This window comes from Lathamus discolor, chromosome 5 (assembly GCF_037157495.1).
Source record: "Lathamus discolor isolate bLatDis1 chromosome 5, bLatDis1.hap1, whole genome shotgun sequence".
NCBI lineage: Eukaryota > Metazoa > Chordata > Aves > Psittaciformes > Psittacidae > Lathamus > Lathamus discolor.
Window position 1 is genome coordinate 38476658 of NC_088888.1, and position 994007 is coordinate 39470664.

The following is a 994007-nucleotide window of genomic DNA, read 5'->3' on the forward strand; positions in this document are numbered from 1 at the left end:
TTGAGAGAAGTCCTGGTGATGTGTAAAAGAACACTCAGAAAGAACCAAAAACCAATTAGAAAGCCTGGGAAAAGGGTATACTTGCAGCAGCCATGCCTAAACCAAGGACTGGTGAGCACTTGTGGCCAGTGGCGTCACTTGATGCTGCAGTTCCTCAAAGAGGTGGGAGGAGGAAAGATTTTGCCCTTAGTTTTTGTTGGTTGGTTTTGTCGGGTTGTGGTTTTTTTTTTTCAATTATAGGAAAGAGAAGAAATAATAATAATAAAAAAAAAAAAAAATCCGAAGGCTGAAGATCCCACAGGACAGAAAATGGCAAGTCTAATGTGAGTCTAACAACAGATCCAGCTCAATGTATCAGCAGGTGGGAAGGTGCTCCCCACGCTTCCAGTATACACTCAAGAGAACACACAGCATTGTAGGGGCTGTGTCTCTCACACAGGCAAGACTTTTAGGGTGTGAATATGGATGTGGAAAAGCACTTGGAAAAGGCTCATGAGTCTAACACCAAAGAGTGCATTTCGAGCTTTAACAGTTACAGAGAAACACTTGAAAGTGCAACTCGCATATATTTTAAGAGCTTCCGGAAAACAGAATAAAAGCAAAATGAGCCCAAAGTCTGTACTTTTAAGAATCTCAGGCTTTTCAGACAAAGCTCCTATCTCCTGCTTTTGAGCTGACTCATTATTTTTAAATGTCCTTGAGAACTGTAAAACTTGGTTCATTTTTGTAGGTTTGTAGGTTTTTGTAGGTTTATTCCATAGAAATGCTTTATAAGCAATAAAGTGAATCTCAATAGCCTTGCTTTAATCCATAATTACATCAATTCCATGTGGTGGTTATGCAGAGAGAAACTAACTGAGTAGGAAACTGTAAGGATTTCTGTAACATTGTTTGTACATTGTTTGTACACATATATACCATAATAATAACAACAGAAAAGCAATAGCAACCTTGCAGTTACAAAAAATACCTGGTGCCATTTAAAAATACATGTGTATATTCTGTGTTTACCCAGATGAACAGTGTTTGTAGGGACTGATACATTATGTACTCTGTATCTTCTTCTGATTTATTGAAGTTCTTTCTGGGCTTCTTGTCTTCAAAACTATAGTTGTGCCTGATATTTGCCAGGAGGAACTGGAGTTCCATGAAAAGATAAACACCTGGAAGCTGAGATGAGGAGTGTGTAAGAAACATTGATTAATTTAATGGCAGTGCTTTATAATGGACCATATATATATTTTCGCTGTAATTGCTATATACATTCAACAGTTTTATTGTATGATGTCAGTGCACATTATTCGGCACAGCTGCTAGAGAGGCATTGCTGAACTGGTGTTTCTCTTCCATGACAAACACCTATTAAGCAGTCAGCATAAACTCTTCTTGTTATAGCCTCTGACATCACCCTCAGGGCAAGCGGACACAGAACAGCAATTGCTGAATCGCGTATGAAAATTATAGTTTTATTGTCTATACAAGTGAAGGTTTAACTCTGATTCCTGCTCGAGTCAGCTCTGTTATAAGGGAGCGATTCTTTCAGGGAACAAACAAGCACAGTACACCATTGTAATCAGAGGAACAGGCACTATTTATCTATTGGAAAGCCTTGTTCACAATAGTGCTAACACTTTAATGCCCCAGAAGCCACTATTTTAGCAGCTGTAGAGAAAAAAGCACGACTAACAAGATGCCATAGAGAGTCAGACACAGGTTTTTTTAGAACACAAATGGAATCATCCCATTTGATGCAGCTCAGTTTAATATGCACGACTGGTAAGTAGGGATCATGTATTTAATGTTTATAAATGCGTTTTCTCCACCGCAGCGTTCAAAGGCTTCCAGTGTCTCTTGAATCAGATCTCCAATGTTTTCACGCTTCTGCTGGCTGTATTCTATCCCATCACCTGAATTAACTGGTTAATAAAACAGAAAAAAACCATGAATTATATTAAATTTACTGTTATGCTTTGAAGTAATGACATAGGAAATTGTCACTGTGCCTTTATTAGAAACTTTGCTCTATGACATGAAACACAGCCGAATTTGAAAACAGGATGGTTTGACATCTCTTTAAGGTTCTGCTCAGGCTTCAACTCTGTATGCCTTCAAAATTTGCTTATGTGTGCATTACTTCAGTATCTGAGCAAAAATCCTAATAAAAATAAAGAAAACACATTCTTCTATAACGTGAAGATGTACTCTCTTACACTGTTGATCTCTTAAGACCATTATGTCTTTATATGGCTTCACTAAGGGGAAATCCTGCATGACCAATTTGGTGGCCTTCTATGATGGGGCTACAGAATTGATGGATAAGGGTAAAGCAGTTGATGTCATCTACCTGGACTTGTGCAAAGCATTTGACACTGTCCCACATGACATCCTTCTCTCTAAATTGGAGAGATATCAATTTGATGGATGGACCACTCGGTGGATAAAGGACTGGCTGGAAGGCCACACACAAAGAGTTGTGGTCAATGGCTCAATGTCCGGTTGGAGACCAGTAACGAGTGGTGTCCCTCAGGGATCGGTGTTGGGACCGGTCTTGTTTAACATCTTCATCGCTGACATGGACAGTGGGACTGAGTGTGCCCTCAGCAAGTTTGCTGATGACACCAAGCTGTGTGGTCCGGTTGATGTGCTGGAGGGAAGGGATGCCATCCAGAGGGACCTTGACACACTTGTGAGGTGGGCTGATGCCAACCTTATGAAGTTCAACCATGACAAGTGCAAGGTCCTACACCTGGGTCGGAGCAATCCCAGGCACAGCTACAGATTGGGCAGAGAAGAGATTCAGAGCAGCCCTGCAGAGAAGGACTTGGGGGTGTTGGTGAATGAGAAACTTAACATGAGCAGGCTTCAGCGTGCACTCGCAGCCCAGAAAGCCAACCGTATCCTGGGCTGCATCAAAAGGAGCGTGACCAGCAGGTCGAAGGAGGTGATCCTGCCCCTCTACTCTGCTCTTGTGAGACCTCATCTGGAGTATTGTGTGCAGTTCTGGTGTCCTCAACATAAAAAGGACATGGAACTGCTGGAACAAGTCCAGAGGAGGGCCACGAGGATGATCAGGGGACTGGAGCACCTCCCATATGAAGATAGGCTGAGGAAGTTGGGGCTGTTCAGCCTGGAGAAGAGAAGGCTGCGTGGCGACCTAATAGCAGCCTTCCAGTACCTGAAGGGGGCCTATAGGGATGCTAGGGAGGGACTCTTCGTCAGGGACTGTAGTGACAGGACAAGGGGTAACGGGTTAAAACTTAAACAGGGGAAGTTTAGATTGGATATAAGGAGGAAATTCTTTCCTGTTAGGGTGGTGAGGCACTGGAATGGGTTGCCCAGGGAGGTTGTGAGTGCTCCATCCCTGGCGGTGTTCAAGGCCAGGTTGGATGAAGCCTTGGGTGGGATGGTTTAGTGTGAGGTGTCCCTGTCCATGGCAGAGGGGTTGGAACTAGATGATCTTGAGGTCCTTTCCAACCCTAACTATTCTATTATTCTATTATTCTATTCTATTATTTTAAACATTGCTTATTTAGGACAAAATTCCAGGGCCAGATGCATAAATGCTTATCTCAAAATGTGACTTAGCTATGGTTTGAAATCTTAAATAGGTATTGCTTTGGGATTCTTCCATGTCAGACATCATATTCACACACTTTTTTTTTGATCAAGGGGATGTCTTGTGGCCTAAAAGAGATACTGGAATTTGACATGGCACATATTCCATTTCTGTTCCCTGAAAAATGTGTAAAATTAAGTCAGTGTCAAAAGGACAAATTATTGCAGCCCCCAGATGCAGTAACATTTTCTGCTGCTTTCTCTAACATGGAGTAGCGAGGATGACACACATTTGTACACACAGAGCATAATTCTTTAAAAACATCAGCTGTGATGACAAACTGTGACAATAAAAAAATACAAGAATAAAAAATAACTTCACCTGCAATGATGCTGAGAGATTTAAAGAAGGAAAATACATTTCATTTTGGTGAAACAATATGAAAGCTATCTTAATGTATTCCAAGACTTATATATAAAAGACATTATATATATAATATATATTATATATTTTTATATATATATTACATATAAAAGACATTCCAAGATTTTTATATATATATAAAGTATCTGGTAGGAGCATAACATACTCAGATCAGGTATGGTGCAGTGGCTGGGGGAGAGGCTGTCACACTGCTCTGGGGTAGTCCACACACAGTCAGTGGTCTCACTGTAGGCAGTGGTGGCAATGTGCCCATGTCATACATTTAGCATCTCAAATAGCACTGCTTGCTTATTGGCACTCTCAGCCAGCCAGCAAAGGATATGTTTGTCAAGACAACGCAACCACCTTCGTGGGTAGTGCCTGCCTTTCACATCAGAGACGCAGTGCACTCAAGGGTGACAGTAGGTTCTGCTCCCACTGCTGCCTCAACATCCCCAGGTTGGTGGGGCATAGACATACAGCTGCACATGTCCTCACTGTCCAGGATTTAATCCTGAGGATCTGGACTTAAAGTCTGTGACTTTGTTACCAGTAAAAACTGAAGAACTATGTTCATTAAGAAAGAGCTGATGAATGCGAGTAAAAATCATCCTTTTGCTGAATTTTCCTGTAAAATACCTGATTGCACTCCAAGTTAATTATATGTGCACCAGCTTTTCAAGCTCCTTACACACATTTGTGTCACTTTGCTTCTTGCAAAATGTTTACACAGATACAGATGGGACACACAAGGACTGGTTTTCAAGTGGAAAGACAATAATATTTTTTTATGATTACTCTTAAGCAAATGAATATTTTCCTATATATTAACTGTTTATTTCACTGACAGGAGGAGCCAGGGTTGTGACATCAAAATTTCCTACAATGAATTTAGTGTAATGTTAAAAATAACAGATTATGTGAGTGCATAGGAAACAGCAAGATTTATTAAATAAAAGGATTGTCTTGTACAAAATACTGATGCAAAAAGAAAATCCCTTTACAGTTGAGTGCAATTTAGACAAAAGTGAAAACAACTGATATCAACTGTGGCTCATCACCTGTGTTGCATGTGCATTGCCAGCACTCCCCAGAACATTTTATAATGGACGTATACCTCATTTCACTGGTTTGAAGAAAGGAAACCCTGAATCTTGACCTAAGTTTTGGCAAATATGTAAAGGGATTACTGACTTTCCAACCATCTGTCTATTACCTGTAGTTTTAAGCCTACACACATGCTCTGCTAATGAACTTACACAGCTTTCATCGTTCTTTCAAAGAAGTAGTAAAAAAATCAGCTCTCTGGAAGTAAGGGTGATATATTGCTAAGCAAGTTTGGAGGAGGCCAACAAGACAGCATGATAATGCTGGTAGCAGAGGTATTTTCCAGAATCCCCTGTTATAGTCTTTATTATAGAGCACAGTCTGTACAAAAAATGATGCCCTAGGTGCTTGATTATAAGGTGCCTAAGAGAATGAGGCAATGATAATGGAAACAGTCTGCAAGGGAAAACTGAATGTGTGATGTGCAGACCATCATTACATTTTTTTTCCTACAGACTATTTGTGCTATATGAAGGTTTGTATCCTCAAGACAGCCATAATTCACATTAATGTCATGGCACAAGCTACAACTAATAATACCAGAAAGGTTATGTCAGCATCGAGGTCACCGGCTAAGTACTAAAATAGCTATCCTATGCAGTTACAGGAATTAACAAATCTTTCAGACAAAAAAGATAATCATTAACCCAACAGGACAACATCCACTAAACAGATGAGTCACAATGATCTGCCCAATGCACCTAAGGGTAAATATCTAGTCATAATAATAATGATGATTATTTGGAAGAAAATAGCTGCTGAAGTATAGCAGTCTCAGCATGGTTTGACTTTATTTCCAAGTTAGTTTGCATGAGAAGCCAACTTTGTCAGCCACAAAAACGTTGCATATGTAAAGTGTGAACATGAATCTGATTCAAGCTTTTTATGAAGTTGTCCTTTGTGAGGAAGAATAAATCAACATGAAAATGCTAGGAAGCACATTTGTCATATCTTTGTCTCGAAGTGAAATGTCTGGCAAATTTAGCATGCATCAAGAACTCTTTTCACAGCAAATGTTATTTCTGTGTTTAGAAGAAATGCATTGAAAGAGATCTACAGGATTACACTTGGGAAAAGATCTCATTTTCACTTCCTGGGTAAAAAAGTTAGTTCCTAGTGTTCTAAATCACGCACCGAGGGTTTTATAGTCCTTAACATAAAATGAAAGGCTTTGCACCTGTCAAGACCTGTGCTAGCTGATGAAATCACCCAGTTCTTTGAGCCCAAGAGTGGCACTCCCTGCCCTACCATCAGCACTGTTAATGCCAACTGCTGTAGCTAAGGAAACCCTGCTCAGACCCTCAGGGACTGAACTTAGTCTTTGGCAGGGAATGGAGGTGGATTTGAATTTTGCTTTAAAACATGGTTTGTGTTTAAGTCTAGACATGCTTCTTTTCATGACTCAGGATATTAATGAAAATCTGGTGTTAATTGTATTCCATCTAGTTTCATTTTAAAATTTCATTAGGCTAATACTACAAATATAATATTGTACTTCATTAAAGAAGGACAAGCGAGTTTCTGTAAATGCAGTAAGAGCTTGATATGACAACTTTTAACTACTGGGGTGGACGAGAAATGTAAACCAACCCTCAAAGTTCAGGCAGACCTATTCTTATCTCTGAATAAGAACAGTGACATTTGTTAGCATCTGAAAGTGTCCGAGACATTCTTTCAGTTTATTATATTTCACTTCAAGGCGGGTCAGCTCTTGAAAAGAATTTTTTCTAATAACCCTGAATATGCTGAAGTACTGTATGCTGTACTTCATGCTGTTATCTATGTTACAGATAACAGAGCCTGCTCCTGGTGGTGGCTGTTCCTAAGGTTCTGCTTCATGGAACACACAGATTAAAAATAGAGTTTCCATACACTTGTTGCTGTAGGGATGCTGTAGATCTTGGGATATTAGAATTTCCACAAATGTTAAATATCTGAGGAATGCTTAGTGTGGGGGAGAGAATAATGCTTACAAGAGATTTCTGAAGAGACAGTGAAAGAAGCCCTGTGTCCCTAGGTTTAGCAATGTTTTAAATGAAATTGTTACTCAAAGGCCATTGCTTTCTAGGCTGATGAACTTTTAAGTGCATATATACACACGCATATATTTCAACTTGTCTTGGAACAAGTAGGTCCTAGCAGAAGTTTTTTAACTTCTAGTTAACAACTAAGAGCTCTTGTATAATGGTTTTGGGCTGGGTTTTTTTTGTATACAAATCAATAAACCTGCTTGGAAAGATAGTTATCATTCCTCCCTATTTGAATCTTGAGAAGCAAAGATACCAAAAGATAAAGCGACTTGCTCCAAGTCATGAAAGGGATTAGTCGCAAATCATGCTTTTTGACTTTTTAATGTATACGATGAAAGTACTGTTTATAGTAAAATACAACTATGGTAAGAATAATTTTTAAGCTGCTTGTTCATCCTCGTAAAACCAACAGCTATTTTCAGCAATTATAATTATTACAGTAATCCAGTATGCTAACCACTTAACAGAATAAGGTTTTTACTTCAAAAAAAGGCAACAGTGATTGGATTGTAAGGTGCAGATATATTTCTCAGTACAGAATTGTATTTCTACAGAAAAGCCTGACACAGAGCAATATACAGTTAAGCAGTACAAACTAGCATTTAAATATTTTGTGGAAAATGTCAGGACTTTTTTTCTTCTAGGAGTTAGCATCAATATGAAGAAATAAACGGAAGCTGATTTTAGCTATAGATTGACACGTATCTATGTCAGGGTTCACATAGTGCTCACTGTTCAGAAACAGTTCAGAGCTTAATTTTTCAATGTCCTCTCGTTAGGATTAGTTTAATTGTCATAAAATATGTTGGCTTCTTGGCTGGTGTGGAAAATGAAAGCCCCTAATGAGTAAGTCTGGCAGGAAGGAGGAGGGTTCCTTAGCACTGCTTCTCTCACTGTGACTTTACTGTGCTTTGAAATTGTCAGTTCAAGGAAGGATAAGGTAGTTCCATCTTCCTATTCATTTAATGGAAAGTCTGTGAAAAGTCACAGGGTAGGACTCTAAACCATCCTGTCTGCTAAGAAATAGCCAGTTCCTTTGGCTTAGGTGAAGGAAAAGCCACCAGGAGGTTACAAATTCTGGACATTACTAACCCAGACAGAAAACCCCGTGTTCCATTCCTGAGGGCTTGGAACAGCGTGAACACCAGTTTTAAATGTTTCTTAGGACACGTCTAGATTAGGTGCACACAAAAGCGCAAACTGACTTCATGCAGGCTGGTCCTAAAGCTGGAGCAGTGGAAAAAAGTGTTCATAGAATAATTTGTGATGGAAAGAACCTCTGGAGCCAAGTGGTCCAAATGCCCAGCTCAACATCAGCTCCATTTTCAAAGTTAGGTCAGGTTGCTCAGGGTGAAATATCTGCAGTTGCTCAGAGCAGAGTAATCCCAGAATGAGAAATGGTGCAGAGATCCCCTGGAGCTGGCAGAGCTTTTCACCCGCCATTTCAACTGTGAGGAAGGGAAGCACTACTCCTTAAATATCAAAATGTAATTGGTGAAGGAAGATTTGCTGAAGTTGCAGACTTCACATGGAGAATTTTTATCTGTTTTGATAGAAAACAAACCTAAACTTTTGTCCTAGTAACAGATTCTAAGCTGTGTATGTAGCATTGCTGTTAGAATCTTAATCATATACAAAAGCAAGAGGCACAGATTTGGGTGAAAAATTAATAAAATTGCATTAACACTCTGACTTGAAACTATGAAAACACAACTTTTTAAAAAAAATAACATGTAGCTTTCAAAGCACTTGAAAACTCTAAAGCTGAAAGCACTTGTATACCTTAAAGGGGCCATAACCTTTTAATATGCACAGACCTGTTTTTTGACACTATCAACACAGAGCTCTCTATCTCTTTCTTTACTTGGTTCTTCCTTCTATTTTTCACTACTAGTTCTGAGTGCTTATCACTTTACAATGCTACAGTACTGTAGAGATTGCAGAATGTTTTAATCCAAGAAGAAAGAATGTATGCTTGGAATTTAAAAAGAATAATAATAGAGAGACATTTCTGTTCATCATAGGTCTTAGAAAAAATGATTTTGTACTTTTGATATAAATCAGCTAGGTATTATCTAAGTAAGATGCTTCCATGATTTTCTTTATTCTTATTGAAGGCATTTTGCTTTAGCATGAAATACAGATTCTTTCTATAGTTATCTTCCATATGCAGCTAGCTTTTAGTTATTTCATAAATCAGCATTTATTTTAAAATCTAAGTGCCATTACTATAAATACTGTTCAAAAAGTCAACAATTCAGTAAGTGGAGGAAGTGCTCTGATTGGAAAGGAAACATTTGACTGACTTACGATGTTTTACTAATGATGTAAGCCTACTAGAGATAGCTGTAACTACTCGTAAATTGCTGCAGTATAAAAAAACCCCAAACCCAACAAATCAAAAAACCCATCTGAAAATGAGCCAAGACAGCAGCTGTTATCACAGTTTTCCATTTCCAGGAAATGTTAGCAACATCAGATGTAATCCTTTCTAAGCCCAGAATTCTTTCTTTCTTTTTTTTTTTTCTTTTTTAATAGAAGTACAATAATGAAAATGAAATCACAGCTTTTGTAACAAATCATATTAGCAAACATATTAGACCAATGAAGTTAAAAAATAAGAGAATATTATTGTGATTTTTTTTCCTTATATGTACTTAAACTTCTCCAATCAATGCAGACTTTGAAGTTTGCTTATGTTTGTGTTACAGATCAATATTAAACAAAGTAGAGTTAAATAATCTTAGATAAACAGCATGCTTAGCAAGGGAACAGAAACTGGAGGCTGCGATCTCTGCGGCCCTGGTACACTGTTTACTGTTGCAAAATGATCGTTAGTCACAAATCATGTTTAAAGTGCAAAAAGGGTTGCACCACTTATATGAATCTGACGTTCTTCCTTTTGTTTTGGATGTATATAAGCCAGTACAAAACAAATACTGTTTTTGTAGCTGGAAATCATGTTTGTGCGTGCAAAATTTGCATAGCTTTGCTGGACTGATGTGAAATACATTTGTTTGTCACATAACTTTCTCATCCAAATATAGCATAATTAATGCAAAAGGAATTAAAACTATGGAAAGAAACCTTTGTATGTATGTGTGTGGAACAAACATAATTTATTTTTAAATGTAATGTGAAGTGACAAAGCTGAAAGTCCCAAAATGCTTTAAAGAATGCTGATTTCTGTACGAAACATAGCCCTACAACAGCCAATTTTTAACACTGAGTTTATTCATATTTAAACTTAAGCTGCCTGGCAATCCATCCTCCTTCTCCCATTGGAATATTTTTATTAATGTAACCAGAATGCTTTTGAGGGGAAGCCTTAGGGGGTTTTTTGGTGGTGGTTTTTTTTTCTCCCCCACAAGCAAAAAGCTCAGTAATTCATTTCTTCATGTCAATAACTGTTGATATGCTTGTACATCTGTCATGTACTAATAGAATTTGTTGTGTCTAAATTCACTGTTCAAAATCATTACTATTTAAGGACCCTATTTGTTACATCTTGCCCATCAAAACTTTCATTGACGACTAAATGATTCAGTAACTGCTTTCATAACTTTGTGACAGAAAGGCGACTCCTTTGTTGTCATTGAAACGTAACCATATAAAAAGTAGGTCAATATATAAAAAAATCCCCATCAGAATTATGGGAGCACGTTGTTAGATATGCCTATGAGTTGCTGGATATGCCAGAAGTTGACAATTTTCTATTTTTTCTGTTCCTTAATTAAGTGAAATAAGCAAGAACCTGAAGTCAAATGAGGGTGCTTTAGCAGTGATTTGAGAAGGGACAAGGAGATGAAAGCTGTGAATGACTCTGTGGATTTGCCAAAATTTCTTTCATTGCTACAGGACAAGGAGAGAATTTATGCATTTTAAAGGACAGCTATCACTGAATCTGGAATGTGCTATTTTATCCTCAAGCCAGACAGAAAGCAACACCCTGCTCCCCCAGATACATGTACTTATAAGGGTCAGGATACGTCCTTTTAGTTTGTCTTTAAATTTTTGTAATACATATTTTTCTAAAGTAAACTGAATAATGTGAATAATGTTTCTGAGTTTCTTCAGTTGGATCAGTACATATCATAGATAAAAATAATTAATAAAAATTACCTTTCCAAGATATGAATTTGCATTCTTTTTATGAAGAACATAAAGGATGAAAAAATAAATACTTATCAAAAGATAGTTAACAGCCATTCATTTTGCATTAAGAAAAGCATACATATGAATTTATAACAGCTTTTCAAGCAAACAGAAAAAAAACCAATTTTAATACAACTAAAATGTATTATAATGTGTAGTTTTTACTTACAAGAATATAAAACAGATTAAAAAGAAAGAAAATTGTGTCCCATAGGTGTGGCTTTTCTGCAGATTCACAGCTTTTGGATTGTGAACATTGCAGCCTCTGAGAGCAATATAGGAACTGCACATACACCACAGACAGGCTTTAGGAATCTCTCACAAAACTGTCTCTTATCTTTTTCAACATTTTTGCTGCATTAAGTGTGAAGAAAGATAAGTGAATAAGAAGAACTATTCAATTAGATACTCTACTCTTGTCAAGATTGCACCTGTACCTTTTGTTGCTTGACCTGTTATTCAAAGGTGTCCTGAGTGTGAAGAAAGCAAGAAGCCCAGCAGCCTCCAGCCCAGTGTGCTGAATGGCTGAGATCTTCTCACAGCGAACCTGAGTTTCAGAAGGAAAGCTGTAGTTCTTTGGGAATGATAGAATCATTTAGGTTGGAAAAAAACCTTTTAGATCATTAAGTCCAACCATTAACCTAATACTGCCAAGTCCACCACTAAACCATATCCCCAAGTGCTACATCTACACATCTTTTAAATACCTTCAGGGGTGGTGACTCAACCACTTCCCTGGGCAGCCTGTTCCAATGCTTCACAACAATTTCAGTGAAGATTTTTTTCCAAATATCCAACCTAAACCTTCCCTGGTGCAACTTGAGGCCCTTTCCTCTTGTTCTATCATTTTTTACTTGGAAAGAGACCAACCCCCACCTCACTACAACCTCCTTTCAGGTAGTTGTAGAGAGTTATAAGGCTTCCCCTGAGCCTTCTCTTCTCCAGACTAAACACCCCCAGTTCCTTCAGCCACTCCTCATAAGACTTGTTCTCCAGACCCTTCACCAGCTTTGTTGCCCTTTTTTGGAACCCCTCCAGCCTCAATATCTCTCTTGTAGTGAGGGGCCCAGAAATGAACACAGTGTTCAAGGTGTGGCCTCACAGGTGCCCAGTACAGGGGAACAATCACTGCTCTGGCCCTGCTGGCCACACTGATACAAGCCAGGATGCTCTTGATCTTGGCTGCCTGGGCACAAGCTGGCTCATGTTCAGTGGCCATCAGTCAGCACCCCCAGGTCCCTTTCCGTCGAGCAGCTTTCCAGCCACTCGTCCCCAGGCCATTGGAGGGTTGCATGGGGTTGTTGCGACCCAAGTGCAGAACACAGCACTAAGCCTTTTTGAACATCATAAAACAGCCCATCAATTCAGCCTGTTTAGATCCCTCTGTTGAGCCTGCCTTCCCTCAAGCAGATCAACAGTTACACCCAACTTTGTGTTATCTGCAAATTTAGAGAGGGTGCATGCAATCCCCTTGTCCAGATCATTAATATAGGCTATTCAATGGAACTGTCCCCAGTACTGAGCCCTGGGGAATGCCACTTGTGACAGGCCACCAATCTTTGGGCTCAGCCAATCCAGCCAGTGAAGAGAATACCTGTCTAAGCCATGAGCAGCCAGTTTCTCCAGCAGTTTCTTCAGGCCTGTAGTTCCCCCTCCCTATAGATCCTCCTTCTGGCCCTTCTTGTAGATGGGGGAAATAAAGTGACATGCAAAAACCCCAATATCTCAGGTTATAGAAATTTACTGTTCCTGTTACTCTTCTTGTATAGTACAATCTTTCGAAGCGATGGTTGAAGAGACTGTATGTTGATAGGCCAAGAAGCCACTCCTGTATTCTGTGGCACACAGCTTAGTGAGGACATACTACCACTAGCCTGAGACTACAGCTGAACAAAAATAAAGTAGAGCAGATGATCATCTCAAACATTTACTCTTTGCATCTTGTGTCAATTTAAATTATGAAGTAGTAAGCTGAAGGGAGAGTGATTTAAGGAGTGGGGATATGAGAGCTCTCCAATATAGCTCAGTGAGTTTTTCAAACCTTATTCTGACCTAAGCTAATTGTAAACATGTTATTTTAAATATTGGCTTTAAATATCTTCCTTTAGAGACCACTTTAGAACTTTTTATTGATATTAAGTGAACAGAGGAACCATCTATTTCTCTGAACATGTATTTCTCCTGAGATAAATCAGTCAAAGGGAAGTTGGTTGGTGGCATGTTGTGAAATCGCATAACCCATCTCAGTGGTTACTAATTCAGCCACCTCAGGTACAACTGCTTGTTTGTCTAGCTTGCCATTAAGACTGCAGGAACTCAAATAGTGGAGCATGCTGATACCGTGAGCTCCTGCCTGTCTGCTGTTTTCATTTGTCTGAGAAGAACTTTGCTGAATTTGAAAAAAAAAACCAAACAACAGAAAGAAACTGAACTGCAATGGCAGTTAACAGTAACTTTGCTATTGATAACATCAGTGGGCATGTACAAAGGCAGAAGATATTTACACATGCTTTTCCAGTAACCTGACCCAGTACTTAGACCACCTACTGAGATTTAGCAGCTCTTGCAATACACAGCAAACCCATTTGTTTCACCACTTATGCAACTTTTATATGATTACTTCCTTTGCCATCCAACGTAAAATCATTATTTACCATGCCATTGTAGGTATCACAGACTCTAGCCTGTGTTTTCTAAAATGTCCTCCTAACTTTTCACAAAGGGATTGCAGTGTTATTAAAACACGAGCATTTTAGTGATGCCTAAATACAGTTGTTCATAACAAAGAATTAATTGTGCACGATAGGTGTGTATAAAACCCACAGGATGAGAAATTAGTGGTTTTGTTTTTGAGATGAAACTATTATTCTTATATATTACAATATTTTCAGAGAAAATGATTTTTAATACACAAAAATATGAATTTATTTTATTACACTTTATTACTTTTGTTCATTATTTTAAGACAATGGTGGTGTTCCACTAAAAATTGTTAATGCAGAATCTTTTTTTCCTATTCCAGATAGTATTTTTCTGAAAAAATAAAAAGCAGTCATAGGTCCTAGCTATAGGACAAAGAATCAAGAATATATTTTTCTGATTTACAGTGCCCTGATACAATTTTAATGTTGGTGTGTATGAAAAAAAATGTTGCTGTTACTTACATTGCTTACACCTGAAGAACTGCAATCATCCATAAGCACATAATCTCTTAAGGCTGTACTTGTTGTTACACATTTACTGAAAAAGACCTTTAAACTTATCTATTCTGGGACTATATATAGAAGTGAAAATGGCTTTTCTGTGTACAAGCAGGACACATGACATGCTCAACAGAGTAAATTGGAACCTGGTTAACACTAGTAATACCTTTATGATATCTGTACAAGTGCCATCACATAGAAAACATCAAGCTGCTAACAAACAGCACTTCTGGTTCAGTTTCTAATATTTTTCTTAGTACGCTTTCACTTCATTACAAAAGCAATGAACCTGAACGGTAAAGCTGGAAAAATAATTTTTGCTTCTCAGGTGAATTTGCATTTGCTTGTCCTAAACTGCTGCAAATAGCAGGTATCTGTAGACAGATGGAAATATACTAGTTCCAGTAAGTTCATCTCCCTTGCCATGGTTGAGTGTTTGCTGTCCTGACATCTTGCTGTGACAGAGCCTTAAAACACAGGATTAGAAATTTTGTAATTTGTTATTCTCCAGCCAATCCTGGCACATAGCACTTACATTCTCCAACTTATCATTAAAGCATGCTACATTTTGTAACTGCGATCCTAATTTTTTATTCATCATTCACTCATTTTACAGCCCTTCCAGCCCTGGTGCCTGACAAGCCTACAACTGTTCAGCTTCAGAAGGAAAACAGATCACACACACACACATGCATGTCAGGACAGGGAGGAGGAGACAGGACAAGAAGTGATATGGCTGAATGCTCTTGGTCAATTCAGACTAGCCTAGAGGTTTATAACTAACAGCCAAGAGTTAAATAGCACGGCAGAGCACAATGTGTTTGAATATTTGTAAGTTTGCATTTTCATGCATTATAATGAAGAACAAAAGTAAAAAGCTCTCAAGACAATTCTTCCCTAGCAACCTAAGTATGTTTCCTCACACTTGGATGATCTGAGAGTACGTTCACACATTATGACTAGCTTTACATTAATAACAGTGATATGGTCATTCCTATGAAGGAAAGTCATGAGTGGTTTCTTTTAGATAAAATTGGGACCCACTGAAAAGATAACCTGGAAGACAGCATGACTAATATCTAAATGAGACATATTTAAAGAGTAATATTCTTGTGCAGTTTTCTTGGAATGCTTATTGCCCAGTCGATATGGTTAACCTCCACAGGAAAGGGAGAAGTAATGCCCACAGAATTCCTTTAGCACCTCTCTTCAGCAGCCCACAGATGGCTGTTTCACCTCCTACGTTGTTTAGTGGTAATGGCTGTGGTGAGTTTACAGGTCTCTGATCCAGCTCTGCAGCTGCACTGCTGAATTGGTACCCACGGAAGCACTACATCAAAAGTAACAGAAAACTCTGCTTCAGAAAAATATCACTGAGCATTTTTGGACAACAGTGGCTGCTGCAGAATGATGACTTTTGAAGAAAACTACGGGATGTTATTTCAAGGGAAAAGAATTACTTATACTAGTCTCCATAAATTCATGTGAGTAAAATTCTTGAGTCACCAAGAAGTTTTATCACTGAATGGTGATATCTAGAAAGGTTCTTCTGAATTAAGTTGGCCAGCACAGCCAAAGTTTATTGGGCACTTGACTGATAAGTAAATCAGACAATTCTTGTCCCAGGGACAAGAATGTGGCAGAACAGAAGACAAAGAAACACAAGGGCTGAAAGTGGAGGAAAGGAAGACAAGCACATGCATTTGGCTAGTTAAGTTTCTTAAAAAGTAGATAGGCTTAGCTGCATGTCTGTAGCTAGGATCCAGTATCTCTGCTTTACAGTTCTGAGTAAGACTCTCACAAGTAAGAATATTACAAGTTTAGTTTGGAAAATGATTAGAAGGGAATGTCAGCCTTAGTAATATAAGTATAGAGCTTCTACAGGAATGTGTGCTATCAGCTTAAGTATTGACTTCACAAGATGGAGGAGGTGAGCTAAGGCTGTTACCAGCCCATGACAGGAGAGGTACCAACAGCCTCACAGTGCTTGAGACCTCTCCTTTGCTATCCTTTTAATCATATGGATAAAAAATAGAGTTATACAGAGATCTCTTGCTGGTTTGGTAATATCCTCATTTTAGAGGGGCATAAGCTTTCCTCTCTATTTAATATCAAAAAATGCTGAAAAGTCAGTAAGTCATTTTAGGCATGCTTGTTATCAGATCTAGTGCTTCAGCCATCTGCCTCAACAGCTCCTAAAACTGCCTACAGTTGTCTGGCAGAGATTATAACCACTGTCACTGAATCCTCAGAAGTCATAGAGGAAGTGAGGCTAATATCAGTTTATTTACATCTTCTCACTATTGTAATATATTCATATCTATCAGCCCAGATTGGCTTAAACATGGCTTATGGTTCTAGCTCTGTAGGCGAAATAAGAACTTGATTTTGTAGGAGAGGAACAATAATAGCACTCATCAGCTAACAGACTGACTTAACTTCACACATCCATGGAAGACAACTGTGAAAACAGGCAGAATTAGAGACACAGAGCAGGAGGCAACATCATTGTATAACTCTCATACAGTAGTAATAGAAATTTCAGACCAAGTCAGGAGTTGCGACACTTAATAACTGCCACATGGGAGTTATCTCTGCAGGAGAATTGGTAGGGTTGCACTAGACCCACCTCACAGCATAACGTAGGAGTTACATTCCCAAGAACAAAGTCCATGTGAGTGAAAGGCTGATCAGTGAAGGTAGACAGCAGGGAACAGAGAGCAGAACAGTATCTAAAATCTTGCTTTGTTTCTGAGACTGAAATGTTTGCATCAACCCTGAACTACAGCCCAGAAGTTTTCCTGAGGGTAGATATCTATTGCCATTCCTTTTGGGGGAGATTGACAGATTTCTTTAAAAGCAAGTTGTGCCACAAGGCAGTAATGATACCTTATAGTATCAGCTAAGGCTTGTTTTGACACCTTTTACGTGTTTTACACCCTACCAACATTTCTCTTACCAGGGGCATGAATTTGGATCTTCCCTTTACCCAGATGCTTATTTTTCTACAAACCCTGACCCCTTGAATTTTGTACAATGAGTTTACAAATTGTGGGAGCTGTGGGGGTGGGGAGAGACATACAGAACAGAATAACCTTGTGGCCCATTAAGCCTTGTATTTTTAAAAGGGCATGCAAAAAAACCAAACCAAACCAGAACAAAACAAAAAAAAAAAAAAAAAAAAACAAAACATGAGCAAAGGCAGCAATGGCTGTTTTAGTTTTTATAGTTTGAAAAACTAGTGGTGAAGCGCCCTCCCAGGAAGCAGGAAATAAGCACAGCATTGTTGAACCTATGTAGCTTCAAATCTACATCTTTCATGATCAGGGAGATTTTATCTAATTATCAAATTAGTTACTATATAGAAAGGCTCTTGTGACCTATATGCTTATGATCTGGCAAGGAAGAATCAGTAAGACAGGCCTTTGTTAGACTATGAACTTGTGCCAGTGTTTTCTGAGAGTCGCAAAGTTTACTACCTGAGTGGGCTGATCCTGAGCCCTTACCAGTTCCTAAATGAGGGCTACAGTGAATCAGAACATCTGTACATGAGGCTAGGTATTTAAATGCCTAAATACACATTTACATGAATACATCTACAGTGCCAAGTTTTAAGTGTTTTGACTTGAACTAACTTCCTAACAGATGGTTATTCTGCATCTATCTTCATTTATTTATGACTGTTTATGTTTTTACAGACGTAATAACTGATCTAAAAGTGATACAAGCTTGTTCTTTGTCTTTTTATTTATATTGCAATAACAGTTAAAGGCATTATTTTACTGCACAACCTATAGAAATTGCATAAAGATAGCCTTTCTGTGTTCTACTCAGAAGTGGTCCTTCCAAATATTCAAGAAAAACTGCTGTGACCATAAGGCAAGTTGGACAAACATAAACTAGATGCTAGCATCACCTGTAACATTGTAAGCTTAAGCAAAATATTACCACAAAATAAAAAAAAAAAAAATTAAAAAAGTGAAACGAGGAGAAAATAGAGGAAGATAAGGAAAATATTTGAGCACGTGCATCAGAAGCTTCAGAAAATGGAGTTCAACAAAATTAACGCAAAAATTCTCAACAAGATAAATCTCATGCTACATAAAATGCAGTTCTTGGTATAGTAAGCAGATAGAGCTGTTATTCATCTGATTCAGGAAACTGCCATGCAAGTGTGTAAGTGATTGCAAAATCAGGACTAAAGGGTGTTTATTTATTCCAAAAGCATGTCCTGACTAAAGAAGCAGGCAACCAAGCAAGGCAAGCATATACAAAGTATTAAGAAATGAAGGACCTAATACTGCTGTCAGCTATATTCATGCCTCACCATGTAAATCAGTGTGTTTCAGAAGACTAAATGAGAGAGGGAGTTACCTTTGCCCACTACAGTGATTAATTAGCTTATTTTTCAATATGAAAAGTGCTCGGTATGTTGTTACAACTTTTTTCACAGTACCAAAAATACAGCTATACCCCTCTAACAGGAAAAGGCACACATGACCATGAAACACTATGAGACTTTGGGAAGGAATGTCATGAGAAAGAAAATTTCTCAGCTTTTAAGTTGCTTTTATTTATATGTAAGTTGTAATGCCTAGGGAAAGCAAATTTTGCTATAATCATTTTCTTACATTACTGACATGCTTTTTAATGCACAGCTTTAACTACAACCATCTGAAGAAGATTCAGAAGATCATTACAGTTGCCAACATTTATTATGCACCTTTATATGCACTGTAACACCACTGCATTTGTATCAAGAAACCAGATCTGTAGAGGAAAGACAAGGAAGTTTTCCCACTGAATGACAAAGACGGTTTATTTCCATAAGCCAAATTTTTCAGGAAACATAAACTGAAAAAATTATTGATGTAGAACGGCTTTATCGCATCAGCTGCAGAACTCCACTGGGGAAAACAGAAACGAGAAGCCCTTAGGCCACATTTTGTGTGACCTAATTCTTTCAAGGGTATGTTTCTGCAAATTTTTAGGAAGTGACAATGCAAACAAATGACGGTTCCCACCGTGGTGTGTTCATGGAATCTCTGCATAACCTCCAGAGTTTGCACCAACATTACAGTGCATAGTTCTGCTGTAGAGTTTAATTACTTTTGAATGTAAATGAGCAGAAAAATAGTTATCACACACCCAGCAGAAGAAACAGTTATGCTTCCATAAATTCCTGCTATTCTACTGCTGCAATTGTCAATTTAAAGTTTCAGTCTATATGCTGCTGCCAGTTAATGATTAGTTGACTATATTTTTGAGAAATTGCACTCCAGTCAAGGGAAATGAAGTAAAAAGATGAGGGGAAAAAAGAAACTAACATTGTTAAAGTCTAATTAGAGCAGCAGGGCCAGTACTGGACTTAGCTGTGATGAGGTTGTCTTTCTGTTAGATTTAGTACACTGAATTCAGTGAGAGCAAGATCAAATGCTATGATTTGATTTTCATGGGTGAAGTGTTAATAGGAGTGTGGATTAACTTTTTCCTCATGTTGTGAAATTGTTTTTGTATTAATGTAAAGCAGAATACAATCATTCTTCTCTCTGAGGGTATATTTTGAAAATCTGCCCATTTGCTTTCAGAAGGATTAGTGCCATGCAGTTTATTTTGAAGGAAATCACATTCCTTTAACAAAGAAAAAAAACAATCATTCTTTTCTCTTCAGCATCATCAGCAATATCCACCAGAACTTCATTTTAACAACTGCCTATGTCAGTTAACCACTCCTTACTTACATGGTTTTAATTCATGCTGGTTTGTTTCTAAATGGAGCTCTTGCAGCAAATGAATGTGTTTTCATTTAGCAGCTTTTCACATAACGACTGAGGACCACATTTTAGTTATAGTTGATAAAAACATAATTAAAAAATAACGCTTTAGAAATGTAATTGGATTTTATCTTTCAAGAAAAAAAACCCTTATATTTAAACTTATTGTTCCCCTAAACCATCAAGCTATCAAAATATTTCACCCCTCCTCTAGAAGTATTAATAGGCATTCAAAACAGCTTTACTAGCCATATATTCTGAAATGTTTTTGGTTTCACAACACATGAATTCACACTTGGCACAATAAGTGTTGATAATAAAACCTGTCTGAATGCCCATAAATATGCATTGTGGTGAAATATTAGCTATGAAGTTCTTCATCCCTCCACCTATAATTATTTAGTACAGAAAGATCTAAACATTTATAATTTAAATAAGGCAGAATAGCTTTTTAAATGAAAAAGGTCAGATGCATGTAATACACATTTTTCACTTTGAATTGTGCAAAGTTTATTTGTAGATCTTTGAAGCTACTGGGAAATTTGAGTGTTTATTCAGCTGGAACTTTGAGTATTTCGTATATAATGCGTATGTTCCCTGAAATAGTTTAAATTGACTCCTGCAAACAAATAGTGGGGTGTTGTATTCACATCTCAGATATTCCATACAACAGATTAAAAATGGAACATGGGCATCAATTCCTTAATGCTTCATAATGCCTACTCAATAGTAAAAGACATCAATAGAATTTCATTATTATTTTGTATAACAGAACCAAAATCCCCCCATTCCTTAACTAGAATCATAGAATGGTTAGGGTTGGAAAGGACCTTAGGATCATCTAGTTCCAACCCTCCTGCCAGGGGCAGGGACACCTCACACTAGACCATGTCGCCCAAGGCTCTGACCAGCCTGGCCTTCAACACTGCCAGGGATGAAGCATTTACCACTTCTTTGGGCAACCCATTCCAGTGCCTCAACACCCTCACAGTAAAGAACACCCTTATATCTAACCTGAACTTCCCCTGTTTCAGTTTGAACCCATTATCCCTTGTCCTATAACTACAGTCCCTGATGAAGAGTCCCTCTCTAGTATCCCTGCAGTCCCCCTTCAGATACTGGAAGGCTGCTATGAGGTCTCCACGCAGCCTTCTCTTCTACAGGCTGAACAGCCCCAACTTTCTCAGCCTGTCTTTGTATAAGTGCTCCAGTCCCCTGATCACCCTCATGGCCCTCCTCTGGACTTGCTCCAACAGCTCCATGTCTTCTTAGTTTTTAGGGCACCAGAACTGCACACAGTACTCCAAGTGGGGTCTCACAAGAGCAAAAGGGCAGGATCACCTCCTTCGACCTTAATCTTAAAACACACAGTATTCAGTTTGGTTTCAGGAAAAGTAATAGGACTAATAGAGCGAGGGAAAAAGTGAGCTTTTTAGATGTCTAGATCATGGCTTATATCAGTAATGTGGGATATAGCCCGCTAATTGATATTATGAACTTTCAGTGATGGAGATTGTTCCTTGTAGGTGTTTCATTTATAATATCGCCATTAGACCTGATTCACCACAGTCCATGTGATCAAGGAAATGGCAAGATCATGGTCTTTAGGGTTGTCCCTAAATAATAAAAATATGAATCCGCTTTTGTTCAGGAAGATGAAGTAAATGACTAAGGAAGAAGTGTTTCCTAGTCCTAGTATCTGAGGTCAAATTCACTTAATGAGTATATGCATGTCTTTTATTGTAATTAATGGAGGTCTACATACCAAATCTAAGATAACCAATCTACCATTTTAAATTACATTAGTATAATGTATGTATGATATTAGTATAATGTATGACCTTCATGGAGTTTACAAATTTGAACTTAATTACAAGGTTGCCCAGGGGGGTTGTGGAGTCTCCTACATTGGAGGTATTCAAGGCCCGCCTAGACAAGTTCCTGTGTGATGTACTGTAGGTTACCCTGCTCTTGCAGGGGGGTTGGACTAGATGATCTTTTGAAGTCCCTTCCAACCCTTGGGATTCTGTGATTCTGTGATTCTGTAGCTATTTGAATGTAAAATCACCATTTGTACTCCAGCTATACATTGCATACATTTATACATCTATTTGCATAATTTTAACAGCATTTATTAGTCATACATTATTTATTAAAATGCACTAATCATTTTTGTCTTATTTTTTCAGAGATTATTTCTTACAAGTAACAAGAAAGAAACCCACCATTCAGAAGTATTCTATTGTACACAAAATACTATAAATGGAAACATGTATTTTAAATGTTCCTGAAGAACTGTAGGGTTGGGTTTTTTTAGTTTGGTACCCATTATTGCTTCATATTGAACAATTAAACTGGTTAAATACACTGGGTCTCTTGGGAGATCTTTTACAGCACCCTTCCAATACCCAAAAGTATTAACCTTGTAATACTGCATTACAAGGGCATGTAGTGACAGGACAAGAGAAAATGGCTTTAAACTACAAGATGGTAGATTAGATTAAATATGAGGAAGAAATTCTTCACTGTGAGGGTGGTGAGGCACTGGCACAGGTTGCCCAGAGAAGCTGTGGTAGCCCCATCCCTAGAACTGCTCAAGGCCAGGTTGAACATGGCTTTGAGCAACCTGGTCTAGTGTGAAGTGTCTCTGCCCACGGCAGGAGGGTTGGAACTAGATGATCTTTAAGGTCCCTTCCAACTCAAATCACTGTATGATCGTATGATTGTCTCTCTGAATGAGGAAATGAAAAGTACACTGTTAGATGTAATTTGAATTTAGCACGTATGCTAGAAATGAAATCTCATTTCTTTCTCTAAATTTGTAGATCACAAGTTGTAGTAAGTAGAGCCTAACTGCCACATAACATTTGGATTTTTCACCGTTAAATCACAGTAACTTCTACTTCTGATGCCATCATTACAGTATATTCTCCAAGAATTTGATTTTTTTCTGACAAATTTTATATTTTTAACTCTTTCATAACATCAATATTTCTGAATCCCATGATTCAGATATGGATTTGAACAAATAAAATTTACATCTTTTGTTTGCGCCAAACAACTGACCAAATACAAACACAGAAAAGATGAAAACCAGAACAGAAACTTGGGTACAAAGGGTCCTGAGCATTAGTGAACATTGGCCGCCTACCTCACTTCTGCAATGGCCTCCACTAAACTCCTGAATACACCTGGGACTCTTTTTGATAACTACACTGACTAGCATTCAAATGTATCACTTATAAATAGGATCCCACAATAACCTTTCTTTTTCTCATCTGTTTCAGATGTATAGTTAGTATAATCTGATATTTTTGTCAGTGGTGGCTTACTTTATGGCCTATTAACTATTGTAGCAAGTTCCCATTTGTGGCTCAGCTAGCATGTACATATGGTTTTCAGTGAGCTACACTACCTTAGCAATCTAATTTGAAGTATGTTTTTAAATGACAAACTAGTAATTAACATGTAAGAAAAGTTGGCATGGCTTTAGTACGTGGTGTCAGTCAATTAGAAAATTTTTTGCCTTTACTATTTAGAAGCTGATCAGTTGGGCTATAGATCTTGATATGCATGTTAACTTTTACAATCCTTAGTAATATTAATACCAGGCTTTTACCCATATATGATACTTTTTGGATTATTGGCAATAGCATAAAAATAAACAAGGTGCAGAAAAAAACCAACAGCTGCAAACAGAAGCCAAATAAGGCACAGGATCTTCTCTAAAATCAGTTAGTCCAAGAGAAAAAAACCCTTTTTCTCCTTCCACACAAGATCTGGAGGTTAATAAAACATACACAATTTAGTCAGTAGCAAGATTACTCAACTAACCCTGAAGTTTTCCAAAAGACATAAGATAAAAGGTCATCTAGGCTTATTCTGCAACCACAGTCTCATGCATGACAAAATCAGTGGCCTGTACGAAAAGTTAAATCAGCTTCTGTATGAAGAGAGAGCATGTTTCAACAGTATTATCAGGTAAATTTTAGACTTACACTGGTATGAAGACAAAGATAAAAGAAGAAATATAAGTAGCATGGTGAGTTGACAGACTAAGTGGCTTTTCACCCTGAAAGATGAGATTTGGAAGTCAAAGTCGATGTATAAATGAAACACATTTTCTGGTGTCATTCATGTCCATTTGTTCACTGAACAAAATTACCATATAATTTTCTCTGATTAACTGTGATTGGCAGCTGTATTCAAATAGTCTGGAACTGTACTAGAAGCTGTGTAAAATGAGAAAGCTACGCTATCCATGTAGAAAGGTAAGGGTGCATGATAATTCTATAATTATCTCCATTCCATGGTAAACAGCGTTTTATTTTTCTAAGAAATGAAATTCACACAACACAAGAAATGTAAGTAGCAAGGACAAACAGTTCCTCCTCCCCCCCAAATAACAGTAAAATTAAAGGGTAGAAAGAGTAGTGCAAGGAAATGCTGTGTGACAGGTCTTTTGGAAGCCTTCAGGAAGCATTCAGGAAGATTATGTATATTTAAGAGGAAAAAAAAAATCATATTTCATTTAAATACAACTGATTTATATTTCAGGTAATTAAGAAAATTATTATTATGTCAGTAGATAAATCTCTCCTTTTGCTGCTTGCAGTGGCTTCCTGCCACTACTAACTTCACAGTTTACTTCTAGCAGGAAACCAGTAAGCCCATTTATGCAAATACATGTAAGGATGTGGGCAGATGGGAGCTACCTTTTTGATTACTGATATTGCAGATTTCAAACACATTAGTTTCTGAAAACATTGACTCAGTTTCCAGAATGAATCTTGTCCACAGGAAAAACTGTACAAGGCACATATCTATTTGTAGTTTAGGCAAAAATTTCACTGCTTGAGCTTTCTTCCCACAAAAAGGCTAAGAAATGTAGAACTTAGTAGGTAATTACCAGAGACAACACAAATGTCATGTTTTTCCAGCGAGGTACACTTGCGAATAGTTTATCTTTCCATTCCTGGTGTCTTCCTGTCTGCCACTTCCCCCAGAAATAATGGAGAGAATTACATAGACTTTAGCCATGCAGAACTATCAGCCTAGCATCAGAAACGCTCCTCTGTTGAATTTTCTATCCATTCCTAATTTGCTATTCTAGCTGAAGTTTTATTTGAACTCCTTTCAACTTTGCAAAATCACAGGCCCATTTCTCATTCTAAAAAGACCCACTTGCTGTCAGTATTGGGTAAATATCGAAAGCAAACAAAAATTTTGAACTTCTTAATGTTTACAGGCTACTAGTGCAACGGCTGGTCATTCCTGTCCACAACCATTTGTGGTCTTTAGTCAACAAAATGAAGCTAAGCAGTAAGCTTGATTGCAAATATCTTCATCAGACAACAGTTAAATCAATTAAAGCTGAAAGAGTACATCAAAACGATGCACCGTTGTTATTTTCCCGCATGAAGACAATTGGAATGATGAGAGACTGATTTTGTGCTAAATAAGAGATAACATGCCCACTTAAACACATGAATTCAAACCAAGGTCTAGGAGTCAAAACAGAAAGCAATCAAAATACTTGTTTTTTAGGCTGCATGACCTTACTTCAGGAAATCAGTTAACATGTTTAAATCTATCATAGTTTAGGAAATATACTTGATTATGTGCTTAACAATAAGACAATGCTTATGTTCATTATGCAGTGTTTACTTCAAATGTTTATAAGCATGTGGCTAAATTCATCACAAGAAAAAACAGTTTCCCAAGTCGCTGCTGGAACATCCACTACCCAAACTTCAGAAATACGCTGCTAGATTGAGAATTAAATGTGCAGGATTTTAATACTCTTTTTCATCCAGGATCATACTTGCTAATCTTTGCACACTTATTTTCTGTTATATACAAGTAACTATGTTCATTCACGGTGGTCTGAAATGGTAAATGGTATGAAATGCACTGAAATGGTGTGAATAATAGCAAAGCAAACAAAGATGCTGTTGCTTATTCAGGTTCATTTTGCAAACAGGCCAGCCAATGCATTCAGCAGGCAGGGACAATGCTGGGCTGGGTTATCACACATGGGTAACGTGCTACATTCTTCTCATGCCACAGTGTTACATTCTTTACTGCTCTGGGTTGTAATCTGGCTAGGTCACAGCAAATCATGGCTTGATAGATTGTGAAACACTGAATTACATGATCCTTTCTATGAAGGCATCTTCTGGGATATTTTAAGCTAGTTGATTATTCAAGAATTTTTGGGATGAGCTATGAGCCTGGCCTCCTGGTTAGCAGAAAAGTAAGCGCTAAAGGCTACCACTTAGCCCACTTCTAACTCTTTTCACGTGAGGTCTCTGAAACATCTGTATATTACCTGGAAGACCCATGTTAATTTAATACAAACCTCGAAAAATACTGTAATCCTAAATTCTGGATTTAAACATGGAAAATGCAAATCTGAGACATCTTTCCTTTTCTTGGCTATAAACAGAACTGGAAGAAATATAAAGTCTATATAAAGTGCCTACTGCTCAGGAATACATATGGAAATCAGATTTTTGCATTAGCAGAGTTTCACTTGAAATTGTTTCTTGAATTAAGAAGCAATATTAAAGATATAAAAAACAGCACTAAATAAGAAAACAGGCATTTTGGTGCTTCTGTCTGGCTAGAAAGTATTTTACTTCTCTTAAAAAGATTTATATTTTTAGTAGGAAGGAGAGACCCAAGTCTGACTCCCCAACACTTTACAAAATAAGTGATTCTACTGAGTTAGATGGAACATCATCTATGAATAAATATTTATGCAATTAGACGTGTTAATTTTGTACAAGGAAATGCTCTAACCTAAGGCAGACGATGAAATCACAGAATTCAATTTAAACAAAAGAGAAGATTAATTTGAAAAGCAGCAGATTTTTAACAATGAAGTGTACACACAGTGATGTGTGAATTAATTTTCATAGACATTTACACTTTAATATTATTCTGACAAGTGAAAATAAGTTATGATTTAAAATCGGCAACAAACTTTTGACACAAAGCTTGCATTAAACCGAAAAGGAACAGTGTACAGAAATGGGTAGGAAGAATGTATCTCTCAGTCCTTTCAAGTCCTCACTTTCAGCTTCACAACTTAGATATTTTCACTCGTACTTTTGTAAAAGCTCAAAAATGTCTAGCCACTTTTGGAATTCCAGGCATAGATATTCTATTTAGAGATAGATTGTATATCTACATTTTAAATATTCATACCATCTTTAGCATATCACTATCTGAAATGATTCATTACTTTCCAGATATTGAGCCAAGGAAACAGGTTGTTTTGTATTTATAGAAGATACGCTGTAAAAAAAAGGAAATGTAAGGAAAACTGAAGATACTAAATAAACATAATACATAAAATTCTCATGTACAAGTTACAGTTTGAAGTCCTCTGCAAGAACTACTGCAAGGGGATGCTTGTTCTATAATTAACATTCAGAAAGTCTATACTGTCCTATTACCTTCATATTTTATGGCTTCTTTAAAAATCTTAGACATCTAAAAATTAAAAACCCTATTGAAGTAAGATTTTTTACAAAATTAAGTCATGTGGAGAATGTCATTTTTGCCAGGACTATATAGCATTTTTTGATCTTTACCTGATACAGTGGAATGATGCTCATTTAGCATCAAATGGAATGATGTCAGTTTATGTAAGACGAAGATTTGGCTCTCAGTAAGAAAGAATCAAATACTCAGATGTTATGAAAAATATTCATAGAATGGTTTGGTATTTTGACTGAAATGTTAGTTATGGCTGAAAAAGTTCACGTTAAAACAATTAGATTAGGATTCTTAAATAAATTATACCCTTTTTTAGGTTTTAAATATAATCTGAATGGAAATTTTAAAGATATTGATTGTTCAGATCATAGTTTTTAATGTAAACATAAGAATGGAAGATTTCAGTTACTGAATCTAACCCTTGTTTGCTTTTTTTTTTTTTCCAGTTAAAATGCCAAACTAGGAGGAGTTAGAAAAGTTTCAATGACTATGAAATAGCTTTTTTTCAGAAGATATTCTTTAGGTGAAAGTTATTTTCGTTCAAGCCTAATGCTGAGCACATTTCTAAGCTATGATTTGCAAACATCTGTATATGTATACACAAAAAAGTGATAATAAAGCAATGCAGGTATTAAAATAATTATTAAAATTTTAATGTATAGCATGAACTAGAGTAGATGTGCTATAAAGCATGTAAAACAGATAAACCCCAGCTGACTGAAAGTTTTCCTTCTTTTGAGAAAGCAAAAAAGATATTATCTCTTCTTCATGAGTAGGCTGCTACAAAAAAAAAGGAAAAGCTAAATCTGAGTTCACATAGTATGAGCTACAGATTCCTGAACCATGGCAGAACGCATTACTGCCATTTTTATTTCTTTAGGAATCATAATGGAAGAGGAAGAAGTCTTTAGTCTTACCTTCAGAGATACATTTAACATTTTGCTTTCTGTTTTGTCTTATTCCCATTTCTGTATTGTCAGAAATAGTAGTAGATTTCCTCCACCTGTCTGCCGAACTCCCCTAAAAATATTTGTTTGTAATACACCAGCATATAAACTCATCCTGAAACTTCGTGGATAATGTATTTTTGAATGTTTCCTATTTTAAGCATGTGTTGAAGTTATTTATTCCATCATAGTTAACAAATTCTTTTGCACAGTAGGAATTCCTTAATTAAACAAAAAACTAAATAAACCAACCAAAATCAGAACTGGTAATCAGTCTAACCAATACTGAAGCTAGAACTCTGAGATATTTACAGGTTACAGGTAATAGAGCATCATATTTATTTTGAGCTAGATATATCTGCATACTCACTTTTTGAGAAAGAATGTTTAAAACTTTCTTACCCACATCTGAATTCTGTCGTGAAATCGCTTACATTATCAAAATGTGAAGAGAGAGACGATATGTCCATTCTGAATTTCTTTTTTGATTTGAGGAAATAATTTTTACACAACTTCTTCATTTTTGACAAAACTGTGACATGCCGAATCATTACAGAAATATAAGCAATGGCTTACCAGGAGACACAGTATAACAGCACAAAGGCCTACAGTATAGTAATATGTGCAAAATGTCAGTAAGGTCAAAAAACCCACAGGAGTTATAATAGTGCACAGAAGTAGTTGTATTAGTGACCCACATTACCTCATGTGAGGAGAACAGTAAAATTTTAGGAAATTAGAATATAAGAAGAAAAAAAACCCCACAGAGATCCTCCTAGAATTTAGGACATTTTAGGTCAAATCCAGCCTTAGAACAGATGTAATTTCAGACATTTTTTTGATTACTGGCTAAACATTCCACATTGTCCTCCAGGGTAATGCAGGGTGTGTGTGTGTGTGTGGGTGTGTGTGTGTGTGTGTGTGTGTGCAAATCAATGCCAGCAAATACAAGTTTCTTCAACCCATACAAGGTTTTTCTACACTATTCTTAGGTTTCTGAATCATTTCATCAAATCTAGAATCTGCTTAAAATTGCCAAAGCTGAATTTTGCACTGAAGTATATTCATTCTTAGCATTTGCACTCATTAGAATTTGATTTGCACATTGCTGAAGTCACTGGAAGGCAATCACAAAGGCTAACATTAGCCTAAGGTTAGTCTCTTAGTCTTCTCAACATTTACAGTACCAAAAGAGATTAGATTCTTCCTGAGGTGAATCAAAATGCCTAAAATTAGGTTCTTGTTTGCAACTGACTTCTAGAGAGGCTTTCTTTTCACAACTGAGTAAAGAGAACCTCTATGGAAAAAACCCTCCTTAGCCTAATTGCTAAGCTTTTGACACTCTTTGATCCTACTTCTTCCTCTTTTTCCTGTTAAAATCATTTATTCTGGATGCATTCCAATTTCATGTTAGGCAGGATTTTCATTTTTTTGCATATTCACAGTGCTAAAAATTCCAATATTTTATTGTACTTAATTATTTTATGTTTTGGAGTCCTAGATTTAGCTGAACATGTGCTGTTTTTCTTCCATAGGTCCTGAGCACATTTCTTCCTGTCACCTTCTCTACACGTTTTCTCAGATGTTTGTAGGCTGATATAGCTCACAAACCCAGCAGAAATACCAACCATTCCTTTTTGTTGCTAGATTAATTTTCTGCTAAAATAATTACTCGAATCAGCTCTCTGAGGGGTGAGCTGAATGAAGCAGCAGGACCCCTCAACCAAGAGAAAAGGTAAGAACGTGACTGCCTTTTTTAGCAGTAACAAAATACTATAGCCACTCTATGACTGTGGTCAGACAATCAGTTCCAGCTGCTGGAACAGACCCTGCGACTTTGGTTAAGAAGTTGTCATGTAAAGTTACCAGCCTTAGAGACTCATCACTGCTCCATTGATCCTCTCAGATTCTTTGTATTTCATTGACCACCCCATATACAGGTTTCATAAGATAAGCAAAAAAGTAATAAGGAAAACCTTTTTTAAGAGAAGCTATTGATCTGAGTTATTTTTATCTTTGTATACTTAAGGCACATTATAGTTATGTGCTGAAAGGTGGTAATGATTCAACTAGCACATCACTAATTTTGTGAGTGACAGCACCTACAGTCATCAGCATAACAATTTTTTTGGTTTGGTTTAAACAAAATATTGTTTTATATTATGTATTGAATTACTGGTAGCCTCAGGTTCTACCTGTTCCTTCCCTCCCTCCCAATCATCTAGATACCGTCACCAGGGCTGACCTCAGCCTATGAGAATTACCAATTATAGGCCCTGAGGCAGCGCAATTCTAATTCTGTTCATAGCAGTCCATAGTATTAGTGGACCTTAAAAAAGTCTATTATTAACAAAAAATAAAAAGTATGTCTGCACGACGGATACAACAGTCATAGTTGCTGCTGTGTCACATTGCGCTGAGGACATTTACTGGGTCATATGTATAGGAGTGTCTATAGTCTTTCTGTACCTTTCCAAAAATCTGTCTTAATAAATATCAATAGATTTTGGAATTAAATTAATGAACTTAAGTTAGGCATTACATTCCTTAATATATATGCCTTCCTTGTTTCAAGATATTGTAAGAGCAATAGTATATTGTTTGTGAATTGGAAGGATGGGGTATAAAAGAGCAGCAAAAATCTCTACTTCTAACTGCTGTGAGTAAAAGTTACAGTAAAACAATAATTTATAGAAGAATAAAGAAGTTTGTCTCTTAGTTACTGTTGCCAAATTTATTCTATTCTGGGAACATCACAGCCTCTTCTTTTCCTTATGGGGTCCATCTCCCCCACCTCCCTCCAGCCTTTCCCCACAAGTTTCTATTCAGAAAAACTGTTGTTTGCTTAAGATAGGTTTAACACCTGAATGTCATCTCTAGTAAAAAAAAGGTACATGTCTTTTATGTCTAACAGCATTGAAAAAAAAATAAAAATTACTGATTCCAAAACCAATTCATATAGTAAATACCCTAATTGATACTGGAAACATCTTAATACAAGTTGCTAAAATATGATGATTTAACCCCTCTCATATGTGTGGACAGAAGAAATAAAATGTCATTAAAATAAAAGATAAAATGGATGGAAGTAAGTCACTGGGTACAGAAGTATTTATTAAATGTAAAGACATCGAGCAATGAGCCTGTCAATTAATTAGTAACTAATGAAGTGTTATAATTTTTCTTACGAAGACAAGAGTATGCTCTCCTGGCCCCTTTTCAATAATTGAATATTAGTCAGTTTAAAAGTCAATGCATTTAAGATAGGTTTGGTAATGTCAATAACTGTGTGTTCTCCTGCCTTGTTCTAGTGATGTCTAATTCACCACACTTGTGCTGTGCTTCATTGGCTTCCCTTTTATTACACAAGAGGGTGAAATTTATCATGAGCACACATTAGATGGTTTGACTTCATCTTCCTGCCATAGGCAAAGTAATGATTAAAAAATACATCTGCAACCTTATGGCCAGGTGTAAGGATGATACTGATGCTTGAAAAATAATGGTCTTGTGTGACACATTGTTATGATGGTCGGGGGGTGGTGTTTCAGTCATTTATTCCCTGTGGTAGAAATTGCATATGGGAAGCAAAGAAAGTGTCATATGACTGGCATCTGTAAGTCTAACTGACTTTACTTCCCTTTTAAGAAAAAAAAACAACAAAGGTTTGATCTGGCCAAAGTGAATCCTATTAATGCAGCTTAGATTCTGTGTCCTGTAAGTAAATTCAGAGGAAGTGAATTTGCCTCAAAGGAGAATGTGGCTATAAGACCAGAAAGAAGTTATTCTAATATTACTTCACTTTCCCTTTTAATTTGCTATAGCTAAAAAAAAAAAAAAAAAAGAAAAAAAAGAGAAAAGTAATGAATAAAATTGTCTGTAGCCTTTGATGCTGACACCACTCAAACTTGTAGAGAGCAAAATATAGTTATTAATAATATGCATATGTTGTATTGTCACACAGATAATAATGATAATAAAAGTATCAGTGTAAAAGTTCTCCTTTGAAATTTCCATACAAAAAAATCTAGTCTGTCACGAACTTCACATTGGAATTATAAACGTGAAAGGAAAATTGCTAGAGCCAGCATTTGCTCAAAACATCTGAAATAATATGACTGTACAGTATATTCACTAACTAAATAGCAATTTCAGCACACAAGTTAGCATTAGCCTAGGAGCTCATATTTCTCTACAGTAAAGAGAAGAATTAATCTTCTTCAAAAATATAGCTAATTCTTAAGTTAAATGTGTGAATGATGAACCAAAATTAAAAACCAACTACATTTGTCAGAAGAGTACAGTGATATAAAACATAAACAGTACAGGATTGAACAGGAAAAAATAAACTAGGCATATTATTTTATAAAAGTATGTGTCCACCTACAGATGAAGATGAATGGAACTGATTAGGTATGCTTAATAAAAAAAAGCCACAAACAACCCCTCCCAGTAATTTTTGCAGTCTTCTTCCCTAGAAGTCATGCATATCCTCAGCCAAAGATCATATACCATATCTTATTTAACAGTCTTACAAATATGAATTAATATTAGAGATTACATTTGTTTTGGAATGGATTTAGATTTTGTTAGAAATTGAGCTTTTTGCAAGTTAATGGAGCAGGAAAAGTAGTAGGTCCTCCTTCTCATAAACTGTCATATAGTTTGGAAAATAAAGAATGTGCATTGTTTCTAAACACATAAGAAAATAGTTTTACTACATTGACTGAATATTAAAAGCAACCACAAGAAAGGAAATAATTAGATTAAAAAAACCTTTGGAAGATACACACACTCAGTAAAGAAGAGAGTGGATACATTGTAGAAAATGAAATTTCAAAAGGGAGAAAGCAAAATCAATCTCATTGTCTGCCAGCTTATTAACATGATGTAGTTTTCCTCTTATTGACTAAAAGAATTACAACATTGACTAAAAGAATTACAACATATCAACCTCATTATAACCCTGCATCTTGACAACAATTCTTTCAGTTTTAGTCTCCTTGACAGAGACTGTTACTTCTTCAACCCAACTCAAAACACATCTGCTGTCATCTTCCTAGCCTGGAGTTCTGGTGTAAAGGATCAGACCCTCTCTGGATACCTTTGTAGCTTACCTTTTTTCACCATTTCAGACTCTGGTTCCAGACTCTGGTTCAGAGTTCTGGTTCCATAACTATCAGTCCCTCTTCTACTCACCCCCTCACCACTTAACAACCTACTCTAATTTCTGTGCTACTCACCTTATCAGCCTTGGACATGATTTATTGATTATTCTTTATAACCATCTTTGTATCAAATGGAACATATCATCAAACGTCTTTAACAGGAAGAGCAAATCAAGAGGTGACAGAGGAGTGCTCAAAATCCTCTGCAGTATGAGCTGGAAAAAATATCAACACGTACACCAAATCTAGCTGTTCAATTTTCTTACAGCAGCTGCTAAGCTAACTGTAGAAAGTACTGATGTGTGTCAGCTCCCTTTAAAAACCTGTGAAAATCTTGGCCAAAGAAATTTGACTAAATAGATAATTCAATCTCAGTGCAGTAAGATGTTTTGGCAAGGAGCAGCAGCTAAAATTTTTCAAAATGAATGAATTAGTGGAAGATATGCATGCAAATCCATCTTCATCCCTTCCAGCTTTGCTCATATGAGCTTACATGAGCCAGAAACTCCCAAGAAGTGCCTTCGTGATATCCATCTGAGAGGCAGGAAAGGAAGTCCCTCACTTTCATTAAAGCCAGAGGAGGGGAGAGCTCATGAGAACCTACAGCTGCAGTCACAGAGAAGATGGCCATTTTTCTTTCTCAGCAGGTTCTGTGATCCTTGTGAACTGGGAATTAAATTAGTATAATTTATATTGTCCCCTTCTGTCTGGCTAGCATATATATCCTTCTATAACCATATCTATCCTGCTACCAGTAATGAAGAGTCTGGAGGAATGCTGGAGAAAATGAGTATGGAGCAGCATGGAAGACTTCCAGAGAACCGGACACTAACTTTCGTATGAAAGAAGGATGCTCCTATTTCCGCGTGTGGAGTAACTGCTCAAAAAGCCGTGTGACTGGCTTTATAACCACGTACAAATTCTGGGAGAGGTTTGCAGTGCACAAACAATTGGTGAAATGTGTGAAAGTCATGGGTTGAATCAAAAACCCCTGCAGCTCCACACTTTATCTGGGACAAAGGGAATGACTATGGAGGGGGATGTGCAGCTGACAAGAAAGAAATCTCTTTCCTAATGTAGATAAACTTTAACCTCCTTAGTAAATAGAGACTAAGAGAAATGTCAAATGCAATAGCTATTTTTATTGTTTGTTAAATCTAGCAGTTTTGAGAAGCGGTCTGACTCTAATATTTTAAAATAATTAAGCAAAGCTCAAATGCTGATTTCTCACGGTTACCATGTCTTCTTTTGAAAAAGTACTTTCATATGAGGTGCTCATTTTTTTATCAAATGATTACATAAAAAAAAAAAAAAACAGAGAGTAGAGCAGAGGAAATTTTGTTTATGCTAGTTACATAGCTACCAGAAGCTACAGTAGGCTATTTTAAGGCCTCTAACTATCAACTGATTCTACTTATTTAGCTTTAAATCTTAGTACTTATGGTTTAGTTTATGCTGATGATGACCTTTACCATCCAGGAAATCAGATGATAACGGCTGCTAAGTATGCAAGGTTTTATACTATATCTGAGTCAGTGAAAGTATCTGTGTAACAACAGCTTTGTTGCTTCTTTGTTTGAAAAGTACAAATAAGACCTATTAATAATGTTTTCAACCAAGACACTCAAGAGCTTAAGGAGTAGTTATTTATTATAAATGCTAACAAATACCACAAATAAATAGAAAACTTACTCAGATATTGCAAGGATCTTTTTATTTTGAATGTTCATACAATATATGTTTGCTTATTTTCAGAACTGCCCTAACAGGAAATAATGTGTCACTAGTTTCAAGAAAACAGAGCACAAGAAGCTTTGGTAGGATAAAATTAAAACCCATTTAGGATCCTGAAATGACCCTAATTACAGACATTTTGAAATCTCTTATAATAAACATACTGACAGATTTTTGACGAGGAAAGAGAATTTGCATTAGGACAATTGTTAGGTCAGGTGTGAAAGGCAGCTTATCATGTTTAAACAAACAATGTAGAGATGTTAAACAATGCACTACGAGGAAATCTTGGATGCTGACACAACAGAATTTTTAAAATAAAATAACATTTCCTCAGCAGACAGTGGTAAAATTTCTCCCAGCAAGGCAACCATAAAATGAAGAAGATTGAAATTACGCAAACCAAGTAATTTCATTGTTCTAATAGTTCCATTTTAAGGGTAGCTTTTCCTCCTGTTAGGTTATCTTTCCCTTTCCTATGGTAAACCAGTGCAAGCTGTCAATTAGGTTCATAAATAATCTCATCCCAGAACTTCTGCTATTCAGTTAAGCTAATGACTTGACTGCAGGCAGCCCAAACCTCAAGTGGTTGTTCCCTTCTACAATCCTGCCAAATGCTTCAGGAGTTTCTGACTATGTTAAATAAAAATTTAACACACAGCTTAGCAGAGATCAGGTGGAATTATAAACACTGCAGCAGGTATGCAACAAGGTTTTGTTTGATTTGGTTTTTCAATTCACAGTATCCCAGTATTACTGTGAAACCTTGAATTCAGACCGGAAGTCTCCAAGAAACTAGCTTTTTCAAGACCAAAAAATATCATTATTACAATAGTGTATTTAATACAAATGTCTGGGTGGTAGTTTTAATGATCAAACTTAATTCCATAACTGAGATACAAAATAGAACAAAGACCTTACTGCAAAAATAGGAAAACATTTTTTACTGCTTACAAGTTGATCATGAATATTACTGGGCATATATATCTGTTTATGCTGAGAACTAAATAAATTAATTTCACATTTAAAAGCACATAAAACCAGACTTAACTCCCTTAAATATCAGGAAACCAAGAATTTTTCAATAGCTATATATATTTTTAATCAGGAAAAAGACCATAATCCTGCTTAGCTTTCTGGCTTTGGTTATTAGGTGTGAAAATCTTTTTTTTCCAAAGGCATTATAAATGGCAATGTTTACACATGGTGTCTAAATATCATGACACCTATTTTAGTGGTAGCCTGTGAGTGGTATAGACACAAGTTTACACCAAATTTGTATTGATTTCTGCTATTGAATCTATCACTTCTTAACTTGAACATTTCATACATAACTTCCGTGCTTTGGGTGAAGTGCACTTGTTTTGCTCACCCTTTCTCTGTTAACTACTACTATTTTTCCTTTCTTCATCTTAAGGGTCAGCTCCAGTGCTTGAGCTGGATACAGACAGTGGTTAAACACTGGCCAAGCTCAACAATTAATTTGTTTAAACATATTTTTGTATTATGAAAAAAATAAAAATTTAAGATTCCTACTCCAGTATGCATAGCTTTAATGTGAAACAGATAAATAGTTGTTGACTAAACTTGTCAACCATACAAGATTCACTTCAGCTGCAATTTGCAATTCATCATTGAGTTCCCTTTAAATGTTAGTTTGCATCTGAATTAACTTCAGTATCAAAAGAGACAATTCCCTGTAATATTTGGACAAATATTCCTTTTTGAGGAGTGAATGAAAAAGAATTTTTAGCAGCCTGAAAACTTGACATGTAATGAATGACATGTTGGCACCAGAGTATGAGTTTTAAAAGTGCCACATCTTATATGTCTTTTTATATATGTATATAAATAAACAAGCCAACAGAAGACCATTTTATCAGCACTAATTTTCTGTGTTTATCTTTTTTTTAACTGTAGGAAAATTCAGTATTATCTTACCTTTTAAAAACTAATGATAAAATGCAGCCTTAAGAAAGGAGAACTAATTAGAACCTGATTAATGAATAAATGCCACAGTGCTGGTACCCAACTAGTTCCTTCACAGCACTTTTCCTAAGATGTTGGAAATACTTGAAATGAGGTGCTCACTGAGTTGCTAAACACAATTCCAATCTGTAAACATTTCGCATACAGTAATTTGCATTAGTTCCACATAATGTACAGCAGCATTAATTAATTGAGTGGATAGCATCTGTACATCTGTTAGATATTAGTTTTTAATTCATTAGATCTTTATCATTTACCTGAGCAGTCCATCAAGAACAGGAAAAGGAGACCTTGGCTTATGTCAGCTGTAGAATAGAAGAGCCTGGTATATTAAATTCTCTCATGTATGTTCAGCTACTTTAGATGAACAATCATGTTACAAATTTTGGTACAGGACTTTGAAATTGCTCTATTTTTGTGAACTAAAAATTCAAAAATTATCTAGGCCTGTGAAACTATGGTAATATCATTAGAGCCAGTTTAAATTAACATGCACTTAGAATCTTTCTGATGCAACTAACTGAACTGCTTTCCTTCGGGTTGCCTTCAAGTTTTGGCCCACTTCAGAGCTGACGAAAATTGCTATCAGCACAATACAGCACATCTACACAATCTAGCTGATTGATGTGCTTAGTTTTCTCTGATGAGTATAAGTCATAGATTTAAATTTAACTAATACTGTTCCTTCTGGTTCATCATCCTTAATTATGCATCCATCTCAGAAGTAATGAAATTTAGATGGAATATAAAGACTTTCCCCTGATTTGAAAACACGCTGAAAAAATGTTATTTCATAAACAGTGCAACAAATTGCACTGCATTTTGCACATAATAGGTTTAAATCACCTGTCCACCCTCCAGAATTAATAATAACACCTTTGGCAAATAATCTCACTGTCCATCGCAAAAGTGAGAGTGTCCCAGACACTTTAGAATATTTATACCAGTATTATTTTGGGATGAATTCCACTTACCCTCATTGAAAGACTCTGAGTCATGTTAGAATCACCCTTATCTGAAAAGGTTTCCCAAACTGTGCAAAATTCTCTTAGACTGCACATATTTCATGATTTTCACTATGTGTCTTATTAAAACAGGTAATGATTGCAGGAAGAGGCTTTCAACAAAGAAAATATATTTGATTAATGGACTAGAAAATTAACAATTAGTCGTTCTTACAAATTTAGCAGAGCTAAATCTATGTTTGCACTGATATATCCTGTAAGAAGCCACACATCTTTGGTACATTTCTTGGCTACAGATATGAGAATATGTGCAAGTGGTGCAGTAACACAATTTCAGAGTATTCCACCAATACTCTGAAACTACGAAGAAATCGCTTATAGACTAGAAATAATTCCAATTACTTGAATTTTTGGCCTGACATAATGGTATAAAAAGGGATATTTTTCACATAGGCTGATATCACAGATATCATAGATACATGAAAAAGCATGACTCTTCCCAGGAAAGTGATGCTGATAATGACTTATGTACACGGGTAGGCTTTACTCAGCCATGTAGTGCTAGACAGTGGATGGAATACAGTAGCTGCATGCAAACGAACAGTGCATTTTAATTCACAATGAGTAATTTCTTGCAGGCATAGAGGAACCTTCTCAGAACTATATGTTCACTATAAACTGGTGTATAGCTCATGCTCTGTATGTGTCAATGGTCCCTTTGGGAAGGGCTATGCAGTGTGTGATGGAAATGTTATGAAAATTAGTGGGGTGTCATTGCAATATCACAATATGATTAGATATTTGAAAGTGCAGTGAATTATCTCGCAATTCAGCTTTTTATGTTTTCAAGGTACATGAACAAAACAGTAGCCTATGCTACCAAGTTGGCGATTATGAATGTTCAGTTAGGTAGACATTGCAGTAACACTTGATAATTCACTACAAAGCTGCATGTCTGCAAGCCAGTGTACTTCTCTTGCAACTTTTATCACAGTTGTTATTTGAACACAGTCTTGTGTTTGAAGATGTCTCAGCAGACAGAAAAGAAAGTGAGAGGAAAGAGGGAAATAAGGAAGAAAAGGGCATGGAAGGCTGACTATTACAAGATAGTGATAGAGAAGATAGGTTGCCTGTCTGAAAAGGAAAAACAGCAGCCAGGACTGGGAAGTAATGAACAGAACTGTAAAAGCTCGTATGCCAGCTCATGCTTCAGTGATTTTCTCCATAGCAATGCATTCTGAACATATTAAAGGCTGAAAGGCTAGCTGGCAGTAAAGATGAGACACAGTCCACTTCAGAGAGATCTTGGCTGATTTTATACATTGGATACTGTAGATTCGAAAAGCCTTTTCAAGTACTGAATTATTGTTAGACCTGGAGTCTGTGTTTTTTTTAATCTCCACAGTAGCTTTCAAAGGAAAGAGCAGGTTGATGGTTATGCCCTGTGGCAAAATCCTAGTTTTTAATTCGTAGTTTTGAGGTCTGATTTTTCTTCTTGGACTTTCTGTGATTCATTTTCATACTTTGGTTTTAATGTGGTATTGCAACTGCAATTCCAGTTATGATCAGGCTTAGCTGTGCCTTTATCATGACCAGAAAATGTCTCTGTTGTGATTTCTTATCTGCAGGGCTTCTAGAATATTGAATGTTCTGAGAGGACAAATAAATTCAGGACTTCTGCGCAGGTCCAGCTTTTTAGCTGGATATCAAAGCATAGTTTAGGGGTAGTTCAAAGTCCTAGCTACACTCACTGAAGGCACAAGCAAGTGCAAATATGCTAAGCCTTGCTGCCTACTTTAAAAAAGGTGTGTGACATTCCATCAGCTTCACCCCAAGTAAATCTTGACCACTCAGATAAAGATAACAAACACACCAGATCACAGTAATGAATCTCTTGCTAAGGATGAGAAGTAGTATGGCAGAAAGAACCAAGATTTGACAAATTTACACTTAAAACTAGAATCCTTGGAAAAGCATATGTGGGAACTAGAGTCTCAACAGTGTAAGCAACACTACTTCTTATTATTCGTTATGTGTTCACTGGAGCTTCACTTACGGTTCAGTATCTCCATCGTGTAAAGTCACGTGAAAAAATCATTCCTGTGTCAAAGAGCAAAACAGACAGGCTGGTGGACAGAAAATTGAAAGCTAAATGTTCACGATGAATGCACAAGTCAATGAAATGTGAAAATAATTTCTGACAGCAGAAACAATGCTGATTCCTATCACAGTGTATCTTTAGATTGACTTTGTATTAATTTGTGTATAGATCACAGCCAGTCTTTTCAAACTGTCATCATTATGCAATTTACTTCAGCTTCGAATCTTAATTTAATTCTGTATCTTGTTTTGCATGATACAGTCTGGTCTTGACTGAAATGCTGAATTGTAAAAATAAGATGATTCTAAATTTTTAGTTTATCCTCAAAACCTTTCCCAGAATCTACTGGATCGTTTGGGTTTTGTTCCATTTGATATTATTTTTAATTGTCTTCCATTATTGAGAGTCAGCTGCAGTAACAAAATCCCTTTGATGCTGATAGGTGCTAAGCTCCTACTGATGTCAGCAGGAGATACATGGAATCTGCACTCCTCAGGTTTCACCCTACAGTCTTTATTGGGTTGACAAATATAGTCAAAGCCTGTGGGAGGAGGAAACCTTTGCAAATCTTTTCAGTCTCAAATGTTACAGCAGTGACAGTCTTTAGTAATTACGGAGCTAACATCTCTGAAGGAGATCAAAATTTAAATGGTGGTTTTGTTATAAGCTGTGTAAAGTTCAAATAAATTCCTTGCTAGTACAAAACCAAACCGGTACTACAAGCCTACAATGTTGACAGAAACTGGTTTTATGCCATCAATCAACAGAGAAATTTTACCGAAATCTAACATAAAAGACGCGTAAACACTACCTTCTACAGTCATTGTCTAAAACATTAAGTATATTTTTTTACAGCCTCGTTGATCTGTAGGAGCCAAAACCAAATTTAATTAAACATAAAATCCATTTGCTTTAAAGAAGAAATAAATAAAATCTCAAGTACTATAAAACAAGAGGTATCAGAGTGGATAAGAGTTGCTGGCACTAGTTAGTGTATGTTAATTAAATGGCTGGTGTACAGACCAAAATATAAACTAAGACCATTTTCAACAAAACAATATCAATTTCATGCCATGATTTCTACAGGGACTTGATTTTCAAGATGCAGCAGACTATATCATGGAGAATTTGTGGCCTTCCATTTGTTTAATTTATGGTGCTTTATATATTTATTTTATTAAAAATAATAGCATCATTTTGAGGAATAAATGCAGTAAATGCATCAGTAACATACAGTGTTGTCTCCTCTTTGGCATGACACTGGAACTTCTTGGTTTTGCTCTTGCATGAAGTTGTAATTTTATCAACATATTGTAGTTTTGCGTTTTCTTGCTCTTACTAAAAAAAGTTTCAATGACTCATAAAACTACCACCTCAACCCAGACACTGTATGTATTACTTCCTGGAGTCAGCTTTTTGATGGAGATGGCTGTGGCCAAAGGTTAGGAACATGGTATCATGTTCTGGGATGCTGTACAATGTTGCTTAAGGTTCTTGAGTTTTGACTAGACACCATAATATGAAGCACTATTAAAAATATGTTCTGCTTCTTTCATGAGCATAGGCTTCAAACATGCTTCCTTCTGGATGATTTTCTGGTTACATAAACAGTCCTCAGAGAAACATTTAAACTTTCCTTTAAAACATACTTGCTGTGATGTTCTCTGCTAAAACAGTTTATATATAGTAATAGATGCTTTAAAGATCATATTGGCTTGTTAGAGGTGAAAACTTCCCCTTTTGGCATCTAAAGCAATTTTATATAGAAACGTTACAATAGAAATATGGATAGAGAAGGGGCTGTTTACTTTTCACATCTCCTCAGTGACATAACTGATCCTCTGCTGCGTTTTTCCAAGTTTATCTCCTCTAGTTTGGGAACTCCTGGGAGACTGTTCCTTCAAGAGATTTTTCCGCAAACTGAAATATCAGGGACTATTTATCTAATTTCAGTCTGATAAATCCTGTTTTAAATTTCATCTTTCACCCATCATTACAGCCCCATGTTATCAATCCACATTTTTCCCTTTCCTTGATAGAACTCAAATATTTTTAAGATAAAGTCTTGCCTTGTGGAAAGTATTCCTGTAGTCTTTCTTCATGTATCAGTTCCTCTAGCTTCTGAGATTATTGCTTCCTTTAGGTGGCCTGCATTCAAAAAAAGTTTTTTTTTCCTGGTAACCTGAAGTTGAGAAGTATTCCAAAAATCGTGACACCAGATGCACATATGAGGGACCATGATTTTCCTGGCTCTCAAGAGGCTTTGTTTGCACAAGTTGAATCAGCAATTTTTGTCCTCTACAGTACACTGAAAACTTATTTATTGTCCATCATCACCGCAGTTTGTTTTAATCATGACTGGGTTTTAGACTATTCCCCACTGTCCTTAATTGCAGAAAGACAGCTGGATAGAAATGAAAACATGCAAAACTGCAACAACTTTCCTTCTGTTACCAAGTCTGAAGTGTGCTACTAGAGCTGGAAAATTAATAACACTCTGGGACAGTGTGAACAGAGTACCAGAAGATGCATTAGTTCAGTGCATTTCCATAGCTGCTTCTATTGGCCAGCATCTGATTAAGCCCAAAACACAGTTATTGCTGCTTTTCCCAAGATGTGTGCAGGCACATAACAGCCAATATGCCAACTGCTCTTTCTCTTAAATTTCACCTTTTTACTACTACCATAGTACAGTGATTGCTGGCAGCACAGCAAGACAAAATTTTCACTTTGTGCTGCTTGGGGTAACTTGGCCTGATACGCATTGCAAACTTTAATTGAAAATGAGTATCTCACATCCTGAATCTCACATTGCCTACCATCCAGTATTGAATAAGTGATGTTTCTCTTCAATCCTAAGTGCCTGCTTGCAAAGGACTATTTTTATGACTAACGATCACAGATGCAAAAAAAGATTATTGGCTCAGGTCTATTGTACTTGTGTCAGAATTAGTCATCAGGAAAACACGGAGGCAGAAATGGAGATACAGAATCACATATCCAGAACTAGATCTGCATCTGATCATTTACGTGTTCTATAGGGCTATGTAGAATATGGTATTTAGCTATGAACAGAAATCATATTGGACAATGTAGTTATGCTTTTTGCCCTAAAGAATGACACTGAGGTATGGTCTCGCTTCCAGTAAAACATCAAAATGTCAATTTTAGTGCAAGGCATCTTTAAAAAGAGCAGCACAAAATAATCAGTGGTACATACTGAAGGGGTGCAGCTTCATCAACATGAGGCAATGCCAAGAAACTGCATGAGAAGCACAGATCAAAGATAGAAAGAGAAATTGTAGCAGATAAAGGAAACTATAAAAATATTTTCAAAATAGTTCATAGATATTGAACTTAGGAAAACTGTTGTTTCTGAATGGACTTTTAAATTCTGAATGGACTTTTAAATTCTGAATAATAAAATAAAACTACTTCAAAACCAGCAATTAGAGATGGTTAACCACAACTCTCATTTCCCAACACTGTAATAAATTCATTTTTAGAACAGTGACAAAGGCAGGCTAGTTTCTGCTTTGGACAATATAACGGATGTAAAGCCTCAGTCATCCAGAAACAAACTATATATTTATATTGAATTAATTGAACAGTCTGGTATAGCATAATGGTACAGCAAAAATGACATCCCCTTTCTTCAAACTAGCTGAGTAATTAGGGTACCATTCCACAGGACATTAAAGACCACTTACAGTTCTCAATGAACTGTCACTGAACCATCTGTGAATTCACACTGACCACCTTTCAGGAGACTTACTTTCGAGTAGGAGAGGCCCTGAACCTAGTATTTAATTTTGTTTGCCTGGATTTGCTACTAACACATCAATGAAGAGATTGCAGAAAAGACTGAGCAACACACTCTTTAACCTTTAAGTTCAGATCACCTCCCTTTTCCAAGTGACATACTGTCTAAGAATAATGGAGAGAACTCAGCACAATTTTCCCTGCCATAATGAGCAGCAACTGTTAGAAAACAGCTTGGTAATGATATCAATATCTTGTGCCCCCTGTCTGGCAAAGATACTTAGGAAAGGTCCATAGCTTTCATTACTTTTGTTTTGTTCATGCTATGGTACAGTGAAATGGAACATGCTGATCTGATTAAACTAGTGTCTAATTCATTCTCAAATAAAGTTTCTTCCAAATTTTTGTCCATTTATTTATTGAGAAAAAATTGGGGGTTTTATACTTCTTTAATAATGACTGCTGCAGGTGTGTCAGATCTAACCTAACATCATTTACTTGCTAATTAGTACAAGAATTCTTAATAAAAACAGATACTAATGTCATCAAAATTTTAGCATATCTTTGAAAGCAGCATTTTAAATGTACTGAATTGTTCTCCAGAACAATAGCATTTCCTTTTTTTGAAGTCAGAAGTCAGGGATTGTAGTTAAGCAATTATTCACTCTACCAGAAGAACAGCGAAAGAAAAGAAAAATTATCTTTGCTGGTCCCAATCCTGAGAGCACGGAGTTTTTTTTCAAGTGAACAGAACCTATGTTTTCAATTTAAGCTTGTATACAAATGTTTGGAAAACAGTCTTTAAAAACTCATTTTCATTAGCTATTATGTTTATGACTGCTCATAAAAGAGATTATTACTAGGATTACTTATATTTTCAAACAATTTCATTCCAAATTACAGAATTTGATATTTTTTTTTTTTCCTCTGGGGAAGCAAAGGACTATTTCCCTCAACAGAGAAAGTTCCTAATCTATAGAAAGTACTGGCAAATGTACCTCTTGTGAATATAGCTATCCAAGTCAAATGTCTTCAATTTCTTCCTGTATTGAGCTAAAGAACTTGGGCACTTTATGATAAAGAGCATTTATAGACATATAACCTATGAGGAAAGAGCATACATACAGGGAACAAATCCTGATATTCCACGTCAGTTCATGAAACCTAAACTGAGAGAACTGTTATAATTCCAGCCATTGCTTTGATCTGACTCCCCATGTGGCTCCATGAGCTGGCACTGGGAATGTGGTTGGAACGAATAGCTGGTGTCTGGGACACAGGGCAGGCAGTGGTAAAGGACTTCCCTTTTTGGAAGCAGCCCATATTTATGCTAGATATTAACTACTGCATAACCACAAGCTTGCTTCTAAAATGTACAAAACTGGCCCATAAAATCCTTCTGGATCTGACCTGATCACTCCGGTGTACAGCAGATTCCTTGGCTGTGTTCATTAAAAAACACATGATTCTACAGGATTATGGAGGAAGAAACAGAATAAAAGTTTGACTCCGTGAGCCATTTAGGAGGAAAAATTGGAATATTTTACAGTGATATTAAAACTACAAGTGACAGTGACAAGGAATTCAAACTGAGGCTAATGTATTTCAAAGATTTTCTGGCGCTCTGACAAAAGATACTGTAATTCCAAGCTATCTCATAATGCTAGAACTTCTGAAAATAGTAGCAGAAGCTGTAATGTGAGAGTTCTTTGCTTTACAAGAAGGAGTTAAAGGGAAGGATATTTGTGAAAATCTCTGCTATTGATATCTATTTTAGATTTATTTTTTTAAAATATCTTTTCCAGACAAGCACAACAGAAAGATGCCTGCAATGCTCTGGCTGATACTCTGGATAAACAAAGCCTAGGCTGACCACTTTTCGAAATATGAAAACAAAGCCTCAAGAAAATATGAGAAAGAATATGATTTGTTTGGTTTTGTTTTCTTTTCCTTCCCTTTTCCCAGAAACAAGACATTCTCTGTTTACAGTAAAATTTCACCTGAGAAACTCAAATGCAAAGCTACAAACTAAGAGATTAGAAAGCAGAAGCCTTCAATATGGCAGAGATAATTTGAGAAAATGTTTTGGTTTGTTTTGTTTTCTTAAATTGCACAGACATTTAAACCCTGACCCTGCAAGCACATGAGCATTTAAGTTTGCATATCAAATATTGTAACTGTCCTCGGTGAAATATACTTGAATATAAAGTTAGCCACATATGCAACCATGTAACAGGAGGAATCCATCAGTAATACCTAAAGTGGCAAATAAAATCACTTGATTATACCCACACACGGCAGTGGAACCCTACTGACAGACCCCCACATCAGCACCCAGTGATTCAGCTACACTCATCTTGAGTCAAGGTGCTAACTCTGCTTGTCCCAATTGGGTTGACCTTCCAGCTTGCTTGGTCATGGCTAAGACATCTCAATGTGCAGTGCAGACACTTCCAATTATTTGCTAGGAGACAGTGTAGAACTTTAGGGCCAGTAGCTGCGATACAGGTAATGACTGTAGAGACTATGACTAGCAAAAAATAATCTATAGGTTTGCAAGCTATTGTGTCATTCATATCTGCACATATGTTTATGCACCTTATACAGAAAAAGACTGGTCACAGTATGCTGATATTGTATTAGGATAGAAACTCCTACTGAGATAACAGTGGGAAGACTATTTTAATCTGAATCAGCGTTACTTACTAAATTGCTAAATTTGTTCTTTGAAAATAGCAGTCCTTTGTTTAATTGAAAGTGAAAAACAATGACAAAAATGTCACAGTGTGTAAGCTATGTTCACTTTAACTCTTGGCTATCTTGACAGCTTAAATTATTTGGGTCAAATCTACTTTAGAACGAGAGGAAACAATTCCCTTTGAAATCAGTAAGTATTGTGTGCTTTTTCTTTAGATATAAATTTACACTTATCAAAACACTTTCATCAATGAGGAAAATACCCTGGCCTACTTATTTGCCAAGTAAGCCTTACTTAAATAAATTCAGTTTAATGCTACTTGATAAGTAAAAAATATGAAAATAATACATGAAAATAGTTAGGTAGAAAAATCCTCTAATGTGAGAATGACAAAGCAAATACACTGACATTCCCATATTCAAAAGCACACAATAAGACTGTGAGATCAAACCTGTTCTGGAACATTTTTGCAGTCAGCACCAGATATGTTAAAATACATACCGAAGCTTCAGATGTCTAGCCCAGAACTACGAAGTATTGAAACAAATACATTTCTGCATTTCATTGTAAACATTCATATTTTATTTTAGTTAGTACCAACAAGAAAACAACCTATCATGATTATAATCAACTGAGGAAGAATAATTTTACTCCAGTGACATACAAACCCATATGCCATGAAAAAATAATATTAAAAGTATCTTGTCTGGTAAGAAAGAAATTAAAATAGAACAGGAAAAATAAGGCCATGGCAATGAAAGGCGGTGGCTCTCTTGCTTTAAAGACATACTGTGGATTGACTCCTGAAAGCCCAAGTTAATATTTACTAACTCTAAGCACATTCAATAGCTTCAGATCTTTTTCTTTTAGTGGGGGCATTGCTCCTTTTGTTTGAAGACAGAGCAAAGCTGTGAATAATGCCTAAGAGCAAAACTAAACCAGAAGTAAATGACTTTTTTAATGTGAGACCTTCAACCTCAATTCCAGTTCCCCAGAGGCCATCTTTGACTCCTTCTCAAGTAATACTCTCACAGATGTCAACTGGGGATAAAGATACTTTCACAAAGAAACTGAGGAAGAAACTGCTGCAGAGAAAGCAGAGCTTACAAGCCTCTTCTGACACTGGTGAAGGGAAGTTAGGGCAGTGTCGTTCAGAATGGCCAATTCAAATAAATGCACTATGGGAGGTGACTACAGACAGCAAGGGCAAACAACACAGCTGTTCAACAAGTCAATGAAGGCTACTGCTCAGCTAAAGTAGTGATCAAAGTTAATTAATTTTGGGTGTTACGCAACACTTGCAGAAATGTTCAAAATACGTTTGTTATCGTATCATGTTACTGGACCCTTCTGAAGACTTGTCCTGACCCAGTAAAAAACCCTGTATATACGTATTAGAAAAGAGCCATTTTACATGGATATTTTACTGTTTCGCTCTGTATCATAACAGAGACAGGGAGCAAAGGAAAAAAATCAGACTTTTTATTGTCTTAGTGCCTGATGCAAGCAGTGCAAGAGTTAAGGCTGCCAGGAGTTAAGAAGGAACATCCTGAGAAAGGAAGGAAATGAACCTCTTCCCTGATATGGACTGAATATTTGAGCAGAAATTTTATTAATATTTGATCTCAACTCTGAAGTAAAATTTTCACTTCTTTAAATGTGTATTTTGTTTTAACTGAAACTTGTTTGACATCCATTGTGATATTTCATAACATAAAGGTTTTGTATGTGTTTACAATGTATACAGTCATTTTTTAAGTTAACATTTTATATTTAAGTTTAATACAGCAATACTTTCCTCCATGCCCATGCTCTCGCAAAAGTTAGGACTGGACTTTTCCATTGCACAGCTAAATGTGAATTTTAAAACTTATGTTCGTTGCTGTGGTGTATATAGTATTAATTCTTTGTATCAGTTTATATCTTCGTATCTATGTTGTTCACTGCATATCTCAGAATTTATATGTATGAGAAACCTTCCCATCTGTGGCTCTTGAAATGCATTCCCTCACTGTTTTCACTCTGACTGATAACATGGGGTGGTTTTGCCCTTTGGTCATAAAATAGTCAGCAAGGCCTCTGAGATAGCTTTAGTAAAAAAAATATGAATACACCAAATTAAAAAAAAAAACCATGCTAGGGATATCATGTTGCTGGCACACCCTTAGTTCTGGAAGATAACTGAATGGATGGAGCTTTCATAATTTATCAAGGTTTAGAGTAGATCTCAGCATAACACAAGCATGTCCTTGCACACCATTCACTGATCAAAGCAAAAGCTACATACAAATAAAGTGCAGACCATAAAGGTGTAATTATATGTACAACTGTCTAACAAAATACTTCAGATTCAAAAGGTAACATCTCTCTTTTTCATCCTCTTACAGAGTGAAACAAAACACTTATCAAAAGATGATAATTCAATTGGCTTGACATGAAGTTTATCAATGAAATAAAAAAAATGAAACTATTTTTCCATATTTTTAAAAATAATACTTGAAATACTTGATTTGTTTCTCGTAAGTCAGAGATTCACTGCATCACAAGGAGTGCTTTTGTACAGAGGCCTTTGCCTTTGTGCAAATTTTGTAGAGATTTACTTTTTTTTTGTTGGAAGCACCTGCATAATCCAAAATGACATTAAATACAGCATAGCATATAGCAAGTTATTATGCTGTCACTAAGTTTTTGTCATCATATTTACCAATTTGATATACTATTATTTTATTTGCAATAACAGTCAATAGATCCTTGCTACACCCTTGATAATATTATTTTATAATAATCATTTTTCTTCCCTAATCTATCCTATAGAAGTAAAATTCAGAAAGGCTTTGACTCATCTGTGTGTCTCTAGAAGTTTAAATTCACATACAGCTGTACAAGACAAAATAGATTCTAGACTAAAATATCTATCTTACAATTACAGACTAATTAAAGTTGTATCATTTGAGACAATGTTAATTCTAGATATTAGTTAGATTGCTAACACAAGCACAAAGAATTTGTCAGAAATTACTACTGCCTTTTAAATTGTGCTCATATTTAAAGTCATGATGTCAGGAAAAATGCAGAAGGCAGGGGAAACATTCATAATGAACATTCATAAAGAACGTTCATAAAAAAAAAAAGTTACTCCCATATGTCATTACAAAGCTAGCAGCTGTCTTGATGAAATCACAATTCCTTTTGGTGACATCCATATGGAATGTAGAGCTTTGACATTATCATTCAGTAAAAGCTGTGGTCTGATTTTCTGCATGTAACTGTATTAGGCAATTGTTAGTTCTATTTGATACTTTATTCAAAAATAAAAATGTTATGGGTCATATATCCAGAATTACATTTGGTGTGAAATATGTTGTGATGGGCTTTGTTCCTGATGTGAATTGTCTGAGTCACAAAAATAATGGATTTTTTGAGTCATAGAGTGATCCAAGTTGGAAAGGACATGATGAGGTTTCTCATCCACCCTCCTCCTCAAAGCAGGATCAGCTATAAGCTCAGATCAGGCTGCTCAGGTCTTTATTCAGTTAGGTCTCAAATACCTCCAAGAATGGACACTGCAGAGTCCTTCTGGACAGTCTGCTTGGCTGTCCCAAGGATGGCTTCATATAGAAGTTTACATCAGAAATTTTCTGTCTAAAATTTTCTCAAATTGACTTTCATTTTCCACTTGCTAAATATGAGGAATGTTCTAATTTTTTATTCCTATTGTGTCCTCCTTGGGACTTTGGGTTTTGAGTGAAAAGTCATGACGACTTTGGGAATACCTTGAGAATGCCATTCTGCTTCCTTTAGATCCTCATAGATCTTGTGATCTCTAAATCCTTTTAAGAGCTCCACTTCATAATTCTTGAAGTCTGAAAATGGCCCTTTTGCATCAGAATAGAAGGAATTTGAAACAATGAAGGTGCCCATTGCACAGGGAATTTCATTGAATCTAACCCACACTATTTTCAGGACAACGCAGTAATCCAGTGATTGTCACCGACATTACGGCATACCCTTTTCCCACACCACAAGTGATGAAATGCCCTTGATGTCCTGCCATGAAGATAACAGGGACATTATGATCTAGTAAATTCTTATAATCAAGGTGCACAAATAAAATTATATGCAGGACATACTGGACAGCTATAATAATTGTATAGATTAGTATATGACATACTCATTGTTGACAATAAGTGGAAAAGAAGATGTTATTTCCTCCCCAAGGATGCCTACTGCATTAAGTACTAAGAAAAGTCAAGAGAAAAAAACAGGGGGCTGGGAGAACCAGAAAAGGCTAAGGGAGAGCTACAGATCATTTTAATACAGCCTTCAAATATGGGATATCGTATGTATCAAAACAAAATTGCATACAGAACAAGTTACTGCATATCCAGTATTTAATTCAAAATTTCTGATTTGTGGCTGTCTTTATTTGCTATTTCTTGCTGTCATTTATATAAAAACATGGTGAATAAACACCTTTCATATTTAAGGTGAAAATATTATTTGATATCGTAAAATGTTATACAGAACAAATAGATACTAAAAAAGAGTAAATAAATGGCAATAGGCTGTACCTTTTATGTGGCTTATCATCTTTCATTAACCGTCCCACCTGACACTACAAAACTGAGGTTACTAGAATTTCCTCTTTAAATTAAGTTAGGCTAATGAAGGTGGCTCAAAGAGTCTCCCAGTACCCACAAACACAAATTTACAAACAGCAAAGGCAACAGAATTAAAAAAAAAAAAAATAAAATAGATTAGACTTCAGACTTTCTATTTTATGGTATCTATAATTCACCTTAACAACAAATGAGATTGTCAGGGTTCTAGGTGCACTAATAGACCATAACTGCCCTGAGAAATTCCACCTGGGGCCTCCACCCACATCCTTCCAGTGAGCCCTATTTAAGCTCAGGACTGGGGAGCTGTTTCTTGTCTGCTGCGCGGGAGATGTGCCTGGGTGGAGCCTCTATTCTAGATCGACTGCTGCATGGACCCTGGCTCACTGCTCTATGTGGCTGCTGGTAGACTCTGCTGTAGCTAGATCCTGTGTAGACTGTGCTGGGATTGCGCTTGGCTTTTGGCTTGTAGCTGTTCATGGAGCAGCACTGCTCTTGCTGACAGAGATGCAGATCCAAAATCAGTAAGTACTCCCAGCAGAACTGACACCATCCATGGTCACAGAATGAGAGAAGCCAGTCCTCTAGTTAAAGCTGAATGTGAGTGAGCTCTCATCCTAAGTAGCTCTGTTGTCAGCTCAAGTAAAAGTTTCTTGCTCAGCATCTTCTGGGAACTATTTTTCTTAATGACATTTACAATGTTGAGGATTTCAGTCAGTAAGAGCAGTATTCAGTAGTACAGAAACCTAACACCATGTGCTGCCCCCTCCTTTCCTGACAACAAAAAGCTATAAAGTATCCACTTGCAAAATACCTGGATGGTGGAGTGTTTGTCATGTGCCAGATCCACCCAGCTCTCCTTCAAACACCTAACAAGGTTTGAATTCCCTGATAACAGAGCATTCAAACCTTAACCACATAGCTCTTTCATAAGAACTGCCATTGTTGCTCTTTCAGTGTCACACAGAAGTGGGAGGTTTAGGGCAGATAGGTCACAAGATGTTTTGTCATGCATTTCAGCTGGCTTTGGTCTCAGAAGCTGAGATGCTATGGCAGCAGGAATGCTGACAGCCAACCTATGCAAGCATTCCTGTCATTGCTTGCATTGTTGCAGCAGCACCCTATGATAGCAGTGAATGTTAAGAGGCTATAAATATGGCAAGTATTCAGAGAGTAGACAGGCTTTTGAGGCTGCCTCAAGATTTGGATGATCATTTAAATATTATTGGGAAGGCTTGAAACTTAACACAACAGCTGCTTTTTCATTGGAGAGTCAAGCAATAGCAGACAAAATTAATTTCATTGTTCATTTTAGAGTAGCTACTGATTGAATGGCAAAGCTGACTGGTTTTGTATATCCTGTTAAAGTATACACATGCAAATAGAAATTTTCTGTATTGATGCTTTGGTTAGCTGCTCTGTCAGTAACACCTGCCTCTTTAGTGCTTAGCATATATGGTAGTCACTACGCTTAAGTATTCCGTGGAGACACCTGAACTCTACAAGTTACCATGGCATTTTACCTCACTCTCCTGAAGGGTTCACTTCCTGGAGCAAGCTTACTTGGCTGGGATGGTCCCAGTACCTCAACTAGGTTGCTCAGAGGCAGCTTGTCTTACGCTTCGTATAACAATTATTGTTATTTATCAGCTATTGGAAAGCAAGATACTTGACGTGTTTTAACATGTGTATGCTATGTCTAATGTTAGGAAGGGTGACTATTACACTTAAAAATCGAATTATTACTAAATGAAAATGTTCAATGTATCTGTATCATAGCTTCGTATGAACTTCTTCACATTATAAACACAGTTGGAGGTTTTTAATTTTACACCATTTTATTTCCTCTTTTTCAGTGTGGTGCAAATCATTCCACTGAATAGATTACATTCGGGAAACTGAATGGATTCCCTGATGACTGTATTTTAGAAACCTTTTGACTATGTTTCATACAGTAAAGAAAACAATACACATTCAGTGTTAAATCATGACATAAAAGCACCTATAAAACTGACTGCTGGGATTTTAAAATGACACTTAAATCCTGATTTATTTGCCTGAATGCATCAGTTCTGAGAATCAGACTGAGACAGGTGTCTGGCTACAACTGTAGTCTAACTACACAAATTTCCATCTTCACTTGTTCAATGAAGTCCCAGTTTCAAAGTCCAAACACTACTTGGCCATCACAAAAAACCCCAAAAAACAACCGAATTTTATGCTCCAGTTTGATGTCATGATAGGCATAAGGAGAGATTTATGGAAATAGAAAAGCTAATAAGTATTCCCACATAACAGCTGAAAATAACATTTGACTCAAGGTATAAGAAAAAAATATGCTGATACTTGAAACAGAAAATTGCATATTTATGGCTAAGTGTAGCTTACCAATACATCATCTAGATCCTTAATATTGAGGTTCCAAATCAATTAAAAATCTTCCACTTACATCTACAGCAGCAGTACAATATCCCTTGTTAGCAAGTGCTGTGAAGGAATGAATTTACAAACAAGAAACCCCTTTTTTACCACAAAAAAAAAAAATCCTCACAGTAACTATATTAATTCCCAGGTAAAAGATCTGTATTAAGTGGAGATAAAACTGAGAGTATATTTCTTAAATGTAAGCATAAGAAAGTTTTAGTAATTGTCCCAAACTAAGTATTAAGATTGCAGGAAATTCAAAGATCGAGGTTGTACTTAGAGAAGACCCTGATCCTTTGAACTAACCATGGTCTATTTCTTTTCTCTAAATCCTGTTGATCAATTCCATCTTTTGTATTTGTGTTTGTGTAAACCATTCAGTTTCAGTTGGTTGAAACTTCTTTTAGAGTAATGGGGTGCTCATGCCATTAAAACTTTGTCCATGCCTGCATGCTTAATACCACTTAATTTTTAAAGACATTTTTCATCTCTGTTTATCCTATCTATTGTAAAATGACTTGGCTTCCAGTGAAGGCTCCCTGCCCAGTATGAGCTATGGATTTACAGGAAGTTATTGTTGCCTTTAAGATATGAAGATAATCACTGTTGTTTGACTTGCCTATGTTTGTTTATGATCCTAGAGAAACAGAGGTGAAAAAGACAAATGTCAAGAGAAGAAAAAAGAAACATTAAGAGAATATGCTTGAAATAAAAATATGGACATATGTTTATATTTAATAGATTTATAGCAGAAAGACATGGCCTATTATGTTATCAAAATTAATATCAAAATTACTTTTTTTTTTTTCTGTGGGGTTTTTTGTTTGTTTTTATTGTTGTTTTATGTTGGCTTTTTTTCCCCCTTCTCACTTCCCCCCCACCCCGAGAAATCTACACTGGTGATTGGCATTTGCACCTGAGCCCTGGTTCCTATCAGTGGATCTTGAACAGTATACATGGAATGCAATTCTTTGGTACCAGACATGGGTGTACCGCTATGCAGGCATGCATGACTTCACAAGCATTTGACACATGGACACAGTTTAGCTTGTGATCTTGCCATCTGTATTTCAGGGTTAATACCTTTTTATTTTGAAGCTCATAATGAATAATGGAACTGAGCAGCAATTTGCTGTTATGATGTAGTAGCTATGAGCTTCATACTAGCTGTAATTGAAAGCTGTGTTGCTTTTCTTAGGTACAGACTGTCTTCAAATCTGTAAATCTGTCCAGTCTGAAGTCTAGAAATCAGACCTCCCAGAAAGCTATAACAAGCTTTCTATGCTGTGTTCTCACCCTGCTTCCTTTCATGCTCTGCTCTTTCTTTCTCTTCCTTCACTGTACTCTCCTATATCTATGCATTCTTGTCTGCTACTCAGCTGATTAGCTGAGTAGCTTTGAAATCAGTCACAAAGCTCCACTTGAAGCTCAGAACACTTTTCTGATTATAACATTTTTACTCTTTTTAGTTGTAAAATAGTTACTAGGTCTATTAAAATAAATGAATTTTAATACGCTAATGAATAGATTGACCTTATTTCCTAAATATAAGAAATTCCTGGAAAGAGACCACACTTACTCCATAACATACTTTCTTGACAGAGTAGGCTACAAAACTATGTCTCTGGGCCAGGCCAATTGATTTAAGCTGAGAGACCAGATATTCTCTCTAAAGCTTTTCTTTTCTTTTGTAGCTAAGAGGAGCTACTTGAAAGGATAAATTATCTATTCTGAACTATTTTGACTAAAATCTCTGTCTTGGATTATGTAAAGCAAGTATAATACTGTAGTCCTAGCTGCAGTAGCACAGCATTAGTTACCTGTTTTTTGATGTAATTCTGTGAAAGTCTGTAAGTTGTGAAAGTTATCTGATATTCTAAATAGCAAGGTCCAAAGATAGGTGGATTAAAAAAACAAAACAAAACAAACTGCAAAAATAATCACATCTATGGCTCTTTCTGCCTTCTCTCGAACACAGAAACATAGAAGCATACTGCTGAGGCTTTTGGAAAATATGTAGATAATCAGTTGTCAAGAAAAGCTCTGCCATGCACTCACTTCTCCGACAACCCACAAGCAAAATTAGCTTAGCTCACAGTTTTCCAAAAATTTGACTAGAGCTTTTTGTATATGGCTATAAAAGAAAGCAATAAATTCCAGTGCTGCAATACATAGTAACCTGAGCATAAACCTACAAATGGAGTCAGCAAACATGAGGATTGCTGACACAGAACAATAAAAATCATGGTGGGTTGTTTTTCTTTTCCAAGACATTAATAAAGTCAGAATGTAGTCTTCAGCCCTGCAATAAAATGCTTTAAAGTTTATGAATATACTTAAACCTAAGTAGAGCTTTCTCTGATAATCAGACACCGCATGTATTATTTCAGTGTGCTTCTGCATGAAAAGACTAGTATAAATTGATGTAGAGGGCCACAGATGTATAGGGCCATTAAGCAAAATATCCAGGAAAGGAAAACATGAACGCTACATTAAAGATCACCTATCTGAGCTTTACCCAATGAGTCGGAATGATTCCTTCACAGGTAAGCCTTCGACTGCTTTCAATTTATAACTAACTTTGCTTTCATGTCCTGAATTTCTGTACATATGCTTGAGCTAGAAAGTATTGGGTAGTCTAGCAGAATCAGTATATTGAGAGCTCAAGATCCTCTCCACAACATCTAAACCTGTAACAGCAATAAGCTTTATAAAGCTGCAGGTGTCTACACCTGTACAAAGCTTGACGAGGTGTTTCAACAAAACAGACCCTGAAAAATTAGAGATAATCCATCTCCACAAATTTTACGAGAATTCTTTTCATATTAAAACCCCAGAAAAACCTGGTGGTGGACAAAATATATCTGCCTTCTATTTAAGGCATGAAAAAAAAGTCCAACGGTTTTGAAAGGGTAGTAGAAGCAATGTAAAAGAGATTAAGGACAGAGATATCGTTAGTAAATCACAAAGAAGTTGTAATGAATAAGGTTTTTAGTGTCTGACAGACCATAAGGAGAAACACAGCCTATCTTATAGTCCTACGTTTTAAACTATGCATGCTATGATTACGGTCATAAACAACAGATATTGTGTCTGTATGTAGGAAAACAACAGTTCTTTTTTAGGAACTATCTGTAGGAAGAACATACAATTTAGTCAACAAAGGAGCTGGAATAACCTCTTGTATTCTTTCCAGTGACTATAGTTCAGTATTTAGCAAAAGGAATGTTTTTGTTCTTTTCTGTGTGCATTTTCTCTATCCTCCTCCTCTTTCTGAGAAAACATGGGCTCTTTTCTGTTCTTGCACCGGGTCTGACAAACAGTACCCCCACTTTTCACATGTTCTGGCCAGCAGCACTTTTCTTCAGACAGCTGCAACTGCTGTGCTCTCTGACCAAAAGTCAAGCCTCTGATCTCTGCCACTAATACCAGTAGGCGATCAGACAGCATGTAGCATTCCAAGTAACAATTTCTTTTACTGTCCACAATGACAAACTGTACAACAATCCTAATCCAGCAATCCTATCCTGAAATTCTTCTGTCAACTCACTGACTTCATCATGAGTTGGCTACTGAATTAATTTCTGGATATACTTTTTTGCATTTGATGTTTTCTGGGATTGTGAACATACCCCAGAAAAATCCCAGTTTTAGAGGAATTAACTTCTTTCTGGAAGTCTTTTCAAAGAACCTGTTTTCTCACAGCTACTCTGCTAGTCTTGATGATTCAGATTCGTTAAGAGAAGCATGGAAAGGTGAACTTTTAATAAGCAATCGATACTGCAAGAGAGCTTGGAAACTTCAGAAATTTAGATGAAAAATAAGCGGGGTTTGTTGAAAGAGAGCAGGACATATGGTGAAGAAGTTTCTTTGCTAGTGTGTTTGATATTTTGACTGATACTGCATGAAATGTAAATGCAAGTATATCACAGTTTAATTCCAATGTGAAAGAAATGAAAACTTGTTCATAAATTAAATGTGAATCATTTTAAAATGTATTTTCATATGAAACTGATAGGATCTGAGGAACATTAAGTCACAAAACATACATTATGCTATTTGCATTTCTTCTCTTCAACAAACGTATAGAAAAGTGCCTTTAAAACACAGGAGATCATCTGCTGACAGTGAGAGCAACATTTTTTCCATTTTCAGACAGTAATTATAGCCTTCAGATGACAGAAAATCTTAAGAAGGTTGCAAATAATTTACAGGGTTTCTTCAATGCATTTTTTTTTTTAAGGAATATAATTTTATCTTATTATTCTTCTTTTACTTTTAAAATATACTTAGTCCAGTTGTCAAAACTTCTAAGCAAAGAGTATACATATGTAAATTACCATATATCAGTACCTCAGTATCTGAGAGAAATTAAACTATATAATGGAAACAGCAGTTTTTCTGCACCTCAAACTCCCACGCTTACTCCAGTTACTGTTGAGAAGACAAGTGTTAAGGATTTATTGCTACTATGTGTTTACAGTATAAATTAATCCCATTTGCGTACAGATTTATCCCAAAAGACATCTTTGTAGGATTTTATAAAATGTCAAGAGACCCAGGTTACTTAGGACCAGCATAAAGAGAGCATTCCAGAGACAAAGTTTCTCATGGGAAAACAGAAGATAATAGAGAATGAGAAGAGCTTCATCAGACACCTAGTTCAACCTATATTTATTGATTTTGCAAAGAGAGGAAATCTGTCATGTGGGGAAGATTGAAATACGCTCTTAAATTTAGGGGTAAATTTTTCAGTGCTTGAATTTTAGAGATTATAACTGAAAAAAAAAAAAAGAAGTCAAAAGTTCCTCCTGTTTTCTGGGTGTAAACGCTGTGCTTGGTCCAGCAGTCAAGTACAGTTTTCCACAATAAAAGTATTCTAATACTTTACCAAAAAAACTCATGGCAGCTAGACTTTGATCTTTGAGTTAGAAAATCTGAATAAAGCTTCTTTTTGGGGGGGAGAAAAAGTTCAGTTTTGAATCAAATTATTCTTAAAAGAAATAAGGGAGGAGTATTGCCCCAGAAAATCTTCAGAACTTCAAATTTTGCGAATGCACTGGTGTTCTGACAAGATCAACTCTATAGGGATATGTTTGGCTCTTCTCTGCCTGAATATGCTGTTATGTAAACGATTCATATGTCATGAAATACGTAGTTTAAGCATTGTATCAAGTTAAAGTTGCTACAGACACCCTATCCTTTCCAGTTGTAAAAAATGGACTGAAACACTGAGGGAAAGCAATGGAGGGACAAAAGATTGGAAGAACATTTGATGGCAAGTTGATTTGGTCGATACAGGCCTAAGAATATCCTCCTGTAAGAATCCCTTCTGTCCATTTCCAGCATCTACTGTGTTCTGTAACTGTATCCGTTAATTGGCTATTGTTGTTCTCCTACTGATGCATGACAGTACTGGAAGCATGTGGATATAATATCTAAAGGCTGGAAAGAATAAACAAACGCTTTTAGATTGTTCTCTCATTCTTCTGGTGCTGGAAGACAGCAGAATGACATAGTCAAATATCTTGATTCAGTAGATCAAGATTTTTAGTTACATCTCTAACATATCTTCACAGTGCACATCTCCCTGATCGTTCTGCAGAGATGTACATTTTTGCAAGGTAGCTACTACATTCTGCCATCAAACCACTTGGGATGTCTATTCATCTGAAAAAAGTATAGCAGCCTTTTTTCCAAATATTTAGTCTGCTGAACCACTGGCCATGCTCTGCTTCTTCTTTCGTCTTTCCCCAGTAATGCTAAGAAGTCAAATACACAGTAATGTCACTGGAGGCTCTGGGAATTATTCAGACCTACAGAAATTCAGATTTTGTGTTTTCTGTTTTCAGGACATTCACAGAATTTCCTGATGCACAAAAAACAACTTTGCAGGACATAATGTAGTATTGTTTCAGATTTCCAGATGTTCTTCTGCCCAGATTTGGCTCTGGAAGTGAGTGCAAGGTACAATTACTGAGCTGCCAACCAAGCTATGCTTAACATCTTCGAAGGACAATGTGTGCTACCTTTGGTACATACTACTAGTTGCATATATCACTGGAAGGAATATGTATTTTGGGTGGTTTCTACAGTTTACTCCAGGAACTTCTTTTCTATAGTGCCAGATGCTAACAACATAAAAACTGAAATGTGAGCTAGCCTTTAAATTCAGTTCTGACAGGGTTTTTTTGATCCTACAAAAATAACATACAGAACAAACAATATGATCTTGCAAAAGAATCTTAACATACAGTGATGCACTCTATGAAACATAAAACCAGAACAGAACAATGTTCTGAAACTGATTAAGAAGGGAACCCAGCTGAAAAGGAATTCTGGTGCAGTACATGGCACTACAGCATAATGAATAAACAGCTCATAAAATTTCTGAATGAATCAACTTTTATTCTTTAGTCTGTATTTGCCACTGACTATTCTTTGTTACTTGTTCCTGTTCTCTACCAGGCAGCCCACTTTTTATATATAAAACAAATGTCTTTTTATGGATTTAAATTACATTAAGCAAAGTGAAGTAATTATCTACTGTGTTATATGCCCTATCAAAATTAGTCTGACTGTTCATTTCATTGGTTTAGCTATATAATGCTGCAGAAAAATAGGAAATCAATAGAATTGCTAATATGTATTTTGATTAAACTGGGGTAACGCATTGTAATGAAATCCATAGATTTTGATTTAAAGAATAAAATAAAATTCTACCTCTCTAAACTATGTGGCTTCCATTTATGAGATGCTGGAGTAAGGAAGTAATTCAGTAAGAAAAACCAAAACCAAGTCTAGTTCAGTTTTTAGACAAAATATTTAGCTGAATTCAGTTATAAAATATAAATGAAAAGAAAAAATAATATGTTAATCTATCTTAAACATTGTCACCCTATTTATCTTACTAGACAATATATTTCCAAATAATAACAGCAAAATTATCTGACTCCTGGCACTATAGAAAAGTTGTTTCTGAAGCAAATTGCAGAAACCACCCAAAAGCACAGGATGTAGTATTTTATAATACTATGAAAGAAAATTACTTTATATTGTACCCATTGAACTTTAGGAGAAAGTAAAGATGGTAGGTGTAATAGCAAACAAGTAATTTAGTGGTTGGAGTACACAATAAGAGAGGTATTCTTGGCATAGTCAATAGGTCGGTATATAAATAAGATATATTTATATATATTACTCTATTTCTCTTTATACATATATTTAAGTAGGTCAATGTTACCTTTTTAAAACAGTTACAGATCATCTAGTGAAATACCACAATAAAGTCAGAATATACTACACTCAGTACAAGATCAGAGTAAAATGTGATAAAATGGCTCTGATATCTATTATTGAAAAATATAATAAAGGACATGAATAACAGTTACTAACACTAGCATCTTCAGAATGAAAACGTGGCTAAGCATTTGAGCTGGACAATTTCTGCTATGAACTTCTAGAGGCAGCTGCTCTTGAGCCTTATAGAAAACAGCATATTCAGAAGCACAGGAGAGTATAGAGAGTATAGTATAGGAGAGTGTTGTTTTGTTCTGATTCAGTGAACGGATTTCTTCCTCTTAGCCAGCAAAACTTCTGTTTCTTGGCTTTCTTGTTGGTCATTGTGGTTCCTAGCCCATGACAGTAGACTGCCATTTTTAAAAGTCTCTTGACATCTTCTTATCTTTCATCTCGCCTGCTCCCCTCAACTCGCTCTGTGTTCCCATCAACTTCATTTTATCAACACTGATTTACCATCTCATCCTGAGTTGGGACATTTTAGCGTGATAGCGTGATAACAAATTATAATCTTCTTTTTGTTGAATCATATTAACTAGTAGGAAAAACAGCAGGGTGAGGCAAGTACTGGACCTGGCCCAAGAAAATAGGCAGGAATGTATAACTGCTGGTGGTAGAGAAAGATGGAAGTAGGATGTATATTAGCTTCAGCTACTGTGGAACACCAACCATATGCAAAAAAGCCAAGCTTTCCAATGCCAGTCTTATAAGATGTTGAATATCCCGATTAGTGTAAAATTGACAGTGATTCCAAGAACTATGCATATTTTAAAACTGATTCCTTAAATAATAACCTGTGGATTTGAATAGAAAGGTACATATGCAAGGATGCAATAGCTAACAACTGACATACAAATTAAACCATAATGCATGTCTTGTTTTAATGATTCCAGTGAACTTAAGAAAAAATGCATATGTCCAGATGTAAAGTATTCAGGATTTTTTGTCACCAAAAATAAATGGTAAGAAAATGTATAAAATATGCCACACTTTGCCATTATATAAAGTAGAAGCACTCTCTAAATATCCACACAGCCATGCTCACTGTCCATTTTCAAATCCGTATTTCGAATCCTCCTTTGCCATGATGATAAAAAACCCGCACAATAAAATCTTCATATACGCAGCTGCTAGATGGCTGTTTTCATACTGAACAGAACTGGTTCACTGTTTTCTTGTGCTTCCCCTCTCTGTTTTCTTTCACCTGTTAATGGTGGAGTTGCACTCTAGATTGTGTGGTCTTTTGGGCAGGAAGTGTCTCTTTGTAGCATGTTTGCTCTGTGGGGACAAAGCAGTCTAGGGATCTAGAACTCTACAAGGGAGACCACTTGACTTCATGGGGCATAGGGCTTACACATGGCACTTTTTTTTTTCCCCCAGCCTTGACATATTCTGAAGGAAAAGCAAATCAGCATGAAGAAGGATCTCTAGCTGCTGATGGCATCAGACTATTTTCTACTGTTTAAATCAACCTGACCTGGCCCCTTATGATCGACTATTCATTCCAGCCTTTTTCTGTTTTACCTCTTACTGTATTTACTTCGGTTTCAACCATACCTTTTTCCTATTTTCATTTTTGCTTTTCTTTCACTTGTTCTCCTACATGGATTTTTTTTTTTAATGAAATATTACCTAAAAATATTTAAGTTCAGTGTAAATACTTGCACCTTTGGCTTTATGGGTGATGTAGATCTCCGCTGTGAGGAAGCTGGTACTTATTTATGGGGTACTAAAAAGATGCAGAGAGAGAAGCAGAAAGAATTTTTATAGTCACAGTGAGGCTAATTCTTGAATATTTGTATTGATCCTGTCTTGCTCAAAAAAAAAATGTTGAAAAGTTGGCAGAGGTATAGCAAAGAACCACAAGGCCTCAGAAAACATCATACAGTGTAAGACTTCAGAAGTGCAGTATGATTTAGCTGTTCAGAAAGAAGACTGAAAAGTAACTTGACAGTACATAAATATCCTCATGGCAAAAAAAATACTATCTACTAAAAAGCTCTTTGATCTTATGAAGGGGGATATCACTAGAACAAAATGCTGAGTACCAAAGTCAAATTCAAATGCAAATTGAAAATTCAATGCAGATTAGGCATGCAATTTCAACAGTAAGAACATCTGGTCACTAGAAGAAATACAACCAAAAGGGCTTCAAATAATGTGTGGATGCCTTTGTGGAAGGTAAAATTCTGTGAACCTATGAGCTCTTCTTTTTTTGATAGGAGGCATGTTTTATACAAACAGGCAGCCAAAAGATATATATCAGGCAGCCAATATCAGAGCTAATGGTCTGGTTCTGTCTTTGGCTCTGAAATCCATGAATCCCATGACATTCAGCAACCCAGTGGCCTCAGTTCTACCAATCTTGCCTGTGTATTTTTCTCCTGATTCCACAGTAATTGTGCAATGACCAGCTATTTAATATAGAAGATTCTTTTGAAGTACTCAGTTTATATTATTAACTGAAATTTCAAAACCTGCTTCCAAATCTGTGGCAAAGTAGAAAGACATACCTCATATTGCTTAGTAACTACAGAACTTACTAAGCCTTATTAGTTTATGAAGTTTCTTCCTTGTTAAGGTTTTGGGGACCAGGATCATTAGCAAAATTAGGCTCTGTTATTAATTCATCTCAGGAATTATAATAATTACAAATTGTGTGCTGCAGATAAGGAAACTGAGAGTTATGAGGCTAGATGTTTTCAAGACATTTGCTTCATCTCTCCTATAGGAAATGAAAAAAAAAAAAAAGAAGACTGCAACTGTATTAATGGAACAAACAGGGCACAGCATTGGCCAAGCACTGCTCCTGTATTGCCTGTACTGTTTAACTGTTACCAGGCACAAAAGCTGAGCCACTAAAGAAGAGGTTTGGGATATTTTATTTGCTAATACAGACATAAGCCATAGAATCTAAGGCTATTTATATGAGACAACTTCATCCCCTAAGAACTGGATTAAAACTTTTAATAAATACATCTCTTTAATAAATCTATCCAGTCCTATCTTAAAGGCCATTGTAGAATTCTGAATATGATACATAAATTGTTCTAGGGTTTAATATTTACACTTGCAACTAGAACTTAATGTAAGTTGAGTTTGAAGCTAACAACTTTTAGTCTTTGGAAATTGTATTATCCTCTGTCGGCAAAATTAAGACCTACTAAGAGCTTCTACCGTTCTTTGTCATGAGTAATTATCTATGTCTTCTCTCAACAGTTTCTGTTGTGTATGAAGGACTAAAGTGAAACCTGTAAATTTCATGTTTCAGGGGATCGTTTCTCGTTCTAGAATACTTTGAAATCTTTCCAATATTTCTTACTCTCCTTGAAGTGTGAATATCAGCTTTGAACACAGCAATGTCACAATAGTTTATAGTGAAATGTGCACAGACACCTTTGACTTCATAGTCCTCCTCTTATAAACGTTGTATTATCCCATTTAACCATAGCACTGTGCTGAGAATCCCTGTTTAGGTAGTGATCTTCAAAGACCTAATGTTCTTTCCTGAGTTGTTGTTTTCAAAGGCAAGTTGTATTACATAAGTACAAGGTGTATACTTAGTTTCCAGGTTTACTAAACTGAACCTAACTATATTAAAACAAATTTATTTCTGTGCTATCTGGTGATTTAGGGAGCTTTTCATTTGTCTTCCTTTTTTCATACCTTAAGACATTTTTATGCTACAAAGGCTTTGTAATATTACTTGTATGATCAATCAAAACATGGACAAACACCAGTCAGGAAGTAATTCCCTCTGAGATCTCTCTTTGCTTGTGGCCATTGCTGTCTTCCCACAAATGACTGCATTTTGACAACTGCTTGTAAGCCAGTCCTTAATTCACCTAGTATATCTGATCAATGCCGCATATTACATCACCAAAACAAATCAATTGAAAGATCCATGTATACTATGTCAACATGCATCATTAAATGGCCTGTTTGCAAAAGAAATGCTGTGTATATTTAACATAAATTTAAAAATCTTAAATTAATTGGAAGAGTTTACCTTTTCTGTTTATTCCAGTTTTTATTTGTAAAAATCTTCTCTGCATGGGATTAGAATAATGAGTATTATTCTGAATATGCCAGTTGAAAATCCATAGTTCTAGGTGCATTGCAAATGTGGATAAAATTAATTTTGGTGACTTTTTCATTGGTAAAAAAATCATTAGATATACCCTTCCCTAACTCAAACCAATAATTAGACTGAATATTTGTGAATGTTTTCTGTGATTCAGTGAAAGATTCTAAGTTAAAAGATTTTTTTAAATGAGTGATTAAAATAACACAGAACAAAACAGACACATAATATGTTGCTTTGGGTGTCTCTAGTTTTAAGTACTTAAAACTTAATAAATGTGTTATTTATAACATATATAAACATTGATTAAAATCTCCCAGATAGGCTGTGGTTTAATTAACCGCATAAAGTATTGTATACCTTTTACCCATATTTTTTCTACATATTTTAAAACCTGTGAGAGAACAAAGATTTACAGAAATATCTCGTACTTACAGCCAAATCCATGCTATACCCTTACTCCCACTACTGTCACAGATTCCATCCCCCTTTGCTACTTGTCAGATGTTTTGCTTTCCCTCAGTCTCGTCCCCAATGCTCTAAAGCACCATATGATAGGAGATTTGTATATATAGACAGATACACATGCACGCTAATAAACACCCATGCAAGCATATACACACAATCACAATAAGGACTGTTCTATAAATCTGGGTGGCTTGCTTGAACTTAGGTATGCAAATGTGTTAAAAGTTAATGATTGCTAAACTGGTGAACAAATCATAGCTCATGATGCTCTGGGGTTTTAATATTTGTATTTAGCAATTGGTATCAGCAACCCTAACTACATATTAGCACATCATCTGTAGCTTTAGCAATCATAAAACAAACTGGAATTCAAGTTTGGTCATTGATTTTGTCTTTTGCTTAATGTTCATAGTTAATTACAAAGGATGGAGAGAAGATCCTGTTTCCTAGTAGCTGAAGTTCAACAAGAATATAATAAAATATTGTTATAGAAAAATTTTAACAATGAAATTTCTGGTAAAATCTCACTTCTTTCATTATGTTCTAACACAGCCAAAGCCATGTTATAGAGAATTAAGCTTCTGTAATATTGAAGAATTATCAGAGTACATGGGATTTGTTATGTCTTAATTTAAATGAAGACATAATTGTCTATTTAGTGCTGATTTAAGAATGCACACTTGAAGCATTTCATACCTAAATCAATAATGAACAGCATGTGATTCCCTGCACTTCTATTCTGAGTGATTCATCTGTTAACTGTGTGGAATGGAAATTAAGAGAATGTGTTGTGACATACTATGTTCTTTTATGGAATGATGTTTTTATTTGATATTGCAGCATTCTTTTCTGTGCAAGATTTTGGTGAACTTTCTTGAGCGGCCAGGGAGCCCTGAAGGCATATCAGCTAGCACAGTTTTTAAACCTGTAATTCACCATGTAGAACTGGTTTAGCAGCCCTGGGAGCCAAATCAAAACAGGTCAATTTCTCTGCCTCTTTTTTTTTTTTTTTTAATTAGTAGTAGTAGAATTTTGTTGCCATTCTTGTGTTTGTAACTTCTTTTGCCACTGAGTCAAACTTTGCAAAAGGCCAGCTATTTAAGCAAGCTGGAAAATGTATTAGCCTCTATGCCATCGTTTTCAGATATACGTACTTTTTGTTGCAAGTCATGTTAATAAGTGTTAGAAAATATCTTATAGGAGAAGATAGTAAATCCATTCTCTACCCATGTTATGTTCACATGAAAATGTGAAATGGTTTTGCCTTACAACACCCATTCCTGTTTTTTCAATAACAAAGAAAAAAAAAAAAAATGCAGAAAGCCAGATCCTAACCATAGAAAATGTCAACCACCTGCATCACAAAATTTGGCAGACACACATAGAAAACTGAGTGTCACTTAAGTCGATAGCAAAACCCCTGCTAATTTCAACACTGAGGAGTATGTATTGAGTGTGTAAAAGGGAAGTAAATAAACATGTATAACTTAAACTGAATATAGACAAGCTGATTTTTCAAGGAAATAAAAGGGACTGCTCTCAAAAACTGCAAAAGAAAATTAAAATTTTAAATTACTTTTCATATGCTGTCAAGTACAGGTTTCTGTAAGCTTCCCATTTATCTTTTCTTTATAAGGTTTTTGAAAGTCTACCAAACTTGTATCTGCAAAAAATCTGTGCAGTAAGGTAAGCCTGAAGAGGACATGTTCAGAATCTTGCAAATGAGATGACTAATACGCATGAAACCAACGGACTCAATATCCTGAGGCATGAGCAAACTGTCACCACTGACTGGTGACTCAGAAGTGCAAATGCTTCCTTCAATCTAAAAAACATTAATGTGGGAGAAAGGCAGATGTTACTAAGGAATACAGGACTTACTCTATGGCTGAAGATTAATTTCTCTTCCTGAGCCTAATCAGAACTACAGCGAGGGGGAAAAAAAAAAAAGGCATAAATGCTTCTGATTACGTTGATTTCTGTGTTTGTTGCTCCTATTGTATACGATTTGTATTGCTGTGAACAATTTTCTCCATGCTGTTACAGAGCTAAGAGCAGAACCAACCTGTTATCCACCAGCTGTCTGGATATGGACAGTATGCACCTATAGACTTCAGCAATTAAGTTTTTTTTACAGCTAGAAACTAGTTTAACTAAAATGTGTATTTTTGTACCTCACCTACATAACTTCAAGTTGTCTAATATGCTACCTATCATCAGTTTTTCATCAGTTAGATTTATTTTCTCTGACCCAGAGCAAGTTTAACCTTCAGTGGCCATTACTAGAACTGCTAAATAAAGTAGCACAAGCTAAATGTGTAATGTTATTTCAGATCAAAATACACATTGGCCAGTATTCCTCTTCCTTTGATACATGATACACATTTTCAATTGTTAACACATTTGCAAAATGTATGTTTATTTGTGTCCTTGTTCAAAGAAAACTGCTGACTGAGAACTACCAGGAGTTTATCTTGTTGCCACTGATTTTATCCTCCTATTGCCTTTTACACAATTAGTACTGCATATTTTAAGAGTAAATCTGTCTGGAATATGCTCTATTTTATTGAACAATCTGCAAGCAACAGAGAAAAGTAACATAGTGCTGTCACCACTTGGAACGTTGTAGGCTGATAATTTTGCTCATAGGAGGATGCAGAAGAAACACATATTACTTATTTTCTCAGAATGTGCTAAGTATAAAGATCTAAAAGGTGGGGTTTAAGGCTATTGCTGATGGGCAGATTGGCTACATGCAAAAACTGTTTACACAGAAACTATGTTGCAAAACTCCATGTACAAGAGTGTTTCTTGGGAGGAAGAAATACTTAATGGTCATTCTAAAGACCAGTCTTTATGAAATACAGTGATGGGGAAATCTCTGAAAATTCAAGCCAGATGTAATTTAGCGAATCAGTGTAGAACAACAAATACACAGTCTGGAGTGAACCTGGAGTCTGAATATCAGAAAACATCCTGTTCTCCAGTTTTATCAGATACTTTAATGAAAGAGGTATTTCCCTACAAATAATGCCTATCATACTTTCTTACAATTTCACTCCACTCTAATTTAAAAAAAAAAAAAAAAGCGCCATTTTGACAGCTCATTCCACCAGATGGAACTGTTCATAACACATTTTTAAATGTTCTTGTTCAGACATTAGCACATATATTATACACAGCATGCACAGTATGTATATGCTGAGAGTCCATCACTGAGACAAAACAACAGAGCTACTAAGCACCCTGAATACCTTTTTTTAAGGCAGATTTAACTAAAGAAACTGCTGTAAGACCAAATTTTAGTTATAAAATCAATTACAGCAGAAACTGGCTATAATCAATGAATCCTGTTATATTCTTGTATTTGTTGTGAGGGTTTTGCGGGGTGCGGTTGTGAGGTTGGATTATTTGTTTTTGAGGTTTTGTTCCCCCAAGGAGCCTTACTACTTCTATTGATTGTCCTTTAAGGAGGCACTGACATTGCTAACTGGCATTTTGGAGCAGGACATAAGTGATTAACGCTGGAAGAAGAAAATCTTATTTCTTATTATTCAAGATGCATAATTTTTTCTTGTAATGCAGTAGCTTTCTACCCTTTCCTATTGTGCTATGGAAATTCTTGCACGATTATTGTGAAATCGTACAGCATACTTTACGCAAGCAAAGTACTAAGATTAAAAAAACTAATACTTAACAAATACTAAATGAAAAATAATATATAACCACTTAATAAAGGAAAAATATTGCACAATAAACAGGCTAGGTAAGAAAAGAACTCCCAGAGGTTAGTTACCTCAGCTCAGACTGGAAGTCTACATGTAGGATGACAGAAAGAAATTCTCTTAAGCTTTGCCCTCTGTAGCTCTGCCTTATGCTGAAGATGGACCTTTCTGAGCAACAGAGCTTCAAGCAGGCCTTTTTAGCAGGCCGTCACAAGTGTCAAAGCTCTGCTTGAACAAAATAGAGAATCAAGACTGTTTTGATCTCCATTTTTGTGTGTGTGTTGTGAAACCATTTCTTAACTGTTAAGAAAAAAATGTAGACATCAAATTGTTGTGATTTCATTGGTAATAATTACATGTAGCAAAAATACACGCTAGCTTGTTTGAGAGAGTGACCTGAAAGATGCAATTTACACAACATGTGCATACTGAAACAGTATATTCTTTGATTCTACAGATCGCTTAGGGAGATCTGGTATATGACGATTACCAGCTACGTACAACTAGGAGCTAATCATTCTTAACATTTACCAAATGACTTATGTACAATCCCTGGGAAATGATGGCATTTTTCTGAATATTTTGATGCATTCTCTTAATATTTTTTACAAAGAACCATTTAAAAATTTATAGTGCATCTCTTTTAAGGAACACTAATGTTTTACCTAAATGCTGTTAATATTCAGTGTTCAGATTTTATCTCATAAAAATCTAGTCACTACTCTACAGAAACAAATTTTTGTAGTAGTATTTTATTTGCATAAAGCTGTGAATGACAGCATGATGAACAAACTCCATCTCCCAAAGATAAAGTGGATGTAAGTGAACTAAATATCAGTGGCTGGCTGTTTTTGTAGATCGCTCTATTTAGGTGCTTACTGCTATAAGCCGACTGTGCGTAACTGTAAAAGGAATATTCCATGTTGACATGTGTTGTAAATGTATCCACAACCAGCGCAGATGGCATAAAATGCTTAATGTTGTTTTCAGACGACATGTCATGCTGTGGGAAGATATGGCTGGAATAAATACATTTTATTTTATCTTCTGACATTTTTCCATATGATTTAATTATTCAGAATATAATTTAGAAGAGAGCTTCAGTGTGAGTGAGATCTATTATATACTCATAACTGTAAATTCAATACTATGTCAAATATGTTTTTGAAAATAAATTTGCATGACATGTAAATAATATAACATTTGGTTGCACTTAGTTTAGCTTATGTATTTTGTCCAGAGAAATAGGTGATTATGAGTTTACTTTTCCCTTTACCTACAGATTCTGAATAGTTTATATAATAAGTGATTATTCAGATGTCAACGTATAAATTCACAAAATTATTCTTTCATTACCAGAGAAATAAAAGAGTGATTCTTCCCTATTTTGACTATGTCTTTTGACAATAAAAGAAAAAAACCTAACAATAGTTACATGCAGAAGTGGAAAGAAAAAAAGATTCTGTGACAGCTCTGTGCAGATGCAGAGGAATCAAGTACAATAACCTTTTACATGCATTAGTCAAGAAATAGCACTGCACAGATACTTTTTTTCCTATTGCAGAACAAAGAGCCTGAGCTCGTGCATCACTGAATGTGAGGCAGCAGCTTCCCATAAGGGAATGGCTCTTCGGGAGCCCACAGGCAAAACAGCGCAAACTGTAATTAGAATACTTTTCTCTCACATTCTGGGAATAAACAATCTTTTCGTTGTTCATGTTTACACAAATAACAAAATGCTCAGCTGCATTGTAGTGACTATACATGGTACAGTAGCAGTGCTGTTATAAATAATATATATGACAACGTAACTAAAGTTTTCTAATAAATGCAGAAATCCCTTAAGCATTTTCAACCTCTTGAGTTGCTCAAGCATGCATTTTCTGCATAGTATATGACTCAGATTCTATAATATCTTTTCTGCTTAAATATTTTCAATCAAATAATATTAAGTATGGTCACTTTAAAAATATTTATCTTCTTATATTACTTTTTCAAAGATTTTGAACTTTGTATTAGCTAATATATTGAGTGTAGTATAAAAAATGTTAAATCTGCTTGTCTGACCTCAAGTAATAGCTACAGAATTTCTCAAATTTATTTCAGTCCAATAAAATCATATCATTAGCATTTTATTCACTGCAATTATAATTACTTTATAATCATGGAAATCTTCACATTTTAAGCTATACCTCTGCAGTTGTTTTTCTTCCTTACAAACCCTATATACCTGTAAATTAATTATTTGCTTTAAGAAACAAAACACATGGGGAAATTTAATACCTAATATCATCACATAGCCTATTTATAAATGGATGTTATATTTCAGAAGGGAAAAACAAAGCTATTAATATTTTATTACTACTCTTGATTATACCTCTAATATACTGTACAAAGCAGATCTTCACTAGCTGCAGATGGTTAGGAGACCTAATACAATTTGTCTGAGTTTTATGATTACCTTTAAATCACTATGTTTGGAATGCATGCTGTCATAATATTAACATGTACCAGTATGATAACTAACACCATCTAATGTTAGATGGCTAACAAAAAACTAATGGCAGTTACACGATGTGGTCAAACTGCTTTAAAAGAAATGAGTATACTACTTGGACTTTATGTAGGAAGAGTACCGCTTCCATTGAATAAACAAAGGAAGACAATAAAGACTTTACTTTTAAAATCTATACCACACATGAGAAAGAAAAATAAGGGTTCATATGCAAGAAAAGATTTAAATTATTTTGGTTACCTGCAGCATAGTACTTCTCCATGAGAAACCAACCAAGTATAATATCAGTAGTTTCTGTTCTTATAAAATTATCTTTACTTTAGAATACACCTGACAAAATAGCTCAAGACATCAAAAGACACAGGATGGAGACTTGCTAGAACACAGTGAGACAGCCTTGAATGGATTTTTACCTCTTGTTACCATATATCCTTTACCACAGATTCTAAGAGAATAAAAATACAGCTTCCCGACAAATCTAAATCTGACTTTGCTAGAATCATGAGAATTTTTTAATCCATTATGCCCTAGTTCAGCTGTCTCAAGTGATAAACAGCCTTAGAACATGAAAAAAAAAATAAAATCTGTTCTAATTTTTATTTATTTGTTTGGTTTTTTTAGCAAAATAGAACTTTTAGATGTCATGAAGTTCAACTGGGATTATAGAATTTCACAAAAATACCTTGTCTTCCTGGCCAAAGTTGCTAGACTTCTGGGCAGTTAAAATCAGGTGGTTTAAAACTATGTTTCAGTAACTGAAAATGGAATTTGATTGTTAGATATTGGAAGCAATTCCTGAAGAAAAGAGGCCGTGGTTTATTTTCTCTTCAGCCTCCTCAGGCATGGAGGTAAACCAGATACGTATGGGAGAAATGGAAGTTCAGTACATAATGATGAAATTCGTACAGAATCTCAGACAAGTTACTATGACCACATGCAAGGACATTTATCTGCCTCCTGAAATAGACCATAAGTAGTTGAGGCTAAATCTGGCCTCAAGCCTCCCTGATACACAGCATCTGAATGGCATCACCAGTATGAATAACGTAATTTTTAACCTGTAGATTTTTAACTTAACAGCAAATAGAAAGCATATTTTTTTTTTTAAGTACATAGCCCTGTATAATATAACACATACATGAGTAAGTTTAGACACTGTTGCAAAGCAGAACAAAATTTGGGCTATGTAAGAATTAAAATGATCTTAAAGCTGCATGAAAAATGTGTCTTTTGATTCTTTTTCTGGCCAAAAATCTAAAGATCGCCTTCCCTTTTGCCTTTTATCTCTCCGAACAAGCACATCTGGATTTTCTTGAAAAGATGTCACTGCAATAAGAATTGGGAAAATTATTATTTTCATCGTAGACAATTTAAACTATAGGAAAGAAATGGACCTATGGCCTAGATATTTAACTTCACAAATTGGAAAAAGATGGTCACAGCTTCTCCTGTACTTAGGAAAAGGGTAGAGAATCATCCAGAATTCTGAAACACTCAGGCTTTCTCATCAAATTGACAGGACTTGTATCTGCATTTCCTGCTTCCCACTGAAACTGCTCTGATCATTATATTACGTGTTAGCCTGTGTTTTATGCATTAGTTTGTGTTTTGTCAGTCACTCCTGTTACATCTCCTGGTTTGCATTGGCTATTTAAATGCTTGCTGACACCGATAACACGTAGGATATCCAACTCTAAACAAAAAATATTGAAACTCAAGTCCTTGCACTGAGAAATATTTGAGTATTCTGTGCTTAGTGGAATAACACCTAAAGGAAAAAAACTAGTCAGAAGATACACAGTATCCTACAGTTCAGACCTACTTTTTATGTGCGGGGACAAATTCAAATTCACACCTGCCAGGTTTTGTTTGGTGCTTTAGCAAGTAGACTTTCAGGTTAAGGAGGATCATCTCCCTGCTAATTTTATAATTAAGTTCCTTATTTATGAAGTCTTTCATATTTTTCTACTAAAACTAGTTAGCAAACTAACGCTTGCAAATAGTTTACAAGTGACAAAAGCAAGCACTTCTTAAAATGTTCCACTTTGTTTCATCATATTAACAACATTTCATACCATCTTTTATGCTCCAGGCTCAATTCCATTCTCCCTAGTCAACGAGAATCACTAATTTCGGTAGATATAAAATATTGATTTCTGTTTGCATTAAAAACTATAGCATTTAGTACATAATCATGTACTTATTATACCATTTCAAGCAGAATTTAGAATCTATATCAAGTAAAACTCATGGGTTGGTTAGTGTTATTTATTCACATTTTTTTTTCCATTACAAAGCACTTCAGGTACTTTGCAAATCAGCATGAAACCTACATAAGCCTCAAAAGAATTTTGTATTGTCTTTAATTCCAGATGAGGAAAGGCTGATGATTCCACTTTAAGTATTTGCTGAGATGCTTGCATTCAAAACTCTGACCACTACTCTGGAGGCAAGACTATGTGGAAACAGAAACTAAAAATAACTATTAAAAAAAAATTAATAAAAACTGGATTTGTATTACTAATATTATTTTGGTTGTTAATTATAAACCAGTTTAATAGCTAAGAACTAAAACCACTATCTTTTCCTAACTAATGTAATTTATAATTGTAGCACACTTTGAACTTGTGGACTCCATCTCAAAGAACCCGGAAAGAATTAAAAAATTTAGATATACAATGTAGCTCTTATAAACAAAAAACTAGACAGTAACATGTAGCAGCCATATAGACATAGCTCCATATAATTTATGCTCCAGCACAGACTGAAAGCTTTGGCTACAGTATCAAATCAAGATTTATTTCTTATTTAAGTTCATGGAATCTTCAATTTTCATTTGGAGTAAATACAACTCCGGTCTTTAATGTTTTGTCCAAGTACAGAGCAAACTGCATGCAGTTTAACTACTTTTTCTTGGAAGAAGTACAGAGTCAATCATTTCATTATTGAACCTGTGGTTCCCTGCAGTCTGGCAGAAAGGATGCTTCTTTATTTTCAAATTATTATTGATTTGAGGAATAGTTCAGATTACACTCTGATAAGATGAATTATATCCTCTAATAGCACATGTAGACCTTCAGTTAGGAAGAATTGAACCACCAATTGTACACATAGTCCTGTGATTCTGTTGTGATGACTAACTTGGCCACTTTAGTTAATTAAATGGCAATACAAATTGTTCATTTATGGGCTGATCCGTTTCTCATTAAAGTTAATGTCAATGGGAATCCTTCCTTATTGAGAACTGGGTCAGGCTGTACTCTGGTTGCTGAGTTTGGAAGGATATTAAGATCTAAGTTTAAGAAAACATTAAAGCTGTGAGAGATGGGCAGCAAAGCTATGAGAACACTGACAGAAGAAAACTATTAAAATCAAGTACTAAAGAGTTATGCAGTATAAGGTAGACATTTTCTCTGCTAGTTCATCTCTGAAGTAGCGCTATTCCTTCTCTCTCCCTACTGTCCGCAACATGCATTTCTAAAGAAAGTCCAGAAAATCCACTAATGTTGCAAGTACAACCAGCCGCCATGAATTGTCTGGACTGCAGTGCCACCCACAGCAGGGACCAAATTCAGGAATGGAAAACAGGCAATAAATTTGTCTCCTGGTAACAGGAAAATGTATTTTAAAAAATACACTGCATTCTTCATGCAAAGGAAGGCTCACAGGGCTTTTTGGCAGTGAATTTTCTGGCTTGTTGAATCCAGTAGGGCTTGGTTAAGGTTAAAGAACTTAGGGTAATTAGTGAAGAAGAAGACGACACTGTTCAGTTATGCCAAAGAAAAACTGAGATTATTTCTTAAATGTTGAAGAAAAAAAACTATTGTAATAAAAATATGGTGAATTTAAGTTTTGCCTAGTTATTGTTCCCAGCTTATAAATGAAAATACAGTTATTTGGACTTTCGTTTTTTAAGGATGTACTTTATGATTACCTGTCCCATAAATTGTCACAATGCACTCTGATAAGGTATAATAGGGCATATCCTGGGAAGTCTATTGTTTTGAAACTAATCTCTGATAAATTTATTATAATAACAGCTGTAATTAAAAATAAATTACATTAAGCTTTGTTGAAGAGAGGCTTATAATATCATACCTATCTGTTATAATAATAAAAAGTTTACAACTTACCAATAAATTAGCCCTTCTAAAAATAATTTTACTCTATGTGTGCTTTAGTAATTCTCAGATTGAGTTATATAAAAAAGTGGTGGCGGTGGAGAAATTAGCTTTTCTAACATGAAAGTTGGTCAAATTTCATTCCTAAGAAAAAACGAAAAGAGATAGCTTACTGGAAAACTGAAAAATGGTTTCTTTATAAGCATTACTGAAAAATGGTTTCTTTATAAGCATTACTCTAGTGTCAATTTGCTACAAATACAGCGAGTGGTTGGAAGATGATCAAATCTATAAATACGTGAGAATTCTTGATATGAGTTCATTCAAAATTTTCATATTACTGGATTGCTTCAGAAAGAATAGGAGAGAAAAAAATACTATCAAGTTATTTCCTTAATGAAATAGGCCTATAACAATAAAGATAACAAATTTAAAACATGGTATTGACTCTGTAGGATATTTCTATCTTATGGTAAAGGAATTTCATTACAGCAGACTAAACAGAAGAGAGAGAAAACAACTGCAGAGAAAAAGCTATAATGAACAAAATAGAAATTTCAGGTTAATAGTGATTTATCAAATCATTGGTCAAGGCACACCGGGACTCATTTATAAATTTAGACTTGGGCTGAAATTTTAAATGCATTTTTGGTGAAAACTGCTATATGAAATTAATGCGGTTGGTCAAAGTACCAGGAATGTGGTTTGCCACTGACTATGTAATCCTGGGCAATATATGCATTAATGACACACTCCATTTTGGTTAAGATGAACCTGGTGGAAAGGCTGCCAGCCCTCAGCTGCCCATTATACCTGTTATATAGCCACCCCGACTGAAAATAAATTCCGTCACCAAGTCTATCACTATGACTGCACATTATTGCTTCCTAACCATGTTCTATTAGAACGAACCAGGTTAAAGACTTTAAAACTCTGAGTTATTTTATAGACCTGGGGCAAGGAACAATGACACATGCAACTACACCAACTGGTGAAAGGTCCCTTATTTGTCTTCTATCAAGCACTACCTTGATCTGATTTAGCTGTAGTCATAAACCAAGTCTACATCTACTGTACCTTCCCATTTATAAATTGCAGTAACTTTTGTACACCTACAGAGAAGAAAAACCTTTGCAGTTTCAAGGTCAATAAAGCCTACAAACTTAAGTACCATTGTCAGCTTCTATCCATGCTGATATTTTGTATATGAAATTGTGTGTACGTATATATAGTGTTTATTAAAAAAAAAAAAAGTTCAAGTGTTTTTTCTTCAAATTACCATCAATTAGTTAAAGTAGATTCTTAACTGCACCGAAGTCCAGTTTATTTTCATTTAAATGCATATATGATAGTCTTAAATTGGGACTTAAATGGATAGTCTTAAATTGATAATCTTAAATGGTGTCTATCAATCATTTTAAGAATATTGTCTTTCTTAAATGGAGATAATATTTCAACTTCAGCTTTTTGGTGTTAAAATAAAAAAAGTTGCAAATTGACCACCAACTCCAGTCTGCACAATTAACAGCTTCTGTGCAGTATACTTCAATGAACTACATGGCTGTAGATATCCCGTTGACTGTCTCATTTAAATCCTTCCTTTGCATTCTAATCAGATAGAAACAGGGTCCAATTCCCAATTTGAAAAATAAACACATTAAAGAAAATTAGTTTAGGCATCATTACAGTGTACATACATGAGTGTCTACATTTTTTTTAATGGACACTTTCTAAACAGCATTTAAGTACAAACCATAATTTCTCTGTGTGGCTAATTTGACCACACATATTGCAAACTGTTTTAATTTTCCTTTATTGTCCTCTAATGAGCTCATCAAGAGTATATAATTAGTGCAGTAAACTGCATAACACAGGCTCTGCCCTAAAGCAGCCAAGCAGAGTTCTTGACTAGCCCACTCTCCCGCTGGAACTTTGTACTGTTAATGGACCATGAGCAGTAGGAAGTATATCGAGGGATATGCTCTTTTTTTAAATAGCTTGTGATCTCTGGCTTGAAGCAACAGTTCTGGGGCTATCACCATCTGTACTGACACACACATAAAAGTTGTTTTGTCTCTTTTTAATGAAGCTACCAAGGTCATTAATAATGGCTTTGGATGCCTGAAAGACACTGTAAGACTGAGCAACTGGATTCTATGGAAATTTCTCTTTATAAAACTTTTAATATTATCTGCAGTAGGTAATTCTAGAATTCTCTGCCAAAATCTGAAACTACCGGTAGATATGAGTTTATAAAGATACAATTTATCAAACTAAGAAAACATTACAGATACAAGAAATACCCAGATATAAATAATGTGTAACAATCAGCTATATTTCAGTCTGTGTGTCCTGTGGAGGATGTTGTGTTTGAAAGATACCATCCTTCTATTCCAATATGCAGAATATCGTAAAAGACCCAGCACTTTTCAAAAAGTCACCTTGATGACTTCAGGATGTGGTTTTTAAAATTAAATGCTACACTGCTGTCAATGATCCTTAAGATAAAGAGATTCTCATGCAATATCTACATTATCATATAGAAATTTATTCTAATTTTTGAGATTGCTTACTGCAAGAGATGGCTATATGAACAAAGGGAATTACAGGTTTGTTTTTGCCCCAGTGTTTTTGCCCCCACCAGTCCCCAGAACATTTGGAAAGCTGTCCATAGCCCAGAAACAACATGTTGTACCACCTTTTCTACTCCCCAATCTTCTCAAAATCAGTTTTAGATCATTTCCTACTGTCACCCAATCACAACTTGTACAGTGCTTGAACACTATGCACATAAGTGACAGAAATGTAAGGCAGGGAGCACAAAAACTTGTAAAGAATGCACTGAAAAACAAGAGAAAAATGTAATTCTGGTTACTGTAAAATCTGACATCGCCATTCCTCTCCAATCATTTTTTATTTATTAGACTCTATAATAAAATATAATTTGCATAGCAAAATGGCATACTGAGGAGCGTCCCTGGTAATTAGTTTATCAGGGCTCTAATGATCATCTGCAATTAATAATGTAAAATCGTATCACCAGTTTAATTTTAATCCCTGATGTTCGCCACCTACAGAATAAAATTCAGATATGCAATATGTGGTGGAAACAGTTTGCCATTTGAGTACACACTTAAAATCTCGAACAAATGTTAAAAAACTGTGCACAAAAATAAATTATTTACTTAAGGATAAAGTACCATTATAATTCATCTTCCAGTGCTGCTGCAGCAGATTTTAAAATTTCACACAGTACAACTAAAAGTGTTGGGAAAAGGAAAATTAACAATAGCTAATACAAAAATGTATATAATCCTTTAGGATTTGCCTACATGTGTTTAGATTTTTGTGTAAATACATAAGGGCATACAAATTACAAAGGTTCTTAAACATACATTTTTGCTTAACATAGAATCATAGAATAGTTAGAGTTGGAAAGGACCTTCAGATCATCTAGTTCCAACACCCCTGCCATGGGCAAGGACACATCACACTACACCATGTTGCCCAAGGCCCTGTCCAACCTGGCATTGGTGGCTGCTTCCAGGGATCGGGCAGCCACAAATTCTCTGGGCAACATGTTCCAGTGCCTGACTACCCTCACTATAAAGTTCTTCCTTACATCTAACTGGAACTTCCCCTGTTTAAGTTTAAACACATTAGCCCTTGTCCTGTCACTACAGTCCCTGATGAAAAGTCCCTCTCCAGCATCCCTGTAGGCCCCCTTCAGATACTGGAGGGCTGCTACGAGGTCACCATGAAGCCTTCTCTTTTCCAGGCTGGACATCCCCAATTTTCTCAGTCTGTTTTTGTATATGAGGCCCTTCAGCCCCCTTATCATCCTCATAAATAACAATTTACCACACTTTGATTTGGTACAGAGGCATTTGCAAATAAAATGGCAAAAATATAAAACAAAATCAACAATTATAAAGGAGGTATAGATAAGAAACTATTACACAACAGTAGGGAATTGTTTGTCACATTCTTTCCTGGATGATGTTGCAAGCAGCACTAGATTTTAAACAACTCAAACAATTGTCATGAATTAAAAAGAAAAAAATCCCCTAAACTTAATGTATTATTCTACTCTGAAACAAAGCTGGTATTTAAACTGAACCAACAACGCCCTTCAACCAAAATTTTTCAGTAAGTGAAAATTCCCGTTTACTGAACTAAAACGCTTATAGAAACAGCATAAAGAGTAATAATTTTTTTTTTGTTTTAATGAACATATATAAAATGTTTTTATGTGTTCTGATATATAAAGCAAGAAATCTGGATTTTATAATGTCTTCCTCTTAGAAGGAAAGAGAAAATATCCGCACATAACTACTTCTTTAGGATATAGCTGGACTCTTCTACTCTTCAGGAGTGTAAGAGCATAAATACTGATGAAAACGAACTGGAATGTAGAAAACATCTCAGATAGATAAACAAAATTTATACTCCTTCAGGTCACACATACCATTTAGGCATAAAAAATATATTTCTAGCTGAACTTCTAGAGGTAGGTTAGATCTACATTAGATCTAACCAAAGAAAAAATAAAACGTCATTCTTCATTGTAACCAATCTCTGTTCTTTTCTTGACAGCAGAGTAATTTATTAGAAAAAAATTAAAAAAAAATCTGAACAGAGGACATGAAACGAAACTGTTACTACTACTATTGTAATAAGACTCTAATATTAAATATATTTATTTCTTGTACTGCAACTGAGTCATTTTGTCTAACAAACATAAGAGCCTTAAAAAACATTTTCCTTCCAATAATTTTGACATTTATGTAATTTTTTAATTAAAATAAATTTCATACTGAGTAAGGTCTTGAAATAAAATTAACACCTCTCCAAAGACAAAATTATGTTTAACATTAATTATTGTGCTATGGATCAACATGGATCATTGTCGATTTTACTGTTATTTATAGTCTTTAATATTTGGAACTTGCACACTTCATACATGTCGTACAAGAAAATCTTGATTTTCAGGATATCATTTCATCACATATGTACTCACCCAATTGCTAAACATCGCAACTCAATCTGAATTGTCTGACAGATTTTAAGTATTCTCAGTTTCTGCCTATACTTGAGACTTCCCCAGCCTACAGTTAGAATTCACAAATATGTAGAAAAGATTACTTCCAAAGGAACCGTCTTCTTGAAAGAACAGTGGAGTAATCCAGTGGTAAATTATATAAGAAATCCTGACACCAGAGAGCTACATAGAGAACCAGCTGAAACCATTGAAGGATTTCCTGCCATTTTGCAAAAATTTACAAAATTCTACTTCTGTTCATATTCAAAACACACCCATCCTATGTTGGAAAATAAACAACCAATCATACTTTAAAGACAAGATGATGATATAGCAGCAGCTAAATGGGTCTTCTGCCCAGCAAAGTACAGTAGAAAAAGTGCAATCTGTTCCTGGCCTGGTCAGGGACAGATGTTACACAGAACAATATTGTATGCTCTCAACCATTTCAATGTGAAAATACTGTTATGTAAAAGGAAACATAATAAATAATTAATATATACATAGCATTATATAATTATAAGCACAATATAATTATAAGCATAATATATAATTAGTATATGCATAACTAATGTAATTAGTGTTCAGATAAATTAATTTACGGCATGGTGACTCTGCATCTGATAATGTGGGCTTCTCCATTTAAACACTTCTGTTCTTGTTAAGACTTTGAACAGGCCTTCAATCTATGAAATCCCCTGGCTCCCCCAGGCAATTTGTTTCTTTGGGTTCAATAACTGTAAAAAGTATTGTCTCAGCGTGAATGAGGGTATGAGACCTGCGACTCATGCCCTCTAAATGGCTCCTTTACACAAACAACATATCACATGCCATTGTAACTACACAGAATAATACAACAAAAGGGATGGTTTTCTCATTATGTTGGTGAACAAGTGCCCTGGACAAAACATACTAAATAATAATCATAAGAGAGTAAATGTGTGCAGAATCCTGCCCTTGAATAATGTTCTATGTATCTCTGATGGCCCTCATGCAGCAGAGCAAATATACTAGGAGTGGAACAAGGGTGTTGAGGGTGATGCCAAACATGTTGCAATGGTATTAAAACACTTGTGGGAAGAAGGTACCAAAGTCAGCAAAGTTTTGTCCACACTATCTGCTGGAGGAATGATCCTCTGTGCACTTTATAAACAAAAAAAGTGTAGCAAAACTCAAAACTGTGCCTCAGTTGTGCCACTTGGCATAGGCCACATCCATGCCAGCCACAGTGCTAACAGGAAAGTGACATGGATGATCAGGGATCCAGCACCTGAGCTCAATATGTCCTATTTCTATTACTTAGCAGTAAAGTATATAGCCTTATTATCCCCTCTGCAGCCTAAGTCTCAACACTGTGGAAAAAAAAACTTGGTCACGACTTGGTTTTAGTGTAGAAGCTAAGCAAAACCCAAGCAGGGAACATTGCATAATATTATAAAGTGAATGAATAATATATGCTAATTTCTGTATAATAAAGTAAGAAGACTTCTACAACTTTGAAGGTCAAAAATTAGATTTTCTTTTCTGTGAGCAGAAGAGATGAAAGAACATGGATTTATGAAGGCAACGCAGGAAACATTAATGTGTCTAAATAGAATGGGAAAAAGTGATCTAGCAAGTTTCTCTTAACTATCAGCATCTCAAATTTGAAAATAAGAGTCCCAAGAGTTATGGTTCCAGACTCTCTGAGTTATTATTAAAGTTCACTTTTCTTTATCAGATCATGTATATCAATAAGCCCTGTCTTGATGCCTAAAAAATCTTCCTAAATACAGGTAATTAATGTATCCATCTTTGGGAAGAGCAGTGTCCCTATTATTGCTTTCATAAGCCCATGAGGTAATGGCAGTGATAGCACCCTGAATCTTTCTTTGTAGAACTGCATCAGTTCTGTATTAAATGAGGGCAAAATAAACCCGTCTTTGTTCTAATTCACTAATTTTAATACACCAGACTTTAAAGTATTTACTTTTTTTTTTCCCTCAGAGGCAGAATTAAAATATGTCTGTTTTATTGTGATTATTTTGTAATAACAATAAGTTGGGGGAAAAAAATCTACAGAAACATAAAATCATCCTTGCAAAAACCAAAATCACTTGAGAGAGGATAGGATAGATGTGATGCTCAGTATATGTTTCAGAGCAATCCTGTTCTAGTCAAAATTTCTGGTTTGAATACTTCACATAAGAAGTATTCATACCTGCATGTATATGCCGTATTGATAGGTTTTGCTGTCTGTATTGCAGTATAGATTTGCTAGATTCAGGTCCATACAGTAACAGAATTACTCTGGTACATAATGGATGTTTTAGTTTAGGGTAGCTCTATCCCACTAGCTTGCATGTCAGTACGTACTACATGATCATGTAGACATGTTCCATTACACAGTTGTATGATGTCAGCAACATAGATGTTTGCATTTTTAGTTCTCTATAATCCTGCTAGTGTTAAAAGTGGTACTTGAAAATATTCCTAAAGAGACATGCCATTTTAAAGTGTTCCAATTAATAAATTACTGATTGTTCACACAACTCATGTTCAGTATTTCTTCAATATATTAAATGCTGATATAACCTGGTGGAGCTAAAATACATATTTATTAATGAAAATATAAGATTAAAAATAGTAATAATATCTGATACAAGATACAAGAACAGATACAGCTATAATGAATAAAAGCAAAACAGAAATAAAATTCAACCATAAATAACAAACTAATATGGTAAGTGATCACTTATACTAATTTTGAAAATTATCAAGAAGTATATTCTTGATAGTTCTAAACTATCTCAGAAAGTCCTAAGAAACAAAAATCCACAAAAGTTAGAATTTGATTGGTTCACTTCCAGTTCAAAACTCTCTAGTAAGTTCATGCATTGTTAGGAAGGGGTTAAGAAATAACAAAATTAATGTGTAAAGTGGCATGATTTTTCTTGAATAAAATCTGAGCAAAACAACTATATTATATTTCATCATACAACATATTAAAAAAGTAATTTTTCACCCATGTATCATATATTACTCCTCAGAGTTACTTTTATCAAAACACAGATTTTATCAAAACACAGAGCATGTATTGTAAAGCAATTGGGACTGTATTTCTACTTCATTTGTTTTGATAGCTTTGTGAATTACAGTTCACAAAAATCCTTGCTTCCTTTAAGAAGTAATACAAAGAATGTAGTAGAGACAGACCCTTGCTGACAAATACAGTGTTTAACTCAAAAGGAATATGATTCCGAAAAATGGAAAATTTCTCAATGGATTCAGTGATGTCAAATTTTATCTTGAGAGGTTGACACTCAGGCAGTTTCACAGCCCTCAGTTCTGAGTAAGCTCTCAAGGGCTCAGTATCTACATAATGATTGAAGATTGAAGCCTGTGGTCAGTCTTATTCATATGTGTTATATGATCCAGAGATGTCCCAAAGATCTGCGACATGGCTGGAATTACATGTCAGAATCCTCAAAAAGTGGACAGTAAATTCTGAAACTATTAGGTAGTACCAGAGGGCAGAATATGAAGCACATAGCAACCTGTATTTTCTATCTGTCTTGCAATTAAGAATACTATATTGCAAATGTAAAGGATTGTTCCATTTTATAATTTTCCAAGAAAAGTCTTTGGAAAAAAGTATGTCAGTCACTTCTGATCATTTAACTTTGCTGGATACATATCTCTTGTAGGTGTCTGTGACACAGTAGGCTCCCTATAACAAGTACTTGTTTACACCAGTTCAAGGAACATTACAAAAAGTATTCCAAAGTAACAAAATCATTCACATTCATATTTGGTTCCATCAAAGTGTTTTTGTTACTAGTAGGTGGTTAAATAGGGCGCGGAAAGTTCATTTTACAAAAAAAGAACACAATCAATTTAAGATCTTTCAAGAACAGGTACTGGGGGCCAATAAGCCATGTGTCCTATGCCTCAGGGAAACTGCCTTTCATAATGCCTACTGTAACTATTTGTGCTGCTGCTCAATTAACATACCATGCAATGTTTTTATTACAGAGCCCACAACTCAAATTGTCCTGTTGCCTTGTATTTATTTTTCTTAGATTGTAATTGTGGACATATATTAGGATTTACCTGTTAGAATCACTCACTCCACTGTCTGGCCCTGATTTGCAACTGGCCTTTTGATAATAGATAAATCTACCGGGTCAGCCTCCTTCCCTCTGAAATCTAACACACGAACAGTTTATTCACCAAGACTAACTTTGTTCTCAGCAAGGCTAACCTCTCCAGGTTCTCCCTGCAGTCAGTGGAGACAGACAGTTTCCTCCAAAGATGAAACTCAGTTTCACAAATCCAGCCTTTCTGAATACTTTTTATTTCTTTTCATTGCTAGTCAGGAATACTATATATAATCTACATTTTAAAGTACAGATCAGCATTTAACACTGCATATTTAACATTGCATATTTTTCAATGTAGCTTTTTGTTAGGGTACAGTTCTCATCAATCCAAAATAAAGTAACCTAAAGAGATTCAGGTATGTTTGCCTATGTCTTGGTTCTTTTAATTTCTCTGAAGTTCACTCACTTAACAGGACTTAAAAGTATACCTGCTTTGCTTATCAAATCACAACACAAACAGATGGACAACTTCAGAAAAAATGACATGGAGGAGACAGAAATTTCTGAGTACTAAACTGATAATGAGAGGGACAAATCACAAGAACAGCTGTAGGAGAAAAACCAGCCTCAAAAGAAACTACAGAAATGTCTTCAGCTACAGTGATTTCAGAACTTCCCCTACAATGAAATGGTTAGGTAATTTTCCTAGTCAGTTTCAAAACAGACTTTACCATTTTCTTGCATAATAATTCCCGTACCGGGAAGGTTAGATTTATTGAATACGTGTCTTAAGATTATTAAGAAAATGTTGATTTGGAAATTCAGTCACCATGGCTCATTGAAGTTGCAGCTTCACACGCTTTTCATTTTGTTTACAGCTTTCATGAGGCAGCTACTGATTAATGAGTGATCTGTACAAATCCTGGATGAGGACTATGATGGGGAATGTAATGTGGGTGAAAACTCAGACTACAGCGGAGAATGACAGCATGAGGCATCAAAATTATACTTGGAGAACTGCAGCAGGAACTGCAGACAAGTGTTTTCTGGTGAAAATTGATGCTTTGGTTTTGAATTTTTTTTTTTTCAGCCCGAAACCAAAGGCAGTTTACAGTTTTCTATTTTTAGAGAAAGTCTATGTTTTTTGTTAAAAGATGTACAGTTGATAATTTCAAAAGTTTTGGTAAGATTCCTCTTTACCAGACTTTATCAGTGAAGGAGACAGATGAGCAGTATGCAATTATTAGAGACCTATGGATCTTTTAAAATAAGGAAAAGTGTTTAATACTATATTGTCCTCACTGTGGCTACTTTTCCCCTGAATACCCCTACTACATCCTTTGTGGAGAGAATAAATTTTTAACTTATTCCCAATGGCTCCTCAGGTGGTCCTTCCCAAATATGTTCTAATACATACAATTCCATAAGCACTTGGCCAACAAATTGCAGCAATTTTTGTTAAATAATAAAAATATATGTAGCTATATACTGCAGAGATAAAATGAATACAGAAACTGTGTGACAGTAAAATGTATAGAATCAGCACAGCAGTATCTGAGATTGTGAAAAACCTGCACAAAATAGTTCTGTTTTGTTAAAAACAGTAAGTAAAGACTTGATTAGAAACTGTATGATAATACATAAAATGAAGCTAGAAGAGGTAGAGTTGAGTGTTAGCTTTGGCATTTCATACCTTTTCCTGAAAATGTTTAATTTAGCTTTCAAAGAAAAAATAACAGGGAACCTGATGTGGTGTATAAGTGGAAAATCTTAATATATATCCAGGTGTTTTAGGGTTGGTTTGCCTTTTTTTTTTTTTTTTTTTTTTTTTTTTTTTTTGGTTAGTTGGTTCATTCTTTGTTTTATTTTGAAAAATGTAACCAACTTCTAGGTGAAAAAGAAGTCTCTGGATCAGATGCAGACAGTAGTATTCAAGCGCTCCAATCTAGTCTAATGTCTAATCTAGTACATCCAATCTCAGATAAGAAAAGTCTAAAGGATATCTCTCAGTTATACTCTCAAGATACTCTCAGTACAGTGCTCTCAAAGAAGCTGAGATTCTCATTTGCTAATTGCATCAGCACTGGAATGGCCAGATGATATTATAATAAAAATACATATTTTTGTTGGTGTGTTTAAAAAGAAGGATGATGGATGTGAAATATAGAAAAAGGAATCAGTAGTCCAAAGCTATGTGCCTCACAAAATCAACTTTGCTGCCTAGAGTGTTCTTCAAAAACTATGAGAAAAACAGTGTCTTGAAATGAGATGAAATATAACTGAATAATAACTGAAGGACCTGAAGCACTTTAATCACCTGAGTATTTTGGTGGTTTAATCACAGTGCAATATTTGTGCTCCCACTGGTATAATTCCATTACATGGGGCTTTAATCTGTTTTCCTTGAGGGCAAAAGAGAGATGCTACAAGGAGAACTGCCATCTAGAGAAGGAGTTCACTCTCTCCCAATTACCTGTTTGTGGTTTTTGTTGCCTTTTTTTTTCTGTTGTTGTTGTTGCGTTGGTCTGGTTAGTTGGGGTTTTTTTTGGTCCTTTTTTGAGGGGGAGGAGGTGGTGGAGTTATTTTTTTGTTCGTTTGTTTGTGTTTTTTTCATTCACATGAAACCGGAAAGCCAGGTGTGGAGCCAATTTCTGCAATTTTAGCAACTTCACACTGCCTTTCACAAAAAGAGTCTTCTCAGAAGAGAAATCCCAATTGAGCATACAAATTAAAAATATCTACAATAAACAAACATAATCCACTTAGAATTATTAAATGAACACATATTTCAGATTCAAATTTAAAATAAAAAATATGCTACATTAATATGAGAAGTTGAAACCATATGTCCCATCAAACTTAGGCGCATTTCCTTGCAAACATACGTAAAAAGAAAAGAATTGTGCAGAAAACAAATATCTTGTTTGACCTACACCAGTCAGTCTCACCTCTGTGCGTGGCAAAATCTTGGAGCACATTCTCCTGGAAGGCATGCTAAGGCACTTGAAAAACAACAAGGTGCTTGGTGACAGCCAGCATGGCTTCACTAAGGGGAAATCCTGCCTGACCAATCTGGTGGCTTTCTATGATGGGGCTACAGAACTGATGGACAGGGGTAGAGCAGATGATGTCATCTACCTGGACTTGTGCAAAGCGTTTGACACTGTCCCACATGACATCCTTCTCTCTAAATTGGAGAGACAACAATTTGATGGATGGACCACTGGGTGGATAAAGAACTGGCTGGATGGCCCCACACAAAGAGTTGTGGTCAATGGCTCAATGTCCAGCTGGAGACTAGTAACAAGTGGTGTCCCTCAGGGATCAGGGGCTGATCTTGTTCAACATCTTTGTTGGTGACATGGACAAATTTGCCAATGGCACCAAGCTGTGTGGTTCGGGTGATACGCTGGAGGGAAGGAATGCCATCCAGAGGGACCTTGACACACTTGTGAGGTGGGCTGATGCCAACCTCATGAAATTTAACCATGACAAGTGCAAGGTCCTACACCTGGGTCGGAGCAATCCCAGGCACAGCTACAGGTTGGGCAGAGAAGAGATTCAGAGCGGCCCTGCAGAGAAGGACTTGGGGGTGCTGGTCGATGAGAAAATGAACATGAGCCAGCTTCAATGTGCGCTCGCAGCCCAGAAAGCCAACCGTATCCTGGGCTGCATCAAAAGAAGCATGACCAGCAGGTCGAAGGAGGTGATCCTGCCCCTCTACTCTGCTCTTGTGAGACCTCACCTGGAGTATTGTGTGCAGTTCTGGTGTCCTCAACATACAAAGGACATGGAACTGCTGGAAGGCCCGCCTGGACAAGTTCCTGTGTGATGTACTGTAGGTTACCCTGCTCTTGCAGGGGGGTTGGACTAGATGATCTTTTTAGGTCCCTTCCAACCCTTGGGATTCTGTGATTCTGTGATTCTGTGAACAAGTCCAGAGGAGGGACACGAGGATGATCAGGGGACTGGAGCACCTCCCATATGAAGACAGGCTGAGAAAGTTGGGGCTATTCAGCCTGGAGAAGAGAAGGCTGCGTTGAGACCTCATAGTAGCCTTTCAGTATCTGAAGGGGGTCTATAGGGATGATGGGGAGGTACTCTTCATTAGGGACTGTAGTGACAGAACAAGGGGTAATGGGTTAAAACTTAAACAGAGGAAGTTCAGTTTAGATATAAGGAAGAAGTTCTTTACTGCAAGCATGGTGAGGCACTGGAATGGGTTGCCCAAGGAAGTTGTGAATGCTCCATCCCTGGCAGTGTTCAAGAACAGGTTGGGCAGAGCCTTGCGTGGCATGGTTTAGTGGGAGGTGTCCCTGTCCATGGCAGGGGGGTTGGAACTGGATGATCTTAAGGTCCTTTCCACCCCTAACTATTCTATGATTCTATGATTTTCTCAGAATTATTTAATGTGTTGTCTGAAAGCAGTTCTAAATGAAGCAAGCAGTGCCAATCCAACCGAAGTAATAACTTGTCAGTCCCGCTATATGAAAAATGTAGAAAGAAATTACCCACAAAAAAAACCAAGTAAGTCTGAAAAAAAATGTAGTAGTCAAACTTTTAATAATCCAGACTACCTGTAAGGGGCAGATTCAAAGAAAACCTTAACATTGCAAAGAGCTGAGATGCCTACATTTACTCTCTTGATAGAATCATAGAATCATTTAGGTTGGAAAAGACCTTTAAAATCATTGAATCCAATTGTTAACCTGGCACTGCCAGGTCCACCAGTAAACGATGTCTCCAACTGCCACATTTGCACATCTGTTAAATACCTCCAGGGATGGTGACAACCTCTTCTCTGGGCAGCCTGTTCAAGTGCTTGACAATCCTTTCAGTGAAGACATTTATCCTAATATCCAGTCTAAACCTCCCCTGGTGCAACTTGAGGCCATTTTCTCTTTTCCTATCACTTGTTATTTCGAAGAAGAGACCGACATGCACTTCACTACAACCCACTTCCAGGTACTTGTAGAGAGCAATAAGGTCTCCCCTGAGCTTTTCTCCAAGCTGAACAACTGCAGCTCCCTCAGCCATGCCTCACAGGACTTGTTCTCTAGACCCTTCACCAACTTCATTTTACAGATGTTTACAGTGAAGCAGAAGAAGAATTTGACATTTCCACTATTTTACTTGTCCACAGATTTCCTGTGAATTCAGAAGTCCTAATTCTCACGTCTGTGTGTCATCAAACAGACAACACTCTTTTCCCTGGGTTAACATGCTTAAAAAATTAAGAACTTAAAAAGCAAAAATAAAATGTTGGATGCACTGTATACCCTCTGACAAGGGAAGTTTTTAATTTTTCTTTTATAAAGAATTGAAGATGCTGAATTAATAAGGCTATTAACACATTAAAAGTAAGAGCTAAGTGTTAATAACATTAACTTAATCACTGCTGAGTCAGTTTTATTTTACACAGACTGACTGTATCTTTAGCTAAGAAATTATATAGTAATTAGAAATTACCCAGCAATTATTATGTAAGTGTGATAATTCTCTAAATGTGTTATAAAGTACCTGACAGGATTTTGATTATACATTAAAAGTTTACTATATCATCAGCTTAAAATCACATGCTTTGTAATAAAAGACATTAAGGCAACAAATGCTCTGATACAGGTGGGTCCTGGTAACTTCTAATTTCCATACTTCACAGTACCAGTGGGTTTTTGTAACTCCATATGCAAGAATGGTCATTGAAACAGGTTGGGATTGGCCAATGTGCAATAAAATATGCAAGAAAACAACTGTTGAGGATCTCTTTCATCCTAGTCTACATTCGATTATTGCATGAAACATTACACAGGGAGAGTTTTGCTGTCAAGATGAGATTTTTGACAAAAAGAACAAACAGACATTTTTGAAAAATACTTTTTAAAAAACTATCATCTGATCTCATACAGAAAAATGTTTTAATGTTCTTAAAATCATTCAAGTATATTTGTTAAATAAATATTATTAGAACTACAATTCGTAGGAAGCCTGCTGAAATAATATCATTAATTACACCTCAGAATGACAGAAATATATTTTTCTTCTCACCAGTATCATAACAACGTTTTTGAGTGCAATCAATTTATCGTTATCTGCTTTAAAAGGTGATTTACTGGCACAAGAAACTCCATTTTCAGAAAAAAAGTAGTTTTCATTAAAAATTGACAAATCAGAACATTCTGAATCCTCTTGTGCTGAAGGTGTAGATCAAAACCTAGCAAATTTATTAAAGATTATTTGTTTGCTCAGATGTCATGGTAGTTTCCTTTAAAATTTGTGTCCTTAAAGCCATCTCAGCATATTTGTTTTTAACTTTCAGAAATCATAACTGGTTTTAGAAAATGGAATTCAAAGAAAGCTTGGAAATAATGAAGCAGCTTGCAAAATATGCATAGCAATTCAAAGAATAAGTGTCACAATGAAGTATAAGAACAATCTGAAAACTGGATTTAGAACACAGTTTAAGTTACTGCTCTGATAAAAACAGTATAGTAGTGTGCATTATTTATCAATACCTTTATGGCATTAGGTGTTTTTTATCGAAATCTCAGCCATGAATAAATTAACTTTGTAGGATGATACACTTTCTGTTAAAAAAAAGATAAACCATCTAGTCTTAGTACCAGGGTAACCCTGAGAAAAGTTGTCTGAGAATAATCTGGAATCTCCAAGTTCAGAGGACAAATGAAGAGAACCTCAAAAACATCACATTGTAAAAGCTGATGATCAAGCCATCCAGGTTTTTTTTTTAAATTTGAAACACGATTTCTGAACAGAGTTGCAAACTGTAAAGTATTTTAGAACAGGCTTGACATTCTGTGTGAAAGCACTTTTGAATTTCCCAGCAGAAGGAGCAAACAGTTGAAATGTTCTTGGCTACAGATTTTCTTTAGAGTGTATTTGATCACATTAAGGGATAATTGCTGCCTCTTACTAATAACCATGAACCACTCTGAGGAGCATCACTGCATCTGGAATACACAAGCAGTTCTGAAAATACTCCAGCTCCAATACAGGGAATACTTGTACCTGTCTGCAAGCACAGTCTCTTGCTTCTGTGATCAAACAGTAGAGTTTTGCTTCTTCCTTTAGAGTCTATGCAGTACTATTGTATTTTGTAAAATAGAGTTTTCCAAAATATGTGAATTATCTTTTGGACATGAGAATGTTTTTTTTCCACAAGTGAAGCTCAGGTGCTGTAAAGCATGAAGTATAATTCTTTGTGGCTTCACACTTTGTTGAAGGCTATGATTCATCTACATCAGGTATTTTCAGTCATATATCTAAAATTTTATTTTAAGGGACTGACTAGATAGGTAGAGGCTGTCATAAGCTTATGTTAATTTTAAGTTACTGATAGTGTCAAAGCATTTTTATTGCAGCCAAAAGAAACTTAGGCTTCAGTCTGCCTTATTACGGCTTTTTGCCTCAGTGACTGAAACAAGCCACAGACAAAATTACCATGCCGGAGAGGTCCCTTCCACAGTGCAGTGCCACTCCATACTTCTCTCTCTGAGGCATGTAAATCCTAATAATACTTTGTTTTCACCTAGTCTACATTATTTTATTTGCAAAGCTGCTCTTGATCACTGCTGAATAACAGAAATAGATGACATGAAAATATTTTTGTGTAAAAGAATTGATGTAGTACAGCTGTTAAGACTGCTTGGATTTGACAACATAAAATAGTTGCTAAACTAAATCAATGAAATTTTCATTTACCAGTAAGGTAAATTAAACAAGAGAAATTTGCAGTTCATAATCATTCAATCTTTCCAATAAATGTGTTTCTGTTTCAGACAGTATTCTGCTATACCTATACCCTAATACCATATTCCAGGTTCTGAAGACTCCTGTTTTCTTTTTTTTTCCCTTTAAATTTTATCTTCTGACTGCTTTCATAAAATAACAAACTTATTCTATTTTTTCTTAAATCGTATTTACCTCAGAGAAGTCACAGATTTATAACAGCTTATAAAAATAAGACACACAAAAAGGTTTTGTGATGCAAAGAATATTTACATTGGAGTCTATACATATTTTTCTTCCCCTTATCACAAGATTGAAATGCGTTTCATAAGTACATTTAGCTTACACGTTTAAATGTGCCATTTACAGTGGGATTACAGGGTTCATAATAGAATTAGTAAGCATTATCATGACTTTTTTTGTTTCTTATATCATAGCACATTTGCATAGTAGTCTATATGTTGGGAAGCTGGCTTAGAGATTGCTAGTCCCCTCTCAGCCTGCAGAGATGAGACAAACAGCTCCTCCTGTTAAATATTCCCCAATCACTGTGATGAATTTGTGTTCCCTTTCCTTGCTCTCCTGACAGCCTTACAACTCTGGCTAACAGTTTTAACAGAAAGCTTCAACCCTTTTTTCAAAGCACACTGTAGCCAATTGGTGAGGATGCTTTCACTGTTTCCACTAATAAAAAGACACTAGTGGTTGCATCACCAACAACACAACTTTGCTCTTTTACATCTTAATGCTCTGCATCAAAGCACTTGGGAACCCAAGTGGAAAGACATGTCTACTGTAAGTCAGGCTTTTAAATTCCAGCGAGGGCATGAATTCAGAAACACCAAATATGCTTTGTGCACCTAAAAAAACCCTTGCTCACCATCAAGACTCTTTACAAGTTCATTCAGCTCTCTCCTCTGGCTTTCAGACAATCTTAGGAGGCCTGGATTTTTCCCCTGGTGTTTGTAATTTAGGTTGTATTGATTTATTTTTACCTTTATCTTACAATGCAGATGGGTATGTGTTTTAGATATTTTCAATAATTAAAGCTCTTAATTTATTTTTCATCAATGAACTTTTTTTTTTTTTACCTATAGTAATCTGCACATAAGAAATATGAATGGATAGAAAGCATCAGAATTTCCACATATTCAACCAATAGACCTTCCTCTCCATTTCTGTAATTCCAAAGACCCAAATTACAGGACATATGCCTGGCAATCACTTACATGAATAATGCCTATTTTGTGGCCCACAAACTCTAATAATAAGATATATTCAGCATACCTTACTTTGCTGATTAACAGCAATTCCATTTATACTGTGTGTTCTCACAGACAGCCACAAAATTATAGAGAATTTGGAAAACAAAATCAAAATTATTTCTTTGATATATGAAACTATACGAAAAATGTACTGTACTAGAAGGCATTATGCTGAAGAAGTCAATAGACAGTTTGTGAAGTATTAATCAAAAATCTTTTAATGAAGATCTATAATATGGGCATGAAAATTTTAAAATTAAATACCTAGATTACCTTCTGTTCCAAAAGGCCAGTAGTGCTTTAACATTTTTTGCTGGTATTATACAGTTAACAAGACAACATAATCATCATGAAGATACTAATTTTTAGAGACAAGCACCTTTGGGACACAACATAAGACAGAAAAAGACATCAGCATCAGAACCTGCTAATTTACAAAAAGGGCTATTTTTACAAAATAATGACAGGGTGATTTGGAGGTAACAGATGGAAGCAGAAGTATAAGTAGAAATGTCAAAAGAAAAATGGAAAAGCAAAGGAACATATGAGAAACTGTATTTATGTGAACAATTAATATTCCATGTACATTTATAAAGAAAGCATTAATAACTCTGCATAAAGGAACACCAGAGGCTGGCTGAGAAGCAGTTTGCCAGCAGGCTGAATAGGAGCAAGGAGATACCATCTTTAAGCACCAAAGACATCAGATCCCAGAAAAGAGGATCTCACGTACTTTAGAACCTCCCTGGCTAACCAAGTAAAAATCTGCAGTGGGAATCAGTCAGCTGCACTAAATGGCTGCCGACAGGGAGAGTCATAGAATCATAGAATAGTTAGGGTTGGAAATGACTTTAAGATCATCTAGTTCCAACCCCCCTGCTGTGGGCAGGGACATCTCACATTAAACCATACCATGCAAGGCTCGGCCCAACCTGTTCTTGAACACTGCCAGGGACGGAGAATTCATAACATCCCTGGGCAACCCATTCCAGTGCCTCACCACCCTAACAGGAAAGAATTTCCTCCTTATATCCAATCTAAACTTCCCCTGTTTAAGTTTTAACCTATTACCCCTTGTCCTGTCACTATAGTCCTGATGAATAGTCCCTCCCCAGCATCCCCATAGGCCCCCTTCAGGTACTGGGAGGCTGCTATTAGGTCCCCATGCAGCCTTCTCTTCTCCAGGCTGAACAGCCCCAACTTCCTCAGCCTGTCTTCATACGGGAGGTGCTCCAGTCCCCTGATCATCCTCATGGCCCTCCTCTGGACTTGTTCCAACAGTTCCATGTCCTCCTAATGTTGAGGACACCAGAACTGCACACAATACTCCAGGTGAGGTCTCACAAGAGCAGAGTAGAGGGGCAGGATCACCTCCTTCGACCTGCTGATCACGCTCCTTTTGATGCAGCCCAGGATACGGTTGGCTTTCTGGGCTGCGAGCGCACACTGAAGCCGGCTCATGTTTATTTTCTTATCCACCAACACCCCCAAGTCCTTCTCCGCAGTGCTGCTCTGAATCTCTTCTTTGCCCAACCTGCAGCTGTGCCTGGGATTGCTCAGACCCAGGTGTAGGACCTTGCATTTGGCATGGTTGAACTTCATAAGGCTGGCATCAGCCCACCTCACAAGTGTGTCAAGGTCCCTCTGGATGGCATTCCTTCCCTCCAGCGTATCAACTGAACCACACAGCTTGGTGTCATCGGCAAACTTGCTGAGGGCGCACTCAATCTCACTGTCCATGTCACCAACAAAGATGTTGAACAAGATCAGCCCCTGATCCCTGAGGGACACCACTTGTTACTGATCTCCAGCAGGACATTAAGCCATTGACCACAAATCTTTGCGTGCAGCAAACCAGCCAGTTCTTTATCCACCAAGTGGTCCATCTATCAAGTTGATGTCTCTCCAATTTAGAGACAAGGATATTGTGTGGGACAGTGTTGAACGTTTTGCACAAGTCCAGGTAGATGACATCATCTGCTCTACCCCTGTCCATCAGTTCTGTAGCCCCATCATAGAAGGCCACCAAATTGGTCAGGCAGGATTTCCCCTTAGTGAAGCCATGCTGGCTGTCACCAAGCACCTTGTTGTTTTTCAAGTGCCTTAGCGTGCCTTCCGGGAGAATCTGCTCCAAGATTTTGCTACGCATGGAGGTGAGACTGACTGGTCTGTAATTCCCTGGGTCTCTCATTTTCCCCTTCTTGAAAATGGGGGTTATATTTCCCTTTTTCCAGTCGTCGGGAACTTCACCTGACTGCCGTGATTTTTTAAATATGATGAACAGCGGCTTAGCAACTTCATTCGCCAGCTCCTTCAGGACCCACGGATCAATTTCATCAGGTCCCATGGACTTGCGCACATTCAGATTCTTAAGATGGTCTTGAACCAGATCCTCTTCTACAGTGGGCCCAAGGTCTTCATTCTCATAGTCCCTGTGTCTGCCTTCCAAGACTTGGGTTGTGTGGTCAGAGCATTTGCCAGTGAAGACAGATGCAAAGAAGTCATTCAGAACCTCAGCCTTCTCCAAATCCTGTGTAGCCAGTTCTCCTGAGACCTTCCAGAGGGGGCCTACATTGTCTTTCCCTAGTCTGTTATTCCCTACATACCTATGGAATCCCTTCCTGTTATCCTTAACATTCTTAGCCAAGTTTAATTCGAATTGGGCCTTAGCTTTCCTAACCTGGTCCCTAGCTTCCCGGACAACATCCCTGTATTCTTCCCAGGCCACATGTCCTTTCTTCCACCTTTTATAAGCCTCTTTTTTCCTTTGAATTTTCCTCAGCAGCTCCTTATCTATCCAAGGAGGTCTTCTGGCCCTCATGCTGCACTTCCTTCTAGGTGGGATGCTACACTCCTGAGCTTGCAGTAGGTGATCCTTGAATATCAACCAAGATCTCGGGTCCCCCTGCCCTCTAGGGCTGTATCCCATGGAACCTTACTAAGCAGGTGTCATGGTTTAAACCGATCCACGCAGCTTGTCCACTCACACCCCCCCCGACCCCGACCCTCCCCACTCCCGGGGGGATGGGGAGGAGAATCAAGAGAATGTAACTCCCACGGGTTGAGATAAGAACAGCCCAGTAACTAAGGTATAACACAAATCACTGCTGCTGCCACCAATGATAATATTGATAAGAGAAAATAACAAGAGAATACGATACCATCGCCGAACAAGTTCGACCCCGCCCCGAAGAGAGAGTGTGCCCTTCCGGGTAACTCCCAGTTACCTCCCTGGGCATGACGTGCTGTGGTATGGAATACCTCTTTGGCTAGTTTGGGTCAGGTGTCCTGTCTCTGCTTCCTCCCGGCCTCCCCTCATCCCCGGCAGAGCATGAGACTCACAAAGTCCTTGGCCAGAATAAACATTACTTAACAACAATTAAAAACAATCGGTGTTATCAGCTCTCTGCCCAGGCTGGAAGTCAAAACACAGAGCTTGCACCAGTTACTAAGAAGGAGCAAAACGGCTCCTGGTAAACCCAGGACAGCAGGTTCCTGAAGAGGCCAACGTCTGCTGTCTCGAAGTCCAGGTCAGTGAGCTTGCTACACGCTCTTCTCATTGTCCTGGGGATCTCGAATTTGACCATCTCGTGATCGCTGCATCCAAGGCTCCCTGGAGCATCACATTTCCAATAAGCCCTTCCCTGTTGGTAAGCATGAGGTCAAGCATGGCACCTCTCCTTGTCGGCTCCTCTATTACTTGCAGAAGGAAGTTGTCTTCCACACAATCAAGGAACCTCCTGGATTGCTTGTGCCAGGCTGTACTGTCCCTCCAACAGATGTCAGGGTGGTTGAAGTCCCCCATGAGAACAAGGGCCTGCGAGTGTGAGGCTTTTCCTCACTGTAGAGTGCTTCATCCACAGAATCCTCTCTATCAGGCAGTATGTAACAGATCCCCACAGTAATGTCTCCCATATCTGTTTTCCCTTTAACCCTGACCCACAAACTCTCTGTTAAGTGACCACCTGCCCCCAGACAGAGTTCCATACTCTCCAGCCTATCCCTAACATAAAGGGCAACTCCCCCTCCCCGCCTGCCAGGCCTATCTTTTCTAAAGAGCCTGTAACCCTTCCATTCCAACACTCCAGTCCTAGGAGCCATCCCACCATGTTTCTGTGATGCCTATTATATCATGCCCCCATAGATGTGCACACATCTCTAATTCCTCTTGTTTGTTCCCCATGCTACGGGCGTTTGTATAGAGGCATCTCAGCCGAGCTCCAAATGAAGCCGGCTCATTAGCTGGAGTAGCTGGAGTATCTGTACATTGCTCCGAGCACTTATTATAGGTGCTGGCAACTGACTGGGTGTGTTGGGATGGAATGATGCCCCCGTCCCGCAACATATCTAGTTTAAAGCATCCTTGATAACTCTGGCAAGCCTCCTACCAAAACCACTCTTCCCCTTCTTTATCAGAGCAGCTCCACCAGCCCCCAGTAGACCTGGTCCCGTGTTCAAGACACCCAAACCCCTGACTATGACACCACCCTTTTAACCATTTATTAACCTGGCCAATCCTCTTAGCATTTTTTAGGTCCTCCCCTTCATCTTGGAGAATAGACGAAAAGACAATCTGAGCTCCAGAGCCCCTAACCACCCCTCACAGGGCTCTGTAGTCCTTCTTTATGCTCCCTAAGCTACTACTATCTATATCCCTAGCACCCACATGGATCACTAGAAGTGGGTAATAGTCCGTGGGACTTACTAGAGTAGGCAGCCTCTCTGAAACACCCCTGATCTGTGCCCAGGTAGGGAACACACCTCCCTCGAGACCAGGTCAGGCCGACAGATGTGTGCTTCTGTCTGTTTCAAAGTAGAATCCCCTACTACTATGACCCGCCGCTTTTTCCTCACAGCACCAGTAGAGATCTTCTTTACCAGTGCATCAGCCTGCTGTTTCTGGTGAGAGTGCATTTCCCCATCAGCCCCCTGCAGGACAGCAAAGTGGTTCTGTGCGGGGATAATAGATTTAGGAGGAAGTCCCTTGCTTTTAATTGTCCTCTTCCTCCTTTTTTTTTTTTTTTTTTGGTTGTTTTTTTTTTTTTTTTTTTGTTGGTTGTTTTTTTTTTTTTTGTTACTAACTCCCAGCTTCCCCGGTTAAGGGCCTCCTTCTTTCCTTCATGAGCTGGAGGGGAAGCTTGAAGCCCCTGCACAGTTTGGGCCTGGAGCAGGCAGTGCTACTTCCTCTCAGCTTCCCTGACATCTTTCAGCCTATTGACAGCGTCCCGCAGCTCAGCCCCTGCTGCAGGAGGACCTCCACCGGGGAGCACCGGGTGCAACCCTGCCCGTTGTGCACCTTTCCCTCACGAGACCAGTGCAGGCACTCTCTACACCCCGAGCTCTGCGCTGCAGCCTCCCCTCTTACTGGCTCTGTCTGGGTGCCTATGCTGGCCACCGCCGGGGCAGCCAGAGCAGAGCTCCCAGACTGGGCCCCGGTCATAAGGACAGTGCTCACCATCCCACCCACCTGCCCACACAAACTGCCTCGACCCGCCCTGTTTGCCTGCCCGTTTTGCCGCGCTCCCTGGGACAGGTTTTTAGGCAGCCAGGGCTGGTGCCATCCCTCTTGGCTCCGCTCCCTATGAGTCCCTGCTCGCATCAGCGGAGCTGCCGGCTCCTGGGCAGGTCCTGTCGAGGACTTGACGCTCTCTCGGTGGCTCTCGCCGCTCTGAGTTGAGGCTCCTGGATGCTGATCTCCCCCGGCTCCGGTGCTGAAGGCATCCTCTCTCGGGCTACTCAACCTCAGTCATCAAGGGTAGTTCCTTTTTATCACAGAATGCCCCTTGAAGGCAATGGCAATGTTGTGTTTTACACAACAGTGTTGCTGACAGTGAAACTGTAGCCTCAGTGTTGAGGAACAGATAGGAATTTGGAAAAAATTGCTTAGACTGAAGTGGGACAGAACTGAGAACTTCTCAAACTATTGTTATATTCTGAGCACAGGTAACACTGTAACTCTGAACAATGATTTACCAACTTTGTTGGCTGGAGAACAACTCAAGATAAATGCATGGCAAGCTGAAGCAAAGACTACATTCTATATTTGTTTTATTAAATACCTGTTTCTGATATCCTAATCTTAAGATCTTACCCATGCAAGTTTTTTACTGTTTTATCTATAACCCTGACTAATACTGGGAGGTGAATCATGTTTCAGGCAAAACAGAGGTTTGTAGAATGAAGAAAATTTCTGAGGAACCCATATTCCAGAACATTTTTAAACTCAATGGGAATTCAGTGTTTTCTGCAAGTCTTTTAGGGACCATTGTAGGAAGAACATAAAGACAGATGTTTTAAATGATAGCAAATGCCCGTCTCATCCAAAAGCGTGTCTCTCAAAAGGAGATGACTAGGAAATGTGAATACAGGGCAAGCATTTAAGGTTTTTCTCAGCTCCCACCATGTTGTGGTTTAGGAATGTCATAAGCCAGAGGTGATCATGTGGTTTACTAAACAAGAAACAGATTCTTTTTTATGACATTTTTGAGCCTCCACTGAACCCATGTAAACTTTTGGTATCCAAAGAATTTGTTGCTAGGTGTTCCAGAGCTTCACATCACAGCGCATGAAGAATCACTTTTGCTTGTTTTGAACTTGTCACAGGTAATTCGACCTTAATATCTTAATCATACTTTTTTTTTTATTATTATTATTTTGTTATTGTTCTCTTAACTACTCAGGTTTGTTTGGTGTGAGATTAGTATTCACAGATGGGAATGTGGGAAAGAGTTCCTATGAGCAGATAGATACTGACGTAGTGAGGTTCACTACAAAAAAACATGGCTCCTTAAAGCTACCTTAATTCTAGACAAATTTCCATAGTGTCAGAATTAATAGTTGAAATTTACACATCTTCTGGAAGATCTACCACTGTTCCTGCTTTCTCAAGCTCTACATAATAGAAGGAAGAAGAGAGTACACTCCTCTCACCCCATCTTTCCCCTGTATGAACAAGCAGTGGAGAAAATAGCCTGGATCAGTCTCTACACCTTCCTCATAACTGGGAGCAAAGAACTCCACCTCAGTTGCCAATTAAGCATATGGGAGATAAAAAGGAGAAGAGCATGCATTCTTTTTGTCAACCACCACTGAAGAATGAAAGAAATACAAGCTTTTTGAGGCAGAGGGAGAAAGAGCAAGATTCTTTCCCTATCACCCATATGCAACTACTGACTAACTGAACAGTTTCATACGGTAGGCCTCACAAATAGTATACATTTCATTGTTGGTAATACAGAACTTTCAAAACCTTTATTCCTGAAGAAGTAATGCTTTAATAAAATGTATTAATTTTGAACTATTACTTTTCATTTGGTTTTGCATTTTTTTCGTTCCTAACCACCAAATATCAAGATTTAGTGTAGTTTGATATAAGCACAAATTCACATAGCACAGATGTCATGCAAATATGTTAAAAATATGTTTGATTTTGCTAACAATACAATCAAAACTTGGGATATATTTAGAATGTGTTTAATGCCTTGTAAGGCTGTGTACCTGGTTACACATGAGCTTTCCCTATTATTAATCTCAAATGACTACAAAAAAGCCCAGTCAAAGAGAATTTATGGGCTACTTCAGGCTGAAATTTGGAAAAAAGAACGTATTGTATATTCATTAATCAATGAGTCCCTTTTACGGTCTTGTTTTGTGTCACATACTGAATTTGCATCCATTAAGGGGGAATCTTCTAATTCATAAAGAGCCCTACTGAAATTACTGAAGTTCAGCCTACAGATTTTCTTCATAACCTTTCAACCCACAACTTCTAAAAAACCACAGTTGTCATCAGAACCATGTCACATTTATGGAATTCCATATGTTACTTCAAGTTTCTCACTAAGCAAAGCAGAGTCAGAGATATATATGTATATAAAGGGATCTAAAATCGAAATCTCATTTGTCTCCAAGTCAATCTTTGGACAAGCATTTTTCAATCTGAAGTGAACCTTACACTCACCAAAGAATAAGATAATGCATTCTGCAGTAATGAAAACAGAAGTATAATAGGAAGCAGTCCTGTAGATAGCTATTAAAATGTCACTAATTTCATGTAAGGAATTAACTTCTTTTGATTTAAATAGTTGCATGCCAATAATAGAAACTTTAAAGTCACTAACTTGGTAGGTAATTAATTGAAAGATAAGTACTGACAGATTTACTACAGAAAAATATTTTAAAGAGTAATTTGGAAAAAGTGAGATACATCACACTGATTTCAGCTGGTGATTGTGGTATAAATGCACTCACAGTATACAGTAGTCACAGTACACACAGCTACCAGTTATTAGAGACCAAAACTGGCAATAGAGGCTTGTGCTACAAAGAAAACAACATACTCCACTGTAGACACAAATCAGTTCCAAATTTCTCTAAAACCTTCTAAGTGTTCAGTAATAACTTCAAACTTCAGTGTTTTGCTAGATATTATGTAACTTGAAATTTTTCTACAAGTAGTTCTCTTGACCCTCAAATTAATTAGTCTGCTTGCTACTTTTATTCTTTCCTAAGCTTGCTGGTAGCACTGAATTTCTTGTGAAGAGCATGGAATTCAATAAAAAGCTGGTCTGAACTAATGTGTTGGAGGGAGGAAAAAACCTTTGCAATTTATTAATGTATTCAAAAGACTGTTACAAAACTTTACAATTTAATTATTGGAAGATTATAGAACTGCTTCAGTGCTTCTGTACTGTGTTAAATAAACTGTACGTGCAATGAGTAATAAATGAAATTGTTAATTTCAGTGCATCCTTAGGGAATAATGGAGGAGGGGGTGGTAGTTACATTATTTAGAGCTCCAAATGGATTTGAGTTTATATGCAGTAATAAATCTTAAATACATTCTTAATTAACCCTGCCTCAAGCCCCTTTTTACCTTAGGAGTTGAGAGACACAGTGTCTGTTAGAATAACTCACCATTCATATTCTTAAAGATGCTTAGGATTGGGAGGATTTGCCGATAATAGGGCACCAAGGCCCTCCCCACCATGTCAGCTGATGCCACCAGGTGCTGGAGGACTTTCAGCGTGATGCAGATGATCTGTCGGTTACGAAGGTTCAGTGCATCTGTGATGTAGAAAGAACAACAAGCAGAAAGCAGAATTAATTTCTAAAATGTAGAGGGAGGGGGAGAAGTCCTCTAATGGACAAATTTAATTAAACTGTACTCCGCTGGGGATTGTAAGTGGCTCTTTATTAGCCCAGCTTTGAAAGATCCCAAAGATGGATTGCAGTCCTGATGTTATAAAACACTGCCTTGTCTGATTGTTATTTGTTCCCACAATTTGTGATGACTCTTCAGTAACCCAAAGAATGCAGCTCATTATTCGCTCATGATGCCTGCGTAATACTGGCATGGTCCAAACAAATAAAAAATAAATGTGCAGTAAGTACCATTTGGGGCCAATGGAACTGTACAACTGCAAGACAACCTGCGAAGGTTGACAACAGCTACATTCTAGTACAACAATTAGTGTTTGTATGTTTGTACTCATTTATTTCATGCTCATTTTATTCATTCCACTAACAATACCTTCTATTCTGAGAATCCGTACAATGAAGCAAATGTTTATAGCAAAAAAAAATTCCACAAAAAAAAAACCTGTAGCTTTCTTTAAAAGACAAACATGCTAGGGAAAAAAAATGAAGGATTTTGTCTAACCTACTTAGCTTTCTCTTAGCTTTCAGCATCACGCTTTTAATCTTACAATAATAAGATATTTCATAAATACCTTTTGTTTCTCTTTTAATTTTACCAAAAAAAAAAGTACCTTGCATTCTCTTTTGTAATTAAAAATGAAGCATGCTTGAAATCTTTTTTGTTTATTTTCTTGCAAAAAATGTCTAGTTCTAACACCTCTGATAATATGCAGCTGGAATCTGTTGTCAAATTTGGTATGCTACCATAAATCCATAAATTATCCATATGAATCCATAGAATGGTCTATGTTGGAAGGGACCTGAAACATCTAGTTCCAACCCTTCTGCCATGGGCAGGGACACCCTCCACTAGTCCAGGTAGCTGAAAGCCACACCCAAATTCTCTGGGCAACCTGCTCCAGTGTCACACCACCCTCACAGTAAAGAATTTCTTCCTACTATCTAACCTAAATGTACCCTCTTTCCATTTAAAGCCATTCATTACTCTTTGACCTATCACTACACACCCTTGTAAAAAATCCCTCTCCAGCTTTCCTCATGGGTGGATGCGCTAAGGCTACTTTAGCAAAGAGAAAACTGAAGATACAAATTTAAATATTCAGTCCAAATCTCAGGCAGGAAAATACTCTCTTACAGAGGAACAGGCAATATTTATTTTCTTAAAAGAGTGATAGGAAAAGAAAGCTCTGGGGTTCCAACATATAGGTTTATTCATTACTAAACTGACACACACAGAAATAGCAGCTAACTGAACCAATAGGGAAATTATCCTTAGCATTTGTAATTTTCAGTACAATAATTATTTGTTATTCATACAAACATGAATATTTGTATTCACTTGTATGAATGAATTTATATAAACACAAATAAAATAATTATTTTTAATGAATGAAAATATTAATAAAATTAATTATTCATACAAATACTAATAATTAACTTAAGGGACATCAAAATTAAACAATGACAGAAATCACAGCGTCTTAATCCTAAACAGAATCACAGAATCCCAAGGGTTGGAAGGGACCTCAAAAGATCATCTAGTCCAACCCCCCCACAAGAGCAGAGTAACCTACAGTACATCACACAGGAACTTGTCCAGGCGGGCCTTGAATATCTCCAGTGTAGGAGACTCCACAACCCCCCTGGGCAACCTGTTCCAGTGCTCTGTCACTCTTACAGTAAAGAAGTTCTTCCTGATGTTAACGTGGAACTTCCTATGCTCCAGTTTACACCCATTGCCCCTTGTCCTATCACTGGATATCACTGAAAAAAGCCTAGCTCCATCACCCTGACACCTACCCTTTACATATTTGTAAACATTGATGAGGTCACCCCTCAGTCTCCTCTTCTCCAAGCTAAAGAGACCCAGCTCCCTCAGCCTCTCCTCATAAGGGAGATGTTTCACTCCCTTAATCATCTTTGTGGCTCTGCGCTGGACTCCTTCAAGCAATTCCCTGTCCTTCTTGAACAGAGGGGCCCAGAACTGGACGCAATATTCCAGATGCGGCCTCACCAAGGCTGAGTAACCTGCTGCATAACAGCTTCCAGCTCCTCCTGCTGTTGCCCATGCTGCATGTACTGGCGTAGATGCACTTCAGTTGGCTACTGATCCCACCACCTTTGTGGAGGAGGGCTTGATAAGCCCTCATGCTTATGTGTCAATTCTCAGGCACTTCCATGATTTCTAACACAACAAACCTTGTGTCTTTGCTGCCACACGGATCTCCTACCTCCACTGTAATGGCAGACTGAAGGATCTTGCTAGCACACTGTCCCTAAAATGCTTGAGTGCTGTCCCCAGGTTTCTAGAGAACCTGGTTTTATTCCTTTCCCCCGTCAAATCTAGTTTAAAGCTCTTTCAAGGAGCCCTGCTAACTCCTGTGCAAAGATCCTTTTTCCCCTTTGAGAGAGATGTACCCCATCTGGTGCCAGCAGGCCTGAATGTCAGGTAAACTGACCCATAATAAACCCCCCCCAAATTCTGCTGGTGACAGCAGGCTTGGAGCCAGGTATTGTTATGCTGGCTCTTTTTGTTTCTTCCCCTATTGTTCCCTGCAACTGGAGGGATAGAGTAGAACACTACTTGTGCTCCTGATCCATTAACAAGTTGTCCCAAGGCACTGAAGTCTCTCCTAATTGGCCTTGAACTTCCTGTTGCAACTTCATTGCTGCCTACCTGAAAAATCAATAATGGATAATAATCTGAGGGCTGTACCATATTAAGATGCTTTCTCTTCACATCTTTAACTCAGGTCCTAGGGAAACAGCAGACTTCCCTAAGAAGTGGGTCCAATCTGTGTATTGGGCTTTCTGTTCCCTGCAGAAGGGAGTCTCTGTGATAGTGACCCATCTTCTTCTTCTAAATAGAAGCAGCTTTGACAGGGGACGTAGGCCGACAGCCTCAGCAACACCTCCAAGTTAGACAAACCATCATCCTCTTTATTGTTCTGTTACTCTTGCAGATCCTCACATCTACTGTGCACAGTTCTGGTGTCCTCAACATAAAAAGGACATGGAACTGCTGGAACAAGTCCAGAGGAGGGCCACGAGGATGATCAGGGGGCTGGAGCACCTCCCATATGAAGACAGCCTGAGAAAGTTGGGGCTGTTCAGCCTGGAGAAGAGAAGGCTGCGTAGAGACCTCATAGCAGCCTTCCAGTACCTGAAGGGGGCCTATAGGGATGCTGGGGAGGGACTCTTCATTAGTGACTGTAGTGATAGGACAAGGGGTAATGGGTTAAAACTTAAACAAGGGAAGTTTATATTGGATATAAGGAAGAAATTCTTTACTGCAAGGGTGGTGAGGCACTGGAATGGGTTGCCCAGGGAAGTTGTGAGTGCTCCATCCCTGGCATGTTAAAGTCCAGGCTGGGCAGAGCCTTGTGTGGGATGGTTTAGTGGGAAGTGTCCCTGCCCATGGCAGGGGGGTTGGAACTTGATGATCTTAAGGTCCTTTCCAACCCTAACTATTCTATGATTCTATTATGAAAGGCAGCTGGGAAGGTGGGGTACTCACAGAGGAAACAGGCCTGCTGTGCCAGGCAGGAAATTGTTGCCATTATTCCTTATCCCTTAATAAGTCACTGTGTTCAGCCAGCTGGAGAAAAGATGGGGAATTCCCTGTATCAGACATCCTGTCTGCCTCCCTCACTCTCTCCCACCACTTCCCAGAGCCCTCTCGTTAAGTGGAAGAGTTCCTCTGCCTGGGTACACCTCCCACAGATGTGCTTACTGGTGCCGTCTGATACTGGCATAAACGTAGGTCAGATCCTTTGGCCTGGACAGATATGGATGCAGATGGATAAGGTAGGATAAAACAGACTAAAGAATTTGAGCCTGAAGCCCTTCAAATTGCAGAAATTTTCAGTATGTGTTTGGAAAACGCTTGCAGATATCAGAAGTAATATCAAATTGACTGCAGAAGTGTTGTTATTATTATTAAATATTTGGACTGTGGCATGCATAGCAGTCAAACAGCTCCTGGCTTGATTATATTAGGCACTTCATAAACACTTAATTAGAGACAGTCCCTGCCCCAAGGATACATCAATTTCAAACATATGTTTATCTTTTAAAAATCTGGTAATTATTTTCTGTGTACTACCACCACTGGAGACCATTCTCCCACATGAATCAAAGGAAGAAAGTTTTAATGCAGTATATAAAATAAGTACATAACATTTTGAAAAATGTCAGTGATATCCAGAGGTTAATAAAAATGCAAGAAAATACTAGTATCCTCACACAGGAATAAAGCAGACCATTGAAAACTCTTGACACAATACAGCTACATATCCCTGAAGAAGGAAACATTCATAATATCCAAAGTATTCCACTTTGAAAGCATGCTAGGCTGTTGCCTCCTGACCTAGAAGTTTCCTATAAGACATGGATCTTCACAATAATAGCAAAGTGAATGACTAGTTTGCTTCTTGGTTAAAGATACCTTTCTGCTCCCTAAACGGTTTTTAGAGGACTTCCCTCCCTCACTGGTATATATTTCCCTTTTGGTCATCTAGTCTAAATGTGATGCATTGTGTAATTCTCTTAAGAAGCATCTTTGAAGCAAACCCCAACCCAATAAATTGTTGTGTGGCAGTTCTGATGTTTTCTCCTTTAATGGTACATAAGCTTGAGAATTTTGCTTGTGATTAGGATATACACTTTTCCAGGAGACCCTCTAGCTTAGCTGGTTGCTCAATGCAAGTATATAATGAAGTATGGAATTGATACATTTTAAAAGCCAGGAAACATGACAGAATTTCTCCCAGTATACAGCTGATCTTTTCCATGAGATAGTGTATTTTCACAGAAGAGGCTGAATCAGAATGTTCCTCCCCAGATAGCACAGTGACGGTCTAAATAAATCAGATGCCCCAAACTTCCATATATTCTCTAAAAATTGAAGTTTAGATTTTGGTAGTTATATTTAAAGCTATGAAGATATTTTTATTGTCTTTAATTTGCACTGGCCTTCAATTATATTCAATCCCTTTTCCAAGTACACCTGTGAATCTGTTTAGAAATGCACTGACAGTTTCCATTTTTTGCTTAGATCTCACAACCAAGCATTAAAACCAGCTTAGTTTGCTTTGATATCTCTGTCCTGACAATTTGTCAATAAGGTACCTGTTTTAGAAAATTCTTTGCCTAAAGCCGAACAAGATACATAGAGCAGGTCTCCTGCAGGTCAACAAGCAGTCAGGGTAAAGATGCTTCAATTGTGATCTACTTAATCTTGTTCATCAAGGGCATCTTTTTTTAAATTCAGAGGGTCAGGTTAAAGAACTGCTAACATGAAGTGTTCTCAAAATGCAATTGATTAAAGTGATACGTACCTCTCTTACAGAGAACTTTGTTCAAAACTTGAAAAATAATTACCTGAACTGATATAATAGTTTTACGCTAATTTTACAAAACAGTAATGAAGGCTGTTACAAAACAAAGTGTTGCAATCGAGTGTGAGTAAAACCAGAAGAACAACCCTGTGTTTTTTACTTTTTTAGTCAGGTAAGGTCCTGATCCAATTCACAATATAAATGTACAGATACTACTTCCAGTGTAACTGAATGAGTGATGTTATACAGTGAGGTGATGGGAAAAAGGAATAGGGGGCAAAGCATGAAAACCATAGGCCAATTTTGTCATCAAAGACTTTGTCCTGTGAAGACAAAGCCTAAGACACAGAAAAGGCTAAGATCCGTGAGCAAATAATTGATACTTGCAAGGAACATGGTCTAGCAGAATATGAAAGAGAAAGTCAGTTTCTTTTTTTCAGCTTTAGTTGTGCTTGTAACTGTAGGATTTTACTAGATTGGCATCTGTAAAACTTGAATTCTATTAACATTTGCAAGCCCTTAACTACTATAAAGAATTATTATTAAGTAGTTAATTAGTTAATTATTACTAGTTTAAAGCAATAACTAGTATAAAGAATAACTAGTATAAAGAATACACGGAGAATAAAGCCGCCAAAACCTCAGTGGCTATGCCAGTTTACAGAGCTTCAGTCCAGACCTAGATGTACATGCTGCCTCAAGCTACTAAACTGCACTGAGGATCCACCCCACCCTCTCAACTAAAACAGCTTTGTTATCAACGAAATGTACTTCATTTTTTAAAGATTTCAGGAAAGATCTGGGGAACCAGAAACTGGTAACATTGGCATCTGTACTGCAAAAATAGTGCTGTAAATGTACTGTAGGTCCTTGAAGAAAAAGAATGTGGACAAGAAAAGCCTCTGATAATATGGTTACTTACACTTCCAAAATGTATTTGATAGGGTCCCTCACTGACGGCTTTTGAAACACTTTTGCCACCATGGTTTCCATATAAATAAATAACTGCTTAGAGACAGCAAATGAGGGCAACAATAAATGGCCACAGAGCAGGAGTATCTCTTAGGCTAGTAGAGCCTTGCAGGAATCTGTGTTGTAGTACGTGTTTCAGGACATTCGGAGATGATTTGAAGAGATGTTTACTAACGATAACAAAGTTTTCTGTCAGTCCAAAGTTATTCCAGATGCCAAAATGCTGACTTCGAAAAACTGCAGAAGGATTTTATTGTACAGAATAACTGGGTGATAAAATGGCAGATGACATTCAGTACTAAATGTTAAAACCCAATAAATTAATAAATTCAGGAGACAGTAGCTTGATCTCCAACTGCAAAAGTGAGAGATGTTAACTGCAGATTTCACTTTACAAACATGGATGAGATCTATTTCTACTGAATGAGAAACAGTTTCTCCTCATAGACAGGAGTGAAAAAGAATCTAGTTTCTAAAACATTTGAAACTACCTGAAATGATCAGGTTTGAGTGGAAGGATCTAGCATAGACTTTCTAATTGCAATCACTTGTGCTGGTTAATGGAGCCTACAGGGGAAACGTTTTGGTATTTAGGAATCAAGAAAATTTTTTCTATTTCTTTAAACAGAGATTTTTGCTTTATTTAAAAGCATTGTAGGTCTATACAAAGAAGATTGTTTAGAGTCAATTTTCAGCCTGTGATCTTAACAACAGGAAGTGGTTCTCAAGAGCAACAGTTAGTGGGGAGGAAGGTAATAATTCCATTAAAGGTTTAATTTACTTTCTTTAGATGACAGAAATCAATTTACATGAGTTACAGAAAGAAAAAGACTATAGCCCAGAAAACCATATTTATTCAAGAAAAATATTTCAGTATTCAAGGAAGAATGTAATGACTATTAAAATCTCAAATACAGTGAGGATAGATAAAGAAATAAATATAAATGTGCTTAGAACAACTGCTAGCAACAGGTTCAACTTTGCATGTCTAAATGCAATAGTGACACTGATTTGACATTAAATGGAAATTAACTACACTGCTGTCCAAGACAACAATCCACATTTTACATGCAAATAGAATGTGGAAAATATGAAAACATAAATGAGTTTAATTTATAAATTTATTAAACATTAAAAAAAAAGGACTCTAGGTGACACTGAGGGAGGACTGTTCTGTGTATTTCTCTGTACCTGACTCACAAAAAATCTGTTTTCCTTATTGAAAGTCCTTGATGTACTGTGTCACAGAAGGGATTTTTAACAGCATGGAAAAAGGCTCAAAAAGGAAAACTTCAGTGTTTCTAAGGATGGAAATTATTCTTTTTGGGCTCAATCAGAAGTTCTGGGCTGCTGACTGCAACTGTGTAGAAACAGTATTTCCATCTAAGTTATAATTTAAGTGTAAACATGTAAGATTTATTGGCTCCTAGGCTTAAGTTCAGATTGCCTATGCGTCCGCTTTAGGATTCACAGTACAGAACAGAAAGGATTCTGGAAACTGAGTGATTCAGGATGCTTAAGGATTTAATTTCACATTATTTTCTTCACTAGAAAATCTACCAAGATGTTCCTTTTCATCATCTCTTCCTTCATCTGCAACAGTGCAGGTATAAACTAGATCATTGAAATTATCTGAGTTTAGAAGTAATGCCACTCTGAAAATATTTCGGTTTGTGCTTACAGTGAAAATAAATCTGAAACCCAGATTCATTAAATAATATTATTATAAGAAAGAAGATAATAATATATAAATATTTTTCATCTTAATGAGATAGTGTTCAAGAAGTGTGAGCATTAAGCAAAGACAGGTGGAGGATAATTTCTTAAATTATTAAAATATAGTACAGAATTCTAATATATAATTTAAAATGTTTTTAGATAACAGGTTTTTACCAATATTTTCCTTTGATGAACATGCAGGAGACAAAAATGCTTTAAAAAGCATTCTATCTGTAGAGTTATTTTTCTGTCTTTCTTTTATCCCGTTCCCTTCTGTTGTATATATTATCTTGCCTAACCATTACTTGATTCACTCTTTCACAATAGAAATATGGTATGAGTCTAGAAGAAGATGGGTTAAGCAGATATAACTCACCACATGGTAGACTTTAGAGACAGTAATATGTGTAAAACATAGCTGAGTTTATTGTGGATGCAGCTGAGTCACAGAAATGTATAGCTCTGACTCCTGTATTACACAGTCATAGTAAATTTAGAAACTCTTGAAGTACACTTTTAGATTCCTTGAGATGGCAGTGTCTTTTTAATATTAATATGTCTTTGATTAGGAAGAAGCCTTTATCACTGATAATACTTCAACTCTTCACACATTAAAGTCGATACAGAAGATTTGAAAATAAAAAATAAGCACTGTACAATAAAATAAAGCAGAAACAACAACTAAAATGAGCTAGCAGAGTCTTGAATGAATTCCAGAATAATAAATTATGACTTAATTTAAAAGTCTATATATCAAATCCATACAAATATCCTTACCTAGCAGTCTCTTTCTAATGCTAAATGTTGTGTAACAGCTAAAGCTTCCAGATAATTATTTCTGAGCTAGATTCTGGTCTCAGCAAGACTTTTAAATCCTAACTGTGTAGCTGCTGTCATAAACTTGAAGTCTTTTCCGAAGAAATTATTTCAGCTTTAAAAAAAATAAAATAAAAAATAAAAAAAAAGGTACTACTACAAATATATTTGGATTGTGCTGGAAAAACAGATTTAAAGAAAAGACACGATTTCTCTCTCTATGTGTTACCTTTTCAGAGAAAAAACCTGTAAGATAGTTTTCGCAAACCTTTCACAAGTGTCACTTTCAGAGTAACCACTCTGAATATCATATACTCCTTCTGACATTTTCAAAATCTACAGTAAGATACAGATAATGAATTCTATAATTAATCTTTTAAAATGGGGAATAAATTGAGTGAACAAAACAGAATTTTGACCCTTCTAACATTATTATTTCAATATTATCAGGCTTAAATGACATTCCCTTTCCCCTTTTCCAAAACTGTATTTGCCTCCATTCTGTATCACAAATACAATTACTCCATTTTATTCTGTATTAGCATGGATGCTGAATCATCTAATGAAAATAGGAAGGACAGCAATAATACCAATGATACTGAGCAATGATAAAACAGAAGCCAAGCTTAAAAAATATGAGCATCTAGCAGTACAGGTGTAGCATGCAGACTTAAGAATCATAATACCTAACTAATAAGAGGTGATGGTTCAGAATCATATCTCCTCAAGACACTGATCTAAAGAAACAGGAAAGAACAAAACAATATGTCTGAAATACAAGGTGTTTAAAAAAAATAAGTTTAGGGTTTTTTTAAACTTGGAGTTTTAGTGGTATTTGGTATTACACTTGTATTAAAAGAATTTAGTACCTTTCACATACTTTTTCTACAAAGAATTACGTCTGAATATTTAAAATTAATACTTTTAAATGCCAAAATTCTACACAGAACATTAGTCAGGCAGATTTTCCAATTTAGATAGATATATGTATATGCAAAGCAATAAGAATGATGATAGAAAAGACACCTAGTAAGTAGATATCTGACAATTGTAGAATAAATAAAAAGGACAGAAAGAAATATAATTCTGTAAGTTTCATCTGTTCACTCCTCTGTCATTTTAGATGAACTGGTTTATGCAGTAATGGTTTTATATAATAATATACAAAATCAGGGAAGAAAAAGACACCTCATATTACAAAGATCAAGACCAGCATTTATAATCAGAAAAATATTAACTAGACAGTCTATTCGGGATTACTGCATACACCAGGTGATTGAAGACATAAGCCTTCTGTCCTTACACCTTACAATTTACTCACATTTGCAATAATCTCCATGAAATGTACAGCCTGTCATGTAATATTCCTTAATTAGCCACTTATCAAAATCTACACTATGTAAATGAAATTTTATGGATTTTTTTATTGCACATATTTACTTACTTTTTATTGGAATAATGAGCTGAGGAATGACAGGAAGAACCTTGTTTCCACCATGTTCCAGCATGTCATGAATTCCTTGACGAGCAAAAAACTCATGTGGAAATGACATTTCACAAAGGCCATGAAAAAAAATAGGCAGATAGGAATTATAGTCCAGGGTTTCTATCTCTACCTGAAAATACAAAATAAATAAGAAAATAAATGCAATTTATCAATACTGATACAATATGATCAAACCAAGAGATAATTCATGCCTACACAGGTATGTTTAAGAATTAATTTTGTATCATTGCTGAATATCATTAAGTCTCAAATATGGTTTATGGCCAGATATCGAAATACAGAAATATTAGACCTAAAGAAAATAATGACAATGAATATGCTCCCACATATTTTCCATTTTTGATAAGTCAATATTAGATTCTGGTATTCTTGCTTACAAACCTTGCTTTGTAAGTCACCCACAGGAATCAAACCAGCCATTTTAAGAATTACATTCTGTTTACTTCAGAAAAAATCTGATCTTTACATCTTCACTTGGACACTCAAAAGAACAAATAAGGGAATGAATCCTTTAACCAACAGGTAACCAGCATGGCACAAATATAAATATTTTTACAGAATTCCCAGCTTTCTGGAATACTGATCTAATTTTATTTCCTATAAATTTCAGGAGCAAAATTCTAAAGAAATTAGTCTCTACTGTGAAAAAAGGTGGAAAATGTAGGTACCTCTTTCTAATAGGAGTCTCTCTCCAGTCCTAAAATACAGAGTGTGTTAACCTTCCCAAGTTATAGACTTTGAAAAAGATTTTGCAAACTGCTAGTTTTGTTCCTCTTTCCTTCTTCCACTCACCAGTACCCTGATGTCACACACAGTCAGGATAGCCAGAGAGAATCAGAAGTTTGCTTTCAGCCTGTCAAATACAGCAAAGAAGTGGCTCAACAGCAAAGCACTTTCTCTGAACAGAATATTATCCTCAAAATAATTTGGAGAGAATAGAATCATAGAATACTTTAGGTTGGAAATGACCTTTAAGATCACTGAGTCCAACTGTTAACATAGCACTGCCAAGGAGAGAGACCTTATTGCTCTCTACATCTACCTGAAAGGAGGTTGTAGTGGGTGTCAGCCATTTCCCCCATGTAAAAAGTGACAGGATAAGAGGAAATGGCCTCAAGCTGCACCAGGGTAGGTTTAGACTGGATATTAGAAAAAAAAAATAAAATCATAAAAATCATTGCCAAGCATTGGAACAGGCTGTTCAGGAAAGAGGTTGAGCCATCATCCCTGTCTGTATCTGTATCTGAAAGATGTGTAAATGTGGCACTTAGGGACATGGTTTGAAACCAAGCCATCTCTTTAGGCATCCATTTCCATCTTTAAAACACTGCTTAGCTGCCACCCTATTTTCCAGTGAGATTATGTTTTGGAACAGGGGAGAAGCCTCCTCCTTCACACCTAACAAGCTTCAGGGTTTACACTTCTCTGGCAAATCCCATAGTTAGCAACCAGAAGATATATATTCTCTCTTTGCAACCAGGATTCATTTTCCTCCCCGCTTGGCTCTGAGCAGATATGAATCCTTGCCTTGCACGCCTTAACTACTGACTTGACTGCTTCAGTCTTTCATGTTGAAACTGATGCATCCATGATAAATGAAAATTAACTGGAACAGATACTGGAAAGTAAGTCCTTTACATAGGCTGTGAGCATCCCACTATTGGCAGACATAAAGCCATTTACATACTTACATAGTCTCACATATATTGACTGTTAATCTCTTATAGGAGACTAAAAAGAACAATTACATAATACCTATACACTTATGTAGGTGAAATCAATTCCCTGCAATGAACCATGCAGAAGAAGGAACAAATGAAAGATAAATTTCCTATTTTCACAGCACCTCATATGATGGCCTCTCTCTAAATTTTCATCATTGGCTTTTGGTTCACAAGAAATAATGCCTTTATCAGATGCCTTTAGGGACAATATAGAATCATATAGAATCATAGAATGGTTAGGGTTGGACAGGACCTTAAGATCATCTAGTTTCAAGCCCCCTGCTATGGGTAGGGTTGCCTCATCCTAGACCATGTTGTTCAAGGCTCTGTCCAACCCGGTCTTGAACACTGACAAGGATGGAGCATTTATCACTTCTTTGGGCAGCCTGTTCTAGTGCTTCATCACCTTCACAGTAAAGTATTTCTTCCATGTACCTAACCTGAACTCCCCGTTTAATATCCCAGGGTCAATTCTTTAGACAGTTTGAAAATATCTATACGGAGCAACCATGTATGAAAATCTTCCGAAACAATAATCAGAAGACATTTAAATTCATAAACTGATAGATGTTGTATTTCTTGAGGGCAATCAGCATTACACAGACAATACTTGTGAAATGGCAAAAGAAGTCTGACCTCAAAGTCACTAAGCACAGAAGACTGCAATACAACTACAAACTTCTAGTGACAAGCCTGAGTAGTTCATTACAGCAAGAAACCTCTATCACGTAAAAAGTGGCTAAGCAGACATAAAATATTGACAAAAAAGCAGGATCAAATGCAGCAATTTTTTCCTGTTCTCTGTCCATAGGATAATAAAATGTCCTTTTTATCTTTTAATTTGTTGTTTATAAGATTATTAGATTGCACTTTTTGTTACTGAATCCTCTCATTTCAGAAAATCAAAACCATAATCTGCAACAGCTGCTTGTGTCTGGGGAAAGGTTTAGATGTGAAAGAGAGAGATACAGTTAGTAATGCATGTGGTTTTCATAAAACTTGGGGTGTGGCTTCATAAGGAAAAACACCTTTAGCAGATGATGTCCTTTTGCTTATTTAAGAAATCATTCCTTCCATGGATTTTTGACAACTCTTTCAAAACTACAAACTATTTCCATGGAAAAATATCCTTGATGTACACACATCCATGTTAGATTCCTGAATCAGGATTTGCAACTATTCTGCTCAAAACACATACAGTGTAATCTCTTTGCTAACACCCCCACTATCTGTATCTACCAGTTGCCTCTTCTGAAAGACGTGGTATTTCTGTTACTCTGAGCATTTTTTCTCAGCTGTTCTTTGCCCTTGAAATATGCTTTTTCTCTTTTAGATATAAATAAAGCATATGTGTTCAAAAGCTTGTCAGTGTTTTTCAATTATTATAACCGGTCAACAAAAGATATTACCTGCATCTACCAGCTCTGTCTTATGGTTAGACATTACACATACATAGAAAAAACATAATAACCTTAAGGTGTATATGATTTCTGGGTTTAAAAACAAATCTGATTTTTACAGGACACAAAAGCCTTATTATGAAAAAAATCTCTACAAAATATGACTATCTGTAGATCATAAAGCATTTGTGTGTACTCCTCGCTTCTCAGTTAGGTCCAAAGCCCTAAGTGGCTGGCAACTGGCACGGCTCTGAAAAGGAATCTGATTTCTAACTCATTTCTTCAAGTGTCAGCTGTCCAGCAATACACCCAATTTTACTCAGCAATTTGTGCTCTGTAATAACTCCCACAACATAGAAGCCAGAAATATTTTGCCTCACATTCTATGGTGCGAAACCCCTTCCTTCTGTGTTTACTATTTAGCTTTTAAAAGCAGCTATTATACAGCTGTTCTGAGAAAAATGTGATTTTTTTCTGTTTACACCCACAAAAATTCTTTTGTTTTCCAAATCCACCTATAAAAAATGCTGATTAAAGCTCAAATTCTTGGCAAAATTTGTCCACACGTGACAATAAAGCTGTAACCATGGATGTTAAGAAATCTCACAATAATTATGAGCTTCTGTACTAACGGTTTGTAAGTTGTGATAACTCAGCTTCTGAATTTTCAGTAAATAGGTCAAGCAATAAAAACTGATATATTACTATCAAATATGACCACACAACAAAACCAACTGTACTGCAATCAGCAAAATATTCTGTTTCATTAAATTTCCATACTACTTATGCTCTCCAGGTGAAAAAGAAACAATATACAGTTCATAATTGTTGTTTTATCAATATGTATAACCAATGCACAAGATGGGAGGAAACTGATTGGAGTATCACAGTTAATTTGTCCAACAGAAAATCTGTTCCTATGAAGCAACTCATAGTGAGAGGCAAGACTGCTGAGAAAATGAAAACCAAGGTAAAGAGGCTGGATTGTATATAGCAAAAATAAGTTTTGCAGCTAATCTGCCTATTAGCTGAAGAAAATAAGCTATTTGAGAGAACTCGAGGTATAGACATTTTACAATAAGGATGTAATTCGCCTTTCTTAAATAATAATATTTTAAGTAATCTGGTAATCTATACGGTAAACACAAGTTTGAGAAAGTAGTGTTTACGATACATAAACAACTTAATTTTCCATCTCATTTCACACAACTGATTACATAATATTATGCCTCTGATATGATTATCCAAAAATTGGATTTGATCTCCTAGAAACATTACATATAACTGCTTATGTACTCATTTTATGTCTTTATCTAAGGCATAATATTAGGTATAGTAAAAGAAACTCTGGATTTGCTGATTTGATAAGGAAAACCAGGAGTTTTTGTAAGGATTGTTAAGATTTCGTGAGGATTCTATGGTTCCTTTTAAGATCTGCTTTCATCTCTGTATTCAAGGCTCTTGTCTCTTAATTCATAGTGGGATCTTAGTTTTAATCTTCACTATGGAACAAGTAATGCTCACTAGTATTTCCTAGACTTGATTAAATGGACTGTTTAATATGGTAACTTTTCTTACGGTACAAAGCTCAATTCTGCATTTAGTCCCTCCAAGTTTTCCAGCAGGAATTACTCTCTTTTTAGTCCTATTGCTCTTGTAAATGAAGCTGGAACACAGTAACTTTTAAGTCTGAAAACACTGACTATGGTATGAAAACACTGACTATGGTATGAAAAATTCTCAGCTATGATGTGCACCTTAAAGTAAATGTAGTTCTAAACAAATTTCTCATTCTAACTTTAGGTGCATATAAATGGTAATTATTTTCCAGCTATTACTACCTGCTCAATGAGTTTCCTTCTACATATATCTCCAAACTGAAGCAAAACATCTCCTTACCCCTGCAGACTAATTGCCTCATTTGCTTCCCTCCCTCATTTTTCCACTGCTTTCTCTCAACTGACACTGCTGCCTAACCCATGTGGATTCTTTTCAAATTCTGGGGAAACACTCATAATAAAAAGCATCCACTTACTTTTGGCTCGTGCTTGACATGTATGGATGAGAAAGATGCCTAAACCAGAAATATTTGATCAAAATTATCTGGCAATATGGCAAAACTATTCATAATCCACTGTAAGCAACAATGGTTAGAACTGGATATGATCAAGAACTCTGAAAATCAAATTCTCCAATTTATGGCATTACAGCAGACATGCTACACAGATATTATTTTGGGGAACAATTGCTACTAGCAGCAGTGATGGTCCTGCATATGATAAAGAAAACATTTTATTTCCAGTTGCCACACCTGAAGGTGATAATCTAATCTTACTAGGGTTACAAAAGTGAAGAAAACTAATAGTCAACAAGAAGGTCATATGATTCCCTAAGTAACTAGGAGATCAGTGATTCCCTTAGAAATGGGGGCAAGGTGAAAAAAGATACAAATTTGTGTAAACATCTCCCCAGCTAGACAGTAAAAGAAACAACAATGTGAAATACCTTCCTATCAATGCAACCTAAGAATTAATTCTTATTTAACAAATGGATTCTCAGTTACACATGTGAATTGCTAACAGTCTGTGCATTGCCATCCAGAACATAATCTAGGACATTTTCGGGCAGGAGGGGATTCTATCCTTGCATTTTCATAAATCTTTTTCATTGTACTACCTGGATTTAGATTTTGTAAATACATACTTTGCTGATTATACAGATCAGACAGGTCTTGCCAATATAGAGGCAGGTCAGCGTATCAGACAACAAAAACCAGGATGACACAAACTCCCCCTGGATTATGACATGCAATGTTAATGTGACAGTCTAATAGCAAGGATTTCTGCTACAGTATAAGAGTTCATCAGTGTAATACAGTAAGAAAGTAAAAGAGTTGAACCAAATAATTAATCATTATGAGCCACCAATATGATGCAGATGCGAATAGGGAAAATATTATTTAAAATGCATAAAGTATGCACAGTACAGATAGGAAAGCATGAATGCTACCACACAAGGCAGCTGTGGGAGCTTATCTGTTGTTATCATCAATTTGCCCTAATGTAAAATATCCAGATTTTATTCTCATTAATTTTTCATGGGAAACAACAGGGACAAACTGATACATAGAAATAATCCAAACTGGAAAAAAAAAAAGAATAAAAAAAAAAAAGGAAAGTAAGCGTTACTTTGTTCTTATTTGTTTGGATTCTGATCACATTAGATTATCTCAGTCAACTGATTTCCAAAAAAAGCATGTAAAATACACTATTCTTCTAATAGGGCAAATAGCTGTAGACTATGCTTAACGGATTGCTTTCTCTTAATTGAAGGGAAGCATTATAAATAGAAGATGAATGCACCCTGAGAAAAGTGGTCTCTAAACATGACTCTGACAAATGTGAAACGTACTCACGAATTGTTTCTGTAAAGCAAATAATGGACCACACGATAACCTCAGCGGCAGACAAAAGTACCTTCACTATTTCAGAATGTACGCTTATCTAGTTACATTTTTCTTGCTGTTCAAAGGCTTGCTGACACCTTGTTAGCCATACCCAACTGTCCCATTCTTTTTCTTTACATTACTTATTAATACGTTGTAAGAGTTCCACAAGCACAATAAATGTGTAACTTCAGATTAAGACAGAGAGGCATTATTTCTCTACATTTCGCTATTCTTTCTTATTTGCAATTGCCTAATATGGGCATTGCATAATATGTAAAGATAATTTGCAATTATGACAGTCGTGAAATATTATATGTAGTATATACACCTACTTTGAGATGTGAGTGGGAATTAATAACTCCTCAGGAGTCCATAGACCCATAGTAGATTAAGTTCCACTCTCAGCTGCAACATCTGAGAAATCCCTTACAGCTGCATTTAAGCATCAGCAAGAAGCAGAGGACAAACTGTTGCTTCACTATCGAATGCACACAGGATTATCAATGTGAAGAAGAAATTTTCAGTTTTGCACACACGTAATTAGACACCAGTTATCATCTCTTCTCTGGAAAGGAAAGCAAAGAGGACAATCCTGTCCCAGTAATAGGCAAGGGAAGGAGGCTAGGTAGAGATTAATCCTGCCCCCCTCCAAGGCAGTTTGAAAGTAGCTGTACAATAAGAAGGTGTCCGCAATACTTTCCCACTACCTTGCTGAGGAAGACAGATTGGTCTTAATTTATTTACTTCATGCAATATGGAGTTTGTTTTAAATTTTATCAGAAGAAGAGTGAATCAATTTGTCCATACCAACAAAAACATATACAATGCAGTTTGTCAGTATAGAACTAAATTGGAATTGACTTTTTGGAAAAAATATTTATCTTTAGTTCCAAGATTTTTTTTTTTTTACCATTCTAATAAGATGAAACTTAACACTCTTATGCTATTTTTGAAAAACTAATTGTGAAGGTAAATAAGGAGAGAATGTCAACTGATTCTATCCCATTTGGAAAGCTAGTGTCCAAATAATTGTTCTTTTCTTCTTTTTTTGGCATTAATTTCTTTTCCCTTTGCCAATCATGCAAAGCTCTCTGTCAAATTAACTTGATTTTTTTTTTAATAACACAAAATTAAAAATTAGAGATAAACATTGGAATAAAAGAAAAAAGTGTCTGTGGGAAAACTTAAAAACAACTATCTGAAGATTTACTTTTTTTTATAATTAAATCACAGGACAAAATACTAGAAAACCTTCTATAATGTAATGCACAACTAGAATTGTCATCCAATTTTGTTAGAAGTTTCAGACACACACAGTGAAAAACTGGCAGGTTTATGGCTTTAGAAATTGTGGAAGCTTGTAAAACATGTAATTACATGTTATCATCTGCGTTTTCACACACAATATTTTTTAAAAATGTAATAAAAATGATGAAATAAAATAGTTAATGGTTGAAAGGCAAATTAGAATAGTGATTTTTCTACCTTAAGGGCATTCTACAAGACTCTTCCTATCAGTTTCTGACTCTGTAGGCAGGAAAGTGGGTAGAATGGCCATAATAAATAGGATAAAATAGTGGTACTGTGTTCATTCTCTCCAAAAGAAAAGTAGAAGAGAAATTTTTTTTTAGCATTTAAGGTGAGTCTACATTAATATATTACTTTGGAGACATTATGCAATTTCAAAGTTGATCGAAACACGGAATAGTTGCATTTTGCAACAAAAGGAAATGTGAAGCAAGTGCGCTTCTGTATATGAATATGATGAAGCTATTTTTTAAAGTCTTTCCTATCATTCCTTTATTCTGAACAAAGTAAAGGGGTTACTGATGGTTCCCTGCAGGAATAGATATGTTAAAGTCTTGCTCACAAATTCCAAAAATGTATTGCCGTGGGAGAAGAAAGAGTATTGTCAGAGGAAAAAAAAAAAAACATACCTATTATACACCTGTTCCAACCTGCAGGTTTTTAGGTTTTATTTCTATACCACCAACACTGGAAAAATCTTCCCTCACATTTTACTAATCTCCAAAGATGTATCTATGTATTTGTGGATAACATCATCATTAAGAAAAACTGTACAAACCAGGAAAGAAGACATAGTCCACAGTGTGATCAGTCATTTCTTATTATATAGTTAATGTTACTGATTTCACACAGCATTTGGATAATAGCTCTCAATGAGAACCACCTACGTTTTACGTTGAGTTTTCAAAAAGAATCTATACTTCTCAGAAGTATAATCAGAATTCTACATGCATAAGAGCCCAGTGACTAAACTGGTTGTCTCATAAATTCAGCAACAACTGAGAAGCTGGTTTAAAACAGTAAACTAAAATTTTGGTATGTCTCTTGCTCTTATGAAATAGCCTTGCCAGACACAGAGCAGAAATCTGTACTTTGCAGGTTCAGCGTGCTGAAAGCAATCTAAAGCACTGTTTTAAGTTAACAAAAATAATAGATGAAGGATATCTGGCTCTGTAGATATTCCATTAGGATTTCAAAAAGCTTTCAATAGATTCTTTTTCAGGAGATTATTAAGTTAGTAGCCACAGGAGGCTGAATGAAGTCCTTTCATCAATTAAAAGCTGGTTATAGTAGTTGGAGCAAAAGGCTAATGATGGAGTGCCCTGGGAATTAGCAGAAATGATCCCGTGGCCTGTATATTATTACAGGCCACAACAATTTAAAATTAAAAGTATTACTCAGAATCAGAAATTATGGAATATTGCAAGGAATTGAAATTTGCAGACAAACTGATTTACCAATGTGATAAAGAGAGAATGCAAGAAGGAAAAGTGAAAACTATAGATTACTTTTGCAATTTATAATGCTGCAGCTTCTGGTAATTGAATCAATTAAGTCGATATCAATTTGATAACTGTGCAAACATATAAGAAAGATGGTTCTTATCTCAAAGACCTGGTCTGATTTGTAAAAAGCCCAACCTGAGACAAAGTTCAACAACATAGGCAGTATTAAGAAAGACTACTTTCTAATATGGATACTTCCTTGAATCTATGATTTTAAAGTAATTTAAAAATTAACAATTTTTAAAATTCAATTTTTGTGGTACTTTTTTTCTAATTGACACCATCTTGAATCTTCTGGAAGCCATAAAACATTCTGAATTGTAGAATACCATTTTCTAAGAAGACTCAAAGTGATTATACACACAGTATCAGCCAAGGAAAGAAGACAGATTTTTACGGACTCTAGTAACACCATCTTCTCCAAGAGTTTCAGGGGAGAAGTTCATTAAGTTCTCATAAAAAATGAAGCTTATTTGGGAGGAAAGTGGGATCAGTATGAACAGTTCTCTGTCTTTAGGTCCAGGGCTCCCCTTGCAAGACATGCTCTCTGTTTGCACTGTCAGTGAAATGAGGTCCTGCTTTGCATGTTCTCTTCCAGGAGGAAGTTGTTTGCCACAGAAGGTCAGGTTATCCTCTGGTGACTCATTCCAGTTTTACTAATGCCACATTGGTCCTGAAATGTCCCATACTAGCCTACTTAGGAGTACTTGACTGGAGCTAAATAAAAGTTTCTGCTTACTGAATAGAATTATGTGAGCTGTCACAAAGAGGAGTGCTCCTCATAGAAGGTTGGTGGTCAATTTCAACTGATTTTGGATCAATTTAATTTTGCTACTTTTGATTATACCCCCTCCACAATTAATCCTATGGACACAGAAGCCAAGATCCACAATATTTTAAATGCATATGCTAAAATCTAAATCATATATAGCACAGCTTCAGATGAGGGAATAATATGTGACAGCAAATTGTGTTACATAAAATATGGCGACGGAAGTCATTACTATCAACACATTTGCTGAACTTACTCCTGAAAGGAAATCAACACAACAATATCAGTTTAAAAATCAAAACACTGACATCTAGTCAGTCACTTGCCAGACTTAACTATTCAATTTTTACAATCAAGTCACAAATATAAGATGGACAAACTAATGGACGCTCCTCCACTTCCTAGAAGCCCCAACATGGGGCTCCTAACTGATACTTAGTTTCATACTAATTAAACTTAACAAAAGAATAAATATGTGTAAAGGTAACCCCGTCATGCAGGACTTCTAATTGTGTATCTCTAGAGCTAATGTAACTATATAACAAACCAAATTTCAACTGAGTTCAAGAAACTTTAGTTTTCATCCTGTGCAGTTTGCTTAGTACAGGTATTTTAATGGTATTTCATGTAAAAAGGTATCATAGTAATGTTTAATACTATTTTGGATATTACATATGGTGAAATATATAAAAACTCTTATCTTTCATGAGGGTGGATAAGGTTATTATAGTAACTAGAATATTTTAAGATGTGTGCCTTAAGAACATCTGAATTCTTCACTTTCCTGGAATAGATTATAGACACTAGAAGAAACACATTTCCACCAAGGTGAAGTTAAGCATACATAAAAAGCGCCTGACCTACCATGTGGCTTCTTCAGAGCCACAGTAACTAGATTAACCTCTGTACTGATCACAGGATCTCTTAAAAGGGGAAACTTTGGTTAAACCCTTAGTGATATTTAAGACCAAGTGATTTTCAGAAAGTGCCAAGAACCTGTAAGGGGTCTCTGGCATATGATGGTAAAGTAATTGTATAACTGATTGTCTCTCAAATGACAACTCTTCTAAATCATTCCCCAACTTTTAAAGGGATTTAGTGGTACATCCATTTGGAAATCTGTTCCATCCATTGGCCTAATAGTCTCATTTGGTTCAATTTCCCACACATAAAGATTACATTCTTCCCAAATGAAAAGCAATGTCTGAACATTTCCAGATAACAATCCAGAATCCAGAAAGATACCAAAATACATTGCATTATACACTGGGACAGTTACTATGAATGCTGTATATCTAGGCCAGGAATTCTTGCATCTTGCCAACAAAGAAGTTATGCAATCAAATCTTCTGAGAAAAGCTTAAGAAAGAAGGACCAAAATGTGTGAATTTTCACTAACTTCAGCAATAATACAGACAAGAACCAAAACATTCTCATTGACTGTAATTGTGTCTTAGAAGAAGCATGGACCAAGATCAGTTTTGGAATAGAGGCCTGTCAAAACAACAGAGGTTAACCACCAGAAATGCTTTGTCCCATGGACTCCAAGGGTTGTGGGTGATGGCTCTGAAGTTTCTTCACACTTTTCAGTCATGGTCTGGTGGAATTAAATACTTAAGACAATGTGCTAGCAATGCTGAAACATCCCCAGAGGTAAACTGCAGACAGGTGAATCCAGTACTAAAAGAGCCAACTCCACTCATTGACAAAACCTCAAAAATAGAACGGAATACTGCACCATCTGCTGGCTGATAGCAAACATATGGAAGTGTTGTCCTCTCTATTTCAAGCGTGAACTGTGAAACAAGATAGCTAGGACAAATTTCAGTGTCATATTTTGGAACAAACCAATTGGGCTACCACAGAAAAGCAAAACTCCTCCCCTGATGAAAATCAATACTATTCCAAATAAGTCAAAGTGCAAGAATAGCACACAGTTTTCAGAACTGATAACCCACAGGATGTCTAACAAGTGTTTGCATGAACTGCATCTATATTTAAAAGCAAACCAGGGGAGGAGTCATTCTCTGACCCCAATGTACAGTAGTGTGGAAGAGATCATTTCTACTCTCATGTACCAAATAGGGTGGTTGCCTTTAAAATGTTTACAGTGTATAGTCCCAGTAGTTGCTTGTTCTGAATGATGGATGAGCATTATCTAGGCAAATAAGTCCAAGACAGAATCATACAAATGATTTTGCTGTCTGTGTACTTAACAGTGCTGTGCCAATGCTCAAGGCCATATTATGACCCTGTTAGTTTTCTAGGATAAATGTGGAGGTTGACATGACTGACACAAACATAGCTGGAGTGTAGAATACAAATACATTCATAAAAAATAAATTGATAGAATATACTTGCATACATTTTTAATATTATATTGGATATAACAAAGCATATATAAGCCAAATATTTGGTGCAGATGTATCACTCAAGACTATTAAGCGAGTTGAGTTGATTAGACAATATTACTCTCAAAAAGTTAAAAATAAACCCTGCTTTAGGAGGAGATTACAGCTGCTTCTGGCATCTGACATGGGTGTCTGTGAAATGAGTCATCGAACATAACTGCTACACTGATTGTGTCGCTGAAAATGGCATTTCACAGTTGGAAAGAAGTCTTCAGATGACTTTCAGTCAATACATCCATATGACCCTTACTGATTTTTTTGGAGATCATATGTTGCCAACAAATTCAGCAGAAACTTAGATATTTAAAGTATTCATTTGCTTCTTTGTGGTATAACCATTTACCTGTGATCATTTATTCAGTTGTACTCATTTGGATTTCTGTGCAAAATGCCATGCCAGCCAAAACAGAATTTTTTTCAGATACCAAATATAGTATTAGTGGTATGATAACTGAGTATATTCATACCGATCAGATAATTTAACAGATCTTTCTGAATTTGGTACCCATAATGAATTTACATAGCTATAAAAACTACGTACATAGCTATAAAAACTACGGCACTTCAAAGGGGTCATCTGTTGATCAAACACCAACTTAAGACATTAAATTTAGAAAACCTTATCCATGTAGTTCTAGTTGCTTTCTTAAGCATTTATTTGCTCTTTCAAGAAAAGTTTTTTCTAAACTGCATTCATTTCAGCAATATAGAGTAAGTCCTTGGAAAGAAGGAGTAGTTTTGGTGAAATGTACTGCATACCCAAGGCTTTCTTTTTGGGGTTAAAAAAGTAAAAGACAAAGCTATATTTGAAATTTAAAATGTAAAAAAGCTTATGTAATGTTGGTAAACCCAACAGTCATTTGACTGTTCAAAGTGAAATATTTTACAGTAAAATGTTATTTTTACTTAGCAACTGAATGATTTAGTAAAGGATTATTTTCTAATTAAAACCATGACTAATGACCCTACTTTAAATGTCAAAGTATGGGTCTTTTTCTCTTTGGCATAATACATTTTACATTCTTTAATTGTACTTCTTTTGTTACAATGTTAGATTTATCTTGAAAATTTATATTCACACCCCCTATAAAGCTGAAAATGTAGAGCTTTAAAGGTTTTTAATTTCTTGTTAACAGAGCCCACATTATAGAGATTCTAGAGAAATTTAAGGAAAAAATAATTTATGTTTATTATTACAAGGTAAGACATATATGTCGTGTGCATTATGACATATATATTATATTATAATATATATGTCATGTATGTATTTAGAAAGCATAAAATATTGAAAGGTATGCCATTTTACATTGTCATTTCTCTGTACACATCAGAATTGCCATTGTGAAACATGATAGTTTTGTATATATTGCATTATTGCATTTTTCTACTTTAATAATGCTCTTTAAGACTTGAAACAATGAAGAAACAATTCCAAATTCTTTTCAAAAAGATCCCTGAATCCTTCTTGCATTTTGTGGATCTACTTTGCTGGCACATCTATAGTCTTCATGGAAATCGGTAAAATATTCTTGTTAAAATACATCTATTTGAGGTCTAACCATACTGCAGACATTGTGGCAGTGGTTGCCAATATAAAATCCTAACATAAAGGCATGAATAGACAACAAAATTAGGATAATACAATAATATTTTAAATATATATAAATAATAACAATATTTTGAATTTGTATAGCAAACTTAAAAATTGTTCCTAATCAACTCCCTTCAAAAACAGAAGCCATCAAGAAAACAGCTAAATCTTGCATTCTTCACTAACTGTTAAACTTCTCACCATAAAAAATGAGCGCCATGTTTACTGAAGTTATTTGTATGCTTCCAATGCTTTAAATATGAACCATCCAGCATACTGACTCAAGAATTTCTTCCTGGCTAGATGAGTATCTTCTGAAAATTATGGGAAAGGAAAAACTACCATAGAGGCTGACATAAATAACAGCTGTAGACTATGGCAATGATAATACTGCTTGATTTTTTATTTTCTTTGAAAGTAATAAAAAGTGCAAACCAAAGACAAATTTGTGGAAAGTAGACTGAACTTAAGTAAAATAACTAACAGCAAAATGGTTCCTAGCACTATGCTTTCTTATCTCTGCAAACCTCAAGAATTACATTATTTGAAATCTACTATCCCACAGTACAGCAAATCAGAGTGTATTTCACAGGATCATTGCCCAGTTCTTTGTCTTTTCTATTCAATTTATCAGTGAAAGATGAACTGTGTCTTCCAGTGTGTTGCAAAATGAATTTGAAACAAACGGGTTTTTAGAATACGGTTTTTACTAGATGGAATGAGATCAGGTAATTGGATTTGTAAACTGTCCTTGACAAAAATACTCTGAGGAGGTGAACACATCATGTTATATCTGTCTGTAAGTTAAAGTATTGATCTACATTCTACATATGTATCTTTCCACATTCTGCATATGTATCTTTATACATTTACTTAAGATATTTTGATCACTACTTCTAAGAGTTTTATGTTTAAAAGAGTTCATAGATTCACTGGGAATGCTGTTCTGTTTTCACATTGACCAGAAGAATAAATGGCAATAAATTTTGCACAGAAAACTTGATAAATCATGCTGATACATATGATTTTTTTTTCTTTTCACTTTGTTTGCCATAGGTATATTCATCCACAGTTAAATAGCATTAATAAATAAGTAACATCAGTAAGTTGTACATAAACATTAAATGGACTAAACCCAATGTTAAATATTAAAGTAAGATTACAAGCTTAAAAAACACCTACTTGGTTCCCAGATCATATGAAATAAAACTATGTATTAGGGGGAGAAAGTAAGTTAATGTAGGTACAATAAGCAACTGCCTTTGTTTTGGTTAACATTGTTTCATTTCCTACAATGGACTAGTTTGTCATGTCAGTACTCACAGTTGATTAATGGATGATATGGTGTTATGCACAATTTATAGTCATGTTCTCAGTTCTCAGGTCCTATGTATTTTTGTTTGTTAATAGGGTTGTAGAGTAGTCCTATTAATGCAAGGGAAAAGAAAGTAACTTTTAAAAGCAGAGACCGACAACTAAGATCTACTCATTATCTATTTCATTATGTTTTCTCAAACATAAACATCCAAAAGTCACTAAATCGTAACGACGTAAGTTCTGCAAATCCATGCAAACTTAAAAAAAAAAAAAAAAAAAACAACAAAAACCAACAGTCTCCATTTAAAGTAATCTTCAAAATAAAGTTAATGATGATGGTAAAGACCTCTGAGTAGTAAGGCAAGATCACTGAAACCAGTAGAAAGGCTCACTGCTACAGTGAAGATTCTAATGGACAGATAAAAAAGGTCTCAGAATGGAAGTAAACAACCAAAGATAGCTAAGAAATTAGAATTTTTATTTTACTACTGTGATATCCTAGACAGTTTTTGATTCAGGAAATTAATATGAGAGCTGAACTCCTCAAAAAGAGATGAAAATGCAAAAGAATTTGTTGATGAGAGTTATTCTAAATTCAGGCACCGCTAACATCATCAAGTGCAGAAGCTTCACAGACACTAGCTTTATGACTGACTATCTCCTAATCAAATTATAGTCTGAATAAGATGTAGTAAAATCAGATTGGGAATAACCATGTTAAATATTACTCTTTGGAATAATAGTTCAAAGGCAATACATAAGAGACTAAATATACTATCACTAACTAGTTTGAGTTGACTGAATTTGAAGATATACTGATGAGCTAAGGTAATATACCATTATTATGTTTTTTAATGGTTTTGCACAGTAGAGCTTCATAAAATGCACTGCTAAAGTATAAACAGACTTCACCATTACAGTGAGGATCTTTTTTAGAAGCCTCAGTAGACAATGATCGTGCAATGAAGAAATTCCTTGAACATTTTCTTCTATAGACCTATTTCCTTAGCAATCACTATAATGCAATGTGTTTGCTATGTAATATAGTGTAGCCTTAGCAATCTTACTAGGAATTCTGCACTCATTTTAGAGATAAAAAGAGAATAAAAAAAGCAGACAGGCTACCATGGACTGGCTTTAATCACACAAGTTATCCCACTGTCTGCTTAGCTACCAAAATGGTGCTATGTAATGCAGAAAAATGCAAATTATCCTCTATCTTTTTAGCCATTATACAAATGTTTCTAATACTGGTGTTTTTTATTAAAACATGGCTACAATTTTTGCATTGCTATATCAATTTTTACATTGTTGTAATGTTACTTCAGTAACTCAATTTGCTGTCTGGAAGATGCAGTGACATAAGTGGGTGTGCCCATGACAGATATTTCTACATGAATCTCTCTTTGAACTGAGCTGAGGCATTTGCTTCAACCAGTACATCAGCAGTGCCTGTATTGTCTCAGCAATTTTCAGGGGCAGAAAATTAATTTTGCTGTGCAATAAGCTAAAACCAAAAGCTTGCCACTACATTTTTGCCCAGATTGCTTTTTTTGGGGAGTATGTTTTATGTGTCAATGCAGGCTTATTTGTCACCCTACTGCAATTAGCTTCCAGACTGCTTGTAAGAAGATCAGCTGGGATTGAATTCTATTATAAGGGCTATATGAACATATATTTATATGAAATGTAATATAAATTAAAAAAGGGAAATGATAAATAAGATGGAAAATGGAATCTGATAAAGATCTATATTAACAGCTGTCAAAAGGGCTGTAGAAAGTAAAGTTGAAAACAGGGTGCATTGCTGGAATGCTATAGAAAAGCTACACCAATATTCTTTTTTATTATTGTCCATACTATCATTAAGTATCAGTTATGCCCTAACAATACCTCAAGAGCCACAGTTACCCAAATTTCTGCAGTAAACCAAAAAGTTTTAAATGAGTAATTACTCAAAATCCTCTTAATATTTAGAAAGAATAACAAATGTTTTCATTATTTAAGTAATATAAATTCTATTTGATAGACCAGTCAGTGGCTGCCACAATACTTAAGGCTTTCTTCCTATAATATGAAATTTAGTAAGATCAGTTAAACCTTATGATGTAACAACTTCATCTAATCACACTAGACAAGCATTCAAGATGGATATTCTCCTAGAATAATGAACACTAAAAATAATTAAACATACTGAAATTTAAGTGATCATAATCGAATTTCAGCCTTAATACTCTGTTAAGATTGATGTTTCTGTTTTTATCTATCTCCCATGTCATTATCATTATAACAAAAGATGTCTTCTTGAGAGTACCTAAAGAGACCAAACCAAGAATTTTAATAGTTAGATACCAACGCTTTCCAGTGTAAAAAACCCCATTCTACTCCATTTTAATAACTGAAAACTACCTCATATCATATGTGGGGGGCTGGAATTTCAGTGGAGAAATAACATGACGTTAGGTCAATTCTCTCTGGGAACTAGAGACAGAAACTTGCTTTTTTAATAACTGGGCCATTAGTCTGAGCTTCAATAATCATCTGTGCAAATTCAGTTGATGTTCCTAGTTGATCACCACAAGTGAACTTGTCTGGCAGTCAAAGATATTGACCTATCATTTCAGAGAATTAATTTACTTTCTAAAATCAGAGGCCATGTCTCCATTTCAGATAAAGGCAGAATGGTTTGGGATGCTGGCACACACTCTAACCTCAAAGACACTCTAGAGTGTCCAAAAACACACTCCAACCCCAAAGTTCATATGTGCACTATTTGTGCATATTTCTGCAAAGAGGAAGCAGATAGAGAAAAACATGGGAAAAGAGAAAGTGATAATGGCTAGTAGGTTTAAAAAGAGAAACGTAAATCTCCCATTCTGAGTCAGAGCAGCAAAGTATCTCATGGCTCATACTGGCTAATACTGATACTTTAGAAGAATGAGCAAGAAAACCTGTAAAAAGCACGTTTCTCTCCAACACTGATGAATGAAGCTTATAATCATATTTGTGTATTATTCAGATTTTTAAAATTTTATTTAACCAGAAATTAAAGTTCTGACTCTTGATATGAATAATCAATATTTGATTTTTTTTTTTTTCATTTCAAACTTGCAAGCATTGCAGTTTCTCTTGTCACTGTTTAGAAATGTTTTGTCTGTCAGTGAGTTATGCCCTTCTACAAGTGAGAAATTTTAGGTCTGTGACAGTAATACCCAATCCTTCAATTTCTAGCAATCAGACAAACCTAAGTTCTAAGGCCTGAGGCTGTGACCAAGGTGTGGTTCAAATTGCATGTGAAAGAAGAATATCTTCCAGGTCCTCAGCACTGGATAATCCTTAGCTACCTCCAGACTCCAGGGTAGGGAGAAAGTATGAGGACACAAAGCATTTCGTCTCTCAACTTCCATCCTACTTCAGAAGGAAAGGCACCTAAACAGGAAGTCTAGAAAGCATTCCCTGCAATACCAGGTCCCTCAGTGTCCCAGGAAATACTGTGGCAAGCACCTATTTCACAGTTCAGAAATAACCTAAGATTGTACCATCCTATTCATGATAGTTTGGTTCAGTGACCAGTGAAGTCTATGGAAATCCTTGTTGATGGGTCAGAACCTAAGTCCTCAGCTTATTCCAAAGGCTCATTTGCTACACTAATTTTGAAATAATGGATTATTGTCATGTATTAATGAACTGATTTAATATCTTGATGTACCAAATTTATGGCACACAGAAGACGATTTTACATGAGCACTAGTTCTACCATGATTCAATCCAGAATCTTTTACTGAAAATGGATATGGTGTCTAATAAATTTCATTTGAAAGCTCTCAAACTGTTCATGAAACCAGAACAATAAGAACTCGCTTTTTATCTTCCTCTGTTTGTGGCAAAACTGCCTGAGTAGAACTGGTTCTATCTTATCATCATTTAGTCAAATCTGTTTCAGGTCTGCTTTTAATAAAAATCTACATGGTTGATACTGCATTAATAAATACATTTACTCATTTGTATGAGGAAATTCTTGAACAACTAATCCTTTTGAAGCCAGCTGAGAACATTGAAACGGAAGCTATTTGTATTTTTTCATGTTTCCTTCACATTCTATACATTCTTGGAATAACAATTATAAGTCTTTAAAATTTGCTCTTTCCATGTCATAGAATCATATACTCACAGAATGGTTAGGGTCAGAGGAGATCTTAAAGATCATTCAGTTCCAGCACCCCTGCCATGGGCAAGGACACCTTCCACTAGACCAGGTTGTTCTAAGCCTCATCCAATCTGGCCTTGAACACCTCCAGGAACAGGGCATCCACAGCTTCTCAGGCAACCTGTTCCAGTGTCTCACTACCCTCATAATAGATAATTTTTCCTAATATCTGATCTAAATCTACTCTGCTTCATTTTAAAGCCATTCTCCCTTGTCCTGTCACTACACGCTCTTGTAAAAAGTCCCTCCTAGATTTCCCTTAAGACCCCTTTAAATATTGGAAAGCTGCTGTAAGATCTACCTGGAGCCTTCTCCACTGCTAATGTCATTATGCTTTCAACTCTCAACAGTATTATTTTATAATTTTATCATGGGCATCAGAAGTATCTTAACTACCACGCTTATAAGGTAAAAAAAAAAAAATAAAAATAAAAATCAAGGATTACTAAAAAGTGCACCTGCAGACAAAACCAGTTGCTGCTTCTTCATTCAAAAAAATTTCAGTCAAACACATCACAGGAAACCTTACAGGCTCCTCACATACAAGAGCATGCTTAGTTTACTAAATGTATTTTCCTTTTTGGGAAAAAAAGTACTTCTTGCTGTCATGCCAAACACATTCACTGAAATTACACTAAAACTTCAGTTTTGAATTCAGACTTCCTGTCATAGTCAATACGCCAAAACATTGCTGTGTAGGTCTAACACACAGTAAAGAAAGGTACTCACAAAAAAAGGAAAAAAAAAAAGAAACAACCAAAGAACAAACCAACCAACCACATTACCACCCCCCCTACCCCCCAGAAAAAAAAAAAAAACTAAAAAGGGAAATTAACAAACTATCTGTTTGGTGGTAGGGTAGATTTTATATTGTAGACAGTAAAGCATACTTAATCCATTGGTTTGCAAACAAAAGTAAAAATAACATCTATCTACACTGAAGGGGAGGTTATCAAAAACATCTTCTCATTAGTTGTCAGTTCAGAGTAACACCAAAAGCAGTCCCTGAGCATCCAATAGTATCTTTCTGACAACCTCCTTATCTCTTACAAGCTGTTGTGAGAGCTGAATCAAACCAGCATGTCATGAAAATGCTTTCTAACAGTATAAATCAAAGGAATCAAAAGCATCTGATTAGTTAACTGCTCCTTTTCAGATCATCAAAACAGGTTAAGTTTAAAACATGAAAAATATATAGAGAAAATTTTCTGTCACCTGAACCGTTTTTTGTTTGGTTGGTTGGTTGGGTTTTTTTACTATAACAAACACTATGGAAATATACTAAGGATGATTCAAATACAGAATTCAAAACTTCAAACTTTTCTAGCTGAATTATGATTTCACATTCCCACATTTAAAAATTACATTTTGAAAGCAGATTTAGGATATTGGACTAAGCTTTCACTTTCCAGTTCTTTCACGTGACATATTACTACAATCTGCATTCACATCTGCTTTGTAAACATATTTGCATTGACAGCTTCCTGAACACATTGCCTCAATACAAATTCAGCTGTGAAGGCTGAAAATACTTAAGTATTTGTTGCAGAATGCTTCAGAATTCAAGATATAAAGTAACATATCTGTGTTTAAATATTTTGAACTTGTAAAAAAGTAGGGGGCATGTGAAAGTGTCATTTCATCTCATTTTAATAGTTTTAAATTCTACCTGAAGTGGAAAATAAATACTTTTTTTCCTTCTCTGCTCATACAGAGAATGAAAACAAGGCACAGGACATCGGACAAAATCCCTTTGTAAGTCCAAGAGCAATGTGACTTTTCAGTAATAACTGTGGTACATTCCAGACTATACAAAAGAAAACCATTACATTGTGGAGCTCATAAAAGCCCATGTGTGTAAGTACAGAGATGTTTATGCACATTCCTTCCTTCCACAGTGCACAAAAGAATAAGGCAAGGCAAGAAGTTTCACACAGATTTCTGATCATGGTTGAAAAAACTCTCCAAACACCAGAGACTGGGAAACCAATGACAAGACCAAAGTAGAAAAAAAAAACACCTAACTTGTTGAAGAAGAGTTTCATATTCTCAGCCCTGCAATGTCCAGAAAATCTCCATTAGGCATGGCACAGTTCTAGAAATGCCCCTAATATGATCCTATGGTTTTATTCAGACTGTTCCAACTACACACCACATCCAAAGGCTTTACTTTCAATTAATCTGTTCCCACATAGGATCATAGAATTATTTAGGATGGAAGAGACCCTTAAGATAACTGAGTCCAACCATTTACACTAATAACTGACAGAAGAAAGATCCAATAGTACATATCTAGCTGACCAAACCAAATCTGAATTACAAAAATTCCCAATTTTTCAACATATTAATTAAACAAATTTTATTCCACACATTGTGGATGTAAATACAATGACAGGCATCTGATTATTCTTGCTTTTGAAATTCAAGAGGCTCTAGAGAAAGGTGCAGGCTTCAGTGCTATCAGTAGAACTCTGCACAATTGATTTCATACTTTGTGAATCTCATCTAATTTTTTCTACAGCTGTTTGTGGCTTTACAGCCTCTCACTAAAATTCTAAAACTGCAAGTTTGAAGACAGTGAATGTGACAAGACAAAAACTAAATTGTGAAATTAATACTTTCAAACATCTCAAACTTGAATGCCTAAAATTAGTCTGAAAATCTTAACAGCTGAAATAAGCAGCTTCATGAATGTGATTCCCATGTCAAACAAAGAAGATCACCGATGCTGCTAAAAGAGAGGTTTCAGCATAGCATAAGATTTCCGTAACTTTACTATGCATGTGCCAGAAAGCCTTTAAGTGTCACGACAGCTTTATAACTCAAGTGTTTTAATTAGTATTAACAATGTTTGAAAACCTTATTTCAGTAACTTAATAAGACTTTGTGACTGATATAAAAAGGAATTTGCATAATCTGACCCTCTATCAGACAGGTCTGGGAAGAATCCTTCAAAGGTAAGAACGATTTTTGCAGTTTTAATATTCTATGCCTGCAGTTACAGAGTGTCCTAAAATAGGTCCTAAAACACTTGAATAAATCAAGAAAAAACCCATATATACACATATCTACATGCTGTTTTCTTCAGTTGCTCTTATGTTTGATAATTTTAGTAATTTTTTAAACTGACAGTGAAGTGAAACATTAGGTAATAGGCTGGCTCAAGCCTTAGAAAAACTGCTATTTAAAATACTTCATTCTAATAACCCATATGATCTCTGTGGAAGTAACAGTTTTTCTGAGCATCATTTTGGGCAGAGTATGTTTGCGTGTGAATGAGGCAGGCCAGTTTTTGAAGGAGATAATCAGCTTCTAGAAAAAGGACAACAAATCTGGTGTACCTGTTCTAGGAGAAAGCTTGAAAGGCTTTTATTGCACAGTGAAGCCTAAAAAAGCAGGAGTCGAGCAGAAACTGTTTCTCATTGTTGAATTGCTCTAGTGTTTAGGAAAGCAGGACTTCACACTTTCTTGTAAATAAATGAAATTCCATTAAAAACATGAACTCCATTAACACTTTTTCCACCTAGCCAATGATGGGTGAAACCTTTTAACTCTAGTTAATCACTTTGGTCAGAAGACGTAACAAACAAGTAATGTGTTTAACTGAGAGTTATATTTTACATGACATGGAAATATATTTGAAAAGGAACACAGTAAGGATACTCATAAGCAAATGAAATAACTCTGCGGTTAGTTTCACAGTCTCTGTGCTATGATGTAACATACTTATCAAAGGATTCAAGGATTCATATAAATTCAAGCTGAATAGATACAACAAATTTTTTGAGTAAAAAGATACAAAATGTTCCTTCACATCATGCACCATCTCTCATTTTAAGTCAGCTTTTCTCTGTGTAGAAAATATTTCTTTTTTTAAATTCTCAGCCTTGCACGATACAACCCCCTACTCACTAACTCTGAAAAGAAAACACCACCATGGGTTGCTCTGGATCAGTGTAATACAACAGAAAATAAGAGCTGGAAAAGATGGGACAGAAATAGGAGCTTTTTCCAGCCAGCCCTAATGATCAACTTCAATCATTCTACAGAAACAATCTCCCAACATGGATTTATCTAGATCCAGGGCTAAACTCTAGTATGGGAAATGGGGAGTTGAATGTTTGTTTTGTGGCCAAACAGCAACTGCAGTGAAGCAGGATATACTTGAAATCTAGAAAGGCAATGAAAAAAGAGATCTTGACTAGAAGAGTACCAATGGACGTCCATCCTCTCAGTATAGCTACATAGCAGTAAAAAATTTTGAGAATATCCAGGGATTCAACTAGTTCACTGACAGTGAGCTGGACTTGGGCATGCAGATCATGAGGCTATAGAACTTGTTACAGAACTGAAATAATTCCTTGTGAAAAGGGAAGTAGCTAGTAAAAGAAGATACAAATGTTTATTACCATTTATATAAACTACTCTCTAACACATTTGATGGAAAATGTGACACCATTAAGGTTTATGTGAATACTCAGAAATACAATACACGTTTTTGAAACAAAATAAATTTACAGTAGGGATCTAACTACTGAATATATGCTATGATTTATTACATAGACTAGAACAGATACTGCTAGAAATATGTTTTCATTAGGCATCTGTAACACATAATTTCCCAAACTGTTCTCATATGGATCAATGTCTATCAAAAAGTTCATTAAAATGGTTTTCAAAACTGGCTCTCTGGAATCCAAGCAAGGGGTTTGAACAGGCAAGAAAGTAAGGTGACCTGATTTCATTACCGATCTACTTTACTCCAGCAGAAAACAATGCATTAAATCCAGGTTTTATTTTTGATTCTTTACTAAGGCTTTGGGTCAAACAAATGTCACTATGTAATGAAAAAAATGTTAAAAATACAAATCTAGTTGTTATTTGAGCATAGAACAGATCTTTGAATTTTGCCTTAACATTACTTGGATAGCGTAACAGGGGTTATTTTATCTTAATTGCAGCTGCTAAGAGTTAAAAAAATCAACAAGACATTTTAGAGGGAACAAGCTTTACAATGAACAGAGCACATGACTACCCAGCATCCTATGTTACATCCTGTTACCAACCTGGGAAAACACAATGACAAACTGAAGTGAAAGTTTTAGGAGTATATAGCCAGTTCCTTTTTTTTTTTTTTTTTTTTTTACTGTCCAAGTGTAAAACATGGTTATGTTTCTTCAGATACATGCCAAATTCACAGGTCTTCAAGATTTTTAATAACTGAAAACTGCAATGCCTTTAATTTCCCATTGCCTTTTCAGATAGTGTCTGTTTTCCCAAGTAAATATAATTCTCTAATGCAGTTTGTTTCGGTTACTTCTGAATATACACAAATAGTCAATACAGAATTAAAGCTGCTTATCAATGATCTCTTAGTATACAAGGTGTCATCTCTTCCTGTTTAAGCTTGAATAACTGGCATGCACTAGTGGACGACAGAAGAAGTAGAATAAGAGACAGTAAGCGCTGTCAGTCAAACACTTACAGTTCTAAGCAGGTAATAAGACAGACAACTGATACATGAATCTATACAGTAGTCACTGAAAAACCTACAGGTGGCACCAAATTTACCACCCCTAATCACTGTCTGCAATTTCACACAGTTCAAGTTTTAGGTGGAACAGCAAATTTTGATGATGCACTAAATGCCAAGAAATATTTAAAATCATTAAGAGCACTCCACTGTCAATATTCTCTTTCATCTTTTCTTCTTTTATTGTTCTAAAGAAAACACCCAGATTTTTTTCTCCTGAAACAGACTTTGTATACCTCAACCATTTCAGTAGTCTTCTCCGCACTTCCAACTAAAATAAGTATCTTCTGGAAAGAGATTGACAAAACCTCACAGACCAGGATGTATTTTGCTCTCACAATGTTTTCTGTAATGAGTCTTTACAAAAACACCCTGCCCATCCACAGAAGCCCACTAGCATTTCAGAAATATGTTGGCAATTTACAATCATTATAAAATCATGCTACAGTCTCTGAAACATATTATTTTCTTTGCTTTTTCTAAATGAGAGTCCATTGTTTGAAGCCAGAGATCTTACTATTAAATTTAATTTCAGTTTAATTATTTGAGTTTCCAAGGTCAGCCCTTTTTTTTTGGTATTATAATCTGGTCTTTTTCAGTAATGCTGAAACCCATCGATTTCACAGTATTAGTTACAAGAATCATTAAATATATTGTTTCTAGATCTGATACCTGACAATTATTAGAAAACTCTTCATATCCCAATAATTTTCAATTTACCATCTCCTTTTTACCCATCTCTTTATCAGCTCTGAGATCTTGTTAATCCCTATTTCTACATTAAGTACATATAAAACAACCAAATGCAAAAATAAGTATTTTTTTGAAACAAGACTGTATCAAAAGCTTTACTTACATTGAGACTAGTTTCATTGCATTACACTTAAATCAGAAATTTTTCAAATAGAAAAACATGCAGTTACTGTAACATGATCAAATTTTTATAAGACCATGCTTTGTGCCTTTTCTGTTTTCTTCCATGATATTGTCAAAGTGGTTTAGTTTAGGGTTAGTGTCTAAATTCTAAAAAAAACCAGCCCTACTTTACAGAATCAATAAGTTTTCACAATTTTATCTTGGCTTCTGGTCTTATTTTAGCCACATAATGTGACTATTCATTGTGTTCTTAGTTTAGCTGCTCATCAACTTTGAAAGGGATAGATCATACGAATAACAGATCATCAGTGCATAGTCACTAACATTAGAAAAAGGAGAGTCTGTTGAAATTTTCATCCCTCTAGAAGACTTTGCCTCTGTCACTTCAGTCATCCTTTTACTTTCGCTAGACTGAACTGCAAATCACCTGTTCACAAGATAATAGCATCTGAAAACACACACAGCTTTAACATTTCAAAGTTGCTACTACAAGTAGACCTATAATTACTTAATCAGTAAACAAATATTAGCAGTAATTATAGACACATACATACAGCTACATACAGAGTATCGTCTGTTGTATTTACATATCTTCAGTGGTAAGAGGTTCAAAATTTGTCCTACACAAGCAATGGCTGCCCTCTTGAAGCTGAGTTATATGAAGAGAATATCAGCTGACCTTAGACACTTCTGCAACTACGATTCCTGAAGATCTACTCAAGTTTTCCATAAATACAATTTTACAAGGTTGATTTGTTCAGCAAATACATCTCTGACCTCTAGTGAACATGATCAATGATGAACAGTAATTGACTAACATTTTCCTGCTTCATAACACTTAACACAGAATGCTGCAGGACGTGTTCGAGTGAATCCAGAGAAGGGCCACAAAAATTATCAGAGGGCTGGAACACCTCTCCTATGAAGAAAGGCTGAGAGAACTGTGGTTTTTCAGCCTGGAGAAAGCTCATGGGAGACCTTACTAGGGCCTTTCAGCACTTCAAGGGAGCCAACAAGAATGATGGGGACAAACTTTTTAGCAGTAGCTGTAGTGATAGGACAAGGGGTAATGGTTTTAAACTAAAGAAGGGTAGATTTAAACTAAATGTAAGGAAGACATTTTTTACAGTGAAGGTGGTGAGGTACTGGAACAGCTTGCCCAGAGAGGTGGTAAATGTCTCATACCTGTTGGACGGGGCTCTGAGTAACCTGATCTAGCTCAAGATGTCCCTGCTCGTTGCAGGGGGGTCAGACTAGATGACCTTTAAAAGTCCCTTCCAACCCAAAATATTCTATGATTTAGTAAGGGAATCCACTCAGACTGGAAAAGTGCCTTTCCTTTGTGATGCAAAACACAAGCTTTACCAAAGGTATAAAATCACTAAATACAATAAACTCCTTTCTCTTATTTGCAGTGTACAAACAAATTTTAGTGGATTGCCAAATCAGTTGAACATGTACTTTACAAGTCTGGGCTAAAGCTCCCACAAAAGACATACTTAGGAGACACCAAAGGTATTGCAGAGCAGAAAAACACAGACAGAACAAAGATGTATTTAGACTCTCATCCTGCCACTATCTCTACCATGCTGTTGAAGACTTCAGAGTGCAAAACCTCCTAAGGACATGCAATGTTGCTATACTTTCTTAGAAAAGAAATTATTGTACATCTTTCCTTAAAAAAAAAAAAAAAAAATCAAATTAATTTGAACCCTAGGGATTTGCTTTTAAACATATTAAAATAAACTTATTTCAGAATGCTATTAGATTAAAAAGTTGGCAACTTAAAAAAAAAAAAAAATTGGATTCAATTGTGTACACAACATTAAACTTCCTCTTCTTGTATCTACACCACTGTGCTCCTGTTTTTTGTACTTTAAGCCTGACATTCATTGCAAAGATAGAAGGTGCAAATGATCAGAATTTGAGTTATTCAGGTAGCTGTATCTCTGGTACTTCCTGATTTCTTAAAGCTACATCTCAAATAATGCTCTTCTAGCATAGCTGTCATATGCAGTCCCATTTTAAGTACTTTTTTTTTTACTGAGATCCAGTAATATTCCTGAAAGCTGGCCACATACAAATGAAATAAAATCCCGTCCTTTCTTTTTAATGATGGCTATTGTCTCTCCACACCTCTTTACCTCTCATGTCTTCCATTAGATGCTCTTTCTCCCTACTGAAATACCATAATTTCCACTGCCCACAAAGTTTCTATTTTATCCTTTTAAATAAAGAATACTTCCAGGGTTTGAGATTACTTCATAGGAAACCATTCTCCAGAAAGGCTTAAAATGAGTTCTTCAGCATACCTGCCTATAAAGTTAACAACACATCAAACATTTACTTCAGTCTGGGTTTTTCTTTAACAAAAATACTAAAAAAAAATAATTAAAGGTTTTCTTTACAAGTGTTTTTTTCTCTCTTGCAAGTTTAGCAACAAAGTTGTTATAAAATAGAATTAACATAATGATTAATTGCTAGTAAATATGACTTGAGTTTCTAAACGGAAGACATTGATTTTTCCCTTTACTACAAAAAATCTTTATTTAAAATTCACAGCTTAATTTTAACTTTTTTTTTTTTTTTAGAAGATTATTTGATTATATTTTTTCTCTTATCCAGGGAGAAGACAAATGTTATTTCTCAATCCTTTAATATTATACATCACCATCTGGCCAGATTAAGCAAGGAAAATGGAAGCCAAAGGCCGTGGATCTCATACATACATCAGAAGGTCTTTGGTACAGGATACAAGCATCTGATTAATAATTAGTTGCTATGAAGCTCAGTGCCAAAAAATACCACTATATCACAGTCAAGGATGTCAAATAAGTATACCTCAAGACAGACAGAAGCAAAAAGATTAATACAGTAAAAGACATAGCTAGAACACCCTTAAATATAAGTAGAGTTTCAGTTGCAAAAACTAACTGAAAGTTTTAAACTTTATCTCTGAAACTTTCCTTCTACTTTCAAGACATTAAAGGTATAATAGTAAATATGCCTGGATTGTAAAGTTCTGCCATTCATATAATATTGAGCAGCTTTTATCGTACTTGATCACATTACAGTGCAGCTGTGTTCTATTTCAAACAGAAATAGGTAAATTTAAAATGAAGTTGTTTGCTAAAAATAATTTAGTTCCTGTTTTTAACTGTTTTGATAATAAAAACCAAGTTGTTATAAACACAAATGAACATCATGCTTTCTAATACTGGTATAAGTTAAAGGCAGTTAGTAAAAGATATACCAGGTAGATTTCTTACAGCCTTTGTTATCACCAAATATACCTCAGGGCTGGAAAACTGTTCTGTGGACATTTATCTATCTATTTACATGCATTAATGTTTTGATCCATTATAAAGGAACTCTAACTGCATGACAAAAAATCCTGAACTATGTATGAACAGGCAGTCACACCACCCCTTAAAATTCAAGTAGCTAGATCCCGGAAAAGTAGAGAAGTGGTAGATCATTAAAGTAATTTCTTTACTTGAAACAAAATGACAGAAAAATGGAAGTTTAAATGCTATAATCTTTTCGCTCATGAAGAGCAAAAGAAAGCGTGCGACTCATTGCCTGCTAGGGAATAAAATGAACCATACAAACTTCACTGGAACTTTTCTGGGCAGTTGCTGCCACCAACTCAACTCTGCAACCAATTTTTCAATTACAAAAGGTAAGAAAGACAGAAGTTCTTTCAAGTTTCATCAGGAATGGATGGTGTTTCCTATCATGTATTATACAAGTCATCAGAATATAAGAATATTTGACAAAACTGACTGGAGGGCATTTGAGGGAATCTTCATTGGTTGGAGAAGGATCCTATTGTGAAGCATTTGGGGAGATTGAAATAAACCTTTGGTGGAATTAACAATTGTTTTCTCAAGATTGTGTGTATTTCCAATTTGTGGGAAATACTGACATTTTCTGTTATGCAAAAATTCCTTCTTCACCCCTAAGAATGTTGTTTTAACAACAAACCTGTTCGTAGTTACTAAAACTAACACTCCCAACAAAAATAATACCGCCAACAACAAACTCCTTGAATTTGAGTTATTGCTGATCAGTGTTCTGAGAACAGATTTTTCAGGAACATTTTGTAAGTGGTCTCATCTAACTTCCAGATGTTTATAGACAGGAAACAGTATTTCACCCCTACAAAGGTAAAAACCAGTACTGCATTGAGTATCTTTAGAACAACCTCCCAATATTCCAGTTTTGTATCTACTTATCACTCATCGAGTCAATACGTGAAAACATACATAGTCTTTCCCACAGAACTTTATCGGCATTGTTTTTTAATGAAGACTGCATACACCAAGGCAAACCAAGAAACATCCATATGCAAATTATTGCCTTCCCACTGAAAGACCTTTTAAACATGAGATCACAAAATGTTAACTAGAAAATGCCCTCCAAGAGCCATCAGACAATCCTGGCAGTGTCAAAGGTCTCGTATAATGGAATTAAGTTTCACAGGAACCAAATCTGTCCTTTAAGAATATCGCATGGGGCAACACAGTTTCTGTATTTTTATGGCAGCTATTCCCTCTTCCAGTCACCCAGAAGAATAGCTCCAGTCCATATGCAAATAAATTCCATATGCAAAGGACCTCTAATACCAAAGAGGTGTGAAAGCCATGTACAGCAATGACTTTGTACAAAGGCTGTGTACAAAAAGAATAGAATAGCCAGATCACAGCAGACCTCAAACAGTCCTCAGCATGTGCAAAATCTTTGAAACAGCCCCTCGCACAGGTGCCCTACACTCACTCACCTGAAGCTTCTGCCTCTCCCTGACCCGACAGAGCATCCATTTTCTCTAAAAGAAGGACCTGATACTTACCTTTATTTTCATTCCAGGATTCTTTATGCTCACGGCATTCAAGTGAGGCTGATTTCAGAGGATGTTAAAAGTTTATGGTCCATCCTGTGAACCTCAACAAGATGTTGCAACTGTTTACTCAAAAATACTAATAATGCTTAGTTGCTCATGACCTTTGATGTTATTACTACTGTTAATGTAAATGTGCTCCATCTTCTCCCATAACTTGGGAACTTTAATACAGATTGGAGATCATATTTAGAAAACAGTTAAAGAAATAATGTAGAAATTTACATAAAGGTATTCTCAAAAATGTCACATTCTTCTTGGGTAATTATTTCTCTGTTTCCTAGGTTATAAAGTTTACCAGAGGAAAAAATGTCATCCGCAGTCTGAATTTTGTCAGCCTTCACACCTTACCCATCAGCACTCCCCAATAATACAGACTTTGCAAGGCAGATGCTGACAGAAGTTATTCAATCTTCTTTTCTTTGTGGGGCCCCTGTTGCTGTAACTAAAGCTAGGTAATCAAATTAAAAATATTTTTGTCACTAGTGTCAGATATGACTCAAATGCCACAATAGAAATAGATCCACCAAACAAGGAGTTGACATTTTTATATAATCACTTCTCTGAGTAGATGTTTATTCTGATGCTGTCAAGAGGTATTTCTACTTTATATGAAAGAGGTTTTGAGATGGGAAAAACACATAATCTAGTTACTGAATTGGAAAATTATTAAAGAAAATATATTTCCACTTCTACATATATATACACACTTCTATTATATACATACATACATATGCATATAAATAAATTCTATTATAAATATACATAAATATACATATGCATATAAAAAAGATTATTTCCTTCCTGCAGCTTTAAATAAATATTTTCATAATTTATTTGAGAAACAGAATGAGATTTAATGGAAACGCTTCAATGGAGTTTCTTTCACTGAACATTCTAATGTTAAAAATAACATGATATAGCAATCAGAATATAACTAACATAAAATCATAGGATCATAGAATGGTTTGGGTTGGAAGGGACCTTAAACATCATCTATTTCCAACCCCCCTACTATGGGCAGGGACACTATCCACTAGACCAGTGCATTTACATTGGCTGCAAGAAAACCAGCAAATTCTTGGGTGGAATAACTCATTTAGTAAGAGTTTACCTTCTTTCTTTCTTTCAGGTCTTTCTATTAAACCTACATACTAGAATAAAAGATGTACAGGCCCAAGACAATAACTGATGTCATCCCTATACCTGTACCTATGTCCTGGGTTTACCAGGAGCCGTTTTGCTCCTTCTTAGTAACTGGTGCAAGCTCTGTATTTTGACTTCCAGCCTGGGCAGAGAGCTGATAACACCGATTGTTTTTAATTGTTGTTAAGTAATGTTTATTCTGGCCAAGGACTTTGTGAGTCTCATGCTCTGCCGGGGACGAGGGGAGGCCGGGAGGAAGCAGAGACAGGACACCTGACCCAAACTAGCCAAAGAGGTATTCCATACCACAGCACGTCATGCCCAGGGAGGTAACTGGGAGTTACCCGGAAGGGCACGGTCTCTCTTTGGGGGGGCGAACTCGTTCGGCGGTGGTATCGTATTCTCTTGTTATTTTCTCTTATCAATATTATCACTGGCGGTAGCAGTAGTGATTTGTGTTATACCTTAGTTACTGGGCTGTTCTTATCTCAACCCGTGGGAGTTACATTCTCTTGATTCTCCTCCCCATCCCTCCGGGAGCGGGGAGGGTCGGGGGGGGGTGTGGGGTGTGAGTGGACGAGCTGTGTGGATCGGTTTAAACCACGACAACCTAGAAAACCCCAGATGACCTTCATCCTCAGCCTCTTTCTCCCAGGTGGACCTTTGCCATGAATCTATTTCTTCCTTCTCTTTATTTTTTTTCATTGCTTTTTAAAATGTATTTTTAAATCTCCTATTTTCTACAAACCCCTTTTCTCAATTTCTGCTAATCCATTTTTACTCTCAGTGCTCTTTTCTGTGTAACTTTTCCACTCTTCCCTCCTCTCTAAATGTTTGCCTCATCTAATTTTACTTTCTCCATTCATATCACATCATCTTTCTCAAAGAGTGAAAAACTAGAATGCAGAAATACAAAACAATATTCATTGTCACACCACATCTCACCTTGGAAAGCATTACACTTCCTAAATCCTAGGCCTATAACCCTGCCGCAGCTTCATAGTACTTTATTCAAATCAATGAATGTACCTCATTCAACACATTCTAAAGAAACAAGTACATTAATCAATCCTTTTGTTACTCTTACACCGCTATTAAAATTATTTCTTTCACTTTCATTTCAATTCATTTGATACCTTTCCTCTTTTCAGAAATTATTCTGCAAACTTTTTTCCTGCGTATGTCAGGATACTCATTTTAGCCGAGCTTTCTAGCTTTCATAATTAAAGTATGGTATGTAAATTTTCCTGCCATTTTTTTCTTAATGTTACCTCAAAAACCCCATGGAATATCAGTAGGATGTTCAACAGGCTGTTCACATGTTCACATACATATCAATTATGTATGATGGAAGAAATTGCGCCATTTACCTGGGTGAAATCCAACTAGTTCCACATTAATTTCATGATGGTTGGTTATAAATGGAAAAAGGAGATTTAGAGGAAGATAAATACTTTAGTGTCAAAAGCTAAAACCAGGAGACTTCGGTTTGTCTTTTTTGTCTTTTTCCCTCTTAGAACTGAGATGGTATCATTTCTGCTGACCCACCATAGCTCAAGGAATGTATTTACCAGAAAGTCTCTTATGTTTTTAATAGTCTAGCACTGTGAAGTAATGTACATATTCTGCTAAACATCTTCAGTGACCTAACTCTTCTCTCTAGTCTACTTAGCGAAACATTGTGCTGTAAGGTATACCCTGAAATAATTCAGTGAAAACTGTTTCTCTTTAGGAATTTATGAGTTCAATCCAAATGTTGTGGGGCCAAAAGCCCGACAAACAGAGAGAGAGACATACAACTTGAAGTTCAGTATATTGGATTTGGATACAGAATAAAGAGCAAACATCTAGGCTTAAGAAAATCTATTAAAAAAAAAAAAAAAGAGAGAGAGAGAGAAATCACTGTTTGACCTGTTTTCTACTGAATTCTTATGTTGGGAGTTTATGAGAATACTTCCCACAGTAAAATCCATTTTAATCTTCCAATTTAGTTAGGTATCTGAGCAATAGTGCCTAGTAATTTCTTTCCTAAATGTCTGACAATTTTCAAATACGTATTCAGGTCTCCTTAATAGGTTTTCATTCTTTTATTTTGGGCCATACAGGTCCATGCCATTGCTGTTTATTGCTGTAGTTTGATCTCTCAAAGAAAATATGCAAAATTATATTAGCATTGCTGGTGCTTTCCAATATTTTACAGATAAAAGTTAGGTTTAATATGTGGTATAATAAACACAAACTTCAAATACCTTAAAAGAAACTTTTAAATAGAAAATAATCAGAATAGAAAAGTCCTATCAGTTTATTAGGTAGATACTGATTAAAGCAGTGACTGCAAGTCACTTGAGCCTAGATAGCTTTGTGTCTTGCTCAAATTCAATATGCAACTCTAAGAAAGAAAATGTCCATCCATGATTGCTTGATTGCAAACCACAAAGGGATTCATCAGTTTATTTTGACTTAAAATATTATTGGGACATTTTTTCTCCAGCAAGGCAGACTTGGATAGTAAACGGTCTGCATTCATTACTGTAGGAAAGATATCTATGAGATCCAGCTTAAAAACTAATAAATCACTTTTTTATTGTTTAATGCAGCAGCTGAGAACAATATGTGGTTACAGACTTCCAGTTTTACTATTGGCACGTTTCAGGTCTTTCTCAGAAATACTAACTCAAAATCCACTTACCCTAAAGCTTATGGGTTTTGGTTTTGTTGTTTGGTTGCTTGTTTTGTTTTGTTGGGTTGTTTTTTGTTGTTGTTGTTTGTTTGGTGGTTTGTTTTTGTTTTGGTTTTTTTTTTTTTGGGAGGGGGGGTGCGGGGGGGGTGGGTTTGTTTTTGAAAGAACAAAGATTCTAGATATGCTTTGAAAATAGTTATAAGACATAATAAAATAGGTGTTAGAGAAAATAATTACTTTAGAAAGATTGTGAGAAGTTCTATCACACTGAAAATTATGGTATGAATTGTTTAAAGACCTGTTTTCTAGTACAAACTGTTTTTTTCCTGTACAGGAAAGTGCTATTTCAGTTTGCATGTAAATGGACTTTTAGCTGCAGAAGCTCTAGCAGTCTGATCTGCTTAACTCATGCTGGATTTTCCCATAATTTTCGGGAAAAGGGACATCCTTCTACTGAATTCCTTAAAAATTCTACAAAATGGACAGGATAAAATGTTAACAATAGCCAGTGTCCTGCTCGTTACCAAAGTGACTGAATGAACTCATGATGTGAGATGTAATGAGTGCTACTAAATGCAAAACCAGCCATACAGGTGGAAAAAAAATACTGCAGCAAATTGGCTAAATGACCTCAAGAAAAAGGCCAGCTCATCAATCATTCACAAATGAATGAAAAAGAGTCTGCTCATTAGGGAGCTGTGTCTAAGCAGTAAACAAAAAGTTAGAATTAAAAAAAAACATGGAATAGAATACAGTAAAAAAAAAGTAATACCAATCATCTGGAATATGGTAGGAAGTAATGATCCCTTCCCTTCAAAAGAAATTTCAGGATTAAACAGAGTTCAAAGGCAGTGAATCAGTGAGATTGGTTAAGGATTTAGACAAAAAAACCTCAGTAACTGAAAAACTGTGATTGATTACGTCAAAAAGGTGATAAATAAAAATGATCCTATTGGAAATACATGAAAAAATGCATAGCGTATGTGAAGATAGACTGGGACTTTCTGTTGTTTCTGCTGTAATGAAGAGTGAGGCAGTGAGTGAAGTTAAGATACGAAAAAACAATTTAAAAAATAGTAAATTTTATTAATAAGGTGCAAAATTAATGCATGGGACTCATCATATGATACTGCAAAAATTAAGGGAGATTCAAATGACAGAATGATCATTTGACTATCTTATTGAAAACGTATCATAGAATCATAGAATGGTTAGGGCTGGAAGGACCTTAAGATTACCTGGTTCCACACCCCCTGCCATCGGCAGGGACATTACACACTAAACCGCGTCACCCAAGACTCCATCCAGTCTGGCCTTGAACACTGCCAGGGATGCATTTAATAATACAACACAATCATACAACAAAAGACATGAGTCAATCCTTTAAAAAGTATTTTTGATACTTTGGAGTTTGGGATACCCTGTACTTCAGAGTTTCAGTCGATTTACAATTTACAAGAAGAAACTGTCAGATAATTTTACATTTCTGCACTGGAGCTTCCCTTACTCCCCACTGGTTCTGGCTGAACCAGAATCCAGAACATAACAGGCCAGGAATGGCCTTTCTCTGATCTACTATAACAATTCCAGGGTTTAGTGGTGTCTTGTGGAAGTAATGCTATTGGACAGATGAGGAATTTGACAAAGAAACAATGCTTCAGGTAAGCTGAAGCCAAGTCTTTTTTTTCCATGTATTTTTCCAGGTATTCAAAACCAAAAAAAAGCTGACCTTCTGAAAAGCTACAGCAACTGTAGATGATTGTCCCCTTGAACCTCATTATTTTTCATTCAAAAATGCAATACAATCATTTATAACATCAAAAATTTCTAGCAGAAAGGAAAAAATATATTTAATAGGGAAAAAAGAAAAAGAAACAAACAAACAAACAACCCAAGCATTGTTTGGGAATTAACTTCAGTAACCATTATGAGTTATACTCTTATCATCTGCTGTTAAAGACCAACATTTTTTTTTCAGTATGTGAAATTATCAATTGCATCTTCCCAGGATAAAAGGTTCAGGGTTTACCCACTTACAGCATAGTCCTGAAATGTATAAAAGTAGAATATCTTACTCATTTGAAATACACTGTACCTATCAACAGCTGAACTGAAAGGAGTGGAAGGGTTTTTATACTACACAGCTACACTACATTAACTGTCCATTACTGATAAAAGAAATCCCACACCGCAACCAATAGAAGACAAACAGTATTCTTAAAAGAGTTGATATTTAGAACTATGAAAGACCCAACTCAGCGTTAAAAAATACATTAGACAATGCGGCAGTAAAACAACTGAAAGAGTGAAAATTAAAAAACATTTCTAAATTAGATTTCAGCCTGGCAGTCAATGATAGAAAGTCTGTTTTAAGATTTTTAGTTTTATTGTTGTCCATTAAACACAATTCACACAGAGATGGACTGCTATGTTTTACCACTAACTGAAAGTACTAATTAGCAGCAAGCATTTCAGCCTGTGTACCTCATCTTTTCTTTCTGTTCGTACTGCCAGAATTGTCACTACCTTTCAGAAAGTATGATATTCATGGGACTCTCTGCTATTATATGAAAGAATACACTTCCTACAAGTCTATGTGATTTTGAATAAAGTTAATGTCACTTTTCAATTTTCCATTTTTCTCCTCAAAATTTGGATTACCTTTTAGAGGTTAGAGATTACCAAGCTACAATTATGCCTACAATACATTTCTTCTGTACAAGCTGACAGTTTGCAGTGATGGTACATTCCTTCTGATGAGATGAGCCAATGTACTTTTACAGAATCTCTGTATCATCACAGATGGATCAAAAAATTTAATAAGAATACAGCAGAACAGAAAACTGTCCTACAGGACAAAGGGGGCCAAAACATCTGGATGACCCCTTCAAAGCATTTTGACCCCTCCAAAGTCAATTAAGCATGGCAGGACTGCATAGATGAATGCAAAATTCCTGTCTGAGCTCAAACATCAAAAGAAAGTACACAGTAGATAGAAACAAAGACGGACAACCCATGAGTATATAGTGTCCAGAGTTGCAGTTAGGAATACCAAAGCTCATCTTTTCTTCAGCATTGAAGTTCTGCTATTTTTACATCAAGGGAAATAGTTATCTGCTTCATAATTATGGTGCAAGTCCTAATACTTAAGCTGAAGATACCATGTGGTTTTGTTTTTTGATTTTAGGTTTTTTTTTTTTTCATGAGATCATACATTCCTCTGCATGTAAAGGCAGGTCTGAAATCATAAATAGAGATCAAATGACTCCAGAATTCTGGGCAGTACAGAAGATGCAGTAGCAGGGACAAATTTATCCACAAGCTCCCAAAGCTCCTGCACATTAAGCAACCATGTTTATTCAAAGGAATAAAGCAGAAGAGAAACACAGACCAACATTTTGTTTTGTTCGTTTATTTTTTGATTTTGCTAGGGGAAGTTCTTCAGAAGCACTAGACATTATAAATAGTGAATTTGGAAATTTTTGTCTCTGCTTGATACCTACATCTTTTCAAAGTAATGGATGAGGTGAGTGGGAAATAGATTGAAAAAGATACCTTGGAAACATGGTGGAAGGAAGAAAATCAGCGAGAGGTATTATCAAGGTACAAACTATAAGTCCTGCTGCTGGAGGGCTGCTGTTGCATTCTAAAGGAAGCAAATACAATGAAGTAATTGTTAACTCTAAGAAGATATACCAGAAGCTCTAAAGATTTAAATGCTACATTTCATAACAATGTATTTGTATCAAAGCTACTCAAAGCAATTAATTTTAAAGGAAAATACCACTATGAAATTTCTGCAACACCTACTGTAGGCCATATCCTATCACTTAAATAGATACCAGTAACAGCAGAACAGAACATGAGAAATATAACAGCACTGGAACTGGTAAAATGGATCATAAAATTAATGGATACATATATAAATATGATTTTTTTTTGAGGGATTCAAAGAAATCTCAAAAACCATACAACAACCAAGCCATACAACAGCCACCAAGTACATGAACAAGGATGATTCTGTCCATATCTGTATTTCTGGAAACCTCACATACCTGTAAGACCATAGGGTAATATCTCTTGAGCCCACTACAGATAGTGAAGAGAAACAGAGGCTATTTCTGGGGGTGATTCTGGACAGGAGTATATCTTATTCTGTGTGGAAAAAAATCTATGTTAGTGCATTAGTTAGGAAGAGAAGAATGCTTTTGAAGGAAATCTCCTGATCATCCTCACTTACAAAGTGGTCTTGGGAGTTCTTGAATCAGATTTCTTTTAGATAAAGCTAAATCAAAAGATGTGCTCCAAGAGCATACTTAGTCTATTCCAACTGCTGATGGGTATTCAGTCCATGACATCAAACCACAGTTACTCAGAAATAAATCTCCTGTAACGAATACCATATGGATACACTTACCATTACTAACTGTTTTACAGACCTGTTTTTATTGCACCATACACTTTTGCTAAGCGTGTGATAGCTTGAATCTGTTCTAGGTAAAGTTTTCTCTTTCTTCATTGTCTACAGAAGACGCCTACAAAGGAAGCATCTGAAATTGCAGATGTGCACAGAGCCCCAGATCCACCACAAAACTCTTATGGAAAATAAACACTCACAAGATAAGAAGAAAAATCTTTTTTAAAAAATTAGTAAGTTGTTGAAGCACAGTAATGAAGGATAGAAGAGAGCAGTCAGTTTCCAAAATGCAAGGGAGTCACTGGTAAGATTCCAAAGGGATATGTGCTGGCCAATGCTGTTCATTATACTTAGAAAATAACTAGAAAAGTGTGATAGCATGATAGATTAAAATCCTTATCGGTGAATGTAGAGTAACACATATGAGGGAAAATAGTCAAATAATCCTAATTATGCCAGTGTACTATTCAGGAAAGGGATCTTGGAAGCCCCTGCAGACATGTGAAAATGTAGGCACAGTGTTTGGCAACAGTCAGAAAGACAAATAAAATGGCTGCAATTATTACTAAACATTTAGTACTGCTCATAAAACTTCATTATGTCAGATGGCAAATCCAAGATGCTTGATGCAAAATTTTGTAGTCATATTATCATAAAGAGTATGCAAAAGGAATTGAGAAAATGAAGAAAAGGGCAGTATGGATTATCAGAAGTACAGAATATATTTTCATAGTCAAAAGACCTAAGTAGGCTAGAACTATTCTTTAGAAAAGGTGACGACTGAGCACGTTACATCAGAAATCATGAACAGTACAGGTGGAGTGAAACAATAAGGATATTTCCAACATTTTTCATCATACAAGAGAAAAATAATCAGGCATAAATTAAAGATCAAAGGAAGAATTTTTTTCATACAATGTGTAACGAGATTGTTTATTGACAAAGTATATTGTGGACCTCAATTAATACATACATTTAAAAGGCCTAGGAAAGGTCCACCCCGTCTTCCTAAATGCAAAATTTTAATTGAACATCCCAATTAGGAAGCTGCTAAGCCACTCATAGTTGGAAACTAGGAGGATATACAGGGCAATATGGAAGAAATATTTACCCTGTTGATGATACTTTCCCCAACTGTTTCATCCCAATCACTGTTAGAAATGAGACAAACAGACCTTTGAATATAACTTATGTGTAATATGATACATAAAATATTCTCAGGTTCTGAACTGAAAAAAGAATATGATCACTGAAATCCAAAATCTATTTTGGGTAACAATCTACATTTTTAATATTCACTGAATTTAAGTTCTCACTCAGAGTTGGGATCATGCTTATTAAAATAAATGGGAGGCTTTTTATCAACTGCAGTAACAAGCCTGAAATTTAGTTTGAAGTGACATGTATAATTGTCAGTCAAATATATGAACTGAATATGAAAAATTAAAAAGAGGTCAATTCTTTCTCCATGTAATTTAGTAGTAGAAATAAACCAGGTATTACCTTGCAACTAGGCAAATAGCACCTATTTATATGTCAAAGGAACTTTTAAAGTTATACCAAAGAAACGTACTTATCTCTCTCCCTAACAGAAAGTATAAGCACCACTTCATTACCATGTACAGAAACTAATTGCAAAATGAAGGAAAATTAATGGAGAATAAAAAATGGAGAAATAATGACATCAGAATACTGATTTGACTGCAAAATTCATTAACAGTAATAGTTTGGTTTTTTTTTTCTTATTTCTAGAAGAAAGCTTGTGAGAAGTTATTTCAGAGGTAGAAGTATGACTGGCAACTATGTTAACCATTGGGAATACCACTACTTTGAGATAAATAAAGTCTATTTTGTAAGAATAGTAAGTCTTCTTAAAAAACAATGTGACATTGCCTAAGGGAAAAAAAATTGGGATGCTACTAAAATCTCTCTCACTTGGTAATGAACTATTACATGGCATTCGTTACATGTTCACTCACTGCAATATGAAGTAAGTCTTGTTTCACACAGCTATATTTATCACAGAAAGGCACTGGAAGCATCCCTATGATGCATATTCTCATTTCAAGTGAAATATATGAATAGCAGGCAGTGCTGACTTCCTCAAACTACTAATTTCTACAGCCCAGTACTTCTTAAAATCATTTCTCCTGTCAGATATGTATTCCTTGACTGTTTTAAATCTCATTAAAAGTGTTCTGGCCTCCTGCATTTCCATTAAATAATGCACATTTTAAACCAAATTATAGAGACATTATAAAATGAATTATATACACGATTTGAAAGCATCTATAAGTCTTCTCTTAGAATTGTATCATTCTTTATGTTATGACCAGTATTATTAGGCAACTATATCTTAATCTATAGGTTTAATGTCAGAATATTAGACTTGTACTATAAACTTTTTCCAGGTTGCATGGAAAGTGTTTTGTGTTGAAGGAACTGATAGCTGCTTCTTGCAAATTACTATTTTAAAAGTGAAATGCAAAAGTATTTTCTTAGTAGAGTTCTGTTTTCTTCTCACACATCAACCAATAAAAGTATCTTAAGTTAATTAGATTAAGTTAATTCTTATGGCAGCAGGAAGTTTCAGGAAGACGTATTAAGTAGGATGAAGAAAATAAAGAAGAAATTAACTATAAAACTAGTTTTATGATTTAAAATTCATTAAAATGTTCTTAGCAAAATATACAGTTCTGGCTTTGACTGCAATGTATTCCTGCAATGTATAGGGGGCCTATAGGGATGCTGGGGAGGGACTCTTCATCAGGGACTGTAGTGACAGGACAAGGGGTAATGGGTTAAAACTTAAACAGGGGAAGTTTAGATTGGATATAAGGAGGAAATTCTTTCCTGTTAGGGTGGTGAGGCACTGGAATAAGTTGCCCAGGGAGGTTGTGAATGCTCCATCCCTGGCAGTGTTCAAGGCCAGGTTGGATGAAGCCTTGTGTGGGATGGTTTAGTGTGAGGTGTCCCTGTCCATGGCAGGGGGGTTGGAACTAGATGATCTTGAGGTCCTTTCCAACCCTAACTATTCTATGGTTCTATGATTCTATTCTATGATTCTATGATTGTATTTCTTCTAATTCCTGACATGGTCCTAAATATCACTGCCTAGAGAAATGTGTGTCATAAGATATGCTTATTGGAGCATCTCTAGGTTACCCAGGAACCAGTTCCTACCAATTCTTGTTGGGTCCTCTGTCAAGACCAAGAAATCAGTCATATTTGTCTTTCTCTCTTGCTTCCTTTCTTTTGAACTCCTCCAAAGGGAATACTGTTGTTTCATAGTCATAATGCAAAAGCTTGTTCAAGATGTCCCTGACATTGCAGGACGGCTGGACTACATGACCTTTGAATTTGGGTTTGAAGGTCCCTTGCAACATATATTCTATGGTAACTTGCAGACACTAAAAAAAAAGATAATCTAATTTAGGCTACAATTACTGAGCCTAAGCTATCTATCGAATGTGATACTTTTTATCTCAATAGTTACTGACATGTCAGCCCCTGAATCTTCTGGAAATTTGGATGGGGAGGAGAATCAGGAGAATGTAACTCCCACGGGTTGAGATAAGAACAGCCCAGTAACTAAGGTTTAACACAAATCACTGCTGCTACCACCAGTGATAATATTGATAAGAGAAAATAACAAGAGAATACGATACCACTGCCGAACAAGTTCGACACCACCACCCCCCCCCCCCCCCCCCCCCCCCGAAGAGAGAGTGTGCCCTTCCGGGTAACTCCCTGGGCATAACGTGCTGTGGTATGGAATACCTCTTTGGCTAGTTTGGGTCAGGTGTCCTGTCTCTGCTTCCTCCTGGCCTCCCCTCGTCCCCGGCAGAACATGAGACTCACAAAGTCCTTGGCCAGAATAAACATTACTTAACAACAATTAAAAACAATCGGTGTTATCAGCTCTCTGCCCAGGCTGGAAGTCAAAACACAGAGCTTGCACCAGTTACTAAGAAGGAGCAAAACGGCTCCTGGTAAACCCAGGACAAAATTAAGAATAATAATGCAGGCATATTGTCACAAAAAACAATAATGGAAGTTTAGATCTAGTAAGTACTGCAGGATTTCTTTGACTGTTGGGCAATTTTGAAAATTTTTATCAACAGAATAAGGAATCATGATATGACCTTTCTCTGCAACCACTATACTACTATTCTATTACTACTGAAATTTGTCTCAAGAATATTGCTAAAGAGCTTTTAGATCCGTAAATGTGGTTAGAGGAGAACAACTTTTGCCACACCTTCTAGATCACTGGGTAAAGCTAGAAATCATTAAAAAAAGTCTCATTCTCAATAAATCTACAGAATAAAACTATTGACATTACTTCCAATTCTCTGTCTTGTTTTAATATTACTTCAAGCAGAATCCACTCACAGCTACAAGAAGTATTGTTTCTGTGTTACAAGCATAGGTCAAACTTCTACAGAAAAATTGCCCAGATAACCTGTTTTTAATTATAGAAATGCTAAGTGCTTCAAAGCAAGCAAACAAACAGTTAAATAGATAAACCAAGAGAAAAATGTAATTCTAGTAAAAAGGTTCGTTTTGCACTCCCAGTGGCAGTACCCGAAGAACTGAATAAATATAGTGCAAACAAGGTGTAATCCTTTTACCTTCAAAACCCTTTGAGATAGCCATGCACATGGACCTACACTCAAAGTAATTTATTATCTCCAGGAATTTATCATCTTCAGGAATGACAGTTTTGACATATAAGACGGTCAGCTAAATACGCAACTTTCCTTAAATATTTCTCTGTAAAACCAGTATTTCATTCTCCTAGTCACCCTGCGAGTTCTCTACACCGCTCCTGAACAGAGATGACAGGATATTCCAAATTAGGTCTTATCAAGGCCTTGCAAAACACTGTATTCCTCTGTCACTCTTAAATGCACTAATGCATTGCAAAATGGCCCTAGAGTTGCATCCTGCCAGCATCCCACAGCCATCTTCCAGGCAACTAACATATTGTCAGAACTTTATCTCCTGTTTTACATGTTAAGCACAAACTCCCACTTACTGAGAAAAAAAACCAACATCAAAATCCCTAAGAATCAGGTTAATATTACTATGAGTAACTTTTACCGTCTACACACATAACTTTTCGGTATTAAGTTTCAACCCACTTCTAGCATACCAGCTGACAGACTTGTCTAACTTTTCTTATTTATGGTTCCCCTCTGCATTAGCAAAACCTTTCAAGTTTGTATTACTATTCCTCTCACTAAGGCTTGCAAATATCTCAAGAAAAAGGAAACAATTACAGAGTATAATGGGTACCAGCAAAACAAATGTTACTTAAATAGTGAGAAAATAACTATGCAGAAAATGTTTGGCAGCATCAAAGAAGTAATGATTAATTTTATTCATTACCAGTAGAATATCTTTCATATGCTGCATTACATAATACATGAATAATACATACTAACCTACACAGATTAGAGACTCTAATTCCTCCTACCCTAAGTGTCATTGAGATAGGCAGGAGTAGTGTAGCTATGAAACTGATATAGCTCCCTGATTCATAACTAATTCTGTCACTAGAGAGCATAGGGTACTGTTCTAACCTCAGTATGTTTCCCAGGATGCTTTGTCAATTAAGTGTCTCCTGTTCCAAAAATGAAATATTCGAGCTGATGCTTGTGAGAATAAATTGTCAGAGATGCCATTAAAGCAGCTGAGTTTCCTGTATCCCAAAAGTTTCTGACAACCAGAATAAATTAACAAAGTCAGAGTGCCTAAATAAAGCACCTGAAAAGGTTCTTTTTTCTTCTTTTCTTTTTTTTTTGTGCATGGATCTGTTTATATCTGAAGTAACTTTATATAGCAGTTTACCTGCATTTTTATGTTACAGTAACTCAATTAAGAATACAAAAAGTAATTGAAAGTCTGTTTATTAGAGGTCTCCAAACTACTCTTAGATTTCATGAAGGATATATAGGATATATAACAAAATGCAGGGAGACAAGATGAAATCTACAACATTCTGTAATAGAATGTTAACAGAAATAAAAACAGGTTTTTTTTTTTGTATTTACTTCAAATAACATTTTAAAGAAGCCTATTTGCTAAATTAATTTCTTGATAAGACAAAGAACTACTATAAGACAAAGGCCCTACTATAGCTCCATACAGTTACCATGAAAAAGCATTAAGCTGAAAAAAATAAAGGTTTTATAGGCAATATGTAGGACATCCATAAACGAATGCAAGTTAAACCTTTATACTGCGCCACACCACTATGTGTTCTAGAAATGTTTCATACTTTAAATAAATTCTATTTTATAGACTAGTAATGCAAATACACTGGCCCTAATTTTATTCTCTCTCCAATTATAATGTTCCTTTAGGACGAAAATTACACGTAACAATAATCTTAACAAAAATAATGATCTTCTAAAAATGAAACCAAATATATTTAAAATATTTTTTCATATATGTTTTAATAGCTTCACCATCTAGCAAGGCTTAAAAGAGCGTTTCAAATCCATTGGAACAAAGCAGATAGATAGCAATGGCTATCTAACAGCAGAAACCCCTTATTACTACCTGTCTCAATAATCTATGCATTGCTGGACTTCTTTGATGTAGGAATAATTTCCTATCTTGGTTTTAACATCAGTAAAGGATAAGAGACTCTTTTCATGGAGAGAAAATGTTGAAATAGTCTTCTTCCTCCTACTTATGTATTTTTATCAAAATAAGAAGTAGTGATTGGAAGATGCACAGAAGCAGGGACAAAAGTAATTGGTCTCCACAGTCGGTAAGTCTACAGGTGAGATTATGTGCAACACATACAGAATTTTTCATAAGATTTTCAAGTTAAACACCTGGCCATATTCAAATGAGTTTCTGATTTATATTACACCAAATGAGAAACTTCAACTAGGCAAAATTATTACTTCTGCTTTTTGTTAGATTATATGGTACAGAAGACTGAGCTATGGATCGGACCACCTAATTAACTGTAGGATGTCTGAGTGCTTAGCATACAACACAGATGGCTTTAATTTGCTGGACTTCTAGAAAATCAAAGGAGAAGATTACAAAAGGCTTTCCATACAAAAGCATAGGTATTTAAGACACATTACATGTAATCAAAGGAGGCAAAAAGCTTTTGAAAAAATGCTCCCTGAACAATTTTGTTAAGGGAAGGAACTGAAGTAAACTTACTAAAAACAATCAAGGCTTACATAGGATATAGTTTCAAGAGATTACTAAATCACTGTAACTGCCTGACACAGATGATGAGGTGAGGTCCCACACTTCCTCCTCTCTCCAGCTCCATGTCTGGACGTAAACTACCTTTCGATCACTCTGCTTGTTCTACCATTTCATGAAGCACGACAGATCATGGCTTATGCAGAGAAGCCTACAAGTATGAAAGTTCTGGTTCCATGATCCTTAATGAGAGGTTTGTGCATTACTTTATCATTCATAACTCACAATATGACAGAATTCCTACCACATTAGTTATATGGCATACCAGAAAGTTACTATTTATTTCCACCAAGGCAAACACAGCCAAACTACACTATGAAAATCACATGTTTTAAGACAACTGACACTGAAAGAAGTACATCAACTTAGGCAATACATTATTTTGTGGTATAAAAGTGACATTATTTCAGAAGAATCAGACAGAAGTTTTACTCTTTAGTGGCAACATTATTAACAAATCTGTAAGATCATGTTGAAACAAGCACCAGTAAAACCCGTAGACTAATTTGTTATTCTAGCCCTTCAAATCTAAGCTTTATAATTTCTAATACCAAGATCTCAGAAAATACAACTGATTAAAACTATTTTGTCATAAACTCATATATGCAGTAAAATTCGGAACACATGCATCAACCTCATTAACATTTTTGGCAAGGAAAAGATATTTTGTATTCTAAAAGATCTTTCTAATAAAAAGGCCTTTTGAGAAACATCTGATTTGTCTAGAAAAAAACCCAGTGAAACCAGAGAAGACATATCCATGCAAACAAAACAAATGGTATTTACTTTATGACTTGTGTTTTTTTTTTCACATGGCACTACAATAAAAGGAATTTATTCTACAGCTTTTCTGAGTATGTTATACCTTCAAAACATGCCTACAGAGACAGACACAGACAGCTTTCTGAGGATGAACAGAAAAATACTGGAAGACTTAATATGAAGAATTGCTAGTATTTAACATAAATCTAAACAACTGGTGCTCTTAGATGTTCGAAACCCAAATGGCTTCTCTCAAAGGCTGTATCAAAACAAGGTTTTACTGAAGTAAAATGCACAGGTGATCCCTTCACGCCAAGTGAATCTACATGAAAAAAAGCAGTTCCTCAAATGTTCCCTAAAGTACTTATGCCAGGTTATTTGCAAATTTTTCTCTCCAGTACAGTGCTTGTGGACAAACTAATCTAAGAATTCTTGATATGCAAACATTGGCTCATGTAACAGAATGTTAAAAATAAAATTTGGAGTATTAATACACAAAACTGCCCTGTCCTCAAAGTCTCATTGCCAAAAGATTAGACTTCAGCTGACTTGATATATATATATGCGGCTAATATTTCGTTATTAAAAATAAGGTAAAATAAGGTAATAAAAATAATCATTAAAACCCCTCCCATTTCTGAGTAATTTATTCACATTAGCCAGAGCACAACCGTCTTTTACGGCAGATTTAAAGTCTGCAGTCTTTGCAGGCAATGTCAAAATTCCCATTTACTTCAGCAAGTTTGGAATGAGGTCAATAATACTATGACAACTTTAAAAGAAACTTCGTTGTTTTTCTCACCGTAGATAATGGCAGCGCTAGCAAGGCAAATAACTGCGTGTTTATTTTTCTAACATTCCATCTACTTGCCTGAAAAACAGGTTGCAACGCGATTGTCACAAAGGGAAAGTCAGAATATTTTGAAACAGTTGCATTTTATCCAGTGAAAGTATGAGCAAAAAGGAAGCATTCTTACTCCTTAGACTAAGTCTATTAAAAGACTGCTAAAGAGAACAGAGCATGCAGATCATCTGGAGAATTCAGAACTTAAAGTGATTAATTAGCCCTTATTTTGTCTCGAGCAGATTTACTAAGCTTTTTCCAACTTCTCCCCATTGTTGGTAATTACCCAAATCACACCTCCATTGGCGAGGCTCAGTCGCTTCATGCATGAACAGCAATCTGATTGAGCACTCTTGTTAGGATTTCATTCCTCATTGTAATTAGCCCTAATCATAGCCTTCCTGGGTGCATGAGAATGTGCAAACGACCGATTCACAACCCCAACCTATTTGAATATGAATCTTCTCAGTAAGTAGCAATAAAATAGTGGAAACAAAGCAGTTTCTCTAGGGAATTTTGTAAGGCACCCCTGTCTCTGATTCTCCCCCCTTTAAAATGTTCCCTTTTTAGTATCGGAATTCTGTTTGCTAAAACAAGGCTTGCTTAATGAAGACAATGGCTTATTATTCCTTGAAGTGGCACAGCAGAGCCCCAGTGTTAGAGGCCCAGCTCTTTCAGCCTCTGCCAAGGACACAGGAACAAAGGGGCAGGCAGCAACGCGAGGCAGAGACCTCTCTTTACACTGCAGCTTGTGAGCCCTTCCCTCAGAGTAAGACCCAGGTCTCGGCTATTCTGGCACTCAAAGACAGGGCCTTTTTCTCCTCATTCCTGTAAATGACTCACGCATTGCAAAAAGCCTCCTCGCAGCAGACACGGCCCAGAAGCAGCGAGCCGGGCAGAGCGGAGGAGGGGCTCCGCGGCCCCTCCGCCACAACCGCGCTCCCAGTGAGCCACCTAACGGTGGCAAAATGGCGGCTCCCCCTCACGCCCGGGCCGAGGTGCCTGTGGGAGGCAGCCCTGGCACAGGCTCTGAGGCGCAGCCCAAGTTGGCTGCTGCCAAAGCAGAGAGTTAGGTGGGAAAGCACCGATTTCCACGACCGCAGCTCTTGCACGACGATCTGGTTAATTTCTTAACACGTTTACCAATATTTGGGTCAGACAAAGTCTGAGGCGCATTAAATGTCAAATATAAAGAATTATTAAAGTTGCCACACACCTATAAGCTGAAATGAAACTTTGACTCGTACAGTCCCGAAATGAGCCTTTCTTGAGTAACGAATACAAACTGATTTTTTTTTTGTTTATCGAGGAAAAAATAGTATGTAAATACTGCCCGGGATACCTTAGTAGATAAGCTTGCAGTTTTGTTAATACGTTTAATTTTGAAACTATTTTACTTGTATTTAATACATTAGTTAGTTTATTTTCTTGCCATTATTTCTTGTTTCCAGATCCTCCAACTTAATAGAATGGTCATGAAATTATATTTTTATCACAAATATTCTATTAACAGCATAATTAATAATGTTAATTATTTACTAGATTAAGTAAAAAATTAAACAGAAAGTCCCTTCAGATAAGCACAAAACTTAATTCACAGTATTAAACTAAATTTCAATAGACGATTACTGTAAGAGTGACAGAGCACTGGAACAGGTTGCCCAGGGGGGTTGTGGAGTCTCCTACACTGGAGATATTCAAGGCCCGCCTGGACAAGTTCCTGTGTGATGTACTGTAGGTTACCCTGCTCTTGCAGGGGGGTTGGACTAGATGATCTTTTTAGGTCCCTTCCAACCCTTGGGATTCTGTGATTCTGTGATAAAGCTATAAACGGTTTGTTATGTGTAGGTTCCTCTACGTATACAGCAGAAATGGAAAGTCCAAATGTTTAACACTTACGGTCATGAGTCAGTGGTTATTAATTGCTGTAATTAACATCTTTTTTGCCCTCAGAAAAATAAGTCTAACATGTTCATGAAAAAACAGAAAGCTCAGAACTTATTGCAACTAATGAATGTGATAACTACTATATTACTTATTAAATAATGTTGTAGATTGATCTTCACTACTTTTAGAAATCTTGCTAATTGTGGGGCTAGGAAGGTTGACACTTGTACTGTTTCTGAGGAAACAGCTACTTTCAGTGTTCATTTGAAATGCAACCACTTTGTGTGAGACTGGTGAAATCTATGGTCATACCATCCCGAGGAAACTGCAGCACGGAAAAGATGCAAATTAAATCCTGCTAAAAGTTGCTCTCCAGTACCAACTCAGAAAATAGTTCCATAGCAACCATTTCCCTGTCAACCCTTACAGTCCATGCTAGAGAATCTTTCCCAGATGCTGAAAAAATCAGTACTGTTTTAATTAGAATAGCAAATACCTTTAAAGATACAATGTTCAGAAAGCTGCCACATAAAGTCACCTAGTAACATAGAGGTTTAGGTCACCTGGGTCTTCTCCACTACCTTAAAACAAACAGAAATGAGGGCAGCAAATAAGATAGACAAAGTTTTGTGGCGGTAGCTGTTGCGTTGCTCTCCTGTTTCATCCCTTCGGTTACATTTCGATATGTTGCCTGTTGCTGCAAACACTCTGTAGGGGTATTATTTGTATTCTGAAGTCATCATTAGAAACATAACAACATTGCAAGATCACCTCCTGCCCTTCAGTAAACAACCATGCTGAATAATCCCCTTGCCTTAATATGTAAACCATTTAACAATAGGAACTAGTCATTCAGAAAGAGGTGTTACTTTCTTTAGGTTCAGTTTTGTTGGTCAGTTGAAGCAAACAAGGAGTTTCTAATGCTTCTACAGCACACCTCTTAAGTAACTTTTGGTAAAGGAAATTGGTGAAAGAGATTCTACTCAGTTCAATAAGATTTATGTTACTCTTTACTATTTAATTTAGATTTTACGACTTCATCCTCCGTTTTTGACCAATGTTTTGAGTAATCACTACAGAAAAAAACTTTAAATTCTTTATACCGGTACAGCAAAGAAAATATTTCATTAAAACTGAAAGGTAGAAAAAAAATCTTTTAGCTCATTACGTAAAACATTATTTGTTAAATTGTAACAATATGGAATAAGATGCAAACTATTAATGAATTATAACCTGTTCAATATATATTTACCATTACAATATTTCACACAAATGTTTTAATAATTTTCTGCATCAAAAGTTATCAAAATATGAAGAGTGAAGTTAACCTCTCTCATGCAATCTAAATAAAAAGTGTGTACAGTGGGATTTGCATATTCCATTCAAGTAGGATTACATAAAACTTTAAAAGAAAAATCTTGGCACATTTGTTAAGTCTTTGGAAAATAGTATCTTAAGGTTATTTCTCTCACTGTGAGAAGTTATATTCCACATCACCTTCTCCCTAAATATTGAAAGATTGCTATAATTAACATCTATTTAAAAAATAGCTTCTTTCTGTCTGTCTCAAGTTTTTCTCATTTATTTGAAATATTTTTCAACTCTACGCCAGTAGTTTAGACACTTGCTTGGAATTGGTTTTTTTATTAAGAGTGAAGTTCCACTACATAAGGATATTTCACATCTTTTGCCTTCAAATGCTTATTATTCAAAAAAGCTTTTAAACTGCAGTACTGAAGCCTCATTACTGCAATAGCAGCTAAGCAATTCCAGGATGCATAGTTTGTGCATGTGTGTGTGTGCATACATACACACACCCACACTTGTGCACACACCCACAGACCTTGGAGAAAGAATTTTGTAGAAACACCTAAAGTGACTTTACTATTATATGTGGACTTTGTATTTCCATTTTACATCCCCCCAAAACATTAAAGCAAAGCCTGATGTTAAGAATGATGAGTAACTGTATAACAGATTAAATTTAGAGGGACTAGGCAAACAGAAACACTGTGGCACTCTGCAAAGAGAAGTGCAAAGCCGTGTATCTGGGATAGAACAACCCCATACACCAGTACACTTTGGAAACCAGCTGGCTAACAGTCCTGCTCCCTTGAGGGGTATGGGGATTGCCATGTTGGCTAATGGCCAATGGTGCTCCTATCACAAAGCAAGCAAATCACATCCTGGGCTGCATTAAAAAGAATGCGGCCAGCAGGTAGAGGAAAGTTACTATCCTCCTCTAACAGGCAATGGTGAGGCTCTACGTAGAGTATTATATCCTGTTTCCTTGCCAAACCTTAAAAATGACATTGAGCAACTGGAGAGATGATTCAATTGATAGCTACCAAGATGGTTACCAGGTAAATTATTATTCCATATATTGCCTGTAGGTTCTGGTATTCAATAGCTTTGTGAAGGATTTATGACTTTATGTTTTCCTCAATTTTTTTAAACTTAAAAAGAAAACAGATAAGCCTCTCTACTTAAGTCACTTTTAGAACCTAATGCTACATGATAGGCACTGTTAAAATTCTTCTACTTTCATTTAAATCACATGAAATCTAGAGGCCTAAAGCACTTTGTACAATGTCAATAGAATAATCACAGTCAGTTTAAACATTTCTGGCTTTCCTACATCAAGAAGGGATTTTCCTCAGTAAGCTACATCAATTTCAAAGTCTTCAAGAAGAATCAGACTGACACAAGTTTAGAGAGCTGCTACAGTGTGTTGGCTGTAGGATTTACAGCAGGAGGTGTTTTTACATTTAGCATTTAGTTATGGTAAACTGAACATGAATACAAATCCCAGACATCTTATGAATGCAATTGTAAATTTACCTGATCTGGCTAGAAAGTGATTACAGTTATGTGCTGAATATACATATATACACACACACATATATATGTAAAAATACTGCACATGGGAAAAATATGGTTTTAAGTTAAAAGCATAATAAATAATACAATGGAACAAATTAAGTCCATGAACAGCATTTAAAGTTGTATCATTATTTTGGTGCCTCAGTTTCTTTCCCTGTAAAACAAGTGTTTCAGAAGCACTGGGAGGGCTTACTCATTAAGCAGTAGTATATTTTGACTTTTTCAAAGGAAAGGCAATTCAGAAATACAAAATAACTTGCTCATCCATCTAATTTCATGGAATCACAGAATAATTTACGTTGGAAGACACCTCTGGAGATCATCTTGCTCAAAACCCTGCCCCAGACATGGATAATTATTTTTCTATTATCCAGCTGGAATTTCCATTATTGCAAATTTTGACTGCTGCCCCTTGCCCTTTTATTTTGCTCCACTGAAATGTGTCTGGCTCTGCCTCCACCATAATGCCCATTTAGGTACTGGAAGACTGCAGTTAGATCTCTCTTAGTCTTTTCTTGCCCAGGCTAACCCAACCCAGTTCCTTCAGTGTCTCTTCATATGTCACATGCTGCAGCACCGTGGTCATTTCCCTGAGGGTCTCCCTTCTGAACCCCCTCAATTGTGTTAATATCTGTCTTCTATTTCTGTGTGCCCAAAACCAGACACAGAATTCCAGCTGCAGCCTTATGCTTTTACTTGATGTATCACTTCTTTTACTTAGTGTAAAATTGAATAATCCTTCCCCTGAGTCCCTGACTTTATCTTGCTAATGTCATTTAATATGTGGTTAGCCTTCATTTGGCAGGTGTGTACAGCTGAGTCATAATGACCTTGCTGTTCACCAAGACCTACAGGTTCTTTTCTGTGTAAGTGCTACTAGCCAGTCAGTCATTCTTGAACATCTCACTTAATTCAGTTTAAGGAAAAAGAAATCCATCAAATTTTGGACTTCAAAAATCAAATTCTCTTGGAGTCATTAAGCATGAGCTATAATAAGACATTTGTAAAAAAAAGAAACCCAACCGCACCCCCCCCCCCCCCAAACTAACACCTAATACGTAAGTGTATAAAGACAAACAGTGAGAAATATGATAAAATGCCAGGACAAAATATTTGTGGAAACTCCAAGGATCTGGGATCTCTGAATGTAATTTAGAAAGGCAAGGTCTTTGATGAGAAAGTAAATACCATCTTTGTTACAGTTTTGAACATACAATGTAAAAGCAAGATACAAACCCAAAGACTTTCTGGTTTATACCAATAAAAATTAAGTATCGACACCAGTAAATGATATGGAAAAAAAAAAACACCCAAAACAAACAGAGAAGATCCTGGAATAAACTCACAAACTAAACCAGATGGTGTGAGTTTGAAAGGAGTAAAGAGTAGTTAATGTGCTAGAGAACATTCACACAGTGATTAACAGCAACAACTGGGCCAAAATTCTGATGGCCAGGAAATGTAGTAGCTTTCCAGAAATTGTGGAACAACAGTTATTACAACCCTAGTTGCTAAAAATGTTGGAACTTTTTTAAAAAAAGTAATAATAAATACTCAGATGAACATTTTAGAGGATATAGATATAACACTTGCTAAGGAGGAATCAGTGTTTTGAACTTATTAGAATTTTTGGAAGATCAGTAATGTAGGCAACTGAGAAATATTTCATATTTTAAGCTTTAAATTAAAAGGTCTTTCTTCAGAAGGTCATTAAAATGGCTTTGCCATAGTTCTTCATAAAAAGTAGCATTTATTGGAGAATAATAAACATTTCTGTAAGAAAAAAAACAGGTTTAAAATTAGAAATAAATAGGAGCAAAAAGTATAGTTAATAGAAAGTATTTGGCCCAATAAATCTATGAATTAGAGAGACTGACTTATATGGGAATTTGTGAATGAAGAACCCAACTATTTAACAACTTCACCAAGTATTTCAAAGTGTTCTGTAACAAATACTGACCAAACAACAGGACTCGGACACTATGTTTTGCTGAATGACTGTAAAGAATTCCAAACAGATGCATAATGTTTCTTGCTAGGTTCTAGATAAGCCATGGTATCTTCTACTGGTGTAGTGAAATTTGATATGCATGGCAGGATATGGAAGACATGAATCATATCTTTCATATAAGATTATATCAGATCAGACATAACTATTTTTAAAAACCTGTTGGAAATAGAAGGCAGTAGATTTTATCCAGCTAATATTTTAGAAGCTTATCCTGTTATGCCACTGTTTTCTTTATATGCATATAAAGAGATTTCTTAGCTGATATAAAAATAGGAATGTGTTAAAATTGAAAACTTAAAAAAACATTCTAACATGCTTGCTCACATTATTCCCCTATCCTGCATAAGGATAGGGGATTAGTTTTGACTTTGTTACAGAAGGAACAGCAGTGTAAAAGGCTGCCACTTTATAATGAAATATACATGGGTACAGAATTAATTACCTAAGCAGAGAAAACATGCTTCACTCTTAGGGAGAACTCACTTTTACATTCTAGGATTTATCAGCAAAGCTCTTTGATAAAAGATTAAGAACAACAGCACTGTTCTAGCAGTCCCAACATGTATTTGCTATCTTTAAGCTTTCATCAAATAACCTTATGCTAACTAATAACTTGAATTCTGACCACAGCTTGTGTATATCTAAAAAATAAGACACCTTTTGGGGGAATTATTCTAACGTGGTAATCACCATATTAGGTGATGTCACCACATAGGGTCATGATGGTTCAAGAAACTAGATTGATGTTCTAGGATCCTGGAACAATTACCTGGGGAAAAGGTATGGGGCCAAAGTTCCTCCTCTCCATGACTGTTACTGATGGTTACTTGCTGTGTTTGTCTAACACATCAGGAAGTGCTCGGACAGTTGGACTAGATGACTGTTGCAGATGCATTCCAACTGAAATAATCTGTTCTGTCTTTCCATGACCTTGACAGCAAGCAGACTTATTGTCCTAATTATCTGCAACTCTGTACACAAAATATTATCTTATTGTCTGTAATCAGAAATGTCTGGAGACAGGAGATCTCAGACAGACTATGGGAAACAGGATGGCAAGAGCTATGTGAACAGGAAGTAGTATTCACTTCATCTTTTCATACTTGTTATACATAGCATAAGGACTTCTATTGTAGCTGGACTGAATTTTATGGCCTTTTATTATCTCACAGAAATAATGCATCAAATTTATCACAGCTGATGATAAATATATTGCACATATTTTGCTATGTGTTTCTGATTTAATTTGTAAGTGAATGATTTGAATAAGTACAAGTTTAAAAATGAGTAAAATTGCATGCATAAATTCAATAAAGATTGAGGTTTTTCCTTATCAGATAATATAAAATATTCTTTTCTCGTTTTGGAAAGGGTTTGTAGTATCATGACTGTGGCTATATGATGCTTATATTTTGTCAAGAAAGAATAGGGCAAACTGGGTGTGTTACTGAAGAGTTTTAGACACCCGTTTTTCCCATGTCTCCAGAAACGCATCAAAACACATAAGGAATGAAAAACAGTGTAGCAGAAACAAGAAATAAAATACAGGCTTAATTCTACAAGAAGAAAATGAAATGTAGCTTCCCTCATCTTCAGCTTAAACTAAAAATCTCCAGCTAAATCACAAAATTGCCAGCTGTTATTTGAGCTCAGACTGAATCAACACCTGAGAACTGTATGATGGTGAGAATTTAAAAAAGGCAGGTTTACTTCAACTGTGGAAAGAGTAAAGTAGCTCTAATACCTGTGACATCCAAATTCCCAAATGCATGTATACTGTGGTTTTCTGTATCAACTTATAGCAGCTCATGTTTCTACCAAAACTGCTTCACAAAAGCAGATTTGACTTTAGCACAGACGTAAAAAGGACTGCAGTTTTCACATGGTTAATATGTGGCTTTCCTTTCCTCCCTCCCCCCCCCCCCCCCCCCCCCCCGGAAGCATAGGAACCCATCTGTGAAAATATTAAGCATAGAATGCATATAAAGATTAGGTAATGCGCATTGTCTTTCACATTGTGGAGGCACAAGGTAAGCAAGAACTCAAAGGAAACTGACATTCACCTGATTTTAAGTGTGAAATTGATGCTCTGGCTCAGGCCTTGTTAAAAGGATTGTTTCTGCCTCATCTGCCGGGTTTTATCTGGGGCCCTAGTCTATCACCCTAAGAACAGTAAGAGCAGCAAGGTTCCAGTGCTGTATTAAATGGCAAGGCAAAGCAGAGCTCTCCCATATGAATTGCCTTTTTAAGAGACAAAGGAGAAGATAAGAAACACAGAGTGGGAACATCACTTACTGTTCAGGCTCATACAGGTATTTATGATTTCTTAAGTGCATGACCACTGGCTTCTGACCCTAACAAAATTTCTTAAGATATGAACAGAATACATCAACATTGATTGTGTTACTTTTTCAGAGCAGGACTGTACTTCAGTGCACTTAGTCTTCATTATAAGATGTGCACATGTGTACTTCAGTGCACTTAGTCTTCATTACAATACAACTCATGTTCATAAAGAAATATGTATTTTGGCTGAAGATTACACTGGAAGCAACACCCTTTTTTAGCTTCATTCTATCCTCAGGAAATTTCCATCTGAATATTCATATCTACTTAAAGGTCATTATTTGTGATCTTATGAGGAATATTTTTTTATCTACCTTTTTGTAATAGGCACATATGAGCATAATATAAATTTTAAAACATAGAAAATCAGGTCCAATGTATAAGGTTTCAATTACTTTTAATTATAACATGCCAGTTAGTATTTCTGAGGCTTAACTCTGATATTATAAACATAGACTTCTACCAGGTCCTACAGCATTTAGATTGTTTCATTATACAGAAACTATGCAGCTGGTTCCTTTAAACCCAAAGTAAGATACATTTTTTGGCCTGATACTGAAGGAAGTCACAGGAGAGAAAACTAGCAACCCACAGATTATGTCACTTAGTGCAAAACCTGCAGTATTTACAGTTCCCTACAATTGCCTGTTTCCTGAGCATTATTAATGTGCAAAAGCTGAAAGCCAAGGGGAACTACCTCATTTAAATATGTAAGATAATTTATTTTAGCCCTGATAACCTACCACATGCTACTACTACTGTCAAAAATCTACACTGCTGTTTGAAATGGAAATATTGACTCAAATTCTTCATTAGAAAAAGCACAATTCAACCACCTCAATAGAGTTTTTATCAGACACATTTAAATTAGTTTAATTTTTAAAGGTCTTGCCCATTAGTATCTTAAAGATGCAGTAACATGAATTTGAAACTAGCACTTATTAAGAAAGTTACATCACTACGATAGAAAACAAACATATGTAAATATCTTTTTCTCATTTTAGAGGTAGGTACATCTCACTAACACCACTGCACAACACATAGTACAAGAAAACCCATGTCAGTATCATAGATACTATTTGTTAATTAGTATAATAGTATCACAGATACTATTAACAAACAGAATACCAACATGAGGAATGAGAGCAGTGCTGAGCCCAGATGAGAACACTGAAGCATAGTAAGTGAACATGAATTTGATGTCAAAGGCTTATAGAAGCTAGTGATGAGAAAATGACACTGAAATGGTTGTGAATTAATTTATGGTTTTGAAACAGTATAGGAAATGAAATGGAACTGAGAGAGAGAAAATTGCCCCATACAAATGCTTAACACATAGTGAAAAAGCAAAATGGAACAATGAAAGGGTAACAAAATATATAACGTTTATCACAAAACTGATGAGAACAGACAACCACTATAGTACATCTCTAGAGATATTTGTTGAATATGTTTTTAGAATATATTTTCAGTGATAGTGAACATTTCTTTATTAATTAGTGTGAGACATAGAGTGAAGTTTTCTTAAGCATCTCACATTCTTCTTTACACAATTTATGATTTTATAAAGCCATATTATAACTATTTAACACATCTCTTCAACACAGTGAAATGTTTACAATTTGTATTTAATTATCACAGTTTATTAGTCCTACATTTTCATCTCTTTCCTCAGTCAATAGCTTATACATTATATGAATACCCAGTATGTATGCTGCATACTGGCTCTAAAATGTTTGAGTTTCCATTTATACAGTAGAAATAATTCATAATAGTGATCTAGTTAATCTGCACTGCTCTACTTCTTTTCATTGAGTTATATATGGTTCAGAAATTATATTCATCTGTGTGAATTAGGTCAGGATATCCATGGGTACACAACATCAGATGATTGCAGAATGCTACAAAGCCATTTTTTTCTTGCAGATGCTACAGACCTCAACAAGCAATAAGCTCATACCTGTATAGATTCCTCCTATATTCACATGAACTTTTTATACTACACATCTGTGTTTCTGAAGGGAAAATCTGCCCCCAAAATTTTCACATTAAAAGACGACTTATATAATTTTTACATTACCTTTCTTAAATTAAAAAGGCACTTAACTATATGCCATTTTTTTACCTGAAATTACAAAAATATTATTCAGACTTTGTAAGACAAAGTACTTGAAAAACTTACTCAGTCTCTCAGCCTCAAAGTAGAACAGTCACAGTATCTGACTACCAGAAATGAAAACATCAAACACACATTGATTTTTATGTTGTCAGTTCCATTTGTTCTGTCACTTGTCAGAGAACTCTGCAACATCTGGGTAAAAGGAGGAAGGCTGACAACTAATGGACAGAGAACAAGCCATCCATTAATTGGGATAGAGCTCAGAAATCACCTTCAGAGTAGATACAGGAAATTCATCAATGCTGTGTTTGTGGCACTGAACAAAACTTTCTGACAAAACAACTTTTAAAGACAGATACTTCTGCTTGCAGCTTAAAGTGGAACAAGTCCTGGCACTTCTAGATGGCAACCTTTGCAGCTAGGAAAAGCTTATTCTGCCTGAAACATAAGATGTCTTGGCTATATATTACCTACTTATCTTCTAAAAAGTTTCCATCTTTAAGAAGAGAGGTAGCTGTTTAACTGAAGAAGGGGGAGGAATTTGGTTGTCAATCTACCCGTTTCTGAAGCTTACATCACTTGTGTCCTCTCAGGTCTATAGCAATGTGAACTGTCTTTATCCAAGTGCCCAGCAAATCATTGTCACATAGCAGCAGTCGTCCTTTCTTTTCAATCCGTGCACTTTTCAGGAGTTATATTGACTTTCAAGCTCGATGAGGTGGCATATGCCCTGGTTTGAAGAACAGATGGAGGCTTGGGGGAAAATTGCTTCTGCAGGCTTGCTACAAGCAGCACTGCTCCATAAAAGTGAATGATTCACACTAATTTCTCACATAAATTATACAGGCAGGGAGCACCAGCCCATTCAGCAGGAAATCTTTCATCTAGATTCCAGAGGTCATTTAGCAAATTTAAATTAAAGTTATTTCTGATACATGGTTGTGTTTTCATTTCATATGCTTTCAAGAGATGACAATTTACATCAAATAAAGGAATGGCTTTAATTGTGAATGCAGGGAAAAAAAAGGAACAGTAAATTAGCTGCCACAATATTACTGTTTCCTAGAATCCTGCGATAAGATTTGGCTATTAACTAGCCATAGAGGAATTAACAATTGAAATATGGCAGCTCTGTACTACAGGAATCAGGTAAACTGTCACTACTCTTTGTAAGGCCCATTTTAGACTCCAGCTGAACAGTAGTCCCCAGATTCAGCTCTCACACTGATATTGTTAAAAGAAAGGCAGTCTTGGTCATTTCCAGGAAAACATTCTTTACTTTTTAAGGGAAACATATTCTTCAGCTGTTCAGCAAACATACATGTCATATTTTAAACAAATATGGTACTTTATCAGACCATGGAGAAAGGACACAATTCATCAGATTCTTAAATTATAAATATGAAAGAAATGGAAAAGATGAGAGGACTGCAGAAAACCTAACTCTAGAAAGAATTACATTTTTGTGAGCCAAAATGGTAAGAAAGAGATCGCATTGAGTAACCTCTAATACATAACGTGATATAATCCAGTATTTCACCATAAAATTAAATATACAAACTAAAAAAACCCAATGAGAATGTTGGTAAGAACTGAAATAGTTACTCTGAATTTTATGGCATTTCATAAACACATAGAGTTTTGCTACAGTGTTTTGAAATAGCATTTTGATAAGATCCTTTTTTTAGTCTCTAATATCACACATTTCTTTTAAGGTGTGCAAAGACATCTCCTTTTCAGATGTGAAAAAGAACTTCACAGAAAAGAGTAAAGTCATGAATGATTTGTAGATTAGTATTAAGAAGTAGTAAGCCAACAGAAAAATGCATATTACGAAGCCATTGGCTACACACAGTTTTAATGCCTGTTTTAAGCACGCAATTAATTGATGCACTACTATTATGAAATGTTTTGAGATTGAAAATTAATTCTAGTATAGTGCTTTTAAAAAGCAAGATTTGAACAGGCTAAATTTATTTTGAGTTAATGTTACCTACTGGTGGGAACAAATCAATGCAGAAATTTAGAACATGAAATGGAAACTGTAAGCACCCAGAGTTACTCAAGAGCTTTAAAAATGTTGCCTTAACTGAAGGACACCAGCCTGGTGCCCTATTTTATTCTGTAAATGAAAGGTGCTTAATCTTAGCTAACTCACACAAAATGCTGGAGTCAATATAAATAGTGACTTGTGAAGAAAAAAAGCCCTACATTCCTATTGAAAATAAGTATAAAAGTAACATATTATTGAATATAAATATAATTAGATGCAAGCTAAAACTTCTTAGTTATAAGAGCAAAATTTAAGTCTGCTGTTATCAAAAGAATAATTGTAACTTTACAACTTTGATAACTCAGGACACTAATTTATAGGTGATCAGAAATGGATTCCTGTGAGCATTATCAAGGGCTAAAACCCTAATAAATCTATAGGAAAACCTATAATATAGGGAGAAAGAGACAAGGTAGTGAATAATATTTATCTATGGCAAAAAGGATCCCAATCTAATGCAGTCAATAGGAATTATGTTGTTTTATTTGATAGAAAAGATATTGCATTTATTCTGTAGCTCTTTTGCATGATTTCAGGTCACAGTGTGAATATAAGTATAGCACATACACAGTATTGCTTAAGAGATTTAAAGGAGTTTTCATTTAAATGAAAATCAGATCATAGTCATTAAGATGTAAGCTTTTTCGGTATTATGCATTTAAAAACCAAAACTAGAACAGACTTGTGATTGCAATTTTTAACAATCTCTATGAAAAAGTCATATGCACATCAGCAAAGACAGCACTTTTGTGCATTTTGTCTATTAGCTGGGCTCTAGTATCCGAGTAACAAAAGGATTATGAAGAACACTTGTCTATACACAACTGTTTACAAGCAGTATCAGCATGTGCTTGCTTCAGTAAGCCATAGTATATGGATTACTAATAATTTCTTATTTAAGATGATGCAACTGACCTATTGCTATAGTTCTAGTTTAAAACTGAATAATTCTTTCTTGCTGCCATGCCACACCTCAAGTTTGCTGTATTACAGCTTCCCTTCTGCTTCAAAAAACCTGAGGTTTAATACAATTATTTTTCAAATTATTGATTTATACTAAATCTGTTAATATAATTGTTTGCTGTTTTTTTTCCCCAGAGACAGCATTTAAAATTTGATTCTCCAAAACTTTATTTTTTTTACCTCAACTCATATTTCTAGTGTCTCTATATTATTATATATTATTTTTGGCTTAAGAAATTCTATTTTCAGTTGCCTTCTTTTGAATCCACACTTCAACTTTCTGTTATAACAACGTAACTCTATTGGAGACAGCCTTATAAAGAATGACTGAAATGCTTTGGAAAAAAAAAAGAGCCCTCTGCAGAAGATAAACAGAAGTCTATTGCAAAAGAAAACTCTGAGGTATTTCTTAAAGCATGCATGAAGACATTAAATCAAATAGAAACTAACACCACTCTGTGCTGTACTCACTGTGCCTAAGCATGATACATGGCAGCTCCTCTTTGCGTAAATCTTGCAAAAAGCTTTAATTGTGCATGACAACACTTGGGGGGGGTTTACAATTTTTCTTTAAGATGACAGTGTCCTCTCAACATCTTCTATTAAGAAGATATAAAACATAGTTTAACAAAGAATGGAAGCAGAAAAAGATATCCCTATATCTGAAATTAAAGTATTATTTTTGATAGGCAGTTTGTGCTCTTTGCTTTCAGATATCTGAGGCTGCAATTCCATGAGCAGCTAAACTAATCTGGCAGTTCATTGCTGTCACAAGAAAGTTTTGAAATCCTTCAACTCTCCCATTTTTCACTCATTACCATTCCTCCCTCCTTCACCAACACACAGCTTTAGCACTCCTGCACACTTTTGTAATCGAAGTCCCCCGGACTGTGTACATGTTGCTCATTGAGAAAAAACACATCTGCCTTTTTTTCCCCCAGTTAGTGAGATAAGGTTACTCACTGAAGGCTCTGATAAGCATCAGTCCCAGCGCCAGGTATGCCTTAGAAAGCAGAAGAGGTGAAAGAAAGTTGGACCTTCCCCTTATGATGGCAATAAGCTATTAAACCCCTTCTACTTCTAGAATTACATCTCACCTGTATAAACTGCAAGACGTCAGTATAATAACAGGGTCATTCCTTAAAGTAAATTAACTCCTTCAAACTATTTTTAGTTTGTTTTGGGATTTGAACTTTGGGAAGTGTCACTTAAGTTTACTTAATACTACATAGGGAATAACATACAGTGTTTATTCATGTGGTTTAATGGCAAAACAATTGCCAGAACCTATAATAAATGCTCGGAACAATGTACATATATTCCGGATGCTCCAGCCAACGAGCCAGCTTCAATTGGAGCTCGTCTCAGATGCCTCTATACAAGCGCCCGTAGCATGGGGAACAAACAAGAGGAATTAGAGATGTGTGCACATCTATGGGGGCATGATATAATAGGCATCACAGAAACATGGTGGGATGGCTCCTATGACTGGAGTGTTGGAATGGAAGGTTACAGGCTCTTTAGAAAGGACAGGCCCGGCAGGTGGGGAGGGGGAGTTGCCCTTTATGTTAGGGATAGGCTGGAGAGTATGGAACTCTGTCTGGGGACAGGTAAGCAGTTTACAGAGAGTTTGTGGGTCAGGGTTAGAGGGAAAACAGCCATGGGAGACATTACTGTGGGGATCTGCTACAGGCCGCCTGATCAAGGAGAACCTGTGGATGAAGCACTCTACAGACAGATAGGAAAAGCCTCATGCTCACAGGCCCTTGTTCTCATGGGGGATTTCAACCACCCTGACATCTGTTGGAATGATGGCACTGCATGGCACAGGCAATCCAGGAGGTTCCTCGATTGTGTGGAAGACAACTTCCTTCTGCAAGTAATAGAGGAGCCGACAAGGAGAGGTGCCATGCTTGACCTTGTGCTCACCAACAGGGAAGGGCTCGTTGAGAATGTGGCGCTCCAGGGCAGCCTTGGATGCAGTGATCATGAGATGGTTGGATTTGAGATCCCCAGGACAGTGAGAAGAGTGTGCAGCAAGCTCACTGCCCTGGACTTCAAAAGAGCAGACTTTGGCCTCTTCAGGAGCCTGCTTAGTAAGGTTCCATGGGATATAGCCCTGGAGGGCAGTGGGGCCCAAGACTGTTGGTTGATATTCAAGGATCACCTGCTACAAGCTCAGGAGTGCTGCATCCCAACTAGAAGGAAGTGTGGCAGAAGGGCCAGGAGACCTCCTTGAATGGATAAGGAGCTGCTGAGCAAAATTCAAAGGAAAAAAAGAGGCTTATAAGAAATGGAAGCAAGGACAGGCGGCCTGGGTAGAGTACAGGGATGTTGTCCGGGAAGCTAGGGACCAGGTTAGGAAAGCTAAGGCCCAATTCGAATTAAACCTAGCCAGGGGTGTTAAGGATAACAGGGATTCTACAGGTACGTAGCAAACAAAAAACAGACTAGGACAATGTAGGCCCCCTGAGGAAGCTTTCGGGAGAACTGGCTACACAGGATTTGGAGAAGGCTGAGGTTCTCAATGACTTCTTTGCCTCGGTCTTCACAGGCAAAGGCTCTGACTGCACCACCCAGTTCTTAGAAGGTAGACGCAGGGACTGTGAAAATGAAGACCTTGGGCCCACTGTGGGAGAGGATCTGGATCGAGACCATCTTAAAAATCTGAACGCGCACGAGTCCATGGGACCTGATGGAATCCATCCGCGGGTCCTGAAGGAGCTGGCGAATGAAGTTGCTAAGCCACTGGCCATCGTATTTGAAAAATCATGGCAGTCAGGTGAAGTTCCCGACCACTGGAAAAAGGCAAATATAACCCCCATTTTCAAGAAGGGGAAAATGGAAGACCCGGGGAATTACAGACCAGTCAGTCTCACCTCTGTGCCTGGCAAAATCTTGGAGCACATTCTCCTGGACAGCTTGCTAAGGCACATGAAAAACAAGGTGCTTGGTGACAGCCAGCATGGCTTCACTAAGGGGAAATCCTGCCTGACCTATTTGGTGGCCTTCTATGATGGAGCTACAGAATTGATGGATAAGGGTAAAGCAGTTGATGTCATCTAGCTGGACTTGTGCAAAGCGTTTGACACTGTCCCACACCACATCCTTCTCTCTAAATTGGAGAGATATCAATTTGATGGATGGACCACTCGGTGGATAAAGATCTGGCTGGATGGCCGCACACAAAGAGTTGTGGTCACTGGATCGATGTCTGGCTGGAGACCGGTAACGAGTGGTGTCCCTCAGGGATCGGTCTTGGGACAGGTCTTGTTTAACATCTTCATCGCTGACATGGACAGTGGGATTGAGTGCGCCCTCAGCAAGTTTGCCGATGACACCAACCTGTGTGGTCCAGTTGATATGCTGGAGGGAAGGGATGCCATTCAGAGGGACCTCAACACGTTTATAAGGTGGGCTGATGCCAACCTTATGAAGTTCAACCACGACAAGTGCAAGGTCCTACACCTGGGTCGGAGCAATCCCAGGCACAGCTACAGACTGGGCAAAGAAGAGATTCAGAGCGGCCCTGCAGAGAAGGACTTGGGGGTGCTGGTTGATGAGAAAATGAACATGAGCCGGCTTCAGTGTGCACTTGCAGCCCAGAAAGCCAACCGTATCCTGGGCTGCATCAAAAGGAGCATGACCAGCAGGTCGAAGGAGGTGATCCTGCCCCTCTACTCTGCTCTTGTGAGACCTCACCTGGAGTATTGTGTGCAGTTCTGGTGTCCTCAACATAAAAAGGACATGGAACCGTTGGAACAAGTCCAGAGGAGGGCCACGAGGATGATCAGGGGACTGGAGCACCTCCCTTATGAAGATAGGCTGAGAAAGTTGGGGCTGTTCAGCCTGGAGAAGAGAAGGCTGCATGGAGACCTCATAGCAGCCTTCCAGTATCTGAAGGGGGCCTGTAGGGATGCTGGGGAGGGACTCTTCATTAGGGACTGTAGTGACAGGACAAGGGCTAACGGGTTAAAACTTAAACAGGGGAAGTTTAGATTGGATATAAGGAGGAAATTCTTTCCTGTTAGGGTGGTGAGGCACTGGAATGGGTTGCCCAGGGAGGTTGTGAGTGCTCCATCCCTGGCAGTGTTCAAGGCCTGGTTGGATGAATCTTTGTGTGGGATGGTTTAGTGTGAGGTGTCCCTGCCCATGGCAGGGGGGTTGGAACTAGATGATCTTGAGGTCCTTTCCAACCCTAACTATTCTATGATTCTATGATTCTATGATACTTGTCTCCCAACTATATCGATTGATATAAAAAGATATATTCTCTCTCACTTAAAACTTATCCCTCAAACAAGCAAAAAGGTTGCACTTCCAGGAAAAGAAAACATAATTTAAACCCCAGCTATTTTATGGCAAAAACCCCAATCCAAATTCATGACATTAAGAGCTGAACACATTCTTTTACCACTGCATCTAATTTCCATCACCTAGAAGTGATTTTGCTACTGGAGCTTATACTGGCCCCTGAAAAAAAAAACAAGCTACGTAGGAAAGATAGGATGAACATAAATTAAAACGTTAAAAGTCACATCCTTACTGAACACAGCTATTCTGGGAAAAAACATAAACCCCCAAAGATGGAAATAATTTTCATTCTGGCATTTTGCTTGAGAAGTTTGCATTTTTGAATTTGGTTTTCACTTCTCTGAAATTCATAAAATTATTTTGAAGAATAGCAGCTTTTTTCCCCCTACATAGTGACTTTCATGACTAAGCCTACTCCCTAAAAAAATTTTTTTCAAGCATTCTGATGACTTTCTGTAATATTCAGAAAGATTGCATTTCAAACACTTTCTTTCTTAATAATTCAGAAATACTTTCTCAGTTTTATCAACTTTTTTAGCCTAAGGTTTAATTGCATTCTGACCTTTTTTAATTCAGTAGCATATATTTAAAACTGGAAGTCCTTTTCAGACCTGAACTATGAGCTTTTATTATTCATAGCTTGGTATGAGATTGTGCAAAAGAATATATTACTACATTTTGAAATGAAATTGTGATATACATAGGATAAGAGAGAACTGCAGGATCCTGCATAAGTAGTCAAAGGGCTTATAAATATTTTAACATTCTTTTTCTACATTCTACTATTAGCTAACTCTAAATTAACAACAATTTATGTTACAAACTTTTTTTATTTGATACACATCAGAAAGACCTTTTAAAACTGTACCGTTATTATTCATTCTCCCTTAGTGGGCAAAACCAAAGGCTTCAAAATTGGAAAGACCCTTAAACATTTTTTGAATAATACAACCAAAGAAGATTATTATATCTAGATCCTAAAAGTTACTGCTTTATAAAAAAATATGAGTATTATGTAATTGCAGCAATTTTAAGGAACTAATATTGATATAGAATTTAAATTAGATATTTAAAACATTACACTGAGTGTGTGCCATTTAGCAAAGAATTCACCGACTGCTAGTAAACCCCCTGACTGGGGATGAAAAAACTTTAATTCATTTCATATGGATTCTTTCACTTTAAATGTAATCAAACCCAGAAATTTGTGTACTGAGTTATAAAGATGGTGGGTTTCTTTTCATTAACAAGTCATTCTCTATATCCAGCTTTTGAAAACGACAACTTTTCTTCAGTTTTGAAAATCAAGATCAGGAACATAAATGTGATTACAGCCTCTAGCACCAGATGATTTAGTTTGGTCTCATAAAAACTTTTGACGTTGTGGTTTTTATTTTTTTTCCCTCTGAATGGTTCTTTAGAACTGGGTTCAGTTTCCTCTTCTTGTATGTAATGATTTACATATTGTAAATACATTTCATTTTTATCTGTTCATAAGTTTTCTTCCGTTAGGTTGAAACAGATTTATCTGAACTTGCAATAATAGTAAAACTTACCAACCAGAATGCCAATGTTAAAGGACTCTTCAAAGAGATGCCTTTCTAAACTTAAAGAATTAGATTGAGAATTCACATAGAAGATACCTCTTGTTTTAATGATCTTTTAGTGAGATCTAGCTTGCTTTTGGTTCCTTTTCTTTTAAAGAAAACACACTGAGGTAAACACCATGGTTTACTTGCACAGTTTAATCTTGACTATGTTTAGGATTAATTTGGAGTAAGAATGCCTCCTTCTAAATTTAGTGCATTTTGGAAATAGTTAAGCTAAACAACAAGAACAACGTACTGTTATTTCAGAATTGAAGATTCAACACATGCAGTAATTCAGAAGTAGTTCTGAATAGTTCTTGAACTTTAAATTTCTATCTTATCTAGGCCTATGACCATAGTTATAAGTAGCCAGCCCTTACAGAAAATTAATCATGGACTTAAAATTAGAGATATGCAGAACTGTTACAAAATTAAGGGCCATTTGTGCCTTTTTTTTTTTTTGCACATATTAACACAATCCATGGATATTAACATCTATCAGCTTCTTCAAAATCCTGCAGAATTTGTCTTTATCAGAAGAAATCATGGTTTTGAGACCCCCTGCATTTTCGGATCTCATGCACCAACTGGTAAACAAAATAACAGTGAAATGAACCATGATATACAGTACATCTGAACAGAGCAAAAAACCCCCTCACACTAAAACACTGATATTGTGCAATTATAGCAGGATTAAAATATCACTGTTACCATTTACTTGTTCTTTTTATCCTTCCACTAGAATCACGATTCATGCAAAGAAAATAGTTCAGACAAAATTTTATGGAACATTTTGCCTAGACACATTTCATTATTAAAATACTTATAATTTTTATCAATTTAAGCAGTATTGAGTAAAACATTTCTAAAAAGAACCCCTTATTTAATCAGATTTACAAATAAATAGAATGGACTGATGAAATTAGCCATTAGATGTATGTTTTGTATTTTGACTAGTTGCATGTCCTTAAGTGAAAAATACAGACCTTACTTTATCTGCACCTTTAAATATTAGCTAATGATGAACAGCATTCTCACTGTTTTGCAGTGGTGGGCAGCCTCTAAGACTTTAGAAGCTATCTAACGTAAAATTTGAACTAGGAAACTCCTATTTGCTTGCTTCATCCACTTAAACTGCACAGTAATCGATGATGGTTGCATGCCAGATTAAACAGCCTCAAGTAATTCTACCACTCAGTATTGTTTTCTTGAGTGCCTGCCACAGAACTCAGTTTGGATTGATTCGTAACTAAATCAAATAGCATGGAATAAGGGAAATAAGGTTGGACCCTGACACGCACTAATGTAAGAATGGAATAGACCACTACTATGCTGCCTTCTTGTATGCATGCTGAAATACTGATAATTTGTTTTGAAAGAAAGGACTAACAGCAATAGCAAGAGCAACTGTTGCATGAAACCTCGGTCCTAACTAGCCAATGTTCTACTGTGGTAGGGAGACACTAGGGAAACATTTGGTCTATAAGATTGCAAATTGTGTTAAGGAAAAAATACATGCTGGATCTTTGCATGTAGGTCATATGGATGCATGATGATCTTTGCATCCAAATACATGCTGGATCATGCAATGGCTACAGACTCTGCCACTGTGACTTTCCTAATGTAGTGTGTTTTTGAACAATTCAAACTGTCAGATGCTGGAAGCAAACGTTTTAGACATTCAGCTGTGGTTGTAAGGGTTGTAGATAGAATGGCAAAATGTCACAGAGTCACAGAATACCTCAATTTGGAAGGGACCCATAAAGATCATCGAGTCCAACTCCCTGCTTCTTGTAGGACTACCTACAACTGAATCACATGACTAAAGAGTGTTGTCCAGATGCTGACAGGCTTGGTGCTGTGACTACTTCCCTGGGAAGCCTTTCCAGTGACCAACCACCCTCTCAGTGAAGAATCATTTCCTAATGTCCCATCTGAACTTCCCCTGATGCAGCTTCATTCCATTTCCTCATGTTCTAAGTCAACTAAGCAGTCACTAGCTTCATCTATTGGAATGCTAGTCCTTATGATGTAAATACATGCATCAAATAGCAATTAAAATTAGGTAAATTGTCTGAACCTCTCAGTCTAATTTTGAGAAATTAGAACTTACAATGCCTCAAGATAAAAAACTAAATTTTGCAGGTTTTTTGCAGTTGCTTGCAAATCACCTTTGGGTCTTACCTGGTGATGGAAGGTTAGAGTGCAGACTCATGTTGTAAACCTGTGAGTTTTAGTCCAGAAAGGACATTTCCAGGGTCACCTAAAGACCAGCTTCACTGGAATCTCATTCAGATCATGGGTAAAGTTCTGTTGGACAAGATTCCCTTTGCTGCAAGAACTATTATTTGTTCCTTCCTCTTTATTCAATAAGCTTTTATATTCAATAAGGTAGCTAGAAAAGCTACCTTAAAATCTAGTTACTAACAAATTGTATAGTACCACTTACTGCAGTATAGGTCTAATCTTGTTGGCTTCATCAGGAGTAGAATCAGCTTTAAAATTGGAAAATCCCTCCTTTTTGTGTTGAATTAACACAGCTATACATTTTAAATTGATATCGTGTTCTTGGCATGAACAATTTTAAACAATCTACAAATCTGACATATTTTGCTCATACATATAATTCATTTTCTGTAACTATCACTGCTTCCAGCAAAATCTCATTGTAGACCAATAAATTAAAAAAAAAAAAAAAAGTAATTCATGATAACCAAAATAATTAAATAGTTAGAGCAGGTTAAAGATCAGCATTCATTTTTCAAATTAAATTTAAAACTCTGCGGTAGTTACTTAGAGGATTGGCAAGTTTTACAAATAGCATCACCAAGCCTTTTAGAGAAAAACACAGCAGCATTAAGATGGAGTCATTAGGCAATACATTTATTTTGAAGCCAATTAACCTTTTGTCAGAGAAATGTCGGAGCTGTAATGGTTTCAGCAGTGGAGGTCAGCCTGTAACAGAGGCACGTATGACAGTGATTATGCTGTCTGACATATGCTGTAGACTGAGAGTACAGCTGTGGAATGAGAATCTGCCTTCGTTCGTATTCTGCTCTGCATTTTCAGGGAGCAGGCAATCTTGACCTATCCATTTAGGTTATTAAAGCTTCTATTTGGAAGTGTCCTGCAGGAAGGTGAAATCTGGGGGAGATAAATGGCTGCTGCTCACTGTATCCAGCCACTTCCATCATTTGATGGACTGCCTGAAACAGGCTGCATTGCCACATCCTCATAAAAATAGAGATGAATTGGGCAGGAAACAATCCTCTAAGGCAAAGCAACTCTGTCATCTTCCTTTTTGCAGCATATAATTTAATTGTTAGCCAAGGTAGACAGCTGACTCAGGGGCCTTTCTCTAATGGCTTCTCCACCATCTTCCATTCGATTAAGAAATTATTTCAGTTTATTTACTTACAAGGTAACTTTGTTTGACAATGAGAGATTCCAGTTCAATAAGCTCAGCTGGCTGTCACAGCTGTGCCATGACTTACCTTCCAGGCGATTTTGTTTCCTTTAGTATCATGATCAAGGGCAATTGGGAGGTCTCCTCGCTCATAAAACTTGCGAAACACTGTGGGCTTTGGTGGTCTTTCTTTAAATGCTCCTGCAGATGGGGGCCCTCTTACCTTAAAAAAACAAGATCAAACAAAAAAAAAACAACCCATAGTTCAGTGGTAATGTATTTTTAGAAAAAGTTTAATTTATATGGCTCAAAACAGAAACAGATAAGAAAGAATAATAAAATTGATCTCCAAAATTATAATTTGCTTTCTTTTTCATATATTTCCCTTCTTTGAAAGTACGCTTCAGCAATGACCTACAGGTTTTGTTAACTGCTGGGTTTTTTTTAACTACCACTTTCAGATTGTCCCATAAAACCTGTTTCTATTTCAAAGTAGCCATGTCCATTACTGAAGCATTTCCAAGCAGAACACCAAGAACATCACTGACACCATACTGACATTATGCACTAGAAGATGTTGGAAAATTCAGCATTCCCTCTTTTCTGTTTGTTTGGTTTTAGAAGTCATTTTACCCAATTTCTGTCTAACTGTCCTCAAATTCCATTGTCCTTCCCTGGCCATTACCTAATATCTTCACTGCATCCCTTCCTCAGCTACTGCAGATCTGGCTTTCATATGACTTCCAGTCCTTCAGTATTCATGGCTGAAGCACTGGAAGAAATGAAAGAAAGTCTTCTCTCAGACCTCTCTTTTCTGCTTGTGAAGAAATTTGATTTAGCTCCACCTAGTTCCTTATCTGAGTTATTGCTGGTTAGCATATTGCGTAGCCTGAGTGCCTGAATGACAGTGTATTTCCAAAATGCGCAAGTGTGAACTTTTTTCTCAGACAAACATAGTACTAACACCAGCTAACAAGTGGCACTAAAGTAATAGAATTTCAAGCACTTATAAGAAATCTATTGTTTAAGCTAATTAACACAGCTAATCTCAAATGATAAAAGAGACTGAGAGAGCTAAACTAATCTCAAATGTCCTTGACAACTGATTCTTCCCTGAAAAACTGCTGCCTGTTCTTGGTTTTATAGCCATACTTCTGGGATAAGAACTTTCTACAATTCTCTGCATATCTCTTTTGTCAAAAATGCTTTTTTTGACTTGCTACCTTTTATAACACAGGAAGTGTCATTTTCAGATAATTTCAAGGATCATAAATCATACAGAGTAATTTATACTGTTCTATTTGTCTGTCTTCAGTCGCTCTTATGTTAGTTTCTAGCAGTACAAACATTCAAATTTCCAGTGAAAACAATGCAAACATGTAACATCCTTTGTTTCCTTTGCACTATTCTGCAATTTAACTACTCCTTTGCACTATTCTGTAATTTAACTACTAACTACAGATCCAAATCTGACTTGGCATCCTTTTCTTCCAAAGTATTTTGACATAATTTTTCATTGGCTGAGGTAGAGGGGTCCACCAGTGATATGCCTACACTGTACTTTGCTAGAAATTGCTCAAACTAGGGCTACTAAACTGTGACCTATTGTTGCATATTACTGTCACTGATAGACCATGTCTAGTGAAAATAGATTTGATATGCATAGCAGTAATTGTGCTTAGTAAACACATCTGCAGCAGTTGAGAGTAATGCTTCAAGAAAAGCATTTCTAACCAATGTAAATAAATCTGCGTTTACTGTTCCGTGGAGGAGCAATTTGTTCTGTGCTACTAGTATAAGTACTTTCACTTCTTGTTAATTCTTTTTTTGCATTTCAGGCAAGTCTATGAGTCACTGCTTATTTAAGGCCACTAGAAATGCATCCATGTTCATTTCGTTTATTTTTCACAGAGAGGACCTTCGCAAGTCCTTTAAAACATTGTTTTCTTACAATATTAGGAGTCGCTGTTCTATTAAATTTTAAATTATTGAGAAAGCATATGTTGTCCTGATTATGAGATACAATCTTAATTATTTCTTGCAGACTATCATCATTAGAGGTGGTTAATGCAATCCCAAACTGCATCTTATCTGAAATGAAACATTTTCTTCTTCCCAAGTCATGTTAGTAAATTTGCTATGAACCTTTGTCTATTGCATCTTTACAAATATTCTAGAAAATATATTTGTGTTAATTCTACTTCTTCCTATTCTTTATTCAGGAACAAAGAAACTAGAAGGACTAAAAGGATCTTGGTTATCAAATCCATGCTGTTGTGCATTTTCCTTACTTCAGTGGTTAGAACTACATCTTAAACACAATGCCTACTCATATCTAACACCTCAAAAAAAAAAAAGATATGGTAGAATTAGAAAAGGCTCAGACAAGGATAATGACTGAGGGTATAGAATAGCTTTCATGTGAAAAGAATAAACTGGGAAAATTATGACTAAGAAGAAATAAAATAAAGACCTATAAAATCATGACTTCATGGAGAGGATGAATAAGGACAGATTTTCCACTGTCTCTTTCATTAAAAGTACTGGACATAAGAAAAATCTAGTAATTAACAAGTTCATAACAAATAAAAGTAGTTATATAGTCATGCAGCAAGTAGTGCCAAAAGTCAGTGTTGGAAATCCTAAAAGTTTCTCTACATTCAAGCTGTGACTGGAAAAGTTGATGAAAGAGAAATCCATTCAGGTTTTCTAAATCCACATGATCAGTGAATGGAAATACAAAGAGTATTATCACTTTTCACACAATACAGTCTGTCTGGGAGATCTAGCATTACTTTTAGTCTCATAGCCACATCATACTGGTATCTCATCCTTTGAGTAACTGCCACAGCATCTATGTTTCCAGCTGATGAGCTCTATGTTAATAACAGAATTTCTTGTCATTAGTTTTAAGTGCATTATCTTATACTTTGTACTATTATATTTAATTCCATTTCTATTAACACCAGTTCTCAAGGGCTTTCACTTCCATCTCTATGACACTGTGATCTTCATCTGTTTTAATAACAGTTCCAAATGTTATGTCAACTGTCAATTTCATTATACAACTTACCTTTTTTGTCCAGGTCACTGATGAAGATATTATATTAGGTTAGCCCTAAAACCATTCATAAAAAAATCTATTAATAACTTTCATCTGTTACCATATCTCTCATTTTAATATTACATGTCATTATTGTCTCCTCTTCAATAAGGAGTTTCTTACCAATCTTAAGCATCTCATAATTCTTCTACTGTATAACTAGCAAAGTAGTATGTATAGCTAGAGAAGTAACAGCATACCAAATACTTGAGAGAGCTGTTGTTTTTCTTTTTGTCTTCAAGATGTTTTTCTTGTCAGTTTTGTCTGTAATAGGCACAAAGACCTTTTATATACCAGGAAGAGGAAGTGACTCCAAAGCAGTGAAACAACCTAGACAGGAATGAGTCTAAGATCTGCCTCGGGCAAAGAAATATTGATGATCAGGAAGAGAGTGGAACTGTCCCTTAATTGAAGAAATGGTACCTTGCATGACGGGAGAGTACTGTTGCTCTGATTTAAGTTTATTACATTGAGACTTGTTCCTTTTGTTTGCACCTGATAAAAGAAGATTATGAGACATTCGCTAGAGTGGCTGAACTGAGCTAATACTGTTTAGCTTTTGCAAATAGTTTTCTTTCTTTCCTATCTTTATTACCAGGGAGACCATCACATCATATTTGATATTCTGAACACTGTTTTCTAATGCAGACCTCTATTTGCGTCATTCTAGCCATGCAACTTTAATGGAAAAAAATTAAACACTGGAATAGATTCCCCAGATAAGTGGTGGGACCTCCCTGGTCCCTGAAGATCTGTCTTGACAGGGACCTGAAAAAACAAATCTAAGACCAGTTTTCAACAGAAGGCTGGATCAGATGATCTCCAGATGTTCCTCTTAGGTGATTTTATGTTGCTAAGTAAAATATACAAAAAGAAATCATACAATTTTTTTCCTTGCAATATGAGTTTTATCTTCTTACAATAATTTATATTGTCATAATTACTGACTAAAAATGTAATTCTGAAAGTATTCAGTTTATTGGGAAAACAGTAACAAATACTATCTTCTTCAATCTAACGAAACAATTTCATTGTGACATAGCTAGAAAGACTAAGATTAGAGATCCCGTTAATTAAAGGTTAATATTCATGATGGCAAAATATATGAAGCAATAAACAGCTTCTCAGGTTCGTTAAATGCCAAAGAGAAGTTGAAGAGTTTAATAATTGCAAAACTAATTTATGGTAATTCTATGCCATTGAACTATGCGACAAGAGAAAAGATACAAGCCATTAAGCAAAAGAAAAAAAAAAAGGAAAGAGAAAGACCATATTTCTTTCAGTGACTCATGAGCATTTAAAATCATAGTATCAGGTTGCATTCTTGGACTTCTCAGTGATGGCACATTAGGAAAATGACTAAGAAAAATTATTTGAAGCTAGGTTTAAACAGTGATTAATTATTTGAAGACTGAATTTTCCACATTTCCTAACTGAGTGTCAAACTCTGTGCATACTCAGGGATCTAAACACAGACCTGCAAAGGACAACTGGAGATTTTTATGAAAATCAACACTAGTTTCATGAGCAGTTTAAGTCAGACAAAAATTGACACTGCTATGGAGATAATTGGTCTTCCATACTTCATGCAGTTGCAAGCCACCACAACTTACTGCCCTCCGTGAATGACAAAAGCTTTCACGTAGGTATTCAGAGGACCAGATCAGGAACAAAAGGATGGGTTTTCTTGTTTTCTCCATCTGTGTTGTTGGTTGGTTTGGATTTTTTTGTTAGTTTTGGTTTTTTTGTTGTGGTTTTTTTTTTTTTTGTTTGTTTGTTTGTTTGTTTTGTTAGGTTGATCTCTGAAGTATCAGCTCATTAAGGAGGTTTACCGGAAAAATGAGTGAACACTTAAGCTGGCACAAGCAAGAGAGGAGCTTGGAGTGGGACAGGAAGAAATAGGTGACTAGTTCTTCAAGGAGTGGTGCTGGTAAAATCTAACACCAAGAACTAATCGGACATACAGTTTCTCATTTGTCTATACAGATATATACTGTTTTATTCAACTCAGAAGTCAATAATTGTTCAAGTGCTATTTGGAAAATAAAATATGTGAGCACATATAAATTTGTAGGGATTAAGGATATTAAGAGACCAATGCTTTCAGTTCCTAAAAGTAGAATGGACTGAGATCCTACTGTTGCTATATAATGATTCATATATTTAAAAAGACCAGTAATATTGTAATCAAATGTAATGTTTAAAGACATATTTCATTTGATTAACCCAGGTTAATGTATTTAGATGATGACTGGAAAGAATGAAAAAACTTCAGTTTTTTTGTCTGCCAAGTTCCTTACAGGAAGACTGGAACTTAACCAGACCCTTTATGTTTTTACCTCACAAAAATATTTCATTAATTTTTTTTTTTTTCTGGATCTATAAGGATAAAAAGTTACATGACCACAACTGTCTTACCTAAAAAATGCAGTTTGTGGAACCACTGACAGGGTCTTTGTCTTATCCTCCTCTTGTATTGGTGTTAAACTAACACTACTTGCTAATGCAGAACAGTCCAACTGGCAAGCCACTTATTTCCCCACAGCAAAGATCGCCATTCGTTTCATTGTGTACCCAAGCCAGAAGCCAAATCCTAATGTAAACCTTAAGTAAAATGCAAGATATATTAAATAAGTGAAATAAATTACACTATTCAATGAAGAAATATTCAAGCTAGTATGAATAAAGGCCAAATAATATACCTAGCACTATGCAGTGCCATGTTGGCATATACAAAATTTTACTAGAACCATCAACTGCAAGGTCCTCATGCATATAGTGTGATAAAGGTCTTAATTTGGCCTACCAGGCATTGACACAACACTGCCTAGTTACAGCTCGTGCCCAGAAAGCAAGCCTAGGTGCAAAAGCCCTGGTCCCCAGTTTATGGTTCTCAAATTACTACACGTATAGGTACCTTATGTGTTTCTATACCTGTAATATAGACAAGCCCATCATCAGACAAGCCCAGCAATCATACATGAGAAAACACCAAGATTTTGGCAGGTAACTACCAACACAACAGAAGAGCACGATAACAGTATTTGGTGACATGTCCACAGATTTTCTAATAAACATAAGTAATAGTAGTAGTAAAGACTTGAAAACCCAAATCTTCGCAAGGGTTAACAATCGCAATCTCCACTGGGCATCCCCAAGAAAGTCTACTCTGACTGGTAATAAGCAACAAAGCCTGTACTGCTCTGTTTTCTTCTACTGATCCTAATTTGATTAAACTAACATAGGTGAGTTAATATATACTATAATTACTTTTTGATTTTGCTATGCAGACATACCAAAATTGAAAAAGAAACTTCAAATGACAGGAGAGGCACAGTAAGATGTCCCAACAGGTACTCTTGAGTTCCGCATTAATTCCTTTTATTTAATATCAGTATCACAAGCATTCAATATCAAAAGAACATGATCCATCAACATGTATCAGACAAAAGCTTTTTATATCCAAAAAAACCCAGGGAGATCTTTCTTCACATGTGCCACTCTTGATATGGTTTAAATGGTGCCACATCTAATGCTTAAAAGCTGCTTCTGGGGCTACTACACAAATCTGGACAACAGATCAAAGCCCATCTCACAGCTTCAAAAGTCAGAATGAGAGAAATCAATTTTAAGATCCCAAAATGAAACTACAGATAGAAGGTCAGAAAACATTACAAATGCTTCTAAAGCACCAGAACTTGAAAGAAAAATCAGACGTGATTTTGTACAAAGATACTGTATCTCATTATTGCCTTGAGACACTACTGAAAGTAAGTCACAAGCTGCATGCGGAATTACTCTATCACCTCAGAAATGTTATTTTTGATTGCGGAAAAGATAAGCTGATTTGACAAGACAGATATGCCTATGCTACAAACTGCTCTACAGCACTTTGTTAGAAAGTCCTCCATCTTTTATTCTCTGCTGTAGTATAGTGTAACTATTTCATATAATTTAGATTTCTCTCCTGAGGCTTGCAAAGCAATTTCCTTTAATGCAAAGAGAGAAGAGTGACAACTGCTAATATATTTCTCTCCTTCTTCCACTTCACAAATTAATAAAGATTTTTTTTTTTCTTGCTTTATTAGTATCACAAGGCTTTCTGGTACCTCAATTGCACTACATCTGGGAGCCTTCTAAATTTTTCCTGATTGTGGAAATTCTTCCATCTGCAGTTTAACGTTTAGAAAAATACAAATTCACTGTGAGTACATTTGCATTCATTTTTCAGCTGGGATCACAAGTGTGCTTCTGAAGTGGTTTACATCATGGAAAAGTTTCTAAGTGAATCAGCTGGAGTCATTTCAAATAACAGCCCGTCTGAATGAAGAAAATCCCTGAAATGTGTAAACCACCACATCTTCAGTATCAGCACTTCTCTTTTGGTGATTGTCTCCTACTGGCCTGCACTGCGCCTCGATGTAGAAGGAACCACATTCTTTATGGCTGCATATGTAATTTCGGATGCCAAATCTACATTACTGCAAGTTATACGAACTTTGTTGGCCATGAAACAAAATGAAACCTGGCCTTTTTTTTTTTCTGTAATATATATAATTGTTATATTTTTAAAAAATTCTGTAATCCTTAGCTCTTTATAATGCTCTTACACATTAAGATGCATATCTGTGTGTATTTCAAAGAAAAAAACAGTTGATAAAACTGTAAAATATTAGGAGAGCTTTACTCAGCTTATTTTACACTTCCATCACACATGTATGAAGGTCCATGCTGGAATACATCTAACATCCTAACTTATTATTGTGACCCTGACAGAGGATTTCTACGGAAAAGAATAAAGCCAAATTCTGATTGTGACAGACTCCATCCATGGTTTTGCTGAAACAACATTTTGGCGCTAATTCCCCATGTTAAAACAGGATTAGAATTACCAACGTTGTAAAAATCCAGAATGTCAAATGGGGTTGCAAAGAGCTAGCTGTTACTTTTCGTAAAGTCGTGCTTTAGCTCTATATTGAATGCACCTGGAAACTTCCCATGCCTAGAGGCTTCAGCTAGCAAAGCAGTTCCTTTTTTTAATTGTGAGCCCTATTCTCCCACAATTAAAATGTGGGACCCCTGTCCTCCCACAATTAAAAAAAATGCACAAAATCCCATCCCATGTCTATCTTCAAGAGCAAATTACTTGACTGCATCTCAAGAGATGGAGTAGCAAAACGACAGTTAAAGAGGAAAGAAATGGTGGATTCTTCATTACCTCCATTACCTATCCCCATTTGCCCCATCTGGAGTAAACAGTGCAGTCCTATGACCAGACCCCATATGTCCTACAGTCCTGTATGTATTTTTCCACCTACTACATTTTAAGCCTGAAGAACCAAATGGTATAACTAAATACTGAACCATTGCAAGAAATCATTATCTATTAGAAAAAGTTGTGAAATTAAAAATGCCTGAAAGAGATTAAGAAACTGCTAAAAAAGCTACTACATTTTTTATTCACTTTATCAGGTAATTATTTATTAAACACAACAAGGGTAACTCAGACTTAAAAAGAACAAAAACTTGGTTATCTTAACAGCCAAAGCAGTTCCATTTTCTTTCAAACTTCATGTATGACATGCTTCCAAAACAAAAATAAATAGAAAGACGGATCTGAAAGCGAGATGATACTAACAGCTAAATGTAAAATTATCCTCTCAAACTTCACCTCTTTCAAACATAAAAGAAATGAACTGGTTTTAATTACCAGCTTCTTCTGCGTGACTTGATAAAGGAAGTTTACCCACTATTGTTCAGCTTGAGAATTACTACTGAAATATTTATAAAGCATTTAGTAGTTGCTTATTTAGGAACTTTTCCTTGACTGTCTTAACTAGGTAGAAAATCTCACTTGCAGGAAATAATTCCTGGTGTGCTGTAATCATAAAAATCAGATATAATAATATATCAAACATTATTCATAGAAACAGGAAAAGTTTTCTGACATCTGGCAAAATAAAAGATGTTATTTCAACCAATATGAAATTATGAATAAATCCAACTGCCCCCAAGTGCATTTTATTTCATTTTCAAATATTTAAGGTTCAAATTCAAGCCACTACATTTCTGTTATGACTTTGACCACTCATTAGACAGTAGGTCTCACTCTCCAGGCAGGTGTTAGTAGGCTTCACTTATTAACTGAATTGCCAACCTTTCTTGATGAGCAAAGCTCAGAAGACTGTTTCATACTTCAAGTTTTGAGACCTTAAGCCACAGAAGTGAAGGCAGTTAACTCACAATGAGAGATTACATTATATGCATGTTTGCTCTGACTGCAACAATAAATTGTGTAATCTTGCATTTTTATAATACACTTCAAAAAAACCTGTATTTATCAATAATGGATGAATTTTTTACACTCCCCAGAAAACAATCTTTACATACTTTACATATTTTTCTTTCCCTAAATTACTTTATGAATCAGATAGTGTGTTGTAAAGAAAACACTTCTGCTTTAACATAATTCAAAAGAATATGCCTGGCTATAAGCATCCAATGATTTCCACTGAAATATATCCTCATAGGCACAATTCACAGTAAAATTATTGGGACATGATGATATTTTTCAGATTTGTTATATGAACGATAGCAGCTTCTTATACTATTATGAACTTTTTCATCAGTAACAGTAGAAATCACTGTCACATGAACTGATGCCACTGTCAAAGAGCCTTTCCACAAGCACCCAGTCAGCTGCTTGCCACTTGACCATCTGTGCCTTTTGCAAGGTACACCATGCACAAATATTAAACTGCCAGTGACAATACAGAGAACAGACTTGCAGTTAATGTGTCACTACACTTACAGGTAGTTTAGCCAGCTTTCAAAAAGTAGTGTACCAGGAGGCACATGTGAAAAGCCTTTTTGTATATCCAAGTGGGGTTCTCAGTTGACGTAGTGGGCTATTCTAAGGCTTTTAGGAGCCTAAAGTCTTAGGAGAATCAACATTCTTAAAGGTTCTCTACATAGGAGGTGTTTTGCCTCTATCTGTTAAAATTTATCTCCATATATAATATTTATCTTCATGCTTCTTTCCTTATCTTTATCCAGTTAATTGAAAGCCAGGCTAGCATTTCAGTTTATTTTTCTTCGCTATCATTAGAAACAAACATACATGAATCCTTCACTTCAGATCCTTTCTTCTAGGCATGTATACACACAGTTTGCCAAGATCTGGTTTGGGGTGTAAAGTTTCATTTATGTGAGTAATTTTTCTACTTACCTAATTGCCTTAGTTAGTTTAGATTCAAATTTGTTACAAACAATTGTGTAAGATATTATTGGGACAAAACAGTGGCAAAGAAGTTCGTTGGCACTGAGAGTAGAAATTAGGACATGATGCAATCTCTATTCATATAGTGTATGGCAGGGTTTTTTTCCTTTCTCTCAAGGCTAATATTGCTGATGAATGTATGTATTAACCCGCTAATATCTGTCCTTTTTGCAAGGACAACAGATCGATGGCTCGCTTTAATGTTAAATTAAAATCATTCCCTCACAAGAGGAACCTTAGTAGTAGGAAAAGAATAGTTGCTTAATTCAAATTATATGCAGTTGAAAAAAATTTTAACAATCTCCATTTGTCTACTTTGCATATAGGTAAAAAGAATTCCCCCTAGCAAATTTTCCTGGTGAAAAGAGTCAATTTTGTCTCATATCAGAATCCAAAATAGTAAGATGCAAGTGAAAAAGGCTCTCCCAGAGATTTCTTCATAGATACTGACAGTAGCTAAATTGTGATTGTGGAGGGACAGGCATGTTTTTCATAGGTGATAATGCTATTACTTTCATAGATTATTTTATTTGAAATGCTTTTCATATTTGCAAAATGCAGCATTAATAACTTATTTTAGTCACTGAATTCTCCATAACACCTAGACTTACTATGTATTTGCATGCTTTTTCCTTGAAATTTGTCTTTTCATGTTCTGAAAAGGTGATAAAATTTGATTATACTTATGTTAATAATTTCAGCACTGCTGAAGACATACTGTTTGTTACTGATGTCTACTAAGTCTGCATGGAAATATATTAATCTTGATCAGAACATATGAAATATTTAAACTAGAAACTTTGAACTTTCTACTCTGTGGGCTCGTATTACTATTTTTATTCATTGAATATAGCTATTTCTGATACCAAAGCTCTTATGTAGCATCTTTATAATCCATACAACATTGTTACTATGGACTAAATCAAAGTATGGGCTAAACTATCCCATACTCAGGGTAGTGAGGATTTTTGTGATCTCTTTGATGTCTGGAAGATGAATATAAAAAGAATTCTTAAAATGAAGCTATCGTCTTCACACTTGTTATTTTGGCAATCATATGTTGATTTTTGTTTATCTTCACTGATGAATTTAAAATCTCTCCCAGATCAAGTTCCATACTTTTCTCTAACAGTTCCTCCATTTATGTTTGCTGTGACTTAAGAAATAGCTTAAATCTATTTAATCACTCTTTGCCTTAAGACCTTTCCTGAAGCCTCCTCTCCTTCTGCTGAAATTACTGAATTTTCTTCAGAATTGTCTGAAATTAATGAACTGTGATTTCTACCATCATTTTTAAAAGACCATTTGGGCAGGACTTGATATTAACTGTTTGGCCATCATGGTCTCTCAGGTATGTGATCAAATAGAGCTAGATTAAGTTTTCTTAGTGAATGTCACACCACCACCTCCTTTAAAAAAAAAATAAAATAAATCTTAGTATCGTTTTTGTGATCCATTATTTCAGTCTTGTTGCCAAAAATGTCTTGAAATATTACAAATGTCTCTCAATAAGCTGATTAGGTTTAGACTGGAGAGTACTATCAGGTTTTGGGTTTTTTTTTTTTCATTTTGAAAAGTCTGAGGCCCAGATCCTTTTCAGCATCATCATCATTCACTGACATAAGGCTGCTTCAGTTGTAATTTCCTCATTTTTTTCCCATGTAAGATAATTAGACCTTAAAATGACACTTCAGCAGCTTGATAGCTTTCCTGTCCTATATATTTACGTATCGATTCAACTAGATATTATTTTTTCTTTTTATTGCATACATCTTTTATTCCATCTAGACTTGAAATAATAGAGAAGAATGACCTAGTTTTTCCTATGGTTCATAGGAGTCTTCTTGGAAATGTATTTTTGCATAGGATAGCTTCTATGTAGCTAGTCAAAACACAGGTTTTGAAAACTTTGGGGCCTCGTTTTATTCTTTGTGCTCCACAAATACCCATGAAAGATGTAGAGTTTTTTTCTTTATCTTCCAGCACATATGACCAACTATGTATTATCTTTGCCTCATCATGATATTTCCTCTTCTTATAGTCCTCATCATTTCAGCATCTGATCTGCTCTGATGCTGATGGGAGCAGAATTTTAACCTCCCTCAGTTTTGGGCTTAGCAGGAAGCATGAAGATACTCACAGGTGAAAGTCAAGGGACAGAAACAGTATCTTCAATATATTTTATTAACAAACTAGCCATAACTACTTACACAGTGAATGCATAAAACTTAATGATAATCTTCTTTAGTGATTTGTAGTTTCTTAAAATTAACAAATTTTTTTTTATGTGGGATTAACTGAAACTCATGCACAATGGCATGCACAAAGGTATGCACAATATGCATACCCTTTCCAGAATGAAAGAGATCCTTTTAGAAGTTATGTGGGTTTTCAGTCAAATTATGTCTAATTCATTCTGCTTTTTTGCACTGTAACATCCATTTTCATTCTCTAATTCAGTTTAAACTGACACCTCCAATTTACTGTGTATAGAGTCCTTACACAACAAAAGGGATGGTTCTGGCAGAAAATAGAGAATGACCTACCCATGGGACTACACGGTATTGGGATGCTTTTCTGATGTAGTTTTATATGCTATATACACTATTCTGAGCAGGGACTGGAATAAAGGTACAGAGTTTCAACAAGGAGTGCCCTAATCTAGTTATTTTTATCTTCTTTCTCGTGTATTTTGTATACAAGTAGTTCCTAAGAACTTCAACAGTGTCAACATCTACTACAACACACTATGGTTCCAAACCCCTTGATAATTTGTTTTAATTGATTAAATAAGAAATAATTCATACCCCAATTTCATCTGTTCCAGTGCTGTAACTCTGTAAAAATCTAAGATTTCCATATCACAGATTTGTGTCTTTACATCCAGGATATTGCCACAGAACAATATTTCTTGAAAAACATATTCCAGAATTGATTATCAATGAATTAGAACTAGAAAATAAATGAAGGTGGAGCTATGAAGAAACTGCTCCACACGGTATCTAGAAAAGAGTGTTAATAAAAAAAAATTAATAAAAATTTCAAATGGAAAACTGTATCAAAATTGTACAGCTAAACTGAAAGATTACTGCATGTTAGTCAAAAGTAATTGTTCTGTTAAAAAAAAATAAATGATCCCCACTAAAAGTTGAAAAGTATACGTTATAGACTAAGGTAACAAATAGCTTGATTACTAATGTTGGTAATTAGTAATTGGAAATGTTTAGTGGGTATTTTTTATTTCTTGAGTCCTAGCTCCTTAATATAGGTACTGAGAAATCAGAGTACATCACAAAATCTAGTACCAACAAACTGCTGCAGTTACAATTAACAATGCAATATAAAAGCTCTTTTTTTGAGTTTCACAAAACTACTTAGAAAGTAGGCACAGGGCAGTAGGCATTCTTTCTATGCTTATGATAGGAAGATTGTTTCCACTGTAATTATAGAATTGCTATCACCATACTTTTAGCCTGGTATTTTAAGGAAAGAATCTAACCAGACTTCTATAAAGATGTATGCATCCCCTTCTGTGACTTTTGAGGACGCTGATCAATTGCAAAAAAAAAAAAAAAACCTAACCAAAAAAACCCCCAACCCAAACTGCAAACCCAACAGAGTTTTAAAGAGATACAATTAAAATATCAGATGATTTGTGAAAACCTGCAGCCAGGTAAAGGCAGCAAACCTCAATTTATATTCCATCGAGGGAGGGGTGGTAATATGAATGTATTAGTTTAGTATTCTGTGTAGCTGTTGTAAGCTATTCTGCCTGGCTGTAATATCTGCCCAGTACTGTCTGAGCACATGTAGCTGAGAAAAGAGCACCAGCAGCATACACTCTCCCAGTCAACAGACAGCAGGTATAGAAGGGTTTGGGAAACATGGAAGACAAAAATGAGGTAGAATTTCAGGGGAAAAGGTATGAGAAACATAGTTTGATAAAACAAAACAAAAGGAAAGAAATTAGTTTTAAATTATCTCCTTTTCTCTAAGGACTAGTTTTAACGCTGTAGCTTTAGTAAAGGTTCAATTCCTGTTCCTAAAGGTGATCATTCTCACCAAGTTCTATGGCCAAAAACATTTGTATGAGGTTTTTCCTCCCTCTTCTCGGGAGGCAGCTATAGTTCACTGTATTTTAACTCCATGCGTATTTTGATACTGGAAATTAACACCTCTTAACTGTTTGTTTTTCAGGACGTATCATATAGACACAGGTGATGGAGATATCTCAGTGGAATGGAAGTTAAACCATAATAAAAGATTCTTAGGACTGTATTAACATTTCTATTCTTTCCTCCACCTTCCTACCACTTGAGAACCATAAGATCAAGAATATGCAGCACAGGCATATTGAAGAGGACATGAAAGTGTAAGTCAGCAGTGACCAAGAATGCAAACATCATGGTACCAAGATGGTACCAAATGGAAGCCACTGTAATGCAAGGTTTTGTACACTAAAACGTAAAACTATTTATCTAAATTTTAATATAGTCCCAGAAGTTATAAAATTCAATCACTAGAACAGTGTAGGCATCTGTACTGATTATTCTCTATGATAAGGTAAAAATAACACTACATAGTGGTAGCTAGTCATTAGGATATGCAATCAATCCAAATTAAGAGTTATCATATCTTCCAGAAACTAATGAAAAACTTTAAAAAAAAAAATAGAATATTTGTGAAACAACATTTACAGACACACTCTTTACAATCTATGGCATTGAGAGTTCACATGTATGTCCAATGAAATAACAGCAATTCCGCACGTTTACAGAATGACGTAAATGCTACTGAACTCTAATAATGGTATTTTCAAGGTTTAAGAAATGTATTAGTTAAAACTAAAAAATACAAATAAATTATAGAATAATAACATATTACAGAAAATTGAGACATCTCATACTTAATTTTTCCATTAATAACAGAAACTGAAAAGATGGTATGCTGTACCCTGAAAAGAAATGAGATCAACTTGAAAGATTCTTGTTGGTTGTCTGCTTAGTTTGTAATAAAAGCATGAGTACTTGAGACACACAAAAATGGTGCTATATAAAAGATGAATGACACTGAGGGGCAAATTTAGCTACAGTTCTCATCTAAGGTATATCTTTCTGTTTTTCAGGTAGAGCTCATATTGAGTTCCAGATTCAGGAGGCCCAAGGTTCTAATGTAGCTTAAGAAAAATCAGCATGCACATCTCTATGAATACTAGAGGTTAAGTAACTATTTAGAAATATTTTAACAAAGGTGATTTCTTTCCAACCCATGGCAAAAAAAAAAAAAAAAAAAGCCATAAAAGCAACTGAAGAAGATATTTGTGATGAAACAACAATATATATATATATATTACATTACGTAATGCAAGCAAAATATTTTCTTTTACAATCAATAACTATGTCCTAGAGAGGTAGTAAGAAAAATATTAATGTCTGAATGTTATGTGGTAGTTTGCATCAAATTAGTTAGCATCTATCATTTTCTTCCCTTATGTATAATCTTACAGTTTTGAATGTTTTACCCTTAATGTTCACTGAACACAGACAGTCAACAAGAAAAACTTAATTTCTTACCAACTCAACAACCTCTTCGTTTTGCACCAGCTTGGGAAGTTTTAGCGTTCTATCCACTTGGAAATCCAACAGCCAGTGTGTGTGACATCTGGCTCTACTTTTTTTTCTACCAATTCCATGTAAAGACTATAATCTGAAAATATCTTTTGCTATTTTTCTATCTACTTTTAGTACTGTGATCAAAATACGTAAGTACAATGGGTTTTGCACTCTCAATTTCTCTTCTCCAGGAATAATTAATATCTACATACAGAGACGTTTTTTCAATAGAGCTCAGACTATTGCTGTTTTACAGGTGAGATCCAAGGAGGCACAAAATATTTCCAGTTCTGCCACCAGCCTTCTGCATTAGAAAGTCAGTGACTCTTTAGTCTCACCCAGTGCTGCAGCCAGCAGTTCTCAGGCTAAGGCTAGTCATAGTCATGCCACTATCACATTGACAGCAGCTCCAGCTGCCTCCTAAATTACAATGTGAGAAATTCTGATCAAGTGAGAGGAATAAAAAAGTTTTCATAATTATGATGGTCAAACATTAAAATAAGTTGCTCAGTGAGCTTATGGAATTCTCACCCACTAAAGATAACTAAAACTTGACTGGGGACAGGGCCCTGATCAACCTTTGGAGTTGGATCTAAATTAGAATTTAGCCCTGCTTTGATCAGTGAGATGGGCCAAATGATCTCCAAAGGTCCCTTCCAACTTAAATTATGCTAGGATTTTGCCATTTTTCTACTTTAGAAATCCATGCCTCCCCTACATAAATGAGCCAAACTCATCCTGCAAGATTTTTATTCTCTAAATTTGCTTCAATTCTTCTAGTGCTCTTAAAAGTCATGGCACTCTGACACAATGGGATTATTTTGTTGGATCTGTGCTATGATTGAACCTTTACAAGAAATGCTTTTGATAAATTGGCTTTTGCAAATAGCACTACACTCATCTTTTCTTGGTCCTTATTCAATTGTCCTGTGTTTACCAGGAGCCGTTTTGCTCCTTCTTAGTAACTGGTGCAAGCTCTGTGTTTTGACTTCCAGCCTGGGCAGAGAGCTGATAACACCGATTGTTTTTAATTGTTGCCAAGTAATGTTTATTCTGGCCAAGGACTTTGTGAGTCTCATGCTCTGCCGGGGACGAGGGGAGGCCGGGAGGAAGCAGAGACAGGACACCTGACCCAAACCAGCCAAAGAGGTATTCCATACCACAGCACGTCATGCCCAGGGAGGTAACTGGGAGTTACCCAGAAGGGCACGGTCTCTCTTTGGGGGGGTCAAACTCGTTCGGCGGTGGTATCGTATTCTCTTGTTATTTTCTCTTATCAATATTATCATTGGTGGTAGCAGCAGTGATTTGTGTTATACCTTAGTTACTAAACTGTTCTTATCTCAACCCATGGGAGTTACATTCTCCTGATTCTCCTCCCCATCCCTCTGGGAGCGGGGAGGGTTGGGGGGGGGGGTGTGAGTGGACGACCTGTGTGGATCGGTTTAAACCACAACATCAATCCATTCACTACCTCTTTTGTCCAAACCGGATTTCTTTATGGTGCTGCATCATGAGAGGAGGATGAGGTGTAAACTGAAATAAGACACCTTCTACTAGGTTGCTCTGGGAGAGGTTGTCCAGATTTCATCCTTTGAGATATTCAAGACCTGGCAAGCTGGCCTAATCTCATAGCTGATTCTATTTTAAGCATAAAGTTGAAAAAGGGACCTCCTAAGATCCCTTCCAACCTGAATGATTCAATAATTCTATACACGATACATTTTAAATTTCCCCTACTCTGGCACCATTACATTCATATTCCTCCTAGAAAACTATGGATCTAGTCTTTCAGCAATTATCCATATAAAGTAAGGGGAAACAAAAGTGTGTGCTAAAAATAGCTGGAATAGAAACTAGCCAAACAACACATTTGTCTGAACTGTGGTATCTAATCAGGTCAGAATAAACACTTTGGACTTTGTTTTCTTCTGTCAACACAAGATATCAAACACAGGGGTATTAAGCCAAATTACTAGCACTAATGGAAATTTATATGAATAAACAGACGGTAAGCAGATTAGGTTAGGTAATTAATGGAAAAGTCATTTTCCCGTAACTGACTTTTTTATGTGTATGTTGTAGGTGCTTCTAAGACTGAGCAGTGAAATCCAGAGGAGTATTTGTTTCTGCAGTTTGTCTGCAGTGAGCTGTAGCTTTCTTTCAAATGTATGTCCAGCATCGGCTTTTTCCTCTTTATTTCTTAACCCTCAAATTTTAAGATTTTATTAGATTTAACAGAAAAGTGTCTGTGAATAACATACCTAGCTGACATACTTTGAAGAACAGCAGTTACAACTAACACGAAACTTTTGTCTGCTTTACTACATGTCAAGTTTCAATTTATGCTCCCCATGAGCCACTATTTAGTTGAAGGAAGGTTCTAGAATTTTTCTCTATATAGAGGGATAAAGGCAGTTCTTTCAAATTCAAATGAATACTTGTAGGCTTTGGCAATGCTTGGTAAAACATAAAATAAAACATAAAATAAAAATAAAAGTTCAGGGTAAAACTGTACAGATCTCAGAGACATTTTGCCATCAGAGTGACTTAAGTCACATACATAATTCAACTTTAAATATGAAATAGTTCCTTTGAAGAGTGAAAAGTCTATATGTCTAGAGTATTTCAGTGTACTGGAGCCTTTAAAACAAGATAGTGGATAGTTGGAGACCCCAAAGCAAGCTGTTATGTGGGGAATAAAGCTAATCTCATCACTTACCTTCTTGATGGGTAACAACAGGAAATTACATACAGAAACTGTGTTTTAGCAATTCAGACACTTTATAACTATTTCCACTGTTAACTCATTGGGTGCATCTATATTAATGTTTTAGTTAGTATTAGAAAGCCACTTTTAGACATAAAGCTCCCAGCTTGGGGTGGGAGGTTTTTTGGAGGATATTTTCCCAAATGGCTTAATAATACTGCACAGTTGTTAAACCATGTTTCTTGTCTTCATTCTTGAGCAGAGACAAACAGTATAGATTACAGCTTATGACAAGCACTGTGCTGTAAAATAGCTGTGATAACATTATCAGTGATATTGACATAACTAGCAGATACTGATGACAAGCTGTTACTAGGATATTCTATCTGATTCTGTACATATTTATATATAACGCCTTCTAGGGAACTGCTATATTTGAAAACTTTCTGTCCTCAGAACAAGCATATATGCATAACTATGTTATCCTAGTAAAACATAATTTAGATTATCAGAAAGCTACAGCTTAACAGCTGCTGAATAAAACCAGGATTGTAACAGTCCCCCATCTCCAACCAGACATGAGCAAGTATATGACATATGCAAAACATATCATTTATAGCAAATGATATACTGTGGAAATGCAGACCAATGAAGAAAAAGCCAACTCTGTCAGCAGACGTACAAATGCGATGCCAAAGAAACCCAAGAGGGACCCCCCCTTGTGAGGGGGAAGAAATCATCAACATATACATCACATTCCTCCTATCAAAAAGCTGGGGTACTGATGACTTGCCATAACCATTTCTTTTAAGGAAGAAAAGCACCATTGACTTCAGGACCTAGGTATGAATTAGAAAGGCAACAACACCATCGGTGTATGGCATAGGTAATAGAAAGCTTGTGTGCATCATTTTTAATAGTTTTGTTATTGCGCATAAGCAGTAATACTTGGATAATCTGACTATAAGTGTAAGTATCTTCTTACCTAGAGTGATAATGCTTTCTAATCATTCTGTTAAGAACTTAATTGGATGAATGATAAATTCTTGGTTTCACACAGAGATTATGTTTCTGTAGCTCACAGAAACTGCACAGGGTGTTTAGTCTGGTAACCTTGCCCTTAAGGCTTTGCTATTAAACCTCAGTGCAATAACTGATGAAGGATGCAGGTGACGTAGTCTGCAATTCAGATGCAACAGCATGTATTTACTAAGTTACTAGAAACAATCCTTGTTTATTAAGCTTTTTTAAGAGGTGTAAGAATTTTATTATTCAGCTTTACCTTTTTTTTTGCCAGAAAATTCATATTCTCATTTCCTGAGACACATCTGGACTGCCAATTTCATTAATTATTTGTTTGGGGTACTCATGTCTACTATAATTTTGTGTGTTCTTGCAGCCTTTCAGACTAGTATATCTAAGTGCAGAGAATTAATTTTCAAACCACCAGTTTGAACTTCAAGACAAAGATATCATGCTTTGAAGACCATGCCAATCAAAGTAATACTATTTATAGAGTTTGTATTATAAATGAAAAAAATATTTTAAGATAAATCAACCAATACTTAAGAAAAACAAAATTGCAGTAAAAGTTTCAATTTTCAGCACCACAAAGCACAATTCTGAGGAACTGGCAGACTCTCCAGGTAGGGATGTAAAGACAGAAGAAATACAGTTAACATAATCTAGTAGTAGATGGAATTAAAGGAAAAGGTGCTTATCATTTAAATGCCAAAATCCAGAAATACAAATTATTTTCCTCACCATAAATTTCAAAGGATTCAAATAAAAAGGTATTGAGCTTATCAGAAGACAGTTCTCCTATGAACACAAATGAACAAGAAGTATGGTTCTGAGTCAAGGAAGTTTCTGAAATGGTTTTTCTTTGATGTCACTATATCATTTTGCCAGATAAAAAAAAAGAAGCGTATGTGATTTTCTCATATTTAAATAGAATTTCTTATGTTTCAGTTTATGCCCATTGCCTCCCTTTATTTCTGCTAATTTTCAAAAATCTAATAACTCATTATGACACAGATTTCATAAAATCAAACTGATGAAATGGAAGACTATGCATTAAATAATAGTTGTAAATAGATTTGTAATAAATCACTTTCTAACCTATTGCAGTTATTTAATTTTTTTATCAGCTCTATTTTCCTTGACACATACAAGCAATGTATATAAAGACTTGAGGTGTTCACAGAATCCAGAAACAAACTTTGCATACAGGGTGAATGTCTTTAATTAGATGAATTGGTATAACTGGCAAAATCAAACCAGAAGCCTTCCTTCAGGTCTGTAATAGAAACTGCAGCTTCAAAGTTAAACAGAAATTGAGAACAATTGCAGACAATTTAGTTTGATATATATCAGTTGCATCATCTCAGAAAGAAAAGATATTCAAGAAATTGTGAAGTAAAGATGTGAAAGAAAGGTGAGGAGTTACTATTATTTAGTTATCAGACCTACTAACATTTTATGAAGAAATTAATTTTCAGTAATACAGTATTTGACAGTTCAACTGTCAATTGAGATTACCTAATAATAACACTGATGGAAGTCAGAATAAAGTAAGTAGTGCAGCTAATCATAGAATCATAGTACAGAATCATATAATCGTTTATCTTGGAAGAGACATTAAAGATCATGAAGTCCAACTGTTAACCCAGCACTGCCAATCCCACCACTAAACCATGTCCTCACTCCTCGACACATCAATACCTTCAATACTTTCAAATACCTTCGGGCATGGTGACTCAGTCACTTCTCTGGACAGCCTGTTACAGTACTTTACATGCTGTGTGCACTGGTGTAGATGCACTTCAGGTGGGCTATTAATCCTATCACCTTTGTAGGGGAAGAAGCCCTAATTCCATTCTCAGGTGCTCCCATGGTTTCTAACACATCAAGAACCCTTGCGCCTTTGTTGTCACATGGATCTCCACCCCTTATCTCCACTGCCAGAACAAAGGAGCTCGCTAGCACACTGTCCTTCAAACATTTGTATGCCGCCCCAGACTTATTTCTAGCAAGCCTGGTTTTATCCTGTTCACCCTTCAAATTTGGTTTAAAGCTCCTTCAATCATAGCACAGAAGTCATATAACTAAACTAAGAAAGAAGAAGAGTGTATTTCTAGTGCCTTTACTAATTTATTTCAAGGTATTGCAAAAATTAGCGCAGTAGGATTGTAGCAATCAAACAGAACGTATCAATCTAGGAAATTTGCCGAGACAAGGAAATATAAAGTGTTTGTTATTAAAGAGCTCAAATATTTGTATTTGCTCAACAAGTAATAAAACTACATCACAAGCCTCAATAAAATTCATTCAGTTAAGACTAACAAGATTAGATGAAAAACCCAGTTAAGCTATACATATATGATTAATCTAATAATCAGTCATTTCTTCTGATATCAGACAAAAGCTAAGGGCAGATCACACATTTATTTTTCTTCAAAATGTACAGTATTTTCTGATAAAATATATTTCTGTTCATAGTTTGAGTATATTTAAAAATAAATAGTGGTTATTTAAAAAAATTTAGTTGTCCTCTTTTGTAAAAAAGTACTTTAATTCGGGACCAACTGAAATCGGTGCCAATAGATGAAAGTTGTCCCTACCAGCTGAAGCATTTTTTCAGAAGGGTGGAACTTCTAAAGGAAACAAGCAGAACACTCTGTCACTGCCTTTTTTTTCACCAAATAAACTTCCTCAGAGGCAGACAGATGCAGAAGGAATTAAAACTTTGATGGGAATTGTGAAATGTCATAATTCGTTCACGACAATAAAGTATTTTAATAAGAATTTTAATTTTAATGCTGTTCTTACTGTGAAAAATGTTTCCCTGCTGCTGATTTTTTATTCTCTTGATTACAAATATGTAGTCCAAATTTTCAATCCTTATTTTCATATTAAATTCTCTAGAAACTTATCGGCAAATGGTGTCTAATAAGAAGGTGTATGGACGACATTTCCATTTCCAGAAAGCTTTCTTTCTATGAAAAAGAACTCTAGTACAATGAAGAACTATTTGCTGCACAGCTGAATAACAACAGATCCCTTAGTGAATTTATGTGATTATTGAATACAATTAAAATAATCAGCTGATTAAATATTTTGCATTCTATATGCCAAAGTACTTGCAATCTCACATTTTATTGCCAAGTATAAAATAGTCATAGTCTTAAGCTCTATTTAAATGATAATGTTCTTCCACTAGGCAGTTACTGTGTTGACTGAGATGAATTGAAGAGAGTATTTAGAAGGCTCACCTAAGTGAAGCTGCACTTCAGTATAAACTTGAATATTCACACTAAAAATTCATTACCCAGTCGCTGAAAATATTTACACAACAAATCAGTACAATAAATAAGATTGAGGGAATTCACATATTCTCAAACACTTTAGGAACAGTAGAAGGTAAACTCATTTAAACTCAATGAGTGAATTACTTACTATTAATTATTTCCTTTATTCCTGAAAAAATAAGGTTCTAAAATCTTGGGTTTATGTAATCAGTCACCTTTTGCTTTATCCATCAAAAATACTTCCACGGCTAGTAATAATGCAGGGAGGAAACTAATCATATGGTTACAGTGATGATCACAACTTCTACAAACCTCAGCAAAAGATGCTTTAGAAGATTATCCAGTATTGCTGCAAAAAGAAACTGCCAAGATGCAGAGGAAGAGCATGCGATCAGTTAGAAAAACTAATTTCCTAAATTAATCCAGATTGTAACAAGCATAATAAAAATATTGATGTCACAGGCTGGAGTTTGCAATAAGAAAGGGCCTTAGAGAGGATTAAAGAGGATATAAGAGATTATCAGACTAATCACAACTGATACTGGCACAAATCAGATATCATAGGCCATATTGTATAACCTTTAGATGTGTCTTCTTTAGAAATATCAAGTCTTACTATCTCAAATACAGACAAAAAACATGTATATTCATAATAAAGACCAATATTTTGAAAGCCGAGGAAAATCAATAACTGATCCTTTGTGCAGTATGTGAACATATGTACTGAATGTCTCCAAATGTTTATGTTAATCTTTCACATAACTAAATGAATTTTCAATACTGGCATAAAAATAGGAATGTAAATCAAAACAGGAAACTTTTTTTTAGCAGGCTATATACTCTAGAGCAAATTTTCCATCACTTTTTGAAGACTAAACTTAAAATGTATGTTTTGTGTAATATGGACAAGACAATAGTACAGAAACATTATATAAGATTACATATTACATAATATACAGAACATTATATAAGATGATACTTTTCAGAAGACAGCTGAATACTGACTTAAGTCTCCAGCTAGTGTTTAAGTAACACAACACTCTGCAACAGAATAAAATGCAAATAATTTGTGAATAATTACATAAAAACCCTGTAAAACAATCTCAAAATGGAATAAATCAATCAATCAGTCAGTCACCAAACCAGAACGGAAGATTGTCAAGGTATTGTAAACTAGTAAGTGGAAGAAACTGATAGTTGGCACATTCCATTTTAAGAAAAGATCTGCTTAAAATAAACAAGAATGCAAACTTGTAAGGATGTCCCCATAAAAGCAAGTACCTTGAAAAAGCAGAACATCATTAAACCAAAGCAATTTTGCCACGTTAGGATGAAGGGCATAAAACACTCAGAAGTCAAAAGATACCTATATCTTATAAAGATTTTTTTCTAAGAAGCTGAAATATTCTGTAGTACTACAGATATCTGACAAAGAGGAACAAATTGTATAGTGTTAACTACCTTGCAGTTAAATACAAGTTGAAACTGAAACGTAGAATCTAATTTTCAAAATCAATAATCAGTCTGGAGAATATGGTAACTAAATCTAAGCTAGTTATAAAATGATAAGACTTATAAAAGATTCTCATATCTCAGTCTTAAAAACTTTTGGCATATACTTTTGTAACTAGGGTGCAATGTCAATTCCTTGTATGTAAGGATACTAACATTAATTTAAACATATCTTTGCAAAATCTGATGCCTTACACAAAAGTAGACAAACAAAGCAAATGCTAGCAATTTTCTAATACAGATAGAACAGTGCAAGCACCCAAACAACCCACGCACTATCAAAATTAGGAAAGACAGAGAAATGAAAAATGGTATGATCTTAGAACAAATAATTAAATTCCAGAAATGCTCTAGGAATATATGACTATGAATACCGGACATTTACCAAAGATAAAATACTCTCTGAATGCCTTTGGTGATTGTTGTTAATATTATAGTTAAGAAAAACTATGTCTTTACATGTTATACTGCTGTGTGTTAGTATGGTTATGCCACTTGTAAGGGAATCTCCTAGAGCGGCCCTTGCCTGCCTATGCTGCGTGCTGGTGAACGTTATGACAGAGATAACATTCTCTATGTTATCTCTATGACAGAGATAACATGTCAGGAGGAGATATATAATTCTTCTTGCTACACAAAATAAAAGCCACCAAGACATGGGAGGGAAGAGGTAACCCTCCAAAGACATAACGTGCACAGTGCGCCATGGGGAAATCCATCTGGGTGTCAGTCCAGTGCTGCATAAAAGGAGGGTTCCCAGTAGCTGAAAGGATGTTTTTCATGCTATCTCCATTCAACTTCTTATTCTGTCTTACTAAAATAATTTTATTATGTCCTCTGTTGTCAAGCCTTTCTTACTGAAATCCAGAAAGCACCATACACCCTCCCCCAACCTGCAGGGGTTGCAGAACAATTCTCATCCCAAGGGTCATTAGCAGTCAAATGAATTATCAAAACCAAGAGTGCCTATAATAACCAATTTTCTTCATCACCAACAAAGAGAATCTACTCCCTAAAGAATCTGGAATAAATTTCCAAAGAAGCTTACATAATAATAATTAAAAAAACAACTAGGTACAGTTAGCCAATAGGTTTGTAAAAGCCAGTAACAATGAACATGGTTCCATGCACATTTTTTTGTGATTTTGTGAGTTTTAGCAGACTGCAGGTAAGAAGATAAAGGTGAGAATGCACCCATAAACATACAGGTTCTGTGGAGATCAAAATCATATGAACTGCATAGTGAATTCCAAAAATCCAAAATTAGACCAATGACAGTGTTAGATGTCAGGTAAAACGTCTATTCAAAAATACTGAAACTGTCATCTAAAACCTTAACAATAACTACAGCTCAGTGACAAAATAGCATAAGTTTTGGCCAAATTAAAGCGTTATATGAGCTCACTTGCTCATGGAACCATACCTGCAGAAAACAGTATTTACTGCTGTTTTTTGAAGAAAGCTGGTGGAAATGGTTGCTGCAACACACAAAAGTGTTAATGACTAGAGGGATATCTCCCTTCACTGCGGAGCAAGACAACTACAAAGAAACTTAGTCAGTGTAACACTTTTGAGAGTTCAATAAATCATCTGAATGCCCCATTAAATTCTATTCAAACTTGCAAATTGCCTTAACTGTATCTACTCCAGTAAATATTAAAAGCTGGCTCAGTAGTTCTGAAAGAAGTTTTGTTGAAGCAAGGGGAATTAAACCCAGTGGGCTCTGGACCAAGATGCAGGGTACATCATTAACACTCATCTGTAGTTGGAAATTTTCCAAAATATTTAATATGCACTAATTAGTTGAGAACAATTGCTTCTTATAAGCTCTTTCTCTTAAACTCTGTATGGGAATACACCTAGGAGGGGAGTACGCACACAGAGAGAATTATTCAACACTAATTATGCTTTGGAAAAAATTAAAACACATACAATAAAGGCATAAACATTCCCTTTACATATCTCCTGTGGTATAATGGAATTACATGTAGTGCAAGAAACTACCTTTCATGACCTATCCCCAACTGCTGATATTATATATAAGTGCAAAATAATTTTTAATCAGTCTCTATAAACTTTGTTTTCATATTAGTCCACTAGATACATTATGGACTACAGCCCATTGCTGCTACCTGTTAATTACTTTCTTCATATTGGGAAGCTTTTTGGAATCCCTGCTTTATATAGACCCTGCTCTGCCTATTTGGCCTGTATTTCCTGCTTGCAGATTGCCTAACCTTACACTGAGCTGCATAAAACCACATTTTGTTGGAACATTTGTAATAGCTCAAACAAGTCACGTACGGAAGCCTCAGGAAATCACAAAACTAAGCAACTTAATCAACAGGGAATAGAACATGTGTTGCAAAAAAACCCAAAATTTACTTTACAGGTACAAAGTTTTTGAAATTTCAAAGCAAATGTTATTTTTTATTATTTAAATTCTTTTGAAATTAGAACCTCAAAGAACTACAGTGTGCATTCTAGGATTTGTTTTACCTCAAGCAGTCATTAGAAGAATAACACAGACTCTTCAAGATTTCCATGAAATAAAAATGCATAAAATTCAACTTTTATAACTAGAGTTGAAATTTTTTACCTTAATTCCAAAAAAGCTCTACTATATCTCATCTCCATGAAAAAAATCCCGAACAATCAAAAAAACCCCAATCAAAATAGAAGCCGCCTTATAAAGAATGGCTGTCTGGTACCTCTTAGTAAACCTCAGGTTAAAAAGCTACCTGTGGTAGATGACCTACGTTCATCATCAGAGTAATTACTTCAAAAAATGTCTAACAACAAAGGTCTGCTACCTGTTAGCTAAATTCAGGTGCAAGTACAACATTCCTTTCACTTTTTAGAGCAGAATTACTTCTGTTCCAAGAAAGCAGTTGCCTTTCAATAAAAACAATGAACCTTGTAAATAAAGGTTCATAGGACAACTGTCCATAGGGCCAAAGGACAAAGGTCCATAGGACAACTGCTGGCAATGCAGTCACACGTATTGTAAAATAAAAAACAATCTTGCCAAATAGTGTATAGGCTACATGGCTGAGTGTGTTCTTCTTAGTTCATTTAAATTATAAACATCTTAAACGTTGCCGATGCATGAAATAAAAAAATCCCAACAGATACTAGCTCACTGTCTTCAAGAAAAAAGGAAATGCTAAGTGAAAGCTCAGACTGTAATAGCAACTACATGCAAAGTGAACAAAACACATCTTGAGCCAGTTGGCTAAAATTACAGTTATTTTCTGCCTTTAAAAATAACTCCATATGAAGATCTCCTGAGACTTTAGAAATATTTAATTAACGTAATTCAACTTTGAAAACTTGATTAATGTCATTCTTCTTATTTGGAGTCTCTAGACAAAAGCAACATAGCTACACTAATCAGAGCAGATTAATGATTTTAGATGTTTACCAGTAGAAGTTAAACTAAAACAAAATGCAGTCAAGATTTCAGAGCCCTTCTTGAATGTAAAAGCCTACTACTTTTAAAAAATTGCAAATCCTTTACAAGCAGACTGGACAAACCTTTAAAAAAATCAAAAGCGAATGAAAATATGAAACCAATGGCGTATCTATCCCCAAGGTACTTTCAGGGATAAAAATTACACTTAGGCAATCTTTTGCCTAGTTATTCTACAGAAGCGAGTTATGTAGTAAGCCCCTCTTTAACTAGCAGTAAAATCAAAGGGAAAAAAAAAATAAGCAGGAAAAAGGTATGATCAAATACAGGCACAAGTTAAACCAGCTATTCTAAAATAAGTAAGATGACACTGGAAACTGTTCTAAAGGGTGAAAGTTGCTTTGATACTAGAAATCCATAATCTTATTTTTCCATCAGCCATGGTGGACATTTCAGTAATATAGTCAGTGTTTTGTTCCTTCTATTTTAGGATATCCAACTTTAAAATCCATTAAGATCATCAATTAAAATATGCTTTTACTTTTATTGCCCATTCAGTAATGCCTTAAACTTTCCATTTTCAAGAACTGAAACTGTACTATGTAAAAGAGTCTATAGAGCCTCTTTACATAGGACACTTTGGAATTCTACTCTATTCCAAATTACAAACGGAGATGAGGCTTAAATCTAATGTTAGGAAAAACATAGCTTGGTGGTGGTGAAGTTTTTTTCATTAGGATCAAAAAGACAGATTTTTTTTTCCCATAAACCAACACATCAATTTTCCTAAAATTACATACACTTCCAAAAACCCCTTCAACTCCTACGAAGGATAATGTAATATAATGTCTGATTAATCCAAATTAAATATAATACAAGTAGAATTACAATGATTAAAAGTTCAACCGATGCCAACTCTTAACTTTCTGGAGGAAAGGAAGACACAGATGAATATTAACATTCACTGTAATTTCAATCAGTAATATGCAAAAAGGGTTGTGACTTTCTGATATGAAATAGTCCTTGACTTTCATAATTCTTAAGCACTTTCTTTTATCATTCTGCTGATGTATGTTCTATTTTAAAATCAGAAGGATAATGGATGTGCTTCTTAAACAGTAAATTGGGTTTTATATCAGAGACCTGTCAGCACCACGACAGGTTGACCTGACAGTGGTCTTGCATTTGCAGCTCTCCTTCCTGACTGCTTTTCAAGGTGATAGGTTAATCTTAAGAAAAGTGCAGATTTCTCTATCCCTCAGGAAACATCTTAGAGTCATAACATTCACGGCTTTTATGATCTTTGTAACAGATTAAAAGCAGAGCTATCCTTTGCTGTCACATATATTTTTATTAATCAAGGGCATTTAAGATTTGTGTAGATAATGCACATCAAAATACATTTGAATTTTCTGCTGCCTCTATAGATAATGAACATCACAATTCAGGAGAAATGGGTTCTCTCTCAGTGTTACTGCCACAGAAAAAATTAAACCACACTCTTTAGTGAATGTCTTCTTTGATTTCAGTGCATTAAGACAGAATCTTAGCATAAACATTAAGTGTAAGACTTCCCTTTTATCTTGGATACAAAGTTTCAATAAAACAATGCTAATAAATCTCAGACGATAAATGATTAAGGACAACATCAGTTGCAACAAAGTACTACAATACCCTGAACTCCCATCTTTGTACTGATCTGTGCTGATCTGCCACAGTACCTCACCACACACATTCATTAATTAATTTGCTGTGTTGATTACTCCAAGCCTTATGATAATGATTTTTAAACAAAATGGTGGTTTTTAAATCTACTTACATTGTAGGAAAGACTGTTTTGTAGGTATTATTAAATATAAAGTTTGATCAGATCCTTGAAGACAGCTGCTATCGGCACTTCTCTATAACACAACACGGGTGAAAGGAAAAAAAAATACACAGAAAATTAAGAGCTAACTATCACAGAATCTGCTTTCTGTTCTATTTTGCAGATTTCCTTCTTTGGCTTATGTAGCTGCAACAATATTTAAAATTATTTTATATGGACTATGTTATTTTGAGTTGTTAAGGAATTTTTCTATGAAAGCTTTCTTTGTAAATTTCTAAAAAGAACAGATGCAAGCATCTAAAATCAACTTTTGAGAGCTTACTGTATTCATTTACTAATTCTAATATGTACACTGGAAATGAGCTCTTAGTTATGACTGCATGACCATTTTGTAGTGCTGTATTGTCCAAATTTGTATTTATAGCAATGAAACTTAAATATAGTAGAACACAGGAACCTTACCAAACAGCACAGATTATGAAGCATGCAGTGTAAATGAACATCATGTTATTTAAAAAACAGGATTATGATTCTTTTAGCATCACATCTGCATGTTGCTGCTGCAATAACTTCTTAAAACTAGTTTCAAAGATATACTCGAATTTCATAAAAATAAATGACATGGCAAATTCAGTACAGAAGTCACTACTGACTCTTCTGACAGGACATAACTCTTCCAACAAAGCTCTAGAAAGGCATCTATTCTCAATTACATTTCTGTTGGCAAACAATAGAAAACAGTATCATATTTCATTTTAATAATTGATAACGTAAGTATTCACAAGTAATTGTGCTCTGAAAACTATCAGTATATTTTGAAGTTAAAAAATAAAACAAGTAAAATGGGTACGGTACTTAAATCACATTCTGAAATTTTATCTTGCACTATTAATCATAGAATGGTTTGGGTTGGAGGGGACCTTAGAGATCACCTAGTTCCAACTCCCCTGCCATGGGCAGGGTCACCTTCCACTAGATCAGGTTGCTCAAAGCCCCATCCAACCTGGCCTTGAACACTGGCAGGAATGGGACATCCACAACTTCTCTGGGCAACCTGTGCCAGTGCCTCACCACCCTCATCACAGTTGAGAATTTCTTCCTAATATCTAATTTAAATGTATTTTCTTTCAGTTTAAAGCCATTTTGCCTTGTTCTGTCAGTAAACGTCTTTGTAAATAGTCCCTCTCCAGCTGTCTTATATGCTCCCTTCAGGTATTAAATGTCTAAAAAATGCAGCATGATAAAATACTGTTCTTGGTGCTGAAAATAGCATAGTAAACCTGTTATGTCAATTTGGCCTTCTTGTTCAACCAGCCACTGTAAGTTTGCATTTCACTGAATGGTAAACGAATGCTGACAGAGATGATATGAAAGAAACTTACTTTGAACTTGGCTCAAGTAACATACTAAGTAAATTTGCTAGCATCCATTCCATTCCAGGTTGTCTCTAATATTAAAAAGGAATAAAGTGCAGAGATGCTGGGAATCAAACATTTATACTGCAGCAATTTACTTCTCTAGTAATTTCTTCTATTGCCATTTTTAAGTTGCTCATATTTCCAAAATAATTCTTTAACTATGTCCAGTATTTTAACCTGCTATTCTAAAAGTGTAATGACAGTAATTTATAATAGTATTTTACTTAACCTCTAAAGGATGTCAATTATTTATGAAAATTTAGAAACCAAAACTGTTTAGAAAATGATAGGGAATAATGCAAAGACAGAAGTAAATATATCTATTCTTCCAAATAAAATCTCTTTTACTATGCTCAAAGGTGCTGTGCCACAAAAGCCTTATTCTTGGTGCAGTGTTTCCTTTTCCTGTCTTGCCCTAGATCTGGCTGTGCTAAGCTGTTTCCATGCACAAAGGAATCAGAAAACAATATTCATTTTTAGGGAAAATAGGGGTTTCTTTTCTGCCAATTTAGCATGCTAAAACAGCTCCTCCCAAGTGTAAAAGTAGAAATCTTTTCATTCTGGTCACATTCCTGATTGACATGACTATCGGAAAGCAGTAGGAAAGGTAAAGGATATATATGGATGGATGGATGTTCTTGTGAAAAGTGGACTTGAATCACTTCAACAGAAGAGAATCAAATCTAGACCTTCCACTTGTTAGCCAAAATCTTTAAACACTAGTTTATTATATAGAAAGAAGCAACTGTAGCAGTGGCACAGGAGCAAGTCATGATTTCATTTGTTCAAAGAATACTGGTAGCTGTTTATTCTCTGGAAAACTCTTTAATCTTTTGACTTCAAGTGAATGAGGGTACCTCACTGTACTTCTAAGCCAGAGATGATGAATCTAAGTTGATGTGATACCATATGACACCATATGTTTCACATTTCCTATTGAATAGACACAAGAGGCACCTCTTCAGAACAGAAGTTTTGTGGATTATCTTTTTTTAGCACTTATCCTCGAGATGCTATATACAGAGCTTAGTGACTAAGCTGCAGATTCCATAGTCCTCCTTGAGAATTCAAGAGCCTAAAATTTAGGATTGCATTCTACGCCCATGACTGAGATTTGCAAAGGATGATGGCAATGCCTAATCTAACAGCTGGTACCTGGTTCAAGAGGCAGTGCAAAACCACAGGGTTTTTGAAAGCGGGGAAATATCATACAATCATCATCGCGGGGTAAACCAGACTCAAGAGAAGGACTTTATTGTTGGAAAAGAGCCAAGCAGTTATATTTCTCTTGAGACTGGATAAGGAGAAATAAATCCCAGTAACAGATGATTACAATGACATTTTATATTTGAGAATAACTCATGTTATGCCACACCAAATTAACAAATATTTTAGGAACTGTATTCTATGGCAGCTTCCCAAATACAAAAATCTATAGGAATCATCATTTATCTTTTATAGGTTTGCATAAATCTTTACCAGGGTTATTCCAGTTATGCTAATCATAGAACTTTAAGTAGAATGGTAACTGCGATTAATCCTCAATTTTCCTTTTCTTGCCTTTTTAGCTCTACTAAACTTCATAAGTATGTCTTGATTTACAGTATTTTCATTGATGTAACATGTATCTCAGTACAGGATATGCAATTAGCCTCTAAGAAGATTTCAAGAATATATTTGTCCGAGTGACTACTATTTGAAGAAATGCTCTAAAACAGCAAGTTGAAATTAGATCTACAGAGTAACTGAAGATCATTCTTTCTCATATACAGCTGAGTGAATAGCTTATTAGAAACTGCTACATTGAGATCCTAGAAGCAGCAGAATTCAGCATGAATGCAATACTCCTTTTTTTTTTCCTCACTGACCACTTAAGAATGTCATATCAAAAGAAAGAAGCTATTTGGACAGTCAGTTGCTTAGCACCCTCAAAATTACAAGTATTCATAAATGAGAAAATATACATTTAATAGTGTTTGCAAGCAGATTCATTCTGAATAGTTTAAAGACAGTGAAATGGCAGGAAAAACATCCTTTTTTTTAAATAATTCTTCTTTTTTGGGTTAGATAGAAGGAAGAAGCTCTTTACTGTGAGGGTGGTGAGGCACTGGAACAGCTTGCCCAAAGAAGTGGTAAATGCTGCATCCCTCGCAGTGTTGAAGGCCAGGTTGGACAAAGCCTTGGACAACACGGTCTAGGGTAAGGTGTCCCTGCCCATGGCAGGGAAGTTGAAACTAGTTGAGCTAAAGGTCCTTTCCAACCCTAACTATTCTATGATTCTATGATTCTTATTTAACAAAGCAGTCATCTAAACAAGCTAGTGATTCAAAATCAGGGCCAGTCGTATGTCTCAATCCTTGAGTATGCATAGTTATTTTACATGTTGTTAACTTTTGTAACCTTTATAAATGAAGGCAATAACATGTGTTCAAAGAAAGAGTTATGCATGCTTTCCTTAATTGGTAATTTCACTATAGAATCATCAACTAGAATTTGAAAAGTACAGAAATATAAATGTATATTCAGCTTGAGTTTTATTCCTTTATGACAGCAATTTATGTGTCAATATCTTAAAGAAATTATAAAAAAAAAAATAGGGATAGGTGCAGAAATGTAGCACAGAATTAAGAAATTAAGGCAGAAACTGAAAGGACATTGTTCAGATAAAAGCCCCCACCTTATTTCCAGGCACCTATGAACCAATTTTTTTTGCTTTTTCCACAATGACAGTTGGTTTTGAAACCTTCTAATTCTGGTCAATTCTACTAAACAATGGCAATCAAGCACTGGGGTTCTTGTGAGATTTTTAATATTGTCATATGAATAATCCTCCCTAAAATTGCACACACACACACACACACACACACACACACGTACATATAAGACGATTATATGAACTACTCAGAGCTATGAACTAATCTTAGAACACTGGCTTAGGACTTCAATAATTTATATATATATATATATATTTTTTTTTTACTAATAAAACATTCCAATGTGCCTGATAAGGAAAAAAAAAGAAGTTGAAATAAAAATTCTCAACATAAGTTGATCCAACATTGAAATAATTTACATTTGGAGGATAAAGATAATGACAGAGTAGTCGAAGTTCTGTTTTTCCAAAAGTAAGGTACCTTTTCTCAGAAGAAATGTTGCTGCTTATGATCCATTTTAGCTGCCTCCATTTAGAATTAGTATTTTTAGAGAAAGTTTGTTTAATCATTGTTAGCAATATAGTCAATCAAAAGTTTATGTAAGATTTTTTCGTAACTATTTTTAAGACCACATATATTCTTAGTATAGAAACTGCATGTCAGGTTTTAAAAAACTCAACATTTACAAAAAAATAGTAATCTAATTTTGTAACTGAAGGTTTCAAATACTGCCTTTCTTCACTGAAACTGTAATGTAAATATATATCAAATAGTCTTCCACTTACAGAAAAGCAACAGAAGTAAAAATTGTTGCTTGTAGTAATGATTAGTTACTGTCTCTTGATAGCTAGAAAAGCCGTAAACATGCATACAGCATCCTGTTTAAATTATTTATGTGTATATCTTTAAAAAAAGAATTTTAAAACAATTAAGTGTACTTTGGCCTTAACAAACTCAGTAAGATATCACACAGCTCTATTTTAACCCCTGGGCTCCAGGAAAGGAATTGGTACCCTAGATTTCCTGTTTAGTTATCCCTTTGGAATGTTAAATAACCCTTTAAGGGCAGGTTTAAACAATTCTACAGTGGCAATATAGAAAAAAAATTGTCCTAAGAATAGGGAAACTTCCAAACTACAGTTTCCTAGTGTTTTGTACTCTCTCCCACAGTAACCAACATCACAGTAATCTCATGCCTTATGACCTTGCCTTGTTCACAGTTTGTTTCTCTCTCTTCCTTTGGAAACTAGGTTTAAAAGCACAGAAAACATTTTTGTGGAAAGAAAGGTGGATCAACAACAACAAAAAAATCATTTGGAAGCATATTCTAGAGAGCATACACACAAGGAAGTGTGTCATATTCTTAAAATATGTGCTGAAAGTAGCCTGTTCTGCAGTCAGGAAGAAAGATGGAAGCTGAACAACCAGCAAGTAGAGTGGGTAGAAGAAAAATGCTACAATATTAAAAACTGGTGGCTTGAGTCATAAGAAAGGACAGCTAACTCACAGCTTTTCTATTCTCAATTTGCCTCTTTAGAACTACTGAACAAAAATGGAACAAGATCTGTGAACACCATTAGCCAGAAGTACAGTGTAAATAGTATGAATCACAATCAGACAAAATGAACAAAGCTTTATGCTATGAAGAATTCTGCAAACTTCAAACGAATGAACGTGCAAAATTCATAACTATTATGATCTGATAAATGTAATGCTAAATGCATACAGTAAAGATGTAAATGCAAGGGCAGTCATCACCATAATGAGTTTGAGTTACGTTATTTTTATATAACAGGAACTTTAATATGTTTTCTATAATTTGCTTTGTTTATAACTTAGCAGCTTAGAATTTTACAACCAGAAATTCTTGTCTTCATTGCATGCATGGACACAGCAATGGTAAATAAACTTAGACATTTACTTAATTAATCATTATTATCATCAGCATTTTATGGTTAAATAAATTCTAGCATTCCTGAACTATTTTCCCAAATAACTGAATTTGACATGGACAGATTTCTAAAATATTAACTTCCCAGATGCTTGCTTGTTAGATTTCATGACATTTGTATACATACAGTGATTGAGCAAAAGATTTTAATGTTGCAAAAGAAAGTAGTAATATAAAACCAGCAGATTTACTATTCGTAGAATTATAGAATGTTTTGGGTTGGAAGGGACCTTAAAGATCACCTAGTTCCAACTCCCCTGCCATGGGCAGGGACACCTTCCACTAGACCGGATTGCTCAAAGCCGCATCCAACTTGGCTTTGAGCACTTTGAGGGATGGAGCAGTCACAGCTTCTCTGGGCAACCTGTGCCAGCGTCTCACCACCCTGACAGTGAGGAATTTCGTCCTTATATCTAATCTAAATCTTCCCTTCCTTCAGCTTAAAAACATTTCCCCCTGTCCAATCAGTACATGCATTTGTAAGAAGTCCCTCTCAGATTTCCTGTAGGCCTCTTTTAGGTACTGGAATACTGCTATAAGGTCTCCCCTGGAGCCTTTTTTTCTCCAGGCTGAAAAATTTTATAGAAAATATAAAATAATAAAACATAAAAATGCTGTACATGCAATCTCTTTTCTGACCCTTCTGAATCTATCCTGATGACTAAACAATAAAAATAATTGCCCTACAACATTATTAAAAATATATATAGCATACTATAAATGCATAAAGAAGCAGCAATTATGGTATTATGAGCAATCTGGAATCTGCCATTTCCTAATTTTGGTATATGTTACAACTATTACAGTATTTGTTCCTATGTAATCATACTTACGTGCTTTTTTAAAGGAAAGAGCAAACAAACAAACAGTTCTACCTGTGACAAATGAAAACAACTCACTGCACTCTCTTTTTCTCCTCCACCTCTCACTGGTTTTTTCGTGATATTAAGATACGTTCATGACCACATGACACTTGTATCGGAGGCAGAAAAGGAGGAAAAAGGAAGGGAAACTATATGCAGGAAGAAAATGCCCTGCGCATGGGGAAACACTTACTGGGAGTGGGAACTGAGCTTTTTTCCTTCTGCAGACAGTTCTATCACAGGTAGGATAAAGCCAAGTTCTGAAGACATTACAGTTTGGCCTGTTTTGGCTCCTGTCCCAACCCTTCCAGTACAGAGCAGCTCAGATTGCTCTTAAGCACTCGCTTCAGCAGAGAGGCCTGTCTGCCTTCAAGTTTTGGTTCAGTATTATTCTGGCAGTTGGCCACAGTTGTTTTGCACATAAAACAGGAAATCTCAACATTCAAGTTTATGTATCAGCCAAAGCTGAAGAGAATTTTATGCTGTAAAAACCACACCACAGCCTGAAGGTTTTATTTACAACAAAGATCTGCGAACACTGCAAATATGACAGCTTCTCGAGGAAAAGAATGTAAGAATCTATTAAAATGGAAAAGGTTATGCCATCTAAGTATTAGGGTTGCTAGCAACGCCCCTATTAGCTAACAAGCTATGCTATGAAGGCTGTAAGAAGAGGGAACACAAGAAATACTGCCATTATGAACTCTTTCTTTTAAAAACCTGTAACTAGGGAAAAACAATCTTTGGGCTAAATTTTCTCATACTGATGGCTTGGCTTCACGAGCAAAGATTTGGGAAGGGCTTTACCCATGCTTACTACAAGCACAATGATCAAGGGCATGTGGGATATGCAAATCTGGTTGGAAAAAGAGGGTGCTTAGGCAAACAGAAAGTGTCCAACCAGGACTGTCATCTCCTGGGCAATCTTGAGCGACGCATGCGCTGGTCTGCCCACATGCAAGGTTGGATCTGCAGCTTCCAGTGCACCTTGTCACCTGCTGTTTCGACTCTCACCTGTCCATACAGACAAGTGTCAGTAATCCCTTCCACCCTGCGCAGTGGATTTTTTAGGTGAGGCACAGCGTGCGCAGAACTGGCGCCACCCTTTACACCTGAGGTTTAGCTGCCACGGCCTATCTAGCTAGGATGGTGACAGCAAAGTCCTCAGGTCATAGGTTTTGTAAGAGTGTCCTTCTCTTAGATGGAAGACCTTACAAGGCTAGACGAGAGCCATCTCCCCAGGTTTGAAGATAGGAGTTTTCCTTCTATGAGGAAGGCCTGTCTTCGCTAATGAAGATTCAGGAAGGGCTTTAACCCACGCATTCTGAACAAGACTGTCATCTCCAGGGTCAATTTTGAGGGACCGATGATGCAACAGCACAACATCAAGTGTCTAGGCGTGATTCTGACTTAGAGGTGTTCAGTCATAAGCCCGCAGATGGTAGCCTCGCAGCAGTGGCTCCTCAGCCAAACGCACACACCAGGGATCTGAACCTGCGGTTCCTCTCGTACTGAGCAGGACTACTATCGCAACAACACATCCTCAGTAGGGTAAAACTAACCTGTCTCACGACGGTCTAAACCCAGCTCACATTCCCTGTTAGTGGGTGAACAATCCAATGCTTGGTGAATTCTGCTTCACAATGATAGGAAGAGCCGACATCGAAGGATCAAAAAGCGACGCCACTATGAACACTTGGCTCATGCCAGTTCCATGCTAAAAGGTTAACCTCTTTAAAATACTTAATAATTATCTCTGCACATCTATACAATGTAATTAGTTATGTAAGCACGGTAATATATAATGATAAATTTGCTTTAAGATTGCATACACATTTTCTCACTCTTGTCTGAAAATGCCTTAGTTTGGTTTTTAAATTAAACAGAAATTTATTTATATTTGTAGAGGCATCTGTATCAAGTGTCTGCATAACTACATGTATTTATAATTTAGCAACATATTCTATATAGTAATACATACCATATTAAACATAACTAGACACATATTAAAAATCAGGTAGACCTGTGTTGTGAAGGTGCTCCACTGTGAGAAGGATTATCCCAACACATGTAAGCACACCCTGTACCAGCATTCACTGAGCTGACACAGGTAGTGGAACCGTCAATAGGACTGCAGTTTCTGGCAAAGAAGTGTTCATCTGATTCCCCAGTACTAACTTCAGAAACTTCCCTGTACTGCACTTCATGCTACAGCAGCAGGAAGTTTCACATTCATGCTCATGCTGAAATCAAATTTATGAAGCACAGGAAAGTAACAGCTTCCATGCATCTGGGGAAGAACAACCCCATGTACCAGTACAGGTTGGGGGTTGACCTGCTGGAAAGTAGTGAAGGGGAATGGGACCTGGGGGTCCTGGTGGATAGGAGGATGACCATGAGCCAGCAATGTGCTCTTGTGGCCAAGAAGGCAAATGGCATCTTAGGGTGCATTAGAAAGGGAGTCCCTCTGTTCAAGAAGGACAGGGAATTGCTTGAAGGAGTCCAGCGCAGAGCCACAAAGATGATTAAGGGAGTGGAACATCTCCCTTATGAGGAGAGGCTGAGGGAGCTGGGTCTCTTTAGCTTGCAAAAGAGGAGACTGAGGGGTGACCTCATTAATGTTTACAAATATGTGAAGGGTAGGTGTCAGGATGATGGAGCTAGGCTTTTTTCAGTGATATCCAGTGATAGGACAAGGGGCAATGGGTGTAAACTGGAACATAGGAAGTTCCACGTTAACATCAGGAAGAACTTCTTTACTGTAAGAGTGACAGAGCACTGGAACAGGTTGCCCAGGGGGGTTGTGGAGTCTCCTACACTGGAGATATTCAAGGCCCGCCTGGACAAGTTCCTGTGTGATGTACTGTAGGTTACCCTGCTCTTGCAGGGGGGTTGGACTAGATGATCTTTTTAGGTCCCTTCCAACCCTTGGGATTCTGTGATTCTGTGATTCTGTATCTTAGTTTCTTTTTTTTTCATTAAATACTTGTGTAAAAGCCTTAAAACTGCAAACTCTAATGGAACTCTATACCCACCACCTAAATCCTGTAGAAGCATAGTAAGTGATCAAGGAAACATTACTAAAAGAAAGAGCATTATAGTAAGTATATTATTCATAAGTTACTTTGAGTATAATTAAAATTAATATTTTGATGAAGATGATACATTTTTATTTATCATGCTGAAGTTTTTATAAATAATCTCAAAACATAATATTTTTTAATATTTAAACAAAAAGACCTCATTCTTTAGCAACATTTGGAGAAAATACAGACAGAAGCTCTAACATGTTAACATTCTGTAATGGAATATTAGGCTTTTTTAGCCCTACTTACATTTTACCTTATTCACAACAGTAGAGAAAGTTGTGTATACATGATTACTATTTGCTGAGTTAGGTTGGTGTCTCTATTTCGCTCTGAGTTACCACACAAGCCATCATTATGATTGACTTTCCCTAAATTTTTTTTAAGTGTTTAGAGTTAATTCCTACAAATTAGCCTATAATAAAGCGGAATGGATCATTATCTATACAACTGCTTAAATGCAATGATGTTTTACAATAGGAACTTCAAACCATAGGGTTTAAACATTATTATTTTACTGATTTGGAGGTAAGTTTCAGATTTCATTAGAAATTTGAACATAACTTTTTAAAATAAAATGTGGAGGGTTTTGGAAAGATGGTAAAATTGAAGAAGATTAACCACTGGCCTTTCCTTTACTGAATAATTTTCTGACAACCATGCAACTCCAGAAGTCTGTAAGATGTGACCCATTAAACATGCAGAAAAGTTGCTTGATGCATTTTTCTTCTAAATATTATTTCAAATGAAATTAAAATACGATACTTCCTCTCAATTCTGCTTGATTCAAGCACATAAACATTTTTTTATGCAATGTGATCTGATTACCAGAGATAAAGTCCTGAATGTGAATCACACACTGTGAAAAATGTTATTCAGCATTTCATAGAAACACTTAGTCTGCAAGAATTTAATAACAGAAGAACATCTTCACTATGCTAGTTATTATGAAGTAATAACTTGGAGAATTAGTAACACTTGGCTTCTGCCATGTAGCTCTAGGGATTCTTTGTTTAATTCATATTCACTGTAATTTGTTGCTCAATTATACCCCTGCTCACTTGTAACTGCTGTCCTTTTGGTCAAAAGCAAACCAAAGGTCCACTGTACACTGCCACCATCTTACTATAACCACTGAAATAATAATGAAAGAATGGCTAATATGATTATACAGTGCTGAAACGTTATACAGAAGGCTGCTACTCTTTATACCTAATAAGTCAGACTATCACAAGAAGTCAGACTGTAATGATAGAAAAAGTAAAGAGTAAGTAATTCTTCACCTAGGTTTGTTACAGAATAAAGACTGGTTACCAAACTTTTCCACGTTTTTTCTACTTACGTTCCTATACATGACAGATTTTATAAAATTCTAATGAAATCATGTTCAGAAGGATGACAAAAAGCATAAGGCCAACTTCCAAAGAATAAAATCAACAGAAGCCAAGATATACAATAGTACATTAAGCTTGAGAGGTTACACATACAAGTTTTTTTCATTAAGGAGAATGAAGGAGATAACAGAGCCACTTTCTGGAGTTATCTTTCTTCTACAAAGTTTAATAAAGTAGGTCTGGTTTACCTGATGGCTGAAAACTGAATTTTCCAGTGATGTTGGTTAATTTATTCATCTAGCTTTGTTCTAACTTACCAATATAACAGTATATTCAGCCAACATCATTCTAATCACCATCAAATATAATTACAATAATATAGCTAAGTAGCAGGTACCCATCTGTCTTTCTCCACACAGAAAAGCCAATTATTTACAAGTTCCTTCCAGCCTAGATCCTGGAGTGAAAAATAGCTAGTATTCAAATGCCACAAAACTGTGAAAGCATTTCAAACACTGCATTGTATTATTTATAAGGGCCGTTAGAATGCTGAAATTGTACTTGTATTGCATAACCAGAAATCTACATAATCTAGAAATGCATAGTAAAACCTGTGTGGCCCTACTAATAGTAATTATATTGCTAATCCTTCTTGCATCATGGAAATATTATTGCATATATTTTTTAATTGAAGTTTTATATAATAAGTATAGAAAAGCATGCACAATTTCAGGAGTAATAATAGATATAAGATACACTGGTTATAGAGCAATAATAGTGATATAAAAAGTCAGATTTATAGTCTTTATATTCATCACACTAGGATATGCGATTTGGCCCTTCAAGAAATAGTACAGAATGAGATTATATTAAAATACAGTAAAAGATAGTATAAAAGTAGTGAGTCAGTTGATTCTTATTCTCAAGGATCAGGGACTTGATGTAGAAGTGAGTTTATGCATGTCCCATGTTCTTAATGAGATGGAGACATCCATAAATGTGTAGCATGGCATCTAATGCCATTTGGCAGTCTACATCCCTATCACTTCAAGTAAGTTCTATGAGGAACCGACCACAATGAGGGTAGAAGACGGTGGACTGTTGGCCCTGAAGAATAGAAGTTAGCTGACCAACTACAGGGTTGAAGCATTCTTTAGGGTTCAGCACTGAACTATTTAACATCTCAAGAAGCTGGACTATGGGACAGAATGTATCCTGAGAGACTTCGCGAACAACATCAAATTTGGAGAGGCATTCACAAATGTCTTGACAGGAATTTCAAAGTTCAGCAATAGTAAAAGCAAAGTTCTGCACTGGACCAGTTCAGGCCAGGAATGTAGCAGAAAAGAGTAGGCAGTTTAGCAGAAAAGCTCTTGGGGATCCCTGTGAACAACAAAATGAACAGTTGTATACCCTTATGACAGAGATAAGACAACTGCATCCTGGGCTACATCAAAAGCATTGCAGGAATTCAGCAGTCCCCTTTATTTGATGTGAGACTATATTTAGGTCACATTTCTGACTCACCAGTACAAGATAGATACTGATGTATTGGAACAAGGCTTGTGGAAGTCCACCAATACGAAGAGAGGGCTGGAGCACGAATCTTGAGGAGAGACTGAGAGAAACAGTTTGTTCAGCTTGAAGAAGAGGAAGCTTAACAAGATTTCTCATTGCTGTCTGCAGTTACTCAGCATGAGAGCACGGTAGAGATGAGTGAAGCTCTTCCCAGAGATGCAACAAAAAGAGAAGAGGCAATGGTCACAAACTACAATAAAGAAAATTCTGACTAGACAGTATAAAAAACTTTTCACAACGAAGGCAGTCATTGGAACAGGTTATCCAAATACGATGTAGAATCACCATTCTTGAAGACAATCAAAGCCCATCTGGAGAAAGCTGTGAGCAGCCTAATGTAATCTGAACATAATCTGAATCTAGATCATATTTTTTAAACCAACATGAAAAATTAGTTGCTAATGCTTAGGTTAAAAAAATCTTTTTAGTCAAAATGTTCCGTTCAGCTACTACATAATACAGCATTTTATTTTTGGGTAAAAATTATCGTAAAAAAATAATTAATTAAAAACAAACCAACATCTTCACAGAATTTGAATTCTCTGCCAGTGACCTCAATCTGGGCAGTCAGGCTTTCAGACTTCGTAACAGCTTTCATAGCGCATTCGTTTTGCTTGTGAACTATTTCCTCTCTGGCACGGCTAAGAGGAAGATATCCATGCTTACTTCATTAAAACTATCAGCAGTGTTTGACACTGAAGATCAGCATGTGCTGCTGACTTGCCTGGGAGACTGGCAGAAATGAGTCAGCCACCCTGAACTGGATAGGTCATTTCCTATCAGTCATCTTCAAGACAATTCTGAGCAGTGGTTTCTTTTCACCAATATGAAAATGGGATGATTTTGCCTTTTTTCTTTTTTTACATTCCATTAAGGTTTTTATATACTAATTCTGAAAATATCGAAACATCTACTCAAACCTTTAGCAAAAGCATGTTGGGTTTTGGTTTTTTTTTGGGGGGGGTTGTTTTTTTTTTTTTTAGATTAAAGAATTATATTTTTATAGCTGAGTTTTGGTTTCAGCACAAACAGAAAATCATACTGTCCTGAGAAAATAGGCAGCATAAACACATGACTCATAAAAGCAAAAGAAAAAAGGCTTATTGATACTTGTTCCATACTCTGTACTCTTCATAGTCAAAGTGTTGAGCTATCAGTTTCTTTTCAGTTTTTGGTAGCCCATGCAAAGCATATCTAGTCATTAAGAAGTAATATTTTAGTGTAGTACATGAACCTATTTAGAACACTAAATTAAAAAAAATTAAATATACTCTGACAAAATGAAATTAAGTATCCAGTATGCATTCCTATGCCAGTACTAAAATTCTGGTTTCTTGAAACCTATAAAAATTACCACAGCTTTCACCAAGACATTTCATTTAGCACCTTACGATAAATTAAAGTTGTCACTAAATATTTATGTTTCATAACTCTACTAACTGAACTTACAGATTACTGAATAAACACTTTTTAAAAAAATGCAAAATGGATTCTTATCAATGTGGTAAGAATTTATTATCCTATGATACCATCTTACCTCTATCATTCATACCATTTTATCTCTAAAATAAAGTAAGTTTTCTAATGGTAATTCTCCATAAAATGCCTCTTCCTGGAAGAATTCCTATTATTATTCTTCCCAAGATACAGTATTGTACACAAGAGCTGGGAAATTAAGTAGTACTTCCATCTTATAAATTGTCCTTTACCTACATAAGTAGCAAAAACACTTCAGTCTCACAGATTTACTCATATTGAATACATAGACTACAAACCCATATTTTATATTAATGGACATTGCTCAAGTTCTTGTCTTGCTCTCAGTCACATGTGAACACAGATATTGGGTTTATACACAAAGCAGTTGTTTCCTCCATACCTTTTATTTTTATCTACCACTTCGGTCTATTTCAAGAACTTACTGTTGCGATTTTCATTAATACTACACAAATGTTTTCTATAATAAACTCTTCAATACACATTAGAATGTTTAGTCTTATTGGAAGCTTTGCAGTTGCAGTCCTTGACTGCATCTCTGCAAACGAACAGTGATACATGATTACTAGTTTTCTGTGTTAACACATGTATGTTATCAGAAGACATTTAGTAAAGCTTGATAAAAGTTTCTTAAGTAATATGTATGTTTCTAGTATTAAATTAAAATCAGGAGGTTAAACAAGAGGACCAAATAAACAACAATGTATTTAGTAGTTAACTACAAAGCTTAGTAACAGATTCTTTAACTTTTAATTATGTGGAATAACACCTACAAGTTAAACGTGGAAGCCAGAAAGCTGGACAGATGTTTCTCCTCTATCATCACAGGAAAACTTCAGCTTTCTAATGAAGTGACAAAAAGGATCTGCTTCAGATATTCTGATTCTACAAGAAGTTCTGCATTGTGCTGCTGATGCACCCTGCTGTCTACTTTGGTGACACTACCAGTCACTTCACTGGGAAAACACTGAAGTCTCTAATGTTTCTGTAGTTCCAAATGTGAAGTCTAGTGTCTGGGTAAGATAGTTTATTTTTGCAATAAAATTATGTAAGTAAGTTATTAAGTTTTCAGACAATTTGCTTCATCTTCAAGCAACGGTTTCTGATTGAAAGGAATTCAATCTTTTTCTTTCTTGTATGATTCACTTGCGATATTGCAATATTGCAAAATTGCAATTTTATTTAGTTCCTTTGTTATCTCTTCTTTTTTCTTCCTGGCAAATAGAACGAATACATATGGGTATCCTTTCTAAAACAGCTTCATAAGGAAACAAAGCTTATGCGTCTATGCTGTGTGTACACTTGCCTGCCTTCATTCCTAAAGAATGTGTATCCATTGGTCATTTTCATCTGAATTTGAGAAAAAGGCAGATTTCAAATATAAAGTTGCCTTTATGTTTTATGGAAATACAAAAGAACAGATAAAGAGTTCTGCAACCAAAAGGTTTGTCTCTTATGTCATTAGACACCAAATACCTTATTAAATATCAGCAGGAAAAGCTTAATTGTGATACTGATCTATAAAAAAAAAACCCAAAAAACCAAAAAAAACAACCCCAAAAACAATAAACCCTGCAGGATACCAGCCTTTGTTAGTGCAATGGTTTTTTTCCAACTTTGTGGGTTTTCATGTAATGCATAATCTTCCAGTGATTTGGCTGCAAATGTCACACAGCTTTAGAGAGTCATTTTAGAACCACAAGAACCACGGCAATATTTATGAAGGTCTCCCTCAGAAACACATCTTATTTCCTTTCCTTGGAAAAACATGATGCAAAATGATCATTTTAATCAGACAGTTTGAAACTTGCAAGAAAAGAAGATGCCATAATGGCTTCTTCAATTGGTATCTTATGAAATACTTTGTCTCTAAGAGTGGGTCTGTGGGACCCTGAAGTAAAGTCAGCATACATCTAAAAGTCAGAGAGGGATGAAGAAAATCATGAAACAGAATGCAGAAAGGAAGAATAAAGAAGCCTGAAAGTGCAGGCTAAATGGATAGTGCTAGATACTACAGAATTTCCCCATATAATGAACATATTACACTACTAACGTAATATTTGCATTACAATATTTTCTAGATACCGAATCAAAGACTTTTGCCCTATTGAGTCACACAATACAAACTCAGAGTGAAAAATACAGTCCAATAATTCACACCAGCCCCCAACATCAGGACAATTCAAGGAGTCTAAATTAGGCTCTGAACCCAGGCACCTTCAACTGGTTGTTGAAGAGAATGAGCTACTTCAGCAATTCAAAAAGATTAACTGCTAGGAAGACATACTAAATATCTACAGGATGCTGAATACAGGGATATATCTGAATTGCCATTCCTCTTTGGAGTTCAGTCACTTGAATCAAGACTATAAAATTGGTATGAATACCGATTGAAAATGCAGACCAGGAAATTCTTTTCCAAAGACTAAAAAGTTTTGGGAAGATCCCCTTAAATAATATTTCCATTTTTGCATATTTGTTTAGGAGTTAGAATACAAGCTTGGGAGGCAATAACTTTGTTCATTTTTCTTTGCAGTTCACAAAATTTCAAGTCTACAACGTTCACTTCCCAGCAGCATATCGTGATAATCCAACTGCAAAACTATCTTTGCCCAGTAGGCCTCACAAGTTAAGAATGTGTGAATTAAGATTTTAGAACTTCTTACACAAGGGAGTCTACCTCCCATTTAGTGGGGAGAGCATTCAGTTAGAAGTCAGCTGATGTGTTAACTTAAAACTTGAAAATGAACTTAACTTAGAAATGAAGAATATTTAATAACATACAAGAACAAGAGCTCATAGTGTTCCACTTCCCAAAAGCAAAAGAACAAATAGGATGAAATGCACCAAATAATCACCTAAATGCTACTTTAAGACAGCCTGATAAAGAACAACTTAAGGAATATCAAACATGGGGAAAAAAAATCTGGAGTTAACTGATTTATTAGTGGCAATTTTGTGATTACATGTGCAAATGTATTTTAATTTACCCCTCCAATACACACTTTGTTACTACTGTCTAGTGGAACACTGTAGAAGAGGAAGAATTGTTCTATTGCTAGTAATTAGCTATTTCTATTCTCACTTAACCTGAGAAAAATTTCAATTCTATCCCATGACAGGGAAAAGTTAAAATGACAATTCAATGTAACCCTGCTAAAACCCAGCAATTTCCTCAACAAAATTTATATCGAAACATGTTGTATACTATTGGCAGGTACAGTATTGTCAATGTCTGACACATAGTTAACATTACTGATATAAAGATTCATTTGTCAGATGACAGTAGAAAGAAGAGTTTATGAAAGCTCATGTAAACTTAAATATGTAACTCACTTATTTCGACTGATGCAACTGAACTTATTTTGCCTTTTTAACGTGTTAAATGTTATACAATTTTAGTGCACTGTCTGAATTCTTCATATTGGATAAACAACTGGATGACCAAAAGCCTTCAGTTGCTACCAAATAAAATATTAAAACTTAATTGTTGTCCTAAATAATAATATCATAATACATGTTAAGCATGTCCTAAGGCATATTAGAAGCTCATAAACTAATCATGACTTAAACAGGTTTTAGGTAGAAGTTTGAAGCATGCTAAAACTTCCGTGGATTTTTGAAGATAGTAATCTCCCTGTAAGTGGCTGTCTAACGAAAATATTTACACAGTGAAATTAGACTATTTTATGGTAAATACATATAAGTCTGGACTACAGATTTCTAATCATATTGCATTGGTTAAATTAAGTATTGGCACCATTTACAGATAAAATGGACTCTCTGAGGTCACCATTGCCTTAGAGTTGCATTGCTTTCTAAAAAACGCATCTTCTAGCTCACCTAGAAGTTCCACCTTTCATGCAGAGACCACTTTCTGAATTTGACTGACTATATTAGACAGGAGACCAAATCAAGTTGTATGAATTGTTCCTCTGACCTCAAACTATGAATCTAAAACCTGACAAAATAAATGAAAGGCAAAAAAATTAGAAGGACATAAGAAGAGTTAGTAAAACACTGTATAAAAGATGTAAAAAAAATCAGCTATTACAGGTACACTTCCTGTGAAAAATATTTTTCTCAGCCATACCTTACAAAGCTGCAATTTAAAAGTATAATTAGCTCATTCCTTTGAGATTTTCTTTACAGTAAAAATTATGTCTAGAGTATTCTAAGTTACGGGTTGAAGCACTAACAGTACATTGTCTAAAAGGTTTCTAGCCACGTGAAACTGCTCTCCCTGAAAAAACCCACAAACAAAACAAAAACCAAACAAAAAAAAAAAAAAACAACAACCAACGTTGACCATTATTGCAAAAGAAACCAACTGATAAAAAAAAAAAACAACAACCCAGCACATCTGGAGGGTAAGTAAAGACAGAGAAAAAGTGAGCACAGAGGAATGAATAAGAGGGCAGAGAGAGATCAATAGGTCTGCTCTGGGAAGTAGTAATATATGCTTTCAACTTCTGTGGAAAACAAGGTTTATCAAATTCTGTCTACCAGTCTCAGTAAAGTATGCCTGCACCTTTGCCTAAACTGTTCTAGCTGAGAAGATATCCGATATAAAACGCCGTCACGTTAAATCATTAGCTATAGGACAGTAAGAAAAGCTAGGGCATAATTTATTTTTTCTAAAGATTTAAATGTAGACCACCAGTCTTTTCTAAGTAGGTATACAAACATAAGTCTTGAAACAGAAACCTCTTTCGACCTGCTGGTCATGCTCCTTTTGATGCAGCCCAGGATACGGTTGGCTTTCTGGGCTGCAAGCACACACTGAAGCCGGCTCATGTTCATTTTCTCATTGACCAGTACCCCCAAGTCCTTCTCCACAGGGCTGCTCTGAATCTCTTCTTTGCCCAATCTGCAGCTGTGCCTGTGATTGGTCCAACCCAGGTGTAGGACCTTGCACAGGGAAAACAGCCATGGGAGACATTACTGTGGGGATCTGTTACAGGCCGCCTGATCAAGGAGAACCTGTGGATGAAGCACTCTACAGACAGATAGGAAAAGCCTCACGCTCGCAGGCCCTTGTTCTCATGGGGGACTTCAACCACCCTGACATCTGTTGGAATGATGGCACTGCACGGCACAAGCAATCCAGGAGGTTCCTCGATTGTGTGGAAGACAACTTCCTTCTGCAAGTAATAGAGGAGCCGACAAGGAGAGGTGCCATGCTTGACCTCGTGCCCACCAACAAGGAAGGGCTCGTTGAGAATGTGGTGCTCCAGGGCAGCCTTGGATGCAGTGATCACGAGATGGTCGAATTTGAGATCCCCAGGACAGTGAGAAGAGCGTGTAGCAAGCTCACTGCCCTGGACTTCAAAAGAGCAGACTTTGGCCTCTTCAGGAGCTTGCTTAGTAAGGTTCCATGGGATATAGCCCTGGAGGGCAGGGGGGCCCAAGACTGTTGGTTGATATTCAAGGATCACCTGCTACAAGCTCAGGAGTGCTGTATCCCAACTAGAAGGAAGTGTGGCAGAAGGGCCAGGAGACCTCCTTGGATGGATAAGGAGCTGCTGAGGAAAATTCAAAGGAAAAAAGTGGAAGCAAGGACAGGCGGCCTGGGAAGAATACAGAGATGTTGTCCAGGAAGCTAGGGACCAGGTTAGGAAGGCTAAGGTCCACTTAGAATTAAACTTGGCCAGGGGTGTTAAGGACAACAGGAAGGGATTCTACAGGTACATAGCAAACAAAAAAAGACTAGGGAAAACGTAGGCCCCCTGAGGAAGCTCTCGGGAGAACTGGCTACACAGGATTTGGAAAAGGCTGAGGTTCTGAATGACTTCTTGGCCTCAGTCTTCACCGGCAAAGGCTCTGACTGAACCACCCAAATCTTAGAAGGTAGACGCAGGGACTGTGAAAATGAAGACCTCGGGCCCACAGTAGGACAGGATCTAGTTCAAGACCATCTTAAAAATCTGAACGTGCACAAGTCCATGGGACCTGATGAAATCCATCTGCGGGTCCTGAAGGAGCTGGCGAATGAAGTTGCTAAGCCACTGGCCATCATATTTGAAAAACCGTGGCAGTCAGGTGAAGTTCCCAACGACTGGAAAAAGGGAAATATAACCCCCATTTTCAAGAAGGGGAAAATGGATGACCCAGAGATCTACAGACCAGTCAGTCTCACCTCCATGCGTGGCAAAATCTTGGAGCACATTCTCCTGGAAGGCATGCTAAGGCACATGAAAAACAACAAGGTGCTTGGTGACAGCCAGCATGGCTTCACTAAGGGAAAACCCTGCCTGACCAATTTGGTGGCCTTCTATGATGCGGCTACAGAACTGATGGATAAGGGTAAAGCAGTTGATGTCATCTACCTGGACTTGTGCAAAGCACTTGACACTGTCCCACACGACATCCTTCTCTCTAAATTGGAGAGATATCAATTTGATGGATGGACCACTCAGTGGATAAAGAACTGGCTGGATGGCTGCACACAAAGAGTTGTGGTCAATAGCTAGATGTCCTGCTAGAGACCAGTAATGAGCGGTATCCCTCAGGGATCGGTGTTGGGACAGGTCTTGTTTAACATCTTCATCGCTGACATGGACAGTGAGATTCAGTGCACCCTCAGCAAGTTTGCCAATGACACCAAGCTGTGTGGTTCGGTTGATACGCTGGAGGGAAGGGATGCCATCCAGAGGGACCTTGACACACTTGTGAGGTGGAATGATGCCAGCCTCATGAAGTTGAACCATGCCAAGTGCAAGGTCCTGCACCTGGGTCGGAGCAATCCCAGGCACAGCTACAGGCTGGGCAAAGAAGAGATTCAAAGCGGCCCTGCAGGGAAGGACTTGGGGGTGCTGGTCGATGAGAAAATGAACATGAGCCGGCTGCAGTGTGTGCTTGCAGCCCAGAAAGCCAACCGTATCCTGGGCTGCATCAAAAGGAGCATGATCAGCAGGTCGAAAGAGGTTATCCTGCCCCTCTACTCTGCTCTTGTGAGACCTCACCTGGAGTATTGTGTACAGTTCTGGTGTCCTCAACATAAAAAGGACATGGAACTGCTGGAACAAGTCTAGAGGAGGGCCACGAGGATGGTCAGGGGATTGGAGCACCTCCCGTATGAAGATAGGCTTAGAAAGTTGGGGCTGTTCAGCCTGGAGAAGAGAAGGCTGCATGGAGACCTCATAGCAGCCTTCCAGTACCTGAAGGGGGCCTATAGGGATGCTGGGCAGGGACTCTTTATTAGGGACTGTAGTGACAGGACAAGGGCTAACGGGTTAAAACTTAAACAGGGGAAGTTTAGATTGGATATAAGGAGGAAATTCTTTCCTGTTAGGGTGGTGAGGCACTGGAATGGGTTGCCCAGGGAGGTTGTGAGTGCTCCATCCCTGGCAGCATTCAAGGCCAGGTTGGATGAAGCCTTGGGTGGGATGGTTTAGTGTGAGGTGTCCCTGCCCATGGCAGGGGGATTGGAACTAGATGATCTTGATGTCCTTTCCAACCCTAACTATTCTATGATTCTATTCTAGGGCGCACTCAATCCCACTGTCTATGTCAGCGACAAAGATGTTAAACCAGAGCAGTCCCAATACCCATCCCTGAGGGACACCACTTGTGTATCAAGGAATCAACTGTTGCTGGGATGCACCACTCTGTCTTTCACAGTATTTTTTCTACTGCATTGTCTAGAAATTGTATCAATATATGAAAAGTATTGTTTGCTACTGTTTTTTGGCCTTGCAGCAATTTTCATTTCAAAATGGCTAAGAAAACTTAATGAAAAAATTAAAAACTTCCTGACCTCTTCAAAGCCTTACCAGGTTACTTCAGTTAAACATAGACCAGGTATATATATAAACTGGAAGTACAAAATGGGAAAAGAAAGAAAAGTTACATTTTTCAGGTACAAACTCCAGTTCTCTCTGCCTGTAATAAGGCAACAACTGGCTTCAGCACATCAGCATATACGCTTGGGGAGCACAGCCATAGCAAAACCCACATTGGGCTAGTGATCATCAGGTTCCACTCTGGAAAATTACATTTAATTCCTCTCCTTTTTTCCCAGCTTTCTTCCACTACTTTCTCTAATGCGAATGCCACTATGCTACCCCTCCTGTCTCTTTCACCCACTTAAAACATCCAATGTCATTTATATAGCAGTCATCTATATATCAGTGACAAGAGGCGACTCTGAGACAAGGGACAGCATCCAGAGGTTGACAGCTACAGATACGGCCTGCTGCTTCAATTCCTCAGAGCATTCATTGAGTACTCAGCAGCAGTAATCACTGTGCACTAGTAAAAGCAGACCATATAAGAATTAGCAGCAGTAGGGATCTCAGATGTTAAGTATGTATTGCTGCTACCCAGCTTACTCAGTTGTATTTATAATGTCAACTTTACATTTACAATGTATTTAACTATACAACTATTACAACAATATGATGTTCTACTGGGTAGTTCTAGAGGTATAGGAAATGCTGACTTTAGATAATTCCCTACTCAGCAATTTGATAGTTTAAAATCTTGTTCTGAGACTCTTGTATTACCTATTTGCTATTTTTTTTTTATTCTGAATTTCTACGCTTGCAGCCAAACACCTGAAAACTGCCCACTTCATTTAGTGAAATACCAGACAAAGATACGGACACACTCATACCACCAAAGGATTTTAACTTGTATGAAATCTGTAAACACTTAAGACCTTTCCTCTCATGTACATAAAAAAATTGTCTGCCATTTGCTCTTGTATATGTTTCAGTTTGCAAAGTCTAAAAGTTGCATTCCAATTCAAGAATTGACAGAATTTGACAATTATCTCTATAATTGTCTCCAGTTAGAATACTTTATTCATTAGTTCATAAAAAGTGGTTAGTGGAAGAGTCTTGAAACATCACTATTACAATGCTTTAAAATCAATTTACATTTACCTCCTTTAGGTACGAAATTTAAAACCTTCCAAGGTATTTTTCTATGTAATGAATCCTGAAATGTCAATCAAAAACATGAAATGGAGTCTAATTGATGATTTATTAACTATTTTAAGCATTACGACTGAATTACAAAAAAAAAATGGCTTACTGGAGGTTCAAGTGCGCAACAGATTTTCATACACAAGCCGGCACAATTTCTTCATGCTTGAACATATCAAGCAAATCTTATCACCTTAGCACTACAACTATGAACAATACAAACTTCTCCTCACATCTGCAAAAAATAAGGGCTGATTTTAAAGTATTTTAATATAACAAGGGCAGTATGATTAAACCATGTAAGTTACAGCTGGGAAACATAATATGAAACACAGGCTTTCAGAAGACATTATGGTCTTAAGCATTTGTATTTTTCCTGCATATTCTGTTTTACATTGTACTTCAATGTGATCATTACAGTAAAAACAAGCATGGAATTGGAAAGGAACATAATTTTATGAGGGGAAATAAAAACCTCCTTGCACTGAAGTTTTTCATTTTTGGATCTAATGCAACTGAAGTGCCTCATCAATTCAGTTACATGACTGTGCGCTGGCACAGAGGAGGTACAGGTAATGTGGCAGAAGCATTCAGAACTGTAGCAGCCACAGCTTCTGTTAGCTTACTGTTACTGAACTGTTGGTCAAGCCTGCACTGCCATGAAAAAAAAAAAATAAAATTTATATATAAAAATCTGAGCTCTTTTTAATTGAGGTTTAACCACTTTAGTTTACTAGATAGCAATGCAAAAGCTCATACTGTCCAGGAAAGAAAACCACACCTTTCAATGCTTAAATGCCTGCAGAATTACCCTGCTGGAACTCAGTTTTGTAACTGATTTTAAATGAATTAAGACCTCAGTGTTGCTGAGAGGGACATTCCTACCCACACAGCTTGCACTGACAACATATTCCTGCTTCCCCATGCATATGTTACCAGCTGTTAGATCTGATACAGCCTCCTGTGTAGTTGGGAGAAAAATGCAAAAGGGGAGACAGAAGCATGCACTTAGGAAGGATGGCAGGGCAGAGGAACTTCATGGTAGCAGCAGCTTTGTTTGCCTCAATTCCGAAGACTGCAGTTGGATGCTATTAAACAGGCTGCAGGATTTTTCAGCAGGATCATCTCTTGATCAGTTAATATTGTACAAATGTGGGCACAGTAAGGGGCAGCAGAAATAAACAGCCTGAAACAGGAAGACAGGACTGCCTTCCAGTGCACTGACAGTTTAAATTGGCTCATAGTGTTCACTAAAATATACTCATAGATTGTACAAAATTGCTAAAGTGGAGCAGTTCCTCCAAGATGGACATACTACTGGCCAAGTTGTTTATCAAAACATTCCTTTAACTTGACACCTACTTGCTCCAAAATGTACTGCCTTTGCCAATAAATTAGCTAATATAATAGAAAGGTAAAACCTTTTTCTTTTAAACAATGCTTTAAAAATGCCTTAAAATCAGATCAGAAACTGTTACTGCTACAAGGTAAATAAAGTCATTTTAGTAGCACAATATGGATGAATATAATGTTGAATCACAAGTTTCAGAATGTAAATAAATCCCATTATCTCTATGGTTAGGATAAAAACCTTGCTATGACTTCTTATAAAAGAGCAAAGGGTAAGAAAGTCTTTCTCAACACACATTACTGACAATGGCTTGAAAGAGGAGTTTAAACAACAGTTGAGAATTCATTCCAATACATACAGACTGTAGACTCCAAAATGAAGGACAGAGGGATGAAAATCTGAAACTGCAATCTAAATAACTTCCTTTTTCTACTTCGAGCAATTGAACCTTGAACTGTGTCCAAATATAGAAAAATACAATTGAGGAGTTCAAGCATAAGGTGTGCTCATTAGTTCATAGATTTACATGTCAAATATCTGCATTCTGTACTAGCTGAAACTTGTTTTATTCCTAAAATCTTACAAAAGTAGTCAAATAAAACATTATAAAGCAATTTCAAAGGCCTTTACCCTAGTGTTTTCTCTCATGTACCTCTAAATTTGTTGGGGTTGTTGCTGAAAGTGAAGCTTGCTGGATCAATTCATCTTTGTCTTTAAACTAACAGTTCGAGAACTAAAGTTTGTTTCCAGTTTAGTGTTCTCCTATATTGAGTGGAAGCTTTTTATATTTTTAGGCTTATTTTTAAAAGAAATGTATTTGCTAGATCTTAGCTAGCCTATGTGATATTCACATTTAATTTTGTACCACAGCATGCCAGAATATGAAAACACTTTCAAATAATACTACAGTATCATTTGACAGCATTTTGCTAAAATTGAGGTTTGCTAAAAGTGAGCCTTGCACACAGTTCTGCAGGCTGTCGATACAATGGAACATGCACTGCCAATACAAAACAACACAAAAGAATTGTGGTACCAAATCAATATGCTTGGAGTTGAAGCAACGCCACTTCCACAGGCACAGGCAGTTACCTTACAATAATACTTCTGTAAAGTCTGAAGGCAATTTCAGCAACCAGCAAATTCCAGATTAAGTTTTAGCAACTCACACGCCTACCTGACATGCTTTATCCTCAGCTCCAACTTGCTATGCTTCCTGGACACATGACAGCAAATTAATTAACATCACTTCTATGCTAGCAGCAAACATACCACGGTGTTTTTCATCATAGCTTTAATCGTGAATCCCTCGGAGACCTGCTGCTTGTTTTTCTTCACATGCCCCAGGGGCTCCTGGAGCTGAGGGCTCCTACCACCTGCGGGCTTTGAGGGGCCTGAGCCCTCCTTCTCTACCATTTCGCCACCTGCCTCCACCACAGCAAGATGGAAAACGCAGACTGGAAAGCAAAGAAACAAACATCAACGCCGCGGACCCACTAAGTTAGAAAAAGCAGTAGAACTGCCTCTGTTACCTTGCCAAGCAGCGACACCCTCCTACACCCCCCTTCCCGCGGTTTCCCTGCCCCTTCAGTCTCCTTCGGCACCGCCACTCGTCCATCCCCGACCCTCCACCGCCATCGCCACCGCCACCGCCACCTGCTCATCCCGACCCGCCTCTCCCTCACCTCACCGCCGCTGCTCCCGCACCGGGATCGGGCGGCGGTCGTCACCGGCCACCGGCTACCACCGGCGCTAACACGCGTCCCCGGCCTCGCAACCGTCACTAGGCAACGCGTCAACAACCCGCCGCCTCTGCCGGCGGGCGCCACGCGCGCCGGGGGGAAGGACGGGGTTAACCAGAGACACCCCAATGGCAACGCTCCCCCCGCGCTGCCCACCAGCAGGTGCACTCAAAAAGCGGGGCGGCTCGACAGCAATTAACACGAAGTAATTAACACGGTGGCGGTGGGGGGGAGAAGAAGCGGTGACTTGAGGAGAAACGGGCGGTGTGAAGAAGCTAGAACTACGTTACCCAGGGGGCCTTGCGCACCTTTCCCCCACAGCACTCACGCTCGTACTGCCGGCAAGGCTGCGCGAGCACGCGCGCGGCGTGCGTTAAGTACGTGAGGGTGCGCGCGCCCCTCCTCTTCCATGCCCTGCCGTCCTCCCCCGCCATCGCCGCCATGATAGGTGAGTGAGCGAGCCCGGATGCAGAACCGCCCTTTCCTGCCCGCCCCTTTGCCGCGGCCGCCGCTGCAGTTGCGGGCGCATCGGCCCTGGGGGGCGGCTTGGGCTGTCTTGCCTCCACTTGGTCCAGGTCGGCGTGTCCGGCCTCGCCGCCTGCCCTGATGCCTCAGTGGGGTGGGCCGCTTGGGACCACGCTGCGGGAGGTGGGGGACGCCCGTTGCTTGCGGTTCTCGGGGGTCACCGGCTGGGCGGTGCCTTCAGCACCTCCTTGTTTCGTTACCGCTCCTCGGGGGAAAGCGCTTGGTGCGCTTGGCAGGGCGCGCTGAGGGCGCGGGGTCAGAGTGTTAAGGTGTTCAGCGCTCTCCTTTACCCCTCTGGTGGAGATGACCCATCAGCGGCATGCCCAGGGTTAGTGACTGAGGTCGTTTCAAAGCTGTTTTTTATTGCCCCTCAGTTGTAAATATTTCTGGGTAGGGTTTATGTGATCTGTGGTGTTTTTTTGTGTTTGCCTTGTATCCATGCGTGGTGGTGGTCTTTCATGGTACTTGCTGGGGGTGCTCAGAAAAAGCAATTTAAGCCTAGTCATGTTGGACGTTTGACCCTTCGGCCCTTGATTTGGCTTCTGTGCCATCTAATGCTGATAATGACATGTGAATGGGTTGTTTTAGAAGTGGGGTTTTTAATCTTGTTCATAAGATCAGTGCATACCTAGGGAGACCCACAAATCACAGGATCCATTTTGTAGTCCTGGCATCTTGTGACACATTTCATCTTGCTTTCACTTTCTCATTTCTGTGGATTATTTAAGGTAAAAGCTGTAAAATATAAAATATGTGCTTGTATTTCAACAACTCCTTGCCTTCCTCAGACTTGCTGTTTCACCTTGAGTGTGGGTGTTATAGTTGCTGTATATGTAAGACCTGATCAACTTGAAACACATACGTTTATTGTTGAAGTATTTAGTGGGTTTTTTTATAATAAACATCTCAAAAGTAACCAAGAATCCTATGGATCTTTCAACTAAACATAATATTTTCAAATTATATGTATATGAACACAAGTATTTGGAAATGTTTTCATTCAGTTTTACAACAGCTAAAAAGAAAGTTAAGTTATGTGTATGGTATTTTCAGTCTGTCTAATTATTTATGTAACTGTTCTCTTAATAATGGGATCTTACTCAGTTTTCTTGCTAAATGGCCATTTTTATGTAACAAAGAATATTTTAAATGAAGAGCTTGGCTTAAGGAAAGCACAGAGTGTCAGGTATTGTACTGTCTTTCATCTTGCAGTTTTGTGTCTGCTGACTTCATACCTTGCTATACTATATAAAATTCTTCTGCAAGTAACAGAAGAGCCGACAAGGAGAGGTGCCATGCTTGACCTCATGCTCACCAACAGGGAAGGGCTGGTTGGAAATGTGACGCTCCAAGGCAGCCTTGCTTGTAGTGATCATGAGATGGTCGAGTTTGAGATCCTCAGGACAGTGAGAAGAGCGTGCAGCAAGCTCACTGCCCTGGACTGCAAGAGAGCAGACTTTGGCCTCTTCAGGAACCTGCTTAGTAAGGTTCCATGGGATATAGCCCTGGAGGGCAGGGGGCCCAAGACTGTTGGTTGATATGCAAGGATCACCTGCTACAAGCTCAGGAGTATTGCGTCCCAACTAGAAGGAAGTGCAGCAGGAGGGCGAGGAGACCTCCATGGGCAGATAAGGAGCTGCTAAGGAAACATTGAGGGGAAAAAAGAGGTTTATAAAAGGTGGAAGCAAGGACAGGCGGCCTGGGAAGAATACAGGGATGTTGTCTGGGAAGCTAGGGACCAGGTCAGGAAAGTTAAGGGCCACTTAGAATTAAACTTGGCCAGGGATGTGAGAGGTAACAGGAAGGGATTCTATAATTACATTGGAAATGAAAGACAGACTAGGGACAATGTAGGCCCCCTCTGGAAGCTCTCGGGAGAACTGGCTACCGTGGATGTGGAGAAGGCTGAGGTTCTTAAAAACTTCTTTGCCTCGGTCTTCACTGGCAAATGCTCTGACCGCACTACCCAAGTCTTGGAAGGCAGATACAGGGACTGTGAGAATGAAGACCTTGGGCCCACTGTAGGAGAGGATCTGGTTTGAGACCATCTTAAAAATCTGAATGTGCACAAGTCCATGGGACCTGATGAAATCCATCTGTGGGTCCTGAAGGAGCTGGCGAATGAAGTTGCTAAGCCACTGGCCATGGTATTTGAAAAATCATGGCAGTCAGGTGAAGTTCCCAACGACTGGAAAAAGGGAAATATGACCCCCATTTTCAAGAAGGGGAAAATGGATGACCCAGAGATCTACAGACCAGTCAGTCTCACCTCCATGCGTGGCAAAATCTTGGAGCACATTCTCCTGGAAGGCATGCTAAGGCACATGAAAAACAACAAGGTGCTTGGTGACAGCCAGCATGGCTTCACTAAGGGGAAATCCTGCCTGACCAATTTGGAGGCCTTCTATGATGGGGCTACAGAACTGATGGACAAGGGTAAAGCAGTTGATGTCATCTACCTGGTCTTGTGCAATGCGTCTGACACTGTCCCGCATGACACCCTTGTCTCTAAATGGAGAGATATCAATTTGATGGATGGACCACTTGGTGGATAAAAAACTGGCTGTGTCAATAACGTGGACAGTGGGATTGAGTGCGCTCTCAGCAAATTTGCCAATGACACCAAGCTGTGTGGTTCGGTTGATACGCTGGAGGGAAGGAATGCCATCCAGAGGGACCTTGACATACTTGTGAGGTGGAATGATGCCAACCTTATGAAGTTTAACCATGCCAAGTGCAAGGTCCTGCACCTGGTTCAGAGCAATCCCAGGCACAGCTACAGGTTGGGCAGAGAATAGATTCAGAGCAGCCCTGTGGAGAAGGACTTGGGGGTGCTGGTCGATGAGAAAATGAACATGAGCCGGCTGCAGTGTGTGCTTGCAGCCCAGAAAGCCAACCGTATCCTGGGCTGCATCAAAAGGAGCGTGACCAGCAGGTTGAAGGAGGTGATCCTGACCCTCTACTCTGCTCTTGTGAGACCTCACCTGGAGTATTGTGTACAGTTCTGGTGTCCTCAACATAAAAAGGACATGGAACTGTTGGAACAAGTCTAGAGGAGGGCCACGAGGACGATCAGGGGACTGGAGCACCTCCCGTATGAAGATAGGCTGAGAAAGTTGGGGCTGTTCAGCCTGGAGAAGAGAAGGCTGCATGGAGACCTCATAGCAGCCTTCCAGTATCTGAAGGTGGTCTACTAAGGATGCTGGGGAGGGAGTCTTCCTTAGGGACTCTAGTGATAGGACAAGGGGTAACGGGTTGAAACTTATACAGGGGAAGTTTAGATTGGACATAAGGAAGAAGTTCTTTACTGTGAGGGTAGTGAGGCACTGGAATGGGTTGTCCAAGGAAGTTGTAAATGCTCCATCCCTGGCAATGTTCAAGGCCAGGTTGGACAGAGCCTTGTGTGGGATGGTTTAGTGTGAGGTGTCCCTGCCCATGGCAGGGGGGTTGGAACTAGTTGTACTAAAGGTCATTTCCAACTCTAACTATTCTGTGGTTCTATGGTTCTATAAATGTTTTTACCGAGCTGCAGTGTGTGTTTGGTTTTGAATGCTTTTGAAAAGTTGAGTGTACATAAGGGACTGCCCATGTGGTTAAGAATTGATGCCTCTGGCCCTCATATTGGATTCTAAATGTTTACTTATAGCTCATAAAGATAATATTTATATGACTGAGTGAGGAAGTATAATTTCATTTTCACTGTGGCAGATGGAAATGTTTGTGAATATTAATTATGAAATTAGTTGCATATTTATAAACACGGCTTAACATGAGTTGCAACCTTAAATGATTTAAGTAACAACTTGTTGGGGGAAGTGGGAAAGAAAAAATCAGACCCTGGAGATGTAAGAATTGTCTTTAAACTTTATGATACAGAGACCTAGTCTGATTTCCTGATTTCTCAGAGGTCTCCTCTAAACATTTCTGAGTTAGGAATGACATGGTGATATTGGGGGCAGGAGGGGAAGGGTGAAATAATATATGTAATCTGTGTGCAGCTTTTTGACCAGAGTATTTAAAGAATTATCCTACAAAGGACATGGCATATTTTCTAAAATATTTTAGTGTCATATTTTTGGAAATGCTTTATGTCCTCCTGGGTCTTTGTGCCAAGGAATTTTATAATATAATTAGGCAATACATGACAATTCCTTTAATTGATTTGTAATTTCCCATCATTTTATGTTCCTTAGTTCTTGCTCTGTGAAATAGGAAAAATAAACCTGATTAATATGTTATTATTACTGTTTTTTCTTACTTCTTCTTATTAATCTCTGCTTTTATTCTAATTTTTTTGTCCAGTGAAAGAGGTGAACCTTTCTACTCCATCTTCCTCTAAGTGTTTGACTGTGCCCATGGTTCTTTTTTGAACTTTCCCTCTGCTGGAAGTTTTTTTAAGATATTTTGCTGTGGCAGATCTTTCTCTGTAACACTTACTGCTCCAGAAGAGGTTAGACAATTGACTTGTATCCCTGGCTTTTAATAATCTTCATACGATTTTCCATCCTACTTGTTATTACATTCTTCTGCCTTGTTAGATTTTTGTTGACTGAACAGAGATTTGTGGAGAAAGATTTCATTATAAATGGATCTGTGAGTGCTAGCATATTACTTAAAGAAAAAAAAAAAAAGAAAGCTTATTTCAGTAAGAGGTTATTCCTTGAGGAAGGCCTTCAAAATATGTAACTATTTTCATCAGTGTGAAATCTGCATTTAGAGTATTGCAACATCAAGTTAATTATGTTGCAGTCCACTTGTGTAGAAATTCTGTGGACAAATTTATCTGGAAAGTCCATGGCAGCTGCCACTCGCGTGGCAATGCAGTGACTTCATGAGTGCTTCTGGGATTTTAATTCTTGGGCTTATCTTTAAAAGTACTTATGAAGGTAAATGGTGAAGATGATTGTTGCTTTTATAAATGTTTTTAGAAGATTGTTCTCTAATAGGCTTCACTTCTAAGTGAAGTTGCCAGAATGATTCCTCAGTGGCTTTTTTCATTTATGGGTATATGTTTTTTTGTACATTTTCTGTTTATTTATATTGCTTGCTGCTTGGCTCTTCTGTTAAGGACTTTGGGGAAACTTCTCTATAGAAATTTATTTGATTTTATTTTAATAATTAAAAATAATTATACAAAAGAAGGTGTGTTTAAGTTGGTGTTTTTCATTTTGAATAGAGAACACTATGTCTACATTCTGACTTGATGCAAGATAGGAATCCTTGCGCAAATTACTGACCTTTAGGGGCCATATTCTTGCTGCTTTTTATATTTATAACAGAGCTACAAATTAAATGAGCTCAGTATCAGCTGTTTGAAGGACCTGTGTCACACTTACTGTCTTTTATCAGCCAGTTGTCAAAGGAGTTTGCTATAGATGAAAGCGTTTCTGTGGACAACTTCTGTACTGCCTTTTACCTCAAGCTTACAAGACTTCATGTATATCCAGATTTGTGCCTTTTTTGTCACTTCCTATTCACTTGTTTTTTTCTGTGTTCACATTTTCTTAGTGGCTGCATTCTGCTTCAGGTACTTCGTAAAGTAGAAAAATAATCCAGAAGAAATAGTTTCCTTTTAATCTGGATCAGTTCCCTGAGCTGATTCACAATGTGGTGACACAGAAGTTATAAGGGTCTATGTAACTAAGGGAGCATTGCTTCATCGTTTCATTGCCTGACTGTAAATTGTGGAGTCAGATGCAAAAGTGGTTGTGAATAGTGCAGTTGAGTGCTGCCTAAAGAACATTCCCTTGCCTTTGCTTCCCCCTTACTCCCCAGCCCTGTATTCACTGAGCTGACATAGATACTCATTTGACTCCGGAGAGAGCTAGTTACTGACTTGGGTTGTGAAAACCCCCACTTACTTAAGGGTGTGGGAGGTGTTTTAGTTTGTTTTCATTGACCTAACGTTCATTCACCTGACACATGTTTACTATTGGGTCAGCTGAGAACCAGTGTTGGTGCAAGGAGAGAGATAATGTGTTCTTTAGTTTTCAATAGGTATTACAGGAAGGTGGAAAAAAAAAGATTAAAACTGAATTTTAAGGAATGTACTGGGGCAACTTCTTGGATTTTTATTTTTTTTTTAAGTATCTCAAAGAGCAAAAATATGGGAGAAGACCCCAAAATGTGTTAAAAAATTTAGAAGGTGGGTTCTAGATAGTTAACAGTGACAGGTCAGCGTTTTTGTAGTGAATGAGAGGTGAAAGTAGTAGTAGAAACAGGTTGCAAAGGGCTTTGACAATGAAATATGATTCGTACAGCAGTAATCAAGTTAAGGGAGAATGTGAGCCTAGGAGAAGGTTTTAGCTATCTGGATGACCAATCACTCCTCTGTGTTGCACTTTTTTTCAGTGTGTCAGTAACCTTTCTGCATAAGTATTTCTCATTGTTATGAATATAATCTTAAGGAAGCAAAGTGACAAACTTTCAGAATTTCTCTGAATGAACTGAGACTAGAAAATAATGGTGCCAGCTTAGGAACCAGAGGAAAAAGTGTTTTAGGCATTGTCTATTAGATATTTTTAGGATATCATGTTGTGATTTTTTTTTTCTTTTTTTTTTTTTTTTCCCCCTTTTGTTGTTGTCATCTTGGCTTTCGATTTTGCTTATTTAGTGCCATGGATAGTTCCCCTACAATACGTACTTTTCACTGGAATGATAGCTTGATTTGTGGGTCACTGTTACACTTGTGTCATGAACATGTGCTATAATCTTTCTAATAGTTAATTTGATTGAATAAAACCTAAATCTCTGAACATTGAATATTCCTCACATTTCATAAGCATTACCTGCTTTGCTGGGGCTGTTTTGAGCCTCTTTTTCTTCTGCTGAGGTAACTTTATTGTAGTATATGTACAGAATTGCATCATAGAATAGTTAGGGTTGAAAAGGACCTTCAGATCATCTAGTTCCAACCCCCCTGCCATGGGCAGGGACACGTCACTCTAAACCATCCCACCCAAGGCTTCATCCAACCTGGCCTTGAACACCGCCAGGGATGGAGCACTCACAACCTCCCTGGGCAACCCATTCCAGTGCCTCACCACCCTAACAGGAAAGAATTTCCTCCTTATATCCAATCTAAACTTCCCCTGTTTAAGTTTGAACCCGTTACCCCTTGTCCTTTCATTACAGTCCCTGACGAAGAGACCCTCCGCAGCATCCCTATAGGCCCCCTCCAGGTACTGGAAGGCTGCTATGAGGTCTCCACGCAGCCTTCTCTTCTCCAGGCTCAACAGCCCCAACTTTCTCAGCCTGTCTTCATATGGAAGGTGCTCCAGTCCCCTGATCATCCTCGTGGCCCTCCTCTAGACTTGTTCCAACAGTTCCATGTCCTTTTTATGTTGAGGACACCAGAACTGCACACAGTACTCCAGGTGAGGTCTCACAAGAGCAGAGGGGCAGGATCACCTCCTTTGACCTGCTGGTCACACTCCTTTTGATGCAGCCCAGGGTACGGTTGGCTTTCTGGGCTGCAAGCACACACTGCAGCCGGCTCATGTTCATTTTCTCATCGACCACAACTCTTTGTGTGCGGCCATCCAGCCGGTTCTTTGTCCACCGAGTGGTCCATCCATCAAATTGATCTCTCTATCTCTCCAATTTAGAGAGAAGGATGTCGTGTGGGACAGTGTCAAGTGCTTTGCACAAGTCCAGGTAGATGACGTCAACTGCTTTACCCTTATACATCAATTCTGTAGCCCTATCATAGAAGGCCACCAAATTGGTCAGGGAGGATTTCCCCATAGTGAAGCCATGCTGGCTGTCACCAAGCACCTTGTTGTTTTTCATGTGCCTTAGCATGTCGTCCAGGAGAATGTGCTCCAAGATTTTGTCAGACACAGTGGTGAGACTGACTGGTCTGTAGATCTCTGGGTCTTCCATTTTCCCCTTCTTGAAAATGGGGGTTATATTTCCCTTTTTCCAGTTGTTTGGAACTTCACCTGACTGCCACGATTTTTCAAATATGATGGCCAGTGGCTGAAACATTGTGTGTGAATTTGTATTTCATTAGTTATTTTCCTACATAATGCTTTGTAATTACTTTATCAGGAAGAATTTAGAAAGTTAATATCATGAAATAGGTTATCATCAAAATACATCTAGTTTCTGTATGGTATATGTGAGCATTCTATATTTGTTTGTTCCTTGAAAAGGAATTAGAAGACTTGGATTTCTTTCTGAAGGAAAAGTATCAAAGTGGGGAGGAAAGAGTGTTGGTTGGGTTGATTTGTTTAATTTTTAATGATCACAGAATAGCAGTATTGTAATATCAAGATGCATTAAAGACTGACCAAGCAGTGGCTAGGATATCCTGATGAAGTTTTCTGAGCCTTTTGGACAGGGCCCTACAGATATAGATCTGGCAGTTTTAAAAAAATCATTTCTTATTGCCAAAATCCCCATCCTTTTCTATATTACTTGGTTACCTAGTGATATATCTGTAAAGAGAATAACGAGTAGACATGCACATATTGTTGTGGTTTAAACCGATCCTCACAGCTCGTCCACTCCCCCCCCCGATACCACCGCCGACCGAGTTTGACCCCCCCAAAGAGAGAGTGTGCCCTTCGGGGTAACTCCCAGTTACCTCCCTGGGCATGACGTGCTGTGGTATGGAATACCTCTTTGGTCAGTTTGGGTCAGGTGTCACAGAATCACAGAATCCCAAGGGTTGGAAGGGACCTCAAAAGATCATCTAGTCCAACCCCCCCGCAAGAGCAGGGTAACCTACAGTACATCACACAGGAACTTGTCCAGGTGGGCCTTGAATATCTCCAGTGTAGGAGACTCCACAACCCCCCTGTCCTGTCTCTGCTTCCTCCCAGCCTCCCCTTGTCCCCGGCAGAGCATGAAGCTCGCAAAGTCCTTGGCCAGAATAAACATTACTTAACAACAATTAAAAACAATCGGTGTTATCAGCTCTCTGCCCAGACTGGAAGTCAAAACACAGAGCTTGCACCAGTTACTAAGAAGGAGCAAAACAGCTCCTGGTAAACCCAGGACAACATATGTTAAGATTTCACTCTGTATTGTGCTAAATTCTTGTTGTGATAGGGTTGTGTGACTTCTGCTGTAGCTGAATCAGTCATTAAAAGGTTTTGCTGCCATTTCTTTTTTCTCTTGCTACTCCCTCCCATTCTCTGATGCCATCTGTGCATCCTGCCTCTTTCCTGTCGCTGGCCGTAATATTAATTTGACTGTTGAACTAGTTGAGTTTGCTATTGTAGCAAAAATCCTGCCCATTTTCACTGGATATCATCCTCAAAGAAGGGCCCAGTGAACATCAAAGTTGGCTCAAGATAAGTGGAAAGCGCAATAGGAGATGGGAAAAATGGGACTAAGTAATTTTAGCAGGGTGCTTTTTTGATCTGTTTAGTCCTTTGGCATATTCACTGTCAGTTGTTGTAGGGTATGTTTAGCTCCTGCTGATGTTGGGAACATATCCACAGCTGATAAACGGTTATGCAGTCCTTTGGACAAAAGGCATTATAAAGGAGGAGATTATATTTAAAGTCCTATTTCTTCTTCTGAGTGGCAAAGAATGATAAACCAAGAACAACTTTTGTATCGGTAAGGATAAATTTTTGCATATGTGATGTGTAAATATAGTATTGGTTGCCGAAACATTTAGTCCAGTCTGTAAGATGAGAATAAAACGAAGAATTTAAAATTCCACTTATTCCCACAAAAGATTAGGAGAACACCTACACTAGCAAAGCAGAAAAAAAATAAAAAGATACTTTGGAAAGCTTAACAGCAAATGTTGCTGCTTGAAAGTCCCTGCCAGAGTAATGACTGTGGCTTTTGTAGGTACATTGAAAGCTGGAGACATTCTTGGATTCTGTTTTGATAACACTGTCTCAAGAGGTGGAGTAGCCTTCTTAATTGGAAACATGTGTATCCCTGTCTACTGAAATAAATCAATTGCACTACCATACACTGTGTCATGGTGGCATGGTACTGTCAGCTGTGTAAGTGCTCAGGTCACAGAAGCAAACAATACCAAGAATGGTGCAGGTTTTCAAGTTTATTTAGTAGAAGCCCAAGGGAGAGTGAAGCCATTAGTGGGAATGTTGTTCTTTGCCAAACAGGTTTGTGTAAAACAGATAAAAATTGATTGGGAAGAATTAATTGTGGGGTTTTTTTTGGTGTTTTTTTTTTTTTTTTTTTTGTGATGCACTGTGTGTGAGTATTGTTCAACTTGTAACACAAAATGTAGCCAATTATGTTAGAAGTTTTCCATTAAAAGAAGTAAAAAATGGACGCGTGCAGCTATATACCCGGAATTCAGAGTGCTACTTCAAAGGTTGGTTTGGAGATGATTAGCAGGCAATCTTTAATTATACAGCTGTCAGTTGTTTCACAATACACGATTTCTCCCTTCTGAACTACAGTGTGTGGTATCTTGCAAGTGTTTGAATTTAAGAGGATTTGATAATCATAAAGTTACTAAATTTTAATATGGTAAATTATGGTCTTTAAAATGTAATATTTCAGTTTCCAAATGTTGTACCTTAGGCCTCTCCCAGTTCCTTTATATTTTGATCAGTGCAAAAGAAACAGAAAAATATATGACTTTACAAAATAAGGATAAAAATCCATCAGTTTTATCTTACATAGAAGAATTCATCAGTACCCTCTTGTACGTTTTATTCTTGATGCAGGACAAGATGGGGAACTCATTGCTGTGTATTTTTTGAGGCAGACTTGCTATGTTTTATTGCTTTTCCCAATAAGCATGTTCATGCCTACATTAGTATTGTAAAATTTGACCCAGGAAAGATTGTAGCACAGAAGCTGTTCTTTGAGGCATATGAAAATAACTAAGAGATTTGCCACGTAATCATGAAATAGCTATTAAAAGACAAGGGATGAGAGGAATCATTTGAGTTCTCTCCAGCCATTAGTCAAATACTAAATTTGAGTTCAGTAATCTAAAGGGTAGAAATTAATGAACAATTAAGTGTGAGACTGGCTTTTATTTCATACCCTTCAGCTATTTGTGTGGTGGTAGCTGATATTTGTGCTGGTAAACATGCATCTCTTCTGAATAAGGCAGTCTGATTAATGAATTCTTATGAATTCAGCCACAAGATTGCAGTAAATAACTTGTCACAATTATAATGCGTTAAGTATGCGATAGCTTTACATAGTACATTTCAGTGATGTCTTCCTTCACAGTGGCTACATACTTATCATGGTTAAGCCACAAAATCTTCAGCAATTCATTCTAAATATATCACAATGTCTTCCAAAAGAAGTGGCATTGTAAATTATATGCTTCAGGGAAATTAACCACGTTAACTGTTTTTCTGCTTTGTAATCTCCAAGCAGTTACAATAAATTTTTACAGCAAAAGCTCTGTCTTTGACTTTGGAAACCTGTGAAGCTGTTTGCAGAAATTAGTGCGTCTATTCATGCTAACAGTCTCAATGGAGGAAAGTTTTTAAACTTTAAAATAGTTTACAGCTTTCATCCTCTCTGGTGACCTGTGAAATTGTGATATTATATGCCATTATTTTCTTCTCCATTTATCTTTGGGGTGGGGTGGGGGAAAGAGTGAGACACACACACATTGAAAAGGAATGATGGGCCATTGCCTGTTGGGCATCTCCAGAATTAATTATCTGAATTCTGAATACAGTTTTTAACCCACACCTCTCAGCTTTATTCCAGTTATGACTGTTAAGGAAGACTGATGATTTCCTATACTTCTCTGGTTTGAGCTCAGTTGAAATGATGAAAGGAAGCTGGTTATCAAATCAATGATCTCAAGGAGTTTATTTTCTATATATGTCAGAAGTTCTTTCATTATGTATTATTTGTCCCTATAGCATAGATCTTTTGGTAAGAAAATAGCAGACATTTTCATGTGCTTTATTGTATGCTTTTGGAATTCTTTTGACATTGTCTCATGATTTGAGGTCACAGTTCATCTTTGCCTTCAAGCTCTAAGCCTAAAACCCTCTACTGGGAGGGCACACAATCCTCACATGAGTATATTAAAGAAAATCGTTTAGAAATTGATTTGATTTATTGTTTAAGAGCTTCAGAAGCTGGTAAAGATGAATGAAGGTATTAATTGAGGAAAGAGCTTGTCATTCGATGGCAGTTTAAAGGACAGCAAGGTTATACTATATTAATGTGCAGGAAATGAAAGCACAGCTTTTTAGAGAGTAGTTGCCATCAAAAGGTGTTGGTTGGGCTGTTATTTGTGGATGTGATATGAACAATACATTTGTTATCAGAAGAGTTAGACATCCTTGTTTACTTTTAGTTTATCTGTGAAAACTTATTCATGTGATTACAAATGTCTGAATATTTTTGGTGTACTACCTAAAGCAGTAGACATATATACTGAGCTTGCTTATGGTGACATAGATGAGCACTGAAGCAAATCAACTTATGTTTGCAATTTTTTTGTGGTACATAAAACCACAAAAAGACAAATAAAGCAAACTTGTTTATGCAGAAAAGATACACTTGGTTTTGTCCATCACTGTGTTGATGACCAATATGAGTATTACTTTGTTGAAAGAGCGAGGCTTTCCTGCATGATGACATAATTCCACTACTTCCTCTTCTTTGTTTTTCCAATATTTTGTTGCCGTTTTTTATATGTTTTGTTCAGCATTTCTAAATATTTTGCTTAGTGGTGAACTTCCCCTCTTAGTTTATTGATTTCCCTAGTAAATTCAGGAAATAGAACTGTATTGTGTCAGGCCTAATATATCAGACTTTATAAATTTATGTGTATAGAGCAAAGGACATTTATTTAAATTCAAAAGAGTAAGAATCACAAGAAACTCAAACGTTTGGGCTTTTCAAGATGACTGAGCTATTTTTCTAAGACACCCTTTCTATCAGTGGAAACATTAGCACTGCTTGAATTTTTCACTTGAAACAGTGTTCAGCTGCTTTTTGTCTTAGACATTTTCTGTGTGCTTTTTTTTTCCTCTTTTAAATATGCCAATCCTGTAACTTTCTGGTTATGTGCTTGGAGGTCATGGAAAAAGTATTATCCATTTTCTTCACTGGTGTTAAATAAAGGGACTGTGGATGATGGAAATGAAAGTGGTTAATATTGAACATCATATTACATCTTGGCATATGGTTCTCCTTTCAATTTATTTTTTTTTTATGAGATTAAATATTTTGGTACATTTATGTTTGCATTTCTTCCCTTTTGTGAGACAGTGTCCTCTCTGGAATACTTTCAGTGGAAGCATATGTTCAGGACTTCAAAGTAATTACGCTATTACTAAAACCTTCATAATCAGATTACTGAAACTAAATGTTGAAAAAATTTGATTTTCTTTTATCCAATCATATCAATTTCGTTCCAGTCTGCTGTCAGCCTGATTGAAGAAACATGGCAGGTCAAAGTCAAAGACTGTTTAGAACGTCTGCCTGGTACTAAAGGCTAAAGAAGAAAAGGGAGCTTAGAGCAGTTTTTACTCTGAGAGGGCAAGCTTAAAGAGATATATATATAAATATATATATGTATATGTATAAGTATGTGTATATACATATATATCTTATTTTATTGGTAAATTTTTAGCTGTAGGTACCTCTGTTTGGCAAACTGGATGGGAATAACTGAAGCATAAGGTTGCCCCTGTGTGATAATTGACTCTCTTTCTGTGAAGTAATGGGCTTAGTATGTATCTGAGCTACTTTGTTTACAAAATACTACATTTATTAGCTTTATTTTTTTTCATTCTGTAAGAATAAATTTGCTGTTGTGATGAAATGGTTGTAACCTACAGTAGAAATGCTGTTGATTGCCAGGAACAGTTTTCAGCTCTATAGTTCAAGATACTGATTAAAAACTTAAAAAAAATCCTGCCTTTTTTGCTCTGGAACAGTTAAGGCAAAAGACTTCAAAAACTTAGTCAGATTTACAAGAAGACATCAAGAACAGAAATATACCTAATCTCCCTTCTGTATTTTTTGCAGCTCACCTGGAAAATATGGAGTCTTTTAAGAACATGAAACATCGTCTTAATGGTCTTGAACCAAAAGGTTGTGTCTATTATGGTCTTACCAGGCCCTAGTTTTAGCAGTCTGTTGACATGCTATATATTTTTATTTCAAGCTTTATGAAGTTACAGGCAGCTTTGTGCTGAGTGCTTTTACTTACTGCGCATAATTTTAAGGTATTTTATTGATACTAACTCTTACTATTGTTTGAGGTCTAGCTTTAGCCTGGTGTATGCAGATGGAGTTTTGAGGTAGATAAATTCTAAAACTGGTTAATGATTAATGTGAATTTTTAAATTTTCTGGGTTTTTCTTTTCTTAAGTCTACTTTTCATTCTTTTTGCCCTCATTGTACCCAATAAAATAGCAGATGAAGCTGAAAAGTTTCTTTTACAGTACTTTTAACAATTCCCAGTAGAATTCTCTTGTTGGAAGCGAATATCCCATCTGGTTTACTCTTTAACACAGCAAAACTACTTAGTGAGTTGTGTGGCGAAGCCTAGCTGAATTCCACACAGTGAGGCTCTTGGCCCTAAGCAAGATGAGCACAATCTGTTTCCCATATTTCTAATAAAAGAAAAGAAGAGTTTCTTCGTTTGCTTCTTTGTTGCATTGTTTACATTTTATGCCTTCCTTTCTTAGAATAGCTGCTTTCCTGCTGTTCTCCATTCTTTCCCCCTTTCTCCCCCCTCACTACAGGTAAAATGAAAATGCATTGCAGCTCTATAAAAGTACCAAACGCTGCTCTGAAATAACATTAAAACTCCAATTTTTAAAGTGTAGCACTCTGTTTTGGCTACATCAGTCTCATTAAACATCTGAAGTTTAAGGGATGCATTTCACAAGCTGTTTCTGTTGCTTACTTGTTCTGCAAATAAATACCAGACTTGAGTAACCTATACTAAAATTATTGGGAACTGCACAGCTGATCCCAGCACTGCTCTGAAGGTTTACCTGTGCTCTCTGAATTCAGTTGATTGCTTCAGTCCATAACTTTCTTCTTCTATTTGTAGATTCTTGAGAATTATGTATACTTACTGCAGGTTGATTTGACTGTAGTGTTTGCACTTTGGTGTTATAAAACTGCACCTCTGAATTAATCTCTGAATTAAACTTACTATTTTTAGTTATTAATATGAAGATAAGAATAATTGCACATTAAAAAATAAGCATCAGATACTAAAATTCTCATTAGCACCACACAGTTAATGTAACATTATATCAAATCAGTGAACACCCACTATATGTTCACATACTTTGGGTTTTTCATCAGGTGCCCTGACTGTAGAACATGTAACCTCCATTAAAGTGAGCAGGTTGTTTTGTGATATGAACTTTGTAAAATCATGTCACAAACACATTTAGGATTTTTTTTTTTTCTTATTTGTGTAAGGATTTGCATTCAAAATGCCAGGTAATTCTCAAATACTAGTAAATAACGCAGCTGTTGACATCAGACACTGTATCCCCTGCATACCAGAGAACAGAAATGCACGTCATGTGTTTCAATGGTTTGTTCTTTTGTCTGGGAAAGTAATTTGTCAAATAAAGTGCTCAGCCCTTTGTCCCTCCATACAGTACGGAAGAAACCATCTTTCATGCACTGCTTTGGCACACAGTAAGCTTCGTCTTGTTAAACAAAAGAACATGGACTTGCTTTCAATTGTTTCTAGGTATTTGATCAAGGTTTTATGGGATCAGAAGTCAACATCAATGGGCATGTGACTATCTGCAGAAACATGACTCAGAAGTCTGAAGATTTGGGTATGATTAGCAGATCTAGTTATCACTCCAAAGAAAAACCCACCCATGTGCTACAAAGGCTGCTTTCACACTGGATCCTTGTCATAGACTTGTGAGTGTTAGAGCAGCATGTCCTCATCTGTGGTGAGAATGTTGTTCACTTGCTTTGCTGAAGACACAAAATAGGGAAGATTTAGATTGGATATTATGAAGAAGCTCTTTACTGTGAGGGTGGTGAGGCACTGGAACAGGTTACCTCAAAAGTTGTGACTGCCCCATTTTTGGCAGTGTTCAAGGCCAGGCTGGATGGGGCTTTGAGCAGCCTGGACTTCAGATGTCTCTCATGATACATTCCACTTCTGAAAGCCTGGCATTTCCTTACTTTTATCTGATAGTGATAATAGTTCCAGCACATGGTTTCCATTCCTGATTTTCTAATAGCAAGAAATCAGCATTTCTCTTTATTGTAAGTAAAATGGGAAAAAAAAATTAAGCACTCTTCATGGGCGATAGAGGAATTATTGCTATAATTCTGTTAAGGAGCTAAAATGTCCTTGCATATCACTATGTGGAATGAGTATTCGGTATCAATTTCCATTTCATTTGAAATCTGTTATTTTAGAACTGTTCATATAATCAGTTTCCTAAATTTGGAGAAAGCAGACAGCCAGCTGTAAACCAATTTAGGATGCAATTGCCACACACATGCAAAAATCATATAGTTGATTTCATATGAATACAGGTTTTGAAATCTTATTTAATTTCTAGACATGAATATGATTAAGGCAGCCCTTTGAGGACAAAGAGCTGTGTGCACAAGGAGGAATTTTGATTTACTTTGCCATTTGTGCAAATGTGGGGGTTGAGATACAAAATCAAGAAACGTTTGTTTTCTTTGTTCATTTTATCTACATGAAACTCTTGTGCACATGTACTTGCTGTGTGTCATTACTGGGGAAGTAGACTGTCAACAGTGATGGCATAGTCAAATAAGACAACGCTGACTTCTTCAGAAGGAAAGTTTGGGTTGCCTTTTTTGGTTCTTAGCTGGATTTAGACATCAAGGAGAAATAGACTTCTTGAGAAGGCTTGGCAACTGTTTGTACCATAAGGAGGAATGAAATTCTGTTTGGCCTTGGGGTTTAGCGTCAGGAAGGACAACCTTCCTAGGCTAATACACTACTGAACAGGGAGGGAATGAGAAATATCAGGGAAATATGTATTGTGTAGATAGCCTGACCCTCCTTGTTTTCTGCAGTATAATCGGAACAGATTTGTTTAAAATTTGCCTTTGGTAGTATATAGATAACATGTATGTAGAATGATTGATACAGGCAATACAGACAGTCTTTTCTTGTAAATCAAGAGCATAGCAGTAAAACACTTGGTCCAACATACTCTGAGGCTTTGCCCTTTAGCCTTTACCTGTGCTAGACACTGATTGTTATAGCAAGCTTCAAATACTCTAACTACTTCTCCAAAAAGTCAGACCCAAGCATTTGAAAATTGTAATGACACATGAGGAAGGCCAGATCAAAGCCTGTTTAAGCCTAGAGATGAGGATGGGTCGAAACTGGTTGCTAGAGGTGAAAAGCAATAACAAGCTTCCTGGTGCTTTCTAGCTTCCTTTTCATTCACTAGTCATACCAGTTTGATCGTGATATTTAAAAAAAAAAACAACCTTTCTCCTGTCTGCTTTTTCCTATTTCCAGCACTCTTCCATAGGCTGTGTGGCCATTGTGGCTGTTCTTTCTGTTTATTTGAATTAAGTGATGAAGGTCTGGGTGAGTTGGAGCTTCATGTGGAGGCTTATGGGGGTTGAGTGTTTTACATAAAATTAGTACTATTGAGCATTTTGAGTTCTCAAACGTGTATATTTACAAGAATTTTATATAAGCAATGGCTCTGGCATCCTTTTGTGGCAGTATAGGAATTTATAGCCTCTTATGAGGGAGTAACCTCATATGAAGTTATTAATCAGTTATGCATAGCAGACAGGTCTGTGCTGCTTTTGAACCTAATGTAATTAGGAGTTTTGCATTTGGCTATGTCTGAAGTCCAGCTTCCTTTTAAAAATCTCATGTTAAAAATTTTTACAGTATTTCTGGAACTTAAACAGGTGACTGAGAAGGTGCAGTCTCTTACACTCCGTGAGCAACCTAAAGTATTGATGACATGTAATTGGGACTTTTGTCTGTTTCTCAAACTGTCCTAGATAAAAAAATCTCAGTAAGTGTTTCAGTAATATGTGCTTCTGAAAATCAGTATTTTAAGTTATTAGTTAGAAGCCTGAAGTTGGTATTGACTTTTTTTTTTTTGGGGGGGGGGGGGTGTTGGGGGTTTTTGTTTGTTTTTTTGTTTTTTGTTTTTTGTTTTTTTTGCTTTAAATTGCAGCTTTTCTTGTTTTGTTTTTTTTAACCCTTCCTTTAGAGGATTAAATTGCACAAATGTGTGTGAGTACAATACTCTTCAGTGATTACCAGTCACACTGATTGGTCTCCTTCTCAGTTCTTCAAACAGAACATCCTGTTTTATTTTTTTCATTCATATCTACAGGTGTGGGCCAGATGAGAGAGTATTGATTGTACCAGCTGTTTGTCTTCAGAGCCCAGAAGATAAATTTTGTAGGAAAACAACAAAAATATCAAAACTCAGGGACTAGTACTTGTATTGAACTATCTCCCCGCCCCCATATGAGCACACATAAATGTGGGCTGTCATAAAGCTGAGCATATAGACAGTTCTTTCCATGCCATGGATTATGTTTTTGTCCTACCCAATTGGCTCCAAGGTGTTTGTTTTTTTTTTTTTTTAATTCCCTTTGTAACACCAGTGTGAAAGATAGCATAAAGCCTACATTAAGTAACATTGTTGCGCATACAATTTAAATCCTGCAGTAGTGTAGTAGCCGATTAAAAAAAAGTGTTGGGGGAAGGAGGGGAGAAGGCAGTTGAAACACTAATGGTGTTTTCTCTTGTTACTTAAAAGAATCAAAGATGGATTTCCAACTTCCATACAACTAAAAGTTTGTAATGTCTAGGTCGTTAATTTACTGAAGGAGCAGACTAAGCTGTTGGAGTGTACTTGCCTTCCTTCCACACCAGAATTAACGAACTCTGTGAGGATAAATATGTTTTTTTTCCATGGTGTTTTACTGAAGCATCAAAATTAATTTTATTCCATTGAGTAAATAAAAATACAGTTTGGGTGTCCGATCCCTACCTTAATGTGCTTATACGGAATGCCATTTTTTTCTGAATCTGTCCATCTACTTAGTGTTGTGTATTGTAGTAAAATATGTTAGTAATTGCTATAATCCTGTATGAGCCATCTAGTCTGTGACCATGACGAATGAAGACTTGTGCTCTTAATTTATATAATTGGTGTTGATTGTAACTGCTTTACTAGTAAGCATTTTTTTACCTATAGTATCCTAATTCATAAAGTATTCACATAAGTATTCTAATTCATAAAGTTTTGCATCATAGATATGTTTCATGGGATATGCTTTATTTAATCCTTAATTAAAGTAAAATATTCTTGTTAAAGGAGTCTGTATCAGAGTGATGAGAGCATTAATACCTTTGCGATATAGCTAAATGTGTGGAAATTTGACATTTCAAATCTGCATATAAGCCAAATTTCAGGAGATAGAAGAAATTTTGTCAGTTTTACTGATCTATTAAATTAATATCAGTTTTAGAAAGGGGTGTAGAATGCTGGATTTAGCCTGAAAATCACAAGACTTGAAATTCTTTAGGGCTTTCAGTGTCCCCAGGTTCATGGTAGGTTTATTTTCATGTTCATGGTAACACTGTTTATCTGACTTTCCCTGTTACATTGTTTAAATAAGCATGATGCCTTAAGAGTAATGCCCCTGTAGTCAACTAAGGAAGTTGACATGAATTATTAATAACAAGCTGAGTTTAATGTGGTTTTATAGCCCCTGAAGGAGTTGGAATTGTGTACTCTGTAAAACCATTCAGTTCACCTGATCTTGACAAACTGGAAGTATCAAAACATACTCCTACTTGTTAACACAAAAGAGGGGGAAATGTGACTTGGTAATGCATCAATATTTAGCCTTCTTGTAGAATTTGAACATTATAATGGTGAATAGTGTTCCATAAATAACTGTCTCCTATCTTTGTGCTTTAATGCAGTCAGCTAATACTTTTCTGTGAAGTTAACCTTTACAGCTTCACTTGTATTTCACTGAAAAGAAAAATGGCAAGTATGTGATACTGAATCTATTGCTTATGCTGATAACATGCTATGAGTTAAAAATGTTCTCTGTAGCAATATGGTAGGTAGCAAAAAAACCCCAATGAGTTCAAAAACCCATATTGTCTTAACAGTAGATAAACTAAGCTAAATTTGTTTTATAAATGGATTTAGAGTTCCAGAATTGGTGGCATATGCAAAATTTGTGTTGACATTTAAAAGACCTGATAAAAAATGCTTGTTTCCAGAACATTACCTGTGAAATTACTGTTCAAAATGAGATTTGTAGTACATTAATATTTGGAAATATGTTAATCTTTCTCAATTATGTTTATTTTTATTCATTTGTCCATTAACTACTTATTTTAAAATCATAATGATCCTTAAAATCCAGCCTGAATTTGGCTAGTTTACCACTGGTCACCAGAAAGCGTAAGTGAAGAGTCTGTGTATTCAGCAGTGTCTTTTAGCATGTACAGCCTTACCTACAGTGGAGATGGTACTGGGCAGTGCCCATCCCAACAGTGCAGGTTTGTAAAGCCTCTGTTTCGTTTCCTCGTAAGAAGCAGAATGTTTCACTTTATGTGCATTGGTTAATGTTACTTGTAGTGACTGTTGACTGTAAATTACCATTCTTACAGCTATGCTGTGAATGAAATGGTGATTTTACTGCAAGAGCTCTCTTCTTAAACTACTTAAATTTTGATAATTTAAGATGAAGTAGTTTATAAATCTTTTCAGAGTGAGCAGTTGATTTACCAGCCTTGCTGGGATTTATTCTGTCTGGGTTTATAGTACCATGCAATTTCTGGTTCTCAAAAGCTGTATTAATTTTCCATTGACTTGAAATTACTCCTCTATTTACAAGCATGCTGAAAAACTTACAAGATACAAATCAACAGTAGTTCAAACAGAGGAAAATAATTAATTGAAAAAATAAGTCACCCTTTATGTAGTATGGTAGTTTTCCTTAGTTTTTCTGTCTTGGTCACTTTTTAGGCTTTTCTTCTCACTGTACAAGAATTTTCTTTTGGTAAACTGATATATGAAGTATCTCTATACAATTCCGCTTTTGTACTTTCAGCATGTACATTTGTTCTTACGGGTTGCTGTTTGGCTTAGTTTGACTTTGTTTTTAGGTTGAGCAAATTCTAATGTAATTCATTTGTTATTACATGGTGTTGTAATAATTTGCAAAATAGCTGTGGATCTTAAAACTCCCAAACTGCTTTCATTACTGTTGATTTGTCTAATTGGAGCAAAATACATGCCAGTCCATTTCAGTGCGAAAGAACTTAAATTTGCTGTTTTCTGCAGCTGGGGTTTTAGATTGCTCTTCAGGCTCTGGCAGATGAGCAGTCAACAATGTCCTTCTGCCAGGGGCTACTGCCCTCGAGCATAGACAGCAGAACAAGTAGCATGTTTAAAGGCTCTCCTCAGCTACTCCAGTCCATGGATGGGCATCACCTAAAGAATTATCTCCTCTGAGTTCAAGTGGTCCATGGCAACATGTGGAAAATGTGGCATGGGTAGCAAGGAGCTCCTGGTAAAACACTAAAACACAGGGCAATATGCAAGAGCTGGAAGCAGGGCAGGTGATACAGGGTGAATAGAGACACTGTTTGAACATGCAAGGAAAGCTTTAGGAAAACAGAAGCCTAACTGGAGTTGGATCTGTCCAGGGATATGAAGGGTAAAAAGGTGGGAGTCTGCAGGTGTATCAACCACAGAAGAAAATGTATGGGAAAGGAGGGTGCAAAAATGCATCTCCTCTGTTAACCATTGCATAGTATTGATGCTCAGCAAAGAAACTAAATAGCTCCAGGAAAGTAGTGTCTTAAGCTGTACCTGTGTGCTCAATAAATGCAAATCGTATCTCTTATCCAAGCAAGTAATTTTATATTTCTCTACACCGAGAGGAGTACCTTAGAAAAGGTCACTTCGCTCATTCTTTTTTCCCCTTCTTCCACCATCTCCTCCACATGCTGCCTTTATTGAGAGCAGTGCAGGTACCTTGTTAACTTGGAAACTTTTGGAAAAAAAATGGTCTCCATAAATTATGCTGAAAACTTCAATATCAGCTAGCATAGTGAACTTCAGAAAATACTGCAATGCATTTCCAGATCTTTAAGGTTGGAAAATTTTGCATCTTTCTTCATGCAGGGTGGTTTGGTTTTTGCCACTTGCTGTAGAGAATACAGGACAGTTTCAAAGTGCCTGAGTAGTGCCGAACAAGACACATTTTAATATTCTGTGGCCTATTATTGAAAACAATTTTGCATATCAAAAAATACCTCTGGGATAATTTGTAATTATTGAGCTAAACCAAGACTTGTTACACACAGCTGTGTGTGATATGAAGGGATATTTCAGGTTGACTTGCCATTACTTACAAGCCTGATTTCCTAGAATAGAACTTTTAATTCCACTTTTATGTGATGGGGAATATTATCCTAGTAAAGGCAGTTTTGATAATTTAGTCTTTGTATAAATAATTCCCATTCAGCAGCTATCAGCTAACTAGAAACAATATTGCTTTACCATTAGTACTAGTTAAGAAAGAGGAGAACAAAATGTGACAAACATAATGCATGGTAAAAGTCATTACCCTGCTTTAGCAGAAAACTGTTACTTAAATTTCAGCTGCTTAGATTTTTTGAAATTCAGTCCAAGATTTCATTTGAAACAGTGAAAGGTGCTTTGGAGGCAATATGTTACACTGAACTACAATAGTTGTAGAGCTGGTACACGTGGCATCTCTGCTGTCCTTCTAAGGAGAAAGGTAGCTTCTGGCTGAAGGTGAGGTGTGCAGACATGAGCAGAAATATCTCAAGTCTCCCATCTAAGTGTTATGGGACAATCTTGAGTATTTCTCTGAGATAATGGCAGGAGAGAGGGAATTGTCCAGGTGGAGAATCCATTGGATTTTGTTTCCTTCTGTAAGTAACGATTATCCTAAGAGCAGTTCTTTATTTTATCATGGTTATTTTCATTATATGGTTTCCAACGTGTGCAGAATGACGTCTTGTGTCATATCTTTCGCAGATAGTCGATAGATTTGAGAAGAACCTTAAAGTTAAATAAGTTTAATTTTTCCAAGAGGCTTGTGAGCTTGTACTCTTTCAAATCCATCTAACAAATTGATGTACCTGCCTGCTATTCTTCAGTAGACATACTGATTTCAGCAAGGCAAATGGTGGAACTATTCAAATATCATCTGTTGTCAGAGGTTCAAAAAGGATAAAAAATGTTGAAAATTGTCATTCAGATGCAATAACATTAGAAAGTATACCAAAACCAAATAGTACATGAAAATTAGCCATTGTTGCAGGTTAATGTTGTTTTAACTGAGTAAGTTTGTAACAGAGCAGTGCTTAAAGTCAAATGATAAATTGTCTCTCACACACACACATATATATATGTTGGAGTAGATGAGGCCCTATAAAAAGCTTCTCTATGAGACAGCAGACACAAATACAATGTAATATTTTCAGAATATTAACTAATTAGAACACTTGATTTTGGAAGTTGTAGTGACAAGAGTCTAGCCTCTTTAAAATGGCAATGCTGGGCTGCAGCAGATCATTTGGATTCTCAGTCTTTTTTCTTCCTGAAGAAAAGAGATGATTTTTAAGTTGTAGAATTGGCATGTGAAAACTAAAAATACAGGCAGCCTTTTCTTTATTCCCTCTTGTTTTTTCTTGGTCTCTCTCATTCATTCTTCCATTTACTGTGAATCTACGGCAAGGAGAGTAGTAGATGGCCAGCAGATAAAATAAATATGGCAAAATATTAAACCAATATTGCCTCAGTCACATTAATTCCAAATATCAGGTGTTAATTTCTTCCCACATTTCAAATTTATGATTAGATCAGGAAATGGATGAATAAATTATTTAACATAACAAATCTTTTACTGGACAGGTTGGTGAAATGAAATGTACTCAGCAGTGATTTTAATTAAGACTCTTTATAAAGAAGAACTTTGTTAGGGTAGTAACATTCATACGTGATGTGCATATGTACTTCTGTGAGTATAAGGAGTAACACTTGGATTTGGGCTTGTACTGAATTTTGAAATACATAAAAAACAATACAAACACCAATATAATATTTGTTCCTATTTGTACTTCTGCAAAACTACTTTAAATCAATTTGTTGATGCAAAGATCCCTGAAAATTAGCATAAATATATTTACTCTTGATTTTTGGAGTAAAAAATAGAAATTAGGTAACAGTTCATAATGTAATCGCTAATGTGTTGCAGAGTAAAGATACACCTGAGAGGAACTCTGAAACTCTGGCTTGTGTGTTGCGGTAAGGGCCACCAATAGGGCACATTATTCAGGGTTATAGCCAAATTTTACTTTCTACAGATATTTGGCATCTGTACAAGGATTTTAGATGAATACTAAGTTGATCACCATAGGGGTGTTGTCCGAATGACTTTTTGAGGGTCTGTTGTAAACCTGTATCTCCTTCACTTGTGTAAGTACTTTGAAGCTTGCTTAGCAGCTTTTAGAAGTCTTGTATGCTATTGCAGCTGTATTATGCAATATTAGGGTATTCCTGTTTCTATATGACTTAACCCGTTTTGTCTGCTTTGTGATCTGATAATGGTCATTGAAGCCAATGGCTAAACTCCAGCTGACTTCTCAAGGATCTGAATGAGTCCCTTAGTCATGGTATGGAGTTCTCACTCCTGGACATGTCTGTGATTAACATAGGAGCAAATTTGGATTTTAGATGTTTTGTAAACTTGGTCCTGAAAAAGACATTGTGTATAAATCCTTTATGGGATATTGGCTTTAAGTTCTTTGAGTTTTGCTGGTACGAAACTAACAGTATTAGCCAGGCACTGTGGTACTCATTGATCTGGTGTTCACTGCTCTCTGCCCTCTTGTTACCTAAAGAACTATTGAATCCTAAAGCTCCAGAGCATTTCCATAGAATCATTCCTTTTAGCACAATAGAACTATTCTTGAAAGTGTTAAAGCTTATCTCGCTTGTCAGAGCTTTACTGGGAGATACTTCAAAGCCACAGAAGAATTTCTGGAATCATTTAAACCCATCTCAATTTCTGCTTTGTGTGCCTAGCACTAAGTGTAGTTAGCACTGCATTCACTGACATCTGCAGAAAATAGGAAATGTAAAATGAGTAAGTAGTAAATTAAATGAAATGCACTTCTTGGGGGATACAAATGGAGCAGTAAAGAATCACTGCTCATTTTTACTGTTGCTTTGTTGATTCATATGCTGTTTAATTTCTTGTGAGATTTTTATTTCTAACCTTTTTTTATCTTGGGAGGTTTTTGGGGGTTTTTTGTTTGTTTTTTTTTTTTTGTTTTTATTTTGTTTTGTTTGTTTTGTTTTGTTTTGTTTTTTGTAAGAGGTTAATGAGAGCCTACATAGGATCGAATGAGTGTCCAGCATAGGTCCTGATGAGACAGTCATATGCCAACAGTCTGATTTCAGATGCCTAATATGCTTATTAAATAGTCTTTAAAAAGCCCTACAGATTTTAATTAAATAATTGAATAATAACTTTCTTTTAGACTGTCTTTTCTCTACCCTGACTGTTGGCTCCCACAGCAGCAGACTTCCCATTTATTGTGGCTGTGTTTCACAGTAAAAGGAAGCCCTGTGGCTTCATTTTCATCTCCAGTCCTACCTTCTTTCCAGCCATCTCTTATCCAAAGCACTTTGTTTATTATGTGACTGTTATACAAGAATTAGAACTCTGTAGCTTTCTTACCTTTTCGGTTTATGACTCAATATAAAATTCAGTTTATTTTGTTGCATTTCTTTCACAATAGTGGCTGTTGGGTTTCCTGCATTTTGCACCTGATTTCCAAAATCATTACTAGAGTTCCTTGCTAACATCGATTTGGAGTGCCCTTTGATTAGACAGGCGTATCTGTCTATATATCTTATGTGAATAAACAGTCTTGGTATCTCCTCAATTTTTCTCAAGCAGTCATGTAAAATCCACTCAGATTTTTCTTTTTCCTAAAGTATTAACTTAAAGTCTTTTAGATTTTTCCATTTTCTTTACTAGTTATTCCCTATTGGAAAAAAATGACAAATCTGACCTGGCTGGTGATGAGAATTCTTATGAGATGTATTAAATGTAGATATTTTTATTGTGCTTTTTAAGTTTCAGCAATCTATCAATTTAGAGTGGAAAATTGCTTCATGGAAAAAAATTGCTTCAACTGTCCGTGGTGAGGACTGGGGGAATAGAAGGTGGATTTTCTTCTTTGAACAATGTAGTCCCTGCTTTGCATTCAGCTTGTGCCCATCTTTGTGCTTGTTGATAAAAACTGCCACAGAAGAAATGGTGGACTCCTTTAAATCAGGACTTGATGCCTCTACAAGCTAGTGATGCTTCTTGGACTTGTTATATGTGAATCCCCGGAAACTGGTATTTCTAAAGAGAAACAGAATTGGTGTTGGGGGAAGTGGGTGGGATGGTGGTGGTGAGAATTTCTCTGCTGTACAGGCTTACACAGCATCCAGTAGTGAACACAATTAGCTATGCAAAGGTACAAGCGTATTTAAATACTATCACCTGAAAAAAAAGTAAATTTTACACATGTACACACAGGCACCAGTTGTTAACTGAGCATATCTTCATATCTAACAAACTGAATGTGTTCGAAACTTGGTAAAAGTCCCTGTGATGATGATATGCTTCATGCTTTGAGCAGTTGAAAGAGACTGGCTGCCATGTAATGGGACAGGAATTGATTTCTTAGTATTGGCTACAAATTGTGATGATTTTGAAGGAAATATGTCTGAATATTCTTGACTATTTTGAATATTCAGATACATGTTCAGTAGCATTATGAGGAATATGATTTTTAAAGCCTTCTAGTTTTAAGAAATGAAGAAATACCTATAATGTTGCCAAGGTTTGAAGTTCCAGCATTTTTTTCCACTTTCCCTCTTGGATTTCCCTTTTATTGCATGGGAAAACAAAATTTTCCAATTAAAAAAAGTAAAAGTGAAAACATTCCATGCCTTTCTCTTAGCTCTCACTCAGCACTCTAGCTGGTTGGAGTATAGGAACTTGACCCCTTTGTGTTGGTGGCTTTCGTATTTTCCCCTTATGAAGCCAGCATAGCTAAGCAGCTCTGTAGGTTTGCAGTGTAGTAGCAAGTCTTTTGTGACCATGTTCTGAAGGCAGACTGGAGGTGACAGTATTATTTACTTGTGTTGCTTGGGGTCCAAAGAGAGAATAAATTGCTATTGATTTTTGAGACATTACAGTGAAGTGTCTGAATGCCTGCAGAGTAGCTGGGTGGTAGGATAGCCAGTCTGCATGGAGACTGCTTTCGAAATGAAAAATCATTTTCTTGTTGCGTGGGGCTTTTTTTATTTTCAGAAGCAGTTGCTAGAAAACTTTGTGGTGGGTGCCATATTTATTGTGAACATATTTTCTCTCTCCAAAGAACAGAATTCAACAGCCATTTTATAACAATTTGAAATAGATGGAATTTGGTATACAGCCATCTGTGTATGTTACTGTTAAGAAGGGAATGCTGAGGCTTTGCATTGAATTAACCACTTCATTAGAGGCATCTCTTCCAGAGGTATAATATTTTATAAGTAGAAAATTAGCTGTATGAAGGTGGTAATGGTGCACAAAGCTGAATTCTGCAGATTATTCATGTTTGACATAATTAGTCTAGAGGGGTGGCTTTTATTCTCATTTGGGGGCGGGGAAACCCAGCTGCTTTTTTGTTTGTTACTTCAGGGTTTTCTAGCAGTGCTACATCGGGGTGACATCTGCTGGGAGAGACCTAAACGAAACATCTGAAACGATGGCTGCTGCCTGTCAGCTCTTTTCCATGAGTCAATGGCGTGTGCCCGTGGTGGCAGTCCGGGGTGACTCATGGCTTGTGGCTCCCCTGGAAGGCATCTGCTGTCATTCATTTCCGAGGAGCCTGACTCCTCCGCCAGATTTACTGAGCCTCAGAAACTCACTAGAATGTCATTATACATTCAAATCTCCCAGCTAGGACTTCAGTATGCGGCACCAAAGAGCCTAGGTGGATGTGTAAAGTAATGATGGAAGCTATTCAGAATGGTGCATCAGAGGAATTCATCTTCTCTGCTAAGGGGGGCATATATCAAACCAAGATTTCTCTGTATTTAATTGGTCTGCATTTGTGCATTTACCATTCCTCAGTGATAATTCGTGACTGGATTCATACCTGTTTGGCTGTTTACTGTAGAAAGAAGATTTTCCTGCATGAGGAAGCTTCTCAGGACCATCTTCCAAATGTAAACTAACAGGAGCTGATTGCTTCTTCAGCTGAAATAGTATAAGGGAAGCTACAGCTTCTCCCACCCCCAAGCTGAATGGAGTGAAATTTCCAAGACTGTTACCAAGTTATTACTTTCAGTTCTACAATTATGTGGAGAGCTGTGAAACTTGAAAATATTTTTTGACAAAGCAGCAGTGGTATCATGCCGTTGTTCCTGGGCTTCTATAGTCCTGTTTTGCTAGCATCTAGCACAGTTCTCTGATTTGTAGTTCTGATGTATTTGTCTTGAGATTTGCCTTGAAACAAGCTAAATACTCTAGCTTGAGAAACAGCTATAATTCAGGTTATTTCTGTCCTGGGTACCTCTCAGAGACTTTGTGAAGATTTATGCAAAGCAGTTCTCTGGACAAGGCCTTGGTCAGTTCTTAAAGCTACAGAAACCTATTTTTCCTCTTCAAATTCTGTGCAGTTGTTTCTCCATCTGATTCCAAAAGTTCTCAGAAGTGACACCAGATTTCTGGGGGTTTCAAATAGTTACCTGTTTTCCCCCCTGCTCTTGTTCTGAGGGCTCTGTCCTGATGCAGTGTGGTGATTCTGAGTGAAGTTGTATTTCCATTGATACCAGGGCCAGAATTTTTCTCCCTGTGTCTAAGTATACATATTGTCCACCCATAAAAGCTGTGTGATGTTCAAGATTTAGTTATTGCCATAGACAAAGAAAATACGTTTTCTGGCTTCGAAGCAATATAGCTCTGGAAAAGATGAAAAACCCTGAAATTACCTCTGTTTATCTTTCCTAAGTAAGGGCTACTTTTATTTCCCAGACTGACAGACATTAAGCTAGCAGCCTCTCCATAACAGTGAAGCCATGCAACAGAGAGGCTGTGCCAACAAAGATCAATAACTGCCACTTAGTTGAAGGGTAACAGTCTGTTCCTACCTCAACCAGTAGTTTGCCCGTGACAAATAATCCTTGAAGATAATCAGATCACACCACTTGATTTAATTTACTTCCTACAGCAGGAGTATTTGTTCAATGGAGCACAAAACCTCTGGTTTAGCGTGGCTTCATATATATGTTTGTTCGTTCATCTTATTCCAGACTATTACGTTTTGTTTCTGTTTCTTATATCTAAAGTTTCTTGCTGTGTAGTATTAAAAATACTAAAATTAAAACATTCTCTGTTTCAACTCCTTATGGCAGCTCTCTAGCCAAGTATCACCAGCTTCTGAAGAGGTAAAATAAGTTTGGATGTTGTCGTTTAATATCATCTGGTGTGACTAGGGGTGGTCTGTCTGCTCCATTTCTGCTGCTCCTGGCAGACTTTCATCCAAGAAATCTTTTCAGTTGAGTTTCTGTGGAAGCTACTAGACTTTCTTGCCCTGTGTTTTCTTTATCCCCTTAATCTGGGGGAGCCAGGCCAGCCTGTCTTCCTTACACTGATACTCTCTTGTGGCCCCTAGATTCATCATGGTTGAATAACGGGCTTCTAAACTCATGTAATGATGCTTGATCTTTATGCTCATACTTATTTATTGAAGGAATGGTTTGCTTTTAATATTTAACTTATGAAACAGCACAATGAATTTTATATGTCTTAAGTACAGTATTATCATTGTGTAGGTTATCATCCCTTACAACATAGTGAATAGTGGTATTAAATGAGTGGTATTAAATGAGTTAATGCTGTCGATTTGCACAGGAACTTTTTTTATGATAAAAATACTTTGAAAAAATGTAGTTTAATGAAATCCCATTTAAAGGGTAAAATTATGTTATTGATTATGATCAAAATGTCCCAGACACTGATGAATTCATCAGTTCCTGTTTTAGATGTGTTATAAATCTTTTAGTGGAGGCAGGGAAATGTGAATGAGATGAATATTTTCAAATTATAGTGGCATATTACTTTTTATATGTAAGTTCATTGCAATGTACCTGTGAATGGAAACGGCTCTTAAAAAGCTGCTGTCGAAAAATAAAACACAATGTCGCACAACCTACATTATAAATCAGGCTGAAATCAAAGTGGTTTATGTCAAAAAAATGAAAGTATGTTTAAAAAATTACAACAGACTGTTTCAAAGCTTGCTGAAAAATTATTTCAGCAGTTGCTGTGCCAGAGGAAAAAACATGTAGCAAATAAGTATAAAAGATTTAGCTTTCAAGTACGGTGAAGAATTAGACCGATATTTAAGTACTATAAGTTAAAACATCTTTCATTCAAGTTTCCAGATGATGATTCATATGGCAATATTTATTTTCTGCATTAATTTGAAGATTACGTATGGTGGATCTGTACTGTAGACCTATAGCATTGTTATTTGTGGTGATGAAAAAGTCTCAAGAATAGTAACTACTCACCAGTAATAATATTTTCCAGGATGTACTGCACCTTACTATAGGTGGGAGATCTTTTGTTTTTTTCTGCAGGGAGGATGTGAATCATAAATTGCATGCATTTTGGAAGGTTACCTTACCTCCACCTAAATTCCTGGAATTATTTGACTTCTTGGGCAGGCTCTGAGCACAGCTAATTGTCTTGGCATCATTTTCAATTCAAAACACTCCTGTGGCGCTGACCTTTGATACAGGCAGTGGGTGGTTAGAGAGCATCAACAGAACTCCATAGATAGAGAAACTGTCTGCATGTATAGTTCTCTGCTTCCATAAATGTGTTCCAAGTTCCTAGCCAAGACAGGACAGGGAAAAGGGCCATCATTGCAGTTGAAGCTGGGACCTTTTGCAGCAGTATGAGATTCATGAGGCAGTGGAGATGGCATCTGTAAGTTCTGAGATTGATGTGATTTGTGTGCCTAGGGTGATCCCTTTGTGTGCATGGTGAAACCGATACTGTGGTGAGAACCCCCCTCCTGGTCATCTCTATGGCTGAAAGCTTTTTCCTAGAAAGAAGCTGTGGCTTCAAGGTGAATGTGGCTGGAAATCAGTGCTTCTGCAGATGAGCACTCTAATCACTGTACTATTGTACAAAAGGAGGTGTCTTTTCTAACTGCAGTGCAACCAGTATCAGTGTGCTGTTAGCACAGTTTTTCATGGTTGTTTTTAAACTATTGAGTTTTTTATGATCAATACTACTTAAAAAAAATTACTGAGCTATGAGGATTGTTTCTTTGTGAGCAGAGGATGAAATGCTTTGGGCCTCATGAGGGAAGGTGCCTGCTTAAGATATTGCCATTGTTCCTTGTGCTGCTTGTTATCCCCAAATTGGTCTGTTGTCTCTCTGTTGTAAGGGTTTTATAACTGTGCTGTATAAACTGCACTGAGACAGTGCTGATGTTTTGAGAAAGTTTTTTGACAAGTTTTTTTTTGTTGGTGGGTTTTTTTTTCTTTAAATTAATCAGTTCTTTACATCATAACCATCAGACAATCTTCTGCAGCAGTGTGGAGAGTGGCAACTTCAGAATGTGATATATTAATCAGTGTTTGTATCATGAAGCTACAGGCAGACTGCTTTTCATTATGAGGTCCATTATGATGGATTGTCTACAGCACTAAAATACTAAGCGTGCCTTTTTGCTTTCTAGAGATATTTGGTACATTTGAGTAAAGCTAAGTATACTGCAGGATGTGCTATTTAAGGAGGTGCCTGACTGACCAGAGGAGGGGGTGTGCATTCTTTGCTGCCAGGATACAGGGAAGAAAAGGGAAATAGAAAGAATTTAGTTCTTTCTTATTTTACTTGTGGCTGTTGGAGCTCACGTCCTCCCCTCCCCCCCCCTCCCCCCCCCCCCCGAATTTAGCTATGGCCCTTGTAAAGGTATTTGCTGTGCAGTTCTTAAAACAATAAATTGTAAAAAAATAAGATTACTGTGGGGGGAAAGCTTTACAATTATTCTAATCTTAGTGAGAAAATTACCTTCAAATTAGGGGAGTGCTTATAAATACAGGAGTTTAAGATGTGTTCATGAGCAATAGATGTTCTAGGCATGTTAAAGGCACCAGTAACACAACTTGTAGATCCTATAATCATCTGAATAGATTGTGATACAGCTTATGAACAGCCTGTTAGCTTCCTTAATCAGAAAATTAATCATTAAGTACATCAGTTTTCATAGCTTGTTATGAGCTATTTATGACATCAGTCTTGGAGTGCATATGGACACGTGGGTTCCTGAAGAATGAAGAGAGTACTGTGACAATGTCCTAGTTGTCAAAGATGGAGACTAATCAATAGTGTTGGACAAGAACATCAAGCAAGGGGCCAGGAACCTCCTCTGTTCTAGGAATTAGAGCTCCTTCTGAGTTTTGAGTTTCAGGCTGAAGAATTTAAGTTTCATTATTTTAAAAGTCATCTCCAGAAAATGCATGTTCTCAGTCTTCTGAATATGCAAATCCTCATCTCCGTCTTCTGGATCCTGCAGCAATTCTGCCTGCGTGTGGCTGTTCACATCAATCTACTAGTTATGTTAGTGATACTTATGAATGTCACAGAGCTGATAGTAACAAAATAAAAGTATTTGGCTGCTGAAGTTTAAATCAGGAATGAAGTCAAATCCAGAGTTTGAAACTCCATAACTAAAAATAATGATAGCTTCCTGTATCTAATTGGAAATAAAACTTAGGTCTTAGAAAACAGGATGCGTTTTACTAAAAGAATGCCACTACCAGATACGTGGGTTCAAGTGTGTATGTGCACGAAGGCTTAGCTGGCAGCAGTATCGTAGGTACTGTTCAGGCTTTACTTTCACAATCAAACCAAGTTATCTTTTGTCTGCCAAAAGCAGAGTTCACAGTCTACTTGCAGCACTTGTAATCTTCAAAGATGTAAAATTGACAAAAGAAATGCTTTTCTTTACCTTTCTCAGGAAATGTTATGCTTGAAGTCCAAGGCAGGGTGTGTGGCCACAGAAGCTACCCTTTGGTGCAGGCTCTGAGAATCTGTTGGAGAGATTAGAAATCTTTGAGGTCATGAGCAACATTTCACTTGTCTGAACAGTGAGAAGGGAGAGACCACAAATACCAAGTTTTTGTACTTCAACTGTTTTCTGCTGTGGCCTAGAGGATAACAAGCTGAAGAGAAACTTTATAATAGCCTTTATTTTAGTGGCCTCCATCAATATGTGTTTTCTTCCATGGAGGTAAGTATTTTCCCTGATTACTTCTGCACTAGAGCTTACTGACTCTGCTAGTATTCTGATTATTTTAGGCCAGGGTTGCCATTGCTCAGGGACTGGCTGGGGATTGATTGCCTGGTTGTGAACATTTGTGAGAGGACTTTTTTACATCACTTGGTTTTGGTTTTTCTTTGGGTTTTGGGGTTTGTTTATTTGTTTGTTTTACTTATAAAACTGTCTTTATCTCAACCCATGAATTTGCTAACTTTTGATCTCCTGATTCTCTTTCCCATCCGGCTTAGCTGCCTACCTCGGTTAACCTTACAGGAGTGAGTTTTTGTCTGTAGTCCCCATCAGCCAAAACAGAGTCAATATTGCCTTTGCAATGATAATTGTATGTAATGCATGAGACCATGTGGTTTTAAACTTTCTTGACCTACAAAGTAGCACATTATTGGACAGCAGAGGTTAGTCTACCACATGATAGCTATCCAAATGTATTTTTCCTTTTCAGCTAGTACTGTAATTCAGTCAGATCTGTCCAAACTGTGACAAACTAGCAAACAGGAACACGTGTGTAAATTAAACTGAAATGAAAACAAATCCTACTCTCTTACCATCAACCCCCCCCCCCCCCCCCCGCATTTAACATCAGTTGGTGTTTTCAAAGAGTTGTATTATCTCCTTCTGATTTTCTGCTTTGACGGCGAAGCACAACTTTGTGTGATTTGGGATTGTTTTTTTTTTCATTTGATTTGCTTTTTTGTGTTAGGGCTTTCTTGAGAGAATCAAAGAAAATGCTCAAAATTTCTCTTTTTGAGTATGATCCTGGCTAAAAGAAGAAACACTATACATGATTTTGTGGTCTTTGTGTGTTTTTTACAGACAGTTTGGGTTGTAATCTTTTTTTACAGATAGTTTGGGTTGTAATCTGTTGAAAACAGATTGGGTTGTAATCTGTTGAAAGGATAAGAACAGTATTCTTGGAGAGGAATTATATAGAAAAACAGTACTCTTGAAAAGGAATTATCTAGATTGTAATCACGGGCAGCACAAAGGTCACATGAGAAGTATTGGGAGCTTCATTCAGCTTTGTTCAGGGACTGGCAAAACAAAGTTCTGAGGTTATAAAGCAGCAAAGGTGTGTTTTAGTAGAGCTTAATGTCAGGTTTTTTACTAATACAACAGTAATAACTTTTAGTCATTATTGACTAGGATTGTGTTTGTAGCAGTGATCTAGAGGTGAAAGGCTCCACATCTCATTTCCAACCCTCAGAGCCATGTAGTCCTCCATAATTTAATTTGATGCAAAGCAATTATCAGCCAATTGATTTTCATTGATTGCCCTGTAGGACAGAAATATTCCTGTTGCAGGAGACAAGAACTTCTTCTGGGACAGCTTTCCCTCCCATTCAGAGTACACAGAGAAATGTTTAAAGCTATCTAACTGTAGCTGTTAATGACCTCAGACATCAGTATACAGAATATTTCTTGCTTTACTTTTTGTATCAGTGTATTCCCTGTGACCTTTCTTAAGCAGTACTTTGTCCTTTTGCTGTCCCTTCCATTTGCTTTCTTTTTGTTTTAACACTTGATTACTTTCTCCTTCCCCCAACTCTGTACTTCTTGAATGTTTTCTAGTATCTCCCCCTTCCCCATCACAATATTTGCAATTGACAGATGACTTTTCAGTCTTCCTCTTACACAAGCTTCCTATCTCTCTATATTAATTTCAGCCATATTTGATGACCCTGTATTGCTGTTCTCCCTGCACCTCCATTCTCTAGTCTTTTGTCTTATGATTCTCTGCTTCTCTCTTGCTGCTTCTATGGAGATTTACTTCTCTGCTTCAGCAGCTGTCATCTCAGCTGGTGCTAAGAATTTCAACTCCTTTGTATACCTGAGTTCCACCTGAAGAGCTCTCCTTAGAAAACTACAGGTCTGATTGCACCATTTGACCCAGGTGTGTAGTTGCTTTTATAGCAGGGATGCTTTATCTAACAAGCATTGAACTGAGAGTTATTCAGATAGTTTCAGATAAAAAAACCCCACAGTAATTTACAGCACAGTTGCCTATCTTTTCTAGCTAACTTGTTAAGAACAAGAATATATACCAGAGGATTCAGTGCTGGGATATAATTTCTGACAATTTCAATATTGTGTGTAGGAAGCAACGTAACATAGATTTAAGAGTTTAAAACAAGGGGAAGAAAGAGACTTGAAGAGTTCCAGTCTATTCTGAATAGTTAGAACTACACTTGTAAAACACTATTTTTTTGTGGTTATTGTAAATACCAGTGTATCTTTGAGTGTATTCACTGTGCCTTGGTAGGTGATTTTCATTCCAGATTTTTATTTACATAATTTCCTGTGTGTTCATGTTATTCTACTTGGAAGTCGTCTAATTGTCATAGGGCCAATAAAGTAACTTGAAAATGAATCATAGCTACTCATAAAATGAAAAGAAAACATTGAAAAGTTTTTTATCTGAGGACTTCCAATAAAAGGTTTATTCTATGTAATTGTTTTGGTCTATAGCTCTTTGACAACATTGTCAATGAAAGTGGTTTGTTTTACTGTTGCTCTCTGATATATTTGACTGAAAAATTCAGGTCACTGGTTTCAGTATGAGCAGTAGATGACTGATGGGCTACTTGTGGGAATTGATAAAGCTTTTCAAAAAGCTTTGGGAAATCTTTCCACTGAAACAGTATTTGTAGATGAAGTGACTGAGGAGGAACATTCCCTTGCTGATTTTTGTAGATTATTTAATTCTTTACCATTCAAAGCACAGATAAAATGTACTCTAAGGTAATACTGGCCAAATGTTGTTATAAGGGTGACAGAGTTTCATTCTGCCATCACAGTTTTAGGGAAACAGATGTTTAAACATTATTGTGGTTGTCCCCTTAAATGTGTAGTACTGTTCTATGTTATTGTAGCTTTCTTTGGTAAATTTTCTCTGTATCAATAAAAGCTACTTAAAATCTTTTAGAGCAATTTGGAGCAATGTCCTCTAGTTTTCAGAGTCCTGTATAGTCTGGAGTTTTGGTATGGGAAAGGAGAAGAAATGGCCACTAAGGATGTTTAATAAGATTCTTGACCTGCAGAGTTGGACACTGTGGAATAATAGAGATTTCCATCCTCCGTTTCAGTAGAGTATCTGCTAAAACAGTGCTAGCACCTTTATCTGTTCTACTTTTCCTTAACAAATGTTTACTCTAGGGCAGCATGTTGTTAAACAGGAGAATTCTGTTGCTTTGTTGCTCTTCCCCAGGCATGTTTTTTTTTTTCTTTTCTCTGTTACTTAATTTATTGTATGTCTTGTTTTTAACCTTAAAGAAAGTGGCAAAGTGAGATTTATTTATTTTTATTTTGTTTTTCCTTTCTCTATTCTTTTAACCTTTGAAAGATGGACAAAAAGTGGTTCAGGTCTGAAAGTGAAAACACTTACTGAAGAGTCTTTTCACGTGCCCCGTAATAATTGGGTTTTGGGGTAGCTGTTTTAAATTTGTAATACTCTATTCAACTAAAGAGGGTAACTATGGATTGGCTTTTGCTAATCTTTTGGATTTATAATGTTTTTACACATACTTTGCATGGCATTAGAGCCAAGGGATTTATAAATCTTTCACTTGTAGTTTCAAAAATAATTTAATGGCAGAGCTTGCTTTTTCTCAGAAACTATTTGCATTTATAGTGTGCATTAATAATTTGCAGTGATAATTTACAGTTGTCAATATATTTAAAATTGTCTATAAATGTAAAGAATAAGACATTCCTGGGCCTTATCTCCTTGGCAGTGTAATAATGCAGATGATAACTAGTGATACTAGGTGGGTTGGTTTTCTTTTTTTGTTTGGTTGTTTTTTTAAGATTAAGTTACAAGCCTTGAAAAGGGAAAACAAAGGCACACAGATTTTCTGTGAAGTACGTGTTTCATGTAGTCCTAGGATAATTCAGATTGGAAGTGATCTCAGGCAGTCATCTAGCCTGGTGAAAATACAGTCAGTCAATTCAGACTAGGTTGCTGAGTTCTTGAGTCCAGCCAGGTCTTGATAATCTTCAAGAATGGCTTTACCGCAGCCTCTTTGGGTAACCTCTTCCAAGGCTTGATTGTTCCCTCTTAATAAGGAACACATCGAAAGAAAAAGGGTTGGATATGAAGACAAACACTTCAATGTTAAGTCACTTGGAAGGTTCAGTTCTTGCTTCTAAAAATCTGTGATTTGACTGAGAATGGTGACATAGGTTCTGTATGTAATGTTGTGATAAAATAAGTATATTCATACAGTCTTTCTTGTTTGGCTGTTTTAGAAGACTTAATGGTAAATATTGTGCAACCATAACACCAGCTTCAGTTTGCCCATGTTCTGTTTCTATTTGAACTTGATGGTCAATTCAGAAGTCAGTGAGCACTTTGAGGTTATTCTTCACAATGTCCCATTCTAGTCCCCCTTTATTTAAGTCTTAATCACTGTAGTTATAGTGTTAGTTTTGCTCCTTGCTATATTCCAAAAGTTTTCTGTTTTCAGGGCAAACAGTAGCTGGATGTCATTTTGGAAGGACATTAGAACAAGGCATATATATGTTCAGTAATTCCTCAGTCTTCCCCTGCAGTTCAGTTTGAATCTGCACTTTTATTTGCTAGCCATTGATAGAGGTTTTTCTCTTGTACTTGTCTAATTACCTTCTGAATCCTTGTGTAGATACAGAAAGGATTGATTGGGGGAGATCACGCTCATCGGAAACATGAGAGGGAGACTGTTCTGTATAAGCAATGGCAACAGGGAACAGTTAAAGAAATCCTGATGTCAAGGGGGAATAAAAAGGTAAAGCAAATAACTCATGAAGAGATTTTAAGGAGAGATGTAGAAATTTCAAATGAAAATGTTAAATTCAGAAACTGATAATGTTCACCAACTTACTTATTCACAGGAAAGTAAATGTTGGGTATAACTGTTTAAGAAGGATGTCGCATCCAGTGGGTCATGCTTCTGAGCTCCATACTGAAACCTTGAGAAACTGGGCCTCATATGTATAAATCAGGGTTAATGCATAACTAGTATAATATTTGGGCTTTCATTAGTTTTATTCATGATCAGCAGCGCATCCAGCAAGTTAAAATCACTTTTCTGCTGTTTGAGCATGCATAACTATTTCTCTGTGAAGCACAAGTGTATAATATTGGAAAGAACGGGAATGTCTGATTTAGTACCTAAAAACATATGTTGTTTTAGAGTATTATACAATTAAAAAGGCAAAGGTGACAGCTATTTTGTAAATTAAATATGTGATATAATAGAGACAGATGAAACTCAGTAAAGTAAGAATAACATTACAACTATTAAAATAATCCTCCTTGACCTAGTAGATAAAAGGAAAAGTGAAGTGATTGTAGAATCATAGTATGATTAGTGTTGGAAAGGACCTTAAAGTCATCTAGTTCCAACCTTCCTGCCATGGGCAGGAACACCTCCTATTAGACCATGTCACCCAAGCCTCTGTCCAGCCTGGCCTTGAACACTGCCAGGGATGGAGCATTTACCATTTCTTTGGGCAACCTGTGCCAGTGCCTCACCACCATCATAGTGAAGAGCTTCTTCTTCACATCTAGTCTAAATTTCCCCTCTTTCAGTTTAAAGCCATTCCTCCTTGTCCTATCACTATGTGCCCTTGTAAAAAATCCCTCTCTAGATTTCTTGTAGGCCCCCTTTAGATATTGAAAGACTGTTCAAGGCTGAATAAGCCCAACCCTCTCAGCCTGCTTTAAATTAAACTCAACTTGCAGAATGTAAGCTTCTGCAGGTAGATGCATTAAAAAAAAAAAAAAAAAGTTCTAAAACCCGGTGAGGCTATGCCATATAAAAATATTCAACATCATCAGTTCCCTTTGAATACATGGCTTTTGAGAGTGCCCAGCAACCCAGGGGTACAGTTAAGCATATCACAGAACTGAAATAATATTCAGTTGTCTTGAACAGTCATATTAGGTGTTTAAAAAACAAACAAAACAAAACAAGGCATGGTATTCACTAAAGATGAATTTTTTCTTGCCTGTTGACTGATTGCAGCAGAGCAATTAGAAAGGATACAGTGTTAACCACCGAGCATGTTCTTACTACTGAGTCGTAAGTAGAGCAAGGAATTAGTCACCTCAGTTAATGCCGCATGTAGAATTTTAAAACTATCAGTAGTTGGCAAAACTTGTTATTTGATAAAAACTTTGTAAAACAGTCTCCAAAGGAAGACAGAATGATATTGGATAAAGTATTTTGACTTTTATATTATTTTCCTAGCTTATTGGCATTCTTCTTCCAGAGGCTTCTGTCTAGTGAATCTTTATAAGGCTTTTTCTAGGTTAGGGGTTTTGAAATTCCGTACTAAAAGTCCTAAGCAGTAGTGTGCAATGAAGAACTTAATTTGAAATAATTCAGGAGCAGAATGGCAGATCAATGGCAAGATCAGTTAAGTGTGTAGGAGAGAAATCAATTTATAACAGATAAGTCACTTCTTGTTAATGGATTAATTAAATAGCCTAGATAATTCTTTAAATTATTTCTAGAAGATAATGCATTGACAGTACTGTGATTTTCATTGAGTTGTCATTTCTTTATGTATTTGAAATAGAAAACTGCTTCATACATAAGCGGAATTTGGTTTTATTGGTAGTTTATTGGTCCGTGAAGTTCAAGATACAATGATTACAAGCGTTAAACAATAGATCAAAGAAATGACATTGCAACATTGTTCTTAATTGTCTAGCTTCCAGTTTTCAGTCATCATTAACATCAAATCATAGTCGTCATTGCACATGGGGTTTAAAGTGTATTATTTTAGTATGTTAGTATATTACATGCTAACTAATGTATCTATGGACTTTTTGCAGTATTATACCAGTCAAGCACAATTATGGCTTCAGGTAACAGGGGCTAACTTTCACAATTTGCACACACACACTTAAGGATCTGAATATGTAAGAAGGAAGAATTACTGTTTTTTCATATAAGTAGTAGGATCATAAAAATAAATCATAGTTTGTTTAGGATAGTGAAGAATTTACCCCTAAAATATATAAACCATAAAACATAGAGAAGGACTTTTTTAGATGCTGAATGTATTTCAACAATAAACAGAATTCACTGTTACATAAAGTAGTATTTTTAAAAAGAATGATCAGTACCTTGGCAATGCAATGTTAAAGATGATCGTTTTGAGTTCTGAAGTTTCCCAAAAAGATAAATGTAGATTTCTATGTAGGTTTCATGTCCAACTACAAATCACTTCAGATGAACCAGTCCATTACGCAAGATTGTTTTCAAACTGTTTCTAGTTAATTTTGTCACATTTTCATAGGTTTGTATGATAGCAATGATTCACATAAATGTTTGATACAAGTATCTACCTGTTAATAATTCATTTTTGTTTTTCATTCTTGTTCCAAGTATTCATATTGGAGGAATATGCACATAAACAACTTCATGTGGCTCATATTTGTATAGTATGTTAGGAGTAAATGACTAAAATTAATAGAACAATAGTGGTGTAAAGTTGTGTGAGTCAGATTCACTTTGTGAAAGTACAGCTAACTTGTAATATGATCACAATATTTTTCTCTATATATTTATTAATCTTCATGGAATTAAAACATATCTTGAGCACTCTTATTTGCATATTTGCCCTATAATAATATATTGCTATTAAGGATCTTGCATAAATAGACGTATTCAGAAACTGTAATTTTCCTGCAAGTTCAGTTTTGCCTCTGAACACTAAGCAGACAATGAAAATATTCCTAAGGTTAACATTTGCTTTTATTCAATTAATGAATAATTATGAGAGAGCTTACTTTCTTTCCTTAAATGCAGTTATCTCCTCATTCATTATGTTTCTAAATGAACAATGATACAAGCTGAGGAATAAATGCCGTTTGGGATTATAGTTGATGATGACCCCCAGTCTGGCTGATCATTTCCAATGTTTCTGTCTTGTGGTTCTAAAGATTTTCAAAGTAATTGAATCTTTCTTTTTTTTTGTGACTGAACTCCAAAGAGGCTTTTTCAATTCCCCTGTTTTCTATTATAACCATAAAATTAATTTTTTTATCCCAGAGCCTCTATGTTAGTAAAATTTCTTTAGACACAAATTAAATATGAAAGCCTTCTAACTGGAAAGAAAAGAGATTTAGCTTCGCTTTACTAATTGAGTCTGATAAAAAACAGCTCTTACAAAATTGCTGGCAAGGAAAGAAATTTGTGGGTTTGCCATTTAGGAAAAAAACCCAAACCAGACCAAACCACAACAAAACAAATCTGCAGTTCAAACTAAAGGAAGCATTGTTGAGAGTACTCTGCTTGTATTTCTTAAAATGAGATCTTCTCTGAAGGTCTTAGAAGTTCTATAGGAGTATATATCCAACTGTGGTAAGTTGAGGAGGGGGATTTACCTCAAAGGCAGCTCAGTTCTGAATTGAAAATATGTTCTCTGAATCATACTCTTCAATTTTTAAAGTCAGTGTGGTCTAACCCTGTCTGTCAGAAATGGGAAAGGAGATCACATTTCCTGAGTTTCTCAGTGAGTACTCCCAGTTCAGGTACCTTGTGTAACTGTGCAACACTCTAATAATACGTGATAGCACACATTGAGGTGAGGGCTCATTTGAAGAAGTATCTGGGTTAGAGTTCTTCGGGGCGTATCTCATTTATTGGTGCTAGAGAACAATGAAGGAATATCTGAAGGAAAGGAGAGACAGTTTTTATTTTGCTATCTTACAGTAGAAGGTGCTTATGATGGACATTTGGCAGAAATAAATGGACAACTAAACCTAGATAGCTGAATATTTATGAGTAGAATATGCAAAAGAAGTTCTTATTTGAGATAAATCAATTTGCGCACAGACTTATGACTCAACAAAATAGGCTCTAAGGCCTTTTCTTCAGCTAGATTATATAAACTTGTAGCTTTGGGTTTTTTTTCTGCGTAGGGTGGTTTTTGGGTTTTTTTAGTTTGTTTGTTTGTGCATGAGGCACTTCCTTGCTGCCAGTGAACGGAGGCCTGCTTTTGCCACAGACCAGCATACAGCTTTTCTTGTAACAAATTTATGGATATTAATACTTGAAGTAAATTTTCAGGTGTGCATGATAAAATTAGCATTTCTGAGTTAGCCCTAATCTTCGCAGCCTTGAGATCTTATCTTAATGTCAGTCTCTGCTACTTGACTTCTGTTAAAGTGATTCTGCTTCCCAATTTTTTCTTAATATAGTTTGAGTTTTACATATTTTTTCTTTTTTCTTGGGCTTTTGAAATCGCGTTTCAGAGAAGTACTATATCAGCGTTACGCCTCAAATCATATGATGAACTTTTGCCTCTCCAAGTTAATGTAGGAGCCACATTTAGCTCAGTGTTTCTGTAATGATTTATTTTAATATGAAAATGACCAGTGAATGTCAATATTGGGATAATATAGAATACTAGGGCTAATTCAGAGTAATGACGCTTGTGTAATGGTTATGTCTTGTTTTTCTATGTATATATATTGTCCTTCTGACCTTTCAATTCAGAGATCAGTTTTTTAATAATCCATTGGTCAAGCAAGCAATGCCAGGTGAAGAACTGGGTATTAACTTGGTGGCAATGTGATTCTAATTTTAAAGGAACCAATTAACTTGGAGTGTTGAGTTTTGTAATGCAATGTGGCGGGTGCGAGAATATGCACAGACTAATAATGATCTGATGTTTGTACATCTGGAAGGAGTATCCAGAAACAATAATGATTATTAGACAGCTTTCATAACAATGTTCTGCTTTACAGCAGCCTTTTCAAAATAGGAGCCTGATCATTCGCATTTGTTACAGATTGTGCTGTGAAGACTGAGACCCTGGAAGTTGCAAGGCTGCCTTTTGAGTTGCTTTAGAATACCTTCCCTCTAAAAGAAAAGATGAAGTGTATTTGTGAACTTTAATATTGTAAACACCAATTTTGTGCTTTTTCATCCCTTATTCTCATGTTCTTTTGTCATAATCCTGATGTCTTTTGCTTTGACTGCTCATCACCACTGCCACTCATTTTCTCTAGGAGCCAGTGCATAGGATACAGCTGTCTGGCAGTCCACGGATGTGCTTCATAATTGCACTTTACTAGTGGATTTCCAATGCAGGGAACAGATGCTATAATGTGAAATGGTTTGATATCACAGCCTCCTTGTAGACATGGGTGAATCGAGTGAGATACCTAACTCCAGTAAATGGTTTTTCTGAAGAAGCAGGTGCAGCAAGGCTACTATGGTAAAAAGCAAAATCTTCTAAGTGGACCTGCTTTGTAGAGAGGACAGCTATTGTAGTCAAGGTGTTTACTCAGGCAGCATTCTTTAAGAGGAAAGCTAGTAGGTAACACTGAAGCCAGTTTCTTGGTTCCCCATACTAAGTTGAATGTTTAGCTAATGCTGTACAGCAGAGTTGTGTTTAGGCTCTGTGAGAGTGCACACTGCTGTTTTGTGAGAGGTGACAGCCCTGTATCAAAGCCAGCACTCTGAGGGCCAACTGAAACTGAAGTCTCCTGACAGTGACAGATACTGTCAGTAACAAGTCTGTAAGACAGTGTCTACAGGCGAAAGCTGCATCAATATAAGCGTACAATTTTAAAAGATTTTTTCATTAATTCAGGAAAAGTGCCTTGTGTTGGTTTCTAAATAGATTAAACTGAAAAAGTGTGTCTTTTTGTGTGTGGAAAGGCTGGGGGTGGGGGAAGTATAAGACAAAGAAACATGTCTTGCTTCACAGAATCCCAAATCATGTTCTCAAAAGCCATTGGGACCTAGTGCTTATAAACACAGTTTTCAAATACTTATCTACAACAGTAAAACACTTGTCTTGGAGTACTTTGTTGCATGAATTTCTTTGAAGCCAAAAGGCTATTCATGCTCTTGAACACTGTACTCTTTAGAAGATGTTTACAAGATTGGGGTTTTATGAATACAGTCTTCATAAATACATCTTTCATAATTTAAGTCTGAAAGCATTCTCTCAGAAGGGTGATGACTTTGAACAGTAGCCCTTGCATGTGTGTGCTATGCAAGGAACAGAGTCGGAATACAATCTGCTTCTAACCTCCTGGCAGCAGCTGTTCAAATATTGTTTCTCTGCTTCCATCTCTGCAGAGAATTGGGCTCACAAATCTAAACACTTTTAAGTTGGTAGATCATCTTATTTGTTAAAAGTAACAACTGCTAATAGGTAGTAAGATGTTGTAGTATTCTTTTTCCAACTTCATGACTCTAATGTTTTCGGGGGGGCAATTGTCAAAAAAAGTGCTACCTTGTTTGGTTACTCAATCTAAACTTTTGTGTGGTTATTTTCAAAATGAAATAACTTCTGTGGTGAGACTTACTGGAGTTGGCTGCTGCAAATAGTGATAGGAAAGCTGGTTTGCAGGCTACAGGATCAGTTACTATGTTGTGAAATATTTTTCCTATGTACTTGGTGAAATGTTGCCAAGAAAAAACAAATCTGCCACTTTGGTGTATATGTGCTGCTGTGTACACAGGAACTAATCAGCTACAATAATACAAAATAATTCAAATGAAACAAAACAGGCTGCAGAGTAACAAGGTTTAAAGGACCCTGGGAAACACCTTTGTCTTTAAATAACTTTTAAAACAAACAAGATGAATATTCATGAGCAAAATGAATACTCATATAAAGCATTTATGGCATGAAATGAGGGCAAACATAAAACATTTATTATCTTCATGTAAGCCATGTAAATGGCTAGAAAGTAGTCAGTTGACTTATCAACAATTAAAGACTTAGGAAGCAAGGCAATATATACAAAGGTGGAAAAGCCCTTTTGACATTCCATAGTTCTTTACCTTATTCATCAGGTTAGAAAACAGTACTGCAGAATGGGATTTTGATACATTTTTTTCCATGTTACATTCCAATAAAATATTTCTTTTTTTTTTAATATGTCTGCTGCTAAGGGTTTGCACCCATTCACATGGAAGGTAGTTCAGAAGTCTAATATTACCAGTAGTTTGGGAATTCAGGATCTGAAATATTTGGAATGGAGATTACTGAGAATTTCTTCTTCAGTTGTTCTCGTGCCATATTGTCCTGGGTTCAGCAGTAGAAGTAATTTTTCTGCTTCTTAGTAGCTGGTGCAGCACTGTGTTTTTGACTTTTGGCCTGGGAACAGGGCTGATAACACCGATGTCTTTTAGTTACTTCTCAAATGTTTAGTCTGGCCAAGGACTTTCTAAGCCTCATGCTCTGCCAGGGAGGAGAGAAAGCCGGGAGGAAGCAGAGACAGGACGCCTGACCCAAACTAGCCAAAGAGGTATTCCATACCACAGCACGTCATGCCCAGGATGTAAACTGGGGGCAGTTACGCAGAAGGGCGAGTTCACTGCCGGGATTGGGCTTGGTATTATCAGTCGGCAGGTGGTCAGGTGTTGTATTCTCTTTCCTTGTTATTTCCCTTATCATTATTATTATTGGTGGTAGCAGCAGTGGTTTTGTGTTATACCGTAGTTACTGGACTGTTCTTATCTCAGCCTGTGGGAGTTACATTCTTTCGATTCTCCTCCCCATCCCTCCCGGAGCGGGTAAAGGAAAGGTGGGGGGAATGAGAGAGCAACTGCATGATTTACGGCTGAGCTTAAACCACAACACGTGTAAAACATAAAATAGTGAAACTGTGAGTAAAGAGCTGTACTTAAAATTAACATTCACAGAGCAGGAATCTTCATGTTAGCAAGCCTTTTGCTGATGGCCGCATTGAAATATGAAGCAAATCGTATTACAGCTAGTTGTATTTTGGAGCAGGCCTTGAAATCTGCTGTCACAGTGTTATTTTTCAGTACAGTAAATTGAATTGTAGATTGTTGCTAAATTATCAGATTTTCTTCTTTGGCATGGATTTTGCTTCCTCTATGCCTCATCTGTCCCTCCCCCCCCGCCCCCGCCCCCCCAAATCTGCAGTTCTCGGGGTTTCTTTTTAAGTGATTGTCTGCAATTGAGGTAATCAATAGTAAACAGTGAAACAAAACGTTTATTTAATTTGCTGCATATCTCCTCATCACGACCCTCAGCTACTGCTCTAGAGACAGTGCCACAGATTATTGTGCTGTAAAGGAAAAAGAGGGAAGGGGTGGGGGTGAGGGCGATTCCTCAGGGACACTTCAGTGCCTTTAGTAATTGAGAAGGATGGCCAAACTTCTGCTTTCCCAGTGAGATGATCAGGAGCTATATTTGAGGGAACCCTCAAATACCAAAAATCTTTGAATATTTACTTTATGAGTTTCAGTTCAGGTCCTTGGAAGTACAGGTCTAAGAAATTCCTTGAACGCTCATTCTGAAAGCTTCAGACAGAACAATGCAGCAGGCTAAAGCTTTGTACAATATATCTGCAGGACACATTTATCTAGAGTCATAGATATACAGATAAGTGTTTCAGATTTACTTTCTAAAATACTGGGATTATTTCTTAATTCACAAAAACTACCTATCAGGAGACTATTTAAGTGCATGTTTACAATCCCAAGTAGAGATGTCCTTACTAAACAAAATGTACAAGCAGTGTAATTCAGGCTAGATGTTTGTGTAATGCTTGGCTGGAGATAGAAGTGCTGTATATCTGAAAATCCCAAGTATGCAGTGTATTAAAAATTGAGCTGAAATGAACTTTTAACACTTAGGTCTCTGGAGTTTCTGAATTAATCTGTAATTGATTTTGTTTTTTAAATACAGAGGTACACTGCATTTTCAACTTCTATCTAAATGTGAAAAATTATAACATTAATGCTCCTAAAAATTCTGCAACTTAATACAGAAGGCAGATATAGTCTAAACCTTAAAAGCTAGCATCCACATAGAGACACACTTAACATAAGAGATTGCGTAGCCATTACTTGCCTGATGCAGTGGAACATGTATCTCCCTTTCACAAGAAACACCTTTGGTTTTAGGTGGTCATGTGGCTAACAGCGTTAGAGCTGCAAACAATATACATTAACCTGCAGGCATAAATTAAGACTGCTGAGACGCCACTTCCAACAAGTGATTGTATTTTAGAAATGAAAAGGTTTTATACTTTAATAATCTAAAATCAAGGAATAAAGAAATCAAAAGCATATTTTAGACACTTGCCGACTAATATGTAGTGTATGATTATTGGTTAATTAAACTTTACTTTGAAAACATTAAGAAAACTAACTTACTGGAGTTAGAAGTCTGGCTGTTGGTCAGAGCTGCTGCGCAGAATATATTATGCTTCCTAAGATATGCTAAGAGGTGTTATCAAGGGCTAAAATACTGTGCTCTATGCCCAGACCTCTGAAATAATATATTTAGGATCATAATATAAGGGTAGTATGTCCCAACATTTTAATGAATAAAACCTGAATATTTTAAAGCTAGCTGTCAAATGGCTGTGTGCAGTATCTTAAAAGAAAATAATTTTTTACTTATTTTTTGTTTCCTTTAGACTCTGGGTTTCCCTACAATTTTCATTTTTATGCTCAGGAATCACTGTTATTCACTTCATCCCTAGAAATCTGATTATAAAGCTCCGGGGCTGTGATACGATGCAGCGAGGATGTTTCTAGCATTTTACAATGAAGACTAACTTTAATATATTACTTTTCATAGAATTGTATCCCAAGACCCTTCAAAGTATGACAGATTATAGGCCATAAGACAGTCTGTGCTATAAATCATGGGAAAGACTTGTGCAAATTCATTGGCTGGTGAACAAATTGAAGCACTCATTGTATGTGGCCAATCACATTTTTATATATTAAACAGTTATGGTATTTATTTCTATAGCACTAAAGCTGCCATGAGTGTGTTGCTTTCAGCAATGAAAGGTGACAGTAAATCTGCTTCTCTGAAATAATTAGCATTTTCATCAGGGCATATTAAGCAATTCCAAATTATGGTTTTTTGTAGAGGATTTTTTTTTTAGTACAGCTGAGGATCAGCAAACTCATAAATCACGTAGACAGCAGAATGCACTGAGTGCTAGCCAAATAGAAGCAAACGTTTCCTTATTAAAGTAATGAAAACAAATAGTATTTTGTTAAGTAAAATAGGGAAGCATTAATAAAAAAATAAAAGCATGATAGAAAGCTGTACTGTCAGAATGAGTTTGAGATAGAGTATAAAAATGACATTGCTGCCCTGCTGGACAAGAATGGTCCGTAAAGTCGCAAGTTTGGTCCTATAGCCAGTTCTGTACCTCTTTCAAGAAATGCGTTTCTAATTGTATTAATGGGTTTGCCCCTAGAGGGCCAATATTACTACACTTGATTTGAGTCTTATAAAGTCTAATTTTCTTCCTCACAGAATAAGAAAATGAGAAGGGACAGGAGGAGGGGAAAAACAAACAGAAGAGCTATTTAATAAAAGCTTTATTACATTGTAAATTTGTAGGTTACTCAGTGAAACAAGTATTAGCTCCTGTTTTAAGTTAAAGCCGCTGGAGATCATTTAGTCCAACTCACCACTTAAACTGGAGTCAGTTAGGTTGCTCGGAGTTTTGAATCGCTCCAAGGGTAGGAAATACACAACCCCTCTTAGCAACCTTATTCCAGTGTTTCACCGCCCTTAGTGTGCAATTTTTTCCCCTTTCCCCTAATTAGAACTTTCTGTCCTCCAACTTGTTGCCTCTTTTGTCATCCTTGAGCACCAGTGAGGAAAGTGTGACTGCATTGTATCTGTGCCCTCTGGTCAGGAAGCCAAACAACAGGAAGATCCCCCTCAGCCTCTTCTAAAGTTGAATGGAGCTAGTGCTCTCAACTTCATCTTTAAATAGTGTATTTTACTGGTTTGCTTCTGTATGTCAAGTCTTTTACAAAGCTGGAAAGACCAAAACTGGTCAGAGAATTCCAAATACAGTCTCACAAGTTCTGAGGAGAGGGGAATAATCAATTTTCCACCTTCTGCTTAGGCCATTGCTAATGCAGTCCACTAGGCCACTGCGTTTCTGGATTGTGAAAAGCCCACTGCTGACTCCTGTTCAATTACTTTGCACCCGGGCCCCCAAGTCCTTTCTAGCCAGCTTGCTCACGGAGTCCACTGTAATTGGATTATTCCAGCCCTGGTGCAGTTTTTTTTTTACCTGCAGTACTTCTGTCATGTGAGCTATGCTTCCACATCCCTCTAATCCAACGAGGTCATACCTCTACAGCAGCGGGCAGATTTCTCATTTGTCCTGGTTTTTACCCCTTATTTGTGTAGAGGTGCATGAGATGAACTCTCAGTCACCTTGCTTTGAAAAGAAAAAGTGCGAGAGCCTCCCTTGTTGCATTGTCCACTGGTCTCTTTCTCACTGAGCTGATAAATTTTCTCCAGCATACTGGTTTAAAGACCTTCTTATCAGGTCAGTAAGTCTATTTGTTCTCCTTTTCTCTCGCGGCAGATCCTCAAATACTGTAAAATGACAATGCTGAAAGAGACTTGTACTATTTTTCAGCGCTGAAGAAAATGATTGTTTCATTTTCAAGGCTCATATTCCCTGTATTATTATCTTAAGATGTAATTCAGCAATTGCATTAATGTGATTTTGTTTCAAACCTAAAGTGTAGAGCTCAGGGTTAGCAATGCTTTGAATTTGGGTTTGAGTAGTGTTCACAGAGATAGGAACACAATAACTACTTAGTGCTGCTAATGCAACTAGTCTGTGCAGTGTGTTATTTCACTGTGACTGCCCTCTCCTGAGCTAAGTTGACTCAGGAAGCAAGAACTCTCATGGAAATTAGTTCAGCTTGTTGTAGTGAAGCTGCACACTTAGTCTTTTTTAATCTACTCATGCAATGTTTTCAGTTTCCCAGGTGGGTGGTAGACCTTCCACTTTTTAAACTGCCTTTATCGTGCATGTAAACATTAAGGAAATATAGCTGTATTCTGTATGACGGTGCCTCTTTCAATTAAAAAAAAAAAAAGTAGTTTATCTACATTATATTTTATGGTTTTGTTTTGGGTTTTTGGATTATTTTTTTTGTTTGTTTATTTGTTTGTTTTGTTTTGTTTTCCATAGAAGAGGACTCAAACTAATTCAAGTTTGCCACCTCTTTGACAGGGAATTTATTTGAAAACTTAAATAAGGATTATGATTCCTTTTCAGTAATAGTCCCATACTTCATAATGAGGCCATCCCAAAACTCTTAATTTAAATAAAGTGATTTTATTTCCCACAGCACATTGCTAATTAACCTAATTTTGGTCATGCTGTGGGAAAGAAGTAAAGCAGACAGGAGAAAGATAATGCTTCCTCATTAATCGGCTCATGACACAGGCGGCCTTTTGAAATGAAGTCAGAATTGACTGTTTCAAACTGGCACTGCTGAACCAGTCTAAGACACAGAAACAGTCAGTTGAAGAAGTGAGTAAAAGAAGAAAGCTGTCACTGCCCTTGGGGCTAAGGTTCTAGGAGTAGAAATATTTCATCTGGATTCTTTACTCTGCTCAACCAAAGATGTGGCTTTGGATTAGATTTGTTGGCGTTGTCATCCATGCCATAAATATGTTCTTATTTTGAAGGATTTCTCTGTCACCTTAACAACTGTTACTGGAAGTGGTGGAGAAAAGGTACCTAATAATACTTCAGTAAGCTGTATTTTGGCAGTGGGAGCCATGTAAATATCCGAAACGATAGGTGTCAGGAAGGTGTTGGAAATTCTAAGCACATTTTGTCAGAATTCTATGAAAAAACCACTTGGGTTCACTGATGTTAAGAATTGCTGGGGAAAAGGAATCTGTTTAGAAACAGGGAGCAGAACACTGACTTATAATGCTGTAATATGGGAGAAGAAAAGATTAGAGAACAGCTGGTTGGGAATCTTCTGAGCAGATGTCTTTTTGTCAGAAATCATTTGCCAGTTGAATTTGAGTCATGTTTTTTTTTTCCTAGGCTCTGCTGGAATTTATGGTCAAAATATAATGGTAAATAGTAACCCTATCCCAGAAAAAAAAACCCTGTGAGCGTAATGTTCCCTTCTTTGACTCTTGCAGACCACAAACTTCAATATTGTTAGATTTTCCCATATCGAATGCATGTGTTTAACTATCACATTGTTATTTGTATTTCTTTCCTCCTTCCCTCTTTGTCTAGCCTGACAATTTTGAGCAGATCATTTCTGAAATCTTAGAGTTCTGCGAGATGCAAATCTGTCTCCTGGTCATTTCTGTCAAGCACTAAATACTGGAGACAGATGGTAGGAAATAAAAGCAAATAGTAAAAATGAAGGCAAGACTAAGCTCTGCCTTGAAGATTGGAAAGATCTTCAAGGCAACTTAATATGAAAGGTGATGTGATGCCAGAGTAAATATTAAGGTGATTGGAGGTGATATTTGGAGAACTGCAGCAGCTACAATTTTAGTTGCAATGGCTTAGGTATTACATAAGTGTTGAGGTTCAAAGGGATGTCTCGAGGTCTTGTCCAACCGCCTACGCACACAGGGCTGCCTAGGACCATGTACAGTCCACTGTACCTCCAAGGATGGAGACTCTACAGTCTCTCTGGGCAGCTGATGCCAGTGCTTCATCACCCTCGCCACCCTCTGAGTCTGGCCCTTCAGCCAGTTTTCAGTCCACCTCACCATCTGTTCATCCAGCCCTTACTTCATCAGCTTGTTGATGAAGTCCTTATGGGAGGCAGTGTCAAAAGCCTTAGTAAAGTCAAGTAAGATACTTGACTGAAGTGCCTTCACACTCAAGATACAATAGAGAAGAAGTCATAAAGTCCATCACTAACTGTGATGGTAGTAGAAGTAGGTAGAATTGTATTACAGAATTGTAACTAGTTTGCTTATGGTCATTTGCATTCCTCACTTAACCCCAGTATCTATAGGTTCCTTCCTAGAGATAAAAAAGAATAAATATTTGCAGATCTAGAAGTTAGTACCAGACAACTGGTGTATCAGTGCACCGCTGAAATGACTAAGTGCACTTCAAACAACTAAACAAAAGAACTGTAAAGATATTACTGGCTTTTGAATTTATTTGAAACTTACCAATTATTACAATTTATGAAAGTGAAGAAAAATTACTATGTGCTTCTTTTTTTCTGGAAACCAACGATTTTTATGATGATGCATTAGTTATACTGCTAAATGTAAAGTATCATAGAATCATAAAGTTTTGGTGCACACATATCTAAAGGAAAAGGTGTGCTATATAATATGAAGATGTTCCTGTTTGGGAATGATTTAAAGCAAGGTTTTCAAATCATTGTCTTCTAGTTAGTAATTCTGGCAAGCTAAAAACCTGGAAGTCCAACTGGTGCACATTTGTTTAATAGTACATCAAAGCTGTTTGGTTTTGGTTTTGGGTTGGTTTTATTTACTTTTTTTTTTTTTTTTTTTGTGCTGATGTTTGCAGGGCCACTACTAGAGGAACATCTGAATAATTATTGATCTTGGAAAACTGATTTCTTTCTTGAACAATATAAACATATGAAGGAGAGAAAGTCTGTGCATAATCTAAATAAGCTAGGCAGAGTCATTTATTCTTAGCTGCTTGAATTGTAGATCTGAATTTACATAATTAGTTGTTAATCAAAGAGTGGAACTTCAAGGCTCTTCTGGGCTGTGGGGTGGTTGAAAAAGGATTTAATGTATCCCTTTAGTTTTGTCTAGTTGGCAAGAATGTCCCAGCTGCGTTTTGCGAGTGATTGTAGTTTCCATAATCGATAGTTATGTTAGAGTTCTTATATTGCAAAAGCAATAATTAAGATTTAAACTCTAATACAGAGATGGTGAAGTATTGTTAGAAGCAGATGCCCTAAATTAGAAATGGCTTCTACAGAATGGATCATTAAAAAATGCTAATTGCTTTCTATATAAAAAATCATTACTGCATCATTTTAATGCTTGTCAGAGTATATGCCCAGGGCTACATTGTTTTTACACAGCCAGAGAAAATTCTGATGCAAATATGACTGTGTTCAATATTTTGAACTTCCAGTTTTAAGGCAGTACAACATAGCTTTTGTTCAGTCAGCTTTTTGTTTCGGAGGTGTCTCTTTGCAGAATTCAATTGTAGAAGGTATCCTTTGCAATTCAGTCCAATAAGCAGTGTGAATACTAAATGCATTTTCTCCGGTGAGGTTGAAAAGATGTGAAAGAGAAGAACAATACTCAGGAGAAAACATACTCCAGTTAATAAAAACCAGCAGCAAAAAAATTGGTACAGCAATTTGTAGGTAATTAGCCAACAGGACAAAAAGACCATATGGTCAGGCATTATGTGTTACTTAATTATCTGCAAGAAAAAATTTCTTACAGACTAGGACTTTTGTCTAATTAACTTAGCATTATTATTTTACTTATGCAGTATATTTGATACTAAAATAAAATGTAATTTATAAATTACTATAAATATGTCAAGATGATTTGGTTATTTTTGGCTGCATTTTTGCTTCCAGATGGAAAAGCTGGTGTAACTTCATTCTTGCGTCTGATTTTAAGTAGCAGAAGACCTGTAAAAGTACAATTTTAGGTTTATTCCTAATATATTGCCGTTGACTAGAGATGTAGATCGGCATATTACTGTGATAATTTAAAGATTTGAAGTATACATTCACAGGATATATTCAGTGTATATTCAGTATATATTCACAATTTTACAGCTGAATTTAAGAATTTTAGGCAGTTGCAGTGTAACTGCTGATCATGGCTAAAGGAGAAGTGTAATGTCAGAAAAATGTATAAGCTTTCAATGGAGATAATATATAAGAATAAATCACTGTCAGATAACTGTATTACAATAATGGCAGTAAGAAAGAAATGTTTCTCAAACATCTACTTGGTAGGCATATTTCATAGAGCTTTCTATTTATGTGGTCTCTGGGGTCATTTGGTGTTTCTGTGTCAACCTTGCTGCTATAAAACCTGCAGGCTAGATATGTGAGAAGCTGTAGCTTATGTGAGTCAAAATAGAAGCAGAGCAGCTATACATGCGTAACTACAGGACCAGGTCTCTCTCAGGTCATCAGATGTTGACATGCTGTTCTCTTCCAGTCATTACTGTCTGATTAAAAAAAACACACAAAAGACCCACCTCCCTGCTTCACGTGGGGTGTCATAGAATCATAAAATAGTTAGGGTTAGAAAGGACCTCAAGTTCTTCTAGTTCCAATCCCCTGCCATGGGGAACAGGCACCTCACACTAAACTATGTCACCCAAGACTCTGTCCAGCCCTGCCTTGAGCACTGCCAGGGATGCAGCATTCACAACCTTCCTGGGTGCAACCCATTCCAGTGCCTCACCACCCTCACAGGAAAGAACTTCTTCCTTATATCCAATCTAAACTTCCCCTGTTTAAGTTTGAACCTGTTACCCCTTGTCCTGTCACTACAGTCCTTAATGAAGAGTCCCTCCCCAGATTCCTTATTATAGGCACCCTTCAGATACTGGAAGGCTGCTATGAGGTCTCCACGCAGCCTTCTCTTCTCCAGGCTCAACAGCCCCAATTTTCTCAGCCTGTCTTCATATGGGAGGTGCTCCAGACCCCTGATCATCCTCGTGGCCCTCCTCTGGACTTGTTCCAACAGTTCCATGTCCTTTTTATGTTGAGGACACCGGAACTGCACACAATACTTCAAGTGAGGTCTCATGAGAGCAGAGTAGAGGGGCAGGATCACCTCCTTTGACCTGCTGCTCACGCTCCTTTTGATGCAGCCCAGGATACGGTTGGCTTTCTGTGCTGCAAGCACACACTGAAGCTGGCTCGTGTTGAGTTTCTTATTGACCAAGACCCCCAAGTCCTTCTCTGCAGGGCTGCTCTGAATCTCTTCTTTGCCCAACCTGTAGCTGTGCCTGGGATTGCTCCAACCCAGGTGTTAGGACCTTGCACTTGGCATGGTTGAACTTCATGAGGATGGCATCATTCCACCTCACAAGTGTGTCAAGGTCCCTCTGGATGGCATCCCTTCCCTCCAGTGTATCAACCAAACCACATAGCTTGGTGTCATTGGCAGTCTTAATGAGGGCCACTCAAACCCACTGTCCATGTCACTGTCAAAGATGTGGAACAAGACTGGTCCCAACACCGATCCCTGATGGATTCCACTCATTACAGGCCTCCAGCCGGACATTGAGCCATTGACCACAACACTTTGCATGCGGCCATCCAGCCATTTCTTCATCCACCGAGTGGTCCACCTATCAAATTGGTGTCTCTCCCATTTGAGACAACAACATATTTCAACACATCCTGTCACATAATCATCTCTGGCTCATCTCCATCACAGTGGTGTGAGGTCCAAAGAGCCAGTGTTGCACAGTGTCCTCAGTAGGAGTAAGTATGTTGGGTGCCAACATCATGTTGCCAGGACTGTACTGTTCCATCTTCAGAGCTGGTTTGGACTTCCCATCTGTTCTGTTGCACTGTGTAGTAGAGACATTATGAGTTCAGGCACACTGACCTGCTAGCTATTAATATTCCTCTCCAGCAGTAAATAATACATAATGTAGCTTTTCATGGAATAGTTTGGGTTGGAAGGGACCTTAAAGATCATCTAGTTCCAACCCCTCTGCCATGGGCAGGGCCACCTCCCGCTAGACCAGTATGCTCAAAGTATCCACCCTGGCCCTGAACACTTCCGGGGATAGATCATTCACAGCTTCTTTGGACAACTTCTGCCAGTGCCTCACCACCCTCACAGTGAAGAGCTTCTTCCTAGTATCTAACCTAATCTCTCCTCTTTCAGCTTAAAGCCATTCCCTGTTGTCCTTTTGCTCTTTTGTGTACTTTCAGCTCTCTGAGATCAAGAGCAGTTGTTTGGCAGGATTTTTAATACAGGAGGGATCATGTTCTTAAAAATTCATGAAGGGAGTTGTTTTTTGTCTAAATCTCTTGATTACAAAAAAAAAAAAAAAAGAAACAAGAATCGTATTTTGTGTGTAATTAATTAATTTCTATGACTTTTGTCTTAGTAGCAGAGCAGCGACCATGCTAGTAGGAAGGTATTTGATCCAAAATGTTTACCTGCTTCAGAAATAGCTGCGTGCTTGTGATGTTTACATGTATGCATAAACTCATGTATATGGTGAAGAAGTGACTGATTTAATAGATCATGATAAATGGCAAAGAATTAAAGCCCTATTCCAAAAAGATTGGAGGTACTCAAACAAAATATTAGATTTTGTTTGTAATGAATATACCCATCTGTCTGCTAGAGAAAAAAATGCAAGAAAAAAAGAATTATTTTTCTGCTTCCAAGAGAGATTGTGTAATCAAGAAGAAAAGGAACCATGAGTGAGAAACGTGAGAATGTATGTGAAGAAATTCAAAAGGTTTTGTGGAGTATCTGTGACTTCTTGCCTGTATAAGTATCCTGTTGTTTCTGCTGCCTTCTGACAAAGAGGTAACACTTTTGAGGATGATACAGAATACCCTGTGTATCGCTGGGCAAAAGAGTTTACAGTTTGAAAGACCTACATGTGTAGCACTTGAATGCAGGCAATTGACCTTTTATTAGCTTTGGCCGTAGCAACAACCGTTTTAACTACTTCTCTGTGTGTAGTATAAAGCCTCAGAGAAAATACTCTGATATTATTTTAACACTGTAAATGAAATCCTAAATCAAAAGTAGTTTGGCCCTACTGAAGTTGTCCATTTATCACACTCAGATGAGATGTCCACTTCTGAAATGTATATAGCAAGTATTGTTTCACTGAGTCTCTGTCCATGCATAATTAAATCTGTTTTATTTAAAGCTCTTGATAGCATGCATTTTATAACTTAGCTTAAATGTATTGAGAGAAGTAAGATTATTATGAGCTATTGGAGATAAAGCTGTATGCCAACATGGTTTTTATAAGCTTTTAGTCAAACAAAACTAAGAAAATTGTCTTAATGTTATCTAAAATATTTGAGTTCTGAAGATTAACCCTATTTGTACTTAACCCAACAAAGTGTGCAAATTATAGGTTAGGGCTCGGTGTTACAAACAACAGTTATATAAATGAGCATTCAGTTCTTCTGAAAAACTACGATGAGCTTTCTCTGAAAAAGTAAGATGAGCTTCCCAGTCATACAGAACAAAGAATTCATATTGCATTGTTTTCATATATTTTATATAGTCTGTAAATATTTTGTAAAGTTTGAGCCTCAAGCAACAAGGTAACATTCTGCAATGCTGTCTTAGAGTTGGGAATATTAAAAAAAATCACTACAGGTACATTTGGTAATCAGTATTCTAACCTCAGGGAACAAAACTTGAAAAAAGGTGAGTAAATATTACAGTATTTAAGAGATATGTTCTATATACTAGGCATAATAAAAGGGGGTAAAGGTAGTTTTTTATCATCAGTTGCAAATTTATCGTAAGCAAATACTGAAGAATCCTAATAAAATATAATCTGTAAAGAAATATGGGAAGACGACTAAAAGAAAAGCTGTAAGTGAACTTTATCTAGAGCAAGTTATGACATAATTGCAGAAATTACTTCTGGGTCTCTGGAGGTGCCATCTGTTCCCCTTCATTAATCAGGGATCACAAGAAAGGGTAATCTGAAGGGGGCCTGCAAGTATACTGCAGAGAGACTCTTCATAAGGGGCTGTAGTGATAGGACAAGGGGTGACGGGTTCAAACTTAAACAGGGGAAGTTTAGATTGGATATAAGGAGGAAATTCTTTCCTGTTAGGGTGGTGAGGCACTGGAATGGGTTGCCCAAGGAAGCTGTGAATGCTCCATCCCTGGCAGTTTTCAAGGCCAGGCTGGGTGGAGTCTTGGGTGACATGGTTTAGTGTGAGGTGTCCCTGCCCATGGCACTGAGGTTGGAACTAGATGAGCTTAAAGTCCTTTCCAACCCTAACTATTCTGTGATTCTGTAATACTTAATTACACTGTTTGCTTTTCTTTCTTAAATAATTTAAGAAAACTTTTATTTCATCATAGAGCAACACATATAGCATGACAAAATTATTAATACCATCTTTAGGGGGTTTAGGAATGAGAGAAAGTGAATAGTTACAGTTCACATAGCAAATATTCTTGCACTGCTGCACTTATGAAAGCTGACAGGATACTTTTGGATGATCAAATCATACTCTATTAAAATGTAGCAGGAAAGAAACAGCAGGCAGTATATGCTGAATTATGTTGAAATTGAAACATAGCTTTTTATAAAGTGATATTAAGTGTATAAATGTGTGTAGATGTAAGATACATGCAGTCTCTCAAAATTGAGTAATTTAGAATATAGTTATATGGCTCTGTCTATGACTAACATGTTTAAGGTAATTGTACAATTATCTGTGATGGTACTTCAGCTATGGAAAATGAATTCACATAGCATTTTATCTTATGAAAATATGTTCTTTATAATCAGAAATCTTTCTTTTAAAATATATTGTGGAATCATTTATATGGGAAGCACCATGAGGCCCTCACCTGAAAAGATTTCTTAAGATTCCATGTAATTCTGTAAGCTAGATGTGGCTTTTAAAAAAAATTTGGTACAGGAGGCAGTCAAGAGCTTAACAGTTCAGATCAAATAGAATTTATTATTTTATTGAATATCTTCTGAAAAATCATGATTGTGGATGATACTAGTTTAGGAGTACTTCTCACAAATAGGCAGTGCAGAGGAGTTGGTCAAACAATGGCATTGCAGCAGGGTGTTGACCAGTATGTATGCCTTCACTTCTTAGTCTTCAACATGGACCTGGTTTTGAGTCTGAGATTGATACAGGCAGTCTATAAATTCAATGACTTAATGAAAAAAATCTGTTAAATAAGTTACCTAACTTATATATAAATACTGTTTCCTCTGTTATTCAAAATCTTTTCCTGCTTTTGATGCTTGCAATCTTTAGTAGGAAAGGCTAAAACAAATTTTCAATATAGCATTCTCAAATACAAAGACCATTGATCTGTATATGACAGCCAATGTATTGGAACTGCCCAAACCATGAATCGGTGCTCTTTATGTTTTGTAAGTATTGAAATATCTTTGAAGTGATGTACTTCATTATTTTGAAAACATGACTTTTATAAGCCTAATTTCTCCTTCAGATCTAATCGTTTGAATTGCTTGAAAAGACAGTGAAAGCAGACATGCATTCTCAGAATACAGAAAGCAGTGGAAAGGGAAGTATACAAATCTTTGAGTTTTGAAATGCTGTCTTTGAAAACTTGCATAAGTATTAAGCAAAAATGCATGTTGAGGTTATGAATCAAATAACATTGAATTGTGGCCAGAGACAGCTTTTCTTATCAGGAGAGCAGGTAATTGAAATAAATGTTCAAGTGTAATGCCACTGCTCCATTGGTTCTCCAAGTTTATTACAGTATTCTTTTTAATATTAAAATTTTGCGGGGTACAAACAGGAAATAGTTTATAATAGTTTTTACTATCAGTCCATTACTTCTAGTTTGTCTGAGATTAGATGTAGCCAAAGTTGCAATCCACTAAATGAATCTCTGTTTCTACTCAGTAACACTAATAGCAACGCATCCATAGTTTAAGTGATGCAGAACTTTAATAAATCGCTTCCTTTGTTAAAAAGATTAAGGTGAAAAAACATAGCTGTCATCCTATTGGCAGAGTCAATGGAATAGTAAAATAATTCAAATTGAGATAGTCACCTTTTCGTGAGGTAGCAGCTGCTTTTTGAGAAAGATTTAGAAGAATGTACAGAGACTGTTGAAGACAGATAGGAACTTGCTTCAGACTAGCTCAAAATGTGGAAGATGAATAGGATATAGACCATCACATCATAGTCTTAGTGTAGTCCTGAGCACAAGGTTGTAAGTTTTGCCTCTCAGTTGACTGTTATAGCAGATGTGTTCAGATGTTTTATAGACTTTTTTTTCTCACATCCTTTTTGTTAAGACTCAGCTGGGATCAGTAGGTGCTACAATTATAAGAGTCACCTTTGACTAGCTCTTTAAAATAATCTCATGAATATTCATAAGTCCACAAGGCAAGCAGACTACATCTAAGTGTTATGCTTCTGTCTTGTGCTTAATTTCCTCCCCTACATTTTTCCTGCTCTAGTTCTATCCTCTCTGTGCTCTCTGCTGGCTTTTGTAGACCTTCAGCCCAGGATCTATGGCCTTCATACTCTTTGAGGACTCTGCTGTACTCTTTGTTGGCTTCCAAGTGCCACACACTATGGCTTCATCTCCTTTATTTAGATTGCTAGCTTAGAGCAGGAGCAGTGATACTTATGAACATAATAGTGTGAGGAAATTTGATTTGAGAATTATGCATTATTGATTAAATGGATAAAAGAAGAAGATTTTTCAACCATTGAGATCTGGCCTTTCTTATGTGGTGGTCTTATAAACCAACTCACGCTTGTAAAAGATGCTGGGCTATCCCGGCAAGTGTTCTCTAAGTCAGGCCCAAAGTTGGATTATATCACTGTTGCTTGGTTGTCATCATTGTAGTTATGTTGATCTATGTTGGTTTTAGATGATGCATTTTGTGACTGAAGAACTAAAATGGAGTTGCACAGGAAATAGACCATTACAGCTCTAGGAGTGGATTGATGAAAGCAAGAATAGTCTTTCCTGTCATTTCTGAGTCAATCCAGATAGATGATGATTTACAGTTTCATCCAAAAGCACTTAGCATTTATTGTGTCTGAGTATAGCAGACTCTTTTGGGGTTTCTGATTTAAGAAAAATATTATCATTCTTTACAGATGACACTGCCTGATTACATTGTCTTGGTGGCAGTCTGAGTAGAGAGCAAAGTGATACAAATAAGGGTGGACTATGAACTATTGTCATGCCGACTAAGCTGTCCTTCAGAATTGTAGCTAGTAGACTGGCACTAAGAGGTCTGTACTGACAATTCTGAATCCATTCACAGGCATGGAAGAGTTGTCTCTGGATTTTTTTAATTTTATACCTTTCATATCCAACAATAAAAATAAAAACCAAATAGAAAACTATTTTACCTGTCGGTAATATTTATTTTTCATTTACTACGTATCAGCCACAAAAGATATTTTGAGTACTGTGCAGTTCAGGGAGCAATATATTACAGTTGTTACAGTAACTGTGTTCTGCCCCATAAAAAGGGAAACTGTGGCTGAATGACTTGAGGCAACAAAAAAAAGCATATAGAACAGCAACAAGAAAAATAAAACACAGCACAACTCTCCTCAGTTTATAAATATGCTACATGCAGTGCTTGTTTTCCTAGGCTGTTTTGCCAAATTATTTGGAATTCAGAATTTACCTATGTTTCCCAACAGATCTTTCTCAAAGGCTCATCACTAGGCAGATATAGTCATCATTACAATGCTATTTGCAATTTGAAAGGTTGCTTGACATTGAAGAATTATAAAACTAAACAATACTTCACTCAAGAAAATGCATTCTTTTTGAAATATGCTTTATAATACTATTAGTGACTGCTGAAAACAGTTTCTTGTATAAACTGCAGATGTCTAATATAAAATAATATTCATCACAGTTCATTGTGGTCAACTAATTTTGCAGATCCAACGTTTTACTGTGATAGTAATTTCCAAACTTCTTCATTTGACAGAATATTACTTCCAGTAAAGCAATGATTTTTTATTATTAATTTTTTTTTATTGTTATGATGGATGCTGGCATTCATTACTCACTAGATATCTGAAGACACATTTTTTTTTTATTCTGAGTAGTTGGCTCACGTCAGCATCTCTGTGAATTTACAATAACAACATGAATTCTTCAATGAAATTGTGCATTAATTCAGGATATGACTTTAAAAGGAGTGTGATCCAAAATACTTTGGATTTTTTTTTTTTTTTAATAAAAATGTGATTTTATTTTTTTTTTTGTCCCACCCAAGGTGAAATTTAAAACCCTCTGACTTTTAACTGTATGAGGATGCTAGCAGATTGGTACAGAATAAAGCCTGAATCTCAGCCCTATGCTGCTGCTTTTCTTAAAAGGAGACAAGTTTGCTATTATTCTTCTTCCTGTAAATAATTTGGAAAATCTCCATCCCTTTTTTGTCACTAGAATCCACATTCTATGTTTCTGTTTGTAGCAGTGGTTCTGCTTGTGTTTCCGGAAGACTTTTTCCTCCATTCAGGTGATAGAACAGAGTGCCTATTTATATCGTATGTCATCGATTGTGCCTAATTGTTACTTTGAATTCAAGAGTTATCTTATTCTGTAAGACCAAGCTGAGTTTTTGCTATAGATCAAGAAAAAAAAAATAACAAGAACTATACTTTAGTGAAAGTAAATCTAAGTGGTCGCATCTTGCTCTGTCGTTGTGACTGAAAATAGAGGCTGGTAAGTGAAGATCATTCATCCAGATTTTGTCATGCAACACAGTGCAATGAAGATTTAACTAAACATATTTAATGAGTACAAACAAATGAACCGGAACAATAAACAGAAAATGAAATAAATTGGTGCAGTTGAACTGAATACAAATTTAAAATGGCTAACACAATCCAAAAGCACGTTTATCTTGGATCTGTTCAACTTTTCTCTCTCCTTTGGAGCCAAACCTCTTACACTAGAAGCTATATTTGTTCTAAGACCATGATGCCAATGAAAATGATGGTCAGCTACTCTGTAACACCTATGTTTCATTTGCTTGTCACCTTTGGGCCACTTCAAGGTGGATCAGATGTTACAGACCCTGCTAAAACCTAATTTCATGAAATAGGGAAAAAAAAAGACACTTTATTTTTCTGTGATTCAGCTTACGCTGTTCATGAAACCTCTAGGAAACTTGGACTCTTTAGATGTCCAAACCAAAGTTAAGCCACTTTGCTTTTAAAGTTAATAACCTGAAATATAAGTTTAGAAATCCACCACATTGTTACTTCCTTTGTCCACGTTTACAGTGCAAATATGTTCTCATATTTAAAGATGATTTAGGAGTCAGACTTCCTAGTTTACCAGTCCTGAGTAGGCTAAAAGAAATTCAGCAACACTCATTTGCTCTTGAGACTTACTCCATTTGTTTCTATATTGTAGTTAACTGTTAAATTGTTCATCATTTTCCGTAATTTATCTAAAATTGTCACTGCCCTGGAACTTTTTTTTTTTTTAATAAATACAGTCATTGTTTTTAGCATAATAGAAAAAAATAAGCAAGTATGCCAGGTCTTGTAAATAATTGTTATGGCTCTTACTTGCTTATAATTAGCATCGGTAGTTAGAATTTAAGACTACCAAGTGGATTAGCAGACGGGAGCTGGGCAGAAAATACTATGTGTTTTATGATGAATTTGATTTATTAGGAATGAAAACATATATGGGTCTGTCAAATTCTAGCTCTGCTGAATGCACTGTGGTTAATAAATTACTGTAGCCTTTTAAAACAATAATAAAACAGCTCTTATTTCATTTTCATGTTCTGTTTTCCTTTTAAGCCTGCCTAAAGATTTATGAAGTTTACAAGCTCACAGAGAATTCTTATTTGTGGTTTTAGAGTGTATTTTGTAAGGTCTTTTACTGTGATTGTTTTGTTAACAATACCAGCATCCATCATGGTTTTAGTTTTTTGTTTGGTTTGTTTATTTTTACTTAAGCATTATGCATAAAGAATGCTTGGTTATGCTTATATTGGATATAAAGAGCTGAGAAAACTGATGACCCTTTATTGACAAAAGAGATACACTTACTGTAGAAACAGCTTGTTCTCAGCTGGTGTAAATCAGGCAGTTTGTTGGCTTGAAGAGAATGGTGCTATGTAACAACAGCGAAGAGGTGTTACAAATTTTGACTATTTCCCAAGTCTGTATGAGTTTTCTTAAATCGCAGGAAAAAATAAGGAGGAAATAATAGTTGTTTTTCTGTCTCACTGGGTACACATTCAGATGCATACATTTTTCAGTGTTAGGGCATCACTGAGGCATGGACGAAAATACAACTCTTCAGGTGTCTCATTCTCAAATTTCAAGTAGGCAAATCATCAGTGGGCAAATCAAGTCTGTCTGTAAGAACGTGTCTGTGGCACTGAAGGAGATTTTCAAAAGCACAGCTACTGTCTTGCACATTCAAACTGCTCTTTTTCTTCTCCCTGCCTAGAACTTGATGTCATGGTTAGAGTTCAGCCGGTAACTCAGAACCGCACAGCTGCTTACTCATTCCCCTCTTCTCCCAGGACACTTGAGTTGTCACACAATTTGTTTAACATCTGGTTAAGCCAGTTCTCAGGTAGTAGCAGTAAGGAAGAGGCATTAAATCAGGATATTGCATTTAAATTCAGACCTACATGTCTTTAAACTTGTACTAAGCACTTACCCTGAGGTGTACTCATTACAGAATGTAATCATTTGACATAGATGCTATAGCTACCATATGTTCTTAGTATTTCATGTTTTAGCTTTCTGACTGGAGTTCATGGTTTTATTTATAAAATGGAGTGATCACTCCAGGCTGAATATATTCCATCTTCTGACGGAAGTCTAGCTGAGATCAGTGGAGATGCTCCAGTGAGGATCTCAGGGCATATACAGTATAGCTGCAAGCAGTTTTTCCTGAAGAACTACTTCTTTGAAGAACTACTGTACTGTTATCCCAGAATTGCTCACATCACCTGCCTTGCTATGTGTGCTGTTAAGCTTACTTGACAAAAAAATAAATACACATATTTTCTAGGTCTTCCAGTCTTGTGGTGTATTACATTCTAGAGCAAGAAATAACCATTTCCTAATATCAGTCTATCTTTACCCCACTGAGACTTCTACCAAGTTAATTCAAGTCATTTTCAAGACTTGTGAAGAAATTATTATACTTTTGCTTCAAGTGAACATTGGATGTTCATCGTTCTATAGCTCTTTACATTTTAGAATATAGTAGTCACAAAACATAAAAAAGAAGATGCGTATCTTACTGATAGACAAGAGATTAATTTTTCTTTGAGGGGAGAAGAAAGTAAAGAGCAATAAAATACATCTTTCAAGATTTTGGAAATATATGTTTTTAAAATTGATAGACAAATAATGCAGCTTTGCATTTGTGATGCCAAAGATATATATCAGCACTTTGGTAATAAAACTAAGGGATATATAAATCTGCAGTAAAAATTTCCTCAGAATGACTTGATTTTATTTGGATTCCTAACTCTAGGGGAACAAATATATAATATAGGAGAAATAAAATTTTATTTATTCTTTAAAATATATTTCATGTTTGCATAGCATCTTTTAATTATAGTCACATAGAATTTTCAGTATGTGAACACATGTCTGTTTAAATGCAAATGCTGCAGGCTAAAGTAGAAAGGGCAGTAAGGTCTTAAATACTGGAAGCAGGAGAGGAAAGTTTTACTGACACTAGATCCTGGATAATTTAGGCTTTCCTCCCCTTCTCCCTTTAGTTTAGGGGATATGGATACCCTGTATATCTGTAGAATATTTGCTAAGGTCACTTCTGAAAGTGTTACGAGTAGTAGATTTGTACACTAAAACATTGTGTTATGGCTTGCATGTGGCCATAAAAAAGTGACAATTTGATAGCTTGCCTGTTGAACTCCATTTTGAAAGACCCACTTTATATTTTATGTCCTTTTCATTTGTGGTTTAGTGCTGCTAAGTTGACACTTAATGTTGCAATTGTGTATAAGCACACAATATACTGTCCACCAAGCACCTACGGCCAAGTACTTACAGGGTACTTGTAAGGGCTAAAAGAGGTTGTATGTTTTACTCTTCCATTGGAAACATCAGTTAAAATTTCTCTCTATGGAAAATTAAACCAATTTTCTAGGGAAGCGAGGCTTATTCAAGATCACTATCAGTCCAATTTTCAATTCTCCCCTTCTCCTCCCTGCCTCTCCACTTCCTGATTGATTTTTGAACATTCTGGCTGTGAAGGCTTCTGATAGATTTTGGAGTAACTTCTTGGTACAGTACTGGCTAGGTCAAGCAGGAGTGATGCACAGCTGGATCCTGCTATTCACTAACAAGGAAAGAAATGGTTGTGATAACATGGTAATCAGTGACAGCCTTGGATGCAATGACCATAAAATAGAGTTTGAAATCCTGAGGGGAGTGAGGAAGGAGAGCAGCAGAATGTGGATCTTGGTATACAAGCAAGTAGACTTCGTCTTATTTGGGAAACTGTACTTGGGGTCCCATGGGAAGCAGCTCTCAAGGGTAAATGAATTCAGGAAATGGTCAGGCTTTTAAGGAAAGCATCCTTCAGGTTAAAAAATGGTCCCTCTCATCCCTGCAGACATAAGGCCAAGGTACTCATATTTTTTACCCTAATCTTTACTAACAAGGTTTCCCAGGCTTTTGTGCTTAGTGACTCAGTTTAAGGAGAACTACCAGCAATGGACATGGATCAAGTCCAGCGTATGGGCTGTGTCCAGTGATGCTGAGAAAATGGGTCATACAGTATCTGTTTGCAATATTTTGTAAGGACAATCTACATCTGAAAGTAAGCAGAATGACTGATTATGCATATGTGGATATAGAGGTATATGTGCACCTATATGTACATGTGTAGTTTTAAATGTGCAGAATTATGTCAGTTACCTTACTATTAGTCAGGAAGTGCCTTTTATAGGTTTCTTTTTGCCACAGACATTTTTAATAGATTTTCATTAGATAGTCCTGCATGTAAGGTCTAACTTTATAAAGCCCTATATTTTAGTTTAATATTTTTAATAGACTTAAGGAATAAATAAACCAACAATCTAAGAAACGCTTATGGATCTGCAGGGGTACAGCAGTGTTTTCATAGATGCATAATTTAATACTATGTTTTTGTTGAGGTTGCTGACTTTAGACAATATGGCCAAAATAGAAGGATTACAACAGTAATAGTTGAAAGTACCATAGGCCCAACTCAGCTGGTTCCTGACTAACTTTGGATATGCAGTTCTTCAAGCTTAATATTTTCAGCAGTTGTGTCAGTATAAGCATTAGTTTTGAAACATTTCTTTTGAAACCTCTAGCATACCTATTACCAGGTAAAAAAATGGCATAAAGTTCAGATTTAAGCATAACCTTATTTATAGTGCATCCTTTAAATGCCAGACATTGGGAAGCACAGTTTAATAAAATAATATGTAGCAATTACCTATAGAAATAATATCAGAACAACACCTATAATTAATTTTAAAAGTAGTCCAGTATTTTAAAGTATTAGTGAGCACTTTAACATAAGGAATATGTATATCTTAGATAATTTAAAGCTACATAATTGAAGTTTGAAGACTTTAGAGTTAGCCACAAATAATGTATTAGAATAGGTTATTCAATAGTGCTGGTGTTTCCTTGAGTCTGTTCAAATATCTTGCAACAATTGCATTTGTTTTTTTGGTTTATTCTCCTCATTAAGGCATAATGGTGTTGCACTGTCATACCAGATAGCCTGTTAATAGGCTAAAATAAAACAAAAATCTATCAGGGGCATATATTAGGGTTGATTAAGCACTGCATTGTTTCAGTTTTACCATAGTGTAAATCCACTGAAAGCAATTGAAAGATGCAGATAGACAAATATAATAATGCAGTGGTGAACTATGTTTTAACTATGTTTTGGTTATTGAAGAGTGAAGGAGCACCTGCACTAAAGAAAGTGTTCCAGTGCAGTGAATTATACTCTGAGAATTTTCAGTGTGATCAGCACTGTACCCAAGACACTCAATTTGAGAAATAAACAAGCTTAATACAACTTCTTCAGCATTTGGTTTAAGTTTGTGTCTTAAAATTAAATTGCCTATGATACACTGAATGGAAGTTTAGTCTTTGTAGATGTATGTATTTACTAAAACATAATCTCACATCTTAGAAGACTGATACAGAAATATTTCCCGAAGATGTATATGAAAAGGTGGCAGTCATTTAAGACCCAAGAAAATGTTCTAGTAAAAAGTTATGGCATGAAAGAAGACCAGTGGATCAAAGAATACAAAAGAGAAGACTAGGGAAGAAAGAAAAAAAAGAAAGGCAGTATGAAATTACAAGTGTCAAAGGGAAGACTCTCATCATGATGAGGATAAAATGTACATTCATTGGTTAAACATGAATATGTTTACAGGTTTCTTCTTTTTCTGAATTATAAAGGATACTGTCTTTTCATGTTCTCTAAAAAAATAAAGATATTTCAGGAATATGACCGTATACAAGAGAAGGTAGTATTCTGGGAAAGATTTTTGTTTCTAGAGAACTGGAGCAGAATTAGTGGTCCTAAACACAAGCAGAAGAGAAGTTTTTGCTGTGAAGAGTGTGCCACACAAAAGTGAGAGAGGAGCAGGGCTGAGCATCACCTGTTGTGAATAGCACTGTGCTGTCAAGATTTCTGTCTGTGTATCTATCTAATCATTGTCATAAAATACTCAAATGATGCCACTCATGAGTAGCCAGGACCCAGTATTAGATGCTGACATGGAACGAAGGAGAAATCCTTATGTCACATCTAGAGTATGTGATCCATCTAATGTGGACTGGTGTCTTGTTTTCTGAGAGTTAAATTGTTTATATGCTTACATATCTGCAGCTGTGCTACACAAAGTACTCACCATCTAGGTATGTAGCAGTGGTACTGTCTGTATGCCCCTACTGCGTACCTAAACCAGTTACGAAGTTTATAAATCAGATATTCCACTCCAAAACAGCAGAAATCCTTGGACCATGTGTAATACATGTAGTAGCAGAACAGATTTTCAGCACATCAGTCACAGTAATTGTTCTGTCCACCACTTAGATCATAACATGGAGGCTACAGCATTTAATCGATAACCGTGGTTGTAAACATGCTTCAGCCAGTAATGGTGGCAGTAGCAACCTTTTCGAGCGCTGGCCACTTCTTGGCCACTGGGGTAGAGATGCGACTGTCATGGCAGAGACTGTCAGGTGGAAGAAAGGACACGGCACAACAAGAAATAGCAGAGTTGTGAGGCTGCTTTGGCCTTGTGAGAGACCTAGCTTTAGTATTCATGAAGTGATAATCCTCATGTCTGTTCCCTGTTCTCAATGCTGTTTGTGTTTTATGTAAAAACAAGCCAAGTACCTTTTAATCTTTTGGCTCCAGGTCTGTTACAGAAACTTAGACTCTGATGAACACCCCCTCCCCCTGTTGCTAGGCCGTCCTATGTTGTGCCATGCAACACTGTGTAAAGATACTCTACCTGCACCAGTGCAGCACTGAACACAGATAGTATATTCTGGAAATTACATACCTTCAGTAGCTCAGCTTAATGCTTAGGCCAGTTAGTCCCGCACTTTGCAGAACTCTTCAGTTCTGGTAAACTGAGAAGTTTAACACAGCTTCTTTTGGTTTCAAGGCTGAAAACTTTTTAGTAATTGGTAGACCCTGTGTCTACATGGCACTGTATTACTCAAGAACTACATGCTCTTAGTGTGTAGGTCAGGAGGATTTCTGCTTTTCATCCTAGGTATGAATGCTATTTTCAGACTCCAAGCTTTCCTTATATAGGAAATTTGCATGCTTAGCCTGGATTGTAAATTCCATGTTGAGATCAGGTGTCTTAGATATGAGATTCTACATCTAGTGGGACTAGGGCTTGAAATAATGAATAGAAAAGTGACACACAAAAAAAAGGGGGAAAAGGTGAAATACTGCTCAGAGATCAGAAAGCAGGACTGTGGCAAAGTATAGAATCCAGGTACCCTCAGTCATGTCCAGGGTCTTGATCTGTATTTTGCATCATAATTTGAAAGCATATCTGCCTGTAGACACAGATACAGCAAATATCTGTGAGCATTGAAGGCAATTTGAGTTAGGGTTGAATCCTTTCCTCAGGCTTTCAGAGGATAGCTTAAGGCTAAAACCAGCTCCTTTTACTTAAATGTTGAACAAAAAATTGAGCTATAAAGTTACTGGGACATTGTGGGTCTCTGATAATTTCTTAAGTGATGCATTTTCCTTGGCTAATGGGAGTTTATTAAATGTGATATATAGCTGTAAGATCACATTTATCTGGGTAATGTTTCTTTATATCTGTATTAGAAATAAGTAGACAGACCAATGAGTCAAGAATTATAGTGGGAAATAATTGCATAATGTGATAAAAAGTAACCAACAGTAGCCTATTATGCCCAAAGTAAAAGGCATAGCTGTGTAAATCAGTAAAATCGTTTCCTAAGAGGTTTTGTTACTAAGAATCTACTATATAATAATAATGTCATTTCATCCAACATTTTCCCACCAATCAGAGTTTTTCAGTGATAGCTCTTTACTGATAGACTCAAGACACGGTTATGATGGTAAAAATGCAGTTTTGGAAGCAAACCCAGCTGTACAAAGCCATTTTTTATTTTTAACAAAAGTAATAGTTTATTTTTAGTGCTTTGATAAAGTGTTGTGAACTGCTTTCAGAGTATTATCTTAGAAATGAAATGCTACAATGCTCAATGTGAATTTCAGTCATTTTGTGTATATATGTGATAAGACTTTGCTTTATTTCCTATTAGTAGAACTGGTATAATTTTTCAGTTCTACTAGAAACAAATCCCCTTTGAATATGATTTTCTTTTCCTTGATATAAATGAATTTCTGTGAACTCTGAAAACATTGTTCTTCTCATTTCTCTATGAAAAAGTCAAAATAATTCATAACTAACATGGAGTGTTATTAGGAGTTTTGTTGGGTTGTGATCATACTTAAAATAAGTGCTTGTGCATTCAGCACAGATCATAAAAAATTGCAGTCTTCCATCTTACTGAGTGCTTTGCTCTTCTGAATATGAGTAAATGCTCCAAGCTGCATGTGCTTCTGGAAGAGCAGAGTTTTATGAACAGTATTCCATTTTCCTTCTGTTTTGATATTAATAGTGCATATAAGAAACTGAAGTAGAAGGTGGAAGGCCCAAATCAGAAGGGCTTGTTTTGCCAGACTTACTTTTCTGCACACTATTCTATGTTTTCCTATTCTATGCTTGGAATAATTTAAAAGAAAAAGACAAAGAAAAAAATCATAATGATAGTATAAAGAAAAATGTGATCATGCTGAAATACTTAACTGGGTTGGCTACTAGTGAGGGATCTCTTGTTCTCTTCATGTACCCATAGAGTGATTTGATTGCTAAATAGCTCAGAGATTTTTGTTATGTAGTGTTTGCAGTTTTTCCAAGCTCAGTCTTCTGGGAGTGTCAGTAATTCATTTGAGTGAATTTCTCTTTCTTTTCGTGGAAATGGCATATTGTTTTTTTATAAAATTATGAAGAATGCACAGCAGAGATATGAGCCACAAGGTTCACCTCTAGCATCATGTTGCTCCATTAGGGGTGTACCCCTAAGCTACAGCTTCCAACAAGTATTAAAGTTCAAGCGAGAATGTAGGGGATTAACTATACCAGTTACCATTTCTAAGGATGGTTTATGGATATCTTTTGTTATCAAAACATGTTTGTAATAATCCGATAATTGCAGAAAATGACTTACATAAAGATTAAGTAGGAGATATACTAAAACAAATTCAAAGATTAAATCTGCCACAATGATGTTAAATATTATATCTCGAAGGAGCAAAATTAGCTACTGTTTTGCCTTCATTATTTCAAGAAACTGTTGAGACAGGTCTTTCCTCCCAGAGAGAATTAAACACCTAGTTCCTATAAATACCTCGTAGGTCTTGGCAATGAATATTTAATTTCCTGTTGGAATCTGAGACATATGAAGTTAGTATGCACTTTAAACATAAGCCAATGCAATTAATATTAAGGTTTTATTAATTAAATCTTAATTTAATAATTTTCAGTTTGCAGTTCTAGTGAAATTCCAGACATCCCCATTCTCCCATCAAGGGCTTGGCAGTGCCAAGAGGTTTCTCTTTTAAGAGAAAAGAAGTGAGAAGAAAACATAGTTGCTTGATCTAACTACTTTTTACCATCTTTATATTCACTATATATTAACATTATTTGACATTACTTTAAATTTTCCTACACTTTGTGTACACTTTATCTATTGTAAATTGCACTATAATTTTTATTTATTTGGAGCTTATGTACTACATTAGATTAAGCTTCACCACAGGCTTTGTCCTGTACTTTCAGCCAGTATTAAACTACAATTTAAGTCATGTCATAGTGAGCTAACAGTGTCACTATACTCTCAAACAAATAAAGGCTTAATATAGTTCCTGGAATAAATTGGAAGACTCACATTAACTTTCACCATGCATCAGATTGTCCCTAATTATTCATCATGAAGTTTGTTAATAGCAGAAGCAGGATATAGTTTAACTGATTTGACATTGTGCACCTGAATGAATGTTGTATGGTGCCTAGACAGTTTGGTGGATCACTTTGTTTCAATTTTCTGCGTTTTGCATATAAAGTCACAGCAATGAAGTGCGGCTTTTTCATTCTTCTTTTGCTTTCAGTCTGCGAGCAATGAAAAATAAGGTGTGTGAGCATGGCTTTGGAGGGAGACATTTAATGTCTATTTGTTGTATAGGTGTATGATACTGATAGAAATATCCAGTATATTTTATGTGGAACACAGAAGAGATTCAGAAATTACAAATGTCATAGTAAGGCTATATTCTTAGTTAGCATCAGCAGCTATTCAGCACCAGTGCAAAAATTGATGGCACTGTTTTCTTAATTAGTTTCTTTTTGAAGCAGATTTGATAATTCAGCTAACCGCATTGTCTGACATTGATATTCCACGTACACAAGAAATAGAAGAACTGCGTATTAATGGAGACCATAGTATTGTAGTTTTCCAGCAGCAGCATATGGATGGATTTGAAGGAGAGGGAATACTTCCTGACTCCCAGTGCTTTAGCTGCAGGCTGATAAATAGTGTGGTTTGGAATCAATTTCAGCATTGATCTGAAAGATAATCCTCTTCACAACAACCACGTCCTGAGGATTTTACTGTCAGGTGTGAAAATGAATGTTAGGTTATAAATAAATAAATAAATAGAAATAGAAAAGTGAATGAGACCTACAGGGAGAGGGGTAGTTATTTGTCTGTCACACATGAGGTAATACTCTGCAGACATTTACTTAGAAAAAAAGCGAGCCGTACATGGAAAGGGTATTTATTTTCTTAATTGCCAAAACGATGCTCTGAAATTGAAGAATCAATCATGTTTATTGTTATATGTGGGAAATTAAAAGTATACAGTATACGGTAATTTAACTTGCAGTGCAAGGAATCCATAGTGCACTTCTAATCGATATTCCGTACTTCATGCTAGCTTGGTCATGTAGGGCACTGGGAGGGGAAGAAGGAGCTATGGATGTAGCCTCAGCTGTTCAGCTTGGAACGCTTTTATTCTACAAATGCTTCGCAACAAGTAAGGATTACAAGAGGTACCTGAGATAACACATGTTACTGTTTGGAGTTAGAACATGTTTACTGCAGTCTCCAAGAATTTCTGGGCATCAGAAATTAATAGTTTTAACTTTCCAGTTAAAGAAAGAAAAGATTTTACTGTCCTGTCAAGAGATGAAAAGCTCATCCTATCCCATAGGCCCCAGCTAAATGGAGTGAAGGCACTCCATTCTACCTAAGCCCTTACCGTCTTCCTTAGTTTGTCTCATCATCATACTTGGTTGAAATATAGGGCACTTTTGAGTGAGAATCAAGTGAATTACTCTTTTGACAAGCTGTTTCCCTGTGGCACAGAGTGTTTCCACACTGCAGCCATCACATGCTCTTTGAGCTTAATGTCACAGCATGAACTAGTTAGCTGACATGAGAATTCAGGGACATCTGATGCCTAACTGTAGTTTTACTACCCTTATATAAAATTTCCCCAAGATTTTGAAATAGTATATGTCTGCATACAATTTAATTTCTTTCAGTCTCAGCAAATACCACTGAAATGTATCTAGTCAGGACAGATAGTTCATTACAATGTGTATATCTTTGTTATATATTATGAAATCTTCTTCCTTGCATTATTTAAAGCACTTCAGAATTGAACAGTGATGATATTGAAAATGTCATACAGACATCTGAGTTTGTCCATTAGCAAAATGAATTTGATGTCATGTCTGAGATACTGCATCAGCTTTCTGCCAACACAGATTGCCAGTATAGTACTGGCTGCAAATGTTCACATTTAAGGCTCTTCTGCCTCCCTGCACTTCCCAGAGTGGGTTGAGGTTGTTGCTATGATATTTCATTGTCTCAGGTTTTCAGGAGATTTTCACATATTCTTTTCACATATCATTCCGCCTTCTAAAATGATTGTTTCCATGTGATCCAGCTTTTCTTCAGTTTAGTAGAATACCTTAGTTGTAGATAAAAACCTGGCCTCTGTGGCATGAATGGGAATTTTTAATGGGAATTTTGCCACAGACAAAGTAATGGCTATGATCTCACTACCTTTCCTACATTTAAAGAGGATCCACTATGGCAGAGAGAGAGGACAAAAGTACACAAGTTTTTCTGATGCAGGTCTCACATCTATTTCAGAGCATCCACAAAGCTTGTAATAGTTAAAACTGCCATACTTCCCAAGATACTTTTCAGTAAAGCTAAGCATAGTGGTTAAAACTTAGGTGATGATATGCATTGTTTGTAGCATGAAAAATGTTTCTACTCAGTCTTTTAATTAATACTTGCAGGGCATTACAAAACTAGAAAAGGAAGGGTAAAGTTAAGAACAGTACTAACTAGTGAAAACTATCTTTTTTTGAAGTGAAACTGGAATATAAAAACCATTTGAATTGTGCTGGATATGGGGCATAAATAAAGAAAGACAAGCTGCTGAGGGATTTTCAGGTAGCAAGAAGACAATTATATTTTTTCAGTTTGGCCAGGATGAAAATCCTGGGAATGATATTCTTACAAGGCACCATTAATTCTCCTGTGCTTCATAGCCTTCAGGACCTAATTTTTATAACTTCCAGCAGCAGCATGCTCTTTCTGTTTTGGGAATATTAGATTTTTAAAATATAAAAAAAAAAGTTGCTACTGCTAAAGCCTAAAAGAGATGTATTTGATACAGAAGATATATCTGCAAATACAGGGTTATTGCATTTGGCTGTAAACAAGAACTATTCCTCATCTATGTACCATACATATGAAATTGGATAATAAGCTGCTGTTTAATAGTGGTATCTGAAGGAAGCAATTGCTTTCTGTAAGTATAAGAGTAAATTTATTGTTTTGATTCCTGTTGGGAAGTGCTGACTTTTATTGGTGAGTGAAGTAGTTCATAAATGCCAAATTTTGCTAATCCCACATAAGCCTCTCTGCAAACATTACTAAATCAAAATATAAGGTGGCATAAATAAAATAATGTCATTTCAGTAGTTGCTTTCAAGGTGAAGTATACTGAAAACAATTTTATTGTTACGAGTATTAATTATTGTGAAGCTACTGTGCTTTTGATTTTCAGTTCACTTGACTGTAATAGCGAAAAAGCTCACAAAAGGAAAGCAAAGATAATTGTAGTTCAAATAATCTATGAGTAGTGCTGGCCAAAAACCATTTTATTAGCTGCTTAACTTCTGTCTGTGTTTGGATGATGATATTGGCTTTTAGATACTGATGCAAATCTGGATTAATATTGCAGGGGTTATTGATTTAATTAGTCATGTGAACCTTCAATCCCATTAATGTTTTTTTATTGACTAAATCGATACAAATTATGTTAGTGCTTCAAAGCATGAATATCAAATTCTAGGCCTTCTGCTAACACTTGACTTTAGGGCTTATGTAGAGGAAATAATTCATACTTTTTGAGTCTTTTTAGAAACTTTTCTTCTGTGAATGGAGGTATTTGTTTATTCAAAAATCCTCTTCTACAATAGGAATCATTTCTGAGTATAATACTCTCAGCCTGCTATTTCAGATAAAAAAAAATTCTAATTATTCTGGGGTGTTTCCAATTAAGATTGTGTCTGAATTTTAATAATGTTTAGAAGAGGGAAAAAAAAAAAGGAAAGAAGAGGAGAAGAGGCAGTGCGGTGGAATGAAAACATAAGTTAAAAAAAAAAGAATAATAAGAATGATGAAAATGTGCCAAGTAAGGTCATTATCTTGAAAGTACAATGAAAGTACTTGTTACTTAATATATTTTCATGGACACTAATGTTACATTGTTGATCCACCTCAATCTTTGCCATTTGCTTAAAGAGTTCAATGAGTAGCAGTGAACAATGAAGATGAAAATAAAATCAAATTTAGACATGAATATTTAATAAAGACATAATAACATAAGACTGGAATAGTGATTTAAAGTAGGGCAATGTACAGCAAGTGCTGAGAAGTCACTCACCTAAATAAAAATTCCTGGACACCTTTGTTCGTGATTCACAGTGCCTCTGGAAGACTTTAGGAAGGGTAGTTTACGTTAAAGAGAGTGCAACAAATTCCTCTATTATTCACAAGCCTCTTCATTGTGCTTTGCAGAGGAGCTTGAGCAGACTCTCCAATACTCCCTTCTCTTTGCCATAAGGCTTTAATAAAGCATATCAGAGGCAGATTAGCTTAACAGAATTCACATGCTTTATACAGTTCTCGCACACTTGCTCATTTTATCTGTAAGACAATAGGAGTAATAGTAATGCAGCTAAAATGGAACTATATTTTTGCTGCACGGGTATACTATGATAAAGGTGTTTTAAAATAGAAAATTGGCAAAGTCTTTTTTTGGGGGTATTGAAATTATAAGGGTTCATCTTTGTGTTTGGTCCTTGAACTGAATATTTCTAAGACAGTACATTTGGAACAATTCATTCTTTAAAAGTTATTTTGCTGAGTGTCTTGGACAGAACTGTGTTGTACAACAGCCAGAATTCTGTGAATCTAATCCTGAGTTGACCTGCTTGCAGCAATCATTTAAATGTAAAAGCTAACCTAGTCAGCTGATAAAGTTATTTCTTCTGAGTCAACTGTGGAATCACTTCTTTTATAGCTTGATAGTAAAAAATTGAATGTTTTGCAGAATTGCCTTTTGGAAGAGAGGCAGCATGGAAAGCACCAACCAGTGTTAGCCGTTAACGAACCCGTCATTTTTTGAAACAAGGGCTTTAAACTCTAAGAAACTTGTCAAATTCAAACTGTATTTTTACTAATGAAGTTCATTTACATTCTAGGATAAATTGTGACTGGCTAGGCAAGACAACAATGTCTTGTGACCTTTCCTCTGCTGTGTAACACTGTGGAGTCAGCTAATTCTCCGAACAGTGGCTTCAAGCCCTCTGGATCTTTCAGCTTTTCTTGGGAGGAAGATTTGTATTTCCTCTCTCCATGTCTAACAAGCCACCCAAGTGGCAGAGGAAGGGTAAGATATACCCTGAAAAGGCTGTGCATATTTACATGAGATCAGACTGGGGGACTTCCAGGGGTCTCTTCCAGTCTATGGTTAAATCAATGAGCTTTCACAGCGGGTTGTTATGGCTGTTTTAGCATATGTGTAGCATCTTGTGAGTATAGAAATAACTGTGGCTATCACAGCCATACTTTAACTTGTAACTCATCTGAAAAAAACGGATAATTTCCAATAATGAAATATTGGGAGAAGGGAGGAAACAAGGGACATAACCCATAAAAAAGAGCAAAGAAAGTATTTTATTGGCATAGTTTCATTTACTATTTATTTATTTACTAGTTATTAATTTCATTTATTTTACTTTATTCAATGCTACTTCATTTTCTCAAGTCAGTTTTAAGAGTCCAGCTGATGGCTTACTGGGATAAGCTCGCACAATGCTTACCTGTTGCCTGCTACTTTTGGTCTGAAGGAGGTACAAAATACTTGTCTGAGAAGTTCAGAAACGGTTGACCAGTTTCTTTTGCATATTGTTGGATCAGAGTTTTTAGCCGCTGCTATATCATAACACGCAAATACCACTGCTGCCACTTACAGGCACTTGCTAGGCAGTTGCAGCACTAAGACCCAGGCCACCTGACTGTCAAGGTAAACCAGGTTACCAGGATAGTAGCATAACATTTGACAATATTTAAAAAAAATAAATATGATAAACACAAAATGTTTTTATATGTATTCACTATATTGAGTGAATATTTATAGGCTTTGAGACTTTTTTTGGATTTACATTAGTTAAGGGAAAACTCTGGCTTCTCGGTTTTAATTACTGTCAGATTCCCAGCTGTCTTTGGTCTCGATATTATAGGAATGCTTTCAGTAAAAGAGGAGCAATAAACCAACATGCACTTGATGTTACTTGGAAATACCATTGATTATTCCTGTATTGGCAGCTGGCCTCCTGGACAGGATTCACAGCTTATGAATATGCCAAGACTGATTTTGCACTTCATATGGCTTACTGTTTTATTACAACAGAGCAAATAACCTTGGATATTTCTGTGTAAAAACAAAATGTTCAGTGTAACTGATGAAACTGTTCAGATTTTAGGACTGCAGCTATCAACAGGTGCAAGTACATTTTTCATTTAGACCTTAATATACTTAAACACATTTTTGCAAGACCTAACAACATATTGTACAACTTACAGCATTGCCTCCTGCTGTTCTGTAATATAAAATCTAGTTTAAATGACTGTCTAATGCTGCTCTTATCTCGCTGTTATGAATAAAATTCCCTTTCTATTAACTGAAAATAATTTTTAGAAGAGCAGTTTATTCAAAGAAGGACAGTGGAAACAATAATTTTCCTCTATCATCTTTGAATTTTTCATGAAGTTTAATGCATCTTTAACAGTCATATCAGTGATGTTCTAGAATAACTTCTTATGATTAGTCTGTGTAAGTACCACTGGCTATTCACAAAAGAAAGAATTTTATTTTAAGTCATTGAATGTACCCCCTAACATGTGCTTCAAGTCAGTTTGGAGAAATCTTTGTTTCCACAGTTGCACTGTACCTCCTGGGGATTCTTGTTTGAAAGCCTGTTGTCCCAGGTCTCCTCTTTAGCATTGTCTCCCTGGCTAGAATGTATTTGCCTTTAGTTACACAGAAACATACAACTGAATGGATCATCAGACACTAATCAGAAAAATCGTGTCAGGTCACACATGGTACTAGGTGTGGTCTTTCAGCAAGCTCAGTGTGTGTAAATGTGTTTGCAAATAAGGGAATGAAAGACACTCTATTACATGATGTTTCAATTTAGTCAGCTGAAATTAAATCAATGATTCGGATGGAGCTGACCCAAACCCAAAGATTTCATTTTGACCTTCCAAATGGAAAAATCACATTCTCTTATCAAAATTAATTTTCTTGAGGTAAGATTTACAATCATTGCACTTCCTATCAAGCAAATGTGACTGAAAGTTATCAGCCAGCTCAGTCCCTGCGTGCATGCAGGCACTAGATTCTCTGTCTCTGAGTGAGGCTTGAAGAGACCTATCCCAGGCTCCAGGCTCAATAATCCTGTTTGGCTGATAAACTCTTATGACGAACTCTCTTACAGTCTCTGATGATTTTTTTGCTCATTGTTTATATTAATTTAATGGAGTTCACTTTTCAGCTTTCCTGCTCTCCTCAAACAGCTTGGTAGATAATGTACAATAGACTGTTACAGAATTGCTAAATCATTAATATTCATCAACTATATCAGTTTGCGATACAGTCTTATAAAATACGTGATCTACTTTCTTTGTCACTATGGTTAGAAAATGGAGAACTATGCTGGGCAGCTTGCAGTTCTAAAGTGTAATATCTCTTTATTTTTGAGTCCAGAGAGCAAATATATTCAGTTTACACTGATGAGTTGCTTTGTGTTGGTTTGGTAAAGACCTCTTGAGTTGGAGTTGAAGGAGTGGTGCTGAGATGAAAGCTGTACCTAACATGCTTACCTGGCAGACAAAAATATAAGGAAATAAAAAATGAAATGCAGCGTTTATGTTGGAAATATGTGAGCTTCCTACCTGCTTTGTGTTTCAGCAAAGCTTGAAACAATTGCCTGGTGGCCTGGATCTCAGCATGTGTGTAGGTTCCATATCTGCTTTTGTACTGTTGGGATAACTGTTCACATCTGCAGCAGGCAGCATAGATGTGAGTGGCAGCTACCAGCTCATCCAACAAACTGTGTACTCAAAAGAAACAGTAAATTGCCGTCTCCAACAGCACGTATGTTTTTAGAAATCGTTTTCTCTGCAGTCACTCAGTTCTTTGTGTAAGTTGAAGGTTCTGGTCTCAATTTTTGGACTGTAAAAGGAGTGTATTTCTCATAACATTTTCAATAGAATTTTCTATTTTCAATTGGATGCACAAATTCAGAAGGTGAGCTGTATTTGTGGTTTCACTTGTGGGGCTATTCCACTGGGTAGCTTGTGTATCCTGTTCTTGTTTTTCTCTGCCAGTGGTTTCAGCGAATCTGTATACTTACTAAATGAACACTGGCCTTACTGCATTTGCCTGTCAGTGTTGACGTGAATCTATTTTATTGTTTTATCTACATTTGTTTTAAGCAGTTTGGGGCAACTATTGTAAAAGTTGGTTATTCACTTGTTCAGCACTTAATGCAAGAAGGCTGGGAGCACTAAGGAAGGCTAAGGCACCATCAGGTTTAATAGCTACTGTTCTGCTATTAGCAATAACAAGTATTTACGCCGCAGTCACTTAGCAGCACTTGTGAAAAGCTGCTTGTTACTTGGCTCCTTCTAGGTCATTTCTTACAGTAAATCAGAAAGATGCTGGTTTTCTTTTCAAAGAAAAGCTGCCAAAAAGCGGAAGCTCCAACAGTGGAAGCAGCCAATGACACAAAAAATGCATCACAGAAGGACAAAACAGAATGAGGCCTGGAATATCCAAGGCACCATGTGAAGTAAATCCTTTTAGCATCTTTTTCTATTTCAGCTGTAATAGATTCTCACTGTTTCCATAGCTGCACCAATAATAAGATTATATCCATCTCCTGATTAATTTATAGGTCAGACTGTCTTCTAACCCATCCATAGTGACCAAAGACTTATTTTATGGCACAGCTTATTTCATGATAAAGCATTAGTTGTTACCATAGAAGACCTAGTTTTTAAGGCTTTGCTAACATTTTACTTTCACATTTTCTTTATCCATGTTTTGTTTTTCCATCTCTTATTGTAAACTTTCAAAACACAAATGGCAAAACAGAAATTTTGTTAAGTTCACAGAAGCATAGTGCCCTTGCTTTATCTCAGTTAAAATCTACGTACTTGCTATGAGAGAAGTCCATCTTTTTCCATTTAGGAGATCTCCTAAAACTCACAAAGAGTTTTGTGAGCTTCCTCCTTTCACCCAGTACTTACTTATTCCTAATTTTCTCTAAATAGACTGTACAGCTAGAGAGGACTCTCTAGCTGGCCTCTGTCCTTTAAAACTGTGTATCTTATTTGATCTCTTAGTCAAAATAGGGAGCTCATGAGACCATAAGTGCTTTTCTGTACCAGACAAGTCTACTGTGAACATGAAAAAGCAGCATGTACTGGTATTACAGTCAGTATGTCTCCTCTGATTCTGAGATCAAAGACACAAAGTTTTTCATTTGACATTGCATGTACTTTGTGATATCATGACACTAAAAATAAAAAAGTTTGGTTTTCCGCAAGAGGACAGAAATCATGCCCCTGGATCTTCTCAAGTAGAAAATATAAACTTAAGGAAAAATAACTACAGCTTAGAAAAGGAAAAATAGAGTCAGTTTTATTTGTGCTGTGTCTAACACTTTGGACGTTGGAATCATAAAGGCATGGTGGTGTACATATCGGTCACTTTTTCCTTTTATTTTTCAATCGTTTCCTCTTATGTTTTTTTTAGGGGAAAACCAGTCTAATTGTTTTATATTCATTTTCCTTGTTTTATTTGTAGTATACTGCTCAGTTCTTTCAAAATAAAACATACAATTTAAACAAACAGCATTTGCTCTCCAGTGTTTTGTTTTTTTTCATTTTTCCTGGAGCATTATGCTCTTCTGCACACGTAAGTGAACAGGTGCTTAAAATGGTCACCTAGGAAAACCAGCACAGGAGCATTTCAAAAAGGAAATTATCAAGATGAAGAGAAGTAATAAAAGCATGCAAGGAATGAGAATATTATTACTGTAAAAAATTAAGAACTTTTTTCTTAATACACACACACCTGGCTGAAAGCATTCATATAAAGATAAGCAGCTGTGTGTTCATAAGATTAAGATCTGAACACGAAAAAAAAGAGATTAGAAAAAGTTGATCAGAATAGTTTCAAGAATGAATAATGTCAGTATAAAATTACTCATTAGTTGAGGAAAATGTTGGAAAGCCATCTGCTTTCCCAGTACCTGAGCTCATGTTACCAAATTTGAGGCAATTCTATAATTTTTAGTTTTCAGGAGCTGCAGTAAACAAACAGGTAAATAAAAAAAATAAAATTGTAGTCTCTATCAGAAGTCCTTCTGTTAATGCCTCTGAGCTTTGAAGACACTGTTCTCGTGGGTCAGGATTCTTCCCCAAGAGTAAAACTTTCAGAGAACAATTAGAGCATACCCTCTTTTATTGTGTTCCTCTGCTCTTTGGGCATGTCATTTTGTATGAATATTATATTAAAAAAAATGTACTTCAGCATCCTCTGGGTATAGAGAATTAGATGGTACATTGAAGTTGTCTGGAAAAACAGGCCCTCGTCTAACTAGCGTTTATAGTGCAATTGCAAACCACCTCATAAAGTGTTGTTAAAGAGCATCTAGAGCACGCAGCTCTAGAATAATACAGTCTGAAGTGGATGTCAGATATAGAGTATGTAAGCCTATGTATTTAAAAGTTTAGCAAAGCTATAGGAAGATAACAGGACATTAGGAAAGTGATGAACAGACCCTATGTCAGATGTAGTCTGTTTTCTCACTATTGACTCATGCTCGGGCTGAATTAACGGCTTAAGTAAAATTTGACATGAATTCACAATGCTATTTCACCCTCCTTGTTCACTGTCCCTCCAGCATTTGGCATGTTATGTGTCAAACTTCCCACAGTTCAGTAGATTTGAATGACTCTGGGTCATATGTTCATTAATTGTAGTTTTCTCTCTGGAACCCATAGTGTAATTAGAAATCTACTTAATGTGATGACAGCTATTAAAGTCAAGCCATTTGATCACTTCACTCTTGTTATAAAATTGTATAATTCTAAACTGTGCATGCAGAACACTCAGAATTCCTATTAAGTTAATTTAATTAAAGTTTAATTTATGCTTGCAACAGTTTCTAGGGCCTGAAAGCTAAAAGCACAGTTTACATTGAAAATATTTAAAAAATTTAAATGTTTAGTTTTCTTACTAGAAAAACCCCACAGATTATGTTACATAGAACCTGATTATATATTTTTTTTATAACTTAGGAAATACACAGAATTAAAGTGGCCAAAATGATATTTAAATGCTTACATTTGCAGCAGTATCGAGCAACAGACTGCTGCCCTTTGTGCTCAAGCATGGTGTGGAGAAAAAACATTTCTTAATGGTTAAGTATTAGGAGTTTTGGAACTTTTTCTTGGCTGTGATTCTGACTTATGCCTTGTAGTTTATGTAACTCTGTGCTTCTGCAGCAGTAAAATGGGCAAGCCTACAGATAATTAGTATTTGCAAAATCCTTTGGCATCATTTGTGATCTCAATAGAGAAGTGTGTTGGAAAGTCTGTTGAAGATATATTCAATGTTTTTGGAAATCTGCCCTTTCAATTATATACCTAGACAATGTATGTCTTTGCACATCAGACATGACTTTTGAATTGAAAGAGCTCTTAAAAATCTGATCCTAAATTGTTATTTAATATGTGCATTATGCATTGAAGTAATAGGGGTTGCTAGGTATGTAAATAAGTCACGGCAGGAAAAAACTGCATGTTTTGAGAAGCAGCATTTTAAGCGTGCAATTCATGATGTATCGTAATGAATGCATGCTATTTTTTTTCATCCCACCAGGAAGTCCTTTCATATAAAACCTTTTCCTTAAAAGATGTGCGGAATGTGTGAATTTATTTTGTGAATAAAACTTCTCACAGCTCTGAAAAGTATTTGAGTGCCAAGCTGCTATGTGCTGGAAAACTCAGTGCCGAGTGTACAGAAATGAAAGACTGTAAAAAATTTACTTCCTAGAATAGTTGATGATATGGAAATAGGAGTAAGTTTTTTACTTTTTTCTTCTGCCCAGCAGCCAAGTGTTCTGTTGTGTCAAAATGACAATTTGTACTTTATGTTATTTCACCTATTTTGCAGCACTACTGAAAATTTGTTATATTTTGCTGTGTTTAATTTCCCTGATTCTCAACTGGAGGTGTCTTTGTCTTTGAAAGACTTGTCCTGGATTTTTTTTATTTGTATTTTTTCATGATTCTTGAAATTGTAAAAAAGAGAATTTAATTGATTGGTATTGACATGATTTCATCTTCTGACCTTGATATATGTTTTGTTTAGTTTTGAGATGTCATCACAAAAAACTTATGATGTTCTGAGATTTTGCGTTTCCCATTGGCTTTAATTTCCATTTCAATTCACATTTCAGTGAATATCCTGCCAATTTTTTCTGAAGTCCCTATTCATCCTGCAAATAGAACACTTGCAGAATCAGCCCTGATAGCTTTTCAGATTTCCTTTTAAAGTGCGTAAAGCAAGGAAGATGATTTCATTTTTATCTTGATTTGCACCAAGAATTTAAGAGTGGAAAGACTGTGAGCAAGATCAGCAAATGCTTTGAAAAATGCTTTTCTCAGTCACTAGTCCTTACATTTTTCAGTTTTCCTCAACGAAGAGAATGGTAGCCACGCAGACACTATAAATTAAACAGGAATTTTTACTTGATTTTTGTTTGCTCTTTGTCCTTATGGTAACATCACTTTGTAAGAAAAAAGGTACCTGCTTTGTGCACAAAGTTGCTAACCTTTGCCATTTTTGATAATCAGATATCTGATAGCACCTTTTCAAAGGGAAGTAGAATTTGTTGTTGTTGCTAGTATTTAAATTACATCCCTTTAGTATTCTTTAGGAGTTTGAGTAACAATAAGCTGCCTAAAAAGAGATTCTTTGCATTGTAATGGCAGACATCTCAATAAAAATATAATGCCTCTGCCATATGGACTTCCTCAATGCAAATTAATTTAAGCAGACTTTCTAGAAGTTTGATAGAATAAGATCTGCTTGACAGTAATGCTATGAAATGCTCTGTAGTATTGTTCCTTTATGCTAGTTAAAGGCTGTCTGCATTCTTTAAAGAGAAAATTGTTACATTTCAGCATGAACTATAGAGTCGTTTCCATTCTGATTAACAAAGTGCAATTCTTACACCTCAAAAGAAATTCCGTCATTACAAAATGAGGGATAAAAGTCAATGAACGCAAGGAGTCAGATGAGGATATAAAGCAGATAAGAGACTGCATATTAATTTCACTATATTGATTCCATGGTATCCACAGTTTAGAAAGAATAAAAGAACACTGAAGAAAACACCAAGGAAGCAAGCAGAACTCACACAGGCTTTTTCACACATGTGGGACAAAAGAAACTAAATTAGTCTAGCAGAGAATTGAGGATATAAAAATCTAAAAAGATAACTATTCATCTTCTAAAGTCAAGCAATAGCCTGAAGCTGACAAATGAAAGTTTAGGTGAGTTATTAAGAGTAGGAACATAATATCTGAGTAGTAGAATAACCTATACTGAAAGGAATAGTTCTACCACATAAACGTAGGACTTAATAACAAGCTGGAAAAAGTTAAGTGTTTGACATATATTGCTGATCCAGGACCTGATCCAATGCTTATTGCGGCCATCTTTTCAGATGCTGGATTAAATGTGCAGTGTATCACAGCACGTAAAGTACTTCTTTTTACTTTGATTAGATAACACTTTAATAGGATTTTATTTATTTAATCTTATGTAATTCAGATGTAAAACAGAGACCCAGGCAAACATTGCTACACAGGTCAGCATGAGCTGGAGCCCTGTGAAACTCAAATGCATTCAAATTAAATACCATCTGAAATGCTTACCTAATTTGGATCCCAATTTTGCCCACTTTAAAATTTCATCTGTAACTATCTTTGCTAACTGTTGTTCTGTAACATGTCAGATGCATAGAAATATTTGGCATCCAGCATATCTTTAGTTATGTTGTGTTTAACAAGGATTCATTTTCCAATTTTAATGTTAGTCATAAACTGTAATTTTCATGATAAGACATTTGTAAATGGATATATAAGAATTAGTCATGGAGAAGTTTGAATCACATCAAAATCACCTTAATATATTAATTGCCAATGTATTAACTATTTTCATTTTGCTCTATGCCTCATATAGTGCAAGAGGAGTTCACCATAATTAATACGTAGTTACTATATTTAATTACTATGTTACCACACTTACTTGCCTCCCAATCCCCTGCAGAGCAAAGAAAGGTACCGTTTTGTAGTATGATGATCTAGGATCAAACAAAAAAGCTAACATGGAAATGGGATGAGGGTCATCTGTTCAGGATCATTCTGGAACAGCCTCATGTTTATAGTATGTCTTCAGCTCTGCAAGTTGCTATTCTGCTATGGTTGTGTCCTGTGCACACAGTGCAAGCAATAACTTGGGCCGAATTAATTCATATTGTAATAACTGAAATGTGCCATTTTGGTAAAAAGTGGGGTTTTTTTGCTTCAGAATTGCCAACAGAAAAGCCCATAACACTTGTCACTTTCCCAGAAAACTTCGTTATACAGCTGGAAGTGTTTTGATGAGTGTAGCTACAGAAGAACTGCCTGGGGCCTGAGCCAAAGGGTGTTATTTGCCATATGTCAGCTGAAGTTATTGACTGCAGCATAGACCTGAAACCACTTCCAAAGATGCTACAGTTAACCTGGCTAAGTTACAATGAAATGCACTTGCATTATCAGTCATAATTAAGAGAGAATTTAAGAAGCTTTTTGTATAATCTTTCAGTTCAGTGTTACTGTGTGATTGATAGCTGTGCCTGCCTTCTTGAAGAGGACTTCTAGGAGTGTATGAGAATGAGGAAAGGGGAAAGAATCTGTGCTGATGTTAACCGTTGAAGTTCATACGCATCCACAGATCACATTATGAAACCTGCTGTCAGATTACTTTATTAAGTTCTTCTATTTACTGGCTTTGTTGCGGATTTTCTCTTCTGTAAGATAACAAATACATGGCAACTGTCTTGAGACTCAGAAGAGAAACAGATTGTTTTAGTTTTATCACAGTTGTGGCATCTCTTATTGTATGTTGTCTGGGTAGTCTTCACCATTCACCATACATTTGTACAAGTAGGCCTCTGCCCATCCAAGGGAATGCATAATACCCACCTTCTGCTTGACTTTTTCCTCAGAAAGTAATGATTTAATGTTTTCCGATCCAGACATCTTTCAGGTTTCTTTAAACTTCAGTTTGTTTTTTTCATTTCTACTCTTCTTGTGAAAATAGCTTGAAAATCACAGAACTCCAGAGTTACTAGAGGGAGGAAAGGGCAAAAATTGTATTTGTTTCCCTAAGAAATCAAACTAAACATTTTTACATGTGCTTAAATTATTCCCATCATCGTCCTAGTGACTTATTTGCTTTTGCAGTCTGGATTTTCTAGTTAATATCACTAATGCAAGGGTAGCCATAAATAGAAATGGCCAATACTGGTTTTGTCATTTTTTCATCATGATTTATAAACTCTGCAAGAAAAAAAAAACCAGCTCTATTTTTATTGGAAGTGATCTGCCAATATATTAAATCTGTAACTCCAGACTAGCTCTGTCCCTGAATGTTCTACAAAATACCTAATTGTAGAGCAGTGCTAGCACACGTTTGCATCATCTCTTCTGATTCAAGTCTAGTTTTAGTACCTTAAAACTTTGTGTGAACTAATGAAGCTCAGAAAAAGCTAAAGAAGTTAAATACTTTTCTCTGTATAAAATAATCAGCAGCTCTGTTCTGCTGTCAATGATGTAGGCTTCTTTTATTTTTACTTTTCAACAACTTGGGGATGCAATTGGAAAATAGAATTCCATGTGCAGGAAAGAAACACTTTCTTCTAGCAAGCTAAGGAAAAAATGATGAATTTAAAAGAACATGACCCATGTAAAGGTGAAGAGTCTGGTCACCTCCAGGTGCAGAATAAAGAGATGATCAATGTGAAAATAGAATGAAAGCCATTCTCTGGAAGATTTATTAATAGAAATGCTACCTACTCAATCAGGCAGCTAAGTAGCAAACTAATGATTTGAGGGTTTTACAGTTTCCACATTTTAGAAGATTGTTTGCATAGTTGATATTGTCGTAGTTTAAACCAATCCACACAGGTTGTCCACTCACACCCCCCCCCCCCCCCCCCCCGACCCTCCCCACTCCCGGAGGGATGGGGAGGAAAATCAGGAGAATGTAACTCCCACGGGTTGAGATAAGAACAGCCCAGTAACTAAGATATAACACAAATCACTGCTGCTACCACCAATTATAATATTGATAAGAGAAAATAACAAGAGAATACGATACCACCGCTGAACAAGTTTGACCCCCCCGAAGAGAGAGAGCCTGCCCCCTCCGGGTAACTTCCAGTTCCCTCTCCGGGCATGACGTGCTATGGTATGGAATACCTCTTTGGCTAGTTTGGGTCAGGTGTCCTGTCTCTGCTTCCTCCCGGCCTCCCTCATCCCCAGCAGAGCCTGAGACTCACAGGGTCCTTGGCCAGAATAAACATTACTTAGCAACAATTAAAAACAATCGGTATTATCAGCTCTCTGCCCAGGCTGGAAGTCAAAATACAGAGCTTGCACCAGTTACTAAGAAGGAGCAAAACGGCTCCTGGTAAACCCAGGACAGATATCTACCTTGACTTAAATAAGGGAATTTTTCTCAGAGTTCATAGATTTTGACACATGCAGTGAGGGATAATGCTTAAGAATGGTTTCCCCAGCAAGGAAGTTTGTACTTTGTGAAGTCCAGACTTTGCTCTATAGTCATTACTAACTGTAAAGTGATACAGACAATATGAAGTGAAAAAAAAAAAAAAAAAAAAAAAAAAGAATTGGAAAAGAAAATATGTCAATTATGCATTCAGAGAAGAAAAACATGTTCTGAGTTCCATGATCACTGATCTATATTAACTTATATTAGCACGGTTGATGAGTTTGAATGGAAGGAGATTGTAGGACAAAGCTATTGGCTTTGTTAGAACCGATGAATTAGTTCAATTACTGCAGCTGCAATTCAAATAGAAAGCCCTTTTTTCTACTTCTAGGCTGGTAAATAAAAGAGTGAGGTAGTTGAAGCAAGATTAATTTCAAATACTGAATGACAGCGTGTGAAAAAACCACCAAGTAATGTATTGGGGTCTCTTATATAGGGACCTTCATACTTCTTCCTTAATACTCTCAAACAATGCAGAAAGTTAAATTCTGCTTTCCTGGTACACAACAGTTCCATGCTGCTTGGGCATCTTATTTAATGTAAAGTCTTGCAAATCTTTTTATTTTAGTGGAATTTCTCTTCCTGTGTATAATTCTCTGGAGTATTTGTACTGACCTCACTGTTTCCTTTTATGATGGTACCCAAACTCAGCGTTATGGAGAAGACGAGCTTTTCAATACCACTGATAGGTAACTTTTAAGTTGTCTGTTGGAGAAGGTATTTTTGTTTCTTGGAAATGATTATTTTATTTTTTTTTCAAAGGAGGTAAATATTAATTTGTATTCTGAATGATAGCAAGAAGATTAATTTTGGCACTAATGGAACAGAGTTGGATATCATTAGCTGGAATCATGCACATAGTATGTATTCATTATGCCTACGATAAGTTCTTCCAAATGACTCCCTGAAGACTTGGCTGTATGGGAATATTATTTCAGATTAACTTTAATGCATTCAACTTGGTATTACTTGGCAACCACTCTCATCTTTTTAAAAAGTGAGTTATTTTGTTCCCTAGTAAGTAATCTTAGGTACAGCATGCCTCCTATAGTGAGTTTGTGTCCTTAGTATCTCCTGGCAGTCCCCCCGATGTCTTGCTTTGCACCATGACTGGCATGTTTGTGTGTACGTGTATGTATTGAGGAGAGCTTGACCAGATGTCACTTCATTCAAATGCTGGCAGTCATGCAAGTGTTCATTTTTCAGAACTAGGAAGTTTATATTTCTCTTATAACAACTGGGCCTTTAGTGAGATCCTTTATTGATCACTACAGGCTTGAAAACAGCTGGTGAAATAGGAGGTACATTTTTGCATCAAGGTCACTAGAATGTAAAAGTCCAGAATACAAGGTAGTATACCAGGAAGAGCAGCTGTTCCTGAACAGGAATAAATCATAACTCAGAGTGAAGGGATGTAATTATAAGAAATGCTGATTTATTCATCTGCTAAGGAATTAGCCTGCTGACATTTTTCTGCAGATCTTCCAAGCAACATAGTTAAACATCCAGGGCATTGGTAAAAATGTATACTGTTGATGTGCAACTAAGAGGGCAACTAATTACAGCCAGCAACTAAGCACCACACAGCCTCTTACTCACTCCGCGCCCCTAGTAGGCTGGGGAGGAGAATCAGAAGACTAAAACTGAGAAAACTCATGGGTTGAGATGAAGACAGTTTAATAAGTAAAGCAAAAGCTACCATATAAGCAAAATACAATAAGGAATTCATTCAGTACTTCCCATTGGTTCAGCCATCTCCAGAAAAGCAGGACTCAATCACATGTGATGGTTACAGACGGCATCACTCAGGACACTCTCCCTTCCTTCTTCTTCCAGCTTTATATACTGAGTATGACACCATATGGTGTGGGATACCCCTTTGTTCAGTTGGGTTCAGCTGTTCAGGCTGTGTCCTCTCCCAGCTCCTTGTGCACCCCCAGGCTTCTTGCTGGTGGGGCAGAGTGAGAGGCAGAAAAAGGTTTGGCTCTGTGTGAGCACTGCTCAGCAGTAATGAAAACATCCTGGAATAATTGAAAATGCTGTTTTCGACACAAATACAAAACTGCTCCATACTAGCTATGATGAAGAAACAGCTCTATCCCAGACAACGCAAGCACAATTACCCAACTGCAATTTCTTTGGAAATCAAGCTGAAAGGACTGGCTGTGTGTCCAGGCACTGCGTAACCTATGAGGTTACTAAAACTGTGGAAATTATGCAAAAAAACCAGCTGTTTAAATAGTCATTGTGAAACCACTGTGAAGTAAAACTACATTCATATTTTATGTTGAAAGAGCTGGGAGAAAAAAGTCACTGGTATGGAGTTGCATAAGCAGTTTTAATAGCTGGGTTTCTCCTGACCCATTCAGTTGTAACTGAAATGGATAGGGAAACACCAAGTCAGCAGTTTAATGGGAGATCAGATGGGATAGTCAGGATGCCCCCTCTGTCAAGTGAATGGTGGAACCACTAGGAATAAGGTACAATACACACAGGAAAAGGAATAATCTCCTTTGCTGGGACACCTTATGTTATGTGAGAACACAATAATCAATTGTGCTAGCTGTAGCGGGCAAAATCTGCAGTGTGGGTGACAAAGCTCTGGATCAGGTTGCTCAGGGAGTTTGTGGAATATCCATCTGTGGACAGAGCCCTGAGCAACCTGCTTGGGCTTTGAAGTTAGCCCTGCTTTGAGGTGGGCATTTGTCCTGGGTTCAGCAGTAGCAGTCAATTTTTCTCCTTCTTAGCAGCTGGTGCATTGCTGTGTTTTGACTTTCAGCCTGGGAACAGAGCTGATAACACCGATGGTTTTAGTTACTGATCAGTAATGTTTACTCTGACCAAGGACTTTGTGAGTCTCATGCTCTGCCCAGCTATGTGGCTGGGTTTAAACCACGACAGCATTTTACTGCATGATCCCTGGGAGTCACGTCCAGATGAACTTATTATGTGAGTTGATTATTCTGTATTGCTGGGGTCAGTTACCAAGCAGTTAGAAGAGGCTGATTTTCTTTCATGGAACTGATTGAAGGGCAAATGGGACCATCAAAAAGACCAAGTAGCCAGGACTGGGGACATTGTATTTCCTGCTCATGGACAGATTAGCTGTGAGCAAGTGGAATAATAATATTACTGAAGAGGAAATCTATTCATATGTTCTGCTGTCTTTAGTTTCAGGGAGAAAAATAAATATCTCTAACCCCCTGAAGTTAAGAATGGAGTAGTTCCAAAAAAATATTCGTAAAGTCTCCAATATTTTTGTGCTCTATAATTCATGGGACTGTATTATGATAATAAAATTCACGTGACTATATTATTATACCAAACCAATTAGCATATCTATATCTGCCATTCATAGGAAGTTTCCTTGCAGAGCTACTGACTTGCCCTGTTACCTGTGTGAGTTGAGGTTATACCCTGCAGTCTTTTGATCTAGGATTTTTATAATAGCTGTACTGAAGTTGAGAGTTATCAGAACAAGGAGAGAATTTATTATTTCTTTGTGGAAATTATGCATGGAGAGGTAAGAATATGCCACTTCATCCCTTATTTGAACACAAACCAACTGAAAAATCAGTGGCAGAATTATTGGTATTTTGGCTTGTAGAAAGGATTTGATTGATAACTAGACACTTTTTTTTTCTTCATGTTTTTTAGTTATTTTTTTCCTAACCATTGAAAAATTGTTTGGGATTTTTGTTTTGGTTTGTTTGGTTTTTCTTCTTCTCATCTGGCTAGGAACAACTCTTAGAAGTGTCACTTGTCTGATTTACACCAATGAAATGGATAAAAATGCAATTTCCAGGAAGGGCAAAAAGGTCCTACCAAGTCAGTGCTTTAATAGTTATTAGTACTTGACAATTACAGTAACTGTTTTGTTTAGACAGAAATCTTGCTGATGACCATAGAAATACGTTTCATTTCAGATATTGATATGGTGTTACATTGCAACACTTAAAGGCTGATTGCCTGAAGTGAGTCAATGAGCAACTTAATGCATAGTGATTACACTGTAAAAGAAATCCAAACTAACATTTCAACAGGTGATTAGATATTTTAATTACTGTACTAAGCAAATTTAGCTATTGCATTAAAACCCAATGCTATTTCTTAAAGAATTTGTTTTGATGTGTTTGGTCCCTTGAAACTGTTTGAAAGATTGAATTACTCACCATAGCATAAAAGAGACCTCATGAAATCATATAAATCAAAGTTCCACATAAACTAAATTTCCAGCACATAGGGATTTGGTGTTAGAATCATGATGAGTTATTTAACATATGTGAAACATGACCTGATCTTATAATCAAATAGCTTATCTAGCCTGTAAATATAGCACATGTAGCTGAGCACATGTATGCGTCCTTAATTTCAGCATTTCCTGTGTGAATTATGTATCCTTAATTTTGCGGGAGAACCTCATCTGTAGGTTCAGGAAGGGCTCAGCTGGTCTAAATATCCACTGGAATGTGTATACTACTGATCATATGCCCCAGGTGATTTAGCTAGAGGCAGAACTGGGTGAGCCAGACCAGTAACACAAGAAACTGCAGGTGGCTTCCTTAGTTTTCTTTAGAAATCTGTCAGTGGGAGAGTGCTCCTGGCTTGCAAGGGCGGAAGAAAGGGACCTTGCCAGGTACTTCAGACAAATGTTCCTTCCCACTTGTCTTAGAAAGCAGATGGCAGGCCTCAGCTTCCGCACATATATGTTCTACTATTGGCCTAGTGTGTGAGACATCTTTTTTTAAGTCTAAGAGGTTTTAGAAGTTGCTCTGCACTTGATTTAATTACAGGATCAGCTTAAGTGGGATACTGAGAAATGTAGCTTGATTTTTTTTTTTTTTTTTTTTAATCTGGAAAATGGAATTCCCTTAAAGAGAAAGGAGTCAGTGGTAAGTGATAAAAGTAAGGCAGTCACAAGAGGAGAGTCATCACTCTGGATACTGAAATATATTAGAAAGAGTAAATGGTAAAGTGGAGAGCCATTTAAAATGCATAGATTTTAATACCTGGATTATTAGCGATCTTCAGGCTTGATCTATTGAGCAGAGGTCAGAGCACTACTTACTAGTTTCTGGTTTTTACCCAAACTTCTTCAGGACTTCTTCAAGACAGTTGTCTGGTCATAATTTAAGGCCTTCGAATCATGGATTGTCCCTTGTGTACCCTGGGTGAATTATTTCAGTGGTTAATTGTACTTAGCAGGAAAAAAAAAAGTCTTTAGTCTCTATTCATTGGCAGTTGAGTAAATGTTAAGTTCTTCAGGGATAAAAAAAAATATAGATCACAGTTTTGTTGTCTGTTTATGTTGGAGTTTATTTGTAATTTTTAATCATTCACACAGCTTATTCTTTCAATTTTTTCAGTATCCTTTTTAAAGGAATAACAGCAAAAATAATTATGGCATTGCAGCATTGATCTTTCTTATTTTGTATACTGCAGTTATACAGTGGAAATAGAGGGAGTTATATTTGCCTGCTTACATGTTCAAGATAGAAATATGAATTCCACACATTGACAGGCTGGCTTGAAACTGAACAGTTACACAGAGCTACAGTTACCTGAATGGTATTTTCCCTCCAGTTTCTTATGTAAGACTAAATGGCCCTGTAACAAAGAATACTCCGGGGCATGATGATTCCTGATGTGAAGCCATCAGTTAACCAGTTATATATATTGTATAAAATTGTAATTCTCTTTTGAATATGTTAGATTGTTAAGATAGATTTATGTAGGATAAATACATTTTCATAATGGTTTATTAAAAAATGGGAAGTGGAGTACCAGCTGACGGTGCTTAACATTAGATTCTCCTGTGCTTATTTTCAGCTTTTTGTATGGCAGTATCACTCATTTTAAATCTCTGTTCTGTTAAAGATGAACCATTCTTCCTAATAAAAAAAAAAATATTAAGGCTGTCATAGTATTATATTTTTTGCCTTTTTACCATTTCCGAGTCTCTGTAGGAAGCTTACTTCATTCCTTTTTTTTTGTCATAAATCTGCCTCAAAGTCTAGCAAAAGATATCTTTAAGATGTATTATGCATCATCTTAGTAGTCAAGGCTGCAAAAGAATGGGCCTAATTTTCCCTCTGCTCTGGTGCAAATCTCTTGAACTTCATAGTTTCACATTTTTGTACCTCTGTGAATTTTAATTAGGTGCAAAGTTTTGCAAAATAGCAATTATCAAGCAGTTATTCCAAGATGAAATCTTCTTTATTTGATGTTACTATTTTGTATTCATTTGTAGATACTGAGTTTTAATTTGGCCAGATGCTGTTTATGATGGTGAGGGCTGCAGGGTCTGTGGTGTATGTCTCATTCAAAACAATGTCATTTGCACTATGAAATAATGATCAGACACTAATTGTGCACCACTTGTGGGGCATCAACCTTAACAACTTGTAGCAGAGTTGGATCAATGTCTTTTAGGCTTCATCTGAAGACTGCTCAGGCCATAAAGGGCTGATGAATTTATCCTCCAGAATACTAAACTGTCTTCTTCATGGAAACTCGTGTTTCCCACATTGGTTTTAGGGACCTGGAATAGAGATGTGCAATTGAGAGGATGAATCCCATTATCAATAAAAGTAATAGTATGAAAAGGCTCAGAGAACACATTTATCTGCTTTTTTAAAATTTCCTCTTATGATAAGAAAATTCACACCATAGATCACTTTTAAGTGGCTTTAATCGACCGGCCCACCTAATACCCTTTTTCCTCCAACACTAGAAAGGTAAATTATCCATAAAATAATGAATATCAGAAGAAAAGCTTGAGTATGAAGGGCAGTCTTGCTTTTTTCTTTTTTCTGTTCTCCTTGAAATCAATTACAGGTCAAAGGGAGAAAATGGTTGTATATTAATGTGATCACATATGAAATTTTATTGGATATCTTCTGAGTGTGCTGCCCCATGATATTTCTGGCTTTTGTTATAAAAAACCTGCCATTGATACATTTCAAAAGTATCAACATACAGGTTATGTCAGTGGAATCAACATGGGTTTTATTTACACCAGATTTGTCCAACTCTGTTCTGATTTCTCTTTTTATACTCAATGTAGAAAGAAACTATATAAATAAAAACTTCAGATTAGACTAAAGATGCGCTTCTAAGTAATTAGATGTTGCATTAAAATGTCCCTGGGTTTCTTTTTTAGTGGTGCTTCTGCTTAGAATTGAGCCAATCTGTCTTCATATTTCCTCTTCTCTACCATTATAATTGATCTGGCAGTTCGCCACACTTAGACCCAGACAGTAATCACTTGGCATAGAGGATATTCTGCCTCCCTAATTTGACTGACAGAATAAATCCTGTTTTTAAACTGCTGTCATGTGGTTTTTATCAGTAAATAACACACATTTTACTATGACATGTGTACATTGAGATAGACAGCTATGCCTTTTTAATGTGCCTACCCAGCAGCAGAGGAGGAGTCATGAAAAGCAATCATATTTTCATCAACTCTGCTGTAAGAACACAAACCTTGAAAGTGATTCTTAGGGAAAAAAAATCCCTAAAGCTTGAAGACATCTGTTAAGTTTTCTTTTACAGGAAGTCATATGTGTGTTATACAGTCTAACAAGCTAAGGAAAATGGGCTTTACACATATAGGCTATTTCCCTATATAAAACATTGCAGATTTTATTTATTTTTTAATATTCCATATTATAATGCAGATACAATAGCTGAAAAACATCACTTGTTTGGGGAACTGTAGCTGTGCATGTATAAATGATTCATCTATTAGTAGAAGTAAAGCTAGTATTGTACTCTGTTCAAGTTACACCCAGTTGTAGTTTGCCTGGGAGAGGACAAACTATTTGGATGGCATGTGTACTGTTTTCAGTTATGTTCAGAGAAATAATTGTTTGGTAATGAATAATCTGCTATCAATAAACAACAAAGTCACCACTGCCAACAACCATTATGCTAAGTGAAATCAGTGTATGAACAAAAAGTCTTCTAGAGGCTCAAACTGAACCTCATCAACACTGTTTGGGAATTAGTACTGAAAAAAAAAATCAAGGAAAGGCAAAGCAGTTGTGGCATGATTGCTTGTGAAACCATCTTATAAGCATCAATTTTGTTTAAAACAGAAATATGTCATTGCAGTAGTAGAAATAAGTATATTCTGGAAAGCAGGGCGACACTAAAATGCGTGCATTTTTCAATGAATGCAAAAGATTTGGGTTTGCCAAGAATAAAATACGAAATTAATTGCATCCTGCAGGGCATTTAAAAGAAGTCTTTTAAACCTACTGGAGTCAGAACCTACTGAATTTTTGTTATAGTGCCTTAAACCTTGTTTTCCATTTGAGCTATAGTTTTCAACCTAAATGGCACACTAAAACTCAGCCTTAAATTTACAGCATGTTTATCAAAGAAGGCTGAGCCCAAAACTTCATTAAAAGTGCTTTCTTTATATTGCAGACTTGCAGACCGATAATTCTCCAATGGCTCTGTCTTCTGTACTCACACATGCGAGCCTGCTAGTACAGAGGTTCTGTTGGATGTGTCTGCTGTAAGGCATAATCCATCTCAGAGGTATTTTAGACATTCAAGCAGATTGCCATAACAATTCTGAATATCTGGGAGCATAATATGCTGTTTCTTCATTGAATGAAGAACTTCTGTAAAAAGCTGGACTGTGGGAAATAGGAGGGGGAGGAAAGTGAGACACATTCATCATGATGATTGTATTGCTAAGAAATTGAGATGGTGAATTTTGTTCCTGTTGGATTTTTTTTCTTCATGTGTTTTTTGGTTGGTTGATTTTTAAATGAAAAGAACAAAAGGTTGCCTTATCTGAGCTTAGAAATTGTGAATGTTTGGATATTGTAGGTTACTTTGTGAATAATGAATGAGAAGTTCATATAATTATTGAATAAGGATAGAGAAGAGTGAGCCATAGATATTTTCAAGAGTTTTAGATAGAGAAGCAGTTTCCAAGTCTAAGGCTGGGTATTACTTGCATTACTCTAGAGTCCATGCCTTCAACCTTAAAGTCATTAAAAATAAGACATCTGTTTTTGGTGGACAAGTGCACAAGTGCAAGTGTAATACTAACAGAAACACTATCATCTTTTTTTGCTTTACTCATGTTCAGGTTTTCTTCCATTAAAGTGTTGTCACTTTGCACTCTGAGATAAGTCTGTGTTATGCATTACGATCAATTAATTACATACTTTCTTCTTGTAGAGCATCCCAGTGTTCAGATACTGGTGTGCCACACCTAAGCAGTCAAATGTACTTGATGGGTATCTTGGTCTCTGAAAATCCCTCTGAAGGTATCAGTGAGCAAAAGAGAATAAAATCAGAATCTCCAGTACAAGGCAGGATTCCCTAACTTCAGGAGGTCCCTAATGGGATAATTTTCTCAGCATTACCAAACTATTAGACAAATATCAGCTTCCCTTTATAGAGAGAAGCCAGGAGATACCTGTGATTAGCCGAATCTTCTCAAGTAATTATGAAATTAAGCTTTAGTCTGAGACTCATCAAGTAGTATTTCCCGCTTATTCTACTCTTCTCACAGGTGGGGTGAGGTGGCTTGTAAGCATGTATACTACTGCACTTATTAATTTATTTATTTATTTATTTATTTATTTATTTATTTATTTATTTATAAGAGGGCTGTCGCTAACACCAGAAGGTAATCACTTACATTCCCTTACCTAAAACCAGAATCAGTAATATCTAATAATCAAAACTGCCTGTAGATATAAATTTGACAGCATCCTGAAGGTTTGATCCAAACTGAGATATGCCATTGGTTAGACTGTGTATAATTGGAGTATATATAAAACTAACTAAATTCAAACACCTTGTTTGGTAGAAAGAAGGCAGGAGACCTTCAGTTTATTTTTATAGCTTTATGCTTGTAGAATTCAGATTTCTAATGAACCCAAGATTAACTGAATTTCTGGAAGTGTCAGATCTCCCAACTATTACTTAGTAGTGATTTTGTAAAATATAACCTTATATTTTTGGAGTTTTAGATCATTACACAGGATAGATATAATGATGATATGTGTGGTCAGGCAAATGTCAGAGCTGTACAGTCATTTTATCACAAAGCAAAGCATTGCTTCCATAGCAGCAGTGAGTACTACTGCAAGTTCCGAAGTCCTTTGGGAAAGCTGTGTATTCAACAATTCTGCTATTTTTTTTTTAATGATAGCTTTAAATTACTAAAATAAATATATCAAAAGAATACCAGTAAAAAATAACTCTTAATGTGTTTATTTCTTATTTCATCACAATTGATGACAAGTATTGCTACTTACTTTGCATACTAATAGTAGCCATCTATATGGTGCTTTTTGTAGTATTGTCCATAGTTGGCAACCATCGATGAAAACTTTATCTTAAAAAGAAAAGCCATAAAATAATTATTTTCTCAATTTGTAATCATAAAGCTAAAATATTTTAGTTTTACTTAGAAATAATTTCTGTCTGGTTTTGATTGAAGCTATTTGAGTTTATTTCTCAGGTGTATGTAATTTTATTTTAAAGAAAAACAGTGAGTAAGACAAATTGATTTGTTAATCAGTTCAAGGTTTGTCATCATTTATCAAATCCTTAATATTTAATCTGAGAAACTGTATTACTCTGAGAAAATAACATTTTGGAAGTTGCAAGGTTATTTTTCAGGCATTCAGCTCAGATGATAACTGAGAGCATCATAATGTGAGATTTTTCTTGAGTGCCTTCTGTGTGGATGATTGTATTTACTATACTATGGAAAAAAATGATGATGTTACACACTATTGTATGTCTTTCTTTGCCCCGAAGAAACACATAATTTCTAGTAAAAATTACAAAAAGATTTCAGAAGCTTTTTAGCTAGAGCTGGTCCTCTTGTATCACATCAAATGCGTTTTCCATTGTAAATTATTATAGCAGGTCATATTTCTACATTTGGTTTTTTTTTTTTTTTTTTGATTTGTGTCTGATGTCATAACCTGTAAAGGAAAGTAGACTACAGAAAAAGAAAGCATCTATGCATTTTGTTTTGTAACTCAGCAATTTACAGGAAAAAGAGTTTACCTCTTCCAAGGTGATTTACACAAAGAATCAAAATTCTTTAATCAAAATAAGCCTTTATTGTAAAACCTGGATAAAAGAAATCTAGTTTGTTTAGTAGAGGTTAGTTTGCATGTTTTAGCTTCTTATACTGAGGTACAATTAGGACACAAATAATTGACAGTAAAGACAGAAATGCCCTTTGGTATTGATAATAGAGCTTTGCAGGATATGAAACCAAAACTTGACTTAACTATATTAAAATTGGATGCTGGAGAGGGACTCCTCATCAGCGACTATAGTGATAGGACAAGGGGTGATGGGTTTAAACTTAAACAGGGAAAGTTCAGGTTAGATATAAGGAAGAAGGTCTTTACTAAGAGGGTGGTGAGGCCCTGAAACAGGTTGCCGAAAGAATTGGTGAGTGCTCCATCCCTGGTAGTGTTCAAGGCCAGGCTGGATGGAGTCTTGAATGACATGGTCTAGAGTGAGGTGTCCCTGCCCCTGACAGGGCGGTAGGAACTAGATGATCTTAAGGTCCTTTCCAACCCTAACGATTCTATGATTCTATAGAATGCTGCTTTTATAAACAGTAGGATTGAATGAGTAGCATATTCTTATTACAAGAATATCAGTACCAGAGTATGTTTCTAAATATATTTCATAGGTAGGTTAGAAGCATGTCAATACATGCAATTAATATCTTTGACCAGAAAATGCTATTTAGCTTGTGGAAGTTTGGGAACTGATGCTGACAATACTATCTTCTGTTTTGTTTAAAGAGAGTCTAAGGCTCTTGTCTAGAGAACAGCATACTGTAGATTACATTTCCATCTCCCTCAAACCTGAAGAAAATGTCCTTTATCAGGAAACTAACTTAATACTGCAAAACAAATAGGTTATTTGCATTCTAATTAAAAGAGCTATTAATAAGATCCAAAAATAGTACTTATTTTTACTTTTTTTTTTTTGTGTAAAATCTGGTGGGTATAATAGCCCATAAATGACATTTCCGCTGTCCTCACTAGAGGTGAAAAGTTTGTGGGTTTGGAGAAACTGTAAACTCCTGAAAATATATGGAAATATATATTGTATGATTCTGTGTTTTTAAATAACATCCCTCTAGATTTTTCTTGTGATCTAGTAGGTTTTGAAGTTGTAGCTGTCAGAACTGTGTACAAGGAAATGGCTCTATCACTTGTCCTAACTGTCTCTTAACTGTTCTACAGAAGGATTAAATATGAGGTGGGTGTGGGGGAAATCTCATGGGTGTCTACGGATGTATGAAATATGAGACCTCTCATGATAAAACCACTTCTTAGCAGAGGCTGCCGTATGCATTCTGCAATAAAGATGAGATGTTTTCCCTGTTTTCACTCAAACTTTGCCTGTGCGTTCAAAGCTGCTTAGCTGATAGTTTCTTCATTTAATGTAGTTTGACTATAAACCCCTTTAAAACAACCGGAAGAGCAGATCGTGGGACTTCTGTTACAAAAGTTGGGCCAGTAATCCTGGCTGTTTGTTCCATCTGCACAGAAGGAAGGGAGGTGGGAGTGACCGGAGACGCTGAATGTATCCTCTGTGCCATTAACAAAACCCTTCATTTTTCAAAGGGCCAGACAGCTTATCATAAACCCCCCATAGCTAGTGAAATAAAAACAAAATGAAAAAAGGTTGAGGGTGGAGGTGGGAAGACAAGTGAAAATGGAGTTGGTTGAATGTCCCACATAGCCATGGCAATGGCAGAGCTCAGGCCAGGACAACACACCTCTGAGGGCACATGGACATAGATGGACCTCTTGCAGCTGTCTCACACAACTCAGTCTGGTCTTTCTGTGTTATCCTGTGTTATCTTCTCTTACACTGATTTCTTTGGCTGGTAACCTGGAGTTCCAGGTTTCATTTTACTGACACATGTGGCTTATAAGAACTGTCTGTGCGTTACAATATCTGCAATATCTTCGGGATGGTGTGCTTGAATCCCTTGCTCTGTGTCACTCTGCTGGGCATTCTGCTGCTTCTGGAAATACCATCACATGGCCAAGGGCACAGTGATAGGAATAAAGACTATTTAAGATATGAAGATATATGGTATTTCTGATAGGAAATGTATTTTCAGGACTGAAGACATGGCCAGTATGTCACTTTCCAAACATAGGAAGAATACTGCTGGATCTGTTTACTGTGAATTACTGACTTTGCTAAACAATTTTCTCTTGGACTATTGCATCAGTTTGAGATGGTAAGAATACAGGAGCTGTGATTGTATAGAAAAAATGCAGAATGTGTCCAGGGGAGAAGGTGTGGATGTTACAGGTGGTTTGAGGCAAAAAAATTCCAGAGACACAGCAATTGCCCCATCACAGATCTGGGTTAGTTGCGCCTTCCTTTATTTTTAGGTAAAGTAAGTTGTAGGTATTTATGCTTAACTTTTTTTTTGTTTTTTAATTATTATCATTATTTATTTTGATTTTTTGCTATGTTGTATTATTCCACTAGAAAAAACAGTACTTTGGTGATTTATCACAGTTCCCAGAGAAAGGAACTGCAGGTCCCAAATCCAGCAGGATGCATGAAGTGAGAAAGTTCTTACATAAGCTACTCTAGCCTGTGAAGCTGATTGTGGGATTCAGGATTTAAAGGTAGAATTGCAAGCACCAGAAGGCTGACAGTAATGAAAACCAGAAAGCCAGGATGTAGCTGGCTGTGTATGGCAAGAGGTGCCAGCTATGACCTAGGCTTATGTGTTCTTGCATGCCCAGTTGCTCACTATTGACAGATATATTGCTAGCTTCAGCACTGTGTATCAATAATCCTAACACCTCTTCTGACTGTAAGGCTCATTTCTTTGTGTTTCAAGGAACAAAAGAAATCCATTCAGTTTTCCTATAATCTTTAAAATAACAGTCAAATATAAATAACTGTATAGAGTCATTCACTAGGTTTTAGTCTAATCCAAGTAAGAGATAGTGTAGTGGGCTGTGCAGACCGTGCTTTGCCGTGGTGTTCAGTGTTCGATGGAGTCAGCATAGTACATGAAGTTTTCATGGCAGAGCCTAGATATATTATGAAGGAAAACTTAGGATGTGCTCTGTTTGGTCTTGTCCATTTCCTTTGATTCTTCCATTTATAACATCTAAATTTGTTTTATGCACCTTATGGATACCTTTGGTTTTAGCAGGCAAACTAGGAATCACAGAATCACAGAATCCCAAGGGTTGGAAGGGACCTAAAAAGATCATCTAGTCCAACCCCCCTGCAAGAGCAGGGTAACCTACAGTACATCACACAGGAACTTGTCCAGGCGGGCCTTGAATATCTCCAGTGTAGGAGACTCCACAACCCCCCTAGGCAACCTGTTCCAGTGCTCTGTCACTCTTACAGTAAAGAAGTTCTTCCTGATGTTAACGTGGAACTTCCTATGCTTCAGTTTACACCCATTGCCCCTTGTCCTATCACTGGATATCACTGAAAAAAGCCTAGCTCCATCATCCTGACACCCACCCTTTACATATTTGTAAACATTGATGAGGTCACCCCTCAGTCTCCTCTTCTCCAAGCTAAAGAGACCCAGCTCCCTCAGCCTCTCCTCATAAGGGAGATGTTCCACTCCCTTAATCATCTTTGTGGCTCTGCGCTGGACTCCTTCCAGCAATTCCCTGTCCTTCTTGAACAGAGGGGCCCAGAACTGGACGCAATATTCCAGATGCGGCCTCACCAAGGCTGAGTAGAGGGGGAGGAGAACCTCTCTTGACCTACTAACCACTCCCTTTCTAATGCACCCTAAGATGCCATTTGCCTTCTTGGCCGCAAGAGCACATTGCTGGCTCATGGTCATCCTCTTATCCACCAGGACCCCCAGGTCCCTTTCCCCTTCGCTACTTTCTAGCAGGTCAACCCCCAACCTGTACTGGTACATGGGGTTGTTCTTCCCCAGATGCAAGACTCTACACTTGCCCTTGTTAAATTTCATCAAGTTTCTCCCCGCCCAACTCTCCAGCCTGTCCAGGTCTCGCTGAATGGCAGCACAGCCTTCTGGTGTGTCAGCCACTCCTCCCAGTTTTGTGTCATCAGCAAACTTGCTGAGGGTGCACTCAGTTCCCTCATCCAGGTCATTGATGAAAATATTAAACAGCACCGGTCCCAGCACCGACCCCTGAGGAACTCCACTAGTCACAGACCTCCAGCTAGATTCTGCGCCATTGACCACAACTCTCTGCCTTCTTCCTTTCAACCAGTTCTCGATCCATATATTAGGAAAATAACGTATTAATATGTTTTGGACAGCAGAAACTGTTTTTAATAATTCTGGTGTTAAAAACAGTAAACAGTTTCAGAACAAATTCTAAGTGCTTTCGTTTCAAGCTGTCACACTTCTTTGTAGCTAACAACCAATCTCTCAGTGTGCTGGGGAGGCTGAGCCAGGGATTTTAGGTTCTCAGAGTTTATCAGGAATGGATGTTTTTATATTCTCTTTACAGCTACATCAACAACATCTGAAAACTGCAATTTTCTCTAAGTGTATCTCTTGGAGGGGAGTTTTTTTCCCCTCTTTTAGTTTGGTTTGATTATGGACCAGTAAGGGAGTATAAGATTTTCCTGTTTGGTTCTTATTTGAATGTATTTAAGTACACAGAGCACTATATGTGTTTCTGTTACACATGAATATGAATCTTTTAATGAATATTTGAATAAGCACCTCCTCAGCTGGATGCATTATCAGCAAGTTTCTATCATCAGGAGTCTTGTTTTTTTCCCAAAGGAAACCCAGGCAGTGTGGTTGCTTGTCACTTAAGTGTTATCTGCCCCAAAGAAAGCATCAAAAAACAAAGCTGAGACTTCAACGTACCATCTAATTCCCTTTCCCATGCTGTCTCTGTTCAGCTAACTCTACAAATGTGTTTCTTCATAGATGTTTCTTTAATCTCTCAGTTGAAATTCTACATTCACCTGAGTTTATCGAGTCTAGTAGCACTCCTCTACCCTTCCCATTTGTGTTAATGTTCCCTAATGTCTAATCTAACTATTTCTTGCTACAGTTAAGCTCCTTCACACCTTGCTGGATACCCCATGGGCACAGAGAACTGATTAGGCCTTTCTCTTTGCAACAGTCTTTCACAAACTGCCAAACTCTGCAGGGGCGTTTCCAGTGAACACAGGTTCAAGGGCAGGGCTCTCCTCTGTTCATGTTCTGCTGGGAAGCATATCTTCTCTGAGAGGCAAAGTAAAGGAATCCTTAGAGGCAGGACCTTGCAACCTGGTTTACTGGTACAGAGATGTAATCCATCTCCTGATGAAAAAAAAAAAAAAAAGAGGAATAACCTGCTATCACTTAATTTTTCCAATTTTCCAGGCCAAGAGCTTACTGCCTCAGTTCTCCTATTGTCATTCTCCTCCACCACAAAATAGGTAGCTAAGAAAGATGGGTTAAAAATGAAGATGCTGAATGAGTTACTGGGGTGCTCAAATTCAGTTCTGTTCTTACACAGATTTAGATAAACCATGTTGCCTAAACTCAGGAAGGGATTTTCTTAAGGTTGGTTTAAGGAAATATATGAGTTCTTAATTTAAAAAGAAAACGTTTTGCTGGTAAACCTTCATGGATACCAATACTTTTGCTTCTGCATGGACTCAGAGGGGCTGCTCCTTTGGGAGCTTCGGGAAGTGCTTTTGTAACTGTTTTTCTTCCCAGATGTTTTGGAATTCATGAACTGGTAGATGGCCCCTGTCTTATGTCCCTGAAAAAAAACCCCAGCCTAATAAACATGCTCTGAGTACATCTAGTCAGGGAGTGGCAAGGACAGATTGCACTCAAAGGCAAGAAAGATGAGAGCTCAGCACCATAGCGTGGAAGGCAGAAACTGTGGCTTTACTGGCAAGGGATCAGTGCCACAGTACCCAAACAGGAAGCTTAGAACAGGTCCAACAACAGTAACCATGGCTCAAACAGCTGACAAGGTCACAAGAACGTCATAGTTCATTTAAAATTCAAAATTTTTCCTTTACTTCTCCAAATACTGGCGATAAGTCCCAAGTGAACAGCACACACAGCTAAGATTTTCCTGAAGACTACCTGTGCAGTTAGCAAAGCTAGCAGTGACCCTGGTGATGTTATATGGACACTGTTTTCTGCAGAAGGCATTGTTACTGGGCACAGACAATGATTTATTTCTAACTTCAGGCATGCAAACAAAAGTGAATTGTTTTTTCACCTTCAGAAGACTTCCCACAGTACCTCTCCCCATTCCTCAGCGATCCACTACCATATAGATAGTGATACCATATAGACTGCCTGGTCCTGATGCTCACATCTGTTTCAGAAGTGAGCCATGATTTAGTCAGAAAGGCAGCTGCTTGACTTTCTTAGAACAGATTATGTCTGCTTTCTTGGGAATTACAGCAAAATGGAATAGCCTCATTGCAGGGAAGAACTGCTGAACACATACTTTAAATCAAATCTGTATGGAAGAGTTTGTTGGTTTATTAATAACATGTAATTAACTGGCAGTCCGTAAACTATACTTGCAGGATCAATGTCAGCAATACATTAGATAAACCACACTACTAGACACCTAGTGACTGTAAATATATTCTTACAGTTTACTAAACACACTTCTGTACTCATTCTGAGGAAATTCTTATCTCACCATACACAAACTCACAGCTGGATGCAGGCAACCTTCAGGCAGTGTTACTTGCAGGAACCTCCTTTTCTATGAGTGCCAGTTCCTATAATTACACACATCCCCTGTGTGCCTACCTTGCTCCCTACAATCAATTTCCTAGTGAGAAACCAGCCCCAGAGTCCCTTCTTGTTGCACTCCCTACTGCCAAACCCTCTCACTGGAGGGCAGGGCATGGATGGCAATTCCCAGGCAGATGTTGCAGTGCCAGTGGAGCAACTTTTGGGAATACCAAACCCTGTGTGGCAGCTGCTGATACCAAGGTCTACACCCAGTCAGAAATTTTCATGCTTTTTTTATACTTCCTTCCAAAATCATTCCTCTTTTTAGTCTCTTGGTAAGCCTTGGCTACTGTTTAATCCAGCCGGTGGTCACCTTAAGCAAAACGTCACTCTTAATTTCATTTTAGCATTATCAGGTTTGGGGCAATACCCTCTCAGCAGAGACAGTTGTGAAAAACCTTTTCACACACACTAACTGCACTCACATGCTTTTCACATCACTTGCTGTTATCCAGGTCAAGTTAACAAGAGCAGACTATATAGACTCCACTATACCATTTCCAAGAAATATTGGTCCAAAACTGCTTTATTTCACAGAAATAAATCTGGAAGAAAAAAATAAAGTGTAGAATTATATAGTGGCCAGATAATCATGATATAAATATAGGACTGGCACATACGGATTTAAGGACATACAGTAATGATTCCCAGATTTTAATATTGGCTTCTTGGCTACAGATTATAATACTTCCTACAATGGGTTTCTTTATTAATATCTTCCCATGGTTTCAAGGTATGTGTGTAACTAAATACATCTCCAGCCTGATGTATGTTTGATTTAATGAGTTTTTTGATTTTGGCCTTTTTGAATGCTTAATGTGGGTTTGCTCCTCCCAGTACATGATTGGAGATGTGAGGATACACCCTATAGTTTTTCATGAAGAGTGTCTCATGATAAATTAGGACATACAAGAATCGTGAGGCTGTAGTGTTGCAAGCATTCAAATAAACAGATTTTTCAAAGTATATTTTTCTTTACTGTCATGTTAATCCAACCTGGTTTCTGTCTATACCTTTAATGAATCTAAGCAGTATAATTCACTGATGAATTATGCATGGTTGAGTTACTCTTTTCCACTAAATATTCCCATTTCAGGAATATTTCAGGCTTTGGGTTTCACTGTGCTGTCTTGTCAAGGCTTGGTGAGCATGTGTATCACCACACTGCTGAAAGGTCCTGTGTTTTCTCTTGATGAATACTTTGGACAAAAAAAAAAAGGTGCTAAAATTGCAACATACCTAATGATCAGTAACAGGTTCTTTTCTGTGGTTCCTGTAGGTGAGCCCGGTAAGTTAAAATATTAGGGCATAGTTAATGCAGAAGCCGTCATTTGAAATAAAGAATAAGGAGCTATGCAGGTTTTCCATTAGAGCATTTCAGTGTGCTGTGCAGAAGTAAAAGGTAACACTGAGATTTCTCCTTAGGCATCCTTCTTAGTATCAACTTAATTGAAATCAAAAAGGACATTTAGAGCTTTTACTGGACTCTAACCTGTCATGGTAATGAACATAATTATTGTGGCTTTTTTTTCAACCTAAAGCAAACTGTCTCACATTATTCATCTGTATGTAAATGCAGTACATTGGTGGGGTGGAGAAAGAAAAATGTGTGGGCCCTTTCTAAAAATTCAGATACAGGGACCTTTCAGATGTTTGTTATTAATTTTGCATAATTTCTTCAATTTACCATTAGTGTTTTACAGTTGGATGTCGTAATCTTTATTTTGCTTGGAAAAAGAATTGCGTGTTTTCCCAACCAAGATCTGCTGGCATGCAGAGAGTCTTGAATTTCCAGTTTTCCTGGTTCATGTTGTGTTTACTTTAGATTATGAACATTTAATGGCAGAGACTCTCTATGTCCTTTTATGTTTATACAGTGTTTCACATAATAGGAACCCAGTCCTAACTGGAGGCATGTAGGGAAAGTGCCATTCTTGAAGGGTTATGTAATTTATGTTACACTGTTTTCCCACCTGAAAATGGTAAGGTTTGAGATAAGCAGAATTAATACAAATTGTTTGCTTAATAAAGACAAGAGAAATACATTTCCAAGGGTATGTTACCTTTGTGACTGTGAATTGGAAAAATGAATAATAGATGTAAGGGCCCTTTTTATTGCCTACCTAATACCTCCAACATAAAACTGTAATTGAGCATAAAAGCATAAATTCTCCTAGTGCAAAACATTTCTTATTAAGATAAACCTGTCAGTATGATGATACAAGCAATAACCCTGGATTACAGAATGTGGGCTAGAAATCTTTATAAGTAATCTCACAAAAGTCCTCCTGTATCGACTTATATTTTAAGAATCAATTGCTTCAGATTTTCATTGGATTGAGAAAATGGTTGAGAAAGCCAGCATAAAATGTATATAAAATGCTGATATCCTTATTCCTGCTTTCTCAAAACCTCAATCATGCAGTTTTAGTACAGGAATGACTACTTTCTGATTTGGTCTTTTTTTTTCCATAGCACTCACACATCCAAGCGCACCTGAAAAGAACCAAGAAAAATGGTCTCAGCCCAATTACAGATTTGCATCTGAAATTCTGCATTTGTAAATTCAGTATTCTCTACTCTCTCTGCAGTCTTTCATGTAATTTACTGCTTAAGATACTAACATCATATATATAAAAGTAAATATCTGTTGCCATCATCATATGTTCATCACATCTATTCATTCACTTTTCTGAATGAAACCATGGCTTGTTTGCTATTTTTTATATACACTGCATTACAGATAGACAAAGGGGAGTCCTAGTAGAACCATAGAATGGGTTGGGTTGGAAGGGACCTCAAAGATCATCTAGTTCCAACCCCCTGCCATGGACAAGGACAACTTCCAGTAGGCCAGGTTGGTCAAAGCTGCATCCAACCTAGCCTTAAACACTGCCAGGGATGGGGCATCCACAGCTTCTTTGGGCACCTTCTTCCAGTGTCTCTCCACCCTCACAGTAAAGAACTTCTTCCTAACATCTAATGTGCATAGTAAGAGGCTATTTTTTGAAAAAAGGGTGGATTCAAGTTCTGTCTCTTCTGATACTTAGAGTTCTATGTAATGACAGGATGGTAAGTTCTATATAGCATAGCAAGAATAGAGACATGCTGTGTGTTGGTCCATGTTTCTGTGTTACTGTATATGTGCGTATGTTTATATTGCCTGCTTCTTGAAAGTAAAAACAGAATTTGCTTTTCACAAAATAACAAAAGCTCTAGCTACTATTGTGTAAAACCAGAAAAGGGATATTTTAAATTTTAAAATTATTATTGAAACATTTCAATGTACATAATTTCATGAAAGCAGATTTTTTAAGCACCTGAATTTATAGCTGGATTTTCTTTGAAAGTGTTCCGTAGTGAAATGGAAGTCATTAGTCAGAAGTATGTAATGCAATTAAAGTCAAAGAAGGGTTGCAGCATTTTATTTGAAAGATTCAGTTTGTATTAGAGACAATATGTTTGGACTCTAAATCTTTTTTGTTGTTAGCTTAGTTGCTTGAAAAAGATTTAGCATATATATATTAATGTAATATATATAATATATTAATGTAATCTATTAAGAAAAATATATGCCCTAGTCATTCAGACACAGGCTAAAAGATAATTCTAGATTTTCTTTTGACCTACAGTATGTACATGTAAACAGTAAAATCTAGATTAGTACATGTCTTTTTTGTTAAAGGCATATTCTTCAAAATTAGCTTAGTCAGGTTAATCCTCTGTCTTGATATTTTTGGCAGCGAGTAAGCTTCCTGAAGGCTGTCCCACAAAAATACACTTTATCCTTGTTCTAAATGAGTCACGTTATAGAACAAGGAAGCTCAGCTCCAAACTTATAGAACCTTTGTGTTCTCTGTATTCCAGATTTTCACTAATTATAGATAGATATGTTGGTCTTGAAGTAAGCATTTAAATGCTTATTATGAAAAGGCTGTCATTTTGTGTCTTCTCTATATAAAAATACAAAGCACTAGTAGCTCATTCCATTAATTAATTAATAGGGATCCCACTGCAAGTGAAAAGTCTGAATAAAACTATATATCTTTTCTTTCTCAGTGTCATAGAGAAATAATGTGATAGATCAGTGCGTGCGGTATTCTTCATGTGCAGCACTGGTTTTCCAGACATTACTATTTCAATTTTGTACTCAAAATGCATGGCACATCTAATAAAAATATAATGCTTGAGCTACACTTCAGAAATTATATTGCTAAAAATCCCCATAGAAATTAGGTTTCCTCCTGTAAGAGGTTCGAATTTCCCTCTTCTGTAAAACAGTAGAAACTTTATTTAAGTAGAAACTTCAGCATACAGCAAGTGTCAGGGCATTCCTTTGCTCATCTTGCCTGTTTAACCTGACAGTGGCTGTGAGCAAATAAAGAAGGTACCATGGTGTTGTGGCTTAAACAAAGTCAGCCATAAATCACGCAGTCGTTCTCTCACTCCCCGCCTTCTTGCCCTCCCCCTACTCCCAGGGGCAGGGAGAGGAGAATCAAAAAGAATGCAACTCCCAGGGGTTGAGATAAGAACAGTCCAGTAGCTAAGGTATAACACAAACCACTACTGATACCACCAATAATAATAATGATAAGGCAAATAACAAGGGAAGAGAATACAACACCTCACCACCAGCCAACTGATAACTCGCCCACCCCACCCAACTGAGCACTGACCGATACCTCCTCCAACCCTGCAGTCCCAGCTCTTCCGGGGTATCTCTCCGTTACATCCTGGGCGTGACGTGCTGTGGTATGGAATACCTCTTTGGCTAGTTTGGGTCAGGTGTCCTGTCTCTGCTTCCTCCCGGCTTCCCCTCCTCCTTGGCAGAGCATGAGGCTCAGAAAGTCCTTGGTCAGACTAAAACATTTGTGTTATCAGCTCTGTTCCCAGGCCGAAAGTCAAAACACAGCGCTGCACCAGCTACTAAGAAGGAGAAAGATGACTGCTACTGCTGAACCCAGGACACATGGGAAACTCTGCAACCCACTGAAAAAAAAAATAAATTATCATGTGACTCAATCCCAAGTCAAAGGAAAAATGTTGCAGTCTGGGAAATTTTCTTCCACTTCTAATCCATGCGATTTTTTTCCTTCTGTGATTCGATATTTTTTTTTGTGTGAAGTTGCTCTGAGGCAGTTGCCTTTGCTTTTTAGTCTCAGAGCTCTCTGACTTGAAGTCATGCAGTCCTGGACATTAAGTTCCAGTGTTTTCCCTGTTGCAGCTTTCATGGCTGGTTTCAATATACTGAATTCATATGTATGGAATTAATTAGCATGAGGGTATCAACACTTTAATTCCCCATCCAGCAAATAAGTGCTAGTAGCAATTTAAGTCTAGGTAGGAAAAAAATCAGTGTTACTTCATAGGGAAGGACTTGTACTAGGTGGTGTATAGATAATGAGACTGCAGGTTCTGCTGGATAGCAACTGTTCCTTACATTTGTTTGATGTTAAACACAACAGGCCCCTGTTCATGCAACAAAATTAATGGAGTTCAACTAAAATCCTCTTAAACCTTGTATCTGTTGAATTCAGTGGTCATTTTGCTGCAGATGGCAGTGATGACGAGTAAATCCCCATTTACAAGCACAAGCCATTAATGTTTATGGAAGATTCTATAAAAAGTGTGTGGGTTTTAATATAAATATGGCTAATGAAAGTGAAACAATCAAAGTGAAAAGAAACAAATATTCTGAGAGGATCGGTGGTCATGAAGATGATAGTACCAAAATTTCTCACAGTCTTACAGTGTCATTTACTGCATTTTTTCTGAAATAGGAATGGCCTTTCTAAAACCAGTTAAAAATAAAAGAAAGATTTGCCCTAGATTTTTCTACCAGTGTGTCACTGAATGTTTATGTTATAAGCTGAAAATAGCTTGCTAAGTAGTCAGAATTTAAGAGCAATTTAGATTAAACATTTTCATGCTCATTTGTGCAATGCCTCTGGTCTTTTAGCAGTATAAAAAGATTTTCTTGGCTTCCAACGATTGGATCAGCATGATTTTGACATCCTTAATCTCTCTTTAAGAGCATTAGATTTATTTTTTATTTTTATTTAAAAATCTGAGTGGTAAAAGGTAGAAAAAAGTAATTTTCTAGAAATACTGCTTTTTAAAAAGTTGTGTCAGCAAACACTGGCTGTGAGAAATGACTGAATTCTAAGCTAATGGTGCCAAAGATAGTACAGACACAGAGTTTACAAGGTGTAAGGATATGATTTTCTATAAAACGGATAGCCTTGAGCTAACTAGTCAACATATGTATGTGTAAGGAATTCAGCCTCAAGCTAAGAATCCTCATTTCAAGGAAAGACAATTCCAGAAGAAATAGTATGTAGGGATCTGTGGCACGTTAACTCACAACTAAACCCATAATCTACTCAGTAGTAGTATTCCTGGTGCAAGAAAACTGTTACCAGTGTGGGAACTGTTCTTCAGTTGTGTGACTTTTAGGTCTGTGCCTCATATGTTCATTAGTTAATTATTAATGCGTATTCCACTGAATGAATGAATGACCCTTTGGGAATTTTAGCAGGAGTTAAAGGTGCCTTCAGTTCTACCATTAAGCTATTGATAGCACTCAGGAGCATGCGAGACTATGCTTTAGTGATGATGAGAGATAAAATCAGTTTATAAAATCTTCAAACACTAACATTGGTGAGGGAAGAAAGTTACATAGCTATAGTGAAGCAGTTCTACAAAGTGATCAGGATGCTGCATTAGCACTGGCTAATTTGACCAGGATCTGTTTAAATAAAAATTAATACAAGGTCATATGTCCATGAAACAATGATTGTGCCTCTCTTACAAGATGGTGACTTGGAAATCACTCAAAGAACATCATAAAGGATCTGTTCAATCGAACATGAGCTCCAGTGTGATGTGTTGGATAATAAGGCAAATGTAATTCCTGTACATTTATAAGAGCATTACTGGGATGCTGCATCCATTTCTGATGTCTGTATTTTGAGAAGGAAGTTGACAATTTGATATGAACTTCAAAACTAACAAATGTAAGTATCTGTAAAGTCAGAGGGTTCTAATCATTAATCCCAAAGCCAATCCTTGAGAAACACTAATAATAAAATTATTCTAGCATAATTCATTGTTTTCTCCTTTTTTAGCTTTTAAGATCTTACATTAGAGAGAATAATACAAGTTCTACGCTTTCATTGCCATGTGTTAGCTCCACTGACCTCCAGACCAATTAAATCTTCATTTTCCAATCTTAAAAGAAAAAACCAAACAAAACCTGCTTCATAGAAAGATACATATTTAGCTTAGCACAGAGCTTTAAAACTTTGTAAACTTTTGCCTTTTATCTCATTTTTAATTTGCCTTTATGGGTTTAATTATACTTTCCTTCAAAATGTCTTCTAAAGCCTTTTCAGCTACTAAGGTAAGACTAATGAGCCTATAATTGCCAAGATCATTTTTATCTGTTTCTTAAATATATACATGGCACTTGCTACTCTGCAGTTATATGATGTTTTCTTGGTTTTGTTAGATTTTTTAGCAATACTTGTTCTTGGATTTATGTTTTCATGTTCTAATTTTCCAGAGATTGGGGATGATCCTGTCCTAGTGGGATATTAAACTCTTCAGGTACTATCACTTGCTGATATGTTGTATTCTCTACACTCACTGAAGTGAATATCCTTGGAGTGAGTGTATTCTGTACACTCACTGAAACGAGTCCAGAGGGCCACAAAGATGCTTAGAGGGCTAGAGCACCTCTCCTATGAGGACAGGCTGAGAGAGTTGGAGTTGATTAGCCTGGAGAAAAGAAGGCTCTGGGGAGACCTTACAGCAGCCTTCTGACATCTAAAGAGGGCCTGAAAGAAAACTGGTAGAGGGACTTTTTAGAGGGGCTTGTAGTGACAGGACAAGGGGAAATGGCTTTAAACTGAAGGAGGAGAGATTTAAATTAGACTTTATGAAGAAATTCTTCCCTGTGAGGGTGGTGAGACACTGGAACAGGTTGTCCAGAGAAATTGTTGGTGCCCCGTGCCTGGCAAGTGTTCAGGACTGGATGGATGGGACTTTGAGTAACCTGTTCCAGTGGAGTGTGTACCTGTTCATGGCAGAGGTTTGGAACTGGATGATCCTAAAGGTCCCTTCCAACCCAAACTATTCTATGATTAATCTATTCTATGATAAGTCTGTGATTCTTATTACTGATGCATATAGGTATCATTCTGATCACTCATATTCAAGAAAGACTAGTGGATGATGAAACAAGAAAGAAAAGCCTTTTTGACACTTCTGAGAGGCTACTAACTAGGATTAAGTCAGATCCAGTTCAACTGTCTGCCAAGTTGAACTGGACCTAGGAAGATTTAAATACTTAAGATGCATTTGTCTGGGCACCTGCAGGAGTGCTTGGCTGCCTGTACTCCTGTTCATGTCACTGGGCTGCACAGACAATGCAGTTTTGAGGGCTGAGAGGAGCAGAGAGGAGATGGTGACTTTGACACCAAAAGCAGGTTGCTGGGACATGATTCTGCTTCCTATACCATGTTGTGTTGTGCCATTCAAGATCATCTTCTGTTTCTTACCTGGCCTCCAAGCGTCACCACCTGGTCAAGTGAATGGTCTCTGATGTGTTCTGTGCCTTCTCTGCAAGCCCCGCATGCAAGTCTGACATCATGGTGCATTTCAAATGACACAGGGTACCTACCCTAAAGGAAAAAAGTCCATTTCAGTGAGTAGCAATACTGTACATTAGAGAATATGCCTTCATACTAGGAGATGTCCGTCTGTCTGCAGTCTACAGACTTTATGGCTTATGCATCTCTCTTCTTTAAAATTCTCCAAAAGTAGTGTATTTGCTTGATGGCAACTATGAGATTGTGACAGCAAAAGTTAGGGTACCTTTTAAGCTTCCCCAGCTATTGATGAACAAACTCTACCATAGATGCAAGATAATAAACTGTTTAAATAACAAAAAGAAGGGAAGGACAGGGTTAAATGCTTTTCCTTATGTATGGAGAAGGAGGGTGTGAAAAGAAAGGCCAGAACAATATATTCAGTATGGGATTTTTTTTTTGGCAGCTATATCCTTTCCATATTAGAGACATTAATTAATTTTCACTATTTTTGTTTTCCCAATAATTGTTTAATTCCATAATTGATTCATTGCATATGTACTTATTGACGGGACTACTGGTTCACTCCATTACTGATTATCTATGTTATTGATTCATAATACTTTATTTCTCTCTCTATCTCTTTCATACAATACTCAATTCATCATATAATTACTTCACAGCTTAATTGAATCATTGCACTATCGAACAGTTGCACAGTAATTGCTTTCAAGATAATTGATTACTTGTCAGTGTGACCAAACACAACTCACCTGTCATTCTTTACAGTCCACTTCGTATTTCTTCTTTCTTCCTCAGAGGTCCTTTTGTCCTCCCCTTTCTGTGGTTCCCATTAACTCTATTTATCCTTCTTTTCAGTATCTGCGAATTAGTTCTCCATTTCTTTCCTTTTTGGTTAGTTATCTCCTTGAGCATCTGCTTGATTTCCTGTTATCCCACTCCAGCTGCATTCTCTTCAGTCTGACATTTGGTTTTTCCAGCTTTCTGATGGCAGTATAATGCTAGAATCTCAAAAGGAACAGAGAGGGTAATTTCTCAGAGCCTCCAAGTCATTTTTCCTGCCCTCCATCTGGATTTGGTTTTGTTGATCGTATGCTTAGTGAAAAATCTTACCGTGTATTAGCTTTAATGCCTCTGAGTCCTATTTTTTCTTGCAATCATTTCTTTCCTAGTTTGCTTTATATTCTCTATTCCATTTCTGGTCGTACAAGCATCTGTCAGTATCTCTTCCATTTGCACCTTGTATTTCAGTGATCATATCCATTTCTGATTTCAAATGCTAGATTTCTACTTGCCATTAAGTCTGCCATTTTGCCCTGATCTCTTTACCTCTGTATGTTCTCAAATTAAACTGTTTCTTAAATTCAAATAACCTTATGCATCATCATTTAACTTTTTTGACTTTTTAAATTTTTTGTGAGAACTGGTATACATTTATTCTGAGCTTGAGCTTTTAAACACTTACTCCATTGATGCCGATGCTTCATTCTTTAGCTCCTCCCTTTAATTTCCTTTACTGAAAAATACTTTCTTATGGTTCCTTGGATTTCTTATGTCTATTGTGTAATAGTAAAGGGATGATTTTGTTTCAGTTTTGTGCATTATGATCACAGTTTCTATTTCAACCAGGAGGACTCCTTGGCACTCAGGATTAGAAATGGTCACTAAAGGTATCCAAAAATTAGGCATGACAGTCCTCCCCTATCTGAGACTATATTTACTAAAGAGGATTCTCCTATTAATGTGTATTTTTTCTCTTGCATCTCAGTGATTTTTTTTACAAACTCAGTCACTGTTGTTATGTTAGTCAGAATTAAACTTGGTTAGGGATGTTAAGGATAACAGGAAGGGATTCTACAGGCACGTAGCAAATAAAAAATAGACTAGGGGCAGCGTAGGTCCTGTGAGGAAGGTCTCGGGACAACTGGCTATGCAGGATTTGGAGAAGGCTGAGGTTCTGAATGACTTCTTTGCCTCGTCTTCACTGGCAAAGGCTCTGACCGCACCACCCAAGTCTTGGAAGGTAGATGCAGGGACTGTGAGAATGAAGACCTTGGGCCCACTGTAGGAGAAGATCTGGTTCAAGACCATCTTAAGAACCTGAACGTGCACAAGCCCGTGGGACCTGATGAAATCCATCCCCGGGTCCTGAAGGAGCTGGCGAATGAAGTTGCTAAGCCATTGGCCATGATATTTGAAAAATCGTGGCAGTCAGGTGAAGTTCCTGATGACTGGAAAAAGGGAAATATAACCCCCATTTTCAGGAAGGGGAAAATAGGTGACCCAGGGAATTACAGACCACTCAGTCTCACCTCCGTGCATGGCAAAATCTTGGAGCAGATCTCCTGGAAGGCGTGCTAAGACACATGAAAAACAAACAAGGTGCTTGGTGACAGCCAGCATGGCTTCACTAAGGGGAAGTCCTGCCTGACCAATTTGGTGGCCTTCTATGATGGGGCTACGGAACTGATGGACAGGGGTAGAGCAGTTGATGTCATCTATCTGGACTTGTGCAAAGTGTTCGACACTGTCCCACACGACATCCTTGTCTCTAAATTGGAGAGACATCAATTTGATGGATGGACCACTCGGTGGATAAAGAACTGGCTGGATGGCCACACACAGAGTCATGGTCAATGGCTCAGTGTCTGGTTGGAGACCAGTGACGAGTGGTGTCCCTCAGGGATTGGTTTTGGGACCGGTCTTGTTTAACATCTTCGTCGCTGACATGGACAGTGGGATTGAGTGCGCCCTCAGCAGGTTTGCCAATGACACCAAGCTATGTGGTTCGGTTGGTATGCTGGAGGGAAGGGATGCCATCCAGAGGGACCTTGACACGCTTGTGAGGTGGGCTGATGCCAACCTCATGAAGTTTAATCATGCCAAGTGCAAGGTCCTACACCTGGGTTGGAGCAATCCCAGGCACAGCTACAGATTGGGCAAAGAAGAGATTCAGAGCAGCCCTGCAGAGAAGGACTTGGGGGTGCTGGTCGATGAGAAAATGAACATGAGCCGGCTGCAGTGTGCGCTTGCAGCCCAGAAAGCCAACCGTATCCTGGGCTGCATCAAAAGGAGCGTGACCAGCAGGTCGAAGGAGATGATCCTGCCCCTCTACTCTGCTCTTGTGAGACCTCACCTGGAGTATTGTGTGCAGTTCTGGTGTCCTCAACATAAAAAGGACATGGAACTGCTGGAACAAGTCCAGAGGAGGGCCACGAGGATGCTCAGGGGACTGGAGCACCTCCCGCATGAAGACAGGCTGAGAAAGTTGGGGCTGTTCAGCCTGGAGAAGAGAAGGCTGCGTGGAGACCTCATAGCAGCCTTCCAGTATCTGAAGGGGGCCTATAGGGATGCTGGGGAGGGACTCTTCATTAGGGACTGTAGTGACAGGAGAAGGGGTAACGGGTTAAAACTTAAACAGGGGAAGTTTAGACTGGATATAAGGAGGAAGTTCTTTCCTGTTAGGGTGGTGAGGCACTGGAATAGGTTGCCCAGGGAGGCTGCAAATATTCCATCCCTGGCAGCATTCAAGATCAGGTTGGACGAAGCATTGGGTGACATGGTCTAATGTGAGGTGTCCCTGCCCATGGCAGGGGGGTTGGAGCTAGATGATCTTAAGGTCCTGTCAAACCCTAACTATTCTATGATTCTATGGTTCTATAACTGAGTACTCCTCAAGCTGTATTTTTGCTGTTTTAGCCACTCAGTTTCAGCCTCTAGAAGTCTTGTTCCTTAGTGAACTTCATTAGTCTCAAGACTTTCTTGAATATACGTTAACAGTTCTTCACAGATGCATCTTGCTGTCCATTTTAATATAACTCGTTCTTTGGTATTACCAGTCTCCTGCTGACTACCTTCTTTCAGTTATGGCAGACATGTCTTTTCCGTTAATATTGTGAATTAGAGCCATGCTTTCCATTTTATTCCTTTATCTTTTTGGTGTCTGTGTAAAAACACACTGATTTTTGATCTTGGTTTGCTCAGATGTTTTAATTGGTATTTAAACTGAACTTCAGTTGGTGAGATTGCTCTTCACTGTTTAATCCCTCGATGTTATCAGCTATTCTTGGAGATGTTTTAATGCCCTCTGCCCCGAAGAATGTGTTGTTCCATACTGTTCTGTACTAACCTGTGTTCCCCTTAGTTTATATCACTGTTCTCTCATCTGGTATACTTGAGTGCAAACAACTCAGTTTCCTTTTTGGTTCAGCTGAAGTTCATTCTTTCCATACCTGCTCTTTATATTCTAGAAATCCCCCAATTCGTAATAATTATAAATCTGCTTTGGTTGCTCAGTTGTGCATTCTTCTGGCCTCCAGAATGTAGGCATCTCAGAAAATGCTTCTGTGATCTCTAATGCCTTAGAGAACAGCTTAAATGTTCCCTCTGTCCTTTTTTTGCTTTGTGAGGTTGTCTATGTTTCTTTGCTTTAATCTCCAGCAGTCAAGTCACAGGCATTATATACCCAGCTATACATTTAGTAGTCTTTTTCTATTATTTGAGATCCCAGCTTCCCAGAGAGGTATACTAGATGCAGAATGACATGAAGCAATCACTTAAGGGAAAAGTCCTGTTGATTGCTTTGTTTCCCCCTTTCAGCTAAATGCACTTCTACTTCAAGATGTTCTCCCATCACATCAACATGGAGTCTATGGAGGGTCTTCAGTGTAGTCTTGGGAGCTTTTTACAGACTGAACCAGAGTTAATTCTTTCTTCAAAGCAGTTGCTTTCTAATAGTTTTAATTTTATTGGAGAAGTTGTCCTATGATTGCAAGGATATATTATAATGCTAATACCAAGAAACTATAAGAAAGTTACTGCATTAAACAAAAGCATAGTATTTCTAGCACAGAAAATAGATGGTCATGAGCAAAGGTACTGAAATGCTCAAACAACTTTCCCTATGTAAGAAAGTGCAGGTTCAAAACCACTAGAAACACAAAGAATCTTGGAGCCATGCTTCCGATTTGGCCTCTTAACATTTGTTTGACTTAGTCCAGTTCTGGACGATAGATCAATAGATGCATATCTATTAATTTGAAATCTTGTAGGTCAAAGTGAGGCCTTTATGAACACGAAAAAATTTCTGTCTTTAAGTAAAGATCTCCTCATAAGTATTTGTTGATGAACTCAGAGGAAGGCTGAGTATTAATGAAGGGAGGGCAGAGAAGTGCAGTGGAAGAATTTATTTTAATTGTGTGTAAAGGCAGATTGCTTCTTTCCAGTTGGAATTTTTTTAATTTGTTTTCAGCAAACACCACCACTGGTTTAGCAATGATGAATTTATATTTATTTAATACTCTTCATCTAAGTAAAACCCCAAGGGATTTAATAAATTTACTAAGAGCGAGATCTAACTGTAGATGGTTTAAAAATAGAAGTGCTTAAGCCAGCATGGAATTTAGTTACCCATAAGGTGAGAAGTAAAACAAAACAAATAGTAGCTTAGGTCAGTGTGATGTATACATGGCTGTCTTTGAAAAATGTGCCAGACGGCATCTATATTTTTTAATCCTCTGGTTTGGTGTTTTACATCAATGCTGTATGAGCCCCGTAATTCTTTCTGGTGAGATTAGCCTGTACTCTGGTCTGTGCTCTCGAGCTGTGCACTGTGTGAAGTAAGGCTGATCATGGGACAGTAACGCTGAGGCAAAACAAAGGCTGCGCCTTCAAAGCAGTATCACCAGCAAAAGTTCCAGTAGTGCAGGTTCATTGATAAGCATGTACAAACTTCAACTGCTTAAGTGCTCTCATCAATCATTTTGTAACATTCCCACTGCTTTTTTATTTTTTTTAATAGAAATGATAGTCCCATGAGTGAAGCTATGTACTGCGACCCAGAGGTTCTGTGCTCACACTGAGTTCAGACAGGCTTCCCAAAGGACCTTTTATAACTCATGGAATTTGTCCTATGCTTCCATCCTTTCTCTGTGACAATGAATTGGCATTTATACTATGAGAAAATCATTGTGGTTTCGTGGGAGTAAAAAATGCTGATAGCTAAGGGCTATACTTAAAAAGCAGACTATGCTGGAAGGAAACAAAGAGGGATATTGTTAGGAAAAATATCACCCTGTAAATTTAATTTATTGCTGGAATACTGTCTAGTACTTCCCATCTAATAGTAAAATGCTTGCATTAACATTGGAGGTCTTTTCATGAGAAAGTCTGTAGAAAGGTCAGCAAGTGTCATCAGCTTATTTTGTTGATATACTGGTAATTGGAGCTTACTAGATGCTTATCTTTCTACTGAACCATATGCTTTGTAAGTGGCTTACACCTTATATTGAATATTTAGAAAGTAGCATCAAATCAACTTAGACATTTTGATTATTAAAGTTGTCTTTTAGGGTGGAGGCAGTATCTCTCTAAATGGACTGGAGATAGAGACTGATAATATATGCAGCAGATCCAAGCACACACAGCTTAGCATGTGCATGAGATGCAGTCAATGAAGTGCCATTAACCCAGACATTGTGGTTTATATGTTGCGGCATTAAGGTGAATTGAACCCTGTGGCAGTGTTTACAAAGATGATTGCTGTAATGTGTCATATAATCTGAAGATGCCTTTTGTATTTAATTCCCAACATTTTTTCAGATTTCACTTCCAAGTATGAAGAATGTATGAGATATATCTGTGGACAGCCTTAGTGGGTTCATAAGCATGAATGAGAGAGGGAAATAGTATGAAGTATTTCAGGAAATGCTTACCAAGGGTAGGATTGATCTCAAACCAGTTTTTCAAATTGAAAGAATTGAGTCACTTTGATAGAATGATTTATCCTACCAGTTTATCTCCATTGACTACAGATGTAGCCTGAGTGACTGTTGTGTTTGTGGTAGTTTAAATGCATCAAATACTCCCGTGGATAAATGATTAAAGTTTTACATGGCTAAAACTAATCAACTACTTAGGACCACATTAGCTGTCACTTTTGCCAATAACCTTTACACTGCTAATGCAATTTGCTGTAATTTATACCTAGACCTTTTAGGTGGGCCAAGGTCATAAAAATACATTCATCACTGTCAACTTCCATGTAGCTTCAAAGGCTGCAGCTGGTATTTCTGACCTGAGGAAGTGCTTCTGTGCCTGCAAGCCTTTCTCTTCTTTATCTGTCTATAGCAGCCTATAGGTATCCTGTCTCCTTAAAACTGTGTCATGACTATGTCTTTAGGCTATCAGCTTACTACAAGTGCATTGCTGTTCTGTTACAGAACGCCAACCTATTTGTCTGGGTTCCTGCTATAGCTAGTGGGATGGATGCTTGCAGGTGCTAAACTCTGTTGATCTGAGAGGAAATTTAGAGAACTAATTTAGCTTACCTGTGTTACTTTTATATCTGTAAAGTGACAAAAATACAGTAACAAAATACTGTACATTTTAGTACTAAACTTCTATAGCAATCAAGGATAGTAATTTCCAAGACAATATGAGCATGCATGTTGATTTTTAGCTTTCAAAACATGTCTGTAAATCAGAAGCTCATCTCAGTTTAACTGTGATGTCACTCCACTAATTCAAACTGAAAAAATGTGTAGTGTTTCCCTGCAAGACTCATCTCATATATATATATATATATATATAAAAATAATAATCAGCTACATCCTGTATATGCACGCTAGTTACATGAAAATAAATATTGTTTTTCTGGTCAGATGTTAGTTATGCATATTGTTTTTTTTTAATTGTATGCATTATTCATAAGAAAAAAAATTGGTTGGCTATTGGGTAAATTTATATTGTTACATGCATGATAGTTTCTAAACCCTACGTCATTTACTGGAGAGACCTGATAGACTGCTCCACTGAATAAACAGAAATCTTGGCACAGTCAACAGTTTTGCAAATGCACGTTATTTACATAATCGTTTTCACAGAAGTATATGCACAGTATTTTCAAGATGTGTTTGTGCATAGTGTTAATTAGAAAGGCAATTTATCTTCTAATGGACCCTAAAAGTGATTATGGTCTCCTCAATGTTTTTTTTCTTTGTTTACAGATTGTGTCTCAAGAGGTTTCTGGGAGTATCTCTTTTGTCAGTGTAGGTGTAGTGCTAAATGTCCATGCATGTTGTTTACTAGGGTGTTAAATCATGTTTCCTCCACTTGAAAGATCTGTATTACATTAGTTTCAATATGAAAGAACTTTTGATATAAGTACGTTGTGAACATTTTTGAGAGGGCTGCTGCCCCATTCCCCCTCTCATTCTTCCAGTTATTTCTGTGACAAATGTGGATGTGAAATCTCAGACTTCTGGAAAAGTTTCATCTCAAGTTATACCTCACGAAATGCAGATTTATGTAACTCAGCTGTTGATTAATGAAGCTGTGATACTTGTGACTAAAATATAATTCTTTGATACTATAATTTTGATGAAGCTCAACAGTATGTAAGCTTTTGGGTTTTATTTTTCCCTTCTCCATCATGCAGTCTTTTTTCTGCCTTGCACCATAGCAGTGAAAGTCTACATTAAATGACTGGAAAATCCAGTAACTATTAATTGAATGTAATATATATTTTAAGTTTGGAAAGGTTTTAATTTCTGTATAAGGGGGAAAAAAAAAGGAAAAGAAAAAAAAAAAAGAAAAGGTTAAAAAAAAAAGGCAGGTGGTGACATTAGTTTGTCACCTGTATTTGCGCCTATATTTGGATCTGATTTGAGAAGGGGTAACTTGCTTCCAGGGTTCTGATTCTGCCTTGCTTTCACCTCGGCAGCTGAATGTGCTCAGTAGTAGGAGTCAGTGAGGAGTGAGGCATGAACAAGCAGCCTACACATTTATGCAGATTGCTCAAGTGACTTGCAGTGATTACTGTCACCCTGTTGTTATCTGAGGGGATGATCGTTCTGAAAGAGACAATTGCTGGCCCAACATTGCTGTTAACATACAGATTGATTTTGCTTTAGGCATGATTTTGAGGTCTCTGTGGAAGTCCTGAAGCTTTTTCTTTTCCTTGGTAGATATTTGCTTTGATTCTTTCATGCTTGGCATTAGTAAACATATTTCAAAACACAGGAATTAAAACTGTAGAAAAGGCATTGCTACATACGGTATTTCTTCAGATTGACCTTACTTGGAGCCAGTGTGTGGGTATATTTTTAGAGAAAAGCTACAGAAAAGAAATACTAGGTGTGGCCTTCAAGCAGGATCTGAAATATTGTTACCATCACTGTGGGTTATTAGCAGAGGGACATGTGTTTTTAGATGGGAAAGATTCTAGAACAGAATTTTTTTTTAGTATGTGATTAGTTGTTTTTTATATGATAAAGCTTCAGTTGAGCTTCCCAAGGATATACATTAGTCCTTAGATAATCAGAACGCTGGGAATTATTTGTACGACAGCTGAAGAAAACATCTGTAATCCCTTCTGACAACCTCAGTTATTTAGTGTTTTTGAAGTTAAGTCTATACTTCTGATTATAATCATTTTCAGAAATTCCTAGCTCAAACCAAATCTGGAAGAATTCTGTAGTAGCTTATTATTTATTATATTTAGCTTCTCCACAGTAGAGGTTTTAAGGTTTTGTAAAAGAAGCTGGATGTTAGTGCCAGAGGCCAGCAGATAATGACATGACTTATTCCACAACTAGAAGGGGCTATTAGAAAAATTAATTTTTAAGATGTCAAATGCTGTAGATACGCAGTTAAAATTAACAAAAAGATGGCATGTCATTTCCGCTTTTTGTTTTGCTGTGATTTATTTCTACAAACAGTAGTTGCTTGAAAAAAATGCAGTTACTCCCAGAGTTGTGACAATGATTGAGAGCTGGCTGGGCATCCACCTGCTTGAGTAGGCCTGTTTTGTCACCAAATGCATGCTTCTGTAGTCTACAAACCAAATGTGAGACAGTGGAATTTATTCAAGCTAGAAATACAAATTTAGCTCTCGCTGATCAGGATTCCCAACAATTCATCATTTTAATGTATGCTTTGCCTCAGCACAAAAACTTACTTACAGGGCTTTGACTTATTCTGATATGACATGTTGAACAAAGTAACACTACTTGGAGAACAAGTTCTGTTGCAGTCAGCATCACAGTTAACCTCATGAATTCTAATGATTAGAATAATTTACTGAAAATGACCTGTCAAGAGTATCACCTATTCAATAAAGAGACAGGGGAGAGTGAAATCCGCCTCATGGCACAGCTGCACAACCGAACGAAGGTCACAGGGTCACATTTCAATATTGAGCTTGTCTTAATGTGCATTCCTTGTAGTCTATGAACTTCTGACTTTGTTTTTAGTATGTTTAATATATTGATTAGTTGTCATGGTTTAAAGCTCAGTCGGTAGAGCAAAAGGTGGGGGAGTGAGTGAACGAGCTGTGTGGTTCGGTTTAAGCCACGACAATTAGTAAAGGTTTTATTAGTTCACAGCACTGGGAAAGTAAGCCTAGAAATAAGCACCTCCTGTTTCTTACTTGCCGTATTAAAAATAATCCTTTAGACACAATTTGTTATTGTTTACTTCCTTCCAGCAGGGAAAGACAAACTAGATCTTCAAAGTTGATTTGGGATGAGTAAAAAAATGGATATTTTGTAAAGCATGGGAGAGTATTTGTTCCTGTTGGAGCCCAGTACTTTCTGACCATCTTGTTTGAGGTGTTTCAGGTGTGGAAGGTTTAGTGATTACTAACAAATTTACTTACCTGAAGTTATATGATGTTACATGGGATTTTGAGTTAGCATGGCAATACAATACACACAAATCATAATGTCAGGACAAATTACACATTGCAGTGTATAGCAGTTTTAATATACAGTGGAATCATGATGTGAATGTGCTGCTTCTTAGCAGTCTGTACGCTCACTGATGTGACTGGCTGTCCCCAGTGGCCAGGGAAGAATACATGGAGTAAGAAGTCAGCTCAAATCCATTGCTGTTCAAAATTCTTTTTGTTCGTTGTTCTATTATTTTATACTCTATGTTTGGCAGAGGTGTGTATAAACCACCCTGTGCTAGTCTGGCACATGCAGGAAGACATTTGCTCAGTTTTGATTGATTCAGGGATGAACATTACACAACTGGTTGGTTCACTCAGTTGACATAACCAGTTGATCCAATAAACTGGTTGCAGCTGGCTGTTCCATTCAGCTGGTAAAGCCATTTATCTAGATGAAAGCCACCCTCTGGGCCCCTTTGTATGGCACTAAGTTCAGTTCTTTTTGCAGCAGCTGTCACCACTCACTCCCTACATCTTTCCATAAGCCGTAGAACCACATTGCCCTTGGCCATCCCCTCTGAGCCTTCTTTCTTCTATTGTAGGGGTTCAGTGATCACTGTTGCTCAAAATGGTACACAATTAAAATTTAATATCTGTCTACCACCTTAGGAAATTCTTAGTGGCACCTTTGCAAGAAATCTCTTCTACAAGTAAGTCAAGCTGAATCCCTGGTGCTGCTGGTGGTTCTCTGCACACAAGAACACGATGGTGTCTCATGCAGTGAATTGCAGTGCTTGTTTCCTATACTGAAAACTCTTCAGGCAAGCTGGTCCTAAATATCAGGATGACAGCAATCACTGTGGATACCAGTGTTGAGTGTAACGCAGATCAGACTAAAAAGAGATAGTATTTTTTTCTGAGTAAATATTACATTCAAGAAAATAATAGATTAATAATATAATAATAATCAAATAAAAAGGCACACAGCTGTCATTTAGAAGCTTAATTCAGGTCAGTCTGCCAACTTATTTTATTAGAAGGTTTTTCTGCTGCATTCATTAAATCAGCGAGAAGGTTCCTGTTTTCTGTGTATCTAAACACAGGTACAGAACTTACTCAAGATACAGTACAGTCAGGTGTATATTTCCACCTGTTTGATTTTATTGTTTGATTGATGCATATTTGGACTAACAAATGCTTTGTGAAGTAGTATAGGTTAATTCAGATTTTCATCCTAGTTTCATCTCTGTTTTTATTGACAGTAAAAGAAAAAAATAACATGTTTTGATGTTTTTTCTGGTAACATACTTGGTTATTTATTGGAGCAGAACCTTGAAAAGGTTTTTCTGTATCACAGGTTAATATTATAGATACTCAGACAACAGTTAATCATGAACTGTTTGAAGTTTTGTTTCAATGAATGACAAAATTCACCAGTGAGCTGGAGTGTATCCCATCTGAAAAACTCAATGGACTGATGAATAGAGCTCCTGAACAGTCCTGAAATCTGTTTTTTCTCACATCTTTGAGTAAGGTCCTACCTGAGCACCAAAAAGCAGATCTTTCCACTGTTTTCAAAAACAAGCCTATCATTCTACTTTCACTGCTTTGCATTTATAAATAGCAGCAGAAGAGAAGCAAAGTACTTCAAGTGCAACAAAACTGGACAGATGCAGTTCCCTTACGCTAGACCATTTTTAGGTTTCAGAATGCTAATTGTTTTGACAGTTACTGTCCTGGGTTTACCAGGAGCCGTTTTGCTCCTTCTTAGTAACTGGTGCAAGCTCTGTGTTTTGACTTCCAGCCTGGGCAGAGGGCTGATAACACTGATTTTAATTGTTTATCTCAACCCGTGGGAGTTACATTCTCTTGATCCTCCTCCCCATCCCTCCGGGAGCGGGGAGGGTCGGGGGGGGGGGGGGGGTGCGGGGGTGAGTAGACGAGCTGTGTAGATCAGTTTAAGCCACGACAGTTACATAATAAGTTTTCAGTCTGTATATTAAATATCATTCTATTATTTGGACTGAGTATTTACTATATATATTGCTATATCTGATATTCATATGAATGACAGTATCAGTAATATTCATATGGTTTTATATCCAGAGTATTTTTTTAACAAGTACCTATTTCTACTTAAAGAAATATATATCCTTATCAAAGCCACAATATAATAAAATCTGTTTTAATATGCTGCTATTTTTCTGAAAACATGTAGTTGGTCACAGACTTGAGAAAAGATAAATGTTAGAAAATTTTATCAAAAGTACCCAGAAGGGGTAATTTTTAGTAACTTAATAAGCTAACAATCCTTTTTTAAAAAAAGTTCAGATTTCATGCTTATAAATATTTATGATCTGTGAGCCAAATATTTATTTGATAGATTCTAAAATATTCAAAATTCTGTACTCTCAACCAGATGGCAATAATATACCCGCAACATTTTATACTTTTAGAACCTATTTTAGGGGTATGTTAGTTGAATACACTTTGATACCGAACACAAAAATATTCATTTATTTTAATTAATGTGTATTCATTCTTTGGTTGACTTCAAATAAAAACATTCTGTTCTACTATTATATGTATATATATATATATATATATATATATATATATATATAAATTCAATTTCTTTCTTGAAGAAGAATCGTGTACATCTTGGACCTCTTGAGTGAAATTTCGGCCCTGCTGTGGAGAACATGGGTTCACTGCTGTGGTGGGACCAGGCTCTCTTCCAGTGCACCTTATTTGTCAGACATGATAGTCCAGGCACAGCAGATCTGAGGCACTTTTGAGCCAGATGCCACTTAGAAGTTGAAGGCAGCATTTGTAGTAGGGCTGTGGCACATGGTGGATTGGAGATGTATGGTTGCACGGGAGCTCCTGGACAATCCCTTGCTGTGGAAAATTAGGGGGTAAGAACTAGAGAGGCTTGCTATAAGTACATAGGAATGCATTTATACATCCTACTCCATCCTGTTTTTCAGTGGAGAGGTAAGGATCCCTTTAAAGCCCTTCTGATGTCCTGCCTCTGGGGTACAGTACATCTGGTGCAACCCCTGTGTCTCTCTCTTCAGCATGTGTAGTATGAATCTTGTGGCTCTTGATCCTTTTGTATTTTTGGAGTGTGGTTTATGGGTTCAGGATTATTGATACTATATCAGCTATATCGGTTTTGGCTTCAATTTTTAAAACAATGCTTTCTCATTTAATCTTTCTCTGGTGCACTGCTTCTTAAATTGTGTGGTTTAATGGAAATGTCAAAATGTTCACAACAGTTTTCTCTTTATATTACTTAGTGACACAAAATCATCTAGCACTGGTGATTTAATAAACTACATACAGGGCTAGACTAATCTGGTTGTTCTCCATATCACCAAAAAATCTTCAGAAAAGGTTATTTAGATATTTGGAGTTTTATTCCTCAAATCATGGCACTGACTGTAGGTCTCCTTCTTTTCCTGGAGAAGCCTTTTATTCCTCTGAACGCTTTCTTTTCCATTTTCAAACTTCTCTGTCTCAGCTTCATTATTCTCATTGTTTCCCTTCTTCATTGCTTTGTTGTGCACTGAAATTTATTTACTATGTTTTCGCAGTAATCTTTTATGGGTCACTAGAGTAATTATCTGGTGAGTGTTGTCTGGATACAGGCCTCAGGCTTCTGAGGTCTTCTGCGTTTTCCTGGTGTTTCACACTTTGTTAAATCATGATGTTTCATGCTCCCTTCTGTTTTACAACACATCCATTTCTACATCAGTCCTAGTTATTTTTGTGATGAAAGGGCTTACCAGTATTTCATGGACAGACAATAGAGCACGACTATTGAAGATCCAGGGTAGCCCGAGTCCACCAATTGCTAAGAATTAAGGTCAGTATTAAGATATTATTTTGTACCATGTGCTGTGTTTCCATTGGTCCTGATGTCTGGAGCGTATGCTATGAAAAAATTTACCTCTTTACAGTTACAAAACTGCTGATGCCCAGACCACTCTGAGTTGGGTGGGAAGGAAAATTGTGATCAGGAGGACTTGGCAGACTTTTACCCTATCTGAAAACACCATACAGTTTGTAATGTCAATATACTGCAAAGGAATGCTATGTGTTAAAATCCTTCCTTTTTATTTCTAAAAGCCTCACATAAAGTATACTATACTCAGACCCAGTATTTGTGATCAGCTGGTGTCTTGCTTCCACCATCTGCTTTTACAAAACTATTTTTACCTTAACAAGTATCTGTGGCTGCTGCTGAGTGGCCCTTTGATGTTCAGTCAGTCACAGACAAGAATAAAATTGCATAATAGACTATAATTTCTTGTCTGATCATAATCTCAGCCTTGTGTGCTGGTGATTTCCTTCAAACTAATTGAAAAAAGAACTGGCACAGGGAGTGCTTGGCTGCAGCTGTGTGCCTGTTTTGTCAGAAAGACAGAATGAAAAGAAATCTTGAGAAGTGTTGAGGTGTTTGTGAAATGGAGATGGATCTTCTGGGAATATTCATAAAATGAAGAACTTAGGTTTCGTTGTTTTTGTTTAGGGTTTTTTTTTCAGCAAAAAAGACTGCATGTTCTTTCAGGTCTCAAACCAGGTTTTGAAAATCAGCAAATCCCACAGAAGACTATGTTGCTCTTCTAGCATCATTCCTCCTGACCACATGAACAATGGAAACACAGCACATGGCCCAAAATAACAACTTATACCAGCCTCCCACATTTTCTTCAGAGAGCTGAAAGATGTTGTCAGCACAGTCAGCATTAAAAACCAAACAGTGTTAAGACAGATTCTGCTGTTCCAAACTGCATTGTGCCTCATGTGCCTCACAGAAACGGTGGTGCATTTCTGTCTTCCACCCATGGATGTAAGGTATGCAAAATGGGATTTTTATACGAGAATTTGTGGAACTCTGCTATGTAAGTACATTTTGGTAGCAGCGTGACCCACTACCAAAGGTTACACACAGCCTGTTTGCTGCCTCTCACTAAGCTTCAGCTTTCCCAATGTAAAGCAAAAACAGGCCATGTATCGAGAATTACATTTAATCAAACACAGATTTATTGTTCTGCTTGTGCAGAAATTTTAACTTCATGCCTTGCTAATTATAATGAAAATTCTGAGCTTCTGTTTTTTTTTGGAAAAGTATGAATTTTGATCTAAGGAAAACAAATTTTTTTTTTAATTTTTTTTCCCCCATAAGCTTTCACTACAGCAAGTAGGAGCCAATTCACCCTGTCATCATCAGTTCAGCTGTTAATTCTCATTTTAATTTATGTGGCTCTTGCTTTTGTCAAAGCAAATCTTTAAAATTATTTTCTTTATCTGATATCGGAGATACTTTGATCTATCATAATGATAAGCTAAAACTTCAGATTGTGAGGCCTTCTTTTTAATGGTGGCATTACTCTATATAGCCATATTAGTCCTTAATTAAAAAAAATCATGTATTTTTTTAACTTTAGTAAAATATATTGTGAAATTATAAGCCTGCAGGCCTTGAAATGATAGGATGATTTGGGTTGGAAAGGACCTTAAGATCATCTAGTTCCAACCCCTGCCATGGGCAGGGATGCATCTTCCTAGACCATGTCGCCCAAGGCTCTGTTCAGCCTGGCCTTGAGCACTGCCAGGGATGAAGCATTTACCACTTCTTTGGGCAACCTCTTCCAGCGCCTCTCCATCCTCACAGTAAAGAGCTTCTGCCTTATATCTAACCTGAACTTCTGTTTAAGCTTAAATATCTAACTTCATGTCATCTATGTACCTAGATCTAACAGAGAGAAACAAGTTATTACGTCATCTTTTTCAAAGTTGCTGATGTATGGGACAGTAAAGTTAAATCCAGAAAAACAGATTGGCAGTGGTAAAGTGGCAAGAAAGATACACGGTAAATATGTGGCACAGTATAGCTCCACAGGGTTTTCACCGGTGTGCATGTCTGTAATATAGACATGCCTTGGCTCTGCTTAGTGTTGATTAAAAAAACCCAACAAAACAGAAGCAAAGTTGCTTGTACAGTATCAGAAATGTTTCACAACTTTTATGCCCTCGTATTCAACTGAGGTACTATATCCATCACCCTTTATCAGTCTAAGGCCTCCTGCTCTATTTTGGCATTTCATTATGATTTGGCGTTTCTAGTTTTTAATATTTGAATAGTATTTGAGTCATGTTCCCAGTAAGCATTTTTGTGTCCCCACTCTCATCTTGATCAGCAAGTTCCTGTCTACATCTGCTTGGTGAAAAAGGATTTCACTTTGTACTGAAATAACTACATTCTGAGTTGGGGATTTTATTCATACATATGTATCTATATATATGTGTGTACACACCCACTTTTATGCATTTAATATAATTAAAGGGTGATTATAAATGACTACATTGTATATATTTTAAATAGATCAAATTAATTTTTGTGTGTTCAGAGAATATAGCAAATTCATAGAATTCTGGTGTGACACTGGGATATTTTGAAATTGTGCTGCTTTTTTTCCATCTGACTAGCAGTTTTAAAGTGGGAATGATAGACTGCTTTTGGCAGTCAGTTCTGGCCATATGTTTTTGCCTAGCACAAGTGGCTGCTGAGTATTTCCTTGTGTCAGGTTCTTAGAGGTACTTAATGCGGGAGTGTTTGTATTTGTTATTTTGTGGGATAGCAAAAGTAGATATTAAAAAAGTACCGCAGCCAGCAACTCTCTGCCTCACACACATGCACACTCCCTCTCTGACACTTGAGATTTATAGCATGTTTTGAGACTGGAGGATTTGCTGTTGTTGAAGAGATGTTCCATTTCCTCTTGCCTCCCTCTTGCCTTTTCCACAAGTGGCACTGGGGCAAGTGGTGGCTGGGCTGGGGCTGGGCCTGGGCCTGGTGAACAACACTGCAGCCCAGAGCCCTGCAGCAGGCAGGGCAAGGCTGGGCATGTGATGATGGGCTGAGCAGGGATGGATCCACCTCCAGGTCAGCTCAAGGTGGCACATCAAGTCATGTCCATGTAAGAAGCCCAGGCAAGAGCAGCAACAGGCTGGTGTGGGCACAGACCCTGCTGTGGTGTTGCTGAGGCAGGGGCTGACAGACCCCAGGGCTGACTGATGTGTGCCCTGGGCCCAGTGGGGAGCCCCCGGGGAAGCCAGGCATGGACAGTCAGAGCTGTGTGCCCCCAGTGCCCTCGATGCCTCTTTAGGCCATTCTGCAGACTTCCTGTCAGGAAGACAGATCACAGGGAGGAGAAATCCTACCCACAGTTCAAAAGGTGAAGGGCAGGGATATGGCTATCCCAGAATATTGAAGCTTATTTTTCTGCTAGTAGAGAAAACATCAGTAGCACAAGTAAATTGGAAAGATGCTAAAGAGGCCGCGGCAGGTAGCCTTACAATTGAGTGCTCAGTGATGAAATATAAAAAATTAGGGGGCTGGAGCACCTCCGGTATGAAGTCAGGCTGAGAAAGTTGGGGCTGTTGAGCCTGGAGAAGAGAAGGCTGCGTGGAGACCTCATAGCAGCCTTCCGGTATCTGAAGGGGGCCTACAAGGATGCTTGAGAGGGACTTTCCATCAGGGACTGTAGTGAAGGGACAAGGGGTGATGGGTTTAAACTTAAACAGGGGAAGTTCAGGTTAGATATAAGGCAGAAGTTCTTACCTGTGAGGGTGGTGAGGCACTGGAATGGGTTGCCCAAATTAAGTGGGAAATGCTTCATCCCTGGCAGCATTCAAGGCCAGGTTGAACATAACCTTGGGCAACATGGTCTAGTGGAAGGTGTCCCCTCCCATGGCAAGTAGATGATCTTAAAGTCCTTTCCAACTCCAACCATTCTATAACTCTATAATTTCACTTGCACATTGTGTGTTTCAGAACAAATCGGGACATGATTGTAATGATACTTGGATCCCCACAAATGGGACGAGTAAAAGCAAATTAACTTAGACATTCAAAACCTAACATTAGACCTGTAAACACCAAGGAAAGAAGCCCTATTACATGTCTGTTCTCCTGAAAAACAGGCCTCATCCTCTCCCTTCAAGCAGTGCACATAGCTGTACTATATACAGCCATCTACTTGGGCTAACACTGTCCTGAGCTATAACAATGTTTATTCCCTTGAGTTCTGGCTTGTTTTTATTTCTAGTAGTTCTTGTAGAAATTAAACAATGTGAAAACAAAGATTTCTGTGTCAGTAGATGGGTAAGTAGGTTTTGTCTGGGACTTCTGGGTTTTCTATATGTGGAACTAGTTGTTTCTTCACAGCCATTCCAATGGTATAAATACCATTTTAATTCATGTTCTGATATGGATTGTACAAATTTTTATACATGTTTGCTGTATACTGAACAACTAACTTCATGCAGTTAGAAAGCTCCTTCTTTAGTCAAGTCTGACAGCTGCTTTATTTAATTGTAGATTTGTTTGAGTGAATCGTCAGCTATCCACTAATGCTTCTAATATTTAGCAGAATGTAGATGCCATAAGAATTATGTGATAAATATCCTGGGAAACTGCAAATGAGCATAACTGTTGATATAGTGGAATCTCACTATTGCAGTCTTCGCCTTGCAGTCCGTTTTCTGGCCTTAAACCTATTGCAGTAGTTCTACTTGAGATTTTCTGACCCTAACGAATTTTCTTTAACTCATGCAGTCTTTGCAAAAATACTGTCCCATTCTTCCACAGGACAGGGGTAATTTAAAAGCTGCAATAATATACATTTTATTGTAAAATCTAATACTTCTTATTCATACAGAAAGCTGTAGCATGTAGCTGGAAATACTTAAAGAGTCTTACCCGTATCTGAGCACATTAAAGAATGGCGTAAGTCTATTTTAAATGAAACACAAATTTAGCTTACTTCTATATCAAGGAAGTTCAAGGCAGCTTTGTGCTGACATAAGCAGCCAGTAAATCAAGATAAAAATAGCTAGAAAAAATAGCATTTTCAAGAGACTTTTAAAGGAAATGCCAACATAATTGTAGTGTTTGGTTAGCTAGCTTTGCATTCCTCTATAGAGAATTTGGGTATAGTAAAACAGTGAATTATTCACAGGAAGTAATTCACTAGACAAATTTAGCTTCTGTCTTGGATTGAGGCATACTTCCTAGGACAAAATTAGGTTACTGTGAGAGCTGCTGAGTTTAAAATGTGCCTTACTGCAATATAAGAAAGCAACTGCATGTGCATGCATATTTCTGGAGGAAAAGTACTGATGCACTCTCGTCTTTTTCATTTGAATCATAGAATCATAGAATGGTTAGGGTTGGAAAGGACCTTAAGATCATCTAGTTCCAACCTCCCCTGCCGTGGGCAGGGACACCTCACACTAAACCATCCCACCCAAGGCTTCGTCCAACCTGGGCTTGAACACTGCCAGGTTTGGAGCATTCACAACCTCCCTGGGCAACCGATTCCAGTGCCTGGCCACCCTAACAGGAAAGAATTTCTTCCATATATTCAATCTAAACTTCCCCTGTTTAAGTTTTAACCTGTTACCCCTTGTCCTGTCACTACAGTCCCTAACAAAGAGTCCCTCCCCAGCATCCCTATAGGCCCCCTTCAGGTACTGGAAGGCTGCTATGAGATCTCCACGCAGCCTTCTCTTCTCCAGGCTCAACAGCCCCAACCTTCGCAAGCTTATCTTCATACGGGAGGTGCTCCAGTCCCCTGATCATCCTCGTGGCCCTCCTCTGGACTTGTTCCAACAGTTGCCTCTGTTCTTGGTTTGGATTACTTGGTAGCAAGGAAGAGTCAGGAGGAAACTGTTAACCTGACTGCTGGATTTTACTCAGTGTTACATTCAGGTAGCACCAGTTGGAGTGCTTGTATGGAAATACAAACCCAGGATATCTACAAAGGAGCTGCCATAGTTGATCAGAACAAAAGTCTGTTTAACTCCAGGTATTACTTTCATCAGCAATGACCTTAAGCAGATTGACCCTTCTGAAGAAGGATGGTAGGGCAAGCATAGAAGATATTTCTCCCTGATGTTCTCACAGCTATCTTTAATTAAATGACATGAGCTTTAAAATGTATTTCCCTAAGAATGGGAAAAGAAAATCTTGTGACAGTATCTGTATCTGTTAATTTTAATGTCCTTGCAGTGATAAGCTTCTCTTTGGCTCAGCATGTGACTTGAAGACATAGCATTCCTAAGCTCAAAACCTATATATAAACTATTTATTTCATAACAATGTTTATTATCCTGTCCTTTTCAGTAGGGAGATTACTGGGGTGACTATGCAGTAACTCCTGGTTTCTTTTCTCCCCATCAGCTAAAGTTATTAGTCCTGCATCTACCACTTCTCTGGCAAAGCTTTCCCAAAGGTCCGTTGCTGGTACTGTCAGCAAGCATCTCATTTCTTGCCTTTTTTGAACCTAGTTCCCACAAGCTTAATATGATGCCCCCTAAATCTTGCAGTGGAAGTGAGTGCCCAGCCCCTGCTCAACCTTTCCATGCTCCTCATGACTTGTATAAAACTGTCATCGGTATTTATAGCATTTATGAGTACTACTATATTGCTTTCCATAAACAGTTGTTTGAATAAAAGTCAATCATGATTGATACCAAATCTTAAAATTTCAGTTAATAATCAAGGAACATTTTTTATGATACTCATTTAATGTTAGCTAGAACTAAAGATGTTTCCATCAGAGAGTTTATTCCCTGCTAAGGAGAGAAATAACCTCACCAAGGATGGGGTTTTATAGACATTGTTTATGTCAGATTACTACATTGCTCTCTATGTGCGACTACATCATAAAATCGTTTGTTAGGTGAAGGTAATTTACAAATGATCAGAAGCAAGCAAATTACTCTAGCTTAATGAGTTGCCAGTGTAGGCTTTTTTTCTGCTGCGGCTGTGAAGTTGGCTTACATTAATGTGCATTAATTTTATTGCACAAATGCAGCAATTGGGGAGGTCTAATGCTGCCAGTTATCATGGCTCAGCAGTGAGTGGTAACTCATTAAGTCGTACTTAACTTCATGACATATACCTCTCAGTCTGGACCTGGTGCAAAATACACAGCAGGTCATTTTGCCAGGAAAACATCATACCAGTGCATCAACATCTGCAGTGGCAACATGCTCATCTCAGGGCAGTGTTTAAAAGTGTCGATTTTCAGCCATACAGACTGAATGTGTGAAATCATTATCTCTGAGACACTATCTCACTCCTTTTGTTGACAGCAGAGGTTCTGCAGTTGGATTTCACTCTTTATAGAAGAAGGGAATTGTTGACAGGATGTTCAGTGCAAGGGCATCAAGACTGGGGATCTTGCTATCTCAACGTTGCTCCAATTTGTCTGAATTTGGCAGCTTTTTGATGAAAAGTCACCTGAGAGCTTTCATGGAGACAGTTGAGGGCATTTTTGCTAATTAATGAAAGGGCTATATGAATACCACATGGGACTGGTTATTCTAATGCTGATGAGATTCTATTTTATCACATATATATGTCAAGAAAAATATCAGGCAAGCCAGTTGGTGAGTACTTCGGACAGCCTCCAAAGCTGGACTAGATGCAGTGGAAGTAGGGTAGAATGGAGCTGACTGAACCATCCTGCTTTCCAGTGCTCCTGGGAGCAAAAAGACTGCAACCAGTTCCAGGCTGCTGGGGTTGCTGTGGAAAGACGCTTCAAAGAACTTTGCACAATGTTGTTTAACCATTTAATTGGACTTTCAATAACATGTGCTGACTGAATGTTTTATAAAAGCCTGCCACAGCTCTGAACTATTCTTTAGAGACTTGACCTCAGCTTGCAGAGTCTCCCCATCTCATCTTTTTTGTTCCTATTTAATCTTTTTCTTTACTTTTTTCCCTTTTTGCAATTCCCTTGACACACTGAAAACCAGGAAATAACAAGTTGTGGCACAAGATTTACTGCCATTACATTATATTTTGTTCTTCTACTGGTTTCTTGAGCTACATATATCCTACAATTGCATTTCTACAATTTAGCTTATAGAAATTCCAGGCAGCAACTGATTTTCACTTGGGGCTTATAAGGTGCCTACAAATGTATCTTATGTTCATTAAATATAAAGACCAAAATAATAGAACAGTATCTCGCCATGAGATAGATTATGCAAGAACCCCAAGCATCTGAAAAATATGTTCTTATTTTATTTATTGAAATACAAAAAGATACTTGGAACAGCTGCTTCCAGCCTGTTCCTTAAGAGGTGATGTGCAGTCATGCCATAATGGAGGTACTCACAGAACATTTCACAGTACTCTAGCAGGTAGCTAGGATTTTGCATTACCTTAATTTCTATTTCTTTTCCTTTATCCTTTCTGTGCATTTTCCTGTTTTTAATCTGCACTAAACTGGTTCATTTTACTGGATAAATTATTAATCACAGATTATGAGAAAAAATAATATTGAGAAGGGACAGTACTTTCTAGTGTGAAATAGTTTGGCTGTGGGTTTTTAAGGGGAGAAGAGCAGTGTTTTGAAGTCACGTGCTGAGCCAAAGAGGTACTGATCACCACAGACAGATACTGTCACAAGACTTTTTTTCCCAGTCTTAGGAAAAGACATTTCAAAGGTCTTGTCATCTGACCTCAGTAAGGAAAAAGCTGTTAAAAATAATAGAAAAAATTACACATATTTCACACCATCCTTGCGTTAATCTTTGCTTATATTCTTTTTGTCTCTAGGAGGAATGGGGAATAAAAAGTACCTGAAGCAGCCATAATTATCATGGACACAATACAATTGCTCAGCAATAAGATCTTAAATGTGTACATTCTTTTGCAACAGGTCATAAATTGTAGTTTATAGCTTTTGTTTGGTTTGCAGTGAAGCGGGATTGTCTGTTTCACTACTTTAGGAAGAAAAAAAATTTAGTATTTTCTGTCAAATCTAAAAAGGAAATTTGTGTTTTCTATGTAGCAGTGTAAAAACATCAACAAGTTTCTTTGCAGTATTGGCACAGTTCAGTTGTTTTGGTTCTATATATTGGGATTGTGCCTTCAGAGTTTGTTCACAAGCAAGGCCTAAGCTTCTCCAAAATGCAATATTTATCTTCTCGATTCAGAGCTAGAAAACCTGTCAGATTGATGGCAATGGGGGTTAAAGCATTGGCACTTTTGGTATGCATTCCAAAGAAAAAAGGCTGCTGAATGCCAGGGCTCTGAGAAATGGCCTGTTGAGATCCAACAGCTTTCTCCAGCCTTCACATGAAATTCTGCAGCTCCCCTAGTAACCTGCCCCATGTACTTGCATCTGAGTTTAACCAGTTTGCATCTACCTTTGCTTAAATTTCAGTTGTGTTGGTACTAATGTGCTGAATTGTAAACCGGCACAGCTGAGCTGCACATTTCTTTCAGCATCCCAGTTACATGTGTAGCAGCTTCCAGCGTAAGGGATGGACAGATGGCCAGGACCAGTATTGTCTTGAACTAAAGATTGTCTTGAACCTAAGATTTTAGTCACAATCATCCTCACTTATTTTCCCTTAGCTAACAATTCTTGTGTTACTTCATGGGGAAAGGTTATTCATCATATTGTATCCTAAGTGATTGAATTCTGCTGCTGACTCAGGTTTAGTAGTGGATAGGAATTGGGAAATTCACCTGAGAATATTCAAAACTTACTAAACTACAAGTATTCCCTTATGTAGCACTTGCTGATCCTTCCAAACAGGAGATTATTACTGTCCAACTGTTAGATGTAAAATAAAAATCATTGCATGAAGATGTACACCTTATGTATCTAAAACATGTAGTGAAATCTTTACATAGTCCTTTTTTATTAGCTCTTTCAGTTGTACCACTTTCCTCCATTCAGTACTGTGCTTAATGTGTGGACTTGAAAGTGAGATTTTAAAGATATATTGAGATTCAAGTAGATGCAAGAGAGATATACAAAAGCACCTAGGTACGTCTTGGTCCCAGTGGGAATCAGATCTTCGTGATGTTTACAGAGATTATCGTTTGACATGACAGTCAAGTCTCACAAAGTTTCCTTTTATCGGACAAACTTTATTGCTTGTCACCTCTTACAGATGTGGGAGTAGGGGGACTGATCCAAATGGACCCTCCTTTCTTCAGCTTTGTTTAGCTACTTCTTAATTTTAGTAACTTGATTTATTTCTTTTGGATTTCAATCAGCAATTTAGGCCTCATCTTCTGTTAAACCAATACTAATTTCCAGTGGAAAACTTTAAAAAGTCTTTTCAAGGTATATATTCTTTGGAAGAGGTCTCAAATGTCTGCATAACTTCACCTGTGATCTCTTGGATAACATGTTCTGTTAAATGTATCAACTTGATAGTGATTATTCGATTGAGGTGAAATGTCAAAAAGAAAGTAAGTTTCTTTTACTTAAAAAGAAGCTTGAAATATTATATTAATTAAATTCTGGTTTTATTCCACAGACTGAAGTTTTGTGTTTAATCATTTTATGCTCTGTGCAAGTAAGCAAAGGTCTCTTCTGTTCTTTTACATTAAAGAGACTTTGTGGATTTCAGACTTTATAATAGAATAAACGTGTTTAAGGGCAAAACATTTGCAAATTAGAACTTTCCAGCAAGCGAAGTTTGACATTCTAGCATTTTTCTGAGTTAGCTCTTCAGGGTTATAGGACAGTATTGTAATCTTTGCTGTGCTGTGCAAAGTGTTGGACTCACACACATGTTTTCCACATTTGCTTGTGGTTACAATTGTGAGACTAAAAATTCCACTACCTCATACAGGTTGGGAAAAGGAGACTGTATCTGTTGGAAGCGGATAAAAATAAACTTATTTGAGGAAAGGGATGGGAATTGTTGACCATGAACATGAATTATGCTTGCAGTAAATGTGTTGGATTTATACTGTCCTTAAAAATTAGTACTGCTTTATAATCAATTTAAATGACACTCGTTTGTGCTTCTTTTGTGAAGCACTTTCCTTTTGCTAACACATTTGATTTGCAGTCAGTGCACTTGCTAACTATTTTTTCATTTCCAAAACCAATAGCAGTGGATTTTGTAGACTAAAGAGGATTATTTATTAGGAAGAAACCTTTGGAGATGAACATTGTGCATTTTATGTGTGTATGTGAACCTATCTATATAAATGTCTAAATGTATGCATATGTGCCATAGATAGTCAAAGTTTAGCATATAAAAAAGTTTATTCTCCATTGATTTAACTGTATATTTTGCTACTGGCCCAGATAATATTATTTACAGCTGAGCATTATGAGTGTTCCTGGAAAAGATGGGAAATGTTCAGTTCCCATTAGCTGGAACTCCTTTTTGTCATATAAATCCTCCCTAACTTTCCAAACCACAATTAAATCCAAATTCTGCTGATTTTACTGAACTGTCTGAATATACAGCTTTTCACAGTTTAGCTATTTCCAGAACACCTTTAAATAGAAATCGTAACCAGTAACTCAACCTACTACAGGAGACTGTGTAGCACACTGCAGGGCGTGTGTAGCACACTGCAGGGCGTACCTACTGCACCCTGCCTGACACAACATGATGCAATCTTACCCTCCACTTTAGTATATTAAGAGGGTATTTTCAAGTGCTGAACTTAAAATGTTGTGTTAAATTTTACTGGCATATGGCCTTGTCCCTTAAAGATTAGACACATCTGAATTGAAGATGTGAAACTGCAAATATTTACTACCTTCACTGCTCAGCAAGACAATGGCAGCATTCTCAGCCATACTGAAATGGTCTTAAAATATCTGACTTTGGAGTGGTTGGGTAGACAGTGTGTTTGAAAACTCACAAGAAATACAGTTTTCAGTTTTAAAAAGAGTTGTATCTTGAAAGAATATAAATACTTTTGAGCTTATGCTTCTGTCAGTCATCAAAAATGCAAAGGAATAACATCTTTAGCTACAGGATTGCAGTGGGAACAGGAAATAAATCTTTAAGACTGGTTGTTACGATCAATACCCAAGTTGTTTAGGTGACAGGTACCCACTGTCTAATTGATATAAATGATTTTTTGTTTTATACTGGGTTTTGCTAATTCCTTTGCTTCCTGCCTGTGGAGCTATTGGTTGAAGCGGTCCTCGGGGGACACGTCTGCTGTTCATACAGTCTCTGTGACTGATATGGATGTAATGGATTTTTTTCCCCTTTCATAGTTCTTGTAGTAATTCCCCTGACCATGGGCTCAATGAGCGCTTTCAGACTCCTTATGAAAAACACCTCTGCCAGCTGAATGGCAGGAGGCTTGTGGGTTTGTTTGCCAGACTTCACTGGCTGCATAAACCAGTTGCTGCAGCTCTAAAAATTATATGACTGGTGCTGTAGTGATTTTCTGCACTGAAGGTGGATGCCGGCAGGAGTTATGTACTGCAGATATTTTAGTGAACTCTGAAAAGACCATGCTGTAATACAACACTCCCAAACATTTCTGCTAACGTGTGATTTTCTCTCCATCATTATCTTCTGTAGAATTATATCTGTGGGAAGCCAGTTTATATGACTGTGCTTTCCTGTGTAACAAGGAATTGTTTTTCCCTTGTATTATTTAATATATTTATGGTTCTAAAGCTTACCTCAGTTTCCTGCAATAGTTTGTTATATGCAGTGGGCAACAGCGTGAGGGGGCACAGAAATCGTATGTGGGCCATGCCCACTGAGGTTAGGACTGAACTGAAATGTATTTTACCAGTTAGCAATTAGTTAGACAGCTGCCTAGCTGGGTCTTTTTCGTTTCTGACTGTTCTCTGTAATTTCTAACACTGCCAAGGGGTTAGAAAACATGCAGGTTTTATTTATTGATCACTAACTATTCTGTGATGGGTTTCAGAGTGGTATACTGGAGTATTAATAGCTTTTCTCTGAAAGTAGTACATGCTCCCTGAAATAGAAGAGTAAGCCTCCTGTAGTCATTACTACAAACTTGTAATGAGAAATGTTTGCTTTAAAAGGTGTTTTACTCTTCTTCAGTGTTCGTCAGGTTCAACTCCAGCCATGGTTTCCCTGTGGAGGTTGGTTCAGATGCCAGCATCCTCCAGCTGAAGGAGGTGGTTGCCCAGCGACAGGGAGTTCCAGCTGACCAGCTGCGGGTGATTTTTGCAGGGAGGGAGCTCAGCAATGACTTGACACTGCAGGTAAGTCTCCCTTGGTAGCTTTGCTTCTGGACTGCCGCCAGCTACACTGCCTCTACCTCTAATGCTGCCAATCTGGGATTCATGCCTGAAATCTAATAGAATAAATAGTGCCTGGGGATTCCTTGAACTTTACTCCACACTGCTTCATTAATTCTGACCTTCTTAATTATGCATTAAAACAGCAAGCAGGAAGGATAGGGGAAGAGAGAAAATATGAGAGAGAGAACATGAGAGAGAGCTGTGCCTAGTGAATAAATGTTTACTGACTACAGAAGCAAGCCATGCACAATTTCTATATCTGTTCAATTTCTATCTTACTTATTCCATTTGAATCTTAATGAAGAAGGATGTGAATAAATTGCTCTAATTCAGGCTGCACAGTCATCACGTTTTATAGAATTTGTAACCCAATTGTGACCCCTGGAGGATAGCTACAGGGCTGCTACTGCTCCATGTGCGGCTGCGCCTGTGCAGGTGAGTGTGCTGCTGGAGGGATGGTTCCAGATCAGAAAGCCCACAGAACTACTGAACTCAAAAACTCTATGAAGCTAAGAGAGGAGCAGAGAGCATGGAAGAGTGGCTATAAGTAGGTATCTGAATTTCAGCTCCTGAATGTCAGCTAATTGTTCTCTTCCATAAATGCGGCAGGGTGCTCAGCTGTAGTAAGCAGTAGTAAGCATGGAAAGACAGGTTTAGCTTTCTCTTCCTTGTTACCTTTGTTACTATTGCCAGTGCTGCAGCAGTTGCTTTATAAATATTTTTGTTTATCCTGTATGTTGGTTTGGGAGTTCACTCAAGATAGCCAGGGCTTAGCGTAAGGTCACACATTTAAGACATTTGGGGCACATGGGGAAACCTACTGGCCTCTCGACAAAGTAGAGATACTGATTTAATGAAATTGTTGTCCTGCAGTGGTATCAAATAACTGCAGATGCAGTCTGTAGTAGTGCGGGTGATTATATAAACAATCCCTCACAGGCAGAACTATTAATTGGTACTCATATTTCAGAAGTACTACTGTACTTAGAATGGCTGCTAAGCCTGGGTACAGAAGGTCACTACTGTATTGATGACCTATCACTGTTTCTCCTCGAGTATGATATTTATTGCTTTGAAAAGGATTTTAGGGAGTTCCAACACACAAAGGAAGGTATGGAAATGTGAATTGTTGTCAGTCTCCAATACATCACCTGTGGATAGTATCGATGCACATATTCATGGTGTAAACAGCATTGTGCCTTCAATTACTTACATGTGAAAACATGTATATGAAAATGCAAGAAAAAAATAATGTGAATTCTAGAAATTGTCATTTTCTAAATTTGATGTCTGTATTGTTCTGTCAGAAGCTTCTGAACCACATAACATTTCCTGAAATCTGTATGTATTGCTGTTACTGCCATTTTATGTCAGCACGAAATAGATTTTGAGCCTACTTTTACACTTGCAACCAAGTTTGTTGTCAGCTACAACATGCAATTTGTTGCCAGGGTAAATTAAAAATTGCTTTTCAAGGATACAAGTCTGCTGATGATTTAATTAATTTCATTCGAATGTCAGAATTACCATGTGTAGCCAGGAATTTTTATTACTTAGGAAACTGAACCTAGACTCATTGCTTTGACTTTTGGCTTCTAAAGCAGCTAGGAAGTTTGGAAGCTGCTTCAGATGGTATAATCCAAACACCTTTATTTGATTGTCTTCAGTATTGCAAGCATTAATATAATCAGTGGCATATCAACTGTATTTTTATTCTTGATATTTAATGAAGTATATTTTACCCTTCTTCTGTGTTTGCAGTTTTTCCTGTCGTATATTTGTGTATGTGTAGTTCTTTATTGTGGAAATGTGTCTGCATAAAAAGAACAGTTGAGGGCTTGAGGTCTTTGGGTTCCTATGGTAGGCTGTTTGGGGCTTTTTGCATAAGAAGCTGAATGCTAGTAAAACTTGAGTGCTGCTGAAACACTAACTGCTGGCATTTATATTGCATCTGTAATTTCAGAGTGAACATCACATGAACAAATTAACTAGCTCTTGTTTTCTAGGCCTAGGGATTTGCACACAGAGTAAAACAAAACAAAACAAAATAAAACATAGATTTGTACTGAGTTGACACTTTTAAGTTATTTCATTTTATGGTAATGTAGAATTTCTAGTAAGTCGATTTTATCTTTCCATTTTTCATAAATTACTTTTGAACTTATTTGCCTGAGATACAGTGGGAGAATGTAGAGGTCAGGAAAGAGAACTGGAGTATTACAGATAATGAGATTATAGAGGACATGGGAAAAGCTTGCAGGATAATTGCAGGATTATGGGGCAGGAATATAGGAAATACTCCAGGATAGCAAACTTTACTGGTTTCACAGCTCACAGAACAAGTAGATTTGGACTGAAAGCTACTTTAGGATCTCAGGCAGCTGATGCAAAGCATAACTGAGAATGTAAAAGCTGCATTTGTTTTTCTGTTTGGAGAGAAGGAAAAATCTTTCATGGTAGCTGAAACTTGTAAAAACAAAGAGAAAAAGAAGTTGGAATGGAAAAACGTTAAAGGGAAATTATAAAAAAGGAAAGTTGAGGTCTTAAATAGGTAATTTGATACCAATAACAACAGTAGAAAAACTGTAGGAAGAAGTGTGGAGACATTTAATTTGGTACATCAGATAAGTGTTTTGTCCTTGAAAAATGAGAGGAAGATTAGACACTGATTCAGCTCTGCACAAGGGAAATCAGTGTCTTAGCTCGTGACTAAGGGGCAAGTAGTGAAATTAGAGCCATGGTAAGGAAAGACTGGTAATGACTGGATGACGAATGAGGCCCGCAAATTTGGATCTCATAAGAAGGAATTAGAGCAATAAGCTGCTTCCTAAAAGCACAGCAAATGGTGTCACTCTAAGGGTGCTAAATATTCTAAAAAATGATGAAGAGCTCCCTGCTGAATACAGTTCACTTTGGCATGAATAGAAGTAATTAATGAATATATGCCCAAAATAGGAATTCTTTCAGGCAACTCTCAAGAGTATATGAGAACAGTGGTAAGATCTTTTTGTGCCAGTCATGAGGGCAAAAGAAGAACAGAGCCGTAACAGTCACCACAGGAATGAACAGGTGGTAGTTGCGTATCAGGAACACTGTAGTGTTGCAACAGAAGGTGACTGCTTATAATAATATTGTCATTGCCTCCAAGAATAGCAAAATTAGTAACAAGCCTTCTGGAAGCAAAATATATGGATTGATAATTTTTCTCAGTATGCACAATTTGAAATTTAGTACTGGTAATAGAAGCAGTGTTATATTAATACAGGCTTCCCCTTTCTTGGAGAATTCAAAATTCCTTTGTGTGAAGAAGCTCTTTGCAAACAGTTTGTACGAGATACTCACTGCCTTGCAGAGCTTACGGTCTAAATGAATAAGGCAGACAAATGATGTGATGGGAATCAGTAGCCTGGCTTATTCACAGTCATTAGAAAGTATGGAGGATAGAATTATGTCTTCTGTTTCCCAATCCATTACTATTTCTTTTTGTTGGCATTTCTGGTGTCCTCAGTCTCCACTGGGACAGCTTCTAAATCAGAGTTAGCTTACATTTGACTGGATCATAGGCTCGAGGCTTGGAGCATAGGCTTCACCTAAATTTGACTTTGACTGCATCCATCCATATATGTGCTTTCCTGAGATTATTTATACGCACGTTCATGACACAAACAAACATGACTAAAAGTGTTGTTAAACACTGGCATGTGAGCTGATGGCGTAACTGAAAATGAGTGAAAAGGAATGGCATAACTGAAGTGGCAACATAGATTATAAACTCTACAGAGAAGGGAAAAGAGCAGTGGTGGGGGAGAAATCGCACTATAAGTAATGTTAGTGGGCTGCATTTTGAAAGTGATTTGGAAAGATTACACTTCACTGTGGAAGGGTTTCTGAATAGTAAATGTTAGAGGTCAGTCCAGAGAGCGCCTGGTTCTACTGAAAGCACTTTCCGCTGCTGTTGTGTGAAAAGCTCAAGGACAGAGAGAGCACTTTGTGACGTCAGGTCTCAGTTTATATCTCCCACATTATAAATATTTATGAAAATAGGGTATCATTAATACCATTGTTCTCAGTGAACAAATTTTTTAGCAGGAACAGGTATTTGAACAATAGAACATTGCATTTTATTGAAGAAGGACCTTTGTACCTAAGTGCGTGGCACCTTTCTTACTCTAAGCACAGCTCATTATAATAGAGCTTCCAGAAGTTCTCGTATTTCTCTGTTTCAGTTTACTGAAAGTAAAAAGAAACCAGGTGACACAGTGCAAAATATGTCCTTAACCAACAAAAAAACCCCACAACCCTCCATGTGCTTGACTTTAGTTATAAACCCATGAACACTAAGATTATAATTGGTCTTTTGAAGTACACTTTTTGTTATGACTTACGGTTTCATATGTAGGATACCAGATCACTCACAGAATGTCTTTGATATTTGGCAATTTTATAAGTTATGGAATACAGCTGAGCCAACATTTGCGTATGTAAATGCTGTTTGGAGAGATTTACTCACAGAATCAATCATCATATGTGAAATTCAAAGAGAAAAGAATTATTTTGCGTGTGTGTTTAAATCAGTGTTTTGGGTCAGTATTTGATTGACCTGTGGATGCTTTCTTATTTGCAAAGTTGGAAGAGAGGTATATTGTACTTTGAAGCAGAAAAAGTTAGCTGAAGAATATTTAGGTATGTTATAGTAATAAAGGAAATCTAGAGATGTCATACGTGTTGCCAACTAATATGGACTTGGTTAAAAGCATACAGAACAGTAATACTCATTCCTGTCTTTTGATAGCTGCAGACTCACTGTATGTGACAACAGAGACTCTTATGTGTCGAATATTTTTCCAAGATTTGCACTGCACCTTTTGGTATTATATGTCCATAATGAATGTGGACATATTTCTTATGTGTGTTAGTTGGTCTGCTGATGCTTGAGGAGGATGTGTGATAGGGTTTTCTTTGCAAACTTTTTGCAGTGTGCATTCTCTTCAAATTTGTATTTAATTTCTAGGTTTGCAATTGTATTTTGCAAAATTGTATTTAATTTCTAAGGTTTGGTACCTAGGTGAATTCTGTGTTGCCTGCTAAATCTGGTGCATGGTTCCCTGGAATAGGATTGTTGGTGCCAGTATTCTTACAGGAGTGTTATTGACTCATAATATTTCTGAATGACCGGTGTTGCACTTTCAGAATCAATTCCAGATTTCTAAATGAGAGTTTCTTTTGGTTTCCACTTTGCTGACAATTTCAGTAAGTTGGGAGTCTATTATAGAGTTAGTTTCCATTCCATCTGTGGTTGTTATTACTTTCTTATATGTGAAAACATGTTCAGGCGGCAGATGCATCTTATTTTTTTTTTAGCTTCATTTCTCTTAGGCAGTTAAAACTCACTGCACTGAGGCCATTAAGTGAATTTTACAAAATCCATTTCTGAAAGAGCAGTTGCTTTGCATGGGACTGATAGAGAAACTGCAATACTATTTGCATGAAGTACAGTATGTTGATGAGAAACTCCTCCAGCAAACCACTGTAGTTCTCAAGATATATATAGTGTTTCAGAATGAAATTATCTTGAAAATAGCACTAATATTAGATGGGCTTTTGTTTTCTACCTGAATACTTGTGTTAGACAGGCATTTTTTGAACTTTTCTTCCTCATCATGAGTATAATCCAATTCATACATTTACAGTCCTGTATATTTTTTGATTCGGAGCCCACTTTAGGTAAACAGAGAGATAATCTGTGTGTAAGATAAAACTTCAGAAAGCTGTAGTTATTGGAGTTGTGGCAATGAGTAATAACTTCTGAGTTTGTTAATCATGACAGTAAAAGAAAGGTCAGCCCACATCTTTCATTCGTCACATTTCTAAATGGCTCTGATGTAAAAGTTCTTAGCATATTGCACAGCATTACCAAAAACTATAGTTGAATTAGCAGATGTTCAAGGGTAAGGGGGTATTTCCTTTCTTCTTCCTTCCTTTTCCTCAAAAGAAAAACATGGTGTTAACTGTTCTGGTAGACTGCATTCATAAGGATCAATAGAGACTATGTATTTTCTAATTCATCACTGTATAGAGCAGTCAGTGACAAACATTTCTATTGTGTTAAAAAACAAGCAAAAGTAGGATTTATTGAACAAATTACATACTGCTAATACTGGGTTAAGAAATGACAAATTGAGACAGGGTATCTGTGAATTATTTTTTAACATTGATAATTTTGTGCCCGGAAAATAAAATTATAAAAGAAGAATGGAAACTTCAGTGTTGGAAATATATTTAAAATAGCAGGTAGCATACCAAATATGCCTCTTCGATATAAAAGTGGAATGTAGTCCCTTGACATTGTAATTTCTTTGCTTTAGTTTTAATTTTACAAATTTAGATTTTTACAGCTGTGCTCATCTGAGGTATCATCTGTAGTACTATAAATATTTGTGATTATCAAGGTCACACAGCTATCATAGTGACAGAATTATAGAATCATAGAATACCAGGTTGGAAGGGACCTCAGGGATGATCTGGTCCAACCTTTCTTAGTAAAGCATGACCTAGACTACATGTCCCAGCACCCTGTCCAGTCGAATCTTAAAGATGTTCAGCACTGGAGAAACCACTACCTCCCTGGGAAGATTATTCCAATGGCTGATTGTTCTCATTTTGAAAACTTTTCCTCTTGTGTCCAGTTGCAATCTTCCCAGGACTAACTTGTGCCAATTACCCCTTTTCTTTTCTATGGGACTCCTTGTAAAAAAGGGAGTTAATCTTTGTAGTCTCCCTTTAAATACTGGCACATGGTGATAAAGTCTTCACCAAGCCTTCTTTTCTCTAGGTTGAACAAACAGAGTTTTCTCAGCCTTTCCTTATGCGGCAGGCTTCCCCATGGTATTCCAGGTGTGGCTCGATGAGAACTGGGTAGAATGGATTAATGGCATCTTTATCTCTGCTGGTGATGCCCTTGATGTAACCCAGCATCCTGTTGCCTTTTTTGCATCCTGTTGGCTTCTTTAAGCTCATTCTGAGTTTCCTTCTTGTTTTATTTTTGCTTGTCAAGCTTTCTCACTCATTTTAATTGAAAATGTGGGAGGGAAATATAAATGCTTCATAGCTGGCTACAGTTTCATCATAGATGAACCTTCATACACTAGGAGAGATATAATTATTCCTGTTATGAGTGGTTTTGATGGAGGGAGTAGGGAGGGAAGAAGAAATCAAAAGGACAGAGTTTTTGCATTTTGACAGCAAAAGCCCAATGAAAGGAAATAACATTGGTCATCTTAAAAAAATAGCACCAACACAGGCCTAAAGAGAAAGAATACAATTATTTTAGGAGTTATTGAAGCAAAACTAGGCATACATTTCCTTATATATCTTTTCATTGGAGCAACCCTCAATGAATTTACAATTCCTAGAAGCTTTCTTATGAATTCTAAAAGCCTAGTGAAGAAATAAATGAGAAGTGTTTAAAAAAAAAAACAAAACAAAAAACCCATCAATGAGCAGAACAAAGCCATACAATTTTCTCTCCTCATTTGGTCTAAATAAAGCGGGAAAAAGTATCTGTTCCACAAATGAAATAATTTTCACTTTCCTCATAATGCGTAGCAGGTTGTTACTTCATTTTATTAGGTAATACATTGGCTCTGTTGATTTAGTGAAAGTGATGCCATTGACTTTCCATGAGCCAGCATTCTCCCTCTCATTCTCTCTTCCTCTCATTTTATCTCTCACTCATTCTCCCCCTCTTCTTTCTCCCTTTGTCTCTTACACACATATGCTGTACCTTCCACTCATAGAAGTATGGATATGACTCCTGCTGAGTCCAGTTTCCAGTGCTGTTCCTAGATGAGTTGATCATGGCTTCCCTCACTTGTATTGCTTTTCTTAGTATTAGTTTCTCATAGATCAAGTAGTTTTTCCTGCTTCCATTTCTGCATCTTGCAATCAATTCCAGTTCTTTGAAATACTGTTTCCATCCAACATCTGTTGCCCATTGAGCTGTTAAACCAGGTTAGGATAGTAATTGTTCTTTCTAATCTTTCCCTCTCCAAGTCTATGAAAAAAAGACGAGGGAGAAAATGAAAAAAAATAATTTTTCTTGCAGATCTGCTCTACCTGTTGACATTTTCTTCTACTTACGGTTTCTGTCCCTCGTTGGATGATGTGCTTCTGTACTAGCTGTTGACTTCCTTGTTTTCTCATCTTTATCACACCATGAAGCTGATAGATCTGCAGGAGACTATAGAGCTACAAGATAATCTGTAGGTAGGCCTGCAGGCCTTGTGGGAAATCTCGGGAGTATTGTTTTAGAGAGCTGTTTTCCCAGCAGGAAAACATCTAGGTCCTCCTGTGAGATACTGGAGTTAATGCATATCTTCATATCAGTTTATCTATATATGTGTGATAATGCATAAAAGATTATCACCATATTTCATGCTATTTTGAAGAGGTATGTAAATGTTGGTAATTTTTTGGTTGATAAGGTTGTACTTCTCATGAAAAGACTTTTACATCATACCACAGTTGCTAGTTATATGTTAGAATTAATATAAAAAAGATACCAATGATACCAACTTCCAAAACATTTCTAATACAGTTTTTCTCTATTAACTATTTGATATAAAACAGCATGATGGAAACATATACAAATTTTATTGCTGTATATTTGGTATGTGGGATATACCAGAGCTCTGACTTCGTGATTTGCTTCTTTTACAGCTCATCCCAAATTATACTATAAAATATTTTTACTGTACTACGTTAGCATCTTTAACATAGCAATCTATTCGTGTCTTTCACAGTATGCAGCATATTGAGAGTACAAAACAGGCAAATGTATGCAAGTATGTTTAAGTGCAGGAAATAATAGCTACTTCCCTCTTTAACCAAGATCATATAACCTTTATTCTTGCCTTATATTTGTTACTCTAGAGGGTGATTTGGGGTCTTTGTTTACAATTTATCTTACAGTAGTGTGTTTATTACTGCATCTTAAGCACATGTAGTTTAAAGTGTCTGAGATTCAGGAAATAAAAGAATCAATCCAATTTTAAAATATCTTAATGTTTTTACTGTCAGAATTTTATAGCAAAAATGTTTGAATGACAATAAATAAATTAAAATGACCAATTGGATATATAGCATTGGAAACTTTATTCTTTGTGACTGTGTCACAGTAGTGCCTTTCTCCCGAATGAACTAAGATGCTGAGCTTTAGGATATGGATTTTTTATGTAATGTTTTATGTAATATTTGTTTCTGGGCAGCAAGTAGTAGTGGAAACTTCTGTTAGCTTTCTCAAAATGATTTTATAAATTTTTTTGCTGTCGCTATGACAAGCATAGCAAGAGAGGAAGTGGTGCAACAATGCAGCAGAATAACAAGGGGAAGAAGGGATGCATGTAGAAATAAATGCCATGCTGACATAAAGATTTCAAGACCAGAGTATCAGAAAGCTAGAAGGATTGTGGGAATTTCAGATAAAAAGGGTTCAGGTAGACCTGAAAGGTTTGATGGACAGTGTTACTCTTAATTATATGGCATTTACTAAATGTGAGGGAGATTGGATAAGCAACCAAAGAAAAGTCCATTATATGTCAGAGTTTGAGAAGCATCTCAGGTTTCCCTGTCAGGCAGGACACCAAGACGTAAAGTGAAGGTTACGATATATTAGAGATGGCTGAAAAAGCAAGGGAACCCAAGGAACTGGATTGCAAAAGCATATGAATTGACAGTAACCACTGGTAGGCTCACATCTAAAAAATTTCTACTAACTAGTGGAAAGGGAAATTTTCCATGTTTTAATATAATTTGCAATGTAAGGCTACTACATAAAGAACTACATTCAAGTCCTGTCACCTAAAATAACAGAAGTGAGCAGGTTACTGACTTCAAAAGAGGTGTGGATTACCTTAAAGAAATCTACCTGAAGTGGTAGACACACTCAGTGGGTCACCAGACCCAAGTAATTCCTTAAATATATCATCAGGTGAGATTAAAGACTTCACCCTTGCAAGATTAGTGATTTTTTTTTCCTGTTTTATTTTCTTTTAATTAAAAAGACTAGAAATTTTTCAGTATATTTTAAAGCAGTGAAAAAAAAGCCAAACTGAAGAACAGTAATCCATGCAAGTCTATTGTCTGGGAAACCAGTTTAGGAAATACTCCAGCTTATTTGTCTGACTTAAGCTATGTGGTGAATGCAATATATTGAAACAAAATATTGCACTTAAACTTGCTCAGCATACTCAGTATTCCTATTTAGGATGAAGGCAGATACTTAAAATTGTATATGTATCCTGTAATTTAGCAAGGCAACTGAAGAATTTCTCAATGCAGATGTGCATGCAATTATAAATACATTATAGGGAACAAGATTTGGGGAGGTTGAACTGGTAACCGTTGTTGATGTGGTGGAATATATTTTCAAACAGAAATGTTAGCCATGTAAGCACTATTCAGCCAGGTGGGCACTTAGCCTTATTATAAATTAGAGCTATGAGTTTTAATTCTGATTTCAGAAGAGAAGCTGGCTGCAGTAACACGTAACTACCTATATGCCTGAAATGATTTGTGCACTTGCTTTTCAAAGGTCTATTCTGTAAATGCCATCCTTTATCACTGCAAAGGTAATAAAAGCAGCATCCCCAGAAGTGTTCATTTCTGACGGAATTCATTGCTGATCTCATCTGTTTAGGTGAATGCAAATGTAAGTTCTCTCTTCTGTTTCTCTGAAGGATTGATGCATTTCTGACTGGTGAGCCCTGCACAGTGTCAGTCTTCAGAAACAAATGGAGGACGACTGACACAGAGTGGGTTCATACTTAAGTAGCCACAGGATTTAATCTCCTTGCATCTCTGGGTGTGTATGTGTCAGTCATAAAGCAGTCTGTGAATTACTTATCTCCTGACATAATTCAAATCTCTTGGAAATGTTATTTTTCTGTTAAAAAGAAGGATTGACTTTGCAAGGTCCCTGTGGGCTATAGAAAATACTGAAAAAAAATGTTATTGGTAAATAAATGAAATATAGAATTGGAGAGAAAGTTCACTTTTTTCGCATTCACGGAGACTTTCTTATGTTCTGTTGTTTCACTGCATTAGGAGACATGGTACTTCCATTGTAAGGTAATTTAACATGATATATTGCGTATTTTTAGTTAAAGCTAAAAATTGAACTTTTCCAGCAGCAGAGAACAGTAATAGCCCTGCAGGATATATACTGGCTCACAGTAAGGCTTGTATCTGCAGTTTTGGAGTTGCACTGTTTTGGAGGCTATAAGTCAGCGCCAGGGTTTCTAGTGCTCCTTACATGAGAGCAATTGCATCAGAGCTTAGAAAATAGAGGATTTGAGAGAGAAATAAACTTTCCTTAAAATGAGAAAAAGGTGAGATTTGCTTTTGAGGCTTGCTTTGTCATTGCCTGCTTTGAAATCTCTTTGTGGTACCTATGTTCAGTTGTTTTAGAAATGTCATTGGCATGCTGACATTTCCAAAGGTACATTCCAGAAACAGTGTGCGAGGTCTTGTTGCTGAAGAACTGTGTGATGTCCTGACTTCATATTGAAATCCCCATAATTCAGGAAGAAATGGTTAGCGACCTCCTGCTCCGCTTAGACATATACAAGTCAAGAAGGCGTAATCAGTTGTTGGAACAGGCTTCCCAAGAAAGTGGTGGAATCACCATCCCTGGAAGTGTTCAGAAACTGTGTAGATAAGGCCTTCACTGGTATGGTTTAGTGGTGGTCTTGACAGGCCTGGGATAATGGTTGGACTTGATGATCATAAAGGCCTTTTCCAACTTTTCCAGTTCTATGATTCATTACAGTACTGGGAGAAGGCTGAAGTATGTATTTTAAACTTCCATTTAGAATTGTGGGCTTTGATGTTTTGTTTGTTTTATACTTTACCTCTCTGCAATTTATTACACTTTCATGTAAGAAAAGTCAAATGCTGCAATTAAAGCAATGATTATGTTTTAAATTGAATATTCTGTGGAAGAACCAAGGTGCTATACTCCTCCCTCTTGCCTACAACAATCTTTTTAGTTCAGTGATTAGATGTGTATTTGATCATTCAGTTTATTTTCAGGTATTAGTTTTGAAGCAGTAAAACAATGGGAAAGTGAAAGCATACGTTAATGATGATCACATATTCTAAGATGGCCATAAGCATTTGTGAAAATTAACATAAATATGAAAGTTGGAATTGCTTAAAATCTATTCTGAGAAAAACAAACACTTTTTCCTGCCAATGCCAAAAAAAAGACACTCTTGTTAGTTTTGGAATTGAAAGTTACTTTTGAACTATTGTGTTTTATAGCTGCTTCTACTTACCTCCATTCTGCATTTCCTGTCTGCCCTAACTCATGAACATCAAAAATTTCCACAGAGAAATAAATAACTGTGTGTTTCTTACTTGTACAATTAGGAAACTATCTGAAAATACCTTATTACAAAATGTTGCAGAAAAATACATCAACATAGTATTGTATAAGAGTGTTTATTGCAACTGCGGACATGATTGGTTTGTTTCATATAATGATTACAGTTGGTAACTCTTTATAGTTTTCTTTAGGGGATGTCATACTTTCAAAATGGTGTATATGTGTCCATACAGGATATATAGAATATATTCTGAGCATTGTGGTGTGTAGTTCATTTGCATTTTGTTTTTTAAGGCAAATTAGCAAATTTCATAACCATGAGCAATTTTTATATCCTGTATAGTCTGCACTGCTTGAATGTACAGTGTATCTATGACTTTCTTGTCTTTCTAGCTCTCAGTAAAAACTTAGCCCAAAGCCACTGTTTCATTTTCCCTGTTGTAGGTATTTAGAAGATTTGGGAGGGAACTTTCATTGCAAGTCATCAATTCTTACTTGTATTTTTATTCACAGTAAACTGCAACTCTTACGTGTTTTTCAAATTTTGAATAATTTCCAATATGTATCAGTGTTGACAAAATGCTTTTCCAAATGGTTGAACATATGCTTATATTTTTGCTAGGGAGTTTCTGTACAACTGAAAAAGACAAGGCAAGTGCCTGACTTGTCTTGAACATTTGAAATCACATTAACCAAAACCAGAATAAGCTAGGAAGAAACTGCTGCTGTGTTTATGAATGAACTCTGCTTGCAGACTTAGAGGGAGGGAGTAAACAATAATAATGATCTTAAGCAAAATGTAAAAAGAAGCAAAAACTTTAAGTTTATTGATTGCTTTTGCAAAGGGATCTCTCTGACACAGGAGATCCCTTTGCAAAGCCAAAAAAGACAGATTAAGAACTGTTTTCAGTCAGCATTCTTTTAGCTAACTGTTTTCCTGTGGTCATAGTAGAAGTGTAAGCATAAGAAAAAAAAGTAGGGCATTTTATATTATTATTCATAAAATGTTCTGGTTTTGATTTAAGGCTTCTTATGTATTACAGGATCTGATAATTTCAAGCTTAGTTGTTTCAATTTGGATTCTTTTCATGTTTCAGAAACTAATGGTGTTCAAATTCTAGATGAGCAGGAAAAACAAAGCTTTTAGATAGGAGTTCCATTGCTTGAAATTGGAAGCAATCACTTCCCCATCCTTCCCTTTTATGCTGATTTTCAATTGCTAACAGTTTTCAAGACAAGAAGACATGGAATCAATCTGTAGAGTATAATACCCTGTCTTATTCTAAGGTTTGTCGCATAGCTGAGCACCAAATGAACGAAGTCTCTGTATTCTCCAGACTTAAGTAACTTGGAATTAATCTGGGAGCAGCTGTATTTGCTCAAACATTTATTTGAAATACTGTTTTAACAGAACACTGCAATTGTTCAAAATATATCTATCCGGACACAAAATAATTTAGGAATATCTGGAATTCTAAGTACTTAACACCTGAGCTGTCAGGCAGCTCATGCTTCTGTTATACCAGAACAGCAGCAGAAAGTCATCATGCAACAGTGGCATCTCCTTCCATGCCCTGGAAAGCCTAGGAACTTCTGACAGATGTACCTTGTAGAGATAATTGCTGCTATAGGTGGAGAGAGGGAAAAAAACATCAGACCATGCACTGATTTATCACATTTTTGGTAATAGAGCGATTGCTGTTGTAATGTGAAGTGTGTAATAGCTAATAGTATATTTTGCCTGCTAACTACAGGCATAAAATTAAAAATAAATTTTAATTTAAGGAATTTTAAATAGCTTTAACTAGAATTAATCAGGCAAAAGCGTGTGCATATTTAGCTTGAAAGGTCATTTTTTTTCCAAATAACACGCCTAATTAATTGACAGTTTCTGGATGTAAAAATTGTTATTTTAGCCAATTTCAGGTACTGCAAGCAAATGATATTTTAGCATGTTTTGCTGCAAATTTCTAATGCATAAGAACACAAACTTGGTAAATGCCAGGAAAAGAGTAGTTCAGAAAATAGTGAAATTCATGAAATATAAATGAGATCTGTATATCTATTACAAGCAAACAAAAATACAATGTATTGCTGCATGTTTGTTGCTGATTCTTTCCTGAACTAATAAACGTCAGCTAAATTGCTGGTCTCAGACCCTTGTTCCGTATTCCAACCACCATCCACACACAGAAACTCTTCATTTGCTCATTGCCTCTTTCCATATTCATTGTCAGGATATGATGTATTACTTTACATTTAGTTACTAATTCATTGAACTTGTTAAATTCAGACAAATATTATCTCAACTCCAGGTTGGCAGAATACTTGCATAATTTACACTATTTATTTTAGTTCTGCAGCTTTTGGAGGCTATGTTGGGAGTACTGGGTGACTTTTTTGCATGAGTTCATTGACAGGAGTGAATAGGAGAAACATGCAGACTTTAGGAAGCCCTGAAAGAACCTATAAAATCATCTGGGCAGCTGTGAAAGCTATTGTAATATTATGTTCTAAGGCAGTATTCATACCATAAGTTTTATCTCAGTGTCAGTTTTTCAGGTAAAGTTATGCCATTGCTTGCGACAACTTTGCTATTTTGCTTCAGGATAGAAAACAGGAACCTTGAAGTCAAAAGTTCCTTTTAGGAGACAGATGAAAAGTCCTGCTTATTCCTTCTCAAAAGGTCTTTTTTTTTTTCCCCCTATAAAATACCTACCAGTCACTGAACACATTGGGTTTGTCTCCATTGGGTATTTCTCTGCAGAAAGTAAACATGTCATTTTTTTGTTTTAAATCCTGCTAACCACACTTGGGCAGTTAAGCATATCAAAGAAAGAAATACATACTTAGATATTAATTTATACCTGGATGTGATTTGAAATCAATAGAATTTAACAGGTACCATACGCATTACTGCTATATGCTAAGTTAATAGCCTTCTTCCAGTGGAAGAAAGTGTTGTTTTGGTTTTGCTTGTCTCACTTTTGAGATGGTTGACAGTTAGCTATAAAACCTTAGAAGCTTGAATAATTGAATTTGACTTGTTGTTAGCTTATTTGGGAGAATTTTTCTGAGTAGATAAACCCTTAGACAGTGTTATCAAAATTTGAATCCTTTAGAGCAAAATACCAAAGCTCAGGATCTGGTGGAAAGACCAAACTAAGCCTTGAGTTGAAAGTGATAGGGAAGATGGAAGATGATAACTAAAATTTACACTCCTTTCTGTGATCCAATTTGTGCCCTTTTTTTGTGTTAAATCCAGGCCCCCCCCCCAAAAAAAATCAAAAAAAAAAAAAAAAAAGCATGCTGCAGCATTTCTAAAGAAGGTCACAGTAGATTTCTGTTTATTTCAGACACTTTTGTGACATATACTCATCACTCTTAAAATATGCCCTCTGCTGATTAAAAATAACTGAAGAAGGATTTTATTTTTATACTCCTTTAGTGAGGCCTTTATTCTTTTTATCCAGTATTAAAATCTAACCTCCTGACTAACTTCTCTTCAGCAGTGCTTGTTCCCTTTTCAATCAATAGCAGAAACACAACAAATAAAAAAGGAACAAAGTAGTTTTTCCAACACTGAACTCTGTGGTTGCTTTCAAAACAAACATGGGCACACATGTGCATACTCTGCTTCACTGAAAAGAAGTATTCTTCACACTGCCATCCCCAGGTGCAGAAAGGCAAAATATGAGCTAAAGTTTTAGTAAGCTAACAAGTGCTTTCATTCTTCTCAGTAGATAACTAAGTGCAAGAGCTAAAAATAGATTAAGATAATTTTACTGGGGCTATACTGGGGGGCACTTTGGCCACTTCAGCAGAATTACTGCTTAGATATTCCCCCAGTAAGCTCTGGTCTCTGGAGCTCATGTTGCCTCCTTTCTCTGGGCCCTCATTCAACTGGCTTGCCTTGGTTGGCCTCTTCCCACTTCAACCTGGCCTTGTCTTAAGACACTTCCTTGCTATTCATATGTCCTCTCTATTCTTGTTCCTACAGTATGCGGATTGCTGGCAAATATTTTGCCAGTTTGTCACAATAAGTGTGCTTATGTTTAGTACTTATGAGTGTACATAATTTCTGATTCAGCATAAACTATCCCTCATTAGACAATCATTAGAAAGTATACATAAGATGCTAAATGATTGACTATTGTCTATACCACATAATGGTGTTATTTAGTCTGTGATTTCCAGTAGCAGGCATTAATACTGATTAGTATCAACTACTTTGTTATGAGTAAATGTCATAGAATCATAGAATGGTTAGGGTTGGAAAGGACCTCAAGATCATCTAGTTCCAACACCCCTGCAATGAGCAGGGGCACATCACACTAGACCATGTTGCCCAAGCCTCTGTCCAGCCTGGCCTTGAACACTGCCAGGGATGGAGCATTCACAGCTTCTTTGGGCAACCCATTCCAGTACCTCACCACCCTCACAGTAAAGAACTTCTTCCTTATATCTAACCTGAACTTCCCCTGTTTAAGTTTCAACCCATTACCCTTTGTCCTATCACTACAGTCCCTAATGAAGAGTCCCTCCCCAGCATCCCTATAGGCCCCCTTCAGGTACTGGAAGGCTTCTATGAGATCTCCACGCAGCCTTCTCTTCTCCAGGCTGAACAGCCCCAACTTTCTTAGCCTGTCTTCATACGGGAGGTGCTCCAGTCCTCTGATCATCCCCGTGTCCCTCCTCTGGACTTGTTCCAACAGTTCCATGTCCTTTTTATGTTGAGGACACCAGAACTGCACACAATACTCCAAGTGAGGTCTCACGAGAGCAGAGTAGAGGGGCAGGATCACCTCCTTCGACCTGCTGGTCACACTCCTTTTGATGCAGCCCAGGATACGGTTGGCTTTCTGGGCTGCGAGCGCACACTGCCGGCTCATGTTAAGTTTCTCATCAACTAACACCTCCTGTCAGGGAATAGAAATGTATTCCTTAGTGGTCCCCAGTAAAATAAATTCTAGTGCATGGAAAATTGCTATTATACAGAGAATTTAAAAATTCCATATATATTTTCAGCCGAAAGTCTTTTGTCAATGTATCTGGTTAGTTTCATAATGACTTTGATCTTTTATGCAAGGTTCTGACATTGCATATTGAATACTACAGTTTAACAGACATGCATTAATCGTGCAGGTTGCCACACATGCATCTTGCTGATTTCAAGGACTAGCACTCCTTGATTGCAGTATGACTTCAATTTGCAGTGGACGTCACTTGGCATCTTTACATGTTGAGAACATACAGTAGCCTTCTTCTTTTTCTAGATCAGTTAGGACCTTCTGAGCAAACAAACAGCTTAATGATGTCTGTGGCTGCCAGCTGAGTATCCTGTGTCAGATGAGAGGAAAAAGACAACTGTGTCCTGTGCCCAAGGTACTACATGTATGAGCTGTAGGAAGGCTGCCAGTGAATAAAACTTCAGCTTCAGAAACAGGCCATGAAGAAAGAGCCACTGGAAACTTACCACAGTCTGCTTGCCAGACTGTTCCAATTTATACTGTCCTGTTCTGTTGTCCACCTTTATTCTGTAATTGAGTATTTTACCTAGAGCCAGTTTCTTCTTTCCTTGAGGCAAGGAAAGCCAAGTTGTACATGATCACGTTTGTGAGCTGAAAAAGTCCTTCCTGGATTTTAAGTACTGGTATTAGTAATGCAGTGTTTTGTTTCTTCTTTCCCAATGGTCTCACTTGAATTTCAGTTTGAAAAGAAAAAATTATTGCCTGCAGACCTTTTCTAAACTGTTGGGTTTTGTTTGGTTTTGGGTTTTTGTTTCCCCATGAAAGGTTAAGATAGGTCATAGGATGATATTCAAGCGAGTTGCTGAGCCACTATTTGACAGTATTCTTTCAATTACATGAAATTTCTTCTCAACTCTACAGTATGTGGTTTATTACATTAGTATTTCTTCCAAGCTGCTCTAGCACACAGCACAAATTCCATTTTCTATCACAATTATCAATTCCATTTTCTATCTGTTCTATATTATTGCATTGATGGGCCTGTGATTACTGCTTTTTATTAATTATAGGAAAGACAGGAATTTGCTTCTTATTCCTGTCTTGTTTCCGGAAGGAGTAAATCACTGGAACCCTGCACAATTAGTACCCTTAACACTGGTGAGAAGAATAAGAGAGATGCCCTTTTCCTCCCTCCCTGTTGATTCTGTAGCCACTTAGGAAGCCAAGTTAATGGATTCATAGAAATGAGATTTCATATTCACCATCTTCAAGGAAGAAAGTTTGTTTAGGATGTAAATTGGTAAAAGCAATCTGTAATGAAAGGTTACTCCAGACCTTCTGTATGTGAAAGCCTGTCAAATGGCTAGAGATTACGAAGTGATGGCAAGCCTCCTGTGACCATAGTCCTGCTTTACTAATAATGAATCCCTTTTCTATCTTTACTGCTATTCCTTCCCATGCAAATTAGCTGGCCCCATCATCTGTTGTCTGGGACATTTCAAATATAAATTGTTTTTGAAACTCTTACCTATCACTAGCCTACACTGCCCATACAGGCTTTGTGAAAGATTTCAACACACAATTTAAACCTCATTTCTTCATTTAAACCAACAGCCTTTTGGGGATCAGCTCTTGAATTGCTGTCTAAAACAGCAATAATCCAATTAAATAGGCCTCAATATGGGTATTCAGCCAAGCTTTCATTCATTAGCCATCCCCTTCCCCGTTTCTTTCCAAGTACTTTTCTCATAAGAACGTGAGTCATTGGCAGGTGCTTGTCTGAGAAGCTCCTACAAAGCTACTGCTAAGAGGAAGAAAGGTGATTAGAGCCCCGTTTGAAAAATGAGTGTTGTTTTTTGGAAGTTTACGGATGGTGACCCTGTGCATGAGGAGGACCCCTGCCTGAGGAAGAAGGTTGGTTTGTGCTCTGAACCTGTAAAAGGGCTCACTCTGAGACAGGCAGCAGGAATACTCTATCTCTTTAGTGTATGCCAAAAATGTGGAATTTATTGGACCTTGCTTGGACCATTCAGCCAATGTAATGACTGGAACAAGAGATTTTTTTAATTAGTATATATTTACTTTTAGTGTTCAGCTTTGCTATTCTGCATTGGTTATCATGGTTGCAGCAGCACTTCTCACAAAATATGCTATCTAGCTGTGTCTAGATACCTCCTATACGCTGGGAATTTATTCTTTCTCTACCCTAAGATCCCTTCAGGATTTGTTTGGAGGCTCCTCTTCTGTGCATTTCTTCCCTTGCACTGGTAACAGAAGACCCAGTCCTACTGTGGAACATTAATCTAGCTCTTACATCATTAATGTACTAGCCTTTTGAATCTATGGTTATGACTTTCAGCAGGATGGTAGAAGAAAGCCGTTCCTCCCGGGTGATCTTTCATACACTTCCTCCTCTCCCCCTGTTTTGTCTGTCAGGACAGGGTCTCTATTACAATCTCCTTTAGAGCCTCACAGTGTTGTTTAAATTTCAGTGAAGTCGTCAAATTAACTACCAGCTTTTTCTGCCTATACTTGCAGATCTGAGATGTCTCCTCACATTTAAAGTACCAGGCTCTCTTTTTGTTTGTTGACAGAAGAGTCCCTTCTAGAAGACTCTTTTTCTGCTCACATCTGTAATCAAGAAAGCTAGAAAATAAGCACTTTCACCACAGATGGTACTTCCCTGTCTAAATATCTAAGAAACAGTTGTAAACCTAAAAAGATTGTTCTGTTTCTGGCTACCAGGCCACTTTTTATGGCATTTGAGAAGAAGGCTGACTGCTTTTTGTAGACTATCACTTCCCCTGAGAGCTGCAGAGCTGGTACTGGGGTCTTTACACTCAGGAAAGTCTAAAGCAGAGAAAGGCTGCAGCATACACTATCTTTTATTTCAGTGGAGACTACACACATAGGGCAGATCCAACACATATTGTTAAAGGAAAGGATGTATAAAGTAAATAAGAATGCACTAACAACAACAACAATAAAGTAAGTAAGAATGCACTAACAACAACAACAAAAAAGTATGCACACAGAGAATACGAGTGAAAAACCAACCTGCCTTTATCCTTTTTCTTGGCCTAGAAAAAGGTTTGACCCTAGAACACTTCACCTTAAAGGTAAAACAAATGTTTTTATGGTTGATTTTAAAATTTTAATAATTTTATCCTTTTTTTTTGTTCTGTTGTGGATTTTTTTTAGGGGGGGGAGAGCTTGAAATTATGCAGTCTGTTATCCTCAAGGAGCGGTTTTCCATTCAAATGAGCAGTGTCGAAGTATTTCTTATTCTAAGTTGTGTTTTATTATTATTATGATGGCTTAAGGAGTTTCAGTGTCTAAAGTAAATCAGTTGGGATTTCCTGGGAAAGAATGAACAGGTCAAAAAGACTGTACTTTTGGAAAAAAATAATTATCAGTGGAATTTGTGCAGTCTCCAAATGGACTCACCTCTATCAGAAAAAATATAACCCCATAACAAAACCAGCAAGAATGTATTCTTTGCAGGTCATCTCTGTAGCAGAAAAAAAAAAAGTTTTTTTTTCCTCTTATGAGAAGTATGTATTCACACAGCTATTGGGAGATTCGTTAGAGTAGCTCATGAAAAAACAAAGGCTGGATTATGCAGTAATTTTATTTTCATTGATAATGCATTTTGCCACATATGCTGGCTCAATGAAAGCTGCTCAACTGAGAACTTGTTTTCAGTTATGAAAATAAGATTAGTTTATTTCTTCTTTTATGGCGGCATAAGGCATACACCTTGTAAAAAGAAAATTCAGCCATGCTTTCTTGCTCTCTCAGAACTGAATTGTGTATATTAAATCCTTGATTGTGCTTGGATGGATTACTTTTGAGATGCCCTTATACTGCTAAATGTAAAATATATGTTTTTATTAAATTATTGTATGAAAAATTCATTGAATGGTGTGCATTTTTAGCGGTACTCTGAAGCAGACAATGTAATAGACTTAAAAGAACAGGAACAATTGAGTATTTGTTTGACAACAGTGAAGCTGTAAGTGTCAAACAGCAAGAAACTGTATATTCCTCTGTTGACTTATGAACAGCTAGGATGCTGAAACTGTATCTGCAAGAACTTGGACCTAGCTTTTAAGATTACATGTGAGGCTGGTCTCACTAGAATCAATTACACATTCAGACTTCTGCACTTCTGCAAGATGGTTTGCAAGACTTCACAGATCTTTTCTATTCAGTCAGCTAAAATTATGCTTTAAATGAAATTGCTAATACATACATACATACATATATATATGTAAATATAGTAAAAGTGCAGATAGCCTTTGAACTGTTGCTTTAACTCTGGTGTCCAAGTTTTAACTCTGGTCTCTAAGCCTATAAATTCCAGGTTCTTTCTCTTATCTTTCCTTATCCCTCTGGTGTTTCTTTAGCCCTTTTTTGTGAACATGTATGTGATACTGAGTCACAGTTTGTGTATAAATGTTGCATTGTCATGTGTAAGCTCCTAAATCATTCATTCACCCACGGAACTCTCCCATCTTTAGGCAAAACGTATCCTGTATTTGATCATTGTCTGAAGTGGTTTCTCGCTGGCATATTCCAGGAAGGGCAGAGGAGGGGCATTTTAAGCACAAAAGGAAGAACCTTAAAGCTACATGGGAATAAGGCTGTGACAGTCTTTTGCTCTCTAAAGCAGTGTTTGACTCCCATGTGTAAGACTGAGGGAGATGCCATGTAGTCATCTAGTTTTTCCGGTTAATCTGTTTCAGACTGTTGTTGCTGCTTTTCAGAGTTTCAGCTGCAGTTTGTAAATTCCTATAAATCAGACTAATACTGCTATGGAAAGACTGAATAATAATCTTAGGGAGAATGTTTAGAAGCTGCTTTTCGAAACCCACTCATTTTTTTTATTTATTTTTTTTTTTAAGACAGTGTTTGTTCTATTGTTTTAATTATTGTTGGCATTAAGTATTCCAGCAAATTATTTTGGGTGTGAAAGACAGGGGAGATTTTTTGGTTTTTTTTTTGGTTTAAATTGGAGTAGAAAATTGCAATAGCCTCAGAAATCACTCTTCCTGATACTGGACTTTACCTCTGGTTGAAGACATTGCAAGCAGTTCAGTTCCAGCACAGAAATGCTTACAGAAAGCAACATAATTTATTAGCATCATGCCACCTCATTCCTCCAAATGAAGAGGGTCCTGTGACAATGTGTGTAGTATGGTAGAGAATCCTTGCTATTGCCAAGCTCTTTTCAGTCTCTAACTGCATTAGCAGTAGCTTTTGCATTCTGTACACCAACATCTTACATGTCCAAGCACCAATAACCGTTCTCAGCTGGAGAAAAGCCATGTTTCAGGGACGTCCCAGCCAGAAGCCTGCCCCTGCTGTGTAAGGATGGGGCAGTGACACCTGGAGCCGCTAGTGGCTCACTTTTGGGAGCATGGGAGCAGGCACACTAAATTGAATGGTGAATGCTCTGCACATTTGTTTTGAGATTTTAATGTGTAGCAAGCTTCAGATGAAACATCTGCTATAACGAACTCGACATTTGCAATAATGACAGGATCAGTTTACTTAATGTCCTGCATAAAATTTGCTTCCCATAAGAGCTGTCCTTTTTCAAAGAGAAGGATGAATTTACTCTATGTGTTTTTGGTAGCAGTGGAGGAAGTGGCCTGCTAACCATGTTGCTGATGGCTGACAGTGGGGCTGGACTCTGGGAAGTGGAAGAGGAAGCAGTGGGATTGGCTGAGAAGAAATAGGCATAGGGGTAATGAGTTTAAACTGAAACAGGGGAAGTTTAGATTAGGTATAAGGAAGAAGTTCTTTACTGTGAGTGTGGTGAGGCGCTGTAATATGTTGCCTAAGGAAGTTATGAATGCTCCATCCCTGGCAGTGTTCAAGGCCAGGCTGGACAGAGCCTTGGGTGAGATGTTTAGTGTGAGGTGTCCCTGCCCATGGCAGGGGGGTTGGAACTAGATGATCTCAAAGTCCTTTCCAACCCTGACTATTCTATGATTCTATGATTCTATGATTTGGTGCTGGCATGGCAAATCTGTGAATTCAGGGAGCAGCACAGTGCATGGAAGCAAGTAGTGAAGACTGACTTCAGTCTCGAGTGCTTTGGATTGATTTTTTTTTTTTTTATGAGGCTTGCAAGATGGGACAATTTATTAAAAACAGGAGTAGAATGGCTGTGTATAATTTAGTTCTATTTCTAATGCAAAACCGGCTGCTTGTTTAGAAATTCCTGCTGGCTTTGTAGTCTGAAAACTTCTCTCAGAGCAGGTTCTTATTTCACGATTGTATCTCTAGGTATCTACTTGATTATTATTTATTTATTCTTAATCAATCTTTTTGTGTGTAGTAGAACTTGTGAGATTAAAAGTATCCATGGTGAGAGTGAATAAAAAAAAAAAAAAGATCTTGGTTACTGAGATCTGTTCTCTGAAGGGAAACGTTTGAAGCAGAAGTCAGTGCTGTATATATAAAACTACAGCAGAGCAGTGAGGATTTGTTTTCCAAATGAGAGCCTTTTTATTTACATTTCGGTAATGTTTTTGTATGGCAGTACAGTTAATCACAACATGATGCATCATAGTAAGAAGTGATGAGACAAAATGCGTTACAACTTTGATGTGACATCAATTATGTGGCCTTGAATTTGGCAGAAATTTGTAAATTGGGGGAAACATTAGAATCATTCTGTGCATAAGCAAGCAAATACCATTTAAAAACCTCATATAATCTGAAATAGCAATTTTAGGCTGGTAGTGATTGTTTTAGCCATAGCTGATTTTTGCTAATAAAAGCATGAAAATGCAAACTAAATATAGCCTCAATTTTCCAGATGACTGACTATGCCATAGGGCTGGAGCTTTTGACTTTAGTGCATCTCTTGGGTCAATTTCTATTTCTTTTTCAGTCGTATCTTTTACATACAGATATTTTTGTAGAACCAATGCTGGTATAAGCGCATTGCATCTTAGAAAGACATCCACTCACCTTTAACTAAAGGACAGATATTTTTCCTTTTCAGAATATGCTAAACTTAAAGGATAAGCAGTACATCTATAGTGCTTACCAGTTTTCCTTTTTGGTCTTTATTATCTTTATTATACTACAGTTTCTGAAGATTATCTTGGAAGGGTTAAGGTCACAAGTAATAATGCTGTGGGGTTTTTAAATGTTTTGAAATTCTGAATTATGATGATGACTTTGTGTTTGCGAAGTATATTCAACCATGTAGATATTAACACCTCCTGATATTTTTATTAATTGCACTGATGCCATTCATACATAAATAATTTATTTCTCTCTTGCTGTATTATTCCTTCAAGTCTATGTGTGTTTATAAAATTCAAATTTTATTCAGATTTGTGTCAAAAGAATGTAACTTTGGTTACAAAGTCAAGAACTTGCAAATTAAAACTGCTATTTTTATGACTGTCAGTGCAATGTTAATTTAGCCCCCTTCTGCATTCATCTGGTGGGCTGAGTGATGTCCTGTGGTAAAAATTGTATCCAATAGGGTAATTAAAATTTATATCACAATGAATAGATATGAATGTAGTGAGGGAAGAATTCAATTTACACAGGAAACTGGAGAAGTCCAGCATTTCCCATTTGCAATGTGCTTATAAAGTATGCTATTGCAGACAACTCCTTATTTCATTTAAGAGGCAAAAGAAGGAAGCTGTGATAGACTGTAGTGCTGCAAACTTCTCATCTCACAGTGTCTTTAGCCATTTTAGAGACTTGAATTCTTAGACTTGACAGCTGGCCCTCGGAGCTATTGTACTGTCAGTGTATTAGTTTGCTGCTAATGCCGAAGGGGGAAGAGAGTGTATTGATACAGATTTCTTATTGACTAATCAGACTCTAGTCCTGCATCCAGAGGAATGGATTTCTGCTGTGTTGGAGGGCTGGAGTAAGTGCTGACTTACAATCAAGTGAAAATGGGATTGTCTAACTGGCAGGCTTAATTAGGTTGTATTTCCACTTACTTACATAATACGTGGTAGGAATATCTTTAATGCATAAAGCAATAAATGCAACACCCAAAGTAATCAGATTCTGTCTATCAGCGTGCAGAGTTTAAAGGTAGTTTTTGGCACAAAATTAAGAAACACACTGTACCCAACTGAAGTGAAAAAGATGTCTGTAAAGAATACTGGGGTCTCAATTTGTGTATTCATTATTCTCAAAGTTCATTTAAGTTTCATGCCCCTTCTAATTTGAAAAACTCAGTCATTTCTTTCATACCATGAATGTAATGATACCTTTTTCTTTATAAGCTTGACTGTGTGAAGAAGGGTTAATTGTTGGTTTATAGGTAAAAGAATGTAACAAAGGACACTAATTTCAATCTGTATAATAACAAACAGGTCAGTACTGCTACTGTAGCATGGTAATTCGCTATTCTTGTGGTTACTTTTTTTCTGAAGTTTAAAATAATAAATTAAGTTGGAGGTACCAGAAATTGTCCCCCTGAAGGAAAGTGAGAGTTTTGTATATGCATATATACTTATACTGTCAATACACTGATATTCACATAGAAAATGGAGATATTTATTTCATTTCTAGAAGAAAACAGAAAGATGTGTAGTTCATGTACACCAGGGAACATTTTTGAGTGTTGAATGATCCCAGTGTCTAAGGAGGCTGATTGGCAGTGGTTCTAGAATATTTTGGAACAACTTCCTTACACATCCTTATACTGCCTTCACTCAGCTCAGTATTTTCTTCTTAATTACCTATTTTTTTGTTAATTCTGTTCCCATTTTATGCTCTTTTAAGCCATAACTGTGGCACAGAATAATTTGCCAATACATATGCACTGAGGTTTGCTCTGCTTTTAGAAATTCTAAGGGATAGCTGTGTAGGTTAAAAATGGATAAAAGTAAGAGTGATTCAGCAGGGCTGGTGAAGTCCTGATGGAGGCACAAGTCTTCTGGGAGAAGAGAAGATTGTTCTTTTATTGATATTCCATTCAGAGAATTGTTTCAGTGGGATATCGTCAAGAGTTTTTTCACCAGCATAAGACACTTCTGTGTATTTGCTACAACTCTGCAAAGACTTATCAGAGTTGTCTTTTCCATTCACTAGAGGTCTGGACAACAGCCTTTGACAGAAACTCCGAACATTCATGGGTAAACATGAGAAAAGCTTCCTCTTTTTTCAGTACAAATTTCACAAAGCATTTTCCATCTGCGTACAGATGTGCCATTCAACACTCTTTCATCGAACTTGTATGCACTGTTTCCACTGTGAACTTCTCCAAAGTTAGGTTTTTTTTTAAATGTGCCAGACTGTTTTCTTGTTTCCTTTTGTTTTTGTAAGACAAAGTAGATTTTGCTGGTAATATTAAGTGGGAGGGAATCTGAGGCAGGGCCTGAATCTGAGTCTTCCTCATCTGACTGTCATAACCCCTGAGCTTTAGAAACAATCATAACATATTTAATCAGTACATTAAAGCTTCGGGTATCTACTGCAAAGCGCCCCAGCGCAGCACTAGACAGCTGGCTGGGACCTGCACACACATGCAGGCTCTGATTTGGGCAGGGATGTGAGAGCCTGGGCTTCCAGGGTGGCCCATGGATGGATCTCATTTACATCACAAATTTCTTTCTTGACTGAAGAAACCTTTCCCTAGAAATGAATCATTGAAACTGTTATGCTACTGCAGTTTCCATTTTTACAGAGTGACATCCTCTAATAAAATGCATAGCTGAAAAATGCCTGGAAAGCCCTGTGTAGACCTTGTTGTCCTGTTTGGCATATAATGGTTACTTGATATGATGTTCTAGTTTTGTAATTTACACTGTTTTATGCATACACTCTTTAAACAACCAAAGCATTTAGTGATGCTAGATGTTATTATCCACTATTGACTTGTATAACAATAAATAGTGTATTTTATTCCATCTTTTAAAAAACTAGCAATTTGTTTGCAGTAGCATAAGGAGCCAGTGTGAATGTGGACCCTGACATATAAAACTGAAATTAAAAATATGTATACTGTATGTGTGGGGAGGTTTATTTTCTTCCAGTGATTTTCATTATAAATGAATTAGTTTTTAAGAACACATTTGCAATTTAATTTTTTCCAGCTATCAAGCATTAGACACTTGATTAGCTTAAACTAAGAGGATTCTAGGAAAATTCTTCATGCATGATTTTCAGCTTCAAGTAAGATGTAATAGAATAAAATAGATGTTAAGTAAGTACCTCTGGTGCTGTCGTGAGGTCATGCAGGGAGAAAACTGGAAGGGCCAAAGCCCAACAAGAACTTAATCTGTCTACTGTCATAAAAGACAATAAAAAATGTTTCTATAAATACATTAGCAAGAAAAGGAGGTCTAAGGAGAATTTCCATCCTCTATTGGATGCAGGGGGAAACACAGTGACAAAGGATGTGGAAAAGGCTGAGGTATTTGATGCCTTCTTTGCCCTAGTCTTTAATAGTAAGACCAGCTGTTCTTGGGGTACCCAGCTCCCTGAGCTGAAAGACAGGGATGGGGAGCAGAGTGATGCCCCATAAACCAAGGTGAAATGATCGGTGATTTGTTACACCACTTAGACACACACAGTCCTCTGGGGCCAGATGGGATTCACCCAAGGGTACTTAGGGAGCTAGGGGAAGTGCTCGCCAAGTAATTTATGAGCAGTCCTGGCTAACTGGAGAGGTCCTGGTCAACTGGAAGTTAAGAAATGTGTCATCCATAGGAATGTAATATTTTGAATAGAAAAAAACATTCTGTTCAGTTACAAATACAGAAATTATAACTGTAAGTAAAGAATGGTAAATTCAATTACTCATGGCTGTCCACAAGTAGCAGTTATATTTCTTCCAAGCAAAAGAATCCTAAAGGCCCCTGAGAATCTCTTCATTAATCTCAGTTGAAAATAAGGCATATGAAAACACACTTCTGGCTACAGTGTAGGGTATGATGCTCTGCTGAAATGATGGAGGTATTAGTGCAACTTTTTTGTAATTTTCCTAGAATGAAACAGTATTGTAGACCCATTTCCAAAAAGGTATGTATGTAGGTGAAGCAGGGCTGGTATTTTTCCCTACTTCTACTCAAATCCTGCTGTCATCCAGGCAGTGGAAAGTCTTTCTATCAGTGTTTGACTTAAATTAGCTTTCTGTATTTCTTTAGTTAGAACAAATTTTAAGTGAGTGCTTATCTAACCGTCTCGCAGTGTGGGAATGAGAAAGCAGGGGCTGATCAGACAATGACATGCCTGGGAAAGGCAGTTAAATAAGATAAGAGGGGGCTCCAAGGAATGTTTGTTTGGCTGAGTCCCCAGTCCTTTTTTACCTTACAATATGTTTGCACTGTTATAAAAGCATCAGTTTTTTCAGCCAGTCTGTTGGAGGTAGATATTCCATGGGCACAAGCAATTTGCCTGTAGCTCTGATACTCAAGAGAGCCTATGCACTATGATCATCTCAGAGGCACTGGTGGGTCTTTGCACTGGCAACTCCTTTGCTGTTAGGTTTCTGTTCTTTAGTGCTGCTCCTCTTGGGTATTGAGCAGGGAGGTATCAAAGAGATGAGTATACCTGACCACTGCAAAAGAAAATTAAAGCTTTGTGTGCTCTCTCACCTTCTTTTCATTAGTACAGCTAAATATCACGTAGCATCATGCATTTTCCATTGTTATTGTGGCTTAGGATGATTTTTCCAATTTTCCATTCATACTGCACACTGATAGCCATGAAAGAGCATATACAGCCTGCAATAGTTCCTTGCTGATATTTGTCAGAGAATGTGTTTAACTGAATTGTATCCTGGAGGAAAACAGAAGGGCAAAGATGCAAATTTGCCATTTTACTGTCATCCTATTACAGCTTGAGGGTGCGTTCCTGATACACAGTGCTACCTTTAAGATCAAATCCCTGGAGCTAGCTGTCTCTGGCATTTATCACTGACAAACATTTATCCATAGAAAGTTGGCTGTGTCAGAAATACAAACCATTGGCCAGAAGCCTTCTAGAGTGATGCTTTGACTGGTCAAGAGAAATACTCGTGCTGGAAGGATTTACTGATCACTCAGTTTAATTGGTGCACACAAAGGCAGCAGTGGCAGAGTTGTTTAAACAGGAGGGAGAAGTGAATCTTTTTCATTTGCTTGCTTGCTGAATGGTGTTGTAATTCACCATAGGCTCCTGTAAAACCTGAGCTTGTTGGATTGCATTTTTTTCTTTGCAAGTGTGCTGATATTTTCAGATGAACATCAGAATAAAGTCAATTACACCGCATTGACTTCAAATACCAGATAACAGTATCAAACACCAACTCTTACAAATACTTTTAACTGTAAAATTTGAAGTGTCTTTTAGCCTTTTGTGGATTTTTTAACATTCATCTAGAAGTCTGTTCTAGTAGAGATCTTTAAAAGGGAAATGTCAATAACAATTAATTGTGTCTGGATTTCTTTATTTTTTTCATGCATGGAAATGAAATACTGTATAATAGTTGTTCTATAGTGGGGTTTTGGTTTTGTTATTGTTTCTACCCCTAGATCTGCCTAGGCACTTATTTTTTTTGCATCTTTTGTTTTTGCTTCATATGAGATACCCGGCATTTCCAGGCAAGAAATAGGATTCGTTAACAAACATGAATGTGAAAAGAAACTGAAGGTGATATCTTAATGTTCCTCTGAAGCTGCAGAGCACAGGCATATCGTAACATGTTTCTGCACAATTTTATTCAAGCTATGTTTGATAAGAAGGACAGTTAAAAAGTAATTATTAAGCATGACATTTCATTTTTTTTTTATATACAGATAAATATGGAGCACCTACTGATTGACATCTGCATGTAATCCTACTTACCGGGTTTAACTAAATCTCCCTTTGAAGTGTTGTTAGACTGAAATGAGATGCTTTCATGAAATTTCACATTACATGGTAGTGGATTTTTTTTTCTAGTGTGTTATCTGTTGAATAAAATGTGTAAACTTAAACTTCTTATAAATAGAAATGGTAAAAAATACACTCTATCTCTGATACTCACATTTTGATTACATCATTCTATACATGTTTTGAGAATTCTTTATTTTAGCTACTTAAGTGAGCAAATGCTTGCAAAATTAGAGTTTAATCAGTGTACTGGGCCGGGTTTATAGATTTTGGCTAGTCTTTCTGTATTTTTCATGTTAACTTTCCCCCCCCTGCTTTTCACAGTGTTTTCTAGCCTTATTTGTTTTTTTAACTTTACTTTCTATTGATTAGCACATGAATAACTCCGTTGGCACCACACTCTGTTGGCACTACCTTTCCAGTACACTTCTGATTCGTGATTTGTTTATTTCTTTGCTTTTGCATAAAATTTTGCCTTCATAGTGTTTGCCTATCACATATAACTATAACAATGGATTTCAGTTGATAAGACATTAAATCATAATCACTGAATATGCATTCTGTGTGTCAGCTGAATCAATACCTGACATCATCATTTCATTTAGCATAGTTGACTTTTAGTGTATTTATTTTGCTCATCTTCATTCATTGTCATTTTTAGCTCTGCAGTTTTAACCACCTCATTGATAATTCAGTCAAAATAAAACAGCTACTGAATAGAAAATATACCCCAAAATATCTCCAAACTCTATGGATTTATTGATCCCTTTGTGAAACATTAGCTTGACCTGGCATTTCAAGTTAGAGATGTCAGCTTCTTCTGGCAAACTATTTGGGAACACAGTACATTAGCTAACAGCCATTTCTGGTAGCTTTTCTGAAGCCCCACAGTAAAGAAATGAAGCATATGTTTGCACATTATCTGGGTTACTATGCTAGTAGCATCTGGAGCCATAGCCTGTGTCTGGCTAGGGTGGATGATAGTCGCAATGTTAATTCTGCATGGGCAGAGGCTTCAGTGTGGGCAGAAGCTTGCCTAAGCAAACGGGCAGTACAAAACCATATGCCTCTACAATTCTATTGTGATTGCTACCTGAGATAGATGCAATTAAAATACATTTGAGGTATGGCTACATGTGTTACCCTTTTCTGGATGTAAATTTGAAATTCCCAGAGGCACTTAAGTGGGTAGAGACTGAGTCCTGTGAAACAGCGGGAGAAATAGAGCCAAGAAATAAGCATTTTTCAAAAATATGAAGTCAGTAGGGTTGCCTCTTTGACAGAAGTCTTTAAGAAGGAAATAGATGTGGAAAGCAGAGACTTTATGAAGGCACTGAAGAGAACAGTGGGCATTGAAACAGTACCTGTAATTGTACAAGAAGATAATAAGCTGGTGTGTATAGTGGCAGTAGCAAAGCGAAATAAGGGATGGATTTTGCCCTTTGTGTTACTCAAAGAACTACTGGTTGAAAAACATTAACTGCTAGGAAGAAAATGTTAGTGAAAATGAGAAGCAAGGAGCTAAAGTACGGTACATCCAAGTAGCAGCAGTTGACAGGTAGATAGGATCAGTAAAAGATAAGAGACAAAATAATTGTTCTGACAATTATTTCAGGTAAATTAAATGCACTTTTGCAAAGAACGAAAAAGAAAAAAAAAAGAGGAAAAGAAGTTCCATAGTAAAGGAGGTGAAGAATGGAACTGCTGAATCCTTCTGTTTTCCCTTAGAAGCTGATTCTGCCTTGCTGCTTTTTCAGAAGAAATGGCTACTTTATTTTTATCCACTTGCTGTCTCTGTCATAGCAAAGGAAATAGTTTCTTATTTCTAGTTAGTTATATTGTCAAGGATAATTTATTAAGATTATAGTACTGCTTACCTTTCCCTACCTACACAGGTGAGGGCTAAAGCACTACATACTATTTTTCATCTCAGTGCCTTGCAAACTGCACTCAGCTGTGAGACCAGAGCTGTGGCTGGATGGAAGCCTTACTGCCTTGCATCTTTCTGAAGGCAAAGCACACTGAGCTTCACCTACTGTGGGAATCTAGAGTCGTAGCTGCAGGCACTCTGTGTCCACCACATATACTCTCTGCAAAAACTGCCTTCTACCTTACTGATTCTTTGAAAACGCTGTAAATCATAATAAATTTTATGAATTTCAGGATCTTTAATCTCAGAAAACTTCAGCCTGAGACTTCACAGGGTGAGATATACCCATACCTCTGCTAGGAACATTTTAGCCCTTATTAGGTGAGATTTGATTAATTCACCCTCTGCCAGTATTTTGCACTGTGTGTTTTCATTAGGTAGTTAACACACAATAGCTAATATGCCAGTGAGTCGCTGTCAGGGTGCAGTGAGGCAGCTACCCCTGTGCTGTGCTGTGCCGTGCCAAGCACCACACGAGGTGAGCAGGTCAGCCCAGGGGCAGGAGCCGGGGCCAGCCACATCACGCAGGTCCCGGCAGTGGGGCAGGTCGAGATGGAGCCAGGACCTCAAGCTGAGGTCTAGGAGACCTATGGCCAGGCACAGGCATAGCTGCAGCCCCTCAGGCCCGGGTGAAGGGCAGCTTCCAAGCGAGGGGGGCTGGCCCTGCTGCTCACAGCCCCATCTCAGCAGCCTGATCCACTTGTATGCTGCACTGTCTGATGTTAGCCACTGGGTCTGGCCTTCCAGGTCCTTCTTACTGCCTGCTGATTTTTCAGCTGCGAGGAGCTATGATTGTAGTCTCAAGGGAAGAGCTTTGTTAGCAGAAGAGGATATAAAATTTTCACTGTAAAAGCAATAAAGTTTGAAGAGGGTACAGTGGCTTTGCTCAGCTTCCCCATGTGTGCCTGTGCTGTCTGCACATCTTCAAGCTTTCACTGTCATAGATGAGTTGCAAAATTCTCTGATCCTTGCTGCAAATTGGCCCTGAAGTGCCACCACATCCCAGGAGCTTTGTTTATATCTCATCGGTCAAAACTAAATAGGCCTGATGCATCTAGTTATCTTGAACGGTGATGAAATGCAGTAAATAAATGTCACCCTCAATGTTAGTAGTAGTAATACAAGAATATTTTATAGGCGTCTGCTGTGTATTCTGAAATGCTACCTAAGTTTAAGGTAAGCTGAAAATTCAAAATACCACATAGGGATTTTTATGCTAAATATACAAGTGAAACAATTCCAAGAAGGGGAATGGAAATGTTATTATATTGTGTAAGTGCTATCATGGTTTGACGTGTATGTTTTCTGAGGCCTTGCATGGCTGCTGCCTACATGAACAAATAATTGAGTGAAACAGGAAGGGATCAGTAAGTGAAGCATTTTGTACTGAGGCACCAGCAGCTTAAAATGTGTGGTTGAGGCGTTTTATTTTGGGCCAAATTTAGTCTGGTCCATGGACTGAGGTGGTCTGTACCACAGATAAAATTTAAAAACTGTCCAAGGGACTGCTCCCCCTTAGGGATTGAAGTGCATTTCGTGCACACCTTGTTCAGTTTTCTTCACAAAGACCAAAAATGTGCACAAAAACTGCTCTGGAAATCTGACCCATGTACTGAAAAAGGGAGAAATGAGGTGATTATTTTCAAGACTACTTTAGTACTGTGATCAAAATGCTAGTGTAAATACAGTTTACGTATACTCTATCTGAATGTTTGAAAAATAAGGCTTATCTTCTGTAACATAAGACCTGTGATTAATGATAGCATTGCATTGGTAATAGAAACTGTGAGACTGCTTTCAAATATCATATTATCCAAACCCAAGTCCAATTTTGTCTTCAGAATGTAATTGATACGTTTTAATGTTTATTTTTAGTTCTATATTTAGTATCCAAGGGGAATTGGAAACAACTGGCCTGGCTACTTGCTTTAATTAAAAACCATTAGAAAAAAACCCTAATTATCTGGTGGCACATTATTCATGCCTTTTTTTCCCAATAAGTTATTTTGATTTTAGAGCATCACAGATAGCTTGGTCTGTATATGGACTGTGTTACACTCTAAAGTTAATATAGTGTTCCAGGCAATGGTGGTGGAACAGCAATATATCAGCAGTAAGAGTAGAAACTGGGCTTTGGACTAACAGGAAGTTGATGCTGGGAGGAAGGCAGTACATCTTTAATACCCTTAAATAGAAGGATTTTTCATTTACTTAAATCTCTAGAACAGCTGAAAGTTTTCCACACCTGTTGAGGATTCAGTAGGTACAATATACATAAATCATTGATAGCTAGTTGTTTTCAGCATAAGAAATGTTTTAGTTCTGTAAGACAGAAAAACTGGCTGACAGATCTGCTCTACACTTCCCACCTGTGGTTGATAAATAGAGGATAGCAACAGTTACTGCTTTTAAATATATATTTTACATCTTTGTAATTTTCTGTAAACTTCCTGTTGCCAGGCAGAACAGGATGTTTGGGGCAGGGGGAAACAAAATATCTGGAAGAATCTGCCTGTTCATATTGGCAAAATGAGCAAATTCGTGGGGGTGGGGGGAGAAACAAAAAAGATGAAGGAGCTGGAAGCTGCATTCTGCCCTGCCCTAGTTGATGGAGTGTGTTGTGTTGCATGCTGTAAATAGGCAAGTTGTCTCTCATCATTCCTTTGAAAGTCAAATGGCTTTAAATCAGAGGTTCGGTTGTGTTGGAAGACATTTAAGCCTTTTTCTTTTCCTTCCATCATCCATGGAGCCATTTTCTGTTACAAATTTGAGACCACTTCATAGAGGAGCTGATTTCCCTCGATGTTAAGGTAATCCTTTGGAGGTCACCGTCTTACCAATGTGAGCTTCCAAGATAAGGTACTAAGAATGAGTATTTTTTTATTATGCAGTTGGGTATTTGAGAGCTTGCTTTGAAGTTTGCAATTCCTTTGCCAGCTGGTCTCCAGTTTGCCAAAGCTTGCTGAGTAACACATAGCAGGTAACTTCTGAGCTTGTGTTAATTACAGAAGCACTGGAACAAACGTCCTAAGCTTGTTGTGTTTTAGTCAGACATTAGCCTAAACTCTAAGAGGAAAATTAATTGCCTAAATGTTTCAGATCCAGCTGTTTGTCAGACAAGTGGATGGCTGCTCTTTATGTTTTCTAAGAGGCCAATGGACTTACTGGGCTTTGCTGGGATTTACGTTCTCCCCTAGCACTTAAGACTGTAAGCCAATAAAGGTGTGGATTTGGCTTTGTTACATTACTTTCGGAAATGAATAAGGATAAAGAACATGAATTATGTTGGTTTCTCATTTAATAAGTAAAAAGCAAGCTCATATTTCGATTTCCTGTTGGTACTTTTAACATAAATTGCCACGGAGACTATTAGCTGCTCCAAAGCAGTTTGTTATCCTTACTTGGTGTCTGCGGCAACTGCTACAGCTGGACTTATTTAATTCCTTTGTGTTAACCTGTAATTTATTTGAACAGCTGGCATTTTTCTTGATTTGTGTTTAATTTATGCACATTGTACATTTAGAAAGAAAGGATTATTTGATTTTAAACAGAATTTTTCTATGTCTCATTTCCTATTTTAATTTACAGGCAATCATAGAATCATAGAATAGTTAGGGTTGGAAAGGACCTTAAGATCATCTAGGTCCAACCTCCCTGCCATGGGCAGGGATGCCTCACACTAGACCATGTCCCCCAAAACTTTGTCCAGACTGATCTTGAACACTACCAGGGATGGAGCATTTACTGCTTCTTTGGGCAATCTGTTCCACTGCCTCACTGCCCTCGCAGTAAAGAACTTCTTCATTATATCTGACCTGAACTTCCCCTGTTTCAGTTTAAACCTATTACCCCTTGTCCTATCACTACAGTCCCTAAGGAAGAGTCTATCCCCAGCATCCTTGTAGGCCCCCTTCAGATACTGGAAGGCTGCTATGAGGTCTCCACGCAGCCTTCTCTTTTCCAGGCTCAACAGCCCCAACTTCCTCAGCCTATCTTCATACAGGAGGTGCTCCAGTCCCCTGATCATCCTCGTGTCCCTCCTCTGGACTTGTTCCAGCAGTTCCATGTCCTTTTTATGTTGAGGACACCACCAGAACTGCACACAATACTCCAGGTGAGGTCTCACGAGAGCAGAGTAGAGAGAGGGGTAGGATCACCTCCTTCGACCTGCTGGTCACGCTCCTTTTGATGCAGCCCAGGATACGGTTGGCTTTCTGGGCTGCAAGCGCACACTGCAGCCGGCTCATGTTCATTTTCTCATCGACCAGCACCCCCAAGTCCTTCTCCATAGGGCTGCTCTGAATCTCTTCTCTGCCCAACCTGCAGCTGTGCCTGGGATAGCTCTGACGCAGGTGGAGGACCTTGCCCTTGGCATGGTTAAACTTCATGAGGTTGGCATCAGCCCACCTTATAAGCTTGTTGAGGTCCCTCTGGATGGCATCCCTTCCCTCCAGTGTATCAACCGAATCAGACAGCTTGATGTCATCAGCAAACTTGCTGAAGGCGCACTCAATCCCACTGTCCATGTCACTGACAAGGATATTGAACAGGATCAGTCCCAACACCAACCCCTGAGGGACACCACTCGTTACCAGTCTCCAATTGGACATTGACCCATTGACCACAACTCTTCGTGTGCGGCCATCCAGCCAGTTCTTTATCCACCCAGTGGTCCACCTATCAAATTGATGTCTCTCCAATTAAGAGACAAGGATGTTGTGTGGGACAGTGTTGAACGCTTTGCACAAGTCCAGGTAGATGACATCATCTGCTCTACCCCTGTCCATCAGTTCTGTAGCCCCATCATAGAAGGCCACCAAATTGGTCCAGCAGGATTTCCCCTTAGTGAAGCCATGCTGGCTGTCACCAAGCACCTTGTTGTTTTTCATGTGCCTTAGCATGCCTTCCAGGAGAGTCTGCTCCCAGATTTTGCCAGGCAGAGGTGAGACTGACTGGTCTGTAATTCCCTGGGTCATCTATTTTCCCCTTCTTGAAAACGGGGGTTACATTTCCCTTTTTCCAGTCATCAGGAACTTCACCTGACTGCCGTGATTTTTCAAACATGATGGCCAGTGGCTTAGCAACTTCATTTGCCAGCTCCTTCAGGACCCGTGGATGGATTTTGTCAGGTCTCATGGACTTGTGCACATTCAGGTTCTTAAGATGATCTCAGACCTGATCCTCTCCTACAGTGGGATTAAGGTCTTCATTCTCACAGTCCCTGCACCTGCCTTCCAAGACTTGAGTGGCATGGCTAGAGCACTTGCCGGTGAAGACTGAGACAGTGAAGTCATTGAGAACCTGAGCCTTCTCCTAATGCAGGGTAGCTAGTCCTTCCTTTTCCTTCCTGAGAGATCCCACATTATCCCTAGTCTATCTTTTATTTGCTATATACCTATAGAAGTCCTTCCTGTTATTTTTGACATCTCTGGCCAGACTCAATACTAACTGGGCCTTAGCTTTCCTGACCTGATCCCTAGCTTCCCAGACTATGTCCCTGTATTCTTCCCACGCCACCTGTTCTCAATTCCACCTTCTATAAGCTTCCTTTCTTGCTTCTGAGTTTTCTTAGCAGCTCCTTATCCATCCATGGATGTCTTAAGTGTGCCCAATCAGCACTGTATCTTTTGATACTTAGGAGTTGTATCTCTTAACTTTTTGTCACATTGCCCTAGGTATTCTGTGTGTGGTGCTGACCTCTCTGTTCCTCAGCTATTACTTAATGCTGGAAGAAAGAGAAACTTTGCTTATCAGATTGATTTTGACATCAGTTCCCTCGTCAAAAAACAGTCTTGAATATCTTTGAACAGCTGTGGACAGAAAAACACCTGCCACACTAACATGAAAAACTGGTGAAGACAACTCCACAACTCTGCATATATTCTGAAGGTGAACAAGGTGGTCTTTACCTGCCAACTTCTAATGCAGCCTACAGTTTCTACATGCACATTAAATTCAATATTGTTTTCACTCTTTCAAAGTATCTGACATGGTAAATATTCATGCTAAATGGACTTCCAGGTGGATAAGGATATGCAAGATCAGACATCTCATTGGTTCTATTATTGACTCTGCTGAAATATTGTAAAAAAGTTAATCTAGTCATAAATCAAAATTTCTTTCCTGCATGTTTTCCTGATCTGAGTGAGCAATTTTTTCCTGCTTTTTTTGCTTAGTCAGTGTTCCAGAAATACAGAATAGAAGAGGAAATGTTTTGAGCTGCCAGTAATGTTTAAATATTTTTCCATCTGAATCCCAAGTACTGAAAGACCCCATTTGTCTTGAACTGCAGTAACTTCAGTACTGCTTGAGTACCTCATTAATAATAACTGTGTAAGTAAATTTGTAGATAGTCAATTAAAATTCATTCAGTGGTGGCACCACAATCTTGTTGTAAGAACTGTATTCAAGTACTGCAAGAAGGAATTTAATTTAAAATAGAGATACAATAGTTGAAATAATGTAAAGATATTTTTGTACAGGTTTAAAAGATTGCACTAAAAAAATAACATTGGCATTGACTAATACTGGTGGTATCACTGGATGCAGCCCCATAGAATTACATGTTCCTATATAGGGCATGAGATGACAGTTATGTATTTTAAGAAATAACAAATTATCTAGAAAAGCTAATTTTTAAGAACAATTTAATTTTTAATAATCTTCTCTGGATCGCTTCATGTTTTATTTTGATTATTTTTTTTCCTGAGCCTTTAGTTTTATTATCGAATACTGTAATATTAGCTCTGGATGTGATTTCAGCAATTAATTTGGTAACATTTTCTGTATATAAAAATGGTACTTGAACCCTAATTTAATATTAGTTCTCATTTTACCTCCTTTTTATGTCCTTACGTTCCATTTACCTTCAAAGTGCACCTTTGGTACTTAACCTTAATACTCACATAGACATGAACAACAGAAGAAAATAGTAGATTTTGGTGTAATAGCCTTCGTCTATGTACACTTGATCCAATGTTTAATAAGAGAATTTTGACTGCTCCACAAATATTCAATCAATGTACGTCATGACTTTATCACTGCTGGCTAAAAAGGTTAGCTCTGGAATTAAAGAATGTTCTTTAATGTCTCTAAACAACTTAAACATACTTTTTTCATCTTCGGTGTACTAAGTACAAAGCCCACATACATAGTAAAAATGCAGACATTTCAAATTGACTGATGTTTACACACAATAGTTTCACCACTCTTTGAAGGGCATTCCTACCTAGCTAATAAGATGAATTGTCTTGTTTTGCAGCCAACTTCAAAGGTACTGTATGAGATGCCAGAATTTCTGATGAAAATATATCAGTTGTGATGAAAGGCTCTTTTAAAACGTTGGACTTTCTTTTCCCCTTCTAATTTTCACTAAAACTCAAAACTGTCAAACTATTTCATTGTAAAAGTTGGCATTTATTTACCTTCTCAGGAAGACCAACTTCCAGTCATTGAAAAAGGTGGAATAGCTTGTCAGTGGGAAAAGGAAAGGTGAAAGTAATATTGATGATTAGAATCAGGATATCATCCTACCAGGCTTATTTTATACTTTCACAGATACCTTTGATTATTTTTTGTAAGTAAAGGTTAAAACCTGAAGTTGGACATCTAAAAAAATGTTACAGATTTTCATGGTTTGATTTCTTTCCTGCAATGTGTTTTACTCTAGTGCCTCCTGAGATCCCTTTTAATTTTCATGGCATTACAGCTTTCTCACTGATCTAAATGGATGTTGACATTTGAAGTTTGTTGATTTACAAAATGTCAGATAATTATAAGGAGAAAATGAATTACATCCTTGTTTCTCCAAATGAATGTTAGTATCATGAACTAACCTGGGATTATGAAAATGTTAGTTATAACTGGTGTGTTATAAAACAGTATTTTATTATGATCCTGTAAGTCTTCCTGTAGTCTTATAGGGAAAGCTACAATTTTATGTAATTCTTTTCCTTTTGTGTTTGATATATAAGTGCAGCTGCTGGTAATTTTTTAAGGAAGCTTTGTTGCAATGCCTCAAAATAACTAGTATTGGAAAAGTTTATGGTAGTCATTCTGAAGAAAATCTTCAAAAACCTGTGGAAATTAATACTGTTGCAATGATAGGCTAAACAACAGCAAAAGTGATGGTTTTTATCTCCCCCTTCCTGTTCACAGCATGCTAAATGTATTATTACTCGGAGTGACTTCCCTTGCAGTTGATTTTTTACTGACCATTTTGTTCTGGTCACTTGAGCCCTTTGCTGAATATGGTAGATGCAATACCTGATGCAATAATGTTTCTTTTTTTTTTTTTTGTTTCCGCCCTGTTTTGCTTAGTAAACCACTGTGTATTTGACATTCTGTAGGATTGTTTTCAGCCTCATTCACTAACAGCATTCATTTCATTCTTTATGTTAAAAAGATATATGCATCTCTCTGACCACGCGCCATGCAACTGCAAAGCTGCAGATCTGCTGTAGCGATCTCCCATCATAGCAGGGTGCGGTAGGCTCTAAACGTTCATTTAAAAATTTCCTACTGCTCCAAAGATAACTTTCCATACTGTGGGAAGAATTTAAGTAGGAGCTATGGTTGCGTACTGCTGTCCTTCAGATCATTCAGGCAGCCTGAAATACTATTTCTGAGATGGAGGGAGGGGAAATTCCTTATTTATAGGTAGTCGTATGAACTGTGAATCCAAATTATTGTCTTTGAAATGTAAAGGTTATCCTTTTAAAATGGGAGAAGTACCATGGACATGAGAAGAATAATGTTATCTAGGAGAGCTGGAAATTCACTCTGCCACTTGCCTTTTATTGCTGTTGTCTGTGCCATGTATTTTCTTATCACTCATGTATTGCAGGTTCTTTGTATCTTTTTTTTTTTTTTTTCCTCTGAGCACAGTCTAGTAAAAAGTAGCCCCAGTTTCAGCTGTATTTGTTAGGCAAAAATGTTAGGTGAATTCTTCAGAAGAATACAGTAGGAGAGCTGACTCCCATCCAGAGCACCCTTTCCCAAGTTCACACTGGAAAGAAGAAGAGACATTACCTCTTTAAAGCCTTGGTCTCTTAAGTGTCTAAGCTATTTATCACAACTTGTTAGGTAGCCAGAGATCCAGCTGCACCCCTTCTGGCTGCCAAAATCTCCAGCTTCAAACCTGACAACTTGTACACTTATTCATAGGTTTGAATTTTTCAGTCTGTGACCTTTTGAAAATTTGTGGCAGCATGAAATGCAATTAGTTACCTATCTAAGTGAATAACAGAAGGAATTGTAAAGGGCTTCTAAATGTAAGTTGTTGGGGTTTTTTTCTTTTTCTTTTTTTCTTTTTTTGTCTCAGTAGACTTGCAGGTGGGATGGCTGGAAACATCTTTTTTTTTTTTTTTTTCTGTGTGGAACAGTGTTTGAGCTTTATCATTTTACTTAGAAAGTCCATGCAAAAGACTGGGTATCACCCACATCAGTTTTCCCTGACATGCTAAGTTGCAGGTATCAGGATGACAGCTGTTACGTGCTGACAGCAAACAGCAAAGTGAGTTAAAGATACTTTTAAAGTATTGCTTTTTGTTTGTTTGTTTTCTGTTTCATTTGTTAAATATCAAAAAAGATATCATTTCCAATTATTCCTTTTTTCGGCTGGTGCCAAAACACTGTACATACATAAGGTCTTCAAAGCACCATTTCCAGAAATGGTGCTCTTTTTCAGAGAATAAAACCTGGAGTTCAGCAGAAAGCTTGAATCTTTTTAAATGTGAGTTCATTTCTCCAGCCTCTCCTGCTGGGAAACGTATGGTGGCGTTAGCAGTGAAATGGGTTTCCACCAACTAGATTTTTATGCTATACTGAAGGATCAAGCAAAACCAGAATGTTTCCATTCATCTTCTTCTGGGAAGTTGGTCAAAACTTGAAATAGCAAAAGCTTTCAGGTACTTCACTATTGAACATTTTTGCAGAACATGAGGTGACGTTACCTGATGATCAGGTGATAGGATTAGGTACTGAGACTTTAGGAAAGCTTTGCTATTGCTCAGAGCATGATTTTGTTCTTTCAGCAGATTTTATTTTAGGAATTGCTCCTCAAAAAGTTCAAAAAATACTTCAGTGACAAAAATGTTGACTGGATATTTCTTTTCCATTGTAAACAATCTGAAAACAACTCCTTTTTCTTAAATTAAGAAAACCAAACAACCCATGACATTAAGAAACAGCAGGTATTTCAAAATTGACAGCCGATCTGCATTTCCTGTAGGTCTGCACACAAATAGGGGAAGATAAAGGAAAATGAATCAGAAACAGATCTGTAAGGACAGCTTTGAAATACACTTTAGGATTTTCAGATGAACACAGAGAACTAAGGAAAGTTATTAGTTTTGTCATTGCATTAAGAGAGGATAGGGAATAATGTGATATACAGTGTTTATACCTAATGTTTAAGACATTGATTTAATAATTCCGTTTGACAAATGTCTTTGACAATTACTGTGGTTATTCCTTTGACATTTAAAACAGATGAGTTCTTCAGCAGATTCACGATAATATATTGTTGGTTTGTTGGGGTTTTTTAATATTTGTATTCCTTTCTGTACAGCATTTTACTTACTAGTCCATTGTACTTGTTCTTCACTTTGAAAATTCTTATCAAGAGTTCTGTGAGATGAATACTCATGCACCTTAATCATTAAATAGGAGAAAAATCAGAATGACTATTATAAAGATTATTCTTTGTTATTTGATTCTTCTCCCAGAAAGTATGATCTAGAAGTTCTGGCATTTAGCTTCATGCTGAAACTACAATCAAACTAAAATAACTAAAAATGGTTTTTGTACTAATAAAAGACCTTTTTTTTTTTTTCTACTTAAATTAAGAAATTATTTTGTATTTCTGAGATTTTTCTTGTGTGTTTGCCTCTTTATTCATCTTAAAAAACTCTATATATCCAGTTATTCTTTGTCCATTTGATTCTTACTGGTTGATACTTGCTGTTAGTATAGGTAATGATCTTGACAGCATGTCCCTCAAACTTACTAGAGTAATTGAAGATCCATCTTTTAGCCAGATAAAATGCAAAAGAACATGTCTTGCTATAACTGAGCATGAAAATCCTATTGAGTTTTATAACTTTCCTTGAATAGCAAGTTTCTCATCTTCATTTGTAAATAGAAGATTCAGTTTTGATAGAGGATTAAGACTACTTTCAGAAGTATGTAACCAAACAATTGTTAATCCTTAATGTCTTCTTAGTTCTATAATAGGCATTTTCTGATCTAAGCTTTCTGATGTCAGCTTAATGTCTTCCAAATTAGATTTACTGTCATTTGATAAAATGTAACATCTTTTATCAGAAAAAAAAAAAAAAAAAAAAAAAAGAATTTAGTGCAAGCAGCAATGTTTTGGGGCAATGACATCAAAGACAATGGTACCCTGTTTCTATGCAATCAAGGATGAATACCCAACACAACAATCTGTTGTGCAGCAGTAAAATGACATACATTTGCTCATTCTAAGCCAAGGGAAAAGGAGTGAAATACGGAATGATGCACTATTGCAGTTATTCCTAGCAGCCCTGATAATTTCAGTAAGTTATTTAATTTTTGCTTTATGAACTCTGAAGAAGGAATTTTGTTGGTCACAATACATGCTTCACATTTTTTCTCAGTTACTGTTAAAAAATGGAGGGAAAGGAGAGTGATCGTGAGAAGTGTAAACAATATAATTGATAACAATGAATCGTTGTTTTGCATGCTGTACTCTTAAAAGTCTACTTTATTTCTTACTGATTTAGTAGTTGGCTTCACAGGCTGTTGAAATACAGGTCTTTGCTGATTCCCTAGTCTTCCAGATTCCCTCATTTGATTCAGGTTTTTTAGGTTTGTTTCACATTCAGTAAGTTGTTAAGCAATTAGATTTCTGGTTCTAAACCATTTTTTGAGTTATTTTATGTTCTGGCACTATGACTCATAAAAGTAAGAGCAAACTGTCCTATGTAGAGGTTGTAGGACTTATTAAGTGTCATACAGAGAGAGTATTACTTATGATTTAGAAACTTTCTATGGTAGGATTTGCACTTAACTGTCCTCCATTCCCATGCAATTTCTGTGATGTTTACAATACTCCTAACAAAGTCAGATTTCTCATCTAACATACACTGACTTATTTCTCACTCTTTTTACGTAATAGTACCCGCTATGCGCTCACCAAACCCTGAAGCTGTATATTGGTTAAGACTGCTACACGTCTGGTGGACCTGGTGCATTTGGTCAATCATTTTGCTGTATAGCTCTTTTGTTCCTTGCTTCTTTACCAACTTAGAATTTTTCCGTATCTGAGGAGAGCTTAATTCAGCACTGACTAATATAAGAGAGTTGTGTTTTTTTCAAGAAAAAAATATTAAATTAGGCTTTTATTTCTACCCTTTTCCTCCGCCAGACAATGCTGGGATGTATGTACACATTTGAGAGAAAAATGTCAGAATCATTGAACCTTGCCTACTGTCTGCTTCCATTGGAATTCAGAGTAAAAGTTAGTGAGAACAATATTCAACTAAAAGCAGAGTTCCTAAGAATTCCAGGTTTGAGCTAAATATGTTTATTTTGTAAGAGGAAAAGGAGATGCAAAGTTGCAGAGTTTAGCTTCCTAACAGTTTAAAATTTGGTTTTAGCTGGTCTATTTAGTTAAGATAGGACTGTATAATGCCAGTCCCTGTTAAAAGTACCATTTTCCAAATTATCAGTCCTTATCAAAGGCAGATTGAAAATATCTTTTTATTGAACCTCTGCATGTTTGGAGAAGATGTCTCTTAGATTTTATTTGAAGAGACGTGCATTAATACTCTTCCTAATAGTTTTGTTTGATATTATGCTTGGAAATCTAACTGTCCTAAATCACATAGTTCCTTCCACGTAACATAATCAGCAATATTCTACCACTATTCTGTGATAAGTAATCAATTAGTGAAGAAAATTAGGCAGCATAAGGCATGAATACAAGCACTGGAAATATACTGTGGCACATTGCAGATCTAGTTCAACTTGGTGTGCATGCCTAAACCATAGAATAGTACCTACAAATGGATAGTGATTTTCTTAGAGGTATTTTCTAAAACTGTGGGAACAAATAGCCCCAAGACATTACTGAAGGGTAAACTCAAAAAGACAGTGCCGTAATATAGAGAACATGAGACATTTGGGCATAATCTATGATGTTCCAAAACGCTTATGAACTGCCTGTTGAGTCTGCACCAGATTCTAGATATACTGCGGAATGCACACTGAAGCTTACACTTCAAGAATGAAACCAGCAAGAGAGATTATTTCATTATTTTATTTTAGTATTTTTTTCACTCATAAGTCTTAACAAAAGTGACTTCCATGTAGGTTAACAACTGTGGGCTTTTACCTGGAAAGTTTCAGTGGTGATAATTGCCTGAATAGTTACTGAATACTTTCCTGTATTAAACATTTAACATTATTACAGCTGAGTAATATTGGAAAGAATAAGGAAAGTAAGCACACAAGAAATTAAAATCTGTATGTGGGGAACATGTCCCTGAATGATGGAAAACTGTATGCTCAGTATGCCTAAACATTTTGGGTTTTCCAGCACATGCATTATTCTCTTTCAATGGTGGATTCACGTTTAAATAGGCTTAGCCTTCCCAGTGGTACTTGCTGATTCTCACTGCCTTGTTATAAAAACTGGAGAAGCACAAGAAATACCTTATTCACAGGCAAGCCAAGAAAATAAGAAATGCTACAGAAATTTCCATAGAGCAGACATGGCAGAAGTTAAAATATAGGTACTGAGTATGGCAAAGAAGTTCCCTAAGAAAGAGTAAAAACCATTTTATTACTGAAACAGACCAAAGTCAAAATGTTGCATTGATTGAAGGGGATACATGCGTAGAACTGGTAAAAATAAATAGAAGAAATGCTGCAGATCTCATTGTAATAAATTTTGCTATATGATTTGAAATCCAGGTTTTCAGTTGAATGAGTTTACAGTATTGAATTTCTCTTCAGATACTGACTGAAATAATTTCATACAACCTCCACTATTTATTGAGTAGAAGGGTCATAAATTTTAACAGATCTGTTATATAAATGGTGCAACTGAGATGAGCTTTTTGTGTGAGGAAAGCTTCACCACTACCACTTTGCAACTAGTGATATCATGCACAGTATGAAGTATGAAGCCTAGAAAATATGTACAACAGCAGTTCCACCTGTCTGTAATGAAACACTGATTAGTGTCACTGATTAGCACAAATTAGTACATCAGTTTCACAGATTCAATTTTCTTCTATTACCTGGATTCCAGCTATTGTTTTAGGGACTGAATAAATGTTCTTGATTTTTGTATTGTATCTATGTTAAATAGCAGGTACCACCTCAACCTCATTCTGTTTTGTTTATCAGCATAGTTTTTAATGCATTTGTTTAGGAATGTTGCATTTCTTTATGGAGCTTTCTGTCCTTTATGGATCTTTATATCTATCGAGCCATGAAGGTCTTCAGCGGAAGCAGGTTTTGTTTTGGGAAGCTGCTGTATCAGTAAATTAAAGCTATATAAGGAACATGGTTATTTTTCAAATTGTATCCATCTAAAAATTAGATGTCTAACTTGAGCTAATTGTCTGTTTCTAATCAATGGAGTTTATTAGATGCCTCCAAAAGAAGACTTAATAGTGATTTTCTTTCTTCTTTACTACAATAATATCTAGATGTCACATCTGAGTTTACTTTGACTCTATGCTGCAGTGTCAATCACCTTCTAGTGTAGTGTGGGAGGATGGAGTGGGAAATAGAAGCATACATGAGAATATGCATTCATACACACAAAACCTGCTTCTTATGATCTTGTTTACTTAACCCACTTATGTAGTAACAATATTCTTATATATGATTACTGAGTCCACAGGAGCAAAGTTTGGTAATCAGCAGCTGAAAAAATGATGGTCTCTCTCCATCAAAGTGGGAGAGGAGGAATACATCTTGCTGTTGGTGAAGTGGCAAAGTGGTCAGGCGCAGTATCCTTAATCAGGGAGACAATGATGAAACAATACTCTTGCTTTCTCCTTGTTCCTGTTGGGGTTGTGGCTGTCTTATACCTCCTGTTACGTCCTTTGTGTTCTGAATGTGTATGGTGTAGCTCATCTGTTTTGAATATATGTTTTTTTGTTCTCTTTCCTAGGGGTTAAATCCTAATGACTGTAATTTGCCATTTACAGTTTGTACTTTTGGGCCTCTGATACCATCTTGTACTTTGTACTTTCAGGGCACATGCTGTGATCCTGTGCATGTATGCATAGAGGCTTCTGCTATGGAAAAAAAACTTGTTAGAACTTCACCCTTAAATGAAGTTAAATTAGATATTTGAGATAGAATTAGTTGATATCTTTACCTAAATTAGCTAAATGTCTTTTTATCTGAGGAAATTTCACATCCTTAGTAAATGTTTTAACAGTAAAGCTTTTAAAAGTGAATTTAAAGACTGGGAAAGCATGTTTCAGGTCTGGTTTCTTTCCTTTTTTTTTTTTTTTTTTTTAGATTATAAACTGAGATCAGCTTCAAATCCAACTACAGCAATTTCATAGATAATGTTCCAGCTAGAATGTTTCCTGTCAACCTCATCTTGATCAGTTCTTGGGTCTTTACATTTATAGTTTCTGTGCTAGATCTGCATAAGACTGTATCACTTAAATTCTCATGTGAAAAGTAACACTTCTCTTGACATGTGAAAACTGCAACCCCAACTAGTGCTTCTATAAAAAGAGGTGAAATTTATGCCAAGAAATACTTTTCTGAAGACACCTCAGTCTGACTTCAATACTTCAGCTGAGTCCTGTTGAGTCTTCTGTAACCACGTGCATCATAGCTGGCATACAGAGATAATGTATGTTAGCAAAGCAGTGGCAGTGTTGGTACTGCTGTTTTCAGTAAAGCAACTTCAGAGCGTCAGTACTGGTCACCTACCTCGCATATTTACAAGTGAATGAAACAGGGCAATGGCAAGGACTCCCATTCCTTTCTGTTGCTAGCATACTCTCTGTCATAGATTTGATCTGCTCCAGCCTAGCAAACTCCCAGACAGTTCTTAGGAGTGGCTTGAGTCAACAGCATATGCTAGGATCTATTTCCAATAGGCACTTTAGATGATATTGTACTATTTTGAAGATAAGATGATTCTGGCAAGTGAAAAAAACTGCAGTGTTGCCAGACTAAGAACCAGAGATTAATCCCTAGCCCATTTTATTTACTATTTTCCTTCTCTAGGCCAGTGTCAGTCTCAAAAGTATCAAGGATTTAGTTGGAAGTGTTATAGTTTACCTGTGGGGCTTTTTGAGTCTGGTAGCTGTGTGGTACATACAGGACATTACTCTTGTCATTTTGGTTTGCTGAGACTATCTAGTGCCTTGATATCCTTCACAGGTTGGTCTTTAGGCCAAATGATATCCTTTATCTGAACAGGGCATTAAGTGACCAGAGATCCCTCACTGAGAGCATTCTCATATTAATATATTTATATAATAGAAGTGGGGTTTATATTTAGGTCCATTTAGGTCAAATGGAGATCTTGAGAGTAAGCATATGATTTTAGAATCCTTATCCTTACAGGATCCCTTTGGTCCCGGTGGAGTTCCCAAACTACTGCTAGGAGATGCATCTTTGACATTTCCTCAAAGAGTCCATCCATTACTCCCCTCTGAGATCTGGTTCCTGTTCAAGAACCTGAAAGATATAACAAGAGTTAAAGTTTTTTAAAACTTGGCTTTCAAACAAAGACTGAAAAGTAGCTCAAGGAAATGTGGAAATACCAGGAAATAAAAATAAAAAGCAGTGATGTTTGGAAGAAAGCAGAAAGCTACACACATATATCAAGATGTGCTAAAAAATGCCATCATTTTCATAGAAGTTTTCATACAATCAGTTGTTTGGAAACGAAAATCGTTTAAGATCATCAAGTCCAACTGTTACCCCAGGCCTGCCAGGACCACCAGTAAGAGCCTCATCTACACAGTTTTTGAACACTTCCAGGGATGGTGATTCTACAACTTTCCTGGGAAGCTTGTTCCAACACCAGAGCACCCTTTCAGTGAAGAAATGTTTCTCAAAATCCAGTCCAAACCTTCCCCGGTGTAGCTTGAGCCCATTTCCTCTGGTCCTACTGCTTGTTACGTGGGAAAGGAGACTGACCTCCAACTCCCTCCATCTTCCTTTCAGGTAGTTATTGTGAGTGATAAGGTCCCCCCTAAGCCTTCTGTTCTCCAGACTAAACAATCTCAGTTCCCTCAGCTGTTCCTCATAGGATTTGCGCTCCAGGCCCTTCACTAGCTTTGCTGCCCTTCTCTGGGCGCACTCCAGCAACTCAGTATCTCTCTTGTAGTGAGGGGCCCAGAACTGAACACAGGATTCAAGCTGCAGCCTTGCCAGTGCTGAGTACAAGACACATGATCACTACCCTAGTCCTGCTGGTCACACAGTTTCTGATACAGAAATGGTTACCTGGGCACACTGCTGGCTCCTGTTCAGCCAGCTGTCAATCAGCACACCCAGGTTCCATTGTAGGAACATGTTCTCCATCTGATAAACTTGAGTATAATTAATACTATAAAAAGAATCAGTGTATATCTCATAGACCAGTTTGCGGATCATCAGTTTATCTTCAGATGCTATATGACTGTAAAGAACCTAAGGATGGATATGTCTAGTTGTGGTAATGCAAGTGAAAAAGCTTCCTATCCTCTACAGTGAGTTCTAATGCAACACTACTGAGATGTATAAGCATAGTTGTGGATAAGTGGATTTGGCAGCAGATGTAACAGACCAGGCAGCACACAAACTGTGGCAGTCAGGCAGCCTGAAAATTAATTCAAAATCTGTAAAGATGTGGAGTTTTTTGAGAGGTCAAAGGCAAATTTGTGTCCCTGTATGGACACAAAGCAAAAAATCTCTGCCTTACTGAGAAGTTTATATGAAATGGCTTTCTGGAAAGCTCACAGAACAGAGTTGCTGAAGATGCGCAGTATGAGTTTTGTCTCAAAGAAAGACTTGGCTTCAGAGCACAAGGCTCAGTGGGAACTTTTTATAATTGTGTCGTGGTTTAAACTCAGTCAGCCACGCAGTGTCACTCGCTCACTCTCCCCCTTTCCTTCCCCCCTCCCCGCTTCTGGAGGGAAGGGGAGGAGAATCGAAAGAATGTAACTCCCACGGGTTCAGATAAGAACAGTTTAGTAACTAAGGTATAACACAAATCACTGCTGCTACCACCAGTAATAATAATGATAAGAGAAATAACAAGGGAAGAGAATACAATACCACCCATTGATACCCAGCCTGACCGAGCAGTGAACTCGCCCTTCCGGGTAACTCTCAGTTACATCCTGGGCATGACGTGCTGTGATATGGAATACCTCTTTGGCTAGTTTGGGTCAGGTGTCCTGTCTCTGCTTCCTTCCGGCTTCCCCTCCTCCCTGGCAGAGCATGAGACTCACAAAGTCCTTGGTCAGACTAAACATTACTGAGCAGTAACTAAGAACATCGGTGTTATCAGCGCTGTTCCCAGGGTGAAAGTCAAAAACACAGCGCTGCACCAGCTACTAAGAAGGAGAAAAAATGACTGCTACTGCTGAACCCAGGACAAATTGCCATTTCTAAATCTTGCAAGAAAGTAGTAATTTTCCCCATTAAATTGTGCATTGCTAATCAACCCTTAGGGGAATTAAATGTTGAAAGGATAGGTAAAAAAGACAGACAGAAACAATAATACCAAAGCAAAATGAATAGCTAACTCTGAAGTTAAATAGAAAAAAAAAAATAAATTGTAAGACAAAATGCAGTGAAATTTCCTTCCTTTAGTTTAAAGTGTCAGACTAGTTCAGCTTCTGGTATCGATGGGTAATAGAGGGTGGCAATGCAAAACCATGCGTATGCCTATAATTTAGAGTGTTTCAGAAGTGATGACAAGAGAAATTCACAAAAAAAAAAATGTAAAAATGTTCTTCAGGAGTTGATAGCACATCTTGCTTTTGAGTTGCATCTAATCCAAATCTTATCCCTGTTGTAACTGCAAAGCATTTTCTCAGCTCCTGTCTTCTGTCCTAAATGTCATGCAAAAGAACTTCATTGCCAGTATTATGTTAACATACATTTGTGAATTTTAAATGCAATGCAGTTGTTCAAGTGGTCAGTCATCAAGTATGGGAAAATGAAATGATTCTGCAGTTGTGATGCTTCATTAAGGTTTCTGAAATGAGAACATTCATAAGAACTTGACTTTAAGTCCTTATCCATAAAGCTGTTTTTCAGAAATACTGGCAGGGCAAACTGATCTAGACAAGCCAAACTCTTTTAAGGCATAATAAATCATATAGTATCTTTCTTACAGCTGTGCCAGCTTCCATAGGAGTTAACAACGAGTTATGTAAAGAGGACGTAGACAGGAGCTGGTATAAATTTGGATACCTTATCAGCCCTGTCATGTGCACTACTACTTACAGCTATCAAAACAAAAAAGGAACAGGCTAGTGGAAGAAAAGCATAGAAGGACAATTAGTTTTGTATCAGGATCTTGGCTACAAATCTAAGTAGATGTGCTTAAATGCACAATACGATTATATCTGAGTGGCACTTTTATTATAAGCATCTCTCTACAGACGCACACAACTTGCTGAAAAAATCTTTTAGCTGCAGTCTGACGTGCTTATTTTCATCAGAGGTGATTTTTTTTTTTTTTTTTTCCAAATTCATGAAAACTGATTTCATACGTGAGTTGTGAGCTTAAGAAAGGAGACGAGACCTTTTTCATTTTGTTTTAATCCACACTGTGGAATAGAGAATTTATATGTATGTATATATATATATATAGTTTTTAATGCAGTTGGCATGCCAGGTTGGATGGAGTCTTGGGTGATATAGTTTAGTGTGTGGTGTCCCTGCCCATGGCAGGGGGGGTTGGAACTTGATGATCTTCAGGTCCTTTCCAACCCTAACCATTCTATGATTCTGTGTTGAAAATATGTTTTTCATACAGTGAAATATTTTCCTTCAGATGCGCCAGCAGCATATAGTAAGAGTTAGTGTGGAGTGAGTAAGGATGTTGGTCTTTTGTCTATGAGACTGCATATTAGGAATTCAAAAGAAGAGAACCAACTAGCTGGATAGAGAGGATAACTAGTAACGTTTGTTTGCAATACAGTTATGTCTAAAATCCATCGGAAAAAACCCTGTAGTGATTTATTTTAATCTCCTAAGAGGAAAGAGAAAATGGAAACGGTGTAGGAAGGTAGGAAATCATGCTTGAAAATTTGAAATCCAACAGATAAATTCCTCCCTGTAGTAATAAATATGTTAAAAGTAAGTTAACTGAACAAAAAATTCTTTGAAGCTTTAAACTGTGCTTCTACTTTCTCTCTGTTCTCCTTCTAAATTACATATTTGAAATTTTTCAGTTTACAGGGAGACTGTAATTGCTGTCTCTGAAGACACAGCCTGAGGCTGGAGCTTTAAGTGTGTATTTTCTATATATTAGCATTCAGATAGTTGGAGAAACAAACCCCACCATTTTCAAAGTCTGCATTCAATGCTACATATGTGATTCCTTTACTATCTGCTGGCTGACGTAATTTTGGTTTACTGGCACGTAATCAGTCGGAATCATAATGCACAAAACAAGGGGAGAGTATTTTCTGCTTTCTTCAAAAACTTTGGAAACCTGGAAAAGCACTTTTATAACTTTATTCAGTGAGGTGAGCAAGTCAGTCTTACAGATGTAGGAAAGCATCTCTTTTTTTTTTTTGGTCCTGATGGTCCTGAGTGGACAGGTATTCTAAATATACTGCTCACTAGTGTTGCCTATTCTGTAAAGCTCTCATACTTTGTTTTCCACTGGTATTCTTAAATGACGCACAAGTTTCTGCTCTGCAATTATATCCCTGCATTCAGTTGCACAACCACCTCATTCATTAAATGTTGAGAAAAGCTTTGTACTTTAGATTGTGAAATGGTGGTAATTAAGTGACAAGGATACAGGAGAAAGTTTATGTTTGTATCTCTACTTTCTACCTTCTTCATAGAGCAAATAATTGAAATTTAGAGCTTAGTTATATAAACAAATGAAAATTTTTGATGCTTTCTGCACTCCAAATAAGAATGCACTGAAATACCAGTAACTCATTTTATATAGCTGAGGTATTAGCCACTACTTAGAGTGTATTAAAATAAACACTTCAAGTAGTTTGTGCTCTATTTTGCAGTCAAAAGAGAACATTCTGCATTGTTGATTAATAGGCTGGGATTCAACTATACAATTTCAAACATATTTCTTTAATAAAAAATGCAATGTTTTTTTTCTGTGACAAGAAAATCAATGAGAAACACTGACTGAAAATGCAAAATAGATGTACTTTCTTTCATCAGATCTGACAGGACAAGGTAGGTCTAAAGCAAGCGTATAAAGCCAGGAAGCTGACACTGTGCAACTTACTTGGTTCCAGAACCCATTTCCTTATGTATTTTTGTTTTATTGACAAATAGTACTTCATATTTTTCTGTGAGCAATACTACATCTGCATAGGGCAATTAGATTCCCTTGCATTGTCATCTCCACTGAAAAGGCTTTGGATTTTATTTTTACTGTGTTTTGTAACATTCTGTGACCTAAATGGGCACTGCCATGCTTTTGATAGTGAAGGGGACGTTGCAGCGGTGTAGTGTCTCCATCAGATGAAGTGTAAACCAAGAAGAATGCCTTTCCAAAAGGTATTATTTACCTGCTACAATTCAGCGGTTGCATGCAGCAATTACTCTGTAAAGCTCTGTGGCCTGTGCTGAATCTGGAGCCAGATCTGAGTATCATAACAGTCTCCACTGACTAAAAGCTGTGACATTAATTTAATACAAGTCATGGACAGTTTAGCACCTGGTGACATCCTTATCTTTTCTGCCTGACACTGAATTTGAACTCATAACCTGGAAGTAAAAGCCCTGTTGTCAAATGCCTGTATCCTGTGTTCAACAACTTGGTATGAAATTAGATATTTTACTTCAATTTTTATATGATACATATAAAACCCTTATATAGAATGCTACCCTTTCCCAATATGCCCTGAAGAGCCTAAGAATAATCAAGTGTAAATTGTTTTTAAATTGAAATACCAATAATAGCAAAAATACAGATATAATAGAGATTTTAATAGTAACTAGAAACTGTGGTGATTAAAACTGACGTGACCTGAAGGTATCTATACAAATTTATTTCAATTCACAATATTTTCTAATACTGTTTTGCCAAGGAATTAGAAAATTTCTACTAGAGAACGATCCAGCATTTGTAGCTCTTGAATGCTAAGGATTATGTTTAGGAAAACTGTGGCAAATGAGATTCTGTGTAAATCTGCACCTGCACATATGCTATTGTATGATACTTTAACAGCTTTGGCTTAATTACGGAATTTTGGCTTCATCCTTGTTTGACATTAAGGCATGGTCACATCTTGAAAGTGAGAAATGTTTGGATGAGATTAATAAATTTGTCACTATTTAGAAAAAGATTAAGATAAAATGGGAACATACCATAATGAGAATGGTGTTGTCACTAGGTTCATTTGATCTGAGGCAGTTAAATTACAATGTGCCTTTCTTTATGAGGCAGTTTTGCCAAGACAGATATTGTTAGTTTAGAATGAATTGTGTGGAAATTTAAACACATCGATCTTTGTTTTGAAATTAAACTACTGCTGCTTTTAACAACAGAATAAGGTATCTTGTGCTTTTAAAAGCAGAGTGTATGAAAATAGTGCTAAAGCAAAATAATCCTATCGTCTGGTTTTATATTTTGCCTTGGAATATGCTAATTTTACATCATAGAAATGTTTCTTAAGACTACAAATTCTGTCAAAATCATCAATGGAAGTCATTCAATCAGTAGTAATAGCAAAAATCCAGAAATTCCATTTTGTGAAAATATGGAGGTTTGGATAGCTGGGAAAATGCAAATGTTTTAATGAAACACCAGCACAATATTTGAGACTGAATTACATCTTTGTAGCATTTGATGTGGTACCAAAATCAGTATTCCGTGAGTACCCTAATAACAGCTATTGGCTCAGTTGGACAGAGTCAGGCTCAGGCTCTGTCCTCTTCCATCTCATTCTACGTTTCTGGAGGATTAAATTTCCTTTGCTTACCCAACTGTAAAAATGTAATGTATGGTTTTATGTCCTCTAATAGTGTATAAACTCAACCTCCGCCTTAAAATAAGCACCTCCCATATGAAGACAGCCTGAGAAAGCTGGGCCTGTTCAGCCTGTTCAGACCTCATAGCGGCCTTTCAGTATCTGAAGGGGGCCTACAAGGATGCTGGGGAGGGACCCTTCACTGTAGTGGGACTGTAGTGGTAGGACAAAGGGTAATGAGTTTAAACTTAAACAGGGGAAGTTTAGATTAGATGTAAGGAAGAAGTTCTTTACTGTGAGGGTGGTGAACCACTGGAATGGGTTGCCCAAGGAAGTTGTGAATGCTCTGTCCCTGGCAGTGTTCAAGGCCAGTTTTGATGGGGTCTTTGGTGGCATGGTTTAGTTTGAGGTGTCCTTGTCCATGGCAGGGGGGTTGGAACTCGATGATCTTGAGGTCTTTTCTAACCCTAACCATTCTATGATTCTATGAAAATAAACCGTGCAGGTTGGTTGTCCTGTTACCATGGTCACCAAAATGATTATTATAATTTCCCTGATGCATTGCCTCTTGGACAAACCATTCTCTGTTCCAGGATTCAACATTTTCTCTCTTTTCCTTTATGAGCTGCAGGAATACACTTAAACTTCAGGCTCTAGCATCAAACCACTATCCAGATCCTCATTTTCATAGTTGGTTGGAGGAGGGGCAGGGAGGGAGAAATATTGTCTCTTGACATTTTCTAATCTAAGGCAAACTTTCACTCATTTTATTTTTATATATTTTAACAATATGATTCTATAATAAGAAAAAAATCTTACTCATATCTGACCAAAAGTAAAAGTTGTCATTTCCAGACAAAAGCGTTGATTTTTTGCTTTTTCTCTTCCTCTTCATTTCTGGAAATTTTGAGTCATAAATGTGATAACCATATGAAAATTTCATAGTCCAGTGGATTATGGCTTTTTAATAGAATTTTCTTACCAGAAGCTTTACCATTCAGTGATTATCATTTTCTATAACTCTCAGAACTGCAGCAGTCTGGCTGTGTGCCAATATATAAAATTGAAGTGGCCACAGTTCACTAATTTTTCTATGTAGGAAATAAAGTTGTTAGATGTAGATGTGATAAATATTGCTCAGTAATGGATTACACTGTATAAACCAAACAATAATTGGTTTATGGCAGTTTTTCAGATGTTCTTTAAGTCTGTGCCTAGAATCAAAGTTGAAATGATTAATGATTTCAAAGTTTGATGAAATTTACCCTTTGTAATTTAAACAAATTCTTGCTTCTTGACAGAGTACTTGAAGTTTGATGAAAATATTCTAAAAATAATAATATATGATAATATAAACCTACTTTGAAGATAATAGCATGAAATAAAATATATCTATACTGGGAAAGTTTGTTCCCTGTAATCCTACAGAAACGTGGGGTTTTTTTCTTCAGTTTTAAATCAGCATTTTCTGCTTCTAAGGAATAATCACAGGAATTTTTTTAAAGCTTCTCTTTTAAAATTTTCATGGTATCCATATTAGTGCTGCATTTCTTCCTTGCATGTTATGTTAGTGTCCCAGAAGATACGTATTTCCTCTATCATCCCATAATATTTGGAAGTTTTGGGGTAATTGTCATCATCTCATACATCTCCTACAGATATTTTAGTTATAGCTTGAATTTATTTTAAAGTTGTTCATGGTATTTTCCCATGTTTTATAGCACTTTATGTGAGTAGGAACATATGACTTTATTAGAAGAGTATGGATGGGAAGCAGTTGTAACTTGAGGCTCCTTCTGACATAATTTGCAAACATTCATGAACATTCATAGAAACAATGTGAGAGGCAACATTTGGAGGACAGGCAGTTCGCAAACTGTGAGACATTCACTGTAGTCTAAATGTAGTTCTCCTTCAGTGCAGAGGGGCCAAAGCAGCACTGATGGGATATTGACATATATCCTGTATGTCTTTTCAGGCGACTGTAAGGTGAGAGCAACCTTCTGGAGATGGTAGCACACACTATAAAGAACTAATGTTTTTGGAGCCATTAGTGAAGATAGAATAACAGACAAACTTTGCCCCTATGCAGGCCTTGATGATTCAGCATAGTGTGGTTTTAACAGGATATGAATGTAAATCCATTATTAATTGCACTCAAAAGACTCATTTTAATAAATGTCCACTTTTAGGATTGTCTCACTAATGTTTCAGGGATCTTGGCATGATTCTCCATCGGGACTTTCAGCAGAAACTTCAGTCACATAGAATGCATTTTTTAATTTATTTATTTAAATGCATTGCAATTACCATGAGAGTGTCAGAAGCTGTGATAAGGCTCACACTCTCAGTTACAAGTACTAATTATTTGATCTCAGACTCAAGTGGCACAGTAATAGTCACCATCAAACCCAGCAATTAATGATATAGATGAAAACCTGCTGATCTTCCAGCTGCCAGTGATGATGAGAGAAGGCAGAGTAGCAATTTCTTTAAGACTGCATTGTACTAGGAATATTGTCTTCATGGCTTTTCACAGCTATTATTATTTTTATTATTTGAAAATCCATACTTTAAATATACATTATATAAATTATTTGTCTAGAAACTTCATAACACAGAGGTCTCACTGCTAGGAGAGATGGCCTTTTAGCCAGCTGACTTTATATTCTGATTTAAAGAAAGACTAGGACAGTGCATACGAGAAGAGGATATTTTGAGACTGATTCTTACGGTTTATATTAAGCACTTGGCCAGCCTATTTGTAAGATAAAAATAAACCAGGCAGACTATTCACTGATCTGTAGCTGGAAAATTCTAGTTGTTTCAGACATGAATTATTGTTTTTTGAAAATCACGTACCAATTTTTTAATCACACTGAGACTGAAATGAGAAAAATGAAGAAATGCTGAATATTTATATATATATATATATATATATATATATATTTTTTTTTTTTTTTACAAGAGAAGGGAGCAAGAGCAGCATTGAATCTTCTGCACCTGTAACCATCTTCCTCAGGGCCTTCCAGGGTGCTTCATATCTTTTGAACTTAGACCTCTGTTCTTTTTCGGATGTGGACTCTGTACGCTTACAGGATAGGTTGTATTATTAAAGATCACTAAATGTTTAGTTTTGTCTTGCACTTGGCAAAGAGTGCCAGTCTCAAAGTCCTTTAACAAGAGAGGAAGACTAGTAAAAAAAGGTGGCAATTGAAACCAGCTTTCTAGAATTGCTGTTAAATGCTCACTGTATCATACTGTTACATTCTTTCATACAACCTTTTCCTGGGTAAAAGAAATTACTCAATAGAAGGTTTTTATAATAAGGACAGTTAATAATTTAACAACATTGATACACTATTTAATTATCTTAATAAGACAGAAGGAATAGCTGATCAAAGAATCTGTGAGTAGCGTCAGGGCTTCTTGGAGACTGGGAGTGGCAGGGGCTCCCCATGGTGGGGTGGTCGGGAGGGCCTGGCAGCCAGAGCCTGTCCCACCATCCCGTCCCCCAGCCAGGAGCCAGCAGCTGGGGACGCCTGGACAGTCCCAGCCTGGGCACTCGGTACCTCCCAGGGAATGGGCTGAAGACAGGCTGGAACATGGGGCTGTGGGTGAGCCGGGGTCGACCGGGCCTATGTCTGGCCAAGGCTCTGGAGAGCTGGTGACTGGCCCTGCTGTGGCATGGCTGAGGCAGGGGCTGATGGCCCCAGGGTCTGACACTGGGTCCTGAACCATGGGGGAGCCTTGGGGAGCCGAGCAGGGACAGTTGGGGCTGGTGATGCCATCAGGGTCCCAGCTCTAATAGACAGATTTATAGATTTATAGACTTAAAACTCCCAGAAAGACCTCTAAAATATCCCTTGATATCATAAGATGCTGTTCTGGAGATTCAAATACATCTTTGCACTTAGTTGAACTTGTCACTTCTAAAGCAGGAGCAAGTTTTAATACATTCATTTTAACACCAGCCAGATATTTCAGTGAACAGTCTTTGAAGGAGGGAATGATTTGACTTGGGTTTTGTGGAATTACTCATAAAATGAGCCGGAAAGCTGAAGTAGCTGCCAAATTCCTTACACACTTCCTGAAAATGTTGGCTTGGCATTATTTGAATAATTGACTTCAGTTAAGAGTAGGGGATGCTGTCGATGAGGCATGCATCAATCATTTTCACATTTTAATAGCCTCCATATTCATTCTACTGTTCTCATGCAAAACATGAAGAGAATTAGCATTTTGTCATGAGCCTCCATCAGTTCAGTGCTTAACAGTTGTCACCAAGTTATGTGCCAGATGGGTGGCTTTAACTTTCAGAACTGGAATGGCGATTTGGTTAAACTGTCCTGCATGTCATAAACACACCGCATGAAACATCAGAGGACTTGAGCTGTAAAAGTGTTTAAATACATAGCAGGGACTAGAAAAACAATACACTGAAACATGCACATCCAACAGAAACTTTAGTTCAAGTCTTTAAGATCTGGTCACATGTTGTTTCATATGACTGCCCCTACAGCAATGAGAGATAGGTCTAATCCTGAAGCTGTTTATAAAAGGGGAAACAATAAATAGCTTTTTAAAGAAAATTCTGTAAGATCACCATATTTGTGTGTGGTTTTCCTTTCTTTTTTTTGTGTTTGTATCTCTTCATCTTAGGGTAGGTCTAGGCCATGTTGAAACAAATGTTAAACACCTTTTTGACTTGGTGAGATAGTGGTTTCACCTATGTTGAGCTTTTACAATATAGTGAATACTCCAAGAGACAGAGCCTGGAAATGTAGTATTTAAAAAGACCTAATCTGAGGGCACAGCAATTTATCTTGGAGAAATTTATGGAGAGCTCCCTTGATTTTATCTATTATTGTAATGCAAGTTACCCTCTGCTGATCTTCTCACTTTTTGAAATGTGTATTTATTGCAAGTGTAAAAGCTAATACGATTATAATTCTAAATTCTTCCTTCTATGCAGTTGCAAGAGTTGATCTAGTTCTTTTTTCTTTGTGTGATCACTCAAGTACTGAAAATCCACAAAGGAGGCACGTAATGCTATCTCCTGTGTAATTATAGAGAGGGGTTTTAAAAAACACAATGAGATTGTGGAAAATGTTTTTGAAGAGTTGTGGGGGCAAAGAAGGAAAATAATTTCATGATGGAATACCTGGAACAAATTGAAAAGTTTATATGACAGAATAGATGCAGTCCTGAAATTAGAGATATTAGCATTAGATGTGCAGCTGCAGCTAATAAATTTATCGATATTCCTTAGACGTAACTAAAGAAAATACCGATCATTGTGCTTGTGTAACATATCTGTATTGCATTTAAATAATCCCATGGTTTGAAGTTTTGCTGGTTCTATTTCAGAGAATAGGGGGAAAAAAGAGTTTGCATTTTTATGTATGATACAGGTTCAGGGTGGTTTTCATTTTCTTTTGGTCACAGACAGAAATGGGGTACTGGTAATTGAAGCCGTGGTGGCTCTTTGAAATATATCAGGAGTGGTGCCTGTTTGGTGTGTCTCGGAAACGTGCATTGGGTTGATTCTGGCATCCAGCCAGGTGACCGCTGAAGCTGTTCTATCACTCCTTTCCTCAAGATGCACAGAGGAAAGAAAATACAACAAAAGGCTCCTAGGTCAAGATAAGGACAGGGAGAGATCACTCACCAATTACTGTCACAGGCAAAACAGACTTGACTTGGGGAAATTAGTTTAATTTATTACCAATTAAGTCAGAGTAAGATAATGTAAAATGAAAACAAGCCTTAAAAACACCTTCTCCCCACCCCTCCCTTCTTCCTGGGGTCAACTTTGCTCCTGATTTTCTCTACCTCCTCCTCCACAGCAGTACAGCGGGATGGGAAATGGGGGTCAGTTCATCCCACATTGTCTCTGCCACTCCTTCCTCCTCTCGGGGAGGATTCCTCAAACTCTTCCCATACTCCAGTGTGGGTCCCTCCCATGGGACACATTCCTCCATGAACTTCTTCAGTGTGAGTCCTTCCCACGGGATGCAGTTGTTCACAAACTGCTCCTTCGTGGGTCCCCCATGGGGTCACAAGTCCTGCAGCAAACCTGCTCCAGCGTGGGCTCCTCCTTCTGTGAGGCCATGGGTCCTGCCAGGAGCATGCTCCAGCACCAGCTTCTCACCGGTCACAGCCTCCTTTGAGCATCCCCCTGCTGCAGCATGGGGTCCTCCATGGGTTGCTCATGGATTTCCTGCTCCACTGTGGCCCTCCATGGGCTGCAGGAGGACAGCCTGCCTTACCATGGTCTTCCCCACAGACTGCAGGGGAATATCTGCTCCAGTACCTGGAGCACCTCCTCTCCCTCCTTCTTCACTGACCTTGGTGTCTGCAAGCAGTTTCTTCTACATATTCTCAACTCTTCTCTCTGGCTGTAGATTCTGCCATGCAGGAACTTTTCCCCATTCTTAAATAAATTATCCCAGATGTGCTACCACTGTCACTGATGGGCTTGGCCTTGGCCCGTGGTGGGTTCATCTTGGAGCCAGCTGGCATTGGCTCCATTGGGCATAGGAGGACCTTTTAGCAGCTTCTCATAAAGACACCTCTGTAGCCCCCCAGCTACCAAAACCTTGCCACACAAACCCAATACAGCACTTACAGATGACTAAGGTGAAGTTTTCATTCATGTTTTATTAGTTTAGATGTAAAAGATTTTCTGGTCTTCACTTGTAGCATGGTTTAGTTCTTGTCATTGAATTACTCAACTTCCTCTGCCTGATAAATTCCCTTCCCATGCAATCATAGAACAACTGTATTTTCCATTATTTCTTGGTCCTCTTTTTCTTTAATTTATTAATTTTGATACTTATATTTCAGGTTTCTTTGTGGAATAATGCATTGAGGAAGAGTTCTTTCTTTCAACAGTGAAGGGCAAAGTAGCTTTTTCTAGTGTAAACTTCTGGATAAATATATGTTGTATGGTAGTCTGTTATGGTGAGGGACTGCATTTGATAACCAGTTAGTGCCAAATAACAAATGCTGTCAAATAACTCAGTAGGAAGTTTTAAATCTCTTGCAACTATTCAGTTAGTTAGCTTTATCTAAGTGACACTGAATATGTAGAAGTACTTCACCAATTTTGTTGATATATTTTTCAGTAGAGTGTTAACCATGCCTGAAGGAATCTGGTAAAATATATTGAAATTACACAGCATAATCACATCTGTGAAATTCTTGACAAAATAAAACTTCCCGGAGAGCAGTTGTCAACCTTGTACTATCCCCTGGCATATTTCGAAAAAGGCTTCAACCTGATGAATAATATTCACAGTACAAGTTATGCTTCTTTGCAGCTTTTGAGCTTGTCATCTTTGATTCTCATAAAACATGTTGGTTCTCCACTGGAAATATTCTCACCACCTTTTTCTGATAATTTAACAGCATATCTGCAGTTTAAATTCCCTTAAGATGATGGAATCATAAGTGCAAATCTGTTGGGGAAACTGTGATTATTTTTGTCATCTTCAGTCTTTGTCCATCAATTTTTTTAAAAGATTTTCAGCAAAATCAAATGTAAAAGTATTTTTGTGATGTGAATATTTGTCTCTAAGAAACTGCAGAAGCATAAACTGTGGCAATGCAAAGGTTTTTGTTCCCCTGTCATTTGAAGACCAAACAATGCAGTTTTTATTGTGATCTGACTGATTCTTTTCCTTCTTTGTAGAAAGAATATATATGCAGGTTCAGTGAAAAAACTGCATAAAATATTTAAAATATGAATACTCAATTAATGTGTCTATTGAATATAAATCTGTCATAGCAAAACCAAATATATATGCCAAATGAAATAATAATTTAGCCTACATATAAGACATAAATATGGAAAAATATGCTAAGCATGGTAATATTTTTTTTTATTTTGCAGAATAGTCAAACTAAGGATATATATAAAATCTCTATGTCTTTCATTCTGTAATAAAGCTTAGCTGCATGTACTTTTTGCCATGTCGATTGATACAATAAGTTAGGCTAAATGAATGACCCGTTATCATAAATGGGCTCCAAGTATAATTCAAAGCTTACACGGCATTCTTTGCACAATTATCAGAGCCAAGTCATGAATGGCTTTTCATGCCAATGGTAAGAAAATGAAAAAAAAAAAAAAAAGGCAAATTAAGTCTACAGAGCTCTTGGGTTCTATTTAAAACAAAATATTTGTAAAAGTAAATTCAACAAAAATCACTAATTAATTATGACTTGGAAACCCACTGTGGAATACACAGTTTTTCATATTAGCCAAATCAAAGATCCTACATCACAAAATGCACTTTGTTCTTTCTTCTGACAAGTTAGTTTAATTTTAATTATATTTACTGCACTGAATCATAGTAAATGTGCTCTAGAGTATCCTGATGATACTTAACTGAAGATTTAAAGTCTGCTCCAGTTCATGCTGAAAGAGTAGCAATTATTCTGAGTCCATAAAGAATTGGTAGGTTTTGCTTTGCAAAGGTTACTATGTTTATTGCTGAATATGCAGTGACACCCAGCTTGGTTAAAAGGTGGTTGAAAAGGATTTCCCTACATCATTTTCTGTAGTTACGTGTCTGAAGGGCAAAGTCTTTTAAACTCAGCCATCCTCACCATCACAAACAACTACTCCACACTCCAGGTTTTTATTAGCTTATAATTAAGATCAACTTTTTAAATTAGGAAAAATCAAGCTGGTCAGATAAAAAGGAATAAAAACAAAGTCATTTTATAAACATCTTTGCTCTTTCCACACTGTTCTTTTGGATGAATTCAATTTAGTGTCAGCCAACTCAGTTTTCTAAGTGACATCATGTCTAGAGCTTTCAACTCTCTTCTTTTAGCGGTCTCTTTCCTTGTTTTTGTCTTACTCTTTCGTCTCCCTGACACACCTCACAGTTTAGTCTCTTCTAGCTTTCCTCCTGGAGCATCCCAAGTTCCCCTTCAGTTTCTTACCCTTCTGATGGGGCTCACTCGTTCCAACCTGGGCTAAACTAAGCAGGTACCTGAATAGTATCTTGAATTGTGACACAGACATTTCCTGTACATGTGTCTAAGTAAAGTCCTATGTTCTCTAGCTTTCTTCTCAGCTGTAGCTGTGCAATTGCTTCTTGTTGTGGTTTAAACCGAACTGGTAGCTAAGCAACCACACAGCCAGTCACTCAGCATTATTGTGACTAAAGGAAAAAGCACTGTACCAGCTACTAGTAAGAAAATGGACTCTCCCGGCTGGAATCAGGACACTTCTGAAGCCATTCTGTAAAGTGAATTGCTAAGATGATGAAAAGTTCATTGCAGAAATGAGTGGCTTAGTGTGGGCCATTCCAGTCATGCTGTTGCAGTGGAGGATGTGGGCAAACTGCCCCACTAGCACAGGAATCATAAAATCATAGAATAGTTAGGGTTGGAAAGGGCCTTAAGATCGTCAAGTTCCAACCCCTCTGCCATCTTGCATTAAACAGCGTCACACAAGCCTCTGTCAAACCCGGCCTTGAACACCACCAAGGATAGAGCATTCACAACTTCCATGGGCAGCCCATTCCAGTGCCTCCCCACCCTCACAGTAAAGAACTTCTTCCTTATATCCAATCTAAACTTCCCCTGTTTAAGTTTTAACTCGTTACCCCTTGTCCTATCACTACAGTCCCTAATGAAGAGTCCTTCCCCAGCATCCTTGTAGGCCCCCTTCAGATACTGGAAGGCTGCTATGAGGTCCCCACGCAGCCTTCTCTTCTCCAGGCTGAACAGCCCCAACTTTCTCAGGCTATCGGGAGGTACTCCAGTCCCCTGATCATCCTTGTGTCCCTCCTCTGGACTTGTTCCAACAGTTCCATGTTCTTTTTATGTTGAGGACACCACCAGAACCGCACACAATGCTCTAAGTGAGGTCTCATGAGAGCAGAGTAGAGGGGCAAGATCACCTCTTTTGACCTGCTGGTGATACTGCTTTTGATGCAGCCCAGGATACGGTTGGCTTTCTGGGCTGCGAGTGCAGACTGCCAACTCATGTTATGTTTCTTGTCGACCAGCACGCCCAAGTCCTTATCCACAGGGCTGCTCTAAATCTCTTCTCTGTCCAACCTGTAGCTGTGCCTGGAATGAGGGCTATTTACATGATGGCCAGGACCTGTGCAGAAAACAGTGTAACTGAAGTATAAGGGTTCTGGACAATTTAGAGGAAATAACCTGGACGATACTCAGCTGATGAAAAAAAGACCCGGGGTTTTTGTTATTAATTATTTAATTAGTTATTCTATTGTAGACCTGTAAGAGTTAAGTCTCCAAGGAGAGCCTAAACAGAGAGGTAACTGTAAGTCATGGCTTTCAGCACAGCCAACCACCAGGCAGAGCTGTGGGTGCCAGCTGTTTTTCTTGACTGCAGACCAGCTTATAATAGATGTAAGCAGGAGCATTTCCAATATGCATCATGGTTTACAGTTTGGATGTGGAGGGAATTTCAGGCTACTTTGCTCCCAGTGCTATGCTTGATTTAATGAACTTCTACATCTGCTGAGTCTGCTTTCTTCCTCAGCAAATTCCAAATTGTTTCCTAATTGGGTGCTTTAACCTCTGAAGATGTTATTTTTGAATTGTGAAATCCAACAAGTGATCATAATTTCCAGAGCTACTCACCCCCCTGTACCTACTTCTAACATCGCATCATGACTGTTTGTGTCTTCTGACCCTACAACGCATGTAATTTGCAAAAATGTCAGTAAGCAGGCACATTCCAAAATTGATAAAAAGTGTAAATTGTTTCTGGCTATTTTTAAATTGCATCCTTGGAATTTTTAATCCAGTTTCAAACCAGTTCTGGCTCTTAAACAGCAGCTGAAGGTAAAATTTTCCAATTTAATAATAGTTTGACAAAGTACAAAGAAGATACTTATCTGCTCTGTGTTACCCAGTAGACCCCATTGCTTTAATAATGCTCATGGAGAAAACAAAAATAGGTGGACACATCTACTACTTAAAAGAAACGTCAATTTTCTGTGAACGATCAAGTAGTGAGGTGGATCAAGTAGTGAGGTGGATCGAGAACTGGTTGAAAGGAAGAAGGCAGAGAGTTGTGGTCAATGGCGCAGAATCTAGCTGGAGGTCTGTGACTAGTGGAGTTCCTCAGGGGTCGGTGCTGGGACCGGTGCTGTTTAATATTTTCATCAATGACCTGGATGAGGGAACTGAGTGCACCCTCAGCAAGTTTGCTGATGACACAAAACTGGGAGGAGTGGCTGACACACCAGAAGGCTGTGCTGCCATTCAGCGAGACCTGGACAGGCTGGAGAGTTGGGCGGGGAGAAACTTGATGAAATTTAACAAGGGCAAGTGTAGAGTCTTGCATCTGGGGAAGAACAACCCCATGTACCAGTACAGGTTGGGGGTTGACCTGCTGGAAAGTAGCGAAGGGGAAAGGGACCTGGGGGTACTGGTGAATAGGAGGATGACCATGAGCCAGCAATGTGCTCTTGTGGCCAAGAAGGCAAATGGCATCTTAGGGTGCATTAGAAAGGGAGTGGTTAGTAGGTCAAGAGAGGTTCTCCTCCCCCTCTACTCAGCCTTGGTGAGGCTGCATCTGGAATATTGCGTCCAGTTCTGGGCCCCTCTGTTCAAGAAGGACAGGGAATTGCTTGAAGGAGTCCAGCGCAGAGCCACAAAGATGATTAAGGGAGTGGAACATCTCCCTTATGAGGAGAGGCTGAGGGAGCTGGGTCTCTTTAGCTTGGAGAAGAGGAGACTGAGGGGTGACCTCATCAATGTTTACAAATATGTAAAGGGTAGGTGTCAGGATGATGGAGATAGGCTTTTTTCAGTGATATCCAGTGATAGGACAAGGGGCAATGGGTGTAAACTGGAACATAGGAAGTTCCACGTTAACATCAGGAAGAACTTCTTTACTGTAAGAGTGACAGAGCACTGGAACAGGTTGCCCAGGGGGGTTGTGGAGTCTCCTACACTGGAGATATTCAAGGCCCGCCTGGACAAGTTCCTGTGTGATGTACTGTAGGTTACCCTGCTCTTGCAGGGGGGTTGGACTAGATGATCTTTTTAGGTCCCTTCCAACCCTTGGGATTCTGTGATTCTGTGAATTAGTGTGCTTACTTTGCTGTCCTTACAAATGTGCCTATGTGCACAGAAGTCTCTGCTCACCTGACTGTTGTGTTTCAGCAGAGCTCCACAGTCACAGTTTCTGAATCTGGTCGCATAGAGACAATGGCTGATGTTTCAAATGAGAGCATTTTTTAACAGGGGAACATCGTTATTTTTCAAGTTTTTTACTGACATTTTTATTTTTCCTAAAAGCTGGGGTTGTTTTATATCAGAGAAAAGTTACATGGTTTGGAGAGCTAGTTTTAATCTCTTGAAGTTTGAGTAGTAAGGACCTCAGGCAAGAGCAATTCTCACCGTTAAGTAAAAGATTAGAGCCAAGGTTCAAGATTTGCATAATGTAAAAAGGTGTACATCATTTAAGTATCATTAATATTTTTGAGTCCTTTGGCAATTAGTAAAAAGGCAACTTTAGAATTTGCCTTTGGGTAATATCTTTAACATAAACATATCAAAATATTATTTGTTTAATTATATTTGTCATACATTTCCTAGTTATTTTTGTTTGCTTGTTTTCTGAAAGGAATTATCAAACCATCTAAATGGATTTTGGTGGCAAGGATAATGTTTCCATAAAGGACGTAAAATAAATAGTTCTAATCTTCAGTATCACCAGGCAGATAATATATAAATATTTATTTTTCTCTTGCAAAACATGCAGGATTTGGAGGCAGCCTGTGAAGCTGCAGGTTGATAGCACTTCATTGTGACCCTCAGTATGACACTTGATGAAAGGAATCTTTATCTGTTTGTATCTCAGCAAGCTCCAGATGGTTGTTTCCTTGTGTCTCGAAGACCAAATTCACCCATTTCTATTTGATTTTGTTTTTTAAATGAAATTAAAGAAACCTCAAACTTCTTAAATCATGGGTCAATGGTCATAACATTACAAAAGTTTTGCAAATCTGCCCACACATTTTTCCAGGCAAATGGGAGTGTAGTGGCATTTGTTTTTTTTGGGGGGTGGCGGGGTTAAGTGTGAAGTGGGAGACAAGGAAGGAGCAGAGGGTTGAGTGGAATATCGTTTCATATACATCAGTTGATATGATAAAATTCAGGTGAGTCAATTTTATGCATAGACTTCAGTTTTCCTTGGCATCAGGGTTGAAATCACAATGCCTGATCATTTTGAAATTAAATATTGTGATTTCTAAAGCATTCCTGCCTTGCACAGGTATGCTGTGAAATAGGCTAAAATTATGGAATATGGCGTATTAAATTCATAAGTGTTGTTTCATGCGAATACTAAGGAAACACACTATCACAGAAATGAAAATAAATAATTCAAGGCTGATTTTATTATGTCCTGTAAATGGGAACCTAAACATAGAATCATAGAATCATAGAATAGTTAGTGTTGGAAAGGACCTCAAGATCATCTAGTTCCACCCACCCTGCCATAGGCAGGGACACCTCACACTAAACCATCCCACCCAAGGCTTCATCCAACCTGGCCTTGAACACCGCCAGGGATGGAGCACTCACAGCCTCCCTGGGCAACCCATTCCAGTGCCTCACCACCCTAACAGGAAAGAATTTCCTCCTTATATCCAGTCTAAACTTCCCCTGTTTAAGTTTTAACCTGTTACCCCTTGTCCTGTCATTACAGTCCCTGACGAAGAGTCCCTCCCCAGCATCCCTATAGGCCCACTTCAGGTGCTGGAAGGCTGATATGAGGTCTCCACGCAGCCTTCTCTTCTCCAGGCTGAACAGCCCCAACTTCCTCAGCCTGTCTTCATACGGGAGGTGCTCCAGTCCCCTGATCATCCTCGTGGCCCTCCTCTAGACTTGTTCCAGCAGTTCCATGTCCTTTTTATGTTGAGGACACCAGAACTGCACACAATGCTCCAAGTGAAGTCTCACGAGAGCAGAGTAGAGGGGCAGGATAACCTCCTTCGACCTGCTGGTCACGTTCCTTTTGATGCAGCCCAGGATACGGTTGGCTTTCTGGGCTGCAAGCGCACACTGGAGCCAGCTCATGTTCATTTTCTCATCGACCAGCACCCCCAAGTCCTTCTCTGCAGGGCTGCTCTGAATCTCTTCTTTGTCCAACCTGTAGCTGTGCCTGGGATTGCTTTGACCCAGGTGCAGCACCTTGCACTTGGCATGGTTAAACTTCATAAGGTTGGCATCAGCCCACCTTACAAGCGTGTCAAGGTCCCTCTGGATGGCATCCGTTCCCTCCAGCATATCAATTGGACCACACAGCTTGGTGTCATCGCAAACTTGCTGAGAGCACACTCAATCCCACTGTCCATGTCACTGACAAGGATATTGAACAGGATCAGTCCCAACACCGATCCCTGAGGGACACCACTCGTTACCGGTCTCCAGCCGAACATCGAGCCATTGACCACAACTCTTTGTGTGCGGCCATCCAGCCAGTTCTTTATCCACCGAGTGGTCCATCCATCAAATTGATATCTCTCCAATTTAGAGAGAAGGATGTCGTGTGGGACAGTGTCAAACACTTTGCACAAGTCCAGGTAGATGACATCAACTGCTTTACCCTTGTCCATCTATTCTGTAGCCCCATCATAGAAGGCCACCAAATTGGTCATGCAGGATTTCCCCTTAGTGAAGCCATGCTGGCTGTCACCAAGCACCTTGTTGTTTTTCATGTGCCTTAGCATGCCTTCCAGGAGAATCTGCTCCAAGATTTTACCAGGCACAGAGGTGAGACTGACTGGTCTGTAATTCCCTGGGTCTTCCATTTTCCCCTTCTTGAAAACGGGGGTTATATTTCCCTTTTTCCAGTCGTCGGGAGCTTCACCTGACTGCCATGATTTTTCAAACATGATGGCCAGTGGCTTAGCAACTTCATTCTCCAGCTTCTTCAGGACCCGCGGATGGATTCCATCAGTTCCCACGGACTTGTGCGCGTTCAGATTTTTAAGATGGTCTCGAACCAGATCCTCTCCTACAGTGGGCCCAAGGTCTTCATTCTCACAGTCCCTGCGTCTGCCTTCTAAGACCTGGGTGGTGCAGTCAGAGCCTTTGCCAGTGAAGACAGAGGCAAAGAAGTCATTCAGAACCTCAGCCTTCTCCAAATCATGTGTAGCCATCTTAATTGCTACCCCATGTCTTGATCAAAGATTGGGCTAAACTTCTGACGTATTGGAGGGAGGGAGAATTTTGCTCTATTTTAATGTACGTTATAGTCTTTATTTATGTAGATGTAGTTCAGTCTTCAGCCGATGCCACATTTTTGTTTCAGACTATTGCCACTAATCTTTAGAGAAGACAGAAAAGAGGAGACCTGAAAGTTAGGATGGTTAAGGGTTTTTTTTTTTTACATGTTTGAGAACATGTTTCTACATCCTGGCTCAGTTCTAAGGAGAGTAATTGTGCTCTGTTGACTTTGGTTTTCTGTGGTTGTAACTAGATTAGGTTTTACCCTTTTCTTTCCTGACCTGCTGAGTCTGTCACAACAGTTGCCAGATTACAGCCCAGGTTTCACAGTATTTTGATGGTGAAAAGACATGAATCATACATATATTTTATGTATACTCTGACTTTAGGTACCTGGGCAAGTCTCCAGTAAGACCACCCAGAGATGTTCATAGAATCATAGAATCATAGAATAGTTAGGGATGGAAAGGACCTCAAGATCATCTAGTTCCAACCCCCCTGGCATGGACAGGGACACCTCACACTAAACCACACAAGGCTTCATCCAACCTGGCCTTGAACACTGCCAGGAATGGAGCACTCACAACCTCCCTGGGCAACCGATTCCAGTGTCTCGCCACCCTAATGTTATGTCTTTTAGCAGTGCATGACTCTGATGATAGTCTCTGAGATTCAAGGACAGGAGAGACTCTAATCAGCCCCTCTCAGCCTGCTGTTTGGCTTATCTATTCTGACAGACATCTCCTGAATTTGTAGGGATGAACAGTTCGGTAATGTTTACAGTATGTGAATATTGATCTATATAGATATCTGTAGATGTATGTGTTTTTAATAAGCACTGTTCAGGATCCTGTTGTGATAAGGCCACAGAAACCTAGAAAAAAAAATATGTAAAATATTTTTCAACATAACATTGTGGAAAGGAAGAAGAAAATGTGGAACAGAGGTTCAAAGCCAGGAGGTGAGCTGGTTCACATGCCACTGTGTACTTTTGTCTTTTACCCTCTTGTTTATCTTCCATCCTGCATGGTTTGGGAGGACCCATGTTGACCAAATTGGTTTTGTTTGGATAAGAGGATCCCACCATGTTAGAGAATGGGTAGAACACCCTGTGGATTCCTACTTAAGTAGTGTCCACAGGTGGTAGAGAATTGTTGCAGTTCAGCCAGAAAGGTACCTGCACTATCTTTGAACTGTTTTGGGTGGGACTACTAGTATAGCTGTGGCAACATGGATAGAGTTTAGGGTGGGGACTAACTTACTTCTAAGGCCATCAGTAAGAACAAACACTGTAAATGAGAACACATGCTATAACGTCAGAGCCTTCTGCTCTTTTGCAGTGTCAAGGAGACCTCCAGCCAGAGAAAGCCCTTGGGATCATTTTGTCTCACAGTGTTAAATTGCTGTGTGTTAATGTAATTATCTATATGGGGAGCAAATTGAGGGTAGGTGCTGAATCATGCTGAGTGCAAATGTCAGGGGATTAGCCAGGAGCGTGGAAATGTTTTTCAGTCACAAAGTTCTATTTATATGTTACTCTTACACAAAATGTACAACTCTTAATTCCAAGAAAACAGTTTAAAATACTGGGGCAGCAGGATGGGTGATACTGAATGATTCAGGAAGTAGCTAGTAAAGATATGAGCCCTCTCTAATCAGTCTATTGTTAGTAGGGACAACAATATTGCTATAGTTTCTCATACAGCTAGAGTCTTGAATTATATGTATATATATATGTGTGTATATATATATATATATATACACATATATGTATAAAGGTTCCAGATTTTTTCTTCTTTGTAATTGCTGTCATTTGCTGGTGGCTTATGGTTCTTACAATCTGTAATCAGATCCTAGTTTATGCCTCCAATTCCGGATGGATAGAGCACATCACGTAATACTGAAAAAATCCAGTTATTTTATTGGTGTATTTATGCTGGTTTAAAGAGCTTAGACAAGCAATAGCGTAACTGCTGACATCAGATTGTTCTCTGATCTTTACAAAAGTGTAAACCTAGTTAATGGATTTGTATATATTAAGCACCATCATTCAGTTTAATGAAAGAACTATATAAGGCTCTTTTATGCAGTGAGGTTGGTAAAATATTCCTGTCCAGTGTTCAGAAGCTAAGTCTGACAGATCAAGAAGCTGCTTGTTTACAAACTCAAGAGAGGTTGCTTGGCAGGTTGCTTGAGTGGGAGAAAGAGAAAGCTGGTAGCATATGTATAAGAAACAGCAGTTAAATGGCTTGACTGAGTTAGTCTAACTTCTTGTGACCAGCTGGAATCCAGCCAATTCCCTTCACCACGTAAACTCCAATGTTTTCCCTGCTCATAGTAGCCACATGCTTCCACTGCTCACCTCCTGAGCAAGCTGAACTCCTCTGCCATGTGGTGTAACACCCTAATCCAGCAGAAATTACTCCTTTTACTGTCATGTTCATTTTCTGCTGGTTCTCTGAGGACACACATCTCTGTGTGTCCTCAGCATGGGGTCCAGAGAGGACCACAGCAGTGCAAGGGAGGATGCAGATGGGCTGAGAGACCCATAGAGGCATCTGTTATTAAGGATTCCTCCTGAAATTATATCGGGCTGATCATTCAGAAAAATAGGGCTACAACGCATGAGATTTTGTTTGTTAGCATTACCAAACCAAATTACAGCAGTTTGGTCATGTTGAAAGATCATGAGAATAGTAATTGCTGTCAATCAGGAAATTAGAAAAGCACAGCTGTGCAGCACTGACTAAAGAAAACTTTAAACTCTTGACACTTTTATAGAGGCATCCATCTATTTAATTTTTTTTTTTAGTGGCAATTAGCAGCATTATGTGAAACTATAAAATATTAAAATGTTTCTGGCTTTATTAAGAAAGATAAGTAATAAAAAAAATTCATATGAGCTTTTGTTGCTCATGTACATAACAGGTGCACTTACATTCCTTATTTAGAAGCAATCTTTCCTTTAAAAGAAAAACAGTTCAGCAAATTATGATGGCATTTATATCTTTTCTCCTTAACAGCTTAGCAGGTTTTCCTATGGACCTGTTTTTTAAGATTTGGATTATCAGGTATTCACCAGTGTTGACAATTCCATAAAAGTCACTGAAGCAAACAGTAGTGTAAATGTAATGTGAGTAAGATTAAAAGGAGCCTTTCATTTTTACAGTCTGGCTCCTAACTTCTTTACAAAGTGGCTTTTAAGACACAGAACCAGTTAATGACAGAACCATTAGTTTTCTTTCTCTTGTTAAGCTCCATGGCTCAAATGACTTTTCAACAAATTCTGCATTTGATGTTTCTACTTTATTCAACCAAGTCATATAGCAGTTTTATTTTGAACAGTTCAACTGATTGAGCTCTCTGTCTTCTTTTAAGTTGTAATTATTTTGACCAGTTGAACCTTTTTATGCCTCTCCTTTGCATCCTTCCTATATTTCAATATCATAAAAGTAATTAAGAATAAAGCTGTACACATCAGATAATGATTGTCTACTTACATACTATTGATTTAAAACTGTTGCAGCACAACAGGCTTAGTACTAGTGACTGTGGAAGAACTCTTAGAAGAGTCCCATTTGACAATAAATCCTCACAACAACATTTTGTTGCCATAGATCAGTGAGGTGGTAGTTCCATGAAATGGAGGCATTGGTGGCAATTTTAGGTCAAAGGAATGTACGCTTTCACCTTTAGTCTCTCATTTCTGCATTTGCCATGCAGGTCTGTGCCTTTCATTAAAGTTTATGTAATATCACTGAACTGGAGAAGAAAGTGTGGCAGAGCTTATGATTGAGATAGAAAGTGTTATTTCAGATGCAGATAGAGTCTCTCCTGTTCACAGGGCAGCTCTGTAGGTTGTACTAGAACAGCAGTTGGTGTGCTGGAACAGCCCTGAAACAGGGTGACGAGAAGAGGCAACTTCTTAAGTTAGCATTGCTGGCAAAGAGCGAGCTTCTTCTCAGCCAAGCTGCTCATTTCCATGTTAACAAATGAAACGTTGTTTGGCAAGACCTACTTCTCCATGAAGTTTTGTTGGCCCACATGAATAATACATATATTTTTTAAAGCTTTAATTTAAAGTACCTCTTTTGTAATTATTTGAGTTTCTTTTTATCCACATTGAATTCCAGCTACCTTTCTTATACTGGAGAAAGAGGGTTATCTTGCTTACTCGTTTTCAGCATTTCAAAATAGTGTGTCTCACACTTTAGCACAAATTAGCATAAGGAAGTCAGAGATCTTCACTGCTTCATTAGAATCCTTGAGCCTGGACTATCCAAGTCTTTTGATATTTGAAATTGCTTAGAGAAGTTTCAATGTCCTTCTTAGATGGTAATAGGATGGAAACTACTTCATCCTTGTATGATATGGTTACCTCTTCATTCATCTGTATAAATGGAGCGAAAAAATATTTTGTGCATCATCAGTATTTGTTTTGGTCTGTATCTGTAAGTGGGCTATGTCACTCTTAAAATTCCTTTTTTATCCCAAAATACTTTTTAAAGCCTTTGCTTATTTCCCCATGAAAAAAAACATTTCATTTTATATTTTTGTCATCTTTCATTAATTTTTACATTAATATAAAGTGCTATTTGTCTAAATTTTTGCCCACTTCATTTTCAAGTCCCGTTGTCATTTCACCGCTGAGTAAGGTAGTATACTTCAAACAAAGTGATTATTCCTCTTGACTGTGAAATCCTCTGATAAACTTTTATTGAAGGAATACTACAGGCAAAGCTTTTGCAAAACATGAAAAACAGCTGAAATCCATAGTTTGCTAATGCATGACAGATACATTCGTTTGATAATATTTACTAATTACCTTTGCAGTGTGTGCAGCTGAAAATCTTATTTATATTTGAACACATGGGTTTTGAAATGTGTTAGATCAGAAATCAGAAGAGGCATCAAGGTAATTTTTTAGTGAATCCTCCTTCAAAGACTAAATTGTGGAGGTAGCATCATGCATATATAAAGTATGCTTACCTGCACAAAACATGTAGACTTTGTATGAATAATATATAAATTAGATTGCAAATGCTTTAAAAAAATACATTAATTATTCCATCAAATTGTATAACTTATCTGATTATAGGCTAGAACATGGATGTGGAAATAGAAATTATTTCCTTATTCCTCATGTCCTCAGAGCAGTCATGGCAGTCTCAGAGCAGATTTGACTGAGAAGCAGACTATTTTGGCCCATAATTGTCAATAATCTATTTCAGGAATTCCCTTTCTGATATATTTGCCAGCAGAGTTTGAAATAAGAATTTATTAATTGGAAGTACATTTTGATCTAGTATCTCCATGTTGTATTCGGTTATATTTAGCCTGATTATAATTTGGAGAAATAATATATTGAAATTAGAAATACTATATGTCACTAATACAGTCCTGGATATAGCTGGCAAAGCCTATTAGTTGGTCCAGAAGTGAAAATTCCTCTGTTGGTGCTATAAATTTACTTGATTTTTCTTGAGCAGTCGATTAAGCATTTGATTTACATCAGGGACTGGAAAACTTCGTGGAGCTCTTAGGTGCCTATGTCTACCTCTGCATATAATTGCATGCAAAAATTATTTCAACTAGTACCAGTACTAATTTACATTGCCCACATTGCAGTGACATTTGTTGTATAGAAGTACATGTATCCTATTTGTATTTGTGCACAAATATCCACATGAAGTTACATTCCTCTTTGTGGATCCTGTACTGGGACATGCAGAGCTGAAGATACTCAGTCTTGAGGCATACAGAAAAGTGAAGAACACTAATTAAGATGAAAGTGTTTAATTTCCTCAAAAAAAAAAAAAAACAAAAAAAAAAAAAAAAGAGGGAGGAGATCAGAAAGAGGTGCTGATTTGACTAGCGCTACACTTACAAAAAGTCTTTAAATGTGAATGTCAGCAAAATTCAGATTGCCCAAAATACATATCCAAATCCACAGTGAACTCTTAGGTCAGCTAGTTATGCCAATTTTATGTGATGCTATGTATTAGAACCGCAGGAATTAAGGAAGATGGCGAAATTCAGATCTTCAGCAGTGAAAAGAAGAAACGGAAAGCAGGTGAGCCATGAACAAAAGAAAAGTTAAAATTACTGGGGAAAGAAATCTGTGGATTAATGAAGAATGGGAAAGCTGTTTCCAAAGAGGAGGAGCAGATTTTTTTTTTTTTTTTTTATGATTACAAAAAGATAATGGGTAGATAATGGGACTGGATTGGCCTGTGTTGTTCATACAGAGAGAAGGTATTGGGTCCAAGATCAGTTGGTGTGGATTGGCTCAGACCCATGACACCAATGTGTCGTAGCAGAAACCGGAGTGCTTCCGTGCTATATACTGCTCAGCTTGAACATCTGCTGGGATTTAGCTTCTGCCCTCTGTCTCTGTGGCATAATTATAATTTTGTGTCAGCTTGTTACATCAGAGTGTCTAAAATAATGAAAAGGCTGTGTCATGACCTTCCAAAGTAGTGATTTTATAGCACAATGCCTACAGCCTACTAGGTTTCCATTTAGTCATGTCTCTTTCTACTTTGTCCCTTCATTTCCCATTTGCACTACATACTTATAAAGTTTTTATCCCTTATCTCTTATTGCATTTTCTTGCAAAACTATACTTTGACTTTTGTGAGTTTTCCTTTTTTTAAAATATCTCTATCGATTTTTGTGGCATATATTTATGATCTCTTGGATGTTCTTTATAATTTTTTTAAATATTCCATCCTCTTTGCCTCTATACACTGACTTTCATAATTCTTTAAACTTTACTTATTTAAAAGAACTGTTCTCTCAACACATCTGTGACTTAGATTCAATGAGCATCAAAATTGACCATTGAACTGAATTATTTCTCCAGTGTCAGTTGTTTCTTTGCAAGATCGTGATCCAGAATTACTTTTTCCCTTCTTAGATTGTGTATTCTTCATACAACACATTTAAATAAACCAGATTTGTATGAACAGGAAGATAGTGAAGCTATTGTAAAACTGAACCATACAGAAATACATGTTTATCCAGTTGTGTATCTTTTTATGCTGAGACAAAAATCTGCTGTGCTTGTGTGGAAAAATCAGATAACTGTTCACTCAAATAACTAAAGACCTCACCGGGGTAATGATAATATCTAAGAGATAAGCTTCCCTATGGAAATGCCTTTAATAACCTTCCAACAGTTTTTTTCAATCTTAGTTTACAATGAAAACTCTTTCTTAAGTAATATCCAGGCTTCTTCCCTCTTTCTCCATTGCTCTGTGTATCAAAGCAGCCATGAACAACTTTGTCACTGCTGAAAGCTGCCAATGCAACATTTGGATAAATGAACAAATTTTTACATTTGCTGAAACAACTGGTCACATCTTGAGCTAAGAACTCTCTTTTTATTGGATCTTGCTAGCTAGAGTGTTAGATTTTTCAATATGAAAATAACATAGTTTTGCTGATTTTGCGCTTGATATAGAGAAACAATAACTTGTGTCAAGGAGAACAAAAAATGAAATAACTGTTGCTATACATAAACCAAGATATGAAAAAAAAAAAAACCAGATAGGATCCCTTATATTGAAGTGCCTCCATTCCAGTCTGAAATAATACTAACATTGGACAAGTAATAGAGAAAAGTTTGTGTATGGGACACCTGCAATAGGAGGAAAGAGTGCCTACAAACATCACTGTGACAGACCCAACACTTGTGTCCCCAGATTGGATCATGCTACCAAGAAAATTATTAGGAGATATTAAACGATATGTATACTGTGTGTTGGTAGACGTGTCAATGTATGCTGGGTAAATCTGGCCCGCTGCTTTACCTTGTTTCGCTTTTCTGTGTCATCTGGGTATAAGACACATCCTGTTCAGCTCCAGGAGGTAGTTAGACTTTGTTCTGACATGACTTCAGACTCAGTAGAGGCATACACAGACAAAAGAACGGCAAAGTCACCTGACATTACCGTAAAGGTAAATGTAATTTATGGTGCAATACATCTGTGTGGTGACTACAGCTGCCCTTGTGCATACAGACAAGCATACAGAATGCATCAGCTTAGCCCTGGGCTAAAGTCGTGTATCCTCAACAAAAGGGTGCATTCCATGGACATGATTTTAGTTTTGGAGCTACAGGAGGGGCTTCTGCCCAGGTATGACATTCATTCCCACAGAGGGATTGCATAAATCCCCCTAGCATAAAGCAGTGTCTAATAGCTCAGGGATTTACCAGACTTTCTAAACTGCATATATTATGCGTCAGCAGAAGGCTAGATTATTGCATTCTTTAATCTTCTAAGTTTTTTTGTTTATTTAGTATTCATTAACTGGTTATAGATTATCCCATAAGATCTTGTATCGGTTTTGGGAAGGTCACAGCAAGCATAAAGAAATGCAATTATTCACTGTGTGACATAGAAAAATATATAAAAACATCACATTGTGGAGCATGGTCTCATAATTACAGAACTGGCAAACACCTGACATACCAAATTAAGATGCCCAGCTGTTACAATGAAAAGCGCGATCAGTCACTAATATCCCTAAAAATATCTTTAGAAAAAGCAGTAGGCCCTCCTGTTTCCTCTTTAGCTACTGTTGAAGATAAATTACAGCTTTGCTGACATTGGACTATAATTTTTAGGCTTGTTTTCTAAGAATGTGCAGTTTATTGTTATCTCATTACCTTCATGTAATGCCTGTTCAACTGCCTGTCTGCTCTCCTGTTAACTTTCTAAACTGATGGGCACTTGACAGGAAGCTAAAAATCTCAGGGATTAAATGCAAATTCATATTTTTTTTTTGGTAGAGGAGAAAAAAACAAGTACATGTCCCCACTGAGGAGAGGACAGGCAGATCTCAGCTGCCATCCGCTCCTTCTGGCAGCAGGATCAGCTGGTCAGCCTGTGTAGCTCAGAGGCAGTCACAGAATCACAGAATCCCAAGGGTTGGAAGGGACCTAAAAAGATCATCTAGTCCAACCCCCCTGCAAGAGCAGGGTAACCTACAGTACATCACACAGGAACTTGTCCAGGCGGGCCTTGAATATCTCCAGTGTAGGAGACTCCACAACCCCCCTGGGCAACCTGTTCCAGTGCTCTGTCACTCTTACAGTATTCTGCCAACTGGTGGGGTCAGAGGATGTGTGAGTGAGCTCAGAGGAATGCAGCAAGATCTGTGGATGTGATTGACCTGGCATTGTGGATGACAAGTGGAGAAAGCCATCACAGGAATGCACATCATAGGAATGCACATCATAGTTATTAAAATCATAGTTATTAAAGTAGGATCAGTGGCATGTGGAACCAAAATCCTTAGGAAATCAGATTTTATTAATTCTTTTCTTCATGGCACAGGTTAGTTTAATTGTTGTGTTTGTTGCATTAAAAAATTATATATATATATATACACACATATAAAGGAGGTTTTGCAATTCCTTCATAATTGAAGCTCTCAAAAAGATGTCAGAGACAAAAGTAATCGTTTCTATATAAATAGTCAGAGCTATAGTTCAGAACAAGATTTTTTTTTCTGTAATATTCTGAAGGATCTCATGGTGTATTAAGTTTAGCCAACTGTATGTTGCCTCTTTTGTTTATTATGGGTATGTGGAGATATGACCCTTTTTGCTACTAATGAAGTTTGTGATTTGTATGTTAATCTCTGTCCAATTCCATACCAATCTGGTAACAGCTGGTAAAAGAACATCCTCCTAAATGTGACCAATTAGCAAGTAAGTATCATAAATATCCCAGATAACTATGATGCAGGAAAACCCAGCTTTTTCTTATGCCTGGCAAAGTATCTTAAATGATCTTTTTTTCAGATCTCTTCAATATCCTAAGTAAAACAGATGAAGTTGCAGTTGTCGCTGTCTTAAACACAGACAGGAAAGTGTCCATCATAGCTGTTCCCCTAAATAAGCTATTTTTACTGTTCTTCATTCAGACATTAAAAACACTCTTGCCACTCTGTTCTCAGTGAGGGACAGCCAAGTAATGTAGAAGGAAAGGAAGACATTACTTCTGTCAAGTTTCATTTGTCTTGGAATAAAGAAGGAACAGAACAATGTGCCATAACCTGGTAAGGTTCAGAGGAAAACTAGATTTTTAGCTCTCCTTGTAGATAGTCCACATGGTTTATGATATAACCTTTAACACAGCCAGACTGCTGTTTCCTACAGAATAGTTAAGGTTTTGTAAATGTCAGCTCTTAATTTTTTTTCCAACTTGCTGCACAATTATTTTATTTCCAAGAGGTATTTTTTACACAGTATTTAAGTCTCAAGATAAACACATAGAAAATTTGGAGCAGCCAATTAAAGAACACCTCTGAAATGTAAGTTAACTTGCTCACCATAACACATGTCTTTTTCATAGAATCACAGAATGGTTTGGGTTGGAAAGGACCTTAAGATCATTGTCGTGGTTTAAACCCAACCACAAACCTCATTCGCTCACTCCCCCCCTTCTTGCCCTCCCCTTGCTTCTGGAGGGACAGAGAGGAGAATCAAAAAGAATGCAACTCCCACGGGTTGAGATAAGAACAGTTTAGTAACTAAGGTATAACACAAACCACTGCTGCTACCACCAATAATAATAATGATAAAGGAAATAACAAGGGAAGAGAATACAACACCTCAGCACCAGCCAACAGATAACTCGCCCCACTCCCCCCAGCCGAGCACTGACTGATACCTCGTCCAACCCTGCAGTCCCCCTAGCCCTTCCGGGTAACTCCCCGTTACATCCTGGGCATGACGTGCTGTGGTATGGAATACCTCTTTGGTCAGTTTGGGTCAGGTGTCCTGTCTCTGCTTCCTCCCAGCCTCCCCTCCTCCCTGGCAGAGCATGAGGCTCAGAAAGTCCTTGGCCAGACCAAACATTCGAGCAGCAACTGAAAACATCGGCGTTATCAGCACTGTTCCCAGGCCAAAAGATCAAAACACAGCACTGCACTAGCTCCTAAGAAGGAGAAAAATGACTGCTGCTGCTGAACCCAGGACAATCATCTAGTTCCAAACCCCCTGCCACGGGAAGGAACACCTCACATTTGATCTGTTTTCTTCTTTTATGTTAATAACACCTCACACTTTATCTGTTTTCTTCTTTTACATTACTAACACCTCACCTAGGAAGAAAAGTCTTTATCAAATCTGCCAACCTATCCTGTAGGCATCCTGCCAGATATAGGAATAGTTAAAAAAGAATGCCAGGAATAAATATAAATAGCATAACAGGAAAGAGTTTTCACACAGTGCTGTTTTTAAGAGAAATGATCTATCTACTTACCTGTCTGCTGACCTTCTAACCTGCAAACACATATCCCACAACCTCCCTGCACCTTGAGACAAGGCAGCTACAGATAAATAAAATATAAATTTCTGTAAATAACAGCCTTCATCTTATACCTGGCATTTTTGTTGTATGCTTCCTTATTATTTAAGAGTCAATAATCACTCTATGATTCCTTCACCTTCTGTGTGCCACTGATTACTATATAGCCCTCCCTGTCTCTGGAATCTTTCATTCCAGGGTAAACACTAACAAATCATCAGCTTTTCTCCAGCGTTCTCTTGATACACCACAAGTCTGCAACTTTTCTGCTGAGTGGGATCAAGTCAAAACATGTTCCTAAACCCCAGCAGTTCTCATATATGTATTGCCTGATGAGAAGACATCATGACAAGGTGGGGATCCATGACGATGGATCCTTAGCAGCCGAGAACCTGGTTGGGGCAGCTTAGGTATAGTCTGTCTCTACATCTCTAAATTTCATTATGGATTCATCTAAAAGAAGCTCTTCATCTCTTTAGTGCTACTGTGTCTGTGACAAGATTCTGTCTCTGAGAGGCAGGAGCAACCTGATCACATGCATACCTATAAAGCAAACAACTACATGGCACAAGATTCCAGACACTTGCCCATGAATTTAATTTCATTTGAAACTTTTTTTCTTGTTCTCTCTTAAGAGAATGTTTTCATTTGCGGTTATTATGATTTTTTCTTCTCAGGAGTCAGAAATGGGGAACTTTGTAGCCTCCTCCTCTTAACCATGGAAATCATTATATGTTCAAACTTTTATCACTACTACAGTTCACTTTGTTCTGGAACTCTGTCACTGTGTGGTGGCCTTGGTGTGTTGTGAGTCTTTTGGTGTGACATTTATCTGTACAAATTGAGGATCCTGGCCAGATATATTCAAACCTTGGTCGCTGTCCAGGTTTAGCAGCAGAAAACAGATGGTATTTTTTCAGAATGTTTTCTTCCCCAAAGTCCTAGATGTTTGAAACAAGCCTTCAGACTGAATAGTTCTCAGCATATTATGGGCTTAAGGAGGTTGAGCAAGTCTCGCAGGCAAAACATTCTGGACTTGGAATTTTTACTAAATACATTTTATTGTCAATCAACACAAGCATCTTATCACTGAATTGGGTATTTAGTAAAAAAGAAAACAAACAAACAAACTCATCTCCCCCTTCGTCATCTGAAGTCCCCTGATTTTCACCACAAGTTATGCTCAGTCCCTCCCGGTCTCTTTGGTGAGGCAATGGTCAGGGCAGGCAATTGAAGTCAGCTGTGTAATGGTTTCTGTCTGACATGCCCTCCTAGTTTGCCTTTGCCTCTCCTTTCTTGGTGTCCCTGCCTGGCATGGGTCACCTCTGGGCTTCAGTCCCTGAGAGGTGTCCTCCCTGGTGTGGGGTGCTCATGGGTTGTAGTCCATCAGGGGTCTCCTCACCCTGGCATGGCTTACCTGTGGGCTGAATTCCCCAGTGAATAACTCCTTTTGCCATGGGGACCTTCCTTCCAAGCAGGCCTCTGGCTGTTTCCAACACCGGCTTCAGAGGTGGCTGGGCTCAACTGTGACCAGAGAGGGCAGCTCATGGCCTCTTCCTGCAGATCTCCCCACCACAGGTCCCACTGCCTAACCCTGCCATGTGTGTCCCACATAACAAGACTGGAAGCCTAAGCTCTGTGCTGTACTGGTGTTTTAATAATGTGCATTCTCTTTCAAACTTGATGGACATATCAGGAAGGTATCTAGAAATCCAGTCCTTTGTTAAATCTTAATTTTCTCTTCTTAGAAATATTTGGCAATGGAAGCATTCCTTGGGAATAGGATTATATGCACATTCACATGGGCATGCACACATGCTTTCCTTCTTTGTCACTATTAGGCACAGTGGAATCATTGCGTATGTTTCTGTTGTTTGGAGTTCTGCAGGGTCATGACATATCCTTCAGCCTTACTTTTTATTTCCTCATCGATGGAGGTGCAGCCACAGTCAAGTGTAAAATGATATTCATGTACTTCTGCCAAGAAAGGGCAAAACCGGAAAAAAAAACAACAAAAGAGATAAAGTTTTTTCTGGTAAGACTGAAATCAGAACAAGTTTGCTTTTGATAAATGATTGATGAAGAGGCATTCACTGCTTGCAGAAGAAAACATTTGTGAAAACAATTGCTATTGGAAGCTTTTGATAAGACATGCAAAAAATTCATTTTAATATTTATTGCTTGCTGTGAAATAGATCGGCAGCTTCTGCATGATGAGGTCATGAAATATGAGATTGGTTCAGGCAAATTCATTACTTTTGGGTTTGTTTTTTTTCTGTTTTGATATTAGTTTGCCTTTTCCCAAATTTATATAATGTAATTTTTCTGTCATCTTTTATAAAATACTTGCGTGCCCATCTGGTATGAGAGTAGGCATAAAAATATCTTTCAGATCAAAAAGGGCCTAAGTTACCATACTAAGAGTAAGTATTTGTAAACCATATTAGAGACAAGCTCAGTAAGATCAATCCTCTTTTATGGATTTGTGTTAAATTACATCAACTGGTGCCAGGGCAGTCTGCCCTATTTAGTTTCTTGAAATCCATTAAATAGACCTTAAGGGTTTAAATCAATAAAAGGAATTACTTATGAAGGTATTCTGCAGTATTCTTGTAGAATTCTTGTGTCATGTGGCACTTGATTTTATGTCTGATTTAGACAAACAGGAAAATAAATACAAACTGCAAAAGCAGGGGAAGAAGAGGGCTCCATGAAGCAGAGGTGCATCATCCATTGAAATTGCACCACACTGTATTACTGTTCAGTCTAGAGTTTATCAGTGCAGATGCTGTCACTAGTACTAGAGACAACTTTTCTATAACAGTAGAGACTGAAAAGACTCGAACTGTTTATGCGAGAAAGAAAATCAGTAAGGACACAGTAAACATCTATAACGTAATAGCTATAGAATTACTGTAGACTAGAAATTTTCATTCAGATGTTTTGTGTGTGTGATGTAGTGGGAGTATGTAGTATGAGTGCTGTAATTTGAGGACAAACGTCATTACAGCTAACATGTTGACAGGCCCACTGGAAAAGAATGCAGTAGGATTTCCTAGAGGTTTTCCATTTATGTTATAAAACTATGTATCTGTGTACAAATAATAAAAATGCCTTGAAAGATTAGGAAATACATGGATCCTCACACTAATATTACGGGTGTTAGGTAAAAAGGCTTTCCGTCGGCAAATTTTGCTGTAACTGCCTTCTGCAGAGTTTCTTACAATTTTCCCGTGAAGCAATTGATAGTTAGCAAGATAGACCCTTATGGGTCTATCACCCAGTGTGTGATCCAGTGTAGCAATTCCTCTCTTTTCATCATATCACTGTTACAGACCACACCAGTTTTTTAATTGAAATTCATGTCGTAATCCTCCTTGATGCCCAAAAAGTCTTTCTGTCTACATATAATGTAGTATTCTTTAAAATTACAAAACCAGTGATAAGCAGTAAGATGTAAACTAAAAATGATTGTTTCTTAGAACTAAAACCACTATAGAGTGAAAATCGTTGCACTTACTTTGATGGGGAAGGTTTTTGAAAATTCTGTTTTGTGGCTTGGAGGGAAAAGACCTCTCACAGGATGTTAGGAATTTATGAAAGTAATTAGTGATGTTTTGCTGGATACTAGATTAAATTTTGGCTCGATGACTAGCTGGAGACCAGTAACGAGTGGTGTCCCTCAGGGATCAGTGTTGGGACTGGTCTTGTTCAACATCTTCATCGCTGACATGGACAGTGGGATTGAGTGCGCCCTCAGCAAGTTTGCCGATGACACCAAGCTGTGTGGTCCGGTCGATATGCTGGAGGGAAGGGATGCCATCCAGAGGGACCTCGACACCATTGTGAGGTGGGCTGATGCCAACCTCATGAAGTTCAACCATGCCAAGTGCAGGGTCCTACACCTTGGTTGGAGCAATCCCAGGCACAGCTACAGGTTGAGCAGAGAAGAGACTCAGAGCAGCCCTGTGGAGGACTTGGGGGTGCTGGTCGATGAGAAAATGAACATGAGCCGGCAGCATGCAGTCACAGCCCAGAAAGCCAACCGTATCCTGGGCTGCATCAAAAGGAGCGTGACCAGCAGGTCGAAGGAGGTGATCGTGCCCCTCTACTCTGCTCTTGTAAGACCTCACCTGGAGTATTGTTTTCTGTGTTGTTTTGTTGGGGTTTTTTGTGTGTTTGGTTTGGGGTTTGTTTTGTTTTGTTTTTTCCTCAGGTACATAGGTAGAATTGTCACTGGTCATTGCTGTCAAAAAATGACAGCACAGGCTGACAACTGCAGTAGTCCCATCTTTGAGAACACTCAACCCCTATAGTAGAATCTGTAAGATTTTTCAGGATATTTTGAAAGTTTTTTTATACATAAGGCTTTATAGAGTAGAATTCCACAATTTTTATGAGTGCCTTGTGGCTGTATCTTTAAAAGTGATAAATAGCAACAATTTGGTATATAAAAACTTTCAACATAAACATAAACTGTTGCTAATTAATACAGAAAAGAAAATCAGGTACAATTAGTATGGTTAAGCTTAATTAATACATATGATTTGCCTTACCAGTTGTCTTAATTTTGCAGTGATTTTTACATGTTCCTTTTGCAGAGTTGTGTTAGTATATTACATGTATGCATAGGTGACCACAGGCAGTTGAATGTCCAGGTTCAAGACTGACCATTGAGCTGTGCTCGTATCCCTTGCTCAATCTCCTTATGAACTAACATGTTAGATTAAATCTTCCAGATAATTTAATTCTTGGAGGCATGGAGAAGTAGGGAAAATGCATAATTTTGTGTAGAGGGAGGCACATGCTGGCAAACCTCTGCTGCTTTGTGATCAGTTGCATGCCTGTGGTCAAAGTGCAGATGCGCTCAAGAGACTGCTGATCACATCAGAGGCACAAGACAGTATGTGACTTGTTGGCCAGGCAAGAGACTGTAAGTGCACATAGAGCCATGACAGTGGACATGGCTGTGTGACCCCAGACCAGTTCTGGTCTGTTTGCTACTGGCAGATAAGAAAAGAGGAGTCATGAACTGTGTGGGTCTGCAGTACAGGTACTGTACCTGGTGTATCCTTAGATGTGTTTCTTGTTCATCTTTATGCTAGTGGGTTAACAAGTTGCCAAGTAAGCCCACACAGGATGCCCAGTAAGCTTTATTTATGGCTGCTCACACAGCGGCTGCCCAAGCTGATACATAGATGTATGCAGTGGGATAAGTAGAAGACTGAAGTGCTCTTTGGTTGGGATGTATATCAGGTGCTGGTCATAAAGCATGAAAAAGACATCTGTGAATGACTAGTTGAAGTAATTGGAATAAATATTTGTAGCTGTTAAACTTTTGATGTACTAGGCAATAAATTCTTATGGAAGTTCATTTTCCACAGTGGAGTATTAACCATGCGCAGGAATTCTTTCAGAAGCCTATGAAAAAAGGAAATTTCCCAAATTCCTTTCTGCAGCCTTACAGCTGCAAATGTAGTCCCCCCATCAGCATGAGGGACCACTGAAGTCTTCAGGACATTTTCAGAGTTCTGCTATATCTCATTTATATCCTTCCATCTATTAGGTGTCACTTTGAGGCCACTTCCTCACATACCTGTTCTTCACATGCTCGCTAACGCTTAATGTACGTGTTAAGTAAAGACAGAACCGTGACCAGATTGGCAGCTTCTACCTGGGTGAGAAAAGTTAAAGAATTTAAAGAGAATTAAAAATTAAATCTCATGTTAATCAAACAACATGCAGTCCACAGCCCTGAGGCCACACTGCAGACTGGTAACAGTGATGGCTTATGAGACCTATTAAGAGCTTAGTACCTTTTCTCACATTTTAACCCAGACAAAATGTGTCCAAAATATACTTAATTCAAGCACTTTACTGCATACACTTTTTACTTGTGCTTTTTTTGTTGTGGCTTGAGAAGAAATCAGAGAAATGGAAAATATGATTCATTCCTGATAAATAATAAATTCTCTTATTTTATGTTTACAGCTGAAGGTAACATATTTAGAGGGAGTAAGTTCTATCGGGGTTTCAGTGCAGAAGATGGGATAATAATGAGGTGCACTCAACTGCATTTAGAAGGCAAGCAAACAGTCAAACATACCTGTATTCATTTTTAATAAATCAGTATTATAAACTTTTCATTGATCTTTTACTGTCTATACAGAGATAATAAATTGCAATTTTATAGGTTGTTCTTAGTGCACAGTACATGAAATTATAAGAAGGAAAAAACTGTTCATTTACTGAGGAGAAAAGTTGCATGTGAATTTAGTGTTTGAGTATTTCTCTTCCATTTTATATCAGCATGATATATTCTTAACATCACTGTTGAGATCCTAATAGCTTTGTAAACATAGTATTAAAGTTTTCCTGCAGTTTTGCAGATCATTATGTGAAGTTTTAAAGGGAATGCCAATAATTAAGCAGGTATTTTAATGTTGCAAACTATCTCATATGCTACCAATAAAACATTTTTATTTAGTTTAAAGAGTAATTCATCTTTTGGTAACTTGTGCTAGAAGGTCTACATCCAGGTAATGTTATCATATTAATAATGTTGTGGTATTAGTAATGCCACTTGGAAATATGTATATAACATTGCTAAGGTTAGATTGTGTACAAAAAATAATAACCCTGCAAAGTGGCTAAATAAGAATTATGTCTGCAATCACTCCACTGAGCTAGAAATTAACATTAAAGTTTTGTGTCTTATAATATGAAAAAGATGAAAATGTAGCATAATATGATTTGTAAGAGAAGGAAGAGGGGGAATTCTGACTTACATTAAATTTAGTGTAAGAAAGTTTAAATACTATTGGTTGAATACATTTCCATTTCCAGCAAATTATTAACTCATTAAGGGACTAGTTGGTATAAAATTGTAAGTCTGGTAATTCTCTGTAAAGAGTATAATTCAAAGCAGAACCTTTGTAATATGTGACCTATTCTGTTATGCTGTAAATCAGAGAATTTTATTATTACAGAGGGACATTAGCTCCAGCAGCTATAGTAAATCACAAGTATCTACTTATTGCTTCTTGTCCAACTTCCATTGTTCTCTTTGCTGAAAAAAATATTTGGAGCCTTAATTTGAATGTGTGTGTATTAACCTTTTTGTATAGAATGACATAAAAAAGTACCCAATAGAAGTTAAGTAGCAGGCAGTTCTTGTAGTGAGTATATCATGTTCCACGTGGGAATTCAAAGCAGTGTTAGATTTATGGTTTTAAGTAAATGTCTGAGGACCTTTATCTTTCCTTACAAAGTGTGGATGGATTTTCTCCCTCGCACCTGGCACTTGCATATGGGACAGTCTTTACAGAGCTCTTCAGAAAGTTCAGTCTCATAGGAAGAGAAAATATATAGCATTTTATACCAGTATTACTCCTATGCTTGCTATTTGCTCTAATCCTGAATTATCAATTAGCAAACACAATTTACTATCTTATGGATCATGTAAGATTCACATCGGAATGCACTATCCTGCATTCTGAGCTGATGTATGATGCAGAGTTAGGAAGCACCTCTTAGCTAACCTGAACTAACCACTCCATGAAACCCACTTAGAAATCTTTTGCTTATTCTCTCTTGTAGTCAGTTTGTCGTTATACACCACACAATCACTAATTTAATGAAACAGATACTTTTTCTGGTGCTTTATTGAAACTGTAGCTGCAGTTAATAACTTTATTATTCACATTATTATTTGAGTAGATTTGAAGGGATTCGTCCTAAAATAATTTTGTCTTAATAAATGACTTCTTAATTTTCCAGATGGAAGAGAGTTGAAAAAATATATTGTGTTCATTTCATACCTGTAAGGCTCTGCAGTTTCTAACCTTTAGAAAATTTCATCAGATACGTTGTAATTACAAATTCTTGTCCTTTCTATAATGGATCTGATTATCTTTTCAAAAGGAGAAAATCTGAACATCTTGACAGTTTCTAGCCTATTTTATTTGTGCAGCAGGAAACATGAATTAATAACAATGAACAATCATTTGCAGAGATAACCTGACACTCAAACAGAGTTGCAGTGGAGTTACTGACTTTTAATAACTTACCTTTTGTTGCTGTTCCCCAGGAGGGCAGTGACTGGGGGATGTCTGGAGGAATAGGTGTGCTATGGACTGGTGGTTTTCTGGGATCATTGCAGTCAGTGGTATAATGAAAATCCTGTTATAAATTTCTTATATTGGTATTTGGGGTGCAAAGCTCCACAAAAGTGCTTTTGCAACTGAAAACTAGACTGAGAACTGGAGGAGTCTCATGAAGAGATGATCCAGACAAGTATACCTGTGTTTAAAAGAAACTTTCACTGTGAAGTTTACTGATTATCTTCAATTCAAAACTATGATCTTCATAACACCCAGTGAGGCAGCATAAGATCTTGCCACCTCCAACAGCTGAAGGTGGTAATGAAACCCACAGATCACATACCTCTCCAGTGTCCCCCGTCTAAGCGCCACACTTTATATAAGCTTCATCTCCTTCCAAAACATCTGTAAGTAACAAAACTCTCAGACATCGCTCCAGATTTGTTCAGAAGTTACTCTTACCTGAATAAATAGTTTGAGACTTGGCACTCTTCAGTTAGCCCTGGACTTGCTAATGAGATAACAAAAAGGATATAGAAACACAATTAAAAATTTAAAGGGGATGAGAAGGAGGAGGGGGAGATTAAACACCCCCTCATAATGCAATGAAGCCGCCATGAATGTGGCTTATCTGACAATGAGTTTATATTGCTGTTTATTGTGTCCACCCTTATCACCTGTTATTGCAGAACTTTTAGCCATGATATCACCTAAAGAATATTGTATCCTTATTTTAAAGTTGTTTTGAAAATATATTCAATATCCTCTTAAAACAAGGCAATTTATTATATCCCAACATCTTAATATTCTAAAGACCTGCCTCCCTGGTGTTTGCTGCTGGTTGTGTTAAAATTTTGTGATTCTATGTCACTTGTTTGCGTCTGGTTGCTTTCAGCTTCATTGTTACCTGCTGAACTGAAAACTCAAAACTCCCATGTACTCATTCTGTTATTTGCTGCAGTAGTCTGTCTTTGAAACTCTAATAGTAGTCCTTAAAATGATACTAGGGTTTACATTTAGAAAGCAATGAATACTTTTTCATAGAACGTTTTTTTGTATCTTTCCTTTTATTCTATTTCTTTGACGCAATCAATATTTAAACTATTACAAGTACTGAATAGGAAGAGATTATAAAAATCAGGGTAAAGTATTCTGCTAAGTGAAGGGGTTTTTGCCTATTCATCACATTTATTTGAATATCTGGTATTTTCAGTAATGCATCTATTTTTCTTTCTATTTCTAGATGTTGCTTAGCACCCACAATAGTCTGAATACTAGACAAGTACCTCAATGTATAACTCTGAAAATGTTGAAAAGGTGAACTGAAGTCAAATATTAGATGTATTCTACAGCATTATAAAATAGCAAATAGTTTCTGATTGCTGGACTTTAACTGCTAAGTGGTCTGTCTAGTTTAGGCCCAGTGGTGTGCTGTTTTTTTTTTTTTTTGCTTTACCCATGTGGAGCAATATTTAGGTCAATGCCACTCAGCAGCCAAAATTCACACGAATGGATGGTGGTATCAGATCAGGGTGCTGATTTGCTTCATAATTTTAACAGTGGATAATTTTCCCTTCAGATTTACCTGTGCCATGACCTGTAGAAGAGTCTCTGAGCCCAAAAGCTTATTTGGGTTTTCTTTCTGTATCAGCTGGTTAAAGAAAAGATGTTAAGTCTTCTTGCAAATATTGCTTCCCATTTCTTGGACCGTCATGACGTAACTGAATGTTAATACCGTGTCTGTATTTTTTTTTTTCTTTTAGGTAACCTCAACTTTCAATTTCATTGATGTTTCAGCTTTCCCTTCCTATATAATAAAGGATATTTTTCTGTTGCTGCTTTCTTCTGCTTGCTTTTTTGAGTCATTGGTCTTTGATCAGGGAATGAAAATTGTGTTGTTCTTCCAGTTGATTTTCTTTGATTTTCTTTCTGTGTCTGCTGCTTTTGAGACTTGATCTCTGTCCTTGGATTGTAAGAGAGTTACAGCAATAATAAAGTGAGGTTTGGTGTTTCTTCTGGGAACTCCTTATGCTGCTTTTTTTTTTTTTTTCTTCTTCTTCTTTTTAGAAGGTCACCTTTAATATTACTTTAGGCTATCCATGGAAAAAGACTTTTCCTGTTAACAAAAAGCTGCTCATGGAAAAAGACTTTTCCATGGATAGTGGGTGTGCCATCTGCACTTTTACATGGGTCCTATTGGTTTCAAGAGGTGTATGGTGTCATAGGTACTCTGGAGAGTTTTTTTATTATTTCATTAATTCTGCAGATTAATGAGACAAAAGTGTTCCACTTATTTTCCCATCTGATATTGAAATACAGCACAGTTAAGAAAAAACCTAACTGGGAAGCCAACATTTTCATTCTTGTTGACCATTCCTAGAAGTTTAAAATACCTTTTCTGGAGCATTTACTTTGTGTGAATCTCTTTCTGAGTGTCATCAGGCAGTCTCTTATCTGCTTAATCTAAATAAGCAGCAATTAGGCAAACTGTTATTGTTTCCACTCTATAGGCCCCAGGGATTCATGGGCAAAGATGTGATTCTCCAGATAATAGGAATGGTTAGAACTGGATCTTAGGTAGTGGAATGTGAAAAATTGCTTTTGAGATGATAGGTGATAGAAAAAAACACCAAAAAAATCCCAACTGGTGGTTAGCACGGAATGAAAATATTTCAAATTTCCTCTCAAGAGAAAATACCACAAGAAATTAGCTTTTTTACATTCAAATATATATCCTCAAATTCAAACTATTCTCTACTGTAGTGTTTCTTTAAATAAAATGTTTCAAAATAAAGTGCATTGCATATCAGAAAGTTTAATATGACTTCTCAAGTGGGATATATGTTTGTTAGATGGAGAACACTCAGTACTGACATATCAAAATAAGTTGTTAAGAAGATATGAAGCAGAAATTAGTCAGAACAAGAGGATTTCAGTTACTGAAATAGAGTCATCTTCTCCCTCTTCATCGTTTACCCCAGTCTTCCAAAGTGACCTTTCAGTTAGCCCACTGCTGTCAGAACCAAAGGATATTCATAGACTCATAGAATAGTTAGGGTTGGAAAGGGCCTTAAGATCATCTAGTTCCAGCCCCCCTGCCATGGGTGGGAATGCCCCACCCTAGACCATGACATGGTCACATCATGACTTGGTGACACCCAAGTCTTTGTCCAAACTGGCCTTGAACTCTGCCAGGGATATTGTGTTATTCATTCAGGATGTGCTGACTTAGCCTTGTGAAATTCAAGCTCAGAATTCAGAAAGAAAAAAAAAAAAAAAAAGGGGGAAAAAAAAAGAAATTAAAAGCCTTGAATGAAAAAAAGTTTTAATTTCATCTGCCATGAATTCATCGTTCTAAGCCAGCCAAAAACCCATTATCCGTAAAGACCCAGTCCCTAATACTGGGTTTCATCAATTCTGGATCTTCTCAGCTCCCTTTGGTCCAGTGCAAGGACATACTTCCTAATCTACACTATGTACACTTGCAGTATTTCCCTTTGGAATATGGATCACAGGAATTAATTTGGATCAACAGCTAAGACTGTAAAATATCTCTAGAATCATCAATAATAGATATTCTCAAATGAAATGTTTCCTGAGGCGTAAAACAAATACATGAAGAAATTGAAAGTGACTCTGACATAAACAATTGTATTTAGATTTGTGTTACAGTACTAACCTAAGGCAAAACCTAAACATTTAGAGAAATAGCTTGAATTCTACCACTTTTTTCTCAGAGAAAAAAGCTGCAGATCTAGCCCACCTACCATCTACAAAGTATAGTCTGCTATGAAACATTAATCACCACCCTAATTCCATATGAAATATATGCAGTGTGCATATCAAAGACGTTGTTTGGTTTTCCAAGCTGCTATCTTTAAAAAGTTATCCTGGGATCTTCTAATTAAGCTTTTCTGTGTCTATAATCTACATTATCATCACCAGTAGTGATGTTTAATGTTCTGAAGCTTGTTCCTGTTTTTGATAAAGAGATACAAGAAAGCAGAGATAAAACACATTCATCTGCTCTTTTAAAATAAAACTTTTGTTAAGTGAAATCCAGGAATGTTATTTCTATCATCATCTGGATGTATAATTGCCCGAAGTGCAAATTTCATATCTTCTTTTGAAATATGGGGTTCTTGACATGATTGTAGAGAGAATAGTAGGTAAGATGGGGATCTGTTTTGTCAGCCCTCCCTTTGTTCCTAAGCTAGCCACATACCCTTCAGCCTGCAAAAGGAATTGGAAAGGAACCTGTACATTTTAAGAATCGATCAATTTAAACCATGCATCTAACTGTGGACAACATTCAAGATCAGGCAAGAGTGGCTGAAAAAGGTTGTTTTTTTGTGAAGGCATTTTGTTTGATTTAAGCAACCCTTGCCATCCCTCTTATTCTCTGTTCCTCACCATCCCCTCAGTGTGGCTGTAGCACAGCATCAAGCTGCGAACTGTATCAGGGAACTGATGCAAAGGTTAAAAGGAAACAGAGAAACGTAGTAGATGGTGACAAAAAATGAAGGGCAAAAGAAGGGCTGCTTAAGCAAGCAAAACTGCCAGAAGAGTTGCTTATTAAAACATGGCTTGATAGACAGTCGATTAGGGGTTTCCAAGGTTGTGAGTTATTACATGTATACCTGTTTCCCTTTGTAATTCTAGCTGTACAGGGCAAATAACTTTTGAGTTCCTCATTTACTTAAGTTATTAATTTTATTATTAATATATTTTAGGTTATTACCTTCTTAATGGTACACAGTATTCTCAGTTGGAGAAGTTTTAGAGTGACAGCCATGTTTTGGATTTTGTATTAATGAAGGAAATTATTGAGCTATTTAAATGGATCTTGTTAAAATGTTATGGGCAACAAGCTTTACAGAAAAAATGAGACCTTTAATATAAACATAATATTTAAAAGTTAAAACCTAATGACTGCTTTGTCTGAATATTCAGAGTGCAGTGTCCTTGCACTGACAAATCTCTTCTGCCTGATTACTGCTTCACTAAGAAAAAAACTGTGTTACTAAAAATTCCATTTAAAAACCAAAGCCAGAACATATTTTTGTTTTTTTAAAACTGCAATACATAAGACAGAAAGGGTGGAGGGGGAAGAAAGAGAATGGAATGAAACCACTTTAAAATATGAGACCAGAGGAGAAGAAGTGATAAAAGAGAGTGAAAGGGATAATAATAAGAGTATAAACAGCACTAAAATATCTGTAAATTAATCTTTTTCAATTAAAAGTGCATATAGTAATTGCAAATACAAACTGAATGTTTTGAACATTGCATAGATGCTGAGACAAATGCTTCTGAATTCTCTTTCTGTTCCTCTCAAATGTAATTGACAGTCCTCCTTGACATTTCAGGGCAGATATGTCCAATGTAATGATGCTGCAAAGAGTTTTCTTGAAGGAAATTCAAACAACTTCATTGTGTGTAGGCTGATGTTTGCACGTGGCTCATTCATGACACTGGAGAACTAGGCATGGATCTGCAGGAGTTATCACCCCCAAAAGAACAGTTGTTGTTGCATGGTGCTGTGGAAGGATCAGTAATGAAAGTCTTGAAAGCCCTTTGTTAATTATAAACCATCCGAAGTCTCTGTAGTTTCTAGTTCTGAGCCAATATTTTGGTTTCCTAGTCTGTATTAGGAAAATGGTGAACAAAATGTTAATTCTATCTTGATTTATGATGGATAAACATTTCATAAGATACTTATTCAGCCTGCTTTTTTCTTAGACACAAGGTCTGGTAAGCCTGTCTAATGCTACTGATGCTAATTGAGAAAGGAAGTTATTTACGTATATGTGAGAACTCTTGGCGTAAAGTGGGTAGGAAAACTTCTGTTTTACCATCAAAGACTATAGCGGTCATGAGATCTTCCACAAACTTTTTTTAATTCTGAAATAAATAGTTAAATATCACCTTTGGAAAGAATGGGAAAACTCAACATAGTGAGTGTGCATCTAAAGCCAGATTCAGATCGAAAATTACATTAGGGACAGGAAATAAGTAAAAATCTTCATTGGTAGCATCATCTTCCCTGTTTCTGTTTACAAAGATGCATTTGAGTAGCTTGCTTATGAACTATCTGTGACTGTCAAATTTGACCCTAAACTGCTACAACAAAGAGTGTGTATCAGCATTATCCGTGTAAATGCCTGTTAAGTGTTGAATATTCTTAGCACTAGGTTTAGTAGCGCTCCCTCTGGAGTTTTTACTTTGTGCCAATAAACTAGACTTAGAGATGTTGGCTCTGGCCCACCATTTCCTTGTTAAATGCTTAGAATTTGTAAGTGTTGTGACCCTTTTGCCAATGCAAGTAATCTCAGTTCCAGCAATTTACACTTGTCACTTTGCTTTAAACTACATTACTGCACACTGACATTCTACACAAAATGGCTTGGGTACCATTTAACGCATACCAAACTGGAGATAGAGGGATTTTGTCCCTTATGTCTTAATTAATTATTTATTGAGATTTTGCTTTTGTGTTGCAGAACTGTGACCTGGCCCAGCAAAGTATTGTTCATATTGTTCAGAGTCCACAGAAGAACAGTCCAAACAAGGATGAGACAGGAGACAGCTGTGCTGGAGGTATTCTAAAAGCCTTGGAAAAAGAAACTGAAAGTCTAACTCGCATAGACCTCAGTACCAGCATCCTCCCATCACTCTCTGCAGGACTGGCTGTTATTCTGGATACTACAAAACCCAGCATTTCTCTTCCCTCTGAAAAATCAGGTAAATTTGTGATTTGGTACATTTCAATACATAGACCTGGATATTTTTCTGTTTCTTTTGTAAGTTCTAAACCACAGGGGAAAAAAGAAAAAAGAAAAGAAAAAAAAAAGAAAAAAGAAAAGAAAAGAAACCAACCAATCAACCAAAACAGCATAGGGTTTATTTTAGGTATTAAACAAAAAATACAATTTTATTAAGAGGGATAAGCACCTGATGTGTCTTCTAGCAAAATAATTTTACTTTGTGGATAAAGAGAGTGATAATATTTTTAATATTTTATACTATTATTTATAATATTTTTTATTTTAATATTTTTAGAAATTTTTAGAAGCTGGCAAAAACCCCAGACGTCTGTGGGAAGGCAAAACAATGTCTCTGTAAAATCTCTATTACAGAAGTTTCCTTAACTAGAATGTTGAGCATCTAATGCATTGCAGATTTGCTTATTTCTTAATATTTTGTGATGTTTTCATGCCCATACATTTTGTAAAAAACTATTTCTATACAATAGATTTATTATTTATAAAAACATACATGGCACAAATTATGATGATGATTCATACTACAGATCTTCATCCACCAAATTATTGCTGAGATTTATCTTCTTTTCATCATGAAAAATCATCTGAGACACAACTTAAGTTACTGCAAATGGGTTGTGCTGTAATATTTGAAATTGTTCATGAGAGAGAAGCTGAAGTCAGAAGGAAATTGAGAACTTTTTAGGTATTATGTGAATCTTCTCAGAGTAACTCCCTCCTCACACAGTCAAGCTAATCCTTAATAACAACTGTTTCTCCCAAGTAAAGAGGCCTCATTCTGGGCAATACCAGATTCTGTTGTGAATTATCGTAATAGTATATCAGATAAGTCTTTTTAGAAAGAACAGTACACAAATACCCTTTATGTACAATGCAGAAGTTAATACAAACATATAGGTTCAGAACACAGGGGACAATTTGCGAATATGACAGAGATAACTCTTGTGACTAAACTGACCACGGAAATCATCATGCTTAACAAAATGGCTACTAAAACCGTTAAAGTAACTCATGCAGAAAATATACAATTTGTGGGAGGGTCACAGAAGTATTCCACAACTGACTTGATCAACCTCTTACTGCCAACTAATGATGAATGAGTACAGTTTAAGAACAAATTAGTACCCAGCTTAATGATCCACATCTCCCAATCTGAATGAATAATGAGGTAAGGGGGGTACATGCTGATTTAAATCTAGAGATGTTAAACTAAAGGCAGAGTTTCAGGCTGAGCTTATTATTGAAACCAAGGAAGTGGTTTGACCTTTTTAATGCTACTCCTTGTTTATCTTTTCACTACTGCGCGGCTAGATTGAATGGGGCTTTGAACAACCTGGTCAAGTGGAAGGTGTCCCTGCACATGGCAGGGGGATTGGAACCAAATGATCTTTAAAGTCCCATCCAACCCAAACCATTCTATGGTTCTGTGATATGTACAGGGCTTTAATGGTTGCACTTGACTTTACAAAATAGTTTACATATGTGTAAGGCCTTTTAAAATTTGTCATGTGATATGTTTTTCCACAGACTACAAACTCTGTGAAGCCAAGTACACAGTGAGAGGTGTCTTCTATTGCAGCAAATATTTTCATGGCAGAGTGACAGCTTTGGAAAAAAAATGTATTGAGAATATATGTGCATGAGTGTTGTCCTTGATTAAGTTAAATGTATTTTTTTATCATAACAAAAAAAAAGAAGAGCCAATCTACTGACTGACAGTTCCACCTGGGATGATGTTGGTAACAAGTACTTTTTAAAGGCCTGTTATCTTTTTGTTGTCTCTTTTTGACTCACTATGAAAACTTGTCCTTGTGTCTGTTCATTCCCACCACTTTTGTTCAATATGGAGGATTTTGATGTTATTGAGGTTAGGGGCAGGTTAGTTTGTAGTCAGAGTTCACTGAGTTAAGGAGGAGTCTGGATTAAAAACAGTCCATCCAGAATAAAAGAAAAAGAATAAAAGAAAAAAAAAGATAAATCCAGAGATCAGTTTTCCAGTAAACTCTACTGTGTAATGTGGATTTTCTTTTGCACAGCTGAATATTAGTGGGAATGAGTGGCTGAAGGTTTTATATGCCACTACTGCTGCTTGAAATTATACTTGTCAAGCTATTGTCTTAGAAGGTGGATAGTTGTTGTGGTGATGAGTGTACAGTAGAAACCTATACAGTTGAAGCAAATATGATCTTTTTTTTCTGTGTGTGAGAGGCTGCAAACAATGAGTAGAGGACAAATTTGAACTTACAATTTAGAGTCAGAGTATTCATTCATTATTGTTTAGTCTAACATGTTACACAGCTATTCCATAACTGTAACAGTAAACATTTGATCTCTTTCTGAAGCCCAAGTTTTTCCTGTTTGTTACCAGAGGATGCTGCCCCTATGTTCCTGCCCTGCTTTTATTTTATTTGCCCTCCTTTGAATTCTGAGGAAAAATTGTTTGTGGCAACTTTTGCATCACGAAAGGTTCTCCCAGAAGCTTTTGCAGCATTTGACTGCAAAAGTAGTATTGTTGAAGTATTGACTTGAATGCTTGAAGGTTAAACTGTAGAATTTTACCAGACAATCCAGGAGACAAACAGCTTTTGACACTTGCATAACAAAATCTAGAATATCGTGCACCATTTTAATGTCTAAATTTCAAGAAAGCTGCTGAAACATTTTAGAAGGTGCAGGAGAAGAGTCACAAGAATTGTGCAAAAGTGCAGGTCATGATTGGCTTATGTATGTTGTAATCTTGTGACATTTATGGGAGTGGAGATCTTACAAACTGTTTCAGGATTTAAGCTTTAATTATCTAGAAGCTGAAAGCCAGCAAATATAAATATAGCACACAGAGATTTTAATTTGCCAGGAAATCAACCACTGACAAATGTTATCTGGGCTTATAAGAATTATCTGTATTTGGCCATATGAAAATAAATATAGGACATTTTTCTGAAACACATGTCCAGCAAAAAAGGTTGGACTATGACCTAGAAGTAGTGTAGACTATGCAAGGCAGGAAATCACACTAGAATCACATTGCTTCCCTCTTTAAATGTATTTATCAAATATCAATGTCAAGCAAACGTGTAACCTAAAAAAAAAACCATATGGTTTGACAGTAGTTTAATGGCATTTGTTTTTTGTAAGCTAATAATAATGTTGGTTTTTAGTGTATTTAATTCCCAGTTTAATCCATTATCAGATACTTTATTTTTTTATCTGAATTGATTAGATACGGTCATGATTACCTTAGGTCTTTTTCTTTACAGCTTTTAAAAAGCACTTTCTGATGAGTTTCCTAGAATATCCTGGTGTTCTTTAACTAGGCTTTTAAAAATGCTTGTGTACAAGTTGCCTCTGTCTTGTTACCTTTCCATGTTTTTCTTTTCTTAGAAGAAGAAATAAGGTACTGGTATATATTGACTTAGGTGTGCCAAGCTATAAATTCTAGCAAAAAGAGGGGTTGATTCTTTTCCACCTAGTTAGGAAATGCTCTACTGAAACTTAGTATATGTTAAAACCTCCTGTCCTTACAAATAGCATAACTATGAATTAGGGAAGGTAAAATTGTCATTACCAAAACCTCAGTGTTTAAAAGCATAAAGTGATAAGCTAGTTCCCAGTCTAATATATGAAAGACATAGGCAAAAACTTTTAGAAGGAAAAGCCACAATTTAGGGTTTGGGTACTCAAAACTGTTCGTGCTTCCAAGAGAAGCTCTGATGAATTAAAAAATTCAGCAAATCAATTTAATTGGGCATATTGCAGACACTGTGCGAACACTTTTTGAAAAGTGTCCTGTGGACTGTGTGTTAAAATTCCTGTGCTCTGTAATAGATATTGCATTTGATTATGATTCTTTCAATGAAAAAGCCTAAAAGGATGAGACGTTTTGTGTCAGGTGTGTTTGAAGTAAATGAGTAGTCTAAACTCTTGAAGTATTTTAAAATTATTTCAGTTTTACTTAAAATGTCAAATTAATTACAGATCGGGCAATGGTACAGTTTGCATCTCTACCTCCCCATTTTTATGTAGTGTTAGGCTCAGTATCCCTACCGAGTACTAAGCTGAGTAGAACTGCAGCTTTTTTTCATCACCTTTTTGAGACTGCCATCGAAATGTGAATACTGATTGATCAAAAATGTCCTGCAGCACTGCAAGAACATCTCTGCTGATACTCTGAGACATGAAGCTCTGTAAGTGTTCAGCAACTGCACCAGACATATCTAAGACAACAATGAAGTTATTTTTCTCATCACCTAATTTTCCTTTACTACATCACAAAATGAAATATCTAAGAATTTACTATTCCCTTAGAAAAGATTCTTAAAATTTCTCTGCTATCATTTAAGTGCATTTTTACATGGGAAATGAATCAGTAAAAGGCTTTGTTTCCCTTGGCATCTGTACAAATAATTTGTGGATTAATTCCCCTGTGACAGAAGTGCATGAGGGAGCACTGCACACTATCCAGGGATTTCAAGGCTTTTTCAGAATGTGGGTCATTTTTTAATTCTCCAGACATAAGGGAAAAGATCCCTTAGAACCAGCTCTCCTTCCCTGAAAATGTTTCTTTCCTGAAGAATCAGTCAGTGATGCTGCAAGTAAGTTGCTTATGAGTTTGAGAGACAGCTACAATTTTGTTCCTGTTTAGCTGTGGTATCTTCATCTTGGATTGACCAAATGTTGATTAGATTGGGTGTTGGGCTTGATGATCCCTTCCAACTTGAATATTCTATGATTCTATTCTGTAAATTAATTAATTAAATGCACTTTAGGTCCACAATATTTTAAATCAGTAGTCTAAGGGGGAGAGAGGGGAGAGGGGAATCAGTATTCTGTGCAATTTGCATTTAGTATTTAGGACATTTTCCCAGAGTTATCAACATTTTGTTCTAAAACCAAATAATCAGAGTACTTGCATTAACCTTTCTTAAATGTCTTGAATTAGTACATGATTTAATGGTGGTTGCATGGTTCTTATGGTAGTTCTTTTTTGACAGACATTTATCTGAGTACGATTCAGATTGCTGTACAAGGAAAAATGATAAATATCTTAATATGGAACCAATGTATTGTTTGAGTAGACACACGTTCAAGTGTCAAGCTAGGTTACTATGGTATTTTCAGATTTCGTGCACTGACAGTTTACTTTTCTATTAGGATTAAACCACCTTTAATTTAAATGAAAATGCATTGTGTAGCACGCTGTGATTTGGTCTACATCTGATTCAGATTTTTTATAATGCATTATTTTGCAACCTTTTAAATATGAAATTCAATATCAATTTGAGAATCAGTCTGCATCCAGAAAAGGGAAGGTACTAATTTAGCTTTTTTAGAAAAGCAGAATAAAGTAACAACTCAGCAGTAATATACTAGTTCTGATTTTGGCAAATACTTTCTAGGAAGCATGGCTGCATTTGTCTTCATTACTCGCTGTGTAAATTTGCTGCATGTAAAATTCTGTTTTAAACTTTAAAACAAAATTTCTTCAAAAACTTCTGAAACAAAATAAACCCCCTGCAGTAACAGCTTTCTGTGCAAATGGTTAGCTCCTGCGCATTACTAATCATTTTCACTATGCATTGATTACATGCATACGCAAAACTGTTAGACAAAACTGTTAGAGCTTTTAACCTAAATTTGCTGTGAGTGTGCAATACCACAGAGCTGTTGCCATGTTGGTTGCGCTGATGCATTGTGGTGACACAAGTTGTGTTGATGAGGCCTTAGAGCTCTTTGACAAGAGAAACTGGTACAGAACCAGACTTGTCCTTTTTCTTCTTCATTTTCCCTTTTCTTGCTTGATATTTTCTTACTACCTGCCCCATCCCAAAAGAGGATCACCATGTCCAATGGTTAACCTAGCATTTCCAGTCCACCAGTAAACCCTAACTGCCACATCTATATGTCTTTAAATACCTTCAGGGAGGTATTAAAATACCACTTCTCTTGGCAGCCTGTTCATATCAGTATATGTTAAATTATCCCTCTGGATTAGTTGCCTTAGTTTCATAGGTTATGTATGTTTAGAAGTAACGGAAGGCATGTCAGCAATGCTTCCCATTAGAAGTAATTCATAGTATGACAGTATATCTGAAGCAATGCTCTATTTTTCAATGCACTCCAAAAAAAAGAGATTTTCTGGATACAGGTCATATTTCAGACACAAAAAAGCTATTATACAAGATAAAACCAATTGTCCATCTAAGTCCAGTTCTCTTCCTCTTTTAATACTTACCTGGTTTGTATCCAGTATTTCAAAAGAAACACCCTTATTATATAATGTTATATTTAGAGAAGGAGTATTCATTTTTGCAAGTAATCACCTCTGTCTCATTATCCTTCATGTCTGCTGTATGGGCAGGTTGAAAAGAATGATAATGGCATTCTCTGATCTGACCTTCATTGAGATAGCACTTCCTAAACAATCTCCAGTGTCAATTCAAGGGTTAATTGGAAATCAGGGGGAGAATTTTTAGCCCAGCAATTAACTATTGCTAATTCTGTCTCTTTTTTTTTTTTTCTTTCTTTTTTTTTTAGATAATTAAGCTAAGAAAAATACTCTGGTTATTCTGCTTCCGGTAGGGTTATGAAAATTTGTCATTACAAAGTCCTTGGAAGTTTGCTTTTATGTATATTGTATCTTCTGTTAGGGTTATTAACCCTTGACAACTCACTGCTGCAATACTTCCAAGTTCTATATATAAAAATTGATATCCCCTCTTCACCTTCCAGCAACAGCAAAAAGTGATTTTATAGGACATTAGCATAATGGAACAACAGTAAAATGATAAATTGAGCCCATTTCAGAAAACAGAACACACACTTGGTAATTTATTGCAGTCAGTGCCATGCTGAAGACCTCATTTGTATCATATGCTTTTAACACTGATGAGAATGGTGCCATTTCAACACACCTTCCTGTCTGTGAAATTCATTTGAGAGGAGAAATGTTCTTTTCTAATAAAGCCAAAAGCACTTCTGGGAATGCTCATCTTTACATGACATTATTGTATCTCATGAACGTTTCTAATTACTTCATTGTTTTTAAAGGTGCTTTTCATGTTAATTGAAGTCAGGAACATTTGCTAGCTCCTCTGTATCAAGGAGTGGGGTGGGAACACTCTTGTGTCCTTGGAATATATTTTGATTGTTTATGGGTGACAGCATGGATGGATTTTCTTCTGCAAATGCATTGCTCGCGTCCTTATGACACCAGCTGAAGGTGGCATTTGTAGGTGGAAAATGTTCTGTGTTGGTTAAACAAAACTATATATGCTGTGTTTTGCAAAATAATTGTTGGTATGAATTAATTACTGATGCCACTTAGAAAAAAAAAGGAAAGTACCACTTAGGAAAGATCTCATAGGTGTGAAAGCACAACAATAGAGGTATATGGTGATTCTTTTTTAACAGCAAGAGTCCAGTCATGAGGCACAAGTAAGAAGAAAGCTTGTTTAACGTTCATAAAAAAAAACAGTAGTTGTTGCTACTATGCAGCTTAGTGCTTGCACTGTATGGTTTCTGTTATGGGCTGTTAGCACTTAAAATGACATGAGACGTATTCTCTCAAGTCACATGCTTGAGATTCATTAATCTCATTGGGAGTTCTGTGCACACAGCAAGGACATTGGGAGAACAGATCTATTAGAAAAGCTTGATCTACAGAAAGTAATTACATGGAACAGATAGTTCAATAAATTCAGTTCACACTAGAAAATAAAACATAGTCATACAAAACATATCCTGCTCTCTCTTTATAAAGACAAGTAGCTTCAATGGGACTAAACTTTAACTTCTATGGGAAAAAAAAAAAGTTTGTTGCATTTGGCACGGGAAGACAAATTTTGTGTTTTGTTTTTTTTTTTTTTTGTTTGCTTGCTTTTTTGTTAGTTTGTTGGAGGTTTTGTTGTTGTTGTTTCCCTATCATGGTTGTGATAGGGAAATGGAGAGTTAATTTAATTCAAAAGATCTAATTCATATACACAGAAAACCAGAATTGAAGGGAGTGCATGCTCATCCATTGCTGTGCCAAAAGTCTTTAGAATTTTGCAATCAGCTTTGTTTCGGTGAAGGTTGCACATTTTCACTGCTACCTGGGTAACTGTTAGAGGCGCCAAGGTAGTGCCCTTTATGTCCATTCAGGTTTCTCTTCAGAGACTGCCAGCAAGGGTTGCATTTGTTTTGCTCATCCTTTGTGCCTCAGTTGTTTTTTTGTTGTCCTTTTGTTTCCTTTTTTTCTTTTAGAGAATAATATTGGAACCAAGATTCTGTATCAGCTTTAGAAGGATTTAAAAAATCCCTCAGTGTAGGGTTTATTTCCCCTGCTCTGAGGTACACTGAACCTTATGCTTAAAACTCACTCTTCCTTACATGTTCTTCATGAGACAACACTGCCTACATTATGCCCAGCAACTAAGATTTGATCCGGTTGGAACAAAATGAAGATCCATGCTGTGCAAACAACCGTTGTCCTTTCTAATTATTAAATATTTGCTACAAGGTTCTGGAATGTTGATACTCTGTGGATCTATTGGCACTGGGCAGAAAGCTGAACTTTGGTAGGATTACAGCATTTGTGATCAAAATGAAAGGAAACTAAATGAAGAAATCTCTTCCTTGATCTGCTTTTCATTTATGAGACAGAATGGTACAGTGGCCTGCAAGTGAAACTGTCTGGAATATTTCTGAGCTGGATTATACGTGCTGTGGCACCATTTTTTGTACAGCTACTATGTCAGAATTATAGTTTCCTTAGTGAGGCATCCTGGGTCTGGAAGTCCCTATTTAATGGTTAACCTTAAGATTCAAAACTAGCATTTTTGCATTCTAGTTAAAAACAAAACAAAACAGGAATCTTTTTATTCACCAGTACACGTGAAAATGTATCTTATCTGTACTGTTGGCATCTATGTTAGTATTCCGTCTTAGGTTTTTGACCTTAAGAACGTGTCAGATTTTGATTTGGTAGTTACATCCAACTGCTGCTGTAACTGGTATCTGCAGATGAATGTTTCAGATTTAGTATTGTCAGTCTATCTACCTGAAATAATTTCTGCATTTCTGAAGTAGAATATCTGTAACTTACTTTCCACTTAAAATGCAAGCCCATCTTGTAATTTTTTTTCTTTAATATGTATATACATTATTATTTTTTAACTACCCTTCTATCCAGCAAAACAAAGATTGAAAAATCAAAGGTGGCAGCTGCATTCTGGAGCAAAGTGTCCCAGAGGACTCTGAAAGCCAACACATCTGCTGAGCACCAACACTTCTCTTTCTAAGCTACTGTGATGCCTACTGGTGCCACAGTCAGTTCTGTGGGTCTTGGTAATTACCTGTCAAAAGACAGAGACAGAGAAAAAGAAATATATGGGAATGGGGACTTGATGTGGAGGGGAGGGGGAACACCAGGATATCATGCTCCTTGTTGAGCCTGTTCACCATGTACTGTTCAGTTTCAGGGGACACTGCAGAACTTGTCAAGGATTTAGAATCATAGAATCATAGAATAGTTAGGGTTGGAAAGGACCTCAAGATCATCTAGTTCCAACCCCCCTGCCATGGGCAGGTACACCTCACACTAAACCATCCCACCCAAGGCTTCGTCCAACCTGGCCTTGAACACTGCCAGGGGTGGAGCATTCACAACCTCCTTGGGCAACCCATTCCAGTGTCTCACCACCCTAACAGGAAAGAATTTCCTCCTTATATCCAGTCTAAACTTCCCCTGTTTAAGTTTTAACCCATTACCCCTTGTCCTGTCATTACAGTCCCTGATGAAGAGTCCCTCCCCAGCATCCCTATAGGCCCCCTTCAGATACTGGAAGGCTGCTATGAGGTCTCCACGCAGCCTTCTCTTCTCCAGGCTGAACAGCCCCAACTTTCTCAGCCTGTCTTCATACAGGAGGTGCTCCAGTCCCCTGACCATCCTCGTGGCCCTCCTCTAGACTTGTTCCAACAGTTCCATGTCCTTTTTATGTTGAGGACATCAGAACATTGGTGTCCTGGTTTCAGGTGCTGGCTGACATTATTTTATTGCGTATTTGCTGTGAAGATGTAACAAAGCTGTAATAACGGTCAAAAGTTCACTTGAGCAACCAAAGTACCTGGAGCTCCCATCCCTCTTTTTGTTCACCACAATTTTCTCCTTAGCTTTGTCACACAAGAAATACTCATACATATGTATCCTGGGTTCAGCAGTAGCAGCCATTTTTCTTCTTAGCAGCTGGTGCAGTGCTGTGTTTTTGACTGTCAGCCTGGGAACAGCGCTGATAGCACCGATGTTTTTAGTTGCTGCTCAGTAATGTTTACTCTGACCAAGGACTTTCTGAGTCTCATGCTCTGCCAGGGAGGAGGGGAGGCCGGGAGGAAGCAGAGACAGGACATCTGACGCAAACTAGCCAAAGAGGTATTCCATACCGCATCACGTCATGCCCACTATATAAACTGGGGACAGTTACCTGGAAGGGCTAGATTACTGCTCTGGTTGGGCTGAGTATCAGTCAGCGGGGTGGTAAGCGGTTGTATTCTCTTCCGTTGTTATTTCCCTCATCATTATTATTACTGGTGGTAGCAGCAGTGGTTTGTGTTATACCTTAGTTCCTGGACTGTTCTTACCTCGACCCACGAGAGTTACATTCTTTTGATTCTCCTCCCCATCCCTCTGGGAGTGGGGGGAGGAAGGGGGGGAGTGAGTGAGCAGCTGTGTGGTTCTGGGTTGCCAGCTGGGCTTAAACCATGACAATATGACTGGAAAAAAAACTCTAACTGGCAACGATCAATTGTTTTTTTATTTAAAGCTATACCACTTGGCAACTGAGTTTTTATCAATTGCAAGTTTTCTCAGCCTCCAGAAATTATTTTTGAATTAGCTGAATCAAAACAGCAATACTATTTTAAATAAAGTCTGAACTGTAGGTACAGCCAGAATGAATTGAGCCCTGAGACCTGGAACCTCAAAGCTCTGCTAGCCCTATTAGTTTTGTTAGTTAGCATTAACTAACAGAATTCCCCATGTGCAGGTTAGCTGAGAAGCAGCAAGATACATTGTGTTAAACGCACCGAAAATAGAATCATAGTAATCCTCACTGATATGTTTACATGTACAGGCTGCTAAACATCTACATCTGTTATTTGATAATGGAAATAATAGTCTTTGAAACAGTGATATAGACTAATCCTACCCTTGCAACTTTCACAATTCCCTCAACACATGTAGAAGTTCCCTGTAGTGATACCTACCATCTAGTGAGCTGCCTTGCGTTGCCAAGATACATGATTCCACCTATGAAAGCTTTGAGCTTCAGCTCATAACCATTCCACACTGGAATTTGAGGAGGCCCTTCAGGGCTTCTCCATCCAGGAAACCCGTTGGCTTGATCATCTTTATAAACAACAAAGCCCACACTTTATTTTCCAGAAGGAATACAATGGCTAATCCATCAGAAGGAATTAAGCTAATGTTACTTAAAATAACTCCAGATGAAGTTCCTAAGTTTGTAACTAGATATGTCACTATAACTCTTTGATTTCCCTTTTCTCCCTTAATGCAGACCCATGATCAAAGCAGTAATATGTAGGTCCTGTGGGACTTCTTAATAAGATATATTATTGATATACCAGATGTTTTATTTATGAATATGTTCCCTGATTCATCAATTATTTGATATTTTTGATACTATATGTACAGTATCTTTAAATGTGATATTTTTATTAAATGTTCATTGCATTTTAGAGACTAAAGTGCATAGCAATTAATTTAAACTGAGTCCTACTTTTGTCCTTCAACCTGTCAGTTTAGGAAATCACCCTCTGCCCCACATTATCGTTTCTGTCGTATGAACTGTTGAGACTCCACTCTTTGCCACACTACATACAGAACAGAGCTTTAGCAGCTGGTTGCTACTTTACACCCGATTAGTGTGATGCTGAGCCAGTGGCTGACAGCTTAACTCTCAGTTGTTCCTATAGTGGCTCACCAATCAATTAATCCAATTGATTTTGGAGAATAGTTTTGTTGAAGTTAAACAGAAATGCTTAGAGACTATTTTGTACCTTCAACTTGAGAAGTGCTTCATACCTCTTAATCTCTTCAGAAGCCTGTCCCCTTTCTCCCATCTCACATGAACTTAAGAAAGCTTTATTTTTTTTTTTCTTTGTTATACAATTCTTTTGGCAGTTTCACAAATGTATGTGCTGGGGACTCTTCTTTCTTGTGCTGAATTCCCAAGTCATATAAGTGAGAAGACATTTCTGAAACCTCTGAGAAAAAATTTCATCTAGATGCCTCCCCACTTCCTTCGTCAGTAACCACTGATTTCTAGTTGATCCTCATGTGCTATTCAATGAAGGATCCAAATAGTCTATGAAACTATGAAAAGATTTCTATCTACATCTCCAGTATTTAACCTAGATCCCTGATCTGTTATGTATCTGTGCAGGAGGTTGTCAACCCCATAGTTCTGTCATATTTATAGTATATTTTTAAGCCATTCATTCAGAGAAAGAGATTTCCTTACCTGGACACCAGGGGACTACAGGAGAATAGGACAAATTCAAGTTCTTGCTAAACGATAGATTGGGAGTTTGAGTTATTTCGAGATTTTCAGATCTCAGGGAGATCTCTAATCTGTCACTACAGTTTTTACAGCTAGCAAAAGTGCTTTACGGATGCTAATTTTTTTAAAGTGGAAAGGTGTTTCTGAGAAGTAACTTGTGTTGAAGTTAATTCCCATTGTCTTTATTACAGTATTTGTGTTGAAGCATATAAGTGCTAACGTGAACTTTCTCTGGGGCCACTCCCAAATAAAGTTCTGTAATTATGCTGGAATGTTCTAAGGTTTGATAACAAGGTATAGTCTCACCTTACCTTATTTCCCTTGTGCTAAAAATTTTGATTTCTATTTTGTAGAAGTAAGATGATCGCATTCAAACTCAGAGCTCTTTGGCAGTTGATTCGGAGAAAACTCCAGGAACAAACTTGCCAACATGCAGCTATCCATATAGTCCCTATATAGAGTGACATACTTAGCTTTTCACCATTTTGCTGTAAATAAGGAGTACCATTATTCTTACTACATGTATATACAGTTAGGAGTGAGATAAATCATTAAGATGAAAGCATTTCTTATTCAAAGAGCTCATCAAAGGCAGGTAAATGTGTAATACTATTTATCATGTTGTCTCTGGTCAAACCCTCACACTACTGTCATCTAGTATGCTATAGGCCATATGAAATGACAAACACTTTTTTACATTTTTTAATCACTCTGTTGTAGCATCCTTATTGAAAATTGCCAGTACTTCTGTTCTCTGTCAGTTCTATCTTTCATTGCTCATCTTTGATATAATTCAACTATTCAGCCTCATATGTCCTGTCAGTGAGAATATTCCTTTCCCTCATCATTCTTCCTTTATTGTGTGCCTTTTTTTCAGAGTTAAAACATAAGTGATATCTTCATTGTTAATTTCCTCTACTGTTTTTATATTTCTTTGATCGAGTCTCTGGCTCTCATCTCCAACACAGCTTCTCTGCTTATGCAAAATACTTCTTTGATAGTATGCCTATTACTCTGTCATCTTGTTCAAAATCAGCAAATGACAGTGCTGCTGCCTGATTCTTCTTCTATATTATGAAAGGAGCTGTTTTGAGTAGCAACTTCCTATGTTTATTGTACTGCTACTACTAGTATTCCCAATTGTTTCATTGATCCATAACAATCTGTAAAATTTTCTGCCCTCCATTTTTGCTGGCAGCATCACTTCACATGTAAGACTTTAATGTTTTAATTTTTCTCAGTTAATATAATAATTTAAAAAAGCTTTTCCTTGCCATTTTTTACCTACGCAATGTTGTTTACTCACTAAGGTTTAGTTCTGTGTCTTTCTTTTCCCTTTCTCCTGCCACTTCCATTTCCCTGCACAAGGGATCAGAACTAAAAAAAAGACTGAAAGCATTAGCAAAAGAACTGGAAATAAAGCACACTTTTATAAACAACATTGGTGTACAAGTTAAGTTACAATCATTTTGTAAGCAATGAAGACAATACTTTAAAGATTATTACTGTCGGAAAAACACTCTTAAGAAGATTAAGGTGCAGGGCAGGACACAATCAGTTTTTAAAGCTTAAGATGACAACTTGAAATTCAAAAACAGGCAAGGAGGTTCAAAGAAAATACATGAAGATTTATAATCTAGTTTAAACTTACAAGACTTGTACAAAGGCCTGTTGTCATTTAATCACTGAAGTATCTGCTACAACAGAGCTAAATATCTCAGTATGTGTGGATTCTTATAGAGAAAACCAAGAGCATAAATATATATCCTTTAAAAGAAAATTTTGAAAGTAATTTAGTAAAGACTCATGGGGCAGGATTTTTCATGAGCAGGAATGCCTCCAACAGTGGGCATGGTCTGTGTAGCCATGAAGCAGGACTGTCCTGTGTGTTTCCCATTGCAGCCTGGAGGTCAAAATAGGCTGGACCACTGCATCTGTAACTACAGATCCATGCTACAGTCTTTCTAAGGGCACACAGCAGCACAATTAAATATAGTATCAGATTACTTCCGTCGCTTTCTTACGTGAAAAATGGCAGTGGCTATACCAGCTCAGATCAAAGATTCATTTAGCGTAGTATCCTATTTGCAGTCCATAGCTTCTGTCAGTAGCTTGCATAAATCAGTCTTGTAATGATATTTTCCAGGCTGCTGTCCTACTCCTGGTCACTTTCCCTGTGTATCTTATGATTTGGTAGACCTCTGTGATATCCTCTTTTTAACTGTTGATTTTTATTATTTTTTTTTTTAGTCTATTGAAGTGTTTCTGGCATGGGTGCTATTGATTATCCATTCTCTTTTTTCTTGGTATGTTTTCAGTTCTACCATATTCTGCTCCGGGATGGAAATTGTAGAATTGCACATGCTGTTGAAAATGAAGCGCACCATGGATTTTTACAGCATTTATACAGCACTGTTTTCTGTGGGGGTCTTTTGTTCTATTCATCTCTTAATAATTCCTAGCATTCAATTTACTTTTTTGATTGCTACTGAGCATTGAGTTGACATTCTCATAGAACTATCTATTATAACCTCAAGATCTTGTTTCTGTGTGGTAATAACTAGTCAAGAACATCACCGTTTGTGTAAAATTATTTTTCCCTTGTACATTACCTTACATTTATCTACAATGAATTTCATTTTTCATTTTATTATTAGTCACTCAGCATCCTGCAGTCTTCAATGTTTTTTCCAGTTGGCCTTCATTTTTACTTCCCTAAATAAAATCATATCACCAGCCAACTTTGTTATTTCACTGTTCATTTCTCTTTTTCTGATGGCGAATACTCAAATCCTAGCACAATTTCCTTTTGGGACTGCACTGAGAAAACTGATCATTTATTTGTGACCTTTGTTTCCTGTGTTTTAAGCAGTTACTTGTACACAAGGGAAATTTCCTTTTTATTCAGTAACAATGTAATTTCTATTAAGAAACTGCTGGAGAAGCTTTTTTAATGTTTTAGTACATGGAATAATTAAATTATTTTCCATAAACCTTGCCACCTCTGTACTTATTCCTTGGGTGCTCTAAAAAATGAACTTTTCCAGAATGTTTTGTAATAGGGTAACAAAGCTAACACCAATACTGTTGTTACTGCTTGTTACCAGCCTTTTATTCTTACTGGTAATTACTGGTAATATGGTAGCTTACCTGTATCTGGATGGCAGTATTTGAGTAGAACTGGTATATTTGGATACTAGAAGTAAATAGAGAGCTAATACAAATAATAAGGTCAGTAGGAAGAGCTGTTGTTTTGACTGAGGGTATACTGTTATTTGAACTTTCAGTCAAAAGAAGCATCTAATTAAATACTGTGATTGCACACTAACACTAGGAATGCAATTTCTATCTAACCAAGAAAGCAAATTTTAATTTTACATTCTGTATTGTGAAAAAGGTGGTTGCCTAAATTGTGAAAGATCCCCTATATAGATGAACCATTGTGAAATGTCACATATTTGAAACTATAAATAAACTGATATGATTTCATCTTCAATTTGCAAATGAAGGCATTCATTCTATAAACTTAAGCATAATTTCTTTTAATTTGTTTCCTAAGTTCAGTGGTTCATTCTCCATTAAGGAGCTGATGATTTCACAATATTTTACCCTTTCCATGATCTGTCACTACTTTGTTTCTTGTTGTACACAACCCAGATATTATGTGGTATATCACATGCTTGGTGTGAAGGCACCAAAGGCTCTGAAACTTCTTCAACTTCATTCCCTCTTTTGAAGTTTAACTGGTTGTGTTAAAGGCAAGCTGTGAAACGGGGCAGTTGTGTAACCTTGGAGCAGACTTCTGTGAGAAGAGCTGTATGAGAAAGAGCTGCAGGAAGCCTTGACAGAGGTCACCATCTCAGCCATCCTTGATGGGTCTATTGACTTGGGAGCTGCTTTTAAGCTCAAGTCCTTACCTTTGTTCTGTCTATGGGCCATGTTTTTTGGTACGCTGTGCCTGGTTGTATATCTTCTTGAAACTGACCTTGACTTGCTGACTTGATCTCCTGGCCTTACCTGGGACCAGCCTCACCCTTATGGACTTGCTTGGTGACCACTGGTCTGTGGGTTACCATCGCTATACCTACTCTGCTCACCTTGCTCAGGTGAGGTGGGTCTGAGCCGCTGTTAGCCAGACCATGGCTGCAGTTTCCTGTAACATCCCCATTGACTTCTTGCTTTCCTGTCCTTCCCTTGCTGTGCTGTGGCCTGGTACCGGAGTGCTCAAGGTTTCTAGGTGTTGAGCTGTCCAGTCATGGCTATTTCCCAAGGCATGCTACTTTTCATACAGAAATCTCAAACAAGTGTGCACGTTCTGAAATTCCACTAGATCAACTAAATCAGAGCCGTGCTGGAGCTGATCAGTACAACTGGCTTTTAATTTGTAGACATTTCTTAGATCGTTTGCTGAAATTGTGCTCAACTGGATCTGCTGCTCTTCTGGAAGCCTATGCTGCAGGATCTTTGCCACCCAAGCTTGGTTTTCAAGAGCAGCTTTTCTTCCCCTTATATGTTTAGGCTTAAACGCAAAAGTCTCTGCCTTCAGCTACAAATAAGCCAGTTCCGGCCAGTTATTTTCAATGCAGGTCACATTCAGTTCCTTTAATGGGGTAAAAAGCAGCCAGGTTTTGCTGGGGATGTTGTATTTAGTGCCTAGTGGTTTCCCTATGCACAAGTGGTTTCCACAAGGAGTGGTTTCCCTACGCACAAGGAGTACATATTCAGGGAGACCTTTTGCTATCCCTAACCTTGAACACTTTGTTGCTGTACAAGGTATCACTATCTCCCATGTATCACTTGCTAAGCCTTCAGCAGTCTCATTAAGTTATCTTTTTTACTTTTTTTTTTTTTTCTCTCTATGTTTTGCTGTCTGGCAGAATCATCACAATTGTTTTTAGCTCTTTTTTGCTGACTTCACTCCTTATTGTTAATATGAACTATGCTAGCTTTAGTGGTTAAGTTTTCTCCTTTGTCTGAAAATCAGAGAGCAAACCAAAGGAGAGAAGAGTATATTGTGAGAATTCAGAGTAGGGTGAAGTTTATGTAGAGGTCAGGAGAGGGAACATGAAGGGGGAAAGGTAATTACAGAAGTTAGTTGGGTAGCAAGATAATGAAGGGAGAATTTGGTTGAAATAAAGCATGTGAATGTAAATGATGCTAGAGCTCAGAAAAAGGAAACAGAAGATTCTTTCATGATAATGATTGAAAGAGAAAGCCTAATAAACATTGTCCCTACTCCATTCCAAATTCCAGACATTTAAAATAGATCAAATGGATTTTTTTTTTTCATTTTTGAAATTTTTAATTAATAGGAGCCTCCTGGCTTTTTTGCATAGAATAGAAACATTTTTCACTGAGAAGGAAGGAGTTAAAAAGATAAGTGTCCCGTCTGTCATTTTTGTCGAGTACTTCAATATTCTACCTCTTACAGAGGTATTACAGCAAAATGATAACTCTTAATATCCTCTCTTACTTTCATTTGTAGTCCTTGTTCCAGTGTCAAGTCAATTTCTTTTTCTAAACAGCTGAGTCTTACATATACTTTAATTGCCTGAGATCCATAGACACTTTGCCAATTGTATTTGAGTATCAATAAAAGGTGTTTTGTTTTGTTGTGGGTTTTTTTTAAGGTTTAGTCTATTTAATATTGTTATCCATAGTGCAAAATACTGCAGCTGTTGGTCATGAGATCTTGTGCACAGCATCACCAAGTGGGATTCATCTGACCTTATTTTAGAGGCTTGCAATATAGATGTCTCTTCCAAAGCTAGTATTCCTAAATCCCCAAAACAGAGAGAAACAGACCCTTTTAGGCACAATTTATCTGACATATTTATATCTTTTTATATCTACTTTAGGATGAATTGAATCAAACCATAAAATTTCCCATTTTTCTTACTAGAATATAACACAACCTGTTTAGATGAGTCTAGCTGTCAAATAAATGCCATTCTCATGATCTAAATTAGATAGGCATAATAAAGAATAAGTACCATCATGAACAGGTAGAAAAGTTTTATAAATGTGTGTATCTGCATGTATGTATCTGGGGAGGAAAGCAATGTGCTTTGTGAAATCTTTGCAGGTAAAGATGGGCAGTTAAAAAAGGAAAGATAAAGACAGAGCATACCAGTTTTATTTTTGGAAAGTAAATGGCATCTTTTAAGTCACGTCTCTTTTTTTAGGCGCAGAAGTGCAACTGCCACACTTAGAAAAAAAAAAAGAAAATTTAGCTTTATATGGAAATTTTTCACTACTTTGAGACTCCCGGGCTTATATTGCAGATGTTTTCCCTCCTACTGTGTTGAATCAAGCAAAGTCCTTAAAGTGAAGATAGTTAGAAAAATACTTTTTTTCTTCACTTCTATGTATTTTTCATTATGTGGCTGCAAATTGCTAAAATGGTCTGAGAGGTCTCTGACAGTCAGTCTGCATTTTACAAATCACAACTACTCTAAATGTAAATATAATGGAATTTGAAACAATGTTAGCTTTATGTAATTTTCAATCTATTGAAAGACTCCTGTAGCTGTGTCCACTTTTAAATAGCCGATTTAAAGGAAAGACTGTAATCGTTTTCATCTATATGAAAATGTAGTTCAAATGAAAACAGTAGGTTAGCCTCTAATATCCCTATTCAGATTTCATCCACTTAAACAGTCGTGTGGATGATAATGGGTGTTTTGACTGAAGAGAGGTTTCAGGATCAGGTCTATAGTCATTATGACTAATGTTTTCTGATTAACTAGTCATGCATATCAAAATAATTGGTCTGTGCTATCACTAACATGTATAAAGCTCCCACAACATGTTCATCATTAACAATACAGGAAAAAAGAAGGTAATTCAGGTCCTAAGGAGCTTAAAAATCTAAATGGGGAGACAGTACAAAACACTGGGATACGCATCAGAAAAGCTACTTTCTCTTTTTATATAAAACACTAAAGGGAGAGAACAGTTAGTTTTTATGATGGGATATTTGTGAAGAAATTAGCTTTGATGAAGTAGAAAAAAGAGAGGGTGTCTCACTGGGATGAGAAGACAGGTCCCAGCAGAGATCATAAATGAGCAGCTTTTTGCATTCATATCTTCCTTTCCTTTTTCTTTTCTTTCCTTTTTCTTTTCTTTCCTTTTTCTTTTCTTTCCTTTTTCTTTCCTTTTTCTTTTCTTTTCTTTTCTTTTCTTTTCTTTTCTTTTCTTTTCTTTTCTTTTCTTTTCTTTTCTTTTCTTTTCTTTTCTTTTCTTTTCTTTTCTTTTCTTCTTTTCTTTTCTTTTCTTTTTTCTTTTCTTTTCTTTTCTTTTCTTTTCTTTTCTTTTCTTTTCTTTTCTTTTCTTTTCTTTTCTTTTCTTTTCTTTTCTTTTCTTTTCCTTTTTTTTTTTCTTTTCTTTTTTTCTTTTCTTCTTTTCTTTTCTTTTTTCCTTTTTTCTTTTTTCTTTTTTTGTTTTTTCTTTTCTCTTTTCTTTTCCTTTTCTTTTCCTTTTCTTTTCTTTTCTTTTCTTTTCTTTTCTTTTCTTTTCTTTTCTTTTCTTTTCTTTTCTTTTCTTTTCTTTTCTTTTCTTTTCTTTTCTTTTCTTTTTTCTTTTCTTCTTTTCTTTTCTTTTTTTCTTTTTTCTTTTTTTGTTTTTTCTTTTCTCTTTTCTTTTCCTTTTCTTTTCTTTTCTTTTCTTTTCTTTTCTTTTCTTTTCTTTTCTTTTCTTTTCTTTTCTTTTCTTTTCTTTTCTTTTCTTTTCTTTTCTTTTCTTTTCTTTTCTTTTCTTTTCTTTTCTTTTCTTTTCTCTCTTTTCTTTTCTTTTCTTTTCTTCTTTTTACTTTTCTTTTTTCTCTTTTCTTTTCTTTTCTTTTCTTTTCTTTTCTTTTCTTTTCTTTTCTTTTCTTTTCTTTTCTTTTCTTTTCTTTTCTTTTCTTTTCTTTTCTTTTCTTTTCTTTTCTTTTCTTTTCCTTTCTTTTCCTTTCTTTTCTTTTCTTTTCTTTTCTTTTCTTTTCTTTTCTTTTCTTTTCTTTTCTTTTCTTTTCTTTTCTTTTCTTTTCTTTTCTTTTCTTTTCTTTTCTTTTCTTTTCTTTTCTTTTCTTTTCTTTTCTTTTCTTTTCTTTTCTTTTTTTCTTTTCTTTTCTTATTTTTTCTTTTTTTTTTGTTTTTTGCCACTGAAAGCAGCATAATTAAATACACTTGATAGAGAAAACCACCAAGCATTTTGTTAAAACTAGCCTGTAATAAATGGCTTTATCTGATGATATTTAAAAGTGAAAACTGCAAAATAGGGATTGTTTTCTGAATTCTTGTTAAACTTTTTAAAGTTATATACCGACAAATTGTGTGCCTCATGCATTTACAATGTACGTATACATGTGTAATTCACATATGTACCAGTATGCACATGTTCATACATATTAGTGATACATATTAGCTTGGTCCCTGTTAAATTTACTGTGTTTAAAAATTAGTTGACATGTTGGAGGTATAAAATGATGAATAAATTGTTTTTGAAAGTGGACAACAGAGTTTGTCTATCAAGCAGTCCCACTCCTGCTTTTAAACTAGGAAAATTCTATCTCAGACTTCTGATATTAAGGTTTGGAAAATTTATTGGATGCATCTCTAAAACTAAACAGGAGGAATCGGTCTGTTCTCACACAACCTGCAGATCGGCTTTTTCAAACCTTCCCCATTTCTTTTCTATTGATAATTTGAAGGTCTACATCAACAAATAGCTAATACAGAAAACACAGTGAAGAGAAAAGCCGAATCTGAACTAACAGCAAAAACATTAAGAAAGATTTTAATGGAGACCAATGAGAATACGTGAAATCTGTAATATGTATGTCTTAGATCATTAAATTGTAAGCTTTCAATATACAGCATCATATTGAGTAACACCCTCATTTTTTCCTTAGAGATTTTATAACTACCTGTGTTAGTATTTTTCCCCTTGAATTTTTGGCTTAGTGACATGTGGCTCCATCTCCACAACCACTTCTCTCTGCCATTTTACTTTTATCCTTCTACAAACTTTTTCACAGCTCTTTCTCATGAATTGATTATTTCCTTAGGAGGCTAAGCCAAGGTTATAAATAAGATAAATAAGCCTAAGGTGGAAATGTCAGGGAAAAGTCCTTACAATGGAGCTTGTGGAGAGGTGGCTACAATACTTAGGATATTTTTGTTTCTCCTGATACTTTGTCTTGCTCCAACAGTTTTCTCTTGATTTTTCTGTTATTTTCTTATTCTAGTATTTCTCTCAGACATACTTTAGATATTTCCAAGCGGGAAGACATAAAGTTTCTCCAGCTGTTGCAAGCTTCACTCAAATGAGAACATTGTAGAAAAAAAAATGGCAATTAGCACCATGGCACTATTTTAATTACATTATATGCATAATGAGTATGTCGGGGAATTATTTCTTCTTTAGCACAAAATATACTAGAGAAAAAAATCACTGTTGTTTTTCTTGACCTGTCATCCATTCTTGACTGACATCTGTCATCTTCATTCTTGACACTGAAGGATATTAAATTTGTCCTTAACCCCACCTCTGGTGACTCTGTGTAATTCAGTTTACACAGGGCTTAAACTCAGGTTTTTAAAGACATTATTTGTTACTCTATTGAAAAGGAGATGTGATGAATTTAGTTTAAAATGTTACTTTATCTCTTCTGTCATGTTACGTGATGGTTAATATAGATAATAAAAATTAAAATAATTTATTTCTAACACTGTAGCTCGACCTGAGGCTATAGCTTATTACCAGAGCTATCTTAGTAGGTTAGCCTAAGCATACTTCTGCTTTGAGTTATGGAAAATCTTGGAGCCTTCAGTAGCTGTTCTTGATCAATTAGTTTCTGCTGTATGTTTTACTGCTTTTTTTTTTTTTTTGTAAGGAATTTTGTTAGGAAAATATCAGTACTACACATTTCTTGTAGTTTAAAAACAGATGCAGAAGCAAAACAAGAAAAATCCTTGAACAACTCAGACTTATTTTCTGCTTGCTCCCACATGGATGATTCTAAATTGGCTACTGTGATGTGAGACATTAGTATAATTTGTCTTCTTTAAAAGTAAATGGCCTCCTTATTAAATGGAATAACAAAACTATTGAAATAACTTCTAGAACTCGCAGGGAATAAATAATAGGAAGACCAGAGCGGAGTATATGGGGATATTTTTAAAAAGTAAAAGGAAATTTTACTTTTATTTTAGAAGTAAAAGGAAAAGTCTAGGAATTTTAAACCTAAAAGCTTAATTGAAGTTCCAGATGATGCTTGGAGGAAAAATCTAACACTTTCAAGTATCTGAAAGAATCCAAGAACAAGAGTAACAACTAGCAATTTATTGAAAACCAGATCATATTTAACTGTGGAGAGAAGAAAGCGATAGATATCATATATTCATCTTTGTAAGGTTTTTTAAAATTTAGCATGACACTGTCATTAGCAAAATGGGAGTCCAGATATAGATAAAAATACACTAGGACTGCTGTGGGCTTGGTCTACTAACCTGTAGCTGGGGAATAGTTATTAGTAGTTCATCATCAAAAAGGAGGGATGGAATAGACACAATACTTATTAAAGCTGTAGACATCACCAAGCTAGGAGGGACTGCAGATAAACGAGAGGACAGCCTGGGATTGTAAAATGATCACAACAAGTTGGAAACATAGTCTAGAAAAAAACATCATTTTGGCAAGAAGAGGCCGCATAGGGTGTTGCACTTGGCTGGCAGTATTCAGCAACACAGGTACAGAATGGACTACAAGTAGAGTAGACAGGTGTTTGGAGGTTAATTTTAGATCATAGACTGAACAGTAACCAGGAACAGTTATGCCCATAATGTTAAGCAAAATATTATACAGAAACAGGTAAACAGAAGTATAACCTTCAAGATCTTAAAAAAATATAAAAAATAAAAAAAAAAATTATCAAGACCAAGAACCTGGTTGTGCTCAGCATGGCGAAGGCTTCAGCTGAAAAATCATGACAAGCTTAGGGAGCTGCACCTAGCATGATTTAAGGAAAAATATATGTGGAATATTTTGAGCTCTAGGGAATATTACATGTAAGAATGGAATGACAGTATTAGGGTTGACTAATCTATTCAAAAATGTATCTAATATATAAAAATATATATACCCAATGCAAAAGCCTGCTGTAAAGAGGAAGAAAATTAATTGGCTTCCATATCTGTGGTGGAAAGTAGAGAATGCAATTGTTAAATTTCAGCACAGAAAATTAGAAGTAAAAATACCTCTTATAGATAAAGATATTAAAATACTAACACAGATGACCTGAGGAAGGAGGTTGTGAATTCTCTATGACTGCAGGTGAGAGAGGCATTTCCCTTTAGACAGGAGACATTCACTTGCTTTCCCTGAAAGATTCAGTCCCATAAGTGTCACCAAATGCAAAGAGTAAAGGTAGACTAGTATTGCCAGGTTGTTGTGCATTAAATGTGTTTTGCTATATGGAAACAAGTTATGAGAGGAAGTCAACAATGCAGACAGAAATAATTTATTTGGCTGATAATTCATCAAGTGTCAATGAAATGAAAGAGATTTTATTTCTGTGTTTCCAAGTCAGATTTATCTGAAGCTTGACATATGGGAGATGGCTTCTTAAAAAGCTGATGATCATGTGTTGAAAATGCTTTTGGACCTATGAGAAAATCAGGTTTGTAAGGTCAAATTTCTCATGGCTTTTTTTTTCAGTTTACTGCAAAAAAGACTTAGTAGTTATAATTTAATATATTTATTTATGGCATTAATGCTCATGTTCAGTATCAGAATCAGCATTTATAAAGGGAATTCTGTTTTTTTCAACTTGTAATTTGCTTTGTCTGCACATTCTTGCTCTGTGCAAATATTATAAAATATTAATGGAAAGCTTCATGAAATCTTATAGACCATGACTGAGTGAGGAAAGACAAGGTTCTAAGGATGGTTATGTAGCAATTTCAGTGATTCCTGGCACAGTGCCATAGTTACATTTCTTGTTGATATTGCTATGTCAGACCTGATTCATAAAGCAGATTTCTTTGTTCCTGTTTATTTCAGTTTCCCTCTGAACAAGGGATTCAAGGGGATGAAGTCGCAGCCAAGGGCTATGCTAAAATACACAGTACCTTTAACAAGTTAGTAAAGAGTTTAATGCTGGCCATCAGTATAGTACTGTATGCTGACTTTCAGCATTTGCATTTTTAATTCAGTGTTCGCTACTCCTGGTGATGCTGTTCAGTATATACACCTAATGATGTAATGCACTTTTTGAGAACGAAATCAGCATATCTGCATAAAATGGTGAATGATTTGTTGAAAATCTCCATTTACACCTTCCTGCTAAAGTTTGGGGCACTTCTTATATCAATGAAAAAAATGACCAAAAAAAAAAAAAAAAGCAAGCAAAAATGAGTATTGCACTAACATAGTCTGTTTTTGCATGGAGTAAATATCAAGTTAATGCATATGATTTATCCTCTATAGTAAATCAGCAATATGACTCATTTTAGGCATCTCCTATGACTGCTGTTTTTTACTGCAGTATTCAGTCATGCTGATTTATGCCACACTATCCTATGAATATTTTGCAGAGTATTATCAATAATATAATTCTATCTCTTGGCCCAGATGGAATGAATTTAGAGCACAAAGCAGGCAGAAAGCATGATTCCTTCCTCAAGTAGTTTACTGCTTGAAATAAACTTGGTATAAAATGTGAGACAGGGGTGCAAGACATCGGTGACTGGGGGCCTGGATCTGGAAAAGTGAAAGCTCAACTAACAAAATATTTTATTCTGTACAGGCTTAGGCACTCAATAACATAGTTCTGTTTGACTGGAAGGGTCATTAGGGTCATGGCAGGTGAGCAGGGCCAAATTAGAACAGTGAGTATTGGCAGACAGATCTACTCAGGTTAATACAAGCAGACATCAGTCTCATTAGACTGCCCATATAAGAAATTGCAGCAATGGGAGAGGACTGGTGATACCAAAATAGGTAAAGGGCTCTGGTCTCACTTACTGCACTTGAGACCGAGTCAGGAATAATTGGCTGAAATCATCTTGTTTATTGCAGCTCTCTACTAGAAATAGCATTCTTGCTTAAAGGGGGCTATAGGGATACTGGGGATGGACTATTCATTAGGGACTGTAGTGACAGGAGAGGGGGTAATGGGCTAAAACATAAACAGGGGAAGTTTAGATTGGATATAAGGAGGAAGTTCTTTACTGTGAGGGTAGTGAGGCACTGGAATAGATTGCCAGGGAGGTTGTGAGTGCTCCAGCCCTGGCAGTGTTCAAGGCCAGGTTGGATGAAGCCTTGGGTGACATGGTTTAGTGTGAGGTGTCTCTGCCCATGGCAGGGGGGTTGGAACCAGATGATCTTAAGGTCCTTTCCAACCCTAACTATTTTATGATTCTATGTAGCTTTTCCTTTGAACTGTGCTATAGGTGCTGCCCTTTTATTTTATTGACTGACCTGCTTATCCTGCATATAAGAACCGCCAAAGATAAAACTCAATCATTTGCAAGTGTACTTGTCCTCATTTGCACTACTGTAGCTTACATTTTTGTTCTAGATTTTAGCTAAAGAGTCTAATCCAGATGTGCAATAAATCCTATTTTTAGGAGCCTCAGGCACAATATGAATTACTAGAGATCCAAATGTCCAAAATTTTGTCATCTTCTGTTTGTATTCACCTCTCAATATTGTACCATGTATTAAATAGTTCAGCATAACTATTTTAATCTCAGAACTGTGTTTTTGACTGCTTTGAGAAGTGTGCTCTCAATCTTTTGAGTTGTACTTAGATGAGAAGTTTATGTATGTGAATGTATAGACGTATTTTAATTTTCCACAAAACCTGAATTTACTTTAAATTCTGTTTTATGTTCTGCTGTGGTCATTAATAATTCCTAGGGAGGCCTAGTGAAAACACTTGATAGATCAGTTAACTAACTTAATATTGGATACATCATGATGTACTCCTATGTAACTTACATTTCCAAATACTTGAAAAAGTGTTATAAGATTTCTTCTTTCAGCAGTGTGCATCTTCTTTGAAGACCCTTACATACTTTTTCTCAGAAAAAAAGTTTTTCAGATGAGATGGTTCTCTGAAGTTGAGTTTTGGAAACTAGTTGCACATTTGTTGTGACACACCTATGAAGAGGCGTAACATGAAATAGATAGGTATTTTCTGTGGCAAAACAGGCTTGGACCCTTATCATTTGAAGAACATGTGAAAATGAAGCAAGTCAATCATGTTTTAAACTAGTATTCCACATCTGCTGTGGTAACATGTCAGGATCCAAATACACACTAAAAGTATATCGCTGATAAATACAGGGAGAAGTAGGAGAATGGGGAAGAAGTGAAAAACCTTTGATCTCTAATGGGATGCTGTTGATTATGAAGTTCACCAATCTTCATATGTCAAATCTCCACAAATATTTCTTTTGATATGGGGAAAAATTTGTTAAAAATTTTATTCCGGTCTCAGGTCAAGTTCAGGTAATAAACTCGAATCTCTGAACTTGGAGATGTCTAATACAGATTATAACCATGCAGTGAATCTTTTGTCGTTTTCTAAGGCATAGCCCTAGCCATTCTAAAAAGTGATTTACTCAAAACAGTGATCAGGATTGCATGTGAAATTAAATTCATTAGCATTGCCCCAGGCTTACACAATTCTCTGCATACCATCTTCTGTTCTGTAGTTTCACAGAACAGAATGTGTTTCATTTAATTTTCCTTGAGAATTTACTTGGCCTAGTATCTTGGCAGCAGTTTACAAACTGCTAGGTTATACGGCTGACAGGAAGAATAAAGAAATGGTTTCCAGTCTTCCACTAATAAAACTAACTTTCCTAAATTAAATATTTTTCTTGCTGTGATATCAGTCAAACCAATCTCTTAAACTTTGTCCAAGAAAATTTTCATGCAATTTGAACTTGCAGATAGACAAATTTATACTAGAAGTAAGGTGCAAATTATGGAGAGCTGAGATAATTAATCTCATACATGACTTGCCAAAGATTACAGTTGGTCCTCATCAGTGATAAGCTCAAACTTAACACAGGATGCGTTTTCTAGGAGTTACGGTGTAGTTCACCTGCAACTACTGATCAAGAAGCAGGAGTTACTGAAGGTGTTAAGAACTAGACCAGGCAAGATAAGATGATCACAAAGCTGTTTTCAGGCCTGAAAATTAGTCAACTTTTTTTTTGTATTTTACTTATCACGAATCAAACAGAAACCTCTCAGAACAGTTTGTTGCTGATTTTCAGTATATATCAAAATCTTAGTTCATTTTTTTGTTGGGTTTTTTTCTTCCTGACAGGTGTGTCTACTTACAACAGCTTCTATGTTTTTTGCAAAAGTATCTGCCAATCTGTGAAACCTGGGAAACTCAGGGTCCGCTGCAGTGAGTGTAAACAAGGAACACTGACATTGGCAAGGGTAAGATTTTGTTTGTGTCTGTTTCAAGGTTTTGCAGTATATGGAAATGATATATCTAATGTTACCTATTTACATACATGCGGCTATGTATATATACATTTCTACTTAGTTTTTTTTCTTGCTGCTCATAACTCAGAAGAGTAATTCAAAGGACTGTGAAAGTTTCACTCACTTATCTCCATTATTTGCAAATCCAATACTCTTTAACTTTAAATTTTAAGAACTTAATGATTAACCTGGTACTATGTACCACGTGTGCAAATACGTGTGTGTTAAAGAGTTGTAATTAGAGATGCTTATAAGAAAACTTGGAGCATTTGTTAAGGCCACAGAAAGACCTCAGTTCATGTCTTGATTGTGAATATTATGGAATGAGACACGGAGGGATTAAGTGGCTGTGCAGTTGGGAATCTTTCCAGCCTAGCTGCTGCATGTAAAGTCAAGGAAAAGTTATTGTGCTGGGACAAAAAGTTAGTAGGTCTGTCAAGCTTGGTTTTTATTCTAGAATGAGAGAATGTTTGACTTGAATGTACAGGAGTGTTAAGTTTTGGAGGAATGTTTCTTTGTGTTGCTGAATTTCAGTGGTTGTACTACTAGGGAATGAGAGTCCTTTCTCATAAATCAGTGTTTGTCAACCAGGTTTGATTTGTGAGAGGCTTAAGTTTTGTAGGAGACTGAGCTTTACCATGCTATAGGTTAGGGGTAGGCTTTCAAATTTGGCACACGTTTAAGTGTTTAAATTTGTCTTTCAGGGTGGTTTAAAGTGGTTAATTACAGCTTCATGTCCTTGATGTAGCTCAGTGCTTCAGTGTTGTTACATGTACTAACATGTGAGACTTTAAAAAGACCGCTCCTATATTCTCACTGAAAAGAATAAACTGTAGAAGAAGAGAAGTTGCCACTAACGTACATTTCCAATGGTATTATATTGAGGATAAAAATTCAGATGACATTGTATTCAGCTTGAATACTAGCAGTGAGTGCTGCTGAAAGACATTGCTGTTATTAGATGAGTTTGAACTTTATGTGTTGCATTGACAGCACAGAACATGTCCTTTGCTAGACTCAGTGGCTTTCTTCAGCATGCTCACTTTTGGAAATTATTACTATCCCATTTGTGCCTTTTGGTTTCGAATCATTATATTCCTTGTGTGAAGATTTCAATAGATTTCTAAACTTTTAAGTTTTTACAGTATCTGCTAAATAATGTTCTTCATTTTGGAGACTTAAAAAAGTAAAAAAATCAATCTCTTCACTGTCTTCCAAGAATCCCTCATAGCTCTATGATAAAACTCTATTATGAAAAATTCCAGTATGGGATATTCTAAATACACTTTTTTATATGATTGTCTGGAATGTATGGAGGTCTGCATACTTTTAGCAAATGCAGGACCAATAACACAATAAATCTACACAAGCTGATAATTTCCATTGAATGAGCAGAGTGCAGCTACTTGTTTTTCCTATTAGTATATTTTACAGTAGCTATGAAAAGAAAGTAACTGGGAACTTGTAGTGGTATCACTGATGATTTTCAAGATTGATTCAAAAAATCCCAGTTTTCAGAAGATTTTAGAAGGTACTTCAGCATAAGAGTACAAAAGAGAAAAGGGAAATATCTTTAGAGATTATCAAATGGTGATTTTTGTCTGGTTTAGTTTTCAAATAATTGTCTACAAAAATAATTTGTACTTCAGGTTCCTGTTACTTTCTCCTCAAAAGAAAGAAAATATTTTATTATTCTTTTCTTATCGAATTGAAGCAAAGCACAGTACTAAGGACAGTGGATGTGCCATTCCAGCAGTTTGGGCTGGCAGTCCTCAGGACTTACAAAGTGCAGTATTTACAATATGAGCACATTTACTGTTGTGAATGTGCTATGCAACAGTCAGTTTGTTTTATAAATATATACCATCTACTTCAGTCCTGTGGTTATGAAATTACATGCAAATTAGGCATGTTCCTGGCCCTTGTGACCTCTTTTCTTATCGCTTTCTGGTTCATCTTCCAAGGAGACAGAAAATATTTCCAGATGGGGAAGCTTGAAATATGTACTAAGTCCTGTTTATTTTTTTGCTAATGGTGTAGAGACCTCTCTGCATTAATTTTCCCTCAGTTCTCTGTGAACTGTGCCTGACCTTTACATGTCAACACAGCAGTGTTCTTGATAAGCTCTCTTGTGCCATAAGCAGCAAAGCACCATGTAAACCAGCACTGGTTACACTAATTCTTTTATTGAGATGAAAGTGAATACCTGTGTAAAACCCACACAAATCTTTGGGCAGCCTTAACTTACTTTACATGCTGATCCTTTTCCTACCTAAGCCACAAATGACCAACCTGATTAAAATGAGCTTTCTTTTTTTCATGGTGTGTTGACTGACATGTTAAAATATTACCTATTCATTTAAACAGCTTTATGCTAAAACCTTATTTAACTGTCATGCCTATATGTATAGCATTATCTTAATATATGATGCTCAGAGTAAATTTATGATACTGTATTTCTGTGAAGTTAAAAAGCCCAGTGTTTTTATTTTTACCAAAGGCATCCATCTAAATATTAAATTTGTAATTTTAATTAATTTGTAATTTTCCAGTTGATGCTTAGGTTGGTTTTTATGAACATTTCATGAACTAATGCTTTATGGGAGATATATACCAGGTTGATTTACTTACAAGAGAACATCAATCACTGCAAAATTATCACCTCTCCATAGTTTCTCTAATTAATCAAGCACAAAAGAATGGAAAGATTGGGATGTGGGAGTTTTATGTAGACCACCAACAAGCCTGCCAGCAACTTTGTTCAAATAGCTTGAAAATGTTAGTCATTAGTTTCACGCTATTTTTGTTGTTGTTGTTTTTAAGCTTTTAAATTATTTACTTCATATACATACGAGGCTGCAATTTGTTTCAGAAACCATGATTCAGATGATAAGGATTTTCCTTTTTCCAGAAACAAACTGAACCACAAAAAGTACTATTGTAGAAATCACATCTGCAATACTTTTTTTTTATTTTTGAACCATAGTAGTGTTAACATTAACAATGTTAACTCTATAGTGAAAAGGAAAATGCATATCTGCAAATAAAAGGCCTGATTCTGCAAACTGATATACACCAAACTATACACATAAAGCACACTTTTCAGTGTAACTGACTCTGTGACATACTCGTGGTATAGAAGGCAGTAAAATTTGACTGATTTGTCAGATATACAACCAGAGTAAGAATCTGGATTGAAGTGCAGTAAATAGACTTTAGGTCTCCATACTCAGCCACAGGTGCTACAGTGAGGCCATTTCTACTGTGGGGATTCAAGATTCATTACTTGAAATCTTTACGTTGCGTCCTTGGTAGCACTGGTTGAGTTTTCAGTATATCCTATAGTACAAGGACCAAAGGAGTTTTGCTCAGCTTCTTCTATACTTTTCAAGTGTTCTTTACAGCTCACATCATTATTTCAGCTCTTCTTAGACATGGGGAGTTACAGTCAGATCTGATTTAACTCCTTGCAGCAGATATGGGACTTAGTTTCGGTAATTTGCAGCACATCATGGATTTTATTCAGCAGTTGGTACTGATAGTCCTGTAGCTGTCCCTGCCATCTGGGCTCCAGAGGAGCTTCTTGAGTGTGTTCATAGGTTTTGTTAAACCGTCTCTGACGCAGAACTGCTCCTTCAGTGTTTGTGATATTAGGGATATGGCTTTCATTTATGCCTTTTAATCTGAAAACTAACAGAGAAATTGACATTTACTGTTTTTTGTTTCTCTGACATCATGAAAAGCTTGTCGTTTAAGTACCTTGTCAATCAGTGTGGGCTGTATGGTACATTTCAGCTGTGAAAGGGAAAAGTGCTAGTCTTTTGAGTGCCTTTCAAGTGACTGACAAATAACAGGTCAAAGTAGTTTAAGTGGTCTTCCTAATAGATGGCAGTGTAGTATTTTGATTTTCCTACTTTCATATTTCGTAGGAGAAGAAAGATCTTTAATACAGTAATTTTCTTTAAGTTCTTACTTCCTGTTTTAATTGAGTTATATAAGTAGGGTGGTTTCTTTTTAATGAATATGAACTTAGCAGAGATATTCAGTAATATCAAATAAAAAGGCAGTTTACTTCTGATCTCTCTTTCTTTAATATATCATTGTGAAACTCCATTCCACAGTGCACAACCTCTCACCACTGCTCATTTCCGATCACATACTTTTTCTGGAATTAATTAGTTGTATTCTGCCTTGGTGACAGCGAAAGAGAGGAGTACTACTCACTGCGTCTGAGCAAGGCTGACTGAAAAAGAGAAAGGGACAAGTAGCCCCTCTGCAATTATGATGCCCTTGCTGCTGAGGCATCTTCTCCCTGTTGCCGCTTACCATTGCTGGGATAATATTGTGAGCAGGTTACAAAAAATCAATTTGGCATTTGAAGCTAAACTGTAAAATAAACATCCAGTGGAGTGCAATGTGATAAAGTGTGATCTCATTCAAAAGCTGGGGAGATATTAAAAATGTGATTGAATTTTTGAGACTGGATGACATAGTTATTTGTCTCTCTAAAATTCCATATTTGCTGTGAGGATAAAAATGGTTTTGATATATTTTAGCTAACACATAACAAACTCTATGTGTTAAAATACTGCTCTTGAGTTCTGAGCATAAGAAAGTTACCACTGTAATGTGTGCTCCTTTGTCAAACTAACAAATTTGAAGCAACCATTTATTGTTGGGTTACGGCTAATAAATGTGTTAGTACAAAAATAGCTTAATTTCCCTGCACTAGGCCTACAAAGGCAGTACTTGCAAAAAATTACATGTATTAAATATACGTGCTACTTTCTACATAAATGACAAAAGATGTCTCAATTCTGACTTCTAAACTATCACCTCTGGGCACTGGTGTTACTGCCATTTTGAGAAGACCTGTGCAGAGAAAAAGGGCTCTTCGACCTCTTCTTTTCCACGATGTCAACAGATTGAAGATATCCTTCTGCATTACTTATATTAAGTCAACATAATCATAAGCCTGTTTTTTTTTTTTCCAACGAACCAGTGTTTTTTGAAAGTGAGTGAACATCTGAGGATGCAGATAAGTTATTTTGTTGTGTAGCCCAAGCCCAGGTGTGCTGGGAAGCCAGAGAGAAATCAGGCATATTCTGATCCCTTCCCTACCCGAATAACACAGGGAACTGTATTTTTTTGTGCACTTCTTTCTCTCATGACCTGATATGACAGTGACAGGCTTGCAGAATATGAACTGCTGAGATCTAGTGCAGGACTGTAGTATGATAGTAAGTCTTGCCTCCTAGTGGTGGTCGTAGTTCATGTCCAGTTCTGTGGTAAAGTAGAAACAAAACCTCTCTCATATCTATTAGATAGTTTGAGCAGTTTCCAGTAACAAAATCTGTTCCAGAAATGGATATTTTTCCGTCATAGGAAAGGAGAGTCTGACACTAATTGGCCTGACCAAGGAGGCCAATTTTTTTAGTATTTCTACTGTAGTTCCACAGGTGCTATCCTCATGAGGAGTTTGTGTCATCCACTCTTCTTTATTGTTCTCCTGTTGCTTGCAGTGACGTGGTGAAGGATATCAGTATTAAGTAAATTTAGTTCTGGCATAGAATCCAGAATTACTGGTGGAGCTTTCCTAAGTACAATCCCATGGGGTCTACACATCTTATTCCGCCATTGCTCAGACAGTGTCTTCGTTGATTTTAGTAATACGAGTATCAGAAGAAGAAAAAGAACAACTAAACCCAAACAAAAACCTACATTTCTACCTTAAAAATCTGTTTTGTTTGGTAACATGTTAGAAGCTGCAAAATCCTGCCACACCGTGGAGAGTCTGCTCCAACAAATGTTCCTAGGGCCTTTCTAAGATACTGTGGCACTAATTATAGGAATAAGAAAGCTCAATATTGGGTGACTGCAACATTATTTTATAACCATTTTATTCTTTCTTCTACACTTCTTTCTTTGGCTGCAAGTCTCACTTTACACTGAACACCTTAAAGGACAGCCTCACTCTTGCACCTGCCTTACGTAGTGACACTGCCATTGAGGCAGTCCTCCAAAGTGCTAAGCTCCATCTGAAGAGAGCAGTTGGGAGGATTCAGAAAACTTGATATAGTGTTATTCAAGCTTTGGCTGCCTCTTTGGTTTCTTTTTCTAATACCCCTTAAGACAAATTTCACTGCATTGGACATCAATTTTTTTTTAATTTATGTATATACAGTAAATGAAAATGAATACATACTTGATTTATGGAGATTATTCCATCCATTCCAAAAGACAGAAACAGCATTTTTTTTTTTTTTTATTCAGAATAAACTTTGCAAAGGAAACAGTTTTGCCTCTGTGTTGAAAAAATTGCATAGGTTTTTCATTCACTTTAATGGGGAAAAAAGTATATTTTAACTCCTAATTCTATTAAAAGCTCCAAGTTATCTATGCATGATTTATAATATTTATTACAGTATGTGTTTTCAGTGAGATTACACATTATAAAGTGTCTTAAAAGCTGGTAACAAATTTACCAATTATTGGAAAGATTGAAAATTACTTCAGTGCTGTGTATCACTTCAAGTCACGCTGTGAAATAAAACTGGCCTTTAATGCGGAGCCTGAAGTGAGTTAATCCAGCCTGAGTGACAACAGTCATAAATGAAAAGTAAAATGGTTACCAAATTTACTTTCAGAGAACTTTTACATTAGTTTCTGAATCAAATGTCTTATGAACCCTTTGTCCAGAGAAGATAGATGTATGCCTAGAAATACAGATGGTGTTCAGTGTATCTTATCCTCTCAGTTGCTGTGATATCACAGAAGCAGAAGCTCACAGACTGGTTGAGGTTGAAAGGGACCTCTGGAGGTCACCTGGTCCAGTCCCTCCCAGGTCAGGCTGGGCTATTTGGAGCTGGTTGCCTAGGACCATATCCTTTTGAATATCTCTGAGGATGGAGACTCCACAGCCTCTCTGTGCAGCCTGCATTGGCACTCAGTCACCCTCACAGTAAAAGGGGTTTTCCTCATATTCAAGGCAACAGATTCTGTGGTTTATACCCATTACCTCTGGTCCTGTCAGTGGACACCTCTGAAAGGAGCCCTGGACTAGTAGAAGAATACCATGCTCAGAGTGACACTTGTGCGCAAAGTACTAGTTGTGTTTGAATTAGTTTTGTGTAACTGCATGTTCTCTGAATTGTGATCAGGGATCCTTCAATAAATAGATCCTTTATTTCATAACTCCTGCTGCTCCTGAAATTCGTAGGAGTTTGGAGCACTTAACATAGGGTGGCATGGGATTATGTATACGTATAGGTGAGAGTGTAGACTTTGTCTCATTCCTTTATGGGTCTTGTGCTATTTCTATTTGTATTTCTTACATCTTTGTTTAGATGTATACCTTCTGGGAAAAAAAAAAAAAAAAAAAGAAAAGGTGTGTGTGTGGGAGTACCAACAGATGTGATGAGGAAAACTTACCCACCTTTAGTTTGGGTTGCTCTTGGGAGCAGAAAGGTAACCGGAGAGTGACCACTCTTTCCCTCTGTTGGCATATGTGCAGACAATATGACAGCAAAAAAGTGTTATTTTGGCTAGGGAAATTAAAAATTAGCATATCTTTGGGTTACATCTTCTGACATACTGATTATTGGCCGCTCTGCTGTCATTGCCTTAACAAGATGTAACAAGAGCCTTCTCTCTATGCAGTAACTCCTCCCTCACAAAGAAACACTCTCTCTCTGAAGTTTTTTTGACTTTTCTGTTGAAAGGGGATACAATGACTGTTCATAGGCATTTTAAACATTACAGGCATACCTACTCTGTTGACATCTTAAGCTGTATTTGTAAGTAAATCCTTCTCAGTCCCCCCTTCTCAGATCTCTCTCTTTCATCCCTTTTTCTACTCAGTAAGACCATGATATGTTATGCATGTGTTACTGGGATGTATTATAGTACAAACGAATCTTGGACTGTGTCAGTGGTGTTTTTGTAATATGGCATCTGCCACTGAAATTCAGATACCCCAGTGTGTAACTCTCCTAATTTGCTTCCTTTATTAAAGTACAGCCCAACTTCTGTCTTCCCAGTATTATTCCTTGGGTAGCTGAGGGTACAGAGAGATCATGCTCACAATACATTATTTCAGCTTTTTTCATAATGATGAATATTAAAGAATTCTAAAGGCTCAGGAATTTTTTTCCTAAATTTTAAGGTGCTCGAACATCCAATGCACCAGCTGGCTCGAGGAAAAAATAACTATATTTACCTAAGGTATTGTAGTACCAGAAGTAGCAAATACCAGACCATTTTCTTAAATGTGTAGCTTAATCTCTGTTAAGAAGGTGTTGTAATTTATATTTTATTATTAATCTTAGTATTTTAATATTCTTGACAATTAAGATGACAAATTAAAAACATATTAAAGTAACTGTTTAGCTCTACAAACCTATAAACAGGTCCCTACATCATTGTGGAAGAAACCCCTCAAAACCTGTACATTTTTGCCTCATGTCTGAAGTTATAGTTTTTTTCTTAGGTTTGGACTAAATTAATAAAAGAAGGATTAGGTTACTATAATACAATGTAAAACCTCAGACATCTGTACCTAAAAAACCAGCTGATTTTAAGTTACATTGTTTAGACTCGGTTGGATACAGTTGTGATCTAAAGGTATTAAGGTCAAACTCATTAAACTGTTCCTCAGAGCTCTGTTAGTGTAATATATGATGGAAATCTCAGCAAGTTTGCCAATGACACCAAGCTCTGTGGTGCAGTTAGACGTGCTGGAGGGAAGGGATGTCATCCAGAGGGACATTGACATGCTTGAATGGTGGGCCAACACAAATCCCATGAAGTTCAACAATGCCAAGTGCAAGGACCTACACCTGGGTCAGGGCAATCCCAAGCACAAGTACAGGCTGACAGAGAATGGATTGAGAGCAGCCCAGAGGAGAAGGACGTGGGAGTGTTGGTTGTTGAAAAGCTCAATATGATCGAGCAGTGTATGTTTGCAGCTCAGGAAGCCAGCTGTATGTATGCTGGGCTGCATCAAAATGAGTGTGTCCAGCAGGTTGAGGAAGGTGATTCTCCCTCTCCACTCTTGTGAGAACTTACCTGCAGTACAGTGTTATGCTCTGGGGCCCCCAGAACAAGAAGAATATGGACCTGCTTGAGCAAGTCCAGAGGAGGACCCCGAATACGATCAGTGGGCTGGAGCAGTGCTTTTCTGCCGATGGCTCAGGTTCCTGTAAAGAGCACCAATAGATGTTTTTTGCTAGCTTTCTTCCATCTGCCTTTGCATGTAAACTGCCAGCTGAAAATGCTGCTGTCTCATCCTTACCTAGGAGCATTGCCAAGAATAATGTCCATCACTTTGAAAAAAAAAAAAAAACAACCCACAACCTAACACAGGGTAGTGTTATTTCTCTGGTACCAATAGAGATGTCATAGATGGTAGGGCATGTTCTCAGAATATCAAGAAATATTTCCCTGAACTATGTTGGGCTGTAGTTTGGCTGTCTCCTCACCCACTACCACCTGTGCAGCTGAGGGGATGTACAATTTTGCATTGTCTTCACCTGAACAACACTTTTGTCCAGGGTGTTAATACTCTTTTTATATTTTGATTTGCTAGCTTTAAAAAAATTAGTTTCAGATGAAAAAAATAAAAAAGTAATTCCCCTGAAGTCAGGGGAAGTTTTCAGTTCCTTTCATGTCTGATTGCTTTGTTCTGAACTAACTAACTCTGGCAAATGCTCAAGAATGTGTTTACCGCAAACTTTGCCTGGTGTTTTATATGGTGCTGAAGGGTGGGAGAATAATTTTCAGTCCCTTCTAGATCTGTAAATATATATACTTTAGCTCAAATGCAAAACTTCCAAGCTCCTTCTAAATGCAGTTAGGAATAATTTCATGCCATTTTGTAAAAAAAAATAAATCACCAAACTGAAAGACTATCTATTTACTTGCATGAGTCTTGAGCCTCATGGAGCTTTCTGTCAGCATCAAGTCACCAGAGTAAGCCTCTGCCTGAAGCATGACAGTACTTCTGGTGAGAAGCAAAATAGATTTAAAACAGTGCAGTCAGGTGCCACCAGAAGAAACAGCTTATACATCTCCTGCCTTATAGGATATAAGCAGTTCTGTCAATCATAAGATGACAGGTTGAGGGTTAGTTTTATTCTGGGCTAACAGGATAGGATATGTAAATGCTCTGTACTATTTTGTACTATTAAAAATCCTTAAAAAGAAACCCAAACAAAACCAAAAATACCAACTCATATAAGAAAATGTGCTTCAACTGTGCAATAGTTGTAATTTATCCTCTAGAATCTCACTTTTACCTTACAATTTAAGTAAGGTGTTTATTATGTGGAGCCCTACACTTTTTTTGGGTAAAAGGCAATGTTGGAAAATCCCATCAATTCTTGATGTTAATGCACAGGATTACTTATTGAGGATGGATTTTAAAAATAACAAGTATTGCCTCAGTCTCAGGACTTTTGAACAGTGACATGAGAGGGTTTTTTTTTTTCATTTTTCTCTTAATTTGCCAGCAGGTCTTGACCTCATGATAATAATTCCTTAATGTGCATTCACAATTATTCAGCTGATGTTATAGTGCATTAGACCTAGTTTCACCTTATCCTTGTGGCTAACGCAATTAAGAGGAATGCAGGAAGAGGCTGTTCAGGTTCTAAGCTGTGATCAGAAACAGGAGCCAGCAGGTCGCCTCTTCGGTTCTGCTGTCCCCTTCTGCCTCACTGCTGCATTTTTGCTAATGTAAAAAGCTGTTTCCTGAAATTCAAGTCCAGTGATGAACATGAAGATTGCCATCTTTGTCAGAGCACTAATTTAAAAAGGAAATTAAAATTCATAGGCTTCATTTACTGCAACAATAGCTAGATTAAGGTTCTCCTACAAGCTTCTTTTAACTCTACAAATTGTGTAGTTTTGTTTAAAATATTTGTACTTGGGAAACTTTTCCTTCAGTGTGACTCTTAAGTTTCCCTTCCGCTTTTATGTCTTTGTCAGATATCCCAATTTGTAATTCCATTAAAGATAATTGCCATTTTGTAGCTTATTTAAAATATAACTGATATAATTGAATCTTAAGAATGTGCAGTAAGCAGAATCTTCCTGTATACATCAGGGGGGGTCACATAATTAGCAATAAATCCACTTTTGCTATGTATTTTCTGATAAAATGAATTAGGGGGCCTGAGTGTGTCTGTCTTCAGGAAGAAGGGAGGGAGGAGGAGGAAGAGTAAATAAGAAACGGTTTACTTTTTGCGAGTACAGATACTCATTTCGTGCTGGCTGGCTCTGTTTCTGCATGAACAGTAACACGTCACAAGGAAATGAAGGTAAAATTGGGTATGGGTCCTGTTATATTCTGATAAAATCATGACTATTCTTTCCTAATGCTAAATTTGTTGAATGCCAGCTCGTCCATAACTACAATAAAACCAGCTAATGCATAAATGAATTCTGCCAATTTTAAATAAAATTTTAAAACCTGATATGACAGGGAAGAATGCTAAGAGGTAACCATGTGTGTAAACACTAAATGAAGGATTATCCTTATTTGCGAAAAATCCATTCCAGCGAGAAATTGAACTGGGGGCTTCTCTCAAAAAAGAAGGGCTACTGTAGCTAGTGAGCCAAATCAGCCCTTGATTTTATTCCCTTGGCAGTAATAAGGTTATGTGAGATCCATAAATGATATACTAATGAGAATAAATGTAACTGAGTACTCTCTGCTCCCTCCTTTTAAAGATTCTCCCCCAAAGTACTGATTATGCCAAACTTTTAAACCTGGATGCGATCAAGCATGTTAGGAGTGATGCACTTCATTTGTTAGAGCATATTGTGTGAACAGCTTCACCTCTTGTCTGGTATTTTTACTTCTCAGCAAGGATTTTCTGTACAATGCGTGAATCATCTATGCATAAAGTGACTAACAAGTATAAAACAGTAGATCCTGTATTTATTACTCTTTCAACTGAAGAAAAGAAGATTTTACCTGATCAGTGAAAACAGCTGGTCCAGAACCTGGTCTTTGACGGTATTTTAAGTGACACAGAGGTTAATGATAAAGAAAAGATCACCAATCTCCATGCCACTGATACTGACTTTTAATGGGTCTCAGCAATGTGTAGCAAGCAATTTCATAAACTAGACCTGTATAGAATACGACAATCTTGTCACTAGTTTACTGTATATAGATGCATCCCACTTAGAAAATCCATTTATATTAGACTTACCTGTCTGTATGTACTTTAATTATACATAAACATTCTCCAATTATGCAGTGTGCATAAATCCAAAAACTGCTGGTAAAGCTAGTAGATTAACATCTGGGACAGGCTCTTTTTAATAAGTAGACCCTAAGCTTCCTGTACTGTCAGAAATTTAAACTGTCTCAGTGTACAAAGTGCTCCCTCAAATGCTTTGTTTTATGCAAAAAAGACAAGTTTTGTGGCAACTGGTACAGGGTATGGGGGGAAAAAATAAAAAAGGAGGAAGAGAAGGAGAAAAACATGGATTTGCTCCTTTTCAAATGCAAATTGTTGAGACTGGAAGTCTACCACTTAGTCACTGTGTTCTCCATTTGACCATATGGTTAGTGCAATGATAGAAATACCCTAGTTCCCTTCCTGAAAACAAAATGCAGTGGAATCAAGTGCAAAAGGCAGAGTATTTATTTTATTAATTCTTGCCGTTATGCAGTTTTGAATATGTTTTAAGTTGCTTTGTCATCTTGTGGAATCTATATCTATCTCTTGGTATTTGTATTGATTACTGTCTTTGTCCCTGAAATATATGGAATGAAATCAGTGTGCCCCCAAAATTTAAGATGGAATTACAAGGATTTTTCTAGCTAGTTCCAGTACTTTTATAGCTGTACTCCATATACAACTAAAACTCAGCAGAATGAAACACGCCTATTAACAAGGTATCTCATATTTGTGCAGAAATTGGAAGCACACAGGTGGAAAAAGAGGTTATTTTGTGGTCCATTACAACCTCATGTCAACCTCAGCTGTGCTGTTAAAATTCTGATGAATTTCTTGGTAACCAGTCTCCATATGAAATGGAAAAGGATAGGACTGTAGCAACTCCTTGGCTATCCTCCTGCTCTTACTCTGCAAACAAGACTCAAGAGAGAAAGGATAATGCAGACACACATGAGGACTTTTTGAGAGAGGCAGGGGAAGGTTTGGTGTAGTGTGCTTGTAAAATCCCTTTCAAATAGGGATCATGAAGGAAGAAAGAGGTCTCTTGATCTGCTTCCACTGTCACCATGTCTACATCAGAATAAAATTTCAGCTTTGGAGTATTTGGAAAGAATCATGTCAGGATGGTGACTTTTGGAGAAGTATCAACAGATATGCAAACCAGATTTAAAAGAGCACTTTACTTGGCTTCAGCTGTGGTATTTCACAGTTACAGTCTAATTTTAGTATAGTGTGAAATCATGTAAACAACAAGATCCATGCAGTGCAACTTCAATCTGCAGGATGTCCCACTGGCTAAGGATCTCCTCAGGCACCAATCTCATTGTGCATTGCTGGGAACACTGATATGGAAAGACTTACAATCTGTTTACAGGGATATTGTATAACAAACAAGTACATTGTTCTCTATTTTAACAGATTATGTCTGTTCATGGTTTGAAAATCACTGTTGCTGTACATAGGCTCTTTTGAAGTATACATAAGTATACAGTATTTCTTCATGATTTATTAAATATGTACTGTAAAAAATATGAGAGTAATACATTCATTCTAGCCTTTATTAATTGAGTAGAAGGTATATATAGAGGTTGAAAGTTCACGAAAGAAAGAGGGCCTTATTCTCCATCACTTATACCTATTTTACATTACAGTAGAACTTTTAGATCTATAATAAATTGACTTGAGTGAAGTTATACCTCACTCTCACACATAAAATGGAAAGAAAGATTAATCCTTCATGAAAAATTAATGTTCAAAAGATTTACACTCCTCTTCATCGCTTTTTGAAACTATTTTCGGTGAAGGAACCCCTTCCTGCTTTTGCATTGTGGTAGAATCTTTTCACCATGATTTTGTATCTTTGTAATAGGGTTTAAAAAATTTGCTGCAGCAGTTACTCAGCACCATAATAGAGCCACAAAGTAGAGACAACTGCTTCTGTGACTCTTGTAGCAGAGAACCTTACACGGAACAGTTAAAGAGCAGACCCCATTGGTTAAATTGTCCTGTTTGCTACACAGGTTTTTTCAGTTCAGGTGCCAGTAACAAGGATGGGGTTGAAAAATTTTCACCTGAGAAAAGCAAATCTAGCATTAACTATGGCAAGAAATTTACAAAAATGGTAAAATTCCTAGATTTAGATTCCTGTTGCCACCTGTCTGACTTGGCTTTGAGTATTAATTTTAATTTTCTTGCCTCTTGTTTGTCAGTGAGATGGTCCTTGTGGATTATAGAGCAGAGTAGAACTTTGTCCCAGTTTGGTGGTTATCACTGAGTTCCTAACCCCTGTGATGCATGCCAGCATTTTCTTCAACCATGGTGCTGAAGGGTCAGCTGTAAAGCAGTTTCAAAAGATGCTGTAAATGACACAGTGAAGTGTATCTGTTATCTACCTGCCCCCTACTCCCCACCCCCCCAGCCCCAGCCCCAGGACCAAGTGTATCACTTTCAGAACATATGGTTTCTCTCAACAGATAAGGTACCATAATCCCAAAGTTACTTCTGTTCTTCTGTATTATCCGTTCTGCTCTTCAGCCCATCAGGAACTTGTATTTCCTGTGTTCATGATTTAGGGACTTAAGGAGAGAGTCTATTTATTTATTTAAGAAAACTCTTTTTTCTTTCTCTGTGAGATAACAGTGAAATTCTTGATAAGTTACCTAGTCTTTACATTTGCACAGTATTTTTCTTTCAGAAGGAAAAGAGAATGTTTTATACTCTGGGCGTCTGTATAAGAATATAATAAGCATACATGGGGAGAGAAAAACAAACTCAAATATTGAAATCAGTTGTGGGATAAGGGAGAGAAATCTTAACCAGCCTCCCTGCACTTCTTCACTGTAGACGGCAGTGTAGGGTAGATATACCAGAGTGGGCTTTAAACTTGCTAACTTGGACCGCAGTAGCAGATCAGGTACTCAGTACTGGCGAGTCAGCTCCACTTCTCTGTTATGTTTGTAACAGTTGTTGAGCTCCCACTTGCTCTGTCTAAACTTTTACCGATACATAACATAGCCCCTTTAAAGGTCTGTATTCTTACATCTACAGGCCTATTTATAGGAATAAAGCATATTTTTTTATAAAAAATAGAGTAGGATCTTCAGCATCCTGTTACGAAGGATTAGCAGGCAGTTCTTTCCTGATTAGAGTCTCAATTAAAAGTTAATCAATTAATTAAATGCACTTTATTGAATTTAGTTACATTATCTCTGAGATGGAGACCAAGGAGATTTACAGATTTAAGGGAAATAGAGTTAGGGGGTATGGCTCAGTCCTTAAGCTTAGGCTTTTCACCCATCTTCATCAGGAAAGCAAGGAGCTGGTCCTTGGTTCCTCAATAGTAAAACCCAGTTTCCTCCCTTGTTAGGAGCTGAGGCATTTACCTCAGGAGTAGAGTTTCTGTATTTGGTGTCTTTACCTAGAGGCAAGGTGCATAAGCAAGGAGACAACAGGCAATTTGGAATTAGAAGAAGTAAAGCTGTTGATAGGTGCAAATAAAAATTAAATGCCCTCTCTTCTCCCCTCCTTCCCCCATTCCTTTCTCTCCCCACTGGTGAATTCTGAGGTATCATTTGTTTGTTCTTAATTTGTGCTCTGCCAGCTGTCTGCATGTTATTTACAGGCACAGTGAACCATCTCCATTTCCTCGCACTGATTTTGCTTTTGCTTTACTGTCAAAATATAATCTGGCTAACCATGTATGTTCACAAAGGAATAGGCAATTTACACACATTGTAATAACATCCCTGCCAGTGATGGGTATGTGATAACTGCTGAAAAAGTTAACATTTTACAAAAAATACCCAAAATATTTTTATTTAATGACAGACAGACTGGCAGTGAAGTCACTATCCTGTATTCAGAACCGTGGCTTTTGTTAGTAAGCAGCCCTTGCACATCCAGATTTCTAAAAATAAGGCTATTTAGTCAGAAAATTTTAGCTGTAACACATTATACAAAAACATGCACAGGAGAGTAACAAAACAGATTTGTTTCTTGGGTTATGCGAAAAATTTCTATCTCCTACCTCTATTTTGTCTCAGGTTTTAATGTGTAGTTGTAATCGGAGAGGAAAGGAGGAAAACTCCAGCACTAAAGGAAAAGTATAGTAGTAAAGACTTCTCAAGTGAGCTTACTGCTTTTTAATTAGTGCCTGTGGGAAGATGCTTTGCTATATCGATGCCATTTATACTAATACTGTCTTGAAACAGCAATGTGCAAAATTTCTCCCACATCTCCCACCATCTTGTCTAGTCCCAGAGCAGATATACAGAAATAAGTAATAGAAAGCCACAAAGCAGACTCAGTTATGCCTGTTTTGCTGATGCCTGATTAAGGAAAAAAATAAATGGAGGGACAGCACAGAGGAAGATGAAGAGTATACACTTCATAAATTCACTGTAACAGCTGTTGTATGAAATGCTGGGATTTGCTGTTCCAAACAGTACAGGACGAAGGCAAAACTTGCAAGGGTATATTTCTTTGTGTAATGAGGCAGGCAGCCATGCAGTTACATTATTTGCTTTCTTTGGGACACTGCTGGGTTCTTTGCCATTGCACTTAACTGCTCTCAGGTACCAGACTGTCATTCTCACCTTCTTGATTATAATTTTTCCGCTTGTACTTCCCAGTAAATGTGAAATTTTACAGTGGAGCAGCTGTTGGCAAAAACGTTATCCTAAAATAAAGCAAACGGACAGTTGGTCGAAGTCGCCTCAAACTTCTGGCTACAAGAAAACAAGCAGCAGTGGAACGAGAACTATTTGTTCAGGAACTGTTACGGAAAATCTTATTAGGGCTGTGACTGACTATTGCCAAATTAGTTTTTCTGTTACCCCAGCTGGATTTCCAAAGATAATCTTAACTATTTTGTTGAAAGCAGAGTAGAGCACTGAGAAAAGATTATTCTCTCTGAATTAAGCCTGACAGAAATAAAAAGTATACCTAAAATAATTTAAATGCTTTAAGATTTTACAGAGAAGTAAAAAAGTAAGGGTTTTCTTTTTTAAATATAGAATCAAATCGCTAGTAAAATCTCAGTTTGATATTTTATGTTTGTGAGTTCTGAAAAAAAAAAATCATTGGTGTAACACCGATTTTATTTTAAAAATAAATGAACTTATTTGTTATAAATATATTTTCCAGTCTGTCTTTGGCTGAAATAAGACAACTTGAAAAGTATGGAAAACAAAAAGCCTTGTAAGGTGTCATAGACCTGAAAGATAACTGTAGCATGTCAAGTTCAGTGCAGAGTCTTGATTTAAGCCTTTTACTTTAAATAGTGGTGTCGCATCTGTTTGTTGAAGCTATTTAAGATTCTAAGAATGTTTCTTTTATTCCTAACCATGGCAATTAAATTTAGTTCCTGAAAATCAGGAATCCAAAATAATCTGTGCTCTGTTGTTGCTGGGACACAGCACTGACCTCATTCGCTTCATGGAGATTTTCAAATAAAGACAGTAAACAAAGCCAGTCAAATACACAGGGGAGAAAATTCTGACTGCCACTATGGTTCCCCTGACAAGCCTGTTTGCTCCATGTCTTCAGGTGTATTTAATGTGGAGTGCAGAATGTAAGAAACTGAATGATCCCCTCAGAGTGTTTATAATTAAATATTATTTACCCAAAAGGCCATACTCTGATCATTTGTTTAAATATGTACTTAGGGAGGTTTGTTCATATATTAAAAATCTCTGTGGACCAAATCTGGCTGATTTTATCTGTCTTTTGCAATGGAAATCTTTTCTATTGATGCTGTTTTGTATTGATCAGTTTTGGCTGACCATCACAGTATTCAACTTTTTGAATTATATTAAACTCTTCAAGTGTGGATTCTCTGTTTTATCAAATGCATATATTGATTTTGTTAAATTTTTTTTGCAAGGTACATATTTTAGTGATTGGATTGTTATAACCCAGGGATAGTAAAGGAGTATAAGGAAGCTTTCAAACTTCCAAACGAAGAGGGAAGCATATTAATCAAGTACTTCAGAGAAACAGCCTTAGATTTTTGGAGTATTATTATACTATACCTTTGGTAAATCATAGAATGGTTTGGGTTGGAAAGGACCTTTAAAACTCATCTAGTTACAACCCCCTGCTGCGGGCAGGGACAACTTTCAGTAGACCAGGCTGCTCCAAGCCCTGTCCAGCCTGCCCTTGAACACTGCCAGGGGTGGGGCAGCCACAGCTTCTCTGGGTAACCTGTGCCAGATTGCCCCCAACCCAGGTGTAGGACCTTGCACTAGGTAAATATGTGATGTTTTTAAATTCCCCCCATGCTTATTGTATGTGAAATATTTCTTAAAAATGGAATAAAAATGTGCGTGTGACTTAGATCCTTTTAGAAGTGCTTTCATTTTTTTTCCTCTGGAGGCAGAAGATTCAGTAAAATCTTGGCATTTGGGCTGAGATGTCTAAGGCTCAGGAAAAATAGCATGTTTTTTATCACCTCTGAAAATGCAGGTTTATAATGGAAGTTCTGATGGATCAATAACTGTGGCATCATCAATAGCTGTAACATGATACTGAGGGAGATAAAATCATAGTTTTCATGTTAGTTCTGTGTTGCCAGAGCTATTAGTAACTGAAATCCTTTTCCTGCTTTTCTGTGACTGTAAGCTCCTCAAAAACTGCTTCAGTCTTTTAGAACTGCTTGAGAAAAATGTACGAGTTCTCTGGAATGTATTTTCATGAATGTCAGCAACTCCTGAGGGCTTCTAAACCATGACAGAATTTGCCACACAACACAGGAAGATCACTTACTGTGTTTATTAATGTAGGTCTGTTTAACCCGGGGCAAAGATCTTCAGAAAATGCAGGCAATGTTGTGGAGTGAAATAGAATTTATTAGAGATGGGGGGTGTTATGTTTTCCACTGGTACATTTTCACTTGTTTCTGAACACTTTAGAAAGTGCCTGACAACATGTAGGTTCCTGTAAAACTGTGGGGTTTGAATTCTAATATCTTTTGTCCTCTGATCTTTTGCTGTATCTGAGGTAATGCCCTGTTAGTCTCTTATGCAAGCCTTTAGTGAGGTGTAGAATCTGCTGATGTCTACCTCTCAGATTTCCAGCTCAGGCCACCTACCAGAGCTTCTCATCCCTTTAGTTTAAGATCCTGACATTCTCTGTTGTGCAGTGAAATACACCAGATAAAGCTGAGACCACACTCTGAATGGTACCAAGTTGTTGAGTCTCTTCTTGTTTCCACAGGTATTTTTGAAACAAAGAAAAAAAAACCTTTGCTAATTGGTAACTTCAGTGGAAATGGTAGTAATGAAAGTGTTACACTCAGCGATCCAGAATCTTTTTCCTGTATGGACCTTCTACAAGAGCTCAAGGGAAAGCCTTAAGGGACTTTTTTAAAGGGCATGTAGTGGCAGAGCAAGAGGAAGTGGCTTTAAGCTGACAGAGAGCAGGCTTAGATTCAGTATCAGGAAGAAATTCTTTACTATGAGGGTGGTGTGAAATACCACAAGTTGCCCACAAAAGTTATGAATGCCTTTCCCTGGCAGTATTAAAGTCAGGCTGGACTGGATTTTGAGCAACCTGATCTAATGGAAGGTGTCCCTGCCCATGGCAGAGGTGTTGGAGCTGGATGAGCTTTAACGTCCCTTCAACTCAAACCATTCTGTGATTCTATGATTCTGTGTTCAGTTTTCTTATGCCTGCTGGTAGTCCAGCAGTCAGCATGGCAAACGAATGTATTCCTTAGCATACGCTGCCTAGAGCATTTTCCAGTACAGAAACAGAGGCAGAAGGAATCTTCTATACCAAAACGTTCATTGTGGCATTTCCAACAGGAGAAGCCACTCCTCCAGCTCCATTCCAGATTGACTGAACGTATTCTTATTTTATTGTTTAGAATTAAATACTCATGAATGAAATAAATTATTGTTCATCTAAAGGTGCTATCTTCATGTCCTCAGTATACAAGAATCATAAAAGTCTAGAATACCAGGTTGGAAGGGACCTCAAGGGTTATCTTGGCAAAGCATGATCTGGACTAGGTGTTCCAGCACCCTGTCCAGCCAAATCTTAAAAGTGTCCAGTGCTGGGGAATCCACCACCACCATGGGGAGATTATTCCAACAACTTTTCTTAAGGCTATTCTAAGCAGAATATCAAGTTAGAATAACTCAATATGGGCTTCCTTCTGGAAAACTCCTGATTATACCATCTGAATGTTTTCTTAGCAACTTCAGAAAGGTTACTTCAAACTATGGGTGTTTGCAAACCTCACATTTTCCAGCTACTCCTCACAAGTAACTCCCATACCTTGACTGCCAGGTTTCTAAGGAGAAGGCTAGATGTCACTGCTGATAGAAACAATTAACCAGTTGAAGAAACTTCTGCTGAGTAACACAGAAGTCTTTTCTATTTGTCTGGACCATGTGGACTTTGAGATGTGAGGAGGACTGTGAAATTAACCTAATCTTTCCATAGTTTGTTCAGCGTAAAGTCAAAATATGAATGCATACATCCTCAAAAATGTGCTTTTAAAAATTTTTGGGGGAGTCCTGTGTTCTCTTTTAGCCAAATGTGAAATTAGTCTTGCTGACAGCATGCAAGACAACATGTCATTGCATGCACATAGGTATCCATTGGCTGATGCTTTCTGTTGTGCATGCACATTCCCATTCACTTGTGCACATATTGTCTGCTCATTTTCTATACAATTAGCCTGGAAAATGTTCAAGTATGTGCCAATGTTAATAGAGAGATGCATTTGCTGGTTAGTAAGATTAATAAGATCTGCAGCTCACTGTGGGTGACAGTAATAAGTAGAAGCTACAGTGCCTAATGGTATTCGGTCTCTCATTCACAGAGGGCTTTATAGTGACAGCACTATTGGACTAAATGTGTTTTTTGGAAGTATCACACTGTTTTATGGAGCTGCTTAGGAATGCACAACGTGCTATGTTCATTTTCTGAGTTACTCGCTGGTTTTAAACCATTAGGATTTTTCTTAGCCTATTTGCGTAGTCAACTGAACCACGATTTCTGGGGTTTATCAGTCTTCAACTGCAGAAGATACTAGCTCTACTGTTTTCCTTCCACCTTACTTTTGTCAGCCTGGAGCTCAGTCATTTGAGTTTTGTGTATATCTGCTAGTGGAGATGGATTTTAAGATAGTTATTTAAGCTACAGAAAAAACATGGGATATATAGTCAAAAGTGATAGTCATTAGGAAAATGTTGTAGGAGCTTGTGGCAGTTTTAAACACTGAATTTGATTAATGAGAAAGAAAAAGTGAGCAACATTTACAGCAGCAGTTTTTCAGCAAATATTTACTTCCTATGCAGATAAAAGGAGGCTTTTTAAAACTGGCAAACATTCAAATAACTTTTATCAGTAAATATACCTAAACACAAGCTTCTTCACTGTTGTGTGTGTATGTACATTTCCTAATTGCCTTGGCAGTTTTCACTACTCTTAGTAGGTGTTTGGACCTTTGCCTTTTCCTCTCCTACTACTAGCAAGCAATTGGTACAGTTTTCTGCAATATCACTACCCACAAGAAAACAGTTTAACCATTCGAGCACCCTGGAGGTGGGAAATTCCTGATGCAATGCACCCAGCTCTGGAACTACTGGTCCCTTTGAACATCTAGAATAAGTGCTCTGCTTTTTTACATTGACTTTTCTCTGAGCATACAGTCATGTTTGAAGTCTCTAATAGACAGTAGATAACAGCTTTTTAACTAAGAAACTCTTGTGATTCCCTCTTTCATAGCAACACTAGGAACATACCATGCAGATCTTGACTTCACTTTTCAAGAATGCTTGAAATATACAAAGTCTTTGTATAGTGTATCTTGCCATAAGCCAGCTAGTACACAGCAAAATATTTTCTAGTACTGTCAATAATAGGCAATTTTATGTGTCAATCTCGTTAGAGTTACAAAAATCCTGTTGTTTATTGTGAAAGATTCTGTATGCTTGCACCTGACAAGATTTTGGAAGAAAATGAACTTTGTGTTTTTAGGCTCTACTTTGACAAGCTAGATAGGTAAAAATTTGTTACTGATAAGCATAAAACTGGTAATAGGCAGATCAAAAGGAATGAAGAGGTAGTCTTTATATTGATTGGACAACGTAGCTTTGATGGAAGATTCTGGAATTCATGAGACCAGGCATTCTTTCAGCCTTGCTTCTTGACATTTTTTTGTCAGTTCCTTGTGTGCCAGTGCTCTGTGTTTCATTCAGGTTACGTGATTCCAAAAGTTCAGATTGGCCCTGAAATCCAAATTTTAAGTAAGCTAAGGACTCCATTGTAAGGTTGTAAAGCATAGTGTATCCCTTCTGAAAACCGGGAGTGGTTTAAGCTGTCTGTATAGGTAGAAGGTGTAGAGGAGGTAGGTGGTGAAACATAAAGTAGTGAAAGCTAGCACGTGGGTCCATTTCAGAATTAAACACAGGACAAATTGCTTAAACCAATTCTTTTCTTTTTCTCATATAAATTCAAACAGGTTTAGAAACAAATCAATTTATTTTTTTCTCCTATGCATGGAAGAAAGCAGAAAAATATAGCCTTTTTTAATCTATTTTTCAATATTTGCAAAGTGTTCAGTACAGTGGAAATGGGGACTATGAAAGATGAATAGTTATGTGTCAGTCAATTTGTCATCCAACTGGAACCTTCAGCAAAGACATTTTGATTGATTTTTGACAGTACATTCAGTTATTGGTAAAGCAAAAAGAAAGTTCTTTAGAGTTTCAATCTGAAGCACTGTGTAGGCTATAAGGAGGGATATTCCTGCTTGAAGTTAAGTATTTTCAACAGCTCCAGAGAATACACTGATGTTTGCTGGTAAATGAAAATGGTTAGGTGGGGTTTTTTTGTGGTTTGTACTAACACTGAAGATTTTTAAAGGAAACTCGGTAAAGTGGAGAATTAAGTTCTCAGCAATATTTTCTAATTTCTAGAAAGTTCTTAAGAAGCGCTTTTACAAGTGACATCACTGGCACTGTGAATGTGATTTTTTCTCATATTTTGATAAAATTAGGTTTTATTGAAACTCTTGTATTATATCAGTTTATGCAACCAACCATCCTTGTTTAATTGTTTTAGGTAAACAGAGTAAAGAAAATAAACAAGGAACAAAAATGGTAAATAAAATTTGGGATACAATATTTATAGAGAGCCAGAATTTTACAGTGCCCTTTCTAAATTAGGGAATAAATTTACAAAAGTTAGTTTTTCCTCGGAGCAGTTAAGCTGACCAAAAGCCCAAACAAAGCAGGAGTCTGTGAAGCGGAAATAAGGGTCAGTCTGCTTATGATGTTTTAAATGTCTTGTTACTCGGCAATAAGGGACTGTCCCTTTTTGAAGCAGAAGCACCATCACATCATTCAGATCAGTTTGTTCTAGTGGCATTGTCCTTTCCAGGCAACCCAAGACAGTGCAACCATAAGAGAAAGGAAGAGGCACAAAGACCAATGCTGTTAGAAAGTCCTTCAGCAGGGAAGTACCATGGATTTAATGACAGCAGATTGCTTTATGACATTAAGCTTCAGCTTTGATTATATTTTAAGATATTTTTTCCTTTTGCATTTACGGTAACAGGAACTAAAAAGCTTGCTTTTGGCATAGCAGCTATACATTTATTTTTGGAAAGCCCCAGAGCAGAACTGCCTAAATAGACATTTAAAAAATTATTTTAGAGTTCTTTTGTTACTTTTGCAGTAAATAGAGTTCTTTTGTTACTATTTGGCTACCCCGAAATAGCCCATTCTAATTTATTAAATAAAACAGTTCACCTAGTCTTTATTTTTACTGCACTAGTTATTTATTTCAACAAGCTGAACTATTCTGTAATCATATTAAAATATATTTCAAAACAAGAGAATTGCTTTTGCTTTTAAGAATGTATTAAGTCCAGGTCTCTTACTTACTTTCCTTTTGAAGCTTTTAGTGCCTTCATTGCTGCTTGTACATTCTTCTAGTGTACTCTAATTTTAAGCAAAAGATATTTCCTTTACCTAACAGACATTTTGTGTGATTAAAATAGTCTGTTGTTTTACTGTAGTGCCAGTTTTACTGCACATACTTGATGGAATCCAAATGTTGGGTTGGAAAGTGGAAATACAGTCACTATAATCTGGGGAGACCAAAGCAGGATACCACTCCTGTTCCTGAGAAATGAAGTATATTGATTATTTTACTTCTGGTTGAACTGTCCTGTAGTTTTCCCACTTGACAGAAGAGACATTTTGGGTGGAGGAACCATATAGAAAAGACATATCTTTTTCCCTGTTGGATCCATTCAAAGGACCCAAAGGGAAAACATCACACAATTTAGCTTCAATAAAAAAAAAACACCACCAACAACAAATCACGTATGTTCAGGGTATAAGGAAAAGTAGGATCTCAAAGTCTTTCTTCTTTAGAATAGCGTTTAATAATAGCATTATTAACATCAGCATATTGAAAAATACTGGTTAGAATTAAGTTTCTTTGGATTTATAGTATTAGAGACTAGATCAACATTTTGGCTTCTTTGCCTTGTGACTGAATTAGGTCTAGCAATTCAGATAATTTTTCTTTTCTCTGTATGACATTCATAAGTAAAAGAATTGTACCTTGGGAAAAAGAATTGTTACACCTCAGGTGCTGAAGCAAATCCATGACGTGTCAACTTGCTATGTGATGAGAGAAAGGTTTCTTCACCTTTTACCTTTTTGTTAAACCCCCTGTGTTACAGTGCATGCAGGCTCTTCTTTCAGTGGTTGCATCTTAGTACTTTCCTGAGGCAGCCTGAAAGAACCAATCCATGTCTGTAACCAAGGAGAACCTCCCAGGATTGCTAAGGTTTTGCAGTATCATCTAAAGTAAACTACAACAGGGATTTTTTTAATGAGGCTACTAAGAGGATGAAGGCGGTGGTTAGGCTATGTGACGCTGTCAGAATGTTACTAAGCTTTCGAGTGGAATAATTCTAATAGGCAACATCCTCATTAATCATAGCTAAAGTTAATGATAGCTCCCTGTAGTGACTCATGAAGAGGTGATGGCCTTAGTGAAAGCTGCCTTAGAGGCTAACAGATGGTAGATGAATTTAAGTATTTTAAATAATACACAATTTTTCCATTCCTTTATAGAAGTTGACTTCTTTTTTTTCCTGCTGAATAATACCGTGAGAAACTTCATATTCAGTCAAACTCTTTACTGAGTTTTTTTAAAATTATTGAGTACATAATAGACAAGAGCAAAAGGAAAACATTACAGCTTGCTTTGTAAATTCAGATCCATGCATACAGGTTAAACATGTTTTCTGATCTATGTTTAATACTATAGATGTGATTGTGAATGTACAAAATAACATAAGAGCGTTTACTGTTATATATAAGAAATATTGACTAAGATGTGGGAAAAAAACTCCGTGATAGTCTGCTGCTTCATGTCTCTGCTAATGGTTGATATTCAGTGTTTACCAGTGCTGCTAATCCCCTGGTCATGTTTATGAGTGCCTTTGGCTTCTGCTGCTCTTTCTGGGAGCTTAACAAATAGAAGAAAAAGCAGTCTTAGCTAAGGCATTGAGTTAGAACCTCTGAGAACTTCAACTTTTGGCTCTCCTAGCATTTCAGTCATGAGCCTGAATATTTAAGGGCTTTAGTCTTGAATGAGTAAGATACTTGTAGTTCAGTTAGAAAATTGGAATTAGTCAAGTGCTTAAACTTAATATTTAAGTAAATACTTCACTGAACTGAAACCCAATACTTATGTTCTCTAACAGAAAAAGAGAAATAATACACCCCTATTTCACTGGAGTGTTTGAGGATTAATATATTAATACTTGTTAAATACACATACTTTAAAACAACAAGAATAAAACTTTTAAAGGAATCTTCAGGAAAAGTTTTTTTTCATAATTTGCATTTCTCTTGCTTATCAGGTTACTCTTAGGTGCTTCTTTTTTCTATGCTTAATCACCATCTTTCTGTAGCAAGGGACGGCCTTACAACGTGTCAACATTTGTTACCTTGGTTGTTGCATGAAGATTTGTCAATAATATTCTGGAAACAGAATTAAGCAAAGGTGCTGTCATGCAAGAGCTAGATAGGAAATGCATTTTATCATTCTTTCCAATGACAGAATACCTTTTGAGAACGTAGGTGAAACATATATTGACCCTTTTCATTCCTATTGCGTGCTCATCTCTACATCATCAATTGCCATGACATCATATCACATCATGTCTTTCAGCATTACCTTTGTCTCTGAAAGGGTGGGTGTCAGAAAAGATTCCCTAGAATATAATTTAGATAGGTTCCAAGGTCCATTGCATTTTATTGTTTTGTGCCCAGACATCTTTTAAGTACTAGCTCTTCCTCCCAGTTTATTATATACACGAATGCCAATTTTTGAGCATTTAAAGTAGAATTTTAAAGAGAAATTCTCCACTTGACTATGTCAATAGCTTGTACTATGTTGAACTGAGGCCAGCCTCAAGTCAATTCACCTTCTTTATGTACCAGTACCTTCTTTATGTACCTTTCAGTACTCTGTTGCTGTCACCTCTGTCATTTTGCAACCAGCTTCCAAACATGCCAGTTAGAAAGCAAAGCATATCTATATTTGCATGGAAATTTTCTGAGATGTTGTGTCAGAACTTTAAAATTTAATGTCAAGGGACCGGTTGGTTAAGAAATACTGTATGGAGTTACTCAAACCTCTGAACATTACTATCATTTGCTGAGCATCAGCACATCAATAGTGAGCTATTTATACAGTAAAGAAAATACTAAAAGTACTGTAAAGTACTGCTGTATTTGAAATCTCTTGCTTTTTCAACAATTAAAGTATTTAGGGTTTCTTTAAGGATACAGTGTTTTGGCATAAGGACAAGATACACCATAGTGTCTTCAGTTAATTAAGAGGAAAACTTTCAGGTTTTCTAATGATGTGAGCAAACTTCATTGCAAGCTTTATCTCTTTGTGTATGATTCCCTTTTGGGCTACCTCCTAATTTTCATGCCATCATGGCAGGCTTTTAGGAAAGTTGAGTTCTTCCCAGCTTACGGACTTCATTTTTATTGCTCTATTTTGAGGAATTTCAATATGAGAAAGTCAGACATCCCAAAAAGGGGTGAGGGTAGAGGATCACTCTTGTTGGTTCTCTTCCATCCTACGTTTTTTTCCAATTATCAGCTCCCATGAGCACACTAATATCTGAAGTAAAATATGTGGCCTTTCCCTGTATGTAATCATATACTGGAAAATGGTGTAGGGGACAAAATGTCAAATATTAGAGGTCGTTGGGATGGAGGGAGTTGCCACTTCTCTGGAAACACAGCATGTTAAAAATCTTCTGTGGAGGAATTACAAGCTGAACTGGTGAGACAGAAAACTAGATTTAAAAAGAAGAAAACAAAGAGCATCCATCATCCAGACAGATAGCAGCCTTAATTGTATTCCCTTTTAATTTGGTCTGTTCAGTAACTCATCATGTTAATCACCTACTTGCACCTCACTGTGTTACACTGTTCCAGGTACGAAAGTAAGTTTGTTGTGCCTAATCAAACAATAACAACACAGTTCCAAGACAGGCAGTTGAAGCATTGAAATAATAAATTGTAACTTCCAAGTGAAAATTCCAGACAAAAAAGCAAACTGCAAAGGAAGGCTGTTGCCTAAAATTAGGCCAGCCAAGGTTCTTTCCAGGGAGTCACATATAACAACTTTTGAAGCTGTTTCCATTTTGTAATCTAAGGACATTTTTTTGTGCCCCATACAATTCCATAGCCCCATCATAGAAGGCCACCAAATTGGTCAGGCAGGATTTCCCCTTAGTGAAGCCATGCTGGCTGTCACCAAGCACCTTATTGTTTTCATGTGCCTTAGCATGCCTTCCATGTGCTCCAAGATTTTGCCAGGCACAGTGGTGAGACTGACTGGTCTGTAATCCCCTGGATCATCCATTTTCCCCTTCTTGAAAATGGGGGTTATATTTCCCTTTTTCCAGTCGTTGGGAACTTCACCTGACTGCCACGATTTTTCAAGTATGATGGCCAGTGGCTTAGCAACTTCATTTGCCAGCTCCTTCAGGACGTGTGGATGGATTTCATCAGGTCCCATGGACTTGTGTACGTTCAGGTTCTTAAAATGGTCTCGAAACAGATCCTCTCCTACAGTGGGCCCAGTCTTCATTCTCACAGTCCCCGCATCTGCCTACCAAGACTTGGGTGGTGTGGTCAGAGCCTTTGCCAGTGAAGACAGAGGCAAAGAAGTCATTCAGAACCTCAGCCTTCTCCCCATCCAGAGTAGAAACTTAAGTAAATATTTGTGCAACTTTATACCACAATATGTGCATATAGCAGCATGATGGTACTGCCCTGCCATACTAGTACAGAAGTGGGAATTAGAAGATCTTATTTCATTTTCCTTATGCCTTAGACTTAAATTATTATACTTTTCCTTTGTATAACAACAGTAATAATAATTCTCCCTGCTGTTTCTCAAGTTCCTTGAAATCACAAATATTTCGTTTCTTTCATGGGTGGATCAGCCTTCTTCAAAACTCTTTCCAGAGAATCTGGGAAGGTAGATTTTGCTTTATTAAATCTTCAGTATTGAATCGCTAATGAAGGTACAGGGCAAATTTCAATTAGCTCCCTTGCAACGCTCACTTGACAATCACATTCCTTCCTTTTATGTTCCAGACATGATTTCCTCATTCTCAGGCAACATTCTTCAGGATGGTGTCATTGCTTAGGTTTCATGTTTCGATCCGTCAATTGATAAGCAGACAGTGGTACTGCCATTGACTTCATTGGGTTTGAGTCAGGTCTTAACAGTGGGGCATGACTGACCCTAAAGCAAATCATGTTCTCTGGTCTGCTAGAAGTTGGAAGGACTTCTTCAGTCATGCCAGCCATAGGGCTGTCCACCATATTTATTTTTTTTTAAGGGGTTAATTGGTTTCTTTCATTGTTACTGAGGTTTCACAATACTTCTGTAGTTAAGACATTTCATTGTTTCATTGGCTGTTCTCATGGAGACATAGTTTACCTTCCACAAATTATTGCTTTTCTTGAGCACAGAATGAATTTTATGGAAGTCTGTAAGCATGTCCATTTAAAAATTAAATTTATTTAGGCTGGAAGATTAAGAAATTTGGTATTCTTCATATTCTTCTTTTCTAGCAGTATTCAGAGTGCAGAATGCAATGGTTTTAAGTTGTTAAATGCACCTACTGTACTGTCAGTAATAGCAGTACTAAATGTAAGAGGGGAAATCATACTTAATAAAGGGAAGATTATTTTGCTGTATGTTTGTTCCTGAAATACTACCTAGTAATGTCAGATGTAGCCAAAATTAATGTCTGTAGATTTAGAGAATTATCAGATCTTTCTTTGTAGATTTTTTTCAGATATTTTGCTAAGCCACATTTTTAGTCAGATTCAATTTGTGGCTTTGGTTTTTCTTTTGGTTGCATCCAAATACATATTTTTTTCCCTTGTTTTTTGAGTTCTTTTTCTTTCTTGGTTTTATGTTCTGCTTGTATCTCTTGCTACGTCATTAAACGTGCTCCTCAGAGTTAGATAAAAGCTCTTTCTCTGACTGCGGAGCTGTTTTAATCCTTTGAGATTGTTACAGTTGCTCTTCAGTAGCATCTACTTTAGCATGAAATTATGTGAGACTTAAAGTGTGTGGTTATACTATTATATTCATTTTTATTCTAGTTGGTATTAGATATTAACTAAATGTTCCTTCCATCAAATAGTCTGAGATGGTTTTACAGGGAGCATAAAATGGAAACTAATAGAAAAGTTGTATGAAAAGTTACTCTATTACTATTTTAAAACCAAAGCTCATTCTTCTCTAGATTAAATGTTTAAAACATATGAAAAGATTCATAAGCTACAGATTCAGTATTATTATATTTGATGAAGGACAAAATTCTCAGCAATGATTCTATGGAAAGGAATCAGATCAATTCACATTTTGATAGCTTATATGTCTGAAGTGTACTTCCTGCAGTACAGCAGGGCCAAAGATGTCATTTCTTTCTAGTGTCATGTAGTATGAATTGATGTGATGTCAGAGGACAACATTAAGTACCTTCTAATTCCTCACATAAAGTTCACTTTAAGAGACCAAGCAAGCATTTGTTTCATTTGTGTGGCTATTGAACAAGTTACAATTAATATGTCTTCTGAGCAATTTGATTTCAAGGTTTGGATATCACTGACTTTGTTGAGATCAGTAGCATTTACCAGTCCATTTTCTCTCTAAATGCTGTGCAAAATAACATCAACAATAAAGGAAGGAACAGCGAAAGCTAATTTTGTCAAATCATCCTGAATAAAAACAAACAATCAAAACCAATGAGCCCTCGTAGGCAGAGCGTCCATGAAATTAAAGGGAAATTTAAATCATATGTTGCTTATTATGCGTGACTGCTACAGTTTGATGTCTGTCTGATGGTAAAAATCAATAATCTATTTTTCTTCTCTGGCTTGTTCATCCCATCCCTCTCCTCTCCTGGCTCATTTGTCTTGCTTATAGCATAAGACTGTGAATACCTCTCAGTTATTCCAAATGCCCAGGTATTAATTTTTCTTCTCTCCTTTCATTCCTATAGAGAAAGTGATTTTTTTTTTTTTTTTCTGCTACAAGGACAAAAGATTTAAAAATTAGGTACCCATTTGTAATTTCAGTCCCTTTGGAGACAGAGGTGTTTTGATTTGGGTTTCCAAAAATAATCACACTGTGAAAGATAATAAAGTGTCTGTCCAGATATATTTAATGAATTCTTTTACTCTTTGGTGTGAGATGCCCTAAACATGATTTATACACCGATCTTACCTGTGACATAATTAAACTATATTAATCACCTTGGCAAGCAGTGATGTTTTGGGTTTTATTAGAATTATAATCTGTCACTTGAATTCATACATTTATTTTTCCTGCTTGTGCATGTTATTTGCCTTCCTATTTATTCTCTAATTAAAAAACTGACCAGAATTGGTTGGCACTACATTAATCTGATGCCATTCTGCGTTCTGCATGCATTTTCCCTGGACTCAGTCTCTTGTTGAGTCATAAGGTATTCAGAATTCCCATATAAGCAAAATTAATGAGAAATTTTGTAAGTATGGCAATGGCATAGTTTGCTAGAGAGAAAGTTGTTTGGCAAGCACAGCTGAACCACATTTGTTAGAATTAGGTTAGATACATGACAAAAACACAGTTGCATCAGTAGAGTAACAAGGCTTTGCTTTGGTAAGATGTCATTGTAAAATGTAGGCTGTATTTCAGTGGTTGGCTTTATATTTTCAGGAGTCTTTAATTCTTTGCATTTTAACTTAGAAGCAAATGAACAGTGTTTGGGATTTTTTTTCTTTTTTTTTTTTTCTTTTTTTTTTTTGTTGTTGTTTTTGTTTTTGTTTTTTTGGTTGGTTGGTTGACTTTTTCCAAAGTGTATGAATATCTTTCTGGCATTCTTATGCTGACAATTAGACAAGCTTTTTCGGGATTTCTTTTTTTTTTCTGTAAGGGAACCAGATTTAAACTGATGTGCTTGAAGGATTAGCAAAGCTAGAAGGGTAAGACTCATATCACTTTGTCTCATTTACTTCTATAATTGCAGCTCCGAAGAAGTCCGTAAAAAGGGGAACCAAGTGAAAAGAAGCCCTGCGAGGTGTCTCTGTGCTGCAGGCATGAGCTGTAGCATAGGTCCTGGTGAGGAAAGCTCACACTGCCACTCGCAGTACTGCCTCTGGCCTGTCAGTAACTCAGCCTCTAATTGCCAATCCAAAAGTTTCTACAAGCTTGCAACTTAGTAAGAAATACTGAAAAAGTTATGAGGAGCACCTTGACAGTGTCCTTCTAAGATAAATATCTATATTACAGATTACACACATGAGTTATAACTCTGATGAATATTTTCATTTCCACCATGCTTTGGTTATTTTCTGAATATCCATCTGTTTCCATGTTTAATTTATGCTTTACCTACTAGCACAAATTTAGCTTATACGCTCAAAAGTAGGGTGTTTGCAGTGTGGTTTCTGGAACGCTTATGCCTTCTCCCCCTCCCCAGCCCCTGCATTCCAATCTGTGGACAGGCTTTCTGGCATGTGCAAGACTCTATTTGAGACTTTACCTCTGTGGTGGCTTCCAAGAACTCAGTCAGAAAGAAACACAGCACTATGTTTCATGCATCTGATAGATCCATGGCACATGAACTGCTGCAAAATTGGAAACAGGTTTTTTTGAAACTTGTCGTTTCTCCAGCAGTACCAGGGAATTGCAGGAGGCAGGCTTAGTGTTTGAGTAAAGTTTGGATGCTCCTTAGTAGATTACAGAAGAAGTCAACTGAAAGAAGTAAGGAAGAAGCTGCTTCATTTTAAAATGGCTGTTGTTGGAAATCTATCTAGATCCGTACAGATCCCCACAGATCCTTACAGTCAGGAAGACAGAACTGAACATTTGGCTACAAAGTGTAGTGGTTCTAAGATTGCATCCTTTTGCTGTAACACTGTCTCTTCCATCTTTAATGGCATTAATTATTAAACTTTGCATTAATGAAAGAAAACCATGAGGAAAAAAATGAAAATGTAATTTTCATAAAATGGTTTATCGTAGGTAAAAACAAGTGTTTTGGTTAACATGATTAAATGGAATATTGGATAACAATGTGTGGATATTTTAAAGATGTTTGGTGATAAGATTTGTAAACTGTTGTCTGTAATTATTGACATAATTAAAGGCATTATTTCGCTGAGACATAAGCACACATTCGAATATGTTGTTGAAAAGGCTAGGTTCAAGCAGAAACTAAACTTTGCATAAGTGCTTCAATATTGGTTTTAGTAGTAAACTTCTGAATCAATGTCTTTTTTTTTTCCTTTCTTCATCATTAATACAAAGTCAAAAATTGTTGGGTTTTTTTGTTGTTGGTGTGGTTTTGGTGTGGGGGGCTGTTTTTTGAGCTTTACAGAAAGTTTTTTGTTTTTTCAAATAGCAAGGAGAATAGTTTGCTTTCCATTGTACTGGAAATGCTTCCCAAAGCACCACTGAAGAATCTCAACTATGTCTTTTGTCAAGGGTTTATTACTCACGGAGGTCTCCGTCTGTAGTGTATTGTACATATGCAGAACAATATTAGTCAAGGAAAGCACCACTGCTGCTTACAGCCAATTTTTCAAATATTTGTATTGCACAATGTTGTACTTTATGAGAATTTATTATAAATATTTTATTCCTTGGTTAACCTGTTTTCAAAAGCAGAAAAGCGTCTCATACAGACATTGACAATATGTGATAGCATTGCTAACATTTCTGTGTGTAGTCTGTAAATTTGTGGAAAACAGGGTGGAGTGAAATAGGCAGATTTACAACCTTTTTTGTATATAGTGTGTTATATTTGGTATATTGTCAAGCTTTTTTAAATGTATTTGAACTCACAAAAGTAAGCTTTTAAGTATAACACAGATTTAAAATTGAAAATGAAGACAACAGTTTTAATTATGTGGTAAATTGTGATGATGATGTAGCACACCACACAAAGCTACCTTCTTTCCCTCATAGTTTTCTCGTGAATTTCGCACTTCCCAATTTACTTCTCTCAGAATGTTTACAATTTAGCTTCTGAGTCTAGAAAAAAAATCCCAAATTCTTGTAGCAATGAATTTTTACTGACATAATTCGTCTGTGTGTGCTGGGCTAAATTGCTTTCTTTTGGAAATGGTTGAGGTTGTTTGGTACCTTTCATAAATGCAGTAGTTGTCACTTTTCTTCCACTGGCAAAACTCTGGTTCTTAAAGGATGCAGGAGAGGTAATATAACAGTCTCTTGCTTAAAGTAAGGCTAGAAAAAGTGAACAGCTTTTACATTCTCATCTCTCTCCCTGCCCCCATACTGCACTTTATTTTTCAGTTGTCATGACTGTTTTTCTTCAGTGTGTGGCACAGAGCACCTTTGAAGCCCAGTACAATTTATATTGCCAAGACAGATGCTATAAAATGAAGCTGAACATGGCAGATGTTGAAAGAGTTGTATGTTTGCAAATGATTACCTGTCATAATATGTTTCTCTGATTCTTTGTTTATTTCTGAAACACTGGACTAGAAAAGAACGCAAGGTGGCCTCGTCTTTCAGTACATGACTTGATGCCAAGGAAGAGTTTAGTTCCTTGTTTTTAGACTAGAAGAAATAGCTGACATCATTCCAAGTAACATGTTGACAACAAACAGGATGAAAAATCTTTCACATCTTTGAGCAAAAATCTTATATTTCCTTAATGTAAATGAACTTTGCCCACCCGAAAGTGACTCTGAAGGTCTGGTTAGAGAAAATCAGTACGAAAATCTGAAATTGCCATTATAGAACCTTATACCGCATGAGCTCAAATTACAAGATACCTTTAGTTTGGTAATTCTGCTTAGCTAACTGAAAGTTTCCTGAGGAGCAAAAACTAGAAGAATGGGTTTCCATTGCACTCTCTAAGAACAAGTCTCATGAAATAGAAGATAATGTTAGTTTGAAATTTATGTGAGACATTTAAAGCTTCTTTGAAAAGATTTCAGAAAATGGATTTGATTGAAATTGTTCAGTGATCCGTTTTGTAGTTCAGCTGGGTGTTTTCTTTTGAAATAATGTGAGCAATTAATGCTGGGGAACCTGTGCTTCACTGTATCTAATATTCTCTTGGTGGTGGAAAGTCTGTTCAGAGAAATGTTACAACTTGAGAAGTAAACTCAAAACTCCACTCTTACATCATCCCCAGAAACAGATGATTTTCCTAAGAGAAAAGGAAGACTTGAGGGTGCTGGCTTTTTGTAAAAATGCATCCTCCAGCCTCTCCTTCCCAGTAAGACATTTCTTCTGTCAGTAACTTTTTCTGTGCTCTCCTGGAAGTCAGTATCTCCTTGGTACAGGTGGATGCAATTTGCATCTGACTTTGCCAACTGTTGTGAGGGAGAGAAGCTGGAAAATCAATTTTATTAGTGCTAGCTGCATCATATTCAGTACAACCGGGAATATTGTACTATTGTCTGTGACTAGTTTCAATGCAAAATTTGATAAGCAATTTAACATTGCAGAAAACCAAGACATATAAGAAATAATATAGCAGAACTGTATTTTTCCTTTTTTGGTAGTTTTTCTGGGTGTAATTTATAGTACTATCAGCAAGATATTAAGCGGGAAGATTTTAGAAAGTTACAAAAAATAGAAAAATAATTTTGGGAAATATTTTATTTTGTGTGATCCCCTATGGTGACACATTTTATCCCTAGAGAAAGTAATGCACTTAGTCGACCTAGGTGATGCTACGTCCAGCTTACTTTGGGTAGTTTGTGCTATTTGAACAGATAACTGGTGTCATTTCATAGCTGGCTAGCCACTGGAACTTATTTACATTCTCACTATGTTGTGGTGTTTGCTAGGGGAAGTTGAATGTGTTAATACACAGCATTTCTTACAGTATAGATATCAAAGTTAATCAAGAGGTAACCAACTTGAAAGAAAAAGGACTTTTTAGCAGTAAGAACAGTGGCATAAATGGCATTTACACCATAAAGAGATGTAAGGATAGACATGGGAAGAAGAGCAACTAAGGTTAAAAGAAAAAACAGGGAAACTAGAACATACAAAGAAATGAAGGAATGAGTGAAGTTCAGAGCGAGAATCAAAGTGTCTTTATAATTTTTCTCCTCTAATAATTGGAGAATATATATAAAGGGTTTCAGTGTTTAAACTTGTAAATAAGACCCGCAGGAATTATTTTAGTTGTATGCTTAGAGCATACTCTACAAAGGTGGATTTGAACAAGTAAGTAGTAATATAGCCTTTGCAGAACAGACAGATTTGGGGTCTTTTTGCTTTTTGTTCCCAAAATACTCGCTTGACAACCCAAGTGTCCATGCCTGGCTGTGAAGCTCACTGCACAGCGTTTGTATCACCCCATTTCCTTTCAATTTCAAGTTTAGTCAAATTTATCTGCATAATTCTTGCTGTGTCCCACCATCAATATGAAGGAACAGGTATTTTAGAAATAGATCCATTTCACATAGCGTATTAATTGTTTTGAGGATCTCCTCTTGTATTAGCTATATTTCATAGCTTTAGAGGTCATATATTGAAATTAATTGCTCCTATATGGAATGCTGTGCGGAGTGAGAGGTAAAAGACATGTTATGAAACTTTGCAAAGCTAAGCATTTTTACTGTGGGCATGGTGTACTGCAGCAAGGAGTCTGTTTGAGAATAAAAGGCTGGAGTCATCAGGAAATAATCCTTTTTTTTTAGTCTGGATTTGATTCTTAAGTCTATCACAAGGCAATCCCGTACTGGTAGCAGCCACTCCCTAAGATACTCAGTTGCTAGCCTTCCTATAGTTTCTGACAAAGGCCAGCCCTCTCAGGTGAGGCTGATACCCATTCACCTCCAGCTGTCGTGAATCTGGGAGACAGGGTGGTGAGGGTAGGCAGTACTGATGTGACTCACTGTCCTTTTTCCGTTTGGCTCAGAATGTTTAGATGGGCCTGCCACAAAGGTGCTCTCAATTTTTCTGTGACTGTAACTAACACCAGAGCTTACGCCTCTTAACACTTTTCCTATGAACTCTGCCCATGTTATGAGACTTGTCAGGTCTGTAGATAGTTATTTCCCAGCAACACTTCCATTTCTAGAATCTTGCTTCTTTCATCTTCCTATTCTGATATTTTTATAATATTTTTTGGTAAATGTGTCAGGTCAGATAATAGCTTTTCTTAATGGTCCTGTTTATATTTTTGAAAGTCTGGAAGATGAAAGATTTTCAGGAAGAAGTTGGTTTTGCTATTTTCATATTTAGCTAATATTCTTGTGGAAAGAGAAATTTTCAAAAGACAGGGTTAGCCAAGCAGTTGCACATTGGATTCCCTTTTCTTTAGTGTGCTACCTGCTCAACATAAAAAGTAGAATCAGTCCATTTTAAGTTTTACAGAGTATGGCTATATGTCAGATCAAAACTGAAACTTCAGCTTTGCACTACACAAAGGTAGTTTTATTTGTGTCATCACAGGTATTTCTTAAAGACATCCCATTGTTACTCTTTAATCTAATAGTCCCTGCCCCACCTTTTATGACTCCCACACCAATTTGCTGCAGCCTTGCTACCAGTTGTAAATGTCCAGAGATTATGGTTGGATTAGAGTTATTTCTGCAGTTATTTTTTTGGGGGGAAAATATGAATGTTATGAACCAAACCACCTTACTTGAAAAAAAACTATAATTTAATTCAACAGTAGGAACAGCATATAACAAGAAAAGGTGAATTTAGTACAAACAAGTGTCTGTACTTGTCAGTCTTAATCCAAATGCTCCACTTATGTTAAGTGGGCTTCAGTCAACTTCCAGGCATTCTTTGATTTTCTCTTCTTCTCTCATTTTGGAACTTTTTTTTTTTTTTTTTTTTCACTTTTCTCAGGATCTCTCATTTATTTATGGTTTGTTTGGCTTTTTTCATCCCATAATTTCCTACCAGGCTTTTTCCTGTCTTGCACAATTGCAATACTGATCTTTCCATGGCCTGAACAAACAGCGCCTGCACGGTTTACTGAGGGTGAGGGGATGGGGCTTTCAGAAGTAGTTATCTCCTTTCTTGTCTGCTAGCAATTAGGTCCTGTTGGAATTAACTCCTTGCATAACAAACACCACCATAATGATCAAAGAAATGAGTGGATCATGTAACTTATTAAAGTATTATGGGCAAGTTCCAGATATTTCAGGGTTGTCTTACCGTATATATTAAGATAGCAGAAGCACAAAGAAGATCAGGGATAGGTTGTGTAACCAGGCAGAGTAGGATCTTACTCTTACAGAAATAAAAAAGTATGTGCTTATACACAGAAAACTTTTATTAACTAAAAATACATTAAACTGTGTTTTATTTTGAGATTTTAAACTACCTCACTGAGCTCACTTGTTCTTATGAAAATTCAGAAACACTGTCTTCTGAAAATACTAATTCAGAAAGGATCTTTCCTTAAAACAAGCTTCTCTCCAGGAGAATATTTTATAGCTTTGCATGCTTCAAGGACGACTCTTTACCATACAAAGATGCCACCACAAATACATTGTAGACTAAAATGTGAATTGAAAGACTGGATTTGCTGGGGTTTTTTTCTCCCTGTATTTTTTTCTTGTAAATTCTTTTTTCTCATTATATTTGAAGTTTTCTTGACCAGAAAGGATTGCAGAAATTAAATATGATTCTTTGACATACATATATCCTTTTCTTGTATTTTTTACACACTATGGTGACCTTTTCATCTTTCTGTCAAATACCACAAATAGCTTCCCAGATATGATGTGGTTTTTTTAATCATTGCTCAGTACTTAACTCAAATTGTGTACTCTTGTAATCCTGCTGTGAAATAGAAATTGTTATCCTGTATTTTTTTGCAGATGGTTAAGCTAAGGTGCAGAGAAATAAAGACCCTTTACTTTAAAGAACTGTCAGGCATGACTTTTCCCATCATAGAGAAGTGCCTGATTCATAGGTCAGAGAGCTGCAAGCAGACAGAGAAATGGTGCATGAAACTCATTACTGCAGTGGGGACAGAGGAACAATTACACAGAGAAACTGGTGCAACTGCATTTTATTGCTTTTTTAAAAAAAAAAAAAAGAAAAAAGTGTTGATTATAAAATCTAAGGCATGCTGAATGCTCCTAAGTGCCACATTACTCAGTGTCTTTATAAAGGCATAAGGTAATAATTTTGCACATACAAATTGTGCAGAGCTGCCTTGGTGTGCACACTAACTCAAAACTGGACTAACTTGTCTTTTTTAAAGGTGCTGAGCAAGTGTAATTCCTTTTAAGTCTTTAAGAGTTTCTTGTGCTCAGTGCTCTTGATCATTACCAGCTTTTAATATTTTATCTGAATGGTGTTTCGTGTAGCAAATTGCATGGAACACACTTCACCTTCGAGGTATAATGGGCTGAGACACTCTTGATGAAGTTTTAAGTGTTAGAAAAATGAATATGAGGTGAGGAAAAGTTGATGGAAAGCGTTTCAGGTAATATTTATTTTCAGGATTTTTCTGTTTCGTATGTTTTTTTTGTAAAATTTTATGTACCATATGCAAAGGAATTATTTTGAGGTCGTAAAACATGTCATGTAGATTAGCAAAGTATTTATAGGGTCATTCTCTATACTATATATGTAATTTACTCTGTAAGTCTTATTGTTTAGCTGTTGTTTGTAACTGTCTACAAAAAGATTACGTGGGCTTTTACCTGCCTCTTCTGGCTCTTCTTAAGCTTTTCCTTTCAGAACTCCTTAGGTAACCCATAAATGTGGATGAAAACAGCTTCTGTGCTATATGCATCAGGAGCTAGCCCTTGTATCAGATCATTTCTTCTCCTCACTTGGAGGAGCAGCAAGAAATATGTCCAAGAATCATCTACATCTTGTTCCACCGTCTCCAACAGTTCTTCTGATAAAATGTGGAAAACAGCTGAGTTCTTTGCAGGGTAATTAGGCAGCTGCCACATTTGCACTGCTCCACTGCCTCCCCCAAGCAGCTCCTGGGCCCCTCACTGCTCATCTGCCAGTAAACCCTCAAAAATCCTCTTTTGAAGGGATGTCCTGTATTTCTGTGGGAGATCTGCATATGGTTATGTCAGAGATTTGTTTTGCCTTATCCTGCAAGTGAGTCTTAGTCGTGACAGAGCTCATTACCACAGAAAGGTTTCTGACGTGGTGGCTGCCATTTCTCTGTTCTGTCCCTAAAAGGAACTGATGAGATCTTGTGGAGCTGTGGAAAATAATAGTCTCAGTTGAGGAGGGAAGGAAGGAGAGCAGTAAGTGAAATTCGTGAGAGGAGGGTATTGGCAGTGAAGAAGAGGGAGAATACTTTTTCAGTGAGAAAGTGTGAGAGGAGAGAAAATTGATACAGTACCATCCAAGACAGAAGCGGAAGAAAAGAAATAAGGGTTGGTGGGGGAAACAGATTGTGGAACAAAGGCTGTTGTGCAAGGAAGGGAAGAAGGGCAGGCAGTGAAGATTCAGTCACACTGAAGGGGGTGAAACAGCAAACTGTGGGAAAAGGAGACCACTGTAAAACATTGTTATGGGAAGCAAGTGAAATAGTAAAACAGCAAGAGGACATACAGGAACAGAAAGATGAATATGAAAATACTGCAATAAAAATCACTGTAATGTTAGTGTTTAGCATTCAAATAATGTGTGTAAACACCTGATGGGATGGAACGAAGACATAGGTGTTCTTTTTTCAGTGGTGTCCAGTGACAACAATGGGCATACTCTGAAACTGGCTGCCCAGAGAGCTTGTAGAGTCTCTGTCATTGGGGACAGTCAAAACCCAACTTAACACGGTCCTGACCAACAAGCTCCAGCGGATCCTACTTAGAGCAGGGGGCTTGAACTAGACAATCTCTAGAGGTTGCTTCCTGTTTCAGAACTTCTGTGATTGTGTGGACATTTTCAAGGGGTTATGAAGAAGGTGGAGTTATTTCCACCTTCTGTATTTTTTTTCTTTGCAACACATTGAATTTTATTAATACAATGCTTTCAGGGTTTCTGCTAATAATTTGCAAGGGCCTGAAAGGATATTTCAATACCTAGGTACATATTTGACTTGGAATTGTTGCAGTTGTCTTCTTCTTAGGATTCTTCACAGTGGAAAAAGCTACACTTGGATAAAAAAATGTATACAGTTGCTTTCTTTTATAATAAAATCTCTCACTTTGCCTATGTGATATATCCCACCTGTGCTTCGAGATAAAGTCATTGCCAGCTCCTGTGTTACAATAGGATTGTGGCTTTCTCTGTTTTGGGGGGTTTTGGTTGTTTTCTTTTTCTTTTTTTTTTTCCTCCTTTTTTTTTTTTTAACTGCACATCTTATGTTTGTTTTATGACACACAAGATATTTGTTGGTCATGGTCTGATAGCATGCAGAGTAGATATTTTATAGATAGCTTTGAATATAACTTTTTTTTATAGAGATCTGCAGTTGCAGAGAACTGACTGTAATTCATTTGGTCACTTTGCTGTCCTTTGTTTTTATTTCAGCAAGGAGATAATTTAAAGGAAATAAATAGGAAGGGATCCTTGTCATTTATGAGGGAAAAATATGTCTTTTCACATGCAGACATTTTTGGAACCACATTTTATCTGTGTAGGAAGCAAATAACAGTGTGTGGTGATACATTTCTGCTGTGGATTTCAAACTGTCTCCATTAAACCATGTGTTTTACTCTGAGATCTCAGCAACATTGGTTATCAACATGCTTGTTTTAAATAGTTAGTTTAAGTCGCTCTTTGTTTTGCTCTTAACTTTCCTTACCACAGTATCTGGGAAGCCACACAAATATTTTCATTACAATACATTTAGGTGGAAGTTTATATGTTATAGGATATACTTCCACCTTATTTTAATTACTCTCCTGACCAAGTAGAAAGCACTGCAATGCAATTACAGATCAAACAAACATAAAAATGGGAACCAATTAATTAATCAATTACTCTCCACTATGACTCTGAGTTATTATTCCTGGAAAACATAAATATTACAGGATTAATGAAAGCATTCTGAGACAAGTTGTTATAAATAAAACAACTTACTCAGGGAGAAAACCAGAAACAATAGACCAGATGAATTCAGAATAAATTTGTTAGGTCAGATTTTGATCTTTTGACAAAATAGCTGATTGCAGATCTGGTTCTGTTAATTGTTGACGCTGTTTTGTGATGCATCATAACTCATTACATCAGATTCTCTTTCCTTTGTTGGAATATATCAGAAATTTATTTCACATATTAGCTATGTGGACTTCATATCGCCTTCAGTGAGTTAGCATCCCTTACAGGTTCAGAGAAATAATAGAAGGCACAGTGCTGTGCATGTTAGGATCTACAACATAGCTTACTGTGCATATTTCTTATATCAGTGATATCTTGAAATGTGCAACAGCTATGTAAGTTCAGGAATGTGAGTAAGACTCGTTAAACATAATTGGCTTAAGCCCATGTTCAGCAAACCTCGTTATTTCAGTAGAGAGTGTTTTATGTTTGAAAGTTAACCCTGAGATTGAGTTGCTGGGTTAAGGCTTTTAAAGATACCAGTTATATGAAAAATGTATGCATTAGAGTTAATATATTGGTTGACAGTGCAAATGATTGTCCAGGCTTTTGCATATATTATTTTGATAACTATGGGGTTACAGATCTAAACTATTTACCTTCTTGGAAAAGCAAAATGAAATACGGGTTTATCTTTGATATATGGTAACCCTTAGTTTTGACATAATATTACCCATTTTAGTAACATTAAGGATGATTTCTTGAATTTACTGTCAATCGTAGCATCTTGTGGTTATACATGTCTTGTTAAGAAAGGACTGATTTCCATACTTAGCATTTGTAAAATCTTACTTTGTGACAGTTTATGAATCATTAACCAATAACAGGATTATGGTCTCAACTATGTATTGGTAAGTATACTGTTACACTTCTGAAGCTACTATGATTAAAACTTGAAGACTATTCTTTGCCATAGGTAATAATTCCTTTTTCTTGAAGGCTGTCAGGTGTCCTTTGTAAGCCATCACTACCATCTGACCTAGTCCTCCTGTATTTCTTGCATAAGTCATGAGCTGGTGTGAGAAGGAGTAGGTGGTTAAAGGGGTCATTGTAGTTTCATAGGTATTACTTTTTATATTATTCTACTGAGGCTTCTTTTAGTTTTCTATTTTGTAAAAAAAAAAAAAAAAAACACACAACCAAACAAACCACACCAACATTATTAGTATGTGAGAATTTTAGATATTATAAAAGCCCCTGGATGACTGAAAGAGAAACTAAATAAAAGGGAGGTTGGCAATTCAGGAGAGGGGAAATTGAGAAGTGGTAACATGATCACAAACCTTATTCTCTAGACTGTATCAGCTTGATCTTTTTAGTTTGTTTGCTTCTTTCTTAGTCTAATTATTTTTTCATTAGAAAAAATAGAAGTAGTTTTAACAGATTGATTTTTGTAATGTATTAATAAAACATCATTGGATAATTAACATTTCAATCTTATGAAACAGAAGTTGATGAAATATTGTTTGCATATTTCCAGAAATTGAGATTCTGGATAACTTTTTTTTGCTTGCTTTTGTTAGAGTTTTAGTCACAAGTTATATTAGAATGATACTGGGAAAACACAGCCATTGACAGTGGTTTAATATTTTCTTTGCATATATGCATTTTAAATTATATTCAGTTTTCAGCATATATCTCTCCAGTCAATGGGTCTAATCTTGAGTATTCACTTGAATACTTTGCTAAAATGGGGCCATTTTCAGGGCACGTGTTCCTTTGAAATGGCTTCATTCCACTTCATTTGCAGGACAGTTCTAATAATACTAATTCTTCACAGGTGGACTATTTTTCTTCCACTCAAGTAACTTAAAACATAGAGAAAACATGAACTGATCAAATTCCTTTCACTTCTTATTAGCAATTAAAATTATTTATAATCTTAAGGAATTTTACTGTGGAAGAGAGAAACCAAAAATTGGCAGATTGCAGCTACATTTCGAGATATGTAAACAAATGGAAAATGATACTGACTTTTGCAAAGCATCCACTCACCCACTGATTTATGTTCTGCAAAATCAGATCCTTTTCATAAAGATAAGTAAATATATATGTAGAGTCTTAGTGTTCCGTATCTTAAATATGTTTTCTAGAGCCAGGTAATCACAGTTAATTTTTGAATAGCTATTTGTAGTTAGCTTGTTTTGTAGTATCAAGCAACCATGAAAGTCAGGATTCTGAAAGTGAGTTTCAGACTAAGAAATTCGCCAAGTATCAGAGAGATTTAGCTCTAAAGTTGGGTGTAGAAATTAGAAGTTTTTCCTTATGACCATGCCCATTGCTCCATAATGGGATCAGCAAGATCCAGAAACATTCCAGTTGGAACTCTTAATAGTCATCTCACATTCTCCTCTAGTATGATAATGTGTGACATAAATGTTCTTTTAGACAGTTTGCTATTGTCATGCTGCTCTCCTCCAGCATGCAAAGATAGCCAAAATTATCTCTTCAAATCCTTGAAATACTTTATTTTCTAATCTATAATTACATCCTCTAGTTAGCTATCTTGTATGAAATTCTTTGCAGAAATTAATTTTTTTTTTTAAATATATAATTTGGATTTATGTTAATCTTCAAGTAAAGATTTACAATCTATTTAAATTACTACCAAAGGCTACCCCAAACCCATTTCATTGTCTTACACTGGCTTTTTCTCTTTAAAAGCTCGTTTGGTATTTGTACACTAATGATCTTTAATAATTTTCTCTCTACTGTTAATGTTGGGCTATTGAAAAAAAGGATTTACTTTTTTTTTTTTTTTTAATCTTTCAATTTTTTTCCAATCCCAGTCACTCTCCCATCACTATGTATTGCAGAACAAAGTGCTATCTTCTTCTCTGCTCCTAAACCAACAGAAGATGGCTGGGTGAAGCGCCTGCTGAATTTCACATCTGGCAGCAAACAGAACAGTATCTGAGTACTGAAGCAAGAAGTAGTTGATGTGTTGAAAATAGGGTTTCACAGATTAATTTTTATGGATATCCACACTGAAGTGTTGTCTATAAGCATCTGTGAAGGGGAGTTATTTGGGGAAAAGATAATTTCTTTCATTTGATAAACAGTTTTTGGCATTTATTTCCCACCGTGCTAACTTAAGCATTCCCTCTCCTGTTACTTAGCCCATGCCCTTTTCTGGCTTTGTATCAAACATTGTTAAAGGCTGTTGATTCTCAAAAGAGTCTTTGAAGTGGCTATCTTCTGAAGAGCAGGCAAGGATATTTTTCTATAACCTTTAAGAAGTAAATAGAGGGGAGTGATGATCATGCATAGAGTGAAAAACATAGCTGCAGATTGACAGAAAGTAGTGCTTAAGCAAGTTATAAGAAATTGTATTTATTTATGATAAGCCTACCTTGACAAAACAAATACTGGGGATAATACAAAAGTTTTTACATATTGTGTGAAGTGACTGTTCTTGTTGAATTTGTGATTGAGAGCTTTGAAATAGCATAAGGATGGTCAGTTTTGAATGTAACTTTGCTATCGGTTATACTGTATACAGATATAAATGGTACAAATGAAAGTAATCTCTCTTCCTGTTTAGTTTAATAGAAAGAGCTCTAAGAAATAACTGTAGATCATAATGTTGACTTTACAGCAAAGGAGACATTACATTCTAATGAAAAATCTGCCATGAATCAGTTGTAATTTGCTCAATAATAATTTACACATGGTTGCACTTCATTGTGTGGAACAGAATGTAATCTGGCTTGATGACCTTTAAGTCCTCTTTTAAGTTACGTATCTAAAAATGTGATCTGCACTCAGCAACGTCCCAGAGTTGCATTTTGTACAGGGTTTTGAAATAAAAAGCTCTGCAAAGGCATAATTCATATTCAGTGTGTGGCTTGGCAGTACATTTTAACATTTATTCTCAGCTTTGTGCATAACTCTGATTTGTATTTTGTTCATGTCAAATTGTGATGTATTGTATTAGCGATTAAGAAGATGGTGCAGCCTGGAGCCAGGAATGACTGAGAGAAGAACACAAAATGTCTCTCCAAGAAAAAGATTTTAATACTATTAAAAATAATAAGAAGAATATCAACAATGTATGAGCTGCTTTGTAAAATACATTAACAATATGCCAGCTTCATTCCTAGAAAAGGATACTTTCAGATAAAGTGTGTTCTGCTGTTGAAAATGGCAAGCTCTTTTGAAAGCGAAAAGCTGTGCTCCTATCTGTGTTGTCAAAAAAAAAGCAGGGATCCTAGTAGTTTTGGGTTTGGTTTTTCATAACAGCTGTGGACTCTAATATGTAACTGGAAAACAGTATAATTAAACTCACTGTACTTCTTTTGGATAAAGCATAATCTTAAGCCTCTGGTATAGTTAGAATCACTGACAGCTTTGCTAACAGCAAAAGGCAACAATTACAAGTATCAAATTTAATTTTTCTCATCAGAAGCTCTTTTCCTAGGATACCTTAACCATTCTTCTATGAAGGCCTTCTATTTCTTTGCTTCTTACTTGTGAAAAAAATCTAATGGGACTGAATTTAGGTTTTCTCATCTCCTCTAAAGGCTTAATTTCTTCCCTGACACGCTACAGCAATATGTTCTGACTTGGTTAAGCAGCTGGACTGCTGTGACAGCAGGTTGCTGAGCCAGTGTTACCTCTCACAGGAATTCTCTGGATGTTTCACTATTGATACTAAATACATACACCTGCACAAATAAAGAGGTATAGCCATGGCATTACGGACATGTAACTTAAGGCTCAAGAGAAATAGGAGTGCATATTTGTGCATAAAAATTATTAACCATAAACCAGATTCACTGTAGTCCCCTACCTTCCCCCATGAGAAGCCATATAGATCTAGCTGAAAGAGGAAAGTGCACCTTTGCTCAAGACCATTCCTGTTGTCCAGGGCATGCTAGGATCCGCTTGTTAATTATTTCAGTTCTGGTTTATGTGCATTATACTATTAACTAATATAAGTGCATTAGCCACCTTACAGCTTGATAGATGATTGTGCTACCCTGGCATTTGGTGTATTCATCAATTTGACTTATAGTATGTTGGCATGCAATTGCATGCAAGAAAGCCCAAACATTACATCCCTTTTTAATTTTGTTCAAAATGTTGTCATGAGTTAAAGGGCTAGGGTTTTGTCATCTTTAATAAAAAAAGATTTTATCATCATCTGTCCTGGGTTCAGCAGTAGCAGTCATTTTTCTCCTTCTTAGGAGCTGGTGCAGTGCTGTGTTTTTGTCTTTCAGCTTGGGAACAGCACTGATAACACCAATGTTTTTAGTTGCTGCTCAGTAACGTTTACTCTGACCAAGGACTTTGTGAGTCTCATGCTCTGTCAGGGAGGAGGGGAAGCCGGGAGGAAGCAGAGACAGGACACCTGACCCAAACTAGCCAAAGAGGTATTCCATACCACAGCACATCATGCCCACTATATAAACTGGGGGCAATTACCCAGAAGGTCTAGATCGCTGCTGGGTTGGACTGGGTATCTGTCGGCGGGTGGTGAGGTGTTGTATTCTCTTCCCTTGTTGCTTCCCTTATCATTATCATTATTGGTGGTAGCAGTAGTGGTTTCTGTTATACCTTAGTTACTGGACTGTTCTTATCTCAACCCGTGGGAGTTACATTCTTTTGATTCTGCTCCCAGGGGGGCAGGGGGAGGAAAGGGCGGAGGGAGTGAGCCAGCAGCTGTGTGGTTCTAGGTTACTGGCTGGGCTTAAACCACGACATCATCAAATTAAAATGCCACCCAGATAGCAAAGTGAGAATGGAAATCATTTTCAAGTAATAAATTTTCAGAGTTTTTTTAAGATACAACATCTGAGATGTTATAAAATAAAGGTTCTTTCAGCCTTAACTAGATGCTCAATAATAGTTGTAATAAATTTATAAGTTTTGTATCTTTACTATGCTACACCACACAGATTACAAAGGTATTCTGTGGTTTAATATATGGTGACAATCTTACAATCAGTAAACTGACTGATCTGTACTGGCTAGGTTTTGTTATCCTTTAATTGTATTAAGACTAAAGACACCTGCCTCACTGGCACAGTCATTTCCCTCTTGCTGACTACCCCTGTGGATCTAACTTCATTTGGATTGCATAGGCACAGTGTCCTTTTTCACTGAAAGGCACCTAAATGAGCCATAAACACATCCTTGACTCTTTAACTGCAAACAAAAAGTGCATCCTCAGCATTTTTTGAGTAATTTTCTGATGACTGGTTTAGCCAGTTTAGGTGTATGTACTCTGGGCATGGCTGAGGGTATAATGCTTTCTGGACATACCACCAGAAAAGAATTTACCTGTGCATCTACCCAGAAATAATATTAGTAGCCTCCCAATATCTGGTTACAAAGTATAGATATGACTAACCTCAGTATATTACCCACATTCCCTATTCTCTAGCAGAAAGGATGTGACCTAAGTATAGCCATTGGCATTTGCAGAGACCCAAGCTCCTATATCCAGCTCTGGATTGACCCAGTCTTTCCCTGGATTAGCCCATTTGCAAGTAAGTCCAGGTGCTGTCTCAGCACACGTTATCAAGGCTTTGTCCTCCAGTTCCACCTCATCTCAGCCCTCACCTCGAGTCCACTAATTGTCCTGGCACTGGCCCAATGCCCCCAGCTGCCAGTCTCCAGTCTTATTTGACAACTCAGCTGCAGCTGATATAAACAATCAGTGATGATCCTGCTCACCTGTTTATAAGATGATTCTCTGGTTTTAGTTTGCTGCAGTCTTCTGTTGGATATTTCTGATTGAAGTAGGGGGAGAACTTTATCAGTCTTATCCTATGATAATATTTGAAGGTGGATTTCTATTCCAAAGGCTTTTTGGGCTCAGTTTCTTCTCCTGGAAAGAGGAGAGGTGTGTTTCTGGTAGGTGGTTGTTTTACCTGTCTCTCTGTAATGCTTGAACAGATTGAACTTCAACAGATTGGAATTATAAAATCTAAACATTTTCTTCTTTTTTCCTACTTGGATCTTTCAAAATCTGTTGGAACAAATTTCTTTCTAATGCTGGTGATTTCAGTGGGAATTAACTCTCTTTATTTAGACCCTTCTTTGTTTCCTTTCTCTTGTACCCCTCTAAACTCCTTCTTTCTTTGGGAAAACAAAATGAAATAACAGAAAAACCTCAAGTAAAAAAATAAGCCAAGAGAGTACTTTCCAGAACTATGCTGGTTTTTTTTTTTGTTTGTTTTTGCCTTAATTTACACAGGAATTTCTCATTATTAATTTACAGTATTTTAAGAAGTTACTTCCTTTTTCTTCCATTTGTCTCAAAGGAATACTTGGGAATTATATCTTCAGTTCATTAAAACTAATATTGCATGATGAGTAGAAACTAAATATGTTATGACAAGTTGACTTGAACTACTCCCTTTCACCTTAAGTCTGCTCTCTTTTGGGTGAAACTACTTAACATGAGACATGCTGTGGAATTACCTGATTTGAGGGAGTTTCAGTACAACTGATATCAAATATGTATTTCATCTTCCCCACAGTGTATTTCTGTGTCTGTTTGTATGTTCTACTAGAAATAAGAGCACTCGGGTAGATAGAGTACAGATGCTCAGTAGCTGATTCGTACAGTACTTAGAGAGGAAGTTTAGCCAGTAAATATCTGTGATATTCTCAGCAGGAACCAGACAACTGGAATTGCTGATAGGAGTGAAGGGGCAAAGTGCAGTTTAAATAATTTGTAGATATTTACACCTTTGCTGTGTTTTTTCCTGGTTTTTTTTCCCCCCTTTTTTTTTTTTTTTTTTTATTCCATGGTACAAAGGCATTAGCAAAAGTGACAGAAACGACTTATGAGCCATTTACTTGGGCTATCTGGAGGGATTTTATCTCACTTGGGTCATGGAGTTGAATTCTCTGGGAATTGGTGTTACTGTGATAGGCTCTATCTGAAGGTCTGGAGTGTAGAGATAAGACTTTAAGTCCGGCTGGAATTAAAAGCAATGGAATAAACTGGTTTGTAATGCTGTAAACCTTTTGGTTCAGATTCTGAAATGCCTCTAGATGGTAGTTCAAATCTCTTCCAGATGGAGGCTTGGCTCTGAGACCTGTATGCATGACAAACATTAGCAATGTCAAGGACTTTTTTGGAGCATGCACAGTGAAATCAGCCTTGCATGGTTTAGTATGCTTTTTGCTGTTCAATCTTACGGTTTTCTTAATATGGTGAGGAGGATGGTTTACTTGTTACAAAAGGCTAATTTTCCACTTCACTGTCACTCACACGTTTGTGGAATTTTTTTTTTCTTTTTCCTTTTAAAGGAAAACTAGGAGAGTTTTTGAAAGGTCATTGCTTCTATAATAAATGAGTCAAGGCTGAATATAGCTGGCATATGCATAAATTTGAGATAACAAGGATTGCTATAATGAAAACCATAAAACAGCTATATAGTAGCTATTAAGAGCTGGGGTGTTTTGGTTTGGTGTGCTAGGTTTGGGTTCTTGTTGTTGTCCACACTGCCCTTTGAGTTAGCTTTTCAAGAAAATGCTTTAAAATAGTGGATGCATGGAGACCTATAAACAAATGTGTATCTTCCATTTTGTAGTGTGCATTGTCAATTTCATCTAATTATACTGCATGATTACAGAAAAACATGAGTTCATAGCTTGCAACTAACTTCTTATCTTTAAAGTAAATACAGAATTAATCTAACTTCTGCTTAAGTGGTTGTAAATGATTATTTGTTTTTTTCCTGATCTTAAAATCAGGTGGTTTCCCACTTGAAAGAATATTTGTAGGAAGTAGAAGGAAGGTAGCGTAACACTGATGGGTAAAATGGCACTCTTATTAGTCTATATTACGGTTCTGTGTATTTATAATGTAATGTTACTGATCTCGGCTGTTACTGGCATTCCAAATTAATGAAGTTGTGAGAAGAAACATTAGATCCTGGTTTAACTTCCTCACACACAAAAAAAAAAAACAAAACAAAAAACAAATTTAATTAATCCTGTGGCAATTGTTTTATAGCTTTATTTTTGGGTACAGCCAAGTAAAGAACCTTATAACTTGAGGGGCAAAGAAGCTGTATGAAGATGACCAATTAGGTGGTTTTTCTCTCATCCAGAAAGGGTTCCCTGTATTCAAACCTTCTGGTTTTCATCAGAGGTGTTCGGTGTGTAGTAGGGGGTACCAGATTTTGCAACAAGGAGATACTCTGCTACATTGTAGCAAAGAGAATTGACTCAAATTGAAATTATCCTGTTTACAGAGTTTAAGTCTCTTCAGATACAGTGCTTGTTCAGGCCAGAACAGGCCAAAACTTGAAATAAAGAGAATAAAATAATAATGAAGAACAACTTGTGCCTAACATAGAAACTGAGTCTTGGAGAAATGTATAAGACATGGAATGGTGGGAATACAGTTATAAAGAGCAGTTGCGTAGAACTGAATGACTTGGCTAGTGTTTGTGTTTGAGGAAGTTCTGCACATCTTTGTTAATATACAGTGTGGTGTACTGCACATCTATATTGTGATTAAAGTGACAGTTCTGGGTCCTTTTCATTATAGCTAAATTTGTTATGGCAAAGCCTGTCTGATAAATAAAAAGTACTGATTAAACCACTGCCATAGGCACTGAACCATAAATTAGTCATAATATTAATTCTAGTTAATCACTTCAATTTTATTTGTTGCCACGGTTTACACTGAGCCATAAGCAAGGAAAACAACATCACTGTGATAGTTAGAATGTTAGTGTTGCGTTGTAAAATGCCAAGCATTCAAATAATGTATCTGTTGTCTTTCCTCATGACAAAAGAAATGGATATTAAAAGAGATTGCAATAAAAGAAAAGGAAACTCGTTCTTCAGAATAAAATGTGATGAAGCGTGTGGAAATGCAGATGAGTTTGCATTGATTGTCAAGCCAATGTGGATGTGCCCTGGTTTTATGTCTGAGGGCCTATTCTTTTTCTGAAACTAAAATGCTTGGCAGGCATGGTTTGCAATAGTCTTAGCCTGAAATGGATTCAGTAATTTGAATGCAAGTTATAACCTCCATAAATGAAATGCAGATATCATGTCTAGAAAACTTTTATTTGCCCTGTTCAGAATTCAGTGGGAATTGAGAGTTTACCATGAAATTAATTTTTTTTTTAATGTAGCTTCTTGATGTTCTATCTTGAATTGTAAATTTCAAAATATCTTGATAGCTGTTACCTTTTAAGGTGACCTATTTCTACACATTCTAATGCTGGTGAAGTGCCTTCAGACATGGCATCTACATGTGACTAGAGTTACTGATTTTGTACCAACACGTATCTTGCTCTACTGAGTTAGGAGGAAACCAAAAGCTTAATCTAGAAAAGCACTGATGAGCCTGAGACAGGGTTGATGCAATTATCCAAGTGATGCCTTGCTCAGCTGCCTTTTAAAATTTGCAGGTGTCTGTCTTTTCAGAACACTGGAGCACAGGGAAATTCAATGCTAAAGCTTAAAATTCTGCTTATTTAAGCAATCAGCTCCTGGAATTAAACAAGCAATTCGAAGCAGTTATGGAGAAATGCCTCATTTCTTTAACTTTATATTCTTCAAAGACTGGTGCATAAGATATTCACAGAGATAACCTTGTACAAGACAAAATTGAGTTGGCACAAAATTCAGGTGGTAGCAGTAACCCTTGTATTTTATGAATTGGCCCCTACAAAGCCTTCTGCCAGAAAATGGGAAAGTTGTGTTCAAATGCCCCTTTAGCCTGAGCTGGTTCACCTTTTCTGTGATTTGCATGAAAACCACAAAGATTGACTTGAAGCATTTACTGATTGCACCAATATGTAGAAAAATCAAAATTAATTAAAAAATAATTCAGAATTCATGCACAGAGATGTGGAGATTTAAAAAAAAAAAAAAAGGCTGAGCTAGTCTTTAAAGCATTGCTTTAGGAGAAGTAATCTCAGAATTTGATACTAGATTTTAGGAATATGCCTCTGTTATTAAATATGCCACAAAAATGATAAGGGGAATGGAGCACCTCTTCTGTGAGGAAAGGCTGAGAGAGTTTGGGTTGTTCAGTCTAAAGAAGAAAAGGCTCTGGGGTGACCTTATAGCAGCTTTTTGGTACTTAAAGAGGGCTTGTAAGAAAATGGGGACAGACTTCTTTTTAGGGTCTGTTGCAATAAGCCAAGGGGTAATGATTTTAAACTGAAGGATAGTAGATTTAGATTACACATAAGAAAGACTCATTTTATGATTGGGGTGGTGAAACACTGGAACAGGTCAACCAGAGGGGTTGTAGATGCCTTATCCCTGGAAACATTCAACATCAGATTGGACAGGGCTCTGAGCAGCCTATTTTGGTTGAAGATGTCCCTGCAACTGCAGGGAGGGTTGAACTCAATGACCTTAAGAGGCCCCTTCCAACCCAAATCATTCTATGATTTAGTGACTCTCAATAAACTGCTCCTTGTACAATGCAGTAAGTTGATGGCAAGGGCAAGATCCTGAACTTTGCTTTCATGTCAAACTTCTGGAGGTCAGACATCTAGAATTTACTGAGTAGCTGTATAAAGTGGCTTTGTGTGTGGGTTTGTTTTTTGTTTAATCAGTGCTTGTATTCTTCAAGAGATTTAACATAGCAGATAAGATTCAGAAAAAAAATTGGGTACCATAATCCGAAACAGCTTCATAGCTGAAGGATTTTCTGCTGCAAGAAGAGATCCTGTACTATCTGTCCAGAAACACCAGAGCAGCAGTTTTATTTTACAGGGGTGAGGGCTCCCTTGTCCTTATTTTTTTGTATATGTGTTTTGGTCCTTTCTCCTGCCCTTTTTTTTTTTTTTTTTTTAATAGTTACTTTCTAGGCTGTCTTACTAACCACTCTCACTAGCATTTGTATGCTCAGAGTTCTGCCTGCCAGCCAGGGGCTCTGTGTGATGGATGGGGTCTCTCATAAAGCTTTTACTGACCTGCCTGGCACAATCTTAATTCTTTAACAATAGCTATATGCTTGTGTAAAATGCTTAGTGAATCATTGTTTTATTTCCTTTGTATATTAGCAGGATCATGCTGGGTGAGGAAAATTGAAACCAAACCCTAAAAGCACCATGCTTGCAACATAACCTTAAATGAATCTTGAATGAATCTGAATAAGCCACCTGATGCAGGGTTTCCTGTATTTTTTAATAACTGTAATAAAGATGCATTCACCTGTGAATGCTGTGATGGGCATGTAAAGTTTGTAGGAATTATAACACTCAAATAACAATGACTGCAATGCTGTTTAGTTTGGTTTTTTTATATTATTTTATTTAAGTCTTTGATAGCCTATTAGCTTTCTTTTTGGAACATAAGAATATTGTTGCTGAAGTTGGTATAGTTTTGTCTTTCAGGGTTTCTGATTATGTGTAAAATCAAAAATGGGCTATATAGCAATCTAATTTCTTTAGATACTACAGTGTGTAATCTTGATTTTTACAGTTGTATATAACTGCAGTAACTGAAAAAATTGCTTGAATGCCTTATGAAGTTAGTCTATTGCTAGTGGCCCTTTTGCTTTAGACCTGTGTGGATTAGTTGAGATTTGCTCTTAGTAAAAATGTGGAATGGATTCTTTTTATTTTCTTCATTAATATATCTAGTATCCTCAGAGCATGGGTCTTTCCACAGGAATGGAAAGGTGACCATTTGGACAAAGTAAAAATGATGCAAATAAGGGTGCAGTGGACAATAGCTCAGAGAGGGAAAGGAAAGAGCAGGAACTTTCAGAACTCAATTCAATTTCTCAGCTGCAGTTGCTGTACTTGAATTTGGCTTTGTGGGAAAGTTCCACTGAAATACCTGGCCAAGAACAAATTAAGAATCACTTGTGTGAAAATTGTTTGCACTAGCAACACAATGTGTATTGTTGCTGAAGAGGTGACTCTGGGAACTTTTGTCTTGGGTGTCTCTGTACGAGTCTTCATTATTTAGTTGAAATCAGTGGGATTACTCTTGCAAACCTGTGTCCTACAATACAATATGAAAGAAAAGAAAGACCACAACTTACTTGAAAACATCTTATTCACAGGTTTGTTTTTTTCCTGGTTTTGTTTTGTTTGGTTTTTTGTTTGGTTTGGTTTTTGTTTGTTTGTTTTTATTAAAAACAAACAAAAACTACCCAAATCTCAAAGATACCTGTGAAAAGAAAGAAAAAGTGATGATCATTAAAATAACAAGATGGATATTATTTTTACTATACTTACCTGTATCTTCAGTTAGAGATGCAATTCTCTGATGCTTGAACATAACTAGCACACAGGAAGTCTTCCAAATTGCTCAGCTGCAAGCAGTTCAGCAAGTTGTAAGCTACTTCATTTTGGGGGAGTTATAACTATTGACCTAAAACTGTCAATTTACTAATCAGGCTGGGCACTCTGAAAGGAAAATTTCATCTCTAATGTACCACTAGAAATCAGACCAGTAGGTTCAGTCCCACACAGACTTAAACCATGTGATTAACATTATTCATATGAGAAATAATACTGAAGTAAAGCTGTTCATGTGCTTTATTGTTTGCTCTAATGACCAAAGTCAATAATAAGCAAAATATTTCTTCTGATGGATTCTGTAGTCTAAGTAGCTACCTCAAGTCCTCCCATTCCTATTCCACAAACCACTTTAAAACTAGACCCAGGAGTAACTTAGTAGTCTTCTTTTATACTGTGCTCCCTGCTGTATGGGAGATGCCATGTCAAAGGGGCTGTGGCAAGTTGGTTAGTTTTACCTGCAATGAGGTGTGGCGCAGGAGACATTCTCACTGCAACTCTAGTATGACATGCAGAGTAACATCATTCACAGTAGCATGTATTAAAATGCAGGGTGAGAGTTAAAACTCCTGTGTTGTTAAATAACATACAGGTTGCCTCTTACATCCATATATCCTATCAGTTGTGTCCTAGTCTATTAGTGTCAGTCCTTGCAGAAATGTAAGGAAACTAAGTTTTGGAACAAAAAAATTACTCTGTTGCTGCTAGAAGTGGCCTCTACAGGTCTGTGTAAACTGTGGGTAAGCTTTAATTACTTCTGCCTTTGTGATAAGCTTTGTGGCTAAGCAGAGGATTTTGGTTAGGAAGGTTGCCAGTCTGGCAGGTTTAACCTCCGTTACATTATTATTATTTAGCATAATAAATTTTAAAGTATTGTAAATGGAACATCTATAAAAGTCCAGCAAGCACTCCCTAGCTAAATCAGTAGTAAACTCTTTTATAAACTGTATTTTTACCTAGTGGTGGATGCTTTTAGGCTGTGATTGGGGAATTTGGAGAAATGTGTTTTGTGCTAAACTGGATACTGCTGTTCAGAGTCTTACTTTGGAACAAAAATCATAATGTCTGTATGATATTCTAGCATTCAGTAGAAGTATAGCAAGTAACTTACTTGATAAATATAGCCTAGTTGTATTCATAATTGTCAAGATAAAGAATGCTGAAATAAATACGGAACTTTGTATTAATGTTATGATGCAAATAGATTCATTTCTTCTGAACTGAAATGAGATCCCCAATCTCTTTGCTATTAGGGTAGTACCATATGAATCTTCTCTGCTGAGTTTAATTGAGTATTGCTTGCCTAACAGCTAGATTTTTCTTAGTAAGTGCTTCAAAAGATTATCAGATTGCTCTCCTAAATTAAGCTTGTTAAGAACTTATAAAATGTGGATTGGTGTATCAAAGTCTTAATTATTCATCTCCATTACTGCACTAATAAAATAGGATGGAAGTTTTTATTTCAATGTGTCATATCCATACTATGCTCAGAAGAAATAATCTAGCATTCAGCAATGCTGCTTTAATGACAAATGTGGAATGTGAAGAACAAATCATGTTCTGGGTTAGGGATGCTGGGGAAAAAAGTAAGAATGTACTGGTTTACCAATAGTAACATCCTGCTTAACTATTTTTTTCTGTCAAAGAAAAGCCCTATTCTTTCTTCCTTCTCACAGACTCTAGACTTTGCCTAGTTATTCTGAGGTTTACTAGCTGCTGACCCTTCTTCAGACTTACCTATCTGTTCCAAGACATTCATGAGCCTCTAGGATCTGACTATTTGTAGCTCTCTTGCGAGTCACTTGCTTTGATATGTTATAGAGGCAGCATAATAAGAAAAAATCTTGGAAGATGCTACATTTTAGAGAAGCAGATGAGCTTTATCAGGTGATACTGGGAAGCAGCTCTGATTACTTATAAAAAATATCTATGCAGTTGTAGGAAAATGCATTTCCTCATGAAATTATTTTACTAGGCTGAAGTGTTTGTATTGTGAAAGGGAGTTCAAACTCGTATAGAAAGGAGTAGAACAAAACAACAGCAAAAAGGCTGTATGATCCCCGTAAAGTTGGGTTAGGTCTGTGACAGTAGGCAAGATCTAATTCTGTTCTTGTAATGTTAATCGCTTGTGTTAATGTGTTTGCATATATATATTTACTGCCAGAGTACATTTTGTTTCCTACTACATCTGCGGGATAGAGTTGTCTGTCTTGGCATGGGAAGCAGTGAATTGCAGTAGCTTGGTGTGGATGCCAATTACACTGGCAAAAAGAAAGTCAGTTTTTATTAGGTAACCTTAACATTTTGGGAACTTTGTCTTGTTGCCTCAGGATACTAAAATAAAGCTGAGCAATCACCATATAACGGTTAGGTCTGCAAATACTCTCATGTAGACAGGTCAATAGTCATCATTTTGCAGAGGAGCCTGAGTACTTGCATGTTTTGCATTAGATTCAGCACTTTTCCAGTAGCTTGTATGCTGATTTTTTTTAAACCCTCTCAAGTACCTGAAGTTATTTCTTACATAATCTTAAAAATCCTTCTGCATTAATACTTACCCCTTGGTTGGGTCACTTGCTCAACATCTTAATGATTTATGTCTCTCGTGTAGATATTAGGAGGTACAAAGATGTGTTTTAATGATTTCTGCTGCATGTTGTTCACTGGGGTTGAATATAAAGCAGGGGAAATACAAAGTATTAAATACATGGATAGTTTCCAGCCTTTTAAATGAGTCAGAGTCTTTATACTGCTGACCTCTGCTTCTGACCTTTCCCTGACTTCACAGGTCAACAATTATGTCAGCAACTGCATTCTGAATAATTTTTCATGTGGGGTCTCCAGACAGTATTTCTGTTCTTGGAGGGTTTTTTTTTCTTGAGTGGTCTTTGACCAAAATTCAGTTGTAGTTCTTCACTACAAAATCAGATCTTGGCTACTGAATGGAAAGTACACCGGGAGTAGAGGAGCAGAGTATATTGTCCGCTGTACTGGGTACCAGTACAACATACTGGTGGAATGTACATGGGTTTCCGGTACTTCCCTGATACATTAAAAAAGGTCACATCAATCATCCCTGTTCTTTATATTCTGCATAGGAGCTTCATTTCAAATGTAATATGTCATTCACCAACTCTCTCTAGTCTTCCCCCTGGAAAACATAAGGAACAACTGCCATACATCCAAATAATAGAAATTTCCATACCTGGTTATTTGGGCAATACACGGCCCAAATGTGTTTGACATGGCTTTTTCTGTTCAGTGATATACTGCTCTATTTCTTTATTCATTCTGTCATTTTCCCATTTGTACACCAGAAAATTCTTTTTAGATAAATCCATTTTAATGCTTAGTTTTCTCTGTGAGCCATTTGGCTGTGTACAAGAGGGGCAAGTTGCTTTAATCTTGCAATCAGAAGGCTTTGTTCTTCTCGTAGTTTGTTCTTGATTAATGCAAAGTAATAATTGCAAACAGTACAGCTTGCAGTGTTACAACAGTATGAGTGATTTGCTGGCCTGCAGTTTGACAAGCTTTTCTTAGCCTCAAGAAAGAGGGAAACCAAAATTGCCTTTCAAATTGTTTATCTCACCAGAATTCCTAATTTTATTTTGATGCAATTATAGCAATGGCATTTAGTAGTGCTGTTGCTAAAGAAACATTAGCATTTAGCATACACAGGCTTTTGTGGGGTTTTTTTCTTTCTCTTTTTTTTTTTTTCCCCAGGGCAAATGCCTTTTTTGCCCTTTTTTTGTTGTTGTTGTTTATTTTTTTGTTTGAAGGTGGAAAACTAAAATTCTCAAGCATGTTGAAACTTTTGGAAGTGTATTACTTTATCAGTAGTGATAAAATATGGACCTGAAGAATGCCAAGCGCAGACATTGGGGGAGGGGAGATTTGCTCCTTCTTAAAAATTTGGAAAGTGAGGCATAAAGTTTTGTAGGTTTGGGGATGTTTTTATTTTTTTGTTTGTTTGGTGGTTTGGTTTCGGTTTTTGGAGGTGGGGGCTGTTTTGTTATTCTTTTCCCTCAGCTGCTCACTGTCAGACAGGCACAAACTCAAGGTGTTCTGCCAGTCCACCTTGGACTTTTCCTGCTGAATTAATTTGTCCGTTAAGAACTTTAACACTTGCTAGAACAAAGAGAAAATGCTGTTGACTTAATCTGGCTCTGGCAGACTTTCTTAGGGGGTTTATGCCAATCATAATAGTTAAAGATATGTTGGATAGGTTGGCTTTTCTATAAAGGAAAAAATAGGGAGTTGTTATCTACAGCATGAATGAAACACTGAGTAATCACTGATAGCGTGGAACTGTGCTACTAGCTCCCTATGTGTGTGCTTTTAGCATGCCCTAAGTGGAAGATGACATATTCCTATTTCAAACAGATGCTTCATGCAAAAAGTACCCTTGTGTGCCTGAGAAATGTCGTGAGGAAATTGTTGCAGAGTGAGAGTGCTAAAAGTTCACACCAGGCCTTAGAGCACAGTAGTTTTCCCTCATAGGCAAGACCTTAAGGTGACCACAAAATTCATGCTATTGTTGTTACTATTAATAAATATATTGCTATATTAAGCATATTTGGACCTGATCTTTCACTAATTGTAGTTGAATTTTAACAGTAGTCAATATTGCATCAATTCCTTTCTGTTCTAGTTTCTTTAAGGATGCTTTTCTGTTTCTTTTATGCGAATCAATGGCCTGTTTCTGAACTGTTATAAGACTGTGGCTTACTCAACATAGTGGTGTGGTATCAAATCCGTTTTCAATGTGCACTTTCATAGAATCTCATTGAACCTCGTGAATGGTTCTATATGTGTTTTCTTTCTTGCCAAAGAATTACTATGCCTTCTTACATGCAAACTACTGAACACCTGGGAATTTTTCTCCTGAAATAAACTCAGTGAAATTGAACTATTAAGTCTGTTAAAAAGTTAAGATTGAAATACTTTTATCTTATGAAATCAACATAATTATGAGGGTTGATAACAGCACATACCTGTGGAACTGCTTTTGTAAGACATTTAAATTATTTTGGTGTGTAGCAGTCTTGCGACTATTTTTGTGTGTATATTGACATAATATCATTAACTTTGATAGTCTAGTATTAATTGCACAAAGATGAAATAGCAGGAAGATTTACTGCTGATGTTGTCATGACCAGGACTAAAGTGGTTGTGCTTGGGGTTTGGGTAGGTTTTGTTTGGGGCATTTGTGGCTTTTTAGCTTTAGGGTTCGTTTTCAGTTTATTTGGTTTTTAATGAGTGTTTCCTTCTGTGCCTGTCCCCTCCCTGACCCTGAATTTTATACAGCATGCTTCCTTTTTATTCCTCATCCTTTCTTTCTAGTGTCCTCTTTCCAAGTATGGGAAGGAAGGAAACTATGTAAGGATTATCCAAATATATACAAACCTACTGAATTCCTCTAAAACTGAAAAAAAACAAATGTTCTAATAAATGTATACAAACAAACATGCATATGAAGGAAGAGGGATAGATCTTAAGGAAATGTTAACTTGTTAATTTTGCTTTTCTTTAGCAAGTCAGTGAGTTACACAGTATCCTCATGGAGCAAAAAATCTGAGCCTGAATCATAGAATCATAGAATAGTTAGGGTTGGAAAGGACCTTAAGATCACCTGCTTCCACCCCCCCTGCCATGGGCAGTGACACCTCACACTAAACCATGCCACCCAAGGCTCTGTACAACCTGGCCTTGAACACTGCTAGGGATGGAGTAAAGAAAAAAATATGTAAGACTCCCGTTAACAGCCATTTGACCAGATGATGGCAGTGACTAAAACTGCAGAAAATTGAAAGCTTGAAAATGTAAGAAAAAATTTATAGTATCATACTTGAATTGCTTTCATGTAAATTATGTAAGTATCATGACAAACCATCATCCCAAGAGTGAACTTTTTTAGTTTCTATCAGGTTGTGTTATGGAAGAGTTGGTCAAAGAACCTGCAAGAGAAGGTGATTGAGAGGACATGGTTTATAATGTTAATAACAAAGACCCAGTCTTTTAGAATGACTGTAGTATATTTATATTTAGCAGCTTCCCAAAATCTGAGAAAGGCACAAGTGATCGTGCTTAATTTTTAGAAAGATACATAGAAGTAAAGAGTGCTTGCTGACAAGAAGCTAGAAAGGGCAGCTAAGAATTTAAACTTTGGAGGAGACGTGGGACTTGTATTGGAATCAAAGATTACGAGCACAAAAACTTAAGAAGAACTGAACAGAAGCTGACATGGCTAAATTATAGGGGTAGAAAAAAAGGATGGGGAAATGTTATTAGAATCAAGGATGCATCTCAGAAAAATGAGGAATGAGGAATTTAAAATGGAACATAAGAAAACCTGGGGTGGGGGGGGGGAGGAACAACAAACAACCCCCCCCCAAAAAAAAAAAACAACAAAACCAAACTAACAAAATAAGCACGTAATTCCAGCACCTTCAATATAAAAATGCAATTAAGCAAGCAAAAAGCTTATAACTTGTCAACAGCATGAAAACTGTTACTGAGCTCTTTTAAAGTATAAAAGGGGCAGAAAGCATACGAGCATTTTAGATGATTGCTATATAAGAAGAAATATTTGGTGAGGATGGAGTATGCAGTTGGTTCATCCTCGTGAACGAGCAGATGGGCTCAGTATGGAGAAGCCCAGGAAGCATCTATGAAAAGACCCTCCGTGGACTTCAGTATGCAGACTTCATCTGGTGTCAAAGTGGCAGATGGAATTTAATGTATGTTAATATTAAGTGATATGTGCTGGGAAGATAAACCTGAATTTTATATACACATGATAGATCTTGTGATAACTATTACATTCAGGAATGACATATAGGAGCTATTACAAATAATTCCACCAAAATGCTGCCTCTGTGCTTAGTAACCACCAGCAAATTGCATTTTAATAATTAAAAAAAAAAATCAAAAAACCAAACAAATCCAGAGACTCTGTTTTCCCATTTACTAGTCCAGCATGTAAGTAAGTCTTGCATACTGTGTCATGTTTATTGTTGTCTAAAATATCAAGAGAGTAAAATGTTAGTCAGTCTGCTTTTATCTGTATGAGGAATGGAAGGGAAACTGCTTGAGAGGTATGTAGAGATCTATACAATATTTGGTGGCATGGGGAAAAACAAATAAATGGGGGTGTGTTGAATTAAGCCTTTGGCTACTGAGTTGAAAACAAGTACTTTACACAATACCTGAAGGAAGCTCTGCTGTTCTTCCTACGAAGTCTCAACTTTGCAGGAGGTCAAAATCCATTGGAAGAACTGGTGGGAAAGTTGATTTCTATAAATGTTTTGAATAATTTAATGCAATTTTGGGTGGGGGGAAAAATTGGTTTGGGTTTGGTTTTGTTTGGTTTTTTGGGGTTTTTTTGGGTGGTTTTTTTGTGGGGAGTGGGGTGGAATTTGTGGTTTTGTTGTGGTGGCTTTTTTGGTGGGGCTTATTTGCCACAATTTCGGGTATTCTTACTTTTTACTAGCTGTACTATACTGCAGCTGTTTTTCTCCCAACAAGTCAAATCTAACAGCAGTCACCCCTGTGTTTGCCTGCAATACTATTTACATGTTCAAGCCCTTTTTTACCATTCTCAAATGCCAGGACTTCAGCTATGACAGTAGCAAGGAGAGCTGTTTTACCTGGTTTTTAGGTAGGCTGGATCAATCTTTTTATAGCCAAGTTTATATTACTAACTTAGTTCAAAGCTATCTCACACATATCTGCACTAGGCTGAGGAGATGCCTCATACAGAAGTATGAAGAAGATGGATCTAGACGTGGTACTAAATTACTTTGTAATCCAAACATGTCTTAAGTAGGGATTAATTTCACTAATACATGTTTTGACTGCCATATAATTTCTGTTCTGGGTAAAGTTTTCATTTTATTCCTGGGTAGTGAAACTATCCTAAACACTGAGTAATCCAAGTAGTAAATGTTTTTTAGTTGTCCATATCTGCTATGTATGTGGATATTTGTAGCTTCGTAGTTCTTTATCTGATGAATTTTTATTTTCTATTAATTAAATATTAGCTGGTGTGAGATTACTATTAAGACTTGCTAGCATATTGTAAAATTTTTGTGCTGTGTAATATTTTCATAAATGTTCCTAACTGTGCCATAGATATAAATATTCTTCTTTGATAAATCATCCTGTTAACCATACTGGTTTGCAATTCTGAATAATTAAGATGATTATAATCTTTACTTTGTGTTTTGTAGTACACACATAAATTAATTTTTTATATTCAAGAAGTGGAAGCGAAGTTTGCTAAAGATTTTCTATCTTGTTACTGTGTTTTGGGGACATGAGGGAAGTTGTTATTAACAGTGACAAATAAATCTTGAAGCTAATGTAAATGTCCAGGAATCTACTAAGAATTTTCACTTTACATTTTCATTATGTTGTATTATGGTTAGGTAAAGGCTTTATCTGGTGACAAAAAGTCTAATTAATTTACAGAGAACACTATCAACATTCGTGAAAATGAATGCCGCAGCCCATGAAAACAGAAACAGATTTCAGTGAAATTAGAGCCATTAAATACTTAGACCAGGTTAGCTTTTCTGTACTTTGTTTCTGTGTTACGCTTCAGTCTTTAACTGTGTATTCTTCTTCCAACTACTGTGGGTTTTTTTCCTTTTTCCCTCCCTACTCTGCTGCAGACCAAGGAGCAAACAGTGTTGAACCAGAAGATGAGTCTTTGTAGTGTGTGTGGTTTTTTTGTTTGTGGTGTTTTTTTTTTTTTTTAGCCAGAATTAAGTCAGTCCCTGTCTTAAGATGGAAAGAAAAAAATACCTGCTGTTTCAACCTCAGCATAGAGGGGTTGTAGGTTTTGTCAGTGACTGAGACTTACTGATGAATATTGTAATATAATCTGATGGGGCTTTTTTTCAGCATAAGCTTATTAAATTGTCTAGCTGAAGTTTAAATTGATTAGGGCTGGAAAAGTGGCAACAAAACAACTTCTATATGTTTACTTGTTATGTAGGCTAAAGCCTCTGCTTTATATATGCTTTGGTTTTCTTTTGAAGGGTCCATCTTGCTGGGATGATGTGCTGATGCCCAACAGAATAAGAGGTGTTTGCCAGTCCCAAATGTGCAACGGAAACGTAGCGGTAAGATTTTTGTCATATTTCACCAAGTATTGTGGCACTTACAAGAAAAAGTATTTGTAGGAATTCTAACCATGTTAGAATTGCAGAAGTAGATGTAAACTGACATGTATGGTACACTTCCAAAGAGCTGTTCAGCATCAGATAACGGATCTCAAATGTTTAGCAAAAGGGAGCAACTTGGTCAGTTGCTGCTTGGAATGAAGGAGAAAATTGTTTTATATCATCTCTTTCACTGAAGTAGAACTCTTACATATTCAAGTATACATAAGTTAAATGAAGAATGTAATACTTCAACATTTATGTCAATACTTATTTTATAACTATTGTAGAAATTTGAAGCTTTCAGGACACTGATAATATACACGCCTTCTTGCATATCAAATCTTTCAAATCTGATTTTCAGGCTTTGCCCACAGAAGTAGATTCTTCTCACCAGTTATTTTACAACCTGTTCTCCCACATGCTTATCTTTCCTTTGCTTCTTGAAGTGACATCAATTAAAACCCTGAGTAAGAAGCGGCATAGACACCTCAAATTCTTAAGGAACGTTTTTCAAAGCATTATTTTAGTAAACTTATATCTGTTAATGCATTAGATATTGTTTAATACTGAAGAGGTCTTAGAGGTATTTCCTTCTCAGGAAAAAGCCTAATTTGAAGTGATTGTTCTTGATGTAACTTTTAGAGGTAAACACAAAACTTCATATGTATGAAAGGACTGTGTTCATCAAATATTTGCAGACTGGGGTGACATGAGTGCCTTTTCACAGGCACTCATCTCATCTGGTGCAGTCTTCTCTTTTTCTTCCCAGCAAGACAATTGTGAAGTAGCACATCCGTGCAGGTTCATAGGTGTCTCTTGCTTGGCCACAGATGGTGTCAAGAATTTTTTTCTCTAGCTTTAGGTACCAAACAGTTGTTTTAACAGCATGTGATTTATGGTTGTCTCCATGCATGGCCAAAAAGATGAAGTCCTGCAGTTTTCAGGCTTCTGCTTCTCAGTGTGCTCCATATAGTAGTTGCTCATGTAGCTCAACCACTCTTTTGAAAGTGGCAGGTAGTAGACATACATGTGCTATTCTCTCAGCAATACTCTGCTAGGTATGTAAAAGAAAGCACCACTTTGCCTCAGGGCAGATTGGCTGTATCTGCCTGTTATGCTTCAGGAACTACTGGTAAGAGTTGATTGCCTGATCAACTTTTGCTCCCTGTTTGTTGTCACTGTGCTACTACCATCACTGGGGAGAAGTCCTTCCTGTTTTCTTTAAAGACACAGGAAAGTTAAGATGATAAAGTGTGCTTTTGTCAAGGACGTGGGTCTCCTTGACAGGTATCCAGCTTGAGCCCTTATACGCAAAAGCACATAATCAAAATTCTCAGTCTTGTCACCTCCTGGGACTCTCAGAACATATCTGACTACTTACAGTGGGTTGGTTTTTTGTTTTTTTTTTTTTTTTTTGATGTAGTGTGGGTGGGGTTTTTTGGTTGTGATTTTGGGGTTTGTTTGGTTTGTGCTGTGGTGTTTTGGTTTTTTTTTTTTTTTTTTTCTTAATTCGATCTCTGTGAAAAAGATACTGAAACAATGCCATTTGGCAACCCTGGCTACTGAGCTACAACACGTTCCCTCACAGAATCATTGGTTGGTTGGTTTTGGGTTTTCCCCCTGAGAAGCAGAAAATGGAGCGACTTATCATCCTGGCTTTGTGGATGGCTGGGGGAACCCAGAAAACACTGACCATAAAAAAGTAATCTTAACTGTCTAATGCTGTGGCAAACAAGCAATACCCAGTCAACTAAGTCCCATGACTGGTTGCTGTCAGTGCCTCTGGCAAGTTACATACTTAGCAGAGCCAAGGATCAGTGTTATCTTTCAGTAAGGCATCACTGAACAAAATTCAGGACACAACCTGTTTTAGGCATATGTTAGCTGAGGTTAATTAGTAAGTGATTTACAAACATGAAAAAATTGCATCTTTATATCTTGAGTTACATCTTACGCTCTATCTGAATGTTATCAGAAATTCTGATGTAGACAGAGGGAGATGAGGTCTTGTTCTGTAGATGAAGAGCCATTTTTTCCCTCTTACAGGAATGTAGTTATAATTTCAGTGTCACAAAATTGTGAAGCACTGAAACTTCAGGGTTTTTATTGGCCTCTTTTTTATTTATTGCTTATTTTTTTTAAAGGATAGAATTCTTAAAAGGAGGAAACTTAACTCTCCTTTTTTTGTCAGCCAGCATATTCTTTGACTAGAAACATTCCCAAATGGCTGCATAACCAAAGAGCAAAGTTTACTGCTATGTTTAAAGAAAGGAGTCATGTGAACAAGCTCCTATTCTTCTCCCCTAAAAAGAGAGAAATGAACTTAATTCTTTTGCACTAAAGGAGAACTGGGTTTGTAAAGGTGATCCAGTGGAGTATTTGAAGTAATTAATCAAAATTTTCCATTTTTTGTTTGCTATCTGTAAGACATTCAAATAATGTTAGAACTGTTTTGTATAATTACTTTGTCCAAATCAATGACTAAATAGTTATAGTGAGATCACAACACATTTTCCAAGATAAAAAGAAAAAGCTTTGAAAATATCAGTAATGCAGAATTCAATGTCACTGAATTAATTGTGAAAGGATAATTTATTCTATTTCTGTGTATAAAAATGCCATTACATTTTCTTTTCATAAGCTCATGCTATTCAAAAGTCATCAAGAGCCACAGAAATAATACAGCTATTTTGTAGGCAGGCAGAGACAGAGCTGTAACACCACTGTAAACCACTGAAGTAGTGATTTCATAGGAATGAGCTTCACATCAGTCTCACACTGAAGTGAACATACATGAATTTCTGAGACAATGTCATGTCTCCAATGCAAAATATAGGGTAAATTGTTTTCAATTTCATAAACCTGTGGAATGTTCTTCAGATTCTCACTCGGTGTGCAGAAAGAGCGGTACACTTTAAAATCCAAGAAACAATAATGGAAGGGTTAAACAGGGTTATAAGTCAGATGTGGCTTAAGCCATTGTGAATAAGGAAAAATTAAAACCATTTTAATGGAAATAAAAACGTACTTCTATCCCAGGTTATGTCTCACTGTAGCTTTGATTTATTTATTCCTGATGAAGAACTGCCTCAACTGTCTATCATTATAACTGAATAGCATTTTTCTCTTCTTCAGTCCCCAAAAGATGTTAGTTTTCAGCAAAGTGTTTCTAAAAGGAGCAACAGAACTTCTATGATCTTATAGATCACGTCTAAGTACTGGGTTTCCTTAAATATCAGTGTACCCTTCTGAATAAGCTCTATAGCAATCTCTTGTGTCCACAGCGAAGATATTTTCCTGTGCAGTCACTTATCTTAAAAGTATATGGTCATCATACAGGGTTTTAAGCAGTTGGATTCCACTATATTCCACTATAAAGTAGCCTCACTGTTTACTGTTTAGTGTATGTTTTGGGGTAAAGTGTTTGCAAAAGGAGGCAGGAAGCAGGTTATGTTTTGTGTTTTGGGTTTTTTGGGGGGTGGTTTATTTCTTTATCTATTATGTATCTTTTCCTGTTATTTTTTCACATTCCTCCTGTGATTTGAATCTTGCAGTTTTATTATACTGGAATTTTTGAACATGTCATGTTTCTTTCTCCTGTGTGTTTGCCATCATTAGGTTTAGCACTGAGGGCAGCAATATTATGTAAGCTTTTCATAGCCTGTCTGTTCCACAGGGAGTCTGGGCTCATCTGAAATAGGCTGAACTAAGCAATCAAGGGAATAGCATTCAACTTAGATGATTTAAATATACAGCTTACCAATTTTTTTTTCTTTCAAGTATCCAAAGTTGTTGTTCTCAAATATCACTATTCAGATAAAAAAAATGAAGTATATTTTATCTCATTTTGCTTTGATCAGCTCAGACCTCATTTTATGTTAAGAGAAAGAAATTCTCTTTTATAGCAGAGATTCTCTTTTGTAGCAGAGTATCAAAAGTAAAATAAATTTAGTGATGTTATCAGAATGCAACTGTAGCTGACTAAAGACCTATCATCTCATTATAGGAAGGCTCTGATATATTGCTGTGTTATAGATTGTTGGAGGGTTTTTTTGTGTGTACAGTGATGTTAGCTATTTGTGAAATGAGCCATACCATGTCTATCTGTCCTTGGCGCCTATTTACAAGGTCATAATATTACTTTGAGTAATTCTAAGAATCCTGAGATATTTATTAATACCAAGAAACTGCGTGACTTTTATTTTCTTGCTGTCTGTATTAGTTTGCATTTTGCATTACAGATCAGATATCACATACTTAAAAAAAAACCCCACAACCTCTCCTCCCCAAAAAGCACAAGAAAGGGAACAAAGAACACCAAACAGATTGGGCAAAGAAGAGATTCAGAGCGGCCCCGCAGAGAAGGACTTGGGGGTGCTGGTCGGTGAGAAAATGAACATGAGCCGGCTGCAGTGTGCGCTCGCAGCCCAGAAAGCCAACCGTATCCTGGGCTGCATCAAAAGGAGTATGACCAGCAGGTCGAAGGAGGTGATCCTGCCCCTCTACTCTGCTCTCGTGAGACCTCACCTGGAGTATTGTGTGCAGTTCTGGTGTCCTCAACATAAAAAGGACATGGAACTGTTGGAACAAGTCCAGAGGAGGGCCACGAGGATGATCAGGGGACTGGAGCACCTCCCGTATGAAGACAGGCTGAGGAAGCTGGGGCTGTTCAGCCTGGAGAAGAGAAAGATGCGTTGAGACCTCATAGCAGCCTTCCAGTACCTGAAGGGGGCCTGTAGGGATGCTGGGGAGGGACTCTTCATCAGGGACTGTAGTGACAGGACAAGGGGTAACGGGTTCAAACTTATACAGGGGAAGTTTAGATTGGATATAAGGAGGAAATTCTTTCTTGTTAGGGTGGTGAGGCACTGGAATGGGTTGCCCAGGGAGGTTGTGAGTGCTCCATCCCTGGCAGTGTTCAAGGCCAGGTTGGATGAAGCCTTGTGTGTGATGGTTTAGTGTGAGATGTCCCTGCCCATGGCAGGGGGTTGGAACTAGATGATCTTGAGGTCCCTTCCAACCCTAACTATTCTATGATTCTATGATTCTAAACCCCCAAACCCCACAAAACCACAAATAAAATAAAATGTCAGTGAGTATCAGTTGTCTTTTATTCCTCCTTTATTTCCATGTTGAACAGTTGGTGTGTGCACTAGCGTTTCAGGATCCTCATTGGTCCTATGCAGTTGTTCGGGAATTGCTGAGATACAAAGAATGAAGCCCAGAACACCCTCTAAGGCATTTTTTGGCGACACACGCTTCAAAGTGTGTAATTGGTAGGCATGGGTGAGAAGTGATTCATGGGTATAGAGTTGTAGAATGGTTAGGGTTGGAAAGGACCTTAAGATCATCTACTTCCAACCCAACTGCCATAGACAGGGATGCCTCACACTAGACCATGTCACCCAGGGTTCTGTCCAAACCTGGCCTTGAGCACTGCCAGGGATGGAGCATTTGCCACTTCCTTGGTAAATCTGTTCCAGGGCCTCATCACCCTGACAGTCAAGAAGTACCTCCTTATATGTAACCTGAACATCCCCTGTTTTAGTGTAAACCTATTACCTCTTGTCCTAATGCTAAGGAACATTCTGATGACTTTGCCTAACTTCCTGTGTAACAAAAGTTAGGAGCCTTTCCTGAAGTAATAGTTTTTAGGGGTTTTGGTTGGGTATTTTTTTTGTTGGTTTTTTTTTTTTGTTTGGTTTTGGGTTTTTTTTTGAGTAAGAACATGTAATTCAGGAAAACCTATCTCCTTGACTTAAAGCCAGTGGTGAATTAAACAAGAAAACTTTCCTTTTGTTTATGTGATTAATCAATTACTTTGCCTGCCAAAAATGCATATCAATAGTTAAAATGTACAAATTTTAGAAGCTGAAGCTAGGAAAAAAATTGTACCATGTAATCTCATTTTTTAAAACTTCTCTGTTTCTTCATGTTGGTATCCATAGACTGAAGATTGGATATACCCTATCCATTCCTTTAATGTTCTGAAACTTAAGCAATAAAACTTCGTTTTACCAATCCTTAGTCATTCACTCAGCTATCTGCTGTACTTCAACCAATTTTCAACATTTTTTTACACATCAGGTTAAGGCACAGTTATAGTAGTAATGCCATCAATGCCAGTTACAGGGATGCTACAGTCTGCTTACTTGTATTGATATCCAGCGCTTTTATTAGATAATTTAACTGTAATGCCATTCCTGAGGGTTCAAGTTCATCCCCCAAGAAACCTCAGTCACTTCAAATTTTTGTCTCCATGGACAGACTCCCTCCTGCATGCATGGCCCTTGCTTCTATAGGTGTGACTATTTTTGGTGGTTTTAAAATGTACATTATGTGTTTGATCTCAGCTAAGTAAGCTGTTTGTGTGGCTTTGTGAGTGACTCTCCCAGATTTTGTGCCATCTGAAAACTTTGAGTACATAGTTTGCTTTCTTCCAGGTCATTAACAAATGTTTTCAACAACATGGGGCTAGAAGGTGATCACTGCAAGACCACCTTGAAAAACGGACATTTGATGATTCAATTACCTATTGAAACATATCAGTTAAACCTATCTAAGATTATGTTATAGTTTCTTAATCAAAATGTCAGTGCTGTATCAAATGCAGCACACATCAGGGTAAGTTGCAGCACTGCTATTACATTGTTCCACTAAATTTGTAATCTCATAAAAATGTCAGGTTAGTTTGATGGGGTTTAGTTACCATAAAACCTTGTTGATTGACATTAATTACACATTTTTTTATTAATCAAGTATCATATTAGCTATTATGCTATCAAGGATTGGTGTCAGGCTTACATGCCTATGATTATCTAGATTACTTCATATAAAGCTGCCCTAAATGATGGTGTGATGTGGTTTTGTTCATGTAAATCTCTATATTAAATAATCTCTAAATGTGGGTGTTTTTGCTTAGCTACCAATGCATTTTCTAAGAAGGAATGAGGAGGGGGAACAGCACTGAAAATGATAATGTGCAGTAGTGATGTGATTATACTATGGGAATTTTTTCTGGGCCTTTAAATTGAGGTACTTAATCACAATTGCAAATTAAAAATACTTCAAATATTTGATTAGTGGAAAAAAAAAACAACCTAGGTGGTTGACTTTTCTTAGCATTTAAACTTCTTTAATATGTTTTGCGGTTCTTCACACTAGTTACAAATTATCTCAAGTCTACATTTCTTTTCGGTTACCTCTTTAGGAAACTATAATTAGACTTTTTTTTTTTTAACATTTGTTCCCAAAGCAACCTTATTCTGGAGGAGAGCAATTTTTCCTTTATAAATTCGACTATCACACTTCTCAGTGCAGAGAAGTCAATGATAGGTTAAAAAAAGAATTATAAACTAGAACTATTTCTATACAAGGACAAAAATGCTGAATTATTTATCTTGGGAATAAAAATTAAAGCTTTTAAAATTAAGGTCTATGCACTCTTTTTAAAGTGAACATTTATTCACTCTTTCCCAGCGTAGAAATAGAATATTGCCATAGTATATTAGACAACGTTTTCTGATGGGTCACAGTGTCTGCATCAAAACTCACCACTCAAACAACAAATATTATTCAGAAGATTTGGTCATCTATAAATTATTTTTTTAACTGTTTCTTTAAGAATTTTTTTTTTTAACCAACACATTATTTTTGGCACTATAAAGATTTTAAACCTCAGATTAATCCAGGTCTTTGGAATTGTTTGAGTTTTCTGATCTCACAAGTGTAGTAAAGAGTTGCCAGTAGTCTTTCATGAGCTGGAATTTGCATAGATGTTATCACAAACCCAGAGGGAACTCATTTGTTAGTACTATGTCTTGGGAAGCTTAGGTCATCTTGCATGTATTGCTACCACCGTTTCTAGTTACATGTGTGGAAATATCACAAATTTGTGAAAGATCAAACAAAGTATGCTGAAGATTGTAATGCTTTCTCCAAACAAATCATCTGCTCTTTGGTGTTCTTCCGTTGTTAACACTGCCACTGAAGCGGGTAGGGTACAGGGGGAATGAAATTCATTTGCTCATTTTTTGCATCTGTGGTTGAGTTCCAGAAAACCTAATCTTGCAAACATGAGCATTAATCATGCTTTCAGATGAAAGTGGTGTCATTGTTTTATTCTTATATGAGCAATTACTTAGCATGTTTGTGCTCAGCTGCTAGGTTTTGCCTTTTCCTTAAAAATTGCATTTTAAGAATAAGCAGTTGTTTTGCACACAACTTCACATTTCCCTCAATGAAAAATTTTTCAGGTAGTGTAGATGCCTCATCATTTGATGAGAGGCAGTTTCAGGTCAGTTGAAGATTTGTTTTGTAACAGGAATCAGTGAGTTTTGGCAAGACCAATACCTTCTATTAACAAGTCAACAGGTTTTCATTTTTTATTTTTCTTTTATGCCCTGGATTTGCTTAGAAAGCAGTTAATGTTTTATAAATGACCATTTCTGTATCCTCCTTTAGACTGTCACTGCTGAGGGTCCGATGTTATGGAAAGTGAGCAGAGCACAGTTTGTGTTTATCTGACCAAATCCTAGACCATTTACAACTTTAGTAATAATTCCATTGATTGTGATGATGAGCAGATAGTATTTGCAAATCAAAACTGAATGAAAAAGCACCCCTAAAATTTTTAACAGCTTTAGCTTCCAGAAATGTCTGTAAAACATATTGATGATGCACTGCAGTAAGGGATCCATTCTGTCCCTTTGCTGAGTTTGCTGTCATAAAGACTTAACACTGTAAGGTTATAATGTAGCTATTTTGGCCTGATACTGTCCCCTTTCCCAGTTATTGTAACTTTCAAAACAACCACAGGGAGATTCTTCTTTGTATGGCACATAATTAAACTGCAGAAGTCTTTAACGTGATACATGGTGGAAATTACAATGCATTCAGAAAGTGGCAAACTAATGGAAGGAAAAAAAAAACAAACAACAAAATATTGAAAACTATTAACTGTGAAGAGACTCCTGGTTTAGGAAGTCTGAGTAACAAATTGCTGGAGATTACGAACATGTTCTGGGCAGGTACTATTTTATGTTTTGTGCTCTGGTGGTTTTTATTTTCAAGTCTTGTTTTGTTCGCACACATTCTAAGCAGCTACTCTTTAACTTCCTATTAGAGATGAGAGATTTGGCTGGATGGCTTGTTCTATGGTCTGATATGGTAAAATAACCAGATGTTACCAGAACAGCTTTCTTAAGACAGATTTATCAGGCTGTGATATAAAGGGTAAATAAGACCAATATATGCATTTATTAAGTCTTAGTTACACCAAGCAAGATCGCAAGGGAAGGAGGAATCCCAGTTCAGTATATTGTATTCTTGTTACACGGAGGAATGTGGGAAGAAGATGTCACTCTGGCTGCCATGTTACTGCCATAATATAGTCTGGAGCTTAGCAGTGAGTTACAGTTCTCTGTTGTATGTTGATCAACAAGTCATTTCTATGTATTATTTGGAGGTGATGATACTGTTCATATATTTGATCTATTAGAATTTTAGAAAATATGCAGGCACTCGGGGACCTTAATCAAACTGGGAAGCAGTAATTGAAACCTATGAATGAAATGCTATTATATTAAAACCAGAGGAAAAAACCTCAAGAAGATACACTAGAGTCAGTTCCAACCCCTAACATTGTGATTACTCTGCTCCTTGTTTCACAAATCAGACCCGCATTTTCTTTCAAATACAGCTTGTTTGGTATGTTTTTTTTGCATGCACTGTGGCAGCACGTCTAATGTGTTCAGGGGTAGCTTTTTATAATTCAACGAATTTCAGTAACACTTTCACTGAATCTTTTGTTGTTCACTGCACATGACATATAAACAATAAGCTACTCTCTGCAGCTGTTGCAAATTCATTAGTGACAATTGAAACACTGGATTTCCACTCAAGCATGCAACATGTTCTTACAATCATCTATCAGCAATCAAACCAGATGAAAGTGATTTTGTTAGGGTACAGTATGGTTATATAGGAGTCTCTCCCCAAATGTCAGGCAGCATTTATACGGAAGAACACAATTTCTTCATTCATGTCTGGCAAGTACTGTTATTGAGTGTTTAATAACTGTGTCAATTTGTAGGCTGACACATTGTGTGAAATATTCTGTTAAATCTAAAAGCCACTATAAAATCTACCCTGGCATAAAATCTGTTTCCCACCTATGGTTTCCATGCTCAATGTTCTGGTCTGAGATTCTAAAATGTGAGGGTGTTAGGTTTTGATTAACAATTGTCTGCTCTACCTTTGGTCTAGTTATTTCTGAGGAATTATGCCTTTAACTGGTTTGGGATCAGTTTGTAAGCTGTTTGTCTTCTGTGCATGCAGCTTATGAAATAAGCCCATATTTACAAATCAGAACTAAATTTAAAATAAGCATGCAGTGATTATAAGATGTGCTGGTATTGGATAACATAGTGCCATCACTTTTAAGCTGGTCTCACCAGGAGCTGCAAGGTAGTTCGTGTTGGAAATGCTGCTACAGATTATGGGCTCCTTCACCTGCTAATATGGTGGGCAGCTCTTCAACAACTGCTGCTAGAAATGCCTGGATTCTAATAGCAGTATATTTAAATGGGGCCACGTGAATGTGGTTGTCTTCAGTATACAGTGTATATTTCTAGCTCAGAAGAGTCAGGTATGAATACAATTGTTGTTTTGACTGCTTGAGTCTAGAAAGTTTAAATTATAGTAATGAATGTCTTTATGATTTTGTTTTCTGTCTTAATACCACAACTAGGGAAGATACTTAAAGTATATATCCAGCTTCAAATATACAGTCTGCTCAAGTTAACAGTGCTCTATGCTTTAAGCACTTCCCCCATCGGGACATTAATTTTCATTTATATTAATTAACTGTATAAATAAAAATGGCTTAGTGAAACTTGTAGTGTCATTAGAAATATTCAGTATTTCAATCTGTTTGTTGGAAGGATGTATAGAGGTAAGGTATTCCCCTTGCTTCAGCACAATGGAGGGTTAGAAATACAGTTTAAAAAAAACCCACAGCAAACCTCCAGCAACTTAAGAGTGTGTTATCTATGGTTTTGACATTATGCATTGCAGGAGTTCTCTTTCATGTCTTTGTAAAATCTCATGTCTCTGAGTAATTAGTCTGCTGATCAGTTGTACAATATATCATAGCAGCTCTTTGGGACTTCAGTAAATGTTTGAGGCATTCTGAAATCAAATGCTTCAGTTCTTCCATTATAGAATCATAGAATAGAATAGTTGGGGTTGGAAAGGACCTTAAGGTCATCTAGTTCCAACCCCCTTGCCATGCTCCCATCGTGCTACTTATGTGTATATGGGCAACACAAAACATTAAAAATTAAATTAAAAATTGCAGTTAAAAATGCAGTTGAAAATTACATTTAAAAGCTACTAGTGCTTAAACTGTCCCTAGGAGAAGGGTAAAGAATGCTCTAACGAAAATTGGTGTTTGTTCTTTTGATGCATAAAGCTGTTCTGTGCTCCTGCTATCTCACCATTGCAACATCACAGCTGGCAAAGGAGTATTCAAGTTCATCAATGTTTTAGTGCCTTCTGCTTTTAAGAAAATCCTATACTTCTGGTGCCTGTGTGGTAATTACCAAGAAACAACTTCTCAGCAAGCATCACTGTTACAGTGCTATTAGGAGAAGCTGTAAGTGTTTATCTCTATTTTTCTTTTTTTTTCAAACAAAAATATTGGCCCCATGTGAATTTGAGGTCCTAAAGAGGGGAAACAACAAAATTCACTGTGGAGATATCTAATAAAGGTGCTATGACTTTTATGTCTGTTGAAGGTGGCACCCACAAACAGATTGATTTCTGGAAGCTTTATCTTAAACACCGGTAGGCAATAATGCGTTGCTTGCAGGATTGCTAACCTGTCAATAAGGATTTGCTGTGATAACTTAGTTCTTGTAATTTACAGTTTTTTCTGAAGTGTGTATAGATATATCTTTAACTCTGTAAGAATCCTCTTCAATAGGTTTTTCTGAGAAAGCTGACCTAATAAATCTGGGCAGTTCAGTTAAACTTCAATTTAAAATACATACCTTTCAAAGCAACTGTAAAAATCATAATTATTCTTTTGAAAATATACAGAAATAAATACTCAAAATATATGGAGAACCACCATGCTGGAAAATACTGAGTCCATATTATGCCACCCCTCCCCACCTTCTCTCTCTCAAAAGAAAAAAGGGCCAACAACAGACACAAAACCAAACCAACTTTTCAACATCATCATCCCCCCCACCCCACCCCAAAAAAGAAAGTTGTCAAAAATTAGAAGACTGTTGGAACCTCTTAAAAAAAAGTAACCCATGTGCTTTAACGTAATGCTTGCCACTACATTTAAAGTAACACTTTCGCCTGTTGCCGCATGGGGTGCTTTTATTTTAAAGGCTATAAAATGTGTGTCAGATGTTGAGTTAATTTTGAATATATTTAACTGGTGTCTTGGAACATACCTCTCAAGGGCTTGTTTCTCACTTTGTTTTCGGGAAAGATGCTGTGATTGGGGGAGTCTCAGAATAGAGAGCATGGGTTACCTAGGAGATGGCATATTGTAGTAAAAATATCTCTTGGGGGGGGAAAAACTTTTTCTTGCATGAAGTTGTGTTCTGTATTGATTTTTTTACATATTGCTCATGCTTGTAGAGAAGGTCAGATTGTTCTTGGCAACATTAGGTTGGATATGCTGCTTGTCTGGGTTTGAACTGAGGAATTTCAGGGTACCTGTCAGGAATCTGGAGTTAGAGCCTGGTTCAGGTCCCTAGGTATACAAGACTGACAGCTATTTCTACAGGTAGAAATCTACTTAATAAATTCTGGGAGTAGGAAGTGTTCTACAATGGAGAAAGGTGGAAGTGTCCTGTCCATAGTTAGCTGTCTGGTCAGATGACTATTGGAAATCAGACCAGGAAATACTGCTACCTAGGAGGAAAATGTGTTTCTGGTAGTAGAAGGAGATACAAACCATTCCCTGCTTACTGTTCTTAGCAGGACCCCAACATCACATGTGCTGGTAAAATTCCTCATGTCTGAAAGCTAGATAGCACACAGCATAGCTTATCTATAGATAGTAAATTTTGTCAGTACCCTAAACGGGGAGGCCAGCCACACTCTGTGAAACGCACCCAAGTCTGCCTGCTCCTTAACAATGCTTGTGAGAAATGGCTCCAGCCAAAACATATCAGGGGCCTTTGCTAACACTGCAACTCTATGTGTTACTCTGCTCAGTCCCACAGAAATGCTCTTGGATATTCTTTAATATTAAGCTGTTTGCTACTGTGGATGGAGCGATATTCTCCCTGGACATTTTTTAAGTTGGGGACAAAACAATTCTTTGGGGTTTCTGCTACTTGTTTTTACAATGCAGGCAGGGTAAATAGATAGTGGTTTTCTGGGAAAACCAAATTAATTCACTTCAGTGAAAATGGTCTATTAAGGCACCATCAGCATTGTGTTAAACCTGTGCAAATAGCCATCTGCATTAGATAATGTCTATTTATTAAAACATCTCAGAAATAATGCCCACATTTTTCTGTTTGTAATAACAGAAAATGCATTTTCAGATCGGATATTGTGCTGTCAATTACTGATAGATGTTGGCTGCTTCTGTACTGCTATGCACATGAAAGAAGTTTAAATGTTTGTGTTTTTTTTTTTTTTACCTTATTTTCTGCATTTTTTTCAGATTTCTCATGCTAGAAAGTATAGGTAAGAGTGCAGTGCAAATGGTTTTTTTTTGTGGGTCTGCTTTGTTTGTTTTTTTTTTTCCTAACAAGTATAGAGGAGATAATGGAATTCCCACTGAGACTTCTGTTCTTACATTCTTCTAGCTCATCTTACATTCTCACATGTATATTGTATCTAGCTCATCTGTATATGCTGAATATATATATATATGAAACATATATAAAACATAAAATATAAAATATTAAATGCCAAAGAACAAATTTGGTTTATGGCTAAGATTTCAGTGAGTTTTGCAGCGATATTAGCAAAAAGTAAGAGTTTTTTTGGTGTAGTGTTTTTGTAGCTTTTGTTTGTTTGTCACCTCAGCTTACTTCATTTACTGCACCCATCCATAACTTTCAAGAACATCTAGAACCTGTAAGAACCTCCAAGAGAGAAAATAACACTTTTGCCATACCCTCCCTCTTCTCCTTTTATTGTTTCCAATGTAGCTGGGCAGTGTCTTGCCTGGTTTGTCCTCATTCATGTTCTGATCTATGGCAGGCATAGAAAAAATGACAGAACAAGCCATCCAATTTTTCAGAGCTGAGACACAGAGATGAGGCAAAGAGCCACTTCTGCAGTATTACAGCCTAATTCTGTCTGCCCAGCATCCTCATATAAATACTGATGCTCCCCCTGAGGCAGCCTTAGTGCTAAATGAAAGGTGTCTTACTACTTTCATCTACATTACAGAATTGTAGATCATCTATATGGTTAATGGATAGATGTGAGGCTGATGATGCTAGCTGAAGGCTAAAAACATAGAACCAAAACTAACTTTTCTTAAGATGGCTGTTGGGTTAAAAATACTTTTTAAATTATTATTCTTTTATTTATTTTAAGCTTTGAACCTGACCAGTTCCTTTAGTATTAAGGGATGGACAAAATTTAAATGTTTCAGCTGTAATAAGATTAGGTGGATGTGAATCTACTGTACATATTGCAGAAACCCAGCAATATTTACAGACTAGACCATGACAATGGTGGTGTCACACAGAATACTCATGAAAAGTAACGTTCAATTAAAGAAATTATGTAGTTTAAACATTTTGTGATTTGTTAATTCTGTGGGATTTTCTCTGAAGCTCAAAGATTCTATGGGAGACCTTACAACATAATGTCACCTGTGCAATGTTTACAAATCAAGCATGGGAGTCCTGTTTCTTATGCATTTCAAATTTACCCTCTAGTCATTTTGAGTACTTGATCACGATCTTTACCCGAGTGCCTGTTAGCATGGTTGGAAATGAAACAAGTCAATCAAGCCTGTAATTGCAAAGAACTTTTTGTGCCATAAGAAATACAGCCTGAGGATCTGATATGAGATAGTATTTGAGTTTCTTGTCTCCTTGAATCCTTCTTGTGGTTTACGTGCACATAAAAATTCAAGTCTTATTGCCAGAGGAAATTAAGCTCGAAAGACTGATTCTCTACAGGAAGTACTTGGTAACAAATTTAGGCAGCTGGATTCTACTTTAAAAGCGGCTGACTGGAAAGTTTAAGTCCTAGAAATTAGCGCTAATGTTGAGGATATGATTATTATAATACATCCTAAGTAGCTACTCTGAAACTGAGACTTCTGTGGCTCAAGTAATTCAACGGAGCTTTTCCGAAACAAGCTGTTCCATAAGTGTTAAAACCTGGTGAACAAATTCATCAGAACAATTTAGGCTGGGCTCTGGAGGCTGGGCTAGGTAATTCAGTCTTCCTGATAACTGCAGTCTTGGTTCAGCCCAGAAGTTAGTGTTGATCAGAAATTGTACTTCTAAATGAAAAATGGATAAAATAAATTAGGAGCAGAGAGAGGGAAGGGTGTTGCACATCCAGGGCAAGGAAGGTGAACATCTTTCAGGTTATTTTATGTGAAAGCATAGCCATTCTCACTGAAGTTGTTTGCTTACAATGATTTTACTGTATCTTTACATACCACAGACATTATAGCACCTGTGATGTTAGTTATGCATTTATGGTGATCGATTGGCTAAACGTCTATAAGGCCTTTGATTCCACTACAAGGCAACATGCTAGGCAAAGAGTCATTTTCTAATGAGACACAATGCCCTACAGACTTCATATTCCTTTGTCTATCCTATGAGAAAAATGGGTGATAGAAGAGCTAGATCATGCTGGGGAGTCCTGTTCATTCTGTGTCGTGAAAATATTGCTGTTTGAAGGAATGACAGCAGAACTAGTGACAGGATTGTTTGAGCCACTGCTTGCAGAGAAGTGAAGCAAGTATGGTGTGTGGCTGCCTTTAGACAAGGAAAACAAATGAGAAATGCTGCTGTAAAGTCACTTTCACACGGAGTACTTTCCTGGGTGGTTGAGGTAGCACTGTGTGGGCAGCAGCTGCAAATTGATTCCCAAGGCAGTTGTGCACTTTGTCTTTTCTAGTAGACAATGAAAGAATAAGATGATAGGCACTGTGTTTCTCGTTACTTTTCTTACTCACAAAAGTCCTACAAAACTATAGCTGCATGTTACCTCAGAGGCCAGATGTCATAGCTTTTTACTTTTAATAGCCCATCACGGCAGTTATTTGAACTCAATTATATCCATCTCCTTTTTTTTTTTTTTAATATATATTTCAATACAGATTCTTAACTGTAATACTTGTTGGGTTTTTTTTGTAGTGGAGACAATAGATGCATAAGCTGTATGCATCATTGTACAATAGCAGCCATGTTAGTATAAATCACTGAAAATCACATATAAGAATTTATGGCTCCTTCAGAAACTGATAGTAAATGCTTTTCAACCATTATTATAAGCTTGGTTATGTCAAATTACTCTGCTTATTAGAACTGAATTGTAGCTATAGCTGTCACTAATTTCTGAATAATATTTCTGTTGCTCTTCCAGTAAATTCTGGAAAAAATGAAATATTGAAATGCTGTCCTTTGCAAACGGAATAAATATGCAAACAACTGGTTTTTTTTTTTGTGGGATTTTTAATGGTTAGGTGGTTTTGGGGGGGTGTTGTTTGTTTTGTGGGGTTTGTTTGTTTTGGATGGTTATTGGGTATATTGCTGTTGTTTTTGAAGAATATGAGTAAGTGTGAGGTCTAGGCAGGGTGAGAATAGAGGTTATATCTATTTTGTAGCCCTTGAAAATGTATTAAAATCATTTACCATGAGTGTTTAAATATATTTTTATGTGCTTAAAACTTAAGTGACTTGGTCAGGATGAAAAAATTAGATTTTGTAAAGAATTCTGAATAGCACGTACATTTTCCATCCCATAATCCCACTAAACTCAAAATGCTTTCTATATCATAAGCTATCTGTTCAAATATTTTCTATGCAACAAATTGGTTTTTTTATATCCTCAACTGAATGGTGAATATGTTTCGATTCTGAGAGAAAGAAGCAAAACTGTATAGTTCTAAGGTTTTTCTTCCATGGACTTTAAATAGCGTTGACTAAGAATAAAAAGGAGATACTGTATAGATATGTTGATATTTCTTTCTCTGAAATAGTGTGTATTTTAGTAACTTGGAGACTTTTAGATTGCAATTGTTACTGTTGAACAGAAAAGAAAGTTTGGAAAAAGGCAGGAGAAGAACATTTCTGCCCCAAATCTGGTGCTTGTCTTGAAAATATAGTAATTTAAAATGTTAACTCCCTCCCTCCTCTGTTATTCACACAGGTCAAAGTTAATGTATTTACTGGGACCAAGCATACTCTGAGAGCCTCAGTGAAGAGTTGGCATAGCATAATCATCCTAAAGAGCTTTCCTCATGAGTAACAGATCTTTATTCTTTTTTAGCGAGAAGGGTGATGGTATTTGGTCAGAAAGCAGATATTTAGAGAGACGCTTATATTTCTTCTGCATTTTTATGCTGCTTTTGTCTCTTGCCAGATTAAATATATGCTTCTTATAAACTGAAATGTATAAGCACTACATTGTCATTCTTCACATCAAAAGGTGTTTCAACTTATTTTTGAGGTCAGCTTAATTATCAATAGTATTTTAACAAGGCTTATTCAGACATTTGATCTGTCCCAGGATATATGTTTTTCTCCTTGCATCCCATAAAGGCACTTATTTGAAAGTTCACACTTCTGATCACATCCATGAGCTGCCAAGCTACCCTTCTGCTGCATGTCCTACAGCAGAGATTCTGTGGATTTTAAAGTGTAAGGGTGGGTAAACTTGGGTAGAAATGTATAGAAAATATGCTGGTATTGGTGGCATCATTTTATTTTCATTCTTGCTGATTATTCTAATGCAATTCTGAGTATGTGGGTCTGAGATCAGGTGCAGAGTTTTCCACAGGATCTTCTCTTTCAAATAGAAAAACTACTTCAAGAACTTTTTTTTTTCCTTTATGACAAAAAAACATTGTCTGCATGTAGCGATTTTGCTTTTGAAAGATTCCTGCTAGCATTGGTAACAGTTGAACGGTTGAAGTGACCAACATCTTAAAGGTTTGCATGCTTAGGGGAGTCAGCTGCGCTTTGGAAGAGTGTTTACGTATTGATATAATGATCAAGCATAGAGTTTATGAATCGCAGGAAATCCAGAGAGATTTGTTTCTGATGGGGCCGTAAAGTAGAAAATAAATGAATGGAGATCATCTTAACAGAAAGGAGTGCCAATGACAGGAGCCTAAGGTTAGTTTCTCAGCTACAAATGTTACAATAACAGCTCCGAATGAACTTTATATATAAAAAAGAAACAGAAGACTGCTCTCTGATGTTTAGGTAGCAGTAGGAATGCTTTTGTTGTATTTATATGGTTTTAGACTCCAAACCCAATTATATTGCAAATATTTGAATTATGGTTAAAAATTTCTTCCTTTGATGTTAACAGCTGTTTAGGTTTTGGAGCACTAGGTTAGTAGAAACAAACCATGCAGGGAAGCATCCACTAAGTAATTAGTCCTAGGTGATGCTCTCAATGTTCAGTACCTGATCTGAGGTTCTTGCTAGTGCCTGCTGAGCTGCATAAGGGAACTGAGAATTTGGAAGTGCATGCCACTATTTTGAGGAAGATGTTTTCCAGTAACTAGAGCTAGTCAAAATATCATTGGCTCACAGAAGTGGAGCAGTCTTATGAGTAAAACACATTCCTGAGTCTATCACAAAATTATTTAAGACTTGATTGCTGTAATGTCAAAGAAATAATTTTTTGGCTGTACATATTAGCCAGTTTAATTCAAACAGCTTTTATAACACTTTTTACTTGTATAACAGGCACTGCTTTTAAAGTTAAATATGTGAGATATTCCTACTATGGAGATATTCCTGAAAAGCCACTGTCTGCAATTCCCCTGGGATGTGAGAAGTTTAAGGTGTCTCTGCTCAGAGTTGAATCAAGTCTTTTCCAGAATATCCCAGAAGAAATATTTGATTTCACAAGTGTTCTGAAGTAGATTTCTTTCAACTTGTCCTCTGACTCACTGAATATTATTTTTTTCTGCTGGATAGTAAAATGAAGCATTATTTGAGCAGTGTGCCACAATGGTGTTGATGTTTTCTCTCGTTCAGGGGAATAATTATGGTGATACAGATGAAAGGAGATTTAAGAGTGCTGATAATTTGAAAAATGAAAACTACACCTTTAATGGCTATAGGATATTTATAAATGGCTTTGCCTATCAATCCTAAATAAATCCAAGTGTGTCATTTGGAGAAAAAATGCTGTAGGGTCCCCACCTTGTTAAGAAAAGGGAATGAGAAATTCCAAGCCCGAGTTACTTAGGATCTTTTACATGAGTTAATGAGAAGCAAGGGTAGGAACCTGTAGCTTCATGTGTATATGTTGTGTATCAGCAGAGTTGTAGACTGTCTTGGTACTTGTTAGCAAAGAGCATTGTTTTTTCTGACAGTGCAGTAAACTGGACTGGGGAACATGTATCAAAAGGGTAAAGTTTCTTCTGGGCCTTACTCTGTTTCAGACCCAGGCTCTTCACTTTACGTATGACTGGTGTTTTTCTAATGTTGGTTCCTTGACTATATAGAAGTTCACTTGTCAGTAGGTAGGGGTACGCAAATTCCTGTTTATTTAAAAGGACAGGCTGTAGGGAGAGATATTTTGGGTAAAATATCAGAGAAGGTTTGGGTTGGGTTTGTGGTGGTTTTTTGTGTGTGTGGGGGGGGGGGGGAGGGTGGTGGTTTTGGATTTTTATATATATATTTGAGCATTTTCTTCTTGAGTTTCATGAAAAGTAGCTAAGACTGGCCATATATCTTTGAACCTGTTCTTCCCCCTTGCACATTTTATGATGCTGTATGACACACAAGTGATAACAGGAGTGAAGGATATGACAAAGTATGGAAGACCAATGCCTACTCCCTTCTCTGAACAGCGATCTATCAGGTACACTGCCAAAAGGAAGACATTTGTAGTGTTTAATAGAATGTTCACAATTTCATGGGACCTATGCCTTTAGGCAAGAAAGTGATCTAAAGGTATTTACTGCAGTAGAAGGTGACCATAAAACTACTCACTTTTGGAACTAAGAAAAGCAATAAATTTTGTCTTGGCTTTTGCAGTAATTTCTTGATATCCTTACTCACTGTGGAACAGAAATACTGAACACAACCTCCCCGCACATGCATTTATCAGAAATTTTTGTACCAAATGAGAGAACACAAGTGCAGAAAGGATGAATAATGTGGTTTGTTCTGTTTTTAAATATTACAGAAGTGGTCAGATAGTGACATAAACTGCATGAGTTTTTGCCTGTCCCTTTTATGTTTGGCATAATGACCCTGTAAAGGTCTTTTACTATAAAGTTAAAATTCTGAAAGTATTGTCTCAAATAGCATAATAGAAGACAAGTCTAGAGAGACATTTTGATGTCAAGCTTAAGTGACAACTGCTTGTATGACTGACTGTGGTAAAATTAGAAGGTTAGCCTTAAATTGGCTGGCTCCAGGGTCTCTCTGCTTGTTTGGAGACTAACCTTGGAACATAAATGACTTGGATTAAATGATCCAGCACATTTTCCTTCTCAGGCTATCATACATTGGTGAAAGACTAAATAAAAGAATAGGTGCACTTACATGCCTGTTGACATGCAAGGCTGGAGAGTGAGAAGTGACAAAACTCTTCTCCCCCTTATATTTTTTTTTTTTTTTTTTTTTCAGCAAATCCATTGCTGAAAGAAGATGGATAACCTAACATGTGCTGATGGGTTATATTTCTTTAAAACTTCAGATGTATACGCCTTGCCATAAAAAAGTTGTGTTTGCATTACAAGAAGTATGTTGAGTCTCTGGGAAATGTAGATGTAACAAAAATACTTGTGGATTTTTAATTTACGTAATGTGTAAAACCAGGCCGCATAAATCTTTGTTTGCAACTGGAAACTTAATTGAGTTCAGGACTTTTTTAAAAGCCTTTGAACAGTCAGAATGTTTATTAGTATGATTAAAACAAAAAAGTGAAAAGTAGCCCATGTTATTTCAGAACTGTCAGGCACTCGGCATAAGGAGTTTTTCAGATTCCTGTCTCTCCCTGTATTTCTAAATTCCCATCACAGCATTGATGTCTCAGGCCTGCAGATGAAGGCTGTTGCGTTGCTATTACAGAACTGCACATTTTGTGGGATGATCACCCTTGCAAAAAGAAAAGGTATCATTTTATAAGTAGGTTTTACTGTACCGCTAGTCTCAACACATTTGTTAAAAATGACCTTTTTTTTATTCTTAATCTTGAAGATTTCTTCTGAACAAATACCTGACATAATATTGAGGGATTGTTTTTTTCTCCTATAATTTTAATGAACTCTCTCTTCTGTGTGCATTCAATATTAAAATTTGCTATTTCTTTAATTGCAGCTTATTCAAGCGGGGAGTTCAGTGAATAGCTTTGGAGAAGACAATTGTTTTTCCTTTGTTATAGTATTTTCAAATTACTAGAAATAAATAATAAAAATAGTATTTTCAAATTCTATAATGTCCCCCATTCAACAACACCAAAACACATTGTAAATGTAATTAATAGGGGAATTTTCTTAAAGCAGTTTCCATCCTGATAAGCCAAGTATACAGAAGTAATTTTCCTAACACTACAGATAAAATATTTTGGGATTGTAGCACAAGACTCTTGACTTGCCTCCCTTTTTTCCTCCTTCCCTTCTGAGTTTTAGGCACTATCCATATAACTTTGAGTATGGAATAAGAAATGTATTGCTTTATTTCCCTTTAATCTTCATTAAACAGGCTTCATGATGAGAAACTTACAGCCATTGTTAGGTATTATCAAAAACAACTAGAATCAGTAAACAGGTGCTTTATAGCAAAAATAAAAAGTCTAAAGCTATTTGTAGTGTTATATAACTCTGTTCCTCTATTATTCTCTTTGCTTTTGACCCAAAGGAAGTTTTATTATAGTGGAGAACTAGTTTTAAAAAATATATATATTTCTTTTGTGTGCTTCCTTGCCCATAGTTTCTCTGTTCTGAAATAGTGTGTTGTCAATATCCTTTTAGTTGTATGCAGAAGTACCACTGAAGCAAGGAGATATTTTCAAGACTTCTGCATTGAAATAAATCCTTCTTACCATTTAATTCAAGCAAAAAGTAAAATCAAACTAAAAGGCAAAGAAAACCCAAGCTTCAAAACCCATTAGTAAATAATATAAGGATTAATGGATACATTTTTATAGGCTGAAAATAAAGTTACACATTTTTGTAAAGTTTTCAGGTACTCTGGGTGAAGGTGTAGTTCCACTGACTCATTCTTGACTGCTGAAGTGCTTCAAGTTTAGCTGATATTTAAAGTGTATGTAACTGGGTCTTGAACAAAAGAAAAACCATAGAAAGTCTAAAGTCTTGCCTAAGGGTATGTTCAAGAGTGTTTTCTTGTTTGGGGCTAGTTCCTGATGTTAGGAAACTGGACAGAAAGATGCCTTGGTTATTTGCCTTTAAACTGCACTCTGACCTCTTAGTTCTCTTAAACTGCTACCACACATGCCTCAGACAGTGAGTCCTTAACTTACAGTGGAGTTTGAATATTTTGTGTCAAATGTGTATTTCGGTGCTGAGAAGCAGGGTTGACTTAACCTAAGAGGAAAGTTGTATTACACTTCTCATATCCCAGTTACCAGTTTTCACCTTAGAGGTATTACTGCATAGTACTGTATTTGTCTTATGTGGAAATACACAATATCTCTAAATGATCATCACTGAGAAGAAACAGTGGTTGACAGTTGTTTTGCAGATGAACGAAGAACTTCCTAATGTGAGGCTCAAGGCAATGGACTGATTTTAGTACAGTATTGTCATAAATTCTCAGTGCAAGTCTGTATAGAAGGGAAGCTAATTTTTGTATTAAAACTTATTTCTTTCAGCCACACTCATTCTCTTGCTTTCATACACTACCAAGCACCAAAATATGTGTCCAGGTAGTCTAGCTAGAAACTTACAATGGTGCTGGGAAACACTGCAAAGCAAGTCTTTTTGTACAGCTTTTGGGTTGTTAATGCTGAGTTTTGAATGTGACTTTTGCACCCTAAAGAAGTTGACAGTAATGGTAATTTTTTCCTTTCCTCCTGTCCCACCTCTGTGAGTCACTTGGAAATGCTGCTGATTTTATTCACTGTCACTGTGTCTTTTTCTTTTGCTGCACTTTATTATTTCCCCTTAAGATTCCTCTCCTCTTCCCTTCCCCTTCCTTCCCTCCCCCTGTTTTGGTTGTCCTCAGAATCATCTGCAATCTTAATATCTTGATGCCATCAACACCTGTCAGAAATTTATGCCACTTTCTTGTCATTTCTTCTGATGCTTTTATACTCTTACCTTCCAATTCACACTTCATTTATTCCGGGCTTAAAGTTTTCATTTCAAACCTCCACAATTTGATACTGGAAAAAAAAGTCTTATAGGAACAAAGACTGCAGACTGCAATCTGTGGTTCCTATTGCAAAGCCCATGTCTTCAGACTGCCTTTATTTACATACGCATAGAGTGATTTGGACATTTAAAACAATCTCTTATAACAAAAGCATATCAAAGCACAACATGTTTGGTGTGGCTTTTCCTGGGGTGCAGGGGAAAAGAGAACAAAACATGCAGTTGTGTAGAAAGTATTATGCTAATGGAAACAGTCTTAAGAGGCTATATAAAGAAGCGTGGAATAAAGCAACTTAATTCAAACACAATATAATATGTAATTGCAATGTAATGTGAGTTCCCTTGAATACAATGGTAAAAATTGTATAGTTTTCCAACATCACAAAAGCAAGGCCAGACATTACTAACAGCTAAAATTCTGGGATTCAGAGTTGAAAAAATGGTAACAGCTGTAACAAGGAAAGTGTGGCAATGTTTATATTCAGTGACAATGCTTAGTATTCTGGTCTTGACTAAATTTGCTTTCTGTAAATCCAGAAAGTCATAGAATGTGCCACACTGATACCAAATTAGTACACAAGTAGATCTTTGCTAGGGAAATCACTGAACCAAGATACTCACCTAGACTGGTATTTTTGCAAAGAATTCCTTGTAAGCCTTTCCTAATGATTGTCCTCCTTTTTCCGTTGGCAGTGGTGATTCGTCTGTTGTCTCATATGTCAGTTAGCCTAAGATAAAGAAAGGACATGAGCAGCAGGTATGTGATCTTCTCTTTATCTCTCCTTCAATATTTCAGGAGTTTTACTTTAAATGTGGAGCACACCCAACCAGTGACAGTGAAACATCTGTGTCTTTGAACCTCGTTACAACAAACAGTCGCTGTATCACATGTATAACATGCACAGATATTAGGTAAGTACAACAAAAATTGTCAGAGATGCACAGTCTTGGTGCTTCAGACTACTCATCAATTTCAAGGAGCTTTTTTTTCTCTGCTGTTTTTCCTTCTAAGCATTTGTTTTCCCTAGTATCATGGTGGAGTGTGAGCCACGTTTTGAGGTGTCTTTTTTATTTTGCTGGCATTACAATTTATATTTTCTTTTTATATTACATTACAATTTATATTTTTGTACCTTAATTGAGTAGCACATGGAGATATAATTGCTTAAGTTCCTACAACCTCAGGTGCTCAAGATATTAGCATGTGTAGACCTTTGATACTAATCTGTATTTAAGAGCCAATGAAAGAAAGCCTAAATCTTGAGGGGGACAAACTGTTCCTGCAGAAAGGAACTTTTTGCTGTTTGCTTTATAAATCAAAGTAAAGTGCATCTGTTCTTATCTTCTTGTTTGCTGCAGTTCTAAGTACTGTAATCCATCTTATCATATGGTATTTGGGCACATACATTCAAGAACGCTGTTACTTGCAAATGCATGGATTAAAAACTAATTGCCCAAGAAAGACGGCTACCATTTTTGTGAAGAATTACCTGAAACACATTTATCTCCTGATTAGGAGATGTTTTGGGGTGGATTTTCAAAACTAATAACACCATGTTATATACTGCTATTGATTAGTCTGGATTTTACATTAGAAGGAATTTAGAAAAATCTTACAGGATAGCAGGAAGCGTGATTGAAACTGGTAGCAGATCTTTTGGGGGAAGAAAAGCTGGGTTCCTGGAAGTAAACTTCCTATTGAAAATACTAGGTTGTTGTTCTGGTTCTGTCACAGAGCTAGTATAATTATATTCTGTTGTACTTGCATGCTACTGCACTGATAACAACTGGTTGGTTGCTGACATTATTTGGCTCAAGAAAATGACTCTTAAAGATTCAAAGATAATTAGGCAGTGCAGAGAAGAGTATGTTGTCCATCACTTCCCATATACACAGCATTTACACCACTGCTGTCCAGAAACTACCTTGCAGGCAGGACATGCTGAATTAGTTTAGATAGCTTGTCCCCAGTAGTTAAGTATGCAGCAGCATTAACCTCTCTGTAATTAAGGATAATATGAAGTTCCTGTTCTGAGAGTAAAAGGGAAGAATATCAGCCATAAATATACTTAGTTAGGTTTGAGATCTGGTTGTAATTATTTCTGTAAAATTTGAAATGGTTATGTTGGCATTTTCCTGAATTGATATATTCAGTACAGACTTATTCACTCATATTCATGAAGTTGTAATTTTTCCTCCATTTTTTGGCAAAATCCTAAAGGGAAGAAAGAGATAAGACTTATTTTTCTGGATTTGCTTAGCTGAACAGCTCCCAGAGCTAACTATTGGTTTTCAAAAATGTATTAGTAAAGTTTAATGATATTCTTGTTGACATGTCACAAAAGCATATCAATTCTCATTATTTTAAGGCATCAAATAACTATAGGAGACCTAAGTTTCGGTAGATTTCTAGCTCAGCACACAATCTGGGAGTATTTATTTACGAATAAATTTACTGGATTTATACACTAAACAGGGAAGAAAGACACATCTTCCTCTTGGCCTCATGCTATTCACATTCTTTCTAGCTTACAGGACCCCTTCTGAGATGGCATTAAGTGATCTTGAAGTATTTTATTTCTAAAAGTTTGTAGATCTGCCTTAATACTCTAAGAAACAGGGTAGGATGTGGGCACCTGAGCATCTGACAAGCACCTGCAATTTTTAGTTACCTATCTATGATGGGGACAACAGCTTCTTTGAAGTTATTCATACACATAACAAGTCTTTCAGTCTTGCATTTATATTATATAGCAGATTGAGTTGTTCATAAATAGGTTTGTCTTCCATTACAGAGCACAGAGATACTTTTTAGGTAATAAAAGTGCAGTTTAGTTTTCTGAATGGCCGACAGATTTTATTTGATAGTAGCAGGATCTCAGAAGCCTGTGACATAAGAGGAATAGATGGCAGGTATCATACAACTGCTCTGTAGGCTGTCTTTATCCCTTTCAATCTCCATAAAGTCAGGAGAATATTCTGGCTCGGTATGTCTTGTTGGCTGTGTAATTAATTGTTTGGCAGGCAGCACTGAAATCAGTTATCCCAAGAGTGAGCAGGAGAGTAATCCAGCAGCTTTCTTGCAGTTTTAAAGGTTGAAAATGGACTCGTGTTTATGTATTCAGATTTTGACTCCTTATACTTCCTAGAGCTATAGGTGTAGGTTTCTCTTTTGTTCCTCAAGTGATGCAGTGAAATGAAGATGAGGATGATATCTCTTCTGCCTTATGGAATATTTAATAAGATTTTGTGGGTGACCTCTATTCTTCTGGACACCTCCTAATCTCTTACTCATAAGAAGGTCTTTTGTACTGCGGAACTGCACAAAATGAAGGAAGTAGGCAATATTATTTCAATTACTTCTCTCTTTCATGGTTAACTAACATTGAACTCTTGTACCTTGATTCTGTCTTAGTGCAGGTAGCACTGTTCCTTGCATGAAAATGCATACCAATGAGAATTGTAAAGTAGCTGTTGGTCAAAATTGAAGTTGCAAGCAATGCTTGAAGTCAGGATTGGTTCTTATAAAGTATCTTCTGGGAAGAGATTTTGGCACTGTCTTCTGTGGTATATTTGCAGAACTGGGTTCTAGGTACAGGTTAAACTGGTACCTCAGCATTTTGCAGCAAGGGTGCAGACTAAACTACTTAAAAGTGGCTAGTTCTCCTGTGCCTCCTAACAATTCATTGGGCAAAAGGAATGGTTTGCCCTACTGAAGTGCAGAGCCCTGGTATGCATCTGTCCTGCTTAATGAAAGAGGGATAGTGGCTGATCCTAATTCCAAGACAAATGGCAATGACTGACAGATGTGCCACACAGTACTGTGGTAGGTAGCCTGGCTATTTGTCACAGCCAGCTTGGGATAATCTTAAAGCTGAAAACGTAAAGGCTCATTGCGGAAACTAGGTCTGCAATGGCAGTACACTTCTTACCCTAGTGGTAAGATGGCATGGAAAAGGATTATTCATGTAATAATATTCCATGTGCAGGGGTTGGGGAGCATCAAAACACATCAACAAAAACTGTGAGTACAATGAAGGGGTAAAATTGCTGAACTAACAAACTGAGCTTTGTGGGATAAAGAATATCTATCTCCAGGACCTGTGTCCACTGGCTTCTCAAGTACTTCAAGTATTTCTAAACTGCAGGAAAAGTTGTCTGTTCCTGACAACTTAATGTGTTTTTCTTAAGCTCTCCTCTCTAAAAAAAAAAAAAAAAAATCATAATAATAATTCTAAACCCACTTTCTCTAGGCCATGTTACAAGAAGTAAAATGGAAGAAAATTGTTTTGTCTGACCATGTCAAAATATTGATACACATGTCCATCTTCCTAGAGTTGGAAATGAGTTTCATTTTCCTAGCGGTGAGAAGTGTGTACATTCAAGGGTAACTAAATTTTTGAGAGTGTATCCGTGCATTAAATGTTGATTATATTTCAGAAGCTTGATTTATTTTTATTATTTTTTTTTTTTGAAGCCTTAAGTCTGTTGTACAGTTTTGTGTAATATTAAACGTTTGCAGGCGATACCAAGAACAGAGGTACCAAGACCAATATTATCTTTTGGGTTTGTTTTATATGCAAATCTCATGAGTTTCTAAACTTCACCTTTACATTTAGATGAGTTAACTTATTTTCCAATTAAAGCTGTGAAAGAAATTAGTTTAGTTTCAATTTCTAGGGTTTGGGGTTTTTTTTTTTGTTTGTTTGTTTGTTTGTTTTCCTGTTGCAAGGATGGTCAAAGATAACTCTATTTTGAAAAGAGATAGAGATCGAACAATGAAATAATTTATCGGTGCTGCACAAAGGTCATTGTAGATTCTTGGGCTATTTATGAAATCTGCTGTATTTTAAGTTTCCAGTTCTTCAACCTAATGTTTTTGGAATATTTATATATAATTTACATTATACAAATACCCATAACCTTTTTACTTTAGTTAAAAATTTAAGTGACTATCTGTAGTTGTGCTGGTGATTACTTTCTAATACTTCTATGCAGTTGAAAAGTAGCATCCAGGACACTCTGGAGTTTGTAGCATTTTCTGAAACTTACTGTTGTCATTCTCTAGCATTCAGGTGCAAAAGGGGAAGAACTGTATTGGGTATATTAACTATTACTTTGTATTACCTTCACTACAGTAAAATAAAAAAAATCACAATGTCTTCAAAATACATTTTTCTGTTTGTCAGCAAAATTTGTATCAGAAAAGATGACAACCAGGTACTATTTCTGTATTTCTTAAGTGTTGTTTGCAGCATGATATACAATTTCTCTAGTTCTTTCTGTCCATTTATCATGGACAGTTAGTCCACCACAAGCAGAGCAATTAAGCTCCAAGATTCTTGGCATGGATTTTGTATGGTTTTAGCAAGGTTTGCAGAGCTCATAAAAATTGAATTAAAGCAGTAGTGTACTCCATGGTATAGAGAAAAAATACAAAGTGGAGGCAATGTTTACGTCTATTGCCAATTTTTATTCTCAAGTTTACATTAGGCATGCTTTCTGTTTGCCTTTAGTTTATATTCGATATGAATATTTTCATGCAGCTCAGAGCAACAGAGTGAAATACTTCAGAGCCAAATACCCTTACAGGGTTACGCTAAATCCATAGGCAGTATTCCATGTAGTGTGATGCCTTCCAATGTATTCTGCTTATCTACAGCAGAGTTAGTGTGAATTGGCAGCCTTTATGCATTTTATTTATTTTTTTTCTGTAGCATTCAAGGTGATGGGTTGCTCTTTTATGCCTTTGAAGAAGCGCTTAATAGGTTGAGCAAATGGCTGAAAGTTGAAACAAACACTAAAACTGTGCAATCCTCAAGGGCAGATCTGCTTTTGTCAACTGTTTCCAGTAGAAATAACATCAAAAGGGGTTAGGAGTACCCCAGGGCACTGATAAATCAGTCTTGGGAATAATAGCAGTGTTAAGCAGTGTAAAAATAAAACGTGCAGAACAGAAGTGCCTCACGTCATCTTTCATAAACTAGGTAGGCTACAATTCCTACAGGCACCATTATTTTTAGCTTCCAAGAGAATACAGATAAATGTAAAAGATAAATGGAGCTTGCTGTCACTGAATAGGTAGAAAGAATTCTCCAGAAGTAGTAGTATTTTCTGGTTTGTTATTAGAAATATTTATCAAATAAATCCCTACTTCATAATCTTGGGGAAAAAAAAATTGTTTAGCCAGTGGAATTTTGTAATACTTTTTTTTTTTTTTTTTTACTATTTGGTCTTCCTAACTCTAGAGTTGGAACTGAGAGCTTCATTTTGCTAGCGGTGGGAATTAGAAGTGCGTATGCTTCATGTTCAAGGGTAACTGCGATGTAAGGTCTTTGTCTTAATTCTTTTCAGCCAAGTGAATCCAGACTGTGATCACATTAGACTGCATAGGCGGAAGAGTATTGGAGAAGGTCAGTACTTAGAGGGAAAAACTTGAAGTGAATGTACTGTAGGAAGTCCTGTTAGAAATTCAGTAGGCAGTTCTCCTTCAGTCAATAAAGGATGAATGACTATGCATGTCATTAGGGATAGCTATGCATTAATCTGGTTCTGGTGGGACTACTTTGAGCTTCCCAAGCTTCTCCCTAGCTCCCTATATCTTAATTGGCTTTTTTTTTTTTTGGTGTCTTTTGTTGTTTTTTTTTTTTTTTCATGTGCCATCCCCCTGTCATTCCTGCTCACTTATGTCCATTGCTATAGAGTGTAGAGTCAAGACTGAGACTCATGAGTTTAATTTTTTGGGGGTAGTATTTCCAAAGTGGTAGGGGATAGAATCATTTGCTTTGCAATAAATATATATGAGAATGATTTTCAGTTTTGGGCTTTTCCTGTGTGTTTTACCTGACAAAAGAAGACTCCAGCTCATTATGGGATTTAGAATTTTTGTAATGTAGTAACTTGTGTTTTGATATTTATGACTATTCTTGATATAGAAGGTGTGACAAGTTCCTTTTTGACCTCTATATGCTGTTCCATAGTGCTCATTAATATTGTACATTGATTTGAAATAAAAATGTAAGAACTACAAATATTTTCAAAGTGAAGAAGCTGGCCTACAAATTTATTCAGGTCAGTTTTGCTGTTATCTGAAGAAGAGTTTTACCAGGAACTTCCTGTTCCCTTTGAGATCAAAATGCAGACAGTGTCCATTAAAAGACATTACCCATGTGCTGTTTTTTCAGAAGAGTAAATAGCACCTTATTCTTGACTTCTACTTGCTATTTCTATTTGCTTCAGAGATATAGGATCCTAAAATTACCCTTTGGGCCCTTATAATCCAGGCAATTTATTAAATCCTTATTTAGCTCATCTTTTTTAAAGAACATTTTCCCTTGCTGTGACCTGTGTTGATAATGTGGTCTCTGCTCCAAATCTCTGGCTGTTACATTCTATTGTCTTTATATACCTTGAGTAGTTCAAAGAGGACTGGGAAAAGATTATGTTAAGAATTAAATCTACTTTGTCTAAGTACTATGACCATCAGGGACAATGCGTGCTGCTTTTTCTCCTAATGTTCCTGAAATTAATGGGATTTCTTAAGAATCACTTATTTAAAGTAAGAAATTAAATCTCAAACTAAGAACTGTTACTAATGGATTTAGAGCTTTTTTTTTGCTTTTCCCCACTAAGGTAGTCTATAGAGTACTGATTGTTACAGCTGTAATAATTGAGTTGTCATACAAGCAAAAACATGGAAAGAAAAATATTTGTTGGCACTTCTGTTGGTATTTTGAAAGGTGAACAAAATCTAATAATGCCCAGAATAGACCTTCATTCTTTAGTGGTGCATATGGTGGGATTTAGACTCAGACACTTGTACCATGGGCTTCTGGAACATATGCCTTATGCATGAAATCCAGTAGCCTTAGTCTTTACATTGAATTTAACCACTACTATACAGCAGCCGCATATGGCAGTTACAGGACAGCATTGCAATTCTTACTGGTTTACCTCTGAATCTATTAAGATCTGCACTGCAACTGCATCAGTAAGAAAACTTATAGCTTCTCCATGTTTGTGAAGAAAAGAATAGATTAATGAAGCTATTGTACAATATGCTTCAATACAGTACATGTCCTTTGACAGGGCACAAAAGAGGAGGACTTTATACAACTTCACTCATCAACTTTGCTAAACATAAAGCATGATCTTTGCTCTCCACCTAGGAGAACAAAACCTGCCTACTTTCCCTTCTTTTTGGTGTGGAAGTTCTTCTACCTTAGAATCCTAGAATAGTTAGGGTTGGAAAAAACCTAAAGATCATCTAGTGCCCAAACCCCCCTGCCATGGGCAGGGACACCTCACACTAAACCATCCCACCCAAGGCTTCGTCCACCCTGGACTTGATCACCACCAGGGATGGAGCATTCAAAACTTCCTTGCACAACCCATTCCAGTGCCTCACCACCCTTACAGGAAAGAATTTCTTCCTTATATCCAATCTAAACTTCCCCTGTTTAAGTTTGAACCCATTACCCCTTGTCCTATCACTACAGTCCCTAATAAAGACTCCCTCCCCACCATCCTTATAAGCCCCCTTCCGATACTGGAAAGGCTGCTATGAGGTCTCCACGCAGCCTTCTCTTCTCCAGGCTCAACAGCCCAAACTTTCTCAGCCTGTCTTCATGCAGGAGGTGCTCCAGTCCCCCGATCATCCTTGTGGCCCTTCTCTGGACTTGGTCCAACAATTCCATGTCCTTTTTATGTCGAGGGCACTGGAACTGTCCACAATACTCCAGGTGAGGTCTCACAAGAGCAGAGTAGAGGGGCAGGATCACCTCCTTCGTCCTGCTGGTCACGCTCCTTTTGATGCAGCCTAGGATATGGTTGGCTTTCTGGGCTGCGAGCGCACACTGCAGCAGGCTCATGTTCATTTTATCATTGACCAACACCCCCAGGTCCTTCGCAGGGCTGCTCTGAATCTCTTTTCTGCCTAACCTGGCGCTGTGCCTGGGATTGCCCTGATCCAGGTGTAGAACCTTGCACTTGGCATGGTTAAACTTCATGAGGTTGGCATCAGCCCACCTCACAAGCGTGTCAGTGTTCCTCTGGGACATTTTCTTGGCATTTTGTGTTGGTGTGCAGTTGACAGGAAGGGTAACTGGAAGGGAGAATCTAGACTACCTGCTGTTTTGAATATAAATCTATATGACTTGTAGTATGCTTGCATGCTTTTGAAACAGCTACTGCTAAGAATTTCTGAGATAGTCAAGTGAATTTTATTTCTAATGTAAATTTACATTTATTTCAGTAATTCAATTTTATTTTTCATTTGAAGTTTCACTTGAAGCCTGCTGATTGCAGAATGTTATCAGTAGGCTGTATGTTAGTTGTGTCTTCTCTGCTGTTCTTAGCTATGGCATGATTAATACAGTCAGCTAGTTTTGCAGATTTCTGTGTTTATATATTTTAATGCATGTTGCAAGATGCACAAACTTAACAGTTTCAATATTTTGGGGTGAATTAATAGTTCTAAAAGTGAAATGTGTCAGCCATCCAAGTACATCATGTGGAAAATTTGGTAGACCTTACTTCATAATATTTTGTGGAAACCTTAGAGTATGTCTGCTTGCATATGAGCAATCAATGAAAAATGCTAGCTAATGAATGTATGTATATATTTTGTGCAAGTGCTGTAAGTTTGAGTATTAAAGTTTAGAATTCATTTGCAATGTTAAGAAAAGCAGAGTAGCAGATGTTTGTGAAATGTTGTTCAAAGAGACATTTTTGAAACTTGCAAGCCAACAGTAGGTCTTTTCTTCATAGGTATTTTCAGGTGTTGGTGACTTTCGTTTCTTACTTTTTAAAATTAATTACTTTACACAGAGGACAAAATTATCAACTCTGGTTGGTTTTGCTCCAGGCAAGGTTCGTAATAGCTGAACATTATCACATTTCTACTAGAAATATAATGACCTATGAGAAATGTTATTGGAGGTCACAATCCAGTTGTCTTTGGAGATATATTCACATTTCAAAGCGTTACCCTCACAGGTGAAGCTAATTAGCAAGCCTAATAATTTTAAGAGAGACCTGAGGTCTGCAGGAACAAGAGGCCAAACAGCAGATGCATGTTCGTTTCAGATCTCATCTGCGGTATTATGGGAAAGTTCTGGGGAGGAATTTCAGCTGTTGCTGTCTGCTGAGCAGCCGGCCATTTGGCTAATCGTGCACTTCAGTGAGCTGAGAGCTGTTGGACCATCACTTTTTGCTATTTCTAATTTCTTTTATAATATTTTAAAAATGGGTAACAATAAATTTAAATGCGACAGCTGAAGAAAATTTTATAATGTCAGGTGTAACAATGAGAACTCTGCCCTCTTAAAAAAAAAGACACTGCTTTCATGTTTTTAATGAATTGATATTCAGTAACCAATGATCAATGTGTCATTAATAAATCATTGATGGAAGATGGGAGACAGATAAATGCTCTTCAGAAACAAAGTATAGAGAAATGATGTGTCTATTGTGTGAAAATTCAAGTGTAGTTCAGCTAAAGTGTTGGTTTTGTGTATATATGCACAGAAATGCGTATGTGCACATGGATTGATAGCATGTATCAAAAAATGAACATATTTTAAATTTAAGTATACATGAATTTATTTCCTTAAGAAGCTGATTTTATGAAGAATGTTGCTGTTTGCCATTTTACATTTATGTGGGTTTTTTTCTACTGGATTGGGGCATATTTGAAATCCAAGACATCCTCGATAGTCCACAGTATCAAAAAAAGAGTGTACTTATTGTTATGTCTTTCCAGCTTTTCCAGCCATGACCTCTTTTCAGCCACTTTCAGTTACTAAGTAGTTCAGAACAGAGCTACTCTGTTCTGATTAATTGAATATTAGCAGGAGTAGTAAAGGCAGAAAATTGCATTCATTTTCTGCTTAACTGAAAGAAATTATCAAAGGTAGGAAGATGTCATATCAGGGAGTGTCTGTTGACTCACTGCTGATACTTTACACTTATACATGTTTGTACATTTAGGTATGTATGACTCTGGTACTTCTAAGTGTTTTTGAAACAGCCAGCTCTAGGAATATTTGGAACAATCACATTTGAATGTTTTTTCTTTTGTGAATTGATTTATGTAACCTGCATTTCTAACTTCATACAACATATAGTGCATCTCCTCAATTTTATTTCCCCAATTTCAGTTCTATCCAACACTTCTTATCCTTTACTGTCAGTGTCCTAGAGAGAATATATACAGAACACATTATTTTAGTTGCTGCTAATGAGTATCTATTTAATTGAGTTAGTTTTGAGAAATTTAATTTTTAATGCATTACCATGAGTTCTTCAGGAAGTGCATTCCACTAAGAAAAAAGTGAAGATATAGACAATTCAGTGAACTGAAAAAGATGTAGAGAGCATAGTCTGTCACTGAAGCAGAAATCAAATAAAAATAAGTAAATTGCTAAACACTCCTATAAAGAGCATTGAAAAATTATGAACACTAAATCGATTAAAGCCTAATTTTTAGAAGATAACTTAGATAATTGTTTAAAGTTAAAGAAACAGAGCTATTAAATCTAACAAAGTCATAAAGAGTTGGTGATTAGCGTTTGTGTTGATAATTTAATAATCCCTTTAGGCCGCTATGTCTTCAATAAAATCCACAAGAATAAATGTGATCCAGCTTTAGATATACAGAAAAAACATTCTGTATATTTAACTTTATAAAACTCTGTTTAAAAAAAAAAAAAAAAGGAACCTGAACGTTTGCTTTCCAGTGTGGTTTGTTTTTCTAGGTAATTTTTGAGTCATAAAAATCATTGACATCTGCTATAGCAGTAGTGTCAAACTCTTATTATTGTAATTTAACAACAATTGGAAAGAATAAGTATTTGTGGAAGATGTGTTTGGTACTTACAGCATAGAGAAACAAGAGTGCAAATATTGGAGATAGAATGAAGCAGCAAGGCAGAAAAAACCTAAATATGCACATGGCAAAATAATTTTAATTTGCAGAAACTTTGCAAAACTTTAGAAGAGCTGTATGAGGCAAAAGTACCAGTATGTAATTTCTGAAATCAAACACATGAAGGACTGCTCATACGTTCTCTGTCTTATCTTAATATGTCTAAATATGTCATATATTTAATAATACTGTATTTAATATTAAATGTTGCTTGACACTTCAGAGTCACTTAATGATCTAATATGGAACAGTAACTGTTGTCATAGGTAATGTTTTAAATAACAATTCAGTTCCTCAGTGTAATAGCTTACATGGGATCATTATCAGATTTTAGAAAGGCCTAATTCAAACCAACATTTTAGGAGAATGTATGAAATTCGATAGGACGTGTATACATATGGCTTTCAATAGACATCTGGGGCAAGGTACTAATCTGAATTCTAGAATCTAGAATATTTTTGATGCGCATCAGTTTCGGGGGCATAGGGGTACAGAGTTTTGTGTGGGAAAACAAGAAGGGATAGAGAAATACATTTGAGAAATGTTATGAATCATAGAATATTTGGGTTTGGAAGGGACCTTCAAAACTCATCTAGTCCAACCGCTCTGCAATGAGCAGATGCATCTTCAACTAGATCAGGTTGCCCAGAAGCCCATTCAGCCTGACCTTGAATGTCTCCAAGGATGGTGCATCTACCATCTCTCTAGGCAAAGTGCCAGTGTTTCACCACCCTCATTGTAAAGAATTTTTTCCTTATGTCCAACCTGAATCTTCCCTCATTTAATTTAAAACCTGTTACCCCTTGTTCTATGGTAACAGGCCCTGATAAAATGTCTCTCCCTATCTTTCTTAAAGGCCTCTTTAAGATATTTGAAAGCTGCTCTGAGATAGCCTCGTGTGCCCTGCAGCTGAGGGGAAGAAGGTTGTTGTTTGTGTTTTTTTTTTTTTCCCCCCCATAGTGGGCTTGCAAGTGTCTGTGGGGTTTTTCTTGCCTTCCTCTACAGAACAGAGCACAGCCCCTTGACAGAGCACCACACTGCTGCTTCTGCTCTGCTGCTTATATTATATATCTGCTGCTTAGCTTGTGTATTTGTGGCTCCCCTCTGCACCTCTGTGACTTGCCTTTGCCAGGCTGCAAGGGATGTTTTTTCAAGCTAAATTGAAGAATTTGTCAGCCTTCTCCTGGCTGTGACAAGTGCATTGTGTTTACGATTGTGAGTATCAGCTCTGAAATGGATTGGGATAAACAAAACAAAACAAACTCCATGAAAACAACTAAAAACACATGCACACACACACACAAACCAAACCAAGCAACCAAACAAAAAAACAAACCAAAACCAAATTCCATCAAACAAAACCACAAAAAAAAAGACAACCCACAAACAAAAAGACACACACAAAAAACCCACAACAATCCAATACCATTTAAAACAGAACCACAAAAATGAAATAAAAAGGAAGAAAACTCAACACCAACAAAAAGCCCAACCAACCAAAAACACAGAGACAACATTAAAATAAATAAAAAAAAACCCAAGAAAAATCCCCCCCCACCCCCAAAATCAAGGAAAAAAAGGGGGGAAAATAGGTATGTATAATGGGCATACACTTTTATTTCTCTCTATATCAGTGGTGTGGAATAGGCTGCTATAGGACTGGATTGAGTTGACAATCAGTGTAAGGAGAATAGTTTACATATTTTATATTGGTGGTTATAAACAACAGAGTGTGCATTACAGTCTTGTAATTGTTCAGAAGTGATCGGTGTAATTTTAATGGGATTATTAGCTAGAAATATTTTTTTCTTATCAGCTTGTTCAGAGCTGTTTCTTCCTCTTCCTCTCCCTTATTTTTTGGATGTTATTAAAGGCTGACTCTGAAGACAAGGCAGTTTCAGAAGCCAGTCTATGTTCTTTAGTTTCTTCTATAAGAGAAACCTAGTAGTGTTCTAAGTTTCTTAACTCTTTGCCAGAGAAATCCTTTCTTCCTCCAAATGACTGTATTTGCATAAAACTTCATTTAATGTACTTAAATACGTTTACTTTAAAACTTAACAATTTTGAAATACTAAGCAATGCAGAAATAGTATTTCTATATAATGATAAATCACAATAAGCATTTTAGTGTAAATTTTAATGTGACAGATTTAAGATTGTTATCAACAAAGATAGCAACAAAACTAAATTTTCCCTAAAGGGAAAATCCAGAGCAAGGTGAGGTAGGGACAATGAAAATAAATTCAGTCCTCTGGTGGAACTTGAAACACAAAGTCGAGTTAGAATTGTTTATAAATAACTGTTACAAACTTAGTGCAAAAAGATGCAGATTCACCATGTGGTTTGAAAATGACAAGAAATAAATCATAGGGGTTTTCTTGTTAAGTTCCATCAGTGTTTGTGACACCTTAAGGGAGCTGCATGAAGGCATTTGAAGACTGATGACAATGGAGACCATTACAAAAAGGATCATTTTCCCAGTGCAAGTTCATACATAGTAGTGATATTGCGCTATCAAGTGAATGTTAGAATACTACCAAAAAAATGGCACCAGTGAAAACATGTTTTTATATCAGTACAAAGAAATTTAAAAGTAATTCCGTACTAGTGGAACTGAAATGCAGTAAGCAGGATGGAAAAAAGTAGTTGTCCATCAAAATTTTTCCTATTTTTTTTAAAATAATTTCTCCAATTACACTCATAACTTCCTCTTGCAGAGAGGACCTGTCTTACATTTGATCCCTGGAGATCAGCTGAGGCTGTGGTTGAATATACTGACAAACAAAAGCTCAGTATTAATGAATAGTGATTAAAATAGTAGAACAAATGTGCATTGCTAGATAGGAAGATAAGAGGAAAAAATTATGCCTACTCTGCTGACTGCATGAATTGGCTTATGTGCAGCTTCTTTGTGCAAAAATTTCAGGTCTTCCTCAGAGTTTTTCTAAAACTATAAATTTCAACAAAAACTTATCTGAGTCAGTTTCAGTTCTGTGTTACTCTTAAGTGTCCATATGCCTACAGATTTATTAAGCAAAATGGAGTGGTGAAATTTCTTTGTAGTTATTTACATATAATGCATATGTATACATATGTGAATATATGCATTTATAAATACATATGTGTATGTACTTCTTTCTTTGTCTTGCTTTCTTCTCTATAAGCAATCTTTGGTTATTTGAAACATTTTAAAACATTTTTCCTCCCCACTAATTACCCTATACTTATTTCACTTTGCACAGGAGACAAGTCTGCCCATATTTCTGGTAAAATTAGGAACCAGAGACTTTGCTTTTTTGGCATGCAAATGCTATTTGCAGTTTTCAGATTGCAAATTCAGTTTGTCTTTTTTCTTGTTTTGTTCACAGCAACAAAAAGAACAGTCAAACCTCTTCCCATAAGGTACATTCTCTGTGACCACTGAAGTTAGTAGCATATAAACAGCTGCCAAGAAACCCAGGGCCAGCCTCTGGAGATACCCTGTACCGCAAGGCTGACAGCACTCAGAGATGTTACCTTTATGAATCTGGCCAGCCTCTTCTTGCAAACGGATTGACAATGCTGATGTCAATCTTGAAATATACCCATGAGCAAGGCTATGCCTTTGCTCCTCTACAGAGCCTCCAAACTGCCTGACTTGTATTGAATTTTCTAACAAAAGAAGTTATATTTATTCACTTCTGGTACATGTGCTTGAAAAGGAATCAGACCATGTCCTGATCAGGAAGCATGTGGTGAAAGTGAAGCTACAGTATAATTCAGTCTGGTTATATAAAGATAAAACCATTTCAAAAAGTCATTTATTCAGTTCAATGCATGTGTAATCTAATCTTGTGTTTAAAGTAAAATACCAAAGTAAGGAGAGAGAAAAGACATTTCAAAGATTTCTGTCATTGAGTTTTCAAAAAGGTAGCTCTTTTTCTTTCTTGTACTTCAAATATTGGCTGAAATGATGGATATATAGTTGTTATATTTTTGTGGGAGCGTATTCCTGTCTGTGTATCTGCTAAAGTAATTGTTTTAAAAAGAAATAAATATCCTGCAGTAGGTATTAAATCAAACAGATTTTTCTTGAAAGCTTTTACTTCTTCACCATCTTTGAGAGGTAAGTATGATGGTCCCTAGGAGTAGAGGAATTTTTGACAAGGCATTCTGACTCTAAGGATTTGTGGCCTCTATGGCTAGTGAAGAATGGTCATGATAATATAGCTAGGTAAATTGGTCTCTAGCAGGTCCTTCAGTTGTGAATGGCAAAGTTGTTAAGCTGCTTCCCAGGCAGAACTGATTACTGTCTTATGCCTTACTCACTCTATTGGTTACCTTCTTGCATAAGAACTCTTCATCTCTTTTTTTGGAGTAACTGCTGAAACCTTTGGACTCTTCTTTTTATTTTTTTTTTTTTTTTCCCCTGAATTGCCCTTCCATAGGAATTCTGTGAGCATCGTTAGGTATTAAAGGTTGTGTTGGTATTAATAGTCACTTAAAGCACCAGTAAGGTTTCTTCATTTTAGTCATTCTTGGGAGCCAACAGGTTCTCAAGTGATGCCAAGTAATTCTCTCCCCTTCTTTCTTTATCAGCGTGACTGTGTGATCCACTTATTTCAGCTGCTTGCTTCACTATATTTCATTGGTTAGCAGTTTTCTTCAAACAAAACCAAGACAGCTGTTTATTGTTTGCTTGTTTGGTTTGTTTTGTTTTTGTTTTGTTGTGTTTTTTTCTTTAATACAGCATTTTGTCCACTATTCAAATTTGGGTTACAATTATTCCACTATTTTTATGATGTCTGTATTTTCTGATTAGAACTTTAGTTTCAGTAATCTAATCTTTGTACTATCTGGCATGTATTGATACCTAATAATGTGTTATGGTTCATTTGGCAAAATATAAGTCTCCTCAAAGATTCTCTGTAATGGTGCTGTCCTGCGATTAATGGAGAAACAGAACAACTTATCAGAACTGCAGTTTGCTTCCTACAGTGCTCTTTGGGGTAGTTTCTCTTCTTTCTCACACTTCTTCCTTTAATTGTAGGGGAAGCTGTGCTGGACATAAGGGAGGAAGAAAAGAACAAAGCTAAATCTCCTACCAATCTTCACCTCATTCTGCCTATCCCATAGTTACCCAGATTTGAATGGGAATGACACATTGCTGTGGACAGTGTACTTCCTTTTACCTTCAGCATTTTCTCCTGTCAGCTGGAAACCCTGTAATGGGTGTACAGGCACCTTGAACAACTCTCATTTGACCCTTTAGACTTTGATTCTGCAAACAGTTTTCTGCGTTTGTTTTTTTTATTTTTGATGATGTCAATGGGGATAAGTATTTGCAGGTTTGGACTTCTGTGCTGCATAACCAAGTATCATTTTCACATAAATAGAAGTATAATTTTTCCAGAAATAAGTATCTTCTACAGATGCACAACCAGGCTCTCTTGTGTTCAGCTGTGACTTTGAGAACTGATTAACAACATTGTACTCTAAGGTCATGCAAGGCTTCACATAAAGCAAGTGAAGCATGCACAGGCCCTTGAGGGGTACCTAGATTATCTCATACACTCTAGTGGTCATTCCTTTCTCTTTAATGCTATTAGGTGTTTCTGGCTTATGGCAGTCTGCAATACTTTTATCTTTATTTAATTTCTGTGTTACAGATTTTATGAATTATCCTATTACAATCCCTCTTTTGTGTTTTAAATGCCAAGTGTTCTATATGTCTGCTATGCTTAATATCTTCTCTAGCTGTTACAATATTTTGGCTTGTTTTTCTGGAGTTACAATATCATAAGCTTTGCACAATAATAAGAAGAAAAGTTATAGAGTTATGATTAACCAAACTCAAAAATTAAGTAGTGCTTGTGAAAAGCATGCAGAGTGCTCTCAGTGCAGAATAATAAGAGGAAAAAAAAACCTTTACTTTCAACTCACTGCATTTCTTTCATTTTAATGAAGTAAGTTCTTGGTACTATTGTTAAGTACTAAAAAACAAACAAAACCCCAAAAACTCAGGAAATATTCTGGGTGCTATGTGTATGGCTTTTGATGGAAATCAGAATACTGTAAAAGCCTAGCTTTTTTCCACTGATTCAAACAAAATAACAACAACAACAACAAAAAAAAGCAAAACAAGCAAAAAACAAACAAACAAACACAAACAAAAAAAACACAAAAAAAAACAAAACACACAAAAAAAAACAAAACAAGAATATGATGTGACTGCTTGATAATACAGGCACAGGAATTGTCTTCCAGTCAATGTGGTGTCTATGCATAAGTCAGGCAGCACTTTAATAGGCTTCCTCCCAGTATGAGATGTTCAGATTGGCCTACATAAGCAACAAAATACGTGTTCTTCCACATCCGTCCTCTGAAAGGCCTAAAGGAGTTCTTTGGTCAGAGGAAGAATAATTCATTTCTTGTTTCAGAATTTAGATATTCCATTATGGCTGGGTCAGAGCTAGGGTGTCTTCACTTTACAAGAGTATCTGTGTTTGAAAAGATGTGTTACAGAACCTGGGTGTCTGAATTAAATAACATGACCTTCATAACACTAAAAATTTTGTTGTTCCTTCATTTAAATAAAATTATTATTTTGTTTGTTTTGCTTATTTTTAAGCAGGCAAGTAAATTGATTGTCACCAGTATTAATCTAGAAAGTATTTGTAGAGGGCAGAGGGGTTAGAGCTCTGTTCCTGCTAAAATGTCTCATTCTAAAACCAGAAAAATGCAGTTCCTATACTTATTAGGGGGAGTGGGGGGTATGTGTGTGGATATCGGAAATTAAATGAGTGTCATTCATCTAACAGCTCATCTCAACAGTTTGCAGTCTGAGCCATTGGTGTCATCTCTGAGCTAGCGTTAGTTTTCCTCGATATGCTGCATTTCCCAGAATCATAAAATTGTCAATTAGTGGAGGTTGAAAGGGGCCTCTGGAGGTTGTGGTCCGGCCTCCCTGCTCAAGCAAGGTCAGCTACAGCAGAATGCCTGGACCAGATAGTTTTGCAAGTACAAAGTCCTCACTTAAAGACTCTCTTTTTGGGATGTTCAGTGTCCAGCCACAAAAGAAACAGGGTGAGACTGTAAACACTTATTTCAAAACATTTTGGTATACAAGTTCAAAGAAAGTTATTTAAGACATTAAGAGCATCCAGATAGCTATATTCAGGTAGCTAAATTATCAGAATAGTTATTTTAACAGCATACCTTATGTTTGATTTAAGACCTCATTTCTTTCACACACTATTTGAAAACACCTAATTTGCTACATGCAAAAGTAGTACGTTTATTATTAGTTAGTGACAGTGGCAAGCTGTGAAAATCTTGTTCCAAAATTAACTTGTTATTTAGAGGGTCGTGAATTATTGCATCTTTGACTTTCTAAATCTGTTTGTATTTGAATTATGTTTTGCTTAATGAAACATCACTTTCTAGAAATCTGAGCAATTTAAAATAACGACTTAAAGCGTTCTACACATCCCTCTCAATTTTATTCCCAGGTTTTGTGTCTTTAAAGTCAAATTCGTGTTACACAAACAGGGAAGCAAGCTATTATTTTAAGAAATCATTAAAATGACAGATGATATCGAGTTTTTGAGGAAGTGACAAAAGAAAGCTGAAGACGAGACTGAACAGTAGCTGTGTCTTGAAGACACTGTGATGTGCCAAGGTACAGGAACTGTTAGATAGAGTGCTCCTCCTGCCTCATCTCTGCTTTTTATTCCTTGCTATCAAAAAGCCCAAGAACCAAAACCGAAGACTTTAAGGGCTTTTTGTCTGTCAAAGTTAAGGTATTCCAGTGTTCCTGGATCTAGAAAGAATGGGGAGAAAAAACATAAATGTGTTAGAAGTGCTGTGCCTCTATGTGAGGTGATTGCTTCACATGCCACTGTGCCAATATGGCCACTTCTGCTCTGGTTGTAGTGCACCTCCCTGTCTGGGAAAAAGAACAGAAATTGAATCTACTGAGAAATAATTTTCTTTTCTCTGATGGCTTTTGTTTAATACAATGTTTAGAGTTAGCTCTATATTTCTATAGAGGTGTCTGCAGTATGCTGTTAGGGTCTCCATGGTTGTTTGAGGTTCTGCAGAACTTCTAAATTGTGGCCTTAGCTCAGTAAGCAATTAAACCTGTGTTTGGTTTATTGCATCTGAATAATCCCATCAAAATCGGCAGGATTTAAATGCAGGTGTGCACGCTTTTATCAGTCAGGGCCTAGACTCATCTGATCTGATCCTTTTACATTTTCTGAATGCCGTCTTCACATCCAAAAATAGTACTGGAATATGTTGAATGAGTTTGGGTGTTTTTTTGTTAAATAATTCATCTTTAGCTAGTTTAGAATATGAAGGGTTAGTTGTGTTATATGACCTCCTGCTTTGGGGGAGGTATGGTTAATCCTGATGAGATGTTTAAAGTGATGATTTAGTTCTGAATAAATGTATATCTTTTTTGCCTCTGCAGACATGCTGGTGTACTTGCTCTGTGTATGTGGAGTTAGTCTTCTGGAAACTCAGCTCAGAAGTTTAGATAGAATGTGTTTGTGTTGACTTATTGTAGTGTGGGAAGAAGAAAACCTAATGCCTACTTTGGGAATCATTTAGACTTCATATCACCTTTGAAGCCTAAAACTACATCATTGCCTGTGTTTCAGTAGTATCAAAGTGTTTTACTAGGCTGTTATATAAATGCCACCTCTGAAAACATGCATGCTGTCCAAAATTGTTGATAATTTCATAGCTGCTTTTTGGACAGCGTTAATTTCCCCTCCCCTCTTCCCTACTGCATGGAATTTATGAGTGGTTTCTGCATAGCAGTGGCACAATTTGTACTCAAATTCTTTTGTGGAATTAGACCAACCGTGTGAGGTAGAAGACAAAATCCCAATAGCTTTTGAAGTTGACCCATATTGCTCTCACATGGTGGTAGAATACTGGGGAGGTTATCCTCCCAGTCACACCACCAGCAGATTTGCTCAGGATTCATTCCGACTCCTGACTGGTGCAGAAACAAAGGGTTTTGCATGGTTTGAGTTACCTAATGTTGCCCTTCAGTAAGCTGGTTTTGTACTTCTAGTAATTTAGAATAAAACCTGTGTGTTTTCTCCTCTCCAGAAGCAACTGTATGTTCTGTCCTTCAGCTGTCATCTATGCAACTTGCAAAACAAAGTTGTATTTATAAGTGTCATTTTGATATATAACCTTCCCAAAAGACGTTGCTGCATTAGAGGTGACAGCAGTCTGTGCCACCAGCTATGCCTTCTAGGATATCTGTGAAGAAACCTTTAAGGAGGCCACCCTGATTAGGTTAAAATTGCAACTGAGCCACTTCATTTCTTCCTTATTAACTTACATCTTTTCTACCTGTTTCTATTCGGTTAAAATTTGTTATAGTATTTCCCTCAGCGTTTTTCTTTTAAAGTGAAAGTTTTAGTTTTGAGGTTGTTACCATGAAAAAACAGCAGAATAATAGTTGTCTGTTCAGGGTGCCATGGTGTAATCTTTGTCACTGCGGTGTTACACTCTTCTCATGGAAAATTTCAGACCTTTGTAACAGTTTTGGTTCAAGTGGTATGATTTCCCTTAACTTGCTTCACTGCTGTCAAATGTTTGATGCTTTGTTGTCTATTTACCCTCACTGTACCAAGTACCTCTGTCTCATTCTACCCTGAAAACACTGACTTAATCTCTTATGAGGTCTGCAAGTTTTTCCTTTTTCCAGCACCCAAGCTTATTTGTATTTGATTGGCAACCTTCAGTTTCAATTGTTTGATTTAAAAAAAAAAAAAATACAATTAGGCTTACAGAGCGAAATATTTTATATGCTGATTTTATGAGTATAGCTATATTATTGTCATGATTTTAAATGGCAATGACATGAATTTTCTGTGCTCGGTGAGATTAAAACCTTCTCAACTCCTGCCTTCAGAATAATCTTTCTTTTTAATTTTGTTTTTCCTACTTTTCTAAATCTCTTTTAATGATGCCTTCTAGGTAGGGAGATAATTTCATGGGACTTCTGAAAACACAGTTTTGTGGCTGAAGCTTTGCTCATTTTGTGACCTACATGTATATTTTGACAATCAAGGATGTTTCATGACTACTGAAATACTTTTGCCTTTCAAGAGGTTAAAATAAATAATTCACAAAGCTTATCTTCACGAAATACCAAAATAGAGAGATATTTGCCTTGGAATGTAAAGGGTTTTTAAATTCACTGCTCAATAGTTGAGTCAAATACAAAGCTGATAGTCTTGTACCTCTTGGATGCTGCTAAGTAGTGTGGGTAGTGCTTGACAAGGTACCCCCACAAAGAAGGACTGAAGCAAATTGATTTACTGCACTGTACTTCTTTATATTTATTGCTGATGGATCATTCTCCTGACCATAATTACAACCAGCTTAGTGTCAATTACAGAATTCTACGACTTATTTTGTGGCCACTTTTATTTCCTAAACTTGACCTTTCCATAATGTCACATATACTAAGCTTAGCTACATCTTGCTCAGAAAAGGAAAAAGAAACATACAACCCCCCAAACCCCCAGAAAACAGTTAAGGTTAGCAAGGTTATCTTTACTGTGTAAGACTGCTCTGTAAGAAAGCTCCTGAGATTTTTGTCTAGATTAAATAGAATTTGAGAACAGGACTTGCAGAATATCCAATTTAAGTTTATATTCTACAACTTTGAAGGTTGCATCTGCAGGTTTTTTTCATTGTTTATGCTAAATTTGCATGTACTCCATTTTACCTAATTGTTTCTTTTTTTATTATATACTGTTTAACCATCCTTAATATTTTTTCTTTGTGTGCTTTACAACTTCATTGTTTCAAAAACACTCTAATCTTTCAGTACTTAATTTTACACTATCATATAAAGCAGAGGACAAGTGTCAAACCTATCACTGAAGATGATGGTATTTTACTTCTTCCAAAATCATCAAGTATTGAGGAAGGAGTGAACAATTGGGCTTAAGTGTGTTTTACAGGCCATATCTATCTGGCATAGACATATCCTGGGGTGGGAGGGAAACCATAACAATGTACAATTAAAATGCTTCCTAATATCAGATAGCTGCAGAAAGATACATTTTTGAATTGGTGATTCTCAGTCCCATTTTCCAAACATGCTTTCTTTTTAAAGTATAATCTGTTATTTTTTTCATCCTTTCTGTTTCTTATTAACTTCTCTAGGCTAGATTGTCTTGTTTTTATGTATTGTCATCCTAGACTTGTTTTCTCAATTTATTCTCTTATTTCTTTAATTTTGCATGAAACTTAAGTTGTTTAAAGTGTTTGGAATTTCAAGTATAATGCTTTGAATCTAGAATTCAGTCCAGTTGTGATTTATTTACTGCCTGTAGCTCTATTTACCCTGAGTGCATAGAAATTCTTTCCACATGAATCTCCTTTGGCATGTAATATTTTGGTGTGGGGCTAAATTTGACCAACTGAAAGGTAACAACTTCTGACAAAAAATTGTTCATATTTCATTTGTTAGGTCCACAAAATTGTTTTTATCTCCAATAAACACCTTCTGGGAGATGGTGCACAGTCTAGCTTCTACTCGAGTTTTGATAATTCATTCCACCGGGGTGTTTTTGTTTTCTTTGACAGATTTCTGCTGCCCCGTTTTCAATTGAAATTCATTGCAGTGTCTGACTGTTCATTTGAGAAATTAAGTTCTTAACAATTAAATTACCATATGTCCTATCTGAACTTTCTGTTCTTTACTGATTCCAAGTTTCTGCAATAATCTCTATCTAAATAGTTGATACTGTTGGATAGTGATTCTGAAAGCTCAGTTCTATGACAATTTGGTATTAGAAATGTGACCCATAAAAATAGCTTAGTTTTATGCTTGAGCAGTGAAAGGCAGGAGCTTTCATCTCTGTACTTTTGTGGGGAAAATACCATGCACAGTGAGTGAAAGTAGGAAACAGAAAATGCAGGTTGAATCACGAGGGATATAACTGAGTTATCTGTATGTCTCTGAGAGAAGGGGTAGTTGCTTTGGATGGATAACCTGTCACATGGCAGCATATCAAAAAAGCTATCCAAAGCATAAGGAAATAACACAGTGGAAAAGAATCTTTTGCTGCGGCCTGAACAACCTTTTATGAGGCTATCCCATATGCATATATAAGGAACAAACAAAATAGTTCTTTTTCAGCCTATTTAGGTTTAATGTTCCAAAATTAAAACACAAAAGACTTCCTAAGCATTGTAATCTTTTTGGTGATTCAACTTGAATGTGTGCAGTTTTAGCTCAGTGTACAGGAGGGGACTGAATGAATATGGACACAAAACTACTATGTGCGTGTGTATATATTTATTTATTTATTTATTTATTTTCAATTATATATCCCACAGCATTTTTTGTTTTTTTCTAAAAAATCCTGAAGGCTTCAAGAGCATTCCCCATCTCCCTTCCCCCTTAATGCTGTAGCCATGAGACTTAATTTCCAACCCCATTCAAAGTTTGGGCTCAAACAATAGTAATATCCCCCCAAATGTTATTACTGTCATATTTGCCTCAGAAGTTGAGTGCCTTACTTGCTTCAGTCCTTCATTTCTTGCTAAATTATTTGTAGGCTCTGTTGCTCTTTTCTAAAATGCCTTTCACATGTGTTCTCATGTAAACTTCTAGTCACACTTCAGTTCATTATCAGTGAAAGATATGTTATGATCCCATTAAGTGCAGTGAGGCAGTGTCACTGACTGAGCAGCTTTGCTAGTGCTGGCAGTGTCTGAAGAAAAATAATTTCTGAGTTATGTGCACAAGTCCATGGGACCTGATGAAATCCATCCATGGGTCCAGAAGGGGCTGGCAAATGAAGTTGCTAAGCCACTGGCCATCATGTTTGAAAAATCATGGCAGTCAGGTGAAGTTCCTGATGACTGGACAAAGGGAAATATAACCCCATTTTCAAAAACAGGAGAATAGAAGACCCAGGGAACTACGGACCAGTCAGTCTCACATCCATGCCTGGCAAAATCTTGGAGCAGGTTCTCCTGGAAGGCATGCTAAGGCACATGAATAACAACAAGGTGCTTGGTGACAGCCAGCATGGCTTCACTAAGGGGAAATCCTGACTGACCAATGTGGTGGCCTTCTATGATAGGGCTACGGAACTGATGGACAGGGGTAGAGCAGTTGATGTCATCTACCTGGACTTGTGCAAAGCGTTTGACACTGTCCCACATGACATCCTTGTCTCTGAATTGGAGAGACATCAATTTGATAGGTGGACCACTGGGTGGATAAAGAACTGGCTGGATGGCCGCACACAACAAGAGTTGTGATCAATGGCTCAGTGTCCTGCTGGAGACCAGTAACAAGTGGTGTCCCTCAGGGATTGGTGTTGTGACTGGTCTTGTTCAACATCTTTGTCAGTGACATGGACAGTGGGATTGAGTGTACCCTCAGCAAGTTCGCCGATGACACCAAGCTGTGTGGTTCAGCTGATACGCTGGAGGGAAGGGATGCCATCCAGAGGGACCTTGACATGCTTGTAAGATGGGCTGGTGCTAACCTTATGAAGTTCAACCATTTCAAGTGCAAGGTCCTACACCTGGGTCAGAGCAATCCCAGGCACAGGTACAGGTTGGGCAGAGAAGAGATTCAGAGCAGCCCTGCGGAGAAGGACTTGGGGGTGCTGGTCAATGAGAAAATGAACATGAGCCGACTGCAATGTGCGCTTGTAGCCCAGAAAGCCAACCGTATCCTGGGCTGCATCAAGAGGAGCGTGACCAGCAGGTCAAAGAAGGTGATCCTGCTTCCCTACTCTGCTCTCGTGAGACCTCACCTGGAGTATTGTGTGCAGTTCTGGTGTCCTCAACATAAAAAGGACATGGAAGTGTTGGGACAAGTCCAGAGGAGGGCCACGAGGATGATCAGGGGACTGGAGCACCTCCCGTATGAAGACAGGCTGAGGAAGTTGGGGCTGTTCAGTCTGGAGAAGAGAAGGAAGGCTGCAAGGAGCAGCCTTCCAGTATCTGAAGGGGACTTATAAGGATGGTGGGGAGGGACTCTTTATTAGGGACTGTAGTGATAGGACAAGGGGTAATGGGTTAGAACTTAAACAGGGAAAGTTTAGATTGGATATAAGGAGGAATTATTTTACTGTAAGGGTGGTGAGGCACTGGTGGGTTGCCCAAGAGACAGTGAATGCTCCAACACTGGCGAGGTTCAAGGCTGAGTTGAATAGAGCCTTGGGTGACATGGTTTAGTGTGAGGTGTCCCTGCCCATGGCAGGGGGGTTGGAACTTGGTGATCTTAAGGTCCTTTCCAAGTCCTAACTGTTCTATAATTCTACTCTGTATGGTGCCAGAGTTGTTGAGTGCTTGCATATAGGCGTAAACACTGAAGTATGACTTTCAGCATATACTTTTACAGTTTCAAGGAAGAATGTCTCAGTTTCTCATTAGGGAAGCTGACTACTCAGTTGTCAAGAGACTCCCCATGCACTTTGCAGTATTCCATGGTTCCATCCAGTATCTAGAGGTTCTTCAGATCCCGAGCCTACATAAATTGTGCCTGGCATCATCTTTGGAAGATGACAGAAATCCCTACTTTGCCATAACATTTCCAGACTTTCTCTCCTTGCCTTAGAGTTCTGCTTGCTGCGAGGGAATGCATCTGTAGTGGAAATGCTGTGTTATAAGAATTTCAGTTTATGCTCAGAATAATGTTTTCTCTGGTGTTTTACAGTCATACACTTTATCAGTCAGCAGATTAACATGTAATAGGTGCTTTTGAAAAATATGACAGTAGACGAAGAAACTAAGGTATTCCGCATGAAAACCAATAGTGACTGTGACGTGTCTCAGTTTAGTTAGAAGTGAATTACCTTTTAATGTGAAATTCAGAGATTTTTGGCCACTGTACAACTGTGTAGTTGTTTTAGCTGCAGCCTACAGCAAGCATAAAAACAACTGGATAGTGACTATTCATCTACTGTGGCAAAAGCAGGTTTAAACAGCTATTACTCTGACAGTGCTACAGGCAATGGTGTATCAACTAGATCATCTAATTTCTTTGTAAGTAGAAACATTCTTAAAGCAACCTTGTGTTGGGAAGTGTTAAAAATATCCCTCTCTGAAGAAGTTATTTCTGCTTTTCATTTTTTTCTAACCATCTTGCAAAATAGTGTAAGGTTAATTCACGCTCTGTGAATAGTTGTGCACCTTTTTTTTCATGGACAGGCGAAGCAAGCTGGTCTGCCTCATCCTCTCTTTAAGACGAATTGCTAGTTCTAAGCAGGCACATTCTGAAGTGTGCATAAATGCCATTTTCTTTACACTAGTAGAAAATTAAGGAAACATAGGAATAGGGAGAACTAGGGTCTTTTCCACTAGGAATGAAGGATTCAGTCCTGTGGGTTACCTTGCCTGCATCAGACAAAACACTGAAGGAGAGGCAGTGGATTTTCTGTGTTTTGCTTTTCTGGCAGGAAAATGGGGAGACAGCAAGCCCTCAAAGGAGAAGAAGGAGTAGACTGATTAAATTGGCTCTCCCAGAGTCCATGGTTGCATTTTTTCAGAAGTCTGTAAGATTAGAAGCAAGCATAAAAAAAAAACAACCCACAGAAACAAAAACAAAAAAAAAAAAAACACACACACAAAAAAAAAACCCTCAAAAACCAAAATAAACCCACCAAACAAAAACAATTCAGGTGAGTCTGGCAGTGGTGCTTTACAGTATAGAAAGTTGAAACTGGTCTCATTCCTTTTGATTACAAATGTGTTTGATGACCAATGTGGAAGGCCAGAATGGTGGAAGAGATGTGTATCTTGCATATTTGGTTATACTTCCCTTGTGCTTTTGTTAATGATTTACTGTTAATTATGATGGGAAACAATAATGCATTAACAAAACATAAGTAACTCAGATTAATCAGCTGTTTCACAGGCAGACACTTCCTGAGTTCCCTGGGGCTTCTATCAGCAAATTGTGGTAATGATGCTGATTTGCACAGAGCTATTGTTTCAGCTGTAAATACCTGAATTGATTACCCAGGAGCCCTAGTCTCAGTGTAGCATTGTTTTGTTTTGTTCTTTATTATGTTAGGTATCCTGCGTAGCAGGGGGCCTGTAACCACAGCAGAGTCACCTTGGGACTTCAAGTATGGTAATCTAAATGAATTCTTTGTTGCTGTAAATTACAAACAGAACAACAGCAGCCTGCTCCCACTCTTATAAATATGTATGGTTTCCCTGCCAATGAAATTATGGTGAGGGATAGATCAGAGTGAATTAGTACCTGCCAAACAAATGTGATAGGTCATTTTGTACTTTAATTTTATTCCTTTTTCTCTGTATTGTGACACAATTACAAAATTAACAGTTCTGCTCTCCTTACAGCAAAGGCTGTTGACCATGCTATATATTGTTTGTGAAAAATGCAGCACTGACAAATGATTCTTCTGTATAGACCAGCTGATACCACATCTGGTGCATATGCAAAGTGCCCATAGCGGTGGCATGTGCTGGTGATGTATGAACTCTGTCATCTTGTGTACATCTGAAACAGTGCTAGCTGTTTCTGTGTGACAAGAATCGTTTGATCTCTTCTAGTTCTTGTTATAGGACTGCCTTTTTGTGTGTATGTGCTTCTTGTCATACAAAATGCTAGTTCTGTTGTGCCTGTGGTCACAATCACCATCATATTGCTGAATATTTTCCTGAGTATATGCACGCCCAGTGCATACACATGTGTGCACACTCTCCCTCCCCCACCTCCTTTTCTCTCTTCCTTGTAAAATGGGAATTACTGGATCAGCCTCGCTTTAGAGTGACTAAAATATTCAAAGAAACCATCAACATTTCTTTCTTGCCATTTCCAGTTTCAGCCTTTAATTATCACTTACCAAATAAGACAACTTCATAGCAGGTGGCATCTCTTCACTTTAAAATGGTCTCTCAGACAATAAATGATCTACCAGACAAAGCAATTATTTTCTGCTGTTCCCACATGCCTAACAAAGATCTGAAAACAGGCACTTTAAAAGAAGCATTCATGTGAAGATCAGAGATGAGATTAAAGAAAACCCATCTACATTTGGTAGGGAGAGCCATGCCTCGCCAACAACTTTTTTATTTTGCTAACCCTGATATGCAGATAGATCCTAAAGATCTGTGTGAGCAAAGGGGGACTCTTTCCAAGAGAAGCGGCATAAGACAGACTGGAGGAATCAGATGAACGGGGACAAAATAGCAGGATTTTTCCTTTGCTTTTTTCCTTTGTATACTCTGAGGCTAGAGTTCACTTGTCTGAAGATAAAAGGAATGAAAAAAAGGAAACATTAACATTATTCCTTATTGCTGGTATTGTTTTGCCAAAGCATTTAAATAGTTCTATACATGCTTCCTACGAAACAACATTCCCTTGAAATGAATTTTAATAAAACATGAATGGCTCTGTGATGGGTACATTACTCAACCCTACAGTAATAAATTAAGGACTCACCCCAAGGTGAAGTCCTGCCCAAAACAGTCATGGTCCCACAGAGTAGAAGTCTAAGATACTAGAACATTGATAGTGTGAGAAGCCCCCCATGACAGGGGGGTTGGAACTAGATGATCTTAATGTCTTCCAACCCTAACCATTCTACGATTCTATGAAATTGGATGCCGATTCTACAAATGTATGTTAGCAGCATTAGTGCAAGTACTCTCCAGTGGCTTTAACGGGCTGACTGCTTATCTACTATAGAAAGGTACACAGTCATGTCCTCTGTAGATATTTTTCCAGATCTAGCTCCTGATGAATTACTGGCTTTTTCAGAATAGCTGTAGCTGTCCTCACCACATGCCCCACAGTGTATTTTGGATGTGGAAGGTGTGCTTACTTTTGCCTACCTGCAAAGTATGATATGTTCTGTTTTGCTGTCCTTATTTTTATTTTTTTTTCAAATGCGTTGTGATAGTTGATACAAACCAACTACCATGCCACCTGAGTATCTAATGCATCCATTTTACAGGCAAGATAATTGTGAAACAGAGAGGTAAGAACCAGCACATCCAAAACTATAGACTTCCAAGGCAACACTGAAGTAAGAAGCATGTTTGATATATGCTGAAGTCTTCCTCTTAAGGGACTTAGATATTTTCACAACTTTTATCAATAATCTTATTTATCAAGTTAACAAAATACTAATCTTCATGCATTTATATTTAAAGCTACTAGTTCAGAGAACTTCAGATGATGCAGTGAATTGCTGAGTAGTGGTAAACATCTTCTCTTGTACTGCTGCTTCTGCTGGCAACAGGATTCAAGAATGCTTCCTACTATGGTGCAGTGTTGGGCTTCCATGGTGGTGTGCTGCCAGGCAGCTGTAGGGCAGCTCCTGTGGGCAGCAGATGGCAAAGAGATCCAAACCTCAGGATGCTCATATCTTTCATCCTGCTGTAGTCTAGTTCTTCAGCTCCTCAAGAGTAATATCATTTGTGCCTCTGCCTTTGATTTTATCTAGAACAGCCATGTACCTCCCTGACTGAGGCATCTGGTTACTACACTATAAATAATAATTGCATTAACATAGGTGTGTTGTGGTTTTCTTATACACCTCTTGTGGCCAAGGAAGGAGTAACAGGAATTAAAAAAAAAAAAAATAAAAATCTAAGGCTGTTTAATCCAGCTGTATACACAGAAATTCTGTCTACAGCTAAATGTTAGGCAGCAGGAATAAAGAATGCTAAAACTGCAGCTCAGAATAACTCAGTAAATGAAACCATGTTTACTTCAGATATATTTTCTGTGGTCAAGTTACCTTTGTCGGGCTTTGGCCAGGATCGATCACAGGCATATATTCTTTAGTGCTCTTCACTCCAGTAGTATGAAAAAATTCTTGCTTTCCAAAAGGTGATACTGTTTTCGTCATTGTTACTTAGAATCAAAATAGTTGTGTAGGAACATTGTTTGGGATTTCAGTTTAAGAACAAAACGGGAAGATTACAGTGTTTGGGCATCTTCCTGCTGGTGTGTCTTAGAAAGGTTTGCTCCAGATTCTTCTCTGGTATAATTTTGCCAAGCTACAGTGATCAGGCAAGAATTGCTTTGGCCTACTGAGTCTTTATGATCTAGAAGTCAATTTTCTGTGGGAAAACAAACAAGTGGCTGTAGCAGTTGAAAAAATATTTACTTTGCTGTTGGAAAGGGGATTTAAATATGCTTTTAAAGTTTAGATTTATTAAATGATGTTGGGAAGACAATCTTATTTTTAAAAGAAGAATTATTTCTATTATTTGTATTCTTTGAAAGAGCCACACATCATCCTGAAATGGAGGTCAGGGAGTCTACTGTTTTAACAGGAAAGAAAATAATACCCTCAAGAGAAATCTCATGTGACTGTAGTATATGGTCCGATTCATCAGTTAATGTGCCAGGTTAGGCTTCGCTGCCTACCCCATTATCATAGTTGTTCCTGTCTCTGCTGTTTCAGTGGGGCTGGGTTCTCTGGTAGTCCACAGCTGAGGAGTTGTAAACAGTAGCACAAGGACAGGAAAGTTGTATTATAAATGTCTGTTTACTAATTAGTGTCTAAAAATATTCTATTTCAACCAATCAGGATTGCAGGTGGACAGATGATATTCCAATAACCATGGTTCATGAGACTGAGGCAAGTCTTCAGGATGTAATAAGTTAGCAGATGGCAAGGGAAGCAGTTGGCTTCTTAAGCTTAATGAATTCAATAACTTATTTGCTCAAGAAGTGTGGGAGTTTGGATTTGGGTTTTTTTGAGATACCTTGTAGCACAATGATGTTGTGTTTCATTAGGGGCTGGGGAGTTGAGTCTGCATGTGAGGCTTTAGGCTGACGGGATCTATGCTTGATGTAGAGGTTATGTGCAATATACTGCTGAGCTATTACAGCTATGCTTGGCACACAGCATCCTCTACAGGTGTAGGCTAACATATATCATGGCAGAATAACGAACCATGAGGTCATCGTGTCTGACTTTATGATGGTGTTCTGACTTACTTGCATTTAGGGTTGTATGACATAATTGTTTCTTTCATTAGCTGGATCATTTTAATGGTGGTTTCTGGTTTTGTACATTTTTAAGATTGCCTTTTTCATAGCTGTTAATTTGTATACAAGACACTTGGGAAAAAATAGCAGCCATCAAACCCATATAAGAATCTTTGCAATAACGCTTGCTATAGTCAGTAAGTGGTGAGATGTCTGTGTTTTCCTGACCTTGCTGGTGGCAGAAATCTGCTGTGATACCAGATGTCAGGCTAAAATAGGAAGAGAGACAGACAGTATTAGAACAGAAATTGCTTCTTTTTTACTGCTAACATTTAATTCAAAATATGCTATATAGGCTTATCTCTGAGATGCACACTCTGAGATTCTGGAGTATATATTAAAATTTGAAATTTTGTGCTTAAGATTTTCAGTATTAAAACTGGTTTGTGTTACACATACTCACAATCATGTTTGTGCTCCAGTTCGGAAAGGTTGAGAATTTTGTCTAAGAATATAAAATAACAATGCTAGAACGTAAAGAGTGTCACTTGATTAATGGATGCAATTCTGGTCACTTCTTTTAACTATATTGCTAAAATTCTTAATGTCTGTAGAAAAATCCATATGAGTCTCTCATTCCTAGACCAAAAGAACAGCAAAGAGACTTTATAGAATGAATCATAGAATCATAGAATAGTAGGGGTTGGAAAAGACCTTAAGATCATCTAGTTCCACCCCTCCTGCTATGGGAAGGGACACCTCACACCCAAGGCTCTGTCCAACCTCGCCTTGATCACCGCCAGGGATGGAGCATTCACGACTTCCCTGGGCAACCCATTCCAGTGCCTCACCACACTTACAGTAATGAACTTCCTCCTCAAATCCAATCTAAACTTCCCCTGTTTAAGTTTTAACCTGTTACCCCTTGTCCTGTCACTACAGTCCCTAATGAAGAGTCCATCCCCAGCATCCCTACAGCCCTCCTTCAAATACTGGAAGGCTGCTATGAGGTCCCCACGCAGCCTTCTCTTCTCCAGGCTCAACAGCCCCAACTTTCTTAGGCTGTCTTCATACGGGAGGTGCTCCAGTCCCCTGATCATCCTCGTGGCCCTCCTCTGGACTTGTTCCAACACTTCCATGTCCTTTTTATGTTGAGGACACCAGAACTGCACACAATACTCCAGGTGAGGTCTCACAAGAGCAGAGGGGCAGGATCACCTCCTTCGACCTGCTGGTCACACTCCTTTTGATGCAGCCCAGGATATGGTTGGCTTTCTGGGCTGCGAGCGCACCCTGTAGCTGGCTCAAGTTCATTTTCTCATCGACCAACACCCCCAAGTCCTTCTCTGCAGGGCTGCTCTGAATCTCTTCTCTGCCCAACCTGTACCTGTGCCTGGGATTGCTCCGACCCAGGTTGAACCTGTTCTGTATCTGAAGACCTGAAAAATCTGAGATTTTTAATGCATATCTAATTTAAATACCATATTTTTCTCTGAATTTTCTTAAATGCAAAGTCAGCCTTTTCTATTTCTATACTTTGAGGTCAGTTTATCTAAAGTTCTAGATGGAACCTTGCTTCCCTCTCTGTAGTTATTGTTCATTTCTTACTGTAATAATTGTGCTAACCAAACAATTGTGTAAAAACAATACATTTTGCTCTTCTGTGACTGCATATGTAAACAGTGTCTGTGCTTGCAAACAAGGGCACGTGCAGTTGGCCATCTTTACAGGTGTGTGGATGTATAGATGTATATACTTCTCTGTAGAAGTATGCATATCTGTATAAATTTATGAATGAAATTCTGCAATAGGGAGCTATAAATTTAAACTGACTGGATTTGTTCCTCTTTGCTTTTGTTTTAAAATACACACCAAAGAATGTTCACATTCTTTTATCTGTAAATTTCCTTCCAATCTCTGAATTAATTGGAACATTGGATTACTTTATTTTCTAATGCTAATCACAGTGTCTCCGTCCTTTACAACAGGAAGGTTAAGGCAGTGTAAAAGAATACAACAAATATGATACATGATTGAAGGTTACAGCAGCCAAGAGTAGATGAGGTGGCCGTAGAACACTAAAAGATTAAAAGAGGGTAAAAGGCTAAGGAAGACCAGCTGGCTCCGTAACATATTGCTGTTCAGAGTGCATTGCTGCTAAATTGAAAAACAGGTTCAGGCTGCAGGTTTCCAGGATGCTGTAGAATGGAATGCATACCAAATGTGGTTACTTCAGCCTGGGTGAGGAGCAAGGGAACATGAAGTATTGAATGTTATTGGCACTGTTAGCAGCTGTTTACTCTTTCTGTGGGCCACAGGTTAAGGACAGGGACAAAACACAAAAATCAAGAGAAGGGAAGTGGATAAAACCAAATAGACTTTGGAGATACTGTAATCCCTTATCCATGGCAAATTAGGAATGATGTATCTCCCTTTTTCTTTTTTTCAAAGTTGTGTATTTTATATGTATGCTACCAGAATGAACCTACAGGTCATTTACAGGTTTTTGGTTGTTTTGTTTTGGGGTTTTTTAACTCTTACTGAGAAAAGGTGATTCAGTCTAGAAACAGAGATCTGTGACTTCAGCCTCTCTCATTATCACAAATGTCTCTGTAACCTAGAGCCCATCTGTAGCCCACTGCCACAGATGTCATAATTAATGTCAACAAGGAGAGGCAGAAAAATAATGATGCTGAAGTCACCAATCTAAATCTAGAAAACCCCATATTTATGTTCCCTTCCTGATACAGACTTCTGTGACCTTCAAGAACTTGCATTGTCTCATCTAAAGCAAAGGTGCCCATGAGCAGAACAGTACTGTCAGTCTGTAACAGTGTTGTGGAGGTAGCTGGCACACATACTTTGAGAACACATTTCTAATAGAAGTTATGGCTAGGCAAATGTGTTTTGTTTATTTTCTGGGGTACTTCTATAATTACATATCAGTAGACAGAATAATAAAACAAAATCAACAAAATTAAACAAAAACAACCAGACAAAGCCCAAAGAACCCAAACAGAACAATTGTCAATTGGAAATAGTATGTAAAGATCTGTTTCATAACTGTGAAATGTTTGCCAGTGTTTCCGCACACCTAGCAAAAGCAAGAGATCATTCGCAAATTAGGATTTATCTACGTTTGGTTGTTTTTTTTTTTTTCTGCATCCATTAAATGGAATTGAAAAAGGTTAATATGAAATCAAATTGGCTAACTTTTTTCTGTCTCAGAATTCACTTTCCTCTGTAGGTCCTTGCATGAATAACTACCATTTTGTGATGGTAAAAAAAATAGGTTGTATCCCTAGTTGGACACTTAGCACTTACTTTATGTTCTCTAAGGGAATGTATTACTTATGATTATGTATTAAGATACCAGTAACTCTGAATTTTAAAAATGTATTAAAAAAAGATAAACTATCTGCTATTTTCTTTTTATTTATGTGCTTTGTTGTAAATTGGCATTCCATCATTCTTGTGATTATATCAAACTTTGCTGGAGAAAGACATCTTTTTATAACAGAACAATGGGTTCAAAGCCAGTTCCCCAAAAAGCATCTTTAGTCAAATCTGTATTTTGTGTGTTACAGCAGAACATCTGTTCAGCTTCTTCAGCAGCAATCTGGAAAGAGCAGACTGAGTTTAATTATTTACACCGTGCATCACGTGAGGCTCAGCTAGAAGTTCCTTTTCCTACTTTTGTTTCCAACAAAGGCTCCAATTATATATCCTAAATAAAATTGCTAGTGGATTAAGAAGGGGAATTTGTAATACCTTCTTTGCATTCATCTGTTTATTTCCTGCAATGCATTAATCCTTGGAAGTTTGTTTTCCCCAAAACAGTACTCAGTTGTTATCATGTTTGTATATACAGGAGAATCTTTTGAGCCATTATTAGGAAACAGTTGTGAATTGCAGAAATATTTTTGATCCAAGAAGATCCTGTGTGCTGGAGGAATAATGAAGATAGAGTTATATTCAAAACAGAACTTATCACTCTGGTAGAGTAACATAAAATCATGGTGACTTTACTACTGCAGGATATAGTGATTTACATAACTGCTGTATAGTCTTCTAAAAGACAAAAATAAAAGTAATACTGCAGGAGAAGAAACATTTGGTCATCTGCTCTGTTAAAAATCAGGTTGCATGTTAATGCCCTTTTATGCATTAATTGACTTACAAAATATCTGTCAGAGGAGCTAAATAAAGAAAACATCCTGAAAGCTAAAGTTCAAGAAGACAAAACACTTTAAAATTAAACACAGCATTTAAAAATCACAGTACTAAATATTAAGTAACGGATTTAAAACAGATTAAAAAATAGATTACTGCTAATGTCTACTTACCTTACAAACATATTATGCAGCATTTTTAATGCCAGCCCTGTGAACACTTTAAAACTGAAGAGAAATTATAGCAGTTATCAATGACATTTTAACTGTTTACTGAAGTTGCAGCTTATTAGGCTAAATAAACTGTCACTTATATGAGAGGCAGATCTTGTAACCCAAATTAAAAAATAAGGGTCTGGATTATAGAATTTTTCTTCAAAGGTATTATCTTTTAAGTATTAAGTGCTAGAAAACCATGTGGGTTTTATTAGTCTGTATTGCAAAGTATATATACTTTTTATAATTGTAGCTTTTACAGGTAACTGTGCATCACAGCCATGACAGGCACAACTGGCAATGTGATATCTTTGGTCTAGTATTTGAATGCAGGGTGCTGCACTGAAAGCAGTGCATTGGTAGTCAGAGATAAAGTTAGGGTATAAAAAAAAAGAGAAAGGCCAGCTGAGACTTACTGGGCACAAAAAATGACAAAGGCCAGCTGAGACTTACTGGGCCTTTTCTTTACTCAGTCTTTAGCATCTATTTCAGTCTGCATGGGAAGATCTCTTCTGGCATCATGGTGTCTGATCTTGCTTTACCATTTCTAAGATTGTTTTTATGCCTGTTTTTTAGACTATACACAATGAATGATGGCAGATAGGTGGGAGTAAAGAGCAGCTGGCAATGCATCCTGGTCCCTTTGCGCTTAGCTCTTTTAACAAAAACTGTCTTTCAATGAATAAAAAAAAAGGGGGGGGGGGGGCAGAACTAACTTTTATGCTATTTTTCTGAACAGCTGAAGCAACTCCCAGTAGTCACTTAGGGCATGCAGGAACACAGTTGTGATGTTGTCAACAAAGGAAAAGTAGCATAGCAAAGCAAATGCAGTGTTCTGCTCATCTGTGGCTGGACTGATGCAGCACTGGAGCAGCAGCTGCTGTCTTTTCCCAGCAGTGAGTTCAGTACTTCTGAGTGTGGGTAGCCTTGACATTCCCTTGTTATCCCTTTAAAGAACACCATTTTTTAAAAATAAACCAATTGTGCTTTATTTATTTTTAGTGTTAAACTGTAAGCACCCTAGAGTCCAAGTGAGTTGGAGCTGGGAAGTATAATGAGATTTCTGTTCCTGAAAATTGTTTCTGTTTGATTTCCTGACATGTGGTCAAGCTGACCTGCTGCTTGATATTCCGGCTAAACTTGTGACCATGAGCTAATGAATGAATTTAAGGCAGAAAAATGTGACAATAGAGAACAAGGAGAAAGGTTAAGTTGTGGAAAAAAAGATACAGATAATCAGCTTTCCGTATGTTGTGGGCTTGAGGAAAACACAAAGATGGTTACAATAATAGGAAGAATATAAAGCAAAAGAGATATTTAGAACTAGAGGTGCTAGATAATTTGTAGAATCATAGAATGGTTAGGGTTGAAAATTATCTTAATGATCACCTGGTTCCAATCCCCTTACCCTGCTATTTAATCCCACCCCTAGCCAGGGAAAAACAGGAGAAAGAAAGCTCATGGGTCAAGATAAAGACAGGAAGATCCCTTACCAATTACTGTCATGGGCAAAAGAGACTCAATTTAGGGAAAATTAACTTGGTTAAATATTTATTTTAATTAGCAATAAACTAACAAAGTCAAGAATCTGTCACAATTCGTCTTCATAGTGCTGCCTGCTCTTCAGATAAAGTGTATTTACCTGCTGCTGCAGACAAATATTTTCCTTTTTGTCACACATAGCAATTAGCTTACCCCTGAGATATGGCAAAAAACAGAGAGCAAATTTTCAGAAACAGTGATTACATTCATGTGAAGAGTTAAAAAATAAATACATATATATATATTCTAAAGACAAGATGAATGGACTGAAGCTGTTAAGAAGCAAGGATAGGTAGGGAGAGATAATTTTGTTATAATAGGCTGCAGAGGTTCAGCATAATTTCAAGGAGTAAATAATTCTGATTCTTGCCAAGTTTGCCCTTGCTGCTGGGTAGCTGTTGTATTCCCAGGACTGTGCTAGTAGTAGTACTGGCTGCTCTAACTCCATTAATTTCACAGATTTACATCCAGCTGTAGAAGCTACAGTGGCCAGTCTGAATGACTGCTGTTGCAAGCAGAGGTGCTTTTGCTACTTGATACATCTCTTCATACTGGTATATGAGGACTGACCTTGGCAAGTATTGTAATCTTCCAGATTTTTCTCACCTGCCATCTGCCTTGGAAGCAAAGTTATCTCAAATATCGCTTCACAGCTGCAGATTTCTGGATGTCTCAATAATGATTAGCAGCTTCACTGAGTGGGAAAGTTAGTTGTTTTCAGTGCTTGGCTGGAGCTATTAAATTCTTTTATGTAATGATAATTTCAAGTATGAATAATTTCAATATAAATTATTTCAGATATATATGCTTAATACTTGAAATCATTGTTCTGTAAAAGGTGTAGAGTTCAATCTAATTATAATATCATGTACACGTATAATTCCAGATAACTAAGGAGGTCAATTACATGTTCACATTACTGTATACCTGTCTTGTATAGAACAGCCTGAGATACCTCACAAGAGGTACTATACAGATGATGTCTTCCTGTTTTCATCATAAGACTATGAAGATTAAAAAGTCAAGCACTCCAAAACTGGAAAATAACAAAACTGAAGCAGGCTGGCCACAGCTTTTTCCGTTAACAACCTGTCATAGACTATGACACATCCTTTGCAAAGTAATTTCAATTTTCACAAATTTAAAGTAAATGTTATCTGTGCATTTCTTGTTCTCATTAAAAATGAAGGATTCAAAATATTTTATCTGATAAATTCTTAAAAAAAAAAATCTCTTAAGAAATGCTGATGCAGTGCCTTGTGGAAGCGGAAGTTTCTTCGGCTATTATCACTGTTGCTCTCTATTGGTTTAGAGCTGTCTTTCACACACATTTCCTATCACTAGGACAGGAGGCTGTGGTCCATCATGGAAGCATCATTGTAGTCATGAAGCTAGTGAATGCTTTTGGGGCCGTAATAGTTGAATATGGTGTTGTAGCAAAATCAACTATTATTTACAATGTAATCAAGCAGAAGTATTTGGCATATTTGGTCTGGGTGAAAGTATCAGGTTATGCTGTTGCTTAACCGACACCCAGACTTCTATTTGAACTCTACTTGAAGTAGCTTTTTTGCTACCTCTTATTTTACTTCCTAAATTGAAAGGTTTAATGCTTACAGGGTTAATTTGTAAGCAGAAGACCCAATACTGCTGACACCAGTTGTAATGTTGGAAACTCTTATTTTTTAATTACTAAAAGCAAATATGTGTTTGTGTTCTGAGTAGCATTTACCTTAGAAAAATATGGGGGGCAGGGGGAAAGGAAAGCAAGGATTCTGTCTTCAGGAAAGAAACAGCAAGTAAACCGCCATCTTGCATGAACCTTTGTAATGGCATTTGGCACTCTTCTAGAAATGGAAAAGTCAGTGTATGGGAAAAGTGAACAGCTGTTTAGCTGCACAACATAATGATAGTACTTTACGCTCTCTGTTTTTGCATGCATTTTAAAGAGATGTGGAGTTACTAATGCAAGATGGGCACTTTATGCTTGCCTCAATGAACTCACGGTGAATTTCAAACTGCAAAAAGTGGCAATTGCAAATAAATTGTAACTAAGGAAAACATTTTGTAAAATGAAATTTCACCTCGAATCCAAACACAGTGTTACAGTACAAGAACTTCTAGAGAGGTATGTCTACTTTGTGTGTATCTAATTTCAAATGCTTTAAAATATCTTCAAGGGTTTTCCTTAATCTAAATGTAGTTTACTCATAGCGAGTCATCTGGGACAAGTGTGAAGCGTATTTCACATCAATTAGAGCAGTTGTACATATCTACTGTCTTAGTGTACAAATTAAGCAAGAGTTTTCTCAACAAAGATTGCAAAATATTTTAGTCCAGACTTTTGCTTGTTCTTTTAAACAGTTTCCGACCCCATCCGTGTTTTGCCTGGTTCAGTATGTCCCACATCGCTAAATCTTTCATCAGATTTCTTCAGTATTAGACATCTTGGATAAAGCCTTTCCGTTGTGACTACTGCCCACAATACATTTCATTATTTGAACCACATTCACCTAAAATCTGTCTTGTCGTAACAGATCTGTGTTAAAAATCCTACTCATCCCTGAACAACGTCTTGTAAATTAATCTTAACACCTACTAGCACCAATTTTATTGTTGTTAGAAAATACATGAACTAGATATCAGATATGGATGAAGTCTGTGTTATTTCAAAATAAGGAAGGCCCAGTCATATCCTGATGCCCCTGTGGTAAACTGTTCAACAGATAAATTAAAAGCATCTCATTACTGTCAGGTATTTCATTCAGATCCTTTTCACCAGTCAAGAGCAGTGCTTATTTTGCATCATAAAATGTTGTCCCCTGAAAAATTCTCCTATTTACAATTCTTAGAGTGGCAATCTTTCTCTAAAATGGAGATGAATTTCATTCTGATGTAACAGTAACGACCATGAATATTTAAAAGGTATTTCATTTTGTATGAAACACATACAATATAAACACAACTTCAAACATGTATTTCTGATCCAGCTTTGGCTTTGGAATCGTATCTCAGTGTGGGAATTGAAATACCTGCTCAGTTGCATTTCCTGTCATATCTTTAGGGCTCCTGTGTGTGTTTGAAATGTATGTTTCCCAAATTGCATAAAAAATACTCAGTTTGAGCCAGCTGCCTACCCCAAATAGATCCGAGCCACTCAGCTTGCTTACAAGTTCAGATACCTGGACTATTTAGTTTGGCCTGCTTACGTTTTGTTTGCCTTCCTTGATTGAATGAGCTATTTTGTGGGGACATTTCAAAGCAGATGACAAACGAGTACAGCTAGAAACAGTTGCATCCTTGCAGCAATTCTGGTGAATTTGTTCTAGTAACAGTGACCTGCTGTCTCCCTAATCAACAAAGGTGATTGGGATTAGATAGAAATAAGTGCTACCACATCTAAACCCATGAATTGTGAATATACTCACTGAAAAAACTCTGTTCCTCTTACTGGATCTCTCAGCTGCCTTGTTACTTCTCTTTGAATCCTGAAATACAATTAAATCTGTGTGATTCAACAGGTAGCTACAGAAGAGTGTTTATACATAAAGTAGGAATATTCTTTCTGTCGTAGACCAGCCCATAGTCATACTTTAGGATTATACATATGAGTCTGGACAAAGGTTGTAACAGTATCAGGATGCAAGTAAAGAAATCCAGTAAAATTTTTCCTTCTAAACTCTAAAAATTCTTCTGTTACAATGCGTAATCCATTCAGGAATAGTAAAGGAATGCCCTCACGATTTCTCTCAGGTAAAAGCTCAAAAGGGAATTGAATTTCTATGAAATATGCTTGCTGTCCTGGGAATTTCTTAAGCATATTTTTACTGAATAGATATCTTTTTGAATGAATTTGAGTAACACAGAAAAATTTTGGCTTTGCTGTCTTCACTATGGCAATGATTTCTGTTTATATATGTAAGTTACCAGACAGCATGTCATGAGGGGCTTCCCTGTGAATGGTAAATCAGAAGTATTACCAGTGCTGGTGGCAGGGCTGCAAGCTCAGTCTCTCTGCTGTTCAGTTCAATAGATATTTTTCCATGGATTTAATGAGGAAAAGATTGAGTCCTTATGATAAAGTAGGAAATAAAATGACAGAATAAAAATTATATGGAATAAAAACATATCAATGACTTGTATGGTCAGATCCTTGGTTTTGCAAGATGAAAGGAAGCTTAACAAAGAGTATTTTGCCTTATTGAAAAGAATACTTTATAATAGCAGAGTGTCCTTGAGATAAAACTGAGGAATTTTATTTTCAGACATTATTTTCATGGTATATGCCTCCCTATGTAGAAAATTACCATATCTGACAATCGAGCAAATAAGTCCAAAAGATGTTTTGCTAGCCATTGAGATGAGTGAAGAAACTAGGGTCTAACCACTTTCACGTGAACTTAGAGATGACTCACTTGAGAAAATAACAAAGACAGGACCTTAGTGTTGTATTTTTGTTTGACCTGTGAGTTCAGGAGCTGTACATTTTGTGTCTCTTTTGGAGTTCAGTTTCCTCTAAAGTGCTAAAGGAAAGAAAATGATTTAAGTTGTTCCTAGACCTTGCTGCTTTGCAGATTATTCTGTAAAAGAAAAAGTAGACGCCAGTGGTCCATACATCTTGCTTAGCCACAGAAAGCAGATCACCATTAGGAAAACTTTCAGCAGGGTCTCAAATGGAAGAAGTAAACCAGAATATGGAAGCATCATCTATTTCAGGAATTTTGCTTGAAAAAAAAACAGTATGAATGTAAATACATGTTTATGCAAAAGTGGGATTTTAGCCCTGGGATCTTAGCCTTGATGATATAGCAAAATTACCACTTCTAACACAGTTTTGAATTAAAGTTGTTTGACTTTCAATTTATGCAGTTAATATGGAGGAAGGAGTGGCATTGCGTTTACACATCAGAATTCACCTGTTTAGCAGTAATCATATCCTTGAGTTCTACATTTACATGCTATGTCAATTAATTTTAATGCATATTAACTCCAACAAAGTTAAATTGTATAAATTCCTTCTGGTATGATTATTATGGCCCTATGAAGAACTCTGCCCAAACATAAAATATCAGGTATTATAGGATACATTTTTGTGTGGGCAGCGGTACCAGTTATTCTTGTTGCAGAACATTTTTTACTTGGTTTTGCTTTGAATTTAAAGTGAAAATTGTGGTCTTAACTCTGAAGAGGCAATAATGCATTGTCATTTCTTTTTTACTCAGCAAACAACATGGAAAGGGAAATATTGTAGCCTGTCCTGAACACCAAGGGGAAAACATACATGAGATTATACAAGCTAATTTAATTGAATCCAGTGCAACCTATTTTTCTCTAGTTTTTGAGAAGTCTGATTACCTGATACTATTTCGAGCTAAAAGAAGACAGGAGTGGTGAAAACACAATAAAGATGTATGTTTCATTGTGTGTGGCAATTCTTACGTTCCATGTAATGTGGAAGGAGCAGCGGAAGATGTCTGAAGGAAAGCTGTAAAATCCTATAAGGCACTTAGTTGTGTAATACTGTACCACAGGGAGAAATTTCTTTCTAACATACAATTTTCATCCTCTTGAATGTGACTGCAGATACTGTCCTTACTCATCTAAATTGTCATAGCAGTACTTCCTAGGGACAAGTATAGTACTGTACAAACATTCACCTAGGGCTACAACAGTTAATTACTATTGTCCAGAAGACTAAAGACCAGGATAAATGGGCATTTACCTCTTTGCCTACAGCAGCAGCTCTACATCTAGTACTGGTACTATGAGTCCCACTGTAAATGGGTATTAGTGTCAGTACGTTATTTTTCTGTGTGCAACAGCTGTGAGTAATCTACTCCTAAAATTTGACCGAGAGCTAACAAAAATAAAGTTAAAACATCTGTGCCATCTTATGCACAGCTGTGTCTGTCTTTGTGGATATATCTGCAGAGCATTTGGTATGATAGTTGCCCATTTTCTGTGCCCTATTTAAAAGGATATTAATTCATAGGAGTCAACAGCACAATTAAAAGTAAAATTTGGAGAACCAGTTAATGTTTTATTACATCTTTTCTGTTTCCAGTGACAGAAATCCCACTTCTTGCTCTTTCAGATTTCCATACTTTATAACAGAATACTTTCAGGCAACTTGGCAGTAAATAAACAAGCCGAAGTGTTTGATAAGAGCAGCCTTGTGTGCCAGCGAAGCTGTCCTATCACTCCTCCACTCCTTCTTCAGTTCAGCAGAATGTTACTCAGAAATTACTTCTGTTGAGTCCTGTTCAGGCAATCAGCTGAGCACACCTAACAAGAACTTTGAGTATTCTCATTTCCTATTGTGTTGCACCTGGGTCTATGTTTTGTCTACATCCATGCGCCCAGTGATGTAAACTTGGACCAGAACACCTAGTCTGAATTCCCTTTTACTTGCACTGAATCTCAGATCCCAGCCTTGAATTTTTCAACAGTGCTTCTTTATCACCACTTCTCAAGTAGTTCGAAATCCCCTTCAAAAGTTTCTGGGGGAACTTACTGAGTATATCAAATCCTGGTATACGTCATGTCATCATAATGTCTATGGGCCAATGTAAGCTAGAGGCATAGCCATCATAATAAATTTTGAGCAAATGTCCCATTTTATATTCCACTTCCATCCTCTTTTAAATTGTATTTAAAAACACTCTTTAGCTTGATCACTGCATTTTTTCCCTGCTCAGTCACATATGATATGTGCATCTAACAATTCTCATTTTCTGATAGTATGAGGTAATGCCTACTTAATATCCAGATTAATTCTCCACATTAATCCTCTCAGCCATGTTAACACATGGATATCTGTATCACTTCTGCTACCATTTTTTACTACATTTGTTGCATATTCTGAATGACAGGGAAAGAAAAACCTGAACACACAAAGGATAAAAAAGATGAACACAGTTCAACCTGAGGCAACCCTTGGAGTTGCTTTAAATGGCAACGATATCTTTAGTGCCTTCTTTAGCCCTTGTAGCAAACAAAAATAGTGTTTTCTTTGCTAATAAATACTTCAGTTTGTCTTGGATAAAAACTTCGACAGGGGCTTCCTCTGTTAGTCTGTAGCTATTCATAACAGACCTGCTCCATGTCTGCTGTAGACATTCTCCTTGGTACCCTCCAAGTTTTTTGCAGCTTATTTAAATCAGAACTGATCTTCAAGATCTCCTAGAAGATCAGTGTTCCACTTGAATCAAATTTAGAGTATATTAATTTGATTGAAATTCATTCTAGAAAATCAGGAAACAAAATACTTTGAAGAAAAAAATCATCTAAACTTATTAATTTGGTGAAATAAAAAGCAGTTTCACATAGGCTGGCCATGAATAAATTTTAAGCTACAAATACAAAGACTCCAGCCATGAGAGCTTCTGAGGAAGAAAGATGCTGGGGAACCCTACCCCATCCTTAACTAATTTTAAGTTGGAGCTTGATTACTAGTGGGATAATATATTTTTGAATAATATAACATTTTATATAGTGAAAGATGGATTTTGACTGCCTTCTACAGACATATTTATAGGAAACCTAGGTGAATAAATTAGATGCTCTACAGGGAGAGATTGTGTCATTTGTTTGTTAGCTTTATGTTGATAGAGATCATTTTCATGGCTTGCTTTGTGCTTCTCTGACCACCGTGAAGGTATTGATAAGTCCTTGAACTTACAGCTCCAGATTCAGAGTCTTGGTTTCTGCTGCTCTGAGAAGTGAACTTCCTGCTTGTTTTCTAGCATAGATGAACCTAAGCAAGAACTTGCACAGAATCTGACATTGAATGTGACAGTAAAATGTTTAGTCTGTAATGAGAAAAGAGTGTACTTCCAAATGTACTTAAAGCATGTTTTTCCAAAATCATCCCATTTCCTTTAGTTATTCCTTAAATTAATAATTATCTGACATACAGTCATACAAGGTTGCTACACCTACTGTGCATAGACTGTGCTAAGAGACAGTCTCTGTGCTGAGACAGAACTGCTTCACCTCCACCTTTTGAGAGAGCCCAGAGAATAATTGTCTTCATTTTATTTTTTTCTTTGGATGGTGCTGAAGTACATATATATTGAGAATGAATAAGAAGAGAAGATCAAAGGAGTTGGTTTAGGTTAGCGAATAAAGTGTATAGTATGAATATCTGTAAATATGTAGTATCAGTTGAGTTAAATCCTGATTTTTACTGCCTATTGTAATCATACATGCAAGAATCATATGTTCAATTTTACCTGTATTTAAAATAACTTTGCTATATATTGTAGCACTTCTCTGTTCCCTCATAATAACACAGGATACATCATTTTAATAACTCAGATCAGTAAGTGAGTTTAACAAAGTTGAAAATGTTTACAGCCTAGGTGGCTAGGAAGTGGAGTTTTGAGTCTGTCACTTGAACATGTAAATATTCTTATTAAACTTTAAAAGTAAAAATGAATTTAAATCATTTTTATTACATATTTGATATTATGCACATCTTCTTTGATAATATCCTCAAAACATCATAATTTAATGCCTTTATCATCAAACTGTCACAAGCACAATTTGTCTGTTTTAACAAACTACTGACAAGTTGCCAAAGCCTGTGCAAACATGGAATTAGAATATACTCATTATAAACTTAATCCAAACCAAATTTATAGTTGAAAAAAGTAGATAAACTTCTGTTCTTGATATTATTCCTCATGTGTTTGGTTTGGTTCTGATTATTCTTGTAAAAGTTGTCATGGTCAAATTTAATGGGAGTTACAGGGGGCTAGTGTGTCTTGTTTCAAAGGACCAATTATGATTCATATCAGTTATTATGACCTTGGTTTTTAATGCATCTGCCCAGCTTCATGCGTTAGTGAAATACATTTAGTGTTCTTATTTTAGGGCTTTTTCATTAGTTGCTAAAGTTCCCACTTCTAGTTAATTTTCTTCACTGTTTACAATATAGAAAAGATTGTGATCATATAATGAAGACTTCTGGATGACAGAAGAACAAACGAAAGATGCTAATCAAAGATTTGATATAAGGTACTGTTACAACAGAATCTTTGACAAAAACAAGAGCTTCTAGCTCAATTTCTGTTTAGTTGTCTAATGTTTACCTCCAAATTGCATCAATATTAACAGTTTTACAAGTTTCTGTGAAAAAATGAGGCATGTTTCATGAGCAAAGTGAAATAATATGTGAAATAATTAAGTCGCTATAAAAAGGATCTCTTCATAGGGAGCTCAGTCTGATTTTTCTGTCTCTATTTTAAGAAGTCTAATTTTTCAGGAGTTGAAATTTCAAGTTGCTGGAACATGATTTCAAGGTGGAGTAATATAGACCTGTTCCCCTTTTGGTGCATAGTTTGTGTTGTTTATAATTTTTCATCTTTGGTGAATTACCTACTAGCCCTTAATAATAGATGTCATCTGTACATTGCATTAGTTCCCAACAACTGTGTCATTTACTTCCACACTCAGAGAGAACTAGTTTAATGCTCAAATTATCTGAGAATACCAAATATGGTTAATTTATGGCAAGCACAGGGGATTTTTAACACATTACTGTTAGAAAAGGAAAAATAGAGTAAAACCTGTGTGAGTGTGCAGGGAGATAATGAACTGAAAAGTTATGGCTTCATTTGAGTAACAAAAATCAGAATGAAGACTGTTACAGAAATACAGAAGTAGTTATACCTCATGAGACTACCTAATCAAACCTTTCATCCATGGCAGGATCAAATATGCTGAAATTAATCCAGGCTGATATTTATCTAGCTTGGTCCTAAAAACCTCTGAGGATGGAGATATTGTACCATTCAAGCAGTCTTTTCCATGGAATTTCTGTCCTTTACTATGAGAAAGGATGTCTTGTCTGCTCTGGTAGGCAAGCTGATGTTTTAAAGTCTTTTCTTCTGCAGACATTAAGAGCAGAGGGTCACTATATTCTTCTGGCATTGGAAGCTCTCCATGATATCTACCTCCTTTATCTCTAATCTCAAAAAAAAAAAAATTCCTTCAGTCTCTGTATAGTTCATGTTTAAAAAAAGTTTTAATGTTCTTTTGTTTTCCTTTGAAATAGCTCATTTAGCCATACTTTCTTAAATTGTGATGCTCAAAACCAGCGGAGTATTCCAGCTAAGTATTCTTCAGCAGTAGATAGATTACAATAATTACCCTGAGTGTATTACATATTCCATGTGCATGCCATGTTGAAGTATGTCTGATCATGATCTCATTGTTGTGTATAATTCATTGTTAGTTTGTATTTATTTAAGGAACTAGTCAACTTTTTACTTATGCCTTTCTGCTGCCTAGTAACTTATTCTGCATTTTTAGTCCCCATTTGATCTTCTGAAGTTGTTCTGTTTCCTTTATCTGGTTCATTTGGGGGTATCTCTTCAGCTCTCATCCTGTCCCTGTGGCATTTTAATCTTTCCAAAGGTAGTGTTAAAGGTGACAGGTATGTCATCTATTCAGTCCTACAAAATGTTTTTTAAAACTTTGAATAGGTTAAGATTCTAGGCCTGATACTGATTATTGCTCTGAGCAGAAGCATTAATTAATGTGTGCACATCATGATAGAGATTTTACCTGGACTGTGTTTTCCCAGCTTGGTTGTGAGAATGTGGTAGAGGACACTGTTAAGAAAATACCTCGTTTCTAAGCTACCTAGACTAGATTGTGAATCCAACAGGCAATATTTCCTGGCAGTAAATTTCTACAACCTTAATCAATTTTTAAACTGTGTGAAATGCTAGGCGGATAACTATGGCTAAGCAGCATGTGACTTCTGGGCTAAATATAGAACAGAACACAGGAAAAGCAACAACATAATTTATTTAGAAGGAAAGAAAATAAATTGTAGGAGTTTTTTAAGAGTTGAAAGAATGGATGTTGAGATTCCATCCTAAATGAGACCAAGGAAACACTGTTGCTGCATTGTTTAGATGGTTTCTGGCTTCCCCTGGTTCCAGCTGTGTCCTAGTATTCTGTGTTTATTGTTGTATCCCTGGAGATTTGTATTCTTGATGAGCTCACAGGGGTGCTAAGCTTCCTTCTTTGTCTGACTATGCAAGAAAATATATATCAAGTAGAAAGCCATTTTTATTTGATAATGATATCCACCAAAAGATTTGGAGCTTACTTACAAAATCCTGTGTTCTTTTTTGAAATCAAAAGCAGAGAAAGGAAATATACCGAAACAAACAAACAAAACCCAGAAAACCCACCAAAAACAAACAACCCTCCCCCCCCAAAAAAAAAACCAAAACACAAACAAACAAACAAAAAAAAAACCACCAAAAAAACCCCAACAACAACAAAAACTTTCATGTTTGATTTGTTCCTTGGTGTTTTGGGTGGTTCATCCACCAGGTAAACTGAGTCTGATCCATCCGAGGACAAAAGAGGCAGGCTAACCCATAAAAATCAGAGCACTATTCAACAAAGTTAATTTAATGAATGCAACAGATCTATGTGTAAAATTTGAGATATTTTAACATCTCAAAGGCCCGCTATGGCCTGAGTTTCCTTTAACATTGATACCTATCAACAGAGGTTAGAATAAAATGCTGTAAAAGAAACAAATCCTCAAAAGCAAGGGCAAAGATCACCAGGGTGACTTTATGGTGACCATACAGTTTCTCTTTCTAAGCTCATATAAACCTGTAAGGCTGTGCTAGTTAATAGGCTGAGACTTCTGTTAGATTTAATTCAGAAAATTGTAGTTAAAGCATGAGGGAAAGTTTGGTTAAATAATATGTTGGGTAATTAGCTTGAGACTCTTTCTCAAAGGAGACTTGGGACTAGGAAAGGGGAGTGCCAGCTCATACAGTCTATAATTAGCAGTTACTTTTTGCCCTGGAAGACTATGAGAGACTATGGTTTTCATCATACAAACTTCTATAGTATTATACTTTTAAAAGATACTGCAAATTTTTCTTAACTGTATTTGATATTATTTTTCTCATCCTCCCACTGTAGCTGAATTTGGGCACATAAGCTACTTGCTCAAATACAGGAGAATAAGGATAAAGGAAAACTGTTCCACAAAAGATCTGGAAGTCTCCTCGTAGATATGGAATGCAAAATGCTGTAGTGTTATATGAAGATTTTTCCACAGTTAATTTTGACTTTATTTAACAATATGAATTATTAACAATATGAATTTATTTAACAATATGAATTCCCACCAACGCACTTAGCCAGATCTTGCATACCATTGCATATAGGGAAGGCTAATCATGCTTATTTTTCCTAGTGTTACTAGGCTCAAGCTGGTTTTATACCACAGGATGCATCAAAGAAGCAAAAAAAAAAAATACGGCTATAGCCCAATTAGTTACCACACTATTATTTATAGGCTTATCTAGTGCTATTACCAGGATACGGAAGAGTTGGACAATAAAAAAGTGCAACTGTGATTACATTACACCATGAAATTCAGCATGTCCGCCTGTTACAGGCTAAAGCAGTGTGAATCTCGGGCATCATCAATTCCTCTCTAATTTTTTTTTCTCATTATAATAAGGCACTGATGCTGGATAATTTATATTCTGCTTTCATTTTTTATCTTTCACTGGATTCAGATTTTAGGTATGATAATCATGTTCCACAAATCATTGATGGAATTCAGGATTTGTTCTTAAATACAGAATCCATATGCTTTCAAAGAATCAAATTGGGGCAATTACCTTGCAGTCCATGGTTTATAAGATTTAGGGTAGTATTTGTAAATGGCTTATGCAAAATTAATCATACCTTGCAAACTGCATGAGGGGAATCATTCACAGCAATGCGACATAATCCAGTGGATGAAGCATTAGTCTAAGGCAAGAGAACAAGACTGGTGCAAAATGCTTCTTGCTATTCCTCTTCTGTGTGCTATCATATAAACACTGTCATGTCCCCAAGTTATTCTTTTTTCAGCCATCTCTTACGTTACATGGGTTTTGGAGGAGGAATTGTCGTATAACATGTTAAAGGCACCTAAGGCAGGTGCAGTGTTATAGCTAAAGGGATGCATAAACTCATGATTGGGGTAGCTCACTGGAAATGAATGGCAATTCAATGCACATAGGTGGAAGCAACAGGATGGCTGCAGTCTTTTGGTTACATACCAATGAAGAATACTGCTGTGAAACACTATAGTAGCTTGATTCTCTAGTAGCAACAGGGGATAGAGTATTCCCAAATTGCAAATGTGAGTAATAAGTAGGCATAGCCTCAGAAAAAGGGTCATGTATAATTTTGACATTAACTCTGATATTTTCTGCCACTCTGCTGGTATCACATCCATTTCCCTGAGATTCAGTTTTACCAGCTAGTTTTCAGCGATATGCTTCACTCTTGGCCACGTGCTCTATAAAATACTTGGCAGCATTTTCTGGGTTAGATGGAAAAAGGGGCTGTGCAGCTGCTTTCCAGCATTATGCAGAGATCATGAATAGCTTTGCATCCTCACTTTATCTTTTGGCACCCAGATATTTATTCGTGTTTGTCAATAGTGAGGATAAAGCAGAAATCTTGTAGCATTTTATATAATAAAATTCTTAGGAACAACTGACAGTTCTCTTTGGCAATAGTAAATACAAAATGATCAGAGTCTTTTAAAGAGCAGCCCTGTTTCCTCCCAATATACAGTTTATATTTGGAAATGTTGGGCTGGTGAAGGTGTTCCTTAATTTGGGACTGACGTTATCATCCTTAGAAAATACTAGAAACATTTCTTGTACAAGAAATGCCATGAATTCAACCCTCAAAATCCTTGAAAGGATCCTTTTTAGGCACTGCCAAATCTAGGACATTCAAAATCATCAGCTCCTTTCTAGAAAAGATTGCTTCTTAATTGACAGCAGTGAAAACAGTTGAAAGATTTGATGTCAGTACAGGCATCTGCCTTCATCTGTGATGTCTTATCCTTGTATAAAAATTTGCAAAGGTATACAATAATTGTCTTAATATGCAGTGTTCATAAACTATTCAGCAGTTTATTTCTTTAAAATCCTGGGTTTGACTCTGTGAGAGAAAAGTTTGAGTCCAACACCGTTTTAGGTTAGACACATTTTCCTTGTCATAAAGACTTGTGTGGCAAAGCGTTACAGCGTAACTTCTTTTGTGGAAAGCACTTCTCTTGTGCTTGAAATAATTCGTGGGTGCTCATGTTTGTGCTAATAGGTTTAGGAAGAAATAACTAGATCATGAAGTATTATCTGTTTCCCAGGAATAAAAAAGAAGTATTTTTTGTGAGCAAATTGGACAATTAAATATGCAAAAAGGTCACAGAGGTTTACCTGATCTGCATATGTAGATACACATTCTAAATTCATATATATGTGCACATTTAGACTAGATTGTTTAAATAGTGCTTGCCCATGTTTATAACAAATACATACAAACATGTTTTAGGAAAATATCCCTGAGGCATGAATATATATTTGTATATTTTCAAATTTTTAATGAAGAGAATTGTGCAGACTGCAAAATGAAAGACCTGAATATTAAAATAATAAATGCTGAACAGAAGTGAATTCTTAATAGGTTCCACCTCCCATTGATAAATTGGCTTCTGTACTTTTTGTTTGTTCTTGCTTAGGTTACAAATTACACTATTTGAGATACCAGTATCTTAGTTCTTCTGCTGTTTGATCATTGAATAGCAGAGATAACCAGGGAAATAAAGATTCAGTGTTGTCAGCCTGGAAAATTATTTTCTGATTTTTAATGTGTGCTTCCACGCTTTTCATTGAAAGAGAATTCCATATTCTTTGTATGATATTTCTACTGTGAAAATTGAGTATCCTTTTGGGATAAATGTGTCAACAGAAAGGCACATCACAAAAATAAATGGAATAATTGCAAGCAAACAATTTTCAGCTTGTGTTCTCAGGACTCTTTTATTTTTATTGATGTTTCACACACTCTAGGAATCTTTCTTGGTAATGTAATCTTGATAACAGTTTGGTTCTTCTCTGACCTTTGCATTCAGAAACATTTGTTGACGTGATTTTGCATGCAGGTTTTTTTTTCCCCTAAGGTGTTGCAGGAAATTCTGATCAGGGACAGTTTCACTGAAGTGTAAAATGGCTCTGTGCAAGACTACAAGTTTAAAGGACGCACACGGGTAATACATGCTTCACGTTTTCCATACAACTACCTCAGTTTTATTATTCTGGCACTTTTGCATCTGTCTGCCACTGTAAATTAAGAAATATAATAGCAACAAGGACGCACCATCAAAGAAAGGACATTTGGATTTAGCTTATCTCCAAGGCAGTCCAGTCAAGTGTGGTACTTGACTGTCTTGCTACCACATCTTTCAGTTTGGATCAGTATATCTGTGTTCTAGATCCTTAAAGCCAGTTTGCCCTGTATCACCAGAAAAACTTGAAGCTGATTTTACTTGCTCTTTGTTGACTGCTAGGTGTGAAAAGATAAGCTCAGTTCTTGTCAGAAACAAGGAATAACAAACCTGGTTGCTTTTATACCTCACTTGTGGGCTTGGGGGCTCCAGGGAGGTGTTAGCACAACTCGGATTTTGGTGGCTTCTTTGCCTGTGTCGCTTTTCCAGGTCTGTCTGCACACTGGGGCTGCAGCATCCTCACTTTTTTTGACCTGAGACTGGAGCTGAGCTGTCCAGCTGAGGTGGTGCATCAGCTCTCTAACTCTTTTGGTTTTTTTCCTTTAACTTTCCTTTTCTGGCAACCTGATCTGAGCTATTTACTAGTAATGCCACCTTAGTGTATAAATCACTTTATTGTTTCTAGGTCATTTCATCCAAAATGCCAAACAGTAAGAAAAAGGGGTCTCAAAACCGATTGTGTAGCTCTGGTATTTAACTAGAAAAACTCTTTCTTCATATCAGAATGATTCAGAGCTTTTTCCTCTATTGAAAAATAAATAATATCCTCGTGACAGCTGCAATGGCTCCTCACATGACAAGTGTATTTTAATTAGAATCAAGAAGCTATTCTAGCAGAGGAAACAAAAAAGGGTGAGTTAACACTTTGCCTAGTTATCCTTAGCAAGTGTTTCCCAATACAAAGCTTTGTGAACAAACTGTCATAAGTAAAAGTTTAAAAACCTTACTAACAAGGATAGTCAGGCTTTTTAATGGCAAAGTCTTTGCAAAGTCACTGCGCAAAATTCTGATTATGATTAATTTCCTTAGGGGCTGCATGGCCAACAGCAGCTGAAGCTGGCTATCACACAGCTGTAAATTGAGATGTGGTTAAGTTGCACTGCTTGTTAACCAGAGGCAAAAAGTACTGCACAGGACTTGCTGTATTTTTTTAAGTGTTTTGTGTTACCAAACTAGACTAACAGTGCAGGATTAAATTTTCAGTGTGTTTGCCCCAAACTCTTGCTGGCCTTTTGCTGTGTTCTCTAGTACATTTGACGCTCCAGAGGAAGATACAAAGCAGCACAGCAAATATATTCAAGGCTTTCTGTAAGGAAAATAATACAAGTTATCCTGAGCCCAAGTTGATGTTCTGTTCTGCCATTTGTATTTGTTGTCTCAGTAGCATAAAATAGGCAGCCAAGGGGTTTAGTTAGACTTTTTAGTTTCTTCTTTCATGTAAGGGCAGCCTAGACCTAACAGTCCTTTTTAGCCTCCCCTTGTCAAGCTACTATCAGAAAAGATAAGGCCAGAATGCATCTATCAAGATACAAATGTCAAGAACTTCCCAGCTGTCTTCTGAGGCACTCAGCATTTGGTGTTCTGAAAAAACTTCTTTAATATATGCCTTTAAGAACAGGACTGAAGCACCCTGCACACTATAAAAGCAAGTCCCTTCTTCACAATTTCTTGTGCTTGGTTTGTGTTTGGGAATCCAGGGTAGGATTTTCTAAAGATGTCTAACATAACACATAATGAAAATGTCCAAGATTTTGAAATAATGTCTGAATCTTCGTATGAGTTCTATAGAATGAAAAGTCTTCTTTTAGAGTGTTCTGGGACAAGCCCATCTGCAACAAGCAGTTGAGTTGCCTAAAACAAAGACCTTTTCTTAAGAAGGGTGCAAGAAATAAAACCTAAGGAAGAGTTGCATTTCACAGCTGTAAAACACCTCCCTATCATCTGTCATACTCACACTCACTGTAAGCTAGAGAAAATGTTATAATGATTTTTTTTTTAAGGTAGTCTTCTTTTGTTTGTCTTTAAAAGAATATAGTAATTTTGGAGCCCAGACAATGATTAACTTTAAGCGGGATTTTGATCATAAGTGACTTGAACCTTTTTGAAAATCCCATCCTTAGTCATTGCTGTGGCTGTGCTGCCATTGTAGCTAGTTTTGTGTCTGGTCTTTGCAGCATCAGGTGCCTTCACGCAGAGGAAGCAGCCTGCTTGACAAAGAGGTGTCAAACCACAGCAGGATGGCTGGCCTGTTGTGGAACAGCAGCTGTCAGAAGAAAAGGAAAAGAGTTTGAGTCTTTCTTCCCTTTATCACAGGTGACAGCTGAGGGAAATAGAGATAGATTTTAATGCTGGAAACAGGTTTTAGTTTAGAAACCCGATTGCTTTCTTTTTTCCCTAGTATATACTGTGCCAAAAATGTTACAGTCACCCCATGGAATAGAACACTGTCAGACTTTCTAATTTTTCTTTATGCAGGTAAACTTTATAAAAATATTATATTTTTTCTGAAGACTTTTGCCTCCAGTTAGTTTGCAATAATAAATTTATTGTAAAGACCAGTGTGCACACATTTTTATTCTAATTCCTTCTCTTTAGGATGAAACCCCAGCAGAAAAAAGGTTTTATAGGGAAGTCATGTACTGTTAAAAAATTTTAACTGCTATTAACCCAGAATGAGAGTTACAAACTTCCATCAGTAATAAATCTCTGATGCTTTTCCTTCAGTAACTGCCTATTGCTAATTTCTGTTCAGACAATAAAATGGAGACTGAGGTGCTTGTGAAATTTCTCCCAGAAGTGAAACATTCAGGCTGACTTGCATGGCTAATTGAGGCAAAAAAAACAAGCCTAAGCTTAGTTAACTGAAAGGCACGACTAAGCAATTGCTCACACTGTATAATACTGTTTCCATGCAGCCACCCACATGTTTTACTTATCCCAAAGACAATCATAATGCCGTTCTGTCTCCTTTTGAAATGAATAGAGACCTTTTAGAAGTATGACTTCGTGGTACCCACCCCATCAGGAAATAATATGCTGCTCAAGAAAAACTTATTTCAAGATCCTTGAAATTCAGCCAAATTGTGATGGAGGCGAACAGTTATTTCTTATGTAATACTACAGTCGTTATGATCAATTATTTTGGACACTAATTACTTGTTAAACAGAAGGTGAATGGCTAGAGTGTTTTTAATTCTTGTCACAGTTTAAGTAACTCTTCAATAAGTGATGTAGCTCTCCCTTGTACTGGATGGTCACTCTGTTAATTCTTTTTTTACCTAACTTGCTAGTGGGAGATGAATTAAGATAGGGAAGTGAGAAGTCAGCCATGATTTAAAAAATCTGTCTGTTCTTCCTTGCACAGAGTTAAATGAGAAACAAGTACTGAAAGTAGTGGGTGTTACATAAGGATCAACTGGCTGTAAACGAAAGAAGAATCAGACCACAGGGATTTAACTGGAATCCTTGCACTTTACAATGGGTCTGTGTGAAATTTTGTTGTAAATTGTAGGCAGCCTGCTTGAAAAGTTATGTCCTGTAACTTAGCCTTTCAAGGGCTGTGTCATCATGCTACCTGAAATGAACACTGTAGTCTCTGGATAAATAGAAATTTATCCTAGGATGGTGATTTACAGTCTTGACAGTACTCAGTGGGATGTACATTAACCTGAATATCCATTAACCACCTTCCTGCCTCAAAAAGGCCTGATTTTAAGAGCTTCTTTAACTCTCACTGGTTTTGTAGTATGTGATAGAATGATAGAAATTAGCACAACTGCTAGCAGATGTTAATCATGTAGCTTAATGCACTGCTGGAGGGCATTCACATTATGGTGGTGAGCATGGTGTAAGTACCTGTACGGAACAGATTAGACCATGTTGCCCTCTGTGTTTTCAACAGATGCCATGCTCTCCACTCCAGAGAACCTGCTTGCAATGAAGCCATCAACTGCTTTTTCCTGGCTTGGTGTCAGTATTTTACTCTACCCTAACTTCATATAAACTTTTGCCTGGTTTTCTCTTTTTGAGCTTCTTCTTTTTTCCCTTCCTTGGCACCTTTATTCTCTAGCTCTCATGGGAGCACTCTGTTGGCTGTGCTGTCACTCCTTCTGTTTCTTTAGTGGTTGTTCTTGAAGATTTTCCCATAGAAGTCCTCTTCCTTGGCATGCTTTAAGATTTTGCTCTCAATGACTTTTGTTGCCTTATTTTCTATTTTCACCTGTGGGGGTCTTTGCTAATTACTTCCACACCTGCTTCTTCATTCTAAATCTGTCTCCTATGGGAGAAGACCACAGTGTCTTCCTAGCTGACCTGAAAATTTTCTGTTTTCTCATGTATAACATGGGTCCAAAGTAATTCACATTCTTTTTTTCCCAATTGCCCACCTGGTGTTTATTCTCCAGTTTTGCTGACAATGATTCCACTCCAACACCCGGGGCTTAAATCAGTCAGCCAGTGGGACTTGCCCCAAAATGGAGTTAAAATCAAAGTTGTCAAAAGTTCCACTGAGGAAACAACGTGTAGTAGAACAATTCAGTACTGTGAAAAGTAAGCATTTCACATAGGTGGCTTTATTTTCTCAATTAATTTTAGTGAACAGTCCCACTGAACACAGGGAGGGACTTTTTGCTATCTTATAATGACAGCGAAGGACACAGTAACTTATGTAAGACCGTACAGTGCAGCTGCTTATACCTGAGCTAGGCAATTTTAGTGAGTCAGGCTGGCTGTGCTGTGATACCTGTGTTAAAACCTAACAAGGTTACTCTTGAAATCCCCTCTGACAGCTATTTAATGCCTAACAAGTGCTGAGGCTATAAAAATGCATTTTGCAGCAGCATAAATATCATGAAGAGTTTAAAGTCACTGGTTTGTCTTTACAACTTTATGCTGTAACAACAGTTAGAGTTAACCTTAAGCCAGTTCTTTTTTTCATTTAAACAGGCTCAAGTATGATCTGTGTGATATGATACACATGTTATCTTTTAGAAAACAACTGTGACAAAATTACTATACAGAACATTAATATAGCCAAGAGGAATATTTAAGGGATATCACTGCTCCTCAACAGGTACTGTTCTGTTTGCATTACTAAAGTTTTTATTTTATTTAATTATATTTTGCACCTGTGGTTTGGAACTATCGATTAAGAAAGAGAGAAAAAGATGCAGGCTTTCTTGTTTGGTTAAAATTTTCAATGGAATTGTTAGGCTGTGTTTTTGAAGTGCTTTGCTTCTTGAAAAGTTGGGAAATTGAAAAATTTGGCAATAACAAACACAGTTGAATTCTTTGGTTATTGAGTGTGGTTTTAACCTAATTCATTAGTTTTTCAGTTTGTATCTAAAGCTAGCTGAGTTCCTCCCATGGGTGAATTTTCTATTGCCTTGCATATAGACAAAGTCTCTGCTGCTTGTACAGCTTTGCTTCTAAATTCTGTGCAACAAAACATATAATCTACTTAACTTGAACATCAGGGTGGTCGTCTTCAGTGTATTTTCAGATCTGTACTGTATATCTTTATTGTATATGCAAATATGGTGCTCTTTGATTTTGTTATTGCATGTATACAAGAATATTTGGCTGAGGCATGCCTACCTTGATGGAGACAGTTTATTGTATGTCCTTGAATGACTCTTGATACCCCACAGTGTTTTTTAACTTTGCGCACACTTAAGGACTTTCCCTCAAACCATTCTGACTGCTTCAACTGTCAAGCAGATATGCAGTGTAGGTCAGAAAATCTCCCTTCAGTGCCCAGGACTATGTTTTGTTTTCTGGGGAAAAGAAGACATCCTCTGTAGCTCTGTCTGAATAATGTAATTAATAGTTATCAGCTTTTCTTCTCATTTTCTATAACTTCATCCGGCAATACACAAGTGTTAGAAAATTATCTGCATTATTATTCAGAATATTAACATTCCAGAGGAAGTAACTGAAGCTTTTACTTCAAAAATAAACAAACATAATCCCCTCAAAAAAGAAACAGAAAAAGAGAAAAATGTAGGTTCATTTGCCTTTGAAAACTGGCAGCATTCTTGGTTACATGAACTGCAGCCATAAATACCTTTATAACTGCAATTCAATGCTATGTATAAAGAGTTGAATTCAGAGGAACCAATGAAGTAGAATTGAGGCATGTAAGAGGGAAGATGACAAATACTGGCAAAAGTATATAGTCTATTTTGTATGGCTTTAGTAAAAATGTAATGATATTGAAAAATAATCTGCATTAGAAAATTTTAAAGTCTGATCTGGTTAGAATCAATCCTTGCATTTTTCTTCCCTCCTCCTGTCAGATTTCTGATGCATTTGACAGTGCTACCAGGCAGTTTATTGCTGCTACAGATACCAGAGTTCTGGAAGCTTCTATCTTCTACTCTTCTTTGAGCAGAAAACCTATGCAAACAAAAAGAAATCTTTGTCATAAAAAGTTTAAAAAATAAATCATAAGAACTGTCCTTTAGGTTTTATAAACATCACCCTTGTATCACTACAGCAAATTCCATCGGTAAATGTTTGATATCATGCCCACCCTCCTAGAAGTTTTCAGTCCTTAGCTTCTAAAATACTGCAGTGATACAATGAAGTGTGCTGTATTTCATGCAGTTTTAAGCAATGATTTACTTTTAGAGAGTGAAAAGCTGGGGTTTAATGCTCTACCTTTCAATTGATTCTAAGTAAGCAGCTGAAGTTATACATACAGCATCCTTTACTTCACGATTTACTTTGTTACTTAAAATTCTTTATATGGGGTTCATTATTAAGGGAATTAAAACACACAATCTTTAATGTATATACCCTCCTTTTTGAGGGAGGAAAATATTATTTGCTTCAGCTGTTCATCTGTAAAATGTGAGGTTTATTTGCAAAAAGGGATTTAAATGGAAAAGCTATTCTCATAATAACTGCTGCAATCTGCATGTCTTGCTGAATTTCTAAGCAAGAGCATATTTTTCTAGAACAGAATATCTGCACAATACAGTCACTTCAAATATGGTAACTATATCAAGATATTTATTGTGAGATACTTGTTCCTGAATATCTCTTCTAGTTGCCTGTGTAGAAAAGACCTCCCTCCATGCCAGAAAATCTCTGACAGAAGATTCTCAGCATACCTCTTCCAAACCTTAAGCTTCTGCTTAGGTGCAGGGACATCAATCCTTTTATGAAAATTCTTACATGTTACAAATTCTTGAATTCTTACAGTGCTTTAACGAAAAGGAAGCTTTATTGAAATTGTAACTATTTAACCCTAACATATTTATATTTATCTATTTTACTGAGGAGTGTGGGTTTTTTTTCCTTCTGGGAAACATAATAGCTGTAAAGGTACGAGGTATTGCTCTTTGCTGGCATAATTACTGTGATTGTTAGCTACGTTCTGATTGCTTGTTTTCTCTTACTGGCATGCTTATCAAAGACAGAAGTGCTGGGATTTTTGGGTTCCCACATGGCTTGAAGAACTAGAAATTCAAAAACATCTTCTTGTTGACAGGTAATCTGAACATATTTGATAGGCGGTCATTAGAGAATAAAGCTGGGATTTAGCAGTCTCATTTTATGGGCTTGCTATTCAACAGCATTATGTTAACAAAAATCCTGTTGACAGAATATGAGTATGTTAAAAATGAGGGACTGTGAGACCAAAGTGAGACATAAAGCAGTTGTGAGCTTCAAAAGTTTTCATCTGCACTCTGACATGCTCTTTTATGCTGATGAACTTCCCACCTATTCAAAATTCAGGTCTTCAATGCGGAGCACAAACAAAAAAGGCCTCTCATCATAATGAACTGTGGGGGTTTTGCTGTGCCTCACAAGGGAGCTGGTTAAACATTAATAAACTATTTTCATTAGTGACCTAAGCTACTGTCTGAAAAATACTCAAAGGTTTAAAGGTGTAAATTCGCACTGGCATCATGGTTTCACTTCATTTTCTGTTTTCTGATGACAGCTGTTATTCTGAAGATTTTCAAAGCCTTTTTTTTTTTTTCTTTAACAGTTGATAAATCTGATTTTCCATTTAAGTAAATGCTACTTTTCTCAGAAATACACTCTTCAAAGTTTTATATCTGAATTCAGTTTCTCCCTGGCCTGTGAACCCAGAGGAACCAGGAACCATTCAAAGGAAGCTTCTGTAGGATCACCTTCCTCCACCCACCATCCCTGTCCGATATTGATGCAGATCTGTCTGCTGATAAAGGTGGCTGTCTAATGAGGTTTCCTTCTCCCTGTCTTCTCAAGAAATTAGTAAATTTTTAACAGTTTGAATGTTACTGAGAAAGGAAGATAGAGATTCCATTGCCTGAACTTGTGACAGTGGCAGTCATGGTATTAGGCTCTGGTTATTTTTCTCAATTTGAGTTTAATGTTTTGATTTAGACTGATTCTGAAACACACTTGTTCTGTTCTCGCAGTGATGCTGTGAGGCACAGACATCACTCTTCCTGATTCAGGACACCTATGTGCTGTCTCTGTTGTTCACGTGGTAAAATAGTGCCTGTTATTCAAGGCAAGTAATTTTATTTCCTCATGCTTTTTTACCTCCTTTGTTTATTTAGATTCTTATCTTTGCTATGTCATGAACTGTTATTTTTCATTCTATATTTTATATTGTGCCCAGCACAATGAGGTATCAATCTTCCTTGTGTCTTTTGGTATGACTATAATTCAAATAATGAAAAATAATCACCTTTTCGTTTAAGCATCTTGTAGATAAGTGGCATTTTCATCAGCTGAGAATTCAGAGAAGCTTCATGAGTACCTTCCTCCTGTTGTAAATGAGCAGTATGATTTATCTTATTTTAATGTGGGTGATTTATACATTTAGAACTGAAAAATCCTGAAAAACTTTGGAACTCGGAAGCCATCTTTACTGATGGTTTTTTAGTGGCCTTAGCACGGAGGATCGCTGAATCTGAGTTCAATGTCAGACTTCCTCTGAAGCCAGCAAGCACATTATATTGCTGTGTTTAACCAGAGACCGTTGTATGGCTTCATGTACTGTTTCAGGATTGTGGTGATTCATGATTGATGCAGTCCAGGTGAAAATACCCTGTATGAGGACCACTTTTGTTCTCCTTTCCCCTCTTTTCTTATGTGTGTTGTTTACATTGAATAGACCTCTGTTCAAAAAATTGCGGACTCCAAAAAAGACATTTGAGATAAATAACAGATGAAATAAAAACCAGAAAGGCAATCTGGGCAAGATATAAACTGTAATCGTGAGCAAAATGAGTTCTTGGTCTTCGGGAGGAGTTTTGTGTACCTGTTATGAGTTTTTTTAAAGGAATTTAATTCACAAAAAAGCCTTTTTTGCTGATGGTGAGCTTAATAGTAGAACAGCAGAAGTCTCACGAAGTTTTGTCAAATGTTTTAGCAGCATGTGAAGCGAAGAGAGGCAAGGTGCACGTAATACAGAGGTGAGAGAAGTGCGTATTAGAATCTAAACTCCATAAAAATTATGTTTGGCAGAGGTGGGCCATTTCTTACTAACTTTGCCTCTATGACAAGCATGTAACATGTGCTCTGATGTTGGCATACCGAACCTTTCTTACATTTTTTTTTATGCTTCTTTGGCTTTTCTGTAATTTACTTTAGTGATCTAGATGCTGCTCAAGGAGATTTCCATGTACAGGGTGGTTAGGAACCCTTGAGTTGATATTAAGAAACTTGGCAACCTTTAAATTTTCCAGCTTCTTTCTATGCCTTTTCTTTCCCTTGTGGCTTATCTGGCATGCAGTGTTTCATAGTCCAAAACATGCTAAAAACACCTCCCATAAACTTCTACTTAATCAAGCTGTACATAAATAATACTTAGTACTCTGATTTTCCTGGTGGAATTCACATCTTAATTAATTATGTTTAAAGTGTGTAATGTTTTGAGAACAAACACCTTTGTCTGTTTTCTGACTTGTGTTTAATTTCTTAGCATTTCAGGTTATGTTGGATATTTTAGTTTGTTTTTCTCTACCGTGACATTAAACACAATGGAGAAAAGATTAAAAAAACATATAAAAAGGCAAGACTTTGCTAATTCCAGTACCCGCTCGAATTGGGATGTACATCAGATCCAGTATAATTTACCAAGCGAAGCTCCTACCTGTACTCTTTTCATGACAGTCTAGATTTTTTGTAGTTCTTTTCTTTTAACATGCATGTAGACAAGCGGAAGTAGATACTAAGTAAGAAAGCAAGAACCAAAGAAGCCGCTATGAAATAGCCATGAATAGCCTTCTTTTATGATGTATTTGATATTTTCGTTCTTCCCAGAGGATAAACAATACTAGGAATGTGTGTGCGTGCCAACCGTAAGGTACTTCAAGCTTGGTACTGTTCAGTATTGCAACAGGAGATCCTTCAGTGAGGGTGGAATACATTGATAAATATATTTAATAACACAGTGAGCTAGAAAACTACCGTGTACTTTCACTATCTTTTACAAACCAAATGTTGTTGTTGTTGTTATTATCAGCATCATCTGATACAGTGACATAATGATTCCAGGCAAAAAAAAAAAAAAAAAAAAAAAACAAAAAAAAAAAACCCACAAAAAAAGCAGAAACCATAACATTTACTTTTTTTTTGTTTTCAGAACAAGTAGCTGAAACGTTTGGGTGGGGAGGTAGGAGGGTTCTGCAAATGCTTACATTGAAAATTGTATTCTACAGCACTTACAAGGAGACTTTTTCTGAACCAAGGAGCAGTGAAGAACTTTTTCTTTTTTTTTTTTTTTCCTTTTTAATACAAACAGTTAAAAACCCTACCATAAGAGATTATTTCAAATATCTTTGTTTTAATATCACAGGGATTAGTGTTAAGGGGTTTATTGTTTGTTTTGGTGGGATTTTTATGTGTAGATTGGTTTAGGTACAAAGATTCATTAATGGGAAAACCCACAGACAGGAATCAAAGAACAAGAATGAGGATACTCAGTGCTAAACCTTGTAATTCCAGAGCTGAAGCAGAGGATTTTGTTTCTGATTTCAGCTCTGTAGGAGCTCTATGGTGTAACCTTGATTTGAAATTGAAAGTAAGAAGGCATATAATTTTTGACATTTTGGAGAATATTATGTATTATGTTTTCATAGAATTTCTGGTTTAGAATAAATTCAGGGCTTACTATGGGATGGGTGTTGCTAAGGGTCTTTCTACTTGATGGAAATATCAGACCTTCCATCTCTGAAATACATTTCCTGAGGACTGCAGTTGCACTCCTTGCTGTCCTGAAGATGATGTATTTCATTTGCGAAGATAACTGACAAGTTATCAAGCTTATTTTGGCAGAAAATTTAGCATTCAACCTCAACGGTTTCAACTGCAGATGTAGTTTGCAGATTGCAATGGTGAAAAGGGCAATAAAACTGAATGTTAGTGTAAACTCCCTTTCAGTTATTATCTTTGCTTCTAGTAAAATAAATTTTCACAGAGGGAGATGAACACAGGAACCAGCTTAATTTTCAGTTGATCAGAAGTGTAGAAGTTTTGATTTCAATACATAGGTATTAATACAAAAAAATATACATTTTCTGAATGCCCAAAATTCAAGCCAGATTAACTGGCCTAAAACCACTTTCTCATGAAATGGCTGGTAGTTATGGCTGTTAGTTATGGCTTCTTTTAAGTATTTCCTTACTGTTAAAAAAATTGGTCCCTGAACCTGTCATAAAAGTAAGCATCTTGACACTGTATTTTTCTTGGGTTTGGCTGCTGCATGTAGCCTGCTCCCTGGATAATCAGACAGACATGCTTCAGCTGCTGGTTTCCAGTTGTTGCAATAATGTGCTAACATGCTGGTCCCCTGAAACAGCCTGCTTATTAACTGTGATGCCCAAATGCCATCTGGAGTGTTATTCAGACATCTATAATTATTCTGTCTACTTCTATTTGATTTCTTTGTTCTACTATGCATGCTGTTTATTCCTTTTCATTTTTTCTTTCTTTTTTCTTTTTTATTTAGCATGGAATCATTTCATCTTTTCATGCAGCAGTACTGCCAACTCTTCTATAAATTTCCTTTACAGAAAGGTGAACGCTCAAATTTCTGGAACTAGCTCTAGGAAGCAAACTGCAGAATCTCACTGTCTTCAAGTTAGAATAGAAAGAAATAGCATAAAAATCACTTTGACAGTAACTAGTAATCATGGAGGACTGAATTCTTTTCTTCCTGTTTTTGTCCACTTACACAGTACATAGTGAATGTAAAAAAAAAGTCCAACTCATATGACAGTGAGTTGCACTCTCAGTGTAAGTGGAAATGACTTAAGGGTGTAGGTCAGCACAGGATGGGTCCCTGAAGCAATCCAAGTGGAAATGGACCTGTAAATATTGAAAGTAATTTTTTATCTCTTTCTATCATCACTGTTCATTCCAGTATGTGAAATCACTCTTTCAGTCTTTCTAAAATCACGAGTAATTCATTAAATTATTTCATTTGGGCATTAAACATGTTTTCTAGGGATTTGCTTTGGCTTCTCAATTTGTAATGCTCATTGGCTGCAAACAGCTAAAACAAGTGGGAAGCTGAAAATAGAAAATAATATGAAGGAGAACTTGCATGGCAGTAAATGTGAAAGATGCTATGTGCCATATAAGTTAAGCAGAAAAATTAATATATGCTTCCCCTAGGTGTTTTCAACATTATTATATCTTGTTGAAATATCTCAGTGTAGGATTTCATGACACAATTGTCCCTGCATTGCTTGCTGGCTGCTGCTAAGCTGAAAGCATCCAGAGCTTTTTCCAAGCAGTTGTTAGCTCTTCCTTTTTCTGTCTAGTTTTATGTGATTAGAAAATAGCTCTTATTTTATGGCAGAAAGGGGATGAGAGAGAGTTCAAGGTTTTAATATGATCACTGCCGTGTGCCAGCCTAGGCCAAAGAAGTATGTATGAAGGATGAGGGGGTTAATAAATGGGCAGGAGATTAATAAATAGTCAGCATTTAATTTCAGTTTCTTGTGCTCGGCGAATTGAACTTTTATTCCCAGTGCAGTGATTTGTGGACAGTAGCCCCATCTAGGGGTAGGTCTGAAGATTTCTGCTGTCTAGAGGCTCCCTTAATGGGGGAAGGGAGACTTTGGGAAATACCCAGATTCAGTCTGAGATACAGCTTGAGAATAGAAACAAGTACAAGCAAAGCATGATGCCTTTGTTAGTAGGATGTGGTAGGACAAGCTGCTTAAAGCAAGAATTTGAAACATCAAGAGGAATTCTAAACTTGCGAATATTGCAGTTCTGTGGTCCCATGGCACAATCAAAAGTGGCAAGTGAGACCTGAGTTCTGCCTTGCCAGCACCCAGCACGTGGTCTGCAGCAATAGAGAAAACAAGCAATTCACTTTGGGTTATCAGCAAGGCAGGAGCAAGAAAGCAGAGCAGGGTTTTTGTAAAAAGCCAGCCATTTCTCTGCAAAATGCAAGAGGGTATCTGCTGCTTTTTAAGTGGCTTCCTTAGCATTAATTTTAAATTTTAGCTGTTGCACTTTAGCTCGGCTCATGTAGGGGCTTCTCATGAGAAGAACACGAGACCTGAGCTATCACTCAGGCTAGATAACCTCATCCACTTTGAGAAAATGGTTTTACAGAGGAAGGCTGAGGTCACAGGCAGGACTATATGGAAAAGCTTGCACTGATGCCGTATATATTGTGCCTGATGTGGAGAGAGGAGTTCTTTTGCTCGTAGTCCCTTAACTTTCATGAGCTGCTTTACTCACGTTTTTCTTATTGTTGTTGCTGCTTTTTTCTTGTCTTTTTTATATAAAAATGCTCTGTGTGAAAATGCGTCTTTGGAGCTGAAAATATATACATAGTAAGGCAGTTAGAAAACAGTCTGTGGTGTTATTGAATTGACCTTGTTGCCTTCCTTTTTGTTCCATCCTCTTTTTTTTTCCTGAAATAAAATTATTTGAACAAGATAACCTCTTGTATCTTTATAGAAGAATGTGACCTGCTCAGTCAGTTGCCTTTGCAGGGCTTTCTTAGCTCGGGGAGAGAGAAAAGGAAAAATGACTGCATGTAAGACTCTAGATTTAAGGTCAGCCATTCCAGCTGATAAATTTAACAGAACGTTTCCCCCCTCCCCCTTCTCCCCCCCCTTCTGATCAAGTGAACCTGATTAGAAGGAATAACCATATTCGGGTTTCAATGTGACTGCATAAATGAGCCTGTATGTGCAACTGGAATGAGCAGCTGAGCATTGGCAAAGCTCCAGAGACCCTAAATCAAAAAACAGAGACATAGAGGGAGGGATGAATACTGTATTCAAACACAAGATATTGGGACAAATATTTGCACAGTTGTGTCACTATGGGTTATTTATGATAAAATAATCCCATTTAGCTATCCCACCCTAATAACTTTGCACAAGTTGTAATAATGTAAATACTTGACTAGACTTTATTTAGTTATATATTTTTATTTTTATTTACTTTTTTAGAAAAAAAAACATTGTCTCAGTGCAGCAGAAAATTCCTAGTGCCTTTTGAAATAATAAGCATATTTTCCACATTAACACACAAAAAATATACTGTTGCATAGGAAAGCCAAAGCCCAAGCAAGGCTTCTTTCACCCAGTAAGTATTAGTAATAAAACTTCTGAGCTGTGTTGCTGGTTTTATGTGTACGTGTGCAGTGTGGCAGCCCATTTATGCATTTTCCACTGTGCTGGGGTTTACATCACTGTCGTATTAGTCTAAGCAGAATAGAGCAGATTGTTTATTTTGGTTTAGCTCTGCTTCAGGCTGTAGCATCAGATGTAGCTCCTATAGTGACAAATTCCAGTTGCAGCATCACAGATTAAACAAGGGTACAGAGCAGCCCTGCAAGCAGATTTGTTTCTCATGGGAGGGAAAGGATACTGTGCTTGCTAAAATTAGTATATATGATGCCAACATGAACAAAATAAAATAATCTCCTCCCATAACTTTCTTCTGTTTAACCAGTATGTTATCTAGAACCCCTCATGCACACTGTTCAGTTTGGGACTGCAGTCTGATTCCACCTTCTGTATGCTTCTTTTTTATGTTTGAGTTTTACTATGAGCTCATGCTCATCCATGCAGGCCTTCTGAGATTTTTGCCTGACTTTCAGCATTGGGATGGACCACACTTGAGTTTAGAGGAGGTGATCCTTGAATCCTTGAATATTAACCAGCTTTCTTGGACCCCTCTTCCCTCCAGGGCCTTATCCCACGGGATTCTTGCAAGCAGATCCTTGAAGAGGATGAAGTCTGCTCTACTGAAGTCTAGGGTTATAATCTTGTAGTTTGCTCTGCTTCCTTCTCTCAGGGTCCAGAGCTCCGTCATCTCATAGGTACTCCTGCCAAGGCTGCCTTCAGCCCTTTCATCTCCAAAAGCCCCTGATTGAAGAACATCTCATAGCTTTTCTACCCCTTTGGTCAAGAAGTTACACATTCATACATTTCACTTAGCAACCATATGTTGCACTGCACATGGTTGGTCTCCACGTTGATTAAGTATCATTTCTATTATGGAGCATTATGGAGAGACTTCAAAGAACATTTGAAGGCACTTTCTTCCCTGAAAAAGGCACATTAGCTTCATCTTAGCTAGACTTTTTCGAAATATCCATCACAGACAGCGATAATGACTTTTTAGAATAAGAGGGCTATCCAAATAACTGTAGCTAATACCAGAAAAAAAAAAAAAAAAAGAAGTAAAATGGATTAAATGGCTAGGGATTCATTTCTCAAACTTTTCAGGTGGCTTGTTTGCCCAATTTGGAGACAAGGATTTTTATAATAGGCCTCCTTTTGTTTTACCTTTGAAATGTGCACTGCTGTTTCCTGTAACACCCAATTTTTAAGGTTTTGGTCTCTTTAAGACTGTTCCATTAACTTTATTTATTGAAGTGACATTTTTGCTGCAATTTTCCCATTGTTCTGATTATGACCTATTATCTGAGGATCACTGCAAAGAGTTACAAGTATCTGGTTTGCCACAAAATCTTGTTCTCCCACTGGTTTTACAGTTGACCAGTTTTACTGTCCTCAGTGTGTAGTCAGTTCTGATTAATGCAGAACTAAGCAAAATTAAAATTAGGCCCCATCCTCTGAGTACAGATAAGAATCTTGACAAGGTTGCTGAAGCTCTTCACCTTTCAAGGTACAAAACAAATGCCTCCATACAATTAACAGCCTGTGCTGGATGGTGAAGGGCATGTGTGGCTTTTAAAAAGCTACAGCTTTCCCCCTCCCCATAAGCGTGCATTTAAAGCATAACAAACCCCATCATCCAGCTGAAAGGTCTTCATATAACTTCTCAAATAATGAATATTAAAAGATCAAAAGCTTCTTGGTAGTTAATAGAACGTAAAATTAAGATGTGAGTAATGCTAAGAAGAAATCCTTTGGCAAGGTACAATGTGCTGTGTTTATCATAACTTAATCTATACCTGTTACCTCTGAAATTCAGTTTAGAAATTGGAGTTTGTACAATAAATGTAGAATGCAGACCCAGGCTAACAGGAAAAATGTCATGTCGCATCACTTTCATGGGAGGGTCATCTCTTTCCTTGCATTAACTGGGCTCCTAACCCCACTGGAACCCAGGGTGGCCACGCCGGCCTTGATATGGAAACGATAACAGTAGATTGAACTGGAGGCATCTGGAATAAGGAATCTTGAGGACAGAGAGATTAAAAACAGTGTAGTAGGGAATTCTGGAAGAAAGGAGTTGCTGCAGGGAGTGCTCTGTTTATTTAAATGTTGGAAGAACTAGCTGCTGAAAGTGGTGTGTCTGTTAATGGACGATGAAGGAAGATATATTTTAAAAGAAAATAGCTACAAATATATGAAATAAACTACCGGGCTGGGTTTTTTTGATCTCTGGGATGTCTCTGTAAAGTAGAATAGGTAGTTGTACAGACATAGAAGGAGAAGTGAAGACAGAAGCTGTATCTGGGGGCATGCAAATAAAATTCCTCATGCTTTATTTATATATATATGTATAATTGTGGAGTATATATATATAATTGTGTAGTTCATGATTATGTATTTTCAGTGCCTCTCTCTGTTACAAAAAGTTGATGTCAAGAAAATAAGAATGCCTCGGCAGAGGTCAGAGATATTTTTTCAGTTGTCAGCTGACATGTCAAGGTGGTTTTTTTAGCTGTTATGTTCACAAAGTGCAGGACACAGATATTTCTACACTTCTGTCACTTCATGTTTAACTTTAAAAGGAATATGTGAAGCAGAATTGGAAGACATATAAGCAGCTGACATGTCATATGCACTTGGAAATGTGTCCTGAATACTAACAGTGTTGCTTCTAATTCGATAAACTTCACCCCTTGTAACAAGGCTGTCTGTAGCGAGGCCAACCCTTAAATAAAAAGGTCCTTTACGCAAGTATACTGAAACCCTGTGCAGACACTGTTTGTAAAACCTGAGCAGCTCCATTGTAAACTCAGCACATGTAATGTGGTGATTCAGAGCTCCAGGAGGCTGCTAGGTTCCTGATAGCACATGACAAGGAAATGTCATTGACTTCTCACACTTTGCCAAAGCAGGTTGGGGTTCAAGGGCTGCTGTCTTCTATAGCTTGTGTTTACGAGCAGAAGGCAAACCTGATGAATCACGCATGGCTGAACAGGTCAATGTCTCAATGTCAGGTTAGCTAATGTAAGAGAGAATGGGAAGCATAATTGGTATAATGTACAAGTGGGAAATGTGAGAGCCAGTTTAGATAAGACTTGGCCTGAACTTTCTTTGGGGGATCTATCATGCTCACAGGGTTAGTAGTTTCTGGAAGAGTTTTGAACTGAATCCAGACGCTTGGATTGTTGAGTATTTCTAATAGCTGTCATTTCAAGGGTTACATTTGTTACAAACCAATCTTTTTTTTTCTCTTTTTCCTTCCCAGTCTGTGCATTGCCAAGGGATGATTACGAAATTGCCACAAAGGAGGACTGAGGCAGTCAGCTCCAGTACCTGTGCAGCCAAAGATGTAAATTAGAAAGCCCAGCATAGTTAGTAGCTTGAGCATCATAAAAATGGTGCCTTATTGCACTTCCAGCTTTAATTAGGCTGATGAACTTTGTTCTCTGTGATTCTGAATGCTAAATCAGGTCAGGCAGAGCATAGCACTGAGACATACTGGCCTTAGCCAGTCCCTCAGACTCCTGAATAAGTGTTATGAACAAGGAGGAAAGCTTCTATTTTGACAGAAAAGGAAATTCTGGTTAAGCTTTTATCAGTTTTATTTCAGAACTGAACTTTCTCTCTTCTTCCACTTAAAAATACAAAGATGTCCAGTGAATGCTAAAGCAGAATGTTTTCCAGGTAAAACTAAGCAGGTGTATAGGTGCAAACAAATTTTCTGTGTACAGCTGATGCACAATTAGATCTTTTTCGATGTGATTAAAACACATGGTCTGTCACTGTCAGTTTCAGATGATGTTATTTTTCACATTGAATTATATCTTTGTCTTTATTCAAAAAACTGTAAGTCTAAACTTTGGTCAGCTCAAGTCAATGCCAATTTAGCTATTGATTATAATGAAAACAGAACCTAGGAAAGAAGTGCAAGTCTTAACTTTTCTATTAGCCATTTTGGCAACTTCCCTGTCAGTGTCCTGTGTGGGGTTTTGTTGCTGTAGTATTAGTTACTCCTTTGCAGACTGCAGCCAAATGCATTTCTGTAGTATCTTCAGAGAAGCAACACTAGATTCCTGTCAGCTTCAGTCATTGGTTTCATGCTAATCAAAGCATGCGCTATGTCCATCTGTATAGAAATAAGTGGGGCTGAGCACAATACAGCACTCTTTCTCTTGAAGAAATAATGAATCCCTTGCATGAACTACTTTCAAAGGCATGAAATGACATTGAGAGCAGGATGTATGACTTCAGACAAGTTTGTACTCCTAGTAGCCCTACTTGTTAATGTAATTTGTACAGCTACATTTTCTATGAGCCCTCCATTTCTCATCACTGAATTTCAAGGCTCTCTTCATCATTGCCAGAGAAGTTTCTGTCTTCATGAGACTAGAATTTGGCAGAGAAATCATATATATTCTAGAAAACAGATGAATTAGAATTATTTGAAAGTTAAATATCAAGCATCTATTGACATTTCATTTCTGAGTATTGCTACATGTGAACTTGATAGTAGTGTAATTGAGTAATGTTTTACACGAGTCATTATGAGCTTAGATTTTTTTTTTTTTGAAACAGAATAAAGAAGTGATACTCCCTAATTTAAAACATTTTTTCACATAGCATTTCTCAAGGTTTTCTATCTTAAGATAGTGCGGTGCAGAGATTTGAGGCAGGGAATCTGCGTTTCTGTGTTCCTTTTTTTTCCCCGCTTATTTTATCTGATAGTATCTGTGTACTACAATCTAGTTGATGTACTTTTCTCTTGATTACTAACATCCTAAAAAAAGTTTATTTCTTTACTATGCACAATCGTAATCCCAGAGGTTATTTCTACATAGCATCTAAATTAAAAACCAAAATCCGATCAAGCCATTCCCCTGTATCCTGGTTTGCTATTTTCTGGTTGTGGTTTGTTGCTAGTTTGGGGTTTTTTTTTATGAAAGAAAGTAGGTGCATTTCAGTAGGTCCTGTCTTTTTTTAAAAAACACTAACTTAAAAAAACCTTATGACTGTAAAAACTTCAAGTAAAACTTTAGAGTAAATTTCAAGGGTAAAAAACTATAGTCCAGAGTACTGTTTTCTTATACAATTTTTCAAATTATTAGAAAAAAGTGCAATAGTTAAAGTTTTACTTAAAAACAAAAAATAGAGATTGATGAGTGATCTAATTTCCAATTATTATTGATAAATACCATTTTAAATAAGGTGGGATTGACATTTATTTCAGGTGCTGTTCTATAATTTGAAACAGAAAATGAAGGAGCTTCAGATAGATTTCTTTTGAGAAATGTTTGTTGTTTTGTCCTACATTTTGAATTAAGTGATGCTCACTTGTTCATTTTATCAATATGTTTTGAGTAATGATATATCTCTCTTTGTTCCCTGAACAAAACAACGAGCAGGAAGGGGTTTGTCACAGAGTCCAAATGTGTTCCTTGGACACATTTTAGTGGTGTACAGATTCTTAGGCTAAACCAGCTTTTAGACTCCCTGTATTTTATTTGCCATTGTAATGGAAGAAATCCAGCATTTGTAATGAAAGATTTCTCTGTTATAGTTTATGCCTTAATCAGCCTGTGAGTGAATATAGGCAGACTGTGAAATGAAGTAGTGATGTTATCCATGATGATTGCGAGACATCAAGATATTATGCCACATGTTAAATGTGTTTGACTACGTTAAAAATGTTCTCTTGCTTCTTTTCCATTCTGTTTTCTTGTTCTTTTTACACCTCCTCTTTTTCCTGATAGCTAGACTGTAATGCAGACCATAGGTCATATGCAGTAAGTATGGCATGTTGACAGATGTGTCAAAAGGAAATTGAAGGCAGAGGAAATCTTACCTTAGTAAATGCCTGTTAATATTTCTGAATTTATTTAGAATTATCAAGTTTCTACCTATATACTGTCCTCTCTCCTGAGGCCAGGTTACTTCCTGTAACAGAGAGAGAGTGTAACAGAAGAGTATGAGTAGTTTCTGTAGGAATGATCTGTGTATTCGGGGAAAGCTGATAAATCTCACATGTGCCTATTTATTGTTGTTTTTCACTGTACTCTTTGCATCATTTGAGTATCAAGATCTGGAATTGAATGGTTCTATAAGAACAGAAAGTTATATTTGGATGAATGTCAGTTTTCCTAGGTGTTGCATAGATATTAGATCAGGTGGACAAATGGGAAAAGATTTTTCCTGAAGATTTCTCTACAAAGAACAGTAAATTACCTGAGTTCTAATGTATACTGTAATTCCTTGAAAGAACAGACACAAAGAGGACAAGCCAGCCTCTAAGCAGGCGGTACAAAATGAAAATGTTATACTGAGATTAAACAGGAAATAGGCACATAAAATCAGTTGCGCTTCCAGAATCCTCTTCTGAGTTTAATCTCTAGAATTAAAAAATCTTGAATTTTGTGCAAAATTTTGGTTTGGTTTAGGTTTTTTGGCTCAATTAAAAATTCAGAATTGATACTTCCCAACCCTTTCAATAGTGCCTGCTTTTTACTATTTAATTTGTGTGTTTCGTTGTTTTGGGTTGGGTTTTGTTTTTTTTTCTTATTTTCTTATTGGAAAGTTGATTCCATTTACTCTTTTGTGTAATTAATGGAAGTTGACATCTAGGGATAAAGATGGAGAAGGCGAATGAAATTTAAGCATAGAGCTGTGTGGATGCTGGGCATTTAAATTCCACACTTGTTCTTCTGGCAAGGGCCATAGCAAGATCAGAAAAAAAGAAAAAATCACAGTGTGAATATCTTATGATAGTGCTTGTAAGCAGTATAGAAAAATGACATAAACCATTCTCACTGTTAGAACAATTTTCTGGTGGACATTGTAACCCATTTCGTTTAGACTATTAAGGGGAATTAACTTCTTTGTACACTTAAAAAGTCAAAATGCATTCAGTAAGATTTGCCAGCCCAAAGCCTGTTCTTCTTCCCTTTGACTGGAGGTGCTGATGTAGAAAGTGTTCTCAGATAACTGCATCTTGACATTTATGGTAAGGTATTTGCCTTGAGGAGGAAAGGGTAAATGTTATCTGTAAATTATGATGATAGTGAGTTGGAAAAAAGAGGGGTTTCTATAAAGAAATAAAACATTAACTTGAGGGTGTTTTTGTTTCTAAGATAAAAATATTTTTGGTTGAGACTGAAGACTCATTTAATGGGAAGCACCCTCAAGCTATTGTTTGGATGAACATATAAATTGCATATTCATATTTGACAAGAAAGATGAGGAAAACCATAAAACAAAGTGGTAAAAGATAATTCTCTAGGAGCAAATAGAAGCGATACAGCTGGTGTATCTCCTGCTCCCTCTTACATATTTCCTTTTTCTTCCCCTTCCTCCCCTTCTCTACCTTACCTTGTTTTCCAGTCATCTTTTCTTCTATATGTGTTAAGAAACACATTCTAAAGGGATAACTGAAGTTTACACAGTGAAAGATATTGTGTCCAACAGTCATAGTCCCTCCTGGAGTCCCAGGGAATGAAAAGGATAATGTGACAGCATCCTTTAAGATGATATACAACATTTTTTTCCACTTTTGTCTTTTCAGGGATTTCAGCATCCACAAGAAATCAAAAAGAGGTCATGATTCTGTCTTGTCTTTTGTGTTGGGAAACTTTTCTTCTGTGCAGTGCGTTTGCATACAGCGTAATTTTCACAGGCAGTCTTAAAAGGTTTGGTTTGTGAATGGAGGGGTGAATCTAAAATCAAGAAAGAGAATAATTCAGTAAGATTTGGTGTTAAGAGAAGTGTCCCAGAATAAAGTTCTTCTACTGTAAATCTGTACTATTAAAATCTCTTAGTTTTTAAAGGAGGGTGGCCACATGCAGCTTATTGTTGCCCGTTGGAGACAGCACATGGTAGACGCTGGACTGTGCCCAGGAGCTGTTTGGGACTAGCAATTTGGCATGCCTAAAACTATGCTGGGGCCCATTTTAACAATTTAAGGGCATAGACAATTGCATCCCACTGGCATAAAAACATTTGCTGACAAATTTAATTTTACTAGCATAGATGTAGGGACTAAGACTAAATAAAGTTTAAATCCTTGAAAGAAATCAATGGGATCCTCAGCAACCAGTCAGGGGATTAAGAGGTCAATAGGGTGCAAAGGCATTTTGGCTTTATTCATTTTTAATTACTGAAGGATTGCATGATAGTGCTTGTGGAGGTGCAATTAGCCCTTCCTCCTCCTGTTGTGATATCACATCATTCTCCTAACTTCATTGGTTACCTAGCTGATGGTTTTGGGTTTTGGGGGTTTTATGGTTTTGGTTTCTTTTTCTGAAAACCAGATTAGGCTGATTTCTTACTGCATGTCTCTAGTCTGTATAAGTTGAGTATCTCTAAACAGTAAGTTAGGAGCCTGTGAAAGGGAGGGTCTGGGCAAAATGGTGTGTGGCTGGTGTGGGCTGCCCATAATAGCAGTTTTGCCTGTGGTGCTAAAGGATGGGTGCTGCCTCAGGGGAGAGGAAAGTCTGCTGTGAGCCAACTGAAATCCATGGGAGGGTTAAAGAAGTATTTGCCACCTTTTGGTGACAAAGGCTTTAGTAGGTCACTACATGCTAAAGAGCCAGTATTGATGGATCAGTTCACAGTAAGCTGATGCTCAGCAAGCTATAAAGGTTCTGAGTTAACATTTAAGGAGGCTGCTCTGCTGTGTTTCTACTGATAATTACAGTCTTACTGCTGGTGTACTACTGAGTGCAGTTACGTACATGTGAAAAAAAATCATGAGCCCTATGCGAGGGCAATCCTTGAGCTCCCAGGGGATTGCGGGGAGGAATAGAGTGGATCAATATCCAAGGGCCAGTGAGCGCTGAAGAGCCACATCCATGCAAAGTCCTCCATGCTCTGTGAAAAACAAAGACTTTCCACACTTAGGTTGATCCCATTGGTTGTTCTTGTATTTGCACTGTCAACTGGCATTGAGGCTTGGTTTAGGACAATTTAATGAGCTGCTTCCTTTGTCATCTTTTCTTTCCATTACTGAGGTCTTTTCCTTTTCTCTCCAGTGGAGCATTAAGTTGGTTTTAAAAACACAGATGAAGGGAAAGGAGCAGGTTCTACTGATCTTTCAAAGCGTGACTGATTTATCAGTTATTTGCTATGCAGAGGAGTGCTGTAGACAGCTAATCTGATAGATTACAGGAAAAGTTTCTTCTCCAGCCTAATTACTGGCCATTCCTGGATATCATAAGATTCAGCTGTTAGTGCCAACAGTAGTTATTTTGTCTAAAGATGGAGCTCAGACAAGGCATGTCTGAGCAAGCAGGCATAGCACATATTTAATGCTGGGTGCTCATGTGAACATACCAGTACACGTAACATTGAATTCCTTTGCCTGTGTCGTCGGGAAGCAGATGCTGTTGCCTGGCACAGTGATCACAGATTTTACAGGCAATAATGTGTGTCACTTCCACAGCACGAAAAAAACCCTTAACAATAGAGTTAACAGGAGCACTGCTGAAAAGAACACTTGCCATGATGAGTGCTAATTTAAAGTGTGCCTCTTCTTCCCTCTTATATTCTGTTTTATTACTGTCAGGCTGTTCCTGGGTTCTGGCCTCACGGTGCTGCTTTCCAATAGAAATAAGAAACACGAAAGCACATTTTAGAGGAAAACATGTAACATAATACAGAAGAAAGTAGGTCAGTTTTCACTTGCCAATGCCCCTTTAAGTTAACAGCTGTGGATCAGAATACACTTTTTATACAGAAGCGCAGCCACAAAATGTAAGCTCGCAGTGATGTCTCGTGCTGTTCATATCCTTCACCTTATGACCTTTGATGTGCTGCGTGGCAAGTGATCAAAGACACAAAACCAGGTCTTTTTTTGGTTGTTTTAGTGGATTTAATGTGTCAGTTTTCTGAGAATACTCTATTTATGTATACTGTGTTGTTTTTTTTTTTTTTTTTTAATTGGCACAATCTGTAAAGATTTATTTTCATCCCGGTTGTACTTTTTGTGTGTTCTTAAAAGTCCTTGAAATACGGGTTCTTGGTTGCAAAGTTGTAACTGTGAGATTTCTTAGTGCTTTATCATTGTTTCTTTTTTATTGTAAGGTCTTGATACTCTTTTCACATACCTACCCTTGTCTAAATAATTAGAGGTCTGCATTCTTATTTACAGGTTGTCTGCAATTGCTAGGTCACTGTTTCTAATACCCTTAGTAGCGTATTGCTCATTAAAAGGCAGGATTTGTTGCTATACTTTCCTTCAAATTGCCTCAATTCTAAAAGAGAAATCCCTGTGATTTTTTTTTCTCTGCTTTCTATATTTATATTTTATATAATTAGTAGCATCTTTCTAATGGTATTTAATAATCTACTCTACCTGGAGGTACTTGGAAGTGCTCATGGTAAGAAAACCATGCACTTAAAGCATCATAAATGGGCAATTCTTTCAGTAGTTTTGCATAAGACTGTGGACTGTACGCAGTAGACAGGAAAACCACGTGTGCCACCAGCTTTGTATGAATTAGAACACTTCCTGTAACAGCTCCATGAGGAAGATGTGATAGATTAATAATTTGGATAATTAGGCATTGTAACTTTGTTCTGGTGCATGGGTAGAGCCAAAACTGCTTGAATGCTGCTTAAGGAATGGCATAGAAATTCGTTTAGAAATGAAATTATTTCATGGTACTTAGAGAGCCTTTTGAAGTACAGGAAGACTGCCAACATGGAAAAATGTATCAGAAATGCAGAAGTGTGTTATGATATATATAGCACTCATAGGTGGGGTTAAAGGCTGTGATATAGCTGTGTGCATTCAAATTTATTTACTGCACAGAAATGAATCCCAAATGGCTGTTTTTGCTTCGCTGACTGTAATCCCAGCAAGGCAGCCTCACAGACATCTGCTAAGGGTTTTTTATTATTATTTGGTTAAGATTTTGAGATTGAGGTGAGAAAAATCCAACTGTCACCTAGAAATGACCCCGAGGGGGTTTCACAGATTTGTCCAACATGTTTTTCACAGATTTCTACAGGCTTAGAGGTATTCTTTGCTCTGAAGTGCTTCAGACCATGGCAACTCACATTTGCTAAAAAATAATGGATTGATACATGTGATATGCTGTTTAACCTTTACTCTGTGAAGCTTTTTACAAAATAAGAAGGATAAAGACCAAGCAAGGGACAAGTTGCCGGCATTTTTCTTCAGCAGGCGTTGAAAGATACATCAGTTAATCCACTGTTATGCCTGCAAATAATTCCTTATGCTAAGTAGCCCCTCACATTCATAGCCACTGGGCTCACTTGCAGTATGTTAATAACTGTCATGAGATTTATTTCACAGCGAGCTTCTTATCTAAACAAGATCGAGCCTTTGTATGTTTATTTAGTTAGTATATTGTTGTAGTCTATCTGAGAATTGTCTGCAATGTGATGCTTCTCAGGAAAAAGAAGGAGTGTGTAGACCAGATAGCACTTCCAGCTATGCTGCTGTTGTGCCACACAGATATCTGACAGCAATAACATGAAGGAGAAACATTTTAGATTCTCCTTTCTCGTTTAAGTAAATGCATGCTGATAAAATTCTAATGAAAAGAAATCAGAGCACAGGAGCAAGTGACTTATTATGGGAATTCTCTGTGATGAGTTGTAATGTTGGATTTTCAATTTTTAAAAGTGGTTACATTCATAATTGGTGAATAAAAAGGACCAATTTATCCCTTGCTGTGAGAAACATTCTTCTTATATATTATTCTCATGAAGCCTCTAATTCAGCCAAATGTATTATGTAAATGGAACCTATGAAATACCTTCTAAAATATATACCAGATTTACATTACTAGACTGTTATGTTGGATTGAGCAAGGGCCCTTGTTACATTATATGGCAAATTTTTTTACTTTCATAATACTCCTTTCAAAAACAAATTGTGTTTGGTGCAAGCAAGGCTTCTATTAATTACTCTTGGGGTTATCCTAAATGGGTATTTACTAGTTTCATCCAGGCATTATGAATATAATGTTTACATCTTTGTCTTTACTGATCTTGGGGACCAAACTTCTGTATCACTTTTAAGCTAGAAGTGCTTTCTTTTGATACAAAATCTGAAAATCTTGGAATACAGTTACTGTTCCAATGCCAAATGTGTTTGAATAAATCTGCATTGCATACAGATTGAGTTTCTCAAAGCCTTACGCCACAGATACTGTGGGTTGCAAAATTAGCAGACAGTATAATAGCTGTGAAAGCTTAAGCTCATGTTTTGTGACAGAGTCAGAACCCAGACTTATAGCTAGTTCGTGTGCATTGCTTGCAAGTTTGGTAGTGTTAAAAGATAGCACATTTTAAGATTAACGTTTTTCCTAACAATGCAGTTTAAGTGTATAGGGATATAGCTGTGTTTTTTCTGGACTATAGAGGATCATAGAATGGTTAGTGTTGAAAAGGGACCTTAAGATCATCTAGTTCCAGCCCCCCTGGCACGGGCAGGGATGCCTCCCCCGCATCGTATCACCCAAGGCTCTATCCAACCTGGCCTTAAACACTTCCAGAGATGGAGCATTTATTTAAAAACAGTTGTAATATATTAAGAAGCAAAAATATTTGTCACAAAATAATTTACATTAGTAACTGACAGTAGTAGTTCATTGACATAATGAAGTGCTGTCAGTCTTGGTTTCCTACAAGTTTAGGTGGAAGTGTTGATAATACCATTTTTATTTCTGGCCTGTTTTTTTAAAGACGTTCAACTTCTGATGGCTTTCTAGTGTGGATCTGTTCTTATACATAAGATATGTTTTGTCTTTGAAATGAAAGTAAGAGCGTTGTGAATTTAGATCCCTTGAGCTTCCCATGAAACTAAAAACGATGCTCATACTGAAGTAATAAAAATGGGCAGTTAACCCTAAAAATGATGTATCCATTAAAGTTATAGGAAATTTTAATTATATCTGCATTTCAGAAAGAAATATTTGGGATGTTTTGCTTAAGGCTTCATTCATCTGGTGAGCCCTGGGGACAAGATAACCGCTCCTCCAGTTCTCTATAATGATTTTGGGACCATCCAGAGCTAAAATGATATAGATCAGCTTCTCATTTTGCCTAACAGCTGTCTTTTAAAAATTATTATTTGTTACATTCAGAACAGCAAGTGGGTAACTAATAAGGATTAGTAATGGGGAGGTTTTATTTAATTCAGTTTCTAATCTGCTTTATTCAACAAAATCCTTAAAACACAGAAATTGTATTTTTGGAGATACCAACACATTGCCATGAATTCTATAGTATGTGCAGCTCTAAAGCACATTTTCAAGGAAGATTAAATGCTTATATACAGTATGTGAAATTATTATTGATTACATTTTGCAGTTGTATTCTTACATTGAGGGCTTGATGATTTACCATTTCAGTGGGTTTTCAAAGCATCGTCTAGCAGGATTTATAGAAGCTAAAGGAGTATTGTTAACTCTAATGATTTTATCACAAGTCCTACTGTATTTGATGTTGTATTTTAATACCTGTCTCCCAGAGTACCATGAATATGTGAGAATTTGTCCTTTTACTTTTAAAAACAATTCCCTTTCTTCCTAGTTACTAAAAATATTAACATATAGCCCATTTGTTTGTTTGACCACAGACAAATAAAAGTAGTTCAGCATTTTTTCTCAGCTTATACATGTCTCAATTTTTCCAGTTTTGATACTCAAGGTTGATAATACTCTTCAAGAAGGTGAGATAAGCAAGCAGTATAGTATAAGAGAGCACAAACAGTGCTTTATCAAAGCGTTCATAGTCATTGTTTCAGAATTAACAATTAAGGTATGTCCATCAAGAATTTGTAGAATTAGTTAACCTGTATTAGAGCAAACCCGTTAGGTGTTCCTGCAGTGAAGACTGCAGTGAAGGCACATTTCACCTGTATGTAATACTTCCTAATTTACTCATTTTTTCTTTCACCTCCAGTGTGCTGGTCCTGAGCAGAGTACTGGGAGGTGCTGCCTCTCCTGGCTGTGGCCAGTTTGCAGATTTGATCCCATCCTTATTCATAATTTTCATTGGATTTTTTTTTTTGTTTTTTTGGTTTTATTTAACAGGAGTCCTGTGCTTGTGTTCCAGTGTGTGCATCGCCATGTCATTTGCCTAGACTGTTTCCACTTGTACTGTGTGACTATGCTGAATGACCGCCAGTTCATCCATGACCCAGAGCTTGGCTATTCTCTCCCTTGTGTAGGTATGTTTAAACTGATGTTTTTTTGGGTTTTTAATTTATGTGATTTTGATTTCAGGTCAAGATTTGTTTATTTTTTTATCACCTATTAGTTTTGAATATATCTGTTTTCATATGACTTGTTTAATTTCATGGAGAAAAATATTTGAAGATCGGAGTCTTTCTTGCTAGACATGTGAACTGCAGAATTAACTGGATTCCAAAGGGCACTTCTCTTAAAAGCAGATGCATACTTTCTTTACGTTAAAATTTTATAATCACAAAGTGCTAGCAGATGATAACATTACACTCTGGTTAAAAAATATCACCTTGACCTCCACGTTTCCACTTTCAGACTAAGTAAAGTGTTAACTTTCTTGGCCTGTCTTCAAGTATTAATAAAAAGAGGACTGCAATAGGAATTTCAAATAGCCTTCCTGTTGATGAAGTTATTGCTACTAATTGCCAGCTTGAATGTCATTGAATGAAATGATATCTACCATCTCTACTTGAGAAGATGGTGGATTATCTGTTCTACCTGAGTAGGAGATGGTTTAACTTAACAAAATAAAGGCTTACACTGAACCTGAAGACATGTTTTGAGAATTGATACCATTGTGAATTCTAAAAAAATTTGCTGTGAACAAATGTATTAGAATTTATTTTTCCTGTTGCTATATTTGAACATGTGCTTATATGTTTCTCACAAGTACTTTATAATTTTCCAGCATATTAGAAGCTGAATGGGAGATAGATTTGCCTGGTTACATGAATGGCTGGCAAATAGATTTGAAATTACTAGATAGGATGAAAAAAAGACAAAATTTCTTAGGAGAGTGGCATTTATTTACTGTGAGAACATGTTAGAACAGTAAGAACATGAAAGAACAGTAGTAAAAACCAGTTAAACTCACTTGGTTTTAATTGCTTCAGGAGCAATGTAGCAATAGTCATCACCTTTCACTTGAATCGCTGTTTATGTGCTGTCTCACCGGGTCTCATTTTACTTGCACTCCAACAGTTTGCTCTGCTACTGCATTTACACACTGATCTTATACTGCGCGAAGCACTTCATAACATTGTGTAAGAAATTTTGTGGTAAAGAACCTGACAGATACTTTATACCCAGTTCTCTTTCCTTGACCTTGACATTGCTGTAGTACTGTGTGGCAGTCTGTACGCTGAGCCTCTCTCCTTGCTTCTCCAAAAGTTAATCCATTTTCTGCTCCCACACAAATTAATCAGCTACTTGAGATGGATCCATCCTTTTTTCCCCTCTTTTTTTATCAGTTCTCTTCCTCTTTTCCTTTTAGCTCCCTAAGTTGATCAGTTGTTTCAGTGGTGCAGCAGGCAACTCATCTTCCTCCTGTCTTGTGAGCCTCCTTGCTGCCATGGCTAGCATCACAGAGTTTCCTCCAGTTTAGATGTTATGTTAAACTAATGACCCTTACACAACTTCTCTCTGTAAACCCATTGCTAGTCATGCTCCACAAAACATTTATTACGATTTTTGTATGTATTTTGCAACTCTAATTAACTCTACTTCTGTTCAGAAGTTTTGTCTTTTTTTTTTTTTTTTTTTCTCAAAGAGAAGTCTAAGAAGTTTGCAGAAGTTTTTAACCCTACCTGACAGTAGCAGGCTAGTTTTTTTCTCTCCTCTATGTGTTGAACATTACGGGAATTGAGCAGCAGAAACAGAATAGGTATGGGATGAGGGGAAGATGCAAGAAGACAGGGTGAAATGCTCAAGAGATGCAATTTCAGTCTTTGCATGGTGAGGAAGACATTGGCTTGGCCTGAGAAAGGAATATTGTAAAGGATGCGCAAAGATGAACGGTACTTCTGCTGTTCAAGTGAGATAGTGTTCAGCTGTGGGACTGGAAAAGCAGCTGTTGCTGTGAATCTAGCCTTAGCTGTGTTGTACTTTAAGTGTTAAAATAGCTAAATATGGAAGTTCTAAAAGTTTCAGGACTCCCCAAATCAGAAAGTTGTTTTTAAAATACTATCCATTAAGGTAGTACTAATAGCAGTAGTAGTAACAATAATACTATAACTGATACATTTTCTCTCTGATCTCCTGTTAGTAAGAATGTTTCTTGGAAACGTTTCTGCAGAGGTGCTGTCTTGTGCCTGTGGAGGCCATAGTTTAGGTTTGCCACAGTGTAATGCCCTGCTGTGCAGTACAGAGTTTCCAGAGCTAAAGCTGAATTATAATGCTGAAGGGAAGGAAATATAGTTGTGTCAGTATAGCACGTATTATGGGCTCTTTGGCACTTCTGGTAGGCTGATGAGGACTGACAAGGCAGATACTACTTTGAGATCTGTGCTAGTGTCTCTGCACAGTGGTGTGTGGTGCTTTCTAGGCATACCTGCTTGCTCAGAGCCAATCTGATTATCTCTAAGTATTGACATTATACTGTGATGGCATGCTTTGCGTTGGAGAGGTTCTCAGTCACAACGTATGAGTATTCAGCAGTTTTAAATAATATTCCATCTAAACCTAAAATTGATTTCTACTTCCATCAGTCTGCTGTGTTGTCAGTTCTGTATCAAAAAAGGCATTTGGAAGCATTATCTTTCAGAGTGTTCTGCAGGATGAAGAATTTAAGCAGTGCTGTTATAACTTCAGTGATTCATTTCTGCCACTATGTTCTGGTATGCAAGAAAATTGGTTGTTTCTAGAATTAGGTTACATTGGAGTTAGGAACTGATGACTATTCTTTGTTCTTTGACAAAGTCATGAGGCTGAGGTTGCATCAGACCTGTGAAGAAGAGTAATGCATGAGTTGCCAACCCCTTCTTTCTTACTGTTCAGCTACAGAAGATTTTAGCCTGCTTCATAGCTATGGATCTAGTGGCTTTCCTCAGCAATGAGTTCAGTTGAGAAACATTCAAAGCAATATCCTGTTATTTTCTTTTTCACTTATCTTGGCATTCCTACTGAATAGTATAAGATAGCATTTTTGCAGTCTACAGTTCACAATCTTCGTTTTTGCAACTGCACTTTCCAGTTTGTGTTTGCATGTGAGGATAGTAAAGCACTGTTGACACAACTTTCTCTAATTACCTCAGTTGAAGCCTAAAATGAATTCCCTTGACAAGAATGAATATCATGGGACATGCTAAGAAAAGACTTCTCTTTCTTACTGTGTCAATGTTGGTTTAATACATGTTATCTCTGACAGAGAGTCACTCAGAGCAAAAAATATTAGACCTGAGCTTTATTGAAAGCTTAGATGTTAATTTGAGCCTGCTTCTAAAAGGAATATAAAACAAAGTTGTATTTACTGTAATGAGATTTATGTCATAGTAGGTGACCAGGTTACACAGACAGATCAAAACAGTCTATATTAATACGTGTATTTTTAAACATCATGAACTAATACTGAAATAGCATTTATGGTGTCTTGAATAGAAAATACTATGACTCTGGACTTTGTAAAAAATTATTTTACTTTTCCATTTTCAGGTAAGAACAGATTTCCTTAAAAACTACCCCATTTCTTCAAGGCATGTGTGCACACATTGCCCTAGAACTGTACAGGAGGGTTTGGTTTTGTAATTAAGCCTATTTAAATTGTTTGCACTTCCAATTAGTTCCATTCATTCTAGTGTTTTTCAAAAATAGAGATAACATAATGAACATAGCCTGAAGTTTCTGTTAACGTTTGACTCACTGTTCCTGAATTTTATCAAGGGAATGTACCAACATAGCAAGTTTTTAATATCTTTTATTGGATCAATCTAGAGGTGAAAGCACCACACACAACAGAACAAAAATAAACAGCAGCTGCTACAGCAAAGGGTCACAGTGACAGACAAGATCAGCATTATCATCACAAGTGTATGATAACTTGAGCTGGAAAGGATCTAGGGATTTCAGATAAACAGTGCTTCTCAAGTAGGTTCAATTTCTTGCTTCCTGGCACAGATATAGCAGAAGATGCATTTTGTTGCTGCGTTCAGGTATTTTTTATGGTTATATCCTTGCTTTTCTTTGATTTCTGTTATGTGGCCTAATTAAGCAGGAGATAATAAATGCTCAGAAGAAGGCTGTCATCTCAGCTGATGAGCTGTGATATATCACCTTGATAATTCCATAGGTTCACTTTGTTCCAACGCAAAATGTGTCATTGCTGTAATTTTCAGAACAACATTAATTCCTTAGTGCTTTGCTGCTAATGCTGCCAGCCAGTGCTACTCCAGCTGAGAACAGCCAGCGTTGAGGACTGCAGTTCTGAGCAGAATAACTGATGCATTGATAGGATTAGCTATTCAGAGTAGTGTAGCAGAAGCCCCAAGATTCAAACCCACTGTATCAGCTCAGAGCAAGGACTTACAGATAGGAGCTGGCTGGATTTCATTGGTCATTAAAATAAAAAAGCAAACACTACAGATTATACTCTCTCTGCCCTTGCTAAATGGCAGCAAAAATCTATCCCATTTCTCTGTATGGTGTCTTGTACTAATGAGGCTTCATGCATAGAAATTTCCATGAGTGGTGACCTCCAAGTATCTTTGAAATAATTAATAAGGTGCTTAGAGGGATAGATTTGCATATGCATGAAAGATCATTTATGGTTATTTAGTTACTGTGCAGGGCAAAGAATCTCATAGCATTACCTCAAAGCAGGAATTGTATACAAATATTCAATGTATTAGCCCATTAAAACACATGCTGTTCCTATGAACACTGTTTCATTTTTAAAATAACATTACAGCATTATAGGTCTTGGTCCCTAGGGTAAAATGAACTTCCACAGCTCTTTGGTAGAAGAAAAGGTGGTGAGGCCAAGGAAAGGCAAGGTTTTACACTGCTGTAGGCACTTTGCAAAATGTCTTTGTATCACTTTATTTCTTATGAGTAATCATATGCATGATGTATTTTAAAGGAATCCAGATAAAAGATGCAGTTCTCCTTATGACTGCAAAACACTATTGTGTCTGGAAGTAATCTGATTTAACCGCACAGATATATAAATAAATAAGTGAAATTACCACCAGTTTGTGTATAGAACTGCTAATAAAAAGGACTAAAGCTTTAAAGTATAATAAATTGCCTTGAGAGCCATCCATTGAAAGAAAGCTTCTGGGGACTGATTAAGGAGGCATATATATTAAGATTAAATTCTTTATCCCATTACATGATATCTGTATAATAACAGTATCTTGTTATTCCTGTGGAGGATGTCAATGCAGTGGTGGATCTGAAACATCTTTCAAATTCATAATACCCAAAAAGAAAAGGGGAGAATAAACAGGTAGCCTAAGCAGTTTGCAAGTGAAAGGGAGGAGGAAAAACTGTACTTGATTTGATAACTCCAAATAGTATCACAGAATCACTTTTTTTCTTTTACAGACAGAATCTCTATTAAATTTAGGAGGTCTGTGCGTGCAAGGGGCTTTAATGTGAAGGTCAGTGATCTATGACAGAGCTTTCTCAAGAAAGTAGTGAGGAAGCAGGCAGTTTAGTGAGGCCTAAAATGGAAGAGTGCACCGATTGGTACAAGCAGTAAGATTTACCTGCTGTGAAGCCTCAGTACTTCAACACTTTCTGAAATCTCTGTTCTTCAATAGCCCTGCTTAAAAAAATATTTGAAGTAACTTAGGAAATCAGAAATGGGGAAATATTAATGATTATTAGAGGAATAAAATAAAAGGGGTTGAAAGCACACATATTTGCAGTTTTAGGAAGTTCCTCAAAGTGCTCCTTAAGTTGGATATTTGGGGGGGGGTTGTTAAATTCTTGGCAGCTATAAACTTTTTGTAATTTCTTGTTGGTATGAAATATCTGAGCATACAAAAGCAGTTGTAAGATGTTGGAGAAATGCTTTTTATTTTCTTTGTATATTGTACAACTTAGAAAAGGCCTTTTCTACTCTGAGGAATTAATAAACAAGCAGTTGCAGTTTTCAGAGCATTTGTGGTGACAGTTCTAGTTGACAACATGGATAGTGGGACTGAGTGCAACCTCAGCAGGTTTGCTGATGACACCAAGCTGTGTGGTGTGGTCAACACGCTGGAGGGAAGGGATGCTATCTAGAGGGACCTTGACAGGCTTGAGAGGTGGGACTGTGCAAACCTCATGAAGTCCAACAAAGTCAAGTGCAAGGTCCTACACCTGGGTCAGGGCAATCCCAAGCACAAATACAGGCTGGCAGAGAATGCATTGCGAGCAACTCTGAGGGGAATGACTTGGGGGTGTTGGTTGACAAGAAGATCAGTGTGAGCTGTGTGAAGATCAGTGTGATCAAAAGATCAGAAGGTCAGTGTGAGCTGGCCAACTGTTTGTTTGCATGGTTGAGGAAGGTGATTCTCTCCCTCTACTCAACTCTAGTGAGCCCCCATCTGGAGTATTGCATCAAGCTCTGATGTTCACAACATAAAAAGGACATGGAACTGTTGGAGCAAGTCCAGAGGAGGGCCACAAGGATGATCAGGGGACTGGAGCATCTCCCATATGAAGACAGGCTTAGAAAGTTGGGGCTGTTCAGCAGGGAGAAGAGAAGGCTGTGTGGAAACCTCATAGCAGCCTTCCAATGCCTAAAGGGGGCCTACAAGAAAGCTGAAGAGGGATTTTTAATAGACGTTCTTGTAGTGATAGGACAAGGGGGAGTGACTTTAAACTACAAAAGGGGAGATTTAGATTAGATATAAGGAAGAAGTTCTTCACTGTCAGGGTAACAAGACAGTGGGACAGGTTGCCCAGAGAAGTTGCCCAATCCCTGAAAGTGTTCAAGGCGAGGTTAGATGGGACTTTGATCAACCTGGTCTAGTGGAAGGTGCCTGCGGCAGGGGGTTTGGAACTAGATGATCTTTAAGGTCCTTTCCAACCCAAACCAATCTCTGATTCTTTTTCGCCCCTTAAGTTCTAAAAGTATATTCCTCTAATTGCCCTTCTTTTAACTTTTTGTAACTCTTGGTCAATATGCTAAGATAGGTAATGATTTTTTTCTGTAAGACTGTATGTGCCCTGAACAAATAGCATAGCTCTATGCAGCACGTTGGAGGAGAGAGCCTTGTTGACAAAATTGTCCACTAATTTTTGAAATTTTTTGGAAGTTTTTCAGGGAATACATCTAAACTGCTTTCTGTCCTCATCTAGCAGGTGAAGCTGACCAAACCTTGTTCAAGTAATTACAAGTTTATTGCAACTAGGCTTTGGTGGAGAAGGGAAAAAGCACATAGGCGAACCAAATTTTTACTTTCAAGAGTTAATTGAATTTACAGCAGTTCACTGAAGAATCTTTTATGGTCTTCTGCATTCTACTCTCACTGTGGGGATGAAGTAAACATGAACCAACAGTGTATCAAGTAGGGGTTTTTTGTGTTCTTTACTAGCACAAGCACATGAGGCTAGCTCAAAGGATACGGTTAGAAGTCACAACGGCTGCTGCATTTCTATTTTCAGTGTTGGCTGAAGTTCAAGCAGCAATGTCTGAGGTTTGTTCCCTCAAGTCTGCTCTGTTTCTGTAGCACCAGATTGCAAATTCCATATCTAAACAGCTTCAATCTATAGAACAAGCAGAGCTTGATCCCATGGTGTGTTTGAGGCAGACATTGTATTCTTCTCTGGGAACAGCTATAGCAAAATCATGCCATGTGATCCTTTAAAAAATCTGAGTTGAAGTAATTAAATTCAACATGAGTGTCTTACCATAGGTGTTCTACCTTACCTCTTACTAGATCTTCTGTTGAAATATATTTCATTTGTAAATTGCATAGAGATAGGCTTACGCTGGTTAGCAGTAATGAAGGATAAGAGATAATGAAAAGATCTTGCTTAGAAATCAGTTGGCTTTAAGAGGAACTAGGAATGAACTTTCAAAGCAGACTTATTTTCCTATGAAATAAGATGTCCACTGTCAAAGTAATATAGAAGTAGCAATGGCAGAAGGGGGGTGTGGGGGGGGGGGGTGTGTCTGTCTGTCCTTCATAATATCCACATCCAGCTGAAGTGGAGGTGAATTTGTCTCTCAGATTGAGTCAGTGAATGCTGTGGCTTTGTCTTTGGAAATGAAAGGTATTCATTCTGACTGAAAGTGTTTCTGCCCATATTGGTTTATCTTATAATAATCACTTGATGTGGGTATATGGTTGGCAAGTCACTTCTAAGCTGCCATCTGACTGAGAAAAATCATCACTTGCATGAACAATAAAATAAAGTAATAGTCTTGTTAGTCATCAACTTTACACTCAATTACTTGAATAGGCTTTTAATTCAAGCTATTTTCTAATTTGTTTTATATGAAGTGCTGTTATAGCAAGTACAATGATTTAGACTGTATCTCCTTGGAATCTATCTTCTCCAGAAAAACATATTTTTTAAGAAAGAAGAATCATCTTTTGAACAGGAAACTTTTGCATTCATTCATGGCTGCAGATTTCACTTTGAACCAGGACTAGATTCAGTTGTCCCTGGATAATGCATAGACGTCCTGAATCGCCTTTCTGGGTGCTCCCATTCTAGTCCATGGGTAGTCCATGGGCAGTTAATATTAATGAGGAAGAGTCTGGGTGAAACGTGGTGGTAAGGGAGATAAAAAGAAGAAAGGAATTATGTACAGGGAAAAGGGGGCGAAGGGTCATGAAGGAAAGGGACTAAGAGAGGTGAAAGAAGCAGTGCATTGAGAACTGTTAGTGTCTATTCAAGGAATGAAAAAACTTCTAAAGAGGGAGAGTGTGTAAAGTGAGAAAATAACGCTTCCAGCTTCATTCACATTTTGGCAAGACTGGGAATTTAGTTTTTAATGACAGTAGTTCAGTGGTTTATGTGTGGACTGTTCTTCCACAGACTGGAGACACCAGAGTGTGTGTTCTAAAAATGTCCAATGGACCGTAGAAGATGCTGGTTTTCACAGCTAGAATGTGCTTGAAGTGTTTGTCTTACACTAGAGCAGCAGGAGGGGAAGCTGAGCTTTCATGCCTGCCTAAGAAGAGATTTCCTAATGTATCAGTTTTCACCTGAGCAGAGGAGGGTCTCTTTCAGTATAGCGCCATCTCTGAGGTGGGCTGTGCAGCAGCCTTTATAAAAATTATTACTGTCTGCTAACTTATATACTCCATGTATAACACGCTGTGACCAACTGTGGCACATTCAGCATGTGTTTAGTCTCTTAAACCTGGTGATTAATATTCCCTGAGTCACTTTCTAAGCCTTGGTCTCCCGCATGGCAGCATGTAGAGCTGCTGCCACATCACAGAACCAGCTAAGGACATTCCCCTTCAACAAGGAGCTGGCTTTAATTAAATTTCTGTGTCTGGAAAGTGAAAATCTAATTTTCTTTTTGACATTTTCTATATTACTACTTAGACAAAATTATGAAAATAATTAATCCCCATGAAGCAGACATCAGCATTATAAGGGGTGCAGATATATTGCATATAAATAATACTACTGATCACCAATCTGTTATAATTTATTGATGCAAATTCTTATTAAAACTCTAAAATCAGATTTGTTCTTGGTACAACAGATGTGTCAAATGATTGCACAGTGTAGGTGCAAGCAAGGGTTATGAAAAATAACATGGTTGAAACTGCATCTCAGTAAATTCTATCTCCCCAGAAATGTATTTCAAGAAAAGAAAGACATGGGGGGGGGGGGGAAAGGAGATAAGGTGTACCATTTAGAAAAGAGATTTTCATTCTTTGTTTGGGTCAATACATTCCAATGTAGTGGTTGCCTAAAAGTGGTGATGGATGAAATCACATTCTCATTCTGGTCCTTGGGGAATCCATGTTCACATTACAAAAGCTGTCATGTCATCTACTGCAAGTTGTTACCCTTGTTTCCTTCGCTGAGAACACAGAGAAGGATCCTGTGAGTGTGGAAGTCAAACCATCTCTTTGTAGCTGAAGCACTTTGTGGAAGTCAGAAGCAAAGGTGGAACAACATGGTGTTGTTTGCACTGGTGAAATGCCACTGAGATGCAGTCTGCAGTGCTTTTATCAAAATCCTTTCATACTAACTCAAGAGATTTCTTATTATTTTTTTTTTCCATGAAATCTGAACATCTGCACATTGCACTGTGTCAGTCTTGGAATTGACTGAAGTGATTGCACCTTAGTATTTTTCCTTAGGATTTGACACCGTAGGCCAATTTCAAGAACTGGACCTTTGATATTGCAATTGTAATCTACCTGCATGACGTTTGTTGTGGGTTTATTGCTGGATGGTTCGGAAGTGCTATTGCACAGAGGGTAGATGGAGCAATGGCACTGAACACAGGCAGCTGGGAGAAGACCATGGAAAGAGGTAATGGTCCAAGTCAGTGTGGATTCCAGGGTCCCAGCCTGTTACAATAAGAGGCCACTGAACTGTCAAGCTGTTGCTAATATAGGTTTGCCACCATATAACAGAGTAGTCTTATTTGTAAGTAAGTCTAGATTCTTTAAGATAAAAATGCACGTGTTTAGCAGATGGTAAGTTTTAATAAGGTCTTGTAAAGGAGTTACTCAGATGCTTGCAGTTAGCTTTTTTGTACTTTGACACCGGATAAATTTGGGCTAGTTAGAAATATTTATGTTTCAGTTTCCAATTTGAAAAACAATGTAGCCTCATTATTTCAATGAAAACAACAGGATAATAAAGCAGATTATTCTGCCAAAACAATTTAATATTTACTGCAATATTTTATGTTTTGACTTTAGATGTCTGTAAAGATACTAACACTGCTGTTTCCAGAGTTTAGCTGAATAGCATGGTTGGACAGAATCAGGGACATCTAAAAATGAGCTTTCCTTGTGTATGATTTAGTCTTGCTCATAGCCAGAGTAAGGGTTAGAAGACAAAGAGATGTAATTAATTAAGAATGACTGTGGAACTTAAGTTTTGCTTTTATGTTGTTTCAGTGGCTTGAATATGAGAGTGAAGGAGTTTCTCTTCTAAGACTTTTCAATTTCTGAAATGCTTATAGAAATAAAACTTGCCAGACCCCTGCTAGTTGTGTCCTTCACTAACAATTTAAGTTTGAACAGTATTCGCACATTCCATGTTAATATCTTTGCATACTTTGCTTACTGCAAATGCTCATGGATAAATTTCAACAGTAAATAATAAGTTGTAATACAGCCATGTTCAGAAGATTACAGAATATGTACAATATTATGTGTTGTAGGCCTTGAACAGGCTTAGCCGGATGCAGCGCCAAGATGCATCCTACAGTCTGTTTATTTGTAACAGAGATCAGAATGTAATGGAAACAATTATATTTGAAACTGAGAGTATCTAGTAGCATCCTAGTGTGCTCAGTCACCCAGTGTCTGCCTGGCAGTACCTGTTTTGTTCTCTTCCCTGTTCCCCTTTGCCCTAGATGTCTCTCTTTAAACCTCATAAAAAAATGAGGCACCTGCTATAAGAGCAATGACCTGGCAAAGTGTGCAGTTGCTGGAGTCTGGTGCACACCTCATCTACTCCACCTTCAGTTTTGTGTCTTGCAATGCATGAAATGCTCACCAATGCTTCAAGAATGCTTTTACTGTTAGATTTTTACTGAAATGCCCAAAATATCCAAGGCAGAATTTGATATTATTTTGAGATTAGAATTCCAAAGAAATTCTCACCCGCTTTTAAGTTATTTGGTTGTGACTGTGAATTCATTTTATATATGTGCAAGACATAAAAAGCTTAATTGAAGGTGTTAAAACAACAGGTAAATGAAACATCTTACTGGGAAGTACAGAGAAAAAGGTATGCATAGTAAAAGTCTCTTGAATAGTTGGTCTGATTTCTTTCTTTCTTTTTGTGTGTCCCCCGCTCAAGAACAAGTTTATCCTGATTCTACTTTGTCTTTTCACAATTTATTTTTTTCAGTTTTTTCTTCTTTCTGAGAAGCAGAGTATTTTATGTTCTGTCCTTCACTGCCGTTCCCTTTGTTTTCTGCCCATCTTTGTTGCTTTATTTGCTGATGCCTAAAAATTACTGGCTCACCCTCTGATTCTTTCCCACCTTTTACTCTTGCTTTTCATTTCTCATTTCTTCTTTTGTCTCCCTCACTTTGTCATGCCTTGCTGTGTCCTCCTGCCCTCTTTTTTCTAATTGAGATTCCAGTCACTCTTGATCTCTTCTGTAAGGGCCACAAAGCAGTAAGGCCTCTGGGCAGATAAAAGTATAAGGAAAATTGACTCTGGAAGTGAAGTAATGTAAAGGGGTCACTTCTAAGGGTCAGTTTTATTGTCTGTGATAACTAGGAAAAGGGCATTTGGTATTGTCCCAGTGAACCAGCTAGGTCTTATTGCCTGACCTTTTTCTTTCCCATCTCTCTGTGCCCAGTTTAGACACCAGCCAGTGAATCGTGAACAGCAATATTCACATTCACTTGTTGCACACCTAAAGCTGTGACTGTGCATCCTCTAGCGAGAGGCAATGGGAGAAGGTACAAATGAAGGTTGGTCCTCTCTGATAACTTGGCCCAAGACAGCTGCTTAGGAAAGAAAATGCTGTGTCAGAAGGAGTGTGGGGCTTGAGGGGCTTTCTTATTTGTTTTGTGATGAACACATGATGTTTCTTTCACTAGGAAGAAAGCAGATAATGAGTTTGAGTCTTTTTTTCTCTCCTTTTTTTCTGTAGCCATACATGCCTATAAACATGCATAGGGACAGCCTTCAGCAGGATTTCTGGCCAGCTAAAATGCAAACTAAAGTACCAAAAAGTTGAAAAGTCTTTTTGTTTGCCTTCTACTGTGTTTGTAATATAAAAGAGTGCAATGCCAGGTACAAAACCGTCTCAGCTTGTCAGTTAAATAGGCTGCCTGGCACAGTCAGATTTTTGCTTTTCATGATCTATTGCCCCAAGTAATATCCTCTGTTTATATCACTGCTGGAGGAAGGCTGGAAATTATGGAGGTGTTTTTGGTAATAGCTGCTAACAGGGAGACAGTATTTACCAGAGTCTGCAGTGTGACTCTCAGGTAAATAATAAGCATTTTAGAAAAACTACCTAATTATGTATTTAATCGCTTGGAGCTGTTCCAGTCACTTGGGAAAATAATGTGTGTTTTGTAAGTCTGCCTAATTACTTATTTGTGAAGGAAGTCATTCTAGCTACTGGGGTAAGTAGTGTGATTTTGTGACTTTCCATGCAGAGCTGTTCTGTTTGAGAATGCTGGTATTAAAAAGAAAACCACCCCACCACCCCAAAACACCAAATCAAAGAATGCAAAAATACAGTATTAGTAAATGCAGTGGTTTGTCTACTTTTCTATCAAGTATTTAGGGTTTCTATAAGGGCTTCAAACTTTATTCTGCTCTAACATAGCTGTCTTTTGATGAGCAAGCAGCCATATTTATAGGTGAATACTGTCTGAGTAGGGAGCTCTGCAGTCACAAATAAATCAGACTACCACTAGTCAGCAGTTATTAAAAGCTAGATCACAGTTAAGATCAGAAACTCCATAGCATTGTTGCACTAGACATGATGGTTTTCTCTTATAATTGTTTGAATAATGAATTGCATACTTTGACCATAACTAGTTCTTAGGAAGAGAACAGAATGTCTGATACATATCTGTCAGAATTAGAATTTTACCTGGGCTCTTTTGATTATTCATGAATTTATATACTAGTTTCCATAGACTATCATGAAAGCTATTCTGAATTTACTTGGTGTTACAGGAATCCACTTAAGAAATCAGTTTTTATTTTTGTTAAAAGCTAGAAATAATTTTCATCAGAAAATACCTCAAGGCAGAAGTAATAATGTGAAGAATCAATTTCTTGACATTGCATGTTATTACAAAGTAAATTAAGGTTTATTTCTAAAAATCAAAAATACTGTCAGGATTTAGAATATTTTAATTATTGAACCAAATGTAGAATATTGTTCAAATATTCTTGAAAACTATCCATATCCTCCTTATCTCCTCCTGACTTCATCTGGATTTATGGGCATGTTACATAAAGTTCTTTTCCCATCACAGAATCAACATCAAAAGCTGAGGAGAAAACAGTCACATTGTGCCTATAATAAATGTTACCCCTTAAAGGCCTAACCTTATGTGCTCAGTTAGAAGACTTCCACAATAAATAAGAGGAAGAAATTGTAACAAGTTTTTTTTCTGTCATTCTGTCCCCATTTCTATGTTTCATCCTAAGGTAACCTAGGACTCCCTCACCTTTTACTCATTGCTCTTACTGCAAGTAAGCTGTAGGTCACTCTTTTACTTCCGTCTTGTCAGAAAATTCTGGATATGCTGCTACTTAGCTACAGTCTTTCACCAATGGAAAACATATTGCTCATCTGCAGTGCACGGGAACATGCATAACTAGCTGCACATGCTTAACCCAGTTGGTTAGTACTCACATGCGCATGTTTATGCATGGACTTGCATGCTTGCCTGGATAAAGGCATTTCCATGCATTAAAATCACTGCTAGATAACATTAGTGCTATCAAGACGGACCTGATTCAGTGAACTGCTTTATTACTTCTAAATAAAAGCACTTTATTTGCATTTTTACAGCATATTTGGAAATGCATCCTAACCTGAAAAACACATTGTTTCAAAACACATTGTATTTAAAAGTAATTTTAAGCACTCATATACTACATGACTATCCAGATGCACAGAAATTATTACAGTGTATTTTCTGTACTGAATGAAGCTCATGAAGGTTTTTTTCCTTCCTTTGTTCCACTACTTTTAATTCTAAGTCCCAGTTAAGCACCATTCTAGAATACATTTGACATTTTAATATTGGACATAAAATATCCAGGCCGATAATGGTAAAAAATCCCAAGTGAACAATAAAACAAACAAATAAACAAAAACCAAACCACACCAAAACAAACAAACAAAACAAAACAAAAAAAAAACCACAAAACAGGAAAAAAAAACCACAAACAAAAACCAAAATCCTGCCCAAACCCAAACAAAGCAACCTTGGATTAATCTATATTTTGTTTACAAAATAGTAGGCATTCGCAGCGTTTTTAGAGCTGAAAGAATATATGACACGGTGGATAGATCTCAAACTCTATAACTACATACTGAAGCAGCGCAACACTGTGATTTAGTGCAAATAGCAAGGTCCAACCTTAGAGCAAATGTAAGATGGTTTAACCTTCATTTTATGCTTTCATTTTAGCCATGCTAGAGCCTGCACATTAATTAAAATTTGGGAAGTGAACCTCTGGTATAGGCCAGCTCTATGCTGGGTTTGTTCTTTAGATACTGTGCAGTATGGACCATAACCATGAAATTCAGGACAGCCCATGCTGCTTTTGCACTAGGAGAGTTTCCTAACTTTCGCATAATATTCCTATGGCTGCTATATGTGTGTTAAGATCACTTTCTCTGTCTCTCACAAAGCATTCAAAAACTGGCAATAATCAGTTTGTACAGATTGACAGGGAATTAGGATAATTGAAGTGGTATTATATGCGACATAAGAAAATTGGTACTCATACTTTTGGTTTTCCAGAAATCAGGACAGGTAGCCATTTGCATCCTGAAATTGAAAAGTACCTGAGATGGTGAGAGGTGTTAGGTTTTAATGGTAAACCAGAAACTCATTACAATTAATTCAGCCCAGTAACATAACACTCACAAATTTGAGAACTTAGGTTTTGGTGGGCCCTCATGTGCGTAGGGAGTTTCCTGGCCAGAAAACAAAAGCTATTTCTTAGATAAATTAAATGTCTTATGTTGGGCACTCTTCAAAAATGTGGATTTATGCCAATAATAAAGATAAGATGAGATGAAATTCTGGTCCTCAGAATTCAAAGTGCAGAAGAGTCTTCTTATGAATGACAATTCTGTATTTTGGGGAAGTTGTAAATATAAAATGTTCTCTACACCATATGTTGTGATATATCCAAGGAACCTGAAAGTATGGTCCTCTGTCTTTTTTAGTTTCTCACAGTTCTGGTATGATGACATTCTTTTTTAACTTTGCTCTATTTTGAGAGGCAGTTTTACATCTGAAATTAAGGCATAGTACTAACAATATGACACATACAGTATGTTATTGTTTGCAGCCAGAAAGTGTATACTAGTGCACCAGTAAAATCTGGAAAAGAAAACACTGAAATCTTGGCTTGCTTTAGCCACCCACTTACAAACTGCTGATCTGGCAGCATGTAGGCATAGACTTACACACAGGAATTTGGACAAATCCAAGCAGAATGGACTTCATCCAGGTTGGATGAAGCCTTGGGTGGGATGGTTTAGTGTGAGGTGTCCCTGCCCATGACAGGGGGGTTGGAACTTGAAGATCTTGAGGCCCTTTCCAACCCTAACTATTCTATGATTCTATGATTTCTACCTATAAAGAGTAGTCCTGATTCAGCTTGCTGTTCTGCTGCTTTGAGTATTTATAAAATGAACTGAAAGGACTAAAGTTACTCTAGATTGATGATTCTGTCCCTGCATATCAAATTTCATATGTGTACAGATATGTTTACGTATCTGTATTTTGCTTTCATTTTGTGTTATCTAACTTCATCATGATGAAAATTTTATTTTGGGAAGATAATGCAATTCAAATGCACAAGTACATTTTTATTTAGCTTTACATTACATTTTTAAATGTTTACATTAAAGTACATACATTATGTAGATTTATCAAAGAAATTTAACTGTATCGGCTAAAGCTTACTCTGACCATTATTTTGCTATAAAGCAATCAACTTTCCAGAATTTTTCAATCCACTAGTGAATAGCTTTACACCATAGTTCAAATCCAATAACCCTAGTAGATATTGAATATCTATATATAGTTATCACAGCTGAAAGCAAAATATGATTATAATCAAAGTGACTGCTTTTAACAATGAATTTTTACTTTAGTTATCCATGTTTAAGCATGTATTCTTGAAAGACAATTCTCTTAAGTTCATTTTGCAGGTTAAGTTCTGTCACATGAGGCTTTCCTCTTAGTGTAAAAGTCCTTCTTCTAAGTGGCTAGAGAAATGTAACTTTTAAATGTAAATGTATTACTTGGCCTATTAGCCTTAGAAGAGTTTTTCTCTTGCCCTTGGAGAAATGAGATCATCCAGACTCTTGAGACAATCATCACTCAGAAACTGGCCTTTTCTGACAGTGTTAACTCATTTTGTTGAGGCCAGAGTTGAAAAATTTACTGCCAAAACACTTGTTTCCATTTCCATGTGTGTAAACTAGACCTCTAATTTTTGTTTGTTGTCTATAATCCATGTTGGTAGCCTACACGTAAAAGAACAAATTTAAACTCTGCTTGTATCATAAGCTTCCTGTGTGGCTTCTGCCGCATACCACCCTGCAGTTTTCCTTTCGTGTTTGCTTAGCCAATCTGACTCCCCAAAATAGCCCTCATTTTATTCATGTGTCACATTGTATAATGCCATGCACATTAGTTGTCTCTGTGATCATTTATATGCTTTGTGGTTATGTGCAGTTATAGCCACTTCAATCAACTCTCCTGCCCTTGTCCCACCAGGATTTAACTGGAACACCTTTACAATCCCAGACTCTTGAGGAATATCAAATGCAAAGTGTTTAGTACAGCTTGCAAAAGAAACATTTCTTTTTCATGTTTTTGTCTTCTCAGAATGTGCACAAAGATATTTAAAAGTTAGATTTCTTGAAGTGCTGGTCTGTGCACAGTTTAGTGCTAGAGCTGCACCAGTTAGAGTTATCTTGCGAGTCTAAGGAATAAAAATGAAAAGTTTATACTTTTAGGGAAGAATCCTTGATTTCCATTGGCACATGCTTTTAGCTCACAGCAGACTTTGAGATTATTACACTTTTTATATGTTGGAAATCTATTTTGCATAATTTGAGAGGTTTTAGAAAAAAAATTATACTATTGCTCTCCCTCAGGGCCCTCTACAGTTGGAATCTTAGTACTAAGAGAGCCTCCTTTTACAAGCAGATAGAGATGAAATATAATCCTAATAAAATTTATAAAACTCATTTAACATTTTTATAGGAATATATTTGTAAAATATATATATAGGATGCAGGATGAATGATGGCGTTTTATGGCTTAATATTGCTCAGTTAGGATAACTTGCTTAGCATCCTTCATGGTTTTGCCACTGTTTATTTTATCCCTTACAAATTCATATTATGCATTTTATAGAAATGTAAATATTTGTATGTGTGATTACTATGCATATATATTCAAAAACATACATATATGTATATACTTACACAGGCACATAGATGTACAGAAAGGTAGAGTTTCGGGTTAGAAGTTAAGCAATGTCAGAAATTGCCGTTTTGCCTTGGCTACTTCATTTACTGTAGTCAGATTTTCCTTTTAGATATTTCTCTGCAGCTCCAAATGAAGTCATTTTGATATTATTCTTTATGTTATATTAGAAGAATTGAGCCCTTGACTATTAAGAAACTATAAACATTTAACCTCATAACATGATGCATACTCTGCCAGTGGGTCAGTTGTGGTAGGAATTTCTGACTCTATTTTTCACTACTTCTTTATGTAGTGTTATGTTCTTTTCCCTACTGTGAATGTTCTGTTCTTTTTTCTGTTTGTTGCTTTGTTTGTTCATTAATTCATTCATTCAGCATTTCATTGAAAACTAAACAAAACTTTTTTACCATACTGTGATACAATAGACGTACAACTCATGTAGATATAGGGAGAGGAATGGAGGTGAGAATAATTAAGAGAAATCAGCAAACATAGAGGAAAGATGGAAGTGGACTCCAGCCAGTAGAAACAGCTACAGAAGTAAAAAAGACTGTTGGCTGCATGGAGAAGCCATGGAATAGGCAATATCTCCTTCTTCCATACTTCAGAGGGTCACAACAGTGCAGGGGAGATGATTTCCCCACCCTGGGAAGAGCTGCAGTGTAGGTGATATTCCCATTCTCTCCACACAAATGTGCCTTCAGGATTAAAACTACAGAGATGTTCAAGCCAATGCGTCTGCTCTGAGAAACTGAAGGGGACTTTCAGAAAGCTGTTGTTTTGCAGTGAGTGCCTCTTCCTTGTGCTGAATGGCTGTTTTCTCAAGCCTCCTCCTTAATTTTACTCCATAGCTGTCTGATTACTCCTTTTGCATACTTTGTTCATTCCCCTTTTCTACTGGTCTACCTGGCCATTCACTTTTCCTTCCTTTTATCATATTTCTTCTCAATGACACTTTTCTCATGACCTGAAACAACATTTAAGGGATATATGATATTTGACACTGGGGGTATGCTAGCTCTTTGTGATGTTTATAGCTCATCAATTCTGTACCTGTGTGCCTAATTTATACAGAACCTGTATTGTTTGCTGAAAGTAAGTTTTTGCTTGACAGTCTGCCTCAAGGGTAGTTTTATTGGTCCTTAGTATTGTAAGCTTGAATCTTCACAAGAAATTTAAAAGGCTGTTAAAGGAGTTTTAAGGGAGAAAAAGATGCAGTCTGGAAGAATCTGGAAACATTTTAAAAGCTGGAGACTCGGTAACTTAGATATTAAAATATGCATAGGGGGATTAATCAAACAATACATAATGTTGCAAGACAAAGATATTCTAGGTGAGTCACTGAACACAGGTGAAAAACAGAAGCAGAACTGCAATATCATTAGATATTGTGGGAATTACATTTGAGATAAATATAAGCACAAGAAAAAGTTGGTAGAAAATTATTCCATCATCTAATTTTGCTAGCTAGTGAGAATCTATATGGCTATTAAGCTCCGAGTGGTTAGCGTCTTGAAACCTTGCTGAAGGACACAAAGAGATCACAGTTATTAGAAGTGAAATGGGACGCAATAGCTCTATTAGAACCCCCATTTCTAATAATCCTTTGCTGCTCTCTGAAGCGGTCAGCATGGCATCTGTTTCTTCACTGTAAATGCCTGAGTATTGTCTGCAAATAATGCAATCAACTACATTGCTGATAATGCTTATAAAATCCTTGGTGCCCAGGAAAGGACCTTTCTTACTTCAGATGTCAGTTGTAGGAGAAAATAACATGGAGATGTGACAGATACAGTTGTATAGAGCATTGCAGTCCCTGATTAAACAGAATGGATCTGAGGCTTACAAAACTGTCAATACCGTGACTCTAAAACCTGGTTTCAGATGAAAAAAAAAAACAAACAAACAAAAAAAAAAAAAACTTTGTTAGAAATTTGGATGTCTGGATTAGTTGTGAAATAAGACACTTCTAAATCATGACCTTGCTGAGAGAAAGAACATTAGTGATGGCCGAAGCTTCAATGAGATATGTAGTCCTGAAAGAGTTCTCCATTGAGAAAGGTGTATTGATTTCAAAGAGTACTGTTAGAAATGATTCTTGAGTATTTTGGCTTTGTGTGCCCATGTGTTTCAGGCCAACAATGTGGATCATTAATGAAATATTAGTCAAGTGCATTTCAGATTTCTTCTGAAATCACTTTGAAATTTGCCTTTGCAGGTTAGAACCCTATAGACTTGAGAGGATAAACTGAAAATATAATTACTTTTATTATTTTTTCACAGAAATTTTATTGTGTCTAGTCACTCTATAGAATTTAATGGTGCGCTTTATATGAATTGTGACTTATTTGGCTTTTAATATGACTTTATACTTAAGAGTTTCTTAGTGGAAATTCAGTACTAAAACTCAAGGCTCCTGCTTGTGCAACTGTATGGATTGTTAGATTCAGGTCTTGAAGTCACCCGGCGCTGGCAAACTGCAAACCAGCAAACAGCTGATAGCTCCAGAAGCAGTGATATTGCTGGTTGTTGTATTGGAAACATCCTTGATTATAAACTGCTCTAGCTTATAAAAGGGAATCTGCTTGTGAGACAAAAAATAAAGGTGAGTAAAATTATTCAGTGTTAAAGGCGACTTTGCTGGTATTCCTAGCCCTGACTAGATCATCTTATGAGTCATGGAGTGTACACACATCTGAAGTCCCTTGGTCTCACTACTTGGTATACTTTCCCTGTGTTCTGATCTTGCCAGTTTAGTGTTTTCTTCAGGTTTACTGGAATACTTAGTGTCAGATATTGTTTCAGTTCTTTGGCTTTAACATCTCATTTTCACCTCATTATCTCTCTCCTTTGTGTTTTTACTTCTCACCTTTAGTCAGCTGAGCTATCCTGATGTCCTCAGTGCAGGGACACTGTCCTTCCACTCTTTAATTCCCTCCTTTGTAAGTCTCTTCATCTGCACTCTGTGTCTTTGATTGCTCCCTGCACCATCCTCCTTTCTTCCATCTGCCAGTCATTTTATTCTAACTGGGCTATTTCCCCTCCATTCCTGATTGAACTTCATCAATTTTCTCTCTTCTTTTCCAGACTCTCGCTGTTTTATTGCTTTGGCAGCATGAGGTATCTAATTTGCTTTCCATCCCCTCTTTTTAACTCCATTGGCCAGCTTTACCTTTCACTCTGCTCTTTGGCCTTGTTATGCCTCTTCCCTGCTTTTATCACCTCCCACCTCCACTCCAATTATAAACACTGAATAGGGAAGCAGTTGGCAGTCAGCTTCGTGGCTGCTAATGTACTTTGAGTGAGTCAGAACCCACGGAGTGAAACAGACCAGTTTAATTTGGTGAAGCTGTCTCATTTTACAAGAGCATGGGTCCCAACCATATATCCCTGGTGTCACCATTTCCAGTGTACTAGCGGGTGAGCGAAGCCCCTAACACTGTTCATTAGCACTGACACTGTCATCTGTGTATTTCAGGCTTGGGTTGTTGGTTTCTTGGGTTTTTTTGGAAGGGGAGGTAGATTGCAGGGAGGGCGTCTTTGTTCTCTCTCTTCTTTCCCCCCACCCCACCCCAATTCATAAATTTCCTTATTCTCTTTCTAATGCCTTTTTTTTTTCCTTTTGTAATTTTGCCTACCTTTAAGGCAAAAACTTTTGAAGATAGGTTCTGTTCTAGAAGTTGAAGGTAGTCAGGCTTGGCATTGCAGTGATTTCTCTCAACTGGAAGAACGCGTGAAGAATGGATGTGAATCCTGGTTAATTGACTGCGGTACCTTAACATACAAGCACTGACTGAAAAGTCTCTCATAGCTGAGACATTTTGTCAGTCGTCTTTGTAGATTCTCTGCCATCTAATACATTATGAGCTCTTATATCCACCTTTCCCTTAGACACTTACAAGGTCCCCTTCCTCTGTCCATCTGCTGATTTTCACAGGTCTTGTGATAATTTGTAGCCCCCCGCAATATCAGCCAATGCGTTAAAAACTGGGTTAATGGGTGGTAAGAGAAAGTAAGGAAAAAGGCTGTCAGATGCACACAGTAAGATCAGTTTTTAAGAGTCCAGCTCCTGAGGCATAATGCCAAATATGTCCTATATGTCTTAGCTGCAGCTGAGGTTTTTTCCATTCTGCTGATGCAGGGAAAGGCAATTGCATTACCTTTCCAATGACTTATGGTAGGAGTAATTACATATATGATGTTATTAGATTCTCAACATCCTGCATTGTGACAGTTATGATTGACTTATTGATGAATTCATTAATTCAGTCCAGAGGACAGAAGTTTAAATATGACTTTTTAAGATTTTCACATATAGGTTTGACAGGCTGAAAAATGTCTTAATGTCTGATTTACAGTTCTTTGAAATCACCAGCTTTTCCAGACTTATTAGTTTCAACAGTTATTAGGAAATGAAAGTCAATTAGCACTTCCAGTATATGTCATGAAAATATATTTCCCCAAGGTATAGATGTGTTACTTGATAAAATTGCTAGCCAGTTATGTCCTGTCAGTACCCAGGATGTGAAAGCTTTGGATACATCTAAATAATAATGAGAAAAACAGTTTACACTTCACATGCTGCAATAAGTCAATAAGCAAAACTTCCCAATGTCCTTTGGAAAGCTGTGAGATACTCTAGGCTGTCATTCCTATTAACAGATGGATAACTTAAAACAATGTGAAACTTTATTATGTGTATGTTGAGGGGATGAAAGGAGTGACTTTCAGTGAATATCTTTGTATTTTATAACCTCCTTAAAGTGAGATATTTACTTCCCAGAGAGAAAAACCCTACTTTACTGAGATTCCTAAACATCTCATACTTCCAATCATCTCACTTTTCTGCTGTGACATCATGTGTTAGAGGAGATGCAAATGCTTTCAGCCTAGTTCCTGCTTTCGTGCAGTTTCATCATTCCTACTGACTTCTTCCTCCTTTCATCCACATTCCCTCCTTTGGTCCTTTGGTATTATTTTCATATCAAATGAGAAGAGGCCGTCTTTTCAGGATAAGTCCTTTGGTAAGAGATGGCAACCCAGCTGCTTTCTCTCTTATTTTTTAACTCCGTGCTTTAATGTTGGGAAAGATGTTTGCTTTTCTGAAAGGCAACAGTCATTCAGGGTGAATTTCTTGCCTTTTCCCTCTTTTTCTTCTATTTTTCTGTCTGGGAAAGAGTTCTTTGATCAATTCATTGAAAAATAGACATATGGATTTTCAAGAAATTGAAAATTGTATTGAAATGGATTTTAACACCACCTTGTATCTGTGGACCTTGTCCATTGTGTTCAGAAATCAAAGACTTCCAGACACAGTATGAGCCAAATAATTTTGTCATGTGCTATGAACCACAGAAAGGGACCTAATCTTTTTCACCAGTGATAGATGGATTGTCAAATTGCCTGGGCTTATACAAAACACCTTGTGCACAAAATTGAAAAGTATTTCGCATTAAATACGTGATCAAGATTTTTTTTAATTCCATAAAAATTTTGACACGAGTAATTTTTGTTCACATAAATGTCATGGTGTAGTATAACTAGTCTTCCTTCACGAGCTCCTGAATCCCTATTAAGGTATTTCTCCTACCTTTTAACTACATTTGTCATTGGAGATTTCCACTAAATTCCATAAATGCCGGTACTCTGCACAGTAAATAGCCATGAAAACACCATGTTTCTTAGCACAAATCCTCAATCCCCTGCTAACACCTTGTATTACAACTATCTAATTACCATGTTCTGCAGTAACCTTGTGGGACTTCCATAGGTAATTAGAACTCCAGAGTGTTTCTGCAATAATCTGGTAAGGACCTCTTAACTACAAAGAATTATGTGGTACTAATATTTTTGCACCACGTGTTCTTCACAGTTAATTGTTTCAATTAATATTGGCAGCAGTGGAGAAATTCATAAAGCTTCATAAACTAAGACAACTCCTAGGAAAGTTTTGAGGCAAATGAGTTGTAGTTCTAGTCACTTAAAGGTACAGCGCACTTTAGTAAATTAAGGTATTGCAAAAGCAGAGTTTTACATTGCTTCTGGGAGAGATGCCTTAGCTTGCCATTTCCTCCCTTGAAGAACATAGAATTTGGATAAATCTTTTTTCTTTCCTCGGGAGTTTTAGGAAGTAGTTGTAGATGAAGAATACTGTATGAGTAGAAAGCATAGTGAGTATGCTCTGCTGCCGTTGTACAGACAAGTCTGTGATTACAGAAAATAGTAGGAAGAGCTATTGAGATGTTTCCTTGATTCTGGGCGGCTCTATTTCACTTTAACCTCACCTTCCCTCTTTTCTTCTTTTTTTTTCCTCCGAGACTAAAGGATTCCACATACTATCCGGTTATACAGGTCCTGTGTACACTGTATACACAGCACAGACTGGCAGTTATAAAAGTCCTTTGAATTTTGGATCTATGTACTACTTACTGGTTTTAATAATTATTATGATTCTTCACCCCTTTACAGTTAGCTTCAGGCCAATGGTATTTCTGTAGAGTTATAACAGCGTAGAAACTGTGCAAGAAAGAGAACTACACCATTATTTATGAAGTGCACAGGGATGTAGAAAGCAACTTTGATCCTAAGAGTACTTGTCTCTCCTCCCTTCTCCCTGCCTCTTGCTCCCATCAGACTTTGGGCAACTCTCCTCCACCGTCCCTTTTGTGTTTCCAGTGGGATCCTCCTCCACTCTGGAGTGTCTCCAGACACCCAGTTATTCTGATGCCAGGATAGAAGCAGCAGCCCTAGGAAGACCACCAGAGAGTGGGCATATGAGGGGCATGGCTGGGATAGGTGTGATTCTCTCCATTTAGCCTTGTGCACAGCACTGGTTTCCATTTCACACTGTCCTATCTACATTGTCAAGCGTGTGCATTTCAGTTCATTATCTTGAACTGAAAGACCTAATGATTTTTAAATCTGCATGTGTACATTGGGTTTGTGTGGCAAGGGGAAGGGAGAAAGGGGGCTACAGGTATGTCCCCCTGTGCTGCTGTTGGGGAAGAGTTAAAGAAAATCAAGAGTCAAGTTGGGCCCAGGAAGAAGGTAGGGGTGGGGGCAAGGTGCATTTGAGCTTTTGTTTTATTTGTCATTATCCTTTCTGATTTAAGTGGTAAGAAATTTGCCCCACTTGAGTCTGTTTTGCCTGTGATAATAATTGGTGACCGATCTCTCTCTGTCCCTGTCTGGACCCACTAGCCTTTTGTTTTATATTCTTTCCCCTGTGCATCTGAGGAGGGGAGTGGTAAAGCAGCTTTTCTGGGCACCTGGCATCCAGTCCAGTCTCTCATCGTAGGTACCAATCTGTTTCATTACTTACCTATTAGTAGGGTAATGACTCCACTTTGATGGCTTGACTTCACGAGCGACAATTTGGGTGGGAAGGGCTTTAACCACGCTTCCTACAAGCACGATGACCAAGGGCATGTGGGATATGCAAATCTGGTTGGAAAAGGGTGCTTAGGCAATCAGAGAGTGTCCAACCAGGACTGTCATCTCCTGGGCAATCTCGAGCGACGCATGCGCTGGTCTGCCCACATGCAAGGTTGGATCTGCAGCTTCCAGTGCACCTTGTCACCTGCTGTTTCGACCCTCACCTGTCCATACAGACAAGTGACAGTAAGCCCTTACACCCTGCACAGTGGATTTTTTAGGTGAGGTGCAGCTTGTGCAGAACTGCCCCCACCCTTTAACACCTGAGGTTTAACTGCCATGGCCTAGCTAGCTAGGACGGTGACAGCAAAGTCCACAGGTCGTAGGTTATCAGTCAGATACTGACTATATTTTATGGTTATCTAGCTGTATCCTTTTAGTCTTGAAATGTCTCAGATTTTTTGTTCATTGCTTTTTTAATGCTTCTTGTGCAGCACAGTTGTATTTGTTGGTTTACTGTAATACCCTGTAAGGTAAGGAGAGGTCTGGAAGAAGTCACCAGATAAGTTGATTAGAAGGCCACTTCTTTTTCTTGCATTAAAAGGGCAGAAGAACAAATGCCATACCAATTTATCATCATATGCAATCTCTGATTAAACAGTTTTTTACTGTATCAGTGTGAGTGGCTTTTGGCTTTGGAGGAGATTACTGAAATTAAGAACTTTAGCATAAAATAAAGAGTCATTTGTTTAGATGATTATTAAATTAAAAAATCCAATCTGGAAGTGACCTTAATCAAATGTAAAATCGAGTCCACTGGACCTTTGTGCATTTTCAAATCAGAGCATGGTGCTTCCCTAAAATATCATAAATTGCCCCTATTCTGCCAGTTAGTTTTGCTGGTTTGCAGCCAAGATTATGAGTTAGACTTGATTAAAATAAAATGAGCTATTTTTTAGAATGTGAGCCATGAACTCTAGTCAATACAGTCTTTCCTTAATGGCTTTCTGTCCTGGGTTCAGCAGTAGCAGTCATTTTCTCCTGCTTAGCAGCTGGTGCAGTGCTGAGTTTTTGACTTTCAGCCTGAGAACAGCACTGATAACACCGATGTTTTTAGTTACTGCTCAGTAATGTTTACTCTGACCAAGGACTTTGTGAGTCTCATGCTCTGCAGGGAGGAGGGGAAGCTGGGAGGAAGCAGATACAGGACACCTGACCCAAACTAGCCAAAGAGGTATTCCATACCACAGCACATCATGCCCACTGTATAAACTGGGGGCAGTTAGCTGGAAGGGTTAGATCACTGCCCTGTTGGGCTGGGTATCGGTCAGTAGGTGGTGAGTGATTGTATTCTCTTCCCTTGTTATTTCCCTTATCATTATTATTACTGGTGGTAGCAGTTGTGGTTTGTGTTATACCTTAGTTACTGGACAGCTCTTATCTCAGCCCGTGGAGTTACATTCTTTCGATTCTCCTCCCCATCCCTCTGGGAGCAGGGGGGAAGACAGGGGAAAGCGAGCGAGCGGCTACGTGGTTCTGAGTTACTGGCTGGGCTTAGACCAGAGCACCTTCTATGTATTATCAAGTTATGTTTTTCATTTGATTTATGTTGCAAAGCTGCAAAGAAAATACAACAATCTTCAAAGTATGATAGATTTTTAAGTGATTTCTTTTTCTACAACTTGAAGAAGTAGTATATTTCCCTCTGATATATCTAAGAGGGTAAAACAGCAAGTACATAGTTGAGTAGGTGTATGCACAAAGAGAACTGCATGTAGTTTTGCCATGAGAATAAACAGTCACAGTGTAAAATTGTCAGTGTAGTCTCAGAAAGGTAGTACAAAATCTTCTCAGAGAGAAAATATATCACCAAAAGAATCCCTCTATGTGGACAAACATTGGAATAATATCCTTACAAATCACTGTTCTTAGTGAATGGGCTGTGGCTTCTGTTTCTTACTGAACAAAAGAAAATTTACTGGGTGTCACACCGTGTGGGTAACATTCAGATTTAGTTGTGCCAGCAGCAAAGGCAGCAGAATTTACATGTTTCCACAGGGTAGGATTTTGACACAGCTGTTACAGATTTTTGAAGCCTAAAGCAAGGACAACAGTCACTGCTGTTGTGTTGTTGCATAAGTTCCTCTGCATCCAGTGTTTCATTCCTTTTTTTCTTCTTTCATTTTAAAATTTGTTATTTATATCCTTTGGAGAGAAACTATTTCCAGAAAATAGGAAAAATCTTTAATACTCTCTTTTTTTTCCTTTTTTTTTTTCCTCCGCTTCTAAAACAGATCTTTGAAAAGCAAAAGAAATCTGGTTTCAGGTGTGCAAGGTTTCTAATTCTCTTAACCTCCATGAAATCTTAGGTGAAGATAAATGCTATTTTTTCCCTAGATGTAGGCTTATTATCCTATGACATGGAGTTAAAATCTCCACAACCAATAACAAAGCAGTGCTTCTTGGCATAGCAAAAATTAGTGTATGTAATATGCCCACAGAAGGATTTTGCCTTCTGAAGAAGGCAAAGTGTGAGAAGAAGGATTCTCACTTAATTTAAAATTGGGTCTTCGTTTCCTCATTTTCTCAGAACTCTTTTAACCATAAACAGAGGTTACGAACATGTAATTTCTTAAGATTAGGGGTGAGGTGGGAGGGTGCTGATGAATAGACACACACTGGTGATCCTTTTCATGTATCCATACTAAATATGATGGGCCTGGGCAGCCCATAGATATAACCCATGCCAGCTCCATCACAGGCCTAGACAGTCATCTTCATAGGACCAGAAAATGAGTAGACAAATGCTAGTTTCTTCCCAGGGAAGGCAAACCTCCCTGGATGTGTTGACACTCTGCTATGCAGAAAGTCTGTAAGGTCTCCGGTTTGGAGGAATTCCAATGTTTTTGCAAGGGCTCAATGAACTACTCTCTAGACCCAGCTTTGTACAATTTGCTGAGCTCAATGAACTCCTTTCTTTTTCCTTTCCTCCTCATACTTCTTTGTTACTTTTAACAATGTGTAGTAGAAAAATTGGCAGTTACTCAATGAAATCACTGTTAAACTTACACCAAAAGGAAGACTTTTTTTGCGAATTTGCACTTCCAAGAAGATGTCACAGTTTTCAAATGAGATGGTGAGACTCTGAGTTAATGCTTTTTGAATAGCTTGAATAAAAGGCTGTGCCCGAGTCTGTAAAACAGAAGCAGTGAGGCACAGTACCTCCTGGAGTTCCCTTTGGACAGTTTGTCTTTGCACTGCCCTCAACTTGGGTCTTTGTCTTAGGCACAATCTTGTGCAAAGTAGTCTTCAATGCAGCTTAGAAATATCAATGGAATGGAGCCTCTGACTGATTTATTCTTCCTCCTTTTTGTTTGTCTACATCAAAACAGAGTTGGCTTGCAGTATTTCTTTGCCCCATCATTAGTTTTCTTCAGGGCTTATTCATTTAAGCTTCAGGAGGAAAATGTCGCATTTACCTCTTTTTTTCTTTTGTTTCTTATTGCTGTACATCATGGCTGCTTGTAGCATGCCAATTCTATCACAATTGTACGTGGCCACCAGAACAAACCTGCTTCTTGGCTATAATATGCAAAAAGCTATACAAAGTGTAATTAATGGAGTAAAGCAAAGTGACTCACATGTGACATTTGTTGTCCTGAAGATTAAATGCATGTTGTGAAGACTCTGATGAGGATGTAAGAGAAAAAGGAAAAAGAAAAAAAAAAAAATGTAGGTAGGATTTTGCTAGTTTTGTATGTGTGCTAAAATGGAGATCTTCAGCAACATGTACCAAGGCCTTTCCTTTTTATTTAGCATTCCTCCCACCGCAGTCTGTGAAATATGAATGGGTAAATTTTCTTTGCTAGAATGAATAATGAGCTTGATGTGCAGTGACTGTGATTTTCATTAAAGTTATAGAAATCTTTTTATATATAGAAATACCAAAGTTATCATGTTACCATTTGTAGTGCACCATTGATATTATAATGAAATCTGTCATTTTAAAACTGAATTGATGCTAATGAGGAGGTATTTCCAGGAAACCATTATAAATGACACCAGCAGTCCTTTTCTCAGCAAAGCATTAACCATCAGAGATGAGTTCAGAGTGCCTCCTCAATCCATTTTTGCTCCTGATATTGTGAAATTAAACTATGACAATTGTCCATACACAGTACTTTTGGCAAGCTGACTTTATTGCTAATAAAAGCTAAGAAAAGAAAAGAGATCACAGTAACAAGTGATCATGTCCATGCACTCCCTGGGAACATTGTAGCTTTTCCTGAAAGAATAGGTAGGTAGCATATAATGCAAAATAATTATATGAATAACCTTGCATAAGTAGTTTTATCTTTTATTAAGATCCTCAAAAGGATGGTGTTCCGTCATTTATGTCCAAGTGCAAGCTTGTGTTATTTCCTTTTTTAAAAAAAGTTACCATAACAACTTAGCGTAAATTTAATGTGGTTTATATAGAATATTATTCTTAGAACTTTGGTTGCTTACAATGTGAAAAATATTTCTGTGTAAATAGCAATGTTTTGTCTTCTGTTCTTTTGCTTTTCTTGAAAAGAGAATCCAGCGTTTTGTTTCCTTCAAAAGGCTGATGCAATTAAAGTGGTAAAAAAAAAAAAAATAAAATAGTCCTGAAACCTCAGTTGAAATAAGCAACCATATTTTCAAGATAAAAAATAATCTCTGTAGTCTTTGAAAGGTCTGAATGTTATCTTTTGTTACAATGAATCAAAAATAGTGAATAGTGAAGTTAGGTTGTTGTAAGTGAGTAGGTTACCAGACAACTAAACGTATTCACCTTGCACTAACTAGCCACACTTTTTGTGTGCTTCAGCAGACAGTCTGTAAGTGTAACAGGTATTGAGATATTGAAAACCCCTTAAAGTATTCAGGGAGTTCAGAGTAAAGTGTTGAAATATGGGCTGTAGGTGTCATGGTTTGGGTTTAGATTTCTTAGAAAAAAGAAAGGTGCTTTTGGGAAGCAAGATTATCAGCTGTGTTTCTTCCATTTGTGTGTACTAAGAAAATTCAGCATTTTCCTATATCCTTAAACTTTGAAGAAAAAAAAAATAAAACAAAGGGCAAAGTGGGTGTTTTTATGTACAGTTATTAACTTGGTTGTAATTTTCATTTTAGTTTGGTTGTGAAGCTGAACTTTCTGGTACACTGTATCAGTCTCCATTGGACGCATTCAGCTGTCACAGCTTTGAATGTTTATGGATTGGGATTTGTTTCCAAGTTCAAAGTAATTGTGCCTCTGCACTATAACAGGAAATGCGCTGGAGGATATCTTTGATTTTCTTATAACTGTCCACGTGGAGAGTTTGGTTCTAGGTTGTCAGAGGGTATATATAGCATCTCCAATACCTCTTTCAGTATTTTCTCATGAAAATGAATATATCATCTGAGGTTTTGTCATCGCTAGCAGTAAACATATAAATAACTTTGCAAAGTTCACTTTTTTCTTTTTTTTTTTTTTTGGAGGGGGTGTTTTTAGTGTGTAATAGGTTTATTAAATTCCTATTTTACTAGCTTAATGTATTGATAATACTTTTATCTACTATGAAGATAACTTTGAAGAACTTTCTTCTAAATGTTCTAAATTCTACACTACCTTTGTTTTTTTCTCTACTACTTGTTTTTTACATACTGTTTTGCTTTTGCTAACTAAGAAATGGGATCTGTTTTCTCCAATTTGATTTTTGACTTCTAAATAGTACATGCCATAATCCAACTACATGAATATTAAAAAACAATTTGTAATTTGTCATAGTTAATGTATTTTGTAGGAAAAAAATTAATCTCTATCTTTATGGTGTGTCACACCATTGATTTTTCAAAGCAAACCCCACTGAAATCAATTGGGAGTGCTGTTTATAAATCCATTCCACACTATGATTCTTTATTTATGGGTTTTAGTTAAAGGCGAAGGACACTGGAAATCTCAGTACAACACTATTGTGGTCTCTGGGATTTTTATTTTTTTTTAAATTCCTCCCTTGTTATGATCCCATCAAAATGCCCAAACAAGATGTTTATCTAGTCATGTAAACTGGCTGTGAAAGTAGATGAATGTAATAAATTGAACTGCTTACAGTATCACTCAAGCAGTTAAATGGATTCTGTACCACTTCTTCCCTCCTCTGTATCCCGTTCCATGTTACTCTTATCTGCAGGATTATATTCCCTATTAGGTCTTCTGATAAGAGTTCCTGTACTTTCTGAGGGGCTTACAATCCTCAGGGCACAAGGGCAAAGTACTGTTCCTGCAGGTTAATGTATTATATCACATATTAATTCAAGTTGAGGATTTGGGTTGCAATATAGACTGAGCATAAGTAAACCTTTAAGAAACAAGGCATGGAACGTTACTCTAAACTCTGTGTCATGTTTAGGTATTGAACCATTTGTGCTATGTTGTGCTGAAGATACACTTACTGGCTACAAATCAGACCCTTATCTTTGAAAATAAACCAGACCGTATTTTGAATAAAATTAGAACATAGAACAGTTGTCTGGGACCCCAAGTGAAAAGACATATATTGAATAAAATGCTTTGTTAATGTAGTTACAAACAGGATTTTATTTGTGGGGTTTGGTGGTTTGGAGGGGTTTTTTAACTGCTGACCAGAGTGCCCCAGGTGAGCACTTGAATCTATTGCAGCTATTTAGGTCACCCACTAGGTCCCTTGCAGTCAGACGGCTAAGGTCAGTCCTTAAAGATAAAACATCTCTTGACAACCTGGAGTTCTCAAGCTGTGACCAGGGGTCAGCTTGTAGGTGAATGGTAGGTATTTAACTTTGAGGAAAATGGATTAATATTTCCAGATTCATGCAGCCTACAGCTCCCACCTCTTACAAACATAATCCCTAAATAAACCAGAGGACTTCTAAGCATTTCCTGACCAAGACACATCAGAGGTTGGCCAATATGCACATATGAGAAAGAATTTATGCTTTCTTTATGTATGATTACATATTCAAAGGTGTCTGTACATATTTATATGCTTTCAACCATATATGTTTGTGTATATGTAACTTCGTATGTATCAAATATGTAGAAGTTACAAATGGTGCTGCTTTTTGCCGTTTTGAATACCACTATAGAGGGCATGTGTTCACTAATGAGTAAGGTTCTCCAGCTGAGCTCTTGATACTGTTTCAGCTCTTTAGGTCACCCATTTGGTGACCTTATATCACCTTCACCTATGTGTTTGAGGCAACTAGGTACAAATGTTTTCCTTCATTTCTGTGTAAAATCAAACACTCTGCACCATCCATGGATTTCAAAGAGAAACTTGTTCTTGTTTGACAGAAATAGTGTGATCCAATCATAGAATCATAGAATAGTTAGGGTTGGAAAGGACCTCAAGATCATCCAGTTCCAACCCCCCCGCCATGGGCAGGGACACCTCACACTAAACCATCCCACACAAGGCTTCATCCAACCTGGCCTTGAACACTGCCAGGGATGGAATCTATGATTCTATGATTCTATGGAGCATTCACAGCCTCCCTGGGCAACCCATTCCAGTGCCTCACCACCCTAACAGTAAAGAATTTCCTCCTTATATCCAATCTAAACTTCCCCTGTTTAAGTTTTAACCCATTACCCCTTGTGCTGTCACTACAGTCCCTGATGAAGAGTCCCTCCCCAGCATCCCTATAGGCCCCCTTCAATATTTCTACAGATATTTAACTCATGTTTCAGGAATAAAAGCGCTTTGTTTTTATGGTGATTAAGTTGCTGTGAGGCTACTGCTACTGTAACTTTAAAGGGAATGAGCACGAGTTATCTACATGCCAGAGGAAATTAGTTCCAGTGATTTTTATATCAAGAATGAATAGGCTAATCTATTGTTTTCCATTTCAAAAGGGCAATACTAATTTTATCACAATGGTATATCATGCCAGTATGAATCAGGGAAATATTGTTGATTTTTATCCTTTACACTTTATGGTTTGCATTACTTTCGGAGGATTCTGTCTACCAGTAAAAAGAAAGAGTCTATTGAATTGCTCCTTAAGTCAAGCCAAATAATGGTAATTTTCTACCAAAAAATATGTTTATGTTCCAAGTTGTAACCTAGGTCTGCACTTTGGGTTTTTTTGAATGATAGATTGTACATACTTGTCAACAGAGATTTTTCAACCAATCCTGAATTGTTGTATCAGAAATTTATGGTTTAAAATATTGGGAACATCTGCTTTTGGAATCCAACTTTTATAAATATAACTAAAGATATTCCAGGTACCACATGACTTCTTACTATCACCTGAAACAGGTGTACAATATCTGAGGTATCAGTATTTCCCTACGTAATTGAGATTAAGATAACTCTTTTTGCACTCACACCAAATGGAAACTGTGTGGTTTTAAATAAATGTAAACTTTTAATCAAAGGATTAGCAGGCTTCCAGAACTGTGAATAAGGATGGAAGAAAATGAAAAAGTTCATCAGCATTAAAACTTTTAGAAAATGAAAGCAATAATGCTTGGAAAATTGAAATTTCAATTTGGATAGCTGTTCAGGGAAAAGATGTAATGAAGTCTGACTGTCCTGGAGATTGGATTTCAAAACCTTTTTTGTTGTCTCAGCTGAAATACAAGGGGTAATGGGTTAAAACTTAAACAGGGGGAGTTTAGATTAGATAAGGAGGAAGTTCTTTTCTGTGATGGTGGTGAGGCACTGGAATGGGTTGCCCAGGGAAGTTGTGAATGCTCCATCCCTGGCAGTGTTCAAGGCCAGGATGGACAGAGCCTTGGGTGGGATGGTTTAGTGTGAGGTGTCCCTGCCCATGGCCGGGGGTTTGGAACTAGATGATCTTAAGGTCCTCCAACCCTAACTATTCTATGATTCTGTGTTTACTCACTAAACACTTGCTTCTCCACCTCTCTTTAAGGCTAGGAAATATAAAGATGGTTGAAAGGAGAGATGAGTACGTAATGTACATTTGTAGGTCAGTGTTCAGTTTGCACTGGATGGCAAATCATTATTTTACTTTAATTACTGCACAATTTGTTACTGAGAAACATCCCTGGCTCTCTAGGCCTATAATTCAACTTGTTTTGTGGGGTGTATTCCTATTAATGAATGTTTGAGTGCTTCTTTCAAAACTAAAACTTCACTTTTTGTATGTAAGTGCAGTCTTAGGGTTCAGAGAATATGGACCAGTGTGGTTTTGGTCATCTTACAATAAACCTGACTTTACCAGAGTGTAAGATGGAAATGTGTAGTAGTATCCACAGTTCTAAATCTGTGCCATCATAACTCATAAATGTTGTCATTCATTGCTTCCTGATAGCCTGCTATAATGAAAAATGTCCAAGAAGTTTTAGTGGAAGAGCTTCTTCCCAAATTCTGCAGCAGGCTATAATGAATCATTTCCAAGAGGATTTCAGATTAATATGACTTCTCCTTTTACTCTTTCACTGATGAGATGTCTCATTATGCTCAGTCTTGTCTAATACATGGACCATACCACAAGATTTTATTTATTCTGTAGGTGATTTCCATTTTCTTTCATTTACCCTTCAGGCAAGTCAGCCTGCTGTACAGCAGCCTCTGCTATTTGGATGGGACATGAATGGATTTCTGCAACAGTTTATTTGGCATAAGAAATTGGGTCACTGAGTGCAGCTGCAATGTGGGTTCATAAAACAAGTAAATGATAGTAATCTTAAGGTTCAGCAGGATTCATTTCACTGGGACTTTCAGTAGTGCTTTTTTATCAGACTGTGATTTTGCAATATTTTTTTCAATCATTAGCACCCCAGCTAAGGAGCTGAGGAGCCTAAGGGCAAATTTACTGCATTTAGTCGCAATAATAATTTTTTACTTTTTACTAGTACTGTGAAGTTGTAGTGCTTGCAGGGAGTAGAGATTTCTTCAGCATGGAGCTGGTCAGTTTTTCCTTTTCCTGTTTAAAGTTACTAATGCTTTGAATGTACCAATTTCAGAAAATAACCAACTATTTAATGATAGCCATTTAATTCACTTGGAAAGTTTTAACATTTGCCATTCCATTGATATGATATAATCATGCTGCAAATGCATCAAACTCTTTCTGTTCATTTTTCAGTCCGGAACATGTATGTTAGTTGAAGCAGAGGAAGCAGCTCACTTACTGGTTACATTCTTTTAAATACATTTTTAAACCAGTTTGGTCTATGTCCATTATGGAACTTTTGTTAAATGCTTTATGGCAATTTCTGAAAGAGTCCATAAGCTTTAGACTCATCAAACATGAAAATCATACTTTAACAAAAGGACATGATTATCTATTGACTAGGTTCATTATCTCTCGATGTTTCATTACATTAGTAGCATTCTTTTCCCTAGTGGTACATTTTTCTCCTGATGATGCTAGCTATACTGTATCTAATTAACAAAAAGTTGTTCATCTAGTAAAAAAAGAAATAGACATGGTATTCATATTCTCCTTAGTAAGCTTCCTAAATAATTAATGCAAATAGACTTCCAGGGTTGTGAATTTTGATGAGATCATACTCTCAAATATGAATTATTTGTTTTAGGATATTTTCATTGCTAATCCACAGGTTTTTGTGTTGATTCACGTAAATCTTTCTTGTCTTATTGTGGCATGGAGGAGGGGAGCTTGAAATTTAAGTTTTTGAACAAATGAGAAGTGCGCAAGTGCCAAAAAACAATGGAAAGCTAGGTTAGAACTCTTCTGCAAAACTGTAAGGCAATTTTGATGGAGTTTGTATGTGTAATAGAACATGGATCTGCAGTGCTGGGAATTCTCATAGCATGAACAATTTCTTTATGTTAAGAGAATATTTGAGTTCCAACTGTATGTTCAATTAAGGGAAATTCAGTGCAAACACAAAATAAAGGACTGTGAGAGATTTACAAAAAAGATCACGTTTTCCACCTTCTCTTGGGAAGGGAGGAGGGGAAAAAGGAGTGCATTTTTGTTGGATGATGCATTCTATCTTTTCATCCATATAGTTTGTGGAATTGTTCCAGCTTCCCTAGTGTTGCACAAAAGCACACAGTAATACACTTGTGCAGCTCTGGGGTCTGAGAGGAAAATGAACCCTGCTGATGCCAGCACCCTATCAAGCAACATATCCTGCAAGCTCAACATAGCACATTCACTTTGCTTCCTTCCTGGGCATTCAGGCGCGAATGAACTCAAAACAAATGCCATCAGTAGAGTCCAAAGTGTTCTAAAAGGCTTAATATAAATTCCTTACCTCTGATGCTGTTATTCTGTTGAACGCTGGGAATTTGTATGTATATCTATTACCATTTATTTTTTTCTCTTCTTACACTGAAGACAGGGGCACAAGGTCATTCTCCATTAGCCCTTTTTTTAGTACTCATCTCTTTTTTTGCATGTAGAGATTGTTGAAGGAATGTTATTTTATGTGCTTTGAGTTTTCTCTTCAGTAAGCCAGCACACATCTCTTTGTGTCTTGTAATATCAAAGGCAGTACTAGTAAAGTAGCTGATTTTACAAGACACTGCCTTCATATTTGAGGGCAGGATCAAGCCTTCCCTTGATGACTGAGGACAGAAGCTCACTGCTTGTTCATGATGCTGTATCTAACTGTGAACAGGAGCTAGTTTAGGCTGTTTTATGCCACAGGCTATGTACTGTATGCTAATCCCATCCTGTCAAACTACTTGAGTGCATTTTTTAGTAAGTTGATAACCGTTGTTTTGGAAAGTTTGCCCTTAAAACTTATCTTCAGAAGTTACACATGCATCTGTACTCAGAAATGCAAACACACGCAGAGTATCTTTTAACTAATACAATATTGTACCACACATCAGCTGTTTTATGTGTCAGTGGAACATGTGCCTGTGTCACATAGCTGCCTGTGCTCATGAAATTTGCCTATGCAAAATTATTTCCGTAGGAAGGCCAAGATATGTACTAAAGGGAGGCTTTGCTTTGGAGAGACCTTTGTTTTTAATGTATGTGCTTTCCACCATTAACCATGTTAAGAGCAACCTTGTATATCTGTTAAATAAGTGTGAAAATCTTCCGCTCATTTAGTGTCCCCTACTGGTAGTTTGTACAGGAACAGCCAGTTGAAGCAGGGTTTGAGCGAACATGTATTTGTATTCTTTTCGTGTTTTCTTGCACAAATTAAGAATTATGAGAAAATAGGAGCACATATTTTAAATTTTTACCTATTCCAGAGGTAACTTAGCTAGAGTAAATTTTTATCCTGATGGAAGAGAGGAGTTTGTGAAAACCATGGCTATGGTGGAATGGAAAAGTAGTACTTTAGATTGAATCTAAATACAACCTCTTTTTCTACACCACCACCACCACCACCACCCCTCCCCCCCCCCCCCCCCCCGAAAAATGTCATCCCTTTCAACTTGCATGCAGATTCTTTAAAAAACAAAAGGCAATTGATTTCTCTTGTTGGTGCCATCATCTGAGATGCACAAAATTCTATTTTTCTTTTAGGACAGAGGCATGCAAAAATAACTGTAGTCTATTGTAAGTTAAATAAATAAGTGATGGGTAGCTGCAATAAGGAAAAGAAATCATCTCCTTTGTTAAAGAAAATGTGAACATTTGCTTTTCCTGAGTCCAAGTCACACAATGCGAGCTCTGAAAGATTTCAGGTCTGGGAGAAAGTTAGCCAGTTTTTCAGTTGTAAGATGTGCAGAAGTGTGGCAGAAAACATGCTTCATTGATGTGTTTTCTGAGGAGTAAATAAGTAGATTTTTTTCAGTTACCAGAAGGTTTTATGTGTTGAACACTGTTAATTGCAGCACTGTCATCTGTGTCACTGTAGCCATGCAAGTGTGGGAAATGATCAAAAGTCATGTATCAAAAGTCCTGTCTCATATGATACTGACATTAGTTTTGCCTACTAAGAAATATTGAGTTAGGACTTCAGGACCTGCATTTAAGGTTATGGGTATCCAGAAAGTATATGTCTTAGCGTGCTTCTTAATCTGACTATAACTGAGTTCTGGGACCTAACGTTTTTCTGTTCTGGAATAATCCCTTTCCCCACTGCCATTATATTCATGGTTGGTGGGGGCGGCATCCAATAGGGTTTGAAGCAGCAGGTCCCAGATCCATCCTGTGTGCTCCCTCTCCTGTTCTCCAACAGAGGATGCAGCCCTCATTGGAAAGGGCAAGGGACCAGAGCATTGCCTCAGCAAGAGGTGGCAAAGATGTAGGCCTTTTTAGTTTACTCCCTCTCTTTCCTTGAGATGAGAAAATAGGCCACCAATTTAGTGGGAACTGAGACTGGCCAGGCAGCACTATCAGCTTTGTCTGCTTTGTGGCTGCCTGCCATTTCCCAGACCATCGGCAGCCCTCTCTTACTGTTTTCTCTGGCTGCATAAAGAGAACATTGTGTCTCTTGGTAGCTCTGGCTCATACCCTGCCCTCTGTGTGAGAAAAGGAAATGGTCCCTCTGTTCATGACTTAGCAACGGTTGGCAAAAATGATGTCATATCCATGGCAGCAGAAAGAAAGAGAGAGACTGCTTTTTAGACAGATTTTACACACCACACTGTTCCATGGAGGGCTGAACAAAGAACAGGCATTGTAATGCTCCATTTAGAACAGGATACCAGCTTATTTTTTCAGGGCAGAAAAAAATGGGGATTATTCATGACTGTGTTTGAGAGTCCCATTTAGTAACACTATAGCATAGAATATATGGGATTATTTCTCTCTAGGTTTGCATCACGTTATTGTTTGCTACGGCTCCTCTATTACAAGCATATATGCTAGCATGCCTTCCTTTACTCTCTTTCTTTATTGCTACTAAGTATAGGTTCGTATTAAGTAAAAGAATGCTGCAAATTGTGCATGAAATGTTGCAGACTATCACACAACTGCAGCATTTTACTTTCATGGTCCCTCACTCTATATTTTAATAGTATGGTGTTACTAACATATCGATATGGACTTCAATGAATTGAGCATTAAAATGTGGTCTTTTATTAGCCTGCATTTTTGTCTCTCTCTGTTCAGATATGCTACATAATATCACTGCTTGTGTATAACTGGTAGTTTTTGGAAAAAGCCTCTTCAGGAAGTGTGTGTCTGTGTATGTGTTTAAGACTGAAGGGGAAAGAGAGGAAGAATCTGAAAATTTGGGATGTCCTATTGTTAAGCCAAGGACCCTAACCTCAACTTGAGAGTTGAGGATACTTTTAAAGCTGGTATGAATCAAATTAAGGCCCCTCCCCTAGTTTTGTGGCAGGTGATGCTGTATGATCATCAGTGGATAGTTATGAAACCTTTGACAGATTTATGATTAAAACATGCATGTTTAATCTCCCACTCCTCTATTCTGTTGGCCTTTCTGTGGAGAGTGAAGGGTAACCCTCTTCGCTTAACAGCAAAATCTGGAAACTTATACAGTGATGGGTCCCTGGATATGTGAAGTGCTCTGATGTTAAGCATCCTTCACTGACTTGGAACACTAAGTGCCTCCTAGCATAGATTCAGTCCAAAGTGCAAACTAATGTTCTGCATGTATAAATGCCAAACCTGAACTGAAATAATTTTCTTTGAAAGATTTTCCTCCTTTCTTTGCATGTCATATTTTTGTTATGTCTGTTCTCATTTCTTGTTCATTATAGATGATGAACATTGCTGTCACTGGGGGTTCCCATACCCTGTCCCTAGATGCAAGGTATCCAGGTTATCGGCAGATGTCAGACATTGTGATTGTTACTGTCGTGCTCACTACATCCTCATTAACTTTCTCTAAGAATGAGAAATATTGCAAGATTGTAATTTTTTTCCAAATTCGTTCTTTTGGGAATAAAATTAAATAGGATAGTATAGCTTTAAACCAAAATGGGAGCTTCCAGTGAGCTTCTGTGAAGAATGTAGTAATAATCTGTGTTAGCTGCTTGTCCAGTCTTGCTCTCCTTTGAACAACAAGGCATGGCTTTGTTCTGTGGGTGATTCAAGTATTTCAAAGAGCATCTTATTTTGAAGTCCACATAGCACAAGGTAGTGCCATTTAGATTCTGCCAGATGTATACAGGTGTAGTCAAACAGTATCAGTCGGGTGTTGGCATGCTATTGTCTTGAGATGTTAGGTCTTGCTATCTAACCATTTTTAGACTTCATGAGTCCAAACTTCCTACAGCTGCATCGAGCTCTGTTTCATGTGAACTTTTGTGTCCTCCCAACAGATCTTCATATTTTTACTTACTTCCTCTCTGGTCCCATTATATACACTGCCTTTCTTTTTATGTTTCTATTCCTTACTACCAAATACAACACCGAATCTGATGCCTATTGACTCACTGTTCTGGTCTTCTCTCCTGATATCCCATTCTTTTCTGGATGCTGTAATAAATTCCTTGCTTATTAAAACTTGCATCTTTATTGTCCACTTGTGTCACTTGTTTTCTTTGACTTTAGAAAGATCTTTGCTTTACATTCACATTTCCTTCCTTTCTTTTCATGATGACATACTATGATAGGAATATAAACTCTGTGGGACAAGAAGCCTATTCAAAAACTGTGAAAGTAGTGTAAAGAGCTATGCTACTTCAAAAATATCTTTTTAGCAAGCTAGTGTGCTAGAGTCTGTGAGGGAGCACAGTATACTTTCTCTCCTCTTGACCATAATGGTTTTCCTGTTCCAGATTTGTCACAGAAGTTCTCCACAGTGTATAAAGTACCATGTCACTAGCTTGAAATTGCAACCTAGCGTGTCAGCATCTTGTACTCAGTTTTATAAACAAACTTTTGTTTGTTTATATAGCTCTCTGATATAAATATTCTGAGCAATGTTGCTGGTGATAAGTGGCTAACTTACATGGCATGCATGTTGTCACCTTCACAATGGATGCCAAGAAAGATATGCTGAAAGAGAATACATATGTTTATTTTCAGGAGTGGCCCCTGAAGCTTTAAATTCAGGAGAAAGGAAGCCAACTTACTGTGATCATTAACCTGCATTCACTTATGAATTATTTTTTTAAGAGGAGATCTACAGTATCCTATCTTCAGGAGTATCGGTCATTTGAGTTACTGATAACACTGTTCAGTTGGGCTTCATAGTGACATAACTTTGAAAGCCTTAAATAATTTTCTAGTTTGTTTGCTTGGTTGAACCAAGGCTCTGCATATTGCCAAGCATATCAAAATGCTGTTGCATGTGGCGCTGAGTTTACTTAAACCTGCTGTTAAGCAATTTGTTTCTTTATGGTTTGCTTGCTGTGTCCAGGACCTTTCAGTTGTTTCTCAGAAAGTTCACAAAATTAACAGAATACCCTCACTTGTAGAACAGACTAACACCCGATGTTTAATGCTTGCAATTTCAGTATTGGACCAAGTATGATGTATTACCAGTGCTTTCTGGATTGCTGCTATTGTTTTTCCCAGATCAGGCCAATATTTCAAAACTGAGCTTGCCAGTACCTTTGGCACTCTATTGTCCTGGCACCTGATGTCTGTACTGCTAAGTGCTTGGTACCTTGGCTGCACTTTTAATATCTATCAAATATCTGGACTGGTAGTATCAAACCAACAAATTAATGCTTTGTGGTAGTTATTCTGAGAAGAGGAAGAGTAGCATTTAATGAAATCATCTGATTACCAATATTGTTAAAACAGCTGTGGGTTTTGCTGTTGAAATCAGGTGCAGAATCTATGTATAGCTCAAAGGCTCGCATCAGTCATAAGAAATCATGTAAGCTTAAATAAGAGCCCATAAAAATCTAATTTTATTTTGTGTTTGTGGTTGTTACACTATGACATTAAAGTGAGCAGATGTAGACCTACTCAAGGGAGCAGTACTGGTTTCTGCCTAGACTTAGTTATTAGGTGTCTTCATGAAAAGATAGAAATTAGATTGGGAAACATAGGTTGGTATTTTTAAGTAAACATTTCAGCCTTGGCATTCAGAGAGTCAGCTCTGTGGGAAGCCAAATTCTGCAAACTTAATATCTGGAAGAAGAAAAAAAGCTCAAGAAGTGTTTCCAGGTGTGTTCAGCTTGCATGGCTCTGAAGTCCTCGGGCAATCACATGAGCACATGTTCTGTTGTATCATATCTAGAAATGAAAAGCTATTTGTTGTGATTTAACCCCAGCCAACAACTAAGCACAGCACAGCCTCTTGCTCGGTACCACCTACCCAGCTAGATGGGGGAAGAGAATTGGAAGGGTAAAAATGAGAAAACCTGCGGGTTGAGATAAGAACAGTTTAATAATTGGAATAGAATAATAATAATAATAAATTGTAATTAACAGGAAAATAACAAAACCAAAGACAGACAAGTGTTTTAATTGTTCATCACTAACCAACTCCTCCCTAGCCAGTCCCCAAGCACAGGCCCCTACGCCAACCTTCCCCCTAGTTTTACTGCTGACCATGATACCTATGGTATGGAATATCCCTTTGGTCAGTTGGGGTCCCAGCTGTATCCCCTCCCAGCTTCTTGTACACACCCAGGCTCCTCACTGTTGGAGCAGTGTGAGAGGCAGAAAAGGCCTTGGCTCTGTGTGAGCACTGCTCAGCAGTAACTAAAACATCCATGTATTATTGACACTGTTTCCAGCACAAATCCGAAGCATAGTCCCACAGTAGCTACTGTGAAGAAAATTAGCTCCAGCCCAGCCAAAACCAGCACACTGTCGTAAGCAGTGCCTAAGTTCTTGCTGAAATTCTCAGCCAGCACTAGACAGCTGTCCTTATGATTTTGTATCTATTATTGTTCTGTCCAAGTTGTCCTAGAAGTAATAGTTAAAATGTTAATTGACATGAATTTGTGCCATTATAAGGTGCTTTTTAGGAGAGGTTCCTCCTGAGCTGTTTAGCTTATGCTACCTAGTTTCACTAAGAAATACTTGGCCGAGTAAAATAGTTAATTTTAGACAAAGGTGAAAACTATCCTTTATTTTCTTGAACAGGAGGATATATTGCACTTTGCTATACTCTGCAGCTCCCCATTTTTACACGCATGGCTACAATATTGTTTCTGCTTGCCATTCACTACAGAAGAGGTTTGTTTATTTCTCTTTGCAATTCTTTTGCACTCATAGTACTGCTTCACTTTATAAGGTATTAAGTGCAGATTGTACGTGTTATATGTGCATATTCTGTGTACTTCTGCATTTGTATTCCCCACATGATCACTAGAGACTTGGCAGCACTATGAGGCTACTATTCTATAATATAATACACTGCTATCAGTGTTAACACGTGTTGGCTGATAATTATTATTCCTGGGACAGGGTGAGTAGGTTAGGGAGTTCCTATAGTAAATGTGGATACTTGCATGTACTTCATAGTGATCTGTAGACGTTCAGCAAGGTGGAATCATTCCTACGTTAAGCATAGAGGGTTATCTTTTTGTCCTATAAAGTCAGGATCCTTGTAATTTTCCTCAAGGGATTCTTAACGTATTCCATTTTATCTCTACCATAGCATATGTAGAATTGCATACCTGTACATGTTTCTTGTGACTCCATTTGGGGGAGAAGGGCAAAAAGAAGGAAAATTTTATGGAACGAAAATGTTTGACTAAGAGAGGAGATTCCTTTATGTGGAGAAAAATTCAAGTGAGCCATTCTGCATTAATTAATGTAAAGATACCTTTATCTCACTTTATGAAAGCAGTCCCATCTATAGAGTATAACATGAGTAAAAACATACTACCTGTATGCTATAAATGTGTTTATACAGTTTTATCTATAATCAATTCTATTTACTAAAGTAGACTAAGATTAGGATTAAAACTAGAGAGTGGAAATATCTATCCCTTGTCAAAGGGGAAGGATTAGATGAACTGATGGATCAGTACAGCTCTTCTAGATTTTTTATTTGTTGGATCCATGTATCACTCTGGTAGTAAACAAGAGTGTGTAAAAAAATAAAAGCTGGAAGCACATTTCCCATCTTAGGTTCTTCAATTTATTTATATGATCATGAATCTATGCCTAGGATACATCACAAATAGAGCTGTTATTCTTTTATTATGCTAAATAAGCTCAGTTGTTCATGCAAGTTAAGTAAAAAACTAGACTCAAGCAACAGTGCCATAATGATTTTACAGAACATAATTTTTAAGTATTTTTTTCCTAATTCTGTCTCTTCTCATAAACATCAGAAAGAATTCTGCCAAAAAATGTCAGGTTTGGTGCAATTCGTATCTGCCTTGTAGCTGAAAACAGATTGCTGCTTTCTTTCAGAAACACAGTTCCTGCATTTGGAGTAACAGTAGGGGAAATACCTACTTTTTTGCCTCAGGCTTCACAGAAATAGAGATCTGTGCTCCTTTATCCCAGATAAACACATAAGGAAGCTCTAAGTACCTACTTAGTAGACATGATCACAGTAAGAAATAAATCAGCCACAGGTGTAGGCTTATTTCTACCTATTAATAGGTAATAGGATGTAATATATTTTTTCAGGTGTATTTTCTATTTTGTTTGCTTATAAGGCTTCAATACTGCTGTTAAAATAGATTTCTCAAGAAGGAAAATATTAATATTCCTACTTTACTGATGGGGAGCTGAACCATAAAGTCTTTGGCTTGCCCAGGGTCACATAGGAAGCTGAGTAGATGTCCCACAGGGTATTCTTGTAATTCCCAAATCTGAAATCACCATTTTATGGCCCCTGAATTATTCATTTCCCATTGGAAATAATTACCACAGAGAACTTATGCATGTCCAAGGATGCTACCAGGTAATATACAAGCATGTTGCAGTAAGGCTGTTTTGAGGCTTATCTAAGAATTTCTTTTAAACCAGCTAACATTATTTCATGTGTTAAATTTATGTATATATTATGCACTGGCCTTTGTTATTTCCATATATTGCGTGCGATATAGGAACACAAAAAAATGAATAATGAATACGTTCATCTCATCAAAGAGACCAAAAGCATAGGCAGACTTACAAAAAAAAATGTCTTGAGTGGGAAATTACAGTGTTCCAGCAGCAGCGACCCAAACAAGCCTGATTCCAAGGGAAATGTGTTCTTCATCTCTAATACTAAAATTGCAAGCTTTTTGCTGAAGTGTGTTGGTAGTAATAGATGAAAGTGTAGTTCTGTGACTGAGTGAACAATAGTTTTACCACACAAATTACTAGTGAATGTTTCTCTGATATATATGCTCAATATGTGCTCTTAGCTCAGAGCAGTGGAGATACTTTGCTTAACTTTTTCAAGTGTGTCCAGCACCATTCTGTGGAGACTGGATGTGCAGGCAGTTATCATAGATCAGCTTTCACAGCTGATGGTAACGTCTAGATGTACTAACTTTGTGATATATTTGAAGTCTTACACAGTAAAGGACATTTACAGTGCCAAACAGTAAATAAATATGGAAACATAAGAGGTTGTGAAAGTTTTGGGGTAATCTTTCATTTCATGCTAGTCTATGCAGGTGCTTACATCATAATGCATTGTTATGGTTGCCAGTTCAGGAAATCCGATGTAAACTGAAGGAGGTGTAACATACTGTGAGGATGAAAGGGATAGTGGGAGAGATGTCGAAGGAATGTGGTCCTTTTAACCTAGAAGAATGAAGATCTGAGAAGGGGATGTAACTGCTGCCTAGAACTATCACAGAGATGATAAATATTAGAGCATGAGTAGAGCTAAAGTGATATGTTCACATAAAACCAAATGGCTATAAACTGTCCAAAGATCAGTTTAGGATGGAAAACATAACTTTTCTAACCATTGAAAGCTGCTGTTCTAGAGCAAATTTTGTGGAGGTTAACAGCCTTAACACTTTTATGATAGAGCCTGATAAATTTCAGATAGGGATTGTAAGAAGTAGCTGCCTATAGAAGTAAATATCTATACTTGGTGACATAAGAAGTGCATTTCTGTGATACGGCTCAACTTTTGGTTTTATATTTATTTTACTAGTTTCTGGTTTTTCCTTTAAGTCAAAACATACAGGGAAACAGATAAGAATTTATAGAAGCCAATACTTAGATTTGTGAATTCTGGTTTAGAAGAGCACAGCAGTAAGTTCTCCTGTATGTTTGGGGCTTACTGGACATTATTTTTAATTTATTTTTTTGTTGTTGTTGTCTTTGTTAATAAAAAAGGTTACTCCTTTAAATAAAAGAATATATCAATACATTAACAAAACATAAACAAAATATGCTATATAATTAAAATATGAGTGGGCTGGTACCAAATGAATACAATATTAAACCATTTTTATATCCTGCATTTGATCAAGTTATGATACTATCTGTGATAAAATAGTAGTGAAGATGGGTCAAAGACAAAATATTTGGACGTCACTATTTAGAATATGGAGATCTAAACTTTGTGCCTCCAGTTCATTTTTTAGATAGCAGTTCTTAGAGCTACTATGTCCTGGTTTCAGCTGCAACGGTAATTTTTTTCTTTCTAGTAGCTGGTGCAGTGCTGTGTTTTGGCTTTAGCCTGAGAACCGCGCTGATAACACACCAATGCTTTTAGTTGTTGCTAAGTAATGCTTACTCCAATCAAGCACTTTTCGGTCTCATGCTCTGTCAGTGAGGAGGGGCAAAAGAAGCTGGGAGGGAGCAGAAACACATGACCCAAACTAGCCAAAGGGGTATTCTGTACTGCAGCATGTCATGCCCAGTATATAAACTGGGGAGAATTACCTGGATGGGACTGATCACTTGGGTCAGGCTGAGTATCAGTCAGCAGGTCATGAGCAATTGTATTGTGCATCACTTGTGTTTTCTGAGCTTTCATTTCCTCTCTTGTAATTTCCTGTTATTATTATTATTGTTGGTATTCTTTCTATTTTCACCATATTTTACTCTATTTTAGTTATTAAACTGTTCTTGTCTCCATCTGTGAGGTTTACATTCTCTTGATTCTCCTTCCCATCCTACCCTGGGGTGGTGGGGGGAAGGAGGAGAGTGAGCGAACAGCTGCACGGTGCTGAGTTCCTGGCTGGATCTAAACCATGATATACTATTATCTAGAAGTCAGGTTTTTTTGTACTGATAATTATCATATTATTCTGATGAATTTAACCATTTTCAATTGCTGTACAAAGAAATTTGTTTTCTAACATAAATCTTCAAATGCGAATAAAATTTTCTCAAATCACTGTTTTAATGTAACTATGCTATTTCGTATTGGGAAGAATCAAACTGTTACATATACTTAGTTCATAGTATAAAAGTATCAGATCAAAATTCTCCTTTTATTTACACTCATGTAACCACACTAAATTAGTTACTAAGCAGAGTAATATTTAGAGTGGTGCTCAGGGACTTCGTTGCATAAATCCCATTAATGTTAATTCCTAGGCACAGTGCTGAAAATGTACCCTTAAGTGTCTGGCAGACCAGCAATTCTTATAAAAACTTATAAGCCAATTTCATTTTTAAGTAGCGGTCTAACACAGTGCAAATGCAAAGTTATTAAATATTAATGCTTTAAGAAATCAGTCTCAGGCTTTTCATCTAGAAAGTAATCGTTGCAAATACATCTTCCACTGAATGCTCTCTACCTCTTATTTCAGATGCTTGTTAGTTTTCTTTGAACCTAAGCTTATATTTTCTGTTCATTTAACTTATCTGTCATACCTCTTTTCTCAGAACTTTTTTCTTACTTCATTATTTTTGAAAATGTAAAGAAAAATCTTCTACAAATGCCATCTTTAATTGGTTTGGCCATCTTAAGCTATATTAATGATAAATCTTTTATTGTTAATATTATTGCAAATAATTTTTTTCTGATTTCCACATTTTTGAGAAATGGACAGTGTGTCAGAATAGATCTCCTTTTACGTGATTTTAGTCAAAATGTAATTATTTCTTGTCCTTTAGAGCGTGTTAAGCCAACAGATATGTAGCAATAAGATGACTCAAAGCTTAGGTAAGGAAATAACTACCACAGTAATTCTGTATTTGCTAAAAAAAAAAAAAAAAACCCCAAACAAAACCAGCAGATGCTACTGATTTATATTGAGAATTTCCAAGGAGAAAACCACAGTAAATGCTACTGCACAAGAAGAGAGTTATCAATTCTGCTTGCAGCTGCAGAAGTGTAATTGCATTGACGTTTAGAAAGTGCAGGTAGAAAGATCTTTAAAAGAAAAACAGAACCCTAAGTTTTGTCTGGACAGAGTGAATATAGTTTTACTGTTTATCCTAAATGAGCTTTATCAATGCTAAGGCTGTTTCAGCCCTACTATATGCTACCTTCAAAATTATATGACTGCCGTTTGGTCATGTGTAACAACATGTCTGCATCGTAACCCCACTGGTACTGTGGAACAGTTTAACAGTGGTTTATCAAATATGTGAGCCCAAGGTATCTGCTGGCCTACAGCCCAAGCTGCTGCAGAAAAGGAGAGTGGCACCACAGCAGCAGTGCGTGGGTAAAAGCAACCACCCCAGGACCATGCTGGGATGGCCTCCACCATTTCACTGCTGCTGCTGCCACTGCAGCCCTTCCATGAAGGCCTTCCGCTCTGAAGAACAGCTTCATTTTGAGCAGGAAGCATGTTTTGAGAGGGTGCCACTGGCTTTTCTTCCAAAATATGTATTTCTCTTCTCCCTCAAGCCACAGTTTCCGCACTTAAGACTCTGGGGAAAGGAGGCAGTGTTTCTCTGTATCACAGGCTGACACTCCTGACAGGAGTGGCATGACAAGCCTGTAAATAAACGAAGACTTCCTGGTACATCTGGGTCTCCTGCCAAGACTCCCTGTTTAAGCATTTTGAATCTGTTTTTCAAAGAGAGAGGATCCCGTGATTAACCAGACTCTGCTAGACAAGTGTTATAATACATTTCTACTCTTGGTCTGGTTTGTTTGCTAGTGTAAAGCTTATTTGCAATTTTTCTGACATCATCTACTTACTAAAACAACAATCTATTTATTTAATTTTTTTAACATTAGTCTTTTGGAATGATGTCTGGCATCTCAGAGCCCCTTGCTGCAGAGCTTTGCTTGAATGGAACTAGCTGAGAAGCTTTGCAGACTCTTAACATTGATACACAATAAGTTTTAGAGAACCGTTTTGAAGGAAAAAGGAAGCTGATGTGCTAAAATGTTTCAGAAAGGAGAAACCAGAAAACTCAGGTAACTGCTTTCAGACTCAAGTAGTGAAGTGGTAGAGAAGGATAATGTTAAAAACAACTAAAAATGAATTATGAAAAACATGTGCTTCAAAACTAGTATTTATAATTGTCATGAGATTACAAGTTTTGTTAGAAAATTAATAATGTTAAAATAAAAGGCTTCTGAAAGCCTTTTTTCACAGTTTAGTAAGACAGCATAAATTGATGCACTAGAAGACTCTAGAAGCACTAGAAGTACATGGCATGGGTTTTGGTTATGTGAAAGATCATGTCAAATGAGGAATTACAGTTAAGATAATAGATTTTAATAGAAACATAAGGTATAATAGTAATACATATTCTTGGTTGCATTTAACTTTTATGAAACAAGCAGTTGCAGAAGAAATTCTGTCGAACTTCTGCAGAAGGAATGCTGCAGAAAGGACTGTGAGAATGAAGACCTTGGGCCCACTGTAGGAGAAGATCTGGTTCGAGACCATCCTAAAAACCTGAACATACACAAGTCCATGGGACCTGATGAAATCCATTCACAGGTCCTGAAGGAGCTGGAGAATGAAGTTGCTAAGCCACTGGCCATCTTATTTGAAAAATCACAGCAGTCAGGTGAAGTTCCTGATGACTGGAAAAAGGGAAATATAACCCCCATTTTCAAGAAGGGGAAAATGGAAGACCCAGGGAATTACAGACCAGTCAGTCTCACCTCTGTGCCTGGTAAAATCTTGGAGCACATTCTCCTGGAAGGCATGCTAAGGCACATGAAAAACAACAAGGTGCTTGGTGACAGCCAGCATGGCTTCACTAAGGGGAAATCCTGCCTGACCAATTTGGTGGCCTTCTGTGATGGGGCTACAGAACTGATGGACAGGGGTAGGGCAGTTGATGTCACCTACCTGGACTTGTGCAAAGCGTTTGACACTGTCCCTCATGATATCCTTTTCTCTAAATTGGAACAACATCAATTTGATGGATAGACCACTCGGTGGATAAAGAACTGGCTGGATGGCCGCACACAAAGAGTTGTGGTCAATGGCTCGATGTCCGGCTGGAGACCAGTAACAACTGGTGTCCCTCGGGGATCAGTGCTGGGACTGGTCTTGTTTAACATCTTTGTCAGTGACATGGACAGTGGGATTGAGTGTGCCCTCAGCAAGTTTGCCGATGACACCAAGCTGTGTGGTCCGGTTGATATGCTGGAGGGAAGGGATGCCATCCAGAGGGACCTTGACATGCTTGTGAGGTGGGCTGATGCCAACCTTATGAAGTTCAACCATGACAAGTGCAAGGTCCTACACCTGGGTCGGAGCAATCCCAGGCACAGCTACAGGTTGGGCAGAGAAGAGATTCAGAGCAGCCCTGTGGAGAAGGACTTGGGGGTGCTGGTCGATGAGAAAATGAACATGAGCCGGCTGCAGTGTGCGCTCACAGCCCAGAAAGCCAACCGTATCCTGGGCTGCAGCAAAAGGAGCGTGAGCAGCAGGTCGAAGGAGGTGATCCTGCCCCTCTACTCTGCTCTCGTGAGACCTTACTTGGAGTATTGTGTGCAGTTCTGGTGTCCTCAACATTAAAAGGACATGGAAGTGTTGGGACAAGTCCAGAGGAGGGCCACGAGGATGATCAGGGGGCTGGAGCACCTCCCGTATGAAGACAGGCTGAGGAAGTTGGGGCTGTTCAGCCTGGAGAAGAGAAGGCTGCGTGGAGGCCTCATAGCAGCCTTCCAGTATCTGAAAGGGGCCTATAGGGATGCTAGGGAGGGCCTCTTCATTAGGGACTATAGTGATAGGACAAGGAGTAATGGATTAAAACTTAAACAGGGGAAGTTTAGATTGGATATAAGGAAGAAGTTCTTTTCTGTTAGGGTGCTGAGGCACTGGAATGGGTTGCCCAGGGAAGTTGTGAATGCTCCATCCATGAAAGTGTTCAAGGCCAGGTTGGACGAAGCCTTCAGTGGTGTGGTTTAGTATGAGGTGTCCCTGCCCATGGCAGGGGGGTTGGAACTAGATGATCTTAAGCACCTTTCCAACCCTAACTATTCTGTGATTCTGTGATTCTAAATAAAATTTGAGTAGTTGTCAGTAATTGAGAGAAAACTGTATTGATACAGAGCAACCTGGTTAAGTTGGCAAATTGAGAAAAGAAAAACTGGGTATTTCATTAAAAAACTATATCTGGAAAAAGGAACGTGTATCGTATTTATAGAATATAGGAATCCATTCCTCAACAGCAGCTAGTCTAAAAAAGATTTAACAGGTCACATTAAATAGTCAGTCTGACACTGATCCTAGTGCAGTGCCATGGCATATAGAGCTAAAGTGATCCTGTATAATCAGATGAATACACATAAAGAAAAAATACTATTACTCCCATTTTTTGGCAGTGTGGTGAAAGCTTCTTCAGTGCTTCTGCAGAGAGCTTCTGCAGGTCTGAATTCCGTGCTTGAAGTAGAGGGTTTTATAAAGAGTCTCATAAATCACAGGAGGGTTAATAGATATCCCTGAAAAATAGTTTCATGGAGTACAAAGAAATAAGTGGCCAGGTTGTGTTAGTTTAATAGTGAAAATTATAAATTAAGACTTCATAAGAACTGCTGCATCTCTGAGAGACAACTTTGGCAGTAGCAGGTTTTCACAGTATTGGGCAGTGGTGTTGAAGATAAGCAAATACAGTATTTTTAACAGTGAAGGCAGTTGAACATTGGATTGAGTTATCAAGGATTTTGATGGATTCTTCATCACAGGCACCTTTAAAATAAAATCTAATTGTTTTCCTAAAGGACAAAAGTGTGTTTGACTTGAACAGGTTGAGGGATGTTTTTCAGAAGGTATAACAAGCCACATGTACACAAAGGTTCCTTCTCATTTTCAAGTGTATCAATCAGGTAAACTTAATAATCTCTGATTTAAGTATTGCACATTACTAGCATCCTGATTTGCTTCATAGAATTTCTACAAGAATCATATTTATAACTCCCTAATTTTGAAAGATTGTGCACAAGTTCTAAAATGCTTTTTTTGCCTTTTCTTCTTGAAAGAAATTGTGTTTTCTATTCTCACTTTCCAGTTAAGTATGGAGAGGGGAAATTACTTTCCCCATGAAGGACAGTTCCCCTTATTCCCAGGCATGTTTCCTATCACAGCTGGGTCCCAACACCCCAGTTCCAAAGGATAACAGTTCTTGCTATTTTTGTAGGAAGTCATGTCCCTCAAAGGAGTAAGGCATTTATGTATTTTCACTCAGCATATTTCATGTAATAGTAATTATTTGCAGGGAAGATGTATACACATTTGGGAGTTTAATTGAATAAAGACATGCTGTTTTATGCAATACATGGCAGAATGAACAAGATTAACAACTGAAACTCTGGTTTGTTTACTTTTCTTACCCATTAAAGTAAGAAAAAGAAATATAAGGAGATAATATATATAGGCCACTGCAAAAAATTAGTGTAATTGATGAAAAATTAAGAAATAATTCTAAATTGGGCAAGCATTTATTCCTGTGTGATATTGAATGGTGTAGTAGCTTAGCTCATGGAAGTAAATCTCTTCTGTATACAAGGAAACCTGTGAGATCAATTTATCTTATTTTAGTAACAGTTAGACATAGTCACACTTATTTCTCATTTGATGAGTTCTGTGTGTATCCCTTTACTAGATTTTTTAATTTCTTCATGTCATTGCCAACATACTAGCTTTATGTAGTACTGCTCATGTTATCCTCCAGCTTTCCATGCAGAACTGTTGGAAGATGCTGGCAATCTTTCACTGTGCTTTTATCCTTTCGTAAAGTAAACTACACAATTTGTGGAAACAGTATTTACCTGCCAAGGAGTTGTTATTGATCCCACTCAGTGCTTGCTACCTTTGACACAAGTAGTAATCATGCAGACTAAAATAGCACTCCTGAAGCATTTCCTCACTCTTTATAACCTCCAAAGTAGTACTTGCACAAAAGCAAAACCACCAACTCTTAATCATTTTTCTTCTTATACTTCTCACCTGACAGGCATAAGTTTATAAAAGTTTCTCTGAAATTCCTTGGTTTCAAGGAAATAGAAATTTAGTCTAGCCACACGTTAAATTATGAATTCTCTTGTTATATATTTTAAAGTGGGCTTTAGATTACCCAATTTTGATTAGTAATGTTTTAGAAGACACTTAGAGTTGACCCAAGGCAAAAATGTATTTGTACTAGTTAAGAAGAAAAACAAGATCTTTTTTCCTTGCAGAGTATTTTGTGTTATTCCATTCTGTACAAAAGCTATTAAGTTTGCATTTTCATCAATTTTTGCTTCATGTGAGTTATCTGCCACAGCAAAGTCTTTTTTGCTTTTATGAAACCCTTTCATTTTCCGTTATACACACACACACACACACAGAGTAATACGGGATAAATTATTGAGGAGAAAAAAAAACAACAAAACAACCCTACTAAGCATTCTGTAATCTTAAGAATATTAAACTGTTCTGTGGTTTGGGCTACAGTCTCACTCTACAGGCAGAATTTGGCATTTCTTGGTTTAAACAGAAGGATAAAACTTACCTCTTCAGAAGTACTCTGTTTATGGAATCTCTCCCTTTCTACTAGCATCTCAGACTTGGGCCATGCTTCTGTTGTCACTGAAGTTCTGGTTTTCTCACATTTTTCTTCACAATTTCTCTTTTTTATCATTATTACTAACACATAGCAATATTTCTTCTCAACTTAATAGTTTTCAAATAAGGCCTGTTGTTTTGTTCTCTTCTGGGGCAGTCTACTAATTTATTCATTCTCTCCTGTAAAAGAGAATGCTTTGTATCAAAGAGTTCCTGGAAAGGTACTTAAATGCTAAAGAAGACAAAAACATTTATATGACGAATTACAGACAAGGCTTTTTCCAGCCTCTATAAACTTACACTCTACTGAAAAATATTTCATTATTAATTTTAAAATATAGTTCTTATGTCTATATATTAATCTCTGTGAGTCTCAAAGAAACCACCTGTGCATTCATATTGGCCAGGTTCTAGTACATTTAGCCATTCAGATTATTTCAGACATGAAACTATAATCATTATGTTAGAAATGGAACTATGTTTCTAACCAGGGTGTTTTAGTGGATTTTGTTGGAGTTTATTTAATTACCCTTATCGTTGTTGATAACACTTTGGTTTGAACAGTGAAAAAAAGGAAGAGGGAGGGATGAGCAAACTTTGCAAGCACATAAACCATACAATGGAAGAATGTATTTCAGGTTGAAAATTACAGACATTAATTATTTCCCTAGCTGATATTTAATTAAAGTGTACATGCAATTTGAATTAAAATGCCTTCTCAATTTAAAGGTAATGTAAGATTGAGGGGTTTATAGGTAACGGACTACTGAAATATGTTTTAGAGTAATTGTTTACTGATGTGACTGATTAGAAAATGCTGCATTTTGAATTGACCATTCACATATGTATATGTTGGACTCTTTCTAGGTTTTAGAGGGATTAAGTGTACCAAAGGTATAAACCAAACAGTGCAGTGTGTCACCAAAGGACCTTTTTTTGTAACAAAATTCTTGGCATGTAGGCAGCTTCCTGTCTACAGCTTCTATGTAAATGCCAAGTAAATTGTTAAAGCAAGTTAAATGTCAGTAGAGTGTCCAGCATAAAATTCCTGCTTTCCAGTGCTCCTGATACCCTATTGTAAGGTCTTTGGTATCTCTATGGCTTAATGTACACCAAAGCAAATATTTTACTGAAACCACAAATCCTATTCAAGTTGGTCTTTATGAAAGTAATCAGACCTGGCCTCTGTGGAGAGAGTTTTGTACAGAGTAGAACAACTCTCCCTGCCTACTCGTGTTAGTTCTTAGTCTTTTTCACTTCCCATAGGAAACCCAGATCACACTTTATTCTGTTAAACAGCAAGTGAAACATTATCAGTGGAATTGCAACTAATTATGAAATGTCTATTAATTCTGAATTCTTTGGTTTCTGGGAGATCCTAGCTTGCTTCCTTTTTTCCTTGTCACAGTGCTACTTACAACGCTTTGTACATGTATAAGATACGTGGCCACCACTGACTGTTATTAGGAATTGTGTATCTGGCACCCTAAGACATCTCATAAACTCATTTAGAAGAAGTTTCCACCATTCTCTGGAGAAGCTAAAACCCCTTTTCTCTAGAAAAGCAATGTAAGCTGACCAGGAGAATGGTCTCATGAATTCTAGACCTTATTCAAATGCATATTTAATTCTGAAATATCTAGCCAGTAATGGAGAAAAAAGAAAGGGATGGGAAATAAATTAAAATCAAGCTTGCAGCCAGCTGCTTAAAATTATCAGAGCAAGTGAAAACTCAGTCAGTGGCTGGTATCCAGAAGCTAATGCTCATTAAGGCTCCATGCCAATGAAGAGGGAGTGTTATGGAGTTTGGTTAATAAAGTTAAATATGATCTATTACAAAACCTCTGTACTAAGCCTTTACAGAACTGTTTCTCAGTAGTTTGTTTGAGATTGGATCTGTATATGGTACCTTCCAATAGTAACTCAGAAGCAGCTCCACTGAAACTAGCATCATGAAACAATGTTTTCAAATGCATGCACACAAAGGTGCAGATCTGGGCCTAATTTTCGTTTATATGCATTCAGAAATGCCTGACTTCCAAATATTTTTGATAGGTTTACCTGTGCTCTAAAAAATAGGAGAATGAGCATACAATTCAGTCAAATAAGAGTCTGATGCTTAGTTTTCCAGTTGAGCTGAAAAAAAATCTTCTATTTTCTGCAGTATCTTTGAAGTCATGAATTGGCCAAAGCTCAGTAAAAGGTTTGCAAGCCTTAGGACACGTCTCATTAAATTTGATATGATATTTTAAAAAAGAAAATCAGGTGAAGTTCTGTTTTCACTGAGGTTTCCTTGGAAACATTTTCTCAGTACTTCAGCACAGTACATTTCACAGAGTTCTACCAAGAAATAGGGGTTTCTGATTCTTCCTGTAGAATCTCAGGTTTTCATTGCAGGAGCAGTGAAAATACTAGAGTAGACTAGAAGAGGCTTAGTCCTGATTAGACAGGTTGGAAAGAAGATAATTGTTGAATCCTGGAGGTTCACTGTTGCCTAGAGGCATAGTGAAAATGGGAAGGGTGTTATTTCTCCAATTATATGTATTCACTTCTTGACATTTTTATTTTGACCAAATTACTAAGAAGAATATTGGGATGCAGGGGAAAGGTCTACAACAGGCCAATATTTCTGAGATTTTGGTCTCCTAAAAGAGGCCAATGTAATGTGGTATTTCAAAGGCCTTTTTATATGCTAGGTGATGTCCTATACATAGTTGTCAGAAAAACAAATTGCTCTTTGCACTTCTGCTTTCAGCAGGAACAAGGATTTTAATATGTGCATTCTATGACACTGCTGGCTCTCCATCTGTCCAAGGAACTGGCAGTCACAGCTAACATAGCTATTAGTTCATCACTGCATAATGAGGTCATGCGTACGAATCACAACACTGCCAGTTCCTTCAATATGCAGGTCATTTGTCATGCCAGGTGCAGAATTACTGGTGTAGTTGCCTCATTCCATAGTTTGTGTTATGATGCATTCACATGGAGTCACTAAGGAGTATGAAACCTATGAGACACTGAACAAAAGATGTGGAGTTTGTGCATCACCCTGTATACTATAATTGCACTCCAAACAATGAATGAAACAGTAGCACTGCAGTGCAGTGTTTATTGTGTTTTTAAGTACTAGTAAATACACTTTGTCTGCTACTAAAACCAGCATTTTCTCTATCAACCCTGAAAATTAAATAGTTTGCGTATGATATGAGAATAAAAGTTGGTTGGATGCCTCTTTGCTGGTTTTTGCTTCCTCATCCCGTGTTCTTCTTGCCCCATCCAAAAGATTCCTCTGATAGACTTTTCTGTTCCTCTTGTTTCTGGCTATGAAGAATCACTGTCATGACATTTACACATCATACTGCAAGAAAAATTTAATTCAGTCTCACAGGATTATTTTTTATTCTGTGTTATTTGAAGACTACTCAGTAAGCACATGTGGTGAGACTTGAAATAGTGGGACTGGGAAAGAGATGTTTATGTTATTCTGATTTTGCAGAGGTTTTTTTCTAAGGACACATAAGTAAATGATCTTATGACAAAAACTTTTAGCTACTGTTTTGTGGTGATGCTGTCTGTAAACCTCTTTATTTTGATCCGTGACTAATGCAGCTGTAAACCTGTAGCAATGTTTTATTAAATAATTCTGAGAACAAATAATGAACATAAGGTAGTTCATTCATTTAAACTGTGCTTCAATAATGAGTTAAGAGCTGAAATCTAATAAAGATAGAATCTGGATAAGGTAGTTGTGGAGCAATATAAAATTCATATGGAGTTGCTTTTGGATTACAGAATTACACTTTGCAAGCTTTTTTAATGTCCTTAAATGCATTTCACAGTGGCAAATTCAGTTTAAGAGAGACCTGGTAAAATCAGATTATTCGAATGCATAAACAGAATTTGTGCACTTTTATGGGTAAAAGGAACTATTACAATTAAAACAGTGTAGGGTTTACATGTGCAATTAGCCATTGATTTCACATGCACGTTTCTTTTCACAACTTTAATAAGTTATTTGAGAGTGAACAGATTAGATCCTTTTTATGAGGTAAATGGAGCATGCAAATATTATTTCTTTTATAATGCAATAACAAACAAGTAGCTCATTTACTTGCATAATGTTAATTAGTTATGTTAACCACATTCATGAATGCACATTTTATCTTTGCTATATGTTCCTATTTGTAGCACTGTAAAAATATATGTATAGTGCATAGCCCTAGACAAAGGATCTTATCACCATCCCTTACAATACAACAAGAAATAATATTGGGCCAGGTTTTAAAAACACCTTCATAACCCGCAGCTCCAAGTACAGAAACAGCTATTTTCAAAAGCACTCAGCACCCAGCAGTTCCCACTGAGAACATGAGAGCTGATGAGTAGTGAGCATTTTTGAAACTCTAAGCTGTTGTTCATATCAATTGAATTTAAATTGTATTTGCCAAGGAAATTCTGTGCTGTCATCTGTGCAAAACCTCTTCTTCCTAAAGATAAAGTATTCCAAGTATTACAGCTTCAAAATAACCTCATTCTTTTCTGTTTGAAGAACTAACTAACTAGTATAATGGATGGATAGGAAGAGGTGAAATAACTGTAGTATACCTAGCGCAGAAAATGAAAGAAAACTAATTATTTCACCAGAAGCTGTTCTTTTCCTGTTCTGCTTTTGCAGATGTATGCCAGATCTGTTCTTAAGTGAAGTTTTAATTGTGCAAATATCCTTCATTTTAAGTAATTTTAATTGCCTTTTTTACTGATATGTATAATTTATCTCAGTGCATGGGCATCTTCTATTTTTCAAAACCTTTCAACAATACTGTAGGTTAGTGAAGCTAGATATTTATCATGTAAATCTTGTATTAGAAAACAGGATAAGAAAATCTTGAGGATAAAGATTTAACAAAAAGAGTAATGACCATGGAATCCCAATAATTTCCTACACCAGTCAGTTTCGGCTCTGAACAATAACTATCTTCTGCAATGAAAGAAATTAGTCTATTTACAGTCAGTAGCTGGTTTCTTCACTGAGTTGGCAGCACTCAAGGTTTGAGAAATTTTTTTGGCTAATGAAAGATGAAGAATGCCTTCAGAAAAACATAGTGAATCCATCACTCATGATCCAGCAATGTCAAATTTTATTATCTGTGCTTGGGATTCTGGCTTAAAATGATGACTATTCCATTTTATTCTGAAAAAAATGAATGGAATGCTCAATCACGTTTGAATTAGCAAAGCTGAGCTGGAAAATTGGCATTTGATGATTTTGTTTTCATCCAAGTCACCAAAACTCTGATTTTGTCTGTCTCTTTCCTCTGCTTTCTAAGTCTGGGACATAGTAATAGGATGAGTATTTCTTGCAGTTACTGTTCATCCTATATCTTTGCTTGCATGACAGAAATGTGTCTTGTCTTGCGCTTGCTGGTTTTAGCCTGCCATTGTATCCATTAAGAAGGCACTGAAAAAGTGCTAAAGAAAAGGAGTAAATATCCTGATTTACAAGAGGTGACAGCAATTACACTGTATGTGAAATAAGAAATAATTTATGAAACAAGAGTTTGAGTTAAAAGGAACGTAATTCTGTCCTCACATTGTGTAGCTGCCTCTCAAAAGTTGCAAAAAATTCTTTTCAAAACCATGGTTGAGATCATTTTACTTTACCCTCTTGCACTCTGCTTTCGAGTAATCCCTCATTTTTGTTAATGTTATTCAGTAGAATCTATTTGCTATTGAAAGAATAATACTGAACTAAACTGCTGAATTAAATCAAGCTCTAAAGAAAGTATACTTTTCTTTCACAAAGGATTGCAACATTATTCAAAAATATAATTTCTTTTCAAGAAACTGAAAGATGAGGGATTTGTTAAGTTTAATTGCTCACTGTTTAACCATGAACTAATTAAAAAGGAGGGCAAACAATGGGTATTTAATTTCAAATTAATTTACATTTTAGAGTTTTACCTGTAAATGGTCACTTATGTGCTATATAACCAGAAAAAAAATCAAATGGAGAAGCAAGATGACCAGTGTTTGGAATGCTAAATCATGTGTGTCAGAAGTTTTGAGTGATAGAGTAAAAACAGCAATGACAGTGTTTTAGCAGTACTACCAGGAATATTTTGATAAAATTAATGAATTCCATATTTTTGTTCCCATGTGTAAGGAAATCTTCAACTTCGATAATAAATGACAAAAGGAAGAACAATAAACAAATCAAATAGTAAACAGACTGAAATTTGGAAAATTATATCTTCAGCCCACTTAACATATCCAAACAATCAGTTCATATTCAGTACATTTGGGGATATAAGAATTAATTTGGCAGTTAACCAAAAAATAGCAAGAAATGTTAAGATTATTATTTACATATGACATATTTGCTAACGGAAACTTTTCCTCTTTGCAGTGGAAAATGTGTTGTATAGTTTTCTAACTTTGTATGAAAATGTACAAGCAGTTCTGGAAAACTCATTGTTATCTTATCATAGCACTAATCTTACAGTAAATAATTTTTCTCTGGACAGAAAGAATTCCTAAAAAATTGACTTACACCTGCAAAACACGATTTGCATTCTCTTTTTTACTTTCTTAAACGGGAATGAAAAAGAATGTCAAACAGCTCAATTTGAATACAGTATTGCAATTTCTCTAACGTATATAGAAATTATTCCACCTGCCACTCATCTTTAGACTGAGAAGCACTGAAGATACTCGTTTATTATTATTAAAAGCTATGTTGTTTAAGAATTGTGCAATTAAGTCTACTATATTGATTGTATATCTTGCCAGGCATGACCCCAGCTACAGTGTAAACTTCAGTGGAGTAGGTTTATTTTTTTAACAACCTACTCCAGAGCTGTCATTTAGATTGAAAAATTCAGCAGACTAAAGAGATGAGAAGCTCTTTGTATTCTCTAGTGATTTTTCTCAATAGAAAGGAGCATTTTGTGTCTCATGAAGCAAATATTCTGCCATGGTGCTGATCCTAAGTACTCTGTTTTATAGGAAGCTCAAGGTAACAGAGCTCCCTCTCTGTTGAAGATGTCCTTCACAGAAATGCAAGGACTTTTAAAGTGATTTCCAGGCTTTCAATCCCCCTCTATCAGCTGCTTAGTGCCTCAAGCTAATCTAACTATGATATATGGTAAATATTTTCCCTGGCAGGAAAAGTGCTTAAAGCTATTTCTATGCATTGATTGAGCACATTAGGCTAATATTTATCCATTTGAAACCTGAAGGTTTAGCAGTACATCACTTAATAGCTATGCACCGATTATAAAAAGTAATTATACATAAGAATATCAAAGAATATTAAGGGAGGAACCATCATGAATGTTTTAATGGTGATTAAATCTGGGAAAGATGGAGTAGTTTGAAGCATTGCTTATTAATTTTAGAAGGTACATGGCCCTCTGAGCATTACAGATAAATAAAAGTACTAACGTTTATGCATTTATCATAGAAACATTGAATGGTGAGGGTTGGAGAGGACCTTAAGATCTTCTAGTTCCTAAGGTTTTCATGACATTTTGAGCTGCAGGAATGTGGCTTTCAGGTTTTTTTCAGCAATTGGGTCCATTTGTTTGTTGCAGACACTGCTCTTTGTGCATTGAGTTCACATTGTTTCAAAGCAGTATCAGTATGGCATAAGTTGTCATAGAACAATAAAGTTTATCCCTTTTGTTTGTTCTTGAAAGAGTTCTTCAGCCAGTGTGATCTTCTCTGAGTTCTCAAGACCTCTTCTACCTCCTTTTCACTCTCTTTGAAACAATACTGCTACTTTTTGTCCTCACTATTACTGCTCAGTTTTCTCTTGCTTGTTCAAGCCCAGGACCCATTACAGGGACTAATTTATGAGACCCATACCCTTCCAATGGGCATACATTTATTATACATACTATCTTTGAAACTTTTTCTGGGATCAAAGGGTCAAATTCTGTTGTTCTCTGTGGAATGAGAATCTGTTCTTGATGTTGTGAGTTTGGCTCAACTGAGGATGACAGGCAATGCCTTCAAGTTTGGCATCATATATTTAAAAAAAAAATAAAATATTTCCAATTTAGCTTTACTTGCTGCCACTGGCGTTATACTGCGAAAGCAGCTAACAAAAGCATGCAGTAATTGTTAGCTGAAATATTGTTCAGTTTTTATTGTAGCATGGAATTAGTGTGATTTCACTGAAGCCACTATTAAAACTATAAACACTGTTGGGAAAACAAAGGCATAGAATAATCCCATTGACTTTTGAGTCTTCTTGTACACTGTCCTTGAAATCCGACCTGTTTTCTTTCTGTGTGCTATTTGGCCAAATAACTTCTTGTCTAATTCCACAGAGTTGCATCAGAGATAAAAATTGACATATGTACAAAAAATGTATGCCCTTTTAATTCCCTTACACAATGGAGGACATGTTATTTATTATGTATGGTGATGTCAGACAATAACTTAATTTTTTTGCAATTTTATCTTATTAGGTTTAGACATAGATGGAACACTAACTTGCAATTACAGTCTTTGGATAGTGTATGATAGAGTGGTCTATACTCCTGCAATTGATTTAATACTCTTTAGAGTCTAGACACTCATTGTTTTAGGTGCAGCTCAGCTTTACAAAGTGACTCTGAAAATGCTGCAGTATGATTCTGTGCTTATTCTCCGCTAGTAACTCAAAAATACAACTTTATGCATTTAAAATTTGGGTTTGGTTGCTATCCGCTTTTTTGGATCTGGAAGTCTCTTTTATGTTAAAGCATGAGTTCTTCACTGCTGTTTACCACCCAGTCCTCTCCTAAAGTTGATACAGAATGTACCGCCATCTTCCATCACCATCTACCGCTGTCTTAGAGACAAGGATGCTAAGTCCCCTGATGTGAGGTATGATACGCTGGTCACTGGCATGGCTCATGTGAGACAGTGTTTAGAGAACCACCTTTGTGCTGGTCCCTTAGACCAGCTTAAAGGGATGCAGTGTTGGAAGGGGCTCTCATTTCTGCCAAGAGGGGATTCTGTAGTGACGATGCAGTTGGAGACCAATAGAGTTTCATTCTTACTACTCCTGTGCAGTCCTGGTATAAGGATGCATAAGAACTGGGAGGAAAACATAGGGAAAAAAAATGCTGTGGAGAGTCTGGAAAGGTCTGCAATTCATAGGTTCACATAATTTAAAGTGTAAATCTAAGTTGATTGTTTACATAAATTAACCTCAGGATATTTAATAATGCTACAAATTATTGTCTAAAGGCAGCTTATAGAGTAGCAAAGAGTCAAGATATTTCAAAATATTATATTAAACTTTCCTTCAGTTTTGTCTGATTTTCTCTCTTGAATGCCTTCAAATTCTCACTTCCCTGTTGGAAAACAGGAAATGAAGAGCATGGTTCAGTCCATGGGACTTCTCAACTGTAGGTTCTTGATTTGTTACAAGGGAATTTGTGGGAAACAAGGGCAAGGAATGTTCAGATGGCTGCTTTTATCTTGTGGATTAAAAAGTGGAACAGAATATTTTGACTGTATATAAGAGAAACAGGAAGAATATGCTGTGATACATATATTATTATTTCCTCCTGAAATAACTAATGGAAGGTATAGAAATCATCCATAAAGTCTGAAAACTCTATAACTACATCACAGAACACAAGACCATTGTAGTAGTAAAGACATGAAGTTCACCTGCAGTAGAGTGCCAGGGTCTTCAAAAGCTACCATTCACAAGTGCTTCAGAAAAGAATTAAGAAAAAAGCAGACTGATCATGCTATATCTATTTGCCTTTCAGAAAAGGTAGTGCTGGGCCTTCCTGAGCTCCAGCATCCTTTGGACAAGGTATTTTGTTTCGGTTTGTCCCTATCTTCCTCTAATATCCTGGGTCATTGAGTCCCAGGCTGCATGTTGTGAGAAAAAGGGGTAAAACCAGTCCTAAGTACTGATTCTCAGAGATTCACACAGAGTTAAAGACTATTTCTCACAGTTATGAACTATTTTAATTGCTGATAGTTTAGGAATTTACAGAACAAGACAACTGTTGCCCTAAACTATCTCCTAAAACAAAACTGGCAAAACAACTTTTATAAGTTAATAAAATAGAAATTAAGAAAAATAATAATTTAAAAAAATCTGTGGGCAGAATCATTCGATAAGCAATTTTATGTAGAAATGAGTGTTTTCAGAAGATCAATTACATGTTTATGACATACGCATATTTATAATCAAAATTGCTCCATGTTTAAATTATAAATATCACATAACATCCTATAATACTGCAAAATACTGAGCACAAGAATGTAATACATTGCTAGATATGAAAATATGTACAGTTGTTATGTTGACGAAGCAGTAATACCTGTTTCTCTTGCAGAAATACTGCAAATAAGCATATTTGTGATTGGGAGAAGAGTGGAGGATCTGTTACTTTTCCTAGAAATATAATCTGTGTTTCTGTGTTTAGCTTAAGGCATTTTCTAATAAAAAGCTCTGTGATAGGTTTGGATTAGAATTACTAAGCAAGTTTAGATAGAGGCCCACTACAGCTAACACAGGACTTCCACTGAACTGTTAACTGAAAATATTTGCCTTTTGTTACCTGCAGTAATGACAACTTCAAATCTACCTTTTTCAAATGATAACTTAGGTACCTCCCTACTACACCTCATCATTCTTCATCAACATTGCTTGTGTCTTCCTTTCCTGGTAACAGCAACTCTGAAGTGTCAAGTTCTCTAAAACACTGTGCAGTACGATAGGATGAGATGTGTATTTCTGATATACTGCATCATTTATAAAAGTGTATATCTGTAGCTTTGGCAGTAGAGCCAACCACAAAACTTGGATGCAGATATAAAATTTCATAATTATTTGCTTATTTGGCACTGAAGGTCTGGTTCAGGTTATTGCTACTTCTCTATCATATCTTTAGAACTAATGCATTGCAGTCTGCTGATAATATAGTGTCTGCTTTTTTCATTGCCTTGACTAACAGTCATGCTTAATTACTTGATTTTACATTTTTTACATCTCTTCATGTGTTTACCATTATTTAACAAGTGTTATTTAGAAGTATTTTGTCAGAGTTTCACAAGATTTGTTTGACATAAATTCACTGCTTTTTCTGTATTGGTCACTGAAGAAATAGAAATATAATTATCCTGAGGGACTTTCAACAATGGTTGTTCATTTCAGTCTGCAAATCCTAAGCCACAGTTACAGGAAAAGTCAATATTTTTGCTCAACCTTGTAGTCTGAAGATTCATAAAGCAGAAACACTCTTCACCAGGAATAAAATGCAAATGCGTCTCCAACCAAAGTTTTAATTGCATTTGCCATCTCACAGCAAGAAAGCTGTCACCAGCCAGAGGCTTGAAAATTATGTCATCTACTACTGACAGGTAGCGATACTCTTGTAGAAGACTGTAAACAAATTTCCAACTCTACAATACTGATTTGGCAATCAAGAAGAAAAGTTTAATCTTTAATATTTAAACAATATGATAAATATTTAAAGAGTAGAATATTTTTCTGTGGTTCATCAAGCAGTATTAAATAAGGATGGACGCTTCTTAAAGTAGTTTATCTCTTGAGGCTGTGTAGCTTGTGTCACAAATATCATTACTTTTCAGGCAGATGAATGCCATCAGAGGGTGACTCAGAAATTCCTACAGCAATTACCTTTATTTTCAAGTACCTTTCTCCATTTATTCATGTTATAAATGATGATTTAGATTTTGCAACTTTCATTTTATTGAAATTGGGGTCTGTTTTTTTAATGACTGAATCCAATGCTTACAGCCATTAGTTATAGAAAATACAAACACATAAACATTTGTCATGCTAAAGTTTAATCACTTCCCTGCAGTATTATGGATTCCTTAGTCATAACTCTACAGCCACTGATTCAGTGAAAATCAGAGCTAAACAGAGGGCTTGCTCCATTGATCTATATGAAAATACATCTATTCATACTATTTGGGCTTTTCTCTCAGGCTTACCTGAAGCTGTGGTGTTTTCTGTGCACCCTTTACATTACTGTACAGTTGCAATAAATGAGATAACTGCCCTAATTTGTGAGAGACTGTTTCTGTATCCATCACATTTTTTGTAAAAATGCAGTTTTCATTTTCATCCGACCCCCAGATTGTCTTATCTCCTCCCCTGGTGAGGCAGACGCAGAGAAGACAACCACTATTCTTGAACAGTAGGCACCAGAAGCAAAGATTCTTACTGTTTCTAAGCAGACTAAGCAGTAAATTCTGTTTCTAACCAGAAAATACTTTGTAGTGAGATGCCTGCATCATCTTGCAATGCCTGCAAAACTAGATTTCAGGCAAACAGGAGTAGACTTTAGTTACCTGATGTCAATGGAACCATCTTGATTGCATTGCTTTTTCCTTGCACATACCCCATGACTCTTTAGAGACATCTAAAATGAGCTGTATTTGGGGATATCAAGGACCTTTCGCTTATTATATGTATTCTTATTTCGTAAAGTCTCCTCCAATTTTCTGCCTACCGTTGGTAATGAGTGCTATAGTAGGTTTTTTACCCTGCAGTATAATAGCAATTTTGCTCTGTGTTTTGGGGGCCTTGGAGTCTGCTTATGACGAAAATGGGAATCTTCATTAGGTACTGCATTCAGAGAAATTGCTAAGGAAAATCAGCCTCCCAGTGGAGGGAGCAAATATGAGATAAAAAAAAAAAACTAAAATTGCCTTTCTTCAAAAGTTTACTATAATGAATCTATCTAATTGGTTTTGAAAGCAGAAGAAATCAGCCAGGCAGTTGATTCAGAGTCTCTGTTACTGCAAATCCAGGGAACAGTGAATGATTCTCATTCACAGAGTACTCTGATTTGTAGTGAAGAGCTTTATTTTGTATGACTGCTTCTAGCTCACTTGTTAACCATCTGAATCCGATACTATATATGTGATGGATGGGCTCTCTGCTCAGCAAAAGTGTATGTTTTTCACTATTAGTTGTAAAAGACTAACATGTTTTTTAGGGGTATGAAATCTCTTATATTCTGTACAGTTGCAGTGTACATTGCCAAGAAAAGTTGCTCTGTGACCAAAAATACAGTTTTACGTAATGATTGAGTGTTTGACAAGTTTTAAGCAAGTTCAGTCAGCAGCTTAGTTAAATGCTCAGGGGGAAAAAGGGTAGTGGAATTTTAGTGTCTTATCATCTTGTAGGTTTCAAATGGTGATGGTTTCTGGAACACCATTGTTGTACATTACTGTAAAGTAAGAAATTTTGCTGTACTACCAAATGTTAAAGGAAATCTCTGAGGTTATACATTGCAATAAAAAAAAGAAATCAAATTATTTGCATGGAACTGAGTGGCAGCTTTGACTTCGTATTATTGTAGTCTTCCAAAGCTTTTGAAAGTCCAGTCAGTTAGTTGATCTCTGCTTTTTTCTTGTTCAGTTTTTCCCCATCTCAGGCTTCCTGGATCATGACATTTTGGATGACCCATTTTGTTCAGCCATCTCTTTCTCTGCTAGAACCACATATTGGCTTGAGTGTCTTGAGCTATGTTTCCGTATTTATGGACCTGTTTCCATGAAACAGGTTCGTAAACTTGAAGCCCTTTTAGCAGATCTTGTGTTGAACTAATTTAGATGTATTTTGCACAAAAACTGGAAAACTTTCATGTATCAAAGTTTTGTTCATTCTATTCTGATCAGTAGACATTTTACCATCAACTTATCTGGGAAAGGAGCTGCAGCAAGTTTACAGAAAAAATATACTTTCTATAAGCAGAAAGAGCTATTTCCCACTTTATATTCTTTCTCAGTAGATAACAGTGGCTGATGCAGCATAAAATATTTTTGTTGTGTTTTCAACATAGGAAACCTGCTAAATAACTGAGATTTGTTTTCCGTTATTCTGAAGATGTATTTCTAGTATCTGGTGGACCCATGGTTGTCTTGTAATGCTGATATTAGCATCAGTATTTCGTTGCTTGAGTTGATTCTTGAAAATTAGCTGCAGGTCTTTTGGCTTTATGCTTGATCCTGTTTGCTGTGTATTGCTACGTTTTTAAGATTCATCCAAGCAGCCCACAAAGCCCTAAATTAAACAGTCAAAAGCTTCAAATACTAAAACCACTAAGAAGGATATCCATGATGCCATCCACTGCTGCCATGAATAGTCACTTCTCAGTTTTCTGCCTATTAACTATACCACTAAGTCTGCAGGTAGTATCTTGAGTCTTGTTTCATTGCTAGTCAGCACCCATATGTGTATAAATGATGACAGTTGATAAAATGGAATAAAATAAGGTACAAGAATTTCTTTTAGTAGTGCACAAAGGAAGAAACAAACAAACAAAAAAATCTAAATGTATTCCAAATCTGTGGATGAAACTGAGACTGGATCATAAGGGAGTGAAACAATATGTGTCATATAAAGCCATGTGAGTGGGGACAGACTCGGGCTGCTCTTATTCAAAAACTTTATTTATTAATTTAGTTGTTAAACCATTAACAGGCTGTTATGATGTTTTCAGTAAGTGCTGTGTGACAGAGAACGAATATATGTTTTGTAATGTACATGGTCAGAACGTGGCATAACACCTGCATCAGAATGTTGTGGCAGTAGGTAGATATATTGTTTAAAATGGCAGTGTGCCTATTTTAAACATTGTAAGCTTAATATTCAGCAAGTGTGGCATTTTTCAACAAGAAAATACATCACATCACAAAAATAAGTTGTATGTATTTACTGATCTGAGTTACAAAGAAAAGCATTAATTGTGAATCACCAGTGTCTGAGTGCTGTTCAGATTTGAAGCCCATTCCTATCATTTGAACATTCCTATCATTTAACACTGCAGAAAATTGATTACATGTCTGGCAGATTGCAAAGCCTAAGTATTAGGAAACTAACATTTAAGTTAGTTTTTATATTTTTTTATGTTTTCACATTATCCACTGATTTTATTTGTAGTTGAGGAAGCTGAAGATATCTAATAAATCACACAAAAGGACTTATGTTTCTCTGCTTTGATATCTGAATTAGTGATTTGTTTAAATTGATCAATTTTTTAAATTGATTTCTGTATGCTAAATTCTGAAATTTGCCTTGACTGTCCAGGTTTTCTGGAAACTGAGTTGTTTAAGTATTATATATATGCAGCTTATTTCAACATGAGTTAGAGTCATAGCACATGTTTCTCTGGACTATGATGAGATAAATGATTTTCTTACTATGCAAAACGTCGTAATGACTTGTGTTCAGCTCCTTCTATCTAGTGACTTTTCGTGATTTCTATTAGGTCCTACTTTTCAGTAGCATTTATGGAATTCTTTGGTGAGTAATCAAGCACAAAGTAATTTTGGCAGTGATCATTTCTGCAGACAGAGCAGTAGATACATGTATATAATTATGCATTTCCTAACCAGTCAAAGAAAGACAAGCAAAACTAGCTTTTTGATGTTTTCCTTAGCACATAAGAGATTCTTCTTGCAGGTTTATTTCACAGCTTTTTATGTGGAACAGTTACTGTGTTGTATGTATAGTGAGTGTTCACAGCATAGCACCTCACTGTGTACCAGTCATTCAGTTTTTAACATGAGTTGGATACGGCTCTTTACTCCTATTGTCTTCTCAGCGCACAGGTCATTGCTTTTTCTGTTGTCTTTTTAGCTGGGTAAATTGTGCACTGATTTTTCAGTACGTTTACCCTGACTGTGCACTTAAACCTGCATGGCACAGGAACTGAACCGTTATGAACTCCACTAAAATCAGTAGAAACACTCAGACTTCCATGCATTTAGATGGTGCTCATAATATTCATTACACTTTTTAAGAAAATAGAAAAGATGGGGGAAGCCTTATAAGCAAATATGTTATATTTTTGCTATTTAGTTGCCTTGACTTAATTCCAGTTCTATTCTTCATTTTGCAAGAGCATCAAGATTTTTTGCCCCATGGCTTTTGTTGTTTCTGTTTCCTAAAGCTGCTAAGATTTCCTGTCTATGGATAATGCATGGCGATACAAAATCTTTTTTGCCACTGTTTTTTTCTTTGTTGTTTGTTGGCTGGTTTGTTTTGTTTGGTTTTGGTGGGTTTTTTTTTCTAGCAGAAAAGGATGTATTGTTTGTTAAATAGGCCTTCTGACGCTTGTCCCTGCTAGTTCTGCAAACCAAAGCAATCCATTATGTTGTAAACCTAAATATATGCATAAAGCCGTGACTTGTCTTTGTTTCCCCAAGGTAGAGTTGTCTCACGGGGACAACACAACTCACCTTTGTATTTAAGTCTGACGATATCTGAGACTTTAAATTCATATTTGCCATTTTAGCACTCACTGGTGCACTCTGCAGCATGTTCACAGTATTAATCACAATACATCTTTGATCAGAGAGAGGCATCTCTGTCTTTGGCAGGTGTCAAAACAACCAGTTATTGACTGACTGCTACAGCTCTGCTACAGCCGTGCAATTTATCCAGGACTTTGAGAAACCAGAGTAGTTTCATAGAGATCTACTTGTTAAAACATGGTGTCATTTCCTATGACTTGATAAAGACCTATATTCTGTGGTTTTCTGGGTCACTCTTGAAATAGAATAAAATAGATAACAGAGGGCTGCATTCCACCTCCCTTGGACAGCAGTGCAGGTGGTCCCTTCCTTAGTAAGATGGAGTCAACAGATGACAAATGGTTTGTGTTATTTTCCAAGGCACATGAACATAAGAGTACTTGTATGTCCCTTTGATCTCCTTCCTTCCTCTTCTAACCTTCAAGAGATAGCCTGTGCCTTGCGGGACAAAAGAAAGAGATTGAAGAGGGGAAAAAAGAGGCAGAGGGAATTTAGGAAGGAGTGTGATGCATACAGGCATAGACAGCGTGGGTGAAAAGTGTAACACCAATAAAAATAATTCATGCTACACTTTAATTTTGTTCCTCTTAGAAGTTACCATGAAATTCAGTAATTACATCCTACTTGTGCATATAACTATTCTTTGACAATACAGTTAATGCGACTATTATGTTTTTTTACATAGGACCACCTACACAGAACTTAGTTGTGCATCCACTCTGAACTTAAGCCTGTCTTAAACAGCATAAAAACCAAACCAAAGCTATTATATAAGTCTTTGAATTTGTATTCATCCTGTATAAAAGCAACTTGACTTTTTTGTTTGTTTTGGAATAACATCTAAAAATAGGTCTGTGTATATACAGATTTGAGGACATTATGAATATTGATTGTCATATCAAGACATAAATAAACCCCTACAATAATACTCCCTTAGACTTATAGATTACTCAACATTTTTATTAATAATTATGTATTAATTGATAAGACTTGGTCTGAATTGTATAGCTTTTCAGTAATAATTACATAATGTTTCTCTTTCTTACCGCTGTTTCTGCTGACTGTATTACGTCACTCCCATTGGTGTAAGAATGTTTACTGTGGTCTCTCTCAGCAACTGTTAATACCATTGTTATCAGGAAAACATATTTTATATTCCAGGGCTCTGACAAATATCATCAGTGATAATACCCAGCAGTTGGAATTTAATTTGTTTTCTTGAACCTATGTTCTTTTTATACATATGCTGCATTAGAGAAAAGGGAAAGATTGGAGGAGGCCTGGGATCAAATTCATGCTGAGTTTGCTTATTTCCTGCAGAGAGATTTTAAACCACTTGGTATCATACGACTGTATGCTCACTATCAGCAGACAAATTAAGCATGTTTAAATCAGGTCTTTTGTGAACCAAATAGAATAGCAAACTCATGGGAATTTACTAGAAATGGCAGATGAAATCTGAACAGGTGGAACATCTAGTTAAGCAATGTAGCTCTGAGATTTCTCTTTAATAGGCTTCCATCATTCAAAAAGGCCTAGGACAGATCTGTACCAGAACATGTCCATGTCTTAATATAACAGAATTCTTAGTATTACATATTACAAATCTATATTTCCGGGATTTTTCTTGTGCGCAGTTCTCCAAGTCACACCTCTTCCTCTTCTGCGTAAGGGGAGGAAGTAATTATCCTAGGATGTAGGTGGTGAGGAGAAAAGTTTAGGGTTAGAAAATATTAGTGTGTCAGAGAAAAGGAAAAGGAAAGATAGATTAAAGGAAATTGGGGGGGTGGAGAGAAGCACAAAAAGAGAAGTATTACAGCAAGTAATTCATCTGCCAGATGCATAGTTGATACTTGGCAATCGGTAGTGCTGACATATGCTATTCTTTTGCCTGTATTCACCCACTCATTGTGTCCTTGACTTCTTCATACTTTTGTGCTCAGTTGTGCTCTTGTTTTCAAATACAGTTTTATTTTGATATGCCATTTTATGAAACATCTGGAAAACTTACAGTGTCATTGAATCCTCACTAGAATAATGTGGAAAACACACTGTAGATAAATGTTTGGAACTTATTATTAGTGATACACATTCATTCTGATGTTCTTACTCTGAAATTATGGTGGTTTATTTCTTGACTTTTACCTTGTATGTCTTCCACCTATGTATTGCTGAAGAGGTGGCCAACAACAGAGCAATTGTTATCCTGAACTCAAGAAATCTGGAACCCAGGAGCAGAGTTCCTGATTAGGACTCTCTGTCACCATTCACTGATTAGAGAAGGAGCCTTAGAAAACTGCCTGCTGTTCCTAAACTTATCCTTGTAAATACTTTTCTTATTTAACAGTAAGACCCAGTTCAACTGATCCACTAAGGTTGTTTAATGCTACCTGATGCCTGTGGCATCAATATACATTCAGTAAAATTCAAAAGTTGCTTAGCTGGTTGCAAGAAAAAAATCTAGATGTTTATTCAGATGTCTTGAGTTTATTAAATGGCATTGGATATCTCCCTACAAGAGGCTTTTGAGAGCAAGCCATTAATTCTTCAGCCTGTAGGAGCAAAGCAGCATAAAAATAGCCTTTCTCATATGAAAAACGTTTCACATGAAAAACCATATAAAAATTTTTCAAATCTCACTGAGACTTCAGTTCCAAAAATGGAAAGGGACTGGAACCTAAAATTTTGTAAAAGCCTTTAGTAAAAGCAGAGGATGAAGAGAAGGTTCTTATAGGCTTTTTTTTTCCCCTAGACTTAGTATTTTCTGCATCCCAAGATTTTTCCTCAGTGAGCTAATATATATAAAATCTACGAGTAAGGAAGGGGAAAAGGAACATCTTATTTTTATTATTATTTTTTATTTTTTCCAAACCAGGCTGTTTTTTAAAATTAATACTCTTAATTAAAAAAAAAAGAAAAAAAACCCCACATTTTCTTCCTCCACCTTTAGTGTTGTTTTTTCATTCACGAAAATATTCTCCCACATCAATATAGTGGATAGCCACAAAGAGTAGTCCTGGTTTTGTAAAGCTGGGTGCCTTTATCTTCCCATATAAGAGAGAATAGCAAGTCCTCCAGTAAATGACACGGAGCTTCAAAATTAGGCTTGTACTTTGAACTGATCTCTGGAGAAATGAAGCTCTCACCATCAAACACAGAGAAAGACTAATACTCCATATGAAATTTTTGAACATATTAAATTATAAACCTATTTGTTAACATTCTCTTTCACATTCAGTTAAATAGCAAGAAGAGCAGACTGTAAGCTTGTGATTATGAGGACAGCTCAAGGTCTCAGCTGATACACAGGATCAGTTGGAGAGATCACCATATTTCCATCCATCCAACTGCAAGTGATACTTTCAGTTATGGAAGTGATTAGAGAGTCCCTCTTACCAGAGTCCTCACTCTTTCTAAATTGGTAACTTATTTTCTGAGTCAGCAAATAACTCTTTTTATGGCATAGTGAAAAACAGCAATATCTTTTGATTGCAGTAACAACTCTGCATGGAAGTGAACTTCATTTCTATTTACCATCTCTCCTTAAATCTCCACTTAGTCTATAGGAGTTTTTCCTTTAGAACTGGATTGATTTCTGTTAGGCTATCTGCCAGATAGTAATGCTTGAGATTTGGCATCTTCATTCCTCAGCTGTTCCTTGAAGTACAGTGCTTATAATTTAGTAACTCTAAATTTCCTGTTAGCATTTTAATAGAGGAGAGCATAAGTGTTCTGCTGGTATTTTGGAGTGTTTCCAAGGTTTTTAGACCTATATTGCCAAGGAGACTGGTGATGGTCAGTATAGCCTTTCTTCTGATCAGCTTCTGAGACAGAAGAAATTATATGTCCTCTAATGTCAGCACAATTACAGGTGCTTTCAAATGGGAAATAATCTTTCTTTTAGTCCATATTCCTCTTGATGACTGCAATTACTTTGGAGAGGGATTGACTCATGCAATATCACAGGCTCAATTTTACAGCATTTAACTCAGTGAGACATCTCTCTAGATCAGTCCTTATACTTTAATAAGTATGCATACAAAATAAATGTAATTATCAGGAGCAAAAGTAAATCCTCTCTTCACCAAGGCTGTAGAAAGTGATGCAAAAAAATATTTCCAATAAAAATGTTTGACGATATACTTTTCCTTTTGTATTTCAAGATGAGGATATTTTCCTTCAGCTGCTACTGTTTGGATATTTTTACGGAATGTTTTCCTTATTGTTAAAAATCATCATCTAATTTCCAGTGTCAGCATATTCATAACCAGCTTACATCCACTTTTTCTATGGGAAAATTACCATTGACTTTTCTTTTCTTTTTTTTTTTCCTTTTCTTTTTTTTTTTCCTGCCTAGCATTTAGCTGTATCATGTCATATCACATATCCTGCACAAATTGCTAATCTTTCTCTATACTTGCCTGGATTCTTTATTGATACTCATAGAATCATAGAATCACTTATGTTGGAAAAGACCTTTAAGATCATTGAGTCCAAATGTTAATCTAACACTGCCAAGTCCACCACTATACTATGTCCCTAAGCACCACATCTACACATCTTTTAGATACTTCCAGGGACGATGACTCAACCACTTCCCTAGGCAGCCTGTTCCAGTGCTTGACAACCCTTTCAGATAAGATACTTTTCCTAGTATCCTCTCCTAGTACAATTTGAGGCCATTTTCTGTTGTCCTATCACTTGTCACTTGGGAGAAGACATTGACATCCACCTTGCTACAACCTCCTTTCAGGTATTTCTAGAGTGATATACAAGCATATTGGTAATATCCCCTTAACCCTACCCAAATTACTAGTATTACTCTGTGGCGTCCTACTGTACCTATTGTTAAAATATTTCTTTCCAGATTCACATGTAGGATAGCATTTTCCTCAGAAATTGTAGGAGAGTTGCCCTTTAGAAGTTCTTTTGGGCCATTTCAATGAGACAATAAAAGAAGGAGTCATGGTAGATAAAAGAAAAAATAAACAGCATGGGATATGTGATACCTGTAATGCAATATGAAGGGAGAAATATAGAACAGCGCAGCGCACAGTGTGAGATAATATAACAGGGTGAGTAGCGAGGAAGATTCATGCTTGCTGCTCTGCACCATTGCCTGTAAACCTTGCTTACCATCACAGTGCAACAAATTAGGTGGCACCATTGTCTTTGTTTTTCTCTTTGTAGAGGTATTAAATTATAAATGTTACAACATAAATTATTATTCTATTTGCAAATAATTTAACTTCTTATTGTCTTAAGATATTTGCTATTCCAGTATGAAGGTTGATGTTGAAGTAGCCTCTTTCTTTGTTTCCTTGGTGACTGTGCTTGCTGTCTGATCATGCCACAAAAGGCAGTCTTGCAAACAAGATGAGCAACTTGTCCGTTATATTTGAACATCCTTCTTATAAGTGGTCTGCTTCTAAAGATGAGACAGAGATTCTGATAAATCCACATTATAGGGATAAACTTTTCTAATTAACTGTGTGTCAGTTTGGAAACTTGTTAAGGATGCACATTAGCAATTTGCATTCAAAAGGTAGCAAATGGAACAACCTGTTTGGTAAGAGTATTAGTAATCTGAATGTTCCTTGGCCATTTTCAAAGAAAGATTTACATATCAAATCATATTAGTGCTCTTCATCTTGTTTAACTCTGTTTCATTAACAACTAGATAAAGAAACATGCATTGTGATAACAGGGTAATACATTATAGTTCTATAACCCAATTAAGCTGCAATGATTACATGGAAATGAATCCATAAAGTATTCAGATTATATCATCTCAATGTTGTTTACATTTGATTTTTAATCTCTTTTGTTCATTGTATACTATTAGCATCTTTGACTTAGTAAAATGACTTTTTTTATTTCCTGGTAGAATGCTGTATTGGCAAAGCGATGAAGTGATGTATTTTTTTTCTTATGTCACCTGCTCATACTACTATTTATTCACTATTGAAGGAAAGCAAATGAGTCTTGTAAACAAAAATAATGTAAAATTGCCTCTATGTTACTAGATTCTCCTGTGTCTATGAACCACAAAGAAAAGGAATGCTACTACATAAAGCCAAGCCAGAAATGTTGATTGTTGTTGACAGAAGCTTTGTGTTATGCATTCAGCGGGATCAGAAGCCTCTAGCCCTTCCGTTTCCAAAACTGGAACTCGGACTAGAAAATAATGATTTTTTATTAAAGTTATCAAACTAAAGTCGAATTTGATTTAATTTCAGTGCTAGGAAAGAACTACTTATTTGGGGAAATGTGTAACATTCTAAACCAAGAATGTATGAGTAGCATAAATGGTGTTTTTTGGTTTAGTGATATCACCTTTGCAGCACTAGTGTCTCCACTTTTATAGTATCTAGAGTTGCAGGGGAAAATGTTATCTTTTTATAGTGTGATACGAAAATTTTAATGCCTAATATATCCTGTGAAAGACTGTAGTATGTTTTACTACTTTGATCTTTTCAGTGTTCACTATTTTGATTGGCTGGGCATTTTGCTTCTTCCCCACAGGTTTTTGAGACTGTAAACAGGGGAAAACTTAGAGTAGCCAGTCAGTCAAATTATGGAATATTGAAAAGGTCAAAGCCATACAGAACTGTACTTAACTCACAGAATATATGAAGCATTAAAACTGATAGCTCGTTCTTGCGCCATGGATTAGAACAAGAGAGAAAAATGCTGCAGTTTCAATCTGTAACTATGATGGTACTTATAATGAGAATGGAAAACAGTACAAACATAGCCCACTATCATTCTGACAGTCTTTTAAATTTTAATACAAAGGCCTTTTTAAAAAGTGCTCTGCATGTAGAGCTAGAAATATATTTGTAAGTTTATAGAAATAAGTCTCATACAGGCCCAAACTGTAACTTACTTTCTTTATAATCAAAGAGAGACTGTAAAAACACAGTGACTGTAAAAACAAAGTGACAGAACAAAGCAGAAAAGTCCGCTCTCTCATTTTATAGCTCTATGCAGTGAAAACAAAGATGTCATCATGATTATAGAAATTAAATTCAGAAAAAATGTCTGTTCTGATAGCCTTGGCATAGTATCTTTAGGAAAAAACTGATGTTCCAAGGGAAGACAAAATATGTCTAAAACACTGCACATTTGCCTTTGCAATGCAGATATTATTTTACAAACTAGTGGCAAGGGAAATGAGTGATAGAAACTTTATTTCAGAATTGAATTTAAAATTCTAACTTCATTGTTCTTTTCTTAGCAGAAAGAACAAGACTTTTTTCCTAGTCTAGTCCCTTTTAAGATCCACACACACACTACTTTTTTTTTTTTCTTCTAGTTTCTTTTCAAGTGTGAATTGTATGACTCACTAATGTCTCCATGTGGGCCTGAGTTGCAATAGAAACATCAAGATACAGAGTGAAACTGTGCCAAGCATGTTAAGTATTTTAAAACTACTTCTTAAACTTCTAGAATCTTGCAAATTCAAGTGCCAGCATAGCCAGCTCAAGGGCAATACTTCATCAGAACCCAAAGCAGTTAGATACTAATTGGCTTCCCACTTATTAATTATAAAATTCCAAGCATATGGATTTTACTTCTACATTCTAAGACATTTCAGGTGGGAAAAGTAGAGAGGGATGGGAAAAGTGAGATATGAGGGAAATGAGACGTGTCAAGGGATTTCTAGCCATATTAGGTAATCTTTCATACTAGTTCTCTCACCTTGTTTTGAGATTTTTTGCAAGGTAGCAAAAGTTGATATTTCACCACCTTTGTAATGTCTTCTTTTATTACAATGCAAAAGCTTCTGGACTAAAGAGATTAGTGATATATTTGAATGTAATTTTATGCTGTAGTATTACTTTGTAGAATGTATAATGACTGGAAAGAAGTAACTGGCATATCCTGTTTTCTATCTTGTTAATTAAGGTACAGACAGGTTTTTCACATTGTTTGCTTCTCTACCATTTTTTATTACATTATTACCCTACACTGAGGTATTTATATCAAATGGTGATGTTCATGTTGGCTGGCTAAATCTGTGAGTTTTGTGAGTGTTAGGGACAAAATCTTTTTTTCCATTAAAGGTTTATACGCCCAGTAGAGCCATAGACTGGGGAAGGCCAACTCAGTGGGCATTGTATTTGTGATGTCCTTTTGCATGTGCTGGCTTTTTATTAGAAGTATATAGTGGCATTATCTCATATTAGGAATATATAGGAACTAGTGTCTGCCCAGCTAAATTGATAACTGATGTTTATTAAATAAGACATACATAACTTTTCCTGTTCCCTCTTAAAATATCTATTGATACTATGAGAATAAGAATCTTGTGCCACAGGTACCATCTGCTCCATATGGAGGTTTATGCAAACCTACTCCCTCCTATTGACTGTTGAAACACACCCTGTTTTGTTTCCATATTAGTAATCTCCTTTTAGCATTATCTTACTAAAGGAATTTTAATAACAATCCCTGTCCATTCCCTGCCTCCTCTCTCTCTTGAAGAATTAATTTGATAGTTGTTGGAACTGCAGTGTTTATGCACATAGAATGGGGTCCCTTGTCAGGCAGCTGAGGGGCACTAGTGTAAAATTTGATGAATAGGCATATGAATATGAAACCTTTAAAGAATTCAAAGACTTGCATGCAGAGTTGGAGACTATAGTCTGAAAACACTTTAAGAGGTCCCTGTCCAACCACCTTCCTAAAGGCAAGTCAGTCATGCCATGTCATGCTTTTAAGGTAGTAATCAGGTTTGTTTTGCTGAAAAATTCCAGTGACATAGGTTCTGCCTCTTCTCCAGTGTTCAGCTGTCCATTACTCAACAAGCTTCCCAGAACAGGTGAAATGGATCTCCTTTTGCCGTGATTCATTTGTGTTGTTCCTCTGTTGGCTGTGGTCACAGAGACTATCCTCTTGCCTCCCTGCAGATCATTTAGCCACATTTGCATGTTCATGCCTTCCTTTTCTTCAGTCTTTTTTTTTCCAGACAAAACCAAGCAAAACCCAAATAAACAACCATTTGTTGGTTTCTATGCTACACCAGCCTGCTGTCTTGGACTGCATTACACAAAATGTAACACAGTCCATTTAAGTCAATCTTGTCCAGGCTAAGTAGGCTGGAAGAACTACTTTGTGTGCTCTGTGCATGGCATTTCTCTTCACATAAATTTATGCTATATTAACTTTTTCTGGCTGCAGCATGATATCAGATATTGTTGAATTGGTCTTCACAAATTTAGAATATCTACAACTCCATGACTAAAATCATGAGGCACTGTGGATACTCAAATACTCTGAATAATGGTTCATTTTATTTAAATTTTCAAATGAAGTGAATAAATTCAGGCTAGAGAAAATCAGGAGGAACTCTGCTGACTGCTAATGATGTTGGAGGGTTAGGCAGCACGAAGGCAATGAAATTCAACATGCCAAATACAAGGTTATACTTACTGGAAGTAGGCTGAATCATGCAGCAAGGTTCTGAATAGCAAGTATAGATATTTTAAACCTAGATATAGCTGTGTTAAAAAAAAAATAAAAATATGTAGCTAAACTTGCTTGCTAATTTGTGGTTCTTTTAGCTTTATTAGTTTCTTCGTCTTTCAGTCTCTTAAAACATCAGATTCATCCGAGTTTTCAACTCAAATTTTTAATATAGATGTATTCTCAGCAGTCTTTTAGCAATTGCAGACAAGAATGTAATTTAACATCTTTCCCTTACAATAATATGGAGGTATGACAAATGCCAGTTTACTGTACTTATATATTCTCAAATGAAAGAACAAGTGGAGGAATGACTGCATATGTTGGGCTGATGAGTTAGCTACACTGAAATTAGAAAAATATCTTATATGTGCAAAAAACGTGCACTGGTCTGAATTCCCTGTAATTCTTACAGCAGGAGGGAACAGATTTTTAGTAGTTGAAAAAGATACGGAATTAATATATTATTTTAAAAGATGTATGTCAGAGGGAAATAGGCAGAAGAAACTAACCAATGGAGTGAGAATGAATAGTATTCAGACAAAGAACCTGAGAATTCAGAAAACAACAAATAATCTCCAAATTGATAAACTAGGAGGCAGTTCTGAGTGATATTTATGAAATATTTGAAAGAAGAAAATTTGAAGAGAAAACTCCTGAGAACTGGCTTCTACTTGGTTGGGGGGTGGGGGGTGGGGTGTGTGTGTCAGTAATGTCCCCTAATCCAACCACAACATTCTCTTCCAATACCTTCTCCATTACCTACATTTTTAATGCTAAAATGAAATATGCTATTTGCTAACATGCCCCTATGTTGCTCTTCATAGCAGACAATGTCACTGGACCTTCACAGTATTGGCTTGGGAGCTGATGGGTTAGTGATTGCAGTGGATTTTTGCAAAGTTAGGCATATAATCTGTGCTACAGTCTTGACGTGTTGGTCACCTTGTTCTGTAAATGCAATGAGATATTTTGCTGTAAAATTAGTCAGAATTATTTATGTAATCTGTTTACTGGATATTATTCTAGAGAACATAATAGTTGGTGGTTTCATGATGCCAAAAGTATTAGATAAAATGTACGAATATCAAAATTCCCAGTAGAAAGTATAAAAGATAATCTTATAAAAATAATGTTAGTGACCTACACCTGAAGATGTTTGTAAATTCTACACATCTGTCTTTTTTTAAGCTTTGATTTTAATATTAAGTATAAAGTGGTCACTTTATTTTCAACTTTGCTCTTAGGATATAAAGGGATTGTATGAGATAATGATTTGAGATCTTCACTACTAAACATCAAAGTACAATGGAATATATTAATCCTGTCTTAAGGTGTAATAGCACAAGGGGCAAATTCTTTTAGATCACATTTCCTAAGTCTTTTTCAGTTTCTTAAATGCTTACAGATTGAATTGTTTAGCCTTCGTTCCTAAGGAAGTCTTTGTCAAAGAAGACGTTATATTAGCATACAGGTCCTGAGCTCTGTTACATATATACTTTAATTTTACAGATTTATTGGTTTGATTATTTAAAGATGTATATATAGGTTAAAATGTATGGGGGCTTTTTTGTTGTTATTATTACTATATTTATATTAGTAAACCACCAGCTTCTTTACTTGGCCTTAATAAACTGACTGATTTATTAAGTGTCTTGGGAAGAAATCTAATACAATTCAAGGGATTTTTTTGTCTTAAAGAGTATTTCACAGGAAGTGGCATTAAGTTTAAAGAATAACATCATATTTGTAGGAAGATCATTCTGAAAGAAATAAATTTGATTATTTTTTTCTGTTTAAACTGAATCAAGAGACAGAGAGGGCCTCATCAGAAAATTACCTCCCAAGAGTTTCATGTTGGGTAGCTTTACATAAATAGTCTGTTTGCCTCCCAGGAGGAGTCTCAGTATGGTGAAAACAAGTCAGCAGTATAAGCAATGCTTTGTGCAACCAAAGTGTTAAGAACAGCAAAAAGTTCTATTTCAACTAATGGCTAGACAAGTTATACTGTGGGGGAAGAATGTGGAAAGCAAGGAAGGGAAGTGGAAAGCAGGGAAAGGATAATCACTTGGAGAAGCTGGCACCATCTCTCCTTTCCTTGAAAACCCCTATATTCCTTTTGTTAGTATATCTGCTTGATGTTGTGCCTAAGAATTATTCCTTCTGTTTCTCTTCTTCTGTTTTCCACAAAATGGCCTAAGTTAGATTTTACCAGCTCACAGATCATTTAGGAGACAAAGATAGCAACATTTCATAAATTGACAACTATAACCGTAAAGTAAACTGATGTCAAATGTTACATGAAAATCTGTTTTTTTCCATGCATAATTTAGGTCTTCTAAAACACAAGTGTCTGACAGACTTGAAACTGGAATACTAGTATATATATGCTGGTAATTTTTGTATTCTCAACATCTTCATTGCACAATAGCGACAGCATCAACATCCTCAATACTAAAGCTAAATAGGAAATACTTTAATGTGCTTATACATAACATGGTTTACTATGTTCACTGCATTTTGATACAATAAATTTCTTTTTAAGTTAAAAATCAGAGATGTGTTTACATCTTACTCAAATTTGTTTTCTGTCTCAGTGTAAGAGAGATTTGTTGTTGTTGACTGGAATTTTCACAGGCATTTTACGGTGCTTGGGCATGAATCAAAGGAATATTGAGTATCCTAGCAGTGCATTCAAGTCAATGGTTATTTAAGAGCCTAAATAGAAGTTAGTCATCTTAAGGCTTCACTGGATATATGTGATACCTCTGCTTGGATATCAATGGCTGTCTATCCTATATATTCACATTTAAGAATTCCAGAGCTATTTAGGTAAGAAAGAAGTTTAGAATTTTTTGGTCATGAATCTGACAGTTTCACAGTATCAATTGATTACAGCAGCTCAGTTTGTGTCCTTTGCTTGATCCAGCCAAGGACATGCTCTAGCCCTGCTACAGATCTCATCCTGGAGAGGTGCATCCATCATTTTTGCCTGAGAGAGAAATGCTAGCATATTTATTGCAGCTATATGCTTTCTCAGGAAAATTATCAGTAATTGAGATGTAACTATGAGGGTTGAAACAAGTTTTTAAAATGCTTCTTAAAAATGTTTTCATTACTTCATTCTACCAAGTTAACATATAGATCTGTAAGTCAGCTCAGTTGACAGACAGATGTTATCTTTCAGAAACAACAAGGTTTAGGAAAGGATTTGAACCTAAAAAATCAAACTAAAGTCTAATCCTACTGCCATGATCAGAAGTGGTAGTAGAAAATCCTTTCTATATTGTGATGATGTCAGGCACAATATATGTGCAAACAAAGTTGCAAATACTGCCTGCCTGACAACTGTAATGGTATTAGTTGGTATTATGTTGCTGTTCACATGCAAGTATTACAAGGATCAAACAGATCTCGGTGGGTAAAAATTTCTCCCTAGCATGTTTTGTTGTAATAGCTTATTTGTCATGCATTGAGATAATTGATCAGGTTTCGTTTGCAGAACCAGAAATACATAATTTTGTCAAAGATAACAAGACTGAAATGATGAAAGAAAGGAAAGTGTCAAATACTGCAACTCAGCATGTCAAGGATACATCATGGATGAAACTGAAGCTGAGATTTTTGAAACTGAGCTTTTTGTCATTCTGAGGATGTCTTAAATTAATATTGATCTATTTGGTAAGCAAATCAGTCAAAAATATAAATTCTTCTTAAATTTTTTCAGTCATTGATTCTCTTCTGGTTTAGAAAATCAAGTATATTGAATACACACATCCATACAGAACAAGCAGAATGTTTTAGTATGAGAAAATCTATTATGCTATCAACCATTACAGTTGTCAGGCAGGCAGTATTTGCAACTTTGTTTGCACATATATTGTGCCTGACATCATCACAATATAGAAAGAATTTTCTACTACCACTTCTGATCATGGCAGTAGGATTAGACTTCAGTTTGATGTTTTAGGTTCAAATCCTTTCCTAAACCTTGTTGTTTCTGAAAGATAACATCTGTCTGTCAACTGAGCTGACTTACAGATCTATATGTTAACTTGGTAGAATGAAGTAATGAAAACATTTTTAAGAAGATTTTAAAAACTTGTTTCAACCCTCATAGTTACATCTCAGTTACTGATAATTTTCCTGAGAAAGCATATAACTGCAATAAATATGCTAGCATTTCTCTCTCAGGCAAAAATGATGGATGTGCCTCTGCAGGATGATATTTTGATTATTTTAGAGTGCTTTGTATATCCAGAAATTTCTGACAAGGAAAGCTAGTACTTTTCTTCACATTTTGCCAATGAGGGAAACTGATGTGCAGAAAAGTCGAGCAGTGTGTTCATGGCCAGAGGTAGCAGCAGAAGCAGCAGCAATAAAGGCCAAGCTGCTGAGGGTTCAGTAGCTTACTGGTTAGTCTTCATTTGCCCTCTGTGGCTTGAAGAGCACTGGTGACCTACCATTGAGCTCTTGCAGGTTTTCTTATGACTGTGACTAGATCACAAGTTTTTGCAAGCTTTGTCGCCCATTCTGCTAGATACTTGCTTTTGTCACACTGCTATTTTTGCTAGCAGGACCCATTCATTTGAACGCATGAAACAGCATGTACTATGTCTCCTCTGTCTCTGGATAGCTTTCTTTCCCATATGATTGTTGTAGCAAAAGTAATTTCAATGAATTTCCTTCAGCTACATGAGAAATTCATTTGTTTATTCAGTACTTACCAGAATTTTTCTTGGATGATTTTCCCACCGCACCTATGACACGAAGTTATGTTAAGATGTAGCTTCATCCAAAACCTTGATTTTTCTTTCTTTTCCTCTGGGAGATAGCTGAGCTGAAAATACCAGTTTTGCAAGGGTGTGATCTCTGATTGTTGGTGTTCCTTGTGGCATAGGTTGCTCTAGTATTCTATAATGTGGTAATCTGATCTACACATGCACAGTACTGCCTTTACAGTGCTGAGAGAACACAGCTGCCATTAGCCATAATTACCACTTCCTTTCATTCAGAAGGTGCTTCTGCAGCATGCACAGGCATTTGTTGATGTTGCTGATCTTCTTACCTAAGTCATAAAGGATGAGTGTTAGACCAAAAGCTTCACTGAAAGAAGAGAAATAAACTCTTACCTAAGTCAGAAAGGATGAGTGTTAGACCACAAGCTTCACTGAAAGAGGAGAGACAACTCGCACCAGAATATGGTACCTACAAAAAGAAAAACAAAAGCTCTTTTTCTGTAGTATTCCTTTCCTTTCAGTGTAAGTAGATTTTTTTGAGTGAAGCTGATAAAGGGAGTGCCCCAGCTAATAAGTGTTATTGGAGGATATTGATGTAAACTTACATGTCCTAGGGAAGTCTTGCCAGTAAATGTTCTACTTTAAAGTACAGTGGACATTTATGGAGCTTTTCAATAATATTTGTCTATATCTAATGTAGACCTACAACTGAAAAAAGTTGTGTAGACATCAGAAAAAATGTAAACTGGAAGTATTTTATATTTGTGTACTGAACTGCTGTTGTGTGCACATTCACAGAAAGCTGAGTGAACTGGTACTGGAAGAAAGTTCACAGAACTTAATAAATATGGTTTTAGTTGTTGGATATGGTTTTAAAACTATATGTGAATATTTGGACTTGTCTCCTCTTGGTCCTGCCATGAAGCATTTAAAGAGATGTTGCCATGGAAAGTGGTTACTTCTTGGATTCTACTTTCTGTTCTGCTTCCTGGCTTGTTATGGATCAAACAAAAGAAAATTCCTTTGTATTGAGGAGAAAGTACCACATACCACTACTTTCAGTTTACTTTCAAGTTGTTTTTTGCTGTTGTGTTGAGTGGAATGATGGAAGCAGAGAATGGGGAAGAAATTAAACTGATATAAAAAGAGATAAATTCCCTCCTATGAACACTAAGGCAGTTAGAAATGCATGATTATATGACACTCAGAAAGGAAAGACTTCATGGAAATATTTATCCACATATGATCCACTTATGATACTTTTGTGCATCTGATATTTCTGATATATCTGATATTTTGTGTTTTCTGATATTATGTAGATATTTATCCACATAATACTTCTGATACTTTTGTGTATCACAAAAGCTGTTATGAAGCTATTACATTAATAGGTGCCAGAATGCTATTTCTTTTATCTCTGGTTTTAGGAGAAGACATTCTGATGTTTTTTGTTTTTCCATCATCACAGTATTTTTTCCCTTGTCCACTTTAGAAAGCATACCATTCAGTTTTTATTTTGCTGATAGCTGCTTTTTACCTACTTAATCTTTTTATTATCACTAGGAAACAGTCTCTCTAGTGCATACTGTGACATTCATAAAAAACACTTGACTCTCAGAGGTAGCTGAGTACTGTAAGACACAGACTGACCTCAAGCTACTTCTCTCTGAGTTCTGCCCGTGTGAGAAGATAGTAAACCTTCACGTTTCCTTCTTGGGTTTGAAACGAGTATTCTGGGAAAATGATTAGCCTTTGAGGTGATCATTGCCATGCTTTGCACACCAGCTGGGTCAATCAGTCAGCTTTTACTCTTCTACTAAATTTCAACAACTTAATAACATTAGAGGTTCAGAACAACACAAAAACCACTGGCTTAGCTCATTCTCCATCCTTGACAGTGTGCACGACCAGGTTGGACAGAGCCTTGAGCGACATGGTCTAGTGTGAGGTGCCCCTGCCTCTGGCAGGGGGCTTGGAACTAGGTGATCTTCAGGTCCTTTCCAACCCTAATTATTCTGATTCTATGATTCTCTATGTTAATTCTAACAACAAAAGGAATCTGTGATTTGTGCAAATTCATAACTACCCTAATAAAAAGTGTGATCTTTGTCTAAATTCTTCTTGCACTTAAAATTTCTTCTAAAGAGAAAATTCTTCAGTTGTTATTGTTATTAAGAGCATATGTACAAGTAACTTTTCAAGTATAATTTCTGTTTTAAAAGACTAAGTTGATTATACCACTATAAACAACTGGTTTGGGTTAATAGTAATTTTAGTTGAAGCAAAGACTTAAAAAAAAAAACCAAACCACGAAACAACAAACCACATGGTCATCCTTTTATTGGAATATGAAGCTATAATATACAGTAACTGGGTAACTGGCCGAAGTTTCCAGTGAATGTAATGCCCATCATTCTCTTTGATGACATCTTTTCTTCATTTTCCATTATATCAAAGAGTATTATTTTCAAAGAGTGTAATTTGTATGATCTGATATGTCTAAGCTGTGCATACTTGTATTAATGGTGGACAAACTGACTCAAGGTGAAGGGAGAGGAAAATACTTTTGCCGTAAGCTAATATCTTACGTTAGACATTTGACTAATCAGAACATCTTTTTTGGGTGGGAGGGAGTTCTGAGGCATTTTTCACTTGCTAGGTATTTCCCCTGGTTTAAACTTCCCATTTTGGGATGTTTGGACTATAGCTCTTTATATTCTTTTGTTAAAATAGCTGCTAAGACTTTATCTTCAACAAAATATTCACAATGAAGCAAAGAAAATCTAATATGGTTTGCTGAAATCAGGGACATTAGAATTATCTTGAACTCTTTACAGCTCATTAAATTTTTGCAAGTGAATTTAGTGTTGACTAACAAGACTCAGCTAATATCAGTGGAGATAATGTCCGTATCAATGTCCATGGTATAGATACATTGCTGTTATCAATGTACTACTGTCTGGAGTTAATGTTCTTTCAAAAACCTCAAATACTTTTCAAAAACGGAGACTGTGACTCTGTATCCATGCTCTTTCCTGAAAATGCTATCATTCATTAGTGTTATTAGTCATTTGCCATGACTTAGAGGAAGGAGATGCACATTCATGCATTTCTCCAGATAGTCTGCAACTGCATTCAGATCAAAATCCGATAGAGAAGAATTTTTTAGCTAATATTGCGGTGCATGTGATTAACCTGAACAGCTTTGAACTCCCACCAGTTCAATGAATAAAAAGAAACCCCATTTTTCTGGGCATTAAAATAGAAGTTTCCATCCTGTCTTTTGAGAATTACTTATATTAAGGTCAAGTTTGATATTTTTTTAGTTAGGTCTAGAATTCTTTAGCAGACCAATTTGATGCTGCTTTTATTCTGAGTAGTTTAAGAAACTCACCAAGAGATCGAAGGGGAAGTTCTAGGACTTTTATCTAATATAACCTAACTAAGAATCACTTATATGAACATCAACATGAACTGTAATAACACTAAATATCTGTTCCTCAGTTTTAAGTTTTTCATGGAACCATCCAAAGTTGTATTCCTGGAAAAATATAATCTTACAGAAATGTTAACCAAACCCCCCAAAACTCATGAGTGGTAGATAAATATTAACTGAGAGGAGCCTTATGATGCTGTGGACTAGCTGTTCTGTAGCTCAGAACAGTTTTAAATGACGTCCTGTAAAGCCATTATTTTATGTTACTAAATTACCAGAAGGACCGTTTAGCAGTAATTTATTAAATTGAGATTAAATAAAGGATGAACCTAATTTACCATTATGAATTAAAGCAGAGCTGAAGGCCTTAGAGTCTTGACAAACAGGAGAAAGGATGATGGATGCTGGCAGATAGAATCTATTTTAAAATGGCTGTTTCTCTGGGTTTGAGCTGTGAGCAGTTTTCTTCCTAATGAGATTTTAGGAGAGCAGAATGACGGGTTTTTTATTCAGTGCAATTTTCTTATTTTGGTAGTTGGAATATTGCCTACTGTATTTGTAAATTGATCTTTGTGCAGTAATAAAGAGCTTGAAAGAATTAGAATTTGAAAAGTTTGCTTTAAATAATGCCTTCTGTTGTTTATTGTGTCCTGGAGAGTCAAAATATCGTATATTGATCTGGACAGAAAAAGAATACGCAGGATAATAAGCTCAAGGAAAATCACAAGCATGTTTCACACACTTGTTTTACACAGCAAGCATGATTTCTGTGCACATAAATGTCAAAATTCCAGCACCGTGCCCTATTGACTAGAGAGAATCAGGGTTACAAGTGGTTTCTGAAGGGGGGTCAGCAACCAGAGTGCAGTGAAAACATCATTTTGGGCATGCAAGGAGTCCACATTACATGAAGAGTTTTTTAAGGGATTTCCTTTATATTTAGTAATTGAGTTATGCAATAGATACCTGCAGAGGACTTCAGACAGAATAACAGGAATCCTGTAGTCATTTGACTCACATCCAGCAAAAGTATCTTAGAAACCCCACGGAGAGGCAAGACCCACAAAATCTTTGTAGCAGCAGTCTCATTTAGGGGACTTGGAAGGGGCAATAGGTTGCTCCTGTATCTCCTTATGGAACTCACAAGTTTGTTCTGTAACCAAATTTTTGCCCTTGGGTACGCTTCCTTCTTAGTAAGGGCCAAAGATGCTGATCGGATTTATTCACTCTGCTGGTTTTGGTAGGTTTTAGAACTCAGTTCTTTGTGGTAGTTAGTCTTTATGTGGTTCTCTTATCAGGTCCCCTCTGTAACAAACAAATACAGCAGATTTCTCGATATGACTGATACATAGATCACTTCAGTATACGGTCCATTCTACATGCAGAAAAAAAATCAATATGCTTTATATTAGTCTTACTTTCATTCCAATAGTCTTTAGCATAGTTTAACAAGTTGTAAAAAGCAAATTGGTAATTTAATTTTCTGAGCAGGCAGAAATTAAAGAAGGAAACAGCTGTAGCTGCAATGCCAAAAACCAAAATGGCATTGAAGATGGCACTGGTGCAGGTCCTTGAAGTGAATACACGTTTTAGCACTCTTAGCCGGTGTATACAAGTGTTATGTAAATGGCGTAAAATTACTGGCTATCAAACTAGTCCATTCGACTTTCTGACAGTGTTCATTCCCTTCTTCTCTTGTTTTGTTGTGTTGTCTTGGGGTTTGGGGTTTTTGGGTTGGTTTTTTGTGTGTGTGTGTTTTTTATTAGATTGCAAACCCTATAGGATCTTTTTATTCAGTATTTGTGCAGCATCAATCACTTGGTCTGTAGTTAGATGTTATGCTGATGGTACTAGTAATAATCTTAGTAACAGTAATACTATAAAAAAAATTGTTAGCAATGATCAGTCAATGTTTGGCAATTCAGCTGTTGGTTTTTATGGCTAGAGTAGCTCACTGTATGTGTTTGATAGCACTAGTATCTCTGTGGGCCTTGGATGGCAATTTTGTCTGTAGATTTTGAAGTGCCTTATAAATGCTGCCACCACCAATTTTCAGTTAATGAGATTGAAATCCAAAGAGGTGAAATGAAAGGTCATTTAGCAAGTCAGAGCTAGGGTGTGGAATAGGTCCACCACTGCCTTTACTGTGAGATCCTTTGCCCCATCTTCTACGTTTTGCTGTAATTTCATGGAACCTAGCTGGTGCCTCATTATTCTCATCTTCTAGGAAGGTCTACAGGGCAAGTGATATTTCATTACCTAGGAATGGGAAACTTGTTCATTTCCTCTCTTTAACTACTTCTGTTCTTGACACAGATACAGCACAAATCTGGCAAAGGTTCAGCTCATTGGTAAGGTTCAGATTAGCAAGATACCCTATGTTGTGCCATAGTGTTCAACTCCATAAATCACAGAATCATAGAATGGTTTGGGTTGGAAAGGACCTTAAAGATCATCTAGTTTCAATCCCGCTGTTGTGGGCAGGGACACCTTCCACTAGACCAGGTTGCTCAAAGCCCCATCCAACCTGGCCTTGAACACTGCCAGGGATAGGACATCCACAGCTTCTCTGGGCAACCTGTGCCAGTGTCTCACCACCCTAATATCTAAGTTTTCCTAATATCTAAATCTAAATCTGCCCCCTTTCAAATTAAAGCCATTCCCTCTTGTCCTGTCACTACATGCAGTTGTAAAAAGTCCCTCTCAAGATTCTTGTAGGCCCCATTTAGGTATTGGGAGGCTGCTGTGCAATCTCAGCAGAGCCTTCTCTTCTCCAAACTGAACAAGCCTAACTTTCTCAGGTAAAATAAATAAATAAATATTTGTAAATAGATACTGTATTAACCTTTCTGCTGACGTGAGGCCTAATGACATAAAACCTATATATAAGTGAACTGAAACTACGGAATATTGCTTGTCATATGAACGAATAATACATACACTTTTCTCAGATTAATTCCGTTTCCATTCATGCTCCACCCATCCTAATGGGTGACGCTAACATAACTGGGTTCAGATTTTTGCAATGAAGGACATAAGGTATGTACAGAAGTGCAGATACCGACTGATTTCTCAGTCAACTTTAAAATATCAGTGTAAGAGCATTACCATAAGTGGTGCTAGGAAGTCTCAGCAATTCCTGATTGCCTACTTGATAATGGCAAAACATGGCTTCTTCTATACTTTGTGGCTAAAACAACACTCTAGCGGGTTTGCCACTGTCAGCAATTAAGAACTCACCCAGCTACTTGCTCACTCACTCACTCAGTGGGACAGGAGACAGAAAAGGAAAAGCCAAAGCAATGAAACTCCTGGGTTGAGATAAAGACTGTTAAGCAAAGCAAAATAAGGCATTTACTCACTACCTCCCATTCTCAGGCAGATGCTTAGCCATTTCCTGGAAACCAGGGCCTCATCACACAGACAGTTACTTAAAACTTCAAATACCATTATTTATTTTTGTTATTTAGAAGTTAATATCCCAATTTCCTCCTCTTACCCCCTGAGCTTTTCTTGCTGAGCATGGCATCATACAGTATGAATGTTGGTCATTTCAGGTCAGCTATCATGGTTGTTTCTTCTCTTGACTTCCTGCTCATGCCAGCCTACTCACTGGGGTATAGAGTGGGAAAAGGAGAAAACCTTGATGCCATGCAAGTGTTGCTCAGCAAAAGCCAAATGACTGGTGTGCTTTTACTCACAAGTCCAAAATCCAGCACCATCTGGGCTGCTCTGAATGAAATTAACTCCATATCAACCATGCTAAAATAATACCTACATGCCAGTACAAACATTTTAAAATCCCAGTACAAGCATTTAAATAAGACGTCTGTAAAAAAAACTCTTTCTTTCAAATGAAAAGGTAGATTTATAGAACAGGTTTACATTCTCCCTTTTTATTAGTGGTGTTGTTACAGAAGTGCTTTATGCATGCATTAGGGAAAATCATATCATACTGTGCTTTTCATGGAAAATAAAAGAGGAAATCTATTTCTTAAATATATTTTCACGTTTCTGGAATCTGATGCATGCTCTCGACTATATTGCTGAAGAGGCATATATTGCATGGTAGCTTTGATTTTTGCTTCAGGATATAATGTTACACTAGAAACCGTGCTGAAAGAATCATTGGCAGAGATTTGAAATTTAAATATGAAGAATTATGCCTTATAAGAAATACAAACATCTGAACCAAAGCTTGAAATGTAAATGATACCTTACTAGATACACAGCTAAGTGTCAGACCAGTGTTTGTTCATTTATGTAGGCCTTTATTATCTCTTTATGAACATTTCCACATTTACATTCTCCCTGAGCGGATACTGGAAATACTGTGTCCAGTACCTCGTTGTGCAGGTTTGGAAGCTTTTATTCAAATCCTACTGAGCTGTCTGAAGACTGACTGTTGGTAAGTTGGCAAGAGCATTATAGAACCCTCATGCACAGTTTGGCACAGCTTGAAGTCCACATGAGGGTAAAAAATTCAGTGAACATGAAACCTGACTGGCCATTTTGCTTTAGAAGAGATGGCACTGTTAGGTCAGGTATGAAGTGGATCTGCACTGGTAGAATAACTTTGAATTGCTTCCACTTGAACTATTCCTAGCTGGTGCATATGTGGGGGACTCAAGGCTTCTGTGCTGTCATTTCTTCACCCATCATGAGAACCACACTGGTAATAAAAGCTTAAGTAAACAATGAGGGGGAAGAAGCAAAACCTTATTGAACTGATTTTATCTCAGTGAGCTGTAGAGCATATTAAATTTCATAGATGCATGAAAATATTAGGGTCTTTTTTGCTCAATTAAATTATGCTTTTTGCATGCTAACTCTGCTTTTTTAAAAAAGGGCACCAAAAGGCTAAAAGCATAAGACAGAAAATGGGCTCAAAATATACAAAATTTGCATGAGACATTTCTATGATAAAATGTGCTTAACACTCGAGTAAATAAACAAAACCGATTTATTTGCTGAGGTTGAAAGATTAAAAGCAGTAAGGAAGCCTTTCATCTAAAAGTTAATATCTGTTCCTGGGAATTATAAAAAAAAGGTGTCTGCATCAGCATTTCAAGCATTTGAAAATCTTCACTATTTATATTGATTAAAGGAAACACCTATTTGCTGTTGTCACTTATCATTTTACTCCCTACTCGGTACTGTTTCTCAAAGGAGGGATGGATTTAATTGCCTGTATTGTCATTTTGGTTTTCATTGCCATCTCTATGCAATTCCTTTTCTTTCCAAATATTCATTGATTTTTTTTTCAGTGCTACCAGATGATTAGTAAAGCCTTTCAGAACTAAATGATAAAATGGTGTTTGCAATAATAAACTGAAAACAACAGCAGCTACTAGTTACCTCATATTAGCTAATCTGCAGTATTTTCACTGATACAAAAAACATAAATATTCTGTAGGCCTTAATGTTTAGAAAAGATTTTTGAGTTTTAACAAGTGTACCAGTTGAGGACTAATTGAAAATATTAAACTACTGTAAATACCATTTTTTTCTTAAAAAAAAAATAATAAATCCCAACAAAGTAACAAAATAATTAGTAAGCATGAGCTCTCCAATCTACTTTGAAATGAATTCTTAACTTTTAATTTGAAAGTTATAATCTCTTTCCTTTATCAGTCTTTCTAAGATGATATTTGAATCATGTTGCAGGTTTTGGTGAATCTATGCTATATGATCTACATCATTTGTGCAAGGAGTGCATGGTTAGCTATCTTATGATTAAAGTATTTCTGATTTGCATTGTTTCATCCAGATAGTATAGTTTTGGTTGTTTTTTAGCAAGCATTTTGTCCTTCGCATCAGGAATGCTACAGTGCTGTGCTCTGTACTGCATACCTGAGATTTTATGCTTTGCTTTGTCATCTGTCTGCTAAAAGCCAGTATAATCCTGGAGGGCTTGCATGTTAAATTTAACAATTCTTTTAATTTTTTTTAACTTCCATCCCAACATTTTTATTTTTCATTTTTTGTGGGGGGTGAGTCAAATCTATTTTCAAATTACTCTTGGTAAGGAAAACAATCATTGCTGTACTTTTCAGATGATGCGTCTAAGCAGGCTGCTTCAAGAATATTTAAATTCACTCACTAGCTTTAGAAACACAACAAGTAAAGTTCCTTTAAGGCAGAGAAAGAAAACATAATAGTGTTTCCTTGTTTTATGTATATGTATATGCATATTCACACTGCAGAGCATGCATTTGCTAGCACCATTAGCCAGTGTTACGAGGGTCATGCTCTAAATGCCTTGCTTCTGCTTTTTCTTCTGTAGTTTTAAAAGGAAAGGGGCATACTGTGTTTCTTCTGTCTTTCTTCTAGTGTTACGCTGAGCAGAAATAGTCCTTCTGTGCCTGCCTAAAGCAGAGTACCCTTAACTTTTCATTATTGTTGAAACCCTCTTATAGTTTTGAGGACCTGTCTGTATTCCTTGTAGGCTAGCACAACCGTTAAAGTGGCCCACCTCTGACAGTACTACAAAGTTCTAAATATGCATTTTTACTTTATACCATGACCCCATTTTATTCAGATTGTCCTGTGATATTTTATTCTGATGAAAAGTGCTTTTTTGTCACACTACAGCCACCATGCTTCATTGCACCTCCTCTCAGTGTACCAATACTAAAACAGGAGTTCTCAACTATATTGTTAATAGCCCCAAAGCCTTTAGATTCTTTTTTTCTGGGAAAGCCTACTTTAATTACTAGTAGGAACTGCAGTTATTCATATAGTGGCATATGGCACCTATTAGTCATTCCTGGAGCTTTTAAATAGATTAACTTACTCTTTTACTATACCCCGTGAATAAGCCTCTGGATGAAACATAGTCTTGAGCTTCCACCATTATTCAGCTTCTAAACTTTTCTTGGCTGTTAGTGAAGGGCTCTTAGATCTAGCATGTTTAATTTGACACAGTGGAGTGGATAAGATGGGCAGGGGAAGAATGTCTAGGTGAGAGGGAAGAAGGTCCTGTATTCCCGGATAAAATACTAAATTTCTTGTAGCTCTTCCGCTCTGAAACCTGCTGCATCTGGTAAGAAGATCAATGAAACTAAGACTTCACATACTTATTCCTTGCAGGGAGGAAGTTTTCTGCAGCTGTACTGCAGTTTGAAGCTGCACATTATGAGGTTCTCTTGGACTGTTATTCCATAAAGTCCTCTCTCACTTACTGTCTTTCTGTGGGTTTCTACTGCAGGAATTTAGGAAAGGACTCTGATATTCTTTTTACAATAGCAACTGCAGCTGTTTTCCAAGATCCCTAAATTTCTGTGAATGATCATCAAGCTGTGGTTCTTGGAAGACATTCCTAGTAACAGATGCAATGGATTCCAGAAGGTAACATCTTTGATTCCAGATTTGCAGTTGGAGAGCAAAGACTTACTCATTTCTTGCCTGCTGAAGCATTCCATTCACATAGAGATTTCTGAGCACTCCAGGGACCATTAGCTATTTTACACCAGCTAAAATTAGCAGACTCAACTGTCAATATTCTCTTTGTTTCAGATCCAAACATTCTACTGTATCATTTTTCTTGCAAGAGTCTGCAAAATTTGCATGCTCTTTTGTTGCTGCTGCTCACTAGGAATAGAGTAATGCTGTCCTTAATGAGGGACACACCTTCTGAAGTCATATCAATAGGCACAAAGTATTGTTCCTTTCTTCAGTAAAATCTCTGTGTACCTTAAGCCAGTAACTTCTGGTGAGCAGACTGCCATATATTTTAGCCAAGTTAGGTTACCTATCCTGTGAAACAGATGGAAAGTTCTGGGGGTTTTGGCATTACCACCTTCTGAAGCTTCTTCCCTCCTTCTTCAGTGCTGTTCTCAGGACTGTCAGTCATGTTTGCGCCTCCAGTGTAACAGACCTGGTGAGAGTTTGTTTCTCAGAGGAAGGGGCTCCACAGCAAATATGTCTGGTGCAGAAAAGAACATAGGGTGGAAAGCAGCCTTAGATACTGAAAAACTATTTCCGTTTATCAGAAAAAATAACATGCAGAAGATAATCTCAATGAGTTATTCCATTGCTGTAGAAGGGTGACGAGATCACAGCTTTTGCCCTGCAAGAGGTTATCAAATTGTTACACTGGATTATGTCTAATATTGGAATCAGAGTGGATTGCTACCAAATTAAGAACTTTCTTTTCATGGCAGTATCTTTAAAAAGACTTTGGCTCTGGTTGTTCACAGAAGGCTATCATTATACTTTAGCTTTTTTTCATCAACTGAGGAATTCTTTCAACCTCAATTTAAATGTCTTAGATTTGCCGAGTTTGATAGCTGGTTCACTGTCAAGTGCTTGGGATTTACAATAGCAAAAATTGACTTGATAGTAACCTCTTTTTGGTAGCTAGAACCTCTTTAGTAGAAGGAGCTTTGTTTCTCTCTTTTCAATCACTTTTGAATCTTTTAACACTAGCTAGCATTAAAGTCCTGCCTTGCTTTGATGTGTCATGTGATTGTACAAATGTAGCTATGTATACAGGTCTTTGAATATGATGTTTGTAACCATCATGTCTTTTCATCAGTGTCGTGGTTTAAACCAATCCACACAGGTCGTCCACTCACCCCCCCCCCCGACCCTCCCCACTCCCGGAGGGATGGGGAGGAAAATCAGGAGAATGTAACTCCCACGGGTTGAGATAAGAACAGCCCAGTAACTAAGGTATAACACAAACCACTGCTGCTACCACAAATGATAATATTGATAAGAGAAAATAACAAGAGAATACGATACCACCGCCGAACGAGTTCGACCCCCCCGAAGAGCCAGAGCCTGCCCCTTCCGGGTAACTTCCAGTTCCCCCTCCAGGCATGACGTGCTATGGTATGGAATACCTCCTTGGCCAGCTCGGGTCAGGTGTCCTGTCTCTGCTTCCTCCCGGCCTCCCTCGTCCCCAGCAGAGCATGAGACTCACAGAGTCCTTGGCCAGAACAAACATTACCTAGCAACAATTAAAAACAATCGGTATTATCAGCTCTCTGCCCAGGCTGGAAGTCAAAACACAGAGCTTGCACCAGCTACTAAGAAGGAGCAAAACGGCTCCTGGTAAACCCAGGACAATCAGGAATCCCTTAATGAGAAATAAGCATCAGTCAGATCTCTGCTTGCTTGATACAAACCACAGTAATTACTGTAATTAATATTCTTAGTTCCACATGCTCCTGAGAGATACTACATCACATCTACAGAGGTATGCCATTTTCTTTTCTTACTTTGTTCAGGATGACAACCAAAGATTCTTTCCTTTGAAACTGAAGAATCAATTTGGCTGGACCAAGAGCTCAAGGATTGCATGCTTTGAGCAAGTTCAGCATGCCTGAATACATTTTTGTCAGGCTGCTATAGCATGTATTGCAGAGCAGGAAATCTATACAGTGAAAGGCAATACTACTATCGTTCTCCTACATCAAATAATGGTACTGCTTTTTTTTTCATAAAGATACCTGTGTGGTTAAATACTATGAATTGTAAGTTTTCAGTCTTTCCATGTCAATTGGCTTACCTATTTTGTCAAGGAGGCTTGCAGATAAATGGTTGTGTAAAGACGTAACAAAAAATGCAACTTTAATTCTGACAAAATTATCTACAGAAATTGATGTTCATTTCCTCTGTTTACCTTGGGAGATGCAGACTCTGAGGCTATATCTTTCTCTTCATTTACAGTGTTGATAAGGTGCATGTTTCCGTGATTCCTCCCCTCATGTCTGTATCCAAGAGAGTACTAACAAGGGGCATTGTCAGGGGAGCCCATTAAATGTGTTGGGTGAGCAGTGAGATCTTTTGCAAACATATGGCTTGGCTAATCATCGTAGCTGTTCAGCATACAGGCTTTTCCCTCAAGTCCAATAATTGTGTTTATATTCATAGATTGTCGACAGCCTTCTTTGTTTTCCCTGCTGGACCGAATCTTGCCATTGCCCTCTTTCAGTTAGTATAAAAACACTGTAAGGTTTGAATTTTGCCACACAATTAAAAGGCTCTTACAGCAGCAATGATGTAAGTGCCATGTTTCATTGAACATGGAATATGGCTTTGTCTGGAGTTGCATCTTAAATGGGCTGAATTCTCAGGTCCTGTATGGGGACATAATGATTCTGCAGTGGGCAAGAGCATTGTAGGGAGTCTATGGAGAGAAAGATGCTGTCCTTCAGGAAATGATACCAGATATTTCTTAGCCTCAAGATCCTGTGCCTGAACTACTTAGAAAATTACTTAGCAGTCATAGGCTAAGTTTCACTCTGAACTGAGTTTTTGGTTGTTGGAAGAGTCTTGTTAAAAGCAGAGCCTGATAAAGCTTATACGAACTTCATGACTACATGCCTGCCTTAGTAGCTGAAATTTTCTTTAGATAGATGTGTCCAGCTAAAATCAGTTTCCCTTGGGCTCCTAAAAAATTATTAATATTTAAACAGAGTCGAAGAATTGGGTGTAAGAGAATCCATATTATTCTCTTTACAAAAAATACAAATATATAAACAGAAAGATGCAGATATGTATTTACGCAAGAAATTATTGCCTCAGGCACAGGTAATTGATCTTGCAGTCCTACTTTGCTATGCACCCCGATATTTTGTATTCCAACAGGAGGGCTTTACTAAAATATGGATTATTAAACAGAAAGTACAGTTGTCATTTAATACTGAATATTTTGCTTCTCATTTTGAACTCAGGGGCGAGAAAACCAGATAATCGTAGCAGTTGTTTAATCTGTCACAAGAAAGCTGCTGTATTGCTAAAAGGTCAAGGGGTTTTATAAGATTTAAACCAAAGACTCTTGAAAGTGCTGGTGCATATTTAATCTTAATTCATGTAGATGTTAGAAGCTGTGTTTTTAATTCAACAACTGGAAAAGTGATATCATTAGGCCAGGCCTTGCTCTTTCATTTCAGACCAATATCATCTAATTGGCTCTAATAATCACATCTGTTTTTCAGCATTGCTGAGTATAAAATGACTTCTGCATCATCTGCATATGTCTCTATGGCCATTCCAATATATTCTTTCATAATCATATGAAATTAGAATGCCCCATTAGAATGCCCCAAGTCCTTCAGACTTGTGTGTCAAATTTTGTGACAGTTTTTTTTTTGTTATTTTCTTGAATGCTTTTGAGAAGCAGAAATGACACTAAAGCTGTGAAAATGCAAGTTGTTCAAAGTACAGTGTTTTTTCTTACTTTCTTCATTAGCTTTCCATTGCCAAAATCTGAAGAGGTGAATTAGTAGTGTACTGATTTTGTAAGCAGAAACTTGGCTGGAAAAAGTATCATTGAGTCATATTTTCTGGTTTTTTGGTTGGGTTTTTTTTTAATCTTTTCAGAAGCATTTTAGTTTGTAATCAGTTGAGGTTTTTTAACCTACTTTCATTTCTTTCCAAGTTCTCTGATATATGGTTTATGCAGATATCTATGGCATTATGAAGTTAGCTTTCAGAAACTAAATAGGTTGCATGGTTTTAAGCTGTATTAGCAACCGTCTATGTTAATTTCTTGGCAGTAACAAAAAGGTGATATTGTCTGATGTATGCAGCGTCTATTCTTGCTATTTTTTACTTGTCATAAATTCTATAGATAATGTGTAATAACTTGCCCTGAGGCAAAACTAATCTTAATGAGACAAATATGTTCTCAGCACTTAGTAATGGCATCCCAGTCCTTCAAGTTAGCTTACATTTGTGCTATATTTTTTTCTGTCTTAGAAATTTCATCTCAATTTTCTAACCCACTTAAGCTTTAACCACTGACACTGTTCAATTATTTTGTCAGGATTATGGTGGGGTTTGCCTTGATGGAAGTTTTTTATCAAAATGTGGCATTATCAATGGTCAATGGCAATAATAGCAGCTGTTATATTAGCTGGTTAGGGGAAAGGATGGATGACATTTTTATTGCTCTGATCCGGATTTTCAAAAAGGCTTAGTTCCCAAATATTTCTTTGAGAAATTCCTTAGTGCTATCAAAAATTCACCTTTTTTTTTTTATTATTTGAAAAATGGGCACAACAGTCTTCCCAACAACATTTCCCATTATGTAATAATTTTGGAAAGATGGGTCATAATCTGTAATAATTTATAGGCCATTTTCTTTTCAGAATGTGAAAATACATGCTTATGGGATTGCAAGTAGATTCACTTTTTTTCCTTCATTGTACAGTTAGACTCGTAGTAACCAAGGTACTAGACAATTAAGAATGCCCCAGATATTTGATGTGTGGCAAGATAAGCTTCAAACTGCCTTGGAGAATATACATTTCTCTTCACAGAGTTTATGAATATCCAATAAGACTTACAAGATTAGAATCAACGCCACAAAGACCCAAGCTATTAACCATTGTGGGTAGTTTTGACTAACAGTCAGATTCTCACACAGCTGCTTGCATCCCTCCCTCCATCAAAGAGGAGAAAACAGGATGAGAAAGCTCATAGGTTGAGATAGAGAGATTGCTTACCAGTTACCATTCATGGTATCACAGAATGGTTTGGGTTGGAAAGGGCCTTATGATCATCTAGTTCCAGCCCCCCTGCCATGGGCAGGGACACCTCACACTAAACCATGTCACCCAAGGCTCCATCCAACCTGGCCTTAAACACCACCAGGGAAGGAGCATTTACCACTTTTTTGGGCAACCTGTTCCAGGGCCTCACTGTCCTCACAGTAAAGAACTTCTTCCTTATATCTAACCTGAACTTCCCCTGTTCGAGTTTTAACCCATTGCCCCTTGTCCTATCACTACAGCCCCTAATGAAGAGTCCCTCCCTAGCATCCTTATAGGCCCCCTTCAGAAGGCCGGACTTAGCACTGGAAGGCTGCTATGAGGTCTCCACACAACCTTCTCTTCTCCAGGCTGAACAGCCCCAGCTTTCTCAGCCTGTCTTCATATGGGAGGTTCTCCAGACCCCTGATCATCCTCGTGGCCAGGATGGAGTATGGGGGTGGGGGGTGATTATGGTTACAGGGATAGTCACTCACAAAGATTGTTCAAGACTGAGTCAGTGAGATTAGCCAAGATAGGCTGAACAAGCTCAACTTGCAGTTTTCCTGAACAGAAAGAGAAAAAGCTTTTCTCCTTCTCTTACTTCACACATTTTCCTGTTCATGTATACGCCTTCCCAAATGCCCATTATCAATTCACAGATTTTACTTTTTCTTCTTTTCTTTTTTTCCTACTTTTGTTTGTTTGTTTTGTTTTAAGCATAGTAATTATGCTGTATTAATATTCTGAATTGAGGCATTGCAGCAATCTGATGTAGAGATGGAAGCTTTATTTTGTCTCTCATGTCCAATGTTATAGGATAGGCTTAATACAGAGGGGATTTTGTTTGGGTTTCACTGTTTGCTCTGTTGTATGTGGAGCACTCTATGAGGCTAGGTGATTCATCATTTTCCATGGGGCCAGTTTCGCATGCTGCAGTTAAAAACTCATTGTGCCTTATATTGTACACAGTGATTAACAGAAATACAGGTGAACAGCAGGGGCTAAGCACAAGATGAATAATAAATCAGGAACAAAATAAAGATTGGAAAACCAAACTGAGAAATGACCTAGAAGACACATCTGTAAAATCAATACAGCCATATCATACAATACTCAGAAGTAATTCAGTATCTAAATTAGTCTGATAACTAAACTAAATCCACCTTCAGTTACATTGAACATGCTTTAAACTTAGCCAAAAGCAAAGTTTATGCAAGAATGGTGGACAGCTAACTCTAACCTGTTGAAAGTTAGATGAAGCCACTGTGCTCATCAGCTAAAGCCAATTAAAATTTGTAACAAGCAGGGAGCTGTGTAGCTGGGACAGAAAAGGTGCCTGGACATAGGCAGCACAACCGTGAAAGCAGCTGTTGGAGGGTTTCTTCTTTGATAATTTACTCACTGTCTTTAGTGGGCTGCCCTGGGGCCACAATCAGAAGCGAGAGCTACCACTCCTGTCATTCAGAAATCACATCTTTGTTCCTAGTATGGCGTTATACTATCCTGTGGTGCCTGTACTGAGAACTACTTGCAGCTTCTCTCCTTGCTGATGGAGTGTAATGCAACCAGGAGATAATCAAAATCCGGCTGCTGTTCTTCCAAATCTTCTCATTTTGAGCCTTTTCCTGATTCTAACTCTGTAACATTCTCAACTGAGTTGGTTCCAAGAGGTTCGTTTGTTTGGTTGGTTTTGGGGTTTGTTTTTTTTCAAAACAACCTTATTTAGGATTTAGCTCAGAGATGGTAAGTTTGGAAATAACACCAATTTACTGTATTTGTTTACTTAATATAACTGTACTTTGCCTTAGGCAATTTTGATTAAAAGAGCATGTAAGTTAGTGATACTTCCAGTTTGAAGGGCTGCATCTCCTTTAGCTAATCCTAAACTGTTATTTTCAATCCATTTACTTTGACATTCTGTCAGTCCACTCTTTCTTATCCATAATGCATAAGATGAATATTTAAAGTACACTTGTGTTTTGACACTAATGAACAGTAATCATAATAAGCTGGAATGAATAATGGTTGGGAAGATACACATGTGCAGTATAAGTCACAAGTGCTATATTGCTACTAGAAATCATGTTTCTGAATTTCTGTAATGAATTTCAAAATTAGCGTTACCACTTAATCACATTCATCTACAGTTCTTTATTTATTTAATATAAGTAAAGATTGGTACCTTGAAAGTGACTGTTTTGAAACCTGAATTTTTTTCAAAGTGCTGTTTCTTACTAAACCTGGGGACCTGAACATCTGTTTCCAGAGGAAAGATTGTGTTTTGGTTGAGACCTCAGCCAAGAAAAGCAGACATTGACAACTGAGCCTGTCACTTCAAACCCATTTACTGTCAGAGGTAAAAAATAGATGTTTCTAGAGGAATTCCAGGTACTAAAGCACTAAGAATAATTTATGAACAAAATTCTTGGAAATACTTTAGCCACTTTAAGAGAGTGAATTCTCTGAGCAAGCATGGTATAAAGATGCTAGAGTTCTCTGTATTTTATTTGGGATAGCTAGGAAAATGGAAACACGATTTTCTTCATAAGCTGGGGGCAGGAAAACTTGTTACAAAGGTTTGAAGGTAACAAAATATGATCCTAGTTATGACTACTCAGTATACTGGGTGTTCAGATTTTTTCCAGAAACAGAATTATTTAGTTGTTAATGAATGGACTACTTGGTCATTTTTTTGTCTTTGAGAAGTATCACCTTGCTTTTTCTATTTTCTTTTTCTATCACTCTTTTTTCCCCTTTTTTTAACTGTTAAGAGGAATAAAACAAAGACACACTTGTCCTGCATGTTCTTGCCCTTGGTAGTTTAATCAGAGAAAATTTATTTCAGCCATTTGACATTTATTTATGGTAATGAAATTGATTCAGATTATGTAATCTCCCAGAGCTCTTGGAGGTAATGTGCTTTTGGCTTTTAGGTGTAGTAAATTTAAGTGGACAACTAGGGGGTGTAATATCATCAAGATAAAAAGAATGTCATGGATCTAGCTTGCAAAAGTATAACTACAAAACAGAAATGATCAGCCAGCCAAACATGCCAAGCAAGATTTTAAAAATCATTCTTACTTTTATTCAAGAAGTTCCATTTATTCTAGAATTGTATTTCAAATCCTGTTCTTGGTCATGCTCTACTAACTCTTATAAGAGGTCTCATACTCCACTAGTTGCTGTTTATTTCAGATAAGATACTTGTGTGAGATGACATGGCACACTTAGTAAAGGCTGTTAATTCTGTGTGCAATCTAATCTAAAATCACAGAGAAAGATGATAAACAATTAATTTTTTAAAAGTTCAGTGCACTGATTAAGTGTCCCTATGCTTTGAGATTTTTTGTTTGTTGAATTTTACTTGAGAATCTTTAACGTTACCAGAACTTTTCTGATCTAAATCAGTGTAGCCAGAAATACTGAGGTGCATTTCAGATTTTCAGAATCTGTAGTAGCTGTCAGGTGTCACTGTGAATTGTAGTATTACTAATAACAGCCTGAAAGGCCAGCATCAGGGTTGGTGTCTGGCATTGAAATGCATAAATAGTTGATGCAGAGCTGCATAGTTCTGCTCTGTTTTGAACTTTGTCCTTCTGACCTGATACCTTCAGCTCTTCTGCTTCATATTCTATCTTGCTAGATATCAGGGGACACCTTGGACAAAACGCTGTTTCTGAAACTTCTGCCAAGAGCAGCAATAGCTCTAACTTCTATGAAATTCCTTCAGCAGCCCTTCAGCCAAGTATTCTCTCTTCTTTATAAACTTTCTTATCTGGGCTTGACTGCTCATGCAACACTTAGCCATAGCTGCCCAGCATATTCAGAGTTAGCATTCAGTTGTGTGGTGCATTGTAGTCTCTAACTTTTTTTAATGAAAAGAAAACTCACCTTCCTTCCAATATTGTCATTAGTCATATTTATTCCAGTACCATGCTATAGCCAGTGAAAACTGGAACCTGTCAAGCTAGCCCCCGCACAGGAGAGCAGCAGACAGGTCCTCTGCATTATGACCAAAACAGACCCAAACTGAGAGGAAAAGAGGTTAGAGAATACATACGCAGACCAAAACTGTGGATGGAAGAAGACAGCTTATCTGTTCTAGCATTTCAGAACTGGTTTTGAATGCAAATGGGTTAAAAAGGGAAAGAATAAAATAAATGAGAAATCTGAAAGGAAAGGAGGTGCTCGGAAAGGAGGACTTGAAGATTGTGTGATCTTCGACAATTGCAATAGCATTCAAGGAGACAAGGGATATAGCAGCATATACCTGCTAGTATATAAGAAATAATGGATACGTTAGTATTATGATAGATGAATAGAATTTAAGACCAGAAATAGTCATCATAAGTGTTTGACCTCCTACATAACACAAGCCATATGGAACCTCCTTCAGTAACATCATTCTCAAAAGAGAAATGCAATACAAATAGAATAAAGAACTAGAGAACAGTGAATACATAAAGTTGATTTTTCATAGTTTAACTTTTTTGCCATTCTTTTTGTATTTTTATTTTATTTGCGTATAAAACAGTCTGAAAATCAATTAATTAACTTTGCTCCACCTAGTTATCATTTTTCGTTATATTTTTTGTTATGAGAAGGGCCAGGAATGAAGAGAATTGCACATGTGAGGTAGAGATTGCCCTTTCCTTACAGTACCTCTACCTATTATCAATGTGTAAGACCTGGAAATTTCACAAGCGATTATGTTTCTGTGTTTCATGCTTTGCAGGTGCACGGGCAAACTGGATATTGATACTGATGTCATGTATTGAACCTGATCACATTTTAAAACTTTTGTCACTGTTTGTCTTCTCAGTATTTGATACCAAATTTGAAGCTTTGTGGTTTGAGAACTCGCATTACTAAGCAGTCATTGAGTACAGCTGTAATACATTTATTTTTATTTTCGTTCAAGGATGAATGTGTCAGATAGGTATTCTCTAAAGCTGGATAGAACTAACATTGCCCTGATGTTTTGTTCCATTGACTGAGTCATATAGCAGCACACCACAGTATTATATGATCAGTACAGCACTTAGCTGTTATGAATGTTCGGGAACAGTGTGTCTCAGGTCTTTTATCATTATGCAATTATTTGACTTCCTTGTTAACAGAGGAAGGTGCAGAAAGGGAGGAAATGCTTTTATTTTGGCAATTATCCTATTTTAATTATATCTCACTTGACGGAATAAGACCTTCTTTTATCACTTTATGAATGCATGACAACTGTATGACCCTAAAAGTGCTTTTGCACCATGGAAGCCTATCTGCTGTGAATTCTGTGCTCCTGTACAGATGTGCTTGTTGCTTTAGTGTGTGGCATTCCAATCAGCTCTTCTCAGTCTCTGTTAAAAATCCATAATGCTAATTTGTTTGATTAATTTCAAAAGAGCCCAACCAGATTATCCCATTAAGTTAATGCTACTGTTTTTTAACAGATGTTCAAAATCGAGAATGCTACTAAGGGGAATAATGAAAGAATTGCAATAGTCTTTTAGAAGCTGAATTTTCATTACAATAGACTATTTTAAAGCTTCATTCTATAGGTACTCTAGTAAAGAGCTCTGAACTGTGGGTTTATCTAAGATGGTAATGGTTTGTCTTTAAATAATGTCTAGAGGGTGTAATTTGTTTTTTAGTGTGAGACTATTTAAGTCTCTGAGCATCTTCAAAGGGAGGTCTAAGAAGCCTAGATCACTTCCTGAAAATGTCACTCTGATAGTGGCTGAGAACCTCTCTTTAAAGAGCTCCAAGTAAAAAGCTTTCAAGTGTTGCCATTTTGTTCATGTGGGGAAGTTGCTGGTACCTCTTGGAGGGAAAATGTGGGAATGGTATCAGAAGAAGCAGATAAATTTGGGAAATAGTGCCCCAAATATTCCCTAAAATGCAAAATATTAAAGCACTTCAGTAGTATCACAGTATTTTTCTAACTACAGTGTAGGGTAAAGATTAAATCAGCCCCGAATATGTAACCATACAGGATTAGAGTACTATTGCTTAAAAGAGACATAAGAATTTAAGAAGTGTTGGGAGATAGTAAAAATAATCAAAGTAATTCACACCACACTGGCTGGCGAGATCACATATGCACTGATTAGGATTTAGAGGTATGAGGGAGAATTGGGTCAGTCCACAGTGTCTTGAGTGATAGGCCCAAAGCTGTGCAGAAAGCAGTACACTTTAAAACTAAGTGTAGAGCATTTTCAAAAGCAGTTTTTCTTGTGCAAGGATCTTATTTAAAAAAATATGTATTTCACAGAGCCATCTTTGAGTCAAATGAGTTCTGTAAAGCACAAAGGTACCATGCTTGCATATCTATGTGAAAGGCTGCACTGTGACTAGGTGCTGCTTTGTCATTTTTTAGAGCACAGTGGAAGATGAAGATGAGATTAAGCCAGATGGCTCAGATAACATTTTAAATCAACAGAGGGTCACAAATACAACCTAGCAAATCTGTGCACCAGGTACTTGCACTCTGAACTGTACTCCAAAGAACTTGGTATTTTTTACGTTGTGAAGAGTGAAAAAAATATTGTCCAGGTCCTTCCAATATTATTTTTTTTCACCCTTCTTCCCTTTTCCTTTTGAAACATCAAAATAGTGCAGTTTGTAATTTTCTTTCCCATTAAACTGAAAGAGTACAGTGCAGCAATTGATTAGTGAAGACTGGAGTTGAAATGGAAGGAACATTTCTCCCAGCCTGTGTATTTATTTATAACACGGAAAGTCTATTCACTTCTTATTACACTGGCATTTCGTGGCAGACACAGAAAAACATTCGTTATATTTACCGACTCTTCTGACTGTACAAATGCATGCTTTTTGAAGTTTTGTTTCTTCTGCAATGATAAGGTTATTTGCATGAAAATGAGTTTGGATTTGAAATGTCCATCTCATTATTTCAGTAAATGCAATGGATACAAATGGTTGATGTGGAAATACTTGTGATGTCATAAGAACATTATTGTGATTTCAAGTATTTAATAACAGGCAGGAACAGATAAGCTCTTTAAAAGGGTGTCCTTGTTTTCATGTGACTATTCCTCACAAAATTATTACAGATAATAAAAGAGAAAGAACATGCATTATGTATATCTTGTGCCAAATATTTGTAAAAGTAATTTTATATAAAACACATTAATTTTTGCTGGTTTATTAAACTGTTAGACCTCTCCATGAAGGACGAAAACCTCAGGCCTGTTAATAAGTAATGTTGCTCATCTATAAGCTTTTAACTTTACAAATTTTGGCTTTAGCCTCATGCCTTACTCTCTGTGGGAAAATAGGGGAAGCTAGAGATTACTGGCCCCCAGTCCTCCAACGTTCTATTATAACACTAAGGAAACCTTAGGGTAAAATGCAGCTGCTATTTCCAGGATGGGATGCCATTGGCATGTATGGAATCTACCAGTGATAGTTCCCCAGGCACCCCTGCAATCTTGGCATATGCTAAGAGAAATTTGAGCAGAGGGTGGAGTGGAGCAAAAGCCCTGGGGCCAGGCTCTGTTACAGTCCCTGCAGAAGCAGGAAGTCTAAGGCACCATGTACTGATAAACCACACAGCATCTGCCAAACTAGGAAACTAGATTTGTATTTCTAAAAGTGAAGTGAGAGGATTTTACGCCCATCAGTAACATACTCTGTATGACTAGACTCACTCAAGCTCCATAGACACATAGTTTAAAAATTGAAACCCGTGTTACTACGGAGAATCCTGAACAGATACAAGGGCCTCCTACAAGGTCAGGGTGAACAACACTGACAAAGAACTGATCGTGGGAGAGGATGGATTGCCCTTCTGTAGGCAGATTAAGAAACAGAGCTAATGAATATCTACTCAGGAAAGCCTGTCCTTGAAGCCTGGTACAGCACATAGGCATCATCAACGTATGGCTTCACACATCACCAAAACATGACTAGGTTGTCCATCCGATGAAAATGATGTAACCTTATGCAGATTAACTGACTACTCTGTACATTGGTGGGAGGGTTACAGGGAGTTACTAACCTGAATCAAATTGTATAAATATGTGAAATTAGGAAAGGGAAAGCAGGGAAGACTCCATTGTAACTTCTGGGATCAGTGAATGGGCTGAATCTGTCTTCTCCCCCTTAGAGATGCCTATTGGGTAAGAATTTTATCTTATACGTGCTAAATAACTAACTCATGCTAGCTGTTATTAGTGATTATAGTCTGGTTGCATATCACATCAAGCTTGTTTTTGCAAACAGTCCCTATCACCATCAGTCCCTGAACCTTAATTTCTCAGGGTTTTATATTGATAAAGAGTGTTATTCCATAAACTGATAGTGTTAATCCTTCATAGGCGCTAGCAGTCTCTGGCAGTGAGTAACATATTCAGATAAAGTGAGCAGACACACTGAGGGGTCTCCCTTATGTTACTGGCTCATTTCCCTGAACAAGTCAGTTGAATTGTCCTCCGATTTGGTGAAGGATCCCTATAATGCGATGCTGACGGACTGGTTGGACAGAAGGGTCTCAGCTTTCCTTGGGCACTGGTAGACAGATCAGACACTAGGGATGGAGAAAATCTCCCCCCCCCCCCCCCCCCCCCCCTTCACGTGACACTCCCTTAAAACAATAATCTCTTTGGCCTGTTTAAGTTTTAGGACTTTGCTGTGGAGAAGATTGAGGAAGAAAATCAGGATATCCTCGGAGAATATTTTAGAGGGCTCTGTGTCACATGTACTTCTGCCTGCCTCCACCTGCTAATAAAAAAACCCCTAAAGTCCTGTACAGCTTTTGGACTAATCAGCTAACAAATTGATCCAATAATTTGAAGCAGAGATATTCTACGTGACAAGAACTTACAGAGTCTGTCCGGTCATACAGTACTCACCTGGAAGTTAAAGAGCTGTTTGTATTTCTTTCTATATTGTCTTTTCCAGGACATATTGCATAGGCACAATTAAGTTTTACTTCTTCCACAGCTTTCATAACCTTAGGCCTCATCTATATTAATGAAAGGGATGTGTAAAGATAGAGAAGCATTGTTAAACTGAATCTATTGGTTTGGTTTGGGTTTTTTTGGGGGGGTAGGATCTTCTCACTGTCAGCTTGCAAGTCATGGTGTTCTGAAGGTGTATATATTGTTTCTAAGAGGTGAAGTAGTTCTTGTGCTTCTGCATACAGATGTGGTCAATTTAATTTTAGCATTTATCAAATGTTCATGGCAACAGCCTGTTAGAATATTGTTTCTGTTTCCAAAGGAAAAGATAGTTACCAGGTTAACTGTTACTTACAACAATTGCCAGAATCTTACCTGGGAGAAGGCCATCTGGGTTTTGCTGAGATAAGCTGCTCAGAGTTGAGGTCACCAAAAGTGTGACCTATGCTCAAAAGTATGTAAAAGAAAAATTAAGAGCTTATAACACAGAGGAGAAAAAAGAAAAAAACAAAAGACCAGGAAGCATTGTGTATGCCTTACTGTGTCATCCTAGTTCTGTCTCTATCTCCATGCTTCTTAATGATGAGGAAGAAGATTAGCTGGAGCAGACTGGAGTAAAATTATTGTTCTGATATGATAAGTGGGTATGTACCTCTTGAAGGACAAAACATATCTAATTTTAGTACTAAATTCTATATTTCAGGACTAGTGTACAGATGGGATTTATCAGCAATCTGACGGTAAACATATTGTTGTTTGTGGGCTTTTGTAAGGGGTGAGTGAAGGTTATGTCTCAAAATGAATTCCAAGGGCAAAGGTTAGTCAAATGATAGCTGTACAGTGACTTTCTCCTTTCCCTTTTTCAGGAGAGGAATTTTTCTGTCCACCGAATAGGGAAGGAAAATGTTAGCCACATTCATTATGCATTTAAGTACTTATTTATTGATAATAAAATGATAACCCTTCCTCACATAGAAAAGTAGATCATCTTTGCCATTTGCAACAACTCAAAACTATAACCTAGAAAGCAGTCCTTGTTTAGCAGAAGTTACTGCTTTGCTTTCTTGGAGGTGCTCACTGATCATCTCTCTACACTAAATTACTGCAGCCTGTTCAGCCTTCCCTTTCAAACAATTCAGATGCATTAAGCAGAGTCCATTTAAGCCACAAAGATCTTTTGAGCTCATAAGAAGCTTGGCACAGTGACATAATTGTAGGTAATGTCATATACAGTACATGATTTTACATAAACCATGTAAGACTATTTAAAATATTATTGTGTTAATATGATTAAGAGAAAACAAACATATGCAGTCTAAATTATCTATAAATTGGAAATCTGCATCAAATATTAGATACAAACAATGGCCTTCCCATAGCTTTTTTTCTGTTTTGTAAATTACTTCTCAGTACCAATACACGAACAAATGAATATAGCAGTCATACTTCAGCTTTTGTGTAATGGCAAAACATTTTTGTTAATAGATGAGTAAGCAATGTGATTTCACCCATTTACAGTAACAGAGATATTACACATATAAGATGTTGGGATTTTTAATCCAGGAATGATAAAAGAGCAAGGTAGGTTCTGCTTGGGTTTTGTGGTTTTGAAAAGGCTAGTAGGGCAAGCCCTTCCAATTTCTTTTTTTCCATACCAGAGAAATAACATGAGGATAGGATCCTTTCTGTCTGTTCTTTTTCTGATAGTCTGCTGACAAACTGGAACTTGGTTTCTTCTAAATGAACCTTTTAATTTGCCACTGCTCTGACAAGCAGATCTGAAAGGATGTGTCACAGATGTTGGTCTGTATCATTAACTCTTCACATGTGGATTTATGGAAACAGTTTATTTCCTTATAAAATGTTGGCTATTTTACCAGGTTCATTTCCCTCTGACATTCACATCCTCATTTCTAATTGCCTGGCTTCTTCATCTTTACCACAACCCAGCTTTTCCCCATTTCCTCCATGAGCTCTTTGGAATTGAACAGTGAAGGAGCTGTACAGGTTAATTAATTCTTACCTGCAAAGTCTTTTCCTGCCAAAGGAACATTTACTAGTTAAGGCCTCTCTGGCTGAGTATCTGCCAACAGAATAAAGGAATAGGGAAAGTTTGTAATGGAGTAGAGGGAAATAGAAATTAATATTGTCCCTGTAGGTTTGTTGTGACTCAAAGGATTTCATTCCACACCTCTTCTGTCTGTGGTTTCAAGCTGTTTTAAGGTAGAAAATGTCCACCCAGTTTCTTGCTACTCCATGCTTGTAGTAAAGCTTGCAAAGGCATGCAGAACTGTTAAAGTTCACATACCTGTGAACAAGGAATAGTGGATTAGATAGCTTGTGTTCTGCACCAAAATTGGACCTGCTTTCAGCAGCATAGAAGGTGTCAGAAGACATGAAGTGGCCTCTGAATCATACCTTGATGTTCCTAGGTGAGAACACCTAGTGGAGATAAATACAGTTTGAAACAAGACCCTGATGGCTGTGAATTGCTCTGTTCATCTGTGTTCTCCTTCTCTGAGTTCTTCTGAGCCCACAATACTGCCAAGTATGTCTATTACTTTGTGTGAAATCTTTCACTTTACCTCTAATGCTAGCATCCTCAGTAGTACCAAAGCAAAATCTGTGTAAGCCTTTGAGCTGAAGAGTTGATTTACTCAAGTGAGCAAGATCTTAAACTAGCTCAACCTTTTACACCCTGTCAGGCATGAAATGTAAAACAATATGAGTCAGGATTTTCAGAATAATTTGAACTTGTAGAGCACCTTTTATACAACTAGCAATTCCCTTTAACAGGAGCAGAGTCACTAATTCTTTGTAGTTCTTTTGAGATTCACTTATACAAAACTATGGTATGGCTTCTAGGCTCACTTAATATACTTCCCTTTCTAGTGACAGAGAGCACTAATGAAAGATTTCTGTTCTCTGAACCTATACAGTAGAAACTATTAACTTACTAGAATCTCTCTCTTTTTAATTTTTGTTTTAACATACTGCATCAAACCAAAATTCCTGTCTCTGATTCTGTTCTGCTGTAGAGGTGGGCACATCTTACCCTCAGAGGACAGTAAGGGAAAGACTATGACAAGATTATATCAGGATGTAAAAGCAAGTAGTGCTTCCTCCTGTACAGCTTTTCAGATGTGGCTGGGAGATAACCCTCCAGCCATCTGCAACTTAGGACACCCTGATTAGGGAATCTACTTTCATTTCACTTCACCTCTGCCATTGCTATGTCTAGCAAAATGAAATTGGAATTGCAGTGAATACTGAAGCTGGGGGAGTTGTGGTTTGCTTGGGGTTTGGTTTGGCATTTTTTTATAGCCTTCTAACCTTTTCTAAAGTAAAGTTCTTCAGAAGTATTAGCTAGTCTAGAAGCTAGTAAATGAAATTTGAGTGTGAACATAGGTATAGGGGTCTTAGACTGTTAGATCAGTGAACCAAAAATATGGTATCATTATGTAGTAATAGATTAAAATTATAGACTGTTCAATCCTTCTGATGGCAGTTTTTTCTGCAGTAACTACTTTCATCATAAAACGGTGAACTTTCTTTAGTGTGGTATCCAACTTATGTTATTTTAAAAGTTAGTGTTTTCCCTCTTGCTTTTTGCCTGTCTTGCTATGGTCATGTAACGCCCAAGTATCTCTGCATAAAGGGCAGAGTTACAAATGAAGACATGATGCTGATGGCCTCCACTCACTGTAATATGTGTAAAGGAATACTGTTATTGTCTTAAGTGGTTCTGTCATGTTCAGCTCCTGCTCTTGAAGAAATTTCTGTTCCTTTCAAAGCAACAGACTGACTCAGAAAGTCAATTTTGTACTGTAAAAATAATGGAGAAGGTGAGTATCAGAGGATGTGACATTCTGTTTCTCTTCCGTTTCTTCTTGGGTCATTAAACGTTGAAAAGCTTGTTATTCAAGTTCTACTCAGGTGTACTTTTAATACTCTGCTCACTATGTAGATGAAGGGCTGCCAATTTCCTAAAGATTGTCGGAGAGCATAATACCTGCTCTTTTAACTGTATGGCATGGGGAACATCCCAAGCTTGTGATGATGAAATGTTATGAATTTTCATTATATACAGTTAAGCTACTTTTACCCTAAAGTATGAGCAGATAGAGTAGGCAATTAGCTGCCACACAGCTATGTTCCTTGTTAGCTTTTCCTGTGGAAACCCATACCCTAAAACTACATTTCCATGAGGCTCATTACTGCAGTTTTCAAATGGAGTAAGCTGCTTGGTGGCCAAAATGGGCTAAGAGTGTTTACAGATCTGCTGCAGTTCTACGCTGCAGCTTACTGTGCCTTTCCCTCTTTGTGTGGACAAGTGCACACAGACATTTTTAATTTTCTGATAATTAAGAGGAGATAACTGGATTTTTCTGTTGGTTAATGGAGATGAATACTTGTGCTAGGGCCTACTTCTAGTTATAACCATTTTTGATATTTATACTGCAGGCTCTAGTCCCCCAGAGCAATAAAATATTACTGTTCTTTATTTGCCTTAGGAAAGCAAATCCTTCACTGTGCCCCACCCACAGCCAAGAAGCAGTAGCGTAAGTGGCACATAAATTTGTGTGGGGGCTGTTTTTGCTGATGGGCTTGGTTCTACTGGCTACATACATCATGCCATTAGAGTGCTTTCTGTAGCCCATAGTGTCTTGAATCAATTTCAGATAATGTACAGAACACAAAGCCGTATGTCTTATTACTAATGATATGTATCCAATGTCCCTAAGTCCATCTCTGAGTCACCTGTCATGCTATTTTTGCATGAGTTCTAGTGCAAATGCTATAGTGTTTTGCTTCTGATTCAAGAAAAAGAATTGATGTGTAACATACTTTAATAAATGAGGTTATCTCATTCTGCTTTAAAGTGCCATAACTACTGATCCATGGGTAGTCTCTCTGCTGCTTCTTGAGTCCTGCTTTTTCTCACATGCAGACTGTGTCACGTTTTCATGCTGATATCTTGAACATCATTCCTTGTGGTCTTTTAATTAGCTATGTCATTCAAAGTACTTAATTTCAGAAAGAAAAAGTTAAAGATATTTTTAAGGTCAGATTCGTGATGTATCAAGGTATAGCTCTGTCTTGAGAGGATTGAGAGAAAAAAAAAATGGTTCTGAAAATCATGCATATCATGCTTTTTTAAAATAATACATGGCTATTCCACTACTGAAAGGTGAAGAGAACGTGGACCTGGGTACAGACTTAGGACCATAGGGAGGGTCTCATTTTAGTGTTTCTGGACTGGTGTATTTTTTCATGTTTAATGCCTGTTAGCAAAAGTCTTATAAGCATTTAAAGTAAATAAATATATGGAACTAGAGAAAACAAAAGGAATTTTTTGCATTACCCTATACATATATGTTGCTAAATGTTTTAAAATGAAAATCATTAACTAAAGTGTTGGAAAAACAATATTATTTCACTTACTTTAAAGATCACTTTAACTTTTCTTTCTTTTGTATGCATTTTCAGACTCCTTTTTATAAATTGCCTTTAGCCCTTTTTATTAGCTTTGGTTATAGCTATTGGCTTTGTTAATGGATTTTATTTGTTTCTGCTTGTGTCCCAAAACCAAATTACTGTAACTAATGTACCACTGTAACTTTTCATAACTGTCTGCTGCTGAAAGCAAAAACCAAATTCATCAAGTAAAAATATTAACACTTCTATGTCCTATTACATATCAAGTCAAAGAAAATTGTGCTAGTGTCTACAGGACTCAGCATTAAACCTACAAAATTTAATGTACTGTAGCAGATTGAGATTTGACACAATTTCCCTCTGTGGAAATTGTCCTCACAGTTTCAATACCCATACTAAGCAGCAGAACTGGGATATAGCACAACAGAAATGAGCCCCATTTGGAAAATATGTTACTATTCCAGCAAGTCAAGAATTTTAGTAACCAGAGTTTAAAATAGTCTAGGTTGTGCCTAGAAAACTTTGGGGCTGTCTGTGTGGGCACAAAGGTGATGCTGTTTCTTCATGTTTAACAAGCTCTCTTGTGTGTTTTTCATTCAAGAATCTTTTTTGGTTTTCCATACAAATGGACTTACTGAAGTATTAAGGAAATAGTGGATGGATATATATTCAGCTTTGAGTGCCTATGCAGGTATTACAGTAATTGGTGAGAAAAAAATAGCTTTCCAGCTCAAGCATCAGTGGAATATTGTGTCATTGTACACAAGAGCATAGTAGAAACTGGAGTAAGTTCAGGGTTTTTTGTTGGGTTTTGTGGGGTTTTTTTTCCTGTCTCTAGCTCTGATTATGCTGGGCAATAACACTGAAGAGAATTAACCCAAAGTCATCTATGTCGAACTAGAAAACGTCCCTTGTTTGCTGTTGCTGAAAGAGGTTATATTGTTGTAGTTCCCACTAGTTTCACTTTAATTTTTAACAATTGTTTTTAGAAATGCATTCTTATGTATCACTGCAGTACAGACTGCAACACAGGAGAAGCCAGAAGGCTGGCACTTATTATGCACTTCCCATAACACGCAAACAAGGGAGAAATTGCTGCAGATTAGAAGACAGTAAAAGTAAACATATTCTGTGAATAACCAAGGATGATATTTCTTATGCATGAAGGCTGCTGTGGATACCTCAAGCAAATTTGCCCAGATGCTTTTGAATAGAAACAGTTGTTTACGATTTTATCTTTCTTGCATTTTATCTTCCTTGATCTTTCATTTACATTCAGGCATTTCAGAGCATGGCAAGTAAGTTTGGAGACCAGATCCTTATGGGGCCCATTTTCTTTATTGCAAGTATATTAAAGAGAGTAAATCCTAAATTTGACTGATAACAGAAAAGGGGACATAAAAAAAGTAGTTTAAAGTTTGAATTGAATTTTCTGAAAGAGAAAAAAAAAAATCAGTGCTTAATAAAGTTGGGCCTTTGCTGCATGCTTCTCAGAGTATTTTATGTGAATAATTCAGCACCATATTTTGTAATTTAAACTCTAATTTTAAGCTTATGCAAATGTCTTTACTTTTTAATTCTTTCTTTTTTTCTCTAGTCTTCATAGATGCCTGCATATGAGATGTGTTTCATTTTCATGTTAGATTTTAGAGATAGTTTATTAGCAGTAGTGAGAAAACATCCTGTACATACAAGCTGACTGTGCTAGGGTTCACAAGCATCACTGTCATAAAGCTGATTTTCATCCAGTATGAATGTTGTGGAATAGACTGCTTACAATCAGATTATCCCAAGTTTGGTAAAATGTAATTCATACTTACTACTTCTATAAGGCTCAGCTCCTGTTGGGCATGTTAAAACTAATACAGAAAGTTACAAGCAAACTTAAGAGGAAATGAGGAATCAGAGTTAGTGCTCTCTTTTTATAAAGCCAAAGAAACATTCCTGTGAAGCCAGATGTTGCTAGTAATTTGTTCCCCCTTTTGGGATAACATACAGCTGTTATCCTGCAGTTTTCTTGGCCTGGCAGAACAAGGTGACTGATAGCTGTTAAAAAAAAAAAAACACCAAACTTTTTTTTAAGAGCTCCGGAGTGTTATTTTTTAAACATGCCCTTTCACAAACCAAACTGTCTGAATGAGAGATGTTTCAATATACATTTTGGGTGCTTTGTTTCATTGGTTAAGGAGCAACATATGTACATTTTCTTCCCTTCTGTACCTGTAACTTCATTTAGTTCACAGTGACCTATTTAATTCAATATTTTACTGAAATCCTCTGTGGCTACATTGACTGTACTTATATCTTATGAAAATCTTTGGTATAAGCACAGCCTAGCCTACAAATACCTTGTTAAAATATCTTCACTACAGTTTTGCAGCACTTTAAAGACTTTTCAATCCAACAGATAGCGCATAACAAGGCAGTGTGTTTTATCACCTTTCAGCCAATTAAAAGTTTTCTAATGTTTGAAGCACAAACTATTCCTATTTCTGTCACACCAGCCAACAAGACTTCTAGTCAGCAAGGTATGTCAAGTTCTATTTTTCTCCTTCTTATACTACTGTAGTACAAAAGCACTTTATATAATCAATTGCACCGCTTTACAATACTTATCATAGCAATCTGTGAGCAGAAGATTAGTGTGGGTATTTTTCCCCAATTCAAAGGCTAAATTATTGGCAATGAGCAGGGTTGGTGATTGCATTATTTTATTCCTCAATGTCATGGAAAATAAAAATTACTTCACTGGACCAATAGGTTCAAACACCTCAGTTTTTAGCCTGAGGAGTGTCTTCCATTCTGAGGCTGTAGATCTTGGGGGAACCTTGTCTTAGTCAGTGGTTCCTAATCTGTAAATAGGCAAGTAGTGGCCCAGCCGGACAATGGTCTTCAGGTGGTCTGTGGAACTATATTACCTACTTTCAATTAACACATTAATATTACAGTTTTAAAATAAAAGAAATTTGGAAGATAGGTAGTCTATGACCCAGGAAGTTTGGAAAGGACTGATTTTTAAGTCATTAAAATATAGAGGGCAGAGATTGAACACTTAGGTTTCAATTGATATTTATTCCATAGTGGTATGTTCCTTCATGTGATGACGTATGTTTTCAGCTGTAAGAATAAAAGCAGACCATCACGATTGTCCTGATAAATTTATTTCTCTCATTATTAATTTGTTATTAGGGCTCTTTTTTGCAGCAAATGGTTTTATATTTTATTTGCTTTTGGTTTTGATTTCAAAAGTCCAACAGATCATGAACACGTTTTTCATTTAGGTTCCCTATCTGCTTCCCTAGTCTGTTCAATATCAGTTGTTTAAATATGAATATCCAAGTAGATGATAGGAACCAAAGATGGGCAAGGGAGGAAAATGTTCGCTCCTGACAACTTACAGTCTACCTTAAGGATTAATGGGGACATTAAGCAATTAATATTATCCCTGCCTTGCAAAAGTTTGTAGTGATGGGTCGTGTAGTTCTTTTAGAAATGCCAGCTGAATGTTTCTATAGCTCCTCAGAGCCATCTTTCATATATTTCTAGTATCTTTTTTGTCCTTTTGCATAGCTGAGTCACAACAGTTTCACTGCCAGGGAATCCTCTGTCCCCATCCGCTTCAGAGTCAAAGTCTTTAAGCTGTAGCAACAAAGATCAGCATTCTGATTTCATAGATTTTTAGATTTTAATTTTAGGGTACATAAATAATTTAGTCGGATACTCTGTATGTCACAGTGCATTATATTTTGCACATTTGCATGTGTATTGCTCCTGAAACCCCCTAATCTGACAAAGCATGACTATTTGACAAAAGCACACCTTTCAGAAAGGCACTGAATTTGTACTGTGAAGTTACAAAGGAACTACCAGTTTTCTTGCTAGTTAGTTCAAGGATAGTAAGCCACCTTCTTACAAAAGAAATTGTACTTCAGTGCTTTGTCCTTATTTGGATTTGCCTGGCCATAGCTTCCACCAATGGTTCTCATCAAGTATTTCTCCACAGTAGCATCATGTGCTATCCAGGTTGGGTATTTTTTTCCTGATGAAGATACTTACCTGTTGTAATCAAGTCTGCTCTCAATTTTCTTTTTCAGTAAGTGTAACAGATTAAGCCTGTCAATCCATCATTGTAAGATATTTTCTTTAGTCCTCAGTCATTCTTGTGGATCTTTTCTCCACCCTCTTCAGCTTCTTAACATGCCTTTAAGACTAGAAACACTACATAGATGTGGATTTTCAGTCTTAGCTTGTAGCTGCTGTATATAAAACTGAAATCACTGCTCTTTCCAATCACTTTTCAATCCACTGCTCATCCCTGTTAATTTAAACAGCTGTAAAAGTGCATTTTACTGCAACTAAAAGCTCATGTTCACATCCTTTTGCCTACCCTATCTCTTTGGACCTACGTACCCTTTCATTTCGGAAAAGAAAAAGAACAGTCTTCTGAGATATTAGTAGCTACTAATATTTAGTAACAACCGAGACCATCTTCTCAAAATCTAATTGTTTTATATTGGACTGGAAGTACATATAAATTTTTACATGTTATTACTATAATTACTGTTGCATAATTCAGCAAGCATGCTGCCTCTCATGCTCCAAGGTGTATCTAAGACTTTTAAAAAGTACTTGTTTATTCCACTTCATGTTATCCTTTCCTGTCAAAAGCTACATCTAAGTTGCATTGCTGTAAAACCCCTCTTAGAAGCATATTTAGTTACCTAAAAACCTCATAATTAAGCCACTGGGATGAGGTATCTAGAGTTGACTCATTTAATTTTATAGGATTAGTCCAAAGATTAGATGTGCCATGACACAGCTCAGGTAAATTACATTGTCTTCACTTTACACACATTTACAGTGTCTTATGAGTTTACTGTGTTTTGCAGTTACCTTATTTCATCTCTGACTGAGGAAGGTTAATAAATAAAATGATAACATAATAAACACAATATAAAATAACATAAAAATGGGTGAAGTTGAGAAGCACAGCAGTCCTTGCAGTTAGGAAAATTTTCAAAACCAAGTGAAGAGGAAGAGAGCGAGATGGTTACAGAAGTCTACAGGGAATAGGCAATAGGATAAAAGTCCAAGTTCTAATGTATTTTGTAACTCTATGAGCTTGTTGGGAAACACCCTTTCCTACATGAGGCTGTATGGTGGGAAGAGAAGAAATACCTACACAAAGCATACTATGGAAATAGAGAATCAGCTTTCATTTGCTAGCCCTTCCTTATTAGAGTTAGGGATGAAAAATTACATGTTATACAGGATATGTTGTGAGATGGTTTTGTCTTTTTATATTTGTCAGTATAGTTTGACCAATATTTTATTACATTTGCTGGCAAGTAATGCAGAAAGAAATAAACCTGAGAAGGTGTATTTCCTTTTGAACTTGAAATCAAAAAAATTGCAGTTGAAAAAGAATATTATAGGCCATAAAAAAGTGTTATTAATTTACAGTGACAACTATAGGAAAATTATGGAATTCAGAAATTCTGTGTATTTTTTTCACAATGGTAATAGAAAAATCATCACAGAACATAAAGAATATCATCCATCTGTGTATTTCACTCCTTTATTTTTGAGTTGTTAAGTTCTGCCTTTTTTTTTCCAAGAGCCATTTAATCTAAAATATGTTCACATTTGAACTGGTAAATGAACTATATATTGTGGAATTATTCATGTTTAGGTTTTTAAACTTTAATCTCTGTTTTACATGTACTGAGATTTGAGCAGGGTCCTGTTTATTTGCATGAAGTTATCAATCAGTAGATTAATAAAATGAGAATTTGAGGCATTATAAATAGTTTAATAAACAAGGCTGGAGAATAACGAGGGGAAAGACATTTCAGATATGCCATCCTTTAAAGATCACTTTAAAGAAAGTAACTAACTAAATACTTTCGCTGATTCTTGTGTGTTTCTGTCCTTGTGGTCATTTTGGCTTCAGAAGTATTTGGATACCTCTTTAAAGTTCAGAAAATACTTAGAATAATTTCTTTGAAGGAAAGAAAAAAAAAAAAAAAGATGGTGTCTGGGATGAGGACCACAGCACTTTGTAAGTTGCTTTTCTTCCTGGAATTGTTCTTCCTGATCTTTTTCTTCCTGGAATTGTCACAACCTTTCCTGAAGATTATTTTAATTTCAATTTTCATTGTACTTTTTGTTATTGAAAAATGGATTCCTCAGTATTTCAGCTCAAACACAACTGGAATGAAATTTCTATCCTTTCATTTTTCTGCATTCCTGAGACCTATATATTTCCTTGGACATGTATAATAGGTCCTTACCAGAGAACCCAAAATAACAGCCAGGAAATCCGAGTGCATTTTGGAAGGGTTTATTAAAAACTGTTAATTTTCAATAGGGATTATCAGGATAGCAGTTATTATCTGTGATGTGCCTTTTCACCAGTCAAGAGGACTGGCTTGATAGAAGGGGCTCTAAAACCTGCTGAAGGAGCAAGTCCATTTGGCACTGGAATAAACCCTCTCCCCAGGCAGATCGTAAGAAATCATGGGATCCTACAAAGGGGTGCCAGATCAAAGCAGTAGTCTGTTCGTTCCACATCCCACTTGATTGTGAATGGCACTTTCCCTTTTGTCCTTGTATTCTAGCACTTTTCTACACAGGCTTTTACTTTGCTCTTTCCCTGCTGACACAGCCAGTCTGGCTCACTCATTGTTTCAGCACTTTCCATCGTCAGTCACAGTTGCGTAGAGTGAGTATAAATGCTGCCTGATCAGAATGCAACTACTCCAGTCATCAAAATGACTACACAGGTTGCAGGGCAATGAATATTCAGTACTTCTGCCTGCCTTATTGAAACAGGGACTTCTAGTCCATAGTCCCATTTCCACATTGCCTTCATCTGGACAATGAATACCCCTTGCTCCAGGAGGAAAGGGGAAGGAAAAGAGTGAGAGAGAAAGTGAGCATATTGAATCTAAGCATTTTTTCTCTTTCTTCTAATGTCTGTCTTTTATAATTTAAGTTGTGGGCAATATCGAGCTCACCCTTGCATTAGAATCTTTCCTCCAAGACTAAATTTTTAAATATCTTTAATTACAGTTAGTGAAGGTAAGACACGAGTACTGCTTTAATCTTCTAGATGGTCTTGCGGATTAAAATTAGATTTATACATTTGCATAATAAAAGTAACGTAGTGAAAGAACGCAGTTCGAGTATGTGAGAGGTAATTGCATTTGTATGACTTGCCTTGGGGCAGCCCTTATTGGATTGAGCTCAGCACCAGCCATTATACCACTGGAGCATTTTGCATTTTTATGTAGCAGTGCAATAGAATTTAAATTTTATGCACAATTAGTCTTGTATTGATGTATAGTTTGTAGGTAGGCTTAAGCTATAAAACAGAGTGTAAGTCTCTAATGCAGCTTTTTGCTCAGTGGAAGGGGAGGGAGCAGACAAACAAAAAATCAAGTTTGTGAAGGCAGTGAAATTTCTAGGAGTCCAGCAATATTAATTCTACAGTTTTCCATCCAGTAGCCTGAAGTACCAATTTTCTGCAGTAGCTCCCCTGTTACAGTATTTCATACATGAGTACTGACAAATCCTGTGACAGCTGTAATGGCATCTCTTAAATTTGAATTTCTCCCCTACCATTTGCTTTTACACACTACGGTATTTGAGAAGAGAGCTGAAGCTGACATATTTATGGGTTGAGTGCATAAAATAGAATGCTGTTGCTGCACACTGTGTTCTAATAAGCAAACAGTATTTAGTAGTTTGCTCAAATATGGACAGCGATATTAGTAGTATTAGTTTGGGAAATGGCTGTTAACAGTTTTCAACTCAACAAAGCAGAACACAAAAACACAACAGCAAAATGAAACCTCTTTTTTAAACTAAATGAGGGTAGATTCAGACTAGATGTAAGGAAGAAATTTTTTATGATGAGGGTGGTGAAACACTGGAACAGGATGCCCAGAGGGGCTGTAGATGCCCCATCCCTGGAGACATTCAAGGTCAGATTGGACAGGACTCTGAGCAGCCTGTTTTAGTCAGCGATGTCCCTGCTTGTTGCAGGGGTTTGGACTAGATGACCTTTAAAGGTGCCTTCCAATCCAAACTATTCTATGATTCTAGAATAAATGGAAGGCTTTCTTTGCAGCAATGCCATATCAGAGAATTTTATAATATTCCTTCACAGCTGGTATGACAATAGAATGACCCGATTGTGACACAATTTTTTACACAGTATTCATGTTTAAAGGTAAATATTCAATTTCTTTGTTCATTCTGACAGGTTTTAAGTAAACCAAATACCCACTAAGAAAGCAGATATCCTTACAGCAGCACAAGAATTTATAACACTCTTAGCCTTTGAAATACATCTTTCATTCTGTGCAGAGTGGGGCAGAGACAGAATGCTAATGTATCTCTTAAGTCTCATGGTTTGTTCTTTTAAATTTACCCTCATGACTCCACAAGCCTTGTCTTTGCCAACAGTTCTCCTGACATGACACCCACCAGATCCCTCCAGGTTTTTTTATGATGAGCCAAAAAATGACAAGGAGTCAGAAGTTTCCTGCATATAAAAAATACCATTGAAACTAGTGTTATTGTTCTGGACTTAACGGTCGCCATACTGAACACTTATATCTCTGATACTTTTTATTATCTTGAGATATTAAGCCTTTTTGCTCCTTCTTACTGATCACCTCTTCCCTAAATATTCTGTGAGGGTTTTTCGTTGTTTTGTTGTTTGGTTTTGTTTTTTTCTTTCAAAAGATTGAGTGATGTGTAGCAGAAGCCTCTCAAGAAAATCATATGTGCTCCCCTTCCATCATGCCAGCCTCTTCTTACCCTTGCACCATTTTCACTACCTCTTCAGTCGATACAATTCTTTCTGAGCCCAGAACTAAACCAAATCACTGTTTCATTTAAGAAGCAAGAAAGCATAAGTGATCTGGATCTCTCGATAATCAGGTTTACAAGCAGTTGGACTGATACGATTGAGAGGATCATGGACTGGAGAAACCTATTCATCTAGCCTTGCTACTGCTGGTTCTTTATGTGGTCAGTCCATAGAGAAGTCTAGGGCTACAGCAGTGTATAGATTAATTGTATTGGTCCAAATCAGGAATGACTGTGTAATGAATATTTTTCTTTGTGTATTTGTACAACATGGTGATTGTGTTTACAGCTGAAGTCTTCCTTGCAATTATACATAATTTAGGATTATGCTTGGAAGTGTTTGATAGCCCTTCACTGAAAAGCCACTTGGGGAGCACTTGTCTTGCTTGCTCCTGTGAGTTTTCTGGATAGAAGAAGAATGCTTACAGCTTCAGGTGCTACCTTGGGAGACTTTATCAATTTATGAAGAAAGCCCTGTTTATTTGGACACAGCAGAAGATAATGTGCTTTTCACAGTGTCTAGTGCCCAGCAGAAGATAATGTGCTTTTCACAGTGTCTAGTGCCTTTTGGGGAGCACTCATCCCAAAATATTCCTTTCTAGGCTTTTATCAAAGCTGTACTTTCCTTGGATTTACCTTGCTTCATCTCTCTCACACTGCATTTCTATGTGCCAATTTTTCGACAGCAGTGCCAGTTGCAGGTATACCTCAGCTGTTTGTTTCTGGATTCCTGGTCCCAAATTCTGGCCATCCATGTAAGTGGGTCAGTGCAGTTTTTTGGGGCTGCGCACATGTAAAGCAGATGAATTAGCTGGGTTGACCATAACAGGGTCATGGTGAGAAATTTGCAGTGTTGATTTTAACATGGACAGTTCCCTTGTATCATTCACAATGTAGACTCACAACAATTGCACTAACACGGCTTTGGAGCAGCAAAACGCTTTCGCCAGATATTCAGGTTTGGAGATCCTAAAGTCAGTTTTACTAATGAAAAGATGTTGTGTGGGATAGTTCACTCTCCTTCCTTCTCTGTTCTACACCCAACCCTTCACAGAACAGGAAACAGGAAAACTCTTCCACTAACACATACTGATGTAGTTGCCTTTGGTTTGCACAGTCACCTGTGATTTTGTTTGGATGGGAGACTAGTGCTGGGTCTGAAATGAGCAAAATATTTCCTTGAATGTCTTTGAAAAAAAAAAAAAAAGGCAGATATTTCTACAATGTTTTTCCTTCATTATGAGGGTAACATAAAGGGGAGGAAGGAAGGGAAAATGGCTCTGGGATCTCTTTTAGACCTTTATGGATACAATGGAACCCAATTGCCCTTCAAATTTTGGATGGTCTTTACAAAACTGTCCTTTAGATAAAAATCCAGAAAGAAGGGAATTTAGCTTAATTTTATTGTGTATTTTGACAAGATAATGATGAATTTAATGTCACCTGATCTCAATTAGGTCCTCAAAACCCTCAGTGCATTATAAATTCATTATTAATTATTATATCCATTAACTGAAACAATGGCAAATTTGAGGAATTGAGGTTTTCAAGTGCTAGTTGTATTTGAAATGGTAAAAGAAAGCATACATTATTTGAAATGGACATTAGAAAGGAATTATTCATTTTTTGTGTTGTCTCCATCTTTGGGAGTGAAAATAATACAGGTGTGGCATGCTGTGTCACACAAGCTGTCTTCAGGTATACACAGTAATCACTTCAATAACGGGTAACTGTTTTGTGAATATTAGCAAAGCTGCTTTGATTTTCTAATCTGAACTCTTTCTGAGGTTTATGGGGTGGGTTACAATACTATCCTGTATTGTAAAAAGGGAAATTTAACATGTGTGAGATCATGACTGCATATCCTCTCTGCAGGGTGGAATAGGGGAAGAGGGAGAGCAACTAATGGGGGAAAGAGGCAATATCTTCAGACTCATTCCTGGGTTTTAAAGTCATGGGTTAGCATACATGAATTAAAGCAGGGAATTACTGGTTTTCTGTGGGTAGCTGAAAGAGAATTCAAGGTCATGATACGTGACGAAAATTTTCCATCTAAAAACAGCTTAAAAATGAGTCAAGTACCATTTTGAAATAATTGTCAAAATTTGGGAAATATGCTGGCATGGCATCCCAGCATTTGATTAGGGAGCTTTGGAATGACAAATGAATGTTCTATAAAACCATCATCTGAAATATGTGGGTAGTTTTACTGAAGCAAAGAGATTTTTTGTAGGTGGGCATCTTCATTAATACTTGGAAAAAAAGTAAGGCACTAAGGATTTTTAGCTAATTGGTAAACATAGCTTTATCTGTGGGATTATAAACATAATGTCTATTTTTAATATCCTGGGTTTTCAGATTTTTTATTTTGTTTTATTGTTATAATAATGGTAATATGTTTAACTTTTTATTCTAGTTACACAGGCATCCAATGTCATTTCTAAGCTATCATAACACTAAAGTTATTCTAGAACCATTTAAGTTATGAATTTATGGAACTTGTTCCTACGACAGAGCCAAATCTGTTGCTTTTCTGCTGCAGGCTAAGCTTAACCTTTTGAAATTAGACATATTCTTTTTTGGGTTTTTTTAGAAATTTACCCATTCCATGTTTGTGACTTGTCTGAAAACTATTAAGACGCTTGTTTTTCAAACCTTTGGACAACTTCTTTGAACAACTTCATTCTTTGTATGGCTTATAAGCAGTGGAAGTATTTATTACTCCAAGTTTGAAGTGTTTTGATTGCTTCCATGATATGTGTTTTACCCAATTATATACCAATTATTTTGAAATGGAATTTTTGATGCAGTTGCTTACAGTTCCACTTTAAAAAATATATTTTTTCACCATGCATCTAAAATATTTATTTTAAAAGCACTGTTTTTTGCAAGGTTCTTTACTTGCAAGTGCAGTTTCCAAGAGTGTTGTGAAATATTCATAAACTTTTTTTTTTTTTTTTTACAAAATTTGGTGTTCCAGAAGATTAATTAAGTTAAAGCTGATAGTAAGATTGTTATCATCGTTTCATAGTGTCCTGAATTATGGAGCTGTTATGCTTTCTTCCAACATCAAGCATTGTAGAGCAGAAAAATTCAGCAGTAAAGTTATATTTAAGGTAAAGCATGAGAAATGCACCTAAGGCATCTAGAAGCAACTTTTATGCAGTTACTTAGCGTCATAGTGCAGTAGGCATTCCATTAAAAAATTTCAAATAATCCTTGAAAGTGTACAGCTCTGGCTATGTCTTAAATAATTGCATCATAATTTCTACTACCACCAAAAATAACAGAGCAACAGACTTTCGTAAGAGTGCAGGTTTTAATAGACAGTATAGGTCAATGAAAGTTTGTGTCGCTGTGAAAACATTTATGTAGAACAAAAGGTATCATACAGAAGTATTATACTCAAAAAGTCATAATCTCTTAGAAGCTTGTTTAAAACATTATTTTTTAAATATACATTTTAAACAGGTTCATATGCAGCCCCTTGACCTCTTGCTTTTCAGAAAAAGTATATGAGTTCACCTGCTAGGAAAATAATATTTCTTATGGGATGCTGCTTATTCTATTTGGAAAGTGACCAGATCTGCTGCTTTGCTTACAAATCTACCAGCTCAAGCATCCACATACATACTGAGCACTGAGCAGTCCTGTAGTATCCTTGGCTGGCAGTACCATGCTACTTTCCAGTTATGTATGTTGTGCTCATTTATTTCACGTTAATTCATTGTGATATCATTTATCCTTTTCAGTCTTTTCTTCATCTTAGAAAGGGAATGATAGCTGAACCCTTGAGTGTATCTAATGATGGTCTTCTGTGCAGTCAAGAGTGAATTAAGGAGTTTTGTGTCGGAGTTTCTGCATCCCTCCATTGTGCAATTACTGGAATACTAGATGAAGTATACAAACTTGCTCTTGCTCTCATACTGATGATTATGTGTATTTTGTACATTTAAACATTAAGGAACAGAAGAGAATTCACAAAAATAAAAAATATAAGTTTAACTTTAGGCTGTTTTAGGAAATTAGCAGTCATTTAAACTGCTTTTGAGACTTGATACTGCTGCATATTTGCTGTCCAGTGGAAGTGAAGCCCTTATTAAATCTAAACTTGTAAATTTCTTTTCTATAATAAACCCCTTTCGTTACAGACAACTTAATGTTAACAATTTGTAAGGGATGATAATAAGTCTTAACTGAATTTAAGTAACGATTCCCAAAGTAGAGCTATAAATCTACTGCAGTTGAAGTTCACAAGGTCTCAAAGGAAAGGGAACTTATGCCCACTGAAATGAATAATCTGTAAACTGCCAGTAATTCACACTGTTATTAAGACTAGTAATTTCTTTGATAGGAGCCTTTGAGTTAGAACATTGAAACAATTGAACGATAAGCTAATACAGCAGCTCGTACACATGAAGTTCTATTATATCAAATGATTTGTGTTTCTTCTTTTCCCTGCAGCTCTAGCAATTATTGTAAATCTTAAGTAGTAGTTTAATCCTCAGGACATACCATAAATCAAAACCTAGATGTCAGGAATTGTCACCCAGCAAGTGAAGTTGTACAGAATCTCACTAATAGGAATTGACAGATAGCAAAATATGTTTCCACTCTTAGCTTGGACTAGATTTTATTTGAAGGGAATTTATTATTTGTCATTAAGTACCATATCTGTATTGGCTTTTCAAAACCACTTCACTCTAGCCTAACTCTGCTTCCATTTTAGGACAATGAGAACTTTAACTTTGCTTTCACTTAATTAAATAGTAACTTAATACAACTGAGGGAATAATTGACCTTTTTCTAGTCCAGGTCTGTTCTTGTGTTATGACACTAGAGATCAACAAAAGAGGAGAACATTCAGGAGGTTTTTGTACATGGTGTTGGTCAGAAGCACTTTTTTCCACAGACTTGGTATCAAAAGCAGTGAATTAAAACTGAAAAGGAAGGTACCTGGGCACATGAAGACTACCTGGCACAAAAGTAGCTATGTCTATGCTAAGAAGCTCTTCTAGCCTCCAGACCAGGGCAACTGCATGCAGAAAGTCTTTGGGAAATGGCCCGTAAAATGTTATTGTTCTGAAACCATTCTGACATATTTTTGGAGACAGTGGAAGGGCCAAAAGTACACCAGGCACCATTCGCATGGTTTAACTATATAAATAATCACTGTATTTATCTATGAATACAGAAGTAGCCTATGTGTCACTTAGTTTGCTGTAAGAGGACCTGAGCCCTTTTCACAGCTGAAAAGCATTTTCTGCTTCTGAATAGAATAAACCCATCCATTTGTTTTGTTTGGCTTTTGGGTTTGTTGCTGTTGTTGGGGTTTTTTTGCCTAGCAAAATTATCTATATTAGTGGCCCTGATAATACGAATATAACATCCACAAATTGTTAAACCCGCTAAAGCTCCCTTGGGTAGACTTGCCCGTGGCCAGCTGAGTCCTTTGTAGAGACAAAATTTCTGAGAAGAGCAAGAAAATATTTGTATCTAGATTCTCACTCCCCCAATATTCAAGTCTAGGTTCTGGCAAATTTGGCAGTGTTTAGAAAACATTGCAAAGAGCATTCAGGCAGTTTCAAGCCCAAATGAAAAAGATTCTCTGCTTACACTGCTGTCTCTTTTCAAGAGAGACAGGTTCATCCTGGTTTACATTACCTGTGATCTTTGAAGGGCTGAATGTACCCAACTGCTGCCTCTACCAGCTGTGTCAGCTCAGTGTAAACCCGCACCACCCTCCAATGCATTATTATAACCAGCAGTAATAATCTTCACAGGATTATATCTCCTATTTTCTCTGTGTCTGATCTTTTGATATTTCATAGGTTGTTGAATCTTCTTTTGGGCATTTGACATCATGCTGTTTATTCTATCATAATGATTATTCCATCATCACTTAGGGCAGGGACAGGAGAGGTTTCATGGTAAGGTCAGCAGACATTTGCTTCTGAAACAATAAAGTCAACCCTATGTCCCTGCCAGAATTTGCCCCTAAAATAGCTTCTAAACTACATTTAATCCTTCTGTTAGACCTGGACTCATCTAGAGACTTCGTCTGATCAGGAACAGGCTGAAAATCTAATCACATCTGATCAGAAGAAATTTGCTTTTGATCTTAAAACATCCTTTATTTTCTTGTAAATTTGGAAGGATGAAGGGCAGAAACTGAATATTCCTGAGCCAGTGTCTACCTGAAAAGGTAGTTCCTTACTCTTAAAATATTTTACATATTTCCCACTTGGCAATATCCTGAACTTTTTCCACATACAGCTTTGTAGGGGTTTGGGGAGCATTTTCGGGTATGTGTTAAAATACTAAAAATAGTTCAGTTCCAGGGGAGAGATTTTCACTCCTGTGTCTTTCTGCTTATGTAGATATCGATGCACAGAAAAGGGCAAGTGTAGAGTCTTGCATCTGGGGAAGAACAACCCCATGTACCAGTACAGGTTGGGGGTTGACCTGCTGGAAAGTAGTGAAGGGGAAAGGGACCTGGGGGTCCTGGTGGATAGGAGGATGACCATGAGCCAGCAATGTGCTCTTGCGGCCAAGAAGGCAAATGGCATCTTAGGGTGCATTAGAAAGGGAGTGGTTAGTAGGTCAAGAGAGGTTCTCCTCCCCCTCTACTCAGCCTTGGTGAGGCCGCATCTGGAATATTGCGTCCAGTTCTGGGCCCCTCTGTTCAAGAAGGACAGGGAATTGCTTGAAGGAGTCCAGCGCAGAGCCACAAAGATGATTAAGGGAGTGGAACATCTCCCTTATGAGGAGAGGCTGAGGGAGATGGGTCTCTTTAGCTTGGAGAAGAGGAGACTGAGGGGTGACCTCATCAATGTTTACAAATATGTAAAGGGTAGGTGTCAGGATGATGGAGCTAGGCTTTTTTCAGTGATATCCAGTGATAGGACAAGGGGCAATGGGTGTAAACTGGAACATAGGAAGTTCCACGTTAACATCAGGAAGAACTTCTTTACTGTAAGAGTGACAGAGCACTGGAACAGGTTGCCCAGGGGGGTTGTGGAGTCTCCTACACTGGAGATATTCAAGGCCCGCCTGGACAAGTTCCTGTGTGATGTACTGTAGGTTACCCTGCTCTTGCCGGGGGGTTGGACTAGATGATCTTTTGAGGTCCCTTCCAACCCTTGGGATTCTGTGATTCTGTGATTCTGTGATTCTTCCTAGATAGGGTCTTGACTAAAATGATAAAGCAGTATTGAAATAAATGATATTTTCCTTCACACGTTTCTTGCTTAAGAATTAATCTTCCAGGTATTCTTGACAAGCCAGAATTTCAAAATTATTTTAACTGTCTTGCTCAACTTTGCAAAACACAGCATCCCTGTAGAAACTTTAATCTTCCTCTGAGGACTGTAACAGGATTTGGCCATATTCAATCAGTAATCTTGCCTCATCACTTCCAAGGCCTTCATGCCCACCTCAGCAAGGCCTTGATGTGACAAAGTCCTTTGAATTTTACCTAAAGGGAACTAAAGCACTTTCACACTATAGTCCTGTTTTTTGTTTCATTTGACATTACTCAATGGGTTTTGCTGTGTCTAAATTAGAACACTAATAGCTGTCGGATTGCATTCATCATTGCTACAGCTTGACAGGTCTACAGCATGAAGGTCATATCAAATCCCAGTTCACATAAGGCAAAGTTCTAATTTATTTCTGTCCAGAACTCTTGTGAGGCAACCACAGGCCCCTGGACTTTTTTTACACATATGCTGTGGATTCTTCATTAGAATCAGACTTCTGGATGTAAGCATTAGGGTTTGCTTAGTTGAAGTTATGGGGTACTCACTCTGATATATATTGATAGTTGTTTTTATTATTTCTTTGGGGATGAATCTTCAATTTGATTTTTGCTATATGTATTTTCATACCACACATTTATTTTAAACCCTTTGTAAGTTTGTTATTGCCAGTTTGCCTCTAGGTTAGTGGTATGCCCTTCTAAAAGGTTTCCTTTTAGAAGATAAATTTATTAATGTATTGGCTTATAGTGATACAAATATGATTCCATTAAAAAGTCTTATATGGTACACATGAATGTGGTTTTAGACCTCTAAAGAAATTTTTGCATATCCCTTTCTGCAGAGACTGAGTGGCTTTCTCAGTGATGGACAAACTTGTATGTAATGTATAAAGAGATGGATAAATAATACTGTGTTGCTTACATATATATTTAGTAATCTCCATTTACCTTTTTCTATAACAGCAATGTTTTGTATCTTTTTAAGTGTTGACATGCTGTCACGGAGCATATCCAGGCCCTCATGAAACTACTAAACTGAGGTGACATCAGGTAGTCAGCTGAGATTTCCCTTCCTGACTGGTAACACAGAGCTACAGAATTGCCATTAGAGAGCCTAGAGAAGGAGGAATAGAAAACGGTGTCTATATAGGGCTAATTTAGCAGTCTCTCAATGGCAAAACCTCTTTAAAATGCTGCAGGTGGCAAAAATTAAATTATTCCTTAGGCTGCACTAAATCATGACATAAACTTAATAGTCCTGTGTTTGGCTCTAAAAAGTTAGGGATGGAAGGGGCAATGACTGTACCTCTTAATACCTCTTCCATGCAATGTCTCTTTTCATTCAGATACCCTCTTGAGTTCTTAGACACTATGTGAGATGCACAAATGTTAATATATGTCACTGCTGGAGAAATTGTACGTGAAATATGGAGAAATGAAAAACACTGAACACGGACCCTGAAGCTATCACCGTCAACTGGATTTCACAGAGGATCTTGAGTGATAGGTCAGCCCAAAATTCTTCTTAGGGGCAAGGATCTTGTCAACATTGAGCATACTGTCAATCCAGCTATTTAAGTTTATTATTATTTCTTATAAGTCAAAGACTAAAGACATTTTTCTCTGTTTTTTACTGAGGCAAACCTGTTCTCCCTCTGTTCTCAAAGGAAACTGCAAGAAGTTGTGAGTTTGCTTCACCCACTTTTTAACTACCCTGAGATGAACTTTGGGAGGTTGCATTCATGGAACACTATTCCATGGTTAATAAGATTATCTTCCTGTGAACACTACCTATACTTACCTGTAGATCATATCTGCCTTTATCTGATTTTTGAGAGTTGTCCAAAAGGACTAATCAGAATAGCCCTAGGACTGCCATCTCTTCACATCTCAGAGCTTTCAGCCCCTTTTGATGTTCACAAGATCATTTTGCAGTATAGCTCCTGTCCACACAGGTTAATATGGACAAGAGTAGAGTTCATTTGTGTTGTGCTGCAGCAATTTTTCAGTGGCTTCATACTTCTGAGAAGTGACACATCCACTAGTGTGCCTAGCATATTTGGCAGGGGGCTCCTTTTGTCACTGTCATGCTTGTCACCAATTCTTGGTTGAATTTTTTGCTTATTACTGGTTCCTTCCACATAGGTGTTCCTGCTAGGGAGTATAACAATCTACATGCAAAGTGACCAGTCATATTCTTCCCTGCAGAGGAGCCATTTTCTCGTGGGAGGTGTGCATTCAGCTCTTCTGTCTTTGGACATCCCCCACATACTCTATGAATGATACCATCTCAGCGAGGTCTCTCAGATTACAGATGTATCTCAGCACAGCCCCTTGTTCTGAACCTCTCCCTGTATCAGTCAGATGCTGTCAGCTGTCAGCTCCTTCAGTGCAACCCATCCCTTTCCTGACCTCATTTGTCAGAAAAATGTAGGCCACTGTACTGCAAATGCAGCCCAGTGCCTGGGTTGAGGCATCATGGTCAGTATGCTAATGGGTCTGGCCCTGAGAGCTTGCAGGTTAAAGAAAATCTGACGTGAAAAATAGCTCTGCTGGTGCTGAGTGTCCTCAGTGTTCTGATTTTTTTCTGTATGCTGCAATCCCCATCTCTTCCTGTACACCTACTTTCAATTTCCTAGTGAAACTATCCCCATTTGCTCTTCTCTGTTCACCAGACGCAGATTATATAGGCTCTCGGTTTTCCAATCTGTCCTTCAGCCCAGCTAAGCCCTACTTCCTTCAAAGCAGAGGTAGCTTGTTCCTGAGCACTGAACTCACTCATCAGAGGTAGTATATTACAGACTGAATAAACTACAGATTGCCTCCTGCCAATGAAGCAATATATTAGCAAAATTTACTGTAAAAATAGAGCTACCCCAGGCCCTAAAGTTGTTTTTTGTTTGTTTGTTTAAATAGTTATATTGTTAAAGCAGAAGAATGATAAGAGACCTGTTACTTAAATAGCATCCTCTGTAGTTTTGTGCAGGTTTTAGGGCCGATAACATGTGGGCTCTAATAACTCCTTTCCCAGTAAGCCAAGTAAATGAGCCGGGTAAAAGAAACAGGCTGTACCTAGCATACTGAAGTCACTAATTTTAACTGTTCTGGACTTTTGAGCACATAAAAAAGGTGGGGGATTTTTTGTTTGTTTGTTTTGTTTTGTTTGTGTTGTGGTTTTTTGTTTGGGTTGTGCTTTGGTTTTTTTCTCTTAAATCCTGCCTAAGCTTACATTTATGCAGAAGGCTGAAATGTCTGTGAAGAGAAGACTTCAGTCTCTTGAGTAAAATGTACATTAGTATATTCCATAAAAGGTTTTGTGGAAGCCAGATCTTCTATTTTTTCAATCGTATAATACATGCATTAAAGTGAAGTGAGCCATATTTAAATATTGTGAAGACTTTGAGAGAAAGGTCAGAAAATATGAAACTGATGTTTTGTCACCCATCTATGACTGCTCTTTTTTCTTCACATGTGAGGATTCAGAGCCAGATGTTATAACTTTCAATTGCCATTGCCAGTTGAAGTTCCCAAGGTATTTTCAGTGCAGCATTGCCTTGTCATTCTCTAACATAGATTTGAGTCTTCTGCAGATTGTTGGTTTATATTCTGTAAATTCAAGTTATAGGATTTATGGTTTTCTGCTTGTAAAAGGTAGCTGGATAATTATCTTTGGCAGTGTAATATTTTTCTTTGTAAGATCAATAAGTTAGGCCAAACTCACATCTTGTCATGCTGAAAGGCAATTAAAATCCCAATTTTGCATTGGTCATTATATCCATAACATGGAAGAACATGGAATTCTCTTGTACTGCTTCAGCCCCCTCCCTTGGGGAATCTGCCATAGATTCTGCATCACCCTTGCACATGGCATCCTCTGTTAGAGTTAAAAATGACTGTATCATCTGTTTCATTTTACATGTTCAGCTGCTATTTAGCACAGTGGGGTTGTTATCAAAAGGGAGACTTTCAGCTCAAATGTAATATAAATAAAAGTAAATACTATATCACCTCTGCACAGCTAGATGCAGTGTACTTCACATAAGTTAGATTTTCAATTGCAAAAGAGCTTGTCCTGAGAGCTATAGAGATGAAAAGAAACCCCAAATAAAACCAGACCTGTAGAGGGACCTGCAGACAAGTACAGACAAGAAAAATGAGGGTACGAGACAAATTATCCTCAGGAATTTTCTGCATGAGTTCAATACAGGCTTTACATAAACACGGGGTGCTCCAGCATTATGGATGCACAGGTCAGGTTTCAAGGAGCCTTGTGCTCTTTGTGAAACTCCAGGGTTTCGCACCTAGGGTTTATAGAAATCATTCTCCACAGTTTTCAAATTCAAGTCTGTAAGGCGCATATAAAAAAGTGCTTTCTGTTTCCATTTCTCTTTGATTTGATGAAAAGAAGCTGACAATATCATATACAACATACAGCAGAATACAGTGCCTTTGCAAGTATGGTGTAGTTAAGGGTTAATTACATTTTTCTTACATGACTTAATAACATGCTTCGGGGACTGGAAAAATTCCACTGGACATCAGTCATTGTCTAGTGTTGAATTTCCAATCCTGTGCCATTTCATCTGTCAGAAAATAAAATGATCCTTGTAATTTTCTTGTTATTGCATGATCTTTATAATGAAAATTACAAGGCTACTTATTACAGAGTAAATATAGTGCTCTTTGATAAGTATTTGTACTTTAGAAGATGAAAAGGAGGAGGCTGATGGTCGTTTTCTTTGTTCTTCCTATTTGTTTGCTATCCCAGTCATTTTTGTTCCTTGGTTTCAATTTTCAGATAAAAGCCTTGAGTTGTTCATTTTGATGTGTTAGTTTCAGATTATCAGGTTTTTGTCCATTTTGTTTTCTTCCCTCCTGCCTCACGCCACAGCTTAGCTCCCACATCCTTAACCCCTTAGAGACTAGGTAAGACATTCTGCGGTCTTATCATAGAATCATAGCATAGTTAGGGTTGGAAAGGACCTTACGATCATCAAGTTACAACCCCCCTGCCATGGGTAGGGACATCTCACACTAAACCATGCCTCCCAAAGCTTCGTCCAAGCTGACCTTGAACACTGCCAGGGATGGAGCATTCACAACCTCCCTGGGCAACCCATTCCAGTGCCTCACCACCCTCACAGTAAAGAATTTCTTCCTTATATCCAATCTAAACTTCCCCTGTTTAAGTTTTAACCCGTTACCCCTTGTCCTGTCACTACAGTCCCTAATAAAGAGTCCCTCCCCAGCATCCCTATAGGCCCCCTTCAGGTACTGGAAGGCTGCTATGAGGTCTCCACGCAGCCTTCTCTTCTCCAGGCTGAACAGCCCCAACTTTCTCAGCCTGTCTTCATACGGGAGGTGCTCCAGTCCCCTGATCATCCTCGTGGCCCTCCTCTGGACTTGTTCCAACAGTTCCATGTCCTTTTTATGTTGAGGACACCAGAACTGCACACAATACTCCAGGTGAGGTCTCACAAGAGCAGAGTAGAGGGGCAGGATCACCTCCTTCGACCTGCTGGTCACACTCCTTTTGATGCAGCCCAGGATACGGTTGGCTTTCTGGGCTGCGAGCGCACACTGGAGCTGGCTCATGTTCATTTTCTCATGGACCAGCACCCCCAAGTCCTTCTCTGCAGGGCCGCCCTGAATCTCTTCTCTGCCCAATCTGTAGCTGTGCCTGGATTGCTCCGACCCAGGTGTAGGACCTTGCACTTGTCATGGTTGAACTTCATAAGGTTGGCATCAGCCCACCTTACAAGCATGTCAAGGTCCCTCTGGATGGCATCCCTTCTCTGCAGCATATCAACTGAACCACACAGCTTGGTGTCATCGGCACACCTTGCTCTGTGCATGTATCAAGTGCAGTTTTGTTTATTGCCTCTGAAAAAGAAAGTGCTAACTTGCTTAAATATAGGGCAGCAAAGATGGCCAGAGGTATGGAGTAGTTTGTATGTAAAGAGATGCTTATTTTTCTGTTCTGATAAGAGATACCTGGATCAAGATGTGACAGGATATTCCAAAATCATGAGAGTAGTAGAAAAGATTAATTGGGGTTTACCCATTCTTATTATGCGAGAAGTGGAGATAGCTATACAACTATGTGGCAGCAGATATGAAGAAAATAGAGGAAGCTCACCCACTGCAAATTAAAATTGTGGCACTTATTGATTTAGGATGTTGTAGAGACCAAAACTATTCAGGGTTCCCAAAGTGACTAAATGGTGAATTCTTAAGAGTGGCAAGGGAAGAAAGTGGTCCGGTTGCATCCTCTATCACCGAATGTCCCAAAACTTCACTCTGTGGATAAGGTTGGTATGGAGAGATATTTAACTGTTTTCTTTTTTCTTATGCATTTCTCATAGCTTTGTGCCAGAGACAGGATACTAAGAGATGGACCTTTTGTTAGGTTCAGTGTTTTGTTTGTTTGTAGTACTTACTGCTTGCTCCAGCTTCTCCAAGCCCCAAATTATATTTTCTTTCCCAGAAGGGGGATGTGGAGGGAGAGATAGAAGGAAGAAGGAATGGCTGAACAATTTCTTCCTTTGTGCATTGTGGAGCTCAGTGCATCATCTGTGTCACAAGCGCATGTTATGTCCAGCCAGTATTTTGGAGATCACAGTTCCACCCAGTCCTTTTTTGCCCTTGCTGACCTCTCAAAGATTATTTTCCCAGCTTTTCCTAACAGACAGTATTGCAAAGAGTAGTGTTTCTACAATATTGGCAAGCCTATTATTTTGTGGCCAATAGAGATGGATTACTGAGACCTAACTTGGAAGATAGTTAGCTTTTCAACTGTTTGGAGGGAGGATTAGCTCTGCTGAGGAAAAAAATACAGGCAATTATTTCTAGCACTGGGTTTCTTCTTTATCTAATCTGCAATTTTCTGAAATACTGCTGTGTCTTTTATCAAGAAATAGGGGATAGCTGGCTTGAAAAATCTAAGATAAAGAGTCTCTGTAGTAGACTGGGACAAATTAGAATGGTGCTCAGCAGAATTCTTTACTGTACTGTGCGCATGCCACTCATTTCAGCCACTTCCATCATGTTTTGCTTTGTCTCTATTTATTTATTTATCTGTTTAATATTGAAATAGTCACTGACATTAGCTTATTTTCCTACATGAAACTCTCCTGAACAACAAAGACACAAAGCATTAGCCTGAAACCTGAAAATGTCTCGTCTGCTTACATTATGCACAGCCTGTCTTTAAATGTTAGCATTAACCTTCAGTTCAGTTTGATCTGTAGAGACAAGACTGAAAAAATGCAAACTGACACTGTGTGGTTTTTTATTGCAAATATTTATGTTTGGCTTGAGATCATATTTTCCAGGTACAGAAAAAAGTTAGGAAACTATTATTAGAATTGTTGGAGATTCAGTTGATTAAGCACCTGTCACCCGAATCAGTTTTATATCACAGGTTTTCTAATTCAGTGGCCATTGCACAAAGAAATATCATTGTACCTTTCAGGTGTTTGCTACCTCCTTCGCTATCCCAGTGAAGGAGGATATATTCCTAATGTTCTCAAGTGTGCTGTGTTCCTGCAACCCACTCTCCATCAGATTCCAAAAGTAATAAAAAAATAAAAATAAATAACACTCCACAACCTTCAAAGGGGTGCAGTAAAGACAGAGAGAGAAAGGAGATGCACATGCACATACCAAAGAATTTGTTGCCGCAAAGTTAACTTTTGCATTCAATGCCACAGACTGCTTGAGGGCAGCCGCACTGTTGACTTTTTAATAACCTGTGCAACAACTGTGAGCAGAATTAAAATGGTAAAATGGATGAAAACCCCATGAATGTAGCATTCATACTTCTTGGCATAACCAGTAAAGCAAGGAAAAGCTGTCTAAATGGAAAGCCAGAGTTAACTGTGGAAGCAGGGATAGGAAAATGACCAGTGACAGCAATCTGTAGCCAAACATCAAAAATCCTGCTTTCCTCTTTTTTTTTCTCCTCCCCTGTTTCCTTCAATAGACATCCATCAAACTGCAATAGGATTTCTGCAGGCCAGTTTGTGTCTTGTACATTGACAAGAGAGGGGAGAATCACTTTGCCTGGAATCCCTGCTAAATTACATGAAAACAGGATTTATGCTACATGTGAACTCTGTAGATCCAGTCAGCTTTTAAGTGGAAACCAATTTTGTAGTGTGTAAGTATCATTGATTTGTTAATCTGACATTTTTTTTTAAACAAGATGATGTGGATTACCCAGTTCTGATTGTGTGTCTCCTACAAGTCATTTGAGTGCTGGATACCTTAGTGAGTAAAGCACTAGAAATTAACCTTTGAGGCCCTTGCCTATAAATAAATTATTGATCCTTAAAAAAGAATCAGATAATCTCATTAGGTGTAGTTTTCTGTAGCATGAGTCCAAATCCTTCCATACAGAATCATTTATCATAACTGATGATCTTTTTCCTGAAGCTGGCAGGAGCTAAGCTACAGTCCTACAAGAATTGGTACAGAAGCACAGTATGAAAAATTTCCAACCCATTTAATGCTTAAGGGATGTTTTGTTTCCTCTCCAAATAATTCTAGGGGCTTTTAGCTTTTATGTATGCTTTTATAGCTGTATATCCAATAATTCTTAGTCAGGAAAAAACGTGCCTCTGAAATTTCATGCACGATGGTATTCTGGAGCCATACAGAAGTAGAAGGAATGCATTTCTGATGCATGACATAACAGACACAAGTAGAAAATACATAGCAAGCAATGTAATTTTGAAAGGCAAAAGTGATACAGAGTTCAGTACTTAACATATAAATGGCTGCTCAGAAGTACTCTACAGAAAAAATAGTTAACATGGTGTCAGAAGGTAAGCATACAGGTGATGAGACCTAGTGTTATTTTTTTTACAACTGCAACTCAGTGATCTACTTGAAATGAAGCAAAGTCAAGTGATCATTTTAATGACATGGGGAAAAAAAATTGCTGAACTGTATGGTTAGTTTCAATAACTTGACTTTCCATCTTGCAAAAGGAAAGAAAAAGCAGAAGACACTCATGCCTGAGCTCTGTTTCTCTGTTGCCAGGCAAGGAGAAGACTACACGTGTGGGAGGGAGAAGGGATGTCTGGGTTCTGACCAGTTCTGACTTGGCTTATCAGCCTGCTTAAGTGTTAGCATCAAAGGGGGAGACTGTATGTGTGGGAGGGAGAAGGGATATCTGGGGGACACCAGTTCTGACTTGGCTTATCAGTCTAGTTAAGTGTTAGCATCAAGGTCAGAGATGTTCCAGTCCTGATTTCTAGTGTCTGCATCAGCATTCGTAATGCCAAGCTGCGTGACTCGAGGATCCCACTAGATACAAATTTTCAGAAAGACTTTTTTTTTTTTTTTCCTGATTGGAAATCATTGATACAGCAGTACCTGAGGTGGGAAAAACCCCAAATATGTGCACCCACCATCCCCCAGTCCTCTGCAGCTGAACTCTGTATCCTGTGGGGTTTCATATATGCAGTTAATAAGGCTGGAGATCTGCTCCTCTACCCGTCTATTCTGGCTTCAGGCTCACAGTTTAGATACTCTACACAGTTGAAAGAATACAGAAAAAAGGGTAGCTGAAGGAAAAAACAGACATGCTTTAGACATGGGAAGAAATTCAAATATTAGAAGAAATAGTGTCACATAGACCATCTAATTTAATGAAGATATATTGGGCTTGTGATAATGGAATTATTGTGTAAATGTTAGACAAGACCAACTAATTAGAAGGCATAGCATATCTCTGTGTTAGGTGGTAAAGATAGACGATGTATGCTGTTGCTCTGGATTAACTCAGAAGTTATTTGTGGCTGTGTAAGTAAAGACTAGAAGGAGTATCCTCTAGCGTGGTGCAGCAGCTGCTCTGTACTAAATTGCTAGCGTTATCTCATGAAATTGCTTGCACTAATTCACTTCAGTGTCCTGATGAGTCTGATGGCATAATGCTGAGCTGTGGGGGTTCTCTCCTGCCCTGTACGTAGTAAACCATTTTCATTTTCCCCTGTGTTCCTAGTCCAGTGTGACCACTGAGCTTGGGGTAAATTGGAAGAGCCTTGGAAATTTATGCCCACAGTGCAGGCGCAGCATCCTTCTCCAATGCATTGAAAGGGCCTACCCACCTAGCAAGGGCTGTTTTCTTTTTTCAGTCAATTCTTGTATCAGCATGATGACTAACTAGAGCAGAATATTTTTCAGTATTTTTCAGAGGTCTGTGGGTATTTAAGAATAGATATTCCTCCACCAGGTAGAAATTGTTCAGTATTCCTTCATTGGTGCTAGTGTACTGGTTTTATCCCTCCTGATTAAAGTGTTTATCCCCATTGATTAAAAACCCCCACACTGGACTAGACTTCAGCCATACAGTAAAAACGATCAGGATATTTTTTGTTATTGTCAATATTTTTTTTCTTGCAGTGCTGCAGAGAGCTGTATGTTAAAGTGTTTTGTTTGTGTCATAGGCAAATAATAAGTTGTGCACTATAAAAACAGATAGGCCATCTTTGATGTTCATTGGCAGATCCAAAGCAAAACATTCTTTATGAGAAAACACTGCAATGCTAATAAAGTGATTCCAACAGCCAAGTTTGTGCTGCTTAATTTGTTTCCATGGAGTGATATTATAATTCTGACATACTGAAAAATCGCCTCACGGAGACTCATATTGCATTTGTTGCTGAGTGCATCTTTGATATAACATTTGTTATTGTAGTGCTTGGGGTGTCTTCAGAGGAGTAATATTCTAAATGAGCCTGGCTGTATTATCCCTTTAATGTAGAGTAGAATTTTGCATTAAATTTTCATCTTATTTCAGATGCGTTTCACCAGCTATTCATCACAAGTGGCCTGTTCGAGAATAGGGACAGTATATCAATATAAAATCAGAACAATCCTTAACTCTCTATCTTTGGGGAACCTCTTAGGTCGTTCCAATTCTTTTCTGTTAAATGAACAGACAGCATGATCCCTTGTATTTATGCCTGCCTGTCACATTTTTTTTTTATAGTAGAAATACAAATCACTGTTTGTAATGCAGGATTAGACTGTCTCACACAATGTTATTAGAATTAGACTATACTAGAGAGTGAGTTAATTTCTTTTTCTTCTGTATTTAACTTTAGTTTTCATCCCATACCAGCCTTTGCGCTGCCAGGAACACTCTGCCTCTTATGTTAGACTAAATATTGAAGAACATATGTATTATTTGTCTGGATTTGCACAGACAAAAATGAGAGCAGTATGTAGTCCTCCCCTTCTGTGGGCTTCTCTGTTCTGAGCTGCCAGTGAAATATAAGAAGATTGTACTATGATGTCCTATTAGACCTCAAGACTGGAAGGGCAGTTTGTATTGAACACAGGCATTTTTCATAATTATGTTGCCTGCAGGGTTACCACCTGCCCTAATTTGATCTGATTAAGGTGAAATGCAAAACCATCCTCATTTCAGAAGTGGAATTTTGCCATGTTCCCTTATGGAGAACAATAAGACATGCATACGTGTACTGCTCTTGTGAAGGAGGAAGAAAAGTATGAGAATTAGGTAACAATTAAGATTTCAACTCCGCTGTGAGAATGTAGGTTACTTCTAGACAACTAGTTCATTTTTCAGTGTTCTGGAAATGTTTTTCTGTCATAAAATCCCTATGAAAAAGAGAAAATCATAGCCATTCATTCAGATATGTCTGTACTATTCTGTAAGACATAATATATTCAATAGCTTTTTAAAATTCCTTTTTTGGTTGGATGGGCTTATTGTCCATGAACATTTATTTCTAGAGTAGCCTGGGCTTGCCTTATAGCCCGAGTCATTTATGTAGCAATTTAAATATTTGTCTAAGCTCTCAGTGAAAGGCTCATGTTGAAGTCTTATGAATGATGCACAGATTAAAAGAATAGCACTTTTTCTATACTTTTTATACAGAATGATGTCATATCCTGGGGGGGGGGGGGGGAAATAATGCAAAAATAGAAAGAAAAGCATTGCTGTTTCTGGGTCACTGAATATTCTTTGCCATTCTCCTTACACCAGTAGTAATTTTGTGCATGCTTATGCATGTGTGAGAGAGTGAGACCTATATGTGTGCATCCTGTTTTCTCTGACATTTTTTCTTCAGCTTGGCATATTGATTTTCCTGTACTGTGGACAGAATATAACCTTTAAAAATTGCATTTTAATATCCTTGAACACCAGTTTTGTAATTAAAGAAATGGAAAGATGTGTTTGTTTTCTGGCACCTGGCCACATCTTTCTTGATGGCTTATTCTACATTACATCATCTACATTGTGTAGTGTAATAACCTCACTTGATAAAATATGAGTGAAAGGGAAATTTATTGCAACATAAATTACTGAAACTGTTCTTTCTGTCTTTTATTCAAAAAATTACAGGAAGACTGTTTCTTTCATTCAACTTTTAAGGGGAAGAAGCAGCAGTATTTACTCCCCAAATCTGATTCTTTGCACTTAGGGTTTACAGTAAACTTCTGTTATCAAGCCATCAGATAGAAAATGGCTGTGTGAACCTTGATTTAAATTCAGCTTAAAAATCTTTAAGTGTTTTCTTTATTGTACCTGCTTAATTCTGGCATTCAGAAATTATGATCTTTTAAACGCCCTTCAGTAACTGGCAAATGAAATTCTTCTATAGTTATTTTTGTCATGTGTTGACTTTTATTGAAGGATAAGTTGGATTTTCCCTGAGAAGACAGTCTCTTCTCTTATAAAGTCTACACCACATGCTGAAAGCTCCTGACCTCTCACTTACCTGCTCAAAGGTACTGATCATCATCAAAGGCCAGTGCCAGCATGAAGGTGGGAATTTGAGAGAGCTGTTGCTTTAGAGATTTCAACTACTTTTTGAATAAAAGATGAGAAAACCTTTCATGAATTGAGCTGATTGAGCTAAAAACCTAGCATACTGAGACTGAAGCTCTCCTTTCAGCCCAGATCCCTGCAATGAGATTTTCATAGCAGAAGGTGTTGAGTCTTCCAAAAGAAGTTCAGAGCAGCTCTGTTGTATCTCATTTAAAAGAAAAAAAAATATATAAGAAAATCACCTGGCTATGTTTGGAGCATTAGATTTGGTGATTTTCTGACTTATGCTGTAACAAAACTGTAGAAGTAACTTCCATTAACTAAGAAGCAAATGAAGTTGTTTCTGTAAAATTCAAGTCAACAAAAGTCAGTACTTGAATGGAAAGAAGGGTGTCTCCTCTTTATTTCTGCTCATGGAGCTGCTGTATTCAAGCAGTAAAGGTCATAGTTCTATTTCTCATTACAGATAGACAGGATTTTGTTTTATTGTGTGAGTATAGTATTCAGTGACTTTACTGAGAATTGCATGGATGAATTCACACCTATAATTTAAACTGGAATATCAAGCAAGCAGATAGTACAGAATATTAGTCATATATGTCTGCACTATTTCACTGTTGCCCTGAAGTCTTAGTCTCTTGGGCAACAGTGAATATTTTCTATAAGATTTCCCCACTTCTGACAGACTCTTTCAACAGTTGGTCACATAGCAGTGCAGCATATACAGAAAACTCCCAGAAATAACAAGCAGTGGCATGCTGGCATTGTTCAGTTTAGTACAGTTCAGGGTTTGAGTGCTGATGTGATTAAACAGTACTTGTTCAAGTCTGTTTTAAATATTGTTTTAAATATGCAAAAGGCAAGCAAGGAAGCAAACTGAAATGGCAGGTCAATATTCCTCCTGATATTTTCTATTGTAAAGATTAAAAGAAAGACCCTAGTAGAAAGTAGTGGCTACTAATAATGTGGTTCATTACTTCTAGTCATTTGGCTTTAAAGCATCATTACAAAAAAAGCAGTGAGTAACACACATTGAAGGCCAGAACTGTGTGCAGTGGGAGAAAGCGCCAGGCCAGCAGAATTTTCTCTATTCTGAAATGCTCCATTCTGCCGCCAGTAGTCAAACTTTACGTCATACTTTCCCGACTCTATTGCAGTCCCTTTGCAGAATTTTTGCACAAGTACTTCATGAAGGCAAAAATGTTTGTGCCTTTAGATGATTTTGAAATTAACTGCTTACAAACAAAACCAGCCATTCAGGTTGGCAACTAACATCTCTGGTAACTGCTCATAACATGCAACTATTGCTTGTCATGCTCTCTGGTTTAGCATTCCCCAACTGCAGAAATGTGTTTTGCAGCCTAAATACATGCCTGCTGACTTAAAGCCCAGAATTCAATACTTCTTGCTTTTGAAAAGACTTCCTTTTGTATTATTGAGACACTTCGATATGTCTCTTTCTGGGCATATACCTTGTATCTACTTATCTAGAATACTGTACAGAAAAATAGCATCTGCAAACTGATGTTATCAAAATGGCATGAGTACAAGTAAAGAACCCCAAGTAATATTTGACTTTTTTTTTTTTTTTTTTTTTTTTGCTTTTACTGGATATGTTATTTCTTACAGCAATCGTAAGGTGGCCAGTGAAGATATTTGAGTACTAAAGGGTTGTGTCCCAGTTTGTAAATATACGGCTGACTGCAGTCAACACTATATTTACAAAAAAATACATCAGATGTTTTAGTGTGTCCAACAGGCTGAATGCTTCGTCTAGCACTTCAAAATAAATCTACAGCTAAGACATACTTGCTGAGAAAAGTTCTGATACCTATAGGTAAGGCAAGGGAATAAGCACTGTGCATCTGCCAAGCAAAAAGTCGTTTGGTTTTCTTTCTTCATAGAAAGATGTTCCTTGACTGAACCTACCCCAGTTAAAATAGATCATTAAAATAGGTGTGGAAGTGCAAGCATGAGTTAGTGGTCAGAGAATTTCAGTTTGCAAATGTGGCTTGAATGCACATCCAACATTGAGAATTCAGAAGGTAAATAACGACTTTTGTTACTGATAAATCAATAGGTAAACCTAGTGATTGCAAGCTGATTTTATGAGAGGGTTTTGACTCTGATGTGTAATTTTATGATTAAGCTTGGTTAGCAATAATTGATCTTGATCTTCGAGGTAAAGTTGTGTACCCACATGAATCCTCTGAATTTTAAGATTTGCAGATATAAGGCTTGGGATTTGAGGTGACAGATTATCCTCAGAACAATTTTATCACCTTTCTTTCTTTAAAACGTGGATCTTTCTTATACAAGGGAAGATATCTTGTAGGCACAGTGTACATCTATAAATGAAGCTTTAAGTTTGGTTGCAGTAGAAAATTATTTAGGTAACAACAAAAAAAAATCCTCAATAATTTACTGTTTACAAAAGTATTGCTCATTGTCCTGGGTTCAGCAGTAGCAGTCATTTTTTCTCCTTCTTAGTAGCTGGTGCAGTGCTGTGTTTTTGACTTTCAGCCTGGGAACAGCACTGATAACACCGATGTTTTTAGTTGCTGCTCTGTAATGTTTACTCTGACCAAGGACTTTCTGAGTCTCATGCTCAGCCATGGAGGAGGGGAAGCCGGGAGGAAGCAGAGACAGGACACCTGACCCAAACTAGCCAAAGAGGTATTCCATACCACAGCACGTCATGCCCAGGATGTAACGGGGAGTTACCCGGAAGGGCTAGATCACTGCTCGGTCAGGCTGGCTATTATCAGTTGGCAGGTGGTATTGTATTCTCTTCCCTTGTTATTTCCCTTATCATTATTATTATTGGTGGTAGCAGTAGTGATTTGTGTTATACCTGAGTTACTGGACTGTTATTATCTCAACCCATGGGAGTTACATTCTTTCTATTGTCCTTCCTGTCCCTCCAGGAGCAGGGTAAGAAAAGGGGTGGAGTAGACTGCGTGGTTCTGATTTATGGCCTGGGCTTAAACCACGACACTCATGAAGATTGTAGCAGATGGTGAAAATGGCTATAATAATACCCTTCTGTGGGATCTGTGAGAAAACAGTTCTGTATCTTTCACAATGCACAAGCATAGGCAGTATTCCAAAGATAGGTTTATGTGTTTATATTCTGTAAATTAAATACTTCATATCCCTCATAATCTATTTCTTTTAAAAAAAATATTTATGTATTCCAGACACTCTCCTTAGTTTTGTCTTTGTTCATGTTCACATAACATGAAAAATGAGAAAAGGTCACTTGAAACATCAAAACATTTAATTAACACAAGTACAGTGATGTCACTTCATACTTTGAAATCATTGTCAGTTCCTGTAAGAGTGACTGCACTGTCAGCAGCACAGGATTGCTTTTCACTGGAGGAGACAGACAGCAGAAAGATGTATTTTTTTGCACCTATATTCCAATTAGTAGACCAGGTTGGAAGAAACTGGAGAAATTACATAACAAACCATGCACACTAATTATGGGATTTCAAACCTGGTTTTTGTGAAGGTCTGGCCTGACTCCTTCTTATTGCTCCCCATTACCATTCCTTTTGTTATCACACAGAGTGCAGGGCTGTGGCTCTTCCTGTCATTCCTACTTGCCCAACAGAGTTGTCTGTGCTATGCCGTGCTGAGTGCTTGTACCTTGCATATGGAGTCCCAGCTGCTGCGTCCCACTGTAGCTGATGGTTGGCTGTGCTCTGGATGGATACCTGATATAACAAGCACCTCTGAGCTGTAGGCTTCCCTTGCTGCCATTCTTTCCTGTGCATGGGCAGCAGACCAGCATACACTTTTTGCACATATATATATGTATGTATATGTATATCTGTAATTGTTGCTATATTGCAAGTGCTGCCATTAGAGTACTGCATTTCCAAACTTTTAGAAATTTTTTTTTGTAATATGGGGTATTTTTCATAACTGTACTCATCAAATACGATTCTACAAGGTGCAATCAGGAAAAAAAGGACACACATCCATTTATTTTCTCAGGCTGAAGTAGCTATTCTCAGGTGTTTGAAACATTTTTCAGTCGCAAGCTTGGTTTAACAATTAGCACTGTGGAAAGATATCCTTTGAAGGATGCTGATAAATATTTTTACGTGGTTTTGTTCACAGCTCGCATAAGGGTATGTACTTTTCAGAATTACCAAGTGTTGATGCAGACATAGATTTTAAGTGAGAGAAATGGAAGTTACTCTGTGTTCACAATGTACATGCTCAGTTTACACAGAGCTAAATATGATGGGAAAATTTACATGCTGAAAGTTAAACACAGAATCACAGAGTGGTTAGGGTTGGAAAGGACCTTAAAAACATCTAGTTCCAACCTCCCTGCCATGGGCAGGGATGCCTTGTATTAGAACTTGTCACCCAAGGCTCTGTCCAACCTGGCCTTGAACACTGCCAGGGATGAAGAATTTACCATTCCTTTGGGCAACCTGCATGTGCAGAAATTACTAGGATTGTAGTTGTTGGGTGGAATTAAGATTATCTAAATTTAAAAGCCTAAATGTTACTTGTGTAAACGTTACCTAGTCACCTTAGATTCCTAAATTAATGGAAATAATTGGATACCTTTGTTGGGCCTGTCTTAGATGATGGAAATTACCCTGTGAAGGTGTGTATTTCCTTCTATTGGCTAAAAAGGAAGCCTGCAGTGAATATATTAGACTCATAAAGCCAGTATTTTGATGCTTAAATTCAGTGAATTGAATCTCACCTAACTGTACAATTTAGATAGAAAGATGAAATTTAAATGCAAAGCAGGAAGTAATGCCACAAATGATGTCAGAAGCTGTAGCACACAGTCCTACAGTAGACATATAAGTGCTTGTAACTACAGTCAGTGAAGACATTGTATAATTTTTCTATGATTCTCTGAGGCTAAAATTTGGCCAGGGACCTTCCCATCACCAGCCAGGAGCAGGCAGCTGGGGGAACCATGGCTGCCCTAGCTGTGGGCATTGGGCACCTACCTGGGGATGGGAATGAGCTGAGCCCGAGCCTGAATGTCAGACTGCAGATGGACGTGGCCCAGCAAGGCCCATGGCTGGGCTGGCCAGGGCTGTAGGGAGATGGAGACCAGCCCTGCTGCAGCATCACTGGGGCTGATGGCCCAAGGTGCTAACATGGGGTCTTGGGCTGTGGGGATCCCAGAGGGGCCGGGCAGGGACAGTCAGGGCTGGTGGTGGCATTGGGGCCCTGGCACTTCCACTGGTTCTCAGTTGGCTCTGTTTGTAAGAGCAATAACTTTTTTGTTTCATTTTGCCAGTTTATGCAATATTAAAGGGTGGCTTTAATTTTTCCTTTGCCTTCTCACTGGGGAATGTAAGTAATGCAAAGTGATAATTTTGAGCAAAAACAAAACCAGAAGCTAATTCTGTCTGAGAAAAAATATGTGAAGACTTGGGTAATTAAATTGGTAGTAGTTAGAGTCATAGTTTAATTACAAGTGAAGCTGAAAATGTGTGTTCAGACCAGTTGAAGTCAGGGGATTTATGATATTAGGAGACATTAAACTGTCCTTCCTAAATTTTGCTTCTTTATTCTTCTCTTGGAGATACTTACATGAACAGGTTAAAAATACCTTTATACATTTATGATGAGAACACCACAACGTAAATCATAAATTTACAGTTGAAAATTTCTGTAACTTTTAATGTACCTTTTATTCATAAGTGCAGCATTTGGAGTTAAATAACAAAGCAATATGAGAATTTAGCAACAATAAAATTATTCAAGTAATCTGGGGTATGATGGAACATTTAGAAGCAAACAATATGCTTAAATTTAATTTAAGTAATAAATGGTTAGATAGGAAGCAAAGAAATTACTTGTGATGAGTTTATAAAGCTGCTGATGCTATGAACTGGGTATCATCCCTTCATAACTTAGTTTCCTGCTTAGACTCAGGCTCATTCCTAAGACATCACATTAGTTTTATGGGTCTTATTGCTTTGAGGACAATGGCTGTATGTCAAGAGTAAAAAATGGTATGAATATACTAAAGATTTGCATCAATTTTATATTTTTTACATCTTGCTCTGCCTTCCCAGTTAGCGAAAACTTCTAACAGTCATTATGGCAAGAACATATGAAACACATAGGTTTGAATGTGACTTGAAAGAAGGCACTAATAAACAGCTTAGTTGCCTTTTTATCAGTCTGCAGATGTCCTCAATTCTAAATTTTGGCTTCTGATTAAAGGCAATTATTCATGGTTTTACATCATTTCTTTTTAACGCTCTTATGTGTAATTGTCATTGATTGATTTATTTAATATTCCTATGGTTTGGTTTATGTCTGTGGAAATTTTATGTATACCTGTACTTTTTCAAGTAATAATTGAGAAGAGGGAAACAGAAAGTTTCAGTGATTGCTGAGACCAATGATTATAAGGGTTTCTGTACTACACAGGGCATAAAACCTAAAACTTAAAAGATTCTACACAAAATAGCAGAAATCTGTAAAGTGCAGATTATTTATTTCATGTGGCATGTGTTATCTGCACATTGGAGACTTAGAAAATACATTTTTCTTTTAACCTTTGCTATGCACAGTTTGCCAGTGAACCCACTAGAGTCTGGTGCTTAACTTGTAATAATTTTCAAGTCATCACATGTGCTTACATATACATGAATACTGAGTTACATATATGGGTAGTTTTGAGGATGAGATAACAAATAGTTCCTAAAGCTTTTTACAAGAATAGGTAATCTTTAATCTCCTTCTTTTTATAAATGGAATGGCTATTTGTTATAGCATTTGTCTCTAGTGACAGTGCAAGAATTCAACATCATCCAAGACTCCCGAATAGTTGGTAAAAACAGGTCAAAACATTGGAGCATGTTTTACAAAGATCCACCTACAAAACAGAAGAAATTAAAGTAGAAATAGGAAATATCAGAAATAAATCCACGCATACCCAAAAAGAAAGGAAGGAAGATATTTCCATCTTAGTTCCTTTTTTGTTTTCCATGTTTCTTCATTTCCTTTTTTCCCCTCAAATTATTGCTTGACAACAATAATTTCCATTTTTTCCTCAAATTATTGATTCTGCAATGTGAAGATCTGAAAGGACTTCTTACAGACAGCAGACTCTTCATGTGTGCCAGTGTAATCCAATATTATACACATTGTACATTTCTGAACTTATTCTTAGAATCATAGAATAGTTAGGGTTGGAAAGGACATCAAGATCATCTAGTTCCAATCCCCCTGCCAAGGGCAGGGACACCTCACACTAAACCATCCCACCCAGGGCTTCATCCAACCTGGCCTTGAACACTGCCAGTGATGGAGCACTCACAACCTCGCTGGGCAACCAGTTCCAGTGCCTCACCAACCTAACAGGAAAGAATTTCCTCCTTATATCCAATCTAAACTTCCCCTTTTAAAGTTTTAACCCGTTACCCCTTGTCCTGTCACTACAGTCCCTAATAAAGAGTCCCTCCCCAGGATCCCTATAGGCCCCCTTCAGGTACTGGAAGGCTGCTATGAGGTCTCCACACAGCCTTCTCTTCTCCAGGCTCAACATCCCCAACTTTCTCAGCCTGTCTTCATAGGGGAGGTGCTCCAGTCCCCTGATCATCCTCGTGGCCCTCCTCTGGACTTGTTCCAGCAGTTCCATGTCCTTTTTTTGTTGAGGACACCAGAACTGCACACAATACTCCAGGTGAGGTCTCACGAGAGCAGAGTAGAGGGGCAGGATCACCTCCTTCGACCTGCTGGTCACGCTCCTTTTGATGCAGCCCAGGATACGGTTGGCTTTCCGGGCTGCGAGCGGACACTGCAGCCGGCTTATGTTCATTTTCTCATCGACCAGCACCCCCAAGTCCTTCTCTGCAGGGCTGCTCTGAACCTCTTCTTTGCCCAGTCTGTAGCTGTGCCTGGGATTGCTCCGACCCAGGTGTAGGACCTTGCACTTGGCATGGTTGAACTTCATAAGGTTGGCATCAGCCCACCTCACAAGCGTGTCAAGGTCCCTCTGGATGGCATCCCTTCCCTCCAGCATATCAACCGGACCACACAGCTTGGTGTCATCGGCAAACTTGCTGAGGGCGCACTCAATCCCACTGTCCATGTCAGCGACGAAGATGTTAAACAAGACCGGTCCCAACACCGATCTCTGAGGGACACCACTCTTTACCGGTCTCCAGCCGGACCTTGAGCCATTGACCACAACTCTTTGTGTGCAGCCATCCAGCCAGTTCTTTATCCACCGAGTGGTCCATCCATCAAATTGATATCTCTTCAATTTAGAGACAAGGATGTCGTGTGGGACAGTGTCAGACACTTTGCACAAGTCCAGGTAGATGACATCAACTACTTTACCCTTGTCCATCAGTTCTGTAGCCCCATCATAGAAGGCCACCAAACTGGTCAGGCAGGATTTCCCCTTAGTGAAGCCATGCTGGCTGTCACCAAGCACCTTGTTGTTATTCATGTGCCTTAGCATGACTTCCAGGAGAATGTGCTCCAAGATTTTACCAGGCACAGAGGTGAGAATGACTGGTCTGTAATTCCCCGGGTCTTCCATTTTCCCCTTCTTGAAAATGGGGGTTATATTTCCCTTTTTCCAGTCGTCGGGAACTTCACCTGACTGCCATGATTTTTCAAATATGATGGCCAGTGGCTTAGCAACTTCATTCGCCAGCTAATTCTTGCTGGAAAGCATCATGCCAACAGTGTCATGTTTTTTAAGCATTCTTTTCTCCTTTGCTAGTAATTTCAGGAACTCTTGTATAATCAGCTTTCAAGATCCAGCGAAGGTCTGGATTATGAAAAGACTGAAAACTAGATTGGCAAGTATTTGAAAAGTAGACTATACAAAATACTGTATTGGGAAGAGTATCCAGCACTGAACAACTAGTATACTTCAAATCAACATATATATTTATATAGAGATGTCTATATGTGTCTTCACATTTTTTCACAGTGATCCTTGGTTCCAGAGTGTGGAAGAAAGAGAGAATGCATATAAGCAGTTCACATAAGAGAGATTATATAAATTATGCATGAGGGCAGAATGGGATGGATTTCTGGGAGAAGCAGGCATTCAGGAAATAGGATTTCAAGGAAAATGGTAAAAGATAGGCAAGAAAAAGGAAACATTCCCATCTTAAGGGATATAGTGAATAATAAATTGGAAAGGATAAGGGGGAAGAAAGAAATGTTTGGTTGAAGAAGAAGCTGTAAAGACTGCAAAAAGCAGAGAAAAGCAGAAAGCAGTGTGTAGTTGGTGTTACAAAGCTAATATCCAACAAAGATTAACACAGTGTTACCTGAACTCATAATTATCCTCTACACATAGAAATACCTATAGCAGTGTACAGTCAATGAAGATACTTTCATAGAAAATTACATGTAATTTATTAATTACATAAGGGCTTGAGGTTAGGAGGGAGGGCCTATGCTTTATGCAGTGAGTTCTAATCTAAAACACAGAGAAGTCAACAGTTCTGGGCTACAAATCAGGTCAACAAGTTAGTGAGTCAGAGATACATTCAGGGTTCGGATGAGCTGGAAGATGAAGATGTAAATCCCAGTGAAAATGGACAGAAAAATTCTGCATAGCTGCATAACATGAGGTTGTGTTGATGGTTCATTCTCCACTTATACCTCCTCTGAATAAAGCATTTACCAACAATAAGGTGATCCAAATATAATTTAAATCAATTCTCTAAGTAGCTGAAGTTATACTAGTAGAAGATTTGTCTTAGTAGAACTCAGAGCAGCCTTCCAGTATCTAAAGAGGGCCTAGGAGAAAGCTGGAGATGGACTTCTCACAAGGGCATGCAGTGATAGGATAAGGGGTAATGGCTATAAACTGAAAGAGGGGAGAATTAGATTTGATGTTAAGAAGTTCATTACTATGAGGGTGTTGAGTCACTGGAGCAGGTTGCCCAGAGAAGCTGTGGCTGCATATTCCCAGGAAATGTTCAAGGCCAGGTTGGATGGGGCTTTGAGAAACCTGGTCTAGTGCAAGGTGTCCCTGCCCCATGGCAGGGGGTTTGGAACTAGATGATCTTTAAGGTCCCTTCCAACCCAAACTATTCTGTGATTCTATGATTCTCCGACAATTTTGTCTATACGAGGAGTTTTGCCCTTTTTAGTTATGCTGCTTGCAAGTATAAAGGCTATTCTTTTTGTATCCTATGTGAAGAGACAGCTATGCCAACAGAATTCATGTGTAGGCCATGCCTCATTGCCTTTGAGTGAAGCCACAGTGCTGATGGAGATTTCCTGACAACTGCCTCCAAATTAATTTCCATCCTTTTAATGGCAGTCATTTAGAGTGAGAGGTAAATATTTGTAGCTTCATCAGCAGGAAAGGAAGTTGATAAAAATCATAGTTCCTCCCATATTCTGGGGAGAGCTCTGCTCTTAATTCCTTTTAAGGAATTTTATCTATTCACAAGCAGATGCTTCAATTTATGGCAAGAAGAATAAAGCACAGATTGCTTTCACAGTCTGCACTTTTATCCCATGCCAGACATGAGTCTAGTAGTGTACAAAAGTGAGTAGCAGCCTTGGATTTCATCACCAGGAAGGTAATCACAGTCTGAACATGTCAGTAAAGTGCATCGCATCTAGCAAGACTTATTCTTTCTTACTGACTGGTACAGATGCAAGACTCTGTAGTAATTAAACCTTAATCTCATTGCAAAATTCTGGCAAATCACTCCCCTGCCTGCATAGTTGGTTTGTATATTACACCTGCAGGTAACAACAACATATTTGTGAAATGTGTTGTATTTGTGACAGCCAAAATTAAAGTGATCTGTGGAGCCTATGAAATCCTTCAGGGAATCAAGGAAAGCCTGTATTACGCTTAGAAATGAGTCCAGACCTGATGTGTGAATCTGAATTCAGCTTTGGCCAGCTCCAAAGTTTTGATGTGAGGTCCTTTTTTAACACTTTTTGGCTTACACTGAGGGGCTGGCAGTATCTGGCAGACAGTGCTGCCCTTTTCATCTTGCTTTTGTTTGTAGTTCTTTGGGGAAAGGGCTAAAATATTCTGAATATAACCTTTCTAAACGTTCTTGGTAGCATGCTCACAAATGTAGAAGGAATATTTGATAGATGGTTTTCAGCATTCTGGTACCCAAAGAACCATGGCTAATCTTTCTAATTTTCTTTATCTAAGGTAATCTGTATAGTCTGTCCTCTCTGAATCTATGTATCTTATGCTGAAACTGCACTGACAGGAAGCTCTAAAACGCGTATTTTTGTTTCCTTCCAACAGCTGGCTGTCCAGACTCCCTGATTAAAGAGCTTCATCACTTCAGGATTCTGGGAGAAGAACAGGTGAGTTAGCAGCATCTCAGCAGCTCAAAGGCAGCGTCTTAATGTCAAGAAAGATAGACGCTAATGAGACAGTTTCATCTCTCTCCAGGGAGGTAGAGTGTATCTCATGACCTCCAATGACCTGAAATGTGGGGAAAAAAACACACGGGAGATATATGTGAGATTTTCTTTTCATTCTATCCATCAGCCTTGACAGGTTATTAATTGGTACATCTGCTATCTGCCACAGCTTTTCAGCTTTCAACTACAGCAGTAAACAGCCTTTCTAAAACAGGAGACAGGCAAACAATCCGACTAAAGGATTGATACTTACAGCTATTCATGATATACTTTTTGTTGTCTTTTTTCTCTTTTAGAAGTATCTCATTCATAATTATTGCTGTGCTTTGCACTCAGAAAACTATTTCTGTATAGGGAGTTTAGGAAAGCATTAGCGAAGTTCACTTTACAATACTCACAAGACAGTCATAATTATTATTTTATCAATAATGAAATCACCATACAGATATACTGAGTAATGGCCTTATATTTTGAGAGATAGGTTGAATTTTCAAATGCTGAATGCTTCTGAAATTCAAGTTTTCTTTGTCTCTGAAGTATCTCTCCTAATATACTGGTTATAAAGCCAAACTGAGTTGCAAGTACTAGGGCCTGAGAGCTTGGCATTAACTTGTTGTACATGAGAATATGTGCATTTCTTAATGAAGCTGACACTAAGGGACTTGGACAAGATTTTGTGAGGGCTGTGACAGAGGTAGGAGCAGCTCCTGAAATGTTAATTCAAAGACTGTTTCTTAGTTTTTAGGTCAGATTCTGTTGTCAAGAACACCCTGTTGCTTTTCTTTTCCTTCACTCTTTTTTTTATCACAGCTGAGGCTGCTGGTACGTTTTCTAGACTTCCAGTTTTCCCCCACCAGCCCCTACTTCAGTTGTTACAGAAAGTCAAAAGCCAAATTCCTCAGGGACTCAGCTTTTACTCAGCAAGAAGGCAGCATGATGGGGAGTGTGGGAGGGTTTGTCTGACAGGAATGCAAAAAGACAGAAAACAGACCAGGACAAAGGAGATACTGGTAGCAGGAATCTGGTGACACTGAGGATTTAGGAAGAAGTAATAAAAGAAATTATGACCTGGACTGATGGGGCCAATAGACCAATTAGAGCCAGCTGACAAATGGAGGGCAGGGTGGGAAGAAGCCTGGGGACACTGGAGACATGGGGCTGCCTGGTGAAAGAGGGTAGGAGGAGAAAGCAGACAAGAAGCTGGGATGAAGAGCTGAAAGAGAATGACAAATTATGCAAACTTGCTAAAGAGACTGGTAAATAAAGGAAGATCTGTACTTAGTGAGCTGCACGAGGAAGTGAAGCTATGCAGAGTAGGAGGAGTGGGGCAAAGGGAGAGACTTGAAGGGCAAGTAAGCAACAGCTAAACCAAGAGACTGAATGGGACAGCTGAACCAGCAGACTTTGATAGTTCGGAGGATGGGGTTGTAGACCTCAGACTTGCTAATGACCACTGACAGAACAGTATAATTTAATTGATGGACTTTCTTTTTTTCTGTTTGCTTTTTAGAAAAGAAACTGGTAGACATAAAAATGAAGGCTAAAAGAGTTAAGAGTGCAAATGAAGAATCCAGACATTAGGAAATGTTAGATTTAAGGTTGTTTATTTAGTCTTAATGCTTTCTTTGCACTAAGAGAGCATTAAATTATATGGTTACACAAACTTTAGAAGTGGGATGATGTAAGCCATGAAGAACCACAGGAGAAAAGATAGTTAATTCCTGTCCAATAATAAGAGAAGTCTTCAAGTTAGTAGAGGAGTTTGATAAGGAAAGCCTCACTAATCAAATAAATACAGTATTTTTGCCACTTGGAATATTTTTGGTATTCTTTCAGACTTTCATGATGAAATTACTCCTCTTTTTATTAAATACACCTAAAGAGATGAATTTTTTTTGTCATCATGCACTAGGAGCATAAAACTCTGCAGATGGAAAATTGTTTCCAGAATGGGTCTGACCTGTAAACAGCTGCCTTTCTCAGAAACTGGCTGCACTAACAGGCTGTTTGCATACAGTGGTTATCATTCATGTCTTTGCAAGTAGTGAACATTGCCATGATGCTTTAATTATTCTATATGCCCATACAAATATAAAGAATATTACAATTATATTCTCTCCCTACAAAAACATTGTTATCTTGAGTCCATTGATGACCACATCTTGCTTGAAGTTAGCACACACTTTGACAGGCAGAAGTTGGTGCAAAACCTAGGTAAAAAATAAAATAAAATTCAAATACATCTAAATGAAGAAAGAAAGGGATTTCAGGTAAAGTCTTTATTCACATGGCTAATTTTTTCTTACTTTTATTTAGTTATAATTTGCTTTTTTAAAAGATATAAAGTGTTTTCTGTTATCATGCATACTAGATTGAAAAAAAACCCATAATTATAGCACTGTTTTATTCAGACTGCTTACAGTTTTGGTATTATCAACCAACATATATACTTTCCACCACAAGCAACAGTCAAAGAATAATAGGGTCATATACTGCTTCATATCCACTCTTGATTTATTTTTAAAATGCTTATGTGTTTAAGGCCAGATTATAAAAGCAGAACGGACTATTGTGATAATCTGTTCTGATCTCCTTTAGAACGCACATTACATTACTTTCTTGGATTAATTCTTGTTTAAAATGGAATATATTGCCTAGGAAAACTTCAATTCTTTGTTTACAAGTCCCTGCAGACATTAGATCCTATTATACCCATCCATACTGAAAGATGAAAAATCCCCACTCTTTTCTTTCCACCACCCTACCACTATGCTTCCTACATTGCATATCTCCTGTTCCTCAGTGTTCAGATCCTTTACATTTCCAATTCCCTTTGTCCTGTCACAAGGCAATAGAATCATAGAATCATAGAATAGTTAGGGTTGGAAAGGACATCAAGATCATCTAGTTCCAACCCCCCTGCCATGGGCAGGGACACCTCACACTAAACCATCCCACACAAGGTTTCATCCAACCTGGCCTTGAACACCGCCAGGGATGGAGCACTCACAACCTCCCTGGGCAACCCATTCCAGTGCCTCACTACCCTAACAGGAAAGAATTTCCTCCTTATATCCAATCTAAACTTCCCCTGTTTGAGTTTTAACCCATTACCCCTTGTCCTGTCACTACAGTCCCTGACAAAGAGTCCCTCCCAGCATCTCTATAGGCCCCCTTCAGTTACTGGAAGGCTGCTATGAGGTCTCCACGCAGCCTTCTCTTCTCCAGGCTCAACAGCCCCAACTTTCTCAGCCTGTCTTCATACGGGAGGTGCTCCAGTCCCCTGATCATCCTCGTGGCCCTCCTCTGGACTTGTTCCAGCAGTTCCACGTCCTTTTTTGTTGAGGACACCAGAACTGCACACAATACTCCAGTGAGGTCTCACGAGAGCAGAGTAGAGGGGCAGGATCACCTCTTTCGACCTGCTGGTCACACTTCTTTTGATGCAGCCCAGGATACGGTTGGCTTTCTGGGCTGCGAGTGCACGCTGAAGCCTGCTCATGTTCATTTTCTCATTGACCAGCACCCCCAAGTCCTTCTCAGAGCAGGGCCTCTCTGAATCTCTTCTCTGCCCAGTCTGTAGCTGTGCCTGGGATTGCTCCGACCCAGGTGTAGGACCTTGCACTTGTCATGGTTGAACTTCATAAGGTTGGTATCAGCCCACCTTACAAGCGTGTCAAGGTCCCTCTGGATGGCATCCCTTCCCTCCAACATATCAACCAGACCACACAGCTTGGTGTCATCGGCAAACTTGCTGAGGGCGCACTCAATCCCACTGTCCATGTCAGCGACGAAGATGTTAAACAAGACCGGTCCCAACACCGATCCCTGAGGGACCCCACTCGTTACCGGTCTCCAGCCGGACATTGAGCCATTGACCACAACTCTTTGTGTGCAGCCATCCAGCCAGTTCTTTATCCTCCGAGTGGTCCATCCATCAAATTGATATCTCTCCAATTTAGAGAGAAGGATGTCATGTGGGACAGTGTCAAATGCTTTGCACAAGTCCAGGTAGATGACATCAACTGCTTTACCCTTATCCATCATTTCTGTAGCCCCATCATAGAAGGCCACCAAATTGGTCAGGCAGGATTTCCCCTTAGTGAAGCCATGCTGGCTGTCACCAAGCACCTTGTTGTTTTTCATGTGCCTTAGCATGCTGTCCAGGAGAATGTGCTCCAAGGAGGTGAGACTGACTGGTCTGCAATTCCCCGGGTCTTCCATTTTCCCCTTCTTGAAAATGGGGGTTATATTTCCCTTTTTCCAGTCATCAGGAACTTCACCTGACTGCCATGATTTTTCAAATACGATGGCCAGTGGCTTAGCAACTTCATTCGCCAGCTCCTTCAGGACCCGCGGATGGATTTCATCAGTTCCGACGGACTTGTGCACGTTCAGATTTTTAAAATGGTCTCGAACCAGATCCTCTCCTACAGTGGGCCCAAGGTCTTCATTCTCACAGTCCCTGCATCTGCCTTCCAAGACTTGGGTGGTATGGCCAGAGTACTTGCCAGTTAGGACCGCGGCAAAGAAGTCATTAAGAACCTTAGCCTTCTCAAATCCAGGGTAGTCAGTTCTCCTGATAGCTTCTGGAGAGGGCCCATGTTGTCCCTAGTCTGTCTTTTATTTGCAGTGTAACTATAGAATCCTTTCCTGTTATCTTTTATATCTCTATCCAAGTTTAATTCTAACTGGGCCTTAGCTTTCCTAATCTGTTCCCTATCTTCCCAGACAATGTCCCTGTATTCTTCCCAGGCCGCCTGTCCTTGCTTCCACCTTTTATAAGCCTCTTTTTTCCTTTGAAGTTTCCTTAGGAGCTCCTTATCCATCCATGGAGGTCTCCTGGCCCTCCTGCTGCACTTCCTTCTAGTTGGGACACAACACTCCTGAGCTTGTAGCAGGTGATCCTTGAATATCAACCAACAGTCTTGGGCCCCCCTGCCCTCCAGGGCTATATCCCATGGAACCTTACTAAGCAGGTTCCTGAAGAGGCCAAAGTCTGCACTCTTGAAGTCCAGGCAGTGAGCTTGCTGCACGCTCTTTTCACTGTCCTGGGGATCTCAAATTCGACCATCTCATGATCACTGCATCCATGGCTGCCCTGGAGCATCACATTTCCAACCAGCCCTTCCCTGTTGGAGAGCACAAGGTCAAGCATGGCACCTCTTCTTGTTGGCTCCTCTATTACTTGCAGAAGGCAGTTGCCTTCCACACAGTCAAGGAACCTCCTGGATTGCTTGTGCCAGGCCATACTGTCCCTCGAACAGATATCAGTGTGTTTGAAGTCCCCCATGAGAACAAGGGCCTGCAAGCATGAGGCTGTTCCTATCTGTCTATGGTGTGCTTCATCCGCAGGTTCCTCTTGATCAGGTCGTCTGTAACAGATCCCCACAGTAATGTCTCCCATCACTGTTCTCCCTTTAACCCTGACCCACAAACTCTCTGTCAACTGCTCACCTGTCCCCAGACAGAGTTCCATACTCTTCAGCCTATCCCTAACATAAATAGCAACTTCCCCACCCCATCTGCCGGGCCTGTCTTTTCTAAAGAGCTGGTAACCTTCCATTCCAACACTCCAGTCATAGGAGCCATCCCACCATGTTTCTGTGATGCCTATTATATCATATCCCCGTAGACATGCACACATCTCTAATTCCTCTTGTTTGTTCCCCATGCTATGAGTGTTTGTACAGAGGCATCTGAGCAGAGCTCCAAATGAAGCCAGCTCATAGGCTGGAGCAGCTGGAACATTTCTACATTGCTCTGAGCATTTATCACAGATACTGGCAACTGACTGGGTGTGTTGGGATGGAATGATGCTCCCCTCCTCCAACACATGTAGTTTAAAGCTTTCTTGACCAGCCTGGCAAGCCTCCTACTAAAACTGCTCTTCCCCTTCGTCAGACCAGCTCTGCCAGCCTCCAGAGCCTGGCCTACTAAATTGAGTCCCATGTTCTAGATACCCAAACCCGTGACTATGGCACCATCGTTCTAACCGTTTATTAACCTGGCCAATCCTCCTAGCCTTTTCAAGGTCCTCCCCTGTATCCTGGAGAATTGACGAAAAGACTATCTGAGCTCCAGAGCCCCTGACCACCTCTCCCAGGGCTCTGTAGTCCTTTATGTTCTCCAGGCTACTGCTGTCTATATCACTATCACCCACATGGGTCACTAGAAGTGGGTAATAGTCATTGGGACTTATTAGAGCAGGCAGCCTCTCTGCAGCATCCCTGATCTATGCCCCTGGTAGGCAACACGCCTCCCTTGAGACTGGGTCAGGCTGACAGGTGGGTGCTTCTGTTCCTGTCAAAGTAGAGTCCCCTACTACCATGACCCGCTGCTTTTTCTTGGCAGCGCCAGTAGAGATCTTTACCAGTGCATCAGCCGGTTGTTCATGGTGCGAGTGTGTTTCCTCATCAGCCTCCTGCAGGACAGCAAAGCGTCTCTGTGTGGGGACAACAGATTTAGGAGGAAGCTCCTTGCTTTTAATTGTCCTCTTCCTCCTTTTTTTTTTTTTTTTTTTGTTGGGTTGTTGGTTTGGTTTTTTTTGTTTGGTTGGGTTTTTTTTCCTGTTTGCTTGTTTGTTTGTTTTTTGGGTTATTCTTTGTCACTAGTTCCCAGCTTCCCGGGTTAACAGCCTCCTTCTTTCCTCCATGAGCTACAGTGGACGCTTGAGCCCCCTGCACAGTTTGGGCCTGGAGCAGGCAGTGCTGCTTCCTCTCAGCTTCCCTGACATCTTGCAGCCTATTGACAGCGTCCCGCAGCTCAGCCCCTGCTGCAGGAGGACCTCCACCGGGGAGCACCGGGTGCAGCCCTGCCCAGTGTGCACCCTCGCCTCACGAGACCAGTGCAGGCACTCTCTACACTCCAAGCTCTGCACTGCAGCCTCCCCTCCCACCGGCTCTGTCTGGGTGCCTATGCTGGCCACCGCCGGGCAGCCAGAGCAGAGCTCCCAGACTGGGCCCTGGTCATAAGGACAGTGCTCACCATCCCACCCACCTGCCCGCACAAACTGCCTCGACCCGCCCTGTTTGCCTGCCCGTTTCGCCGCGCTCCCTGGGACAGGTTTTTAACCACTCAGGGCTGGTGCCGTCCCTCTTGGCTCCACTGCCTGTGAGTCCCTGCTCATGTTAGCTGAGCTGCCGGCTCCCGGGCAACTCGTGTAGAGGAATCAAGGCTCCCTCAGTGGCTCTCGCCACTCTGAGTCGAGGCTCCTGGACGCTTAGCTTCCCCCAGCTCAGGTGTTGAAAGTGTCCTCTCTCGAGCTACTCACCTCAGCAATTGACCACAGTTGTCCAAAAAATTGACACAGTTGTCCAAATAGTCAAACTTTTTGGTAGTTTGCTGGACATGTAAACCTCCTGTGTCTTCTATTCCCTCAGGAATGTACATTGTTGGAAGTTCATTCCAGCTGGAAAGTCTATCTTTTAAGTTTTAGTTGGTGGCAAGAGGGTTTTTAAAGATGGCATTGTTTTTAGACTTTATGGAAAGATATAGTCATAGTCTTCATGGTGAAATAGAAGGGTATAAGCTTCCCTGGTATATGATATGCATTGTGGATACCTGATTTACCACATAAAACCAGTTTCTAGAGTAGTTGCTATAATATGCAACACAAATACATTTATCAATAGATTGCTACCCCACTTGGTAGTTGATGCTTTGAGAAAGTACCAGAGACTCCAACCTAGAAAACTCTTCAAAAGCGGTTTTGACAGGTTTGGTTTGGACGTCCTTTTCACAGACATTCCCAGTCCACAAAGGTCTGTACAAGGCAAAGAGAGTCTCCTGTGCATGCAGCCCCAGGAAGGATAAAACCTGAAGCTTTCTAATTGCCCTTAGCTCTGTAGATCTGTTTTCTTGCAGTTTGATCTCACTGTTCATAATCCATCATTTCCCCTAGCATAATAATGGATGCAGTTCAACCTGCTGGCTAACTGCTTCACTTCATAGGTTCCTGAGATACACTCAGGATGGGATAAAAGATTTATTAATTGAGGAGCCATTAAAAAATAGTACAATATAAGAAACTGCAGTAGCCATTTGCCCTCTCAGGCTGGCTGTCTCTGCAAGTAAATGCAAATGTTTCTACAAGTGTTGATAGTATAAGCTGCTTACAAAAATTTGTTCAAGATGCACTAGATATAAGCTCTGGCCAAATGCAGTGGAAGGCAAGTAAGTCAACAAGCCAATACCAGAAACAGCAGAGAAAACACTTTAATTCAGACCTAAATGCTACAGTATACCAATATAGTAAGATGACGTGCAGTGAACTGTTATGGAGTCTCCCTAATGACTCTCTGAGAAATTTCACTCTTCTCCCCAAAGTGATAAAAAAATCTTGTTTAATTGTTTAAATGGAATATTGTGAATCATGAATAAAATAGCAGATACATCTGAAGGCTGGGAAAACAAATAACGCAATAGCACGCAATCTGCTGCTATACCTGAGTGCCCCCAACAGGTCACAGCGCAGATGAAGCAGATGACGAGCTAGTGGCAGGAAAAGAAGCTGCTAAGTAGTGTATAGCTGCGCTTCTCTGTTATATCTTCTGCTCTGACAACTTTGCAGAATGTATTGGCCAGTTTTTTGATATTTTGACAGGGGAATGATCAGTTTTAACAGATCTCTTCTATCAGCTGCTACTGAAGCTCATATTAGTGCTCACTTTTTCTTTGTTGTGGGTGTTTGTATCCCTGGAATCTGAGCAAACCCGAATGGGGGCACTCCTTTTTATTTTTTCTCATTTCCTTGCCCCCTGGGAAAAACTTATGCAAAGGAATACCCTGATTTGAAAATCTGCAGATGCGCATCCTAATGCTGTTCAAAGGTGTGTGGGCTTTGCTATGAGCTGTAACGTCAGGAAATGTGGAAATCTAGTATTAAGAGATCACAGTGTGGACAGAAATCATTTAACATTAATTGAGGTTTTAAAGGAATGACGTGTGCGGCAAGTAGACTTCAAGTATATGCTACAGAATATTAATTTAAAATCAGTCTTAAATTAATTGCTATGTATTAACCCATTCTGGCAAAAGTAATGTCATGTGACAATTCTAATTAATCAGCTGAGTTCAGTGCAGGAAACTGTCAGATATGATCAACAAAGTGCTTCTGAAATATTTATGGGTCAAGAATTTTTGGTAACTACACTTGGAAAAAAGTCATCTCTCAATAATTCACACCTGGTGGGGGAAATCACTGCATATTTTTCCCCCTTTGTAATTATTAAACCAAACCTATTTTGTTACCATTCTCAAATCTCTCTTTCCTTACACCTCTGCACTTTCCCACCCAGTTCCCTGGCTTCAGCTACTACTTAATGTGAGTGATGCCTATGTGTATCTCATTTTTTCCCACTTTTTCTGTCTAATATCTGAATTTTGTCTGTCTCAGCTTTTGGATTTGTCATCACCAATCCATCGCTTGCTCTCTAAAATTGAACTCCTGATCCTCTTTACACCACTTTTTTTTTTCTATAGCTTGAATTACACAACAAAATTTATCATCTTGCATTTTAAGATGACCAGTGATGTGCCCCTTTGTACAGACTTTGATCTGCTTCCATAGGATATGAATGTATCTATTCCTGTGACCTGAGAAGTGGAATTCCTGGGATCCAGTATCTGCTTGACTGAATGTCAGTCGCACAATTTTCAACAATATCAACAGAAAAGATTTCCTTGCATCATTTAGAGCCATCATGGTTGTTACTTGTAGGGGAGAAAGGAATATGGATTTGAGCTCCATAAGGAAGGGGAAGAACTGAATGTTTATCTCCAGCATTCAGCCTGTTCAGTGTGATCCCCCAAATACCAGCTGAAAGACCTCAAACTTCCAATGTTTTGTAAATATAGTGCCAAGCCACACTCTATGTTTAGTCCACTTTCTTCATTGCAGCATATTGCCTCTCATATATTCAGTTTGATCTCCAATTCAACCTGCTTCAGTGTCCTCTCTTCTCGGTATTCTTTATTTTCTATTTTCATATTCCTCACCTTTTGCTTTCTTTCACATCATTCTGCAAACTGCAGTCTTTCCTTTCTTTCCCCCTCTCTATTCCAGTTTAATTTCATCCATGAATTGTGTTGCATTGATCCAGTCAGGGGTTTCTTATCTAAATATTTTCTTGAGACTGCCTCACCCAGTTTTCCATGACTCTCCAAAGTCAGGCAAATTCCAGCCTTCCAGAAGGTGGTTGTCTTTCTGGTCTGCTTTGTGGAGCTTCTGTGGGAACCACAAAGAGCTGATGCTCTCAACTTCCTATCCTACTACTGGCTAGCAGAGGAGCCCAGTAACTCAGGAAAAAATAAATAAGGGTGCCTCATGGAGACCCATGTCAGTCCACATCTTTTTAATCTGTATTTTAGATGACATATTTGTAAGTATTTTTACTAGTTGTCCTGGTTTGTACCAGGTTGTATCTTCTTCCGATTCTCTTCCCCATCCCACCCAGGAGAGAAGGGTGCAGGGAGTGAGCAAGCAGCTGTATGGTACTTGCCAGCTGGGGTGAAACCATGACACTAGTCCAATAAGTACTCAGGGGTTTATACTTTAAGTTGCCTAATTACGTTACAGAACTAATTCTAAGGTTTTTTGTGAGTATATAATACATATAAATAAAGTGCTTAGTCTACATTATGGACTAATAGCCTCCACAATCTAATTTTGAAACACACAGATGGTTATTTGATTTATAAGAGCAGTAAAAACAGTCTGACACCAGAAAGTAGATTTTCTTTCATTTGAGACTATTACATGCGGTTAAAAGAAACAAGTAATTGAATTACCTTTCAAAGATTAGGAATTTTGGCTGTACATCTACTATTAAGCTTTTGTCTAAAGTTCCCTGCAAGGCTACTACTGAGCAGATGCCTTTAGGTGTGAGGAAAAAAAAAAAAAGGAAAATAAAACTGTGCCCGAAGTGTAAAAGCAAAAGCAAAATAGCACAAGGCATATGTGCTATGGCAGGGAAGGTTGGAATACATGATCTTTTAAGGTCCCTTCCAACCCAAACTGTTCTATGATTCTAGGATATTAAAGCATATTGCAAATTAAATAGTATGGTAAGGAATCACTGTGTTCACAAAGAGTATTTTGCAAGTTTTGTGCATCCATGTGCATATCCATTTTGCTTAGTATCTGAATCTCAATGTAACTGAAAAGACTGTATTCCATAGTTAAACTTGTTTTATTCCTTTGTCAGCCCAATTATTTCATTTATATTATCCTTGACTTACAGTGTCAAGTGATTGAATTTCCACTGGTTGAAAACCAAGTAGGTGCCTTTCTAAGACTCAAGAAAAACCATCCCCATCTGGAAAATAGGGAACAGGGCATAAATGATTACAGTTATATAGCCTCCATATCTGTGTCATACTATAATTTATAATCACTTATAAAAATACTTTCTAAAGGCCCTGACAAGTCTTTATGAGCAGATTGTGCAAAAGAACTTCATGATATGGTTGAAATACCATAAGTAGAGCTGTGAATTTTTTCCACTTAGAATTTTATTCCATGAAAAGTATAGCTTTGGGTTGACTGGGACAGTTCGCAAATTGAGGGGAAAGTTCACAAGATTAAAAAAAAATCAGAATGTTTTATGTTTATCTTGTTCATATGCCTTTAGCTGTCTTAGCGCTGGTGACTGCACCACCCAGTTCTTAGAAGGTAGACGCAGGGACTGTGAGAATGAAGACCTTGGGCCCACTGTGGGAGAGGAGCTGGTTCGAGACCATCTTAAAAATCTGAACGCGCACAAGTCCATGGGAACTGATGGAATCTATACGCAGGTCCTGAAGGAGCTTGCGAATGAAGTTGCTAAGCCACTGGCCATCGTATTTGAAAAATCATGGCAGTCAGGTGAAGTTCCCGACGACTGGAAAAAGGGAAATATAACCCCCATTTTCAAGAAGGGGAAAATGGAAGACCCGGGGAATTACAGACCAGTCAGTCTCACCTCTGTGCCTGGTAAAATCTTGGAGCACATTCTCCTGGACAGCATGCTAAGGCACATGAAAAACAACAAGGTGCTTGGTGACAGACAGCATGGCTTCACTAAGGGGAAATCCTGCCTGACCAATTTGGTGGCCTTCTATGATGGGGCTACAGAATTGATGGATAAGGGTAAAGTAGTTGATGTCATCTACCTAGACTTGTGCAAAGCGTTTGACACTGTCCCACACGACATCCTTGTCTCTAAATTGGAGAGACATCAATTTGATGGATGGACCACTCGGTGGATAAAGAACTGGCTGGACGGCCGCACACAAAGAGTTGTGGTCAATGGCTCAATGTCCGGCTGGAGACCGGTAACGAGTGGTGTCCCTCAGAGATTGGTGTTGGGACCGGTCTTGTTTAACATCTTCATCGCTGACATGGACAGTGGGATTGAGTGCGCCCTCAGCAAGTTTGCCAATGACACCAAGCTGTGCGGTCCGGTTGATATTCTGGAGGGAAGGGATGCCATTCAGAGGGACCTTGACACGCTTGTGAGGTGGGCTGATGCCAACCTTATGAAGTTCAACCATGACAAGTGCAAAGTCCTACACCTGGGTCGGAGCAATCCCAGGCACAGGTACAGACTGGGCAAAGAAGAGATTCAGAGCAGCCCTGCAGAGAAGGACTTGGGGGTGCTGGTCGATGAGAAAATGAACATAAGCCGGCTGCAGTGTGCGCTCGCAGCCCGGAAAGCCAACCGTATCCTGGGCTGCATCAAAAGGAGCGTGACCAGCAGGTCGAAGGAGGTGATCCTGCCCCTCTACTCTGCTCTCGTGAGACCTCACCTGGAGTATTGTGTGCAGTTCTGGTGTCCTCAACATAAAAAGGACGTGGAACTGCTGGAACAAGTCCAGAGGAGGGCCACGAGGATGATCAGGGGACTGGAGCACCTCCCGTATGAAGATAGGCTGAGGAAGTTGGGGCTTTTGAGCCTGGAGAAGAGAAGGCTGCATGGAGACCTAATAGCAGCCTTCCAGTATCTGAAGGGGGCCTATAGGGATGCTGGGGAGGGACTCTTTGTCAGGGACTGTAGTGACAGGACAAGGGGTAATGGGTTCAAACTTAAACAGGGGAAGTTTAGATTGGATATAAGGAGGAAATTCTTTCCTGTTAGGGTGGTGAGACACTGGAATGGGTTGCCCAGGGAGGTTGTGAGTGCTCCATCCCTGGCAGTGTTCAAGGCCAGGTTGGATGAAGCCTTGTGTGGGATGGTTTAGTGTGAGGTGTCCCTGCCCATGGCAGGGGGGTTGGAAGTAGATGATCTTGATGTCCTTTCCAACCCTAACTATTCTATGATTCTATGATTCTATGATTTGGAGTAAATCATATTTTTTAGGTCTTTTTTTTTTTTCCCAAAAAATAAGCATTGAAATATATGGTTCTATGGTGAATCCAACAACCACTTATCTACCTGTATTTCTGAGGTCCTTATTACAGTAGAATATAAATTGCTGACATGCTTTGCTCAAAAGCTACTTTCTAGCAGCAGTAGACGGGCTGGTGGTATCTGTGTAATTTTATGAGCCTCATTGCTGTAGTATTTGATGTTCTCATGACTATTAATGGGTTTTGCCTCTTAACACTGCAGTGAAATCAGCAAGTATCATTCTCCCTTTTTACAAGCGGGCAACTGATGAGAAGCATAGATGAAGTGCCTTATGCGAAAACCACAGGAAGGCTCTGCTGCTGCCAGGAATGAAATCAGGTGCCATGAATACCAGTTCAGTCAAGTTCCCCATATATTAAACTTTCTAAGAAGTTTTTTCTAAAAATAATTGGAGATATTTTAGCTTCTTGTAGAATGCAGAACAATTTTACACTGTGATGATGATGATGATGAGTGTATCTCTAAATAGGAGGCACATTGATAGTAATTGACTAATAAATACTGTGAAATATTTTGAACGTACAGAAGACTTCATAGAATCCTCTTTAATGACAGCTCTTTATGTGTCAAATATCTAGCCTAAGTTAGTTTTCTTAGCTTCAACTATAGCACTTCCACAAGGAGATTCATCCTACCTATCTTAGACATCACATGTAAGCAATGATAAATTCCCTGTTCCCTTCTTGGGATCTTGTTTCTTCTCATTCAGTGTATTTCAAGCCTATATGACTTATTTAGGTTAGATGTTTAAGGTTTGAAGAGCTAAAATGGTGTGAAGTGGTCCACAGTCCAAGCTACTTAGGTTCTTAAACCTTGTTTTCAAAAATAGTTTAGGCCAGGTGATTTAGGATGAGGGTTATTGGAACTGAAACAGCTGTTGTGGGAGTCACCTAATTTCAGGTGTCAATATCTAAAATATTGTCTGATCTCTCTTTATTGTTAATACAACAAGGCACTCCCATGCTCAGTTCTCACATACAAATCTAAAAGAAAAAGATTAATTGCATCCTATCTCTCCTGTTAATTATAAAAAGAGTCCAAGCAACCAGCACAACTATAGGCATCATCACCACAGAAATCCAAACTAAATGGATTGATGGTGGTTGTCTGCTGAGTATCCTTAAATATCTCATCCAGGCATGTGACCAAAAATACATTATGGGCTCCAAAGGCATTTAAGGGTTTTTGAAAATTGACTTGCTATAAGCATGTTGATTGCATCAGTCTTGTGTGATATGTATAGCTGTGATATATAGGAAAAGAATGCCTCTAATAGACATGATCTGTGCCTATATGCAAATAGTTATTTAATAATTAATTAATAAATTATTTGGTCCTTTACAAGCCTTTTATAAATGCACCGTTAATGTAAAGTGAGTCATTTTGTTTCAGGCCACTGAATAAAGAATATAAATCCATGTATGTTATGTATTACTGTGTTACGGCAGCAAAAGTATGTACGTTCTGCTACTACATGGTTTAGTTGGTTGCTGGGTTTTAAGTGAGCTAGCGTACAGGCACAAGGAAAAAGAAATTGGAAAATGACACCTTATAAATGTATCTGTACTTTGAAGGTAGAAAACAGGCTGGTAACTAGATGTCAAAATGCGCAAACACATTCAGTAGGATTTTTCCTGTGTTGAAGTGGGATCATTTTAGGGGGATTTTATAGTGTGAAAAACGCTGATGACAATGCTCTGCTGATTTGGTATAAGTCCTGTGCTGAACCAGTATAAAATGTCAAATTTTTGGACAGAATATAATGGCTTTGTCCAGTTTGCCAGTAGATAGACTGGATATTTCCTTTCTGTATCTTTCTTTAACAAGACAGATTGATTCCCAGCTTACCTATCTTATATTTTTGTATATTAAAACAAAAAAAAAAAAAAAGGAGACAAGATGAGAGGAATCTCTCCATATCCTTTTTTGCTGTGTTAATGACTGGAAAGCATATCCTTTTTTTCTACTGAGAGTTTATAATGGAAAAGCTGACAGAATCTCAGCTACAGTGCTACTGGTGCTTGCTGCCGTAATGAGAAGCTGCTAACAATCCCACATCCAGCACAATGTTCCCTCTTAACAGAGTAAGACAGTCACCATCCTCACCTTCAGGTCCAGTGTCTGCCCTGAAGAAAAATTAGGTCAGCAGGGAATTTTGCAGCTGTGGTTACCCATATTTCTGTTCAAGGCGAGCAGAGCAACTTGGAGCACTTAGCATGATTTTAGTACAAGGATTACAAACTTTGCTGAAAATTGATAGAGTCCAACATTAAATATTTATGCCATTACTCTATGTTCGAGCATAACAATAACATAGAAAGGCACCAGTTGACTTGTTGATTCCCCATTTTCAAGGACATTTTGGAGACATTTATCCTGCATTTCTCAAAATAATGTTATTTTCCAGATCTGAGATCCTTAATTCAGGATTTCTGTCTGTTGCTCACACACTTGAGTGATATATTGAAGGCTTTCTCTCCTTTTAGATTTTGTTCTCCTTTTGTTTGGATTTTTTGTAAATTGACAAAGGCAGATACCTTCAGTTTGTTAATTATTTCTTCCTGTGATCAAACACTTTTGTGTCTCTGTATTATAATGGTTTAAGATGTCATATACTATTTTTGAAAAGACAGTGTAACATGACATGTTATGGCAATATTTGCAGAAAAATCTCAAATTTAGCCAGAAAACATGCACTGGAGCCCCTGTGTTGTAATTTAAAATGCTTCTTTGTATGCTTTGTGTATGAGGTTTTGGTCCTAATGTTTGGTCCTTGAGTTTTCCTTGTGAGATTTCTTTCGGGAGGGTTGCAGATTGAAGAAAGAATTTTTTGTTTGTTATCGCCCCAAAAAAGGAAGAAGATTTTCATGAGCAGTTATGGGATAAAAGTTTATGAAGCACTAAATACTGCTGTGAGTGCTGTAACATAAAGCTCCATTTTGTTCCTTTAGCACACCATAAAGTCATTCCACTCGCAGAGAAAATTCATGCTGCTTCCTTCCTCTTTGGCCTTTGCATTTTCCTGTTTTCTTTGGGGCTGTTAGAACCAAATGCTTTCATTTATTTCACTCTACAGTAGGCCAGATTTATAGGCGAATCTGAAGCCTGGTTTACAATGGTTATATAGCCACTAGTGTGGAACTGCACCAACACAGAACCCTAGAGTGGATGTGATTTACATGTACACAGCATGATTTGTACTTGCTCAGCTTATCTCCAGCTGAAAGCAGGGTAAGTTAGACCAGGCAAAATTATTGCAATGGCATCAGTCATTTTAGAGTGGGCATTTTTGTCAGTGAGGATACGCCAAGCATGTTATTTAATATTGCTCTGTGTCAGTGTCTGCATCACTAAAATGGAGGCATTTCCATAGCCTTTTAGGCTATCAGGGTAGGACTAGATGGAAACTGCAGAGACTAAGAAAAATTCATGGGAGACCCTGGAAAAAACCTACACCTAATATTGAAATAAATGTGTATCAGAGAATTATTTTGCCAATCAGTTTCATGAAATTTATTTTGAAAATAAAATTGGCTGCACAATTTTTACTACCCTTTAGCTCTAAATCGTTACGTGATACTTCTAGCTATAGATCCTTGAGGGGTTTTGTGGATTTCTTTTTGATCTGTATTCAGCATTTATCAGTATCTGCTATTGGATTACATTTATGATGTTTACAGTATTTTTTTTTATGACAATATAAGAGTTCTTGAGGTTACTTACAGAAACAGTCTACTGTTTTCTTGATTTTAATATCCCACACGATTTTCTGGTGGTGCAAAGGATAGTTGTGAGTCACAAAAAGGATGTGTATGATGTAAGTCAGCGAGAAGTGACACCCCATGTAACAACACTATGAAATTTTACACTTCCTACAAATAATCTGAATCATAGGTTGTAATCTATGTAAGACACAGAATCACAGAATGGACAGTTAACATTAGGATAGTTGACTTGGTTATGTGGGATAGATTCAAGCTCAAAGGTTTGGAAGTGGGGGGTATATTTGTGTGCTGTTGGAAGTTTAACACCAGTGTGTTGTATTGTAGTACAACCGCTACCAGCGCTATGGGGCCGAGGAATGCGTGCTGCAGATGGGAGGAGTGCTGTGTCCAACGCCCGGCTGTGGAGCGGGTTTGCTTCCTGAGCCAGGAGTGAAGAAAATTGTATGTGAACCAGGCAATGGAATAGGCTGTGGGGTAAGAACATACATTTTTCTACTTGTGTGTGGGAAACAATGGATATTGTATGATATTAGAATAAGTGGGGAAATGTTTTTTCACTTTTCCATCAGTGACTGAATTGTCCTTCACACCAGAATGGGATACTGTAGCTCAGTAAACAAATTAAATATAGCACCATGGCTTAGAAACAAGGACTTCATTGTGTAGACTATGTCCATTCCAGAATTCTTCATTTTATTTGGTTTAAGAAGTTCCTGAGTAGTTATAGTAAGAAATTGAACTGCGCAAATGATAATCTAAATGTGCTTTGACCTTCTCCTTGCACTCAGCAAAAATGAATGGGATCTTGAGCAAATCATTATGCTATAAACACCAACTTTCTTTATAAGTAAGACATTGCTTATACATGTTAAGCTACAAGATGAAAAGAAATATAGAAATATTTTTGTTTGCTCATAAAATTATTTTTAAGGAGGGGGAATGCACAAATACTGGTGGATTTCTGGAAAAGAAAACCACATGACACATAAAAATGTTTTCGCTAGGAGGTCAGATCATATTTTTTTGATCAGTGATTTTTTTTGGCAGTACAAAAAACTGGTACTTTACAATAATCAAGCTTTGGGGGAAACAGAAATACATAGAGAGAAATCTCTAAATAAAAGATGCGACTAACTGATGTTTGTACTAAGTGACTCCATGCAGGCTATGAGAAAAGAGAAAATACCTATATTATAAGATATTATCATGCTCTTGCTGTTGTCCTTCTTGTGGAAAATGCACTTTTTATTGCTGTTTTGGTGTTGCCCAAACTGATACCATGGAAGAATAAGAGTTTACTGAACTAGGAGGTTGCAGTAGGTTGTCTTCTATCAGTAGGTTAGCATCTGTTGACCTTGGTCAGACTTCCTATCTCTCCATGCAGTGGTGCATGTAAAAGAGTACTCCCCAGACTCACTGAGCAGACATAGGTCTATAAAATAAAACAGAAGGTGGGTAAGTAATAAGAAACAAAACTGAATAAACAACAGGAAATTCTTCTGGATTAATTATTAGGGTTTGGTTAAAAAAGATAAAATCACAAATGATTCTTACTCTGCTCTCCGCTTAGAAGTGATGAAAATCAAACTGTTTTGCAGCTTCATTCATCCTCATTCTGAATCTGGAAATGCCCTGTAAATAAAGTGTACATAGCATAGAGAATTGATGTATTGCCTTGTTCAGCAAACTGTTCTGTTTCCCTTTATGGACTCTGTGCTGTGCTGGTTAGTGACAAAATCTGCAGCCTTGAGTATAACCTCACCCTTTGTTTTGAATTACGTGACATCTTGAACATTAGGGGGTACAATTCACTAATGCTGAAATTAGAAGCAAGAGGCTGGCCTGCAAGCCAAATTTTGGTAACATTAAGGCCCTTCCTCAGAATCTGTAATGGAATAGAGTGAAAATACGTGTCTTTAAATCTTTCTTTGCACCCTGACAAATGATAACCTCAAGGAAGATTTGTCACAGATGATGGTGAGGGTCTAAACACTGAAGTCAGTTGCCAGACACAAATCTGGCTTCAGGTAAGGATCCCTGTGCAAGGACACCAAGACAATTAGGAAAACTCTTTATTTCTACTTCATTTTCTAAAGTCATTTTGAGTGTTTTCTATTCAGAAAGTTAAACTACGGTGAGTTTTCTCCCAGACCTGGCCTTTTTTGGTGTGAACTCTTTATGGAATCCAAGAACATCCACTTCAGAGCTCTGGGCTTCCTCATGAGTGTACACAATGATTTATAAGCTCAAAGAAAGGCCAAGATGAAGAATGTCCCTTTTGTCCATCCCAATTAAGGCTGCGAAATATCCCTTGAAATGCTTACATGTACAGCTTACGTTTCTTGTTGAAGCTCATAAGCAAAGAAATAAGGATGGAAATGTGAACCAGGAGGTTCTCTACAAATATCAATGTCATCCTTTAAGCTATACTCAAGATATGTAGAGTCTTTTTTGGGGTATTTGAACCTCTGCTTTGGGTAAAGTTCAGAGTTGATAACATATTGCTGACAACAGAATTTACATCTAACATCAATGGTCTGTTATTCCCCCAAAAGCCCTTGTGGAGAAATAGTTGTCTACTGCACAAAACAAACCAATTGTTTGGGTGTGAATTGCAGTATAAAGGTAGCTAACAACTGTTAAATAGATGGGGATTTTGATGAGATGGATCAAGGGGGATAGGAGGGATAGGTTTTCAAGAGAAAGTGGAGAAGTAAATTAAAAGGATTTTCAGCAGCCATTTTCAAAAAGGAGAGGCAGAAAAAATGAAATAGAGAGTAAGTTGCACACTGGGGTCTGAAACAAAATAGATATTCCATTATTCAGAGAAAAAACCTGCGAGGCAATCCCAAATATGTAAGGACTCCAACATGAATGAACATTGAAATATGAGCAGGTAACTGAGCCAGGCTAGGATACTGACATTTTGCCTTCCTCGGTTTCTTTCTCTGGTATTTGAAATGAGGAACTAGAATCTGGTTTTGCAAAGTCATGGCTATTGGTGTCAAAGCTAAATGTGAGTATTCAAGAGAGGGCTTGTAATTTGCCACGGAGGCCTTTGGGAAAGTTAAAGATTGTGGATTTTGCCTTGTCTCAGGAAATTTGGAAACAGAAATATATGGGGCCCAGAAACAGCCTGGTAAGACAACTGTACCAAAAAAGTGAGGAGAGAGGTTTAAATTTAAGCATCGCTATATGTACCCTCTGCACTCAGGCACTGCTATCTATTCAGGCTTTCAGGCGAAGAAATAGAACAAAAGAGATCTATTTTGACTTGAGAAGTAGCATGCAAATATGTTTTTAATGATTATGAATAGTCCTCACCAAAGATATGCTGTACCACTGACTGCCCTCACTCTTGCCTAATCTTTCATATTTTTTATCATTAGCCATAAACATATTAATTGATTTACCAAGATACTACTGTTATACACTGTTGTTCGACCTTAATTGCTATGCATCAGACCTACATTACTAACTTCTGTTGCTGAGATATAAAATTTTGACATATTTAATATGAGAAAGCAACAACAAAACCTAGAAGACAGTACATATTGTACCAGCTGGCCTGTGTGCAGGAAGAGCTGTGGTAATTGAGGCATACAAAACCTCTATGAATAAAACATTTTTGTCTTGTTTTATATTATACTGGCATATTATTTCCTACATATTAAAGAAAATAATCTGGGGTTAAAAGTAGGTTAGAACGGAGCTTGAAAACGGACTGTTCTACTTGTTTGCTTCTACACATGCAGCTCATCTGTCTTGCAAAACATCCCCTGTCAATATCTTTCAGTGAGATAACTGACTAATGAGGGACTTGCATCCCAACCCTTGTTCCACAATAGCGTAAACATTTTGCAGCATGCCATATCCTTTGACATATCCTCTGGTATGGGGTGAGATGGGAGATTGAGGATATTGGAAATAGAGCCTCTGACAATCTTTTCCCCTTGAGTTTACTCGTTCCTATCATAGTCTGAATAAGCAATAAGAATATATTTGCAGAGATCCTCTGTTTGAAAATCACTTGTTAGGAGACTTGACTCTTGAAGGTTCATGGAAGTCCTGAGACCACTCTAAACTATCCCAAGGTCTGGGTGACAGTTTAAACGGTCTTAGAAACAAGCTGTCACAGGTGATGTTTTTGTGGCCCTTCATTCTATCTCCTAAGGTGAAACTCCAGTCTGCAAGTATATACTCAACCTTAGTGTAATAAATGTGCAATGATAAAGTAAGTTTTATAACCTTGCAAAAGGAGCACAAAACTTGGAGTTGTTTCACCTCTTTTACACTATATTTACTGTTCTGTACGTATAATGCCATTGAAGAACAGCAAGATTTCACTAAGGATTTGTTCCCTTCTCAGACAAGTGAAATTTTAACACTGCAGACTGCAAGAAGTCCCCAAAAATAATGGATATAAATATCTTGTGTTCCTTATAAATAGAATTTCTAGATCATTGTATTACATAGAACAAAATCCCTAAGGCAATTTCACTCTTCCCAGCAATTTTTCCCCATTGATTTCTTCTTGCATTCTTCTTCCATGGCTAAGGAAGCATATGTCAAAAGCAATTGCAACATATTTGTAGAATTAATAATTGTCTGCCTTTTCAGAAAGCTTAATAGACTAGAGGACACTCTAAAATAGTTACATGAGAAGTGCAATATACAAAACACATTCCTGCTGTTTGCAAAGCTATTTTTTGTGGTCCATTATCTCCTGTTCATGCATTTCCTAGCACGCATCTTTCATGATCAGTGATGTCTTTGTTAAGCACAGCAATATGCGTACAGACAAACTGAATAATTGGGAAAAAATGTTTGGAGAAAACAAATCTGAGTTGTGAAAATTCGAAGCAACAAGTTCTATCCACTTAATTTTTTATAAGTTGGTTGTGTCCTTCTAAACTTCTGGAGTGGGGGTGTTTATTTTAGGGGTTTGTATCTCAATGAGAGTGCTATGTGAATGTAGCTATACCCCCCTGGAATCTGAACTAGCTTGCAATTACTTTTTCAGAACTATTTAGTATATATTAAAGTGTGTGAGAGTTTGTAAGTGTACCACAGTCTAGAAGTGCAAAGCAGTTTTCACATCTGGCAGTTTTAAGTAAGTCTTTTGGTGTTAGGTTCAGCTCTAATGTAATGTATTGTCATGATCAGCATGTACTTTCTTTAGAATCATAGAATCATAGAATAGTTAGGTTGGAAAGGACCTTAAGATCATCTAGTTCCAACCCCCCTGCCATGGGCAGGGACACCTCACACTAAACCATCTCACCCAAGGCTACGTCCAACCTGGCCTTGAACACTGCCAGGGATGGAGCATTCATAACCTCCCTGGGCAACCTATTCCAGTGCCTCACCACCCTAACAGGAAAGAACTTCCTCCTTATATCCCCTTATATCCAGTCTAAACTTCCCTGTTTAAGTTTTAACCCATTACCCCTTCCCTTGTCATGTCACTACAGTCCCTAATGAAGAGTCTCTCCCCAGCATCCCTATATATATATATCCCATCTTTGTGCACTTTCTGTCCATCTTGTGCCTAGTTTTGGCACATTATTCCTTATATGTTGCCTGATCAAAACTTCGAAAGTCTGAACCTAAAAAACTTTATTTTCAAACAGAGATGTAGGTATAAATGTTTGGTTCAGGACATGTGCTTTGCTTCTCCATTAGCAGTGCCAGGAGAATCTTGAATGTATATAAAGAAAAAGCACCTTTGAAAATATTTCAACATACAAAGATAGTCAAGATGAGTAGTGGTAATTCAAAAAATACAATCTTTGAAGATGATTGCACTGAAAAAAATCTTTTTAATTTTATAATGAGATGAATAAAAGGTCATGGGTGAAGAAGGGCTGTGTGTACAATGATTTGAATTTTTGTCTCAGTTTTAGGATTGGAATGAATGTTGAAGCACGAGCAGAAATAAGAGGCTACAGTGTTTGGAAAAACACAGAATAATTCAGAAAATAAAAGACCTTAAAAGATTACCTTTGTGCGATTTGCAAAACACTAAAATGGAAATAGGAAATTGCTGCTATCTAGTACACGTTGTAAAATTGAAGGGTTACTCTGTTATTACATTTCAGGTATCTGTCCTTGTTCCGTATGTCATCAAAGTTTTGCTTTTAAGAAAATTCACTAGAAAGGTATTACCATGGATAAAGTAATAGCTGAAGATATTGCTGAGATTAAGAAACCAACTCACAGTGGGAGTAGCTCATAATATTGTGTAGGGAGTTTTTTCAAGGGGAATGAAAATGAGACAGATGTTTTCTATTATTGCTAAATACTGAGTTGCTAGCATTGTTCTGCAAGCTCTAAGCTGTAATCATGTATTGCTTTCTTCTGTTGAGTGGGCACTCTAGCCTTTAGAAAGTGGAATTCCATCTTGTTGACACATTATGCTTCAGCAGCTAAGCAAGTTGTTTCATTGCTAAAATATGACAGGCTTTCTCAGGCTGACCAAAATTCTTTTTGGATATGCAGCTTTTTTCTGGTATATGTGGTTTAAAATTAACTGTAAAAGCATGGAGTTTTTTAAGATGCAGTAGACTGTGTTGATGTTTTAATAAAAACATTTAACTTATAATAGCACAGTATAATTAACAACCTCTGTATTATTGTCAAGGTGCATTATTTCCATTGCCCATGTCTTGCCATGCTGCATTTCATTGATCTGGTGGCTGATACGAAGCTCAACTGTCAGCAGTGAGTTGATAAAGCAATCTGGAGTATGTTTCCATTATTAGTAACATGGATCACATTAGTTCATAAGACTTGCAAAAGCAAAACAAATACTTTTTATATGGAGACCAAATCAATTTACTGCCTGCGTTCAGTAGGTAGAAGAATAACTGTCTTTTCCTTTACATCCCAAATTGTGAACACTAGCTACTAAAATAATGTTAGAAAACAACATGTGAGACTTTTCAGCTCTAAATGAGCTAGAATTGAAACTTCATTGGTTTTGTCTGCTAGATGTTCAGAATATTATGGAATGCCCCATTTTATGTGAGCAAATTCTGTATCCCTTAGCTTATGCAGGTTATAGCTTTTCCCTAACTTTTGCATCATGCAGGCATCTGGAACATGATTGTTGTACATGCACATTGCAGATTTTATACTGAATGTGTGTTATCTTCAGGTTTTTGGCTTGATTTATTATTCTGTGGCTTACCTAGTAGTTCACCGTTTAAAATCTGTCATATGTGTTCTGAGAAAGAAGGAGCAAGGAGGTAGGTAAAAGACATAGTTAACCAATAAAGGGATGGAGGCTGCTGGTCTCTGTAAGATAGCATGAGAACACAGATAGTAGAATAATACTGTATTTGAGTCAGGAAAGTTGTATTAGAAAAAACTAGCATAAAATCAAGTTCCTGTTTGTAAAGATAGTCAAATCTGGACACGTGGACCTAGGAACTAGCGAAGATAAAACTGGTTTCTAGGAATGTAAATCAGATTAGACTGGGATTTGTAAACCAATGTTTTGCTGAAGATAAATGGTTCAAATTTTGCCAATTTTTCTGAAATAGGAATGAGCTAAAATTGCAAGCATGTGAGACCCATTTTAAATTGAAGGTTGAGATAAAATAGGAGTCAAGTTTAAAATTAGTAGTTGATTTTATCATTTATCAACTAAATCTTATCCTTCTAAACTGCTAGATCAATCATTCCTCTGGAAGGGTACTAGGGATTTTCATTTTAGAGATAACAAACACTCGACTTTGCCACTCATTCAGTATTCAGATTCCAGAGCTGAAGGTACTTTGGCTTCTAATTTCTTCACCTGTGGAAAGAGAACAACATTGTACAGTAGATGAAATGCAAAAATATGCACATTTTAACATGTCCACAACTTTTACTGGAAATAAATTTTAGCACATAGACTTGGAAAAACAGCTTTTAAAAAAGTACCTTCTCTGGTTGACTGATTCCTTTTCTTAGGTACAGATTGAGTATATCATGCTCTGATGCTCAGGTCAGGATTAAATTGATCACCAAATTTGAAAGAGATATCAAAATTTTCTCTCAGGTCTCATTGGCAGGGACATGACATTCCATGCCAAACTTGATGGAGGAGCGACACACCATCTCCAGATTTCTGAGGCCTTTGCTCACCTAGAAGTTCCTTGTTATTGCAAGAGCCTCAGGCTTTGATGACATCTTTGACTATTTTGGTCTGTGCCAGTGGCACATTGCAGTTTAGTCTCCTGATAACTGAAGTGCTCTTGTCTAATTAATATAATTGGTCTCCATGTAGCAGTATCTGGGTGATATTTAATAGCTTATGATGCTCAGGAGATTATATTAGGTGAACTCATAATTTTGTCAAGCCTTAAATATAATGGAAGTTTATGACTAGAGAGGTCTTGGAACTACTTTTTCCTTACTATTTTTCTCCTCTTCAACAAAGTGCCTAGAAATATGTCTGACAGTCAGCAGACAATATTTTATCATGTGGCCCATCAGGAAGGGCTTGGAGTACAACAGTGGGAGATAAGAAATAAACTGTTTATAGGAATGTCTAGTTAACTCTGCATGTCTGAGAAACTGAGCTCTGTCTTCTGACTTCATATTCCACTTACATACAAGGTAAGATTATTCTCCTTTTTATGATAGAGACACTTTGCACACAGTGGAAAAGAGTAGCCATTTTAAACCAATGTGTAATTCCTTCAGTTAACACATAAAAATATTCTGGTTATAACAGTCTGTCCCAGACCACAAGAAAGAGGTGCTTGAGATTTCTTGCTTCCTACAGTTGACATACTGGCTGCAGTTTCTAATCATGATTACAAATAAATTTGTAAGTTATCAGAACTGGGGGTTAATGGAAGATTTGGTATGAATAAACAGATCTATCACTGAATCACTGGAAGGGGAATAATAATGCACTCAGCAGAGGATGTGCTGCTTGAGAATGGCAGCCACCAAGGGCAGGATTTTAATTGAACAAGAGACTTATTTGAGCAACCTTCTGAAAACTTTCTATATTTGAAAAGGAAAGAAAAACACAAGCTGAGTGCAGAAGATCACTTATAAATGAAAAGAAAAATAAATATGAATCAAACTAAGCCTATTTATTGCCTTTCGTATGAAATTTCCTATCAAGGTCTCCTGAGACACTATAGGTTGTATCATTACATTATTGTAAAATGCAAGAGCTGCTTAATCAATGAGAAATGATGGAGTAAAAAGATAGGACCAGAACAATAAGATCATAGATTAGAATGAATCAATTGACTAGTATTTGTAGCTTAACCAGGGAAAAAACTCAGAGTTCAAAATGCTGAAGAAAAAATGTCCTCATTATATGTCTGGTGCAATTCTGGCTCATAGCCCAATTCAAAAGTAAATCACAAGGCTCATAAAGTGAGAAGCTTACATAGATCAAAAAAAAAGCAGTGCTATCTACAGCTTTTGTGGCACTTCTAGTCTTCACATCATTTGATGTCAGAGTGAAACAGTGCAATAGAGATTTGGGATTTAAGCCTCTTTTGTGTAAGTGCAAATATGGAAAGCATCAGTTTATGTCAATTTGGAACTTAGACATAATGACACCTCTTTTTTTTTTCTTGATTTTTCTACTAAAAGGAGCACCCCAATTAAAAATGTTTTCAAGCTTTTCTATTCCTTCAATAGCTGATCAAAGAAATCCCTGAAGAATTTCTTCTTAGCTTTACCTCAACTCTCTGAAATATGTAAAGTCACTGTTGGTCAGCCAGGCTCTTGGTTCGTTTTTCAAGGCTACAACAGTATTATCCATGTGGAGGGCATAAAATGATTACTTCCTGAGATTGTGCAGCACTTAGTGATGAAAAAAGGAATGGCAACAAATGCAGAGTACAAGTATACCATAGGGAGGGGCCACAGAAAAGCTAGGGGTAGTCTGCATTAGTTCTTCACTGAAGAACAACTTTTCCGTGAAGACAAGCAAGAAGTTGTCTACAGCATACCAGTGCTCCTTTTGTGCTCACAGCTGTATAGGATTTCTTACTGGACCTGTAAGCAAAAGCTCCTTCCAGCACCTTTTCGTATTTAACAACAGTATGTCTGTGCAATGAAGCAAAACAACTGCTTGTCTTTCCACCAGTACAAGAGAAATGTTTATTTTTCATTGCACATGTTGCATTATTTCCAGATACTATATAGACCCCAGACTGACTGAGCACTCTGTAATGCATCTGGTTAGGCTAAATTCCTAGAAAAGTGGGAGGAAAATGGCATTAAAAAGATTTAAAATATAACTAAATGTCATTTTTTCTCAGAAAATAAACAGCTTCTTAAAATAATATGAAGTAGAACAGGGTTATTCTGAGATCAACTTTCCTTGTCACTATTGCTTCAGTAAGTTATTTAATGATGATGTCACACACAGAACTTCATTATTTCAAAACCATTTCAAAGAGATAACAAAGCCACCATTCCACAATCAAAGCTGATTTTGAAGTGCTGAAACAAAGCTGATTTTCAATTATCAGAGTCAAAAAGAAACATCTGAAAACTGTCTTGATTGCCGAAAAGCTGCTATGTTTTCATGTGGGACAATTCAAAACAAATAGATGAAGCTTCTGAAGCTTCAAACATAATCCACTTCTAACAAAGCATGACTATCTAAAAATCGTCAGCCTAAAAGAGAATATCTGGGAAAAGTTATAAGCCTGTAAAAGTAAGTTTAGAATAGAAATTGCATCTCGGCCTTAACCGTGTTATTAAGGTCACTAAGCTGTAATAGAGGGAGTAAAGAAAATGTTGCAAAGTCAAGAGAGGGCTATGAAAATAAAATAAAATGAAAATGTAATGAACAAATTAAATAAAACATCCCTTACACAATAATAATATTAATGAAAAGCAAAGACATAAATTTGGAGAACAATGACCAACTGTAATTCAGAGGGATATAATAGAAAACCAGAATGCAGTATGTGTTCATAAAACCATTCTGAGGGGAAAATAAAGGGAAAATTGTGATAAGAATAATATAATATATCTGTGAATGGAGGCCTTGGCTAAGGGCAGAAGATCGTGGGTGGATAACTAAGTCCCAGTTAACTCAATTTTATCCCTATATTTCTCAAAGATTAAATCATTCATATAAGTCAATTTTTATTTTTTTTTTTTTCAAGAGCTCTCACATTAAATTGGGTGACAGTCACTACCATGATAGAAAATCTATTCCACTGACACTTGAAAGTGAAGAGATAAAGAGTAAGGTTTAAAGGTACTGGTGGTTCACTTGTTCAGAGTAAGTGAGCAGTAGAAGAGGCTGGTTTAAGCTGGTTGTTCTTTCCATCAAGAAATATCAAATAGCAATAGTATGTTTTGTACTTATCTCTGTAATTTTCTCTTTTATGCCAATGAAAATGCTTACATATGTAATACCAAATAATGACAGTGATAAATCTTTTATGCACATCTGAAATGGTTTATTAAAAAAGATGGACTTTTAGGCCACCAAGATAAAGCCAGTGCTTGATATTAAATATCATATGCAAATAAATAAATAAGCATGTAGCATGTTCTACATTATCATATAAAAAGAAAGCTTTACCAGACTTTGCTACTTACTTTTCCCTTCAAAATAAAATGAATGTAAATTTTATTTCCTCATTTTGTTTAGGGAACTACTTGTATGTCTCCTAAATGTGCATTTTGAAATTTCTTAATCTTTATGGAAGGATGCTTGTGTCAAAATCTTATGGAGCAGAGTAGTTCTGGAAAAAAAAAAAACAAACCAAAAAACAAAAAAATCCACACCCCCCCCCCCCCAAAAAAAAACCAAATCCATAAGATCCCCACTGGAGATGGAGAAGTAGTAAATAGTAAAATGAGGGCAACAAGGAACCAGCCTCAAGGTAAGGTCTAAGACCTAGTGGGATCTTACTGAATATTCAGAACTCTCAGAGGAGCACCAGTATCCTCACCCCCTGTCTTGACTTGAAGAGTGCTCCTGCATTTTGTAGGAACAGCCTGAGGAGTTAACTGGAACCTGTGTTTTCAGGTATCTAGAGCTGTCGTATTTTAAAATCCTTTCCACTGACAGGAAGCTTTTTCTGGGCATTAAGTAATTAGCTAAGGTTATTCAGGAAAGTGTTTCAGATTTGGAGATGGGCAAAAATATGGCTGCCAAATAGTGGCATTGTTCTGAGCTAGTAACTCACCATATCCTCCCATCAGAGGAGTGAAAACAACTGTTAATTGGTGAGTTTAAATCAAAGAGGAAACAAACTTAGCAATAAATGTATAATACAATAATGGCTTTTTTATATGCTACTGTGGTTCTCACCAGTGGTGTTTTCGTAATATGCATCACAGGCTTTCACGGAAACACATTAGTGTTTTTGAATTGTTTTTATTATAAACCATGCAAATAGTGTTTGTCCCAGTGGGATGTGACATTATTAGCAGAAGATCTCTTACATGATTTAAGTCAGCAGAGAACTAGCAGTTCAGTCTTTATTTTCAGAGTGAGACATATAACTGTTCAAAACTGCATTAGAAAATATTTAACCCATGCAGAGTATTCCTGCTGAAGAGATGACACATGACAGAAATAAATTGCCCTATAATATTTGCAAATGTTTCCTGATTAGAAATATGTTATCTGTGTAATTCAAACATGTTCTCTCCTTCATTTTGTTTCAGAAAGAAACAGCATTGAAATTCTTTCATATGGATGGCCAATGGTCAACTCCTGAAATAAAAGAAGTTTGATTCTTTTAGAGATGGATTTTTTTTAAAGTCCCCTAGACAAAAGCAAATAAAAATATCAAACAAAACATAATTCTGCAAGTGAAGCAAGAGATAGACAGTGACTTGTGGAAAGCTGAAGTAAGCAAGCTTGGGTAACTAATAAGAAATCAGTTGTAAGCAGAAAGAGGGATCTTCAGTAAAGAAATCATATTAAGGGCACAATAGTAAATTATCTCCATGTAAAGGAGAACTAGGAAAGGTAAGGAAAAACCATCTTTCTTGAACAATAACGCTTTTTATGACCTGAAAAGTAAGAAAGTCTGTGAAAAATTTAAGAAGGTTGTATCAGTAGGACCAGCTAGAAAAAACAGAAAAAAAAAGTCATAAAGTGGAAAGCATTAAATAAAATACTTTTATTATAAAGTCTACCAAAGAATATTCAGAAAGTTTTCCATAAAGAATAGAAACAGGAACATGAAAGACCAAGGAAGCTGTAAGTTAGCTTCTCATGGGAGAGGAAAATGTATCATTAAATAGCTCCAAGAAGGCTAAAGTTTACTTGTTTTTTTTCAATCTTTATTTGAAAGGTCAGACCTGCTCAGATGGTTAGCAGAGCTAAAACCAGTGAAACAGAGTTAAAAATACCAGTTCTAGTGGGGAAAGGACAGAATAGAGACATGGTTTCAAATCAGCTGGGCCTGACAGAGTTTTTACTGTGGGAACGGCTGAAGAAAATCCACAACATTAATGGTCACTTCTAAGAATATGGGTAAGGAAGATTTTGAAAAAGGCAAAAACATGAAATCTGTATCTAAAAAGACGAAAAAAAATCTCAGACTTATGGACCAGTAGGCTTAACTTGAATTCCTGAAGGAAAACTGTAGCAAATAATCAAACTACTGGTAATTACCTGGAGGACAAAAAAAGGAAGTCTCAGGGAGCATGGACTTAGCAAGAGTTTATCACATCAATCTAGGCTTGTGGGTAGGAGACAAGTAGCTGATGTCATCTGTACTGAATCTAGTAAAGCTCCTCACATTGTTACATATGAAATTCCCATAGGCAAATTAGGAAATACAAGATTAGGTGATAATTTTATTAGGTGGATATGTAACTACTTGGAAAGTTGTGTGTAGAATATTTGTCAGCATTTTGCAATCAAAGCAGAGGGATGTTTCAAATCTGTCCTGAGGTTGACAGGTTTTAATATTTTCTCTGATGCCTTGATGAATGGTTATGGTGTAAGGTTATTAAAATTGCATAGGATATGTACCAAGGGGATAGCAAACAGTTTGGAACTTGAAAGCAATTCAGTTAGGATAAATGTAAAGTTTCTATACTTAGACAAATACCAGCAGCCATATGTTATGAGAGAATAAATGCTTAAAGAGACAGCAACATGCAAAAATTGATCTGGGAACTGCAACGGATCACAGTCTGATCTGAAGTCAAGAGGAGAGTCGTGTTAAAAAAAAAAAAAGCAAATGCTGGACTGAGGTGTATAAATCACAGTAAATTAGTTCTCCTAATCCAAAATAACAGACTAAATGCACAGTGAGGAAACACGAACCTGAGCAGTGGGCCCTATTTTCATTTCTGCTGTTATGGCTCAGTTAGTACAGGCATATATCAATTTTAAAAATGCTCCTTATCCAAGGCAAGGGTCTTTTTTCTACCCTTTTCTCAAACCATTTCTTTTCGTGCAATCAACACCTTTCTCTATATTTGCTTGACTCTCTGCTCTTTCCAGTCTCTAGCAGACTTTGCTCTAGAAATACAAAGTCCCAAATAAAAACCAGCTGAAAAAGATAAAATCTAATAAGTGCAGTATTGCAGAATGCTTATATGCTGTCAGCAACTAACATACATAAACCTAAGGAGAGTTCACGTCCCTCGTGGCTTTCTGAATACTGCTATACAGAAAGCAAATCCTAGCTCACAGTGACATTAGTTCTTTCACCTCTCTTGTGAGTTCCCACTGACAGAATTTGATTAGATAATCTTTTTCCTTCGAATTGCCAGCTGCTTATGAAATGACACTGCTGATACTTCATGATAACACAGAATAAACTAGCGACCATGTCATAAAATCAGTGTGGACATTTAATGAGGAAAGAAACAGTCAACCTTTTAGAAAGAAATCTTTCTAGTTCCACTCTGTTCCTTGGATGAACCAGCTCCTTGTAGGAGTCTTTCTCAGAATCAGTGATGCATACCTGTGCTCTGTATGTGTGTAGATGCATGTGGGTTTTCCATGCCTTTTTGTACCACTTCAGTTCTATCATTTGTCTTGTGGTTTCATCCTCTCACCTAAATGTGGGTCTCTGTAAAACCCACATTTGAAGTAAAGCCTTTAGACATGCTATTAAGCAAATGAAGAAGTCTTTCAGTCTGTGTCAGATATTTTCAACTAACTCTGCTTTAAAATAGAAAAATACCCTCAATTTAGGGGGAAAAACTTAATATTTATCTTAAAACTTCTGAATACAGTTAGATTCACTTAATTCCCTTCATATTTTATTTGTTGTATATTGGTTCTTCAGCACTTAGCTATTCACGTAGCATTTTTATTTGTTGTGTGTATGTGTTCTTTTACCTTTATTTATGTATGGTTTATTTTCTCCCCTTATATGGTCCTCTCAAATACAGTATCTTCCTCAAGTGTTATTATTAGTGTTTGAAAAGAACCCTGTTCCTGCTGCATGAATTCGTTGAAGACATTTTTTACTGTTTCTCTATTTTATCTCTTCATTGAGGCTTTCCTTTGTTTTTACACATGCATATACACAATGCAGTAATAGATGGATTTTGAAACATTTGCAGGCAGCAGAGAAGTTTATTTAAAGATAATTCTTTAAAGGTATTCCTGTATTACAACTCTGTTTTCTATGGTGTTTTACCTGAGGATATTTCCATTTTCTGAATATTAAAATCCCCTTCATAGACCTCCATTTTAATTTGGTATTCATTATACAGTTGCAATGAGACCCCTTGCATCATTAGTTGGCTTGCAATGGGTTTGCAATGTGTAAAGCCATCAGAGCATCCAGCCTTCTATTTCCTTGTCATTTTAAATAAGAAAATTGTGAGGCCATAGATAATTGTAGTCAGAAAGGCCCCCTGTCTGCTTACACCCCTGAAAAGATTGTGTGGCCCTCTGTAGCAGCTGCTGATTTTGTCAGAGTAGTAGCTAACCAGACATCATATAGTTGCTTCTTGAAGTGGTCAACACATGCTACTGATTCTGGTCATACCATCTTTATATGGTGTGCAGATGAACCAGTCAGAGAAGGGACCTTGAGCAGGTCTCCGGAAGACAGAGGATAAGACTCACCCTCAGCACTTCTGTGAAACTCCATGCACACTTAGAAAATTTGTAGTACATCTGGTGCTGGTAATGTCTTTCTTGGGGAAGCAAATCTCCCTGTAATGTCTTCCTAATACTGCTTAAATGTCTGGACACGTGTCATAACTCTACACTTGTACCAAGAGATTGCACTGGCATGCACAGATTACCATCTTCAGGAACTGCAAGTGATCAGGAGGATGGGCATGCATTTCTGATGGAAACATTTTGAATAACCATATACTTGAATCATGCTTGGAGATGGATCAAGTCAGACAGAGTTTGCCTCTGCAAAACTGGGATAGATAGTTGATCAGGACATACATTCTCTAAAGCATCCTTGATCAAGATATCCAGATAAGGGGTCATAGCTTTGCTTTATCTATCATGTAGATCTGATATTTGTGTGTAGCATAGAGGAAAAAACTCTGTTTTTCCAGTGATGACCCATTTGCTCACTCCCTTTCTCTCATAGCCACCTCTAAATTCCCTCCAACAGCCCTGTTTTCAACTTCCTTATAAAGCTGCCTTCCAATATAGTCTGTCTGCAGCACCACTTAATTCTAAAATATATTCCTCATATTTGGAGGAGGTTTTCTTCCTAAAGAGTCAGATTCAGAAAAAGTCTTGTTATTCCCTTATCAGATAATCCCGCTATTTATCCTTCCCTTACTGCATATAATCAAAGACTCATTGCCTCACAAAACTACAAAAGACTTGCAGGAATGCAGGTGCTGGTAACTCAGGAAATCCCCAGTCCTTCTCTCCACATAGTCATGGAGACATTGCCTCACTACACTGCCCATTGTTTTCAAGTATGCACTTGACAAATATTTTCCTATTTAGATTTACTGGAGATTGCAATGAAGAGCACATCTGTGCAAAAATAACAGCACGTTACTGAAAACAGCCACAGATTTTAGAAGCATACACTATCAGAAAGTGCATATTAAAAATTTGTGTCCTTCCTGTTACTTAGCTCTCTGAGCACTTATGCCACACAGCTATCTGAACTGGCAAATCTTTTGTTCTGAAATATGCCTCTACCTAAAAGTGAAATGCCTGCAACCTGGTATTATTCCTGTCTCCTCAAGATTTTTTCTCTTTTCTTTCCTTGAAAATTTTGCTGCATTTCTCCACAGAAATGAAAGCCCTTTGAATTGAAACTGATGCTTCTAGACAGTACAATGCTGTTGTCATCTATGCCTTTACATTTTCCATTCTCCTTGGCTTGGCTATTTACTAGAAATACCAGCTTTCTATAGCCTTAAGACAGACAGAATGTCTTGCACTGTGTGCTTCTAGAAGCTGTTGCAGTGCCCTGTAGGGCATCCTAACTGTTGTCCTAAATTGAGATGACAGTGTTGCTCATATTAAATTGCCTTCTTGCTTGGCTTGGCATGCTGGGATCCATATCTATTAATGCAGGAGTGTCCAAATGTCCTGCCAGGAAAGCAATTTGTTCCTCAGTAGGGTGTCGGGGAAGCAGCTGGTCTAAGAAACTATCAGAGGTGATGTTAGGGGCAAGTTGTGTTTTTCTTGACTTAATGGAAATTTTTACTGATCCATCTCCTTGCCTGTCCCCACCACTTGTCAACAGGGCAGCACATATCCATCTTCAGCCATCTCCTATCCCTCCCAACAAGCCTGTCATACCTCTCTTGTGGAGAGACAGGCTTTCACACAGCCTGAGCTGCATAATAGACCCTTCAACAACAGCAAACATGTTATTAATGGATTTAAAAAAAAAATGCCCTACAGAGACACAATTTCAGAACATTTTTGCCAAGTATCAGGTTTTAAACCTCCACTTGGAGAGACTCTCACAAACTGAGGATTATTTTCATCCCTCTTCTCCTTTTTCTGCGCACATTCCACAAAGTGCTTTTAACCCCTTGAGTAACTTTTATCAGTTTGTCTTTTTTTTCCATTTATATTCTGAATTGGATTTTAAGTCATCTAATGAAGGAGAAATGTGACGTTTCTGGGGTCTCTTTCAGTGGCTTATTAATGTATGTTAGCTGATCTATGAGAGCTTTATTATGGGGGTGCCTACATTTATGAAGCTAGGCTATAGCTTATGGCAAAAATAATTTTCTGGTGATCTTAAGAGGAAGCAGTGTACAAGTAGGGTGTGAAAGTCTATATCTTTATGGCTATAGTGACATCATTATACAGGTAAAGTCTATATCTTTATGGCTATAGTGACATCATTATACAGGTAAGTACAATATAAGGTGTATGATACAACCTGCTAATAAATAGGGTGCATGCATATTAAAGCATACCTCTTAATTAGGTCTCCTTGAAAAAGTCATGAGGTCTCCACATATTTAATGATACTGTCTGTATAGGTTAAGCTGAAGGAAACTTCTTTATTTAGAGACAATGATTTTTATGTCACTGAATTAATCAGAACCCTGTCAACAAATTCTGGGATAAGGAGTATGTAAATGTCTGGTTGGAGCTGAACTCATTTTCTTTCTGAGATGCAGCAAAATAGTTTGAACTCTCAGTGTAATGAAATTCAGTAAAGAAAACAGCTCTAACCTTAGCTTACTTAATTGTTCCTCAGTGCTTTCAAATATCTCTTAGGACTTCAAAAGCTGCATCATTTTTCAGAAGGTAGCTGCTGAGAAATAGTTTGTAAACATAAAATGGATTGTCAGATTTTAATCTGAATTAACCCCAGTAGGATATGACCAGGATATGTCAACTGTTTTTTTTCCCTTCTACTTAAATCAGCCACTTACACTATCTGTATTATAAAATACACCAGTGAGACTAATAAATGCTTTCCTCCTAGTTATTTTCATTTTCAGCGTCTTTCTGGAGTTATACATTATAAGAGACTTTGCAGTTGAAAGTTGAAGAAAGAAAAGTTTTAACTTGCAGAGTTGACATCCTTCACTGAAAATTCCTGGCCCCACCTTTTTCCTGGTATCAGTGACAAATGTTTGGTTGATTTTATAGTCGGTATCATATTATGGAGGTGGCATAAACCTCAGCCTGTAGTTTAGCAAAATGGATAGTGTGGTGCAAGATAGGAAGGACCTTTATTTTGGCAAGGAAAAATGAAAAGTTAATTTTACTATTTACTCCAATTACATTGAGAAACTCATTAAAAGACATCATGTAATCACCCTACAGTCCTCTTGTTCTATCTCATTACGTATTTAAGCATAAAATATATTCATTGTATGTGAAAGATTGTAATGGTTCATTTTTGAAAATAGTTTTCAATGTCATATTTTTATTTTAAATGTTTAATCAGATAATTATATGATTTGTTAGTTAATTTTCACAGGCAGTTTTTCATAGCAATATATTTTTTTATTTTTTCAACATATTTTCCATAGTAGGATCATTATAAAATCTCAAACGTTACCAAACATATCATTTAGTCTCCAGGTTGCTATATTTTTAAAACATTTTGTTTTGGAGATTTATTTCTATGGACATTAAAAGAGCAAGGTTTTGCCAGCATTAATACATTTACCTACTGTATCTTGAGAGAATCCTGTCATCTTCATGGTCTAGATCTAGGATTAATATTAACACAATGAGATTGATTTGAAGGTGTCAAAGTGACAGTAACCTAAAAGGGAAGTCCTTGGAAATAATAACTTGAGAGGTAGGGTGCATGAGGCTGTAGATGTTTCCTACATGCTTGTGCTTATTTATTTGCTGTTGTGCTTAGAACAAACTTTAGGTACAGCATACAGCTAAATAATCAAAATAGAAAGGATCTGAACTCAGAAACTGCATATGAATATTTTGACTTTGAGTACTTACGTAACCTTTAATGGACATTACTCCTGACTTGATTTTGTGTTTTCATATACGAATTAATGGAATAAAAGAGAATCTGAAATATTCCAGGCTATCTTCTTAACTCCCCTGTTGATCTCTTTATACTAATCCATCCGTTTGCAGCAGTAAAACTGGATTAATCAGATTAGCATTAGGGAAAGTCAATTTAGGATAAAGCAGCCTCACTGAAACTTTACTATGTCTGAAAATGGCCTGAAAATGACTGGGTCATGATTTGGTGGAACATGAAATCACCTTTTCCACTCATCCTCAGCTATGTCAACCCATCTCAGAAACTGAGTAAGAATTAAAATATGTTCTCTGCTAAATCGCTTCTCAAATGGAGCTTACTCTTCTTGTTGTCTCTGGAAATCCTTAAAATAAAGGCAATATAAAGCTAGGCATAGATTCGTTATTCATTGTACACAAGAAAAGCTTTGAGTCATCTTTAAGACATTTTGCTTGCGAAGTGATGAAATAGACAATAATGAAAGTAGGAAATCTTAGTTTATCTGAGGACAACTGAGTTTCTGTCCTGGGTTTAAACAGAAGTCATTTTTCTCCTTCTTAGTAGCAGGTGCAGGCATTGTGTTTTTGACTTTTGGCCTGGGAACAGCGCTGATAACACCGATGTTTTTAGTTACTGCTCAAATGTTTAGTCTGACCAAGGACTTTGTGAGTCTCATGCTCTGTCAGGGAGGAGGGGAAGCTGGGAGGAAGCAGAGACAGGACACCTGACCCAAACTAGCCAAAGAGGTATTCCATACCACAGCACGTCATGCCCACTATATAAACTGGGGGCACTTAGCTGGAAGGGCTAGATCACTGCCCTGTGGGGCTGGGTATCGGTCGGTGGATGATGAGTGGTTGTATTCTCTTCCCTTGTTATTTCCCTTATCATTATCATTGGTGGTAGCAACAGTGATTTGTGTTATACCTTAGTTACTGGACTGTTCTTATCTCAACCCATGGGAGTTACATTCTTTCGATTCTCCTCCCCATTCCTCCAGAAGGTGGGGAGTGAGAGAGCGACTTTGTGGTTCTGAATTAGTGACTGGACTTAAACCACGACAGTTTCCAAAGCAAAATTATGTGAGTTTGTACATGAGGAGGTAGCATACAGACATTTGTCATGCAGTTCTCATTTTAGAGTCTGAAAGAGAAAAAATTGAGAAGTACTTTAGGAGTTCACCTGTGTTTTGATAAATAGTCTGCATGTGTGCTTGTATGCAAGTGGATACCCTCCCACAGAAAGATGTAAAGGGCTTCTTTTGTGGTTAAGAATCTAATTTTCAATAGATCTACTGATGGTGATAATTCTATAGATTCACAGGTTTTATGTAAGAGATTACTTTTTTTCTTCTTTGTTAAGGTGTTTTAACTCAGCCATTTGATTTTTCAGAGTTTAAATGCTGCTCTTTTTCAAAGTGCCCACTCATTATGAACATGTATCTTATTAATAATATTGTCAGCATTTTCAGATGAATCTCCTCTCTCCTCTTCCTTTCTTAGATTTTCTTATTGTTCTTTTCTTTCCAAATTCCTTTATAAATATGAGAAGTATGGTCTGTGGGCCAGACGTAAGCAGATGTGCAGAGCAAGATATTTCAGTGCCTGAGATGCTTATGTAAGCCATTATTGTTGAAAGTCAATAATAGTTACCACAATAAATGTAGTAATGTACATTTTCACAGAATCACAGAATGGTTGTGGTGGGAAGTGACCTCTGGAGATCATGTAGTCCAACCCCACTGCTGAAGCAGGTTCACTTAGAGCAGGTAACAGAGGATTATGTCCAGGCAGGTTTTAATATCTCCCAAGAAAGACTCCACAACCTCTCTGGGCAGCCTGTTCCAGTGCTCTGCCGCCCTCAAAGGGAAGAAGTTCTTCCTCATATTCAGATGGAAGATCCTGTATTTCAGTTTGTGCCTATTGCCCCTTATCCTGTCGCTGGTCAGCACTGAAAAAAGTCTGTCTCTATCCTCTTGACATCTACCCAGAAGATACTTGTATGCACTGATAAGATCCCCTCTGATTCTTCTCCAGGCTAAACAGGCCCAGCTATCTCAATTTTTCCTTGTAAGAGGGGCGCTCCACTCCTCTAATCATCTTCACAGCCCTCCCTGGACCCTCTCCAGAAGTTCCTTGTCTTAAACTGGGGAGCGCAGAACTGCACACAGTACTCCAAATGCAGCTTCACCAAGGCAGAGTAGAGGGGGATAACCTCCCTTGACCTGCTGGCCATCCTTTTCATGGTGCACCCTAGGATATTGTTTACTTTCTTGCCCACAACAGCACATTGCTCGCTCATGGTTAATTTGTTCCAGGACTCCCACGTCCTCTGCAGAGCTGCTTTACAGGTCAGTCTCTGACCTATACTGGTGCATGAGGTTATCTCCTCCACAGGTGCAGGACCCTGCACTTACCTTTGTTTGAAGTTCGTTAGGTTCCTTTCCACTCACCTCTCCAGCTAGTCCAGGTCTCTCTAATGGCAACACAGCCTTCTGGAAGGCTTCTCCTGGAAGGCATGCTAAGGCACATGAAAAACAACAAGATGCTTGGTGACAGCCAGCATGGCTTCACTAAGGGGAAATCCTGCCTGACCAATTTGGTGGCCTTCTATGATGGGGCTACAGAACTGATAGACAGGGGTAGAGCAGTTGATGTCATCTACCTAGACTTGTGCAAAGTGTTCGACACTGTCCCACACGACATCCTTGTCTCTAAATTGGAGAGACATCAATTTGATAGGTGGAGCACTCAGTGGATAAAGAACTGGCTGGATGGCCGCACACAAAGAGTTGTGGTCAATGGCTCAATGTCCGGCTGGAGACCAGTAACGAGTGGTGTTCCTCAGGGATCGGTGTTGGGACCGGTCTTGTTTAACATCTTCATCGCTGACATGGACAGTGGGATTGAGTGCGCCCTCAGCAAGTTTGCCGATGACACCAAGCTGTGTGGTCCGGTTGATATGCTGGAGGGATGGGATGCCATCCAGAGGGACCTTGACACGCTTGTAAGGTGGGCTGATGCCAACCTTATGAAGTTCAACCATGACAAGTGCAAGGTCCTACACCTGGGTCAGGGCAATCCCAGGCACAGCTACAGACTGGGCAGAGAAGAGATTCAGAGCAGCCCTGTGGAGAAGGACTTGGGGGTGTTGGTGAATGAGAAACTTAACATGAGCAGGCTTCAGCGTGCACTCGCAGCCCAGAAAGCCAACCGTATCCTGGGCTGCATCAAAAGGAGTGTGACCAGCAGGTCGAAGGAGGTGATCCTGCCCCTCTACTCTGCTCTTGTGAGACCTCACTTGGAGTATTGTGTGCAGTTCTGGTGTCCTCAACATAAAAAGGACATGGAACTGCTGGAACAAGTCCAGAGGAGGGCCACGAGGATGATCAGGGGACTGGAGCACCTCCCGTATGAAGACAGGCTGAGAAAGTTGGGGCTGCTCAGCCTGGAGAAGAGAAGGCTGAGTGGGGACCTCATAGCAGCCTTCCAGTATCTGAGGGGGGCCTGTAGGGATGCTGGGGAGGGACTCTTTGTCAGGGACTGTAGTGACAGGACAAGGGGTAATGGGTTAAAACTTAAACAGGGGAAGTTTAGATTGGATATAAGGAAGAAATTCTTTACTGTGAGGGTGGCGAGGCACTGTAATGGGTTGCCTAGGGAAGTTGTGAATGCTCCATCCCTGGCAGTGTTCAAGGTCAGCTTGGACGAAGCTTTGGGAGGCATGGTTTAGTGTGAGATGTCCCTGCCCATGGCAGGGGGGTTGGAACTAGATGATCTTGAGGTCCTTTCCAACCCTAACTATTCTATGATTCTATTCTGTGATTCTATAATTCTGGTGTTTTCAGCCACTCCTTCCAGTTTTGTATCATTAGCAAACTTGCTGAGAGTACACTCTGTCCCTTCCCACCGATGGTAGGTTGAACAAGACTGGACCTGGTACTGACCCTTAGGGAACACCACTAGCAACAGGGTTCCAACTAGACTGTGTCACTGATCACAACCCTCTGAGCTCTGCCATTCATCCTGTTCTCAATCCACCTCACTGTCCACTCATCTAACCAATGCTTCCCGAGTTTACTTATGAGTATGTTATGGGAAACAGTGCCAAAAGCCTTGCTGAAGTCATAATTCATTTTTGTGGGTGAATTCTCATTTAAATTAAAGTAATATACTCTCCTATAAATGTTGACTTTTGAACAGTGAATCTCGTCACGAAGCACACTTACGGCACTGCAGGTTTCAAATCATTAAAAAGTACCTGCATATTAAACCTTACTCGAGAGGCTTTGAAGCTTTGGTACCTGGAGATTAAATAAATTCAGAGTATGTGAGTAAATTAATATTAATATGAGATTTAATATTAAAGAATTATTATAGTGACATTGAGGATGTGTGTGTGTGAGAGACAGAATAAGGGAATAAAAAACATTCTTCCCTGTGCTGCAGCTGAGAGCTGACGGTGAGACAAAGTCCATCTCGTGATAAAAATGAATGCCACTGCAGGAGCTGTCTCCACAAAACTGAGATATTGTTTTTCCAGTCTAACATTTCTCCTGCCAGTTGGCAGATTCTTTTTTTCAGAAAGCAACCCCCATCTGCTGCTTGAACCACATAGAATCTTTGCAACTCACTGCCTGTGCTTTTGTTTCTGATCTTGACCTGTGATCAAACAGTGACATTGCAGCTGAGTGATAAAATCAGAGTATTTTAAGCAAATAAAGCTGTCCAGGAAATAATTGTGTATATTTATTTTCAGAGCAGGGTATGTGGCAACTGATGACACTAGTAAATATCTGAGGTTTTAGGGGCTCCTAGTAATTAGTGTTCCCCTAAAGACTGTGCCCTGTTAACACAGTTTATCCTTTGTTCCTTCTAATGGCAATTCTCACAGCACTTCTGTGAAATTTTTAAAGGAATAGGTACCAAAAAGATTCATTACTTTTCCATGAAAGGTGGGCCACTAAAACGAAAAAGATTGCTATTACTGAGATTGCTTTTGAGATTATTGAGATTATTTCCCATTTGAGAGAGATTATTTTCCATTTTTGTGATAGTATTTCTTATTGTGAACATATATAGCAATGGATGCTTTTCACTGTCTCTCAGTCCTTGCTGTAAAATGTGTTTCTGATTGCATAAAGGACAAATTTCCTGCTTTAGTTTAAAAACTTCTGTACTTAAAATACAGTAAAGACTCTCTCTTTTATTAGCCTTTGCTTCCATTACTATTCAGAGCTTCTGTTTTCCACTTTGAATCAAGGTGGTCACTTTGGATGTACGAAATCTGATCAGTGGAGCTTGGTACTTGTGTGAGAGAGAACAGTCAGGGATGGATCATCTTTCTGAAGTGTGTTCTGAGTCTGAATTAATTTCTTCTTTCACTGCTGATGATTCCTCTGATCAGTAAAGGGACCATATCAAGGACCAATCTTTTGGTTCAGCCATCTAATGAAGAAGACTTTGAGTCATCAAAGAAAAATAACATATATAAAAATTTTATATTTGCCCCAAAACAGTTTGTTTCGCTCCTGTAGCAAGAAATACGTATGTTATAAGCAAAGTAACAGAATGCTGGGCTAGATTTAAGTCACATCAACAAGGAGGAAGGGGAACTGAAACTTCCCATCTTCCCAGGAGGTAGGAAACACCCGTCTGAGCTATTCATCTGGTGATCTTTGAAGTACTTTCAAGGAGAGTTGTCCAAACATGCAGCGTTCAGGGTATTTTCTCTGAAAGGCAAAGGTTCAAGGCTCCTCAGGCAGAAGAGAGAACTGCTGTCTCCTTGTCATCTCCTCCTAGACATTCTTGATTTTGTGAATGAAGCCTGAAAAGGTAGAATCCACGAAACCTATGTGCCTAGCCCAGGCCAAATCCACAAGTAGTGTTGGTGGGTCTGAATCAAATTTTCTGATGAATAAAACTGATAGCTACATTTGTTTTCCCTATTTGGCATGCGGAAAAGCATTTTGATTTCTGTCGTGTCATAAATTGAATGGCAAAACTATTTCCTCTGTAGTTTCAGCAGGCTCCTAACATCTCCCCCCAAAAAGAAAAAGCCCACCCCCCAAAAAAAACGCCTTTCAGACAGTCCTGTTTATCCAGTAAATATCCCAGAGGTGTCTAAGAAACTTAAAAGAGGAGCAAATGAGAGAGACCATGCTGAATTTGTTAAAACAGACAGATGGCTTGAACAGAAAAATAGCTTATTTTCTCCCTCAACTATAATGTTCTCAGCAAGTGTCTCTGTTGAAAGGATAAGCATGAGAAGAGATAATAGGGTCTTAAGATAACTAGGAACATATCAACAAAGCCAGTCTGGCACAGAGTTATAAACAAAAATTATCTTGGTAATATTTGAAGGCCCTCTGCATGCTGGGAACTACATCCCTTGCTTTTTCATTTGGAAGAGGTATTCATCATAGTGTTGGATAAAATCTACCAGGAAATAAAACCTGTTTGGCTCACATTAGTCAACTGCCTGAGGACTATTCTAAATATTTTTGGAGAAATTTGGCACAAGTGTTAAACACCCACTTTTGTAAAACATATGGTGTAGTTTAATGGGTTGTCTAACTGATTTTTAACAGATTGTTAGGTCAAAGAGATTATAACATCAGCCTTTTTTTTCTCTTCTGAATTCACTGAAAACCTATCAGAGGAAAAACAGAGAATATTATGGGGGTGAAGAATAGAACAAAAGACCATTTAAAATTGCATACCCTTGAGAAAGACAAATTAAGTCACTGAGACATTAAGAACAAAGAAATCTAGTTGTTTATTACTGTATCTTGGGGAGTTGGGAAAAAGCCTTATGTAGAATGTTATTTAGTTTCCAGAATCCCCCAAAACCATGCAGCAGACTCCCATGTCAGTCCTTTAATAAGTAGGAATGTTTAAAAGTTGCTATAATTTAATAAAGCATAGTTCAAGCTATTAAACATCAGGTGTAGACTGTCAGTGTTACTGAACAGCTAGATTAGGTTAGTTCGTTGATGTTCAGTGCGTGCATTGTGGTACATAAGGATGTTGGCAGTCACTATAGCTGGTCTGCAGAGTCATAAATACTGTCATTCTAGTGCTTGCCCCTAGAAATTGAGGATATACAGAACATTTTGAGGGCAGATGGTGGTATGTGACCTCAAAGGTTTGAGAAACCATGATCTTCAGATGATTTTATATGCTAGACAGAGTTTACATAGCATTAAAGTGACATAAATAGGTTGGGCTGTTTTGAAAGGGGTAATTATATTCCCAAGAGTTAGAGTATGGTGGCATTGTTTACAGTGATGCCAGCTTGAGTCATCCTTTTATGCATGATTGTTAAATGTGTGTCAGGTTTTGTGTTTGTTCAGTGACTGATGCAGCCATACATGCTTGTGAAGGGGGTTCCTTGACATTACTACAGTAATTTTTTTATGTTTTCAGTGCAGACAATAACAGGAACTGTATTGACTCCAGTCTATTTCTGTTACAGAATGCTATTTAGTATGTGAACATGGCCAAAACCATCCCTTTGCTAGAATTGTTAAGATTTTCCAGATTTTAAATTATCTTTGAGATGTTGACCAAGTTTAGAATGCTCCCTCTCTGTCAAAGCCTCAAAGATAAAAAAAAAATCATTGCTTGATTTTTTATCAGTTGTTATTCCTTTTTATTTCATTAGGAATTTTGTTAAACAAATGGATGACTACTTGAAGGTTTTGGTACTAGAACTTTTTTTTTTTTATTGATATCTCCAAATGTTGAAGGTAACTGAATATTACCATTTCTTTTGTTTCTTGAGCAAAGATAATTCAGCTGACTGCAGTGTATATAGTCACTGTTCATCAATCTAGAGATAGAAAACAGCAACAAAGACATTAGGTTGATCTTTTCTAAATCTCATGTAGGGCAACAAACTGAACCCTGTGCATTTGAACAAGAATCGCCATTATTAGAGAATAAATTTAATACCAGAGGTACTACTAGTGTTGAAATAAAGATCTCTCAATTTGTTGTTGTGTTAATGTCTCAGAACATTGCACTTCAGTAGTCAAGGAAATAAAACCTATTGTGAGAGCTAAACAGTTAAGTGTATTTTTTTCTGGAGTCTTTCTTACAGCACAAAGAGAAAAGTTATAATCCCAAAAATTGTTAAGTCTTCCAAATTGCAGAGCAGTGTCTAACGCACGTGGCGATTTTTAGATGTTATTTGCAGAATGCTGTCTGGTTTTGCACAGCTTGTGCTGTGCAGTGTTAACTGTGCTCCTTGTTCTTGCTCTTTCAATTTTCTGCCTACTCCGGTCACATTGCATTTGAAAAAACATCTACATCAAAGGCAAAAACAGGGGTGAAATGGGAGCACAGCTGCCAGAACTATACAGTAGCCCTTACCTGCATCAACTTTTCCCAATGTTACATTTCTTCAAGGTCTCGTAAGATTTTTTTTTAACTATTTGAAGCTGTTGGTTTACATTCGCTCACAGCAACTTCTAATCAACTTCACATGAAGTAACTGAGCACATGCTTGTTCACATTGTATGGTGATAATTCTTTTCCTAATTCAGATAAAACAGTGTGATAAAGCAAACATTAGGTTCCAGTGGCCTAATTTGCTATTCAATTAAAGTAATCTAAATAGAGATCTCGTATCACAATGGCATCAGACTATCTGCTTTCATTAAAAGAAAATTATAAAACACTTAGTAAAAAAGAAAAAAATCTAATGAAAAGCACAAGGAATGGAGTGATAAATTATTGTTAAAGAGTTTATTATCTAATCTGGCCAATATTTGCATAGGTACAAATATGTGTCTCACTAGTGGAACCTTCAGTTTCATTGAACATGACTGGTACTGAACTGAATTTATGGAGTAACAGTGGTTTAGGAGATGATTGAACAGCATTAGGCCTCTGCTACTGTGTGGGTGTTGGAATAGCACAGTCATAATTCTAATGGACAATTATGAACTTCTTGTATTGGGATATTCACCATTTTACCTGCTGCCTCTACATCAACAACACCATAGAAAACTTATATCCTTGCCTCAGAGATGAAACTTCAGAAGTAGCATGATGAAAGGAAGTGAGGGGAAGGAAGCAAGAGGGTTACAGTAGCCGGTAATTCCAATTATCTAAGTAGGTTTGGTTTGTGCTTAATTATTGCCCTTTCTTTCAAGATTTACACAGTTCAGTAAAGGTTTCCTAGGGGATTTACTATGGCAAATGTTTTAACTGTCATGCCAGGTACAGCAATATTTTAGGAGATCATTTTTCCAGTAGCTAAGAACCAGATCCTCAACTTTCCAATGCTTTGCAGTACTTGGCAAGGTAAAACAATTGGGAAATACCCTGAGGACCTTTGACATGCTTCTGCATTTTGGCTGATTCTTGCTTATAGTCCCTGGCAGATTATTATGGTTCATTTTGTGTCAGGTCAACCCTGTTTAGCTCCTGAAGATACTCAGAAAATTCAGGAGAGTAGTTTGTAAATGTTTTCTCTTCTTCGTTCTAACGTAGGAAATTAAATTAAAAGACCAATAGATGATTCAAAGAAGCTGCTTAATGAATAATTGGAATCAGGAAGCAGGGAAGAACTCAAAGAGGAGGAAATCAGATATCTTTATCTATCTATAAAGATAGATACTATCTGTCCACAAGATAGTAACTGATGCTATCTATAGAAAGCATTTATAACCATCTTTCTTTCATCATTTAATTTAGTGATCATAATTGAATCTGCACTATATAGTACAAAATATACAGACCTGACCAGCTTAGCTAACAATGCTGTTGGATCCTCACTCGGGAATTTCAGACATTTTGCTTTTTTAACTGTGCAAACTTAACACTACTTTGCTGTACTTTCTGCTGCTTATTCACACATGCTGCAGAAATGCTACCTACAGAGCTTTGCAAGCTGGAAAGCCACAGCTATTAGTTTAACAGATAAATATATGAAAGTTTACAGCAATAGTAAAAGCCTCTGAGTATAAAAGAATGTACAGGAAGAATGTAGTAATGATAATTAAGGAATCCAGAAAAAATCTCCATACTTTTCCCTCCTTCTCTGGAGAGCAAAATTAGCCTTTAATGTTACATCATTCAGAAACAAATCAGCCACAAGGAATGGCTATCACAGCCAGAATACTTTAAACCATGATAAAAGAATAGTAAATTGCTAATGTTACTGTATTCCAGGAGAGTTGCCTGTGGTTTCTAAGGTAAGAGGATTAATAAAACTCCAGCTGCTAATGGCTAAGAGTAGGTAGACCTCAGTGCAATCTGAGTCAGTCAGAAGCTTGCTATTTTTCCATCATTAGATGACCTGTCTTTGTGTACTAATAAAGTATTACTCTTTCAGGCTGCCAGCCTGGTACAGGTTTACAGAGAACAGCCAAAAGGCTGTCTAAAAGAAGGCTTTTGTAAATCTCATCCTGAAAAAGGAGGAGCTTGTTAAACATATGTTTGTCACAACCTAGAGTGCCACAGGTACCCTGGACAGTTCTGTAGATCACAGAGTAACTTATAGAACCCCCTGTAATTTGGATAGACCCATATTTCTGTGTTCAGTAAACACTGAACTAACTGTATAGGTTTTGTACTTCATCTTTTAGAACTGCATCTTTCCTTCCAGCAGGGACATGCTGTATTATGATCTAGTTACGTGTAAAATCAAGGTAATTAAATCACTAAGTGACTAAAAACTTGCTTGTATTTTCCTGAATATTTGGTTCTTGCAATTGTCATCCTCAATGAGACGAGGAGAAACACTCCAGCGGTCAGCACTGGCACATGGTAGTACAGCTGTCATAGAGCAGAGGCAGGGGGGCAATTAATATCCATTCTAGTTCTTCTAGAACTAGAATCTAAAACAGTTTGCACAACCTGGTTTTAGTTTTTCAGTAAAGGAAATATTCCTCACTCTTAAAAGACTAAATAAAAGGAAATGTCAGTGAGCACTCCTTAATGCTTTAATTATTTATATGTGAGGAACCCTTTTACAAAGCTTTCTGGGATCTGTTTTTTTATGTTTTATGAACTTAACCAGATTCTATTTTCTGTGGTCAGGAAATGAACAGGTTTATTGAATGCCCATTATAGAAGTAAAATTGCTCTTTTGGGTTGCTGGAGGTCATGCAAGTAATTAACTTCAATCAACAAGTAGTGTCAGTAGTCCAGGGGAAATTATGCAAGTATGTTTCTCAGGATTTAGTGATAATTGTCTACTCTTCATGCACCAGTTCTTTAAGGAGCTTCTGAAGATACCTGAACAAAGTTCTTGTCTGTTAAAAAAGGACTTTGTTATTCTGGATATGACTTAGTACAGTCTTCAGCAATTAATTTATTTTTAATTAGGAAGTTAGCCTTTTGCTGCCTAAAAGAATATTGTCCACTTTGATGATGGCTTTTTATTAATGAGTAATCAGGTACTTCTATTAACAACCTGATTTTTGAATCATTAGGCTACAGATACATCATGTTTCCAAGCGTTTCAATGAAATATTTTTATTTAAGACAAAACTAATCAGGTGGCTCCTGGTGCTAAAGCATTTAGACAAACTTTGCTATTACTAGATTCCAAATTAGTCACACATTTGGCATCCCTGAATAAATTCACAAAATTTATTCCAATTTGGCAATTCCAAAGTAACACCCAAGTAGAACCATTCTGTGATTCTATAGAGCACGTTCTGCTTGTTACACTCACACTATTATCTATTAGCTATTAAAGACCTTCATTTACAAAGCAACCTGAGCTCTTTGGCACTTGGCTTTATTCAAGCTGCTGGCCTGTCCTGTAGTCAATGACTCTTTAGGAGCTGAAGTTCAATTATTTTGAATGATCTGCTTTTTGTCTGCACCAAGGTTTTTAGGCCTGTGTATAGAAAGTATGCAAAGTGTTCTGCTCTTTCAAAAGTTTAATTAACTGTACAGTTCCTTACAGTGTAGATACAATATGAAATGCAGTTTGTAAAAATGACACTGTGGGAGTCCATGATCGGTACTGCATTAAACTTTCCGAGGCAAGGAACTGCCTTTATATTTCACACCTGTAAGGTGCCTAGAATGCAAGCTCAACCATGCCCTGCTACTGCTTATATCACTGCCATACAACTGATACTCATCCCCATGAAGTAAACACATTGAACTGAAGAATCTATGTTTATTGATGAACTCAGCCTGGATTCAAAATACCAACATGAGCATGCTACTTTGGGACCATTTCTTGTGATGAAGTTTCTGGTCTTGGAAAGACCAGTCAGCCCCAGTGCAAGGCATTCACTCAAATGTAATTTATTCATGTAGTTGGTAGGGGCTCAGTGAACAATTTTGTTTATGATGTACCAAGAGAATTAGAAACAAGATCACCACACCTATTATCCGTTACAGCTATTATCACTAGTAGCTATGCTGTGTCCTAAAACTCCGACAGCACTAACGGTTGGGGTTTTTCCATTGAAGGCTGCTGATATGACTGAACATCAACAGGGAGTGGTTCAGTTGAATGAGATGGCTCTGTCTTAGGGAGTCACTTTAAATTGTGCAAACAGATGATTAGAGTTAAATATACAGCATAATAGAAAAAATATGTAAGATAAAAGATGCTTATACAGATAACACATTGATGAAAACTAGCATGGAATAATACCATGGTGATACATCAAGAAGCTGGCAGGAGAAAGTTTTACTTACTGGAGTTCTTAGTATGTACTAAAATAGTAAAACTTTTATCCAGTTGGCTTAAATCAACATGGAATAAAAAGAAGCAACTCACTCCCACTTAGACTCACATCCAAACTTGGCTTATTATTTTGGACCCTGGGCCTCTTTTTTTATAATCCTCAGATTTAAATGTGGAGAATCAAAAGGAAATTATCTAGGGAGTATCATTAATGGACTTCTTGATCCCATGCTTTCCAAGAGCAAAGATTGGTTACATGTACCTTCTATTAGTATAAAGAGGTGCTTTTAAAGTACTTCTGTGTTAAATGAGTGTTGGTTTACTGGTGTTTCCACTAAAAAACAAAAAGGTTTTACCAGACCACTTTCTTCTCTTTTACATCTGTGTTTCCCATATTTATAGCCCAGAAAACAAATCATTATTTGGTAGTAGAATTACAGTCATTCTGTGAGTTGCTCACAGTTTGTTTGTTTTTGTGGGTGAATGTGTACTTATGCGTACTTTTTCCAGGAAAATGGACAGAGATGTAGGATAAGCAGAAGCACAAGCTAAAAATAAATTCTGCCAACCCCAACCAACTAAGGACAAAGACGTGAAGAAGCATGCATATATATTAATTTGCTGAAAACTTTGCTCCCCAGAAATGGTGAGGAAAAAGATTATTCATGTATGCTTAGGCAGAATTTCAATGTTATGTGACTGTGTATGGAGATTAATACTGCTACCACCATTAGCTTATGATGAAAGGGATGTTAGATTGTCCTCAGTTCAGCAGTAGCAGTCATTTTTCTTCTTAGTAGCTGATGCAGCACTGTGGTTTTGACTTTTGGCCTGGGAACAGAGCTGATAACACCGATGTTTTTAGTTACTGCTCAGATGTTTAGGAGGAAGCAGAGACAGAACACCTGACCCAAACTGACTAAAGGAGTATTCCATACCACAGCACGTCATGCCCAGGATGTAACGGAGAGTTACCCGGAAGGGCACTCTGTGCTCGGTCGGGCTCGTTTTCAGTGGGTGGTATCATATTCTCTTCCCTTGTTATTTCCCTTAGCATTAGTATTATTGGTGGCAGAAGAGGTTTGTGTTATACCTGAGTTACTGGACTGTTCTTATCTCAACCCGTGGGAGTTACATTCTCTTGATTCTCCTCCCCATCCCTCCAGGAGCGGGGGGAGGGGGGGAGGAGAGGGTCTAGCCGGGGCTAGACTGAGTGGCTGACTTGCCGACAGAGTTTAAACCACGACATAGATAAACAGTAGATAAGTGGAATTTCATCAAATACATCTTTTCATACAGAAACATAGAATCCCATCTTTGCTCTTTGATCCCTTATAACAAAGACTGCTTCTTTTTATGGCTAATGAATAAGAAATCAAGCTGCTGTCTGTTAAAGGTAAACTAAAGTACATGAAAAATAAACATGGTTCTTATTGATAATAATGCATTAAAGACAGCAAAATCATGATGGAGCAATAGGAATGGTTTTCAAGTGGCTTCTGAGAGCCAGTGGACCAGATATAAAATGGAGAAAATAAAACATAAGAATGAAATTGTAATTATCATAAAGGAGTAAGAAAGCTAGATAAGTCATGAAACAAGCACCATTTTTATAAGGCCGTTTCCTCATTGAAAGAAAGAGTGGAAGTAGATAAGATTACCTAGTATTTTTCACTACCCTATCAATAAAGAGATATACTAAATTAAATTTTGTTCTAGAAACAACATTTTTTGTTGTTTGTATGTAACTAGAACATAATACAGGGGATACCCCTTGAATTAATAAATTCAATGAAATTATCTTTTGATCCTAATAGAAAAATATACTTTTGAGACCTATAAGTCTTACACATACTGGAAAGAAATATTCAGTTTTCCTTATTATGAAATTATCTACTGATAGTGATCTTTTGATGTACTCTCTGCTTTCAGGGAAGGGAAAAAAATTAAGGGAAGAATACAAGGCACTATATAATCAGAGTTGCTGATTTCTAACAAATCATGATAAATTGTATAGGAGCAAAATTTTAAGTAGTATGCTTTGGTTTTCATGGTGATTGAGGTGTTGATGTTGATGAACAAATGTGGATACTAGCATCTATTATTCCATCTGGTCAATTTTGTACTCCTCAGAATCAGTCTTGCAATAAATAACAGAGTCAATAAGGAGTCAAATTTGCATCAGATGTACTTTTTTTAAGAGTGAGCTTTTAAATTGTTTTTTACGGCAGAGAAATGCTGTCTCATCACTGGAACTTGTCTTTCAATATAAATTACAAGGTAGTCCTAGTCCCCTTTCAGTATCTTCTTTAAAGGTAATGAGTTACTGTCTCTTAAAATTTGTTTCTCACTAATAAGCCAGTTGCAACTGTTGTGAACACTGTCAAATGAAGCTGGTACTTGCAGTATGAACTCTTGTCCTCTGGAAACTAAGTCAGGGTAGCAGTTCATTTTATGCAACTTAGTGAGTAAAAATCAAATGGTAATGGTTTGATTATTACCTAATAGAAATAGGATGGTTCCTTGAACAGCCTAGGTCCAACACATCTAGGCCACAGATTTCTATAGTTTGAAATATATTTTATTGCAAAGTATAGAACAAAAGAAGAGCCTTTTTTTTCCCCTAGAAATTTCTGTTTGTAGCCTTTAGAGTGTCATTTTTGCATATTTATGCAGCATTTAGAAAATGTCTTTCTTTTTTGCTGGATTATTAATAGCCCCTTACAAATGAAAGTGTTTTTCTTATTCCATTACTACTTACAGTTATTAGTGTTTGGGGGTTAATCCATCAATGATATTGGATTTAGCAGCTTTGTATTATATTATACCATGTTATCTCAGTGCAAGAGAAGAGTCTTCTATACATTATTTTAGCCTCCCTCCTTGTGGAAATAGTAATGTGTATGAATGCAAGTAATGAGAGTTCACAGCCTAAGCAATTCTTTCAGAGTCCAGTTGTATACTGGTGGGAGACAATGTGAACTGGAGGAGCCAAGTACAAGTTTGCAAATTATACTTTCAGATGTGGAACTGATACCATTGTGCCTGATAGTCTTACTTGAGGTGCATGAGCTCTGTAAGAGGGTGTGTCTGTTCTGACATTTCAGTGTACTAGGTATTCAGGTGTTCATGAAGCAGAGAACACGTAAAAACCTTAGATCATAATCTTTAAATATTTATTAGTTAGTTATAGTTATTGTAAGTTACTTTATTATGTAGCAGAATTTCCTAAAAATAATATTTAGTGTGTTCCTAAATGACTGTATGTTTTATTTTCACTTAGTTCAAAAGTCTTAATAGGAGCCTTGTAAAACAGACTAAAATTATTGTATTGAAATGAATTTTACTTATGAAACCCCTGTCCCGCTGGTGTCAGTAGCAAAATTCTGACACCAGAATTTGAGTGGGGTTGACTGGGGTCAAGATTTTATTCCTTACTTTCTGTGGGACTGGAAGGCATTTGAAAGAGCAGATAGGACTCCAAGACAAAGATGTGGAGCCAGACTTTCAGCTCACATCTAAACTTCTTCAGGTGGCAGGACTATGACTCTCAATCTGAAGTAATTTGGATTTGCAGTTTCTGTAATTAAATACTTGTATGCACACAAAACTTAAATTTAATCTACAGACTGCAACACATACCAATTTGAGGTCTGTATCAAGAATCATTCCCAGCTTGACTTCTGTATAGTTCGCAGTCCTGCCAGTACACTAAAATTATAGCTGCATTAGCAAATGTAGCTTCAGTAATGGATCTGTAAAGTGAAATAGTTGGTGCTAGAGACACAGTGATGATACTATTAACATTTCAGTTCTACCTCAGGCTAGCTCTAATCCATCCTGCAGACATAATACCCACTAGTAGCATATGGCATTAAGTGAGATCTTGGAGTATATCTTTCAATGCAGTCAGAAAAGAGTCACGTTCATGCTCCAGCCCATGTCACAACATGAATCAAAGCCTCTTAGGTGAATGTGGCTAGGAGTTCTGCTTCAAAAGTGTATTTTTGCTACAAGCTGCAGTTCTCACATACGTGCATCTTGGTGATTTTTTCTTCTCCATTTCATGTTTTTATATTCTTTTGTAGATTCACATCTGTAGCATCATTTGTACAAGAGCGTCAAGAATTGAGTATCAAGAATTCCTTTCCATGCCTGTTTATTCAACTGTCAAACTGTAGCATATTCTAAAGCTGACCTTTCCTCTGTGCAAAGAACTCTTGCTTATAGAGTCATTGGTCTATAAATACAATGCAAACATGTTGGGCAATGGTTTTGAATTATTTAGTACTGTTTATATAACTTCTCTGAAATATGTACACAAAATTGTAATATGCAAAGACAATCCTGCAACAAGGGTTCATCAAGCCTGATGATTTGCACACTGTAAAACAGATAGAGTGTGGTTACAGTGATGGGACTCAGTTTGAATGAGTGAAAGGCTCAGATACATGAGTGCAAAGTATTTAGCTTTTTCGTGGAAAAGATGGCTGTTCTAGTTAAAGCAGTACTTGTTAGCAGTCATACACAATGAATAATTTCACACAGATGAAATGATCTTGAAAAATTTCATGGGTCTGTCAAGTAAACATACTTCAGCATTAGACATTCAAGTCATCATTATTTAAGAATCACACATATTAGTTCAAGGTTCATCTCTTTGGTTTTGTTTGAATTCCCATAAGAACCTACTGCAGCTTCACAAAGGATTAATGCACTATTTTCTCCCTTGCCTGTATATCAGCCTACATGAAAAAGTTTTGGACCATTATTTACCACATAGTGGTGCAAGGATGACAAAAGGCACTAATTTCTTCTACAGAGTCTTTGAAAAACTTCAACGATTCCTTGGAAGAGTCTAGGTTTCCTAGTTGAGAGAGTTCAGCAATTTCTATGGGTTTTCTTGGAAAAATTGCTTTCTCTCATGAATCAGTTCAACTCAGTTTTACAGTTTCTTTGTTAAACAAGGTAGAGCTTAACCTTTTTATTTTTCAAAAAAGTACTGAAGGCTGTATTAGTGAGAAACCCCAAAAGCCACTGTCCTTGCACATATTTATATTTTATCTACTTTGTCAATATTCTCTCTGTTTATTTAAGGTACTTTTTAACAGGTATTCTCCGTTAACCAGGAAGGCTGGAAAATACTTTTTCTTAAGGGGGCATAAAAGGTGTTTTAGCATATCTTCAGCCCCGCAATAAAACAGTTTCTGGAAGAGTCGTCATTCCTTGCCCTAGATCTCTGCGGGAGAACATGATTCCTCCACCTCCTTTATGTTTAGGAGAGCAGGAACTGCTCTTCTATGTTAGCACAGGAGCAATTAGGTGTAATTTCTCTGACACATCCCGTAGCTATATACTGGATTTGGCAGTGCAGCAGATTCCTTGTGTGGTGTTTCTTTTTAAAAATCAAAATTAAAAAGACAAACAAGACTGCCTTATATCAGTAGAAGGTAGAACCAAAAGAAATGTTACATTATTTTCTGTTCAATTTTCTCAAGTACTGGTATCCAACACTACTGCAGTACTCAAGGGAAGTTATTACAAACAGTATTCAGCTGAAGTGTACAGTAGGTTATTGCAGTTTAAGAAAGATGAACTCTGCTTGATTTCAAGGATTTCTCCATTTTCTTTCTATCCAACTTAATGTAGACTCAGCATTATTATCAGAAAAGTGGTCTGTGGGGACTAGGAATGAAGGTTGAACAGATAGATTTAAAATTAAAGGAGACCCTTGATAGGATTTTGTGACTACAGAAGAATTTAATAAATAGTGGAATGGTGATTCACTGATATAGTGGAGGTTATTGAATCATAAGATTCGTTAGAAGAGTTCCCAAAGACAGGCAGCAGCTTCTGCTGATAGATTTATTTCCTGCTGTTATTTCTGCTCCTACTTCACAGCTTCGTTTGCATCCAAGCATAGACATTTTTTCCTGTTAAAAATTCTGAATTCAGGAATGTGAGATTTCTAAAATACATACATTTCAAAATTAAATTCTGTCATCTTGAGCCTTGGTGGGGATTCTGCAAAAGTTTTGGAAAAATCGAGATATAAAGTTTCAACTTCTTCAAGCTCTGTGGGATAATTAATACAGATGGGGATTTAGGCAGCCTTCATACATGCACTAGTAAGAATGCGTTATTTGTCAAGTGTTTCAGTCCTGAAAAATAATGAAGTGCTTTGTGATAGTGGTACTTTTTTGTCATGGCTTTGTCCCACACAGTCTGAGAACAAATTGAACTTAAATTAGGCACTTTGGCAAGGTTCCTGATTCTCACTGGGAGTTTCTTGGCATCTTAAATACAGGGCGGGAGGGAGTTAATATAAATGCTAAACTAAATGGTGAGACAAATAACAGACTAGCATGTGATGTTCATTTTGGTACTTAATACTGTATTGGGTTTGCATGGCAAGGTTTTGGTAGCTGGGGGCCTACAGGGGTGGCTTCTATGAGAAGTTGCTAGAAGCTTCCCCAATCTCCAATAAAGGCAATGTCAGCTGGTTCCAAGGTGGACCCACTGCTGGCCTAGATCAGGCCTGTCAGCAACAGTGGTAGCGCCTCTGGGACAAAAGATTTAAGAAAGGTGGGGGTAAAACCCCAAGGGTAACTGTATTCCACTGGAATCTGTAGTGAAGACCATGGTGAGATAGGCTGTCCCCCTGCAGCTCACAGAGGTCCATGGTGGAGCAGTTATCCACCTACGTCCCCATGATGCTGTGTTTACTACTCTGGAAGGGAAGAGGGCTATGAAGAGAGCTGATCTAAATACCCAGCTCCTTGGCAGTAACTACTGAGCTAACAAGTCTCTTCACTTATGTGATTCTTTGTGTCTTAGGTTATACATTTTTATGATGCCTAAGCAGAAATCTGTCTCAGTGATGTGTCACTGATACAGTGCTAGGGTGTGGTTTTCTCGAATGCCCCACCAGGGCATAATATGGAAGGTAGTTTTTGCTGAAGGTGGTGTAGGACATGAACTGTGAGACCAATTCAATTACTTCAATATCTCAAGTAAGGCAAGAATCTGCTTTGAGTTAGGAACTCAGATGTATTTACTAGGAACTAGTAAATATATTTCCCACTGGTGCAGTCCAGGTATGATTTGGTATGAATGTAAGTAACCCTATGTCCTGGGTTCAGCTTAAACCATGACACCCTTAAGAAACAAATATGAGAAGATGTGTGTGCCCCAAATTTGAAAAACAGTTACATCTCACTGCTAGAACTGGAAAGTAATACTAAAATAAAGTGCAAGTTAATGCAGTATTTTTACACCTCCAAGGCAGTACTTGTATTCAATCTACATTCTGAATACAATGCATATTTGAATTACAGAATGGCATTTGTTGTAGGCATTATGAGCAAAAGTGCTGGTAAGAAATCTCTTTCCTTTTCTTGGCCCAAGCAGTAAGACACCTGTCCCATGGCAGGAGGCAGCAGGTACTTTCATTATTTTCTATTTGTTACTGCACAAGAAAGTATTATCCCCTTTTTTTACAGATGGAGAACCTGAAATTGCAAGATTCAGAAACTTGTTCAAAGCCTCAGGGGTTCCATACTCCCACTTCTGAGTCTTAGCATTTAAATTACAAATTCTTCCTTGGAAAAAAAGGAAATTCTTTTGTCATGTAGAGATAAAGGGTATAATATTCCCCTTACGTACTGCACTGTGAATCACAAATTATTTCACTGCAGTGAATGGAATAGCCTGGGTAATTCTGGGAAAAGAAAACCAAAACTGTGGGAAATTTTTAAAAGCATCAAAGAGATTTAGGAGCACAAATCCTTCTGAGTCTGAATGTATCTTGTGCTCCTAAGTGATTTTGATGCTACAGAAGCTGCCGTCCCATGTTGCATTATCTTTTTCTAGGTGGTCAATTTGTCTTTATGGTAATTATTATTTGGTTCAGAGCAAAAGAGACAGAAACAAAGCAAGTTCTTTACTTGCCTATTAAGGTTCCTTTCTCTAGAACATAATAGAAATTTACAGTGTTGAGGTGTTAAGCTAACGATGTTTGAAGTAGCCTCATCTTGGGGAATGATACTACTATGGCTGTTTCAAAGATGGCAATTTTTTTTATACATATACATACATAAAACATGTGCCTGTGTGTCTCTGTGTGTTTGTGTGTGTAAACAGATAAAGATATTTTTCCATTCATCACTTCTAAAAATCTTCCCTTGCTGCTGCTCATTTTATCAGGAATGAGAAGCAGGAATACTGCTTACCATTCCAGAGGGACAGTTCTCTGACCTTTTTTCCCCCTGGCACTTATATAAACTCCTGTTAATATAAACAGCAAAAAAAAAAAAGGATTCCTACTGGAACAAGACCATGTACCCAGTTCCCTGTGGGGATACCCTAGGAAAATAAGTACAAAACATTAGCTGCATTGTTCCTTGAATTGCTAAAAGGTACTAAAGGACTGTGGTGTTGAGCAGTGAGTAAAAATCTAGCAAAAATGGAAGAGAACTGTTTGAAACTGTACTGTTATGTGTTGGAAAAAAATCTATTTAATTGCAGTAATATTTGAATTCTGCCAATAAGCAGTAAATGGACTCATAAGTGGATAATGGAAAATCTGATGATCAGTCCTTTAACTGCTTTTGTGTCTCTGGATGTAAACAGCGTTGTTTAAGTAAACAAGTATGACTTAAAATCCTCTCAAACAAAACCAGAACTGTTTTGTAATGTGCTTGGTTAAAAACTGTACTTGATGTTTTTTAAAAGGGAAAGCATACTTCTGTCTAAAAATTAACTACATTAGAATATTAAGTGCATTTGACTTTTCCTCAGGAAAAAGCTATTTGGCATCATCTAAGTTAATTAAGAAACCTCCTTGCTTCCTTGAGTATCTCACTGTTTAATTAGGGTAAAGGATGCCAGTTTGCATTTTGAAATTGAAATTCACCTTAGGTCACCCAATAGTTTTCAGTTAATAATGTGTAAGTTGACATATGGTTTTTGACTTTTTGTCTATTTTGTGTGTGACGGATGGTGGTACACAACTGTGAAGTAGGAGTTCATTCCTCTGTTACTGAGGCACATCCCAGCAAGAGTCAGTGAAGTGTGGCAAAGTTACAGTAGTTCTGGTTTTTCTCTAGCACTCTCACAACTGATCACTGTGTGATGTCAGTGGCAGCATTCAATAAGTCCTGCAAGAGACTACAACCTTTTCATTCACAGCAACGCTTTGGTTTTGCAGCCATTTTAATCCTTCAACAGTGAAAATTGGGAGGGATTTCTCTTTAGCAATTTCACTTTTATTAATACTTGCATGGACTTAATGTCATAGATCTTTTCTGTTCTCTCATTCTCCAGTAGGTTTCCTAGGAAATAGAAAATTCTGTTGTCTGAAGATGTTGGTTTTATAGTGTATTCAGAGTAGTTCTCTTCCTGAATAAGTCCCTCAGGTATTCAGCTTATTGATTATTAATTGCTGACTTTTATTCCATATTCAAGAAGAACTAACACAAAGGCTCCATGTTCTCTACAACTTAGTTGACTGAGTTTGTAAGTCACCCAAGGCTGGATGAATCTGATTTGATAGGGAGGTAAAGGGGAAGGATTTCTAACAGCACAGCTCTTTGCTGTATTTTAAAATTAGGTTCTCCTTTGGAGAACGACAGTATGTTTAACCTACTCCTGTAACACACACACACACACATCCATACATAGAGTTTCTTCCTTCTAACCTGCATCTACATAAAACCATGACAGGTACAACCTAAGTGACAAAATGATAGTAACCAAACTAGTTAGCTTTATTGTGTGCTCACTGGAAGCTAGGGTTTGGTATTTGATCACCTTCCAGTAAGTGACTTAATAAGCTAATTATTTTGTAGAGCAAAAAATTCCCAGAACGGTGCCTGCATAAGCAATTTGGCTGGGATTTCTTTCCATTAGCACTCTGTGCAGTCAAACATTTTCTGAATTGTTGGCAATTTTGCATCTTTTCTGCACAGCTTGTGTACACATGAGGCATAATGGGATAGTTGTCCTGATTTTACCAGTAAGTATGAATGCAAACACAGGTAGACAGCATGTTAGGTGTGGTTCCCTAAGTGATGTGCTGATATCACCCTGTGGTGTTTTGAAAAAACAGATTCATTTAATTGGACTTGTCACAATGAGGTCAAACATACTAAAAGAGACGTTGTGATTGTATTGAGTTGTCCCTGGAGACCCTTCAGTTTTGAAAACACCTATTCTTTTTCTGATATCTATATAAAAGGGGGTTTAATTTCCTAGGTATATGAGGACATGCCTTGCCTAACACCATTTGAATGGTCATTTATTGCTATGAGGATTTGTCTGGGGGAGGAGAATTTCTGTAAGCACCAACAGGTGCAGTCACATGTTGGATGGAAAGTAAAGCCAAATTTGCAGCATTGTCAGAGAGGATGAGTTTTACAGAGGAGCCTGCATTTACCATATTATGTATGCTGCCTGTCTAAACCTACAGTCACTTGGCAGTGAACCCCTAGCAATACTGGCCAAGTAATTTAGATGGCACATGTGTTCAGATGGCACAGCTCCACCCAGGCTTAGAGTCAGCCAAGAGATCATCCATTTAGGAGCATCAAGTGGTGCTGTAGGTAGTAGTGTTTCAAGCCAAAAAGAAGTTTCCAAACAGCAGTCTATCCCTGTGTCATATACCTATAGTTACAATGCTATGTGATTGATAACCTAGTTTTTCTTGGATCATTTTTCAAAGTATACCCCCTTTGTAGATGCAGATACCTTGACCCCACAGTGCAGAGCTGGTGCTTTGGTGGGTCAAGAGAAAGAATTAGTCTGATGCCTTTTCATTTTCTGATAGGTAAGGCAGCAGAATCATCCATGTCCTCCTTTTCTAGAACAAATGACATAGAGGACTTCTGATCAAAACTTATCCATTGTAACGTGTCAGAAGTAATTAATAAGAATAGAAAATGCATGAAGCAGTTTAGGGGTTTGAGTAGCAAAGCCTTTTACAGGTCTTAAAAATCCAAAGGTGTTTTAGGCATCTCTGGTATACAGTCAGGGAGATCAACATGTCAGTAGTAAAATTCATGCTCAGGACATCCACAGTCATCCTTGAGAAAGAAAAGATTTTAAATACACCCTGGGGAGTTGCCTTTGCTGTGCAACCCAGAGCTCTAGCTCTTTGTCCTGAATTTAAGGAGTTATCATGTGCCTGATTCTGAGAAGGTGAAAGTTGGCAGAGCTGCATAGACTTGAGTGAAATTGCTAGTGTAGTCCAGGCAGCACCTTGATGCTTTAACAAGCAGTGAGAGATGAAAAAATATTAAACTAACTGTAAAAACCAAGACTGGTGAATAGATATACAGGGAAAGATATTCACAATGTGAAAAAATAGAGAGCTTGGCCATGTAATGTGCACAACAATGTGAGTTCCTTGGCAGTTTTTTCATTTTAGAAGAGCAGTGGAAATACAATTGTCTCATATAAAAAACACGAAACAGAAAATAGACAATGAATTGAACACAACTGATAAGGATGAACTGAAGATTAGGGCCCTAATCTTTAAATATAACCTAAATCAATAGGCTAGCTAACTGAAGCTCTAAGCACAGAAATTAGGTAGAGTTTAGGCAGCTGAGTTATGACACTAAATGGGCTTTAAATCTCATTGGAGATCAAACTCATTATAGATGCATCAATGTCTGTTTTATCATTGATCATGTTTTAGTAAGTAATGGGAAAGTTAGGCATCTGAATGAGTTCAGGGTCCAAATTTCAGCTGGTTTATATACTACCAGCCACTCCTTCATAGCTCTCCAGGTGTTCCAGGCAACACTGGGTAGCCCAAAGCCAGGCCAAATCATACCACCATGATGTAGGTCCCGTCTCTCGATGCAGATGATAAACTATTTGAACACGAAATTTAAACCATGATCAGAAGATAAGAATTATGCTGTTTTCCTTTCAGATTTCAGGGCACTTCATACAAACAGCGTCATAATTTTCTGTGTCCCCATTTTTTTTTCATATCAGAAGGATTTTAAAAGATACTGTTTAGAATATCACACTGATACAAAAATGTAATTTCTTTCTTTCCTTTAGGTAAGTATTTGGTCAATTCAAAGTATCCACAACGTGACAGGATGAATAAAGGTGGGAAGGAACAAGGGGGAGAAAAATCTCATTTCCATTAAAAATTTACAAACTTCAAAGTGGAAATGATATTGTTTAAAATTCATAATACCTCAGATATCAGAACGTGTGTTGGCCTTAGAGTTTTCATCTCAGCCAAGCACATCTGAAGCAAACTCCTTGATTGTTCCCACTCATTGAACTTTGATTCACATCATAGCACAATCTCAGGGCACATCAACTGGCCTTTTTCCTGAAAAAATTAAACTGAACAATGAGGTCCAAGAGCTTATATCATGCATTCCTGCTGCTAATGAGCACTCAGTCTGCAAGACAGACTAAAGTTTTGAAATAAAACTGCTGAAACATAAATAGTGTGGACATTGTGTCTCCCACACCAACAGCTGGACTTTTCAACACTGTTAGGTTGCAGTACTGAAGAAGGTTGTTCTAAGCGGAGAGAAAAAAAGTAAAAAGCAATATGGTTATAAGCAATAAGCTTATCCTGTTGAATTAAAATCGTTTGGGGTGGGTTGGTTTGTTTGGGAGGTTTTAGTGACTGTGGTTTACCTCTACAGAAAATAGGACTATCTTCTTTCTTTACCAGAAAAGTACTTACAGCAGTCCTTAGCATACAGTTTGGATTTCAGGATGTGTCTTCTACTTGCAACAAGGTGAAAAGGGGATTCCCTAACTCCTCAAATTTTTACGGAATTATTCATAAGTTACTTATTACATAAAAATTTTGGAATACGGATTGGGTAGCCTGCTAGTGTAAAACCCAAGTATAATTTTGGCTTAGAGAGTTTTCTTTCCAGCAAGAGACACTTTAATGACTGGTCAAATGTACTAACCACCCACTCCTTGCCTTAGGCCTTCAAACTGATTTAGAAAGTCATTAACCATTCAGTAACAGGAAAGCTTATGCCGCATTTTTCAGTGTGTGCAAAATCAGATAAGAACTTCTACTCTACCGCTGGAACTGTAAAATAAATGAATAACTAAAATAGCTCACAGTTCTAAAAAAAGTCTGTACCATGTGAAGGTGAAGCTGCGGCATCTGTGATACAGTAAAACTGTGTATATGTGTTTCATTCATATATATGTAATTAATTGTGAGAGATGTTCAGTCTTGCTGATGATTTGATCCATTCAGCAAGAATGCACTTTTCACAGTATCTTACACATTGCCAAGTCACAGAAAATGCCCCTTTTTTTGCTTTCAGTGCTGTGAATTAAAACATTTATACATTTGCATCTTGATCATGAGTTGAAACCAGTCTTCCAATTCTGTTGGTGCTTATGAACCTATTCAGATTTAGTGCATTATCTTTTATCATTGCTTGCTATGCAACTTGGATTTTGCCATAGACTAAATGAGAAATTGATAGCATGGGGTATTTCCATTTAATTGCATAAATCCACATGCACTCTGACCTCAGCATGTCTCCTGGAAAATGTCAAGAAGTATATAATCATATGGGGGTACACATGAGAAAGATGAAAAATTGTATTGAAAAATACCTACCACTTAGTGCTTTAATTTACCCTCCTAGAACTTGTTTAGGAGAGCATTTTAAAACAAATTTTAGACAAGCCCTAGCAAAGTAAATGAAGTAACTTCTTCAAGTAGAAATACTTTTCATTTGAAACTAGTTGCATATTTGGTATAGAGCTGAAATAGATTTTTCTGCACTTGTTAGATGAAAAATTAGAAAATGTTTCAGTTATTAATTATCTACAGTAACTATTTGCTGAATGAATATTAATTTTTATTAATTATGTATCCAAGAATGCTTTACCAGCTGTAGGTTCAGTTCCCAGTTGCTGTAAATTGGCTTTGCTTCACTGAAAACAAAACATCTATATCAGTTTACACCAGCTGAAGATCTGGCTCCAGAAATGCAGAGCAGCATTGAGATTTCAGACCTGCTGAGCAGCATGCTGCTCTCTGTATTAGAATATTTAATATTTTTCAAAAAACACCAAAAAGGGCCTTGGTTTCTGAAGTAAAAATCTCAAAGCCACGTGCTTCTGAGAACTCAATACCAACTTAAGGCGGAACCTTCCAGGTATCTCACAGGGACAGGGGAATGTGTCACAGTAAAGGTAGCATCTCTTGCTGCAGTATCCCAAACATTCCCTTGCTCTTAGCACCTTCATAGAAACATAAAATACCAGGTTGGCAGGGACCTCAAGGATCATCTGCTCCAACCTTTCTTGGCAAAGCATAATGTAGACTAGATGTCCTATCACCCTGAGCAACTGAATCTTGAATATGTTCGATGTTGTGGAGTCCACCACTTCCCTGGGGAGATTATTCCAGTGGCTAATGGTTCTCATTGTGAAATTTTTTTCTCTAGTATCTAACTGGAATCTCCCTGGGAGTAACTTGTGCCCATTACCCCTTGTCTTTTCCATGTGACCCTTTGTGAAAAGGGAGTATCCGTCTTCTTTGTAGCCACTCTTAAAATACTGGAACATGGTGATACGGTCTCCCCTGAGTCTTCTTTTCTCTAGGCCGAACAAACCCAATTCTTCCTTTCACTCACTCAAAAGTGGCTCGCCACCACTTTAGGAAAAGGTGATATATCAATTTACTTAATTTAAAATAATAATAGTTTGTGAATCCAAGAGTAACAAGTAGTTATCTTTTACCAGCTCTGGCATGGATACTGCTTTTCTACACTTTTGTCTTTTTTTTTCTAACCTCTTATAAGAAAAGTTCTACTCAAAATGACTAGCCTAAGGTCCTGATTGTGTAATTTCATTGGTGACTTATCATTTAAAATATAATTTGAAACTCTTCATGGAGAGAGGTTAACATTCTATTCTACGTGTCCTGTAGCTTCTGCCTTAGAGGTAATAGGGAAAAATGGACTGTAAGTAATTTTCCAAAGGTTATTTGGTGGCAATGAAGAAGGTATAAATCCATATGGAACTTTCTCTGCCACTAAAACAAATTGCAGAACTGAAACAGGTCTGTTGGGGTTTTGTTTGGTTTGTTGTTTTGGGGCTTTTATTTTTTCCTCCTTTTCTGATACTTGTGCGGTCGTCATAGCTCAAAAGTGAGTTGCAGAGAGTGCCTTGAAAAAGATCGAAATATGTGGGCCACTACTAAAATGGCACTGTGTCTTTGCCACAGTGCTTTGAAGAGACAACTTGGTTGTACTACCAAGAAAATGCAACTTGAATTTAAAAGTGTCAATGTCCTGGTTAAGCTGGGGAGCCATAACAGTACTATTCCTTTTTTCCTGCCACTGAGTCTAGTCAATATGATTTATGTTGAATGCAAATAATTTCTTCTAATTTAGACATGATGAAGGGCAACTTAGGCATTTTTAAGAAGAAGCTGTGGGTAGTAGGTAGGCAGGCTACTGTTTTGAGGTAAATAAGAGTCATATCGCCCTGGTAACACACCAGGATCTCAAAGACTGTAGGAAGCACAGCTAGATAATGTCTCACTGACTAGTGTTTTGGTGCTGAAAGGTTGTTTTATATTTCTTTTCACTCTACAAATTAAACTTGCAGTCTTCCTTTCTCACAAAGGTGATGAAAATGAAAGGACATTTCTGAATTCTGAAGACATTATAAGACATTTCAACAGTCAGCTAGACTCCCAGGACTTTCTGTGAATAGCTGATGCTGTTTATCACCTGGGTATCTGAGTGCTTGCCACACTGTAGAGCTAAGTGCTGCTCTTCCTAGTAGAATGATAATGCATGTATAAAATCTTTTTGGTTTTTTTTGGTTTTTTTTTTAAAAGCTTGTAATAAGAAAAAAAATGTTTCTCATTTTTCTATAAAGCATTCCAAGCATTCAAGGTAATACTAAAGGTAGTCATTTTCCATATGATAGTTCTCCCTGTGTCAGATAATGATTTTTCAGTCTTTGTAATCCTGACTCAAAATTGCTCTGTATGTTTTTATTATTATCATTTTTCCCCAAAAGCTTTACAAAGGAAAGACAACATGAGCACACCACTTTTATTGTGTGGGCGTGTGGTTGCCTCGGTATAATAGACTCCCTAATGTTCTTGGTTGTGCTGTATAGCATTCCACATGTAGAGCTTTGGATTTCCAAACTCTATTTTCAGGCTCAGTAATAGTCTTTCATTCAGCCAAAGGATTTACTCCTAATTACAGAGCTGTGTGCTTTTTGTTCTGTTGTCTGGTCAGAAAGTATCCTGGGCATCTCATTGCTGTCAATCAGGGCAAATAACCAGTGCATGCCAATGTGCTTTTGAAAGCTTTTGATTTTTCTAAGTATACAGCTATAAGTTTTAAACAATGTCTCCTATAGGGTTATTAAGGATAGTGATAGGCAATTGCCAAGGCAGTAGTATTGGAATAACTGCTTTTTGGGAAATTGCTGGTATTTACTTTGTATCTTCAATAGTGTTTTGCAAGAATGGATGGGGAAGGGAACAGAACTGATTTGGGGGGGTTTCACCATCACCTTTCTATCTCACTTAAAAAATGAACTTTAATTTGTTGAATGCAGTTTATATCTTAATGTAAAAATTTGGTTTTACGCATTTTAAAATAAATCTGTCTTTCTGCAGCAGCTGTAGTTTTGAATTGTTTTGGAAGGAGCTTTGCACTCTAAACAATACTAAAACAATAAGGCTGAGTTTGAAACTGTTGACTTCATTATTTCTTTTCCCTTCTGACCTTAAGTATGGTGTTGCTAGCAACTTACACCTGAATTCAGACTTACGCAGTTATTTTGTGCCATACAATTCATGTGGACTGACCAAGGAACAAATCCCACTATGAGAGATATCAAAATAAAGGTAACAAAAATAAAAAGACAACAGATAGAGAAGTGAGAGTGGGCAGGGAGTAGCACAACAGGACAACAAGCAGGAGTCTCAGCAGATGAGTGTCCTAACTGTTCTCAACTATTTTTATAGGTAGATATTAAAGCAAATATGTGCTTCACTGTCAAAGATGTGAAACTGGAGAAAAAAAAATCTGTGTGCCTTTTTATAGGGAGCTTTTCTGAGCTGCAAATTCTCTAAGGTAGAAAGTGATAATGCAATTAGGTGATTGAGGCTGACATTATCACAGTGGGGTGATAAGAATCAGTATTTTGTATTGGTGAATGACAAATGGTATGTAAAGAAACAATAGTCTGTGAAAGGTCTTGAAAGATGACAAGTAGCTTCGGCTAAATATGGTAAAGAATAAAAAGATGAAGAAGGAAGCAGAGGGAGAGTGACATAATTAGAGATATTGGCTAGGTAGATGATCTCTGCAGCAGCAATCTGAATGGAAGCAAGAGAAAAGGATATTTTATTAATCAGAGCACTACCCAACACAGCTCTCATCAAACATTTCCAGATATGCGTATGAATAGGAAAAACACTTCAAAGCATCACAAAGAAATGAAAGAGGTAAAAATGAAAGGTGAGTACCAACTCACTCATCTAAAGATAGTTCTCTTACCCATGGTAAACAAATGATAGACTAGGGAGAAAAAGAATTTAAACATATTTGACTTCATGGTATGGCTAGGAATCTGTGAGGAGATATTGGAGATATATGAAGTATTTAATGTGCATGATAGAGGCAAGTAAGGAGTAAAGAAGGAGGTCTATGGATTGTCAGGTTAAATGTATGTCTATGGATTAATCATCACCCCAAAAATATTATACAAAGAGAAGAAAATAGAGATAAGGACAATGTCCTTATTTCACAAGGGCTCAGAAGAGGCAAACAGATGAAAAACACCTTGGTTTGACAAGGGGAAGAGAAGGGAGGTTTTTGACAGTGAAAATGAGGAGAAGGTACATTGTATTTTTTATAATAAGAGAAGGTTGAATTAATAGGGTTTCTATTCATTCATAGATTTTCTATTTCACAAAATCCTAAATGAGCATTACAGTATTACTACTGATAGCAATCCAGTGAATGTGTAAGAAATAAAATAGAAGCATTAATAATTGACAGTATATTCTTGAACCACACAGAAGGCAGGATTAAGATGTGATTTTTGGTGTGATGACATAAAGAGATAGAACATATTAATCTTCTTACTGCTTATAATAATGTAACTGTATCATGCTTTGTATACTGCCATGCTAATACAGATGCCAAGCACTTAATACACATGTCAGTATATTTAGATCTAGTTTCACGTGTCTGTAACAGAGTTACTTTATGTCTGAGACTGAAACAGTCTGACCCTGCTTAATGTAGGAATCACCAAAATGTGGCAGTTCAACATGCAAAAGTGGTAGCAAAAAGCAACTATAAATGAAGTGCCAGTAGAAATATGTAACACAGAAGAAAGGTGAAAATGAATATTCAATTACAATATGAAATAGCAAATGATTATTAAGAGGCTGATCGTGACTGAGGTCTCACAAAAGTGTCTGGAAGACCTATGTGTTGGAATTTACATGTCAAACACACAAGAACGGAAAACAGAAGAAATTCATGGCTCATGGCAAGGGTTATGACTCGGATAATCTTGTTTACAGTCAGTTTCTGAGTTCTGACTGATGCTGAGGATTATTACTTTTCATGTGATCCTGAGAATATTCTTATGTTCTTGTTACCTTTTTAACTTGTTTTAATTGTGTGGGATGAGAGCTCCAGGAAGCATGGGCGTGGGACTGACAACATGAGTCTTTGGTTTCAGGTGTTCTGTCCCGGAAAAGAATTGATTCAGGGCAATAGGTTGGCTTATGTACAAGACATGTAGCTTTGCAGGGGTAACATTGCCTGTAAGTGATGTATATTAACATGTCAAAGTAGATCAGGAGTCTATGACACAGAAAAGTGACAGGTTATAAAAACATAAAGACAATTTTACATCTCTGACCGTTTTCCTCGGTAGATATACAGATTATTTGGTTTGGGACACTACTGAGGTAGGGGAAGTCCCAACTATTTCATCAAAATTAATCATTCAACAAATCATTCAAACGAAGGAAAGGCAAGAGTGAATACCATTGCAGTGAAAGTATTTCTTACTAGCAGACATCTATAAGCTTTTTTACGTTTCATGTATTTGATAAAAAGTAACTGAGTTATAACCTTCCACGAAGTCTCTGTTCCTTTGTTACAGAGATAAACTGTAAACCAGAAGCCTCAGTCCTTCAGTGAGATGCTGAGGTATTCACACTGTTGAGGTGAATGTGGAGGTATAAACACAGGAACAGTAACATGAGGCAGCAAGCAAGGCCATGTGGGTGACTGTACAGCAGCTCAGCAGTTCTCTGTGAAGGAAGTTGAATCAGGCCTTTGATTAGGTACACAGAGATAAATCCACCATTAAGTTTAGTCATGCTACACTAGTAGGAATAATACAGAAATATATTTTAGATTTTCTGGGGTTTTCCTTCTAAATTATGCAGTTGCTTTCTCAGGCTTTTGCTAATGTGTTCTGTGTTATTCATACTTATGAATAGGTCTAGCATGAAGATTTAAGCATGACTTAAATAGTACATAGGCCTTGTGCTCACCACTCCATAAACAACAGAGGTGCTGTGGGGTTTGGGCAAGGTGGAGGGGGTGCATTTCACAATGCGTGCTGTATCTGCAGGGAAAATTGTTTTGCCAGTGGAGTTATGCAGATTCCTGTGAAGATAGAGCTGAACCAACCAAAGTGAGAAAGGGATTGGATCTGGCCTTGGCATGCATGACCAAAGAACACTGTCAAGATGTATCTAGATGGAAAAGCTTTAGCACTCCAATGCTGCAGCTATCCACCACTGTCTTTCAGGTTTCAATAGCACACACATTGTCATTGTTTGATATGTTAGACCTTATCTTGAATACACACTGCTGTGTGACCTTGCTGTTTCAAGAACATTTTTCTTCGGGGCTTCTGGGAATCTGTTTTCTTTTTCACTGCTGACCTCTAATGATAGATGTGTCTGAGCTTATGCGACAAATACTTTGAAGCTTACATAGGTTTGTAAATTGTATTCACTGGGTTTTTCATTACTTCTTTCTCAGATCACAGAAAGGATTTTAATATAAATAGGTAGGCTTTTATGGTAATTTCTTTGATACTAATTACCACACATGATTTCTTTTTCATACCGCAGTTAGAGCCGCCTGGGAATAGAATGAATATAGCTATATATTTTTGTCCATTTTGACAGCTACACCAGCAAAAGAATAAAATTGCATACCCATCATATTCCTTCAGAATGCACGAAAACTAAGTTACCTTATCTGAGCCATTGTGTCCTGGGTTCAGCACATTGTCAGGTTTAGATTATTACCGTAATTAATTGAGTATTTTATTATTTTGAAATCAATAGTCCATATTAGTCCTTCTTTTCTGTGCTTCTGTAAACTTTAAAATCTTGAATTTGTTGATCAGAAGAGGAACATTATTAAAGAGTAAATGTGGTGTAGTTTTCAAGACAAAGGCCCTGAGGTTTGGGTTGTTCTGCTACAGTCAATATATAACCTGACAAGTAGCTAAGGGACATATTTTCAATTAAGTGTCTGAAATAGACACTAAAATCCAAATTGTGGCACAAAAGAAATAATAGACTGTTATTCACTATTATAATAAGTAGGTATTTGTCAATAGCTTCTTGGTGGTATTTGTCACCTTGGCATATAGATACATTTTTCACATTTGATGGCTTGTCCTGAGCCTGTATGGTAAAGCAGTACCACTGGGAAGTGTGGCATAGCAAAAATATTCTCAGCAAAATGGAAAGAGCAGGGGGGTAGGAACTAGATAATCTTAAGGTCCTTTCCAACCCTAACTATTCTATGATTGTATGATTCTATATTTAGTGTCACAAACAATGACTTAATTGCAGGAACATCTTCTTCTGGGAAATATTAATTCACATAGCCCTAAAATATAAATGCAGAAACAGGTGTTCAGTTTCAGATGCCCACATTTAAAAGTTTAGCCATAATCTATACCTCACTTCATCTGTCTTAAAGTAGGGATTAAAATGTTTGTAAGGGCTACTGAGTTTGTGAAGAGCTTTTTTCTTATGATCTTTACATATTATGCTCTTTTAAATACATGTATAAGATATCAGCAAAATTATTTTCAAATGCTTAATGTTTGTTATTTTAAATGCTACCTACTTATGCTATGAATCATGAAATGGCTATCTTCTCTTAAAATCTTACTGCAAAGTAGCTGTGGATCTGTGAAAAAGAAAACTCAATAAATTAAAGAAGTAAGTCATAGATGTTTAGAAAGATTTCAACATTCACCCATCACAGGTGTGGTGTGTCACTACTGCAAAAGTACAATCTGATTATAAAACATGCTGCCCGAGTTAAGTGTCATTAAAATGAATTTAGAGCACAGTCTGTCCTGGAAACAAAAAAGTTATTGGCAGTCTTCCTATTGCCTTAAATGTATGGCAAAGATCTGTTACAAACACATCTGATATTATTAATAGATCAAAAGTGAGTTTTAAATTCCAGTTGTGGTATGAGTAGAGAAATATGGCTTAGTGGATTAAATGGACGATGAAGAGGCATAGTGTGATGAGAATTTAGATTCCAAAGCCATGCAGATATTGCAGTCAGCTAGGGCTAAATGTTTGAGGTGAGCAGCAAGTAGGAATAAGAAGTAGTTAACAATTTATGTTAGGAATAAAAATATGTGTGTTTTAATGCTCTGCCATATTCTGTTGAGGAGATTGAAGTTTCAATAATTGTTACTTGTCCAATATAGTACATTTAACAGGTTTTGTACTTAAGCTGATACTTCCACTTTGTTAGATGAGCAATCTAGATGAAGAAAGCTGTTTCTGCTGATATTAATTAAGATAGGAATGCCATAGGTTGTCATCTCTGTCCATAAATTTGCAGTCCTCAACTGCTGAGTTCAGGATCATGCAGCTCTTCAGCAGTGGCTTGTGTTGCCACAGTGAGGGCACGCTTCCCATTTGGTCCCTGCCCTTTCACATCCTTAAATCACTCTAGAGCATTGCAGTCAGCAAAAATCCATCAAATATTACATATTTCATATGCATTGTCCATGTGCTGTCCCTTAAAAACAAGCAACACCGGTGACTGATCAGCAATGCAAATAATTACAGGTGTTTAGCCCTGAGTTCTGTCTTCTTGCATGTCCTCATAGATCCTGATCTCCCAGAACTTTCTTGCTCTACCCAGCCCTTTCTGCTTCACCTTTCTCTCAGCATCTCCGAAAAGTCAACTTATTCAAGGATGACTTTCTAAGTCATAGTACTGTTAAATAATCATTGATTCTTTGAGGTGTGGGTTGGATGTGTGATTGTACAGTGTCTCCATCTTTAAAATTACTGCAAGACCCTAGTAAAAATGCTGTTTGAGCTGATCACAGTACATTTCCAAGTAAAAGCAGAAGCCAACCATATACTGGCAAACACGCTTAGTTAAAAAAAAAAAAAATAAAATAGAGAAAGAGGATCTCAAGGAAGGAGCTGATTGCACAGTAAAAAAATCCCCAAAGGACAATTAGAAATGACATAGACCTAAAAAATACAAAACTGCGGTCTGCACCGTCCATTAGTTATAGCATACAAAATAATGTTGCTTTATTGCTTGCTATCCACCAAAAAAAAAAACTCACAGTGAAATAATGTTTTGTTTCCCTTTCTATAACTTTATCAGGATTGCACCATTTTATCTCTGTAATAGGCTGTTCTACAATACTAAGTGTTTTATTTCTGTGTGTAATACGTAGACAAACTAGATCCCAATTGTTCAGATACCAGCAGTAGAAAAAGTTTATTTTCTCGGCTGTAATGCAATGGGCACAATAGGTTATTCTAGACAGAATAACATTGTTTCTATCAAAATGGTGGGATTGTATCAGGAGGAAGCATTAGCTAGAAATAACAATATAGTCCATGCTACCTCTGCCAAGTACTTCTTTTGCTAAGCTATATAGAGATGTCATAAATTTTTTAAGATGTTATTGTGATAAAGAAACAAAGAAAAGAGTTTTTTACTTAGGCATTCCAAGCAACTCAGAGAACACTAAGGGTGTTTTATATTGAGCTTGCAGTGCCACAAAGAGGTTAGATTAAAAGCCAGAATCTGAATAAAATAGATAAGTGATTTGAATGTGGTGCTTTAAAATTAGTTACATGGAATTGTATGAATAGTAAGTAAGCATATTTAATTGGGTCAGGTTAAGCCTAAAATGCCTTTTTAAGCATCTTAAGATATAGTAGAACTTCATTAGTTCTCAGTTAAGCTATCAATAATGCCAGTCACTGACCTCTCAAGCTCACCAAGCCTACAGGGTTTTCCTGTAGATTTTCTTACTAAGGCAGCTCTAGAAAGGGAGCTGCAGAACATGAAATGTTTTGTAGTTTAGGAGACTCCTACTTCTCTTAACAGATTTCAGCTCAGTATACGTATGTGGTTTTGAAGCTATATAGGCACACAATTCTTAAATGAGGTGGTCTCTAGGTAAGTGGCAACTCCTGCTAGCAGCAGTTGTAGTGTTTGCATACCCATTCAATTTTTTAGTAAGAAGAAACAGACAGCCACTTCATGAGTAGGTCTCTTAACACACAAGGGTTGTAGTGAAACCATTTCCATCTGCCTATCTAGGGGAAAAGTTCTTTGGAGGATGAAATAAATCTTATTCCTTTGAGAAAGAAGACTGTAAGAATGATAATATCTTTGTGTTACCAACTGTACCTCAGAAAAAGAATACAATCATGGAGGCTGACTCTGGTGGGAAGAAATGAGAATCTCAGTTCATTATCCTGTTGATGACTTCTTTTAGAAATGACTTCAAAGCTACTCTGCATACAGCTGGCAAAGATGTATGAAGAAAATATTTTTAGCACTAATGGACTAGTCTGAGAGTTTTTGAAGGGCACAGCAGCCTGATAAACCACCCAAAGCAAAATCACAGTGGATCTTTTTTCTTTTAGTAGTAATAATGATGCTGCTTTGGTTTAGTCCATAAGAGAACAAACCTCAATAGCTGAATAATTATCTCTGGGATAAGGTATTGGACATGAAAAAGAGATGTTAAAAAGAATATTGGGAGCAACGTAACTACGGTGAAGGAGAATGTTTTTCACTGTGTTGGAACAAAGTTTCTATCAGCAGTAGAAAGTGGATGAGAGTAAATAAGTCCATTGATAAAAGAATCATGGTGAAAAAAATTCACGTTTTCTGACTTGTGAAAGAATCCAATTCTATATTGTTTTTTCACACAGATTGTGATGAAACACTGATTTTTATTTCTGTCTTCCCAGAAGGCAATATTCAGCTATATGTCAATGCAGATGTGACAAAATATTTCCTGAATGGAAGTAATCTGACATTTTTTCAAGGCAATGTATGTAAACGTTGCAGTGATCTGAGAATCCAGCTGCCCACAGACATGTGGATCAGAGATAAATAACTTTTTAAATGTTCATTAGCAGATTCTGGATCAGTGTTTCAAGCAGTGTCAGGCTTGAAAAGCACTATTCCATCACTCTCTTTTAGGGAAAAGCTAATGCCTCCTTTTTCACAGCTAAATAGGTGTCTTAAACCAAGTTTAGGTTTAAGGAATAGATCTCTTTAAGTGGTGTAGGAAAAACACGAGATCCACAGAATGGCTCCTTTTTAGGTTTTCTCCTTTTAAGGGATATAGTTGTGGTAGGAGGCTTAGATGACTAAATGTAGCAGGAGTGGTAATTTCATAGTGTTCTTTAGTCTTTGAAAAGGGACTTGCAACACATCTTCAGAGCATTATTACTATTATTACTATAATATTATAGTGCACAAAATCATAGAATAGTTAGGATTAGAAAGGACCATAAGATCATCTAGTTCTAACCCCCTGCCTTGGGCAAGGACACCTGCCACTAAACCATGTCACCCAAGGCTCTGTCCAACCTGGCCTTGAACACCGCCAGTGATGTAACGTTCACAACTTCCTTGGGCAACCCATTCCAGTGCCTCACCACCCTAACAGTAAAGAACTTCTTCCTTATATCCAATCTAAACTTCCCCTGTTTAAGTTATAACCTGTTAGCCCTTGTCCTGTTACTACAGTCCCTGACGAAGAGTCCCTCCCCAGCATCCTTATAGGCCCCCTTCAGATACTGGAAGGCTGCTATTCTGAGCTTGTGGCTGCATGCCGAACTTGTGGCTGGAAAAATAACTTGGAAATTAAAACACAGGCCTTCAGACCTTTATCCCTAAACATCAAATGCAGCTTTAGTTCAAAACATTTTAAAAAATACACAGTGAATTAAAGACCTTCAAGGCGGCAGCAAGACGTATATTCTGTCAGAATGAATGCTGAGCAACAGAAGGATCTGGTGATACGGAGTCCCATCTGTTAGATATTAAAGTCAGCCAGAGTCACACAGGGTTTGTCTACTCCACCCAAATGCTCCAGCTATATTTTCTGTCTGCTTTTCTTAGATATCCTGGTGAAAGTGTGAGGCTTTTATGTTTTTCACATTCTTGACATGTCACATGCTAAAAATTTAGTGCACCATTTGGGAAGAAAACAGCTAGGTTGCTTTGAGAAAGTTTTAGTTCCTTTTAATATGTTTGATTCAAAAGGAGAAGGTGTCTGTTCTCTATTGTGCCAGGACCAAGGCTTGTGACACTTAGGAAGTGCTGCCTGTTTCAACCATGCAAGACTGCAGTGATTGCAAAGCATCACTCATGGTTTTAGCTTATGTCAAAACATTGTATTTGAAAGAGAGGAATTTGATACTCCCAGCAGCAGCCCTTTAGAATGATGGATGGGTTTTGCCACTTGCTAGAACCTGTAAACCCTTTATAAAACTAGAAATCTACTATCAAATATCCCAGACTGAATTGAGAGTAATTTGTTTTTCACCCTCACTTAGAAGTGCCTTAGAGAGAAAACATTTTAAAAATTCTCCAGGAAATTTCGAGACTTCAGTTAATCAGTAGTTCGGGTGAATAACTTTATATAAAAGACACAGCTATTTTGCAGCCTTTATAAGTTTTAAAGTTCATGGTGTGTCTGCCAAATGTCCAGCATACACAAGCCTGCAAAAAGAAAAGGAGCAGTGATAATCTTTCACTTTTTTCTTTTTTTTTGGAAGACAACTTCCTTCTGCAAGTAATAGAGGAGCCGACAAGGAGAGGTGCCATGCTTGACCTTGTGCTCACCAACAGGGAAGGGCTCGTTGAGAATGTGGTGCTCCAGGGCAGCCTTGGATGCAGCGATCACGAGATGGTCGAATTTGAGATCCCCAGGACAGTGAGAAGAGCGTGCAGCAAGCTCACTGCCCTGGACTTCAAAAGAGCAGACTTTGGCCTCTTCAGGAGCCTGCTTAGTAAGGTTCCATGGGATATAGCCCTGGAGGGCAGGGGGGCCCAAGACTGTTGGTTGATATTCAAGGATCACCTGCTACAAGCTCAGGAGTGCTGCATCCCAACTAGAAGGAAGTACGGCAGGAGGGCCAGGAGACCTCCATGGATGGATAAGGAGCTGCTGAGGAAAATTCAAAGGAAAAAAGAGACTTATAAAAAGTGGAAGCAAGGACAGGTGGCCTGGGTAGAGTACAGGGATGTTGTCCGGGAAGCTAGGGACCAGGTTAGGAAGGCTAAGGCCCAGTTAGAATTAAACTTGGCCAGGGATGTTAAGGATAACAGGAAGGGATTCTACAGGTATGTAGCAAACAAAAAACAGACTAGGGACAACATAGGCCCCCTGAGGAAGCTTTCAGGAGAACTGGCTACACAGGATTTGGAGAAGGCTGAGGTTCTGAGTGACTTCTTTGCCTCGGTCTTCACTGGCAAAGGCTCTGAACACACCACCCAGGACATAGAAGGTAGACGCAGGGACTGTGAGAATGAAGACCTTGGGCCCACTGTGGGAGAGGATCTGGATCAAGACCATCTTAAAAATCTGAACGTGCACAAGTCCATGGGACCTGATGAAATCCATCCACACGTCCTGAAGGAGCTGGCGAATGAAGTTGATAAGCCACTGGCCATCGTATTTGAAAAATCATGGCAGTCAGGTGAAGTTCCCGACGACTGGAAAAAGGGAAATATAACCCCCATTTTCAAGAAGGGGAAAATGGAAGACCCGGGGAATTACAGACCAGTCACTCTCACCTCTGTGCCTGGTAAAATCTTGGAGCACATTCTCCTGGAAGTCATGCTAAGGCACATGAATAACAACAAGGTGCTTGGTGACAGCCAGCATGGCTTCACTAAGGGGAAATCCTGCCTGACCAATTTGGTGGCCTTCTATGATGGGGCTACAGAATTGATGGACAAGGGTAAAGTAGTTGATGTCATCTACCTGGACTTGTGCAAAGTGTCTGACACTGTCCCACATGACATCCTTGTCTCTAAATTGAAGAGATATCAATTTGATGGATGGACCACTCGGTGGATAAAGAACTGGCTGGATGGCCGCACACAAAGAGTTGTGGTCAATGGCTCGATGTCCGGCTGGAGACCGGTAACGAGTGGTGTCGCTCAGGGATCGGTGTTGGGACTGGTCTTGTTTAACATCTTCGTCGCTGACATGGACAGTGGGATTGAGTGTGCCCTCAGCAAGTTTGCCGATGACACCAAGCTGTGTGGTCCAGTTGATATGCTGGAGGGAAGGGATGCCATCCAGAGGGACCTTGACATGCTTGTGAGGTGGGCTGATGCCAACCTTATGAAGTTCAACCATGACAAGTGCAAGGTCCTACACCTGGGTCGGAGCAATCCCAGGCACAGCTACGGATTGGGCAAAGAAGAGATTCACAGCAGCCCTGCGGAGAAGGACTTGGGGGTGCTGGTCGATGAGAAAATGAACATGAGCCGGCTGCAGTGCTTGCAGCCCAGAAAGCCAACTGTATCCTGGGTTGCTTCAAAAGCAGCGTGACCAGCAGGTCGAAAGAGGTGATCCTGCCCCTCTACTCAGCTCTTGTGAGACCTCACCTGGAGTATTGTGTGCAGTTCTGGTGTCCTCAACATAAAAAGGACATGGTCAGTGCAGAGGAGGGCCACGAGGATGATCAGGGGACTGGAGCACCTCCCGTATGAAGACAGGCTGAGAAAGTTGGGGCTGTTCAGCCTGGAGAAGAGAAGGCTGTGTGGAGACCTCATAGCAGCCTTCCAGTACCTGAAGGGGGCCTATAGAGATGCTGGGGAGGGACTCTTTGTCAGGGACTGTAGTGACAGGACAAGGGGTAATGGGTTCAAACTTAAACAGGGAAAGTTTAGATTGGATATAAGGAGGAAATTCTTTCCTGTTAGGGTGGTGAGACACTGGAATCGGTTGCCCAGGGAGGTTGTGAGTGCTCCATCCCTGGCAGTGTTCAAGGCCAGGTTGGATGAAGCCCTGGGTGGGATGGTTTAGTGTGAGGTGTCCCTGCCCATGGCAGGGGGGTTGGAACTTGATGATCTTAAGGTCCTTTCCAACCCTAACTATTCTATAATTCTGTGATTCTATATAGCAGAGTGGTGTCATCAGCATATCTGTCAGCCTGCAGAATGACATTCCTAAGTGACAGATGTGGATCCATTTTGCTAGAAAAAATAATTAAATAGCTCAGGTCAGTGCTTATGCCAGAACTCTTTAATTTTGTTTAGTTCATCGCATTTGTGTTATAATTAACAATAGAACAGCTTGACCATATGGAAGCATGTACACAGTAGACCATGAAACAAAAAAGCATTTGAATAGATAACACTGTCCTTCTAAAAGTCAGATTACTTTGAATTCCTGGTGTGTTTTGTAGATTCGCTGTGTCCATTTTAACTTGCATCTCCTTCTCTTCCTTCTCAGTTGGAACAACTTTGAAAGAAAGGTCCATTCTCTAAGACATACATTTAAATCACTTTAAGCCATGTTCCAAAACCTTAGAAAAAGATCTTTGTTAAACCCTGCAAAGAACTAAGAGAAAAATATTAAACCAGTGTTGAATATATTTTTATCTACCCACACACATTTTTGGACTGGGCTAAGAGGAAAAGGACAACTTTACCTTTCAAATAATGAAGGCCAAAGTAAAGAGGGGAGGGACCTCAAAGTAGAGCTCTGATATTTTCCAAAGAAGATATTTTGAAGTAGCCCTGGAAACTGAGGAAACTGCAAAAACAACCCATTTGTATCTCTTTCATTAGGAAAGAAAACAAAAATGAGATTGAAGGTAAACCTGGGGAAAACCACAGTTCTGAGAATAACTGAAAGGCATCCTTGTCTTGCAACTCAAGTTTAGATATTTTCATTGCTTTAGCAATACCAAAAATTAGATTTTCATAGTGTAATTTCTCTTTCCCAAAGTTGTTTCCAGTATTGTGTACATCTGCAGCAATACAGCTCAACTTTAAGGAACACATCTTCAACTTATTTGGGGTTTCTTTGAAGCAGAAATTTACACATTCTTTATGACGGAGACAGAGTACTACCTTTATTGCATATGCAAGCAGAAATTTTCTTGCAAGGTCAGTCTCAATATGGACATCTTAGTATATAGGACAGCACAGCAAGACTAAGGTAATACTCTTAGACAAGTGTTCAAATGTCTTAAGAAAATCCAGTCTTGACACTGAACTCTGAAAACTGTGAATTTAATAAAACAAGATTGCAATTTTGAGGGCATCTTTTCTCAGTTGAGGGTATCAAACTAAACCAAACCTATGCAAGGTGTCTGTAAATTGAAGATTCTCATATTCCCAAGAACATTAGTGCTGTCAAATCTCTTCCTGGTATGCCACTACTTGTGATGTATCAAGGACTTTCTAGCTGTCACTTCATCTCTCAGAGGCTTAATTTAATAAGATGCTAAATTTAAATGGCAGCATAGACAAAATCCAGTAGTTTAAGTTGCTGGGGGAAGCATTAGTCTGTCCTATGCATTCCAAATTTTGATTTCTTCTTAGAAATCAGAGATGATGCACAAAAGTCAAGTTGCATTAGTGTGGGGACCTTATATGCAAGTGCTAGGGAGTAGCTATGTAAGAATTTTTTTTTTCCTAAGGAATATAGTCAGAACCTTTAAGTGCTTTCATTGTTTTCACTCATAAAGTAAAAACTGTGTTTGTTTAATTTAATTTGAGATATGATCTTATGCAATCAAACTTCAAAATTGAGAATTTTGGAAGTGGGATACCACACATGAAAGTAGCTTGTAAATGAAACTTATTTGGGGGGTGAAGCACATTTTATGCAGTAAATTTCAGTCACAGATTGTTTTCACCTTTAGATATTGTTAAAACTAAAGGGAGAGTCTTATCTCCTTTGCATATAACTGTGGATAAATGTAATCCTTGAAATTCACTTGGTAAGTGTATGTATTTTTTATCCTTCAGAAAGCTTTAATTTCCTTTAAATACAGTGTACAGAAGGATTATTGTCTGTCCTGTGTGCCATTGCAGTTGATTAAAAGAGAAACAACTTGTCCTACTTGATTCTCTCTGCTTGCTATGTGGAACTTGAATAGCAATGGAAGGAAGAAGTCTGAGTTGCTGGATCATGTTCTGTTTCTAAAGCAGCAGTGCTAGAGGGCCACACGAATTGCTACCTACACAAATTAGCATAGATTGTAGAAAGCAATCAGCCACAGGGCTTAGTTCAGTCTGGATTAAGATGTGGGATAGGTTAATGAAATACAGTGACACAGCCCCATTATCAGTATCTTTCCTCATGCATGGGACTGTGGAAAGGCCATGGCAAGCACTTTTAATAATTACAGATAATTTTATAGTGTGCTGTCCCATCCCAGTTGACTATCAGTTTTGACACTTAGTTGAAATATGCTGTCATGGACTACCCTCGCAGTACATGATACCTCAAGCAGCAAAAATGTAAGCAAAATTGCTCTGAAGCTGCGATGATTCTGAGATACATGGTTTGTGATCGTGGGTAATTATGACTATAAGCCTTGCACATAAACTGCCCTTCAAAATCAAGAAAATTTCTCATTTCTTGGTAGATGAGTCTTGTTAGGTATACGTAAGCACTTACCTGTCTCACACTCACTGACTGATCATTTTAGCATATGATTGTTTCATACATTGCAGAGCCTCTGAAATGGCAGTTGGGAAACGCCATCCAGTCCACCCCTCTTGTCCATGACCCCTGTTCTTTGTGCAGGCTTAGTTCAAATAGCTTCGAAGGCTACTGCTGCATTATCTGGTAGTTCTCTGTGGTCTGTTCAAGGAGTCTTAATAAATGGGGATTTTGGTGGGAAGTTGTAGTCCTGTCTCAAATGCTGACCATCTCCAGCAAAGATACAGTTAAATTTCTTCATAAATATTTTTTTCTCTGTGCTCAGCAGTTTTAAGAAAATTGCACATACTTTCATTAATTGAGAATAAGGTATTAAGTATATTTCTAAGCCTGTTGTCCTGACAGTAACAGGTATAGAGCTGAAGTTCTTAATTGAAGTTACAAGGATAAATTGTGAAGACATGGAAGAAAACCATTTAAAGGGAATTGTAAGAGATTTTAGTGAGGAAGCTGGTTTGTGAATACTTTGAATATGACAGCAGACGGTCATAGAGTGACCATAGTAATGAAATGCACAGGCCAAAACCACCAGGCTTGTTCCTGCCTTCAAAGGCACTTTATTGTGTAAGGTTTTGCAAGCACTGTTGCTTACATAAACATTAAATGGTACAAAATGTATTATGTATTCACTTGAGTCCAATAAAAAAGGAGTATTTTTATAAAATATGGTTGCTAAATTTGCAGAACAAATATGTTTTCAAATATAAATAAGAAGATAAGAATAACAAAAATTAATATATTCATTGTTAAAGAGAGCCTAGGTTTGGTAGTCTCATCTTTAGATCTAGTCAGCAAAATTATCAATAGTGCACTATAAATATTTTAGCTCTTTATTTGGAAAAAAAGTAGCATAATGCATTTTATTTCACATGCAGACTTTCCAGCCTTTTACTAACTTGGAAGGACTGCAGAAATGTATACTTAGCATAAATATTTCTAAGTAAGTACATTCAATAATGTGTATTCAGAAGTCCCAAAAGAGACAGATAAGGAGATCTAAAGTCTGCTGATGCTCTTTCTAATAAATCTTGGAAGAGAGCAGGTTCTGGCAAAATGAAATAACAGCAATGATGAAGTGGTAGCTGTTGTTGCAGTGCATAATATCTTCTCCCTATAAAAAATGTCAAGTAGGATGTCCCAGGTAAAATGCTGACTAGTCAGGGACCTAGCCCTGACAAAACCAAGAAAGTGCCAATGAAATTAAATTAATAAAAAGTCAAAGGGCAAGAAAATAATCAATTTCAGACAGGATGACTTTATAGAGAGAAGATCTTGTCAACAAACTTGATTTAAATCTCAGACGTAATGACATATTTGGTTGATGAATATAATTGGGTAGAAACAATGCACTATGATTTATTGCAAGGGGCTTGACTTCATAACTTATGACATTCTAATGTACTGAACAGATGTCAAAAAGATGTTGCCAATGAGAAATTATCCTGGATGGGAGTGATTTCATTAGATTTTCATAGACATTGGTACAAAGACACTTTTTAATCATTGATCTGGAGGTGAGTGGAGATGACCCATCATAGAACTTGTGCATGACACAGACTGGTGGGAACTGTAAACAAAGACATAGTCATTCTCAGAAACTGAGATAATAAAAAAGTGCACTTTAATATATGGGTACAGCTGTACAACTGCCTGCCAAATAAAGAACTACATTTAAGAAAGTGGTGGAGACCTTAATAAGGACCTGTGGGTCGTAAGAACCATGTAACTACCCATGCACTTCAGGATGATGCAGCAGGAACAGGTGATGTAAGAAAAGGGATGTCATGACTGGAAACAGTGGAAAATATGAGGAGGATCAGATAAGAGCCACAACATTTGTTCTAGATCTGAAAAAAATGCCTTAAAAAGTGAGACTGCTCAGTTAATATAAGTCAACAGAAGCGTCTAAGGGGTGATTTTTCCCTTCCCTGGGGAAGCTGCCAAGGATGTTCTAATTCATCTGAGAATTTGAAAACCTAATAATGGAGGAGTTTAACAAGAACCATGTCTTAAAACTGAAGCCAGACACAACCAAATTGGACCAAGATTGGAAGATCTTTCACACACTGTAGCTTTCCAAAAACAAAGTTGTTATATTTGCACAATTAGTGAATCAAATATTTTTACAAATGATAATACAAACATTGCACTTACACAACCAGTACTGTTAGGCATGATATACTGAGCTTTTCAAAGCAGTGCATTGTACAGCCTGATCGTATTCTCTTCTACCTTAGTCTCTGTGAATGCATGCTGATTTACAAAAGAGCATTGAAAATATTGCAGATACTCTACAGCTGAATTTGTTAATTACTGCCCAATTTGGAAGGCATATTTTTATGGTAGAAGTGATATTTCATATTGGAACTCTAATGTTATGCAGAGCTTTTTCTTCAAAAAGCAACTCAGTTTTAAAGTGAATATGGTTTGATCCTACCTATGTTTTGGGCTTGTTTACTTTCCCATTGCAAACATATAATTCCATCAAGTTTTATTTGTGCTAATGTTCACAAAAACAAACTGTGTGTCATATTTCACAGAAATACTTGCAGAACACATTGAACTGTTTAGCAATAGAGAGTCCCACGTAACAAATCCTATTGCATTGTGAATGGAAGTGACCTCCACTACAAAAGTCAGAATTTAGAAATTCATATTTATTTTAGTTCTGGAGAGCATATTTGCTGTGATGCAAGGAAAAAAATGTTTTTCCTTTCTCTCTCTCTCCCCCTGTATTGTCTGTAAGAATCAAGCAACTCTACTATTAAAGCCTATACCACTATGCAACTTTTATGACTGAACACTGCTGTAATTTTTAATGTCTTCATTACAAATGGAAACAAATGATGTTTTACTTGGAAAAGACAGTAAACAGGAAATTGCCATTGTGGGTAGAAAAGAGATCTATAAAAAGCAAACCCAGATAAGTCAAATTATACAAAAAACACCCAACTACACTTGGCTTGTCAAAACGGTTGCGGTTTTCATCTATAAAAAGATGCTTCTGGGTGGTGACTCAAAACCCCTACATTTGCTATTTCAGATGTAATTTCCTTCATTCCATTCTCCTCTGGTGTCAAGAGTATAAAAAGAGGCACACAGATTGCACACTGCCTCAGCAGACATCCTGTGAGCCAACACAATTCTTTCATCATACTTGGAGCTGTGTTAGGCACAAGATTTTCCTCTACATGAAGGTAAAGATGTGTTACAAAGTGAAGAAGGACATTGAATATGGACATTCTTATAGTAACTTCTGCCAGCCAGGGGTATCTACACATTGTCTTTAGAAGGGTGTGAGGGCAGGACTGCACCGCCACTCTTTAATGAATAGGGAAACCTCATCCTCTCAGTTTTCCTCCTTTTTTTTTTTTTCCTTTTTCCCTTGCCCTTGGCAGGGGAAGCATTGGTTTGTTTATTATATTGGTGCGGGAAGAAGGGGCTGGTAACTCAGTTGGAGACCTTCCCTCTGGGTCCAAAGTTCCTTCGAGGGAAACTGAAATCCTGGTATTTCAAATCTATGACCTAGACATATGCTCAGCAACATGTCTGTCTGTTCCCCAGCTGTGCCCAGGGCTGCATTCACCTTCTGGGGAGCTTCTTTCTTCAGCTCTGCTTCTCTTTAAGACTTTCTAGCAGCTGGTGCTCTTGTAAATTCAAGGGCTGCCCTAGGCCAAGAAAAGCCAGAGGCAAAAAGCTCCTGTCATCTGCTTTCACCGTTATTAAATGTCTTGTGAGGAAGCCTGACCAAGTCTTGTGGGAAGACAGCAGCTCCCTGCTGCCCATCAGCCCTGTCTAGAAAGGGTCACCTTGATGTGTCCCTGCCTGGCAGGCCTGGCACAGGAAGTGCTGCAGAATAGGTCCAGCACAGGGACGAACGCATGGTTGGCAACAGAGACAGAAAGTGATGAGCAGAAATAGAAATGAGTGTCATGAAGGAGGATCTCTTCTTCTTCATTCAGATAAGCTGCTATTAATTTTCTTCAGTCTGCATTTTGAATAACCTGACACTTAAGAGAATTGAGTTGACCCAAGTTTAGAGCAAAAGATGTCTGAATTTTACAACTCAAAACAGGAATTTTCCACATTGGTAGAGATATATTCTGCTTTCCTTAATGTGAGCCAATAAACAGCATTTTGTTTTGACATGAAAAGTGATCTCAGACCACAGTAGGAAATCTACCTGCAAGTAGCTGTCTATAACAGTGGAAAGACATGGGAATGTTGAGAGGGACCACATTTGTTCTGTATTTCTTTAAAGCTGTTGGTCAAACTATAGGTGAAAAACACAACAAAAGTAGCTAGTGCATGGCTCATGGAGAGATTCATAGAGGCACTTATATAGTCATAAATACAGCTTTATAAAATAAACAATACCACCATTTCTATGTACAAGAAAATTCATTTTAGGGATATTTCTCCATATTACTTCATCTGTGGTTCTCAACACTTGCAACTAAGCCTTCTTGATATTGTAGAGCCTCAAGAGTAAGAAATCATAATTAAGACCCTGAAATGACATAATTTTTTTCTGGATAAATAAGTTCCTTTTCAAAATTTGTTACCAAAATATTATGGATGAAGAGCTAGGAAGTCAAAAGTTAAGAAAATGTCATATTAGCATATACAGCCTTGTCTCAACTGCACAGGCATAGCTAATACATACTCACGTCGTCTTAGTCACAGTCATCGGCAATGTATCAGAAGTGGGCAGGATACAAGGTTTTGTGTAGGCTGATGTTGTTTCTGATAAAGCCTGGTCCATCCATATGGTTTTATTAATGATGTGAATAGTGCATTAGTAAAATTCAGGTGACACAGCAGCTGTGGTGTTCACAGATTTTCTGAGGAACAACAGGCTGTATGTCATTAAACAGTGAAGTTGTCAGATAATTTTGGAAAGAAAGTGAATCCTCAAAATTTCTCCATTTTGGAATAAGTTTAATTTTCTGTAAAGGGAAAGAGTTTCTTGAAATTAGAACCAAATCCATTCATTCACAGCCCATGTATATTGTAGTATTTGACAGCTAAAGAATTTTACCACAGTTCTCTGTTGATATGCTGATCTATAGAGAACATCCAGAGACCATGAGAAACTTAACATGAGCCAGCTCCAGTGTGTGCTTGCAGCCCAGAAAGCCAACCATATCCTGGGCTGCATCAAAAGCAGCATGACCAGCAGGTCGAAGGAGGTGATCCTGCCCCTCTACTCTGCTCTTGTGAGACCTCACCTGGAGTATTGTGTGCAGTTCTGGTGTCCTCAACATAAAAAGGACATGGAGCTGTTGGAACAAGTCCAGAGGAGGGCCACGAGGATGATCAGGGGACTGGAGCACCTCCTGTATGCAGATAGGCTGAGGAAGTTGGGGCTGTTCAGCCTGGAGAAGAGAAGGCTGCGTGGAGGCCTCATAGCAGCCTTCCAGTACCTGAAGGGGGCCTGTAAGGATGCTTGGGAGGGACTCTTCATTAGGGACTGTAGTGATAGGAAAAGGGGTAACGGGTTAAAACTTAAACAGGGGAAGTTTAGATTGGATATAAGGAAGAAGTTCTTTCCTGTAAGGGTGGTAAGGCACTGGAATGGGTTGCCCAGGGAGGCTGTGAGTGCTCCATCCCTGGCAGTGTTCGAGGCCAGGCTGGACAGAGCCTTGGGTGAGATGGTTTAGTGTGAGGTGTCCCTGCCCATGGCAGGGAGGTTGGAACTAGATGATCTTAGGGTCCTTTCCAACCCTAACTATTCTATGATTCTATTATCCTCTAATGGGTGATAGAATAATTTGCCTTTTACACAAAATCAGCCTTCAGCTTCATCTGGAAAAAAAAAAAAAAAAAGCCAAACCCACGCATAGTGCTATGTGCGTATAGAAAATCCTTGTTCATGCAATTCCGTGTGTGCTTGTAGTACAATATGAAAGCTGTTTAAGGAAATAGTCCAAGCAACTCCTTTTGCCTGCTGTTGGATCTGTTTTCCCATCACAGTTCAAAAGGTTCAGCAGCTACAAGAATTAAATGTACTGTATATTCCAGAGCCATGTATTCCCAACAATGTTCATGTGCCAGGTTCATATGTGCTATGTATTCCCAACAATGCTCAGCATAGAAATGGGTCTTCGGAGCAAAATTCCAGTTTATTATATTACTAAGTATTAAAATCTGGGGGCTCTTGTGATAACTCTAAAGGAAAAGTTTAAATCCATATCCAAACTTTACCATTTTTTTCCTGTTCTTATAGCCTCATAAGAGCCTATGCTTCATTTGGTTGTAGGAAATCTTTGATGTCTGATTTTCTGTTTGCAGTCATTGCAACTCCAAATTTCTGTGTTTTATATATTTCAAATAAATGTATGCACCGTTAGGACACTTTTATTTTCCACTTTGGGAAGAAAGGAAAAGAGACCGAGAAAAATATGAAAGGAACGGCTTTTCAAATCAAAATACAGATTCTAGTTCTCTACTGTATTATTTTATGATAGGCAATCATCAGATTTGTTCCTGGTGGTCAAATAGAAGAAATAATCATGTTCAACAGTATCTTACTTCAAAAGTGACACCACTGAAAACAAAGAGAATATTTGTATTGAAGAGGATTGCTTAGAATAAGTGAAGTTGGCATAATTTTGTGTGTTTACAAAAGGTTAGGAAATGTGGAAGTCTGATAAATATTAACTTTTGCACGAGGCAAATTTATGTAGGCTCAGAATTGCTTGGTGACATTGAAGAATTTACATGTTTTATGGTCTTGGGCATTGGGATATTTGTATCCAAAAGATACTGAGTCCTTCCAAGTTCTGGGAAATGCTTTCCATTTTTTTAAAGCTTCTGTTGAGGTCAGCAGGACTCCTGAGATTAGTAGGTAGGGGAAGGCTGGGGAGTCTGTCAAATCCAGAAACTGGGGGGAAGGGAGAAAATGCTCCCGATGAATATCCTAAAGCTTTGAAATCCAGAGTTACTTACACCTGCAGAAAACCCCAGCTATGTGAGGAAATCTGCTTAAAGGTATCCAAACTGTATTACATACTTTTCTTTTGCATGCAGCCTACATGTACCTTTGTCTTACGGCTGTTTTGTTTAACATGTTCGTTCTGGGTCAGGGGCTTTTTCTAAAGTTTTATGGAGTGCCTACCTTGTAATATAAGTTTCGAACAACTGCTTGTCAGCCTCGCAGGTAAGCTGAAAATATTTCCAAGGCCCTGAATTAGAGCTACTGTCACATTTCCACTGGAGCCCCCACTCCCAGAAGACTGCGAAGCTCCTGATTTCTGCTATGCTCGGAGCACCTTCTGCTCTCTGCTGAGCAGCCATAGGCCAAACTCCTAATTCTGCTATACAGGCCCTTTAAAAGCTTGTTAGTGAGAAGCTGAGGGGTTTTTGGTAGCTTACAGGGCAATTTACAGATGTTGAAGTCTGTGCAGATGTAACCCATGCAGCAGTTGTGCTCACTTGCTCTGTCATTATTTCACAGCAGTTTCCTAGGTTACAGTTGGCTCCATTTTGTTGCTAGTTACGGCTTTCTTATGAAGGCTGGTAAATAATCACACCTTCTACATCACCTCAACCAGGATCTGTCTGTCTGTGTGCCTGTTTCCTTGATGTCTCAGACAGCCCCAGTGCAGCTGAGCTGTGCTTTGTAGAGGGAGGTTCTGCCCTCTCCACATTCACAGAGTGCGGATGCTCAAGTGCGCTTGCCATATGAGGGATTTTAGTTTGCACAATTCAGAAGTTTCTGAATCACTTTCCACAGTCATTCAGAAATGCAAGGGACAAGACTGAGGAGTTGTGAGTTGCTGGAGGTAGCATGGTGAGTTAAAAGCAGAACTGAAAGTCGGTGTTCCTCTTGTTTCCATTATATAGCAATGGTACTGGTGTCTCAGACTACTGTTAGGTACCTTGGAGACTATTATCAAGGTACTAGTGCAACAACTGATGTTAAAGCATTATTCTTTCAAATGATTTAATAACAATAGTAGTAGTAAAATATTTTTATTTAGATTTTATTATCACTACTACTACTATTATTATTATTCCATGGATGTGTCACTTGTAAAAGCAAACTTACAGCTCCAGAAATGGACGTAGCTGTCATAATGGCTTCCATACATAAAAGAGGCTCTGCTACTAAAGCAAATTCAGTTGCAAATCTGTGTATGATATCTGACTGCTTCAGCATCTTGTCAAAAATTCCTCTGTTGTCTTTGAAAATACATGAGATGTTTTTTTAATATTCCCAGTAAAAGGAGACCAAAGTATTTCACTTGTTGTCTTGTCATCGACTAACAAATAAGTAAGTTGTAAATCATTCTGTAGCAACTTGCATTTTTACTGAGCTGTCTGAGTAGTTAAATTACGTTCCACTGAAGTACATTTACCTGTATTTATAGTTAGTGGTGCATACAACTATTAGCTATCTTGGGAAACAGGCTTTTTATTATCCTATTCACTGTGACAAAGTTTCTAGAAAGCCCTTAGAAAGATGAGTGGGCATACATGCGTAAGCATCCTGGTATCCTCCATTTGAGAAGTATCCACATAAAAAATGCTAGTATAAAGTCAAGCTGAATTTTAAAATTAAATTATCAGATTAAATTTAGTAAGTACCAGGATTAAATTCAGTAAATACCAGGATTACCCATTTTTGCATGAGAGCCGGATGTAGTGTTGGGATTTCAGGGACTGAGACAGTAGGAAAAAGTATAAACAGTCGTGAGACCTGGTACAAATTATCATGAGACCTGAGATAAACGGTAAGAGGTTTACTGTTGGAATATTATATGGAATATAATGAGTAGCAACATTATTCCTGCTCATTGCAGGAGGTTTGGACTAAATGACCTTCAAAGGTCCCTTCCAACCCAAACTATTCCATGACTCTTATGAAATTTGATTAGCTTACAAATGCTGTAAAATCAATCTGGAAAGAAACTTAAAATCAATATACACATTCCCTTGTGCTTTTTTTCTTTTGAAATACCCACTGATCAGTGAAAAATCTGTTTGCTTTAATATCCACATTAGTCCTTGGAGCACAGAAGGAACAGCTGTATGCTGGTATAAAAGACCTTGAATAAAAATTTGGTTTGAAACTTACTGGGAAGAAGAACAGACCTGGACTGCCTCATTTACTTACTCAGGCTGTTTCTAAAAGTAAACTGCAGAATGCAAAAACAATGTCAGTTTTATAAACTAAAGGGGTTTCATTCTTTTAATAGGTTATGAAATACAGGCACCTTTTAACCTAGTCAATTCGCATTAAAAACTTTCAGGATTGCAAAAAGCAATGTGAAAAAAAGACAAAAATAACTATGTTCTGAGGCAGCTCAAGGGTAAAACATGTACCAAGGAATGTAGCATTCTTTTTTGGCTTTTATTCTTGGTATAACTAAGACAGAATTTAATCTTCTTGTTTCAAATATCCCTTAAAATACATTTTGTTTCTGCTTTTCAGCAGAAAAGCAAGATGGGGTCAACTTTATGAGAATGGATCTGCTACTCAGATTTATAAAGACACATAGGAGTGCTATTGATCTGGAGGAACTGGGAGAGCCCCAGTAATGAAAAAAGAGGTTAACTGCTGTCAAGAATTGCTGTTCTTTTAGGCTGATACTGAAGGCTATATAATTTGTAACAGACTGGGAAGAAGAACTGAGTTTGAAGCCCTTAATTTTAAATTTGGGTTTCAATTCTCATTCCATGTATAGCTTTTCATTGCTTAATGTTGTGCCAGACCTGTTTTTACATAGTCAGCATCTCATATATGAAGAATGAGTTCCTGTGCTGCTCCTCCAGCAGGGGCATCACTGCAGATGCAGTTTAGTGCAAATGGAGGAGGAGCAGTGTAGGAATGCATTCTCTCTTGAGTTACTTCCGGCATTGTCATGGCTCTCAAGGTAGTTTAAGCCACAGGGTAGATCAGTTTCCTGTAGCTCCTGCAGTCAGCTGGCATAGCTGTCGTGGCATGCTCTGGGGCCTCATTTTCAGTCTACTCTCCAACAAGATCCTACTGCCAGAGCTTTCTAGCAACAGGGGTATGTGGTACCAGTGCCAGCCCCATTGCCCTGGTACAAGTACCACAATAATGTCCAGTTCTAAATCTCTGTGACAGTGAATTACAGCCAGTATTACTGTCCTTCTTCTTGTGACATCCTGGACAACCCACCCAGCCTCACTGAGTCCCACCTGACCCTTAAACACCCCTAGCCCCTGGGCAAAGTGCCATCGCACGCCTGGGCTCTGCACTTACGCAAAGGCAGAACACACTCCTCTATGGAGGGCAATGGCCATGCTGCACTGGATCTGGGCTTCGCCAAGCCTGTGTGGTGTCCCCAGGAGTAGCCATATGCAGGTCCCTAGGAAAGAGCAGGAGAAGAAGAAGCATCCATGATACTGTCTCTTACACCTTCTCAGACTCCAGTTAGCTAAGGATGCTTCCAATACCAGTGTGTCTATAATTACTTTTATTGGATTTCTCCTGTACTTGACCAGGCTTTCTTGAAAACGTGTAGATTTTTAGCTTGCATAACATCATTTGGCAGTAAGTCCTCAGGTGTATTGTGCATGGTATGAGGAACAGCTTCCTTCCAATCAACGGCTTTGAATTTCATTGCTACTATCTTCCTTGATACCCCTTATATTGAATCAGGGTAATCAGCCACAAAATAAATACTGAATTTAACCTGATGCTGTGTCATCAAGTCTTATAAGGTTCCTCTACAGTTCTTCAGAATCAGCCTTCATCCTTGCCTCCCTAAACAACGTAGTGTTATTTGCAGACTCTCACCTCGCTGCAGACTCTCACCTCGCTGCAGACTCCTGGCTGGACATGATGAACAGCAGCTCCGAACATGCATTCCTGTGGAATTCCACTCATGTTGTGCTGGCACTGCGAAAACTAGCTGTTTACTCCCTGCTTTGTGTCTGCCTGCAAAGTACCACCTGTTCATTTCTGTGTAGGCCTAAGCCCTAATAGTCAGTCTACCTAGTCCCTTTGTGGAACTATATAGTCCCTATGGGCTAACAACATATCTGTCTGCCAGCAGCTTTGTGCTGCTCTGAAACACCTAAATCAAATTGCTGTCCATGTGCAAATTTCTGTGTTTCATTCTAGGACATCAAATACTGCCGTATTTAACTTCAGTGCACTCAAGTCCTTTATTGGATCTAGCCTGAAGTACACCCCAACACTGTTCCTTTGTGTAGAAGCAGTAGGATAGAAAAGCGTTTGAAGGTACTACGTTTTTACAGTCCTTTACTGGGAAACCCAGCTATGCTTCTGAAAGATTGATAAACGTTGGGCCGAGGTTGTCTGCACAGTCAGGAGACTGAAGTCTTTCATTTGCCCAGTTTCATGCTTCTCTCTCATCAGTAAATCTCTGGATCTCTGATGAGATCTGTCACTGAAATGGGGAAGCTTATGTGGGAGACAGAAGTAGACACACTTTGGACCCATGGTGAAACCTGATGCAGGGAGTCTCACTCTCAGTTTTTTGCAGGTGGATCTCAGCTGTGTCTTCCGCACTTGAAGCTGTAGGATCCCCTTTAAAAAACCCTTTCCAAACACACTCCAAAGGGGTTTGCATAGTCCTAGAGGTTAAGTCAGTTTTGATAAATGGCTTCATGCTGTTCAGAGGATATTAAAACCTCTTCCCAGTGATCTGTTTTCAGTAGAATTCATGTATTTATTGAAACACGATTCTCATGAGGAGGTTGAAAGACAAACACTGTGAAGATCAATCATTATAAAATGGTAATGACAGGAAAAAAATTCTAATTGACTTGTCTTTTGAACCCAAGAGGCATTTACCTGACCAAATGGTAATGCATTCTTGCTGTATGTTATGGCTGGACCTCCAACTATCTAGAAGGCATAAAGTTGAACTGTCCCGCTTTTTTAAGCATGCTTAAAAAATATTTTTCCATCTCTGGAATTTTGTTAAAAGTATCTCAAACCAGATACTACGTATACTCTTTATATATGTATACACACATATGCACCCACAACTATACACTGTGTACATATACATATTCATATTCCTTATACTGAGCTAGGATGAAGTAATAATTTTAAACAGAGAAAAGCTGGTGGCCAAGACTTTCAATAAAAATGTCTGGGAGAAGATAAATCCTTCAGTGTGTCATTACTAGCGTGCCATTACTTCCATATTGCTTTCCAACCCATCAACTGTTAGTGGCTTTGTAGGCTACAACAAACTTCTCAGAGAGCCCTCCAGATTTTTAAGAACTCATCTGCTTTCTAAAAGGACTTACCATTTGCTCTGCTACCTTCTTCAAGCAAATCACCCAAGAGAATCCTACACTGTATCTGTGCTCTAGCTGTCAGGTTCCACTCTGTCCACTCTACTACCACAGCTTTTCCTGCATCGTAGAATCATAGAATCGTAGAATAGTGAGGGTTGGAAAGGACCTTAAGATCATCAAGTTACAACCCACCTGCCATGCGCAGGGACACCCCATGTTAAACCATGTCAGCCAAGGCTCTGTCCAATCTGTCCTTGAACACAACCAGGGATGGAGCATTCACAACTTCCCTGGACAACCCATTCCACTGCCTCACCACCCTCACAGTAAAGAACTTCTTCCTTATATCCAATCTAAACGTCCTCTGTTTAAGTTTTAGCCCGTTACCCCTTTTCCTATCACTACAGTCCCTAATGAAGAGTCCCTCCCCAGCATCCTTACAAGCCCACTTCAGATACTGGAAGGCTGCTATGAGGTCTCCATGCAGCCTTCTCTTCTCCAGGCTCAACAGCCCCAACTTTCTCAGCCTGTCTTCATACGGGAGGTGCTCCAGTCCCCTGATCATCCATGTGGCCCTCCTCTTGTCTTGTTCCAAGAGTTCCATGTCCTTTTTATGTTGGGGACACCAGAACTGCACACAGTACTCCAGGCGAGGTCTCATGAGAGCAGAGTAGAGGGGCAGGATCACCTCCTTCGACCTGCTGGTCGCGCTCCTTTTGATGCAGCCCAGGATACGGTTGGCTTTCTGGGCTGTGAGTGTGTGCTGCCGGCTCATGCTAAGTTTCTCGTTGACCAACACCTGTATATGCATACATGCCAGAGCCCCTGCTCCCCTGGGAGTGTACAACAGGACCCAGAGAGCAGCAAGGCAAAATGTAGCTTTCCTTTTCTCCATTCCAAACTTTTTTGGCAAAACCACAATATTGTAGTGACTACAGAGTCAACTACAAGCAAAGTATGTATTTGTACCTTCTGTTACACACTTTATAGCAAAATGGCTCAAAAGCATGGTAAATGGCCTATGTTTATTTGTCAACATGTTTGTCTTTATATCACATACAATTGTCAATGCCCTCTGCTGAAGTTGCTGTAGTCGTATATCAGATCACAGCCTGATCAATCAAGAAACCATAAAACAAATACTTTTAAAATGTTATTGTTTTGTCATCTCTAGGGGCATATCTACATAACTTATGAATAAGTAGTATTAAATAGACACAGATGATTCATGGCTTACCATTAGTTAATAATGGTGTGAGAAAAAGCTTATTATATTTAGCTTTCTTCTTTGTAACTGGCTGTTTCTTGATAGCTTTTGTGCATGAGCTCACATTTGTTTATGAAATCAAAATTCTGCCTCTTGGAAATAGCTGTCACAAGCACCCCATTATTGTCTTGCCACAAGTGAATCAGTAGGAATGTTGAAAGGAGACAACTTCTGCTCAGCTACCTTGATAATCAGCACTCACAGGAAAAAAAAATATTCTTCCCAGGACAGAGTGGGGATTATGTAATGGGAGAGAGATTTGGGAGTTGTTATAGAAAAGTCCTTAAAGCCTTTGGACTAAAATACAGCTGCAGTGCTGGAAGCAAATCAGATGCTGGATTGCATTGCTGGGGTAAACAGAGTGAAGCAAAGCCTGGGAGGTGATGGTCTTGTTACATAAGACACCAGCTTCATTGCATCAAAAATGCTATAACCCCTATCGTGTCCTGCACCTCGGGGTATAATCGCTCTTCAAAAAAGGAACAAATCAGAACAACCAAAATGGTAACAAGTTTCAAATATTTAAGCACCGCAATGTTGGAAAATAGGAGTTTTTCTTCCCATGGGGAAAAAAACCAAATAAACAAAACCAACCAAACAAACAAAAACAAAACAAAAAAAAAAACACAACAACAATAACAAAAAACCTTTAAAGTAATTTATGGAAAGTATTAGCATACAAAAAGCTAAAAGCTAACCTAGATGTAGGTGCAGTTCTTTTTTCACAGTCACAGAGAGCAAAAAATGAAGCTAAGTAATGTGAAAATCAGATGATGGAAACATAATGAAGGCTAATGATCACATAAAATAGGTTACCAAAAACCTATTGAAGGCCTTTAAAAGATATCTCTCTGCCTTTCAGAACATACAGCAGCAAGAAGGATAAAGAGTTGCAGGAGCACGAAAGAAAATTATATAGAGCGCACAAAGAGGAGCAGATTTAACAATGGGACATGTCACTCTGTTCTCTACTCTATAAGTCCTTACCCTGTGTTCATCACTATGTATCTGCTCCACATTCCTGTTCTCTCTTTATCAGCAGACTTAGCCTGTCAGAGAGTGCGAGATGAGCTCATATTTTTTTATCCTGATTTTGTATGGAAATAAGTCTTGTGCAATAGCACTATTTCTGTGTATTTGCAGATCTTTCCCAGCCCTGTAGTAACTTGGTAGCTTGTGGGGCCTATTTTAACCATACGTTACCAGATACATTTCCACAAATCTATTGAATAAGTAACGGGATGGAAGAGAAAGAGAGAGACCTTTCAAATGTCCTGGGCGGCATTATGAGCTCAAGTCTGATTCAGCATCAGAAAATCCATATCATCTCTCAAACTCATTATACAAATGTCTGTAAAACTGTCGTCTTGACTGCTAATGCTTATAGAAAAGCTTTCTTAATTTCTTTCATTATGGGGAACTCCTAAAATGGAGAAGTTTTTAGGTTTGGATCAAAATGAAGATGACTGTATATATCCCAATGCCCTGCTCAGTATTCTAGCTGTATCAGCTGGTCTAGTAAAGGGTGTTATCTGTCTGTAGAGATCTTGCCTTTGAACAAGATACTCCTTTTCAGCAAATATACTATGAAATAAATAATACCATATGAAATAACTGCATAAATATCAGAGGTGGATTTATAATGTATCTTTACAGCTAAAGTAAGATTTTTAAGAAATTCTAAGTATGTGCAGTCTTACGCTGCTGTTACGCTGTTTGAATGTTGATTCGTTCCTTCCCTTTTGTATCAAAGGTCTATTATAGTCTGGCATATGAATTTTATATAACCATTTCTCACAGAAAAAAACAAGAGGAAACTCCCTCTTGAATGTAAAGTACTTCACTAAAGTGGAACCCACTGCTTCAAGAAAACATTAAGACATGTAGTCCAGAGAGATATTTTTGCAAGTTGAGTTGCAATCAATATTTGGTCAGTTATGCCAGATGAAGCCAATATTTATTTACAGATATGACAAAGAATTGAGGCATTAGTTGTCGTTGTGGTGGTCTGGACAAAAATGTTTTATCTGTAATTGACTGTCCAACAAAATTAGGAAGGATTTTTTGCTTTCAAAGAGTATGGTTGACAGATTTTGTTAACAGCATTTTTGAAGGGTTGCTGCGACAGACAGCTGGAACTTGCTGGTTTAATATCTCTTGGTAGTTAATCCCATATAATTGAGCAGGGTTTTTTTCATAAATGCAAAAAACAAAACACTGTAAATCCAGAGTAGTACCTGATATTTCCTAAACATTGCGCAGGGTGCAAGATTTCAGAACAAATTGATAAATGATTTTCTCTCCTTTAAGAATTGAATAATAATGATTATTGTTTTGTAAGAATACTTTAGGAAAGGATTCTGTTTTTCTACTGAATTTTGTTTGCTATACAGATTATTGGAAACTGGATTATTCTAGTTATACGTATCTATATAAGGTAAATTACAGGCTGAAAAATTTGTGTTCCAAATCCCAGTCAGAATTATAAATAGGAGGGCTGCTTGGGAAAAATGAAGGTGCATGAAAAAAAGAGAAAAAAATATATTTCAAACTATCTCTTCCATTATTTCATTTTTGTTTTAATGAAGGACCTTCTGGGAAATTGCTATGCTTGAATAGCATGAAGAATGTACGTGACATTTTATTTCATTCACCTGTGACCCTGCCTATTATTCCCCTCACCAGTCCAGAAATAAAACATTTCATAAGCTATTTGCTCTTTACTGGCCATTAAATTATTATGCACCTCATTTCTTTTGTTTAGTTGCTAAATTAAAAAAATAGATTTAATTTTCTGTGAGTTTGGGGCTGTTTTATAATTTCATAGGATATTCCAAGGTGTGTGTGCTACTCTAAGATAACACTGGCAGGTCACTAAAAGCATTTGCTTCTGCCTCATACTTCACAACACTCACAAGGCATGCGTTATCTCAGGGTACCACACATCTTGTTGAGCCTTACAGTTTCTGTGGCTAATGGACAAGCTTACTGTGAGGGTCTTGACAGAAATACTACTTTTATATGTTTATAACTCTCCCATTGTCTACAGTTCAGGGCCAAGATGTGCATCCATCATGTATTGGATGTGTATAATTGGAAGACTCTTAGACCAAAGTCAAGAAAGGAATAGGCGTAACACTATTTTCCTTTGAAAACCCTTAAAGGTGTGGACAGATTTGAATGCAGAGCTGCTAGGGGGTTGAGATGGCCCAGTAGCAACACCAAGAACACCATAAATATTTTAAATAATTTTCTTCTTTAAGAAAAAAAAACAGTAGAGAAGACATTAATGAAACAAGATTTACAAAGATTCACTGTAGGTTGACTTGTCAATTATTAGGTGTAAAAAACGATGTATTGGGAAAGCCTTATGTAAGTAAGCACATGTGGTTTAATTGCTTGGTTTTATATGTTACTAATACAAGCTCTTAGTAAAGTTGAATTAAATAAATTTGCTGTGAACTTGGAGTAAAGGCCTAATACAAAACTTCACTTAAGCATCTGCTTATACTTGGGATCCATTTCAGTGAGACTATTCAAATGGTTTAAATTAAGCTCATTCTTAATGGGGAACTAATGCCTAGACTTCTACTCTCAGTCATTAGACATCGTTCTGATAAGACTTATACATCTTAATTCTTTGTGTAATGCCATGTGTACATATCTTTAGCAGTCATTATGCGAGACAAAAACATCTAATTGGATCCCACAGCGACAGTGACATCTGTCAAAAATTCTTTTAGTTTAAGTTAAGCTTTTTAAGAAAAACAGCAAAGGTGTACATTGTTATTTGATTTCAAGGGCAATTCCTTTCTTTTATATATTGTCACATTACTAGTTCAGATGGCATATATATTATTATAAATACAGATAATCATGGGTTTGTACCTTGTAAAGTTATCTCCCTTTGGAAGCTTGTATGTGATTCATCGAGAAGAGGTGCTGTCGCATAATTCCACTTGTGAGTGTGCATATGTGTGTGTGTGTGTGTGTGTGTGTGCTGAGCAGATGGCTAGGTATTTACTACAAGCATCCAAGATAGTGGACAAGCTAGAGCCAGTAATTGTTAATTCTGACTTTCTAATATTATCTTAAAAAGAGATGAGCATTTACCACATTCCTGGAAGTGGACAGTGACTCCTCAAGCACTAGAGTCCTCAAAAAGAGGATATATAAAATGAATTGAACCTAAGCATGGATTCATTTCCAACTTGTTCCTTGAACATGAGATTGAACAAATTGTTGTTACAAACCTTGAATTTTGCAGCTTGGAACCACTTTTAATTTGAAAACATAACACTTTCTGGTGATGGAAAATAGAGATAACTTGAACTGTAAGTCAAATTGTATCCTTTTCCCATTAATACCTGCAAGCTTTCCATGAACTACAATTTTTTCATATAGCAGCTGAGAAAAGTGATGCACACTTGATTTTCCAGTGGGAAAATAACACATATCACAACTTGCAAGGGCAAATTAAAGTCCGCCTCTATTTGACAAACATGATTTTGTCACTTCAGTGAAAGCCGGCATGCTTTGCCTCATTTTGTTTTGCTGCCTGTAGAAAAATTCTGACCTTCTATGTATCCAAAAATCATGGTTAAAGTCAGAAGGATCTTGTGTCACACAGCTGCGGTAAGCACACAGCATAAGGGTAACGCAACATAAGGTTTGCTAATGATGCTTATTTAATAAAAACCTACAGCAGTAGTCCCAAATACTGCAATAAGACAGATAGTGGTTTGGAGCCATTATTATCGAGTGCTTTTAATATGGTTTGCAAAAGTAAGCTTTCTTTGTTTTCTGTGTGAGCTACAAGGTTGCCTTTGAAGCTGAAGAACAAAAATGCAGTGGGGTCATACACTAACAGTGGCTATTTTCTTTTTTCTTTGCATTAAATTCCCAGTAGCAAAGGGCTTTGAATTTTGAGGGGGAAAGAGGAAAAATACGACATTTGCTACCAGATTATAATTATTTTGAGGCAAATGATGCCTTTCTGTTTATCAGTGATCCATTAGTATGCTTCTCTCTTCTTTGATTTATGCAGAAATAAAACCCAAAAAGGGCCAAAATATCATGATTAGCAACAGAATAGAACCACAGGCATGTAGTGGGGATTAGATATACAGTAATAATTTCCTCAGGCTCAGTTTTGTAATATATAATTTTATATAATTATAATTTGTAATTTCATAATATATAGAAAAAACAAAATTTCCCTTTCCCCCCCCCCTTGATTACTTATCTGCTTTTTATGGAGGTCTTGAATACAGAATTTAGCTTATGCTACCCTACTTACTTGACTCATTTGCATAGAATACCTTAAGGATACCTTGGGAGATAGAAAAGGTAAATGTTGCCAAACATACCTTTTTGTTCCTGCCCCAAAAGCACTCCAAAGTCATGTGGCTTTGTAGCTGGAAGGCTTCCAGGTGTAGCTGCTTCTGAGCCTTTTCAAAGCAGGGAAGGGAATGAGAGGAAGTGATGATATACACCTTGTGTTAAACAGTAGTATTTTTCTTATTGGTATCGGTAAGGTGATATTGTTACCATTGTTAGAAGTGTATTACTGTTTTTATTGAATCCTAACAGCTATTATGAGGCTCTTCCTACGTTCAGGAGCCATGTGAGGAGGGTAATACTTCCAGATATGAACTGTCATGTTGTGCAGAAAGTCCAGCTTGGTGTGGTCCTGTACCAGTGCACGTGCAGATAAACACTTCCATGGGATTTAAGAGTCACATCTGCTTTGCTGACTGTGCTGAGAAAAGCGTGAGCATCTGGGCTTTGGTTTAGTGTAATCTGTTGTTCTATACAGATTGTAGTTACATATCATATGTTTACTAGCAGTGAAATTTAAGCTACTTGTGGGTCCTAGGGATTCACTGTACATCGATCTATACTGATGTGTGTGAGGAAGATTTTTATACAGATTTCTGGAAGATTTCTATACAGATTTCTATAGTTTTTATTGACTTGGTCGGGGTGGACCACTGTTGAGCTGGAAGAGATTATCTTTGAGCATCAGCCAATCTCCTGGATCCCCATTTTCTCCAGGGCTGGTTCCCATTGGATTCATCAAAGCATTTCCCTGAACAGGCCAAAGTCTGTTTTCCTAAAGTCCAGGCTTGTGGTCCTGTTTCTTCCCTTGTTCTCTCCTCTCAGGATCCTGAATTCCATCAGTTCATGGCTCCTGCAGCCTGGGCTGCCTCCAGTCTCCACATCTCCAAGCAGTTCTTCCTTGATGGAAGTATAAGGTACAGCAGACTTTGTCCCCTTGTTGGCACCTCCATCATTTGTGTCAAGGAATTGTCTTCAACGCACTACAGAAAACTTCTACTTTGCTCATGCTGTGGTGTGTTGCCTCCCAAGCATGAGAGAAATACAGTGAATGTTGGGTGATTTGTAGATCTGTCAGAAATCCAAAGAAAAGTAAGAAAATTGATGAGTTGTAAAATTATTTTTTATAAACATTAAATATATATTTTGTAGGCAGGGATCTTGCTACCTGTCAGTATATGCTGATACAGGACAATATTTTTTGGCTTTATAAACATACGTATATGTATTCAGAATCTGAATTACGGAGTTTCTTTTGCTAAAATGTTTCTTGTGTGTTCATCAAAACAATGCTGAGACAAGTGCCAAATTGTCTGCATTTCCCATAAACCAGCTAATATTCTGACCTCACATTTCAAGGCTCATTTTTTGGTAGTTCGTATAATTACTTTACAGAAAATGTCTAGGATCAAGAAACCAGAAAAGGATCAGTTCAGAAGGTCAGACCAGAAGTCACATTATTGACTAACTATATACTCTGTGAATGTAATTAGCACAAATGGTGCAAGTTTTAGAAAGCATTCTTGTTTCAGAAGAAAATCACTTGAAACCGCACAGCTGGCCTTTGCACTGAAAAGAACATACAAAAATTGAGGGATCTTTAATGGGAGCTCTGGGTTGTGACAGGGTACTCCTCGCTTGAACCAGCCCAGCTGTCAATGATTTTTTTATCAGGCCTGTGTCTCTCAGGAAGCACTGCTTTTCTTCCTTGAAAGATGAAGCGTGATATTTTCATTATCATTCCAATACTTTCTCCAGCTGTGTTTATAGAACATTTTGCAGAGATGATGCCCCATTCAGAAGAACCAGATATGAAGGTTTTCAAAACTTCTTGTGATTTCTTTTGCAGTTCTCTCCCAAACAATTTTTATTCCCCTTTCAGATGATTTGCAATTGCAGATTCTGAGTCTAAATCTATCCTTCAGAGCTTGGAGTTGATGGAGTTCCAAGGTCTGGATGCATCTAATTTTAGACTTAGGCTTAACACCAAGTTTTCATCAGCTTTTGAAATTTGCCCAAAGTTTCTCAGTGCTGTTCAGCATCTGTATTCAGGCTTAGAAACACCTCTAATTGGAATAATCTAATGCAGAATTTTTTTGTTTTTCAGTAAAGTACTACTCACACTCAGAATTTGAACAAAGCAGTTGTTGATCTGAATGGTGCTGGTCTTTGAAGAGAACATGGTTTGGGTTTAACTATTGTAGTTTAGTTATCGCCTGATTTTAAAGGATTCAATTCTTCATAAGACAAACCTAAACAGGAAGCTGAATAGAGGCGTAAGATCATTCTCCTTCCTCAAACCACCAAAAAAAAAGCACATTTCTCTCAGGGAAATATCCTCATGTCTTGCTTAATCTCAGCACTGAGAGGAAAGGCACTTCACTGTGCCCTTGTGCAGAAGGTAGGCATTTCCTTAGAAGAGAGAGGTTTACAGAAATCTGTTCATTATTTCATGCTCTCCCTAGCACATGGACTAGATGTGTGTTTATAGTTATAAAAAGCAAGTGCTATGCATAGGAGATAGCATGAGCCAAATAAAGCAGCACCACAGTTACCCAAGATACATTATTGATGCTATTTTATTTTCTAGATGGTCATATTTAGAAGGATATTCTGTTCACAGGGCTTCTTCAGCTGTTAGCAGATTCAAGAGAGGTAAAATTCAATAATGCCCTTGAAACAAGGAGCACCCCTTGCTCCTTTTTATGTGTTTCAGTGCATCTGAATACCATTTCTTCTTTATGAGACTGTCTTGTCGGGGCTGGTTTTGCATGTGTCAGCTGTTAGTAACCCTGAACAGGATCTTAGCTATTGACTATGATTTTTTAGAATCTTTTTCAATTGCAAAAGAATAGCAAAGCCTGCTTGTGACAATTCCTGTGTCACTGCTGCCATCCTCTGGAAAGTTTTCAATACTGCTGGATGGGCTTTTTCTAATGTAGGTGAATTCCAGCAGCCAGGAGATGAATAAAATATGTACTTCTTGCAGATGGCTAGAGGAACACAGTCTGAATGGCATGGAATAAAAGTTTGTACTTGGGATGCGTTAGTTCTGTTAGGAATATTTAAAAAAAACATTCAGGGAAGTAAGTGACCTGATTTCTATTACAATTCAGTGTGAATTAGGCACTGGGTAATTGCTCAGCTCTCATCAGCTTCCCACTCTGCATGTTCAGTAGCTCATTTCAAGAACCACGTTAATGAATCCATCAGATTTCCAAGTCTGTTTGCACATATAAATGTGCGGCTAGATGCTCAAATGCCCAGGGCATGCATTCTTAGTAGCAATATTATCATATGGAAATAGGTTTGTTGTACTGTTTAAGAGTATATTAACTGAACTCCAAAGCTTCTAGAGCAGGAGCTAAAGCCACAGGCAATAAAATTCATTCCTTGTGACATCCCTTGTGAGCCGATCTATGCATTCAGCAACAAAACATCTTTTTCAAGCTTGTAAGAAGTGATATTTTAATGTAGCTTCCAACCACTTTGTTGCAAAAAAATCAGATTTTGGCATCACACATGTAAAGAAGTGATGCATGTGCTACAGGAAGAATATCTTCACAGTATACACGGTTGCAGTTGTAAAACGCCTTGTCTCATACTTTCTAAAGGCATCTCAAGATAACTATCATTTTCCTTCTATGATAACTATCATTTTCATTCTTTTTGCTTAAAAATAATGCTTTCTTCTCTATAAAATTTTACTTCTTATTCTTCTTTGTATCCATTTCAGTGGTGACAACATGCATACTAGCTTTATTCCTCTACACTATAACTCCTGCTCTGACTTTATCTGCTCTAGGGTAAATAGTGTATTGCTCCATTACGGTTACAGTGGATTTGTACTACTGTGAGTGAGAGAGATACACACTTCATGTTTTAATATATGCCTTTTGCATATCATGTATTTAGGGATTTGGTTCACTTTTTAATTTTTTTTTCTTTTTTTATTTTTTATGAGATATGACTGGAATGCTACATTATTCTGTGAGATACTCAAAATAGAGAATAATATCCGCTAGCTTACAAAAATGGTATTGTTTTTTTTTTAAATCACAGGTTTGATACATTTTACATCTCTGACTGTTTTAAAAATATTCCTCATATTCATAAGTGACTAATCCCCTTATCCCTTGCATTTAGTTTCCAATATCTTTCATTAAATTATAAGGTGCAATAATATTATTTTCAATGTTTCCTCATATAAATATTATTTAATTTATTATGGAAATAATTTGTAGAAATCTTACATTTACCTGCATCCGCTTGGCATTTTGTTAGTCATCCAGGCATAAAATTGCTCAAAATTATACACTAGGTAGCTGTGGTTAGATGTCTGTACCACTTACGACTTATTCAAATGGGAACAGAATTAAGTCATTACACAATTGGTTTTTTGCCTCCAGTGATGCCAGCAAGAACGTAATACCGAATTGCGTTTTTTTGTCATGTCTATACTATACAGTGAAGTAAGGGATCTCTGTTGCTCTGCACCCCCAAGCTAGCTACAAGCAGTGCTGAAACATCTTACCCAGCAGAGTACAGCACCATGCAGATGCAACAGTCCAGGTACCAAGTGTGCTATAGCTGCATTATCTACAGATTGCTGACATGGCTGTAAAGTATCCAGCAGGGCTACTTAAAGCTTCTCAGCAGTGTAAAATACAAATAAAATTCAGTTTTGCCACCTGAAGAAGAAGGAAAGGGGCTAGGCTATTGCTGTGTGAAATGAGAAGGCAGAGAGAAGCGGGTATGCAGGAATTAAGAGCAGAGGAAGATGCCTGTCTGTGACAGCTGGTCCTGAAGGACAGGTCAGTCTGTGGCAGCAGCATTTTCTGGGGTTAGGAAGAACTCCTCAAGATAGTGATGTTTAACATCTGAGGTCTTGTCGTAGTCCCTGTAGCCTGACAAGCTATAAGCCTTGCTCTCTCTGGTGGCTGTCCACAGCTCTGGCATAGGTGAGGTGAGTAACAAGGACATGAATGTCTTGCAGTGTTTAGCAGCCTGCCGCTGTAGGCAGCTGCCTACTTTGTTGGAGCTTGTTTGGCTTCCCTTTCCAGAGGTAGCTTTGTTGACATCAATCTGGGCATCCCTTCCCAATGCTTCAGGGCACAGTATTGTTCTACTTCCAGTTAAAGCTGTGCAATTCTGCCAGGGCCAGATGTGCCTGTTCAGACAACCAAAACTATGGTCTGCTTTGAAAATTTTGCAGTGTTTGAACTCATGTTTGCTTGTGTAGTTAGCTGTCAGATGGGATTCTTCAATGATAATAAGACCTGCCTCTATTATGTACACATAATAGCACAACAAATAACAGGGTTTGGTACTTTCAATATACCACATATAATCTTGTTACTGATTCTGCTTTCATTCTTGTTTACTGGAACGGGCTAGTAAGTTTCACATCTCAGCCAACATGCTGAGAACAAGACTGTGCAATACCCTTGTGAACCTTCTGTTCTATCCCTTGCAGCACATAGTCCACAAGGCAATTCAGAAGTGGTCTGGAAAGAAGAAGTGAGATTGCCTATCCACATAAATCAGCAAACAAGATTTGGGGAGATCTGAGACAGGTTCTCTGAGCTTAGGCTGCCCATTTTACCAATCCATCTTACAGGTTAATGCTGCCTGATGTAAGGCAAGCTCCAGGAAAGTCTGTCAGCAGACACAAACTCAGCACTCTGAAGAGCCTTGTGATGTACATGTCGTCATCTAGATCTTAGGGAATGAGCCCATGGGTTGTTTTGCAGAAGTCAGGAGGGAGACTTTCACTTTCAGATTCAAATGAAACACACTGAAATGTCTTAAAGTGTTTTGATGCATCCTACACCTAAGGCTTTTAATGTTTATAGAAAATTGCCTCTTATAGTATTGATGACAAATTGCCGGAAGATTTCAAAAGCTGCACAGAGACTGCTTGACACCATGTTTTGACAGATTGTTGTGCTTCTCACAAAAGTTTGATTTTAGATGAAATATGCATAGTAAATATGTTCACTTTATTATAAGAAGAAAAACCAAAATTGCTCTGAAAGTACTACCATGCTTTTCAATTGCCTTCTATCTGATATACTGGCATCATTAAAAATGGATACTTTTTCTACTGTGGCATTTATCTTCATTGTAGAATTTGCAGGGTTTTTTATAACTGACAATTGGGAAAGTCACAAATCCTAAGTAAACATAGCTACTACGGATGGCAAATATACTGCTTTTATAAAGTTTCTTGCTTTAAGCACAAGAAACACCAAAAGACAGGGTGTGCAGATGACAGTCTCACACTTGGTGCTGGATATAACAAAATGCCAGAAGCAAAGTCAATCAATCCAGTATTCAGACATGTGGTTCACAGCAGTAACACAAGGATTGTGACGTTCGGGGGAGCGTGGGAGGTGGTTTTAATTGACTTTGAATGGATATAAGTATCAAAATACATATTTTCATGGCAAAAAATGCTCAGTCTGTGTGTATGGACGTTTGAACTCTAGCTAAGGATCCAAATGCTCTCTTACTCAAAAGATACACTGTATGGTGAAAACTTTCCAGGTGAAATTTGGGGTTTGGGGGCTTTCTTTAAATAAAATAAAATCTGTAGGCATGTATCACTCACTATAACAATACAATGTTAGAATTTGTACTTTGGAAAGTGAATTTGGAAGCTATATTTTGCTAATCAGAAACACTTTAAAGAGATGCCTTTGGGTATTATGGGCAGTGCCATTTTGTATGTCGCTTTCTAACAGCTTTGATTTCTCTTAGGTCATGCTCATATTTTCAGTATAAATCCTTGCTCCAATCAGCAGCCTGTAGTTTGACTACAAAAGCTCATTTAGGATTGAAACTTGGTGCTTTATAATATTTAACATTTTCAAGGGGCTTTTTTTGACCAAGTGATCAAGTTGTCAGGTGAAAAGAAGGAATGCTTTGCCTTTCCAGTGTTTTGTTTATGTTACCATTTAATAAAACACTCTCCAGGTAAGAAAAATGTGTTAGAAACATCCTGTTAGCCTGATAAAAAACCCAAACAACTATACATTTGCTGTATACAATATAAACATTGCCAGTTAGAGCTTACAGGAGCTTGTGTGATTGGTGACTTGTTATTTGCACTCCCCCATCGTATTTTCATTTACACCTCTCCCCAGAAAAATAAAGGGCATGAAAATACTTTAGTGATTACCTTTATTAGGCTAAGTTGTGACCTTTTGAAACCAAGGTCTGGTTCTTTTGATAAATGACCTGAGACAAGTAGTGGGGACTCCAGTTTTTAAAAACTGGAAATCTCCCTTAAAGGGCTGCTGTGTGATCTTGGACAAGACTCTTTGGTGTGGATCCTCAATGGCATTTGTGTTTCCACATCAACTTTATTAAGATCCTCAAATTTTAGGGATCTGTGGCCAAAGATTTCTCTGAATTAGGCTGCAGTCACTAAAACAGAAATAGTAGTACTTTGCTGCTTTACAGGAATATGGTGAGAGGGATGATGCTATGATGCTCTGGTGATCAAAGCCATGCAAGTATCTTACAATGCTACATTATTTTGCTTTGATGTGCAACATATAACCAAACTGGTTTTGAAGACATAAAAACAAGTCTGTCTAGTTCCATGTATATCTTAGATTATACTTGGTTTCCCTTGTATTCTCTTTAGAGCATACTTTTGACATTACAATAGCACTTAATGTGCATTTTCTGGGTGCTCATTAAATGATAAAATTAATAAGTCAGATGTGGTTCATTTCACCCTTACAATGAATTATGATTACAACGTAGTGTTCTTTTGGCTTGATTTTAGAGAAAAGAGTGAGTAGAGGCATTGAAGGTTGATTTTTTAAGTACTTGCTTGCCTGAGAAGGCAGGATAAAGCTTGTATGCTGCATTTTAAATGAAAGTGAAAATATCTGTGTTGATTTTCTTTGTTTATATAGTCATGGGTTTGAGGAACCTTTGCATCTCTTCTGTACAAGTTTTGCAGTACTGGCAGAAAGCTTCAGTACTTACAGAGGTGTTGATCCTGCCTGCATTCAGTAGATTAAGAATTTGTGATTCACATCCATAGTGAAGGGTCCAGACAGCCACCACCGAGGGAGAAAAAAAGGTAGAAGAAAAGGTAGAAGAAAGAGAAGACAAAATGATAGGATTGCTAGTCAATATATTCTTAATGACAACATGTCATATCAGAAGAAACTGATTTCATTCTATGATGACATTACAGGTTTGATAAGAAAAAGTAATTGTGCAAAATCAGTTTCTTTTTTTGTAAGATTTCAAACTACAGAATGTTCTGATTAAGAAATCATCACCATAAGATATCAGTAAAAGGCTTTAGGGAGCTGGGTTCCAACTGATGTGTTTGGGGTCTGTGCAGCAGCATTGTCTCATCACTATCAGATGATACAGTATGGATGCCTCACTGAGCTATGGTTATGTGTTGAAAGAAAGATAATTTTAACAGTAATATTTTATGAGCACTACAGGGAGATATTATCAGAGATGAAAGTGCATCTTTCCTCACCTGATATCTTTAATCTGGATGTGAATGTCTGTTTTGGAAGATACACTTTGTATAGTTTAGCTAATAGTAATAATTGTAGGAGCGAAGATGTGGCAGTCCAGATTTCAACATGGACTGCAGAAGCCTGGTAAGAAATATGGGTATGTGCTTGAGTTGTTAGCTCACACTGAAGTCCCTAGCAGTGCACCTACAGTGAGGCAGATTAAACCTTGACTATGGATACCTCACAGCAACCTTGCCTTCATGCTGCTGTGTAGACACATGCAGGAAGGAGGTAAGGGTGAAAAAGAAAAGGAATATCTGATTTGAGGAGTAACTTTAAAATAACAATAGGGAGCTCAAACTGGAAGCTTTGTATATGGATTCAGAATGGGAGTATTGTATTGAAGCTGGAAGAAAGATAATTTTAACAGTAATATTTTATGAGCACTATAGGGAGATACTATCAGAGACCAAAAAAGAGGCATTTGCAGTAGGCAAGAGGGAGAATGAGAGCTCTGGTGCTTAATCCAAGGGAAAGCAGATCTTTGAAATGCTGTGAAAAAGAAAATGACAAAATCTTGTTTCCGAAAGAACAGCATAGCATGTAAATGACAGATTTGTTTTCCTTTCATCCAAAACAAAAAAAAAAAAAAATTATAAAGCTACATTCTGCTGCCACTTCCAAACTTAAAACACCATAAATAGGCCAGTCAGGAATAACTGAGTCTTCAGCTTGGTTTCACTAGCCTCTTTTTTTATTCAGCATCACTGTTGGCACTGCAGATCTGGGGGGTTTGCATTCCATACTGCTGACCAGAGTTTGATCTGATTTTACCTGTTGTTCAAATGATCATAAAGATGGGAGGATTTTAAAAGCATGATCTGGATCCTTGTTGAGGTTTTACATACCTCCTATTCTAAGGTCACTTGGATTCAGGATTTCTGCTTAGGCCCGTAACATACATTTTTACAGATATTCAAAAGCCTGTAATAGCACACACACAGGTTATATTAATTTCCAGCGCCTAAATCCCTTAAAAGCTTTGGGGATTTCCCTGATAATCCTCTTTTTACTGCATAAACCTAGGGGATAGTTTTGAGACCTTTGGTATTTATTCTTTGTGTTGGTTGTTTCCAACTGAAGAATCTTTCAAGGGTAACAAAAGTACGAAATACACAAAGACATAGAAAGTGTATATCTGTTTATATTATCACAATAATCTGCCAGTCTTTTTTTTTTTTGGTAAATGAAAGGAAAGAAAGTGTAACTATTATTAGTAATTACACTACTTATAGTAATTTTAAACATTTACTAATATTAAATTTATGCTAAAGTCTTAAATCCTGACTGAACCACTTAAATCCTTTTTTTTTCCAAGGGCAAAATAAGTGTATTAATATTAATGAAGCCACAAAACACAAGTTGACTGACAGCATTTTTGCAGTTGCTGTATTTTATTACTGAAACTTTATTATATTTTTTATATCAGAATGGAAAAAATGAATACAACTACCACAAACTGCTCTTTGCTGTGACATACCTTTTGTTTATGATGCATGCTTTGCCATAAAAAGGGAGCGCTTACTGCATTTCTGCTGGGAGATGCCTATTTATTCTGACAAACGGATCAGCCTCCAGGGTGTTCTTTTGCCACAGAACTGATTTTACATCTCATCCATTTTCTAATAATATGTGAAAAGAGTATCCTGTCTCACGCCCCCCCCAAAAAATCAGGCTTTGTTTCATTACAAGGATGTGGCAAGCTTACTCGTGGACTTACTCACAGGATATACAGTTGTTAGTGAAAGGCCTGGTTACACACTCATGCATGCTTCCAGGACAGCAATCCTATGGGGAGAACATTGGTAATGTTGATCTTGTGGATTTTCCATTTTAAGGGCAAGTATAAAAAGTGGGCTCTATAATGAGAAAATGCATTTCACGTCTTTAAATAATACACATGAGTTTATGAATTTTATTATTACAATAAATAGGAATGCCATATAAACTACATTCTGAGGCAGATGGAATGTCTTTGCAAAATATATGCCTGCGGGGTGGTGGTGGTGTTCTTTCTTCATTATTTCCCCCTTTTCAGTGTTTATGGAAGGTTTAAAATTGCACTTGCGTAGGAAAAGTGAGAGAGACTGGAGTGCAGAACGCAAGCTGAGGCATTGTGTGATAAGGCAGTGATAAAGCAAGTGTACACAGAATCACAGAATCACAGAATCCCAAGGGTTGGAAGGGACCTAAAAAGATCATCTAGTCCAACCCCCCTGCAAGAGCAGGGTAACCTACAGTACATCACACAGGAACTTGTCCAGGCGGGCCTTGAATATCTCCAGTGTAGGAGACTCCACAACCCCCCTGGGCAACCTGTTCCAGTGCTCTGTCACTCTTACAGTAAAGAAGTTCTTCCTGATGTTAACGTGGAACTTCCTATGTTCCAGTTTACACCCATTGCCCCTTGTCCTATCACTGGATATCACTGAAAAAAGCCTAGCTCCATCATCCTGACACCTACCCTTCACATATTTGTAAACATTGATGAGGTCACCCCTCAGTCTCCTCTTTTGCAAGCTAAAGAGACCCAGCTCCCTCAGCCTCTCCTCATAAGGGAGATGTTCCACTCCCTTAATCATCTTTGTGGCTCTGCGCTGGACTCCTTCCAGCAATTCCCTGTCCTTCTTGAACAGAGGGGCCCAGAACTGGACGCAATATTCCAGATGCGGCCTCACCAAGGCTGAGTAGAGGGGGAGGAGAACCTCTCTTGACCTACTAACCACTCCCTTTCTAATGCACCCTAAGATGCCATTTGCCTTCTTGGCCACAAGAGCACATTGCTGGCTCATGGTCATCCTCCTATCCACCAGGACCCCCAGGTCCCTTTCCCCTTCACTACTTTCCAGCAGGTCAACCCCCAACCTGTACTGGTACATGGGGTTGTTCTTCCCCAGATGCAAGACTCTACACTTGCCCTTGTTAAATTTCATCAAGTTTCTCCCCGCCCAACTCTCCAGCCTGTCCAGGTCTCGCTGAATGGCAGCACAGTCCTCTGGTGTGTCAGCCACTCCTCCCAGTTTTGTGTCATCAGCAAACTTGCTGAGGGTGCACTCAGTTCCCTCATCCAGGTCATTGATGAAAATATTAAACAGCACCGGTCCCAGCACCGACCCCTGAGGAACTCCACTAGTCACAGACCTCCAGCTAGATTCTGCGCCATTGACCACAACTCTCTGCCTTCTTCCTTTCAACCAGTTCTCGATCCACCTCACTACTTGATCATCAAGCCCACACTTCCTTAGCTTATCTATGAGGATGCTGTGGGAGACAGTATCAAATGCCTTACTGAAATCAAGAAAAACTACATCTACCGCTCTACCATCATCCCTCCACCTAGTCACTTCCTCATAGAAGGCTATAAGGTTGGTCATACATGACTTCCCCCTCATAAAACCATGTTGGCTGTTCTTAATGACCCCCTCATCCTTGATATGCCTAGTGATGGAGTCAAGAATAAGTTGTTCCATCACCTTTCCAGGGATGGAGGTAAGGCTGACCGGTCTATAATTACCCGGGTCCTCCTTCTTGCCCTTCTTATAGATTGGTGTGACCTTTGCCATCCGCCAATCCTCAGGCACCTCGCCCGTTTCCCACGACTTACCAAAGATGATGGAAAGTGGCCTAGCAATGACCTCCGCCAGCTCCCTCAGCACCCGTGGGTGCATTCCATCCGGACCCATCGATTTACAGATGTCCAGTTTGCATAGCTGATCCCTAACCCAATCCTCATCTACCAAAGCAAACTCCTCCTTTGTCCTGACTCCTTCTGGGGCTATAGAAATCCGGGGCCCTCGGGGAGAGTCTGCAGGAGTAAAGACAGAGGCAAAGAAGGCATTCAGCACCTCTGCCTTCTTTATATCCTCTGTCTCCAGGGTACCCACTTCGTTCAGCAGTGGGCCTATATTGCCTCTTGTTTTAGTTTTATTTGCTATGTATTTGAAGAAGCCCTTTCTATTGTCTTTAACCCGACTAGCAAGATTGAGTTCCAAGGAGGCCTTAGCTGTCCTAATTGCCTCCCTACATCCTCTAACAACTGTCCTATATTCCTCCCAAGCGGCCAGCCCCTCCTTCCATAATCCATAGATTCTCCTTTTCCACTTGAGTTTGCCCAGCAGCTCCTTGTTTAACCACGCCGGTCTCCTAGATCCCTTACTTGACTTCCTACTCATTGGGACGCTCCGATCCTGAGCTTGGAAGAAGCGGTCCTTGAATGCTAACCAACTATCTTGAGCCCCTTTACCGCCTAGTACACTTTCCCATGAGACTTCCCTTAGCAGTTGACTGAAGAGGCCAAAGTTGGCCCTTCGGAAATCCAGAACTGTGGCTTTGCTAGGTATTCTATTCCTCCCACACAGGATCCTAAACTCCACCATCTCATGGTCACTGCAGCCAAGGCTGCCATTGACCGTCACCACTTCAACCAAACCCTCCTTGTTGGCGAGTACTAAATCTAGCAGCGCTGCTCCCCTAGTTGGTACGTCCACCATTTGCATTAAGAAATTATCATCAATGCACTCGAGGAACCTCCTAGACTGTGAAAATCCCTTCAGCCAGATGTGTTCATAAGGAAATAAAATCACGAAGGAAACAGAGAATATGACACATAGTAGGAAATACAGTTAAACCTGGCCATAACCTTATTTGTTAAAGGATAACAAGTCTTTGAGCTGTTAGGTATCCAGACAGCAAGTACTTCTCCTTATGTGTTTGAGCAGTGTTAAATATAGCTGAAACTTGTGACCACTAATGTAGTGCAAATTGTTGTATTCATGTGATGCTCTTTTACAATAATGCAGCCTCTCATACAACGTACCTTACAAAAGTGCTTCCATTGTTAAGCTGTTTTCTAACAAGCACAAGTGAATTAACAAATCCGTATTACCTGAAGTAAAATAAAACGTTTTAAATCATTGTCAAAATGTTGGAGAGAAGTGACAAGAGAGCAAATAAGTGATTAGGTTTGATATCTCTGGAAGTTAGATAACACTAACTCCACCCCTCTGCTCCAAATTTCTCTGACTTTCTGAGCAACAGAATCAATCCTTTCAGACTTGCACAATGCTCCTTTTCATAAAAGTGCAGTTTCTTTAGCATGACAGTGAAATATCATTTTCAGTGCTTCTTAGAAAAGTGACAGCTTGAAAGAGTTCAAAATGAAATTGCAACAGCTAGAATTTGTGGCAGACAAATGTTCTAGTGCCGTGTCCTCCTGATATCCTTTATTCATTACATGTGAATGCAGCTCTGTATCTAAAAATCAAGGCTGTTACATCAGTCTTGCTTATAACACCAGTCAGAATGGCTTACCGCTGAGAGATCTTTCAGAGTCTGAAGTTGCATCAAGGCAGTATAGCTTTAAAACAGCATAAGAGAAACCCATTTTACATTATTGACTTTTCTTCTTACCTGCAAGGAGACAGAATTTAATGCAGCATTGATGGGTCAAAGATTTTGACACATGTCAAGACAGATATCTTCATTTTTGAGTTCAAAAAAAAGGCATCAATCTTGATACATACGAATCAGTTTAGGTGGCAGAGACAGCTCAGACTGAGGTAGGGACAATTGTTTTACTCATTTGCAAAAGACATTACTTTTCAATGAAGCCTTAGATAAAGAAACACGCAATTTAAGGAAGATGAAATGAGAACAATTGCTACAAATGAAGTAAGTGTCTAGAAATAGTCACCTAAAACCTGTGTTAAGTAACCTATCGTTGTGTTCCTTCTATGGATTTTTTTTAAACCAGTCTATAAAAGTATAGATATCATTTTCTCAAGAATGGTATTTCATATGACCTATATAAAGTCAAGTCAGCAATAGTTTTCCATAGAGAAATGATTTGATTCAGAAATATGAATAGACTATTTCCAGTAGCAAACACTATAAAGCAGAACTGATTGTTTCAGCCAGCACCCTTTGTATAAACAGATTTCACTGTAGGAAAAACACACCCAAAAGTATCTAGTATGACTTTACATCCCTAAATGAACCATGTAGCAAAATCTCATTTTTAATAATGGCATTTATGTTACTTGACCAATGAAATGTATGATAATAACAGCAAATTGTTGTGTTAATGATCAGAGTGTATAATAAGATGCACAATTGTCGTGGTTGAAACCCAACCACAAACCTCGTTCACTCACTCCCCCCACTTCTTGCCCTCCCCCTGCTCCAGGAGGGACGGAGAGGAGAATCGGAAAGAATGCAACTCCCACAGGTTGAGATAAGAACAGTTTAGTAACTAAGGTATAACACAAATCACTGCTGCTACCACTAGTAATAATAATGATAAAGGAAATAACAAGGGAAGAGAATACAACACCTCAACACCAGCCAACCAATAACTTGCCCCACTCCCCCCAGCTGAGCACCGACCGATACCTCATCCAACCCTGCAGTCCCCAGCCCTTCCAGGTCACTCCCTGTTACACCCTGGGCATGATGTGCTGTGGTATGGAATACCTCTTTGGCTAGTTTGGGTCAGGTGTCCTGTCTCTGCTTCCTCCCAGCCTCCCCTCCTCCCTGGCAGAGCATGAGGCTCAGAAAGTCCATGGTCAGACCAAACACTTGAGCAGCAACTGAAAACATTGGTGTTATCAGTGCTGTTCCCAGGCCAAAAGATCAAAACATAGCACTGCACTAGCTACTAAGAAGAAGAAAAATAACTGCTACTGCTGAACCCAGGACAGTATCCACCCCTTATTCCATACCATTCAAGTCATGCTCAGATCCCACATTTTCAATATACCATCACTCTTATCTCAGTGCACTCTTATCTTAGTGCATGGACCAGTCACAATGGGGTGTTTTTGCCATTTCCTCCCAGTAAGGCTGATTTCAGCCTCCAGTACAGTCAATTCTTGGGATCCTCCTGTCACTCCAGAAATATAGATGGGTTCCACCCCTTGACAGCTTGACGGCATCAGGGTACACTGTGCACCGGTATCTACTAAAGCCTTATACTTCTGTGGGACTGATGTGCCAGGCCATTTGACCCACACAGTCCAGTAAATCCGATTATCCCCTACCTCCACCTGGCTGGAGGCGGGGCCCCTCTAATAGTTATCACAACTTTGAACACTTAAGTCATATTGAAAGGGATTATTCTTCGTTATCACAGGAGCTGGAGTAAAGTCAGCTCTTCCACTCCATCTGGGGGCCTGCTCATCAGAGACTGAAGCCGCAGCTCTCATGGGATGATGAGTCTTGGGCCTTGCTCCACTCTTCAGTTCGCCCACCCGTTCCTCCAAAGCTGAAGTGGGTTTTCCATCCCACTTCGTCATGTCTTCTCCGTGATCCCGCAGATAAAACCATAGGGTGGCCCGTGGCGTATACCTCCTGTATCCTCTTTCTTGAAGAATAGGGCGCCTTTTGTTAATAGCTGAGACGTGTGTTGGTACACGTGAGGAGCTGGATAAATCAGATAGATCGTCCCTCAATCGTTTGAGATCCTGGGACAGTTTTTCCACAGCTGAGATGATGGAAGGGGTGAGGTTGTCTTCGAACTCTCGGAGTTTATGAATCATTTCATCCACTGTTAGTGGTACTATATCATTCCAGGTTACTGTTGCCAATGAATGGGCATATGATGACGGTGCATTCCGTGTTAGTTTTCGCCACATGGGTCGTGTACATTCGACTTCATCTGGGTCTATGGGTACATCCCCATTATTTGGCTTGATGTGATAGATCATCTCTATGATGGCTGATTCCCTCAGAGATTGGATGCCTTTGTCTAAAGTAGTCCACTTGGCCGAACGACTCATAACATCGTCCTTGTATGGAAACCTTTCTTTCACAGCTGCCAAGAGCCGCCTCCAAAGACTGAGGGACTTTTTCTCTCTTGCAATTGCTTTGTCAATTCCCCCTTCTCTAGCAAGTGATCCCAGCTGCTTGGCTTCACTACCTTCTAGTTCGTGACCATCGGCCCCATTGTCCCAGCATTGGAGCAACCAGGTGATGATGTGCTCCCCTGGTTGATGGGTAAAATCTTTTTGTATATTCCGTAGCTCGGTTGAGGTCCGAGGTCGAGAAGTCACCTCTTCTTCTTCTTCTTCTTCATCATGTGATGATGACTCCTCCTCAGATACTGGACCGGGTGGTGAATACATTGTTTCTTCATCTTGCTTCACCCTTCTTGCCTCCTTTTTGCTTTTTCTCTTGCGTACAGGGGCAACCAATACTGGTACAAATTGGTCCTCTGGTTTAGCTGCAGTGATTTTCACTGTGGTTTGAGTAGCAATTGTACTTGTCGCTGGGGGTGGTGTAGCTGCTGTGCTTGGAGCTGGGGTAGCCGTGCTGTCTGTTGCAGCCAGAGTTTGGGTAGTGACTGTACTCATCGCTGGGGGTGGTGTAGCTGCTGTGCTTGGAGCTGGAGTAGCTGCGCTGACTGTTGCTTTGCCCTCAGATGCAGGGGCATTTTTTTCCTTTTGAAGGTGCTGGATAGTGTTGAACAAGGCCCTGTAAGCATAGGCCAAGTCCCAGCACGTTGCCATGATTTGTCCTTCTCTGGTACGGCCAGACTGACCACACATCTCATTTAAGTGTTTTACTAATTCTTCCGGATTTTGCACTTGTTCGGTGGTGAAATTCCAAAGTGCTGGAGGAGCCCACTGACCTAGATACTTGCCCATACTATCCCATACACCCTGCCACTCATGGCTGTCCAGTCCCGGGGAAAATCTCGTGGTCCTCCTATATCGTCGTTTTATGGCAAAACCGGCTTTCAGCAGGATTTGGATTATTTTCCTCCCTTTCTCAAAGACTTGTTCCGTTGTATCACCCCACGTTGGGCGCCAAAAAGAACTGTCGTGGTTTAAACCCAACCACAAACCTCGTTCACTCACTCCCCCCACTTCTTGCCCTCCCCCTGCTCCTGGAGGAACGGAGAGGAGAATCGGAAAGAATGCAACTCCCACAGGTTGAGATAAGAACAGTTTAGTAACTAAGGTATAACACAAATCACTACTGCTACCACTAGTAATAATAATGATAAAGGAAATAACAAGGGAAGAGAACACAACACCTCAACACCAGCCAACCAATAACTCGCCCCACTCTCCCCAGCCGAGCACCGACTGATACCTCGTCCAACCCTGCAGTCCCAGCCCTTCCTGGGTAACCCCCCGTTACATCCTGGGCATGACGTGCTGTGGTATGGAATACCTCTTTGGTCAGTTTGGGTCAGGTGTCCTGTCTCTGCTTCCTCCCGGCCTCCCCTCCTCCCTGGCAGAGCATGAGGCTCAGAAAGTCCTTGGCCAGACCAAACATTTGAGCAGCAACTGAAAACATCGGCGTTATCAGCACTGTTCCCAGGCCAAAAAATCAAAACACAGCACTGCACTAGCTACTAAGAAGGAGAAAAATAACTGCGACTGCTGAACCCACAACAACAATTAAGATGTTTATGGGAATTTAATGGGATGAGAAGGGCAAGAGATCATCTGCTGTATGACTCTTCGTGATTGTAACCTGCTGTCTATATGCCTAATGTGTTTTTATGACTTGCATGCTTTGGTTTGTTTTCCAGTTTGTGTTCTGCCGTGAATGTAAAGAAGAATACCATGAAGGGGAATGCAGCTCTCTCCTCAGCCTGCAGGGAGCCATCGCCCAGAAGGTACGGATCCCACAACTCCTGATCATTATCCCTGGCCCAGCTAGAGTGACATTTGTCAAATAGGTCCTAATTATAATCCTAAGTAAAAGCAATTATGTCCATGCTGAATTACTCCAGCCATCGGAGTTGCCAGATTGGCTTTGCAGTGGATTTCAGTCACTTTGATTGATAGAGTAGCTGAGTTCTGTCAGGAATACACAGGCTCTGCCATCAGTTGATAGAAAAAGGGCTTTCCCGATGGGGTTTTGGGGTTGTCTCTATTCAATATGAATATGTTTGTGTTTCTGTAGCCTTGCTGCCTTTCAGCTTATTTTCAGTGCACCAGTCAGGAAATCATGTGGGTTTGGACTGAATAACTGGGGGTTTATATAGCCTATGCAGAAAATGCCGATAATTTATGTTTCAGCTTAGAGAAATAAAAAAATGGATTGCCTAGGCTGGGAGCTGTTTGATGATAATTACTCTAGGCTGCTCTATAATCTTGTAGCTTTTGTAGCTATTGCAGCTATAAACCTGGACAGGAAATAGTTTTTCTCTGCTGGCATTTCTGTTTGTTTGAGATTCAGGTTTCCCTAATCTCCATGGAAAATAAATCACAGTCTTTCAGAGAGAGAGAGGGAGCAAAGAGCAGAACGGATTGCCCAGGGAAGTTGTGAATGCTCCATCCCTCGCGGTGTTCAAGGCCAGGCTGGACAGAGCCTTGAGTGACATGGTTTAGTGTGAGGTGTCCCTGCCCATGGCAAGGGGGTTGGAACTAGATGATCTTAAGGTCCTTTCCAACCCTAACTGTTCTATGATTCTAACAGGAGAGATACTCCGTAAGTATCTCACAGCTTGATGCCCAGGATATGCTCCTAGGAAGCAGCAAACTGATGTCTGGTATATTTGATGGTAAGAGGAAACTCAAATCCTGAGCCCCCACATAGTCCAATGCGGCAGATACAGGCTTGTGGGCAGGTGCTGATGGACTTGCATATAGCCAGCTCTCAGCAAAGCATATCCAGCTCCTGTCAGTGCCTGCAGGCAGGCTCTATCTGAGGCAGAGTTTTGGGGTCTCTCACTCTTTGACCACAGAGACTCGGGAGGGAGCTGGAGGCCTGTTGGAAATCTTTGCTGTGTGCTACCATGGGACAGTTCATTTGCCATACTTTGGAGACACTGCACTAGGCTATGAGCTGTGTAGAGACTCTTCTCTTTACCCTTTCTTAGTGAAGCTCTTCTAATATATAAAAACAATTAGCATTCATTGAGGCCGAATTAAACAGCCTGTATCCTAGTAGTCAGGCTATCTACCTCTGCTGCCCTGAAACGTGTACTGTATGAGACCCAAAATCCATCTACTTTTCCAGCCTCTTGTGACTTGTTATTCAGATTTGGTATTTTATGTTTAGCAGCCATCAGAAAATTTTTATTCCATGAATTTGTGCAAACCCCTTTTTCGAAGCCATACATATACAAGGAGATTTGCAGCTTAACTAGCCTCTCTAAAGAACAATCTCCTTTTGTTTGCAGTAGACATAGAACAGTCTTCCAGCTCCTATTCACGTTTATGTAAAAACAACTTCAACAGAGACATTGAGAGATGCTTGAAGTACCCAAAAGCCTAGTAAAGTAATAGACAAAGGCTCAGTGCCTTACCTGAACTAAACAGAGCTAGAATTTGAATACATCTCAACAGGAACAGTGAGCCCTATTTATGCCTGAAGTTTTGCCTAGAGTACTGAAAGCCATCATGGAACCTTACAAATAAGTTCAACGGTGTTGGCTTTGTGGATATTAGTTTGTATGATTTCCATGCTCTAGGAGACAGATGTAACTGTGCCAGGAAAAATGAGAATACCATAGGAAGAAGTGGTTTATTTTCAATATTTGCATATTGCCTTAGCTTCTCCTGAATTGCACCCTGTTAAATCTGTTGACTCAGGGAAGTTAACTGATTTTGTTGTTCGAGTTTAATGTTGACACCTTTGCTGATCCTGAAAAATTTCCTGTGCTCTCAAAAAGCTGTTCTAGAAGAGCAAACTGATAGTACCAGAATAAATCTTGCAGCTATGCATGCCAGTTCCCCAGTATGAACAAGACCATAGAGTAGCCAAAATTCATTCAGACTCCAACATAAGCTGAAGGGCCCTGGGACAAGTGGGACCTAATTTAGAGTATGAAAATGATATTAAAGAAAATATGAATATTGGCCTGTTCTTTTCTTGAACTCTTTTCTCTCTAATGCTTTAGATAAATCAATATGCATCAAAAGGAATGTGACCAGCAGGTCGAAGGAGGTGATCCTGCCCCTCTACTCTGCTCTTGTGAGACCTCACTTGGAGTATTGTGTGCAGTTCTGGTGTCCTCAACAGAAAAAGGCCATGGAACTGTTGGAACAAGTCCAGAGGAGGGCCACGAGGATGGTCAGGGGACTGGAGCACCTCCTGTAAGATAGATAGGCTGGGAAAGCTGGGGCTGTTCAGCCTGGAGAAGAGAAGGCTGCATGGAGACCTCATAGCAGCCTTCCAGTATCTGAAGAGGGCTTATAAGGATGCTAGGGAGGGACTCTTCATCAGGGACTGTAGTGATAGGACAAAGGGGAATGGGTTTAAACTTAAAAAGGGGAAGTTCAGGTTAGATATAAGGAGGAAGTTGCGCAGGGAAGCTGTGAATGCTCCATCCTTCGCGGTGTTCAAGGCCAGGCTGGACAGAGCCTTGGGTGACATGGTTTAGTGTTAGGTGTCTCTGCCCATGGCAGGGGAGGTTGGAACTGGATGATCTTGGGGTCCTTTCCAACCCTAACTATTCTATGATTCTACTATTCTATGATTCTATGATAAGCTGAAGTTAAGGGACTTAGGTCAGCCTTCCTTTCCCAGCTGAGAGCTGCACTAATTAAACTTCTCCACAAGATGGTGATGTCTCACTGAATGTTTTCCCTCGCTTTCTGTAACCAGGCGAGCAAACTGAGAGGTAGCTAAACCAAGGCAAGCATAAAGAGGCATACAAATCATTCGTGGAGCATATATGGAATGCAGGGCATGTGGGACTGTCTTCATCTCTCACTGGGATTAATTTAAACATTTATCCATCTGTGCTTTCAGCCTTTTTGTTCTGTTTGTCTCCCCCCCCCCCCCCCCCCCCCCCCCCGATAGATGCAGAACCCTGTGTGCTGGTATTGCACTGCTTGTTGAGGCAGTGAGAACAATTGTTTTATCTTTGACCATCATCTGTTTCAAGGTGGGAATAACACACTTCCAGGGTTGCCTTCATCTCCTGCAGCTTTTCTCCTCTCCATATTCTTTCCATACCATTTATTTTAGAAACAGATCTCATTGTTAGAATTCCTGCCACTCGGACTTCAGGGTCAACAAGACACTCTGCCACCAAACTGTTCCTCTCCAGAACTGGTTCAGGATACATGGTCTTCTGAAAATACTTTCTATGAGAAAAATGAAGGTTTTACTTTAGCCTCTAGCAGCTGTAGTAGTGAAAGGACTTTCCTCACATTTCTGCGAATGCCTGAATGTCTCTAACATTCCCAGTATGAGGGGAAACACTGTGGGCAGGTCAAGGCCTAAATCAGCATTATAGAGATGCGTATGGTGGAGCATTAGGGGTGTGAAAGCACTGGAAGAAAAGACAAAAAGGAGTGGTGGTGTGGAGGATCTGGGTAGCCAGGAGCTGATGGCAACTTGGAAAGAGGAAAGAGCTGCAGTGCCACTCAAAGCAGCCTGTGTGACCCATTTGGGAAGTCTTGGAGAAGGAAATACCTCAGAAAGAGAAAGAGAGCCTGATACATAAGCGTTCAAGTGTCCATGAAGGCCAAGAGCTGATGGAGTGACTGTGACCTGTCAGAGTTACCATAGAAGCTCCAGAAAGAGGAAAGGAAGAGAGAAGAAAGGGAGTAAGTCTGTTAAGTGACATGGGACAATTATGACGGTCTAGGAAGCAGGAATGGTGGTGGTGAAAGGGGCCTGTGCTTGGGCAGATATCAGAAGGACTAAGGAAAAAGCCTGAGGTCAAGAGTGGGGAGCAGAGCTGGTGGAATTGTGAAGGGAGGGAAGGCAGCAGGGAAGGGAAAATGGAGTCAGTTGGCAGGAGGAAGAAAGAGAGATGAGAGGAATAAAGCAGGTACCACATGTGGTGCTTCAGGCTATTCGAAACCAAGGAGTTTGAACCTTATAATGGTGGGAAGCTAGAGGGTAATGCTTGCTGCCTGGGGCAGAAAAGGCAAACTCAGCAGCAGCCGTGCAGAGAGGAGCCTAGTTCTAAATACTAGCATATCATATTCTTTCAGGTCTATGCACAGATATTGCATGGTCCATTGGTGTGGACAGAATGTTCTCTTTCTATCAAAATGCCCACTTTTAGCTCTGATAGGCCATTGAAAGTTCATCTTAAGCATTTACTTACTGCTGCAGGGCTGATTATAACCCTTCTTAGTGTGAAACTTACATAATTTCAGGGAAAATAAAATGGTTTTGTGGCAACTCCAGTCGAGAAGCTTTCTTTTAAAACCACTGCAGCATCTTGGAGCTGTTTGAAGTTTGGGATGAGAGAAGTAATCATATTTGATGGATTAAAAGGCACGGTGTTCATGATGGAGTCAACGACACTAAAGGTTACTCCATCCAGATTTAGGTTTAGAAATAACCACATAGTCCCTGCTATGTACACCACAAAACCAAGCTTCCTGGCCTCTTTTACCCTCACCCAGAGACAGTCTATGCTGGCGGGGAATCTAGCCATAAACCAGCTTCCTCTGTAAATCCCCAGCTTAAAATTAGTCCGACTTTCCTAGCACAAAACCTTTCTAGACAGTTTGCCTTTTACCACAATAAGTAATGCATCTTCTTGCTCAGTAGCAACTGGACAACTTATGACCACAATAGATTTGAACACATACAGAGTAGCTCCCAGGACAGTTTTGGTGCTGGGTATCCGCAAGGTAAACCATAATAGCGATAGCAATGACACTAATATGAAAGTAGTGCATATATAATAAGTGACTACAATGTGGGGCACAGAGACATAAATGTTTGGGGAAAAAAAGACACAAACTGGATAAAATGGGTTCTAAAAAGGTATGTTTTTGAGATGGTTCAATGGAAAAGATTTCCCCAGGATGGTTTAGCTGCTGATTACCTTGTTCTGCCAAGCCACTGAGTGTGTGATTATAAAAGGGTAACAGCTTTTTAGCAAGTTTGCTTTTTCAGAGGTTGCTGTGAATTAAGAGAATAAATTAAACATCATGGTAGATTTCTATAGTACAGCTGTGCACAAATCTTTCCAATTACCTGCATTCAAAAGCTTGAACCTAAAAGAACATCTGATGTCTAATTCATCATCCCACAAAACCAGTCTGGCAGTCTTTGTAGGACCAGATGTAATCCAGTTCATCTCATTTGAACAAACTCAGCAATTAACCCTGGGACAGCAACAGCTGCAAATCTAAGCTGGATTAAACATCCATGGTGGCTGAAGTCTTAAAGCTTGCCCAGTGGTCTCTTCTGCTCCAGGATCCAACCCAAGCTCCTTAAAAATCCTCTCAGGCCATATCTAGTGCTAGTCCAAGCCTTAATTCCAGCTAGCTCTAGCAACCCTGTCCCTGAAAACTATGCAATCCAGCAAAATCCATGCACCTTTAGCTGCTGATGCAGCTAAAAATTGTAGCAGTTTTTTGGTGGCAGGTTATAGAACAGGTTTTCTGAATTTCTGCCATTTTATTACATTGAAAATCGAAAATCTCATTAGCTGGTAAAGGTCTTCAGACCAGGTTCATTGTATATGCAAAGTAAAAGATTCATTGTTAGTCTTATAGAAGTCTTATAAAGGTAATCGAAGAACTATTTTTAATCCATTTACAATAACACTGGGACTTATAGTTCAGTTTATACAGTTAAAATAATGGATATGCAAACTTTCTGGTAACACCCATTTCTTTGGTGTTGTGTTTAACCCTCCACTGCCCCTCTGGGTCCTAGACTCAATTCAATCTGGGATGGCCTGACATAGTGAGTCCTTTACCAGGGAGAGAATAATGTTGATATTGATGTTTTATTTCCTTCTCACTGTATGATCTACTCAGGGTCACTTTTATATGTAAACACACTCCTTCAATGGTCTGCAGGTTGACACTGGATGCAAATTTACTATCTATGGAATGTTCTGCCTAAGCCAGTTAGAACTGACTTGTTCTGCCTGAGTCAGTTATGTCTTTGTTCTCTTTGTTATCCTTAATACTTGTTTTTACTGATTTCTCAAGGCTGCTTTTGGGTAACTGACCACTGGAGTGTTGTTTATAGCACCAGGGCCTCCCATATTATCCTGTGCCTGTGCTTTCAAGGCCTCTGCTATCATCCCATGCCTTTACTCCTCTGCATGAGTTTTTACTGTAGGGTCAGAGAGAGTTCATTCTGCCCATAATACCTATATTTGTCCTTGCCATCTGTTAGTTACAAAAATACATGTAACATTGTTAAACCATACAATTATAAAAATTATACAAGAGCAAAAGCAAAATAGGCAATAGTCACCTCATAATTAGACAACTGCTGTCACTTGCTAAACCAAATCTCTAGGCAGGCCAAGACAAGTCCAGAGAAAGCCTGATGGACCCTGAGGCCTGTGGTGCTGGTTTGGCACAAAAGCTGTGGCCTCTTATAAGAAAGAGCAACAGCATTTTTACTAAGCCACAAAGCTACATGTTCTAAACCTTTGGTGTAATTTTACAGCTAGTGCTGTAAAATTTCAACTCCACTCCAAACCTGTGGGATGCTGCCTTTCCCAGCTGTAGCCCTAAGATGGAAGCCTTGGTCACCAAAATACCAAAACCTATCTCCAAACTTACCATCTTCAAATCAGACCTCAGCTGTTTGTTATTTGGGACCAAGTCCTTGCAGTACTAACGTAGCTAAAGCAGGATTCAGACAGTAACTTTGATTTTCTGCCCCTGGCAGTGTAAAACGTATCCAGAACTCCTGTCAGCCTGGGAGCCCATCAGACCAAACCAAAAGGAGTGCAGTGCCTCAGCAGAATCAGTGCAGGCTGATCCTGTTCATCAGCACATGCCACTGGGGCCCTGACTGCAACCCTAACCATAGTTTATGGGCTCAGACCTAACTTGGTCATGAGCTTTCAGGCAAATGATCAACTCTGAAGCAGATCCATTTGATCACTTCCCAGAAATGCTTTTTGCTGCACAGATGCAGCATAAAAGCACACCCATGTGTGTGCACACATCCAGGAAAGCCTGTCACATCATCTGGCATGCTGCTGAGTGCTTTTGTAATGTATTCCTCTAAAGCACCCAGCTCACTTGGGCTGCAGGTGAGCCTCCAGCCCATCTTTCCCTCCCGTTGCCTCACGTATGCAGGTCTCGCACTTGCCAGTAGGTGGTATAAAATGTGCAGTCATTACTTACCAGGCTTCTTTATCCATCCACTAAACAGCATCTTGTCTAATCTCTTACGCCTGTAGATTTCCAGCAAGCATGCAGGGTCTCTATGTGGGTGGTGGTTTGCTGTAGTCATATAGCAGAACATATTGGCCCACTGTAAGAACAAGGTATTTCAAAATTTTATTTTAATGTGGAATTCCCAAATAAAGGTGCTTCCAAAATGTCCTTAGCTGAACTATGGTAATGCTAAGACATGAAATATTTTGCTAATGCTTCAGTAAAATCAGTCTTGGTGCAGTGTATTTCTTGTAATGTTGCTGTGGAATTGAAATCTATGCAATGTGTATATTAAATTGTAACAGAAAGCCATAATGCTGAGAAAACTATGGAATTACTATGTCCCCCCTGACTTACTGTATGAAAGAAGCAGCAAGCTCCTTTTTGGCTTGAACCTTCAGTGAAAAGTGAGTTGTTAGGGAAAACATATATTATATTGGACTCCACGGTTACATGACCTTCTGAATCAGTTCATGGCTGTCAGTGTTTTGTACATATGCTCTAAATATTGCAAATATCACTTTAAGAATTGTTCCTTCACTGTTTCGGCAAACTTTCCTTACTGCTTTTAGAACATGGAAAACAGATGGTGAGGTATTGGAAATGGTGTACTACAGGCAAAAGCTAAAATGAGAAACACACAGCATTTGTATGGAAACTTCTTTCTCTACTCAAAAGAGAGGTGAAGTTAATCAAAATGATAAACAGCTAATGCTGACCATGAAAAACATTAATAATTTCTCTGCATTTTAGTGAAAGAAAAAGCTACTGAAGAGGTTCATCATATATAACATCTTTCAATGAGTCCTCAGTTACAGTATGAAATATGGAACATCTATTATTAGACCATTGATTTTTTTTTCCCATCAGATAAATTTAAAAAGTTAAATAAAACATGTCTGTAAAAAAATAATGGCTTACGTAGCTTGATTTCTAAAGTATCTTAAGCAATTGCAAAAGAAAAGCTTGAGCATTTAGTAGCTAGTATATTCACAATGTCAAGAACAGGACATTTCAACCCACAGATGCCTAATTAAAGGAGCAAGAAAAATAACTATAACCAGGAAATGTCTTGTAAAATTAATCTCTCTGTTATAAATAAAGATGCACCAGAGGAAATCTGAGAATAGGTCTTAACTTTCTGTCTTATGAGAAAGAGATGGGAACTATAGAGAGAGAATTTTACCCTTCCCGTTTTGGGCAGCAATAAAGTTAAGACTTGACAGGCTGCTGTTGTTTATGAGGTTAAGCTGGCAGTCATTTGCAGCTTTTTTGCAACTTATGGGAGAAGGCACAGCTTTACTCCACTCATGGAAAACAGTTATATAAAAATGACCTGTATTAGTTTAGCTTTTCTGCTGTAGAGAAGTGTACATTCAATATTCCCAACTACCTGAATTTAATTCATGATGATACGAATGGCCCCAAGAGGTAGTGTGAGAACCTTGATGTGCAGTGTCACCAAACCAGAGATCTCTGATTTTATTCTGTGGAAGTCTCTTTCATCTGTATCAGACACAATACCACGTGTCTCTCACTTTGATTTTGGCTAGTTGCTGCCATCACAAAGTGACTTCTTTTTAATGGCAGAATTACCTAGGCACACCAGACAAATTGGCTCTCACAAAGCTGCTTCGTGTGAATTTAACTGCATCCCTGTGGCACTGACACTTCTGTTTTCTTGGGAAACGTATTTCCCTTGGTAGATATTATTCCTGTTCCTTATCTATAGACATATTTTAGTGTTTTAATTAGCCCAAAGCTTTCTCTAGACTATAACATTAGTCCCATAGCTATGTGCACCTCTGTGAGATTTTGACTCCTAAACAACTTCATTTAATCCAAAGTCCCTCCAGTTTATCTAGTGCCCTAGACATCTGCTATTTTTACCCCCCACAACTGAAGTAAAAGACACCACTAAACACAACAGGAGATTAATTCATGTGAGCATGTTCACAAAACAGCCCAGTAGAAGCTGAGATAATAAAGGAAATTCAAGTCTGACTGTCACCATCCCTCATAGATCAGGCTTCAACAGATGAAGCTGCTTTTGCTTAGAGCTCTAGCTCAAAATAATTAGTGGGCTGTGATAATCTAGATGTTATGGTGGGCTGAACATTGCTTTGTGTACAATGAATTATTCTTTGTTTTCCTTTCAAACACGTTCAAATATCCATAGTGATTCTCACATCCATGCTAGAAAATTAGTAATACGCTCTGTTTTGAGCCTTTCTAAAATTCTGTATTTCACATAAAATCATCATTTTACACATTTCTTTCTTTCTTTTTTTTTTTTTTTTAATCTTACTTTTCCAAGGAAAATTAAATCCAAGCATTTCTAATCAAAAGAATAGGTATTTCTGATGTAAAGGAAGCTGCACTAGGATGCATTTTTGAAGTTATGCATGACCAGTTTTGCTTATCAAAAAGGAATTAAGCACCAAGAGCAAAGGAGCAGAAGTCCAGAAATTACATGTACTAAAGCTAAACACAGCATAATGTTAACGGCTTCGTATTCTATTCTGAATCAGTTTTCAGATATTTTCTATGCAAGGTAAAATAAGCATAATCATAAAAAAGGTGTGCTTACATAAGGCATTATATTCTGCAGTAGATATTGGATTTAAACATTATATATCTAATACTTCCAGAACAGAACTTTTTCCATATTTTTTTTTATCTGGATGGTACTACTGTAAGGGTGCTGAGGCACTGGAATGGGTTGCCCAGGGAAGTTGTGAATGCTCCATCCCTGGCAGTGTTCAAGTCCAGGTTGGACAGAGCCATGGGTGGCATGGTTTAGTGTGAGGTGTCCCTGCCCATGGCAGGGGGGTTGGAACTAGATGATCTTAAGGTCCTTTCCAACCCAAACTATTCTATGATTCTACTTAGTAGCAGACTCTGAACACATACTTGGTTTACTTTAGGTAGTTCTACCGACAAGTTGATGTGTCCCCTATTACCTGAATGAGATGCTGCTTTAAGGACACTTTATTTCTATTTCAAGATGCTTTCTGTCTCTGTAAGACTCTTTCCAGTACTGACTGGTATTGATTAACTCCATAAAAAGCTTTTCATGTACATGTTCTTGTATTGCTGCATGGTGCTCAGCAGTCTCTGTGGTCTCTTTATCCCTGTTAACTTTTCCGAAGGACTCAGCGTAGAAACAGAACAGAAGTAACTCTATGCCCTTCAGTGTGACCCAGAGATAGCAAGACATACTTTTCCACTGTCTCACTCAAGGAATATTGCAGAGGGGATGTTGAATAATGCTTGCAACAGCTTTTACTGTAGCTTGCTGTTATTTTGGGGTATTCGTTCCTGGTCATAATGTGCAGCATAGTAAAGCATTAAAAAAAATAATTCATAAAGCGGCATGGATAGAATCCAGTAGCTTTTCACTACTAGGGCAAACATTTTGTAATAATTGGGGAACATATTATGTGGAGTCAATATCACAGGTGATTAAAGGCTTCTCCCCTTGGCAAACTGACATGTGCAACTCTGAACTTCCTACCCAAGACCAGGAGGCCAAATAAACTGAGAGCCACCTCTGCTTGATAAACATCCTCTATTACCTAGGCCATTATCAAGGAAGAGACTAGATTTGCTATTTTAGGATGAAAGAATGTGATTTAAGTAGATACCGGTAATGGAGAACAGCCGTACACCTTTCCTTTACTGTTTGAGTTAAAAATGCAGATAAATGTATGTGTGCTTGCAGTGATTGTATGTGGAGCGCTAAATAAAGCACATGAACACTGGAGGCTCATAGATCAGTATGGTGTGATTTCTTTACTGCATCAGGACTCCATCACTGTACTACTCTGCATTTGCTTCCTGTAGCAGGAAGTTTTTAACTTAGCATTCAGCAACTTTGGCCTTAGGAGGGACGTTTCAGCTCTAATGGGCCAAAAACATCATGCTGTTGCATCTAGTTCATGCTAGAATTTTTGCAATGGAAAATATTGATACAATAATTGACTGCTTTTTCAGCAATAGGTTCTTTCTTGGTGAATTGCATACGAGTGCTTTGAAGTTGTTTATTTTAGTTCTTCCTAAGCTTTTCCACATTTGCATTTGTTTTCAGAACTAAAATCAAGTATCGTTATACAAATCAAATTAGCAATTTGGCATGTGAAATTTTGCCTCACTCTCATTTGCTATTAGGGCCCAACAAAGACAAGAAGATGCAGAAAAAGTGTGTTTCCAAGTGCTGAACCACACAGTTTGGATTTGGACTGTTTGGGAGAAACAGAGCCACTGTGAACCTCTTTTGGGTTGACTACAGAACCTAAAAATAGTTCTGGTCTCATATAGCTATTACTCTGAAAAGAATAGTAAAGTTTTATCACTGCTATAGTGATTTTCATCTTGAATCATCTGTATAGATGTTAAGTAATTAATTCCCGTTACAATGAGATTAAATTAATGTCATCTTCATTCTGTCACTGAGCAAACTGAGGCCCAGGTCAGGTGTTCCCCACTCTCCCCGTATTGTGTTCAGGACTCTCCGAGTTAGCTCAAATTGCTTACTAAAGTCATCCTTTAAGACCAAGGTGTTGCAAGATCAATACTAAATAATGTTCTTTGCTATTAGCCTGAGCTGCTTTTTCTATTTCCCAGAACTTACTAATGTGATGTTGTATAGAGGTCATCCCTTTGCCAAACTGCTGAATAATCCAGCAGGGTGCAGAGCCGAGTTCCCTCTCCAGATGCAGAAAGACAAAAGTAAAAGTCACTTCTAAGGATACAGATGAGAAGACTATGTTCACTTTTGTCACCTCGACATCAAAAATAACACCAAGTTGGAGAATATTAAGCGAGGAGCCACAAAAGGGATTCAGGGTCTGAGGAGATGGATGTTGGTAGTAAAATAAAAAAAAAAATAATACCATTGTTGAGCTTTTCTGATTAAAAAGGCTCGGGGTTTTGGTTTTTGTGGGTTTGGGGTTTTGTTTTGATTTGTTTTCTTTTCTTTTGTTTGTTGTTTTCTTTTAATGCACCTTGCAATGGCCACCAGATGAGCTGGAAATGAGTTTCTGCAGATATCGCTCTTTGTTATTCCATTTTAACTCAGGTGACTTCAGCTAAGAAATAAAATCTAGGTCTTACTCACTGACACTGCAACAACTCACAGGTTTTATCTGAGTAAAACCTGTACTAGCTGAGCAGGAATCAAGGAGTAATGATTGTGCTGCATGGCCAGTTTTATTTTTCCGTCTTGATAGAAATAAATATATTTTAAAAATCCATGTAAATAAATATTAAAAGTGTATCCATATCACAGCCTGCAAGTATGTTGAAGATACACACAAAGAAGTTATGGAATGTTTTGCAAATGATGTAATTTAGTTTAAGCTCATTATTTTCCCACATGCTCAAAAAAAACCCAAACCACACCATGAATGGACAGAGCAGAACTTCAAGGCTGGAACCTACATACATTGTTTACAGCTGCTATTCACATAGTTACCAAGCTTGTGTGATATAAATGACCCAAGGCACTGCCATCTCCTTTGTCCTTGTACTATCATTTTAGGTAGGAAATTGCCAAGTAGGACACTTGTGTAGATTACGTAATTTTGTCCCAGTCATAAATAGGACAAACACAGGAGTCCCTGTTAAAACACTCTCCATGATGACTTTTTTCATCTGCGTCGTTCTATCTGGGGAGCTACTTGCTTTCATTGTTCACTAGGGTTGGGTGTTTTTACCTTTTCTCCAGATTTTTTGTGTTTCTTCTTTGTGCCTCTTAAGGCCTCTTAATTTTTTATGGATTTATGTTTGAATGACATTTAGACCTCTGGAAGAAAGGATTATGCTTTATTATGAAAAACAGTTTCCTTACAAGGAACCCCACCATTTTGTGTTACCAAGTGTTTCATTGCCTTGGTGTTTTGGTCTTCCTTGCAAGGAGGGCTTTAATTCCTGAAACAGAATCAAACCTATGGTGTTAAGATGTCACACCTCAGCTGGGTTCATCTGACTCCTGCTTCTCTTTGCTTTCTGCTTACCTGTCTTTGTGCATTTGCAACATGGCTTGATGCCTTCTGTGTCTTCCTGTGGGCTCTGCCTGCCACTCAGGGCAGGAAGCAGGGTGGAGGAAGCAACCTGTGCTGCAGCTGGATGCAAGAAGGACCCCTGGGATGGCACATGCTCCAGCTGCTGCATCTCCTCCCACCATCCTGCAGCCCAGGATCTAACCCAATACACTGGGAGGAAAGAAGTTTGCATTTTGAAGCAAAGTTCTGCATCTCTCAAGAAGTCCAACCTCCCTGGCCTGGCAATCACTCCTGTCTGTTTCTCATGGATAGATAGTTATTGCTTCAGTGTAGATATCGTGTCCCAGCACAGCCTTTCAGTGTTGTGCCCACAGGTGGTTTTTCTCTCTCTTTGCAGGGATACGTAGTTGATGAACATGCAGCCATGCAAGCTCGATGGGAAGAGGCATCTAGAGAAACAATCAAGAAGACAACTAAGCCATGCCCCAACTGCAATATTCCAGTAGAGAAAAACGGTAAATTTATTAGATATTTCATACTTAGCTATCTTTTAAAATTCTTTTTATAATATCAATGTATGAATGTTCATGTGTACACATGCACACTATTATTCCAAGAGAATGCCTGTCACTTTAACTAAATTTTCTTGAAATCACTAAATCTGAATCACTTAGTTCTAAAGCCACTAATTAAGCCTCACAAAATGTCCTGCTGTTTTATAGCTAAGGAAAATGAGGCATAGAGAGACACTGGATGTAGCATTCATATGACTGAATATTCAGCTAGTTGTCTAGATTTTTCATTGTCATTGTAAAAAGTAGACATTTGTAGGGTAAAACTCATCTCATGATGAAACAGACCGCATGTCTAGTGTAGGCCATAAGAACTGCACCTAAAAGTGGGGTGTGAGAATTAGTCCTGCTGTGGAACTCTACACAGTATATAGCTGAATTTAGATGAGATTAATCTCAGCCCAGTGACATGCCCATAGTAGAAGAGCAAGTTAGAGGAAGAAACATCAACTCTGACAAACTGCTTGCACTAGTCAGTGCTTACCGTATAGGAACATAAGTAATCTACTGGCACTTGGGTGGTTAAAATGGGGAAAAGGAACCCTAAAGGTTCATACTGTTCCAAAGTTTAATTGTATTTATGCTAACTAAAATATGCTCAAATTATTGCCTATATATAATAGAAATATTAAGTATGGAGGATGCCTCTCAGTTTTATGGCATTTACTCAAGTGGGATGCTGAAAACACCAAGTAAGATACTGTAAACTGCAAGGAGAGAGCACTTCAAATAGTGATACCACAGTAATATTACTGAGGAAGAAATAGGACAAAATCCTGAAATCTAGGGTTTGGTGAAAGAAGAGAAGGCAGTTGGCAGATGGAAAGTGGGAGACTTCTTCAAGCACAAGAAGCATAAGGAAAGAAAGCATGAATTCAAGAGTGGGAAGGTGAGACAAGATTTGGCAAAGTGTAGAGAGCAAGGTAGGCAGCAGAGGAGAGATAACAGGGGGTAGGTCAAAAAAATTATTTGCAGACTTGTAAAACAGGCTGGAAAACAGAAGTTGAACTGGATTAGAAACAGACCAATAATAATCCTGAGTTTTCATACTTAACAGTTTGTGTGCAGCCAAATAAAAAAGACTTCTGGACAGACTTGAGGCAGTACTTTTACCTTCCCTTAGACTCTACTACAAAATCTTTACTGTTACATTTCAGGAGGTTGTCACTTGTCACAAACAGGATATCCCTATTTGACACCATTTACACAACTCCCACTAATGTTTAGGGAAGTTGCTTGTAAAATCCCCAATGTATCAAAAAGGAAATAAAGGCCATTATACTTTTTATCTTTGAAATAAAATATTTATTGAAAACGGATAATGAGCAGGAAAAGACCTTTGCTTGCTTATACCCTGATCCATGTCAGAACAATGCCTCGTAATGCAAAATGCCAAAGCCACAACAGTTTCAACACAATGGAATCAGTCGATTATGCTGCCATTTAGAGTGACCTTGACAGACTGGGAAATGGGCTGAGAGAAACCTCATGAAGTTCAATAAAGGGAAATGTACCAGTACAGGTTAAGGGCCAAAAGGATGGAAAGCACCTGAGTATCCTGGTGGACTGCATGTTGGACATGAGCCAGCAACATGCCTTTGCAGCAAAGGTGGCCAGCAGCACCATGCAGGAAGAGCATGACCCGCAGCAGGTCAGGGAGACACACCTACAGTGATGGATACAGTTCTGGGCTTCCCTGTACACAGGCTGGAGTGAGTCCAATGAAAGGTTACAAAGTCAAAAAAAGGACTGCAGAAATACCTGATGTGGGGAGCAAAGAAGACAGAGACAAACTTCTCTCAGTGGTGCCCACTAAAAGGACAGAAGGCAATGGGCACAAACTGAAACACAGGAAATTTCACTTAAACATAAGAAAATTCTTTTATCATGTGGGTGATTGAAGGCTGGAACAGATAACCCAGAAAGTGTCTTCATTCTAGGATATTTAAAACTCGCTGCACGCAACCTTGAGAGCCCTTCTTTTGTTGTCTCTGCTTTGAGCAGTGGGGTTTGGACTGGTTCATCTCTAAAGTTACCTTTCCCACTTCAGTGATTCCGTGATCTTGCAAATTAAGGTGTGAAGTTTAAAAAGTGCAGTGCTTGCTTTCTTCTCTGGTCATGGGTACTGCACGTGCCACCTTCTAGGCTGACATTTGTAAGCTGAAAGGATCACCTCACTCCTGCCTAAGTACAGCTGGTGTCAAGAGGCTGACAACTGTACGCTGTCTGCCAGCAGTCCTCATTTGGGAGAAGTACACAGAGTCCACACAAGAGAATAATTGCGTCTTCACTCCCCAAATGCTTCTGTGGCCACTGTATTTTACAAGGGACAGTGACGATGCCAATAACTTTTCTGTAATAGCCTATATTTCTCTATGTCAATAACTTTTCTATAATAACCTGTATAGCTATAGGCATTGTAGAATACTTCAGTACGCCAATAACATTTCTGTACTAGCCAAAGTGAAAGAGTGAAACACTTTCCCACTCGGAGTGAGTTTAAACACCCATTCATATCTCTCAGAGGACGGCTGTACTCACAAAGCTGTAAGCCATGTTTCTTGAGGCACTCTCCACGCTGACTGCTGATCTCAACTGCCATGTAGCAGAGAATAACATGATTTACATAGCTTAGCAGGTAGAGCACATGTTTGACCACAAGGTACCCAGGGGTCTCGGTCCTGCACCAGGACTGAGACATATTTTACCCAATGATTGCTTAATACAAATCATAAGAGAAGATTGGAGCTAAACCTTAAGTAAAGTGTGACATGGAGGCTGGCCATTGGTATGCTTACATTTAAATAAGAGAGAAATGTCTGGTAAATTGCATCTCTTACAAAAAGATATAAATAGTTAAATAGACCTTGCCATCACAGCTAGTTTTCTCTTTCTGTCAAATGAAGCAGGCAGGCCTATTTTAACAGACCAGTTCTTGTGTCTCCTGCTGTTTTTACCTTCTGAGGATCCTTCTGGATTGGTATTTATAAAAATGGTGGTGTAAGGGTAGCAGGTCATACACTAGGGAATAAGCACTCCCTGTACCTCCTATCACTATCTGGAGTCAAAGCAAGATGACGTTTCAGCATTTCTTCATACTGTATGCTTTTCTTTCAGTTTGAATTAGACAAGACATCTCTTTGTGTGGTAAGCAACATAATTTCCATTTGAAGTGCATTTCTGGAATGACCTTTGACAACGTTAATGTTTTATATATTACAAGAGAAACGTTTGATCAAGGTTGTGAGCAGAGAAATTAAAGCCACTCTCACAGTATGGGCAAGTAAGAAATTCAACACACAGGAAACACACAATCAAAAGACTGCTTCAGATACTAAGGTCAAATCAACTTAAATTACTACTGTCATTTTGATATAATCAGAAGTCAGCCACCAAAGTCTGTATCTCCCACTTTACTCTCTGCAAATCCCTAAACTGTTGAATCCAATTTCAAAAAAGAATTGAATTCTGTTCATCTTCTGGCTCACAGCTGGACTAGGGTAGAGTATCCTTGCGGAGACACGTCCATGTCTGCTTTCAGAGGCCACAGATTGCATCTCTTTTTGCTGACCCTAGCACAGTCATTTCTAATTTCCTCCTACTCCTGCAGTCCCTTAAGTGAAACCAACATGTTACACCCCAATACGAAATGGAGTAGCAAGTTTTAGAAAGCTCAGGAAAAATATTCTTCAGGTTTGTACTTCTCTTTTATTAAACATCCTACTTGGTTAATAAATGAGCACCTAAGAAAGCTGATTTTCACACTGATGATTCTCGATTAACTTGTCTAATTCTGTTGCTGTTTTGCAGGTGGCTGCATGCACATGAAATGTCCTCGCCCTCAATGTAGATTTGAATGGTGCTGGAACTGTAGCCTGGAGTGGAACAGAACCTGCATGGGAGATCACTGGTTTGACTAGTGGTGCTGAGGCCAGCCTGTGTTGCTGTTAAAGCTTGTTTTCATCAGGGCAAAATTATGAACCCCTTGCTTAAACAAAATTCCCAGTGGTTTCAGGGTCACAGAGTTCAGAAGTTGGCCAGGTTTGTTGGTTTTTGCTTTCTTGCACATGCAATCATACCAAAATCACATTGAAGTTTTTAAACCCACTAAGTAAAAAGAGTAATTGTTTTAATGGACAAACGTGCTCATTGTAGTACAAAGAGGGGTAAATTACACCTTTCTGGACTTACACAGTCTGTCGCATGGAGAGCAGACAAGGTTCCATTAAGAACTTTGCTTGACATTTATAGTTAGGAATCAACAACTCTTGCAAGAGAGAGCAGCCTGTATATGTGTGTGTGTGTGTGTGTCAGCGGGGTTGGAGGATGTCCCCTGCATCAGCTGTTTTTTCTTTGACCACTCCTTTGCTCATTCAGCACATTTGTTGATTTTGAGGCAGTATTTCTTAACAGCTCCTTTGCAAAGGGAAGACTGAGGCTCTTCAGTGTTTTCTCAGGGTTCCTTCCTAATTTTAACAGGGTTCCTTCTGTAGGGGTCTTGCTTTCTAGCCAAATTCTAACACAAAACATCCAGCTTTATGCAATGTTTGTGCTTGTGTATTTCTAACACACTACATGAAACCTGCCTACATATTCAGTACAGACTTTGTTACCCTTGGAAGATTAGCTAAGGATGCAGTTTCAGTTCTAACCGTGACCATTGTTGCAGTGGTTCTGATTAAGTGTTGTGCTTACAGCAGTACTTCGAACATGGCAAGGGGAGGCAGGACTTCTCAGGGTTTTTCTCTACTATCATTCTCCAAGTAGAATACGGGTGTATTTCTGAAAATACATTCAGTTAAAACACTGTGGGGCAGAAAGACATCTTTCATTTTACAATGTTAACACAGTAAGTAAAGCTTACTAGCATTTCCAAGCCTGAACAATCTTACTGTTTTATGTGCTTTACACACTGTCTATTCTGAAATGAAATGGGTACTGTCCTTATCCAACGTGCCATTAAGGATTTGCACAATTCAGTTTAAAAAAAATAAAACAAACAAAAAAAGACAACACAAATGCAGTGGTCAAAATGTTAAACTTTATTTCCTTTTTCATTTGAATAAAAAGTGAGTACAAAGATGTTGGTCATGTATTTCATTGACTGATTTGAACTCCTAGCTAAGAAGCTATTCCTTTGATTAAAACATACTATTAGCACACAATAAAGTCCAGGGCCATGGACTTCCTTTACCAACTTAGAATTAATATTTTGTATGGCATGACTGTAGAGTCTTGAAAATACTGATGTGCCGGGTATCACTCAGTGCAGAGCAAGAAGCCTGAGGTATAAAGAAGTCCAGGCTTACTACAAAAATGTCCAATTGCAATGAAGTGGAGTATTCAACTATCTCAGCTAGGAGTGACATTAAAAGTCTGAGGAAACAAAAGGAGGCACGAGGTACCAAAAATGAGAGAGTGATCAGGCAGAATTAAGAAAATGAGAGGAAAGGAACTGACAATGAGAGGACAATGGCCATTTCTTAAAGGTCATTTTCCTTTTTGACACTGGTGAACTAATATGTATGCAGAAGTGGCTAGCTACATTAAAGTGCAGGGATGCAACAGAGTGAGTCAATGTAGCTCATTTAAGTACAATATCTTAATAGCAGTATTTTACTGTGAGCCCTGATTATTTCATGATTTGATTTCTTATACCTGGGTCTATTTTATAATTTATATGGCTTGCTGCCAACAGGCTAGGGACATAATCACAATGCTTAATTTTACTTTGATAGTATGTTACTTAGGAGCTCATCACTATATTTCATAACCACAAACACTGGGAATAAAAGAAGTCTGAATCTTTCCTTTTTTTTTGTGTGTGTGTGTTTATGTCTTTCTTATAGAGGAAGAAAAACTTGTTCACTGTAAGGCAGTTTCACTGGGTTAAAGCCTGCCCTAACAAGTTAATGTTTTAATTGTCACGCAGAAACATGTAATTTATGCCCCTGGATCAAGGTCCATTGAAGTCAATGGACTATAGGATCAGCTCCTGTATTTCTTTCTGGCCTGAAAAGGGTATAGCAGGTGTGAGTCATAAGGCTGGAATAGAAACATCTCTTTCTTCGGAAGAACTTGTCAGAGAACGGGATTATGAGCATTCATCTGAGACATAAGCAAGGGCATGGAAAGTGAATAAAGAAAGGAGTTCCAGCATTGACTCAAGATTATCCAGTTCTAGAGACTGACTTAATAGGCACTTGTCACATATGTTTGCTTCACTCAGTATACATTTACATCCTGCCATTAAAAAAAATTAGTGTGAATCCTTCAGATTTTAATAGAACACGTCCTGATCTTCTCTCATTTAATGCATATACATCTGTATGAGCACATCCACAAAGTTTGAGACGGTATAGGCTGTAAACCTGATTTCTGTTTACAGTGAGATTCTCATAGTTTGCACAATTTACAGGACATGAAAAATCAGTTTTAATCCTCAGATGACACTGTAAGAATGCTGCAATTCCTATAGAGATGTGTGAATTGGATCTAAGATTTCCTAAACTGGGAAATGCCTTTTTTGAAAAAAAATCTAAAACTTTAAAAAACCCCTAATTAATATTGTAATTTGAAATGAAACAAAACAGAACAAACCAAGTCTGCAGTGTTTATTCAGGCTGTTACTCTTATTTCAGCTGTGAAATATCAGAGTGAAATTCATCTCACTCAACTTTAGCTACCCAGTTGGTTCGATAGCCTCAGAGGCTTGCACAGAGACCTGTTGTGCATGTGTATGATGGGACCTGCAGAGTTTTAAGTAAACTTGGTTATGGCTAGAAGTGTGATGGCAGCATCGTTGCCAGAGACAGGGCGCAGCTCCTGACAGGATGAACAGGACTGCAGAACTCCCACATGTTCTTGGCTCTGTTGCTTGTGTGTAGAAGGAAGCCTTCCTCTTTTTGAAATGTATGAACTGGCATTGCTTGCTTAGCATCCATGAAGCCAGCCTTGGCAAACATTTCCTCTGTGTGGGCATGCATATCCTGCAAGTTGTCCCAGGAACCCATGGGGTAATGAAGAGAAACAGGCCCCATGCACAAAACAAGAGGGAAACCAATCTGAGGACATAAGTTTCCAAGAGCTTGTGGGTTTATGTTCTCTACTAGCAATACACTCTGTAAACACTAAAATTTAACTATATGTCCCAAGAAGATTATTTATTATGGTGATATAAAGCAAAAAAGAAGTCTGTATATTTTTACATCTAGGTTTGCCTTTGTTAATTGAATTCTCTTTACCTTGAATCGTCTTCAACTTTCAGATTAAAATAGAGTTGATCCTGGTACTGCAATCTGGGCTCCTTTTAGTGTGCGTTAAATGGATAAAGTACAGTATGTATGCTGAAATATTCAATAATAATTATCTTTATAATAATTCAGCTATATAAGAACAATGAAAATGTCTAATATTTAATTACAGCTGGCAGTGAAATATGAATACTGAGTAGATTAAGAAGATAATATGTAACAGCTTGGCTCCCTCAGGAAAAAACATATCTCAAAGCTTAGCATAAATAAAACTCTGCGAGCTGAGACTCTTGAGTAAAATACCATTTATATGTCTGCCTTATCTTGTCACAAACTGCACACCAAATAATTTCATTTAAAAATGTACACTTTAAAAAAGATCAGTAAAAGGCACTCCAGAAGAAACATTACGCCACTGTTGGGAAATGAAAGCCATGCTTTCAAAGGACAGCAAGCAGTGGGGTTTGCTTTTTGCATATGACTAGTAAGGTACCACCTATAGTTCAAACCAGGATGGTAGCAAAGCCTTTTGTCTACACATCTTGTAGATTATGTAAATGGAAGTAAAATTTGCATTTATGGAGGAGAACCTGGGGCACTTGGAGTTGAGAGGCCAGATTCCAAGAGATTCTTCTGCCCTGGAAGACTGAGAAGATTTATCCTTCTGTGCCAAATTTTCTCACACTTTGAGGTAACAACTGCTATGTTCCTCATGTTCACAGTGCTGCTCAAACTACTACACAAGTAGTGCAGTAAGCTCAATAAGCAGCACTTGCAGCAAGATAAGGATAAAGTGTACTGTCAGCTCCAAAGACTGGTTCAGTTCATGCTGACTTAATTTATCTGATTTAGCATTTGACTAGTATTGTGATGGCTGATCTAGAGAAACTCTACACAGAGATGGAGAGCTGCAGCATAGCTCTTAACAACTACATTTTCTTCCCAGGCAAAATCCTTGTGCTTCCTTCCTTTCCCTTTCAAGCAACAGAAAAGCCTGAAGAAGACAGCACTGGTCCAAACCTGCCAGAAGGAAACCCCACATCTAACTGCTCCTGATGGTTCTTCAGCAACTTCACCCAGATATATCTGACAGAACAGCACTGACAGTGATTCAGCAAAAAAAGAGACAAATTTACCACTTTCCATTTTATCATACTTGATTACAGTTTGTAAGGAAATATTTCTATCTCTAATCAGCAAATTTAGAAAAATGCCCCTCTCTTTGTTTTCAAAAGTGTTTCTCTACTGATTCCTGTTATGTTTGCCCGTGTGGTTCCCCTTGTGTATCACCTATTGATTGCCAGACACGTCTCCTCTTCACATAGTTAATGCTCCGGAAGTTTGCAACTTGATTGTCTGGGAACTACTAGAATACATGCACTGAGTAGTCTTCCTCATATTCTGGGTAAGTATGTGCAGACCAGAAAAAATGTAAATGGCTTTAAGCAAGCAGTAACGTAGGCAAGCTGAGAGAAGCTTATTTGATCATATGGAGAATCGTATTTAATGTAGTGGCTTGTGTATCTGCAGGGATTTTTATTGTTTTTTAGAAATCAGGTCATATGCCATTTCTTTTTTCTTCATTATTATTAATAGTGCTTTTTTTCTTTGCTTTTAATTTGTTTTTCTTGTCTGTGTCTCCATCTTTCTGAATAATGGAGTAATGCTTCTATGCCAGTAGATAAAATATGCAGCAAGACATCACCTGTTACATTACTTTTTGGCTTTTATCCCTAGAAAGCTTGAGGAATCTACATAACCCATGTAGGCAGGGAAGTGCCATTATCTGTATTTTACAGTCAGGGAAATAGTCCAGAGAGCATAACCAGACTACATAGAGGTAAAAGCTCAAATGTACACCAGCCTTTTCATCACAACTGGGGAAATCTATGGCTGCATCCAAGTGGAGTCCACCTGCGTGCCAGCACAGTGATGAGACAAGCTCAGGAAAGCAGGAAGCAAGTTTGAATTTTAAGGCCCAGAGGACACCAGGATGACACTAGGGACACAAAGAAATAATTAAAATAAAAGGTGGCATTTTCAGTCACCTAAAGAACCATGACCTAACCTGATGTCCTTTGCAACCAACCACTGGGAGTTTTACCACTGGCATCACTAAGAGAAGGCTAATATAGAGACTTTGAAAACACCATTTAGTTTGACTTCTTAGCAGTACATAGGAGATCTCTGGAAGAATTTGATGTCCCAGTTTCCTCTTTGTCTCTTTATTAGCTGAATATTTTATCTACAAAGCACATTCATGCCCACTCTTTCCACCTCATTTTAGTGTAAACTAAAATCCATCAAGCACTGATGTCAGAGTCGCTTTAAAAACCTTCAGTTAAGTACAGCTGAAGAAACACATTGGACACTTATTCTTACTTGGTACATGATTGTATTGTCTGCTTCATAATCTCAGGCAGTTTTCCAACTTCATTTGCTGGTTACCAGGCCAAAACCTTGTTGAATGGAGACCTTAAGTAACGATCAAAAGATAGTGCTAAAATGAAAAGAAGTAATCAATAAAATGAAATAGTATTCGGGCACTACTTTTGTTAGGGCCAATATAATGTTTTTCTTGGAATAGATGCTAAATGCTCCTGAATAGGTTCACCCAACTGAGTTTGTTTATGCCTGGAAGCTAAACCTGGAAAGCCTTCGACTGTTCCATAATAAAGAGATCACAATATGGTAAAAGGGTTTGAAATTTTTTTAATGAATAGCTGAAGTCCATGTGTTCTGGAGCTGATGGAATTAAAAACCAGAAAAACCAAAGCTCCTCACTGAGCTACACTGACATTTTTCAAGTGCTCAGTGACACAGCAAATGCCAGGTTTGCTTTTTTTTTTTCAAATCTGCTTCTCAAAGGCAAAAATGACTGTGATATTTACATTAAAATCAGTCAGTTAATGAAGCAGAAATCAATTCTGATTCAAGCTTGTAAGTTTTAGTGGTGATGTAACTGAATCTAACACTATACCAAAATGTTATGTGGGCTTTGCTTAGCAAATATTAAGGTGCTGAGTTGCAATCACTCAGGTCCTTATTTTATTTCGAAGTACAATGATCAAGGCTATTCCTATTGCCTCATTCTGTTGGATTTTGCAGAAAGCAAACACAGGCTTCAAACCAGTGCTAGCAATAAGCTCCTGTGTGGTAGGATATCTTCTCCTGAACGAGTAATCTCTTCTCGTGTGACATTTACTGTGCACAAACTCAAAACAATCAGTGACATTTCATCTTTAGTCCTCTTTACTGTGTAAGCTTCAGGTTAGAATTGAATAAATAAAAATATAAAGCCAAGTCTACACAACAGAAATCCTACTTTTCTTGCTGTTTCAGTACAGCTATACCACAGACTTACCCGATACACATTTTAGCAGCTTGGTTGACCAGTGCAGTATACAAAAGAAGCTGTAGATCATCAAATTTACACATTTATTTATGCCATTATATTGCACTATTTTTTTAAGATCATTGTGAGTCTAGAAAACTCGTAAGCCCCTTCCCTCCTCAGTTAGGGCCCTTTCCAATATCCCTGCAATGAGCGATGACTGGGGTAGTCCAACTGCTAGCACATAAACTGTATTGTCATCTGCGTGAGCTGGGGTACAGCCTGCTCTCATGCTTGCAGTTTCCTATTTGTAAGCACTCAGCTCCCACTCAGGAACCCAAAAGAGGCCAGGTTGTCAAAGGTCACCACGAGATGTATTTTGACACCTTCTTTTGGCGTCTACGCAAAGGTAGTGCACATACTTAAAAGAACAGTTGAGACCTTTTCTGTGATTGTGGATGCTGAGTAGTATGGAAAAATCTGGCCTTGAGAAAATGTGAATCAGTAAGTTTTCTTCTTCAAAAAATGAAAAGCTCCACAACGCAGACCCCTTTGTAATGAGTGTTCTCAGTGTCTCTTTTCTGTTACATTTCCAGTAAACAATATATACATCATGCTATTTTGCTAGTTATTTAACCATTTGTATTAGATTGTAAAAGGCCTTAGCAGAGATTTAACAAGTTTTAGATAAATTATTTATACCTATTATTATGCAGCACTGCTTTGTGCAAACAAAAATGGTGTTTCTTATTGCCTACCCTCCACTATGGAAGAGAGCACTATTTTTACAAGCAGTAGCCCTTGACAGATAAGATGTCCTTAAGAGGTCCCTTCATATATGTTCCTAGAGCATTGTGTTGGCCTAATCCCAAATGAAAATTCCAACTTTGAGAACTATTCAATCAATTATTTAACTGCTTGCAGGAAGAGAGAAACATCCAGAAGCCTTTCTTATTCATGCAGTCATTGTCTCAGATCCTTTGCCAGTCAATGTCATTACTAGATAGATCTCTATACTAGGAGGTTTTTCTCATACTTCATGCCACCTAGTTTCTTTCCCTTTCATGCATTAAGAAGTAATAAGGTACTGTTAGTTCGTTGTGTCCAGCCTGCCATCACAGTCACCTGGTTATGCAAGTCTCCATAAATTCACAGAAAGCTGTGGCTTTCCTTTCATGGCAATGCAATTCTGGAACCTGATTCCAGATGCTAGTATTGAGAAACCTTTTCATTCCAAGGTATTAATGGCCACTCTATAATTATTTATCATTATATCGATAGCATTTCTAAGCTTAAGGTTTTCTTTTTCCTGTTTATGTTTCCTATTCCCTTTGTTCCCTGATTGGATGGGGTAGACAGCAATCATATTTCCACTCCATTTGTTTCATTAAGCTTAAGAGGCCAAGCTTAAGAGCCGAATCAACATTTCTCTAAACATCCTGGAGATGTACTTTTTTCAAGTACAAGTGATGGACTTTTGGTATGGTTGCATCACCACCTTTTGTGGCATTCAGGCCTCCATGTCTTTATTGGAAACACTTCTGGCACATGCCAGGTCACAACACATTGTTCACAGACACATCATGCTGCCAATTCATAATCACCCTTTGATGGTCTGCCTCACCCAACACCTTCTTCACCTTGTTTTCAAATGATGGGCTTCCAATTTACGAGGTGTCTACACTTTCCTTCTGACTTCATTTGTCTCAGTTTCTGCATTTACGCAGATGTTGCTGCTGCTGTGCATCTCAGGACAGGTAAGTTACTGCAAAGTGAGCAGGTACTTTTGGTAATCACCCCTGTACACATTTGTATTCTGATTTTTTTTTTTTTTTCCCAAGTGCTCCAAAAGCATTTTTTACTACTTGGCACTACTGTAAATCTGGTATGTTCAATGAATCTGGGAGCTTGATGGGTTTGAATACTTCCAGTTTGGTAACTTATTTACTTGTTTGCCAAATGTGTTTCAGTTCTTTATCCTCAAGATTTATCTATACAGCCTCTGTTAGACCTCATGTAGAGGTAGATTAATGTAGTGGGTTGACTCTGGCCAGCAGCTAAGTGGCCAGCAGCTAAGTAACCACCAAATACACGCTCTCCTACCTGGCAAGATGGGGGAGAAACTAGGAAGAGCAAAAGCAAGACAAAACTCATGGCTCAAGATAAAAATAGTTTAATAACTGAAGGAAAGAGGAAAAAAAAATAGTGATACAACAGCAATCACTCACCACGTCCCACAAGCAGAGAGATGCCCAGGCAGTCTCCAAGCAACAGCTATTTTAGAAAGGCACCCTCCCAGGTTTTACTGCTGGGCATGATGTTACATGGCTCGGAATATTGCCTTGACCAGTTTGGGTCAGCTGGCCCAGCTGTGTCTCCTCCAAGCATCTTGCCCAACCCCAACCTACTCACTGAGGGGGCAAAGTGGGAAATACAGAAAGCCTGGATGCCCTGCAAGCCCTTTTCAGCAACAGATAAAACACTGGGGTGTTAGCAACACTGTTTTAGTCACAAATCCAAAACACAGCACCAAACAGGCTGCTATGAAGAAAATTAAGTAAGTCTGTACCAGCCAAACCCAGTACAAAGAGCTTGCTTTAGCTGACACAGGATACTGCTGTACATGTGGTCATGGCAGCATGAATTACCTCCTGCCTTGGTGTCCCTAAGTGATCTGATGCTTAACAAGGGTTAAACTAGCGATGAAGTTTTTTTCTGCATGTGAGTATTGACAGGTTTCCTGTACATGACTGGCAGCCTATTTTTATAAATTTTTGCTTTGACAAAATCTGGTTGAAATAGGCTAACATTGAAAAGCTTCTGTGGGAGGACTGACAGCTGCAGAGACAGACAGATTTGGACAGTAAGGAAGCTAGGCTAAAACCCAGACAGCTGTATGAAATTCTCACCGAGCTACTGGCAAGTGTGCAGTAAAATCAGAGAAATGAAGCTAAGGAGGTTAAACAGCCTCAGTATATCATTAAATGATGGCTACACAAAGTATTCAGCATTCCCTAGTCCAGTCTTAATTTCCACTTTAAATTGAGATCAGAAGTTCCCTATTAACTTAAGGGGAAAACTATTGCATAGATTTGCACAGGTGGCTGTGATAAATGGATTAACTCCCCACTGCCCACCAACCCTGCCTTTTGGGGCTATACAGGGAGCATGAAGAAGTGGATGTTGTTTCTACTGACTCATGGGGTGAATGAGGTTGGCATTAATTAAAACACATCAATGATGAAAATTACAGAAACTGTCTGATTCATTTTCACCAAGTGTCTGCTTGTCTCTCTCTTGAAGTTTGGAGCAACCATGCTCCTAATTGAGGTATCTCTATTAAATATCTCAAATTGGTGGGATGACACCAGCTGCAGACAGCCTGCTTTTGGCTACTATTTAAAGATCACCAGGATACATGCAGCACAACTCCCAGCTCACTAGAGAAGACATTTAAGTCACAGCTGTTTACTGTCAAAACTTTTTTCTGTGGTGGCAGTAGTCCAGTGGTACATGGATTATGGAACCAACTTTCTCACTTCTTGCAGCTTCAAAGCAAGTAACACTCCAGGGAGAGATGAGAGGAGGAGAGACATTAGGTGGCTTTCAGCGATCTCGGTCTTTGGTCTGCCAGATTACAGGCTGGGCCCAGTTTATCTGTAAGGAGAGAACAGGAAGAGTTTTCCAGAAAGGATTAAAATGGCTCTTTATCACTAAGTACCAGTGTTTGAAATAATGCCACATAATCACATCCTTTTATTTTCCTGCTTAGTTTAACATCTCATGGGGGACTTCTAAAAGTACGTTTTGCTTCTTTTTTTATTGAACTCATTGTACTTTGGTGATTGGCAGAATATAAACTGTATTGCTAGATAATAACTTTTTAAAAAAGATTTAAATGGGCCACATTTTTAAAGAGCTTTTTTCTTCACTCTATCGCAGTAGCTAGGAAGCCTAATTTTAAAATAGGATTTTGTCTTCTCTGCCATTTATGCACTTTTAAACATTTTCCCCAGAATTAGTTTTGTCTTATACCACCTAATAGGGACTAACTAAATTCTAAATAAATTGCATCCCGTAGCCACTGAGTAAGTAATAAGAAGGTATACCACATAGCAGGTATGAGTTTATCTCCTATACAGGCTAGCTGGAATATATACTACTCTACAGCATGGACACAATTTTCATTTATATCTGTAGGAAGGAATTAAAAAAACCTAAACTCTTTTACAGGATTTTTTTCTTTTTTGCTGAAAGAAACCAAAAATAAAACACTTCACTGGTGAGAAAATTGTTCAAATACACACAGAATCATAATCATAGAATAGTTAGGGTTGGAAAGGACCTCAAGATCATCTAGTTCCAGCCCCCCTGCCATGGGCAGGGACACCTCACACTAAACCATGCCACCCAAGGCTTCATCCAACCTGGCCTTGAACACTGCCAAGGATGGAGCACTCACAGCCTCCCTGGGCAACCCATTCCAGTGCCTCACTTCCCTAACAGGAAAGAATTTCTTCCTTATACCCAATCTAAACATTTTAGCAAACTGCTTAGTGGAAAACCCAGCAGTAAATGCGAGCACCGCTGGGTAAGTGGCCATGGTGCACCCTCTCTGCAGAGACCAATGGCTTGTCAGAAACCATTTCAGCAAAATACAGTTTAATGTTTGTGGAGACCCTGAAACTTCCATACTCTGAAAGCAAATATAATATTAAAACCTCCTCATGTAGCTATAGATCCTGTGTGGTTCATATCCTACTTAAGTGAGAAAGGAAAAAAATAACTTTTTATGCACAACCTTATTCCTTTCTTACTTCCTAGTTACAAACATTGTGAATCGTGCATTGCAAACTTCATAAAAGGTGGTAGCATACCGAACTGCCTGCTCAACGCCACAATTACAGGAGCAACACTTAGGCCAGGATTCATTTGAAAATAAAAAAACCCAAGCAGTCTTTGCATCAACAAATGACCTTTGTTTTAAACATGTTAACCAACAAGTCAGGAACACTGGAATATGACTCCTGACCTGCTGATGATGACTTGTCTGGCCTTGAGCAAAATGCATTAATGTGTACTTTAATTCACTTTCTGGCAGAATTATTCTGTGACAAAATAACTCCTTCTGTAGCAAACTGCTGAAGAGCAACAGTTCCTCCAAATATTACTCAATAGTTCTCATGTAGTATATAAAAAAAAGCCCCAAACAAACAGACAAAACAATAATAGGTGCTTTTGCTTCAGTTTTACCTTCTTATTATCTTAAAAGAACAAAGCAAGCACCTTGTCATTTCACCAAGAATAGAGTTTGAAGAGTGAGCACTGGTAGGGAATTTCAGTTTGAAAGCCAAAAGTTTTCTAGGGCCATACGCCATTGGAAGAGCTTTGCTATAAAGTATTAGGCATGCTTTTCATTTTTGCTGTTATAATCTCTTATACCCCAACTCTGTAGTTTGCATTAATTACAATAATAACTATTCTATCCCAGGAACAGTGTTTTGACCCTGTACACACAAGCAGCTGGGTTATCAAGTGTCTTGTATTATAGTTCAGAGGAAGTTGTTAAGTAGGATGATAAAACAATTTCATCCTCTTTCTTTCACTGCTCTTTCAGGCTGCCTCTGCATATTTCAGTCTCTTCCAGCCAGGAGTGCCATGCACTGTGACTGAAGGAGGCTGCACATGAAGATTTATGTGGCTAGGAACTGTCCATAAGGTAATGGAAAAACTGCATTTTCGAAACAAAGTTTGGACTTAATGACAAATCCCTTTCTCATTGACAATCCAGATTCCCCCTCTTTGAACCTGATACCAAGCTGTCCTGGGTTCAGCAGTCGCAGTTATTTTTCTCCTTCTTAGTAGCTAGTGCAGTGCTGTGTTTTGATTTTTTGGCCTGGGAACAGTGCTGATAAAACCGATGTTTTCAGTTGCTGCTCGAATGTTTGGTCTGGCCAAGGACTTTCTGAGCCTCATGCTCTGCCAGGGAGGAGGGGAAGCTGGGAAGAAGCAGAGACAGGACACCTAACCCAAACTGACCAAAGAGGTATTCCATACCACAGCACGTCATGCCCAGGATGTAACCGAGAGTTACCCAGAAGAGCTAGTTGACTGGAGGGTTGGACAAGGTATCGGGCGGTGCTCGGCTGGGGAGTGGGGTGAGTTATTGGTCGGCTGGTGTTGAGGTGTTGTATTCTTTCCTCTTGTTATTTCCTTTATCATTATTATTATTGGTGGTAGCAGTAGTGATTTGTGTTATACCTTAGTTACTAAACTGTTCTTATCTCAACCCGTGGGAGTTGCATTCTTTCCAATTCTCCTCTCCGTCCCTCCAGGAGTAGGGGGAGGGCAAGAAGGTGGGGGAGTGAGTGAACGAGGTTTGTGGTTGGGTTTCAACCATGACACAAGCTCACTGCACATCTCTCTGCTGAGAACCTAACTCATCCCAGATGATGACTATCATGTTCCCACATAGCTTTCTGATAAAGAGGGCATTAGAAAAATCACAACTGCACTGACTGTGAATCAGGCCTGAATTTTCTTTCCTTTTTCTGAAGAGCAGCACCAGTAATCATGAAGGAAGTTACTCACCACTTAGGATAAAGGTGGCAGAATCAGATTCACGCCTCTGGCCTCACTTCACAGATGAGCTGTAAAATAAACACTGTATCAGTCAGTACAATTAACAATTCCCATGAGTGTTTAAACAGCGTGCAATAAATATTAGCCTGCGTTGCTGCCACACATATTGAACAAAGAATAAAAGTTTTGAATAACTTCTCATTAAATGAGGCCTCTTTGGTCTTTGCTCTGAATATGGGAAGGGGTCTGTGGAAAAAGAACTGGGCAGCCATGTCCATTGAAGCCTACGGGACATATGAAGACCCACAGAGGAGGCAGTAAATGTACACCAGTCACTTTCATTCTGACACTTCCATATTTGAGTGGTTGACTTTGCAGCATGCTGTTTGTTGTTTACGTGTGTAGCATATAAATCTAAACTGAAACAGTGCATTAAAAATACCAATTTAGCTCTGTAAGGCTTGAAATCTTCTGCTGTAGCCACATTTTGCTACTCAGACTCATTTCAAGATCTGTTGTACATCTGTGCCCTCTCCCCTCTCCTTAGGAGAGCTAATTATGGGAAGCAAGTTACTGTACCTTCCTGTCGTGGTTTAACCCAGAGAGCAAGAAGTACCCACATATTCCCCCTGCCCCCATATCTTTCTGCATAGATCTGATGTAAGCAAGGACCTTGGCAAAAGTTCTCTGGAGAATTTTGCTGAAGTAGCTGAAGATACTACCATGCCCGTCTGTGTGCCCTGCCCTTCTTCTGTTACTTGGCTTATACCAATGAACTGTTAGCATTAAGCAGTTCACCTTTGGAGAGGATATTGTTGAAAACTTGGGATATGCCTTGGAGCAGTTAAGACACAGACACATGTTGCTCTTTTGTCTTCTACAGAATTGATAACCCAAGAGGGTGGGAAGGACGGCTAGGAGACTAATAACATCTGAAAGTGCTCCTGCAAGATTCGCTAGAGTCTGTCTGCTAAAAAGCCCCTTGGCTATGTTAGTAAAGCATGAAAGGCCGCAGTCTCCTCTAGTGTAAACCTAGTGTCATGTAAGCTCATGCGGCTACACCAGATTTACACCAGTTAAGCACTTGTTCGTAGTTCATGCCCTGATAAATATTTAGGTAGCAGAATCCAAGGCTCCCTACAGTCTACACTGACCAGATGTGTGTCAGGTTAGGGTACAGCTTCCTCTCTACACAGGTGCAAGTCCTTCCCATTCCCACCTGCCCACACATCACTCCACAGCAGCCACAGCTTTCCCCACAGTGATATGCGCTCAGGTAGTGAGCTGAATACAACTTTAAGGAATTCAACTCTTGTCTAATTAAGATGATGCAATCAACTGATCCATAAACACTTAAGGATCTTATTAATAACTCTATTTTTATCAGCTTGAGTGCCAGACACAGTAGTGCGAGGTGATCATTAGTGCTGATGTTTGAAGTCAGAGAAGTTTTCGCTTACTGTATTTTCCCTCATGAGCATTTGCCCTCTGCTAACCCACTCCCTCTGCCATTACTGTGCTGGATCCCATTTGCTGCTAGCATCCAATATAAAGTCATTTGCTCTAAATTACTTTAAAAGTACTGATGGCCACGCTTCCAAAAATATGCTCTTAGTAACCAGCTTCTAGGCACAATTTTAGGATACAGGAAACTGAAATAAAAAAAAAAAAAAAAAGGAACAAATTTGAACTGCTTTTAAGTGAAAAAAATTTGGAAAGAAGGTTTTCAAGAGCTACTTTCTTGTGGGAAAATGTGTATTCTCTATTTGCTTGCCTTCTCTTTTGAATTCAGAAATGGCTTTCAGATTCCCAAAGCTATTTATAATAAAATAGTTTATCTCTAACATTAAACAACTTCTGCTACCCAGCCTGTCACTTCTTGCCTCCAAGAACTGACTTTAACAGTTCTTACAAAGCTTCACTCTGCTTCATATTGTCTAGCACTATGGCAAAAGATGACTTTTTGTGCCCTTAAGGTGTCACGACCCAGATGGTTGGCATTTCCTCCCTCCCACCCCCTCTTCCGAGCAGTATGGTAGTAACAGAGCAACAGTCAGAGAGCAAGACACATCATATTCCCACAAGGTCCTATTCCATTACGAGAAGAAGAGCTTAAACTCGATGGCAAAATCCACAAAATGCTACGAAGGCAGCTGGACCCCTCCAGCTATGAAACACAGTGATTCACCATGCAAGCCCAGGAATTTCTTTTGGCTGTTGGATGAAGCATACCACTCTATGCAGACCTCTTTACTATGGAGTTGTGCAAACTTCCCTTGTTTTCTTGTGTGATGGAGAATCCTGCACACACAGGGCATTGCCCTTTGGAAGTCCATATATCTTGGTGAGTGAACGTAACACTGGCTATAAGATCCTTATGCTGCACTAAACTGAACACTAGCAAATCCCCTTGTCTTTGTAGAAGCTTTATTAATTTCAAATGGATTTGGGGAAACTCCCCGTGGCACAGCTCAGTGCAGAAGAGAGGGTCCGATTAGGTTTGCAACTGTTTGACCAGTGCCACTGCATAGGATTTGTTTTCAGAGTTAATTTATTTGCCTAAATAAGGTTTTTGTATTAAGAGACAAAAAAGCATTTCCTACCTGTCAGGTACAAAGTTTTCCCTCCGGCAAAAGAGGGAAACTCTTTAATTAATTGTCATGCTGTTTACCGCACTGCCTGATGTAGGTGTTGTAACAGTGCTAGTGTGAGGTGGAGATTTTTACACCAAGGGTTTTGCAATCCTATTATCTGTATTGAAAGAAATACTGGGTGGGGGGGGGGGTGGGGGGGGTGGTGTTATATTTTTTTAATTGTGATTCTCCTCATGAAGAAAAACGGACAGGAAAATGACGGGACAGAAAACACATTCCCAGTGTATAAACAAACTCAGACTTCTAGGTCACTTATGTCTCAAATGCTACAACTCATTGGAGGTGGCAAGAAAAAGTGATGCTTAGGGAATCAGCTGCAGCCATCTGTCTCCAAGGAGCAGCTGGTGATGAGATGCTGTTATTAATGAAATGGGATTGCTCACTGCTGTCCATTTACTGCAGTTAGTGTAGCCAATTCTGATTCATGCTATCATTACAGCTACTGTGCTGGGAGGCAGCAGGCTTTGTTGGTAGTACTGACAATACTTGGGACACCTGTGTTTTAAAGAAGGTGTGAAAAGCACTAGATTCAGAGTGCTTATGTAGACTTTTGTGGTTGAATTGCCAGGTAACTGATTGACAGATCCCAGAGCACAGTTTCCTGGGCTAGTGATTATTAGTCATCTAGAGTTGGTGAGTAGGAAATGACATTAGCTGTGTTAATCAGATTGCAAAAAATATGAATCACCGGGGTTTGTAGGATTAACAATATACTGCTAGCATATGTGAGCATGCAAATAAGACAATGCTAAACCACACCGGGAGCAGTTGCGCTAAACCAGGTACATCAAACAGCTGGGGCTGAGCTCAATGTTGCAGGAGCTGGTAAGGACATGGGCTTACCAGGCTGTAAGTATGCACAATAAGCCTTGGTTTGCTAACATTTGTGGCTTGAGCTTAGGAGCACCTGAACTCCTGCAATAAACGACAGTTACTAGGACGACACTGAGGATTCTATGCAGAGCAAGAGGTCTCTCAACAGCAATCCAGGCATCTCAGCCCAATCAGTTTTTAACGTATCACAGAGAAAAACATCTGACATGTACGGCTCAGCTTTAGTGCATCTGTATTTCCTACCGCATTTTCTATAAAACTGCATTATTGATGTTTTTAAGCCTTCTTCTAATACAAACACATGCCTTGTCAAAGAAATCCTGATGCTGGGCTATAGAGTCAGTATTTTCTCAGAAATGAGTCCATTCAGAATACTGTATGTAACAGTTTTCATGAAGGATTATCTAAACTTGAGATTTTGACATTCATCTGACACAAGGTGCTGGGTGTTTGTGAAGCAGGCAGCTCTCTGAGGAGGTCTTGCATAGTGACTGTTCTCAGGTACTCCCTTAGTACCAGCTTTAGGTGGCCATCTCCAGGAGGTTCGCCCCTGCAGGGCCAAGTGGGAGAATTGCCCAATTTCCAGCTGAGACTTTTGGGCACTTAGCCGTAAGGTCGCTTAGCACAGTTTCCTACTGAAGAGGTATTTGGAGCAGGGCCTTTCCCTCCAGCAAAGGAACGTATTAACTTGTTGACAAGGGACCCAGCAGTCTCAGGCAACGCAATGCCTAAGGAACTTGAGGACTGGTTTCAGGACAGCCTGCCAGTGGTTTGTAAGAGGTTGCTAATTATTATCAACTGCAGTGATTTTTCCAAAGGAAGTGAATTGCAATTGCAAATTCACAATTGCAATTTCACACAGACCACAAAGGAGAAGACTGAATAAACAGTCTTTGATTCACCATCTTTTGCTGGATTCAGCTTTGCTTGACTAGCTCCATACCCTGTTGCCACTCCTCTCACTATTCCCTAGGCCAGACCTTTTCACAGAATCAAAGAACAGAAAGGAGGAAGATACAATGGGGCAGCCTGTGCCATGAAGCAAAGACGGACGGGCTGATTTCTTATGTATGAAGAGAATTAGGGCCCTTACACAGAGACAGTCCTGGGGGTTGCTGTGGTAAGTGCATGAGGCCACACTTGAGACTGAGGCGGACAAGAATATAGACACATAGGGGCAGCTGGAGGCAAAAGTAAGCTTCTACAGAAATAGTGTGATCTTTTGTGTCTGATAATAGTTAGGGAGAGGCTCTGCCATGGCAGAGCCATCGCAGAGCCATGGCTGAGACTGTTTGGGAAGGGAAAAAGTATGGTATCATCACTAATTCACACCTACCAAAAAGTATTACATGCCTTTCTTGTTTGCCAGATTACATCTCTGGCAAATCCTTTTAAGCTTTGCCCCATGCACAGGCAGCAGGACAGCACGGCATGGTACAGAACTGGAACCAAACATGTCTCTAATACTACAGTTAAGGATTCAAAGGTAAATAATTAGTAGATGCCAGCAAGGCACCCAGAAAATCTTCTCACACTGAAGCAATTTCACTTCAGAATGTATAACATCACCCTTTCAACAATGGTTTCTTTTCATTACAGCCTAAGAGCAGTGTGGTGTTTAAAACAGCCTAAGCACTATGAGGCCTGGGCTTCTGAGAATAACTGTCATTTTTCTCACAGATGTCCAACCTGCTCTTTCCTAGCTCCTTTCCTTTTTGAGTGACTGCTGCCGAAGAATGATCAGATGTTTTCATAAATTTCCAGCTATTTTATGTAGAAACGTCCCTCTTTTTAAGGTTTTCATGATCACTTAAGAGTTTTATATTCAGGAACATTTTTATCTGGAACTTTATTTTTTCTAAATACAGCATCCTTATGCAATAGCTAGTTCTGGAGCTGTGTCTGCATCCACTGAAATCAAGGAAATGCCACTGGGAGCAAGATCAGGCCAAATAATAGAAAACTGAGAACTAAGGGGTCAAAGGAAGAGACCTATCTCCTGCTGTGATGCTGGAAATATTTAGATTCCCAGACCAAATCTATAGAGGGGGAGCAATATTAACTGGGAGAAATTAGAGGAAAACTAGTGTCCTGTATGCTTTTCAACACAGGACACAGATTTGCTCTACTTAATGGGATAAGGCATTCTAAATGTACAGTGTACTGTATTTTTTTCAGTGGTATCACAGGTATTTGGCAGACCAAGGCAATACCAGTACAAAATCTTATTTGACCCTTTCACCCCTTTTCTCTAAGTCCTGAGCTTCTAATGCTTTTTTTCCTCTCTATTCCCTGTTAGTACATCTTATGCAATCTGTTTCAGCAATTTAGTATCAAAGATGTTGTCCCAAATTTTTTCATTCCTTAATGTGCATAATAGACATTTGCAAGAACTGCTAGTATTCAGCTTTTACCCAATTAGCTTTTAGCTAATGCCTTTTTATTTAAAAATCTATTTCATCAACCACTGGCTCCTTTTAAGAAAGCAACAGTACAGAATGCCAGTTATCTCCATTTTTGAGGGGTCAAATTTGCTCACACCAAGTATCTCAGTCTACAAGGTGGACTACTAATTTAACCCTTAAGTATTCAGGAGCCATACTTCCCAGAATGTCTCTAAAAGTGTGGGGTCTTTATGAATAATCAGTGGGCTCTATTGAAGTATATAGAATAAAATTTGACACAAATCTGTTCTTCAAATAGATCAGACTGCACAGAAATAATTATATATATATATATACACCATCCACATGAAGACTTCTGTATAGTGGATATTTCCTGCTACATAGCCAGGATTTATCCCATAAATTTATTGGGAAAGAGATGGCTCCCTGATGTTTCCTTCAGATAAAGCAGTCTTTACAAAAGTAGCACATATGACAACACTAGATAGCAACTGCAACAGCTGATTAAGACAAGAGTCATGTCCCGTCTTGTGCTTCCAATATGGACGGGGTGGTGCAGGGTTGGAGGAGCTGCAGCAGGCAATATGTTCTTCAGTGAGCAATGTCTAAGGATGAGTATTTTGCCTGCCACTTCTCAAAGTTGTTTTTTTTTTCTTCATGACCTTTCCAAATCTGTATAATTAAACAAACAGATAATCAAATGCTAACTTCCATGTAAATTTGGCAAGGGAACTAATGTTGCTCCCTGGCAGAATGTAGATGAATGCTTTAAGTGTGGCTTAAAGCTGCTGTCTTTTTATGGGCAGGGTGAGTATGCAGCCATTTGCAGTGTGAGGACACTGCTACAGAATTCACTAGGAACTAGACCAAGCAGCACATATTTATTGCAGGGATTGTCATTTTCTGCAAGTGTGTAAAAGCTCAAAATGCTAGGCTTGCATAGTTTGTCTCTACACATTATTGCAACAAAGCAACTGCCTCATCATTTTGAAATAATTATTTCCTTTTCTATGGGCAGAAATACACATATATAATCAAAATTAATAGTTGTGCGATTTGTTTCTGTTAATGTATCTGTAACTATATATGCAGATTACGTATTGCCCTTGAAGATCTGGAGAGCAGCCAGTGTGACTCTTCCCCAGTAAACTTGATGTAAACAGAGATATGCAAAAGCAACATTTGTTATTATAAGGTCTGAGCTACTTCAGGTTCCAAGTCCTTCAGGCAAACATTTTGTTTTACAGTTTCTTATATCTTCTTCTGGAAAAGTGGCAGTTTCCTGAGTGTCCTGGTTTCTAAACTGCACTCACCTTTAGAGCTCCAAAGTGATCATTCCTCTAAGATCTTGGGGGGATTTCACCCTCCCACACACACCCATGACCATGACAGGAACAGATGAAGGATCTCTGTGTTTCCGAGGTGCCACTGAAGCCCTCATCATTCTGTCACTCTCTGAACTATGTTTGATCACAGCTGCAAGATTTCCTCATACCACAGACATGCGTGGGTGCGCACATGTGGTCACATGCCTTTGCATGTGCAAAAACTTCTGCCCTGTCATCTGTACATTCAGGTATCTCTAAAGCCAGTCACTTGAGCCACCAAGTTTTGGCCTGAAGTGGTCCATGCAGAAGCCTTCACTTTAATCAAGCTTTAAGAAATCAAGGAAAACAAAAAAAAAACAAATCTGTGGCATTTTGTATTAGACTGGTGTAGAGAGAAATAAAGGCCCCTCTTCTCATAGGGTAGGCTCAAGATGAATACTTAAAACAATTGTGGAAACTATATTTGCACGTATGTAAGGAGTGAGTGCTTATTTTGTGGGTGTCAGTAGATGTGAAAATATTTTGTCCAATTCTGCAAAGAGTACTTTAGAAAACTTTTTGTATGGTATGATCCTTGGTATTTATTAAAGGAATAATATTATTTAAAATGATAAACACACCATAACTTACTAGTAGCCATGGACTTGTAGCAGAAAGAGAAGCATGCTGAAAGAAGAAACATGTTTTTTTCTGCATCTCAACCAGTATTCTTTCTGTATGTACTAAACTTAGTAAAGGATCAGATTGGACAGTCTGGAGCTGAAATTCCTGTAATGCAACTCACACAATGCTTTTGCTAATGTGTACTCAATTAAAGAATGAGTCTCTTCTAAAATTAACTGTGGCCCCAGGGTTTAGTTTTAAGAGGATGTTTCCATTTGTGGGTACCAGGTGGCTTCTGTGCAGGGAAGTGGGGTTTTTGGTTGAAAACAGTGGATCCACTGTATAGCTGAGGTAAACAAAAAGCTGGAGAAGTTAGAGTTAGTCCACACTAGAAAAAATTTGCCCACAAAAGATATTTACATGGGCTGCCAAATGTGTGGTTTTCACCACCCCACCCCCCTACATTGGCCTATTTAAACTGGTACACCTGCATCTGTATTAGGGTTTTTATCCTTACAACAAAGCATTGTATCAGTACCTTTCATTTTTGGTTTCCATATTTAACTACACTATTAGCATATATTTACCCATGTACATGTACTTTCATCTGGCTTCCTAAAAAAAAAAGGTGCAGTCATGGTATACACATCAATCCTTACAATAATTCCTGAACTTGTTAGCTGAATTTAATCAAGGCCAAGAAAGCAGCAGAAATCTCAGGCACAATTACTTTCCCACAGATTTCATAAAGATGGATACAAGTACAGGAAAGACTTCCTGTTATTGCCTGCATGGAGGGACAGCCTGCAGTTCAGCCGTTATTACACTCAGCCTACACAGAAGAGGAACATTATGAATGCTTTTAAATACATGTCTTTTATAATCTGCACCTTACTGGATATTAGACAATCTAACTGTAAGACATGCAGCAAGAGCAAACAGGGCTTCAAGAGTCTAGCTGCGCACGGCAGTGTATCACAGCGTATCCCTATGAAGTATCCAGCCTATCAGTCTAGCAGCATCAACACTAGCAGTGCTGCCTCTTCCTCTAGGTTGGCATAGCTAGAACTGAAGAACTTTCCAGAATAAAGAAGCTTTGGCCTGCAGTTAAATTTGTGAAATCAAATTCACAAGGCACTTAAAAGTGCATGTGGTGAGCAGGACTGTGGTCCAGCTGTTAGAACCAGCACGCAGTTAACTTCAGCCATGAGAAATACCTGTGTTCCTTACTGACTGGAGTGTGTGCTCTGCCCAGCAGGAATCTTATAGGGAAATTCATTGAAAGTCATGCATTTCACACACAGTGAGAAATGATCCTTGGAGGGCTGGGATCATTGCCTGATCTAAGTTCCTGACTCAACTCTTCAGTCTGTCCCAATGTAAAAAAGCAATATGCATGCCCACAGGCAACAAGGACAGAACTTCACTGAGGCTGCAAACTCAAGCACTCAGAACAAGGAAATTCCGAAACTGGGACCTGACGAAACAATTTAGCTGCCCGTGTTCATACAGGCTTGTTGGGGTTTTTGTTTGTTTGTGGTTTTGTTTGCTTGTTTGTTTTTAATTAGCTGCACAAATCATAATATTCTCTATTCAGTGCTTTGGAGGAGAGAGTTTAAGGGAAGATAATCTGATTCCTTTTCATCCTCCTTGTTCGTAGCAACTAAAGAAATACAAAGTGAGGACCTCGCAAACCTTGCTCTTAAGTCAGAAGTGTGGTTTTTTTTCTACGGGCTTTCTAGTCTCAAATTTTACCATGGTATCTAACAGCTCCATAAGATTAATACATTTACCTTTTAAACCCCAATTTAATTAGGAGGGGTTTATTATTCACATTTTTCTGGTTAGACTTTTGAGAACTAGATATGCTGCATCAACACTATGATTTATCTCTTCACTGGAGAGTTTTCTCAGGTGTAAAGCATCCATAAATCCTATTATATTCAGCTGCAGCTTAACACTAATGAAAGCAAGAAGCCAGATTTTTATTATGGCTTCCCAGAAAATGGGGAACATACAAACAAGCAGCCACAGTTTCGTCTCAAGGCTAGATATGTAAAAGATGTTCAGGCACGACCACACACAGCATCAGGGGGCCTGATTTTTGGACCTTTGGCTCTCAGGATAACACCTATACCATGAGTG

At 37.4% G+C, this 994007-nt stretch overlaps 2 protein-coding genes across 3 annotated transcripts; one reads left to right on the forward strand and one right to left on the reverse strand.

Moving 5' to 3' along the window:
- Positions 1-1452: 1452 nt before the first annotated feature.
- PACRG (parkin coregulated) lies at positions 1453-242372 on the reverse strand. The gene is given in 7 exon segments (XM_065680444.1): positions 1453-1916; positions 103424-103573; positions 113957-114128; positions 185762-185896; positions 241374-241558; positions 242172-242219; positions 242222-242372. Coding segments are annotated over 7 exon segments (1002 nt in total). The 3' UTR covers positions 1453-1755.
- PRKN (parkin RBR E3 ubiquitin protein ligase) lies at positions 242199-972678 on the forward strand. Of its 2 annotated transcripts, XM_065680443.1 has the most exons (13): positions 242199-242291; positions 385309-385472; positions 481974-482070; positions 482155-482214; positions 510138-510256; positions 574397-574480; positions 598867-598982; positions 679680-679816; positions 834976-835037; positions 852538-852687; positions 952765-952851; positions 966695-966812; positions 970680-972678. In XM_065680443.1, the coding sequence occupies exons 1-13, from the start codon at positions 242285-242287 to the stop codon at positions 970787-970789; spliced, it is 1311 nt and encodes a 436-aa protein (XP_065536515.1). In that variant the 5' UTR covers positions 242199-242284; the 3' UTR covers positions 970790-972678. The 2 variants fall into 2 exon arrangements, with proteins under 2 accessions (XP_065536515.1, XP_065536514.1); XM_065680442.1 differs by having other exon boundaries at positions 481974-482214.
- Positions 972679-994007: the final 21329 nt, after the last annotated feature.

Coding starts and splice junctions, on each gene's coding strand:
- PRKN (XM_065680442.1), top strand. Junction 679,817..834,975: donor CTATTCTCTCCCTTGTGTAG/GTATGTTTAAAC, acceptor TCCTTCCAACAG/CTGGCTGTCCAGACTCCCTG. Junction 952,852..966,694: donor AGGGAGCCATCGCCCAGAAG/GTACGGATCCCA, acceptor CTCTCTTTGCAG/GGATACGTAGTTGATGAACA.